Source organism: Pipistrellus kuhlii, unplaced genomic scaffold (genome assembly GCF_014108245.1).
Source record: "Pipistrellus kuhlii isolate mPipKuh1 unplaced genomic scaffold, mPipKuh1.p scaffold_m20_p_4, whole genome shotgun sequence".
Taxonomy (NCBI): domain Eukaryota; kingdom Metazoa; phylum Chordata; class Mammalia; order Chiroptera; family Vespertilionidae; genus Pipistrellus; species Pipistrellus kuhlii.
The window spans coordinates 30,497,448-31,650,880 of NW_023425540.1; the positions used below are offsets into that span (position 1 = coordinate 30,497,448).

The 1,153,433-nt window shown below is 41.2% G+C and overlaps 4 protein-coding genes, 3 long non-coding RNA genes, 2 other non-coding genes and 3 pseudogenes across 36 annotated transcripts; 6 read left to right on the top strand and 6 right to left on the bottom strand.

The window, feature by feature from the left end:
* Nucleotides 1-10,093: 10,093 nt before the first annotated feature.
* On the top strand, nucleotides 10,094-105,248 carry ERBIN (erbb2 interacting protein). Of its 19 annotated transcripts, none has more exons than XM_036410738.2 (27): nucleotides 10,094-10,572; nucleotides 41,745-41,792; nucleotides 43,868-44,065; nucleotides 47,365-47,482; nucleotides 51,971-52,049; nucleotides 53,599-53,688; nucleotides 58,708-58,764; nucleotides 62,071-62,134; nucleotides 64,844-64,918; nucleotides 65,557-65,701; nucleotides 66,857-66,929; nucleotides 67,234-67,363; nucleotides 67,685-67,800; nucleotides 69,903-69,972; nucleotides 74,722-74,821; nucleotides 77,226-77,347; nucleotides 79,133-79,303; nucleotides 80,176-80,358; nucleotides 84,291-84,405; nucleotides 86,184-86,367; nucleotides 89,510-91,058; nucleotides 94,894-95,037; nucleotides 97,622-97,738; nucleotides 100,052-100,258; nucleotides 101,206-101,298; nucleotides 102,467-102,541; nucleotides 103,223-105,248. In XM_036410738.2, exons 3-27 carry the CDS (start codon nucleotides 43,877-43,879, stop codon nucleotides 103,328-103,330), a joined length of 4,374 nt encoding a protein of 1,457 aa, XP_036266631.1. In that variant the 5' UTR covers nucleotides 10,094-10,572; nucleotides 41,745-41,792; nucleotides 43,868-43,876; the 3' UTR covers nucleotides 103,331-105,248. The 19 variants fall into 19 exon arrangements, with proteins under 19 accessions (XP_036266631.1, XP_036266632.1, XP_036266634.1 ...); XM_036410741.2 differs by having other exon boundaries at nucleotides 10,485-10,572; nucleotides 100,133-100,258; XM_036410740.2 differs by having other exon boundaries at nucleotides 10,485-10,572; nucleotides 79,133-79,291.
* On the bottom strand, nucleotides 17,460-28,566 carry LOC118703060 (annotated as a pseudogene).
* LOC118704081 lies at nucleotides 27,266-27,370 on the bottom strand. The gene has a single exon (XR_004983293.1). It is a non-coding gene; the product is annotated as a U6 spliceosomal RNA (small nuclear RNA).
* On the top strand, nucleotides 59,317-60,413 carry LOC118703635. The gene is made up of 2 exons (XR_004983113.1): nucleotides 59,317-59,741; nucleotides 59,990-60,413. It is a non-coding gene; the product is annotated as an uncharacterized LOC118703635 (long non-coding RNA).
* Nucleotides 105,249-106,737: 1,489 nt separating the features above from the next.
* LOC123651167 lies at nucleotides 106,738-108,103 on the top strand. The gene is made up of 2 exons (XR_006739691.1): nucleotides 106,738-107,015; nucleotides 107,322-108,103. It is a non-coding gene; the product is annotated as an uncharacterized LOC123651167 (long non-coding RNA).
* Nucleotides 108,104-110,144: 2,041 nt separating this feature from the next.
* Nucleotides 110,145-111,248, bottom strand: LOC118703634 (annotated as a pseudogene).
* Nucleotides 111,249-123,382: 12,134 nt separating this feature from the next.
* SREK1 (splicing regulatory glutamic acid and lysine rich protein 1) lies at nucleotides 123,383-167,894 on the top strand. 5 transcript variants are annotated; one of them, XM_036409110.2, is made up of 12 exons: nucleotides 123,384-123,672; nucleotides 135,082-135,215; nucleotides 141,323-141,438; nucleotides 146,339-146,503; nucleotides 146,616-146,794; nucleotides 148,197-148,327; nucleotides 149,203-149,317; nucleotides 153,921-154,040; nucleotides 154,652-155,044; nucleotides 160,848-160,943; nucleotides 164,874-165,015; nucleotides 165,711-167,894. In XM_036409110.2, exons 1-12 carry the CDS (start codon nucleotides 123,512-123,514, stop codon nucleotides 165,858-165,860), a joined length of 1,902 nt encoding a protein of 633 aa, XP_036265003.1. In that variant the 5' UTR covers nucleotides 123,384-123,511; the 3' UTR covers nucleotides 165,861-167,894. The 5 variants fall into 5 exon arrangements, with proteins under 5 accessions (XP_036265004.1, XP_036265003.1, XP_036265001.1 ...); XM_036409108.2 differs by having other exon boundaries at nucleotides 123,385-123,672; nucleotides 164,871-165,015; XM_036409111.2 differs by lacking the exon at nucleotides 160,848-160,943 and having other exon boundaries at nucleotides 123,383-123,672; nucleotides 164,871-165,015.
* Nucleotides 139,681-159,221, bottom strand: LOC123651168. The gene is made up of 3 exons (XR_006739692.1): nucleotides 159,200-159,221; nucleotides 141,589-141,597; nucleotides 139,681-139,927 (listed from the first exon to the last, which is right to left on the bottom strand). It is a non-coding gene; the product is annotated as an uncharacterized LOC123651168 (long non-coding RNA).
* A 77,025-nt stretch (nucleotides 167,895-244,919) lies between the features above and the next one.
* Nucleotides 244,920-245,055, top strand: LOC118704002. Its single transcript, XR_004983239.1, has one exon. It is a non-coding gene; the product is annotated as a small nucleolar RNA SNORA8 (small nucleolar RNA).
* Nucleotides 245,056-401,321: 156,266 nt separating this feature from the next.
* On the top strand, nucleotides 401,322-906,526 carry MAST4 (microtubule associated serine/threonine kinase family member 4). Of its 6 annotated transcripts, XM_036408807.2 has the most exons (32): nucleotides 401,322-401,973; nucleotides 543,384-543,537; nucleotides 568,204-568,328; nucleotides 664,247-664,278; nucleotides 677,121-677,156; nucleotides 802,139-802,227; nucleotides 807,036-807,167; nucleotides 827,802-827,871; nucleotides 833,444-833,522; nucleotides 839,700-839,857; nucleotides 841,718-841,793; nucleotides 843,842-844,051; nucleotides 849,498-849,599; nucleotides 851,997-852,129; nucleotides 857,213-857,280; nucleotides 859,533-859,618; nucleotides 866,061-866,269; nucleotides 867,973-868,111; nucleotides 869,470-869,602; nucleotides 870,459-870,624; nucleotides 872,678-872,779; nucleotides 878,785-878,907; nucleotides 879,097-879,209; nucleotides 881,271-881,398; nucleotides 881,991-882,226; nucleotides 886,782-886,982; nucleotides 889,362-889,591; nucleotides 890,429-890,551; nucleotides 896,981-897,117; nucleotides 899,133-899,314; nucleotides 899,636-902,119; nucleotides 902,624-906,526. In XM_036408807.2, exons 1-32 carry the CDS (start codon nucleotides 401,614-401,616, stop codon nucleotides 904,030-904,032), a joined length of 8,025 nt encoding a protein of 2,674 aa, XP_036264700.1. In that variant the 5' UTR covers nucleotides 401,322-401,613; the 3' UTR covers nucleotides 904,033-906,526. The 6 variants fall into 6 exon arrangements, with proteins under 6 accessions (XP_036264700.1, XP_045427439.1, XP_045427440.1 ...); XM_045571483.1 differs by lacking the exons at nucleotides 677,121-677,156; nucleotides 807,036-807,167 and having other exon boundaries at nucleotides 401,323-401,973; nucleotides 899,636-902,146; nucleotides 902,651-906,526; XM_045571484.1 differs by lacking the exons at nucleotides 677,121-677,156; nucleotides 807,036-807,167; nucleotides 886,782-886,982 and having other exon boundaries at nucleotides 401,323-401,973; nucleotides 899,636-902,146; nucleotides 902,651-906,526.
* On the bottom strand, nucleotides 780,537-780,663 carry LOC118704060 (annotated as a pseudogene).
* Nucleotides 906,527-915,298: 8,772 nt separating the features above from the next.
* On the bottom strand, nucleotides 915,299-928,808 carry CD180 (CD180 molecule). The gene is made up of 3 exons (XM_036410718.2): nucleotides 928,613-928,808; nucleotides 919,744-919,910; nucleotides 915,299-917,664 (listed from the first exon to the last, which is right to left on the bottom strand). Exons 1-3 carry the CDS (start codon nucleotides 928,700-928,702, stop codon nucleotides 915,939-915,941), a joined length of 1,983 nt encoding a protein of 660 aa, XP_036266611.1. The 5' UTR covers nucleotides 928,703-928,808; the 3' UTR covers nucleotides 915,299-915,938.
* Between the last annotated feature and the right edge of the window lie 224,625 nt (nucleotides 928,809-1,153,433).

Genomic DNA, 1,153,433 nt, shown 5'->3' on the forward strand with positions numbered 1-1,153,433 from the left:
TTTTAGGAGAAGTTAGCCTTAAAGTCTTTTCTCTATTTGCTGTTTTTGGTGTTGTTGTTTTTTTGTTTGTTTGTTTGTTTTGTGTCTTTTTTTTAACTCTCATTTTCTCTCTCCCTTCACCTGTTTGTTTTCTACAAACTTATTTTAATCTTTTAAAAATATGTTGCTGGTCAGCCAAGATGGCACACAAGTGCATCCAGCAGCTATGGAGGAAGAAGAAGTCAGATGTAATGAACTGTTTCCTCAGGTTGTACTGCCAGCTCTCTGCACTCCACAGAGGGTCTGGGGGCCTGGCTGCTGGGATGGCCCAGTGTGTGGCGGACAAATGCTTGAATGACTATCTGGCCTCCTGCTTGGTAAGGGTGAGAAGCCTGGAGGCTGATAATCGGAGACTGGAGAGCAGAATCTGGGAACACCTGAAGAAGAAGGGACCCAGGTCAGAGACTGGGGACATTACTTCAAAACATCCAGGTCCTGAGAACTCAGATCTTGACAAATTCTGTGGGCAATGCCTGCATTGCACTGCAGATTGACATCAGCCCATCTTGCTGCTTATGACTTCAGAGTCAAGGATGAGACGTAGCTGTCCATGAGCCAGTCTGCGAACAGTGACATCAATGGTCTCCAGAAGGTCACTGATGACATCAATCTCACTCATCTGCAGCTGGAGAGAGAGAGATCGAGGCTCTCAAAGAAGAGCTGCTCTTCATGAAGAAGAACCTGAGGAGGAAGTAAGTGATCTACAAATCTAGATTGCCACCTCTGAGTTGACTGTGAAGTTGGATGCCCCCAATCTCAGGACCTCAGCAAAATCATGACAGTCATTCAGTCCCAGGATGATGAGAGCACCACAGGGTCACCTTGCAGACCACTGAGATATTATAGAAGCTGCTGAGATGATACTCACAGAGCCGAGACCTTCAGTCCAGTCCTTGGAGAGGGACCTGACCTGAATGAGGAATCTGAAGTACGGCGTGGAGAAGAGCGAAGCAAGGTGGAGGTGCACCATGCACGCGGATGGAACAGCTCAAGGGGATCCTGCTGCAGCTGGAGTCAGAGCGGGCCCAGGTCCGGGCCCAGGGGCAGCACCAGGCCCCGCAGTATACAGTGTGCTGAGCTGCAAGGTCAAGCTGGAGGCTAAGAAGAAGGGGAGGACTTCCACCTTGGCGACGCCCTGGACAACAGCCACTCCATGCAATCCAACCGGCAAAGTGGTATCTGAGGTCAAGACACCAAAGTTCTGAGGTATTAAAGCAGCAGAAGCAGGGCACCCCTGAGGGTGCAAGAGGCCAATGAAAAGTTTAGAGATCATTGAACATAAATTTTTTTAACGTCATGTCCTAGTTTTAAGTCTTGTTTTAGTCTTTTTAAAGGAATTATTTTAAGCCTACTTTTTTCTCTTTCTCTTTTTCTACTTGATCCGTATTTTTTTTTTTCCTATTGTATTTATACTAATTGGCAGGAAGCAAATCTGAGGAAATGTGAAGAGTGGAGAGGCTTCACCATACAGACCGAGGCAGGAGAGGCATTCTGCTCTTTCCTCTTTCCCCTGGCTACTCCTGCACTTGCCTCCTTGGGTCCTTCCCAGGATTCTCCAGCCCCAACAGAACCTGAGTTCATGAGCCTGGGAGAATTGGAGAGTTAATTCCCTTCAGAGCCTTAAACTCATTACAGCACTTTTGATTTGTGAGAACATTTGCTATCATCTCACCCTGTTCAGCCCTTATTTGAGGGAACTAAAATCTTAAAATCCATGGTTTCCACAGTGTAATCATTGGTATTCGGTCACACTGTGGCAAATACATATCCAGAGCCTGGTGGTCTGGCAAAGGGGAATATGCCCAAAGAGGGAGTCCCAGTGTGTGCCCAGGCCTGACCTTTTGAGGTAGTGCTGTTGAGCTTCCCTGTAGACATTCCTGGACAAGTGGCATCAGAAAGACTCTGTGCCTAGTTTCTGGGACCATGTTTAAGCCAGTTTAATGCCAATTTATTTGTCATCAAATTGGTTTACTTCTCTTTCTGTCAAGGTTAGAGGAGCACCCTTTGATACTTTGGCTCCTCTCTAGAGCTCTGGAAAGGTACTCCCCCAACTGCAATAAAACAGCAAAAGCTAGCTAGAGTCTCAGTTATCCTGGCTTTTAAATAGGGTTGCTCTTCACCTGATTTTTATTGCCTTTGTATTTCTCTTTTGTGAACTGCTGTTTTGCGTCTTTTGTAAATACTTCTATTGGAAAACAAACTGATGGTTGCCAGAGGAGGAGAAAATTAGGGGGGTTGGGTGAAAAATGGTAAAGAGATTAAGATGAACAAATTGGTCGTTACAAAATAGTCATGGGGATATAAAGTACAGCATTGAGAATATAGTCAATAATATTGTAGTAACTATATATGATGCCAGGAAGTTACTTGATACTTGGTAAATTATATGTTTATCTAATCACTATGCTATACACTGGAAACTAATATAAAATAACATTGAATGTCAAAAAATACTTCTATTGGATTATTTTCTGGTTTTTAAAGAGCGCTTTATATCTGTACTAGAGCCTGGTGCATGAAAATTTGTGCACTTAGGGGTGGGGGGTGTCTCTCAGCCCAGCCTGCACCCTCTCACAATCTGGGAATCCTCGGGGAGGGTCCCTAGGGCTGGTCTGAGATCAGGGCTTTCCTACCGCTCTGGCTCCAGGCAGCTGGCCCCAACCCTGCCGCTGCCACTGCTTGCTGTCTGTGCAGCATTGTAGCCCCTCTCCTCCACCAGTGGCCTCCCTCTGTAGGTGACAGGTTGGGCTGTGATGACTTGGCTGGCCTTGGGCCTCCCTCTTTCTTTGCTGGGGGGCGAGGCCAGCCTTGTGAGGAGCAGTATATCTATCTGATCACCCCTAACCACTCTACCTGCCTATCTGATCTCCTCTAACTGCTGGTCTGCCTACCTGATCATCCTTAACCACTCTGCCTGCCTGTCTGATTGCTTGGGGGTAGGGCCAGTCCACAAGGGGCCTTGGTGGTCTGGTCTCTGGTTATTTCAGTTGTGATGCCTCTGGCCTTTTACATATAGGAATTAAGGATATTAGCTATTAATTCTTATATATATTTTCTTTCATACTGTCATACGTCTTTTAACTTTGTGGTGTCTTTTGCCAACAGAAGTTTTAAAAATTTAAGTAGTTCTGTCACACATTTCTTTGGTGGTTTCTGGTTGTTAATTGTCTGGAATATAGTGGTGGCAATGTGGTATGGTTGAACGTATACTGAAATGGGGGGGAAATGGATTCTAATTATGATTCTGCCACTAACCAGTAATGTGACTTTGGGCAAGTCTTCAAACCTGAAGTTTCTTTACCTATAAAATTAGAAACCAGATGACCTCCAAAGTCCCTTCCTATTTATTCAATTACTGAAAATTCTCAGATTCTGTGTTTTAAAAGCTTATTTCCTTTAAATAAGCCAAATACTCTCCCTAAAATTAACACTTCTAAATTGCCTGGCAATGTTCTCACAGAGTAAAATGTAGCCAGTGTCTCAATTATAAAAACTCAAGTTTTGGCATCTGAATTAATGATCTGAATTTTTATATGAAAGGTGAATGAGTTTACATCTATTTCCTCGTATAGGGTATAAGCTTTATAGGAAATAAACTTTGCATACAGTATGTATTCTAAAGTATGTATACTATAGAGCCACTATGTCAATGGACATTTAATATGGCTTATGATATTTTATTAAAGATAATGATCTTTTATTTGGTGTTTATAGTGTGCTTTCATGTACATCATCTCATTTGGTGCCCTGATAATCCTATGAGGTAGATAAAATAGGCCTTATTCCATTTTATAGATCGTAAACTACTGCACAGAGAAAATAAGTTATTTGTCCAAGGTCACTAATTAATAAATTGTAATGCCAGTGCCATAACTTTTCTGAAAGATGATAATATTGATGGCTAGGTTTCATTACTTTGGAAGACAAAATAGAAATATCAGTTATCTGTTATGGTGGTCAGAAATCAGGTAAATGAAAGAAAATATCAAGACTGAAAAAGAAAAATTATGTTAAAAATTGTAAAATAAATATTTGGAAACGATTTCTTCTCTACATATTTATTTTTACATAAAGAAGTACAAACGCTTTGGAAGGAAAGTGACATTTCCATAACTAGTTTGGTATGCTATATGGCAGGAGATATGAAAAAATACTATGTAAAGTTTTGTATAAGAAAACAAAAACCCTCAGAGGGAATTTCCAGAGGTAGAAGGAAGAGAAACTTAGTGTCAATTTTAGAGAAAAACTGAAAGAACAAGAAAATTAAAAATGAAGTAAACTAAAATACTATATGATTGATTTGATGGTTGACATTAATTTAATAGCATTAAAAACAAGGGGATTAGACTAGGGAAAACAGAAGAGAGAGAAAACATAAAAAATATGTTATTACTCAGATCAGCATTTTTGAAGGAAATTTGCCATTTATTCCCAGAAAATATATTTCCAACTGTGGAAAATATGAGTATGAATATATATCCAGAATTATTTTAGAAAATCCAACTGAGAAGTATCATTTTACAAATACTTATTAAACCAAATTTGGGTGAGATTTATCCAGTATTCTGATTATGATATGGTCATCATATGATTTACTCTTACTTTCAAATAGAAATGGCATGCTTTACTAAAAAACAGTTTTATGTAACATCTTAGAGCAGAGCATTTAGCCTCTCACTATACCTCTGAGTATGCTTGATGCCTATATATTGGCTATTTGCATGGCAGATTTGATGCTGAACAGTTTTGGTTTTTTTAAGACAAAATACTATAGAAAAAAAAGTAAAGCTATTATGTCAGCTTAACTAAGTAGGAAACGTGGTTTTGTTACTCACAGAAAGATCATATTCTTAAGTGAAAGCCTGCATTGAAGGAAAGTAGGCAGTAGTATTTAACCTTTTCTTTCATTGATTTAATACTATTATGATTTAGAAAAAGTCTACATATTGAAATAGATTATGATTCATACCAGGGAAAATTTGAGATGGGAAGTAGATCAGCAGAAGGTAATATATAGGCTATTTGCTGCAGTTGTCCTAGTTTTACATATGTTGTACCTGTGTAATTATTATTAATGTCTATTAATTAACTCTCAAAAGTGTTCTAATGTGGATGATACACTATATGATGGAAACATGGTATATACTGTCAGTGCATTTAAAAATATATATATTTTTTCATTGATTTCAGAGAAGAAGGGAAAGGGAAAGACAGAACATCAATGATGAGAGAGAATCATTGATCAGCTGCCTCCTGCAAACCCCCTACTCGGGACGAAGCTGTGTGTGCCCTGACTGGGAATCGAACCATGTTCTCCTGGTTCATAGGTTGTTGCTCAATCACTGAGCCATGCCAGCCGGGCCTGCCAGTGCATGTGAAAGTGCACTATTAACAATAGCTAACACTTTGGAGTCTGCCAAGCACTTTATGAGCATTGTCCCATGTAGTCCTCCCAATAATCGATGAAGCTATTAATATTGTAGTCCCCATTCTAGAGAAGAAGCAGCTTAAGTTTATGTTTATAAATGTCCAGGAACTTGCCCAAGTCACTCAGTAGCCAGCTTTTGAAGTGAAGCCATCTTTCTTCAGAGATCACAAAATAATCACTATACATTATTTATTTTCTCCACACTTACAAAACTACTGTATAAAACATCTGAAAAAAATTTAACTATGATAGGCTACAAAATGTCTGATAGGAAAAAAAAAAAAAAGGTTATTGAGCTTATACTAGGGGAAAAACAACTTCAAAACTTTTCATAAAACTTTTCACAAATAGATGCAGCTTCCTTGTGATTTATAAAATATTTTTGAAAATATGCCTGGCCCTAGCAGGTTTGGCTCAGTGGATAGAGTATCAGCCTGCAGACTGAAGGGTCCTGGGTTTGATTCTGATCAAGGGCACATGCCTGGGTTCGATTTTGGTCAAGCACATACAGGCTTGATCCCTAGTGGGGGGTGTGCAGGAAGCAGCCAATCAATGATTCTCTTTTATAATTGATGTTTCTATCTCTCTCCCCCTCTCCCTTTCTCTCTAAAATTAATAAAAATATATAGATATATTTAAAAAATGAAAGGCAGAAACATGCTGTGGGAGGGATGATTTCATCCCAAAAGTATTACAAAATCTTTAATTTTAATTCTTGCATGTACTGCCTTTCTTGAGCCCTGGCACCCCTTTCCCACACACTTGTCACCCTAACCTCCTGCCATTTCTATCTAGGGGCTAACATGGAAGTGAAAATAGGGAAGTCAATCCCTATGAAAAATACATGTTATAATGTGTTTTGATCTGATCCAATGCTTCTAGACCTTTTTATAAAAGAAATCTAACCCTAATCTAGCCAGAATATTAACTTTTCCCAAACACTACTGCATAGTGTTTTAGGTAACCAGTTTGGTTTTAGGTAACCAGTTCTTTTTAATATTTTATTGATTTTTTACAGAGAGGACGGGAGAGAAAGAGGGACAGAGAGCTAGAAACATTGATGAGAGAGAAACATCAACCAGCTGCCTCCTGCACACCCCCTTCCAGGGATGTGCCCACAACCAATGTACATGCCCTTGACTGGAATCGAACCTGGGACCTTTCAGTCCGCAGACGGACGCTCTATCCACTAAGCTAAACCAGTTTCGGCAGGTAACCAGTTCTTTACTAGGTGGTGAGAAAGGGAGAAAAGAATGATCATTTTAAATTTTTCCTCTGCTAACGTGGTCTCCACATTGCTTCTGTGCGGCTGCCTGGGTGGCATGGGGGAATGACAGGAGCACCTTTAGAAACAGTGGATAGGCTCTCTGCTGAGAAACGTCCTCCCCATCTCTCATGGATGCTCTGTGCATTCCCTGGAATGGCGAAGGCCTTGAGGCTTTACTTCAGTTATGTGGCTTATCTCTAGTAGACGGTAATTCCTCTCCTGAATCCAGCCATTGGGAAGGGGAATCCCAAAGAAAGAATTCCCTGTCTTTCACAGATAATTATTTAGAGAAAGTATTTAGAGAATCGTAATTTGGAAGATTAAGCTATACCATCAACCGATATTTAGTAGCTTACTCTCTAAGGTGGTCCTGGAGTTCAGTTTAGTATTACAGAATCACAGTTAAACAGCCTTGTTTAAGGTGAGGTTTTAGTTCTCCTTTTAATCATAATTGAAACTGTGAAGTCCTTCTTAGTTCAACTATGGGAAGTTTGTCAAAGAAAACTAATCTGTAAAGCAAACATTTGTTAAAAAAAAAAGAACAAATGGAAGATTTGGCTGTATCTGTATGTACTGTTCATGTGAGTTAGAACTAAGTAGTCAGTGATGAATAACAAAGATGAATCATTACTTCTGATTATTGAATAGCCTGATCATAGAGCTGTTAGGTCACCATTTTGTATGAGCACAGATGCAGGGTTCCTGCTGAAGATACTCTACCAAGGGGTTTGAAAAGAAATGTTTGTCAAATAGTTTAATTGGCAAATGCATCCTATCTGCCATCCTTGTAAGGCCAGTGTTTTGGAGCTTTCTTACAGTGTAAGTATCAAATGGGGGGCACTTCATTGTCTATACATCTGTACTCTCCATATATTGCCCCCAAAGTTAAACCACCTTTTCCTCTACTACCTACTCGGCATCCAGCATATGTCATCGTTATATCCCCTTCCATCAGAAGCTGCTTTGGGGAGACAATCAGATGAATTAGGTATAAATAACTAGTAAGGCTTAAAATATTATCTTTCCCTGGATTATGGCTTTGTGTTAGAGAAATAGGCCGAAAGGGATTAAACTCTAATGGTAAAATATCAGGGGAGCTGGAGTAGGGACTTTTGGTTATAGGACTTTTCTAGTGTAAATGATATGAGTTTAACTTTAAAAACAGGCTAGGGCCAGGGCAGGTCCTATTTATTTAGGTTGGGGGTAGGCGTGGGGCAAGTTAGGTTTGAGTCTATGATGTCACATGTAAAGAAGTATGGCATCCACCTGAGGCTGGAGTTCCAGGCTCCTAAGGGGGCTGGTAAGGGATGCTGTAGGACAGTGACCTTTCCGTCCAGAGCTCGACCCTTGAGTCTGGTCACCTCAAACCAGTTGTTGACAGCGGAGCAGGAAATCTTCCGTGTGCAGATTTAAAATACGATATGCTAACTTTAGAACTGATACAGTGCCCAAGACTCATATTCACACAAAACAACTTAGCGTGGTAGCCCTAGCACCCCTTGCTGCCCTTTCACTTCCTGGCTTCTGCTTCAGGGCTCTCACCTCCAGTTCAGCAGTGAATGAGCCTCAGCATTCTGGTCCTCCCTGGGAGAGAACCTTCAACCTCTGCTCTGGAAGAAGGAACTGCCTGTGCTCATCCCAGCAGTTCTGGAAGTGAAGTGACCACGCTCCCACCCCTAACCAGGTCTTGAATACCTTTGGGAGGTATTTCAAGTGTTTTGTCAGCAGGGCACAACTCAGTGTGGCAAATAATTCCTATGGACTTGGTGAATCGCTCCCTTTGGATGCCAGTCAGACATCCTCTGCAGGGCGAGCACAGCTCTTTATTCGAACTTGGCGATGAGGCATTATCTCTGGGACACAGGCGGAAGGACTGAAGCGGCGGCGCCTTAGGGACACGCAGAGTAATTACCGTCCCCGCACTCGGTTAAGCACCGCAGAGCCGGGGGCGGGGGATGTGCCGAAGCCAGGAACGTTCCTGCTGGGGTGAAACCAGGCCGACTGCTCCGTGAACATGAATTTCCAGCAGCGACTGCGAAAACGGCAATGTGACGGCGGAGGCGCGTTTTCTGCCATCTGTGTGTTGACAGAAAGCGTTGAGCGCCTTCTCTGCAGTAAACACGCCGGCGCTGCCGGGCGGAGCGATGGGGGCCGACAGCGCCTCCGGAGCGCGCCCGGGCTTTCCTCTAACAAAGACGCTGCCACCTCCAGGCGGGTCCGCGGCCCGTCCTCCCCGCCCCCCGGCCGCAGCTTGGTCCGCCGCCCGCCGGGGGGAGGTCGGGTAGGGGGACTCGGGGAGGAGGACCCCGGCGGCCCGGGGCGCGGGGAGCTCGGGGCCGGGGCCGGCGTGGGAAGCCGCAGGGCGCTGCGCCCAGGTCTCCGGCTCCCCGCGCCCCGGGCCATCGGAGGCCGCCGGGGAGGGCGGCGGAGGTACCTGCAGCCTCACCGCGGCCCCGACTGGGACCCGAGCTCCCGCCGCGGACCCACGGGGACTCTCCCGCAGCCGGCGGGGGGCCTGCGGGGGCTCCGATCCCGGGCTCCCCGCCTCCCGGGGCGGCCGGGGGCTTCAGCATCCCCCACCTTGGGCGGCCCTGGAGCGAGCGGGGCCAGGGGAGGAGGGAAGGGGGCGCAAGCCGCGCCCCTCAAGCCCAGCTTCCGCTGCCCCCGGCCCCCGAGCCGCCGCCGCCGCGGGCCGCCCCGCCCCCGCGCGGTGACTGGCCCGTGCGCCACGGGCCGGCAGTGGGCGGAGGGGGCGCCCCCGCGGGAGGCCGCCCCGCCCCCCGCCGCCGCGCGCAGCCGCCTCCCCGCCCCCCGCTCCCGGCCGAGCCGCCGCCGCGGAGCCTGGGAGGCAGCACTCCCTCCGCCCGGCCCCCTCCCCGGCTCCCCTCTCCTCCCCGCCCCTCGCGCGCTCTCGCTCGAGTGAGTGTGGCGCGGCGGCGCGGGACGCAGCCTCGGCCCCCGTCGCGGCCCCGCGAGCTCGTGAGGAGACGCAGCCGCCGCCCCCTCCCGCCCTCGCGCCCGCCCTCCCTCCCCTGCGCTTCCCGGGGGAGCCGCGCCGCCGGGAAGAAGGACAAGGAGGGAGCGGAGGCCCGGCGGCGGGAAACCGGGAGCGGGACTAGAGAGCGAGTGGTGGGGAAGGCGGGGCGGGCCGCACGGGAGGACGATCGGGCGGCCCGACAGACGGCCCCTCGGCCCCTCGGCCCCGCGCGGCGGCGGCGGCGCGGCGAAGGGCGCGGCAGGCGCGGTGGAGACAATAACCCCGCCGCCCGGCTGCTCCGGGGACGGCGCGGAGCAGGAGGCGGCGGCCTAGCGCGGCCGCGATCCCCCCGCCGCGGCGTCCGTGCCCCCCGCCGCCGGGCCCCGCCGCCGCCGCCGCCGCCGCCGGGAGAGCGGGGCGCGCCGGGCGCCCGGGCCGAGGCCGCCGCCGCCCCCTCCCCGCGCGGCGCGGGTTTTCCGGGTTCCCCCAGACCGAGCAGGATCCCGCCGCTCGCGCGCCGAGGCCGGAAGTGAGTTTCGCACGGTAATTCCGGGTGGTGTCACGAGTGAAAAGTTTTTTGGTTTTTTTTGGTTTTTATTTTCCGGCGGAGATCGTCGTCGGGGCTGGGAAACTCCTGCAAAAGTCGAGGACCGGACGCCAGCCCCTTTCCCAGCCCCCGCCCCGCCGCCGCCGCAGCAGCCCGCGCTCCCGACCGACCGACCGACCGCGGGAGGCCGCCCGCCCGCATCCGCTCCCCGCGCCCGAGAGGCCCGGCCGCGGCCCGGGCGGCGGCGGCGGCGGAGGAAGTCATGTCTGGCGGAGCCCGGAGAGAGCCGCCCCGCGACGCCGTCCGGCCGAGAGGTAACTGGCGGGGAAGTGTGTGCGAGCCTCACCGCTCCGGGCAGGAGAGAGCGATGGCTCTTACTTTTCCTCCCCAGGCTGTCCTCGTCTCTCCTTCGCTGTGGTCGAACTGGGTAGTGTTTTAGGTGCTAAAGAGGATAATGGGTGTCCCCCCCCCCCCATCCCACCCCCACCCAGATCCCATCCCCACCCCCGGCCACCTCCACCTCCACCTTCACCTCCTCCACCATCTGGACTCCAGGATCTCAGCAGAGGTCGCCTAAGAATGCGGTGGGACGAAAACTTGCAGGCAATGGGAAGAAAGGCTGCCTTTGTTCGGCGCTAGGTCCAGAAGTTGCACTTTTCCGGAATACATACACAGGGCACATACGTATTTTTTTTTTTTTTTTAATTTGTTAAGTTGCTGAGCCTGGCGCCTTCTGCTGCGGGAGAAAGTTAGGTAGGCGGCTGGCTGCAGCCAGGGCTTGGCTGCTGGTGAGATGGCTGCCGCGTTTGTTCATGGTGTGACCGATTATCTGGCGTTTGCGTTGTATCCTACATACTAGTTTTTTTTTCTTTGTTTTTTTTTTGTTAGTTCTAATCCTTATACATATGTCCCATTGGGTTTTTATAAGTAAACAGACAAAGCCATTCTTAGCTGTTTTTTCTAGATAGGTAACATATTTCTTCCTGATTCTGGTTCCTTTCAGGCATTCAGAACCTTGTAATAATCGTTCGGTTAATTAATGGAAAGCAGTGTCTGCTGGATTTTTCTGTGTAATTGACTTAGTGGGGGGGGAAAGGAAGGAGTAGTGTTATGGATAAAGAGAGTTATACTAAAAAAAGAAGAACTCTTGTAAAGTGGGTGGGTTTGTTAGGACTTCTCTGCAGCTGAGAACAACATACAGGAAGGGAAGTTAAGACGTTTGAAATGATTTCCCTGGGAATCCTGCTGGCCGGTCAACAGCTGTGCTTTGGTAATGGCACAGTGTTTACATTTTTGTGTTCAACCTAAAGAACTGACGGAGAGGCGCCCTACTCTGGGGGCAGGAGTCAGTGAAGCCTGGGAGACATTCCACCAGTCAGAGCTACAAACACTTCTGCACCAGTGGGCGGTCTTCACCCATCCAACTAGTTTTGGTCGCAGCAAACACCGAGTGTTTCTTCAGTGGGATCTTTTAAAGTTTATCTCCCCCCTATCACTCCCCCCCACTTTTGAGGTAAAAGGAGGTGAAAGATAATACGGTGCCTTTAATTAGTTATTCTATAAATGTGATATCCTGTGGGTACGTATATCTTAAGTATACATTGTTTGGTTTGTCCATGCTTCCCCAAGAAAAACTGTTGGCTTAAGTTCAAAGAAAAGAAAAGGTAGGTCTTAAAGTGCAGGGTCAAATTATTTCACTGCTTGTCCTTTGTTATTTAGTAAGTACATTTCAGAATGGAATTCTTTTTAACTGTTTGTTAGTGTATATTTTTATTTTTTCCCCCCTCAGAGCTTAGTTTCTGGGGGGGGAAAAATTTCTTTTTAAGTTGGTAAGATTTGGGAGCCACCCAGAAATTCCTTTAAGCCAAAGTAGCCTTATCAAGGAATTTAAGTGCATAACTGGTCTACTTTATGATTTTGGAACATATCCGTAGGCAGGGAAAGGTTATTCTTGGGCACCTGAAAGAGTGGAACAGAATAGATGGCATTGAACCCCAGTTTCCTTATATGGCCTATTGTTGGCCTCCGAGCAACAAAGCCTTAATGGAGCAAGTCTTTTATAGAGAATTATCACTTTCCGAAGATGTTTCTCTGCACTAAGTAAATTTTACATATGAAAAGTATTGCAGCACTCAAAGCAGAGACACGTTTTTTGGAAGCGAGATATTAATCGTTGTAGTTGCCATGAATGCCTCCCAGTCCCTCCCCCTGAAAGGAAAAATTTACTTTGTGGATTACTTACACTTTTGTTAGTTTAACACTGAATTAATGTAATGGATATTAGGCCTTTTATTATTGTCACAGTGTAAATATTTTCAAAGCCTTGTTTAAATGTGACAGTGGTTTGCAAAAAAATTTAAAAAGGTGATAGAATATTTCAAAATGACTTTAAATTTTGGATATTCTTAGTATTTGTGTGGGTTTTCTTAGGGTAAATAGTCAGATCTAGAGTATTTCCAGTATTTGCTTATATTGCATAAAATTACATGTAATAGAACTGTTTTTTGAAGGTGCTAGTTTTCAATAGTGATAAACTTAATCCTTCAAGTAATTAATTCAAATATGATGTCAGTCAACTGTTTGAGAAAACTGTAGCAAATTTCTCATGTATTTTTCTAGCTTACATGAAAAACAACATTTTATTGTATGTAATAACTATACACATTTTACATTTATCATCAGTAAGTCTCTAAAATTCAGCTACTTTAGAAATATTGGTGCTGAGCTCTTGATAGTAAAGAATATCATACTTCAATAAACCCATTTTAACTTTTCAGAAAATTAGATGAATATTTAGGCACTTATCTTAAGTAATTGCTTATAGATAACGTTTTTTAGAGTTTTACTGGTTTTGGATGGCAAAGCACTTTTTTATGTAATTGTTACTTATCTAGAATTTTTTAACATGTTTCTTGCTTTTGACTTTCCCATCCATTTCTGTTACATGCTTTGTTTTTTTCTGGGAACACTGGATAAAAGCCCTAAAGATTTCCTTTTCTGACAACATATTGTTCACAATAGGTTATTCCGTTTTTGAGTGCATATTATTTGCTCTTAAATAGAAAATGTGTACATGAATTGTTGCTCTGTTATATTTGCTTTTGCATTTTCTAAGGAAATAAGCCCAGCACTTCTGCTTTTCACTAATCTGATTTATTCCACATTATTTGCTTTTTTTTTTTTTTTCTTGGTGCCTATCATCACTAATTATTGAACCATACTACATTCATGTTTTGGTATACCTTTCAGCTGTCTCTATCTTATGTTTCCTTCTTGTAAAAAAAAAAAAAATCTTTTCCACTTTTTTTTTTTTTTCTAATTCCTTTAGTTTCCTATTTTTAGTTAGCTTCATTTACTTCTTCTATTTTAGCTTTATTTACTTCCCCTATTTTCTCTATGTTCAGCTGATGTTTCTTAATTATATTTTGTCCTTCCCCTCTTCTAAACTTTATTAGTCCATGTTTATTACCTAAAAAAAAATGTTTAAAACAGGAGTAGATAAAGTTTATTTTGTCAGCCCTGGGTAATTCTGAATATCCCATTTGCAGTCCAACTCAGTTTATATACCAGTATTTTAATACGGTATTTATTAATATGTTTTGCTTTTATTTGTACTTTTGCTAAGATCAGGTTGTTAAGACACCACAACTACCTATCCTTATTTTATATGTTTGGCCTCTTAAAACACACAAACTTTTTATCTCTGTACCTACCTTCTGCATTTTGTTCTTTATCTTCCAGTCTTATCTCTCAAAGTTAGATGTCTTCTGTCAGTGTTCCTAAAATTTGAAATTGCCTTTCTTTGTCTGTTTTTATGAAACAAGTACAGTGAATTTTGTTCCAAGTGCCATTGGATGAAGAAGGCCTTGCCAGGCTTTATAAATAAATGATAGCATGTAAGACAATAAAAAAGTTAATAAAAGAAGAACCTACTTACATGGAGGTTATTTCTATGACTTTAGGTAGAGGATGTAGTAGAAAAACTAGAAAATAAAAAGACATCTAAGAAATCAAAACAGGCCTAATGAAGTCTGAGGACTTCATTCACAAGGCCATCCTTATGCAGAGCCCATTTAATTTTGTACACAGTTAGTGTTTCCTGCCTTTTTGGTGTACCAGATGAGGTGAGGAGGCAGTTTGACAGCATCATAAAGTAAAAAAGACTGAAAAGCATCAAAAAGGAACAAAGCCTGAAAACTTTGAAAACAAGGTAGTCTTGGACAACTTGCTTTGGAACAGAGTGCTATATGTATTTCATTTGTCCTTAAAAGGAGACACTATTATAGCATAGTATAATTAGAAGGAAATAGCCCTAAGGTCTTGGGATCTCCTTATATTCTTTCAAATTACTGAGAAACACAAAGTTTTGGTTTATGTGGGTTATATTATATTTCCCGTATTAGAAATGTTAAAATTTGAATTTAAAATAACAATAAACTATGCATAACACTATCTTAAAAATAACTATTTTTCAAAACAAATTTTAAGCAAAAAGTGTGGCATTGTTATATATTTCTGCAAGGCCCTTATGCATGGTTGATTAGAAAACAGCTTGATTTGTCATATTCACTTGTACATTCAATCTTGCAGTATGTTTTGGTTGAAATATATGAAGAAAATCCAACATTATACATATAGTGTTTGAAAAGAAGAGGAGTGTTTTCATAGCCTTTTTAGGTGATTGAGGGTATTCTTTGATACCATTCCAAAATTTGACCAAATGGTATTTTAAAGGGTAGCTGCAATGTCAAATCTCAAACTATATCAATGAATTCTTCATTTCTTGTTAATTGAAAATTTATTGTTTTTCTTGCATTTTGAATCTTTCACCTGCTCATGGTTTAACACACCATGTATTGGTAGTTTGAGAAGTCCTGCTTCATTGAATTACACATTTCCCCCCAAATGTTGACACATCATTGCGCATTAACAAACAAACAAAATGTTAATATCACCATTAATCTCATCAGAAAGTCTTTAATTTTGGGAAGCTCACAAGCTCAAATTTTTTATAATTCTAAATTTTAACTTGGAAAATTAAGTACTAATCATTGGTAGCAAACATGTTAGTTTTGCAAGCTGTTTATTTTTGAGAAGATGTCTGTCAAAGAACAGTAGGGTAATTTTCTATTTGTTCTTTGGTCAAATGATGTTCCACGAAAAAGTTAATTTCACTCATAATTCAAAGTAATTATACAAGAGCTTTAAAGAAAAACATGTATTAAAGTGTTGAGATTTAATAAAAAAATTAATGTTCTTTTTAATTTTTACTTTATCTTAATTTTAGAGTGAGAGAAAGGGAGAGGGATAGATAATGAGCCCGAAACCCAGGCATGTGCCCTGGCTGGGAATAGAACTGGTGACCTCTTGGTTCATGGATCGCACTCAACCACTGAGCCACAGTGGCCAGACCGTTAGAGATATTCTTAGATGAAATGGCTTTTAAAAATATATCTGGGAGTATGTAGTGTGGTATTAATATGGCTTGGTACCACAGCTTATTGTGTGTGCTAAGGCGCTAGCATTTTTTTACCCACAATTTATTTTGCAGGGTACCTATGTGCCCTGACGGTAATCGAACCTATAACCCATTATTATATGGGCGACACGGAACGAAGAGGCAGAGAAACGTAGATGTAAGAGAGAAACATCAGTTGATTGCTTCTCGTATATGCCCTGAAACGTAGGTATGTGCCCTGACCGGTAATTGAACCTAGAACCCATTATTATATTGATAGCAATATAAGAATTGCTATCAATATAATAATGGGAAGGGACAAATGATTTAGTATTATTATGAAAATAGTTTGACCTTGAAGACTACTTGAAAGTGTCTCAAACTTTCAGGGCCCTTAGACAACACTTAGAGAAATAGGTGGATATTGGGATTTATGGAGCTTTCATTACTCTTTTCCCCCCCCCTCCCGCCCCCCCAATTCTGATGTCAGGGAGTATCTTGAGGCTTGATATTTTAGCTCATTAATTTGGTCTTCAGTTCTTTTAAATTATTTTCTTATTTTTCTGGGGGTGGGCAGATAAGAGTTGCTAAGAGCTCTTTGCTTTTTTATAGGAGTTAATATTTTTACATTTTCTCTATTAACAGTATAGGAAATTTGAAAATTTGATCTTATTGTACTTAGTATACCTATCACGCTTTGGTTTTTCCTCAGATGTTAGATTGTGTTGTGGTGGTGGTGCAAGTTTCATGTTATGGTCCAGACTATACCATATTGGTTATTTAAGTATATTTCCACCACCTAAGTGAATCCCTATTCTTTTGGCTTTGGTTTATTTAGCTAACGGTATTTGGGTTCCTTGTCCTCTTAACACGTTTCTTGTCCCTCAGGACATAATATTCTCCTGTTTTCACAGTTATACTCCCCAAATTTCTCTACCTACAGTATAGAGAGCTGTGGTGGAGGCCTTAAACATGGCAGCTATTCTGTGGTTTTTACTGCCTGGCTGACTACCCGGGACACACTGCTCCTAATCCTCGTTAAGAAAACTTACCTTTCTTTTGGAGATCCCACTTTATGCTTGTTTTATGTATCTGGTTCCTCAGATGTGTTGTGCTTTATTATCATCCCCCTCTCCCCAGCCCCCAATTCATTTTGTATTAGCTAACCCAGTGGTTGGCAAATTGCTGCTCGAGAGCCACATGAAGCTCTTTGGCCCCTTGAGTGTGGCTCTTCCACAAAATACCACGGCCTGGGCGAGTCTATTTTGAAGAAGTGGCGTTAGAAGTTTATGTTTAAAAAATTTGGCTTTCAAAAGAAATTTCAATCATGTACTGTTGATATTTGGCTCTGTTGGATCTAACCAATTCCTTTCTGTTCTCATCTGTGGATATACCACTCCCAGGATTTTAGTACTGCTATAATTTTTTTTTTGGTAATTCTTTTTTTCATATTTTAAAGTTTGGAGCAATAACATATAGGAAAGTTGGAAGCATAGAACAAAGAACATTTTTGTTCCTGAACTACTTGACAATAAGTTGTCCACAAGAAACATCGTTAACCCCCCAATACTTTATTTACTACAGTAAATAAGGGCGTTCTCATACAGAATTACTTCGTAACAATCAGAATTAGGAAGTTAATAAAGAATGCATAGATTTCACCAGTTGTGTCCCATTCTTTTAGAGCAAAAGGATCCAGTTTAGAACCATGCATTACATTTAGCTGTCATGTTTCTTTAATCTTTAGTCTGGAACAATTTCTGCATTTACTTCCAGGGTCTTGACACTTTTGAAGATTACAGATCAAGTTATTTTGTAGACTATCCCTAAATTTGCACTTCCCTGATATTCTTATGAGTATATCTTTGATTACGTTTCATGACTAGATTTGTAATAGATCTTTGACACGGTTATCCTGGAAGTGGTACTGCATCCTTCTCTTTGCATCTTACTAGGTTGTAAGTAGTTCCAGCTGTCCACTGCTGTATTCATTGATTATGTGTGTAAGGGTTATAACTGCTAGACATCTATCTGAAGGTAATCTCAACTCATTTGTAATTAGATATTTTAGGGTAGTTTTTTTTTAAAACTGCAAACATTTTCTTTCTCACTATATTTTTAGTTTATTCACTTGCTTACACATTTATTTACCTACTAGAGGCCTGATGCATGAAATTCATGTATGGGTAGGGTCACTAGGCATGGCTGGCGATCAGGGTGGATTGGGGCCTTCTGGCTGCTGGCCAGGGCCTTCCTTCGTTCCGTGTCGCCCCCTGGTGATCAGCACATTATCATAGCAAGCGATCAAACTCCTGGTTTCTTGGTCAAACTCCTGAGGGGACACTTTGACATTAGCCATATATATGATTGGGTTGTACTCCATTATCTTTTTTTTTAATCCTCACCCAAGAATATGTTTTTATTGATTCTTTTTGTTTGTTTGTTTTTGAGAGAGAGAGAGGCAGAGAAGGGGAAGAGTGAGGGGGAGAGGCAGAGAAGAGGTGGGGGAGAGAGAGAAAGGGGGGGGGGTTGGAAGGGGAAAAGAGGCAGAGAAACATAGATGTAAGAGAGAAACATCAATTGATTGCTTCTCGTATATGCCCTGAAACCTAGGTATGTGCCCTGACCGGTAATCGAACCTATAACCCTTTGTTTTATGGGACAACACTCCAACCAGCTGAGCCACCCCGGCCAGGGCTCCATTATCATTTATTTTGATTAATTGTTCAAGAATCAGTACTTTTGTCCACATGGATAAGTTTCTTATGAAGATAATGTTGGAGCTCCATTTTAGTGTGAGTACAGTAATTTTGATGCAGCTGTATTTTTCCATATTAAAGTTACGTAGTTTGCATAATCCCAAAGTTTGGACCATGTGTCTATCCTCCTGAGAATGATGTCCTTGGAATGTCAAACCTTAAGAGGAATTCTACTAGTATTGTAGAACCTTTGTGTATCTGGTGGTGGGATGTGGAGGGTAGGTTGTTTTTGTTTGTATTAGCTAGCAATAAACCCGTAATCTAAAAATGAATCTCCTTGACAAGGCTAACAGAAAAATATTTGACTTCCCTATCCCTGAAGATTTTGGAACTGGTTTAAGAGGCATACTGGGATATCTTTTTGTGACTAGAATAGACTTACTCTCAGTTTTCTAGGAAAAGATAAGGATCCTGGCTGCAGCAAATGGATTCTTTGGGTGCCCTATTAATCTCTGGAGACTTAAAAAGCTTTAGTTAATTGTTCTGAGGCTAACTGCAGAATAGCAGAGACTGTGGATAGTAGATACAGTTAGATTTGTTAGATACCTGATATATCAGCATAGTGTCGTATTTGCTCTTTCTTTTGAAAACTTTGGGAGTCATCTTCGTTTTCTGCCTAACCTCCTTATTAAAATTAATACTATTTCTAGCAAGTCTATCTTTTAAGTATTTATGGAGTGAGATACTTTAAGGTAGGCTAGGAAGGCTGGATATGGTACAAGCAGTGAGAAGCTTTTGGTAGGTAAAGGGCTAAAACAATTACCTTAATTTTTTTCTGATTTTAAAAATTCAAATACAGAATTTACAGAAGATGAAAAGTCTCCATAATCCCATTTCCCAGAGATACTCTTGTTAGTGTGTTTTGTATTTTTGGATATTTATGTGCATTACAGCATAACTGTGCGCATGTATATATATGTACATTTTTAAGTATCTTTAAAAATGGGAGATTTATATATAAGGGAATTTAGTGTGTGTGTGTGTGTGTGTGTGTGTGTTAGCATTAGGATTGTTTCTAGGTTATTATGACAAAGCTGCACAGAATATGGGTTTATTTTTTAAATATAATTTTTATTGATTTCAGAGAGGAAGGGAGAGGGAGAGAGAGATTGAAACAACTGGGATCAGAGAGAATCATAGATTGGCTGCCTTCTGCATGCCCCCTGCTGGGGATAAAGCCCACAAACTGGGCATATACCCTGCTCGGGAATCGAACCCTGACCTCCTGGTTCATAGGTCTATCCTCAACTACTGAGCCATGCATACTCACAACTATAAACCTACCCGTAGACATGAGAATGGCTTCTTGACTTTTGTGGTTCCTTAACTGTTTTTTTTTCTTTCTTTCTTTGAAAAAAACAACCCATACTAATTGTAAACATTTTTCTTGAACTGCTTAGTATTTAATGTGATGCACAATAATTATGTATATCATTAACAGTTTTTTTGGTCTTTTATTTGATTATAATAGTAAATTCTAGTTATATAGTTTATATAGCTAATAAATATTTCCCAAGAAATCTTTGCCACTACTTACACCCTAGGACTTGTTTTTGTTAATTTTCATGTTTCACTGACCTTGGTATTGTCCTTAATTGTAATATATTTAATAGATGATTTAGTATAAATGAAAAATATATTCTCCAGAATGCTAATATTTTCTTCATGTTTAGTTGGTTTTATCACTGAAAGTGACTTAGAAATAGTCTGTTCACATAACCTCCTTCCTTTTCTTTTTAATTATCAGAAGAGGAAACTATTGGCCCAGAAGAGGAAGTGAAATCTTAGAGGTCATCTAGTTTGTTAGTGATATAAATGAGATTAGAAAAATAAATTCAGGTTTCCTAATTATTGGTTTTCCTCTCCTATCAGCATTTTCCTAAGTATGTTATGAAGTGTACAGTTTCTTTGGAATAGCTCTGTTTTTTATGTGCCAAATGTTCACTTTTATTTTACTTTATTTTGTACCTCCTTTCAGTTCACTTCTCCTGTCCCCCAGCTTCATTGAGATATAATTGACATATAATATTGTGTAAGTTTAATGTTTATAACATATTGATTTGGTGTACTTTGCAATATGACTACCACCATTGAGTTAGGTATCCCCTCTTATTCCACTGTGTCGCATAATTGCCTTTTCTTTTTTTGTGGTGAGAATATTTAAGATCAATCTGTTAGCCACTGTCAGGTATTGTGAACTGTATTTGATCCCCAGAAATATAATTTGTTTTTTTCTTTCACAACTATACTTCTAACTGGAAGCTTAGAATAGCACTATTTTCCAAATGCTTTCAATAGATGTTGTTAAAAAAAAAAAAGTTTTGAGTACATAAATAAGGAAATCTTGTGTTAATATACTTTTTTCCCTCTTTGGCAGATGTCAGTTCTTCATAGATGATTGTTTTAAATTTTAGAAATAACTAGAATAACATCTCAATTTACAAAAAAATGTTAGCATCAATATTTGAGCCAAAAAGTTCTATGAAGCCCTGGCAGGGTAGCATTGTCCCTGATATCCCAGGTGTGGGTTCAATCCCAGTCAGGCCACAATACAAGAATTAACCAGTGAATACATAAATAAGTGGAACAAGAGATTGATGTTTCTCTCTCCCCCTTCCTCTCTCAAATCAATAAATTAAAAAAAAACAAACGCATAAGACTTATCCTAAAGCAGTATGTAATTTATAATTTTAGGTTTTAAAATATATACTTTATTTTTAATAGTTGCATCTTCATAGGAAAATTGAGAAAGTATAGAGTTCCTATAAACTTCACTGCCCCCATTTTTCCTGTTAATTTACATATTTGTTATAATTGGGGAACATTTATTGGTACATTATTAACTCACATTACAATATTAACTCACATTATATTACATTTCCTTTAGGGTTTACTATTTGTGATAAAATGTGTAATGACATGTATCCACCATTGTTGGCTAGAATAATAACTATTCAGTGGTGGTAAATGTGTGGATGAATGAAATTAAAGGAGGAGAGGGAGGAATTGGAAATACTTTGTTATAAGGTATTTGAACTATTTGAGAAAATCAAATTGCTTTTTTACTGGCACATATTCAGAAGTAATGTAAAATCGATGTTCAAGTTACCTATATCGAATCTTTGGAAACTAATTTTTAAAGAGATGATAAACTTTTGATAATTTGCATTAACAATTTCTGGAAAATTTAAATGTCTTGTTTTATATCTGAGAAACAGGCAGAAGTGTAAGCATTCTCTTCTCTGATTTTTTAGTTATTGTTCTACTCATCCATCAAGTCCAACTCAAGTACCATTGTTTCCACTGAAGCTTTTCCAGATATTTAAGAAGTTTTCCCTTCTTTGGAGTTATAACTTAAAATCGTTTCCCCCCCATTTTTTTCTTACTTATTGAATTTATTGACATTAGTTAATTAAATCATATAGGTTTCAGGTGTACAATTCTATAATACATCATATATTTAGTATTTGTGTTCACCATCCCAAGTCAAGTCTCCTTCCATCACCATCTATACCTCCCTATAACCCCTCCCCCCATCCTGTTTTTCCTCTGGTAATCACTATACTGTTGTCTGTGTTTATGAGGTGGGTTTTTGTTTTGTTGTTGTTGTTGTTGTTGTGTTTGTGTGTGTGTGTGTGTGTGTATGTGTGTGTGCATGTGTGTGTGTGTCTGCACGAGTCTGTGTTTGCTTGAACACTTAACATAAATTTTACTTTGTTAATTTTTATGTTTCCACTTGGGTGGTATTAAGTACACCTTGTGCCAGTCAACACCATTCATCTTTAGAACTCTGCATCTTGTAGAACTGCAAATTTTTACAAGTTAAACAATAGCTTCCCATTACTTTCTTCCTCTCAGCTGCTAGCACCCACTATTCTTTCTCTCCATATGATTGTGATTACTGAAGTGCCTCATATAAATGGAATCATAAAATATTTGTCTTTTTAGACCTGGCTTATTTTACTTAATGTCCTCAAAGTTCATCTGTGTCAAAATTTCCTTTTTAAGATTGAGTATTCCATTGAATATACCTTTTTTATTTTTATTTTTTGCTTAATTCATCTGCTGAGGACAGTTGGTTTGTTTCCATGTTTTAGTTCTTGCTTAGCATCACTTTGAATATTTCTTGCCACTCCCTTCTGGCCTGCAAAGTTTCTGTTGAGAAATCAGTTGTCAGTGTTATAGGAGCTCCCATATAGGTAACTAACTGCTTTTTTTCTTGCTGCTCATAACATTCTCTTTTTGTCTTTAACATTTGGTATTTTGATTATGATGTGCCTTGATGTGGGCCTTGTTTGAGACACTGTGCTTCCTGGACTTGTATGTCTATTTCTTTCACCAGGTTAGGGAAATTTTCTGTCATATTTTTCACATAGGCTTTCAAGTTCTTTCTCTCCCTTCTCCAATGTTGGTACTCTTGAAGTTGTCCCTATGATAATGAATGTTGGTACTCTTGAAGTTGTCACAGAAGCTCCTTATACTATCCTCATTTTTTGGAGTTCCTTTTCTTTCTAAGTTTTTTGTTTTTTGTTTTTTAAATTTTTAGAGCGAGAAAGGGAGAGGAAGAGAGAGAAACATAAATTTGAGATATTAATCGATTACCTACTGTATGCCTTCCACCAATCCCCCTAGGATTGAGCTCATAACCAGGGCACCTTTTAAATCAAAAGGTGTCACCTTTTGGTGCACAGGACAAGGCTCAACCAACTAAGCCATACCAGCCAGGGCTGGGTTCTTTTTTCTTTTTGCTGTTCTGATTGGATGTTTCTGCTCCTTATCTCTATCAAATATCTGATATGATCCTCTGCTTCACCTTCTTTACTGTTAATTCCCTGTAATGTATTCTTCATTTCTGACTGGTTCCTTTTTGTTTTTAGTTTTGTTTTTTAAGTTTTCTATTTCTTTGTTGAAGTCTCACTGAGTTCAACTACTGTTCCTCTGGTTTATTAAGCATCCTTGTAACCAGTGCTTTGAACTCTGTGTCTAGTAGATTGCTTGTCTCCATTTTATTTAGTTTTTTTTTTTGACTTTTATTTTTTTCTTTCATTTGAGACATGTTTCTTTGTCCCTCATTTTGGCAGCCTCCCTATATTTGATTTTAAGGAATTAGGTAGAGCTATAAAGTTTCCTGAGCTTGGTAGAGTAGCCTAAAGTAGTATGTGTTTCCTCCCCATTCACCTGAGTTGGACATTCCAGGTGTCCTTCTCCCTCATCCCCCCCATGTGCACTGTGTGTACCCCCCTGTTGTAGGTGACTGTGAAGCAAGGCCGGCTTGCCACTAGTGCTGGGCCTGAAGCTACTTATGATTGGTATGAGCATACCAAGGCAACATGCTGCTTGTTTGAGAGATTTTAGAAAAGTCTGAAGCATTCAAAGACGGCCCCTATACATGGAAAGGCCACTGGAAACTGCTTGGATGGGTCATCAAGTTGGGTTTGGCAACAGTGATAGCCAGGTTGATGGAGACTCAGTTAGGGCACCTGTCTACCAGCTCTGTGGGGAAGGGCTCAGGGAAGGAAAAAAAGAATAGCCCTCTGCCAGTACTTCTGTCTGGGAGAAATCTGCCTGTCCAACTCGCATCCTGGTGCCAGACAGTTCAGTTCTTCCCTGTATGTCTCTGGTTCCCTCTGGGAGCTGCAGCCTCCTTGCCTGGGCCCTTTAAAAGGAACATCTGGGACTCCAGCATCCCTTTGTCTCATTCACCCACAATCCCCACTGGTTTTAACAGCTAGAATTTATAGGGTCTCTTCTTCTTGGCACTGGAACTGAGGACTGGGAGGTCTGGTGTTGAGCTGGGACCCCTCACTCCTCTGGGGGCTTCTCTGCAGCCTAGATATCCCTTCAGATATTTATGTGGGTGTGGGACCAGCCCCTCCTACCAGCCCTGATGTGGCTGCCCCTTTATATCCTTAGTTGTAGAACTTCCTGAACAGAAATGGTGGTTCTACATGATGGTGGTTCTACAGTTGTAATTCTGATGTGGTGTGGGAGGATTCCAGTATTGCGTTTACTCTACACCATCATCTTGACTGGAAGCCCCCTTTCATTCTTTTAATGAGTTTTTTACAGAGCAAGATGTTTCATTTTATAAGGTCCAATTAATTGGGATTTTAAAAAAAATTTTTTTACATTTTCTATTAAATTATTATCTGTGTACATATTTTAACATTGCCCCCCCCCCCCATACATACCCTCCCTCCCCAGAGTTTTGTATCCATTGGTTGTACTTATATGCATGTATACATGGGATTTTTTTTTTTATTGTGCTGTTTTTAAATATAAGATGCTTTCCTTATCTCTGTATTCTGAAAATTTTCTCCTATAAATTTTTCTGAAAGTCTTAAAGTTTTACATTTATTTTTCTTGTCGTCAATATATTAAAGAGACACCCATAAATTTCAAGAAATGCTTAATTTCTGATACTCAGTTTTAAGTTTGGGAACATGACTTTTGGTTGATGTTAATCTTCATCTGAGGATTATTTTTCCATTACTTTTCGGGGGGTGGGAGGAGAGAGAGAGAGAGAGAGAGAGAGAGAGAGAGAGAGAGAGAGAGAGAGAGGGGGAGGGAGGGAGGGAGAGAGAGAGAAAGACATCTATGTGAGGCAACCATACGAGAGAGAGAGAGAGAGAGAGAGAGAGAGAGAGAAAGAAAGACATCTATGTGAGGCAGACATACTGAGAGAGAGAGAGAGAGAGAGAGAGAGAGAGAGAGAGAGAAAGAAAGAAAGACATCTATGTGAGGCAGACATACTGACTGGTTGCCTCTAGTATGCATCCAGACAGGGGGAAGGGAGTAAACCTGCAACCCAGTTATGTGCCCTTGACTGGGAATCAAACCCAAGACTCTTCATGCATAGGACTAGTGCTCTAACCACTTAGAAACACTGGCCAGGGCAGTACATGACTTTTAAACTACAATTAAAGCTATTTATAATTGTTATACTACCAGCATTCAATCACAATTACTTTGAAGCACAAGTTAAATAGTTTAAAGCAGTGGTTGCCAACCTTTTGGACCTCACTGACCACAAAGTGGTCTGCGGACCACCGGTTGGCAACTGTTGGTTTAAAGTAAACCTGTAACATAACCTAAAAAAAATCTTCATGTCTTGGACATGCAAATTGTCCATGTAAAGTATCATCACTCTTAACTTCTAAGTTAGCCTGTGTGGAAGTCACTACTCTGAGGCTTATCATGTTGCAAAGAGAAGGTAAAAATGTAACCAAGGACTGATACAGTTACTATATTTTTTAAAAGATGGCATGGAGAAGGGATTCATAGGTGAAATTCTACAAGTGCAAGTCCTCAAGAAGCAGCTTATTACGATAAACCCCTTCTTTTGAAAGGTATCATTTCTATCACTGATACCCCAGGGTAAATTATATGCCATGCCATCTTCAAATAACAGTTGAGGCAATAGAATAAATGCAGAAGTATCACAATAAATCCCACTTAATGCAACTACACAGACTAACACTTCTCTACAAATTAAGTTCTGTGTCTTCTGACTGCCAATTAAATTAAGGGTTATAGACCAAAGTCTATTCATATACCTAGCATTTCAGTAAGCTATTCCATGTACATAGTCACCCCTAACTGCCTTCCCTTACAGGTTTGATTGCCCCCAACTGCGCTCCCTTGCAGGCCTTCCCAACTGCCCTCCCCTGCTGGCCTGATCGTCCATAACTGCCCTCCCCTGCTGGCCATCTTGTGGTGGCTATCTTGTGTCCACATGGAGGCAGCCATCTTTGACCACATGGGGGCAACCATCTTGTGTGTTGGAGTGATGATAAATTTGCATATTACTTTTATTAGATAGGATAGAGGCCTGGTACACGGGTGGAGGCTAGCTGGTTTGCCCTGAAAGGTGTCCTGGATCAGGGTGGGGGTTTCCTTAGGCTGTGGGGCAGCCTGGGTAAGGGGCCTGTGGTGGTTTGCAGGCCGACCATGCCCCTCTTTCCCCCCCTCCCCGGCAACCCAAGCGAAGGCTCTGGGATTTAGGATTTATTTATCTTCTATAATTTAAAATTTGTAGCCTTGAGCGGAGGCCAGGGCCAGCCAGGAAGTTTGGCTTCCTCCATCACCAGAACCCAAGCCTCCTGCTCATTCCGTGGCCGTAGCCATTTCTATTGGGATTTATTTATCTTCTGTAATTGAAACTTTGTAGCCTTGGACGGAGGCCTGAACTGGCCAGGGTGTGAAGGAAGCATGACTTCTTGCATTGCCAGGGATACCCAAGCCTCCTACTTGCTCCTGATTGGCTGGTGGGCATAGCTTGTTGGTGTGGCAGAGGTATGGTCAATTTGCATATTGTTCTTTTATTAGATAGGATTATGGTTCTTTTTAAAAAATATATATTTTATTGATTTTTTACAGACAGGAAGAGAGAGGGATAGTGTTAGAAACATCGATGAGAGAGAATCATCATTCAGTTGCTTCTTGCACACCCCTACTAGGGATGTGCCAGCAACCAAGGTACATGCCCTTGACCGGAGTCGAACCTGGGACCTTTCAATCCACAGGCTGATGCTTTTTTTTTTTGAGCCAAACCGGTTTCAGCAGGATTATAGTTCTTAACTCATTCACTACTGCATATAAGATGCCAACAGTGAGTTTTATTCACTGGCCCCTTTAAGAAGTCTGATACTGAACACCACTCCTCTGATAAATTGGCATGCCTTCATTTAGTATGCACTTGATGACTCTGTTTGACAATCAGACCTGGATGAGAGGTGATGACTGTGGTTTGGTTATCAAGAGCAGCTGTGGCTTTTTCTTTCTTTCTTTTTTAATATGGAACTCTTTACGAATTTGTGTGTCATCCTTGCACAGGGCCATGCTAATCTTCTCTGTATCGTTCCAATTTTGTATATGTGCTGCTGAAGCAAGCACAGCTATTAGCTTTTGAAAGGCACACAGTGCTTCCACCAGCTATATGTCCATACACACAGAAAGGTCATCTCCTTGTCTATGAAAACAGCATGACCCTTCTGATCTAAAACAGTGATAAAATTTCCTGGCTCTAGTCTTGGCTTTTGGTGTCCTTCATCATGGAATGTTACCTTCTGGTCATCTTTCATACCTTTGTCAAATGTAAACTTCTAGAATCTTCTTCTCTCCAACTGTCTTCCATCCATTGCAGCTTTTGCTTCTGTCTTCAGTACATCTGGCCTGGCATTCCATGGCACACAGACTGAATTTGCTAAAGGTCCCATCTGAGGAATTCTCATTTGCATCCCAGTATCTCTGAGATTGGGCCAGTACTCTAGTGCTCCTTTCTTCTCACCTGGGTCTTCACATGTGTTACAAATCATACTTGTTTGCTGAGCTAGTTTTCTGGTTGCACAATTATATAAATCTAAGGTTATTGAGAGCTGATGCTTCTTTTTATTTGCATCCTTCCTCCTCCTCTGAATATATCAAAGATGTCCGTGGGAGAGCCAGAACTGCCCCCTCTCCACCTTCTTTAATTGCCTGTTCTCCTCCTCTGTCACATAATTCCCTTTTCCTTGCATTAGAGGACACTTTTTTTTTTTAATATATTTTATTGATTTTTTACAGAGAGGAAGGGAGAGAGAGAGAGAGAGAGAGAGAGAGAGAGAGAGAGAGAGAGAGAGAGCGAGCGCTAGAAACATCGATGAGAGAGAAACATCGACCAGCTGCCTCTTGCACACCCCCTACTGGGGATGTGCCCGCAACTCAGGTACATGCCCTTGACCGGAATCGAACCTGGGACCTTTCCGCAGACCAACGCTCTACCTCTGAGCCAAACCGGTTTCGGCTAGAGGACACTTCTTAACCTAAGAAATCTATTTAAACTTCTCTCCTTCATTTGGATTCTTATCAGGTGGTACTTCAAGGCCAGCTTCCTGTAAGCCTTTTCAGTTCTTCTTGGGTGGCATTGGGTTTGCCTCCCAGAAAATCATAGTAAGTGGTTTCTTTTACCATTTTTGACAGGCAGTGAGCAGTCCATGGCCAGTGTAGGGGAGTGGGAAAGAGCCCATTGCTTTGTGAGCTTGGGCAGCTGTGCTCCCATTGAGCATTCTGGAAAGCTCCATGGACATTTTACATTCAAATCTGTGATCCATTTTGAGTTAAATTCCAAATAAGGGGAAAGATTTAGGTTAAGGTTCTTTATTTTTATTTATTTATTTATTTTGGCCTCTGGATATCCAGTTGTTTTAGCACTGTTTCTAAGAAAGGCTGCATTTTTCCTCTGTGGAACTGCCTGCATCTTTGTTGAAAATCATTTGGAAATATTTGCGTGGGTAGGCATTTTTTAAAATAAGGAAATGTACAAAATAGAAAGTAAAAATCACATGCAATTCCACCCCTCTGAGATAATGATAATCTTCAATCTATAATAATAAAAGCGTAATATGCTAATTAGACCGGAAGTCCTTCCGGATAACCTTCTGGACTAAACTGGGGCTTCAAGGGAAGCCTGGGTCCTGGGTGCTAGAAGGAAGCCATGCAGCAGCCAGGGGAAGGAAGGCCTACTCTTGCATGAACTTTGTGCATCAGGCCTCTAGTCTACTAATATTTTTTAAAATATATTTTATTGATTTTTCACAGAGTTGAAGGGAGAGGGATAGAGCACTAGAAACATTGATGAGAGAGAAACATCGACTAGCTGCCTCCTGCACACCCCCTACCTCGGGGATGTGCCTGCAACCAGTGTACATTCCCTTGACCAGAATCGAACCTGGGACCTTTCAGTCCGCAGACCGATGCTCCATCCACTGAGCCAAACCGGTTTTGGCGTCCAGTCTATTAATATTTTGTTGTATTTCTTTCTAGTCTTTCCTTAAGCCTGTGTGTATGCGCATAAGATGATATATTTTTTTGTTTTGAAAAACAAACTGTTCCTAGTTTTTTGTTCTTTTATTATGAGCAATTTTGTTTTATGTAGCTCTGCTATAATTTATTATTGATGAGATTTTATAGTATTTCCATTTGTTTTTTTATAACATAATATTCAACCCATAATGAATAGATTCTCAGTTTTAACTTGTTAAATTAACTTAGACATATTCATCATTAAAAAAGACAAAACTCTGCTTTTTGTCCAGTCTTTAACCTATTTTTGCCAAGCATTACAATGGTCGGCAAACTCATTAGTCAACAGAGCCAAATATCAACAGTACATGATGGAACTTTCTTCTGAGAGCCAAATCTTTTAAACGTAAACTTCTTCTAACGCCACTTCTTCAAAATAGACTTGCCCAAGCTGTGGTATTTTGTGGAAGAGCCACACTCAAGGGGCCAAAGAGCTGCATGTGGCTCTCGAGCCGCAGTTTGCCAACCACTGTATTAGTATAGAGTACAGTATTGGGCACTTCAGAATAGAGTATTTCTTTGGATTGTATAAGGTGAAGAGATTTCAGTGTATCAATTTACAGAGCACAGTTCCTTTCTGTGCTTCAGATATCTACCTACCTTGTCTACTTCATAAGGAGGAGCAAGGATTTGAGGCAGGTTTCTGGAGATTCTATTCTAGCTTTAGAAGTTACATAGAGCAACAGCATTTACACATCTACCTTGTGCTAAGGACAGTTTTAGGCTCTGGGGAGAGAACAAATACTATATGAAGTCCTGCTTGATTATGGTGTATGCTATAAATAGCACCACTTTCATTCTAGTAAGGGAAGAAACAGAGACATTCTTTTCTTTTGTCAGGATCCATTGTGCCATACGGCCTATTTATTTATTTATTTATTTATTTTCCCAGGAGAGCTAAATTTTATTGGATGCTTAACTTTTAGTATAAGTGCTCTGGTACTACTGACAGGCCTGAAGAAGCCTATCACTGAGTCCTATCTCTCCTCACCTCTGGAGAAAGAATCTGCTTTAAGCACGTCCTCTTCCCCTTTTGGGATTCTTTTTTTTTAATTCTAATTTTATTGTTTGAAGCATTATAAATAGTTGTACATATGTCTCCTATTTTTTCCCCCCTTGACCTCCCTCAAAGCCCCCTTTACCTCCCCCCACCCCACATATGCCTTCACCAGCCTTCTCCCGCCCCTCCCTCCCAGTGTCTTGTATCCATTAGTTATGTTTATATGCATGCATGTAAGTCCTTCGGTTGATCTCTTACAGCCCCCTTCCAACTCCCCTGCCTTCCCGCGGTGTTTGACAGACTGTTCAGTGGTTCTTTACCTCGATAACTACTTTTCCCCCATTTCTTTTCTTTAAAAAATCTTGCAACTGAAGACTAGAAATAAACCTATAATAACAAAATTGTTTGAGTCCCAATTTCAATGTCCAACATTTCTGAGACCCAGTTTCAGTGTCAAATAGTTCCTTATGTGTACATGTCAGCAATGATATCTGGATGATGGACAGATGGTGGCAATGCAGGTCCATCCTCTTTGGTTTGGTCCTGGGCAGCCTGCATTGATGCACAGCTGCTGACTGCCAGCGTGGCAAGGCGTCGTCAGCGTCTTCCATCCCTGGACTGTTTCTCCTTTTGTCTTGGTGGTTGGAGCAGACCTGACAACTCCTCTCTGTTGTAGGAATCCCCATGGTCTTGGAGTAGTGTTCTGAAAATATACAAACATATTCTCCACCAAAAGTTAACAAAGGAATCTTTTCTATAAAATTGACTTGGGATCCTTTTTATTTTTGCCCAAAAGATTTTCCTTTGGCTTATTTTGACACCCATGTGTGATTTTCATAGGTGTCTTGCTGTTAGCATTACAAATGAAAATTAATTTTCTACAGTAAAAATTTTCTAGATGTAATTTACTTACAGGATATTTTTCCTTACATGATATTACCCTACTATCCCTCCTTTTATTTTAATGGATGCTTTTATAAATTTTGTAATGCAGTCTTGATAACTTTAAATTTTAAGTTTTTGTACAAAAATAAGCCAGCCACGTACTCAGTTGCCAGCCCTTTCCGTGTGTGCACATACGTGCGTGCACCCCTGTACCTCTGCCTTCTGCACCTTCTCTGAGTCTGTGTGCTTTTTCTTCTGGTTGTGGAATTTCCACTCAGCCAGTCCTTTTTAATTTTTTTTTATTGTTTAAAGTATTACATGTAGTAGTACATATATCTCCTGTTTCCCCCCATTTACCTTCCCCCAGCCTCCTCTACCCCTTGTCACATGCCCTCATGCCCCTCCTCCCCCCAGTGTCTTATATCCATTGGTTGTGCTGTGGTCCTGGATGATGTCCATTTTGTCTTTTAGTTGTAGTTTTGAAGTTTTTGTGAGGCCTCTTTATGTAGTTAGCTTGCTGTGTAACTCCCTAAGTCTGTTTGCTTGTTTGGTTGGCTTGGGAATCTTTTGAAATGATACTTCAAGGGCAAACTTTAAAAAAACAAAAAAACTGTCCTTTTATTTGTTCACCATATGATGGAATTATTTAAATAAAATCTCTGTATGTTTAATTTGACTATTTTGGCTATTGTTTTAGTATTTCTTTTTAAAAATAAGATTTTAGGTGATTTTTAATAGGATGTGAATACTATAGTTAGTAGGATTGGAAAATCATCCAAAAAAGGAGTGAGGAACTACGTAACTTTTAAGTAATTTAGCTTCATTGCTGTGATAGAACATCTGATTCAGCTAAGCTTCCTGTGAGCCAGTATTCTCATTATCCCAAATAAAGAAACATCACAAGTTCTTTAGAGGAGATGAAAGATTTTTTTAGTGTTTAAATTATAAATGATTTTCAAAATGTCAACTCCCTTAAGAAAGAGCTGCTGAGTAATGAGTGGATAGTGTTGACAATAATTCAACAGCATATATTCTATAGCTCTCAGGCTCTTTTTCATAATGATTTTTTAAATTAAAAAAGGATACAATATACAAAAACTCAGCAAAGATGGATTATATATGACAGTAGGCAACTATGTTCCAAATAATAGATTTTTAAAAAATATTCTAGCTTGATCTAAGGGTATAGTATTTTCAGTCTCCCTTAACCATTATTGTTCTAGTTTGCACTTTTTCTAGCTGAATAGAAGACAATTTCAAGGTTTTGTTTTCTAATGAAAAACTAGCATATCAAATCTATTTTGCTTAATGATGCTCTGGGAATCAGTTGAGGAAATCATATGTTTGTTTATTATTGTGTTAAGAAAATTGAAGTATTTACACCTCACTAAAAGACTTCTTTCTTCTTTAAAACGGTACTTGTTATTATAAAGCCTGTCATTTTCTAGGAGGCAAGTGTAGATCTGCTCCTAGCATCTAAATGCAAAGCTTGACTGAGACCACTAAAAGCACCAAATAATAGTACAGATGATTTTAGCTTAAGAGATTTTCAAGATTTTCATTCTTGAAATAAACATTTATATGTCTGTTAAGAATAAAGTCCTTATAGTTCCAGGAAATGTCAAATTTTAGACAGCATGGCGTCCCAGTTTGCTTGACTGAGTTAGGTTAAAAAAAATATCAAAACTCATCAGATAATTAATATAGGTGACTAAAGGTGAGCTAGTATTCAACACTAAATGTTGGAATAAGCATTACTGACACAGATCAGAGATGGTAATGTACAGCCATTCCTTTTTTTCATAATAAGTTAAACATCAGTTCTAGTTACTTTAATAGACTTGATTTTTTTCAGAGTAGTTTTATGTTCATAGCAAAATTGAGTGAAAGGTAGAGAAATTTCCCATGTATCCTTTGTCCCCAATATGCATAGCTTCTCCCATTATTCATTTAACTCTAACAAGGGGAACCACAATAACAAATACTTATCATCCCAAAGTTAGTGGTTTATTTTAGGGTTCACTCTTGATGTACATCCTATGAATTTGGAAAAATGTATAATGACATGTATTCATTATTATGGCTTCACTAACCTAAAAATTCTCTGTGCTCCGCCTGTTCATCCTCTCCCCACCCCAACTAGAAACCTCAGGTGTGTCCATAGTTTTGCCTTTTCCAGCACATTATATAATTGTAATTATATGTATGAAGCCTTTTTAGAATGGCTTTTTTTTTTTTTTTTAGTTTTTTTTTTTTTACTACGCATTTAAGATTCCTCCATGTCTTCCTGGCTTATTAGCTCATTTCTTCTTAGCACTTAATAATCCATTGTATAGACTTACATTTTATCCATTTGCCTTCTGGACATCCTGGTTGCTTACAAATTTGGGCAATTCTGAATGAAACTGCTATAAACATTCATGTATAGGTCTTTGTGGAGAGATACATTTTTAAGTACTTGATATAAATACCAAGTAGCATGATAACAATATGTTTAATTTTCTAATAAAGCACCAAACTGTCTTCTAAAGTGGCTATACCATTTTGCATTCCCACCAGCATTAAATGAGTTTCTTGTCCTCATCATCATTTGATGGTATCAGTGTTATAGATATTGGCCAAAGTAATAAGTTTACAGTGCTATCTCATTGTTTTCTGATGTGGAACATCTTTTCATATGTTTACTTGCCATCTCTATATCTTTGGTGATGTGTTAAGATCTTTTACCAATTTTTTAATTGGATTGTTTTCTTGTTGAGATTTCCTTTTTTTTGTGTGTGTGTGTGTCTTTTGCAAATACTTCTGCTGGTCTGTGGCTTGTCTTATTCTCTTGACATTGTCTTTTTCAGAGCAGAAGTTTGTCGTTTTAGTGAAGTCTAGCTCGCTCTTTCATGGATTGTGCCTTTGATGTTTGTATCTTAAAAATCATCACCATACCGAGTCATGTAGGTTTTCTTCCACATTATCTCCTAGGACTTTTATAGTTTTTTGTTTTACATTTAGGCCTGTGATCCATTTTGAGTTTATTTTTTGTGACAGCTGTAAGGTTTGTGTCGAGTCATTTTTTTTTTTCATGTGAAGGTCCAGTTCTGACACCAATTGTTGAAAAGACTATCTTTGCTCCATTGGATTGCTTTTGGAGCTGAAATATTTTAAAATTACACCGTCCCTCACCTTCCCTCTGAGTAATTACTCTTTCAGTATTCCTATTGAGAAAACAGAAACGCACGCGCGCGCGCGCGCGCGCACACACACACACACACACACACACACACACACATTTGGGAGACCTTTGCAATAAAACCCCATGGCCTGTGGATGATAACCCTTCTAAAGTTTTAATACAGATATTCACATACCAAAGTGGATGACTGGAAAAAGCAACATCAGACACCTTTCTCTGAGAAAAGGTGACCACAAATTCATAAAATACTTCTGTGTAATTTTAAAATATTTTAGCTCCAAAAGCAATACCATTTTCAACCTTTTTCATCACATGGCACACATAAACTATTAAATTCTGCAGTGCATCAAAAATATCTATTTTTGATGCACTGCAGAATTTAATTTTGATTATAATTTTGATTCATTTACATTGGACTGTTACTTTTGTGTTGGCTGTTATATTTTTATTTGATAATCTAAGGGAGAATAGGTCAGGGTCCCTAATTAAATAGTCAGGTATTGCATGTTTTAAAAATTCTTGTGGTTAAAAATTGCTGCAATATAGCAAGATAACATTCTCTACTATAGTGATTTCTTACTAAGACTTGGTACTTCTTTAAAGCCCAAACATTGTTATGCTACATAACAACAATAATGGCAGTAGTTTTCTTTCTAGTGTTCAGATATTTTACCAAAATGTTTATTTCTTGCTTTCTAGCAGATTCTTAACCATGTGCCATTTTAACTATTGTCTGACTTTTTAAAATTAATTTATATTTTGTATCCCCTATCCTATCTAATAAAGAGGGAATATGCTAATTGACTGTCCCTCCCTCAGAGATGGTGGCACCATAGCCAATAAGAAGGGGATATGCTAATTGAGTGCAATGCCCTCAAAGATAACGCCCATAGCCACAAGTTGGCAGTGTCCAGTCCCCTCAGCCCCGCCAAGGCTGCAGGCACACTGCAAGGCCAGGCTTGCCCTGCCCCACCTGCCTGCCTCTGGAGCACTTCAGGCCCTCCAGCCGCCCAGGGCCGGCCGAGGCTTGTGCTGCCAGCAGTGGCAGCAACAGAGGTGTGGTGGGGTGTCACCTTCTCCTGATTGCCGCGTCGCCTCCCGAGGGCTCCCTGAATGTGAGAGGGGGCAGACCAGGCTGAGGGACCCTCCCTCCAGTGCATGAATTATAATAATAAAAGCATAATATGCTAATTACATCCGGCATCCTTTTGGATGACCTTCCTCACAAAGCCTGGGCTGTGAGGGAAGTCTGGGCCCCGGTGCCTGCCAGCAGCCAGAGGGAAGCTGGTGCCAGCAGCCAGGGGAGGCCTACTCTTGCACTAATTTCATGTATCGGGCCTCTAGTGTTTTATAAGCCCTTCGAGTTCAGAGAGCCACATATTCTACTTTATATTCTCACAGCACCCTTAGTAGTGAGGAAGTGAATAAGTAGGTGTCTAAATTATGTAGTTAAGAGCTACAAGAAAATGCAATGCTTGATTAGTAGAAGAAAATTAAATTTTTGTTTTTCTTCTAGTCTCTACATATATGATGCTATTTTACTTAAAAAGTAAATGGGTCTTGAGCTTTAAAGGATGCTTAAGATGGCTTAATAGAATCATAGGTACTATACCTAAAGTATTCATCTGAATCCTACTAAAAATGAATCTCTTAATAGATAAGGCTTTTATCATGTGATATTTTTAAGCTTTACTTATAGGTGCTAATCTTTCTGTAATAAAATGTTAATAGTGATCTGGTTTTCTTTGAAAGGTCTGTAATGTTTATAATCATACCAAGGCTAAGGTAAACTCAAAACAAACACATTAGCATTATATTGTAGAAAAATGAGGATTTCAAACTACTCTTTTTTGTGGTAGTTTCTTTGTACTGTTCTGTTTTTCTGATTCCTACTTTTTTCTGTTCTTTAGTCGTGGTTTTTTTCTCTATTGCTTCTCTTCTCTAGTTTAGGACAAAATATACTTCTAAAAAAATTCATCTAAAGAAATAAGAGCCTTCACCAGATGAATTTGCATTTTAATAGAGGTGTTTGGAGAGGGTCCAAAATAAATAAAAGTGGTGGCATTTGAAGCAGTGTGGCACAGTGTCCAGAATCCTCAAATCAGGTCATGCTTTCCAGTAGGTTGGGCTCAGTTTCTAGGGTGGTATACACACTGCATAAAAAACATGCGAGTGGTTTTAGCTGGTGTCCTGGTATGGTTCCTTTTTTAAAAGCTATTTTTCAATTGAGCTATAATTCACATGCAGTAGAATTCACCTGTTTAAAGTGTACAGTTTGGTATTTTTAGTACGTTTGTAAGGCTCTGCAACCATTTTTACTGTCTGTAACTCCTAAAACATCTTATTATCCCTCAAAAAACCCATACCTATTATTAGCCACTCCTGTATCCCCTGCTCCTAGACTCTGGAAACCACTAATCTACTTTCTATTTTCATTAATAATTTGCCTACTCGGAACATTTCATAAAAATGGAATCATGCAATATTTGGTGTTTTATTTCTGGTTTATTTTTTAATTTTTATTGATTTTTAGGCAGAGGGATAGAGAGATAGAAACATCGATGAGAGAGGAAATACCATCTATTGGTTGCCTCCTACCTACCCCATACTGGGGGTTGATCCTGAAAAGTGGGCATGTACCCTGATCAGGAATCAAACTATGATCTCTTGGTTCCTGGGTTGTCACTCAAACCACTGAGCCACCACAGGCCAGGCTGTGTCTGGCTTTTTACCACAGCATAATGTTTCCAAAGTTCATCCATGTCATATCATGTATCGCTTTTTACAGCTGAATAATCATCCATTGTGTGCATATACATTTTATTTATCTAATCATTAGTGGATGAATATTAGATTGTTTCTACTTTTTGGCCTCCCTGGTTAATTCTGTTGTGAACGGTAGTTGCTGCAAGTTTTTCTTGAAAGCATGTATTTTCGATCCTTGTTTATATCGGAGGCGAGGAATTGATGGTCATGTAATTATGCTTAACTTTTTGGAGGAACTGCCAAACTATTTTCCAAAAGTGATTATATCAATTTACATTTTCCTCTGTAATGTATGAGGGTTCCAGTTTCTCCACACCCTCCCTGACACTTGTTATTGCATCTTTTTCATTATTGCCATTGCTAGTTGCTGTGAAGTTTTATCTCATCCTGGTTTTGCTTCATATTTCCCTAATAACTATTGATGTTGAGCCTCTTTTCATGTGCTTTTAGCTATTCCTATATTTTTGAAGAAATGCCTGTTCACATCTTTTGCCATTAGTTTTGTTTTTTTTTTATTGTTGAGTTTTAAGAGTTCTCTATATATTTTGGATACAAGTCTCTTATCAGATATATAATTTAAAAATGTTTTCTCATTCTGTGGATTCCCCCCCACCCCCCACCCCTTGTTTGCTAGATAGGGTTGATACTTTTCAGATTTCAATGGGAATGTCTCTGATAATTTCTTCTGTTTTCTTGAACATGATGCTAATGGTTGGTTGGTTTGTTTTTAACTGAGGAAATGTTTCTAGTTTACTAAGATTTTTTCAAGAATGTTAGATCTCTTTTGGCAGTTTCAAGAAGATTCCTCTACCCCCACCCTTCATCTATTTGTGATTTTTAGTAGATTTTTCTCATGTTTATTCATTTTGGCATTCCTAGAATTTATTCTCCTTAGCCGTATGTGGTATTACTACTACATTTGAGTTTCTCCTCAAATCTATACAAATGTGTATTTATGTTAATTTATGGATATTTGATAGCTGCTGGTATTTGAATTATGTTGACTGTGTATCATGAATTGGGAACATAATGAATCTTGTGATTAAATTCCATTCCTTGAAAATTTGCAAGTGACAGTACTGAGTGATTGGGACTAGCGCTAGGTGCAAACAGTGGCTCCAGTGCCAGCTATGGGTGTGAGTGGGGTTGGTGCTGGCAGTGGGTGTGAGCGGCAGCTGCCAGCCCCGATTGCCCCTCAGGAGCAGGAGGGACGGAAAAGCCCTGAGGGGGGCGATCAGGGCTGGCACCTGCTGCCAGTGCCGAGTGATTGGGGCCGGCAGTGGGTGCCATGGGCAGCTCCAGCACCAGCAGCAGGTGCAAGCAGGGCCGGTGCCGACAGCAGATGCAAGCGCTGGGCGGGACTGTGGTATGCAGAAGCAAAGAATTTTCAGTAACCACCAGAAGCTCACTCTGATAACAGCGACCTGTGCCCCACGTTGGTCTGGTGCCCCATACACATGCTCCACCATCCCCCTGTGGCCGACGCCTACCATGTTCCACACTCTGCTGCCTACTACCGACACCCACCATGTTCCTTGCATGTCCCCTGGTGCTCAGCGCACATCTTAGCAACTGGTTGTTTGGTTGTTCTGCCATTTGGTCTATTTACATATTAGCCTTTTTTTTATTTTATGCTTTGTTGATTTTTTACAGAGAGGAAGAGAGGGATAGAGAGTTAGAAACATCGATTAGAGAGAATTATCGATCAGCTGCCTCCTGCACACTCCCCACTGGGGATGTGCCCACAACCAAGTACATGTCCTTGACTGGAATCGAACCCGCAGGCTGAAACTCTATCCACTGAGCCAAACCGGTTTTGGCTACATATTAGCCTTTTATTATATAGGATAGTGGAATGAAAAATTGTTTTCTATAAAAATAGGCTCTCTTGTTCTACAAATGATGTCATTCTTTTGAAACTGACATGGAGAAGATTTCTGAAGATTTTTCTTCTACTTTGAGCAATTTTCATGTTAAAGAATCTTGAGTTTTGAGGGTGGGGGAAGAATCTTGAGTTGTATATCTAATTAGAGGTCTGGTGCACAACATTTGTGCACTGGGGATGGGGGTTCCTCAGCTTGGCTTCTGGCTGAGCAGTGCTCCCCTGGTGGTCAGTGCACATCATAGCAACCGGTCATTCTGCCATTCTGTCGATTTGCATATTACGGTTTTATTATATATCTCCTAAATCAGAATCTCTTAGAAGGTGTGGTAATATAAAATACTCTACATGAATTTTATTCAGTTAGTTCCACCATTGCACCCCAGGTTTCTGTTTTGCTTCTCATGAGCAGCTTTTTTATTGGTGAGAGATTTTGCTAGGACTGTGTGAATTGTTGCCTAAATTGCTTTATAAAAAAATTTCAATAGGCTCTTCTCTTTCGTTAACTAGATTATTTCCATCTGCCTACAGATCCATTGTTGTGACTCATTCTTCCCTCACTGCTGCTCTATTTTTCTAATGTCCTCCTTAGCCAAACAGCCTGAGTTGTCCATATCTGTTATGTCAAGTTATGCTGTTCTTACTTCTTGAATCCCTTCCAAACAGTTTGGTCTCCACCACTCTACAATAAGTGAGCTTGTCAAGATAATAACTTTTGTATTACTATACAGTGGTAATTCTCATTAATATACTAGTAGCTGATAACTTCTTAAAACTATCTTTTTTCTTTCTACATTTATGCTCTTGATGCTTTCACCTAATTTTATTGCTTTAACTATCATCTGTAAGCAGATGACTTCCAAATTTATATCCTCAGCTTGGATCTCTTTCCTCCATCTCTAAACACCCATACCCAACTGTCCACTGAGGATCCCACCAAGACATGTCAGGTGTTTTACACTAATGTTTCAAAGCACAAGCTCCTCTCATCTCCTCTCCAACATGCTCCTTCCATGGTCTTAGTCCATCTCAGTTTTATTAGCAATTCCATTCTTCCAGGCTATCACTTAAGTGGGAATATGTAGAATGACAAATTTAGTGGCCATCCTTTGCTTGCTACGTACAAAGGTATTGTTTGTGGCATGTACCATATGAAGAATTTGTGGAGAAGATTAAACAACTCAGTAATCCTAAAAACTACTTAGCATAGAGACAAATACTCTCTTACATTAGAGTTATTCTATAAAACTTCAAAACACATTTATTAATATCTCTGAATTCTTAAGAAAGATTATGATGTATATGCTTTTTAATGCCATTGTTTTGGGTTTCAGGTTATCACATTTTGGAATATGTTGGTTACATGTATAGAAAATTTAGCAATGGTTTAAGCAAATAGAAATGTTGGTTTTTGATTTTTTTGTTTTGTTTTGTTTTGTTTTTTTACAAACAAGAAATCCAGAATTATATAGTAGTTAGCATTGCTTCAGCTAATTTTAACAGCAGTGCTATTAGAAACTCCACAGCTGGTTTTGTGCTTCTACACTGTCAGACTTATTGATTTGGTGTAAATCCTCTTGCTTTTGCTGACTTTTATGGTTTTAGGATGATGGTTGCATGATACATTCGCATCTAGTCCTGGATATAGAAAGCACATTTAAAAAAAATTTTTTTTAAGAACCAACCTTCCTCATTCCACCTCCAAAGCAAACTTCTGAGTGTATGTCATTGGTCTTAATTGTTTTTTTGTTTTTTTTAAATATATTTTATTGATTTTGTGTACAGAGAGGAAGGGAGAGAGATAGAAAGCTAGAAACATCCATGAGAGAGAGAGTCATCGATCAGCTGCCTCTTGCACACCCCCTACTGGGGATATGCCCGCAACCAAGGTACATGCCCTTGACCGGAATCGAACCCGGGTCCCTTCAGTCCCCAAGCCGACGGTCTATCCATTGAGCCAAACCGGTCTCGGCAGTCATTGGTCTTAATTGTTATCCATTCATTGCCTTTCCAACCTTGGAAAGCTTAAAAGTGGGTATTTAGTGGTCTCCATTACCAGCCCGAGAGAAGAAAAAATCTGGAAAGGAGAAATAGAATCTGATAAGCAATTGATACCTTCTGCCAAATAAAACCATCAAAAACTACTAAATTTCTATGTAATTATTAGCATTTATTTGCTTGGAAAAACTTGATCATTTCTCAGTAAGTTCATATAAATGGGATTGTAATGGTAGGTTTAGAGATATTTGTTATTTGCTATAGAGCAGGACTCTAGATAGCTTACAAATGAATTAAGAATAATCCAATGACTGATTGAAAAGTTAGTCATTTAGCCCTAACTGGTTGGGCTCAGTGGATAGAGCATTGGCCTGCAGACTGAAGGGTCCCAGGTTCGATTCCAGTCAAGGACATGTACTGTTGTTGTAGGCACATCCCCAGCAGGAGGTGTGCAGGAGGCAGCTAGTCGATGTTTCGAACTCTCTATTCCTCTCCCTTCCTCTCTGTAAAAAATCAATAAAATATATTTAAAAAAAGAAAAGTTAGCCATTTATTTGGAAGTTAGCAAGTTTGCATGTGTCAGTTTACACTGGTGAATTTTTGAGAATTTTATTTTAAATTTTGAGGTAAATAAGAAATTTAAAAATATGTTCCTTAGAGTCATAAAATCTAATTTTTGTGTTAATTTTTGTTTGTTTGTTTGTTTTCATAGAATGTTGGCTCAATTAAGAAACAGCAGGGAGATAAATTCAGCCAAGTGGTAAGTGGCTTTAATTTTTTGTTTTTGTTAAAAAGTGTTTTGGGGGAAGAAAAAGAAAGTGTTTTGGCTTATTATTATGCCTTTTTTTCTTGGATCATTCCTCTTCATTTGATTAGAAAATTTTTTCATCTACCATGTTGTCTGATTTATGAAGTGACTCTTGCTTATCACAACACTAAAGTTCTAATTACAATAGTAGTCCCCATGTTGATCACTTCCTGTTCAGACCAGGCAAGGTTTTCTCCCTTTGGTTTGCTTTCTTACTATATTGTGTAATGGTGGATCTCTTTGTGTATTGTCACTCACTTATTTCCTCCTCTCCCCTCAATAATTAAAGTTCCCTTATTTTCAATCAGCAGTATTTAGTCTGCTGAATTGGGTTCATTTTTGAATTGGCTTAAGGCCCACTGTATTCAATCTGAAGTATAAACTGTTCTCTTCATAGCCTCTGTTCACAGAAAGTTTTCATTTGAGATATAAACTCTTTTTGTAGATTCCTAGAGCTATGCATCTAATTCCTTTTCTGAGTTAATTGTCTCTACTGACTTCTGCAGTTTCTGAACATATGTCTGGGATATGATCTATTCATGATTTGCAATAGCATTCAGTAAACTTTACTGAATATTTATTTGTTGACAAGATTTTTATTACTCTATTTAGTATAATTGACATGTTAATTTGAGGTGTAGAATGTAATGATTTGATATTTTGTATATTGCAAAATGATTACACAATAAAGTTAACATCCATCACCACACATAGTTACAAATACTTTTTCCTGTGGTGAGAACTTTTAAGATCTATTCTCTTAGCAACTTTAAAAATGCAGTACAGTATTATTAATTATAGTCATGATCCCCATGAGACAAAGATTTTATAGAACATTTGATGTTTTGCCGAAACCGGTTTGGCTCAATGGATAGAGCGTCGGCTTGGGGACTGAAAGGTCCCGGGTTCAATTCCGGTCAAGGGCATGTACCTTGGTTGCGGGCATATCCCCAGTGGGTGGTGTGCAGGAGGCAGCTGATCGATGACTCTCTCTCATTGATGTTTCTAACTCTCTATCTCTCTTCCTTCCTCTCTGTACAAAATCAATAAAATATATTAAAAAAAAAAAAGAACATTTGATGTTTGATATCATAGTGTAAGGCACATGTGTCAAACACAAGGCCCGCGGGCCAAATCCGTCCCGCCAGGCCTTGCAATGTGGCCCGCACCGCGCTGTCATCACTGCACTCTGCTGCGTTTCCATCACAATGACAGTTTATGACTGTTCAGTAAACCATTCGGCCCGCGATTTAGGCTGGATTTTAGATTTTGGCCCCTTCTCTGATTGAGTTCGACACCCCTAGTAAGGGAAGAAAAAATTTTCCTTTACTATCTCTGGGTCCCTGGCTGCATCTGAAAATTAAACTAACAAAGACAGATTTACAGGAGAAAAGCATACACATTTATGTAATACTAGAGGCCCAATGCCCAAAATTGTTACAAGGGCCTTGGTCCTCATAGCCCCGGCTTCATCCTGAAGGTAGTCCAGATGGTCGTTTTGCTGTTCGGCCATCCAGTCTAATTAGCTTATATTCCGCTTTTATTATTTATAGATAAGTTATAAATGACATGTGAGCCTTCATATAAAAACAAAGACCCAAAGGAACTGTTAAAACTGAATTTTAGTGTGTATTTCTTTAAGAGAGAAAAATGGGGAGTGGAGAGACAGACAGACAGGCAAACAGGCATGGGTTTGTTGTTCTACTTATTCTGCATTCATTGGTTGCCTCTTGTATGTGCCCTGACTGGACATCGAACCCAAAAATATTGAGATGACACTCTAACCAACTGAGCTACATGGCCAGGGCCAGAAGTGCTTGAATTTAATTTGAATGTAATATATATAAATTGTATAGTACAGCAATGTTAAATGCATTTCATTGAATGTAGGTGAGGAGGTATTTATCTGTAATACATAAATTGTGATAAATGCATAATTTGTTTTGAAAAATTGTTTTAATATGTATGTTTTTCTTTTTGTTAATATGTATGTTTTAACTAAATTTATTGTTATTTGAATATTGCAGTGTCTAAAAATGACTACAAAACGAAGTTTGTTTGTGCGGTTGGTACCCTGCCGATGCCTACGAGGGGAAGAGGAGACTGTCACTACTCTTGATTATTCTCATTGCAGTTTGGAACAGGTTCCCAAAGAGATTTTTACTTTTGAAAAAACTTTGGAGGAGCTCTATTTAGATGCTAATCAAATTGAAGAGCTTCCAAAGGTATGTTCATATTGTTTTTAAAGGATTGCCTTGTTATTTTTATACCTAGAAATACGATATTCCCAATGTTGCTATAATGCTGCAGTTGTATAAGGTATCCCCTAAAAATATATGCAGACAATAATTATAAAGGCAGTGTTTATTAAAGTACATTTCATTTTCAAAATTGAGCTCAGCTATTGAAATGTGTATACTTTTTTTGGGACACCCTGTATTTGTGTGCACTGTTTTCATTTTTTGTTTAATTTTATCTTAGGGTATGCTGCACTATATATATATATACACACACATATATATATATACACATATATATATATATATATGTATGTATTCCTCAGTCAAGGACATACTTAGAGGAAGGGAGAGGTGATAGGTGGGTGGATGAATGGACGGACAGACAGACAGACAGACAGATAGATAGATAGATAGATACATGTATGTATATATGTGAAAGAGAAACATTGATCACTTGCCTTCCATATGCTCCCAAACTAGTGATCAAACCTGAAATCTAGATAGGGGCCCTGACCAGGAATCGAACCAGCAACCTTTTGATGCACCGGATGCCACTCAACCAATTGAGCCACTCCAGCCAGGCCCAACCATTTCAAAAATAGAATTTTTAACCTCTGTCTCTTTATGTTAACTGCTTAAGTAGTTGTGTAAATAACTGAAGGTGTGGTAATATACACCTTTTTATATTTTGTATTTAACATTTTGTATTTAATTTCAGTTTTGTTATAGCCACTAAGATAATAAGACTACACAATTTCTGTAGCCAATAAATTTAACTAGACTAAGAATTGAAATTAATTTTCTTTTTCTGGTTTTATAAAACATCGATCCTACATTGTTATCATTGGGGATAAATTGGCATTTTTTGTTTGTTACATTTTATTTTATTTATTTATTTATTTATAAAATATATTTTATAGATTTTGTACAGAGAGGAAGGGAGAGAGACAGAGTTAGAAACATCGATGAGAGAGAGTCATCGATCAGCTGCCTCTTGCACACCCCCGACTGGGGATATGCCCGAAACCAAGGTACATGCCCTTGATCGGAATCGAACCCAGGACCCTTCAGTCCCCAAGCCAGTGCTCTATCCATTGAGCCAAACCAGTCTCGGCTGTTTGTTACATTTTAATTTAGTTGTTAAACAGCTTCTTAGAGATAGCATTTTGTTTACCTCATTTCAGTTTGTTTGGAAAGGTTTTGGAGGACTTAATATTTCTGAAATATAGAAACAACTAGAAGGAGAAGTTGGATTGTTGCCATGAAATGTCTCATCTTATCTACTTGATTAAAACTTTTTGTGACTACTTTTTCCCTTAAATCTTAATCCTCTTTATTCTCTACTCAATTCTTCTTCTCTTTTAAATGGAAAAGCTGCAATAGCTTTAATTTAATTGTTAGAACCATTTGCCACCCAAACAACAGTACTTTTCTAACTGTGGGTAGACACATGAATGGCTTAAAAGTCAATTTAATATGTGTGCATTTCTAAATAATAAGCTATGATTTTTACTGGCAAATTTAGAAAATAAAAACATAGCACACCCAGTTAAACAACTTACTGATAAATAATAAATAATTTTTTATTATAAGTGTGTCTTATGCAATATATAGGACATACTTTTACTAAAAAGTTATTGTTTACCTGAGACCTAATTTAATCAGGCAATTTATATTTTATCAGCAATGCTAACTTTAATGGAATAGAAAATAGAGTATGTATCCATTGTTACATGCAAAATTTTAGATTTGTGTCTGTGTGTATACCTACTGGGTGCCAGTTTTGAAAAAGGAAGGCTTATATTTCATTGGCTATTAGTAAAACAGAACATTTTAAAATCCATTGCCATTCTAGGTTGTCTTATAAAGAAATCATATATAGCTATGGATAAAATATTAAAGGTTGTGAGTTGCCCGGCTGGTGTGACTCAGTGGTTGAGTGTCAACCCATAAATCAGTTGGTTTGGTTCCGAACAGGGAACATGGCAGGGTTGTTGTCTCGATCCCCAGTGTGCATGAGTTAGCTGTTTCATTGTTAGCTATTTCTGAAACAGTTAGCTGTTTCTCTCCCTCTCCTTTCCTCTCTGAAATTAATAAAACATTTTCCAAAACATGTTGTGGGTTGCATGTTCATAAATTATTTCCCTATGTTGTGATCAAGTGCTGTGTAACGTACTTTTTCCATGTTGTTCTTCAGCAAATAATTTATCTTTCTTAGCCAATTCTCCTAGAGGATGTGGAAGACTAAGATTAGTTTCTTTCTCTAATCACCACCAGTGGGGTATAAATCTAGGGATTGTTGTAAGAGAGAGGCTTGTTATGATAGTGCAAATAACTGAATCACTTATACTCACCATTTTTCATTTTTGGAAGAATGCCCTTCTTAAATAGGGCTTATTCATAATGCCATTCTGTTTTTCTAAACGACTTTACTTTGTTATAACAGTTTTTAATCACAACAATATTAACAGGAAGGTATACAGATTTCCCATATATCTACTCTGTCCTCACACATGCCTCCACCATTATCAACAACTCCTACCAAAATGGTACATTTGTTTAATTGAGGAGTCTGCGTTGAAAAATCACCACCTAAAGTACATAGTTTACATTAGTTTTCACTCTTAATGTTACCTATTTTGTGGGTTTGGACATAGGTATAATGAATGACATATTGGAGTATATCCGTTATTATGGTGTCATACAGAGTATTTGCAATGCCCTAAAAATATGTGCACAATACAAGTTTTTGCTGTTGTTTTGTGTGGAACTTAGAAGTGGCCCACTTACCTATTTCTTTCGGTAAATATATTTTTTAGGTCACATTTAGTTGTGACTTTAGCATAACAATATATTTGCCCCCATACTTAATTTGTCCTCCCATACCAGAATTCTATATTTTGAATAAATTTTAAGTTGATTGCACTTGCTTAAATTTAATTTATGTAACCTTTCATTTTGGAATAAGGGTGTTAAAATGCAAGTTCCAAAATTTACAATATTTTATAGCCACTTATTTTTTTACTGCCTCAATAGACAATACAACCATATTCTCACTTAGTGCATTTTGCTCAAGGTAGAAGTGTTAGGATGTAAATCACTTTGAGTAGGTTGATTTGTGTTCAGATTTATAAGAGCATAAAATAATAAGATCTTTCTTGGTATTTGTATAGGTATAACTGATTCACTTTTAATAATACTGTTTATTTGTATAAAGGTTAATAAATGAAAAATTAAGGAAACTTAAGAAATGATCAAAGTCCTTTCTTCCCTTGTTTTAATAGCAACTTTTTAACTGTCAATCTCTACACAAACTGAGTTTGCCAGACAATGATTTAACAACATTACCAGCATCTATTGCAAATCTCATTAATCTCAGGGAACTGGATGTCAGCAAGAATGGTAAGATTCCCTACCCCACCCTAAGTTTTTGTACTTGGGAGCATGTTATATATTATTAAGATTTATATTGTGTTTTAACAAATAAAAATACAAAATTGAAAAGTCATTATAATAATGTATTATTATTTTAGTTTTCGTATATATAAAATTTATATAAGTGACCTATGAGAGCTTAAAGCAAAGTAGAGAATAAGTATAAAAAAAATGAGCCTGGCCCAAACCGGTTTTACTCAGTGGACAGAGCATCAGCCTGGGGACTGAAAGGTCCCAGGTTCCATTCCAGTCAGGGGTATGTACATTGGTTGCGGGCACATCCCCAGTAGGGGGTATGCAAGAGGCAGCTGGTCGATGTTTCTCTCTCATCAATGTTTCTAGCTCTCTATCCCTCTCCCTCACTGTAAAAAATCAATAAAATATATATTAAAAAAAAAAAAATGAGCCTGGCCAGCATGGACCTATGAACCATGAAGCACATGCCCGGGTTGTGGGCTTGATCCCCAGTGGCAGATGTGCAGGAGGCAGCTGATCAGTGATTCTTTTCATCATTGATGTTTCTATCTCTCTCTCTCCCTTCCTCTCTGAAAAAAAAAAAAAAATACATTTTTTTAAAGTATAAGAAAATTAAAATGTCCTTTTAATTTAAATGCTGGGATATATGTATGTACATATTCATATATCCTTAAATTTATATATTTATTTATATTCATTGCCTTGTTGTTTGTAATGATGAGAAACTAGTAACAACTATGTTGTTGATTACACAGTTACATATATCCATAAGAATGGATGTAATGTAGCTCCATCATTACTGACAAGAAAGATTTAGTATAAAGGAAAAAAATTGTGCAGCATTATATATGAATTGAACTTGAACAAATTATTTAATTTATTGAGAGACCACTCTGTACCAAATACTTTATTAAAAGCTGGAAATACAATTAATAATGAGATGTAAAAAAGACATGGTCATTATTCTCCTGTATAATCTTCTTTAGTTTAGTATACATTGAAGAGAGTGAAAGATCTATTCCAAAATGTTAAGTGCTTACCTTGGAGTGAGAGAAAAGTAGACATTTGAAAATTTTAGAATGAGCATGTATTTATTTTATAATTTATGAAAAAAGGAAATGTAATAAGGATAAATTCTAAATGCTCTACCCAAAGATACAAGACTTCAGTGAACATTTAATACTCAGTCAATAAAAGGCTAATATGCAAATAGACCAAACGGTAGAACGACCAGTTGCTATGATGAGCACTGACCACCAGGGGGAAAATGCTCAGTGCAGGAGCTGCCCCTGGTAGTCAGTGCGCTCCCACAGGAGAAGCACTCTCAGCCAAAAGCCAGGCTCATGGCTGGCTAGCACAGCGACCGTATCAGGAGCCTCTCCTGCCTCTGTAGGTGGGAATTTAAAAAAAAAAAAAAAAAAAAGTGCTCAGAGGAGCCTGACTAAAATTTGGTCAAGTAGAGAGTTTTTATTGCCTGTTTTCTGGCACTATCGATGATTTAGGAGATATAAGAAGGAAAAATATAAACTTAGTTATTTGTATTTAAATTGCCATTATTCCCTGTAGAACAGAATTAGGAGGCAGGGACCTAGGACAGTTCTAAAAGCCAAAGGGAGCTTTGTAATATACAATGGAAGGAAGCTATTATGGATTCATTTTTCTTTTCATCCAGACAACATTTACTGAATAATTCTGTCTCTACTCCATGTATTTAAATGAATGATTATCAATTAGCATTCATGTACATATATTGATAGAAAGTCCCTACCCGGTTTGAAAGAAAACGAGTCTAATTGTGGAGACCTGTAATAATCACTAGCTCTATAGCATGGTAACTAGATAAGTAAAACTGGGAATTAGAATAATACATATCACTTGAAGTGGTGAACACACAATACAATGTGTAGATGATATATTATAGAATTGTACCCCTGAAACTTACATCATTTTATTAACCAATGTCACTCCAATTAATTCAATTAAAGTATTTTAAAAATTAAAAATGAATAAAATAATTAAAGAGAAGAGATTTAAACTAAAAATAAAAGAATATACAGCAGGAAGTAGTAGCACAAAAACATTCTAGAACTAACAATGTTAAGAAAGGTCTAGAAGCATAGGAGGAATTATTAGAATGTCATTCTGGTACTTTCTTTTCCTGACTTCTAGAATACTGGCACATAGTAGATGGTCAAGAAATAATTGCTAATGAAAAATGGTAAACACAGGGAGGGCTCTATGCAGAATTAGTGAGGGATAGAATAGTATAGTCCAATATAAATAATAAACCACCACATAACAAATGCTGCTGTATTCCACGTATTATCATAGTAAAAAAAAAAAAAAAAAGAGAGAGAGAGAGAGAGAGAGAGAGAGAGAGAGAAAAGTTAATAATTTTAATAATTGAAAGATTATTCATCAGATTTTTAAATAATTTAAAATTTTAGGATTCAATGACCACTGATTTAGAGATGCATGCAAGTTTCACATTCTAAGTGAGAAGTTTGAATTACCCCTAAATTTTTCTGTATTGTAACATTTAATCATGTTAAATCTTGAATAAGATGTTGTAATCTTACATCTAAGCTCTTGTGTTTTCTCATTTTAGGTGTTCATATCAGTTCAGTCTAATAATATTCTAGCATATCTCTATGCTGGATACTGTTTTCATATTCATTAGCTGTATGCCCTGCTTGGAAAAGGCAGGAAACATTGTGGCATACTCGATCTGTGTTTCCAAAAGCTGTATTTATTTAAAAGCTATTGTTTTAAGATCTTTGCTTTTATATTTTCTTAGTTTCTAGTCTTTTGCATAGTACAGTATTTTTCAATTGGCCAGGTAGTGTGTTTCAGTGATTAAAACACTTTTCTAAGAACAAGACTTGGACTCTAATCATTACTTCTGTTTATTGTTTCCATTATATTGGGGAAGTAATCTAATTCTCAATTAGTCTATATATTATACTAGAGGCCCGATACATGAAATTTGTGCACAGGGGTGGGGTGTCCCTCAACCCACCCTGCACCCTCTCTATTCTGGGACTGCTAGCTCATAACCACTCACTTGCTTGCCTGCCTCATTGCCCCTACCCTAACCATTCTGCCTGCCTGATCACCTCCTAACCACTTCCTGCCAGCCTGGTCTCCCCGAACTGCCCTCCCCGGCCATCCTGGTCACCCCCAACTACCCTCCCCTGCAGGCCTGGTCCCTTCAGCTGCCTGCCCCTGCAGGCCCAATTGCCCACAACTGCCCTTCCCTGGTGGCCCTCTTGTGGTGGCCATCTTATGATGATGTGGAGGTGGCTATCTTGTTACAACATGGAGGCAGCCATCTTGTGATGGCATCATGCAAGGGCCATCTGGGCTTTTATTAGTATAGGTCAGTGGGTGGCAAACTCATTAGTCAACAGAGCCAAATATCAACAGTACAAAAATGGAAATTGCTTTTGAGAGCCAAATTTTTTAAACTTAAACTTCTTCTAACGCCACTTCTTCAAAATAGACTCGCCCAGGCCATGGTATTTTGTGGAAGAGCCACACTCAAGGGGTCAAAGAGCCGCATGTGGCTCGCAAGCAGTAGTTTGCCGACCACGAGTATATATTATCAATATTGCCATTTTCCTGCCTATCTCATGAAAATGCTAACCACATTTTGGACCAGTCTATGTATAGGAAGTATATAAATTTAAGGTATTATTATTATTCGTCATTATTTCTTAAGGAAATCATTTTTATTATCTTTTGTATTCTGTGATAAAACTGGAGTGTTAATTTATGAGTCTTTCTAGTAATTTGCTTTTTCCTTTTGTCTCTGTGAAGTTTTGGTTTGTTGTTATCTTTTTAAAGCAATGAAAAGTTGGCCAAGCTGCTATCCTAAGCTTTTGCAAATAGCAACTGGTATTAAAACAATTATCCGTTGCATCCAAATGGCCTATCTTCTTGAGAAGACTAATGAGAATAATGATTAAAACATATCAAAGTGGTGGATGGAGAAAGCTTGTTGGGAGGGGGAGATAAAAGAACTGAACACTGTATAGTTATTAATTCTTCCTGTATGTGCACACTGAATAAAAAGCCAAGAATTATAGGGCAGAGAAACTAGAAAGAATAGCTTAGATAAGCTATTTTAAAATGTTGTGCCACAAGAATTTTTAAAACAAGCAATACCTGACTAATCAAGGCCACTGATCTCTTTTTCCCTTGGATGTCAAATAAAAAATGACAACAGCCAACACAACAATAGCCGTCTGGTGTGAGTGAATCAAAATTATATCTATTTTTTAACACATCAGCAAAAAAACATTTTTGTGTGTGCTGAGAAATTTAAGTAATTAGTTCATGTGTGCTATCAGTTGATAAAGGTTGAAAATTATGCTTAAATCTTTCTGATATGGGAATTTACTTGGAACTTAAAAATTGTTTAGACTGGTTTCATGTAATAGATTCTTTTAATTTGATAATTATTTGTTCATTTTTTAGGAATACAAGAGTTCCCAGAGAATATAAAAAATTGTAAAGTTTTAACAATTGTGGAGGCCAGTGTAAACCCTATTTCCAAGTAAGTTCTTCTCTGTTGAATTATAAGTTACTTTTGTAAATTACTATCAAAACATGAATAGTAGTTTAATATACAACTATGAAATAGTAATAGAATGTTACTTTCTATATTGAAATAAACTTTTAGTATTAGTTTAAATCTATATAAAATTTGTTTTAGATTAAAATGGAATATTTTAAATCTTTCTAGCCCCATATTTTACAAAGGTAAATTTGACATTCAGACAGATAATGCAAGTGTTTTGCTCCAGATTTTACAGATGGTTAATGTCTAAAATGTGATTAGAATTCAGGTTTCCTCACTCATTGTTGCTGGCACAAGATAAGAATGTCTTCACCTGCAAATCAAATGTGTGGCACACTCAGACTTTTGAAAGTAGTAAGCTGAAAGGTCAAAGAGGGAAATACAACAAAAAGTAGGAAAACTATATACCAGAGGTCATATACATTCTTTTATGATGGTGATGGCTAACCACAGAACACTTTCCTGGTGCCAATGCTGTTAATTTTGTAAAAATGGAGTGGTGAAGCAAAAGACAAGCAGAGTGAAATGAAACAGACTAGGATTGCTTATTGAAAGTTGAAACCAGCTTTCACATAGTATAGTAATGTACTTAATGAGTTTTTAAAAAATATACCATTTCTTTACTTGCTGTGGAAGACAGAGGAATGTGACCTAGGAGAGAAGGAAGATGAGTCAAAGACTGATGAATCTACTTCAAGAAAGTTTTGTACTTGATAAAATCCAGGACAAACATATAAAGATTGTTTTATCCTCATATGAAAATATTGCTCTTGCATCAAGTTCTAGATCTGTGATTTCTTTTGTAAGTCATAGGGAATACAAATTAAAGCTAATACTTAAGAAATTTTCATAGGGCTTTAAAATGCCATTGAGCTTTTATATCATTTTTTGTGTTAATTATAAAATTATAGAATATTTGATTACTTGGGGGTTAATGTTGAAACTGAAAATGATCTAAACCTGTAGTTATCAAATGGGGATGATTTTGCCCTAAAGGTTTATTTGGTAAATTCTGGAGACATTTTGGGTTTTCATAGCCTGTGGTGCCACTCTCCTGGCTTCTAGTGTGTAGAGCTAAAGATCCAACAGTACAGAATATCCAATAGTGCAGATGACAGCTTCTCACAACAAAGAATTATCGAGCTCCAACCGTCAATACTGTCAAGGTTTAGAATTCCTTATCTAGTCCTTTGAATTGATGTTAGCCAAGGAGAATTTTAAGAGTGCCTACAGATGTCATAATTATGTCTTAAATTCTGTGTATTGTGGCTCATTCATAGCTGACAATTTTGTGCAGATTTTATCTTAAAGACAAATATTGCCTTACTACCTTTTAACAGATACAGATACAAGCTTTGAAACAGGTAAGTTATTACAAAAGGCAAATTTCAATTTGAGGATCACTTGTAAAGAGGGGACTATTATCTGTTAAGAATGTGTGTTGGTTAGACAGATTCTTAGATTTTAATAAGAGATTGAAATTATATATGTGAACTTAACTTAAATTCTGGTATATTTTGTATAGGCTTCCCGATGGATTTTCTCAGCTGTTAAACCTAACTCAGTTGTATCTGAATGATGCTTTTCTTGAGTTCTTGCCAGCTAATTTTGGCAGGTAAATTACAGTTTTTTCTAAAACCTTTTCTTGTGAGCTTATGTAAAGTTTTTAAGACTACAAATTGCTTTAGTAATACTGTTAATTATAGTTTCATAGGCTCTTTTGTAATTATTTTTAAGCATTGTGGTTTTTAGTTTCTTCAGAACTTATTTTGACTTTGAATTTATTTTTTCCAAGTTAGCAATAAACAGTGAAATATTTAAAATGAAAAGTAATGTGAAACTTGAATTGTTTTTTAAAATATGCAAAAATATCCTGGCCAATGTGGTCAGTAGTTGAGCATTGACCTATGAACCTACAGTTTGATTCCTAATCAGAGCATATGCCTGGGTTGCAGGCTCAATCCCCAGTGTGGGGCGTGTAGGAGGCAACCAATCAATGATTCTCATCATTGATTTTTTTTCTCTCTCTCCCTTCCCTTAGTTTCTAAAATCCATAAAAATATATTTAAAAAATATAAAGTATGCAAAAATAGTTTAAATGGGGGTAATTTCTGCATATTTGAAATAAGTGCTTCATTCTTAGCATTTATCATACTTTAAAATCATCTGATTATTGGTTTATGTCTTCTCACTAGAATTAAAATTCTAAAGAAAAAAATGTGTTTCTGTGTATTTTACCACATTGTTTCCTCCTCCCCTCAATATCTAGATGTTTTATAGTCCCTCGGTAATTTTTTTAAAAGAGAAGATGAATCACTACTATAAATCAAATTATAATTTTTAAATTAATTGCTAGAGAAACTGCTACCCATGTTAATTTTAGAGTCTTCTTTTTTTGTCTAAAATTAAAGAAAAATATCATATGATTTCACTTATTTGTGGAAACTTTAAAAAAAATCCCAAACCTCCAAGCTTATAGATAACAGATTGGTGGTTCCTGTAGGTATGTGTGGGTGAAGGTGATAAATAGGTAAAGACTTTCAGTTAATATTCAATTGTGCACATTGTAACTAACATAGATAAGTCATGGTGTATAATATACAGTGTGATGACTATATTTAGTAATTACTGTATTCTATATTTGAAAATTGTGAATAGAGTAGATTTTTTTCTTTTTTCTTTCTTTTATTTTATTTTATTTTTTTATTGATTTTTAACAGAGAGAAAGGGAGAGAGAGAGAGAGCTAGAAATGTCGATGAGAGATAAACATCGACCAGCTGCCTCTTGCACACCCCCTACCGGGGATGTGCCCGCAACCAACATACATGCCCTTGACCGGAATCGAACCTGGGATCTTTCAGTCCGCAGACCGATGCTCTACCACTGAGCCAAACCGGCTTCAGCTTTTTTTTTTGTTTTTTTTTGTTTTGTTTTGTTAATCCTCACCTGAGGATATTTTTCCCTTTGATGTTTTTTTTTTTTTTAAAGAGAGAATGGAAGAGCCGAAATCAGTTTAGCTCAATGGATAGACGTTGGCCTGTGGACTGAAAGGTCCCAGGTCCGATTCCAGTCAAGGGCATGTACCTTGGTTGTGGGCACATCCTTTGTAGGGGGTGTGCAAGTGGCAGCTGATAAATGATTCTCTCTCCTTGATGTTTCTAGCTCTCTATCCCTCTCTCTTCTTCTCTGTAAAAAATCAATAAAATAGAGAGAGAGAGAGAGAGAGAGAGAGAGAGAGAGAAAGAGAAAGAGAAAGAGAAAGAGAAAGAGAAAGAGAAAGAATGAGAATGAGAATGAGAATGAGAATGAGAATGAGAATGAGAATGAGAATGAGAATGAGAATGAGAATGAGAATGAGAATGAGAATGAGAATGAGAATGGAAGGGAGGGAGGGAGGGAAGAGAAGGGGATAGAGAGAAATATTGATCAATGAATCAGTGCCTCCTGCACGCACCCTAACCAGACCAGGGAGTAAGTCACAAACCAGGTATGCGCCTTTAATCATTGCCTTTAACCATGAATCCAACTGGAAACCCTTTGGTCTTCAGGCTGATGCTCTAACTATTGAACATATCAGCAGGGCATGAGAGTAGATCTTAAAAGTTCTCATCACAAGAAAAGAATTTGTGACTATGGTGATAAATTTTAACTAAACTTATTTTGGTGACCATTTTGCATTATATACAAAGATAAAATCATTACATTGTATACCTGAAACTACGATAATGTCACTTATCCTCTACACTAATAAAAAGAGAAACATGAAAATTGACCATACCTCTGCTACAACCACCAGCCAATCAGGAGCGAGTATGCAAATTAACAAATATGATGGCAGTCATGGAGCTGGAGTAAGCAGGTTTCTTCCTGGTGATGGAGGAAGCAAAGTTTCCCACCTGCCCTGGCCGGCCCTGGCCTCTGCTCAAGGCTACAGAATTTCAATTATAGCCGAAACCAGTTTGGCTCAGTGGATAGAGCGTCGACTTGGGGACTGTAGGGTCCCGGGTTCGATTCTGGTCAAGGGCATGTACATTGGTTGCAGGGCACATCCCCAGTAGGGGGTGTGCAAGAGTCAGCTGGTCGATGTTTCTCTCTCATCGACGTTTCTAGCTCTCTATCCTTCTTCCTTCCTCTCTGTGGAAAATCAATAAAATATATATATTTTTAAAATTTTTTAAATTACAATTATAGAAGATCAATAAATCCCAGATATCTCCTTCCAGCTGGCCCTGGCCTCCACTCAAGGAAGTGCTGGGGGAAAAAAGCAAAACAAAACAGGAGGAGCTGGGGGCTTGGGTCACCAAGGTGTGTGGCCAGCCTGCAAACAGCCATCAGTCCCTCACCTAGGCTGACCACACCCCCGTGGGGTGAGGGTCCCCTCTGGGAAGCTTGGCCAGCCTACAAACAGCCCTTCGCCCAGGCTGGCCTCACTTAGGCCGGCCAGGCACCCCAGCGGGAATCCCTGCCCGAAAGGGTGTGTGGCTAGCTTGAAAGCAGTCCTCAGCCCATCAGCCAGGCTGGCCACCATCCCCCAACAGGGATCCTCACCCCACGGGGGCATGGAAGGCCTGTAAACCACCACAGGCCCCTTGCCCAGGCTGCCCCACCCTCCAAGGGAACGCCACCCTGATCTGGGACACCCTTCAAGGAAAACCAGTTGGCCCCCACCCGTGCACCAGGCCTCTTTCTATGCCAGTGCTCAGCAAACTGCCGCTCACGAGCCACATGCCGCTCTTGGTCCCCTTGAGTGTGATGCTTCCACAAAATACCACGTGGTGGGCACACAGGTACAGTGCAAGTGTAACTTCGTGGCCCATGCGCAGAAGTTGGTTTTCGGCTCTCAAAAGAAATTTCAATTCTTGTACTGTTGATATTTGGCTCTGTTGACTAATGAATTTGCCGACCACTGTTCTAATAAAAAGGTAATATGCTAATTAGACTGGGAGATCTTCCAGGATACCTTCTGGATATTTTTCTGGACAAAGCATGGTGGTGGGGCCGAGGTAGAGGCAGTTAGAGAGCAAGAGGGGAGGGCAGTTGTGGGTTATCAGGCTGGTGGGGGGCAGAGTCATTGGGGGTAAGCAGATCAGCAGGGGGGCCAAGCAGGATGTCAATAGCGGTCAGTTGGAGAGGATCAGGATTGGGGGGGGGGGTTCAGCTTGGAGTGACCAGGCAGCAGGGGGCAGTTGGGGGCGAACCCACTGGCACAGGGGGCAGTTGGGGTTAAGCAGGCTGGCAGGGGTGGGTGCATTTGGGGGCAAGCACACTGGCAAGGGGGGGTAGTTGGTGAGCAGGCTGGCAGGGGGTCATTTGGGGACAAGCAGGCTGGCAGTGAGGGGGAGTTTGGGGCAAGCAGGCTAGCAGGCAGAGTAGTTAGGGGCTATTAGGCAATCAGGCAGGCAGGTGAGTGGTTAGGAGCCAGTAGTCCCTGATCCCTGTGAACCAGCAGTAGGACATCCTTCAAGGGGTCCCACATTGGAAAGGGTGCAAGCCAGGCTCAGGGGTGCCCCCCCACCTCACCTCGTGCACGAATTTCGTGTACCGGGCCGCTAGTGTATAATAAAAAGTTAATATGCAAATCGACCAAATGGCGGAATGACCAGTCACTATGACACACACTGACAACCAGGGGCAGACGCTCAACACAGGAGCTGTTGTTCCCTGGTAGTCAGTGCATCCTACCAGGGGAGCGCCGCTCAACCAGAAGCTGGGCTCACAACTAGTGAGCAGTGGAGGTGATAGGAGCCTGGACTGCAAGAGGGTGCAGGCGGGGCTGAAAGACCCCTTCTCACACAAACACCTGTGCACGCACACACACACACACACACACACACACACGCACACACACACACCAGTGCACAAATGTCATGCACCGGGCTTCTGGTATTTCAGTAAAGAAAAAAATAATTCTGGTTAGTGTTGCAGCCCAATGAGTACATTGTCATGCTCCATATATTTATATACATAAACATATTTGCATGTGTTTCTGCACATACAGATAAAGGTTATATGCTTGTTGGATTCCTCTTGTGTATCTGACATTTGGACCATTTTTATTTTTATTGAAATATATTTGACACATAACGTTGTGGAAGTTGTAAGGTATACAACATGTTCATTTGATATATTTATATACTATGTAATATTGCTTTGTAGCATTAATTAGTAACTCTGTACCACCTAATCTAATTATTTTCCCTCTAAATTTATTGGGAAATGCATCTTAGTAGTGTTGGAAGATATCTCCTTTTTCATGTCTCCTTGTGTTCCCTTATGGTTTTCTCTCTGAGCCAAGCTCTGGAGTTGAATTATTATTCAGAGATACTTAATAATTTTGGCAGGTATTTTCACAGGCATAAAGTGCTCTAGGTTTGATATTTAGGGACAGTCACTTTGTGCTGTGAGGATGTCTGGAAGTATTTATTCCCCTCCCCCTCCAATAATTCTGAAGAGCAGAAATAGCCTTTTCTTCCTTTGTATTACTTTGTATTCCTGTGTAATTTTTAATACAGTATTCTGCATATTGTAATTACACAATAAATATTGATTGCTTTAAAACTTCAAAGTATGATATTAACTTGTTAATTCTTTGTCTTTGTCATAGATACTTGATTTGTTTTCTTTGTTTTGCAGATTAACTAAACTCCAAATACTAGAACTTAGAGAAAACCAGTTGAAAATGTTGCCAAAGTAAGTAGAGGTGCTATACTTTGTAAAATTTAATTTAGAATTTTTAATTAGGTCCTTACAGAAATATTAACTTTTTAATATCTGAAATACAAGTGCAAATTATTTTAAAAGACTGGCATTTGTGGTCATATTTATATTAGTTGTGGTCAGTGTAAAAATCTGTGCATCTATATTTGGCATTTAATAATGATTTCATAGTCTCTGGAACACAGTCTTGTGTGACAAAAGTCAAAGAAATAAGTATGTAAAACCGGCTTGAGTCCCAAATAAAAGTCTCAATTCTTATACCAGAACTCTTATATGGTACTCACTAGAGAAATTCAAAGATCTTCATGTGAAGTCTGATAACTATAGTTCTAAAAGCCTATCTGGTTTTTCAGTCTATTATAAATGAGAAATGGGGTGAGGGCCCCCTACTGGTAAGCGAACATCAAGAAGAGATGGCAGTCCAAGAGCAAATATTATAAGTTAAACACATCTACAAATTCAAAATACACTGTGTAGTCTGCTCATTTATTGTAGAAATGTCCTAAAACATCCTGAATTCATTGCTACTTTTTAAAAATAAAGTTCATTGGAACCACTTTCATTTACATATTGCGTATGGCTGCTTTTGCTCTGAGTGGTAGTTGTGACAGAAATTATATGTAAAGATTAAAGTATTATCTGCCCCTTTATATAAAAGAAAATTTTGTTGTCTCCTGTTACTATTTGTTTGTCAAAGTTAATTGTCACCTCTTCAGAGAAGTATCTCCAGTTTCCTAGGAATTAGTTGTTCTGTTTACTCAACTTCTGGGCACCATGTTTACTTAATTGTTATATGACTTTTACCATACTAGTCCCATTTATTTTTATACATTTCACTCCCTTCTTACCTGACCAGCATATGTAAATATGTATCTTGTGCTCATGTACTTACAGCTTCTTCCTTCCCCTAACCCCCATGACTATAATCTGAGGGCAAAGAGCATAACTAGGTTTTTTTTAATATATATATATATATATTTTTTTTTTTTAATGATTTCAGAGAGGAAGAGAGGGACAGAGAGATAGAAACATCAATGATGAAAGAGAATCATTGATGGGCTGACTCCTGCACAACCGCCCCTGGGGACTGAGCCCACAACCTGGGCATGTGCCCTTGACTGGGAATTGAACCTTGACCACCTGGTTCATAGGTCGATGCTCAATCACTAAGCCACGCCAGCTGGACGAGCATATCTAGTTTTGATTCACAAAAGACATTATGTATTCAGTAATTGTTTAGTGCAAGAATGATTGGCATTTTATAGTGATAGTTCTGATTATAAATTAAGTGGGAATTAAAGTTGTGAGTATAAATTAAAGTGGGAATTAGACTAAGGTTTAAATATGTTACATATTTGGTATTGTTATTGTATCCTTAATTCAAAACTTGGACTTTTTTCTAAAAGGTTTGAATAGTCAAAATGTAATTTAATTACTGAAATATCCTACAGTTAATATGATCTATCTGATCATAAGGACTTTACTGATTTTAACTCAGTGAATTTTAACTCCTTAGCTTCAAATTTGCAAATATAATTATTTTGTTTGTTTATTTATGACTTATGATGAGAACCTTGGAAGCTTTACAAACTCACATCAAATGTCAGAGCAGTGGGAAAGCTGTTTTAGATTCATGGTCAAGGAAAACTTAATACCATCTTAATAGTGGAGGGCATATACCAGTAATACAAAGGATGTGACTTTTCCTTTGAGACAGGAGAAGAGAGATAAAAATGAGTTAAACACAAAAGAATGTTAGAGGTAAATAGGAGGAAATTTGAGGGATATTGTTTCTACTTTCTTCTTGAAGTGGGAAGTTTGATCTTAATGAAAAGACTTGTAAATGTAATAAAAATAAAATTGTGTGCTGAAACCGGTTTGGCTCAGTGGATAGAGCATCGGTCTGCGGACTGAAGGGTCCCAGGTTCGATTCCGGTCAAGGGCATGTATGTACATTGGTTGCGGGCACATCCCCGGTAGGGGTTGTGCAGGAGGCAGCTGGTCGATGTTTCTCATCGACGTTTCTAGCTCTCTATCCCTCTCTCCTCCTCTCTGTAAAAAAATCAATAAAATATATATATATATATATTTTTTTAAATAAATAAAATAAAATTGTGTGTCTTAGGTAGATTTTTGAGGAGGAGGAGTAGGACCAAAATTGCCAGTAGTAGCTAGCTACAACTTGACATTATGTATTTTAGGACTTGATATTATATTTCCTCTTTTTATTGCATATATGTACATTCACATTTTCCTAAATCAATTTTAAAACAACTTTCTAAGGATGTCATTTCTAATGCATTGCTTCTCTTTTTGTTCCTTCTTTTGTATCCTCCCCTTGTTGATATCATTAATTGGTACAAGTGAATTTTTTGTTATCTTGTCACAGCCCCTCTTTACTTTTCTGAAATGTCCACCTGATAACAGTATTATGGACCAAGGAGTTAAATATCATAGCTTCTAATCTTTCTTGAGAAAGATCCTGGAAACACCTTTTGCTTTGTTATGAAGCAAACTAGAACTGGCTTATAGATTTCCTGGGACAAAGACAGATAAGAGTAAGGGAAGTGAAATGTAGTACCTCATAATATCTGAAAACAGACTTCAGTAAATCCTAGTTGAATAAAACAGCATTGAGAAAAATTGCTTTTGTGAGATGAATTTAATTAAAATTGATACAATGGCATATTTAAAATGAAAGCATTGAGGAAAAGTAATGTTAGGTGCATAACACAGTGACATTACAATTATGATATGTGTTTTATATTTTTTCACTAAAAAGCCAGAAAAACATTTGTTAGTTTATTTACTAATTACTGTTTCTAATATGTTAAATTTCCAGACATGATAGAATTGCACATGCACATTATTTTTTATACTGTATTTTTACTGTAACTTTTCTATGTTTAGAAATACCATAGTGCTCCAGCTACCTAGAGTATTCATACAGTAACTTGCTGTATAGGCTGTAGCCTAGGATCACTAGGCTGTACTATATAGCCTGTAGGTGTAGTAGGCATAACTATCTAGATTTGTGTAGGAATACTCTGATGTTCAAACAATGACCAAATCATCTAACATTTCTTAGAACATATTCCCGTCATTGAGACATAACTGTATGACGACTTCCTGTTCTTAGAAAACTATTTTTATTTTGTCAACATATGAAAACTATACATCAGTAGAGATTACATAAGAATGTTTTACACTATTCTTTTGAAAGCTTCCATGTAATTGATATTTTGTATACTTAATTCTTTATTAATCCATTGTGCACAGAACCATGAATAGACTAACCCAGCTGGAAAGATTGGATTTGGGAAGTAATGAATTCACAGAAGTGGTAAGTTCTCACCAGTCGTACTGTCCATAGTCTTATATTTCATCAAGAATAAAATGTGAAAATTAATGTATTCTCTGAATTTTTTAAAGTATGAAATTGGGTAAAGATAAACACAATTTTGAGAGACAAGATATGAAAGTTCTTAACAGAGAAAATTAACCATATAGAAACATTTGACAGGTGTGAGGATAAAAGTTAAAATTAACGAAAAACCCAGGTACAAAAGTAACCAAAAGTTTTTAGGCATAGGGAGTAGAAAGTGTGAGAGATTGTAAGGGAAAACAAAGTTTCATCAGACTAGAATGCATGACAGAAAAGTGCTACTTCTGGACAAAACTCTCAGGGGTATTGCTTAGGAATTTATTCAGTGCTAAAACTGAATAAAATTACTAGCTAAAGGGAAAATATTGAGTGAAACAACGGTTATTGTTGAGTTGTTAGTGAGATCTCTGGGTTATGTTTCTTGCTTTGTATACTAAGTGTACTATGATACTGAATAAAAAAGGAAAGGAATATGTAAGCAGTTCTTTAGCTTTATTCATTTCTCCAAGAGAACTCAGAGTTTGCCAGATATATTTTTTGAAGAAGTTACTTAAAATGTTTACATTATGTCTGTAAGTTTATTTTTTTTTTTTAATTGTGGTAGATTTCAAATGATGTGTTGAGAACAGGAATTCTGCAGCACTGCCAACTGCATGATTGCCCTGTGGATATTGTTTTGTACATTTGCTCACTAAATACCCTCAGCTTCTCAGTGAGGCTTTGGATACCTCGTTTTATCTTAAAGACTTTCATATTCTTATATTTTAATTGAAGGTGATTTATGATTGGTTTTACTGTGTGTTTTGGAATACTTTACTGCTTGTGAAAAATATATATTCTATGCTTCCCAAATTAACTATTGTACTCTCTCGATATATGTTTTATATGTATTAAACTATCATATTCACATATTAACTTCGAAAATTCCTTTTTTTTTTTTTTTTTTTTTTTTTTTTTTTTTTTTTTTTTTTTTAATATATATTGACTTTTTTACAGAGAAGAAGGGAGAGGAATAGAGAGCTAGAAACATTGATGAGAGTTCTGGGGATGTGCCCACAACCAATGTACATGCCCTTGACCGGAATCAAACCTGGGACCCTTCAGTCTGCAGACTGACACTCTATCCACTGAGCCAAACCGGTTTCAGCTGAAAATTCTTAATTATTGTTCTTTTTATGAATCGGCAGCACTCAGAAATCATTAATTTTTATACCATTTTGGTCTTCCAACAATATATATACTTTAAGAGTCTCATGCTCTACCGACTGAGCTAGCCGGGCTGAACAATATATATACTTTATAAAAAACATACTGTTAGAATTATAACAGGTAAAGCTCAAAAGGAATTTTTAAAATATCCATGTTGTACCTAGAATTCTTACCAATATTTATATGTTAAAAGTAAATCTGAATGATAGCTTTTTATATATTACTGATGTTATGGTGATTAGATATGTTGGAACAGGATGCCTTCACAGTGTCAATGATTGGACACAGGTTTGTGGGGTAACAAATACCTTTGAAGGATGAATTCAGAAGAGCCTCCAAGGGTGAATTGAATGCCCCTGGTCAAATTTTGCCTAAATACCAAGGACCACTGCAACTTTTTGATTGATCTTTTGGGTCCTCAACCTTATATTATAAACAATCTTTCACCATGTAATTGCTGGGAGTTTAAAATAACTGGGCCACTCGGTTGGAGTGTCATCCATACACCAAAAGGTTGTGGGTTTGATTCCCCATCAGGGCACATACCTAGGTTGTGTGTTCCATCCCCAGTTGGGGCACATATGGGACACAACCGATTGATATGTGTGTTCTCTCTCTCTCTCTCTTTCTCTGTGTCTCTTCCTCTCTTTCTAAAAATAAAAAAAAATATTCTCGGGAGAGGATTAAAAAATAGTAATCTACAATATAATAATAAAAGTGTAATATGCTAATTAGATTGGATGTCTTTCTGGACGAAGCCAGGGCTGTGAGGAAAACCGGGGTCCTGGGTGCCTGCCAGTAGCCGGAGAGAAACCTGGGTCCAGGGTGTCAGAGGGAAGCCGGTGCCAGCAGCCGGGGAAAGGAAGGCCTACTCTTGCACGAATTTCGTGCATTGGGCCTCTAGAAATAAAATAAAATAAAATAATAAAATATAATAAAATATAATAAAATATAATAAAATATAATAAAATAATAAATAAAATATAATAAAATAAAATAACAGAATGCACTTAACGTGATTATGCCATGGTTTACTTACCTTTCCCTTATTGGACGTTTAAGGTGTATGTTGCCCTACTTGTTTTTTTCTTTCCGCTTCTTAATAGCCTTCATGTTTTACAGGTAATGATTGAGAGTAGTTTTTATTGTACTCTTGAAAGCAGTGGCACTTACTTTTATTTTTTTATTGTATAAATACGTACATCTATTATGTAATCAAAAGCTTACATGAATGTTATTCAGTCTGCTGTTAGGGATCGTCTATCTTTGTGTTCTTCTGTAGTTGTGATATAGAGAGAAAGGCTTGACTCTCAGCTCTGCTTTATTTCCTCCTCATTTTTTAATTTTAAACTAAAAGTTGTCATTAGACATTCCCAGGGTCTTTTTTTTTTTTCCCCCCAAATCTAAACATCCAAGTAAATAATTGTATTCCTTCCTCTTCCTTCTAAATTCAAAAAGCCTGAAGTACTTGAGCAACTAAGTGGATTGAAAGAATTTTGGATGGATGGGAATAGACTGACATTTATTCCAGGGGTATGTATATCAAATTTTAAATGGCTTTCCTTACTGCTCTGTATCTTTTGCAGTTTTATTAATTGTATACTTTGAAATCATTTTTACTTGGTGAAAATATGGATGGTTACTTAATTCTCAATATTATTAAATAGTTATATAAACAATTTTTTATTGTTAACACATAGTTAACTAAAATCAGAAATTTTTCACGATTAACTTTTGTAAAATAGTCTTTTTTTAATACCATGCAGTGTGTCCTTCTCAGTGCACGATTGACTTTGTAACCTAATTCAGTTTGCCCATGGATTTGTTCAAGTAGAGTATTTTCCATGTAGTTTCTGTCTTATCAACTGACATTTTGTTCATTCCCACACCTAAAGCATAAGAATCCCTGTATGTGTTATCTCCCTTGTCAGTGATGGACAGCTGAGTTCCAAAGAAAAGTATATGTCCATTGCTGCTCTGCTGGACTAAAATTAGTAGAACTTTTAGCTTTATTACTGAATACATAACTAATGGTATATTTTTAAATTGTGTTTCCTCTCTCATATAAAACATTTAATTATAAGGTATAACTTGGTATTAGGTCCATTACCTAAACGTTTTACAGATTATTTACTGTTGATAGTCATTCGATCTTCTTTTTTTACTTATAGTTTATTGGTAGTTTGAAACAGCTCACATATTTGGATGTTTCTAAAAATAATATTGAAATGATTGAAGAAGGAATTTCAGCATGTGAAAACCTTCAAGATCTCCTATTATCAAGCAATGCACTTCAACAACTGCCTGAAACTATTGGTTTGTATTGCTTTCTAATTCATTTAATTAATTTTTAAAAAATATATATTTTATTGATTTTTTTTTTACAGAGATGAAGAGAGAGGGATAGAGAGTTAGAAACATTGATCAGCTGCCTCCTGCACACCCCCCACTGGGGATGTGCCTGCAACCAAGATACATGACCCTGACTGGAATCGAACCTGGGACCATTCAGTCCGCAGGCCAACGCTCTATTGACTGGTTTCGGCTGTAGTTAATTTTTAATAATGTAAAATCTGAGAAATTAAGATTTTGCCATTGTTGAGATAGTTTTACTGTACTGCTGAAGTCACAAATCTTACTTAAGCTTTTCCTGATTTACTCCTTTGTTGATATTATTGTATTTTTTCCTTAAGGAACTGTCATTTTTATTACTGTAATAAATTTTTTTAAAGAGGTTAATTGATCCAATCTTGGTTTAATTTTTTATCATAGCCCTTAATCTGATCACTCTTTTCAGTCTTCATTTTAGACTCACATACACAGAGACCTGTTTAGCAAATTTTATGAGAATCTATTTATTCATCTAGTTGCTTGTCTGATGATGCATCAAAGGAATTAAATAATTTTGATTAAAGAATCAAAGTTAAATATTGGCTTCTTTGTGATGATTAAATATAAAACCAAAAAATATTTTTACATGTTTTTCCATTGAACTACATAGTTTTTTTTTAGCTCAGGTTACATTTTTTAAATTCCATAATTTATTCAGTATGTTTATTTTAAAATAAGCTTCATTTTCTTGCTTTAGTATTTGTTATTCATAGAATAGTTTGTTACACACCTATGAAAGCTAACTTCATACTACCATTTCTTTAATTTATTAATACCACATTTGTATTACATGTTTTTACTGTGCATGGCATTATTTTAAGGAGGAGGACTATATCAGTGAACAAAGCAAACAAAAAGTCCCTACTCTAATGATGCTTACATTTCAGAGAGAGTTAAATAGGTAAATATACACTAAAAATTAAAAATAAATATATGCTAAGGGAATAGAGTGAAGGGGTTTTATAGTATCGCCGGGTTAATTAAGAAAATTTTATGATTAATGTCAAATGTCATTTGTGCTCACATTAACTTGCTTATAGTTCAAGCTGGAAAATTGTGTATTATTTCTTCCCTCAATAGGTTCATTGAAGAATGTAACAACTCTTAAAATAGATGAAAATCAATTAATGTTTCTACCAGACTCTATTGGAGGGTAAGATTTTTGTGAATTAATAAAACTAGAAGATTTTACTTTAAAAAACATGCCATATATATTTTCAGATAATTGCATAAATACAGTACCTTCTAAAGGAGATTTCATAAACATTTTAAAAAGCAACTGATTGCAGGTTGGATATATTTATAATAAAGATAAATCGATTTTTTTATTGGTGAAGTTTATCTTAGTGGAGACAGTTTTGCTAGTTTCATTAAGTCCAAGTTCAAAAGTTCTTAGGTTCTTAAGTTTTGGGTTATAGATAAGAAATATTTTTTAATGCATGTTTTTTTTCTTAAAGGTTAGTATCAATAGAAGAACTGGATTGTAGTTTCAATGAAGTTGAAGCTTTACCTTCATCTATTGGGCAGCTTACTAATATAAGAACCTTTGCTGCAGATCATAACTTCTTACAACAGTTACCCCCGGAGGTACTGTATTTTAACTTCCTTTTGAATTTTCATTTTTTTTCTAATTATTTATTATAGGTATCTAGTATGGTTTTATTTTCTTTCAAAAATAATTATGTAACTAAGTTATTTTGTTAGCTACATTGGTTTACAAGAAATACCATAGTACCTTTCTTCATACATGAAAATTAATAAAGCGAAAATATAAAATTAATAAAGGGAAAATATAATTTACTATTATAAATGAGAAGAGTATTTTTCACAACTTTTGAAAATATTTTTCTTATGTCTGTTTAGCAGATAGCCATATTTCTGATCTCCAGTTTTATATTTCTCTTTCAGATTGGCAGCTGGAAAAATATAACTGTACTCTTTCTCCACTCCAATAAACTTGAGACACTTCCAGAGGAAATGGGTGATATGCAGAAATTAAAAGTCATTAATTTAAGTGACAATAGGTTTGTAATATGTATTCATTGGTGTTTTTTTTTATAGGATAAATTGATTGGATAAAATTGAAGTTTCAAATATAATTTTTATCTGAAATAATGATGTAACTTTACCTGATTTTAATTATACTGTTGTTATTTGTCACAGTTCTTTTTTTCTAATGTTTTTATTGATTTTTAAAGAGAGAGTCAGGGAGAGGGATAGAGTGATAGAAACATCAATGAGAGAGAAACATCATTGATCTGCTGCCTACTGCACACCCCCTAGGAGGGACATAGCCTGCAACCCCTGACTGGCAATCGAACCAGTGATGTCTTGGTTCCTGGGTTGATACTCAATTACTGATCCACACCAGCTGAACTTCATGATTCATTTTGTGTTGACTTTAGTTATGCAACCTTTATTCTCTCCTTTATAGAAAACTTTTTTATTCCTAAAATCAGATCTTCACCTTAAAACTGCTATTGAGCAAAGCAACTTTTAATGTAATCTGCTTTTTGTATTTTTCTGAGCAGAGGTGTGATTAGACACCCCTCATATAGCTTGGACAATGTAGCCAAGGTATAGAGCAGATAGATCACGAGGGCTGCTAAATTGTAACAAAGTTTAAGGTAAGAACAATAATTTTCCCAGAGGTAAAGGTAAAATACAGTAGTCCCTCCTTACAGTAGTCCCTCCTTATCCGTGATTTCACTTTTTGAGGTTTCAGTTACCTGTGGTCAATTGTGGATCGAAATATTTAATGAAAACATTCCAGAAATAAGCAGTTTATAAGTTTTAAATTGTGTTCTGTTCTGAGTATCATGATGAAATCTCAAGCTGTCTAACTCAGAGCATGAATCATCTGTTTGTCCAGCATATCTACACTATATATGCTACTTGCCCTGTTCATCACTTAGTAGCCCTCTTGTTATCAGATCAACTTCTCGCCATATCACAGTGCTTGTGTTCATGTAGCCCTTATTTTATTTAATAATGGCCCCAAAGCACAAGAATAGTGAGGTTGGCAACTTGGATATGCCAAAAAGAAGTCATCAAGTGCTTTCTTTAAGGGGAAAGCTATGTATGTGTTGGGGGAAGCGGAGTGGAAGTACTATCCTTGGTTTGTACAGGGTTTGGTACTATTCTTGGTTTCAGTCATTCGATGGGGGTGGAACTCCTCTGTGGAAATGGAAACTTCTGTAATGATAAAAGAGTGTTTCTACAGCATTTTTACATTTTGCTTTCATAGTTTCTTATAAATTATTCAAAACAATCCTATGAAATAGTATAACAGGTATTCCCATTTTGAGAAAATTAAGACTCGGATTTAATGAGCTTCAGTGAAAACCCACTTTTCTGACCAGATAGGATATTCTGACTTACTTTTTTTATTTTTATTTTTTTTTAAAGAAGAACCACTGCCTTAAAAAATATATATTAAATCTTTGTTTTAGCCCATACATTGTACCCTAAAACTAGGGCCCGGCCCTAGGTTCCAACAAATTGCCTTGGAAGATGGGTACAAAAGAGTAGATAAGTGTAAGACAGAAGGTTTATGTAGATATTCTATTTTAAATAGGATTCCATTCTAATTTAGCATTCTAATGAGTTTTATATTACTTTGTTTTTACTTGTTATAATGTTAAAATAGTACTCGAGTATGAAAGTGCTGGCTCACAATGAAATATAGATCAGTGCAGTTTCTGTAACAAGCTGTCACTATGAGTGCTTCCTGTAACACTTTTTTCTCTATAAATACAAATAATACATCCAAAGCAGTTTTATGAGACATTGCTTAATGTGTTCTTATCTTGTCATTAAGGTAAGGATAGTTAATATTAATTCTTATTAGATAATTTTTTGAGGTTATTGGATTATCCATTCCCCCTCAACCAAATTGATTCAATTGAAGAATTGTATCTTAAAAACTGATTCTTACAAAACCAAATAATATTTTGTTTTATGTCCCATTCAAAGATCTATATTGGGGTTTTTTTTTCTGAATTAACTAGTTTTCTCCTATTCTCGTATGCAGTACCATGACATTTTTTAGAAAACCATTCAGTTTACTCTTGTTTTAATATTTCTCATGTTAAAATATAATTTTTGTTTGTATATTTTCCAATAGGTTAAAGAATTTGCCCTTTAGCTTTACGAAGCTACAGCAGTTGACTGCAATGTGGCTCTCAGATAATCAGGTGAGCATTCTGATTTTGTAAATTACTGACGTTTTAATTGTTCTAAACAGTTATGTACTCTAATTTACATAGTATTATTTGAGAGTAGTTATACTGGTGAACACACATAAAAATGTATTATATATTTTTTTAAATCTTAGAAAATATTTACATGCAGATAATTTTAGTGAAATACGTGTAGATTTTTAAATAGTAAATTCTGTGGGACCTGTCTGATTTCAGCTAAATCTATTTGAAAAACATATTATTAGGTTAGGAGGTCAGGCACAATACTCCCTAACTTTTTAGTTTTTATAGTAATTCTCTATGGCATATATCTGTAGAAATTCAATAATTTAAATTATACTTCCAATTAAGCACTTTCTCATACTACCTTGAGGAAGTGTTTCTAAGTAAGGAATTAAGAGTTATACCTTGGGCTTTTCTTTGTTTGGTAAACATTTATTGAAAGCTTACTTCAGATCACGAACTACTCTGGAAGCAGGAGATACGTTGGTGAAGCAAATAGACTCTTCTTATATGCTATTGAGTTTACATCTCATGGGAGATTAACAAACAAATATCTATGTAATGTTTCAGAGCTAAAGAAAAATCTTGATGGGCATTAGAAGAGTACCAGGGTTGAATATACAATGTATATGCTGATTTTTCTCGTAAAATAAAGCTTAATATTTGACTTTCAGCAATGCTTTATAATAATTTATCTAAAGCTGTATTTTCCTGAGGTTTAGATACTCTGGTCTCATGAGGTATTTATAAGTTCAGTAGTGACATTTGCTTCAGGGACTGTATTATGTCTCTCCTTTGAAGTATATTAACAACCCTGTTGTGTACTACAGTAAAGAAATCCACTTGTCTGTGTATCAGGATTCTCCAGACTTCTTAACTGAGGATCCCTTTCCACTTACCTCTTACTAAAACCCTAAAAGTCTTAAGTTGATGTTGATCCACACTTATGAATCGGACTGTAGTATTTACTTGTTCAGAAAATTAGGAAAGGAGATATTAAATTGATGATATCTTTGTTTTTATTATAGCTTGAACACAAGTGTGTCCATGTATTTGGAGCTCTTAACTATCTGATCTTTCTTAATTGAATTATTTACATTTGAACCTGATTTGAAATTTTGCAGCTGGATTCACAAAACAGGGCTCTGTCATATATGAATTATTACAGTGTGAATGAGACATAACTCCCAATCTTGGGGACACTTAGGCTGTTAGTAAATAACACTGTGGTGGATAAATCATTGCTAGCAGATTATGTCAGGTGACTCAGTTTAGTGAAATTATCTAGTATCTAATTTAGTTTCTTCATATTTGCATTGTTCTATTCTTGCTTCCATTTGTTAATTACTTCAATACAAAAATTATGGTGATGCGGGTCTTGTGTTTTTCTCAATTTGACAAAATAGTAAATAGTAAAACATATCTACATAGCTATAAGGCCTCCCTAAAAGTATGTCTCAGATGTTGTACTACAAAAGAAGAAAGTGTGGTGGAGAAGGTATGTGACAATGGTTTGACTATGAATTACAAAAATAAAATAGTCCTGAATATTTCACTGACAATGTAGGGAGTATATCTATAAGCAGTATATGCAATAACACAATTTTTCACGAGTCTCTCTGATGGCTTGAACAGAACAATTGATTATTCCTCATTCGTTTTGCCATTCTCACTTCAGAACCATTTATTGAACAACTGCTTCATGCCAGGCAAACTAAGGTCACTTTAATACAATGTGGTAAAGTAGAACTAAGGCTTCAGCATCAAAGAAAGGAAGCATAACTTGGGGATGTAAAGGCAGGTTTCCCAGAGGAGGAAATGCCTGCAGTGCATAATTACTTTTAAAAGAGTTACAGGGATTTAAACAAAGGAAGGGGGGCCTAGCTGGTTTGGTTCAGTGGATAGAGCATCAGCCTGCAGACTCAGGGGTCCGAGGTTCGATTCCGGTCAAGGGCATGTACCTTTGTTGTGGACACATCCCCAGGAGGTGATGTGCAGGAGGCAGCTGATTGATGTTTCTATCTCATGGATGTTTCAAACTTTCTATCCCTCTCCCTTGCCCTCTGTAAGAAAATCAATAAAAATATATTTTTTTAAATAAAAATAAACAAAGGACAGGGAAGAGTGTTCTTATTAGAGAGAATATCATGAGCCTAAGTATTTACTGCTGAATCAGTCTAATATATTTGGTAACTCTACAAGTAGTTCATTGTGACTAGAGCATTACCTATTAGATGGAAGAATAGGAAATGAGGCCAAAGAGAAGTAAACAGTGACCAGATCATAGAGCATGTTGGATGCCATGCAAAGGAGTTTGTATTATATTTCAAGAATGGTAAATAGAGGGGACCCAAATAAACAAAATCAGAAATAAAAGAGATAAAGTAACAACTGACCCCACAGATACACAAAGGATTATAAAAAAACAAAAAAAAAACTAAACACCCAGTGCATGACTCATGCTCTGGTGGGGTTACTTGGCCTGGCCTGCAGGAAACCAGCTCTTCAACATCCCACAAGGGGTCCCAGATTGTGAGAGGGTGCAGGCCATGCCGAGGGACTTAACCGGTGCACAATCAGGACTGTGGGAGGGCTCCTGAGCATATCTGACCATCTCGCCCAGTTCCAATAGGTACCAGCCGGATTGGGGGGTAATGGAATAAGGATACATGTAATACCTTAGTTAAGAAAAATTTTAAAAATAGTCAAAAAATAAATATTTTAGAAGATACTACCTTTTTCAGACTGCAATTTTGAAAATTAAGGAAGGATTTTCAGGCAACTTTGAGAACTGTTGAAATTGGTTACCACAACTTGTAGTTAACAATAATTTGCTCATTTGTGAGATACAGAAAAAGCACATGATTGTAATGATTCTACATTGCAGCTTTGCTAAGCCAGGTGCAAGAGAAGGACATTGTAGGAAAGTGGTTGTAATGAGATAATGGTGAGGTACAAAAGGAGAAGCAAAGACAGGAAAGAATGCTGGTGACATAGTTGAACGTTCAAGGGAATGACAGTCTTGGTGGTGAGGTGCATTGGCAAGTAATGTGAGAGCTGCCTAGGGTCTGTGTTGCCATACTCGGTGGCTGTCCTTTTCACTGGCCACTCCTCAGCTTCCCTTTTAGGAATTCTCCTTAAACTTATCCCTTATGGTAGTATGTGGTGTCCCTCATGGTGCTCTAGAACAGCAGTCACCTACTGGTGGCCCACGGACCACTAGTGATCTGCAAGGTCTGAAAGTTTGGCGACCACTGCTCTAGACTATGCTTTAATTTATTTCCCTATACTTTCCTCTTGGAAATATTAATTTACTAGACTAAAAGTATGGCTATGTCCTCTATTTTATGCCTGTTGAATTACCCACGATTATGGAAAAATTGGCATGAAAGAGATAGGATAGATTCGTTCTTCTAGAAGCCACTTGGATATGAGAAAAAGGCATAAAATGATAGAGGCAGGATTTATGTTCCTCAGTAGAACAGGTGTTTATACTTATGGAGATATGGATAATGATCTCACAGCATTTGTAGACACTAACTCACCTCCTAAGCCAGGGTTTATGAGATGGAGAATAAGCAACCCATATTTGAGGAGGCTTCAGGGAAACCCTGTCTTTTGAGAAGGAGTAGATCTACCATTTCCATTGACTATAAGGGCCAAAGGGAAGTTTTCAGTGAAGAAGGTATTTGAGATGCAGGGGAGTTTGTTTACTGTAGAACAAGGAGGATCCACAGAGGAAATGTTTGAATGGGAGTAATATTATAGCTAGCTGCAGAGTTTTCACAAGAGTAAGTCGAAAAAAATAATTGATAGAGAGGCAGGAGCAGGGAGGTCTGGGTAGTTCCCTGCCTGTCTGGGATCGGCCAAGGCTTGGATTGGTAGGATGTTAAGTCAGTAGGGTGGCACAAACATTAATATTAAGAAAATTGAGCAGCCGAAACCGGTTTGGCTCAGCGGTAGAGCGTTGGTCTGCGGACTGAAAGGTCCCAGGTTCGATTCCGGTCAAGGGCATGTACGTTGGTTGCGGGCACATCCCCAGTAGGGGGTGTGCAAGAGGCAGCTAGTCAATGTTTCTCTCTCATCGACATTTCTATCTCTCTCTCTCCCTTCCTCTCTGTAAAAAAATCAATAATATATATATTTTTTTAAAAAAAGAAAATTGAAAACACCAGTTAGGGAAATAATTTTAAGAAAAAATGAGGTCCAAAATAATGGGTTTCCAGTTCCTTTGTTGAGTAACTTGTGATGTCATTAATAGAAACATTAGACACAGAGAAGAAGAGAGAAGCAAGTTACAATTTATTGTTTTAAGTACTCTCTTTCAGTTGAAATAAACCTGCCTAACTAAACTAAATCTTCAAAATCATTTCTACAAAAGTATCTTCTTAAATGAGAGTAGTAGAGGGGGAAATACATTGAATGGAAAGGTTTATTTTATAGCTTATTAAATCATATGGTAAGTAATTATTGGATTGTGGATATGAGATCTTTTAAAACTTGATAATCAGTGATAATTTCAATACAGTGTGAGTTTGCTTTATACTACAAACTAAATTTTATATAAATTTCTATGAGGTCTAAAAGCAATGCTTAAAGTTTTATTATCTATAAATTTGTTTTTGTAATCTATACATTGAAGCATTATAGAAAAAATGGTGAGTACTTATTCAAAAGAATTGCTAGATATGTGTTTGCTTTAGGATTATTAAAAATTAAATATTAATTTTCTTTCTGTAGTCCAAACCCCTGATACCTCTTCAAAATGAGACTGATTCAGAGACTCAGAAAATGGTGCTTACTAACTACATGTTCCCTCAGCAGCCAAGGACTGAAGATGGTAAGAATTTAAGAATGTCTTTTCTTTTATATATGTGTGTGTGTGTGTGTGTGTGTGTGTGTGTGTGTGTGTGTGTATAATAAAAGGGCAATATACAAATTGACACTAATGATGGAACACCCAGGAACCACAGATCACTATGATGTGCACTGACCAACAGGGGGCTGACACTCAATGCAGGAGCTGCCCCCTGGTGGTCAGTGTGCTCCCACAGAGTGAGCTCTGCTCAGCGTCAAGCAGGCTGATGGCTGTGAGTACAGTCATGGTGGCAGGAGCCTCTCCAGCCTCCTCGGCAGTGCTAAGGATGCCCAAGTGGGCCTAAGCTGCAGATTGTCATCCCCTGACGGCTCCCAGGCTGCCAGAGGAATGTCTGATTGCCAGCTTAAACCTGATTCCCCTGTGGAGCAGGCCTAAGCTCAAAGGTGGATATCCCCCAAGGGGTCCTGGCTGGACTGAGGGATCCCTCTAAGTGCACAAATTTTCGTGAACTGGGCCTCTAATATATATATATAGTGTGTGTGTGTGTGTGTGTGTGTGTGTGTGTGTGTATGTATTGAGGCCTGGTGCATGAATTTGTGCATTGGTGGGGTCCAGCCAGCCTGGCCAGGGGGAGGGGACATGGGGTGTTGGCTGACCTGGCCTGCCTGCTGGTGGAACTCCTGGTCGAGGGGACAATTTGCATATTAACCTTTTATTATGTAAGATTTACAGTTAGTGGCCAGATTATTATGATTCAGAGATCATAATAATCTGGTGCGTGTGTGTATGTATATTGTATATGTATATTGTATATATATGTATATGTATATTATGGTGAAGATCTAGGGGGAGGCTACATAGGGAATGGGCAGAGGAGAAGTAAAGGGGGTGAGGGGGTGGAAATGGGAGACATCTGTAATATTGTCAACAATAAAAAATATATTAAAATAAGGATAAAACAACAATAATACTGGTCAATCACAACAAGTTGTGAAGTGAATTGTAAGTCTCCAAGACTTAATGGTTTGAAGGGAATTTGGAAAATCCTATATAATAAAAGGCTAATGTGCAAATTGACCAAATAGTGGAACTATGATGCACACTGACCACCAGGGGGCAGATGATCAATGCAGGAGTTGCCCCCTGGTGATCAGTGCACTCCCACAGGGGGAGTGCGGCTCAGCCAGAAACTGGGCTCACAGCTGGCAAGTGCGGCTGTGGTGGCAGAAGAGGCAATCGAGCATCCCCCGAGGGCTCCAGTCTAAAAGGGGGCACAGGCCGAGCTGAGGGACACCCCCCCCCTCCTGAATTTCTTGCACCAGGCCTCTAGTTGGTTAATAAAATTCTCTGAAAAATTGGATAATAAAGCAATGTCTCAGGGTTATAGATAGTGGAAGTTAGAGGTATCTGCATATAATGTACTTCTATAAATGTCCTTACAATTAAACAGCAAACATCTATTATGGATCTTTCTATTCTAAATCACATTTAGGTAAATGTTGGGAACTCAAGTTAAGTGTTATGTGATTAGGATTATTAAACCAGGAAATATTTTGTTCACTTCTGTTGTTGGTTGTAGAATGAACACTACCCTGGATAAAGATACACTAGGTAAAGATAATCTGTAAAATTCTGAGTATTAATGTTACTTCTTCTAAGTTCTTAATTATATTTTACCAAGAAAGGGGAATATACCAGTTAGTATTCCACAAATGTTTTTCAACAATTATGGCATTAAAGCCTTCGAAATTAAGGAGCAAATTGTTTCTGTATGTGTTGTATTTGTGTGTGTGTGTGTGTGTGTGTGTGTGTGATGTTTATTATATGTGGCACTTAAAAATATAACTTTTATGTATTTTTCTGAAACCAGTGAGCAACTTTATAACCCCAAATTCATGATAAATTATCTCTTTCCCCCCCCCAATACATAGAGACACTAAAGAAAAAATCAGTTTTATTTTTAAAATAGACTATAAGCAATTTAAATAAATTCTTAAGCTTCAGTTTTCTTATCTTAAAATAATAAAACCTACTTTGCAGGGGTTTTGTAACAGATGAAAAACACTGGTTATAAAGTGCTTAGCAGTGTGACAAAATTGATTTGCCTGTTAATATTCTTACATTGTTTTGTCAGGTTTAGTACACAGCTTTGAAATACTTAAATAGATTAACACTAAAATAATTTCACTTTTGTTTCATAACTAGTGATAAATAATTAGAAAACTCATTACTTCACTATGTATGCTAATTATTTATTGCTTTTTGCAAGAAGAAATAAAAGATAAGCTTTGGTAAGTTATTTTATGGGTATATTTAATGAGATTTATTTTGATGAAACAAATGTTTAGCTTTAGAATTGAATTATCAAGTAATAGTTTCTCATTATTACTCTAAAATATAGTGGATTCTTTGTTTGTTTTTCTAGTTATGTTCATATCAGATAATGAAAGTTTTAATCCTTCATTGTGGGAGGAACAGAGGAAACAGCGGGCTCAAGTGGCATTTGAATGTGATGAAGACAAAGATGAAAGGGAGGCACCTCCTAGAGTGAGTGTTCTTTCCTCCTTAAATATATATATATATTTTTTTATTTTATTTTATTTATTTATTTTTTTACAGAGAGGAAGAGAGTGGGATAGAGAGTTAGAAACATTGATGAGAGAGAAACATTGATCAGCTGCCTCCTGCACGCCCCCTACTGGGGATGTGCCCGCAACCAAGGTACATGCCCTTGACCAGAATCGAACCAGGGACCTTTCAGTCCACAGGCAGATGCTCTATCTACTGAGCCAAACCAGTTTCAGCCCTCCTTTAAATTTGAAACAGAACTGCTGATACTTATTGGGTACTGTATACCCACTAGAGGCCCAAGGCATGAAATTCGTGCAAGAGTAGGCCTTCCTTTCCCCAGCTGCTGGCACCAACTTCCCTCTGGCATCTAGGACCCAGGCTTTCCTCACAGCCCTGGCTTCATCCAGTCTAAATAGTATATTACACTTTATAACTACTGGCCTGGTGCATGAAATTCATGCGGGGGGGGGGGGGGGGGGGTGTTGCAGGATGTTCTTCAACCTGGCCTGCTCCCTCTGAAATCAAACCCTAGGGGAATGTCCGACTGCCGGTTTAGGCCCAACACCACCCAGCAGTCAGACATCCCTCTCGCAATCCAGGACTGCTAGCTCCTAACCACTCACCAGCCTGCCTACCTGATTGTCCCTAACCACTCTGCCTGCCAGCCTGCTAGTCCCCAACTGCCCCCCTTGCCAACCTGATCACCCCCATATACCCCCCGCCAGCCTGCTCGCCCCCATCTGGCCTCCACCCCCACTGGCCTACTTGCCCCCAACTGCGCCTCGCTGGCCTGCTCACCCCCAACTGGGCCCTCCTGCTGGCCTGCTCACCCCCAACTGCCCTCCCTCCTGGCCTGATCACCCCTGACTGCCTCTGCCTCAGCCCTGCCACCATGGCTTTGCCCAGAAGGACTTCTGGGAGATCTCCTGGTCTAATTAGCATATTACCGTTTTATTAGTATAGATAGATTCTGTGCCATTTTGGGAGATACAAAGAAATATATTGTTTCATTCCTTTCTCTCAAGGCACTTGAAGTTTTACTGATTATGTAACGTGAAATAATTTGAGAACAATATAAAAATCATGTGATTAAAAGCCAGGTTTTATAGTGTATCTAACTATATGGGGGAAAAGGTTATTGGTTCTCACTTCTCTTTTATTAATGATGTTTTATGTATATTAGGAATAAAGAACGCTATTATAAACGTTTTGTTTCTTTTTGGGATTGAGAGTGTGTGTCAGTGGTAGAAGTAACAAATACCATTTTCCAAGTTACTTACAGATATAATTCTTTTCCCCTTATATAAGCTAGCTGAACTTCAGAAATGAAAGATTGACCTTTGAAATGTTTGGTTCACTGCACATAAGACAATACGTAACTGTAGGAATTTTATATGTCGCTGGATTAATACCTAGCTGGAAAATGTATTTGTTTCAAAGACAAGTGACAATGTTGGCAATATCCACACCATATATGCCTCAAGTGAAATATGTTTATGCCTGTTAAGTTTTTAAAACAGTGAAATCTATATCTAATCTTTAAATAGTGATAAAACCAAACTTTTATTGAGTCTAAAATGCTTTTAAAGGTCTATCGTCTGTTTATTTAAAAAAAAAAAAAAAAAAGTCTATCATCTGTTTTCACAGTTGCCTTTATGAGTCAGATATCCAGTGTAATTAAGATGGATCATAGATTGAATTTTGATGTATCATTAGAAATATTTATCTATATTTTAATTTTTCCTCACTTTATTTCTTTAGGAGGGAAATTTAAAGAGATATCCAACACCATACCCAGATGAGCTTAAGAATATGGTCAAAACTGTTCAAACCATTGTACATAGATTAAAAGATGAAGAGACTAATGAAGACCCTGGGAAAGATTTGAAACCACATGAACATCAACAAGCTGTAAATGATGTGGGTGTGAAGGTTAGAAAACTCAATTCAAAAGAATTAAAACCTACTGTCAAGTTATTTTAAAATATTAAATGATAATTGATATAATTATACTTTTTTATACACTAAAATGTACTCTCAAATTTAGGGTGATATTTTCAGCTACTTGAACTAAAAGGTGTGATAATCAGTGAACCTACCTATTTCCTCTGAAAATAAGACCTAGCGCATCTTTGGGAGCAAAAATTAATATAAGACATTGTCTTATTTTCAGGGAAACGGGGTAGGCATGGGAGTGTCAGCATAAGCTTACAAAAATAATTATTTCCTGAGCAAAGAATAAGATAATGGATGTCAGAAAATTCATTGTAATGAAAACACTCCCCACCACCACCACCCATAATACTGATTCATTCTTATACAAATTGTAAGTTTATTACTATGACATACCATTGGCATTTCCTTGGGATATTTCAGAAACTACGCAAATCCCTAAATTACATTCCTTAAAGGGACTTTTTTCTCACATAGTATCACAGAAACAATTTTTATTGTGTCACTAGAGTTATTACACATTTCACAATGAGTAGGAAACAATCTAGCCATTCTGAATTTGACCGTAGTGAGCTAAGTGACTCACTCATGACCATCAGTTTTGCAATTTCTAAGATGGATATATCCTCAGCTCAAGTGTGAAGTTTATTGGGGCTCATGGACCTTTGCGTACCTCGTGTCCCCCAAATCAGCATTTTATCTGAGTGCTGCAGATTTCCATATTTAAAGTTCCCTTGATTTATCCAGGATAAGAAAACATTAAATTACCTTTAAATTTTCATCTGAACTTTAACCCAAGAATGGATATAAAGCATAAGGAAAATGAGTTCTTTATCTTCTCTTTTACTTAGACTTCAGAAACTACTGCTCTGGTAAGAAGCAAAGCCGATGAAAGAGAAAAGTATATGATAGGAAACTCTATACAGAAGACGAATGAACCTGAAGCTGAGACCAGTCCTGTGAATCCACCAGTGACTACAAATATGAAAACCTCTGAGAACTTGAAGCATGCTAATCATGATGCTGTTTTTGAGGTATGGCTTTATGATTATTCTGAAATGATCATAGCAACTGATAAGAATTCAATATTTCATTGTTACTAAATGAAGATAGGAAAGACTTCATATTGATAGCAGAAAATATGCTAATGCATTTACCATTGAGAAATTTCATAATGTTTGCAATAATATAATATCACTCATTTACCAGTTTAAACTCAAATTTTTTGACCCAGTGTACTCAGATATTTACAATGTAAATTAGATTGTGGCAATTATATTTGAGTTCTGTAAAATATATAATAGTAATTGCTTTATTTCTATAACTTGAAAATGAAAAAGTTGCCATAGGTACACTCCAATTATTTGGTTTATTTAAGCATTTATCTTTGGTTATGAAGTATTTTTTTTCCTTGAATATCTGAGACATTTTTCCTTGGAGTTTCTTTTAGTAGATTAATCAATGAAAGCTGTAGCTTTTTTCTTTTTTATTCTTTTTTTTTTTTAAGCAGCTTTATTGAGGCATATAATTCACATATATAACTCACCCATTTAAAGAAAGGTACAGCCAAAATCGGTTTGGCTCAATGGATAGAGCATCGGCCTGCAGACTGAAGGGTCCCAGGTTCGATTCTGGTCAAGGGCATATACCTTGGCTGTGGACACATCTCTGGTAAGGGGTGTGCAAGAGGCAGCTAGTCGATGTTTCTCTCTCAGTGACGTTTCTAGCCCTCTATCCCTCTTCCTTCCTCTCTGTAAAAATCAATAAAATATATATATTTTTAAAAAGATACAATTCAGTGGTCTTTAGTATTCTAAAAGTTGTGCAACCTTCACCATAATCACGTTGAGAACATTTTCATTACCCCAAAAACAAAGTTCATATTTCTCAACTACCATCACACATCCTCTCCCATATCTCTAACCCCTAAGCAGTTAGTAATCTACTTTATCTGCCTTTATAGATTTGGCATTCTTGACATTTCATATAAATCTAACCATACAACTTGTAGTCTTTTGTGATTGGTCTTTCACTTACCATAATGTCTTCTCTTTCACTTAGCATAATGTCTTCAAGATTATCCATATTGTAGCATGTGTCAATACTTATATATTTATTATGTCTGAGCAGTATTCCATTGTAATGGTGAATAATGGACATTTGGGTTATTTCCACATGGGTGTGATGAATAAGTCTGCTGTACCTATTTGTATGCAAGTTTTTGTGTGGATATCCATTTTTTCTTTTGGGTAAATACTTAAGAGAAGAATTGTTGGATCATATGATAACTTATGTTTAACTGAGAAATTTCCATTTTTCCAAAAGGGGTTATATCATTTTATATTACCCTCATAAGCTGCTGGAGGTCTTAGAAAATGGTAACCGGTAACTTTTAAAAATGAGATTCTAAATGGTTTTTTATTTATAGGTACATTTCCCACTATGTGCCCACTAGCTCCAAGTGTCTATTTAAATTTAATTTAAATTAAGTAAATGCAATTAAGAATTTAACTTCTCAGTCACACTTGCCACGTTTCAAATGCTCAGTTTGACACATTTAGATAGTTAGTGGCTATCATGTTGTTTGTTTGTTTGTTTGTTTGTTTATTGTTAGAAGCATTACAAATAGTAGTACATATGTCTCCTTTTTCCCCCTCTTGACCTCCCCCATCCTCCCCTGGCCCCCAGCATATGCCTTCAGCTGCCCCCCCCCCCCCAGTGTCTTGTATCCATTGGTTATGTTTATATGCATGTGTACAGGTCCTTTGGTTGATAATCTTATATCCCCCCCTTCCCCCAACCTTCCCTGCCCTCCCACTGTAGTTTGACAGACTGTCCAATGGTTCTTTACTTCTATAACTATTTTTCCCCATTTCTTTTCTTTAAAAAATCTTGCAACTGAAGACTAGAAATAAACATATAATAACAAAAAATGTTGAGTCCCAGTTTCAATGTCCAACAGTTCTGAGACCGTTTCAATGTCAAATAGTTCCTTATGTGTACATGTCAGCAATGATATCTGGATGATGGACAGATGGTGGCAATGCAGGTCCATCCTCTCTGATTTGGTCCTGGGCAGCCTGCATTGATGCACAGCTGCTGACTGCCAGCATGGCAAGGCGGCGTCAGCGTCTTCCATCCCTGGACTGTTTCTCCTTTTGTCTTGGTGGTTGGAGCAGACCTGACAACTCCTCTCTGTTGTAGGAATCCTCATGGTCTTGGAGTAGTGTTCTGAAAATATACAAATGTATTCTCCACCAAAAGTTAACAAAGGAATCTTTTCTATAAAATTGACGAAATCCTTTTTATTTTTGCCCAAACAATTTTCCTTATTTTGACTCCCATGTGTGATTTTCATAGGTGTCTTGCTGTTAGCATTACAAATGAAAATTAATTTTCTACAGTAAAATTTTTCTACATGTAATTTACTTATGGGATATTTTTCCTTACATGATATTACCCTACTATCGTTCCTTTTTTTTTTTTTTAATTAATGGATGCTTTTGTAAATTTTGTAATGCAGTCTTGATAAGACTGCTTTAGGTTCATTTCATTTTAAGTAATTTTACCATGAGATGAACTACCAATAGAAACTTTAGTTATTACTTTAGGAACTGCTTTTTATCCAATACACTTAAATTTTCTTGGATGTTCACTTATTTCTATTAACCAATTTAAATTAACCTGAAAATTTGACTACCATGTTACTGTCAAACTTAATACTCTAACAACAATCTTAATTTACCCTGTAAATATTAGTGGAAAGGATTATTTACATTCTTGAGTAGGCCCTGAGCATTCCTGGTGCTAGGCTGGATTTAGGTATAGGGCAGCTGCTGTCGGCCAAGTCTCTGCATGTTACCTGGGTCTCAATCTGAGCTGGGCCTAGTCTCTGTCTGTTACTTGAGTCCCGATCTGAGCTGGGCGTGGGAAGCGAAGCAGCCATGGGGGCAGGAGACCTCCATCAGAAGGGCTGTGGATTCAGGTCCCTGCAAAGGGTGGGGTGGGGTGAGGGTCTGTGCCCCACCTCTGTTTATCTCCATGTTCTCTCCTGATGGCCCCTCTGCGACTGTGCCTATCTTAGGTTGTTCCTTCTCTGAGGAATCTTACCTGTCTAGTGGCTATCATGTTGAACCACATAAATTATTTCTATCATTACAGAAAGTTCCATTGGAAATCACTGACATTGGTGCATAGAAATACTGACATTGTGGAGTTATTAAGAGCCTCTGTATTCCTGAAAATTTAAATGTTTTTAAAGCACGTCATCTAATGATTATCCTATGAGCCAGTATTTACTACAAGAATCTTTTGAATGTACTAAATGGGTCACATTATTTAATAAATTATTATATATAACCTAATATAACAGTCTATGAAAAGTTTTTTGGTTTGTCCCAGTGAACTTATTACTCATTTAGTATAATTTCTATGGGTAAGGAGCTAGCTATACTGGCAGAATTTCAAAATGGGCAAAAATCATAATTAATTTATATTAGTAAATTAACATCTCAGTTCTTCTAATTCCTTGGAACCCAGTGATCCTTGGAGCAGTAAATTTGAGGATTATAGGAAGAAGAGTAAATTCTATCCCAGAATTTATTTTTATTGGAGCAAACTGTTTTTCTCTGTCAGGGATTGTGTTTTATGTATTTTTTATCTGGCACCTGGCATAGTACTAGACACATAGTAATCATTAATACATTTGAATTAAGGAAATTAATACGTCTGCCTCAGGAAATTATCCCAAAGGTGCTTTGGAATATTGCTAATAACTACCACAGTTTTATTGCTGTATCTTAAATTTTTTTAATCATATACTACTTTTAGTCACTGTTGCTATAAAAAGGTTTCATATATGTTCTAAATATTCTTTTCTCTTTATAAAGTTCTTATGACATAATATTTATTCATTTAAAAAAAATCTATTTTCATAAATGTTTTCACTCTTTTCTCTTTAAATTAGGAATCTGAAGAACTTTCTTCTGATGAAGAGATGAAAATGGCAGAGATGCGACCACCATTAATTGAAACCTCTATTATCCAGCCAAAAGTGGTAGCACTTAGTAATAGCAAAAAAGGTTAGCTGTGAAGGAAAGCACTAAGATTAGAAATGAGCAGAATAAAATGTATAATTGTTTTGTAATAAATTTCATTAAATGTCATTATCTTATTTAAAACACTTTTTAGCAACAATTTTTAAAACATACCTTTTTGAAATGTCTTTTTCTTCTCTCTGTTATTTTTAAAGGAAAATCTTGATAGACCTTTTTTCTTCCCTCATGCATATCTACTTACAAGGACATGGATTTTATAGGGAGACAAACCTAGATTATGATTTCCGTTTCTACCACTTATTTACTGTATGGTCCTTGAGCAACCTAATTTTATCCATCTGTACATATCTAATTTGACATAAAATGAGGCTAATGAAGGCATTTGTTTATATTAAATGCACTAGATTATCAAGTGTACTGAGATCTAGCCCAATACTGGATGTATAGTAGATGTTTGTTGTTATTTTATCTATCCCAGAATTTATTTTAAACCATTCTTTTTCCCAGCCATTCCTTCATTTAACATAAAAGGAGACTTGAAGGATATCTGTCTCTTCCTTGTACCCTTCCCTCACTCCTCCCCACTAGTGTCTGAACATCTCTATATTACCTCCACCAAGTATTGATCCAGCCATTGCCTTTATGGCATTAATGAAGTTTGCTTAACAAAGTGCTCCTCAAATAGCTTGGATTTCATCATAATAATGGTGGTAATATATATTGAATACTTACTAATTGCTACTTGCTATATGCTAAATATTTTTCATGTTATCTAATGATCACAATTGTTTCATGATTTGGAATTGGAATAAGAGGGCTAAATCTAGGAAAGAATTTGTTACATATAGTTTAACATTATTTTAAAAATTCATAATCTGAGACCCTAATACCTTAAAGTTGAATTTGAGAGCCCTGTGCTACTGTTTTTAACTATAAACACAATCTAGACTACTTGAACTAAAATATTTGGGACAGCAAAAATACCCTTAATTCGGATTAATGTAATCTCCTATGACTGTGTCTATATATACTGTTTCTATGATTTGGCTAGAGTTGAGTTAGTTAAAAACATTCTTTAGGGTTCTAAGATATTATGTGATCTTTTTTTATCATTACTTTTAAAAATACTATTTATACTATACTACCTACCTATACTGGAATATGAATATTGTCTATTTCTGTCTATATTATTGTTACACATAAAACCATCTCACATATGAAAAATTCAGTATTCATGTACAAGTTTTTTAAATAATTTATAAATATGAAGAGAGAGCTGACCTTGTGAAAATTTCTTGATTTGTTTGGTGGTGGTTTTTTGATTGACTGCATTGCTTATTTTTATTGTCAGAATAGATAAAAACAGTTCCTTACATGTGTAATATAATTTCTCCCCAAGAAAAGTTTACTTAAGGCTATAAACTATACTTTGTATTTTTTAATTATTATGACTTTCTAAAATTGTAAATGAGTGGGAAAGCATATTTACTAAAACTAACTGTTAGCCTTAGAACACATCACATAATATAATCCTGTCAGGAATTCAAACTAATAAAATTCTGGGTAACCCTAACTTTGGTTATATTTTTAAAAAGTAAAGGGTATCTATCATTATTTTAAAATGCTTTCATATTTATGTGTATTAAGACTGAATTTTTATAGGTGCCTCTGGTTTTGTATTTATTTATAAATTCTTTACCTCATATGTTGAAGTCATCACTGGGAAGTATTTCACACAGGATTTTTGGTGACTTTATCAGTGGCTTCAGTGTTTTGTTTTTCTGTTTGTTTGTTTGTTTCAGATGATACAAAGGATATAGATTCTTTATCAGATGAAGTTACACACAATAGCAATCAGAATAATAGCAACTGTTCTTCTCCATCCCGGATGTCTGATTCAGTTTCCCTTAATACTGATAGTAGTCAAGATACCTCACTCTGCTCTCCAGTGAAACAAACTCATATTGGTATTAATTCCAAAAGAAGGTTTGTAAATATCTTAACAAAATAATTTATTTGTACAAAAAATAGAGCTAGAAATGCTAATAAATACATATGACCAAAACGAAGGACTTCACAAATACTATATTATAGAAGTGGTTCAGGTAGCATATGGTTTCTCCTCTACTTTATTACTAATTACTTAGCTTTTATAGATTTCCATTTTAGTTTTTTAAGGGGGCGGGGGAGAAAAGTTTAAAAATATGTTCTAATTTTCTTCAGTAAAATGTTGAACAGTTCTAGATATTACACCATAAATAACCTATTTGGGGTAGTTCAATTAGAAACTGATATTTTTAGGATTAGAAATGCAAGATCATTTTGAGGCGATGCCATTAAAGGATTTATTTAAATATTTTTAATTAGTGATGTATCTTTGGCTTAGACCTAAATTTATAGGTCAACTTCTATGGAAAAGACTTTCCTACATGTTGAAATGTAGCTGAAATTTAAAACAAATATATTATTTGGGCTCCCAAAAAGTTTGGTTAGCAAAGTACCATTTTACTTTGATGATTAGAAATACAACACGGCCGAAACCGGTTTGGCTCAGTGGATAGAGCGTCGGTGTGCAGACTGAAAGGTACCAGGTTCAATTCTGGCCTGGATAGAGCGTCGGTCTGCAGACTGAAAGGTACCAGGTTCAATTCTGGCCAAGGGCACATTGGTTGTGGGCACATCTCCAGTAGGGGGTGTGCAGGAGGCAGCTGATCGATGTTTCTCTCTCATCGATGTTTCTAGCTTTCTATCTCTCTCCCTTCCTCTCTGTAAAAAAATCAATAAAATATATTTTTTTTTTAAAAGAAATACAACAGGGAGGTGCTACTATATTCCTTTCTTAGCCTTTATTTCATTACATAAAAAACATGATTTAGGTAAAAAACATTACATAAAAAACATAATCAGGAAGAGTGCTTGCTGGAAAGATTTGGCTTAATACTGAACCCAAAGCTTATTGAATGGATATTGCTAAATATTTTTTAGAGTTTAATTGTATAGTTAAGTCAAGTTTTTGTATGTATTGATTTATATTGTTGGAAAATAAAAGTGCCTTTTGTATATGAAATGAGTTTAGTTGTTATATAGTTGTAATTATGATTAATCATTTATATCTGTCCTCTCAATTTGAGGTTAAGATCTAGTATGGTAAATTATTGATTTTTATAACCTTTTAGGTGTTAAAATAATGATTAGCCAAAACCGGTTTGGCTCAGTGGTAGAGCGTCGGTCTGCGGATTGAAAGGTCCCAGGTTCGATTTCGGTCAAGGGCATTGTACGTTGGTTGTGGGCACATCCCCAGTAGGGGCTGTGCAAGAAGCAGCTGGTCGATGTTTCTCTCTCATCAACGTTTCTAAGCTCTCTATCTCTCTCCCTTCCTCTCTGTAAAAAATCAATAAAAATATATTAAAAAAATAAAATAAAATAATGTTTAATTTATTGAATAATAAAATTTTACTGATGTTGGGAAGTAGTTTAGTAATTTCTAAATCATGTTTTTTATGTAATGAAATAAAGGCAAAGAAAGGGATATAGCTGCACCTCTGTGTTGTATTTCTAATCATGAATATTATTTGTCACCTAAGGGAAGATTAATACTAAGGAATATTTGTTGAAATATTAACCTATTTTTTGAAATACAACTTGAACACACAATTATGTTTTCATATTACCAAGCAGAAATAAAGTATTTTCTGTAATTTTGGAATGTCACCTTTAAATATTTCACAAATCCAATGTATTTCCCAAAAATTTACTTTCAGGTTTTTGTATGTTTTATTTGTTTGTTGGTTTGTTTTTGGTTTTGTGTGTGTGTGTGTGTGTGTGTGTGTGTGTGTGTTTTGTTGTTGTTAACCCTCACTGAGGATTGAGGATATTTTTTTCCATTGGATTTTAGAGAAAGAGGGAGGGAGATAGGGAGGTATAGAAGGAAGGAAGGAGAGGGAGAGAAGGGGAGATGGAGAGAAAGAGAGAGAAAGGGAAGGAGAGGGAGGAGAGAGAGAGATCACTGCGAGAGAGACACATTAATTGGTTGCCTCCTACATGAGACCCCACTGGACCCGGAATCACGGTAACCAAGGTAACATGCCCTTGACTAGGAATAGAACTCGAGACACTTTGGTGCACAGGCCAACACTCGAACCATTTAGCAACACCAGCCAGGGTTAATTTCAGTTTTGATCTTCATATTTTGTAGAGCTATTGTTTAGTTCTTTATATCATTTCCTTATCTATATATTTGAATCTAATAACTTATTATGATAACTATGGCTAATAATAATAATGTTTCAGAATCTTACCTAATAATAGACAAACATGTAAATAGACTGTACCTCTGCTACACCACCAGCCAACCCGGAGTGTTATACAAATTAACCCAACAAAGATGGTGGTTAATTTGCATACTTGGGTGCCTAATGATGGGGGTGGGCAGGATGCAGGTGTTCTGCCCCGCCCCAGTTTCTCAGGGCCTCTGGGCAGTGTGGGAAGGCAGGACCTGAGCGGAAAGAGGCGGCTTCGGGGCTGGGCTGGAGTGGAAAGGCGGTGCTGGCAACCAGGGAAAGAAAGGCCCATTCTAGCATGAATATTTGTGCATCCGGTTTCTAGTTATTCATAAAAATGTTCTGTGTGTTTTACTCACCTGTTCAAATTATTGGCTCTTTATCTGTGTATCTTCCCATCTTTCAAGCATTTCATATTTTAAAATATATTTTTATTAATTTCATAGAGGAGGGGAGAAGGGAAAGAGATAGAAACATCAATGATGAGGTGAGAGAACCATTGATCGGCTGCCTCCTGCCTGCCTCCTATTGGGAATCAAGCCCGCAATCCAAGCATGTGCTCTGACTGGGAAAGAACCGTGACCTCCTGGTTTATATGTTGACACTAAACCACTGAGCCACACCGGTCGGGCAGACATTTCATATCTTAGCACGTTTGTGAAAAGCTATACCAGAAGAGGACACATAATTTTTTTCTTTATTTAGCTCAAACTATATTGTGACTAAGTGACTTATGATATTGATGAAAATTAATCTTGATTATAAATTTTCAGATAGTTTTACTTTTCTCTATTTAATATAAACAACTGGGCTTTATGATGTTTTTGATAACATTATTTTTGTTTTAGGCAAGAAGATGAAAATTTTAACAGCATTTTACAAAATGGAGATATTTTAAACCATTCAACAGAGGAGAAATTCAAGGTTCATGATAAAAAAGATTTCAACTTGCCTGAATATGATTTGAATATTGAGGAACGATTAGTTCTTATTGAGAAAGGTATTGACTCAATAGCCACATCTGATGAATCTCACAAATTAGACCGTATCAATATGAATCTTCATAAACTTATAACCAATGATACATTTCAACCAGAGAGAATAGAAAGATCAAAGGCGCAGGATATGGTGCTTGGAAAGGCCTTTTTAAGCATTAATGCTAACGGACAAGCTGAGCGCTTGGAAAATGGAAACAAGTGTCCTAATCTGGAATGTGTAAATAAGGTGAATGGACATTCTGAGGAAACTCCACAGTCTCCTCCGAAGACTGAGCCCCACGACACTGATCCTTCTATTGATATGGGTATTTCCAAGAGCACCGAAGATCTCTCCCCTCAGAGAAGTGGGCCAGTTGGGTCTGTTGTGAAATCTCATAGCATAACTAATATGGAGACTGGAGAGCTAAAAATCTATGACATTCTTAGTGATAATGGACTTCAGCAGCCAAGTGCAACAGCTAAAGTCATATCTACTATTGATGGAAAAAATATAGTCAGGAGCAAGTCTGCTACACTTTTGTATGATCAACCATTGCAAGTTTTTACTGGTTCTTCTTCATCTTCTGATTTAATATCAGGTACAAAGGCAATTTTTAAGTTTGATTCAAATCATAATCCTGAAGAGCCAAATATAAGAGGCCCCATAGCAAGTGGCCCACAATCTACACCTCAAATATATGGTCCTCCACAATATAACATCCAGTACAGTAGCAGTGCTGCAGTCAAGGACACTTTGTGGCACTCCAAACAAAATCCTCAAATGGATCATGCCACTTTTCCTTCTCAGCGCCTTCCTCGATCAGAGAGCACAGAAAACCACAGTTACGCTAATAAACATTCTGCCAATATGAATTTCTCTAACCATAACAATGTTCGAGCTAATACTGGGTACCATTTGCATCCAAGACTTGGCCCAGGAAGACATGGGGAAATGTGGGCCATCTCACCAAATGACCGACTCATTCCTGGAGCAACTCGAAATACAATTCAGCGACAAAGTAGTGTGTCATCTACAGCCTCTGTAAATGTTAGTGAGCCAGGTCCCACGAGGCGGGCCCAAATCCCTGAAGGAGATTATTTATCATACAGGGAGTTACATTCAGTGGGAAGAACTGCTCCAATGATGTCAGGATCACAGAGACCTCTTTCTGCACGAACATATAGCATTGATGGTCCAAATACATCTAGGCCTCAAAGTGCTCGACCCTCAGTTAGTGAAATACCAGAGAGAACTATGTCAGTTAGTGATTTCAATTATTCACGGACTAGTCCTTCAAAAAGGCCAAATGCAAGGGTTGGTTCTGAGCATTCTTTATTAGATCCTCCAGGAAAAAGTAAAGTTCCTCATGATTGGCGAGAACAAGTACTACGACACATTGAAGCCAAAAAGTTAGAAAAGGTAATTAAACATGAATTTTTTCATTCTCACGAATTTACTGATTTTCCTTTAAAAATTCGGCATTCGTTATTTTTTTTTAATCAAGGTGAAATAAGATACTCTGGATTATTGATTATATAGGATGTCCTCAAAAATGTATGCGTACACTTTGAATAATTATAATGGCAGTGTTTATTAAAATACATTTTCAAAATTGAGCTATCATTTGTTGAAATGTGTATACATTTTTGGGGAGATACTTTATATAGTACTTATATTCTAGGAGTTTTTCCTTGGTGCTGACAAATGGAGTTTCAAGTTCCAACTTGTCAGACTCAGAACAATTGAGATGGTAGTATAAGCTTTTCTCCCATCTCATACTCCCCCATATTTTTTGATAGGTTTACATTTATTTTATATATTTTTGTATATATCTTTTAGATTGTGCCTCTGTTTAGCATTTTCTGACCTCTTTTCATCTATTAATAATTGTTGAATATGTATGCAAAAAATAAGCAGTTTATTGTACAGTTAACAGAAAAACAGATGTGCTATAAGTGTAAATATTTCATCTAAGATTTTTCCCCCAGTTATATGACTAACACTGTCACTGACACAGATGGCTTCTGGCATGGCATTTACTCTTCGAATTGCATTTGTGACCTATTTAAACTCACTTGTCTGGCTCTACTATAGTGTGTAATGTTTGTATTTTTAAAGGAGTTACCATTTTTAAAATATCCTGTAAAACTGATATATTAATGTCACAGTTCTGTGCTCAAGTGTATAAGGCATATTCTTTCTTTAGGATTTAGCTTGGTACATCTCAGTGGATTTTACCCAAGAATTATCTTACCTCTGTTTATTAAATATAAGATACTGTTGTTTTTTAAATATACAACCTCAGTCATTATTTTTAAAAATTTCTTAAGTCATATTTTTCAGAAATACCTAAAATATGATTAGTACCTTATATCAATCCACATGGCATCTTTGCCTGTAATTGTTAGCTCTATGCAATGCTGTGCTCTCAACTTTAAATAAGCCATTTCTAAGGTTAGGTAACTTCATTCTCATCTATTTTCATTCTCATCTATTTATTGTGTTTCAGCTATAACTTTGTACATACAGTTGAGGTTCTTTGAACTTGTATGTTTTTGCTGACAAGTTAAAGGAGAGGAGTAATATAGCTGTTTTATAAATAAACTTCCGCTGTGGAACGGGGTTTGAGGAGAGGCTACTGAGTTAAGTTGACTGGGTGATGAAGCATCTAGTATTCATCCAGAATATACATGAGAGTGTATCAATGGAATTGAGGCAAAGAAATGAATTTAAGAGGCAGTTCTGAAATAGACTTGATAAGAATTTACTTTTGATTGTAATATTCCTGTAATCAGTCATTGAATCAAGAAATTAAACTTGAGATTGGTGCCTGGAATAACTGGTTTTGAGGAATGCCAGTAACTGCTACTGAACATAGAGGAGCAATAGCAGATTTGGAGGATGAGATGAGTTTATTTACTTTACTATACACTAACTACACTACACTACACTACACTAATACTAATACTATATTATACTATGTTATACTACGTTATACTATACTAATACTATACTATACTATACTATACTAATACGATATTATACTATACTATACTATACTAATACGATATTATACTATACTATACTATACTAAATATTAATATTAGTTGATATCTCTGATGGCTATTCTCCCATTACTTTCATGTCTGACACAGAGTGCCTGGACTTTAGTAAATGGAAGCAAGTAGCAGCCACTGCATTGTTCACTGTGCTTCTCTGCTTTTTACATTTAGAATTTTGCCATTTGGTTGCTTGGAGATACATGAAAGTAGCATCTCAATTTTGCTGCCCACTGGTAATTTAGAAATGAGAATTTAAGTGAAACTAGGAAATGCACAGGGAAAACTTCTTCAGGGAATTGCACAATGTCTTTCCTACCTTTAGAGATAAGTTCCCAAATCAAAAGTTGCTACTTTGCCCAGCTGGTAGTTTATTAATAATACAGAAATATATAAGTTATTGACCCTTACTTGGTTTTGAAACGTTGTGGTCGTCACACCTCTCCCACTCCAACAAACTACCTAGAATTCACACATATAAAATAGATTTCAAAAATCTCGAGATTTTTTTATAAGCAAAATTTAACAACACTGACAATGAATAAAAATTTGTATTTCAATATTGAATTATTACTAAAGGTCAGCATGTGCCCATATTATTAAATTTTTAAAAAATTAGATATGTAAACACTCAACCAGAAATGATTAAAAATTAACACAACGTGATCATTTTCATGTTCATTTACTCTTATGCAACTGTTTGCATGTAATGAAAAACAATGCTCAGGACATTTGCCCAGCACTGGTCTGTTCAGAGTTTCCATGTATTGTGATGGAGTGCAGTTTTATATAAGTGTCTGAGCACAAACCTGAATTAAAAACCAGACCTGTTCTGAGCATAAGCTTTCTTATTCAATGAAGTATTTACAGAACGTCATATATGTTCAAAGATGACACAATAAATAGGCTTTTTTAAAATCTACATCTCCTTAAACAAGGTTGGTCAATCCATTCAAGTTAAAAACATGTTAAAACAAACCATGTGTGTATGAACTATGTGTATAATTTCTTTATTTTTACATTCTGATCAGCTTTTTATGGAACTCTGACTTGCCCCTGCTAAATCTTTATCATGAAATGGTTTCGAAAAGTACAGGCCTAGCCTATTAAGTTAGCTTTTTCTTTAGTCATTACTTTAAAATCCACAAAATTAAAGTATACCTTGTAATTTTATAGATCAGTTTTATTCTGGAATGCCATGTTAATGTTTCTTAATAGTAGACATCAATTTCATAATCTAGAGAAGGTATATATTCCCTAAGAGTAGCAGAAATGCTTGTAATGTTTTCATATTTCTTCTTTACATATTTCTTCTTTTCATATTTCTTCTTTACAAGCCATGCTCAAAATGTGATTTCTCTCAGTTTTACCATCAGATTCTCAATATTCAGGGACATGACTGAAAGCATAAACATGAAAGAACAGCAGTTAATGACTCTGGAAGTAAAGAAGCAGGAATAATGAGAATCAGGCAGTGCATTTATTGAGGTACATTTTTCAGGCAGCCCTAGGATTAGTGAGTAGACATTTACATAAACTCAGTATTTGGAAAGATTCTGTCAGTGGTTCTTTGTACTTAAGCAGCAAAAGGCACTACAAACTCCTAAAATATAATGGTTTTTAGGGATGGGAGAAAGTTTTTATATGTGCACTTTCTAGTTTTTGTTTTTATTTTGGTAATTATAGAGCAGTGGGAGCCTTTTAAATGTTATATCCTAAAATTCTGTGTTTATATTAAACTTTAGCAATGGCCAAGAGCCTAGTATGTTTTGCCAAATATAATTATATATTTAAACTCTGCATTTATTTAATAAGATAACTTCTATAAAACGAAGCAGACTCTTGAAATTTATTTTGACTTAGAAATAACTGGTTGTTGGTAAAATTTATCTTTAGAGAGGAATTAATTTGTGTCCCATATATAGCTGTACAGTTATATGTAGTATGACATCAATTCCTATTTTTTTATGTCTAAACTTGAATGGTAGGATTACATATAATTTGTGTGTATATTTGTATGTTGTCATGTTTCTATATGGTAAATAGTGCCAGTTTCTCTCAATGGCACTGAAATTCCATGTTGCATGTTATTTCTGTGTGGTATTGGGCTTACTTGTAAATGCATCTATACATAATATGTCTTGTGAATTTTGCATGCTACACTAATCTGTTAAATCTATCCCCTCTTTATTCAGAGCATGCTGTCAAGGTCCTTTAGTTCCAATTTTACTGCTGTAAGCAGCTTTCACTGTGGCAGCTCTAGGGATCTGCATGGCAGCCAAGGCAGTCTTGCCTTGAGTGTTGCAGACGGAAGAGGTTCTGGTGGGCACATTTTTCGAGTGAGTACCTGTAGTAGACCAGTGCTTTTAGTGCACCGAAGAGAAATAAATCCCACATTTTAATGTTTTGACATTTCTGGAAAATAAAATTTGCTGTGGGTTTAGCTCTCTTTTTACCTCCCAGTTCCACCATGGCTTAGTGCTAAAACGTGCTGATTTAGACTTTATCCCTTAGGTTTCTATGGTCATAACTATAGAAACTCTTTTTTATGTAAAAATGGGTGAGCAATAGAATTAACTGAGAGGGGTTAAAAATTATTATTTGTAATGCTTTTTCTCTTAAAACCAGCTTACTTTCCCTAAACTCAAGATTTTAAAATTGTGCCATATGTAATCCATAGAGGAGTTGTGGGGAACAGTAATTTTCATGTCAGTGATTGAGTATTGGCCCAAAAAAAGCACTAAGAACTAAGTGGAACTAAGTTTGATCATAAGTAGCTAAATATGATTAAAATTGGGGCTGAGAAATTGTAATAAGTACAATGAAAAGACAAAATCCAAATTCTTTATTACCCACATTTCAGCCATAGTCATTCATGGTGAAAATGAAAGGTTTATTCTTTTAATAGTGAAAATTAAGGATAGGGTGTAAGAATAGCAGAGAAGGAGAAGGAGCAGAACAACTCAGGCGTGGCTGTTTTAAGATTTTCTCTTTCTAATAACTTGAGGTAGTAGCATAACCTCCAAATAAATCCCTCTGCCCCTCTCCTTCCGTCCTGAAAAGACCTTTCTCCTGTATGACCTTGTTTTATCCCCTCCTCAGTTTTGTTTCCATGTTGACTCTGCTTACTTTGGGGTGCTTTGCTTTTTCCTGAGCATCCACTCTCCCCACCCTCACCCCCACTTAATATATTTCTGGTTTCTTCTAGGATATGAGCTTGGCTCTAACTGTACCTCACCCATCTTGTTTTGCCTTCTGTCACCTGACAACACTTGGTTTCCATGTTATGTTCTAGTGGTAGTAATCATTTTGTAACGTATCAGATTGAAACAGGGAGAAAGAAGGGTGATGGCTATTAAGCCCTGCATTTCTGGCACTATTCCAGCTGAAGTCACAAAGTAAAGACGGGCCTTTATTTATTAACTCAGGGGTAATCTTATAGTCATCTGGAACAATTATTCTTTACAAATTCTTATAGTAATATTTTTTGCTTGTTATTCTTAAATTCAGAGCCTTTGAGTCTTGTTGCATTTTACTTTTTCAATTATACTTGTTCTTTTAAAGATTAAATAAACAGTTGAATTTTATGCATTCTGAAAGCATATCTGAAGAATAAAGAAGGAAAATAAAAGTTTTCATTGAATAAATACACAAAATTAGACCAAACTAAATCTAAAAATGCTAAGCCATGGTTTGAACTACCAACTAACTATACATGATAGATCTGTTGCAGATACAGTTTCTAAGATTACATTATCCTGTGGCATATCATAATGAAATAGATTCAGATTATTTTTCAACATGATATAACTTGCATATTTATATTGCTAGCCATGTACTGTTTTGAAAGTAACAATTTCTCTAGTTTTCTAAAATATAGCTAAGTGTATTCAGAATGAAATTAAAATGAAAATTTTAGGTATCTTGCATCCCAGCATATTTTTAAGAAATGTTTAAGATAATGAAATTGAGTCTACTTTTAATCTAAAGCTGTCAGTGAGATAAGCTATAATATAAGAGTATCACTTGACATATAAAAATAGGAATTCTGGTTAGTTCATTTTAAAAACATTTCCTCAAACCAGTGCTTCTGAAAATATGGAGCTGACTAATATTAGTATGATAAAATTAGGGTAAAATAAGTTTTATTTAACAGTATGTTTATTGGTACTGCTCATCATTTAAAAGAAAATCCTCTGTTATACTACGCTGTTGAAAGAACATCAGGTAATTTTTTTACCAAAAAACTTTTTATTGTTCTCAACATGAGTATATTTTAGTTGCTCTTAAAATTTGGGACTCTTAATTAGATTAAGAGTGTTGCTCAAAGTATTCAAAGCTAGCTATTAAGTTATTATTGTAAATAAAACTAAAAACATTATAAAGAAATAACATTGTGTATCTGTATATATGTTTTATATATTATAAGAACAACAGCCCTAGCTGGTTTGCCTCAGGGGATAGAGCGTTGACCTGCTGACTGAAGGGTTGCGGGTTCATTTCAGTCAAGGACATGTACCTGGGTTGTAGGCTCAATCTCCAGCCCTAGTCAGAAAAAAATATATATATATATTTTGCCATTAACTTCGGAAGACGACTAAAAGTGCTAGTTTTGCTTTTGTTTTTTCAGTTTTATTGAGGTATAATTGGCATAACATTGTATTAGTCCAAGGTATATATCTTGATAATTTTATGTATGTATTTATGTATGTATATATTGCAAAATGATTACCATGATCAGTTTAGTTAACATCAGTCATAAAGGTACTCAGATTGATGGCAGTTGCAATATTAATGTTTTATTTGGTTCTTCATCTTTCTGTAGCGCTATTATTTTCCTAATCTCTCAAGTGTCATCATCATTTTGGTTGTACATCTTAAAGATCATTACTTGTTTACTCTTTATTTTCCCCTAACTTGAAGCATCCCCAGACATCCTGTCCAGGAGATCCTTGTCAAGATGATATATTCATTTCAGGACAGCACAGCTACTCGTCAGCTACACTTAGTCACAAAGATGTTCCTCCAGACAGCTTGAAAGTAGGTGCTCAGGAACTAAAGTGGTATCTGTGAGCTTACTATGTTTGTGGTTTCTGAACTATATCATAGGTGCTTTAACACTTAAAATACTTTTTTGAGAACTTAATTTCCTCCCTTGTTTAGTTATTAGTAGGGATTTATTTTTTAAATAATTGAGAAATAGAAAATTGTATTCTACTATTTTTCAATTTATTCCATGATTTTTTTCCCCTATACTGGTGAATTATTTTGTTGTGTTTTTTTGCATTTCTATAGTATTACCTACTTGTTTTATTATTTGAATCAGAGGGATTTTGGCATTCATGAGAAACCTATTTAAAGAGTTAAACTTGAACCAACCTTAAATTCTTCATTTGAGATTGTTTTACTATTACTAGGAGCATATTAAAATACTTTAAGTGTAATTAAAAGTAATTAGAAAGGCTTCTGTATGTGGTAGAATAGATGATGGCTTATTCTTACTAATTTTATAGGTAAAGTGTCACTCAGAGTGACATTTGGTGTTTACTTTTCTGTTACCAATGCCAGATAGATAATTCTTTTTATATATATATATATATTTTTTTTTTATTTTATTTTATTTGTTATTGATTTCAGAGAGGAAGGAAGAGGGAGAGAGAGATAGAAACATCTATGATAAGAGAGAATCATGGATCAGCTGCCTCCTGCAAGTGTGCCCTTGACTGAAATCAAACCTGGGACCTTTCATTTTGCAGGCCATCGCTCTACCCACTGAGCCAAAGCAGCTAAAGCGATAATTATTTTCTTTAGTATGTTCTTTTTCTTAACTAATTCCAGATCCTAGTATATTGTTCTTGAGAGTAGAAACCCAGCCACATAACATTGAACTTCATATGTATCTATCACTTTTTGGTTTTTCTTTTAGTTGAGCTCTGTTACCAGGTTTTATTTTTTTCATTTTAAAATCCATTATATGTTTTATGTTGCTGAGTTTGTTTTATGCTTTTTATTGCTCTGAGCCACCTGTGTATTACACATAGCTTAATATATTACATGAGTACGTTTAACACTGATGTAGAAAGTCAGGCACTAACAAGTATCTAGGTGTCAAGGAGCCTTAAGGATGGGTCAGAAGTAATTATTGTCTGGAAAATTCTCCACAGGAGAAAAGTGTTGATTCTGCACATAGGAAAACAATGGTATAAATATGGAGAAAAGCAAGTGCTGTCTACCGAGTTGTATGTAAATAATAAAGTAACAGCACAGCTACTTAAGTACTCCTAAGCAGATTAATCACTTCAAATCTACAGTGACCCAGTGGTAAATACCCAGTAAAAGGTTTTTCAAGGAATTCTGACATCTTTGTACCAATGTCATCTGTCATAAAACACTCACATATGTGTCTAGTCTACAGAATTAACTAGCTTCTCAAATATAACACAGTGAAAAACAGGACTCTTAAAAAGTGAAAATCATCTTTACCAAGTAAGGTTTACAAAAAAAGCATTTCCAATTTTTCTATTTTTGGATAATTTTAGGGAAGTAGGGTTTAGATATTCCCCTCACAATTTTTCCATGGTTTCCTTGTGGATGAGGTTACCTTTTATTAATAATCAATAGTGATGTTTAAATCACTGAAGAGCTTAAACATATTTATTTCCTCTTCCAATCAGAATCTTTCACATTCAAATATTTACAATACAAATGTAACCTTATTTGCCAGAATAAACTATTAGCCAAATGCTACAAAGGTGATTTTAAATTCAGATTTAATCTCTAAAAATGAAAGACGTTAAAATGAAGATAATTCTTTTAAAACACCAAAATAATCTCACATATTTTGTTTAGCATGTTTAGAAGTAAAAATAGTATGTCAAAGCTTCATTTTTGTAGTTACTATTATATGGAATTAATATTTAGAGAGTTTTTAAATTGCTAACTGATACACACACCATACTGCATAAATGAATTGGCTTATTAATTCTGGAAAGAAAGTAATAAAGATAGAAAAGATACAGGATTAGGAAGATATTTTAGCAAAAAATTACTTTAGTTTTAAAGAAAAACCATTGGCAAATGCATGTTCTATGTGCATGTAAGAAATTAAAGATAGTATAGGAAAGGATACCGGTTTAATGGGCTTTCTATCATCAAGCACTCAAACAAGTTTAGAGTTAAAAGATAAACTTTTTTTAGTGTAAAATTAAAAAAAAAAAAATAGTATAAGTGGCATGATACTGTGATTTAGAATGTTAACCTCTAGTGCTTTTGAAATGCTCCAAGAAGAAAATCCAACTATTTGTATTAAGACATCATTATTGGTTATTTTAAGACACTTCATGTTTTTCTTAGATGCCTTTGAGTAATGGACAGATGGGCCAGCCTCTCAGGCCTCAGGCAAATTATAGTCAAATACATCACCCCCTTCCTCAGGCATCTGTGGCAAGGCATCCCTCTAGAGAACAACTAATTGATTACTTGATGCTGAAAGTGGCCCACCAGCCTCCATATACACAGCCCCATTGTTCTAGACAAGGCCATGAGGTGGCAAGGCAAGAGGTAAGAATGATCAAGAATATTTGAAATATGAGACTAAGCTTTTATTGTATTTTATAGGTTATTTAATTATTAGCAATAAATCCATATAGAATTTTAACATAGTTTTTTTTTTAACCATTTTGTATTTAAAGGTCTCGTTTCCTGTTAAGTTTATAAAGTATTAAACTTTGTGGTTTATTTTGACTGTATGACTCCAACCCCATTCTCATTAATTGACATAGGATATAGTGTTTTAGGCATGATTTGCTTCCTTTCCTAAGGTGGTTATATTCCCCAAACTGGTAATGAAAGCAAGAATTTAAGAATATAAATAAGCCATTAAACTTTTTTTCAATATATATTTTTTAATGTTGACATTATTATAGATTTCTCCCATTAAACTTGAATTGGCCTGTTGTGGTTTTCTATTGTTATTTGACACTCAGCTTGTAAATTTGACTTTAGTCTCCAAACTACTTTGAGAATTAAATCTTACAGATTACTTTTTTTAAAAAAAAGTCATATATTTTGATAGCTTATTGATAAAGTGATATTATTAGAAACTTAGAGAACAAATGCTTTATTCATTTTTGGATCTATGTAATGCCCAATAGACAGAGATGCTATGTAGTGTAGATGTTTCATAAATAGAAACTAAGAATGTACATGTTTTATGCTATATGTCTTTAAGACCCATGTCTAAAAAGTACAATAGGGTTAACATTAATTGGTTGTCTATTCTCATAAAACACCAGTAGATTAAGTTATGAACCTTGCTTTATAATCCTAGCTGTGCTGTTAACTCACTAACTCATTAACATAATATTCCATGTCATATTTTCAATTCATCTGCCCAAATATTTGTTGTAGATGAATACCTACATAGTTATGTTTGTCACAACTTAATATACCAATACTTAACTATAGGTTTTACTGTGTTGCAACTTAACCTTATTTTCATATCTCAGATTCGAGTGAGAGTTGAAAAGGATCCAGAACTTGGATTTAGCATATCAGGAGGTGTTGGTGGAAGAGGAAACCCATTCAGACCTGATGATGATGTGAGTTTTATTTATATATCCTTTGAAAACTTATAAAGTTTTATTCACTATTAATACCTCTTATCCTATATAATAAAAGCCTATATGCAAATTGACTGCATGGTGGAATGACGGGTTGCTATGACGCGCACTGACCACCAGGGTCAGATGCTCAATGCAGAAGCTGCCCACAGGCCCCAGGCCAGCCAAGGCGGGTGCCAGCAGGGCCCCCCCTCAATCATCCCACCAGTCACCCTGCAGAGGGAGGCAGTTGGCGGCAGCCACAGAGTGATGGGGGGGGGGGGGTCGCTGAGGGAGGCAACTAGCGGTGGCTGTGTTGGGGGGGGAGGCCCAGGCCAGCAAACAGGCCGCACCAGGCCATCCAAGGTGAGTGCCAGCAGGGGCCCCCAACCATCCCACCGGTCACCCTACAGATAGTCCCTGATCACCAGCCAGGCCTAGGGACCTATCCATGCATGAATTTTATGCATTGAGCCTCTAGTACATATGTAAAAATCTAACAAGTATTTCTATAAATCTAGACAAACATCACCTTGTTATTTCCTTTGGTATTGTTCAGCTTTTTGTTTTGAAATGTGATCAGTTTAATTGTTTGAGGAATACAAATTTAAACAAATATTTCAAATGATCCTCATACTGTAAAGTGATTTTTAACTTTGTAATTATTTTTCTGTACATCTCTAGAAGTAACTTCATCACTTAAACAGAAATAACTATGCTGAATTATCAGAGGCAAAAATAAAAATAATAGAGTTGGGTTGCCCTGTCAGTGTGCTCCGTTGTTAGTGCGCCGGCCTTCTCACCAGAGGGTGACGGGTTTGATCCCCATCCCTGCTCGCGTCGTGGGTGGGAGGCAACCAGTCAGTGTCTTTCTCACATGGATGGTTCTATCTGTATCTCTCTATCTCTTTTTCCTCTAACCCTCTCTTCCCCTCCTTTCCAATCTTTATAGAAAAATCAATGGAAAAAATATACTCACTCTTTGGATGAGGATATAAAATAATAATAATAATAATAATAATAGGGTTGGTTGTCACAATGTTTTCAGAGAGGACAAGGAGAAATCCTCACAATTAAATATTTGCATACTGAGGAAGATTGCTTCTTGGTACTTTGTTATTTATGCATACTGCTTCCCATTAAATAATTTTTTTGTTTGTTATTAAAGGGTATATTTGTAACAAGGGTACAACCTGAAGGACCAGCATCAAAATTATTGCAGCCAGGTGATAAAATTATTCAGGTAACTAAGATACATCTTTTTATTATTTTCTTTTCTTTTTACTTTGTAACTAATCTGCCTTCTCATCAAGAAATTATTAAATGCCTAATTTGAAAATAAGCACTTTATGAAGTTTATCTTTAAATATTTATGGATAAAAAGAATGATATTTTCTATATGCTACTCTAATACTTTAATTGTTTAAATAATTTTTACCTTGTACTGTGGAAAATCATACTGATTTTTTAATACGTGTTTGATATATTTTAGTTCAGAAATGGTAACGTCTCTAAAATAAGGTGATGAAAGAATTTTTGTTTAATTAGAATTACAGTAGTTAATTCATGGGAGCACTTAAAACTATGTAGCTGCCACACAGTAAGACCTCCATAAATATTTAGCCTAAATTATAGGAAATAGTGTTCTTGATCTGTTACCCTGCAACTTGGTGACTTCAGTCGCACGGTAGTGCATACACACAACACTGACAGCACTGTGTCCTTGACAAGTATTCCTGGCACTGGCTGTTACATAGGAATCATCTGAAAATATAGGTTCCTTGATTCCACATTCAGAGATTCTATTTTAGTGGTCAGGTGTCTCAATGTTGTTTTCAATTGTCAAAATCATTCTTATTTTCTGCAAATAAATTACTATGAAATGTGTGTGTTTGTTTTTTAATATTTTTCTTTTTTCTTCTAGGCTAATGGCTACAGTTTCATTAATATTGAACATGGACAAGCAGTGTCCTTGCTAAAAACTTTCCAGAACACAGTAGAACTCATCATTGTACGAGAGGTTTCCTCTTAAGAACTGTGGACAAAAAGGGGAAAGGAAGACAGCAAGATTTATTGGAAGATATTTGCAGGGGAAATTAATATTTTGACTATTTTTATATATAAAGAAGAACTCAAAAAAAAAAGTATTTCAAATTTGTACATTAATGAAATAATGGAACTTGTGGCTAGAGGGAAAGAACCACTGTACAGTATATAGGGAAAATTGTTGAATCCAAACCATATAAAACTTCTTGTTAGTTTTTTTAAAAACATAGCAATCAAGGCTACAAAAACAACGTGTGTTGTTTTTGTATAGATTGTAGGTTTATTTTTGGATTTCATACTGTAGCCCAGAGACAGATGGCAGAGCTAGCTGTCCCATAGCTCTTATGCCCTTATTTTTATTCAACTGATTATTAATGTTTTTCTGCTGAAATTTTTTTTTTTTTAATGTGGGCAAGAGATTTGAAGTGTTGGTTTTTGCTATGTGCATATTGAATCGCAGAGTGAGCAGGTGAAGGTGGTGCTGGTGGGTTCACTTTCCAAGGCCTGATTAAGTTAATTCCTGTAAAAACCTAAAAGCAAAGAATGAAAAAACAGCTATCTGTCCATGTGTTTTTATTAACAGAATAATGCAATAAAAATGTAATGTCTTTTTAAAGAAATAAAAAAGACGATGATTACATTTTATGAGCTCTACAGGATCTATCCTTGTCATAAACATTGACTAGATAAATTTCCTACTGGTGATTCGATTTTCCATTTTTTAGTCACAGGAAATTTTTAACTATTGTAGATGTATGTCCATGCTTTTTCTGTGATACGAAAATACTTTGGGTTTTTTTGGGGGTTTTTTTTGGCAAATTATATTTGCGATTTGTTTTATAAGTAGTATTCCTTTTAATCTTAATTTATAATTTTTATTTTAAGCAGCAAAGGAAACTAAAATGGCCAGTTTTAAGATTGTGTTGCTATGACACAAAATGTAAGATGATTTAGGAAAGCCTCTTGCTTTTGTGTGGCCTCACATTGCCTTGGTAAAGGAAAAGGACAGTACGCATGGAGCTAGGAAACCAAAGCAAGTTTGTGAAACTGGCACAGTGATGGAGCATTGCTGTGGAGGGTTGTAGAGCAAAGGGATGGGTCCTTTGGGCCTACCAGTGTGTAAAGGTGTTCAAATAAAGGGCTGTTCCTACAGGTAGCATTTAATGTGAACTTGACACTTCAGAGTCTTTAAAGGGTTTCTAAGTGTATCAGTGTAATAGTGTTTTACTACCAACTGCCTTTGTTGTCATTGGTGTAAGAAATACTGGGTAGAGGTTTATTAATTTTGTTTATCCAAACAAAATTTTTGTTTTGTTTTGTATGTAATCAAATAAAAATTGAGTAATATGCAATGGTAAGAATGAATGCATGGATACTTGGACCATAAAAATGTGCCATAGAAGACCAATAACTGTTTTTATTCAAGCTGATCTAGAGCCTTTCATTAGAGCAATATTCAGTTATTGCAATTCATTTTTAATTACTAAGAAATATAATTTTGGAATTTTTAATCTGTTATTTTTTGTTTTAATTAAGACTTTTATAGGACTAGCAAAAACAGCAATCAACATTATTTTGCAAAAGTGAGTTAGACTCCAATTCCTTTCTTGCTAGTCAGAGTCAATAGGTAGTACTTTCAAAAAGATGTGAACTCAAATATTGCACTTCTTTCAAGATGTTATCAATTTGTTATTGTACTGTGTATAGTTTTAATAATATTGATTGAAACCCTTTAACAACTCTTTGTAAATTTTAACTCATTTTTGTTGATTTTCAGTACTATTTACATAGGAATTGATTTTTATGGATATAGTAGAAGAAATGTGCTGTATTTTGATAAAATTCATTTATTGTATGTGTTATAATCCCTAAAAAAAGAATGACAAACAGCTTCTTTAAGATAAGCCTTGGTGTTTCTTTATTCATAGTTGATTTTAAAATATTTTGGCATTGTAATTTTACAATGTAATTTCAATACATGTAATTTTACATTGTATTTGACATCATCTTTAATTTCAATTTTTCAGTCAATATTCTGCTTTTACTAGGAATACATAAAGTAGATATAATTATTACATTTTTCAACTACCTTGAATTATATACATAAACTATAATTTTAGAAAAGGAAGTAAACCACAAAGAACAATTGATTTGTCAATTAAACTTGATTGTCTGCTTTTATATTGAGATACTACAAGTGCGACAGGTATTTATACACTAGTATTTTTTCTACTCTAGTTAATTTAAAACATCTTTTAATGTTCTTGTAACACAAAGTTGAATAAGGAAATTTTTGTTACCAAGAGGAGTAACATGATACATGATATAATGTTAAAAACTAATAGCAAAAAGTTTTGCACTTAGTGTAAATTAATAGCTAAAGTTCTCTTCTAAAATACTGGAATGTTGAAATGAAATAACAAGTGCTCTCAGAACTTTTGGTAATGATAAAGTTTCAAAATTTAAATAAAAAGTAATAATTCAAATCTTTTGAGAACATAGAAAGACATTTTTAGTTAATATGAAATTGAGTGACTTGCAGTCAAGGCCTACAACCATAACAGACTTTATTTTAATAAGTATCATGTAGCAAACCATCAAAACTTAATTTTAGTAACAGTGTTTAAAATTGACTACCCTAAAATTTTAAACCATTAAAAATTATGTGTTAAGGGTAATTTACTCAGTACAGAATTGTATCCATAAAGCTAAAGTTTTTTTCTTATTCATTAAAGAATCATTAGTTTACTAAAATCCATGAAATTCTAAAATTCCCTACTTATTTATTTTATAACTTTTTTCTGACCTTTTTGGACTTAAATGTTTATATACTTTTTAAAAATTTAAACACAAACGTTGCTATAAATAGAACTAAACTTTTAAACATTAATTTGCTGTTTAAAAAAAATCCCATTAGCAGCTATGTAATATTTTTATCAATCAACATTTATAAAAAATTCCAAATTTTTATATATATCTAGATTGTTTTAAGTAACCACAGTGACTAGGTAATGAACTAATGCTATTTAAAGTTGTGGGATTTTATGAAATTCAGGGTGAGAAGAATTGTTACAAAGAGAAAGATATACAATTATTTTTTTGACCACTGAGAAAATCTATTTCTGGGTATGGAGGAAGTATTGTATTTTACTTTAAAGGAAACCAGTGGAGCCGGGACCGGTTTGGCTCAGTGGATAGAGCGTCGGCCTGCGGACTGAAAGGTCCCAGGTTTGATTCCGGTCAAGGTTGTGGGCACATCCCCAGTAGGGGGTGTGCAGGAGGCGGCTGATCAATGATTCTCTCTCATAGTTGTTTCTAACTCTCTATCCTCCTCTCTTCCTCTCTGTGAAAAATCAATAAGATATATTTTAAAAAATAATAATAAAATAAAGGAAACCAGTGGAGTATGAAATACTTTTCAGTTAGGTTGAAATTGGTGAACAATCCAATCTATTTAGGATACTTTTTCCCATTCTTTTGAAATTCTTATAGCTTATCATTTTGGTTTAAGGTACATAGATTTCTTATGAAAAAAAAGACAATGAAATCAAAATTAAAATAATTTCATGTGTCATCAAAAGCATAAATACACATAGTTGATGTACAAAGGGGAAAAGATCACTTTTAAAAAGTAATAATAGATTATATAGGCAGCAAGTTCAAACCGTTAGGTATTTCCCAATAATAGAGAAATAAGCAAATTGTACCTCCCCAATGCCCATCAGCCAATCAGGAGTGGTTATGCAAATTAACCCAACAAAGGTGGGTTTAATTTGCATATGCTGGAGTGGCAGGGCAGGGTGCCTGCTATGAGGGGGAGGGGGGGGGGCAGAGCAGAGGGAGCTAATGTTCTGGCAGGGAGCAAAGATTTTCAGGCTCCTGGGCAGCCAGGCACAAAGCCAGGGAAGGAAGGCTTTTTTTTTTTTTTTTTTTCTTCACAAGTCTTCATGCAATGGGCCTCTAGTTTCTAATGAGAGGTTCAGGAAAGGTTGGCATGTTTCTTTAGCTCTTTAAATCTTAAAGCCCTGTGGATAGTAAGCATGGTTACTCAGTTTTGGAAAACTCTTAAGAGAATGATATCTTCTTTTTAGTACTATGCATTCTCTTTGTGAAGTTACAAAATAGTTTATGGTCTTCAAAAATGTACAGTCTCAATAACATCCAAGCATCTGAGAAACTCTAAACTGGGATCTTAGGGGAAACACCTCAGTAGACTCTCCTTGGGTGTTTCGTTTGTTTTAATACTTATTGTTGAAAGTATTACATATGATGTCCCCTTCTCCCCACTCCCCCCTGACTTCTAGCCCAACTTCACCCTCCCCTTCACCCCAGGCTTTCACCACCCTATTGTCTGTGTCCATATGCATACAAGTTCACTGGCTGATCTCTTTCCACCCACCTCCCCTGCCTTCTCCCTAAGTGTTGGTGAGGATGTGGAAAAAAGGGAATCCTTGGTTTTATGTTAGAGAACAATAAAGCTGTTCCTGAACCTTCCCATAGAATTGTTAGGAAAGAGGCTAGCAAAAATGATCCTGCTACTATAATTACCTTTTCAAATAAACACCTAGGGAAAGTTTTTATCTCCCAATGGATTTCATGTGGCCCATCTAAGCTGTTCATTTGGCCCTCAATTTCAGGATCAAGTCTGAGAAGCTCATGAATGACCGCAAAAGGAAGAAATCCAAGCTATAAAATTATGCTCACCTCCCCAGCCCCACTCCCCTGAATTCAATAAAGCTAATTTCATTTTGCATGAAAATTAAGTCTAGAAATATTTTTTGTGATCTGACCTTTAAATCTAATCAAAACAATTTTGTTTCTCCAAAGCAAGGCTTTAGAAGCATTTATTTTTATTTATTTATTTATTTATTTATTTATTTATTTATTTTTGAGAGGGAAAGGGAAAGAGACATCGATACAAGGGTGAAACATGGATCAGTTGCCTCCTGCACATGCCCCAACTGGGGATCGAACTTGCAACTTAGGTATGTACCCTCGCCAGGGAATTAACCCACAACCTTTCGATGCACAGGCCGGCAATGCTCCAACCTGATGAGCCACCTGGCCAGGGCTAGAAGGATCTTTTTTCAAATGAGCTTTTCCCAATTAATTTCCTTGTTCAAAAACAAACTAAAGAGAAGTCAGGCCTAGCTGGTTTGGCTCAGTGAATAAAGTATCAACCCACGGACTGAAGAGTCCCAGGGTCAATTCTGGTCAAGGGAACTGACCTCAGTTGCAGGCTTGATCCCTGGCTCTGTGTGGGCCAATCGATGCATCTCTCTCACATAGATGTCTCTGTCCCCCCCCCCCCTCCCATCCAGAAAAATATCCTTAGGTGAGGATTAACAACAAAAATAGAAACTAAATGTTATGTATTTCTAACACAATTTTGTTTTTAAAAAGTCAGGTCCAAAGGCAGAACTTTGTATTTATTACTATTGAGTTTCACTTTGTAAGCTGGGGTTTACCATTTGTTCCCATTTAGGACCTTTCTGAATTGTTCTGCTAGCTAATGAAGTTGCTATTGTTTCTAATTCCTGCACTCCACAAATATGAGGTCATAGGGAAAATGCACCAGGATTTGCTTTTCATAATCCCCCTTGCACTCCTGTGTGGCATTCATAGGTTCTCCGCTTTAACCAGAGCCTCGCCCCAGACCTGCTCTCGTCTCTGTCCTGGAGATCTGGTTTGAATGGCAGGCACCAGTGAGATTTCCTCACATTTCAGAGGACACCCCAGGTTGACGTCACCCACATATCCACCTCTAGAAAGAAGATCAACTCTCTCCAGCTGCTCCTCCTGCTGCTGCTTTTTTATTCACTCTGAGCAAGACACAGGCTACCCAACTGTCCCCTCCCCAGCTGTCTTGGATTGCAGATCTATTTAGCTAATACTGCTTGGGAAGTAAGGAAGTTATCATTTCTTAATTTGTGAAGCAGCTGTAGTATTAGTACCTAGTAAATAATTATTGGGTGACAGTTACCAACAAGTTATCAAAAAAGAAGAATTCTCTTTTCACAATGTGTTTTTATAGCTGGTATCAGAGGAAAAGATGGTAAAATGGAGGATCCAGAGGATCAAAGGGATATGGTTAGAGAGGAGACCAACACCAGGCAGACGCCAGCAGACTTGAAGCAAGAGCTGCTCTTCCGTAGACCTTGAAGAAGCTCCTTATCGAGAACTACCAATGGAGATGGGCAGCTTCTAGTAGCTGAGGGCCTTAGCTCTACAACTGCAAGGAACTGGGTTCTGCTAACAACCTGAATGAGTTTCAGAGAGGACCCCAAGCTCCAGGTGAGCGCACAGCCCAGCTGCATTGGCAGCAGCCTGACGGGCCCTGAGCAGAGTTCCCAGCTAAGCATCGATGGACTCCTGACCATGAGAAACTGTGAGGTAATGCCCTAGCTGGTTTGGCTCAGTGGATAGAACGTTGGCCTGGGGACGGAAGGGTCTTGGGTTCGATTCCAGTCAAGGGCACATACCCGGGTTGCAGGCTTGATACCCAGTAGGGAGTGTACCAATCAATGATTCTTATTATTGATGTTTCTCTCCCTCTCCCTCTCTGAAAGCAATAAAAAAAAATTTTTTTTTAAAGAAAAAGTGTGAGGTAATATGGGTTGTTTGAAACTGCTAAGTTTCTAGTCACAGCAATAGAAAACTAAAACAACTAGTCATAGTTCAGTTTCTACTGCCACTCCCCATGGGCCCTCCAACTCAGAGCTAGAGTGGACCCTGTCTGAGAGCCCAAAACCCCAGCCTTGGTTTTGTGTCTAGAGTCCCATTTTTTGTTTGTTTGTTTGTTTTAGAATAAACCCCTTTATTACATGAGCTAAGACAGGAGGAAAGAGGATTTATTTGCCTTTTCGGGCCTTGATTTTCCTCAAATAGAACTCCAGCTCCCTGTCCTTGAGCACATAGCCATCTGCTCGGCCACAATGGCCTGGCCTTGAAGCAATGCATACAAGAAGCTTGCCCTGCTGGAACTGCTCCTCAAGAAGCCTGCTGATTTTGGCATTCTTTTTCCTTTCATCATATTTCTTCTGCATTTTCTTTGATTGTTTTTTGTTCAAAATCTCTTCCTCTTCAGGAGTCAGCTTGGCTCTATTCTTGGGGCCCAGGGGCAGTGACTACCGTGTCTTCCTGAAAATAAGACATCCTCCGAAAATAAGACCTACTTACAGGTTTCCTTTTGTGTGAAATATAAGGCATCCCCGAAAATAAGGCCCCCCAGGCTCTGTCTCAGAATGAAAATTAATTTACAGTAAACTGGTCACTAGGGCCGCCCCGATAATGTTCCAGAAGGTGATGACATGATTGTCATTGAATAAATGAATAAATTCTTGATAGGATTCACAGTTTGTCTGGTTTGTGTTGACAACTACCGTACTACTGTACCATATACAGGTAATAAATTTCCTTTATTTTTTTTTAATAATAAATGTGTACCATATTCTTCTTCATGGAAAAATAATACATCCCCTGAAAATAAGACCTAGCCCGTATTTGGAAGCAAAAATTAATATAAGACACTGTCTTATTTTCAGGGAAACAGGGTAGCAGAACTCGCACCACTGTCAGTACGGTGTGCTGTCCATGAGCACAATGCAGTTCTTCAGTAAGGTCTTGGTGAGGACCAGTTCGCTGTTGGAGGCATTGCAGACAACATCAATAAGACTTGTTTTGCACGTACAACACTCTGAGCCCCAGAAGAAGTTTCCCACGTCCAGCCTGAAGGCGCGGTACTTCTTGTTGCCTCCGCGCACTCGGACTGTGTGGGTGCGGCGGGGTCCAATCTTAGTGTTGGCAGCAGGGCGTCCCAGCTCATATTTTTGCTTCTTAAGGTAGGGCTTCCTCTTGCTCCAGGTCTTGCAGCACTTGTGCCAGTTGTCCCAAGAGATACCCATAGCTCGGTGCCAGCTGGAAAGAGAAAATGCTAGAACCCTATTTTGAAAGTCCCTTCCCCGTGCCCCACTCCACTCGCTTCGTTCAGACACCCTAATACTGGCCCTAATGGGACTTGTTAGATTTGGTGATAGGGAGAGCATTCCATTCCCTTCTGTCAGACCTGAGAGCATCTAGAATACCTGGGAAAGATGTGAAACAACAAGACTATTGGTGGCATGCAAAGGATTGTATTCTGAGGGCAATAGTGAGTGATACAAGTAACTTGACTTGAACTTTATAAAGATCACTAATGTAAAATGGATGTGGTAGCAGTAGCTGGGGTAAACACACACACACACACACACACACACACACACACACACACACACACACAGTTACTGACATGTTTGGAAGGTATTGTAAAATCCAGAATAGAGAGAATATTGGCAGAAGCCACGATACTGGAAATGCCAGATTAATAAGATACAGTATGGGGAGGAGGCAGTTAGGTGGAAGAATTAAGAATGACTTCCAAGTTGTGGCTGGATTTCAAGGATAGGTGTTGATGCTGCTAGTTGACTTCAGGAATAGTAAATGTCTTACACTTGCTTAATTTGGAGCATTTAAAAATCCCACCTGGTGCTCAGGAGAAACTGGTGAGAGAAAGATCAGAGGGCCTTCAGTCTATTATTGTTTATGATGATAACTGGATGCCAGGAGCTAGTCTTCATGCCTTTTCTGAACTCTAAACTTGCCTATTCTTTGATATTTAAAATTTACACCACATAATTTAGTAACAACTATTGATTCTCATATTGTTTTGTGTATTACTTAGTCTTATTTGCAAAACCATTGAGAACTCCATGACGGAAGAACCTTTTCTATCTACTCCAGTGTTCTGGATATGAGTAGGCACTCAACACAGTGGAAAGGACCACTCGTTCCCCTGGAATTTTACATTTCATCCACATAAGGAGAGAAAACAGGCCAAGAGGTCAGACATGTATGGGAAGTTGTACAGGGTCTATTCGGCCATTGTAAAGGTGATTTTGGTTTTTACTCTACGGGAGAGAGTATAAAATGAAAGTGTGAGAAGCCCTTTGCTGACTTGCAGCATAATCAGCTTCGGAAACAAAAGTTTTGTCATGTATATATTAAAAGTACTCAACATTTGAGTCCAATAAATATTTGTGGATGATGAATAACTTCTGCATGTGCTGTTCAGATGGTGACACAGTATCATATAAAAAGTAACATTTCACATTAGCAATATTCCCTGGCATGAACATGCATTCATTGAAAAGCCACAGCCAACTGTCAAAAGTGAATCATATTGGCTGCTTTGCCCCATATGAGGCTATGATGAACCTACTCTTGACGTTCAGAAAAAATAGTTATCTTCTGACTGGCAAATCCTGGTGGCATGTCTTTACTTGATTGAGGTGTTACCAGCACCGTATGCTAGGCCATTAGCCAACTCCTGCTGCCATCAGACTTGTGTACTCTTTGCCAAAAGTCCCATCTGTTCTCCATCCTCAGTTTCTTCCCAATTCAAAAGCATGTTTGTTATCTTTAGGAACAAAAACAAAAACATCACTACTATGATCATATTCGTAGTTTAAAAATGAATCGGACTTACCTGGTTGCTTTTCAAGTATTATTTATTGATAGATTAGGCAACTGTATAGATGTCAGGGTACAGAAAATCAGCTTTTTTACCTCAATGTTTTTGAAAGCCTTCTTGCTACTATGTTAAGAAAGTGGTATATAGCTGTATATAAGCTTCCCTTTTTAATATATCTTTATTGATTTCAGAGAGGAAGAGAGAGGGGGAAAGAGAGAGACATCAATGATGAGAATCATTGTTCAGCTACCTCTTGCATTCCCCTACTGGGGCTCAAGCCCACAACCTAGGCATGTGCCCTTTACCAGAATTGAACCTGGGACCCTTCAGTCTGCAGGCAGAAGCGGTTAGGGGCAATCAGGAAGGCAGGCAGGTGAGCAGTTGGGAGCCAGCAGTCCTGGATTGTCAGAGGGATGTCCCAGATTGGAGAAGGTGCAGGCTAGGATGAGTGACATCCCCCACCCCCATACACAAATTTCATGCACCGGGCCTCTAGTCATATATACTAAAAGGGTAATATGCAAGTAGATTGAATGGCAGAATGACCAGTCGCTTTTACGCACACTGATCACCAGGGGGAAGATGCTCAGTGCAGGAACAGCTCCCCGGTGGTCAGTGCGCTCCCACAGGGGGAGTGCCACTCAGCCAGAAGCTGGGCTCATGGCTGGCAAGCACAACAAGCAGGCCTAAGCCATCAGTCGGACATCCCCCGAGGGCTTCTAGACTGTGAGAGGGCGCAGGCCAGACTGAGGAAACCTGCCCCCAGTGCATGAATTTCATGTACCAGGCCTCTAGTTGTATATAATTAAAAACCAAATACAATATTTAAGATAGTTCTTTTGAAAAGGACTGGAATATTTCCATGAATATGCCTTTGAATTTACTAGGCAAGAAAGGCAGTTATTTTCCATACTAAATGGTTTTCTCTTGATTTCTCAAATATTCTTTATATTTTCATTTATCTGTAAGTTAATATAGCCATTTTAGAATTAAATTGATCATCTTGAATGTGTACACAAACACCCTCTGTGACACATAAGGTGACCTTTGGTTTATTATGATCCAACTAAAAGCCTGAGGGCTCTCCCACATGTCATCAGGAAGTTGTTTTTTGTTAGATTTACATTAGATCCTCTCTTACCTGATTGTAGTAAAGATGCTCCTGAGGCAGTTTCTGAAGCAAAAAGGAAAAGTAATTTAGTCTGTTTTATTGTGCTTCCTTAGATTCTAAAACACAGATAAATACTAGACATTTTAAGAAATTTCAGAAGGGACACCTGTTTGTTAAGCCAGAATGTGGTCCTTTTCCATCTCTGAAATAGTGGTCAGCGTGTGTGCTGGAGAGCTGTAATCTTCACAGGTATCAAGAGTAAATGGAGTCTATTTTCAACTCAATTTAATAATCTATTAATGAGGTGACAGTGACTCCTACTTCCTGGTTTGTCTTTTGGCAAAACATTTTCTGAGTTTTTTTTACTTTTGTTCACTTTGGTAAGTGATTTTTCAAATATAATGAATTTATCCTTAGCAAAATATCTTTAAATAAATTTACTAAATTAATAAAATTAGAGTCACCTTATTCTTTTTTAAATTTATTTTGCCAACACCAAACATGGTATCTATCTTCTATGAAAGGATGAATTAGTAACTGTTAAATTGAGTTCTGTCTTCAGGAAAGAACTTTCACCCTAACTGGTTTGGCTCAGTGATTAGAGTGTCAGCTGGTGGACTAAAGAGTTTCAGGTTCAATCCTGGTCCAGGACACAAACTTGGTTTGCTGGTTACATCCCCGGATGGGCCCTTTTCAGTAGGCAATCAATTGATGTGTGTCTCTCACATTAATGTTTCACTTTCTCTGTTTCTCTCTTTCCCTTCCACTCTCTCTAAGAATCAATAGGGAAAAAATATCCTCTGGTGAGGTTTAATAAGAGGGAGAGAGAAAGAATTGTCCCCTTAAAAGCATTTTACTGTCTAAGCCAGCACTGTCCAATAGGATTTGCTGAAATGGTGCACATGTTTTATATGTGTCCTGTGCAATACTGTAGCCAATAGCTATCCTAACGTGTGGCTCTTGAACATTGAAACATGGCTAGGATGTGGAATATGAAAAGGATGTCTGTTCTCAACAATTTTTTTCAGTGTTGTACTGGAGTTTCTAGTCAGGGTAATAAAAAAAAGACAAAACCAGTTAAAGGCATACATATTAGAAGGAAAAAGTTAAATTGTTCCTATTGACAAATGACATAATTCTGTTTGTACAAAAATCCAAAGGACTCAACTAAAACTAGAAAGCTCTCAGGATACAAGATATATAAGATATAAGATATATAAGATAATTTTTATTTCTATATACTAGCAACAAACAGTCTAAAAGTGAAATGAAGAAGACAACCCCATTCCCAATAACAAAAAGAATAAAGTACTTTGTAATACATTTAACAAAGAAGTGCAAGAACACTATAAAGCACTGGTAAGACAAAGCAATGAAGATCTAAATAAATGGAAAAAAATTCCATATTCATGGGCTGGAAGTCTCAGGGTTATTAAGATGGCAGTTCTTTCCAAAGTGACCTATAATTTCAAAGCAATCTGTCACAATCCTAGAAGGTTTCTGTGTTTGTTTTTGTAGAAATGTTGCAAGCTGATCCTGAAGTTGAAAAGAAAATGAAAAGAATCTAGAATAGCTAAGACAATTTCGAAAAAGGATAATAAATTTGGATAGTTTATAGTAGCCAATTTAAAAACTTCTTATGAATATATAGTAATTAAGACAGTGTGGTATTGGTGTTAAGATAGATATATAAATTAGTTGAACAGAATTGAAAGACTAGAAATAAAATTGTTCAACTTATGGTCAATTGAATTTTGACAAAGATTCTCAGACAATTCAATGGGGAATACATAGTCTTCAACTAATGGTGCTAAAACAATTTGATGTCATGTTAAATAGGTGGAGGAGGAGAAAGAATGAAGGGGAAGAGGAAGAAGAAGAAAAAAAGAGGAAAAGGATGAAGAACAACATAAATCCTTACCTCAAACTATACATAAAATTTAAAGATATATCAGAGGCCTAAAACTAAACATTTCTAGATAAAGACACAAGAAAAAAATCTTTGTGACCTTGGGTCAGGAGAAGATTTCTTAGGTGTGGCAACATAACGACAATCCATAAAAGAAAACTGCGATAATTTGGACTTGAAAAAACAAAACAAAAAACTGTTACCCTTTTAAAGACACTATTAAAAATGAAAAAACAAAACATTGGTATATGTTCAAAAATAAAAGAAGTTACAGAGTGAGAATAAACATTTGAAAGTCACATGTGTAATAATAGGATTTTATCCAGAATCAAGACTCTGCTCTAGTCCTATATACTAAAAGGGTAATATGCAAATAAGACTGAATGGCAGAATGACCAGTCGCTATTACGCACACTGACCACCAGGGTGAAGATGTTCAATCCAGGAACTGCTCCCTGGTGGTCAGTGTGCTTCCACAGAGGGAGTAGATTCCAATATTTGAATTGGAATATCACCTGAAAAGATATATGAATGCTAATGAGCACATAAAAAGTTGCTCAACATTAGCCATTAGGAAAATTAAAATTAAAACCATAATGTGATACCACTACATACCCACTAGCATGGCAGTAATGAAAAAGGGTGACAATGCTAAGTGTTGGTAAAGATGTGGAGCAATGATAACTCTCATCCAGTGTTGGTGGAAATATACAATAGTACAGCCTCTTTGTAAAAACAGTTTGGCAGTTTCTTAAGAAGTTTAACTTACGGTATGAACCAGCAATTTTACTCTCAGGCATTTCCTCAAGAGAAATGAAAGTTATACAGGAATGTTCATAGCAACATTAGTTACAATAGCCCCACATTGCACACAATCCAGATGTCATCAACTGTTGAACAAATAAAATGTTGAATATTCATGTATTAATCTGCGATTAGCACTAAAAGGAAATAAATTACTGATAACATCCTCCTGGTGAACCTTAAAAACTGCGCTCAGTGTTAGGAGCCAGATACTAAAGATGATGTGTTGCATAACTACTTTATGTATAATTCCCCCAAAAGGCAAATGTATAAAGAAAGGAAGCAGAGCATGGTGGCCAGGAGCTGGGGAATTATTGGAGCTGATTCACAACACTATTGAGATGGTCTATGAATGTTTGCTACTGAAGTTCCCAGAACTGCTCTGTCACTTCCCTTTCTAAGATTTCTTTAGGCAATTCTTTCTGAAATTCCATTAAATACCATCGTTGTCTTCTGACATATTTTTGTTTTATTTAGATTATCCAAAGTCTGTTCTACATATACCATAGTCACACCCCTTCTCAAGATTTGGTTGTGCAATTATTTCTTCCACTCCATAAAATAAACTCTCCATCTTTGTCTACTTTCTGTTTAAGCCAGCTAGAATAACTTTTTGTAATTAAAAAAGAAAAGTTATGCCAATGATAGGCCTCCAGAGCTAGCCCATTGGGAATATGAACTAAATGAGAGTTCTGAATACAAAAAAGGTCAGGGCAGTTTGGTTTAGCACAGGGAAAGACTGAGAGAGTTTCTGCTTCATTTCTGGAAGTCCTATTTTGAAACACACTACTGCACCCATATCTACACTCAGGTGCACTCCAAATGCATAGCTCACAGTCCTCTGATTCTTTTTAGTATAACCTATTAACTCCCCTCCCATTGCTCTCTTCAGAATATATCAGCACTCCTTTAAAGAGGGAGCCACTTACAGATTCTTCCTTACATGAAATTACTTCTAAATTAGTCTATACTGTCAAAAAATTTTAAAAAATATATTTTATTGATTTTTTACAGAGAGGAAGGGAGAGGGATAGAGAACCAGAAACATTGATGAGAGAGAAACATCGATCAGCCGCTTCCTGCACACCTCCTGCTGGGGATGTGCCTGCAACCAAGGTACATGCCCTTGACCGGAATTGAATCTGGGATCCTTGAGTCCGCAGGCCCACACTCTATCCATTGAGCCAAACCGGTTTCGGCTCTATTGTTAAAATTTACTGTAAAATTTCATAGAGTGGATCCTTTGCAGATCTCACTTGTTTGAAAAGCAAAACAAAAAGTAAACGGAGAAACCAAAATCTTTTCTTGTAAATATAGTACACACTCATCTGCATACCTTCACACCACAAGCATTCCCTGTCTGTCTGTACTCCCTGGAACTGCTCTCTCCAAAGTCACCTCTTGGTTCAACACCCATAAAATTTCCCTCTCTCTCTCTCTCTCTCTCTCTCTCTCTCTCTCTCTCTCTCTCTCTCTCCCTCCTAATTTACTTACTGGAGTTGATCTTCCTTATTTTTGGTTTCTGGTTTGCTCTGTGGGCCTCCTTGTAAGAAGTCCTCTGTGTGCTGAAGCTTTCCTGTCACTGACTGTCTCATCTGAGAGGACTAGTGCTGAAGAAACATATGCAAATTGGGACTATGAGAAAGATTACAGAACATGGCATGGAGGTTGGAACTCTAAAATATCTCAGACACAGGCTTATGGCCAACATGGCAGAGTAGGTAAACGTGGTACTCACATTTTCCCAGGACCCCATCAAAATTACATCTAAGCTGCAGGACAAACATCATTCAGAATTGCCCGAAGTCTAGCTGAACAGAAATCCTATAACTAAGGATATACAGAAGAAGCCATGTCGAGCCTGGAAGCCCTATCAAAAAAGCATTCAATTATGAGAATTTGTGTCCTACCCAAAATGGTTAATTTAAGAATTCATGAAGTATTTATCCTTCCATGAGTTCATGTGGAGAAAATGATATCAAGAGGCTCTATCTTTTGGAAATCAAATGGGACTAGAGATATAATTTTGCTAACAACCAAATGCTTGTTTATTGTTTGCTTCCTGGACCAAAATAAGAGTTATGAAAGCCAGTTTTGTGTTAATTGGGAAAATTTGAAAATGGATTATGACAGTATTTTTAAGTATATATATATATATATATATATATATATATATATATATATTATTGATTTTTTACAGAGAGGAAGAGAGAGGGATAGAGAGCTAGAAACATCTATGAGAGAGAAACATCGATCAGCTGCCTCCTGCGCACCCCCTACTGGGGATGTGCCCGCAACAAAGGAACATGCCCTTGACCAGAATTGAACCCAGGACCCTTCAGTCCCCAGGCTGACGCTCTATCCATTGAGCCAAAACCGGTTTTGACATGACAGTATTTTTTTTTTTTAATATTCTTGGGTAAAATAATATCATTGTGCTTTTCTGTGGGGGCCTGATGTGGCGAGGATCTCCAGATGAACGATCCGGTTCTAAGTGGAGGTGGCCAGGGATTGAGAAATATTAGAAATAAAGAGAGAAGACACAGAGATAGATTTTAAGCTGGGAGCTGGGAGGGCCTCCGACCTCCTCTGCTGAAGAGGCAGACGACAACCTCCTGAGCCACGCAGCACATCTATTTATTCTTCAATACAACAAGGAGGTTTCACAGGAAAACAAGGAGCCTGGAGGGCCCAGGTTCCACCCACTCCTTCCTCCCTGACCAACACAAGCCAGGAACTAAGAACATCTCTGCATTCCCAGGGCAGGAATGCAACTGATATGACTCTGCCAATATCCCGGGCCAGTCAACAACAATCTAAAGAATGTCCAGGTGTCTTCCCAGGTGGCCCTCTACACTTTTCTATTTGGAGAGGAATGCGGAAATATCAAGGATGAAGTGTCAGAGTATCAAATGATTCAGTAAAAAAAGAAGTCTGAAGATAGAGCCTATGTAATAAAACTATGACAATGGGGAATCTAGGTCAAGGTTAAATAGGTGTTGTTTCTTTCCCTCTCCCCCAAGGAAACAAATTAAATTATCTCAGAGGTCCAGGGAGGAGCAGTCTGACATTTCCCGGAGTGGCAGGACTAGGACAGGCCCAGGCTTGGGAAACTGCTGGGAGATTCATAATGGATGCAACACTATGACCTTTACTTCTCTAAACTGGTTCATGTAGCTCCCCCCCCCCCCCAAAGAGTCACATTATATCTATCAATTGACACATATTATCCCTGATTTTATCATCTTTGCAGAATTTGACACTTTTCATCATTCTCTTCTGACCACTCTTCACTTCTTCCTTAAAACTTTTCCTCCCAGAGCCGAAACCGGTTTGGCTCAGTGGATAGAGCGTCGGTCTATGGACTGAAAGGTCCGGGGTTTGATTCTGGTCAAGGGCATGTACCTGGGTTGTGGGCACATCCCCAGTAGGAGGTGTGCAAGAGGCAGCTGATCGATAATTCTCTCTCATCGGTGTTTCTAACTCTCTATCCCTTTTCTTTCCTCTCTGTAAAAAATCAATTAAAAATAGATTTAAAAACAACTTTTCCTCCCAGAATAATGAACAGAAAACTCACAGGAGAGAACCCTGATACCCAAGGACCAAAAGTGGAGACTGCATAAAGACTGGTAAGAGGAGTAGAGGCACAAAAGAATTGACTGGAATCCCACAGACAATAACTGAAGTTCCAGAGAGATATCTCAGCTGTGTGTGTGTGTGTGTGTGTGTGTGTGTGTGTGTGTGTGTGTGTGTGAAGGGGGCCACTGAGAACTCTGGGATCTAATCCCAAAGTTGGGCCACCCAGCAGAGAACACCAAGCTGAGGAGGGTACCCACACAACATCTAGCTGTGAAAAGCAGTGGGGTGCTATCTGCCAGGGAGTGGCAGCTGAATGTTTGAACACCATTTTTTTTATTTAATATATATTTATTGTTCAGATTATTACAATTGTTTCTCCTTCTCCCCCCCCCCCCCCCCCCAAAAAAAGCATTTTCCCTGCTTCCCTGTGTTGGTAGGGTGGCTTTGTGTGTTAAGGTGTCCTATACGGTTCAGTGGGTCAGCCTCCCAGTTACCTGAGGTAGAACCTCTTGGTGCACCCCTTTGTGGACAGTGTGCTCAGCCATGTTGTATTTAAGTCTTGATTGTTGTTGCTGGGAGGAATTGGCTGTGAGGACCCGCTGTGTCTATAATGGAAGTGTCTCTGGTGCACTGGAGACACGCTTATGGGGCAGTACTTGCTTCAGGGAGGCTTTGGTGCTCACTGAGTCTGCCTCTTGAATGTGTCATTTATGGATGTGAGTGGTTGAAATCTGGTGTCATCTCACACTGACCACTAGATACACTAGCTTCTGGCTCTCCAATGGGGTGCAGATCAGCTACTGTCCGAGGCCACCCAACAGGAACTACAGCGTGAACTACAGTTTTCTCCCAACAGCTTATGATTAAGTGATCTATAGATATGACATACCCCACCTTTTATCCAGGCTTATTATTCCATATGCTTTTCTAGTCAGTCTCAGCCTTTGGTCTAGCAATAGTAAATCTGAATATTCTGGAACTCATTTAGGCTCTCAGACCTCTGCCTTTGTATATTCTGCATGCGTATTCTGGAAGGCCCCTCACTACTACTCCCCTCTCCTTGCCTGGCTAATTCTTATTTACTCAAGATTCAGTGCAACATCTCTCCTGGGAAGTTTTCCATTCAGACTAAGTTTAAGTGGCCCTCTTATGTATTCCCACAATCTGTGCTTATCCCTCTGGTAGTAGTTCTCAAACATCTTTATACTCTTGAAAAGTATTGAAGACCCTAAGAGATTTATGGGTTGCAGAGATCTTCCCAATGTTCACATATCTATAACAATAAAAGCATAATATGCTAATTAGATCAGACAGCCCAACGACCTTCCAGATGTCACCCCAGACGAAGCTGTGAGGCAGAGGCAGGCAAACAAATGGTCCCAGATTGTCAGAGGGTGCAGACTGGGCTGAGAGACCCCCCATCCTGTGCACAAATTTCGTGCTTCGGGCCTCTAGCTTCCATATAATGTCAAAAGTATGCTTATTAACATTAGTGGTATTTACAGCAGAAAAGTCTTTAATTACTGGAAAACTCTCAAACTCAAGATAGTGGATGTAAGTTTAACAAAATTTGGATTTTTGCGTGAAAACACAAACTTACAAATGCTTATTCTGGAGACAACCATTTTCCTTGGGCATATAGCAGAAGTACTTACCATTTCTTTACACATATTAAAATGACATGTCTGCTAGGGTGAAGACTTAATAAAATTAGTAATTTTTACTTCTTTGTAATTCATTGTCATTCTTAAGTTAGTTTATTATTTTTAAAAAATACATTTCTAATGATTTCAGAGAAGAAGGGAGAGGAAGAGAGAGACAGAAATATCAATGATGAGGGAATCATTGATTGGCTACCTCCTGCACTTGGACAGAGCCTGCAAGCCAGGCATGAGCCCTGGACCGGAATGGAATCTTGGACCCTTCTGCCCGCAGGCCACCACTCTATCCACTGAGCCAATCATGCTAGGGTGTTAATATATTTAAAAAATCTTACATTTAGTATGCTATGAGAGCAGGTGAAGAATACAAAATTCTGATGTTAGTGCAGTTTGGTGCCACTGCCTTTATTCCAGCGGGAGTGCCAGCAGTTTCATCTATTGCTTTTACACCGTCAGTTCAAATGTAAACGAAGTGAAAAAGGTAAACAAAGTCTTAATCTTATTATAAAATGGTTTGACCTTGTGGACCCACTGAAGTTGCCCCTAGGCCCCTCAGAGTTAGTTCTGGGGTGGCATTTTCACGTGCTTCTGTTGCACATACTGCCGTCACTTCCTGTCATCAGGTTGCACATTTTCTTTTCTTTTTTCTTTTTTAAAAATATTTTATTGATTTTGTACAGAGAGGAAGGGAGAGAGATAGTTAGAAACATCGATGAGAGAGGGTCATCGATCAGCTGCCTCTTGCACACCCCCTACTGGGGATATGCCTGCAACAAAGGTACATGCCCTTTGACCGGAATCGAACCCAGGACCTTTCAGTCCCCAAGCCCACGCTCTATCCATTGAGCCAAACCGGTTTCGGCAGGTTGCACGTTTTCTACGGACCTTGTAACTGTTTTCTGCGTGCCCCTCAGTGTCTGGTGTATAAAACACAAACTATTAATACCTGCGGAATGAATGCATAAACGACATTATAAACAATGACCGCCCAGTCTTGATCTTACTACCTCTGTCCTTAATTTACACGTTTTGTAAGACTTTCCAAGTTTTCTTTTTTCTTTCTCACAATTATGAGGCCGGCCAATTCTTTAATTAAATAGCTGGGGTGAGGGAGCTGCCTGTATATTAAAATGACGCGTTTATACAATAGTTTGGCCAAGTATTTGATATCAGAGTCATTTCTCTCCCGCAACAGCAGGCCGGGCTTTCCGTCCCCTAGTCCTCGCTAGCGGCCGGAAAGAGCCGAGTTCCTTACGTTTATAGGAGCACAAAAATGTGGCCCCGTTACATCCGGGTAAAAAAAGGCCATACACCCCTTAGGAGAGAAGAGGAGCAAAAACCTCTGCCTCGCCGACGGTAAGCCCCAGGCCCTAGCCTCGCGAGATCTGCCGCGTTGCCAGAGCGACGCTTCCGGCGGCGCGCGCAGCCCCGGGAGCAGGCGAGTTGGGAAGTGGGCGGCTAGACCTGCCCGCCGCCGCCGGGAACTCGCCAGCGGGAGCGCGCTCGCGGCCGCGCGTGCTCCGCTTCTTTCCCGGCTCCGTCGCTGACGCGTCGCAGACGTTGGGGGAAGCGAAGGGAGCAGCCGTGGGAGAGGGATGAACAGCGGCGGCGGCTTCGGTTTGGGCTTGGGCTTCGGCCTCACCCCGACGACGGTGATTCAGGTGACGAACCTGTCGTCGGCGGTGACCAGCGAGCAGATGCGGACGCTCTTTTCCTTCCTAGGAGAAATCGAGGAGCTGCGGCTCTACCCCCCGGAGTGAGTGCTCGAGCGCGGCGGGGGGAGGGGCGCGGGCGCCGTGGGGACCCGGGGGCCGGCGCGGACGGGGGCGCGCGGCGCGCGTCACGTGACCGCCGGGCCTTACCTGGGTGCCCACGTTTGATGAGGGCGGCGAGGGCACCGTGGCCCCACCTATTTTTTTTTTTTTTTTTTTGAGTCCGGCTTTGGAGGCTTAATCTCTGCACCGAACTCTTTCAAAGGCTGCCTTTTTTTTTTTTTTTTCCTTCGTGCCTCCAGGACTAGTGCTCGCCGCCGAATCCTGCCATTCGGGGTCTCCCCCTCCCCTTTTTTCCAGAACTTAAGATGGCCGCAGGTGGGCCCCGAACTGCGCTCCGGGCGGACGCCTGGGGCGCGATGCGAAAACCGCGGGGACTGCGCCTGGGGACGGTCCGTTCTCCGGGCCCAGGGCCAGGCCGCCGCCGCCGCCGCCGGGGAGGCCCGGAATGGCATGGGACTAGGCTGCGTTTGCCCTCGGGCGGCGTTCACATAGTTAGCATCTTCTCGGCCTGCTTAGCCGAGCCCATCCGTGCGGCTAGACATCAGGTCCAGCCAGCCTTTTGGCAGCAGATTCATTTTCCCTCCTGGAAGGTCACCCTGTCCTAACCCTTCCAGAAAACATATTAGTTGGTGCAGGATTAGCTCTGCTGCATATTCTTTAAAAAAGTCCAGCTATGCCAGGTCGCGGACACTTCCCAAGTAGTGTGTTTTGAAGCAAGATTTCCCTTTTACAATACTTGCTACTCAGAATGTGTAAGGGGTTTATGGGTGGTTCTAATTCTTACACGCATAAAGTGTTGTTTTTTAATGATACAGCTTAGACTTTTGTTTATTTTGTCGAAATCCTGTGAAAGAAGGGAGAGGAGTTGCCCAGTATATTTTTTAATTTGTATTTGACTTTTTTTTTTTTAATACATATGTGTATATTTTATTGATTTTTTTTACAGGAAGAGAGAGGGATAGAGAGTTAGAAACATCGACGAGAGAGAATCATCTATCAGCTGCCTCCTGCACACGCCCTACTGGGGATGTGCCCGCAACCAATGTATAATACATGCCCTTAACCGGAATCGAACCTGGGACCTTTCGAACCTGGGATCTTTCAGTCCGCAGGCCAACGCTCTATCCACTGAGCCAAACCGGTTTCGGCTGTATTTGACTTTTTGCTTTATTTCAGTGAGGTATTTAAATCTTTCTTTAGGTTTTCTGTCTCTTTGTATATCGCGTTGCTACTTCCTAGATACTGATGAAAGTTGGCCCAAAAAGCCCTCTGCTTTTTGTTTTGAAGTAATTTATGCATACAGGAAAGTTGAAAGAACACCCAGGTTTCCTTCCCCTGCGTTCATCGCCTGCCACAGTTGATTTCTGTCTGTCTCCCCCTTCTCATCGCCACCTCTGCTCGCTCACCTTCCCCTCTCCTCTCCCACCTTCCCATCCTTTTGAGAGTATGTACACTAGTTGTAGACACGATAGCCATTCATCCCTCAACATTTAAGTATGTAACTATTAAGAAAAGCTCAGTCTCCTACAATACCACACTATTTACATGCCCAAGGAATTTAACATTGATAAGTAATATGTTTATAGTTAAATTCTCCCAAATATTCTAATAACTTTTTTCCTTTTTAAAAAAATCTAGATTGTAATCAGACTCCACCCTTTGCATTTGGTTATCTCCTTTAATCTAGAACAGCCTCCTGTCACCTTTTTAAAAATCATAACATTGATACTATGTCTTGTTGTTTGTTTTGTAGAATGACTCATAATCTGGGTTTACATAGATTGCTTTTACATGAATACATTCAGGTAGTACTTTACCAAGCACACTTTATAAGTGTACATACACGTACATCTTTTTTGACTAGCTGTGGCATATATAGCTTTGAACATCTTAACTTTCGAAAATGCTATCCATTTTAGCACTGGAAACTTCTTAATAATTGAGAAGTGCTTGGAGGAGTGCTGTATCCTGCAAGAATTGGAAACATGCAGTAAAGATATTTTGTATATAAATCTTTGTAAACTAACCTTGCTTGTAAGGTTGTGGTAATAAGGTATCTAGTAGGTAGAACTATACACAGAATAGTCTCCATTGTCAACATGGTACCACTTACATAGTTGAAATGTGGGCTTGGGTGGCAACATGCTGCCAGTAATTATCTGATACTTGGTAATGAACTTTTTTGAAATCAAGTGTTAATTACTTGCCCTTTAAAAGTCAAAGAGAATAAAGAGCTCGTTATTTAAACACTAGAGGCTCAATGCACGAAATTTGGGCATGGGTAGGGTCCCTAGCTGCTGTCGACCACCTGCAGGGGCCTTCATTCTACGCTGCCCACTGGTGGTCAGGGCACGTCATAGCAAGTGATGGAACTCCCAGTAGGTTGAACTCCTGAGGAGACACTTTTAATATTATGTGTATATATCTATATATATATTTATATCTATATGGTACATTAATATGAAATGTGTCACAAACTGTAATATATTTAATGAAACTAACAAGTATAACACATATGGGACGGGCAAAATCCTTAACCAGTTTTTCATAAGTGCAATCCCTTATTCCTGTTTTTAAAAAACATTGACATACTTTACTAACAGCATGTGTTCTGCTCTGTAATGAAGTCATTATAATATGGTCAATACATTACAGATGTGTTTGCAGGTTTGGGCTGAAAGAGATAAAAATGCAATAATAGTGTCGAAACCGGTTTGGCTCCACAAGTGGATAGAGTGTCGGCCTTTGGACTGAACGGTCCCAGGTTCAATTCCAGTCAAGGGCATATGTACTTTGGTTGCAGGCACATCCCCAGTAGGGAATGTGTAGGAGGCAGCTGATTGATGTTTCTCTCTCATTGATGTTTCTAACTCTCTATCCCTCTCCCTTTCTCTCTGTAAAAAAATCAATAAAATATACTTAAAAAAAAATCCAATAGTAGTAGTTGTATGGAAGATATACATTTGAGTGTTAATGACAGTATGAAATTTTTGCAGCAAGCTTTTTATTGAGGTATAATGTGCAACAGAAGAGTGCATGGTTAAGTTTCTCTATCCCAAGTGAACATTTCTGTGTAACCAGCACCCAGATTAGAATTGTCACCCTAGCATTGTACTTCCCTTCAAAGGGTGATCCTGTCCCTGATTTCTAATACATTTCTAACATCAACACTGTTGATTTTTTGCTTGCTTGCTGGTTTTCTCCTCTCTGGTCTTCAAAAATACTAATAAGGCAAAGTCTGTGAACTAGTTAAGTTTATTTAGTTAAAAAAATATAACCAATATAATCACTTTATGAATGTTAAAGAGAAATACCACCCTATCAAAACCTCTCTCCATTTTCATGTGTTTTCTTCAAGTCCGTTTTATATGTGTTTATTTTAATATGATATGATCAAAGGATTTTGCAAATAAGCATTTTTCAGCGCTTTGCTTATACAATATTTTACAGATGAATCTATTCTTAGTGTTTGTGTCATTGAAATTATATAATTGGAGATGTATTGGCTCTCTGTTTTGCTTTGGGTGTGTGTGTGTGTAAGTCAGTGGATTTTAGGGAGAAGCTAGCATGTGAAATGTGTACTTTTGATTGTCAACAATAATTGGAGGGCCTTCTGGCATTTATTGGATGTCAGTCATTCATATTAGAAAGTTTTATACAGCCGGGACCGGTTTGGCTCAATGGATAGAGCGTGGGCTTGGGGACTGAAGGGTCCCGGGTTCGATTCCGGTCAAGGGCATGTACCTTGGTTGCGGGCATATCCCCAGTAGGGGGTGTGCAAGAGGCAGCTGATCGATGACTCTCATCGATGTTTCTAACTCTCTATCTCTCTCCCTTCCTCTCTGTATAAAATCAATAAAATATATTAAAAAAAAAAAAGTTTTATACAAAGAAGAATCATCCCATACAGAGGATCACTGGAGCCCTACTGAGAACTCCTGTTATACAATAATTCATGTGTCAGTATTTTCATACATAAAACTATGTACTTTGTCCTTGTTTTGGTGATAGATCCTCAAAGGGTGTGTATTAATATAATAAAATATTGGATATAGTATTACCATCTTGCCTTTTAAAAAATTGTGCAGTGTCATCATGTTTAATGAAAGATAAAATAACCAGTTAGGGCCCAGGAAATTTAAAATATGCTCAAAAAGTTGGTTTGTGATTTCTGCATAAATCCTCAGAAATTCTGACTTAAAAACAACAACAGTTGTAGAAAGTCTTTTATTTTAAAAAACAAAATTCAACAAAAGCGGTCAAAGTATAATTCACTATTTGGATACTGCTCCTTTCTTTAGAGGCATACATTTAGACCAAATGAAAAATGTAACCCCTTTCAAAAAGTAAAAATTTCATTATAAAATAACTTTATTAAATTAAAAACATCTACTTATTAAACTAAAAACATCTATACATACTAGAGAGAAAGCTTTACTTTTTATTTAATTTTATCTTTTCCATCACCATTTATTCCCTCTTCCACCTAGAGAGAAAACTTTAAACATAAGATTTGAAAACATCCTGATATATAAATAAATACATACACATTTGTTTACTGAGCTACTACTAATTATCTGTACTTATGCTTGCTACTGTATCATAGCCTATCATATTAAAAGTAAAAGTGTTACCACCTTTTCTGAAAAGCTCAAATGTTTACATTTGTATAAGTAACTATAAATTGATCGTTACTCTTTGTTTTAAGGAAGGTAATTAGAGATAAAAGTGAAGAAAATGCTTAAGGCAATGGTGTAGCCATATCTACTACCCATACTCCTGTGATAATGCTGTTCAGAATAGACCAGAATTTTTTAATTTGTTCCTGGACTTAATCTTGGTGGCATGTTTTAACATGTAGTTGCTTTACTGATCAGACTCACATTTTCTAGTGATAGGGGTTTTTAAGTGATAGGGGTTTCAAACAGGATATTTGGAAGTATCTTTTAGTTTTCAACAGTGATTATTTAGGTTTTCAGTCTTTCCCTAAAAGATCTGTCAATTTGGAAAATGTAGTTTTAATGGTGGTTTGTCAGATTCTAAATTTTAGTCCTAAAAGAGAGTATACTGGTACTCGCTGCAGTTGCTGCTAGGACTTGAGTAGCTGATTGTAATCAGATTTTTTATTGGTTGCAAAAGACAGAAACAGTGCTATGCAACCTACCTCAAGAAGAGACATTGAAAAAAATAGAGATTTCATTAAATTGAATAAAGACTAAAATACAACCAGGCCTCAGATCTGGGACTGGGAATCAATAAGGTTTCAGCATCTAAGGTATAAAACCTCTCCTCAGAGCTTTGTGATCTCAGTTTGTTTCTGTGTATTTGCTCAGTTTCTTTATGGACCTATTCTCTTCTCATCTGGCATCTGATTCAAGCCCTGACTCAAAGTGACTTTACAGGCAAAAGAAAGAGAATCTGATTGTTGCTAGTTTGGTCAAGCTACCCAAATTATAGGTTGCTAGCTAGCCAGTGAAATGTGGCTAATCAGTTGTGGCTTACAGTTCACATCTGTTGAGGGTTTCACATGCTGAAAGTACGTAGAATGTTTTGGTAGCATATATAGGATGGGTACCTAATCATTTTCATATCTTAAAATGGCTTTCCAGGAAACTTGAGCCCTGAAGAAAAGTGGAATTGCCATTCAAAAAGGGAGTTGCAGCCGAAACTGATTTGGGGGGTCCCGGGTTCGATTCCGGTCAAGGGCATGTACCTTGGTTGTGGGCACATCCCCGGTGGGAGGTGTGCAAGGGGCAGCTGGTTGATGTTTCTCTCTCATCGATGTGTCTGGCTCTCTATTCCTCTCCCTTCTTTCCTCTCTGTAAAAAAAAAAAAAAAAATCAATTAAAAACAAACAAACACAAAAAAACACAAAGGGAGTTGCAGGAGACATCATAAACAAATGGAACATTATGTACAAAGATGGCCCAGATGTTCTGGATGTTTTCTGGAAACAAGTATTTTTATGCCTGGATTTTTGGGTGCATTTAGATGATAAGAAGAGAGGGTGTCTTTGAAGAAATTTAAGCAATGGAGTGGCATGATGACATTTAGGGTTTAGAATGATCACTGGCAGCTTTTGTGGAAGACCATTAATTAGGAGTTAAGATGTAGGCAGTATGATTCCTCAGGAGTCATTGTAACACAGATTAGAAATGATGAAGCCTGAATTAATGCAACACAGGATTTAATGAACATTTGTATGAAGAAGGAAAGGTCAAGGAGGGAAACAATCCCCAAATCTCAGGAGTTTGATTTAAAAAAGATTATTTCTGCCATGGACAGTTTGGCTCAGTGGATCGAGCATCCGTCTGTGGACTGAAAGGTCCCTGGTTCGATTCCAGTCAAGGGCACATGCCTGGGTTGTGGGCTCAATCCCCAGTGGGGGGGTGTGCAGGAGATAGCCAATCGGTGATTCTCTCTCGTCATTGATGTTCCTATCTCTATCCCTCTCCCTTCCTCTTTGAAATAAATTAAAAAAAATATTATTTCTTATACTAAACTGTATGGTGGGGAACTCATTGTGGTCACTCCTGGGATGAAGCTGATGTATCAGCCACTCATCTCTTGAATGTTGCTGGTCACTGGCAGAGGCAAAGAACTGAGCAATGGCCCTTAAAACTACTGAATAGTGACATGGCAGTTCTGCTTGAATTTAATTGGCCAAAGCAATTTGCATGGCTACATTTAACTTCAAAGTACAAAGCAATGGAATGTTACCATGTAGCCAGAAGCAGATTTGGAAATATTTGGTGAATCGTACTAATTGTGTTCACATTAGTGACTTGCAGATTTCTGACTTGGGTAATGTGGTATATTTGAGAAAGTATAGGACAATGGATAGGACTGGTGGGGAAGGAGAAAGATGAGTTTTAAGATGAATAATGGTAGGCCCAGTGACTATCAAGTTGTAGTATTTTAGAAGGCTCTTGGATCTGGGAATCTAGGGCTAGGAGAGACCTAAGTTGGAGACTTGGTAACGTAAAGGAATTAATTGTGGATGTGTGTATTTAACCTCAGTGCCACATACATGAAGCGGTTGGCTTAGCTGTTGATTTGGGGGCTGGGGGAGGGCGAGTTGGAGTGGGCTGGCCTGAAACTTGAATTGGATGGCATTAGGCAGGAGTGAATTGAGTTGAGTTAGGTTGGGTGAGAAAGAAGTAGCACTATTTTTATATCTGCAACTTTAATTAGCCTAGTTATGTTAATAATATGAATAGTTTCAGGATCTAAATGCAAATATATTTTATCACATTTTATATTATTTAAAAAAATATTTGAGAAGAAGAAGAGGGAAAGAGATGGAAATATCAGTAATGAGAGAGAATTATTGATTGGCTGCTTCCTGCACGCTCCACACTGGGGATCGAGCCCGAAACCCCGGGATGTGCCCTGATAGGAAAATCGAACTGTGACTTGGTTCATAGGTCCACGTTCAACCTCTGAGCCACACCAGCTCTCACAGTTTTTGATCAACAACATAAATATGTATATTTAACCAGAATCAAGATGGATTTGTTTCTATATACTAGGAAAGATTTTTTTTAATTTAAAAAATGATGAATACTTACTATTTAAATAGTACATATTAAGTTTGTTTTAAAATTCTTGGTTAATTGAATGGTAAAGGTTGGTTGAAATTTGGAAATTAGATGATTAGACTTTTAAGTTCTATCTATGCCACTTATTTAAATTTAGGATTATGGTAAATGTCCTTGACCTGTTTTATAACTAAACTAGAGGCCCAATGCAAGAAAATTTGTGCAAGAGTAGGTCTTCCTTCCCCCAGTTGTTGACACCTGCTTCCCTCTGGCATCTGAGACCCGGACTTCCCTCCTCAGGCTGCTGGCCGGCACCTGGGACCCGGGTTGGCTTCCCTCCGGCCCCAGCTTTGTCAGGAAGGATGTTCGGAATGACGTCTGGAAGACGTCTGGTTTATTAGTATATTATCCTTTTATTATAGATTGCTGTTATTGCACAAGGCATATATGATATTTTCAAATACTCTCTTCTTTTTTAGCATGAAAAACCTTAATGTTTTAAAGCACATGTGTCAAACACAAGGTCCGCGGGCCAAATCCGTCCCGCCAGGCCTTGCAATGTGGCCCGCGCCGCGCTGTCATCACTGCACTCCGCTGTGTTTCCATCACAATGACAGTTTATGACTGTTCAGTAAACCATTCGGCCCGCAATTTTGGCTGGATTTTAGATTTTGGCCCCTTCTCTGATTGAGTTCGACACCCCTATTTTAAAGTATTGTTTAAAGTATTGTACATTTATGTTATATACTAGGTATACCAAGTGTACTGGTTAATGCGGATTTTGTAATAAAAGAAAACATAATTTCAAGAGAAACATCAAAAGTGCTTTATTCAAAGTAATGTGCATTGCTGGTTACATATTTCCCCCATCTTTCAGGTAATTTGTGGATGCTGTCCCAATAGAACTTTTCTTGTTTTGAGTCAAACCATTCAGAGACCCAATTTTCCACTTATTGGTATGTTTTTAAGTGCTACTCAGAAAGTGCATGTGCCATCGATTGGAACAAGTGGTAATCTGAAGGAGCAAGGTTTGGTGAATATGGCAGATGGGTTAATACTTCCCAGGCATGTCTTTAACTAGTTGTGAAGTGTGTGATGGCGCATTGTCATGAAGCAAAATTACTTTGCCGTGTCTTCTGGCACATTCTGGTTGTTTCACAATCAAAGCATGGTTCAATTTGTTGTCAGTAACAATCAGTATTAACGGTTTCACCTGGTCCTACCAAATGCAGAGCATTGTCTTCTTTCTGAAGCAATTTGGCCTTGATGTTGATGGTTGACTGGATCAACACATGATTTTGTGGGTTTGGGATTCTCAAATCCACTTTTCATCGCCAGTCACAATTTGATGCAAAAAAATACTTTCTTTTGTGCCCTGAAGCAACATTTTACTGATGACTTTTCGGTTTTCCATTTGTCTTTCATTCAGTTAATGTGGCACCCATTTTCCTTCCTTCAAAATCTTTCCCATTGCTTGTAAACGATGGAAATTACTTGCTGAGCAATGTGTAATTGTTCAGCAAATTGTTTTTGAGTTTGACACGCATCTTCATCCAATAATGCTTGTATTTATTGATCTTCAAGCTTTCCCGGTTGAGCTGGACGTTCTTTGTCTTTCATGTTGAAATCATCACTTTTAAAGTGTTTAAACCAGTGTTCACAAGTATCTTGAGACTAGAGGCCCGGTGCACAGTGTGTGTGTGTGTGTGTGTGTGTGTGTGTCCGTGTCCGTCTGTCCCTCCCTCAGCCCAGCCTGGACCCTCTTCAATCTGTCTGACCACCAGTCGGACATCCCTCTCACAATCCAGGACTGCTGGCTCCAAACCACTTGCCTGCCTCTAATTGATTGCCCTTAACTGCTTCTGCTTGCCAGCCTGTTCACTCCCTAACCTCTCTCCTGCCAGCCTGATTGACACCTAACTGCTCCTCTGCCAGCCCAATTGCCCCTAACTGCCCTCCCTTGTCAGCCTAGTCACCCCTAACTGCCCTCCCCTGCCAGTCTGGCTGCCCTTAACTGTCCTCCCCTGCAGGCCTGACTGCCCTCCTCTGCTGGCCTGCTCACTCCAAACTGGCCACAACTACCCTCCCCTGCAGGCCATCTTGTGGCCATCTTGTGTCCACATGGGGGAAGTCATCTTTGACCACATGGTATGGCCATCTTGTGGAGTGATGGCCAATTTGCATATTACGTTTTTATTAGTTAGGATGGAGCATGTTCACCATAAGTTTCCTGAAGTATATGATAACTTTAAGCAGCACTTTTCTTCAACATTTTTAAGCGTAAAAATACCTATAATGTTAAGACCTTCAGCAAATTTGACATATGAAGTTGTGAAGCTTGCTGTTAATACAACAAAATAGCATACGTATCAAATTGCATATATGGGCAGTTCTAGGGTTACATCGGACTCAACGTACATTGTTTCGTGATTATGTCGCCATTTATCTATACTAATAATAGAGGAATATGCATATTGTTCAGGATGCCATCATAGTAACAGTAACGAGCAAACAGCAGGCTGCGTGAGGTGACGAGGTCGGCATGGGGCTTAGTAAGGGATGACCAAATGACTGAACAGCAGGCTGCAAGGGGCGACCAGGCTGGCGGGGGGCAGTTAGGGGCGATCAGGCAGACAGGCAGGCAGGCAGGTGAGCAGTTAAGAGCCAGCGGTCCCAGATTGGAGAGGGTGCAGGCTGTGCTGAAAGGACCCCCTGCTCCCCATGCGTGAATTTTGTGCACAGGGCCTCTAATTTATAAGGAAAAAAAAGTTCTGTCATTTTGACATCTGTACATATTGCTTTATGTTTTGATTTATTTATTTACAAGTGAAGGCCAGGAATTGTTATCTTTAAAATTTTTTTTTTATGTTTCACTTCATTACTGCTGTACATGTGCTCATGTGGGTGATGTAGGTGCTTACATAGGTGGGTTGCGACTTAACGGCGCAAATCTCATTATGTGGCCCTGCCATAGGAACAGATCTCTGGCGTAACCCTAGGACCTACTGTATATCAACATATGTGTAACTTCATCTAGTGAAAAAATATCCGCATTATTAACCAGTACATCTGGTATATATTTTGTTTGGGTAATTTTTTCCTTGTTAGAGACAATAATTAAACACTAGTTAAAAATAATTATGGACAAGTTGACAAAAATCATCATCCACGAGTATAGTGTATTTTGTAGTCTAAAAAGGTAGATTCATATTATGGAGAAATTGCTTTAATCTGTGCCATTTCCTTTTTATTATAGGCTTGCCTAGATTGAGCTAAATCTTAGGACTTGTAAGAGTCTTTGCTCTTTTGCATATAATATGTAACATTTTGTTTGTGAAATCTTTTGTCTGGAAAATCACAATGCCTAGCCTGAACTAGTCAACTATATACAAAAGACCTTAATTCCATGTTATCTCATTATTTCTAAGATTGTTAATTAAGTTTTTAGAAATTTAAATATGGCAGGGAAGGCTTAGAAGTTGTAAAAAAAATTTAAGTCTTGTAGATTGGCACTTTTATAAAAGTATTTTGCTTATTTATGTGGTTCAACATTTTTGGGTTAAGCAGTTTTCACATTTTGCTCAGATTCGTAATTTAATGTAAAGTTTTTAAATTTAAAGTTTTTGCAAGTAAGGCTAAATAAAGGCCTTCTTAGTTATCACTAGTCTTTGCAGATAGATCATCATTAAAAGAGTAAATTTTGCTATTTCATTTCTTAATGATCTTTAGCAATAAACTTTGTAAGTCTTGATTCTGTAAAGATCTCAGAAAATTTTTTGGTGAAAATGACAGAACCAGCCAAATGTTTATCTAATTGTTTTTTGTGTTGTTTTTTTTTTTATCTTGCAGCAACGCACCTCTTGCTTTTTCTTCCAAAGTATGTTATGTTAAGTTTCGTGACCGATCAAGTGTTGGCGTGGCCCAGCATCTAACTAACACGGTTTTTATTGACAGAGCTCTGATAGTTGTACCTTGTGCAGAAGGTTGGTACTCTACATGTTTTTTTTTCTATTTTAATCTCTATTTTGTCTGTTAATTACCTTGACTTTCTTAGAAATTGGCAAGTAGTACTCTGGCATGTGTGTTTGTGTGTGAGAATGAAATTTGGAGAAGGAAAGCATTTTTACTAATAAAATATATTAAAATGGTTCATTTGTTACTTAATGTAAGTTTAAAAAATAAACATTAAAAAATTTTATAAATTATTTGGCTTCTCCAGTTTACATTGGCTTTCTGTAGTTAATTTGCAAGCTGTAAAGAAAGCTTTCAGAAATAAAAAAAAAATAAAAAAGGTTGTTTGGGGAAATTATTTTAAATGTGTAAATGAATAAGCACTTGCCTCTGTGTATACAATACCCTGTTTCCCCGAAAATAAGACAGTGTCTTATGTTAATTTTTGCTCCCAAAGATGCGCTAGATCTTATTTTTAGGGGATGTCTTATTTTTTCATGCACTAGGTCTTATTTTCGGTGGATGTCTTATTTTCGGGGAAACACGGTATTAGTGATATTACATAAATAAAAAAAGTGCATATTTTGCCAAATTGGGGTTAAGTGATATTTATGGTTATAAGAAAATATTTGTAATTGAAGCTTTAACGTATTCTCTTAAGGTTGCTATGCAACTGGAATTTACTTTTTTCTTCTGGCTTTTTTTTTGTGGGGGAAGGAGTAATTGAAGAAAAATCATGAAAAGTCAATTTCCTTCATCAAAGAAATAGTTGTTGAAGATGTGAGGCCTTATAGTTACTCGTTAAATTTTATGACTTAACCTGCTTTAAGAGCTAATTATTACTAATATTTATTTTTTAGTAACTTCTATTTACAGAGCCACTCATATAATAAGCTGTGCCGAATTTGACAGTTCTGGTGTGTAATTAATTTTATCCAGAGCACTGACTATGGCATATGTACATGGATTTTAGAATTGGGTTATTTAAATATCTTTAAAATGTATTTTTACTGGTGGATGGTGGTAACTGCAACATAATTTTACCTGAAACAATTTAATGTACTTTCATATGTAATATTTTAAAACCTATTTTAAAAATCAGGCCAGCATTAAAATAATTTATACTAAACAATTTGCCATACTTTTAAGGTTTTATGCTTATTTCAGAATGCTATTCTGAGATGTCAAAAACATTAATCAGATACTGTATCATTCTTTAATTTTTGAAGTCCCAGAATAGAACATTCTTTCAGATACATTTGAAAGTATTTTTCTTATACCTTGGGGTTAGATTGGAGTGGGGAAGAATAAAAATGGATTAAAATTTATTATTTGCTATCTCTGTCCTTATCTACTTACTGTAAGGAGATAGTGAACCTAGAATTGGAGAGCCAGGTGAGGAAAGAGCTGGTAATGGTTTAGTTCTACAAACCAAGTTCATACCAATTTCACAGAAGTAAATTTCATGGGGGAAAAATCAGAAGGTTTATTAAGTGGGAATATTATATCATAAAAATGAGTCACTAGCAGCACCAGGTATTACATTTTATTGGCTTATTACTGAATTAGAAGGAAGAATTTTATCAGTTGTTGCTTTGTTGGAACCTTATTGTACTCCCATAGAACCTTTTATTATAGTATTTGAGAAACCCTGGCTCTAATTTGTCATGAATGTTCAAAGTTATGGGCAGGTAGAGGTTTCTTATTTTGTTTGTTTTACTTGATAGAGATGAATAAATGCATTTTTAATATCATTTTGAGACAAAGTTTCACCTTTTTGAACATGAAAATTTAAATTTTTTCATTGCAATTTAGTTATGTGCTTTAGAACAGCAGTTGCCAACCAGTGGTCTGTGGGTCACTGGTGGTCTGCGGGGTCCGAAAGGTTGGCTACCGCTGGTTTAGAATACTTACCTATAAAATAACTGGTGTTAGAAAAACGTTCAGACACACATTTTTCATTAAATAAAATATATCTGAGATAAATTTATAGAACCTTACGAATGTCATAGTGAGCCTTTAAAGATCCGATTATGCACTGCAAGCAAAGTAATAAAAAGTATTATATATTGTACCAAAAGAAGATAGCAAAGTGAATTTGAAATAAACGAAAGGAGGAGTTCTAGTGGAGTAAGTTCTATAAGAGATATACTGTGGTACTATAAACAGTGTTCTATTTATTTCATATTGCATTCTTTCCTTGATGTTAAAGAAACAGCATTATGAAAGAAATGAGAAAACCATAGAAAAAATTTTAGTTTCAATTTGCTGGGTTTAAAAAAATAAAATAGACATTGTGAATATGTAATGTTCGATGTGTAATAGTTTCATACATATCAAGCATTAGCTATTGTCAATGAAACATGCCATTTCAAAATAAATATACTTTCATTATGCTTGACCTCTTTTTGTTGTTGTGTGCATCTCAGATTTATTTTTATAAATGTTAACACTTAGAAAAAAAAGATAAGGTCAGACATAACAAGATTGTCAGCCTAATCATCAGTCATAACTTTATGTCCACATTTTCTGGTAGATGGATTTTGACTATTAATTTGGTTTTGTATGTTTTCTCTATGTGATATTTGTGCATTATTAGATGACTAGACTGGCCAAGGCAGACCTGTTACACTTGCCTGACACTTGCCTGAGTTAGGCATTGTTTGCCATGCCACTAAACCTGCCGTCAAGTGAAACCTTCATTGGGGAAATGAGATCGGAGTCTGAACCGCAGAAGATGGACGCCCTGTCTCTGTTTTTTATTGTTTTACTTTAATTTCATTTCTTTTTCTTTATTTTGTCCCTTTTTTGTTTTTGTTTTGTTAAATCTCTTTCACTTTAACTTGTGAGCTGGTTTTCCAGTTCTTTGTAAATGGTATTCCATTAAGGATTCATAACATTGCATTGCAAAATATATGGGGAGATGATCAGCAGAGCTCAACCTTAAGATAAAATAAATGTTCACAGCAAATTAGGATACAGTGAGTATTAGGAGGCTGAGTGGGAATGTTAATTGGTGTTTATAGACTGATCAGGTACATTTATTTGTTCTTGAAACACTGATAAAATTATTAGAAACATTTTCTGACCTCAATGCAACATTTTTACAGTTTTTCTCCCAAATGTATATTTCTTATAAAAATCAATTGATTGCATCCTCCCTGCTAGAATTTTAGCCATCCAGAATCATGGAAAATAAGTTAATTTTTTATAACAATTGGGGTAGAGGACACAAAGAAACTTTCACTTTAATGATAGTTACTCATTATAGAAAATAACATTTCCTTATAAAGAACTAGTTGCCTGTGAGGGGAATGAGTATTTGAGAAGCTATTAAATACTTACATGTGTGTGTTTCTCTGTTTGCTTGAATTTTTTGTTGAGAAATATTCAGAGTTTACTAGCTTCTAAATGGATTCTGAGATTTAGGACTACTAATTTAATACAGTGAGAAACATTGTTCTCTCAGTTGTCATTGAGTATAATTTGGGAAAAATGCTAAATGCTTATTGGTTTTATACTATTATATGGTAATAGTATTTAGAGGGTAAGTTTGATAGAATTCTATCTTGGAAACTAATGGAACTTTAAGTATCTTTAATAATGATTAGGATAAGAAAAAATTAGTGTGCTTACAGTTAGACTTTATAGTAGTTTTTTACTACTAAGAAAGGCAGTAGGAGTCAATCTACTGATGCTTTTTTTTTTTTTGAAGCCCACAGTGAAAGGTTTTATCATACTAAGTATTCAACATTTGGCCTGTGTTGAATACTCTTATTGTTTGTGTAATCTTTTTACATCTTTTGTATAGGTAATTTGACTTATTTGACAGTATATTAAATTGGGATTTTAGATTGGAACATTAGGGTAGCAGAGCACAGAGTTTATATCCCGGGACTTCAGTTGATTTATCAACGTGTGTTTAGGTTTTACAAACATTTAAAAAATAATTCCTATTTATAACAAAACATGCGTAATAGCAATATAAATAGTATAGTATATTTGTGGGTATACAGAAATATGTGTTAATACTAGTAACTATTCAATATAAAATATTGTTTGATATTTTCAGTAAGGCCTACCTTTCATTTATCTCTATGCATGTTAAAAAAATTATGTTTATGCAGAATTTACACAAATAATAAAATAGCTTTGTTTTTGAAATTAGGTTAAAGTAATATAGATTTAGATGTTTCAAAGATTAGAAAAAAGTAGGCATTTATTAAAGCTAATGTATTGATAATTTGTTTTGTTCCTGTAAATAATTGTAACCATTTTTTAAAAAATATATTTTTTATTGATTTTTTTACAGAGAGGAAGGGAGAGGGATAGAGAGTGAGAAACATCGATGAGAGAGAAACATCAATCTGCTGCCTCCTGCACACCCCCCATTGGGGATATGCCCGCAACCAAGGTACATGCCCTTGACCGGAATCGAACCTTGGACCTTTCAGTCTGCAGACCAATGCTCTATCTAATGAGCCAAACCGGTTTCGACTGTAACCATTTTTAAAAGCAAGTTTTAAAAATCCATCTTGAATTCTATTTAGAGATATGTTTAGATAATATTGTTTAGAGATTTATCTCTGCATATCTGGTTGCTTTAAATAAGAGTTTTTACCACTAAAACCTAACCTGGTGCTTTTGAAAAATTTACTCCATGTGCTATTTTCAGTTTAACATGATTTATAAACTGTCTTAAATTACTTTTGAATTCATAATGGAAATGTGTAGCCCAAAATAGCTATGTGTAGTCAACTTTTTGTTGTTAATCCTCACCTGAGGATATTTTTTTCATTGATATTTAGAGAGAGTGGAAGGAAGGGGGAGATAGAGAAAAATATCTATTGGTTGCCTCCCACACCCACTGGGGATCAAGCCCACAACTTATCATGTGCCCTTGACTAGAATTGAACCTGGGATCCTTCAGACCTCAGGCAGATGCTTGTCCACTGAGTAAAACTGGCTAGGGCGCTGTAGTCAATTTTTTTAGGAGTAAATTTTATTTTATTTTTTTGGGGGGTGGGGGAGAGAACTGTAAGAGAGAGAGAGAGAGGGGACCAGGAAAAATGCATGGAAGTTGAAGTCCTTATTAAAATTAATTGATTTAGAATTCAGTAATATCACAAATTTATGGACATATGTCAGAGTAAATTTTTAGTTTTTAGTCAGGAATTTTTTTCTTAGCATCTTTGAATATTTCAGTGCTATTATTAGAAGATGTTTATAAGCAACACATTTAGGGATCAGCTATTTCTCTTCAGATAAGTATACATAAATTGGTTCTAAAAGTCAATAATTTAAAAAGTTTCCTGAGATTAGGGAACTTGTTTTGTTAGTCATTCTAAAAAGTTTTAGCAATTTCCCAAGGCATATTCTTTAGACCTGGGTTCTTTTGAGCATTTCTGACATTTTTGGGAGGTGACGTATTAATTGAATGGTACAGCTTCTTTTTAAATTGAAGCTGATTTCATGCAGTAGGTGTTTGTTTTCTTCTATCTACTTGAAATTAAATGGAATTTGTTGGAAGGGTTATCAAAATTGTTTGCACCACAAGTAGGTAGTTTAAATAATAGGATAGGGGCACTCAGTAAGGAACAAATTTCAATTCGCACATATTTGTTTTTTCTTTTTCTTTTTTTTGACTAATTTGGTTATTTGCCATTTCTGGGGATTAAACTTTAAAAAATGTTCTTCTTTTCTGTATCTGATGTTCTGTGTGCTATTAGTGATGCAGCCAACACGAACGGTTGTCATGTGTAACACAACTTTCGATCACCGCGAAAACACCGTCCTGGGAAAGCGTCCATGCTTGATATCGTTTGGTTCATGAACATTAAGTTTCCAGTACAGGTGACCCATAGCTCAAAGTGTTAAATAATTGTCTACATTATTCAATTTTTAAAATAATATTCCATTAATGAGATTGTTAGTCTTTGAAATTTTGCTCACTTTTATTTTTCCTAGTAGAGCAGGATAAAAGGAAAGACTTAAGTTGTAATTTATTTCTTTATACGGATCTGATAGATAGATTCATTTATTATTATTATTTTTTAAGTACAAGGGTAATTGTAAAATCATAGTGTAAAGTTTGTGTGGTGTTTCTGCTTTCTGTAATGTTTGAAACTTGCCTCTGCAGGTAAAATCCCAGAGGAATCAAAAGCACTCTCTTTATTGGTTCCTACTCCAACCATGACAAGTCTGATGCCTGGTGCAGGCTTGCTTCCCATACCAACCCCAAATCCCTTGACTACAGTAAGTATTACATACCTTCTTCTAAAAAGAATGAATGTTCAACAGTTTAATCAGTTGAATAAAGGGCTTAGAAAATTTTTATCTTGAACCTTTTTTATTTTAATGGAGAGAACCAAAATATGTACTTAATTTCCCCCCCTCAATTGTCACTTATGAGTACTTAAACTATCTTTTGGAATTCTGAAGTAATTGAAGAGTCATTTAAATTCAGAACTAAAATTGATTATTCATTAGCAAATCAGTTATTGAAATTCAGCATTTTAGACCACATGGTGAATTGAAGAATCTAGGTAACTATATTTTCCAATTCATGAGTACCACATTTATTTTAAAAATATGAACTGATTTGCAACCTGATAATAGGAAAAAAATATCTCAGAGAAGGATTTATCTGAGAAAATGTAACAAGGTAAAAACATGACAAAGTATTTTTTAATGAATTCTATAGAATTAATAGTAGTTTAATATCTCCTTTGTGATTTCCGAGTGGGGTTAAAAAAAGATATGGCTGTTACTGTACTTTGGTTTTTATGTAAAAGATTGGGGTCATAATTACTTTAAAAGAGGGGTCCCAGAAAATAAGAGGTGATGGGGGTAAGGGGAAGAGATCAACCAAAGGACTTGTGTGCATACATATGGGAGGGGAAGAGATCAACCAAAGGACTTGTGTGCATACATATGGGCCTAGCCAGTGGCCATGGACAACGGGGCGGGGGGAGGGGGGCATATCTAGGGAGGGTTTTGGGATGGGAATGGGGGAATAAGGACAATTATGTGAGACCATAGTCAATAAAAATAAAAAAAAAAGAGTGGTCCTGGGTTTGATTCCAGTCGGGCTCGTGCCCAGGTTGCTGGCCTGGTCTCCGGTGGGGGGCATGCAGCGGGCAGCCAATCAGTGGTTCCCTCTCATCGTTGATGTTTCTCCCCTCCCTCCCTCCCTCCCTCCCTTCCTTCCTTCCTTCCTTCCTCTGAAAGCAATAATAATTAAAAAAAAAAACATTTTAAAAAAAGGGTCATTTTTCTTTGAAAACAAACAAGACAAAATATCACCTTAAATTGAAAGTTTTATCTATTGTAGTTTTGTGGTACTGGATTTTTAGGGAGTGAACTCATGTCTATGATTAGTATAATTAATGTATCCAAGTTATAAAAGTGGGTTCTGAAACCTTGAAGTGCAAAATTTTAGGTCTTTCAATTTTACATGACATTGTTCTGATGGAGATCTGCATTGTGACTTATAGGGGGAAATGCTTTTTAAATTCAACAGTTGATCATTTCTATTGAGCTTTCTAGAAGTTTTATTTTGGATATATTTTGCTATATTTTAATTCATTGACTACCCCTGCCACCCTCAAGTATTTTCTTGCTATTTTGAAAACCCTTAGGGTTTATTTATCAACAATATAAAGGTTTTGTTGTTTAATTTGTTGCCCTTAGGGAGAATAGTTTCTTCCTAATTCATCTGCAGAGGATCTGTTGTTACAGAACTTAGTTTATGAAGAATAATTTCAGTTAGAGAATAGAAGAAAGGTGGCCCAGTGTGTTTTAGCTCCCGGTTACCTCTCTTTTTTCCTGCTCACTCTACTTCACCTTTGCCACTTCTTGGACATGTCAAGTACATTTCTGCCATAGGGTTTTTGTACTTATTTATCCTCTGCCTACAACTTTATCTTTCAGACATTTGAAAGGTTTACTTTTAAACTTTTTCTTAACAATGAAACTGTTCATCAGGTTTCTATTTAAAGGGAGGCCAAAGTTTCTGTATAAAAAGGCAAAACGTGTTACATCTGGAGACCAGATCATCTTGAACTCTTCAAAGACCAAAGGGCAACTAAATATTAGCCCAGAATTAGGGCCAGAAAGTAGATTAAAGATGGGAATTTTAGTATTACAGAGCAGCCACATCCAATAGCACTTTCTCCCATGATGGAAATGCCTGTCTGTATCTGTACTATTGAGTGTGGTAGCCACAAGCAGCTGAGCTATTTAGGCCCTTGAAATGTGGCTAGTGTGACTGAGGCACTGAATTTTAATTAAAAATGAAAACCAAACTTCGTGATTTTTGATAACTTGAAATGGTGATGGTGAGTAACAAATCTAAGATGTGGTAGTAGCAAGATACCACAGATTATAATAAATACTATGAAGGAAAAAAACCAGTGATGTGGTAGAAAGTAAATGAAGCCTCATATAATAAGGTCAGGGAAACCGTCTTAGAGCGAATAATTAAACTGATACTCGAAGAAGTCACCTGGCAGAAGCAGTGAGAAGAGCTTTCAGGGCAGGAGGAGCACTATCCCAAGGAGGGCCCCGGCTGGGTGGCTCAGCTGAGTGGCGCATCATCCTGTACATCAAAAGGTTGCAGGTGTTTGATTTCAGGTCAAGGCACATAAGTTGTGGGTTCAATCCCTGTTTGGGCCAAGTATAGGAGGAGCCAGTTGACTTTTTTAATATGGATGTTTCTCTCCCATTCTCTAAAAATCAATGAACTAACATATCCTCCGGTGAGGATTTTTTTAAAAACCCCAAGATTTGAAAACTTGTGTGTTCAAGGTAGAGAATTGCCATCAGTGTGGTTGAAGCATAGTGAGTGAAGGGAGGGATAGATAGTTTTTTTTTTGTCATGGAAAGGAATTTACCAGTAAATTTTATTCAAAGGTAATGAGATACATACCCTTGCCTGGAATTGAACTTTCGACCCTTCAGTCCTCAAGCTGATGCTCTATCCACTGAGCTAAACTAGCAAGGGCAGGTGTACCTAATTTTATTGCACTGTGCTTTATGTCCTTACATGTGTTGTGTGTGTGTGTGTGTGTGTGTGTGTGTGTGTGTGTTTTAAATAAATTGAAAGCAATACCCTGCACCAACCAAAAAGATTACAACTCGCTCTGTTGTGGTGGTCTGTAATTGAAATAGCAATATCTCCAGGGTATGCCTATAAACAAGAGTCCTTTTTGTGGTCTGTTTAGTGCCATGTTTTTCACATTTTGTACATTTTGTTAATGATTTCACCATTTAAATTAGCTCCCAAATGTAGTGCTAAAGTGCTGTCTAGTGTTTCTAAGGGCTGGAAGGCTGTGTGATGTGGCTTACAGAGAAAATATGTGTTAGGGCTCGTTCAGGAATGAGTTGATAGTGCTTCTGACTATGAGTTCAGTGTTACTGAATCAACAATAAATGTTAAATAAGGTGTGTTTAAACAGAACATAATGTAAAACAAGGTTTTGTATTGGTTGATGAAAATAAGACCAGAGGCTTGTTAGAACCTAGCCTTCTAATTTTCCCTAGTAGCAGTGATTCAGTATTCAACAGTTCAGTGTTTGTGGCAACTTGATAGGACATAACTACTACAGATAATGAGAATTGCGTGTTTTAGTGTTAAGATTAAGAGTAGATAAAATATTAGCTCTAGTAATAATTAATGTCGTTTTCTAATACTTTTTTAAATCAAATTTATTTAAACAATACAACAAAATTTAATCAACAATATAGTTGCCGTTGTTTTCTACTACTTGTGCCCAATGCTCAGGAAGCATTTTAATCCCTCTGTTGTAAAATTCTTGTAATTTTGATGCGAAAAATTCGGTCAATGCATTTTTGAGGCATTCTTCATTATTAAATTTTTTTCCAAGAAGAAAGTTTTGCAAAGAACGAAACAAATGGTAATCGGAAGGGGCAATATCAGGAGAATATGCAGGTTGAGGGAGAACTTCCCATTCCAACTGGCGCAGTTTTTCAGCAGTGATTCTTGCAGTATGCGGTCGTGCGTTATCGTGGTGAAGAATTACGCCCTTCCGATTAATCAGCGCGGGTGGTTCTTTTTCTCTTAAAGCTTGGGCTAACCTTTCCAATTGGGCACTATACACTGCACTTGTAATGGTTTGGTTAGATGGTAAAAGTTCATAATGAAGAATTCCTTTAAAATTCCACCAAACACACAACATCACTTTTTTCGCATGCAAGTCAGGTTTTGGCGTGGGCTGCATGCGGAGCCTCATTTTTGTCCAACCATTGAGGCCGCCTTTTCAAATTAACATACAGCACCCATTTTTCATCTCCGGTAACAATTTGCTCTAAAAACGGCAAACGGTTTTGACGAGAGAGGAGCGAACTGCAAATTGTGACTCTTTGATTACGGTGGTTGTCGGTCAACTCATGAGGAACCCATTTTCCAAACTTTTGGACTTTGCCAAGTGCACGCAATTGATTGGAAATTGTTTTTTGTGAACAATTTAAAGTTGTCGCAAGCTCTTGTTGGGTAATTTGAGGATTTTGCACCAAAAGAGCTTGAAGAGCTTCTTGATCAAAATTGGACACACGGCCTCGACCACTCTTGTCATCTAACGAAAAATTTCCCTCGCGAAATTTCTCAAACCAACGCTGGCATTTTCTGGCGCTAACTGTATCTTGACCAAGAGCACTATAGTTGTTTTTTGCAGCCTCACTTGCTTTTCTTCCTAATTGGAACTCGTAAAGCATGCAGTGCCGAATATGCTCTTCATCCGCCATCTTCTTAGCCCTAGTTTTGCAACAAAAACCAAACCAAACACAAACTTTTTCAAGCAAAACTTGTTAATTGCACTTCACATGTTCTGTAGATACCACGTGTTTGAAGGTTATGTCAATACAAGTCAACGCCAAGCAAGATTTTAAATGAATGTTAAAAAACGACATTAATTATTACTAGATCCAGATAGTAAGAAATACCTTGCATTTCAAATTACATTAAAAACTACTGGGACCTCCCTCTTAATAAATTCAGACATATCCCTGTCTTAAAGTTAGGAGCCCCTAGTTTCTTCCCATTCTTGTTGAGTTTATCAATTCTTTTTTAAGATTAGAGAATGGTAATTTTTGATACTAACCAAAAATGTGCTTTCCCCCCCTTTTTTCTTAATAGCTGGGTGTTTCCCTTAGCAGTTTGGGAGCAATACCAGCAGCAGCACTAGACCCCAATATTGCAACACTTGGAGAGATACCACAGCCACCACTTATGGGAAATGTGGATCCTTCTAAAATTGATGAAATCAGGAGAACAGTCTATGTTGGCAATTTGAATTCCCAGGTAATGAAGACACTGATTCCCCCTTCTTAAAAATCATATAGATTGATAAAGTAATATTTATGATTTTTTTAAAAAGAATATACTTTATTAAAATTTTACTTTGTTTCTTCAGACAACAACAGCTGACCAGCTACTTGAATTTTTTAAACAAGTTGGAGAAGTGAAGTTTGTACGGATGGCAGGTGATGAGACTCAGCCAACTCGGTTTGCTTTTGTGGAATTTGCAGACCAAAATTCTGTACCAAGGGCCCTTGCTTTTAATGGAGTTATGTTTGGAGACAGGCCATTGAAGTAAGAAACCCTAAACAAGAAATTTTAATGATTTTGAAAAACTTTAAAGTATTTTTGATGTAATTAAGGCCTTTTTTTTTTTTTTTTTCTATTTAATAGTAATTGGCAATTTGTGGAAAGGAAGACTTTGTGTTAAGTATACTAAATGAATACCTGAGATACCATTTTAGCCTTTATGGTTGTATTTGAAGACATCTTATTTTCTATTTTATAAGGTCTAGTTTAATGTTAATGTTGGTTATATACCTTATGAAATGACCATAGGTATTTTTCCAAAAGCTTTAACAAGTCAGGTGAGCTTTGCATTATGACTGGACTAAAGGACAATTTAACATATGAGTTGAATTTATTTATTTACTTACTTAAAACAGTAATAAGAATTTTGGTAAATCCAAAATCCCAGGAAGAAAATAATATTAAATACTCAAATTATCTGAATCATACATTTTGAGTTTTTTTAAAAAAAATATATTTTATTGATTTTGTACAGAGAGGAAGGGAGGGAGATAGTTAGAAACATCGATGAGAGAGAGTCATCGATCAGCTGCCTCTTGCACACCCCCTACTGGGGATATGCCCGCAACCGAGGTACATGCCCTTGACCGGAATCGAACCTGGGACCTTTCAGTCCCCAAGCCTATCCATTGAGCCAAACCGGTTTCGGCCATTTTGAGTTTTAAGGTTGGCTTCTATCTTTGTTTGCAAAATGAGAAGTTGATGTAGCCTGTTAGATACTATATTTTATGCAGATTATTGAGGTAATTACCTTAGTTATACAGTTTGATGAGGATTCTGCTTTAAAGGATAAATAACTGTTCCTAGTGAATGCTTATCTTCTATTGTGGAAGGGGTGAGACTAAAGAAATTCTTCTATGTGCATCAAAGAAACCACTGTTGCCTGGTAGATAAAAGAGTTTTATCAAATGCCTCCCACATTCAAAGCTGTGTTTGAATCCGCTGTGGTACAGGAGTGATGAAAATAGTGTACAGAATATACAGCTTCCCTTGCTCTTCCCAGGGTGCAGAAGTTATCAACAAATTCTTATAATCTAAGAATAGAAGTGATTGATTTTAATATTGGTGTCAACATTTTAATTTATTATAATTCTAAGCTGTGCAGGGGGAAGCAGTCGTACTGGTCTTTAAAGTTGTTAAAGAAGTCGGCTAATATTCAAGTTTTTTTCTCCTCTTGCTTTTGGCTTTGTTAGCAAGAGATGAAGTCAGGTAGAAATGAGATTATGGTTTTGAGGTTGGTTGTGGTTATTCTGTATTTAGCTATATTACTCTTTAATGTGCTTTCGAGGTGTGGATTCATAAATATATGTATCATGTAAAAACTTAATTGTTTCATGATTTGTAAAAGACGGTGTGTATTTGTGATATGCTAATGTTTTTAATTTAGAATAAATCACTCCAACAATGCAATAGTAAAACCCCCTGAGATGACACCTCAGGCTGCAGCTAAGGAGTTAGAAGAAGTAATGAAGCGAGTACGAGAAGCTCAGTCATTTATCTCAGCTGCTATTGAACCAGGTAAGGTCATAGTGTTGTTACATAGGTTATAGTTTAAGATCATAGAATTTTAGGACTGCAAGGAATTTTAGAAATTAATCTTGTTCAGTTCCTTCATTTTACAAACAAGAAGACTGAAACTCAAGAAAGAGTAAGTGACTTACTAATGTCAAAGGTCAAAGAAGTACTTTAGCACATTCTTTTCTCATGATATTGAATTGAGGCACATTAGCCTGAGTTAATCAGTTTTATACTTTAAGAGCAAAATTAGTGCTCAAAACTGACTTGCTTAAAGCAACATATAAATGTTATTATGAGACCAAAAACAAGAATAAATATATTTAAAATGTGATGATTAAGCAGACTCACTTTTCATCAAAGTTTTAATTGTAAATATAAACAAGAGATTCTGTGAGTTAGGGAAAATACACTGTTTTAGCAAGGTAAAAGAACACTTAACTCTTCAAACTTTTGTGTTGCTAACTAAAATCTAAAAATCCAATTTAAAACTGTCTAGATGGTTTACATTTGAGCAAGTTTTCTAAAGTAGCACTCGGAATTTAAGCCTCAATTCTAGCAAAATAAATGGAGAAGGATTTAAAATCACTGTTACAGGTATTACAGACATGTTATAATCTTACATTATGGCAGCAACAAAATATTACGAACAGCTGTTTATAATCATCTGGTTTATATGTACTGCTGCAGGGTGGCTGCACTCAACGAGTTTATGCAATGACTTTCTTGGATGTTTCTGAAGGATAATTGCAGAGGAGGAGGATGTACAGAGAGTAGGCCCCTTGCACTATATGTGGTACATTCCACTTGTGCCTGATTATTAACTGGGATCTTTAATTGTTCTGAGCTTACACTGCAAAGTGGTTTTTTCCTCCCAGAGTCTGGAAAGAGCAATGAAAGAAAAGGCGGTCGATCACGTTCCCACACTCGTTCCAAATCCAGATCTAGCTCAAAATCCCATTCTAGAAGGAAAAGATCACAATCAAAACACAGGTGAGAATTTCTGCTATCACTTTAAATTTTTTTTTTTTGGTCTTGTATTAAAAATAGTTAAGATTTCTGAGTTTTTTCCTAAATGTCAGAATTTGAAAATCTCATAGAGTTCACCAAAAAGTATGATTACCATGAAATATTGCTTTAATTATAATTAACTATAGTTTAAAATGCAATTTTTAATATGTCATTGTTATTTCAATGAATTTTTAGTTTTAGAAATTGGTTTTCTATCTTAAGATGCAATGTTTTGGATTTTTCTAAGAGTAAACTAGTGTTTATACAGACTGGCAGAAACTTTGCGTATTGAGAAAGGGAACCATGTGTATTAGGATGCTAATGGCTGATTGCTGAAGTTGCTCCTCCCTCCCCCTTCCTACTCCACTCAGGTGTTGGAAGTACTATCCCAGATCTTGCTTTCCAGTCCTTAACTCTCTTTAGTACTTCGGGACCTGAAACAGGAGTAACTTGCAGCTTTAGTTCCAACTATTGTATTGTGCTTAAGCTCTGTTTGTTTTGTTTTATTTTTGAACATAGCTCTGTTGTTTTTCTTTTTAAATCTGTTGTGTTTGACTGAACGGAGATCTCAGTTATCATCTTTAAGATGTGGAGGGACTGTTACTAAAATGTGGAAATGTATATAGTGGATTCTAACTGCAGGCTGCATGCACACATATACCTTGGCCTAAAGAGAAGAGGTAGAGAAAAGTGTGTGCATGTTTATGTGTGTGTGGTGTGAGGGTATTAGAAAAGGAGGGAGAATTAGAGAGGAGGGAACCAGTATGTTGCAGTATGTTAAACCTCACCGGCAAGCTCAGTGTAGTCTGTTTTTCTGTGTTGTTCAAAGAGATTGAAACAATGAGATAGGAAAATACTATTTCTATGACTAATAGGGTATACTTCTTGCTATTTACTGGTTTATACTTCTCTGTTATTCTTAGTTTGCAAAATCTCTTTTGGGATGTAGTTTTACTGTATTCTCCCACACACGGCCTTACAATAAGCAAGTTCAGATCCAAGTGAAGGAAGTTGTTTCATGTAAAAGGAATGACCAGTGCAGCAGAATCCAGAACTGGAGAAGGAAAGGGGTATAGAAGCAGTGGTGCTAGATTGTCAACGTTAGTATAGGTAGATAGATACGGTGAACATAAAGGAGGTTAAGGAAATACAGAATTGAATTGAAGAGTTCATTTTGTGTTGATTACAAGAGCCAGGCTCCAAATCTAATACCTTAGTGGTTTTCTAGGCTAGACTAAAACCAAACTTAATGATTGACATAATTGTTTCCTTGATAATCTCTGGGAAGATTAATCTGTTGGCAAATATGAACAATGCAGGGGTTGAAGTGCTGACCACTTTAAGGTTTTTGCTCTCATTATTTTAAGTATATTTGGATATTTTCCCTTTGTGTAAGGGTTAATAGAGAGGAAGATTGTTCCTAAACTGAAATTTGTTAATTATGTTTCTCATTCATGGAACTGCTTTCATGAAGGTCTAACTATGTAGCATAATAAATTACTTATTCTTGGCCTGCATACAATTGACCCTTGAACAACATGGGTTTGAACTGCATGGGTCCACCTGTATGTGGATTCTTTTCAGTAAATATATTTGTGGGTTTAGGGTTTATGTATTTAATCAACCACATTTTGAAGACAGTACATATTTTCCACAAAAATGAGAGGCCTATTATAGGCATTGTTCCATACCATCCTATATAATAAAGCCCTAATATGCAAATTGACCAGTGGAATGACTGGTTGCTGTGATGCACACTGACCACCAGGGAGCAGACAAACTCAATGCAGGAGCTGCCCCAGGTGGTCAGTGCACTCCCACAGGGGGAGTGCCGCTCAGCCAGAAGCTGGGCTCATGGCTGGCTATTGCAGTGATGATGGCAGGAACCTCTCCTGCCTCTGTGGCAGTGCTAAGGAGCAGCAAGCAGTAAGGACGAGGGGTCCTGGACTGTGAGAGGGTACAGGCTAGGCTAACACCCCACTCCCACCCCCTGCACAAATGTTGTACACTGGGCCTCTAGTTTTGTATAAGGGACTTGAACATTTGTAGAATTTGGTATCTGTGGTGGGAGGGGTTAGTTCTGGAATCAATCTTTTGTGGATTCTGAGTGATGACTGAAGTTTTGGTGGAGTCAGAAGATTTTCGACTGACCGATGGGTCAGCATTTCAACCCCCGCATTGTTCAAGAGTCAACTGTATATATACACACATAGACATATCTACATATACACACACACACATATATATAAATACACACATACTTTTATACATATTTTTGGTAAGCATATGCTATTTTTATACATGGTTTTTAGAAACATATATGGCTTTTACTAAGTTCTTAAATACATAAGAGGATGATTTGTGTTTAAAGGGAAAAAAAATAAAACCTACCCTTACTCAGAAAACTTAAGTATCTTGACATGGAAGTAACTTCCCCCACTCTAGTAGGGAAGAGGGATGACAGACTTTTCTTAGCTTTCCCTCCCCTACTGAATACCCTTAATGCTAGCCCTGACCTGCTAGGCTTAGCAAGAATGTGGGTTGTAGGAGCCCTCCCCCACTCTTTCTCTTTTATAAATATTTTTATTGATTTCAGAGAGGAAGGGAGAGAAAGAGAGATAGAAACACTAATGATGAGAGGTAATCATTGATTGGCTGCCTCTTGCAGGTTGGACCAAGCCTGCAACTCAGGTATGTGCCCTTGACCGGAATCGAACCTGGGACACTTAGGTCCGCAGGTTCTGCTGGACACTTCAGTCCGCTGACGCTCTTATCCACCAAGCCAAACCAGCTATGGCAGCAGTCCTTTCTCTTGAAGGCCCCCTTTCTACGTTCTCACTGTCCTCAGGTGCTTTTAAAGCCACACCCTTCTTATTCCTTCCCCTCAGGAGGAGGAAGGTTTTTGTTTTTTAATCTTGGTTAGGACTGGGATGATTTGTTTACAGTTTTTCATGTGTTCTCATCAGGAAAGTGTTAGGAAAGATGGGTAGCATCCTAATTATTCTATTTTAAAGTTAAGTAACTTTTAAAGATCAGCATTTAATAACATTTTATGGCAAACAATTTATGGCAAACAATTGACTTACAAATGATTTTTGCAACGTGATGGTAAGTTGCCCTTTATTCACTTTAATTTATAAATGCAATTTTGCACATTACTCTAAAATGAGAACTACTAACGGTAATTTAAATTTTATCTTTGGTTGGATTAGATTTACTTTTTTTAAAAGTCTTTCCTCTTATTCACTGCTTTTTTTTTTTTTTTTAAATTTTCTTAAATTAATTTTTATTGCTCAAATTATTACAATTGTTCCTCTTTTTTCCCCCATAGCTCCCCTCCACCTGGTTCCTACCCCACCCTCTATCCTTACCCTTCACCTCTCACTGTCCTCATCCATAGGTGTACAATTTTTGTCCAGTCTCTTCCAGCACCATCTACACCCTTTAGAATTGTCAGTCCACTCCCTTTTTATGCCGGTGCTTTATTGGGCTGAAAAAAGCTTAGCTAAATCAGAAAGCAGGTCTAATTAAGCAAGTTTATTCTAGCTACACTAATAAAAGAGAAAGATGCAAATTGACCATATTTTCACAATGCACACTAGCCAATCAGGAGTGAGTATGCAAATTAACCCAATAAAGATGGTGGGTTAATTTGCACACGCAGGTGCAGAGTGGTATTCTGCACCGCCCTAGCAGCTCTGGGCCTCTGGGCAGTATGGGAAGGCAGAAAGGAGGCTCTTGCTAGAGTAAAGGCAGTACAGGCAGCCAGGGGAAGGAAGGCTCATTCTTGCACGAATCTTTGTGCATTGGGCCTCTAGTATATACTGTATAAAAAGCTAAGTTGACTCACACATCTCTTGCTGGCGCCAATCACTAGTATAGTTACAAAATCAGGGCCTTACAAATCCCAACGTTTGGTTATGTCTAGCTTTAACTCATAAGTAATGATGTTTATTTTTCTGTCACACTATACTGTATGTATTATGTATTATGACAAATAGCTCACAGCCATTTGTAGAAATTATTGAACTATGAGGTCACTACTCAATATTACAACTTGTCAAGATAAGTTGTATTTCCAAGCAGTTATTACATGCAAGTCACGAGTTAAAGACAATTTATGATGTGGAAACTTGGATCATAGGAGGAGTCATCTATACTAAGCCACATAATAATTGGCAAAAGAGATTCACATGAGAAGAAGACATAATGTGCAGAAGTGGCATTATTTTGTCTCCTGTTTTCACAGAGGTATATTCTGTTTTGTGAGACATTTTGGAGGGGGAAATAAAAGGAAAATAAATTAGCAAAAGAAAGCCACACTTGAGAATACTAACTTAAATTTGACACAAAAAATACATTCTTTCTCTGTTTTTAGCTTGGTGTTTTGGATAATGACCAATCTGATCAAGTTTCCATAAATAAAGTATTTTAGATAATCTAACTCAAGTACTACATAGTGGAGAATTTTAACATATTGATACATACTGTGGCACAGTTTTTAAAATTCTCTTATTTGAAAGACATCATTAAAAATTGAAATTCTAAGAAAAATTGACATTCAAACAGTTTGTTTTTTTTTTAGGAGTAGATCCCATAATAGATCACGTTCAAGACAAAAAGAAAGACGTAGATCTAAGAGCCCACATAAAAAACGCTCTAAGTCCAGGGAAAGACGAAAGTCAAGGAGTCGTTCACATTCACGGTAAGTTTTTTCGGGGGTCGCGTAGGGGAGGGCTTCATTTGTTAAAAATCTGTTGTGAGGGAAAGTAAACCTTTTTTCTGATTGTTTTTGTGATAATATTGGTTGCCATTGATTTGGATCTGATTGCCATTATGACTCGTGAGGTTTCTGTACTTAATTCCCACTGGTATTTGTTTTTATTTTATTAATTATTTATTTTAATCCTTACTTGAGGTCATTTTTTCATCAATATCTAGAAAGAGTAAAAGGGAGATAGGCAAGGGAAGAGAAAGAGAGAGAAACATTGGTGTGAGAAAGAGACATTGGCCACCTCCCGCTCACACCACAACTGGTCCAGAGATTAAACCTGCAACCCAGGTAAGTGCCCTTGACTGGGAATGGAACCTGCAACCCTTTGGTGCATGGGATCTAACGATTTAGTAACACTGGCCAAAGTGATATTTGTTTTATTTAGTAGTTTCAGTTACAACTGAGTTATATAGAAACTTGTTATGTCTTATAGCTATTATAAATTGTTTTGTGTTGGTAATTATTGAGGAAAGAGAGGAGGTCCTTTTGGAGAGTAGAGTTATTTCAGTTGTGAATTTACTTACTTATTTTTGTTTTTAAAGGGACAAGAGAAAAGAAACCCGAGAAAAGATCAAGGAAAAAGAAAGAGTGAAAGAAAAAGATAAAGAAAAGGAAAAGGAAAAGGAAAAGGAAAAAGAAAAAGAGAGAGACAGGGAAAAGGAACGTGAAAAAGAAAAGGAACGTAGTAAAAACAAAGATAAAGAACGGGAAAAAGACCGAGATAAGGATAAAGACAAGGAAAAGGACAGAGAGAGAGAGCGGGAAAAAGACCACGAAAAGGAGCGAGACAAAGAGAAGGAAAAGGAACAGGATAAAGAAAAGGAACGAGAAAAGGACAGATCCAAAGAGATAGATGAGAAAAGAAAGAAGGATAAAAAATCCAGAACACCACCCAGAAGTTACAATGCATCAAGAAGATCTCGTAGTTCCAGCAGGTTTGATATGCTTAAAATCTTTACCAATGTGTTTACTAATGACAAATGAAAATGAGAATTTGAACTGAGGGGGACAAGATTTTCTTTACAAGTGGAATTAGTACAGTAATATCAAAACATTTTTCTTTTCAGAGTAAGCATTTCTCTAAGAGGGCTTGCCACATGATTGAATCTGAGGAGGAAGGATGGATGGTATTGGGCAAAATGATTTGAAAAGTTTTCTCTTGTGATCCATTATTTTAACGTGGTAGCACTAGCAGATGGTGCTGCTGCTGGTGTTTTTGGAGGGTAGAATGGCAGGGCAAAGTTTTTTTTTGTTTTGTTAATATAGGTTTCAAGTGTACAATTTTATTATATACTAGAAACCCGGTGCACGAATTTGTGCACTATTGGGGTCCCTCACCGGGCCTGTGGGATCAGGCTGAAACCGGCGATCTGACATCCCCCAAGGGTCCCGGATTTTGAGAGGGCACAGGGCAGGCCAAGTGATCCCACTGGTGCACAATCTAGGTTAGGGAGGGACTCGGGGAGGGCCCCAGTGCGTGTCCTGCCCCTCTTGCTCAGTCCCAATTAGCCATACCTCAACAGCAAGCTAACCTACTGGTCAGAGTGTCTGCCCCTGGTGATCAGTGCACATTATAGTGAGCAGTTGAGCGGCCTTAGCAGATCATTAGCATATCATGCTTTGGTTGATTGAATGGATGACCAGACACTTAGCATATTAGGCTTTTATGTAGGATCACCTGGATATCGCATTGTGTGTTTACCACCCAGGGTCAAATCTCCTTTCACCACCATATATTTAATACCCTCTACCAGTCCGCTTTCCTTCTGGTAACCACCATATTGTTGTGTGTCTGAGCTTTTGTTTGTTCATTTTTTGCTTTCAGTTTTACATCCCACATATAAGTGAAATCATAGGTTCTTGACTTTTTCTGTCTGACTTATTTCACTTACCATGATATTCCCAAGGTCCATCCTTGTTGTAACAAATGGCAGTATTGCATTTTATGGCTGAGTAATATTCCATTATATTTTTGTACCACATCTTCTTTGTCCAGTCATTTAGCAAAGGACCGTTGGACATCACACCTATTAGGTTGGGTATTATCAACAAGACAAGTAATAACAAGTGTTAGAGAGGTTGTGGAGAAAAGGAACCCTCATTCACTGCTGGTGGGAATGTAAACTGAAAATTTCTCAGAAAAATGAATCATAGACTCAGTAACTATTCTGGATTTCTACCACCAAAATTTGAAAACATTTATTCCCAAAGATATATGTACCCCTATGTTCATTACAGTATTATTCACAGTAGATATGGAAAAGTAGAAAGGCCTTTTAAAAATTTAAATATGGAAGAATTGACCTCTTAGACTTCCGTATTTCTTTGGAGTGGTGTGGTAAGTTTTACGTGAAATGATTTCTGAAGTTGAGCGTTAGTGCTTTTTCATCTTAGTTTTTACTGCACTATTTTGTTGAATGCTTGAACGTTTACATTTTTTATTTTGTCAGTTTTAAGGATTTGTTTTTTCCTTAGTTCTGTTCCCTTAATCTATTAATAGGTACTCTGACACCTGGTGGAGTAGGTTGCCATAGTAACAGCAGCAAAATGAGGACCTTCATTGATTCAAGATTATGTAAACCTATATTCCATTATTCCGGATGATACTATGGCTATAAATAAGTAGAAGTTCTTAACTTGTGTTAAGCTATTTATTAAAATACATATTTTTAACAAGCTTTAAAGGTATTTTAAACATAAATTTTCATAGAAAATAATTTCAGAAACAGGAATGTCTGTTTCTTTTTAAATTCTTTTAAAATATATTTTTATTGATTACAGAGAGGAGGAGAGAGAGAAACATCAATGATGAGAGAGAAGCATCGATCAACTATCTTTTTTATGCCCCCTACTAGGGATCAAGCACGCAACCCAAGCATGTGTGCTGACTGGGAATCAAACGGTGACCTGGTTTTATTCTTAATGCTAGTCTTTATTTAGATAATACAAGATAATTCAAGCATTTGAGTGCTTTTATTATGTGCCAGATTTTATGTCTCAGCAATTTTTCATGGCTAACCTTATTTAATTTTTTTTTTCTTTTTTAAATATATTTTACTGATTTTATACAGAGAGGAAGGGAGAGAGATAGTTAGAAGCATCGATGAGAGAGTGTCATCGATCAGCTACCTCTTGCACACCACCTACTGGGGATATGCCCGCAACCAAGGTACATGCCCTTGACCGGAATCGAACCCGAGACCTTTCAGTCCCCAAGCCGACGCTCTATCCATTGAGCCAAACCGGTTTCGGCACCTTATTTAATTTTCAAAATAAATCTATGAGAAGATTATTATCATGGATGTAAAACATGAGGAAATTGAAGGTTAGAAGAAATTTTCCATTTGCTTTGTACTTCAGTATCAGAAGTACAGTAGCCCTTTCTCTTTAGAAATTAAGTTTACTTGAGAATTCTCTAATTCTTGGCTACTTGCTTTAAGAAAACTTGATTTAGAAGTATTGAGTTGAAAGCAACACCCTATGTTAAAATGGGCTTAAAATAAGCTGATAATATTTTAGCACATTGAACCAAAACTGAATTAATTTAACCTTATTTACTGTGGGTATCTTTGAGCCCTGCAACTGCATGTTTATGACACAGTGATTTTAATGGTTCTGTGTCACATATTCTTTTGTGTTTATATAATTGTTTAGATACCGCTTTTCACAACACCAAATAATGTTTTTGATGCCATTTAGTTAAATTTGCTTTTTCTGATGTCTGTGAATGAAATGTTTAATTTTTTCTTGGCCCATTTTAAAGTCGCTTGATATTTAAGAAAGTTCAGATGTTCACATTCAGTGCTAAATATATTCCTAAATAAACTCTGGGTCTGGAAAATAAATGCTGTTTAGAATGTTTCATCCTTTCAGAGGAGCTTGGTGAAGAGATACAATTTCTCAATTTTTAGCATTTTTCTGCTTTTCAATTGCTCTGATTTGTTTTGTAAATGGGGGAAACTTTTCAACTGCTCAGAAAAATAGTCTACGTAATAGTTTTATTTCCAATATTCTCCTACTTTTTCTTTTTTTTTTTATTCTACTTTTTAAAATAAAATTTTGATATATAAAAACTTATTTTTATTGATAAATTTTTATTGCTTTGAGAGAGGGAAAGAGAAACATCCATTGGTTGCCTCTCCTATACCCCCTCCCCTCAACCAGGAATTGGACCTACAGCCTTTTTGGTGCAGGGACGATGCTCCAGCCAACTGAGCCATCTGGCAGGGCAATGTTTAAAAACCTTTTAATGTTTAAAAGTTACTATCAATAGACCCAAGAAAGGGAAGTAGAAAATATTTATTGAGTACCTGTTATGTGCTAAACTTTATCCTTGGTACTTTACTGGTATTCTAAATCCTCGTAGCAACACTGTAAAGCTTGAGTTATTTCCATTTTTCAGTTGTAAAAGCAGGTTCAGGTTAAAAGCAACATGGACCCCAGTAGTGCGGCTGGTAAGGTGTGGAACTAAAATTTAAATGTAATTCTAACCAACTTAGTTCTTCCTACTAGAGCTGCCCACTTCTTTTTCAACTATTTGGTATTCTAGATTGCTATCTATTCAGCCTTAGCTCTTACCATCAATTGGTAATTATTAGATATCCACCTATACATAGTACTTTCTGAACAGTCACACTGAGCTAGAGGGAGCCCATTTTGTGTATACTTAAAGTCTGGAATACACAGATGTTCCCAAGCTGTGGAAAAAGTGCTTTGGGTTCTTGTGCTCTGTTACTGAATAGCATTGATTTAATGGTATATTGTTATCTATAATTTCTTCAGTAAGAAGTAAAATTTTGGGGTAACCTGGAAATAAAGTTGGGTAATGGAGGAGAGAGCTTCAGGTAGAGTTGGAATTGATTTATTTGTGTTCTCAAAATTTTTAAGTTATTTTGGTCTTAATATCTATTATACCACATCTGAAACGTTATTTAGGTTTTATTTTATAAATGAAAACATAGAATGTTTCATTAACCTAGAATCAATTTACTGAGGTGGTAAGAACAATTTGAATTCTATAAGGTTGATTCTTTCAGCTACATGGCCAGTGGCCACTAATTATCAGAACTCCTTGTGAGTTAGTTAGATACATTAGTCATTTAATAACTATATCTCATCCTTGAATTATGGACATCTTGAAATTTATTGTTTCTAAGTAGACGTTACTAATGAAGTAATTTAGAATATTCATATTTGCTAATATGTTAAGCAAAATAATTTTTAATAACAAACACAATTTAGTAATTATTTTTACTTTGTCATATTTAAATCCATGGTTTTAAGTATTTTACTTATCTCTAAGCAACTCTGCACTTCATTTTAAGTGAATAGAACAACAGTAATGAAATGGTAGGAGATGGGAGGGCAAAGCATAAGATGAGTTAATGTAAATACATTTTTAGAGATACTTTGAATACTTAGGTCTGGAAAGTTCACATTTTGCAAGCCAACTTATTTTTCTTGAAAAGGGCATGTTAGTGACCTTATTATAAAATAATCCACAGTGGGGCAGCAAGGAGCTAGATGCATGACAAAGGATCTGAACAAAACATGTTTTAGGTGCTAAGGAAGAACATATCTAAGCAAAATATGTTTTAGGTGTTAAGGAAGAAAATATCTAATTGAGAGAATCTGAAACATCCATTAATATTTTTTTTTCAACTCAAGAAATTATTGTTCAAATAAACAAGATGAGTTGGAAGTCCTATATCCTTTCTAATATGAAATGTTAGATCTTTTTATTAATCTGTAAGATTTATGGTTCATAATTTGACCTGCACTAAAATTGGATAATAGAACATGCTCATAAAGGACATGTGCTTAAACGGGCTTCCAAAGAATACTGGTCACTTGAGAGCATTAAGGACTCTTCTGGTTTTGTTTATTTGAATTGCCCTTTATTTACTAGAGGCCTGGGGCACAAAATTCATGCACTGGTGGGGAGGGGATTTCTCAGTCTGGTCTGCACCCTCTCGCGGTCTAGGAGCCCTCAGGGGATGTCCAACTGATGGCTTAGACCGTGTCCTTAGCTCTGTCATAAAGGCAGGAGAGGCTCCCACCACCGTGGCTGCATTCGGTAGCCACAAGCTCGGCTTCTAGATGAGTGGTGCTCCCCCTGTGGGAGTGTGCTGACAACAGGGGACAGCTCCTGTGTTGAGCATCTGCCCCTTTGTGGTCACATCATAGTGACCGGTCGTTCTAAGTTAGGCCAATTTACATATTAGCCTTTTTATTATATAGGATTTAAAAAATCTTCATTGTTGAAAGTATTACATATATCCCTTTCTCTCCCTCCCCAACTCTCATTAATCCTCTCAGCTTGCCCCACTCCAGGTCTTCACCATTCTATTGTCTGTGTCCATGGGCTATGCATATATGCATACAACTGCTTTGGTTGATTATCTCCACCCACCTAGCCTTCCTGGCCTTCTCTCTGAGATTCTACACTATGTTCCATGCTTCCATGTCTCTGGATTCACTCCATTCGTCAATTTGTTTTGTTAATTAGATTCCACATATGGGGAGGTCATGTGATACTTGTCTTGCTCTGACTAGCTTATTTCACTTAGCATGATACTCTAGATTCCTCTATGCTGTATCAAAGGGTAAGAGATTCTTTACTTGCTGCATAGTATTGCATGGTATAAATGTACCAAACCTTTTTTATCTACTCGTCTACTGATACGAATTGCACTTTATTTAAGTTGCTGTTATAAATGGCATGTCTTTGACTTTCAGGGAAAGGCGAAGGAGGCGGAGCAGGAGTTCTTCTAGATCCCCAAGAACATCAAAAACCATGAAAAGGAAATCTTCTAGGTCTCCATCCCCTAGGAGGTAGGTTGAAAGTATGTGCCCATATTAAGGAGGAATCAGGGGGGACAATTTTATTTTCAGCCTATTTTTAAAACTTTATATTTTTGAATGAGTTATATGTAATACATTTGCATGGTTCAGAAATCAAAACCATATAAAAAGTTAAACAGTCATAGGTCTTAATTTTCACCCTTGTGCCCACATACTCTGTTCTCATAAGTAATGACTATTCATTTTTAGTATAACCTTTCAGTTTCATATACACATACAAGGTGAGGATACGTAGTTATTTTCATCCTTCTAATAAAAGACAGTACAAAATATACACTGTTGTGCACTTGCTTTTTTCACTTCACAAACAGATCTTTTCATATTTGTCAGAGTGCTGCTTTATTCATTTTTTCAACTGCATGGACTTCTTTTGTATGATAGTACCTTAGTTTATTTAACTAGCCTGTGGTAGAATGGGCTTTCTTACATTTTCTGTTCTAAATTATACAATATTGTAACGAATCGCTTTGGACTTAGTTCATTTTGTAATGTATAAGTATGTAGGAAAACTTTCCAGAAATGGTTATGTTGGCTCAGAGGATTGTGTTTGTAATTTTAAGAGTTTTCCATATTGCCTTTCATACAGATTGACAACACCCTGTACTTTAGCTGTGCATGAGGATGCTTGTTTCCTACAGCTATAACAGGTTCTGTACTCAAGGTTGTGGCTTTTTGCCCACTTAATTGATGAGTAATTATACCATCATAGTAATTTTAGTTGTATTTCTCTTAAAAATAATAGTGATCATCTCTATATTTGAAGGCCATTTCCTGTGAATTGTCTATATATTTTGCTAGTTTTCTTATGGAGTCTGTTTTTTAATATTTTCAGAAGCTTTTTCTGTATTGGTGAAACTATTCTTTAGTGATTTGATTTCAAGTATCTTTCCTAGTTTAAAAACTTACCCTTCTAAATTAATGTTTCTAGATTGACCACCCTTACTAATGAGGTAATTTAGAGTATATAATTTTGCTAATATGTTAAGCAGGATAGTTTTTAATAATTAATCAGTAACTGTTTTTTTACTTTGTCATATTTAAATCCCAGCTTTTAAATACAAATGTTTTTTATTTTTATTTAACTTAATTTTTTCTATTTAACTTTTAGATTTTGTCATAAATTTAGAAAGGTCTTTTCCTATTCCAAGGTTATGATAGAATTCCCCCATTGTTTCTTCCTACTTTTATGGTTTTATTTTTACATTTATATCTTTGATCCATTAGGTGTTTATCCAAATGTACCATCCGATTTTATTTTATTTTTTCCAAATGCTTCACTGTTGTCCTAATACCATTCATCAAAAACTCAAATGTTTCTAATACTAGTTTGAAAGATTGCTTTTGTTATGTACTAAATTTTTCTATTTGTGTTTATTTCTGTGCCTTCTAGGCCAGCGATTTTTATCTTTTTTCATCTCATGGCACACATAAACTAATTACTAAAATTCTGCCCCACACTAAAAAATACAATTTTTGCTGATAAGAAAAAAAAAATAGTATGGTTTTGTTTCAGTCATATAGGATGACTATTGTGTTGTGTTGGTTGTCATTTTTTAATTTGACAATCTAAGGGGAAAAGGTTGGTGCCCCTGACTTAATAGTCAGGTATTGCATGTGTTAAAAATTCTTGTGGCATACTGTTGAAAATCACTGTTCTGTGCTGTTGGATTGGTTTGACTGATTTTTATATGGTTTTAATTATTCAGATTACATAGTATTTCTTAATAGCTAATAAAGCCTGTTCTTCCCCACACTCCCCATTGCTCTTTTTTTGAGCTTTCCTGACCATGCTTGCACTTCTATTTTTCCCTTTGAACATGAGTCAGTTGTCTAGTTTTTAGAAATAAAATCTATTGATGATTTGTATTACTGTTATGTTACATTTATTAGAGAAAATTTATAACTAGCTTTATTAATACATAAGACTTTAATAAGATGAATCTTTCTATTAGGAACATAGTATATCTTTCTGCTTATTCAGGTCATCTTTAGTGTGTTTTTATTGTTTGTTTCATACAGATTTTGTGTATTTTCTAAATTCTTACACATATTTTACTTTTATTGTTTTGTTAATAAGGTCTTTTCTTTTATTACATTGTCTAATTGGAGGTTGGGTTTGATTTTTGTTTATTTTTTTCATTCCTTTATTGGTAAGTCATAGTTTTTTAGTTGGTTTTCTAGGTTTAGGAAAGATAAATTAATAAAAAGCTTTGCCAGATTGTATGGAGCATGTTCCCAGCAGGGGCATTTTGTTTATTTGCTTGTGGGCTATTGTTTTTAGGTGAGAATAAGGAAAGACATAGGATATTATAGAGGTAGCCATATTTTTATGGGGAAAAAAAAGCTTTGCTTATAAAAGTCAAGACTTTTCTCAGTTTTTAATTCAGATTAGACAAAAAGATATATTTACAAAGAAGGAGTACAATTACTTATCCCCTGCAAACCACCACAGGCCCCTCTCCCTGGCTGCCCCACACCCCAAGGAAACCCCCTTGATCCGGGACACCCTTCAGGGCAAACCAGCCGGCCCCCACCTGTGCACCAGGCCTCTTTCTATACTAATAAAAGGGTAATATACTAATTAGACTGGAAAACCTGGACGTCCTTTTGGACAATGCCATGGTGGCGGTGCCAAGGTAGAGGCCAAGAAGGGAGGGCAGTTGTGAGTGATCAGACCAGGATGGGATGGCAGTTATGAGTGATCAGGCTGGTGGGGGGCGGGGCCATTGGGGGTAAGCAGACTAGCAGGGGGGCTAGTTGGGGGTGAGCAGGCCATCAGTGGGGGACAATTGGAGGTGATCAGGACAGTAGGTGGGGGGCAGTTTGGAGTGAGCAGGCCATCAGGGGGGCAGTTGGGAGCAAGCAGGCAAGCAGGGGGTGACGTTGGGGGCCAAGCACACTGACACAGGGAGCATTTGGGGGTGATCAGACTGACGGGCATAGTTGGGGGTGAGCAGGCCGGCAGGCAAAGTGGTTAGGGGCAATTGGGCAGGCAGGTGAGCGGATAGGAGCCAGCAGTCCTGGATTGTGAGAGGATGTCCAACTGCTGGTTTAGGGCTGATCCTGGTAAACCGACAGTTGGACATTCTTTAAGGGGTCCCAGATTGGAGAGGGTGTAGGCTGGGCTGAGGGACACCCCTCCTCCATGTATGGATTTTGTGCACCAGGCCTCTAGTATGTGGGTATATATATATATATTTGGTTTCATTTTACCCTAATTATAGTAGCTAAATAAACTTTCAAATGTTTTAGAACTAATAAATTGACAATACTAAATTGTGTTTTATGTGAACACCTGGTTGGTGCTACTCAGTTGGTTGGGCATTATCGTATGCACTTGAAAGGTTGTTTCAATTCCTAGTCAGGGACATGCAGGAGTCAGCTGATCAATGTTGCGCTCTTTTATCGATGTTCCACTCTTCTTCCTTTCTCTCACTCTAAAAATCAGTAAAACCTATTCTTTTTTTCTTTTTTTTAAAAATATATTTTATTGATTTTCTTACAGAGAGGAAGGGAGAGAGAGAGAGAGAGAGCTAGAAACATCGATGAGAGAGAAACATCGACCAGCTGCCTCTTGCACACCCCCTACCGGGGATGTGCCCACAACCAATGTACATGCCCTTGGCCGGAATCAAACCTGGGACCTTGCAGTCCGCAGACGGATGCTCTACTGCTGAGCCAAACCGGTTTCGGCAAAACCTATTCTTAAAAAAATAAAAAGTTAAATTAAAAAATGTTAATTGGAGTGCGGGTTAGAGTAGGTCTCATGTTATTTGATCAAATTAGGTTACTGATATGCTTATTTACAATGCTTTAGTGTTAAGAACATTTCGTCAACAAAAGAGCTGGTCTTTCATTTCTTAGACGTTAACTGACATATTACCAATATTCTTATAGCAGAAACAAGAAAGATAAAAAGAGAGAAAAAGAAAGGGACCATATTAGTGAAAGAAGAGAGAGAGAGCGTTCAACCTCTACAAGAAAGAATTCTAATGACAAAGATGGGAAAGAAAAATTGGAGAAGAACAATACTTCACTTAAAGTAAGCAATGGACATTCCGTGTTTCGACTTTCAATAATAATTGAGATTGTTCTTAATTGCACCAAACTCTACCAAGTAACTTTTTGGGATGAATATTTTAAGAACTTAATCAATTATGCTATATTGATATAATTTGTATCATGAGTTCTGGAGCTTTTATCATACAGTTTTATTTACTCTCATACTGATAGAAGTTTATCATTGTTAATAACATGCATTTCTTGAGCACTTACTATGTGCCAAGCATTATTCCTCATGTTCTCATTTAAATCTTCTTTAAGTTGAGGGCAAAACATGGATGTTCTTGAACAGTTTTCTGTATTCCCTTACTTTTGCTTCTTTGGTTTCCAGATTACAAATCTATCCCAGTGTCTTTGGGAACTATTTTACTCTTTCAACAGTTTTGTCACACTCTTTGAAGTCAGTGAACAACACTTATTGAACACTTCTTTAGGATTTCTGTTGATCTGTTTTTTTTCGAATTTAATTTCCATGGATTGCCCATCTTTTATGAGAAGTGCAAAAGACATGGATACATGTTTGCATAACCTATTTATATGAAATGGTAATGGGAGAAAATAACCCAGTTTTATTAATTCACAATATATAAAATTACATATTTTAGCCGTAAGCAGATATAGTAACAGGCAACTCTTGAGAAAAATATTAAATGTATCTCTCAATATTCATTGTAGGAGAAGGAGCACAATAAAGAACCAGAATCAGGTGTGAGCAAAGAAGCAGATGACAAGGACGCACCAAGGACTGAGGAAAACCAAGTACAGCAAAATGGGAATTGTCAGCCAAATGAAGAAAACCTTTCTACCAAAACAGAAGCTGTATAAGACTGACCAGTGCACCTCTGAATGCGTGCCGGAATGAAATCCAAAGCTTTTAATTACTCTTAACAAGATGTTAAATAATGAAGAATCCATTTGAGCATAAAGAGATAAGCTAACAACTTTTCTAGTTGTTAGGTGGCTTTGTGGCCATCTTGTTAGTGAGTAAGAAAAGAAAGCATGGACATCATGAAGATAACTGATAATACCCAAACTCATCTTCTAAAACCTGTGCATTTCCATGGTGGCTGACACACTTGTCCTGTGGTTTGTTAGTGTTTGCCAAGAACCATTATAAATAAATGGGACATCAAAGATCCAAATTTGTACTCTTCACAAAGACTGGAGATAAACATTGGAGGCTCTTTTAAAAAGTGTTAGTTACTGAATTTTGTATTGTTTTACTTTTTTTTTTAATTTCATAAATACATATTGATGATGTGCTTGAAATCGGTGCAAATACATACCCACCCTTGTAAGTGCAGAATATGTAAGAAGTTTTAACACTTAACTCCACAGGATTTATAGTGCTTGTGTTAAATTCTCACTATTGTGTTTCTTTTTCTCACTGGATAGGACAAAAGCTTTTCTTTACAATACTTTTACAGATTCAAATTCCTTAAATAAGTGGATTAAAAAACAACTGACAATGCATGCTACTACTGTTCTCTTTCAAAAGGATGAACAACTGTGTTGAATACTAATAATTAATGTATTAGTATTCAGTGTTTAGAATCATTGGGTTTTCCCACAAAGTAAGCACTTCTTTTTTAACTTTCTTGTCACTTCCAAGCTTATTATGAATAATATTGTGTGTATTGTTAGCAGTAGATGGCAAAGGTGTCGTTATAAAAAGAAAACTTGGGTTTTTAAAATGGGCTATGGGAGCACAAGCTGAAGCTTTAGTGCCTTCTACAATGTGGTATACTGTTTTCTAGAATTTTATATGTACTAGACATTCTCAGCTCATATGGAATTTAGATGGATATTCCATTCACTCCCATAGAGAAGTGTTCAAGTGATATGTCAAAAGAGCTTCTTACTTAGTTCACCTAATATGAGAGGGAAGTCCTCTTTTTCAAGAATGACTTTAGAGCTTAAAACAACAGTGCAGTTTTGGGACCATCAGTTGTATACTGTGATCATTGAAAATGAAGCATGTTCTTAATTTACTTAAAGCAAATCCTTTAGTTGTCTACATGGGATGGCCTTAATTATTACCTCTCAATCATCTTCTCATAAATGATGTGCAGAAATTGAAGTTGAAGGAGAATACATGAGGTTGTTTTATGTTTAAGGATTTATTTACTTGATTTAAAATATAGGTCATCCATCATTCTTAGGTTCACTTTTTGTAGAAAGTATGCAAGCAGTAAAATGACAACATTGCTAATATTTCCCCACCACCCTAAAACATAACTCATAGTTTCAGAACTCTTTTCATTGTTATATTTCCAAAAAAGATATACTTTTTAATTATCATATTATTGAAAAATTAAGTATAATTATTTTAATACAATCTAATACAATCAAATTACTCAGTTGCCTTACCTCACGGGAAGAGTTACTTATATATTTCAAAGCTGGGTAGCACATCAGTTATTTGGTTTCAACTTGAGTTTTCTTTTAAGGTTAATACTATTGAAACTTAAGTATTGGGTGGGGAATGGAAAGAATTGTCCTTATTGCAAATAATGAAGCCTAGTTTGATTATGAAGCTGCTTAATTCCTCTTCATGTGTCCAGAATTACTGTGGTATTTTTTCCCCTTTTTGTCACTGTGTACATTAAATTTTTTGAAAATGCTTTACTATGTAAAGTATAGATGGTCATTTTAATCCTTCAACCACATACGGTTGGCTGGTAAACAGCTTATTCTAATATAAGAATGCTTGTATGGTGACTATGGAAAGATCGTGAAGGAGTACGTAAGTCTTGCATCAACAGCTGTCTTATTTATGATATGTAAGTAGAATAGAGCAAATGTTTGACTGTTATTTTTAGTACAATTTCTTAATAAAGCTAAGTATTTTAGAGGAAAGTATTTGTTATGCATTTCAAAACAACATCTTAGTTTTATTTTTTTAGTTTCCATAAAAATTGTTTTGACATGAAGGATGCATGTTTGGTGTGGTGTCTATAAAACAATCATTTAAAGTTTGAGTGTGTTCTTGTATTCTGGACTCTACTAAATGTTTGTAATGTTATAATTAGCATGTTTAATTTGGGTCCTGCTACTTATTTTTCTTGCCTATATTTATTCAGCTTTACAATAATGTAAGACTGATTTGTAAAAGTTAGTCATAAGTAGGAACACAAGATCTGGAGAAAGTGAAATAATTTTCTTAAATTAGAGCTTATATAAGGAAAGTGTTCTAGATCTATAGATGTGTGTGTGTGTGTGTGTGTGTGTGAGAGAGAGAGAGAGAGAGAGAGAGAGAGAGAGTGTGTGTGTGTGTGTGTGTGTGTGTGTGTGTGTGTGTGAGAGAGAGAGAGAGAGAGAGAGAGAGAGAGAGAGAGCGCGCGCGCGCCCATGCACGAACGGTGGTGGGAATTCTTGTTCACACATGACAGCTGAAATGTTTCCATTTGTTTATTATTTTTTTAAGGAATTTGTTTTTTCCTTTAAGATTATTCTTATTCATCCCAGGTAGATGTTGTCAGAAAAACTTGAGGTAAGGCCAAGATGACAGCCATTATATACTTGAAAACTCCTGTAAATATCTTTTTTGGTTTGATCATATGGAGAGTACATACACTCTGTTCTTTAAATTGTAATTGCTCTTCTTCATTCTGGACAAATTCTGTTGGCCCTTTTGTTCTTTCTGTCCAGCACTGCACACTGAAATGGTAATAATATAAGATGGCTCTTCATAAGGCAGCCAGTTTCATGTGAGAAAACAAGTATAACTCCTTCTGCAACCATCTCCTTAGTTATTTTTCATCTAATCTAACATGTAATTGCAAACACTAGCCAGCTTGTGATTTTCTGTTTAGAATTACTTTATCAAGAGGTAAAATGCATGCTATGTTGATCTTTAGCAGTGTCAGAGGCTTAAATTTTGGCATATTCAAAATTACATTTAGAATTAATATTTTGTCAAGAATATCTTATGATATTAGTCATTTTCATGACCCCATTCATTCTTATATATGTCGCTATTTTTATTTAAAACTAAAAAAACCCCAAATTTTTTTAACTGAAGATAATGTTCAAATTTAAGGGATACACACACACACACACACACACATATCATGGTTATATATGTATTCAGTACATATATATAGTAGTAGGCTTTTAAAAGTTTAAAAATTTATTGGAAATATGATTTTATTTAAATCTTTAGTAGTTGTTATAGCAATTAGAATGAGTCCTTTTGGAGGGATCCATTGAATAACAACATTTCAATTAGTCATTTTTTATATTTTCACTATAAAATAGTATCTGAATTTAACTGGGCCTTGAAATAGAGCCATTTCAACAAAGTATGTTTCTTACATGTTTAATTTTTGTTTAATCTTTGCTGCTTAATATACCTAGTACCTTCTTATGTTTATTTACTAATGCAATATTTATTTAAATTGAATTGTTTATTTTCAGATTTCAAAAGTTAATGCCCTTAAAAGGGCTAAATTGTACTTCTGGAAGCAAGAGTCCAGTGTAAATGTAATAAAATAATACTTTAAAATATAATGGACTTCCCTACTTAATCTTGGGTTTGTGGGTTAATTTGTTTCTCTTAGAACATTTTTATTGATAATTCTGCCTAAAGACTGATACATTATTTTAAAAATAAAAGCTAAAGCTATTAATGACTTTTGTTCCATATTCTGTTAAGTTGGATTTAATAAATAATAGATTTTTTCCCCATTTCACTTTCGGGTAATTTTATGGTTGTTGAAATTAACTTATTAGTTTATATCTAATATAATATTTCTTAATATATTATTTTTAAAAGCAGGTTTGTAGCCTGTTGCCTGATTGTTAAATTTACTTGTATCTAGCTAACATTTTCATTTTGAAAATTGCCACCTTTTGGGAAGCTTCACATATTTTACAGTAAATATTTTCCAGGACTGAAACGAATAGTTCCCTCCATTCTTGATTAACATTTATTTGCTAGACAGATATTTTCTTAACTACAGGGCATCCCCCCAAAATGTATACACAACCTAACAGCTGATAGCTCAATGTCTCTTTTCAGATTTTACCCATTGGAATTAATAATTATTGAAATTGTGCTGTATTTTCCGGCGTATAAGACAACCCCCTAATTTTACAGTTAAAACATAGGTTTAGGCCTATATTCGCTGTATAAGACTACCCCCCACTTCAAAGAAAAGACTTACTTTGCCGTCAAGATCTGCAGGTAATTTTTGTGCAATTTTGGTCTTTTGCCCCCGATTTTTGGTTGACCTTTTTTCGTTTCAAAAGTCTTATACGCCGGAAAATACGGTACACTTTTGGGAGGTGGAATACCCTGTATATTAAGTTCAAATTCATGAAAATCACTCTGAAAGACTTACAGTTGAGATTTAGTTCTATCAACTTAAGGTTACGGGTAGGCAGAAAAATGTTGGGGAACAATCTACAGAATTCCCTGATTTCCACAGGAGATTCACATTTTGGTCTACTGTAATTGTATAGGTAGTTCAGTTTAATGGTTAAGTAGTACTCTCATAATCTTAATTGGGTTAATACATAGTGTTCTTTATACAATACTATGAATTATCAAGGGAAGAGTTTAAAATGTAAGCAGGAAGGTGCTGTATAAGTGGTGTGTGTTTATGTGAGTAGGACTACTAAATGATACTAGAAAAGGTTTATCAAATGATGCTGCTATTGTGTTGCTATATTTTTAATAAAATGGAAATCTTAAAACCTTGCCAGTCTTGACTAATTTTACTTATTTCTGAGACATTTATTTGTATATTTACATCTTAAACTTTATAGTAAATCCATCTTTGGATCTTAAGAAAGGAGGAAGGACAAGATTTGGCAGGACTCTAGATCAGACTCTTCCCAAGTGCCAGTAACAACCTACAGTGGAGTGTCTACAAGGACTGATTCCTTGCAAGATCATAAGAATTCATTTTCTTAGAGATTCAGGGAATTCACTCAGACAGTAGCTTGGACCCAGTGGGTCTGGTCTGCTTATGGCCTGGAATCCAGGTGACTCAGGAGCAGATTGAGGTGGGCACATCCAACCTAGAAGTTGCCCATGTGCAAAGGAGAGGTCTTATTTACAGTACCATGGGAGCTGGATCTTGCCTGCCTTTATCTTTGTTGTTCTTCAGGCTCCTACTAATTGCATGGTGTGGGAGTAAGCAAATTTCAGAAACCTGAGCTGAGGCTGAACTGATATGCACCCTAATCAGAATAATAAGATTATAGAACAAATCACAAAACTAACCATTTAAGCCAAATTAAACAAACTAGCAAATTAGACTGTTGTCAGGTTTGGAGTATGGTGATATAAGACCAAGTAGAATTTTGAAATCATATAGCCAGTATGTTTGAGAGCTCCCTAGATTCTTTTTTTTTAAATTTATTTTTTTTTATTTTTATTTATTTATTTATTTATTTATTTATTTATTTATTTATTTATTTATTTTGCTCCCAAGATTCTTGTGCGTGAAAGCTCTTCACTCATTTAAAAAAAAAATTATATATATAATTTTTATATAAGAGAGGAAGGGAGAGGGAGAGTTAGAAACATCAATGAGAGAAACATCCATCAGCTGCCTCTTGCATACCCCCTATTGGGAATGTGCCCGCAACCAAGGTACATGCCCTTGATCAGAATCGAACCTGGGACCTTTCAGTCTGTAGGCCGACGCTCTATTCACTGAGCCAAACCGGTTTCGGCCTCCACTCATTTTTAAGAACAGTGATAATATATTAATAAAGTGATAACAATAATGCAGAGTATATTCTTTAACTGTGTCCTCTGAACCAAGAAAGTCTGGCAACCTCCCAAAGGAACTGTTAAACCCAGTGAGGTGGGAATAGGGCTAGCACAACCTCTGGTGCCTTTGTGGGAGTTAGGAAAAGGTGCTGCCTCTGGGTGGTGCAAGCTTGTGGGTGCGCAGCTTGACAAGAGGAGCTCAGTTTGGAGTTGAGGCTCCCTTGTCTTCCGGTCTGGGCATCTTTGTGCAACGAACAGACTGCAGCTGTCCGTGGGCCCTTCCTCCAGCCCCAGGCTGCCTGGCCTGTTTGGCAGGTAGAGGGATTGATCAGTGAGACATTTATTAGCTTAAAAAAGGATGAAAGCCCAACTCAAACTCTGTCAATAAAAATATGCAAAGGAATAAGAATAAAATGTACACAGACAATGGTAGTTTAGAGTTTGGAAAGATTTTGGAAAGGGACTACTTTTCCCCCTTCCTACTCTTTTAACAGACTCGGAACCCCAAAGCTCAAAGAGGAAGCAAGTAGTAGCCCCAGGTCTCACCAAGTGTAAGTAGCAGGGTCTGGTCAGGGCCTGAATGCTGTGGTGCTAGGCTGTGCTCCTCTCATGCATGACCTAGGACTTGACTATCAACAATTTCCTTAGAATACTTGCTAGTTTTATAAATTGAAAATTGGATGAATTTTTTACCTCTAAAAGGCCTCTTATATTACAACCCATCTCAAAGATACAGATAAAAAATAATTTCTCTGATTCAAGGATTATAGGACTTCAAACCATTATTATTATTTTAAAAAATATATATTTTATTGATTTTTTTACAGAGAGGAAGGGAGAGAGAGAGCTAGAAAGGTCGAGAGAGAAACATCGACCAGCTGCCTCTTGCACACCCCCTACCGGGGATGTGCCCGCAACCAACGTACATGCCCCTGACTGGAATCAAACCCAGGACCTTTCAGTCCGCAGACTGATGCTCTACCACTGAGCCAAACCGGTTTTGGCCATCATCGTTATTTTTAAAAATAAATCTTTATTCAGATTATTACAGTCCAGCCCCCCCCCCCCCCCCAATAGTTCCCCTCCACCTGGTTCCCACGCCATCCCTTGCCCTTACCACCCCTCCCCCCACTCACACACACACTGTCCTCATCCATAGGTGTACCGATTTTTGTCCAATCTCTTCCTGCACCCTCTACACCCTGCCCTGGGGATTGTCAGTCCACTCCCTTTCTATGCCCCTGATTCTATTATATTCACCAGTTTATTCTGTTCATCAGATTTTTTATTCACTTGATTTTTAGATTCACTTGTTGATAGATATTACTTGTTGTCACTTTGTTGTTCATAATTTTTATCTTTACCTTTTTCTTCCTCTTCTTAGGGAATACCCTTCATTTCATATAATACTGGTTTGGCGGTGGTGAACTCCTTTAGCTTTTTCTTATTTGTGAAGCTCTTTATCTGACCTTCAATTCTGAATGATAGCTTTGCTGGATAGAGTAATCTTGGTATAAGACTGACCAAGTGCAGGTTCTTATAGGTTCTTGCTATTTATCACTTTGAATATTTCTTGCCACTCCCTTCTGGCCTGCATAGTTTCTGTTGAGAAATCAGCTGACAGTGCTCCCGTGTAGGTAACTAACTGTTTGTCTCTTACTGCTTTTAATATTCTCTCTTTGTCTTTTGCTCTTGGCATTTTAATTATGATGTGTCTTGGTGTGGTCCTCTTTAGATTCCTCTTGTTTGGGGTTCTCTGCACTTCCTGGACTTGTATTTCTTTCGCCAGGTAGGGGAAGTTTTCTGTCATTATTTCTTCAAGTAGGTTTTCAATATCTTGCTCTCTCTCTTCTTCTGGCACCCCTATAATTCAGATGTTGGTACACTTGAAGTTGTCCCAGAGGCTTCTTACACTTTCTTCATATTTTTTCTTTTTTCTTTTTGTTTTTCTGGTTGGGTGTTTCTTGCGTCTTCATATTTCAAATCTTTGACTTGATTCTTGGGATTCTCTAGTCTGCTGTTGAATCTCTGCATATTATTCTTTATTTCAGTCAGTGTATGCTTAATTTTTTATTGATTCTTTTTCATATCCTTGAGTGTCTCACTAAATTTCTCAGGTTTCTAGAAGATTCTTGAGTAATCTTATAACCATGGTTTTGAACTCTATATCCAGTATTTTGCTTTCATCCATTTCTTTCATTTGTGACCTGTTTCTTTGCCTCTGCATTTGGCTGCTTCCCTGTATTTGTTTCTATGTACTGGATAGCTGCTAAGTCTCCTTGAGTTGATAGAGTGGCCTTGTGTGATTGGTGTCCTATAGGGCCCAGTGGCTCAGCCTCCCCAGTTACCTGAGTGGACACTCTTGGTGCACCCCTTTGTGGGCTTTTTTTTTCATTCTTATTGTAGTTAACCCTTGATTGTTATTGGTATCATGGGAGGAATTGACCTCTAGGCCAACTGGCTGTGATGACCAGCAGTGTGTACACTGGAAGATCTGTTGCACAGGAGATACCCTTATGGGGCAGGACTTGCTTCAGTGGGTCTTGGGTGCTCATTGAGTCTGCCCCTTGAGTGTGTCTCTTATGGATGTGAAGAGTTGTAATCTGGTATGGTCTCACTCTGACCACTGGGTACACTGGCTCTTGGATCTCCAAGGAGGTGCAAGGTCAGCCACTGGTGAGCACACTGTGCCTCAGGGCAAGTAGGGGAGGTGCAGGGACTCAGACTTGAGAGGCCTGGGTTGTTTCTCCAAAGGTTCTTGAGGAGAAGTTGGGACTTGGGCTGGGATCTTACAACTGGTAGACTTGCCTTTGTGGCCTTCCATGGCCAGATGACAGAGGCCAGCCAGAACGAAGACCTCCGATCTTCCCAGGGAGCAGGCCAATTTTTACTTTTAGGAGGTTCAGACTCATGCACTCTCATGTAAGCTATGGGTTTGAACACTAAATATTTTAGGGTTTCAAATCCTCCATTTCTAGGCTTGGAAACATAAAGGAGTGAAGACATGAAGTGTTTCCAGGACAAGTGGCTAGTGTAAACATGGGCACCAGGAGCTGCTTCTGGAATTTTCCACTTCTCTCCTGAGGGTCAGGGACCCAAAGAATCTCCAAAAAATCAATTAATTTCTCAGGCCCAGGATTGCTGGGCAGCTAGTTCCACCCACAACTTCTTCACAAGATGTTAAACCTCCGAGGTCAGAACCACAGAGATGATCACTGCAGTAGAAGGAAGCAGCTTCCTTTGCTTCTTTTCTGCTGAGGAGCTCTGAGACCCAGCCTGCCTTCTGTATGTATGGACATGCATGTGCCTGTATGTGTGAGTGTGTGTGTGTGTGTGTGTGTGTGTGTGTGTGCGCTTTGCAGAAGGGTTTTTCTGAGGTAAAGTAGAGTTCATGAGCCGAGACGGAGCTGAGCTGTCCAAATTGGTTTCAGCTGACAGCCTTTGTTAGTGGCGGCTGCACTTCTGCTATATGTCTTGTTATTTTTTTTCATTTTCTCTCTGAATCCATTTCTTAAGCTTGGGGCCTCAAAAATAACAAGCTTTTTAAATGACTGAGTATGCTCTCAGGCTCCATGGAGCCCAGCATCCTCCTTCTGCTCTGAGCAGTACTCTGGGCCCCCGTTTTCCAAGTCCGATAGAACAGTGGCGGGGAGCCTTGGGAGGAGGGGACTGAAGGCGGGAGGGCAAGAAAGGGGAGGTGAAACAGTGGGTCAGAGACACAGAAAATGCTCACCAAAGGCGGCAACCTTCTAGAGCATTCTTTAGCAATCTTAGGATCACACTTCAGTTTGGATTGCTAAGCAAATGCCTTTTGGAAACGGACGCCTCTTGGGCTCTGGCTCACTGTCTCCTGTCTCCAGGGCACCAATAGGAAGCTGTGGGCATGTCCTTAGATGTGACTCTAGGCAGAACCAGAGTCAGAGTGAAGTGCAGCCCAGGCGAAGGGAAATAGCACACACACTGGGAGAACTGCAAGTCCAAGGTCACAGTGATCGTGGGGCTTTGGGGACGTGGGGATGGGAAATATAAGGATGGCATTGGAAAACTGACATCTGGCTGGTCCTGCCAGGCTGCTGGCCTGCCCTTTGAGACCAGAACAAGAGGGGTGACCTGCAGCTCACCAGGCAGATAGTAGAGCCACCAGGGCAAGTGCTGAGGACGGTGCAGGTGCTGAGGAAAGCAGGGATGTTAAAATGTTCTCTTTGCTCGAGAGAACCAGAGATACTTCCTTAAGGATAAGGCTAGGAGGGCTGGGTGTTTCCAAGAGGCTCAGGGTGGCTGCTGTTGGCAATAGGCATGCTGCTACCGAACTGGCCTCCCTGGTACCAATGGGATGGTCACATCCCATAATGGCAGACATAGTGGATGGAGCTAACCTAACTGGTGGGGGCAAGTCAACGCTGGTTTATAATGATAAAGACCCTATATCTTAAGACTTGACCTCAAGAAGGCTCTCCTCCTCCTGTAGCCTCTCTTCCAGTCCAGAGCGCCAACCAGCAGCCCCGCCTTGCACTCCCACTAAGTCCTGCTCCGTGGGAACACTGCTCCCCCGGGAGAAACCCTCTCCACCTCCACGCTATGCCTGGCTTCAGGCACCATCCGTGCTTGTTTGGGTTATGCTAGGAGCCTCCTGATTCCCTCCCTTTCTCTAAACTTGTCACACTCAAGGCTGCTCATGCCACTTCTCTGCATATACTTTCATAGGCTTTCCACTGCCCTCAGCAAAGCCGCTCCCCCTCCCCCGCCAGAGTGTGCATGCCAGCGTGTGACTGAGCTGGCCTTGCCCGCCCTCCTCCGTCTCTGCACTCCTGCTATCCAGACCTGCCAGGCTGTTGCTGGCCCATCCATCCATCCCGATTCTCAGTCTCAATGCTTCTTCCATTTAATCTTATTGTTCTGGTCAACACTTGCTCCCCTTTCAAGTTTCAGCACTAGCAACATCTCCATGACACTTTCCTGAGGCTCCCAGAGAGAACCACTTCCCTCTTGTGTCCCCACTGTTCCCAAGTCATCTCCCTCTCATAGTAAATCTATTGTGTCCCAAGGTACCAGCTCCAGGAGCAAAACCTTACAGTTAGTTTCCTGGTTCATAGCCGTGCCTTTTCCCTGTGCCCTATTAGGTGGAAGGGGCCAGGGAGCACCGATCCCATTCACGAAGGCTTCACCCCTTGGACTTTAGCGCCTCCCAAGGCCCACCTCCGGATACCACCATCTCTCGGGGGCGGATTTTAACATGACTTTTGGGGGAATCCTTTCAGACCATAGCAAGTGTTGTAATCAAGTGGTGAGATCCTGTTCCTTTCCCTGTGCATGCAGCCCAGCCCCAAACATTCTAAGGCAGCAAGAACTTCTGGCTTCAGAGAGAGAGCTGTGGCCTTTAGGAATGGGCATGCTGTTCTCTGAGGAGGCTGCCCACACAGCCCCAGGACAAGGCAAGCATCGCACCATTTATCATAGAAATTGATTTTTATCCAGCATGTATTACTAAGACAGATCCATCTTACTTTGATCTTGGAATGTGCCGCCGCACAAAAATCACAACAAGCGTTCAGCAGCAAGGTCAGCCAAAGGTACTGATGCTCAGAGACGTGAGTGGTTTCATTCTGATCTCAGCGAGAATCACGAATGGCTCTGCCGTTTACACAAAACTCCCTCCAGCCATCTCAGCCTTGTCTTGTGTGTCTTAAGAGCCAGCTTCAAGACCTACCAGCTCACAAACCTTTTATTGGCCATTAGTCCGATCACTACACTTGTTGGAGGCCCTTAGAAAGGTGGGTTGTAGCATAGCGCTCATTCCCACTTGCAGTACTTGCACACTTTCTCATAAAGACCTGTTTTTGAACTGTGTTCATGCACAGGTCTTCCCTCTGAGCTGAGCTTCCACGGGACTGTGTCTTACGAGCATTCACTGCTTTCCTCACCCCAGCACAGTTTGCAGCTCACAGCTCATGGTCAGGGCATACTCACTGGTGAGCGAATGAAGATTCGAAAAGCAGAGTTTGTAATCTATGTACTATCGAGAATAATAATCCCATAAAAATTACAATAAGATTGGGTTTCTCAGACATCTGCATAGTGGCTTTTCCATTTCTTTCCTGTCTTCTTTTCATGTCCAGCCCTTGTATTAGAGAATCTCCATTACATAAACCTGCTCAATCTAGCTTTGGACCCAGTCATAGCCCTTGATAAACAGAGCTGTAGTTGGATAGAAGAAGAAAATATGTTTCCTTGAACTGGTATATAAAATCTATAATTTAGTATCTTTGAGGCTGTCTGGGGAGGTTGACCACGCTGACTATTTGGGACATTAGACTTCTTTGGATTATAAACAAGGGTAGAGGGACATCCTGATAACAATCCTTCCTTTGTTAGGTGGGTGTTGTGTCTGGGGGTGGGTGGGATCACCAGGTGTTATTGGAAGTTACTGTGACTTTGGCCTATAAGAAGTTGTGTGCCACCCAGCCGGCGTGGCTCAGTGGTTGAGCATCGACTTATGAACCAGGAGGTCAGGGTTCAATTCTGGTCAAGGGCACATGCCCAGGTTGTGGGCTTAATCCCCAGTAGGGGGTGTAAAGGAGGCAGCTAATCTATGATTCTCTCTCATCATTAATGTTTCTACCTCTCCTTTCCATTCTGAAATCAATAAAAATTTATTGGGGGGAAAAGTTGTCTTCCGGGTTAGAAATTAGCTGGGGCATGGCTTGGTTCACATGGAGTGGGACACAATGAGGTCAAAAGATCCTACTCACCAAGTGGCTCCTGAACTTCTTTACATTATCCTCCGACTTAGCATGGCTCTTGGGAGAAGAGGTCCTCGCGGCTGAAAGCAAATCAGTGCCCTTTCGCACAGGCTTTCTCCGTCCAGAGAAGGCACAGCGTCTGATGTTCTCCTGGAAAAGTAGTCTCTTACCGTTTAATCTTTATGCTCCTTCGATGATGGAGAGCAATATTTGCAGGCAACAGTGCTCCACCTTGCTGTATTGAATAATTCAAGTGTATTGTTAACCAGCTTGATAGAAACCACACACACTCAAACATTACGCTGGTTAAAATCATATGAATTTCAAGACCCTTAGAGGGCAGACTGGGACATTTTAAAAATTCTTGAGCAACGTGTGTGTAAACGGAATGGTAAATTCCCCCAGCTGTTATGGAAATGCAGCCATTTGTAGATTTGTATTAATAATCTGCCTGGATGCAGATTCCTGAACGAGCTCTGTGTTTTTACTTATATCCTCCCTTGTATATAGGCAGCTTGTCCCGAATACCCATCAGGCAGCCTTAAGCCTAGGGGACACGGATCTCATTTTTATCCACAAGACCCTAGATGTATTGACAAGGAGGGATTAGATGGAGAAAATTAGGGCTGAAAAGGAGAGGGAAGATGGGAGAGAGCTCTAAAGAAGACCTTTCAGCCAGGCACCTCTGGGTCCCTTCAAACTTGCTGTGGCTTCTCTTGACAGCACTCTCACGAAAACAGGCTTTCTTCCGGACTCAGCTCTTCTGTGTGCTGCTGATTTAAAGAGCCAGGAGGAGCAGGAAGGCTGAGCAGGGTACTTAGTCAGAGGAGGGGAGCCGGGTAGCAAGGGATCTGGGTAACAAAGAGGCTGTCTAATGTCAAAAGCACTGGTTTTGCTGGAAATGAAGGTCTGCTATTGGCAGTGTACTCACTGGGGCCCTGTCCTGTTGCTGCCACACCCCATGGAGGAGGCTGGGGCTCAGAACAGCCAGTTCTGCGGGCTCTCACTTAGATCACAGCCCGCACCAGCCAGTTCTCTACAGGGCTCTGAGGTGAGTTTAAATGAGGAATCTTCCTGAGAGGCATCTGCGTTTTAATTGGGAACCCTTTAAAAGAAAGAGAATTCTTACCATTGTTTTATAAACATTGTTTCGTAAGTATAACATACATGCAGAAAAGTATCCACGTTTCAAGTATACGCCTTGAATTTTGATCAGACAATGTCAAACCCAGATCAAGACTAACAGCACCTGTGCCACGTCTGGATCCCCCTGTTGTCAAAGGAGCTGGCTTTTCTGACTTCTATAACCACAGGTTAGTTTCCTGTGTGCTCAATGGCTTTGTAAGATATATACTTCTTTAAAAAAAATCTGGTTTTGTTCGCTCAACATTACATCTGTTAGAGTTATCAATGTCGTTGCTAGTAGCAGTGTTTATTCTTTTTCATTGCTGTACAGTATTCCATTTAAAACCCCTCTCAAATTACCCATTCTACTAGCAATGAACATTTGGGTGAGTATTCTTAAAACATGTTCTTTCATCTCCATACGAGCATTTCTTTTGGGGACATACCTAGGAGTGGCATTGCTGGGTCACAGATGTTGCTGGCAGCAACCTCTCTGGGCAGTTTTGACACAAACAGGGCGCCGGGCATCAGATATGGACAAGTTTCCAAAGTAGTTCCACCAATTTACATTCCCACCAGCAGTATGAGTGCCAGTAGCTCCAGACCTCACCAAAATGTGGTATTGTCACATTTTAAATATTTGTTTGTTTTGATTTAGCCATTCTGATGGGTGGGTGATGGTGTCTCCTTATGGCTTTAATTTGCATTTCCAGGTGCCTGAGCATCTTTTCTTAGATTATTGGCCATTTGGGTAATGATCTTCTGTGTAGTGCCTATTCAATGGAGAATAGATGTCTTTGGGTGTGTATTTATCCACATATCACATATGTATATTATAGGTTGGTACACATAATTTTTAAAAGCATAATTGGGATTATGTAGGGCATAATTTTGCTTTTCTTCCCAATGATGGGAATGATTGCCTCCCATTTATCAAAACAATATATGAGCCACCTGGTCATCCTTACCGTAGCCCTAAAAATGCCATACTGTAGGTACATGTCATGCATGGCTTACCTACACAGAGGCAATGTGTCCCTCCAGTGTTTTCAGAAACATGTGAATATTTCTCCCATCATTGTGTTTTCCTGGGTAGTGGAGTGTCTTTCATTTTAATGAGGTGACTCTTGATGGCAGGTCTGGGGGGTGGGGGGCGGGAGGGCAAACAGTGCTGCTATCCCCAGTTCCTCGCTGGACTGTAAGAACAAAGTGTCTATGTGAGGAGGATCGTTGGCTAATCAGATGGTGTTGAAGATCTAGCTGTAGCCAGTTTGCCCACCATAAGGCAATGCATCTGAGTTCGGCCTGTGGCCTGCACATAACCTCATCATGTGGGCTCTGGGATGAAAGTGAGCGTTGGATTCAATGCTTGTTTTGTCTCTGAAATGCCCAGAGCGCCCTCCATTGGCTGGGTGCTATTCTGCCTGGGCAGTAGCTTTGCAGATCACACTTTTCTGGGAGCGCCTGACAGAGGGGGAGGTTTGGTGGAGTGGTGTCTCCAGCCTGCTGCTGTTGGGGGCTCCATCTGGAATGGGGTCCAGCCCTCTGCCTGTCCACCGGGTCAGCAGGGTGTAAGTTGGCAGCGCTGTTGAGAAGACAGCCTGACATGGCTGCAGAAACGTGCTAAGCTGAGAGTTTCCTGCAACTTGTCACTGGGAGGCTGGGGCCGAGGTCTCTCCTGTGGTGGACGGGACCTTCTTCCTCTTGCCCCCTGTCCCCCAGGCCAGTGAGAAGACACTGTCCTGCCTCAGCGTGTGGGGCCGGGACAGTGAGGGGAGCTTAAGGGGGGGCTCTGTGCCCAGTGGAAACATCTCACGTGCTGGGCTCAGAGCTCCGGGCGTCTGGGGGAGGGCTCTGCTGCTGCCACATGCGTGCATACCCCAGGGCTCTTGTCAGCAGGGGCAGTAGGTGTGGGGAAGCCCCTTGAGTCTGAATTTCTAACTATTTCCACTGAATTTCTAACAATTCCTAATGCTGCTGGGTCTGGGACTACAGGCTGAGCAGTGAGGGGCTAGAGCAGAGGATCTCACTGTGTGGGCCACCCAGCAGCAGCAGCACCCCGGGGAGGGGAGCTTTCTCAAAATGCAAACACTTGGCTGAACCCCGGATGTATTGTCACAGGAACTGTGGAGGTGACACCCCCCCTGCCCTGGCAATCTGTGTTCTAACAAGCCCTCCAGGTGATTCTGATGTTTGAGAACCACGGGGTTAGGGCATAGGCCCACTTTTTAATCTGATGCCACCAATTGCTAGTATGTTTTCTCTGGAATAACAGAGGAGAAACTTTTAGAATATCCAAGTGTCTGTGGAACAGCCAAGGGTGAATGGGAAGTTCCTTGAGCGGATCACATCTAATCCTTCCTGACACCAGCTGCCCTCACCTGCCGCTCCCGTTTGGCTAACAGCCGTGACCAAAGAGGAGGCAGAAAGATGTTTATTGTGTTCCAAAAGAAGTTCATGCTCACTCCTTAAACCTCACACGGCACTGAGTGTTATACCCGAAGAAGTGAAGGTTCCTCTGCTCTGACTCCCCCCATTTCCTGCGGGAAGTAACCACTGCTCTCAATTTGACGTGGAACATGAGACCTCTTTTTTAAATGGTTATTTTTTAAATTGATTTCTTAGAGAGAGAGGAGAGAAAGAAGGAGATAGAAACATCAATGATGAGAATTACCTATTGACTGCCTCCTGCATGCCCCCTACGGGAGATCTAGCCCACAACCTGGGCATGTGCCCTGACCAGGAATCAAACCTGGGACCTCTTGGTTCCTGGGTGAACACTCAACCGCCGAGCCACACCAGTGGGCTGCACCGTATTTTTGTTTTTGCACAAGTAAAGGATTATATACAGATACACTATAGAGTCCATTTTTAACTACAAAAGTTATCACGCCCTGCATATTGCTCTCCAATTTGTCCATCGCATCTCACCATCTTCCACGGGGACCTCAGGGCCACAGGGAGCCAGCTCTGTGGTCACCCATGTTGGTGTGGAGGTGCCCTGCCAGGGCTCTGCCCATGGGGATCTCCCTGCTTCGGCTGGGCCACACTCTGTCTGAGACACCAGCTCCCTCTGATGTTGCCCCGGAGAGGGGTAGTTAGCATACGGTGTCTCATCGCCCACTTCTCCTGCCTCTGTCCTTCTTTGTACACCCCGCCTGTTGGGAAGGACAAACCTGTCTCCTTCCTGTTAATAGGAAAGCATCTAGGGTAGGGGTGTCGAACTCAATCAGAGAAGGGGCCAAAATCTAAAATCCAGCCTAAATCGTGGGCCAAATGGTTTACTGAACAGTCATAAACTGTCATTGTGATGGAAACGCAGCGGAGTGCAGTGATGACAGCGCGGTGCGGGCCACATTGCAAGGCCTGGCGGGACGGATTTGGCCCGCGGGCCTTGTGTTTGACACATGTGGTCTAGGGTCACCCCGAGTGCATTCTACCCTATGGAAGGAGCCCGGGGATCTGAACCGGCTCCCAGGAAAGGAAGGGCATCAGGCCCAGCTGGCAACAGCCCTCCGGACAGTTTTAACGCGAACAGGTGGAGTGCGTTAAAACTGTCCGGAGGAGGAGGAGGCTCTAGGCTGAGCCTCCAGAGTGACTCCCGGAACAACTCTGCAGAACCGGCTCACTGAGGCTGCCGGGGGCTGCTGGCGGTCGGGAAACCTGTCTCGAGCACAGGGCCCCGGCCTCAGCCCGCGCAGTGTGTGCCCTGTGTTCTGCCAGTGGAAAAGCCACTGCCCCGGGGATCTGCAAACCTCCTGTGGTGTCTGCTGGGTGGAACCCAGGTAACGGGGAGCCTGAGATCTAAGGGGATCGGGAAAATGCCATCTTGTTTGCCAGTCTCTTCTGTGTGCGCAGGGCTACCTGGGGTGAGGATGAGGGTGGGTTTGGGAGTGGGGGTGGGGGTGGGAGCGAGGGAAGGGGTGGGATGGGGGGTGGGGTAGGGAGTGGGGTGGGGAGTGGGGTTGTGGAATAGAGATGTGAGGCACGATGTACACACAGAACAACCAAGGACTAGATAGGACGAAGATAAAACTGTTCTGTTTAATATTCCCCCAGTACGGTGGTAATCTCACAGCCTTAGCATTTACATTCTCCTGAGCGCTCTGGGGGTCAGAAGTGTCCCAGGCAATATGGAAAGTGCTGCACCCTTGGTTTGTCCTCCACAAAAGGCTCAGTGCCACATCTCCAGGCCAGATCGAGGTACTAAGGGGACCTCGGGATAAAAAGGGCTGTTGCCCGGACCTTGGGGGCTGTATGGCCTAGCAGAGACTCATAGGAGCCACCTAATGAGAATAGTCATGGTTAAGCATTGACGCTGTACAGTTTTGTGGTTGCTGTACCCACATCATCTCATTCTTGCCTCAGAATAGCCTGGCAGGTGAAGGTTATTTATCCTTTTGACAGGTAAGCCACCCGAATTTCAGATGAGATTGGGCGCGTTCAGGGTGGTATGCCCATAGACAAGCCACCCGAATTTCAAAGGGGTCACAGCTCACACATGGCAAGGCTGGGATTTGAACCCAGAACTGGTTTCAGTCCAAGTTAATGCTTTTTTCACCTTATCTCACTGATTCCCGCCTAAGAGTTGGAACACGCTGATTGCATTTTTACAGATTTAAACCAGGGACTAGAAGCTGTGATCTCTGAGTCCAGTCGAGTCTGCCACCTGGTGTTCTGTAAGCAGAGGTATTGGAGCGGAGCCACGCCTGTTTATTTACTGTTGTCTACACACCAGCACGTGCCACCACAGCAGCACCTGAAAAACAGGAAATAGTTACTCTCCCAGCCTTGTACCAGGTGTGCCCTGATTTAAACAATGTCAAGCAGATTCCTTTTCATTCCTTATCTTTCAAATAAGAGCATCACTAACCAAGTGTCTGAGGATCTAATCTCTGGTGGTGCCTCTGAGGGAGCTCTCCCAGGCACACTCAGTCCTGTGAAGAGGAAAGTCAGCAGGGAAGAGCACAAGGTCTTAAGGAAACGGGTGCGCGAGTCCCGGTCCCACCACTTACTAGTTCTATGGGCTCTGAGAAATGGCTTAATCTGTTGTTTCTTATTTATCCATGCATTAGTTCAAAACCATTTATGAAGTACCTACTATGTGCCAGTCATCATTCTACATCTTGGGGACAAAGTAGTGAACTAAACACAAAAATCCCTGGTGCAGTTGGCATTCCACCAGGTGGAGGCAGACACTAAAAAAAGAATGAGAAATGTGTAACACGAAGATGACAGTCAGTGTCACGAAGGAACATGAGACAAGAAAGGGGGCAGGAGGTTTCAGGGCAGGGAGAGAGCGTGTAGACAGGCCGCAGTGTTAAGTTGCCCTCTGTGAGAAGGTTTGCTATTTGAGCAAAGACCAGAAGGAGAAGGAGGAGTAACATCTCTAAGAAAGAAGGGTCAGGCGAAGTGAGGGGAAGCGCAGGGTCTGGGGCAGAGTGTGTGGAGCAGTGGAAGGAACAGCCCAGAGGCCAGGGGGCCTGGAGAATGAACTAGGTAGGGCGTACGGGGAGAGGAGGCCGCATGATGCCGGGGACCCTTCCATCCAAGGTCCTATGAGTTACTGCAAAGACGTTGGCTTTCACTTTGAAAAGTCCTTCACAGTTCCTGAGGTTCAGTGTGCCTTCTCTCTCCTTCCCAGATGGCAGAGCCTCCTCTCAGCCAGCCGTCTGGCGCTTCAGGGCAATGCCTCCCCTGTTTTTCAGTTCTAAATTCAAATTTGTTGTGGTAGGCTGCATTCGGGTCTCTACCCTATGCCGCCATCTTGGTTTCTCCCCTTTGAATGTGATTGGAAGCCGGTGCAGAGCTTTTGAGGAGAGAAGGACATAACCTGATTTATGTCTTAAGTCAGGGGCTGGGGGACATCTGGCTGTATGAGACCTGTGACACCGTTTGGTCTGGCCCTGCCCAGGCATCAAGGGGGTGAGTGAAATGTTTGACTAAATAGAGCGGGCTAATTTTTAAGTTGGTAACCTTGTGAGGCCATCACACGATGTTATAAATAAACCAAACGGCCCTTGGCAGAGGAGAGGTTCCCCACCCCTGCTTGAAGCGGTCCACGTGGGGTCCTTGATTGGGAGGAGACTGGAGGTGAGGAGGCTCCCGCAGTGATGCAGGTCAGAGAAAACAAACCCACATATTTAAATCTTAAAAACAAGATTCCCATCCACAAAACGAAGAGCAATAATACTATGTGCCTCATTCGGTGAAGGTAGGTTAAAGGAGGTCACACAGAGGCAGACATGCAGCGTATGCCTGGTATCCAGGTGGCACTTCAGACACATTTGCGTTGTTTTTAGGCTCATGGTCATCACGCTGAGGCTCCTGCCGTGGGTGAGTCCCTCAGCCAGTGAGGAAGCTGGGAGAGGCACGGGTGCTGGACCGGCTGGGGGCGCGGGGGTCTGCCAGGCACCCACCGGGACTCCCGGCAATGGGCACTGACATCTCCGTGTGGCTCTGTTGTTCTTTACTGGGTCTGAAGGGGCGTTGCGTCTCTCTTTGTATTGTATTGGGGAGTGCTATCCTATAAAGACTTGCTTGAAATGGGGACTCACGCTCAGCGAATGCCAAGGGTCTCCGCTGGCCTTTCGGTGCCGCCTGCTGTGGCGGCCCCTCCATCTCCCCGACCTTCTCCATTGACCTCCACTAGCTTGCTTTTGTCCAGTTACCCACTCAGTTTCTATTCGGACCGATCTTGAATGTGAGCAGCCATGCATTCACTTCTGGAACAGGAATTCTAGTTCTTTCATTTAGAACGTGTTGGCTTACGTGTCTGTCTGAGCGCTCGTGGATAAACGTGGGCATGATGCGAAGGTGTGCCCTCTGTGGCATGCTTTAAGGAGATCATAATTGTGCTATTGATGAGAAAATGTGGTGCGTGCTGGAATAATCCTGGTTCGTACTGAGAAATCCTGAGGACGATGTGTACATTACCGAGTCTGTAATGTATTATGGAAGAGGCGACCATTGTAATTCAGATCACACGAAATTGCAGCGAATGCAAGGTCGCAGAGACCCCTCCCACCATCTCCTCCGCCCTGCTCGGGGCGCGGAGAGTGCTGAACTGTGGGTGGCGAAGGCTGATTTTCCTGATTTCTTGCTTTGTTGCTGTGAAACTTGCTGTAAAACAGGAGGGGCACAATTTGGGGGAAATAAACTGCCATGGAGCTGAGGAGCAAAAGCCCCCAAGGCAGTTTTGACATGACTCATAAATAACACACAGTTTTAACTTGGGAAATATATGACTTTAGAAATTCTTTGGGTAGGTTACTGATGATATTATTTGATCAGTTTCTTCCAATTTTTCCTATCAGATGTTGAAAAGAGCAGATAAGTGACTGTAGACAGATGTTTTAAAGTAGATTATTTAAAAAAAATATTGGAATTTTTATGCCTACGCTCTAGTGACAGACCAGGTTTCTGAAGCCAGGTGACATTTCCTTATTACAGTATTATGAATCACAAACGATGAGCCTCCCATTAAAACTCTTATCAGGATTCGTGTTCAATTACTATTGCTCTTGAAAGGGGCGTGGAACATACTGGTTGGCCCCCTGTAGAATATCATGGTGTTTGTCATTTTATTCACTCTTAAAGGATTTCATGGCAAGATACATACCATATTACTATAAGTGAATTTTAAAGATACATTGTGAAATATTGTGTGGTCACTATGAAACGAAGTATATTGATTCAATTCACCTGATTCTTAGAATAGGAAAATGTGAGAAGTTTATTGTAAGTTATCAACTTGAATTGCATAGAACCATCTTTTCATTGTGAAGAGCAGTCCATTAGGACTGAATTTTGTGTAGGGGAAAGATTGTATCATCACAGACCATAAAATGTAGAGTCTCCATTTAACTCGACACTGAAAAATAAAGAGCAAGTCTGCTTTCTTCCCTGATCTCTTGCCCTGTGTTGGATCCTGTTTCTCAGATGTGCTGGGTCATGGCCATTCAGACAGCTCCTAGGCCCCAGTGGGGTGACTTACTCAGCAGCTTTCTCACAAGCTGTCGAAAGAGAACAGACAGTGTTTATAAATGTACCTTTGGCGCAAGATCCAACTGGAATTGGGATACCCATTCACAGTTTTCCTATGGGCTTATCAAAGCTGGTGCCAGCGTGAAGGCTAACACTGCAGTAATCCCAGGGGTTCAGCCACCATTAGCTCCACACAGAGATCCATCTACCCACAAGAAGACAGCGTGAGTTCCAAGTCTAATTCCGAATTCCTGTCCCAAAAACACAGCTGCCATTTATGTGAGACTTGACATTCCTTCTTCAAAACCAGGCTATTATAATCCCCGTGGATTAGTTAGGATGTACACTGGGAGTTTTAAGACAATTGCTTTCATTTCCTCTGTTGGATTCTCACCTCCATGCCTTGGCACAGGCTCCTCCCTCTGCCCCAACCCCTCTCTTACTAGTCTTTCTCCTGGTTCGTTTCTGCTTGTCTTTAGGACTCAGCTTAGAGGTAGCGTCTCCAGGAGCCTCACTTAGATGCTCTTCCAGACCCCATGCTCCTGCTAGTGCAGCCTTTCCCGCTCTCCACTGGAACTTTGGCTTGTAGAACTGCTTCTACCAATTAGGTTATAAATTATATTTTCAGTCCTTTAAAAATTGTTTCTTTTTTATATTTATTTATTTTTTGTTTTTGTTTTTAAATATATTTTATTGATTTTTTTACAGACAGGAAGGGAGAGTGATAGTTAGAAACATTGATGAGATGTGCCCGCAACCAAGGTACATGCTCCTGACCAGAATCGAACCTGGACTCTTCAGTCCATAGGCCGATGCTCTATCCACTGAGCCAAATCAGCCAGGGCGTTTTTACATTTTAATCCTTAATTCATATTGATTTTGTTTTGGTGTGAGGCAGGGCTCTGACTTTATTGTCTTAACATTTACAGAAGAATCCTTCCCTAAACCTTTTCCTTAGTGATGCTGAGAAGATTAATCACTACATTTTTATTGAGGGATTACTATGTACCACCTGCAGTGGTTGATGCTGGGGAAGAGAAATGGATAAGATACTGCTCTGACCTCAAGAATCTTTCATTCTGTTGTAAAACACCTAAATCCTACCAATCATTAGATAATATGAAATAGCCTTTTTTGTAGGTCTTTAATAGTCAAATATTGACAATTTCATATGGTTTAATCCAATCCAAAATAAACACAATGTGTTGCTAACTTGTATTTCTCTAAAAATGGAGCCCAAGACAAAGCACATGCACAGAGGTACTTTATTTGGAAATGGCTCCAGGGAGCAGTAGTAAGGAGGTGTGAGGGGTAAAGCAGGGAGGGAGAGAGAAACAATATGGGAGGATGGTTTGGAGCTGGCCACTGCTCAAGTCACTGGTGCTCGGTTGCTGGAACTTCTGAGGAGCTTTATGACAAAAGGGGAAATTTTATCCATGAGCGGCCCAGAGGTGTTTCTTCCAGTTGGCCCAAGCATATGTCCACTGCGTGCCTGTGGCTGTTCCAAACTCAGATTCAGAGAAGGGCTGGGCCAGCAAGTGAGAGGCAAGTCATGTAGGCTGAGGAGAGGGGCCGCCAGATCACACCGGCATGAAGGCGGTTGACGTGAGCTGGGACTAGTTGCATCAGTGGCTGGAGTAAGACAGGAGGCTGAGGGGATATGTTGGATGCAACATCAGTGGGTTTAAGGAGGAATGGTTAATTCTGTGGAAGCTTGGCTGGGAAGGAATAGGGGTAGTGACTAGGGAAACAGAAGAAGGGAGGATTGAGTTGAGTCTTCAAGGACTCCTTGGTCCCCTCTAGGCGGAAGGCTGCTGGGAGTGGGTCTTCCAGGTAGAGAGAGCAGCCTAGGCACAAGAGGCAGGAGAGAACAGGGCACATTTGGGAAACTTGAAGTAGATTGGTATGTGGGAGGTGGGCTGTGGTTGGAGAGAGAGAGAGAGACAGAGGTGTATCTCTAGAACATTGTTATATACAAAACTAAGTTTATCGTTCAGCACTACCCTAGATGTCCACATGTAGGCGAAAGGGTTGGATTGCAAACTATGGCCATCATCATCTTCTTATGATACTGTCTCACTCACATTAGTGTCCTGCTCAGAAACCTTTAGGGACTCACCAGTGTTTTATAATAACCTTTCAATTCTTTGCTGGAATTCAAGAATCAATGCTTGCACCCATGCCCTAAATAAACCCACTGTTCAACCTATTTTGTACGGGTTTTAGAATATTTCCTAACAATAATGAGTATCAACATTGGTAGTATGATATGCACTGTACTAGGCACTTAATACTATATTCTTTCTAGTTCTCATAAGAACACAGCATGGTTGCCTATATTCTCATTCTTACATATAAGACAATTTAGGCTCAGTAACTCTCCTAACTTTGCACAGCTAGTAAATAGCAGGACTAGGATTTGAACCCATTTAGCCTACATTATTCCCCCACCACACCATACTATCCCTGTCAGTATGAGCAGTTCAGCTTCTGCTGGTTCTGCACATGCTGCTGTCCCTCCAGTGGCGTGGTGTTGAATGTTTAACAACTGGCTTTCTCTTTGTAGCTCTGACATGAATGTTGGTTGATATTTTTATTTATATTAATCAATATGTCAGAATTTCACTGTTTATTGATGACATGAGGGGACTTCTTTGCTGAATCAACAATAATTTTCAAGTGCTGGAAGAAGATGTCTTCAATTGTTTGGTGTCATTCACAATGTAATAACTACCGACATGATATAATTCAATGTTCAATCTGCATTATTAATATTTTTCCTTAAGTTTATACAACCAACTAAACAACAAATCCAGCCCTGACTCCTAGCACTTGCAGAGTTCTGTTAATCCTCACCCAAATATATATTTCCATTAATTTTAAGGGAGAGTAGAAGAGAGAGGGAAAGACAGAAACACATAAATTGGTTGCCTCCTGCACAAACCCAGACCAGGTCCATAGGCTGTGCTATATCCACTGAGCCAAACTGGCTAGGGCAGTGGTCGGCAAACTCATTAGTCAACAGAGCTAAATATCAACAGTACAACGATTGAAATTTCTTTTGAGAGCCAAAATTTTTAACTTAAACTTTTTCTAACGCCACTTCTTCAAAATAGACTTGCCCATTCCATGGTATTTTGTGGAAGAGCCACACTCAAGAGACCAAGGAGCCTCACGTGGCTTGTGAGATGCAATTTGCCAACCACTGGGCTAGGGCATTTAACAACTGGCTGTCAATATTTCTGAAAAATGTTAACTACCATCACCCAGGAGACAGTGCGAGCTGGCTCCTGCACACCTCCACTTTTCCCCTCTCCTCTGACCCAAATTCAACCCAATCTTCGAGGTCCAGCCGAAATTCAACTTGCTACAAAACCTTCCCTGTACCACCAGGCCTTCTTTTCCACAAACCCTTCAATCTTTTAAACTAATACCAGTCCTTAACACCTGTTATAATATTGTTCAGTTCCGTCTTTTGTTTTTAGTTCATCTCGTTCACCAACAATATGGTCAATTTTGTGAGGTGAGGATGTGGGGGAGGGCACTTGCTTAGCAGCCTCTGCATTTTCTGACAATACTTAGCAGCATCCTTACACTTGAGGTACTTGACCTTCTGCTGTTGATTTAGTTGCTCTTTGGATAAATTACCCACATGCGGTTGTACAAGCTCCATTTGTTCCCGTCTCATAAAGATGAGCACAAAAATACAAATCAGGTTCCAGGCTAATGGGAGTTCATTGTGTTTGCATAGCTCATACCTCACTGACTTTGGGGGCTGCAAACCCACTCAGCATGACCTGGGCATGCACTGCTCACATCCCCAGACTCAATTTCTTTGAAGAGATCGTCCTGTGGCCCTCAGAGACCGGCCAGCCCACGTCCGCGCATCATTACTGCATGGCAGTACTTGCCTCCCCTGAGTCACCTCTTCCTTTTCGTATGCGGGAGTTGTGTCTACCTGTTGAATTTTGCATGAAAACCCAATGGACAGAAGCTCTGTGCTGAATTCTATATTTTGTTCCTTGCTGAGCTTCCATGAATATAAAACACCTGCACAAAGGGGGAGAGTCAGCAGGTAGAGATCAACACTATCCATATTTAATGGAAAGGGAGTCTGAGTTCATAGATGGGAAAACCATGTTAGAAGGTCAAGTTCAATAACTTGCCCATCTTGCTGAGTGAGCTTCTAGCAAAAAAGAAATATGGCAAATCTTCTTGGGCTGTGTTTTAAAGTAGTACCATTATTTTAATTTCTAAGGGGAAAATGCAAACAAGTAAGGGATTTAATAGCAATGGATAATAAGGAAATTTCCCTTACCTACAAAAGCAGGGATAGGAACCCACATCCTTCACAAGAATCTGAGCTCTCCTTTGAATTAATGTTTTGGGTTTCTTTGGATATAATCCCAAAAGAGAAATTGCTGGGTTTTTAAGGCAGTTCCATTTTTAATTTTTTTTTGAGGTAAGTCCATATTGCTTTCCACAGTGGCTGCACCAGTCTGCATTCCCACCAGCAGTGCGTGAGGGTTTGCTTTTCTCCACATTCTCGCCAACACTTATTGTTTGTTGATTTATTGATGGAAGCCTTTCTGACAGGTGTGAGTTGATATCGCATTGTGATTTTAATTTGCATTTCTCTGATGGTTAGTGATGTTGAGCATCTTTTCACATGTCTATTGGCCATCTGTTTGTTCTCTTTGGAGAAGAGTCCATTCTTGCAGCATTACTTGCAATAGCCAAGATTTGGAAGCATCCCAAGTGCCCATCAGTAGGAGAATGGATTAAAAAAAAGCTGTGGTACCTTTGCTAAATCCTTCATCAGCTCTATCAATTCAGAGAGCAAAAAATGAACACAATGTAATACCCTCCCACTACCCCAGGTTTCATGAGATCAAAAGAAGTCCTTTGCCCATTTTGTTTGTTCATTTATTTTGTTTCTTAGATTCCACATATAAATGAAATCATATCTTTTTTTTTAAAGGTAGTTTTTTAAAAATATATATTTTATTGATTTTTTACAGAGAGGAAGAGAGAGGGATAGAGAGAGTTAGAAACATTGATGAGAGAGAATCATCGATCAGCTGCCTTTTGCACACCCCCCACTGGGGATGTGCCCGCAGCCAAGGTACATGTCCTTGACCGGAATCGAACCCGGGACCTTTCAGTCCTCAGGCCGATGCTCTATCCACTGAGCCAAACCGATTTCGGCTGAAATCATATCTTATTTGGCTTTCCCTGTCTCACTGGTTACCAAATGGAGGGGGGCTGGGGGACTGGGTGAAAAAGGTGAAGGGATGAAGAAGCACAAATTGGTAAGTACAGAATATCCACTGTGATGTCAAGTACAACATAGGGAATGTAGTCAATAATACTGCAATAACGATGTATGGTGCCAGACTTATTGGGGGATCGCTTCTTAAGTTATATGAATGTCTAACCACGATGCCATACTCCTGACACTCACCTACTACCCTGTTTCCCCGAAAATAAGACAGTGTCTTACATTAATTTTTTTCTCCCAAAGTTGCGCTAGGTCTTATTTTTCAGGGGATGTCTTATCTTTCCATGTGCTAGGTCTTATTTTCGGAGGATGTCTTATTTTCATGGAAACACAGTAGTAATGTCCAATGCCAACTATAATTGACAGAAGTCCTCAGACAGCTGTACTCAGTCGCTGGTCTTATCATGGAGAGTCAGCTTGTGGTTGGGGTACTGTTTTTGTGCCAAAAAAAAGTTCGGATGGCCTTTTATATTATATTGAGGTTGTGTTAAATTCATATATGACCTTCAAGAGAACTGATATGCCAAAACATCGTATTTCTTTATATTTCTTAAGTCTCCATTTGGGATGTAAAGGAATGCTTTCCAGTTTTTCTCATGTAGGTTTTGGACAGTTCTTATTAAGTTTGTACCTAGGTATTTTGTTTGATATTTTGACATCATAAATGAGCATTCCCTCTCATTCTAACTGGGCTTTGTTTGTATATATAACACCTAATAATTTTTGTATATATGTTTTGTAATCTGTTATTTTACTATAGCAACTCCCCATGGGTGCCTTTGGGTGTGCCAGATATAAAATAACGTTAGCTGCTGGATATTATTCTTGGTGGCTTTGGCAAGGACTGTGAAAGCCCCATGATAATGAAGTCTGGACATTAGTATTCAGCAAGAAGATCCATAAACCAAGTTATTCTCGCATGCGTTTCAGCATTTTTTATGATGTTACTTTAATTTTAGGCCAAAATCAGCCTCTGAAAGAGAATTCAGACAGTGACAGTATTAGAACCCTTTGTGTCTACAAATACACATATGTACACACTCACAAACTGAAACTGCTTGGCTGTTTTTCCTGTTTTTCATTTGAGAAAGAAGAATGTGTACGAGGCTGAATATAATAGAAAATGACATCAGACACCTCACCTACTGTTCTCCAAAGCTGAGATCACAATTCTTAAATTTTGCCAACAACAACTGTTCCCTTTTAAATGTCATTTTGTGCCTCTCCTTTGCTTCTTGGCCTCACAGTAACTCTGCATTTGGGGGAGGGGGTGGGGCAACTGGGGATCAGGATGGGGGAAGTGGAAGGCGGCCATCCCGTTCTAACTTCCCAGAAAACAGCGGTACCCAGGCCCGTCAGCTGGCTGAAAGGGCAGGGATTGCAACTGACATTTTCTAAGTCTTCATGTCTATTCTTTCCCGCACACTCAAGTATCTTTCAACCCTTTTGTTACCATGAAAGCCCGTTTCTTCCTTGCCTTCAGAGGAGCGAGAACAGCAGCTCAGCACCCCTATTATAATATCCCTTCATCTCTGTGAATCCTGCAATGTGTTCCCTTCCAGCTCCCCTCCGGCGGGTTCAATTGCCCTGATTCTGTGCCTCCGAGTTGATCCCCCACCTCTTTTGTCGGTTTTAACAAAGAGGTGGTGGCTCTTGGGTCCCGGCTCCGCAGGGCTCTGGCTCATTATTCCGCGATCTGCACGCCTCCTTCCGGGGAGAGCTCGGGAAGCCTGCGGGTTTCTGATAGGACTGTCAGCAGAAGCTCCCCGCCTCCCTGGAGGCTCGCTGATGAAAGCCTCAGCCCGCAGCGTCTCATTCAGGCAGGTGCCAGGCTCTGCTCATTCCAAAACCCTCACCTGAGAGCGGGACCCTGCGAAGGGCCAGCTTCCCGCCCCAGGTTGGCAGGAGGAGAGAGGCTGTCAGGAGAATATTTAGAAACTGGGCGCCCCTGGCCCAACACTCCAGGTGAACGGCTCATTTCGTCCTTCCGGCTTGTTATTCATGTGCACACATGATCCCGACCGAGAAGTCATTATCATACCCGAGCCAGCTTGGAAATTAGAGGCGTTAGATGCCATTAAGCAGAAGCGGTGAGATGGAGAATAAGCCCGGAGAGTTAACAGCGAGGCCTGTGCTGTGGGAAAGCATGGGCCATGCCAGGCACGCTTCGGTGGTTTTAAAGAAACGAGAGCAGGTGCCGCTTCTCGATTCGCATCCTTGCTGTCCTCCTGTCTCTTCTCTCTGCGCCCACAGACAGGGGTCAGGGTTGGGTGATGGGAGGGCGCCTCATCCACCCACCACTTGCTTTTCCTTTTCCTGGGATGATCCTCGGTGGAGATCGCTGTCCTTAGAGCACATTGTTCCAAGACTCAGAGGAAGGGGTTCCTGTCCTTGTGAGCAAAGTCCCTCTGCAGCTGAGCACCCGCCCCACTCAGGGTCCCTGGCTATTCTGTCACCAAGCCCTCTAGGGGAATGTGAGAGCCCCAGCTTCTGAAAAGCAGACTCCCTTCAAGCTTAGAGTCATTTCAGGGCAAGACGGGAAAGTGGGAGGGGTTTGAAGAAGCCCTTTTATAAGGTCTTCGTCTATTATTTGTTTGCCAAGGATTTGGATAATGAGCAGGAAGAACCTTCTAGAAGAGAGAAACGTGGTGAATAAAGGCTAAATGAATAAAGGCTAATTATGAGGCTAAGTGAGCAACAGGAGTCTATCTTCCTTAGTCCAAGGCATTCTGATCCGGGTTAAGTGGAGCCTGGTTAGAGAAGATACCGTATGGAGAAGCGGGTGAGACCTCTGTTTCTCCTTCGGAAGGGAGGGGGCATTGTAAAGGGGTGTTTCAGAGCAAGAGCCCAATGATGGTGCGTGTGGGACGTGGTCTGAGGGGCAGCACTGAGGACCATGGGAAATAAGGACACTGACATGTATCATAAGGGAATTTGCTCTGTCCTTTGACAAAAAGGAAGCTGTGGTGTAGTGGATAAAACACTCATCTGAGGATTAAAAGGCCTGAGTTTGAATGCTTATCCTGCCTTTTACTTGCTGGATAACCTCAAGAAGTATTTCTCTGAGTCTCTCAAGTCGGAGCTGCAAACCAGATCTGGCCCTTGCAGTGTTTGCATCTGCACAGATGGCCGACAACATGTTTTTGTTTTTCACAGTCCCCACCACTCCCTGTTGCCTCAGATATAACATGCTTCACGCTTTTATATTGCCAGGCTGGCCTCTTTAAGTGTAGGATATCTGATATACAGCTTGTTAAGATAAGTGTATCTACAATATGTTTGTCTCATTTGCTGTTACCCCCTTTAGATCATAAGTTCTTCGAATCAGGAAACTAACTTGTTTTCTTCTAGTAGAACATTAAAGGCAAGTTAGTCGTTAATAATTACTAGTTGACTATATGCAGGTATGCAAACGTAGACCCTTTTCCCTCTCATTGCTTTTTCCCTATTTTCTAGGAAATCCTACAGCAGTTAGAATGCATGTTTGGGGAATTACCATCAGTTTAGGGTTTTCTTAAACTTCTACTTTTTCTAATTCCAATTTGGACCTTTCACATATTTAGAGCCACAGATGCACAAGTACCTGTGTTTGGAGAGAAATTGGATCTGGCCCCTGCACTTAATTTATAACAGTGCCCTGAGAATCATGGGGAAGAGAGACTTGAAGTTAAAGTCGTGCAGGAAAGAATCCTAGAGCTACTCCGCTCAACACCTGCATTTTGCAGAGGGAGCCACTGAGCCCCAGAAGAGGAGGAGACTTGCTGAGAGTGCCCCCATCTCCAGGCCTGGAGCCCAGCAATCCACTGGGGAGTGCCTGGCTTCTGGGCGCAGTGTTCCCGGGGTGTTTGTAAGAGGCTTGGCCCTTGTCTCAAGACATTCATTAAAGTTAATCAGATCTTGTAGATTGACTGCTCATACCGAGTTGCTGAATTTGCTTTTCAAAAATGAGGGTAGCGATGTTACGTTATAGAGCTAAAGACCTGTAGACTAGGCTGATTTTCCCAAAAGATTTGAGAGTCAAGTCACAGAAACCAGATGATTAAAAAATGTAAAGTTTAATTCAATTATCATAGAATTCCAAGTGTTTAATCACATTTTGAGATAATTGTTTAGTTATGGTAAATGCTTTTTGCTTTCATTTTCCTTTATTTAGTTATTTTATTGTTCTCAAGGGAATATAACTTTAAAATGAGTAAAAATGTTATATTGCATTTTCCTTTATAACATGAAATTTAATTATATTGCATTTAATTTACTTAACCATTCATCTAAAGACTGATTTTTTTAAGTGGTTTTTTCGAGTTACTAGAAATAGAACTTCTTGTTTCCATAGTTCTCTTTTCCATTTTTTTTTTTGCACCTCTTCTTCCTTCTTTTTTCCTCCAAAAGTGAATTATTATTTTTTTGGTAATATTTTTACTTATTTCAGGGAGGAAGGGAGAGGCAGAGAGATAGAAACATCAGTGATAAGAGGTAATCATTGATTGGCTGGCTCCTATGTGCCCACTACTGGGGATTGAGCCCACAACCCAGATACCTTGACTGGAAATGAACCCAGAACCCTTCAGTCCTCAGGCCGATGCTCTATCCACTGAGCAAAACTAGCTAGGGCCTAACGTGACTCCTTCGGCATTATTTCCTGCTCCTAGTTTGGAAAGTTGTAACTTGTTGGAGCTGGCCGAGGCCGCAGAGACCCTCTTGTGTAGAAGATGTGGCATTGTAAGGGGGGCTTGAAATTGTGTGCAAAATTCTGTGTATTTCTCTGGCTTGAGGGTCTGTCGGCTTCATCAGATCCTCAGAGAGTCCCAGAGGTTAGATAAGTATCACTGATGAGAAAAATAATACCCAAGATGTCAAAATAATTCATCCAGTATCATATGACTGAGTAGTGGCAGACTCAGGAGTCGAAACTAGGCTTTTGGCTGCTTGGACAAGGCTGTTTTTTTCTGCTTCACTAAGAAAGGAGGCTTAGTTTCCATTTTAATGGAGTTGTTTATATACGGTTGTTAAGTCTTCTTAAATCTGTTTTCCATGGATGGCTAAGGAATTAGAAATGAATTACTAATAAAATATGATGAATTAAAACATGCTAACCAACCCGAACCAAAATGCCCTCTAAATTCCAAGTGCTCTAATTGCTTTCATATAAATTTCACACACTCTGAGTATGTCTGATAGATGTACCTGAAGATGAACAGAAGAGGGAGGGAGATAGGTCACATGTGTTAGGGGCGCATAGTGGGGGTAAGCTAGGGAAAGAAGAGTGATAACTTCCAGACTAGCCAGTCATTTTTCCTCCCTAAATCGGATGGATGATGGAGGCATCTCCCTTGGGACCACCCAGGATTTCTTGAAATCACCAGAGTATGAGCTCTGCCCTCACTTTCTCTCTCATTCAAGGAAGCACTTCAGAAGGGAGAATCACAACAACCCTGACATCCTTCTGTGAAGCCCCAAGGTTGCTGGACTCACTGAGAGGGGCACCATGCCACGGAGCACCTTAGAAAGCCTACAGGCACCAACTCCCCATCTGAATAAGCCAGAGACTGCTCCCCACAGTACTCACACTGCCTCCGCCTACTCCTCACTGAAGCCCTACCCTCTCAGATGCTTCAAGTAGTCCTGTGGGCTGCACAACCTAGGGAGGGTCTCTTATGCCCCCCGCCCCCCCTTTCAGGTTAGGGGTTTTGTCAGGGAGTAGAGATGTCTAGCTTTATTGTCCACATTAATGTAAATTACCATCTTTTCAGACACAAATATCAACTCCTTCCCCATATTCCGATTGCGGCCAGCTCATTGATTGTGAACCACCTTGGATGGCTTTTAAATTCCTCTCTGAGTTGAGGTGCTGACTTCAGTGTGTACACAGGGAGAGACTTACTATTTATTTTTTTCAATGGCGACAAAGATGATGGTTTAATCTTTCTCATGCTCTACTGTAATAGAGATGAATCATGCCCAGGCAGTTTAATCAGACCTATCAGAATGGAGGCTGTAATCCTCTGGATTCTGTTTTATTAGTGGCTTTTAAGGATCTGCAGCAACTCGGATAGCTCAGTTGGCCAAACAGCTTGACATCTCTTTCAAACGAACTAAATGAAATAAAGGAAGGGAGAACAAGTGAACCGAGTCAGTGACAGAGGCCGCGGGCAGCCCTGGGCAGGGCCATGGTGCTGCCTGAGGCTGGAGAGGGAAGCAGGAGAGCCACGAACCCAGAGAAGAGCTGCAGAGGAAACAGGAAACAGTGTTTCCCAGCCTGAGTCCCCCACTGACCAGACCCTCCTCCCCAGTGAGGGGCTTGCCAGACCGCAGGTAGGTTCCCAGGAGGACATTAAGGTTGGGCTGGTTCTGGGTTTTTCCTGCTCCAACACCCCCACTTCCTCTCCTGAGCACAGGTGGGCCTCAGGGTGACTAGGACCCCTATGGTGATGTCTTGGGTGGGATTTGGCTTTGTTGGGTTCCTAAGATACTTTTCCCGCAGAAGGGCAGGTGATGCTGCTTACTCCTCCACTGGATCACCATTGTTCTGGGGCTTTTTAGGAACAGACAGTGATTTTCGGCATGAATAAGACCTCAGCAGCTAGCAGGGGCATCTCTTTCAATTGCCTGGGTTTTACCAAAATTTTCTCAGCCTCCGGCTATGGTGGTAACCATATGGCATCCTATTCTGGAGCACACAGTGTTTAGAGGCAGCCTGCTATCCTCAGAGGGGGGCTGAGGAAGAGTTTTTAACACACCAAGACCATTGTCTGGCTCGTGGGGAAGGCCATGTTCCAGCATCCATTCCCTTGGTGGAGGGAGGGAGCAGGATGGTACAGGCAGGCAGGCAGGCTTAAGCAGTTGTGTTTTTTGGCCTATGGACTTAGGGTTAAAAGTTAGGCGGTAAATAATAATAATAAAGAGTCAGGTGTCACCTTGTAAACCTCCTAACATATGGATTGCCTCTGTGATATATGAAGAAGTCTAGGCACCTGATGGCAGGAACTTGTTTGATTGACTTCCAGAGGTTTTTTGGCAGTAGTGTCTTTGATGGATTTCTAGAGATTTTTTGCACCATTGACATCAAAATTAGCTGGAAGGGATTCTTAAACAGCCTGGCAGCCATGGCGTGTGTGTGTGTGTGTGTGTGTGTGTGTGTGTGTGTGTGAAGAGTTACATCTTTTGGTTTATCTCTTCCTGAAATATACACAGAGACCCAGTGCAGTACGACCATTCATACCACCACCCCAAACTAGCCAACCTATTGACAGAAGCTGGGAGGGGTTGGTGATAACTATAAGGCAAGTGAGGCAAGACTAGAAAAAACTACTCAAGCTTTAGATAGTTTCCAGAGCAGATGCCACCCTCCCCCTCCCAAAAACCCCCCAAAACCCCCCCAAAAAACAACAACAACAACAACAACAACAACAAAAAACCAAGATGAGATATTGCACCTCTCACCACCATTTGTCCTGTCGGTATGAGAACTTAGGTCCTATGTAACTTGAAAGTGATCAGTTACACTCTTTGGGTCCCCCTTTTGAAGATAGAAGAGTACCTTCCCCCCCCCCCCCCCCCCCCCGCAAGAGCCTGCCTCCCTTACCTACTTTCTATATCTTGGCAGAGACTAAAAAAATCTCAAAATCACCCACGCATGAAGTTGGCATGTGCATGTGCACAGGCACACCACGGCACCTATATTCTGGGAGATGCAATGTCTGTGATTAAAGCAGCAACAGGCAGTCCTTGCAGCCATGCACACTGGGAGTGTCATCCTCTCGTATTCCACTGGTTCAAGTCTGAGAGAACAAGGAAGAAGGGGATGAAGTAGATGCTTTTGCAGCAAATCAAACATCAATTGATAAGAACCACACAAAAGGGATAATTAACGGGGAGAGTGGCATATCACACTGTTGACCAACTGAGTCGAGACAAATGCTTCTCAAGGAACAGGAAACAGTACCATGGGGAACATGAAAATTCGTGCAGAGCAGAGGAAAGGATATAGTAACTGGGCAGCTCAGACAAAAAGCATGCCTTTAAAAATCATGTCCTACAGAATACAGACGGGGGCAGCCACTGTGGAAAGCAGTATGGGGTTACCTCGACAAATTAAAACTAGAACTGCCTCCTGACTCAGAGATTCCACTCCTGGGAATTTATCTGAAGGAATCCGAAACAGTAATTCAAAAGAATATATGCACCCCTATTTTCATTGCAGCATTGTTTACAATAGTCAAGATCCGGAAACAGTCCAAGTGCCCATCAGTCGATGAGTGGATAAAAAAGCTATAGAACATTTACACAATAGAATACTACTTGGCAATAAAAAGGAAGGAAATATTACCCTTGGTGACAGCATGGATGTACCTGGAAAGCACTGTGCTAAGTGAAATAAGCCAGTCACAGAAAGACAAGTCCTATATGATTTCACTCATCTGTGAAATCGAGAAAACAAAATGAATGAATAAGCAAAATACAGACAGACTTTAAATAGAGAGTAGGCTGGTGGGGGTAAGTAGGGGGATAGGTGCAGAGGGGATTGAGAAAAAAAAAAAAAAGGAAAAAAAAAAAAAAGAGAAAAGAGAAAAAACTCACGGTCATGGACAGCAGTGATTGCCAGGGGGAGGGTGTGGGGAGAGGTGGATGAGGGTATTGGTGGGATAAATGCTGATGGAAGACTTGACTTAGGGTGGTGAACACATGATACAGTGTATAGATGATGTGTTGTAAAATTGAGCACCTGAAGCCTGTATAATTTTGTAACAGTGTCACACCAATAAATTCAATAAAAAGGGAAAATAAAAAAATAAAAATCCATTCCCCTTAAAAGTAAAAATCATCTCCCACAGTACCCAGGAGGAAATTTCACAAACCTTACAGTAGTTGAAGAAAACTTGACCTCTGTGAATCCGAGGAGAAAGCCAGAAGCAAAATGAGCTGTAATGAAAAGACAGCCAGATAAGATAAAAAAGGAAGTTAGAGGAATCAAGAGAGGATTTGCTCACAGCTAGAATGCAATCGCAGAATTAACAATGATATTGAAGGCAACAAGAGCAGAATTGAGGTGAAAAGAAGCTGAAGGCAAATGTCACATAATCTTTAAAGCAAGTATATACTACGAAATTAATAATAATCTGGATTTTGAAGTTCAGATCATATTAATAAAAAAACTGGTAACAGATAAAAGAGATGAGGGGATGTGCTTAATTTTCTATCTTAAATAGGGGCAAGTGGAAAAGTAAAACTTCGTTATGACAGAGAAATATAGGCCAAGGAATTATAGTGTTCTTTCTCTCTCACCCCCACCCCAAAAACAGACCCAGAGAAAGAGAAAGTATCTTCTTTTTGAGTGTATTTTCTAAACTCCAAGGGCCCTTCTTTGGCCTCTATAACTCACTTCCTGAGCCTAGTTCTTCCACAGCTCACTTTTACTACCCCTGTAACTTTCTAAATACAATTTCTCTTACAATTTGGAAAAAAAAAAAAGAATTATTTCCAGAGGCATTAAATTAGTGATGTAAAAAACAAATTTCTAGAACCCTGAAAAATATAAATTAAAACCAACTAAACAAATATAAAACTAAAAAAAGGAAGAGTATAGATAGTAAAAGTCATAAAACTAAATGAACACCAAGAAAGTATAGAATACTGTGATAAAAAATAAGAACAACCAGATCAGTTATAATAATGTAAGTGGGATAAAATGTCACTAGTAAAAGAAGTAGAGTCTCATTTTGAGTCAGAAAACAGAATCCAATCTTATGCTGATGTAAAACAATATACCTAAAACTAAATTAAGCAAATGTTTCACTGTAAAAGGATGGGTGTAGGCATATCAAGATATTGGCGGGGGGTGGGGGGGGGTGTGAGGGGAGAAGGGAGGGGATGGAAGCAGGGGATAATGCAAATGTGGTAAGGCAGAATTTAGGAACAAATTAAGATTATGGGATACTTTATATTGATAAAAGAAATTGTCAAAGATATATAATTGTCATGAACTCTTATGAAACAAATAATATTGCTTCCAAAATATACAAAGCAAATAATGTTAGTAGAGAGTCTGAACAACATCAATAATAAGGGCTACTCTGCTATGTATACCTTCTTTTCCAGCATCCACGGAAATAGTTTTAAAATGACCCAAAATAGATCTTTCAAAAAGTAAAATAGGTATTGCAAAAACAAGAAATTAGTAAAACAGAAACTCCAACCAATAATAGGATTTATAAACACTTTGCTACACAGCTTTCAAGTCCAAATGGAAAGAAATACTGCAAGTAAAAGTGGAGTCAATAAACATTGTTCCAAAGCCTCCTTATATTCTTGGTCAGGATGTTCCACCTTAGAAAATTGTGGGGTGATTTTTCCCCCTGAATATCAGTAAGAAAACACTAGAACAACCACAGTCTTAGAATGGTTTAAATAAGATTTCTTCGGTGCAAAGATATTCTGAGGTTTCTAAATATACCTTCTAATTTTACTAGGATGCAGATTTGGCCTTTTTTCTAATTAAAAAAATTACTTCTCTCAATGCAAAACCAAAAGCAAAACAAATAAAAAACAAAACAAAAACAAAAACAAAAACAAAAAAAACCCAGACAAGATTCAATTTTCAAGCAACAAAGAAAACAAAAAACCCAAGTAAACAAATACCAGTCCTCGGACAAACACTGAAACACAACACAGAAGCACCTGCCCCCTCCCTATCCAACCTCCATCATACCCCTGTGACTTGGCATGGTGCAAGAACTCGTTTGCATGTACATCCTTCCAGAGTGTCTGGTTTGAGTGGTCTCACCAGTCCCCGGCAGTTTTACTTATTGGCACCACTTGCCTGGCCCTATACGTTTGGATTTGTAATCCTTACTCAGCTCTAAAAATTTAATAAGAGATTCTTATCTGCTTTTGGGCTAAAAGCATTACCCAGGCATTGGCACTCACAGAATCTGCTGGCAGTCCGCTGGGGCAGTCTGTCCCCCAGAGGGTACAGGAAGTTCAGCTGACACCTGCCCTGGACAGGCTGCCAGCTCTGGGCTCTGCCAAAACCCCAAGGGTAGTGCTTCGGTCTGGGTTGAGAGATGAGTTAACTACATCTTCCTTGAGTAAAACAGAGAAATGGAAAGATTAAGCAATGCTTGATAACAGATGTAGATTTATTAGAAGGTTTTAATAAGATTTTCTGTAGGCAGTGGTATTCTGAAGTTCCTAAATATACCTCTTAGGTATTTTTAGTTCCTAGCTGTATTTGTGTTCGTTCACCTATACTTATCTCCTTCTAGAAAGGATTTGAGGCAATTACTAACATTGTGGCATACTAATGGGTCTACCTCAGAGAAAAGCAAAAGAGAAGTTTAAGATCAATATGAAATCTGACTAAAAGCCAGTCTGCTTTAAAAAAAAAATTACCTTTATTGCTGAAAGTATTACGGATGTCCCCTTTTTCCTCTCATTGACCCCTGCACACTACATCTGCCCTTCTGCCAGCTATGTATGAGCCCTGGACAGTAGTTCTAAACAATATCAGCAACAAGATTCTCCTCCTTGCCATGATGGGCCACTCTATTGTTATTTTAAATACAAACTATATTTGAATCTATTTAAAGTAGGTGTGTGTTTTTTTTAATTTAACATTGCTTGAAAATCGTATGTAATTTTATTTGGAATAATTTTATTCCAATTTAAATTGGAATATAGTGTCAATGCTTCCTTTGTCATAAAAATTTAATTTTAGTAAAAACATGTGATATTCCTATAAAAAATGGGATTGAATTGCCACAGGACTCTGCCCGTGACTTGCTTAGATAAATTGCCTGGGCAAGCTGTCTCTCTCTGCAGATTATTGATCAGACATCACCATTAGCCTAGTCCAATTTGCTCAGGTGAACACAGAGGCACTAGAAAAAGTAAAATTCTTGGCATGTGCTCAAGCCCACATTGAAAAACATGACGGGAAGCATCACCCTAATTTATGTTTTTAGAGAAACTGTCATGTGCTTCTAGTGATGAGCAGAGCGGATGCTGTGCCACATTTAGACTCATAGCAGAATATTTGTTGGATGCATTTTTCCTAAATGATGTATGGCTGTAGGTCACCATCTGTATGCTTGTAGTCCTCTTTAAGTTAGACCTCAAAGCAAGTCCACACATCTTGTCATGAGTTCTCCATCAGAGCGGGACTTCTATCTACCTTGGAGACTAGCAGACGCCACATTCTCTTTATACTCTTTGGAGTCCTCTGATTTCCAGAAGGCAGGCTCCAGAAAGGCAGGCTATTGTAGCCACATGACATGGAAGTCCGAGTAACCTGTCTGTGTGACATTCTTAGGAAAGTGTTAGACTCTTCCCTAGTTTTTGGGAAAATTAGGATAAGCTAGACATTTAAAAATATATATATTATATTGATTTTTTTTTTTTTTTTTTTTACAGAGAGGAATGGAGAAAGATAAAGAGTTAGAAACATCGATGAGAGAGAGTCATCGATCAGCTGCTTCCTGCACACCCCCTACTGGGGATGTGCCTGCAGCCAAGGTACATGCCCTTGATTGGAACCGAACCCGGGACCTTTCAGTCTGCAGGCCGACGCTCTAGCCACTGAGCCAAACGGCTAGGGCTAAGGTAGACATTTTAACAAAATGCAGCGCATTCTGCACACCGTTCTCTTCATGTTGAGCCACCAGCCCCAGTGATATCTCAATTCTGAAGAAAGTTGAGTCTATGACTCGATTTCCAGTGTAAAATGACCGTCCCATTCTAAGTGGAGTGTCTGCCTCTTCCTGTAGGCAGTGGTGTGTACCAGATTGGATGGGACCATGAGGGGTATTTGTGCTGCAAAAAGAATGAACATTGTAGGAGTCGACTGAGACCATACCAGTTGAAGTGTGGAAGAGAGACTTATTCCTTTGCTGTCCATCCTGTGCCCTCTTGTGAGCTGGTCAGTCACCACCAGGCGATGAAAGGAACCCAGAGGAAGCAGAAAGCAGATTGGAACACTTAGGGGTCTTCTCTGTGGCATAACTCAGGCTAAGGAGAGTGGAGGGGTTTGCTTTGCGCAGACTCAGAGCGTGAGGACGAGGGTAGCCCAGGCTCAGCACTGCAGCCCCGGAGGAGACAGGGAGGGTGCGGGCATGCGCGTGCTCCTCCGTGTGCTGCGGTGGACTTATCCCACATGCCACCGGGGAGGGTTTGATATCTGAGCTCAGTTGTTAAGGCAAAACCTGCACAGAGTGTTCAGAAAGCCTTTGGAAATCTTCAATCAGAATGCTCCGAGGAGTATGGTGCATCTGGGAAAAGAGGGAGACGAGGCCAATTCTACAGGCTTTCCCGGTTCCTTCATTTTGAGGGGAAAAAAGGCATAAAAAGCAGCCATTTTATAACTTGTGGAGCTTTGACTTCGACAAGTTTTGGAAGGACCACAAAGGATTGGCACTGGGGTATAGAAATGGCTAATTCTCAGAAGGAGAAACAGGTAGAAAGGTTTTGAAACACCTCTTTAGGGGCCAATTATGCATGTGACTTGGTATATCTAGTGTATTCTTGAGGGTATATTCAAATCCACATACAGTTTCTTTGTCACCCCTCCTCTTTAGTGCTCATGTCAGAGCCCTTGGAAAATTGGTTCCCCAGTGTCATCTCACAGCCACGTGCTCAGGCAATAAGAGCTATGTTAAAACCTTTTAACAATTGGCAGCGCAGACACTCACCAGTCAAATACAGATGCCACTGGCACAGCTGTACCCGTGTGGGCTGGCTGAGGGTCAGCCGTGGGGGGAAAGAGGCATGAGCTCACCTTGGAACTTCAGAATGTCTTCATTAGCTACACCACCTCCATAGAAAACATGCATATGGGTACACGCACGCACGCGCACACACACACAGGCACATGCACATACACATTCTTCCAGGAGAGAAGTGAGATTTCTCAGAACCAGATTAAGGGTCAGGCAAGCCAAGGCAAGAATCTATAAAAGGCATTAAAACATCTCTGAAATAAAAAGGGGAATATTGTGCCAGTTGATCAGGACTCCTTGCATTGCATAATTAAGCATAAATCAATTCCTTGTTGAAATAAACAGTATGTTAGTGGAGGTATAAGGCATTGATCTGCTGCATGTCTACTGAGTACTTCGGTCTGGGGCGAGATTCATGGTACAGATGCAGACTGCACCACCAGCTCTGAGACCTGCCAGCTGATGGCTACCTGAAGACTAGGTCAGGTTCAACAGAGAAATTAGAAGTATTATAAGTCATGGTGTATTTCTCTGTACCAGACAGTGGCCACAGAAGTCAGAGATTTCCAACAAGTTGTCACCAGTGCTCTGAGCAGTCACAAACGGATACACATGGGCTGCAAGGTATCGTTCCTCTCAGGCCTGATGTGGCAGGAGCTACTCAACAGCCTCATCCGGGCTCCTTGGTGGTAGCCTGAATGGAGCAGGACCTCACGGCTGCTCTGTGGTCCCCTCGGGGGGTGGGGGTGGGAGGGTGGGCAGACATGATGAGTGTGCATGGCTCTCAGCTGATGTGCTGGGTGAGGTCAGCTGTTCGGCCTCCCAGGGGCCCGCTGCTCTCCTGCTGCCTGTGTGGACAGGGCTGCTGGAGAGTGTGTGTCTTGGGGCCCATGAGAGCGTGTGGAAGTGGGGCAGGTGCAGGGGTTGGATAGCGGTTCTCGTAGGTTTAGCTCCAGGTCCTGGCTCAGCTCTGAGCTAAGTGTCTGTATTAGTTTTCTTTTGATGTTGTAACTCGGGCCACAAGCTTAGTGGCTTGAAATAACACAGATTTTTTTTATCTTAAATTTCTAGAGGTCAGAAGTCTGCATTGGGCTTCACTGGACCAAAATCAAGTAAATCAATTGGCAGGGTGTGATCCTCCTGGAGGCTCTTGGGGAGGATTCGATCCCTGAGCGTCCCAGCATCTAGAGCCACTTGTGTTCTTTGGCTCCTGACCCTGTCCTCCGTCTTCAAACCCACACACGACACTTCAAACCTCTGGCTCTGCCCTCAGCTTCTGCTGCCACATCTTCTCCCACTCTGAGGTTGTCATTTTGATGTATATGTACATATGTGTACATGTGAATAAACACACACACATGAATAAATATTTAGAAGATTCTTACATTTCAAAGTCCCAAACTCTGGCCCCTCTCTGCCTCACCAGAGGCACAGGACCGACAGACTGGGACATAGGTAGGCCTGCCTCCTTTGAGGGCCCCCCACCAATGAATGAGTTATCTCACTCAAGTACCATTTTCTACCTCATACCTTTGTCTACATCAAAGGTTATTGTGAAGGTTACAGGAGATAAGATGCACAAAAGCATTTGTCACAACTTCAGATGCTATAGGATCACTCAATAAATGTCACTTCCTTTCTCCTTCAAACTCTTTGTTAAGAAAATGATTTATGCCTCTAAGTTAGGCCTCCTGTTTTTTTTGTGTTTTTTTTTTTAATGTGAAAAGATCCACTTTATAAGTAGGTGAACTGAAATTACTGATACTTTAATAGTTACAACAGAAAGAGGAGAGCAAGGGCTTCCCACAGAAGCTTCGCGTTTGTACGAACGACTGTGATGCCCGGCCCGCGGGGGTGAGCTGAGCGGGAGCGAGGCGGTGTGCCCCGCCTCGATCTCTTTCTTCTCTCTTAAATGTGCACAGGCAGTCGTTCCAAACACATCATTTTCCAATAGGAAGGTCAGCAAACAGCAATTGCTGAAAAGCAAAAGCTGCTGAGTGAGCTCCGCCTTCCGCTTTCTCAGGTGAAAGGCGGGGGGCTGTGTGGGGCAGGAAGCCTGGCACAAACACCAAGGGCACAGGCCTCCTGGGAGGCCCAATGGTCCCAGTTCCCCCCGCAATCCCATGGGGATTCAGACCGAAGTCATCATCCCCTGGGACAAACATTTAGTGCGCCCCCTCAGCATTTGGTTTCCAGGTGTAATAAATGAGGTGGCAGAAGGTTTCAGGTCAAAAGGCCTGAAAGCCATTTAACGCCTGGATGGACATCAGGATCAGGTGACAGATGAATCATGTGGAAGCCAAGGCCAGCAATGGTCTCTTGCTGAAGTGACTGTCAGCACAGAGGCACCAGTCTCCCAATCATCTCTTACGCTGCAGAGTCCTGGCAGTTTGGGGGACTCTGTGGGTACCCAAGGAGTAAGGGCTTGTAGATTTATTGTGTTGTGGAGTTTGGAATGACACAAACTATTCTCTACTTTGGAAATGTGCAAAACAAGTTATAAATGTTGATAGTGTAGAAGGATGTCTGAGTTTGCATATAGGGCATTAAAGACAAATTAGAGGATTAGAGGATTAAAGACAAATGTGTGTGAGCAGCCCCGTTAGGTGCGGTAGCCACTCCTCACCTGTGGACAGGGGCGTCCGTCCTGGGGCCCTGGTGGCTTTGTGTTCTCTGAATGTGTCCATGCCGAGGAGCCCAGTAGATTATAAATGAGCAGAAACAATGAGGTCTGGGCTTTGGCATAAGTTTGCCAAAGGACTGGTACCTGGTGTCAGGATTTCTAGATTCTTGCTTCCTAGGGGAGCTGGGGACGTGGGGGGGAGGGGTAGTGGGAAAGGGAGGTAAAGAATCAAGAGTGATGCACCTGTCAATAAACTCTAGTAATTAAGCCAGGGAAGAGAGCCCAGGGCAGGGAACAGAGACAGAAACTTGAACCTGAACTCAGTCTGACAAACTCTGTCCGTATAACCACCAGGAGGTGAGCCATTAGACAAGCTTCGTCAAAATGTGACTGGATCTGTCAGATGACTTTCTTGTGTAGTGAACTTGAGCCACCACTGGTTGCTCTATCAATTTTTCTTCATCTTTACTCTATTTCAAAGTCAGAAGGGAGGAATGATTATGAATATAGTTGACTGTTGAAGCATCAAGCAGGGCATGAGTGATAATGTGGTATTTTCAAGTGCACATGTATATATATATGTTATTCTGAGTATATGTTTCAGGTGAGATGATTTTTATTATGGGTAAGAACAACAGCATAAAGACCTCAAGAGGACTTAAGCATGAGAGATGTTTTTGGGGCCACATGACTGGATGCCCAGCGCTGGCTTAATCCGAGGGCTCCTGCCACATTTTTCTGAGACCTTCTTGGCTTCGCTGGCCTCTGTGAGTGGCTCTCTTCCCAGGCTTATAGCATCTGGCCGTGTCTAGAGAAAGAGAGCAAGGGCTGCTTCTGAAAGTTCAGATGCTCCTGGAAAATCTTTTCTCATGTCTGCTAGGTCTGAATAGAGCTCTTCTGGAGCCACTCACTGGGAAGGGATTGGATGACATTACTTATGGAACTTTCTGGAGCTGGGAATGAGACCAGCGTTCCAACAGGGGCTGCTTGGAGGAAGCGTGTTTCCTTGAAAGAAGTTGGGGTTCTGTTAGGGAGGAAGAAGAGTGGGGAAGAGATACTTGAATAATGAAGACTGTGGGACAGCAGAGTGTTTAGTCTTTTCCTGCTCTGACCCTGAAAAACCTTTCCATGCTGTTGACTTAACGAATGCCTTATAATTTTTATTCAGTCACCACTTACTGAACCATTAGATCTGAGTTTGGTACCATGCCAAATGCTGGAGATACCAAGAATAATAAAAACATTGTCCTGGTCCTTGAAGATTTTGCAGTCTGGTGGAGAAGGCATATTGGTGAACAAGACTATTATGAGAAATATAGGAGAATGTTGTTGACTAGAGATAAGGAGACAGGTCATGAAAACTCAGAGACACGAGCAACTTAATCTATGTAAAAGGCATTTGCGGAGGAGCGCAGAAGTCTGGGAAGATGGGGGAGGGTATCCCAATCCGAGGGGACAACATGCACAATGGCACCGAGGCATGGAAGGGGGTGGGGTGTTCCAAAAAGTATGACTACTTGTGTGGGCATAAAACTGGGTGAGCATGAGGGCGATGACAAGAGATGACACCCCAGGATCCAGGTTGTGCAGAGACTTGGACCTGATCCTGTACGTCATGGAGACTCAGGAAGTCAAGTAGGTAGGAGAGCTGTGGAATAAAACTAGAAAGACTGTCCTAGTAACGAGAGCCTGAACTAAGGCAAAGGCCAAAGCACTGGAGCAGAGGGGCAACTCAGAAGGAGATTCAGAAGGAAGGGGACTATACTATTCATTCCTTGAACAAGGTTATCATTTGGTGCCACTGTCTCCTTAACATACTGTCTGCTAATGCAGGCCTGTACTAGGGAATGTCTTGGATTAAATGCCACATTCCCGCTGCTAAAGTTACTCATTGCGTTTTACAAAAGCCGGCTTATATTAGGAACCAATCTAAATAAAAAAGATACAAGAAGCTTGATGATGGCCTATTCTTTTCTATTTCTGCTGTTAGCATATTCTGCCATTGGAAGTGGTTTCTATAGTTCTGGCCCATGGGGGATGGGCAAGTGAAGATGAGAAGTGCAACCCGCCCCCTTCTCTCCCCCCCCCCCCCCCCCCCTCCCGGCCACTCTACCCCACCAATAGGCCAGTTTGGTGACTTTATTTTTTTTTGCCATTCTACAAATGACACCCAGGAAGGCTTTCATATCTGATGCCACTAGATGTCACTAAATATCAAGCTTTTTAGAACAACCAAATTGGAGGTTTTCACCACCACTCTTCTCCTCATTCTAGTAATATTTCAAACCTGTATTTGTACTGTATACATTTTCCACATCATTATTTTTCTCTGGATCTTTTACATCTAATGTGACATTTATTCCTGGGGACACAGCTTCCTCCCGCTTAAGCCAGCTTATTCTTCCGATGCGCGATCACTCCTCTATGTGGCAAGTGAATCTCGCATTTCATTTACTATTAAAGTCAGTATGGTAAGCATTGTACTTGATTCCGTTTTGGACGTTGGTGGAATACGTGTTCTCTGACATGTTTTGGCTGATCAGGAGCGATGTGAAAAAATGGGAAACTGTGATGTGGGTTCCTCGGGAAGGATGATGCTCTCACAGAGAGTCCTGCAGCCATCTGTGGCCTTCACAGGGCCACCAGGTCAAATATCTGGGGAGAGGGGAAGCCCACTCTGGTTTAAAGACCCGCGTAAAGAAGGTCTTTGCTAAAACAAAACCCCGTGCTTTGATGCTTTATCTTTATCTTTAGTTCCTTTATCGCTATCTAGGCGTCTTTGTCATGTTTTCTGTGACAGTCTCAGGGGACCGAGGCCAGAAGAATTTCTGTGCCTGGGGACTGTCTATCCACTTCAGTGATTCAGACTGTGGGAAGGAGAACTTGTGGTGTGTCCCAGAGGGACCCTTCGATTGTGCATTGCATGTTGATGGCTTTCTTTGTATGGAGAGTGGAATGCAGGGGTGCATGGATCACACAGCCTTATGACAAAACCTGGGCATTAAAACCGACTTTACAAATTTCAGTGCGGTTGACATCTGTCATTGCACTGCATTCTTACAACAACCGGTGAAGGATAATAGGATGGTGTTTCTGTGTCTGTCTCACAGAAGAGGAAGTGGAGGCTCAGAGAGGGTGAGTGGCTTGCCCAACGTTGGCCAGATATAAGGGGCGGGGTTGTAATACTCACTTGCCTTTCTAGGAGGCAGGGCTCTGACAACCCCCTCCCCTGACACCAAGCTGCTCCCCACAGTGAATTGTCAGGGAAATAGATGGGCTTCTAGCAAGGCCACTTCCACAAAGTCAGTAAAGAACCCAAGGCTTGCTGCTGGAGAAGTCAGGGCAGGCGGGAAGGAGTCCCTGGTCTGTCTGCTGCCAGCTGCCCACCTCCCCCAGGTACCTCCCCAAGGCTCACCATCCTCTGGACGATCTCTGATTGGCACTGCTTGCTGAGACTGCTGTTTGAGAGCTGTGGACAAGATGGAGAGCACAGAGGAAACCTGTGGCAGGTTCAAGATATGGGACTAATCACTAGAATAATCTGTAAATCTGTTGAGTGGGATTCCTTTTCTGATGAATAGAGACTTTGAAAAATACTGCCTAATCAATGATGACAACTGAGCTAATTTTCAGCGGCAACTGATACTGGACTGAGAATGGAGCTGGAATTTCTTACTTATTAGCCATTGGATGTTAGACCTGAAGACCTGCCCGGTGTTATTTCAAAGAGAGGTCCTACCTTCAAAACCCACGTCTGTGAATTTCACAAACAGCTTGCTTTCAGGGTGCATTCTGAAATACCGGTCTTTCCGCCAGCTGCCTGATTATTTCTTAGCTCCGGCATGAGTGACATTTGAGAAATAGGCAATAATGTTTGCCTTCACTTTCCAGGGCTGGTTTGCAAGACTAGCCCTTTAGTTCTCATTAGAGCTGGTGGTTCTCGACCTTGGCTGCACAAAATTGCTTGGTGAACTTTTAAAAATTGCTGATATCTGGGCTTCCCCTCTAGCTGTTCAGATGTAATTGGTTTTGGGTGGAGCCTGGGCACTGGTATTTTTTTAAAATTAATTTCTTTATTGATTAAGGTATCACATATTTGTCCTCAACCCCCCTATTGTCCTTGACCACTGGTTAGGCTCATATGTGTGCACATAAGTCCTTTGGTTGATCTCTCCCTTTTATCCCCACCCTCCCTTTGAGGTCCAACAGTCTGACCCATGGATCCTTATCTCTGGGTCTGTTCTTGTTCATCAGTCTATGTTGTTCACCATTTCCCCTAGATGAGTGAGATCATGTCTTACTGGAAATATGATATTTTAACTAAGCACCCCACAGGATTCTAATGTGCTGCTAGGGTTGAGAGCAATCCTCATGTCAGAGCATCCAAACTGGAGGACTTTTATAGAATGCCCTTCTCATGGTTATGGGTCATCTGGAGTTCTAATTAGCATAGCTTTCCATTCTGCTTCCTCCCCCCCGCCCCCCCGCATGTTTTAGAGACAAAAGTTTTTTTATTTTAAAATATATTTTTATTGATTTCAGAGAGGAAGAGAGAAGGAGAGAGAGAGAGAGAGATAGGAACATCAGTGGTGACAGAGAATCATTGATTGGCTGCCTCCTGCATGCCTCCTACTGGGGATTGAGCCCCTAATCTAGGCACGTGCTCTGACCAGAATCGAACTGTGGCCTCCTGGTTCATAGGTTGACACTCAACCACTGAGCACACTAGCTGGGCCAGAGACAAAAGTTTTATTCAAATAGCTAAGAGCAGATGTCCCCTAATAATAATTATTTTATTTAAAAGCTTAGTCACATTTTAGAGCTAAATTAAAACCCCTGCTCTGCTGTTGTCACTCTCCTGGTTCTGGCTTTTCTGACAGTAAACGTATTTTGGGTGCCTTCCTCCTACACCGAGATGTAATTTGTCACACAGTTTAATCCAATGGTTCTCAAAGGTTTCTTTTTTTCTCTTTCTTTACCATTCATATGAGAATCATGTGGGGTGCTTGCTGCCATGCAGGGTTCTGGGCCCCATTCCAGACCTACCTGATGGAGCCTCTAGGGGAAACCCAGGAATCTGCATTGTGGCCATTGCTCCAGTTGTGGTGGGAGTCAGCACAATTGCTCACCTGGTTTTAATTAGGACTAACCCCCTTTGTCCTGAGGGCATTAGTAAGTCAGTACAGACAGTGTTTTTGGTTTGTTTGTTTTGCAACTGCAAGCTTCTCGTCTTTGCAGCCTCCATCACTTCTCCATCAGACCATCAACTGCTTTTTGCACAGGCTGTTTGCTAATGATTCAATCCCTCCATCATTCCTGACAAACTAAAAGGTCCCTTGTATCTTTCCTCAATTCTGTCACAAAGCAGAAAGAGAAAGAACGAAGTAGCAGCATGATGTCGCTACTCTGCTTGAAAAACCCCATGATTGTCTATTTCCAATTAGCAGTTTCCCTGCCAGCTGGCCTCTGAGTATCTCCAAGCTTGCTCTGGTATCAGGTATCCAGTGGCTTAGTGTTTGCTGATTTATTGACATCAAATAGTCCCTTAATAAGTCTCTCTCACAGGATCAAACACCTCTGCTTTTTGGCATAATTTTCTCTGAAGAGTTAGGAGTTGCAAAGCCAAGCTCTACCCATGATGCTGAAAACTGGTTAATAGGGAGCACAGTGTCATTGTAAAGTAGCTGTGGGATGGTTTCTTCATGCACATGGCATCTTTCAGATCCCTGCTCTGCTGTTGTCACTCTCCTGGTTTTGGCTTTTCTGTCAATAAACAGACTCTGGGTGGCTTCCTCCTACTTCTACTATCATACTTCTCTAAAAATCAGGATGCCTTGGATCCATCTCCCAATTACACTGAAGAATTAATGTGATGAGTTTTGAGTTAAAAGGGCCAACTGAACATTGAACACACACTAAGAGACTCTATTCCCACTACAAACATGTGGAAATGCCATAAAAATAATAAACTATTTGAAGTTGAAAGAAACCAAGCAGAAGTTTAAAAATGAGAGAGTCATTGCAATAAAAAGCCATGAGATGGGTTATAGAATAGGTTAGACACAGATAAAGAATTGGTCATTTAAAAGAGAAATGACAGCTTTCCACATATATTAGTAAAGGGAGATTAAGAGTCAGAAATATGATAGAAATTAGGAGACATGGAGGATATGATAAGAAACTTTAACTTAGATCTACTAGGAACTCCACAAGTAAAGAATAGAGATAATAAAAAAAAAACACCAAGATTCAAAGAAGCAATGGATAAATGTTTCTAAATATGAAGACATAATGTTCTAGGAACAAAAAGTCAGAATGCCAACAAGGATTGACAAGAAATGTGTCTTTCAGTGGATTCCACTGTGATAGCGTAGCAGAATATAAAATCCTGAAACCCACCAGAATTACTTCCAAGGCAGTGACCAACAGAGACTTCCCAAAAGTAGATGCGAGGTGACAACGGCTGTTACACTGGAACTCTCTGAACCTGGAATTTTGCATCCAGCTCTAAGAATGAACCTAAGCCTTTTCAACCACTGCCCTATTCTTGTGGTAAATTTTGGTGGCCTTCAGTGATTAGTGGTGAATAAGGTCCTTTCTGTACATATTACTAAGGGGTCGGATGTTACAGTGAATCCAAGTCTCAGACCAAATTCTGTTTCATGCACAAACATTTTTGGTAAGAAGGCACAAATAAGTCTTGTTCTTATCAAGTCAAGGAATTTCTAATTCTGCATCCTTTAGACATTTCTACTAATGGCTTGCATAAAATATTCCCTTAGAAGCAGGTATAACAATATTTTAGAAGCAAGATAAGCTGATCTTCTTATTGGATCATATGACAGGGTCTTCATTTAAATGGTGGAATACAGGTCAATAGGAAGCCCAGTGCTCCATAGGAAGGTAACCTGATGGGCTGGCTCAGTTCTGCACTTTATTCATGCAGGAGCAAAGGAGGTATCTGTACAGTATTTCTAATAATCCTATAGTTTGACCACCAATTATGTATAAAAAAAATTTCTAAGGAATTATGCTAACTAACATGTTCTCTATGTGGTTTCAGATGGCAGTATTTATAGGGCTTGTAGAAGTTGCCTCTGAGTCTTGAATGGGATTTTTCAAATTCTAATTAACTACTCTTGGAGTGTTTATTATTGATTAGGGTAATTCTAACTTAACCAACCACGACCACATTAAAACAAGTGCATACTCATAGATATATGTCATGCTATCTCTACTGATATTTTTAAAGTAAGTTATAGACTTCATAATACCAGTCAAATGAAATTTTAGAAGTGAGGGCAAAATAAAGACTTAAGAAAAAACATTTTGCTCTTTTTCATTTCTTTTTAAAAATGTATTTTTATTAATTTCAGAGAGGAAGGAAGAAGAAGAGAGAAATAGAAACATCAATGATGAGAGAGAATCATTGATTGGCTGCCGCCTGCACACTCCCTATTGGGGATTGAGCCTGCATGTGCCCTTGGCCATAATCGAACCTGGGACCCTTCAGTCCTCAGGTCAATGCTCTATCCACTGAGCCAAACCAGCTAGGGCTCTTTTTCATTTCTTGCCCTTCTTCTTCTCCTTCTTCTTCTTCTTCTTCTTCTTCTTCTTCTTCTTCTTCTTCTTCTTCTTCTATTTTTTTGATTTCAGAGAGGAATGGGGAGGGAGAGAGAGAGAGATAGAAATACCAATGATGAGAGAGAATCATTAGCTGCTTCCTGCATGCCCACACTGTGGATCAAGCCTATAACCTGTGTCCTGACTGGGAATCAAATTGTAACCTTCTGGCTCATAGAATGACACTCAACCGCTGAGCCATACTAGCTGGGCACAAAATAAGGACTCTTTTTTTTTTTAATCATGAAAGTGAAAAGTTTATTCATGTTTGAAACTACATATAACTACCATGAGGAAGACCTTTTCAATCCAGGGTGTAATCCAGTTAGAAAGGAACAAGAAACATTTTTAATATATTAGAATCACCGCCACAAATTATTTTCATAATACTCAGTTTCAGAATTGCATACAATACAAAAAGAGAGAAAGGAGAGGGACCCCATTACACAGGGTGAAATATACAGTACTGAATACTAAAATCTGAATGCATCACAGTTAGTCACCACTTTTTTTCTTTTCTTTTCTTTTTGACGTGAATTAGTAATAAGATGAAGAACATTCAAAATGTTTAGGACATTTTTAAACATAGAAGAACTTGGAGCTTTTACCACCCACCGATCGGAAGAACTAATAAAGGATGTTCAAAGGCAGGAATGCAAATGAACCTGGAAGGAAGGTATAGGGATGCAAGAGCAAAATAATAATTTATATATGTGTTTAAAAGCAAAATGTCGCTAAAATTCTGGTCATAAACACAACAAAGGCTTGAGACTGGGTTAATTTGGGAGGGAAGTTAAGGCAAGCTAAGACTGGGGAGGTGGAATACAAAAATCAAATGACTGCATTTAGTTTAAAAAGTATAAAGTTAAGTATGTATTTTAAAATCTAAAGGATAACCACGAGGGGAGCGTGCAGGAGGCAGCCAGTCAATGATTCTCTCTCATCATTGATGTTTCATCGCTCTCTCTCCCTTTCTGAAATCAATAAAAATATTTTAAAAAAAGAAAAGTCCACATTTGTTCTTGTCATTCTCTGTAGTTGCCTTTCTTGATGCTTCTCCTTGTATTGAAGAAATGACTGGGACTCTTCAATGGAAAGCTGTTTGCATCCTCAGAGCCACTCCTCTCGAGTGCTGACCTTTGTAGGGGATGTGGGCACATTCTTTTCCTTCACCCCCTGGGGGTAAATGTCCAGCCTTCCTGAGGGTTAAGGTGGCCTTCATTTCTTGTCGTCCCGCTGTCCCAGGGGACTGACCAGGGTTCCCAAAGTGCCTTTCTCCATGCCTCGTTGGCTGCTGGAGTGAGACTTCCCTATCACTTAGGCTCTCCCACAAAGAAACGAGTTACTGCAGAAAATGAGCGTCAGGTTGCTGGAGATGGCCATGCAGGAGGACCACCTGTGGCAGATGTAGTTAGGCTGGAAGTTCTGGAAGGTTCCTTTCCAGCTCTGAGAAGCAAAGATTCTGGGATTATTGGTGCTGGACCCTAGAATCAGGATAATTCCTAGAAGTACATTTGTGTATTAATAGGGAATCTCTCGTGAACTCATACATGCTTCATGTAAAGGAGTCTGGGGTTTGGTACTGTGCAGATTGGTGAGGTATTTTCTGATTCCTCTGAGAGGTGTGCATTATAGGCAACTGTGTATTCAGTCCGAAAGCAGCCCCGTGGCTGATGCTTCTCCTTGCATTGCAGAAATACCGGGACTCCTCTGATGGAAAGCTGCTTGCTCTGCACTTAGCAAAAGGAATGAAATTCATTCTGAACTCTTTCATTATCCAGAATTTAAACATATTCCATTGTTCATTGAAATCTAAGCTCATGTGGCATTTATTATATGCTACCTTGTTTTATGAGTGATTCTTGGGTGCAGAGATTTTATTTCTTCAATTCACGTGTGAGCTTCTATAGACAGGAAGTGTGTCTTGTGCTCTGTAGCTCCACAGGGTCTAACAGAGCATTCTGCACAGGTGCTCGGTGGTCATTCATTGGCTCATAGCAAGAGCCAATATGGAACTTGGTAGAAATGATCAAGGTTAAGCTTATTTTGTAAAGATGATAGAGTCTTCTGTTAGTGGTGTTTTTTTTTTTTTTGTTTGTTTTTTTTTTAAACCCTCACCTGAGGATATGTGTGTTTTTTAAAATTGATTTTTAGAGAGGAAGGTCTGTAGTGATGTCAGTGTTGCCTGTTCCCATGGGCCTTTGGTCAGGAAAGGTGACTGCTCTGTGATACAAAATCGAGGAATTGGACATGTGCCCCTCCTCACACAAGATGCCTCCAACAGGCATTTGTAGCCACTTTGAAATTCATCCATTACCTCTCCCATTTAACTGTCACAATGACCCTGAGAGTTAACTTTCCTGTTCATTTTAGAGATGAGAAAACTGAGGCCTAGAGAGAGGTCTTGGGGCTTGCTCTAGGTCTAGTGGAGGTGGTGTTGTCTTACCTAAAATTTGTCGTTGCTGCCCTGGCTGGTTTGGCTCAGTGGATAGAGTGGAGGCCTGTGGACCAAAGGATTCTGGGTTCGATTCTGGTCTAAGGCACATAACTTGGTTGCAGCTCCCGGCCCTGGTTGGGGGCATTTGGGAGGCAGCCAATTGATGTGGAATAAAAAAACAAAACAAAACAAAAAAAAACTCCCACACAAAACAAACAAACAAAATCCCCTTGTTGCCTTCCCTGAGATTTGCAGTTCCTGTGTGACAGGCTCCTAGTGTTGGAATTGTCTACAATTGCAGTTCTATCACTCTTATTCATTTTTCTTTATCACTGGAAGCATAGACCTCAGTCCATAAATAATGCATAAATTAGTATGTTGAGCTGATCCCCACCCTTTCCCAACAAACCTTCAGTTCTTCTCGAGATCAATAAAGCTTAAAGAAAAGAAGAAGCCAGCTCAGCTTGCATGCAGATCAGGGGGCCGGGGTGGGGGTGGGGGGCTGTACTGCCACAGACCCACTCCCTGGAGTGGACCTCGTGCTTGAGGGCCCAGCTTTCTTGTCATTAATGAGCTGGGATGTGATCAGACATCCAATAGCTAGCAAGGACTGAGTTGGTGCACTGGGATCCACACTGCTGATTCGAGGCAGATGGAAAGAAGCATCTTTTTGAGGGCTTGTGTAAGGGGAGAGGCAGAGGGAGGCAGGGGTGTGAGGTAGTGCTTCCTCTGAACTGTGGCTATGCCAGGGGCTGCTGAACCTACCACAGGGGACAACAGAGATGAAACCCCACAGATGAAAGTAAAGAATAAACAACCAGAGAAGAAAACAGCAACAATTCAACACAATCAGAAATCACTACTCATTGGCCTAACTCAACATCCGGTAAAAAAACCACCCGCTAGGGAAGCCAGGGCTGCGGCCAACCCAGCTGGTGCAAAGTGGGAAAAGGCACCCTTGCTGGGCACACGCAGCTCTAGATCTCAGGCTCCCTCACCCCTCACCAGCAAGACCCTTCCAGCTGGACACGTGGCCTGTGGATCCACAGGCCATCCTGTCCTGTTTCTGGCCTTTCCTTTTCTTAAGTTTTCCTTTTTTTGAAGGCCCAATAGCTACTTTTTTTTTTTTTTTTTTTTTTTTTTTTTAAGGACTGTGAAACTGCAGCCTCTGAGATGATACGCAGATAAAAGATACCACGGGAATAAGAGCAGAAAAAGCTTTAACGAGAAGAGCTTCGATCCTGTTCAAAGCTCCTCCGCAGCACACCAAGGGGCCGAGCTGGCGGATGCTGGGTGACATGCCGTGGGTGACACGCCGTGTCAGTGGGCACGTGCTCGGGCTAAGGCCTTGTCTGATGAGCCGGGCAATTGGAGGACTGTTTGAACAGACCAAAGGAAAGTATCAAAAGGCAAATTGGAGTCAGGGAGAGAATGAAGAGCCCATGATCTCCGAGGGAGATTGCAGAGGTAATGACAAAAGCAGTTGGGTTTTAAAAGGGAGCTGTTATTCCAAGAAAGGTAATTTTGTTCAACTTTTTTTTTTTTTTTTTTTTTTAATGGAAAAAAAGGATGAAGAGATCAGCACCAGCTAAACCATCACTGTCAGATAAAAGCTAAATCTTTCATTAGGAACCATTTCTCTGCACGCCCTTTTGACACTGAAGAATATATTTGATGTAAAGATTTGGGACTTTATAAAATAAACAAAACCACAATGTCATGTTTTATGGGAGAAGAGCAGCCATAAAACATGGGAGAACTTTCAAGATTAATAGTGTATTTTCCCTGCAGGAGCTTTGCTCTTTTTAATCATTTTTAAGATCCATACTTGTGAGTGAGTGCACATTCAGCAAACATAGGTTCGGATAATGAGAGGGATTGCCTTGACCCCCTAGCGATTCAGGTACAAATTCTCACCCAGAGTCTTCTAGTGCCCTCAAAACTTGGTTCCCTGAACAGGCTTCTGGCCCCAGATTACTACTGAGACCTAGCCTTTGCTCTCAGGGGGCCCACTGACCCCCCCTTCAACCTGTCCCTCCGCCCTTCCCATCGCCCCGCTCCACCCAGTCACCTGCAGGTTCAGCATGCTCTTCATCCTGGGACCAGTGAGAAGGGGTAAGAGAAACCCTCACCAAGAAGAGTCAATCCACTGCTGGTCCTGATAGAACGTGGTGCTTCTACCAGGTTCCTGCCCGCCTTCTGCCATCACACCTCTCCTGGATCCCTCTTCCATCAGTTAGGATTGTGACCTGCCAAATTTGCCTGTGACTGGCATTATGTCCCACGTCATGACTCCTGCCTTCTGAATTCCCTAAGACTGTTTCCACCTCCCTGGCGAGAGCTGTGCCACTTAGCTGGATCCCTGGGCCATGATTCTCTCTTCGTCAGCCTTTATCACCCTCAGCCTCTCTGTTGGCTGCTGGGTGTTCTCCCCCCCCCCCTCCCCCCTTTCTTTTAAAAATAAATCTTTATTGTTCAAATTATTACAATTGTTCCTCTTCCCCCCACCCCATAGCTCCCCTCCACCTGGTTCCCACCCCACCCTCTGCCCATACTGCCCCCTCCCCCCTGTCTGTCCTCGTCCATAGGTGTAAGATTTTTGTCCAATTTCTTCCCGTAGTCCCCATACCTCTTCTCCCTGCCCCCCCCCCCCCAGGGAATTGTCAATCCACTCCCTTTCTATGCCCCTGATTCTATTATATTCACCAGTTTATTCTGTTCATCAGATTTTTTATTCACTTGATTTTTAGATTCACTTGTTGATAGATATTACTTGTCACTTTGTTGTTCATAATTTTTATCTTTACCTTTTTTTTTCCTCTTAGAGAATACCTTTCAGCATTTCATATAATACTGGTTTGGTGGTAATAAACTCCTTTAGCTTTTTCTTATCTGTGAAGCTCTTTATCTGACCTTCAATTCTGAATGATAGCTTTGCCATTTAGAGTAATCTTGGTTGTAGGTTCTTGCTATTCATCACTTTGAATATTTCTTTCCACTCCCATCTGACCTGCATAGTTTCTGTTAAGAAATCAGCTGACAGTCATATGGGTGCTCCTTGTAGGTAACTGTTTTTCTCTTGCTGCTTTTAATATTCTCTTTGTCTTTTACTCTTGGCATTTTAATTATGATGTGTCTTGGTGTGGTCCTCTTTGGATTTCTTTTGTTTGGGGTTCTGTGTGCTCCCTGAACTTGCAAGTCTATTTCTTTCGCCAGGTGGGGAATTTTCAGTCATTATTTCTTCAAATAGGTTTTCAGTATCTTGATCTCTCTCTTCTGGCACCCCCATAATTCTGATGTTGGTACGCTTGAAGTTGTCCCAGAAGCTCCTTATGCTTTCTTCATATTTTTGGATTCTTTTTTCTTTTCTGGTTGAGTGTTTTTTGCTTCTTTGAATTTCAAATCTTTTGATTTAATTCTTGAGATTCTCTAGTCTGCTATTGGATCTCTGTATATTATTTTTTATTTCAGTAAGTGTATGCTTAATTTCTAATTGTTTCTCTCCCCCTCACCCCCATATCCTTGAGGGTCTTGCTAAATTTGTCAGCCTTTTCTAGAAAATTCTTGAAAAACCTTATAACCATGTTTTTGAACTCTAGTTTCCTTTCCTTCATTTCTTTCATTTGTGACCTGTTTCTTTGTCTCCACATTTTGGCTGTTTCCCTGAGTTGTTAGAGTGGCTTTGTGTGGTAGGTGTCCCATAGGGCCCAGTGGCTCAGACTCCCACTCTTAGTGCATCCCTTTGTAGGACTGTGTGCACAGTCTTGTAGTTAAGCCTTGATTGTTGTTGGTATCACTGGGGGGAATTGACCTCCAGGCCAACTGGCTGTGAGGATAAGCTGTGTCTATGATGGGAGAACTTCTGTGTTGGAGACATCCTTATGGGGTAAGACTTGCTGCAGTGGGGCTTTGGTGCTCACTGAGTCTGCCCCCTGAATGCGTCCCTTATGGATTTGAGAAGTTGTAAACTGGATGGCCCTATTCTGATCCCTGTGTACATTGGCTCTTGGATATCCAAGGAGGTGCTAATTTAGCTTCTGCATGAAGCCACCCAACTGGAGCTATGGAGAGATATGCAGATTCTCCTTCTTTGTTTGGGTTTTGGAGGTGCCCAGATGAGGCCCAGTTGTGAAGCAATGCAAGCTGCTGTGGGGCATTGGGCCTTCTTTTGGATGTTCTGGGTCTCACTGACTCAGCTGCAGTTTGTTAGGTAAGTTTAAAATTCAAAGGACCAGGCCATTCATATGCAAAAGCCTCTGTGCTCAGCTTGGATGGGGTAGGGTCTCAGGGCAGAGCAAACAGCAATGGCTTCCTGTCAGCCTTGCCCTAAGAGGCCCCTGGGTCTCAGTGTCCCACGGTAATTGCTGCAAGCACCTCTGAGAGAAAGCTGCCCTTGAATTTTGCCCACTGCCAGATAGCTTCTCCCCGTATGAGTCTGGGTCCCCAGAGTCTCACCCGGAACTGGAATTTAGAGTAGTCGGGAGCTTTTGTCTCTCTCCCAGTTGAAAAAGCCAGCTTTATACTCAGTGGCCAGACCTCTCTGCACATGTGCCTCTGTACCTCTGCCTTCCACAGCTCCTGTGAGTCTCAGTGTGCTTTTCTCTTTCCTTCTAGTTGTAGAATTTCCACTCAGTCACCCTTCCTATGGTTCTGGATGATGTCTGTTTTGTCTTTTAGTTGTAGTTTTGAAATTGTTGTGCAAGCAGCAGTTCAGGTGTTTACCTATGCTGCCATCTCAGTTTCTCTTCTTCTAGGTTTCCTCCTCTTGCCTGAGGCTGTGTTCATTCTAGTCTCATGGATACATATGTTCCCCAGGTTACCAAACCACTGGTTTTGCTTATAAAACCCTACTTCAATAAGAAGAGTCCATGGATCTTCATTGTAGAGCTCTGACATTAATACAACACAGACACACCCTCTGCTCTGTAGCTTAGACTCCTCATTCTCCACTCAATGTTTTATTTTTTCCTCTAAGAGTCTCTATTACTCATAGTGTATGTTCCTTATAATTCCAATGTCTACATTGAAAGTGTGGCAAACACTTTCTAAGTGTTCCCCAAGCGACTCTCATAGAAACCTTTGAAAATAATTATGATCTCTCATTGTTTGCTAAGATCATTCAACTGCATGAGTGTTGCCCTATAATGTTCTAGACCCAAAAACACATGGTTAGTAGTTTAGTTAAATAAGTCTCCCAAAATGAAATTAACTAATGGCTATTTGGCAATAGCCATGTGATAAAGTTCTAGTAAATCTTGTTAACTTTTAAGAATGGAAAGGGAGATGTTGGTTGGTTAGAGTAGTCCCACGGGAGGAGCTGTGTTGTAAAAATTTTAATTTGGCGGGGAGGGGAGAAGAGATTCTGTCACAGGGTTGTTTGTGCCCTTCACTTTGATGATCTAATTCACCATCAGTTTTTATATGACCCAAACCAAGACTGAAAGTGGTCAATAATGCAACCAAGTACAGCTAACATTTTCTAGATACAAATAATTTGGAATACAGCCTGCCTATTATTTTGAATGACTTACAAATTATTTTTAAAAAAATATATATTTTATTGATTTTGTACAGAGAGGAAGGGAGAGAGAGAGAGAGAGTTAGAAACATTGATGAGAGAGAGCCATTGATCAGCTGCCTCTTGCACACCCACTACTGGGGATATGCTCGTAATCAAGGTACATACCCTTGACTGGAATCGAACCCGGGACCTTTCAGTCCCCAAGCCAACACTCTATCCATTGAGCCAAACCGGTTTCAACTGAATGACTTACAAATTGTTTTATGCGAACAACATCATGTGAAACTTCCCAATGTCTGTCTAGGTGTCACATGGTATCAAGTCAGATGGATATAAGTGAAGGAGCTGGCACCCTGAATTGTCTACATGGCTCAGCAAGTCAAGGACTTTGTGTGCACATAATACACTATGCTGACGAAATACCTCACCTGAACAGATGAGTCATGGAAAAGACCTTACAGCATGTGGCCCCACCTCCCTTCTACCACAGAAACCTCCCATGACAGCCCAGACATGATATCACAGCCTCGGTTTCAATTCTTCCACTGAAAGGAAACTTACTCATCATGCCTTTGAACAACCATAGACTTGAACATTCCATTGTAGAAAGCCTTAATGGTCAGAAACTGCTTCCTTGCAAGAAATTAAATATGCCTCCCTTTGGCCATATTTTTTTGTTCTCTACATCTAAACTTTCAAGTGCATTCACTTCATTTACACAACTCTAATAGGAGTGAGAGGCTTTCACATTTATTGCAAGGGGACATGGATTTTTGAAAAATGCCCCAAACCCCTGGCTTAGAGCTGATTTAGATGGGGTAGGCCCTCCCCTCACTATTTCTGTTCTCCCTTCCTCCTGAGATGGGTGTAGCTATTTTTACTCCCCCTGCTCATGGCTTGTAGTTCACTGATGCTGATGGATCAGAGTCTTGGCACAACTTGCAGATCAGCTTCTGGGACCTTCTCACCCTGTGCTCTCTACCCAATATTCGGCCCCTCTGCAGACCACTTTCTTTAAGGTATCTTCCAATTCTTGCTGCTCCTGTGCCTTCAAATGACCAGGGGTCTTTGTCCACCCCAAACCATTTCCCTCAGGGAAGTAAGTCATTGCTGTCCCTATTTCCACAGAGTCAGCTCCTCTGTGATGCATTCCCTTTTTACTCTCTCCCTGGCCCATCTTCGGTCTGGTTCCTGATCTGCTATATTTGCTCGGTCTGATTCCCTTGCTCCTCCGGTAGCTGCTTACAAGTCTGAGGTTGTCCGCAGCTAATCATGCTGGTTCTGTTTATCTAGGTCTCCTGTGCCTCTGGCAGAAGTGCTTCATATACATTATCTTTAATTCTTTCAGAAACACTGGGTGGTAAGTATTTTTTTTTTTTTACCCTCATTTTATAGACACAAAGTGATTTGGCTAAGGCCACACAACTTATCGATGGTAGAGTTGAGATTAGATTGATTCAAAAACCTATGCTCTTCCCATTCACCACCTGGTCTTTGAAGGCATAGTTGTGTCTGGTTAATTTTTGCGTCATCTGCAGGGCGTTGTACACAGCAGGCCCAGAGTGTCAGCATATATCTTAACGGCAGGGTTTATGCTGGGAAAAGAGGCAGAGGTGACACTGGAGGAGATGAGGGGCTCAACTCCAGGCAGTGCTCTGCTTCCTGCACCACCCCCGTGCTGTCTGTTTCTGAGAAGCCTACAGAAGGAAGGCCACTGCAGCCAAGGCTTCCTGATTCCTGGGCTGCCTTGATGTTAGGGGTCCCCTGACTCACGCCTGATTTGCATGTCTTCCTGCCTCCCACAGACACTGAGCTCCGTCCAGCAAATGCTTTGTCCTAGATGGTCATCTGCCGAAACCTTCTCTCTTCTTCTTTGGTCAGGGATCTGGGCTGACCATGTAGAAAGTAAGCAGCTTGCTCTCCTCTCTTTCTCCAGAGACCCAGTCAGAGCATGTCTGGCTCAGCCATCTCTCTGCTCCTTTCCCTCGGGTTTCCCGTTGACCCCTCTCAGCCCTCCAGAGGGTGTCTCCCCAGCAGAAGAGAAGCCCCATTGCTGTCTCCAGGAAGAAGAGGGAACACAAGAGGATAGTTCTCCAATGATGTCAATAATTCTACTTTCCACTCTTGTAAGGCGAGAGGGGCCTGGGAGGTGATCAGGGTCCTAGGTGAGGCCTTCATGTGTGGCCGAGGCCCTGTTTTATGCGGAATCAGAGCCCTTTCCTCTGGGTGCTGCAGGAAATGGGAACGGCAACCCTGTAGAATTTATGCAAAATAAAGCCTCACTGCTCTCCTGCTTCCACACGCAGGACAAACACACATCCTTCACTGTGCTTAATACATGTGCTCCGCGTGGACAGGCATGTGGCCCAAAGCCTCTGTCTTGGAACATTGCTGTCACCTCCTGAGCCTCACAGCTTGGACACTTCATGAGACGGGCTCTTTGTGACTTGGATCTCGTGGTTGCCTGCCTAGCCACGCTCCCGGCGTCTCCGAGTCTGCCCTCTCCGTTGGGAGCCCCAGTTCGCAGTCACACTCGTGTTCCTCTGGATGGGATTAGGTTAGTGCCATTGTGCAGCCTGGGCTCTCACTTAGCCAGGCTCCTCCCCGCCGGCTCCTAATGAAGAATAAATTGAGAGGACTCCCAGGAATATTCTGCTGATTCTTGCTGTTTGGGAGGAAGGAGGTTGTGTTGGCAAATCTCATTTTGAAACCGTCACTTCTACGGCCAGAATATTCAGCAAGACAGGTTTTTACATAAGTAATGTGGACAACGGATTGGATGGGCCTGCCGGGCCGTGGGGATTACCTCTTTGGAATCACAATTTCAGCGACGAGATGCCAAGAACACTGCAGCTAACTGGAGTTCCCATTTGGAATATCCGATTCTCTCGAGTCTGTCTGCGTGAGCTGGTTCAGGTTTCATTGCTGTTTTGCTCATCTCTGTTCCCTAATTTAGTAGCAGCAGAGGAAGGAAAAAGGCTGCTTTGCTGGTGTTTATTTGACTATTGAGGCTAATTGTTCATTTGCTGAAAAGAACAAAATCAAAGACCAAGGATCTCTAAAACATTGCTGTGTGTGTGTGTGTGCACTTATTTCCATATGTGTTAAAGAATGAGATGCTATCATCAAGCTAAAAATAAAGAAAAGAACATCTTATAAAGAATATTCCCCCAATTTCTTTTCAGCTGTAATTACATCTTTTATTCGCCGCTTGTTGGGAATCAGTTACATATGTCCACGCATCGTGTGGCATCGTCATGTTTATCTTTCGATATATAATCGTGTTTGAAAGACAAAAGGGATGATCAGATTTCGGGAGCAAGTAGACAGAATCAAGCTGAAATGTGAGATCACAGCTCCGTAAGTGTCTGAGCGGGAGGAGAGAATTCTCTCTACTGGACTTGGTGCTCAGACAGTGCCTCCAAACACAGGCAGGCATCCAGGGGCCATCAGAAAAGCCATTTCCCGGGCATCTGTGTCCGTGTAGGGAGGACGAGGGAACGGTGGGAAAAGATGGCCCGAGACCGCAGTGGCGGAGACTGCTGATGAAAATTGTGCATAGCTGAAAGAGCAAATCGCTCGCGTTTTTCAGTGGTTGCACTGGATTCTGAAATTAAACCCAGCGGGGAGAGCATACCTGCCTGAGCTTCCACAGAGCCGTTGGGTTTGTGGAGCCCAGAGCATCTACTCTTCAAGCTCTGGAGCTCTGAGCCTGCCCTGCTGTCACTTTCCTGCGATTGGTATTCTTGTTCTAGCCCTACCTGAGGCAGGTGACCTGGTGGGTGGGGGAGGGAGATGGAGTGGAGCCTCAGGTGGGAAACCACAGCCCTGCTTTCGGGTTTTCTAAGTCTGGGAGGCATCACTCCTACTCTTCAGACTGCGCTCAGGGGTGATGGAAACTGTTCAAAGTGAAGAGCAGCTCTCGGAAAGCCTTAAAGATTTCTGATTTGATTAACAGGGGTTCTAAAGTCAGCGTGGAGGGTGAAAATTCCTCGTAGTTAAAATGATGCTGGATAATCCCGGAATCTGCCTGCAAAGTGTGCTGCAAGGTGCTCCAGGGGAGGCCGGAGATGCAGGGACCAGCATGCTTTGCCTTCGCTGCTGGGCTTGCTCTGGGGCCTGTGCTCCTCGGTAGACAGGTGGGAAGACTGGTGTTCTCCTCCCAGTCTCATCGAGCCAGGCAAGCAGTCGTACATTTGCTTAAGGTAAACCCAAATAGCGTGCAGTTTCATTGCACCAACGGGTGGTCAGGAGATATGCGTTTGCCCAGTGTGGAAGAGAAAGGAGACGAGGGCAGGGGAGTGGAGGTGAGAGGCAGAAAACCGCGGGGACTCTGTTTCGCTGTGACACATTTGCAGGGCCCCTAGCTCATCATAGGAGCTAACACACTGCCCTGAAAATGTGCTGGGCACTTTTTAGGTATTAATCTACTGAATACTCAGAATAACTCCATCAGGTGGAACTTTATCCTCCCATTTTTATAGATGAGGAAACAGTGTCAAGGCAACCCACACTCAGCTTGTCCCTGCAGCAGCTTAAGATGGTGATGGGTGTGGGCACAGAGTTACCGAGAGGAACTGGAACATTCAGCTTCTTTCATGGGGTGCGGAGGGGGTCCTGCAATGGGAGGATCTGCTCTGCTTGAACCGTGGGCTCAGCGATGCAGCCTGAGTGAGCGGCCTTGCTCTCTGGGCTTTGGGCTCTGGCACAGGCTGTTCCTCTGCTTGGCACTCTTTCCTCCTTTCACCTCGGGCACTTTTACTCATCCCTCTCTGGCTCCTGAAGCTGGGGGAGGGTTCCTACCCTGCACCCCCCTCCTTCCTCAGTCCCTACTCTCTCTGTCTCATCCTAGTGTGCTCAGACCATATCCAGAGGCTCTCCAGGATAAGGATGCTGGCCTCTTCCTGTGTCCCCATTGCCCTCAGCACAGGGCCTGCTCCCTGTGCTTAGTCAGTGTGTGCTTGGTGGATGCTGAGTCAGCTAAGAGCTGTGGAGCATCACTTCCTGTCCAGGCTCCAAAACACAAGCACTTCCCACTTCACCTCGGTAACCTGTTTCTATAAATCAGATGTTCTGTATGAAAACGCTAACCAGAACCTATTTCCTGTTATTTGAGATAGGGAAAATTACATCATGTTACACATCAACTCCAAATCTTGAATCAATATCTTAAAACATAACGGGAACATAGCTAAATGCCTATATGTAACCAAAAGACTCATTTCAGGATGTAAAGTGCTTAAAACATTCCTTCCTAATTCTAGAGCCGTGGCCGGCAAACTGCGGCTCGCAAGCCACATGTGGCTCTTTGGCCCCTTGAGTGTGACTGTTCCACAAAATACCACGGCCTGGGCGAGTCTATTTTGAAGAAGTGGCATTAGAAGAAGTTTAAGTTTAAAAAATTTGGTTCAAAATAAATTTGAATCGTTGTACTGTTGATATTTGGCTCTGTTGACTAATGAGTTTGCTGACCATTGTCCTAGACATTAATGTGGTCATTGATAAACAGCTGCTCTTTGTGCAGCAAAAGCTCCTCTTCCAGTGCCATGCTTTCTCTCCCTGGCTTTACTGGTACTTTCTTTTCCAAGTTTTTCTTCAAAACTTTCTCAAATGTTGGGGAACTTGACCAACACTAAACAAAAATCAGGTCAAATTGTCCAAGGCTCATGGGAGGGAATCTGCTCAAGGCAAGGACACAACAGGCAGAGAATGGCTTACACATTGTTTTGTTTAAAACGATGCATTGAGTTTGAGGATATAGATGTAATTTTTCCCCCTAAAACTCATACATTGCCTGAAAAATATTTGATCTTCTTTCCTTTCTCCTTTCCATCTCCCCTTTCTTCCTGTTTCTTTCAAAGTAATTGATTCTATGAATTGTGGGTATGACATATGATGGGGTCTAGAATATGCCACTGTAGCATAAGGATTATTTTGAGTTGAAAGCATTTGAAAGTCAACAGATGCAGGAAGAAGCTTTCTCTGTGTTCCCCTTGTCTGCCTACAAGCAGAGCCTTATAGTAGATCCAACTGTCACATAACCTCTTAAAGGGAGACTGCCCAAATGGGGGGAAGAGTGATTCCTCTCACTGGAGATGAGAATTCGTGCTGGATGCATAAACACTCCTTGTGAAACAAATCTCGTCTCCCATTAGCATCCCCAAGTATTTCTCAGTCATTCCTCCATGTTTACTGTCCCTTTAAAACCCAAGTGCTTGCTCTTGTTAAGCTGTAAATAAGCTCCCAATTCTAGCCCTTACTTTGAGCCACTTTCTTTGTGAGCTCTGCATACATTTATGGGTACATTTTGTCTTTTGTTAATTTGACTTGAGTCAGTTTAATTTGCAGGTCCCCAAATACTGAGCCTAAGAGGACAGAGGAAAACTTTTGCCTTCCTGATATAAAGGAATTGTCCATTAGGAAAATATAAATTAGAGATAATTCTGCAGTGTGTGCCTTTATTTTAATACTTTGAAAAGGTCCACATATGCCAGCATGAACAGTGAGACCACCATGGCTCACCTGTCAGTCCTCTAGGGGCCTGGGACCAGCACCAACTCTGAGGCCTTGAAGCGGAGTTGAATCCCAGTTGGAAAATGGCTCTTGGCTCCTGGCCATCCCTCCATCTCTCTGATCAACGGAGATGTCCACAATTCTTGCCTCATTAGTTTAATTAGGACAATAAAGCCTTTGTGATAAAAGCAACTATCTTACTATAGTAGAGCCACTAATACTGACTTTCTCTTTCTTTTAACTAGTAATAGAACCCCTGAATTTTAGCTGGGCAGAGAATGAAGACTACATTTCCCAGCCTCCCTTGCAGATAGGGATGGTACTATGACTAATTCTCACCAATAGAGTGTGAATGGAAATGATGAGTGCCATTTCCAGAGTGCTGCTCACTTTTGGAAGCCAGAAGGCCAACAGAGATTCCCAACTTTGTCAAATAAGCAGTTTGTCCAGGATGGGCCCTGTGCAAAGTAGCAAGAGCTCAAAGTTGCACAGTTCACTTTCAGCAAAAACAGAAACGTGCTTAGTTCAGTGCCTAGCATGAAGGAGGAGTTCAACAATTCATATGTGTTGAATGAAAGAAGGGATACATAAATGACTGGATTACATAGAAATCTAGATGCTCATGCTGAAAGGATAGACAGCTTACAGCTGAAGATGGTCTTAGTTCAGCTTTTAGTGGCCCCATGTACGGTTGGTTACAACTGTCACCAACACCTCTCCATTACCTGTACGAGATCCCTCTGGCTCGTCATGATAGCCCCTCCATATTATATGTCCATGAATGGTGCCAATCCCACCTCCCTGTAATGTTTTGAGGGCCTATAAAAAACAGGGTTGAAATTAAGCCATGCTATTTTGTGGAATTTTCCAACCTGTTCTATATCACAGCCAGTTTCTTTCTGTTAAAAATTTATTTCCTGGACTCCAGTGTAAAACTCATTCCTTGCATAGCAAGAAGTGAGTACAGTGTCTTGAGGGTAACAATCTTTTCCTGCACAAGATAAAGAAGACAGGGCTCTGTTTGAATGAAGCCTTTCGGGGCCTGGCTTGAATTTTGCTCTCAATAGGATCAAGCCTTAGGGTGAGGCAACCATCCGCACTGGGACTCCAGCCATCCGCGGAGAGAGATAAGCCTGACGCTAGTTAAAGGAGGCATTCCGAGCAGCTTGCCTATATCCTTAGATCGCTTGCCCTTGGATTTTTATCTTTTTTAGTTGGGGGGAAAAAAACATCACAAGGGCATGGGGCCTAACGGCATTGATTGTCTTGATAGTTTGTTGATTAAGTCCAGGAGATGCTGGCATCTGCAAATACATCTTATTAGGTGTGATCAGGCAAGTAAATTGTCCCTGCCCTCCGGCATGCTGCAATAATTACTAACAAGGAAAAGTTAATCACAGCACGAGCAGAGCTGGGCTCCCTTTGTCTGCAGGCAAACCTCTTTCCCACTGTGGCTTCAAGGGGTTAGCTGTGAGCTGGGGAACAGGCTCTTTGAAAAAGAGCCTTTCCTTCCAGGAAAACGGTTCCACATATTATTATTTTAATTTAATTAGGTTTTAAAAAGGTTAACCATGACATTTTAATAGCTTAAGCTCACATTAATATTCTGAGAACCCTGTTTAGCCTAGCCGTTTGCGATTCAAAATATGTTATTCCAGAAAAGGAATTGGCTGTTAGGACAATTACTGAAAAAATAGCTTTCATTGGATTAAGACGGGTATTTTGCTACTAAAGGACAGTTATTGAAATAAAGCGCATACAAGAGATTGAAAAATGTTAAAGCCTTGGCCTGACAGTGTTTATCTAGGAGGAAGGGAGAGTGGGCAGTGTGTTTATGAAGATGATCCCAAAGGCGGCTAATGTCCTTCAATGTGCTGTGTGTCCTCAACCCAATGTTTTATTTATTTGCCCGAGCGCTGCTATCTTCATTAGGGAGTTTAGAGAGCAAAGCAAGATGATATTTACTAGCTTGGCAAACTAATAAACTCTGCTCGTGCTTCTTCTTTTGCTATCATGGCTACTTTAGACATAGCCATTCTATATGCTAATGGATCCTGTGGGAGGGAGTAAAACATGCTTTCTGTGGGGGGAGGCGCCAGGAGGAACCCATTCTCACAAGCGTGTATGGCTCCACGTGCCAAGCATTGTGCCAGCTTTGTGGGTACAGAGATGCTGAAGCTATGGCCCAGCCCTCTGGACACTCACTATCAGCAGGGAGCTGGCATGGATTATACAGCTAACCTCTCATTGTAGGGTGTACTAGGAGCTATGCCTTCCCAGAAGCAGCACCGGGGACAAGTAATTCTTTTAGCTTGGTGGGTCTGGAGATGGCTGCAAAAGGCAGGGAGGAGCTGGGGCTGGAAGAACGAGCAGTAGAACGATTTTGCCAGGAGGAGAGAAATCATGTGGGCAGACTACTGTTGAGACCACTGGCTTACCAAGTGTGGTCTCCAACCGGCAGCATCAACACCACGGGAAACTTGGTGGAAATGCACATCCCCAGGCCTCACGCAGGACCAGCTGAATCAGAAAGAAAGTCTCTGGGGCAGGGTGTATATGTGTGTGTGTAAGGTGTGTGTGTGAGCAGTCATGTTTAACCAGCTTTCCAGGTGATTCTGAGGCTCCTGAAAGTTAACATGTGTACTCATGGTCCCTCTGGTCAACTGGGAGAAATCAGACTTGACCAGAGCTTTGGGTTTGTTGGGGTTGGGGTGGAAACATGGGGTAACAGGTGGTGTGTTTGGAAAGGTCAATTGGGATCAAATTTGAAGGAAGGGAGGGAGGATATTAATATTGATATTAGTTATCTTTGTGGGTGAGTGTTTATAATCATGCTGGCCCTGGTGCCTCGCAACAGGGACTGATTTGAACCAGCTTAAACAAAAGAACATTTATTGAAAAGTTACCATGATATCTCATTGCTACCCAAGGGAGAATTTAATAACCAGGTCTCAGGAAGATGTTTATTTTTCTTCCCCTATTTCATATCATTTCCCTAGGATAGATTCCCAGGTGTAAGATTATTGGTTCAAAGGGTGTGAACATTTCCATGGGTTCTGATATGTGTGGCCAAACAACTTCTAAATGGTGTACCCATATAGGAGGCCACCAGCATTGGACATAAACACTGTAACCTTATCGAGATTAATTCTGTAATTTCTAACCTGATAGGGGGGAATGGCACACCATTGTTGGTGTTGGCAATTAATTGATTGTTAATGAAGTCAAATATTTAAAATAGTTTATTTACTGATTTCATATTTTACTTGAAAAGGAGTTTTTGTCCTTAGGTTAGCAGGAGAGGCTCTCCTCTTCTCTCCAGGGATTCAAGACCAAAGTAATTCTAGAAAAAATAGAGAGGAAATCATATTAGCTTTGGCAGCTCCAGAGGCTGTATCGCGGGGCATACCCTCAGTACTGTTCTCACTAGGACTGCCCAAGCCCCAAGCCCCAGCTCTGCCACTCACTGGCTTGTGATTTGCTCCCCTGTGAGGCCCAGTGTCATCTGGAAATTGGGAACAATCAGTCCTATCTATCTACATGATAGTTTGAAGATCCAAACAAGGTTGGGTACTTGAAAATGTTTGATAAACTATAAAGCACCATGAAAATGTAAGACAGTGCTATTGTAACATCGGCTTACCTAAATAAACAATCTCCATGAGGTCACTCCAGGTCAGGACTTTCGCTGTTGACTTATAAGAACGAACATCCTGGCCTAGTGCTACTTTTTTTATTTTCTTTCTTTTTTTTTTTTTTTCTTTTTAATTTTCACACAAATGGGACTCAATTCATAGATGCAAATTCAACAAAGACCTAGTGGTGGTTCAAGAATTCTCACTCCCATCAGCTGGTAATGGGCTTCCCAGGTATGTGGAAGGCCCTATATTTCATACTTCTTGGAAGCCTAGTTCCAACGTCCCCCCTCACACACTCCCTGCCTCCCTCCCTTCCTTCCATGCACCAAGGACTAGGAGTAGATAGTGAGCAAGAGTCAACTGAGCCCTCACTTTGGTGGAGCTCACATGTTAATTCAGGAAATGTGTCCATGTGCCCCCAGGTTTGGCACGAGTCTTTAGTAGACAGAACAGAACTTTACAGCTTATAAGGTGTGTTTATAGCAATGCAAGCTTTTAATTCTGTCACCCACATCATGAGGAGGGCCGAGGGGCACAGTCCTTTGAAGTGAGAGGGCTTAGGCAAGCATGTAGCAGAGCAGGCTGTGGGCCAGGCCTTGTGCGGGGTCCCCGGAGCCTAGGTTAGTGCCTTTTCCTAGGTACCGCATTCATCTGTCCTTTTCGTTGTCACATTTACAATGGGTTAAACTTAGCTGCCCTTGGATGGGGGACTGAAAATGATGAGATTCCCCTGCAGAATCCCAAGCCACCTGAAAACTGGGTTGGCTTTTGTGTGAAATGCAATTCCACACGTAATTAAGAAAAGAAAACCCGGCAGCCAGAAATGAAACAGGGAAAAGTAAAAAAGAGATGCTGTCAGGGAAGTCCCCGCTGGCCCAGAAAGCCAGGCAGTGAGTCCACTGGGGTCAGAGGGACGGCCGAGCAGAGGGGGTGGTGGGCAGCTCTGCCTCCAACGGAAAATGTCCCCGCCAGTCACTGCAATCATGGGAGCCGGTTCTGAGAGATGAAGGGAGATAAGGGAGCCAGGTAGAAGAGCTTGCAGAAAATAGAACAAAACCAGAAGATGGGATGGGCTTAAAAAAGAAGCTGGGGCAACCTGGGGAAGAGAGGCAGCCTGGGCCCTTAGCCTCTCCTCGCTGCAGAGGGAGAGAAAGGTGAGTGGTAGCCTGCAATTCACACAGTGGCCAGGGGGGAGGGTCAGTCTGAGACTCAGGCGGGGATGGCACTTTGAGTCCCTCTCCCGAGATCCTCTAGCCATTGTGCCGTGCGGTGGACGAGTTACCCACCTGCCGATCCCCTCCCCTGGACTGCGAACCCTCAGAGGGGAGAGCTGCTGGTCAGCTTTTACCTCCAGCACACAGCAGGGTGCCCTGCCACACCCAGGTGAGCCAACAGGCACCTGGGCTTGTGCTAAGCGATGCCCGCTACATTTCTGGTTAATATGGTAAGGTCTTCAAGTCACTGACATTTTTCTCACACAAAATTAAAAATACTATTCCGTACCGAATATTCTCTCCCTCCCATTAGGGAAGGAGCTTGGAACGGGACTTGGGGAATTGTTCTGTAGCATGAATCCACAGGTGAAACAGAGATGTGGGCTATTACCCTCTAATTCAGGCCGAGGTAATTTAAAGGTAAATCCAAATCTCTGGGAAATTGCTTCACTCTTTGCCTTAATGGGAAGAAGGATTTGAAGGTTGTTCCCTGAACCCAACAAGTAGGCTGGGAAAGTGGTAGAACTGGAACTCAAAACCAGCCCACTCAACTCCAAATGCCAAGCTTTTTTCTTAGGCAGCATGGTACTGGTAATTACAACCCTTCCAGAAACATCATTCTCTGTTAAAATATCAGCACTTAAGATCCATTCTTCATTCCTACTGGTAAACAAATACAGTACAAGGCCAGATCTTACTCCCTTCCTGGTCTCTGACATCTTCAATCCATTACTTATGCCCTTTCTACCTCTGTCTCTTCTAGGTTCCTTTTATTAATGACTGTCCTTGATGCTTGGATTTACTTGGATATGCTTGCATCTTTGCACCTTGATAGAAGAAGTACAAAACTCCCTTCCATCACTCCCATGTCCCCTCTTAGCACTCGATATCTCTTGTCATAGTTCTCACTTGTTTGTGCATAGAAAGCTCTGTGGGAGCCGGGTCAACTGCCTTACTCACTGTTGTACCCGGTATCCAGCACAGTGACTCACACATAATAGGCCCTCTATAAGTAGAGGTCAAACAAATGAAGATAGGTGATATGCTTACACACTTCTAATTCACTGCTTCTACTTGCTGCCTCCCCTGGGCTCTTGAAAGACTTTCATGTTCAGGTGAGGGAATTTGGGTTTACTAAGCCAGTATTGTTGCCGGGCACATTGTGACCAAGTGTTTCAGTTCTAGTAACGGGGTTCTTGCTTCAACCTTGTTAACAAGCTTCTGCCTCTCTTCTCAGTCCTAGTAAATAGGTCCCTGCTCAGTCCTCCTCCAGGGAATGAGCCTTTCAGTGAGCCCGGGTCCTCTTGACTGAGTCAATGCCACCCTCACCACCTGCCCCTGATGCAGTTATGCCTCCAGCTTCAACCCATGGACTTCTCCAAGTAGCCCGAACCCAGACTCCCTGAAACATGATACCATTCTTTTCTTTTTTATATAATTCTTTATTTTTGAAAGTATTACATATGTTCCCTTCCCCCCCACTCCCCCTCATCCCCAACCTCCTCATCCCCTCCCAACCCCCCCCCCCCCCCAGGGCCTTCAGCACCCTATTGTCTGTGTCCATGATTATGCATACGAGGATTTTGGTTGATTACGTCCCACCCCCCACTCTTCCCTACTTTCCCTCTGAGATTCTGCACTCTGTTCCATGCTTTCGTGTGTCTGGATAAATTCCGTTCATCAGTTTATCTTGTTACTTAGATTCCACATATGAGTGCAATTGTGTGATACCTGTCTTTCTCTGACTGACTTGTTTCACTTAGCATGGTACGGTCTTGTGTCCCATGAGGGGTGAAGGGTGAGGGGTGAGACAGGAGGAAGCAGAGTAGCCGAGAGGAGAGCCCCAGGAAACTAGGTCCCATATCCTGAAGGAAGAGGAGATTCTGTCATATTGGGAGCGGGTGACCCAAGCTTAGGATGGTGTGTGTATGTGTTAGGGGAGGTATAATCTTATTTATTTCTCTTCTCATCCCCAACACCTGCCATACAGCCTGCATAAACATGGCATCAGTCAGTAGGTGTTATGGAATGGCATGAACACATTTCAGCCCAAGCTCTACCCCTAATACTCTGTGGGACATTGAACTAGTCAGTATACATCTGGGTCTCCATTCACATCTGTTAGGTGTGAATCATGACTCTCATATTGATTCAAGGACAAAATAATTTAATGCATTTGGGGATGTGATATTAATAGCCTCCAATATTTTTTTAGCATGTGCTCCTATTAGTAGGAAGTTTCATATATACATCTGATTACATGTTCTATATATATTTAAACAGTATATATATATTTTGATAATCCTTACCTGATGACATTTTACCATTGATTTTTAGGGAGAATGGAAGAGAGAGGAAAAGACAGAGAGAAACATCGATGTGAGAGAAACACATCAGTTGGTTACCTCCTGCATGAGCCCTGACCAAGGCCTGAGTGGGGGAGAAACCTGCAACCAAGATATATGCTTTTGACCGGAATTAAACCTGGACCCTTTATTCTGCAGGCTAATGCTCTATCCACTGAACCAAACCGGCTTGGGCTACACAATATATATTTCTAATGGATGAAGCAAAGATAGATATCCTGTAATCCAACAAATAATCTTGTGCACCTTTCGGGTGTGCTGATCCTGCTTGGGAGATTATGACTTTAAAGTCTGATAAACCCGAGAGAAAAGATAAGATGTTGAACTGCTTTTACTGGCAATACTTCTGACACCCAGTGCTTTGTGTCTTTTCTAACACCACGTCAGCTCTCTGACACCAGCTGGGAACCTACAATCCATTCCATTTCGACACTATTTGCTTGACATTAGTATCAGGTCCTACACGTTAAGGGCTTAGGCCCATAAGAACACCCCCACTTCAGATGCTGGTCACAAGGCTCAGAGGGTTCCCACACTCCCCCCTTTTAGGTGGGATAGTTTGCTAGAACAGTCTACAGAACTCAGGAAACTGCTTTACTGACTTTTTGGTTTATTATAAAGGCTATAACTCAGGATCAATGATGGGAAGGATTCCCAGGGCAGGGTGTGAGGGAGGAATGCAGAGCTCCCGCCCTCTCGGGCTCAGCACCTTCCCAGCACCTGGATGTAGTCACCAACCTGGAAGCTCTCCAAACCACATTGTTTGGGGTTGTAATGGAGGCTTCATTACACAGGCACGGGTCATTAAACCATAGCCCATTGGTGGCTGAACGCAATCTGCAGCTCCTTTCCCCTCCCCAGAGGTGGTGGGGGCTGAGAGTTCCAGCCCTCTGATCACATGGTTGGTCCTTCGCAAGACTAGCTAGGGGCTCATCAAGAGTATCCTCATTAGCATAAACTCAGCTAAGGTTGACAGGGGTTTGCTTATGAATAACAAAAGATGCTCCTATTACCTTGACCACTCAGGACATGCTAAAGGTTTTAGAAGCTCTGTATCAGGAATCAGAACGAAGACCAAATATATGTTTCTTATTATATCAGATGTCTGTGAATTGCTGTTTGTATGAGCATTTTAGTGGGCAAGAAATAATGCGCATCACCACTGATATTTGTCTGGTCAATAAAGTACATCATCTCAATAAAAGTACACACCACTCCCCTCCCCCATCCCATAGGGTCCAATAAAGTTCCTTTCATATTAAACGTTAAAATGCTGATCATAAACATTTGTGTTTTTTTCTGAGTTGGCTTTCAAGCAGAAAAGGTTGCTCACCACCAGTTTAATGTCACTAGTAACCACATGTGTTTCTTGGGGATGTAAATTCTTGGTCTTGTTAAAGCAAAATGCTCCCTCGTGTACTATAAACAGATGTTGTGGAGACATTACCCACATCAACTGAGAAAACTTCACTCTTCTTGCTCGTCAAAGGAGTCACAGTGGCAATAAGCTGGAGTTCACCCGTTCCTTCATTTAACAAATGCCTACTGAGTGCTAGGCTCCTGGCTAGTCCCTGGAAACAAAAGATTAAACATGAGTGATGTGTTCTTTGTCTTCTTGGAGTTTACACGCTAACTGTAAGGCAACAACAAAGGAAATAATGACAGATAGGGTGAATTTATGCAGAAAGGCTGCTGGTGCTGAGACGGAGAACTCTGTGTGTGTATGTGTATGGCGGGGTGGGGTGGGGTGTGGGAGGGAGGGAGGCTGGGAATGTCCTGAGAGGCCAGTAAGTTTTTTGGAGTGCCATGTCAGCCTCGCAGAAGGCTGAGATGTCTAGGGAGAGAGTCTAAGCAGGTCTGGTGTTTGCTTCAATCCCAACAGCTCTACCAGAAAGACAGGTGCCAGCATGCACGCACACAACCAAACCACAGGGTAACTGCAGACACAGAGAGGACCCGACTCGGGACTCCCGAGCGACGTGCCCGCCCGTGTTCTCTGACACAGCTGTGTCTCTTCTCCATGTTCAGATGGGAGAAAATTCCTTTCTCCATTCTAAGGCAGGTTGCTGGCATTCTTATTCTATTTAAGTCTGGTTATCATGTAAGAACTAACGTTTACACATCTGTTCATTTCCCCATTATAGACTCAGTGAAAATGATGGAATCTATTGCCAAAACCAGATTTTGATGTGCCCATCCTTCTCTGAACCCAGGTGCCTACGTTTGTATGGGGCCCTCGCTGTAGGGTGAGGAAGGGTGAACCATCAAAGCTAGTGTCACAGGTGAACTACAGGTGCCAAACCAGCAGGCGGGCCTAGGCTGCTCAGGGCCACTTGAACGTCTATGGTGCCTTGATGAGCCGTCCTTTAACACTGGAAATTCAAAGCCTTGCTTAGAAAGATAGACAACTGAATATGGCTTTAGGGCCAGGGTCCCTGGCAGTCTCTCCAGCACAGTCCCTTCGTATAAAGACACTAGTCATATTGGATAAAGGGCCTATCCACTCCAGTATGACCTCATTTTAATGAATTAATCTGCCATGATTCTATTGCCAAGTAAGGTGCATTCTGAGGTGCTGGGGTTAGAACGTTAGTGGAACACAGTTCCCAAATCTGAAATAAGACTTAAAGCACCCACTCTCCCCAGCTCCTCTTCTACCCCTTAGTCCAGGCTGCTGGCAGCACTCACTCGAACTGCTGCTCTAGCTCATGGAGTTGGATTCACACGTCTCATGTGCAGAAATGTAGCTTTTCAAATGTTCCGTTAGCTCCACTGGATTTCTACCTCCAGTCACCATGGTGACTGATGCAGGAAGCTCAATCTTGCCACACCCAGGTCAGCTCAGTGAAATTCAGTGATTTCTTAGTTAACTTGGGTTTAAGCTCAGTCATGTTTGAGTATTTCTGCCTCCCTTCCTGTCCCTGTCAAGGCAGGCTATTGCTGTCGGGGGCACAGCATGGGGCAGTGGCACTGAGGAGGCATCCGGATTCCTGGCCACTCTGGGATGACATCCGTATTCCCCAGCAAGATCTGATCTTGATCGTGGGCTTGTAGTGATGACACCCCCCTCCCCGCTGCTGGTATTTGCTGAAGCAACCTGGGTGCATATCTCAGGACCATGCTGCCATCTATTCTGCTTCTTAGACTCAGCAAGCTCTTTCCCTGGAATCTGGGGGGATTTGGTTACTTTTCTCGTAGCTGCTGGTATGTCCAGGACCCTGGGAGGCTGTGTCTCCTGGCTCTGGGGCCTCTCCACTTTGCAGAGCGATTGGTCCTCTGTGGTTGAACTGTAGGGATTGCCAGTGTCCCAGAGCTCCAGGTGGAAAGTCAGCACTGCCTCTTTTATCCCTGGATTTCCTGAAACATATTTGAGAGTTCAGTTGTTTTCACAGGATACACTGTTGATTGACTATCATTCCTTTGTCTGTAAGATCTTGAATATCAAGCTTCCTGTTCACTTTTGTATCCCCTGTACTTAGCACAGTGGCTGACAGGTTCTAGGTGCTCAATAAAGTGTCTATTGAATGAAGGAGATTCTCCAGCTGTCTTCTGGAGAGAGTGTGGTAACTAGTGGAGGATATGCCTTAGGAGTTCCAAAGTCATGGGTAAATAATGGACTTTGGAGTCAGAGCAGATCTTCCTTCAGATCCCAGCCCTGTCATTTGCTGGCTGTGCTGCCTTGGGCAAGTGACGTTTGCTCTATGAGCCCGGGTTTCTCAGGCATAGATGGAAAACCACTTGCTAGGTGGAGATTGGGTGTAAATTAGATAAAGCACAGGAAGCCCTTAGCATGTCTCCTGCTGCTTACATAAGTGCCCTGGAAGCAGCTGCTTTGGTTATTACTGTACTGTGCTTTCCGTAGCTTCTGTGGACCTCAGAATGTGCAGATAGAATGAGCTCTGTGAGCTCTGACGGAAGGACCAGTGCTGCAGGGCCTCAAGTCCACAGTTGGCTGATCACGGAGTTGGGTTCATCAAACTGACAGACTCTGGAAGGCAGATGTGCAAGCAGCCAGAGCTGATGCCTCCACCCCAGGATGAGTGATGGTCATCCTGGGTTTGATGCCCCTGTGCTGGCTGGAAGGGTGCATGATTCCAGCAGCTGGTCAGACGTTCAGATAGAGGGCAAAAAAGTTACCCTGGTTGAACACAAAACCACTCCTTTTCCTTAGAGGTACCAGACAATGGATCTGAACTTCATTTTAATTCCCAGATGCAGCAGAGATGGCTCTAGAGGTTTAGGCTGTGGGGGAGGGAAGAGGTGTATTTTCCTGGCAGGCGTTTGGGATTTAGGGTGTAAGCTGCTCTGTGAACATGGATCATGTGCTCTAATTACGGTATTAAAATGGCAGGATCTTGCTACCTCCTCTCCTCTGTTTTTTTCTTTTTTTTTTTCCTTGCCAGCATGGGGTGGGGAAGTGGTGACATCATTATGTTCTGTCTCTAGATCAAGTGGGTGCCAACCTGAAGACCTGCTCCTACTTTCCACAATTTTCGTTGGGGGAAATTTTCCAATGTGCCATTCTATTATGAGCACAGCGCTTTTATTTTTATGGAGGAAACCGAGAGGAGTCTAGCAAGTCTGAAATGGCAGGCAAGTTGGCAAGGAATACTGACCTCCTTGTTTCTAAAATGCACCAGGGAAAATAAAATCACACACGGGTAGGACCCACACACCAAAAATCAATCTTACTTTTCAGAGTGGAATTCAATGGAATGAGCAGTAAAACAGGAGGCTGAGGCCCAGGCAGCTCCAGAGCAGTGGTCACCTCGGTTCGCTGTTTGGAAAATGGGGCAACAACGATCCCAATGAAATCAAAGTTTATTAAGCTCCCAATAGCAGTAATTGACAGCATTGTTTTGAGCCTGTTGTACCAGGCGCTGTTCTTCACAGCAACCTTCGGAGGTAGGCTTATTATTCCCATTTCACAGATAGAGAAAACTGAGGCAAAGGGAAGTTCAAAAATTGCTCAACTCTGTGCAGCCTGGCATAGGTGGTCCGAGACCCGGACCGAGGTGGTCTGACTCACATCAGCCTGGCCCTCACTGTACTCCCATATGGCCGCCATCCTAAAGACCCTCGCAGGCTGCTGGTGAGGAGGACGAGGCTGCCCTCTGCTGGCAGTGAAATGAAGTGGTTCTGGAAAAGTGCATCTTCCTGGGAAGATTTACTCTGTAAGCGTTCAAATCTAATGTCAGCCACTTGATGAAGTCTTTCCACACATGTCTCTCTTTTTTTCTCTAATCTTAAGCAGAGAGTACAAAAAATGACATAACTGTTATGCTCCAACAAATTTAACCTAACACGCATACGCTGTGCCACAGCTGTCCAAGTGTCTTGTCTGCATGATTGTCCTCAAGTCTCCTACCAAGCAGAGAGACAGGCACTGATTTGACCCTCACTTTTTTATAATAAAACTGGGGCAAAGCAAGTTTCAGTGACTGGCCTTGGGTCCAAGAGTGGAGGCCAAGTTTGGATTTGAGCTCAGGCTCTGGTTTCAGGGCTTGTCCTGGTCCAAAGTTCTGAATTATGACCCAGGGGAACACTCAGGGTGGCATGGCAGCATGGGGAGTCTTTACTCTGTACTGAGTCTGTGCCAAGCCCTGTGCTCACTCAGTCCTTTCCACCAGCCCAGGGCTTAGGTGCTGCTGTAATTCCATTTTGTTGCTTAGGGAACAAAGACTTAAGTAACTTGCCCAACATCACTTAGCTAATAAGTGGCAAGAGTTGAGGTTCAAATTCATGTCTGTAGCACCAAAACTCATGCTTCTTCAGTTACACAGTCCTTCCTTTTAACGCGGGCCTTCAAAGGTTGCTGGTGATTGGTACGAGGCTGCCTTCCTGGGGGGCTGGGCACAAACTCCTTGGCTGTCGTTGTCCTGTTCCACAGATTCTGCCTCCCCCAGAGTCACAAGTCTAGGTCTCTCTCTCTCCACAGTTCCCTGGCTGGGTCAGATGAGCAGAGGCCCAGAGTGCTGGCTGGTATTATATCCATTTCAACACCAGGCCAAGCCTGTCATCTGGGACATGATACCACAGCAGGGAGCAGAGAGATTGGTTTGAGGTTGATACAGACACAAAGGACCAGTCCAAAGGGAGTCAGCTGGCTAATGTCCAAGGTCAAGGCAGGTGAGGGCCCATGGGCACCAATAATCATCAGAGGCAGGAGTGGGGCTCGACATTTTTATTATTCCATATCGTAGATACTCTATCTTGCTTCCTTCGTGATGGCAATGCCCCTCTTTTACAATAAAGTCTGAAAATGCCGGAGGATCACTTTTTCAGACTCCTTTGCAGCTAAAGGCAGCTCTAGAACACAGCCGTAGGTAGAGAGACATTTGGGGAAGTCCGTTTTCTTTCTTGAAGAAAAGAGGAAGAACTGACTACGTGGTATCTCCATTCAGCAGTTATTCCTGCTGGGTGTTCAAAGGACAGGGTGATATAAATTCAGTACCTGGCACCATTAGTTTTCTTGGCATTTTGTATGTTAAAACTGGTATTTTTCATTGGTACAGTATTCCTATAGTTTCTTACTGTTCAGTTAGACTAATCTTGAATAGAAACTAATGCTTCTCTCCTAAGTCTATTCTCTTAGCCACTTTCAAGTGTACAATACAATTTCGTTCACTTGAGTCCCAGAATGTACTCATCTTCTACCTGGAAGTCTGTCCCTTTGACTGCCTTCACCCATTCCCACCTCTAACCCTCCTGGCAGCCACCAATCTGCTCTATGAAGAAACACAACTTTATCCTCTCTGAAGCTGGAACTACGGAGGGGGGGAGGGGGCAGGTCCGAGCAACTGGAATCTCCCGCAACTCTCCGATATCCCTCCGAGCCTGATCCAAATGTGTTGCTCTTTAGATATCTCCCCTGTTAGGAGCCCCGTCCTCTTTCAAGGGTGACAACAGCCCAACAGCGGGGGCTTCTACTTGTAATCACCGCCCTTGTCCTCCAGCTTCCGCAAGCGCGCTCTGTGCGCGCAGGCTTTTTGTTTTCGCGCGAGCGCTCTCCACCCTTTCCCTGCGAAATCTGACCTTTTCGCTGAGCAGTGGGGCAAACCTGTGAGGGCAGGTGTTCGCGCCGCCTGGGATCCGCGTTCTGGGGGTCACAGATGCTTGGTGGTCGCTGCGGCTGTGGATATTCAGGCCTTTGACATGATCCTATCTTCCTCTCAAAATGGAGAGGTTTCACCGTCCAAGCCGGTAGGTAGCTCCCGGCAGGGACACAGCCCTCGTGGGTGCTTCCCTGTGAGGGGCACCTCTGTCAGCAGCCCCCCAGCAGTTTCTTCTGGTGTTCGCTGTCTCCCAGCTTGCCGATAAACACTCACAGCACAAGACCCTCAGTTGCTCTCTCTTTCTGCTTTTGGAGAGGGCTCAGAATCCGCCCATCTATTCTTCCGCCATCTTACCTCAAGAAACACAACTTTACATTTTATAATATAACCTGATTTTTATTTCCGACTTTCCCTCCCCACAACAACCACACCCACACATTCCTGGCGCTTTTGGAACACCCCGACTTTCCAAGGCGAGGCCTCATTCAGTCCTTGGAGAGAGACCCACCAGCTGTGGCTTGTGAACATCATGGTCTTGATTCTCATGGTGGTTGGGTGTGGTGATTCTCGATGCTTCTGTCCTTTTTTCTATTGCAGGACTAGAAGCACTGGCCTGGCCCATGACGAACTGCGGGGTGAGCCCGGGTGTGCAAATGCTGGGTGGACACTGAGAGGCAGCAATGAGAGAGCAGGGTGTGAGGAAAAGCCAGGGAGAGTTTAGAAGTCTAGAAGACTCAGGAGCTTAAAGCAAGTGGTTTTTGAAGTGTGTACTTATATGGAGGAGAAGCCAAGGAGAGCAATTCAGTTTTGATGACACGCAGTTCAGACTTCTAACACCGAGTGCCAACTTTGAGAGAGGATTTTTTACTGCGAATTGACAGTGAGTAAAAGCATGGAAGGACTCTGGGAAATCACAGTGCACAGGCTGAACCAACGCTGGCTGAAAAGAAGGGACTGGCTCATTGTTATTGGAAAGCAGGCTTTCTGTGTTTAATCATCATTCTGCACCTGAGAGCTGGATTTCCCATTGATGTAATTAGAGATACGTTTTCTAGAGAACGTTTTTCATGTCGAGCAGACAATGGCTCTAAGGAAGAGGGAGGGTGGAGCCTCCTGGGGAGAGAAAGAGTGTCATGTTGATGCAGCGAAGGTGGAAACTGGATTCAGCAAGGCACCCTTTTTGCACCAAACATTACTTCCAAAGCTTCAGCCAGCATGAGTTAGGTTTTGAAGTGTAGTTGAAACCCTGGGGTTGATACCCCTTGGGATCTCCAAATGATTTGGCTGTGGAGAAAGTTTGCCTGTTTAGTTCAAGTTCACTTAATATCTCCCTCTCTCTCTCTCTCTCTCTCTCTCTCTCTCTCTCTCTCTCTCTCTCTGTCTCTCTCTCTCTTCCCCTCTCCCCCTCCCTCCCTTACTCCCTCCATCCCTCCCTCCCTCCTTCCCTTTCTCCCTCTCTATACTAGATGAAAGACACACAGTCTCTGTCCTTACAAGGAGAGAGGAGAGTAAGGGGACAATGACAATACGGTGTGCTAAACGCTGTGAAAGAGGTAAGATAAGAACAGGAAGCTGCAGAGCACACAGGATGGGCACCTTAACCAAGCCCGGATGAAGGCCACCAAAGGCTGTCAGGCCATAATGTCTGAGAAGAGCTTCATGAGAGCAGTTATCACACCTAATTACTTGGTTGAAGTGCTCCTTGGAGCTGATGCTTCAAATCTGTTGCTCTGTTTTGCTCTCTCCTTAGGGATCTCCTAGCCCTTACCTTTTGATCACCTTTCATCCATCACAACTATTGTCAGTATCAGCAGAATCCTGGCTCCAACCCACTTCCTCATCCCCGATGGTTCCAGCTGTGACAATTGACCATAGTTAATCTGCTTTGGTCCACAGCCTGGGAATGTTTCCATTCTATTCCACGCCCCAGACCCCAACTATCCAGCACTCTGATCTCAGCTCCTGGAGTTGAGCCTGGTAGTAGGATGCTTACAGGATCTGCCCCATGCTCCCAGTCATGGTTCCACCCTCAGTCTGACATCACAGCTTACTGCCATTAGCCTTTCACTTTCTCCAACTAATATTGCTTTTGAACATAGTTGTGCCTCAGGATGGACCACAAGTGCCATATTTTCTCATGTTGGGAGTGACCAGCCCCTCATGTATGAGGCTCACTGGCCAGCTTTGCCTCCTCAGGTGCTCAGAGCGCTGACTGGCTGCTTAGTGGATTCTTTTGCTTTAGCCAACTTCATTTTATTTCTATCATTCTATTCATTACAGTTCTAGATTATGTCTTTTGCGTCATATCACATCAGTTTCCAATTTTGGGGAAACGAAGCCCCAGGTTGGGGGTCCAGTCCAGAATTAAACAAGGTAGTTCAGCTCCACAGAGGTCCCAACCCCCAACATCTCCCTGGAAAGCCTCCTGGGTCTAAAGCCACCCTCTGGGGAAGGGCCACAATTCCCCACCCAGTGGCCCTCCTCTGGTCTCTGCACAGCTGAGGAAGAAAGATTCCATCCAGAGAGCAGCGAGTTCAACCAGCAGAGCTACATAGAAGGCTAACCCCTATTTTTGTAAAAACTACTGTTTGAAATTCTCTGCTATTAGATAATCCCTTATTCTGTGAGTCAACTCTGTTATTTTTAGACGGCCCCTTACTCTGTAAATTAACTTTGCTTTCTAGCTGCTTGAATAATAGGGAAGATAAACTTGGCTGTCTGACCTTGTAGGCTAGTCATCTGACATAAGGTCTGGAAAAATCCTTATTTAGGAAATAAAAGGGGTAGAAAGATATAAATAGGAAAAGCTTCCTCCATGTTTTTTGCTTAGAATTTGATAGACATTTTTTTTTCCTCAGAGCCTGCCTATGTAATAATAATAATAAAGTGGAACTCCATCTCTCTAAGTGGTGCTTAGTTTTTCTCTGATCTTCTGTGACACTACTGGAAATTGGTGACTTTTAAAAGGCCATTTAGGGTATGTGCTAGTGTATTATTGATCAGAATGGGTCTCCGACCTCTCTGCTATAGGCCAGGTCTCCAAGCCGCATATATTATGAACTGAGAGGGATGTGGCTAGAGTTTCTCTCTCAGTCCTCCATATACTCATCTTTGTTATTAACTTTATATACCTACACTATTATTGATTTTACTTTTTTAAAAAATCCATGCAGAAAATTATGAAGACAAGGACTTTCACCTTGTCCTAATCAATAGTACTTTTGAAATTATCCTTTGGGTACTATATTGCTCACATTTTTTTTTGAGGAACATTAAACATATTCAGAATAATTATAATAAAGTAGTTGCTTGTGTACAAATGAAATCATCTTACATAGCTCCAGGGGGACACGTACCGCACTTTGTAAAACACAGACACAGAGAAGCATTAAGTAGCTATTGATAGAATCCTGTTCACATCACCAGAAGCCTTTTATATAGCAGACTCACCTCCACTCAAGATGGGGCTCCCAGAGGGTTCTCCATGATGCAGCTGTTCCTGATCTTTGTCATTGTGGAAGCAAGGTCACTTGGCCACACACTTCAGTTCTTCACAAATGACTGAGACGTCGAACCCTCTCAACCGACTTGATATTTGAGTGCCTCCCATGTGCACGGTGCCAGGTGAGGCACAGTGGCCGGGGCACTTGTGGTCCTCCCTTTCAGCAGCTCTCTTTCTCTGAAAAGCTGCAGGGGACAACAGCTGAAGAACATAGGATTCAAAGTTCTATCTGCTGCATGTGCTGTTAATGTCAGAAACCCCAGTGAGGAAGCCTGGGGCTCAGGGTGGGGTCTAAAAGGGACCTCTCTCTCCCCTGGAACCCAAACTGTTTGACCACTCACCAGCCACTTCAGAGGACAGAAAATGAAGCAGATGAGAGAGCCTGGGAGGAGAAAAGAGAGAGAACTGGGTGGCCAGACTTCCTCACGTCCATTCATACCTGCCATGCTCAGAGAGGAACATTCAAGCGCAGGAACTTTGAACCCGCTGTGACCTCCTCCCTCAGTGAGCAAGGACTAGTCAGGCCTGGAATCTTTAGTGCAGAACAACCTGCATCCCTGCCTGGGGAACAGAAAGAAGGGATACCGGAGAGGCTGATCTGTAGAAAGTGGCATCGAGGGAAATCCCTGAAGGGTGAGAATACTTCCAAATGCACGGGTAGATTTAAAGTTTCATTTTGGGACAGAAATAGTGGTTCTTTCGGCCGTCACCTCTGTGGCCAGCCTCCACTGTGTATCCCAATACAAATTAAGTCCATAAGTATCCTCCATAGAACAGTAGTATGGTATGATCCCTGCAGTAACCTCCCCTAGGGCCAGGTTCCTTCAAGAAAGTGCCTCTGTGAGATGAGACTCTTTGATCAACGATCTCCTATAGAACAAGGAAAGTCTGAGGCTTTAAATAAGCTGGTTGATGTGCATGGCCTGCAGTTTGAGTTGAAATGCCATCTCTCCAGTGGACGTAGTGCTGTGTGATTATCTCCTGGCTGCATGTATGTCCTGTAAGCCTGTAATTGGCAGTGTCACTCGGCAAGAGTCAGGACCAAGTTCATCTGGTCCCACTTGAGGAGGAGCCCAACCCCCGTCCCACAGGCCAGCCTGAGGAGTGGAACCACAGTGGGTGTCGGCCACGATTCTTCCACCCACTGGGCTGGGCTGCTCTAAATGTGGCCATGGCACCACTGCCTCTTTTACCACCAGTAAGAGCATAATTCTGCCTAAAGTGGTCAGGAATTGTAACCCTGAACTCCCCACTTCATCTAGGCACCCTTCCCTCTCCTCTCACCGGATTTGGGGCCACAGGAGGCACAGAGGAAAGCGGCCTTGGCTTCTATCCACAGGGTGAGTCTGGCTCACTGTGCAAACTCCCATTAGAGTAGAAGAAAGAGGACCCACTTTATTTCTACCACAGGGTTGACTAAATCGCTCCTTAAACAGATGAGGGCAACATGGGCTCTGCCACTAATAGCTAACGTTTCAGACCACAGCAATGACGAGTGGTGCTTCCTATACCCGTGAGAGACACACGTGGAAGTAGACTGCAGGCTAGCAATTGCTGAGGGCCGCTGGAGACATCTGTCACTTGACAGACACGGTCTGAGGGACATGTTCCACCTCACGTCACCACATCCTTGAAGCAGCAGCTGCATGTCCATTCAGGCTCCTGGGAACCAGCGGGCTGATGCTTCCAGCGCCCAGAGAAAGGTTCTACCAGGGAAGCTGGCGATAGGGTTTGGAAAGTCCTGAGAGTTGATGCAGCAAAAAGGTCATTAAAAAAAAAAAAAAAAAAAAAAAAAAATATATATATATATATATATATATATATATATATATATATATATTATTGATTTTTTTACAGAGAGGAGGAGAGAGGGATAGAGAGCTAGAAACGTCAATGAGAGAGAAACATCAACCAGCTGCCTCCTGCACACCCCCCACCGGGGATGTGCCCGCAACCAACGTACATGCCCTTGACCAGAATCGAACCTGGGACCTTCCAGTCCGCAGACCGATGCTCTACCACTGAGCCAAACTGGTTTTGGCCAAAAGGTCATTTTTGCACCTGTTTTTGTACCTTTTGCATTTCTGATTTTGAAATCGTTGCTCATTATATAAATCAAGTAACATTTCCTGAAATTCATTGTGAGGAAAAGTTTCTTTGATGAAATTAAGTTACTCATTTTCCCAACAAACTTTTATTGGCTATCTATTGTGTGTTAGGCACTGGGCTAGGTGTGGGAAAATGGGTGACCTAGTATTATTTTCTTTTATTTGACATAAGCACTATGTAAGCCAAGGTGTATTCCGTTTTGCTATATCTGGCAGGAGCACCAAACTAAATTGAGCATTCAATTTAAATCAATGAATGGCCTCTTTCCAGGAACAATTCTTTTATACCTTCCTTATTTTTACTATTGGTTAAAACTGTATTATGGCCCAGCCAGCATGGAGCAGTGGTTGAGCATCAATCTATGAACCAAGAGGTCATGGGTTTGATTCCTGGTCAGGGTGCATGCCAAGGTTGCAGGCTTGATCTCCAGTAGGGTTTGTACAGGAGGCAGCCAATCAATGACTCTCGCATCATTGATGTTTTATCACTCTCTCCCTCTCACTTTCTCTCTAAAATAAATAAAAATATATTTAAAAAACAAACAAAAAACTATATTATGAAAAGATACATTTCAATTTAAAAATTTTCATATGGTAGAGCAAAGTTTATAAGAAGTGGGCAAAAGTAGGTTTGTAGTTGTGAGTACATGAGACAGTTTATTATTTTTTTAAAAATTATTTATTGTTTAAAGTATTACATATAGTATTACATATGTCTTTTTTTTTTTCCCCATTGGCCACCCTCATTTCCCAGCACATGCTCTCACCCCTCTAGTGTCTGTGTCCATTGGTTATGCTTATATGCAAGCATACAAGTCCTTTGGTTGATAAATTTACAATAGCCAAGATTTGGAGACAGTTTTTTTTTGTATTATTTTTTAATTATTGTATTATTTTCCATATGAACAATGGTAAACCTACTTTTGCCCACCCCCGTATAGTTTTTGTTCTCAAATATCCTCCAATTTTAGTTGTAGGTGTGACCACTATTAACTATGTGTTGTGTATCATCCCAGCTAGTACATGCATGTGCACGCATGCGCGCGTGTGCACACACACATACACACACACACACACACACACACACACACTTGTCTTCCATTCTAGACACCTTCCTTACACATACACACTGACATATCAAGGATGAGGCGATTGAAGTTGTCCACTCAGGGTATAAACAATAAGAAGGCATAGTGCTAGAAAAGTTGTAGAAAATAATAATAATAAAATAATAAAATGTAAAGGTCAGTCTGGTTTTTATTAACACCATGCACCAGCAATTCTAAACAATATCAGGAATAGAATACTCCCCCAATGGGTAGATCCTTCTCACTGGCCCAATTTCCCCATTGCTGTAACACTGAAAACACACACACACAGGCATCTGCATACATATGTGTATATACATAAGGAGGCAAATGTGTAAATATGAGTGTGATTAATATATATCCTTTGCAAACTACAAATGGGATAACATTATGCATTATTCTTATACTATTTTTCTATTATTTATATTGAACTTTATTCACATCACATCTTATATATTCAGTTCTTTCTTAATGACTATCAGATATTCTATTATATGAGTATACAATAAATTTATTACTGAGGCCTCCTATGTTTTCACTATTAGCATTGTAAATAGATTAGTTTTGCAATCCAGACTGGTAGTCTGTTCCTTTTATTATGTAGATTGATCCCATTAACATTTATTTTTTTATAACATATCTATTGCACATAATTTTATCACTATTTATTTGGTCATAGTATATCTATATTTTCTGTTTATATTGTTGCCTTAAATATACCTTTTATTAATAATATTTAAAACTTTGATACAGTTTAACTTCTAATTCTTGCATTATCCATGTTTCACAGTTTTATTCCTCATCATGAAAGAGGAAATTTATATTTCATGTTTCCTTCCATCTTCTTCTCCTGTCTCACTTATTATTAATTTTTGTATTACCAAGATTTATAGCATACAGAGCTGAGCTCTGGAAATGTAATTATATACCCGTGGTCACCAACAATCCCTTCATCCATGGCTTTCCTGTTCACATGATTTCAAACTCTTTTACTTCTCTTTGGGTTGGCTTGATTTTATCTTTTTTTTTTTTTTAAAGAAGGATTTACGTGCTATGTTATAGCTTTGCATTATTAAAACAATCTGCTACCTTTAGACATAAAGCAAATATTTTTTCTCCCTTATTGATTTCAGAGAGGAAGGGAGTGGGAGAGAGAGAGAGAAACATCAATGATGAGGGAGAATCATCATTAATTGGCTGCCTCCAGCATACCCCGCACAAGGGGATCGAGTCCACAACCCAGGCATGTGCTCTGACTGGGAATTGAACCGTGACCTCTCGGTTTATAGGTCGATGCTCAACCACTGAGCCACACTGGCCAGGCAAGAAAATATTCTTGGCCCACACATATTCTCCATCAGAATTCTGAAGCTATTGTTTCACCAACTTCTTGCATTGAATGTTGCCATGGAGAAGGCTGAGGTCTGCCACTTTCTCCTTTTGGGGAACATGCTTTTAATATCTGAATGACTTTAAGATTTTCTTTTGATTCTTTTTTTAAAATTTATCTTTATTGTTGAAAGTAATACAGATGACCCATTTTCCCCTTCCATTGACCCCCTTCATCCTGAACTCCTCCCAGAACTTCACCAAACTGTTGTCTGTGTCCATGCACTATGCACATATGGATATTGTTCTTCGGTTAACCTCTTTCAATTGCCTTTTTTCCCCCTCTCCCTCCCTTCCTAGATCTGTCAGTCTGTTCCATGCAACCATGCCTCTGGACCTATTTTGTTCTTCAGTTTATTTTGTTCATTAGATTCCACATATAATTGAGATTGTGTGATATTTGTCTCTCTCTGTCTATATCCAGTAATTCTTGCTTACAACCTATGTCTGTTCAATCTTAAAGTGCAGGACTAGGAGAATTTGTGATAATTTGATAAAACAGGAAAGAAAATTCTATGAGTGAAAATGGTATCTAGATAGCTTCACTCTCTCTCTAGTTCCCTTCCTACAACAGGGAATTAAGACCCAGAAGATCCCCAAGTGTGTTCTGCTTCAGTCTGTCAGAAGGTTGGCTTATCCAGCTGGCTTCCCTCTGTACTTAACATGTTTCCATAAAAACATGACCGTTGCATCTAAGACAAAAAATAAAGTTAGAATATCCTATAGATTAAACAGTTTTAAGAAGGGTTTAGATCAGTGGTTCTCAACCTTTCTAATGCCTCAACCCTTAATACAGTTCCTCATGTTGTGGTGACCCCCAACCATAAAATTATTTTTGTTGCTACTTCATAACTGTAATTTTGCTACTGTTATGAATTATAATGTAAATATCTGTGTTTTCCGATGGACATAGGCTCTACAGCAGTGGTTCTCAACCTGTGGGTCTCAACCCAAGGTTGAGAACCACTGGATTAGATAAACATTTGAAAGTTTTAACCTCCCTGGGGGAGGTTTTAAAAACACCAATCTTGGATCTGATCTCCCAACCTTATATTTATTAGCTTCCATTCATGAAGATAAGTATAAATTTCTCCAGGGGGTTATTTGGAATGCTTTTCCTGATGAGGTAAGATTCTTTTCCATGGTGCTTTCAACTGGAGTAGACCTCGGTGTGAACAGAGTCCCCACCAAAGCATTTACATAACCTCTCCCTATTGCAGATCCGTTGGTAATGGAAGTGAGGGATGGTGGGGCACTTATTTAAAAAGATCCATGCCTGGCACTGTGCCAGACATTTTCCATGCATTATCTTGTTTAACTTCGACAAACAAAAGGATGAGGAAGTTAGAGCCAGATGCCTAGGATCGAATTCTGACTCTGCCAACTTGAATTCTAGGCGAGATTGTTGAACTCCTCCCCGCCCCTACTTTCTGGTGCAGAAGATGGGGACAACGGCAGCACCCACAGGGACAGTTGTGAGGAGTAAACGAGGCAGTACATGGGGAACTCCCAGCAGGTGGCCAGGAACCTCAGCCTTCATAACATGTCGGATTATGTTCGTGCTATTGCGCCTTATACTTCTGTTTTAAAAACAAGGAAACTGGGACCTACAGAGGGAGTGCCTTTTGCCATGTCACCCAGCCAATAAAATGGAGCCGGGACCTAGACCCTGGACTGACCAATTGCAGTGGCTAAGCTTAAGCGGGATATTCTCTAACGGTTTCACCACACCCAACATTGAAGCTCAAATTTGGGGCTCAGAGTTCTTTGGGGTTACTGTGTGCTATAACAAGACAAAATGCCTTTGAACTTCTACATTTAATAGATGCATTCCTGGGAATGGTATTCCTGGCTTTCCTTGGCTTTCATTCGGTGAATAATTTTGTGACTGCACCTTTCTTTCTTAGTGTCTTCACTCAAAGACTCATAAACACATTTGAATCCTAGTTTACTCTCTGGAATCTCTATTATTCTTTCAGACTTTTCATCCATTTACTACGGAATTAAGCCTCAGCTAGAGTTACTCATAGGAGAAGCTCAGAAACCATTTGCCAAATGTCACCGGGAATTGCACTAATATGTGTCCCTTTACTACTTATTTGGTGAGTTCTTAAAATGCTTTGCTGAGAAGAAAAGATTGTTTGATGTAAGCCCGCATAGGTATTTATGTGAAAGAGTTGGTTTTGTTTTTCTTTTTAGAAGTGTGCAATTGTATATTGTGATAAGCCTATAGCTTTTGCTCTTTAAACATTTTTAAGAATTATAATGCTCAAAACAAATGGAAGCACAATTGATTCTCATTATTTGAGGCAATTATGTTCTATAATGTTGCTGCAGACACTGAATTAGTGAATATTGAACCATATTGAAATACGGGGTTAGGTTCCTGTGAGCCTTCGATCACATTTTCATCAATCAATAAATGCATAACTTTGCTTTAGGTGTCTGTATAAAGACACCCAATTTAATAGTGTTGACTCATTAACATTGAACTCATGGCCAACAGCTCTGTAACTCATGCCTGAACCAAGCATAGCTCACATATAGTATCTTCTTTTTAAGGCACATCACTTCCTACTTGTGCCCAGGAACTCCAGTTAGCACTTCAGCACTACACGTGGGGACCATTTTACACAGCGCAATAAACAGCACAGAACTGCAAAAATCGTGGCACTAAACAAACCTCGAAAAGACGCTTGCTTGCAATATGTGAGCTGACACAGAGCATCATCCTGTTCGCTTTCAGCACAGGGGACATGTGCGTTGGGCAATTCAAAATTGTTACTGCCCTGAGCACATGCAGGAAGGACTGTGCAAGGGCCTCCACAGTGATTTTTGTGGTTACAAACGCATCTTAACAAGTAGGCAAATTTGCACATAGGGAATCTGCAAATAACGAGGGCTGACTGTATTTTGCTTGCAAAATGTCCCTTTTTGCCCAGCTTCAAGTTTTAATGGGGAACTCTGACAGCTTAGTTGCATAAATGGCCTACACACTGGTCTCTCTGTATTAGGTTCTCTGCCCTGCAGCTCTTGGCCCCCTCTTACTTTCATCCCAGGCTTGGCCATGTGACTTGGCTTGGCCAATGGGATTTTAACAAACCTGTTGAAGTGGAAGCTGGAAAAGCACATACACACTTCCTCTTTCCCTCTTGGAGCCCTGGGCCAGTCTGCAAGGGGTGTGAGACACATGGAGGAGAGCTAAGTTGTCTCAGAAAAGGGCATTTTAGCCCAGTTGGCCCTCTAGCTGACAACAGATGCCCCACTAAGCTCAGGCAAACCTGGCTCCAATCAGCTAGCCCCTCCACCCAATCCACAATCCAGGAGAAATAACCAGCAGTTTTTGTTTTAAGCCATTCAATTCGGGGTGGTCTGTTTCCCATCATTAATGAACTGATACAGGAACTGCAGCATCTCCGGTTTTAGTTTGGGGCCTTTGGCATTCTAGGTCCTCTGGAAGGGCATCAGGCAGCTACTTCGGCTGAAGGTCAATGCCGGCCTCTCCATCACGTGGGAGGCTGAAAAGGAAATCAATTATTTCAATATAGACCAGGGAAGAAGGAAGAAAAAGAATGTTTAGGAGAGAAGGGCATGAGATTGGGGTAGAACCGAGAGTACAGTTTTCCATATCTTCCTCCCCAGCTCTTAATGATAAGCTTCCCAATCTTTAATGTAACTTTGGCTTGGTTAAAACACAACCTAGTTTTTAAAACATTTCTTTCACTGGTAATGGTGGTTATTTTATGTATTTTACATAGAAAGAAAAAAAAGAAGGCAGCCAGAAAAAAGGAGGGGTAGAGGTGGAAAGAAGAGAGTGAATTATGTACAGAAAATAATTTCTCTCGTTTCAGCCTCCGAACACGGAGGGAAATTCACAAGGGGCACAAGACATCCATAACTACAGTATTTTCTTCGAGAAATGCTGCTGGCCCCAAGGCATAATAAAAGTTACACTTAAAGAATACCATAAACCTTTTAAAAGTCACATTTTGAATCAAAATAATTTTCTTATGAAATATTAATTCTCACAATGAGTTGTAAAATATGGACACAAAATAGCTTAGGCTATTTTTATTTCAGGCAATAAAGCTCACATTTCTTAGAGAAAACGACAGCCACTCCAAGGTAGCTCCCAGAATCAGTGAGTGAAAATATGCGTCTCAGCTGCCCTTGGATTCTGTTCCAGCGTCTCACCCCTGGCTCCTGGGCAGCACCGGGCTCTGTGCTGGGTTCTGCAGGGGGCCTGGCCCAGGCTGGCAGAGGGGATGCCAAAGCAGAGGGGGGCCCAGAGGGTAACTTCAAGGTAACTTCCCCGTTCTCCGGTGGCTCTGAACTTTCCTCCTGGACGCTGGCTTTTAAGAGTAAAATGGTAGATCTGAGCTAAAGACACAAATCAAAGGCAATTATTTTAAAATGTAGAAATTTTTTTTTAACTCATTTATTAAAGAGATCGCCCTAAGTAGAACTGAATATTGTATAATTAACTCTGAAAATTACCTTGTGGAAATTCATGCTAATGTAGTACTTTATACAATAGTTAATGTTAAAACGATTATACATTTTACTGTTGGGAGTCTTGGTATGACAAATATTGGTTTTAGGATAGATTCCTGTGATAACATGCGTCTCTGGAGTCAGACTCCTCAGGTTCAAATCTTAACTTTACCACTTACAAAATCTATAATTTTAGGTAAATTTCCTAATTTCTTTGTGCTTCAATTTCCTCATCTGTCAAGTGGTGGTAATAATATTACCTCCTTCTTATGTTTGCTGTGTGAATTAATGAGATGATATATCTAAGTAGTTATTATTGTCAGTTGTTATTAAGTACTAGAGGCCTGATGCACAAAATTCGTGCAAGTGTAGGCCTTTGCAGCTGCAGCCTTGATCCCAGCCTCGATCCCGCCCTCACAGCCATGGGCAGCTGCCTCAATCGCACGGCTGCAGCCCTAGCTTTGTCCTGGAAGGATATCTGAAAGGATGTCTAGCCTAATTAGAATATTATACCTTTATTATTATTGATTATAGACTGGAGGCCCAGTGCAGGTGGGATTCAGCCAGCCGGGCCCCAATTAGGAGGAGACAGTGGGAGATTGGATGGCTGGCCTGCCTTTGATCAGGGGCCTGATCAGGGCCAGGCTGGCTGGGGGGAGAGGCCAAGGGAGATTGGCTGGTGGGCCCCAGTCCTGATTGGGGTGGAGGGGCCCATTGGGGATGGGGTCAGCCGTGGGGAGACACTGTGGGCAATGGGCTGGCCAGCCCCGCCCCCACCCCTGAATTGGAGGGTCTGATTGGGGGTGAGGTCAGCAACTGGGGGAGGAGCCTTGGGAGGTTGGCCTGTTAGCCCCACCTTGATTAGTGTGTGGAGGGGTTGATGAGGGGCGGAGCTGGCTGGAGGAAGGGGCCACAGGCAGTTGGTGGGAGGGCTGATCTTGGTGTGGGGGGCAACCAGAGATGGGGTCAGCTGGGGAGAGGCTGTTTGCCAATAGGGGTGGGGCAGGCTGATCTGGGGCAGGCCACCCTATCAGGGTGGGAGAGGCTGATCAGGGGCGGGGCAGCAAGGGGCAGGGGTTGCAGGATGTTGGCTGACTGGCCCCACCCCCCAATCTGGCCAATTCACTGGCTGCAGTGGGTGTCATAGCGACCCGACCGGTTCTTACTGTAACCATGGCATTGCTATATATATAGATATAGATATAGATATAGATATAGATATAGATATAGATATAGATATAGATATAGATATAGATATAGATATATAGATAGATAAGTTAGCATCAACTAGGAAGCCAAGGCCTTCATCTGATTTTTCCCAAATCCATTCCCTGACTTGTCCCTAATGTTGGTTCCAGTTCCATCAACATTCACTCCCTCCTCTCGTTTTCTCCGAGTAGGGGAATTTCCGGTATCACCAGGAGAGTCTCTCCCCACCAGACACACCGCCCTCATGTGAAATTAGCAGGAATCCTTCCAGGTTTGGCTGGTCATGCCTCATGCAGCTTCTTTGTCTGGGACACCAGAGGCAATGGGGATGGTTCTGCCTGAAGACTTGAGAGCCCCACTCGAGGCTGTTGGGGGACCCCTCAGCAACTCTCCTCAGTTCCCTCCCCCTTCCTGCTCTTCTCTGTTCCTGAGGGGTCCTCTCTGGTCACTGGGTGTGAGGAACCCTTGCCTGGAGGGCTGGGCCCTGGCGGGGACATTTCCTGAGGCTGTTTGAAGTATTTGTTTACATTTTTGTTGGATGTCAGTGTGCTGTACTGGAAAGTATTATAACTGAACTATGTTTCTGTACACATTCGCTCATTCATATTTTCCCTACTTTACAACGACCTATTTGTGTGCAGCCCCACATCTCTGGGGGTTTCCTTCTCCACCCCAGGAAACCCCGTGCAGCTGGTGGATGCCAGGCCCAAGGCAGCTGAGGAAACGATGTTTGCCTCATTTTCCTCCGGATGCCTTTTCAAATCTATTTCAGTGCAATTACAGTGCGGGGCCTCCGGCAACTCCCTCTCAGACCCACCGAGCAACCCCCTGATTGACTGTCAATAGATCAATTCTCATCTTGCCTTACTTAACTCACATGCTCTCTTGAGCTGCCATTACAGAAGGAGCACGAAGTGTGGGGGTCACCGGGCTAGGAAATCATTTGGAGCCGCACAATGAGGTGCAGTATGGAAAGGCCTGACTTCAGCTGACCCAGCCTCCAGCCGTAATTCTACATCGCCATCCACACTGACCTTCATCAATCTTTCCTCTTCCAATTAGCCCCCTCCCCCGCTGGCTTGGTGCCACGGCTCCCAGGAACAAAGTAAATTAGGAGACAGGTTTCTGAGTCGTTCCTCAGGAAAGAAAAAAGTCCCCACTTCCAGAAACTAGGGTTCAAAACAGAGCAAAACAGAAAATGCTGTGGAGAAACATAATGCATGTTTGTCTGGGGGAGACCAAAAGAAGGAAAGAAGATTGAGGCAGACTGTGCAATGCTATTTAAATGAAATCATAACAGTAATGGCTAATGCTGACTAAGCAGGTACGACATGCCACACTTTGGAACAAGAGATTTCCATGTTTTAGCTTACTTGATTCCCCATGACAACCCTATTCTTCATTAGAAGGACTGTTTGCTGACCATGTGCTCAATAAATAAGAAGGAATGTAGGTGTGCCAGGGGTAATATGTTCAACATGTTAGGCCTGTGCATGTTATTTTTCTCCCCCATAATGCCTGCCAGCCATTTCCTCACACGTTGCCTCTGGGGAAGGAAGACAGGGTTGTGGGATGTGATTCAGGAAGGTCAAGGATAGAAAGGAAAAGGAGGAGGAAATCCTATTCCTCCCATCTCCAAGGACTGTGGAAGAGAAGGGGGTAAGAAAGGGTGAAAGACGTGGTGGCAACATGCAGATCCTGGCCTCGCTGCCTCTGGCCGGAGTCCAGGGAATACCGGTATATGAATGTGTGTTCAGGGTGGGGTGAGCGAGCACTGTGAGGTCTAGGTGACAGAGAGAGCTTGTTGAAACACCTGGTGTGGGCCTCATGAATAGTGCCTTGAAGAATAAACCATAACCCTGGGCTGCCAGGCCACAAGGAGAAACCCTGAGCGAGAACTCTGGAACCTGGAATAGGTTTGAACTGATGTAGAGGTTTCTGCTGGTCAGCAGGACTGGCTTTCTCCCTACTGTTCATTCCTTTTGTCTTTCTAAGTAACAGAATCCAAATTTAGGAGCAGAAAGACTACATTGCAACTAGATGTGGCCACAGAACGGAATTACAGATGATGAAATGTAAACAGTTTGATCCTTAAAGGAAGCTGACCCATCAGGGATACACTCCCATCCTTTTTTTTTTTTTTTTTTTTTTTTTTTCCTATTGCTTGGAGCTGGACACAGGGCAGGAGCTTCAGCTGCCATCCTGTAACACGAGATGACCTTGGGCATAGAAGAATACCCACCAAAGCACAAACACAGGCAATCTGGATCCGTGATGACTCCAGGGATCCACTTATTTTTTTAAGTGAGAGAAATGTAATCTTAAAATATATCCAGTCTGCTTAGAGTCAGATTGAGAGAGCCGGTGGGAGTAAGAAGGTGGACTCACAGTGATTGGGGGGAAGTGCAACTGTAGCTAAAGACAATGAGGCTGGTTTCTTAGTCCAGGAATTGAATGGGAGTCACAGATTTTAGGGGTTCACAGTTCCAATAAGTCCATGTCAGCAGAGGAGGTCCACCAGGCTCTGATTTAGCCAAGAGAACAGACAGAAATATAAGAGGTAGATATCACAGTTAGATGGCAGGGACCACCCTGCCACGGGACAGAAAGAGAAGACCGGAGGAGTCAGTATATAGTACAGGGAATGCCCAGATGAATCTTAATTCCACAGAAAGCTCCCAAAGGCCCACCATCTGGAGAGGAGGCATGGAAGGGAGCGGGGCACTGCAAGATTGGGTGTTTATGTGAGAGCATGAACTAAAGAAACTGCTGTAAGTGTTGAGCTGATTGCCACTGGATTGAATTATATTTTATTCCTTCCTTATATCCAGTTGGTAGTGGAGACTATAAAGAGGACCAGATCAGACACTGGAAAAAAAGATGCCAGCTACATGCGTTTTACAGATGTGAGTGCAGTATCTGCATTGGCTTTACCATGACAACAGCATTTTATCCCTGTTTCACAGAGGAGGAAACTGGAGCTGGGAGAAATATAGCTATCAACTATATTCATATTTAATATTTCTAACAAACTTGAGGTTTTCAGCTCGATCTCCTTTGTTCCAAAAGAAGGGGGACTGGTAGTGGTCATAGCCACAGTTCACTTGGTCTCCGTGTTCAGTGTTGGACGGTAGGTCAAACCAGAACCCATTTGCACAGCTTCTCCAATGCCCAAACTCCTTTCAGCTATATCATGCAGCATTTAGGAACTGAATGATCTTGATTTGACTCCAAAAAATATCAGCTTATGGATATTAACCTATTATTATTGGTACTGAGACTATCAACATATACTTGATTTTTGAAATGATAACCAAAAGCCTGTAGATCCACACATAAAGTGGCAAAACTGAATCTCATAGGCTTAAAGGCCACTGATTCACCAGGGTGCCACTGAAACAAGATCATAGTGGCCAAATCTAAACATTGACCTTGGATCCTTGAACAGTCTTCATAGTTATAATATTCATTCATTCACACATTCATTCATTCATCAAATATTTTTTGAGTGCTTATAACAAGCCAGGCACAGACTGAGTGGGAAGAAAATAACTAGGAATAGCCAGAGGCTGATCTCTCAAGGCCCTAACGTTCATTTACTAGTCTGCAGACTTTCCTACCTCAAATATTCCAGTTATTCCAGGAAATTCTATTTAATTCCCCAAATAGAGGCCATCTAAACACAAACAACTTGTGAATTTTTAGGGAAAGTAAAAAGATGTGAGGAGTGTATATGTATCTCTTTATTCATTTCTAGAGTTTACTCCTCAAGCTATCGAGAGGATTTATATTTATGATTTATACTTTATCCAGCTATATATATATATATCTATAAAAATGTTAAATGAGCATATTCTGTGACCCAACAATTCCACTGTTTCATTTCTAGGAATTTATGCTATGGATATGCTTACACATGTGCTGAAACATGCATACAAACATTTTTATGTATAATGTATATATTCACTGTACATTGTCTAAAATACCAATAGTCTGAAAATGGCCTCAATGCCCATGAATATGGAAGTGATAGAATAAATTAGAGTAGACAAAGGAATACTCTGCAGCCATTAATGGGAGTGAGGTAGAACTATAGCACTCCTTCTACAGATCTAACATGGAGCAATTCCAGCACACAGTGCTAAGTGGGAAATTCAAGGGACAGAAGTATAAATACATTGCTGCTATTTCAACAATAGACTATTGGGTGGAAAATTTTAGAGAGAAACAAAAAATGAAAGCGAATAAATATATATATTGTATATATGAGCCAGTGTCTGTAACATCCAAAATGACCAAAAACTTGACGGAACACCAGGCTGTGCGCACAGCATGCTGAGCGGGTTGAACTGCTGACCTCTTGGAGAGAGGGAGGCCAGGACTTGCAGCAGGGACTTGCACGAGGTTGCCTTATGGCACCCAAATCCATTCCTGACGGACCACTGTGACTCCAAGCCAGTGAGGACTTCTCCAGGCCCCAGCCCTAGGTCCCTTGCCCCCATCCCAGGCTTGAGAGCACCAGGCAGGGGTGCCTGGGGCCAGCATGGAAGGGGAGGGGGGGGAGGGAGACTGTGTTTACACTGCCAAGTTCCCCACTTCTACCCCTGCCCATGAATCCCTCCTCCCTCCCCTTGGCAGCCCAGCTCCTGCCTATATGCTTGCTAGGCAGGCCCCTCCCCCTGCACATCTGGGCCCCGAATAACAGTGTTGTAGAGTGCCTTCCAAGGTTGCACAGCTGGCCCCACACACAGCTGAACTTGAAGCCAGTGCAAGATTCTGCAGGGGCGGTTGTGCCCACAGTGCTTAGACACAGTGATTTGGTGCATTTAGATGTTGGTCTTTGAAGAAAAAGGGGAGGCCCTGCAGCGCTGATTCTCCCATGCGGTGGTGCTATCAGAGCTCTGCAGGGGTCAGGACCAAGGATATGAAGTTCTACACACTTTCAGGGCTTGTGCATTCCTTCACCCTCTCTCTCTAGGGTGCCCACTCCCCAGAGCCTCTGGCCACAAATGTCATATTAACACCCTCCTCACTCCTCCCCTCCCAGCAGTCCCTCTGACCCTCTCCAGCCTCTACCACACCACTTCTAAAACACCTTTCACATTCTAACTGGGTAGATTTGGGTAGATCTGTCCTTATTCCCTAACCTCATGAGCTCTCAGGATAGTGGGGAGTTGGGCTGATGCACTAGCCATGGGCCCCACTGAGTGAACTTGAGCAGACCAGGGATGGGGCATTTCCAAGGGGCACATGTTGGTGATGAGCTTTGGCTGTTCTGGGTGAGCAGAACTGTGGAACATGGAACCAGAAATTGGACAAGGTTCAAAGGTTCTGCCAAATTCCTGCCTTCTCAGCATTTTAGAATCTGAGCCTAGGGAAAGACTGCAGAGAGCAGGACCCAGTCTTCTACTCAGTGTTCCACATTCCTGACCTGCTCGCTCAGCATCTGCTTGCACACTTTTAGTGGTGGATGTCTCGCTACCTAGGAAGGAAGTCCGTTTCATTTTGGGTCCCTCTTCTACTGTCACCTAAACTTTTCTCCTTGTGACTTATAGTTAATCCAGAGTCTACTCATGGGTAACACAGAATAATTTAATTATTTCCCAGATTATAAGCCTTTAAATATTAAAAAGGAGAAACCAGATTCCTCCCTGTCTTCCACAGTCTCCTATAGGCTCAGCATCTTTAGTTTCCTAGACATTCATTTGGACACACTATTTTATCAAAAGAGTATTAAAAAGTGGACAAAGCATAGGTTTTGGAGTCTAACAATGGTTCATAGCCAGGCTCTGCTTGTACATTCACCTTGGAACATCAGCATTATCATTTGAAAATGGGGATAAAGCACTATAATGGGACAGTTATTATTGTCTAAGTTCAGGCATTCTTGACTGGTTTAGATTAATCCCCATCTGTACAGGCATAATGTGGGCTCAATGGTTCCAGCATGAACCAGAAGAAAACCAAGAATGATCTTGACCACATGTTGGGTGGCTTCCAGTGAAGTGAAGTTCTCCTTGGATCTTTCTCAAGGAGCGGCCAGCACAGTCTCTCAGGATAGTGATGGCTACTGCTTTCTTGAGTGGGGGTTTCTTCTCTGAATACTCAAATGGACCTTTTCACAATGCTCCATCCTCCCCACTATTCCTGGGTAGAGATCTCTGTTTTCTTGGACAACTCTTCTTTGATCAGCTCCCAGGCTCCTGGGCACAAGAGTTCAAATCAATGGAGAGATAGGTTACCTCCTCTCAGTAAGTGGAATGGGATGGGCTGACCCTTCAAATCTAGCTGGTGTAGTAAAGAAAGGAAAACACACACACAAGTTACATTTCTATATTAAAATAGTCTGAAGTTTCCTCACCACCACAGCATCCACCTTAGCAGGTTATTTTGCGGGTCAGCGATGTGGTGCCAGCAACGCCAGCACATGCCCTGGCCTGGCCATGGAGGATGCTCAGTGAGTGACAGCCATTGTCCTCCCTAACAGTAGTTCTTTGCCTGGGCAAAGTGAGGTGGAAATATAATTTCCCTTAATTAGAGCACCCTTCTTTCACTGAATCATGTTGATGCTGCAAAACCATTGTTGGGACCTGCATTGAGCTATGAACTGACAGTGAGCTGTCATAAACTAAACTCCTAGTGTTATATTTGTATATGAACCACATGCAGTTTAGTCAGGTCTCTCCTGTTCATACTTCCATGATTACGTTTAAAACTTGTGGTGCATAATTTTATTTTTAACCCTTATGTAATTTTGTTTCAGAACTCTCTACACCTTAGCTTTCTTATCTGAAAAATGAAAAATCTGGGCTTAATGACTCTGAAGGCCTTGTCCAGCTCATATTTCAAGTTTGTGTTTATCCTTACACTCTTTCAGAAATGTAACAGATCTCTCACATTCAACTTGTTTTTCAGGTCTGCATCCTCAGCGAAGCTGGGACTTCACCTAAATTTATCACATTCTACAACTATGCTTATCTGGCAACTTCCAGTCCTAGGATCAAGGACAGTACTTGGCCAGAGGTGATGACTAATTTTATGCGTTAACTTGACTGGGCAGTGAGGTATCCAGATATTTGGTCAAATATTATTCTGGGGTATTTCTGTGAGGGTGTTTGGGAAAGAGATTAACATTTAAACCTATAGGTTGAGAAAAGCAGATTGCCTTCTCAATGTGGGTGAGCCTCATCCAATCAGTTGAAGGCCTGTGTGTGAAGGCAAGTTTATTCTTGTTAGTATTTATTAACTACTGTATTTTTCATACAAACAACTGTAACCTACTTTTGCCCACCCCTGTATATATACACTGAGTGGCCAAATTATTATGATCTCTGAACACATAATAATTTGGCCACTCAGTCTATATACATACATATATATATTAGAGTCCTGGTGCATGAATTTGTGCATGGGTGGGGTCCAGCCAGCCTGGCCAGGGGGAGGGGACATAGTCAGTTGGCCAGCCTGCCTGCTGGTCGAACTCCTGGTCAAGGGGACAATTTGCATATTAGCCTTTTATTATATAGGATATACACTGAGTGGCCAGATTATTATGTGTTCAGAGATAATAATAATCTGGCCATTCCGTGTGTATATGTATATATATATATATATATATATATATATATATATATATATCCTTTTGGCTCTGTTACTCTGGAGAATCCTGACTAACACTCCAGGAGAGGTTGCCATCTATATTGACTGAACCTCATCAATTAGCACTCTAAAACAGGGTCAGCAAACTATGCCCCCTGCCTTGTTATTGTAAATAAATTTTACTGGAACACAGACAGCTATGCCCATATGCTTATGTACTGTCTGTGCTGCCTCCCCAGCCTTCACACTCTGATGAAGACATGAATACTATGGCAGAGACCATCCATCCTGCAAAGCCTAAAATATTTACTATCTGTTTTTTGTTATTGTTCTCAGAAAATGCTGGCTGACCTCTGCTTACAATATAGTTGTTTGTTCTATCCCACCCACTCTTGCTTCTTTTCTTCTTGATTTCCTTTTTCTCTTTATTGTCTATGTAGAGAATATGGACCTTGTCCATCTCTGAACGTGGAGCCTTTAGCTCCAAGCTGGCTCCTGAGATGCTACCTAGAAATTGCTGTATTAGAGGAGAGGGACTATTTCAAGAACCTTTCAGTGAGCCGTCTAGATTTCCTAGTTCTGCCACTTCAACTATAGCTCAAAATATAAGGAAACAGACCTAGCGTAAGCTGAGAGATTTAAGTGAGACGTCAGAAAGAACTTCTCAATGATACTGGTGCCCATTGTTCCCCTTAGAATTTTTGGAACTTTATTCCAAGAACCTTGGGATGGCCCATGGCATGTAGTTCAGGTGCGACTCTGTTCTGTGCTGGGAGGATACATGAGATCTGTGTTTTCCAAAACAGTGTGGGTTGCATTCAACAAAGAGCGTGTGACACTTTCAGACGCTATGTGGATCAACACTTTTTATTTTAATATTAATTTCTTAATTTTTAACCAATGAAATAAATATTCCAATGTCAGTCTTTATTAGAAAAAAATAATAACTAGCACACATAAGCTCTACTTTTCTGGTCATTATTGCCTCAAATAGGGCTACATAAAAGTAAATCAATAGACAGTTGCTTTAAACTATTAAATGAATAAAAATTACAGGTATGGCACAGAAATGGCAAAAATCTCAAAGGTAGAGAAGACCACGGGAGTCTGGGGAAACTCGGGACTCAATTACAGGGCTCCTGCCCTTGCCTCTTGCTCCCATGACCTCTGAATGGGATCTAACACAATTTAGGTCTCTTTCTCTCACGCACCGTCAGTGTGACAGGAGCGCCTGGCCTGGCTAATGTGATTTCAGGCATGCGGTGAGGAGGCCCCGCGGCCCCGCCTGCGGAATGAAGAGTTCATCTCCCGCAGCGGAGGCAGCTCTGGTGGCAGTGCAGCGAGAGGCGCGGCCCCTGATGAAGATGGAATGGCCAGGCCTACGGCGTTATTAATGCCCGCGCCAGGTCTGCGAGCATCTGCAAGTGAAACAAAGTGAAATGCCCTTCACTTAAGCCCACGAGGACAATGAAAGCCAGCGTGCCGCTTGGATGGGAGCCAGAATTGGGCCTGTTGTCAGAGGAAAGAAATTCATTAGAGGAGATATCGCAGACCAAGGACTGAAGAGAGAGAGGGCGGGGTTGGTCTAGCGACAGCAAATTAAAACGTTGCCTCTTGCTCCCGGGGTGCGAGGAGGTCCCTGCTTCTGGAGCAGATTTATCACACAGAGGTCTGAGATCATCTGGCCACACCACGGGCCCATTTGCTTTCTGGAGGCAGAAGAAAGGGCTGCCCTGACGTCTCAGCGCAGATGGTGGAATTATGAATGGGAGGAGGCGCTGCCAACAGAAGGTCTCTGAAGTCCAGGGACAGGGAGCGAAATGAGAGTTTGGGATCCAGATGTTACTCAGATAGTTGGTGTACATTCTGCAGATTCAAAGGGGGCAAGGCAGGTCACCTTGGAGAGGGCCAGGAGTATGTGGTAATAGAAAGTGGTGGAGCCCAGGGCACCCTTTTAAAGGGGGAAGCCATGCTTGGCCACAGCCCATTGGTTAGATGAGGAAATTAGGCTCTCGTTCTTCGATCTCCTGAGGTTTCCAGAGAAGCTATATTAAAAATATATAAAATCTCCCAGTTTAAAAACATTTAACTTAGTAAAAAAATTTTTAAATATTTAACAAAAGGAGGAAAGAAAACACCAGGCTGATGAAACAAAGCATGTCCATGGTCTGGGGCTGGTGTGTGGGTCTCTATAGTAAGCAGAAAAATGGCCTCCTAAAGATGTCTATTCCCAGGACCCCTGACCTTATGTTACACTAGAGGCCCAGTGCACAAAATTCACGCACTGGGGAGGTGTCGCTCAGTCCAGTCTGCACCCTCTCCAATCTGGGACTCGATTGCCGACAGTTGTACATCCCTCTCACAATTCAGGGCAGCTGGCTCCCAACCACTCGCAAACCTGATCAACCCTAATCACTCTCCTGCCAGCCTGATTGATGCCTAACTGCTCCCCTTCCTGCACAATTGCCCCCAACTGCCCTCCCCTGCCATCCTGATCACTCGAAACTGCCCTCCCCTGCTGGCCCAGTAACCCTAACTGCCCTCTCTTGCCAGTCCGGTCACCCCCAACTGCCCTCCCCTCTTGGCCTGGTCACCCACAACTACTCTCCCCTGCTGGCCATCTTGTGGTGGCAATCTTTGACCACATGGGGGTAGCCATCTTGTGGGCGGATGTAAGGGTCAATTTGCATGTTACCTCTTTATTATATAGGATGGCAAAGGAGGAGTAAGTTGCAATGCAATTGAGTGGCAGATCAGCTGACCTCTAGATGGGGAGATGGTCTTGTATTATCTTCTCTCGATGTAATCACAGTGTCCTTAAAAGTGGATAAGGCAGACAGAAGTGTCAGTGTCAAAGTGATAAGATGTGAGAAAGAATCAGTGCAACACTGCTTCAGGGAGGGGGCCATGAGCCAAGGAAGGTGGGCAGCTTCTGGAAGCTGGAAATGGCAAGGAAGCAGATTGTTTCTTACCTAGAGTATCCAGAAAGAAAAACAGCCATGCAGATATATATATATATATATATATATATATATATATATATATATATATATATATATATATATATTTTCCTCCAAAAAGACCTATTTTGAACTTCACTACAGAATTGTGAGATGATACATTTATGTTGTTTAAACCATTATATTTGTTACAGCAGCAAAAGGAAACTAATAGTCTCTAGTTTCAAACATGGAACAGGGGAAAGGTATGTTCATACAGTGAAAGTAGAAAACACTGGAGAACTTACCCTTTATAATAATGGGGACAGGTGGAGAGAATGAATACGAAGCTTGGCTGCTTGAATTCCTTAGAGACCATTTTGACCAGTTAAGCAGATGCATCTGATCTTTTTTTTTTTCTCCTAAATATATTTTATTAATTTTTTTTTTTTTTTAAAAAGGGAGAGGGATAGAGAGCTAGAAACATTGATCAGCTGCCTCTTGCACACCCCCTACTGGTGATGTGCCCACAACCAAGGTATATGCCCTTCACTGGAATTGAACCTGGGACCCTTCAATCCACAGGCCGATGCTCTATCCACTGAGCCAAACCGGTCAGGGTGAATGCATCTGATCTTTTAATTCTGAAATGCCCAGCCTTCTCTCAGGGTAGTTTTGGAGCAATGTCCTAGAGCCATGGTCGGCAAACTGCGGCTCGTGAGCCACATGCGGCTCTTTGGCCTTTTGAGTATGGCTTTCCACAAAATACCACGGCCTGGGCAAGTCTATTTTGAGGAAGTGGCATTAGAAGAAGTTTAAGTTTAAAAAATTTGACTCAAAAGAAATTTCAGTCGTTGTACTGTTGATATTTGGCTCTGTTGACTAATGAGTTTGTCGACATCTGTCCTAGAGGATCTCTAGGTCATTAATGCCTAGTTTATCATGATGGAGACCCAAGGTGCTTTCCAGTATCTATGGGATTGGCTGTATTTCTCAACCTCCCTTGCAAGTGGGTTGGTGCTACTTGGGCAATGGGGTGTGAGCAGATTGACATTGGTTACTTCCAGGCCTGGCCCTTTAAGAAGCCCATAGGATCTCCAGCTCTTTTCTCTTTGCCCCCCATGGTGACTCTGGAGAACTTGAGTTACTGATGATTTAGATACAAGAGGAGGAAGGCTGTCACAAGCAGGAAATACACTTTATTTTCTTGAGATTTTTAGACTTGTCTGTGGCAGCATTACTTACTCATCAGTTAGTGAGTCCAAAAATGGACAAAACAAGATGGGGAAGTGATTGTGAAAAGATAAGTGAGTTGGGAACCCAGGAAAGAAGATATCTCTGAAGTTCAGAATAGGACTGTTTGTTTTCCAAGTGTCATCTGTAAACTACTAATGGGAACAGACGGAAGAACACTTAAGAGTAACTCACCTAGCAAGTTTGATTTCTGTTGGCCTCTGGACATGGTTCTGCCACTAATTCCACCCAATTTATAAGCCACAGCTCAAATCTTGTTTCCTTCATGAAGCTTTACCTTATTGCTATCCAGATTAAAATAATCTCTCTTTAAAATTCTTAAGAGTACCTATTCCTGATATCAACCAGACATACAGTCTTGAAGTTGAGTTATTTGTATAACACATTGCTTTCCCATTTAACAAATTCCATTTTCTTGTCTGGGAAGCTCTTTATTTCTCCTTCAATTTTAAATGATAGTCTTGCTGGGTAAAGAAATCTTGGATGTAGGCTGCCTTCCCATTTAAGGTGGACAAGACAGATCATATGCTTACAATATTCCTTTAAATCTTTCATACCTCCTGAGAATTTTCAGTGACATACAATCAGGTAACTTTTCATTGAAAAACACCTGTGCCTCATGCTCTAGCGCTTTTCAAAGCATAGGACAAGAATTGCTGGATATTGCAGAATTGAGCTGTGCTATGACCTGAGGGTAATTGAATAAGCTTTTTGAAGAAACTTCTAGGCTGTAATGAAGATGTCTATTGGAAGTCTCATGAGGGTTGCCATTACCTGGTTTAATAAAATGAACATACTGGTGAAATGTTTTCAGGCAGGAAAACATTGTAGCTGCTGGAATAAATCTCAAAATTTAATAATAAAAAATTATTTCTTATTTATAATAGTCAAGGCAAGTCAGTTTTCTTCAGCATGGTTATCTGTCCATCGGATGACTCAGCTCTTTCTAAGCCATGCCTCCATCTGCATCCAGCTGGAAGAAGATAAAACAGAATGTGAAGCAGATACTCCCACTTTAAAAAATCTCTGGTCAGGAAATGACAGACATGATTCCAACTCACAGTCTATGGGTGAAAACCAGTCACATCTGGATGTCAAGGGGCCTGGTAATGTGATCCCTAAGTGCTTCCCATCACAATGTTTAATTATGAACCAAGAGCGTGGACTGTGTGTGTGGGTGGATGGTTAACCAGCTCTGGTGCACAGCTAGGGTCAGCCCAGCAGCTGTCTTCCAAATGTAGCCACCACTTAATTTGATTCATAAGGAAATATGGAAGAGTTCTGGAAGCAATTGGAGTGACAGAGGAAAACAGTGGAATAAGATAATCTGAGAAATAAGTCAAACATAAACAAAGCCCATCTGACTGCCTAAATGACTATCGTAATCTTTCAGGAGACGGAGGAAGGCCTCACACAGGTCCTGGAGCCCAGGTATGCTGAATTCTGGAATGGGGAAGCCTGGGTGGAGTGTGGCTCTTCTAATCTGTCTTCTAAGAGTCGTTTTCAAATTCCAGCCAGGGGGAGGAAAAAATTTGCCAGGCACTTTCTTCAGGACTGCTGGCCAGGTCGTGCAGCTTCTGTGAGGACCGGATACGGGAGAGAAGAAGCAAGAGCAGTGCCTTTTAGGTAGAACATTATCCTTTTTTTTTCCTTTGCATTTTAACCTGTTCTGTAATTTGAACTTTGGAATAATTTAGTATGATAGGGAATATTACTACCTAATAGACTGGAAGGGCGAGGCTTGGAAGTGACTGAAGAACTCACATGAGTGTCTGAGTTGGGAATAGACCCTAAGTCCCCTGAGTCTACATTCAAGGCCCATTCCATTACAATGCAATCTCCCCTCTGGGAAATAGTTGGCTTTAGGTAAAAATGAAAAGCTGGTCAATTCTGTCCTGAAATCTTCTAGGTTCTTTCTTCTATAACTTTTTGCCCCTCAGGTAGCAGTTCCCCTATTTCAGTCAAAACTTGCTCTTATCCCATTGGTCATGCTAACTTGTACCTCTCCTAGAGATGTTGGCATTTTCTCCTAAGCTAACTACAGGGCAGGACAAAGGGAGGTTTATAGCTGTTTGAAAATAATATAATAATCTATACTAATAATTGAGTAACATGCTAATTGACCAAATCTTTGTAACGCTCACCAGCCAATTAGGTGTGAGCATGCAAATTAACCCAACAAAGATGGAGATCTAATTTGCATATGAAGGCACTGAGTGGCTGGGGTGGGCGGGACGCTTGCATCATCACCATGGCAATGACACAGGCGTTCTGCACCACTCCAGCTGCCCTGGAACTCTGGGCAGCATGGAAAGGCAGAAAGGCAGCTCTGGCCAGAGTAAAGACGGTGCTGGCAGCCAGGGGAAGAAAGGCCCATTCTTTCATGAGAGAGAGGTCCGACTGCCACCACAGAGATGCCAGAGGAAGAGGGGGAGAAAAAAGGGAGAAATACCTGTCTTCTTTCCTCTTCCCACCCTCCAATCTTTCCCCTATTGGCCATATCTATTAAGAAGCTCCGGGTACAGAGAAGCTGAGAAATGCAGTTCCCAGAATAGAGAATAGAGCGAAAGAGGAGCAGAGTGAATATCAGAACAAACAGGTCCTTGACCTACACAGTATATCCCCTTTGCAGCCTGGTATTTATTCTCTTGACATGAGGCATGTGTCATCTAAACCCAAACTGTTCTCACCTCCTTAACAAAGGGAGACCCAAAGTCCCATCAGTTGTCATTATTCATTTTAACACATGATTTCCAGTTGATATGATCCTTCCCAAAGGTATGGATGTGGCATTTCATAATCTTGTGGTCCCTTGAGTTTATTATAAAGCCAAATACCACTGGTACTTATCATAAAAAATAAGGGGAGAGCCGAAACCGGTTTGGCTCAGTTGTAGAGCGTCAGTTTGCGGACTGAGATGTCCCAGGTTCGATTCCAGTCATGGGCATGTACATTGGTTGTGGGCACATCCCCAGTAGGGGGTGTGCAAGAGGCAGCTGGTCGATTTTCCCTCATCGACTTTTCTAGCTCTCTCTCCCTTCCTCTCTGTAGAAAATCAATAAAATATATTAAAAAAAAATAAGGGGAGAGGAAAGAAACAAGCAAGAATTGAATAATATGCACATAGTAAAATAGTGTATTCATGAGAGCACAGTGGATATTTATCACTGTTTCTTTCCACTATCCATTTCCTGTCACCTTCCCAGCCAGCTCTCCATCTGGTTGAGTTCTCGATCATGTGAGGTGACTGAAATCACAATTTCTAGAGGCTCTGAGTCTTTAGTGGCCATGTATTTATTGGATTGTTATATTATTCTACTGACTTTTATTTGAAGTAATAAGAGGCATCTGAGGTTATCTTCTAAGCTCCAGTGATGGCCTCTTAGCATCCACCATGTGGTAGTAACACAATTTCCCCTTGATTATTAAAGTTAACACATTCTCTGTCTATCTGTCCAGTGACTCAAGGAAATCCAGATAACTAGCTGGAGGTCTTCCTTTCATCTTCCCCATGGAAGCAGCCATTCCTTGGGAACAACTCCAAGATTGTAGGGACAGAAAGCAAATCCCTGAGAATGGAGCCAGTCCTTACCCTTTGTTTCCCAGATACTATGTCTACAGGATAAAAAGCACCGACCATTTTTTGCAGCTGCATGCTACAGGACATATCTCTCATCTTATAGGACAGTACCCAATCTGGCAGGGTGTTGTCTCTCATCTGGCACTGTGACTGGGTCTATAACAAGCCATTCTATCAGGCCAGCTTCTTCTGGGCAGTTGAGGTATGTGGTAAGGTCAGTGAATTCCATAGTGTAAAGCTGCTGCTGTACCTCCTGTATTATAAAATGTATCACTTGCTTTGAATGTTGTGATAGATCCATCTAGGCCCTCTAGATCTATCAGCAGTGGACAGCAGAAGTATGCAAAGCTCATTATACCCGGGAAGCTTTGGCAATTTGGTGCAACTGATTGTAGGCAGTTGAATCCAAGGGTCAGTCAGCCAATCAAAGCAACTCTTGGAATGATTTCCAACTGCATGAGTGAGAACATTGTCTGGCATCTTAAGTGTACCCTTATTGACATATGCAGCCTCACTTAATGTAATCTTCTATTCTTGGGCTGTCACTCTTAGAATCTGCTTGCCCAGCTGCTCTCCAGGCTTATGTCCATAAGAAGAGCAAGGTCTTACATTTCCTTTGGGGTAGAAGATACCTTTTCCCAGAGCATACCTTGCATTTTGCCCCCTCGAGTATAGTGGGATTGGATATTCTATTTATGGGTCCAGAGACAACAAGAACTAGTAACAGTGGGTCTTGAGGATAATAGTATTCTATTGCAAGGAGCTGCCTAGGGTAAGATTATGACGTTGCAGAGACTTAGGCTAGTTTACTGAGAGAAGGAAAGATGGATTGCTCCACGGGAAAGGGAGTCTCGAGAGTTTGTGGGTTTAAGATGCTGAGCATTGTCAAACCATCCAAATGTCCCCCTTTCAAGACTCAAGGTCCCACTCCTTAATATACAAAACATAGCTAGGTTTTGTATTCAGCTTATGATGTTATTCAGTAACGGGCACCATTAGATTTGGGGCCAAATCTCAGACATGTTTATCCATGGCCACTAGAAATAAGAGATTCTTTAAAGACACCAAAGCAACTCAATGGTACTGTACCTGTACCCGAGCTTATAGTTTGCCGTCTGTAAGCTCTCAGTAGGCATGCTTAGAAGCAGTCGGCCACATAACAGCTTATACTAGCTGAGTGCAGGAGGTATATGAGTTCCCAACGCCTTGTCTGAACTGGCACATAGTGCTGGGCAAGCTTCAGGTGATAATTTAGGTAAAGATGTGGCCACTGCATGCCACGTATGACTTCCATTTGTGAGGAGGTCGCCACGATAGTCATGCTCTAACAGGTGAGCAACCCAAACCAAATTCTGATTTAGAAGACCTCTCCGAGAGCCACATCAACCAGAAGAACAGAAATCTCTTGAGTTTTAAGGTAGAATGAATTTATAATAAGGTGAATGTACACAACACACTGAGCTGTGCACTTAGAAATGGTTAAGATTATTTTATGAGTGAATCTAGTACAGAGAATTGATTTCATTAGATGGAAGGAGAGGAAAGCAAAGAGAAGAGCTGAGGTCACCTAGTGATTAGCAAAGTGGGAAGCTGCTATCATCCTTCTGAGAGGGACAGAGAAAAACATTGACAAGGCTTCAGAATCAAGGTCTTAGCCTTGAACTGAATCTGGTGGGCCTGTCACGAGGGCCCTGAAGCTGTGGAGAAGATGCCATAGGAAGCAGAGAAAGGCTTCTTTCCTCCCAATCTTCCACCAGTGCCTTCCATTGGCGGAGCTGACCAGCAGCCCATAGCTATGGAAGTAGATATGTATAAGGAGCCTGGAAGCATACTCCTCATCAACAAACCAGGCTGCATCTCTCAGGAAGGCTCAGAGGCTTCCAGACAGCCCCTCAGCGGAGCAACTCATGCCCTTGAAGAGAGCACCAGAGGCCAGAGCAGAGGCAGCTCTGGGCGGGCAGGTGCGCCCAGCAAGAGGAAGAGGTGAGGGGCCACTGGACTCTCCAGCCCACATGGTCATGACACCCTGACTCCTGCCCCAGGAGGAGCAGAGTGGCAATGCTGGCAAGGCTGAAGGCAGATGAGGAGGGTGGCTCTGTGCGTGGGCAGACGTGGCTCCCCGGGAACAGAGGTGGGGGAGGGGGTGGGAAGTAGGGAACAGTGAATACAGACCCATCGCTGGCTGTGTGTCAAATTCCACCCCACCTGCGCCCCTTGGGAGAAGGCAGGAGAGGGAGGCAGAACAGAATGCAAGCCTCAGACTATTTTGGCCCTCCTTCTATTTGACTATGTCAGTCAGTGAGTGCCTTTCACAGCCACACAAATCAAATATTCCATCCGGTCGATGCAGAGCAGTCATTAAGCGGCCAGCCCCGGGGGAACTGGATCACCACTGCCTGGCGTCAAACAGGTGCTTTCCTGTCAAGCAGGCACAAGTCCGGCCAGGAAGGCACGGTTAGGTCACCACCCAGACTCCACCGGGAGAACAGCGGCGGGCGGAGTTGCCCTGTAAACCCCAGGCTTCATCCTGCAGCGATCAGCACTCTGTCCTCATTGGATTATGCAAATATTCATATTTTAATGTAACAATGAGGCAACGGCTTAAACAGAATACATATGTGTGTGTGTGTGTGTGTGTGTGTGTGGCTCTTTCTCCTCTATATTTAAGGTATCAGGGCAAGGCAGTCCTCAGCACTTTGCAATCCTGGGAGTGCCCGCACAGCAGGGAGGAGTCCCAGCTTAGACAGGGCTGAGGACCTCCTCTCGCTCCCCTGGGGGCTTACTTACGCCATCCTGGGTTCCTCTGCTGCAGGCCAGGAGCCAGGGACAGAAGGTGGACAGCCTGAGCATGCTCCCTCCCATACTGGCCCCAGCTCCAAGAGGAAGCAGCTGGCTCCTGGGCTTCAGGAGGACCAGGGGAGACATGGCCCAGCCCATGTTGGTGGCCACTGAGGCAGGTCACTGAGGGCTGCCATCTGCCACGCTGCCTTGGTCTTAAGGAAAACTCTCCACGTGCCGCCGCTCATTCCTCATGATCTGCGTTGGCCTGGCTGACTGGCGGGTTTATGCTGTGGCTGCCAGGCTGGTGGAGGTGGTTTTTTTCTCATAAAGCATCACACCCCTTTTAAGTGGAGTTTTCCTTTTGCCCATCATTTGTTTTTGCAAACATTTCAGGATTAATTGAACACTCTTCCCCTTTCCAACCAAAACACATGCTCACCCTCCCTGCGCAATCTGGCAATCTTGGCGTCTGGGCATCTCGGCGCTCTCATCTCTGAATCCCGCTGCTGACGAAGGGCTGGTCTCCAGTCACCTCAGGCCGCTGAGGTGGAGAAAATTGAGTTTCATTTCTGATTAGCTCTTCAGCTTCTGTCTCGGAAAAGCTCATTTTCTCTAAATCTAGGTTTGGAAATCTTCAGGCCCACCTGGAGTATGTAACTGCATATCTTTTGCTCATCTTTTTAATTACAGCCATGCTTTGGAAGCTTCATACAATGTGTCATGTTTTGAGAACGGGAACAAGGATGAAAGAGGCAGCTTTAGGAAGGCTTTAGAAAGTGCCAGCTAAAAATTGTTCTTCTCTAACATAATCTCACCGGTTAGACTCCACTGGAAAAAGAGAGGGAACCGAAATGACTATCTTCCGTATTTCTACTATGGCCCATCTCATTTTAGACAGCAAAGCAAAACAAAACAAAAACCTCTCTGTCAACTCCATCGCCATTCTTTTTCTCTTTTTGGGTAGCCTAATTCTGGCTGCTCAGAAGAATCACATGGGGCGTTTAACTCTTACCCCCGTGGGGTCATCAGAATAATGACCTCCTAGTGATGTCCATGTCCTAATCCTGTGTACTGGTTCCCTCCCCTGTGACTAAGTTAGAGGGTTTGAGGTTTGGAGATTGTCCTGGATTACCCAAGTGGAGCCTAAATGTCATCACCAGGATCTTTAAAAGTGGAAGAGGGAGGCAGAAGAAGATAGGGGGAGATGTAATCACGGGAGAAAGGAACGGACAGATTAAACATTGCTGACCTTGAAGACGGACACAGGGGCCTCTAGACATTGAGAAAGACAAGAAAACAGACTTTCCCCTGGAGTCTTTAGAGAAGAGCAGAACTCTGCTGACACCTCCCATTCACTCAGTATTGTCCTGGTTCAGGCTACTTTCATCTCTCTGTGAAGTACTGTGATGGCCAAAGCCATCACATTGGGTATTCATACTCCCGTCCCCCTCCCCCCGTTACCCCCCCAAAAGAAAGAAAGATAGAAAGAAAAGCCTTGATTTAACTCTCATACTCTATTTTTTTAAATAAGTTTTTATTGTTCATATTATTACAAATGTTCCTTTTTTCCCCCCCACCATCGCTCTCCTCCACCAGGTTCCCACCCCACCCTCTGCCCTTTCCCCTCTCCCCATTGTCCTCATCCATAGGTGCACAGTTTATGTTCAGTCTCTTCCCACGCCCCCCTCTTCTCTTTTCCCCAAGAATCGTCAGTTCACTCCCCTTCCATACCTCTGATTCTATCATATTCAACAGTTAATATTGTTCATCAAATTTTTTTAATTTCCTTGGTTTTTAGATTCACTTGTTGATAGTTACATATTTGTTGTTCATAATTTTTATCTTTGTTTACTTTCTCTTCTGAAAGAACCCCCTTCAGCAATTCATATAATTCTGGTTTGGCGGTGATGAACTCCTTTAGCTTTTTTTTATTAGTGAAGCTATTTATCTGGCCTTCGATTCTGAGTGTTAGCTTTGCTGGGTAGATTATTTTTGGCTGTAGGTTCTTGCTATTCATCACCTTGAATATTTCTTGCCATTCCCTTCTGGCCTGCATGGTTTCTGTTGAGAAGTCAGCTGACAATCGTATAGGTGCTCCTTTATAGGTTACTACCTTCTTTGCTCTTGCTTCTTTTAATATTCTCTCTTTGTCTTTTGCTCTTGGAATTTTAATAATGATGTGTCTCGGTGTGGTCCTCTTTGGATTCCTTTTGTTTGGAGTTCTGTGCACTTCCTGGACTTGTAAGTCTAATTCTTTCACCAGGTGGGGGAAGTTTTCTGTTACTATTTCTTTCAGTATGTTTTCGATATCTTGCTCTCTCTCATCTTCTGGGACCCCCATAATTCTGATGTTGGTTCGCTTGAAGTTGTTCCAGAGGTTTCTTACATTATCTTCAATTTTCTGGATTCTCTTGCCTTCTAGCTTCTGTGGAGGAGTGTCTTCTGGCTCTTTATGTTCCAAATCTTTGACTTGATTCCTGCGATCTTCCCTTCTGTTTTTAGGACTCTGTAAAATATTTTTTATTTCAGATAATGTATTCTTTATTTCTTGTTGATCCCTTATCATTTCTTGTTGACTCCTTATTAATTCTAGTTGATCTCTTTTCATATCCTCATAGGCCTTATCCATCTTTTCTAGGAAATTCTTGAAAAACCTTATAAGTGTAGATTTGAACTCTATATCCAGACGCTTTTTGTCCTCCATTTCTTTCGTTTGTGATCTATTTTGTTGTCGCATTTCGCAGTTGCAGATGGGATGGGGTTTCAGGGTGGAGCCTGCAGCTTTGGCTTCCGTCAGCCCCACCCTATGCGGGTCCTTCAGTGCTCGCTGCCAGCGCCTCTGAGAGATTTTCGCCTGCTGCCAAACAGTCTATGCTCTCCCCCAATGAGCCCGGTATTGGGGTTCAGTTCAGTTGGAAGTGGAGTTGGAGGTGGCGTTCAGAGCAGCCTGGAGCCCCAGTCTCCTTCCCGTCAGGGCAATCCCGCGGCACAGCCGACCGTCCCTTCTCTGCGCGCAGTGTGCACGCCTCCGGGACCTCCTTTCGCCTTTCCCCGGGTTCCGCCTTACAGCCCGGCTCCCTATGGCTGAGCCTGAGTTCCCGGGGTCTGGCCTAGAACTGGGGTTCAGAGCAGTCGGGGGCCCAGCACAGTCAGAGTTTTATCTCCTTTCCACTTGGGAACGCCCGCCAGGCACTCGGCCTTCCCCTCCTCTCTGGCTCCATTCTCTCCATGCACCGCGTCTCCGTACCTTGGGCTTTTCCAGCTCCTCCGCGCTCCTTCTGGTTTTCTCCTTGCTTCTCGCTGTAGAATTTCCAGTCAGTCAACCTTCCTGTAGTTCTGGGCAATGTCCGTTTTATATTTTAGTTGTATTTTATTGAAATTGTTGTGTGAGGCTGCGGCTAGGTGTTCACCTGGGCGCAGCCATCTTGGATCCTCCCTAACTCTCATACTTTAATATCAAACTTAAGTCAAAATGTATCATGGATGTAAATGTAATATGTAAAACTGTAAAACATTTAGAAAACAATATATCCCCAAAGCCAATATATAAATTAAAGCGGAATATTAAAAATATTGAAATAATCCAAAGAAAGTTGGAAAGTAAGAACAGAGCAACAAAATAAAATGAGAGGCCTAAATTCAAGCATATCAATAATTAGATAAAGTAAAAATGATCTGAACACATGAAGAAACCCACCTGAAATATGAAGACATAAACACATGAAAAGTGAAAGGATAGAAAAAGATATATTGTGCAGACAGTATCAAAAGAAAGCTGGGTGGCTATATATTCATATCAGACAAAGCAGATCTGAGAACAAGAAATATTACCAGCAGTAATGGGATATTATACCATGATAAAAGTATTAATATACCAAGAAGATATAACAATTCTAAAAGTGTGTTCAAAATTTGTTGTAGTTTGACAAAATAATAGTTGGTTATTTACTTTTTTTTTTTTTTTTTTTTTTTTTTTTAACGGCTTTGGGATTGTAGGCAGAGCCTAAAAAAATGAGATATTCATTATTATCAGAAATAAAAAGTCACATTTTTTGTATCCTGTAATAGCTTTCAAAACAAACTCCTTGTTGTATCTGCCAACAAAGCAGCCCTCGGAAATGTGTGTCCTCTGCCATCATACAGGGTAGGAATTTTGAGCAAATATGGCCAATGGCTTCTGACAGGCTGGCCTGTGATTTCTGACCAAAAAGTGTGAGTGACTGAAGCTGTAACTCAGGCCTGGAGTGAGCAATTATAGATGACCTCACATTTATTGCCCATAATCCCAGTTTGCAGCACACTTTCTGCCTTCTGACTTAATTTCAAAAAGACACCTTTGGAAACCAAACCAATAGCCTTAGAGATCCTCTCAGGTCCTGGCTTCCACACCCCTTCCTTATTGGCTGCAGGAGGCTTTGGTGGGCAGTTCTTCACCTGACCTTTCACTAGGAAGTATTTCTTCAGTGTTCTTCCTTCATGGCATGGAGGGTCATTACCTGATTCTGAATTCTTTATTTTCTTACAAGGTAAGGCGAGGATATAGGCCAGTGTGCCTACTGGCTTTTAACCCATCTGCCAACTGTTTTTCTTTTTTAAAATATCTCCCTTAAGTTTATTTTCCCTCTATTCTTTTTAAAAAAAATCATCACCCAAGGATACATTAAAAAAATTGATTTTAGAGAAGGGAGGATGGGGGGAGGGGGGAGAAGAGCAAAAGAGAGAGAGAGATGTGAGAAGACATTTCCATTGGTTGTCTCTTGCACATGTCCCAACCAGGGTCAGGGATCAAACCTGCAACTCAGGAACGTACCCTTGACTGGGAATTGAACCTGATACCCTTTGGTGTTCAGGTTGACACTCTAACCACTGAGCATACTGGCCAGAGCCCCTGTATTCTTTTTGAAAAAATTTTCAATTACAGTTTACATTCAATATTATTTTGCATTAGTTTCAGGCATATAGCATAGTGGTTTGACAATCATATACTTTATCAAGTGTTCCCCCTTATATTTCAGTACCCACCAAGCAGCATACATAGTTATTACAACTGCCAACTATTTTTCAAATTGCAGAGTAGAATATACGAAGGTAAGTGAGGAATCAAAAAGATGTTGGTAGATTGATGCAATAAGATAAAACCATAAAATTCTCAAAGAATAAACATCAAGTCCAATATTTATGTTCAAAAATCTATTTTATTAAAATCAACTTCTAGGTGGCCACCAAAAGGAACCCCAATGACATTAGTAGCAAGGTCACTTTCTGAGAGTGAAGCTAGTAAGAATCACCTTAAAATGGATGAGGATAGAGAGTGCGCATGTGCTCACAGGTACACACAAACCTACAGGCCAGTTTCACTAATGACAATCAGTGCAACAATACTAAATAAAAGATAGCATATTAAAGATTAATATTGCATGATCAACGGGGCTTATTCTATGAATGCAAGGATGTTTCAATATTTGTATATTTGGTAATATATTTCACATTAATAGATATAAATAGAAAAATAATATTATTTCTATGAGTGTTGTAAGGCTTTTGAGAAAATTCAACACGTATTCTTGATTTTTATAAAGAGTTTCAATAAAATTGGAATCAATAGATATTACTTTATTATGCAAAACCCCAGAATTATGTGTAAGTGGAAGAATCCTATTAAAATCAGAACAAGAAAAGACACACTCTCATGAGTGTTATTTATCATGGTCTGGTGGTGTTCTTCAACCAAGTAGAGGAGAAAAACGAGTGGTTTAAAGCTGAAATAGAGGACATAAAATTATAGTTATTAGCAGATTACTATTTGCCTCAAGAACCCAAGGGAGAGTAAATTGAAATACTGTTTCAATCAGGGAATTCAATGAAACAAGTAAACAAAGATCATATATTAAAATCAATAGCTTTCATATATGTGGATGGTAATTAGAACAACAGGCCCCCAGAGCAATTACAAAATACATGAAATACTTATGGATAAACAAGAAATGTGCAAGATCTGGGGAAAAAATGTTGAAATACTAGTGAGGATCACAAAAAGGAGAGTTGAACAAGTGAATTATATACTGAATTAATGTATAGGAAATTGTAATATCATAAAGACACTAATTCTCTTTAAGATATGCTAAAATTATAATATACTTTCAAATAAAATACAAACTGAAGCTTGTTAAACTAAACAAAATTTATTTGGAAAAATAAACAATCTGGGAAAGCTATAAAAGTTCTAATAATGAAAGGTAGTGAGAGGAGACTGTGCAACCTTTCAACACTGAACTTTAAATATACTATTAGAAAAAAACCCCAGAAAGTCTAGAAATAGAGCCTCATGAATAGAGAAATTTACTGTGTGATAACCACCGCTTCTCAGATCAGTGGGTGGGCTGACTGTGTTAGCAATCAGCTGCATGCTTAGCCTTCCAGGCTCCTGTGTTGGGAAGGTGCTGGCTGGAAGACAGTGCACTATGTTTTCAAGTTCCCGCACCAGCATCCTTTGCTTAGGTTCTGTGAATGGCAGGCATGGGTTGGAATTGAGGGCAATTCTTATCACCTGTAGGAAAAAGCCATTCTATGCGTCTGGTGCTTCTTCTGGCAGCAGCAATAGCATTTATGGCAGGCAATTTGGGCTCTACCAGCATTAAGGAGAGTGGTAGTGGTTTCCACAGAACCATTAAAGTTTAAGTTCCTGGGACCCTGCTCAGTGCCTGCAGAGAGATTCCACAGAAATCAATGACCAGGCTACCAGCAGGTAAGCACCAGCTGGTGGTTTCTAGTCGGGGGCACTAGCGGCTTTGTGATCACCAAGTAGTTAGTAATACCCTGTTCTTCCTTTGCTTCTTTTGCTCATAGTGCCTTTGTTACTAATTAATTGCATCAATTCCCTCTGCTTACAATAGTTAAAGTGCTTTCAGATTTCCTGAAAGAACACTGATACAAGGAGAAAATAACACTTATTCAATAAATGATACTGGTGAGTTTTGTAGTCAGCCTTTAGGGGGAAAATATTTGGTTCTCTACATCACACCTTATACCAAAACATATTTTAAATAAATCAAAGATTTGAATGAAGAAAACATCCAAATATATAAAAAGCCAAGGGCCGTCATGACCGAAACAACCGGACAGACAACCAAACAGTAGGCTGTGTGAGGTGCCCAGGCCAGCAGAGGGGTTAGTGAAGAATGACAAAACAACTAAACAGCAAGTTGTGTGGGGTGACCAGGTTGGCAGGGGGGCAGTTGAGGAGGGACTACCAAATGATTGAACAGAAGGGGGTTAGTGAGGGGTGACCAGGCCAGCAGAGGAGGGCTATTGGAGGCAACCAGGCCAGTGGGGTGAGCAGTTAGGGGTAACCAACCTAGCAGGGCGGCAGTTAGGGGTGATCAGACTGGCAGGCAGAGGTGGTTAGGGATAATGAGGCTTGCATGGGGGCAGTTAGGGGCAATCAGGCAGTCAGGCAAGTGAGCAGTTAGAAGCCAGAGATCCCAGGGATTGAGCCTAAACTGGCAGTTGGACATCCACTAAAGGGTCTCGGATTGGAGAGGGTGCAGGCTGGGCTGTGGGGACCTCCCCTCCCATACATGAATTTTGTGCACTGGGCCTCTAGAAAATAATAAAAATATAGAAGGAACCATGGCGTATTTAAAAATATCTCAAAGGGAAGGTGTTTCTGAGGTGTTCCAGATACGTAACATATGAACAATTTAATTCCATAAAAAGTATTGACATGACACACACAAAAAAGTGCCAGCACAAAGGAAATCAACAAACAGAAATATATTTACATTGCATATCCATAAATACCAAAACCCCAATAGAAAAATTAACAAAGTTTATAGAAAGGATATATGAATGATTCTTTTTAAAAAATACTTGGAATTCAGTAGTGAAGCATCTGATCCTGGGCTTTTCTTTCCTGGGAGGTTTTGATTACTGATACAATCTCCTTGCTCATTATTGGTCTGTTGAGAATTTCTATTTCTTCATGATCCAGTTTTGGTAGGTTGCATGTATCTAGGAATTTATCCATTTCTTCTAGGTTATCCAGTTTGTTGGCATTCAATGGTTCATAGTAGTTTCTTATAATTCTTTTGTCTTCTGGTATCAGTTATAATGTGTTATCTTTCATTTCTGTGTTTATAGAATTGAGTATTCTCTCTTTTTTTCTTGTTATTCTAGACAAAGGTTTGTCAATTTTATTTATCTTGGAAACTGTTGGCTATGTCTATTACCTGGATTGTGGTAATGATATCATGGGCGTTTGCCTATGTCCAAACTCATCACATTGTACACATTAGATATGTGCAATCTCTTTACATGTTAATTATACTTCAATTAAGTTGTCAAAAAATACTTAGTCTTACTCATAATAAGGAAATGCACATTAAAACCACAATAGATACCATATCTACCTATCAATGGCAAAAAAAAAAAAGTTTAATTAATACTGTGGTGGTTTGAAAGTATAGCCACAAACAAATTCTTTTGCTATTCCTCCTCTTCAAGAGAGAGAACATGATCTCCCTCATAGTGTGAGCTGGACTAGTGACTCACTTTTAATGAATGAAAATAGTAGACATGATGGTTTGTGACTTTTGAGACTGGATCATGGAGCTCATGTATGGCATCACTGTTTCCTCACTTGCTCTGGGAAGGCCAATTGCTACGTCATGAAGACACTCAAGGAGTCCTATGGAGAAGTCAACACAGTGAGAAACTGAGGCATCTGCCAGCAGTCAGCAAGGGAGTGAGGCTTTCTGCTAACAGCCATGTGAGCGAGATGCTGTAGAAGTGGGTCACCCAGCCCCAAGTAAGACTTGTGAGACGGCCAGCCAGGACCACCTACCTATACACTCTAAAATTGCTGTCTCACAGCAACTATGAGACAGCACATGTTGGTTTTAGCTATGAAGTATGGTGCTAATTTGTTACTCAGCAATAGATAACTAATGAACTTGCTCTGTGGTGAGTGTGTGGGACTAGGCACTGCATAAATTCCTGGTGGAAATATAAATTGGACCTGTGCTATGGAGATATATTAGGCAATATCTATTACAGTAAAAATGTAATTCCATATGTGGAAATACATTCAAAGATAGCCTTGCACTGGCATGAAATATTAATTAAACAATTTTGTTTATTGCAGTGTTGTTTATCATGGCAGACCAGAAACAATCTAAATGCGCTATTGGGACTAGTTAAATAAATATACATTCATTTAATGGAATTCTATGCAGCTGTTAAAAAGAATAATGTAATGCTATAAACTAGGAACAAAGCAATGTTCATAGTATACTACCATTCGTGTAACACAAAACGAGAGCGTATAGATAATCTTTTTTAAAAATATATTTTTATTGATTTCAGAGGGGAAGGGAGAGGGAGAGAGAGATAGAAACATCAGTGATGAGAGAGAATCATTGATCACCTGCCTCCTGCATGCCCCCTACTGGTGGCTGAGCCCACAACCTGGGTGTGTGCCCTGATCGGGGAATCCAACCATGACCTCCTGGTATTTATGGGTCGATGTTCAACACTGAGCCAGGCCAGCCAGGCTGTAAAGGTTATCTTTAGATGGATACATAACACACCAGTAACAGTGGAGGAGAATGGGAATCAGCAGAGGGAGAAAACTTTTTATTAGATATCCTTTTTTGATACCATTTGAAAAAAAATGTCTTTTACCGAATGTAATTAAAAAATTAAACAATTGGAAAAAAAAACTAAAATAGATGCAAAGTCATCTGTGTTGAAAGATGGTTTCTAAATGTGTAGCTGATGTATGGATAACCTCCTCGTACAATCGTGATAGCAAGGAAAATATCTTCAGGCCTGGAATATAACTTAGGAAAGTTATAAGTCGTTTTATTTTCTTCTGCATAAAGAAAGAATAGATTTCTAGGTGGTGAGTGGTCTGTTTAGAGCTGAGATTAAGTGAAATTAGCAAGGGTTTGTCAGTGTTTACCCAAACGAAGGAGAAAGGCAGCAGTTAGCAGATGTGAGCACTTTAACACTAGGGTGGAGTATTTATATGACTCAAGAACATTCAGTTTCCTTGTGTTACTAGTAGATTCTGTGCTCAATTGAGTAAGCTTTTAGTGACTAATTAAGCTTCTGTAGATTTTTTACTAGCAATCTCTTTCATATTAGAAACAGTACTGTAGTCGCTGTAATTTTAAAGGGGCATTTCAGTTTACAGATCAGCTTTTCAGAAAATAGATTTCTGTGGATGGAGTCTGAGAGCCTGATTGCCCCAGTGCCACGTAGTCTCTCTACACAAACCTGAGGAGCAGTGTCTACTTCGGTCCCACCTCCGGGAGGCCAGCAGAGCAGCCAGCCAGTCTCTCTCTTAGACAGGCGAGCCTCCTTATTTATTTATTTATTTATTTATTTATTTATTTATTTATTTAAAATATATTTTATTGATTTTTTACAGAGAGGAAGAGAGGGATACAGAGTTAGAAACCAAGGTACATGCCCTTGACTGGAATCGAACCTGGGACCTTTCAGTCTGCAGGCCGGCACTCTATTCAGTGAGCCGAACGGGTTTTGGCGAGCCTCCTGTTTTAAATGTAATAAGCATAAACAAGCAAAGGGGGAGCATGCTGAGCAGCAGTTCCTATGAAAAATTCCCATGTGATCTGATGTTGTCACCCACCTAAGAAGGCTAATGAAAGCACGGGTTCCACGGTTATCATGGGGACCAGGTGATGGGAACTCACCAGCAACTGGATTTTTTTTTGTTAGTTTCCACTTGGAAAATCTTTCACCTTCATATTTCAAGAAGAATATGACCGAAGACCCTTGCCAATTCCTAGAATTTCGGATGCCATGTTAGAATGTCATTTGTACTATAAGACACATACATAATACAAGTGGAATAGAGGTCTGGATTTTGGAGCATCAGCTAGGTTCCCCCACTAGCAAAGTGATTCAAATGACAGATGTCACACCAACCTGGTGGTAGCCATTCAAAAAAAAAAAATTTTTTTTTTTTTTTTTTTTTTTTTGCCATAACCAAATGACAAATAGACCTTCAAAGTCAGTCATTCATGAAGAGTTAAAACAGCAAATGTTAACTCGGTGATTGTGCTAAGTCAGGTGTACTGAGCCCAGGTCTGGGCACCCCACTTAAAGAGGACAGCTGGAAAGGGTGGGAAGGTTAAAATCTGTGTTCACCCAGGCATTTTCTACCTATGCACATGCTCATTTGTTTCACTGGCATTCATTGAATGTCTCCTAGGTGCCAGTAGCTATAGTGTGTTTCGGGGTGATCTGCTATGAGAAACAGCTGAGGAGATGTCTGACATACTTCTTAAGGAGAAGACTTAAAAGGAGAGGAACACTGTTTTCAAGTGCGTGAAGAGTGAGGAGGCTCATCTGTGTTTTTCCAGAGGGCACAACCAGGGAAGGTGAGTAGGTGATAAAAGGTGTCAGTGTGGGCGTAAATTACCGAAGACTCTTTTGGCTTTGGAATGAGCTGACCAACAGTGGAACCCACTGTCTTGCAAAAACAGTGACCTTTCAGCCAGTCGGGGGAGCTGCAAAGCACAGATAAGGGAGATGGGGTGCAGAAAGGTGAGATGATGGAGTGCAGAAGGGTGAGAGGAGTGCAGGGCCAGATAGTGTGGGGTCTGGCTTGGCACCCCGAATGCGAATCAGCCTAGGCTAGTCACCCCTTGTCATGGTACGATTTAGCTTTTGTGCTTTCACCCTTAAGGCATCCTGCTACGTTGTAATTTATAATTTTGATGAAACACATGCCACAAAGCTAGGATGTGGGAATGAATCCCTGAGCCAGCCAGTGAATGCCCACATCTCAAACAGATTCTGACCCATACCTGTGGAATACAGTCCTTCTTGTGATATATCACAACTGTTTTTTCTATTATGAAAGGTAATTAATGTTTAGGTTCATGAGCAAAAAAGTAAAGTATCACACTCATCAGAAATATAGTTTCAGATAAATTAGAGTGGCACGTTAAATTCAGTAGCAACGTGGATCTGTGACATGAAATTGTTTCATTGAAGGTTACACAGTTATTTATTTATTTCTATAGCTTTGTTTTAATCTTTTTTGGTGAAAGTATTACATATGTCCCCCATTTCCCCCCATTGACCCCTTCTAGTCCAGTTCACCTCCATCACTATCCCAGGCCTTCACCACCCTATTGTCTGTGTCCATGGGTTATGCATAAATGCATACAAATTCTTTGGCTGATCTCTTCCAACCTGCTCATCCATTCCCACCTTCCCTTTGAGATTCGACATTTCCTTTCACAGTTTTGACAATCTGCCACCAAGGTTAAGGGAAATGTTCAAGAAGAGCAAGCAGATTCTGTACTCAGACAACTATATTCCACCGTCTCCCTTGATCTTTTGCTTTAAACAATTTGAACAACATTGGTTCTGAGGAAGGAGAAAAGATTCCTAGGCAAACCTTCGTATTCAGGTAAGAAGTGTGGGGGAAGGAATTGAGGAGTGTCTTTTGTGGTTTCCCCGTTGGTTGGTCTATGCAGGCAATGGGAGAACCTGGCTCTACGGAACTTATGTGTTCCAGGTTGGTGTGATACCAACAACAATGCCACAAGCCCGAGATGTTTCTGCCTTTCTCTTTATTTTTATTTATTTTTTTTTAATATATTTTATTGATTTTGTACAGAGAGGAAGGGAGAGAGATAGAGAGCTAGAAACATCGGTGAGAGAGAGTCATCGATCAGCTGCCTCTTGCACACCCCCTACTGGGGATACACCCGCAGCCAAGGTACATGCCCTTGACCGGAATCGAACCCGGGTCCCTCAGTCCCCAAGCCGACGCTCTATCCATTGAGCCAAACCGGTCTCGGCCTGTCTTTCTCTTTAAGGAATGATATGCCTGTCAGCTCTAGGCCCTAGGGCCCTGATTCAGAGGCAACCACACTTTCTCCTTTCCCCGGGATACCACAGGCAGTGCAGACTTTACTGAAGACAGAGCAGGCCTTTCAGGGGACATCCCCAGCCCCCCAGGTTTCCCTGAGGTAGAAATTCCCAAGGTGCAATCTCTGGACTGGTGAGTCTACACCACTTGAGAACCTGTCAGAAATGCAAATCTTCAATCTCCCCTCCCTGGAGGCACTGAATGGAAAACTCTGGGAGGTGAAAGGGTCTGTGCAGCACTTAATGGACAAGCCCTGCCAGTGATACCGATGTCTGCTGAGTTTCAGGAAAGTAGAAGACATCAGGAGCAGGAGAGCGAGTTGGGTCTCACGGTTGGTTCCATGGCCAACCTTGACTGTCAGCCGCTTCTCCCCTGAAGAGAACAGTGGTCTCTTTCTGCGTCCTGGACCGACGGGCAGTCTGGGAGTTCCTGGAACCCAGGGGTGAGTAGGAAATGCTGTTGGATGCTTTCTGTCTGGCTCCCAGTGGCCTTGCCAAGGCGTAAGTGGCACCCAGGTTTTCACAAACGGAAAATAGAGACGTCAGCACATCCACGATAGGCCACGGACGGTGAGTCCGTTTGCAGAAATCGTGCCGAGACCCCCAACCCAGCTGCTTTTTGCATATTTCTACCTGCCAAGCTGTCCACGCAGCACATTTGCCAGCTCTGGTTTTACGTGAGGAAACTACAGCCCTACCATTTATGAGTCATGCCTTTTTCCACTAGAAACTTTGCCAGATGAAATGTTTAATAACCAAACTAACAAATTCTCTGCGTGCGCACGTGTGTGCTGTCCACCTAGTAAATATTTCAATCTCGGTCACTTCCCCCTTCTCTTCACCAGTCAGCTCTTGTTTTTCTTCCTTATGGCGGGCTGTCCATGTGACAGCTGTTTTATATTGATATAAGCAAGCACTCCACTCAGACCGAGTAAACATCAGGAAAACAGCGGGAAGCTCACTGCTACAAAAGTGCTCACTCACTAATGGCAAGCAACATCCAGAGTCCACACCTGGAGGCTGAGAGGTTGTCCTGGTCCAGGGGGAGCCCCGCTGCTGGAGGCCAGGGTTAGAAGCCCCAGCGGGCCCACTCCACCCTGCCCACTCATTGCTTATGTTATTTATCAGTGTGTTTATGGGGCAGATACACAGCGTAAATAAGCACAGACTGCAGGAGGGAGGGGAGACGCCCAGGAAAGGCGTGGGAGAAGGGGAGGCTTGAGTTCACATGAGCAGCCTGGTAGCCACCTCCCTCCCAGAGAGGGGTTTGTGATTCTGGGGGGAAGTCTCTAGCACTTGTGGATCTCACCTGCATAGAAACCCATCCATCAGCTCTGATGCATGGCATCCCAGGTGGTGCTCTGGTTAGCAGATGGCTAACCCGCTAATGAAGTTTGTTTCTCTCCTCATGAATGGCAGATGATGGCAGACCCTCACCCTGAGATCTCTGCTGGTTTACCTGTGTGGCCTGCAGGAGGAAAGAGGGACGGAAGGTGATGGTGGTGGTGGTGGTGGGGGGGAAATACCACCATTTAGATGTTATGTTGAGAAATTCCACTCATGGGGTCTTGAATGTATGTTCTCCTTGGAAAATGAAATGTGAAAGTCGGAGATGTTTTCCCTCTGGCTGGAAGGGGGAAATGGAGGCTCCTGGTGTGCTCCTCTCATTCTCCTGGCCAGAGGCCCAGGGGCCAGAGGAGGACCTGCCCTCGTTCCACTGCTGACAGTCTCGGAGAAGTAAATCTGGGACAGTGGATAGAAGTAGGAGGCCTCTTCCTATAACCCTCCCGCTAACGGTTAAAGAAAGGGCAGCTTTTTTTCTGTGAGCTGGCCAATCGGGGCTGGCCTTCGCCTGGCTGGCAGAATTCAATCCGACGGCACGTGTGTTTTTATACAAAACCTCTGTGTGCTCAAGAAAGGTCAGGGAACAGTGGGCAGCCGACGGCATCCCATTGTTCCTGGTCTCCTCACAACCCGGTCTAGCTTCCAAACCTTCCTGACAATACGGGGCTAAGAGGGGGGAGGGCCTGTCCCGCTGCTCTATTGACGGTCATTTTCCTGAACAGCATTCAGGATCCTGGTGGGAGCCGGGGTGGGTGAGATTGTGGCTAAATCCCGGGGCAGGAACGGACTCAAGTTCTCGGAGGGTCTGGTGCCCCTGCAGGTACCCCTGTGGTGGAAACCGCCCCCCTCCCATACAAAATGTCAGGGGGAGGGGAGTTGGCAGGAAGTTGGTTGGAGGAAAGTTCCATGAGTGTATCTGGATTACGAAATAGACATTCCTAAAGAAATGGGGGCCCCAGGGTGTTACTGTCCAACTCTCTCACCATGTAAAGCCACATTAGAATGAATGACAGGAGCGGCCTGAAGGTAACAGCAATGAGCACTCGCTACTCGGTAGGCACTGTTCATGATGTATTGCGTGAAGTGTCTCTCCTGCTTAATCCTCCTAATAATCCTCCGAGGCAGGCAGCCTTATTGTCCCTAACTCCTCGGATGAGTGAAGGAACGTGCCTGGGGTCCCATGGTGCTTTGTGTGGCGAACCAGGGAGTCTAATTCATGTGCGAGAAATCCAGCTCTAAACCTAACCACATAAAGGCGAGTCTCACATTTAATGTGCATGCAAGCTGCCTAGAGATCTCGTTAAGGCAGACGCTGATTCTGTGGATCTCAGGGGGAAGGCCTGGGGATCTGTATTGTCACCAGGCTCCCAGGTGCTGCTGGAGCTGGTGGGCTGCTCCCGGCCACTGCCTGCCTCTGGGCAGGAGGTAAACGATCTGCCCAGGGCCTGGTTTCCCCACTCGGATCAGAGCTGCTGTTTCTTTTTTCACCCGGGCCCCTCCCTCACTATTGCCCAGGAGTGGGGCAGAGGAAGGGGCTTCCAGGATTTCCACTGTGGGGAGCAGGCCTTCACATCCAGGACCGTGCAGTCACCAGCTTCCCATCTTCACGACCCAGGGGCCGCCGTGAGCAGGAGCAAGAACATGACGGCCACGCTGCTTAGCGTGTAGGGGCACAGCCTCCACCCCGCCCCGCCGGTTCTGTCCTCAGAGCCTCAAACCCCATCTCACAGCCACAGACACATTTGTGTACATTTTCCCACTTGTCCTAGTGCCATGGTCGGCAAACTGCGGCTCATAAGCCACATGTGGCTCTTTGGCCCCTTGAGTGTGGCTCTTCCACAAAATACCACGGCCTTCTATTTTGAAGAAGTGGCGTTAGAAGCAGTTTAAGTTTTTAAAAAATTGGCTCTCAAAAGAAATGCCAATTGTTGTACTGATGATATTTGGCTCTGGTGACTAATGAGTTTGCCGACCACTGTCCTAGTGAATTAGAACGAGCCCCGTGAATTAGAAACAGCCCCAGAGTGGAAGGCAGGAGAGTGAGTTCCATCCCCAATTTACATCTGCATTTGCTTGGTGACTGGAGGCTAGAAACTTAGACTTTCTAAGCTCTCATTTTCAAACGGAGCTAATAAAACGACCCCCCCGTTTTATAGTTTAGGGATACTCCCAAGGTGAAGGAACTCGCATTTATAAAATAATTTGAGCTCCCTTGGAAATAAGTTCTTATTATGGAAATGTATAAATAATAATATCATTATGGCCCACCTCGGCAAATGCCTCCTATGGCACTCAGCTACTCGTTAGGGTTAATGACCAAGTCTCTTTTCTGGTTTTAAAAAGCTCCCCTTATTACAGCAGTTCCCTGAAGTAGTCAGAGAAAATGGCCTGCTTGAAATTCACACTCAATTCCGCCATCAGTCAAACCCCACTTAAGTGCCAAGACAGTTGTGGGGAGAGGACGCCACATCAAAACCCAGGCTGGCGCGATGAGAGGCTGGGAGGCAGGCAAAGATGGGACAGTTCCACCAGATGCACTCCTTGCAAATGGGCTGCAGTGGAACCCAAAGCGTTTCTCTGTTTTTTTCTAAGAATAGTCAGTCTTTTGGCGACTGCCAGGCAGGTTCATTTTCGCATCACCAGTTTGGGGGGGACTGGGTCAGTTGGAACAAGAAGAGAGGATCTGGAAAGACAGCAGGCAGTGCGAAGATGTCTGACAGGCACTTTCCATCCCTAATCCAAAGCGCCACTTCTTGCTGCCTCTGCAATATGCAAGGAAATTGTTCTTGTCTTAGGGCAAGATTGCTTTATTTGGAGAGGGAGAAGTTTGCCTGGAGTATTGTCTGCCAGGGAATCGGGCAATCGCATTGTTGAAACAATGATTTATCTTGTACATGGGATGTCTTAACCATCTTTCAATCACTTCATTGCCAGGCTGTGTTTTTGCTTCCCCTGGCTCTTGACACGCGGCATGGAGTCCTTCTGCCTTTTCCCATTTGGTTTTCATTTGTCCCCCCTGCCGCCTGCAAGGGGTTCACACTGCACGTGACAAGGCTGAGGGCTCAGAAGTCATTTACAAGCAGCTGGGGCAGGGCTGCCCAAATCCAAGTGCACTCAAAAACCCAGGGAATTGGTTTCTTTGTTTCCTGGCAAAGAGATTATCATTCACTGTCTCATAAAGAGAGAAAATGGTAAATGGACTCCACAATTCTCCAAACGGGCCCCCAATCTAATTAGTCACCCCTCACACACACACCATCTCCTGAGGCTGGCTGCTAAGTCCATTTTCTCATTTGTAGTTTTAGTTACTCTGGGTCTCCTCTGCTTTCCCTTTTCCCCACTTGCCTCTTTTATTCTTCTTCCTGATCTTATTTTGTATCTGGGACAGGCTGTCACCTTAAAATTTTCATGTCACCTTAAAATTCTCGTTTCCAATTTGTTTTTCGTCCAATCTTACAAATAAATCTAGATGTAATCCACTCTGCAATCTTAGCATGATCACCTCAATTTCCCTTTTCCCTTTAGTTTCCAAAATTACCTTTGAAAGTCAGAACTGACTATTACTTTTCTTGGTAAGTCTGAATCTGTCACAGTGCCTGAAATAGGAAAAGATGGCTACAGATGCCGTGAAAACAAAACAACCCCTTATAAAGTGCACACGTCTCCTCTGCACCCGATTGTGCTCTGGTTCTGCCTGAATGGACCAGCGCTGTCTTCTAGGAGCAGGGCAATTAAGGGTCTGGGGAACTGGCTTACTCCAAAGTTAGAGATGGCCCATTTTTAAAAAAGCTTTGACGTACAATTATTTGACTTGTTACCTATTGATATTTATTAAACTAGATTAGCAAAATATACCATATTTTTTATTACAGTTGATATACAGCATTATATTACTTTCAGGTGTACAGCATAGCAATTAGACATTCATAAGACTTACAAAGTGATCACCTCAAGAAGTCTAGTACCCAACTGATACCATAGTTATTACAATATTTTATATATATATATATATATATATATATATATATATATATGCCTAAATGGCCATTCAACCATTCAACTGGTAGCTATCTATATATATATATAAAAGCCTAAGTGACTGTATGACCATTCACTATGATGCGCACTGACCACCAGGGGGCAGATGCTCAACGCATAGGCATGGAAACATGAAACAGACAGATGGATCTCAGAGGAAAGGGGAGAAGGGAGAGGACAGGAAGAGATTAACCAAAGATCTTATATGCATCTCTAGAGGCCTGGTGCATCCGTGTACTGGTGGGGTCCCTTGGCCTGGCCTGCAGGGTTCAGCCTGACATCCCCCAAGGGGTCCTGGATTTTGAGAGGGCATAGGCTAGGCCAAGGGACCCCACCAGTGCACAAATCCAGGCAATAGGCCTCTAGTTGACTATTTTCCCTATAGTACACGTTACATCCCATGACTACTTATTAACTGGAAAACTGCATTTCTTAAGCCCTTCATCTTTTTCACCCATTTCCCCCCAAGCCCCTTTTTTATCTGGTGATCATCAATTTGTTCTCTGTATCTATGAGTTGGTTTCTGTTTTGTTTGTTCATTTATTTTGTTTTTTAGATTCCACATATAAGCAAAATCATATGGTATTTGTCTTTTTTCTGTCTGACTTATTCTCTTAGCTTAATACCCTCTAGGTCCATACATGTTGTCATAAATGATAAGATTTCATTGCTTTTATGGTCTAGTAATATTCTATCACATATATGTAGCACATCTTTTTTATCTATTCATCAATTGATGGACACTTATGTTGCTTCCATATCTTGGCTATTGTAAATAATACTTCAATGAACACAGTGGTGCATGTATCTTTTTGAATTCGTGTTTTGGATTTCTTTTGCTGACTACCCAGAAGTGGGATAATAGGATCATTTGGTAGCTCTATTTTTAATGTTTTGAGCAACCTTCTTACTGTTTTCCATAGTGGCTGTACCAATTTATAATCCCACCAGTACTTGTTGCTGATTTACTGATGATAGCCATTGTGACAAGAGCGAGGTGATATCTCATTGTGGTTTTAATTTGCATTTCTCTGATGATTAGTAACCTTAAGCATCTTTTCATATGTCTATTATATATTTTGGATATTAACCCTTTATAGGATGTATCATTGACAAATATCTTCTCCCGTTCAATAGATTGTCTTCTTGTTTTGTTGATGGTTTCCTTCGCTGTGCAAAACCTTTTTTAGTTTGATGTAGTCCCATTTATTTTTCTTTTGTTTTCCTTGCTCAAGGAGACATAAAAAATATTGCTAAGAGCTATGTCAGAATTTATTACCTATGTTTTCCTCTAGGAGTTTTCTGGTTTAGGGTGGTTTATTTAAGTCTTTAATCCCTTTTGAGTTTATTCTGGTAGATGTGTATAAAAAGTGGTCTGGTTTCTTTTTTTTTTTTTTTTGCATGTATCTGTCCGGTATTCTCAGCACTATTTATTGAAGAGACTGTCTTTACCCCATTGAACATTTTTCTTCCTTTGTCATAGATTAATTGACCATATAGACGTGGGTTTATTTCTGGGCTCTATTTGTTCCATTGAACTATGCATCTGTTTTTATACCAGTGCTATGCTATTTTGATTACTTGTAATCTAGTTTGATATCAGGTAGTACGATACCTCTGACTTTGTTGTTCTTTCTTACGATTGCTGTGGCTATTTGGGATCTTTTGTGGTTCCATACAAAGTTTATGATTATTTGTTCTAGTACTGCAAAAAATGCCATCATTATTTTGATAGGCATTATATTTAATCTGTAATTGCTTTGGGTAGTGTGGACATTTTAACAATGTTAATTCTTCTTATCTGATCATAGTATAGCCTTCCATTTATTTGTATCTTTCTCAGTTTCTTTCTTCAATGTCTTATCATTTTTTGCATACAAGTTTTTTACCTCCTTGGTTAAATTTATTTCTAGGTATTTTATTCTTTTTGATGCTATTTTAAATGGGATTGTTTCATAATATCTCTTTCTGATAGTTTGTTACTGCTATATAAAAGTACAACCAATTTATGAATATTTATTTTGTATTCTGCTACTTTATTAAATTCAATCATTAGTTTTAATAGTTTTTGGTGGACTCTTTAGGGTTCTTTCTACATAGTATCATAAAATCTGCAAATAATGACATTTTACATCTTTTTTTTCTAATTTAGATGGCTTTTATTTCTTGTTCTTATCTGATTGCTATGACTAGGACTTCTAATACTATGTTGAATAGAAATGGTAAAAGGGGACATCCTTGTCTTACTACTAATCTTTAAAAAAAAAGCTTTTAGCTTTTCACAGTTGAGTTGACATGTTACTTATTTATTAAACTAGATTAGCTGTGGGTTTGTCTTATATGGCCTTTATTATGTTGAAGTATGTTCCCTCTAATCCCCTCTTGGCTGAGAGTTTTTATCATAAATGGGTGCTGAATTTTGTCAGATGCCTTTTTTTGCATCTAATGATATGACTTTTTATCCTTCCTTTTGTTTATGTGGTATGTCATCTTCATTGATTTGCAGGTTTTGTACTAACCTTACATCCCTGAAATAAATCCCACTTGATCATGGTGTATGATCTTTTTAATGTATTGCTGGATTTGCTTTGCTGATATTTTGTTGGGGATTTTTACATCAATGTTTATCAGGAATATTGGCCTATAATGTTCTTTTTTTTGGGTAATGTCTTTGTCTGGTTTTGGTATTAGGGTAACCCTGGCATGATAAAATAAGTTTGGGTGTCTCAGGATGGTCTATGCTTTATGGTAGGCCAGAATCTGCCTCTTTCTGGAGAAATCTTCTTGAGGTGTCATCATCAGCTGCCTCTGTTCTTAATGATTTTGAGCTTAATATCCCTATCTGTAACACAGGAATATTATATACCATGTGGGTTTTTGTGAGACTGAAACACATAATTTATGTAAGATAGTTAATACAAAGCCAGGCATATATTATGAAAATGATATTATATTAATGCGGTCAGTCACCAAATACCTACAAAGCATGGAAAGGAGTTCCATTTATGACATAAAAGTACTCCCACCCCACCCCAGTGTTTGATCACACTATATTGAACCCTTTGAACTAATCAATTCACAAGTCAATTCTGCCTTCTCCACCTCCAGCTTTTGTTTTTGACCCTGAGGCTCACCATTTTTAACAAGGTGGAGAGAGCTGGCAATGACTAGCACACAATCTAACCCCTAGAAGAAAACACCTCTTTTTCCTCAACAGAATTTTTTTTCTGACAATGAAGAACCATAATAATCATCATCTTTATGATAGGAACAAAAGCCCCCATAGGGCTTTTGGGGAGGGCTTTGTTTATGAGGCTGTGGAATGCTCCATTTTCACATTTATAACCACAAAGGCATCAAGCAAACAAAATAGGCCACGTTTCTTATTATTAAGAGACCTCTCTCACCTAATTCAATGCATTTGGTAAAATACATTTTAGAGATAAAGTTTTCCTATGGTGGAGGCAGCTGCTACATCATTTATATTTCTTCCTAATAATTCAGGAAACTGGCCTGGTCCTCATTTATATGTTTCTGCTGGTAATATACTTTAGAAGCACTATTTCATTTTCATTTTAAGTGCTTTGGATTTTAGGGAATTGAATTTTATCCTGTTTTGCTTTGTTTTAGGTGTGTTTTGCTGCCCTTGCTCATCTCTCCCTCGTTTCCTCCTTTCTTTCTGTCTTTTCCTAAACATGTGAATGGTATCTAGATGCTTCTCAAACAACTCAGTAAGATGCAGCACTGATTAAACTCTATAAAGTCCTATTTACTTAAAATATGGATGTAGAGAGCATGGCCTAGTGTCATGAGCCCTGTCCAAACTCTAAATTAGGTGATTCAGCGGTCAATATACTGACCGCATACAGGTCAATTGCTCCACAATCACTATGCCTTTGATTTGATTTGACTTGCCTACATCAGCCATTTTGCTTCAACAACTTAATTTGTTCTGCATTTTAACATATCTTTTGCTTTTTCTCTTATTAGTTATGTCTGTGGAAGCAACCAATTAGAGAATAAAATTGAATAAGTCTACCAGGAGGACACTGTTAAACCTCTGTCACCATCTGAACTGGTCTAAACTAAGGTTTTAAATGAAATTCCTGGGTTGATCATTCTTTGATTGATTTGACTGCTTAATTTGACCAAAATAGCTATCAAAATGATCAGGTGACCAATTTTACTGATAATGTATAAGAGACACTGAATTTAAGCAACTGTTTATTCAAAATGGTCACCACAGCAACTATAATCGTTCATTTTCTCATTCATTCATCACAAACAATTGAGCATCCTACTGTGTTCTGGGAACTGGGGATAAACAGTCCCTGCCTACGTGGAGTTACATCCTACTGGACAAATGGACAATTAGCAAGAAAGCAAATAAGCTGTTTAGTCATTTAAACAAAGAGCAATGCTCTACAGCACATGTGTCAAACACAAGGCCCGCGGGCCAAATCTGTCCCGCCAGGCCTTGCAATGTGGCCCGCACCGCACTGTCATCACTGCACTCTGCTGCGTTTCCATCACAATGACAGTTTATGACTGTTCAGTAAACCATTCGGCCTGCGATTTAGGCTGGATTTTAGATTTTGGCCCCTTCTCTGATTGAGTTCGACACCCCTACTCTACAGAGAAAGGAAGTGATTGGAAAACAATGAAGGGGATCATTAGTATGGAGTGTTAGAGTGAGCCAGCTTGCAAAGGTTATGTTTGAGCTACTCACCTTTAACTATGGTGAACCCACTGTGCTGTTCTCCCTCTTTCAGTCTGCCTTTCCTATATATCTATATGTATTTAGAGAGGGAGGGGGGGAGAAAAAGGAGAGAGGGAGGGGGAAAGAGAGAGAGAGAGAGAGAGAGAGAGAGAGAGAGAGAGAGAGAGAGAGAGAGAGAGAGAGAGAGAGAGAGAGAGAATGTAGAATATAATATATTGATGCTCCCCAGTGTTCTAGTCTCAATCCTATTTATCTTCTCAAAGAATACATTCAAATACATTCTTCTAGCTAGTTTTCAACTGACTTCACTTCATTTACCACTGACACATCAATGATCTTTATCTATTTCCCCCCCAAAATATTGACCTTTATTTCGAGCTATTTATTGCCTCAATGGCTCAAGCTCAACATGTCCATAAATAAAACCCATTATCATTCCCCCAAATCTAATATTGCTCCAGTATTCTTTCTCAATAAAGCCTGTCTTGGTTAGTGCAAACATGATCAACCCAGCATTCCAAATACCATGTCTCCCGTCTCTCTTGCTCATGTTCTATTACTTATAAAGCCCTATTGATTTTCTGTTGAAACTCTCAAATCTGAATTCTCTGTGCCCCAACATTAATGCATACTTTCTTATCTCTCTTTTGGATTTTTTAAAACATTGAGTTGAAGTATAACGAGCATACAGGAAAGCGCACACATCATTAGTGTACAACTGAACTCTCCCATGTAACCATCGGGTGGAGAAGCACAGTATTACTTGGAGTCTTGTTTTCTCCATGACTGGGTCTAAATTCCACTGCTGATGTTAGTGACGTTAAGGCTCTAATACTTATCAAAATTTAAGTATCCAGAAGGCCTATCATTTTAAGCCATAGTCAGTTATGTCTAGCTAAGTGTGTGTGAAAGATTTAAGAACAGGTGTAGTAAATGTGGGAAGAAGAGCACGGGCCACTGAGCAATTCAGAGATGGAGATTTAGCAGATGTGGTGGAGAGTTCTGAGAGACATGGTTGGGGATGTTGACCTTTGACTGCCAAAGACAAAATGCCTGCAGCACAGCTTTGTAGAGGACAGGCTGCCATGGGAACTAGATAGGGTCATAGGAACCTCTTTTCTGGAATGTTCTGCTCCCTATTTGGAATCAGTTATTTGTTATAAATAATAATAATGGGACTAAAAGTCAGGGTGAAACTCATGAGGCATTCAAAATTAGAGTAGGTGAGACCAAGGAATTAAAAACCCACTTATGTGAATTTGCCTAATTCATGTTATGTGATATTCATTCTCAGCCTCATAATAAAGTAAAAATTCTCCGAATTGAACTTCATTGGAGGAGATACTGAATAGCATACTCCTTACCCATAATTAGGTCCACTGGGAAGAAACTGTCTCAGAGCAGCTTCTGTAGTTTCTCCTTCCTCCTCCTCCTCCTCCTCCTCCTCCTCCTCCTCCTCCTCCTTAGGATTGCCATTTGCACCCTCAACTAGATCCATGCTTTTGGCAACTACTATTTAAACAGCTCTTTGTCAAAAAACAAAAACACAAACCCTGTCTAGCTTTCTTTATAGCAATTAAAAGAAGTCTAATATATGTTTGATGACTAGAAAATAGATTAATATTAGTGGTCAAAAATTGTTTAGAAGGGCCTCCCCTAGACTGGCTTTCATGCAGAGAACACTGTTACAAGTGTTACATGTCATGGAGTTATGCCATAATAATTTTTAAGCTCAGTTGAATAGTGAGAAGAAATATTCAAGTGCAATTGGGTTGCTCCCAACTCTATCAGACACTGTCCAGCTGCCTCTGAAGAGATCAACAAGCACCTCAGTTGCATCCAATTTCTTCAGGAACAATTGGATTGCTTCTGAGAACCCAGCCGGCTCTCACCTTACATGGGTAGAGCTCGGTTGTATAAAAAATGAAGGGCATGTGGTTGAAGGAATACTCAGTAGATGTGAGCTAAGAATTCATCAGATGCCTTTTGCACTGCGAAAGCTGTTGGGCTAGAGCAAGGAAAGGAAACACTAAGGATGCTACAACACTCATGTACCTCACGTTATTCTTTCCTCAAACAGTTTACACTGTGCCAGACACTGTACTGGGTGTTAGAACTGTAGAGACAAGGTAGAAAGACCCTAGTCACCTCCCCAGCTCAATTTTTTTCCTGCTTATGAGTCTCTGAGGGGAATTCACCCTCCATACTAGATTTGCACAGTCTGAGGCCTTCACCCAAGATTTAGGGGTGCAAACATGATTGTGCTTTAAGACAATTACTGTATCACATTCCCACTACATCTCAGTGGTTGCTTTAAAGAGATGTGAGTGGCTTAACCTGGTCTAATCAGCATGAACCTCAGACTTTTAAGAGAGCTTTCCAAAAAGACTCTTGCTTTTCCTGCTTTCTAAGAAGACTCTTGCTCTTTTGTCTACCTGAGTGGTTTTCGTTGCTACATGCATTTAGCTTCCACAATGAGAGAGTCCAAGCTGTCAGGGTCACCATGGAGTTTGAGCACTAAGCCCATGAAGCAGGAAGCTCAGCCAGGGGATAATGAAAAAACTGTTACAGCTAATTATTTTTATCTCTGAATCTAATTGCACATGAATCCAGCCCTCTACCCCATATATCTTATAGCCCCATATGCAACTTTTCAGTTTAACAGATCTGGGTAAAATCTCAATGTATCTATATGGAAAGAAAGGCTGAGCTGAGTGTGACTTCAATATGAATTAGCTCAGGATAAAAAAAAATTGAGGCTAGTAGAAAGAAAACAATGAAATAGGACAATATTTATGGATAAAGAGTAATTGGATTCTTTTGCTTCTGTATGTGTTCTTCACCTTCAGGGTGGTACTGACCCAACTGGATAAAAAGTAAATACAAAAAACAGTCAAGATTTTCCGATTGCATTGGCCCCCAGCTTCTGTTTTTTTTTTGTTGTTTGTTGTGTTTTCTCCAGTGAATTGATTTTCTGTGAGAGTGACGTGGTCAAACCAAGTAGAAACAGCCCTAGGATAGGCCTACAGAATGCAAAATATATAGGAGGTAACCAACAACAACATATTGAGGATTTTCATGTAAAGCTATAAAATAGAATGGAATAAAGAACCCTCATTTTTTCCAAAATGCTCTCTTGTCCTAATGAAAAATAAGAGCAAGAACTCTTAAATATAACTTGAAGCAGAACCGTAAAGGACTTGGTTCCTCAGAATAGCCGGGAGAGACTGTGAGGGGTGGATGTGATTAGAGGGCCTCAGAGAAAGCCATTCTCTGACCTTAGAGTTTATTCTAGTGGGAACCTTGTGAGTCTCCACCTTCCTGGCTAAGATTGAAGTAGCAACTCCCCTTGATGGCTGGGACTACAACGTTGTTCTCAGAGGCCCAGCACCTACACCTCTAGTCTAGCTTTTCTTGTAAATTTGAAGACATTTCCAGCCCTCTATTAAACCTGTCTTTATTGAAAATAGCTAGAGACAATTCTGTTTGCTACTACTGAAATTTGATTGATATAATGACCATGAATAAAAGCATTTAGAAAGAAAGGCTAGTTTTGAGTACTACAAGAAGAGAGAAAAAAACAAAAAACCTTTTGTCCTTCCTTTGTGAAGATTACGCAATAAAACAACAAATGTATGCAGATTTACCTAGGATGAAGAGCAAAATTGAAATATAATGTTCAGGTTAAGGAAGTAGAGAATCAGTGAGGCGGGCAGGGAGAGAATGCAGAAAGTGTGACTGAGTTTGGTGCCAGACTGAGTGGAATGAGAACTAAGTAAAACCAGGAAATCCACAGGAAAAAAAAAAGTCTGTGCAAAAGTTAAATGGACCAAAATTCTACATATCAGACTAAAACTATAAAATTCTTAGGAAAAAAAACAGGTGAAAAATTTCATAACATTAGATTGGGCAAGGATTTGTTACATAAAATACCAAAAAGACAGACAACAAAAATAAAAATAAATAAGTTGGACTTCATAAAAATTAAAAACTTTTGTATATTAATGGACAATATCAACAGAGTTCATGCAACTTACAAAATGGGAGAAAATATCTGCAAATCATATATCTGAGATGGGATTGGTACCCACAATATATATATACGCCTAAAACTTAACTACAAAAGAAATCACTTAAAAATGGTAAAGAACTTGACATTTCTCCAGAGAAGATATATAGATAGCCAATAAGTACATAAAAATGATGCTCAACATCACTAGTTGTTAGGAAAATATGAATCAAAACAACGAGACACCATTTTATACCCATTACGATGACTATTATAAAGAAGAAACAAACAGAAAGTATTAAGATAGATATGGAAAATTGGAACTTTTGGGCATTGTAAAATAATGGGAGAGATATTTTTGGGTAATTTAGGGAATGGTTTCAATATTTGAGTCACCTTATTTGAGAGTTAACTCTAAATTTTAAAAAGAGCAATATGTGTATATAATTAAATTAGTGTTTCTTTTTAAATGAGAATACATATGCACAATGTTGATGTATGTTACATTCAAGGCAGAATGTCACAGATCCCATATGTCCACGTGTAAGTCTCAGGCTTAATTCCACAGTAGGACATTTCAAATTCAACTTTAGAATATAAAGTAACAATAAGAAAAAGGGTAGGAATAGCACTTGGCATTGCGTAGTCATCCAGGTTGATTTGTAATGCTTCGCCATGTGTTTTTATTGCTCTAATTCCTCTCTCTGATATCGTGGTGAAAATTTGATTCAATTATGGAAGATAATCTGTTGGGAAGAAGTGCCAATGATGTTTTTAAAAGGACCTGTGAGTTCAGGAATACTTTGATTTCAAAGTAATTAAGTCCAAGGGGAACCTTTCTGAGATGAAATAGTGAGGTTATTTGGTCATGAGAGCTTTCACAGTCGTGAAGAAAAAAGGAGGCACAATTCTTTTATTAAATTGACATTGCATCATGAAAAAGAGCTAAAAATGATTGATTGCAAATATAATGTAAAGGATAGAAGCATCTGGTCCAGGCATAAATAACAAAGGCTCTTCAACATATGGCACTAATTTGCGTTTATGCCTCTATAATCTCACCTTTTCAAATTGCAATGCCTTCCACAAGAGGAGCCATCCTGGGTATCAGTGTGGAATGTCACCACAGGGGAGAGTAACTTCTAACTCATTTCTGTAAGGAAAAGGTGTGCAGGATGAATGTGGGGGCTGGGGCAGGTGTGTTTCTGGCTCCAATTCACCCACAGACGCAGCTGCAAACCCAGGGATGGGCCAGCCGTTAAGTCTAGAGGCCTTGATAGCAGAAGCGCTTCAAAGGTTCAGGTGAAACTTAAATTCTCCTCATTTCTAATGCAAAATCGAAAACCAGGGTTTGGCAAAGCGTGAAAAGATGAATTGTTTAGGCCTGCCTCTCCATACCCAAGGGTGTTTGACTGTATTTAGCTCTCAGGATGCAGCAGAGGACTAAGCAGCTCCTTCAAAGACGGTGGCCGGAGGTGAATTTTCCTTTCCCTGGAGACTCATAAAGAAGAGGGCAGCCAGGTTTCTTCTCCCTTCCTCTGGTCATTTGCTGGTCATTAGGTAGCCCTAGCCCCCAGGCAGCTACGCAGGCCTTGCACCTCTGCACTCCGTTCCTCACCGAATGAGAAGCCAGGAGAAATATGTCCGCAGAGAGGACTGTGTGTATCCAGTATACCTGACATAATATTTCCGTTAGGTTGAACTATTGAGAAATATGTTCTCTTCCTCTTTCAGGAAATGCCACTATGAATTCTGCCTTCTCTCAATTTTCTGAGGACAGTACTTTAACCCAGCAAGGTCTAGAGAGATGCACTCTCAGCCTGACCCTGACTCAAGGTAGCTCAGTTCCTCAGCCCATGCCTGCTGCAGCCATGACCTTGACCATGATTTCAGGTTGCATCCTTGAGAATGAGTTTGGCTCAGCCTTTTGAAAATAACAAGACCTGTTCTTGTACATAGCTGGCTATTCTGTCTTGTCCTTGAGAAACTGCTCACATTTTCATGATTCTTTCTTATAAATATAATTTTTAAATAATTTTTTTAAAAACAGAACAATAAAAAAAGAGTTGCGCTCTGTGTGGACTGGTTTCTGCTTCCCACTGGCCAGCCACCCATGACTCCCTGGAGCAGAAGTCTGACTCAGTGTCTTGGGTGTCAAGTAAACTCCTTTACATAGATTACTGCTTAGCTTTAAAATGAATATTTGGTTTTTATAGCTTTATTGCTGACACATCTGAATTTTTCTGACCAAAAAATCCTTCAAGTCTTATCTCTTTGCTGGGGCAGAAACTTCTATTTCATGTTCTGATCTAAGGAAACACGGCAACTGATTTAAATAGAATTTTCTGTCTCAGAAACAGCGTAAGTGGGTGTTTCAAGGTTGTGTAGATATAGCATATAGTCCCTTCACTTTTTTCGTACTTGAGAAACCTCTCTTTTGTGCCTAGTAAACTTTAAAATACTGCTTTCAGGTTAGCTTTTTCTAATTATGAAGCTCATCTCATATTTTAAACTTATCTCCCAAAGATTTATAATCTCCATGAATATCCATCAACTGAATAGTAAATGAAAATATGTTTTGGACCCATAATAATTCTCTACTGTGGGGAAAATAAACAAGTGACTGAAATATAAACAACTTCATTAGGCCCAATTAATTTTTTCCTGTTAGTGTGATGGTTGCCAAAACATTTTTATTCCTCTAGGACAGTGTTTCCCAAACTTTTGACATATGTGTACCCCTTCTATAATTTTCGTAACACTGAGTATCCCTCGTACTCATGAGAATGTAGAATTAGGCGCAGCTAAGCACAGTGCAGTGCATATCCCCACCAAACTCCAGTGCAATGCGTACCTCTACCAAACTCTTCCCGTACCCCTGGAGGTACGCATACCACACTTTGGGAAACATTGCTATAGGAAATGCCATTCTCAAAGAGCTGCACCCAGTCGAGTGAGAAGGATGGTGGGCAATTTAGAGGACCAAAGATGAATTAAGGAGTAGCTACGTTCACCGTAGCCAGTTTGGCTCAGTGGATAGAGCATTGGCCTGCAGACTGAAGGGTCCTGGGTTTGATTTTTGGTTGCAGGCTTAATCCCTGGTATTGGTAGGAGGAGATAGGGAGTGCAACTTTGTGTGACTGGTCTTACTCTGGAAACCGAATTATATTTACCCAAATTGTAGAAACTGGTAGTTTACACACATTTCTGGCAAAACCTTGGAAATGCTAACTTACAGCAGCAAGGAGTTGTGGGCTAAAAATACAGTCACATGTATTAGATCAACATAAAGTCACTTGTCTCGGAGGCAGCAAAGGCTCTGGAGAAATCTGCCGGGAAGAGAGGACGGAAGGCCCTGGGCACGAGTGCCTTCTGGAGTGGAGTCAGGCTCTGTGTCCAGAAAGCAGGCAGCAGCTGCAGCCGGGGCAACGGGAGCAAGTACACAAAATACACTCAGTCTGAGCTTCTTTCATTGCGATGCTTCATCTTGGTGGGTGCTAAGTCTTTGATGAAACCTAATGGAAGAAATTAAAAAACAAAACACCTCTGCCCTAGCCGGTGGGGCTCCATTGGTTGGGCATTGTGCCATGCACAGAAAGGTTACTGGTTCAGTTATTAGTCAGAGCACATGGCTGGGTTGCAGGCTCCATCCCCAGTAGGGAGCATGCAGGAGGCAGCTGATCAATGCTTCTTTCTCGCTCTCTTCCTCTCTCTGTAAAAATCAATAAAAAAATAAATAAATCTTAAAAATAAATAAATAATAACTCTCTATGTGTTTTAGCAGAAGTTGTCATAAAAGATATCTATACCAATGATGGTTACTCATTCATTTAGTATTTTGAGAGACAGTACATGTTTGCTAGGAGACAGTGAAAGCACCCATATTTCCAAAAGCATCCCACTCGGCAACTTTTCTCCCAATCTTTCTGTTTCATCTATTATTTGCTCCAACTGTTATTCATGACATTGGGTAGTAAGGGCTAAAACACTTACCTAAAATGTTTTGACAAGGAGTCCTTGTCCCCACATAGCTTTAGCACAAATGAGTGCCAGCCAGGTGAGATAAAGACAAGCCTTGTAAACAGTTCCTCCAGAGAGCCACCGGACAGATCTGCTGGGAACCATGTGTAGTAAGTGATATCTGTTCTGCTCTCTCCTCTTCCTACATCGGGAATCAGGCTACTATTTTTCAGGCTACTGGAGAGCTGGGAAATGGGGAACCAGGCTACAGTACCTTTAACAGGCCACAAAGCTCACTGTTTTTACTGATGTTTGGCCATTTTTCTTAAACAAGCCCTCCTCAGGTTGCTGCCAGCTTTGGGTTAGTTTTAAAAGTTAAAAAAAAAAAAAAGTTGATTCTTACTGTTTTTGGAGTTTCTTCTCCCACATTTTGTCTCAGCAATGAACCTTTAAGAGCACACATTATGGTTAATAATAATAATAATAATAATAATAATAATAAAGAGTGAATTTTTAACTTCTCAGTACAACCAATGGTGAATGTATAATCTGAACAAATATTTCCCCCCCCAATTTTACTATCCACCAGTGGTGAAATCTCTGACCACTTGAAAATAGGAGATAAAAATTTGCCAGAGAACTATCAACATCTGCTTGAAAAGTTGGTAGTCATTCTAAGAATACTTGCTGTGTTTAAACCCAATTTAGCATGGAAGGCTGGAAAAAAGTGTGCTTACACATCACTCTGTGAAGTGTGACTTTTCTTTGGATAAAATGACCAGTGTTCTAAATTCATTTCATCCATTTTTAATCCCAAGTTCTCTTGTGTTTGTACAAAAATGGAAGTGATAACTGTCCATGTGCCATCTCCATTATCAAAGGAAGACTTTGCAAAAGATCACTGATGCCTGTTTTATGTCTGTGACATCCCATGCTTCAGACAGATATCAGTGGAGTTCATACCAATAATGGTTCATTTAAAAAAATCAAATTCATGGAGTCAAAGTAAAGCTTTCGGAAGTTCATTGTGTTGAATTTGAAATATGGGATGTTATAGTGAATTTCACGGTACATATAGTTCAAAAGTTTAACATTAAAGATAAAATGATTTGTGTTTGTATTCATAATACAAGTACAAATTGTGGTAAGGCACAGAATCAGAGCAATAACAGTGTTCTTACTAAATTAGGGAACTGTGGAGCAGAACAGTATTTGGAATTGGTTGTGTGCATGCATAATTCACAACTGTGTGTTCCAACAAGCTGCAGTGCTCCACCAATCAAAACAGAGGTTGTACTTGCTAAGATTTACTAATATTTTCAAATACTAGTATGCACAGAGTAACTGAACTGCAACATTCTAATGCTGAATTCAGAAAGATATTCCAGCCTGCCCATCGTTAGTTGGGATTTAGAAAAACTTGAGCTTTTGAAGAACTACAAATCCACCTCACTGACCTACAGTGGTATGTGATTTTGTAAATGAACCCTTTCAATCTTTGTTGCATTTTTTTTGGAGAAAATAGCATTTAATAATAAGCTGAGGCAACATATTGACAAATTTTATCCTATAAATTTAGTTGCTAAAGAATGTTATTGTACTTTGAATAGAGGCCAAAGACAGTTCTTGTAAAAATATTGGGCTCAATATACCCATATTTCAATTTGAAAATGTAAGATGGAAAATATCTTCCATTTATTAGGATTTGCTCTGAGCTTTCCATGTACCTCAGCACCTTTCCAGAGTGTATTTTCTTGTGTAAATATTATGGTCTACAGAGAAAACTTAATTGAAGGTGTCAGCAGTTTCAAATTTAGTAACTGTAAATAGAACATTGAAAATATTATGGTAAATTTTATGAAATATTAAGAATAATTAACTCAATAATTATGCTTTTAAAGGTATGTTGTTCAGAAAAGTAAAGGTGACATGCTGTTAGAACAGGTACAACCAAAAACTGATTAAATAAATAGGTTCCAGGAGCCTGTGAAGGGACTTTACAAAACATATCCCGTTTTTGTAATGTTTAGATAATTTTTGGAATTTTTAGTGTTTAAGACATTTTTGAAATTTTTACTTTCGTCGACATGGATATGTCATTTTATTTATAAATACATTAATATAATTTTCTAGAAAGGTTTTATATCTAAAAATAGTTTGAGTAAAACCTTTTTTGTAGATCCACTAGTATCATAATACCAATTTTTTAGTTAATAGAAAAAAGTTTGTAAAATTATATACTTGTAATTATTTTAAGTGCCCCTTTTACTCTCAGCGATGTCCTCATTTGGCTGCTCAATTACATAACCCTACTTAAAGGTATTAGTCATGTATACAAATAACTGGACATCTGGGTTATCGTGGTAAATTGATACACTTCTATAAATCCTACCAAAAGGACTGTAAGGGAATAAAATGCTTTAAACTCATAAAGCTGAAGTAGAATAAGGTGACCAGATTTTAACATTGGTAAAGCGGGACACCATTGACGGGGGTGGGGTGGGGTGGGGGTGGGGTGGGGGTGGGGTGGGGTGGGGGGTGGGGTGGGGTGTTGTGGGGGGTGGGGTGGGGATAGGGGGGAAAGGCGAAGGGAGGATTCTTGATTAAAAATTTGGTCTATATGGAGCAACAAAAATTTTCATAGAATGCAAAAATAGTATTGTAATATATTTTTTAAAATTTCAACATAAGTACAATTTACAAATATAATAAAAAAAATGATGTATAGTCGTCACTTTCAAGGCCGGCGCTAGACTTTTTTGCCGCCACTATAAAATATAAATAATATGAGTACTGTCTGCTAAATTCAAGAAAATTTATATATTTATGAAATAAATAAATAAATTACTTACCTAAATTATCTGAATAGCTGATTTGTAATGACATCACTTGTTTAACTAGCTTACTAGCACGCAGTACGATGTGTATGGTCTGAGAGACAGTTACAAAATGTTTTCATCGTTGCCAATCCCAAAAAATGGCCCATGTCACAAATCCAAACCTGACTTGGCCTGCACTTCAGGGAAATGCCTCACTGTCAAGGACACCCAACGGCAATCCCCATCCTTCACCTTTACTTAGACTGCCTTCCCCCAGAAAACAGGACCTGCTGGCCTCATAAGGAAGCCCCCAGCTCTCCTAGCCAACCCTGTCTTATTTCCTGTCGCCTCTTCTCTATAAAACTCCCTCTTGCCCAAATCCCTGGGGAACAGTGTCCCCTGCTTGTGACCTACTCCCTCCCCAATCCTAGGCTGTTTTCCCCTGAATCAGGACAGCAAACTCCTTATTCAATGCTATTTGTTTTGTCATTTGACACATGCTTCTCCCCCCCCCCCCCACCTTTAATGTGTAATGTGGTGTTTTTAAAAAACAAAAACAAAAAACAAAAACCATTATTATTCTTTGGGCAAGGAACTTTATGTCTGGAGATGTGAGGTTCTTCAGTCCCGGAACTTATGAGATGCTTTAACAATGTCCTCTCCATTTTAACTGTTTTATCTTTCTAAAATTCTTCTTAGCTAGGTATAAGATCTCTTTAATTCATTCCCTTTCTTGTTTTTCTCTTTTCTTTCTTTCTTTTTTACTACTCCCTAGGAGATTTCATCAATTTTATCTTCCAAATGTTCTTCTCAAATGATTTCTGCTATTATGTTTCAAGTTCTGATGTATTTATGGCTCCTTTGTGTGAATGCAGTATTTTCTCTGTTCTCTCTGAGGCTAACAATTAAGAGTTAAATTTGCCTGTTTCCTCAGCGTTCCTTCTTCTATTTGTTTATACTGGCCTTTGTCTTTCACACACAAGGCTTGTTGTCTGTTGTGATGGATAATTTTTGTGTCAACTTACCTGAGCCAGGAGGTGCCCAGGCATTTGGTCAAACACTATTCTGGGTGTGTCTGTGAGGGTGTTTCTGGGTGAGATAAATGTCTAAATGGGTGACCTAATGAAGAAGAGCACGGGCTCTGCAGAGATGTTAGAACTGTAGAAAGGACCAGTGAAAGGTGCATCGAAAATAAAGACATGGGAAGACAAGGAGGTCAGTGAAGGAAAGTCACACACAGGACCTGGCTCAGCAGCACACAATGTTTGTACAACCACAATCGTGTAAACCTTCCTATTAATGAAGCCCCAAACTTCGATTTAATTATGTTGGGAAGATGACAGCAGTGAGGAACCGTGGACATAAAGGAATCTGTTTGGGAAAACTTTCCTGGCTTCTGTGCGGTGTCCGGCTCCAGCTGGCCAGTGATGAAGGCGTGCCTGCAAGGCATGCACAGTCTGAAGGGAGAGATGGAGAAGTAATTTGTGCTAATGGGATGCTTCCAGCAAACTCCCTGAGGCCTTGCTTATAGGTGTGCCCTGTTCCTTCTGAAAGCCTGGATCCTTTAAAAGGATGGCAATTTACACCTGAAAAAAAACCTCTTAGCTCTGGCCGGTTTGGCTCAGTGGATGGAGTGTTGGCCTTGCAACTGAAGGGTCCCAGGTTCGATTCTAGCCAAGGGCATATGCCCAGGCTGCAGGCTCATTCCCCAGTAGTGGGTGTGCAGGAGGCAGCCAATCAATGATTCTCTCTCATCATTGATGTTTCTATCTTTCCTCTCCCTTCCTCTTTGAAATCAATAAAGATATATTAAAAAAGAAAAAAAAGAAAAAGGATTCTTAAATTTGTGATCTTTTAACTCCATGATTTTTTAAAATCGTGAACTTCTGTTCTTTACCTATTTGTTTATGTTCCATTAAGTGAGGTTTATGCATAAAGTGAGGTTTTCTGATGAATTCTAAGTTTCTTCTTCTTCTTCTTCTTCTTCTTCTTCTTCTTCTTCTTCTTCTTCTTTTAAAAATATATTTTATTGATTTTGTACAGAGAGGAAGGGAGAGAGATAGAGCTAGAAACATCAATGAGAAAGAGTCATCGATCAGCTGCCTCTTGCACACCCCCCACTGGGGATATGCCCGCAACCAAGGTACATGCCCTAGACCGGAATCAAACCCGGGACCCTTCAGTCCCCGAGCCGACGCTCTATCCATTGAGCCAAACCTAAGTTTCTTCGGCCTAAGTTTCTTCTAATGAGAAGGCAGTCATGCCTTGTTTAAGGAAGGGTGATATGTTCTGAGATATTGGGCAGGTTCATCATTTCCTGCGAACACCATAGAGTGCATGCACACAAACCTAGATGGCCCAGCCTACTACATGCCTAGGCTACATGGTATAGCCTACTGCTCCTAGGCTACAAGCCTGTACACCTGACACTGGACCAAATACTGTAGGCAATTGTAACATAATGCTAGGTATTTGTGTATCTGAACATACCTAAGCATAGAAAAGGTACAGTGAAAATATGGTATAGAAGATAAAAAATGTCACACTTGTATAGGGCACTTACATGAATGAAATTTGTAGGACTGGGAGTTGCTCTGGGGGAATCGGTGAGTGAATGACGAGCGACTGTGAAGTCCTATGTGCGTCACTGCAGACTTTATAAACTGTCCTGCAAGCCCTTTCCCTGCTTCCTTCTGACAGGGTCAGAAATAGAACATTGAAGCTGTCAGTGCTACTCTGTGAACGGGGATATGGGCTGACTGATTAGAAACACGGAGGAGAAACTGGCTGGGTAAGGAGTGGATCATTGTGATAGTGACTGCAGGAGGGAGGGAGTGACCAGTAGAAATAAGAAATGATGGAGATATAAACAACATAGGGATTGTTATGGCCAAGTGGTTTTGGTGATGGCATGCTGGGGCAGAAGTTGGTTAAGGAACCATTGTGGTAGATATTTGTTTTTATTTATTTTATTTTATTTTTTAAAAAAATATATTTTATTGATTTTTTAGAGAGGAAGAGAGAGGGATAGAAAGCTAGAAATATCGATGAGAGAGAAACATCGATCAGCTGCCTCTTGCACACCCCCATTTACTAATGCATGTGCCTGCAACCAAGGTACATGCCCTTGACCGGAATCAAACCTGGGACCTTTCAGTCCGCAGGCTGACGCTCTACCCACTGAGCCAAACCGGTTCCAGCTGTTTTTAAAAGGTGTGTACCAGAGAGAGGACAGGGAACTGAGGATTCAATATTTTGACTTTGGAAATTTGTGTTTGGTTCCCTTTACCCTGTCTGGCACAAAGGGCTCTCTCTGGCATTGAATTGATGGGAGAAATAAAACTTACCTGTGTTTTCTATCATTATGACCTGAAAATATTTCCAAAGTACAGGGACAGGCTGGCTCCACACTACACAGAAAGCTTTTACTCAAGTGACAATGACACTTATACTTGTTGAGGGAGCTCCTGAGGACCTGTGTCCTTGCACAGGGTCTTAGGTTCTCAATAAAGAATTTACAGCAATGTTCTTGGAAGACCGTCAAGCTCGATCTGGGAGGCTGTAGCATCCTCTGAACATGTTCGCTGGGGGATAGGCAGACCCCTCTGTTGAAGTAGATCAGTGGCTGGCTGGGATGTAACCGGTGCCCTCAATATTGAGGAGCTGTGAGGGAGGGAATCTCTGGCCAGCCCCACAGATAGTGCTCCCATCAGAGGAAAAGAAATTCCTCCTGAGCCACATATCCTTTCATTTCTTACAGGAAATTCAGCTCCATTATATCTAAAGGGATCAGGGTCATCTACGTGGTCCATTGTTGACTGAAATGTTATGTGGTGAATAACTGGACTATATCTTTGGATCTTAAATATGCTCCCTGAATTGCTTCACTGTCCCTCCCCTGCTCTATTCGTATCTTCTGGCAGAAGACTATGCTCCATCAGGCTTGCTGATTTCCTAGGGGCTCTCTGGGTACTAGAGTTTCAATATGATTCACTCATATGGAGTGCCCATGATGGCCTCTCACTGATGCATCTCCAATCCACTTGATTCAGAAGCAGAATGACTGTCCTGCTTGAACAGGGGGAGGTCTGGTGAGGCCTGAAGGTGTGTGACCTCCTCCACAAGAGAGAGGGCCTTTGTTGAAAGGTAAAAATGATAGAATGAAAGCATTTGGCCTCTCCTTCAGAGAAGGGGATCTAGAATAATGCCCTGTCCAATAGAACATTCTGTGATGATGGAAATAGTCTGTGGCTACGGAATACTTAAGACCAAGGAATTGGCATTTTAATTTCATTGAATTTTAATTTATTTAAATTGACATTTTATGGCTACCTGTGACTAGTGGCTACCATTTTGGATGATGCAGGTTTAGAAAGAAGCTGTAAATGTTTCTTGCTCAATAATTTATGTATATAACTTTTGAGGATTTTCTGAACCCATTATTTTCTTCCATTTAGGGACTGATAACAAGAACATAGAATTATAAGAGAGAGGTTAATTATTTAGGGAGAATGAAGAGAAGAATAGAAATAGGCTTAGGGAATAAGATAATCCAGGGAGAAGCTATAATAGTAACTAGAAATAAGAAAGTAGAAGTACTAACTACCTTTGGAAGAAGAGAAAGGGCAGAAGAAGGATGGGGATTTGAAAATCTGTCAGGGATAAATGACAGAGCCTGGGGCTTCAGGCTGCCCATTGCGAGGGGAGCCCAGCTACTGAGAGATCACACTGCACATGGAAGGAAGTCAATTCTTTTATTCATTTTATTGAAGTTAATCACTCATTTATTTTAAGTAATATCTTCCCATTTAAATATTTAAATTACCATGAATAAATGCAATGTGTTTCACCTAGCTTAGTATATCTAGGCTGTAATTCTTTTAAAAACTAATAGGTTAAAGTCTAATGGATGCATTTACTAATTAATGATTCGAACACTAAAACATGTGTACAATGGCACATGTGTGCACACATACTGACAATCCTAACTGACATTTTTTGGGGTAAATTATCTAGATCTTTCTTTAATTTATTGATTGAACAAATAAGAAGATTTCAAGGAAACTCCTGTCATTTTCCTGGAATGCATGAGGTCCTTTCCTCAGCTTGGCAGTAAGGGGCCCTAACCTGCAGTGTACAACTTGAACATATTTTGCGTGCACACACACACACACACACTCACACACACGTGCTGCTCAGTTTTTCATAAACCTTGGATAACTTGAGTCTTCTGGGAGCTTACTTTCACTCAGAAGAAATATCACATTTCTTTGGTCCAGATTCAGCCAAATGACTTTTGTCTTCAGAAAAGTATCAACATGTACTATAAACTATCATAAATCTGTAATTCCAGGACCTGAAAGATACTCCCTTTGGAAAGTAAACCTTAATAAAAATGTAAACAATTCCAGTTTGACTCACAACATAATTACCAGGGCTCATTGCCTCAGAGAAACCATTATGATATCACAGGGGACTGTGGTAAGAATGTGTAACAACTCTACAGATTGATGAAATGGTGTTTGCTTATTACCACCCCCCCACAAAAACAAAACAAAAACAAAGACAAAACAAAAACACAAAACAAAATAAAAAAACAAAACAAAAAAACACACAAATAGCTACAGCCATACTCAAAGTAATATACTTTATTATATTTAGGAGTGTATATTGGGTTCTGAAAAGTAAAAACTTGCTCCACAAGTCTTTATTTAAATAGCTCAAAGATTGGCAGGTTAGCAAATTTCTGCAGATTAGGGAGGGGAAAATAAAAGAGCACCATTCAGGAAAAGAAAAACCGACCCCTGGGATAAAATGTTCTTCAGAGAGGCTAGACATGTTAGCATCTTTCCTTCCTCTGCTCTTTCAGTTCTTATACTAGAAAATTATAGGAGTCCAGACACATGTAGAGTCACAGACATTTATTTGTCAGTGACATGTATTGGGTCTGTCGTCTACGCAGAAGTCAGAACTGATGGTGGGAGAGATTAAAAAGAACAGCAAGATCAGCTCTTCCTCTCAGACTACTGATGAAGAGAAATAGACATCTTCATAGAATAGCACAGCAAGAGCACATAATAGAGCAAAATCTCCAGGTACACAATTAACGAGGGCTCATTGAGTAGAGGAATTAAGAGAATTGGGCCAAATTAATCAGGGAACTTTCCTATGAAGTGATTTTGAAGACAGACTTGAAAGGTGAGCAAGAGTTGAATGGATCTGTGTGAGCAAATACATCCCTCATTGCTCGCCCATCCTGCTGGAGGACAGGTGTGATGTGGGGCTTGGTGTCTATCCAATGTTACTTGTTGGATGCCTTCAGTTAATGGTCTGACTGAAGGGAGATGGCATTGTACTGCAGATGCTGTTGAAATATCTGCAGTCTAAGTGGAATAGGAGGATATTCTATTTCACAGGGGACAGGGAATATTCTCTGATTCTCTTCGAAAGCCAAGTTCCAAGCCAACTGCAGATCCATTATGGTGCAAATCCTTCTCAAGAAGAGGCAGCTGAGAGCAGGAAAGTTTGCTGGGCAATTGGAAACAAGAGTTGCTTAAGAGAAACCTTGGAGACACCAGGAAAGGAAGTAAGGCCCTTCAGGGGAGCACCCAGCTATGGACCCTGAAGGGGAGGGAGTGATCGAAAGCCAGGTGTTCCCTACAAGGTGGGATGGAAGGACATTGCCCATGCCTGCATCCACTCAGATAATATGGTCACTGCTAAGGAGCAGGGATGTGGTGGGAAAGCTGAGTGCTGGGGAAAGCCCTGTGTTCAGATAAATATGCCCTAAGGCAGTGGTTGGCAAACTCAGTCAACAGAGCCAAATATCAGCAGTACAACAATTGAAATTTCCTTTAAGAGCCAAATTTTTAAAACTTAAACTTCTAATGCCACTTCTTCAAAATAGACTCGCCCAGGCCGTAGTATTTTGTGGAAGAGCCACACTCAAGGGGCCAAAGAGCCTCATGTGGCTCGTGAACTGAGGTCTGACGACCACTGTGCTAGGGTGCAGCAAGAGCTGTGACAGAGAGGACTGAGAACATGATGGCATATTCTGCCCCGGAGACATATGAAGGTGTCACAGACTTGGTGAGTGACATTTGACTTTCGCATTGGGTCTTGAAGACTGAGTAGTCGTTTTGTAGGTAGAGAAAGCAGAGTGGGCATTTCAGATGGTAGGACAAGCTAGTAAGAAAATATAGAAGCCCGAAATGGGGGAGGTGCCCCAAAAGGCTGAATCTGTACCTTGGAGGGAGGGCCCCTGCCTTCCTGGCGGGGGAGAGAGAAGGAAGAAAATTTGGCTCCCAGACTGGTTAAAGCCAAGCAATAGAGTGAATCCAGCTCCTAGTTTGTGGACAATCCCATGGGTAGGAGGACATGTTGGATGCACCGTCTATGTGCCATCGGCAAAATCCAGACTGTTCAAGCTATTGATCCATCTTCCCAAGGAAAAGAAAAGGGCCGAGGGGGATTTTCAGATTTAATGAGACATAAAACACATTTTTTAAAAAGGCAAGACTAACCTATAGTTTTTATCAATTGGGTAGAAAACTATAAAGGAACATAAGAAAGACTTCCATACAAATCAGAATGATAATCACTTTGAGAGGAAGGAAAGGACTCCTGGGTTGCTGGCAAAATCATTATTGACCTGAATGATAGTTATAAGCCTGTTGGCCTTAAACATTCATTAATCTATACATTTATTTTATGAGGTTTTCTGCATTTCCATATAAAAAGTTTTTAAAATCAGGTATCGACTGATGCTTTTCTAAGAGTGAACTGACTTTCATGCAGAGATGGGTATTACATATGGAAGAGATCTTGCTGGAGCCTGAGCACCAGGTTTTTTTTTTTTTTTTTTTTTTTTAATAGAATTTATTGGGGTGACATTGATTCGCAAAACCATACAGGTTTCAACACACATCATCTGCCCACTGCTTTGTGCACCCATCACCCCAAGCAAAGTCTCTTTCCATCCCATTTCCACTCCTTCTTCCCCCACTTTGCCCACCTCCACCCACCCTCACCCCCTTTATTTCCCTCTGGCTATCACCACAGTATTGTCTTGTCTGTGGTTTGTATATATATGCATTTTGTTTAATCCCTTAATCCTTTCATCCAGCCCCCAAATCCTCTTTTCCTCTGACAGCTGTCAGTCTATTTCATCTATCCATGCCTCTGTTTCTTTTTTGTTCATCAGTTTATTTTGTTCATTAGATTCTACACATAAGTGAGGTCATATGGTATTTATCTTTCTCTGACCAGCTTATTTCACTTAGCATAATAGTCTCCAAGCCTATCCATGTTATCACAAGTTATCTCTTTTTTTTAATAGCCAAGTAATTTTCCACCGTGTAAATGTACCACAGCTTTTTTACCCACTCATCTACTGATGGCCACTTGGGCTGTCTCCAGATCATGGCTATTGTAAACAATGCTGCCAGGCCCATCTTCACTGAGCCAGAGTGACAGTGACAGGAAAGGCCAAACACATAAAGAGCAGACTGGCTCTGCCTCTTCCGGGCTGCTTGGAGCTCCAGAGCTGAGGGTATCGTGTGTCTGCCTACTGAACCATCCAGCTTCCTCACTTGCCTTTTCAAAAGCAGAAAATTGTGTTAAAAGAACACACACAAATGTATAGCAAGCAATATCTCTGACCTGAAGTTCCCCTGACCAGAAAGCCTCAGATCTTGACATCCTTCTTTGGTCAAGTAGGTTACTTTTAGGTAACTGAGATTAAAGTATATTCATTAACTCTTCAGTTTGTCTAAGATGAGGATCAAGGTTTCTAGGGCAGAAAAAAGCAGGTGCGTGAAAACGCCATGTCTTTCTCACTAACCATCATCTCGGTGTTGAGTTGCAGATCACATCTCCCAGTTCCTCAGACAGTCACGCATGTTTGTCCTGTAGTAAGAAATTAAGTATCTCAAACTGTGGATTATAGCGCTGAAGGCACATGAGTACAGTCAGATGTCAAGCAGGAATAATAACAAAGCAATAAGTAATAAGTAATATGGTTAAAGTAACATGTTTTCAATTCCCTTTATCTTCTTCAAACATCTAATGCAGGTGTCTCTGTCCTTATTAGCCAAGCACTTTGCTCCTCTCTCGCCCCTCCCCTGGCACTGATGGAAGGAGCAGCATGTCTTGAAGAGTGCTTTCCCATAAAAAGGCTGTCAGACTCTCTTAAATATAAACAGTAAAAGTAACTAAGGACTGGTTATGTACTCATATGCTTTTGATACTGGTCTCTGTAGAAATTCTGGTGCGCTCATTTTAATGAATAAGGTGTGGGCCTTGCTGTCCTTGTATGTGTATTTACTCCTCACACAAAGGCAGGAGGATATGGTGTGAATAACAAATCTAGGATCAGATGCTTCCAGTCAACAGAGCCTTTACAATGAACTCGGTTCAATGTCATAGGCAAGGTCAATTTGAAATTGCGATGACACTTGGCAAAGGAAAAAGAGACCGAGAAAGAGCCTTACCAATTTTGAAGGGGATTAGCCATCAAGAGTTAACCAGCATGTGTTAATCATTTTTATAGAAGAAGGCTCACTTTGAATAGTTCGCATGCTGAAATTGTGGGAGAATAAAATCTCAGCTTTCTAGTATCCCTTTGAAATGAACAGGTCATTCCAAATAGCCAGACATTCTGGATCGCCAGAAATTCATCTAATTCAACAGAAGATATTTTTAAACAATGTTAAGTGAAAAAGTTTCTGGAAAATGTTTTACACACTCTCCTGAATGGCCAATAGAAAGATTTCAGACATTGGAGGGCAAGAGAGAGGGTCTACTCACAGCCCTATTTGCTAGTTGAGTGCCCTTTCTTATTATCTTTATTGAGCCTCAGTTTCTTAATCTGTAAATTGAACATAATTGCAGTATATAGTAAGTCTTGGTTAATTGTAGCAAACAGTAAGTACTCCCTCATTATTGAGTTTTCTAAGGCCACCAGCCTGTTCCCATCTTCCATATGTTAGACATGGTCTGGGGAAACACCAATACCTGGAAGGACCATAGAAAGGATAGAAAGATACACTTGACTAAGTTGGAGGGTCCCTGGTTTGAGATGTTCTAGAGGGAATGGGGGGAAAGAGGAGGGCTGGCTCTGAGGGCTGAGTAAGAAGCACTATGTGATTTGATTGAGAAGGTTCTTCTGGCCCCACTCTTTCCCATCTACCTACCATAATCAGGATGCCTCCTTTGAGGTCAAACATTAAGAAATTCCCTCTTAAACAAGGTCTTGGAAGATGTGGCAGATACCCATATGGATCCCCCTTTGTGGAAGGTCTCCCTGCCCAGATTCAAGTAGTGTTGCAGACTCCAGTTCTTTCCTCGGGGCCAGCTGCAGCCTTGGAGCCAAGATCATAATCTTCCTGGGGCCAATGCCTGAGCAAGTGGATGGTAGTTGAGGGCACACTGTTTTTGAGGTGGCTCTCAGCCAGTGACTGAGGAAGATGATGGAGTTAGGGCCTAGGGATTTCTGCCCAAGGTTGTAGTTCTTAAACAACAGCATCCTGTTGGGTTGGCAGAGAGCTTGTCATGTCTGCATCATGAACTGAGAGCTCTCTTTGCCTAATCCTGTTTCTCTCTTTTCCCTTTCATAAGGGTTACTCCCTAGTAAACCTCTTGCATTCCTCTTTCTCAGACTCTGTCTCCTTCCTGGTACAGAGGAAAGTCACACATCATCTGGGGAAGGGAGGCACTAGCACAGCACAGACTAGTGAGTCAATGACCAAGTGCTATGATCTGAATGTTTGTGTCTCTCCCAAATTCATACATTGAAATCCCCACCCTCAATATATGAATTGTTGCGATGGCATTAGGAGGTGAGGTATTTATTAGGAGGTGGTATTAGGAGGTGAGGGCTGTGAGATCTTTGCCCTTATGGATGACATTAATGTCCTACAAAAGAGGCCTAAGACAGCTCTCTTGTCTCTTCACTATGTGAGGAGACCACCACAAGTTGATAGTCTGCAACCCAGAAGAGGGCCTTCAGCATCTGGAAATTGTCTGTCAGTCATGTAGTCCTGCCTTTCCCATCATGGGGGTGGGGATAGGAAGGAGGTTGCAGGACTCAGGCTGGCCAATCAGATTTTTCAGAATCCCTGGGTTTAGTGAATTCTCTGGGAAAGCATGTAACCCAAGGTGGTGTGTGTGTGTGTGTGTGTGTGTGTGTGTGTGTGTGTGTGTGTGGCATATTCAGGGATTACTATGGATGCTGGTGGAGAGGATTATCTTTTTTCTTACTGGGATTGGAAGCCAAAGGGTGATGTAAATCCAAAGAGCATCTGAGGGCATCTTTGCTACAACTTAGAGAGAGCCTGTCTGAGAATGAAGCCACTGTGATGATATAATTTGAGGACACTTTAGATCCATAGGAAAACTGAATTCTTATGCATCTGAAATGTGTAAGGGAAATGTGAGGACTAGTCTTTTTTGTTTCTTTGAGCTGTTTTGACTTGGGTCCCTGCTATTTACTATCTATGTGTAATTTAACTCATACAATACCCAAATTTATCCTGGTGCTAAAACTGATGTTGCATCTGAAAAGTGTTCAGCTGCTGATCAAAAACTAATGTGATTCTTCTGAAAAATAAAACATCTTGTTTTTAATAGGGATGGCCTAATACTGCTTACTCAACATTTCTTAATAAGAAACCAATTATAATCTTATATATGAATAAAAAATAACAACATTTCTTATTTTGTCAAGTTCTATAATATCTTATTCTGACATAGAGTTAAGATAGCCTGTCTGGGAAATATCTAAATTTTATAAAGAGTTGATCATGAAAGGAAAATGACTAAAATATGACCATTGGGTAGTGACACTAGACTGGGTTTCTCAAGGTCTGAAAAAAATGGCAAAAGAAGATGTTTTAGATCATAACCCTCTGTCTAAAATGATGTATTTCTTTCTGTCAAGGTAAAAGAATGACACCTGTTGAAATTGCTTATTAAAGGTAGGTCTGAGTAGACATTTGAAAAAGCATCTCAGGAGTTAGTTCAACTATGAAGTAATTTGTTAGTGCAATCCTGCTGACACTAGGATGTTTATGAATGTCTAGAAAGGGGATTTAGGTGACTCGCTTAAAAGAAAACCACCAACTGAAGCACAATTACTGTAGTCCACAGATACTCTATGTTCTTGGAAACAGGGAGGTGCAGGGACAAGTCTCAATGATTCAATACAGAATATTAAGAAAGGAAGATTGTTGAGTAGTAATCCAGGCCTTTTCATGGGATAAAGAAACCGTCTCAGCCTGAAATTCCAGACTCGAATAACTGGCTTACCACGCCTCTTCAGGCCTCTTTAGGTTCCACGGAGCTGCTGCTTCATTTTTCATTGGCTTGATAAGACATCTGGTAGTTAAGCAGTTCCACTCTCCTCAAGTGTGGCTTCTTCCTCCCTGGTTCTAAGTTAAGATGTCTAAAAGGGTCCTTGGAAGGGCCTTCTAGCCCTTCTTGTTGAAAGATTGTGATTTCTATTGTAAACAGCTCCTTCCTCCCCGCAACCTTGCCACCGAGGCTTGATGTGAGAGATGCAGTCAGCTCTTAAGCTCACTTGTAAAGTCCCATTACCTGATTGTTAACTTCCTTAAGCTCTCTGTTCCGCTGTCTTCCACTTTCCGTCACATCACAGCATTCAACAGCTCAGTTAACATATTAACAAGTAATTAATGTACATTTACATGTACCTGATGCTGTTTTAGATACTGAGGATATAATGGTGATAAAATAGGCAATTACCTGATTTTTTTTTTAGAGTTCATAGTCTCTGGATAACTTAAAAGCAAATATAGATGACAGGGGAGTCCTCTCAACTAATTGCCCCACCCTATTTCATAAACAAACATCTCTATATTCACATGCATCCTTTTATCTGTCCTTCTACCTGTTTAAGGCTAATCTTGCCACCATAAATATTTCCTGTTGTTTCCTGACTCATGGAATTTTCTCCCTTAATTAGTTTCTCACTCATAAGTCTTTGTCTTTTCTACTTTACTATCTAGCTTCCTTTTGCATATAAATATGATACAATTACAAGTAAAGGCCTCATACAGTTCCATCTTTGGGTGGTGGTAGACTATAAAAGCATGTAAGGCAATACAGGTGGTGATTGCAATGATAGCAAATACACCAGTACTAACCACTGTACATGATATTTGTGCTTGTGCATTATTAATCAGTTTCATAGCACCCTTCTTGAACTGAAAAAAAATAAATAAAATTCTTGACAAACAGTGGTCCCATAAGACACTATCAATTGGTAAAGTTTTTCTGAAATAATTAGCTTTTTCCAGCTATCTTAATTTAGGCTGCTATTATAATATAAAATACCAGACTGGGTGGCTTAAAGGATAAATGATTTTATTTCACAGATCTGGAGGATAGGAAGCCCAAGATTGAGATGCTACTTTTTACTGGTTTTGAAAGTTAAACATTTTGCCGGGACCGGTTTGGCTCAATGGATAGAGCGTCGGCTTGGGGACTGAAGAGTCCCAGGTTTGGTTCCGGTCAAGGGCATGTACCTTGGTTGCGGGCATATCCCCAGTAGGGGGTGTGCAAAAGGCAGCTGATCGATGACTCTCTCTCATCAATGTTTCTAACTCTCTATCTCTCTCCCTTCCTCTTTGTACAAAATCAATAATATATACATATATATATATATATATCTATATGTCTATATATATATATATATATATATTGTATATATATATATAATAAAAAAGAAAGTTAAACATTTTATTTTCATTTATTAATTTTTAAATTTTAGATATGTACATTCATCTTAACAAAATCTAAATTGTTGTTGTCTAGTATTATAGTCCCATTTTATTTTTATGACTGTCAACATCAGTTATTGTTATTAAAGCATATTTAATTTACTCATAGGAAATCGGTTTCTTTGCTCAGCAGTGCACTCAACTTCTTCTTTTGGGTTGAATTTCCTTCTTTCTGAAGTATGTCTTCTGCAAGATATGAGGTATATGAGTTGAATCTTCTTTCAGTATTTGTTTCTAAATGTCTTTATTTTGACCTCACACTTGAATGATAATTTTTCAGGGTACAGAATTATGGGATGCCTGTTATTTTCCCTCAGCCCTGTGAAAATTTGATTGTGTTATATATCTATATATATTTGCATTCTATTTGTTGCCAATGAGAGGTGTGCTATCAGCTATTCCTTTATAGATACTCTGTTCTCTCTGGTTTATAAAATTTTCCTCTTGATTCTGGCATTCTGAGGTTTCATTAAAATGTGACTCAGTGTGCTATATTTATAATTATCTTGCTTGAGATTCAGCATGCTTCTTCAACCTAAGTATTAAACATTTAAAAATTCAGAAAAATTCTCTTCTTTTTTCTCAAATATTGACTTCTATTATCTCTGGACCAGGGGTCAGTAAACGATGGCCAGTGTCTGGATTTTCAAATAAAGTATTACTGAACACCGCCATGTCCATTTGTTTATGTATCTGTCTATGGCTGCTTTTGCACTACTTATGCTTCTGCACTACAACTACAGAGCTGAGTCCTTGTGAAAGATTATATGTCCCACAAAAACTAATAGATTTACTGTTTGTTTCTTTACAGGTAAAACTTGCCATTTTCTGCCCTAGACTTTCATTGTGGAGCATCTATTAGACATGAGTGGATTTTCATTCTATCTCTTGTGTCTATTAATCTCTAGTTCTAGTTTTCTATACTTTTATTTCTCAGTGCTGCATTCTTGGTAATTTTTTTTTTAAGTTCAGCATTTTTCTGTTATGTTTTATATAGCATTTTAATACAGATTTACCAGAAGTGGTTAACTCAGTTTGTCATGTTTTCAGAACCTGAGGTCTGACCTGTCTATTCCTTTCATACATCATCCTAACCAAAACACTTATCATAGCTATTAACACGTGATCTGATGACCTGTTAGTTGGAGTTCTCCTGATAAACAGAAGCAATAAAATATCTATGTTTATTTTGAGGAATTGGCTCTCACAATAATGGAGATTGGTAAATCCAAAATCTGCAGATTGGAGTCTGGATACCCAGGAAAGAGCTAATGTTGCAGTTCAAGTCCAAAGGCAGTCTGCTACAGCATTTCCTCTTGCTCAAGGGATATCAGTATTTTGTTCTGTTCAGGCCTTTATCTGAACATAACCCATATTTATGGTGGGCAATTTGCTTTCCTCAAAGTTCACTAATTTAAATGTTAATCTTGTCCAAAAACACCCCCTTACAGAAGCATCCAGAATAATGTTTGACCAGAAATCTGGGCACTGTAGTACAACCAGTTGCCATGCAAACTTAACCATCACAAGATTACTCCCTGTCAACTTGACACCTATATTCACCTTCTTAAATCATGCTTAATTTCCACATAAAGATAAAAAGGTCACACTTGAGCTTAACATGATACAATTATTCTTTGGACAAACAAAATGCACTAATGCTTTCCACAGAAAAATATGTAGTCGATGGTGATGTTTTTTTCTTCTCGATATCCTGTAACTGAAATATTATTATGTAAATTTAACAATACTTAAAAATGATATAATATGATATAATGTCAATAGATCTTATGCTGCATTATTGGGGAATAAGAGAAAGAAGAAAACAAGACATTTGCTGTATACATGCAAACATATACATAACAAAATAAGGAAGAAATACTCATGACAATTGCATAGCTTGTTTTTATAACTGGTCACATGGTTGTAGCTAGGATTTATAACTATTGTCTTCTACTGTATATTCCATATTTCTTTATCTCTCAGCAAGCACCTCATATGGTCATGGTTGTTTCTTTGCCTTATGGGTTTACCTAAACCTTCTTTCCTAAGGATCTGGGACACTAGTAGTTCTTGAATTGGGTTATAGTAGTTTTCATTGACTTTAATCATAGGACCTACTAATACTAATGGATCTCCTAAGGGATTTCCTGTATTTCAGATATTCTTCCTTACCTTCAGTGTAGCCTAGCAGTCCAATTTCTCCTTGGTGGTCAGGATCAATTACCCCAGCCAACATGGAAACTCCTTTCTGCCTATTGATTTTGAGGCATAAGGAGCCCAGAGTGACTAGGTAGCAGTCTTCACTCCTCCTTCAATGGAATCATTGTTGTGTCTCCTGGTAGAAGTATTCCTCACTTTGGAACTAAGACCTCTAGACCACCAGAGGACAAGGTCTCAGGCACAGGAAACAAACATTTTGCTAGTCAGTCACTTAGGGTAATAGTGAGTGGTGCCAATCCCATTTCCACCCCTTGATTCCAGGACCCCTGCATCCTGGCTGGAGGAGTAAAGGGGCCATGTATTGGACACTGATTCAGAGCACATACCATCTCCTGGGACCTCTGCCCAGCCCCACTAGACATTGCCATCTAGTTGGTGCTGCAACTGAGTCTTCAAAAGACCATCCCATTGTCCTATCAAGCCGTTGTTTCGGGAAGGTGAAGAACATGGTAAGACCATTAAATTCCATGAGTATGGGCCCAAGTGCCACACTTCATTTGCTGTGAAGTGATTTCCTTGATTAGTAGCAAGTATGTGTAGACCAGCATGACCATGGATAAGACATTCTGTAAGGGCCCGGATGATAGTGTGTTTTTTTGTGTGTGTGTGTTTTTGGTTTTTTTTTTTGGGGGGGGGGGTGTAGGGAGAAGGGACTACATGCAGGGAAGGCAAATCTGTACCCAGAGTGTCTTTATTTTTTTCATTCACATAATGTACTAAATCAGTTCTCTTTTCTAAAGCGGTATATAATCATAAACATAGCTAACTAACTTGTTGCAGTTACCAGAAATAAACTGAAACTGTAGAAAGCCCATGAAAGAATTAACAGTGCTTAAAACCAGGGAAAATGTAATAAATAACACAATTTAGTCCACAAGAGTATTGAAGCATTCATATTCCAGAAATCAACCAGAGTACAGAAATGATTGAGTTAAACATCTAAAATATATACTCATTTCACCTTGTGTTGAAACACAAATGACCCATATTTTAAACTAAAACACACACTGCTTTTAGTAAAAAAGCAAAGTCATTTAAAGCAGCTAATTGAAATCCACTTGAGCGATTACAGTGGGTATCAGGATCATAGATCGTTAACAAAGTAGAAGCTTGCCTCGGAAACTTCCATATGATCTTATGGACTAGAAGTTGGCTGGTCGGGCTTCACGGACATCAGATAGCTGAATCTGCTAAACTCCATTAAGCCCTCAAATTTCAGTGTCCTAGTTTTTTCTGAGAAGAACTAGAGCAAAAAAGAAAAAGCTATGGTAAGGCAAATATACCATGACCTGTGGTAAAAATTGGCCTGGAGTTTTAGTCATAAAAGTTTAGTGTTGGTTCTATATATATATATATATATATATATATATATATATATATATATATATATATATAGACACCATCTAGGTCAAGTACTTACTGAATGCTACATGTTAGGGCTTTGCTGGCTACTCTGGGGAAGGGCAAAAGAGGGATTGTATACTGTGAGAGCCTTCAACCTAGTTGAAAAGACTTAGACATGTGACAACGAAAGCCCAGGACAGTGTGCATCACAGGGCTAAATCATGAGCACCAACTACTAAGGAATGAGTGCCTTCTGGGCGACAGAGCACTGATCAGCTGAGAGGCAGCCAATACTAAACTGTTGAGATGCTGACCAACAGGGTTTCCCACCCTTTCTTTAGTTGTTATTGACTCCAAGGATAAACTCACATCCAGAAATACTATGTATATTTGATTCTCATTTATAAAGATAAAGACATTTTATAATTTAAAGCACCAAGTTGTTTGTGTTGCCTGGAGTAAGAACTCCCAAGAAGCCCTGGCACTCCTTCCCCGCTTCAGTTATAAATTACATGCCTCAGGGGGATCTTCTTCTTTCTTTGGTTATAAGTACATGCCTTAAAGGCCCGGATCGGCAGCCCAGAACAGGTGACACAAAGTGTGAAAGGACAGCATGGCAGATAGCTCTGCCTCTGCCTGCCATGGGAGCAGAATGCATCTTGGTGCGTCCTCCTTGCCTGGGCTCTCCTCCCTAACTCTGGTCCCCAGACAACCTGTGCCTAGACCTTTTAGCTGGGCCTGATCCTTTCTGTCTTCCCTGGTCTCTGAATGCTACTTACCAGGCTGCTGAGGTTGACCTCCTGCTTCCAATTCTGTCTACTTCCCTTGATGGCCTTCATGGTTTTTCTGACCTGAGATACCAAGAGATCTTTCCTGTTGGTGGGACTCTGATCCCTAAATACCTCCAACCTCTGAATCCACTCCGCTCTAGGTCACTTCACTACAATGAACTGACATAGGAAGATAATTCTTTAAGAGATTGCCCTTCGGGGCACAGTGCTGGCATCCTGCTCTGCCCAGCCTTTAAATGAGGCTATTCCTCAGGGTTCTGTCCTCAGCCCACTTCTCTTTTCACCCCCACATGCTCTCCCTGGACGATCTTATTCACCGCTACAGCTTCCCACCTTTATCTCCTCTCTGCTGACCTCCCAAGTCTCTCTTCCAGGCTTCAGATTATGTGCTGGTTGAGGAAGTCTGGGTAAGCCTTGAGCAGCAGTGTCAATGATCAAAGAGATAATGTGTAGCTCTCAGAATTGTTGGAAAACAAGACTCAGAGAATGTGCTGGAAGAAGGGGAGGCCAAAGCTCAGCTCAGTCGTAGTCCAGAGATGTCCCCACTGCCATAAGCATTGAACTCTGCAGTTTGCACTATTGATGTTGTTCTTTGGAAAATGGGTGTTGTGGTTTGTAGCTACCTTCAGAATGGATTCTCCATTGTCCTTGCTTCTTTGAGTCACTTATTCCTAATTTCAAGTCTCAGAAGGGTGCATTTGACTGGTCAACCCTAGATCATGCGTACATATCTTGTTATAAGGGGGCTAGAAAAGTAAACATCTAGCCTTTTAAGATTTTGCACTGGGAGGTGGGCTGTCCCTTATCAGGAATCCTTCAGTATAAAATTTCCAATCTACACAAAACAGGAGACACGAACAGTGGAAATGAATCAGGGAAAAAGGGAGAGAGTCAACTGAAAGGAAAAGATGAGAGGTCAAGTCCATCAAATTTCACTTCAGCCTTCTCTTTTAGACCTTGACTGTGGCTTGGTGCTTATTCTCACTGTTGAGATAGAGGTGTGGTAATAGCTTCTTAGATGGTATCCAATGAGCAATACCTTCTAGTATACATTCATTGAACTTGGGATAGAATGGGCCTCACTTTAACTATAGAATTTGGCAGAAATGACTTTGTGCTAATCATGGGACTACATCTTGGGAGGACTTGGTAGCTTCTACTTCTGTGCTTTGGGGAATCCTGAGCTGCCATATTAGATGTGTGGCTACTCTGCTGGAGAGATCACAGGGAGAGGCCACATGGAAAGGGAGAGGCTTCTGACACTAGAGAGACAGAAAGCACCCAACTGTCCCAGTGTTCCAGTTGCACCCATCTTCTAGCTGTCTCCAAAAAGGCACCCATCACAGGCGAGAGCTAACGTGAATGTTACAGTTTAATCAGAGGACCATGGTCCAGCTGGTGTCAAGTAGAGCAGAATTGCCCAGAGGAGTCCAGTGAGGGACCCAACAAGGTTGTTGTTTAAAGTCACTGTTTGGACATGGTTTCTTACTTAGTGATAGAGAACTGAAACAGGGGTCATTGATTGTGTGTGTGGTCTTGTTCAATTATTCATTTGACTGAATTCCACTTCCAGGCATTTAGTATGTTTTCCTGTGAGTTAATATTAGCTATTGAATGCACACCCTTCTAGTTCACAACCAGTACAAGGCTTTGATTTAAAAAAAAAAAAAGATGTGTTCATTTGCTGGCCCTTATCAATATTTGAAGCACTGACAAGCACATACATAAAACCATAAGCTTCAGGCTATGCATTGAACTGGCTAGAGTCCTTCTGGTCTTTTCTCCGTCAGATTCAGAGTAGCATAATTACCTTGGACCATGAACATAGCTGTTAAAGACTCTGAAGTAGAGTGATCTGAAATTCTTTGGGCAAGAAATAAAGACAATGATAGGTAAGAGAAATGAAGTTTTAATTTGAAGAAATTTTATGAAATAAGGAAATAACAGAAATGCTCAAAATCAAACAATGTCCCTCATCTTTACAGATACTGTCAATTGACTCACTGGCAGAAGGGAATAAACCCTATGTTATGTTGACATCGTTTCCCCCTTACATAGAATCTAGTTGTTGTTGAAAAGCAGCTGCCTGGCCAGGAACTATATTTCCCAGCACCCTCTGCATCTAGTTGTGGCCACATGACTAGTTTTCATCAATGGAATGTCAGTAGAAGTGGCATCTGATGAGCCAAGGCTTTTCAGAGGTCATTCTACCTCTTCATTCTCTCCTTCTCCTTGTGCTCGCTGGATAGAAATGATTCCCAGGCCTTGGGATAGCAGAACTTCCAGATGGAAGAAACCTTGATGTCTGAGTCACAGCAAAGGGAGTCATTTGACAACTAGGAAAACTCACCGTGAAAAGCGACATGAAAGAAATAAATTTCTGTTGTGTTTGAGATTTTAAAAACTTGAGGTTTATTTGTTATAGCAGTTAGCATTCCTCTAATAAATATAGTCGTTGATTCATTTGAAATTTCAGTTATTTATTTTTTACTGATGAGGTTACTAGTTTTGAAATTGTGGAGGCATCAATTCATTTTTCTAAGCTTTTGTCACATATATAAAAATGGGGCTAACGCTATTATGTCATAAAATTGTTGTTATACTAAATGAGATATTACAGCATCTCATGTATTGAACAATTACCATGTTCCAGACCCTGTGCTAAACACTTTACATACCTTATCCCATTGAATAATCTCAACAGCCCTGTGAAGGAAGCTCTGTTAATATTTCTGTTCCACAGGCATGAAATAGAAGCTTAGTGAGGCTAAGCACCCATCTGATGATACACAGTTAGTAATGGCAAGTCAGGATTTCAACCAGGGCCGCCTAACTTTAGAGGCCATGTGCCTAAGCACTCAGCTGCTCTGATTGGGACCAGCACAAAGCCTGACACACAATAAATACACAATAAACATAAATTTTATTTTCCTTTCACTTTAAAGAAAGAAGCAATATAAAACATAAGTATAAATGTATGCTAAGTGCACAACACACACACACACACACACACACACACACACACACAGAGCCTTACTTCCTATTCAGCTTGTGTTTAAAGTAGAAGTAAACTAGACTTTACTCGCATTCACTGTTACACTGCATAACAGGTCTTCTCAGCTGGGAATGTTAGTATTTTGTGCTTACAGTCCAATAGCAGCCACATGGTCCAAAGGAACAGTAGAAACACCAAAGAAATGAATCCCAAAATGATTAAAGCATTTTGAAGTTGCTTGTGCAACATTCATGCTATCGACCTGCTGGGTGAAAATTGACAGAAAAACACACCTCAGGATGGACTTTTTACAGAAAGGTGCCATGAAATGCTGGGCCCCTAAAGTCTTTCTCATTTCATTTAATATACCACATATTTCTTGAAACAAACTAAGTTATCACATTCAGTCAGAGGCATATCTTGGAAATAGACTGACCTTTATACGCAGCATTTTATACACCTGAAGTACTTTTTGTCTTTAAAAAAACTTACAAATCATAATAGGACTGCTAGTGCTTCCTCTAAAGTCATACCAGCAATCATTAGATTGTCTACAGAACCAAGCTCAGAGTGCAAATTTTGCAAAAGGTGCAGCAATTTGCCTCATTATAATCGCTACCCCAAGAGCAATTTGTCTTCTGGGCTATAGAGCTGCTGAACCACTTTCTTCTTTCGCCTGAAGTTTCATCAAGGCAATATGCTTAATCAATGTTTGCTGATGTTTATGGTGTAATGCTTCCTGACAGCAGGTGCAAAAAAAGAGTAAATTCCCATCTGCATCAACATCTTCCTTAACCCCTCCCCAGCATGCTGTTTTGCTGTAATTTTAGTAGACAGGCAATTTTTCATGGCACCTTCATGAGTGGCGTCGCCCCATAGCTGGCTCCCTTTCCCTACCTGCTGTTCTCAGAAGCTGTGCTTTTGTTTGCACCACTTCGGGCAGCTCCTCTCAGGCTGTCTGCTTGGCTTGTGGATGAACTCTCCTCAGTGCTTCGTTTCTACACTCCGGTCCAGGAAATGGACTCTATGCCTCAGTAATGTAGAAGTTGTTGTTATCCATCAGTTAGGCTAAGCCTGACATGGGCTATGGGGTTGCACCTTTTGGATATCAGCAGAGACCCTAAAATAGCTTCATTGACCCAGAGGATCTATTTCCAACAGTCTACAATGGACCGGAATTTAACTGGGGGAAGTCAATTACCCTTAATGATAGTCACTTGGCTAATTACCCATGGAGGCCCTGAAAATGTGCATATCACTACAGCTTTATTTGTTTACTGATGCAAAAGACAGCTCACTTTCCTGCTCCCCATTAGGAAAGGGTAGTTTGTAAACTGAAGACAGCAGTCAAGGCTCCAGGCGGGCTTTGCTTTTTTTCACTGTGGCTTCTTCACTTCTGTTCATCTTAGATTCCTTCAGGCAAAAGAAGCAGTTTACCACCTTTTTCTGCTGAGGAGGGAAGAAAAGGAGGAGGCCTGGCTTCCTGGAGAAACTCCTGTTGCTCCCTGTAGGTTATCAGTGTTTCCATGTAAACTCCTGACCTATCATGGGCAGTGTTGTGCTAAAATCACGTGAGCTCCAATGCAGATCTTAAATTAAAAAAAAAAAATTATACAAAGTTAAGGCACTATTTAATTCTGTAGAACTAACATTTTGCACCATACCTCGACAGTAGGCTTCTATGAATGTCAGGCAGCCCGAATAAAGGCCGCAGAACTAAACCACCACATTCAAAGGCTTTTATTTTGCTTGCTCTTAAGATGAGGAAAATAAACAACTGCCCTCATCAGAAACCCTTGGTGAGGATATAATATACCTTTAAAAGTGTAACTGAGTGGTGAATGTTTTTACCTATGCGCTTTCCTCCTACCACCCGTTATTTCTAAAACATTCCATGAAAACCTCGCTGAATCAGCTTAAAAAATAAGAAACAAAAGAAAATGGGATGGGGGTGAGACTGAAGCCCCTGGCGGGGGGAGGGAAGTTGGGCGGGGGTTCAAAGGCCAGACATAAAACGACCAGCTAGAGAGAATGAGACAAAGCCCGTGAGAGAAATCTCAAAACAAGATGCATCAGAACCAATAGAAATTCAAGATCAATTGTGTCAGCAGATCAAAGACCAGACCTAGCCTGGTGAAGGGCATTATTAACGATCATCAGGGGAGATGCATCCTACTTCCCAGAGTGAAACAGACACTTTGCATCTTTATGGCGCGATCAGGCTGGCTTTTGAGGAAGTAACAAAACTGAGCAAAGCAGGCGCACTTACCCATAGACTGGGGTTAGGAAAGGAGGGAAAGGTATATGAGCTGTGTGAAAGGTGTTAGAGCTCAGGTACTAGAGATCTCAGAGGCTAGGGTTCGCTGTCCCATTGGAGGGACAATGTTCTACCCAACAGGATCTATCTCCATTGGCAAGTGCTGGGCAGGAAGATTTCCTCTGTGCTTCATTGAATAATCCTGGCTGCTTATCTGGCAGATAAGCAAGAAACCTGTTCCTCCATTTTAATTTAGCAGACTTAAATAAATGTACTGTTGGCGGAGAACCAAGACCGTGGAGTAATGATAACAGTCATGGTAGAAAGACTTGGCAAAAGCAACTGCACAGATTTGTCCAGACTCTATTTAGAGACCCACATGAGGTGAGGGTGATAGACTGCCAGTACTCTGCCTCACTGCCCGGAGTCTATATTCATCTCAGTATTGGAACATTAAAACAATGCTCAAAATGAACACTACTGTTCCTGCAGTATGGGTGTTAGGCATACCTGGCAAAGTCAAAAGCTTACCCAACTCTGACTATAAAAGGGAATTCAGTTCTCTCTACCTCCATAAGACAAGGGCCCACATTCCTGATAGCCCACACTCACCAGTAAAATAATCCTTGATTCCTAAGGAACAGAATGGTGTAAACAGAGCTAAAACATCATGAACAACAAGTGGGATTAAGCAGGTGATTCAAAACACAACTGAACTGTCATATAGTGGTTATCAACAAGGAGAATAGACGACAATCAGTCAGGTTATCTGTTAATTGAGTATTTTTGTAGGCTCTGTAATTATTATTATTGGAAAGTAAGTGATCACCAGGGTAAAGGAGAAAACTCAGCCACAGAGGGGTCAGATCAGTCAATCTGCTCTACAGTATGGGTAGGTGTGTCTTGGCTAATGATATGGTTTTTGACCTAATTGTAACATAGTGCTGCACTCCTGCTGAGTAAATACAGTATTAAATTTTTTTTTTTTTTTACAGAGATAGTCTCAATAAATCCACAAATAGGTTTATATGGAAAATTATCTCCATGAGACTGAGCTAGTCCATCCCAACCACTCCAAATATCTATCAGTTAATAAAGTTTAGGCAGAAAATGGGTGAGAAATCTTAAAATTTGAGACAAAACTTGGGCTCCCTTAATTTCGTTGGCTTGAACAAAAAGAGAATAGTGAATTATCACTTAGAATAATTTCTTCAATAGAGAATGTAATATCCACAGCAATCATCTAACACCCTTCTTACTTATTGAACGAGGATTCAGAAGAGAGAATAAATGAATAAATGAGCTAATTTACTTTCAAAGTATTTTAAAATCTCCCAATCTGAGTGTGGACTCATCTATTGCTCCATGAAATACTTTACATTTTTTGCTTTGTATATTTTAACACTATATTATTAAATGCAGGCAACTTTTAAATAATTTTTCTTTCTGACGAATTGAACATTATATCATTATAAAGTGAATGCCTTTATTCTTAATAATGCTTTTTGCCTTAAGTTTTACTTTATCTGATATTAAAAATTCAGTTTTTAAAAATTATGGTTAGTGTTTAGATGCTAAATGTCTTTCTATTGTTTTAGTTTCAATCTTTCTATATCTTTATATTTTTTAATGTTATCTCTCATAAGCATTGATGTGTTTTTTGTTTTATTTATTTTTTTAAAATTTGGCTGGTGATCTTTGTCACTGAGACATTTGGTTCATTTAATGTAATTGCTGGTATGTTGAGACTTAAATCTACCATCTTACTATATTCTTTCTAATTCTCATCTTTCTTACCACTTTTGGCAGTGAGTAGTTTTCATTATTCCATATCTCACCAACCTCCACCTCGGGAGCTATTCTGATTATCCATTGTTACATAACAAACCACCCCAAACATAATAACTTATAATAACAATTTTAGTTTGACTATAATTTTGTTAGTCAGGGACTCAGGAAGGACTTAGCTGGGCAGCTCATTCTAATTCACATGATACGGCTGTAGGATCAACTTGTAAGATGACTTCTTGACTCATGTATCCAATGCCATGGGGCTCCTTGGCTTCCTTCCTTTTCTCCCTCCCTCCTTCCCTCCCTCCCTCCCTCCCTCCCTCCCTCCCTCCCTCCCTCCTTCCCTCCCTCCCTCCCTCCCTCCCTCCCTTCCTTCCTTCTTTCCTTCCTTCCTTCCTTCCTTCCTTCCTTCCTTCCTTCCTTCCTTCCTTCCTTCCTTCCTTCCTTCTTTTCTTTTTTTCTTCATTCTTTAGTCTCTTCACTTTGCTTGTGCTTCTACCCCATAATTGTTCAGGATAATCTCACTTCCTACATGAAGACATTCTAGGTGCAAGCTGTCAGTCTCTAGTCCACAGCTTTCCTGGAATTGACTTTATCACTTCTGTCATATCCTACTAGTCAAAGGAGTCACAAGCCTACCCAGATTCAAGTGGAGAAGCAGAGCCTATCACATATGAGAGGAAGGGCAGGGTCCCACTGCCAAGAAATCATGTGGTAAGGCGGATATTGCTGTGGCCATCATTAGAAAATACAATCTTCTACAGAATATTCATTATACACAGGTGTACATGTTTTACTGCTTTTGTTTGTTGTAGTGCTTACTCAGAAATGAAAACATATATACTGACTTATATGGTTAAGAAATTAATGCTTTTATTTCTTCCTAGCAAATGAAAAGAACTTAGAGCACTTTAAATCCCCCCATTCTTACATATATGCTATTGTTGTCATGTATTTTAATTCTATATCTACTTTAATCACACCAGAAATTATTATCACTGTTTTATATATTCTGTGTTCATTTATATTTTGCCCCACATTTCCTTTTTGGTTATTTTTCATTCCTTCCTATATCTTCAGATTTCTAGTTGAGATAATTTTCATTGTATGTCTTTTAGTGGTTCCTATAATATGTCTCTGTCAGTAACAAATCCTTTCTCTCATATGAAAATGCCTATATTATTTTTGAAGGATATTTTTTCTTGATATAGAATTCTTTATTTTTGAAGGATATTTTTTTCTTGATATAGAATTCTATTTTGCAGGTATTTTATTTGAAGACATCAGTCCATTGTGTTTTAGCTTTTATTGTTTCTAGAGATGTGTGATGTCAATCTATTTGTTGCTTCTTTAAAGATTATATGACTCTTTGGCTGCTTTTATGATATTTATTTTTATTTTTTGTTTGCTTGATTTTAGCAATTCTATAATGATGTACCTTATTGTGATTTTCTTTTTCAAATCCTCACCTAGGATATACCCTGTTTCCCCGAAAATAAGACAGTGTCTTATATTAATTTTTTTCTTCCCACAGTTGTGCTAGGTCTTATTTTCAGGGGATGTCTTATCTTTCTATGCGCTGGGTCTTATTTTCAGAGGATGTCTTATTTTCAGGGAAACTCAGTATTTATTGATTTTAGAGAGAGGAAAAGGGAAAGAGAGAGGAAGAGAGAGAGAAAAACTTCAATTTGAGAGAGAAATATTGATCATTTGTTCATTGTACTGACCCTGGCCGGGAATCAAATCCAAAAACCTAGATATGTGTCCTGACAGGGAATCAAACCCACAACTTTTTGGTGTATGAGACAGTGTTTCAAACAATTGAGCCACCTGCCCAGGGTTTATTGTGATTTTTAAAAAAATATATATTTTATTGATTTTTCTTACAGAGAGGAAAGGAGAAAGATAGAGAGCTATGGTAGCAATGTCAATGAGAGAGAAACATAGATCATCTGCCTCTTGCACACCCCCTACCGGGGATGTGCCCGCAACCAATGTACATGCCCTTGACCGGAATCGAACCTGGGACCTTTCAGTCCACAGACTGATGCTCTACTGCTGAGCCAAACTGGTTTTGGCTATTGTGATTTTCTATTGAAGTCTTATGCTTCACATTTGTAAAGCTTCTTGAAAGGAGGATTAATGATTTTCATTATTTTATTTGGGAAGGGGGAGTGGTTTCAGCCATTATTTGCTTAAATATTTGCTGTTGTCTTTTTATCTTTATTTTATCCTCTGGTGCTTCCATTACATGTACATTAAATATTTTTCACTAAAATCCTATGTCTCTCACACTCTTTCCTAGTTTCTTCAACTGTGTGTGTGTGTGTGTGTGTGTGTGTGTGTGTGTGTATTTTATTTTGGATATTTTATTCTTCTAGTTAATGAATTATTTCCTCAACAGTATCTATCATGTAATAAGTATATTATTTCAGTCATGACTTTTTTTCAGTTTTAGAATTTACATTTTGTTCTTTTAAAATATAGTGTCCAGATTTCACATGGAATAATGGCTATTGTTTATCTTGGTTTGAAATTACATTGTCTTGTCTGTTCATGTATGTTCCTGATTATGATTTTTTATCTTTTACTTTAAAAAAATGTAGAAAAAATTTGAAACATAAGGAGATTTATAGGTAGTTTTGGTGGGCAATAAGGAACATGGCTATCACAGATCACTTTACTACTAATGTAGGTATTGGTTTTAGTTAAATAACATTAAATACCCTAGCCTCAGTCCAAGGGATGGTGCGACTACTCTAGTCTACTTTTATTCCTAAGGTGTAGCCCTTAGAGGTTTCAACCAAAAGCATGGGAGTTCATCAGGGTTTTCCCTCCTTGAAGGGTCTTAGACTCTAATTTTTATTACCTTGGAGAAGCTGACAAAAATCTATATTTAATCTCTCAGTCTCTCAGATGATTCTTTAAGTGCCAGATGCTTCTCGGGCAGTGGTCGGCAAATGCATCAGTCAATAGAGCCAAATATCAACAGTACAATGATTGAAATTTCTTTTGAGAGCCAAATTTTTTAAACTTAAACTTCTTCAAAATAGACTCGCCTAGGCCGTGGTTTGTGGAAGAGCCACACTCAAGGGCCCGAAGAGCCGCATATGGCTCGAGAGCCGCAGTTTGCCAACCACAGTCCTACAGGAAACGCGGTTTTAAATACTGAGCTGTTTTATTTTTTTCTTTTCTTGTATCTTTGTCCCACAATTTTTCATGGTCTTATTAGGTCCTCTATGCTCTCTAAATTCCTCAAAAAGAGGGTTGTTCTATATTACTCAGTCCAATACTGATTGAGTTCTATTCTCAAAATATTTCATTTAATATTTATAAAATAAACTGAATTTTATTTCATCCTCACTAGAACTGGAATTGATTCAGAAAAAAAATATTAATAATAATGAAGTATTTTCCAGCTCCAAGTTACTTTTTTAAACATGATAGAATGTGTCTTAATTTTCACAAAATTAAATGGACTGACTCATTTTAAGTTCCATACCATTGACACTCACCCATGTAAAATCTTCATTACAAAATAAGCCTACTTTTCAAAATGAACTTTTATGCTTGAAGATAGAAGCAGAAAGTCAGTTTCCCAATCCAGAAAGGATAAATTCAGCACTGCCAATGTAATGGGCAATAGTTGATAATAGTTTGTTATGTTCACAGGCCAAGTGCTAAAGAATACAATTTACTATATGTCATATATATATTTACTAATATATATATATATATATATATATATATATATATATATATATATATATATATATATTTGTATGCGCAAATTATCTCCTCAGGAATTCATTTGCTTGCTATGACATGTGGTGACCACCAGGGGGTGGTGTGCAATGAAGGGAGGCCCTGAACAGCCCTGATCACTGGCTGTGCATGAATTTCATGCACTGGGCCTCTAGTCTATAACAATTATTGAGCAACACCTGACTCTAAGATAGTATAGGTATATCCTATATTGCACTTTGCTTTATTACAACTTGTAGTGCTTGCTTTTTTTTTTTTTTTTTTTTTTTTTTTTTTACAAATTGAAGATTTGTGTCAATCCTACATTGAGCAAGTCTATTAGTGCCATTTTCCCAGCAGGTTTAGATGATGATTAGAATTTTAAGCAATAAAGTATTTTTTAATTCAGGTATCTATATCTTTTTTAGACAAAATGCTATTGCACATTGAATAGCCTACAGTATAATATAAACATACTTTTATTTGCATTGGGAAACCAAAATTTATGTGAGTTGCTTTACTGTGATATTCACTCTATTTTAAGTGTTCTGGAGCCAGGCCTATAATAGCTTCAAGGTATGCCTCTATCCTAAGTCTCACAGGAGTAATTAGCTATTACTCAAATCAGATTGCTACCTGACATAAAGTTTTATATTACTTGTTATATTTAAAGTACAATAAGACAAAAGTGTAATGACTGTCATAGCAGGCAAATGCCCCAATGAAACAAAAAGGAAGCTTAATAAAAGACTCATAAATACCTGGAAACTTGATATATAATGAGGTCACATCTAAGTAATTTTGTGACTAATTGCTTTCTGTTTGTAAAATGAAAATAGATCTTCCACATCAAGTAGAGTAAAAACCTAAGTGTAAAAGGTAAAGTTATAAAGTTAATGGAAGAAAACAGTGGAGAGTATCTTTGTCACCCTGAATAAGAATTTCTTAACTCAAAAAAGCACAAAGCATAAAAGGAAAAAATAATGAGTTTACATAAATATTAAAGACTGCCTATTAACAAAGGGAACCATGATTAAAGTTAACAGATGAATAACCTTCTGAAAAAATATACTTAAACATCTAAAGCAAAATACATAGTGGACACAGTGTATTGGCATCTCTAAGAGCATTTCCTGGACTTTCCAAAATACTACTGCCTCCTTACTATTTATTCCCTTAACTTTATCTTTCTTCATAACACTTATCAAAAACCAACATTACTTGATTATTTGTTCAATGTTCTTTTCCTGAATATATTCTAAGCTCTATGAAATCAGGACTTTTTTTTTTGTTCTGTTTTGCATACTTTGCTGTGCTAGTACCTAGAATAGTAGATGCTCAATGAAAATTTGTTAAGTGAATGAATGAATAAAAGAACTGCAAATGAACATAAAAAAACCAGCAGAATCCCATAGAAGAGCATCAAAAGGAGATGAGTAGGCAATTACCAGAAAGAGAAAACTTAATGGCTAATCCTATATAATAAAAGGCTAATATGCAAATTGTCCCCTTAGGAGTTCTATTGATCAGGAGTTCTACCACTTGCTGTGACATGCGCAGACCATCAGGGGTGGCACAGAATGAAGGAAGGCCCTGATCAGCCCTGATTGCCTGACAGGCCTAAGGACCCTTCCTGTGCACATATTTTGTGCACTGGGCCTCTAGTAAATACTTAAAGACATGGTTAATCTCACAACAGAAGGGTATAAATGAAAAAAGTGTGAAATAACATTCTGTGTCTATCAGATTGGCAAAAATTTGATAGTTAGAAAAGTGGGGAAGTGGAAACCTTTAAGCCCTGCTGGTGGATTATAAATTGGTATAGCCATTCTGGAGAGCCATCTGAAAGTAGTCAGTGAAATTAAATATGCATGTACCCTACAACTCCATGACCCTACTCCTGCATGTATACTCAAATAACTCCCACACTGATCCAAAAAAGGAAATGTCTGTAGATATCCATTGAAGCATTGTTTGTGGTTGCAAAGAGTAGGAAACATCCTTTATGTCCTTCACTAGAGAACTTGATCACTCTAGTATGTTACATGCATACAATGAAATATGCAACAGTCAGATGTAAAAACTAAACTTACATTTAGCTTCCAGAGGCTGTCTGCATTCAAATGGCTGATGGTCCCTCCATCCATCTTCAAAGCCCATAGCATAGCATCTTCAAAACCCATTTTGCATTCCAAAACCCATGTTTCTCTCTCTAGTCATGGAAAGAGTTTTTATTTTCTTTTTTCCTCATTAAAATATAGTGATAAAATATATAAAGCTCTTCATGTGTGTGGCTTGAGTGGTATCAACAATGTTTTTGTAAATACTTTACTATGTTTTCCTAGTTAGCAACTTTGTACTTTAATAAAACAATCTAAACATTGCCAAAAACCTTAAAAGTTGTTTAAAAGCAGGTAGACAAAATCAGACAAAATAAGTGATTCTCTGTTGATTACATATTTCCTCTGAGTCTGTGGCTCTTGGTAGGAAAAGATCCCCCCAGCTAAAAAAAAAAAAAAGGCTTCTCCCCTTAGCAATTTTGGGATCCTAAAAACCACCAGGTCTAATCAGCTTGCTTATATACTTATTCTATTTTGAGGAGAATCATTTTCATTTGCAGTCTCTGGTCAGTTTTAGATGCTGTTCAATATCTACTTTGGGAAATTAGTGTTGTTCCCAGGTCCTAATTTGCATCATATCTTTAATATTGGATGGCATTTACTAGGTAAGTGCTTCTCCAATGGGGAATCTTATTAAAATGCAGATTTGGATTCAGTAGGTTTGGGAAGAACCTGAGATTCTGTATTTTGACAAACTCCCAGATGTGGCCAACACTATAGATCCTCAGACCACACTTTGGGTAGCAAGGCTCACCTGGATCACCCGTGGAAGTGGTTATTCTTAGGGTATCTGAGAGCTTGTCCTGGGCCCCATACAATACTTGGATCCACACATTTAGTAAAAGATTGATGAGAAGACAGCTGCGTTTTGTAGTATTTACTGCAAGGGCTTGCTCCTCAGTGCCATCATGGAGAAAGGTGAATATGGTCCTCTAAAGAGCTCAACACTGTGGGTCCGAGGGCTGCTCACATCTGAGTCGCGTTTAATAACATTATGTTGATAGTTTGAAATCAGCCTTGGTGGTAATACCCTGTTTCCCCAAAAATAAGACAGTGTCTTATATTAATTTTTTCTCCCAAAGTTGCGCTAGGTCTTATTTTCAGGGGATGTCTTATCTTTCCATGCGCTAGGTCTTATTTTCGGAGGATGTCTTATTTTCGGGGAAACATGGTATTTACACCATGGAAATTGGCAACTGCTATAAATCAGGGCTTTTCCTCCAAGCATACCACTCTGACCCCCGTGCTCAGCAGGGAGACTTCTGCAGGTCTCTTTGAAGGACTGATCCAGGGAGGGAAATATAAGTCCCAACCATGGTTTCTGATTGGAATAAGAGTCTAATTAGAGAGAGAACACATAGGAACTGGTCCACCTAGAAGGATATGACAGAAAAAAAGACAGTGTTACATGGGGAAATAGGAACTAGGGCTTTAAAAATACAGCTAATTTCCCCTACATCCAGTTCCCCTCTCTAGTCATATACAGGCCAACATTAAAAGAACATTATGCCTGCAGTGAGGGGTCTGTAGTCGACGCTGATGAACACTTAGGAACAAATATATCATTTTAAGTATTTATAGAAATTAAAAACAGGGAGGAAAAAAAATTAAAGAAAATATATTATTTAAAACAGGAACACTTTCATTAAAGGATTAGTAAGTCTTTAGTTAGCTAGGAGCACAGCAGAATCTGTACAGTAACTAGGGAGCTGAGTTCCTATTAAGAGACCACTATATTGGCTTATTTAATGGCTCTAGAGAAGTTCTGTACATTTTTTTGGCCATAATTTCCTAACATGTAAAATATGGGAGGCTGTTTCCCAAGTTATTTCTATGATTATCTCAGGGCAGTGAGATTATGGATTACTCTAATTTATTTTATATGTTAATTTAGTTTATATGTTAATTAATACATATATTAATATCCTATATTTTAAAAATGAAGATATAAAAAGAATAACACACACATATACATATATATATATTTTTTGTTTTCTGTGTTTAAGCCTGTCACTTTCAACACTACAAGACCTCAGAGTTATAAGACAACATATATAGAAAAGAGAATTAAGGGATGAATTTGACTGTCCTTCAGTACTGCTGTAGAACTTCATATCTGAAATGTATTTGGAATGCATCTACTAAATAAGACTTCTCACAGTTCCAACAGGCGTCCCTTGATGATGCATTGAAGTTTCAGGGTGAGCCGATTCTGGAGTCTGTTGAGGGTGAAGTTTTCCTATTTCACTGTCCAGCACTTCATTCCTGGTTTATGCTGCTACTTTTAGTCCTTAAAACCCTGTAACTTGCACAGGGACAGGGCTTGCCAGCTGGATCCAGGGTTACAGCAAACTAAGTATTGACATCACCAGGCCAAACACAGAGCCAAGGAAATGAACATGCCTGATATATGTGTGTCCTGATTTACTTTGGAACCTATTCCGTGGCTCACAAGAAGTTCGTTGTACTTTTTCCACTTTGCATCCCAAAACCCACACACTGGCCAAAGGCTGGAGTCTTATAAATGGTGAGGAAGGACAGGAAAGCCTGCCACATCCTATGCACTCCGAGCCGTCTGATTAGGGAGAGATTATATATTTGGTGTTATGTTTTGAATATTTTAACTCCAGGATTTCCATTCTTGACTGTGTGACTTCACCTGGCTGTAATTTGCATTTTACTGAAAGAGTCCACAGAGCACTAACCCCTTTGGAGACATTACCTCATCAATCCTCCCTGTGGTCCTTGGGGAGACATGGGGTCAGGCGTTTTTGGGGAAGAGAAAGCAGAAAGCAGGCTTTTCAAAAAAAAAGAAAAAAAGAAACTCAACTCAGAAAAGTGGGCACCAACTCAGAAAGGAACGTGGGCTTCTGAGTCCACTGTGAAACACCAGTAGGAGGGTAACCCCTTCATTTCAGTTCACCCCCCGTTTCTGATCCACACAGAGAGTCCAAGGTACTTTCTGGTGGGGATTCTGTTCTTTGTCTTTGTCTTTCCCCACAATTTCTTTCACTCCCCAGTGTATCCCCAATGATTTTTTTGACTTTAGCTCAAACATATAAACTATCTTATTTGGTCCCCCAAATCAGAGGTCGGCCAACTGCGGCTCTTTGGCCCCATGAGTTTTTAGCAAAGGCCAGCTTAGGAGTACCCTAAGTACAATAAGTTAATAACAATGCGCCTACCTCTATAGTTTAAGTTTAAAAAACTTGGCTCTCAAAAGAAATGTAGTGTTAATATTTGGCTCTGTTGACTAATGAGTTTGCCGACCACTGCCCTAAATGTCAACCTGCGATGTTTAAGCTCTTTGTCCAAATTGTAAACTTTTAGTCACAGAGATGGTATTTCATGACTTATGCCATTATGCAGAGCATGGGCCTGGCAGAGCATAGCCCATGCCTACCTCTGCCCATTTCATCCCTCTCTATCCCTATGTCCAGCACCACTTTCCTAATCTCTGCTTATTGCTAAGCGCGTCTTCCCTATTTGAATGTGAGCTCCTTAAAAGGCAGGAACTTTTTCTGGTTTGTTCATTGCTGTCTTCCAAGTGCCTCCTATAGGGCCTGGCACATAGGAGACCTTCAGTAAGAATTCATTGGAGAAAAGAATTAAATTTCACAGGGAAAGCTCAGTGAATGCCTGGATATATCTTTTTGTTATGAGTGATGATTGGGCTGGTTCTCCAATTATTTTGCTCTGTTTCTTTTTTCTTCTTCTCAGAGTGGCCAAACAAGAGAGCACTTTGACGACTTTGGGGTTTACAGAAATGGTGAGTTCACACTAAATGGCTTAAGAAAATGTACCAACTAATAGTGGGTCCAGGGAGGGGGCCACTGAATTGCAAATAGGGACTAGAGTGTGTGACATTTCCTTCGACTTGGCACAAGCAGGATTCTAGATGGGGAACCTAGGATATGGCAAGATGAAATAATCCACTCAAAAGTGCACAGCTAGTCGAACCGGTTTGGCTCAGTGGATAGAGCGTTGGCCTGCAGACTGAAAGGTCCCAGGTTCGATTCCGGTCAAGGGCATGTACCTTGGTTGTGGGCACATCCCCAGTAGGGGTTGTGCAAGAGGCAGCTGATCAATGATTCTCTCTCATCAATGTTCCTAACTCTCTATCCCTCTCTCTTCCTCTCTGTAAAAAATCAATAAAATATATTAAAAAAAAAGTGCACAGCTAACCGATGTCTGAGCTGTCTTCTAGTGGGTGCAGAGTCATCTTTAAGAAGTATTTACTTAAAATAGATCTACTGGGACTCACATTGACTAAGCTTCCATGGCTTCTCAGAATCCTGAGTACCTGAGCTAGTTTTACAGCTGGTGATCACAGAGAATCACAGCATTTTGTACAGATTCTGGTCATAGTTGCTTAAACCAGGTTATAGCTGGGTTTAGATACGTGAAGAGAACATTTCAGGAAGACAAAGGGTCTAATATCACAAACCCACCTGTTCCAGTAGATACTAAGATTGCCAGGTCCTGTGCATCCACAAATCATCACCGTGGCCCGTGCTCTTTAGGGCCCATACTTGACAGCTCTCTTTCGAAAAGCTGAGTAAGGATAGAACCAGACACTTAACCACCAGGCAGACAGGAGTGCTGCTTCTTGACAAGGAGCAAGGCAGGAACGTTGTGCACTTCACCCAAGTATGCTCTGAATGGAGGTCAATGCTCTCCTTGTCTGAACATCATAGAGTGCACTTAATTCTCGTGGTAATGCCTGCTTGTGGACGGCTTTCTGGCCTCGTCTCCTCTGAGGCTGGGCATGGGGACAGAAAGGAACACTGGAGTGAATCCAAGAGGTTTAGAGACAAATGAAAACCTTCGTTCCAACAACTTGTATCAAGTTAATACTCTTTGTGGGTATAATATTATGGACATATTAACTTTGACATTATAAGTCCATTCAGGAATAGACTACTTAGTGATATGTCTTTCTAGTGGAAAGAAAGATAATGGCAAGGTACTGCTCATGCTACCTGTATATTAGCCTTCCTCTCTCCTCTGCATTCACTCTTTAATCCAGCGTTTTTCAACCGCTGTTCCGCGGCACACTAGTGTGCCGCGAGATGTTGCCTGGTGTGCCGTAGGTGCAGACAAGACAAGAATTTTATAATTTTTCACTATTTTGTTTACTTAATATTTCATAATAAAGTAATTATAAAATACTTTCTTTGTGTTTATTTGATTCCTATTCAAGAGAATTACTTTATATATAGTCAATATAGGCACAGAGTTAAATTTTTTAACATTTTCTAATGGTGGTGTGCCTCGTGATTTTTTTCATGAAACAAGTGTGCCTTTGCCCAAAAAAGGTTGAAAAACACTGCTTTAATCCATCCTTTTCTCTTGATCCCACCTTCTTTGCCTTCTCCTTTTTCCTCTTTCTCGCCTTCCTTCCTTCCCTTTTCCCTCTTTCTTGCCTAGGTCTTAGGTCTGCCAGGGTCTCTCATAATCATCTTACTTGTCTCACCAACAGGCAGGACTGAAATAAGTTCCTGGCCTCTCCACTAATATAGTTGTCAATATATTCTTCAATGTGGTAATTTATCTTTATTCAAAGAAAGAGAATATTCAAGGTTGTAGTTTCTTGTTGTTTCTGTAAAAAATTTCCATAAGCTCAATGTTTTAAAACAACACAAATTTATTATCTTATTTTTGGAAGTAAAGAAGCCCTAAAAATCAAGAAATCAGCAGGGTTGAGTTCCTTCTGGAGAATCCATTCTTTTGTCTTTTCTAGCTTCCAAAGGCTGTCTGATGGTCTCTCCATCCATCTTTAAAGCCCATAGCATAGCATCTTCAAATCTCTCTCTCTTTCTCTCTTACACACACAAACACACACACACACACACACACACACACACACACACACCACACACCACACACCACACACACCCTCTGCTTTAATCATAATATCTCCTTTTCCGGCCCCAATCCTCCTGCCCCATTCTTATACGGACTTTTGAGATTTCAGTGGGACTACTTGGATAATTCGGGATAATCTCCCCATGTCAAGCTCCTAAGCTTAATCACACCTGAAAAGTCTCTTTTGCCATTTGGGAGCGTTATTCTCTCTACCACAGCCGGGAAGCCAGTGATCCCAGAAGTAAGTTATTGGCTTGAACATTCTCATTCAAAGGACAAACAGCTTGAGGACCTCTTGTGGGAAGGAGCTCAGTTTCCAAAAATAAAACTAACAAAACACACAGGCAGGGTCTTGCCTAGAGATAGGATTTTAGTTGCTTCTGTGTTAGTTTCAGTCTCACAGTGGTTTGTTTTGGGGAAAGCTGTGGCAGCAGCATGGTCAAGCAGATCTTCAGAATAAACCAGACTCAGGGTTTGAGGTTCAGCTCTGGCACTTGGGATGAGACCTTGGGTATATTTGCTTACTTAGAAGCAAATGTCTGCTTAACTATAATATGGGGGTGATAATTCTTCCCTCTCAGAGTCGGAAGACTGAAAAAAATGTTGTATCTAATATGTCTTACTATTGTGCCTGGCACATAGAGGATGCTTCATAAACATTATTTCTTTCACCCTTTTCTTAGTGATTAGACTAAAGATCAAGAATGTAAATGACAGTGTGGCTAAAAGCAATTAGATTGAGAGTATCAAACAGATGTTGAGCAATGTAGTTTAAAATAAACTCAGAGGATTTACTCACAAAATCCAATGGGAACTGACAAAATCTATTTCTTCTCATCTAGCTTTAGTCTAATTACATTTTATGTCTCTAAATTGGAGGAGGATGTGTAAGGGAAGGCCTGACCTGTCTCATGCCTATGCCTGAGGAATTGTAGAAACGAAAGAGAATTTTGGTCATTTTCAAATTAGACAGAAACATAATCTTTAAGGATTCAGTGGGTCTTTAAGGTACCACCCAGAATATTCTCCCAGTAAATGGCAGCATATTTTACTTGTCTTTGCTTAAATATTCCCCACAATGAGAAGTTCACCATGTTTTGAAATAATTCATTGCATTATTGGCTTGTTCTAATTAGAAAGTTCCTCCTTATTTTAAGCCAGGAAACTGATTTCCTAAGGTTTCTATTTTTGATTTTAATTCTTCCTCTAAACTTATAAAAACCTAATATAATTTTTATAACAACTCTACAGATACACCCACCTTGAGCCTCCTTCCTTCCTTCCTTCCTCCCTTCCTCCCTTCCATCTTTTCTAAATTAGAACTAAAAAGTTTCTCCAACCATTTGTTATTTACAACTCTTTTCAGATTTTTCTAAATCTTTAAGTTGTTGTACTTTTACTGCACTCTAGTTCATCATTGTTTCCCATAAAAGGGGTCACCTGGAATGAAAATGACACTTCTATTATAGAGAAAGGCCAAATAGGAATATTAAAATATTTCCTCTAATTAATTCCCTTTTAATGTGCACAATTTCATGCACTAGGCCACTGTTTTTTGTTTTTTTGTGTGTTTTTTTCTTTTTTAATTACAGTTATGTGCCACTTAAGGACAGAAATACCTTCTGAGAAATGTGTTAGGCAATTTCATTATTGTCTGAACATCATAGAGTATACTTAAACAAACCTAGATGGTACTGCCTACTGCACATGTAGACTACCTGGCACAGCCTATAAGCCTTTACAGCATGTTACTATACAAAACAACATGAGATTGAATCAAGCCCAAGAGAAAATTTTATTCATAAACAAAAAATATACTCCAAAATAATGATAAAAAATATACTCCAAAATAATTCTTACACACACATGCTCTTAACTTCTTTCCCCTTATTTATAGTTACTCAGAAAGATCTTTTTATCATGTTATCCTCTCTTTCCCTTCCTGTGCTCTTTTTTTGAGGCACAGTACACAAATTTGTGCATGGGTGGGGTCTGGCTGGCCATCCCAATGGGGGCCCATTGGACCATGCTGATAGGGGTAAGGAGCTGCAAGCAGTTGTCCAGCCAGCCCCACCCCTGATCAGGGTGTTGGGGACCAATTAGGGGCAGGGCTGGCCAGGGGGAGGGGCTGGTCGGGGCCTGGATGAGGTTGGTTGGCTGTTGCATTGTGCATCATAGCCACTGGTCGTTCTGGTCATTTTGGTCATTCCACCATTCTGGTTGCTAGGCTTTTATATATATAGATAATTATTGTGTATCGTACATAAATGTATGTGTTGTACTGTCATACATTTATGTACCATACACAATTGGCAGCACAGTAGGTTTGTTTACACCAGCATCACCACAAACACATGGGTAATACAATCCTCTGTGATATTAGGATGGTTACAATGTCACTAGGTGACTAGGATTTTTCAGCTCTCTTATAATCTTACTAGAGACCTGGTGCACGGATTTGTGCACAGGTGGGGGCTGGTCAGCCCTGCCCCGCATTGGGGTGTTGGGGGCTGATTGGGGGCAGGGCTGGCCAGGGGGAGGGGCTGATCGGGGCTTGGATCAGGCTGGTTGGCTGCTGCAGTGTGTGCCATAGCCACCAGTCGTCCTGGTCATTCTGGTCGTTCTGCTGTTCCAGTCGTTGGGATTTTATATATATATAGATGGGACCACTGTCATATATACAGTTCTTTGTTATGTGTGCATGACTGTATGCTTTTCAATAACTGTATTAGATTTCATAGTAAGATGAAACATATTTATTCATCCAGTCCCTGTCTCAGACATTATATAGAAAATGTTTACTTTGGGGGACTTTTATATAGTCCTTGAAATCAATGACTTTTTGGGCCTAAATTAGGATTTTATATTTCTCAATTTTAGATTTCTTGTTTTTTTAATTTTATTCCTGCTCCAGACTTTTGTGAGTTCACATCTCCAATTCCCCACCTCTTTGCTCTTAACATCTCTTAATTCATAGAAATGGAAAAGTAGTCAAGACCCTGCGGCTTTAAGCTTTACTTGCCATAATAATTCCTACATTGAGTTCATAACTGCATCAGCCTGACACAATAGCCCCTCTCAGTGTCAGCCTATGAGCTCCTATTTCAGGAGCAGTGAGGAAATCCATCCCCTCCCCCAAACACTCCTTTCCTCGCTGATGTCTGCAATTAATGGAGGCCACATTCTGTAAGTTCCTTGGGGGCAGCCTCTATGTCACTTTCACTTACTGTGTTTCCACTTCCTCAGGAAGGCTCTCAGCGAATACTTATTAGTAGAAAGAATGAAAGAATATAATTAAAGATAAGACTTAACTAAAATCAGCCTGCGGGAGAGACCACTTCATTCACACTAATGAGTAAATTGCTGGTATTAGATATTTCTCTGGGCACAGCTTTTACTAAGAGGGAGAAGGGATGGGAGGCACTCAGGTCCTGTTTAGGAAAAGACAGCAATAGATGTGGGACACTTAAAATAGGTACTTCATAAGTTTGCCCAGGGGCAGCCTTGGACTTTATAAGCCCAGACTATTAGTGCTGTGACTAACCACAGAGACTTGGAACTTGTAGAGCTCATGGATTGTGCATTCAAATGCAGGGGGTGCTTTGTGGCCTCTTTATCTTGGGCTGATGTTGGGCTGAAGTTGCCCTTGATATGACTACAGAAATGTTGGAAGGGGTGGTGGTGGTGGTGGTGGTGGTGGGGGAAGTTGGGGAGAACAGAAGGAAGGGAAGAAAAGTGGGAAATAGTAAAAACTGATAGTATAGATATCGAGCTCTACTACTTCTTTACTGAAAAGCTAGTAGGGTACTGATGGTAGATCAATACCCTCTCTTGGCATACCTCACTCAAGTTAGGGCCTGGCGTAGGTGAGAAGGAAAGTTGGAGTGACCAACTATCTAAGTTGGCCTAGGATTCTTGTGGTTTAAAGACCAAAAGTTTCATATCCCAGGTGCCCTGCAGTTCTGGGAAAACAGACAGCTACTCACCCTTCTCCAAAAACTACCAGCAGTCTTCGTTGAATTGTCTGAGAATTAAATTGAGAAAAAGTAGAATAGACCCAGCCTCCTGGCCTGTGGAGAGTAAAGGGAGGTCTCCTCTCTGCCTTCTATATTGGAGCTGAATCAAAGTTCTGTATGGAATGCTCTGAGAAGCCATGTCCAGAGCCAACTTCCCCATCCAACCTTGTTTCCCCTACAGACCCATCAACCTGCCTAAGACACCTTTGGAGCCTGAATAGCTATTCCTAGAAAATCATCTTTAAATGTAAGTGCCACTGCAGGTGAACTCATTAGTACTCCCATCCCCATTTGTGTGGGTAAGTTTACCAAACCCTCACTTAGAAACATGTTATGAAGTTAGAAGACAGCAGGCAGGAGAATCTAATGGGGCCGTGGCAGTAAGTGCAACTGGGAGCAGTGCTTCACTGGACACCTCAGTGTCCAGCCAGGGCAGTAAAAAGACACCGGGTCCCCTGGGAGAGACTCACCAGTTCTTTATAATCCAACTTTGCTATATGTTGACTCTTCTTTGGGTTCCAGAATAGAGACACTCTCCAAGTTACCATCTTAGACCTTGAACATTTGGATGATTAGCTGGAATCTGATTTCCCTCTTGCTACTGCACCACTGCACTGCCCTGTGTTGGTCTCATTTATTTTTTTATTATTTTAAAAATATATATTTTATTTATTTATTTTATAGGGAGGAATGCAGAGGGCTAGATGAGCTAGAAACATCAATCAGCTGCCTCCTGCACACTGGGGATGTGCCCGCAACCAAGTACATGCCCTTGACTGGAATTGAACCTGGAACCCTTCAGTCTGTAGGCCAGCGCTCTATCCACTGAGCCAAACTGGTCAGGGCTGTTTGGTCTCATTTATTCGACTACCACCAAACATCTCCTGGAGGTGGACTTACCTTTATTGTCCTTTCTTTTCCCCTTCTGTCTTTGCTATTCACAGATCAATTTATTCCTTCTACACACACATGCTCTTTTTAACTTCTTTCCCCTTATTTATAGTTTCTCAGCAAGATCTTTTTGCCATGTTATCCTCTCTTTCCTTTTCTGTGCTCCTTTTTTGAGTACATATATTCATCTATGTGTGTGCATACATGTACACATCTGCATCAATAGCCTCACAGTCTACTTACATGCACCTGTTTCAAGCAAAAGGGAGGGGCAGAGACTTGAAGTTAAACATAAAGACTCAGAACCTTCACATTTTAAATAATTTAAAGATGCTCAGAAGATTTCCTTCATGATTTTTATAAAAATCTCCATCTGCCCCTATATTCTCCACAAATTCAACCAGCTTTTTAAAAAACACTGGTATTCAATATATAGTAAGAAAAATTTCCTACTCGTTTCCCGCATTTTGTTTTGTTTTGTGTGTGTGTGTGCGTGCACACACACACACACACACACACATGTGCGCGCGCGCGCTTTATTTATTTATTTATTTATTTATTTTTATGAGAGCTAGCATTGTAATAGTACTCTTTCCTATTTTTCACTATAAGTCTAAGGCACATGCAGCAATATTATGTGTTAAATAAGGTTTTGTGGCTGGTGTGAAAATGTAGGCACCAGTTTATTAGGAATGATTAGAAATAGAGGAAAAGCAGATGTGAGGTGCTTTGTAGGATGAGACTAGATGTTTGAGACCATAAAAGACACAAGCACATTTGGCTTTGAGCTTTGGCCATTTGTATGTTATGGGAAGAGCCTTAGGAAATCTTTGAGAGAGACCTGAAACTAGGCATGTGTTTAAAAATAGACACAAATTCTATTATATCCCAGTGGTTCCAGCCTGGGACCATCACTGAGGATTGGACTAAGAGGATATAAACCTGTTTAGCAGGAAGTGCTGAGAATTGTGGGTCTATGTGCAATCTCCGCGTGCCCCAGACCATATGGAAAGAGCATTCATTGGTCTCGCCTCTCCAACAGATCTACTTCCCAGGGGCCCCGACTGCTCTGATGCGGGAGGCAGTGGTGGGCCATTGGAGTTTCAAACAACGGATTCAAGTTGCATTTGTATGCGGAGACTTCTTGTGTTTTACAAAGATCTTTTTATTAATTCACACGGCAAACCTGTAAAACATGGCTATTACCATATTTTATAGATGCTAAGTAATTTGCCAAAGTTAATAGCATATTTGACTTCTCCCCCTCTCTCTCAGCTTCAAAGAATCAAAGCCCTGCTGAATTTTCCTTCAGCATGCTACTCACTCTCACTGTTCCCTTTTCATTCTGCTGCTACCCACTCTGTTCCACCCCTGCATCACTTCCCCCTCCAATAGCCTCCTACACACACTCCTGTCTCCAGCCTGCCTTGGCTTCAGTATATCCAAATATCCAAATATCGCTGCTAGGGTTCAATGCGATATTCATGGTCATAGCACTGCTCTTTCTCAGGTCCCCATTAAAATCCAGGGACACTCCCATCCCGCTACAGGATAAGGACCAGGCCCTTCAACCTGCCATTCAGGGTCTATGGTGGCTTTTCTCAGCCTTCCCTAGGAGTTTCCCTCACCCCACACCACAGGCAAACTCTTACATTCTTTGTATTTTAAGTAACACGTGCAGTCCATATTGACACTTCTGCTTATCATGTTTCCCACCTGACACTTCCCCCTCTGATCCCCTCTCTCCATCTAACCCTGTGCGGGTGGGACCTCTCCTTCCTGCGAAAACCCACACTTGGCGCCCACATCAGCCCTTGGCTATTAATAATGCAGACCCGGCGACACTCCTTTCATATCTGTTTAATATTGTTGCTTCGCTCTTCATGGTCATTAACTTTTCATGAGTTTCCCCATTTTTCATGTGTTCGCGGTTACGTAGGCAAGAATCATGTTTCCGCCTATTTTGATGCAGCAGGATAATATCGTGAAATATTCATCTCTGTGCTGGTGTTTCCCTCTTGTCCTTGCCGGTGACTTTCCTCCTTTCAGCAGAGGCATCTACGTTGCCTTGGGGAGGAAAACGAGAGCACGAGAAAAAGCAAGAAACCCTTAAAGGTCCAGGTTTCTACCTGTAGCTTTCCAAACAGATTTTCTGATCATCAAAAGGGGAAGTCGGAGGGCTTTCTTCCATACCCAGGGTTTATACCATGACCATAGAATTGGAAAGCGAATGTGGCATTTTGCCCATGGTCCACTCAGCAGATGGGAGCTAGTATCTGCCTCAAGATTTTCTGAGACCCACTCAAAATGACCCAATACCAGCCATTACCATGTATTGGACCCAATACCAGCCAATACCATGTATTGGACCCAATACCAGCCAATAGCATGGTCTGAGGTACTCATAACAAACACCAGCCCTGAAGGAGGGTGGAGGGCTTTGATCCCTTGGGGAGACGGAGGTGGGAAAGGGAAATCCCAGCTGGAACACTTGGGAGGACAGGCAACGGGAACCCCCCTGTATGCCCTTACATCCTGAATCGGTGCTGGCCAATACAATACACTAGCCACTGGCCACTTGTGACTAGTAAGTACCCGACATGCAGCAAGCGGCCACAGAATTGGATTTCAGTAGCTGCACCAGGCCAGTGGCTATTGTACTGAAGAGAGCAGCTCTAAAGCATCCGGCCACAGTCTGGCTGATTCCACGACTCAGTGTCTCCACCATTTCTGGCACATAGTAGGCGCTCAATAAATATGTCTAGAATGAATTCACGACACCGTTCTGAAAGCAATAAATACGTATTGACCACTGGTTCAAAATAGACCTGAAGCCTCTTAGTTTCGGTGCTCTCTGTTCTACTGATCATATAGAAGCCACGGCAGCTTATTCCATTTAAAAAAATGTTATAGGAATTGATTTTTCTCAGGTGCATAATTCCCAGGCCATCAACATCAACAGATAGCCAGTTATTGAGCCTGACAATCACAGCACTGCTTGGAATCTGAAAGTACCTAGATCAAGTTGCCAAAGCTTCAAATCACTCCCTGTGTAACCCTGAAGGGAGCTCCGGTTATGTGCGTTCCCGCTTCTCCCAGTGTGGGTTAGTGTGGTTTTATGTTATGTTTGTAACATGATTGTCCCAGGTCTGACCAACCTGTGGTTAAAGAGATACATTCATCTTTTTTCTAAAATATATTTTATTGATTTTTTACAGAGAGGAGGGAGAAGGATAGAGAGTTAGAAACAATGATGAGAGAGACATCGATCAGCTGCCTCCTGCACACCCCCCACTGGGTATATGCCTGCAACCAAGGTACATGCCCTTGACCGGAATCGAACCTGGGACCTTCCAGTCCGCAGACCGACACTCTATCCACTTAGCCAAACCGGTTTCAGCGATACAGTCATTTTGATATTCAAATCACAGCAGCCTCAGTAGAGCTTCAGTCCCTTTCTTGGTCTCTCTGGTGTTCTTACCATCATTGCTACCGCTGCTGCCTTGTAAGGCAGACACAGGAACTAGGTACAGCTGCTTCCCCTGGGAGCTGCTCTAAGCCCGGGGATGCCCAGGCTCCCTTGTGGCACAGGACTGACCTCCATGTTTCTTCCAGAGCAGCTGTTTATGTTCCAAGTCCCATCACAGGTTTCATTTTGTTTTGTTTTGTTTCAATGAACATAGATCTTTCAGATTGTCTCCCTCTGCACTCCTTTGGGGGATCAAAACCAGTTCATTAGGCAGAAGGACTAAGCTGAATGAAACGATCAACAAATATTTGTGGATTCTATTACATGTAAAGCTTCTATTTTTTTTTTAAATCAATGTATATTGAATATATGCCGAGTGGCCAGATTATTATGATCTCGGATTGCATAATGATCTGGCCACTCAGTGTACTTCTCTTGAGTACCTCATTTATTTGATATCAAAGATACTATAAATCGTGCACCTGATCAGTTCTCCCCGTTGCACTGGCTGATAGAAAGCTCAGGGCAAATAGCTGGTTGATCTCCAACAAAAGTCTAGAATCCTTTGGGTACCCATTCGAGATACAAATACACTGTGTGGCCAGATTATTATGTGTTCAGAGATCATAATAACCTGGCCACTTAGTGTATATCATAATGTCTACTATCCAGACATCTTGTTACACTCCCATCTTCGATGTCTCTTTCCTTCACCTAGAAATCCTGAAACTCCTGTGTATGGAGCAAGAGACCCATAAGGATCACCAGTTACACAGGCATCCAGACACTGAAACCAAACTTGAGTTCCACTGGGAATAATGATAAGTCATTCCTTTAATCCAGGGTTGTTAGACCTGTACCAAATTACCTGGAAGGCTTGCTGAAACACAGCTTGCTGGGCTCTACCTGCAGAGTTTCTGATTTAGTAAGTCTTGGGTTAGGACCCAAGAATTTGCATTTCCAACAGGTTCCCAGTTAATGCCAATGCTGGTCTGGAAAACACACTTGAGAACCTTTAGATCTCTGGAAAAACAATTTACAGATTCATGATAGTCCTCTTACTTCACGTCATCTTTGTTTTTACATGCCTGAAACATTAGTTGGTAAAGACCTTTCTTGCCTGAATCCAACCAGATGACGAGTTTGAAACACGAGGAGAATTCTCAACACCTTCATTCACAGTTCTGAACAGATGAGCAGTTCAAGGTTCCTACACGCTTCGGGGTGGCTTAGTGTAGAGGTGGCAGAGAGCAATGATTCACAGTGGAGTCAAGGCATCGAGTGATTTCAGTAAGCCCCACTATCATCGAGGTGAAAAACTTGACTAATTAGGTGGAGCTCTTGTCTGCTGCAGGAACCCACAGGGGATTGTTGTTCTAATTATATAATATAAATTATTCCCAAACAAGGTCAGACAGAATATGACTCCTTGGCTTTTCATTATTTAGGTGAAATTTCCCCAAAGCCACAAAACACTGACTCAGTTCAATTAATTCATTAAAAAAAAAAACTGTAGTTATCTTACAGATGTTTTATCCACAGTGAAAAGGTCAGATGGATGAATTTTAAATATCAACAGATACTTCGCTGTCAGGAAAACACAGCTTCACTCGAAACATTTTAGGAACCTAGAGTTGTCTGTGTTTAATCACCCTTCTAATCAATAAATTCTCCACTAGTGGCCAAACTTCACTATCGCAATTTAAACTCATTTCTTCTTGTTTCTATCTTGTGTAGGGAATGAACAATGCTGGTAATTATCTTTTGGTAATTACTCTTAATTTGTTTGAAGACAGCCACTCTTTATCTTTTTCTTTTTCATGCAAAATTACCTCTGACCCTATTTAAGGCTTCCCTCATAGATCCTAATTTTAATCTTCTTAATTTGTTCATAACTGTCCTATAGAACCTATTTTCCTCCTCCTCCCCCCCACCCCCTCCAGGCCCTTCTTTTAAAGCCCTCACCAAAACTCTGAATCCCTGGCTCCTACAGATGTGTCCCCAACACCTGGGCTCTGAGCTATGGCCTTGTTCTGCTAAGTCTCCAACCTGTGAAGTACCATGCCCACATCTTATCAGGTTTGGAATATGCTCATGTTCCAGAGTTTTATTTTTAATCATTATTTAAAAAATATATGAATTAAAAGAAGCCATTAGATTTATACAAACTGACTCAGTTAACAGTTAAGTAAAATATGTATTGGGTTCGATGAATGGATGCAATTCTGGTTCATGTTTATTTGAGGTTCACTTTGATTTATTTTATATTTTACATAAACAAAAGTTAAGGCAGCTCTCACGGGTATGTGATAAAAATACTTTGTGAGAAATCTCTAGCTCTAGACTACCCCTAGGGAAATGTCAGGATATAGTTAACAATTTCAGTGTCCTTTGTCTTAACTGAGGCCTGGGCTCTCTCAGCCTCTTTTCTTCCAATGGGCTCAAGCCCTTGACAGCATTACCATTTATTAATCTCATAGTGATGATGGTACTTGAAGAAGAGGTATTTCCTCACCAATTATGCTTGCATCAGCATATGTTTTAAGAAACTTACACCTGGCACTTTCATTTCTGCCTGTTTCTCTTTTATGATATTGTGTAAATTTTACTCCTTCATATGCTATCTTTTGCATTTCCAGAAAATATTGTTTTTATTTTAAACAATTACTTTTTTTTAAGAGGAAAATCATTTCTACGTTTCCACATAATTACATTTCTGGCTCTTTATTACTTTATGCATTCCATCTGGTATGACTTTCCTAGTGCCTGAAGAACTTCCTGTAACATTGCTTATCATTCACATTGGCCAGTAATGAGTTTTGTTTGAAATATCTTTAGTGTGCCTTCTAATTTGAAAGCTATTTGTTAAATAGGTAAGAATTTTAGGTTGCTGTGTTTTTTTTTCTTTTTCTTTTCATATTTTAAAGATGACTTTCCACTGTTTTCTGATTGGATAGGTTCTGATAAGAAGATTTTTATAATTTGTATCATTACTGCTCTGTATCTACAGTATTGTTTTTCTCTGACTCCCTTAAAATTCTTTTCTCTTTATCACTGGCTTTAGTTATTTAATTACAATTGTGTGTTTTTAATACTTATTTTGCTCAAATTCATTGAGTTTCTTGAATCTGTGAGTGTACAGATTTTATCAAATTTGGAAAATTTTGACCATTATTTTCTTACATATTTTTGTTCCCTTCCCTCTTTTTTTCCTGGGCCTCCAATTAGCCCACTTAATAGTGTTCCATGGGTCACAGATGCTCTCTTCATATATATATATTTTTTAGTTGCTTTTCTGTTTTATTTTGGATATTTTTATTATTATACCTTCATGATCATTGAACTTTCCTCTGGTCTTTTGTTAATCCCATACAGTGTATTTTTATTTCGCATGTTGGATTTTTCCTTAGCAGTTCATTTTGGTCTTTTTATATCTTCCATTTTTCTCCATATCATGATAGTGTTCTTCTTGACCTTAAACATATGGAGCATATTTATAATAGCTCTTCTAACTTTTTCCCCCTCTAGATTCTTGTCTGTTAGTTCCACTGCCTCTGATATTTTTGGATCTGTTTCTATCAATCAAGTTCTGTACTGGTTTTAGGTCTTATTTTTCTACTTCTTTGCATGCCTGCTAATTTGTTATTAGATGATAGATGCTGCAAAATTTCCATTACTGTTTCATAAATTTTGTGGTATTCCTTCAAATAGTGTTGGATTTTGTTCTGGCACACAATTAATTTACTTGGAATTAGTTGAAAACTTTAGAGACTTTCTTTTAAATTTGGTTAGGACAATTCCAGACTGGCGTTTAGTAGAGTTTAAAGAATAGAGGAGGATTCTACCCTATGTCTTGTAGATTATTATGACTTTCTACGCTTGCCCTGAGTGAACTCTGGAAGTCATTTTGCTTACTCCTCCTTGATGATTATTTTTCTGGATTCAGGTTGTTTCTGTTCAGGCATGCACATGCCAGTACTCAGCCAAAGGTTCAAGTGGGAAATTCCCTCCTGGCAATAAGCTTGTATAATCATTCAGTCACTTCGCTTGTTTCCCTTCTGTTAGAAGCCATAGTTCCTTGCTATTTGTTGTTCAATGTCTGAGTGTGAGATAGCTTGTAAAACAGCCCTCAATGATCTCATCTTGTATCATCCACATTTTGTGTAACTCTCTTCTCTCTCTCTCCCTCTTTTTTAATCTTCACCCAAGGATATTTTTCCATTGATTTTAGGCAGAGTGGAAGGAAGGGAGAGAAAGATAAAGATCATTATTGTGAGAGAGACACATTGACTGGCTACCTCCCACTTGAGCCCCAACTGAGACCAAGGATCGAACCTACAACCAAGGAATTGAACCTGAGACCCTTTGGTCTTTAGTCTGACATTCTAACAACTGAGCAAGCCAGCCAGGATGTAAGCCTCTTCTCTTGAGTGGGAGTTGGATCTAGTGACTAGCAAGTAGGATATTGCAAGTGTGATAAAATATCACTTCCATATTACAGAAGGCTGAAGAAGACTATGACTTCCAGACACTCTTACTGGTTTTGATCAAGCAAGCTGCCATGTTACATGGCAAGAAATTCAGATCAGCCTCTGGCTAACTTGCAGAGAATAAGAGAAGCCCTTGGTCCAAATGCCCATAAAGAGCTGAGTCTTGCAACATGAGTGAGGGCCCAGTAGAGCATTCAGATGAGACCATGGCACTGGCCAACACCTCAGCTGCAGCTTTGGGAGAAACCCTGAGCTAGAGGATCTTTCTTGATATTGGTGATCTGTGGTAATTTTATAATATTACCACAGATCACCAATATTGCCTGAACTCCTGAACCACACATACTGTAAAATAATAAAAGTGTGTTGTTTTAAGCTGCTAAAATTTGGAGTAACATGTTACTCAGTCCTAGATAACTAATACATTTTGAAAATAATCACCTCACGTATGATGTCTGTTTTGATACTGTCATTTAGGGCAGGAGGATAAATTAGATCTCTGTTACCCCATCTTCGTCAGAAAGAAGTCCCAGACCATTCAAATTCAAACCCAGATATCAATATTCTGTAAAGCTTCTAGATAAAGTCAATATACAGATAACTATGAAAGCCAATACCTCAGATCAGGGATTCTTGGCCTTTCATGTGCATTGAATCACCAAAGGATCTTATTAAAATCAAGATTCTGACTCAGTAATTCTGAAGCAAGACCTGGGATTCTTCTGCATTTGCAACAAGCTTCCACATCATGCTGATGCGGCTGGTTTGTGGACCATACTTTGAATAGCAAGAACTTAGATTATTGGGTGCCTTCTGTTTTTTTTTTTTTTTTTTTTTTTTTAATCTATTGAAAAATTTGGAACAAGTTCCTTGGTATCTGTACCAAAAGATATTTGAATAGCTCCAATCTCTGTCTTATTCACTCCCCATTAACTGATGTCTGATTCATTAATTCAGCAAATATTTATTTTATAACTCTTGTATGATAGATGAAGTAGCTAAATGAATGAGACACAGCTCCTCTATTTCTTGCAATCTGAAGCCATTCTTACTTTGGTGGAAGAAGAAGATATGTGAGGAAATACATTGTAAAGCAGGCTAATAAGAGCAAAAGCAGAAGCACAGATGAATTATAAATCCTCTTTCAGGGTGCCGTGGTCAAGAAGGCTTCCAGAAGAGACGATGCTTGAGTTGAGTTTGGAGAGGCAGGTGGCCTCCCCAGTGTGTAAATTGGAGAGAAGGGAATACTGGAACTTTACCTCTCACTACTTGAGGTGGCTCATTCTCTCATGCAAATTGATTCCTGGTGGTCTGCCCTGAGGTCTCAGAACCCTGAGATCAGTATGCAGATTAGGTTCCTTCCTTGGTAGTCCTCATTGTCTTCCCACTCTGTGTTTAAGCAAACAAACTTAAGAAATAGCTTTTTCTTTTTAGCCCCAAGTTAGTTATATTACAGAAAAGTTTCAGATGTCAAAAATTATCATTTTTCATCCTTATCTCTATCCATTTTTCTCAGGGTGGGATGGGGAAGAGAGCAGATAGACAATGGCATGTTTCACGTGTATTATATCCATAGTCCCATTCCTGACTTTACCTCCAGAAGAATTATTTGTTCTGAAATCCCTTTCAGCACTTTCCCAAAATACTTCACTTGAACAAATGAAAGTAATAGGTGAACTTTATGTAGAAGAAAAAAAAAAAGCAAGAAAAATTTTAAACTTTACTCTGTTAGGATCATAACTAAGTCACTGTTAATTTCCTTTGTAGAACAGCCAGTGCAATATAGGCTTTTGAGTCAAGAGTAACCCAGAGTTTTTTCCCTTGAGTGGAAAAATCAGCCCTTTAATATCTCTCAAAAATTTTAATAACAATTGGAGAGTAGAGCAAGACTCACTCTTCCTCATAGTTAGAAAACGAGGCTCCTTTGCTATTATTAGACATCTGAGGTTAACCCCAATTCAGTCCCCAAAAAAGATGTGGTTAGAGATCAGAGCTGATGAGTAGTCCAGCAAAATCCTTGCACCTGCTGATATATTATAAGGGCACTGAAATCCTAGAATCAAATAGCGGTTTGGCATCCATCTTTGGAAGATTAATTTTCTTCTCATCATTAAGGACTCACTGATTTACCCTCCCAAAATCTAAGGAAAGAGTCCAAGTGAATAATTGCTGTTTGATGTTCATCACCCTGATTGTGACCAGGATGAAGAGAGTAAGTAGGGCACTGTATTAGTGAGCTTTTACTATGTAACATACCACATCAAAATGTAGTGGCCTAAAGCAATGCCATGTATAATTTCTCATGGATTTTATGAGTGTTTCTTATCTAAACCAGATTATCCGAGGCTGAATGTTTTAGGTTAGTGTCCCTCAGCTGTCTGGATGATTTAGGAGTGGCTGAAATAGTCTCTATTAGGTCACTCAGCTTCCAGAAGGCCAGCCGGGCTTGGTCACACAGTGGTGGAAGAGTTCCCAGACAACATCAAGAGATGTAAACTCCAGCCCTAGCCAGTTTGGCTCAGTGGATAGAGCATTGGCCTGGGACAGAAGGGTCCAGGTTTTCTGGGTTGCAGGCTTGGTCCAATATGCAGGAGGCAGCCAATCAATGATTCCCTCTTATCACTGATATTTCTGTTTCTCTCTTTCTCTCTCTTACTCTCTGAAATCAATAAAAATATTTTTTTAAAATTAAAAAAAAGAGATGTAAACTCCAGTGTGCAAGCAGTTTGCAAGCTTCTGCAGGCATCACATTTGCTGGTGATCATTTGCCAAAGTGAGTCACATGGCCATGCTCAGATTCAAGAAATGAAGAAACAGACCCACCTCTTGGTGGGAAGAGCAGCAAAGTCACATAGGGAAGAACATGCATGTGAGGGATTGCAATCCTTAGCAGCCACAGCTTGCTTCTCCTGTTCTCAACAGCCTGGACACATCATCTCACACACCGGTTCCTCCAGGCAGCAAGGAAGTACAGACTGGTCATTAATGGTAATGTTCAGAATTACTTGTTATCAGTCTCCAATCACGTACCATTAGGTTTCCACTCTGTCTATGTCACTCTTGTCTTTTACCCCAAACACCCAACATCTCTGGCCTCTGTATGTGCAGTTTCTTCAGGCCGGAAGGCCCATCTACAATATACTCACCTAATGAACTAACTCTTAGGTGTATGCTAATCGCCAGCTGAAGTATCACTGCTGTTGAAGCCTTTTGTGACCTCCATCGTGGATTTTCCTGAGCTCCTACTGCTGGTCTCCGAGTTTATCGAAATTCTTCATCTATCATTCCCACGTGGGTATGGATCTCAAAGGTCAGGAAAGGCATTTTGTTTTATTCATCTCTGTTTTCCTGGAGCCTACCCCAAGGTCTTGCTCACAGTAGACACCCAGTAATTGTTGATTATGTGATACATAGCATAAATAATGCTGTACTCAGCTCATTTGCAGTCTGTTTGGAAAGAGAAACATTCACATATGAATCGTCTAGAGAACAATAGAAATTATTTGCTATAAGAATCAAGAGGAGGGAAGCATATCTCCTGATTCAATTTACCAACCTTAAATTCTTTGCTTTCCATTATTTCTTTTTTTTTCTCTCTCTACACACGAATCTCATCTGTCATCATTTTTCATGGCTCTGAAAACAAACACGTTGTGTTATAATTTCACTCATGTACTGACCTTGTACAAGTTATTTAACCTCTGAAAGTTGCAGCGTCTGCATCTGTTTTCTGGGGATCTATGAGGATCAAATAAGTTAAGAGACCTACAAGTACTTGGCAAGGTGCTCAATAGATGGTAGTTTTTATTGATGTTCATAATATTATTGTAATTATTAGATTTCCAAATGCACTCCTCCTGCATTTGTTCCAGCCCTTATCATTCCTTTCCTGGACTATTGCAAACACCTTCTCAGGACTTTCCCTGCTAACCCATCCTCCAACTTTTACCTGATTGTTCTGAAGGACAAACCCAACCACTTCTTTTATATGCTTCCAGGCCTCCCTTGGCTGCCCTTTGCCTGAAGATTCAAGTTTAAATTGCTCAGCATTCCTCCAGCAATTCTAGACAATCTGCAGTATCCCAAATGAGCCCTGCTATTTCAAACATCCTTGCTTTGCACAGAGGCAGTTTACAATGACGACATGAGGCTTGTGCTACAGGGTTCCTCATTTGCACACGCACCTCCAAATGCTTGACATGTTCTCCAGGACTCAGAGAAAGCAGCAGCCCAGTGGGGAGTTGGAACCAAAGAGCACTGTGGAGCCCAGGCCTGGCAGTACTGAAGGTTCAGGTGGGGCCAGCGGGCTGTCAGCACTGCCTCCCCTTCCATCCAGACCTCAGTGACACCCTGCCCCTGCCACACCATGGTGCACCCAGACCTATCTTTGATCCCCAGAGAAGATCTGAACTAGAAGTGGCTTGGGGGCCACTGTGGCTATAGTCCAACCCCTTCCCCAGGGCCACCCTCAGGGGATGGGGAACCTCTCAGGCTTCCCTCTGGCTAGGCCAGAAGCTGCAGAGGAAGTTATAGAGGAGTCCTGGCTGATAACAAAGTTGTGAATCCAAAAAAAACTTCTAAAACTCTCAGTAATGACAACCAGATTTCTCCCGAGCATACCAGAGGAGAGATGGTATCGTCTTCCCAGTCTCTCTCCAGAAAAACATATTACAAAAGCAGTCAAAGAGTAGAAGGCCGAAATGCAGTATCACAGTGGTGGTTCAGGCAGTTAATTCACTAATCATAACAACAACAATAACAACAACAACAACAACATATTGTTCTTCTAGAATTTGTAGTGCTCCTGTACTTGCAGCTTTTTAAATTTTGCCTAACTCCATATTTGTAACATTGCATTCTTTCTAAGTCACGGACCCCAAATAGTATTAGGATCAGGCTCTATACACCAAATCCACTGCTATAGCACGTGGGGCTCCTTCTTTGCAGAGCACTCACTTTCTCTGAAGACACAGACCCCCTTTCCTGGCCTATCACTGTACATCGTGCAGGCACCTTCCCTGCTGCATGGAGCACTTCCTCAGAAATCATTTACTACCGCCCTCTCTGGACTTGTTCAGGACAGGAAGTGCTTTGACCCAGCTTTGTAGTCCCTCTACCTAACTTCTGCCTGTTACATCACAGGGGCTTCACAAATGCTTCTGGAAGACATAAAGAATACGTAAATGGATGAAGTAAATAGAAGGTACAGTGAATGGGCATAATCAGAGACAGTCTCATGGAGACATGGATTCTATGTGATACCTTAAAAGATGATTGTGGTATGCCTTGGAAGAGAAGAGGTGCATGGACACGCTTGGTAATGAGATCAGCACAAACAGAAGGCAGATCAGGTGGTCAGGGTGATGGTGGAAAGAAGGGGTGACACTGAAGGGATAGCACTATACAGGGAACTTTCTGGAATGATGAAACTGTCTTGTATCTTAATTTTGGTGGTGGTTATAATTTTGAGCCTATGTATGTGTTAACATTTATAAAACTGCACATCAAAAGAAAAAAGTAAACTTTACTGTATGATAATTTTAAGCAAAACGTGCATAAAAGCCACCAGGATAAGAAAGACATTCACTTTAGGATATTAATCAGGAACAACAGTGGGCTCTCTGCCCTCGTCAAAGCCAAGGATGAGTGACGCATGAAGTCACATGCATGATGATCAAAATGTTTTCCAGACATTTTTGCAAGGGAACCCACAGAGGATTACATTTCCATTCTTTTAGCTAATCTTCTTACTCAGACCAAGATCGGAGCAAAGGGGTGGGAATCACTTGGAAATGATGAACAATGGCCTCAGGTAGAGAAAGGGGTGTGTCAGATGTGTGGTTTTTCTAAACCTAAAATATTTGCTTTCAGTGCACTTAGCAGGGTTGTAATTCTAGGGTGTTAAACCCTTGGAAGTGTCATGCCTGCTCAGCACTCCACTTGATAATCATTAAAACAACAACAGCTTTATTGAGACATAATTTACATATTCCCAAAGTGTGCTATCATAACCACTATCTAATTTCAGAAACCCAGTATCCATTAGCTGTGACTTTCCATTCCTCTCTCCTTCAGCCCCTGGCAACCACTAACCTACTTTTTGTCTCTATGGATTTACCTATTCTAGACATTTCATATGAGTGGAATCATATGATTTATGGTCTTTTGTGATTGGCTTCTTTTACTTAGCATCATGTTTTCAAGGTCCATCTGTGTTGTAGCATGTATCAATATTTCAGTATTTTTTGTGGCTGAATAGTATTCTATTGTTTATCCATTCATCAGTTGACAGATACCTGCGTTGTAACCATTTTTTGGCTATTATACATAATGCTTCAGTGAACACTCATGTACAGTCTTTTGTGTGGAAAGATGTTTTCAATTACCCTGGATACATCCCTATGATGGGTATTGTTGGGTCATATAGTAATTCTATGGTTAGCTGTTATAGAAACTGCTACACCATTTTCCAAAGTGGCTGCACCATTTTACATTATGGAAAGTTCTCTGAATAAGAACTGAAAAATATATGTAAGTGTAAGGATGCTATAGACTACAATGGGAGAATATCCTATTCCTACTAACAACCCTGAGAAGTCTGAAATCATGTGTTATTTTTGGAATTATTGTATTGAACTTTGAGCTGGTAGATCTATTTTTTAGGGCCGCAGCTGTATAGAGTGGAAGGAATAGCATGCTGTGCGTGCAATCCTGGGTTTTTGGTTCTTCTGCTGCAGTTAGCTTTAGCTTGGTGCATGGCCTTGGCTACATTAAGCTGCTTGAGGTCTCAGGGTCTGAACTGAAGAGATTGGGTTGGAGATTCCCTGCCATCTCTGATAGCCTGAGATCCTGTGAATGAGAAGGACTCTGTGCAAGCCTAATATCCTGCCTTTGTAAGAAGTATGGACATAACTTTTGGAAAGCACAGTGTACATGCAGTGTGATCACAGCTACCAGGCCAGCAGGGCCTCCTGATGGAGGATTTGCGTGGAGTTTGATTTTAAATGCCTACCTATGAGCTTGTCTGGTCTTAGAAGGGCAAGTGATCATATGACAAGGTGTTGTAGCAGGCGTCTTCAAACTATGGCCCGCGGGCCACATGCGGACTGCAGAGGAGTCTGATCCGGCCCGCCAGGTTTTTTGGGCAGTGAGCACAGCCGAGGTGTTACAGTAGGAATTAGTAGTTCATATAGTCCAGCCCTCCAGCTCTCTGAGGGACCGTGATCTGGCCCCCACTTTAAAAAGTTTGAGGACCCCTGTAGCATGTGTTTTGGATGAGGATTGGTTTTTCCAGATAATTCATCTAAGCAGAGGCAATATAAACTCATTCGCTCCTGAATATTGCTGACATACAGCTTAGGGCTCATGACTATCCTGAAGTAGGCTGGGAGAGGCCGCTGAAGTCCCGTAGCTATGGGCTGGGAGCCTCTGCTTCACAGCAGGTGACTGCACATCTTGACTTGCCCATAACAGAGTCTGTTTATACATGTTATTCCAGACTAATTACTAATGGGGCCCTTTTCCTCTCTAAACTCCCCTGGCGTAGATAGAACATTATATACAGTAAACCCTCACTTAGTTAAGCATTCTTTAGTTAGGTTCCGTGGCTTTAAATAAAACAAAGTATGATGAAACCAATTTTGCCATAGGCTGATTGATATAATCAAGAGTTAACTGCCTACAGCATTTCATCAACCTTATAATAAAACAACATTAAATGAAATGACATATTTTAGGGCTTGGTATAATCACTATAAGAGCATACTTATTCCTAGGTCATTTTAGCCAATGTTTTTTGTTTTTGGTAGTAAAATAATTTAAAATGTTATTTAATTAAGTTTCCTCACTTGCTTCATTTTCTTGCCTTAATAACATATTAGTTTTCACTTATTTCATACCCACATGCAGCATACTCTGGGTCAAGATTTTATAAATGAAATCTTATTCACAGCCCTGTGGTAGGGTGAGAACTATTAACCCCCTTTACAGATGGAGAAACTGAGGCTCTGAGAGGAAAAGTAGCAGATCCAGAATGTGAATACAGGCCTATTGGCAACAGTTATCTTTTGTCAGTGTGCCTCTGTGCGTTCAGAAACAAAACAAAGAATTTTAAACCTTCAGGAAATGAAATTTGTCTTATTTGCATTTTTAGATTCATAGTGCCAAAAACAAAATTAAGGAAGCATGGGCTCTCATTGTGTATTCTCTGGGCAACTCAGTCTTCTCATCGGAAAAATGAGGTTATTAATAGTCCCTCTCCCTTTAGGATATTGTTGGGATTAAGAACTAATACGTGTAAAGTGTTTACTTAGAACAGTGCCTGGCACATTGAAATCTCTCCATAAATATTAGTGTTACCGTTGCCATCACCGTCACTATCATCATTTATACTTGGCTTAAATGCCACCGTTGTATGCGATGCTCAGATAAAGCTGCTGTTCCAACTGCTCTCTGCCATGTTTAGCTGTTCCCAGTTGCCACACCTCCCCCTGCCTGACAGTATCCCCTTACCTTGCCATCTGTCTCTGGTTATACTAACTTTTCTTTAACATCTCTTTGTTGTTATAATTTCAGTGAGCACAAAATATGTAAGACATGTATTTCTGTACTGTAGGAGCATGTTTTTGCTTTATCTACCCACTGATTTGCCCAACTTTCTACAATAGAACGGAAGGGTTCTGCAGTAACACTTGAAAACATAACTTGGAGAAGGAAACTAAGGGATCCAAGGCAATTTCTTGATCTTGCAGTAATTCAAATTTCATTTCACCCCTCAGTTTCTCTATCTATAAAACAGATAGAACAATGGTTTTAGGATTCTTATGTGGGCATTATAGTCTAAAGATGAAGTACTGGTAATTAACTATTGACTTGATGTAGGCATCACAATGGTTGAGAAACTTGAAAAGTTATTGAGACTCGTATAGAAAACATTTTTAAAGTTAAAAATAACTTTTTTTCTATTACCCTAAAGAATAACATGTTCATTGGTATATAAATTATTTGTATGTATTTTTATGTGTATTTATAGATAGACATGTATGCCAAAACAAAAGTGAGATGAAATTAAAGTAGTTTTGCCATCTTTTTTTCCACTTTACAGAGTGTTCTAAAGTTCTATTTCAATAATATTCAACCCATTTCCAATTGTTTTTGGCAGCAGAACTAATTTTCCAGACAGAAACACCTTACATAAAACTCTTTTATTTAAAAAAAAAAAAAAAAAGTGTTTTTGTTGATTTTAGAGAGAGGGAAAAAAAAAGTAGGCTAGAGAGATAGAAACATCGATGAGAGTGTAACATCGACCCCCTGCCTCCTGTACACTTGCTACTTGCCTAAAACCCAGGCATATGCCCTGACTAGTAATTGAATCACTAACGTCTTGATTCATGGGTCAATGCAAAACCATTGAGCCATATTGGCTGGACAGCAAACACTCTTGAAGTAGGAATCCAAGAGTCAACTTGGCTTTAATGAGGTTGGCACTTCTTCTGTAGACACTGCTAGTAAGAAAAGATACAACTTGGCAATAATGTAGCTTTACTCACCATCATGACCTACATTTGGCCCACTGGGCACTGGGCCTATCAGTTTAGTGGTCTCACTTCAATGTGAGGAAGAGTCCTTGAAAAGGCCACATAGGACACCCTCCACTGAATCACGTAGTTACCGCAGAGGTCATCTGTCCTATCACCAGCCCTCTAACCTTGAAATACTATAGTGTCAATAAAGGCACACTAGGGGACAGCAGCCTTGGATGATATAGAAGGGAAACATCAGCTCCTTCAAGTTGGGTAGAATGTTTTTTCCCTTTTTTCTTCTTAAAGAAGCGATCAGCTTAATCTTCTAAGGAGGTTTTGTGTTCTTTGAATGAACTATATTGAGAAGTTTCTGAGGTCTCTACAGATTTCTCTGCAGAGAGAAACTAACTTGATGAAATTGTTGGTGTTGAGAAACTTGGGTACATAGCAATTCTTTACTTTTTATTTGCTTCTTCCTGTTGTAGTAGGTCACCAGGTTCCCTACACTAGCATTGTACATAAATTTGAAAAGGCTTTTTAATTAAACCAAGTGAAAGTCTTTCCATAGATGATTTCCTAAATATAAATCATCCTATGGTTCCTTTATAATATAGGTTGCAAGAGACTCCTATCTCCCAACCCAATGCTACACCTGGCAGGGGAATTAAACTATCTGCTCTTTTGATGACCCAAAGCACACCTCATCCAATTGACTCAACTGTCCTGAAGATTCTCAACATTAGCTGCACACTGGACTCTTTTGGAGAAAATGAGAAACAGATACCTGGGCCTTGCCCCAGGTCTTCTGACATAACTGGCCTGGGGGTGGGGAGGGAGCCTGGACATAGGGTTATTTTGAGAGCTCCCCATGTGGTTCCTATGTGGAGCCAGGATTGAGAATCCAGACTTAACCCAGTACTTCTCTGACTTCATAATTTTGTCTAAGAGTTGGGTTGAATATAAAATAGCCACTTTAAGGAGTCTAGAAAAAATAAAGAAAGTGATTGGAGGAGACATTTTTTCTGTGTTTTAAGAATGTCTGTTTCACACAACTAAAATGAAGCATAAATATTGGGACAAAATCAGGGTTCTTTGTCATTGACTTACCTGGAAGAAGGTTGAGCATTGGGCGAGGATGTGGGCAGTGTGGGAGGAGATAATATGAAATTCATGTCAGCTTAACATAAGTAACGCCTCCTTACAGCAGCATTACTAAGTGGCCAGAGTGGTGAGAGCAATCATCCAAGCTAAGTAGTTCTTGGCACTTCAGGAGAAGGCCTTACTTTTTCCTCAATCAAGCGCTTAATTGCTTAATTTGTCTGGAATCTCATTGTGGAACTCATTACTAAATCCATCAGGGCCCAGAGGGTGTCAGAATGATTTAGCAGTCTTATAAATTTCTCTATATTCTCTAGTAATTCTCATTGTCTGTTAAATGCTTGAGAATGACAGGAAGATATAACTTATCAAAATGACTAGGAATGACATTGAAAACATCTTTTTTAAAAAGGGAGTAAAGAGCTTCGAAAAGAGCCTTTTAAACACCCCAAATTAATATTTAACTAAGTTAGCACAAACCTGTTCTTTTTCAAACCCTTGATTGTTTTATTAGAAGCAATTGAAGCTTGGTTCAGGCAGTTTATTCACTTAAATGTCTCATTCATATAAACTTTATATTAAGTTATATTAATTGCACTGTAACTGTTAAGGTTTTGCAAATGAGACAGGAACCTACAGAAAGGAGAGGTATGGTCCTTTTTTTTTTTTTTTTCCATCTTCAAATATATTAGTCCTATTAAAAACATCATTCTCACTAATGTCAAATGGTCTTTTGGTACCTAATGATCTTGACAAGAACAAAAACAACCATGTGGATTTGGAACCAGGAGAGAATAGGGTCATTTATCTGTGGTGCTGTGTGAGACATTTTCTTTTTCAATTTTCTTCCTCCTTTTTCATATTACAATTACTGTTTGGGTTCATAATGACAAGTCCCATCATTATGACTTTTCCAGCTCACAAGCTGGAGAAAGATTAATGGTAGAAGAAAATACAGTCTTTGGGCATTAGCGCTACATCAAGCAGAAGTACATGAAATCCATTTATAAGATTTATGCTTGTGATGGAGAAAAAGTGGCACAGGTATAAAATGTTAAGATGTAGAATCTGAAATGTTGGCAGGTGACATGCAAATTTCATTCATTCACTCATTCAGCAAATCTCGAGCATCAATTCTGTATGCATGTCACACATGGAAATAAAAATAAACCCTGGTAAGACCTAATCTGAAAGGACACAGGGTGAGGAGCATGCACAGGGTGGTAGAGGAATGGGGGAGGTACTAACTTGGTTTTGCCTAGCCTAAAAACTAGAATTTTAATTCTAATTATCCTGGTTTACCCTATATAATAAAAGCCTAATATGCTAAGTGTCTGGCCATCCACTCATCTGTTCAACCAATCAAAGCATAACATGCTAATGACATGCTAAAGCTACTCAACTGCTCACTATGATATACACTGACCACCAGGGGGCAGACACTCCTACTGGTAGGTTAGCTTGCTGCTGGAGTCCCACCAATTGGGAGTGAGTGAGACAGGCCAGACATGCCCTGAAGCCTTCCTCTGGTCCTTCCCTGGCTGGCCAACCTCTCATGTCTTTCTCCAGTCCCAATTGTGCATCTATAGGGCCCCCTCAACCTGGCCTGTACCCTCTCACAATTCAGGACCCTTTGGGGATGTTGGAGAGCCGGTTTTGGCCCAATCCCGTAGGCCAAGCCTAGAGACCCCACTGGTTCAAGAATTTATGTCCTGGGCCTCTAGTGTGTCTATAATAACAATAGCTAAAGGTTTACCACAAATCTTTGTTGAGAATAAATGAATCTATAAATGAGAACTGTATATTTACTAGTTCATTATAATACATTAAAAAAAATAGAGGCTTCATAATGAGTCTAATATAAGCCTCTATAACACTAAAAAAAAAATTAAAAAAATAAGGAAGCCTTCTTTAACTATTACAACAAAGAACACGTTTGTGTTTTTCCCAATGTGATTGTATACCTCTGTGGTGTCCTCCTATGATGGGTTTGGAGGTGCCCTCTGATTGTAGGTCTCTTATTATCGCCCCAGAGAATTATTAGACTGTCTAGTCACTTTGGGAGGTACTGCTCTACATCTGGTTTACTAGAGCTCTCTAAATGTTCTCTGTGGGATTTTTTTTCTCAGCCCTATGGCTTTGGGTGGGGCATTAAAAAATAAACAAACAAACAAAAAAAACCCCTTTGAAGCAAAAGAGTCATTTCCTGCTTGGAGGTATAACAATTATAAAAGGCTTTGTCATTCTTCAGAAATAGGGAGTCTGTGACAATTGTGCAACATCATTTAATACTATTCCAGGTAGAAAGAGGTTAAAAGTAGCTTAGAGGTGTTGCCCTTTAATCACTTCTTGCTCAATATCATTTGGAAGACAGTCAACACTGCTAATCACTGGAGATTCAACAATTCAGAGCAGCAGTCCTGTCCCCAAAGACTCACAGTCTGATAAGGCAGTTGGTAACTGTAATAGAGAATGCAGGTGGTGGTGGTGGTGGTGGCAGGGCTGGGGGAGCAGAGGGGGGAAGAGGGAAAGATTGCTATAGGATCAGAGAGAAAGATTACATAACCCAGAAAGGCGAAAAGCATTTAAAATTTTGCTAAATAGCACCATTTTTAGAAAATTGATCACTCAAAAATAATCTGGGAACTTTCTCCAAAATTGTTTAATTCTATTAATATATTGAAATATAAACTGATAAATCTCTTGCTCTGTTTGTCATAGTGATATGCTGTTGTTATTTAATTTCATGAACCCTTAAAATGTGGAGTATATGATTAGAAGGATATTAGGAAAGATTTCCCACAAAGATCCTATCAGAGCTGGGGCATAAGGAACCAATGACAGCAAGCCAGAGAAAGCCAAGAAGCAGAGAGGGAGTGTTCTTTGCAAAGGAAATAGCACTCACAAAGGCTGGGATACCAGCGGTGGTGGGTTGGGAAAGCTGGGTGGATGCTTCCTACCAGGAAGGCATAGGAGTGAGAGGGAATGAGGCTGGAAAGGTAATCAGAGGTGTGGTCATGGAGAAACTTGCATGCTGAGTAAGGAGCTAGAGAATTTATCTGGAAGAATTGGAGGAAGAAGAAGAGATGATAAGGGCCTTTGAACAGGAATGGGATAAGATCTGGTTTGTATTTAAAATAAGAACCACCCAACTGGTGAAGCTCGGTGGTTGAGGGTCAACCTATGAACCAGGAGGTCATGGAGGACACATGTCTGGGTTGCGGGTCTCAGTCCCCAGTGCAGCCGTGCAGGCCTCAGCCGATCAATGATTCTCTCTCATCATTGATGTTTCTCTCCCCTTCTCTCTGAAATCAATAAATATATATATTTTAAAAAAAATAAAATTAAATAAGAAAACTCTACCTGCACCTTGGAGGATGACTTGGAGGGCTAATACTGGAGAAAGACCAAGAGGAGGCTGATGCAAGAAACCAAGAAAGGGAAGCTGGTGGCCTGACCATAGGCTAGGAGAAGAGTAGAAGACAACAAGAAATAATGGGCTGGATTGATAATTATTTGAGCTGGATTTGGTGACCAGCCAATGAAGGGACGAGGGAGAGGGGAAAATCTTATTCGGCCTTGTCCATTAGCCTATGAGTACTCAATCTGATGAGACCAACAGCAAGGAAGGAAATGATAACACTGGAAGGAAAGAAGTGGTAATGAACTGAGTAAACAACAGGTACAGTCCCTTCCTTTGTCATCAATATCACATTTTGAGTATTTTTATATCTTCTCTTTCAAATTTTATTATTTGTTGTGAACAAGTAATATATGTACAAGCTCTAAGCTCTAAAAGCCTGAACAAGGTATACACTGAGAAGCCTCACTCTTTGCCATCAACTTGTGTACCTTTCCAGGGTCTTGAGGCAGATGCCCATGTACACAAGTTTCTCCTTTGGCCAGCTCCAACCCAATAGAGGGAGCAGTTTGTGGTTCTGGAACCCACGGCACTCAGCTTAAGCAAGTGGACACAGCACATTCCAACCTAGGATTGTATGGTTGGATTCATCTGGCTTCCCTTCCAATGGCAAGAGCACTTTCCTATATCATTGAATATTCTTCCAAATTAATTTAGAAGAAATTTGGATGAACCATTATTTATTGAACCATCCCTCTATTATTGGTAAATTAGGATATTTTCTGTTTTCCTGTATTACAGAGAGTGCTGTAGGAACTCTATGCATGCAAACATTTGTCATGCATAGAGTTCCCTGGAAATGGATTCCTAGAAGGGTAGTGCTGAGTTAAAGGAAGTGAAATTCTTACAGATCCCAGTGGTTCCTGCGAAACTGCTTTTCAGAAATGATGTATCAGCTTTCATTCCCATTAACACTGGGTCCTGGCCAATACGGAACACTATGCTTTAAACCTTTTCAAAGAGGCACTTACTATTTCTGATGTTAGGGATCATGGTTGCTTGAGAATGGATGTGGGGTGAGCTTGCTGCAAGCCTCACCTCACCTCACCTGGCTGGCTGGGCTGGTGACACCTCCAGTCCTTTATCTCCATGGTGCCTGCACCTTCAGAAGCTGTGCTCTTGCCAAAAGAGGACTGCCTCCTCAGAGAAGGAATCCAGAATTTTCCAGTCAAAAACTTTGGGGAATATATTGCTTAAAATTAAACTGAAAGGGCAGGGCGAGGATGAGCTCCTGACTTCACTGCGGGGCAGGGCGGAGTTATCCCTAGCTCTCACCCAACCAATCAGGGTTAGCCGAGGTGTTGACATCAACACCAACCGGAGTAAAACCCCTAGACTGGGCGAAATTCACTCTCTCTTCCGCCATGCTGCCGGCGTGAGTGGGACAGAGCCCATGCTAGCATGGAAAAGGCTCTTTTGTTTATTGCATCGGACTTGGCTCCCTGGTGGTCCTTGGGGATCACGAAGTCTGGGCGTAACAAAACATGTCCTCACTAGTGAACAAGGAAAACTGAGAAACAAATATGGAAACAGAACCAAAATGAGAGCAAGGAACTTCTCCAATTATAACCAGCAATTTCCTTGCAGAATCTCAATAAGCCTTTCAATCATGACTGAAGGCTTTTCAAAGTATCTACATTATACCAAAAACTATATTCTACATCAAACCTAGCAAAGGCATGATCTTTGATTTACTACTGAAATACTAAAACACATTATGTGGCTAATTCCCATTACAAATTTTTGAGTTAATCAGGATCTTTTTTATGGCACACTATTTTAAATAATCCTTTTGATTCTCAGCTTTATTGCAGAGCTTAGTCAGTAAGAGAACTCACCTCTGTGGCATAGCCAACCAACACTTCAAATAAATGAATGAACTATTATACCTCTTGATTAGATATATTAATCATAAGCATTTGGGAATATTCTAGATTGAGATCACAAAAGTTCTCACAGAAGTCTGTAGGAATTCTACCCATTTATTCATTTTATAAAACTTTAAAAAACTGTGTGGCTCGACTCCTTTTGGGGAATTACCTTGTTGGAATAACTTTATTCATTGAGGGCAGGGGGGAAAGTGGAAAAGTTTTGCTGAATTACATAGTTTCTCTCTTTGATCTCTAACCAAATAGAACTTCTCTATTTCTAAAGGGAAACTCTTGCATAATGGCAATGAAAAGAGAATTTGGTGTAAATGATTTTTGTAGTTTATTAAGAATCTCATAGATGATAAAAAATCTAGTCATCTCTAACTCTTATCGTGACCTTATTAAATAATTAAGTTTCTCTTCATTTAATCAGGTCATATATCACCAGATGGAAGAAGGGATTTGTTTGATTGAACTTTTTCAAGGACATCTTGAATCTTATTACTACTGAGGATATGATACTTCTATTTTAATAGTTTCCCAGTTCAGCAAGAAGCAAATGATCCATGAGGCATTGTCTTTACTAAAATATAGGTCTGTCTGTACAACATAAACATGTAGCTAAAATACAAAAGACATTGATACTTTAAGTTGTGGACATGATCGATGCTTTAAGAGAGGCTTATAGCAAATACCTCTGGAATTTGCATATAAATTCAGGGATATTGTAATATGTCATCATGACATTTCTGGAAAGCTAGGATGAGATTGTGGGCAGAGCATTAAAGTCAATCCAATAGAAATAGAAATAGAATGTGAACCACATATTGTAACTTAAAATTTTTTAGTAGCCACATCATAAAAAAGTACAAAGAAACAAGTAAAATTAATTTAATAATAGTTTTTATTTATCCCACTGTATCCCAAATATTATTTCAACATGTAATCAATATAAAAATTAGTAATGAGAATTTACATTCTTCATGTATTAATTATTTGAAATACAGCATGCATTTTATACATATCTCAGTTTGACAAGCTACATTCCCAATGTTCAATAGCCTTTGATAGCACAGAGATAGACTTACTAGTAAACTAAACATATTTCTAGATGCCTCCCTAGCCTATCTTCACCCCAATCTTAAATTTCAAATGGTCAGCCTTACCCTCAGATCTCTATAAGTAACTCTTTCAAAATGCCTCGAGGTCTCATTCTTTACCCTATTATTTTTTTTCTCTCCATTTTCTCTCCTAAGGTTTTAAGGCTTTATTTAAATGCTGGTGCCTCCCAAATTTATGCCTCCAGCCCAAACCTCTCCTTTGATCTCTAGACCATCATATTCAAATAAATTCCCAACATTTCCTCTTGGATCTATAATAAACAGCAAAAGTTAATGTGACCAAAATAAGTATTGATTAGCAACTCCCAGCATAATCACCATATTTGCTCTCCCTTAAGCTACTTAATGGTACCACTGCCTAGACAGTTGTACAGCTTAATACTTCTCTTTCCCATTCACCCACATGCAGTCCATCAGCCAACTCTGTTGATTTCCTCTGTAATATATCTGTTTTCAAACTTCTTCTCTCAACTCCACTATTATAACCCAAGTCCAGGATGCCATTATACCCCTCTTGATTACTACAACCATCTCTTAACTAGTCAACTGCCCATGGCTTAGTCTCCATTTATCAGCCAGATTGAGCTTTAAAGCATAAGTCATTATATCTCTCCCTTGCTTACAACATCTCCATTGGTAACAGGACCTGAAAAGATATTCAACATCATTAGTCACTAAAAATGCAAGTGAAGTCCACAGTGAGATACCATTTTACACCCACTAGAATGGCTTTCCTAAATAACACACAACCACAAATGGTGAGTATGTTGAATAATGCGAGCCCTCATACTCTGCTGGTAGGAATGTAAAATGGTGTAGCCACTTGGGAGAACAGTTTGACAGTTTCTCAAAATGGTAAACATAAAACTACCATACCACCTGGCATTTCCACTTTTAGATATCTACCTAAGAGGAATGAAAACATAACCACATGGAGACTTGCATGCAAGTGTTTATAGCACCATCATTCATAGTAGCCAAAATCTGGAGCAACCTACCTGTTTATCAATAGGTAAATGGATAAACAAATAGTGGCACAGCCACACAATGGAACACTATTCCACAATAAAAAGGAACAGCCTACTGGCATGCTATGGAACCTCAAAAACATTATGCTGAGTGAAAGAAGCCAGAAATAGGAGACCATGTATTGGGTGATTCCATTTATATGAGACTAGAGGCCCAGTGCATGAAATTCATGCATGGGGTGCAGGTGTGCGTATGTGTGTCCCTCAGCCCAGCCTGCACCCTCTCCAATCTGGAACATCCTTCTTATAATTCAGGACTGCTGTCTTCCAACTGCTTGCCTGCCTGATTACCCCTAACTGCTTCTGCCTGCCAGCTTGATCATCCCCTAATCACTCCCCTACCAGCCTGATCAGTGCCTAACTGCTCCCCTGCTTGCCCGGTTGCCCCTAACTGCCCTCCCCTGCAGGCCTGATTGCCCCCAACTGCCCTCCCCTGCTGTCTTGATCACCCCCAACTGCCCTCCTTTGCCAGCCACTTGTGGTGGTCATCTTATCTCCACATGGGGGTGGCCTCCTGGGCTGTCTTTGAGGGCTGGTTCAGAATTTATGTGGAAGCACTTTGGACACAGAGCTCATTGCTATTATTTTTCTAAGAGGATTACCTCATGGTTCCTTGGGACCATCCTTCTGTTTACATGTGCTGGGGTCAAGAAAATAGTATAAGTTAATGACTGAGTTGTACACTCTGTATACACTGGGATAAGTGAGACAAAGCATAGAATGGTGGTTGTTCAAGGAAACCAACGCTCTAGTGCTGTGTAAGGCACACAATGTCTCTGATTCTGTAAGTGAAAGAGGACCTCAAGCAGCCTCATAGGAAAACATCTATTCTGGTGGCAATGAGCAATCTGTAGGGAAATAGATCTGTTTGTTGTCCGTTGTCCCTGGCATGGAAAGGGGGACAAGGACAGAACATTTGCTGTATTTGCTGAGAGAATAAAATTTCAGATCCCAAATATGAGAAACTGGACTTCAGAACTGGATTGTTTCTCATAATTTGCTAAATGAATATACAGAGGGTAACAACTTTTCATGGCCCCTAACTAAGCTGCCCAATAAGAAGTTATCCTCACCTCTTTTCTCCCTTCCTCTTGGTGTTCAATATTCTATGGGTTTAGACAAATGTATAATAACCTATAATATATCAATCATTGAAGGACCGTACAGAGAATTTGCATTGTTCTATAAATCCTCTGTACATTGCCTGTTTATCTCCTCTGATCTTTTTGCTGTCTTCATAGTTTTCTCTTTTTCAGAATATCATATTGATGGGATCATATATAGTATGTAACCTTTTCAGATTAGCTTCTTTTTGCATTTAACACTCCTCCTCCTCATTTTATGGCTTGATAGCTCCTTTCTTTTTTAAGCACTGAATAATATTTCATTGTGTGAATGCACCACAGTTTATTTATCTGTTCATCTATTCAAGGATACTTTTGTTGCTTCCAAGTTTTGCCAATTATATAAAAAAAAAAAAGTGCAGTAAATTTTTATGTGCAGGTTTTTATGGACATGAATTTTCAACTCCTCTGAGTGCAATAGCTGGATATGTGGTAAGACTATGTTTAGTTTTGTTTAAAACCACCAAACTGTCTTCCAAAGTGCTGAACCATTTTGCATTTCCACCAACAGTAAATGATTCTGTTACTCCACAGCCTCACCAGCATTAGATATCAGTGCTCTGAATTTTGGCCCTACTCATAGGAATGAGTTGTATCACACTGTTGTTTGCATTTGGATTTCCCCGATGACTTACGATGTGAAACATCTTTTCATATGCTTGTTTGCCTTCTGTATAGTTTCTTCGCTGAGATATAACAAAATCTGGACGTCTTTCTAGGTTCAGGTCTCTGGCTCATTTTAAAATATTGTTTGTTTTTTCTCTTGTTGAGTTTTAAGAGTTCTTTGTATATTTGCAAATGACACATCTAGTAAGTAACTAGATGTGTCTTTTGCAAATTCTTTTTCCCAGTTCACAGCTTGTCTTCTATTTCTCTTGGTATTATCTTTGGCAGAGCAGAAGTTTTTAATTTTAATGAAGTCCAGCTCATCAATTGTTTCTTTCCTGGATTGAGCCTTTGGTGTTGTATCTAAAAAGTTATCACAATACCCAGGGTCTTTTGGGTTTTTATCTATGTTCTAGAAGTTTTATAGTTTTTGCATTTTACTCTTAGGCCTATGATTTATTTTGAGTTAATTTTTGTGAAGGTATAAGGTCTGTGTTATAGATTCTTTTTTTTTTTTGCATGTAGATGTTGTAGTTGTTTTAACACCATTTGTTGAAAAGTCTATCTTTTCTTTATTCTTTCTCTTTTTAAAATGGACACCTTTAGCAACTTTGCTGGATGTTCTCTTGATAATTTTTTTCAAAAGCAATCAAAATCCTCTCCTCAAACTAAAATACAATTTCCCAACTGCCTCAACATTGAAAAACTTTAATTCCCTTAAAAATTCAATAATGTGACAAGTGTTTCTTGTACTTAAAATTGTAATTTCTTGTTCCCCTTTAACTTGGATATTATTTTTTCTAGTAAAAAATACTCAATTCAAAATGATCCTCCCTTACAACATAGGGAATATAGTCAATAATATTGTAATAACTATGTGGGGTATCAGATGGGTACTAGACTTATCAGGGTGGTCACTTTATAAGATATATAAATGTCTAATTAATATGCTGTATGCTAATATAATGTTGTATGTCAACTGCAATTGAAAAATAAAAAAAATCTTCCCCTTAAAATTTTGAAGAGGTTTCCTAGTGTCTGTTAACATCCAGTGTTTCTGATAAGAAGTCTAATGCCAAATTGATTCTCATTCTGAGTCATCTTTTTTCTCTTTCTCTCGATGGAAACTTTCTCTTTATGCTTGGTATTCTGCAATTTTGTTAAGATCTGCTTGGCATTCTGTGGGTTCTTTCAATCTGAAACATGTGTCATTCTTTGGCTTTGAGAATATTTTTGTATAATTTCTTTGATTTCTGCCTCTTCATTTTTATTATTCTCCCATTCTGGAGATCCTCTTAAACCATCCCCACTCCCTTGCATTTTTTTTCTGCTTGATTTTGGCTATGGTTTTTGCTACTAATGTGATCACATCATCTTTAATTATTACAGGGTTTCTTCAAAATTTTCTGGGTTGCTGATAACACACTAACTTTCCAAGGATGGACAATGTGTATGTGTGTGAATTTGTTTCTTGTGATTTGAAGCTGAGATTAGAACTATGTGACTAATATGCCATATTAGTTTCCAGGTGACCATTTCTTTAAAGCTGGATCCTATCTATCTCAGATGTGTAAGATTCATATTTTAGGATTTTATAATGCCTTCTTCAGATAAACTTTAGAAAGAAGTATGATTTTTGTGTACATAGAATGAAAAAAATTATTCCCTTATTGCATTGGTTGATTTAGTTTGGGTTCTAGTCTGCCATGTTGATTTTTGGGTTCTACTTTCTGTTAATAGTTGTGACTATTCTTAATATTCCATTATTTTATATGGAATATACATGTAGTCTTCATCAGGTTCAAGTTTTCATTCTGTAATTTTTTAAGATCTTGAAATGAAATGTTCCTTTTATGCAGTTCAGGGCTGGAGGTAGGGGGCTTTTTAAAACATGCTGCCTAGAGATTTAACCTTATGTCAGCAACACCTTTATAACTTCTGAACATTTTAGGGGGAGAGAGAACATTAAAGGAAGAAAGAGGTCATGCTTCTTGACTCCATAGTCCTGAGAACCAGTCAGAGGAATAATAATGTTCCAGCCAGAGTAATCAGAGCAGATATGGCTAATAGGTTTCAACTTGAGTTGAAATAAATGATTGATAGGGGCTGCCTGGAGCACAGCTGTGTTGGAAAAGATTTTGAGGCCACATCTGGGTTCACAGGACAAAGTGTGATTAATGATGTCTGCCACGGCTGTGAGAGGGGGTAGCAATGGTAGCCATGCCATGTATTTTTAATCCCTGAATAAGAATCCTCCTGGTGAAGAGAACTGTTCAACCATGAGGCCGCCAGATTTTGCTTGGAAGAGTATGGGCATATTCTGACAGCATGGAGATAAGATGCTAATGGCATTTGGGCTGATTTTATTCAACTAGTCATCAGAATGATTTCCTGACTTGCCAGAGCCAATATGTTGGAGAATAAAGTTATGTCGAATCTGTGCATCTACTGCCTGATTCCAGTGTAAGCAAAGGACCATAATGCCTCCCAATGCAGGCACAAACAAGATGTTATTCAGAGAAAAAAAAAAAAGGACTATGAGATGGTCTGAATTATCAGTCTAATAAAAATTGTCCGGTGTCCTAGAAGGCAAGGGTAGATTCTTTTTTACTTGCTTGATTTTATACTTTGTTCAGTCAATAGACAAAGGTATGAAGAAGAGAGTGGTATTGACTTACAATACCTCCCTAGAAAATATTGCTGTAGAATCTTCTAGTTTCTTTTCCACGTACACGTTCAAATTTAATGGCGTCAGATTATGCATTGTTTTTCACTTGAACTTTTCATTTATCAAAATATCGACCTCTTCCTAAGTTAAAAATAAAGATGACTGATTGTAGTATTTAATGGCTAATATTATATTACCATGTAAATACACATCATCATTTCTTTAATCAAACTTCATAGGTTGTTTCTCATACATTGGCATTATAAACACTTTTGGTGAGTACCTTTGTACATAAATAGTTGTGCACTGATTATTTTCTTATAATAATTTTCTAGAAGAGTGCTTGCTAGGTCAAATATGTAAATTTATGTTTTCATTTTAAGAGTTTGGTGTCTTCAGAAGGTACTAACAGTGTGTGTAATAAATCTTGAGGAGAGTGACATAACCCAATAACATTTTTAAGATCACCACCCTAGTGAAGAGCCTGGACTATTCCCCACCCACCACCCACAGTCTCTTTTCCTCCTTCCTGATGTTATGTATCTTGATTGTGGGAATCATTATAACTCGGAAGTACAGCTATGCACTTGGGGCCTATGGAGTGGAGCCATGTAGAATCACAGCTGTTTGACCAAACAGCTTCCCAGGGCCAGCTGTCCCCAGACCACTGGGCCCCAGGGAGGGGCTGGGCATTCTTCCTTGTACTTTCTAGGACATGCGAGGCTCATGTTGACAGGGTGTGCAGGCCCCCAGTTCTATTCCAGTCTCTGAGGTCACTGCAGGGCTCTGTTTGGAAGGCTGGGGAATAGAGGGCTGGTGAAATCTGGAGGATTCTGGGGTACAGCTTCAAAAATCTTCATTCTCCCCATTAATTTTTGTGTTGTTGCCTTTGTAACACCGGTAACCAAAGCAACTAGGATAACTACCTCTGCACATTGGAATGCACAGGGAGCTATCATGAAGGCATGATGAAAGACTGTTAGCACACATGATTTACAGGGCGAGTTTCCAAACACACCCAGTCTGAGTAGGTGAAATGAACGGACGGTCATTATCAGTGATAACTGAGTTTAGTTTCCAACCTAGAAAATCTTAGAGTGGCAAATCACACGTGCACACACACACACACACACACACACACACACACACATCTCTCAGTAGATGAGGAAAGTACAATTTTTCACATTCCACTTATTTTGTAAAAACATGTTAATAGAAAATTATTTTTACAAATTCTCAATATAAAAATTCAGGTAACAAATTTCCAGAAATAAATTTCAATATATTTCTAAATTCCCAATTGTGTATAGGGTTTTTTTGTTTGTCTCCCACACACACTCACCACCCCGGTCTGGTCCTCTATAAAGTCAGTAAGGGTTTGTAGAGTGTGGTGTGCCATAGACCCACCCACTTTGAGCGTGAGCAAGAGAGTAAAACTGCAAACGCATCCCTGAAATACTTAGGTCGTCATAAATCAGGTATCAGTAACAGACACTCCCTTTCTTGTAAGCCATCTGTACTATCTCAAACAGAAAACTGTCAGCTCCTCCCCACTCTATCTAAGAAGCTCTTTTCCTACCTTTTGTTTGTCAACAAACATGTATTAGTTTCTCAAAGGGGAGCCAGCAGGGAATTAGGCATTTGCTATTAAGTCCTTTCACTCATAAATATTACATCAAACTTATTTTTTTTCTGACCATAGGACCAATTGTTTCCTCTGTTCTGTTTTTTTTTTTCCTTACCCTTTCTCTTCTTTCATTGACTTAAAGCACCCCAATCGCTCTTTGAAGCAATCAGTTTAGCCTTCTTTTCTTCTCTTGTTTTCTTTAGTAGCTCTTGATTTTCTTATTGATTTTTCTCACCATTTATTTATTTTTCAACAATTTTATTTTCCCAACTTTGCTGCATTCCCAGGTGGCCACATAAGATTTGGTTGGTTCTTACCTTCCAATCAGTCTGTGTTTACCTCTGAGATTATCGCTTTTCTTTCCTACAAGTGGAACATTCGTCCAATTAAGGTGACATCATTCTCTATTTCTTTTAAAAAACCCTATGTTCTAACTAGAAAGGGTAACTTTTGATAAGCTTTGCTTTGTAACCATAGCCCATTTTGAAAGCAGTTTTACATGAAATCATGCCGGATTGATTGCTGAATAGGAGAGTCAGGTTTCCTCCAAAGAGAAAGACAGAGTTGAAGAGGTTGTAGAATGGACAGCTTCTAGTTTGGGGCAGAGTGCTCCAGGGCACTCATGCTGCGATTGGTGATTGCAGAACTGCTATATGTCTATATCCTCTCTCTCTCTCTCTCTCTCTCTCTCTCTCTCTCTCTCTCTCTCTCTCTCTCTCTCTCTCTCTGTCTCTCAATTTCCACTAAGATTTCTAAAAAAAGAAAAGAACAGAAAAAAAAAGAACAAGGGTGTGCTATAAACAGAAAAAAAGTTAGAACTTGTGGAAAACTGCTTTTGCAGAAGCCTGGGAAAATAAGCAATTAGAAGAATATTCCTTAATCAGAAATAGCTGAAGGTGTTTCAGTTCTGAAAAATGGTTCAGAAACTTGGGGTTTGATTCTTAGGAAGGTAAAGGGTAATTAATTTTATTTAAACTTAGGGTAAATCCAGGATTATATTAAGCAGTGATTAGCAACAAAAATTATGGGAAATCAGGACGTAATTGTATCAAAAATCTTACATTTCTTTAATTACATCCTAATTATATGTTCTTTTTAAACAGACCAATTAGTAATGTTAACAAAAATGTGGGCTTGTCTGTTTTAATAAAGAGTTTTACTTTTTTTTTTTTTTTTTGTAAAGAAGCATAAAGACAGGGGAAAACATACTAATCTTTATCATTTAATAATGCCTATGGGACACCATTTTGTGAGGAGGCAAAGTCACAACCAACAACACTCTGACAACTGACACTATTTATAGTCTAAATGTTTATAGTTTAAGTTCTAGTCATAGAATAAAGAGTCCTTTAACAATTGACCTTAGAAACCCAAATTTGGAAAATGGTAGCAAATCTTAGGCCAACTAAGTTGCCTTTTTCATAACAAAAAATCATAGCAATGGCTTAAATTATATAAGATTTGATTACAAACTATGTGCATAACCAATATAGGGTGGGTCAAAAGTAGGTTTATTCTTATATATTACTATTTATTAATCTGTATTATTTTTCATATGAACAACTGTAAACCTACTTTTGACTGACCCTGTATAATTAACTGGATAACAGTTTTGAAATATCTGATTTTTTGTTTGTTCCTGGAAGTTCTTAATTGTCCTGATTTCTCCCCATTATATCAATGGCATTTATAAATGGCAAGGGCCATCTAAAATAAAGCAATTTGCACTTTCAAAAAAAGTTATTCAAGTCCAGAGTAAAGAAAGTAGTCTGCAAGCAAAAACAGGTTTGATTTTCAAGAGCTCTTAAGGCTCTTAAGAGAGAATAGTTTTAGATTCTGAAAACTTGGCTTCGTGTATGAGAGTCTATGCCCTGCCTTGGTGTTGTGACATAATAAGAAATCTATAAGTGTTCTTCTGTGTGTGTGTGTGTGTGTGTGTGTGTGTGTGTGTGTAAATTTAGAGAATTTCTGTGAAGAAGTTCTGTGTCCACTTTGGTCAGTGGGTAGTAGAGTGGGCATGACTGAGGGAGCTGTGCAGGGCCCAGGGTTCTGTCCACCAGAGTAGAGAATAAGGTGACTGGCTGAGAGGAGGGTAAATGAGTGACTAGCAGAACAGCTGTGACCGTAGAGACAACAGTTGGGCATGAGCATGAGGCTTGTGGAGGGAGGCCTGGGAGATGGACCTGGAAAGATAGTGGAGCCTTGTGTGCTAAGCTAGCAGTTTTGGCCTTTCTCTGTGGACATGCAGGGGAGGGGCATGATCAGCATAGTATACCTGGAAGGCTAATCTGACACAAGATGAAAGATAAATGGAAAGGGTTGGACTGTCAACTGGGAACTCATTTAGAGGGCTGTTGCAGTAATCTTGGAAGTGATGAAACTTAGTTAGGGAAGCTGAATTTGACATGGCAAAGAAGGGACAAATGGGAGAGTTAGGTGAAGGAAAAGCCACAAGACTTGATGACCAACAGGGTAGGAAAGGGATCATGAGAGCTGGTGTGCTGTCTGCTTTCTACGGAGGAGAAAAAATATACAGCAAGTTTCCTGTGCCTGTGGCAATCTGAAGAGTTCTTTAACTCCCAGGGTGGGAGGTAGCATCTGATTGAGTAAGTACAATTAATCTTCACCCAAACAATATCATGTGTAAAAAAAAAAATACTTTGGAATTAGAAGTGGCTAAGTTGGAAGAAACATCATGGGAAAAGCAGTTTTCAAAAATTTCTCCTTGGTCTCTTTTCCATGCCACCTGCTTAATAAATATCACATGTTGAATTCTCTTATAGATACCACCCTAATTGTTCACTTCTTTATACTTTTCTTTATGAAAACCACTCAAGAAAAAAAAATAAACACACACACACACAGTACAACTCTAACAGTAAGAACAGCCATCAGTAATTGAACTTCACACTACCTTGAGTTTCACCCTATTTGAGAGGTGCTCTCCGCTTCCCTTGTTGATAATACATATTTCCATTGGTCTGAACAGTCGGAGCTATGGAAATTACTCAATGGCTTTATTTATGGCCTGTTCCGCAGCTTTGAAATTAAGTTTACATCCGGTGTTAGTAGATATTCATTACCTTTCTAAAATGCCATTTTAAAAACTGATTGCTTGGGGACTCGATGGCAAAGAAGGGGACATTTCACACACAGATGGTCGGCCCTGTTCATAAAATGCTACATTTAGACATTCTTCTATATTTATGGTGTGCACTGCCACTTCTCCTAGTGGGCCAGGCGAATTCCCCAGGGTTTCTTTGCATCTTCTGGTTTTAAAACAGTCGTTACCTTGTTTCTGGAGGAAGGCTTTTGTGTTCTGTGAAAATAATATGCATGTTGACAGCAAGACATAAATAATGAACCATCTAAAGCAACATTCCAGCTAGCTAACACAATTTGAGAGACGTATCTATAGTGGAATTAAAAAAAAAAATGGGAAGGGGAAAGAAGCGACCTACTAGAAATGAAAAACTGAGAAATAAACATGTTTTTCACAAAGAGCATCCTGTGTATGGAAGCCTGTGAGCTTCAGAAATCACTCAGTCCTACAAGTTGTAAACCTAGTCTTTTCTGAGGTGCTTTTCTTTTCCCCAAAGAGGTCATAACAGGTGTATATACAGATCTATGGTGCCTTTCTGTTGGAGAAATGAAAGTACTTCCAAAACAATCTTATAACATTGTGATGGAGGAAATGATGGCAGGTTTTATATTACTCCCATCACACAGGTGATGGAGGCTCGGATAAATGGTGTTGGTGACAAAGTCACAAATAGATGCTAGTCCTTCTGATATATGGCTAATACTTCAGTAGTTAAATGAAAAATATGTCCCTATTTTGCTCAGCCCTTCCTCATCGTTCAGAGAGTGACTTTTTAACTCTTGCTGATTCCTACACAGACATGTATTCCCCCCCCCCCCACCCCGAAAAGGTCTTTTGACTTATATTTAAAATTTGAATCTTATATGGCAAAATGATATCATAGTCAATAAGTGCACATATAAAAAACAAAAATAATTAACTGGAGTACACACTCCTTCCCAACCACAGCTTTCTGATGATAAACTGATCTGTAACTTTTGGTAGTGCAGTTGTCCACTAGTGCTTGGGAAACTGATAAAAGCTATAGATGACCTCCCCAGAGAGATGTACGTCCATAATTACAAGGGCTTCTGAAGCCAGAACTACCTTCAGTAATCCACGAAGGCCCTGGTTAAGAACCCAATAGAATAGAAAGAACATAACTTAGGAGAGAACTTAGATTAAATTCTGGCCCGACCTTCCTATCGACTTTAAGAAAAACGATTTCTTCTATACATATAAAAGGCTATTATGCTAAGTGTCCCTCCTACCTTCTGACCAGTTGCTATGATGTGCACTGACCACCAGGGGACATATGCTCAACACAGAAGCTGCTAAGCTAAAGTAACTTGGCAGCAGTGGTTCTCAGGTGACACACCCTGAAACCAGAGAGGAGGGAGCCTGATTCCTCAAGGGGCCCCATGATCCCACTTTTGGTCATGGGTTATGTTTCTGCTGGGGCACTGTTGGCCACAAATCTGGTTTACTACACGCTTACATTTACGTTTCACATCCTATACAACAGCAACTTTGCAGAGTGCCCTCTCACATTCCAGGACCCCTTGGAAGATGTTGGAGAGCTGATTTCGGCCAAATCCCCACAGGCCAGACAAAGGAACCCCACTTGCTGGAGGGACCCCACTCACTCTGCAGACACAGGGATGGGACCATGGGAGGTTAGCTCCTGGATGTGTCTGGCCCCTCTCACCAACTCCTGCCCTGCCAGCCACCTTTTAACTAATTTCCTTTCAATGTGCACGAGTTCGTGCACCGGGTTACTAGTTAATCTATAAAATAAGAATTGTACCCTTGAATTGGGATTGAGGAAATGAAACACTTAGTGCATGGAAAGCACTTAGCACAGTGTCTAGCATAGAGAATGTCCTCCTTACACGAGAATTCTTTTCTCTTTTGAGGTATTTAGCCGGGAATGACTGATGTTGGCACAGGCATCCTGAAGCTGGCACTCAGGCCTCCTTCTTCCTGATGGCTGAAAATATTATGCCAGGGGACAGATTGATACAACAAATCAAGAGCTGGAGCCTTTTAACGTCCGAATCATCTTGGTTGACCCTGTTAGTGAAATATTTTGATGTTCTTTCTACATTGTGATGGTTTCCCATGGTGTGAATCCCATCTTTCCAAGATAGCACACAAAGCTCCCACATTTCTCACTTTCCCCCGCCTCTCTGATGCAGCCATGTGACTCAGGTTCTGCTAATCAGATGCACAGACAGAGATTTAGATGCAGAAGTGAGTTATGTGAAGAAGCAGGTGGGATGCAGGGCATCTGTGCTGCAGGCACAGATGGTAGGAAGAGGCAGTGTGGTTCTGGAATCACCAGGAGCAGAGAATTCCTTCCCCGCCAGTTCTGCACGCAGGTTCTGGGGATTGTTCCTGGAGGCTCACTTCAGAGCCTGTTCCTTCAGTTCTTCCAAAGACTGTGAATATTCTAAATCTTTACTAAATTGCTTCCTACTCTAACCGGATAGAATAGGTTCTGTGGTTGGCAACTAAGAACCCTGATTTTAACAATGCTGAAATGTCTGTTTCATTTCATCTTCCTCCCTGCCACACAATTTCTTAGCATTAATTTTGCAGCATAACCTAATGTAATAAAGGACCCTAATATATTTCCATAAGAATGGAATTTCCATAAGAATGGGGTTTTCTATAAGTAAGGCATAGATTCTCTCACCCTGATTGGGATCCTGAGTGGTGTCTTGGGGCTGCCTGCAGGAAGGTTTTTGTAGCTCACAATAGCTTCTCAAGAGGCTGGATCAAATTGTCTCAATGGCTTCTCAAGCGTGAGGTTTTTTTTGTGTGTGTGTTTTTCCCCCTATTCTCATTGCAAGCAGACAGTTCTTACTCTTTTGGCTGTTTTAGGAAGGCAAAGAATTGGGAAGAAACTTCTGTGAGCATGACAGTAATAATGGTTTGAGCTGAAGATTTTAGGCAATTATTATTTTATTAAAATGAGGAACTCTTTAAAAATGAGGCTACCTCGTAACAAAATAGTTTTTTTTTAAATTCTTTTAATCAACCTATACATGTTTTAGACAAAACAAACTTCAGATAAATAGAGTTTTAGTAAAGCTGGTTTAATGTCATGTGGTGGTGCTTTGGCTGGTGTGGCTCAGTAGGTTGTAGTGCCATTCTATATACTAAAAGTTGGCAGGTTCAATTCCCAGTGAGGTTGTGTTTCGATCCCTGGTTGGGGCACATGTAGTACATTACTGAATGTGTACTACATGTTTCTATCTCTTTCTGGAACCAATAACATTTTTTAAAAATTTATTTTAAAGTCATGTGGTGGTGATGTCTTATGCATTCATTCAATAAGTATCATGAACTACTCTATGTCAGACATTGTGATAGTTGTTAGCAAAATAAGGTGCTAGATAAATAAGGTTAGGTATGCTTTCATCCTTATGAATCTCATAACCTAATATAAAGACAGACTGATAATTCCAACTGAGTGTGGTACTGGAATCTATTTCTGCCTTAACTGCAAATACGCTTTTTTTTTTTTTTTTTAACCAGGGTACTCTTTTACTCAAATATTTTAGAAAGAGAGAGCCCTACTTATAACTGAAACAATAATGATTTCATAAAATGTGATGGAAGCAGCACTGTTATTGAGGTCAGGAATACTGTATCTTTCTGTTTAGTATCACTGATAACTTTTGGATGCCATTCAGATGTCTTTTTCCCACCTGATCTGTGAAACCAGTAGATTCAGGGTCTCTTAGGGTTCTTTGGTGGCACGCAATAGCTGATTTTAACTAATTTGATCAATAGGAAATGTTACAGGTAGCTCAGAAAATCAAAGGGAAAGCCAGAGAATGCCACTTGGAATAGTACTGGAACCACAGTAGCTATGGATCTAGTCAATGGGAGCCAATCAATAGCTCTGTCCAGACACCCCTTCCCTGTATTACTTTTCTCAAGGTTCAGAGAAAAGGATAGCCCACTCCTGGATGAAGGTCATCAAGATTACTCAAAAGGAAATAGGTAACTTCTTAAAAATAAATTCTGCTCTTACCAAAAGAAGGCAGAATGAATATAGGGAATCCAGATGCCAAATATGTCTACCATGATGTTTATGCTCCAAGTGTATGGTCCCCATGGATGTTTTCCTGGATGTAGCATTGATGTTACTTACAGCATTGTTCCTTATCCAAAAACCTTAAGCTATTTCACTTGATGAGGCAAATATAAGAAGAATTGATTTTCCTTGAGTAAAAAGAAGGGAGGGAAGGAGTCCAGACACTGACTTCTGGAATAGTAGTCTTACCTTGGCTACCATTAGATTCACCTGGGGACTTCTCCTGTGTAACAATTCATTTTATTTTGAACTAATTTTAGATTTACAGAAAGTTTGAAAAATATTATAAAGAGTTTCTTAATATCCCTTCCTCTGTTTCCCTGATGATAACATCTTATATTACCATTAGAGGCCCAGTGCATGGGTGAGGTCCAGCCACCTTGCACTGATAGAGGCCCATCAGGACGAGCCAGTGGGGAGGAGGGACCATGGGCAGTTGGCCAGCTGGTCCTGCCCCCAATAAGGTTGTTGGGGGCCAATTGAGGGCTGGGTCAGCTGGCAGGGGGGCAATTGGGGCCTGGATCAGGCTGGTTGGCTGTTGCAGTGTGCATCATAGCCACTGGTCGTTCTGCTGTTCCAGTCACTGGGCTTTTATATATATATATACTAGAGGCCTGGTGCACAAAATTTGTGCACAGGGAAGGTCCCTCAGCCCAGCCTGCACCTCCTCCAATCTGGGACCCCTCAGGGAATGTCTGACTGCCAGTTTAGGCCTGATCCTGAGGATTCTGAGGATCCTCAGGATCGGGCCTAAAGCAGCAGTCAGACATCCCTTTCACAATCCTGGACCGCTGGCTCCTAATCACTCACCTGCCTGCCTGCATGGTCACCTCTAACTGTCCCCCACTGCCCATCCTGATCTCTCCTTACTACCTCTGCATGCTGGCCTGATCACTCCTAACTGCCCCCAGCCTGGTCACCTCTTACTGCCCCCCTCTGCCAGGCTGGTTGTCCTCAACTGCTCCCCCCTGCCAACCTGATCACACCTTACTACCCCTTTGCTGGCCTGGTCCTCTAGGCTGGAGCCTGCTGTTCAATCATTTGGTCGTCCCTTACTAACACCCTTGTGGGACTGGTCATAGGCAGCTTGTGAGGGTGTGATGGTCAATTTGCATATCACCTCTTTATTATATAGGATATAGATATTGGAATTATCAAGAACAGGCATTAATGTTGGTATACATTTATTAACTAAGCTATATATTTGATTCAAATTTCACTATTTACCCCCCACTAACATATTTTTTGTTCCAGGATTCTATTTAGGATCCCACATTGTATTTAGTTTATTTAGTTGTGACTTTTTAGTTCTGAAACAGTTTTTCCCACTTTCCTCATCTTTTATAATCTTGTTTTTGATGAAGAGTACTAATCAGTACTTTTGTATCATATAATATCCCTCAATTTGGGTCTCTGTGTTTTGTTACAGTTAGAGTGAGGTTATGCATTTTTATCAATACCACCACAAAAATGATGTTGAACAGCATAGCAAAAGATTCAGGATATTGAGATGTTTTATTACCAGTGATATTTACATTGGTGAGTTGGTGTCTGTGGGGTTTTTCTGCTGTAAAATTACTGTTTTTTACTCTATATTGGTAAGTTTTATGGGAAGAGTACTTTTTGAATCTATGTAAATCCTTTTTCTCCTCTTCTGCTTGCTAATTTGGGCATACATTTTTGAGTCTTGTCTGCGTCAGTTATTCCTTTAATGTTTGCCTAATAGTTATTCTCTATTTCCCTCTTTATTTCCACATTTACTAGTATTAATTGGAATTAATAGTGAGGAAGAGTTAATCTCTGCTCCTCTATTTATTTTTTTATTTCACTATTTATATGACTTTGGACTCAGGGACTTTATATTATTTTATGGTTGAAAAGCCAACTCTACCATGATTTATTCTGTTGCTCAGATTGTTTTAGCTTTGACCATTGGGAGTTCCTCTAGGCTGGAATCTGTTCTTCTGATGAGTTCTACCTTTCTTTGAGAATTTCCCTAACGAGTTGTTCCAGGCTCATTTTTTCCCTGACCTAAAATCAACCACTTCCCAGGTGGGGGATTTTTTAAATCCTAGTGTGGAGGCCCCAACCGAAACCAGTAAAATCAAAAGTTCTGGGGAAGGAACACCATTATATCTTAAAGTTCCACAGGTAATTCCAATGCACAGCCAAGTTTGAGAACCAAACTAGAGCAGCACTATACTAACGTTAATGTGGCCATGAGGTTCCTGGGAATTTTGTTATGGGCCTGGTAGAGTAAGTGTCCAGTGGGGACTGAGATTCTGCATTTGTAAAGAAGCTCTTAGGATGGCTTACTAGCAAACCATTCTTTCAGGGGTAAGGGACTAGAAGACATGATTTTCTTAAGAACAACAACAACGACAACGACAACAACAAAATCTTAAAAATTATCCCTAGGGCTACAAACTGGCTGATGGTTGTGGAGAGAGTTGCTACTTGTTAGGCTACTATTCAGCATCATTTTATTTTATAATTACTTGGGGTTAGTGGTGAAAGGAACTGCTAGCCATGCAGGGTGGACAGGGTCGTGGGGATTGCTCTAAGAAGTGGACATGGAAGAGGAAGCCACTCTACTCTGAAAGCAAACCACTAGAATGAATGAAAATGAGTGAAAGCGTTTGCTTGTCTTCTATTTGCCAAACAGGCAAAGAGTACTGAATAAATCTTCTTGAAAAATGAAGAGTTATAATAAAAGAACATTTCATGCTGGAAGCATAGCAACAACAACAAAAAATCCCAGATGTGAATATCCATCTTACCCATCTTGGGAAGACACATACAAAAGATTAGAGTCTTCTGTGGGAAATAGGTCACCATTTTGGATTTTGTTTAAACAGAATCCTCAAGGGAACATTATCCTCTGTTCTTTTTGTGTATTTGTTCAGTTTTTCCAGCTGTTTTCAGTGTATATTCCTGTTCAGCTGCTATATTGCCGTGGTTTTCCTTAGGTAGATGTTCTCTGGGAGATAAGAACAAAGGGGTCCAATGAGACATAACTACAGTCAGCCAAGCTCCTTTTGTCCCCTCCTTCAGGGCCATGCACATTTGCTTCATAAAATGGCTCTTTGATCTCCAAATTAGGACTATCTTCAGGAATCTCTAGGTTTAGTATAATTGACACTTATGGGGCTTAAAATATACTGATTCCCAAATCTTTGGGTGGGACCAGGAAACAGCACCCCATCGTCCTTTGCTCCCATCCTGGTGATCTGATGAGGTGTTCCACATACAGAACTTCGAGAAACCTTGATCTAAGAGATGAGATCAGCAGCATCCTCCCCTTTGCCCCATTGTAGGCTGATTTTAATTTGCTAACATAGCTTAGTTTCCCATTCTTTTTAACCTTTATGTCAAAGACTCCAACAGCTGCAAATCACATTATTATTCTCCTTCCCTATCCTTTTAAATAATCATTTAAAAATCCTTCTATTTTTCTTTTGGAGCTTTGTACTGTACCTTTCCTTTCCTAGAGCCTCAGGCAAACAAAAGCTATGAGGACTTTTCCTCCTGGCTGGCTGATCAGAGCTACCATGGTCTCTGTATTATGCTACATCCTCTTGTGCAAATCAGAAACCCCCATCTAGGTAGCCTCAAGGGCCACCTTTTCACCAATGTTCATTTTCTCTCAAAATTGTACTTCATTGGTCATGAACAGCAGGCAAATCCATTACTGATAATCATAATAAAAAACCTACCAAGGGTGAATAATTTCATCATCTTCATAAACCAAGATACTATATTTAGGTTATTTTAATGTATTACATAGGAACATATTTACTTACTAGAGGCCCATTGCTTGAAGATTTGTGCAATAGGCCTTCCTTCCCCTGGCTGCCGGCACTCGTTTTCCTCTGGCACCCGTTACACAGGCCTTCACTCGGGCAACTGCCTTCTGTATTCGCTCCAGCCAGAGCACCGCTCCTGTAGCTCCTTCCGCCCCCTGCCCTCCTCCTCATAGCAGGGGTCCCAGCCCGCCTACTCCACACCTGCATGTGTGCTGCCAGAGGCCTGGAGCAGCTAGGGGGCAGGGCTGCTGCCAGCTTTGTCAGGTTAATTTGCATACTCACTCCTGATTGGCATCACAATGTGACGGTCAATTTGCATGTTTCTCTTTTATTAGTGTAGATAATTTTGCAAAAATGTTCATTCTGAGTTTTGATGTCCTAATTTTAAGTATGTAAGAAAGAAAGATAATTTGATTTCAATTGTATTAATTCTCAAACCTAAGCCTTGGGAGAAAGGCTATAACACTGGAAATAGACTAAGGGTGTGATGACTTGTCTTTGAACACCCTCCATCTCTCAGAGAGGACCTTGCCATTCTCTCTGAGCCGCACACATGTAGTAGAGATAACAGCCATTTTCTGAGGCAATGTGTCCCATCACTTAGGAGAACTGAGGCAAGTGGTCACACAAAACATAGTGAGCACTTTGTCAGTGCCCAGGGGTGCATGTCCTTGAACCAAACAACTGGGAGTATGTCTGAAAGAAAGTCTGGACCCCATTATCTTGGAGTAAGCTGACCTTGTCCTTCCTTGTCTGTAAGCTAATCTGGTTCTGCCATGTAAAGCTACACTATTGGCTTCCCAGAAGTTATGACTAAGATCTTTTTATTTTTCTGACTCTTGTCTACAATGACACTGCAGAAAAAAAAAAAAAAAGCCATGCTATTATACCCATCTCTTGTCCCAAAGTCTCTAACATTAGGGACATTATGAGAAGTTCTAACATTAGGGACATTGATAAGATGTTCTCTTGGAGGGATGCTTACCTGGCCATGGAGAAAGATGTTTGTAATTTCACTAGAGGCCCGGTGCACGAAAATTTGTGCACTCGGGGGGTCCCTCAGCCCAGCCTGCACCCTCTCACAATGTGGGACCCTTGGGTATGGTCCCTAGGCCTGCCCTGAGATCAGGGCTTTCCTACCCCTGGCTGCAGGCAGCTGGCCCCACCCCTGCTGCTGCCACTGCTTGTCATCTGTGCAGCGCTGTCCCCTCTCCCCTCCACCAGTGGCCTCCCTCTGTAGGCGACAGGCTGGGCTGTGATGGCTTGGCTGGCCTGGGATTCTTTCTTTGCTGGGGGTGGGACCAGCCCTTCGAGGGGCCATCTGCCTACCTGATCATCCCTAACCACTCTGTCTGACTGCCTGATTGCCCCTAACTGCTTGCTTGTGGGTGGGGCCAGCCTGGTGAGGGACTGTCTGCCTACCTGATCTTTCCTAACCACTTGCCTGCCTATCTGATCACCCCTAACCACTGGCCTGCTTACCTGATCACCTCTAACCCCTCCGCCTACCTGCCTGATTGCCCCTTACTGCTTGCTTGGGGGTGGGGCCAGCACTGACTTCAGGTTGGTCAGCCTCCGGTTGTTACTGGTCATTTCAACCCAGGGTTTTTCTATATTAGGAGTACAGTAATAAGAAAGGTGAGCTGTTGGATTTAGATAAAAACTGACTTGGATCTAGTGGTTTGGGCATACCCTAGCAATTGTCTGTAGGCATAATGGGGATACTTTTGGGGAACTAATCTGACCTTCTGATCATCTTCTATTTAAGAGTCATGCTTTGAGTTTTCCCAGTTCTGGCCTAGAAACTGTCCACCTAAACCAAAGTCATACTTTCCTCCTGGGTCAGCTGTGGAGAAGATCAAGTACACTGCTTTTGCCTGTGTGCCAAAGTGGAGTGTGACATCCATTTAGCTGATCATAACTAGCAGTTTTATTTTCCATTGAACTATCACAAAAATGTTAGACTGCAATGCTTAAAGGAAGGGTAGGTATTGTTTCATGGAATTTAATTTATGTTTGTATGTATGTATATATTGCCATGAAGTGCAATGTCATATATTGCTTATTTGGAGTTAGCGTTTAAGAAGTTCAAGAAATACTGAGCCAGCACTTGACTTTGATCTGTAGAGCTTAAAAGCATACTAACTGTTTAAATTTGAATCCTGGCTCCATCTCTTGCCAGCTGTGTGACTTTGGGAAAATTACTTAACTTCTCTGTGCCATAGTTTTCACACATTTCACATATGTAATATGAAAATAAGATCTGGGTCCCCAGTTGTGGATCGTGTGAGAGGCAACCAATTGTTGTTTCTCATATTGATCTCTCTCTCTCTAAAAAAGAAATCAATAAAAACATATCTTCAGGCAAGAATTAAAAAAAAGAATATTAACATTTGTATAGTGCTTCCACTCTTGTCTGGCACATAGTAAGTGCCGTGTAAATTGCATATGTGTGTGTGTATTCCAATCTGTTGGAACAAATCTGTTCCACAAGTATCCTTTTATAGTGTTCTACATACTAAATCAAGACAACAAAGTCCCTACCTTACGAGTATTTGTAATTAATATGCATATGTACTCAAAAAAGTTTTATGCTCTGAGTGGCATTATACTGGGATATTTTAGAAAGTGTGCTTCAGAATGAGACTGCTGGGTTCTAACCATAGTCCTACCACTCACTTGCTGTGTGCCCATTGGCAAGTTATTTGACTTTGCAGACCCCCGGTTTCTTAATCTATAAAGTGGGGTTAATAGACGCTAATAAGGTTGCTGCCAGGATTAAATGAGACCACCCATTGACGATGCTTAGGGCTCAAACTCTAATAGCTATTATCATTCTTCCTGTTAGTAGTTCAGATCATGTCATTGCCTCTTATTCCCCTCCTGCTCTTTCACGTGAATGGCTCGCTTAACTCATTTCACTTAGGCTGTGGCGAATCAGCCACATAGGGGCTCAGATAAAGGCTGACACTGCTGAGTGGAAAAGCAGTTGTGCAGCCTAGGGTTGACTCACACTGCCCCACTGTGCTGTCTCTCCAGCCTCGCTCTCACAAGTAATCCAAGTCACTTAGAATCCTCCTTTTGCCTCAGCAGGTCTTCGAAGCCCCGCAGATAATTCTGAAGTGTCACAATGCAAGCCTGAGAGCCCAAGTCCATTTTGCAGTACGACTGCTATGGCCATGGGGTCACGCCATATTGCCTCCCCCTTCATCTCTGGGAGGAGACGGATCAGGACAAAGCATGCTGTCCAATATGATGAAGCATTTGGTATGATGTGTCGCTTTTAAATACCGTGATAGCATAAAAAGGGCTCATTAGCCGAAGGGAATTTCAGCCAGAGACCTTTGGTTCTTAAGGACCTTGGGGAAAACTGTTCTGACAAAGAGAAATCTAAGATTCTCCAGGACTCAGCTAGAGCAGCGTTTTTCAACCGCTGTTCCGCGGCACATGTGCCGTAGGTGCAGACAAGACAAGAATTTTATAATTTTTCACTATTTTGTTTACTTAATATTTCATAATAAAGTAATTATAAAATACTTTCTTTGTGTTTATTTGATTCCTATTCAAGAGAATTACTTTATATATAGTCAATATAGGCACAGAGTTAAATTTTTTAACATTTTCTAATGGTGGTGTGCCTCGTGATTTTTTTCATGAAACAAGTGTGCCTTTGCCCAAAAAAGGTTGAAAAACACTGAGCTAGAGGACCTGGTGACTGGTTTTGCTGTAACTCTCTCCTCTTCTCCATGGCACATTGTTCCTGTAGCACCGCTCAGCCTTTAAAAATTGAAAGTGGAGCTATATTATGCAACATCAATCTCTTGCTTGACCATAAGCTCCTCAAGGGCAGAGAACCTGCCTTATTCATCTTTGTATCCCCTGCAAGCACCTGGCACACATCTCAATCAACGTCTGTGGAATTGAATCTGTTTGAATTTATATCCTGGGTCACACTGCCAGAGCTGGGGATACAGCTGGAGCTGAAAGCCAGTCAGGAATCATTTATTTCCCACTGCGGCACCGAGGGCTGGCCTCTGAGTAATTCAAGTCACCCCATCACCCCCAAAGCTGCCTCCCCCAGCCCCAGAAAGGGCTTAACATGATTCTATTGGTGCCTTTGGTGAGCGTTCTTTCTCCTAATTCTGAGAAGGAAGGAAAATGAAGCTCCCAGTTCTTCCTCTTGCAGGGCTAGGAGAAAGAAAACGGGAAATGGGAACTTTCCCCATCCTCTGCTTAGCTGATGTGAGGGAGACAGGCCATGGGAAGCCACAGAGCCCTTTCTCATTCAGCATTGCCTAGTATTGGCACGGTGCTGGGTCCTAATTAAATATAGGAGCATCATTGGTCATTCTCTCCCCCCGCCGCCCTTCCCAAAGGTACATTCTAGGACTTAACATTTCATTCTGTAAACAGAAATAAAGAAAGAAAAATGTCTTTTTGAAAACTCTCCATGTGTCTAAGCCAGGCAGTCTGCTGAAGCTTTATATATATATATGTTTGCTCTAATTCTGCTCATAGCCACACAAGTATCACTGTCTCCATTTCCAGTTAAGGAAACAGGTCCAAGGAGCTTACATGAAGAATCCGGGACTGGAGGTCGGCTCCGATTGGACCCACTCACTATCCCACGAAGTTTCCCCCTTTCTTCCCCAAAATACGGGTGGGTGCGTGTGTGTGCGCGTGACAGTATGTGTGTGTGTTTCCCTTTCTCATCAAAGTCGCGCTCCTTCTCCTTCTGGTCAGTTTCCTCGGTTCTACTTTTTCTAAACAAAGTCCAGTCCTCCGAGGTCTCACCGCCTCCTCGGGGGCGCTCCCAAGACCGCCAGCCACGCCTCCGCTGCGTTGAGAACTCCAGCCTTGGGCTCGGATCCGGGAGGCCCGCGCGCCTCGCCCAGCGGCCGCTGCCCCAGCGAGCCAACAGGACCCGGCGCCCCGGGGAGACCCGCCGCCTCCCTCCGCCCGGCCCCGCCCCGCCCCGCTACCTGACGCCCGTGCGGCCCGGGCGCCCAGGCCCCGCCCCCCGGCGCGCCCGCCCGGCCATTGGCTGCCCCGGCTGCCCGTCTCCCCGCCCCGCTCGGCCCCGCAGGCAGGTTTGCCGGGGAAGCCGCAGTCCCGGCGGCGGGGGCGCAGCGCGCGGGCACCGTTCGGCGCCGCCGAGCGCGGACAGCAGCCGGCATGTCCCCGCGCGCGGGAACCCCCACCGGCCCGTGCGCCCGGGCGGCTGCCAACTTGGCGGCGGGCTCCGGCCACCGTGCCCGGGCCATGTAGTCGCCGGCGGGAGCGACCAGGACCAGGACCGCGAGCCAGAGCCGAGCAGCCCGGGGCTCTCCCCGGAGTGCGCGCCGCGCCCCCGCCGCCCTCCGCGGGCACTTTGGGCCGGAGCGGGCGGGCGAGCGATGGGGGAGAAAGTTTCCGAGGCGCCCGAGCCGGTGCCCCGCGGCTGCGGCGGCGGCTACGGCGCCCGGACGCCCGCCCCTGCGGCGACCGCCGCGTCCTCGCTGGGCGCTTCCTCGGCCGAGTCCTCCTCGGGCTCAGAAACTCTGTCGGAGGAAGGGGAGCCCGGCGGCTTCTCCTGCCCGCGGCCGCCGCCGCCACCGCCGCCGCCGGGCGGCGCCCTGGGTCCCCGGCCGCCCGCCGCCTGGGCTCCCACCCGCGCGGGGCTGGAGCTCGGAGTCTCCGCGCCGCCGCCGCCCGCAGGAGCCGCGCCGCCCGCGCCCCGAGGCAGCAGCGCGTCCCAGGAGGAGCACGACGAGGAGGTGGGCGCGCCTCCCCCTGCGCCCGCGGGGTCCCGGCTGCCCGCGAGCCCTGGTCTCCACGCTGCACGCGGGGGGTGGGCTGGGCTGGGCTCACGGGGGGCATGGGGAGGGGAGGGACCCCGGGCACTCCGTCCCGAGCGGGGCAGTGACCGGAGCCTCCTGACCGTGTGCTTTTAGAACGTCCAAGCGGCAAACTTCTCGCCTTCTGGGTTTGCTGTCGTGGGTCTGCGGATGGATGCGATCCAGAGACCCGGCTTGTCCCCACAACTAACATCTCGTTCTCCGAGTGGGTGTGGCTTTCCTTCCACCCCAGCGCTGGGATCCAGGGGGAGTGTGTTGGCGGGATGGGCGTGAGAGGGAGGGATGGGGCGTTGCGGGTGGAGCGCGGGTGGAGCGGTCTGCGCGGTGCGTTTCAGGGGCGCCGCCCGCCCGGGATTGCCCGCGGGTGGTGCTGGCTGGTCCCCCGCGGCGGCCCCCCCCCCTCCCCCTGCGGACTCCCAGCTCCTTCGGCAGCTTCCTTCCATTTGGACTGGGCGCCCAGATGTGTGTGCTGTGTCGCCAAACTCATACGGATCACCTTCTTCCCGGGACTGTGCCCATCCGAGCTTCCTTGGAAGGATGTTGATCCAAAACTTGCGGGTTGCATCCCAGACATTGACATGCACGTGATGGGTGTCTTCTGCCCGCTTTCCCAGGCCTCCCCGCCGGCCTCTTTCGCCCTCCCCCTCCCCCTCGCCGTTGGAGGGAGGACACTTCAGGAAGCATAAGGCTCTCCATGCCTTTAAGACTGTTTGCTTTGGACGTTTCTTGCGGGGGAAGTCATCTTGATGAGGCAGAGCCATAAATAAAACATCACACTAACACAGCCTCCTTGTGAAGTTAATTCCTCGGTGCCAGAGTGGTATTTTCCTTCCCTCCGATGGGATTAGCTGTAGTAAATGTCTCTTTTTTTCTATCAGAGATTCTGCAAGCTGAGGCCATTGCCCTGACAGTAGCCCCCTGAGACCTCAGCCTGGAGGCAAAAACTAGATCTAGCCCAACGTGAGGAGTCCAAGTCCTAGCCTGGCAGGACCGGTGGTCGGTCCAGCCCGGTCTCTGGCAGTACCAATGGCTCATCCCTGATTGCCCTGGAGGGGAGGGCAAGGATCCTGGTGTGGAGACTGCTTTCTAGAACTGTCTCTGCTCCTGAGTTGTGGCAACTTGGGTGAGTTGTTTCCTTCCCCTGAAGTTCAAGTCAATAATTTGACCAATGAACTTCAAGGTAAAAATCATTTATAGGCGTACACATCTCCATTTTCTGATCAGGAATTTAATTTGGATCCAAAGCTCAGATTGGTTCTTGGAACCCGATGGCAGGAGTTAGGCTGAGTGCCACACCCACCATAGAGCTACCTGAGCAAACCACGGACTCAACCTGGGCTCCTCAGTGGTTGCATCTCCATTTGAGGATGCCAGACACGTGTTTTCATGCTTTTTTTTTTAATTTTTTAAATTTTTTTTTAAAAATATTTGTTTGCCCTGTGACACCTGCCTCAGTTTGCGGAAACGAGCACCCTTGTCTCTGGGCAGCTGGCGGTATGCCTTAGCATAGCTTTACCGTTAGATTCTAATGTACTGTCGTCATTGGTGGAGAAGAGGGCAGAGTTAGCTGCGCTTTGTTTTCTGTGTAGCGAGGAGGGTGCTCTTTGCTACACGCCATGGTCTTGCAGATTCTAGGCAGGGGAAATTGGGAACTCCCCACTTTTGACCTGGATTCTGTAGCCGATTTATTGCCTGGCCCCAAGGTGACAGTCTTTTACATTTCGGGAAGTGAACATCAGGATAGCTTATTTCACCGGTAATGCCAGTGAGGATTGGTTGCTTGAATCTCACTGTGGAAAGTGGAATGACAAAATGACATTGTTCAATATTTGTGAGATCTCAGATTTGGGTGTAAACTGATACACTGTTGCAATTTATTGTGTAACTTATGGTAACCTGTAGCAGGGGGTGCGGGGGAAATTGTCTAGAAGTGGAAATCTTGATTTGCTTTGAGATTTTAAAGTGAAAAAACTGTGAAGTTGCGCCCCCCCCCCCCCCGCCACACACACACCTCTCTTAGGTTTAGGGAAGTGATAGTCTGGTGGAAGGGATTGAAATCCAGTGCACATTTCTTGGTTCATACACTGGTGATGGTATGGTACAGTGGTTCGTAACCTTTTGGGAGGGGGGCTTTTGGGGAATCTAATGAAAGCTCTCCTCTCTCTGCTCACACACTCTTCCAGAGGTTTCAGTTTCAGGTTTCAGTTCAGTGAAAGACCTGAGCTTGATTCTCAGCTCTTAACTAGCTATGGGATTATGGATCATTCAACTAACATAAGCCTCAGTTTTTGTTTTGTTTTTACCTCTTAAGTGGGAATAGTAGCAATAGAGTTGTTAGACATTTTATACACACCATCTAATTTAATCCTAACATAATATCTAGCATATAGCATTGAGTGTTAAGTAAATAGTAATTTTTCAAGTTCATTTGTGATAAAATTTGTGAAATGGAAGTATAAGCTTGGGCAGGCTTATTTTATTTGTGCATAATTAATCTGTATACTTTCAGAGACCCTGAGGCTGTCTATTCAATTCCATTTTATTAGGATAAGGTGGGAAACAGTTTTCTTTTTTTTTTTTTTTGTATCAGGTTGTATTATAGCAAGGCACTGGGTAAAAAGCACTAAAAGGTTTAAGTACAGTCCATAAAATGCAAAGAGGTTCATTTAGATTTTTTAAATTGTTATGTCTAACTTGGGAGAGTCATTGTTTTACCAAAGTTATTTTTACACGGACTTATTGCATGAATTTTACAAAGCCACAAAATTCAAATTTCTAGTATATTAGTACAGTGCTAGCTTTTTTGGACAACTTTGTTAAAGCTGTTTTCAATAAATCTGGTAATGTTTACAGTGTAATTTGATATATTATTTTACTGTCAATATTTGTGTAAATTTACAAAGTCTTGTAGACTTCAGTCAGCCCTTTAAACTTTTGGTGCTTATAAACAATACTAGTGCCCCAGTGCACGGATTTGAGCAGATTAAAAGGAAACTAATTAGAAGAAATATTTTAATATTGTTATTCACCCTTTCTCTATAATAGAAGTGTCAACCAAATTCACAATTGACAATGGCAGATTGAAACACTCATATGCAATTGGCGCCAGTGAGAACTTTATATGTATTATGCATGCATGAGTCAATGTAGCCTTTTATATATATATATAGAATAAACTTGCTTAATTAGACTTGCTTTCTGATTTATCTAAACCTTTTTTCAGCCCAATGAAGCACCCCAACTTCTCTTTCAGATAAGTGTCAGAAACACAGCAGTTAATATCAACACAAAGCAGATTATTATTGTAGATCACACAGGGAGAACAAAAGGTAAAATATTTAACTGCAGCAGTGTTTGACTATATTCTACGCAGTGAGAAAACCTGAAGTCCACCATTTCTTCTTTTCAGTCAGGTCAGGTTTCTAAATTTTGTAAATCTCTGTTTTCTGTCTAATGAAAATAGAATTCTACCGTGTCTTCTGTCTACCTACTCCTGGACTTCTGTGAGGACCAAATGAGATGAGGCACGTGAAAATGCTTCACAAACATTTGGTTACAGTGTAAAATGTTTGCACCTGGCTATAAAGAAAGTTGTGTGCCTGGGCTGAAGAAACTGCAAGGAGGCTAGTCGTCACTGGAAAGTGACGTCATTACCTAGCACCCACAGTGACCGTTTCCGGGCTGGGCTGTGGGCCGCATTTTGTGCCACGGGGTCTTGGCAGCATTTGCTGTGATTTTGTGGGGTGTCGCTCCAGGGTGGTGATGGGACTTGTGTCCCACTTGGGGCTTGTTGGCACCAGGTCCATGGTGCCATTTATTTTTAAATGGCCAGTGCACATCATGGCAGCTCCTATGTTGAGCATCTGCCCCCTGGTGGTCAGCGCGTGTCATAGCTATCGGTTGGATGGACACTTAGCCTTTTAAATATATAGATATATGGTAGACCTGGGAGATTTTACAAGGTTCGTTCCAGACCTCCACAATAAAGCAAGTGATAATCTTTTTGCTGGTGGAGGATCTTGTTTTCAGCTTGTAAAAAAAAAAAAATAAAAAAAAAAGCAATATCTGTGAAGTGCAATAAAGTGAAGCCAAATAAAAGCTGGTAGTTTTATATACTTAATGTCAAACACATGAGAGTTAGCAATGGCACATGATTCATCTGACTTTAGCACTTCTTCCCGAAGCCTGCGGATTTGGGGTCTGTGGGTGTTAAGGGGTGGTGGGCTGCGTTTCTGACAGATTTAAGATCTGCATTGGACTGTTATTCCTCTGACCACATCTCGGAGCTTTGTTCTAGGCATTCTTCCCTGTCCCTTCCCAAAGAACCCTGTGATGATTAATAAAATCCTCGGTGCCGTCTGCTGTGTGTCAGTAAACTCAGGGCAGTGGGTTTGTTTCTGTACCCCTGGCACAGTTCTCTAATATATTATTGGGAGCTCAGGAACTGAATGATGAGGAGAAAGTGATATCTTTGAATATAGTTATACATTTGATGGAAGGTTACTGTGTGTGTGTATTTAATTGCTTTGCCCATAGTGATTTTTTTGCTTAAGCTTCTTGATCTTTTATTAAAAAACAAAACAAAACAAAAACCACCTCAATCAGAGTGAAAATGTGTGAACAGTTTTTCTAGGTAATTTTTGAACCAAGTTAAACCCCTGAGGATCCACTCAGAATGCCTGTGAAGGGACTTGTGTACTAACTTTGCTTTTCACTCCACATTCGAACTTGGAACTTTCATGGGTTCTTAGAATGGCAGAAAAAAAGGCTTAGTAGTCAAAAGGATTTACAACTCAGTATAGAATGTCTCCTTTACTCTCTGTTACACTAAAGGGTTTGTTTTATTGGCACAGGTTTGGAAACAGTGTCCCTTATTAACAATAGGCACAATATGGGCTGCCTTTTAACTGTTCTATTAAAAGGAGTTTGAGGACTGTTTCTGATATCATTTTGGATGTGGTGGGTCCCTCACGTGATAGTAATGCAGTAGATGAATTTCTAGTGCTCACTGGTTAAGAGAATAAGTAGCAGAAAACAACCATCAATTCAGTAAAACTTTTTACTGAATTTGAGTTTTATTAATCACAGCAGCTACATTCTTTGAGAAAAAAAAAAAGTAGTGCGTAAATCTTGGCATATTTATTATTTAGTCTGCTTTTTGACTCATTACTTCCATAAGAGTCACGAGTTCAGAAAATCAGTCAGTCAGCTCTGGGCACTGAGGACACGAAGGCAGGCAAGACAGCGATGGTTTTGACCCCACAAAGCTTCCAGTGTAGTAGAAGTGATGGTCGCTAAGCACAGGTTATAAATTAACTAGAGGCCCGGTGCATGAAAATTCATGTACTGGCGGGGGAGGTTTCTCAGCCTGGCCTGCTCCCTCTCACAGTCCAGGAGCCCTCAGGAGAGGAGGTGACCTGGCAATCAGGAGAAGGTGACGCCCCATCACATCTCTGCTGCTGCCACTGCTGGCTGCACAAGCCTTGGCCAGCCTTGGTTACATGAGCCTTGGGCAGCCCTGGATGGCTGGGCAGCTGATATATGAGGCTTGCCTGTGCCTTTGGCTGGCTTTGGGTGGCTGAGGGGCTGAGGGTACTGGGTGCTGCCATCTTGTGGTTGTGGGCACCACCGTCTTTGAGGGTGGGTCAGTCAATTAGCATATTTACTCCTATTGGCTGTGGGCACCACCATCTTTGAGAAGGTGTGAGATTTAATTAGCATATTCCCTCTTTATTAGATACGATTGGTTTCAAAGGTATTAACTGGTATATGAGGAACAGGCTCTGAGGGGTGTGAGACGATCCTGTGTAATTCATGTAGTCTGGGAGAACTGCCTCCCCGAGGATATTGACGTTTGAGCTGATATCTGAAGGACAAGGAGGAGCTAGGTGGGAGAAGGGGAGAGACAGGACTGATGCAGGTAGCAGGAGCCCCAAAACAGGAGAGAGGATGGTGGGTCTGCTTGGCAAGGTGGCGAGGAGAGCATGGCATTAGGTGATGCTGCAAAGAGAAGCAGCCCCCGGGGCATACAGAGCCTTTTGGACTTTCCTCTAAGGGCACGGGGAGCCACAGAAGGATTCGAAGCAAGGCAGGGCCATGGTCGGATTTGCATGCTGGGCAGGTCAGGCAGCATGAAGGCCTCCTATTAGGAACCGCTGGTATTTAAACGTCCCAGGGTCAGAATGGATCACCTGAGAAGGTGGCATGATACTAAGTGCTTTGTGGAGGGTCCAGGGGGCTCCTTCCTGGTAGTTGAGGCACTCCAGGGGAACACATGAGGAAAAGAAGTCTGGTCTGTTCAAGAGACCATCGTCTTTTTAAAAAAAATATATATATTATTGATTTTACACAGAGAGGAAGGGAGAGGGATAGAGAGTTAGAAACGTCGATGAGAGAGATACATCAACCAGCTGCCTCTTGCACCCCCCCCCCCACACACACACACTGGGGATGTGCCCGCAACCAAGGTACATGCCCTTTGACAGGAATCGAACCCAGGTCCTTTCAGTCCACAGGCCAACGCTCTATCCACTATGCCAAACCGGTTTCGGCTCACGAGACCAACTTAGTGTGAACGCTAATTCTACTTTTCATTGTGATATTGCGTGGAACCTAGCATTTTCTTAAAGGAAAACTAGATGAACATGAATGGACTTGAGAAGAGGGCCTCGAAAGAGGGTCCATTTCCATCGGTAAACTGCAGGGGAACGTTTACTTGAGGTGAGCAGAGTGGCCATGGCTCACTTGTGTGAGAGTCTCGGGCGGCAGGAGGGGGGATGCTTTGGGCCAGCACCGATGACCAGGGTGTGCATGTTGGTTTGGATTTTCCTAGAGAAGGAAGGGTGAGCATCAAAGAACTGAGGCGTTCCCCCTTACCCGCACTGGCCTGAGCTGTTCTCGGAAGTGTCAAATACTTATATTTGGCTATGCTTTGGGGCCAGTGACAAAGCTGCCTATCCCCTCAGACTTAGCGGTGCTGGATGTGAGTGCAGCTGATTTTCAGTTTGTCCCTGTGAGTGAGGGGGTGGAATTAGGGCCATGCATAGTGCAGAGCACACGTGGTTGGAAGAATCCTGCTTTGAAATGTCTCACAATGAGAAGGGTCCTTAACCAGGTGGCCTGGCATGAGAGAAAACTGAGTGCTCTGTGTGTGTGTGTATGTATGTGTGTGTGTAAGTGGTGGGCACACATGCACATGTATATCGTAGAAGAGATGATAGTACTTTTTAGATGAAAGACACCCCCTGCCTTTGATAACCACAGTATCACATTTGGTAGTGTTGCCTGGAGAGGGCTGGTGCTCCTCCCTTCATCCCTCCAGAGGCGGCAGCCAGCGTTTCCCCGCTCTGGGACCAGGGTCTGTGGAGAGGGCCTAAGGGTACAGACTAATGACCTTGGTCCAGCCATGGGTAGGCCATGTGACTTTGGAAAGGTTATTACTACCGAGACTGTTCCCTCATTTATAAATATTTGCCAATATTTATTACGGGGCTTGTTATGAGAATTAATGGAGTTTGCTGTTGTTCCGGAGCATGGCCATGCTGGTTCTTGGGGAATATCAGTGCCAGGGGCAGGACTAGCAGGAGCCCAGGGGTCCCTTCCCCGAGGGAGCATGCGCCCAGCGTGTTTGTTGGTAGTCCCGACAGGTCCTTTCATTCATGAGTAAGTCGTGTAAGTTATCACTTTTAATTTCATGGACAGAGCATTCTTACGGTGCACGAACAGCAAAGTTTTATGGTGTATGGATCATTAACCCTTTTATTAAGACACTATCTCTCCTTTGCTCGTGGAACCTGCTCTTAGTGATCATTTGTTAAATAACGCCCTAAAAGACTCGATGACCATGTAAATTACTAGCTACACCCCGGGAATTAGTCGAAAGGCAGCATGCCAGCCATGTGGTGAGGCTGGTGAGAAGACCATGTTCCACACTTAAGCTTTGGAGGTAATGATTTAGGGGCTGAGAAGAAAGTAACAAGGAAACTCAGTGATTTTTCTGGAAGCCGATTTTGGTTCATATAAGCATTGCAGCGAGAATTGGAGGCGTGGGGGTGGTTAGGCAGGTAGTCCAGGGGCCACCCTAACCTGGCAGAGGGGAAATACGTGAGAAGTGCAGTAGATCACAAAAATGCAAGAATTCATGTATGTAAATTGCCTTCCCCCCAATTCTGTATTGTCCCTTTGGGACAGTGTAAACAATTCACGTTTTAAGGCAAATATGCAAATCACCCAGGAGCACTTTTGCTATAATTCAACTGCCGGCACCTCCTGAGACTGCAGTTCATTTCCCTTCTGCCAGCCCTGTGCTCTGCCTCCACACCTGTTCAGCTTGGTATTTACACAGCTTCGCATTGTTTAGTTCAAAGATTCTTGTTCTCTTTTATGTCTCTAGTTTCTTATCTGGCAGTGTTATTTTGGGGTAAAGCATAACACAACATATGATTAAGCAGAAATCTCCTTCTCTGGCCGCTGCTGTGTACTTGTTTCTTTTCCTCTCTTTGTCCTTCTCGTCAGCATTCGCTCACCTGGTTCAGAATTCCTGGGAGAGATTGGATGGCAGTCACCTGCGCGTCCAGGGTTGGAGAGAAAACTCTTCCCTAAAAGTGAACTGTTGGTTCAGGGCCGTGGTCAGCAATGCACCCCCGAAAGTTACATTTCAATGTATAGAACTTGTGTGAAATTCCTGCTGGCCCCTCCACCTTCTCTGATAGGAAAGCCTCACTCTTATGTGATGGTGTGAATTCATAAGCAGACACATGTCTTTGAGACAGCTTATAAATTTGTACCCTAAGCCTGTACTTGTTTGCTAGCCCATCAATTCCCCTCTTGGACACAGTCGATATAATTTTGATTATAGTACTTACTTCCAGTGAACCTGTCAGCCTAAATGCTTTGAACTGATATTGGGGAAAGGGAGAGGTGGGGAGGTGGGAAGGAGACTGGCATGTTGTCTTTGTTTTCTTAAATTTCATAGGCTTTCATGTGAACAGTGACATTTTTGTAATTTTGCGGCATTTTTGGTGAGTGGCAAGCTCACAGGTGTTTTGGTTTCTGATGTAGAACTTGATCAGCTGCTTTTCTAATAAGCTGAGAAGTTAGGTAGGTGGTTCAACCCTGGATGATGGTTTTGTGCCTTTCTATGTTTATTTGAAAAATAATACCATCATTTCTCAGACTTCTAATGTTAACATTTGTTTTTTGGGTGTTTCTTTTTTGAAATTTTATTTTATTGTTTAAAGTATTACACTTAGTAGTACATATATCTCCTTTTTTATTTTTTGGGCGTTTCTTTATGTGGAGATGCCACACCTTCAGTGAGTGATACAGCAAGGGCCCCGGTGCCTCATCAATGGGAGGGAAATAGAGTAAAAGTGGGTTAGAATTGTGGTTAACCTCTTTCACTGTACGCTGCCCTTGAAACATATTCACAGAAGTTGCAACTTTAAAATGGCTTCTTAGGGTAAACAATACTGGCTAACCTACATTAAGGTATTGAAATACAATGCAGTGTGGGGAAATCCATGTTGTGTAGACGGTTAAGTGATGGTTTTTACAAACAGGTTCTTTATGAATACATTGGTTCCATAGGAATCTGTCTGGCTCTCATACACAGAAACTCCCAAGATTTGTTTTGTCCCTGAGTTGTAGCTGCAGTGCTTAATTGAAATCACCCGAGGCTTAGTTTTAGCCATCACCCCAGGCAGGCTTCATTTTAGAGGGGTGGCTCAGAGAAAACTCACTTAGAGGCTGCCAAGACGGGGAGAACTGCTCCAGAGAAGAGGGTAGGTTGTTTGGAGAGAAAGGACCATGAATAAGCTCTACCTAAGGACGAGAACTTCAGGCTCATCTCAGGGGAGTAAGTCCCTATGGGGGAGACCTTCCTGTTCTTGTGGCTTTCATCGGAGCAGTAAGTAGAAGCACCCCACTGTGTGTCCACCTTACTTTACAGTAGGGGTGTCGAACTCAATCAGAAAAGGGGCCAAAATCTAAAATCCAGCCTAAATCGCGGGCCGAATGGTTTACTGAACAGTCATAAACTGTCATTGTGATGGAAACGCAGCGGAGTGCAGTGATGACAGCGCGGTGCGGGCCACATTGCAAGGCCTGGCGGGACGGATTTGGCACATGTGCTTTACAGACTGAGCAAGTGTGTGAGCCCAGGAGTGAAGGAGATTGAGAAGAAAGGTATTTGTCCTGTAGGGAAGACAGGCGTCTCTTTGCCCTAGGTTCCGCTACTTTAACTTATTTATCTGCTATTTGAAATCTTACCCATGTCAATTTTATTTCATGTACCACCTTATTTCCCTGAAATCTCTTGGGTCTTATGTCTCTGTGCATTAAGTTGCCCTAATAAGCGACCCCAGTTCTCTTTCATCGTGAACATGGGTGGGTCCTGGCCATGGTGCCCATTCTCTGACAATAGGAGGAAAAGGGATAAAATGGAAATGACTTTGAACTCTCTTGGTTTTCTCTACTTGAATGTCAGTATCACTTTTGTTTCCAAGAGTTCTGCTTTGAAATGAAAACATTTCTACCTGGAGAACATGGAGGGCAACAGTTCTAGGATTTTGAAATAAGACTAATAGGCTAGTAGAGTAGCAACATGACACTTCAGTAACCTGCTAACATCATACTGTTTTAAATTCCTTTAGAATTATTTCCGAGTCATCACTTTCTGTGTATTAGGTTACCTGTCACTCCTTGTTCTAATTCATCCCTCTTTCCTCCCACCTCTTTCTTCCCTTCTATAGCTGGGTCATTGGAATTTTAAAAAGAAAGGAGGAACCACTTTGGTGGGAAATGGTAATAAAATGTTTGGTACACAGAATGTTTGGGAGAAAGGCCATTTGCTTACTGAATTTTATGATTCACCAAAAATTAATTTGAGAGCTCTTTTTCTTCTCACTTTATTGCTTACCCTTTTGCCTTAGAATGTCATGGCATGGTTTTCCTGCCTTATTATTCTGTGCTGAACAAGCTAGATTTTTAATACATGATTGGACATCTTGTAGTGCTTTAGGGCTCTCCTTTTGCACATCAATCATCTCTGAAGACCATCGAAGACATAAAAGTGTGTACGCAGAGGTAGAAAGTGAGAATGAAATTGCTAGTGCTATTAACAAGAGTAGACAGTCTTGATTCTTTTTTAACTTTAAAAGTTGAAACTAGCAGGATCTTGCTGCATTATCTTTGTTCCTGGGATATGCCACATTGTGTATATATTGTCAGTATTTGTATGGTGTTTAATAGTTTGTACAGCTTTTTTTGATATTATTTCAACTGTTCACTCCTTCCCATTTTATACACATTTCTTTTTGTAGTAGAGTTAATAGTAACAGCTCTCTCTCTCTCTCTCTCTCTCTCTCTCTCTCTCTCTCTCTCTCTCTGTCTCTGTCTCTGTCTCTCTCTGTCTCTCTCCATTGTGGGTTCCTCTTGTGGGAGCAATATCATATCAACCCAAATCTCTGTAGCAGGGAGAGTGTGTGGCATATAGTAGGTAATTAATCCATTGCACCGAATGGCAGTTGAGGCATATTGTGTGTCAATATAGCATTCTGGGTGTTTTACATGCATTTGCTCATTTAATTACCATGCTGTAGCAAAGTCATCTTCTCAATGTTACACAAATGAGGAGGAGAATAGCGGGAAGAGATTGGGAGAGGACAGGTTTACAAAGACCATTGAGAACACTGTGCATTCCCTAAGGTCCTAGCCTCTTGGTCATCTTCGTATCTCAGAGCTGAGCACAGATGTGGCACTCGGTAAGTGATGGTTGAATGCATGATCATTGAGGAATGAAACACCACTTAGCAGATAGGTCCCTGTGCATTTGGTGTTTAAGAGCTTGGATTAAGTGTCTGTAGAACTTTCATTGATATCAGGGCTAAGATTTAACAGGGCTCCGATCCTGGGTTTCAGATTGTCCATTTAATGGGTTGAGTGGGTTTGTTCAAATGAAAGGTTTCTGACTATAAATCAATACTTATTTTCCTGTTAACTTTGGTAAACTGTTTTCTGTTTAGATAATTTTTGATTATTCATTATAATCATGCTTGTAGCAGTAAGCCATTTGGCTATATGTTTAAAGGAATTAATTTCTGATGATATAGTAACAATTCACCTTAAAATATTAGCAGTAACACTGGGTTTTACTCATTAGTGCTCAGGATAAAACTGCTATCAGTGGAAATGGGTTACAGGATTTCTGGCAATTTTATGGGGAGAGTTGGTATAGCAGTTGGGAGGTCTGAACTTTGCCTTGGCTTCTTACTGGGCAAATTATTAGCCCCCATGGTCTTTATAGGTGATGAAATAAGCGGTCCTTTTAGCTTCAGTGCCAGTGTGATTTCCTCTTACTATAGAAACATTCATTTAAAACCTTAAAGTTGTCATTGGTATGTAATCTGTTATAGAACTGTTCAGCCACATGTTTCTTTTGACAAACCTGATAGTCAATTGTGTTTTCTGATTTGTGAATAGAAACATGTACTTAAAGGAATTCTCTCAAGTACACTTACTCATGGATTCTTCCTTTCAGCTTATGGTGATGTGAGCATGCAGAAGAAATATGGTTTACTTATATGTTCCATTTCTATTCATCTTTTAAAATGATTTGGTATGTTCCTGTCAGTCATCAGAAAAAACGTGGAGGGTACCTGCTAGTCCCTGCAAGGGGATTTTATTCTGGGTGATGAGTCAGCTGTGCATTCTCTGGACACTGCACCTTACTGTTGTGCACACCAGACATTATTGTTATTGTTCCAGGAAACTAGAAAGCATGGTTTTTGGTGCACTAGCTCCCAGAGACTGCAGAACTACTACCCGTGTTTCCCCGAAAATAAGACATCCTCCGAAAATAAGACCTAGCACAACTTTGGGAGAAAAAATTAATATAAGACACTGTCTTATTTTCGGGGAAACAGAGTAGTAGATCTTTCTCCTCAGAACCTGCTTTCTTACTGCAGGCTTGAAACAGAAAACACTTGGGTTTGTGATCTGCTTGCTGCCTGGAATTACTCTAGTGGCCACATCACAGGTGTGTCATTCCTGTGTGTTGGACTGACAGCGTCTGATGTTTAAAAATCATTATTCTTTCATTTCAAAAATTTATATGGTCTCTGCTCCCCCAGCCTGTACGTTCAGGATCCTCTCTGCTCAGGCCTGGAAGTGGATTAAAGTTTGTTTGCAAAGTTAATCTGAATCTGTCATATAGAGAACATTGTGATGGTTGCCAGATGGTGGTGGTGGTTGGGGATGGAAGCGGGGGCTGGGTGGAAAAGGTGAAAGGGATTAAGATGCATAAATTATCAGTTATATAAACAGTCATGGGGATGTAAAGTACAGCATAGGGAACATAGTTAATAATATTCTAATAACTGTATGATGTGAGATGGGTACTTCCAATAACTATGTGTGGTGTCAGGTGGGTAATAAACTTACGAAGGTGGTCACTTTGTACGCTATATAAATTTCTAATCACTCTGCTGTACACTTGAAACTCATATATGTCAACCATAATTGAAAAACAAATAAAAAAGTAAAAAATCAGAATCCATCAAGGAAAAGTTGCTTTTTATCAGCCAACTGATTTTTTAAAATTTATTATTTATTACTATTGTTTTAACCAGAGGCTGGTGGCTCCATCCTAAGCTGTTAGCCTGAGCTTTCAGTGTTGTCTTCGGTTTGTTTGAAAGTCAGTGGTGTGGAACTTGGAGTGCAAAGTCTCATAGAGATAGTTTTAAATAGCGATTCAGCTTCCACATCAGCCTACAAAAGCCTACTTAACTTTAAGAATGGATGATAAAGTCCTGGAAATGGGATGATGGTGCTGGACACAGTGAAGAAAGTAGCATCTTAGGTCTGGAAGGGCAAGGCTGCTTTGCACGCTGCCTTAAGTTTTCCTTGGCCAGACTGGAACCAGGGCCTGGGCCTTCGGCTCTGCCAGTGCTCCTGCCCGCTGAGGGGTGCTACTGCTGGCTTTCTGTTTGCCTTAGGCTTCTGGCTGTGGGCGAGTCTTTCTTTTCTACTGTGTTGGGGGCACTGGAGGTTGCACTACCATGAGCCATGAGTACGTTGGCTGGTAATTCTCAACATTTGCACACCTGGATGAGCTGACCTGCCTCCCAGGTGTTCTGAGTTAGGGAACAGGTGAGTTGGAAGATTCAAGCCAGCTACGTGGTGGCTCTGGGCGTCTGCTTGGAGATGTGGTAGTGCCCTTTCTTTGTCTTTCCGGCTCCTTCCTATTTAAACGAATGTTATAAAATGACATTAATTGTTACTAGACCCGATATTTGGGGCAAATCCATTTAACCCAAAGCAATATCTCCTGCCACTTTCCTGTTCATTTCTACGCTGTGAGGATGTATTGTAACGCCTGGTGACTATAGTTAACTGTATCATATACTCAGAACTGGGAGCGATTTTAAAGGTTCTCATCACATGAAGATAATTTTGTAACTAGGAATGATGATGGATGTTAACTAGACTGATGGTGATGACCATTCACAGTAGATATGAATAGCAAATCATGTACACCTGAAACGAATATAAAGTTGTATGTCAGTTATACTCAATTAAAAATAATGTAGAAGGTGGTTATTTCAGAAAACCAATCAGAATGCCTTAACTTCACCAAGTACTATTAATGTAGGGACCATTTATGTCCCAAACATTTAAAAAAATATATATTTTATTGATTTTTTACAGAGAGGAAGAGAGAGGGATAAAGAGTTAGAAACATCGATGAGAGAGAATCTTCAATCAGCTGCCACTTGCACACCCCCTATTGGGGATGTGCCTGCAACCAAGGTACATGCCCTTGACTGGAATCGAACCTGGGACCTTTCAGTCCGCAGGCCGACTCTCTATCCACTGAGCCAAACCGGTTTTGGCTGCCCCAAACATTTTTTTTGTGTGTTATAAAATTGGTTCATAGAACACATGATGTTCTAATTTGCATGGTCTTGTCTCTCCCTCACCAGCAGACATTACATTCTCCCATGCTTTTTCTTCCAATTTAACTCAGATGATAGGATAGTTCCTGTAGATGAAGCTTTAAGTAATTGCCATGTGTCCTCATTCCACTGGGGGCCTGTCACTTGCATGTGTGTTTTTAGGGACCCTTTTCTCTTCTGAACCCACAGTCTGAGGATGGGTGGCCTCATCACTCTAATCAGAGGAAGTTTTTATTCATTATGCCAGGAGCTGCTTGTTTTCTTTTTCTCCTGGCTTCCGGTTTTCCCCTGCCCGCCTCTCAGTAGATGGTTAAGGCTGCGTGGGATTAGTGTAATTTGTTCTTTTAAAGAGATGGGGAAGGCCCATCAAGATTGTTTATAGCATTTCCAGCAATGGGGCTGACTCCAGCAGAGCCCCGCTCAGTGTCTCCTTAGAGATTGTCTGCGGTAATTAAAAAGAAAGCTAAACAGATTTTTAAAATGATAAATACAGGCTTACCGAGTGACTCCATCATGGTGGGTATGAGCCCCGCTGAGAAACACCAGGGATGCTCTCTTTCTGCTCCTGAAGAACCTATAATCAGATGGGTAGTGTCTCCAATTGTTCAGATACCATTACCTGCAGTTTTTAGAAATTATTTTGACACTTAAGGACATCCAAGGATGTAAATTTAATTACCACTGCTGCTTTCTCTGTGGGCTTGGATGAAAAGTGGCAGATTCTGTAATAGAATTGCCACTTAATGTAGTGTTTTTTAAAAAAATATATATTTTTATTGATTTCAGAGAGGAAGAGAGAGATAGAAACATCAGTGATGAGAGAGAATCATTGATCAGCTGCCTCCTGCACACCCCTTCCCTCGCTTTACTTCCCCTTCCCTCCCTGCCTTACTTTGGGGGATCAAGCCTGCAACCCAGGCATGTTCTCTGACTGGGAATCAAACTTTGACCTCTGGTTCATAGGTCAACGCTCAATCATTGAGCCATATCAGCTGGGCCGAAATGTTGTTTTTTATTTATTCATTTATTTTAAAATATATTTTTATTGATTTCAGAGTGGAAGGGAGAGGGAGAGATAGAAACATCGTTGATGAGAAAGAATCATTGATTGGCTGCCTCCTGCACACCCCCCACTGGGGATGGAGCTGGCAACCCAGGCTTGTGCCCTTGACCAGAATCGAACCTGGGAGCCTTTGGTCCCAGGTCAAAGCTCTATCCACTGAGCCAAACCAGCCAGGGCTGAGATATCATTTTTTTAAAAGTTAAATTTCAGGAGTGTTCCAAATTTTGTTTCTAAACTGGCAATACAGACCGATGGCTTTGAAGCATTACCTTAAGGTAGGGGTGTCGAACTCAATCAGAGAAGGGGCCAAAATCTAAAATCCAGCCTAAATCGCGGGCCGAATGGTTTACTGAACAGTCATAAACTGTCATTGTGATGGAAACGCAGCGGAGTGCAGTGATGACAGCGCGGTGCGGGCCACATTGCAAGGCCTGGCAGGACGGATTTGGCCCCCGGGCCTTGTGTTTGACACATGTGCTTAAGGTCTGGGGCATGCAGAGTAATTTGGCTTTTGAGGAAGTAACTTTCAGTTGTGTTGAATCAGTTGCTTACTTATGATACTGTACAACACCAGGGCTTTATTGCAGTGGGATTTGGGGTGTGGGGCTCATTTTAACCTGCACTTGGCGAACTGGAGCGATGTGTCTGGCATTATTGCTGTTCAGGGTAGTGAGTGAGCTGAGTGAAGAAACCTTCTTGAGTTTCTTTTTTTGAAGTGCCTATCTTTCTTCCTTTGCCTGCTGGCCTACACATTTGAAGGCAGAAAGGGAGGAAATATTATGGAGTACTGGATAGGTGGGAGTGGGATACTGGGATTCACCAGTGTTATCTTAGCATGTGTTTCAATAATAAGTGCGGGTGAAGGTGGCTTTGATGGAGGGGAGGTCCAGTCGTCCTTCTTGCTGTGGGCACAGCTGGTGTGAAAGTGCACATGGTTCTCCTTTGGCACATCAGGAGGTATGTATTGAACCTCTTTCTTGCAAAGCTCTGTAGGAGCTGGAGGCTTGGAGGGAAGGGAGATGCAAAAGACATAAAAAATCTGGTCAGTGCCTAAAGCCACAGACAGCCGGGTTAGCAGTCAGAGTGCACACAGAGCGAGTTGGCCTGAATGTGCACAGTGCCTTGTCAACACGTGAAAATGAGACTCAGACTGAAGTACAGAGTCATCCACCCGATGGGCTTTATCTAGACGTGGCTTTCCTGGCGGCTTGAAGATGTCCTAGTAAGCATTGGACAGGAGGAAAGAACATTGAACCGGATGAAATGATTGGCCCTCTCAGAGTATTCCTTCTATATGTCAGGAGTTTTAGGAAAGCCTCCTGTTTTTCTCTTTAAAAGTAATAATATTTAGAAGCAATAGTAATTGGCAGGATTGTTTTTCTACATGCGTATGGTTATCTCTTTGAGCCTGTGGAATTTAAAACGACTGATACAAAAATATATTACCAGGATGTAGTATTTTTCTAAAACCAGCTTACTAATGGCTGCATAATTTCTAATCAAGAATATTTTTTTAAAGATTCATATTTCCCTAGATCAGTGGTTGGCAAACTCATTAGTCATCAGAGCCAAATATCAACAGTACAACGATTGAAATTTCTTTTGAGAGCCACATTTTTTAAACTTGAACTATATAGGTAGGTACATTGTTATTAACTTAATTAGGGTACTCCTAAGCTGGCCTTTGCTAAAAACTCAAGGGGCCAAAGAGCCACATGTAGCTTGTGAGCCATAGTTTGCCGACCGCTGCCCTAGATAATTAAGCAATATTTACAATTAATATTTTCTTAGCCACTGTCTTCAGGAACTTTTAGGTTTTGTTTGTGGGGTAGAATTTGGGGAGAGAGTATGTTTGGTGAGAATTTACGAGGTAAGCCATTTTTGGTAGCATCTCTTGAAACCAGCCCTTTTCTTGCTTTGGGATATCTTTCAGTTCTTCGTTACTTGAAATTTGCCAAGTTTAGAGCAATGATGTTTTTGGCCCAGCAGGAACTTAAAACACTCCCTCCATCATTTTTTTTACTCCTTCTTCTTCCTCCTCAAAATGCATTTGAAACACTTCTTAGGGATGCTCTCACCGTCTGGGTCTTCTGCAGAATTGTGGCCTCTGCCAGGGATGTGCCCCCAGGGCTGAGAACTTACCCTGTGCCTGAGGCGTATCCTGACCCGAGCTCCCTGGGCCTCTGAGCCATGTGGACTGGCTGCCAGTCCTCCGCTTCCACAGCCTGGATTTTATGAGGCACATCCTGTGATTTTATAAGGCAGTTTCTTCAGGCGTCAAACCTGTCAGGGTAGCTCATTCCCAGTGTTTGCAGGCGGGGAGGGAAGTGAGTCAGCTCACTTTTTACCAAAAACCCACTCTTTACCAAATTCTCAGGGCGTTATCGGGCTCCTTCAAGTTTCTGCAAGCGTGGGGGGAAACTCCTTCACCAAAACATTAGTGATTGCCAATCATGGTCTACCAGTGTGGGGGCCCTGTGTGACATGCAGTCCTTGTGTGGCATGGGGTCCCGGCATGATGTGAGACCCTCGGCAGGGTCTCTTCGGCTGGAAGTGGTGGGGTTGCCTCCATGAGGGGTGGTTTTATCTGCATCTACAGACAGGACCTCCTTTCAGATGCCGTGTTCAGGGTGGGGGTGGGGGGGGGCTCATGTGGCAGAATAAATTTTTTTAAAGTGATTAAACCTGTGCCTTGTTCTTTGCTTTTTCCCTTCTCTGGTTTTTAAGCAGGAGCTGTGACGGTTGTAATTCCTTGCCTTGGGGATATTTGCGTTGCCGAAAACTGAAGCAGTGAGAAGCAGAGGTTCTTCTCAGACTCTTTATAAAAAGCCTACAGCCTTAGAAGAGACACCCCTGTGCTGCCTGGGGTGCAGGCTGTTTCTCTCTGAGAGCAGGGAGAGGAAGGAAGCAGGTTCCCGGATCGGGAAGGGGTTAAGGTTGGTGGGTTCTGGGCACGGGGGTTGGGATTCAGTGAACATCTCTTGTGGCAGCATGAGGTGAGGGAGGAGGCCGCTGGCCGCTTCCCGGGAAGGCTTGGTTTTAGACACCCAGGCTGCCTGCTTTGGCAAGGATTCCAGTGCCAAGTTGGGGGCCTGGGCACAGCTGTGCTGGATTTCCAGGGCCTTTGGGGTCGGTAGGCCAGAAGCCTCAGCAGTGGGCATGCTAGGCTTTCCTTTGAGTGACACCCAAGAGCAACTGCATGCCTTACGATGGGCCTTGGAATCAGAATTAATTTGATTTCAAGAAAAGAGTGGTTTTATGTGTGTGTTTTTTTTGTGTGTTTCTTTTTTTACTCCTGACTTTGTGAATTGAGGTTTCAGACCCGTTGTACTCATGAACATACCTAGATGAGGTTTGATAGCTCATAAACTTAATCTGGGTCCTGCCCTCCTGTGTCCCATTAATAGAAATTAGTGTGGTGGTCCAGACAAATCAGAAGAAGGCACCAAGGGCTCAGCTTCTCCCAGCTCTGGGGCCTCGCTTCCACCTTTTCCTCGCCTTGTTCGGCCCCCAGCAAATCACTGACTTCCTGCTTTGGGCATCGCCCTGCCTGTTGATGCACTGACCTCGTAGTGTTGGGATGTCTTTCCCCCTCGCCCAACTACAAGCTACTCACCAGCAGAGACCCTGTCTTATTTATCTTCGTAGCTGCAGCAGCTCAGCATGCAATAAATCTTTCTTGAATACATAACTGCACAGAGGAAACTTGACAATGTAGTAAGGGAGGTTGAGGCTCTGAAATGAGTGCCAGGCTGATGCAGGTGGAACAGGATGTGGGCAGAGACGGAATTTTCCCCACTCATCCTTTCCCTCCTGTCAAGGTGAGTGACTCAGAGTGGGATTCAAAAAAGAGATGACCTTTAAGTATTATGTATTCAAGTTATATGTAAGAACCAGTGTCTAGGAGTCTGCACTGCTGACTGGCCAGTTGTCACTAGTTAGGCAGAACTGCCTGGAGCAAGACCAGTTTAGGCTGGCTGGACATCAAGGGAGGTGTGCAGGGCTCCTGGTTCTCCTCCCGTAACTCCTGCGAGTGCTGGTCCAGGCCAGGGCGAAGCCCGCGGCCCCCAGGCGGCCTCCTTGGAGGTGAAGGGTGTCCTTTCTGGATTGCCAAGTTCCCCGAGGCCCTGGGGAGCCAGGGTTTGCTCTCAGGATCCCGTGAAGAGCAGCTGGCAGGGGCCTTTGTGTGACTGGATGTGGGCCTCTTTGTACCTCATCCCAGGAAGGGGCAAACACTTAAAAATGCTCGAAAAAGCAAATTCTGAAAAGACCAAGACTTCTTTGTGTAAACAGTTGGTAAGTAGCTCCCCCTTCTTTCCTGTTACTGATTAATTTCCGACAGCATTGCTGGTGGCTCTTCTTCACAATTGGTTGCTGAATTGCAGTGTTGAATTGTCTGTGTAATTGGCACTATAACAACGTATGAAGCCAGGAAAAAGTAGTTTCAACCAGGGCAGCTGAGCCTTGAAAATTGACACCTTGCACTTTCATACCTGGGCTGAAAGAAGAGCATTACATGTTTTTAATGATCTGATCAAATTTCTTCCTGAAGGTAAATGGGGACATTCAAGTTGGGCATTTTGCACTGAAATTATCTTCAACTGCAACCAGGGGCATTACCTCAAGATTTGGGTTTTCTGATGCTGTTAATTAGACGCAACTCTCTGGCTATCTAGCTTTTGGAAATGTTTGTAAAGCATTTCAGCATATGCCTTATTGAAGGCCTACTATGTGCTGGGCACATTATATCTTTAAAACTTACCCGTGATCTTGCAAGGCAGGTGGGGGATATCTCCATGTCACAGTCACGGAAAGGGAAGCTCACAGAGATAACTTGCTCATGGTTTGTTTGCTTCCAAAACCAGGGCTTTTTCCCATGGCGGGTCCAAAAGAGCAGAAAGATGTTAACTTTTTCCCTAAAGTTACCCATGAACAGCTTTACCCATTTATTGTTAGTGACTTAAAAAAAAAAAAAAGTTAAAAACTACGCAGAGCAGAATTGCAGAGGCCTGCCTGCATGCCTGGCTCTTGGAAGTGTGCGGCAAAAGGAGACGGTGTTTGTTCGGAGCCACTAAGTTTGGGATAGCATGTCCCACACGATGGATAACCAGCTCAGGTGGCCCTTGTTCTTTCTGTCCCTTATGTCTGGGGTGCTTCCCCTTTCCCCCCCTCAGTACCACCGTGAGGGGAGCATGCCAAGCCAGGGACCATTAACAAAATAAAACACCAAAGCAAACCAATAAAGGGAGACAGACAAAGGCAGGAGCACAACCAGCAGGGTAGTTGGCATGTCTTTCTGGCAGCTCGGGTTGAGAGAGAAATAGGTGCCACAGCAGTGTTTTGGTCTTGGCTTTGAACACAGTTGATTCGGATGGAACTTTGACCCATGCCTGTGCCTGCTAAAGGCTGCCAGGTGGTTCTGAGAGGGGCCTGCGGGGAAGGCGTTGGCCCTGTTCCCATTGGCTTGTGGAAGATTGTTTACTGCTCGGTGCCATTCACTGAGGCAGGAGCCGTGCTAGATGCTTTTCTGCACAAGTCACCCTTTTCATCCTCACGGCAGGTTCCTGAGGGGCCGGGGAGTAGCCCCACTCAACAGGCCGGGAAACATGTTTCAGGGAACTCAGGTATGGAGCTGGTGCCTGGTCTTCTGGTTAGTGACAGGGGTAGGATTTAGACTCCTCTGTTCGTCTTTCCAGATTTCTGTCCTTGCTAAACGTGACGTTTGGACAGACATTAACATCTCATTACAGAACCAAACGGTTTTGTCTGCATTGCCCATTTAAAAGACATCAGAGTAACTAGATGTGACTTCTGATGTTTACCCCCATCATTTTTGATGGATCTTCACATACCAAGGCGGTTATTAAAAAAGTGTCATTCCCATTAGGAGTATTGTGTCTTCCTTTAATAGTATGAAGTTTGCTGGAGCACATTTTACAGAAAGAGAAGGATTGTTTTTTTCTGACTCAGTTTTGCTGAACTGGAGCGTATTGGGGATGTGAGGACAGAGAAACGGAGAAGGAAGCCTGCCTCTCACCCTTTCTAGGGAACCCATGTCTTTCTGTGCTTTGTAAGCCAGCCACATTCACCTCTATTCCATTTATGAGTACAATATTCTCTCCATGGCCATGCTCTAAAGGCCAGCCTGCCACCCCAAGGCAGGCTCATGACCTGTGTAGAGGATGGCGTGGATAGTGCAAACAGTGGTAAGAAATCAGTGGGTGAAGAGACTAACTTTCAACCTAATATATTTTTGTCATCATTTATTAGTATTTTGATCCTCAATTAGAAGTGTGACCAATAGCGAGAATAACTGTTACAGGAGTGACTGTCGTAGATGGTTTGTGACACTTGATAGGGTTTCTGCCCCATAGCCTGGATTCCCTACACACGACAGGGCCTCCCTGGCGCTGAGTTACAGCCGTGTCACCTGTGAAGAGGAGATTCGGTGAGCGAGAGCCTGAGGGTGAATGTATTTCACTTACTTGGGGCTGTCAGGTCTTATCAGCCTTTTGTTAGAAATATTTCTTCTTCCTGAAAACTCATAAAAATTCATGTTGCAATATCAATGCCTGCAGGATCCTGTAGAATTTTGTTGAGCTGCTTATACCCTCTTCTCCCTAATAGATATATCATCCTCCTCCTATATGGGCATACAAATGTGTGCTTGTGAATTGATAGAGGCAGCTCATGTCTATGCCAAAGTGGGTTTGCTGAGGGAAATGAATAAACTAATTTCCCCCCCACTGGTTCAGTGTGACTAAGATAATTCTATGTGTATTCTCAGGAGATTCCATTCTGGCAAATATTTTAAATTTCATTAACCTTGTATACATTTCACCAGATGCCTTTTCAGCGTATCTGTGTGTTTTGTTATCATAATAATGCTTTGCTGGTGTATCAGGAACGGCACAAAAGTGATTAATGGAGTTACCATTTTTTATGATTAATATATTTAGCGAGGTCACCTTTTGTGTTATTAGGAACAACAGATTTGTCAATTCTTACCAACACTGTGCATATTCTTGTGCTCTTAAAAAGAAAGGATGGTGTTAGCCTAATGCCTTATACCAGAATTTTAGTTTTTTAAATATAGGTCTTCCACTGAGTGAAACATATAGGTTACTCTTTTCCTTTTTTTTTTTTTGTTTTAAACAAAGAAAAATTGATTTGTTGGCCTCTCCCTTCTATTTGATAGAGGGGAGAGGCAAATATTTAAAGATAACAGTGATCCACTAATGATAGTGCATCATTACCAAAACATTCTGGGAGGAGAACCGTATTCCATATGTTCAGCTATGTAAGACAGAACCTTAGTACTGTGTGGAGTGTATAGCTAGTCCTTTTCACCGCACTTTTATTGTGCAGCGATGGTCCCCTATTGTGTGGGCATATTTGTGAATGGGGAACATATATAGATTTCTACAGAGCTACTCTCTCTTTTTTTTAATCTTAAAACCATCTAGAACTATGCCTTGAAACGAATATGTTTTAAAACCTCAGCACAATTCCAAATTTTAAGTGCAGTTATGTAGGACTTACCTTTTATTAAGAACGAAGAAGCTACCTTGTCAAACAAAGCCAGTGTGTAGCAGTTCTGGTAGTGGAGAAGAATTTAGCTTAGTGGATAGTATCTCATTTACGGAATGTTAATTATAAATTGTGCTTAATTTTTTTAAATATAAATTTTATAGGAAAACATTTCTAGTACTTATTTCTTATGTCCTTGTTTCCCCTGCTTCTGTCTGTTCTTCTTTTCTCCCACCTCCTACAAGGACAGTTCTGTTTTTACAGGTCCTGATTTTTTCCTCGTCTCACCAGAAGGGATAACTCATTTTGTTAGAATGGTAGTGATCTCAAAAGTGGAGGATTATGACTCCAGTTGGGGCTTAATCAGCCTGAGCAGGTGCATTCTAAGTAAGAGAAATACTGTTTTAATGCAAATGTCCCCCCTAATTCAGAGAAAGGGAGACATGGATAGGAATTGACATAGCAGTTAAGTCAGAATTGTTTCTAATAGATTGTTTTTTCCCCCCCCTGAATTCTCTGGGCACCAGCAGCAGTATCTGTTAATAAATGAAAGAGAAATATAACAGGAGAGAAGTTGAGGGCGGCTGTCCTAATTTCTTGCTCTGAGGGATCACAAATGCTTAAGATAAAGGAAGTCGGAGGCTCACAGGAAGTCTTGGAAGCCTCAGTGATACAGTGCTCATTTTAGAGGGGAATTGGATTCTGGGGCCCAAGATAAAGAGCAGATGATCACATTAAAACACCCCAATCCCCACTGTAAGGTGACAGAACATGAGCCTTACCAGGGCTTTAGAGTGCGGCTGCAGAATTCCCCCTGCTCTTTCTTTGCTGACGCGTGCTATTGGGTGAAAAGCAAGAACATGTTTAATGGTGTCTGAGGACCACGGCATCCAGAGGGAACCAGCACTTCTTGTTCGGTGAATAGAATCTTTGTGGCAAGTAAAATTGTACTTCGAATTTTAGTTAATTTCGGATTTTAGACAAATACAGACAAATACAGTGTTTTGATTGAAAAAAGCATTAGCCATAGTCTCTCTCCTTCCTGGGTGGTTGAGTGTGTGTAAATATTTATTATACTGTACTTTTATGTTTTAGGTGTGTTTTTTTTTATATGTTTAAAAATAAAAACGGTTAAAAGAAAACCACCAGTGAGTTCCAGGCCTTCTAGCTCAACCATATGAGTGCATTATTCATTCCTCTGTCTGTTTAACAATACTTATTGAGCGCTTGCTATGCACCAGGTACTGTTACTGACTCTGGGAATATGGCAATGAGCAAGAGAAGTAAAAGTCCCCGATCTCATTGAATGGAGACAGTATGTTAAACAAGGTGTTAGAGTCAGGGAGGGAGGCCAGCAAACTTTTTCTGTAAAGGGCCGGACGTTTTTAAAAAAATATATTTTATTGATTTTTTACAGAGAGGAAGGGAGAGAGATAGAGAGCTAGAAACATCGATGAGAGAGTAACATCGACCAGCTGCCTCTTGCACACGGGGATGTGCCTGCAACCAAGGTACATGTCCTTGACCGGAATCGAACCCGGGACCTTTCAGTCCGCAGACTGACGCTCTACCACTGAGCCAAACCGGTTTCTGCTGCGTGAGTCCTTTTTGATCCATAAAGTTATCCTGATAATTCAGTGGGTCACCAAGCGATCCCTCAAACTTAGGGAGATGTGTGGACTGACATCTGGTGGCTACAAGAGCCAACGGTCTGTCTTATACAAATCATGGATTTCACACACTATTGATGGTTCTGGCTGTGTTGTTTGAAGAAGGTGCACTATTCTCCCACTCCACTGTTACTGTGCATGTAAATAACATGTAAAATTCAGTGCCAATAAGCAATTTAGGACAGTCCTGTCTGCTTCGAGCATCCTGTAAGTTGTCTGCTAAATTATGTGCAGGGTATTTCACGAGTCCATTGCTCAATTTATGGCAGTTAAAGTGCAGTACTGATTTGAAGGCAGTGAGGGGTGGTTCTTGCTTCGAATAAGACAGAGATGCTTTGGTCTTACTTTTTTTTTTATTAAATATATATTTTATTGATTTTGTACAGAGAGGAAGGGAGAGAGATAGAGAGCCAGAAACATCGATGAGAGAGAGTCATTGATCAGTTGCCTCTTGCACACCCCCCACTGGGGATATGCCCGCAACCAAGGTACATGCCCTTGACCGGAATCGAACCCGGGTCCCCTCAGTCCCCAAGCCGACGCTCTATCCATTGAGCCAAACCGGCCTCAGCTAGTCTTACTTTTATCTCATTAGGGAATTGTCTGTCAGTGCTCAGTGCTCTGCTGTATGGTATAGAAGGAATGAAATCCTTTCAAGAGGTGGTGGTTGAGATGTCGATTAGACATGGAAGTGGAGAAGTGAAGAAGGTAGTATAAATGAGGTGAGGAAAGACATTCAGGCTAGAGAGAGACATTCAGTGAGTCAATAGTTGTAGATAAAGTAGTGGGTCAATGTGATCAGCAAGGGAATTAGCGGAGGGAGAAGAGAACAGAATGCTGGGGTATATTGGAGCTTATAGTTCAGGGAGATGAGCAACTGGCCAAGGAGACTAGGACAGATGGCCATAGAGTAGATTTAAAGAGAAATCCAGGGGTGACCTAGAGGCCAGGTAAGATGTTTTGAGGAGGAGGATGGGGTCGCCATGTCCAGGGCTGCTGAGAGGTCAAGGAAGGCCAGGCTGAGAAGTGAGTCTTTACCAGGACACAAGTCTTCGATGACCTCAGAGCAGTGTGGGTCGAGTGGTGTGTTCACGAAGAATTTTTAGATCAGTGGCTGCAAATAATTAAGTTCCGCATATATAATGTGGGCATCTGTGACCTGCCATTTTTCTTCTCACCACTTAGCTGCATTTTTGCTTTGTATTAATGGATAAAGAACAGATAACTCTCTACAGTAAAACTCAGATCCTATCCATTAAGAAGGCTGAAGTGGGAAGATGTAAAGCTTCTTTTCACAAGCTTTCATTGGTCTTTCCCGTTTCAGCCGTGGGACTGTGGGGCCCTGCTGTTGACAGTACAGCTTCGGTGGGTTCACATCACGCTCTTTCAGATTTGCTAGAAATCTGTACAGATTTATTAAAAACCCTCAGGTGCCCTCGGGGCACAGTGCCAGCTGTGCATCATGTGTTTTTTTTTTTCTTCTTTTTCCCCCCAAGTAGTAAATCACAGAGCTATGAGAAAAGGAACAAGGAAGGTTCTTGTCAGTAGCTCAAAGGTGTGGGGGACATTGTAACCCACCTATTTAGCCAGAGTCACATGCTGCTTATGTGACTTCACCTAACATGGGCAGGTTGAACTTCCCCCTGTCGATTGCACAGGGAGTTTTTAGTTGTGCTTAGAGGATAAATAACTAGGTCAGAAAATTGGAGCAAAGGGAAACTTACAGGTAGAAGGGGGGAAATGTCATAGAGAGCCCTGCCCGGGTGATTCTCATTCTCAATCATATCCTTGGTGAGGATTTAAAAAAGAAAAAGTAAAGGAGAAATTAGTGCACAAGAATGTATGGGAGTGGGTCCTAGGTAGTTGCTGGAAGAGGGCCAAGACTCAGCTATGAAATTCATAGATGTAAGCAGCCTGGGCTTGAAGGAAACCCGATTGTGAAGTGACTCAGTGTGCTGAAGGCAGAAACAAAATAGTTACTCAGGCGAAACAGAGCTTTCCTTGGTAGGAGACATTTCCCTACAACATAGGGAGTGTTGAATTATGAGTATACAATCTCCTCCACAGTGTCTCTACTACAGATATTCCAGAGTTACCTAGAATTATATCTTACATTGAAGAATAATGCACAAGCATGATTATATTCAGGGTCCTAAAAATTCCATTGTGTGTGTTTGTGTTTTTTTTTTTTTTTAGAAAACCTTCATTACTGATGTCCTGTGTTGTCGTTTGTCATCTCCATGTGTTTTGACAGTTGAGTAAGTGGAGTGCAAGCCGAGGACTTCTTGGGTTATTAAGAAGCCTCATGGGGCTGTGTGCCTGCATGGATGACCACCACGATGGGGAGGGGAGGCAGGAGAGGGCTGGGCTGCTTTCTTACTGGAATTCCTCTTCATCAATAAAAATATACTTGGCATAGAAAACTATCTTCTCTTGGCCCCAGAGTCCTTTAGAAGACCCGGTGTACGTTCTGGTTTTGACACTGATGGCTTTAGTGAAACCTAGGAACGGTGAGGGTTGGAAGAAACACACTTCCAGGGAGGTCCTCCATCTGATACCTGCGAGGTTAGCTCTGTGATGAGCCTGCCAGAGCTCTGACTCCCACACCCACCCGTGGACCAGCCTTTTCCTTTGTTGGCGTTTTTCTTTTCAGTCCCAGCTGTCTTACTCTTTTTAAGTTTCAGCAAATGACATAGAGCATTTCTTATTAACATTATGGACCATTTCCACCTGGGTCCATCCACATTCCATTTATCTCTGTGCAAGGATTTCAGATAGAGCCTCAGCGTGTTTAACAGCATAGACAGCTGCCATCTGCCTGTCTCTCATTGGTTTCCTGTGGTATAACACAGTATTTAGTGGGACACTTGGAAGTACTGTCAGACCGCTAAGAATTGCCCGCTCACTTGCCTCTGGCTGCTGGGGGCTGTGCAGGAATGACTGAGAATGTGTGGACTAACATTAAAGCAATTTATTAAAAAGCTAGAACTTACTAATTTTAACTGTAAGGAATACTTTTGAGGCATTCACATTCACATTTGAATAGGAATGTATTTTGAAACTTTAAAATATTGGAGCCCTGGCCAGTGTGGCTCAGTTGGTTGCTGGTTCAATTCTCATCAGGACACATGTCCAGGTTGTTCGGTCCCCAGTTGGGGTGTGTATAGGAGGTAACACATCAATGTTGTTCTTTTTCTCTCCCATCCCCTTCCTCATTCTCTAGAAATAAATACAAACATATTTTTAAAAATATTTGAGTTAACTATTTTATTCACTTTCAAGTAACGAGGATGGAATGGCGGGCTTTTTCAGAATGAGGTGAAGGGTAGATCACCTATTTTTAACTCATTTTAGGGCAGTGGATCTCACTCCTGGTTACCATGTGAGTTTGGGAGTAAAAAAATTCCCTGACCCCACCACAGACCAATTAAGTCCCACTCTCTGGGTGGGGCCTGGGTATTGCTTCCATTCCCAGGGCTAGAAGGTACAGCAGGGCTAAGCACAGCTCTTCAAGGATGTCACAAACTCCGGCCACCAGAATGCAGATTCAAACCATAGCTGGCTGTACAGAGTAGATGGAGCTCCAGATGACCCATTTTGTTCTACAGAGTTATGCTAAATCCACATTCTGTGTTCATGGATGTACTTAGGAAAAGTATTACCACTTGACATGTGCAGTGAGTAATAATTTGGATTTTATGTTAGGAGTTGGTTTGGGTAGCATTTGGACTGAAGTTTGTCCCTGTTCTATCTTGAAGAAGACTTATAAGCAACATAAACAAGGTTGGGCAGGGAGTTGAATATACTGGTAGTTGATAAAACCAACCCATACGCACTTCATAGCATATATTGAAATTCATACTATTTGTGCATTAATTATATGTCTTTTCCTCTAAAGGTTCCTGGAGAGTCTACCTGGAAAACCTCTTCAGTGAGTTTATATCACAATGTATGTACGGTTAAACTTGGCTGCTGGTGCTGTTTCAGATGATTCTCATGTCTCAGTGTTCTCAGCTAGCTCAGAGTTTACCCTATGACAGAACATCAGAACTTAAAAAAAAGGAGGAAGAAGAGGTGGCTACTGAGAGTAATCTCTGCATCTCTGCTGCCTTATAGATTTCTAAGGATAATTTAGCTACTTCCTGCTGACTCAGACCAGCGGTGCAGACAGTGACCTGGCTGGGTCACGAAGGTCCTGCATTCAGGAGCAACGGGGAGGGTGGGGAGGACTGTTGTCCTTTTGCTATGTGCCCTCAGACTGCTGTGCTTTGTATTCCATCTTATTTCCATCATTTTTCTATCACTGTTACCGTTTTTTTCCTTTTAATTTGTTCCTTTTAATCTGCCCTGGACCTGGAAACCAAGTAATTATTAGTTAGAGTTGTGGGCCAAATAAGAATAAACAGGTTGTCAGTAAAGAAGACCTTTTAAAGAATGAAATCTATTAATTGCAGTGAATTGACTTACTTTTTTTGTTTGTTTTCTTCTGGTTCTGTAGCCAAGTGCTAGGAAGATGGGCAGTTTCCAAATTGGGGATAAAGACTTACTATATTAAAAAAAAAAAAAAAAAAAAAAAAAAAGTCAGGGCTTAAAATGAAAAATATTCTGGAATTTGGATTTACATGTGTTATATAACCATTTATCTCTAAATCTGAATCCCACATTTCAGAATGTGAACTTGCTGAGTACATGGACACAGAGGAAGGGGAGAAGCCAACATGGGACCCAGCCCCCACCGTGTGGCTCATGGTTGAGCTCTGACCTATGAGATCACGCTTGGATTCTGGGTCAGGGCACATGACTGGGTTGAAGGCTCGATCCCCAATGTGGGGCATGCAGGAGGCAGCCAATCAGTGATTCTGTCTCACCATTGATGTTTTTATCTTTCTCTCCTTCTCCCTTCTTCTCTGAAATCAATAAAAATATTTAAAAAATGAAAAACAAAATGGCACCTAGTGCCACAGTGAGCTGTGGGAGACCAGAGTTAGGAGAGTGAGTATGAAGGATTTATTTGATGCCTGTTCTGTGATAGGCAGTGTTCTAAGTACTTCACATGTGTTTTAAGCTCCTTAACAACCTGCTTCAAAATGGTAACTTTAGCTCTGCAGCTATTGGTGATTCTTGGGCATTTTGGAGCTAGTCAATGGCAAAAGCTTGCCCCATACATAACTCCACAGTAACAGTATTTGTATTTTTACATGATTTAATGTTTGGACCCTTATAATAATGCTGTGATGGGATTTTATTATATTAATTTACTGTTTTAATTCTTGAGATAGCCTGTGAGGTAGGTATTCACACCATCCCCTTTTATAGATGAGGAAACTGAAGCAAAGAGAATTTAAGTAACTCTCGCAAGCGTCTCTTAAATGGCAGTGGGGTTTGAACCAAATTTAGGCAGTCTCATGAGCCTGTGCTTTCACAAGCTATCTCTATTGCCTTGAGTAATGCGTGGGGATGTTATATTTACTAGGAACCCAACTCGGAGTTTTTATTACAAACAACAATATACTAAACCTTTCCATGAATACAATTTTATTTTTTGAATTATTTTCCTGGGGAAAAAAAGTCCCATAAACAGAATCGTAGGTGTTATAGGTTGAATTGTAACTACCAAAAATTTGTGTGTTGAAGTCTGAACTTCCATATCTCAGAATGTGACCTTATTTGAAAATAGTCATTGCTGATGTGATTAGCTAAGGAAGAGGCCATGCTGAGGTGGAGTGGATTCCTAATCCATTACTACTGGAATCCTGATAAAAAGGGGAAATTCGGCCACACGTGCCCCCGAGGAGAATGCTGAGAGGATTGGAGGTATGCTGCCACGGGCAAAGAATTACCAGAAGCGAGGAGGGAGGCCTGGATCAGAGCTTTCCCTAGTGCTTCAGGGGTAGCTCAGTTCTGCTCACGCCCTGACCTCAGACTCTAGCTTCCAGAAATTTGAACAATAAATTTGTGTTGGTTTTTATGGTGATTTGTTGCATCAATCATAGGAGACTAATATAGATTGCTGGAAAAAAATTCTCGTAGGTCAAAGAGTAATCCTAAACTCACTGCTATGCCGTGTCTCTCCGAAACTCTGATTGAGAAACTGTGGTAGAGATGCCTTTCTTTTCCTCCTGGCCCACACCCTTCCCACAGCCGGTCAGAGGTAGCTTTCTGTACCATGTGATCAGCCCTGCAGCTGATTGGACCAGGAAGGACAATCTGATAGACTTTTCAGATGTTCTGTAATGAGGATATGAAGAGTCGTTAGGGAGCTGAGAGGAAAGGTCAGGAGAATATGAGGATTAAGGCCACTATTTGGCAGGACCCTTGAAGGGGTTGCTTGTAAACAGGTGAATGCATAGAGAAGCTAAGATTTAGGCAGCAGAGGAGAGTCAAGCAGAAATGGGACATTTATAGAGACCAGTGGCTGCTGGGTATGCAATAGAATTGTAGAGCTGATGCCTTGATTCTTGATGGTGGACAATTTTGGGGCTGAATTTTTCTTGGTGCCCAGTTGTCCTTATTGCATTTGAACTTGAATAGATACCTCTGTTGGCTTTGATTAAATTCCTTGTGAGTTTCAATTCTGGTAGCCAAATGAACTCAGTCCAGACCAAAATAAGAAAGTGATGTGTGGAAGGTCGTCTGAAGGATAGGTTGTATATGTGTCCTTGTGTAATCTCTCAAACCTATCCCTGGGTTGAGCCCAAAGAGCTGAGGCCACATCATATTGGCATTCGTAGAGTTATATGGACAGACATGTCTTTGGTTGTCATGAATGCTCTCAGTATTCTTGTGGCTCTGACCAAATGATTTTTTTAGAAGGGAAGAATCAATGCATCTTACAAAGTTGAAGCATAACTATTTTGCTGCAATTTACCATCAGTGAATAATGTAATGTTTTAAAATTGTTGGTAATTTTAAGGGTAAAATGAAGTCTATTTTTCAGTATTTTTTTTTTCGTACAGGCAATTTTGTGGGTTCCCCTCCTCCCCTTTCTATTTGCTAACCGATAATTTATATTAATTTCCTTTGTAGCCTACTAACCATTTATCTGTTAATAGATTGGTGTATATCTTGCAAGTTTGTGGATTTGACTTAAAGGATCAATAGAACCCCTTCCCCCAAAGCAATTATTAGCACATCTATCCAGAGGGGACCCGTACCTTCCGGTGGTTTTATATGAGGAACTGCGTTTTGGCCAGTGGCATGTCACAAATCAGGAAGGAAAGGTAGGAAGGAGTTTACACCTACCCTGGGACTGTCCCCCAAAGTCGCCTTGGGAACAAATAGTGGCATTGGAATCTTGTGGGAGGCAAACCGTTTGGAATAAGTTGTGCCCAATTGAAGAGCATCTTCAAAAGAAACATTCCTACAGCTCTCCTCCCATACTCAGGGTCTTTAGAATCAGACTCTGGGGGTGGATGTGATTTTCTTAACAGTTATATTCATTTATGAAAGTTCATGCTTTGTCTAATTGGATATGTGTCTAACAGTTCGATTTTTAATTTTTATTCTGCATTTCTTACACAGAATTGTACGAAGATTGAGTCAAAAATGACAATGATCCAGTGACTCCCTCCACTCTGGGGTGATTTACTGCTCTGTTCTCTCCCGATGAGACTTCTCTTACTTTCCTCTAGGAGATGTGTGATAGCTGCCTTATTTTTAAATTGTAAACCTGGTTATCTTAGGCTCGTGTTAAGGAGCAGGGAGGTTTGAGGCCTAGCCCTGCTGCTGTCGATAGTTCTGTGGTTGATAGCTTTCTGAAGAAAGCTGTAGGGAAAAATGCAGAATTATTTCCTTAGTGCTTTTCATTTATTCTTCTGTAAAGTACATTTACTGGGTGTTAGAGAGCTTGGAGTATTTTAAAAATACCAACCTTAATGATGCCATGACAATTATTAGTACATATGATGGCAATATTACTGGGTGACACCATAGTGGTTGAACAGGGACTTTGGAGCAAGCTGACCTACTGTGAAGTGGGGGTGGGAATGTCTCTCTCATAGGGTGTGGAATAGATGGAAGCTATTAACTGTTTTATACTCCCCCACATCGACCCGACATAGATCTTATCCTCAGGTGCACCTGTGTGCAACCTAGTCATCTCTTTTCTGAATAGTGTATCCAAGTAGTTTGTTTAAAAGTGCTATTGCTTAACTTATACTAGTGGTTTCATAGAATCCAAACACTATTCAGGTAGTGTTTATTGGAGACTTGGTTAATTATTTTTTCTGCAACCTGGGTGCCTGCCTTTGTTTTGTAATTAACTTTTTATATACCAGGAAAATCATCTACAATAATTTCTTAGATATTTTACAAATTTGTTGCTGGAGAATTCAACTCACCAGATGGCCGATTTCCTGAAAACCTAGCTTTAGACCTGTGACAGTCCCTCTTATCCAAAAGGCCAGGATGTGATTGTAGGCCCTTGAAGTGAATTCTTCGGAATGGTGCTTGGTTGGAGGCCGCCAGCTTCCGCCAAGGCACCCTCCTGGGAAAAGTCCCCCGAAACCTTTATTTACTGGGAGGATCCTGTTGCACAGGCTCCTGCTATGAAGACACAGGGGGGAAGTCTCCCCTGAGAGCTGGGCTACCCTAGAGTAAGCAGCTTGTTTGTTCTGAGGAACATTGTGCAATGGAGCCTGTTTCTTTTCCATGCTGCCTGTGAACGTGCTAAAAAGCCTAATTTGTGGCCTACCTATCTATAGAGCACACAACCTTACATCATACGTTTTTATTTATTTATTTTTTTAAAATGTAAACTGTCTCAGGTTCATCTTTTTAAAATCTAAAAAAAATAAAAATAAAAAAAATTGTCCATTTCCCCCCTTAATGTTATCTTCTTCCTAGTAGAAAAATATACATATTTTATGAACTGCTTTAGGTGCTTTTGGGCACATAACCAGGGAAAAATAACTGTAAGAGGCCCTATCCTGAGCGTGATCAGCAATGCCTGGTGGAAGTTATTTGACCCCTGGCTGCAGCCGCCTCACCCCCTATGTGAGTGCACTGGGGCTGGACCTAAGGGATGGCCTAAGACAGTCAGAGGTCGGCAAACTCATTAGTCAACAAATATCAACAGTACAATGATTGAAATTTCTTTGGAGAGCCAAATTTTTAAAACTTCTTCTAATGCCACTTCTTCAAAATAGACTTGCCCAGGCCGTGGTATTTTGTGGAAGAGCCACACTCAATGGGCCAAAGAGCCGCATGTGGCTCACGAGCTGCAGTTGGCTGACCACTGGCCAAAGTGATGCAACCAGGCTCTACCCAGTTGCCAATCCCCCAGCCCAGCCCCCTCTTTCTAAACCAGGCGTCCTCAAACTTTTTAAAGTGGGGGCCAGATCACGGTCCCTCAGAGAGCTGGAGGGCCGGACTACATGAACTACTAATTCCTACTGTAACACCTCGGCTGCGCTCACTGCCCAAAAAACCTGGCGGGCCAGATCAGACTCCTCTGCGGGCTGCATGTGGCCCGCGGGCCGTAGTTTGAAGACGCCTGAAACCAAGGGGAGCCTCTCTGCTTCCCTGCCCTGGGATAGCCCTCAGTGCTCCCTGTCCCCAGCACCTGCTGGTCTTGCCCTACCAGCCTCCAGACCCAACCCTGTCCCCCAGTGTTTACTTTGAAAAGCGGAGGGTCTGGATTCACAAGTGGGAGAGGTGTACAGCATCTCGTTTTTGTACATCAGGTCCACCAATCCACATTAGCTAGGCTGTACTGCAAATACAAACACCACCACATTTTCCTGGCAATAACACACCCTTATCATACCTGTCCATCGCAGGTCCATAGGGGCATCGTGGTCACCTGGGGAACCAGACTCCCCGAGCACCCTCCCTGTCTAACCTTGCTGGAGCGGTGCCGGAGGGAAAGGACTCTGAGGGTTTCCATCAGCAGTTAGATGTGCTGCCCTGGAAATGGCATTGTCACTTCTGCTCACAACTTGGCTGGTCCTTGTTACGAGTCCTACAACCAGGAAGTGCAGCGCTGTTCGGTGCCTGGAGAAGGAGAGAACTAGAAACATGGTCAGTCACACTAGTAACTATCACACTAAGGACTAGGTTTTGAAATTAGCATGGTGGTTTGTTGTTTATACTCTTCTCCTTCGCTTTGTCTCCTCCCCCACAAATCAATCTTCCAGGCTAAGTGAACTTCCACAACACAATACATGAAAAGATTGGCGTAGAAATTAGTACACAGATGTAAAGTGGAACCAGGTATGCAAGTATTACCGAATGCATATCAAAACCAACCCTTATTTGTTAAAGAAGTGAATTAATACAGGAAGTTAAACTTTCTAGCAGCCCATCTGGATGGGGACTTGTGAGAAGGAAACTTGGGCCATACGATGGGGGTTCTTAACCCTGATAGTGGGGAGTTGTATCGGAAGTCCTTGAAATTGTTTGTGAAGTGGAAGGTGTGTATGTACAGAGAGGAGCTGTGGCTTTCATCAGCTTCTCCGGGGCCTGTGTGATCAGACCCCAAGATTAAAAACCACAGCCATAAGGTAAAGGTAGACCAACTAGTCAGAAGAAGCACTACAGAAATCTGATCTAAGCTCAGGCAGGAATTCATCCCAGGAGGAGTAGTTATTCCCCTCACTTAGAGGGGAATCACTAGCAGGCGTCCTCAAACTTTTTAAAGTGGGGGCTAGATCACGGTCCCTCGGAGAGCTGGAGGGCCGGACTATATGAACTACTAATTCCTACTGTAACACCTCGGCTGCACTCACTGCCCAAAAAACCTGGCGGGCCGGATCAGACTCCTCTGCGGGCCGCATGTGGCCCTCGGGCCGTAGTTTGAAGACGCCTGAGGGAAATTCACCATGAATTTTATAGGCATGTTTATTACAGCATGCCACAGTGTAGCCTGATGGATGTCCATGGAAGCGAATCCAGGAAGAACAAGCTTCTAAGGGGCAGTAGGTTTGATACCCACTGGTGGTGGTGGTGGTGGTGGAGGTGGTGGTTGGAAAATACGATATGGGGCCAGATTGCACTCTGCTGATGTGGATTATTGTAGACACAGAATCCAAAAGAAAATGTGGATTCCATAACCTTGGTTTGTTCCACCCAGCGTTTGATAAGTATTTGGTGGTGATGACAGTGAGATTATAGTTACTAATAGAACCTGGGGTATAGCTTTTCTGTGTTGCACATTTACTATTATTTGTATGGCCATATGGCCAGGACATATACCAAAGAGATGGGCATGCCACCTCTATCTGGAGAGAGCCAAAGGTGTATCCCTTATGAGGATGCTTAGTGTTCATCTTATTCTATAACCCAGAACATTTTAACACGGGAATTGCATTTTTAAAAGATAAAAACTTTTTTCATTATACAAGTAACATGTTATTTTTGTTAAAAATATCAAGAGCTCTGGCCATTGTGGCTCAATGCACTGAAGGGTCGGTCGGTCTCTCTCTCTCTCTCTCTCTCTCTCTCTCTCTCTCTCTCTCTCTCATCTTTTTCCTTCCTCTCTATCTCAAATCAGTAAAAGCATATTTAAAAATTAGAAAATGAAACTATAAAAATAAAAGTTATTTGTATGCAACCTAGAGAGTGACACTGCTGTGGAAATGTTGGTAGCCTTCTAGATATTATGCACATATACATACTTAAAAAAAAACAAAACCAAGATGTGCTCAGCTGGAGTGGCTCCATTGATTGAGCTTTGTGCTGTGCACCAAAAGGTTGACAGTTCGATTCCCAGAGGGGCACATACAGAAGGCAACCAAGTGATGTTTTTCTCTCAAATTGATGTTTCTCCCTCTCTTTAAGCATGTTCTTGGGTGAGGATTGAACAAAACAAGCAAACAAATAAAAAACAAGATGTGGCTCATAAAAGGCTCATAAAATACATACAAATTAGTAATCTTGTTTTTTCACTTAATACATCTTAAGTATTTTCCATATCAGAAAAAACGAGACTTTTGTTTTAAATGATTTTACATTGTATGGATGTACCATAATTTAATGCATTTCCTTTAGGATGTGTGGATTATTTTCATTCATTAAAAAAAATGATAGTTGTAAACAAGGTTTTGATCATACCCTTTTGTATAAATTATTGCACACTTGTGTCATCTTATTTTTAGGATAAATTTTCGGATGTTGAATTGCTGGGACAAAGAGTAGATACATTTTTAAGATGCTGGATATGTATACCACACTGTTGTTTAGAAAAGCAATAGAATGTATATTAGTATTTCTCTCACACTTTTACTTATATTAAGTGGTATTATCTTTTCTTAAAGTTATCTGGTAGATGACATTGCTTCAATTTGCAGTTCTTTGATTACTAGTAAAACTGTAAATTGTCTTGTATTTTTGGGCAGTTTATTTTTTCTCCTCTCTTACTTGCTTATCTTTGTCCTTTGACATTTTTTTTTATTGGGTCTCTTTCTTTGTAATTTGAAAGAGTTCCATGTATTTTTAGAGTACTGATCTCTTTCTGTGAATTTTAGTAAGCGATATATTAATGGTGGAATTTGGCCATTTTATTGTAGCTTGAAAGTTTTAGCTTTTATTTTATAACTTTCTTTCATGCCTATTGACATATTTTCTCTGTTTTCTTGATTAAATTTTTATTGATTTTGTTTGTATATCACTGAAAGAATCTTCCAGTGTGCCTTTCCTTGTGGAAGCTCCTGCTCAGGGATTCTTTAACCTTTCATGTGTCCTGAGCCCGTTGGCAGTCTGGGAGGCCTGGGATGGCCAAGGCAGTGGAGTTGCAAAGAAGGGGTGGTGGGAACTATTCATTCTGGGTGTAGGCAACATCGGGATGCAGGGCCTGGAGAGAATTTTAAAGTGACAAAAAGGCAGCCGCCTCTTCATTGTCACCTTGTGCTGTGAATTCTAAACAAGTAAGTGATAGAATTCTTCTCCCAATTGGGATGGATTTCTTCCACTTTTTTTCATTTTTTAAAAAATTTATTATTGATTTCACAGAGGAAGGGAGAGGGAGAGATAGATATATCAATAATGAGAATCATTGATCGGCTGCCTCCTGCACGCCCCCTACTGGGGGTTGAGCCTGCAAACCTGGCATGTGCCCTTGACTGAAATCTAACCCTGGGTCCCTCAGTCTGCAGGCTGATGCTCTGTCACTGAGCCAGACCAGCCAGGGCTCTTCCACCTTTTACCTCTTCATTATAATCTCTCATGGTATGTGGGTCCTTGCAAATTCATGACCCCCCTGGATTTTATCTTTGGATTGTTTGGGGGTCCTTGTACCAAAGGGCCTTTTAGAAATGGAACATCTCAATATTAGTCATATGTAAAGTTCAAAGTAGCAAAAGGAATTAATCTAAAACTGAAACTAAACAAAATGGAGATTTGAAGGGTTTTAGTGTCTTGCGTATTAATTTCCATCGCCATCAGACAAGGCAGCAGGCTGTATCTTTACATTTCTTTTTGGCTTCAGCTGCTTTTTTATACCAGGTTTTCCCTTTTGACATTCTTTTTTTTTTTTTTTCCCCTCTTTTTTTTCTTTTTTCTAACTAGTCAAAATGAGTTTTTCCTTTTTAATTTTTTTAAAGAACATATTCTTCTGGGTTCACTCTGACTAAAAAAAAAAAAAAAATGAAGCTGTTTTCCTTCTGTTTAAGTCATCATTAAGTATAAATGCAAATGGAAAATCCATTCACATTCCTAAATTGTTGCTGATGTTTCTAAGAGATTTATTGGGAAGGAAAGAAGAGCAGGGCTTGATTTGTATCCTAGTCAAGTGACCCAAATAGTTTTCAGAAGTAGAAAATGAATTTTGACCAAGAGTTGTAATATTTTTTACAGTTAATAATGGGCATATGGTTTAAGAAATGCCTCACTAGGCAATTTTGTCATTGTGTGAATAGCATGGTGCCCGCACACAAACCTAGCCAGCGGTCACCAACCTTTCGGACCTACAGGTCTACAGACCACAGGTGGGCGACCACTGGACAGACTACACACACCGAGGCTCTATGCTACAGACTGTTGCTCCTAGGCTACAAGCCTGGACAGCGTGTTACTGTCCTGAATTCTGTAGGAAATGGTAACCTAGTGGTAAGTATTTGTGTATCTACACATAGAAAAGGCACAGAGAAAATGCAGTATAAAAGATAAAAACCGATACACCTGCATGGAACACTAACCATGACTGGAGACTGCAGGACTAGAAGGTGCTCTGGTAAGTCCATGAGTGAGTGGCGGGTGATGCAAAGGCCTAGAGCTGTGGTCGGCAAACTGCGTCTCACGAGCCACATGTGGCTCTTTGGCCCCTTGAGTATGGCTCTTCCACAAAATACCATGGCCTGGATGAGTCTTTTCTGAAGAAGTGGCATTGGAAGAAGTTTAAGTTTAAAAAATTTGACTCTCCAGAGAAATTCCAATCATCATACTGTTGATATTTGGCTCTGTTGACTAATGAGTTTGCTGACCACTGGCCTAGAGCATTCCTGTATACAACTATAGACTTTGTAAGCACTGCACACTAAGGCTGCACTAAATTTATAAAAAAAAAAGTATTCTTTGATAATAAATCAGCCTTAGCTTACTGTAACTCTTACTCTACAAACTTGAAAATTAAAAAAAAAAACACAAAAAAACCTTTTGGCTCTTTTGTAACAATACTTAGTTTAAAACACAAACACATTGCATAGTGGTTCACAGATATTTATCCTTATTCTATAAGCTTTTATCTATTTACTGTTACCTTTTAAATATTTTTGTTGAAAACTAAGACACTCACACACATTAGCCTAGGTTAGGATCACCACGGTCACTCTTTCTCATTTCTCCGTCTTGTTCCCTGGAAGGCAACAAGACGGAGAAATGAGAAAGAGTGATAGCAGGGTCTTCTTCTGCAGCACCCTCTAAGGCCCCGTGAGGATGACTGTTACCGAGAAGTTAAAAAATAGTGTGCTGGAGAGGATGTGGAGCAAAGGGAACCCTCTTACGCTGTTGGCGGGATTGTAATTGGTACAGACATTATGGAAAACAAACAGTATGGAGTTTCCCAAAAAATTTAGAATAGAACTACCATATGATCCAGCAACTTCTCTGTTTTAATGAGATAAATACTGAGCTGGGGCTTCAGGGAGGTAGGTGGTAGTGGTGGGCAGTCTAGAGTTATAAAATTTTACTTCAGTTTTTTTTTTAATCAATTACCTATGTTCACCATTTATAACTGGTGGAAATGGTTAGAAAAGTTGTTTTAATGGTTTAACTAATTTAGGGAATGTCTGCATGTAAAGAGACTTTATTTAACACAGTTTTTTTCCCCTCCCAAATAGTTAAATGTCTTGGAAGCACTGTTATAGTATTTGCTTAGCTGCCTGTTTATTATTAAAAGAAGTAAAGGCAAATTAAGGCTGAAGTTATATTCTTTTATAATAATAAGCCATTTTGAACTGCTTGGAATTCCCTGACAGAGTTTGTAATTTTACTTTGAATTTTTACTTTTCAAACGTGGAAAACTTATTTTGTCCTTTAGATTCCAGGTCATTTCACATTTCTTTCTCTTTCCTGTTCCTTTGGTTAGGATATTCTTCCCAGATTTGAAATTTTTTCCATGTTTAGTTTTAGAACATTTCACAGAGAAATATTTTCTTTATTCACGTAAGACTTAAAATAGTTGTACCTTTTGTTCCATATCACTCATACTCTGGTTTTACTGTAACAGGCTAAAGTATTCTAGAATGGAGATTGATAGCATGGACAATTATAAGGGATTTTCTAACAATGGAAACAAAGTCCTTTTTCTGCACATCTTCCCACTCCCAATTGTTTCATATCATTCCCTCTACAGTGCGCAGTGGATAAATGCTATAAACCCTTCTTTTTGTCCTTCAGTCAGATAACTGGATGAGGAAACTTTTGGGTCATTAATCATTGATAAAGGCTATACTTAAAATATTTTGTGATAAATCATTCCAATTGTCTTCAGAGCTCTCCTTTTAATAAGGGATTCCACTGGTTACAGTAGACATCAGAAACTGAATTGTGACAGCCACATACATTTTAAATCTCCATTATAGACTCCGATTTTAATTCTTTACTTCTTGCTGAGCTTTGAGCTTCTCTGAGTGCTACAAATTCCCTTCAATTGCTAGCTTTTAAAAAGTGACATTCTGTGGCCACTTAACTTGTCATTTTTGCTCATGTAGGAATAACAAAAACATGGTGATAATGTGTAAATCTCATATAATTTTCCAGGAAAGCTAGTAGGGTTATTTTAGGGAAGAATACAGCATTCATTATCTTTGTTCATAGAGACACCATTAATTTCTTTATTAATCTGTTCTAACACCAAGTATTAGCAAGTCATCGTACCCTTTATTTTCCATTTAACTCTAATTCATGTTTCACTTGCTCCTCGGCTTTCGGTGGGGGGTGCTGCCAGCGGTGCCAGGAGCACTTTATGAAGCCATTTATCAGGACTGTGGAGCACAGCTCAATAACTCAAGAACGAGATCGCCCCGAGCAGCCACCTCAGCCGACAGAAGCGCGTGTCAGGCTCCAGGTCACCGTCATGTTTCTTTGCAATGCCCAGACTTGCAGCCCGTACCTTTTGAGAGCTTATAGTTATCAATGTGACTGAAAATTTAAATGACTCAAAATAACCTTTAAATAAGGTGTCCGACTTAGCTGTTTGTCAGTCATTGCTGTGAATTTCAAGCTTGGACCTCTGCCCCGTGCTTCCAAGGGGAGTATAACATCGACGGGCTTTCCCAGTGCATGTGGCTGCCATCATAAGACTCAAATCTGGGATTATGAATGTCAGGGCTTCACGTACAAATTTCCGAATGACCTTCGTATACAGAACTGCTGGCCAAGTAAGCTGCCTGTTCGTAACCCATGTCCCATTCTCTTCTGAAAAACTTGGGCGTTTTTCAAAAGTTGGCTCCGGCATCATTGCTGGAGACATCATTGAAATATTTTGTCCTCCCATAACAAATGATAAAATATTTAAAGAAATGGTTATTTAAAACTGCATATTCTGGCCTCTGGTTCACCCCCTCCTCCCACTCCCAAGTGGCTGCCCCGTGTCTGTCCTTGAGTCCAAGATCTAGAGAATTTAGTTTCAAAATATCGGGTAAGATGCTTTTACCAAATGGCTTACGATACTGAATAAAAAATCAGTAGGAACAAAAGCTATGTGTTTACCATATCCTGAAGGTTGAACGTTACCATACAGTGTTTGGCATAGGTTAACTAATTCTTAAAAGAAAAATTATCTGTAATATTTGCATTGTTTTAAATAAGGAAAGAAATGAGAAATCAAAATGCTTTGGATAATCCAATATTACTGGCCCAAGTGGTTTGTAGTTTGATTGAAGGTTTAGTGTCTGCAGAATCAAGCAGAATTCTTGTGGCATGGGGGGATGGGTTCCAGGCTCCCTGGATGAAGTGTAGGAAGTAAAGGCCCATTATATACTCACACACTACCGCGTATCTCGCCACAGGCAGGCAGTAATTGCTTCCTGAGAATTTACTGAGCCATTCAGAGAATTTACTGGACCATTCAGTTTTCATACTTCTACCTTTGCTGTCTCACACATAAGGGAAAAGACTGAGTTTTTGAGTTGCACTTTAGAAATATAGGAGTCAGGTAGGAGGAATTAAACCTCTATATAACCTGCAGTTTAATTATATCTGTAAATCACTTGCATATTGATATTCTACCATTGGTGGGAAATTCCTGACTTTGAGTGGTGAATGTAGCCTGTGAGTGTATGCGTGTGCGTGTGTGTGCGTGTGTGTGTGTGTGTGTGTGTGTGTGTGTGTGTAGTTGTACTCAGTACTTACATGCTATTTCAGATTTTGTGGCAATGTGGTGGACTTTGGCCGTAATATTTTTAAAAATCTGAATTCAGAAGCTGCTTTTTGTGACAGGTCCTCGTCTCTTAAGGAAGCCTCACCCAGTTAGTTATTTTATTTATTTTTTTTACACAAGTTCACTGTGCTATGATTAGAACACGAAGATTTGGGAAAATTTAACTTGGCATGGCAGAGATTCTGCTGCAGAAAGAAATATTTGGTGAATCAAGTGCACAGGGTGCTCACGAGTGAAGTGGAACCGAAGCAGGAGAATGAAATGGGGAGCCTATTTTATGTGTCTCCCACAGCTTTTATTTTAGGTTTTATGCCAGAAATGCCTTAGGTGCACACTTAACAGTAGCAGAGAAAGACAGTAATGGCATAATGATTTAACTGACTTTTTTTTTTTTAATTAAATGATTCTATCCTGTCTGGATTTCTACTGAGAGTTTTTTTCTTTTTAAGTTTTTTCTTTTTTATTTTTTTATCCAAGTCTCTGAAGAGAATGGGCCTATTAATTTTAATATTTCATTGCAAGCTAACAATCTCAGATGGACAGACTCATGCTCGATTGAACTGTGTACCCTGAAATATTTCTAAATGAAAGCCTTGTCAAATATCACATTTTCCTTCTGTGTCTTGATATTTGAATTGTCATCTAGTAGGAATGGCTTCAGTCGGCTGGATTTACAGTGTGACCAAAAATGAAGTTTGTTTTTATGTTATTTGCAGGGTAGTCATATTTACAGAATTAATTATTGAATCAAAAAATCTTAGATTAAGACTTGTTGTTCTGTGATTGTGATCATCCAGTACCAATTGGGACTGTTTAAATTAAAAGAACCAATTTTAGAATAGCTTGACACTTCATTTTTCTACTTTAAATTGCTTGTTTTAGCTGGCTGGTTCTGGACATACCTTTGTAAGTGTAAGTAATAGGCTTATACTTGGGATTTTCAAGTCTATAAAGAGAGTGGGTCCTCCACAAGCCTGTGTCCTCTCCCCTGGCTGGGAGCACAGGGCGTTCCTGCTTTTGCGATGCAATGATTCCTGGAAGCCATGGGCCAAAACACTGAATTAACTCACTTGGATGTCCTGCTGCTTATAGACATTATGTGTGCACAAATGCTCTTACAAAATGCGAACTGAATTGGAACTGCTGAGTTTTGTTTCTGGAACATGGTTAGGGTTGTGTGGCTGGTGAATGGATCAAGCAGCAAATGAGAGGTGAGAACAATGGCAGTGCTCAGTGTCTGAGCACTACACTTTGTGTCTGGGGTGGCGCATAGATGAATAGGACATCTTCCTGAACAGCCCCACCTGATGGAGGGGGAGAGAATGGGTTGTCTCCTTGCCCAGTTGGTGTTCCAAGGTCAGCTGTGATGCCTTGTGATCTAATCACCTGTCAAATCCTGCTCATTGCTCCTGAAGAATCTCCCCCTCCCCCCTTTGTGTTTAATTCAGCCTTCCTCATTACTCCAGTTGAAGTTTGGGGAGTATTCTCTGCTCAGAGATCACAAGAACTGACCAAGGGGCCCCTCCTCTGTTGCTTCTATACACCCTGCCTTTGGCTTTTCACTGGCCCCTCAGCACCCTGGATTACACTAGTATAATGGCCTCTATAGTTACATGTTTATTCTCCTAGTCCCGTGGTCGGCAAACTGCGGCTCGCGACAGCTGATTGGTGTTTCTCTCTCTCTCTCTCTCTTTGGCCCCTGGAGTGTGGCTCTTCCACAAAATACCATGGCCTGGGCGAGCTTGTTTTGAAGAAGTGGTGTTGGAAGAAGTTTATGTTTAAAAAATTTGGCTCTCAAAAGAAATGTCAGTTGTATTGTTGATATTTGGCTCTGTTGACTAATGAGCTTGCTGACCACCCTCCTAGTCTGTAAATACGTGGACTGTATCTCTTCTTTCATTTGAATCCATGGTGCCTGATACTGTGCTTTGTGCGTGGTAGGGCTAAATAAGTTCTTGCTGCATTCCCTGTACAGGCCTTCTGTAACATCCTTAGTACTGCTATTTCACTATACTTCTTAAAAATTAAATTTATTACCCTGCCTGTTTTGGCTCTGTAGATTGGAGCTTCATCTTGTATGCCAAGGGTGGCAGGTTTGATTCCTGGTCAGGGCATATGTCCATGTTATATGTTCAGCCCCCGGTTGGGGTGCATGAGGGGGGGACAGCTGATTGGTGTTTCTCTCTCTCTCTCTCTCTCTCTCGCTCTCTCTCTCTCTCTCTCTCTCTCTCTCTCTCTCCCTCCCTCCCTCCCTCCCTCCCTCCCTCCCTCCCTCCCTCCCCCTCCCCAATGAAAACTCTCTCTCTCTCTTTCTCTTTAAAGAAAAAAATTAAATCTATTGGGGTGACATTGGTTAATAAGTTTCAAGTATACAGTTCTATAATACATCATCTATATATTGCATTGTGTGCTCATCACCCAAGTATGGTTCATTATATTCTTGACATTTATATTATTCTCCCTGTAGTTGCCCATCAATTTCTCACTTTCAGGACCTATACCACTTTACCTGTTTTTGTTTTTTTTTCTTTCTTAAATTGCCTGTCCCACCTTTTCAGATAGACTAATTGACCAAACCCCAATTTACCATGTGTTTTAGCCAGCCATTGCCACAATAATGATGAATAACTCACTGTCTCCTAAATCTGCTCACTCAGTCAGGATTTGTTCTCAGGCTCCGGGCTCTCTTAGTTGCCTGTGGACTGGCTGATGGAGGCTGAGCTCAGCTAGTGGCTCTACTTCCGGTTGTGCTCTGGCTGACTTGCCTCCTCGCTGTGAGCTGGGCTCAGATCTGCTGCATTTGTGTTCTTCCCCAGGCCCCAGCTGAAAGGGTGGCCGCTCCCAGGAAGCACTTCTGCGGATAGAAGCCTAACCAGCTGTCCAGAATAAAAGATCCGCCCATTTCTGTCCTGGCTGATTTCAGGCTACTGAATGACGTCACTGGGAAGCGCTGCACAGTAGCACACCGCCGTTATGTAGTATTTTTCATCACACAGGTTCAACAGGCAACCTCAAACGCATATTTAATAGTAAAACGTCATAGAATGATTAGGAAGTTATAAATTTTGAGTACCTTTTAAAATATAATTTACCTTTAACTCTAGGTAATTTAATTTTTGTTAATGGACTTTTTAATAACGACCTACCTGTAAATCCCTGAAAATTTAATCAGTTTTCCTGAACTGGTATAAGCTGGCTCCGGTACATCCCTGGGTTAACCCACACGATGTGCAGGAAAGCTTAGGCCCAGGACATTGTCACTTCTGTTCACACTTCATTGGTCACAGCAAGTCCTATGGTGGAGCTCAAAGGAACTGGGTGGGGAAGCACCCTGCCTCCCTAGGGGCCTGCAGTCACAGGGCAAAGGGTGTGGCTTACTGGAGGGAACAATGGGGGCCAGTGATTCAGTCTACTAGACATGTTGCCTGCTGGCCATAGCTACCTGTTGAAACAATATCTGTACTATGTTAACTGAATCACTTTTAACCCTGTTTTGGCAATGCTTAAGTCATACTTCTTATGGGAACACCTTTGAATATCAATTCTGTTAACAGATTTGCTTCAGGTAATTTTTTGAAGTGTGTCTCATGCAGTGTAATTTGGAAAAATTTAGGGTTAAAAATTGTAGTCTGAATTTTTGCTTTGTATGTTTATAATTTTGCCAGGCAGCGTCTGGCAGCTATAGATACAGTATTGTCATTTTCTAGTAGGCTGCTCCTTTATCATTCAGTATATTCTTATGCTAATTTTTTCTCTCTAAAGTCTTTTGTCTGATATTAATGTTTACTCTTGTTCTCCCTTTATGTTTTTGCCTTCTGTGTCCTAAGTAACACTGATATCTTCATAAAACTTGCCAAAAACATTTTTGATGGTTGATTCAATTCTAATGATTTTGATGGTTGATTGACTTCTAATTTACTTTTTTGATGGTTGATTTACTTGTAAATACTACTAATGATAGTATTCATAATGATTGGTACCGTTGATGAGTTAATTGGATACATTTCAGATGTATTAGATAAGAATAGATAAACAGATTACTTTTATTCAAGATAAGGAAGGCCTTAAAAGGACTTAAAAAAAAAAATCCCTACTTAGGATTGTCCAAGATATAATTTTTTAAAACCTTCTATAGTATATTCTGTTTTACAAATTGCATTTATATTACTGTATTAATTATCTATTTGCTTTTTTACAATTCCCCTAAAATTAGTGACTTAAAAAACAACCAACATTTATTACCTCCTAGATCTTGGTGATCAGGAGCCTGGCTGTTGTTAGCTAGGTGCCTTGATGTTTTCATAAGCCGAGCGTCAAAGTGTCAGCCAGTCCTGCCGTCTCCTCTGAAGCCTCAGCTGGGAGAGGAGCCACTTCCTTGCTCACTCACAGACTTGTTGGCAGGATTCAGTCCTTGCTGGCCGTTGGACTGAGCACCTCACAGGCTGCTGGCCAGAGAACTCCCTCAGTTCCTTGCTGTGTGGGACTCTCCACAGGGCGAGCAAAACCAAAGCCTCTGTCTCTCCATAACCTGATCTCGGAAGTGATACCCATAACTTGCCTTGCGCTGTTCATGAGCAACAAGTCACTAGGTCCAGCCTACAGTTAAGGGGCAGGAAGAATTATTATACCTAAAGGCATGGATGTAAGGAGATGGTGATTGTTGGGGCTACGTTAGCAGTTTCCCACCACAGTGGGAAATGCTATTTTTCAGGCTAGGAGGTGAGGGACTGGAGAGGTTAAATAATTTGTTTCAAGGTCAGGATGCAGCAAGTATTTAGCTGGTTCTTCACATTGGAATCTTCTCCATCCCAGAAGACAATTTGAATCACTGCAGTCAAAGCTAGTGCTAGGATGTTAATTGTAGAAGGAGGTGTTCATTGTACCACATCACCCTCTACAGTGCCAGAAGTGTAGTCAGTATTCCAAAAATACTTGCATTGATGAATGATTAAATGACAGTGTAGTATGACTTTCTTACATGTTCTACTCCTCTAGTTTTCTTTGTGTTTAGTTCCTTAACTACAAAGATATCGTATAATATAGCAAATTCATTTAAATATCTTTTCAAGCTTTTAAAAACTGCTTGTTCTCCATTGCCCGAGTCTGAAGACTAAAGCAATATAACTATTTTTGTTGACAAAGCAGTTGCAATTAGAATTTTGTGTTTATTTCCGAATAAGGTATAAAGAACCATTTGTGAGTATCCATAAAGATCCATTTATCTTCCTAAATATCCATATTGCTTAAGAAATAGAATTCAATCTTTAATGCCACCTAAGAGATAACAATGTTGTTTTTCTGTCTTTTGACAGCTAGTTCTTTGGTCATAATTGGTCTTAAGAGTCCAGTGTTTTTCTTTTTAGTAACAAGGATGGCTTTTGGGATTTGGGCATAAACTAAGATTACCTTTAATTTTCTTTAGTGTTTTTTTTTAATTTAAGGAAAAGAAATTGTTTTATTTTAGGCAAGTACCCCCATTGCTTGCTTCACTGCTTTAAGTACCAGCCTTGAGCATTAGAATCAGTATGGTTTTGAGCTCTGGCTCGTTAGTGTGGATCCTGATGCCTCGGAGAGGCCACGGGGCTCTGTGCTTCCGCACGTCTTCAGGGAACGGTTTGTGTAGGAGCCTGTGGCTGTTCCAAGGGGCAGAGCTGTGCCAGCTCCCCAATGGGTTTTCAGTGATTCTTTCTTGCGATCAGCCTCTTGTGAATTACCTTGTGTGAAGTGCTACTGGCTGGTGGAAGGACTTGACATTTGCCATTAACAGTCATGACTATGCTGTTCTCATCTCCCAGGCATGGCGTACGTATTCATCTGAGGCGAAGAAACCACGTTTATAATTATTCCCACGGAGACCATGTAATTTCTCCCTTTGGCTTTTCTTCTTTTCCAACGTGGAAAGGGCCGTCGTGGGAACCTGCACGGTTGTCAGTATTTGTTACTTCTCTCTTCTCCCTAGTGACCGCCGCCACCTCTTTGTTGGCCTCCGGTCTAGTGTCACTTTGTTGATTGTAACTACGAGGCTAATATTAACCAGTGCCACCAGGATACTCCCCGTTGACCCTGTCTGTGGAGGTTTGCTTTTGACGGTGGCATCGAATGGAAAGGTTTCCTTCTTGTGTTCAAGGCTCTTCCTGATTTGGCCTTTCATTTCATAATCTGTTTCCGGGCTGCCCAGCCGGTTCTCTTCAGCATCGTGAGTCTTGCATGTGTCATTTCCGCATAGGCCTGGCTTATTCACATCTCCTTCCTTGGCATATGCTCTGCCAGCTTCCTCTCATTGGGGAATGCCACCTGGGCTGTTCTCTGGCCTAATTTAATTCATTCACCAAAGATCAGCATAAGTCTCACTTTGTCCATGTAACTTTCTCTGGTGGCTGCATTCATCCATCCATTCATTCATCTCTCTTAACTCTGATTCCTTTCCTGTTTGTTAGGTGCTTGTAATCGATACCATGCCTTTTTAATGTATTGTCTCTTGTTTTCCAAATAGATGGTAAGTTCCATACAATTATAAGTTTCCCCATAAAAGTTGTTGGTGTTAAATTATAATTCCATATGGAGGACCACATCTGTCGTTCCCCATGGAGCCTGACAGCATGTGGAAGCACATACACACCCCAAATTTCATTGATTAATTCAACACACATATATCGAGTACTTTGTGTTTTATGAGATACTGCACTAGATATTTGGCTTCCATTGAAGAATCTATACTAATAAAAGAGAAACATGCAAATTAACCATCACTCTGCTATGCCAAGCCATACTTACCAGCCTATCAGAAGTGAGTATGTAAATTAAATTAACTAAGATGTGGCTGGCCAGGGAGCTGGAGCAAGCAGGAGGCTTGGGTTGCCCCCAGCGATGGAGGAAGCCAAGCTTCCTGGCTGGCCCTGGCCTCTGCTCAAGGCTACAAAGTTTCAATTATAGAAGATAAATAAATCCTGGATACTTGCTTTCAGCCAGCTCTGGCCTCTGCTCAAGGAGGCACTGGAAAAAAAAAAAAAAAAAAAAAAAAAAAGAAGGGGCTGGGACCTTGAGTTGCTGGGGGTGATCAGGCCAGGATGGGACGGTAGGGTCCATTGACCAGCAGGGGGGCCAGTTGGGGTGAGCAGGCCATCAGTGGGGGTCAATTGTAGGTGATCAGGACAGCAGGGGGGCCAGTTTGGAGTGAGCAGGCCAGCAGGGGGGCATTTGGGGGCAAGCAGGCCAACAGGAGGGAAGTTAGGGGTGATCAGGCCAGTGGGCAGAGTTGTTAGGGGCAATCAGTGAGCCAGGCAGGCAAGTGAGCTGCTGGAGCCAGCAGCCCAGATTGTGAGAGGGATGTCTGATTGCCAGTTTAGGCCCGATCCCTGTAAACCAGCAGTAGGACATTCTTCAAGGGGTCCCAGATTGGAGAGGGTATAGGCCAGGCTGAGGAATATCTCCCCCACCCCCCGCCCCATGCACGAATTTCATGCACAAGGCCACTAGTGACTAAATAAAGTCCTTGTCCTCATGTGACTAGAGGACTGGTAAAGGAGGCAGACATTAAATAAGTAATGTTGTGATACTGCTATGATAAAGGAAACAGTGTGCTCTGATAAAGAAGGGACTTTAGATAGGACAGTCAGGGGTGACCTCTCTGGGAGATAATATTTAATAAAGTACTGATGGTAAACCTTTGTGTCTGAAAAAACAAACAAACAAAAATACCAGGAAATTCTCCACTAAGTATCCTGAAGGGAAAGGGGTTTCCACCAAGCATCCTATACCTATACCCTTGGTCTCTGTTGTAGGGCAACCAGAGTGGTTTGGTTCTGAAGGACTGTGGTTGCTCTGGAATAGATAAATCTCTCTAGGAGCTTCATGAAGAGACTGGGGCTCCAGATGGTGATGGGCTGTCAGAGAGGAGTTTGAGGGAAGGAAGTTGAGGATACCGACAGTGGCAGTTGCTGATTCAGAGAAGGGGTGAGGAGGTGAGGGGAAGGTTCAGATGGACAGGGTAGGTAGGAAAAAATGGAAGGTTTAACTGTTGCTGAAGTCTTTTTTGAATGCAAATTAAGTATCAAAGATAAAAATGAAGTTTAGAGAAATGGACAGTTTAATCACTGTATCATCATACAGTGATTATATAGAACAAATAAACTTTTTCACTTTATTGGTTGGTGGCTTTATTCAGAATTATACTCAGATTATTTTTCAGCAGGAAACAAGATTCAGCAGAGAGAGGAGAGAATCACACAAAATTAAATAGGGGAGTTCTGGGTTGCTGGGATGTGCTTTCTCTTGATTCTACGATGCTTAGTGGCCACGTGGACACATCATGATTTTCTTTTCTTAAAATTTAAAGTATTTATTGCTTGAAGTTTTACATATACCCCCCTCCTGCCCCCCCCCCCCCCCCACACACACACACTGACCTCTCCCTGGCAGCTCCCATCCCCCAGCACACGATCTTAGCCCCCTACTGTTTGTCCCTTGGTTATGTTTATACAAGTCCTTTGGAATTTCTAAGCAGATCCAGTTTGTCAACTTAATGACAATGAAATTGCGAGATTTGATGAGAAATCTATAAAACTAATTATATTTATTTCAATATGAATAAAAATAACTAATATTTATTGATGGCTTGACTAAATGCCAGGCATGGAGATAAATGATTTTTATATTCATTACTTGATTTAACCTTAACCACTCACAGCAACATTCTGAGGTAGACACTGCCTATGAGTGTTATGTCAGGCCAGACATGTTGCATTATAACTGGAGTTTTATCGGGTCTAATAATAATTAATGTCGTTTTTAAACATTCGTTTAAAATCTTGCTTGGCGTTGAGTTGTATTGACATAACCTTCAAACACGTGGTATCTACAGAACATGTGAAGTGCAATTAACAAGTTTTGCTTGAAAAAGTTTGTGTTTGGTTTGGTTTTTGTTGCAAAACTAGGGCTAAGAAGATGGCGGATGAAGAGCATATTCGGCACTGCATGCTTTACGAGTTCCAATTAGGAAGAAAAGCAAGTGAGGCTGCAAAAAACATTTGTAGTGCTCTTGGTCAAGATGCAGTTAGCGCCAGAAAATGCCAGCGTTGGTTTGAGAAATTTCGCGAGGGAAATTTTTCGTTAGATGACAAGAGTGGTCGAGGCCATGTGTCCAATTTTGATCAAGAAGCTCTTCAAGCTCTTTTGGTGCAAAATCCTCAAATTACCCAACAAGAGCTTGCGACAACTTTAAATTGTTCACAAAAAACAATTTCCAATCAATTGTGTGCACTTGGCAAAGTCCAAAAGTTTGGAAAATGGGTTCCTCATGAGTTGACCGACAACAACCGTAATCAAAGAGTCACAATTTGCAGTTCGCTCCTCTCTCGTCAAAACCGTTTTCCGTTTTTAGAGCAAATTGTTACCGGAGATGAAAAATGGGTGCTGTATGTTAATTTGAAAAGGCAGCCTCAATGGTTGGACAAAAATGAGGCTCCGCAGCCCACGCCAAAACCTGACTTGCATGTGAAAAAAGTGATGTTGTGTGTTTGGTGGAATTTTAAAGGAATTCTTCATTATGAACTTTTACCATCTAACCAAACCATTACAAGTGCAGTGTATAGTGCCCAATTGGAAAGGTTAGCCCAAGCTTTAAGAGAAAAAGAACCCGCGCTGATTAATCGGAAGGGCGTAATTCTTCACCATGATAACGCACGACTGCATACTGCAAGAATCACTGCTGAAAAACTGCGCCAGTTGGAATGGGAAGTTCTCCCTCAACCTGCATATTCTCCTGATATTGCCCCTTCTGATTACCATTTGTCTCGTTCTTTGCAAAACTTTCTTCTTGGAAAAAAATTTAATAATGAAGAATGCCTCAAAAATGCATTGACCGAATTTTTTGCATCAAAATCACAAGAATTTTACAACAGAGGGATTAAAATGCTTCCTGAGCGTTGGGCACAAGTAGTAGAAAACAACGGCAACTATATTGTTGATTAAATTTTGTTGTATTGTTTAAATAAATTCGATTTAAAAAAGTCTTAGAAAACGACATTAATTATTACTAGACCTAATAGAACTTTGGTGTTTGAAAGTTTCAAAACTGTTTTTAGGATATTAATGTTTTCATTAGAAGATTGCTACCTTTTAAAATAATGTTTTAAGTTTAGAATCATGGAACTCTTCCTAGAAGGATAGTCCTTAAGCACTCTGTAAGCTGAGGGAGCTGAAGGACAGAGACGTAACTTAAGTCAATCACTAGAAGGTGGCAGAACTGGCACCAGCCCAGCTCCTCAGCTCCCAGTCAGTAATAAAAGGAGGCAAAGAATCCTTTTTAGAAATGAAGTCACTAGAAAGAGTAGTTCTCTGGAGGTTAAGAGATTTTAGTGAATTTGCCAAAGACCAATAACCTTGATGTTGAGGTAATCTTTTGTCACAAGTTTCTTTTTTTAGGAATCCAGTCTAGGGATTCCAGGCTGCCTTGAAGCCAATACCCACTCTTAGGGTGCTCTGAGGAGAGAAGGCAAAGGAAACAGTAGATTCTCTCTCAAGGTGTTTACACCTCAGTTTGGGAATCAAGATGCATCACTTGGTGATTACGCTATAGTTAGCCATATGTCACAATGCAGTGTAAAGCGCCTGTGTGCTAACGTGCATGTGTTAACAGTGGCAATGTGGAAATTGGCTCATGAATAAACAGGCCCACCCAGCTGACACATGGTAATGCCTTTTCTGAGTGCAAATAACAGCGTGCTTCGGAGCTTTTACTGTGCTAATGAAAATGAAATTCATAAACCATTAGCAATAGGTCCTTTTCTTGTTTTTTTTTTTGAACTTGGAAAATATTGGTTGAAAATTTCAGCCCTTGGAAATACAAGGTTGCAAAAGTAGGTTCGCGGTTCATATGGAGAAAAGACATGCAGGTGATGATTATTCCAATAGCTTTAGTTACTTTTGTGAACTCACAACTGTCAACCTACTTTTGCCTATCCTGTAGAAAGGCTTTAAAAGATCCAGAGAGGCCTATAAAAGTTGGGAATGGCATCCTGAAATAGATGAGTCAAGAACCGTGTCGTGAAAAAAGTGGTGCATGTGACTTAGCAGAAGAGGCAAGCAAGGCAGGCTTGCTGGAGGTGGCTGCACGTGGTCCTGGGTGTAGGTGTGGTGGTGGGAACGCTGCAGGGGCTGTGTGAGGGCAGAGACCTTTCTGCTTTGTGCTTGTCTTAACAATGGGCCCTGCATGTCAGCTATTTGCTCAGGGTCTGGGGTGTGTGTGTGTGTGTGTGTTTAATAACACTGATATGTGAATGCTGTCTCCGTATTATCTTTTACAAGACTTATCTTCTCTAGCATATTTTCTTCAAAAATTGCCTGTTTACTTGCTGATGTGGTTGGGAATGTTGTTGAATCCTGTTCCATTAAGTTCCACACTTAACCTTTTTCCATTTATTCGGTAATTGAAATAGCTTCTCCAGGTATGTTAACTCTTTCAAATAGTGGAAAATAAGCTTGTGTGCATCAGCCATCTGTCACAGGGTTATCTGGTCCTTCGTAATTGGTGAAGAGGAAGGCTTGAGGAATATTGATGAGAAGACAGTGTGGGTGGGACTCTACATTCGATTATAGGAACCCTGATAACCTCACTTGATTAGGTTCATTGGTTTCTCCATGTAATGGGGAGACAATTCTAAGAGAGTTTGCATTGTTGGCTAAAAGAATGCTTTTTTTTTTTGCATTGCAAGTACATTTCCTTGCTTATGTGACTTGACTTTATGGGAAAAGAGTATCTCCCAGCTTAAAAATACCCTAAAGTGTTAGGCTTACATATATTTTGAAAATTGCTAAATGCAATGTTTTCTATATCTACTGCCTTGGGAAGGAGAAATACCTTTGTTTATACCTCTGAGACCTAATTCTTGGGCATATAGCGCATGTCAGTTCAAATATTGGGTATATTGGTTTCATTTTCCCAAGCGAAATTGTGTTTTGAGAGCCTGCATGCCCTCCTTTGCTCAGTAGCATCCAATATCTCTTCCTTTTTATATATTTATTTATTTTGCAGTTGTTGAATATTATACTTGGTATGTATTTTTCTTCAATTTTAAAATGACTTTAAAATTACAGTTGATATACAATATTATATTAATTTCAGGTGTACAGTGTAGTGATTTAAACATTTTTATATCTTATGAAGTGAACATCCTGGTAAGTCAGGTGCCCAACTGGCACCATATATGGTTATTACAATATCATTGACTGTATTCCCCACGCTCTACTTTACATCCCTGTGACTGTTTTTATAACTGGCAGTTTGTACATTTTAATCGCTTCTCCCTTTCCACCTACCCTCCCAACCCTCCTCCCATCTGGCAACTATCAAAATGCTCTCTGTATCTGTGAGTTTGTGTCTGTTTTATTTGTTTATATTGTCTTGTGTTTTAGATTTCCACGTATAAGGAAAATCATATGGTATTTGTCTCTCTATCTGACTTACTTCACTTGGCAAATTATTTACCATATTCCCGAGAAGACTTAGAAAAGGTAGGAAACATAAATAAAACTTGCAGAGGCTTTATGTTATTTCTGCGTTACAGAGCGATTGCCAATCGGCCACACAAAGCTAATCTGTCTGTGCCTTCTGTGAACAACTGAATTTATTCACCATTCATTGTTGTTGGATGTTTGGATGTCCAACCTAAATCAATAGCCTATTTGGTTTACTGGGTGACAAGCAGAGATAAAAAATTATCATTGTTTTAACAGAGGACACTGTCTTATCGCCAAGGAGAAGATCTTCAGCATCTCTAATAGGTTAGAAATCTGCCAACTGATCAGAATTGGACAATGCCCAGAGACCCCTTAACATTCTAATTGCATCCTCATCAAATAAATATAACGCTACCCCAATTTTGTTTAGAGAAGAAATTGCACCTTCTGTATTAATGTGCTGATATTCCATTTCCCCACCTTGATCCAGTAGCAATATTTTTCTTCAGCATTTTATACCAAAGTGAAATCTGTATTAGTGAAATCCATATACATTTTCAGCTAATCGAATTTTGCTTCTGTAAATGCATGGCCCTGAATGAAAGATGTGTGTGTGCGTGTGAGTATTATCAGCAAGGGAAGTTTAATTTCCATTCAGCTTGAGTTCTGCTTGTTTCTATATGCACGTTCTTCCTCCTTTTGCTGCCTGTCATTTTCCTTGTTAACCATTAAGATGACTGGAAAATGTGCCTTGGTTACTAATGGGTATGAAGGGTCTTCGGTTCTATTCCAGTGTGACAAAACATAGCAACAGTTAAAAAATGCAACCTTCCCGCCCAGGAGGAGGCAAAGGAGGAAGGTTAAAAAGTTGAAAGATGCTTTCTTAAAATCCTCTATGGAGGTCAGTGTTTGTGTTAAATGATATACAAAGGACGATTATATACAAAGTTAGTGTCTGCATAGAAACATTGATTTTATGGATACCAGTAAGCTTTGGATTATCCGTTTGCATTTCTAGCTGTGAAAAGAAGCACTCATTGGAATGTGTGTGACATAAAAGAGAGCTGAGGAATAGGAATCACCGCAGGCTGCATTATTCCGCTTTTTAACTTTGCATCATGAAAATACATAGGCTAAGTAGATGGTCTTTAGGCTTGATTGTGAACATACCACCTTGATTCCCCAGTTGAACAGTTTATGTTGCCCTGTCTGGGCTAACGAAGGATGCAATTCCTTTCTGGAAGAGACAGTGTCACAAAGACCAGCCTGTTTCCAACCGCGTCTTATATAAGTGAAACTGTTCATTGTAGAATGGATGTGGGTCCCCCACCTTCCTTTCCTTTTACTAATAATATCAACTTAAATCTAAGCAAGTGGAATTGTCAAGGCAACAACTGGCATATAGTCTTACATGAAAACACTGTACTGAGTGGAGAACCAGTAAGCGGTATTTTTAACTGAACTTGTAAAAAAAAGTTGCATTTTTGTAAGGAAGCGGTATGAGCCTGCCAGGTGTGGTGGGAAAAGGCCTGGTCTCTCAGGCCAGACACTGGATCTGCTCTGGGTCAGTCACTCAGTGACAGTTGCGTTCCCCTTGGGTGCCAGATGCTGGGCTCTAGCTCAGGGGTCAGAGCAGCAAAGAAGTTTCTTTCTCAGAGCAGCCTGAGAGGTGTGGAAAAGCTGTTGCTGTCTGGTAGCTAGGAAGTAGCCATGCTTGGACTTGAACTCGGGTCATCTGATTTATAATCTGCCATCTCTGATACACCGTATTGCCAATACAGTACCCATGTCATGTGGATGCTGTAGCTTAACCAAACAATGCATGTGCAAAACAAATGCTGAACTACGTGTGAAAGCGCTTTTCCTATGTAGGGTGGCCTTGGTATCCAGGATTGAAAGATTTCTAGGCATGTGGTGACTAAAGAAACCATTGGGTTTCCTTTAAAGATTCTGTTTAAAGCCAACCTGGCTTTGTATATATACTAGGCAGTAAATTTTGATGCATTTTCTATGATATTGGTAATAGCGAATGCCATCATATATTCATCGAATCATTCATTTGGTCATTAGCAAACATTGGTCGACATATTTTTCATGTCTCTTATAGGCTCTAGGGATGCAAAGATGAAGAAAGCTTAGGCTCTCTGGTAGGTTTATAGTCATGCACGAGAACAGCAGATACATGGAGAGAGCATGATGAGGTCGTGTACAGCATGCTGTTGTACAGATGTGGCTGGAGCACTAAGGGGCTATCCTTCTCTGAGAGGTGAACGCCTGGTCTGGGTCTTCTACAGTCACGGGGCGTTTGCTGGGTAGGACAGTGGTGGAAGGATTGCCTCGGCGTGTGGGAGAGTGCTCCGGAAGGCAGAGCTGTGGTTCATCTCGTGCAGTGCCCAGGGCTGGGGAATCTGCATAGACATGACGCCCATGAGCAGTAGCTGCTCTTCCCTCCAAAACCAGAGGGCCATGAGATTGTGCAGGTCAAGCTTCACAGCATCTCCAACCCTACTGTGAGGAGGGTTTAGTAAAACTTGATTGTTGTCTGCAGTAACACCAAATTTGAGAGAAATAACATAAGGCTGGTCTGCCTTGCTGACCGTGGTGTAGGAAACATCGTCTTCCCGTTACAAGGCAATGTTTTTTTTTGCAAGTTTTGGGAGGGGTTTAATTTCTGAAATTCAACTATTTTTTATTTTTGCAAATATTTTATAAGTATTATCTACCTAATAAAAGAGTAACATGTTAATTGACCGTGCCTTTGCAATGCCCACCAGCCAATCAGGAGTGAATATGCAAATTAATCCAACAAAGATGGTGGTTTAATTTGCATATGCAGGCGCCCCCAGCCGCTCTGGGCCTCTGGGCAGCGTGGGAAGGTGGAAAGGCGGCTCTGGCTAGAGCGAAGGCAGTGCTGGCAGCCAGGGAAAGGAAGGCCCATTCTGGCACGGATCTTTGTGCATAGGGCTTCTCGTTTATACATAAGTAACTAACTTATTAAATACCAAGTTGCAAGGAATACAATTAAATTCTATAATTCAGTCTTTTTATTAGTGATACTTGAATTTTGCAAATCTCATATGAATTTTTTAAAGCTAATTTTATTAACTAAAAGAATGTGACATCTTTAAAGAAAAACCTCTCTTTAAAAGCATCAGACAGTAATCTGTCTTGCAAAACTGTTGCCTTGCTAAAAATGTGTGAAAAAGCAGAGATGAGCATGAAGTTTGTTTTTATTTTTATAAATATGCCAGGTTAATAAGTTGAGGGAAAGCACTATCGAAATTGGTTATTTCTTGCATCTGCTAATCCTCACTAACAACTATATCAATTGAGGGTTTGATTTGGCATCAAGAAATGCAACCTAAAAACAGTGGCTTTCATCTAGTGAGAGTGTGTTTCTCTCCCTGAAGGAAGGAGTGAGGAAGGCAGTGCTTACCTGAGGTGGTGGCTCTGGGGTTGGTGTTCCCTACCTAGACCTTTCTCTTCCTATTGTCAGATGCCCTTGGGGTGTGTCTGTCTACCTCATGATGGCTGTCCTGCTTCCAGCATTGCCTCTATGTTCCAGGCAGGATGAAGGGGGTGGGTAAAACTCATGCTCCTAAGTCTGCCGACTAGAACTCCACCTAACCACTGTTTTATTCATGTCACTGGGCGGAACTGTTATGTGGCCATTCTTAGTTGTATAGGAGCCCAGAGAATGTTGGTTTTTTCCCCCTTTAGCTGGACATCTTGCTGTTCTGAAATAAATCAGGACTCTGCTAGTGAGAAAGAAGGAGAAGAGGATATTTGGTAGGCAACTATAACGTGAGTCACCATACTCCATTGAAGGATCTTCAAATGCGCCTGTTCAGATCTTTCACGCATTTGCCTCATCACCTTGGAGATGGGGTGAATATTCCCTTTGGTGAGAAGATGGGCTGACAAAGAAAATATAAATAAAGCCAAAGCAGGTGTTTTTCTTTACTCTTAATAAATTGGGAAATAAATTAGGCTACACAAATACCTTTTTAGAATTTTTTATTGTTGATACTATTAGGTGTTCCCCTCTGCTCATCCCTTTTCCCCACCTCCACCTCTCCCCCTTTCCCTTTCCTCTCTCAATATTATTAACTGAAGGGTGTATTCTGAAATACTGAGCAAGATGGCATTCCAAGAGCTATTGTCCATTTTAGGTCCACCTCAGTTTTATTTTGCAAGAAACGGCAGGATGTAATAATATTCTCCATTACAAGCTTGCTTTTTCTTCTATAAATAGTACTTTCTGGATGCTAACCAAACCCAAAGGAAGCCATGCATTATAGGTGGCATTTTTTTTTTTAATTTTTAATTAATTAATTTATTTTTTTAGTGGCGATGGTAATCAAAACAGGTAGGTGGCATTTAGCATTTAAATGTTTTTAAGAGCACTTACCATGTATCTGGGCTATTCTAGGCTTCGGGGATACAGCAGTGAGGAAAACAGACCAAAATCTCTATCCTCACAGAATGTTAAATGAGCTCTCCATTACCTAATAATTGAGGTTGTTAGAAATTCTTTGGACTGTGACTGCCCTTCAGTTTTGCTTTTGTATCTTTGAAACTTTTGCTGGCTATCTGTGAGACATAATGGTTAACAGATCAAGCTATCGTTTTTGATTTCAGAGAGGTGGCACACAGGCAATCAAAAGTTGTGAGCAGAAAGGCCCCTTCAGAGTCTGTCAGATTATTTCATTTTAAGCTCTTCATTTCACATTTCCATCATGTAAAGTGCCTTAATTACAGAGGCCTCTTCTTTTCCTAATTAAATATTATAATACAGTCACGGATTTTAGTTCTTTAGGCACTTCTGTAATGTGTTCAAGAGCACTTAATAGTCTGAACTTGGGGTCTGTAAATAGTTTATTTAAAATTAAAGGGACAGTGGTATTCCAAAAGATATATAGTCAGGAAATTAGAAGGCTGGTTATGCTGGATGTCTCTTACTGCTTTCCCCTGTTTAAAGACAATGAAAAGAAGTATTTGGAAAATATCCTTCTAGACCGTAGATTGTTAGCTAGAGAATGTAATTTTAAAAAAGAAATATTTGGGTGTTCTCTGAAAAATATTTATGGCTCAGCCAGGTGGCTCAGTTAGTTGGAGCTTCGTGCCATACACCAAAAAGAATGCAGGTTCAACTCCCATTTAATTTATAGAACGTGCCTAATTTGCATTTCAATCCCCCATTGGGTGGATATGGGAGGCAACTGATTGATGTTTTTCTCTCTCACATCAATGTTTCTCTCTCTCCCCCACACCTCTAAAATAAATAAATAAATAAATAAATAAATAAACAAACAAACAAACAAACATATCCTCAGATAAGGATTAAAAAAAAGATATTTATTTAGCTATGCTTCTTTGATAATTTTGATCTTTGATTGCTGAACCTTCAGTTTTGTATGCTGCTTTGGTGTGCATGTTTAGTATTTAACAAATTCTATATTCTAAGAAAGATACACCTTTTAGGAATGATTTTCACCTGTTCATATAAAACAGATACAAATTAACTTGGTTCCCCTCCCTCTCTCACTCCCTCCCTCCCTCCCTTTCTCCCTCCTTCCCTCCCTCCCTCCCTCTTACCTTCCTTCCATCTCTCCCTCTCTCCTCACTCTTCCTTTCTCCCTCCTTTCCTCCCTTTCCCCTTTCCTCCCTTCATTCCTTCCTTAATAGTTATTTGAATACCCTCACAGACCAGGCTCTGATTTCTCAGCACTGAGCAAAGCAGATAAAATTCTTGCTTACAAGGAACTTAAAATCTAGAAGGGGAGACAGCTAAACAAAATTAATAAAACATATACGTAGTGCCAATTGGTGGTAACTGCCATGGAGAAAACAGTGCAGGGCAGGAGGGATAAGAACTGATGGAAGGATTTGCTGTTTTTTGTTATTGGTCACTTATGGGGAGCCCCCTTGAGAAGGTGACATTTGAATAAAGACCTAAAGGAAGTGAGGAGGGAGTCCCCTGGCTGTGGAGGGGGAGCATGTTTAGAAGAGAAGGCACTAAAGATGCACAGTCCTAAGTGAGAGTGTGTCTGACTTCTTACTGTGGCCGAGTGGAGTGAGCGCCTGAAAGGAAGTGGGGGATGAGCTCAGAGAGATAACCGGAAAAACCTAGGGGTCCTTGCTTTTTATATCAGTTGAGAAAAAAGGCTGATGGAAAGTTTTGAACAAAGGAGCAAAGGATGTTTCTTTAGTCTTAAAGCCAAGATCATGCTGGCTACTGTGTGAACAGATTTTGAGAAGCTAAGGTAGAAGTAGGAAGGCCCAGCTGGGAAATTAGTGCAATGATGGGGGGAGGGGGGAGGAAGTGCTTGGATCAGCCAGGTGACAGAAGCAAAGATGGTGAGAAGTGGCTGCGTTCTGGCTATATTTTGAAGTAGATCCAAGGATTTGCTGATGGACCAGATATAGGGTGTCAAGGAAGAAAGGAGATAAGGAGAAGTTCTAAGTTTCTGATCCAAGGAGAATTGAATTGGCATGTACTAAGATGTGGAAAATTGCCAGAGGAGAAAGTGATAAAATTAAGAGTTTGGTTGCAGACATATTAACTTTGGTACCCTTCTGAGATGGTCAAGTGTAGGCAGTGGGATATAAGCATTTGAAGTTAAGGGGAGAGATCAGAGCTGGAAATATTAACTTAGAAGTCATTATCATATAGGACATATTTAAGGACATGGGACTGGATGAGGGTATGAAAGCAATGAGTGTAGTTAGGAGAGAGAAAAACAAAGACTTGTTTAAATATCAAGAAGAGGAAAGAAATAGAAGCAGATCAATAACGAATTCAGAAAACGAAACTTTAAAATGACTAAGTATCTTTAAAGATTAAAAGATGAGATTGAGAATTTTGTCTAGAGTATCAAAAATGAGAAAAACAAGAGGAAATGTTACTACCAAAGAATGAAATAAAAAATAAAGAACTTGATGGTTTTAATAGAAGATGGTCCTTATTTGAAAAGTTAGTCAACTAAGCGTATTCTTAACATATGATCCAGCAGTAGAGCTCTAATACCAATGCTTGGGTTTTACCCCTTGAAGTTCTGATTTAATTGGTCTAGATTCAGATCCCTAGACCATTAGTACTTAATTAAAAACAAACATACTGCTGAAACCGGTTTGGCTCAGTGGTAGAGCATCGGCCTGCGGACTGAAAGGTTCCAGTTCGATTCTGGTCAAGGGCATGTACCTTGGTTGCAGGCGCATCCCCAGTGGGGAGTGTGCAAGAGGCAGCTGGTCGATGTTTCTCTCTCATTGACGTTTCTACCTCTCTATCTCTCTCCCTTCCTCTCTGTAAAAAATCAATAAAATATATTTAAAGAATTAAAAAATAAATAAAAGCAAACATACTTCACCCTGCCGATGTGGCTCAGTGGTTGAGCATTGACCCATGAACCAGGAGGTTGAGGTTTGATTCCCAGTGAGAGCACATGCCCAGGTTGTGGGCTCCATTCCTGGTAGGGGGCATGCAGGAGGCAGCTGACTGATGATTCTCTCTCATCATTAATGTTTCTCTCTCTCCTTCTCTCTGAAATCAATAAAAAACATATTAAAAACAAAGAAACAACAACAACAACAAAAAAACCCCCAAAAACCAAACATACTTCAGTTATTCCAGCTTGTAGTTGAGGTTGCCCTGGCTTAAGAAGGTGAGACGAATTCAGCCACTCAGCATTTTTTCCCTCTAGAATAGGGGTGTCGAACTCAATCAGAGAAGGGGCCAAAATCTAAAATCCAGCCTAAATCGCGGGCCGAATGGTTTACTGAACAGTCATAAACTGTCATTGTGATGGAAACGCAGCGGAGTGCAGTGATGACAGCGCGGTGCGGGCCACATTGCAAGGCCTGGCGGGATGGATTTGGCCCGCGGGCCTTGTGTTTGACACATGTGCTCTAGAAGCTTCTTTCTAGGCTTCAGTTTGCTGAGACCATGTTTACAAATGTTCCTTGGGTTATGCCTTTAAGCCTTGGCTCATATTTTCATCCTAGATGACTTAGAAAAGTGTGTGATGGTAATGATGTTTATCTCTACAGACCCCTAACTGGCTGAAAAAAGTATGTATCGTTCTTGTTTCCCACGCCATATCTGGTAATCTATATTCTGCTGTGTGATTCGCTCGTATGGAACTTTGTAGTCTGGGAAAAAATTGCACAAATCACAACAAATGAATTGCGAGGCCTGCCAAAATCAAATGGAATATTCATTCCTGCACATTTGCTTTTCATGTGACATAAAATGTATAGCCTTTGGGACAGTTGCTCTCACACTGACTATGTTATGGCAAGGAAAGCTAATTTAGCAGAAAAATTGGCTGGAGAGTCTCCTCTAATAGAAATAAACACGAAACCACTTGAGTGTCTCTTCTCTTCAAGGACTGCTGTTTTTCCATAAAATTTACAAGACTACAGATCAATACAGAAGCCCCTGTAATTCATGTGGCTGTGACTTTATAATTTTAAACATTATTTCCCCATAAGCGAATAGTACTGTGAACTACGAGGCCATTTTAAAATCACAGAATGCAAGTGAAATTTAGGAATCAACTTTGGCATCATTAATCAAGGGCCAAATGAGCGAAGAGACATTTATTGCGGTGTAGCAAGTGCTAGGGCTGCATGAAGGGAACCTGTGTGCTCCATACTGTTGGTCTGGGGAATGGGGCTGCTGCTGCTAATAGCAAATCCAACAAATGATAATTGAATTTTTGTCCTCCAGCAAGTGGTGATAGGATTTGGTATTCATATTGTCAAAATGCAATTCATTCCCACCTATTCATCTGAATTTGAAAGTGATAAGGGCCAGCTCCATGATTGATCAACAGGGAGACTAGCTTTTAGAACCGTTTCATTTTGGAGTGTGCGTTAACAATTGATGACTTAATTTTTTCCTCATGCATTGAACTTTAGATTGCTTCATTCATGGAATCACTTTCTATTCATTCTGTATTAAGGAAAATCTTCCACTGGAATTCCAACGAGCAGGAAGGGGCTCTCTGGCATCAGTTGAGCAGGCCCCTGGCTTTGCATCAAAGCCTGGCCACTCAAGAGTGCAGTCACAATTGTGCTAATTTGCAACAATTTTATTTTGTATTGACGGCAATTTGATTTGCAAAGAGAGAACAAGAGTGATACTTTAATTTTTGGTTTTATATTCTGTAATTAGACCTCAGTACTCATGGTCAGGAAACTTAGTGTAGTTAACTCTAAATTTTGAGTGGGATTTATGTATAGTTTGTATCCCGAGAAAGTCTCTTTTACAGCCCCTTTGAGTATTAGCATTACCTTTGTTTAATTACTTGCTTTGACATTTTAGGTCTCTTGCTTGTGCCAAGTACTGCAGATGTTTGAAACCCAATCTCCAAGTTTTTCTCCCCCAATTTTGGAAAGGGTTTGAAAGATGGCATAGGTGGGTCATTGGTGCCCATGCAAGGAAGGGCTGGCATAGGTGGTGGGAGATGCTGAGGGGGGATTCTTAGGGAGAACTAAGCAGCTTTACCACCCACCCTAGTTTGTCTCCCAAGATGGACAGCCTCCTCTGTGAAATGGGACAGTAATAGTTCATGCCCCACAAGGGTGTTGTGAGGTCTGAATGTTAATTGGTGTAAGGGCTTAGAAGAGTGTCTGGCATGTGGGAAGTGTGGACGTGCTAACTGCTATTGGTTTGATACAAATTTGTCTACGAGAATCTTCAGGAATCTCCACTTAATATATTAAGAAAGCTGCCCACGCCTGTAAAATACGATTTGCTTAATATTCAGAGCTAGTAGGAGGAAGAAGCTGGGGGGGGGGGGGGGGGGGAATGTAGCCGTAGCCTTGGCCAGATTTAATCACCAGCTCCTGGTTGCTCAGACACTAGGAATAGGAGACGTTAGCTGAGCTGTTGTGGCCGAGAGGGGAGGAATCCCGTGGGAAAGAAATCCTAGACTCCCAGAGGGGAAAAAGGCAGGAAGTGTCTGAAAGCCCTACAAATAAGAACTCAGTGGATGTAGTGAGAATGCAGCACCCATAGACTAATTTCCTTTACTTAAATCTCATTCCAGTGCCTGTATAAAAATTGTCAGAGGACAACTGGAGAACCAGCATGAGAGAATGTTTCTCTATCCAACATCTGTTACATCTGCTGAGTTTTCAGAGAAGCTAGTCTTGAAGTTATCAAAGGTAGTTTTCTCAGATAATCTCTAGCTGGTGTGCCCTGGGGCTGAGTTGCTGCCTGCAGACAGCAACTAGAAAAGTGCTGCTGGAATGGGTGCTCCTGGTGGCAAGAGAGAGTCATGTGCTAACGTGAAAAGTACCTGTTTTCACATAGTCTTTGCTTCTTTGTGAGACTGCATCCCTAAAGCATGGCTAAAGCAGGTCTAAAGCATGGGGTGGAGCCAGAGTTGGGAATGGTGGTTGTGAGAGGGAGCTGGTGAGATTGTGTACAAAGGATTGTAGAGTGTCCTATTAGTTTGGAGATTCTCTCCTTGGACTCAGCAGTGGTGGGAGTGATGGAAAGCAAAGACCTGGGGAGCAGGAGTGAGCCAAGGCTGGCCGCTGACAGGGGAGGGGAGTGTGGACCTGAAGTCATTGTCTGGAGAGGGTGTTGGAAGTGATTGTGCTGAGCAGGAGGACAGGGACTTGTGGAGGGCTTAGGAGCTCTGCAAGCACCAAGAAGAACCATCTCTGGAATGAGTGAGCCGGTGGTACAGTGGGGAGTATGAGGGAAGAATTACACTTTTGGCCTTGGTTACTGGTGTTGGCATTTGAAAGAGGGTGACATTGGAGTTGCGCTCTGAATGAAGAATAGAAGTGTGTCAGGAGAGAAGGGGGCAAAGGCAGAGATAGAGGACAGAAGCTCATCCCCCCGAGTGTGGGTTTGCATGTCTGCCCAGCATTTAGGGAGCAAGGAGAAGTGATCAGAGATGAGCCTGGGAAGCCAGGCGACTGCTGAGACTTGTGAGGCTTTGCAATGCCTTGTTTGGGGTTTGCTCGTTTACACTGCGGAATTGGGGTGATTTCCAGGGAAGGTGTGGCAATTAACCTTCTGCACTGTGTGGGTATAATTTCTGTGAAGCTATTACAGAAGTTGACAGTCGTGTGTGTTCTGATCTTATTCAAAAGCAAGTATAAGAACAATTGCTCCAAGGTCAGATATAAATGGCTGTTGGAGCGACTGTTATTTAGAATTACTCATGGCTCCCTGGATTCTTCACCAGTGTTCTGCTTGGCCATGTGTGGGTCTCAGTTTTAAGAAACATATAATTAAAATCTTCAATTTTTAAAATATAGCCATACTAATTTAATAATTTACCGAACCCTAATCTTTACTTTTCTTTGTCTGGGGAAGAGGGGGATCACTTCTAACAGAGTTTGTTATAAATCAGGACTGTCTGGAAGCCACTACATTATGCTACCTGCTGCCCATAATGTGTCATCTTTTTACCATCTTTTGGATAAGACATGCTAACTAATGAGAAAGTTTTGGCTGGAAAAATCTCAGAAAAGCTGCTTTGAATTGAAGGTGTATAGAAAATTAAGCGAAGTATTTTTCGTTTTTCATTGAGGATTGCAACCAGCCGATCGATGTCACTACAACTATTTTGTGCTGACTTCCTTATAAGGAGAGGCATATGACCCCTTCCAAAGAAGAAGAAGGGCTACGGTTAGAGAAGGAATTATGCACTTTTGCTCTTTGGAAGTGGAAAAGGTGACATAGAGATGTTAACTTGAGATTTTTGAACTAACTCCACACACATTACTCATGTACCGTGCTTGCCTGGGGCAGTCCCCATTTACACTTGTCTCAGCATAATTATCAATAGCGCCCCTTTCACTCTGAAATGTCCCAGTTTGGAAAGATAAATTATTTGGTCACTTTACCCATACATAGGCCTACCTCCCTGGCACAACTATTTTTTACTTTGTTTGTTGCTGTTTATGCACTGACCAAATGCATTGCTCTCAGAGTGTGCATGCCATCTCATCGTCTTTGCCACCTGATATTGTCTTATAAATATTTTTCTGCATTGCTGCATAGTTCCTGTGTTTTTTTCATTGCTGTTGTATCATTTAGGAACACGGCTAGCCAAAACTCAACTCATGGTTTCTTGCTCAGAAAGGTTTTTGTTTATTTGACTCAACGACAGTGTAGATATAGATGGTCTCAGGCTGCTTAAGGACGTTAGAGACACTGTCTTCTCGTTCCTCCTTCATTAGGGTAAGGTATTTATTTATTTATTTATTTATTCATTCATTCATTCATTCATTCATTCATTCATTCATTATCTTATCTTGCCTCATTTTAGTCATTGCCTCTGTTTTCCAGTAGGAAGATGGAAGGAACAAGAGAGGCCCTGCCAGCTAAGTCTGCTCCTTCTGTGAATGTCTCATTGGCCAGTAATAGATCCCATGCTCACCCCTACCCGCAAGAATTTCTGGGGAACTTTGAAAGGCTCTGTTAAAGGATGACAAGGAAGAAGGGACTATAAATGGTCACCAGTGCACAGTCTGCCACAGTTGTAAAACATTCTTTGGTTTGATGGGGACGGGTGGTTTTTGGAATAATAATTTTCTTTCAAAAGTTAACCATGCCACCCTGCTAATAACCCTGTAACATCCATGACTGAGCAAGAATTATGAAAAGTTAAATTGAGTTTCCTCAAGTGTGGTCCAGTGGATTTTACATAATGTCCAACTTCATTCCCCCCCCTAATTTCATTCTGAAAAGAAAGCTAACTGATTCAGCAACTGTTTCAAGGGTGTGTGTTTCATTAGCTTAGATTGTGTTAAGCATGACCAACTCTACAAGGTACTTAATGTCATTAAAATTTGGAAAACATGCTGTTTAAATTTTAAAGGCATCTTATAATCTCAGATATCTTACGTTGGCAAACAGATTTTAATTTCTCCCATTTTTAGCTGAACTGGAAACCAAAGATGTGCATGAATATTTTAATTCTTTCATCTCCTTTTAAGTGCCTTAATTTTGTTTGATGTAAATACACAATGTGTTTTATAATACCTAATGCTGCTGTGAATCCAAACCATGTTCTGTTGATGTTGGCTGCAAGTCATGAAACGTAATTGAATTACATAGACCTGGTTTTAGCTTGTGTATATTTGTGCATAGCCCTCCCTAGCTCTCTTTCTCATTCCCAAGGGAAGGTTGCCCCTAACCATGAATGCCTGGGAAATAGAATATTTTTGCAAGTTGAAAGTTTTATTAGACGATATGTTCTTCCATTTTTCTTCCTCTTCCTTTTATCCCACGGTCAATTCTTATTTTCTCCTATCCCCTACAGGCTACCATTTTAATGTGCATCCTTTTAGTTCAATAAGCTATTGTAAAATAAGTATCATAAAAACAACGCATCTGGATTTTATGTTTTATTATATTTTATATTGAATCTGTTTATATTATTTGCATCTTTAAATATTCTATGTCCCCAAGGATGATGGAAGAAAGTGGGAAAGAGAAAGGATACATAATATTTTAAATTTCATGTAATATAAATCTTTTCTACTTTTTTCCACCCCATACAGTATCTCTAAGATCCGTTTCCTATTTCTCTGTGTATATGTACAATAGTATGTGCTTGGGTTGCATCTACCATAGTTTACTTACCTACTTATCACTGATGGGCACTGAGGCTGCCTCCTGACCACACCCAGCATTTCCCTCCTGCTTCTTCCGCCAGGCCTCTCTTATGTGCCCTGGCACACATTTACATTTTGTTTTTTTCTTCTCATTTGACCTTGGGAGAGGTATATTTGCCTGCATGGTTATCAGTGTCAGGGGCCAGCTTTATCAGAGCAGCCTCACCCAAGGCCAGCAGCCTCCATTAACAATGCTCCACTGGGCATTCCTGTCCTTGTTGCCTTATGGGTCTGGGAGAGAATTTTTATGGAACTTGCATATAGAAGGGGAATGATTGGGTCATGGGCTAATCCTATACATCCTTTTACTTCAGTAGTGCCTGAATGCTCTCTGTAGTGGTCACACCAGGTGTAGTGGTCACACTCAGGTACAGTTCCCCTGGCAGCTACATGAAGTTTTCCCAGTTCCCACATACCTGTCTGCACCTGATATCTTCCAGCTTTCTGATATTTGCCAATCTGATAGGTGTAAAATAGTAACTCTTTGTTCTAATGGGCTTTTCTCTGACTAATGTGTTGAGCATGGCATCAAATGCAGTATATCATGTGTGTGTCTTTCTCGTCAGTAAATTGCTGGCTCATATCCTTTGCTTTGTTTTTTTTTTCTGTTGGAGTTATCTTTCTTTTGTTAATTTGTAGAGGTTTTATATATATATATATATATATATATATATATATATATATGCCCTTTGTTATTTTTCTACATTAAGAATATTTGCTTACATTTTCTCAGCTGTGTCCATGTGTCCTTCTTTGGACAGAAATTCTCATTCTTTGACGTTATCATTGTTTTTGCTGTTGCTTTTGTTTTTGTAGATTCCTAGGCCACCAACCTGGTTCATTTCTTTTTATGGTGTTAAATTTTCTAAAAGCATTTATTATATCTTAAGTTTGAAGAAACATCATTTTTACTTGGCCTTTGGAAATCACCGTGCCTCTCTGATGCATAAATTGTTATATTTTATCTATTGGGACTATAATGGTCTAGATTTTTTAAAGATCCGCAGGCAGAATATTTTAAACATAATTGAAATAGAAGTTGAAAGTTTTAGCTTGTCTTATGGGTTCTGAGCCTCCATCTTTCATTAGCATAACAAAGTGGTCATCTACATGAAACTGTACCTTGCATTTTTATGTTCAGTTAGAATTTTAAAAACAGCATTATATAGTCGGAGGCTCTCTAGATTACATAAAGTCTGAAAAAGGTCATGAGATAGAAAAGTATTAATTTAGCCTTGTTTCCCCAGAAAAGAACTTAGGTATATAACATGAAAGCTAAAATTTGACAAGAATGTGGCTAGCAATCAAGTCATAGAATCTGATGTTCTCTTAAAAATAAGAATGGCGGTACTGCTGGGAGTTTTGAAAGGATGACTGGGGAAAACAGTGTTTTATTGACTGAGCTGGAACAAAATGTAATGATGAATTTTAGGTGGGGACGGGAGAGATGAGAGGTCTTACGAGTTTGTCTTTTTTTTTTTTTTTTTTTTTTTTTTTTTTTTTTTTTTTTTTTTTTTTTTTTACTATATTCTGAGGGCAGCTACCTGCTTAGTTTGTTGTGAGAGAGTTTTTGGACCCTTGTAGTCTAAGACCACTTAGCGTTTCAAAGAAAGAGCACGGAGGTAAAAGACTATTTCTTTGAGTGTCTACATTTTTTGTTTGCTTGTGCTTCTTTATTAAAGAGAATGATAGGGTGATTGGAAAGGGCAAAAACAAACCTGGTAAGAGGGATTAGAAACCTAAGATGAGTGAGAAACTTGGACAAAAGCACCTTTTGCTATAAAAGAGTCTAGATGCTCTGTTTTGGATGAATTACATCCCAGTGTCCTGAAAAAACCTGGAGATGGAATTTCTAAACTTAGATGCGACCTATTTTTCCTGCTGGGGAATGAGAACGGTGCCAGAAGTGGAGATAGCGGTGTCTAATTTTTTAAAAGGGATAAGAAGTGAATTTTGCCACATTGGTATGGTCTCTAGGCAGAATCCTAGACTGATTCACTGATATAGTGTGAGGCTGTTATCAGTCAAGCATTCTTGGCCATGGCCCACAGAATCTGATTCTGAATAACTTCTTAAAAAAAGTATTGGGCATCTTGATGGGAAGACTGGAAACTTGTCTCAGGAAATGGCAGACACAGAGGGAAGCCAGGTAGCTAAACACACAGCCAGCCTCTGCTGAGGGGAAGGGACTGTCAGAAAGCTGCCCCTGGGTCCTGCTACTAGACATTCACTGCAGGGCTCTGCCAGACTTCTCTGTGCTATCCACTGCAAGCAGAGTCCTGGATAGACACAGCTGCTGCTGAGCTAAATAAGTTGTCTATGCTTTAGTTGCCGGTGTGAGAACATGCATAGATTTAGCTTTCTTTTGCCTTTCTTAGAAGAAGATGGAGTTTCCCCATCTCTTCCAAGACTCTCTAACTTGGTAGAACCCTCAAACACAGGAAGCATGTTCAGAAATTGCAGAGCCCATGGGAGCTGTAAGTGGTCACTATGGCGGTCAGAGGAAAAGAAGAATGCCAGTGAGAAATGGCATAGCTAATGGGCCATTCATATCCCACGAAACATCTTTATAGATGGGATTGCTTAGTTAGAATGGTACAAAACAGTTACTCTTGATTTTTAGAAAGGCCTTTGCTAAACTTCCTGACAAAAAAATCTCATGTAAAAGTCATACTGATAGGACATTTGACCTCAAAAAGCATTGGGTAATGTGAGCAGAGCCTTGAGGCAAATCAGGTAGGGAGAGCATGAGTTCCTTTATGACCTGGCCGAGAACATCAGGGGAGAGAATATCTGGGGACGCTCATCAAGTCTGCTCTTGAAGTTAAGTGGGAAGGGATAGTGAGTGCACTGGGAACAGAGTGAATCTAACAGGATGAAATGTAATGGGGAATAGTATTACAATACATCTTGTTCTGAGGCAGTGTTCAGCAAACTCATTAGTCAACAGAGCCAAATATCAACAGCACAATGATTGAAATTTCTTCTGAGAGCCAAATTTTTAAAACTGAAACTTCTTCTAATGCCACTTCTTCAAAATAGACTCACCCAGGCCGTGGTATTTTGTGGAAGAGCCACACTCAAAGGGCCAAAGAGCCGCATGTGGAACGGGAGCCGCAGTTTGCCAACCATGGTTCTGAGGTTCTGAGCACCAGCTTCATTTTGTGATGGATGAAGAAGTCCCCTCTGCACAGCATCAAAGTGAGGCTGTCACTAACCTTTAGTTGAATGGAAGCACTATATACGTTGGTAGTTCGATGTATAAAAAAACACTCCTCAGGTGATCTACCGTGAGTTAGTAAAAATAGAGAGTCTATCCCAGGGGAGAGATTTTCCCGATTTCTGTGTGAACAGATGACATATGTGGTCATCAATTCTGTCCCTCTCAAGAATGCCTTTTTTTTTTTTTTTGTAGAGAGTGGCCATAATGCAAGCTGATATAAAAGTCTGGCATCTGAAGGGCAGAGGAAGGACTGATTGTTCCCCCGGAGACCTGAGAGACGGGGTAGGATTGCCATTTGCAGATAGAGGCAGGTGTCTGGAAGCAGTAGCAGGTGGCATAGAGGGTGAACTTAAGCCAGTGGATGTTAGTTCCAAAGCTGGAGGTTTCTCACACCAAGAGCTGGCTACAGTTTGAAGGCAGTAGTAAGTTGCATGTCACTTGTGACCACTCATTGTGACCAGCGAGGCGTTTCACGAGCATTTTTGCCCCTATTACTCCCACAGGCCTTAAGATTCCCTGACTGTTGAAGCATCCCAGAGCGCTTTCTTCACAAGGCTATTGAAATTTTTATGATCTGCACGAAGCTGGTGAAAAGACTCAGAATAGCTTTCAGACCTGGGAATATTAATTCATCATAAAGCTGGAAGGGAAGGTCTTTTTTTAAATATATTTTATTGATTTTGTACAGAGAGGAAGGGAGAGATAGAGAGTTAGAAACATTGATGAGAGAGAGAGTCATCGCTCAGCTGCCTCTTGCACACCCCCTACTGGGGATATGCCCGCAACCAAGGTACATGCCCTTGACTGGAATCGAACCTGGGACCCTTCAGTCCCCAAGCCGACGCTCTATCCATTGAGCCAAACCGGTCTCGGCTGGAAGGGAAGGTCTTAATAAAGAGTGACACGAGATGATAAATATTTGATTTGAAGAGGCAGGATCCTGAACCAATCGGCAGGGCACTTGTTGAAAAGGAAATTTTTTCTTAATTGGCACCAAGCTGCCATTACACAAGTGGCAGCGCTTCGGGAGGCGCGTAGTGTTCACATCCACGGGGTTTTTCCTTTCAACTTACTTCCGTCCTTTAAGATGTCAGCGTGTTGAAATTGCCTGGCTGATGAAGTAAATTCTGAAGATAATTGTTATGGGAGTTTAACTTGCCAGAGACCTAGACACGTCTCTTTCATACTTTAAAACACATAAACAAGTTGCAAAATAATGGTACTGTCAAGAAAATTACGTCTTGATTCATCATCCAGTATTGGGAGTTGGGCTAAAGAGTTGTGTTCATCAGACATCTCCTTTTGGAAGGTCATTTAGTGGAGGAGCAGCTTATAGGGTTTTGTGTGCTTCATACACGCATTGTTTGTGATGCTCTGACTGTACACCTACGAGCGCCTCCTGCGCCCTTTTTTGTGACTGAGGGCTTCTGGTGAAGATACCCAGAATCGAAATAAAATTTTTTATAAAGTGGTGTTTTTAAGGTTTTGGGCCATCACAATACAAACAAGTGCCTGTGTCTTCTCCAGCAGTAATATTCATTGAGAGAGATTAACATAAAAATGGTTAGCTTGCAGCACGATTTGAAAATTACAGCCTTGTCAAGGATCCCCAAGTTATAACGGCTGGAGACGTGCAGACACTGCCTTGGAGAAGTCTGCACTCATTCCCGTATTAATTTCATCCTTTGACAGTTCTTCCAGTTCTGTAATCTCTCTTTCAGGTTATTGTTCCTGGATAATGAAAGACCATCTGAAGATAAACCCTGCTGGTTCTCCATTTGGGGCCTGTTCAAAGTGTGGGCATTTGTTCATTTATTCAAAATGTGGTCAGTATTTGAGTGCCTACTGTGTGTGTGTGTTAGGGCAACAGTGGTGATTAAGAACATAATTTATATCTCCAGGCTAGTAAAGTTAGAAAAGGAATTCTGATCTCTGTTTTAGCTGCTTTGCCAAGGGAGCTTGGGATGCCCAGAGGAAGGGCGTGTGTCTGGGGAGATCTTTCACAGAAGGGCTGTGTGAGCCCAGTCTGGAAAGGTGGGGAGAAATGAGCCAGGCACACTTAAGAAAGGGTGACCCATTGGAGAGATCAGAGCAATATCTGCAGAGGTCTTATCCCTCAGATAAGACTCTCTGGAGGTGGGTCCAGGTGTATCTGATTGTGACATCTGACAGTTTGCCAGCCCCCTTTTTGTGGGAGTTGGGGCATTGAACAATGTAAAGCAGGTGAGTGCCATGGTGAGAGTAGATTTTAGGAAGATTATGCTGACAGTGGAGGTAGATAGAGAAATGATTGAGATTCCATGCAGCCTGGATACTGTGATAGCTCAGGAGAGAGAGGAGGGCAGGGGTTAAAGCAGCAGTGGCTTCAGAGAGGAGGGGCAGATCTACCAGGTATGTAGGAGCTAGAATGGGCCAGGTGCAGTGATCAGATGTGGTGGAGTGGGGGGAACGCCTGGTTTCTGGTAGAATCAGAGATGCTCCAGGAGCCCTATGGTGGGAGCCGTGCTGGGGCAGGGCAGGCTCCGAGCATCCTCCGGGTGAGGGTTGCCCTCTCTGCTTTCCTAACCGTGGAGAGAAGGCCTATGTGTAGTTAGAAGGCCTATGTGTAGACCCCACAGAAGAGGAGGCTTGGGGAGGTTTTTTATTCCCAGTTGCCTTAACCTCTTACCCCTCTTCCTTCACCACTGCTGAAGTTTGATAAACATGTCCATCTTAAAGCAAACGTGTCATAGGAAATGCACCCCTAGTTACACCGGTCCAGTGATTCGAAAGATGGGGGAGCAGTCGGCTTCTCGGCAGAGTTGCCTGCTTTTCGGTGTTGGGGAGGCCATTCACTCTGCACGCCGGAGCGTGTGCGCTCTCCCTGCAGCCCTGTGGCAGGTGCGGGGCGGCTCTGTGCGGACTGTCCTTTGGTTCTCACCTTCACTGACGCTGTTGGGCTGAAGGTGGGATTCATTGTCCTCCAAAGCCCATATTCTGACTCAGCTCAGTGTGGGCTATTTTCTTTATGGTATTTTATGTTTTATTATGTCCTCAGGATTTAATGTTTTGATATTGCTTACATATTACTTTTCTATTACACACACATTTACGGATTCCCCGAGTCCCCTTTGGTAATGACGAGTCCTATGCACCTTGGGGAAGCACCTTCCATCCTAACAGAAAGCCGGGCTTAATGGTTTGGATCAGGCCTCTGGCATCAGTTGGAAACGGTGCATTTCCATTGAAGGCTGAGCTGGGAATGCACTTTGCTGTGACCCCGGGCCCCTGTCAGTGTATGAGTCCCCTTTCATACTGGAGAGACGCACTATATTGAGGCAGAATTCTGTTGACGTTTTTGGTAGGATTCACTGGTTTGTAATTAAATGTAATTGGTTGTCTGAGAAGGAAACGAGGGGAGAGCCAGGTAGCAGATGCTAAACCTGTGTGTGGGCTGTCATTGACTGTCCTCCAGGGTGCCCCTGATCGAATTGACAGTCCCCTCCATGCCTGCGGCCCCCGCCCTCCCTCGGGAATTAAAGAGGGAATGAGAATGCGGTTCAGCATCTCGCTGAGAGCTGGTGCTAACCACAGGTCTTATTTTAGGGCAAGGCCTTTCCCCTCTGGCTTCCTTAGTCCCTATTAATTCCGACACTTTATTTACTGAACAAACAAGCTGTGATTTCCCAGAGAACACTGAACAGGTGCTGTGCTTCCGGGATTGGGGGGAAGCTCTTAGGTTTTCTTCTATTCCTTGTGGTGTCACACCCCACCACCCCTCACAAGGCTAACTTTGAAGTAGGAAAAAATCCAGACCACAGTGATGCAGTGGTCTTGATGGAAGTTCTTTTCACTGGAAAGGTCTCCCAGGAGCCTTCTCCAGAGAAGGGGTGCCCTTGACCTGGAGCAAGTCCACCTGGAAGCTCAATGCTCAGTCTGAGGAGCCTAAGGGCCTGGGCCCTGCCATCTGGGTCCTTCTGTGTGGGAGCTTGCACATCCAACCTCCCAGTCAAGGTGCCAATACTTTGGCTACGGGGATCATGGCAGAGTATGTCTTCGAATCCATGAGTTATGAACAACTTGATACTCCCCAGTCCAGTTCTCCCTTAGCTCTTCATGAAGAGGCCCACACACATGCATACCAAAGGTGCTAACTTTGAGAGTTCATGACGCTAAATGTACAGGCCTATTGGGCTTACTATCACAAGCACGCTCCACAGTCACAATGTTTCCAAGCTAGAAGGGACCCTCAGAGGTCACTTCCTGTCTCCTCATTTCAAGGAAAAGAAAGACACAGAGCGATCAAATGACTTGCCCAGGTACTGTCACTTCTCAGCAAGAGAGTCAGGAATTCAGCCCAGGTCTCCAGCTTTCCATCTAACATTGCTTCCCTAGCCGCTGGGCAGGGGTGACTCATGTCCGTGTCTGGTCCAGTGTGGCCTGAGAGGCCTGCAGCAGATCACCTGGGACCCACTGAGAATGCAGGTTTCTGGGCCCCGCTCCAGAATGACTGAGTCAGCATCTGAAGGGGTTGTGCTCAGCGACCTGCATTTGAAACAGACTCCCAAGTGACTTCTGCCACACTGATGTTTGAAAACTGCTGACAGAAGACCCCAGGATTTAACCTTGGCTGTGACCTTCTCTTGTTCAGCCACAGACGTAATCCTGAACGTGCTTCTTTGGCCCTAATTGCTTTATATTTGTGCTTCTTGTACTAAGGGACCCAGCGTGGCTGACAGGAGGGCATTGCAGGTCGGGTCTGGATGCTTCAGGAATGGACTGTGGTGGTGACAGTGCAGTCATTTGATGCTGATCTCCCTGCACCTCTGTCGTCTTCTCTCTTCTCCCAAATTGCCTCTCCATGGAGCGACAACAGCAAACTTATTTTCAGTTGTCACCACTTTCCTGTATGTCTCTTTCTCTCACTGGCCTTCTGTACCCACCCTTACTCCACACCCCCAAATAGTGTTACCATCATCATCTCCTCCACTTGGGATTGTTCCAGGGGATGGGTGATGTCGGAAGAAGTCTCAGTTAAGGCAACTGGTAATTCAGGATTATATGGGAGGCTGGGATAGCAGGACAGTCTTGTGTGAGTGTGTATGTGTGATTTAATTGCATTTATGTGTAGACAGGTGTCAAAGCTTCACTACAGATCATAAACATGCTTGTTCCATAACCTGTATGACAGCATCTTGGTTGGACAGGCCTGTGTTGTTCCCTACTAATGCAGGGACAGAAGTTTCCAGGGTGCCCAACAGATAGATCAAGGCCAAGAGTGGGTATGTGTGGACCCACAGTCCAGGAAAGGATTGGAGGGTGTTAGGACGTGCCTGGCCTGGTGAGCTTGGTGTCTACACTATGGAGTCATTGAGGTTGATTTCACCAGCATTTCATTAATCCCAGTTATAGTTTAAATGCTTTCATAGGCTATGAGTTCTCAAAGGACAACGTGAGGTATCACTTGGACAGGAAAAGTGTTCACATGTGAAAGGTGCTATGTCACTGCTGATGCTGTAACAGTGAATTACATCAAAAGAGAAAGCTAAAAATAAAGCTGAGTTCTGTCTAGTTTGTGCTCTTGAGTCAGATCTGGTGTGAATTTCAGACCACTGTTTGACTAGCATTGTAACTGGGAAAAGAGAACTAGAGTGGGCCTATCTCTTAGAATTGTTGAATTAGACAATACAGAAAAGAATTGGGCATAGTGACTGGTGCAGAGTAACAAGAGGATAGATGTTATGTGTTGTTATTGCCCAGGAGGGAGTGAGTGCCTTTGGTAATAACCTGCTTATCTAAAGAGATAAAAGGCATTGGGGGCCAATAATTGCCAAGGAAACAAAGAAAACTATCTGGTTTTATTCTCTCAAAAGGCAACCTTTCAAGAGGTTTTGTTTGTTGTATCCTAGCTTGTTCATTGGCTGTTGATAATGGATAGAGTGAAAGATGGAGAAGGGAGGGTGGGCCTTTTTGGGGGGTGAGGGGGAGGAGGAACCCTTAGAGGAGACCCAGCAGCCGAGCAAGGCTCACCTTGATTGGAAAACGAGTCCCCAAGTCTTAGAAATGGGCACTCACTTCTTCCTCATGATGAGCAGCCGCCTCACTGTCCCAGCACACAAGCTGCCCTTCTCCAGGGTCTTAGCGCCTTCATTCTGGCTGCCATGTAAGAGATGAAACTCCCCAATTTCCACCCAGCTCTAGCTATGAAATTAACCCTTTGGTATCATGTAGGCTGAAGCAAGAAGACTATCACCATGAGCACTGACATTTGAATGCCTCTGTTTTATTTCTTTGGACCATTATTCTGGTATTTTGGAGCCTTAGATACTTTCTGCTAGCTGGGAGCATTGGTATTTAAAAGATGTAGATATTCTGCCCTAGCTAGTTTGGCTCAGTGGATAGAGCATCGGCTTGTGGACTGAAGGGTCCCGGCTTCAATTCCAGTCAAGGGCACATACCTGGGTTACAGGCTCGATCCCCAGTAGGGGACGTGCAGGAGGCAGCCAATCAATGATTCTCTCTCATCATTGATGTTTCTCTCCTTCTTCCTTCCCCTCTGAAATCAATAAAAATTAAAACAAACAAACAAACAAAAAACTGAAAAAGAAGGCATAGGTATCCAGAGACATAGAGGCATGGAAGAAACCAACGCATATCAGAGAGAAGACGGGTGGTGGGGTGGTGGGGCGTGATTAACCTGGGAACTTACGTGCGTTTATGCATTGGCCATGGATACAGACAACAGAGTGGTGAAAGCCTGGGACGGGCGGTTGTGGGGATCAATGGGAAAAAACCCTGAAACAAAGAAAGGGGACATCTGTAATAGTCTCCACAGTGAAGATTAAGAAAAAGGTACAGGTAGTAGTGTTTGCCAGACTGATCTAGTGCCTGGTACCTGACCTATTGCCAAACTGCCGTTCTTTCGCGTACTGTCCTGTTCTCTCTCAGTTTACCAGCCTTCACACCTTTCAGCTGGGATCAGGGCTGATGGGTCCCTAGTCGCAATAAAAAACGACTGCTCCCAGGGAGACCTGCTTAGCATGCTTGCACGTCTTGGCAGACTTCTGTGGTCAGCTGTGCATTCCTAAAGGTCAGGTTCCAAATATGTGGTAGGCAGCCTGCCTTGGGGCCTCTAAAGGTTATGTGCCTCCCAGAGGCTCACCTGAGCCTGGGGTTTGGATTGCCCAGGAGTGAGCTGGATCCCTGGGGCGCATCCTCCAGCTCCCTGTCTGGCTCTGAGATAACTGGTGGGTCAAGGTTGAACGTCTGCGTTCCCATTGGCACGGTGAGCTGTACTGACCTGTGATGCAGAAACTGGTATCATATGGGCTGGCAACAGAGCATGCTCTTCATGATGAAAGGAAAGTCAGAGTGGAGGGAGGGAATGGAAATTGTATCCGAACACACAAGTCTTGCGAGATTTTAACCCTAATCTCTTGGATTTGGGAGAAGAGGCGTGGCTGCCTTAAGCACTGATGCGGCGGCCTGTTTGAGAAGGCAGTGGGTCAGTGGGTTCTGTGCCACACTCTGACGAAAGCCAGGCACTTGCTCTGCAGAGAGGGTTTCAACATCTTCCCATCGAAATAGGGCACAGATCAGGGTGGCCAGCTGCCTGTCGCACTTGAGTCTACCAATGAAACTGGAGGAAAGGGAGGAGTCTGTTGCACAAGCACTGTGGGGAAAACGGAGTCATTTCTTGAATATTTCAGCTATACCAGGAGCTTTTTTTTTTTTTTTTTTTTTTTAAATCTGTTCTCAAAGAGCATTGATTAATTATTCACAGGCAGTTAACAATTAAGTAAGAATTTAATTTGAAACAATGGTGGGTTCAATTTAACTGTGTTTGGAAATCAGATGTACACATTTCTCTGGGAGGAATTTAAGAATACATGTATACATACATATACACGTGAATGTGGGTGTAGGTGCATTTGTGTGTTTTATACACACACATTTGGCCAGAAGGCAGGGCTGAAGAAATTGCCTAAAGGGCTAGTTGCCAGTCTAATATATAATTAGTCACGCATATAAAATTTAAAAATGGCTTTGTCAGTTGTGAGCAGGAGTTTTCATTTTCATGCTGGTGTTCCTGGGAAGAGTGAGGGCCGGTAACGCTGAGGGTTTCTAGAAGAAAAGGGAGAGGAAGGGCTGTGCGCAGGGGCCCCTTTCTTGATGAGTTAGAAAAGCTGCGGAGTCAGTGTTTATGGGTATTGAGTCAGCACCAGCTGATTCTTGCTGGAGATAAAGGCCATGAAGCTGGCCTCTGGGACTCTACTGGTTCTCATAATGTAAGAACAAGAACAGATGGGTATGGGCATGTGCCCTTACCCAAATAATAGCTACACACATGGTTAAGCAAGTCTACACAGATAATCTGGTAAATGCTAAAGGTTCAGAGGAGATGAAACGAAAGGAGCTGGGAGCAGGGTATATGAACTAGGAAATAAAACATTTTGCACAGTCGTTTTCATGAAGACAAGCATAATTTACTATTTCGTTTTTCTTCATATATATATATATATATTTTTTTTTTTTTTTTAATTTTTTTATTTTTTATTTTTTTTTTTTTTCTTGAAAGAAATCATTTGTAGCCCTAGTTGGTTTGGGTCAGTGGATGGAGCGTTGGCCTGTGGACTGAAGGGTTCTGGGTTTGATTTTGGTCAAGGGCATGTACTTTGGTTGCAGGCTCCTCCCCGGCCCAGGTCCTGGTCGGGGCTCATGCTGGAGGCAACCAATTGATGTGTTTCTCTCACATCAATATTTCTCTCTGTCTTTCACTCTCTCTTCCACTCTCCCTAAAAATCAATGGAAAAATATCCTTGGGTGAGGCGTAACAAAAAGAAAAAAAGAAATCATTGATAAAATCAGACAGTGGATAGTAAATTCCCCTTCAGAATGGCCATGGGTGATTGTATCATAGAAACAAGGAGATTCGTCCTTTGTTTCATCTTGGAGAGCTGTGTTTGGGAGAGGGATCTGATCTCAGTGTCCGTCAATACAGAAGGAGAATGTTCTTTCTACTTAAGATTTCTGTAGATGACAGGGTCATGCTTGATTCCATCAAAGCACAAAGGTTAAAAATGTGGGCACCAGAGCCAGACCACCTGAACTAAAGTGTTGGCCCAGCAATAGTTTTGTGATCTGGGGGGTAATCTCCCTATGCCTCAGTTTCCTTACCAGTAAAATGAGGTTAATCATGTTACTTAACCTTATAGTGTGGTTATAAGATTAACTGAATTAATATGTTTAAGTGCTTAGAACAGTACCCAGCACAATAATCTGCATTTAACAAATGTTAGCCATGAGTCGTTACTACTGCTATTATTATTGTTATTGTGTTATTTTTTATTGCTGGGTGCACTTTCAAAAGTATATGCAATTTTTTAAATAATGTCTTTCTCTGAGTAAGCAACATGAAGAGTTGTAATGAATTTGGAGATTTAAAAATTAGATAAGAAATTTGTCATGAAAGTAAAGCTGTTTTAATAAGATTTCAAGGAAGGCCTCCGATTTATAGTTCTGTCATCTCCCTTAGTTTTTTCTCCATTAGCTCTGCTGATAGGCAGGGACTTAACATCAGCACATTTCACAACATCAAAATTCCAACTGTGTGCTTCAAGTTGGGCAGCTTACTCATTAGCCGGTATTCAATTCTCCCCTGTGAGTCTTTCCCCCTCCCACCTCTCTAGTTCATGTTCTCTATTTAAAAACTAGAGGCCTGGTGCATGAAATTTGTGCACTCAGGTGGGGCTCCTTCAGCCTGGCCTGAGCCCTCTTCTAGTCCAGGAGTCTGTGGGGGATGTCCGACTGATGGCTTAGGCCTGTTCCCTGCAGGAGAGGCTCCTGTCACCATTGCTGTGCTTGCCAGCTGTGAGCCCGGCTCAGGGCTTCCAGCTGAGCAGTGCTCCCCCTGTGGGAGCACACTGACCACTAGGGGTCAGTTCCTGCAGTGTGTGTCTTCTTCCTGGTGGTCAGTGCATGTCATAGCGAGTGGCTGAGTGATCTTTGCATATCATTAGCATATTACTCTTTTATTGGTTGAATGGCCAACTACATGACCAGACACTTAGCATATTAGGCTTTTATTATATAAGATTATTTTGCATATCCCAATTTCTCCCCACTCCCTGTCCTCGGCCTTATAGGAGCTTTTTGTGGTCAAGAATTACAGCATCTATATTTTTTATATTGCCAAAAAACATCATTTGGTACCTTATACATAGATAGTGTTTATAAGTTTAAAATGTATAAGCAGTATAACCTTCACCCTTCAACTAAACTTTTTCTGTTATTGCTAGAGGTTTTAAATTGGTTGCTTTTTGTTAAAGTCAAGTGTGCAAAGAATCTTCTTTTCTAAAAAAAACATTTTTTTTTTTAGCAGATTGGTGGAAATCCTAACTTCAGTTACCTACCTGAGGTTGATTTCATAACTTTCTAGCTTTTTAGCAGCTATTTTTTTTTAAAGGCAAAACTGACTTTAAAACAGACAATGATCCTAAATTCTGTTGATACTCAAATTCAAATGAAAACCCTTCTGCTTATAATATCTGTCATATTTGAAGGCCATGCAGCAGTTTTCCAGGTGCATTTGTGTGGCACCAAACTTTAGCTTGTGATTATACTACATAAGTAGCCACATGGCCCTCTATGTCCATGAGAATCGTCAGACTTTTCTAACGTGGCACCAACCTCTGGCTTGGTCTGGTTAATGCAGCATGACTCACTCCCCAGTTAAGTTCGTATTAGCTTCACATTCATTTTTTAGCACAGTTCCCAGTAGGTGCATATGTCTCTGCCCTGGAGCATGTCCATGCCAAGTAGACTAAAGGGGAGGACCTATTTACAAGAACATTATAACATCAGTGACACTGGACACATCAGTAGGGTGACTGCAGCTTTGACATGACCACTCCTATAGGTATGAAGTAACCTTAGGAATGTTCAGGCAATCCTACCTCCTGAAGCACCATTTCTGTTCATGGTTTCAGACCAAGTTTGGATGAGCTAAGCCTTACTGGCCAGGCCAATTCCCAGTTTGTAAGGCTGAATTCTGCAGAGGTTGAATCTGCAAGGATGGCTGGGATCTTTTGTTATGGTGAAAGAGTAAGAATGAAAGGGGTTGCTGGCTCTTTATACTTTATTAGAGACCCAGTGCATAAATTCGTGCACGAGTGGGGCCCCTCAGCCTGGCTGGTGATTGGGATCAATTGGGGCCAGCAGCTGTGGGGAGGGACTGCAGGAGGTTAGCTGTGGGAGTGCACTGACCACCAGGGGAAAGCTCCTTCATTGAGCACCTGCCCCCTGGTGGTAAGTGCACATCATAGTGAACAGTTGACCGGTCATTTGGTCAACCGGTCATAAAAGTTGCTTAGGCTTTTATATATATATATATATATATATATATAAATTCTATTTACTCAGATAAGAAAAGTACCAGTCTTTCCATAGATGCTCTCAGATGGTTAGTGAAAAGAGTGGTGTCTTTTCTAGAACTCTGGAATGAGACAAGAAGGAAAGTATGATTGCTCCATTGTACACCATTAACTCATGGGGAAATTATTCATGTTCAAGGTTCAGCGATTTTAGAGGCTGAGATTTGGGTGACACCCTGAGCTCTCACCTAGGCTGTGGGAGAGATGGGGAAGAACCTTTCTTGGCTCAAGACTGGCCACTAAGGACAACAGTACAACCCAGTGAGATGCTTTCCATGGCAGCCCCTCTACCATCTGCGGGCCAAGGCTGGAATTAACTGAAGAGGAACAGTTTGTAAAATTTGATATAAAATACATACTTTTAAATTCATATCCCTAACCTATCTTCATCAGGATGGAACCTCAAAAGGGCTTCTTCCAGGCTGAAGAAGTAGTTTATTTTAAGCATTTTATACTAACCTTGGAAAGACATTACAAAGAAGGATGTGAGGGTCTTTAGTAACATTGTCTTAAGAATCAGCAATGGGTCTGCTGAAACTGCTTATCATTTTGCAATTTAAGCTTTAGTGAAAATGAAATGTTGGTTCCTTTGATCTTTATAAGAATTCTTCATATTCTTGAGGACCGTTACTTGCTGTTCAGTATTCTTTCCTTTGGGCTATCCAATCTCGTGTTGCGTTATAATATTATCTTAGGTCTCCTCGGAAACATCTGTGATCTCTTGGAAGAGAGACCTGTTCCAGAGTTAGTCAGTTCTTCCTCCTGATCAGGGCTTCTTCAATCCCAAGGAGAGAGGGTGACCAGTCTCCAGGAGCACCCACAGTTCCCACACCCCAGTGACAGCTGTGCTTGTGTCCATTCTCATCACTTCTGTACACTGACTCTTCTTATTGCTCTTAGTTAAGTGTTCCCTTTCTTACTTCGTTTTCTTCCTAAACCTACCACTGCTCTACCTTTCCTGTTAAACTTCAGCCTCATACCTTATAGTTTGTTTGAACTACCTTGTTCTTGAAATCCACTGGCTTCCAAGTCCTTGGGAATGCCAAGTCTGCCTTGGTCCAGCGTATGCTGGTTACCTTCCTGTTTGTCTGTCCCTGAGGTTGATGAATAACATCTGCATAACCTTACCTCTGCATTTTGGGTTGAACAGTTGACTATTTATCTAGCAATCATTAATGGGACAGTGCCTGGTCATGTAGTATATTGTACAGTACTGTCCTCCTGGAAAGCATATGTGTTACGGGATCTTAAATTACATTCTATAGAGCCACTGAGTAACATAGATCTTTCAGGTTTTTGCTTTTTCATGTGATCTCATTACATTCTGTAGAGCTCACTGGGCAACATAGATCTTTTAGGCTTTGTTTTTGCACGTGATTTGGCTGCACCTAGAATTGGCCTTGTCAGTTGGAAAGCTTTAGTGTGTTATAGTCGTGTTCTGTGGAAACTTTTTGGAGCAGTTAGAGCCCTTGCAGTTGCATTAATCATTATAAGTAATAATTAATCTGTGTGGAGCTATGGGAAAGCTCTGATTTAGGGAAACTCTGTTCCCCCACTTGCTGGGCATGTGACCTTGGGCAAGTCATTGAGCTTTTAATGTCTCAGTTTCTTTGTAAAATAAGAACCATGATAACCCGCCTTGTCTACCTCGCAGGATCTCTTCTCTAATTTGAGGATTAAATAATGAAAAAGAAGCATTTACAGAACTTGGAATATTTTCTCAGTGTAAGGTATTTAGTACTGCTACTTAATAGTGTTTATAGAATTGAAGTCTGGGCAGGAGATGGATTTTTATGATTCTCATATTATTTTAGGAACCACATAATCTTACTGAGGAATTGTGTGAGTTTGCTGTCATTGTCCAAGGTTAGAAAGTATTTGCTGTAATTTTCCTTCAGTTACTGCTTCCCCGCCTGGAGCTAAAACTTCACATGCCTTTGGGTATCTGTTTTCAGAAGGTGTCCCAACTCCTGTTCCCTTTCTTTAAATCTTAGATTGACACTGCTTTGCTTCCACCTTTTGCCTTGATTATGAGTTGTTCATTCCAGAACTTGACCCTTTATGGGCCTTTTTCTTGTACTGGTTTGAGCTCTGAGGGAAGAAAACACCACTGCTTAAAGAACTTTTTAATCTAGCACTGTTGAAAATGTGAGGAGGTGACTTTTAAGAGAGCTCAAGCAATAGAACTTATGGAGAAGGTGTTGCCTCTACTTTACTGACCTTATTTCTGATACGGAAGTGGGACTGTGTCCATTGGTGGCTCTGCTGACGGTATTTTATGCAGGAAGGCTACTTTTTCTCCATCATCTTGAGAGCTGATGGCTACTCTTTTTTCTAGCATCTGAGGGCTTGTGGGATGTCTTGAAGAGGAATATTGATTAGTTGCTTTCATTTTAGGCTAGTAAATAGGAATTGGGCATTTTTGTTTCAATACTATTGTTGTGCATTTTGCTAAATGACTTATATAGTATTGCTTCATTGAATTTTATTTTATCCTCCCAATAACTTACTCAGAGTGATAGTAACTTATAAGAAGGTAATTTAGGTTAGCAACTTACCTACTGTCCCAAAACCAGGAATTGCGATTATTATTATTGTTGTCAAACATTAGAATTGAGTTGGTTTTCTCGTAAATTTTATGTCTTAAGGAATTTTTAATAAATAAAAATTGTTTTTGGAAAAAATAAGGAATTTCATATTCCTTTGCAGAAAATTCTTAATTAAAAAATCATTTTAAATCACTGCTTTTTCCCAAATATCTTAACTCCCTCCATGTTTTTTTTAAATGACAAAGAAATATATGATGTTGAGACTATTTTTAATATGTACAGATTAAATAAATTTTTTCCAGATAGCTGGGTTACAATAAGTAAAATAAAAAGTCTAGCCCTAGCCAGTTTGACTTAGTGGATAGAGTGTCATCCCACAGACTGAAGGGTCCCAAGGTCGATTCCAGTCAAGAGCACATACCCCTGCTGCAGGCTCGATCCCTGGCCCTGGCCCTGGTTGGAGTGTGTCAGGGAGGCAACCAACTGATGTGTCTCTCTCACATCAATGTTTCTCTGTTTCTTCCCTTCCCTTTCACTTTCTCTAAAAATCAATGGAAAAAAATATCTTGGGTGAATAAAAACCAAAACCAAAACCAAAACCAAAACAAATGGCCTTCCCCAAAGTCTACTTAGAAATTGAGTTTGGCAACAGCCATCTTTTAGTTAGTCATGATAATGATTGTGTTGTCCCAGATTGAGGTAATGTACAATTAATGGTACTCAATTTTATTTTTTACTCATATCAGGGGAGAAATTTTATGTGTGTGTATATGTGTTTATATGTGTATGCGTACATTTACATATAGCAAAATTATTATATGTAAAATTATATATAATTTTTGTTATAGGGAATCAAGGACATATACAGAATATTCCTAGTAGAAAGCCTTATTAGTGTAGTTTTTAAAAAATACTGAATGTTAAGTACATTAAAAGATAACTCATTCTCATTCTCTCTCTCCCTTCCCCTCCCTTTGAGGGGGGCGGGGATGCTGGAGAAAAAGTAGGCTTCCTGCATAAAATACCGTCAGCAGAGCCACCAATGGACACAGTCCCACTTCCGTATCAGAAATAAGGTCAGTAAAGTAGAGGCAACACCTTCTCCATAGTTCTATTGCTTGAGTTCTCTTAAAAGTCACCTCCTCACATTTTCAACAGTGCTAGATTAAAAAGTTCTTTAAGCAGTGGTGTTTTCTTCTCTCAGAACTCAAACCAGCTTCCCAAAGCGTTCTAATACTAACTTAGCTGTAACTGAACCAGAGACTCAGGCACAGTTATTCTTTTCATTGCTTTTTCACATCCTCCTTTTCTTATATAACACTTTTCTGCTTAGAGGTGTGTTTTTGTTGTTGTTTTTTTTTTGGGGGGGGGGAGTTTGCTCAACCCCACATTTCTTTTGCAGCATCTTTTGTTTGGCTTTATTTTAGGCCTGTCCTGAATCACATAGGCAAGACCTGGCTTGCAGTTTAGCTCATGTTCATCTTCCATCCCTGGTAGGTGTTCCTTTGTGTAAGGTAATGGGTGTGTTCCACCATCAGAACACCTCAACTTGCCTTTTCCTGCTTGCAGAGAGTGGAGTCATTAAACCATTTTGCTAGAGGTTCTAACATATAAAACAATTGCCTTGTTTGTAATTCAGTCATCATCTTTTGATTCCCTGCCATCCCACTAGCTCATCTCTCGCCATCTTAATTCTATACGATTTTTGTTGTTTCTCTCTCTCTCTCTCTCTCTCTCTCTCTCTCTCTCTCTCTCTCTCTCTCTCTCTCTCTCTCTCTCTCTCTCTCTCTCTCTCTCTCTCTCTCTGTATTCTAAGAGTCTTTAATCTTGGTAAAACTCTCTAAGCCTTAAACTTTGATGTGATATGCAAACACGTTTTGACTTTTGTGGTAATCTTATTAGGCTGTCCAATTCTAACAGATTTCATCAGAATTTTAGAAGGCAGAAGGTCAGACAGAAGCCAAAAAGAACTGCTTATTGGAAGGCTCTATCAATGGTAAAAGAAATATTTTTTTGACTTTATTTTTCTTTTTAAGCGTGCCAGTGCATTCTTGTGTGGTACGTTTAGCACATTTGGAAGCCTGCCTTTCTAGCCGCTTCCTCCTGGATGAAGATTCTCCTGTTTGGGAGGAAGTGTCTCTGCCCTGTGGCCTATGCCTCCCAGGATTCACCAGCTGTGAGGTGAAGCACACAGGCTGTGAGGACTTGTGTTCCCTGTTTGGAAATGAGGCTGTGTAGTCTTTTTAAAACTGTGTGTATTAGCCGGCCTGCGGACTGAAGGGTCCCGGGTTCGATTCCGGTCAAGGGCAAGTACCTTGGTTGTGGGCACATCCCCAGTAGTGGGTGTGCAAGAGGCAGCTGATCAATGATTCTCTCTCATCGATGTTTCTAACTCTCTATCCCTCTCTCTTCTTCTCTATACAAAAATCAATAAAATATATATTTTTAAAAAGTGTTTGTATTAGTGTATTAGAAATTCTGGATAACATGTTCAGACGTCCTTTCATTTTATATAATGGATTGCTTAATTTATAGCCTTTTAGGTCTTTAAATATTAACATACTGAGAAGTAGAACTTGGTTTGATTTAAGACTGAGACAAGCACATAAAATGTTTTTAATCTTTTGTGTTGCACTATAAATGCTGTTTACATTTTCTATTTTTAATACAATGAAGTACATTTATTACTGTATAACTCATTAATAAAACAATATCATTAAAAATAATTATTAAAATATAATTTATCATTAACTACCAATACTTTTGAAGTCACTACTAGTACATATTTTAACCATGATTTTAACAAGTAGTGATTAGCTGAAGTTTGAGTTTTTGTAACTGAGCAACCTTGGATATGTTTGCAATGAACCTTATAATCTTGGAGATAAATTATACAACTTGCTTCTTTGTAAAATTATCTGAAACACAATCTGAGAGATTTTGGCACTGATGCTTGCTGTCTTACAGCACCTGGCTGGCTTTTCTTTTGTGTTGTTTGCCTCTGGTCCATTTCATCATTAGTACAAGCGCTGCACCTCTTAGAACTAATTTTCTGTTTCACGTGACTTTCCTGCTGGTCTGTGTCTCATGCCAGCAAAGCCAGCGTTGTTTTTGCTTTTCTAGTTTTGTTTTTTGTTTTTGTTTTTGTGGTCCATTAGACCTTGGTTTTCTGACCTGGCTACATGAGCTTCTCACGGGCTTAAGGCCACCGCTATTTGAACTTAGACGTTTCTTTAGTTAGGGCTTCATTTCAAAGATCATTTTTCCTTTTTTAGAACTTGGTTTTCAGTCAACACAACATAAATAATGGAAAAAGAAGTGGAATAAGGTCAAGTCCTAATGCTGGAATTTCACGGCCTTGAGCAAGGCACTTAACCTTTCTTAACCTCTGTCTGCTCTTTCACCAAATGGAAACAGCGATCATACCTACCTTTTAGGGCTGTTGTTAAAAAAAGTGAAAATATCCTATGAGTATTATTGCCTTCAGAGGACTCTGATTTACCAAAACTATGGACTTTTCAAGGTAAAACTTAAAAAAAACATTTCTTTATTGATTTCTGAGAGGAAAGGAGTGGGAGAGAGCATTTATGACATGAGCAACCTTAAATTCTTTTTTTTTTTTTTTAAACTTTTTTTCTTTTCTTTTTTAAAGCCATTTAAAGCACTAGCCAGATGGCTCAGTTGGTTGGAGCATTGTCCTGTGCACCAAAAGGGGTTGATTCCTAGTCAGGGCTCATGGGTGTATCGTGGGTTTGATTCCTGGTCGAAATATGTGTGGGAGGCAACCTATTGATCTCTCTCTTTCTCTCTCTCTCTCTTTCTCTCCCCCCCCCCCCACTTCATCTCTCTTTAAAATGAATAAAAGTATATCCTCAGGTGATAATTAAAAAAGTATATAAAGTCCTTTTAAAAAGTCAGCATAATATTGGAAATATTACATGGTATCTGAAAGAAGTGTGATCATTCTCATAAAAATGGCTCTACAATTTGAGGAATATCTGGGTTTGTTAGTTAGACCTGTTTTGGGAGTCTGGTGCAGGATAAGGAATGGAAGCAGCAAGAGTAGAACTTTTCTTGTTGTTTACAGTAAACCTGCTTTCTTGGGGTGAACTCCACAGGTATGTAGTAATGGTGTGTGGTGGTTGTTTTAACAGCTTTATTGGGGTATAATTCACATGCCATAAAATACACCCATTTTTAGTGTATAATTCAATGATTTTTAGTAGATATATATACAGAGTTGTGCAACCATTACCCAATCTAATTTTAGATCATTTCTCAAAGACGCTTTGTGCCCATTTGCAATAATTTCCTGTTCCATCTATGCAGTGGAGTTGTTATGCTCTTTTAGGAATGTTCGAAGTTCAGAAATAGCCATTTAATTTGTACATAAAAGATCAAATCAGGAAAAAAATTGCGTTTGTGCTCCAATTTGAACACTTGAGGCAATCAGAAAATGTGAGCTGTCTCGAAAAACAAAAATTGTAGTATTTGGAGTCACAACTCTTATGGGAACCTGAAGCATTAATGCATGTGAACACCATTGAGACATCCATATTTCATATACAGTGCCAGAATACTGCAGATGGATGAAGTTGGTTGGTGAGGTTTTAGTGACTGCCAGAGTGGAAGAAGCCAGAGGTTCGAATGGACTAATTTTCATCAACAATATAATTTTGTTCCAGGGCTAGCATGTTCCAGAGTTTATCAATGAGACACAGACTTATTGAGTACCTGATTTTTTTCTTGTAAATATTTATATCTCATTATGCTAGGCCTGGTGCATGAATTCATGGGGTCTCTTGAATTCATGGGATCGGGCTGAAAATGGCTCTCTGACATTCCCTAGGGTCCTGTGTTGCAAGAGGGCGCAGGCCAGACTGAGGGACCCCACTGATGCACAGTTGGGGCTGGGGAGGGATGCAGGAGGTTGGCCAGCTGGGAAGGTACTGAGGGAGGGCTCCAAGGCATGTCTGGCCCATTTTGCTCAGTCTCAATTGTCTGGACCCCAGCAGCAAGCTATCCTACAGGTTGGAGCGTCTGTCCCCCTGGTGGTCAGTGCACGTCATAGCGACTGGTTGACCCATTGACTGTCTGCCCCTTGGTAGTCAGTGCATGTCATAGCAAGCGGTTGAGTGGCCTTAGCATATCATTAGCATATTGCACTTTGATTGGTAAAATGGCCGACTAGTTGACTGGATAATTAGCATATTAGGCTTTTATTATATAGGATATGTTTGGAGTGTCAAAGTCAACCTTCTAAAAGTACATTCAGTTGGGTTAACTTGTTTGTTTATCAGAAAAGAACTGTAGTGTATTGAGTACTTACTAAGTGCTAAGTGTTCAATCTTAGTTTCCTCAGTTGTGAAACGGGAATCCTCACAACTATATCATGGGTTGTTATAAAGGCTATATTAGGTAATGTATACAAAACACTTAGTTATGGCTATAAATAAATAACTGTTTAGTAATCAGTGGTATAATTATTATATTACCAGAAGCCTGGTGCACGGAATTCATGTCTCCCTCAGCCAGACTGCACACTCTCCAATCTGGGACCCCTCTATGATGTCCAACTGCTTGTTTAGGCCTGATCCTACCACAGTCATGGCTCCTCTGGGAACCTAGTTCTTGGATGGGGATCCATTCCAGAAATGCTCCGGAAGCCATCTCTGGAGAGCGGATATTGGAGGGGCAGGTTTGGTGCTTTTATATTGACTTGTGGTCATTTGGAATTCTGCTTGCACAAATTCATTTGAGATTATCTAAAGATTAAACTTTCTGTGTGCTGTCTGCATTTCCCTGTCGCTTTCTTTTTTTCTGTTTTTCATGGGTATAGTATGAGCATGTTTAGAATGATAATGCCAGAAACCTCACCATAATTAAATACATGTGCTGCTTCAGGTCTATAGTAGTCCCAGGTGTGTTTCTAATCTCTGCCTTATAGTACAGAGGGTTTTTTTTAAAAGATAAAAACAAAAGATATAAATGATAAAATAAAAAAAAATCTGAGCCAAATATGTAATTATCCAGGCCAATGCTGTCGTTGTGCTACTGGATGGAAAGTCAAATATTTCATAGGAGTAGTTTCAGGTTCCCCTGAGTTGGCTCTGACAGCTCCATTTAGGATACTGTAAAATGAAAGCCCAGTTGACTGTAGAACTGCATTTTCAGAATGCGTTCTTATAGCCATAGTAGAGGCCTGATGCACAAAATTTGTGCAAGGGACTTGGCTCTCGCAGCCCTGACTTCATCCAGAAGGTAGCCTGGATGGTTTTTCTGCTGTTTGGTCTAATTAGCATATTAGCTCTTTATTATATAGGATGCCTGCCATTTGCCATTATATATTGTTTAAAATCCAAGCACTCATACTTTATTTTCAACCAGAAGACATGTTTCTAGCGTTCCTTTAAAATATTTTAAATATATATATAGTTTATTGATTTTTTTACAGAAAGGAAGGGAAAGGGATAAAGAGTTAGAAACATCGATGAGAGAGAAACATTGATCAGCTGTCTCCTGCACAACCCCTGCTGGGATGTGCCCACAAGGTACATGCCCGTGGCTGGAATCGAACTTGGGATCCTTCAGTCCATAGGCCAATGTCCTATCCTCTGAGCCAAACCAGTCAGGGCTCTTTTAAAATATTTACTTTGCTATAATGAAGGGTTAATCAGTCACTCAACCAAACATAATCAGAAAACCTTTGTTTGTGAAACCAGGTGACACGGAAGGACAATTTGTAATTTTAATTCATTGTAAAAGGAAGCAGCCTTTGAGCTTAATAAGACATGTTATCTATATGTCCTTTTCAGGAATGTTTTTTTTTACATATTGTGATAATAGCTAGCATTTTAACAGAGTTGCGGTGGGGTTGGGCAGTGTGTTGAAAGCTTTATGTAGATTGTTCTGTGTTGTTCTCCAATACTCCTGGAGGTAGGTACTGTTGTTTCTAGAATACAGGTAGGGAATCTAGACTCTGGAAGGTGAAGTAACTTTATTACGGTCACACAGGCTACAGATGGCAGTGTCAGATTCCAAAACTCTATGGCATTCACAGAGACACATGTTACTCTGGGTCTTAAACTATAGACAATTTAAGAATCAGTTAAGGCCCTGGCTCATGGAGCTCTCTTGGGTGGTGGTTGTCGTGTGCACCCAAAGGTTGCTGGTTTGATTCCCAGTTCAGGGCATATACCCGTGTTGTGGGATGCATCAGCTGATTGATGTTCCATGCTCACATTATTGTTTCTTTCTTTCTCCTCCTCTCTCTAAAAATCAATTAAAAATCATCAAAAAAAAGTAGAAAGGAGTTTGATATTAATTAGAAGATTCCTGGGCACTACTCTAAGATTCAATTAGTAAATCTAGGTGTAGTCCAGGAATCTGAATTTTTATACACTCACCGCCCCCCCATGCTAGTTAGAGTTGATCCAGAGACTTCTCTAAGAAATACAGCTCTGCTGTCCTCAGCGTCTTTTTCATCTTCACTAGCACAAAGGACTGTAGGAGGACACAGAGACCTTCATGATCTAATCTGTGTATGTGATGATGACTGTAAATCCATGCCTGGGTCAGAGAGGACTCAATAAATATCACAAGGTGAGTTGGAGGACAGAGCCAGGCCCTAAAGCCACCCTTTGTTTGTGAAACCAGGTGACATGGAAGGACAATTTGTAATTTTAATTCATTGTAAAAGGAAGCAGCCTTTGAGCTTAATAAGACATGTTATCTATATGTCCTTTTCATGAATGTTTATTACTTGTCATAATGATTCTTATCCATAACCTTCTTTTACTGAATGACATTCCACAAAAATGTAGAATTTTCCAGGAAAATGTGTTCTGAGTAACAATGGAATAGAGAAAGAATAATTATTTTTTGTTCCTTAAAATGATCAGATAAAACCCTCAAACTAATGATTCATAAACATTCTTCATCTTTGATTAGTCCATTTCATTGTTCAAGCCAGGCATTTTGAATAATTGCCATTATGTACAATAAAAAAGGGGATTTAATTCTCTGGGGATGGTTCACAGAGTTTGACTTAGATTTATAAATAGACAAAGCTGAATTACTTATTGTCTATTTAATGTTTTGACCACAAGAAACTTTGCTCTTAGGCCTTATTTGAATGCCTAATAATAATAATAATAATAATAATAATACAATATCTTTATAAAAAGATGTAAAACAAGAAATACAATGCAGTGCTAGCCTTTCAAAGCTATTGTAATTTTTTTACTTGCAAGTATTCTGACTGTAACTCTGAAAGCTTTGAATTATACAAACCATGTGACTTTACATTCAGATTCATTCTGTACTTATTTGCCAGAGGAAGCAATGGTTGATTTAAAAACAAACAGGGAAATATTATATGTTTATTTTAAACTCTACCATGATATATGTTGGTTATCTTATATCCGTGGTAGGCAAACTGCTGCTCATGAGCCACATGTGGCTTTTTGGCCCCTTGAGTGTGGCTCTTCCACAAAATACCATGGTCTGGGCGAGTCTTATTTTGAAAAAGTGGTATTAGAAGAAGTTTAAGTTTTAAAAAATTGGCTCTCAAAAGAAATTTCAATCATTGTGCTGTTGATATTTGGCTCTGTTGACTAATGAATTTGCCAACCACTGTCCTATATAATTAAAAAAAAAAAGGGAGTCTAGCTCTTATATAATAAAAGTGTAATATGCAAATTGTCCCTTCAACTGGGACTTTGGGAGTTCGACCAGGTGGCAGGGCTGGTGGGGTGGGGGGAGGGGGGCGGGAGGGGAAGGAGGGAGTACCCAGCTGGCAGCCACTAGGTATCCTACCAGTGCATGAGTTTCATGCACTGGGCCTCTATATAAGTATTTTATAATATATACTGTGTTAAGGTTAAAGTATTTATACTTTTTATTTTTCTTTCACTTGATAAGAGAACAGTAGAAAGGGGACAGTAGTAGCATCATGACCTGGTTGGCTGGGCAGGACTTCCCTCAGTGGTAATTGTCTTTACCATCATCTTCTCCAATGGGAGTCTAGTAGGGGTGTCGAACTCAATCAGAGAAGGGGCCAAAATCTAAAATCCAGCCTAAATCGCGGGCCGAATGGTTTACTGAACAGTCATAAACTGTCATTGTGATGGAAACGCAGCGGAGTGCAGTGATGACAGCGCGGTGCGGGCCACATTGCAAGGCCTGGCGGGACGGATTTGGCCCACGGGCCTTGTGTTTGACACATGTAGTCTACAGGCTCGCCTGCAAATTCTTTAGCCCAGTGGAGTCACTAGAACACCTCTACTAAATTCTTACTCTACTTTTGTTACTATAAAATAATAGAATGGATTTTTAGAAAAAAAAGGGAGTCTAGCTCTAGAGTCCTTTTATTTGTAAACACATTTTATATTCTTTCTGTTAGAAACATTGATTTATTTTTGTTTGCCAGAGACCTAAATCTTCCTGTTTCCTTATCGACTGTTTGGGTGCCGTCAGGGCCTCCTGATCATTGTTTCTTTCCCTCGCTGTGTGAGAACACAGGCTCTGGGATTGCTCCCAGCCAGTACTTCCCTGAGAAGGGTTTATTTTATGAGTCATTTGGATCCAATGCTTAAAGAGAAAAAACAACATGTAGTTCTTTTTTTGAACAGAACTCTTGTTGATATATAATATTTGGAGAGAAAAGTATACACATTATATGGGTATAATTTGATGAATTTTCTTAGAGTACATGATAGCCCTGTAATCAGGACCCATAATAAGAAAGAGACTATTATCCAAATGTCCCCTTACCTGCCTTCACGTCAGTGACACCTCCTAGAGACACTTGCTGTTCTTCTCTCTAACCCGGTGCATTAGTTTGGCCTGTTTTTGAGCTTTTGTAAATGTCATTATTCAGTATGTCCCATTGAGTTTTTCTGTGTTTACCAAATGTTCTCTATGCCTGTAAAAATCTTGCTTATATGCTCTATTCTTTCTCATTTCTGTATAGCATCCCATTGCATTAGTTTCCTAATGCTGTTGTAAGTCATCACGAAGTTCATGGTTTAAACCAGCACAGCTTAATCCTCTTGCAGGTCAGAATTCTGAACTCACTTTCCCTGGGCTAGGGTGGAGGCATTGGCAGGCTCCTTCCTTTCGTGGGTTCTGAGGAGAGAATTTGTTCCTTTGTCCTCTCCAGCTTCTGGAGGCTGTTTATCCTCCCTGGCTTGGCATCGCTTCCTCCATCTTCAAAGCATGGCACCCCAGCATCTGCGTCCTCTTCACATTTCTTCTGCTCTCTTTCTAGAACGCTTTTGATTATATTTAGGCCAACCTAGATAATCTCTACATCTCAAGACTCTTAACTTTAACACATCCCCACAATCCTTTTGCCATGCAAGGTAGTATTTACAGGTTCTGGGATTAGGATGTGGAATTTTGGGAGGGGGGATTCTTCTAAATACCACATCTGTTATAGTACTGTCATTTGTTTATCCATTCTACCATTACTGGGCATTTGTATTGTTTTCAATTTGAAGCTATTAGGAATCATGCTGCTATGAGCATTATTTTACATAATTTATAACCGTGTGTGTGTGTGTGTGTGTGTGTGTGTGTCTGTCTGTTTGTGCGCATGCATGCTCGTGCGTGCACTCACACTCATTTCATGGTGTATATATTTAGGAGTTAGTCATATAGAAATGTGTAAGTTCAACTATAGGTGTTAGTGCCAAAGAGTTTTCCAAAGTGTTGTACCAACTTATACCCTTCTTAGCAGCATAAGAGATGCTGAATATCCCATAAAGAATTCAGCGTAGTTTGGACTGGAAGTTTGTTCCAGAATTTTCCCCATTGATATAGCCCCATTTTAGACCACTTGTTTTATAAACCAGGATTTTCTAAAGTTTGTTTTGTGAACAGGGATCTGAGAGGTACTGTCAGAGAAAATTTATCTTAATGACTTGGGGAAATATTCGATCCTGCTGGGATATTCTCTTTGCAGATGAACGTGTTGAAGGTTTTAAGCTTGTTTTGTTTTTGTTTGGCTTATGTTTTCCGAGTGGATTTAACTTTGACTCAGTTTCCCTTGATTGAGGTATCAAAAAAAAAAAAAAGAGTTCCAATAAATACTCTTTGAAAATTCTGAAATAACCTATCATTCAGGGCGATTTCTTATTATTTTTGAAAAAGAAGTTTTAGGTTCATAGAAGAATTAGGTGGAAGTTACAGAGATTTCTTAAATGCTCCCTGCCCCAACACGTGAATAATCTCCCCATCAACATCCCCCACCCGAGTGGCATATTTGTTACAATTGACGAACCTACAATGACACTTCATAGTCACCCACACTCCATTTTGTACCAGGGTTCATTCTGGAATCTGGACTAGATGCATGTTCTCTGGGTTCGGACAAATGTAGAATGGCCTGCATTCAACCACTGCAGAGTGGTTTTACTGCCCTGAAAATTCTGTGTTCCACTTATTCATCCCTTCAACTCCTGGCAACCACTGATTTATTTATTTATTTATTTATTTATTTATTTATTTATTTATTTATTTTAAATTTATTTATTTATTTATTTATTTATTTTTACTACCTTTCTACTTTTGTCTTTTCCAGAATGTAATAGAGTTAGAATCATAAAGTATACAGCCTTTTCAGATTGGCTTCTCTTACTTGGTAATATATATTTAAGGTTCCTCCAAAGTCTTTTTCATGGCTCGATAGCCCATTTCTTTTTAGAGCTGAATAATGTTGCATTGTCTGGATGTGCAAAGCTAATTTTTCCATTCATCTGGATATTGCAGGACAAATTGGTTACTCCCAATTTTGGCAATTATGAATAAAGCTATACTAAGCATCCACATCCAGGTCATTTTGCGGACCTAAGTTTTCAACTCCTTTGTATAAGTAAGCAGGAGCATGATTGCTGGATCATATGGTAAAAATATGCATAGTTTTGTAAGAAATTACCAGACAAAAACAAAAGAAAACAAAAACAAAATTATGAAATATAAAATGAGTGCTGCCTGACATTTTAAAATGTCATATTGTTTGAATTTGCATTTTCAAAATTATGAATGAGGGTGACCCTTCATTTAAATATTCATTGTCTATTTGAATTTATTTTTATGAAGTCTATTTATATTATTTTTGCCAATTTTGAAGTTAAGTTGGTATTTTTCTATTAATTTGTAAGAGCTCTTTGTGTACCAATTGCCACTTTCTTGTCATACTATATATGCTAGTATGTGTACCCATTTTGTTACTTGAGTTTAGATTTAATTTATGCAGTATAAATAAACATTTAAAAATGTTATTGTCCCATTTATAAATCTACTTGAGGTGTCTAGACATTCATGTACTGCTTAACAAAACTGTCTTCACTCAAAAATTATTTTAAAAAATATATGCATGCCCTAACTGGTTTGGCTCAGTGGATAGAGTGTCAGCCTGCAGACTGAAGAGTCCCAGGTTCGATTCCAGTCAAACCTGGGTTGTGGGCACATCCCCAGTAGGAGGTATGCAGGAGGCAGCTGATAGATGTTTCTAAATCTATCCCTCTCCCTTCCTTTCTGTAAAAAAGTCAATAAAAGCCTATTTAAAAACAATAAAAATATGTGCATGCATTCTTCAAAAAAAGAAAAAAAAAGAAATTACCAGACTTTCTACCGAAGTGACTGTACCATTTTGCACTCCTGCCAGCATGTTGTCCCAGATGCTTGCCAGAATTTGCTTTGCTAGCATTTTGGATTGTAGCCACTGTAATAGGTATGTATGGCATCTCGTTGTTGTTTTTAAATTTACATTTCCCAGGTGACATATGACATGCAAGCATTTTTTCCCGTTTGCCATCTGTATGTCTTTGATCCATTTTTTAATTGGGTTGTTTTGTCTTATTGAGTTTTAAGAGTTCTTTGTATATTTTGGATAACAATCCTTGATCAGATGTGTCTTTTGCAAATATTTTCTTCCAGTCCGTGGCCTGTCTTCTCATTCTCTTGACAGCTTCTTTCTCAGAGTAGAAGTTTTTAATTTTAGTGAAGTGTGGCTTACCAGTAGTTTGGTGGTGTATTTTCAAATCATTGCCATATCCAAGGTCATTTAGGTTTTCGCCTGTATTCTAGGAGCTTTATAGTTTTGTGTTTCACTTTCAGGTCTGTGATCCAGTTTGAGTTTATTTTTGCGAAGGGTGTAAGGTGTGTGTCTAGATTCATTTTCTTGTACGGGGATGATGTTCCAGCACCATTTGTTGAAAAAACTATCTTTGTCCCATTGTATTGCCTTAGTTCCGTTGTTAAAGATCAGTTGACTGTGTTGATGTGAGTTTATTTCTGGGCTCTATGTTCTATTCCATGGATTTATCTGTCCTTTCACCAAAAGCATAGGAGAACATATTTGCCAATGTTATCTCCAATAAGGGTTTAATTCTAATATTTATAGGGAACTCGTATAACCTAACAAAAGGTAAACAATCCAACCAAAGACTGGGCAATGGACCTACGTAGATACTTTTCAAAAGAGGATATAAAGGAGGACAAGAGACATATGACAACATCCTCAAAGTTACTAATCATCTGAGAGATGCAAATCCAAACAACAACGAGGTACCTTCTCAAGCCTGTCAGAGTGGCTGTCAACAAATCAACAAACAACAAATGCTGACAAGGATGGAGAGAAAAGGGAGCCCTTGTGCACTGCTAGTGGGGATGCAGACTGGTGCAGCCTCTGTGGAAAACAGTATGGAATTTCCTAAAAAAAATTAAAAATGGAACTCCCATTTGACTCAACTATCCCACTTCTAGGAATATATTCCAAGAAATCAGAAACAATTCAGAAAGGATATAATCACCCCTATGTTCATAGCAGTGCAATTTATAATAGCTAAGATTTGGAAACAGATTAAGTGCCCATCAACAGATGAGTGGATTAAAAAACTGTGGTACCTTTACACAATGGAATATTACACTGCTGTATAAAAGAAGGAACACTTATCATTTGTAACAGCATGGATGGAACTAGAGAGCATCACAATAAGTAAAACAAGCCAGTCAGAGAAAGATAAGTATCACATGATCTCATTTGTGGAATATAATGAACAACATAAACTGATAAAAATAGAGCCAGAGAAAAAATATTTTAGAAAATAATAGAAGTAATCCTGTTATTTGCAGATTTTTAATATTTCCTACAATTTTTGTGTTATCATACTATGTTAGTACAATTTTGGTAATATTATACTTAAAATCCTTTTTTTCTTGAAATATTAATGTTTATTGCATGTAATGTTAATCATATTTAAGATTGCTTTTCTTGAATAACTGGTGTTTATTGCATGTAACATTATTATATTTAAAATCGTTTTTCTTGAAAATAAAAAAATATAATGATTTTAAAAAAAGTATGGGTACATTTACACTCTTGAAATGAAAGCAGTTTCATTTTAAAATGTCAGTATTTATGAAGTGCTAGAAATTAGATCCATGCCACTATTTAAACCTAGGGTGAACAAGTTTATATCTCTACTTTAAGTTATGTTAGGGCATATATGGTTTTTAAAATTTCCTTGAATGCGTTTTGAAACAAAAATGTTTGTAGACCACTTCTGCAGGGAACTGAACCTGGGCAGGCTGGACTCATGACACCCCTTGTTCTGCTTTTATGGCCCATCAACTTGACCGCATTAATCAGTACAGTGGAGTCCCATTACCATAACTGATGTCTCATTTATCAGTTATATCTTTCCCTTCTGTTTTGACTCAGTCGCCAATAAGCCATCGTTTATTCAATGATCACCTGCCTCTTGTGTGCTCAGTATGGGTCTCAGAGATGGAGAGGAAAACATTCTCTTAAAGAGCTTTGTCTGTCCGGGGAGACTGGCCGTCCGACCCTAGGCTATGACCACTCAACTAGAGGGAAGCAGAGGTTCCCATGGTGCAGAGGATCCTAGAGGAGGGCTTCCTAGGGGAGTGTGAGCTTCATCTTAAGCCAAGTCCTTAAGGACTGGACCAGGACAATAAGCCAGGTCGAGGAGGATGGAGAGGAAGGCTTCACTTCTGGTGGAAATGCTGCCATTGAGGTAGAAAGATGGCCAACATTCCTGCCCCATCCTCCACCTCCTCTCCCCCTAAAAGAAATGCCCATTTTTGTGGTATTTTAAACATTTCCTCTTTAAAAATATTTCTTACCTAGGCAAAGGACAAATTATTTTTAACATTATAAAGTCATAGCTTATACTCCTATCCATAAAAAAAACACGACTCCTTTGGCACTTTCAGTTTTGACTATTTTCTAGCAAATTGTGGGTGAGGAGCATATCCAATGTATTAGTTTTGACATATGGTTACACCCAGTCAGCCTCAGCCGAGCTGTCTCTGGGGACTGCAGAGGCAGAGTTAAATTTCCCAAGTTGGAAAAGAAGCTTTCAGAAATGAATTTCTCGCTTCATTCTGAGTGACTCTGCTGCTATTTCCCGGGGGAAGTTGCTAGGCATTTAATAGATCTCCATGTTAGGAGAATTCTCCCGAGCATCCCGTCTTAGGTGTTTTTGCCCCTTTGTTGGCTGCAGCTTTGTGTGATGGAGTCTGTATCTAATTTCCTTTAAGTTCATTTTTGTACAATGTTCCTAGAAGATGATCTCTATCCATTATCGTTGGGATATTTGTTGTCTTATCATTCCCAGTTAGACACTGTCCTGCCACCTGGTCCAAGGAAAGGAGGAGGCCATGTGACAAGCTCTCGGCCTGCCTCCCTCCCTGAGCTTTTGCAGGGACCTGAGACTTCCTTTCAGCTGTGACAGTGTTTTGTTGCTCTTGGCCATTGTATAGCAGCAGCTCACATCCTGTGTGTTTTCAAAATGTCCTTTCAAAGACTTTTCAGTATCTATGGGCTTTATAGGGAGTGACCATATGTATAATATATAAATGGTCATGTTTTGTTAGCTTTTCTAGGAAAATAAAGCATAAGCAAAATGAAAGGCGCTATATTGAAAAGCTTTTTTTTTTTTTTTTTCCTTCCCCCTTAAAGCTAGACTTTAAATACAAGTTGTTTAATTGTTGCTCATAAAATCAGACACATGGCCTGTTTTACGAGCTGGTATTTTGTTAGTTCAGTAGGGGCTTCTCTCAGCCAAGGCTCTTTTGGTGGGTATTGAACTTGGCAGTCCTGTGAGGGCTGGGAAACCAGTCGGGTGGGGCGGAGGTGTGACTGGCTGAAGGTGTGGAGGTGGAGACCTCAGAGCCAGTGGCTCTGCCCAGGTCACCTGGGACCAGTTCGGCTGCTGCATCTCTCAGGAGGTTGTTTTCAGAGAAAAGAGCTATGGGCTTGGTGGACAACCTTAGAGAAAGATATATATATCCATTACAGGGTGGTTGTGTATGTTTGAAAATAATACATTGGGTTGTTTCAAGAAATATGAATGTTTGGGTTTTTCACTAATCCCTAATCTCTCCAAATGTACCTGGACTGTGTCCTGTATGTATGCAACCCGCATGTGAGGTCATGCCCCCACTTGGTTACACTCTCTGCTGCTCCATTTCTCTCCTGTGCTTGACTTCCAGTTGAGTTCCTCAGTGAAGCTTTGCATTTTGGAAGAGTGCGTTTACCTTATTCTTAGTAATACCTTTGTGTATATTCACGTGCTTAACTGTTTGGCTCTGAACTCCCTCTTCTTTTAGTGTTTTACACCAATTACAGTTCTATCCTGGCATTTTTTTAAATAAAAGAAACATCAAATTTCCTGAATTCTCTGGAGGAGAAGCAGAGGATATTTTACACACAAAATAATTGAAATGAGTTACGGAAGTGAGCCGCATGTTATTTTGGAAATTACTTTTCTTTAAGAAAGCTAAGAACCCAGCCACCCTGGACAGCATAGAGTTGCCTCGCATTAGGGTTAATTATTACCAAGGGACGCCACCTGGTTACTTCCTTGTGGTAGGTGGTTTAAAAAGCTTTCTCAAACCTCAAGAGTTGCAATCAAAGATGCAACTGAATTCTTTCTGGAGGATAATGAATTCAACTCCTAATGAGCCTTCTTCCCAATAAGCAAAGCTGGAAAGGAAAAACAAGAGTTTTGAACGTTTTTTTCCTTCTCTTTAAGCTGAAGAGTTTCCTATTTGGAAACTATCAGCTGAGCAAACAGTAAGACCAAATGTTTAATGGGTTACACATTATCCTGAATTGTTTACAAAATGAGATGAAATATTCTTGCTTTACTGTTTAGTGTTTTACAGATCGACTATTCTTAATTCATTGGAATTTAGGCCAACATCAAGATCTACTACACTATCAGAACAAAATACAATTAAAGCAGATTTTTTTTTTTCTTAGAGTGTTTGTGCTTTGTGTTACATTTCAGAAAGGTTTGTGATCCACCTGCCTGAATTTATGTTCAAGTGTTTTGAAGCATTTGCTGTAGTCATTGGACTATTACCTCCTCTGAGGACAGGAAATAATTACTTTTATAGAAATATTAAGTGCCAGTGTTAGGAGCAGACATCTCATTTTAATGTAGTACTACCAATAATATAGTAGTTAAAATTTATTCAGCACTTACTATGTGTTTCTGAAGTTAATGGCAAGCCTTCAGTAGTTCATTCTATCTAATAAAAGAGAAACATACAAATTGACCATACCTCTGCTACACCCACAAGCCATGCCCACAAGCCAATCAGGAGTGAGTATGCAAATTAACCCAACAAATATGGCAGCGGCCACTGAGCTGGAGCCAGCTGGCGGCTTGGGTTGCCTTTGGTGATGGAGGAAGCCAAACTTTCCACCCTGGCCCTCCCTGGCCTCCACTCAAGGCTATAAAGTTTCAATTATAAAAGATAAATAAATCCCAACAAAAATGGCTGTGGCCACGGAGCTAGAGAAAACAGGAAGCTTGAGTTCCCCTGGTGATGGAGGAAGCCAAGCTTCCCTCCCTGGCCAACCCTGGTCTCCGCTCAAGGCTACAAAGTTTCAAATATAGAAGATAAATAAATCTCAGATACCAGGGCCTCTGCTTGGGTTGCCAGGGGGCGTGGTCAGCCTGCAAATCACCACAGGCCCCTTGCCAAGGCCAACCCATTCCCCTAGGGAACCCCCACTCTGATCTGGGACACCCTTTAGGGCAAACCAGCCGGCCCCCACCTGTGCACCAGGCCTCTATCCTATCTAATAAAATAGTAATATGCAAATTTACCATTACTCCAACCAAAGATGGCCACCACAAGATGGCCAGCAGGGAGGACAGTTGGGAGAGACCAGGCCTTCAAGGGAGGGCAGTTGGAGTGATCAAGCTTGCAGGGGAGGGCAGTTAGGGGTGACCACACCGGCAGAGGAGGGAAGTTGGGAGTAACCGGGCCTTCAGGAAAGGGCAGTTGGGAAGGACCCAGGCCTGCAGGGGAGAGCAGTCGGACATCTCACAAGGGATCCCAGATTAGAGACCGTGCAGGCTGGGCTGAGGGACACACTCCTCCATGCACAAATTTTGTGCACCGGGCCTTTACTTGTGAAACAAGATCTCAGGTGTATATTAGTAATAAATAAAATTTTAATGTGAATTTATTAAATTTTTTAATCAGGAATAATTAAAAAAAAAGTTTTTCAAATGCAATTTTGGCATCTATTTTATCCATTCTAGCTATAGGTGATTTGATAATTTTTTAGAAGTTTTATTTATAAATAAGATGTCTTATTTTTTGAAGTTTTAGTGTTGAGGTTATACTGAGTTTAATACAATGAAGTGGGAAACTTTCTTTGATTTTTTTAAATACTATCTAACATTGTAAATTGTATATAAAAATTATTTAAAGATGATACTGATTTCCTAAAAAATCATTGTCAACATTGTCTCTTGCTGTATTGTTATGGAAGTGTTCCGTCTACATCAGGAGTCAAGTTTGATCATTTATTTTTTCTTAGGAATAATCTCATTTAGTGTTCCAAATTATCAGCATAAAATTGTACATATTCCATTATACTTGTATTAAATTTCCTTTGTCTCTTTGGCAATACATATCCTTTTTATTTATTTCCAGTGTTATGAATTGTATTTTCTCTTTCTTGATGAGTTTTGCAAGAGGTTTGTATATTTTATTGATCTTTTCAAAGAACCAGCTGTTCTACTGTTTATATTCTAATCCCTTGATGCTTTTATCTTTTAATAATTCTTCCTTTTGCTTCCCTTAGGTTTATTTGATTGTTTTTTTTAAGCTTATTGAGTTGAATGATTTAATATATATTTTTTTATTAATAATGAAAATGCCTTTTTTAAGGTGACATTTTCTGAACTTCTCTCTCCTCAAGCTTTAAACATCACTCCTCTGTTTTCACTGTTAGCTGATAAACAGGTTCCTACATTGGGAGAAAATTGAAACAATCAGAAGGGAGCTTCTGGAGACTCCCAGATCCATGTTTGCACCCCATATCTGTATCCCTGTCTTCTCTCTTTCTGGTTATTGCATAGATAACAACTCATAAAATAGTCATAGTTAACTATTCATGCTCCTAAAGTCAGTTCCTCTGCAAGTGCCTCCATCCTGTGACCTCTAGTGTGGCCAAAAGAAACTACCCTACAAGGGGTAACACTTACCATCTTGAGATGCTGTTTAAGGGTATAAAATTGTAACTAGAAGCCCAGCTGGTGTGGCTCAGAGGTTGGGTGTCAACCTAGGAACCAAGAGGTCACCAGCTAGATTCCCAGTCAAAGAATCTGCCTACGTTGTGGGCTTGATTCCCAGCAGGAGGCAGCAGATTGATGAAGTTTCTCTCATTGATGTTTCCATCTCTCTATACCTCTCTCTTCCTTTCTCTCTAAAAATCAATAAAATTATATTTTAAAAAATTGCAATAGTAGATAAATAAATCCTGGAAATTTAATGTACAGCCTAGTGATTATAGTAAACAATACTGCATTATATACCTCAAAGTTTCTAAGAGACAGGATCTTAATTGTTCTTACCGCAAAAAAGAAATAATAATTATGCAACGTGCTAGAGGTATCATCTAATGTTATGGTACTGATCTTATCAAATCAATACATTGTCAATTATTACACCTTAAATTTATACAACATGTCAATTAATCTCAAAGATAGAAACCACCCAGATGTTCTCTTACAACTCAAGTTTTCTTTTCCTAGATTATGCTTGCCTTTACCTAAGCATGCTATTATGGCTCTCCATCTCTCATAAACTGTCTTGCTCTCACTTTTCTATCAGGTACCCACAATTTTATTGCTTACTGAGCAGACTATACCTAAGAGTTATTTCTACTCCCGCTCACAAATTCATCTTTTTCTAGTCCGTCTGCAACCTACTTTACCAGGCTTTCCTCCCCTCACTCCATAGGAACTACTCTTGTTTAGGTTGTCAAGGACCTCCTTGGTCATTGAACTAGAGTGGTGACCACTTTTCAGACCTCATATAACACAGTCCTTCCTCTTTTGTCCTCTTATTCTTCACTTGGCTTCTAGGACACCTCAAACGTTTGGTTGTCCTCCAACCGTATTGGTCGCTTTTGTCACTCTCCTTTGTTGGTGCCTCCTTAGTTCTCTGACCTCTTAATGTTGGAGTGCTGGAGCATCCCAGAATATATTCTTATCCCTCCTCTTTTTTCTTGCACAATGGCTACCATCTAAGTACTCATGGTCCCTGAACTTATATCTCTAGTCCTGAACTCTCTCCCACCTTCCAGAGGAGCATGTCCAACTGCATGCTCTTTATCTCTGCTTGAATGTCTAATAGGCATCTCCAACTTAATGTGTCCCAGCTGAACATTTTATCTGTTTCCAAAGTTTTCTCTATCTTGGTACATGCTAGTGCATCTTTCTAGTTGCTCATGCTATGCTGAAACCATCCTTGATTGTTTATTTCATTTATACCATGTCCAGGCCATTCTCTTGGTTTTACCTTCATATATTAATATAGCTAAAATCTGGTCACTTCTTACCTTCTCTACTGCCTTTACTGTGGCCTGTGTCACCACCGCCTCTCACTGTTCTGCTGTGATCTCCTAAATGGTCCCCCTGCCTGCATCGCTGCCCCCTTTGGTCTGTGCTCAGCTCAAGCGACCCTTCAACAATGTTGGCCAACCCACCATTCTGCTCAAAGTTTTGTTGTTGGTCTACATCGCAGAGTGAACGCCAAAGTTGGTCAATTCACGTCCTCTTTTTTCTCAGACCTTACCCACTCCTACTTTTCCCTCCCTCACTCCACTCCAACCACGTGCCTTCTTTGATGTTCTTTGGATATGCCAGACCTACTGTTGCCTCAGGACCTCTGCTATGGTTGTCTCAAGCATAACAGATAATTTCTCTGTTAGAAATTATCCCTTAGCTATCCAGGAAGCTAGTTTCCTCAACCCCATAACTTTTCCCCAAGTGCCATCTTCTCCTTGAGGCTTATGCTGACCACCCTATTTAAAACTGCAGCCCCGTGTCCTCAACTCCCAGCACCACTTATCTTGCTCTTTTTGTTGTCTACGAAGTTGGTTAACTTACTGTTTTTATTTATTGCCCAACTTCCTCGTTAGAATGTAAATTCTAGGAGAGCTGGGATCTTTGTCTCTGTTTTTCATTAACGTGTCCCAGGCACATAGAACAGCACTCAGCACATGGAAGAAATTCAATGGTTATTTGTCAAACAAATGATGAACAAGGGCTGCGATTTTGCTGTGAGAAATATTGGCCACAGCTCGTAAATTTTGATGTTCAACATACTCATTGTCTTGAGTTTCTAAATAGTTTTTTGGTATTTATAGTCTCTTCCTAAATGAAGAGAGATGACCATTTAGGGAGGCAGTCACAGTTGCGGTGGCAAGGACAAGGTGTTCGGGGAGCAGTACCCTCCTTACTTCCCCAGAAGTGTCTGGGGTGGAGAATGGGACAATTGCTATATATTTTTGTGGAAAAGGGATGTGCTAGAGTCAGGGACATGGTAGAAAAATGATGAAGCACTGTCCCACCTTTTAAAATAAAATCTATTAAGTGAAGTGAGGGTGCGCTATAAAGCAGAAGCATGGGTGTATTTCTGTCTTGTCATTACCGTGGGTACTTTCCAAGTTCTGGCAGTGGTTTGCAACAGGCTTGGTTTTTGGAGGTGCTGGGAATAGTCACTTCTTTCTAAATCTTCAGTAACATTTTAGTGAGAAGTTGGGAGAGACAGCACCAGCAACTTAGACACACACTGTTTTTAATCAGAAACCTCATGTGGGTTCATAGATAAGCCTTTGCCCAGAATATTGGTTGACCATGTTTAGGTCCTCAAAGTGTCTTCTTCCTGTTGCTTATTCAAATAGTTGTTCTGAAACACCAGGAGGACTGTTTTAGAATTCTTGACTTTAGCTCTGCCATTAAGTCCTGAGCCAGGGCCCAGAACCATGTTTGTTTCATGACTGTAGAAAGGGCAGTGCTGCAGGCTGATTGGCTGAGAGGAGGCTTGGCTATGGCTCTGCTGACATTGCCTTTTCAGAGGACTTCTTCCTAGAATCCTCCAGAAATGATGTAGATAGAACCTTAGTGATATGGAAAATGCTAATTATTTTTCATTTTGGATATTGAAGAGAAGTGTAAAGAATATGATAAAGTAAAGGAAAGTGGTTATTCCCTTAGGAAAACATTGAGCTTTCTTTGTGGCTCTGTGACTATACAACAATGGTGATCTTCTGAGGTGATACTTGTGTGCTTTTCCCAAGAATGATCTCAAGTTGATTGTTTCTTCTTTCAAAACAGATCACATATTATTTTTCTCACTTAACCAGGTCATTAAAGAGGAAAGATCAAATTACTCACTACCAAATCACTTTTTATATTAAAACATTATTCTTCATGGAGCTGACATCTCTTAGTTTGTCTCCTATTAAAAAAATGAAAGTGCTTCAGGAAGAACATTCGGTGCTGGTGAAATTCACACCAGGCACAGTCTTCCCTAAGCAGTTGGTGGAACACCTCCGCCTTCTCCCTTTGCCAAATACATGGTCAGGATATTTCTGGGGATGGTGAGTTGGAGGGAAACAAGAGAGAGATTTTGACAGATAGACTCCGGGATATAAAGTATGAAATTGTCCCTTTTAGAGGAATTATTCTCATTTCATTTCCACTCTGACATGGTGACTCCACATTGACCCACCTTTTTAAGCAAGGTATTAATTTTCTTTCTTGTGGAGGAAAGAATTCTTATTCATTTTTTTCTTTCCTTTTACAACAGTTACATCAATATTTAATTCTCCATATTTTGGTTGTAAGTTGTTGATTCAAAAGTATGCTTATAAGGTGTGGAGCACAGAAATACAGGCAGGTTTTGTGTATTGAACTGTATTCATGGTTGATCAAGATGTCACAGTGAGAGCACGTTTTAAACTCAGATATAGTCAACTATACAGATGGGCTTTTGACTGCTAATGATGAGTTCTGGATTTGGGTGTGGGTCATTCTAACTTAGTAACTGCAGCTATATTTGTATATTATGAAATGTAAAAATCTTTCAACTATTGTTATGGTCCTGTAGGCTACAACCATCCATTTGCTTCTCTTTAAATGTTCAGGGTTTTTTTTTTTTTTAAATATATACTTTATTGATTTTTTTTAGAGAGAGGAAAGGATAGGGAGAGAGAGTTAGAAACATCAATGAGAGAGAAACATCAATCAGCTGTCCCCTGCACACCCCTCACCGAGGATGTGCCCACAACCAAGGTACATGCCCTTGACTGGAATCTTGAACCAGGGACCCTTGGGTTCACAGGCTGACGCTCTCTATCCACTGAGCCAAACTGGTCAGGGCCAGTTGTTTTTCTTTTTGAGAACAATGAAAAGTGGTTGTTTTCTTAGTTTCACCTAAATCGTCATTGTGCTTAATGAAATATTATGTCATTTTAAAGAAATATTGGTATTTTTCTGGTCCTGTGTTTCTACAGTTTTTTTTTTCCCCCCTCTAAGTTTCTGCCAGTTTTGTTTAATTTATATCTTCAGGATGAAGTGATATACTTTTCTTATTAGAACATCTGTATTAATCTTTTATTTGATCAAAAGAAATATTTTTTATATGGCTTCATATTTCATTGCGGGGTTCTAGTATTGTTTACAAATTTGCATTTTAACAGAACTTGCTGTAGTAGTATATGTGTGAGATTTAGTTTTAAGCTTCAAGAACATATGCATATTTTATTATTCTCTTTACATGCTTAATCTGATTTTTAAAATGATTATAAATATTGCATGTGTCCATGACTTGTTATCAAGTAAAAGCCTCTTCCTTCAGAAAATAAGATAATGGATGATTCATTTGCTTCAAATGCCTGCAGAGTTTTAATGGTTCTAATGTCAACAAATATGAATGCTGAAAATGTGGATATTCAAAGCTCTTTATATTGTCATAGAAAATTAGTTCTTTATATCTTCATAGAAAAATTAATAATATTCACTTCCAAAAGACAACAGATCCCTAAAAACATCTTAGATGGCCTGCCCATACCACAGATATAGTGATCTTCTAAAATTTCGGCTTTCCTTTTGCTTGGCTATCTTTGTGTCTTTATGTCTTTATGTCCTTGTGTCTACTAAAAGGAGGAGAGTATAAGGCAAAAATTAGAATGTGTTATGTGAGTTTCTAAATTCAGTTTTTAAAATGCAAACAGTTACTGTGTACCAAGTCTGCAGCAGGGACAATGACATGTGCTAGAGATTCAATGTTGAATCATTTGCGTTCTCTGATCTTGATGATATTCACTCGTTTATTCATTCAACGAGTATTTATTGAGTGCCTCTTCTGTGTCAGGCACAGGAATATAGCAGGAATAAAACAGACCAGAAATGGAACTGACATTTCTCATTGGTGGAGACAGACATTAATCAAGATTTAAGTTAAAAATATGCATACATTTACTAACATGGTACATGCATATGCATATACACTGAGTGGCCAGAGTATTATGATCTCTGAACGCATAATAATCTGGCCACTCCATGTGTGTGTGAAGATATATATATATATTAGAGGCCTAGTGCATGAATTTGTGCATGGGTGGGGTCCGGCCAGCCTGGTCAGGGGGAGGGGACATGGATGGTTGGCTGGTCTGCCTGCTGGTCAAACTCCAGGTCGAGGGGACAATTTTCATATTAGCTTTTTATTATATAGGATATACACTGAGAGGCCAGATTATTACACATTCAGAGATCATAATAATCTGACCATTCAGTGTATATATAACATGTATACATATAACTAACATATATATATATATATATATATTTATATTTATATGCATACATACATAAATATAAGCTAGGAAGTGGTAGGTGGTAAGGAGAAAAAAAAGAAGCCAGTGGACAGAGCTGGGAAAGGAGTAGGGAAGCAATGGTAGGCTGAAGATTTAGTTAGTTAAGGTGGTCAGGGAAGGTCTCATTGAGAAGGTGACATTTGAGTAAAGACCTGGAGGAAGGAGGTTAAAACTTTCCCTAGTGGAAGAGATAGGCATTCAGAAAATCTAATTTTCATGAGGTGAGAGATCATACAGGGTGTGCCAGGAGCCCAGAGAGTCACATAGCCACATGCAGGGTTTAGGGAGGACTCTATGAGTGCGGTTCTAGAGGCAGCACATGAGCACAGGTCTGAGGTGAGAGACAGCAGGTTACACAGGACATGGTAGCTGCTTGGTGCTCCTGCTGGGCAGTGATTGAGGCTGGAGTTGTAGATGAAATTGGAAGGTGCTTGGGGTTGGTTTGTGGAGTGCCTTGCACACCATGCTGAGGGAGCTTTGGTTTGATTTTATAGGCAATGAAGGTGTTTAAGCTGCGGATTGAAATGTTGAATAGATCACTCTGGCAAAGGAGTGGAGGTTGATTTAAGGAGACATGACAATGCGATGGAGATCTGTTTGGAGGCTGTTCTAATGGTGCTGGTGGTGAGAGATGTTGATCTAACCTAAGAAGTGGTGTGTAGAGGGTCAGAATTTGGGGGTATAAAGATTGAGATATATAGGAAGTAATCTTAGCAGACCTTGGTAATTTTATGTAAAGGTGAGAGGAGTCAAGTACCTTTTCTAACCTACAGTAAAGAAATACATTTTATATCACAATCTAGTACACATGCTACAAGTGTACATCTAACTGATAATAGAATATGTTGCTGAAACAAAGTTTAATAAACTGTTTTTTTGTGGTTTTTTTTTTTTTTGCCTCACTGTATATAGTATACTCTGATATTTTCTCTTCTACTTTAGTTTCTTTAAAATGCTGGCCTTGACTTGCTAAATTGATTGTACTGATGGGCCATGACCCATGATATGGAAAACGCCTACACAGACCTCTTCAGGTTATCTGCAGTAGACAGGATATTTCCCCCCGCTCTCAGTTCTTTGTGGTCTCATATCTCCAGACTCCTTCCACCCAGAGCAGGGGGAGAGGGAGGAGGCAGTAAAACGTGTTGTTTTCAAGTTCAGGGCACTGTGGAAACATTCATTTGAGGAAATCGTGTGTGAAATCAACTGATGCCATCACAGTTACAGAGGTGTGCACAGTGTGTCCCTGCCAATTGTCTAGATATTAGTAAGTTCTCTTTGCTGAGAGGGTGGTTCATTGCTCTGGAAACATTGTTTATGTGGATTTTTGGCGGGGAGAGGATAGGGGAAAAAGGGATGTCCTCTTTCTTTTTCTACTCTGTTTGCTGCTAAAATCTAGATACAGTCGAAACTGGTTTGCCTCAGTGGATAGAGCGTGGGCCTATGGACTGAAGGGTCCCAGGTTCAATTCCGGTCAAGGGCATGTACCTTGGTTGCGGGCACATCCCCAGTAGGGAGTGTGCAGGAGGCAGCTGATTGATGTTTCTCTCTCATCGATGTTTCTAACTCTCTATCCCTCTCTCTTCCTCTCTGTAAAAAATCAATAATATATATATATATATATATATATATATATATATATATATATATATATGTGTGTGTGTGTGTGTGTGTGTGTGTGTGTGTGTGTGTGTGTAGATATATATATAGATATATATATATATATATATATATATATATATATAAAATCTAGATACAGAATGGCAGAAGTTGGGGTCCTTCAATATGATGTTTGCCTGTGGTACTCTGGTTGGGTTCATGAAAACATGGTTGGCTTCCTCTGACCACATAACTCAGGTTTTTCAGCTATTCATGGGAGATAGAATGCCACTCAACTGGTTTGTTTGTTTCATGAGGGTTAAATAAGAGAACATATAGAAACTACAGTGAAGCATAAAAAGCATTTTAAATAAATGGCTATTATTGTTTTCCTCATGTAACTAACGTGTTGTTTGGCACCAAAATACTTTCACTTTAATTAGCACTAGGGACAGATGTGGAACCTTTCTGAGCTTCATAGATAAAATAAGCTAAAATTAAAGTTCTCCTGATGGTGTGTGCTAGAATTTTTATCAGAGTAATAATTTCCATGAAAAATAAAGATGCATTTGAATTCAGGAAGAAAGATATTGTATTAAAATACATCCCAGTTGAGATGTTTCTAGAGGTGGCTTTTGAAGAACCTTGGTTTTTTGGAGTAGCACATTCTGAATATGCTTAGTGTGAACAAAGCTTTTTAACAGTACTGGTTTTCTGCTCCTTAATTGGCATACATTTATATATCATCTTGAGTATCTTTGTTGTAGTCCTTTGCATAGATTTCCAGTGAATTTTGGGTGATTAAGCTTAAATTTTTGAATATGCGATTTCTTTGAATGATGGGAAAGTCATAGATGTACAAGATGGGCTTTTATTGAATAGTGGAAGACTTTAGCTCAAAGTAATTACTGGTAGAAGCTTATGGAAATAGGTAACAGAGGACATCTTCACTGGAAGAATTTTACTGAGACCAATTTTCCCTTTCTCTTTCAGTCAAATGTAGAAAAATGGATGAAGGAACCTCATTTTATTTTGGAAGGGGTTAGCAAAATGCTCCTTAATGAATGCCATAATGTCTTTCTTTACACCCGTATATGTTAAACATAACTTTTTAAAGAATAAAGTGGAGGGAATGGTGGTGTAAGCTAAGAGAGGAGGAAGGAAAGGGGATTGCTGAGTGTTCTGTAGTCCCTGGGTTTTCCTCAGTATCATTTGCTATTTGGTAGTTATTGTTCTGTCTGCTTCACGAATACAATACCATATTTTCAGTGGAGTTAAATGAAGCAAAAACATATTTAGCTCTTCAATTTGCTTTTTGGAAAAGGGAAAGACGTGGAGCAGCACTTAATTGATCCATTTGAAAAGGAAGGATAAGATAAACGTGTGTTTTATTCCAGTGAATACAATGATTATGCAATTAGGGATATTTAGTTATGGATTTTTGCGCTGCAATTCGAGTGAGAATGGTATGGTTTTTATTGATGCCGGGCTCTTACGGGGAGGGCTACCAATTAAATGGTGGAATACCTTAGGAACCCTGTGTGTGTGTGTGTGTGTGTGTGTGTGTGTGTGAGAGAGAGAGAGAGAGAGAGAGAGAGAGAGAGAGAGAGAGAGAGAGAGAAAGAGTTGGACATTTAAATTACAAATATTTGAAGAAGCTTTATTTCAGTGAAATTAAAGAAATGATGGTGTTGATTAGCTTAGTTTAGACTTCTATATATTTACACAATTTAGTACTTGTCTTGCTTCTGTTATACTGCACACCCAAGCACTTGGCCTGACTGTCGTGTTCTTTTTTCATAATGAAACGTTTATTAACAATGCAGGCCCTTCATAGAGCAGTGTTTTAATCATTCTCTATTGATTTATACGTCACTTCATGCTGGTAGGGAGGGTCTCTTATTCTATAATATGTCTGCTTTGCTTGGCTTCTCATTCTGTCTGCCTGACTTGCATAATGCTTCGGGACTCTTAAATTTTTCCTCCTCTGGGAAGCAGTCATGATTAAGAAGCCACCAAAGGTCAGCTGTGTTGTTGCTTTCTCTCAGCTTTCCGTGGTACAGAAGGCAAATAATGAGCTTAGAGAAATATTGTCATTGTCCATAAGGGATAATGGGATCAGAACTTGTTTTAAATTAATAAATGCTGAGTTCCCAGCTTTGGCGTGAGCCTGAATGATTTATTGCCAGCCCAATGTCAAGAGAATGTTTTGCATTTACCCAAGGAGTTGAGCTAACGACAGAGGACTCTCAGTGGTGCCTTGAATTTCCTGTTGGAAGAGCATTCTAGACAGGGCCCAGCAGCTTGCAAACAGAGGATGGTCTTTGAACCTAGGGTTGTTGCTACAAGCAGGCCAATACAACTGGGAATATTTTATTTTTGGTCTTTTGTCTTAATATTAATTTGAGCGAGAGGACATGTACATCTGGTTGATGTGGATGAAGGAAGTCTACATGGACTTGAATAAATAAATTGAATCCCTTGCCTTCCACCTGCAACTTTGAGAATCTCATTTGGACTGAAAGGCTAGAGCTCAATTTTGTATATGGAGAGAACGCTGCTCACATTGTTATTATTCATAGTCAAATCCCCAAATCTCCTCCCTGAAGAGATGTGTTCTTCCCAGCAAATTAAAACATCCTTGTTTTTAGAGGCCAAATGATGATGGTGTCAACTGTGGATGAAGACGAATAGGTAATTATTTTCTCAATTTATACATTCCCTGCCCCCTTCTGTTCAGAGTGGGGGAGTTTGCTCATTGAAAAGGAGCCCCAGTGTTTCATTCCTCTCCTCTCCGTAGGTTATAGCATTGTGTTAATCTCCTGGTGAGGTAATGGAGGGAAATGTTTGAAAATGTGATAGCTCATTATAAGGGCATTTGACATAAGCATATTTGCTGATGACGGATTGCCCGTCTGCTGTAATTTAAAGGGATTCTGAGCATTAGTTAAGGCAGTCATTTTCCTCACATTAATCAGTTAAGATCAGGGTGGCCTAAATTACAAGTATCGCTCAAAGTCGCTAAGTAAAATGCAGATTTTGGAAGCTGGTTATCATGTGAATATACATAGACCTTATTCTTTCTTATCCACTGTATATATATTTTTTTCTTTTCACTTAATTGAATTCTTACGGAAAAAGACATGGGTTAACAATATGCCACTTTATTTCATGTATCCAAATGTGTCCTCAAAAAGGTAAAAAAACAGTATTTTTGGACACATTTTAGGAAATGAAAACAGGATGTTGACTTAAGATTTCCAAGATATTGTCAATAGAAGCAGCTATCAAAATCCTAATCTAAATAGGTATTAGAACTTAAATCAAGGAAGTCTTTAGCAGTGAGACCTACTTACACAAATGCCTTAAAATAGGCACTAGCCTACCTGTGAAAATGATTGGAGTAGTTATGTTTTCATTTATGGAAAAATGTCATGGATGCGCCCCAGGTGAGTAATTGTTTAGAGGCATTTTGGAGCTCCCAAAGAGTTGCACGATTGCATAATAACACTTCAGTTTCCTCATGACATGCTTTATGATAAAGCAGCATTGGGTGCAGCTTAGCAATATCCAAAGATCAGAACAGCTGTTATGTGCAGAGCCACCGGGGTGCATCTGTCAGATGTTTGCATATAGAACAAGGTGTTGCAGTTAACGTGTCATGATAGTTTAATTACATCACCTTCCTTGGGAGTTTGCTTGATTCCTGGTTCCAGAGCATCCAGTGAGATGGAAACCTACCCATTTTTCTCTCTGTAGCAGCATTTGCTTCCATTATTGTTTGGCTAGGCTATAGCTGCTCACTTCTAAAACACACACACACACACACACACACACACACACACACACAAATATATGAACAGCATCCAGCTCACCTTCTCTATGGCATTTGCTTTCAAACCACTCTGTCCTTTTTTTCCCTTCTTCTTCTTCTAACTTATTAAAAGGAGCCAGCTTAGCCTGGCTGGTGTGACTCAGTGGCTGAATGTATACCTATGAACCAGGAGGTCATGATTTGATTCCTGGTCAGGACACATGCCTGGTTTGCAGGCTCGGTCCCCAGTTCGGGGTGTGCAGGAGGCAACTGACCAATGTCTCTCTCATCGTTGATGTTTCTATCTCTCGCTCTCCCTTCCTCTAAAATAAATATGAATATATATTTATATAACTGATTCAGCTTTTCCTCTGGTTATAATCTTCTAGCCTTCCCTCTCCTGACTATTTCATTGTCAGTACTCCCATTTTATTTATTTCTGTATTGCCAGCTCCCAAATGGATTGCTTCTGCCAGATTTCTCTCCTGCTCCTCACAGCTGGATTTACCACCTGCTTTCTTGACTTAGCCATGAGGGTATCCTAGAGACAACCTCATTACACCTTGTTGAAGAATGATGTTATCTTTTTCCCCCAAACCCACCATATCTGTGCTCCCAATAAGAAACCCGATGGGGGAATGACCTACGGATCTGTGACTTTCTGTTCCCTGATGCCTTCCTCCCCTTAGGCATAAAGATGTGTCACTCTACTTTAAAAACATCTACTTGTCTGCTTTTCCCCTTCCTCACACAGACTTTGCTTTCTTAACAGCCTTCCTCACTGTCCCCTCTCCTGCTTCCTCCACTCTCCAGTCACCCCTACACAGCTTCTCTGTCTTCTTCCTAAGGTGTGTGCCTAATTTGTTCTCTTTTCTGGCTCAATAGTGTTCAGATCCCCATTGTTTTCAAGATGCAGCTTGCCCTTGTCAGCCCTCTGTACTGGACCCTTCACAAGCCGGTCCTCCCTTCCTATCCAGCGGTGGCTCCCTCCCTCTCCATCTCTCTCCAGCCCTCACACTGTGGCCCCACTGTCTTCACCATTTCTCTGCTGTCACTCACACCAGGCATCCTTTGTGTGCATTGTTGCCCTGAAGGAAAAGCTTCCTGACATTGCCTTGTTCTTCCTTGCAGCTTTGCTGACCAGGGCAGAACTACACACAGGGCCATCTTCATTTTATAGCACTTTGTATATGTCTCTCTCTTAGCACTTTGTGCTGTAGTCATTTAGCTAGGAAGCTGACTTTTGACTGGTTTCTTAAAGCCAGAGCCTGTGCTTAATGAGCTTTGTACATGAAAGATAGGCAACATTTGATTCATTGAATGAAAAACACCTGCTGTTGGCTCAGCATCTGGTTGTGTTGGACATGGGAATGGAGATCTTCCCGTTTCTATTTGGTGTTGAGCCATGGTCAGTTCTAGCTCACTAGGAAAAGAAGTAGATCGGGTGGAACCAGTGTGTTTTGTGGAGTGGGTTCATAAGTTTCCTTCTGTCTCCTCCACAACTACATCTTCTCTTTAGTACTTATGTCATTCAGTTTCTAAAGGCCCTCTTCTTTGTAAAAATGTGAAACTCATTCTTATGTTCCCATTGGGAAGGCCTGCTGTCCTCCACAGTCCTGCTTTCTCCCTCTTTATTACCATCGTGTCCAGGTAATTTTATTATGTTTTTGTTTTTTATGCTTCATAGGCAGCCATGGATAGCCTTCCCAGACAGTATTTTCTCTACCACAGGTCTTCAGGTTAACTCTACAAAGTGACCAACTTTTGTTTTCACCAAATAAAGTGGTTCCTTCTTGTCTGGCAAGCCTGGAAATCACATGTAACATTTTTCAACAGACACCTCCCTCAAACTGTGTTCTTCCCCCTCTTCTTTCACTCTTTCTCTACCTCTCTCTCTTACACACACACACACACACACACACACACAGAGTTTTCTAATTCTGTGTTTTCTAGTTCTATTTTTAAAAATGTAATTCTAGCCAAAACCGGTTTGGCTCAGTGGATAGAGCACTGGTCTGTGGACTGAAAGGTCCCAGGTTCGATTCCAGTCAAGGGCATGTACATTGGTTGCAGGCACATCCCTGGTGTGGGGTGTGCAGGAGGCAGCTGGTCGATGTCTCTCTCTCATCGATGTTTCTAGCTCTCTACCTCTCTTCTCTCCCTTGCTCTCTGTAAAAAAATCAACAAAATGTATATATAATTCCATATAATTCTCTTTTTTCAAAACACCATTTATTTCCCAATTTCTATCATCTGAAGTTCTTATCCCTTATGGTAATATTTTCCTTGGAACCCATGATAGGTCATAAAGTACATGTTAATTTTTTGTTAGCTTAATTAGTTTAATGGGTTTAGTTTATTGGATTATGATTATATCTTTGTTAAAAATGAAATCATAATAGGGAATATTAAAAATGCATATTGAAACAAGGCTAAATTACTGCCTTGTGAAATGTTTCTGGTATCTGACTACTGGAAAATTATCTAAAATACTAGAGGCCTGGTGCACAGATTTGTGTACAGGTTGGGTCCTTCAGCCTGGCCTGCACCCTCTCGCAATCTGGGACCCCTTGGGGGGATATAGCAGTGCTGAAGTGGCAGGTGGCCAGGGAGGAGCCCCAGCTGGGGCTGGGCACAGCTCAGCTGCTGCTTATCCTGGCCCGGCTGTTCCTGCTACTGTCACTGCCACTGCCGGAAGCACTGCCGATGAGATGAGAGAGGCTCCTGCTGCGGCTGCACTCACCAAGCCCTGAGCCGGCTTCTGGCTGAACGCACTCCCACTGTGGGAGCTCACTGACCACCAGGGTCAGCTCCTGTGTTGAGTGTCTGTCCCCTCGTGGTCAGTGTGCATAATAGCGACTAGTTGGCCAGTCATTCCGGTCATTTTGGTTGTTCAGTTTTAATGATCGCTTAGGCTTTTATATAGAGACATCTTATCATCATTTGTGGTCAAATAATTTTGAAAGTTACTGACATATAGTAATAGAAAACAATTGGAATCTTTAATATATATTTCATAGCTTACTTTCTTCTTGTCACAAAATAATAAACTGATGCATAGCTCCACCATACAAGCATTTGCCATCATCTTCCTTTTTACCAAATTTCTTTAAAAAAATTGTGGCCCAAACTTTTCTTTTTTCTGTATATTGTTTATGAAAAATTGTTGCCCTACTTGATTATATTTAATCACATAGATTTTGTAATTTTTTTATAGTTCCTGTGTGAGTCTTAAACTTCTCCAATTACTTAAGTTACAAACTTTTTTGGATTTTTAGAGCACTCGGAGCAACAAATGCAATAATAGAACTTAAAGGACCAAAAAGAGAAATTAACTTAGAAAGTAACTTAGTAAATGTTACTTTTACACGAATGTATTTTTCAACTTTCCAGCTGAAGAATATGGAACTTCCCAGAAAGGTCATATTTTCAAGTAGACCTAATCTCCAGTCATGAGCCAAAAGGAATTAGGAAGCATATAATGAAATGAGTCTCTGGGAAAGATATTATGAAAATGAAAATGAAAATTATATCTCATCGCCGTAATGGTATGACTTTTCTGCAATACTTATGACTATGTGCAGCATGACTTCAATGTGTGGCTATGGAAAATATGTGGGCCATAAATATAAATAAATTCTCTCTTCTAGAGATAATTTTTTTTCTGTCTTACTCCACTGAATTCTTCAAGGCTAAAGCATGCCTTATTTTAGTGCTCTCTTTCTCTGAAGGGCATATACAGATATTTGGAATTCAGTATATGTTACCTTTGTATGTGATGTGGGGCCATTTATCCATTAATTTAACTGTTTTCTGTTTGCTTGCTGTCAATTTACGTTCCTTTATAAGTAGAAGAACTGAGCTGAAAATAACCTATGTGCTTTCTGTTCAGGACTAATGAGATTCTCAATGTTTCCTGAGTTCTCACTTCCTGGAGTAGAGCTATCCAGTGGGACTCTCTGAGATGACAGAAAAGTCCTATATTCTGCACTGTCCCGTATGGCAGCCATAGCCACAGATGGCCTTTATACTTTAAAAAAGAGGCTAGTACAAGTGAGGAACTGGGTTTTCAGTTCCATTAATTTAGGTTGGAGTAGCCATAGGTGGTTAGTGGCTATTCCATTGGACAGCACAGTGCTGGAAGCTTGCAAACACCACTTTATGTTTCTTTCTTTCCTGTTTTCTAGCTCTGTCCTCAATTTGCTCACTATTACAGTGTCAGTTTTTCTCTCTGTTCTCGTTATTCCTCACTTCTCCCTCCTGACATCATCTGTTGGCATCCATGCTCCACCCTAAGGCACGTCATCTGCCCTGAGAACACGTTTCCTGGAAAACACTGAAGAAATGAGATGAGAAAGAATTTTTAAAAGTCTCTGGTGCCTAATGCACTTGTCATTCATGTTTGCTTTTTGACAGCACAAATACAGTGTTTGTAGGGAAACTGAGCTTTTAAAAAAAAATTAAAAATTTACATGGACTGTTTCCTACTAAGAGAATAGCCTGAAATTATTTAAACCATTGTAACTAATGAGGAGTGCTCAGCTTACTATTTTAGAGCTACAGAAAAATTTTTATGTTCAGAATTAATTATACAAAATAATTGCATCTAGTATAAGGATGAGGTTGAAAATGTGGATCTTTCAAATTTAGCTTTCATGAAAATTTCATTTCAGTTCAGTTACTATTACCTGTAAATGGTGATGCCAGAAATCTTAGTAAATGTTACTTTTACACGAATGTATTCTTCTTCTACAGTATCTGGTGTTTGATAAAAATAAAGGTGTTTTGGTGTTTTTTTTTGTTTTGTTTTGTTTTTTGTTCCCCCTGCTTGGAAGAGAGGTTAGGTTAATATCTAATGTTATATTATGTAGTGCATTTGTTAAACAAAATTTTGCATGCTTTTTCCCTAGTAGATCCAGTAGTGCTTACCCTAAAATCTGTTGACCTTGAGGATTTACAGATAGCCTGAGATTGTTAGCAAAATTTTGTATTTACTCATATGTGTGTATATTTGGGGAGAAGAGCTATAATTTTTGTAGAAGCCTCAACCTCAAAGGTGAAGAGGCACTTGTTGCAGTGAGCTATTGGTGGTTGCGGGGCTATGTGCACTGCCACTCTGTCCTGCCATCTCAGGTCCAGGGCCTTCAGAGAGACAGTAAGCACTCTGGAGAATAGAATAGAATAGAATAGAATAGAATAGAATAGAATAGAATAGAATCGGAAACCACTTCTTTATTGCAGATACACTGCTTTTAACAGAGACAAGAGGAATGGATGATAATTTTTATTTTTCAATACTTCTGATGTTAGGTTTTCCTTGGTCTTGGTACCGTGTTAGGAACATTTAATCCTAGAGGAAATAGCTATGGGATTTGGGCGATTCTCAGGAGTTAATCTTCCCATTTCCATGGCTCGGCTTGTTTTCTGGTGAAGCTGATTTCTTTGAAAACCTCAGTACCATCTTGCTTTAACCTCACCTCACCCTCATCCCATTGTCCCTTTCTTCCCTATCCTCGTCCAGGCTGGGACTCAGTGAACCTTTTCCCAGAAATTAGACCTCAGTTTGTTCAATGACCACCTCCTGCTCTCACTTACACCCCGAGCTAGGACAGGGACGGAAGATGCAAAATGCCAGAAGGTGGAGAATACGTTGGTAACAGCCTGCTTGGTTTTCTTTGGTTTTGTTCTTTCGTGTGTATGCCCTGGCTTATATGTACTTCCTGCTGGGACACACACACAATTGGAGCTGTGTTTTCATTTAACAAGATAGTAGCTTACCTAGACATCAAATGCAAGTTCTGAGGAAAGGTAGGAAGTCAGCAACAACTATATTTAGTTGCTGAAGATGGCAAAGGTTTAGGGCCAGAGGAAGGGATTCCTGCTAGAGTTATTCTGCTACATTCTTTAAGTCTTTTTTAGAAATATAATAGGAATGAAGAAAGATGCAGGTCATCGTTGCACAGTTCTATGTTTGGGTACTGTTAGTTGTGGCCCAGACATAGTTTTTATTTAATTTTTTAATTTTCTGGTTTGCTGTTCTTCAAGAGTTTCTTGAGTCATGCATAGCAAAAGGCCTATCATAGATGGTATGATACAAAGAAATGAAACTGGTTTTCTCATGTGATACATGGAAGGCTATTTTCAACAGATCATGACAGCAATGAAGGGAAGAACTATCTTACACTTCAATATGACAAACAAGAACACTGAGGATTAGGGGACCCAGGAGTGCTGTATGTGATCGAGCATGTGTGTGGTTGCTCAGTTATCTCCAGACCATCTGGTCAGTGTGTCATCCATCTCATGTTGTACTGTGAACATGCCATTCATACAACATACACACACCTGCACACACCCAGGACAGAGAACATTTGATATATTTGTTATATTTTGCTATGTAAGGAATTATCCCCCAAATTCAGCAGCTTAAAAAAACAAGTAAAATCAAACCTATTGAATTATCATCACAAAGCTATTAAAAAATAGCTTATTGAGTTTTAGGGAGAGAAAGGAAGGGAGAGGGTGAGAAAGAGAAACATCAGTATGAGAGGGTAACATCAATCGATTGCCTCCTGCACGCTCCTTACCTGGGATCAAGCCTACAACTGGGACAGACTGGGAATTGAATGGGCAACTTTTCAGTTCACTAGATGATGCCACCCCATGCAGGGTGCAAAGCTTTTTGAGTGAGTGAATCAGAACCAACTAAGCTGGTTGGTTCTTGCTCTAGGTTAGGGGTGTCGAACTCAATCAGAGAAGGGGCCAAAATCTAAAATCCAGCCTAAATCGCGGGCCGAATGGTTTACTGAACAGTCATAAACTGTCATTGTGATGGAAACGCAGCGGAGTGTAGTGATGACAGCGCGGTGCGGGCCACATTGCAAGGCCTGGCGGGACGGATTTGGCCCGCGGGCCTTGTGTTTGACACATGTGCTCTAGGTCTTTCATCAGTTCCATATCTAGTATAGTTACTATTCTAGCTTCTGGGTGTTTACCAGAACAAAACAGGCTCTAAGCTCTCCCTTCCTAAAGTTTATATTCTGATGGAGGGGGGGGAACAATAAGCAAATAAAATGCACAATGTGTTAGATGACAGGTGTTGTGGAGGGGGATATACACTGAGTAGCCAGATTATTATGATCTCTGAACGAATATTAGTTTGGACACTCTGTGTGTGTGTGTGTGTGTGTGTATTAGAGGCCCGGTGCATGAATTCGTTCATGGGTGGGGTCCGGCCAGCCTGGCCAGGGGAAAGGGACATGGGCGGTTGGCCTGCCTTCTTGCTTGTCGAACTCTTTGTCAAGGAAACAATTTGCATATTAGCCTTTTATTATGTAGGAATATACACTGAGTGGCCAGATTATTATGATCTCTGAATGCATAATAATTTGGCCACTCAGTGTAAAGCAGAAAGGTAAAGTGTGTGAAGTGGGGAAGGTGTTTCTCTATATAGTTTTCTTTTGCTTTTATTTATTTATTTTTGTTTCTATATTTTAAAGGTATTTTGGGGAGGCCAGAGTAGGTAGTCGTGATGTTCCCTTTCAGTGTGAAGATGCTGTGGCTCAGGTCTGCCTTCTTACTTTTGATGTTGAATATTTAGCTACTGCAGGCCTTCTGCACTGTCAGCCCTGTCATACTCTTAGGCTGCATGCAGGTTCCTTTCATCTCCCTTTGTTGACCTTTTATTTCTATCTTCATTATTTACCACTGTTGATGGTTAAATTCTGGCTATGAGATATGCAATGACACAAGATTCTGAAATGTAAGACTCCAGGAGAAGTTTTAGGTAGATTGCTTCCCTTTCTCAGGGCAGCTATTGAAGTCTTGAATTATTGATACCTTCCTTGTCATTTTCCCACAGATCTTCTTTTTGTTCTTTGGTGTTAATTAGCTGCAGAGATGAAGGGTGCTTTATTATCAAGTGAAAAAAGTCACTTAATTACGTTGCTGTGATTCATATAAAGTCTTTTTTTTAATTTTCAAGAATGATTCTCAGAGTTAACTTTCCTGTTTTTTCCTATATTCTGACTCATTTGGGAAATGAAATAAGACATAAATGACCAGTTTTAGTGAAATATTATTTATGTAACAAAATGTAAAATTATTTTACGTGTCCAGATAGTCCTATGGTTATGCCTCCCTTCCTAGGTAGAGGGCACCTACCTGTCTTACCTCATCTTTCTCCAGTTGCTGGAATAGAGGCTGTTCTTGTTTATTCTCCTGACCTTTCCACCCCCAATGGCAGGTCTTCTTGGGGGAAAAAGAGGAGATGGGAAAGACTGGTTCGCCTAATCAGAAAGGAATAGCAACAGTGTGTAAAGAATGACAGGGCCCTTTACTAATCCGGCTCCAGCGAATTTTCTTACATAGCTAATCATAATCCTCTCATTTTACATGAATGGAGCGATTTTAACCTTCTTTCAGTCTTTTCATTCCCTCTCAGTGGTGCATCTCTGAACCCATTAGTGATACCTGTCACCTAATAATATTCTCAAGTATAAGTAGACATTTATTTTTGTGACATATGTACTAAATGTTGACTGTATCGGCTCCTTTGCTAAACTTTGGGAGGCACAGATAAGATATTAGAATTCACAGGGGGCAGCAAACATATTAACCAAGAATGGGATTATGTTTTCCCCTTAAACACTAAAATAGAGAAATCAGCAAAGTATTTTTGTACTTTTTCCCCAATGAGCAGAGAAGTTATTTTCCGTCACTCTTGCCATTTTTCCGTTCCAGTTTCTGTGTTCACTAGAACATGTTGTTAGAATTTTGTTGTAAATGATTCTTAGGTTCCTTAGTATTGTTATATATTGAGGTCTACAGTGGAGAAATGAATCCACTTACCTGTTTTGGGAATGCTTGAGAAATTGTGGTGGCAAACCATCCAACTGCCTGAGGACTCCTCAACTTCTGGAAGAACTAACTCAGTATACATGTCAATGGTTGCTTTAGGACTAATCCGTTGTGCTCAGGAAACCATCTTCACTTGTGAACGAAGCTGGAAAAGCTGATACAAACTCTTGAAAGAGAGAGAAGACTAATGAGGGCACCAGAACTGTGCTCTGAGGCAGGAAAGAAAGGAAGTCACTATATTCCTTGTCTCAGGATGTTGGATAAAGATTGGTCCTGAGGAACCCTGGGCAGTAGTACGTGGTTTCTCTAAACTTGATATCATGCTTGCTGGGGGGACTCCTCAAGCAGCGAAACCCACATGGGAGATGGAGTATTTTTCTACTTCAGTTTTCTCACTAAGTTTCATCTCCCAGAAATAGAGTGTGAAGAATGTTTGTATCAGAGCCTGGTGTGCAGAAGACCTTCTGTGAATATTAGTTCCCTTCCTCCTTTTCCTTTTGCAAGCTATTTCCCTCCATCAGTGAGTCTTCCATAGCTCAGTGATTTTTTTTTTGGGGGGGGGGCGCGAGGTAATCTTAGGAGGCTAAGTATGTTAGGGATGGTGGTCCAAACACAGAGTGAAACAGGAAGCAGGCCCCTTGCAGTATCTCTTACCCACCCAGGTGGCCCGCACCTGGGACCAGGTATAACAATAAAGGCATAAAGCTGTGTGTATATCTGGATGATAGTGCTAGTGCCACCTGCATGGAAGATGGAATGAGAAACATGGTCTGACAGCTAACCATGGATCACAACCTTTATTGCTCATTAGCTCTGATACCCTGGGCGAGTCACTTAAGCTTCCAAAGCTTCAGTTTTCTTATCTATCTGTAAAATGGGGATGAAAACAATATTATGTCAGAGGGTTGATTTAAATATTAAATGAGATTGACACTTAGGATGGTACCTGCACTGAGCGAGTGCTGTGCCTCTCTGGGGAGGGCCTGGTGGACTGAGACCCTGAGCAAAGGGGCCATTGCCCTGCCACCCTGCTGGCTTTTTCTGGAAGCTCTTTCCCCTGCACAGCTCTTTCTCTCCTTCTAGGTCTCTTCAAATGGCCCTGTTTCAGAGAGATGACATCTGACCACCCCTATAACAGAGTGGCCCTCATTCTCTGTCCCATATCCTGCACTGGTGTTTCACAGCACTTACTACCACTGAAAGAAAGGGATTTTGCTTTGATCACCACTCTCTTCATAGTGCTTGGCAAATAGTCGGTGCTCAGTGAATTTACTGAGGACATCAGGCACTGGCAAACTGGTTCAGTAAAGGGCCAGATAGCAAACATTTTAGGTTCTGCAGACCATGCAGAATGGCTCAGCTGTGCTGTTGTAGGCAGAGTGTGGACAGTATGTAAATGCATGAGCATGGTTGTGGTCTAGTATTTTATTTGGCATGCGGTCCCAGGAATATCAATAAATGATGAAGATCAGGGATGGACCTTTAGTGGCTGTGGTGACTTGAGTTTGTGGGAATGGGGCCTCTTAGCAGTAGAGGTGACAATAGCCATTAGAGGAATATGCCGAATTAGAGGACAAAGAAAACCCCTAGTCCTGATGGAGGGCCATCTGGCTTCCGAAGGCCAGGATGATACAGTAAGTTGGGGGGTCAGGTGCATCACCAGCCAGACCATTCAGTGGGCATGGCCGTGTCAATGAAAGTTGTGCCTTCATGTGCTGTGAACTGCTTTTTGTTAATCTTTAAATAAACACTGACATGGCAGAGGAAGGAGTTCATTGTTTAAAATCCCCCTATACAGAGAAGAAATCTAACTTATCTACCTGGAAGTGCAGGTTCTTATATATGACAGTCCGAGATTTATCGAAAGGATGACAGATGTTGTACCCACATTGTGCTCTGTTCGCCAGCAGATTTCAAGCTCACACTTGAATCTTTCACACTAATTCAGTGTGTCTCTTGATCCCAGCCTTTCGAGTCAATGTTTTCAGTGCACAGCCCTTTCACTGTGAATCTCAGGCAAGAATGGGAAAACAAAGGCTTGGGCTGGGAGCTGGGCCTGGGTCAGATGCTCACTGTCGGGTTGCTTTCTGGGTCATCTGCCTGAGTCTGTTTCAGATGGCTGGGAACATCATGGTTTGTCCTTCACTTCTGTAACCTGGAGAACATTTTCTTCCTGCCAGATGGGGAAAGGCTGTAGGGGTCAGAGCAGAGGGCTCTTGGTTGGAGCGATATCCTTTCATGAGGAATAGATAAAAACACGTGAGGAGGTTCCTGTAATGGGTGATCAGCCAATCCAACCTTTAGGTGACAGTGTAATCAGTGATCAGAGTGATTAAGTTACTCACGTGCTGTTGATCCAAGTGAACAGTAGAATGTGAAGAAACTTAAGATGGGTTCATTCTCTGCAGAATCTAACAAGCTATTAATTGCTCTCCTTTTCCCCTTTTCTTCTTTCTTCCTCATTGCCTTTACCACCCCCTTCTTCCTTCCTCTACAATGTCTATGGGTGTCATTTTCTCTTTCCATGTTTCTGTAGTTCATGTTCTCCTGGGGCCTGACAGGTTAGACTTGGCCTGACCGTTAGGGCCTGGGAACCTGGTGGTGGATGATGACTTGGATTCAGCCCTGGGACCATGTGAACTGGACAAAGGAATGCTGTGGTATTAGCATTATTACCCAAAGCTCTAAAGCAAGCCCTCAATCCATCTGTGACTCCCAGCAGAGGCAGGGCAGATGTGTGGCAGTTCCCTGGGCAGGCAGGTAGCACTGAGACTCAGCACCATGTTGGCATCTGGTCTTTAGGAGGCTCTGTCTCAGAGGCAGGAAGCAGTCAGTGCAAGACCCTGGGCACAAAGCACCCACCAGACCTTGAGTTCTGAGGGTACAGGTCAGGGAGACTAGTTATTAAGACGTAGAAGGCACAGCCCAGAGAAATAGTAGACACCAGGGTGGGAACCTGGTCAGGTAGAAATCCAGATGTCAGATGGATTTAGTGCTGAGCCAGGAGCTACTGACTTAAGATCTCAGAATTGACTTATTGCTAGGGAATGTATTTATTTATAATTATTTAATGATGTATTTATAATTTAGTGTAATTATTTATATAGTATTTGTTATTTTTGCTAAGAGAGGTTGGTCGCAGGCTCTGTGGTGGGACACAGCCTGGAATGGACGGGGGAGATGACATGGGGACAGGAGCCAGGCAGGCATTCACTTCCTTGAAGAGCTCTTGTTCATCACATTCACCTAATCCTCCCCCTCTCCTTTCTCCCTCAGCCCTTTCTTTCGCCCTCTTCTCTGGTCCCTTCATGCTCTCTGGTTATTTTTCCCCTCTTTAAGAAGTCAGGATGATAAAATGGTCCTGCATCCCCTTTCCCCCAGCTCTCCTTTTAGTTTGCTCACTATCTGCCAATTTCTCAGTGATTGTTTTTCCTGTTCTAAATTATTTCCATTTTTACCAGGTGAGGCCCTTAAGCTGCTGAGAACTCGTGACTCACGGTTCTTAGGAAAGCTTTTCTTGAGAACATTTATTTTGCCTCTTGGGTCAGAGTTCAGTTTGTTCCTGCTACCCACGGGAATCTTGCTCAACAGCCCGTTTTTCCTCTTAGTGTCAAATCATGAGATGGATATTCATTTATATGTTTGTCCAGTTGAAGAGTTTAACATTATTTTACAGAGTGTATTTTGAAGTTTTTCCCAGAATCTTGTGTAAAGTTTATTTTTAGTTCTCATAGATGTTATGGAACAGAAGTTCCAGCCCTTGACTATTTTCTTTCATGGTTCTGATCAAATGAGCTAGGCTAAGAAAGGGTAGGGAAGGGGAAGAGAATAAACATTTGAGTGCCTTTTCAGTTAATCCACAAGAATCCTGTGAGGAGAGTGTGATTATCCTTATTTTATAGATGAAAATATCATTTGTTCCCTTTATATGGCCGGTAGGTGGCTGGATTCAAGCCCAGCTGTGGGCCTGTCTCACGCCACAGTCTTCCTCCTCTGTACTGCTTCCGGTTTGCTCAGGCCACAATGTGATGCCCTGTGCTTCTCCAAGAGCCCCTGGCCCTGCTGAGAGAGTTGGTGCCAAAGAGCAGTAGGAGGTTAGGATCATGCTACCTGGTGCCGATGGTGGGAGAAACTCTGCTCTCCTTCTTACACCTTAAGACAAGGTGGGGGTCTTTGAAAAGCCTCAAACTGGAAGGCCATATTGGCAACGTTTACACACCACTCTAAGCCCTCTCTGGACTGGCTTCTGGGTACCTGAGAAGATCATAGTCTATGTGAGTATATTCAAGTCAACCCCTTCTTCATTTCAGTCATTAATCCCAGCATTGCTCAGCTAACCCAGCAAGGAAAAAAAGTGAACTAGGTGTTGGCCACAGCTCTTCTCAAAGCCACTGTAGTCCCAATACTCGGCTCTACCCCTGCATTTGCCATGTTGTTTTATGGTTGCATTGGTGTGTCTGTGTCCTACATGCCCGAGGCAATGCCCTGAGGAGGATGCTGTATCTACTCTGTTCTCTAACTGCAGGCCTTAATACAGTGTTCAATCCACAGTAGATATTTGGCTAAAATTTGTTTAAAAAACAACTCTGAGTTAAAGGTGTGTATGAATAAAAAGGCACAGAAAAAATCATACAGGTTGATTGTAATAGAGTGACGGATGTCAGTGGGCTGAAGAAGGAAGTGAGTAAGGAAGTAGGTGTGATGCAGCGGACTGTGGGTCTGGACATGTGGGTCCTGGCCTGGAGTTATGCACCACACGTCTTTGTAAATGTGGGCAGTTCATGGGCCTCCTTCTTCCCCCAAATAGCAAATTAGACTATGGGTGATTTTTAGGTCTTTTCCATTGCTAGTATTTTATGATTGTATAATTCCAATTTAAGGATTTCAGCTATGGAAGCCCTAGAAGCTGTTAGTGTAGGCTGTCAATTAGGACTGAAATGGACCATTTGGATTGGTTGACCGGAGTCCATGACCCACCCAGTCTTCTCTGGGGAGTCTTCCCATTCCGTGATGGAAGAGGAAATCAGGGTTAACTTTCTGGGGCTTTAAAGGGTAGAGCAGTTTAACAGGGGCTTTGATGTGCTTTGCCACTGGGAGGCCCTCTCTAGGAGACCGCTGGGGATAGTAGAAGGAAGGCGGGCTCTAGAGTTGGGAATCTCGGGCCTGGTTCCTTTTGCACCACCTTTGGAACTGATAGCTTTGGGGGTTAATCTTTCTGAATCTGCTTCTTCACTGGTGAAATGGGAATAGTGCCACTATCTAGCTGGGGGTCTACTCTCTGCCAGAGGGAGAGGTGGACACATTTTGCCCCCTGACTTTCAATGGAAGGACGATGGCTGGTGAGGAGGAGTCTCTTCCTGCTTTGTAAACCGTGGCCAGAATCTTTACTTATGTCCCTGATGGGGACATGGCGGTACCAGGGGAATTTAATGAGTTCAGATGAGTAAACAACTCCAGGCATAGATTAGATCCCTATGTAAAGGTCAGGGAAACATCTAGAATATTAAAGCAACAGAAAACAGGCGATGCGTGTGTGTAAAGTCAAATCTGTACACTCTCCGAGCTTTCCCCAGTGTCATTGTTCCTAAACTAAACTTTGAGAAGTGCTGCGTTTTTAAAAAAAAACAAAACTGTAATATTATGTTTTAAAACTGTAGCATAATATTAGCTCTATTTTTTCTTTTTACATCTGTAGACTATTGAACTTATTACTTAATGTAAACATCACAGTAACAATTAAATTCCTGCTGTGTGGTGCTTTGTCCTTGGGACTGTGATGATATTGCTGGGGGTGGATGTGTGTGTAGAGATGTTCATAAGCAAAGGAATTGACTTTCTTGAAGTTGGATTGACAGACAAAAGTGAGATACTGATATCAAAGTGCTAATTTACATACTTCTCAGGGAAGGGAAGAAAGAAAATCAATTCTCTTAAGGAATGAATTGTGATGCAGCTCTGTTTAGGTGAATGCAATTGTAGTTTGCTGTACTAATGTGTACAAGGATGTTTCTGAAACACTGTTTATATTGTGAATTGGATTTTATGTTTCAAAGAATTAATTACAAAACTAAAGATGGAAAATGATATTGGTATCTAGTACATCTAGTTTAAGCACATTCATTGATGTGTTAATTTTTCAAAACATGGATTCATTGAGGAAGTAAATTGCAATAAACTGTTAATAGGTTGGGTAAATTAATGTGGCTCAGGAAACTATCCGCTTAACATATCTTGTTGACATTGAACATTTTTTTTGGCCAAGATTCTATCTGTGCTCTTCCTCTGTCCCCCTTCTTGTTCTCCAAGGGTTTTAGGATTGCCTACAATAACAGATAACTCAGTAAGAACCACTTAAAAATCGGTGAAGATAGACAAAGGAAAGTAAGTATAGAGCAGTTTCTTACCATGGCTCTGCTGACATTTGGTGAGAGTTCTTTGTTTTGGAGGGCTGTCTTGGGCACTGCAAATTGCTCAGTAGCGTCTGTGGTCTCTAGCCAGTAGATACTGGCAGCATCCCCTGTCACTGCTAAGTTGTGACAACTAAGGATGGTTTCAGACATTGCCAGACATCCTCTGGGTGACAAAATGACCACACGTTGTATAGAAAGTGTCTTAGTTGAAGTTGTGTAACAGACTACCACCGACTGGTGGCTTACAAACAACAGAAATTTATTTCTCACACATCCTGGAGCCTAGAAGTCCATGATCAAGGCACTGGAAAATTCGATATCTGGTGAGGGCTCACTTCCTGAGACATCTGCTCACTGTGTCCTCACATAGCGGACCGTGGGAGGCACAAGGAGTTCTCTGGGATCTCCTTTATTAGGGCACTAATCCCACTCCTGTGGGCTCCCCCTCACACACTAATCACCTTCCAAAGCCCCTATCTCCAAATAGCATCATCTTGAGGGTTAGGGTTCAAACTATGAATTTGGGGGTGGGAACACAGCAATCAGTTTATCGCAGAGGGTGAGTGAAGCCAGAGGGAAGGTCTTGCAGGAACCAGATCCAGGAAGTCCTGATGGAGGCTGGCCACGCCACACTCACCGGGGTGGTGGACTGCACGTGATCTCCAGCGGCCGAACTGGAGAAGCCTGATGAGTTATGTGGCTTATCGGGTCCCTGAGATTAAATATACCGTAACTCAGCAGAAGCACGTCTACTTCTAATGGGGACACGAACAGCATTTTCTGCAGGTTTCTGTCTCCCTGAGAAGGAAGCTCCTGAACGGTGGGAACTTTTGTCTATTTTCTCCCCTTCTGTGCCCAGAGGAATACCTGGCACATAGTTGCTTAATAAATATTTTTAGGAAGAGATAAGTATTGACAAGGACAATACTGTTGAATAAAGGCCTTTCTTTACGTGTTTATAGAACAGACTGGCAAGACTTACAGGGCTAAGTATTATAGAATCATTAAATGGAAGCAGGCTTTCTGGGTGGTGGGATCTAAAGTGAATGTTGGCAAAGATCAATTAAATGGGCCCCAGCACAGTGTGGTCCAGGATTGTAGTAGCTCTCTCAGTGTCTGACTCAATCCATAATTAGGTTCTAGGATGCTGGGGGCCAGGAGGTTGGTTACATATTCTTCCGGCGTAGAGAGTGAGACGTAAATGTTAGTTAAAGGTAAGGGAGAGGGAGACTTGAGCTCAGCTATGGTGACAGTTATCACCAACATTATTAGTTATTGAGTGCTTATATTTGCTGAACGCTGTGTCCATCATCCCTCTGCATCCTCCCTGCCTCTGCGGTCTGTACTTCAGAGAGGCCCGAAGTGGCTTGTCCAAGGCATGGCCCCGCGATTCTGTCCTTGACAATTCAAATTTGGACTGGACTCCTCACCTCTCTGTCTCAGGCCTACTGCAAACCTCCTAGCGCTGGATGGTCAAGCCCCAGGGGTTCATGCTCTTGAACATGGTGTGAGAGGTACAGACAGAAATAATCCTAAAGCAGTTCAAACCATGTTCTCAGTAGAGCCATAGAGGGGAAAATGAAAACTCAGTACAATTATAATCAGTTTAGTTTTCTTGCAAACTATTTTTGATGAAATATACCTGCAGCAATGTTTGTGGCTGAGGGGACTTCCTCTATTGAAATGTTATAACCAGCACAGCTAACATCCATTGTGTGCTTTCTGTACTTCACACACAGTTTTAAGTGCTTTCCACGTATGAATTTCTTTCATCTTTAAAGCAATCTCAGGAGATAAGTAGCATTATTACTAACATTTTGTGGATGAGAAATAGGCATAGAAATAGTTATATGTCTTAATTAAGGTAGTTAAATGTTGGCATTGCTAACAACATGGAGTTAGTATGAAGCCAGTTAACAACTGTCTTAACTATATAACCTTGTTGCATCAAGTTTTAAATATTGTTTATAGGATTTGGTTTAAAAGTAAATATAATCCACATATACGTGAAATCATATAGTATTTGTCTTTCTCTGACTGGCTTAGCTGACTTAGCATAATACTTTCCAGGTCTATCCATGGTGTCGCAAAAGATAAGAAACAAAATTTTTTAAAAAGTAAATATAATTCAATTTTGAAATAAGTCATTTCAGATTGCCAGTTTGACTCCATTTTGGATGGTGCTGATGGAGCAGTTCATTAAAATTACAAACATTGTCTATGCAGTTTTATAATTATTTCTATATTTTCATATCTTTGGTTTCTTGGAATATTTAATATCAAGAAACAGAATAACTGAACAATGTCTTTGTAACCTTATGGTCAGGCTCTTTCTCTTTCTCATTTTTTAATCATAAAAAAAGACTTTACTGGTGAGCCCTCATTATGTATGCAGATGGCATTGTGATCCCTTTGAACTAACGAACTTTGGCCTTAGGGCACATGCATTCTGAATGGGTCTTTAAAATGTAAGTGCCACACCATGAGAGTAAGTGAGGAATTACAGAAAGGAGGACTGGGAGTAGGAAAAGGCTTGGATTGATAGACATAAATGAATATGCTAGTTAGGAGATAGTTAAAAGGTCGAATAATTAATTATTTAGGAATCACCTTCAAAGGTAGCAGTGTTCAAAAATTAGCATATTAGTTTGTATATGGAAAAGATTCTTTGAAAAAATGTCATTTGCTATAACCTAAGGGTCTTTTTTAAAATACATGACGTGTTCGATTTTGTCAGACTACTATAGATTTCGCGTTAGCCTTTTCACCTTGAGGAACATTTAGTACAATTTTATTCTGATTTTTCCAACATTAAAAACCCTTTGTGGCATGTGTTCCTTATTTATCTGTTATATTTTTTATTAAATACCAGAGATTTGCAATTTACTTTTTTCCTTAAAACATTTTTTAAAAATTCTTTATTGTTTAAAGTATTACATAAGTCTCCTTTTTCCCCCATTGACCTCTCCCTGACAGCCCCCACCCCAGAACATGCTCTCACCCCTCTACTGCCTATGTCCATTGGTGATGCTCAATATGCATGCACACAAGTCTTTTGGTTGATCACTAACCCCCTCACATCCACATCTCTCCCCCCCTTCCCCTGCCTTCCCTCATAGATTGGACAGTCTGTTCGATGCTTCGATGCCTCTATGACTCTGGTTCTATTTTTGTTCATCAGTTTATGTTGTTCGTTAGATTCCATAGATGAGTGAGATCATGTGATATTTATTATATCTTTCTCTGACTGGCTTATTTCACTTAGCATAATGCTAAGTTGCAAATAGTAAGAGTTCCTTGTTTTTTATAGTGGCGTAGTATTCTATTGTATAGATGTACCACAGTTTTCTAATTCACTCATCTGCTGATGGGCACTTAGACTATTTCCAAATCTTAGCTATTGTAAATTGTGCTGCTATGAACATAGAGGTGCACATATCCTTTCTGATTGGTGTTTTTGTTTTTTTTGGACATATTCCTAGAAGTTGGGATTTTTTTTTTTTTTCCAACAAATATTTACAGGGTGCCTTTTATGAAGAGCAGTGGACCAAATAGAGCTGGGGACAAAACTGACTAGTGCAGCGGTCACTAACCGGTGGTCCATGGACCACTGGTGGTCATGAGGTCCGAAAGGTTGGTGAACACTGGTTTAAGGAAACCTTTGGAGCAGCGGTCGCCACTGGTGGTCCATGAGGTTCGAAAGGTGGGCGACCACTGGATTAGTGTATCATTTCATGTAACCTACATGCTAGCTGAAGAAGGAAGATAATGAATATGATGTGATAGATGCTGTGAAGAAAAACAGAGAAGGGAATAAAGTGGTAGGTGTGCTGTTTCATGTGGGTGATTAGGGGAGGTCTCCTTGAAAGTGTCACCATGGAATAGAGACCCGGCGGCTAGCTAATATCTGAGTGTGCATCAGGCAGTGATCAATGGATGGGTCCTGGGTGGGAAGATGCCTGAACCACCTGAGTTCTGGCCACAGATTGAGGTGGGTTGAGTGGAGTAATAGGAGTGGGGGATCAGAGAGGGAGGGGTTAGAGGAGGTAGGACTTTCAGGGCATTGTCAAGACTTTGGAGCCCAACTAGTGTGGTTTAGTTGGTTGAATGTCATCCCATGTGCCAAGAGGCCAATTCTTGGTCAGGGCACATGCCAGGGGTCCCAGCTTAATCCCCAGGAGGGAGCATGTGGGAGGCAGCCAATTGGTATATAAAACTTTGCATTGTGTTCTGGGTAAAGGGGAAGCCATGGAGGACTCCTGCAGAGGATTTGGAACCTCTGCCTGGTGCTCTAGAAGGGCCTTGACTGCTGTGCTGAGATGAGGGTAGGAGGCTATTGCAAGAGAGATATCCTGATGGCAAGGACAGCGTGGTAGCAATAGAGATTGCGAAGTGATTGTATTCTGGATATATTTTGGAGGTTGAGTTAGAGGATTTGCTGATTGGATATGGAGTAAGAAGAGAAGTTTACAAAAACTGTAAGGTTTATGATGGGTGTAGCTGGAAAAAAAGAGCTCCCATTTATTGAAATTGGAAAAGCTTGTTAGAGGGGAGGAAAGGAAGAGGGGTTCGGGAACTGGGTGAAAAAGGTGAGGGATTGAGAAGTACAAATTGGTAGTTACAGAATAGTCACAGGGATGTAAAGTACAGCCTAGGAAATATAGTCAATAATTTTGTAACAACTACGTATGGTGTCACCTGGGTACTGGAAATATCAACGGGATCCCTTTGTAAAGTATATGATTGTCTAACCACTATGCTATACCCCTGAAACTAATTCAAAATAATACTGAATGCAAACTGAAATTTTGAAAAAAAATTAATTAAAATATGTTTATGTTTATATCAATGTTGTTAATATTTAGAAACTATAAATTAGAGAACTCATGTACTTGGGCATGACCGTGTCTGGAGATGAGGTGGGAGAAGTTGTCAGTTAAGAGGCTGCAGGGTCAATAGTCCCTAAAAATTACTACATGACTTTTAAAAAGAAAATTACTATATGCTTTTTACCAGGGAATAGCAATAGAATAAGAAACTCCTGGTCCATGTTTGGAGATGGTGGTGATGGTGATGGCAGAGACACTCAACAAAAATAACGTCTAGTTTTGTGAACCATGTACCTTTGTTTTTCATTTAACATGGCGGTGAATTCTTCTGTCTGTGTGTTTTTTCCCCCTAGCCTCATACTTTGTAAAACAGAAGGCAGTGGGTGGAGATGATAAATGTAGAAAACTATAGACATTGAATTTTGGTGATTATTGTTTTTATAGGACGGATACTTTTAGAAACCTTCCTCCAAACCTGCATTAGACTTAGAATAGCTGAGCACCTTTTGTTCTCTAAGATGCTTCTATGTTTCCTGTGATAAATGACTAGCAAGAGCAGTTGTGTCATACTCACATGTAAGTGAAATGTTAGGTTCCTATCTCTCTGACTTCTAATTTATTAATATGCCTCTTCCAGTGGTTTTGTGGCTCGTGGAACTACAGGAAACTGACATAGGAAGTTATAAGCAGATCTAGCACACCACAAAGCAATATTTGCGATTGGTGAGTGAGGTAAGGACCCATTTCTGGAGAATGCATGTCAACCCAGGATACTCTGTGGCTCTCAAAGCCAAGGAGTCTGTCTGGCTCCTTGGAGTCCACTGTCTGTTTAGTGCGGGAAATTAGAAGTGTTTGAAGCAAGAATGACCATCTCATGCTTGGATGTCCTTGAACATCAGTGAGAGTTCAAAGACAACCTCTGTCTTTAGTTTAGCTCCTTGTAGTATGAAGACTTTGGAAAAGTTGAAAAAGATTAAACTGATATCATTCAAAGGGCAGTGTGTAAAGTGATAGGTTTGATGTCTATTAAAAGCTCTAGGGTGTGATGGAACCTTTTTAAAGGGATCCTGAGTGTTTGAATCAGGACAAAAAATGAAAAATAAATTGCAGGACTGCAGTGCACCATTTTGAGAAGCTTTGACTAATTGTAGAAAGAAAAGCAGAGCTGGTGACAACACGGCAAATTTGGAAAAATGATCTATTTAGAGAGAGAGCCCTGTTGGGAGCAGGATTGGATGTGAAAAAGGAAGTGGATCCTGGAACATAGCACTATATTTATAGCTTTTTCTACTTGCATTGTGTTTGGAACATTGGCAGCCCGCACAGGTCACTGCCTCAGTTTTTCCAGATTTAAAACTCTATTCCACTCTTGGGGTTGTGATTCTAGTGAAAAACGCTGTCTTATTATTAATAGTTTGTGGCAAGATATATGTGAGCAAACACTTTCTTTTTTATTTTTTCTACTTTTTCTCCTTGATATCTTTCTCTTCTTTCTGTATGTGTTTCATATTTTTATGGCTTTTGGGGGGGGGGGAAATATGTAAGAAAGGCTCATAATTCCTATTGAGGAATTATCTCCCCCCCCCCCCCCCCCGCTCATTTTCCACCTCTGTTAATTTGTGATATAACAATCTTCCTTAGAGCCATTCATTGTAATTCTGCAAGCTGAAAATCTTAACATCAGGTGAAAAATAAGTGACAGAAGTTGATGAACCTTAAACAATAAATACGTGTATTTTATGCCGCTGCTACCAATAATTAAGAGAGAATAACCAACTAGAATGCACCTGAACGTGCTTGATTGCTCGGAGGGGTTCTTGGTGCATTTGCAGGGCCAGTCGCTATTATGGGATATTTTGCTGAATGTCTATAGCACATTGCCACCTTGTGGCTGCAAGTTTTCTTTCTAAATATAAGCACATTTTTAGTATTAAGTGTATCTGATATAATCTTATATTTCTCCTACTATTTATCCTTTTCCTCGATAAAAAATTTGAGGCACCTTTTAAGAGTTCGTACTATAGGGAGGGAGCATTTGTTCTTAGAAGAGGCACGATTAAGTATCTAGGGATGAAGATCTACAGTGTCTGCATCTAACTGTGTGCTGGGGACAGGGACAGGAAAAGAATGAGAGAGCAAAATCAATATGGGAAAACTTAACGATTCACCTTTGGTAAAGGGAATATGGGTGTTCATTGTATTACTCTTGCGACTTTTCTATTTTTGCAAACTTTCTTCTGAAGTTAAAGAAATGGTAGTTAAAAAAGGGGAGGGGTAGTAAGCATATAAATGAAGCCAATGGAACCTTTGCATTGTGTGATAACCTGCTATGTCTGGACCACTGACTGGGCTCTACTTTTTCTAGCAGCTGATATCACTGTCCAGGGTTCCCTTGTTACAATTCATTGTCCAGGGGGATTTGGGGCAAAAATGTGTAGATAGAAATTCCTCCTTGTAAGACACTTCATGCAGTGAACAGCAGCCTCAACCAGTATATTCCAAAAGTGCGATCTGGAATCCCTATGCCCTGATATGGCTTGATCCTCAAGTGGCTACACTGCTAGCTTTCTGGATACCTCTCAATAAAATGCCAAGTGACAATGACATACAGTAAAATACTGACTTGCAATGAGATTGTACTTACTGACAGTGCTTGAAATCCAGTGGTTCCAGTAGAGCTTGAGAGAGAGTTGACATATGGTAATAGCTGTTCCAATACAGCCTCTTCCATCTCAACTAGCTTCCATCTCAACCATCTCATAGGCAAGGTCAAATTTCTTTGTGTGCCATGGATTTGAATGTGCTGTGGCGCATGACAGGCAAATGATGACTTTATTCCTGAATTTATTCCTCCAATAAATATATCCATGATAATACAAATCGAAAACAAAGCACACAGTTGTAACCAGATGACTATCTCTATCATGAAAACAAAACATATCAAAATCAAGCATCCCCAAAAATGCCTGGCCTTGATTGTTCTTACACAGTTCTTTTCTGTCTTTAAATTTCTACCAAGTTTGCCCTTTTCTGTGGGGCCATAGATATCTCATTTAAACTTCCTTTAAGTTTCTTAATAACTATCTGGATATAGTATATGCACATGAATATTTCTGTCCTAAGTAACTGCCTATATATATATATATATATATATATATATATATATATATATACACACACACACACACACATATATGCTTACTTGAAGGTGATCATTTAAGGAGATATGGCCCTATTCAGCTATGGAAGGTTTTCTTATAAAAGCAGGACAGATCTTGAAGTAAGTGACACAGGGGACTCTTTTGTAGAAAGCTGTCTCTTGAAGGGACTTTGGTTTCTCTGATTCTTGTGACAGGTTTTCTTTTAAAAGCAATAAAGTGATATAGGGACGTATTGATTTCCATTATGGGCTGTGGTGCTAGAAATTTCCCTTCCCTATGTCTATGAGCATCAAAAGCTTGTGGATTTTTTTTTTTTTTGTGAACAACTAAATAAGTAATCTATTGATTCTCTGTCGAGCAATATTCTTTATTTTGGTGGGGGGGAGGGGTGGATCAAGGCCCACAGAAAGATACGTATTTTACATACTGACTCAGGACACACACATATACATGTGTAACTTAAGAAAAATATCATGAAACAAAATTTCCCTTCCTTCACTGGATTTTGATAATTTCTGTTCTATTGTGTTAAAAAATACTGATCACAACATACTAAACTTGCTTTCATGACCCACTAATGCAGTGATTTTCAACCAGTGCACACTGGTGTACTGCAAGAATTTTTAAAATATGCAATACCTGCCTATTTAGTCAGGGGCATGGACCTCTTTTCCCTTAGATTGTCAAATAAAAAGAAATCACAGCAGCCAACACAACAATAGCCGTCTGGTGTGAATGCATCAAAATTATACTTTTTTTTTTTTATCAGATAGGCAAAAAATAAAATATATTTTTGTTGTGCCACAGAAATTTAGTAATTAGTGTATGTGTCATGAGTTGGAGAAGGTTGAGAATCGCTGCACTAACACTTTCTGACCCCCTGCTTGAAAAGCCTTGCTATTAAGGTTTTGAGCCAGCCAGACTCTGTCAGATGGAAGACACACAGTGAAATCCTGAATGCTCTCCACTGGCTAAATTAAAAACAGGGCCAGGAAAGAGGGATTTAGAGAAGGAAAAGGGATTTCGAGAGGAAGGTGTGCCTGGCTAGTCTCTCATTTTGGTTGTGTTGGGAGCGTCCCCAGCGAGTGATGCCCTGTCCTTCTCTCTGCAGCTTGACCACATATTGTCCCCACCACCCATGCCATGTCGGAAGTGCAGCAACCCGGACCTGGCTTCGGGCCCTGGGAAGTCTCTGAAGTTTAAAAGCCAGCTGAGCGAGGACGGACGGCAGCTGCGGCGGGGGAGCCTGGGAGGTGCGCTGACAGGTGAGTCAGCAGTGATTTTGTTTATACCCTGGAAGGTCCAGAACGGTGGTGCCCATGGAGTTCCAGGTGCAAAGAGCAGCCTGCTTAAGAATGGGCCTGCCTCTCTGCAGACCATTTGGTAAAATCTAGTCCAAACCAGAAAGCAGTTAAATTGAGGATCATATTAATAAGCTTTACTGAAATATAATTTACATACAATAATATATACTCATTTTCACTGTATGTGTGGGTGGATTCTGGTGAATTTATATGCCAGACTACCACCAAAATCCAGACAAGAAATATTATCTGTGTCCTTTCCTAGTCATTCCCTTCCCCCAACCCCCAACCCTTGACCCCAGGCAACCATAGCTTTGCATTTTGTCTCTGTAGATTAGATTTACAATATCTTAAGAAGTTCATATTGATGGACTCACACAGTCCATCCTTTTTTGTCCCAGGCTTCGTGGGCTCAGTATAATGTTTTTAAGATTCATCCATGTTGTGAATGTCAGTGGTGTAGGTTGAACTGTATAAAGAACTGCCAAACTGCGTCCAAAACTGTGACATTTTACATCCCCACCGACAACAGGCAAATGCTCTAATTGCTTGGCACCCTTGCCAACCTGTGGGGTGGCCAGTCTTTTTGAATTTTAATGGGTAGATAGTCATATCACATTGTGGTCTTAATTTATATTCCCTTGACAACTAAATGTTGTCAAATAAACATATTCCCATATGCTTATTGGACCTTCATATATCTTCTTTTATTAAGTGTCTTTTCCAATCTTTCGCCTGTTTTTCAATCATGTTAAAATTAAATTAACTAAAATTTTCAAATCCAGAAAACCCACAAGACACTTTTACTGACTTGAAAGATAGCCATATTAATATAACTTGGGCTTTTAATAACTAACTCATCATGTAAATTTCATGTTATTAAACTTAACTTTGAATCACTAAAGGTTAGATACTAAAGATTCTTTGGTCTAACCCTTATTTTATGGGTGGGAAATTAAATCTTAAAAGTTAAAAGGCTCTATCATGCCCATGCTTATTAATTTCACTTAAGAAATTTACTTACTTTCCTTAAGCTTTTTTTGTTACCAGTAGGAGGGGCAGGAGTGGTTCTTTCCGATTTTTGCTGAAGCAGTTTATTGAAAGCTTTAAGAGAACGCGGGGGTACAGCTCTTGATGCAGATTCATGTTTCATGGCCTAAAACATGAATTTATCTTTAGCTTTGGGGGGCGGGGGAAGAGCTGGACTTGATTCTCATTTCATAACCTCAGCAGCTCTAGAAATTCCATACTTAGGTAATTTAGCCTGCTATATAATTATTTTAGGCAATTAAATCTTTGGTCAGATAAAAAAAAAATTCAATAGTATTTGGAAGAACTTAAAACATTGGACATCAGCCTGTTTTTCAAAACAGTTGTTTAGAAGTCTTATTGGAATATAAAGAAAACATTCTTAATTGGCCATCAATACATTAATGGAATAAGGTATGCAAAGCATTTAGCCCAGGGATAGGTGGATACTAGCATTCTGGGTATAAATAATTGAATTTGGCGTATTTGCAGTTGCTAGAAAACTTGGGCTTGTGAATATCAGTAAGCTTAGAAACTTACCCACTGAGTTTCTCCCTGGAGTCAGGCACGTGCTAGTGTCAGGAGAGGGAGCAGGGGAAAGGAAGCATCGTCTCTGATCCTTAAGAAACACAGTTTCCACTTGTTTTAGGCAACTATTAATAATCACATAAAACCTTAACCTAAGGACATACCCTATTGCTCACTTAAGTGAAACTGATTTTGCCATAAAAAATATGTGTCCCTGATATATATTCTGTTACTTAAAGGCCAGCCACCTTCCTATTGCCTAATTTTGTTTTAATCGAAGGATCTTCTCTTTGGCAGTTTTCTACTGGTTCCTTAGAACAAAGACTTTGTGAAGGACTAGGTTACAGTTTGAACATTTGCGACCTAGTTATCCTAAGTTATGATAAGTTTTCTTAAAAGCTTAACTCTCTGAGAGGAAGATCTACAATCTTTTCATCTACTCTCCCTAATACCATCATAGCTAACATTAAGAATTTACTGTGTAGAAGGGCTGTTTTTAGGAGGATGCATTTATTGATTTACTTAATCCTTACTACATTTCTGTGCATTCACGAGGGAGGCACTCCTACGCCTCTTTTAGAGATGAGAACACTGAGGCGCAAACCAGTTGAGTAAATTGCACAAGATCAAGAGTTGAATCCAGGCATTGTGGCTCTGGTGTCCATGCTTGTAACCATCACTCTGTTCCTGCACAGTAAACACTCCTGAGGTTTTCAGTAAATTCCAGCAGGATTAATTTTAGTGATTCCTAGGTGGGAAAATGTTTGCTCAGTTGCAATCTGGGGCTGACTCAATCTGTAGGTCTCCTAGTTCCTTATTTGCAAAATTAAATTAAAACTAGGCAATTAATACATATTAAAAACTTTAACATTTATACATCTGTTAACCCAGCAAACCTAATTCTCAGATTTCATTCCCAGGAAAATAGTCATGAATATGTGAAAAAAAAAAAGGACTCTAGTTATATTTTGAGCAGCACCATTTATAATAATAAAAAATGCATATCATCTAAATAACTAGCAAAAGAATATTGCTTAGCCATAATATGGTATATATATGAAATGGAAAATAATTGTAAACGTTTAAAGCCATGTTGTAAAATAATACGTTTTAACATGGAAAGAGCCTCACTATATATATATATATATATATATATATATATATATATATATATATATGTATGTATTTTTTTATGTGAAATCCCATTATTGAATGGTCACATAGTAGCGCTTGCTTCATAGGGCTGACTATAATTGTAGTGAAATAATTTTGTAGGTCATAAGAAGGGAAACAACCTCTGCCTACTAAAGTGTTTTCTCAAACTGGGATGATGGTTGACTGGGTTCCCGTTATAAACGGGCATGTGGAGAATGCTGTGGCCTTTTTCCAGCCCGCAATTCAGTCCATGACACACTTTTCTCCCTGATTTTTTTTTTTTTTTTTGTGTGTGTGTGTGTGTGTATGTGTGTGTGTGTGTGTGGCACTTGTTAATGCATCAGTCGGTGACATGAATGCTGTATAACCACAGCATTTCAGTGGTGGACATCAGTAAGTGTTTTTTGCTCAGGGGGCTGCAGGTAAGCTGGATATGGGGTAATTTAGCTGGGATTGATTCTAGATTGCAGTTTGGGTTCAGCTCTGCTCCATGTCTGATTTCCTTGGACATCATGTTCTCCTGCTAAAAGACAGGAGCATGAGAGTGTCCGTCCCCCTGCATAGGCATATTTCAGGCTGGCATCATAGCTGCTAATTTTCTATTGGCCAAAGCAAGTCATATGGTCAAGCCAAGGGTCAAGGAATGGAAGCATGTTCCACCCACCTTGACACCTTGGCACGGATGCAGATGTAGAATGCAACTGACTAGAGGGGAGGGAAAATTGGCACTAACAAGTCCGTCTGTCATAGTTAGCCTTCCACTCTCTTATTTAAACAGTCTTTTACAGTATAAATATTTACATTTCTCTATTTTTAATTATAAATGTGTTCAATGTGGAAAATTTCAAAAAAAGACAGCACTATAAAGAAAAAGGCCCATAATCTCACCATGCACACAAACCAGTTGAACTTTGGCATTTCCTTACTTAAGTTTTGAATCAATCTCTTAAGGGTATTAGATTAAAAGATAAAGCAACCAGTACCTTTTTTTTTTTTTTTTTTTTTTTTTTTTTTTTTTTTTTTGTAGGACTAGGCCCATCACTGCTTACATATATTTTTTGTTGTCATCTGATGGTGCTTTCTGCCTTCCTGGCCTGCAGCATGCTAAATAGGCACCAGGAAGCATCCTGTAAACATCGACTGAGCTTTGGAGCCCCCTGATGAGGAAGGCAGGATTATTCCAGTCATTATTCAGACCCTTACAGTCTTGGCATGGGCATTCAGTAATGCACCTGACAGTTCACAGCGAGGGAGCTGCAGAATGAAAGGCAGAACCTCAGGATCCAGAGTCCTGGCTTGTTGATATGCAAATATGCTTTCCATGCTGTGGTATATGGATGTGGCAGCCCTAACAGTCTGTGAAGGAAGGCTCCTCTTCCTCAGGAAGAGTTGTATTTTTCAAAACACGTTTGGGCTGTTTGGAATGTAAAACAAAGAGGGATTTATGTATGTGTGTGTAACTTGCATATAATAAGAAATCAACTTTGCTGACAGTATAAAGTAGAATTATGGTGCTCTGTCTTGGGGGGAAAATTGAGAAATTTTTCTCTTTTGGACTATGGAAATCAGTTTGGAATAAGATTTGAAAATACAAAAAAAAAAAAAAAGGGGGGGGGGGGCATTTCACAGGGAAAGGAAAAAACAACACAACCTCAGAAAACATCCCTTTCTTTAAAATTAACCTGGAGGACATAGTGTTTGCATGCTGTGGAGCACTGAACAGGTTTCTCATGCTCACAGTCTCCCTAGCTTAGTGTTCAAGTCTGGAAGAATTCAGATTAAAGCAAATTTACATAAAATGTGACTTTTATTCATGGCTTTGGTATTTAGTAAATTTTGCAGGTAAATACCTTTCATGCTGTTTAGATTTCTTTATTTTTGTAATAATACCGATGGAAAAATGGCGTGTTGTTACATTATATGCCATAACAAGCAAAACCCCCAAAATCAATCTCTTGACACAGTAGTGATTTCTTTTTTTCTTATGTAAATGTTTTGGGTTGCTGGCAGCTCTCTTTCTCCTGGTGAGTGAAGGACCCAAATTCCTTCCATCTTCTGATTGCTCTTTATGGCCTTAACATACTCTACTTCCAACTGGTGGAAGTGGAAAGAGAGAGGAGAAACCTTTTTAACTTCTTAAAAGTCCCAGCCCGGAAGAGTCATACTTTATATCCATTTACATTCTTCTGGCAAGGTCCCATCACATGGTCACAGCTGATTGCAAGGCTGATGCAGGGCCACTAGGATGGTCCCTGTTGGGCCGTTGCCACTGGGTTCACTTACACAAGAGGCAGAGGCAACATAGCACTTATTAAATTGGGAAAACTAGGAGAAATAGGTTTTAATAAAGAGATAGGAGGTGATGAACTGGTAAAGGGTACCTGAGCCTCTCAGTATTATGTCTTACAACTGCAAGTGAGTCTACATTCCTCTCAAAATAAATTCTATTTTTAATAGGGAATATAGTCAGTAATATTGTCATAGTTATGTATGCTGTCAGGTGGGTACTATACTTAATCTAGGTCCGTGGTAGGCAAACTGTGGCTCAGGAGCCACTTGCAGCTGTTTGGCCCCTTGAGTGTGGCTCTTCTACAAAATACCATGTGCGGGCATGCACGTACAGTGCGATTGAAACTTCGTGGCTCATGTGCAGAAGTTGGATTTTGGCTCTCCAAAAAAATTTCAATCATTGTACTGTTGATATTGGCTCTGTTGACTAATGAGTTTTCTGACCACTGATCTAGGTGATCACTTTGTATGTTATATAAATGTCTAATCGCTATGTTGTACACCTGAAACTAATATAGTATTGAATATCAACTGTAATTGAAAAATATTCAAAATATCCTATTTTTAAAATGTCCCTTTCTAGATCACTGATTTTAATAAAGTTGCCTTTAATAAAAGCAGGTATCTTAATAGATTGCCAGTATTCCCCAATACATTTAATTTTAAAAATATATGTGGTGACTTCACTTTTCTCAATGCATGATGAGAACCCTGGGTAATATGTGGAGGGTTAGGTAGGAGTTGAGTAGAGAAAGATGTTAAATAATCTTGGAGGACAGGGTGGATTTCTTGGAAGCATTGACAGCCATTGAAGGTCTGAGACTATGAAAGTGAAAAGTCTGTGTACATATTTGAGGAAATTTGCGTACAAGAAACAGTAGTTTCACAGACTATAACAGAGAGGCCTGGTCAGGGGTCATCCAGGCCAAGGTGGGGAGGGTGCGGCTGAGCTACATAAACATGAGAGTTGTTTGGGGTCTCTGGTGGGAGTTCTCAGGGGTAGAGCTAGAGTCCCTGGGAACGTGGAAGGAGACTGGAAGCAGGGACCTAGATGTGAGGTGGGTTTTGGGACTGAGCAGTCACTACCCTATTTTCCGAGTCACCAAGGGATCAAGGAAAAAATCCATTTGCATCTTCTTCCTGGTTTGAGTGTATGATTTTAAGTAGCCTTTAAAACCACTTGCTGTCTTCACCACTTCTCTGTCAGTTTGTGTCAGGATATTGTGTTTGCTCTCTAGGTGTTCTAATTTGAAAATGAATCTTTTGGCATATTTCTGTTTTTGCAGTTTCTCCCAGTCAGGGTAGAAACATCTTCTGAGACTTGGTCTTAATGGGGCTCTATCTCCTGGCCGGTTCCTTTGATAGATGCTGCCTCCCAGTGGCTCCCTATCAGGGAGCCTTCTGTTTAGTTCCTCTCCCATGCAGATGACCTACCAGTGAGGTAGGTTGCTCCTTCTAAAAGGGCAGTCACGCCCTAACCAGTTTAACTCAGTGGTTTGAGTGTCTGCCTGTGGACTGAATGCTCCCAGGTTTGATTCCAGTCAAGGGCATGTACCTTGGTTGTGGCCAAATCCCCAGTAGGAGGTGTGCAGGAGGCAGCTGATCGATGTTTCTCTCTCATAGATGTTTCTAACTCTCTATCCCTCTCTCTTCTTCTCTGTAAAAAAGCAATAAAATATATATGAAAAAAATAAATAAAAGGGCAGTCACATGGTGATTCCCAAGTTCTGGTTACCTGCTGCCTAAACTGCCCAGCTCACCTTACTCAGAGCTAAGTCCTAACGGAAGTTCAAATCTCTCCTTCAGAAATTTTATACCAATGCAACCTATCCAAGAAGTGATGACATCTAGCATGATGAGAGTATTAATTAATGAAAGAATCTAAATGAGGACTTGAAAATCATCGAATGCATTTCTCATACTAAAAATCAGATGAGAGACTGAGCTGTTTGCTTTGATATGTGAGTGTGAGCTCCAGAGAATGCTGGGAGCCAAGCTAGATCAGCAAATCTGGCTCTACAAAAAACTGTCTTACAGTTCAGGACCAGATCAGGTTTGAAAGACTTAAAAATTAGTACAAGTGTTAAGATGTTATTGATAAAAGTTTCTCTTAAGAATGCTGAAGTACCTTCTGCAGAACAAAAGGTAACTTGGGTCTTAAATTGTAGTTGATAGAATTTCAAAATTGCTAGCACAGAAAAAGCAGTTGCATATTGAGACACAGCAAAACCTTTAACACCTGCAAAATAAGTTCACCTTCTTGACTTTTGGCCCAATATGTTGGATGTGGCAAATCAAATACAGTAATGGAAATTCTTCAAAATACACCAAAGATGAAAGTGTTTAGTGGTCATTGAAGGTTTTGCTGGCATTATTTTAAGTGGCTTATATCTAAACATATGTATATGAGAGGCCCCTGCACAAAATTTGTGCATGGATAGGGTCCCTAGGCCTGGCCAGTGTTCAGAGCCTGCCGGGGCCTTCCTTTGTCCCACACTGCCTCCTGGTGGTCAGTGCACGTCATAGTAGGCAGTCAAACTCCTGAGGGGACAATTTGCATGTTAACCTTTTATTATCTAGGATAAGGATGCTGTCTTTACAAACTAGGCTGATGAAGAAGCTTTACAGAAACAAACCAAAGGTGTATGAATATTATTAGGATCCACAAAGCACTAGACATTCATCTTTCTTTCCCAATTTCTCCCAATCTCTTCCATTTCTTTCCCGCTTTTCTGCTCCCTTTGTATTTCTTGTGGTCTAGCGTGATACTATAAAAAATGGATTTCAGTTATTCCTGAGAGACAAATGAATTTATTGAATCCATATATCAAAAATTTAAGTTGTTCTTAAAATTCCCTTTGTAATAGAAAATTGATTTCAGGTGCTTTTTAAAAAAATATTTTTTAGCATTTTATCAAGGGGTTGAACTTTTTTGAAGGGGTATAATCATGTTTCTTTTTGTTTTCTCTCCACTGGTGTGTTTTTTTTGTACTTCCCTGAAAATATGTTTTGTTCTGATAGGATGTACTGAGGCCTAGTCATGACTGGGCACGGTTTCCCTATCTTTCATGCACTGTGTATTTTTAGGTTCTGAAAAGCATGCGGATTCTAAGCTTATCTTCTCAGTTCCTCATATGTGTAGTCCTCAAGAAATGAAATGCTTTTAGCTTGCTGTGACTCTTTAGCATATGTGAGAAAGCCACATAAATGGAAACGATTATATTACAGTCACTGTGAAATATAAATAATGAAAAATTAGTGCTGACTATAAAATTGCACACACCACACTCCTTTAATTATGATTGGGAAGAGGGAGATAAGGCTGGGGCAGGCAAGGTGGGTGGTGGGGGCTGTCATTTCACGTCACCCTGGACCCCATGTACACAGTTGGATATAGTAACTGGCTCTTCTGCTGACATTTCTTTTCTTTTCTTTTTTAATATATTTTTTATTGATTTCAGAGAGGGAGAGAGGAGGAGAGAGAGAGAGATAGATAGAAACATCAATGATGAGAGAGAATCACTGATCGGCTGCCTTCTGCATGCCCCCAACTGGGAATCAATCCCACAACCCGGGCATGTGCTCTTGACCAGAATCAAACCCAGGACCCTTCAATCCACAGGCTGACACTCTATCCACTGAGTCAAACCAGCCAGGGCTGCCGACATTTTCTTACGTACAAACTGCAGTGCAGTGCAGCGGTGTAGGGGAGGCGCTGAGGTGCTTGTGCTGGAGTTAGAAAGTTAGACCTATGCCAGTCCCTCCAGTCAACACTGGCATGGAGGTGGGGTGTGAAGTAGCAGCTGGAGTGAGGGCATGGGGGAGGGAGGAGAAGTAGATCAGAGAGAGAATGGGTGTACAGATAGGAAGCCAGTGACTTAGCTGAGTGGAAATAGCATCCTTGCATCTCCTACACCACAGTTTCAAGAGGTAATGGGAAGGACAGGAAATGGGGAGCTGAGGCCCAGAATCGGGCATCAGGTCCACCGAGGAGTAGCCGTCCCCTTGTTTCCGGGTTTTCTCATCTGTAAAATGAGTGGGTGGGGCCAGAAACTCTCAAGGCCCCTTGTAGCTGGAGTAGTAAATTTTTAGCTACCAGGAACAGAGAGGGAAAGTCTTTGCAGACTTTCGTTTCCTTCCATTTACCCGCACATTCTCTCACCGTGGGTGGGTGAACACGCTCAGGGTCTCCCTTCCAGGAGTCTGGGATGATGTCCTGTGGCTGTCCTCTGAAGCTGAGCACACCAGCACCCATCTGGGTTTGAAACTTATTTTTAGTAGCTGACCAAAGGTCAGGAATGGAGGCTTTTTAAAAATTTCCTGGATGGAGACTGATAATGAAGCTGAATTTATGTCAACTCCCCAGAAAAAAGAGGGAAAGAATTGCAAATGCCACCAACAGGGGATTTTAAAGATTTATAACAATTAGTGTTTCTGATACAGTAATGCCGCTGGTGGTGGTAGCGGCATTTGTCTTTGTCAGACTCCATTGTCATTCAAGCACTTAATCTCCATGTACTGCCAGGACTAAATTCATTTCCTTGTGTCTGCCTAGTGGATAATTTTTCTGCCCTTTGACAGTCCTGTCTCAGGTGCCTGTCTCACACCGGGGCCTGAAGGGAGAGCTGAGGGTAAGTCCCCTCCTGGCCTTTACCTCATTGCTGATGTGCTCACTGGGGGGTAAAACTTTTGAAAAGAGAGAAAACGAGCATTTAAATGTCTCTACCTTTTTTTGAATAAGAACACAGGTGGAATCAGGACCGCTATAAATGATGAACGTGGCACCAAATTAGACCTGAAGATGGTTTTTGCTTAAAGTGGCACAGCTTCCAGCATCCAAGTCCCTGTAAAGGGAAGGCATGTACTTACATTAAGTAACATACTGGGACATCCATATGTGTTTACATGTATGCATGCGTACATGGCACTGTGCCCTTGGTTTTTATTTCGTGTCCTCTAAGCAGATGCGCCTGCATGTTTGTCATAAATTACTGTAGAGTAACAATTGTGTCCTCTCCCTTTTATTAAAACTCCTGAAATGAATTTCTCTGAGCTCAGGATAAGGAAATAGGTTGCCTCAGTCTAATAAGTTTGAATTCTTTCTTTTAAGTAAAGAGAGCTGGGTATCGCACTGTGATTCTGTCTTTGCTTTGGTTGCCACAAGCCTCTGCTCAAAGGAACTCTGCTGTTTCATCTGTGCTCCATTTTATAGCTGTGGCTATACAAATCCAGAGCAGGGAGACCCCACAGTAGGAGAGTAACACAGGGACAGAATCCCTAACATACCTTATCGCATTCCCATTCCATTCCAAACGCCTTCACTTCACTTTAGCTGCCAGTTGCTTCTCAGAAATACTTTGGAATTTCCACCCCACTGCCCTCTTATATTGTTCTCTGATTACAAGATGGATCGCTTTTAACTCCCTATTATTTATGTATCTATAATATCATTCCTTTTACTGGTTTGTAAAGTCTTTGAGGACCCATTCTTTACATCTGAAAGCAATGCCCCCTGCATTGCCAGCACTGAACGCTGAGCAAATGGGGTTTCCATGCAACCTAGAGGGTAAACCTTTAGAAAAGAGAGAGCAGTATCATTTCAATGTCTGCTTCCCTCTTTCTGAATCAGACAGAGAAAGATGAATACCATATGATTTCACTTAAATGTGGAATCTAAAAAACAAAATAAGCACAACAAGCAGAAACAAACTCGTAGATACAGGGAACATTTGGATGGAAGAAGGTGTGTCGGGGGGGATGAGTAAAAGGGGGGAGAAGGGTTGAGATGTACAAATTGCCAGTTAGAAAGAGGGTCGTGGAAATACAGAGTGCAGGATATTGAATGTAGTCAATGACATTGCGATGGCTGTGCGTGGTGGCAGACGGGTACTGTACTTTCGTCGAGGTGACCATTTTGTGAGTTATAGCTGTGTCCTATCACTGTGTTGTATATCTGAAACTAACCTAGTATTGCATGTCATCTGTAATTGAAAAAATAAAAAATAAAAAAAAAATAAAAAATGGGGGGAAATGGTATTGCCATATAAAATACATGGCAGCTAATTAAATGTTAATTACAGATAAACAGCTAATATTTTTAGTATACTTATATCCAATATAACATTTGGGACATGTGTGTTAAGATTTATTTGAATTCTTATCTATCCAGGTGTCCTGTATTTTTACTTGCAAAATCTGGCCACTCCATCAGTAAGTGCTGGAGTGGTTCTGGACGTGGACATTGCCACATGTCCTCTCATAGGTATAGACAGGAATGATGTGGCCGGCAGGAGGTCAGAGTCCCTATACATGGATATTAGTACAATATCCTTTTTTTAATTCCCCCCCACCCCCCAGCTGTTTAGTCACCTTGGAGAAGGACCATCTTTGCAAGTGGCCCTGAGCAGATCTGATATATCACATGTGTCAAACACAAGGCCCGCAGGCCAAATCCTTCCCGCCAGGCCTTGCAATGTGGCCCACACCGCGCTGTCATCACTGCACTCCGCTGCGTTTCCATCACAATGACAGTTTATGACTGTTCAGTAAACCATTCGGCCCGCGATTTAGGCTGGATTTTAGATTTTGGCCCCTTCTCTGATTGAGTTCGACACCCCTATGATATATGATATACACTTTGATGTGAAAAACTGGGTGCATAAGCCCCACAGCCATGCATTCTACAGTCACAGTGCTCTCTGTGGATTCAAATAATAGGAGACTAAGTGCATTTAGTGGGATGGCTAGAAAAAATAATGACCTGGCTCTCCGTGTTGAGAGATGGCCATTTGGAGGGTGATGGGAATTATCAAATGCCATTCCCCCACCTGAGCACCATAACACACTGCTTCCCCATAAGCATGGCTACATTCTTTAAAAAGGACCTGTTAGGTAGCCTAGTAGCCTAGTGATACTGTTACTTTAAAACAGACCTCAGCCCTGGACTTTGTGGCTGTTTAATGTCATCTGAGCTTTCCGAAGAAGTCAGTGGCTAAATGATAGACCAGGAATGGAAACGTTGAATTCCAACCCTACCCTGATCATTACTTTCCAAGCAGTGCTGAGGTAATTGTCAACCTAACTTGGCTTTGATTTTTCTCTTCTTCAAAACAAGGGCAGCCCCGGCCGGTTTGGTTCAGTGAATAGAGCTTCAGCTTGCGAACTGAAAGACCCCAAGTTTGATTCTGGTCAAGGGCACATGCTCCAGTTGTGGGCTTGATCCTCAGTGGGGGACTTGCCAGAGGCAGCCGATCCATGATTCTCTCTCATCGTGGATGTTTCTATCTCTCTTTCCCTCTTCCTTCCTCTCTGAAATCAATAAAAATATATTTTAAAAAAACTAACAAAGAAGACAAGAGCAATGTTCTATTTGTTCTATTATGTTTGGGAGAGCACTTAGTGATCTGTTAGAATTTGATTCAAAGCACAGGGTTGCAGTTAGGATAACAGTGGTCCCTAGATTCTGTTGCTTTTAAACAAGGGGCAGTGGACATTAGGCTTTTAGTGAGGGAGGAAGGAGACAGGTGAAACAGCCCCTGATTACGCTCTCTCACCCCCAAAATTGGGGCCTTTAATATGCTACCATTTGGAGATGCTGGAGGCGATCGATATTTTTTTAAGAGACATTTTATAGTTGTTCTATATTATTGGCTTATTCAACCATCAGTATCAACAAGCATTTCTTAAGACAAAACATTAGATTTTATTTATTTATTTATTTATTTATTTATTTATTTATTTATTTATTTATTTTAGGGAGCATACACAGACATTGTTATTGAGGAGGAAGAATTTGAAATCTGTTTGGATTAAAACCCAGCATGGAACAAAAACTGTTCCAAATAAATATATGTGGAAATGCACTGTTAGGTGAATTAGATTTATATAGATGTTTCCTTGCAAAAATAGAGGACTTATTGGGAAATTTGGACTTGTCTAGAAATTTCTTTGTATGTGGGAAGTGTATTTTATCTCCTCTGTGGCTACCTTTGTTCTTTTTGTTTCTTTTATGAAGCTCCTGATCCCAGCTCCTCCGTGGCCTCTGTCACAACTGTTTAGATGTAGGGCAGTTGTCAGAAATGTTTAGCATCTCATGGCTGCCAGTGACATTTCAGCGCGCCAGTGAAAGCATCTTAGTGTGCAAAAGGACGTTATTGAGTAGGCCTCGCAATTTCTCCAAAAAGTGAGATGCTAAATACAAATTGTCCTCTCGTATCCCGACAGTTAGTCAGCTTACTTTGAAACCACACTGCTCTGTGGAGGTGTTGGGCTCTTTTGAAGGTGGCTTTTAGAAGAGAAAAATCCAAGGCAGAAGTGACACGATGTTCTCCTTATCGAGTTTAAGGGACACTGAGTGTTTTTCATAGTTGTTATTGTTACAAAACAAACAACCAACATTGAATACTCTTCCAGGCAGACTGGAACTAAACAATGGAAAAATGGGAGCCCCGGGAGAAATACCAATGAGAGGCAGAATGGAAAGTTAATATGCACAGACGTAAGTCTGAGATTCTGTAAAAGGCAGTTGGTGCGGTGTGCGGGCTGTGATGGCGGGGTGCAAGGGCAGACAACTTTGCTCTCAGGTGACACAGAGCTGACAGCACAGAAGAGTGCGCTGTGCACAGAAGTAAATGTCACTCTGTGCACACGCAGCTGCGTGGAAGCAGATGGCTGTGGATTTAATGCCAGCGATGCCAAGATGGGCAAAGCATCCTGGATGGGGACCTGAACCCACAAACTGTGTGTTCACAGGGATGTGAGGCACTTGGCCTGTGTCATCTCTGCCTTTGTCTCCAGGGATTTGGAGATGGAAGCTCAGAGAGGAAAATACTACTAATGTATCCCGGATCACCTAGCGAATACATGGTGAAACCAGGATGCAAACCCATGTCTTGACTGGTTTCCCACTCGGTGCTGCCGCATCCATTTACCAAATGGAATGAGAGCTAGTTTTTCTCCAAGTGCCCCGTGTGGGGAGGATCTGACCCAGCCTGACGGTGACACCAAGGAGTGCCCTGGCCGGGAGGGGCTGAGCAATGGAAAGTCGAGGGGATAAAAAGGTCTTGTTTATTGCTGGCCTTCTGTTTGCCAGATGGCAGGATAAGCTTCTTATTTACATTGTAAGTTAGTCCTTATAATGGCCCCATGAGGTTGACCAGTGCTCTCCACTTTACAGAATGTCTGTGGGAAACGGAGGCTTAGGAGGTTAAGAAGCCTCACCAAAGTCACACAGCTACTCCACGATGGCAGTTAGCCTTCGAATTTTACATCTGAACCTTGTAACGGGTTATCGAATGGACTTGAATTTAACAGTGTCATCCCATGAGTTTAAAATTTGAATGTATTTCCAGGATCCAGAGGGACCCATGAACATGTTGGGTGGCATGACATTTTGGAAAGGATCAGACTAACTGGGCTGAGAAGCCCAAGTATCACAGAGGAGGAGGGGATACGTCTACTGTTTGATTCTTACTTTGAGGAGGGCAAGAGACCAGTCCTCGGGGAGGTTTTAGAAAGGTGGAGAGGAGGCAGAGAGGGGAGTGGAAGGAGAAAGAGAAAGAGAGGACGGGAAGCTGACAAGGAGTTTAGCAGCTGCTCCCCTTATCTGGAGCTGACTCGGAGAAAAAATGGTTCTATTTATTTGCCGTTTCCTTCCATATATCTTCCCAGCAGCATTCATCAATATCTGTCATTTCCCAGGGGGGCTGGACATGTCTGGCAATTCATTCTGCTGCATTACATTTCAATACGCGGATGGAGGCAGCCCGATTGCAGTTGTTAACTCTGACCTGTGCCCAGCCTCACTTAGACGCCGCCAGCACCCCGCCCGGCATCTGGGTGCCCTCACTTAGGCATTCTGAGCAACGCTGCTTGATGCCCCATTCTTGTTACCATGTTCTCATTAGAGTAGGCTCTATTTACTATGTCCTCAAAAATCAATTTGATGTTGTCACGTTAGCCTTTGGTCTCTACAGCTAGAGCTTTAGCTTTACAGCCAAATTATTATGTTTTGTGTGGGGTTTCTTTTTGGTAAGAATATTAAGTCCAGAGACTCACCATCGGAAGAGAGGCCGCCCTGGTGGTCCAGGTCATCAGGGGAGTTGCTGGCCAAGGCTGGGTCGCACTGCAGAATGGGGCGGGGGGGAGGGAGGGGGGGGAGGAAGGTGTGCTGGGTGCTAGTCTGCGGAAAAGCAGCTGTTATAATCCCAGCAACATCGAGGCTTCCTAAATTTCAGTTCACATATGAAGTCACCAGGCCCTCATCTCCGCCCTTATTAGAATCCGACTGGGAGTGGTAATCTCATTGGATGAGAAGAGGTATTTATTTTCTAGGAACAAGTGAAGAGGAAAGAAAAGAAAGGAAAGGCCAAAGGCATTTCTCTGTAAGTATGGATTCAGATTGTGTCCCTTTAAAACTACAGTGTCTTTGGACTTGCCATGGCATCTCTGTGTTTTTGTAATAAGATGGTAAGAGTGGCAGGGTGACTCTCTGTGACTGAGGGTGACACGACCTCTGCTCCTTTGCACCGTCTTTCCACGTCACCCCCACCGAGAGGCGTTTTAATGGAAAGCTGCAGCCACAGTGGGCAGTGGCAGTGGCAGCAGGAGACGCAGCTCACTGCCTCGGGTTTGTCCCCAGGCTTCGATTGCTGTGGTGGAGACATGTGTTTGTCACGTTCCCACAGTCCCCAGCTCTCTCACAGGAGAGCACTGGGCTTCGGTAACTCTTGAAATATTTGTCAGGTGCCCCCTCAGTCTGAGGCGGCCCTAACTCATGTGCTGCTGCCTGCCCTGCTTGCAGTGAGCTTCCTTTTAAAGTGGCCTCCTCGCTCTGTCCCCAGGCCTGTGGTTGGTCCTGTTACCTCGCCATTCAATATTAAACATAGAATGCCGGCGGTGAGTGCCATTGGGCATCTCTGGGGGATTGGTAGCAAAACAGGAGGAGTTCAGAGACTGCTCCGTGGGGCAGTGAATGTGATTCAGACCGTGAGGCTCCACTGGCGTCATACCATGCCCTGACTACCCACCTCTCAAAATCCACGCATGCTCTCTCCCTTCAGCTTGTGAACGGGAGACCTCTGGCTAGTAGGCAGTGGTAGCTTCAAGGTCTCAGGGTCCAAGCTCTGCTTTGGACTTTTCTTGTGTGAGTAAACACAGGCCACTTTTTTCTTTTTTTCTTTTTAAGGATAGAATAGCAGCACAATATAGAAGTCAGTGAACTTCAGCACCCACTGGTCACAGGTCTGTCGGTTTCTCAAATTATATTTATTTACGCCATTAAGAAGAATGATTTAGCAGCATTATTGATGCTGCCTAGGTATAGTTATTCTTTTGCAACGGGGACAAGAAATTGGAAGCCAGTCATCCATGTGAGAGGAAGATGAAAGGAGCCGTGTCTAGGTGGTGGTAGCATGCGGAGGATGAATAAGGGGGGCTGTAATTGCCTGTGGGCGTGACAGCCGCGATGATGAGGGACCCAGTGTTTGGGAGTGAGCAATGGGGCGTAGAAGGGGAATATCGTGATGATGATGGAGTGCACTCCAGGGCAGTGGCTGCTGACTCATGGATTCCATCCACATTCAGCCAGTGACTTACCATGGTCTTTCACCTTCCTCCACAGAGGGTTCTTAAAACACACAGTTCCTCTGACTTGTAAATGATCCAAAGGACTTAAGTTATTAAATGTGATTTGTAAGAGCAGGGGCTGATGTAGTTTAACGTGGATAACTCCTGTGGGACCACAAAAAGGACCCCCTGATTTTTTTCCTCTGGAAGGTGCAGTGTTTCGGGCTAAGCCAAGAGAGAGTGGCTTTGTGTGTGGGAAAATATACATATCAAAATGACCATTTTCACCGTTTTTATGTGTACATTCAGTACATTCACAGGGTTGTGCAACCATCATCACTATCTACCTCCAGAACTTTTCATCACCCCAAACTGAAAGTACCATTTAAACAATGACACGCACCCCCCTCATTCTCTCCTCCCTCCAGTGCCCAGTAAACACATATTTTTTGTCTCAATGAATTTGATTATTCCAGGAACCTCATGTAAGTGGAGTGTTAACAACACTTGTTGTCTGACTTATTTCATTCAGCCCGTCCTAGGGGTTCATCCATGTTGTGGCGTCTGTCAGAATACACTTCCTTCTAAAGGCTGGAGCACATTCCATTGTATGTATATACCGCATTTTGTCTATCCATTCGTCCATCAATGGACACTTGGGTTGTGTCCACATTTTGGCTGTTATGACTAATGCTGCTATGAATATGGGTATACAAGTACCCGTTGAAGTCACTGCTTTCAACTCGTGTGTGCATCCTCGGAAGTGGAATTAAGCAAGGGAGGTCTTAGTTAGCCGTGGAGAGGATGACACAGTGGGACTGTCCCTCCTCCCACTTTAGTGGTAGAGGTGAACTTTCGTGAGAGCTTCAGTATCTACCCAGGTGGGCGGCACAGGGTGAGAGATGTGGGCATGTGGCCCCATCTTCCTGCTTGTGGTGCCAGCACTGGGCTAGCTTCCCATTGTCTTTTTGTCCCAGCCCCTTTGTCTTGGTAATGCTACCCCCATTCTCCTTCCCTTCCTATGTAGCTCCCCCACCTCACAAAACCCTCAAGAGCAACGCAGTCATCCCCTTCGCTTCCCTTCGCTCCTGGTTGGTACCTGGGAGGGACACACAGACCTTTTCGGCGTTCTGTGGGTAGCCGAGCACCAAAGCCTTAGGCTGCTCGGTGATGTGGCAGCCAGGTCTTACTTTCCCCTGAGTGTCCTGTTTGTGCTCCAAGGTGAGTAGCCGGCAATGTGAGGCTGTGGACTGACCGCTAGGTCTCTGCTGCAATTCAGGTGCTATGGGACTTTTTTTTACTGGAGGCTTTTAAGTCTAGTCAGGCACCATTATTCCTGGGTGGCAAAGTACATCTCCAGAGACCATATGTATTTCTTTATATAGCCATTGTGTTAAAATGATTGCCGACCTGATATTTTTGTACTTCGGACGGGATACTCTAAGCTCAGGGGTTCTTTGAAAGCATGGGCGTATCTCTGGTTTGAAAACATGCGTTTATGGTCTTGCTTCTTGTTTCTTGGAATTCAGGATGGAAACAAAGGAAAACACGTTTTAGAGAAGGTGCTATGAGTAGCCTGGGCACGATCTGGGTCTAGGTTCAGTAACCTACTTATTTTTTTGTATAATCTTTAAAGGCTCCAGTCCTTCTTACTCTGTTAAGTAGAGGCCCTGTGACCAAATAGTAACACTCACCAGTACAAGAAGTCCATCCAAAGAATCCTCACCTCTGTGGTTGAAACCTGACCAGTTCTTCTGTCCCTCTGGCCCACTGACTCTAATACGGACTCTATTATGGCCTCTAAAGTTCTTGTTATGCCAGGAGAACATATGTATTAAGTGTTTCAGTTAGTGTACAGGAGTTTGAGAGCTGTATTTCCGAACAGCACAGAGCTGATCAAAGTTCCAGCTGTAACAACAGGCCCCGTTCGGTATTAAAACATAGCTGCCAGATTGCCAGGCAAGCTCACCTCTCATACAACTAATTGGGAATGGTGTTATCCATTAATTTCCACCCTGTGCAGCTGAATAATGTGGTTGACAGATGCTAATTTTCTTAAATTGTAGGCAGCAAATGATGCATGAATATAACAGCAACACACTTTTTTAGAGGCTCTTGGTAGTCATCAGAAGGAGAATTTATATAAAGTTTGATGTAATCACTACTAACTATGGCACAGTGTTAGTGCCTTCTAATGACTGCCTTGGATCCATCTGTTATCCTTTCTTCCCTAATAACACTAATGGAGGTCTAGGCAGGAATAAAACATCCCATGTGCTAGGCTAGCCAACCCTCCAATTTGTAACATTCATATGATTCCTAAGGATAAGGCTCATACAAGAATAATGACATCTAAAATCTAGCCTGTGATGGCATTATAAACATTTCATTATATATGTGTATACATGCTTCCTCATTGAATTTGTTTTTTCCCCCCAGTGGCTTGACACCCTTTTATTCCTTGCTTCACCTTATAATTCATTGTGCTGGGTAGCCCTTTGTCTTTCTTATTTATTTCAAAGTTTACATTTATTGAATGTTCCTTGTGTAAAAATCCTTTCTGTTTTGATTTACAACCACTGCATAAATGTACCCCTATTTTACAGCTGAGGAGCCCGGGGCTTGGAGAAATCCATGAATATGTGATGGGATGGGAGTCTGTGTTGGGGGCAGAATTGGCACTCAGCAGTCTGACTCTAGAGTCCACCATGACTTAGAGACGTTAATGTTCCTGTTAACTGCTAAGGACCTTGATGTCCTGTTAAACTTAGTTCAAACTCAGTTCTATAACTGATCTACTATTGACCGTCTAAAGGTCTCCTTGCGGGTTAGGATCTGTTAAGTCACAAAGAATTGAAGGCTGACAAAGCCCCTCCTCGACCAAATTCTAGCCAGGCATCTCCGAGCCCTCTTTCTCCACTAGGCCGTAACCTTGACCATTAAAGATTTGAACACCCACTTACATAGTTTCAAACAGCTCAAGGCTACATCCTCTGGATGACCCTAACTCCCTTAAACTGCCTGCCTGAGAAAACTCAACATGCTGCCAAAAATTTGCTGTTGTTCTGGCCACCAAGTAGGATCTGTGTCTCCGTGTCTCTGTGGGAGGGTGGAATCCTCACTTCCATGATCGCTAGCTAGCGGGCAGAGCTGGCTCAGTCGCAGTTCCACTGACCAACCCTTTACAAATTTTCTCTTCCATGACTCGGCTCCCTGCCCTCTTCCTCCTTTCTCCTGTTAAAACATCCAGTTACTTCTGTATAAATTGAAGGTGAATTTAGTTCAAACTGGATTCTTTTTTTTCCCCTGTGGCAGTAGTTTTTACGGATTAAAATCTGTCCCTACCACTTTAAGTAGTGTCTAACTTTGCTTATCTTTGACAAGGCACACCTATGGTCTTTTTTTTACCAAGGTTAGACTCATGCAAGAGGTAGCAGCAGATGAAATGTATGTGTAGTGTTGGCCTGAGGGATTTCAGAGGAGAGGATGGCAGGTGTGTCCTGTTAGCTAGGTCTCTGCTTGCTGTAAACCGCTCTGTGAGAGCTAACAACAGGGAAGTGCTCAAAGTGTGGTTCCTGGTGCCCCGTCCCCTAGTGCTTTTTCTGGGTCTGTCCAGAGCAAGCATGACAAGCTTGTGGCTCATGGGCCGCCCACCTCCCTGATGTGGCCTCAGGAACTGCCATTACGAGGGGTGGGAGGAATATGCTCTTGGCTTGTTTGCCATGTTAGATTTTGGAGCAATTTTTTTGATAGGAATCATTAAAACCAGTTTTATATAGGGTATCCCAACACTTTTCCTTGATAGCTCAATTGATATTTCTTTCTTTTCAGATTTAACCCGTTGGAATTAATAACTATTCAAAAGTATGTATACAGTTTTGGGGGGACGCCCTTTATAATACCATATAAAGAAATCAGTAGAGAATAATTTAATACACCTGCATATACCTGCCAGCCACTTCTTTCAAAGCTTAATATTTACCACATTCTTCAGCTACATTAGAAAAACTTAATATTAAAAATTATTAAAACCACAAGTGAAAACTTAATTCTTATTCCCTGCAGATAATTTTTAAAACAATGAAATGTTATAGCAATCTTCTCCCTGGCCCCAATTCCCATTTTCCCTGCCAAAGAGAACAACAATTTTGCAAGAAATACAGTTCTTTATTGTAATATTGTTCAATAGTTTTCTCCATTTCTTTTGTGATCTGGCCAAGGAATCCATTGCGTTGGTTTATTTTGTTGCTGTTGGTGGTGAGAGTATATTGGTGGAGTTGTAAAGCTCTTATGATCATGTGAGTGGTGATAGTATGTTGGCTGCCTTCCATGTCCCAGGCTGTGTGCCTTAAGTGCATTATCTCATTTAATCTCATCTGTAGGTTACTTTCTTTTAAATATAAAATCATCCTCTCTTATACCTTGTTTTTCACCTTAGCATATGTGATGAATATTTTCCTGTGATAGGATTTGGGCTTCAAAGTAAGAATCCATGTTTTGCTCACTTATCAGCTGTGTGCTCTGGTCTAACTACATAACCTCACTGAGTTTTAAAGTGGAGATAATATGCCCTAGTACCCCATAGGTTAAGATGTGGCAGTGGCCAAAACCGGTTTGGCTCAGTGTCAGCCTACGGACTGAAAGGTCCCAGGTTTGATTCCGGTCAAGGGCATATGTACCTTGGTTGTGGGCACATCCTCAGTGGGGGGTGTGCAAGAGGCAGCTGATCAATGATTCTCTCTCATTGATCTTTCTAACTCTCTATCCCTCTCTCTTTCTCTCTGTAAAAAATCAATAAAATATATATATTTTTAAAAAGATATGGCAGTGTCTGACATATAGTAATGTCTCAGTATATTGTAACTATTATGCTAGACTACAAATTAAACTTAAGAAGATAATCTCGTAAGTTTTATTTTTCCCATTTAAGTGCATTTCAGTAAACAAATGTTTATTGAGCACAACTAAGTGCCAGGCCCTGTGCCAAGTACTAGGAATACAGAAATGAATACCTATTTCTTCCTCTTGGGGATTATAGAGAGATAGTATAATGATTATTTTCTAGTAAAAGAAAAAAAGACTGAATTACAGAATGTTTTAGTGACCTATAGTATTTACCCTTTACACTTTTTATGATGATGCTACATTCTTCAGGAGTTCTCATAGCTACCTGGCTTGGTTTTAAAATGAAACACCTGGGCCAGGACACTGATGAGGCCAGAATACACTCCCTCCATCATGTAAACTCTGACATTAGGTAGCTTCTGTACCTCCTATCAGGCCTCTCTCTGAAACGTGTACAAAGAAAATAAAAAGCATAGAATACAGGAAAAGACCCAGGAAGGACCAGTGGGTTCTAATTACTGGAGGTTGGTATATTTTTAACATGTAATGCCCTTCAAACAGTGAGAGTTAATTCTGTGTTAAAGAAACCACTTATTTATGTAATAATGGTTAGCATTCATAAATGCAGTTTATAATTTTCCTGTTCTTTATTAACACCCTACTTTTAAGTCTAAAGGGGGCAGATTTTTCAAAGCCCCTATTAGTCCAACTTTTAGTTCATGTTTCAAAATAAGGCAAGGAAAATAAATTCTAGACTTTAAATGTAACATCCTTCACAATATGTATCTGACTGTTTTTGAGATGATGACCAGAACCACAAATTGTAACTATTGCTGAATTTTTAATGATAGGGTTTATGCTTCAATTGATTTGCATTATGTTTTTTGCTTGGCAAAGGTCATAACCTATTATGTGGTGTTGATGAGAGCATGTGACAAAAATCTGTTTGTTTGTTTTTACTGGAAAATAATAGGTTGCAGTTAGAAAATCGGGAAGAAAAATCACTGAAATGTTGATGGTGGTTTTTGCTGGTGTATTTGTTTTTTTTCTTTCTTTAGATATATTTATGTTTTCTACTTGTGAGTGACAAGAAATTAAAACCAAATAAAAAGTTTTCATTCTTACTATTGTTATGGCTAAATAGCTAACATTTACTGAGTGCTTTACTTACAAAATCTTCTAAACCTCTTAATAGCTTTACATAGTCAATCCTATAATCTATCCCCATTTTAGAGATGGAAAAATGAAGGCCAGGAGAGGTTGACTAACTTCCTTCCCTAGTGTCATTCCATTATAGGTTAAGATATCAAAAGCAGATCTGGCAGAAACCGGTTTGGCTCAGTGGATAGAGTGTCAGCCTGCGGACTGAAAGGTCCCAGGTTCGATTCCCGTCAAAGGCATGTACCTTGGTTGCAGGCACATCCCCAAAAGTGGGTGTGCAAGAGGCAGTTGGTCAATGATTCTCTCTCATCGATGTTTCTAACTCTCTATCCCTCTCCCTTCCTCTCTGTAAAATATCAATAAAATATATTTAAAAAAAAAAAAAAGCAGATCTGGTTTTCTCTAGTCTGTGCTTTCACTGTATAAGAGAATGAAAGAGCAATTTTGGCAAAATAGAAACCATTTTTACCTTTGTAATGAAAATATATATTTCTAGAAGCACTTTCATTAAAACACTAGAAGCCCAGTGCAAGAATTCATGCATAGGTGGGGTTCCTCGGCCTAGCCAGTAATCAGGGCCTTTTGGGGTTGTCTTGTCCAGGCCCAATCTGGGCTGATCAGGGTCGATTGGGGCCAGCCGGCTGGGGGAAGGGACTGTGGGAGATCAGCCAGATGCAGGAGGTTGGCTGTGGGAGTGCACTGACCACCAGTGGGCAGCTCTTGCATTGGGCGTCTGCCCCCTGGTTGTCAGTGTGTGTCATAGCTACAAGTTGAATAGTCAAATGATCAAACCATCAAATGGTTGCTTAGGCTTTTATATATAGAGATAGACTAGATCTCAACATAGACAATTGTGGGAGCTGCACCTAGCTCTTATACTTTGATAGTGCTTATAGTTAGAATGGATATTAATAGCTAACTACTGGTAGCTAACATTTTGCAATATTTATTAACCAGTGGGACATGCTTGTGAAGTATATGCCACAGGTAAGAAGAGAGTGGGCCTCTTTTACATGGAACAGATCTGTTGGGGGAGAACAAACATCACCTCTGCTCCAGGACCACCAGCCACCGATGTGGCTACAGTCCCTCCTGATTCTGAGAAGTACAAAGTTCCAGCCCCCACAGACACAGCCCTTAGATGAGACACTACAGACTGCCTGCCATCTTATTGTTCCTATGTGTTTTATGGGAAAGAAGTGCCCACTTGTTCTTTTATAATTTTAGAAATATTTAATGAGCACCGATTATAGCCAGTCATTGTGTCAGTATTGGGACAAAGCAGATAAAAATAAAAAATGGCCTCTGCTTTTACTGAGCATCAATACTATGTGAGTACTCATAACTTCATCCTAATTTCCTGAAGTCAAAAAGCCTTATTTCTTGTGCATTGATAACTGGCTTAGTCCCTGTACTAAGAAATTAATACAGTGTGAATTGGTTCAACTGTTTGACTTCCAAAGGCATGCACATATATTAGAGTTCAAGGTTGATGTGAATTGCTCAGTGAGGCTCGACTGACATTGATGTCCTGATTTATGCAAATGAATACAATTATATGTCCCGTGGACATGGTTGGATGACCAACCAGTGCTTCAGAGAGAGAAGCACCAGCCCCATTTCACTTTGAAAGAATTTCTTCCTTTTGTTGGGCTTGATCTCCACTTTGCGGACTCTTTTCCAGATGAATCCTCAATCACTTTCCATATTAGACACTTTAAAAGTATAGTTATCACTTCGTATGTTTATTTCTAAGATGCTAGGAATGCTTTGTGTATTATAAAAATCCTCAGCACATTCTGGTGGAATAGGCGGCAATAACAAGATACTTCATTCTGCCTTAGCTACAAATGCTGGGGATGAAGCCGTACTCTTGGGTTTACCAGTATGTGGGAAACCAGGGTCAGAACTTGTCTTAATGAAAACCATTTGCCTCTGGTTGCTTTTGGTAAATGTAGTTACAGGCAAACATTATCTAGAAGGACAATCGCTGTTGCCATGGAGGTGTAACTGTTCTGCCTGTCACTTACATTGTCTTTTCTTTCATCCCCACAGGAAGGTACCTCCTTCCTAACCCCACCGCAGGGCAGACCTGGTCAGCATCTGCCGAGACCTCCAACCTCGTGCGCATGCGCAGCCAGGCCCTGGGCCAGTCCGCGCCCTCGCTCACGGCCAGTCTGGTGAGTGTGTCTCTGGGCTCTGTCTGTGGTGAGTTGGGTTTTACCCATCTTGCCGCCTCCCTACGGACTGTTTTAAGTTTATTGAGTTTAAATAAATTTGAACCTACATTTAACATTAAGCACAGAATTAGCAATGTGGAATTCCTTGCTTTCAGTGTGCTCATTTTCCCAAGTGCCAACCCTCCACCCCCTAACCTAATTTGGAGTATTTCTTTCAATTTTACTCTATCCCATATCGTTTATTTCAGTGTGTCACAGTATGTACCCTTTGTGAAGTGTTAATAGTTAATGGTTTTTGATTGGATTATATTTAAAATACCTCTGCTGATTACAACTAACAGTTTCAGATTTGATAATGATGCCGAGAAATGGAAATACATATCTATTAGAACTTTCTTTTTTTTGGGGGGGGGGGGCGGGGGTTGACATCCTATATAATAAAGAGCTAATATACCAATTATACCGAACGAACGTCTGGAAAACCATCTGAATGACCTTCCGTATGAAGCCAGGGCTATGAGGGCCGAAGCAGCCGGGGCTGCGAGGGCCTACCCTTGCATGAATTTTGTGCATCGGGCCTCTAGTTGTTTAATAAAATTAAATAGGTTTCAGGTATAGAATTCTATAATAGATCACCTGTATATTGTATTGTGTGTTCACCAGCCCAAGTCAATCTCCCTCCATCACCACTTATCTCTGTTTTTCCCTCTTCTACCACCTCACCCTCTTTCCCTCTGCTGATCACCCTACTGATATTTGTGTGTATGAGTTGTTGTTTTTTTAAAATATATTTTTATTGATTTTTTTACAGCGAGGAAGAGAGAGGGATAGAGAGTTAGACACATCGACCAGCTGCCTTCTACACACTCCCTACTGGGGATGTGCCCACAGCCAAGGTACATGCCCCTGACTAGAATCGAACCTGGGACCTTTGAGTCCGAAGGCCGATGCTCTATCCACTGAGCCAAGCCAGTTAGGGCTGTGTCTATGAGTTTTGTTTTTCCTTTGCTGAATCCCTTCACCTTTATCACCCTTCCCCCAACCCACTCACCTATGATAGCTATCAGTCTGTTCTCTGATATCTGTGAGTCTGTTTCTGTTTTGTTTGTTAGTTTATTTTGTTCATTAGATTTCACCTATAAGTGAAATCATATGATACTTGTCTTTCTCTGACTGGCCTTTTCTTTCTTCTTCCTCTTCCTTGTTTCTTTCTTTCTCTTCTAAACAAGCTGAGGTTTTTGGAAGTGCTCTGTACAGTAGAACATGATTCTCTTGGACCCTCCCCTGGCCACAATCCTCACCCCCAGCACCCCATCTTAGAGCTGTAAGCCAGCCTTCTCCTCCAGACTCTGCTTAGCGTGTATCATGGCACACCTTTGTTTTAAATCTTTGTGTTTATGCCTAATATTCCCCTGCTAGACTGCAAGCTTCTTTAGGGCAGAATTCCTGTCGGGTTGGCTTGCTGCCCCTCTCTGATCCTAGCACAAGGCCTTGCCTTTAGGAGGCATTCAATAAATAATGCTGATGGAACGCATAATTATTCCTAGGAAGTGACAGATTCCTGCAGTGGCTAGGCGAGAGTGCTGGTGTGATTCTCTGTGCTGTATGGGTGGCCTAATAAGATCATCCATCTAAAACCTCTTTGGTTTTGTTGTTCACGCATCTCACAATTGTGATTAGCCTTAAAGTCCACGTAATGGGCCAAATCCCATTTAGTTCTACATCAGCTGTTCAAAAACTAGGCTGGCAAAATTATGAAGAGATTACAGTGTCCACATTCAAGGAGATTTTATTAATCTGCCTGGATGCAGTCCTGTAGCACATTGGCTTAAATATTTTGTTGATTCATTGAAAAAGTGATTTGAAGCAAAGTGTGTAAAAATGGGAAAAATAGGAATCAATGTGGTTTTATGTCCACATCACGGCATTACAAGTTGATGTAACAGAATTTCATGTTCAGCACAACATACATTTCAGAAAGTAGAGACCCTCAACCTGAGAGGGGCTCCTATGTTAGTGAAATATAAATGAAGGCCCCTTGGCTGGCAGGTATTCCTATGTTAGTAAGATATAAACAAGGGCCCCATGGTTTGGTCGGTATGAATTTTAGTAAATGCATGACCTATGGTGATTTAAATGCCATAGGCAAGCTTGAAGGTAATGCTAACTACCTTCTCAAGAAGGAGATTAATTCCTAGCCCAAAGTATCTAGTTTTTCTTGGCAATGCTAAATGTAGCTGTGCTCCCTCTCCCAGACATTTTGGGCATTTCAGATAAATGACATGTTGCCAATTCATCCTAAGTAGCCTGGTTGCTGGCAGAATACATGCTCAGCCAGTGTCCGCCTGCTGGGACACCAGCCGGGAGTGCTGATGAAGTGTCAGATGTATACTTCATATACATTAATCTGGAGAGGGGAAAACTCATTTCCCCATTTGCTTCCTCCATCTTTCTGTCCCTCCACACACACATGGGTAGTTTATCAAAGAAGTCATAGTCATCAAAAGCAGGGGGGTTTGACAGATGCTGGTTTCTGGCAACACATGGACATTTCAGGAGGCAAAAGCAGGACCCGCGGTGACTTACTTTTCTTTAGGAAAATAGGGCTGGGAGCTCTGATGGTTAAAGGTTAGAAATGGTGTGTGTGGTCATCGCAAGAAGCATCCACTTCTTTCGTACTTTGGGGTAATAGATAGGTGGCAGAAACACAGTGAAAATTGGTTTTCAATTTTTTCCCTCCAATTTTCTGTGCGATTTGAATCATGAGACTTATGTTTTGTTTGTGTGAACATCCTGTCACATTCTTTCTTATTGGAATTTTTCTTGACCATCCAATTTGAAACTGTTCCCACATTGTATGTTCCTTCTCCACCACCCCCCACCTCCGTGTTACTCCTTCACTTTTCTCCATAGCTTTAGCTCTTTCCAATAATCTACATAATTTACCTTATTGTATATCTCTCTTAATACTTAATGGAGATTTATGAGGTTGAAGATATTCTTTGTTTTCCTAGCTACTCCTTCAGGTGCTCAATGCTTATTGAATGCATGGACATGTATGTTTCCTTTCTATAAATTTTTAGTATGCTAAATGGATTCCTGTTTATTTTTTGTTGTTTTAATCTGCGATTAACTTTTGGGGTTTCTATTTTTATTCCACTGAAGAAGCTATTCTTCAAGCCTAAGCGCAGTTCACTAGGCAAACTGAATTCAGTAATTAAATTATAGTTGTTTAGTTGGAAAATGAGAATGAGGGGGAAAAGCAGTGTGATTAGCAGATAAACTCTAGTTTCTACTACTTGTTAGCTGTGCGAACCTCAGTTTCTCCATCTATGTAGTGGGTCTAATGGTTGTAGTAACCTCATAAAGTTACTGTGAGGATTAAATGAATGAACTTGTATGTGCTACTTTGCACAGTGCCTGTCACTCAAATGCTGGAGTCAGTGTTCCTGGGTTGGTAGGAAAAATGTATCTTGGGGGTTATCAGCTGGGCATGGCTGAGATGATATTATCCGAAGGGAGGGAGACAAGCACTTACCTCTCAGGTCATTTAATTTCATTTTTGTCCTTATCCCTTGCATGATGGTGGATCACTTCGTTTCTTTCTTCCTCATTTCTACTCAAAATTCACCAACCCAACAAACTGGAAGTTATCTTTCTAGAAGAGTTAACTTAATTGAGGCGAGGGCATGCTTTTAATATTGTTTTTCAACTTTTTAATATTAGGTTAAGTGATATAATTTTGTTTCTCTAGTGACCCTCTTCTGACATTGTATCCATTCCTTTTCATGGAAAATTTATGTTTCATGATGTACAATAAATATTAAAACCAAACGATTTAAACTAATCTATTCAAAGAGCCTTGATGAATATTCATATTTTCTGTTTGCCAAAAATGCATTATGAAGAGCCAGGGCAAATTCACTAAATGTATGCAAAAGTGCATTTTTCTTTTTTAATTCATTCAGAATGTACTGACATAATGTCAGCATTTATTTAGGCTAGAGACTTTATTTGCAGCCATTTAATATGATATCAATACTTCATTAGCCTTATAGCTCAAAAACAAAAACCTGAGCTGAAGTCCAATTAGTGAACTCTGAGAGAGTACCCGCTAAATATTGATGTCGGGACAATTTGAATGCCCTTGGATAAATTGCTTAACAAAAGTTGCAGAATATAACTATGAATTAACATCTCTCCTTAGCCATTATGACTAAGTTGAAAGGCTGCATAATATTCTAACGTATGGGTTTCTCCCAGCCTATAAAGCTATGTCACTCTTAGGTTATTTTTAAGTTTTCCCCCTTGCAAATAATTTTTTTTGTCACCTCTAATTATTTTTTCAGGGTATATTCTTGGAGCAGGATTACTTTGATAAAGGATGTGAGGATGATGGAGCTTCCTCAGACTTTTGCTAAGTTGTTTCTTGGAATGCTCTGCACATTTATATGTCCATATATTGAAAAAGCATATCTCCCTATACTCTGGCCAGCAGTCAGTATTGCCTTTCTCAATAAAACATAACCTTGTTAGTTCATTAGGTGAAAATAATCTTTTTTACATCTATGGTTGATTTCCAGTGAAGTCAATATATTAAATGGAAACATTGAACTCATACGCCAAAGCCCTCAGATAAAGCAAATATGAAACTGGGCTTATCCACACTTACTCCTATAACGTCTTCCTTCCGTTCCCTAAACCAGCTTATGGTAGCAACTGTGAGTATCCTCCCCGGTTTTGGGAATACAGGAGCTGCTGAGTATGATTATAATGCATTTAGCTGATGGCCTTATTCCACCATTCAACATTTTTTCATCTGGAAAGTAGTAATCTCAATTGTGAAGTAGTGCCTTCAGCTGTGGACATTATACTTGGAGTCTCAGGGGTGCTGGTATTCCAGGAGCAATACATCTTTGAGTTATTACCCTCTGAGCTAGGTTCTGTTTATGGTGAAGGCATGAATTTTCATAACTCAGCACCGAAATAGCAAAAGGGAGCTCTGAGCAGATTATTACAGGTCAAGCCTAATCCATGAAGATAAATCTCATTATAGGCTCACCTGGGCCCATCCACAGAGTAGTTGGTTTAACTGAGCCTGTAAATCAGAGACAGGCTTAAAAACAAACTATAAAATGCTCACTTTAATCTAACTATGCCTCTATGAAGAGATACTCTAAATGTGCATCCTTACTCTACACATGCTTGGCTGTCATGAGAATAATTAGCAGAAAACATGTGAAGTATGCTGTGATTCAGACTATGGATGAATAAACTACTTATTTGGGAGGAGATATACAGTATATATTTGTTTAAAGTATTATAAGTAGTAGTACATATGTCTCCCTTTTCCCCCCATTGACCTTCCCCTGGCTTCCCCTACCCCCTGCACATGCCCTCAACCCTCCGCCCCCCAGTGTCTTGTGTCCATTGGTTATGCTTATATGCATGAATGCAAGTCGGGAGGAAAGATTTTTTTTTTTTTTAATGGAAATCCACCCAGAAAAAGTCATTTAAAAGTTTCCATCCCAATTTTCTTTCTCACATTTTGCAAAGATTAGAAATATTCATTAACTTATGTAGGGGTCATCCTTCCTAGGAAGGATGGGGTGCCTGCTGGAATAGCTCTGTGTGGGAGGGGTTGTGGGGGGAGAAGGAGGAGGGGTTAGACAGACTGGTCGAGTGAAGACTTCTTGTTATCAAAGGCCATAAATATTCTATGCAATTTAAAGAGAAAAGATGCATGCCCTCTTTTAACTGTTTACAATCATAGAGGGGAATGTAACAGATTTATTACTGCAGTGCCGTCTCTGTGTGTGTGTGTATGTACGCACGCTAAAGCTTAGCTTTCACTTATTACCCACTTACCCAAATGTGGTCCTATTTTGAAAGTGGCCAACCTGTTCACCAAGCATTATGAGTTGATGCTGGCACCTACTCCTCACTGTGTCTTTAGTACCAAGGACAGTGCCTGGTATGCCTTTAGTACTCACATTATGGTTGTTTGTTAACAAACTAGAGGCCCGGTGCATGAAATTTGTGCATGAGTAGGGTCCCTAGGTCTGGCTGGCAATCAGGGCCAATCTGCAGGGCGACCTGCAGAGTGATCAGGGGGTCCCTGCTGGCACCCGCCTTGGCTGTCCTGGCGATGCCTACTTGCCAGCCCTGCCCCCTGCCACCACCAGTTGTGTCCCTCTGCTGGCACCCGCCTTGGCTGGTTTGGGGCCTGTGGGCTGGGGGAAGCTCCTGTGTTGAGCGTCTGCCTCCTGGTGGACAGTGTGCATCATAGGGACTGATTGTTCCTCCATTTGGTTGATTTGTATATTAGGCTTTTATTATATAGGATGTTGAGGAGGTCTTGATTCCAAGTTCTAATAGTTTTCTGAGGTTCCTGTTGTTCTGCTTTCAAGTCCAGTCTAGTTGAATGGTTAGTATATCAAGGATTTGGTTGGGTTGTGTGTTGGGGAAGATGCTTGGGATCAGGGTGATGAAGCATTCATGGCAGCCATCATGGCAGTGTCTCTTGGTGAGTGATGATCAGGTACCACTCTGGTGGACTCCTAGTGTGACACAGCTGTCCTTTCTGGTGTCCCATGGTCTCCATGGTAAAATATCAGCACTTGCCTATTTGCTATTTTATTGTCAAAAGGATTCTACAGCTCAGGAGAAATCAAGAAACCCACAGTAATTAGATAGTGGCTTGTGGGAGGGAAGATATTAGGATGCCACATTCCCTTCTTGGGAAAAATAAAAATTTATTTTAATTCATAGACTTCTTAGGCTTTCTGATTATTATGGATCTGGAAAAGCCAACATACTTCAACATCATATTTTTCTAGATAGGTTTGGTGGTTAGTGGAATGAGCACTAGTGGTAATTATACTTATTCCTTGTATCTAGTGTTGGATTCTGAATCATTGTATTTGTTCACAATGCTCATTTTTCAGTTAATTGATTATATTACTGGAGTCCCTATTATATAAGTAGTATTCAAACCTTAATGGGGAAAATGTGAAGCATAGTGTTGCTGTATAAAGGAGCTTCTGACCTGGTTGAAATAAGACTTCTGAGAAATCAGAGAGCAAAGTAGAAGATAATATACTGGTTAGTTGGCAACTATGAAAAAGGATAGATGTGGAAAAATGGCATGGGCTGTGGTTTTTGGAACATGTTGGTTAGGTCAGCTTCAAGGCCTAGTGGACCTGTGTCCATGGAGGAATGGGGTGGGGTGGTCAGCGTGGTGTGGATAGGAATATTTCTTCTTAACATGCTGTTTCTATAATAATTAGGGAGACAATGCTCTACATGAAATTCCAAAGGCTTATGGATATCAGCGGTAGAAGACTTTTTTTTTATGTCATTCGAACCCTAGAAGACTACCTACTCAGTCTATCTCGTGAGAAGAATGTTCTAGTTAGAGGTGGATGGGGAACCTTTAAGCAATCAACCAATTTCTTTTTACATTGGAAATTTCCAGGCAGAAAGCCTGGTATCTTCAGGTGTTTCAGTCAAAAGGAAATGAAGTCTTTATTTTTGTTAGATTCAATGATGAGATGCTAATGAAGGCTCACTGGGTCATGAGGTCTTCTCTTTGTGGTCTGGCACTATGTTAGTTTGTTAGTTAGTGAAGAACAGAGCAGTGTGGTAGGTCTAATTTAGTTATTTGTGATATACTAAATTCTTTTATTGTTCAGGGCACAGTAGCCTCCATTTAAGGGGAAAAACACACACACACACACACATAAATAATGGCTGCTAAGTAGCAGAGAATATGTTTACAAATAATATGCACAGGCATAAAGCCCTGGCTTAAGTCTAACCTCACACCTGGACTGATCATCATTCCAAGTCTGCTTTCTAAGAGTCCTAACTTCTGTTTCTTCTTTCACTTGCTTATTTTCTTTGTTTCTATACCTTTCTTTCTATCCAAGATGATTCTCTACTAAAACTTGAATTGTTCTCTGGGTGGTATATATCCTAACAATTTAAGATTCTAAGTACTACATTATTGTGTATACTGTAGAATTCTGCATTCACTAAGTAATAATAAGGTTTTAATATGTCATGGGTTTATATATCCCCAAGAAAAGAGGGGTATATATTTATTGCTCTTTTCTGCAAGAATGAATGCTTCTATAAGTCTTATGGAATATCTCTTCATTGCATGAAACCAACTCATTTTTCTTTCATCTTAGATGTTCCCTGCTTGCTTATATAGGTGCTCTTAAGTAGTTGTATTTCTTTCCTTGTTTCTCTGTATAAGTGGGTTTTTGTTTGTTTGTTTTGGTTCCTAGACACAAGCATTGGTGTTTTAATCTGATAAATACTATGAACCAGTGATATAATTTTGTCCCTTTCTTTTTACATAGCTCTGATCAAAAGGCATAAATTAAACTTGAAGGAACTTCTGTGTTGTGCCCATTTGCTAGAAAACATCCATGCCCTTGACAGGTTCCCTTGATAGAGAGTCGAGGGTTTCTCATCTTAAGTGCTTCTAAAGTTTGTAAAAAATAACTTGGGCAGTAGTGAACCACCTGCCATTCCTCTAAGGGCCTCGGATTCCTCGTCTCATGCCCTTCCTTGTTCTGGAAAGAAAATGCCTTTATATGTAACTCCCTTCTGTTTCCCTGGCCAATTCCTGTGTGCAGTTTAGCATAACACTTCTTCCAGGAAGTCTTCCTTGAATCCCTTCCTACCCCCACCTGGGTTATGAATTGTGCATATTTGAGCCAAAGCATTTATCATATAGGACTGTCTCTTTACTTGCCTTCTCCCCCTTCCCTCCTCATTCCCCAAATGTCAGATTTCTGGAGAGCACAGGGAAATGATCGGAGCTGATGAAGTTGTGAGCCTAGAATATTAAATTGGATGGGCTCTTAGAAATGACACTGGATGAACTATCATGGGCTTATATGAGTTGTGCCCCTAGCACTTGTGTGCATTTTAATTGACCTTTGAGAGCCTTGCTTCTGAAAATGAGTCCTGAAATTGGAGAATTTAATGGAAGGAACAGACCTCTCCCCTTGCCTAGAGAAATTGTGTGTTGCCATAGCCTTTATCTAATTGTGAGCATTTTTTTCACAAGCACTCAATTTAGAATTTAACTATTGTATGTAGGTCGTTAGAGTGGTGTTTAAGAGCATGGGCCCCAGAGCCAGGCTGCCTGGGTTGGCATCTGGACTTTACCATGTACTCACTAGATGTGTGACCTTGACCTTCCGAGAAACACAGCCTCTGAAAAATGGGTCTAGTAACAGTACCTGCCTTACATGGTTGTTGCTGGAATCAAGTGAGATGGTACACGAAAGGCACTTGGAACCCCTCAGAAGAGCCCGATAATGTAGACTGTTGTTACCTAGTTCAGGAGCAGTAAGCTGATGTGTTTATTAAACTAGGGAACTTTAGTTTTACTAAATGAATATCTGAAGTGTATGGATTAAAGAATGGATGAAGCTGTCTTTGTAAATATGAGTTTCTCTATGATTATTTTCCGATAAATATAGTTCTACTATGTTTCCTGCAGGGTAATTTGTAAGGCATGAAGCTTGTTTGAAATGAAAAGTTATGGGGAAAAGATAATATGGTATTTTCAACATATAATAAACTTTAAGGGTTGATGTCATTAAATAGTAAAACACAAAAAGGACACGTCAACTCTTTTCTTTTTCTTCCTTTCATTGGATTACATGAAAGTCTAGAGTCTTCTTTTTGTATCGAATATATGACTTACTTTCTTTTCAGTTGACATTTTGTAAACCACTCACAGTGCCTGTATATTTGGACATTTATAATATGAACATTTATTTTACTGAAAATATTGCCTTTTCATTTGCCATTGCTAAATGTTGCTATTGTTCATGCAGGTGTAACAAAGATACCTGTTCAGCTTCTAACATTTCTGCTGGCTCACCCCATCAGTGAAACATTTTTTAGGATGCATGCCTAATATGTGACTATATTTTAAAATGATTTACATGTATTCAGTGGTGGTATTTAAAAAATATTTTAACAGATAGAGAACATTTATCATAGGGCTTTAGCAGTGGCCTGAAGGCAGCTTAGTTTGCCAGGTGTTAACCATTTAGTTGCCACATTGTGGATAGGTCCTTGGGAAGGAAATGGGAGACCTGGAGCACTCACTGTGTCAACCTGTAAGGAGGTGTTTTAGCTATCAGAACTGGTGTGTATCAGCTGGTTATCAAAGTGAATATCAACTTATGAATGTACCAAATCCATCAAAAAGAGGAGACATAGGAAATGGAAATAGAGCCCGGCCTGCGTGGCTCAGTGGTTGAGCATTGATGTATGAATAAGGATATCATGGTTTGATTCCCAGTCAGAGGGTACATGCCCGGGTTGTGGGCTTAATCCCCAGTGTGGAGCATGCAGGGGGCAGCCAATCAATGGTTCTCTCTCATCATTGATGTTTTCATATCTCTTTCCCTCTTGTTTCTTCTCTGAAATCAATAAAAATATATTTAAAAAGTAATAGAAATGAAAACTGATAATCTAATTTTTCCTAAATTCCATTTGAGAATATTGTGTACCCTTCTGGTACCCATATTCCAATATATGTATCCCTAGAATACTCTACAAGGTTTGCCTTCTAAACCTACCAGAATAGAGCTTTATTGATCAAAAAGAATTTTGAATATTCAGTGAGGCTGTCTCTCTTCTTTTGGAAAGGTTTATTTATTTTACTGGTAAGAGGAAGGAATAGCAGATCTTTGCTACACATCATTAACTGCCACTAAATTGGCACAAATGTTGACAGTTATTACAAGAACTGTTTCAAAGCTAATTATGTTAATTAGAATGTAACATGCCAGTAATTGCATGTATTCAAATATCATACCATCACTTTTTGTATTTTCTTCTCCAGATGTAAGACAATCACTCATTTGTTGTGTGAAAAGCTGCAGAATTATAGCTAAGATAACAAATAATTGCCAGCAAATCAAATTGGTTCTTTAGAAATATGCTCTAATTGGTTAGCTGTGTAAAAAACAGAAACAAATGTTAGCATGTTAAGCATATAAATTAGGAACATGGTTTATGATATCCTTAGTTTAGGCTTTTCATTTAAATATTCCTTCTTATTGCAATTAATATTATCATTTGGTTTATGACCCCTAAAAATATATTTCCTTTCAGCATTTCTTGGAGTTTTAATTTAGCTTCCTTATACATATTAATGGATTTGCAATTTAGATTTTAATTTGATTTCCATTCTTTAAAATTCCACTTTTCTTGTATTTCATTTTTATTTAAAGTATGCTTCTCTCTGTATTCCTGGAAGCTAGACATAAACAAACTACTAGAAAAATCAGGTTTTTAAGTGAGCTGAGAACATAAAACATTTTAATAGGCATTTCACATAACTAAGCTAAGTATTTGAGAGCCAGCTAGAGAATAATGGCTCTTTGGAAACAAACTTTATGGGATGTGGTGTTCCTAATTTACCTTCTGTTACAGTTCCTTAAAAAAAAAAATAGCATTTCTGTGGTTGCTTTTAAGTCCCTGCTACTTCTTATACGTGTGGTTCTAAATATGCCTCTATCTGATAATTTTGGTTGGAGTCATATCTACTCAAAGACAGAGTTTTAGTCTCTGTGTTTTTCTTAGAGTTTTGAGTATATATTTATTTTTATTGATTTTTGAGAGGGAGAGAAACATTGATGAGAGAGAAAGACATTGATCAGCTGCCTGCCACACAGCTTGACCCCCCCCCCCCCCAACCCCTCTTATTGGGGAATGGAGCCCACAATCCAGGTGTGTGCCTGTCCTGACTGGGAAGTGAACTGTCCCCCTTTGGGTGCATGGGATGATGCCCAGCCACTGAGCCACACTGACCAGGGCACTTATATATGTTTTTTTGATGTGTCTCCTCTTCTAATTTGAGTGTCTGTGGGTGTGTTTTCCATTTGTGACCCACATAAATCAGCCTAACTCTTTTAATGTCATGGCTTTAATCTCTAGAACTTGCAGCATACCTCTCGCAGTGAATTCATGGTCTGGCCCCAGCATAACATGCTCAGAAGAGAAGAGCATTTTTCTTAATGCCGCCTACAACCATCACTGTGTAATTCTGCTGGCAGATGCGGTGTTCTGCCTATTTTTCTACTAAGGTTTTTGTTCAGCATTCATGGAGCTCTTGTCATCCTTTTCATATAGGCTCTTTGTCTTGCTTTCTTTACTAATGGCTCTTCAAAACATGGCAGATAATGAAAACAGGGGCCTGTTGAAGTTGGGAAAGCTAGGACTGAATTCTAGTAGTGACATTGCTTGGCTCAGTAATTTCGGATGGTTTTGTCACTTAACCTCCTGGAGCCCTGGTTGTCTTCATTAGTAAAATGGGAATTGTTAAACCTGACAGCACTGTTGTACCAATTAAAGAACATAACACGTCAGAGGTGACTGCTAAGGATGAGGCATTCTTCGTGTGTTTCTCTATCTTTGGACTCTGTTTCCTGAAATTGGTCAGTTTGTCTATCGGTGCCCATATCACAGTTTTTTAATTATTGTTACTTCATAACAAGTCTTATTAATAACTGGTCAAGGAAGTTCCCTAATGTCATTGTTATTCTTTAAGAGTGTTGGCTATATTGGACATGTTTATTTTCTGTATAAATTCACTTGTAAAGTTCGGCAAGCTGATTGAGATTTTGATTAGAATTACATTAAATCCAGAGATCAATTTGGGAAATTGACATTTTTATGATGAAGTTTTACTATTCGAGAGCATAGTATATTGCTTCATATACTTAGGACTTCTTTAATGTTTTGTAATAAGTTTTTGTTATTTTCTGTAGAAAGAATTTGTGTATTCTTTGTTAGATTTATTCTTAAGAGTTTTAAATAACATTCCTTAAAAATAAATATGTATACTGTTTGCTAGTGTATGGAAATTCAATTAGCTTTTGTATATAAATTTTTAAATTAATGAACCTTGCTAATCCTTATTAATTCTTATCTGTAAACTACGGGAATGGGTATATTTTGTAGACAATGAAAATCTGCAAACAACAGCTTTCTTTCTTTTCCTATCTTTGTGTCATTTATTTATTTAGTATTAATTCACTAACTGGGACTTCTTCGATAATGTTGCATAGAAGGACGATACTATGCATTATTTTTAAAAAATATATATTTATATTAATTTCAGAGAAAAAGGAAGAGGGAGAGAGAGAGAGAGATAGAAACATTAATGATGAGAGAGAATCATTGATTGGTTGCCTCCTGCGTGCCCCATACCTGAGGATTGAGCCCCTAACCCGGGCATGTGTCCTGACCAGGAATTGCACCATGACCTTCTGGTTCATAGGTCGATGCTCAATCACTGAGCACCACCAAATGGGGTGATACCATGTATTTTTGTCTTAAGCATAAAGAGAATATTTTTGGATGTTTCATGTTAAGTATGATGAATCCTATGGTGCCTTTTTTTGAGGAGGGGGGTACTCTGTCATCTGAAGGATGTCTTTCTTTGTTTGCTTAAATAATTTTTAATATCAAATGTGTTCTCTGTTTTTGTTGATGGCCATTGTTAACCCTACACTTTTGAAGAATTACAATTTCATGGCAACTTAAAAAATACATGTCTGTATTCAGTTTACTGGTATTTTGTTTAGGATTTACTATCTCTGTAAGTAGTATTAGCTTATAGTTTTCTTTCAATGTGTTGCCTTTGTTAGATTATGTGAACTCAACAAAATGAATTAGGAATGTATCAGCCATTCCTATGATACTACATCAATTGCTGTGTAATACACCACGCTTTTTCCGTGGTTCTTGTCAGTGGTAGTTATTTCCTGCTATGGCTGTGTGTGGCAGGGGTGGCTGCTTTGGGCTGTGGTTCTGAGGGTTGGCCTGGCTTACTTGCAGACTGAAAGTTGGAAACCCCTAGAGGGATGAGCAGAAACACTGACTGATTTTTAAGACCTGCTTTGCTGTAAAAGCAAGCCTCATGGTTAAATCCAGCATCCAGGAGGGGGAGAGTGGGAGCAATGGAGTATTTGCTAAACAGTGATTTTTTTTCCTACCACAGGGAATGTTCCTTCTCTTTCTAATCTCTGGACCTGGTCATTGCTTTGCAGGAACACTTTTGACGGATCATAGTTTTTAAATGATTATAAGACTATTCAGATTTTTAATTTCTCCTCAATTTGCTTGGTATTTTGTAATTTTGTGTGTTTATTTAGTCTGAGTCTGAAAATTATGTTTATTGTGTGTGACATCTGCAGTATTAACTCCCTTTTTAAATATTATTTAGTTGTGTCTTTTCTCCTTTTTCCCCCCTCATGATTAATTTTGCCAGAGGTTTATTTTATTAATATTGGATGGCTTTTAGATTTCATGTCATGCTTAAAAAGATTTTGTTTTCCTTCTCATATTCTAAAAATGTTTTCTTCTCATATTTTTAGGGGCTTGCTAGTTATTCCAGCACTGTTATTGAACATCTCTTAATCCCTCATCTAAAACATCACTTTTGTTGTAAATACAAAGTACATTATGGGACTCTTTCTTGACTCTGTTCTATGCCTTTCATTTATTTCTCTGTATGTATATCCTATAACCTAATTCTTTAAAAGAAATATATATATATATATATATATATATATATATATATATATATATATTGATTTCAGAGATGAAGGTAGAGGAGGAGACAGATAGAATATCAATAATGAGAGAGAATCATTGATTGGCTGCCTCCTGCATGTCTCTAACTGGAAATTGAGCCTGCAACTGACCAGGAATCGAACTTCTAGTTCATAGGTTAATGCTCAATCACTAAGCCACATCAGCTTGGCTAATTCTTATAGTTTTGTGCTATTTTTAATATCTAGGACGCATGGAAGAGGAGCTTCATAACCCTTGTAGTAAAAATTTATGTTCAGTGACTTTTAGAAAACTGCCCCTTATTTTAATATTTTTCTATCTCTGGGAATTACTACCTTATTTTCTTTGAAAATCAATGAGAGAGAGAAAAAATCATCCCTTGTGAAAATATTAAACATTCCCAGCTTTATAAAATTCACTAGAGGCCTGGTGTATGAAATTTGTGCACTTGGTGGGGGGGGGGGTAGACCTCTTAGCCTGGATTGTGAGAGGGCATAGGCCAGGACGAGGGACCCCACTGGTGCATGATCAGGGTCAGTGAGGAACGTGGGAGGGCTCTAGGGCTGTCTGGCCAGTCTCGTTGAGACCCCAGCAGCAAGCTCACCTACAGGTTGGAACATCTGCCCTCTGGTGGTCAGTGCACATCATAGTGACTGGTTGACTAGTCGACTTTCTGTCCCCTAGTGGTCAGTGCACCTCATAGTGAGTGGTTGAGCCATCTTAGCATATCATTAGCATATTATGCTTTGATTGGTTGAACGGCTGACCAATCGACAGGACACTTAGCATATTAGGCTTTTATTATATATGATAGTTCTTTTGGATCATCCTTGGGGAGAGAGGCTGTTTCTTCTCTATCCAGGTCTCTGCGGTCACCTTTCTGGCCTGATGTGTCCCTGGAGCCCTGTGACACATCGCCTGGCCCCGCTGTCCCCTGGAGCAGGACATCCTGAAGGCTGCAGCCACCATCCTGAGACGAGCCTACTCCCAGCAGGTTTCCGAAGGACCAGGCCGTTCCCAGGGACAGACAGGAGCTGGGATCGCGAGGCCCAGGCCTCCCTCTGCACGTGCAGATGTGCCTCCGTGGCCGGCTGCCGCTGAGACTTCACGAAGGGAGAGACAAGCTTCATTATCCCTCGCATTTGTGAGATCACAAATGTCACCAACGGCGACGCGAGCTGTGGAGATGTCCTCCGTCAGAGGAAGATCTTCTTGATGGCAGCGTCATAAGAGCCAACGGAAGGAGAAGTGAAAAGTTAATGACCGCACCGCTTTGCTGGCATGAGCTGTTTTCTCAAACGGCGTTTATTCTGAGTTATTCAGAACATCCCCTGCCTCTCGCTGGCATGAAGGATGTGTGCGGAGGGGGACGGGCCCTGACGGCGCACAAGGAATAATTCCCTCATCCATCAGGCCTGACCAGCCCTTGGACTCCTCTTCCTGTCAGAGACCTGAGCGGGAGGGAACGGCCTCCACTTGTCTGGCATTTTCAACTAATCTGAATCTGATATGAAATTAACTAGATGCCGCTGAAGTCGCTGGTGGCAACAGTCCTCACCGAAGTCCTGGGCTCACAAGCTGTCTGCCGAGGCTGAAGGATGTGACAAATGAGCATCTGGATTAGCGCCCGTCCTCGGAGCCTGTCAGCGCTGAAAGCTCTTCCTTACGAGGGAAAGATTAGGGATCCGATAGCAGGGCCCGTGACCCCACCCCTTTGAGCTGGTAGAACTTTTATTTGGCTTTCTGTCTCAGAAACCTTCCATCCAGCTGGCCAAGTGGGAAATTCAGGGTTCCATCACTTCTGTGCTCTTTTTTTTTTTTTTTTTTTTTTAAAGTTAAGTTTATTCTTCTATGATAAGATGGTGCCTTCCCATAGGAAGTTTTTTAGCGGTAGGGATAAAAATCATGCACAACACAGAGCCGTTCTTAACATCTCTAAATGTAGACTTTCTTTCTCTTTTCATGCTCCCTGTAACGTGTGACAGCACAGATGCACTTTTCATTGCTCACATCTGTTTCTCCCAGGAGGCCAGCCTCAGGCTGCTTACCTGTCTGATTTCACCTCCCCGCTCCGGCTTGCTTTCTGCCCACTTTCCTGGGCTGTAGTTCATACCTTCGGGGGTTTCCTTCTCTCAGCAGGTGCTAACCTTGTCTGATGCCAAGCCTGACCTTCTGGCCATTTCTACCCGTATTTTATTCATGTCACCTCTTCCCTCTCATCCTCCTAATTCCTTGGGCCCACATTTCCCGTCACAGAGGAGTTTACAGTCTTCTGCTGAGCGAGCTCTGCCTGGACGGGCATTTCCTTCCTGTGTGCCCTCTCCTCAAACCAGTCGGGGACCTGGCTCCTGAAAGCATGTCCCTGGGGCAGCTCTTTTCCTACGGCTGCCAAGTCCTCCGCTTCCACTGCCAGTAGCCCCTTTGCCTCGGCTGCATGAACATCAAAGGCGATATCCCTAGGTCTCTGTAGATGGCAGCATCTACCTCCCTCTGCCTCCAGGCGAGGCTGGAAAAGAACAGTGGACTCTAGTCCTGAGGATAAAGTATAGCGTCGCCCTGTTCTTTACAATGCCTGCCTCCCCTCGCCTCTCCTCCCGGTTGGTTCTAAGTGTGTGTTGAACTCCGCAGTCCTGGAGTGGGAGTATCCAGGGCTTCATGTTCCTGGGTTCTTCGGCAGTCTCCAACTTCTGCAGCCACAGAGAGCCAGGCATTGGATTACTCAGTCGTGTTCAGTTCGGTGGGATTTTGTTGTGAGGAGCGTTGCTTGAAAATGTAGCTGGAGGTGTTTTGGTAGCAACTTCTTTAAGGAGTGCTCCGAGGGCTGGTGGGGATGCCGGTGGAAGGCAGGCGGCCGCAATGCCTGGTGCCGGGCCCTTTCTCCTTGTTCCCGGCAGGCCTCTGGTGTGTGAGCTCTGAGTTCACTCTGGAGCCTCTCAGTGTCACATGGATGTTACACACAGCCCCAAGTCAAATCAGGGCTGCTGTTTCCTGACTCAGAGTACTCTAAAGATAATGTGGAGTTGAAATCAAGTACAGAATAATGTTTAGCTTTTTATAATATATATAAACAGGGGAGCTTCAAGTTTAAAAAATATATGTATATTGCTGAAACCGGTTTGGCTCAGTGGTGGAGCATCGGTCTGTGGACTGAAGGGTCCCAGGTTCGATTCCGGTCAAGGGCATGTACCTGAGTTGCGGGCACATCCCCAGTAGGGGGTGTGCAGGAGGCGGCTGATCGATGTTTCTCTCTCATCGACATTTCTATCTCTCTCTATATCTCTCCCTTCCTCTCTGTAAAAAATCAATAAAATATATTTATATATATATATATATACACACACACACACACACACACACACACACACACACATATGTATATGTATATGTATATATATATAATTATGCTAGACCAAGCATGTCAAACTTGCGGCCGGAGGGTGCTAGACTGTTGGACTAGATGTGATTTTTTTACCCATCTGCTCTCTCACAAAACTCAGGACTCTCGGAAGCCCGGCAGGGCCACATCTGTGTCTTCTCTTGGCCTAGATCAGGCCCGGCATCAGAAGGTGGCCCGGGAATCATGCTTACACTCACTGCTTCCTGCTTGCCCTACATTTGGTTGTGGTGCCTGACACCATCGCGCAAGCCTTCAGCTCAGAATATTTACACACACATTCGCTCTGCCTTCACGTCTGTGTTCCGGTGGAATTGTGCTTGGTTGATTTAAACAAAATATCAGACAGCTCAGCAGGTGCCTACCTCGCATTGGATGTGGTGCCTGCGTCCCGGGTCAGCCTTTTCTCTCTCCGCCGCTGAGCGAATTAAACCCCAGCCGAAGAGGGGAGCCGGGCTCTGACTCAGAAGATGCCTGTTTGTACTTTGTTGGGAAATGTGCAGGCTAAAGGGGAACTTCTTCCTGAAGGAGTTCTTTTAGAGGAGACCTGGGATTTCTCCCAGGGTTAGGAGAGATCAGTGCTAACGGCAGACCCACCAGAGCCCTCCTGCAGGCCTGCATACACCCCTTTGCCCTGCGTTTTTCTTCCTTTCTCGGTGCCTTTCTCAGACTTTAGAACTGGAGTGCACACAAAATGCGGTGTTTAGACAAAGGGCCCTGGGCTCAGAGGGAAAGGCGTGCTAATTTATCTGGGAGAAGACGGCCATGGAGCTGGCTCTTCAGGCATCTCTTCAGCAATCGCTAATCAGGAATGCTTTTGCCACGTCACTTTTCTAATAAACATGAGAGCTCCAAGTTTCAGATAAACAAAAGAGGGAGCCTTTGGTCATTCGTGATATTAATACAAATCCGGCACTGTATCGCCCTGATTGGCAATTGATCAGCAACAACCTCACACTGTCCTCGACAGCAATATGATCCTTCCTTCAGTGCCGCCTGATTTTTATTTTAGCTGTAACTATTTTTTTTTTAATACGAGGATGTAGGAAAAGGAAAAAAATTAAATAGCCCACAGTGTTGCTATACTCCTTGTGACATTTTTAATAAAAAGTAATAAATATGCAATATTGGGAAATTCCAAGAATACAGAAAGGTATAAAATAAAAAGCAATTCATTGCTCTTCTTGGTCCTTCTCCCCAAAGATAGTCCATTGTTACTTGTTTCTTGTTAGTCGTTGCAGAAAAAAAAGTATGTGTCTAACTCCATAAATACATACAAGAAAAGGTGTATACACTGTTTGGGCCTCACTTTTTAATTTAATATGGAAATTATCATATTGGAGCATACAGCTCTACTGTGCCCTTTTCATGGTCGTATTTTATCCCTGGAGATGCCAGCGGACTGTCCCACTGGAGGGATCGCCCTGGGCCCGGACCCACTGACCTCTCCTGCGACAATGCTTGCACACAGTTATTTTTAGTTGTAGAATGATATGTGGCTGCTGGTGAGGTAAACCTCCCAGTGTCTAATCAGGATGACTCAGAGCGCATTGCGTTGTGTTAAAGAAATGCCAGCTGTCATTACAGATACACTCAGAGCCCTCCCTGGCTTAGAAGTATATTTGCTGTTGTCATTGTTTACTTCAGTATACAGGAGAAGCTCATTTTTTCCTCACCTCTAGGCCACGATGGCGGAGACGTGCTCTGCTCCATGCAATCCTTCAGGGATTCAGGCTGACGTGACTTCTGCCATCTTTATGTCCCTTCCAAGGTCCCCCTGGGTATTGACACTCAGATAGGAATAGTTTTGGGCGAGGGATTTCATGGCAAGTGCTAATGGTCCAGACCTTGTGGAGTGGCACACACCTACCCCCTAGTCTGTTGTCCTGAGCTCAAGTCTTGCAACCACACCCAACTGCCAGAGAGGCTGGGAAATGAATTGTAGCTGTGTGCCTGTGGGCCAAACGAAAAGATTTGATGAGCATATAAATTGCCAGTGAGCATGGCCAAACACATGGCTGGGAATGCCACCAGAGGCTCCGCTGTCGCCAGAAGTGGTGCATCTGGCTGCCTGTCTTCTTCGCTGTTCTCTGCATTGAGTCTAAGGCAGTCATCCTAGAAAGGGTGCTTTCCCTCCGCCCTGTAGCTCCTCTGCCCACCCTCACCCCACACAGTTCTTTAGGGACTGGGATGGGGTGCTGGCTGTATGCAGAGGTCCTCATCCAAACTGCTGGCTGACCCGGGGAGACAAGAGAGGAAGCACAGTGAGATGGGAGGGGTTTGCTGAGTCCCCCAAAGGCCTTTCCTTTGAAGGAGGCATTCGGGGAATGCTGGTCTCTGTCCACAGCCGTGTTCGTTCCCTCAGTGCTTCGGTTTGTGGGAAACACAGCCGGGGGTTTTCCAGGTGATGCATTTCTGGAAAAGAGGAGGGCTGAGCCTGGACAGGAGCCGAGCAGACGCCCAGAGACTGTTCCGGGCAGCGTGGCAAGTGCTGGCCTCTCTGTGCTGCCACCCGGCTCCCTGGCAGCTGGCCCCTGAGCGCTGGAGAGAGGTATCAGCTATGCTTCGCTGCCCTCGCCTCTGCTGCCCAGAAACCCTGCCCAGCTGTGGGGAAGAGGCATGGCTACGGCCACGCGCAGCCGATTACTTGGAGCTGGGAAAGATAATATATTGCTCTGTATCAGCACTCTGTTTTTTTTTTTTTTTTTTTTTTTCTTTTCTTTTTTGTTTTTCTTCCCTTTAATGATAGCATTTTAGGACGGTGGTGAAAAAAAAAAATGCCAGCTCTGTTCTTGGTATATGGATATGTTTTCAGAGTGAGAAACACTTAAAAGACAGACTCGCCTAAACACGTTCAAACTTTAAACTGAGAAAATGGTCCAGGAAGTGTTGGAAAAGTGTTGGAAAGTATTTTGTGCCTTGACACACCCCCTTCCTTTGCCACATTTTCCCGTGTTTATTCGAGTACGTTGGATGCATACCAAGGCTTGGGAAAGCCTCAGAGTATTTCTGATGTCTTCATAGAACACGTGTCACCTTCTGGGTAGGTTAGCACCCGCTATCTTAAGCCTTTTAGTGTTCCGTTCTGTCAGGAAAACATAATCTGCTCAACATCTTGATTCGGTCCTGCGTTGGGTCCCCGAGCAGGTGTTTGTAAAGGAGGCAAATGGACGCCTTCAGAGGCTTATAAAGACCTACCCTGCTGCACTCAAATGGTGTAGGCATTGCCCACTCCTTAAATGATGGTGCCTGCCAGGCTTCTGGACACTTTTCTAAGAAAGGAGGAAAGATATTTAAAGGATAGCTGCACATGCGACAGGGCCTGACAGGGAACCTGGTGACTTCAGGAATCAATACGGTAATTGTGTACGGGTGCTATAACTTATCAAAGTGCTTCAAGGTATTCTGCGGAGGAGTTCGGGAGCACTCTGATTTTATAAACGAAGCCATCGATGGCTGACAGGAGACTGCCTCTGAGCCACAGTCTAGGACTGTGTTAGAGTCAAGAGGCAGAGAACAGCTAACTACAACATGAAAGGCAAGAGAGGGCCAGTTGTGACCTTCTGCATTAGCTTACCGTCGGTGAGTATGATGACATCACAGCCAGTGGGTGCCGCGCTGACCACACCAGGCCAGGAAGTATGCCAGGAACCAATCGATAGGGGATGTATTACTGAAAATTAATATTCTGCTGCTGGGTTATTCTTATCGATTCATGGGTTTTGAAAGTGGCCATAGATAACTTCATGAACAATAACAGAGGAAATCCTATCTCTGACACAGTGCCTGGACCCTTGGACACATAAGACTTACACTGTGCGTCCTCAGGAGGGCCTGCCCGGAAGCAGGGGAAGCCGGGCAAAGCCCCCTGTGGTCGAGCTTCGTTTGCCGCCATCCAGCTTTGCTCTGAGAGCCTGTGTTCACTCATTACTCGGAGGAAGAGTCCATGAGCTGGCCATGTGGGTGGGAAGCAGGGCCCAACCTTCTGAGTAATGTAATGCTGGGGATGGGGAGAGGAATTCTGAGAGTCTGGGAATAGAAGATTCCCCCGCATCACCCCTGGGAGGGAGTGATGCTGAGTGGCTGCTGGTGTGTTTCAGTGGGTGTGGGGAGCCGCTGCCCTTGGCCAAGCATGGCTACTCCCCTTTCTCCCTCCATCCCTGTCTTCCCTGTCCTGTCATTTTCTTCCTGAGGTCTCCCCCTCTCTCGTAGGGAAGTGTACGGTTTAGAGCCCCTACAGGAAGAATGGCGCTAGTGGCAGGATCATGGGGTCTGGTGCTCCCATCTCTCAAGGAAGGGCCTGCAGTGAATGGTCTGGAGCGATGCCGGGGCTGGGCTGGGACTGGCCGTCCCTGCCAAAGCATTTCATGGGAAATGTCAATGAGCACAATCTTCTGCTGTTTTCAGTTTTTAAAGAGGCCTAATTCCCGATAAAAATGTTCTTGGGAAATCTTGCTCAATATATAGTTATTGACTGTTTACCACCTCAGGGAGCTTTTCATCTCCTAATTTTCTACTAAGTTGAAAAAAAAAACATGTTTGTTTGCATTGTATTTTCATAAATATTTATAGTAAAAATTATAGAGACATGTTCACAATGGGTGATGTGAGATGAAACATCTATTTGTTTTTGTATTCCTTTAACTTTCCTGTAGGTTTGAAACATCTCAAAATAAAATATTGGAGGGTTAACAGGCAGGTGTATTTTCTCCCTAGTGGGAACTAAGACAAATGGAGTGATTTATTAAATGACTTTCCTGAGGGCCATCAGGAGTTCGTGGAAGCACCTAGAATAGATCCCAGTTGCTCAGAAGCCGTTCTTGTGCTTTTTAGGCTCTATCTCCTCCCGAAAGGAGGGGCAGGTATAGGAAGGCTTTCCCTCCAGCTTCAGCTTCTGAGCAAAGTGTCTCTGAGCCTGGTAACATTGCTGTGTGTGTCCACAGACAAATCAACCAAGTGGGCAGCGCAGGAGGCAGGTACCCGTCAGCTATATAAACTGCTGTTTGAATGGCATTCGGTGGATATTTCATCCATTGAGAAGAGACGGGTGGTTCTAGTTCTGAGCAGAGGGAATTTCCGTTTTGGACCTTCTTAAATAGAAAATGGAGTTCACGGTAAGCAATATTTAGTAGAGGAGCAAGGCATGTTCCATACCAATCTGATAGTCTGAAGGGAAGACAGAATCAGAATCACACAAGCGAACCCCTCCGTGTTTTTGGAATGGAGGGTTTCCGTGGAAGGGCATCGGGAACAGTAGAGCTGAGAAGGTCTTTAATCATCCCCCTTGTCTAGCACCCCTGGGGCGGTAGAACAGGGACGTTGAACGTGTTGTGCGCTCCGCCTGATCCAAAGTCTGTGTAGGTTTCCAGGGATAAGTTTTACATGAACTGGCAGTCCTACTTGCCTGGTGCACCGTGCACTCCCCCTCCCTCCCCCCCTCCCCCTCCCCCCCCCCCACACCTCAGATCTCTTCTCAGAGCCTCAGAGAACGAGGGCCTCCAGACATTTTTCAGGGTTTGGTGTTACCTGGCCTAGTAAGCAAACTGAAATGAAAATACCTGATTACAGCTGGTGTGCACGTCACTGACATTACGGCATTGGTAAAAAGCCCAGATTCCGTTACTCTGTGTAGCCAGTGCTAGGTGAGCCTCTGGGTGGATCCTCAGCTTGGGAGGGAAGCAGTCACTTTTGTCTGAGTTTCAGGCAAGCAGCGTCCTCTTGTGAGTCTTTCATGACCTTCGGTTGCCTCCTTTAGCCTCATCAAGCAATAGAGGACCACCCCCTGCTCGGTATCATTCATAGCACCACTCCTACCACGCCCTTGATGGGACAGACTCTGCTGCTTGTTAGATTATCCTCCTTTGAAAAACATTTTTGCTGATCTTAATCTCCATTAACTCAGAAAATCAAGTTTTTTTTCCTCTTTACTTTGTCCCCCATCACCTTTACCCCTCCTCCCACTTGCAAACGCCACACTGTTATCTGTGTCAATGAGTTATCTTTTTGGTTCAATCCCTCCATCCCCACCACCACTCCCAGACCAGAGCTGTCTGCCTGCTTTCTATCTATGAGTCTGTCTCTATTAGACAATCAAGTTTTAAAAGCTAGAAGAAACAAGGTAAAGTGCACTGATGCAAGTTGCATTTTGTCCAGTAGGTGGCGCATCAGCAAATCTCATTTGCCATGAGCACGAATAGAAGTTAGTTTGTTGAGGATTCTGAAAAAGATGTATCCATAATACATATGAGAGAAGGGTACACCCTGTGTGCTAGGTGGTTCACTAAGTCAATGGGAAAAACAGTTGGGCTATTTAAAACTAATTTCTTGTGAGAAAACTCTCAGGAACAACCTTTTTAAAGCTAGTGTCCAGATGAAACTAAAATGTATTATCATGTCCTGTGGCGATATTTTTCCAGGACATTTGGGCTGCAGATCACAGCTGGAAGCAAAAGAATGATGTTAATCTTCATAGCATTTTGAGTTTTAGAGAAAAATCTATGGTAGACGTGTTGGCATCCCAGATCTCTGTATTTGAATTATGTTCACAAAGTGCTCCATATTTGAGCTGAAGAAATTCCTTCCAGTGACTTAAAAAAAAAATTGGTGGAACATGTTAGGTGTAACTTCCTGAAGGAACGGGCTTCATGTCTCTGGAATGCGTTATTAGTAACTCTTACTGCACCCGAGCTAAGTCAGAACTCCATCCTGAGAGTGCACGAGTTATGTTCTTATGCTCCAAGATGGTTACAGATGCTTCTTTGGAAAGGAAGCAGCATGTTCACTCCTTAATACAAATGTCCCCTCTAAAAACAGAGTAGTGAATTTAGTCATTTGTGAAACAGAGGCAAATAAGGATTAAAAAACACACACAACCTGCCTTCCAGTAAAGTATTAGAATTTCATTATATCTCCCCCCCCCCCCCCCCCGCAAAGATATGTATATTTTTCCTGATGGGATTTAGGGTCAGAAATCTATGTGTGTTGCTTCACAAAAATAGATTCAGATGTAATCTATTAATTTAGTCTATAGCTAAAACAATCAGGATACAAACGTCCTATTGTGTCGGCTTTTCTTTGGAGGACAGTGAAAGGACACAATTAGCGGGCTCCTCACACATGTCCTTTTCTGCAGTCTCCGAGGAAAGTGGTGACAGGCTTTTGGGGTTGTCAGGTGAGGTATGAAGTCATCGCCAGAGTTCCAGTGGCATTGGAGAAACCGCGAGAAGGGAAAGATGAAGGATCCTGTCTGCTTTGAATAATTGAGTTGTGTAATGTGTTTAGAAAGACCACGGCAGCTGGTCCTCGTCCAGTTCACTGAGCTTCAGTTTTAGAAGAAGGGTGTACAAAAAGCACCCGTATTTCCATGACAGTGCTCGTCTGTGGTGAAGGGGAGACTAACAAATCCTTCCTGTGCCTTGCTATTTCCCATGACCTCTCTGCCTGGGCCCTCTTCTCACGTAGTACACGCATCCCCCATAGGGCAGATTCCAGGACCTCCGTGGTGAGAAGTTCTCTACAACCAGCTCTTTTAGACCAGTGGTTCGCACACTTGTCTGCAGGGTGGAGTCCTCACCTGGGGAGCTTCAGAAGTTCCTGGTGCCTGGGCCCACCCTGGAGATTGTGACTTAATCGGTCTGGGTGTGATTGCAGCTTTGGGAATTTCTGAAAGATCTTCCAATGGTTCTAACATGCAGACACATTCTAGAGGCCACGTTTACCTCCTCTCCCAAAGCCTTCTTTTATCCTTGGCCCATCTCCTCACTTCATCCTTCCTGGGAGTACCTGAACCTTGAGTGTGTGTAAGTGTGCACGTCCCAGTGTCTCCACCGAGCTCTGTGTATTTTGTTTATTTATTCATGTGTCTTGGCATCCCGGTGAGACTGAGCCGTTTTTTCTCTTTCTATTCTCAGCATCCATCTTAATGCCTGGCTCACAGTGGATGTTCAGCAATTGGTTTTTGAATCAAGGGTATATAGTTCCTGTGAAACACATTGTGCATTAAGGGTACATAGTAATATAATGATATAATATAGTAATATATATATATAGTAATATATATATAGTAATATATATATATATATATATATATATATATATATATAGTAATTTAATGATTTAAACAAATTGATTCATGCACTTCTGACTCAGGGTATTTTTATTATTCAGGCAGGTATTTCTCCTTCCCTTGCAGAGTATAGATTTTTCTAATCTCCTATCTTTTCCTAAAGCAGTGATAAGTTTCTAAAATTAAAGAGGAATATGTTCTGTTGTGTAGCAGTAGCTTGAGTCACAAAAGCCAGCGTTAGATAAGGGACAAAGGTCGGCTAAGACTGTGTTCAATAAAGCTCAAGGAATTGGCTGTAAAGTTTGTCAATTTCTAGCAGAATAATTTCCTATTGTATTGCCTTACTTAAAGAATATTAATTTATCTAATTGGTAATAATGTGGTCAATTTATTGTAGCTTTAAAAATGCAACTCAACTACCATACTAGAATATTCACTAACATGCCGGAGACTTTAAAATTTTTATTTTATTTTATTAGGTGATAATGGGAGGAATAATTGTTGATGTTTGATTCTGGTAAAATACAATTAGTTTCTGCGAAACACATTATGCATTAATGATATTGTTAAAATTAATGAATATAAATGAGTAAGCTGGGGATTTCAAACAGGAAATAGTGACTTTATATCAGCCTGTGAAACTGGAGATAGATTCCCTTGATTTTTAAGGATAATGTGCTGAGCCCTGATATGTTTGTGTATAGACGAGAGAGAAATTAAATCAGCTACAAGAAGGATCAAAGATTTTAAACATTCACTGTCGCTTTTGGTAAGACTGTGGTGTATTGATTTCAGTTAAAGAAAGCCACCCACTAGTTTTACATTAACAATTATGTTAAAGAGAGCCTTTAATAGAAATTTCCAGGTCCTGTATGCATAAAAGTGCATGCACACTTTGGTGTTTTTAGAAAAACAAGGGTAATAAATCATTGTTCATTAAAATTAGATACTGATTTTAATGACATTATTGTAGATTCCAGGTGTCCTCTAATAAACATCTACTACATTTATAACTTTAAAATATCATTACAAAAGCTAGACAAGTATTTATTTTCCTTGCTCTAAGAAGGTGGCACAGGAGGAACAGAGAGAGGTCTTAGGGAAGAGTTGTGAACTAAATGTATAACATGAGAGCAAGAACCATATGGTGTTTTAGGTATTAAAGCATGACATCAGTTCTTGTAGTATAGAGAGAAACTTTGTCACTGAAATCCAAAACAAAAAGGAACAAGACAGATGTAGCTACAGCCTGTGCACTTGTAAGTTAAGCTCTGTGTTTCCAACATCCTCCTGCTGACCTGGACAGATGAAAATCCCGTGTCTTCAGGGAGTGCTGAACGTGACTGCCTCCTAAGTAAGTATCCTTGGTCTGACCTTCATATGCTCCTTATGCTCCCTTTATAGGCATATGGATGTGTGGCACACACACATTTAGGTTTTATTATTTGTGCCTCTCTGCAAGTTTTCCAGGACATCCATGTGTTCGTGGTGCTCAGAGTCTGGGTGCAATGGGGAGGACAGAGAAAAGGGGGTATTTGGGTGCATGGCTGCTGTCTGTGTTCTGGGGCCCAGCTTGAGAAGCCTGAGTTCTCTTGCTAGCTCTGCCTTTCTGCTGTTTTCATGACCTTGGGCTCCTCTTCTAACCTTGGTGCCTCACTTTCCTTGTCAGTAAATTGGACCAGTCTCTTCCCTTTCCACTTCACAAGACACTGATGAGGATTAATGAGGTGGAATCGGAGCACGTTTTGTGTTTCTCCGAAGAGCACATTTAAGGGAAGGCAGGAGAGAGGGTTAATATCATAGGAAGTGGAGGGCACACGCTACTTGCCGTGTTATATGATGGAGCCTCAAGGAGTCCTTGCTCTCCATCAGCTGAGAATGAGCGGCAGGCAGCAGCCCCGTTTCTGTTCACTTCTGAGTTGAAGGGCGTATTAGCTCAGGATGATGGAGAGAAAGCCCAACCAAATGTGAGAGCAGTGGAATGACAAGCAGGACCCAGGGAACATCTGACGACTGCATGCTTGCCCGAAAGAAACCTGGCTGTTTTTTAAAATGATTTTTACTAGTATGCATTATAACTACACCTGTCAGACCTATTTGGCTTTCCAGTATTTATAGAGAGTCACCAGAAGTGCTTGACTATGTGCGCACAGTGCAAACAAGGTCAGCATGAGGTTCCCAGCCCAAACCTCTGCACTCATGGCCTCGGGGCAGAATGAGGCTGCAGGTATGGCCGCAGGGTGTAAATGGTTGGCTTGCATGAGGCTCTGCAGACCCATGTTGTGACGTCTATCAATGCAAGCATGTGGACGTGGGAGGAATGATTGATGACTTCACGTATGGAATCCCTTCCGAATTTCATTTAGCCTGCTGTCTTTGGCCAATCAGGTTTTTAATTTCAAGGTGACTTGCTTGTTTTTCTCCATAGAGGATTTTCCAGATCCCTCCTCCCCCCACCTTGTGCTTACTTTCTTTGAGAATTTTAGCTAAGTAACGGTGCCTTTAACCTAGAACTTAGCTGCTTGCCTCAGTAGGATTAAAAATAAGAGTTTAATGTGTGTGTAGGGGGAAAGTGCTTTTATAATCTCTGACTCAGTTTCTAGACTTGGAATATACATGATGGAGTTCAAACTTTAAAAAAATAATCCTTCTTCATCTTTATCTCTAGGTATATCTCGTCACTTTAAAAATACTTTTAGGAATATCATTCTGTTTAAAAAGCTCAGCAATGCTTAATTAATCCCAGGAGTTTATCACCCATGTACACATATTGACATTTCTGCTTCTAAAGCCCATGTCCTTGATAGGCCTCTTATAGTGGCAATACTGTCAACATCACTTCACTCTGTCCCATCTTCATCTATATATTAATAAATATGAATATAAGGGTTTGCTAAATATTAGCTCATCGTACCAGTGTTAGCTGTGTATCTTTTAGCGATAAAGGGCCATAATTGAAAAAAAAAAAACTATATTGGAGCTATTTCCAGTAGTCAGATCTTCATAAATGCTCTTGTATGAGAAAAATGAAGTTGTATTACCCAGTTTTATTAGAAATGCTATATTTTGTTGGATCCATGTGTTCGCAAAGTAGAGAATATTTTCCTGCTGTGATTGATGTTAGGGCATTTATGAGGATAGTCTGCTATATTTCATATGTATATGAGAGTGTCATTGTTAAAATGTTCAAAGGAAAATTATGTATGTGGTTTATATTTTATTATTTCCTCCTAGGATGTAATTTTTCCAATCCCATGATTCTTGTCACATTGTCAGTAGTGATTTGATGGCTAATATGCCAGAAATAATTAGATTAAAAAAAGGTGATGCAAGCGTCAAGGCAGTATAGCTTCCTTGTGAAAAGCCTTAGCAAAACCATGCATGTTCCGTTGTGGAAATCACCATTTGCATACATTTAAAAAGTCTTCAGGATTACAGGCGGGATGGAAAATGGAACTAGAAGCAGGAAGCGTGGGCTGCGGCGTATTTTGTGGGTACAGTCTTGCTACTGACCCCACCTGCAATTTTTGCTAAATGAAATGTGCTTTAGAAAAATCCCTATCTTTGGATGAATTCAGACTTTGGTGTATTGTCAGTGGGAAGGTTTTAGATCTTCTCTTTCCTTTTTGAGTGGGAAAAATTCCACTTTCCCCTGGTAGGCAGCCTGCCTTTGTTTTAGCCTCCTTCCTGACAGGCTTAGATTTTGTCTTCTTTGGGGAGAAAAAGACATATGATCTGATCTGCTATTTCTTTAACCTTGTCGACCTTCCAGATTGGACTTTTATTTTAAATTTTTCAAATGGCTATTTAAAAAAATATAGGTAATTCGTGGTTTTAATGTTTGTTCCTGAATGTAGAACCTCCTGGGACTTTAATAAAATGGAACCTACTTCAAGTAGGTTTTTTACTTTTGAGTATCGATGACACTGGTGATAAGTATCTGGTTCATTTGTGTGTGACTTTGATAAATAATAGTATTTCCAAAGATTAGACATAATGACCTTGGACAGTAATATTGTAATATTACAGCATTGCTATTAGGAAGGAAGAAGAGTGTCATCCGTAGCCGAGTGTTTAACCTGCTGTCAGAATCGACATGAGGAGGGCTGTAGATGTTTCGCCCCAGCTCAGCGCATCCTCGTGTCGGAGGGCTGCTTTTGGACATGGCAGAGTGACCGTGAGAAGAGAATGCTGGGAGCTCAGCCCAGCCCCCGGCCTCTCAGTGTTCCTGGGCTGGCAAAGGAGCCTCAATCCAGGAAGGTCGCTGGGATGGTAATGGCCTGGAAGGGAGTGGAGTTTGGAGACATGCCAGTGGGGTCAGAAGGAGGGACCAGGTGTCCAGAGTGAGTGGTGTGGGCTGCTCTTACCTGGAGGCATTGGGACTGAATTCCCGGCACGTGGCTTCTTCCTCTTGCCCAGCTTCCTGATCCTCAGCCCGTAGTAGTACCTTCACTTTACATGGGAGAAGCTAAAGCTCAGGAAGGGAAGGGACTTGCCCCAAACTTCCATAATTTCTTCTCAGCAGAGCCTGACCAGGGATGTGTTGTCAGGATAGTTTCTTTCTAAGGAGCCTGAAGGGTCATGACTTACAGAAAACGAAGGGGAAATGTCAGGCTTGGGAATTCCCTGGCCTTTCTTCTTCTCAGCACCGCTCAGGACAGGGTGAGCAGCCTGGCCTGAGTCATTTCACCTGAAAGGAACGTATGTAAGGAGTGCCCTCAATGGTAGTTTCCAGAAAAGATGAAGCGTCTCAGGCTAGCAAATGAAGAGCTGCTCGGAGCCCCACAGGTTTATGGGATATGTATCATGCCTGGCACAATAGATGAAAGGGTGCCCTTGGTTTCATGGAATTCCCACAATTGTAAATAAATATCTCTCTATATATTGTAAAAGCCTAAGTGACCATCGCAACCGAATGGATGACCGAACAGGCTGTGTGGGGTGACCAGGCCTGCAGTGGCAGGGATCAGTGAGGGGCAACCAAATGTCTGAGCAGTAGGCTGTGTGGGGCAACCAGGTTGGCAGGGGGTGGCAGTGAGGGATGACCAGTCCTGTGGTGGGGGGCAGTTAGGGGTGACCAGGCTGGTTGGGGGGCAGTTGGGGGCAATTAGGCTGATGGGGGGGGGAAGTTGGGGGTGACTAGGACAGTAGAGGGGCAGTTAGAGGCAATCAGGCAGGTAGACAGGTGAGCAGTTAGGAGCCAGTGGTCCCAGATTTTGAGAGGATTGTCCGACTGCAGGTTTAGGCCTGAGGGGTCCCAGATTGGAGAGGGTGCAGGCTGGGCTGAGGGGGCTCCCCTCCCCATATTTTGTGCACTGGGCCTCTAGTATGTTATATTTAGAACTGTGTGGTTTTGGAGCAAAGGGGGTGAAGGGTTGTTCACAGTCAGAGACATTTAAGAAGGAAGTAGAGAACTTGTCCCTGGCCACCCTCTTCCACCTGCTCCTGCCCTGTGGTGGGGATAGGGGTGGGGTGGGGGTGGGGGGGCTCTCTGATTTCTGCCCTAAAGCAGCTGAGACTTGGTTCCTTATCTCTTTTAGAGGTACATGTCCCATGGAAGCTGAGATTCCAAATGCTCTTTCTGGTATGTTCCGATCATTGACAGCTTAGAGGATGATAATTTACCCGTAGAAGCTAAAGACTGTGACACCTTTCATGTGATCCTTCACCTTGAAAGCCTGTTTCCCTTCTTTGTTTAAACACTCAGAGGCAATAGAGTGGTTCCCAACCTTCTTTTGGCCATGCCCCACACAAGCATCTCTACAGTCCTAATGCCTCCCCTTCGCCCCCGTGACATCTCATTCTTATTATTCAAAAAGTGAACTCCTCTTCACGTGGAGGAAGACCGAAAGGCCACTAACTTGGTCTAAACAAGCTTCCAAAGAACATGGCATCCATGAAAGAGAAAAACAAAAGAATGAGAGGATAGTTGAAGTACTGAGGAAGAAATCACTAAGAAATTGTTAAAAGATAAAAATATGAAGTGATATGAAAAAATAGCAATTAAAGTTTCAAAACATTTAGAGAACTGAAAAGCATCAATATGTCACAATATATATTTACACACTCCATATGTGAAGTCCCTAGAACCACAAGAAATGCCAAAAATTCACTGTTAATAACTCATTCTTGAATCACCCCCCTTAAAAATCAAATTGCCTCCTGTGAGTTGTGTGCCCCATGTTGGAACCTCTGGCTTAGATTCGGCCTGTCAGGATTTGTATTCAGTTCTGCCTTTCCTTGGCTATTTGATCTGAGGATGTTACTTAATCTCTCTGAGTGTCAGTTTCCTTACCTGTAAAATGGGTATAACAATATGCCTAGTGAGGATCAAATGAGATTACTTGTATAAACTACTTAAAGTAGTTATTGTCACATGGCATGTGATCAATAAATGTTGGTTATTATTATTAATATTTAGAAATGAAACATGGAGAAAACAAAGTACCCCAATTAAGAAGGAATTTAAGTAAACCTTGAAATGTGTTTGAATAGATATCGGACATTGGTCGGTCACTGACATTCAGGGTTCTCTTTACTTCTTAAGTTGACATAGGAGTCAGGTTACGTTGACATTCTTAGGAATAGCCTGTTTCTCCTCTGTAACTTTTAATAGCCTTTATATTACCTTTTTAAAACAGAGCACACTCATTGGCCACTGGCGTCTGTCTTATGAGTGGAAAGAGTAATCAATACATGAATCGAGGGATTTATCCACTTGGCCACACTGGCTTTCCTCTTAAATGAACATGCATAGAGACATATGAACCCTTTGGATCTATTGTCTAAAAGCAAGAGACGGGATGTGGTAGTTAATGCATTTTGTGGCTGTCTACCCTGCAAAGAAGCAGTGATTGCTGCCACACATACCCGGGAAAACATTAGGGGAAATCCCAGTACAGACTGAGGCGCTGACTTTAGAAATCACATTCCTAGCACGCTGAGGGCCGGTGTGTGGGAGGAGGGCTGGGTAACAGCAGTGCCCTCTGACTCACCTTCCTCTGGCTAATACGGAGGGAAAAACCTCCTCCCCAGCAGGAAAGGTCCTGTCCCTGCTCTCACCTTCACCTTGGCTTCTGCATGGGCTGTCCAGGGGCAGGAGGCCGAGCACTGCCTGCAGGGAGTGGATTCTGCTGTGTTGGCAGACATCCCCCATTCTGTGTCCTCACAGCAGCGCCCGGTGAGCTGGAGAGTGGGTAACATTGGAAGGCACCTTTGCTTTAGAGTAGCCAACGTGGAACTAGTGGGGAGAATCAACTTGCTTCTACATTTGTGAGAAATATCTGGCCATGTAAATCAGGCGACAGCTTGGATCCTTGAACCATTACTATGGGTGATGATCACAAAACCTCATTCTAGCCCTTTGCGAAAATATGTGCAAACAAATGCTTCCTACACCTTCCCTGATTTTTCTGTTGGGGTTTGGTGTTATTTTTGTTTCCATGAGTCATTGATTGTAATAATTAATAAAATTACATTTGACCTATATCAATATTATAGTGTCCCTAGATTTTGAGTATTTTGTGAAGTAAATCATGCCTACCATAGAGTGAGCATATAGTGTATCCATACAATAATTTAAATCAAGTACCAGATTTTATTTGAATACACATGTAAAAGGTTGGCACTTTATGAATTGACTCGAAATAGTGTGAGCATATTCCATGAAGGTATAAAATTGCAGGGAAAAAATGAGTTTATTAATGGAAATTAGGCTGGATCCTAATTATTACCTGTGAATAGTGTCATTTGAAGTTTTTATTGCATTTTAACACATGGCTTATCTTGATGAGCGCATATATATATAGCGAAGGATAAATGTAGCAATTTTCCTTTTACTATTCCCTCCGCTACGCCATTATTACTTGATGTTATTTTTCAGCAGCCTTTCATTTTTGTCCCAAATGTTTTTGCCTCTGGCTGGTTTTATTTCTTCAAAATGTATGTGTATCACTTCTCAAAGTGATACATTTTGACAGGTAATCGATATTTTTTCATGCCAGATTTGCTGGCACAGTGGCTATAATCCTCGTCTTAGACTTAGTTAGTGGTTGAATACGAACCAGATTTTTATCTCAAAATATTCCTGTTAAGGAACACACTTTTTGGCCTTAACCAAATTCCTTTCTTGCACCCCTACCCAGCAGCCACTTCTCTGGGCCAACCGCCTGACAGATCGCCTGACTTTCTGACAGTGTGTCCTCGACAGTGTGTCCTCGAAATGTCTTCCGGCGGCTCTTCCAATGCCCCTTCCAACGCTTACTCGATTGGTCACAGAAAAGATACTTTTTCTTTTCCTCCTGGCAACCTAGGACCTTTATTTCAAGGGGGAAGGCCTATTCCCTTCCTTCTTTGTGGTGAGAACCTGATGTCCTCCGTTAGACCCTACTTTTTCTTGAAGGACCAGCTCCGTGAGGACCACAGTCCTCATAGCACATGCGTAGATAAACCCTGCTTGGTTTCTGCCTTTAAAGGTTCAGCCTCTTTGGCCGAGGCATTTTGTTTTCTGGCATCAGGACGTCCTCCTGCCCCCGGCTGCAGGGGACAGTGCCATCCTAAGTGGGTAGATGTGTTCTGCCCTCTGCCAAGGCCATTGGTCTAAGATGGCCTTTCACACTCAGGGGACTGTCTCTGGTCCTCTCTCAGGTGGGTGACCTGAGGGAGCAAGGGCAACGCCTGACATTTCTTTGTTTTCGTTGAGGAGAAAGGTCTTCTCTCTTCAGGAAAAGACTCAAGTGTGCATAGGTTTGCCAAGGACGAGACCATGAGCTTACAGGTTGCCCACAGGTAGCTGCCCATCGAGCTGCTTTTTTCCTTTTCTTTTCTTTTCTTTTCTTTTCTATTCTTTTGTCTTTCACTTTAAAGGAAAACATATGGTTCTGAAAAATCTGTTTTAAACAACCGTTTCTGCTAGTTTGTTGGTTTCCTATTGGCTTGAGCGAGGCGCTGCCTCTTTGCTTTAGAGGTGCCTTGCCTCCTCACCTGTGAGTGAGAACGGAAGGCTCTCTGTGCTGTTCTTCCCTACGTGGCATCAAACGAGGCGCCTAGGAGGAGGAACACGCCGACACCCTTCTCTGCTGATGCCTCTGCCAGTCGGTGGTGGCATTTTTTTTTTTTTTGACAGGGTTTTATGTCTGGAGACATATGCAAAGATCGTTAGGGAACGTAAAACGCAATCAATTTCCTTGGTGGTTAGATTCATAAATCCCTGAGCTATTTTTAATGACATAATCTAATCAATTGATAGCAAGCCTAATAGTGTGTTGACAGCCAGAAAGAGACAAAAAGCTGGTATAATAGCAGGTGGATGGGTAAGGAACCATTAGACACGTCCCTCTCCACCCCCACACTTAGAAATCTCTAGATAGCTGCATTAGGTAAAATCTAGGAATTACTGATTTTTAAAAAATTTATGCCTGCCTTTCCGACAGTCTTTCAAGAAAAAGACTTTTGTCTAATGGGATGTGGTTCCCAGCAAAACTGCAGATAGTCCTCGTGCCTGCCTCTCCGAACCAAACTATTCTCTCCATTTAAATATCTTTAGGATGGAAATCAGGGGGGAATAATTTATTATAAATTGGTGGCATTATATATTATCCCTCCTGTGCCAGGCCAGTAATGAAAACTTAATATTCATCTCTTGGTCGCTTTGAATTGAAATAAGATGAGGATGCGCGGGGTAAACAAGCTGAAACAGACTGTGAAATTGCACATGATGGGAATCTTTTTTTTTTTTAATCTGCGTATAGACTATAAATAGATTACTATTCCAACTAATCACGGCTCTTAGCATTTCTCCTCCCTTTTTACATTTTGGTCAGGTGGTAAAAAAAAGAACGAAGTTGCTATCGCGAGGGAAATTGAAATCTAAAATGGCCCTATTTTGGGGGTGAGAAATGAACTGACCAGGTACTGATGTGAATGAATGGGTTTTCACCGGGGGAGGTATCAAGTGTTCTGCGGCTGTGGGGCTGCCGCCCTGAGCTCTCCGTTTTCAGGATTTTAGGCAGCCTGTGCCTGTGTGTGTGTGTGTGTGTGTGTGTGTGTGTGTGTGTGTGCGAGCGCGCGTGTGCGTTCTGCTACATTTTTTCATTGATGCCATCGGAAGGGATGGGCGCCAGGCAGGGTGATGCTGCTTGGCTGACTAGCTGCGCCCTGGTCCCCGGTCTGCGGCTGCCTTTCCCAGAGGTGTCTGTCACCGCTGATTGACGTCGCCCCTTTGACCTGAGAGTTGCTTCCGAAGGGGCTTGACCCAAAGCCATTGCCGAAAGCCCTTGTTCATGGGTCGCCGGGAATGCCCGAGGAGCTTGCATTTGCAGAAGAAGAACGCACAGGTTCCCCGCGGGATCCTGTCTACAGGAGAGCCTCCTCCTCCGCCCCGGTGGGTGGATGGATGCACTAGGTGCCCAGCCCACTTGCTGCGCGCTCCCACCCCGCTGCCAGCCTGGGCGGTCTGTCGGCGAAGTTGCCGGAGTGAATAACTAAGGGGACCAGCTGACTGCCGGCGCCAATCAGCTCGGGCGTGATGTAAGTGCTCGGCCGCCGCGGCTCCGAGTTCGCGCGCGGAGAGTAGAGGTAGCGCAGCATGGCTAGGCGGTGGTGAGAGGCTCAGAGGCAGCGGAGGGGGCGATGGATGAGTCCAGCATTCTAAGACGAAGAGGGCTCCAGGTAGGAGATCCTTCCCTTCTTGAAATGTAGCGTCGCCGCCACCGGCCAGCCACGGAGGGTTTCAAAGTTCCCTTTGCATTCCTCGCCCGGGCACAGATAATGTGCACGGGTCTTGGTATCCAATTGGCAACGAGATACGCGGAGTCTCTAGTTACCGGGTTCAGGGACACATCACAGAGTCCAAAAAGGAAGGCTCTTGGGCCAGAGACAATAGATGCAACTTTTAGTTTGCTACTTTGTTGGTTGGGTTGTTTTTTTCCTGCTGGTTGTTCAAGAATAGTTTAAAATCGGGGCTGGCAGTGACAGCTGATGAGCCGATGTGGCATTCTCTCCCACTGCGGGTGGAAGTCTGTGGAGGGTGGCCACTCCGTCCCGTTCTGGAAACACAGGGATCGAACCCAGTGCCAGGCAGGATCTGTCCGGTCGCCTTGCAGATGTGAGCAGCTGCTGAGATCTCTCCTGTCAGTGAGATGAAAGTTTCTGCTGGCAGCTCCATCCACGTTCCCTGTCATTTGTTTATGTTGAGACGAGGAAAAGATATGTTGTATCTTATTTCCTTGTGTTGGGTGCCCAAGTTTCTCCAGTTAAATTACTCTGACTTTAGTGTTCAGATGGATTCCAAGTTGAAACTTGGCAAATTGGAAAACTTGGGGGGGAAAAAAAAAACATCTGTTGGCAGTTTGTAAGTTTAAGGAAGCCAAGATATAAGTATGTTCAAAATTAGTATGTTTAACTCCTTGGTAACTCCTTTTTTTTTTTTTCTTTCTGTGATATTTTCCTCTATGAAAGAATCTAATCATTGGCCATTGTTAAACTCTCATGTATTATTTTTGAAAAATTAAAAAAAATGTCATGCTTGAGAGTACAGAATATACAGCGCATTTAGAAGTGTTTTCAAATGTTCCTTAATGGTCATTGACAGCTGGTCTAGCTATCTGCTTTTTGTTCTGAATATAAATTACTAATATTATTCATATTATTCTAATTTTATGTTATAGGTAAACTAAGTATTATTTTGCAGGTAAACAAAAGAGGGATTAGAGAAGTTTGGGTTAAATATCATCTATTGTTCCAAACCTAAGTAAACAGCCTGCCTCTTTAATGATTTCAGTGTGGTCATTGTTTTGAATGCACAGTGCGGTTAGTCACTGCCCTGGGTTTCCTTTTCTTTGTTTTCATCACATCTATAAAGTTCTCTCAATGCACAGCTGTGTGTGCGGGGCCACATCCTCTTTGGGTCACTGGTTGCATATGAAAAGGCTCTTTGTTATGAAGATGATAAACTCTATTAAACTTCTAATGGTTCTGATGATGAGCAAATTGATGGCAATTCTGAGAGTTTTCTCCTTCCTTTCATTTACTTGTGTTTTTAAATGTATTTTCAATAGGCACTCTTCTTTTATGTGTGGTTTGTTTCTGTAATACATATTATCACAGCTTCAGAGGACATAGTTGAAATGTGGTGCTCATGACGAGTATTGATTTCATAGACCTTTAATTTTAGAAAAAGCCATTATTGTTGCTATTTAAAGTAATAGCTATTTTCTATCTAAGGGCTTTGCAACAAAACAAAGGAAGCATCACTTGTTAACGTAGTGCTGCGTACAGTGTTAGGTCTTTGTTGTACTTAACTTACTTTTACTACACTTGCTATCATCTATGTAATGAATGTCTACTTTCTGTTATGAGTGTAATAAATATCTTCACATTGTGAGAGATAACAATATAAAAGTGCTTAAAAGTTCTGCCATCTCATTGTGACTTTACTTTTGCTTAAACAAAGCCTGTTTTGTTTTCCACTTCCATTATATCTAATTTTTTTTTTACGACATCATATATGCAGAGTAGCTTTTGCAGAAATTTCAATGTAAGAAAACTATTTACAAAATACAAGGGTTTAGTATTTATTTGTATTACAAAAGCTGCCACTGTATAGTTCCCCGGAGTAACGCCACCTAGTGAGTTTAAGAATTAAGTTAATTTACAAATGCATGCTCTGTGAAACATTTCTGCATGCAAATGAAGTGCACCTGTAATGAAGGTAGGCCAATACCTACACTTTTGTATTCCTGACTCTAGGCCATCTTGAGCCAGTCACACACACTCTCAGTGTCTGTTTGTTCTTCTGTAAAATGCACACCATAGCACAGGACTTTTGAATGGACTACATAGGAGGTGGGTATAATTGAGTTTTTTTTTAAAAAAAGTTAAAGCCCATATGATAAATACACTAACATAGAATAGGTAATCAATAAATACTATGTTCTTGAAAAGTGAGGGATGATTTATATTCTTTATAACATTCCATATCATTACTAGTGAGATGAAATTGTTTGTTATTTGAATTTGTCTTTAAGTTAGAAGAATCACTAGTGAAGACAGCATTCTTTATTTACAGGGGTTATTATGACAGGCTGTATAGACTTTATATAATAATAAGAGTCTGCTGATCTGTCACACTGAGTAATGCTTAGTATTAAATGCTTAAAGCTGGAACTGACCAGTTCTTTAAATAACTTAAAGTCTAGTGAAAAATCTGGAGTACACAAATATTCCAGTTCTCTGAAATCTAACTTAATAATACAGCATGTTCAAGCATAAAACAATGCACTATATGTTTAGAACCCATTTTTAGAATTCTGGTACCTCTAGCTCCATGGTCGGCAAACTGCGGCTCGCGAGCCACATGCAGCTCTTTGGCCTCTTGATTGTGGCTCTTCCACAAAATACCACAGCCTGAGTGAGTCTATTTTGAAGAAGTGGCATTAGAAGAAGTTTCAATTTTAAAAAATTTGGCTCTCAAAGGAAATTCAATTGTTGTACTGTTGATATTTGGCTCTGTTGACTAATGAGTTTGCCGACCACTGCTTTAGCTCTTAAAATAAGGCATGCTAGTGGTCTTTTAAAAATTTGGACTTTAAAATATTGTTTTTAGTAAGAACATAGAATTCCTTAAGGCACGACTACCTCATAGAACAGCAGCACAACTGAGTTGTTCATTGGAGGTGACTGCGCTTTTCCATCTTTTCTGCGGTCTGTGTTAACAGCTCCAGTACCACTGATAGCGTTTCAGTCACTGCCTTCGAAATGAGAACAAGAGAGAGAGAGAGAGAGAGAGAGAGAGAGAGAGAGAGAGAGAGAGAGAGAGAGAGAGAGAGGCCCCATTGGCTGCCTCTGTTAGAATCTGGGAAACTTTTCATATTGCATCTCCAAACATGGGACGTTCTGAGGGCTTGGGCAGACCTTGGACTTGGGGCAATTTGAATTTCTAGACAGGTCTAATTCGTCAAAGGATAACTGGCTCCTTCTGGGCCTAATGTCCCTCAGACATGGAACATATTTTGTTAACTGTCAGGGAAAATTGTTTTAGTGATTTCTGTTATATGTTTCCCTTTTATTTGTTGTAATGAAAGTGTCCCTATCCCTAATGTGATGGATCCCAAGGCGAGAAAAGCATGAATAACAGGCATCCGTAAAGTGGGAAGGAGTCACTGCAGGGGAGGTACCCAGAGAGGCCTCCTGTGAGCTCCCTCCTACGTCCTTTTGTGATTTGTTTCCCTGGTGTCACCTGCTCTGATCGCCCCACTCCCCAAGTTAATATCACCATCGCAGTCCACTTCTAGACAGTCACTTGCGGCTAGAATATTAAACAAATATTTCCTATATAGTGCAGTCAGTTAACAACTGAGTGTTTATAATTTAAACTTCTGGGTTTGTGTTCAGGTTTTCTTGGCTTCCTTTTTGCTTCTTTTCCTGTCATACATGACCTCATACTCCTTTCTTATTTGAAGTAAGCAGCATCCTTAGCTTGGCCTGGGCTCTGATTTTCCACTGGCCTCGCTCTGGCATTCAGTGTGGAAAGCAGAGAAGCAGGTACATGCTCACACTCTGGGTGTCACACTACCTGAGCCATGTGCCTGAGTGTAGGTCATGTAACTCCCAGTGTCTCGGTGTTCCTCTGGTTCCGGATGTGTTTACACTCTCTACCTGAGCTTTAATAGTGGGGCCATTACACGGGAGCCTCCCTCTGTCCTTATTCATCTGAAGACTGGGTGGTTGTGAGGAAGAAGTCTAGCTGGAGTGTGACCACAGGAATCAGATTTAGGGATCAGGTGCTTCTTCTGTTCTCCGGAGGCCCCCAGAAAGGTACAGACACTTGTTTGGGCAGAAAGAACCAGATGCTAAGTGATCTTTGGTGGTTGTAGGAACATGATTCCTCAGGCCAGTGGTGGCCACATCTCTGTGGTGTTTCTTATCCGTCGTAGGTCAGTTTCTGTCTCTGAGGTGGAAATAAAAGACTCCAGTTTTAGTTTCCTGATCCAAAGGGGATAAGGATGGAGTGCCCTCAAAATCTTATGTTCCCTCCCATTTTTATTTTGCACTCTTAAGACTACTAAGAATTAGTTTTCTTAACATACACCCCCCCCCCCCCAAGTGTAAAATAAACAAATCTGAAAGGAAAAGAATTGGAGAGGAGACTAGAAATGTAGACAGGCTGAATTAGGGACAATCTGCATTTTTACTCTTCCTGAGGGAGCTAATGGATAGCCACGTGGGCATGTTAAACCCGGGACTGAGGTGGGGATCGAGGCTAACAGGCAGGTGGTTGAAGAAGGGACTATTGTAGGGTGGTATGTCTTACTCTGAAACTATAGAGTCAGGGATGTGTCCAGTGACAATGAATGGCTCTGGCACAGTAGACCAGTTCCTTAGCCCTCCAATCTCTGGGTCCGCCTCTGCAGGAGATTTAAAACTGAAGTGTTTAGAGATGGAAGAGTAAGCATCTTTTAGTGCAGTATCTGGCACATAGTACTTACTCAGTTAACCTTAGTTCATTTCCTTCTGTATTACAGATGTCTTCCCAATTAGGCTCTTAGTGTGGTTTTAAATAATTAGATATGGGTATCAGGCAGTGTTCAGGCAATTAAAAAGGGGACATGCATGGATTGGGTAATCTGAGGAGAGTTTAATAAAAGAACTGTTTAAAATGTGTAGGGTGAGTTTAAGGAATGGCACAATAGCAAGGGCTGGAAGCAGCAGGAAGCCAGTGACCTCACTAGGCCTGAAGGAAGGAGGGACAAAGCATTTCCAGAACCCAGGGATGGAAAAGGCAGGCAGCAGGTACCTTAGGTGAAGGGACACAAGCCGCGTATGGTGACTCCTCAGGGAGACATCTTAGCCTTCATTTCCTTCATCCTCCTAACTTTTTTTTAAAAAAAAATATATATATTTTATTGATTTTTCACAGAGAGGAAGAGAGAGGGATAGAGAGTTAGAAACATCGATGAGAGAGAATCAGCTGCCTCTTGCACACCCCCTCCTGGGGATGTGCCTGCAACCAAGGTACATGCCCTTGACTGGAATCGAACCCTGGACTCTTCAGTCTGCAGGCCGACGCTCTATCCACTGAGCCGAACTGGTTTTGGCCATCCTCCTAACTCTTGCTGGTGCTCCCCGTTAGCAAATCCACACGGGAGCCTCCAGGTGCCCTCAGGTAGGCGAACTCCACGCCCCGCACAGGATGGCGAGCAGGCCTAGATGGCAGGGGAAGTGCATGCAGCTTGGTTTGTGATGAACTTTCCCTGAACTGCCCTCTGGCTCTTAGCATTTTACCAGCCAGAGTCTGTGCAGACCTCGTAGTGTAGACCTCTGGGGCCTGAGTTGAGTTCAAGTGATTGCACAGATTCAAAGCTGCTTTTGTTTTGTTTGTGGGGTTTTTTTGTTTTGTTTTGTTTTTGTTTTTTTTGTGTGAAAATTCATGGCCCCCAGTGGGTTCCCATTTTGTGTAATGATGTCTTCCCAATTAGGCTCTTTCTCCTCCTGGGAAATATTAGTGTAACCCCTTTCCCCTTTAGTGTCTGCAGCACATGGGTCTCCTTTGCTTCAGTGAGGCTGGGTACCTGCACTCCAGGTCCTGCAAGCGGGTACACGTCTGAATTGCTCTGCTCTACGGATCCTGAGTGACGTGTGGGAGGGATAGCCCAGAAGACCACCCTACCATTCATTTCCCAGATTCCCTGAAGTCTGCCCTGTAGCAGGTCCTATTGCACTTAGACCGTCCATCTCCACTCCCCTCGAAATCCCTTCACAGAATTACAAGTTCACATTAGGCCCTGGGCTTTTATTGAAGGTTTCTAAAAGCAATGGCTGTGAGAGAACACTTTTTGCACTTTGTGTAAATCTCCCCCTGGAAGCTCTGTCCATTATTTGTGTGTTGTCTCTTAGAGGAGGCCCACCTGAGAAATTAGCTTAGAGTTCAGTGCTCAAAACTTTCTTTCCTCCTAGGTGAACCGGCTTGCTTCTTAGAATCAGATAGAGAGCCGGCTGTGTGTTTCCACTGGTCGTCGCTGATTAGAACGGGATTTCATAGTCCGTTGTAATAGCTTTCTAGATAAAACGAGCCACCGCTTCTTCACTGTTGAGCTCTTAGCTTCTTCTATTAAGAATTACATGGTTTTATTTATTATTTATTTTTAAAGTTTTAAGTGGCCTGAAAAGATTTCTCAGCCCATGATCCAAAAATTTAATACTGTTGTGTTTAAAGCAGTGAAATTTAAATGAATAATTTGTGAAGAAGACAAAAGGAGACTAAAAGACCAGCTAATCAACAAACTAGATAAACTATAAAAATTGAGAATTACATGAATTTACAAAGATCAATATGCACGCAGCAACCAGTCAAATTATTGTTGGCACTGGAGACTAATGCAATCAATTAAAAGTGTTTGAGTTTAGCTGAAACGCATTTCAGATAAATTATGAGTAACGATAAAGCTTCTCATAGTGTCTTAGAAGTCATATTACTTGTCTCAAAAGCAACCAAAAGCATGCAGACTGGCAAATAGCTTGTGAGACACTCATGTTAGAAGACAATGTTGCCATTAAAAGCATGCTTTGGACAGATGCTTAATAAGGGGGAAAGCTGGCAATAATAACGTCAAGAAAAAAAGAAAAAGAACAGGTTACTCTATTGCGTACATTTATGTACCATAAAAAATGGGTAGCATGCATATACATACATATACATATATATGTGTGTGAGGCAAAGGTAGGGGGTGGGGAGAGAGAGAGAAAACATAGCCTCAGGGGACAGAAGGAAAGAACATGCATGAGCTTTGGAGCGTTCAAGGCCATCCTTGCTGGTTGATGTTGGCCAGATTAGTTAATTCCTAACCAATAAAATACCCTTAGTTGTAGAGGTGCTGAGGATGAATTAAAAAGAGGCTAAAAATATTCATCACATCTAACAATTTTTAAGAACCTATTTTCTTTTTATTTGTTATTATTAAAATAACCGGAAGAAAATACACTAGCATATTAATTCCTTATATCATTATATCTTGATGGTGGGATCCTAAGATTTATTTTTCTTTGAACTATTCTATTATAAGCATTTATTACTTTTATAACCAGTTTAAGAAGTAGACCTGGGACCCTATTTTTAAATGTTTTTGTTTCATTGTCTAAGAAAAACTTTATATTCCTCACCACCATCAATGAAATGCTCTTACAAATAGTTTTTTATTTGGGGCTTTTTTTTTTAGAATTGAGAAAGGTAAATCAATTCAGGCTATGCATAGCTCTAACCCTTAGGACAGTGATTCAACTGAGACTGCACTTTTGCATCACCCCAGAGCTTTCTGAAGCCGAAGGCCTAGCAATCTCTGTCATTTCAATCTGTGTTTCTCAGTGGTGTGCCGTCAGGGTTGAGACCTGCTAATCCTGGGGGATTTCAGGCCCAAGGAACTCCCAGGTTAGGGAACGTATCACTTCTCTTTCTCCAAACATAAGGTTTGGCCTCCTTTCTTCCAATGAGAGCTGGATTTATTTATTTAAAAATAAATTTTTATTTTTTATTTATTTATTTTTTTTAGAAAGAGAAGAAGGGAGAGGGGGAGAGAGAAAACCATAGATGTGAAAGGGAAACATTGATTGGCTGCCTCCTTACTGGGGATTGATCCCGCAAACCATGGGTTTATTTTTGTAGAGCGGTGGGTGAAGGGTGGATATACTCATTCTTGACTTCCCACATAATGGCAGAGGTAGTGATGCGAGAGCTCAGTCATTAACCAGCACACCTTCGGGGGGCAATTACAGCGGTGTGGCTGGAGGCAGCCCTAGACCATTACCCTGAGAAGGACCCAGGGCACTGCGGGCTGTCCAGGTGCAATTTTTCCTGTTTTACATTGCTAGCACATGCTCAGTGGCTCATGTCAGGAAACCACCTCGAAGGCATGGTGAGGCAGTAGCTTTTCTCCTTGAAGCATATCTCCTGATGCTAGAGACAACAAACGCCTGTGATTTGGAACCCATATCCTAGATGTTCTTCAGTAATGTGCATGCTTGAGTTCTCCAAACATTTGTTCTTCTATAATACCTAGATTGTGAGTGTGGATGCTACTGATTCAAGCTCCCGGGACAGACTCCCGCCTTTCCCTTTCTTTCAATGAATGTTTAATAATAAGAATAGCAACAGCAATGTATATTGAACAGGGCTATGTCTTATAAATATACACCATTGCACTTTTATTCCAGACTCTGGCAATACAAATTTGAGTGGAATAAGGTAGCAACCTATGAGGGGTTTATAGCATGGTGGGGAGACCGACAGCAGTTTCTGAAAATCTAGTGCTAAAACTCATGCCAGCCACAGCGCCTGGGGATGTGCCCAGCTCTGCTGTGGGAGGCTGGGAAGGCTTCGTGAAGGTGGGGCTATTTCTGCAGGTTGGAGAAGGATGAGCAGGTGCTGGTTAGGCAGGAAGGGTAGTCCAGGTGTGGGAAACAGCGAAGGGAGGGGGTGTGAAGGTGTGGCGGCTACACAGGGTGCACCCTTTTCAAGTTGCTGCAAACAGTACATGTGAGAGGCAGGCAGTCACAAGCAGAGTCCTGAGAATGATGTCATATTGAAGGGTTTGGACTGTCATCTAACAATAGGAAGCCACTGAGAGATTTTAAGCAGGGCGCAGAAATATTTTACCAACCGTCAGCGGTTCTATCGACCATTCATGACAAATGCCCAAGAAAGGGCTGAGTACAGCGAGGAGGTTAGAGATGAGGAGGTGAAGAGGTGATGCTGCTGGACTGAGATGCTGACAAGGAAGTGGGGAGAAGGCAACGGAGGGAAGAATCAGTGGGTCGTGGTGACGTGTTATGGTTGGCCAGAGGGATGGAGGAAGCTGTAGGCGACACCCAGGTTTCAGGTGTTAGAATTAGAGACAAATAAGAGCAAGACAGAAAACTGATTTGGATGGTGAGAATAGGCTTGTTGGCTGCGTATGTTGACTTTGAAGCACCCATGTTGCCTGCAAGGTAGAGATTTCACGAAACAGTTGGATATACGGACTTAAACTTCCCAAGAGAGGTCAAGCCTGAATATAGATTCTGAAGTCATCTGCTTCAAGTAATTAATTGAAATAAACTGAGTAAAGAGAGAGTTTCTCCCAGATGGATAGATTTGTGTTAGAATAGTTTTCAAAAAATTACTCTAGAGTGTATTTTAACACTTATTTTGTAGGACTGGTTAAAATTACATAGAGAGCAAAGTAGTTTTATGCTTTAGTATCAGGCCTTGAAAATAATGTATCCAATTTTGAAGATACAATTTTTCTTTCTTTCTTTTTTTTTTTTTTTTTTTCCCAAATTGCTTCCAACTTTGACAACTTGCCTACAAGTTTCATTACAATACAATTTTGAAAAGGAACAATGAAACATCTCAGACTAGAGTCTGTAATGGAAAAAGCAATTCATTCTTAAATGAGGATGATGAGGTTGGTACTGTATTGCTTGAAACAGTGAGTGAATTTAAAACCTGAGTGAGATTACATCAAACTCAGCCAAGATTTTTGTTCCATTTAAATGGAGTATCTGTAATTGAAGATAGGGGGTGCAACCAAAAAAGGCACATGATATAAGTAAATTTATCAATTTTCTGACATACTGTTTGTAATTGATTTATGTCTATTCAAAGACATTTAATCAGGTTGATAAAACCAACTGAACTTTTATTTCTCCTCCCTCCCTCCCTCCCTCCCTCCCTCCCTCCCTCCCTCCCTTCCTTCCTTCCTTCCTTCCTTCCTTCCTTCCTTCTCATTGTAACAAATGAGGATCAAAACTTAACTTCATTAGCTGGAACTCTTTCTGATTCCTGGCTGGTAATTGAGTATGCTGAGGAAATGCAAATCCTTAGGAAAGTGATGGGAGTTGGAAATAGAGTGTATTGTAATGGTCTTGAAATGATTATAGAAAAAATTAAGTATTTTTAATAGATTTTTTAAGTTTAGCACTCAAAGTTAGTGAGATATCAGCTAAGTCTAGAAATACTTTATATCATTTTCATCTTAATGATATTTTTTATGATGAGATATTGCTAGTCTTATATTTTCTGATTGCCTACTTTCTTAATTTTAGCATTGTGATGGTGAAGATGGAATAATACTATTGACTTGACTGTTTACACTTTTCTATTAAAACTGTATTTCAAATGTACATTGTTAAGTTCACAGATTCATTTCCCACTGACTGATTAGCAATCCAACTAAAAGACACTATGGTAAATACATATCAAGTTTGAATAGCTTGGTAGATTCAATCATTTTCTTAAATTTTCAGACTTCTGTAATAGAACCATACATTTGCTCTCACGCCAGCCAGAGACCCTTTTCCCCATTTGACTCTGGCTCAGCTGTGTGATTGGTTTTGGCCAATGAGCTGTTAGTGAGTGTGTCACAAGCAGAGGTTTGACATATGCTTGTGCAGTTGAACTTCCCATCTTGCACTTTGGTAATCTACCATGAGAAGGACATGCCCTGGGAGCCACTGACCATTTAGTCTGGTCCCAGAACAACCCCCCGTGGCGCTGATCTGTATTACCTGCGGCCAGAAGCCAAGCCCAGCAGTCCTATCATCTACCTGCAAACGTGAGAATAAACCTACTGTCGTAAAGTTTAGAAAAAAGCAGCATGCCCAGCATTATGAGTTCAGGATGAGGGATACCGAGGCCAGCTTGTGTTGTAATGAACAGCAGTGGCATTGACATCTGCAAGGCTAATGTGTGAATGTGGGTCCGCCACTACTGGCGTCATTATTCTGGGCATGTTTCTTTTTTCTAAACTTTAGTTTTGCCCTCAGTAAGATGGGAATCTACTTACCCCTCAGAAATGTTTTAAAAAGAAATAGAATGCATGCATGTAAGTCATTTTGAACAGTGTCAAGCAGATAGGAAGAACACCGAACGTAGTCATGGCTGTTGTTGCTATTTCTAGACAACAGAGCCTTCCTCTCCCTCTGTTCTTCTTGTACCATGTAGCTTTGCCACATCCTAGCGTTGTGGCTCTGGAGCAAATCACAATTTTCCTGAAGCTTTTTGTGTGTGTTTTTTCCTCTTATGATATGATGGCTGGTGTGGCTCATTTGGTTGGAGCTTCATCCTGTGCACTGAAAGGTCACTGGTTTGATTCCCAGTAAGGACACATCCTCAGGTTGCAGGTTTGATCCCTGGTTGGCATTTATGGGAGGCAAGCAATTGATGTTTCTTTCACACATGGATCTTTCTCTCCCTTCTTCTCTCTCTAAAAAGTATAATAAAAAATCAATAAATATATATCCTCCAGTGAGAATTTTTTTAAAAAAAGTAATGAGTACGTAAATAAATAAGTAAATAATAAATAAATACATACACACACACATAAATAGATAGATAAATAAATAAATAGATAAATAAATAAATAAATAAATAAAGACACTGACACCTGCCTGGCAGGATTGTTATGAGGACTACAGCAAAGGTAGGTGGATTTCTAACTGTCCTAGTCAGTTCAAGCTGCTATAACAAAATAACCCAGTTGGGGTGGCTTAAAAATAATCATGTATTTCTCCTAGTTTTGCTGCCTAGGAAGTTCAAGGTCAAGGTCAAGGTACCACTAATTTCAAATCTGGTGAGATCCCACTACCTGGTTGGTGGATGCCACTTTCTGGCTGTATCTTCATATGGTGCAGACTGAGATCTCGTGGCTCTTCCTCTTTTTATAAGCACATTAATTCCATCATGAGAACACCACACTCGTGACCTTATGACTTCTTCATACCCTGATTACCTCCCCAAAGCCCCATCTCCATTATCCTCTGTATAATCACGATTAGGGCTTCCGTATATGAATTGGGGTGGGGAGGGCACAAGCATTCAGCCCATAGCACTGACCCTGGTGATGTGAGGTGAGTGGGTCCTTCGTAAAAGCAGCTTTGTTATTATGTTCCCTATCCATGTATTTCTTCATTCCTTTATTTCTTTTAGCTGAAGCCTCCATTCCTAGTTTTTGAGTGCCTACTTTGAGCCAAGCATAATACCTTCTATTTTTTACTTTCCCAGTGGTGTCTATAGATTCCCTGCTTTTACTAAAAGGAAAGGTAAAAGACTGTCGAAGGGAGAAAATGAAAGAATACCTGGTAAAAGTCCCACAGTGAGAAAGGCATGCTATGTAATACTTGTGAATTAAGTATATTTATGCTCCCATGGACATGAAAAAGTAATTTTTTTTGGAATAAGGGCATTTATAAAGGGCACAGATTGGCTAATCTGGAGCCAGCAAAGGCTTTCAACCAGAGGACTGAAAATGCTACTGCAGGGAGACTTAGCGTCAAAGTGCATGGAAGGGGCTGAGGTGTGGGGTGACAGGGGACTCGTATTCATAGCATGTCTATATTAGGGTGGTGGAGCTGGCATATACAATTTTGCCTCTGCTTAAAAGTACAAAAAACTGCTAAACTTACCTTTTTGCTTGCTGTTACAGTGTTTAGATGTGATCTGGCTTTTGCCTATTTTTCCCTGTTGTGCAGGTCTTGTTGTATTCTGTCTTGTCTGTTTCATTTCCCTGTGTGTGCTCACTTCCCACATCACCTCTTAGCTCCTGGTGTTGCACACTTCCTATCCAGTTTGTTTCCTAGAAAACCTGTGTCAACATACTTGCTTTGAAATTATTTCGATCTTTGTCCGCTGGAATAGGTTCTGAGATGTGGCTATTAACTTGTATTTGCCACTTTCTCTGGAAGCTAATTGACTGATTTGGGGTGGAGGAGAGATGAGAGTCTATACATTTGACCAATTTCACAGAGCTCACCTTGCAAGCGATTGAAGTGCAAATACAGGCAACACTTAGAAGCTCCAATAAGAATTCACACGTTCAGTTCTTTGTTTTCTTCCAGAAAAAAAAAAAAGCATTCAAAATTCATGCACATTCTATTATTCATGTGCTTTATATTTAGGTTCCGCTTGTATGTCTGGATAAATCTTATCACCATTATTTAAAATTTCATGAACAAAACTTTGCATCCCTAATGCCACCCTAGCCTAGACAACTTGAGGCCATTGAAATTATTTGGGATGTAGCACTTAAATGAGATCCTGTGTGTTTCTGTGGAGATGCATTTACATATATACACCTACGCCAGGCGTTATCCACAACTGTTTATATTTAAATCTACTCTGTGCAAAAAAATGGGTAAGAATTCCAGAACTCCTCCTGTTGTTTTATCCCAGAAAAACACGAATTGTTAGTACGTGGAAGTGGCAAGGCTTCTGTGAGACGGAGCATTGATGTGGACACAGGTTTTCTTTGTTTCATAGCTGTCATGTTAGTGGCCCTGAAACGGGTCTTTTCACCTGTGCTGCCATCCACCCCCTCCCGTTCATCAAGTACTTTAAAAGAATGCTGTGTGTCAGCAAGGAGGTTCCTTGGTTATTTGATCTTCTCTCCAGTCTGGCCTCCTGGAGCAGTTAATGATTTCAAGAACTCCCTTTTCCTGAGCTGTGGTCACCTCACCAGAGCAGAGAGGAGAATGTTTCCTCACTGCATCCAGAGCTTCTCCCCAGCCAGCTTCCTGCCGGCTTCCTGCCGGCTGCCACTTGGTGATGGCATTCACTTTTTCTGATAAAGCTTTCAGTCGTGAGAGACCCACTATCCAGCATTATATTTGGCAGAAGGGACATAGACTTAGATGAAATCCTTTGTTAAGCCTCGTCCTCCTGGATGCTTTTTTTTTTTTTTTAAATATATTTTATTGATTTTTTAACAGAGAGGAAAAGAGAGAGATAGAGAGTTAGAAACATCGATAGGAGAGAGTCATCGATCAGCTGCCTCTTGCACACCTTCTACTGGGGATATGCCCGCAACCAAGGTACATGCCCTTGACCGGAATTGAACCTGGGACCCTTCAGTCCCCAAGCCGACGCTCTATCCATTGAGCCAAACCGGTTTCGGCCTCCTGGATGCTTTGAATTAAGCTTTCTGTCACTTTCTGGGAGCCATGTAACAGTGGACTCAAGGGTTCTGTGACTTCCACACAGGGTCAGGTCTGGGACTCTAACACATGTTCATGTTCAGAACTGGGCCATGCTTGGGCCCGGGTACCTCCTTGCCATGCTTGGAGCAGAAAGGAGTTGCCCGGTTTTGTGATTGGGCACTCTCTCCTGCTTTCAGCAGCTCTCTCAGCTCTCAGCCGCTTTGTCAGGCCCTCAGATGTGCTCCCGTGGATGTGATGGGTGGGGGTGGCGGTGAGGATATGCTGGGTTGGGGAGGGGTGGTGGTGAACAGTGGCTGCATCATTTCCTGCCTGCTCACATGCGGAGGGTGTCTTTGATTACAGGAGTCCTTCCCGTCATTGTCAGATGCTTTCCTTAAGTTGTTCTCAACTAAAAAACTGGTGTGAAGTCCGGCATTCATCTTTAACAACTGGACCCAGCCAGCTGTGTGTGTGTGTGTGTGTGTGTGTGTGTCTTGGGGCTGTTGATTTCTGCTTTCCACAGTTTGCCCCCTAGGTTCCCTCAGTTATAGACTATATGACCTTTTAAACCTTCAGGCACATACTTCATCTTCTTCCTGTCTTTAATAAAAACAGCATTGCTTTGGACATAGCCTAAGAATATCGCTTTGATTTGAGAAAGCATCTTTGGATTTTATCACCCAACAGGTATTTGTCATGAGGTTTTAATTTGTGTGCAAGGTTTGGGCATACGAGGGCAAATGGGATCCAAAACCTTTCATCGTTGGGAGCTCATGGCCCAAAAGTGGAGAAGGCAGCCTAGTAGCCAGACAGTTACATGCAGAGTGGTAAGTGTTCTGATGGTTAGCCTGTCACATGGTACCTACTTAATAAGCGGATGGATATAGGAATAGGGTGAGTACATTGGATGCCGGGGCACATAAGAGGACACTTAACCAGTTATTAGAAGCATAACACCAATGATGGAGAGTGGCAATTGATTTCTGTTCTGTTAAGTTTCAGGAAGTTCAGGAGAGATAGCTAGTAGACCAGAAGGCTGTGTATGAGCATGGAGAGATAAGGACAGAAATGTCCTGGAGATAGAGATCTAGGGGACATTATCATCTGGGTGCGTACTGAGGCCTTGGGTATGCCTGAAATCACCCAGCGAGAGTCTGAGAAGAAAGGAGAACTTAGAGCCCTAGTGGGTGTGGGCAGTGGTTAGAGCGGCACCCTGTGCACCCCAGGGTCATGGGTTCCATTCCTGGTCATGGGCACGTACCTGGATTGCAGGGTTTGATTCCCAGTAGAGGCATGTGCAGAAGGCAACCAGTTGATGTGTCTCTCTCACATCAGTGTTATTCTCTCTCTTCTCTCTCTCTCCCCCTTCTACTCCCTCTGAAAATCAATGAAGAAAATATCCTCAGGTGAGCATTAGAGGGGGAAAACAAGGACCTAGAAAATAACCCCATTAATTAGGGTCAATAGTATTTAGGAACACTTGTTAAGGACCAAATTAATAAATTAAAAATAGAGAGATGGATTCACTGAGTGTATATTGGCTCCTACTTTGTGCTGGGACCTAAGGGTGCTCTTCCGATAGCTACGGTAACCCTCAGAAACACCAGCACTCCTTGAGCTACTATGCGCCAGCTACCACCCTTCGTGCTTTACATATGACAGCTCATTTCACTTCTGCAACCAACCCCTTGAGAAAGGTACTGATACCCTCCACCTTCTGAGGTGAAAATTGAGGAATTAACTTTCTGGGTCTCAAAGTTCATAGCGTTATTAAATGGCAGAGCCTGGCTTCAAAAACTGGATGCCACGATTCAAATCCTGGCAGCTTGAACACATTCTTAATGGCCTTATGGTTTTCTTGCCTGTCCAAGGTGGGAAAGGCAGGCAGCCCAACAGATAATTATCATCTGGGACAAGTTCCCTAGAGGTTGTGTCTAGGATAAGATGGATAATTTGGGTGTGGCAGGGTGCTCCTGAGAAGGGAGGAGCTGGATAGAAGCAGTAATGAGTTCCCTTCATCCACACTCTCCCAGTCACCTTGAGGTGTGAAAATGATGTGTTTTTGCAACTCCAAGCTTAGATATGAGCTCTGGATATTTTATCCACAGGAGGCAGGATGAAATACCCCTGCCCTAAGAGGCAGGCTGTATTGTGTCGGTCTATGCGAGGTCCTCTCGTTTGTTGCTAGAAATTAACAACTTGGGTTCTAGAGAAAATATAGTTAATCTGTGATTGTAAATTATGTAGTTGTGTCAGAAGAGATATATTGTAGTTTTAAATCTCTGAGACATCCTCTTGAAGCCTGGAGGGACTTCATAAACTACTTAGTGTATGGAGAGCCATGCTATTAAACAGGAAGAAGTGAATAACTCAGAGAAAAAGGTGGAAGATTTTAAGTTGTAGTTGCTATTTAAGGTACTCCTCCTGCTTTAAAGATAGTGTGAAAGACCTCCAAAGAGATCTGGAAATAAAATGGTGTCTAGGAACAGTTCTTGCTTTTATTATGGAAAATAATTTTGAGTTGGAGCCTATAGCTTTGTATGACTTAACCAGATTGAGACCTGACCGAGTTAGGAGCCACGGTCCTCCGAAGAGGAATACTTGTGTGGCATCCATTCCCTTCTTCCTTCTCAGTGGCTCCTGATTTACATCCGGTTGTGGGAGAGCTAACTCTTGTCCAGGTCTAGGGGAGCATGTGATATAAACTGGGCCAACTGCACATTCTGTCTCATGGACCACAGTGATTGCAGGGATGGCACGGGACTTAAATGGAGTCTTGTGTCACTTTATTGGGAATGTTGAGGCAAAGATGCTTTTTCTTTTCTTCCTTCCTTCCTTCCTTCCTTCCTTTATTTTTTAAAAAAATATATATTTGATTGATTTTTTACAGAGAGGAGGTCTTTTCTTTTTTTAAAAAGAATAGTTTATTGATTTTTTTAGAGAGAGAGAAAGGGAGAGAAACAGCTATGTGAGAGCCCTCATCCATCAGCTGCTCCTACATGCCCCCTACTGGGGGTGGGGGGAATTTAGCCGCCAACCTGTGCAGGCATGCACCCTGGACTGGGAATTGAACCAGCAATCTCCTGGTGCACAGCAATCTCCTGATGCCCAGCCAACTGAGCCACACTGACCAGGGCACAGATGATTTTTATTCTTGGGAATTAATTTAGAGAGGCATACCCTAAGAGTAGTTCAAAGCTATTTTGGGTGTATGAAGAAGATGGCAGTGCCATGGAAAGCAAGGCCAAGAGATACAAGGAAACCTGGTCCTCCATAATGTAAAACTGCTGAATCAACTTTTTGATTAAAGCAGTGGGTAACTCTTATATTGTGTAAGCTGCTCTGTTTTGGGTAGTTACTTGGAACAAAAAGAATCCTATTTTGTGGTTTTTATTTAGTTACTAATAGCTTAAGGTGGTGAGTTTCCCTTTTGACTATTTAGAAATTTTTAGTTCAGTGCCAAAGTAAATTTAGTATGTTTCCCCTTAATTAAAATATGTTGAAGAGTATGTGTGTGCTTTTGCTCTGCTAACCTCATAAAAGCAGGCAGCTGTTTTGTTTGTTTAGCAAGTGAAGAATTATTAGGCATGACTTCCCTAGCGATCAGTTAGCCTCAGTTGTTATAATTTTTATCCTAAATGGTTTGACAGTGATAAGTAGCTGAAGTGGCAAGTCCGCATAAAACTTTATATTGTTATTGTCTCTTATCATTGCTCCTCTAAACAGATTGTTCACATCTGTTGGCTCTTAGCTGCAGTGTGTGAGGGTTAGGAAGTGTGGAAGTAGGGTGTTCTGGCTAGCGATTTTTTTCTTAGTCCTCCATTTCTTTTTCATCTTTTCTTCCCTGTTTTTCTCTTCTTTCTGGTACATTGACTTTATGAAACATTCTCAAGTTTGTGGTCTGTAGTGCTCACAATGGAAAATCCAGTTCCTAAACTGCTCGTGCCAAGCAACACGTATGTCCGTAGCTGCAGCATTTGTACATGGGGCACAGGCTAGGCCCTGGCTGGTGTGCTCCGAGCAGGGAGCTGTGTCACTCACGTGCAGGCGGCTGGCTCTTGTGCTACCCACTCCACCTTCACGTTCCTTTCACATCCTCAGTTGATGAGGTGGAATTTTGGTGAAGGTCCAAGTCTCTGCAAAATAGGAAACCTACTTGACTCAGTGAAAGTAACTGGGATAATTGGGGGTGTCTTGATGTGGGTTCGCTTGATTCTTTTGGACATCTTTGAATTGGGATGTAGCCAAACCGGTGTTCTATGCCTCAGAGGTTGACCAGGAAGCATTTTCTGCCGAGTTGATCGAGATTTTGAAGGTTCTGGCTAACTTTGCCCTATTTACTCCACTCTGCTTCCTACCCCAGTGGGAGCTTGAGGAAGCAGCAGAGCCCGAATCTGTTATCGGATCTTCACCAAGGAAACACCCTGCCCTCTGCTTGGAGCTGTCTGCCTCTCCGGACCCCAGCCCTTTGCTGCCTCCATCTCTCTCCTGCATCCTACTTTCCTATCCATCTCGGTCCTCCTCCTGGTCTTCCCCTCCTTCTTCTCCCCCCTGCCCCGCCTTCCTTTTCTCTTCCCCTATATATATATTTTTTTATTTCTCTGCCTTCTGCTTTTTCTAAATTTATTTAGACTATTTTCCCCCCTAGAGAAGCAATTTTTTACTTAAACACCCAAGCCAGTGTCCCGTCTGCAGGTCCCTAGCACCTGCTCAGGTCCTATCACAATCACCCATTCTCTTGTCTCTCTCCACACCCAGAGTCTGTAAACTTCTTGAGATTAACAGTGTCCTGTCCCCTGTTACATCCCAAATACATGGTCAGACATGTGGTAAATGATTGATAAAGTGTATTTTCAAGGGTTAGGTTTCGGGTGATTTTGATTCTCTTTGTGTCTTTGAGACGTTCTATTGTGAACCTGTCACATATTATTTTTTTTATAATCAGAACAGAAAGTTTAGAAAGAAATATAATTTGATAAAAGCTGTGTGTGAAATAAAGGAGACTCTGTCAAGGTCCATTCAGATGTTAATGGGGTCCATAATGTTAATTGGCAAAAAGCATATTACCTCACAGGCACAAGGCAATTACTTACAGGGGTTGCATCAGCCAGAATGAAGATGATGAGCCCTGGATCCCTGCCCCTGTCTGCACACCCTCTGACTCACTGCAGCATCCCGGGTAAAGACTCCCTCTGATTTGCTTTGGACTCACTCCTCCAGGGTCGCAGTGTGGAGATTTTCTGTAAAAAAAAAAAAAAAAAAAAAAAAAAAGTGTTAGTTTTTCTTCACCAGCTCAGGCCTAGGGTGCTTAGAAATAGAGAGTCATAGAATTTTAAGTCCCAGAGAGAAACCTTAGATGTAATCTAGCTTAATTTCTCCGTCTTTTGGCTAAGAACCCGCATTTCAGAGAAATAAAGTGACTGACCTGAAGTTATTGAAATAGCAACTATCAGGATCAAGGTGCTTTCATTTCTGGTCCGTGCACTCTGCCACCCTATGCATAGCAAATGCTGTAGTTCTTCTTCGTGGCTGTGCTTGAACTTTAAAAATATTTATTTATTTATTTATTTATTTATTTATTTATTACAGAGAGGAAGATAGAGGGATAGAAAGTTAGAAACATCAATGAGAGAGAAACATCGACCAGCTGCCTCCTCCACACTCCTTGCTGGGGATGTGCCTACAACCAAGGTACATGCCCTTGACCAGAATCGAACCCGGGACCTTTCAGTCCACAGGCCAACGCTCTATCCACTGAACGAAACCACTTTCGGCTGTGTTTGAACTTTTAAATACAATCATACCCTGGAGATAGTGTGGGTGCTGTTTCAGATCACCACAGTGAAGCGCGCCCTAATCTTTTTGCTGGTAGATGCTCTTGCCATCAAGTTATAAAAAGCACAGCCTCTGTGAAGTGCAATAAAATGAGGTGTGTTTGCTGTAATTTTTAAATGAGAAAGTGCTTCATGCCTAATAAGCATGACCCTCCACCCATCTCAAGAAGTGCACTAATGTCCTGGAGCGAGTCTTCGGGTTTAACCTGATTGCAGAAGCCTGTCCTAAGGTGGCCCACCCCCTCATTCTCTAGCCTTTGAATAGGTAGATATTCTTTTAGCTATTTAAATACACAGTTTGGGAAGATGAAACAAACTAAAACATCCTCAGGGGCCAGAAACATAAGAGACACGTATAAAGCCCACGGGGGGCCAATAAGGAGTGGTGGGGCCTGGGGTCACACCGGAGAGCTCGTGTCCTTCCCAGAGTCATAAAACTGCATTTTTATTTGGAAATCTGAATAGGACTTGTCTGTAGTCTTTGATACTTGTGTCTGTATTTCCTTTTGAATCTAGACCCTCAAATATATATGGAGGGAGTGAAGGAGAGAGGAAGGAGGAAAGGAGGGGGGGGGGGGAGAGAGAACAAACCCTTTTTAAGTCTTTTTTTTTTTTTTTTTTTTTTTAAACATTGCTTCCAAGTGGGAAGAATCTTATCCTGGAATGGGGAGAGGGTTGCTCTTGCCAGTAGAGGTTGCTTAGGCAGAATTTATATACTCAGTGCAGGCTGAGCATTTCCCCATAGATGGTAATCTCAGTCTTCTGCCATTTAGAATGGTTCAAGTCATTCTAAAAACAAAGGAGACTTTAGCCCGGTAGTCCATCTTGGCCCTGCTCTGTGTGTGTGTGTGTGTGTGTGTGTGTGCGCACGTGTGTGTGTGTGCAAGAACCACAATCCTACCTATTTATTTATCTCGCTATCTATATACATGTATCAATGGAAAGACTTAGCAGATGGGCTCTGAGAAGAGAGAAGCCGGTAGGGCATCCCCTTAACTAGAGTTTAATGGGAGAGTGCGCAGGGGCAGCCAACCTAACTGATTAGGCTGCCGGGCAATTTGAACCAGCCGTTAGTTACAAATTTTTGTTACGCAGAATTTAACACCCGTGACAAGAGCCAGGCGGATGCCACGAGTGGCCCCCGGTGCGTGCTCTCTGTGCTGGCCGCTGCTCTCACAGGACAGTTTAATTTGGGTGAGATACTGCTTCGGCTTGATGACTCTCTCATTCCTTGGGACATGACTCATTAGAGTCACCATTTTCTCGCTGTTTAAAACCTGTGCTACCTAGTTAGACAGCACCCTCTGTGTGTTTATTGGCACAGCGTGACCCGGGCCGTTACGGAGTGTGCGCCCCCCTCTGTGGGGTCTCTTCCTGTCATGTTATCTTGCTGCCGATTTCCTCCTGCACGTGGGCATGAATTAATGGCAAAAAAATTCTTTTCAAGAGCAGTTTCCATATATACCCTCCCTTTGGACTGTGTTAGATGTGCTAACTGGAACCCAATTTCATTGTATTGTTTATTTTTAGGGCTGGAGAGGTCCTGGAGAATTACCTGCTTTGAACGGCCTTGTTATGTAGCGCAAAGAGGCTGTCCAACACTAGCTAAACTGTTATTTTTAGTGAATGATGATTTCCATGAACAGTTTTAGTATTGGGTTCAATACAGTGAAATACTTTGAAAATACATAATAATAACCTTCCGTAGAGTAATGGATGCCACATAACTATTAGATCCTCTGCTAGACTCTTTATGTATATTAGCTCCAATCCTCAAAATGGCCTGGCTCAGTATTATTAACCCCATTTTATAGAAGAGGAAACTGAGGCTCAGAGACATTCAATAAATTGCCAGGCAGGACATCATACGGCTTGTCTGTGTGGATACAGACCTGTAGTTCTTTTGGCTTCCCAATTTATACTTATCCCCTATACCCGTGGTCGGCAAACTCATTAGTTAACAGAGCCAAAAATCAACAGTACAATGATTGAAATTTCTTTTGAGAGACAGATTTTTTAAAACTTAAACTATTATATATAGGTAGGTACATTGTTATTAACTTAATTAGGGTACTCCTAAGCTGGCCTTTGCTAAAAACTCAATGAGCCAAAGAGCCACAGTTTGCCCACCATTGAGTAGTCTAGCCTTTTCTTATTCCAAAGTGGTTGGGCTGAAAAACATTTTGCATAGCTAAAATCCATTAATTTATGCTATTCTCCCCCACCCCCCAAATTAGAAACATGGCTAAATTTGAGTATAGAAGCTATCATTCCAGTACAAATTCCAAATTCATTTGTGCGCTGTGAGTTTACAAAAGTTGCTGAGATATGTGTTAGCATTCTCCAAAGAACACCCTAATAAGGTATAAAAATGATCTTCTTCCCACCCTAACTAGAATTCCCATTATATTCCTTTGGAGTGAGGAGAGTGAAGGAACATGTGGGAAAGGTGCTGAGATGCAGAGGAAGAGCACAGTGCCACTGCATCTGAAACTGGAAAACAAATTGGATGACATCCTCTTCTTCACAGTGTCTAGTGGGTGGCATCCCCGGGTTGAAGGCAAAAGCGAGTCTAAGAAAGGGTGGCTAACATATCTCAAGTTCTTTTGTGAACCCCCCACCTCTGTTCCGAATCTTCTATTCCATGGCCTTACACCAGGACTGGTGGATGTCAAGCATTACTACTAATGAAAATTGACATTTGCTCAAGCCATGACTGGTTAAAGACGATCGTAAGAATGGGAAGAGAATAGAGGTCTGCTCGAAAAGGCTTCATAACCACTGTGATAATTTAGTTAACATTCTCCTTGGAATGTTTAATTATTCTCTTCACATGGGTTTGTTGGTACAAGTGTTCCTATGTGTGATCCCATTCATAACTGAAGAATCATTCCCTCTTATCTTTCTTTTTGTATATATTCCAGTGGTTGTATTTCTCTTCTATTTTCCTTGAACTGTGTGAGATACTGTGGGAAAGTTGATGTTATTGTTTTTACATAAACAAATAGCACTAAAGCAATATTTTGTGAATAAGCAAGAGAATGCCCCTGCTTTTATCCATTTGCTCTTCCCAGCTAGTGTCACATGAAAAGGAAAAGATATGTCACAAAAGATGGAAGTCCCATGTAAGTAATATTGTTCGGTGATGTTTAAGTGCTTATCCTGGATTTGCACAATGGCCACTGAGTCTCATCAGAGAGTAAGAGGAGAATGTAGACTTCCAAGTAGTTAAGTTGGAAAATATTACATAATGTTTGGACATAAAGTTTTCCAAATCACTGCTTCATGGGTTTTCTGCCTGTGGGAATAGATTTTTGAATGAATGGAAGGAAAAGGCCCAATTCCTGTAAGAATTTTTGTGGTGAAGAAAGTCAGAACTCGTTTCTAAATATACAAGTTATGTTTTGAGTAGGTGGAACAAATATTTAGATATCTTGCATTGAACACAAAATGTATTAATATAGCAAAGACATTTAGTTATATATTTAATAAAACTACATATAGAGTCAGCAGACATTAGACATTTGTAATAAGTCATAGCTTAAAATAAGTTAGTGAGGTTGCATAAACAGGGTTGACAAAAAATTTTGCAAGCTTGGCTTTCCCAAGAAGGCAGGGGCAGTGTCTCCTTGAGGTTAGCTTTTGTGTCTACACCACCTAGCACATAGTACATGCTTATTGATTGAGTTTGTGAAAGAACTAGGATTACACATCGATACGCTGTTTGACACTTACCTATTAAAAAAAATAGTAGAATCCGTGAATTAGAAAAAAATTCACTCTGAGTTGGATTAGGTGGCATTTGTCTCTTACTTTGCCTTCTCCTGAAAGCAGAGCTGGAGACAAAGACTTGGAGGCAAGTAGGAGGCATATGGAAGGGAAGCGGTGAAAGATTGCTGCAATGATGTCACTTCACGGGGACCTCCTGAGACCCATCAAAAGGAACCCTCCCAGAATTGTCCACCTGAAGGACTTCTCACAGGAAGGTTGAGCTTCCCCACCGCCATCGTGTCCCCCAGTAGTTGAAGGTTGTTCTTTGGTATTAACTCCTCTTCACTCTAGGTCCAGCAGGTTCCCATGGTCTCAGAGAATGCCTATGGCTGAAGTATAAAAACGCATGTGGGTGTGATTGAGATGGGACACTTAGTACCAGCTTGGTGCAGCTGAGGCTGATGTGTGTGTGTGTGAGAAGGGTTGGGGAATGAGATTTATTTATTTTTTCCTCTTGAAGGAAAGGCAAGTGAGATATTGATCTCAGTTTTGAAGAGTTACTAATTGCCCTCACATGTGCCAGTCAATGTCAGTGCTGTCTGAAGGACAAGATTAGAAATTCCTGTGTGTTGTCTTCATCAGGAAGACACATACTGGCTGATTGCCATCCTGATTTTAAATCTCATTTTCTTTGTATCTGATTTTGAATCAAACGCGGTGCATTTGCACAAAGATGGCTCTTATGCCATATTATTGTAGGACCATCTTTGGGTTGTGCTTTAAGTATTGATCTAGACAAGAATCATGGTAACACGTTACATGACCATCTGTTAAATGTAGTCTTTTAAAAATGTGAAACTTTCATAACAATACTGGAAAGTATAGGGGATGATATAACAAACACCTGTATTCCTGACTTCTAGAGATAGGAAATGTTTTGTCACTTTTCTTCAGACATTATTTTTTAATGATAGCAATTGAATGTAGTAACGGGTGTGTGTGTGTGTGTGTGTGTTTTAACATAATAAATATAGCATGACTGAAAACTCATCCATTGATGTTTCCTCATCCATGTTCCCTCCCATGTTTTTGGCTCTCCGAGAATTAGACAGTTGTGCAGTAAGGTTTTGCATGTGTTTTATAAAATATCCTGGTTCGACCTGGCCAGTGTGGCTCAGTTGGTTAAGCATTGTTTCGTGCACCAAAAAGGTCACTGGGTTCAATTCCCAGTCAAAGCATGTGCCCTGGTTATGGGCTCAATCCCGGAGGCGGGTGTGCAGGAGGCAGCTGATTGATGTGTTTTTCTCGCACTGGTGTTTCCCTATGTACACACCCCTTCTCCCTTCTTCTCTCCTTAAAATTGACTAGAACATATTTTTTTTAAAAAAGAAATAAAATATCTCAGCACATTGAGGTCACTGAACTTAAAAAGCCAAGTTGATCAGCTATCTTGATCAACATATATTATTATTGCTCCATTAAGACCAGTGAGAGGCTCTTTGGGCTGTGGTTGAAAGCACAGATTCTGTGGCCAATCTTGCCTGGATTTGAATCTCAGCTCCACTTCTTATCAGTTCTGTGACTTAAGTCACATTTTTAAAATGTCTTTATACCTTTATTTTCTCTCGTCTATAAAATGGAGCTAATAATAGCGCTCATTTCATAAAGCTGCCATGACAATTAACATAGTTAATGCACATAATGTGCACTAGAGCCTAGCACACAGTAAGGCTATATACAGCCGTTTCTTATTTAAAAACTCATTCACAAGAACATTTACTCTCCTCTAAGGATCTTGCAATTTGATCGAGACAATAACATCTGCTATCCTGGTTTGTTGCTCTTCTACAAGGAAAGAGGTTCATCTGCCTTAGGACCTGCAGTTCTACTTCTGATTTTATATCTGAAAAAACCCAAATCACTAATTCAAAAGAATGTATGCACCTCTATGTTCATTGCAGCATCATTTACAATAGTCAAGCTCTAGAAGCAACCCAAGTTCCCATCAGTAGACAAGTGGGTAAAAAGTGGTGGTACAGATGTACCATGGAATATTACTCAACTGCAAAAAAGAATGAAGTCTTTCAATTTGTGACAGCATGGGTGAACCTAGAGGGTAGTATGCTAGTGAAATAAGTCTGTCAGAGAAACAAGTACATAAGAGTTCACGTATATGTGAATCTAAAAAGTAATATAAATGAACAACAACAACAAAAACCCTGAAACAAACTCAGATACAGAGAACAGATTGATGGTCGCCAGAGGGGAAGGGAGTTGGTGGCCTGGGTGAAAAAGGTGACAGGATTGAGAAACAAGATTGGCAATTACAGAATAGTCATGGGGATGTAAAGAACAGCATAGGTAATATAGTCAATAATATTGCAATAACTATATATGGTGCAGGTGGGTACTGGAAATATTCTGGGAACACTTTATAAAGTATATGATTGTCTGGCCACTGTGCTATACACCTGAAACTAATACAAAATAATCTCTCTCTATAAAAGCCCAGCGACCGAATGACGGAATAACCAGTCACTGTGATGTACACTGCAGTGGCCAGCCAGCTCAATTGAAGCCCTGATTGCCTCCCTCCCCACCACCCCAATTGGGGATGGGGCCAGCTAGCCAACTGCCTGTGGCCCTTTCCCTCCCTCCCCCCAGCTAGCCTGGCCCCAATCAGCCCCCATAGGGGCGGGCCAGCCACAGACCCCACCTGTGCATGAATTTGTGCACTGGGCCTCTAGTATTAAATAAAAACAGAAAATGCATATGCTGCAGGATAAAAAGAAATAAATGGGATAAAAAAATAAAACAAAAAAGGAAAAAGAGGTTCGCATTTATAGAAGTGTGGCTCATAGCGGGAAGTCACAGAGAACCCCTCACTCCCCTGGGAGTGTTTAGGCTGAAGTTTAAGATTACATAGGAAGGAGTTAAAGACAAAAGTCTTACAAGGTTTCTTTAAATATCCGTTTCAGCTGCATAAGATTAGCACATTTTTTCTTGGCACGGAGCACCTTTTCCTTCTCTGCTGGAGTAGCTTTTCGTCAGCAGCCTTTCTTGTTTTCCTTCCCCACACTTCCTCTGCTCCTCTCTGTCATCTGTCCTCCTTCCATGCCCCACGCTTCCGCACTTCCCTCCCACCACTTCCCCATCCTCTGACCAAACACATAAAAATAAAAAACCCCTAGTCCGCCGATTGTGGAGCCCGCTTCCTTCCTATTCTGCAGTCCCCTCCCCCCGGGCAGACGTCTGGGACAATTGCATGGAAGGCACGGCAGCCTGGGAAAGTCAGTGTATCACTGGGAGGCCAGGCTCCGTTGTTCTGCGGTCGGATGCAGGGCCCGCTCGCCGAGGCAGTGCTGGGCTTGCTGCTCCGAGGTGGCCGTGCGGCCATCTGTCTCCAGTCTGTTGTCACTGCTCAGTTCTTTTTAGAGAAGTTAGTTAGCCCAGGATTTGCTTTCCAAGTAGAGGTACCTCTTGGATGCTTATGTTACATGGAATTTTTTTTTTTTAAGTGATAGAGGATCTGAGCCATGGGTCATGGGTCCCACACAGCCCGGGACTCCCGGGTTGGATCTAGGCTCCACTGCTGTGTTCATTCACAAATGGAGAAAGTGCTCTAAGTCCTCACGTCTTCAGCTGTGTGGAGTCTGTAACTAGCAGTGTGAAGTGGGTCAGTGTCAGAGCTGCTATGTATAAACCAGCAGTTATTGTGCGCCACCTCCTTAACTGCGGGCATGTGCTGAATATGGTATAGGTGTCATTTTATCTTACAACCCTACAGAGGTAGCTGTTCTTCTACCCATTTTACAGATGCAAGCATCTGTGGGTCTTTGGACCTTTTCCATGATGACAGCATGCCTTCATGCTGGGTGGACTCCACAGGGCAGAGCCCAGCAGTGGAACTACTGTGGGGAGGCCAGAGGGCAATGTTTCAAAGTCTCCGGATTCAGATCTGTGTTGGTGAGATGGGAAGATGAAATGGTAGAATTGCAGCCTAAATGTGAGGATGGCTCTGTTTGGACCTGCCTAACAGGGTCTTGTCTTATAAGCATCGAGAGCCTTATTGAGAAGGAGTCACAAGACAGCCTTTCATCTGTATACCCCACCCGAGAATGTGCAGTGATTATACTGGTGGAGAGGACAGCGTTGTCATTATCCTGTGGGCTAGCAGTGTTGTGTCAAGTGTTGGTTGTGGTCCTTATGATTGGGGTGTGTTTGTCGGACTTTATCTGTTTCACAACTGCAACGTGGACAGAGAGGCCGTTTGACAACATCCTGCCCATATCAGCGGAGCCAGGCCTCCCCCCATTTCTGGGGCCCTGGCCATTTCCCCGGATGCCTGCTGGAATAGGTGAAACAAATCAGAACAGCATGGAGGGCGACAGTGCAGCCCTTGCTGCATTTGAACCTCAAACAAAAAGTTTAATTATTAGAGCCATATTACTTGCTGGCAAAAATTTGCTTTGGGTACATCTTGGAGTTATGTTGAAAATTTTATTTTGCCTTCAGAAAATTGGTAAAACTTTAAATTCCACCCTTCCCCAGAATTTCCTGTGGGAGAATTGGTTTTCTTAATTTAGCTATCTTGTAATTTTTTTCTCATTAAAAAATGTGTGGCCTGTGATATCATTAGATTTCCCCCACCCCCTAAATTGGAGTGACTTAAGTGGGCTGACATATGTGCTGCAGTATAATTGTGCTGTGTTTTTGGAGCTCCAGTCAGTAATTACATCCATAAACTTATTGTCTATGGTAAAGTATGTTAACTGGTCTCTGACATAAAATTCATTAATTTGAATCGATATATAATGTTCTGAAATGCTCTAACAAAGGATCAATGACTGATGGGTGTGATCTAGTCCAAGATCCAAACTTACTTTATGAACAGCAGTAAACATAAACATTGTGTAAATAGGAAGTCAATACTATGATTCCCAAAACACACATACTGTGGAGCCTACAAGAAATGTGAACTATGACATGAGCTCAATAATTGAATTCACTCCTTTTTAAAACCGGGTATCCTGAATATGTCTGATCTTTGCAATTCTGGGCTACCTTTTAGAAAGGGTCTTGGAACTGTAACCCCTCCAATGCATCATGCTAGATGCGGATGCTGAGGTCCGGGAGGCTGGGGTGAGAAGGAGCCGGGCCCTCAGCGAGGTCTCCTTTGCTCCCTGAACCTCAGGTGGTCCCAGAGCTACCTTCTCCATGGAATCTGGTAGGCTCCATGCAAACTGGCTTTCTACCTTCCTCATGTGACAAAACACCTTTAAAAGGCAAATTGAAATGTACCTGTGTTGAGAAGTAAATTTGAATTCAAAGTAAGAATTCCACCAGGAATCCCATCCCAGGATTTTATTTTGACTTGAGATTGCAAAGCTACCCAAATTACATTAAAGCGAAATCCTGAAGAAAGGAAACCCCATCATCAGCGAAGTGGTGCTTCACAGAGGCTACCTAGCTCACCCCTCAGCATTTATGGGAAGCAGGAGCTGGAGAAGAAAAGTACTTTGTGGTTTCTTTGCTGGAATTGTTTGCCTCTCCTCTCATCATACTAATGCGTGGATCCGATGTGGTACGGCAAGGGCAGGTTTGGGGTGGAACAGAAGTGGGACTGAGCAGAGAAGGGAAAAGGGAAGCCGTTCTTTTGGTTGCTGCTGCTAACTCTCGCTCAGGGCTCTGTGGGTACCTAATAGCTCCTGTGACCTCCAATCACTTTGCACCTTTCCCCATAACCGCCTCTCTCTGTCCCTCTTTTCCCTCTTCCTCCCCTTCCTGGCCTGCCTCTCTCCCTCCCCTCCTCCCCCCTCTCCATTCATCAATTCTCTTCCCTCCACTATCTTCCCCTCCCTGGGTGAAAGGTGGTGCCCTCTCCTGGAGAACACTGAGGAAGGCAGATTTAGGGGGCAAAGGTCAAGAATTGGCTCATGGACACGTGACGTTTGCAATCTCTGTTTGACATCTCAGAGTAGACAGTTGGAATTGAAGGGGAGATGTTTATGGCAGAACCATAAATGCCAGGTTATGGTGACCTCTCCCCCTGTCCCCCACCCCCTAAAGAAAAAAACAACCAAAGAAGCAAAACAAAACTGCAGAGCCTGGGCTGCTCACTCCCACTGTCTGCCACTGGCCTGGCATAGACCAAAGCCATGGTTTCAAGATGTCATCGTTAAAATGGAAGTGTTTAGTTTGTGTGCTTTTTGGTGTGTTTTTGTTTTGTTTTGTTTTTTTTTTTAATGGAGAAACCTTTTAAAATAAATTAAGAAAAGAATCGTATACATAGTCTACGGCCATACCACCCTGAACGCGCCCGATCTCGGAAGCTAAGCAGGATCGGGCCTGGTTAGTACTTGGATGGGAGAATCGTATACATAGCAGATGTAATAGTTCACGTACTCTATGGATACAGGGGAAATGCATAAGGCAATGACTGAAGTTTGGGACACAACCTAAAGCATGTGTAAGGGGTTTCCAGGTGGCTCCTGTGTCATCACAGTGTAAGAGCCATTCCCACGGTGCGGCTTTATAGCTGCACGTCACATCACCCATTTGGCGGGGGAGACCAGCATTTGTTTCAGGAGGAGCTGGACGGGATTAGCATGTAAAGGGCATCCCTGGCAGTATCGGCGACAACGCTTTCACCACGTAGAGTATGCTTCTCACTGAGCATCTGCCTGGGGAATGCTGGGAAGCCACTGTCTCAGGGTTTGCATTCCGAGGTGGGTGTTACTTCCAGACCCAATTGTGGTGACTCTCCTCTGAGGCACCTTGGAAGACCCGGGTGTGAAAGGAGACAAGAAAAAATTACGTACTTGCATCTTTACGGTGTTATTAATTATGAAGGCTTCCTAGATTATTGTATGATTAGTTCCATGGGTTTTAGAAGCCTATGATGTGATCCCTGAAGATGTGCTGTACCTTCTAAATGGCACATTTCTTCCTTATTCTTTTGGGTTTCTGATGCCCGTTTTGATATGCTTGGTAACTGTTAAATCTCCTCAGCTTGTGGATACTTTCAAACAATTTATCTTGGCTTTGCATGGTCCGAGATTGCTTTACTGATACACAAGGCGGGGCGAGGGGGGGGGGGAAACACTTGAAATATATATGATAGACAAAAGTATGTCTAAGAGTTGGGTGAAAAGCTGTATTTTTATCTGAGAATGCATGTGATTCTTTTCAGAATTGAAACCCTCCCTTCCTTCCTTCCTTCCTTCCTTCCTTCCTTCCTTCCTTCCTTCCTTCCTTCCTTCCTTCCTTCTTTCCTTCTTTCCTTCTTTCCTTCTTTCCTTCTCCTTTTTCTTGTATTAAAATCTCTAGACTGGAAAAGTCTAATGGCAGGTTTAAAAATAATAATGGGCCAATGCCAAAATTATGGGTAAACTTAAATTTTCCGTGTGACTCTGATTTTGAGATAAAGTAATGTATACCTGATTTAAAGAATTAGGCTTTTAAATAATCTGATGTCAGCCACTAAAGTCATTGGGCACCCATTATTTCATGCCTGATGTATTGTTTTCCACAAAGCATTCTTGTAAATATGCTTATGTGATGCAAATTAAGCTAAAGTACTATGCTTTGGAATCTGTATTGTTTAGGGAGCAATAATTTCTTTAAAAAGTATGGTCCGCAGTGTTAAGGGATGTCTATAGTTTCTAAAGTGACTGACTTAATAGGAGAGGGCTTGATGAAAGCATTTACATGGAGATGAAATATGTCTCATTAAATTCCCAGATCTGCATATGCCAAACTTCTTTTGTCATCTTTTAATAGTTTATTTACACAACCGAAGGCTGCTGCTTTTATTAGCGGTGGTTATCACAGCAAAATGACTTTGGTTAGGTTGATCTAAACAGTATACAATAGGTCCTCTGGTTACATCAGAGATCCGTTACATGATTTATGATTTTTGCCATTAAGTAGGAACCCACCTACATAAGCACCTACGTCACTCTCATGGAGCACATACACAGCAGTAACAGTGAAACAGTAAAAAAGAAAGAGCCGAAACCGGTTTGGCTCAGTGGTGGAGCGTCGGTCTGCGGACTGAAGGGTCCCAGGTTCGATTCCGGTCAAGGGCATGTACATTGGTTGCAGGCACATCCCCGGTAGGGGGTGTGCAGGAGGCAGCTGGTCGATGTTTCTCTCTCATCGATGTTTCTGGCTCTCTATCTCTCTCCCTTCCTCTCTGTAAAAAATCAATAAAATATATATTTAAAAAAAAAAAAAAAAAGGAAGGAAGGAAGGAAGGAAGGAAGGAAGGAAGGAAGGAAGGAAGAAGATAACAGTTCCTGATCTTTACTTGTGGTAAAGGTAATAATAAAAAACATAAAGCACACATGTACATACACCAAAATGATGGAACTTTTTATTTTATTTTATAAATAAGTGGGAGATAGCGACTTAACCATGAATTGAGGTATGTCGAGTCCCACATAACCAGAGGACTGTCTGCAAGGTGCTTCCTTTTCCACAAAAGTAATGGGGAGAAAGCCAGCCCTCCTTGTCCCACCCCCACCTCTAGTAGTAAAGGAGCCCAATTTGCATATCTAAATAAGCATTCAGTGGGGCCCACTCAGGTCTTTAATCTGTTTTTTTGCTGATATTGATGGCATTAGCCTGGAGGTAACTGGTACAGGGAGACTGAGGTCTCAGTCTGGAGTGAGGGATATCAGAATCTGAAGGCTAGCTGTCATTTAGGAGGAGAAATGGATTCTTGTCACTAAGAATTTGGGAAAAGAAATCAAAGGCACATTTTTTGTCTTTAGTGTTGGCCTGAGTGATAGAATTTAACGTTTTTCTTGAACATGGAAAAGTATACGTACATATTTGTTTTATAGGGACATTGGTTTCCTGCAATACCATGTATGAGAGCTCTGTTTGCTTTTCTAAAACTGTAAAGGTTTTTATAATTGAGCTGATAGAGCTGACTATGTATGCTCAAAGATGCATTGTTTGTCTCTCTTCTTCCCCCACACACCCCCCTCTCAGGTCCATGATGTGTCAGGGAATCTGGCTGCTAACAAGACAGGAGAGGGAAAGGAAAAGCTTTTAATAAATTAAGGTCTCTAAAGTGAAGAAGCAGGCATGTCCAACTTCTAATGAATTAAATTCTTCTCCAGGTTTCTATCCGGAACCTCGCTGTGTACGCCTTTGCACAAAGCCTCATCAGCATCAAACTAAGTAGCATACCTGAGCCACGGGCCACCACCACCTTTTTCCCCCCCTATAATAAATGACAATGTGACTATTTTATTTACAATTAAGATTATTTTAAGAAACAAGTCACATGAAGAAAAGCTTGCTGTGAGCTATTCCCAATTCCTTTATTTTCACTCCATAGGCAATTCATTAAAATGGCATTAACCTTCCAGGCTGTTCTTTGGTTGTTATTAAGATGTATTACTGGAATCTGTGTAAATATATTGATTATTTCAGAGACCCATTTGCTCATCAAAAGCTGACTATTACAGATTTATTGTACTTGATCAGACATGAGTAAAAATGGAGACCAGCTTTCAAAAAACCCCTCTCCTCCCTTGAAGGGTGTGCTGCTCTCATTACACCAGCCTTCCGCATGCTGGGGATTGAAGATTCAGATTCTGGGTTTAATATCAACATCTGTCTCCTGCTGGGTTCACGGTGCAATTAGCTAATTAAAATAAAATAACATTTTCACCTTGGAGTCTGAAAAAGAGCAATAAACCACAGGCCCAGGATTTAGTTAATCTGCACATTGACTGTAATTGTCTATTTAACGGCAAAATTAATTTGTTTTCCTGAAGAACGGGAGTCTGGCATTGGGATTGGAACTCTTACATGGGTTGCAGTCATTCCAGAGAGACTTAATAAGGGTGGATAGTTCTTCAGATACGTTTAATGAGAATAATTATTTATTTACATCTCACTTTTTTTTTTTTTAATAAAAAGCACTAAAACCGCTTTCTGATAGACCATTAAATTTAAAGGAGAATTTTCAGATCAAGCCGAATAATCTGTGATTTATTATTATTATTATTTTTTTTTTTGAGAAGCTATTTCTTATGTGAAAACAATTGATTGTATGGAATGGGAGGTCCTCCTGACTTTTTTGTTTGGTTTTGTTTGGCCAGGCACTCCGTGAATTAATGAATGCCATTTCTGCCATTAAAGCTCTGATATGTTTTCTAGGTCAGATGAATGTTAAGACTCTTTTCTGGCTTTTTTTTCTTTTTTCAGAAGAGGGTAGGGAAAGAATGCGTATTGGCAAGGCAGTTACTAGGAAAATATATAATACTGACTTGCAATCTGCTACTTATGACATTTCCTTTTTGAAAGGTAAGCATTATACTTTGGACAGCGAAGCAGTGATTGTTGGCAATTCAAGTAGGTGTGATTGATCCATGTCTTAAAAGTAATGGAGCTGTTATTCTAGCAGAGGAAAATAATTCTGAGTATTCTAATGTAGACATTGCATTTTTACCTGAGTAGCAGGTCTTCTCACTGTCTGTCAGCAGGCAGCCAAGCAGATGCTAAGCTCCTCTGAGGGCCTTTCGGCTCCCTGTGGTGTCTCTCACTTGGTCCACAGGCTTAAGCCCCCAGGGGGTATCTGAACCATCTCTGTTGCTTTCATCTCCCCATTCCTGGAGTCAGTGCCCCCAGTGGACAGTGCCTGCTTCTTAAATCCTTGCTTACAATTGTCCAACTTTGAAAGATGGAGAAATGAAACACTCTGTATCATTTATGGAGACCCCAAATTTCCCCTTTAAGATATATTTCCTTGTGTGAGTGGGGTTTTTGTTTTTGTTTTTCTTTTTTCTGTGGATGTATGTGTGTGTATCTTTGACATGGAGTAGTGGGGAGGTGTTAACTCTTTCTTTATGATCCATTTGCCATACACACATAAATTAGTAGGATTGGACTAACCTTCTATAGTTTCAGTTATAAACTTAATCCTACATCTCTGTTTGAACCAGTAAAATTTAATTGCATTTAGGGGCAGAGGTTTTGGCAGCTGCCAGCAGCAGGAATTCTGCCAGGATGCTGGAGAAGGAACTTCCAAGACAGGAGATTTCTTTTCAAGGCTTTAGGGAAAACTGTGATTTGTTGTTTTGATGCCCAAATACATGACAAGTCTAACTCTACGAATGCCCCCTTATGCCTTCTATGATTCTTGTAAGATGGACTTCATGTTCAGGCAAATCATGTTCCAGTTTTCCCTTATCCCTATCAGATGACAAAAAAATAAAAAAAGAAGAAGAATATTTGGAGGGAACTGCCTTATTACTGGGCTGTGTCCATGGCTTTATCACACACCTGCATATACAAGGCTGTTTTTAACAAAATGACTACACATGGCATGTGCTTTGGCGGGGTTGGTGTGGTGGTGGCATGTACTTTGTGAGGGGCGCTAGCATGTGTTTTTATGATTAGATTTTAGCTAAACAAAGTACAGTGCTGTTAAACGCTGTCCCTCTCCCTTTTTTGGCCATTTCCCATCACCTCCCACCCACTGCTCCCTCCCACCTGTCACTCATCCCCATCGTCACTCACTGTCAGGAAGGGCAGCCTCCGAAGAACCATTTCAACTCAGCCCGGCATCGCCAGAGACTAGTGGACCCCGCGGCTTCAAAAGTGAGTGTGTCCCGCGCCCGGCGGCGGGGGTGCATGGCCACGCGGTCCCTCTGTGGAAAACGGGGTGCGGCCTTATGGATGCTGGTGTATGCGAACGCCTTACACGAGGCTGGGTCTTCTCTGTTAACTCAAGACCAGCTGGTAAATATGTGTCAACCAGCTCTGAGAGCAAAGGAAACTCGGCCAGTGGCACCTTTGCCAGTTTCTGTGATGCAGGGACTCCTAGCAGGGCCAAGGAGCAGTGGGAGGACACTGAACGGGAGCTGGGAAGGGATGCTCAGCAGAGCGCTAGTCACACTTCCCCATGCAGACACAGCTGATGTAAACACCAGTGAACTGTGGCAAAACAACTAAGGGAACACGTTTTTTACCCTTATCTTTGATTGAAACATAATGTATTTAATTGTAAGTGTAGGTATTTTTAATCAAGAATAATGACTGCATCTAACAACTGGCTTGTAAAAATACCCCCAAGGTTTACTGAGCCAGGGCGGGTCGGCCCAGTGCAGCTGTGGTATGTGTGACGAATCCGTTACGTATTTGTTGAGAATAGTCTTAAGCCAGTTGGGTTATGTCCTCGCTTTCATTCTGCTTGACAAGTCTCAATAGCCACAGAAAGGTTTGGGGCAAGGTTTTGCTGACCCCACATGGCACTAGTAAGTTGTAGCCCAGTGCTGCTCCATGCAGACTTTTATGAAGCAAACAGGCACAAAACATTCTTGCAGCCTGTCCTCTGCACTCCCTCACGCCCCTGCCCTCTGGCCTTGGAAGCGCTCTAGTCCAGCAGTCGCCAACCGGGGGCCCGTGAGGTCCGAAAGGTTGGCCACCGCTGCAGTCTAGTCTGATCTTTTGGGAAAGTTCCCCTCGAGGTGGATCACCTGGCAACTCTTCAGAGGGGGGGCTCTCGCCGTTACAGTGAGTGCATCACGCGGCAGCTCTCCTCTGACCCCAGGACCTTGACAGGCCACATTACAGGCTCCCTAGAACCTTAGGCCCTTCTCCATCCAAGGGTGAAGACTGTCTCAAAAGTGACTTTGCCAGTTCTCTTCCCTTAAATGGCACTCGTTTCAACAGTGACAGCCTGTTTTTGATATCCATCATGCTGACTATGAAGCCGCAGACTTTAATTTCAGCAAAGGAAGTTCATTTCAGGGTGCCAGTTAGACTCTCAGGCGTTGACCGAGAGAGAGAGCTTCCTCTGAGGTAAGGCTGGTGGACGCCCCTAGGGGAGGAAATTCAGACTGAGCCCCCTGACTGTGTGTAGAATATCACCTTAACTAATACATAGTGCAGTTGACCCTTGAACAATGCGAGGGTTAGGGGCACTGACCACATTCCCCCAGACGAAAACCCATATATTATATAACTTCTGACTCTGCAAAACTTAACTACTAATAGCCTACTGTTGACTGGAATCCTAATGCACAACATAAACGGTTTATTAACACATATTTTGCTTGTTATATGTACTAAATACTATATATTGCAATAAAGTAATATAGAGAAAAGAAAACGTTAATTAAAAAAATCATAAGGAAGAGGAAATCTATGTATGGTATTTATTGAAAAAAATATACATATAAGTGGAGTCACGCAGTTCAAAACCCTGTTGTACAAGGGCCAAAGGCATCCCATTTCCTGTGCTGAGACCTTGAAAATGGACTCCAGACGTCATAGCCCTTTGTTACACTTCTTGAGTGCTGAGGCCTCTCTCCCCCGTTCCCCAAGCTCCCTCACAGGGGCTCAGGATCCTCGTGACGAAGTCATGGATGTTTTGTTGTAGGTGAGGGGCAAAAATGAACGAACCAGCTTTGAATAGGTCTGATGGCATCGTCATGTAAGATGTGAACTCGGCTGGGGGAGAGCATGGCTCTGAGGGCAGCAGGTCCCTCTGGGGCCCCGCCTAGGAGTTCAGCCAGGGCAGCAGTAACACGGGATGTGACTTAGCTCATGCACGGTCCTCCCCAGCAGGCACCCCTTGGTCAGTGCTGCTGTAAAGGCTTCCCTCGGCATATGTCTTTGCGCCTCCTTTCTCTTTTTTCCATATTCATTCTGTTCTGCCTTGGCGTTTTCAGAGCTGCGCCTCACCGTGCAGAGTGCCATAGATGACACTGTAAGTCAGCTCGCTCCCTCCTGTTGCTGGTGAGAGTCCTTTTGTTGTCCCGGTGTGTTGTGACTGAGAATCATGGCTTCTTTTCTTAGACAGAAGCTCTGCGAGGAACCCATTAAACTGCTATAAAGATGTCTGGTGCCTTAATGCGCTTCGTAAATAGGTTCAGCCATGTGACCAAATAAAATTCAAAGGTCAGAGTCTTTGCTCCCCAAAATACTGCAGTCGTAGAAATTTGAGAAGAGCCCAACAATCTCTTCTCCCATTAAGTTGTGACAGGGAAGCCATGGTTTGCCAGGCGGCAGAGTTACCTGGACAGTAAATAGTGAATGGAAATGTGCATGTGGCACCAGTGACCTTTCCCTCTAAGCACATTGGCTTGGAATTTGCACTACATTGTTTTCAACTTAATAACCTGAATGGTAGCAAAGAACCTTGCAAATCATAGGCACCTATGCTCGGGGGAGGGGGTGGGTCTGTGACACGTTATGGCAAACCAGCTGCCAAATCTTTTGAGACCATTGATTTCACTGTGAGTCCGCATTGCATAATCTCGAAAGAAATGTGAGCAAGTAGAAACATTCAGTCTCCCAGCAGCCACAGGGAGTGGTGGAAGAAATACAGTCGATTGGGCTGGACATTGGGCTCTGACCTCAACCAGCTCTGGCCTTGCGGAGCCACATAACACTGAGCCCCCATTGCTCTAGGTTTTCTCACTCATATAATGAGGAGAGTACATGAAATGTTCTTTAATTAAATTAGGGAATTATTTTTCTTTTCCATCAAAGTTACTTATAGCTAGCTACTTTATCATTTAACCTGGGATTTTTGAATGGTATTTCTCAATTTTAAAATCCTTCTACAAATGATTGCTTACAAAGCATGATTATTAAGCAATCTTCTATCAGCATCTTCAGTGGAAGTTAATTGTTTAAAAATATGTTTTTATTGATTTTTTTTTTTTAAGAGAGAGGAAGGTAGAGAGAGAGAGAAAAACATCTGTGAGACAGACATCAATTTGGCTGTCTCCTGCACGCCCCCTATTGGGGATTGAGCCCACAACCTGGGACTTCTTGGTGCATGGGAAGATACTCAATTGCAGAGCTACACCAGCGAAGCAGAAGTTAATTTTGAAAACAGAATTACTTTAAAGCTATGGTGAAAATATATAGACCAGAAATAAGCTCAAGGAGTAGCTTTTTTTTTCCACCCCGAATTTTTTCCTTTAGTCACAGAAAGCCTTTTGTGCTTTCTGAATATAGGAAAGCAAGCTTTTAAAACTGGTTTATTTGAATAAGAGTAAAGGGTTAGGGGGAAATCAAAGGTGCCTAATGTACCTCTAATTGCCTATGCTTGTCCACTGGGAATTTTTAAAGTGTCTTTCACTTTCAAACTATGCTTACCTGTCTATCCTCCAGTATGAACGCTGTAACATAGCAAATGAACAAAGAATGAAGCAAAACAGGCAATAGAAACAACAGTTCAAAGACCACAGAGAAGTTATTTGTGAAGCTGTTAAAGGCCTCTGTTAAATGAAAATCAATTTGATATGGGCGCACCAGGGACACGATCTGGGGAGACAGGAGGTGGGCAGAAAAGGACCTGAGTGTACAAAGGATTCGTTTTCAAATCTCCTGGCATTTCAGCACAAAAGGATGATGAAGATTTCTTCTTAGATGAGCTGTCATTTTCTATTGGAAGCTTTGATGATCCAGAAAAAAAAAATAGGTTCGTAAAGATTGCATTGAAATTTTGAACACGTGAGAGTAAATAGCGGTAGGCAGAGAGCATCTAATAAATTTCAAAACCAGAAAGTGTTGTAACATTTTATTCTTGCTTAAAAAGGCAAACCAAACTACCCACATGCACAGAAAATCCAACTACCAAAAACCTGTGTGTAATTCTAAAATACACTGTTTCAATCTGCTGGAGGGCTTGAAAAATCCTTCCTACGAATTCTCCGCGATTTCTTTATCTTTTACTAATGAGAACAAGGTTTGTAAAACCCAGCCTCCCCTGCTGGGAATAGAAGCCCAGAGCTATCTCAGAACAGATGGTTTTCTTTTCTCACTGCCATAAACCTTTTAGGATTGATCCTTTTTCATTTTTACCTATCTGAGGAGTAAATGTCTTTGAGACCTCAGAAACCCAGTGTTCAGAGGGGACCAGAAGCTGCATTGACCTGAGTTCATAGCTGCAAAGATGATGTAGAATAAAGGCAATGAAATCCTGGAATTGTGTTTCTGTCCGTAAAAGCCAAAGAAAATAGGTTGATTTTTAAGCACGAAGGGGATAGGCTTTAAAATAACTACATTTTTGAGCCTTGTTATGCAGTGAGTTTCTGGATGGTAATTAACACATTCCTAGTCCCAGGAATTTCAAGTGTTAAAGAATAATTTCTTCCATTTTGGAGGATGTACTACTCGTTACTATATTTAAAGATGGGGAGGGGTTTGTTGGGAAGACTGGTTGCCATAATTATTCTGGGAGTATTTAAGTCACTTAGATGTTGTACTATGTAAACTTTTTTTTCTGTGGGCCTGGAGGTCACGCAAACGTGCTTCCTAACTCCGCATCCTAGCTCTGTGCCCGGGGAAAGTCTCCTGTGTCCTCATTAAGAAGTTTTTTACAAAGACTTCTATGGAGCGATTCATTTCTATTAGAAAATTTTGAAGCTGTTTACTGTTTTTGTTTGTTTTTACATCAGCCATCTATCTACCAATTACCTTTAGTCCCAGTGAAAATCGGCATGAATCTCCTATCTGAAACTTATTAGCTGTGACTTTGGGCCAATTACTTACTCACCCTGAGAAAGCCTCCGTTTCCTCATCTGAAAAATGGGGAAGAAGAAAATATCTATCTCATCAGACTGTTTTGAGGAACACATGAGATGAAGCATGAATAGTTTTTACTGCTCAGCCGGGCAGTTAACGAGTACCAAATTGTGGCTATCCTTCTAAGTTGTGATTGTTTTCCACATAGTTATTAGGTTGTCATTCTTCATATGTCCCAGGGTATTTTTTGTTCTTCCATGTTGTAAGTGAAGAGTTCAGGACCAGATGATCTTTGAGAGAGAATGTCTGCATTGTTATATGTCTGTACAGTTCAACTTGTTTTTGATTGTCTAACGCACTTTCAGCCGTGGGTTAGGCATGGAGGAATATAACTGGCAGGATTTGGTTCTACCTTCAGGAATGTGATGTAATCTGCAGAGGAAGAAAGCAGCGATGGTAGTGAATTGTATGGTAACAGTAGTGTATGGTTACGGGATGATTTGGACTGATACTGAGGGAGATCTGCGAGTGGCTGTTGGAAGAGACTTCCTGGAGCTGCCAGGTTTCCATCTGGGCCTTGAAAACAGGGCCAGGCGCCTGGTTCTAAGCAGCGTGAGTGGGGGCAGGAACATCCTAGAATGTGTGTGGCAAAGGTATCTGCAAAATCAGAATGGAGGGAACGTGACTTGAAGTGGATGTGGAAGGTAAGCTCGTGTCAAGCACTGATCCCCAATAGTGGAGCCTCTGTGGGCCTGGAGATCACGCAAACGTGCTTCCTAACTCCGCATCCTAGCTCTGTGCCCGGGGAAAGTCTCCTGTGTCCTCATCAGTACAGTGGGCGGATGACACTATCTACCTCATTAAGAATGTTGTTGTAATTAAATGGCCTGGTGCAGCCATCCCACAGAGTAATAGCTTTTGGGGGGCAAAAAAATGGCAGGACTTAAATTAAATCAGACGTAGTCTGCTCTACGACCCAGCAGTCCCCACCCGAAAGGTGGCCTCTGTCCAAGGAGACAGCTTGTTCTTGCCGCATTGTCGTGTCAGAAAGTTTGACGATGCTGTGGGCGTAGACAGTTGAGAGAGTGATGGGGAAAATAGGGTGGTTGCTGTCACATAACACCCAGCAATTAGAAGCAACAACCTGAAGGACACACAGTAATATGGATGAAGCCTGAAACACCATTGCTGTGTGAAAACAGGTTAAAAAAAAAAAAAAAAGAGAAAAGAATTATCTGGTACCATACTTTTAATGTCAATGAAAAATACATGCAGAGCATGCAATTTACCTTTTCTAGGAGCTCATCCAAAGAGCTGACTAACCATCAGGCACATTTAGAAAGGTTGCTGGGAAGCAGGGAAAGGCCATGGGAGTGGAAAAGTATGTTAGTAAGTAAACTTTGGGTGATAATAATGTACAGAGGGCGACAGACTGCTCATGAAGGGAAGCAGAAAAGATTTCAATGAGTTTAAAGCAACTTCCTGTTGTCATAGATAAAGCAGATTGATCTTGAGGCCTGTGGTAGACAAAAGTAAATGAGTAGATAAACACCTACATGGTTGGATTGTAAGGAACACCTTGCCATGGGCAGATGGATCACATTTTCATTTCTCCTCTAGTCCTTCTTTAACTCTTTTGGACAGCACCTCTAGAGGCCAGGGGTGCCTGTGAGCAGGAGAAAGTTGTGACAGTGCACACCACAAGGATAAAGTTTTCCCACATTTCAAATGATCAGTTCCCTTCTTCATGTCCATATGGGATGATTGACAGAAAAGAGTTCGCTGAAACCGGTTTGGCTCAGTGGATAGAGTGTCGGCCTGTGGACTGAAAGGTCCCAGGTTTGATTCTGGTCAAGGGCATGTACCTTGGTTGTGGGCACAACCCCAGTAGGGGGTGTGCAGGAGGCAGCTGATCGATGTTTCTCTCTCATCAATGTTTCTAGCTCTCTATCCCTCTACCTTCTCTGTAAAAAAAATCAATAAAAATAAAAGTTATATAGCTATATTTCTTTTGCCCTTACCCATAATGCATGTAGGAAAAAAACACCTGGGGGTGGAGGAGTGGGGTCCTAACTGAGGAGGTCAAAACTTCTATGCAAATGTTATTATAATTAGCCCAGGACCCTAGTAAGATCACATTGAGGTCATGTTCTTTTCCTCTGAGATTGTGCCAGGAAACAGTTGGCTCAGAACCTGCCCACTGGTGGGCTTCTGGCTGCTGGGCTGCCCATTTAGAGGCTATCTGAAGGTAATGGGCTGACCCCTGTCAGGGCCCCTGGGCAGGCCCCACCCCAGCCACTCCTGCCTAACTTCCTACCTAACCTACCAGGGATCAGCCTCTTTCCCAGGGACGCCCTATACAGTGCAGGATGTCCCAAGGTTCAAAAGGAAGGCGACCAATATACCCAAGGGGAAGTTCTTTTAGCCTCAAATGCCAGAGACATCCTGGGACCCAGGTATGACTCTCATGCCACTGACTCCACATCACTGGGGACCTACGTCATGTTGCAAAGCTGTCGGGAAAGTGTCTGATCTCCTTGATGTTTCTACACGTGTCTTTCCCAATTTACAGGACTTCTTGTCTCTTGGCTTTAACAAAATTCCAGATCCCAAGCAGTTCGATGGAAAAATGAACAGAGAACAACACCTCAATTTTTTTCAGCCTGTTATCGCTCAGACACACACAAGTAATTTTCGGGAAAGTGGACTCTAATTTATTTTCCCTGATGCTATCTGTAAAGTCTGATATAAACACAGTACTAAAACATTCAGAATTACAAGACTGAGACATGTCCTTTTGGAATTCAGTTCAATAGCAGGTGGAGTCCTAGAGCAAACGAAGCCTGGAACATTGCTGGAGGCAAAAATGACAAAACCAAAGCTGCCCTACTTTTTTTTTTTTTTTTTTTTTTTTAATACTTTTAATTGATTTTTTTACAAAGAGGAAGATAGAGAGATAGAGAGTTAGAAACATCGATGAGAGAAACATCGATTCAGCTGCCTCCTGCACACCCCCTACTGGGGTTGTGCCCACAACCAAGGTACATGCCCTTGACAGGAATCGAACCTGAGACCCTTCAGTCTGCAGGCTGACACTCTATCCAGTGAGCCAAACCAGCTAGGGCAAAGCTGTCCTAATTTGGACACATCAGGAGAAGATAGGATTCCTAGGAAAAGACAGTAATGCAGGGAAAACATAAAGCATCAAGGAGAGAGGAGATCCTGGGGGATGGCTGACTCCATAAAAGAGCAATAGGCCTACGTCTACAGGAGCCTGAAGACAGGATGTTGTAGACGTCACTTGTCTATAGGGTCCCCAGGAGTCTGACTGACTCAATGGAATGTCACAATGAGCACAGACCTCCGTACACACATCCATTTGGTGGCCAGGCACTGTGGGGGTTAGTATTTAGAGGTAAAGTTGAGGGTAACAGTCTCCCTCATCTCTTTATACTAGTGAACATCTTTTTATTGACTGATAACATATATACAGATACTGTCCTGCAGACCAAACTGTTTCTGTAAGAATAACACATATTTAGAAAGTGCAGATACACATGGACTATACCCATGTAACTCATCAATAAAAAATAACGTAAGGACAGCATTAGCAGCACCCGAAGACCCCTTCATGATCCTTGTAGCAATATTTAGAATGTTTTAAATTTCTCTCATTTGTCTTCAAAGTTTTATGTTTTCCTGTTATGGCTTTCCAACATCCTGATTTATTATTTAGTAAAATGATATGTGGGTTTTTTTCCTCCTTTGTTTTTAAGAAAAGGGTATAATTTGGTTTCAAAATACTGGTGAGATAAAGAACAAGTATAAAGATCACAATCATATGGCTTTTAATATTTTGGTTGCTGGAGTTTTTTCTTTAAATTCATCTGAATGTTGTGACCTAAACCATTAAGGAGAAAAAAAACTAATTTGGCCTGTTTCTCTTTTCTAACAGATTTTTGCAGTAGTTTTCTTCCAGGCACCCCCTTTTCCCAGCTAGTCAAGATTAATTCGCATAGGTGACTTGGTACAGCACTACCTCTGTCGTCCTTATGTGGATTACTTTTTCCCAAGGGCTTTGGAAAGCTGGGGAGTTACATTTGTTGACTTTTCTCAGAGTCATCAGAGTTGTGCTTGCCAAAGACTTGAGTAACAAGCAATTGGCCAAGATGAGATTAGCAATTTATTTGGAGGAAGGGTATAGGAAATCTTTTAAATTTAGAGGTGAAAAGGTCACAGACTGGATTAAGTACAGGTTACTCAATTTGGCTCTAGATTTATGAAGAATTACGGAAATTATTCCTTTGCCTTCAAGGACTTCTGGGTCCTGTTTGCCCGTATATCTCTCTCCTCCTCAGGCAAAAATAAAAAAATAAAAAAATAAATAAAACATAACCAGCAACTCTAGAAAAGTAATTGAGACATTTAGCCAGGCAGGTGTTATCTTGCCTGGGGATTCTGTGGCTTTTAATAGGGATTTGGAAGGATTTTGTTTCCAACAGCACGTGAGGAGTGTGACCTGATTAGCTCAGACACATTGGTTGGCCATGCTCAGAGACCATGGTGCTTTCTGTAACTGGCTTGAGTATCTTGCTATCTCCATAGCTTGTTTTAACATAGTTTGTACATTAACTTTAAAAAATATATATACGAGGAAGGGAGAGAGATAGGTGGAAACATTGTTGAGAGGGAAACATCGATTGGCTGCCTCCTGCACACACTCTACTGGGGAATGAACCCGCATTAGGCATGTTCCCTGGCTAGGAATCCAACTGGTGACCCCTTGGTTCATGGGTTGGTGCTCACTGAGCCACACCAGCAGGGCTCTTGTTAATTTTTTATAGGTTCCTTCCTCCCATTACTTCATACACATTTACCTACTTCCTGCCTGAAAAGAGATTTGACTATGATGTACCCAAGCATGGCTTCTTGCTGTTTATTCTGCTCATGATACAATGACCCTCGTGCATATGTGAGTTGATACCCTTCTTTACTTTTTGGGAAATCCTTGACTGTTATCTATTCAGCTATATTTTCTACCTCATTTTCTCTCCCCTCCTTCTGGGGCTACATTTATACCTACAGTAGGCAGTTTGATGTTATCCTACATGTCTTAGACATTCTTTTTGTTTATTTAAAATATATTATGTTGATTTTTTTACAGAGAGGAAGGGAGAGGGATAGAGAGCTAGAAACATCGATGAGAGAAAAACATTGATCAGCTGCCTCCTGCACACCCCTCACCGGGGATGTGCCCGCAACCAATGTACATGCCCTTGACCGGAATTGAACCTGGGACCCTTCAGTCTGCAGACCGATACTCTATCCACTGAACCAAACCGGTTTTGGCCAGACATTCTTTTTGTTTTGTTTTTGTTGTTAGCTTTATTCTTTTGGTGATTTGTTTTGATAATTTCTATCATTTTAAGTTAAACTTTGCTCAGTCAGCTGCTAAGTCCATTTCATTCTGGTATCTTTCAGTCCAGTGTTCCACTTTTGTTCCTTACTATTATTAAAGTTTCTACCTCTCCACTGAAGTTTCCCATGTCTTCATTCATGCCATCATATGTGTTTGCCACCATATCATTTAGCATAATTATTTTTATTCTTATTATTTTTTAAAAAATATATTTTATTGATATTTTACAGAGGAGAAAGGGAGAGAGATAGAGAGCTAGAAACGTCGATGAGAGAGAAACATCGACCAGCTGCCTCTTACACAACCCCTACTGGGGATGTGCCCGCAACCAAGGTACATGCCCTTGACCGGAATCGAACCTGGGACCTTTCAGTCTGCAGACCGATGCTCTACCACTGAGCCAAACCGGTTTCGCTAGCATAATTATTTTTTAGTCTTTGATGATGATAATGGTAACTCTGCAACTGCGTGTAATGCCTGTTTCTTTTCTTGATCATAAGTCGTAAAGAATATTTAGACCCAGCTCAAGTAGAGAGCAGCATGACTCAGCACCTCATTCAGGTAGCGAGCAGCATGACTCAGTACCCTATTCAAGTGCTGTTATATAGGAGAGACACCCCTTCCTCTGGAGCTATTATTTACCTCAGTTTCTGTTGGGCTTCTATCCAAAATGTTTGGCTTGTACTCAAAATTATGGGCACATGAAAAGGCAAAGCCTCCTGTTTCTGGACTTCCCCTTTCACTTAGGATGTAGACCCAAGACCATTATCATAACAATAAAAACAAGCTGGGTGAGCTATATAATCATAGTTTAAAACATCATTTCAAAAGCTAAGGTCATCAGTACACCTGGAAAAGGAAAATTACAGTAAGTGATACACTTTTGAAAGGAAGAAAGGCCCACAGCCAGTTTTCCACCTGGTGGAGAGGCAGGAGGAAAGGGAACCAGCATGGAGGGTTGGGAGGAGCCAGACAAACCGGTAACATTTCTTGTTTTCCTTCATATCTCCATTCATGTTGTTCAGAGAAGTGGTCTTTTGTGCTTGTCTGCATCCTTAGTGGAAGCAGAGGTCTCAGACATAGGAAATTTGTCCAGGGAGATCAGGAAGTTTGCCAGTAGGGAAAAGTGAACAAAGATAAGCCTTGGCCATTGATAAATAGGGGCCCAGCTCTGTTATTCTGCCAGTTATAAGCACAGGGGCATGCTAACAGCCCTTACTTCCTGGGGTTATCTTTCTCATGAATGGCAGGCCTGAGTGGCATGCTAGTCATGTGCGTGTGTGCTCTGTGCTCGTTTCTCTGTGGATTGGATCACTGGAACACACAGGAATTAGCTGGTAGTCCTCAATTTCAGTGTTCTCTTGGATTTGTTGTGCAGTGCAAGGTATGCTGGGGCTACTTGATTGAATTACAGTGTAGGGTGCCTACCTCTTTCATCAGAGTGCAATACCGGACTGTGAAATTCAAAGTTACTGAGGGCAGTCACTGGTGAAGTGCATGGAAATAGTTTGCTGTTTGCTTTTTTTTTGAGGTCATCCTATCATTGTACTAAAATAAAGGCTTAGTTAAACCCACATCTCTCTCTCATCGCTTATTTTGTGCATGTGCCTGAGGGATGTTCCATGGTCTCACCCATTGGGGAAATACTGCATATCGTGCCTGTTGCTCCTGTTAAACAAAATGCTGATAATGCCCCACTGACATGGCTCAGTGGTTGAGTGTCAACCTATGAACCAGGAGGTCACAGTTAGATTCACAGTCAGGGCGCATGCCCAAATTGTGGTTTCAATCCCCATTAGGGGGCATGCCGGAGGCAGCTGGTCAATGATTCTTTCTCATCTCTTTCTCCCTTCCTCTCTGAAATCAATAAAAAAAATATATATATTTTAAAAAATGCTAATAACTGTAAAAATCTCAGAGAAATCTTACACTAAGTAAGTTTTCTGAGCTCTGTTTAACTAGGTGTTCCTGAAACGTCGAATACAAAACATTTTCCCGGGAACTTTAAGTTTTTCCTGTCAGATAATAACCAGTGACAAAGTTCTTTAGGAAATGTGGAGTTAAGTGGACCCTGTTGCTCTTTATTTCAGGGAAGATGCATAGTTCATCCTGACATTCGGAAGCCTAGGAAACACCTTCCCCACTGCTTTCCCATAAGGAAGCTTGAGTTTTTGGAGGAAGAAGGAGCCCTAACCCATCAGGTTACAGTATTCTGGCCTAGGGTTTCCTGCTCAGAACCGCGTGATGTTAGAGTGCGATGCCATTGCAGGTGTACGCCAGTCTTGGCTGCCTAACTCATCCAACGGCTATCCTGGTTTACTGGCCCCGGAAAATAAGCTAGGTCAGCTGTCATTTCCCTGCAAATGAAAAAAGACAGCTCGCTGCCTGGACTGCGGTTGGGAGGAAAGGTCAATCAATACATTACCTTTCCCCCCTGTGTTCCTTGCCTGCCGGCTGAGTTGTGCCTCCTCACTAGTGGTGGTAATCTCTTCTGCTAAATTTTGTTTTACCTTGCAAATAGGTTAAAGGAAGGACAAGGTTAGTAACTAATGTCTTCTCTCACATACCTCTGAGCATATATTGGGGCAGAACCTGGCTGGGCCCTCCCTCTTTCACTGCCCCCTACCCCCCCCCCCCCCACCGCCTCCCTGCCCCCAGCCCTGCACACTCCTGCTTGGATGGGGAGTTATGCAAGTTATCGTGGGAATTGCTCCTGGAGTTCTGTCATGCTCTCACACAGACAGAATGCAAACATTTTTTTTTATTTCATTTTTTTTTATTTTTTTTTGGCAGAGGCTGGGATCTGTGTGGAATAGCGTTTTTTAAAAAACATTTCTCAGTCAATATGTTTACTGGACTTTGCCAGCCATGCAGTGTGATATGGTGCATCACCAATACTTGAATAGTCTGCAACAGGAGGTCAGAATGGGGCATGGATTTTCTAACACAGCATGTTAGATGAAATGATTTTGTGTACTTTGAAGTGGAAAATTCAATCAGAATTTTCCACACTTTTTAGTTAAAGCAGCACTGTTATTTATTGATGAAAGGTGGACTGAGAAAAATACAGAATGCAAACACAGTAGATAACACATCTAGCGTTATTCCTGGTCATAGAAAGAAATACTTTCTCTCCTGTAGATACAATGAAAACTACACGAGATAAGAAGGGCCTGCTTATAGTACATACTACAGCGTGCTGGGAACATATGCCCGCTTGGTTCGCATGTGTGTAGATAAAAATGGAATCTGGCTTTTTAAGAAGTTTGTTTTTCATTGAGATGGACACCGTGCTTGATGAAAGGCAATTACAACTGCCCAGGTCAGCTATTTTGGCTTAGTTTTTGAAGTAGCAGAGCTCATTTAAAAAGCACCTGAGTGTACAAATAAGAAACTCCAGGGTAGATTCCCTAAGCTTTCACTCAAGTAGGCTTAGAGAATATTTAAACATATTATCAGTTTTCATCTGTCTTTTGGTGCACAGGAGGTACATCAGCATAACTGCCTATTATGTAGATGAACACTTTATACTTTCAAATTGTAAGACTCCAGGGTTGCGATGTCAGATTTGTGCATGAATATTTAAGATAGGATAATAACCTGATATTAGGGTGCTCAATGTGTGCCAGTCACTTTTCTAGACACTTTGTGTGTATTATTTAATCCACATCAAAACTGTGAGCTCTTCCTATCTGTAATTTCCAGTGAGGGCAGAAAGCCCCAGAAGGGTAAGTAATTTGCTCGGGGCCATACTCCTAAGCCGGTGTCCTTCTAGGCCCCTGTGCTTGGTGGCCTCCTTGTGGCTCTGCCCCCTCAATGCATTCAGTTCATTGTTGGGCCAAAGTTAGCAACTTAATTCAGTTAGCTAGCGCAGTGGTTGGCAAACTGAGACTCGAAAGCCACGTGAGGCTTTTTGGCCCCTTGAGTGTGGCTCTTCCACAAAACACCATGTGCAGGCGCGCTCGTACAGTGCGATTGAAGGAGTACCCTAATTAAGTTAATAACAATGTACCTACCTATATAGTTTAAGTTTAAAAAGTTTGGCTCTCAAGAGAAATTTCAATCGTTATACTGTTAGTATTTGGCTCTATTGACTAAAGAGTTCGTATAGTACATTGGATTTTTATATTTAGATAAAAGAGACATATATCACTGGTATGTGGGATCTAAAATAATTGAACTTGAAAAAAACAACACAGAGGAATGATGGTCTCCAGGAGTGAGTTGGCAGACTGGGAGAGGGTTGTTGAAGGGAACATACCTGTGAATAGAAGATAAATAAGTCCTGGAAACCGAATTCACAGCACAGTGATTATAGATCCCAAACCTGTATTATAAACATTAAGCTTGCTAAGAGACTAGATCTTAATTGTCCCCACTCCTGGAAGAAAAGGTAATTACGTGACACAATAGAGGTGTTACTTATGCTACAGTGGCAATCATATGGCAATATAAATGAGTCATATCATTACAGTGTACACCTGAAACTTGTAAAATGTTATATGTCGATTATATCTAAATAAAGAAGACATAATTCTTTAGAAGTCTGTTTTACTTACTGTTTTTATTCTGATTGATATATAATTTAATTCAGCGTAATTCCATTTATCTTTTCAAACTAGCATTTAAAGCAACAGAACCATTTGAAAGCGTTAGCAAAAACTCATCAGCTTGTCTGGAGTGTGGCTTTGAAAAACGGTTTAGGCTGCCTAAGACTGTATTCTTCAATGTTCCGAAGTTGATTTTCCCTCTTTGTTATACTATTTTATAGTAGTGTCAGGTCTTTTTTTTTTTCTTTTTTCTTTTTTTTTTAACTTATATTCTATAGGCAGTGATTCCAGACTCAACTATCAATTTCAGGTTTCCAAGGTAATCCAATGAAATTCAGTGTGAGGACACAAAACTTCTGTGAAACACAGTAATCTTGTCAGTACCATAAGGCCCGGTGTGCCTTTTATTTTTCAAAGAAAGAACCGAAAACCAAAGTGATAACCTAAGTTCATCCCTGAATTACAGGTGGGAGCATTCCCATATTTTAAGGGGGGAACCTTCCTGCTTGTTAACTTATTTTTTTAGCTAACAAAGATAAGAGGCCCTCTTATCAAAAAGTTCGTAGGTCTCAAATTTAAATGTCCACCCTGTTGTAGTCCTTGCGATCAAAAAGTATCACCAGGGGTCGTGTTGACTGGGAGAATTCTGTATTTGCAGTGAGAACAGAATGTAGTCTTTGGGAAAAAGCAATTAAAAAAAAAAATCTAAAACTTCACCGAGTTATAATATCTTCTGCTAATTAATGACCACAAATGTGATGCCATTAAGTTTGAAGTCTCGTTGTTTAACTTCGAAGTTATTACCACGCACTGTGCAGCTCTCCCAAATCTATTTTGGAAAAAGGAACCACACTGGCAGATCTATAATCAATGCATCCAAGGCTTTTGTTCCTCCACGAACCCAATCCTAATTTAAGGAGCATTTGGCCATTTTCTTTGGGCCACCAGCCCTGCCAGCGCTGAGAGGTGATGGCACCAGGGCTGTCTCGCTGCCCTGGGGTGTGCGCCTTGGGAGACGCTGCCCCAAAGCTGACTTGCTTCGCTCAGCACAATGTTTGGAGAGTATCAGAAATGTCTTCCGCTGCAAATAACAAAACTTTCAGCAGCTTAAACTAATAGAGCTTAAATAACTAAGGATTTATTATTTGCCACTTAAAAATTTCTGTTGGTTGAGTGTCCAGGTTGGTCTGGTATGGAATACTGTCATCAAGGCTACTTCGGTCTTTGTGGTGCTGAAGGTGAGGCCCCTGACCTTGAGCAAATCACAGCCAATTTGTCCAAGATTCGGTTTCTGCAGCAGCAAAAAAAAAATAATGGTGCTAAGCCTTCCTGTAACTGCAGGGTCGGGGAAGGCTGAAATAAGTCCTGTAGGAGAAAATGTGTAGCACGGTGCCCGGGGCTTCCTAGAGCAAGGCTGATTTTTGATGCTGTGGCCGTGGCCAGGGCAGCTCCTGTCTGCACAGGTGATGGAGGGAAGGTGTGGAGTAGGGGGCAGGGGAGCCTCCCAAACCTGGGTTCTTCAGTCTTGGTGTTGCCAGTGCCAGCCAGCACACGTTCGGCTGACGATGCTATTTCAAAGAGAACTGTGGAAGAAATACTTTATACAAAGTCAGATAGCCTACCCTTTCACAAATAGAACCTATTATTACTAAATAAAATAGATCCTGTACAAGCCAATTGTTTATTTTATTCTGTGACCTCTTCACAGTAAATTTCACTACCATTAAAGGCTTAGGTTACATTATTGATTATTTGAATATGGGTGCCATTAATCTTCCATCGCCCTCATACATTTTATTATATACATTTTAAGTGTCGTCTTTTGCATTTAGATGGAGAAGAATGGTCGGGCAAAAGCGGACTTGTGGGTATTAGCTGCATACAGCATTTCAAGAGCTCCCTAGAGCTGATTTGCCTGTAAATTTCTGTACTAAAATGGGCTTTCAGAAAAGTGACTGCTAAACTATGAGGTGTCTTTAGTAAATAAAAATGATTAATCTCAGCTGAATAAATGCACTTTCTCTGGTCAAATAGTCTCATCCAATTCTCTTGCCTGGCTCTATTATATAAAAAGCCTCTTTCTTTTTTTTGTATTAAGATTGTCTGTTATTTTAATGGAACCTTTGAATTATCTGATTTTTAAAAATTGGTTCATAAAAGGATATTGATTTTTTAAATTGGGGTGATTGAAATATTGTTTATGGGCAAACTGGTTTTCATTGAAACCACTGACAAGAAAACTCATGTAAACCTGCATTAAGGCATACACTTAAAAGTGATTACAACTTTTTTTTTTTTTTTTTACAACTCTTAAATGCTGGACTCTGGATTGGACAGTGATGTTGGTGTGGAAATACCATGAACTGAATGTTAAAAGTGAAAATTGGTTGAGTAGGGTTCTTTCTAGTTGCTTAATTTTTATTTCCAGTCATTGATGTTTACTTCTTTCCAAGGGCATTTTCCTGGGTAATGAGACAATTCTAAACTCAAATAAGGCTTTCGGACATTGAAGAAGTTTGCCGCTGTGCTGTTGCAGAATCTTATAGATTTATAGTGATCCTAAGAGGTGTCTCATATCCCCTATATTAACTAGCTTTTTAGAAGCTTATGAACATTGTAGCTTTTATTGATCCTTAGGAATTGTACCCACGATAAGCAATAAAAGTCAATGGCAACTTTCTTCCCATATAGGGGTGTGCAGATCAATATTTTGAATTTACTGTAATTTGCTGGTAATGGATGGAAGGACTGGAGAAATTGCGGAGCCTTGTGGGGCACAGCTGTGTAGTGTTGCCTTGTTATCTGAGCTCACTGTAGGTCACAGGCTTTCCCGAACAATGAGAAACACAGCTAAGTGGTAGGGCTGATACGCGTATTTATCAAGAGCCTTCTTCACGTCTCTCTTCTAAGGGAAGGAAGAAAATCACACAACTTGTCCCTGGTGACCTTAATTTTATAGTCCTAAAGGACCTTTAAATGGGCACTGCCTTAAAGATGATTAAAATTCTAAGTAGCTAGCATTGGTGTTTGATCTCCTTCTACTCGTGGAATTTTCCTGCTGATGAGGAATGGTGCGTGGTTTCACTGGAGCCTCGTTTGTTTTGAATCTTCCAGTTGTTTCTGCTCTGAGAGAGTAGGGTGGGACCTGGGCACTTGCTCTGTGATGCCACCCAACTGCTCTCTATCAGAGCGCTCCCTTGTGCTCTCAGGTGTCTCTCCTACTGTGAGAGATATCTGGGGTGCTGCTCCCCTGTTTAAATGTAGGCCCTGGGTTTTCATGAATCTTCTCAACACCTCTTGACATAACTTGTAATAGCCTCATCTTGTGATGTAGGAAGCCGAGAAGTTAAGGGAAGTATTCGGGGGCACTTTCAGCGTTAGCTAAGATTGGACTATAGATAGGTCTGAATCTAGGTTTTGTGCATTGGGGCACTGTGAAGTATACAATTGGCTTAAATAGAAATTTATTTTATTATTTATTTATTTTCTTTAGTGTCATGTTTGGTTGGTCTTGTTTAGCTTCATTTGTTGTGAAGCACTGTGGCTTCCTAATTTGATTAAAACTAGTTTCCTTAATTTCAAAAATGACATATGTGTGCCTGAAAGAAATAGTTCTTCTGTTCTTTGAGCACAAAATTAGCACAGAAAATACAATGTGACTGTGAGGTGGAAGCTAACAACTTGGAGGCAATACATGTATTTCCCTTAGTATGTAATAGGCACTAAGTAAACTGGGGATGTTATTAATATACTAGAGGCCCGATGCACGAAATTCGTGCAAGAGTAGGCCTTCACAGCCCTCGCTGCCTCAGCCCTTGAAGCCCTGGCTTCATCCAGAAGGTTGTTCAGCTGTTCAACCATTTGGTTGATTTGCATATTATGCTTTTATTATTATAGATGTTCTAGTTGTTATTTGGCAAACCGTGCAGGGAAACATGGCAACTTTTGACTTATGAGGCAGATATCCCTTATAGAATACTGAGTTGGAAGGCAGTAGGTATATAAATATCTCATTCCCAAGCTTAATTTCTTGACGTCCAGGGTATGACATGTTAGGAAGCATCAAAAACCACAGTAATTGATTGGAAAGGAAGCTTGTTTCGTTTGCTCATTTACTTTGGGGTTAGCTGATTATTTCACTTGTTACGCTTTTCTCCTTTAAAAGGCCTGTGTTAAAAGTAATGTATTTGCAAGGCTTTGCTTCAAGTAAAATCAGAGTCTATAAAAATAATTTAGGTGTGAAATTTGCTTAGGAAGAGCTGCAAAGATCTTTTGTATCCCTCCTTCTTGAGAGTGCTTGCCAGCCAGCATGTTATCAACTATGAATGCAGCTCGGTGCCCTTCGTGCAGGGAGTCCACGGGACAGACACACCAGGTCTTACTTGGTGATGAAAAGTAATTAAACTGCCCAGCACTAAGGCTGATGTGGATTCAAGGACAAGCTAAGCCGTTTACCCAGCTCCGTGACCTTGTGTAAGCTGCTTAACCTGCTTTCGCCTCAGTTCCTAAAGTGGAGATAATAGTGAAGATGAAATAAGATAATGTATGTCACTCCGCAGGAAATGTTAGGTACTGCTGTTCAGCACACAAAGGCCAATGAATTTAGTAAAGAAAAACAACTTCCACCATTTGTGTCAAGATTTAGAGTGGGAAAGGGGTTTGGCGTTTAACTTCCACGCAAGGAAGACCTGGGATGGCAACCTTTGCTCTTACCTTAATTTTGCATCTTGATCTCGTGTTCCTGTCCATCACTGAGCTAACTTCAGTGGTTTTTGCCATCCCCTCATTTACATTCCGATTTCCATTGTTTCACTTCTGGAAGGCCTCAATGCTTTAGGATGCCCCCTCTTCCCTAATCTCTGCCTTGCCTTTAGCTGCAGAAGTTAAGCATTCCTGCTCTTCTCCTGTAGATTCTGTGCACACATTTGTCTTTTGAATTTGCCCCTCCCCACCCTCCCCACTGCCTTTCTTTGGTCTTGGCACTCGGTCCTGAACCCTGGACAGTGGATTAAGCCCCCAATTCCTTTCCCATTTGTTGCCAGTGAGCCCTTGGACACCCTGATGCCAGACTGATGTCCTTGAACATGCTTTATGTGGCCATGTTTTCTCCGGTTTCAAGTGTCCCAGGAGTTCCCCATTGTCCATAGGATAAAGATAGACCCTTCCAAAAACCTTCTATGGCCCTGTCCCTGCATCCATACTCATGTCCTGGTGGAGTTTACTTTCTCCCCCGTCCCAGCCATTCCTATTTCCCCAAGAGCTGTGTACGGTTTCACTCCACCTGACATTGCCACGTTTGTGCCCATGTCTGAATGCCCCTCTCCTCACCCACACCTGAGGCTGCGGAGCCAACTCCCAGGTGACGCTTAATAAAGCTGAGGCTCAAGTATTGTGTCACTTAGGGACATTTGAATCCCAAGGAAACACAAGCTAAACGGCTGTAAACAATAAGGGGACTTGATTGGCTGGTGTAACTGAGATATCCAGGTACTAGGCAAGGCTGGAACCATTGTCCCAAAGATATCAGCCAACCCCCAGTTTCTGTCTTTCTTTTGTCAGGTCGTGGCCATTCGATTCCTAGGGTGAATGATGCCCCCTCTTTCCTGCTAGTTCTCTTGGGAAAGGAAAGGGAGTTCTTTCCCAGGAATCACAAGCGAACGTTGTTTTGCATCTTGGTTTCCCAGATTGAATCCCCTGCCGTCTTTGAACCAATTCCTTTGTCCAAGCCATGAGCGTTGCCATTAGCTTACTCTTGAGGTTGAGCATAATGCCAGTTCTGCCAGATTCTGTCATAATGAATAATGGGGACCATCACTGACCCTCCGTCCTTCATAGTGCTGTGTATTTTTATTTTTTTTTATTTTTTTAATTTTCTATATTGATTGAGGTATCACATATTTTCCCTCAACCCCCCCATGCCTTCCCCTCCACTCATTCCCTCATCCCCCTATTGTCCTTAACCACTGGTTAGGCACATAGTAAGTCCTTTGGTTTATCTCTCCCTTTTATCCCCACCCTCCCTTTGAGGTCCAACAGTCTGACCCATGGCTCCTTATCTCTGGGTCTGTTCTTGTTCATCAGTCTATGTTGATCTTACTCATCTAAGGAAAATGGTGAACAATATAGACTGCTGCATATTTTTAAAAGTCCTCTGCTCCAGGCCTTTCCACACGACGCTAGTATTTTATAGCCAGTACAGTCCTTTATCCCTAGTGCCTCTAATGTTTACCTGATGCTAAATTTTTATTTCAAATATATACGCACAAACTCTGGTTTATGACTGTGACCAATACCACGTGTTGATCTAACTAGGTATTTGTGAGTGGCCTTATCATGATATAAACAAGGACACACACACCGAGTACCACAGGGACCTGGGCAGTAAATGCCTTGATGCTGCTCACTTAGATTGAGTGGTACAGACCTTATCAGCATGGGGTCCCCACATATCAGGGCCGCGCACTCCTCGCTCTGCCTTCAATTGCCTCGCCCGCCTGGTATTTGCAGCTCCTGCTCACAAGGTCTTGGACACAGTGCAGTCATTTCTCTCACTTTATTACCATCACATCTGATTCCAATTTGCTACCAAATTGAGTTTCCAGTCCCAAGCCTGACATTCAAGCCGTCAGGTGGATTAGCTCCTCCAGCTCGGTTAGCTTGGAAGCTCCAGGTCAGCTGACAGCGGCCTATTGAATGTCCTTGCGCCTCATCGCTGAACCCCGCCGCCGTCCCGCGGAGCCGAGGTGCTGGGCTGCACACCGTGACCTTACTTCTTGTTTAGAACTCATAATTCTGGACCTGCTCGAAAGACTGATTAAAAACAGAGCCGGTGTTTATCCCTTATCTTGCTGTTTCAGCGTTTTTTACCCTCCCACAGCACAACAACCAGCCGATGGTGGTCATTTGGTGAAATATGATTGATCCCCCTCTTTGGGAATCACTCATTTGGCCCTTTCCCTTTTATAGTGATCTGTGTGCAAATAAAGTTGAAGGGGCGTCTGACATTTCTTTCTGTTATTAATGCTAACATCTCAGGTACGCTTCCTCTTCTGTTAATGCTGTTGAATCCAGTAAGACTTAGTCCACTTACTGGACAGGGTGCGTTTCCTTATTGGACCTCTTGGCATCTTGCTGGGCAGTGGGTCTCTAATCCTTTTCCACAAGGAACAGTCCGGTGAACAAGTGCCTCTAGGAAGTCCTGTCATTTCTTTTTTTAAATCTGAATACAAAACTAATCTCTGAGGCCTTGTAATAGCCAAAGATGCACATGTGCAAAGTTCCTCACTGGTTTTCCATTCCCATTGCTCTTCCGGAGGAAAACTGTCATCGTCAGGGGCTTTAGTCAGTGAAGGTATATTTACGTTTCAGAATCAGGGACCCGAGTTCAGCAAACACTATAATTTCATGGGGCTAATCAAGGCTTAAGCAATAAAGCCAAACAAAACAGAAAAAAAAGAAAAAGGGAAAAAAAAAAAGCATTTCACCGCTGACCCCTACAGGCCTTGGAAAAGGCAAGTTTGCTATTGGAAGAAGGAAAAAGATACTCTGTTCCTAAAATTGTTGATTGTTTCTTCTTGCAGTTAAACAGTGGTACCATCATTATAACCCTGTTTCAAAACACATTTGCCACTTGATAAGTCTGGCATCATATCTAAAGCAGTATCTTCTCCTGCAGCCTGCTACCCTCAAGCTGCACTGTCCAGAAGTGCGATCTCAGGCTACTGTCCTGCAGGCATTGAAGGAGCCCATAGAGATAGGGGGCAGGAAAGGTGAGTTTGAAGCTGAGGGGGAAACACTTTTCAAAAGATAATGCTTTGAGCTCCTGGAAGACAAAAAAATAAATAAATTATAGTTATGGGAATGGAAAACCAAATTAGCCGAGTCTTTAGAATTTTTAGTGTGCCTGTTTTGAATTTAAATAGTCCAATGACTCCTTGCTTCCTATTCTTTAATTACTGTCATCAGGTGATCATTCTTGCGTACCCGAATTTGAAAGCTTCACTAATGGGTGGAGCTACTTCTGTGTCCTTTAGTGTGTGTTTGTTTGCTTGGCTTGTTTGCTTGTTGTTCTCCCACAGCCCCTCTGTAGTTAGGTTCATAATGGTCTTAATTAGAGATAAGTGTGAGAGCACCCTTTTAAAGCTAGGAAGTGCTCTGTTAATTGGTGTTGCTGTCTAGTTAGGTTTTTAGAGGTTCATTAACCTACTTTCGAATATCCTAAGCCATAATTTACATTTGTTTAAAAAATAACACAAGAAAGAAGTCTTTTGATTTATTCTTAAAAATAAAGTGTAATCTTGCATATGCACAATATTTTGGCGTGAGTCTGTTTCTGTTGGGGACAAATCATCTGACTTAACTGTTCTTTTCATCTCACAAGAGTGGGCTTTTGCAGCTCCGGCTGCCTCGCTGGCCCTCACAGCCCAGGCTTCATCCGAATGTCATCCAGAAGGTCCTTCCACTGTTGAACTTTTCTGTCGATTTGCATATTACGCTTTTATTATTATAGATAATCTCGCAGGACTTTTTCTCCTTATGTCTGTTTTTTGAGGCCTTTGGTTCCTCAGATTTTCCTTATGCTCAATTATAGGACCAGGTAATTCAACTCATTATTTTACTGTCATTGCTTTGTGAAGAGTGGTGTCTCCTCCTCTGGAATTTAGGTAAACAGTGTTTGTATCTTGACCACAAAGATAAAAAGAACAATATAAAGAGGGATCTAGAATAAAATTATGACATTAAAATTTCGTATGAGTAGCAAATGCCAAAATACGCATAAGGAAGGACAATGCATTTCTTGTTATCCATTTCCTGTCGTAGTGATTTGAGGGAATGTAACTTCTCATATATATCTTTGTGTTTTTTTCTGTTGCAGAAGGAGCTAAGTCTTCCCAGGAGAGGAAGTTTGTAAGTAGCACAATTCTGTTCCTTTTTTGGGGGGGCTGGAGGGTGGTGGAAGGGGGAGGCATGTAGAAGTGTGGGAGGGAGGTACAGTTTGTAAAATGATTATTCTCTGACTTGTTAGATTTTCAGTGGCAAATGGAAAATGAATGATAATCAACCAAATTAGGAAAAACCAGAAAGTGTGTTTCTTTATAAATGTTCAATATTAGTGATTTCAAGTTAACTTGGAAGTTTTCAGCTCTTTTTTTTTTCCTTACTGGCATTGTAAACCAAAATGCATATTTATTCTTAGGAGAATCTTAATTTAAATTTTAAAATTCTATGTAAACAAGCAAAAACATTATTTGCTCTGCAGATAGTATAAATTGATCTAAATCAAGAATTATGATCTGGCCCTAGCAGCCTGCGGACTGAATGGCCCCATTTTTGATTTAGGCCAAGGGCACATGCCTGGGTTGCAGGCTCCATCCCCAGTGGGGGGTGTGCAGGAGGTAGCTGACCAATGATTCTCATCATTGATGTTTCTCTCTTCTTCCTTCCTCTCTGAAATCAATAAAGAAATATGGAGTGTTGTTGTTGTTTTTTTTAAAAGAATTATGATCTGGAAATCTGATTGTTCTTTATACTATGGCTTTCATGCAGAGTAAATAATGGCATTTACATTTGAATTAAGGAAGACTTTGAATGAACTGAGCTCCCTACTGTTAGATCTAGGTCTTAATGAACTGATTCATGTAAGGCTTTTGTATTTAAGTAGCAGATTTATAACCCTTGACCTGATTTCTTCATAGTGATTTTCATCCTTTTCTTTGCATACGTCTTCCTTTTAGCCTTTAATAAATAGCTCACACTTTTTTTTTTCCTGTTTCTGAATTAGTATGTTTCTATAAACTAATAAGGTAATGTGAAATAGCAAATTACATTCCCCATATCTGTTTAAGGGCCAAATCTCTTTTAATATTTGTGCAAATCTCAATTCTGTTAATGTTAAGTAATAGCCATTAGTTGATGGGGGTGGAATATAAAGAAAATATTTAAATTTCTCTACTTGAGAATATGAATCTTAATAAAAATTAAAAAATGATGGCCTAGGTTTGTTTGGAGTCTATGCTTTGACTACTTAATAAAAGAAAGTTAGAATTACATTTAAGCTATTTAAAATCCCCTTCCTAATAAAAATCAGTTGATCTATCAGTCAGAATATGGGAATAAAGCACAGTACATATCTCAACAGAAATCTACACTTTTTATTATTAGAGAAACTAATACTTCTAAGTGAAGCAAACCATAAATAAGCATGTTATTTTGAATTTTCAATTAAATCCAAATATCCCCTGAAGAATTAATGATGTATGATGTAGATGTTCTGGGACTTACCGTCACTCAGGTTTTCCGTGACCACCAGACAGATGCCAGTAATTACTCTTCTCATGCAAGATTCTTTTATGACTTTGAGAAAAGAAAATGCTTTTAAAAATAAATGCTACAATGGTTTAAATACAAAGCAAATATAGAAGGGCACAAGTGTGACTTTATTAGGTATTGATGCTTGCCAACATAATGGTACCTGATTATTAAACCTGCGATGGCTTTCTCAATTTATTTGCCGCACAAATGCTTTCAGATCTCTCAGCACCTTCTCCCGGAAAGAATAGGCGTTTGATCCCCATGTGCTGAGGAGTCTTCTTCCTGTGGGACCAGTGAGCAGTGGCACAGTGTGCTGGCTTCCTCGTTGCCTCTGATTACACAGGGATGGGACTGAACCTGTCGTGGTGTGCACCTTCAGGCAGGCTGAGCTCTTCCGAGGGGCTTTTGTTGTATCTGCCGCTTCTGATTTGTATGTTTTGAAAGATAATGTTTTAAAAATGCATTTACATCAATGAGACACATGCATTCATCAGAATAAAAACATTATTTTAAGTAAGTTTAAAGATGATTTTATGTCTAAAATCATAGAGACATAATATTTAGGTATATTTTAAATTTTTACAAATAAAAGACAGAAAATAGGCTTTTAAAATTATAATCCTATCCTAAATAATAAAAGTCTAATTGCAAATAGACCAAACAGTGGAATGACTGGTCACTATGATGCACACTGCCCACCAGGGGGCAGGCACTCTCAACGCAGGAGCTGCCCCCTGGTGGTCAGTGTGCTCCCACAGGGGGAGTGCTGCTCAGCCAGAAGCCGGCCTCACAGCTGACCAGCACGCAGTGGCAGTGGGTGGTGGGAGCCTTTCCTGACTCCTCTCCTGACTCGGCTGCAGGCAGGTGGCAAGGAGCGAGGGGTCCCAGACTGCAAGAGCCCCAGACTGTGAGAGCCCTGGACAGGGAGTCTGATGTTTTACTGCCGGCAGGCGGACATCCCCCAACAGATCCAAGACAGTGAGAGAGTTCAGGCCAGCCTGAGGGACACCTGCCCCACCTTCCCCCCTCAGTGCATGAATCTCGGACCTTTAGTTAAAAACAAACAAACAAAAAAATCAACAAACAAACCATATTCTGTTTAAGAAAAAAAGTAATTCAGATCCTCACTAGTTTATAATTTATTATAATTTTCTCAAGAACTATCTGAAGTCTGTCCTGCTTCTTATATGACTTAAAAGACAATGACTCTGAACTTTTTTTTATTATGGTGCAGAGGGCAACAGTTCAGAGAAGTCAAGGGAATTAACTTTCTGGATAAGATATTACTAAATAATCAAGTGACCCCAGATCAGTTTTCCAGAGGCTTTTCCAGCTCATTGCCAACTTCAAGGCCACAAATTCCATCTCTGTCCTGGCCCCTGGGGAAGCTGGATTCCAGCTCATCATCTTCTTCCTTTCACAGAGGAATTTAGCCATTGGCCAAGGCTCTTAATCCCAGATTCTTCCAGCACCTTTCCTCTCTTTTTCAGTGGAGCTGAACTCGCCATACTCTTTGCTAGCCTTCCTCTCAGCTGCCTCTCAGAATCTATGCATCCTTTAAATCACATGTGTCAAACACAAGGCCCGCGGGCCAAATCCGTCCCGCCAGGCCTTGCAATGTGGCCCGCACCGCGCTGTCATCACTGCACTCCGCTGCGTTTCCATCACAATGACAGTTTATGACTGTTCAGTAAACCAGTCGGCCCACAATTTAGGCTGGATTTTAGATTTTGGCCCCTTCTCTGATTGAGTTCGACACCCCTACTTTAAATAGATCAAGATATAGTTATACAATGAAATACTATACAGCAGGCAGAATGAATGATGTAGAGTATATGTATAATGAATGTAAGTATCAAAAATAGAATGATGAGCAGAGTTAAAAGCACATTCGAGGTATAAGATAGTATTTTCATTGTAAAATTCAAACATATGCAAAGCAAGATTGACTATTATTTCTGGGTATAAACATTTACAGTCAAAGTCTAAAAACATTCATGGGAAGCAGTTTTATAATAAGCAGCTTAGCAGCCCAGGGAGTGAAAGAAATGGAATTTGAGAAAGCCCTAGAGAAAATTCATTGTGTATCATTAATGTGGTAGTGTGTTCATGGGTGTTTGTAATCTTCCTTCTACGTTTTGATATTCTTGGAATATGTTATTTAAAAATTTTCAGTAATTATATGCAAGTGGAATTCTAACTGCTTTACCCAAATACTTATGGAGACTTTTAAAGATACTTGGGAGAAAATATTTTACAATGATTGGAATAGCTGCTGTGGCTGTACCTTTTGGTTAATGCCAAAGTCCTAGGGAGAGTTATGGCGATAAATTTTCGTGCTTGAAGTACTTGACGCTAGACTGACTAACCTGGAGGTGGAAGGGAGAAGGCAAATGAGATGATAGCGTATATAATGGTACAGTGTGACATTTCACTGCAGACCTAGATTGGTTGTTTTGAATTTTTAGTCTTTTAAGAGAAATGACTCTTAACAATTCTTTGTTTCCCACAAGCTGGCCTGCAGGGTAAGGTACACAGTGTAGATGTTTGCAGATCCTTTGCTAGTCTGTCTCCCCTTGCTAGACTGTGAGCTTCCCAGCCCAGCGAGTCACCTGCTTTATCACTCTAGTTCCTCACAGTGTCCGCTACCTGAGGGCCCGGAGCTGCAAGCTCAGTCCTTCCCGGTTTAAATTCAGTGTGCAACACTAGGCCCTCCTGATGTTCTTTGATTTTTCTCATAACGGCACATCTAAACTGCCCGTGCTTATGAAGGTGCCAGTAGAGCTGTGGGCCTGTCTCCTGTTTAGAACATGGGTCCTAAAAGTGGAAAAACTCTCCGGGAGGAGTTTTCAGGCAGGGAAAGTGGGAAAAGGCTAAAAGCCTAAGGTGTGAGCTAATGGATGGTTAGGGGCAAAAGCATTGTGTCCCTGGCAGCTACCCTTCACCTACAAATGACCCCTTTGTGTTTGTTAATTGCCCAAGTCAACAGCTCTCTGAGCTGGGGAGAGCTCCTCTTTTCTTGGCATTCCCTGGAGAGAGGAGCAGGAATGGCTGGGCCAGCTCCATGCCTCCTCCAATCTCCCTTTGTAATGGACTTTCAGATTTCCCTACACGGAGAGGGAAGCTTACTCTGTCTGTTCTCAGCAAGTAAATCCTCTCTCCTACATAAAATAGCCTTTCTTCTCCACCTTTCCATCATGAGCACTGTTTCATGGAGCCCTGCAAGGCTGGATCCATGCAGCTCTCCGCGGTTGGCTATTTTAGTAGAAACAGTGACTGACACTTGGCCAGTTTCTTGACTTGGTGGCTTTTGGCTATACACAGGGGCGTCCAATGGCAGAGACCGAGAGAGAGGCAGCTCCTAGGTGCTCAGAAGCCCTGGGAAAGTGTGTTCTGCCTGCTGAGGGATTGCTGGGAGTATTGCAATTAATAGAATGCAACTTAGCGATCCTTTTGGCCTGATTTAAATTATTGCTGCAGCCACAGTATCCAGCAACTCTTTCTCTCTGTGGAGTTGTGTTCCTTCTCCTCCACCCTTCCCTTCCATCATTGTTCTGGAAGTGGCTGAGCTGGCCATGGAATCAGCAGTGCGGATGTGTACTGTCATACACTATGTCCAGGTCTGCAAGAAAGCTCACCTCCCCCTCCACAACGAAGTCAGGCATCTGAAACACTTCCGCAGTGCTGGAGGTCCCAGTGCTAGAAACCCATTCGCTTGCATCTCAGTGGTGTTTTCTCTTCAGTGTCTCACCGGAGTGCAGTACTTCGGGGCAGGGCGTCTCTGAGCGGCATTTAGCATAGCGGAAGGCCATGCATTAAACGATGACTGCAGAGGGACAGGGTGACCCGGGAGGGAGCAGCTGTCGGGAACCTTTTTGCCAGGTGTATAAGTGAAGAAATGTATGGAAGTGGGAGGGAATCCCTTCATTTCTTTCTGATTTTGTCTTTCTTGGACAGGGCAGGACAGGCTATGCAGGTATGGGGTAGAAGATAAGAGTGAGCAGAGGGAGAGGGTTTCGTCACAGCGTGGATAGGACCGCTGAGGCAAAGGACCTGATCGTTCCTAGAAACTACTGGGTGAGCTTGGCCTGCTGGACGTAGGAGATAGTTTATCTCATATTGATGTATTGAATGGAGTAATGGGCATGTATAGGTTTGTGTACTTTTTGAAAAGAAGACATTCAGGGCGATTGTGTTTCAGCCAGAATATACTGCCTTGACGGACCCTTCGGGAAAGTAGTTTGAATAAAATGAGGCTATTCCAGAACACAAGGTAAGGGAATCACCTTGGCATTACAACTGAGCTGAGTTAGATTTATGAGGTTTTTCAGCAAGATGAAGGCAACATTTCCTGAAAGAGAGGGAAAGAGCTTAATTCAAATAAAATAAAGAACATGTAAACCATATTTGGATGAGCTTTAAAATAAATTTAGTTTTCCTCAGAGCACTTCCTTTTCTCCCATCCCCACAAATATTGAAGCAAGAATTTCAAAATATCTAATGCCGAAGCCAAATGGAAGTCCAATGTCGTTCTGAATGTTAGAAACCCAGAAGCAAAACAAAACAAAAAAAAAACATGGAGTGTTACACCCGAATTAGCATTTAAAGTGGCATGTTTATATAAAGAGAGCACGGTGTAATATATCCTGGGAGGAAAGAGAGGATTTCAGACTGTGAAGGAATGTCAATCGCATTTATATATTCATCGAATAGGCAGTTGGGCTTTTGTATGTTTCTGCAGCATCCCCCATCACGCCTGCGTTCATCTTCTCTGAAGTGGATAGGAGAGCAGACCTGGGAGATAGAAACAGTGTAGGATTGATCATCTTACCTTTGACAGCTGTAGGAAGGCCTTAGCTTTGCTTCGGGGAGCTTTATCGGAATATGTGTGCATGTGCAAACACACTTGGGAATGTCCAGCAGAATCTGTGGGTTGTGTGTGTTTGGGTGGAGGCAGGGGAAGCCCGAGGCTTGTGGGCTTTCAGCTGATTCTCAAGGTGAATCCAAAATGTCACCCCAATTAAGAACTATTGTTCTTTTTTAATTTTTTTATTATTTCTTTATTGATTGAGAGCTTTAGGGTGTAGCAAAGTAGGCTTCTCGGGGCCCAAAGGCACGAGGGGAAGTTTCCTATTTCATATCTACTAGAATAACTTTTTAGCAATCTTGAGTCAAATGAGAATTAGGGGAAATTTTTAGGGAGCAAGGCTTGTCCAGGTGCCACCGAAGCAGTCTTTTAAGAGAAATGACTAGTGATGCCACCTCCCAAGTCTGCTACTCAATGGGCATTTCAGAGCATGGAGGCAGTAGCCACACTTACCCGGGTTCCAATCCTATATCTGTCATGGAGCCAGCCATGTGACCTTCAGAAAGTTACTTCACCTCTACGTGTTTTTAGTTCCCACCTGTAAAATGGGAATACTATTCTCACCTGGAGTGTTTTAAGGGTTGTTATCAGTTTACATTTGTGAAGTGTTTATAACGGTGTTTGGCACACAGTATTAAATTAATAATTAAAACGTGTTTTATTAAATAAATAAAGTACATTGGGAATGAAGCTTTCTCCCCATCACTTATTTTTGCCCTGTAAAGTTAGACCACAATATAGGCTGAGGAAATTCCCTTAAAGCCAGATCATTTGAGCTGCATTTTCTAGGGACTGTTTACAAATTTCCTGTCAGTGGAGAGGTGTTAAAAGAGGTCACATTTGTGGAATCCACATGTACCCATGAAGGTCCACCCTGGTTACGAGTTTCCCATAGGTGCCCTGTGGGGATGGGCCCACAGGTGTTCCATTCTGCATCATCAGGCTGTGAAGGAACAGGCTGTGCTAGCGGCCCCTCCTCCAGAGCAATTCATCCCTTCCGGCCTGCCCATCCTCAGCACAAAGGCAGGTCACTTCTTGACACTGTGCTTTGGGACAGACAGGCTTTGAGGAAAATGGAGTAGGATATTATAGATGTCCATATGGAGACTTTTAATCATAAGATGGCAAAGCTGAAAGAAACCTTCACAGAACTCTGATGAGAAATACTTCTGTTTGTTAAGTGAGGAACCAGTTTCGAGGATTCGGGATTTGCTTCTGCTCTGAGAGTTCCTTGGCTGTGAGCTGGGACTGGGATTTGGGGTTCCTACCAGGAACTGGACAGCAACCTTTGCTTCTTAAGGGCAAGTCTATTTTGTTAGGAATCAGAAAACATCTGCAAGGGCGTGGCTGCATTTTGTACTGTAAAGATACGGATTTTAGCACAGACATCCTTAGCGTGGACACAATAAAGGGGGGCACTTCACAGGCATGCTTGACTTCACCACACTTGTCACGGTTTCTTTGAGCATTTTGCAAAGTGTGGCCTCAACCTTTCCTTAAGCGTTTACTCTTAAAACTACAATCAAAGGGAAGACCTAGAGTCTGACACCAGCACCACCAGGATGCTGTTTGCTCCGACAAATAAAGAGACTTGTGACAGTCACACTGGTGGGATGTGGTGTTTGTTCCCAGCTGCAGTCACTGGCAGTCCCTAAATGGGTGCATACCTAATGAGATATTGTGCTGGGCAGCTGTATTCTGTATTGTCCTCTGTACCCCATTGTGCTGCCTGGCCCTCAGCTAACTGTGGGGAGGTGGGTGGTACCTGGAAGAGCACATTGTGTCTTGGAACTCCTCCTTACCCTCCTTGCCCTTCTGACTCCTGAGAGTTCAGCTCCCTGCTCTTTGCTCTTGCTGGCAGCCTGCTGTCAGACCTTACCAGCTGGACAGAGTTATTTCAGGGTTTCCTTCTCTGCTTTCTGCACAGGGGCTTCCCTCTGAGAATTCTGGAGGGTCATTTCTTCCATCTGCGTTCACATGCACTGTCTTTTGTCATATTGTTCTATAACGCCACCACTTCGAGAACGAGGTTGAGGACTTTTCCATGCTTAGGTGTGGGAACCTAAGACATGCACATAGCACATGCTGGAAATGTGCACTTCTCTTCCCAGGGGCATCACCCAGGTAAATTGTGGCCACAGGAATTGCAGCCAGATAACTCTGGAAGCACGATTGCAGGAGAGAAAAGTGTTTTATCAAACATATTCTCTGAATATTATTTGCAAGTGGACATGAGTGGCATCCATTTGACCAAGCACAGAAGGATACATTTCACTGATTTAAGAATGAAAATCCTAATAAGAAAATCAAATACATATATCCTATTTTATTCAGGGAAAGATTTTTAAATGCTTTTATTCTAGGAATGTAAATTCTTCTTTCAAGAACTATTTGCATATTTAGTAGATGCTTATGTGAAGGTGTTCTTACCCTGTTAGAAAATATTCACTGGGCATATGCTCTGTGCTCTTTATTGTTTAGGAAAAATGATTTCTGACTTCCGTGGTGCCAAAGAGACCAACAGGATTAACCTTAATGGCATTAGCACTGAATGCCGGACTCTCGCTAAACCCTGATTTTCCAATGCTGTCTTTATTGTCATCGGTGATGGTGGGACATGCTTTTGCTTAGGAGGTTAGCTGAAGACAGAGGTTATCTTTTGGATTTCTTTTTATTTTTCGAAAGCTGAGGACAGTATTTGCTTTGAGGAGTTGGCACCTCGCGACATCCTCCTGTAGCTGCTGTGGAACAAATGATGTTTACTGCGGGGGCAGCGGGGACCTTGGAGCAGACAGAGAAGGGAGGGAGCGTGCTGCTCCTCTCCTGCGCTCTCCTTGGCCTCTCTGTGGAGGCACTGAACAGCATTTGCTCTGCGTGGGGCAGTGAGAGTTCACCAGGGGTTTTGTATTGCAGGTTATAAAGCATCGTGCTTAGAAGCTTAACAAATCAAGAATCAATTATCAGGGAGAATGAGCAGGGTTTTTTATGTTTAAGGCAAATTAGTTTAAACGCTAACACCAGTCCTTGTGGATTAAAGAAGCCCTCGGAAGCAATGGAAGTATATTTTACAGATGCACTTGACATTACACACTGAAATGAAATGAATAGATCCGTGTATGGGTTCCACGTCTTAGGGGAACAATGGTGGCTTTCTTAGGCAGAATTCTAAGGTATTACCAATTTGTATGTAAATGCACTTGATTCGGATAGAATCACAAGAAAAAGTATTGTCATCAAACATCTGGTTAAAGCATGCTGTACTTAATTATTATCTTTGAGGGTTCAGGCCACTTGGCTCTATTCTAATTTTCAAGCCCCACTCCTGACAGTTGTTGGTCAGACAATATCTTTAAGATCACAGTAGGATGGTGATGGCGGTGCTTGTCCTGGGAAACAGTTAAAGGGGAAATTGAAGCAAAGATCATTTAAGTTGGTACTTACCTGCCCAACATGCACCTTTTCTCTACTATGTAACATCTCCTAGGCTAAGAACCCAAGAATTGTGAATTCTATGTGTCACAAACCCCAACAGATTTTATTTATTTTTATTTATTTATTTATTTAAAAAAAAAAAATATATATATATATATATATTATTGATTTTGTACAGAGAGGAAGGGAGAGAGATAGTTAGAAACATCGATGAGAGAGAGTCATCGATCAGCTGCCTCTTGCACACCCCCTACTGGGGATATGCCCGCAACCAAGGTACATGCCCTTGACCGGAATTGAACCCGGGACCCTTCAGACGCTCTATCCATTGAGCCAAACCAGTCTCGGCCCTAACAGATTTTAAAACAACAAAACAAACAAAAAAGGCCATCATGGAATTCCATGTGGCATGAGCCAATTTCCGCTGTCCCAGGAGCGGCAGAACCCTGCATCCTCTCAGAGTTAATGTTCCCCAGCAGCTAACAATTCTCTCCCCGCCACCCCCCAATTTAAAAACAAACAAACAAAAACACTTTTGTTGAAGCATAATTGACTACAATAAACTGCACTTAAAGTACAAGTTTATAAATAGATGTATGTATATATCTGAAACTACCATCACAATCAAGGTAGTGGAGTTCCCACCCTCCCCAGAAGTTTCCTCTTACCAATTTATATTTGTTCCTTCCACCCTCACATGCCCAGTAAGTTACTAATACTTTCCTTACCTAAAGATCAGTTAGCATTTTCTAAAATTTAAATACATGAAAGAGTACTGTTTGTACTTTTTAATGGTCTGGTTTATTTTATTCAGCATAATTATTTTGAAATTATGTTTGTATTTATAAGTAATATCCTATGAAGTGGGTACAGCATAGTTGGATTATCCATTCACTTGCTGATGGACATTCGAGTTGCTTATAGCTTATAGGTTTTGGCCATTATAAATAAAGCTACTGTTCACCATTGGTGGCTTTCCTCTCAGCTTATGGCCTGTATTTTTAGTCTCTTTACAGCATCTATTGAAGAGCAAAGTTTTAATGAAGTCTAATTTATCTCCTGAGTTTCCCCCCCCCAGAAGATTTATGGTTTTCAAGTTTATATTTAGGTCTATGATTCATTCTGAGTTAATGTTGTATACAGGGTGAAGTATGGATTGAAGTTCATGTTCTCATGTATAGTACATATTTATTCCAACATCATCTGGGGGGACTGTCCTTTCTCCACTGAATCACTTTGTACCTTGTTGAAAATAGTTGTCCATATTATTTGTGTGTCTAGATACAGACCTTCTTTTCTGTTCCATTGGCCTGTTTGTCTTCACATTAATACCACACTGTTTTATTTTATAGCCTTATAAGAACTTTAGATAGCGGATAGTGTTAGTTTTTCAACTTTGTTTATTTATTTTTCCAAAGTTGTTTTGCTGAGTTTAGGTTTGGAATCATTTTCTACAAAAATGGCCTGTTGAGATTTTTATTGGAATTGCATGGCATGTATAGGTCAATTGAGGAAACTGTGAAGAGTTTTCTGGTGGTATAATGGCAGTCTAGTCTTTGAGATAAATTAGGGAGAATCATGTGTGAGTTGATACAGTATGGAGGCACTGAGGTAAAAATGTCCCCCAGCATGTGTTGTTGGAAGAGATGGAGGAGACTGAGTTGAGAAATGAGCAAATACTTGGTCAGAAAAACTCCCTCAGGGAAGCCCAGGTGAAACAGTTGGATGGGTAGTTCTGGGAGCAGCTCAGGTAATGATTTCAAGCTGAAGTCAGAAGGAAGCAGCCGCTTTTCTTCGGGAAAGAACTGCAGTGGACAGCTCAGGCTCAGCATGGCCAGGGAATCGAGGAGGAAGGATGTGACCAGATGAGCTTCAGGTGTGTAAGCTCAGGTGTTCACGTCTAGTGGGTGAGAGGGCTACCCAGTCTGGCTCAGGGAATAGTTAGGGAGGGTTGGCCTTAGGCTTAACAGTCCCTGCAGTGACTGAGTCTTATAAAACAAGGAAGGTCGACTGTACATTTCAACTGATCATTGGTCTAAAACAGTAGTTCTCAACCAGAGGTGATTTTCTCCCTTCAGGGAACATTTGACAATGTCTAGAGACATTTTTAGTGGTCACAACTACTGGAGAGTGTGGCTTCTCCCATCATCTAGAAAGCAGAAGCCAGGGATGTTGTTAAACAACCTACAGAGCACAGGGAAACAGCACACTCTCTGCAATAAAGACTTATCCACCCAAAATGTCAATGGTGCCAAAGTAGGGAACCCGATCCAGAGCGGGTGGACCGGTAAAGATGGCGGCACGAAAGTGGAAGTCATTGATTGCTCTGAAGCCTCAGGTGTGTCGTCTGGAGGAGAAACACTCTCTGTGTGGTGACCGTGGACAGGTACCCTGCATGACCAGGAGGTACCTTTGTGGAAATATTCTTGGGGTGTATTTCCAGAAGATGTCTAAAATATTATCATCAAATAAAACTAGTTTACAAAAGCATGCCTTGACTACCAATGATTGAAGTCAATGTTCACCAACCATCTGTGTTAATTCACTTTAGGAGAATGTGAATTAACTGTTTACTATTTACTATTTTACTAAAAGATGAATGTCTGGAAACATTTCTGCTCTACCAATAAGAAACGCTATTGATTGTTCTTAAATAGATTTTTAAAAAAATTAAAGTGGTGTTATAGTAGCTAGTGAAACAGCACTAAGATACACTAAGTGAAATAAATAATCCACATCTCTTCCAGTCCCTGTATCCAATCACAGCCCCAGGTGGCCACTGCTTGCCTTCAGTGTTTCTCTGTATCCTTCCGTCCCTTATGCAGGTGCCTAAGTGCATTCTTACCCATCATTTCTTGCCCTTGTTGCTGCTTGCTTCAGAATGAGATTGTAGCACTCACTCCTCCATTTGCTTTTCTGACAATGTCAGTCTTCCAAGTCAGATTTATCTCATTCTTCTTTATAATTATATACCATAATATATTACAGATATATCACATTACATTTAACCATTTTCCCATGGATGGTCATTTGTGTTATTACCAGCCCTTTCCTTCCTCTGCCCCACCACAGACAATGCTGCAATAAACATCTTTGTACCTATGTCCTTACGTACTGGTCCTTTTTTTCCCCCCTATAGGATAGATTCCCAGAAGTGGAATTGCTTGGTCAAACGGTATGTGTATTTTTAATTTTAATAGATATTGTTAGATTACATTCTCCAAAGGACTAGCAAATCACATTTACACATCAGAGCACCCATTTCCTACATTCTCACCAGCATTGGATGCTACCATTCCTTTTAATTCGTGCCAGTCTTATTTTCTCCTACCATTACCTTCATTTGCATTTTCTGCAGCCCCATTGATGTAGAGTATATTTTCATATGTTTATTGTCCATTTGAATTTCTCTTTGTTTCACTTCATGTTCATTTCCACTGCCCATTTATTTATTCTGTAGTGTTTTTGTTTCACAGTTCTGGAAAGCTATTTATTGTGTTTTAGAAATGTTGATACTCTGTATTTTTACAAATATGTCTTTACAGTTTTTGTCTCTGTGTATATGCCTTTTGCCAAATGAAAATTGTTTATTATTATCCAGTCAAATATGTTTGTCTTTTTTTTTTAATTGTTTCTTATTTATCTGTTTTGTGCAAGGTGGTGTCGTCCATCATAAGGTCATACAAATATTCTCTTAAATTTTCTTTCCAAATTTTTAAACATGAAGTCTTAAAGTTTATAATGATATGAGGTAGGAGTCTTTATTTTTTTTCCAGTTACTTAAATCCTAGTTATAACAAGAAATTTAATTTTTCATGGGACTGAAATGTTATCCTGGTCACGTATATATTTGGATCATTTCTGGACTATCTTGTCTGATCTCTGTATGTCTGTTTCTGTGCCAAAACCATTCTGTTTTGAATTCAATGGCTTTTTATTGAATTGTAATGTCTGGTAAGTTCTCCTTAACTGGTCTTTTAAAAATACTTTCATGGTTATTTTTTAAACCATTTATTTTTCTGGCTAAGTTAAATTTAAAAATTTGGGACTTTTTTCTTAAGTGTTTTCAATATAAAAGATATTATAACAATGAATATGACGAATATAACAAAAATTACTATTATTTTTTAGTTTGGGGAATCTTAAAGACAATACTTAATTTAAATTCTTGTAAATGTGAATAGCAATTTATTTGGGTTCATTGATATTCTTAATTGCTTTTAGAAACTTTAGTTGTTGTAATATTAAGGTAATAAATACCTTTCTGTTTTTCTAATGGCATTTGAAATATTGGAGATAAACACTAAAACTATCTGTGATAAAAAAATAACAGTAATATTGTCTTACAAATGAACACATATGCAATTACATAGGAGGTTTTATTTTGCTTATGAAAGCAAAGAGATATCCCTTGTAGGTTCTACCCATGTTCACTTGTTTATAGAGAAAAGACACAAAACCTTTGATTTGTTCAATAGCCAAAAGTATAATGATGAAATAATTAATGTATTGTGATTATTATTGAATGGTATACTTAGAAAAATTATAATTATGTTTTAAAAAATGAGATTCCTAGTACTTTCAATATTATAATTTAAATGAATGGATTGCTATTGGCAATTTTTGCATGAATGTAAATATTAAAGATGATAATTTAGAAAAGAGGAGTATATTAATGAATATTATTCACATAAGAAAAAAGAGGACTTAGTAAATTTAGAGTTACATTTAAACCTTTTATATGAACTTATAATCTTTAAAAAATTATCTATTTATTTACTTATATATTTTTAGGTATATTTTTATTGATTTCAGAGAGGAAGGGAGAGGTTTAGAGAGATAGAAACATCAATGATGAGAGAGAATCATTGATTGGCTGCCTCCTGCATGCCCCACACTGAGGATCTAGCCTGCAACCCAGACATGTGCCCTGACCGGGAATCGAACTGTTACCTCCTGGTTCATAGGTCTCATGTGGCTCACTCAACCACTGAGCCACGCTGGTCAGGCTATTTATTTAGTTTATAACCCTCACCCAAGGATATGCTCATTGATTTTAGAGAGAGAGGGAGAGAGAAAGGGAGAGAGAGAGCTGGTAGGTGAGGTGAGAGAGAGAGAGAGAGAGGGAGACAAACATCAATGTGAAAGAGAAATATCATCGATTGGCTGCCTCCTGTATGGGCTCTCACCTGGGATCAAACCCAAAACCTAGGTATCTGCCTTGACTGTGAATGAACCACACCCCTTCTGGTGCACAGGATGATGCTTCAACCACTGAGCCACCTGGCCTATGCTGCACTTATAACATTTATTGAATGAAAATGAAATATAATTTTTCTGCTCTGTTCTAAAGAAGGTAATGAACAGTTACCTTCCAGCTTCTAGTCCATACTCATATGAAACATCATACTAGGCACTCCCTCCCTGCACCCCAATTTTGATTTCTAATATTACTTTCCACTAAAGTGCATCAAGACTCTTTCTGGAACTTAAGGGAAAATGATCGGTTTGGAATAGGTGTTTTTGTTTGTTTGGTTGGGTATTTTGTTTTTGCTAAAGAACAAGCATGCTTTCCATGGTGTGTGGAGATTGAGCTATAAAGGACAGATGAGCCAAATTGAAGGCACTTCTGCTGGCCAACAGTGGACATCTAAGTGACAGAGGAAATGGTAATGATAAGGCCTTGAACAAGTCGAGCCTTCCAGAAGCCAACAGTCCATCATGTTATATCAAAGGTGACAAATGGCATAAGTTGTGCTAATTAAAAGGCATATCATGTGTGGAAATAAGCTGTATTTTGGTCAATTCAAATGGTGTTTGCTGCACTCAGGTTTTAATCATCATCAAAATTGACAGATGTGATACACACATATAAAAAGATAAACTAGAGTATATTTTAAATGTAATTATGCATGTGTGTTAAATATCTGTAGGCTATCACTGGAACTTAAAAATCACAGTAAAAATAATAAGGGCATCATAAAATTAACAATAAAGGAATGTTTCTTTTACAATACTGTCAAATATTTAAACCTTTAATTTGCTCCAGGGCTGCCCAGTTCTAAAGACTCTGGAAGGATAGAGTTGTTTAAATTAGGATAGAGAACCTCTCTGCTTTCATAAAACAAGGAAACATAAGCAACCATCCACGACTGGGGTTGGAGTGACTACAGACATCCACAGGCAATGAACAGCGTAGTTTTTATTCCTGGAGCCAGAAAATCTCTGCAGTGTTGCTGTAGTGTTTCAATGTATTAAAAAAGTCACCATCATTAGAGGATGTGAAGTGATAGTTTAGGGAGATACAAGCACTAGAATAATTGAAACAATGCTCACAGGACTTGAGGAGTGAGGAAGGTGATGCCCAGTGCAGCAACGTTGAGTAAAAATAACCACGTGTTGATTTAAATGCATGAGCTGTCCTGAAGAGCTCCTGTGCCTCACATAAAGATACTGGACAAGTGATGATGTAACTGAGCTGACCATGAAACAGTGATGTACCTCCAAAAACATGTCAGGTATTATGTTCTGACAGCCAGGGCTATCTTTTCTGGACCTAATAAGGTAAACTGGAACCCATCTTCATTCACGGGTGTCCTTAATCTACATCAAATGGAAGTAAAACAACTTTATGTGATGATACTTTTCAAAGATGAAAAAAGAAAAATCTTACAACTATAAAGCAACAACACACCAAATAAACAAAACTGAGCCAAAGTGCATGTTTTCTACACATTAATTATCAGCTGAAGACTTGTGAAAGTTGTCTACAAATGGCCCTGGGAAAATGGGAACTTTCCTTGACTTTCTAACTTCATACTATCCTCTTGTTCTTGTGAAAATGTTAACCCTCCTGAAGTGTTACCTTTGTGTGTTTGGTGCTTTCTTAAAATCACCTCCACATAAAATCTCACCAGTTTCCCATCTTTATTTTGTCTTGATCCACCACTGGAATATAATATGTTAAGCCTCCTACACATAGGCGGTAGACCACAGCATTGAGGCAACAGGAGTCCCTTGCAAGTGTGGGGCTCCCAGATTGCTTCCATTTCACACAGGCCTGCTGTGGGAGAGTGCTATCACCAGAGAAGATATAGTTCTTTGGGAGTGAGGACTCTCTCTCCCTGGGCTCATCCTAGCGATTATAAACCACCTGTCAGTGTGACCTCAGCACTTGGTTGTTCTGTTGCTGCGGCCTCTGGCCATTAAGAAAGGTATAGAGACTGTCCATATGTTCAGATGAAGCCACCGGTCAGTAGTCATTGACTCTTATTCACAGTGCCTCAAAGAAGATGGCTGCCTCTTTAGGGAAACCTACTGTAAGCTGGGACATGTGCTGCAGCTGCATTTCACCTCCAGGTGGTTATGTCAGAGGATGACCTTTACCAAAGAACTTATATACTTATATGCATAGCCCTGGACATGGACAATAGGGTAGAGAAGAACTGGGGAGGTTGGGGAGGGGCAGAGAGGAGGGGGCTAAAGGAAGGGAAGTGGGTGGGTGGGGGGCATGACTTTTTAAAATGACAATTACATTTGGCCCCTAGGTATGAATCCCTACAATAGTTTTATACATCTAAATATTTAAATGTGAATCTCCTTGAGTTTTCTATTGTCATTTCTTCTAACATTCATTCTAATGACTGAAATAACTATTTGCAAAGAAATGTTAAAAGAAATACATTGGTCTCTTCTAGTATTGGCCTTGTTGGGGGTTAGCTTACTGTTTTTTTAGAAAGAGATCGGACTATTGAAATGTATTGAATAGAAACTTCACAAGTGAAGAGGGCCTGTCAAAGAGATGGAAAGTACAGATATTTTAAATATAATTGCAGTTATATTCAGTAGTGGGAGGGGGGAAGTCAAAGCATTTCTTTTGAATGCCATCCAGGCGTGCGGGATATTTTGTAAGAATGAGTAGAATAGCCGTAGGCTGGAGGGCACCTCAGCGTTCTCCAATTTAGGACAGCACATATCCCAGCCCCTGATTCATCTGGCCAGGTCTCCTCCAGCTCTGTGAAGGCCCCTCCGTTTTCATCTTCTTAGACCCCCAGCCATGGAGCATAAGAGCACATGTGTAGGGGCACGGCGACGGAACAAATATTTTCTCTTCCGTGGTGCTTTCAGAAGAAGCCTTTTATCTCCTCCACGGCCAGGCTCCTTGGATGTCTGAACAATGAGGAATGTGAGTGAGCTCTGTCTACAGCTGAACCCTGGGAGCCGCACAGGCTTTGAAATGGATGGCTGCGCATCGCAGGGCCACAGAAAGGGAGGTGGGGGGGGGGGGGTCCTCCCAGTTCCTGCATTGATGTCTGCCAGTTGGATGTCTTTGTAAAAGGAGCCTGAATCATTGTAACTGATTAAAAGAAATGCCCGATAGTCGAAGGCTTTCCTACCCAACATGAGCCTGGCAGTAAGGATTGTTCTCTTGGGGTACGTTAATATTGGGGGAATCTCATTCTCTGGTCTTTAGGGATCAGCCAGTGACCACTGAGGCAGGTGTTGGCAGTGGGAACCTTCAGAATGGAGGCCGAAAAGCTCTCTGGCATCCATTGGCAGAATAGCCCCAAGCAGAAAGGAAGCTGGCTCCTGGGAGAAGGGATTTGGCCTTGTAGGTACTCTCTGTCTGAGGTTGTGGCTCACATATGCCACGTTACCCTCTCACTGTTGGCCTCTTTCTGCTGTGGTCCCAGATCTGCGTGTCCTGAAACCTCAGAGGTCCCCTTGCCTCACACCTCAGGGCAACTCCCAGCCCTCCACTCCGTAGCCTGTAAATGACTCTATTGAGGACTCCGTAGCTCTTGCTTTTTTGTTGTTGTTATTGCCTGAGTACAAGTCCCTCTGCCTGTTTGTAACCCTGTGCACTGACCTTAGCCTAAGAAGGCAGGCCCATATTTCAAGTTGTTGGTGGTGAGGGGGGTGAGGGGGACAGATGAAACTTGGCCTTGTAGTTAGAGGGATTTGGAGTTGTAACAAATTGTTGTCTGGCTCCATAAACTACCATCCAATTATTGGGAAATGGGGTTTGGAGCAGAACGAAGAAAAATCTCATCTTCAGATGAGCTTTAAAAACCTGTCATAAAAGAGGTAGCTGGCCCTGAGTTCAATTGTTTTTCCATCATCGGGAAACACTCAAATCCTTCCGTGTGTTGGTGTGATAGAGGTTTAAAAACCGAGCCCCCACACCCCTGTTCTCTCCCTATTGCCATCTCCTCTGATGGACTCGTGAGATTTGGTGGTGCTGTGCTGTCAGAGCAGCGGTGGCCATGGACCAGGATCTGCGTCCCATTGAAATAGCTAATTTCAGAAGAGCTTGTGCATTTTGACCTCTCTGAACTTCTATGGGTCCTCTCAAAGAGGGAAGTAATTCAAACCTGGAGGCGTTTCCAAGAATTGTTTTTGGAAAATAAACTGATATGTGTATCCCTATTATTACGGTCTTTAAAATTTTTTTTTACTAACAATGTAGCATTCATAGAATCTTAATAAGTTAGGAAATAATTGGTCTTTGTAGAAAATAATAATTTGAATATATTTCTGTCAACCACACAGGTGATCACCAGAAACCACAGACAGGAAAAAAACAAAACAAACAAACAAACAAACAAAACATTGCAAATGATCACTTAAAGAAAAGGTTAAAAAGTAGGGAATTGGGATTTCACTTCTATCTCCCGATGTACCAAATAACATTTTCCTTTCGGCATTTTCAGCTTTACAGCCTCTTAACATTAAAGAAATGGGGTAGCATTTTATTTTACCGTTAAAAGTTCTTGTAACATAAAGCATTAATCATTTTTCCCGACGATTTCCATTGTAGAAATTCATAGACGTATGAAGGATAAGAGTCTGTATCCATGATCTCATCTTACAAGCCTTTTATTATGTTTTTGCAGGCTGTGTTCTAAATCCTGTGACTTGATGATTATTGATTCTCAGTGTGCGCTCTCTTTCCGGCTGGGAAATGCTTTCTGGAGCTGACAGGCGTGTATGAGTGCTGTGCTCTTCTCACCCACAGGACTGGCTGTATCTTTAAGCAGAACCAGCCCCGAGAGCGAAGTGCTGGACTGTTTCGAATGGCCATGACCATGTATAGTTGTTTTTAGGGCGCCGAGGCAGTTCCCTACTTTCAGTAATTCATTTTTTAAAATTCCAAAAGGCCTCATTTTCCCCACAGCTGTTGGTGATATTTGTTTAGGATCAGGGAAGTTTGCCCTTTTTATGCCGGAAATCACTCTGAACAACACATTTTAACAGGTTCCAGCAGTCAACAAAGAGATGCTATATTCACTTAGGGAACAGAACGGATTTTCTTTGTTTTGCTGTAACACGTGGGGCTTTCTGAGATTTCCCCAGAAACTAGCACTGCAGCCATTCGTGGCCACGCTGTGATCTGGGTGATCTGAAGAGTGATTTATCGATCGGGGAGGGTTTTCCCAGTGCCTCAGGGTGTGTGGTTAGTGGAACTGTGTGCGCACTGCCCTGCTGGAGTGGAGGCGCCTGGGGCCGGGAGCGTGGTTCCAGCCCCATCCTCCATGCCTGGCATCACCCCTGGCAGGCAACAGTTCCGTAAATACTCATAGAATATTGCTTTGTGTGTTTTAAAACCACCTATCTTCCTTGCTGCTTAACACTCTTGGGGGCTGGCCCATTAGTTGATTGAACAGTTACTGAATTCCTAGGTGAAGTTGTTGAAACTTTGTTAAGGATGGGCTGTGCTCCAAATAGGATAGTGGACATTGGTTTTTCCAGTAACATCTTTGAGTTTAGTGTAATTTCATTTTGTTTTTTGGGTTTTTTTTTTTGCATTTATGTCTTTTATGAAACCAGATAAGAGTGAAGGATTCATTATTGATTAATGTTTTAATGTTTTCCAGTCCTTTGTATCAAGGAATGCAATTTAAATGGAATGTTAGCCTAAGTTCTAATTCATCTATCTGGGGATTTTGCCAAAAAGCATTTTAAGTATGAGGGATGGTGGCTTCCATTCACCAGCCTGACTTGAGCGCCAGAAATAGCTAGCCATTCAGGGTGTGCTTCTTGTTGACCTGGCTTGGATTCCTTACATTGCAGCATTGCTGGGAGAAAGGAGGCAACTAACACAGATGAATAAAATAGATCTTAGTTGATAGGAATAAAATTAAGCTCTTTGCAGTTACTCCCTTGGTATGACTTAATCTCACGGTATGGATACATTTACAACTATTCTTTTGCTAGATGAGGGCAATAAAAAAAAGAGATCAGGGGTTTTTAAAAAGTAACCGGGGGGACCAGCACTGAGGAGCACTGTTATTTTAAGTGGTTGTTTTTATAGTAGAAGTGTACAGGCATGCACGAGAATACTACTAGTAAACACCGCATTCATATTGTAGGACACCTCTGGAGGAGAGGGGAACTAAGGTCAGGGAGCAGATGCTGGGGGCCTCAACAGAGCTTTGATGTATGAAGTGGAGCAGTTGATCTTTAGGCAAATGCTCATTGTGTTATTCCCTCCCTAGATTTGTTTTTTTTTTAAATCAAAAAGTGAAAGTAGAAAATGGAGAGTGAGTGTGCATGAAGTGAGATTTCCTCCAGCTTACTGTTGGCATTAAAAGGTTCAGCTTTCTGTACCAGCTTTCTCAGCCTCTGTACTGTGTCACAGAAGCACAAACACATGCCGAAGAGACACTGACAAATAGAATACACTTAGGTACTGGGACTTGTTGAGACATCAGCGGTGTGATTACAATGCCTCCCAATCCGTACTCATTTACACTTATTCCTCTTTCACTCGGTTCTGCTTCTACAGAAGCTTTCGGCAGCTCCATGTCTGTGCAGTTCTATCACTTGCACAGACTTTGAAACATAGGTACCCAAGTTAGTAGCGCCTGGCTTCTCGTGGTCTTGGTCATAGTGATAGAGGATCCTTTTCAGGGTGGAAGGTCCTGTGGCTTCCCACCCCCTCAGTGAACGTTCCTGGAGCCACTCGGGAACCTGCATGTAAATGACGGGGCTGAAAGTGATGGGCACTGAGAGTCACTGGAGGCACACACAGGTGTGGACGCTGGAGAGAAAGGGAGGTTGTGCTGGGCCCTGGGAGGTGGGTGAAGATGTCCCAGCCGCCCCCTGTGTTAGTTTGCCAGGGCTGCTGTAACAAAGTGCCACAAACGGGCTCAAACAACAGGAGTTTATTGTCTCACAGGTTCCGAGGCTGAAGTCCAAGATCATGGTGTCGGCAGGGTTGGGTACCCAAGAGGACTGCAAGGGAGAATCCGTTCCAGGTCTTTCTCCCAGCTTCTGGTAGTTTGCTGGCACTCTTTGGTGTTTCTGGGGTTGGATAGGCCTCACCTCGATCTCTGTCTTCACTGAACCACATGGCATTTTCCTTGTGTGCATCTGTGTCCTAATCTCCCCCTTTTGTAAGGACACAGTCTGACTGGACTAGGGCCCACCCTTATGACCTCATCCTAACTTTGTCATTTACAAAGACCCTCTTTCTAACTAAGGTCACATTCACAGGGACTGGGGGTTAGGACTTCAACATCTGGTGGGGGTAGACACAGTTAAATCCATAACCCTGCCCCTCCATTCTCACACTCCTCACATCTGGAAGGCAGATTCCACCTCCCTGCAGGCGTTGTGTACCTCTCACTTGTGATCTGTGGAATTTCTCCTCCTTTTCTCACCAAATTCCACTGAGTGGGCGCCACAGCCCTGCTGACAGTGAAAGGACTGCGGAAAACACAGCCATTAGACAAGTTACTTGTCAGGGAGATAATAATTGAAGGTGCATTTGCCAGAGACCATAGCCAGGAAGCAATATGAGTTGGTCCTTGCTACTGACTCTTTACCCTTCTACCCAGACTCTTCCGCACATCTCATTAGAGCAAAGACTAATCTATTGAAATCCAATCAATTCCACTTTCGATGATGGCGGATGAATACTATTTCTACTACATTCCCTGTGAAATAGGGCTTTGTGGATAAACCTGGAAGCCTCTCCCCACCCCCTTCTTATAACATTGTTTCTTCAAGAATGTGGTCTGGTGTCTTACCCTTAAGGCTGCACCTTCACAGCACACCCCAGTGTGTCCTGAGAGGAGCTGGGGAAGGGGGGTTGGGTAGGACTGGAGTGCATGGCTTTCTCCCTCCTGCGTCAGGGGGAGGTGCAGAGGGACACTGAGCAGGAGGCTGTCACCTCATTGGACAGTGATGTCATTTTGGTGAACAAGGTTGGACCTTCAGGTGCCTTAAGGATCCTTCTGAAATAGGTTTATGTCCAGAATTAAAACTGGCTGAGGCACTAGCAGGGACATCTAGCTGTATACCTGGCATCCATGATCCCTGCTGCTCTACTGATCAAACTCTGGTTAAAAACCTGTAACTACCAGCCTCCTTCCCTCACAGCTGGATATAGTCATGATAGTTGATTTGGCCAATGAGACATAAACAGAAGTTGCTTAAGGGTGAGGACCCCTTTTCTATTCTTCCCTGCCTCCTTCTGATGTGGAATGCATTTGTGTTGGCGAGATCTCCAGCAGCCATATTGGCCTAGGAGGTGGACATTAAGGTAGGCTACCTACTAAGAATGATAGAACCGAAAGGTAGAAGTGGTTTGAGTGTGGCGATTGGTAGCCAGCACTGCAGGCCTGGATTCCTGCTTCTGGACCTGTTTTACACAGAGAAGCAATAAAGTTCTTTTGGTTAAGCCACACATTTGGCTTACCAGTTATATGCAGCTTCTGTTACATCTAATCCTAATTTGATCCAGAGACCCTTCCCACAGGAACCCAAACCGCTGCGCTTTAGAGAATACCGTGCATCAGAAAGGGAAAGCCGGTCCGAGGAGAATGGAGAAAAGAGGACTTCTCTCTGCGATGTGAGGAGGAGTCTGCTGGGTGCCGTGGCATCCTTTTCCTGGACATTGTTCATCTGAGGTGGAAGAGAAGACTCCAGCGCTGTGTTCCCTTTAGCTGATTCCTTATTTGTTCAACACTCTGCTTGCTAGTAGCACACAAGGCGCTCGTCATTTCCATTTTCTGCCAACTAACGTTCAGTGTCAGTAGCATCACCGTCTTCGCAGTGCAACGCTGTTGGGAGTGCCTCGTTGCTTTTTACCATTGTTTCAGAGAGTTGACTAGAAAACAGAGAAGAAGGTGCTAACATCAGTGACTAGGAGTGTAGCCCTCCTAAACTTAATAGCTGACACCAGAGGGAAATATTTTGACTTTGAAAAAAGGATGACTTGCTTCCATTGGACATTCATTGTAGGAGGGCCAGTGTTGAGTGTAGTTGACTCTGAATGAAAATAATAAAATTAAAGGGTGTGGACAGATTGGAAGTGTGGGTGTATGAGGGATAATTAAGGAATTTGAATTTTTTAATCTCTCAAGGAATAAAAAGTTCCCTGATTACATATATTTGCCTCTGACATGTTTTCAGGAATGTGTGAAGCAGAAAAGTAGAGACTTGCCTTCACGGTGGGACTCACCGTTTGTAGACCCTGATTCTCTGATGTGCTGCAGTGAATTGGGAGGAAACAGTGGGCGTGAGCCGCTGGGACTGCACTGGAGGACGATTATGACATTGTTGCCGCAGAGCTCAGGTTGTGTGCTTGGTGCCCTGGTGGGGCCCCTCCACACAGCTGTGTTGGCTGAATAAAGGTTATCCCAACGCTTTCTTGATCCATCCTGAATTATTCATGTTTCTCTGCCTCTCTGGATTCACGGCTAGTCCCCAGACAAACATTTTCAAGGAGGTCCATATATAAAGGCAACATATTCTTTAGAACGAATTTTATCTGTAACGAGGTGAAGTCATTTTCTACGTGTCTCAGTTAAAGTCACAATGATGTGAGGTCCTACAAAGTATCTGTTGCTTGAGGAATTTAGGAGACAATTAATACTGTCCATTGAAAGTATATACAATATATTTTCTTACTGAGTTTGTCTTTATTTTATGTGTAAGGGGTTTCAAATATTCACTAGGCCTTCTAATCTCAGTTCCTATTACACTATTTCCCCGCAAGCTACCCGTTTTATCAACTGTATGTTCACCTTCCTCAGTGCTTATCAGGATCCCAATTGTTTGTGGTGGGAGAGGAATTTCTGCACTGGTTTGGATAAATGTCTTCTTTCCGTTCCTTTTTTTTTTTTTTTTTTTTTTTTTTTTTTTTTTTTGGAGGGGACTGGGGAGTGATGATGTGGGTCAAAACAAGCCCAGCTCCCTCTATTCCAAACAGTTTTTTTTAACACATCCCTGATGAAGTTATCATTCGTTATCACTTGTAGATAAGATTGGGCAGGAGAGGACATTGGATTTCAGTGATTGATTTCTAGTTGTTCATCTGCAGCAGCCATCTAGAAAGTTTGGAAATTGTTTTGTTTGTCCATAGTCTCGCTGGCCTCCATCACCAAAAACAGTCAGATTGCGTTGAAGACAGTGCTGCTGGCCAGAAGGCGTATGTATATTAAGATACTGTGAAAAGCGATGGCATCTAGTTTCTCAAATGTAGGTCTCGGGTAGATGCCCACTGAGATTCCGGCATCTGTGGGAGTGCAGACGCCTGGCCTTCCTGTTGGATGGCCTCACCAGTCTTCCACGTGGCTGGACGGAGCCCTGAAGCCATGTCATCTTCCAGAAATTGAGGGGACACTGTCAAAAGAGGTCAGTATCCAGCTTTATTCTTTCAGAGATGGTGACGGAAGCTACCTTTAAACAGCAACGAAGCTGGTAAGAAATAACGTACTGCCCATGCACTACGCCTCCGGAATTGCTGTGTATAAAATCTTAATCAGCTGAAACTGGTTTGGCTCAGTGGATAGAGCGTCAGTCTGCGGACTGAAAGGTCCCAGGTTCGATTCTGGTCAAGGGCATGTACACTGGTTGTGGGCACATCCCCAGTACAGGGTGTGCAAGAGGCAGCTGATCGATGATTCTCTCTCATGGATGTTTCTAACTCTCTATCCCTCTCTGTAAAAAATCAATAAAATATATATTTTTAAAAACCTTAATCAGTAAGGGCTTTTCATAGGAAAGTCTGTTTTTCAAACTTTACTTTGGATTATTTGAGAGGCTTCCAGAACTGAGTAGATAAGAAGTCTTCACCAGGAAAAGCTCTGTTACCTTTCCTGGGAGAGATGCCAAAACCTCCTCAGTTTTGTAAGAGATCGGCCTTTTCATTGGGAATTCTTGGGCTTGGAGAGAGGGCCCAGCCTGAGAAGAGAATGTCTTGTTTTAACCTCTACTCTGCTTATTCCACTAGTAATGTGAAATGTCATTTCCATGGAAGACTTCGGATTCATTCTTTTTGTTAGACGTGAACGGTGTGATTTCAGGAGTGGGGTGACTGAGAACTCCAGGCCACCCACAGCTTGTGCCTTTCAAGAAATAACATGGCTGGTTTTGTTATGAAAATGAAAAGGAAAAAGTAGAGGAAAGAGGAGATGAAATAAATTTGTGTTAACATTATGCTTGCAGTATGAATTTAATTCCCTGCATGGCTGGTTCTTACTTAAGACCAGAAATGATGAAACCTTCGTCTGAGAGCGGCCGTCTAAACGGAACAGGCGATATTGGGGTTGGCGATTAGCTATGCATGGGTCATGGGTTGGCAATTAGTTCTGTTTCTTAGAGCATGTCTGCAATCTTTGATATCTGCTTAAGTTATGTAAATAATTTGCAGTTTTTATTATGATTTTTCTATTAATCTTTGGCAGAGTGAAATTTCATATTTTCTCTATGACAAACCATGACATTTAGCAATTAAATCCTTTTATTTATTCAAAGTCTACATTTTGAATAAATAAACTTCAACAAAATATTGTGTGGGGGCTTTTACAATTTTATGTAGTGATTATTTTGCAATCAATTAATGTAAAGGACTCTTCATAATTATTTCAAATCTGATAGTTATAGGCTTTAATTCTCACCTACCAAGGAATTATATTTGAAACTCATGGACTCTGAAGCCAGAGTCTTTGTGGCCTTCCAAAGGCTAATATGACTAAACTTTTGCATAAATGAAGTTTATTATCATTTTATTTCCACATTTAACCATCCATAGATTCTGTCCATATCTCTCATTGGAGTTAATTAAGTACTCATATTTCTGATAAATCCCTACGTCTACATTGCACTTATATGCTCCTCTTATGTAGAAAATTTTTTGATAAATAAAAATATTTTGGTGGTGATGATCTACCTTTGTAATTTGACTCTTTACAAGTGAAATCATAAGGTTTGGAATTGTGTATACTTGTATTTGGGCACAATTTCCCCACCAAGCCTATAAATAGTTGTTCCTAACCCTTTTATGGACCCAGCAAGGTATTTTCAAAGTTTTTTAGTCCCTATTTATTTCTTAACTGGTTGTATGTCATTGTCTCATTCCCACTTACTAATTAAATAGAATAAGTCACCTTCTATGAACTATTCTTATTTTTTAATTATTTAGGTGTTCTCATCCCGGGATCTTTGGCCAGCTCTCTGGTATCTATGAACCACCTGAAAATGAATATCAGTGGTGTTTGTGTGTGTGTGTGTGTGTGTGTGTTTGTGTGTGTGTGTGTGTCTGTTGTATAGCTTTCATCTAATTCTCAAAAGCCTGCATGACTGCCCAAAGTTAAGGACTATTTTGTTTTCTTCAGATAGGCCTTTTTTGTCTACCTAGATGTTAAGCTTCGGAAATCATTTATATGCTTCCATTGAATAGTTTTACCACTACAACTAAAACAATACAACAAAACTGTAAAGAGTAATGTTTAAAATAGCAATATCAATCTAATATTACATATGAATGATGATGCTTTGCTGAAATGAAATATCCTTAGATATAGGAATGTGCTGTTGCCTGCTACATTTGTTTGTTTTTGGAGATGATGTTTACTTTATGCAATGGGAAACTCTGTTCTTCTCTGACTTTTCTGATAAGAACCTTGGGCAGTGGTTCCCTAATGCCCCATGATAGCATGTGGCCCTCACTTTGAGTTTTTAGTGTTTAGGCCTATGATCTTCTCCATTCACTCAGGGAAATTGAAACAGTAATACTTGTCTAACTTGATCATTAACACAGTGGAAATATGGCACTGAAATAATGGGGCAATCTGAAATTAAGGGTAGTCATTACACAGTTCATATTCTTTAAGACTATCAATGAAATGCCAACAAGTTTTTTTAAAAATGTATTAAATATTCATATTTCCCTAAGCATCATTTTTAGACTCCAGCTTGAGGAGCACTGACATAGAGTGCATGATGGGTCAGAATTGCTGTAATTGCTTTTAGTGCATTAATGGATATGACTTGATTTATAAGTAGACTGATTTAATATTTATACTTAAAATAGGCGAGCCTACGTTTAATTAATCCTTGTCTCCACACTCTTTACTGAAATAGTTGTTTGTACCTAAGCTTTGTATTTTTTTTTTAAGTTGGCCTTGATTGTCTCTTATTCAAAACCCAGCCTTGCTTTTAGCTGTCTCACCTGCTGTAGGTACACTAACCTGGCAGCAAAAGGGTGTCCCAAGGGCAGATGGGGAAGAACGTTGGCGAACCTGAGTGTTAGTGGGTTCAAAGGTGGTGGACCTCTGCCATGAGCGGCGAAATGCTGCTCTTTACTTGGTGATTCCATATTTCTTAAGGACATTTTCCCAAAACATCTGTATTGGGATGCAGTAACTACTATAGTTAAGATCATATGCTTATTTCTGGGAGTAAGTCTGTCTTCTAGTTCATTTCTCCCACGTTGTAGCTCTGTGACTTTGCCTTCCTTAACATGGCCATGATGGAAGTAGCACCAGTCTGAGGATTCAGTGACATAGTGCAGCTCTGCACAGTGCTTGGCATTAAATGTCTGCTGACTCCTACTAGTACTACTGGTACTATAAGAAAAATATTCAAAGTATTTGCTTTTTATTCATTTTACAGACAGCATGGGCCAGTAAAGGTCTGGGAAGCGGCTTCCGCATTTCTCAATGAGATTTTTATATTGTGCAGTGCGATGATTTTAGCGCAGCAGCGGTTGATGTACTCATCTTATTATGAGCTCCTTTAGAAGAGGAATTGCTTATCTCCCAAGGCCAGTTATATTGTGACCTTGCAGCTTCCTTGCTATCCAGGGAATCTGCCCTTTTGCCCTTTCCCAACCTGGTTATCCTTCTATAAATCTCCTTTAAATTCTCTGAGCTATTTGTCCAGCTCTGTTCTTTCTTCCCTCTCTATCCTGAGGGACCCCATGGTGAGCTTTGCCAGGTCACACTACTCAGTGTGATGCTCAGTCCTATTGCAGCTGTAGCTACATTTGCTGCCGCTGCTGCCAGGTGCTTCCCTCATAGACATTTTCCTCTGGGTCCTTAATTGTAGGTGAGGTCGTATTATCTCTGTATTATATCCTTTAACTGATGTGAAAACCAAGGCCCAGAGATGGTAAGTCACTTGCCTAGGTCTTCATCACTCCTTTGACACCCCCTTTATCTCTTGTCATTCCTCTATTCCCATTTTAAAAGAAAGTGTTAACTTGGGGGTTATGCCGTTGTGGTGAATTGCATTGATGGGAACTTACTTGTCATAACCTGAATTTAAATCCTGGCGTCACCATTTTAATAGCTACATGACCTTCGTCAATTGTTTCATTATACAGTAGACATAATCATAATGGCACCTAAATCTTGAATTATTATAAGGATTAAATGAAATAGTACTTGTGAAAGTTCTTGAACAATTCCTGGTATGTATTATGCACTGTGTAGGTTTGTTCAATAAATAAAATGACTTCATAATGTAAGTTGATGACATAGTCTTTTACATTTTCTTGGACTTTATATATTTACTAGAGGCCTGGTGCTCGAATTCTTGCATGGGTGGGGTTCCTCTGCCTGGCTGGCAATCAGGGCCAATTAGGGCATCTTGCCCAGTCCCCATGGTAGATTGGTTGGTCAGGGAGGGACAGTGGGAGGACTCCAGGGTGTGTCCGGCCTGTCTTGCTCAGTCCTGGTCAGCTGGACCCCAGCAGCAATCTAATCTACCAGTCAGAGTGTCTGCCCCCTGGTGATTAGTGCATGTCATAGTGACTGATTGAGCAGTCAACTGCCCCCTGGTGGTCAGTGCACATCATAGTGAGCAGTTGAGCAGCCTTAGTATATTATGCTTTGATTGGTTGAATGGACAATTGGAAGACTGGGCATTTAGCATATTAGGTTTTTACTATATAGGATATGTGAACTGTTCAGGCTACTTAACTCTTTGTTAACTCCAATAATTTTTCAATTGATTCTGTTTGGCTTTCTAAATATCTATATACATAAAAGCCATAGTGACTAGTAGTTATGGCGTGCAAATGACCACTAGGGAGTAGACACTCAATGCAGGAGCTGCCCCCTGGTGGTCAATGTGCTCCCACAGCCAACCTCCCGTAGCCCCAATCGACCCACATGGCCAGCCAGGCCAAGGGACCCCACCCGTGCACAGATTTGTGCACTGGGCCTCTAGTAAAATTATATTGTGTACAAATAATAGTATGTATTCTTTTTTCCAATATTTTTACCTGATTTTTAACTGACATATTGCATTGAACCCTATTACCTAATAAGCACTACACAACATGATTCTAAATTACATTCACAAGGATATAGCCATTACTTCTTGTATTCCAGGCTGTCATATATATGTTCGTATGTGAATATAGCTTGTATTTAGCTTGTTTAACAAAAGCTCTTGGAGATAGCTTTGTGTCCTCAGTTAAGTTTGTTCTTGGACTTGGTTTAATTATGTCAGGGTGCTTGATGCCCAGAAATGAATTAATAAATCCATTGTCTGATTTGCAAGGTAAACATTTATTTAGGTATAATTAAGTAGCCAGTGGCTTTTATGCAGTTTGAGGTCAAATACTCTGTTGATTCTAATATGAGAGTGTATCTGGTGTGAGAGTGAGAGAGAGCAAGTGTGGTGTTTCCTTAAAGATCTAAAATTGTCCGATTATCGGCATACATGTGCGCAAAATATTTTCACTGATTTCTCCCCATTGGGTAGAGTAGCCCTGATAGATAGCATGCCTGTTTTGTTAAGGCTAATTTTGTCATGGAAGGTAGTTCACCTAAGGATTAGTTACTTATTTTGGCTTTGGAGACTGACCATCCTAGTTCTACCACTTACCACCCCACTTAACCCTAAGACAAGTTAAGTAAGCTTTGTAAGTCTTCATTTCATTAGCAATGAAATAAGGTTGATGATAGTATCTCCTTCCTAGAATTAAACTCAAAAATGCATGTCGAGGGCAGGCATGGATGAATGAAAGCTGTGCTTAGCATTCTAGTAAAACATGCCTGTTCACATTGTGGCGAAAGTGCAGGGTGGTGAGCAAATAGCAACCAAACATGAATGTGCAGAGGCCACACCCTGAGATTAAGGAACATTGAGAGTCTTCCCTGTTTTCTAAAGTTGTTACCGCTTTTAAAACGTAAGCGGTGACTGCAGGGAAATTTCAGGTGCCTCTATAGCTCTTGTTGTCATTATCTTGTGGAATCTGTAGCACAACATTTGAAAGATTTATAAAAAATTAAGATAGTAGCAAATTCCAACAGGCTCATTTGTTTAACAAATTGCAAGGTGAAACTACTTTCTCAAGTTTTGTCTTTAGGCAACAATTTTTTATGAATAGTATTTAAACCTTAAAAAAATATTTTTATTGATTTCAGAGAGGAAGGGAGAAGGAAATATAGAAACATCAATGATGAGAGAGAATTACTGATTGGCTGCCTCCTGCACACTCTGTATAGGGGATCCAGCCTAGGCTGTATTGAAAACTTTCTAGTATTTATTTGAATATTTCCATTCTACAATATCTCCTGGAACAGGGGGCTATCAGTTAGAGTACTGAAAAATATATGCTTATGGATAAACTTTGCTGTCTTTCCCCTATGGTAGCATTCTGAAATGTTTTGAGGCTATGCTTGATGCATATGCTTTCCTTTTTTAATAATCAAACTTAGAACATGATAAAATGATAGAAATTTCAAAATAATTCTGAAGTAGCAAAAGTATGCTTTACATTTACTGGTCTTCTCTATGTCAATTTCAGGTTTCCATTAACCCCAAGGTTTGTTGTAAAGTTAATCTTACATAGATGTCAAGACTTTTCAAAATATAGGTGACCCTCTCCCTACTTTTTGCTTTATGGCTTTGTTAGAGTTGATGTGTAGAATTCCTATTTCTAAAGCACGGTGGGGATATTTTCAGATTTTCTGTTTAAAAAAAAAGGTCAAAATTTATATTTTATTCTCAATGTCTTTGGTGTAGCTAATTGCTTTTGCCTCACCGCCACACAGGTTATATTGCAGATTTGGTTACCAAAATATGCTTGTTTCCCACCAATAGAGAAAATTGGTTCTGAATAGCCTATATGAAAAGCAGGAACTTTCATTGAATACCAGTACAGGTGTTTCAAAGGTCACTGAATGTATTAAAAGTAAAAATCTTTAAATGCCACTTTTAGATTATACTCTTTTACTAATTAAAAGATTCCATCATGATAGTGAAGTTAAAACTTTTATTAAGTTGGTATAATTTGGTTTTAAATTGAAACTGTGCGTTAGAATAATAAAAGGCACTAGAACTTCCTAAATAAAATTGTTTCTTTACAAGAGGTACCATTTGTAAAGCATCTATCAGAATGCACAGTGCATCTCAGATCTCTCTCCTCTTTTCCTTTCTCCTTCCCATATGTGCATACTGTGTTACTTCTGATGCCTCTATCCCCGAGAAGTCTATGTTTCTATATTTTTTTCTATTGCTGTATAATAAATTACTGTAAACTTAATGGCTTGAAACAACAGTCATTTATTATATTGCAGTGCTGAAGGCTGAACAGTATTCAGCTGGATTCTTTTTCCCAGCTCACAAGGATGTCAGAATTCAGCTTGTCACCATTGCAGAGCCAGAGTGTCTTCCATCTTCTCAGGGGCAGGCAGGAGAAGCCATTCTGACATTTCACCTTCTTTTAAAGGACTTACCTCTTTAGGTCAGGCCTACCTGAGGGTAATCTCATTTTTATTGACTCAGCTGCTTAATAACCAAATCATGGGAGTGGTCTTCCATCATTTCACAGGTCTGCCCACTGTGGGCAGGGAAGGGGCATCTATGTAAGATTAACTTTACAACAAACCTTGGGGTTAATGGAAACCTGAAATTGTGTACAAGAGAGTGACTTATTGGGGGCCTTAGAATTCTGCCTCCCATATCCTGGAATTTTCCTAATTTTCTGTGGGAAGGCAAATACATGCGCATCTGTTGACAACCTCCTGGTTGCTAGGCACCGTGTTATGACCTCCATTATACAAATGAGTAAAACTTAGACTCAGGGAGACTAAATCAGTGGCACAAGGTCTCACTGACTTCAAGAGCCAAACGAAAAACCTGGGAGCCAAAATCTCCCATTTTTAGTTGCTTTTTCATATAAACAGTCTCAGGTTTTAAATGAGCTTTTGATTTTAATAGTTCACAATCTTTTGATTGTTTAAAACCTATGAACCTGCTGAAACCGGTTTGGCTCAGTGGATAGAGCATCGGCCTGCTGACTGAAAGATGTGGGCACATCCCCAGTAGGGGGTGTGCAAGAGGCAACTGATCCATGCTTCGATGTTTATAGCTTTCTATCTCTTCGATGTTTCTATCTTTCTATCTCTTCCTCTCTGTAAAAACTTAATAAAATATATTTTAAAAAAACAAAAAACTCACACAAAAAAACCCTATAAACCCATTTCTCCAGGGTTGCCATGCTATAAATGGCGAGTTCCCATCTATAGAATCCAACTTAACCCACACTCTAAGAAAAGTTGTCTTTGGAGAATCCAGAACTTGAGTCTTGATCCCCGAACCCTAGGGAGGCAAGCACAGCTCCTGGCCCCGTGGAGAGGTGGCAGTCCACAAGGCCCACGCCACCCAAGGAGCACAGGAGCAGGTGCTGCCCTCAGCAACAGGAGGATCTCCCAGCCTTGTGACATGGGGACCCTATTTATTTTGTCATTTAGGTAATTACGTTATTCTCTATTACAGAATCATATTAGAGCTGAATTCTCTTTTACATAGAATCAGTTGTCTAACTATATCAGGTGTTGAAATGGTCATTCAACTTCCATAGGAGGTTGTGTTTGAAACATTTTGACAAGGATTTTAATTGATTTTTATTTTATTTTATTTATTTATTTATTTATTTATTTTTTTTAGAGGAAGGGAGGGGTAGAGGAGCGAGAGAAAGAAACATCAATGATGGTAGAGAATCATTGTTCTGCTGCCTCCTGCATAGCCCCTACTGGGGATCAAGCTCACAACCGGGGCATGCATCCTGACCAGGAATTGAATCAGTGACCTTTTAGTTTATGGGGTCGTCACTCAACCACAGCGCCACACTGGCCGGGCTGACCACCATTTTTATTCTTCAGTTACTTTTCTTCAGCCATGTTGTTTTAAATCTGTATCAAAAGGTGACCTACAGGGCTTACATCCAACTAATATCTACATGTTAGGTAGAATAGTTTCAAAATAACGTAGCTGCAGCCTCTCTTCTTCTGTCCTTCCCACCTTGAGTCCCATTTCCTTCCTGTCTTTAATACGTGTGGAGAAAAGGGGGCGTGAACGACTGGCAGGGCATCCCCGCAGCAAAAAGGAAGCACTCTCAGGCTGAGGTGATTGAGGAGGCTCGTGACCGGAACCCAGGAGGACCTGAGTCTGGGGAAAGTCAGATGGAGAACGGGGGGGGGGGGGGGGGGGGGGGGGGCGCGGGGGGGGGCGGGGGGGCGGGGGGGGGGGGCGCGGGGGGGGGGCGGGGGGGCGGGGGGGGGGGGGGGGGCGCGGGGGGGGGGGGGGGGGAAGGGAACATGAGCGAAGGAATGTCTGCAGTTACTTCTCTCTAACCCTTTTTGTTGCTTTGGCTTTTCTTTTGTGCCTCAGTGTCATGCTTGGTGGCTTCGATGCAATTATTGAACCGTGTGGATCTAAAGCACCAAGTATGGACTTTGGCCTAAATTTAAACTTTTTTTAAAAAAAAACACAAAACTAAATTTTACTTTCTTTTCATTTACTGCCTCGGGTAAAATAAATGAATGAATGAGTTCTATTCCCTTTTGATCTTCATTTCAGGCTATTCAAAATGCATGGCTGACAGCCTTCAAAGGAAGGACGCAGCGCGATGTTTTATTCAGCGCGTCACTGCTCTGCCCTTTGCTGTAGTGCTTCCAATAGCTGGGCAGGTGCCTGAGCGGCTATTAGGGATTAGCCATGGTGGTGACAGGTGGTACCATGAGGTACCCGTTCTAGGTGGAAGGGAAATAACTGCGACAGCCTCTGGCTCATGGAGGTGTGTGTGTCCCCCGCATCATGCTAAACGTTCCGTCTAAATTCTTCAGTCAGATTCCCATTTTACCTCGCGTGTGGAGTCCAAATGACCTAGAACACAATCAACAGTGAGAAACGCATAAAAAAAATACAGAGTAGCTTCTAAAACAAATTGTTTTAAATAATTCTGTGCCTTTGGGACCAATGGCGCCTCCTTTATGCCCTCCTCCTTGAGGGTGTCCACCTCTTCTGTCATTGGTTGCGGGGAACTCATTCCCAGATCTTTCCCTTAGTGCCCCCTAATGACATGTAAATAACATGAATGATTACGGCTTGATTATGGGTCCGGTATTTATGAAGCTCCTGGTAACTTGCTGCATAAATTTAAGTCTGTGAGTAAATTCTCTTAGGGACAGTCAACGTGAGAGGATTTTATTTTTCCTCCCTGTTTTTTTTATGACGTACTAATTCTTCTCACCTCTGAATTCTTTATTGTTGTTTCTGCCCTGGAAGAAGTAGGGCCCTGGAAAATGGATCTATTTTTTTCTGAATGACTTTTATGGTCCCTGTAGGGTTCGGAGCTGATGTGAGTTTCTGCCTGATCCTGACCTGTCAAAGGAACGTTGAAATTAAGGAACAGAGTATCCATTTCTGCGTGAACTAAAATGTGGGAACATTTCCCTCTCCTGCCTCTGCTCCTAAAGCACGTCCAATTTCCAGCCTGTGCTTTTATGGAAATCATAGGGGAACAGGTTTACACTATCATCTGATTGCTGAGGGATTTCAGTGTGTTAAGCTTTCTGCTTGGGCATCTAAATACTGAGAGCTAGCCTCCCACTCGTGGCACTACACCCTGCAGACTTTTCTTTCTAGAAGAATTATTATAGCAAAACTTCCATAGGACAGTCTCCTCTCTGCTGTAGTCCTTATCCATCCCGAAAAGCATGTTCTATTGCAAGAGACAGACCAACCCGTAAAGCTTACACATTGTTACCAAAGCCTAGTTGGCCCACAGGAAAACAAGGGAAATTGTAATTTGGGTTTGAGACTGTGGGTGCATTTCACATTTTAATGTTGACTTGCACCCTTAGAGGCAATAGCCTGTGATATGAGGAGGCAGCTTGGGACTGACATTGGTAACGACACATTAGCATTTATTTAATTACTAGAGGCCTGGTGCACGAAAATTTGTGCACACAGTTGGGGGAGGGGGACCTGGTGCCCACAAAACAACACTCGGCTTCTCCCAAGTTGGACACAGGCCCCTCCACCACCTTGGAGCAACAGTCTACCAAATCACAGAAGATGTGATTTGTGCTGCTGAGACACCATGGCACAAAATGTGGCCAACAGCCTAGCCCAGCCCAGAAACGTTGACTGTGGGCACTGGGTAATGATGTCACATAGCAACAACCAGCTTCCTCTTCCTAACAACTAGCCTCCTTGGAGTTTCTTCAGCCCAGAAACATGACTTGGTTTATAACCAGGTGAAAACATTTTACACTTTAGCCAAATGTCTGTGAAGTGTTTTTCCGTGTCTCATTTCATTTGATCCTCACAGAAGTCCTAGAGTAGGTATATAGGAGACTCAGTGGAATCCTATATATTTTCTTTTCATTATCCAGAAAACAGAGATTTAGAAAGCTTAGAAAATTGACCAGACTGAAAAAAAAAAAGAAAAAAAAAGAAATGGTGGGCCTTGAAAATGACTTCAGGTTTTCTCACTGTACAGAATATAGTCAAACACTGCTGCAGTTAAATATTTTACCCTTTGTTATCCCTGCTTGATCTAAAATAATAATCTGCTTCATGTTGATATTTATTGTTGTATTGCTAACAATTATCTGAAAGAGAAGTTGGGGTGCTTCACTGGGCCGGAAAAAGCTTAGCAAAATCAGAAAGTAGGTCTAATTAAGCAGGTTTATCTATATGTATAAAGCTCTCACTGGTGTCAATCACGTGTGTGTTTTGATCTGTCATTGTTGATCATGAATTTGGTTGACACTTCTATCATAGAGAAAGGGCAAAGAGTGATATTAAAATTTCTTCTAATTAATTTTCTTTCAATGCACATGAGTTCGTGCACCGATCCTCTAGTTATCAATATTTGTGGTTCTTCTTTCCCACATCCTGAAACTCAAAGCTGTTTTGTTGCCTCTACCTTGATCCAGGGTAGGGCAAAGCACTTGAGCCTCTCTCAGTTAAGGTCACTCTTGACTTTCCTTCAAAGCAGTGACATGACTATTATTGCTATTCACAGATGATACCATCTGCATCAGGAGCTCGGACAGAGTTAAGTAAAACATGGCACTTTGGGCTTCTCAAGATAGCCCAGAGAAATTCTGGTTTCTCTCATCCAAAATGGTAACCAAGCATTCTAGAACTAATCTCCCAGTTGAATGTAATGCCTTTACCCACTGTGACTATACTTTCAGTAATCTTGGTTAACTATTAATGAACTCTTTGCTTTGTTAAGCATTTATGGAGTGCCTCCCATGTGTGAGCATTGTGCTAATTAAGCATTTAGTATAAAATGGTAAATAGAAAAGGCATGGGAGAAAAGGCCCTTTTATGGGGTTTATATTAATATTTATTATTATTATTTTTTAAAGATATATATTTTATTGATATTTCACAGAGAGGAGGAAGGGAGAGAGATAGAGAGCTAGAAACGTCGATGAGAGAGAAGCATCGACCAGCTGCCTCTTGCACACCCCCCACCGGGGATGTGCCCGCAACCAATGTTCATGCCCTTGACCGGAATCGAACCTGGGACCTTTCAGTCCGCAGACTGACGCTCTACCACTGAGCCAAACCGGCTTCGGCAATATTTATTATTTTAAATGTGCTTTGATTGTGATAGATGCTCTGAAGAAAAAGAGTAGAATGTTCTAGGTGAGGATCATTGTGAATCTAATTTAAAATGGAAGATCAGGACCATTGCTTTGAGCAAATGATACTTAAGCTGAGGTCAGTATTTTAATTTAAAATAGAAAAAGGAAAAATTTTTGTGAAATTTGGGTAGTTCTGTTTTATCACAAGGTTCTTTCAGCAGTTAAAATTATAGAACCTTTAGTTATATTTAAATTTCACATTTACTCAAAAAATAAACTTTAGCCCTAACCAGTTTGGTCAGTGGATAGAGTGTGGATCTACAGACTGAAGGGTCCGAGGTTTGATTCCGGTCAAGGGCATGTACCTTGGTTGCGGGCATATCCCCAGTAGGGAGTGTGCAGGAGGCAGCTGATCGATGTTTTTCTCTCATCAATGTTTCTAATTCTGTATTCCTTTCCCTTCCTCTCTGTAAAAATATCAATAAGATATATTAAAAAAATAAATAAAATTTAGTTGTTACCAAAAAGAAAACAAAAACAAAAAAGCCCCAAACCAAGTAGAGTAATTCAAATTGTATAAAATTTCTATAAATAATAATCTACATTAAGGGAAAGAACATTGAAAATTGTGGTAAGATGATTGAATATGGAAATAATGGGGGTTAGAAACAAATGTACTACTAGAGAATGAAGAAAATTATTATTATTATTATTATTATTATTATTATTTTTGAAATAGGCAAGGTTTGAGTTCAGACCAATAAGAGTAAATAAGAACTCTGAGACAGAGAATCCTTGGAGATGAATAAGATGGCAACGCTTTGCAAGTACCTTTTAAAAAAATATATATTTTATTGATTTTTTACAGAGAGGAAGGAAGAGGGATAGAGAGCTAGAAACGTCGATGAGAGAGAAACATCGGCCAGCTGCCTCTTGTACACCCCCTACCGGGGATGTGCCCGCAGCCAAGTATATACCCTTGACCGGAATTGAACCCAGGACCCTTCAGTCCGCAGCCGACGCTCTATCCACTGAGCTAAACCGGTTTCAGCTGCAAGTACCTTTTAGTTCACAAACAAATGCTGTACTTCTATATTTCTTGAAACCCAAAGCATTCAGTATATTGTGCAAGGGGTACTTGCTGTTTCAGAGGGAGCAGGTGTTTTAACACAGTATTATCAGTATTAGGTCAAGTAAATACAAATAAAGTTAATTAGGACTTGAATGCATCTATATTGAATGTTATGTGCTAGAAATGAAGACTGTATCTTCCCACTTCACCTTCTAATACTTAAGGAACATTCGCGCAATCGATCCTTCATTGGGCTGTAGAAAGCAATCTCAATAAATTATCTAAGCATGCTATTAAAGCTTCTCTTCCTTTCCCAGCTGGGTGACCTTGGACAAGTTAATTATTGCCTTTCTATGTCCCTTTCCTGACTTGTAAAATGGGGATAAGAATGCCAATAGGTGGAAGTATATGAAATTGCCACGTAAGTGTTAAATGTTATAACACAGTACTAGAAATTAATAATGTTAACATTTTCAAGTTTTGGAAATACATTCTCCTGGATAAAATTGGACTAAAAAAAACCATAAAAATTCCAGCTAGAAAGTCTATAGAAGATAATGATAATGGTTAAGCCAAATGTTACACATTTAATAATTTATTCATGTTCTGTTCAAGAGAAAATAAAAAATTTGAAATACGTGTTTAGCATACTCCTGCAGCATGCATTTTGTGTGTTCAGGTTACCCATCTCCGTGTATAGCTCAGTGTACACTTGATATTCTTGCTGATTTCTTTGATCTTTAGGTTTTGAGTTGCATGTGTCAGCAATTCTTAGTGTTCCTGGGAAGGTGATATATTTGAATTGAAAGATTATAATTTTATTATACTATTTTTGGAAGAGATAGACTTAGAGAAGTATTTTCAGGAAAATATGATATTTGTATTTTGGATTGCATTCTCTTTTGATTTTCTTCTTTATACTTGGGAACAGCTTATACAAGCTGCAAACAGTAGTTGACTGTGAGGGAGATGAAGCAGGACATTCTCTTTAAAGACTTTTAAAAAATGCACAGTGACAGCCGGGACCGGTTTGGCTCAGTGGATAGAGCATTGGCCTGCGGATTGAAAGGTCCCAGGTTCAATTCTGGTCAAGGGCATCTACCTTGGTTGTGGGCACATCCCCAGTAGGGGGTGTGTAAGAGGCAGCTGATTGATGATTCTCTCTCATTGATGTTTCTAACTCTCTGTCCCTCTCAATTCCTCTCTGTGTAAAATCAATAAAATATATATTTTTAAATGCACAGTGACAAATATGTGAAAATACCACATTAACAGCATGCACTTCTCTTTGCATTGCTTGCCTAATGGGAATAGAAGGAATAAGACTTCTTTTTTGCTCACATAAAAATGCCTGATGTCCAAGCATATATGATGACCACAAAGCCAACATTAGTCTTTCCATTGTAATTTCATCTCTTATTGGTTAGTAGAACTTGGAATATGAGGATAAAAATCGATAGAAAGATTGTCATTAAGGCAGTGTTGAGTAAACTTGTTCATCCCTTTCTTTCATCCTCCCCTCCCTTTCTTTTCCCAGAATATAGCCAATAAAATCATTTTCATAAAATTCTATTTTAAGCCAGGAAAACATTTTATAATAAAATAAGGAAAGATTAATATTTTTTTTGTCTCCAGTATTTAAAAATACAGTCTAAAGAAATCACATGTATTTCCCATTGCTCTGCTAGTCTCCAAAGCATTGCATCCAGTCATCTAAATCTGCTGTGTTGCTGCCATTACTTCCAAGGGGTCATTTATTATGGATTGTTAAGCCATCATAGTATTTCATAACTAAAGGGTATGCTTCACTTGGAATTATATAAGATGCGGGGGTGGAGAAGGGCGGGGGGGGGGGGGTGTGATTTCCAGAAACATAAGCATTTTTTAAAGAAAAATGTAGACCTGCGGTTATGATGCAAACATTAGTGCCGCTTCCTCATTCATTGTCTTTCTCAGGTTTCAAAACATGCTACCAAAAATGTTGATAGCATTTCCGTAAAAGAGCTAATCCATTGCATGTGGCCTTTTATGTTTAAAATTCACTGAGAAGTATCCGAATTCTTCTTTCTCTCACCTGCTCTAGATTTACCATTCCACCTTTCTATATAAAAGGTCATATTTTTCTTTTGTTTGTGAACCTGCCCTTTTAGTTTTCTAGAATTCTGACTCACCTGACCACTCTTGGTCTTAGACTAAAGAAATTCTCTTCTGTGACTTGCTCTTAAGATTCTGTGCTCTGGATCAATAAAGAAAGTGTTTCCTTCCCTAATGTCAGAAATGTCGTCTGCTTTTTCTCCTTTTTCTCTTTAAAGGAGAGAAGGGACAGCTCTCAGCCTTAACTCACCCCACAGATGTCTCTCACACTAAGGATTCAGGATGTGCATGCTGTGAGGGACACAGGCATGTTTAGTGCATGGAGATACCACTCTGCATTCAGTGGGCAGCCAGAATCCTGGAAGTGGAGAGATTTTTAAAAAATCTTTATTGTTCAGATTATTACAATTATACCTCATCCCCCCCCATAGCTCCCCTCTACCCGGTTCCCACCTCACCCTCTACCCTTATTCCCCCCCCCCCATTGTCCTCATCCATAGGTGTACGATTTTTGTCCAGTCTCTTCTCACACCCCCCTCATCCCTTTCCCCCCAAGAATTGTCAGTCCATTCCCTATGTATACCCCTGATTATATTATATTCACCAGTTTATTCTGTTCATCAGGTTTTTTATTCACTTGATTTTTAGATTCACTTGTTGATAGGTTTGTATTTGTTGTTTATAATTTTTATCTTTACCTTTCTTCTTCTTTCTCTTCTTAAAGAATATCTTTCAGCATTTCATATAATACTGGTTTGGTGGTGATGAACTCCTTTAGTTTTTTTCTTATCTGTAAAGCTCTTTATCTGACCTTCAATTCTGAATGTTAGCTTTGCTGGGTAGAGTAATCTTGGTTATAGGTTTTTGCTTTTCATCACTTTGAATATTTCTTTCCACTCCCATCTGGCCTGCATAGTTTCTGTTGAGAAATCAGTTGACAATCATATAGGTGCTCCCTTGTAGGTAACTAATGGTTTCTCTCTTCCTGCTTTTAAGATTCTCTTTGTCTTTTGCTCTTAGTATTTTAATTTTATGATGTGTCTTGGTGTGGTCAGCTTTAGATTCCTCTTTTTTGGGGTTCAGTGTGCTTCCTGTACTTGTAAGTCTATTTCTTTCACCAGGTGGGGGAAGTTTTCTGTCATTATTTCTTCAAATAGGTTTTCAGTATCTTGCTCTCTCTCTTCTTCTGGCACCCTCATAATTCTGTTATTGGTATTCTTGAAGTTGTCCCAGAGGTTCCTTACACTATCTTCATATTTTTGGAATCTTTTTTTTTTTTTTTTTTTTTTTTGCTTTTCCAGTTGGGTGTTTTCTGCTTCTTTGTATTTCAAATCTTTGACTTGATTCTTGCGTTCCTCTAGTTTGCTGTTGGATCTCTGTATATATGTATTTTTTATTTCAGTCAGTGTATGCTTAATTTCTAATTGGTCCTTTTTTATATCCTCAAGGGTCTCTCTAAATTTATCAGCCTTTTCTAGAAAAGTCTTGAAAAACCTTATAACTGTGGTTTTGAACTCTATATTCAGTCATTTGTTTTCCTCCATTTCATTTGGGACCTGTTTCTTTGTCTCCGCATTTTGGCTGCTTCCCTGAGTTGATAGAGTGGCTTTTTGTGCTAGGTACCCTATATGGCCCATTGGCTCAGCCTCCCCAATTACCTGAGGTGGACACTCTTGGTGCACCGCTATGTGGGCTGTGTGCAGTCTTGTTGTAGTTGTTTTCACTGGGAGGAATTAACTTCCAGGCCAATTGGCTGTGAGGATCAGCTGTATCTACATTGGGAGAAGTTCTGTGCTGGAGACACCCTTATGAGACAAGACTTACAAAAGCCCACTTGGATGGGGCAGAATCTCAGGGTGAAGCAGACAACAGTGGCTTCCCATCAGCCCCGCCCTAAGAGGCCTCTGGGTCTCAGTGTCCTGAGGTAATCTCTGCAAGCACCTCTGAGAGAAAGCCGCCCTCGAGTTCCACTCCCTGCCAGACAGACCAGTTTCTCCCTGAATGAGTCTGGGTCCCCAGAGTCTGGTCTAGAACTGGAGTTCAGAGTACTTAGGAACTTTTGTCTCCCTTCTGATTGAGAAAGCCAGCCGTGTACTCAGTTGCCAGCCCTCTCCAGTGCCTCCATACCTCTGCCTTCTGCAGTTCCTCTGAGTCTCTGTGTGCTTTTCTCTTTCCTGACAGTTCAGTTTCTCCCAAATGAGTCTGGGTCTCCAGAGTCTCGCCTGAAACTGGAGTTCAGAATAGTCGGGAGCTTTTGTCTCCCTTCTGATTGAGGAAGCCAGCTGCATACTGAGTTGCCAACTCTCTCTGTGCATGTGCCTCTATACCTCTGCCTTCCGTAGCTCCTGTGAGTTTCAATGTGCTTTCTTTTTCCTTCTAGTTGTAGAATTTCTACTCAGCCAGCCTTCCTGTGGTTCTGGATGATGTCCATTTTGTCTTTTAGTTATAGTTTTGAAGTTGTGTGAGGCAGCAGTTTAGGTGTTTACCTATGCTGCTATCTTGGTTTCTCTGATTTTGCATCTATTTATCAAAATCTCATGGAGTTTCAATTGTGAAAAAGTCTTAGCTGTATAATTAACAACTTGAAAAATTTTAAAAATACTAAAAATCAGACAGACATTCTTAGTGTAGCCTATTAAAGATGGGCCTTTCTCTAATAAGGAACTCTGCTAATGTGGGCAGAGCTCTTGAACAAAGAAGGTGCAGCTGATAATCAGGCCACAGGTAATTAAGCAGGTGACAAAATGGGCCATAATAAGGGTAGTGTGTTGGAATAGGAGATAACCCTGGTGTTGTTGAGTGTGGAAATAGAAGAATTCGTTAGCAGTTATCACCTCTCAAGAGTGCTTTGTAGTTTGTGAATGAGGTCCTGTGTAATTTAATATTTTTGTTGGCCATTTTTGGCATCTAGAATTTTTCAACAAGTACCTCATTTAGTATGTGTTCCACAATGCCACTGAAAAATCTTTTTTTGGTGAATGAATTGTGTTGAATATATTACCTAGAAAATGCTCCTAGAAAATATATATATATATATATATATATATATATTTTTTTTTTTTTTTTTTTTCAAATAACTCCATGTCTATACTTTCTGATCTGGAAAAATATAATGTACTATAATAAAAAGAACAAAATAATTGGGTTCAGAAAATATGATTCAAATCCAGGCTTAATCCTTTACTAACTGGGCAAATTACTAACTTGGGCAAGTAATAATTACTTTGATCCCAGGTAACACCATACACTTTACCCATTTACTTTAGGATTCTGTTTCTTCTATATGTTTGTGTTCCTGTTTTCCCAATGGATTTGTCACTTTATTCCATTTTCTATTTTCTCTGGTTCTGATTCAGTTTACTTTTACTCTGCTTAATTTGTTACTTAAATTATTATTGAGTATTGCATGTTCATATTTTTATGTGTTGCCTCAAATTCTGCCTGGAGTGATACAGTATATAAACAACTTTTTTAAAAGAGGGAGTTTATTTGAGAAGTGTTTGAAGAAGCTGTCAAACCTTTAAAATAGATTCTTTACTTTCCTGAGAGATGTAACGAGACTATGAGGAATCCCTAAATTTATAAGCTGGAGTGATTCTCACAAATTGGGCACCTCCATGTAACCAGCACAAAGATCAATAACTGGAACATTATTTCTGCCTCAAAAATCCTTCCTGCCACTACCATCCGGATACTCCCCACCCCATAACTGCTGTCCTGACTTCTCATAGTATAGTGTGGTTTCTCTTGATTTTGAATTCCATGTAAGTAGAGTCATAGGATAGTTGCACTTCCTTGCACATCCTTTTTTTTTTAAATTATGGTAAAATACACATAACAAAATTTACCATTTTAACCTTTTTAAATGTACAGTTCTGTGGCATTAAGTACCTTCACATTGTTGCAACCATCCACACTGGGCACCCACACAATATTTTCATCCTTCCAAACTCTAACTCCCCACATCCTCTCCCCCAGCTCTTGTCAACCACCACTCTACTTTTTCTCTATGGATAGGATACTTAGGTACCTAATTTAAGTGCAGTTATACAATATTTGTTCTTTCATGGCTGTCTTATTTTACTTAGCATAGTATCTTCAGAATTCATCTATGTTATTAGCGTATGTCAGAATTTTCCTCCCTTTGAAGCTCAGTGACATTCTGTTTTTGTATATGTCCTATTTTATTTATTCATCCATCCATGGACACTTCATTTGCTTCCACCTTTTAGCTATTGTGAATAATACTAGGAAGATGATTGTACAAATATCTGTTCAAGTCTTTGCTTTTATAAGTTGTGTGTATACCCAGAAGTGGATTGCTAGACCGTATAGTAATTCTTAATTTTTGGAGGAATCCTATATCATTTTTCCACACTGGTGGCCTCGTTTTATGTTCCCACAGTTAAGAGTTCCACTTAACTTTCCTCCACATTATGAATGTAAGATTTGTCGACATTGGTGTGTCATTGTAGATCATTTTTCTCATTGCTGTGCAGTATTTCGTATGTAAATGAGCCACAGTATTTCTAACCATTTTACACTGATGGGCATTTAGGTGATTTCATACTGCTATTGCAGGGCATGTGACAATGTGGTCTTCAAGTCCTGTTGTTTAGTTGTTTTACTTTCTTGCATAATGGAAAAGAAAGTGGTTATAAATAAATTATTTGTACAGCTGTCAAAACTTTCTGATCATGGCTCTTGGTATCACAAGTGGCAATATGCAGCCCAGATTGGCCTGGGAGAAGGAACTTGCTGGGTCACTTACGCAGAAAGTTTAGGTGTCCAGCTTCAAGTATGGCTTGGTCCATGGCCCCAACAATTCCATTTATACTCAGCTCTGCTTTTGTCTGTGTTGCTTCCACAGTAGACAACCAGTGCATGGAAATTGGACAACGTTTCCATAAGTGTGAGTAAAGCAAAATCCAAACATACAGCGAGGGATTACTGGTATCTGCCAGCTTGTCTTTTCTTGCTTTTTCATATTAATTTTCTTCTTGTCAACATAATGTATATACATAATTTTGAAAGTTGCTACCAGGCTTATGAAAAGCTAGAGAGGTCTGCCTCACCCTTGCACCCTGTAGTCCTGCTTACCTGAGTGGACTGCTTCAAATCTCAGGGCTTTTTAATGGTATTCTCCGCAGTTCAAAGTAACGCATTGATGCTGCCCTTTTTCATTTATCAGTTGCTTACATTACATGCTGACTTCCTATTATGAACCATGAGACTTGAACTCTTATTCTGTCTCCTCTACCTCATTTTGTGCATCTTCCACCTGCCCAAAATAATTATGTCGCTATTGTCTTATGAGTTTTCACTGTTCACAGTATTCACTGTTCATATTCGTTTACCTACATATTACTTTCCTATTGCTCCTGTGACAGATTACCACAAAATTAGTATTTTAAAGCAACACACACTTATTATTGTACATTTAGGGGGGTCAGATGTCCCAAATGGATCCTATGGGGCTAAAATCAAAGGCTGCATTCTTCCCAGAGGCTCGAGGCGAGAATCGGGACTTTCCCTTTTGCAGCCTCTGGGGGCTTCATCCTTCCGACCTCTGCTCCCATCACTGACATCAGTTTCTCTGACTTGACTTTGACTTCTCCTGCCCCACCCCCATTTTCCTTATAAGGACCTTGTGATCACATTTGATCCACACAGATAAATCCAAACCACTCTCCTTAAGACCATTGATTTAATGAGATCAGGAAACCCCCTTTGCCATGTAATCTACCCTCAGATTCTGGGGGTTATGACATATTTAGAGGGGTCCTTATTCTGCCTACCACAATTTATCCTACTATATTCTTCTGCTTCTCCACCTCCTACTCAACTGTGAGCGCCTTTTAAGAACATATAAATAATTGAACATTAAAGGAGAGTAATGCTCACTATCACTCTTGCCTTAGGGTTTTATATATTCCTTGTGGAAGCCTTGAATATAGAGAGGAGAGAAAATATGAGCTTGTAGAGATCCATTCTTGAGATTTTAAAGAAGCCCAAACCCTTATTTTTAAATTCTATCTGCCCTTGTGCCTCAGATCCAGGTACATGGCTGGTTTTGTGAGCCTGTCCCTTCCACCGTGGCCCTGAGCAGCTGTAGAGCTCATTTTGCATGTAGTTTGGGTCATCTTGGTGGGTTCCCATATCTAGGTTACTGCTCGGGTCTGGCATGGAGAGCCTGGTAATTAGGTTTCCGTGACTTAGAGACACTTTGGGCTCTGGCTATAAAAAGCCATTTCCCCTGAAAACAAAGAAGCATATAGATTCACTAAGGTTAGTAGCATTGCCAAGAGAGGAAATATGGAATAAGAAATAAAACAATAGGACTGCTTTTTATTTTTCCTGAGCTGAGTGCAAAGAAATCAGAACCAAAAATGCTTAGAATTGGTTAGTGGTACAGAAATTGGCCCTTATCTTTAAAGCAGGGTTTTTAAGATTAACCCTCTTGATTTGGGGTTGGACAGTCCTTCCGTTGAGGGTTTCCTGTGCATTCTATTAATAGGATATTGAGTGATATCCCTAGCCTCTACCCACCAGATGCTGTTAGTAGCAACCCCTGCTCCCAGTTGCAACAGCCAGACATGTCTCCGGATGTGGCCAACCCAGGTTGAGAACTCCTACTCTAGAAAGTACCTCGAAGGACCCAGCAGTTAGCTGTGCCACTGGGTTTTTTTCAAACTCTCTATTGCCACCTTTAACTGGTGTTCCCTTCCTGTAAGAATAGAAGGTTGTTTACCTTCAGCTTTGTTGTGAGTATGTCTTCTTAGTCATACCAGAGTACTCTAAACCAATGCTCTCCTCACCCACCCACTAGCACATGGCACGCTACTCTAGTTTAACCCTGTTGCATGCCTTCCAGCAAGCAGGACCTTCCTGGGTTTTTCCTGTGGTAGCCGAACATGCCCCAACTCTCTAGTTCTTAGGGTCAGTGGTTGAGGTCATTGTTGTGACAGTCTTTAGTTACATAACACTCTGGAGAGCTATAATTATGAGGAAAAGGAGGGTGGGTCTCTTAAGTTGGTGGTTTCGATCATATAGGGTGGGTCATTCATTCATTTTTCAGCAAATTCATTGAATACCATGTGGGCTGTTCTTGGAACTGGAGATATACTACACAGTGCACTCACCTTCTTGGAGCCTCCTCTTACTGAGGCAGAGACGCTGTAGGGTCAGGGCTGGTATGTGTTTGATTTACAGTTTGTATGACACCAGGACCTCAGAACTTTGTATGTTATAGTTGGTTGATAGGACTGGTATCTGTTATTTGCCTACTTTGATAATTTTTTTTTTTATTGAGAAACAGGTTGCTGTTGGAAGGGCAATGTTTCACAGTCTAGTTATTGCTGGTCATCTCGTGATATTGTTTCCCATGTTCCTTTGTCCCTACATTTCCTATAAGTTGATATTTTGATGGAGAGGCTTGGCTGTGACCCTGGGGATGTGGCTTTTCTGGTAAGACCACTCCATAGGTGTTTCATAGGCACATAATGAACCGTCCTCTTTCTCTTCCTGGGTCAGCAGTCACTGATGGTCATAGCCTGGATCCATTGACTTGGGGTTTGAAATATATGACTTTCTAATTCTGTCTTTCCTCCTTTACTTCCCAGTTGGAGTACATCTAAAAGAGAACCATTTTTCTAACTAGGAGTTACAATTCATAGGGAAGTCAGGATAAGTGCTTGATTTCTGCACACACACACACACACACACACACACACACACCCCGCCCTTACCAGTTTTCAGAATTAATGAAGTAGTTTCCTAGTATCTCCCAAAGGTGACCCTGGCTGGCTTGCCTGCTTTCCTCTATCCTTTCTTCCTTTTCGTAAACATTTGATATGTTTCTGTTATCATTCCTACTTTCCTACTGATGCTTGATTATCCTTTCTTTTTTTCTTTTTCTTTTTTTTTTTTTTTTTGCCAAGTTTGCTAGGTTTTTGTCTTTTACGAAGAGTAAGAGCAAAGCTATTGGAGGGTTTTCAACATAGGAGTGGTATGTTCTGGAAGAGATCATTCTGGAGTTTGTGTGCCCAACAAAAGTGTAGAGGGTATCAGGAGGAAGTACGTAGTGAGACTAGTTACCAAGAAGTTACAGTAATCCAGCCATGACATGGTATCAGGGTGTTTAGGTAGAAAGAATGGTGAGATTCTGGATATTTTACATTTCAAAGAAGCTTGTTTGGGGAGGAGAGGAGGGTGTGGAGCAAAATTGATCCCTCCTCCATCATCTTCATTATTCCTTATGCCTTTATATGAATTCAATTATTTATTTACATTACTATCTACCTCCCTATTATCACTAACCAGTGACTGTTCCCAGTGTGGATTCCTTACCTCTAAAGTTCTGTGAGCCCACCTAGAAGAAGTGGCTCCTAGTTGAAATACTCAGAGCAAGTTGGCAGGTGAGGGTTTAGAGAGGAGTTCTGGGAATCTCCTGGGAACTTCCTCTCGCCCACACGCACCTCTGTAGAGTTACATTCAGGGAGCCCTCTAAGTAGGGGATTTTGTGAAAATGAGGGAAAAGTGGGGTCGAAGCTGCCCAGAGCCATGATGCAGGCTTAGGTCTCAGCACTCACTTCCCCCTTTGCCCAGCACTCTGTCCAGGGCTCCACCTGAACATGCCCCCTGGTACAAAGGCCGCAGCGGGATAAAAGTGAACACACCAGGATCTCATCCCAGCCCTGCCACCAGCTGTGTGCCCCCAGTTCTGTCCTCTGTGAAACCATGGAAGTTTGCAAGTACTTAACAGTTCTGTCACCCCAGCTTGGCCCAGTGTGTGTGTGGACTTGAGGTGCTGGATAAGGAGAATTCTTGCTAAAATAATATTCTGATTTGTTCTAGTATTTCTTCTCAACAAGTCCGCGGTTGCCAGATTTTAAAATGCATCAGAGGAAGTGAGTCAGATAACGTTCTTCATACGTAATAATGAAAGTACACTCAGTCCCAAGTCCTGGATGCCGTGAAAAATCGTGTTCTTTAAATAAACAAACTCAGGATGAAGCTCTCAGGCTTCAGAATATACATTCTCCCTTTCCTGCCTCATTCATGTTTGGTAGCCCTGTGATGTTCTTCCAAACCAGCTTGGAGGTAGAAAACTGTGGGCTCCTACTGCTTGCACCTCCAGTTGGTATTTCCCCATGGCCGGGCTCTGTCGGTCACAAAAGTCTGTGCCTCTGAGTTCAGCTTCCCCCCAATTAATGCAGTTAGTTTATTCCTCTTTCTGAGGATTGCCATATATAGGAAAAAAATCTAATTATGTCCACTGGGCAGTCATCCCCATGTCTCTCCTGTGGAACATGAGTGATTTTGTTACTCCCACCACGAGTAAGCGCCACTTCCTCAGGGTGTCTGGCTTCTATTCCAGAGCATCCCTGGAAGGTAGGGGGTAGTTGAGATTCGCTGAGATAAACTCTTTTACAAAAGTCTGACACTGTGGCTTTATAATTATTTCCCCCCTCCCCCCCCCCCCCCCCCCAGCCTGCATGGTGCAAAGGACTTTTCATTTCACTGAGGTGAAAACTGGGTCTGTGCGTGGAGTGACTTTCTTAAAAAAAAAAAAAATCAGAAACCAATTACTTGATATGCAGAGCTGAAAGCCTCATTCCCTTAACAAAATCAGTGCAGTGTGCACTGCCGGTAACCTGAGCAGAGCGGCTGGCGTCTCCTGATTACAGCCAGAGGTGGAAGGACCCAAACTTGCTGGCTCACCCTCCCCCTCGAGAGACTGTTAGTCCAGTCCTTCACAGAGGTTCGCCCTGGCTCTCTGTCATCGCCGGGACGCTGGCGGGGGACGAGTGTCATGGTTACAATAGAGTGTGCTCACATATCACAACCATGAAAGCCCAGCGGGAAAGGCTGCAGATTCCGGGGCTGACCTTGGAGTAAGTATTGTCTGTCTTTAATATTTTAATGCTTTCTGCATGGCAGCCGCTTTTCCTGCCACCAATAGCTCTCTAGCATTTGTTGGTACTGACAGCCTCAGAGCACTGCAGTGTGAGGTGGAGGAACATGTCTCACATGCATGGCATTCGGTTTCAGCTGATGTGGAAACCCAGACCCTGCGTTGTTTTTGCATTGCAGTGTCTGAGGGAAAGCACTGCTGCATTATTGAAAGTTACTAAACCTCAGCCGCTGGAAACATCTTAACAGCTCATTTGGAAAGAATGTGTCAGCAGGCCATGGTGTATCTGTCTTTCTCTCTTTCTCTCTACTGTTTATCCCCGTGCTGTTTGTTTTTTCCTAAAGAAAGGCCGCTGTCTGCACTGACACAGAAGACATGGCAATGGATTAGAGTGAAGGGAAGGGTTATTTGTGACATTCATTAGATGCCATCCATGTTTTATCTATGCAACAGAATATTAATGAACTGTAGTACGTTTTGAATGCTTTCTGCGGATTCTCCAGCCACTGCGTACCGTGTGTTTACCTAGTTGAGCTCTGGATTTGCTTAGCTGTTTTTTTTTTGTTTTTGTTTGTTTGTTTTTTAACCCATTAACTCATCTGACCACCTTCTGATTTGATGTCACCTCCTGAAAATGTCCACATCTGATCTGTGGCGCAGAAGTTAAACATCTGTATTGCAGGAAGTGTCAGCAAATTTTTATTTTAAATCTGTTAGTCAAAGATGCAGAAGCCTGAGTTAGTCTGCGCTGGCACCCTTAAAATAATAGCCAGTAAAATGTAAATCGGTAGAAAAGCATAGATATCCTTTTTTTCCTAACTTACAGTAGAGATGTAGAATTACATTTTGGTTGAAATTATCTCAGACTGGGCTGCTTCTAAAGAGGAGGATGCCCAGTTCCTAATATTAATGATTTCTCTTGAATTCTGTAGATGCGTCGTGCAAGAGAAATTATTTCCTTCATTAGTAAATGAATAACAACAGGATTTCTGAAGTGATTGGAATACTTTCCTCATCAGTTCTTGTTCTAAAATTGTATACCAATTTAATACTAACGAGACTTACTTATCAAAAGTTAGAGGGCTCTTCCAGCCTTCTTGCTAGATGTGGTATTTTTCATAATAGAGATATAAATAGTATTTACCTGTCACCCTAGTATTTTGCCCCCATCTGCATCCCAACATTCAGCCCTCACCATGGATGGGGAGTATTTTAATGGCATATATTGATGACCCTCCTCTCTCCAACATTCTGGAAATCCTCAGCTGAAATGCCCATAGCTCTATTTAAGACCCAGATTTTGCTTTTACTGGCTTCTGGTTGTGCTACTTCCTTGTTTTCTTTGGACTTAATATATATCATTTCATATTATGCCTTCCTTCCCTTTCTCCCTCCCCCAACTTTCCCCCTTCTTTCTTTCTTCCTTCTTTCCTTTCTTTCTTTTTTAGCATCTCATCCACATCAAGAGGCACTTCAAAGTAACTTTTAAAAATACAAACTCAGTTTATCAGACGTTCTGTTTATAATTTGGAAGGCCAAGGTGTGCCACCTCAGCTTTGATGACTTTGCCAAGCATGAACAGGACATATGGGTCAGTCACACAGGAGATTCCCTGAGTTGGGTTTTGCTTTCAGGCCACACGCCCTCAGTTGAGCCTCTACCCTCGTAAATACTGATGTGCATTTGAAGTAGATGGCTCTTCCCCTTCAGCTTGAGGTAATAGAACATAGGATCACCCTCAAATGTCATTGCAGTGTGAGCCTGAAGTTTAATTTGAACATTTTGTGTAACTTGAGATGTGAAGTTACTCTTAGGCAGACATAGCTAATTTCACACTCATTCATGGAGGAAGTGAGTTCCTCAGTGTTGGGTAAAGTCAGTTTCCAGACACTGCAGAGAAAGGTTATCATGGGAAGCCTTATTGCAGATTTTACTGGGAGAAGACTTCATGTGTAGTATATAATTTTAATTATGTGGGGCCCTTCTAGCAGACCATATGTGTGGAAGAGTTTTTGGGTGTTTTCTCATGAGACACTATTCTTGTTCTTTCAGGAAAGCAGCCAGGAACTACTCTACTAGCAGATTGTATACCCTGTAGATTCAATTCAGAATCTCCCATGTCACTTATCAGTAGCATGGGGCACTTTTTGATTCGAGTTCCAGAAACTGAGATCCTGGCTGTGAGACACCAAATATGTAAATATTTCAGAAATGAATGGATCATTTATTCAGAGGTTTATGACTTGTAACTAGCCTAAGCATGGCTTTCAAGTTTCTGGGAAAGAAAGGGGGTTGTTTTTCTCCTTTCTCTTTTTTAATGAAGTGTGGAATTACATTCATGGACACTGTTAGCACACCATAGAGGCCTCAGCTTGGAGACCTGGGGTGGTATCAGTGCCTGACCATGTTTATTTTAGGCCTGGAAGGTGGCAGATAAGACTGGCCTAGATACATGGATGGCTTTAGCAGCGGGCATTCCTGAGAGCTTTCCAGTGAGCTGCTAAGTTCGAGTACAGTATGTTTAAGGGCAGTTGCTTTTCTAATGTGCTCTGAATATATGGGGCAGCAGTGTCTTAGTTTACCAAGAGCTGACAGCAAACCAGAGAATGGTTTTAGAAGAAAAAAACATTTTACTTAATAAATTGGAGCATTTTGAACACTAAATTTATGTTTCAGTAAGACAAATAACAGCCAGTTCTCAACTATCCATGTAATGGGAAACAGCAACAGCAGAAAGAATTGGGTAAGCCCGAATCTGACTTCTTAGTAGCTGTAGCCACTGTTCCATTCAGTGAAGAGGCACAACTCACTGAATTAGCCAGGAGACAGCTCTGCCCCACGACCCCTTTCTTGGAGGTAGGAACACGGTGTGGCATAGTACAGTCCGTGGAGAGGCAGAATGTTCTAGAAGAGATCATTGTTTGTAGCGGGAGGACCTTGTGCTCGCTGCAGCTTTAATACCACATTAATTCTTATTTTGATTTTGCCATGTAAAAATAATTGGGAGTTGGCTAGTATCAACTTCATACTTTGATAGATCTGTTGTCAAAATGCTTATAAGTAAGATATCTGACAAACGTAAGTTTTCTTTCTTCTCTAAAAGAGACAGGAGTCCAAAAGAGGGGAAAAGATAAAGGGACTAGCAACTTATCACCCCAGGATGGATATTTGAGAGTTGGCTGGTGGTGTGGGTGGGATGTGCATTTGGTGGTCTGGATGAGATGGAGGGGGGTGGGGATTATTGTAGTCCATGGATAGATGGATTTGAAAAAAAATCTCTGAAACGAAAATAGTTTATAGCTCTATGTAAGAAATTTTGAAGATATTTATTATGACTATAAGTATATTTGATCATTGCCCCTGAGGACCAGAGAAATGTTGTTGTGTGCTTTTTCTATGGAGTCCTTAAAGATATCTCTTCCTGTATGGAAGGGTTTGTTGCTTGGCTATTTAAAATCTACAGTATTTAACCTGAATTTTCTACTATGTGAAAACCACTTCCTTTTGGTTCTTTAAAATTTTACCATTGATTCTAAATTGGAAATAAAATGTGCTCCCTATAAAGCAGCACTGCATTTTCTTTGCAAAAATCACACGTCAAAAGTGTCTGCCAGGTTGCTTTGTGACAAAGGACATGCACAAATGAAAATGGCAGCAGTAGTGTTGAGCATGTAGATTTCAGCAGGAAGCCTTGTACTTGTTCTGCGTTTAACAGCTGAAAAAGGACAAGTGATGAGATGATTGCCTAGTGGTATTGATAGGCATGCTGGAGCGATTCTGGCCTAACAGGAGCACCGTCCCTTAAATGAGCTATGCTATTTTTACTGCCACCATTTCTCCCACTTGGAATGACATTATTTTAACTTTCAGTCTCACTCCACGGAGCCTGAGTCCAACCCCATCCAGCCCAGCCAGTCCCTGTAGTCCTCTCTTCGCTTTTCACTTCTGGAGGTAAGCACGCTCCAGTGCCTGCTGAGGCTGCTGTGTCTCCCCCTTCCCTTCCCCCTATGGTCTTGGAGCACTTTGGACTCTGCAATGCACAATAAAACAGTTTCTTCTTAATTGTTGTCCTAGCTGTTACGTGGAGAGTGCGGAGACCGGTTGAGTTGTTTGCTGGATGACTTACAGGCGCACTGAGAGTGGGCACTGTGCTTGTTCCCTGTAGCATCTCGTGCAGTTATTGCACTCAGTGTCTGGTGACTAGTTGTTTGTTTGTCTCCTGTGTGAATATTACAGTGATACCTTTTGCTTTCTTAGCAAATGATCTGCACTAAATTCCACTTTTTCATGGATCTTGCATAATGATATAATTTATTATGATTTCTAGAAAACATTTTCTAATTCATGTTAGAGTATCATATCTATGGCCACGAATGATTTTGTATTCCGTTATTTACAGGACAAAGTATTTAACTTGCGTATATGGATTGGTATTTTTAAATGCATTTATTTATTTTTTTAGGACACCCAGTTATATACATGCCCTCCCCCTCACTCATCGGCTGATATGTAAATTCTTTAGGAACTCTACTTGCATTTTAGCCCAGTTTGTTACAGAATACATGATAGAAAATACTGATGGTATTGTATGTATGGCACATGTGTTCTAATAGAATTTTCATTAATTCAATATCTATGGATATGGTGGGTCTTCTGGTATCCAATGAGACACATAAAGTACCCAGCATTCCTTATTCCTTCCTGTTTTTTAATTTTATTTTTTATTATAAGGGATAAAGTAGAGTCAAACTCAGTTGATGGAAAGAATAATTTAAACTCTTTATTAATATATACATTTTATTTCATGTATGTAAATAAATGAAGAATTTTCCACTCAAGGCCAGTTCAACTTAGACGCTTTTTGCTTGGATGATATCACTACCATAATTTAACATTTATTCCTCTCATTTTTTTTCAAAATAAGATTTAAATAAAATCTGTGAAGAAGAATTGACTAGGGAAAATGAAGTAATGGCTTTGAACTTTGGTTCTACTCTTTTGCTGATAGAATTACATTTAATATTATAAAAAATGACTTTCAACCTGAAAGTTCCATGTAATTGCTTTTATGAAGCTCTGAATAGAATAGATCCTAAAACATAGGCAAGTCTTTGGCAATCCAGAGAATCATATTGCGCTGGTAATTTGTCTATTTTTGGTGATCCAACCACAGGTAATTGGACTGTCTTCTGAATTTTTTCTTCGGCATCGCATGTCTTCATTAAATGCTCACATTTGCTTTGCTTTTTCCTTCTTAAAGACAATGGGCTATTCAAAATGAAGCTGCTCTCACTAGTGGAGGAGGAAAGGGTCAGAGTGAAGGCCGGGGCAGTACAGAGGAGGATGAAGCTCTGAAGAATATTTTTGGAGAAAGGGTTTTTGGAACTGATAATATTTGAGCTGGACCTTGACAAATCTTGGGGTTTCAGTGGGGAGAGATGGTGGTGAAGGACAAAAACAGACAAAGAATAAAACAGGGGCAAGGAGCTGAGAAAGTGTGACACATTGTAGAAAAGGTGTGTGCAGCTAGAACACAGGGTGGATAGAACAGAGAAAAGTGTGGGGTTGTACAGAGTTTGATGTGGACTTAAAAATGAATTTGGAAATATGCTATGTAGGGTCTTGAATACTTGAGCTAAAAAATTTGACTGTCATTATGCCAAGATTCGAGTGTATTGGAAATTTTTTTTTTAAAATAAGAAAATAATCAATCTGAGAAATTTTATCTTTACTAGTATAAAGAATCGGTTGAACTTTATGTAGAAACTGCAGTGAGGATGCTGGCACTATATTTCATGAGTCAATTGCAATGAATTAAATTGACATTTACAAAATACAGTTGACCAAATGTTTCTAGCTACATTATCTCATTCAGTTTAATCCACCTGACACCACTATGAGGCAGGAAAGCATATTGCTTCTGTTTATGGATGAAGATGCTAGCACACTTAGAAATTAAGTCACTTAATTAGCCTGGGATTCAAAACAAAGTCTCAGATCTTCCCACTGTGGCTACCTTAAGACATACCTATTGCTATGAGATCATGAATATGGAGTTTTAATTATCTGATTTAGATAGACCTTGTGACCTCCTTGAGTCATTTCTGTTTTCCCCAGTGCCTCTCTCAATGCCTGGCATATAGTAAGTGTTTGAGAAATGTTTATTCAAGAATGAATAAGTGAATGAATTGAAAAATAGAAGCTATGTGAACAGTGCTCTTCAGAAATCAACCACCAGGTCAATATACAGCAATCCAATTGTAATTCTCACTCACAGACCGAGAGTGTGGGAGATTCTGCTCCACACAGTCATGGGGGGATTCAGGGAATCTTCCAACAACTGGTCTTCAGGGTTGCCTTGGGCATGAACATCCAGCTGGTGATGTGAGGGAAAAGAGAATGGGAGGTGGTGCAATGCCAGACGTGAAGGTGGCCTGCATCACTCCCAGTCATACTTCACTGCCCAGAGCTTAGTATTCTGACTACACCAAAGGACAAGGAAGGCCAGAACGTGTAGCTCGCCTAGCAATCTTTGCACAGAAGTTGATGAGAAAAAAAGGTGTCCATAGTAGATTTTCAGGCAATATTTTCAAATGCATGATCGACACTGAGATTGCTAGCCTTCACTGAATGGAACCCAAGAAAGCAGAGGTGGAGAGGGAGGCAAATTTACCGAGGATGAGTAATGAAGACATCTCTAGATAAGAGATATGTGGTTGGCAGCATGGAATGGGGTTTATCTGATAGTGGGCCCTAAAACGATTGCTTAATATGAATTGGAGAGATTCCAAATATGTTCACGATGCCATCACAGAAGAGCATGCATTGCATCCCTGAAGAGAATTTTATTTTTCTTCCATCAATTGTGATGGGTCAGATTTCTTTTTTGTTTCTCCTCTGTGAGTGGGGTTTGGAGATCTGGGGAAGACTGGTGGTGGCGAGCATCACTGTGCCTGTGCCTTTTGGAGGTGCTGACACAGTTTCTAAATATGGCCATGAAGACTGTTCCTTTCAGAGAAAAGCCTGGGGCAGGCTGTGCTGAGGGGTGAGAGGCTCTCCTCCTCCCGACGCCTCCGGCTCAGGCCTCCAGAAGGCACAGAGAGAAGTGATCTGCACCTTCCCTGGCAGCTCAGTGTTGCTAAGTGCAAGTTAAGTTTCGTTTGTTTTGCCCTGGGAATGCAGCTTCACACTGCTGCTGAGAGGTTACAGTAAGGCAAAGCTTGTCTCAGTGTCAGGGGTAGAATTTCCTAAGAAAGCTTTCTGCATGTAGAATGGGCTGCCTCATCAGACCGTCCATTTCATGCTACTGGAAGTTTTCACTGGAAGGCCAACTTCCCACCCACCTGGGAAGAGGCAGAGGTCATTCCTATTATACATTGAGCAGAATATTAGACCACATTTTCCCCAAAAGTCCTTCCATCCTGAAATTCTGATGTTCTCATAGTCTTCCTGCAGGACTGGAGCGAGAGAGGCAAAATATGCCATTTGTCCACAAGTTAAAAAATAAAATAAAAAAATGGACCAAATATCAGTTTATTGTACCAACGTGACAGAGAGCATTTTTAGAATTTTAAGAGGAATCTTGGCATTTCTTCCCTTTCCTCCTTCTGAAGCATACACAGCTACTCAGGATTTCCATGGTCCACACTACTTACTTACATGGACCACCCTTTGGTGGGGTGCAGATTAGGATGATGCCAGTGCTGATGAGGGATATGGGTGTAACCTGTGCTGCTGGTCCCTGGGACTGTGATTAGAGAGCAGGATTGCAAAGGAGCTCCCTCACGTTCCGCTCTAAGTATCTTCCCTGGCGCTGAGCATGCCTTCTGCTTCATAGGGACCCAGGAAGCAGCTGAGGGCCTGCCACCATGGCTCAGGGACATTCTGTCACAACACAGGGATGTACTTTCGTTTTTCCACTTCACAGCCCACCTCTGAGTGGATGGCAACCCTCAGAGCGTCTGCTGTGCTTTCCGTACCCCTATTTCACTTCGTCTGTCCTTTTATTGGCCTTCCTGTTTGGTTCCTGGAGTCTCAGGCTAGTAGACAGTCAGCTCTGAGTCTCAGAGTGGCAGTGGAGCGGGTATCCCATTCCTTCTCCCCAGCGCCCCCTCCCTATTTCACGGAGAACACACATGCCACTTGGCTAGTAGGTCACAGTATGAGTTTCTGAGAATATGGTCAAAGTGCTATAAACTTCACGGCGACAGTCATTTTGGTCTGTTGTGGGGTTTTGTTTTTTTTTTTTCAAATGTGTAACCACACATCGAGAATAGTGCCTGACACTCCAGTATGTATGAATGGAATGAATGACTGCTATTCGCTGGGATTCAAGCCTAGTCTCATGTTTTCACATATGTGGTACATAAGCCCTGAGAACGGCGCCAGCACCTTGGGAAGTAGGGAATGCGTTTTGATTCTTCCATAAATATTAAATGATGGCTGTCAAATGTGAAGACCGTGTATCTGTTATAGATGAAGGTTCAGGGGAAAAGGAGAAATGCTTTATTAAAGAAAGGTAAACCTCAGGGTGTGTTGGAAAATGTGTCTGGCTATGATGCGGGGAAGATAAAATGATCTGGAAGTCACGGCAGAGGATTAGTCACTGGAAGGACAGGTGGTTAGAATGTAAGGTCCGAGGGGTGGAATGGAATACCTGCTCCACTGCCACTCTGAGACTCAGAGCTGACTGTACCACAGCACTAGGTGTACAGTAGAGAGCTGCCAAAACTAAACAGTTGTGGTCATTCAATGTGCTTTGAACCAACTAGAGAGTATGAATTGGGAATGTTAGGGGGCTACTTTGAAGAAAATGAAGTCCTTCAGGTCTTCAGTGACGTTTATATCCCTCCCGGGGTGAGTGGGGCCTAGTCTAGAGCTGGGTCCCTGCCACCCTTTTTGATGGGGACCCTGTTCTCCAGGGCACCCCAGACCCCATCCGGCCGGCTCCCTTCACCCCCATTACCTGCGGGCCCTGGAGGAACTGAGTGTGGGAGCACAACAGACCAGGAGTTCGTGCCTGGGTCCTGGTCACTGCCCCCACCACATCCAAGCCTCGTGACCTTGCCCAAGTGATGAACTTCATGGACCTTCATTGTCTTCATCTGCAAATCCCCAACCTCACTGACAATGGAAGAGTAAGAATCATAGCTTGGAGGCATTTTGCCTGGTGAGTCTGTGTTAGCGAGAATGGGACCTCTGGGGGTCCTTAGAGTAGTGGGTGGATCATGCAGGCAGTACCTTCACAGAGAGGCATCCGGGACTAATGTCTGTTTTTCCAGGAGCTTGTCCCTGTGTCTGATGCTGCTGGAATGGCTACCGAGTACCCACGGCTGCCTGAATTCCCCTCACTTCACTTGTTGCCATGGTGAGGGGCAGTCATAATAAGCATTTACCAAATACCTGGCAATATGTTACGATTCTGTGTCTGCTTTTCACAGGGAACCTGTAGGTGTGGGAACGTCACCTGGCCGCCAAGCCGTTTCGGTTTCCGTTACTTTGTGGGATGAGCAGGACCATTTGTCTTCTTTATTCCCTCCCCCTTTTCCTTCTTTTGCTTCATAAAGGACGTTGTAAAAATATGAAGAAACTGGTATCAGATGGCAATTTTTTTCCTGTGCTTGTGTGAATTGTCTTCTGCGTCTCTGGGTTTTGTTTCCGAGTTGTGATGGAGGCCCGGGTCTGCTTAGTGCAGACACTCAGAGCGACAGAGATGAGCTGGATTGTGAGCCCTCAGCGTGTCCGAAGGGCGAGGGCTGGGCTGACGTCACCACAGGGCCTCGGAAGCGGTGTGGCCGACGGGCAGCATCCTCTGGGCCTCCCCGGGTTTCTGCCTCGACCTGGGGGCTTCTGTTGCTTGTAAGAATCCAAAGTAGGGAGAAGGGGATGCTGTGTCTCTGAGACTAAGGGGAAGGGAGTAGGAGGATAACAGACTCACGTGTTAGCATTCATGAGGACAAGTGAGTGTCAGCATTCACGGTGGAAAAATGCTGAGGGGGCTTCCTTCCGTCTTTCTGGAGCACATTACTTTTTGAGCTGATACTGTGTTACCTGTTATAAAGTTACTGAGCCAGAGGATGACCTCTTGCGAGCTCAGAGGGAAACAGAGCTTCCCAGTCCACTGGGTCCCGGGAGCACGGAGTCCGTCAGAGCCTCGCTCGGGTGGAGGAGGAGGCTGTGCGGGGCTTCGGGTTTTCGTCACGATGCTCCTCAAGTTTTTATTGTGCCTCCACTTATTCATGTTGACATCCCTCTTTGGTCTACTGGCTTGAGTGACGAGCTCAGGTATTTGCATGTGCTGTGGCTTAGTGCTCCACGAATACTGGCGCATGCCGATCTCACACCATGCCTGTGGGGACCAGAGATTATACCCACGTACCCACGTCTAGAAAGCGGCTGGCCTGGTTCTCACTCGAGCACCTGTAGAGAGAGCCCGCACTCTTATTCTGCGGCGTAAAACTGCACCATCTACAGTTCCCTTTCGCGTTTCAGTCTGCAGTCACCTAAATCCGCATTCGGAATAGAATATCCATTTCCAGAGGAGGGGATTTTTTTTTTAATTAAAAAATATATTTTATTGATTTTTTTACAGAGAGGAAGGGAGAGGGATAGAGAGCAATAAACATTGATGAGAGAGAAATACCAATCAACTGCCTCCTGCACTCCCCCACTGGGGATGTGCCCACAACCAAGGTACGTGCCCTTGACCAGAATCAAACCCAGACCTTTCAGTCTGCAGGCCAACCCTCTGTCCACTGAGCCAAACCGATTTCAGCATTGGGGGCAGGGGATTTTGTTTGTTCGCTCTGCTTGGTTCATTTCACTGTACGCATACATTTTCAGCCCTCTGTTGAGAGTGTAGTTTTGGGGTTGGGGGACATGTTTTACATTGTGGTGCCCTATATTCCTTTTTTTTTTTTAATTTTAAAATCTAATAATTTTATTTATTTATTTATTTATTTTTATTTTATTTTATTTATTTTTTATTTTTTATTTTTTTAAATATATTTTATTGATTTTTTTTGCCCCCCTTCCTCCCTCCCACACATCCCCTCCCTCCCCAGAGTTTTGTGTCCATTGGTTGTACTTATATGTATGTAAAAAAGTCCTTCGGTTGATCTATTATCTCCCCCAGATCTTCCTCCCCTCCCCACTGTAATTTGACAGTCTACTTGTTGATATACTGTCTCTATATCTATCTTTTGGTTCATCAGTTTATAATGCTCTTTATTATCCACAAATGAGTGAGGTCATGTGGTGTTTCTCTTTCATTGATTGGCTTATTTCACTCAGCATGATGTTCTCCAATTCCATCCAGGTTGCTGCAAATGATGAGAATTCCTTCTTTTTTATGGCAGCATAGTATTCCATTGTGTAGATGTACCAAAGTTTTTGGATCCAATCATCTGCTGACGGACACTTAGGCTGTTTCCAAATTCTGGCTATTGTAGATTGTGCTGCTATGAACATAGGGGTGCATATATCCTTTCTGATTGGTGTTTCTAGTTTCTTGGGATATATTCCTAGAAGTGGGATTACTGGGTCAAATGGGAGTTCCATTTTCAGTTTTTTGAGGAAACTCCACACTGTTCTCCACAGTGGTTACACCAGTCTGCATTCCCACCAGCAGTGCACGAGGGTTCCTTTTTCTCCGCAACCTCGCCAACACTTGTCGTTTGTTGATTTGTTGATGTTGGCCATTCTGACAGGTCCTATATTCCTATTTTTATTAAACTTATTTTAGATGAGGCCCAGAATGATGCAAGGAGGTTTAAATTGGTCTCGTTTGGAAATCAGGCCACAGGCCCCAGCGGCTCTGATGTCTCCCGCTGCTCTGACCTGAGCAGCGTGTGCCGGGCCCCCTCAGCCGGGGACCTGCTGCCGGAGGTGATGGTGTCTGGTCCTGCGGTGATGGTCCCAGGCCCTGTGCACCCTGCTGGAAGACAAGCCTCTTCAGGCCGGGAAAGGAACCTCACCCCATGGGCAAGGGCCAGGACACTCCCCTTCTAGCACCTGCCAACGAACCCTCCTTGGGGGTCTAATCACTCTAGCATGTTCGTGATTACACAGGCTTTCTCCACCAGATAGTGTGATTACTTTATTTAACCAACTTCGGGAATTTTGGTTTCAGACTGCATTAGAATGACTGTATGGACTCTCCGTAGTTATCTCTTTTTTTTTTTTTTACCAGCAGTCATTATGCTGCTTATAAGCTAACGGTTTTTAAACACGTTTCAAAAATCCCCACACTTTCTGCACTTGGTGTTTGCCTTGGGGTAAATGGAAAAGTTACTTTGGTGTGTGTGGGTCGGGGGGAGGTTCTGCCCTATATTTCATTTTGTTACTGCATTACTTTGGAACCAGGAAAAAAGGCATTTTGCATCATTTTGAAAAACCGATTTCCTACATTTAAAGTGTGGCTACAGCCATTAACACCGGCCCTGTGGATAGGAGAATCAGTTGTGATATTCTTTGAAAGCACGAGGTGGTGATGACACTGTGAAGCGCGGAGGTGCCTCGGTACGAGGAATAATGCAAATGCAGAATTAAAAAAAGAAATTCTCAAGCTTCTCCAGCAGAGACACGGGGGCAATAATATCACTTGGAGGTGTTACAAGAATTAATTAGGTGACGCTTGTGAAACGTTCTAAGATGTGTTCTGTTTTATTATCGTTAGCTTACGTTTGTTCTTAGAAACTCAGGCATTCAAAATGAACTGTAACAGCTGACTTTTGTACCAAAGATGTTGCATGTTCTAATTGAACATGAGAGTGGATGATGAGATATTATGAAACTGGGATAAACATACGAATGGTCCCGGGGGGGAAAAGGGGACGAGATGAATTTCGTGGGTTTTTAGGCGTTTCTGTAACGTTTCCCATGACAATATGCTCAGCTGAATTATTACTGAGCCCCCAAATTGGCAAGGCTATGCCTATTTTCTTCACCACCGGGTCCCTGGTGTCCCGTATGGAGTACATTCTCAACAAATACTTGTTGGAAACGTGAATGAAGAGTTTCCCCCCATCTGGAGGCTACCTCGAGCTCCTTCAGATAAGCCGCTGCTTTCCTGTTTCTCGCGCTGAGATGAATCCGGCTGCAGGGGTTCATGCTCCTTGGTCAGGAATTCACTGCAAGTTGCTTCTAGCCCTCTCCCTGCCTTTGGCTTCTGGTCAGAGTCGCAACTGTAACTAACAGTGCGTCGCACGTGACCATCCCGGCAAGGCGCTTGGCAATGGCAGTGGAAGCATGTGTGGTGCAGTCTCTCCTCCAGCTTCCCGAACAGAAGGGCTGGCTATTTTAGAATTCAGAAACGAAGCACTTGACACTATGTTAGCATTTTTCCATTGGATAGGATGCTGGGAATTAGAATTGAGTAAGAGTAAAGGTTTTATTTTTCTGAATGAGCAAATAAGTAAATAGTACCTTAAAAAGCCTTGGTGGGACTAGGAGAATGAGAGTTGTCCTTATCCTCAAAGAGTTTTTAGTCTAGGTGAGGTGATGAGAATGAAGAAAAGAATGCAGGGCAGGATTTGGGTGTTCACACCCAATGCAGTTGTTGTGTGTGGTGGACAAGCTATCAGATCTCAATCCCTGGAACTTGTAGGCGTTATCTTATCTGGAAAAACAGTCTGTGCATATGTGTGATGAGGGGTTTTGAATAAGGAGAATATGCTGTATTATCCTGGGTTCCTAAATCCAAACAAGTCTTCTTGTAGGAGGAACTGAGGGAGATTTGACCACAGAGAAGATGGAAGAAGCAAGGAGCAGGTTCTCCCCTGGCATCTCCGGAGGAAACATGGCCTCAATTTTGACCCACTGATGCCGATCTTGGACTTATGGCCATGAGAGCTGAGAGAGAATGCATTTTTATTTATTTATTTTTATTTTATTTTTTAAAATATATTTTATTGATTTTGTACAGAGAGTAAGGGAGAGAGATAGAGAGTTAGAAACATCAATGAGAGAGAGAGTCATCGATCAGCTGCCTCTTGCACACCCCCTACTGGGGATATGCCCGCAACCGAGGTACATGCCCTTGACCGGAATCGAACCCAGGACCCTTCAGTCCCCAAGCCAACGCTCTATCCATTGAACCAAACCGGTTTCGGTGAGAATGTATTTTAAAAAATATTCTAAAACATTATTTATTGATTTTAGAGAAGGGAGAGAGAGAGAGATAGACATCAATGAGGAGAGAGACTTATTGTTGGGCCGCCTCCTGCACAGTCCCTACTGGGGATCAAGCCCACAACCCAGACATGCACCCTGACTGGGAATTGAACTGTGACCTCCTGGTTCATGGGTCGATGCTCAACCACTGAGTCATGCCAGTTGGGTGAGAATGTATTTTTGTTGTTTTAAGCCACCAAGTGTGTGGTAATGTATTACAGCAGTATGATAGTGAATTGTGCATTCATTTTTACTATGACTGTCTCATGCCCCTATGAGAGCCGTGTGATGGGCACTTTTACCTCCACTTCATAGAAAAAACCACAAGGACCAAGGGTCATATGACTCGAACCAGCTTTTCTGATTCTCGGTCCAGTTCTCCTTTTCCTTTACTTAGAACCATGCCTCCTCCCAAAAGCTAAAGACAGTGAACAGCACAGACTGCTCATATAGTTGTTCCTAAAAGAGACCAACCACTGGGGCCAGGAGGATTGGGGCAGACATGAGAGAGATGGAGCCCCTGGGGTATGCAACAGGATAAAGACATTTAAAGCTGGAAGGTGCTGGTTCCCAGGGCCCAGGGAGCCCGCTCCCGCTTCCAGTGCCGCTTCGCCTTGCAGATTTTGGATGATGTCTTTGAGCATGTGTGTGTGTGTCCATGTGCCTGTGTGTTCTTGGAAGAGAGAGTCCCTTGTTATGTAGATGGCGGTAGACTCTGCTCCCATCTTATGAAATGATCATATCTTCCACCTGAAGGCGGCCTCCTGACAGGCCCCAAGCTTCGGGGGCCCTGGCTGGGGAAGCCTGCACATGACCCCCGATAAAAGCTGAGGATGTAGCTGCCGTTCCAGCCTGTGGGGCCTTCACCCTTGTAGGAAAGCGCGTGGTGTGGCTCACTCCTCTCCGGCAGCCACTGAGGTCCTCCTGCCGCAGACCCTCCTGTGGACCCACGCTCTCTGCCTCATGGCTCCCGCTCCCTATGCCAGGGAGGGGGCTCCCTGGTCTCTAATTCATTCAACCACGGTCCTGCTTTTGTGAGCCAGGGGTGCTGCTGGGGAGATGGAGATAAAATCTCTCCCTCGGGGAGCTTTTAAAGGTGTATGGGAAACACACAAGGAAACAGCGTGACTGAAGTGTGACCCCAACAACAGAGGGAGCCAGCTTCCCGGGAGCTTCAGTAACATTAGGCAGTAGGTAGAGAGGGAGTTTTCCTGGAAAAGAAAGGTGGGGAGCAAACTGTCGAGAATCTCACAAGCCTGTCTACAAGTCTTGGGTTTTATTTTTCAGTGTGGGACATGTCTGAGGTTTTAAACCAGGAAAATGGTAGTTTTAGCAAGAATTGGAGAAACGTAGTGCACAGAGAGTGGAGAGAAGCAAAGTGCAGAAGAGCAATAATAAAGAACAGAACTGGGAAGAGGCAGAGAAGGAGAAGGAAGATTGTGAAGGATGCTGGAAAGAGGAGCCCACAGGACCTGCTGAAGGATAGGAGGTGTTACATAGATCAGAGGAGCTGCCTTATCTCAGAGACAAATAGGGAAGTTGGAGAAAAATCAGTTTGGGAGATAATGATTTCACGTTGAATTATGTCTGAAAACGTCCAATCTGAACTTGATGGCATAATGACCGCGTGGCAGCATCCAGCACGCAGCTGGCGGTGCATTCCCAGAACAGAGAAGTTTCCAGGACATTGGTATAATGTGGATGGAGGTGTGGGAGGCAGCAGCAGAGACACTAAGGCCTCTTTCAGATAGAGAGTGGAAGGCAGATGCTCTGCAAAATCCACCTTGCTCATTATTCTTGTGGTTTGTGTCTAGATGAAGGATAAACAGTGAACAGTTTCCAGTCCAGCGAACAGGGGCGAGCCTTGAGGAGGCGTGTTCAGCTGCAACCTGGAGCTGAGCTTTCTTGAGTCCATTTAACTGGGGAGTAAGCCTCGTGCTCTGATTGGAGAAACACCTCCAGGCCCCCTAGTGATGCCCCAGAAACCAGACAGAAGAACCTCTTCCACGTAGGATGCCAGCAAGGAGCCTGAGGAATTCCAACCGCAGCAAAAGTCTTCATCTTGTGGAGGAGGACTGCAGAGGTAGCTGTTAGCCAGGCCACTGTTCTCTCAAGAAAGAATGAGGACCATGCTAAAGGGGAAAAAATAGCACTGGACCCAGGTCCCAAAGCTCTGTGCATTTGGACTGTGGGAGAGGTCATTTGGGCACAAAAACTTTAAAGCAGAATTTTGTAATCTGCTGTCATTCCCACGCTACCTTATGATAAAATAGAATGTGTGACTTTGCGTAGCATTGTTTGCTTTTAAGGCTTCCACTGTCAGGTACTTGCAAAATATTAGCTAGAGTATATTGATTTGATGAAAGGAATTATTTAATATCGATGCTTTTATTTATTAGAAATCACCTGTCTAATGTAGAAACCTTCGTTTTGGAAAGCCATTTGACTACACATCAATTACTCTTTTCTCTATTCTCAGGATGGCTAATAACAGATACTTCTTTCCAACCTGAAGTCTGTGTTGAGAGGGATTTTGAGGAAGCTTAGTGTCAAATAACAAAAACAAAACCTGTATGCATGGTCAGCAGTACTTACTGTGGTCATGGTAGGGTAAGGATGGGGATAGATTTGCCAATGGAAATTGTGTTCTGAAATCGGCATAGTTGCATTGAATTTGTTTTGCAGAATTTGGCCAGAAGCTTCAGGTGTTTTTGAGAAAGCAAAGTCCTAGTTTGTTATCTCTGGGGACCATGCATTTCATCGCCCATATGTTGATTTGGGTAGTTGAGAGATAAGGAAGGCTGGGGTCGGCCTTATTTGTGCTCCACTTAATTTCGTGACTTCATTTTTCGAGAGAATCTCTGACCCACTTTGATTCTGAGCATGGTGCCGTGGTATTGCTTCTGAAGAAGCTTTCAAAACACAGGCTGTCTGCCAAGACCAGTCTGGCTCCGGAATTGTAAGTGCTCCCCAGTTTAGGGACATGTCTCACAGACTCGAACTGGTTCTTCATGAAAGCCCAGTGAGGTCATTCTTCCTGTTTACTTATTGGAACTCCATCCCGTCATTTGTTTCCGTATAACACGTGAGGGCGTGAGGCCTCCGCTTTGTGGGAGTAGGTAGAAGATGTAGTTACTCAGCATGTGATTCTCATTTTATGAGTGAGGAAATCAGGACTTACAGAGATGGAGTCACTTATCCAGAGTGTCACAAACTAGAAAGTGGCAAAGCCAGGACCCTGCTTCTCTAGAATGATGGCCTTGCTCATCGGGTGATGGCCTTGCTCATCGGGCTTTCTGTGGGTGATAACTTCCTTTTCCTTTAACATCCTCAGCCTTATTCCATTCAGAACCATGGTTTCAGTTTGAGTGTGCGTGTGCGTGTGTGCGTGTGTGTGTGTGTGTGTGTGTGTGTGTGTTTGTGTGTCTGTACTCGCTCATCTTTAACTTCTCCGTTTTTCTTTCCTTTAAGGAAACTGGAGTTGATTCTAATACAGTAATCCCCACTTACCCGCAGTCTCACTTTCTAATGTTTCATTTACCTGCAGTCAACTGCCGCCCAAGAATATGAAATGGAAAATTCCAAAAACAAACAAGTCACAGACTTTCAATCACATGTTGTTCTAAGTAGCATGATGCAATCTCACGCCATCCACTCCATCCTGTCTGGGACATGAATCATCCTTTTGTCCAATGTGTCCATGCTGTGTGTGCGGTACAATGAAATATTGTGAGAGAGAGGCCGCATTCAACTAACTTTATTATTATGTTGTTATAATTGGTCTATTTTATTATTGTTGTTATTAATCTCTTACTGTGCCTAGTTTAAAAATTTAACTTTTTCATGGATATGTATAAACAGGAGAAAACATAGTTTATATAGGTTTGGCGCTATCCACGATTTCAGGTGTCCCCTGGGGATCTTGGAGTGCTTTCCCCAAAGATGGGGGTGGGGGAGGCGGCACTATAATTACTTGGTAAGTGGTCTCAGGTGGTGTGGAGGGTCAGAAATGCAATTGAGTGATAGGAACGTGTCTGGACACAGTTACCTGCATAGGAAGAAAAATCATGTCATAAACGAGCATTCAAGGATGACAGGACATTTTCGTTATTTATCAAAGTATATATGAAGACTATCTGTTGGAATCTCCTGTTGATAGTCAGGGAAGGCTAGCAAGTCCTAAAAAATGACATCGATAAAAATCACCTAAAGAGCTGACATTAGAAACAAAACTCATGTTTCCCTTGGGAACGCCAGGCTGCAGCTTAAGCCCAACCTGGGCCCTGTTGGCTTTGGAAGCGGCATCTTGCTCCGACAGCCTTTTGTTCTCCTCGCTGATATGTTGGCGTCTGATGTCAACATGTCAGTGACTGTCCTTTCCCTCCTCTAGGAAATGGTGGGACTGCTGTTACGTTCGCTCATATTTTCTCCCTCGTTAAAGCACCTGCCTCTCTGCAGTTTCCCCCAAGGAGGTGGCTGGTGTTGGAGTGCGGTGCCCTTTGGCTGGTGATTAATTTGTTCAGCTCCTCAGGACTCATTGTCTAGTTAAATTTGGTTTCAATACCAATCCAAAGTACACTAAACCGAGTATCAGGGAGTGCTGCCCCATTGGTCAGAGAGTTATCGTTTTGATTCAGCACTCACGTAGCGTTTTTAATTAAGGAGCTCAGGGGTGAGCATGGCTCTGACTGGGTAGTGGGCTTCATTTCTCAGGAGTGGCTGGACCGTCTAAAGTCCCAGCCCTTGGCTGTCAGGGAGCATTTCTAATGCTCTCAACAAGGGTGTGTAGCTCCTTCATGAGGAGGATCTGAACTGTCACCAGCGCCATTACAAACGGCAGCACCTGCGGCTGAGACCTCGTGTAGAACTGTGAGAGAGTGTAGTCCTGGAGCTTTAGTTGATGCCAGCTAACTTTGTGGGGCTTCTTCTCCATGGTCCCAGGTTGCTGCTAGTTAGCCCCATTCTGGAAATCCGAATGTGCGACTCTGGTTTAGGATTTTGCCAGAAGCTGGGATTTGGGATGCTAATTAAAAGGTGAAAGACAGTTATTCAGTTGAATATATCTAGGCACGCATGGCTTTGCCACTTGCTTTAAGGTACTTGGGGCTAGTTTCATAGTATCTCTGAGCCTCACTTTTCCTTATCTACATCATGGGGTTGCTAATCATGTCTTTCAGTACTGAGGATGGCCGAGTACCAGGCCCAGTTTCTGTCAAACTGTGATGAGAAAGGGGCTTGGGGTTATTTGCTTACATAATGTGGCATTGTCAGAGGGTCGATTTCAGTGGCATACCTTCTATGCAGTCTAATTAAAGATAGTCTAATTCTGGAAAAGTACAATGATGTTTCCTACCACATCAGACTATGGAGCATGGAGTCTGGAATATCATTGCATGTAAACAGAGAGAGGACGGAGAGATCCTGGACCATGCATCTCAAAGTCTTTTGGCCAAAAGTGTTGATGCATATGCAGGGAGACACAAATGCTGGGCCTGACCTTTGTTCATACATCCATCATTCAATCTGAGTATCAACTGCTGACAAGGCTGTGTCTAGACCCTGAAGATACAGCAAGGACAGGATGGAGAATGTCTCTGCTCTCATGTAGCTTATGTCCTGGTGGGGGATGGAAGGAGGGGAAAGCAGACCTACCATAAACAGAAAAGCCGAAACCGGTTTGGCTCAATGGATAGAACGTCGGCTTGGGAACTGAAAGGTCCCGGGTTCGATTCCGGTCAAGGGCATGTACCTTGGTTGCAGGCATATCCCCAGTAGGGGGATGTACAAGAGGCAGCTGATCAATGACTCTCTCTCATTGATGTTTCTAACTCTCTATCTCTCTCCCTTTCTCTCTGCACAAAATCAATAAAATATATTTTTAAAAAATAACAGGAAAACACCAGAGAGTAGCAAGTGATATGAGGGAAATTAAACACATTGGTCCGGTGGCTTCTTTCCCTTAGAGGGAGTGGCATGGCATGTGAGTTGGACCTGAATGAACAGAGGAAGACAGCCAAGAGAATACCTGAGCCAAGGCATCTGGGGAGGGAGAGCATCCTAAAGAAGATAGGCATGAGCCAGGGGAAGGTGTGAGGATGAGATGGGAGCTGCGCAGGGAGAGCCAGGTCTGAAGTTTGATTCTGGAATGGGCTTTTCCCTAAGCACCAGAGGTATTGAAATGGGGCAATGACATGATAGGGTTTGCATTTTTAAAGTTTCCTCTCACCGCTTTAGTAGTGGATGCATTAAATTTCATTTAGCGGTTTAGGAAGTAGTCTAGGTGAGAGGTAACGGTGGCTGGACCATGGGGTACACGGTGAAAGGAGGATGCCCAGCAGGGCTCCCCAGGGCACGAGTTTCAGGAGCGGGTTCCATGAAAACCCCTTCAACGTCAACACCTAGACCTTGGGCTGGAGAAACAGAGTAGGCGGTGGGTCTGTTTCCCAAGGTGGGGAAGACCTGGGGAAGAGTAGCTTGTGGAGAGTATAAAGGGTGTGGTTTTGTTCATGTTACATTTGTGATGTCTGCACAATACCTGTGTGGCGTCTGGAATTCCAAAGAAAGGTTAGTCTGGAGAAGCAAATGTAAGATTTGTAGGCAAGTAGGTGGTACATACAGCCAGGAGTCTGTATGAAATGAGCTAGTGAGAAGTGGCTCCCGGAAAGACCCTGAGATACCACCAGTACAGATGTCAGGCTGAGGGCTGGAGGAGGTGTGGCCAGGGAGTAGAAGGAAGACCAGGTAAGGGGTTTCACAGAAGTGAAAGCAAGTTTCAAGTAGGAGAGTGGTCCCCTGTGCAGAACAATGCTGATCTGTGCAATGGCCATGGAATTAGGCTGGGGGTGGGAGTGGGGAAAAGCAGGTGGGGCTAGAATAATACAGGTGCTAGAATAAACACTTGATGAAGGACAAAGGTCCTTATGATACTTTATTTTCTTTTTAAAAAATATATTTTTATTGATTTCAGAGAGGGAGAAGGAAAGAGAGCGATAGAAACATCAATGATGAGAATCAGTGATTGATTGCCTCCTACACATCCCCTACTGGGGATCTAGCCCACAACCTGGGCATGTGCCCTTATTGGAATTGAACCTGGGACCCTGCAGGCTGATGCTCTATCCATTGAGCAAAACCATCTAGGGCCATGGTCGTCAAACTGCAGCTTGAGAGCCACATGCAGCTCTTTGGCCCCTTGAGTGTGGCTCTTCCACAAAATACCACAGCCTGGGCGAGTCTATTTTGAAGAAGTGGCATTAGAAAAAGTTTAAGTTTAAAAAATTTGGCTCTCAAAAGAAATTTCAGTCGTTGTACTGTCGATATTTGGTTCTGTTGACTAATGAGTTTGCCGACTACTGAGCTAGGGCATGATACTTTATTTTCATTTATGTTGACCATCCTCTTAATTACTTCCAGCTTGAGGGGCTCCAGATTCTCCTCCTAGAAAATTGGAAGAGACCTCACAACTGTCCTTTCCAAGGTGTTTGTCTTCTCTGTGGCCAACCTTATATGAGCAATAGGCCTGGAGTGATTTTAAACTTCATCTAGTTCTCTTCCTCCCACTGGTAGCATGTTTGTAGGTAAAAGGCCTTTAGGGAGGAACCATAAAAGCCAGGCTGGGAGGAAGGGTAAGATTTCAGTAAGTGGGATGAGGGTGTGGAGGTGGGAAGGGGAGCAGAAACAATTTAGTTGGCGGAGGGTAGGGGAGATCAGGAATGTATTTAACACAATAGTGAAAATCCCAATAAGCAGCACATTGACTGTGGAAACCTGGGCTTCACTATTCCTTGCACACCACCTACCTCTAAAAGATCTGACATTGCGGAACCTCTCATTCATCTTACAAACATGTATTGATTGCCAATGATGACCCCACAATAAAGACCGGGCTACCCAGACAGTGACCCATGACCTTCCCTCAGGGAAGATGGACACGAAAACAGTTACCTATAATATAATAACAGAAAAGGAGAGAGGGGATTAATTCTGTCTGATTTAGTTCCAACAGGGGAGATGCTAGTTGCCTATAGGATGAAAAGATGTCAACCAGGAAGCAGCCCCTCCTGGGCAGAGAGCACAGCAGGTGACGGTGCGGCCAGTCTGAGGGCACATGATATGGTTGCAGCAAAGAGAGTGAAGCCTGTAAGCTCTGCTCAGTAAGCACAGGGGTTGGGACTTAACCGAAGGGACACACGTGAAATGCTGAGGCTGGACGGGGAGACTAGGACCAAGCGGGGCCTTATTTCTCTAGGCAGGAGCGATCATAGGTGTGTGTGTGTGTGTGTGTTAAAGGATGTTTTATCAGTAATTATAGATTTCCTTTGGCTTAAAAATATAATTCCTTTTTTATTTTTTAAAGAACATACAACCTTTTAAAATTAACTTAAATTTTAGAGCAGTGTTAGGTTTACAGCAAAATTAAGAGATAGAGATTTGCCACATATACCATACACCACTGTCCCATACATGTGGCATAGCCTCCCCCATTGCCAGCATTTCCCACCGTAGTGGGAACAGTGGATAACGTTTGGTTACTAGGGATAAATCTTCATTCATACATTATTCTCACTCAAAGTCCATAGTCTACATTAGGCTTTCCTCTTGGTGTTGTACATTCTGTGGGTTTTAACAAATGTGTAATGATGTGTATTCATCCTATGCTATCATACAGGATATTTTCACTGCCCTAAAAACCCTCTGCACCCTGTCTATCCATCCTTCCCTCCACCTCGAACCCCTGGGAGCCACCAGTCTTTTTACTGTCTCCGTGGTTTTGCCTTTTCCAGAATGTCATTTGGTTGGAATGATACTGTACATAGCTTCATCACATTGGCTTCTTCCACTTAATAATAGGCATTGAAGATTCCTCCTTGGCTTTTCATAACCTAATAGTTCACTTCTTTTTAGCACTAAATAATATTTTTTTGTCTGGGTGTACCCCAGCTTATCCATTCACGAATGAAAGACATCTTGGTTGCTTCCACGTTTCGGCAATTATGAATGTAGTTGCTCTAAGCATCTGCATGCAGGTTTTTGTGTGGACATAAGTTCCAAGTCCCTTGTGTAAATTTCAGGGAGCTCAGTTGCTGGGTCGTATGGTAATAAAATGTTCAGTCTTGTGGAGCACATATGTTTTTAGAGAAATAATTCAATTTTATCATAGAAAATTTGTAAATGTAGATATCATTCTGTCTTTTCCTCTGCTTATTTCTAGCCCTGTGTGTCTAAAGGCTGAGAGAACTTCATCTCCTTCGATGAATTGCCACCACATCAAATAAACTGTCTAAAACTGATGTTCTTCCCTATCTATTTTGTTTTTATTATGCATGTGTGAACTCTTATATACCTCTAATATCCTAAGTATGAAATTATGTAGATTTACTAGATTCTTCATATGCTAGGAAAATATTTCTTTTCTTTTTTGTTTTCTTTCTTTTTTTAAAAAATATACTTTTTATTGTTGATAATATTACAGGTACCTCTCCTTTCTCTTCCCCTCTGGATCCCTTTCCCCTTCCCAGGAGAAAATATTTACTGACTTCTGTATATTTAATAGCATGAAAGAATAGTATACACTCTTTAGTGGGTGTATTTTATAAGAGGTTTTTTAAGTTACATGTGTATGTGTGCATATAAAGTTTATGTGAAAAAAGATAGCTTAGGAAGATCTTCTGTCTTGCAGGTGACGTTGTTTTAGCCTTAAGTGAATTTACAAATGAACAATAAGTCACATGTTTGCAGTGTATTTTACAGCACATAGTTATGCTGATAAATCGTGTGCAGTGTATTATTTTTAAAATCAGAACCTTTCAAAAGAGCTGGATGCCCGAGTGGATGAAATGGAGGAGGACATAAATTGCTAAGAAAATAATTTCAATACTCTTAGGAAGATATAGTTTCTTTGTTATATATCCCATATGTAACCAAGTGTAGTAAGAGAGGTGGTATTTTTTTCTTCTTCCGTTTCTGTCTCCCATACCCCTGAGAAGTTAAATGTTTAAAGGAAAACACTCCAATGGATCATGTCAAATATTTGGTTTGGTTGGATTAATATTTTACGGCAGAGCGACAGTGGGAGTACTGTCCTAGTTTTAGAGACGATTATGTAAACTAATGAGCCCCATCCATTAAAAAACTTAGGGGAAGAAAGGCTATTTATCTTGTGGGTTGCACTGACTGTACTGAGGGGACATGGAAGTAGGCATTAAATACTTACAGTGGGGTTACATTTAATTAACATTGCTCTTTTTGTGATGTTAAGGTTAATAATTATCACAGTGAGTACATGTTTAATATTGCTTTATTTTAAAAACAAAAACCTCAATGGTTTGTTATTCTGTGCCAACTGGCTTAAAATTGACTTTTCACTTAAGTTGACTGTTCTCTGAATTATTTCCAGTACTAGAGACCTAAAGAATTACAGTTGCCTGGGGGAGTTGTAACTGCATATCTCAGCCACTAGAGGGAAGTGACAGTAGTATTTATTCTGGGGAGAGGTGTTGAATCTCTCCAATCCTTTGCATCCTCATTGACCCTTAACCTGGAAGGGGGTTATCTTTAGCATTGGGATTACCCCTGCTCTTGTACTACAGGAGAATCTCTAGGAAGGAAGAGGCAGAATTAAGGACTTTGGTGTAGGACTTGGTGTATGGATATGTCTGCCCAAAATGTAGGGTCCATTCAATTCCTTCAAGACGGTTTTCCTGGGGAAAGTGGTTATTCTTCCACTTTCCATCCAGAATCATTTCCTCCATTGGGTTTGAAAGAACGGCACAAGTAATACTTTCTAGGTTATCAGGCACTATTCTCAACATTTAAGAAATATTAACATTCCTGACAACTGTCCTATGAGGAAAAACCTCTTATTTTCAATTTTACGGAACAGGAAACTACGGCACTTAGACATTAATAACTCACTCAAGACCACAGAACTAGTGTTGATGCTGTAATTACAAACTCAGGCAGTAGCTCTAATCTGTCTTTTCAACCACTGTGTGATATTGTCTATTCATACATACCTAGTTTCCAATAATTAAGAGACAAGTCATAGAATTATGACAGATTTGAGTCTGCAAAGTGGAAAGATATTTTGTCTAAAAAAAACCAAAAAACTAAAACTAAAACTAAAACAAAACAAAACAACAACAACAACAAAAGAAAACTGCAGAATGAAAATCTATGCTATATTTTAAACAAAATATATATACATATATTTACATTTGAACATGTATGAAATCAGGCTGTGGGTTACAGTTTTGTTTGAGAAAATAAGATATTTGTCTGTAAACATAACAACTTCATTAATCATTACATCTATCCATAACAGAAATGTAATATTTGAAAACAACTTCTATTTTAGATCCTGGCACTTCATGAGAATTTCCAAGAGTGTGTGATGACTGCATACATAGGAAGCAAAAATATAAATTACACATTTAATAGGAAAAAAGGTTTGATGTGGGATGTGCCCATGTTTGACCGTCTGTCAGATGGGGCTTCCAAAACCAAGGGTTCCAGGAACCTTGGCATTTTATATGGCCCTGAATTCTACCTCTTCTCCGATCCTCAGAGGCACCCTGTATCCATGACTGTCTCTCCTTACCTCTCCTTAGACAGAGTCTGATTCAGAGTGCTTATTTTTCCTTTAGGAAGCCTGCTATTCTCTCAAGACTTCAAAAAGAATAACATTATAGAACATTTGGGGAGAGCTGTTTGTCTTCAGAGTGATTTCGCCCTGCCATTGATCAGTGGACGTTCTCACTGTCTCACTGAAGTATGTGACAGCCCAGAATTAGTCAGACAAATGGGGCAGGCTCTGCCCAACACCTACTCCTTACACCTTTTTCCAAAACTCTCGGTCCGCTTTAAAATGTAAACCCCGCTGGGTGGTCACTTCTCCAGCGTTACCAACTAAAACTTTAATTCTTAGTTAACCCTTTACATGGGATTGGTTGGCTACAGAATAAGAGCAAGAGCAAGAAGTAGGAATGGGCAGAGAGGTATTAGGTGGGGAGATGGGCAGAGGAGGCTGATTGTCTTCCTAATGCCCTAATGCCATGGAAGCTGGCATATCTGAGCCCTGAGCCTGGGGCTGGGAGGAGGTAACCTGCTGATCACAAACCTGGAGCACTCCTGCTGTGGCCCTCTCTATTCTCATGTGTCCCCTGCAGTGTGGGGCTTGTCTGTCGTGTCCCCAGTAGGACTGCGTTTCCAACCTTGGAAAAAGAACACCCTGCCCTAGTTCCTGTTTTCAGTCCTTTTTACAGAGGAAACAGGGTAACACTTTACTTCAGCCATACTGGTTGTGACGGAAAGTAAAAAAGCAAGTAGTGTTTTAGGTTCATTTCTTAATGAACCATTAAAATCCGCCTAAAAACCACAGGCTTGCATTTTTATTATCCTTTTTCTTCATCGTCATGAAGATCATCAATAATGACAGTGCTTTAAAAGAAAGTGCATCCAACCAGTTGACAAAAGCAGCGTGGTTTCAGAAGCATCCCTCCCTGGGGTTTGTATGTAAAAGCTGGAAAAATACAAAAATAACCGTGTTTGTTTGTTTGTTTTTAACTAACCCTAGAAAATAATGGATGTGCATCCATACATTCTGCTGAGTTTCTGCTGTGTGTTTTGAGGCATACACAGGTGAATAGAAATTGTCCTTGCACTCCGAGAGCTCAAAGCCTAGTGGAGAATTGGACCCATAAGCACCCCATGGGGCTCCTGGAGAATGACTGCTAGATAAGAGGCGCGGGCATGCCTGAATCTCATTGGAGATCCAAGAGAGAAAACACTACTGCTTGCAAGAGAAAGTCAAGCAGACTTTGCTGGAGAGGTGAAAGAGGAACAGAAGTTTTGCAGACAGAGGAGGTGGGAATTCTAGAAACAGGGATCAGAGTGAGCAAAGGCAATGAGATGTGGCCCAGATACTGTGCCCCGGGATCTTAACGTCATTCAATATTTTTGGCAAGTACGTGATTTGTTACTGTTGGAGCATAAACCACAAGGAGATGTGTCAAAGGATGAGGAAGGAGAGATAACAAGGGATTCCATCATAAAATGTTCTCTTTGAAGAGGTTTTGATTTTCCTGTGAAAAACCTCTCGTGCTTTAGTGTGCATAAGGGTACCCTGGGTTTTTTGATAGAATGCAGATTCTTGGGCTTTACTCCCAGGAAAGCTGGGTCAGCTGTGTGGAGAAGCCTGGCCTAGTCTGTATTTCTAACAAGCACTCCAGATAGTATAGTGATGGTAAGGAAGTCACCATGCTGGAAGAAATACTGCTGGCACAGTGAGTGCCATGAGCTGGGTTTCCTGGGAGAGTGAAGAGATTGCACAGCCCGCACACAGTTTGGGTGGGAGCCATAAGGGTGTGGTACCAATCTAGACAAGAGGTCATGGAGGCATGACTGGGGTGTGCCAGTTGTTCTTGTATCATCTTCTATACAGCAAAACCTCCCCCAGTTCACTTTTTTTCTATTATTTAATTTTCCAAACTGATGTACAACAAAACCTTGGTATAATAATCTAATTTGGGCAAAGGGAGTGTCCGTTAAAGTAGGAAATCTGTTACATAATAAAGTAGGTTTTCCAAATGAGTATGTTAAAAAAAATTGACAAATTAGTTAGCTTGTGTAATTACAATCAAGTATGTATGCAAAGTGTAATTTCATGGGAAAGTTTTCTGTATGTGTTACCATAATTTTACATTTCTACTGAGTAGGTCTAGTAAATGCAGTGCATTCACAAGTCGCCACAAGTAAACATGTGCACATGCTGGGCGTGGCTTAGCGCCTGTGAAACATTGACCACGTGTTAAACCTGCTGGACAGAGTCCCACCTTGAGACAGCAGAACCAATTACGGCAGGAGATGTGGTGTGATCACTTGCTAATCATTCCCCAAACATTGTTTACTTGTGGTGACTCTTGGATGTAAATATGTAGGCTATAGTTGTAGATATGTGATATTTATTTATGTCAACGAAATTGCTACAGTGTTTATTTCAACATGTGGTCTATTTGCTAAAATTTGTTAAAAGTAGTGAATTAATAACAACAATAACAACAAACGCTGTTAATTTAGTACTATAAGCAAATCTTGGGTAAAAGTATTTAAAAATTAACAGGGTTATTAATTTTCACATATGACATAGGGATCCAAAATTTTGTCTGTTAAATCCGAAGTCTGTTAAGGTGTGCAAAATCGAGAGTGTACTGTATTTTTCCTGCCACTTCTAAGTAAGAATTGCTCTGCCCTCTTTAGTTTTCTATGCCTGCTGTGTAAATGTCACTTGGCCTTATTTTTCCTTATCCCTGGTGTTTTGGCATTCTTTGTAACTCTGTATGTAGTTCATTTCCTAAGAGCCACCTATAGAGACAGTTCTTCACAATAGATACTAATCCATCACCCATCTGCCACTATATTGGATGGCATGATTGGCTAGTATTCTAACTCTTAATGACAGGAATAACTTTTTTCTTTAAGTTTCTAGTAACTATGAACTTTCATATGACTGTCATCTGTGATGTGTATGACAATACGTTGGTTCAAGAAATATTTCTCTGGTTGGTGCCAGAAATTTGGTCTTTACTTTTCAATCCTAACAGTATAGCTAAACAAAGACAGTAACGTCTGAATTATCTAGCCTCATGGAAAATAACAAGTTTGTGTATATTGCAGAGAGGGGAGAGGTAATCCCAAATTATAGCTAATACAATGTTTAGAAATTAAGCACATCATTTTTTACTTTATACATATTTGGCTGATGTTAAAAGTGAAGTTTTCAAAAGTACATGATTTTTCTGAGCAATGAAAGAAGAAAGCTTTTATGTACAGTACAATGGAGTGAAGCAGGTCTGAAATTCAAAACTCCTTGGGTAAAATATACAGCCAGACCAATCTATAAATAATAACATATATATTCAACCTAAAACAAGCCACTATACAGATTTATAACCCTGTAAGCTTTAAAAACACCTATTTCCCTAGTTGCCATAAACAGGTAAAGATTTATGTGTAGAAAACAGATATTTTTTCATTTTTATATTTTAAAATTCCCGGGAGTTGGAAAGATTACTTTGAAAGCATTTTTTAGTATTTATTTCTAAGGTTTGGATAGCTTGCATATATGCATTTTATTTTATTTGTCAAAAACTATCCATCAGATTTTATGAAAATACCTGAGTAAAACTGTGTATTCATAAGTTTATAAACTCTTGAAAAATATTCAAAAATCATCAGGAACTTGAACTTTCAGGTCATGAGACAAAGACTCTGTCAGATGTGTGGCTTCTGAGAATTAAGGTTTTCAATCTTAATTAAAATAATATAGAGTCATAAAAAGTATAAAGAGAAATAAAATCAACCATAATCCCACACTTATAGATGTTCACTAAAAATACTTTTAGTTCCAACTTTTGAACTCATCCTACCTAATAAAAGAGTAATATGCAAATTGACCGTACCTCAAGCCATGCCCACCAGCCACTCCCACCAGCCAATCAGAGTGGGTATGCAAATTAACCCCAACCAAGATGGCTGTGGCCACAGAGAGCAGGAGAGAGGCTTGGGTTTCCCAGGCAATGGAAGAAGCCAAGCTTTCCACCTGCCCTAGCCAGCCTAAGCCTCCACTCAAGGCTACAAAGTTTCAGTTATAGAAGGTAAACAATACAAACAGAAATGGGCAGCCACGGAGTGAGCAGAAGGCTTGACTCTGCTCCAGGCTACAAAGTTTCAATTGTAGACAGTAAATAAATTCCAGACACCAGGGCCTCTGCTTGGGTTGCCAGGGGGTGTGGCTGGCCTGCAAACCACCAAAGGCCTCTTGCTCAGGCCAACCCACACCCCAAGGGAACCCCTACCCTGATCCGAGACACCCTTCAGGGCAAACCAGCCAGCCCCCACCCATGCACCAGGCCTCTATCCTTTCTAATAAAAGAGTAATATGCAGACTGACCATCACTACAACATACAAGACCACTGCCTCACGTGGTCAAAGATCCTGCCCCTATGTGGACACAAGATGGCCACCACAAGATGGCCAGCAGGGGAGGGCAGTTGAGGATGATCAACCCTGAAGGGGAGGGCAGTTAGGGGTGACCAGGCTGGCAGAGGAGGGAAGTTGGGGGCAAACAGGCTGGCAGGGGAGCAGTTAGACATCAATCAGGCTGGCCTGGGAGTGGTTAGGGGGTGATCAGGCTGGCAGGCAGAAGTGGTTAGGGGCAATCAGGAAGACAGGCAAGTGAGCAGTTGGGAGCCAGCATTCCTGGATTATGAGAGGGATGTCCGACTGCCCGTTTAGGCCTGATTCCCTGGGATCAGGCCTAAACGGGCAGTCGGACATCCCTCAAGGGGTCCCAGATTGGAGAGGGTGCAAGGCTGGGCTGAGGGACACCACCTCCCCCTCCTTTTTATCCCCTCCCCCCAGTGCACGAATTTCGTGCACCGGGCCTCTAGTATATATTATAAACAATTTATTATCATGGAAGTGCTCCACTTTTTTCTGTTTTTTAAACATATTTCAGAAACATTTATCATTTATTAGGTAATGTTTAAAAACATTGTTTTTATTTCCAATGGCCACTATAACAAATTACTATTGTAATAAGTTATCACAACCAAGTTGTTTAAAATAACATATATTTTGTTCTCTGAGAGTTCTAGAGATCAGATTTGAGCAATCAGTTGTCCTGGGGCTAAGGTCAAAGTCTCAGCAGGCTTAAGCTCCTTAGCAACCCTAGAAGGGAGGTTTTCTTGCATTTCTCAGCTTCCAGCGCTGTGTGCTGTATTCCTTGGCCCAGGGCCCCTTCCTCCATCTTCAAAGCCAGTAGCACGGACAGCATGTTGCTTCAGCGTCACATTGCCTTCTTCCCTTGCCTGGTGTTCTGATTCCTCGTATTAAGATGCATGATTACATCTAGAGCCCACCCAGGTTTTCTAGGATATTCTTCTGGTCTCCAGATCCTTACTTTAATCATGTCTGCAAAATTCCTTTTTATATATAAGGTACCGTATTTGTAAATTCCAGGGTATAGAAGCTCTTTTAGAAGTTCCAGGATTTAGAATATATTATTCTATCTACCATAATGGTTTTTGTTGGCTTTATCATTTCATTTGTTGGCTATTTATTAACAGTTGTCCTTGTTTTATACCTTTGGATTCCTGCCTCTCCCTCTCCCCCGCCCCCAATATTTTGCTATTATAAGGAATTGTGAGTTTAATTTCCATATGTATAAATTTGGACCCTTGAGGGGTCCCAGATTGGAGAGGGTGTAGGCTGGGCTGAGGAACACCTCTCCCACCCCAATACACAAATTTTGTGCACCGTGCCTCTAGTATGTATATATGCACATAACACATTTATAGGTATATGTCTTTGTGTGTTCTCATTCTCTAGGTTGCTTTCCAGAAAATTGGTAGAGATAGTTTATCTCCTTGCACTCTTGCTAGCACTGATTGTCTTTTTTTAAATCTTTGCCAGTTAAATGGGTAATAATATCTGATTGATGCTTTAATTGCATTTCTATGATAGATAGACTAAAAATTTTTCATGCTTACCATATTTAAAATTCTCCTATGAATTAATATTTTTCTTAAGTTTTTTTGTTGGTATGAAAATGGCATAACTTAATAGATAGAGATACTAAAGCTTGCTTGAGAACTCCTTGGCTAAAGATATTGTGTCTTCACTGACATATTGTCCTCAATTTGTGTAATAATTTTAGTAAACTTTAAACATGGAATAAAATTCTGATTACTATGGAAGCACATGCTTTCTATTATACCTCTGTCTGCATATGTTCCATGTATGGTACATTCATGGAAATTCTCACCTCTTATTTTAATGGGATAATTTCCCATAACTTAAGATGTGTGACCTGGAAAAATATCCTAAAAAAAGAAAAACTGATGAATTAACCTTAGTCCTATATTACAGAAAGGTCTTAGTGTTCTTACTACAGGGCTTAATATAACTTACAGTGACCCACTTGAACCAAATTGGCACTTCTTATAATTGTCTTGTTAATTCATGCTCAGGAGCTGGATAACAAATGATTTATCTTAGACTTAAGCTTCTAGAACAAGGAATACCATGTCCTCAAAGTTCACTCCAAACTGAGATCTTAGGCAGTTATTAATATTGGAGGGTCACAGTTACAGCCAAAAAAAAAACCACACGTGATATTTATTACAAACCAGTTTATACATATTCCTGTATACAGCTATATATACATGATCTTTATTTTCTGAGATTTTGAAATTCGAGATAATAGACCTACCTAACGGGTACAGCATAGATAGATAATGGAACAGACTCATGAAACTCAAAGAGGAATAGACAGAAAAATCTTGTGAAGACATATTCAACATGTGTCTTCAAAATATCAGGATTCTAGTCCTAACTTTGCTAACAGGTATCTTTCTAACTCTGTACAAAGCCTTTCTCTCTTGTCCTAACATTCCTTCTAATGCTTGTATTGAAGGTTTAAAGATGGAGCTACAACCCCTGCCCTCAAGGCCTCTCATTCCAAGGAGGTCTAATCTGCAAACAAGCAGAGCCCAGTGGAGGAATACCTAACCCAGAGGGGATCAGAAGGCCCCCAGGAAGGCTGCCTAGAATAAGTGGCAACAAGTTTGGTCTTAAAGCAAGAGAGCAGTTAGCCTTCCATTTGTCAGATGAGGGTGCTGATCTCCAAGCCTTGCTCTCGGCTCCGTGATTGGATAGCTTAACTCTATTGGAAGCTAGGGCTCAGTGTGGTCAATGGATGGGCCTTTCCAAAGGCAGGTTTAGATGGAAAGAGATATTCCTCTCTGGCTGTCTGTCAGTGACACCTTCCTACATGATGACCCCTCCAGCCCTATAAGGATGACATACCTTTTCTGTCCATTTCCTCTTTCAGGGAGTGGAATTTTGTCAAACTAAGCTCTGGGGCTTTTTCCAAGGCCTTCCCCTATTTGAAAGTCAGAGGATAGCGTGCTGGGGTGATATGCTTAGAAGCAATGATTATGAAAACCTCTCTGGTTCTACATGCTGGGCCATCTTCACACATGCTCTGTGCTATTCTCTATCACACAAGTCAAGGAGTCAGTAATTTGGGAGAAAAGTACTCATTTCCCATATCTGTCTGCTCTCCTCTTAGATTTTGTAAAGTTATTGGTTATTTGCTATATTTTCTGAGCTTCTGATTCTCCTGGGATCCAGGGAATTCATGGGGAAAATGTTACATTCTCTTCCCATTTTGGCCAGTCTTTGACTTGTCCTTTCCTGTCTTGAACCTTATCCTTCAACCTTCTCTTGAAGATTATGTAGTTCTCTGTTCAACCCATCTCTGTTTAACTGATTTAAAAATACAAATCAATTTAAAAAATATATATATTTGTATTGATTTCAAAGAGGAAGGAATGGGGAGAGAGGGAGAGAGAGAAACAATGATTGGCTGCCTCTTACATATCCCCTGCTGGGGATCAAGCTGCAACCCAGGTGTGTGCCCTGACTAGAAATCAAACTGTGACTTCCTTCCTGATTCATGGGTTGATGCTCAAACATTAAGCCTCATTAGCTGGACAATATAAATCTATTTTACTTTGTTTCATTTTTTTTAATCTATTCACTCTAGAAATCTTAATCTCTCTACCTTGTGATATTACTTAGAAAGTAGTTTTAATATTCCAAGGATAATACAACCTTAATTATTCATCTCTTGTTTTTTAATATTCAGATCTATCCCAGAAGTTAATTTTATTTAACTTTTTATCTTTCTTTATATTTTAGTAATGTGAGAGAATAATAAAATGTTTAATAACACTAGAAGAGCTTTCTTTCAATCTGCCTCCATTGGTACAACTTTCTTCACATTTCTAGCCCAGTCTTGAAACCTTATTTCTCAAGATGTACAGTGATTACAAGGATTGCTCCTTCAAGATGGGCAAGCCCTCCTATCCTTAACCTCTCCAGGGAGCATTGGGAGGTGACCAAAGTAGACCTGTAGGTGTGGACAGCTTTGGGGAGGTACTTTGGAGGAGGTACTTCACAGAACTTATAGGTACTCTGAGGATGGTGGAATATGGAAATCAACATTAATTTTTAGCAGAATCCCTGAATGAGGCCAAGATTGGGCAGTACATGTTTGGAAACTCGATATAAACCTTACTTTCCTTAATGTCTTCTCATTGGACATGGCCTTGGGGCCAGAGGGGAGCTGACAGCTTCTCAGGCCTCACACCTATAGCAGTAAACTTACTCTCCCACGGTGTCTAAGTACAAGGTGAGGCTCCAGGGATAGTTAACACTGTTCTGTGTAGGATGCGGGGGGGGGGGGGGGGGGACCCCCGGAGTGAGGTAGAGGGTGATAAATAGAGAAAATTGAAGTTTGTGGAAAGGATCTGAATTTTTTTGTATGTAGGACATGGATACATAATGAAGAACTTGCTCATTTCTGAAATACTCACTGGGTCCTAAGCTAGTATTTCAATAGCATGCAAGCTTGTTTTTCAATCTTATTTACCTTTCTCATAAAAACAATGTTAGATAATAACATCCTGATGAAATGAATGAGCGTCCAGGATCACAAAGCTTTCCCATTGCTGTGTAGGCTTAGTTGTTGTGCAATAAGTAGAAAATCTTGCTAAATATCTGTATATTGACCTAGACCAACTATTGTCTCAAGAATTTCCAATAATCTCAATTCCCTCTTAGTTCCATAGCCAGAGTTTTACCACATTGGAACTAAATTATATTGTACTTTAGTGTCTGCCAATATAATTATTTTATCTGTAGGAAAATGTCAGTAGTTCTGACAGTCTTAATTCTTATGTTTACTGACTGCATTACCTTCTGAATCATAGGTTCCCCAAGCAAGTCAAACAGGTTGAAAGACAAGTCACACCTACTCTTAATCTTAAATGAGTGTGGGAATATATCAGCCACTTTCACTGTATTTACTAGTTCATTTCTGGATCCTCATTACTTCGCTTATTTTTATTTTTTTCATTTTGGATACAACCCAGTTTATCCCGTGTAAAAATCATATAAAGTTACATAACTAAAAATACTCATGTCCTTTCTTACCCATTTTTCAAGAATCTGCATGATGGCTTCCCCAAAATATACAGAGTGGAGAATGTATCACTCAATCAAGAGAAGAAATAAGTATTTTCTGCCATTGGTTTATCCATTTTAGGTGCTGCCCAGATGCATGGGCTTTTCTAGAAGGACCATAGAGAGTACAAGAGTTCAGAGGTACAGAATTATCAGGTCTTGAAACCATCCAGAGTCCCACCCACCTCATCTCCTTCAAGTTACCTCTGCTCAGACACCTTATAGGAAGTCCTCCCTTGTTTCAGCCGTTTTCACCTTGGGTTCCAAAGGTTCTTCCACATAATAGTTACTTCACTATTAGGGACCTCTCTCACTTGTTCTCCATATTTTCTCTTCAACCCATAATACACATACACGTTCCCTTTCTCCTCCTTGATTGTTGTTTTCTGGGAAGCTTCTGATACGTAATTATTCCTCTTAAACTCAGATACCTAAAAGTGAGCACAAAAATGATTCCCTGGGCTTACCTTTGGGGATAGGGATGGGGGGAATTCACAGAATTTCCCTTGGATTGGATTTAGTTGTGACATTTCTTAGAGCCATGTGACATTTCTGAGGAATGTTAGCACATCTGTTTTCAGTTACAGAATGTAGATAAAAGTGAGTCAATAAGAGAAAGTCTTTAGAATTTAAAAATATCCTTATGGGGTTCTTAAGAATTTAGGATTGTTTGAGAAAATCAACTGACCTGCTAATTTCAGGACATCCTGAGAGAAAAGAATAGATACCTGAGCATCGGAAGCATCTCCATTTAAAATGCATTCATTAAATGCTTCTATAGCTCAGGAACTGTCAGATTTTGGAAATACAAAGATCAATAAAACACGATTTTACCCTTCAGGAACTGACAGACGAATAGGGAAGACAGCAGTACACAGTCAATCTAATTCAGTGTGACCAGCACATACAAGTAGAGGGTGTTGGGGGGCAGGGAGGGGCTCTCTATTCCAGCCTCACATCTCTCAGCATAGTATTCTCTTAGCTCCTGCATACTAGTATTGCCAACGTTTACATGAAATGTGTTTCAGACACTGCTGGAAGGGGCTTCTGTATGTCATCTCATTTATGTAGGTCAGTCTCATAGAGGTTGATCCTATCATGGACCCCATAAGAATGGGGAAAACGGGCAGAGATTGTCAGCCTTTAAAAAATAACTTTTTAAATACTTACATTTTCCTAGGAATAAATGGCTTAGTATGGGGCAAGCATACTGGACCAAGCTCATAAGTGTCTGGTGAAGTGTATTTGTCACTTGTGAAATTGAGTAAATATTGCCTTATTTGTTTACCTTTGTGGGTTTCAAGGATCTGAGGAGGCTCTGCAAGCATTTGAGGAGATAATGCATAAGAAAGACCTGTATAAAAATTGTCATCAGAAGTCCTTAGAGTCCTTGGGGTGGAAATACTGCTGTGGGTTACAGGAATTGGATCCAGAGGATCACCAAATGGGCTCCTGTCCTTTGTTTAACCCTGTCTTCCTGGTCAGCTGCCCCACCCCTTCTTGTAACCCTCCTATTTCTGTTAGCAACTTCGTTCCCAGTATTTACTGGATAAGCTAAACCATCTTTACAAGCTATTTCTGCTTAATTAAAAAGAGTAGCATCTCTTGCCGCATTACACCAGATTTAAGACAGCTAATTTAAATTATTATTTTTTCTTTATAGACTTTTATACAAAGGTTTGTCAGTTTGGGGAGTTGTTTGAATACCACGTCCTTCTACAAAATGAGTAACAGTGACATCTCTGCAACCTCCCCATTCTTCCCTTCCCTTCAAGCTCTAATGCACTTGGAAGGGAAATAATCCTAGCGTTTGTTAAATAAATGCAGACAGTGTCTTTCATCCTGGTGGCTGGCCATTTTTCTAGATAAGTCCTTGCAGTCTGAAGCCAAACAGGTGTGCCCTGTGGTAATTCAACTGAGTGCAACTCATAAATGTCGTTTACTGCGGTGAGGGTGGAAGCCCGTTGGCGTGCTTTTCCTACCCAGCAAACAGCGTCCCAGCAGGTCGTGACTGACTTCCCCGGAGTATTTTCACGGTGACCCAGTCTGCAGTGAGTCACAGATTGGCCTTCAGGTGTGTGAGCCCACACTCCACCGCTCCCGCAGCAGCTGGGTTTATTTATTTATTTTTTGGGGGGATGATCCATTTGGGGCTGGGGTTGGGGGGAGAGATGCTTGGGTGTCCTGGCTCCCTGATCGGGGCTTTCCACCCGGGTCTCTGCTGCTCCCTTTCCCATGAGGCCCCGCTCTGCTCCCCTTGGGGGTGTCCGCGGATGGGGAGGGGACCCCGCAGCCCACCCCCTCTCAGCACAGCGCCGGGCTGGGAGGCCACACAAAGGTGTCCCGCTCAAGCGGGCCCCGGAGGCCAAATCTGTAAAAGTGCTTTGGTAAGTTTCCTTGGGGGGGGCAAAAGAGGAGCCTTTTTTTTTTTTTTTCTCCATGGGAATTCTTTTCCTTGTAAATAGACAACAGAAGGAAACTCAGCACTGGGCATGTTCGGATGTTGAATGGTTTCCTGATCAGCAACAGCCTCCCGGAACCTAAGACTTAAAAATAGTCATCTTCTTCCCTGACCCCCCCGCGGGCTCCGCGAATGGTACGTGCCGAAGGGATGACAAAGTGCCTTGGACCGGAGCGCACAGACCGCGTTCGGAGCAGAACGCAGGGCCCAACTCTGGCACCGACTGTGTGTTGCCAACCGCGCTGCCCAGGAGGGGGCAGACCCGGGAGGAGTTAAGTTTCCTGAGCCTCGGAGGAAGGGCTGTGTGTCCATGAAAGACCGGAGGGCACTTAGCAGGCGGCTCCGAGTGGCTCCCTCCTGAGATCCCAGGTCGCAGCACGCTCCTCTGCAGGGAGCGAGTAGATAGATTGATCCCAGGGAGCTTCCCCTTCCCCTCCTCCCCGCTTAGGTCCTATTACAGCCTGGAGCCCTCTGGGAACTTCAAGAAAGGCATGGATATGTCGGACCCCAATTTTTGGACTGTGCTCTCCAACTTTACTTTGCCTCATTTGAGGAGTGGGAACAGGCTGCGGCGAACACAAAGGTAATACAACAACAACGCGGGGATCCGTGGCCAGGAGAGGGAAGGCGGTGTGTATGGGGTGACAGTTTGAAAAGTTAGTCCCCTACCCAGGGGGGCATTGTTTCAGGTATTCTCTCCTCGTGGGGTGGGGGGGTGGGGGAGAGGAGGGATCCTGATGAATGCCGGGTTCTTTGGAAATGTGGATGGCATGAGATTGGATTATGAGGGGTGGGGAGAGAAAAAGGGGAAGGGGGAGAAGAGACTTTGAGTCTCTCTCTTTGATCTGATCATGTTTGTTTATGGATTTCATCCACCCAGATATCAGGGCTTCTGCTTCTCTTTGGAGAGCCTTTCAGATGTCCCTTCTGTTAAATATTTGACCTTTATAAGATGCACATGTACTACACAAAGATAGTTCAGGTTAGCTTGTTTTGAATTGTCTGCTTAAAGAGACAGGTCTGTATAACTTTGCCATTTGGGTTTGTGTGTTTTTGTTTTGTTTTGTTTGTTTGTTTACTGCTTTGCTGGCATATGGGTCTGGCCTTTTCATTTGGTATCATATAGTTGATAGAATAGATGGGAGGGGAAAAGACTTAATAAAAAGCAAGATGAATCTCATGCCATAAGTGAAAGGCAGGTTAGAGCTGGTTGCTGACACTTGGATTAAGAGAACGTGATTTAAAGGAGCTGTTTCTCCTCTCTCCCTCTGGTGTCCAGCACAGGAAGGGGCATGATTGTGGTTTGGGGGCGCACACCCTCTGAGTTGTGTGTAAATACAGGCTCATTGTTTTTCTTCAAAACTTGCCTTGCACATACACGTGGACATGCATGCGAGCAATGGTGCAGTCTGGTCAACAGGATGCCGGCTATCAGATTTGGGGCTCTATAATCTTTGTTCTGCAGCGTTGAAAGAACACACCAAAAAATAGTTCATTCTGTTTGGTTATACCTGTTTGGATTTTTGTAGCATAAATGCAGACAGTTAATACTTTGGAGAACTTAATTATTTGCTTTATTTTTAAATTTCCCCCATGGTATTGCCTACATTTCAGAAGCATCTGGAATACTCACATGTATTATTTGTACATACACATATTTACTGATCAAGCCAAACACAAGCGTGTGTGCGTCTGTGTGTGGCTCGATCAATCTATATGTACAAATACACATATGAGAGAGAGAGATTCTTAGGTCAAACTTATTTTCTCATGCAGCTTGAACAGTGTTGGTACCGCCAAACCATGTTAGATTCTAAAGTTGTGCCTTTTAAATTAGGGTGACTATATTTTTCTCATTATATTTATGTCCAGAGACACTCTTGGTGTTGGTCATTTTTGTTCAAGCTGTGTCATCCATGCACCGACCCCCCCAAAACAACGACCTGTTGAAGAGAATCACGCTGTACACGCACAAGGCCACTGCTCCTCAAGACAGTAACCCTTGTAGCTTCTCACCCTCTCCCTTTGCCAGGAGCCCTCACTCTGTGTAAGTGGTGTCATCCTGGCTGCGAGGCAGGCTGTCCTCCCTCCGCAGCCAGTTCCCCTCTCAGAGATAAGTCTGCACTGGCATCCCGCCTGCGTTTGTAAACCTGAAAAGCAGTTGGAGCCTTTCTTCCTTCTACCTACCTGTTGATCGTCTTATTGACGGTCAAATGCAGGAGGGATTCTCAGGCTGGCCTTATCTCAGCTTTAGGGAAATATCTCCACAGCCCAGAACACTCTAATTCAGACAGCTCATGCTGGCAGGGAGCCTAGGTTTTAAAGTCACCTGGGTTCTTTCCAGCAAAACGGGAGAGTAGGTAGGGGTGGGAGAGTAGGGGCTGGGAGAGGGTAAGGGGGGCGGGCTGTCTCCACTCCCCTTTCTTCATTTGAGGGGACAGGGGATTGTCTTCTCTACCTTCCCACAGCCCGTTTGTTACCGGGGTTTTCTAAGACTCACTGTCTGGGAATATGGATCCTGAAGAGCATCTGTACGCATCTCTACTTACTGTTGGTCTCCTATGGCCAGTGTTGCTTTATATTTATTATGTAAATTCAGAAAGATGCAGGCAGCTGTCCTCTCCCCCAGGGCAGTGCGTTTAGCTGTTGCGTTCCCTTATGATACAGTGATCCATTCCGGCTCGCTGACCTTCCTTAAGGACATGGAGCATATGCTTACAGTATGACTCTCCCCTTCTGTGACCTCCCTTAACTGCTCTACGTCCTGTCTCGTCTCCCAGGCCCACAGGAACCCTGCTCCTTAGGTGGCTGATCAGATTCCCTAAAGCTGCCCTTTCCGAAGGACCTTTCCACGCACAAGGTGTCCTCTCCTTCTCCGGCTTCCCCGAGGGCATGCCAGTGGCCCAGGGAGGGATGCCCTTGCATTATTCCTTGGACTATCTCTCCTGCCCAAGCCTGGCTTTTTTTTTTGCACATGCGCTGACTTTCATTCATTTTGCATGTTTTATCCCAGGGACTTATTCTGATTAACATTTTGACTTAGAGGACTCCATCTTAACCTTTTCTTTAATATCAGGGTCTTGTGTCTATCGAAGAGTATAATCTGGCTTTGAGCATCTTAGAGCTTCTAGGGACAGGATGAATGTGTACCACTTGCCTTAGAAAAGAGAGAGAGATTGATGGGTTCAGACTCTTAAATCTGTGTTTGGAAGGAATTGCCATCATGGGAAGACGTTTGGTTTGCACCATCGCTTCCGCCTGGCCAGTTCAGCATGACACTGGTTTGTTGGCTTGTCCTCTCACAGAGAAACTTAAAGGTCTCTCTTCCACCTCGGTGTCCCACCTGGGCCTATAACTCTCTGGATTCTCCAGAAAGGATGCGTACAGACTTACCCCCAGGCTTAGACTCTTGAACGCAAAGCCCGGGTTCCTGTGCTGTGTCCAAAGGTGATACATTGTTCCCATCATTATTTTCTGGCTTGACCTTGGTGTACATTGGTGACTTTGCTGTTTTTGTTGCAAAGCTCACATGCCCCATTGGAAAGTTTTTTGGTTTTTTTTTACCACTGGTTTTGTACTTCTCTCCCCCTCTCTTCTTTCCTCAAGGCAGTCGCCATGCAACCATTTATTTACCTGCTGCTTTTAGGGACAGAAATCTAGGCTGAATGGATAGATTATTTTAACCAAAATGTATCATTTTAAAAAGAAGTAATAATCGCTTGCTTTAGAAACTGTACATTTCATAGGTCTCTGATAGTCCATTCACGTGAAGAGCCCATCACATCTTAGAATGGAAATGAGTTTGCCTGCTTTATTTATGTTACTACTTATGCTTATAACATCTTTTCCTGTTGGATTCAAAATGTTGTGGGGGGAGGGATCAAGCTTCTTTTTCTTGTTATCTCTGTGTCACACCATAAAGAATTTTAAATGTTGCTGCTCCGATGAGGTTCACCTTTACTTTTGCTAAACTACAGTCTGGTGAACCTAGGAGATGCTTGATTTTTAATTTTAATTGTCAAAAATCTGCATGTTCACACTGTGCACTGTGCGTAAGGAATAATCTTCAAATCTCAGTGACCTAAGTCAGTAAAACCCTTACCCATGCCCATGGGCAGTGTGACTCAGTAAATAACTTTGAGCAAGTTTCCAAATATATGTTTCTGAGAACCCATGGGATAAAAGTTTTTTTTTTCTTTTTTGCTGAATTCACATTACTCAGCAGTTGCTATGAACAGCAGGTATATTCAGGGATCTTCAACTAACTGCTGTAGTTGTCAGAATCTATTGCATTTTTATGTACACTGCATCTTCTCTTCAGTAACATCTGTAGTGTTTGTTTTGTAAGGTTTTCTTTTTGTTTTGCTCATGAATATATGTCTTCAAAAAGTATGGCAAGTACACTTCTCTCCTGACCTGACATCTCAAGTATTAGTGAACTTGTACTCACCTTGTTTATGAAAAGGCCCAGTTAAACCCATATTTCTTGAGCATCTATTATGTGCCTGGGCTCTGTGACCCAAAGCTGAAAGCCCTAGGCTTGGCTCAGTGAAAATATGCAAATGAATCATTGCAAACTCGACTACAGAGACGCATTTACAAGGTACACATAAACCAGAGGAGTGGTCAGTAGGTGAGACAGACTTTGGTCTCAAGGAGACACACCACATAGAAAAGCCAACACTTCAGGGTCACAGGACAGGTTGGTATTTATCAGACAAGGACTGGGCTTTTCAAAGGTGCAAGAGAAATAGTGTTTACAGAGGCATGGTGGCCTTGGCAACATGAAGTTCAAGGGACTATACAGTGTTGCTGGAGCATAAAGAAGCAGAGGCATAATTCAGTGTTACCGAAGTGTGACGTTTGAGGCGGTAATATAACATAGCACAGGGGTTGAGAGGGTGGATCTAAAGCCAGTTCACCTGGGTTTGAATGATATGGGTAAGCTATTGCCTTTGGACTTCAGTTGCTCCATCTATAAAATAGGGACAAGTAAATTACTTTTCCCATTAGACGGTTGTAAAGGTTAAAATGTGTTCATGGGGTATCAAGTGCCTAATGCAATGGCTGGCATATAAACACTCTCAGTAAATTCTAACTATTAATATTGTTACTCTCGGTGCAACAAGGAGATGCGTGGTGGGCAAGGAGTCTGGGGAGAGTTGAAATACTTGGTATTGTGGGAGTTTGTCCTTTATCCTTGGGAGAGAGACATGGCTAGCTGCACTGAGAGCTTAAGTCTGGGAGTGGAGGGGGAGACCTAGAAACCAGTTAATAAGTTATTGCTCAAAAGGGTTCGGGAGGCCTGAGCAGAGGATCTGGAGAGGTTATGCCTCTGAAAGATACTAAAGATATAAAATGGACAGAAGTTGAAGAGCCATTGGCTCTGAGGAATGAAGAAAGATTTCAAAATGGCCCTGGGGTTTTTGACTCGAGGAACCAGGGTGATGAAGGAACCAATTATCTACGTAAATGTCGGGCAGGGGAGGACATAAGAACTTGTACTGGTCCTTTCCATCCTCAGAAGCTCGGTTGATCTATACTATTGAGCACCTGTTGTGTGCTGATTACCATGGAGTGTTGATTCCTTCATTCAGCTAACATCTGCAGCACCAATGCCCGGTGCTGGGCAAAGGATATGGCAATGAGCAAGACAAGAGTGCTGGGGTCGCACAAGTGAACAAACATCTAAGTCAGTCGGTTTCCCAGTGGTAGTCAGTATGGAAGGCAAGAAGAGCTTGAGACCTAGCAGTGTGGGAGGCTCCTTGAGATAATGTGGTGAGGGAACGCCTCTGAGGAGGCAATATTTAAGGGGAGACGGGAAGGCTGAGAAAGAGCTGTCTGTGGGAAGAATTTGGGGAAGGCATCTGAGCACACTCAAGGCTCCGAGGCAGGAAAGAAAGAGCCCCAGGCAGGCCATTGGATGTGTAGGTCCAGGGCACTCGGGAGGCTGGACCAGAAATAATAGACTTGGGAGTCATCGTTAGGACTGTCTGAGACATCCATCCCATTCATCTGTGGGACAACTGGGGATGCCCACTTAAGGGATGGGTGGAGATGCAGGTCTGCACAGAAAGGTGACGGGGAGGAGAGTCCTGGAGAAAGGAAGGAAGCCAGCAGAGAGTTCAAAGGGAGAATGGTGAGCACTCCCTCCACAGGGAGATGAATGCATGCACTGTATCTGACAATTGGGAAGTCGTGATGACTTCAGCAGCTGCTGATGCGGTGGGCGTGGGGAGGTAACGAGCCAGAGACAGGAGTGAAGTGCTGAATGGAGACAGTGGCTGGTAACCATTCTCTGTGGGTAGTTAAATGCAGCACTGACTCGTCATTGTGTCCCACGGCCTCTGCATCGTCACAGCTGGCCTGGCAGCCCTCTTCCCTGAATCATATCCCCTTACTCACTGCTGCTCACTTGCTTCACCGCCCAAATAGGCTATGACAGGCTCCTGCTCACCTCCTGTCTGGAAGCTCCAATGGTTTCCACAGCCTGATGAGTATCTGCTTTCTCATGTGTTTACGGCTGAAGTTTCTCTTTCTCTAAAACCCTGCCTCTGAGCTTCTCTAGCCTCCACCCACCGCCACTCTGTCTCCTCCCCAGCCTGGGCAGTGCACCCTGCTTGGCCCTCCAGCCTCTCCCACAGGCAGCTGAAGCCCTTGGCCTTCGCTGCCCCTCCTCTCAGCCCCAACACGTCTGACCTGCACGCCCCGCCCCTCCCAGAGGCTCCGTGTCCATGTGCTCCCACTCCTTGCTTTGCCCAGACCTGTCTCTTGCAGTTCCTTTCATCCTTTTCCTTTGCCCTGCCCCGGACTGTACTTTCCACGGGCTCGCCCTCTAATCCTGTGTCACGTCCCGGCCCACTCCGGAGCAGGATGCCTTCGCAGACTCTGTGCACCGCAAAGGATTAAAGCGCAGACAGACACAAAGGACCCGGGCAGGCTCACGCACATTTTGAAAATATTGCTTTTAGCCTCCAGTGTGAAGCTTACAAGAGTTTACAGGTTGTTTGTTTTGCCCCTTGACTCTGTAGGTCTTTAGTGGGGACAAGGGAGGCAGAAAGGGAGGGAGGAGGAACGAGAGATCATGATAGATAGAGAGAAGGAGAGAGAAACACAGAGAGAGGTGAGAGTGGGAAAAGTAGATTTCAAGAGTTTGTTAAATACATCTCATATGCCCCATGGCAGGCCTGGGCTATTCGTTGCTCTAATTGGTCAATACTGGGGAGTATTGTCAGTGAGTTCACAGTGAGGGGGTCGACCATTATGTGCTTTGATGGCTTTGCTTGCTTCTCACTACACATCTATCCTGGTATCAGAAGCCCAAGTAATGCCTTTGAAACAGGGGAACCATCTGCCTCTGGTCTGAAGCTGACAGGTGTTGGCAGTGAGAAGTCATTTGAGCCCCCGTGTGAAGGCGGAGGGGAAGCTTGGCATAGGACTCGTTCTGAATAATTTTGGAGACTCGTCCTGGTGCTGGTTGAAGAGGAAATAGGCTGGTGTCTCAGGGACATTAAGACTGGAGGCCCCGAACCCCCACTTCCCCCAAACACACCCACCTCCAGTGTGGGTGAGCACCCACCCAGCTATGTAATCTGAGCTGTCGTTACTGCCTTCAGCCTAGTCATTTGGGAGTGACTTCATGGTAACTGAGTAATCCCCTTTGAAAGTTAAGTAGTCGAGACAAGATATTAAAATGGTCCCGGGCTACCTGGATGAAAGCAGTAGGCACAGGGCGTGAGTAATGTCGTTTATTAAAAGCGAAGTCACTCTGGAGTTAGAAGTCCTGGCTGCAGAGCAGCAAATTTGGTTTTTGTGATAAGGGGCACATTGTGTAACCAGAGATCTCTAAGTAAGAGTTCACATGGTTGTTACTACTTGCAGTCCTGGCGCTTTGTTCTCCTCTTCTCTATCTTGGTAATTAGGAAAGCTCCCTGGTGAACTTGGCTGTAAATTCTGAAAATGTTGACCTTAAACCTGGCTAACAGAATGAGAGGACCTGTGGGAGTTTTAGCTACACTAATGGCTATTGGGCATGCTTATTAGAGGAGGTAATTATGCCAATATCAAACTAAGCATCATGTTGTATTGTTTTAAAGCGAAAAGGCCTAGGGAGAGAATTTAGGCTTTGATCTGCTTTTGAAGGTAAAATAGGTTGGTTAGAATAGACCATCATTAAGGTTTATCTCTTATCTTAAGGTCCCCCGTTGCTTGCTCTATTGTAGAACCCTAGGACTTTCTCCATTCCCCTGATTTTGTGGTTTTACATTTGTTAAAGTTGGGGGTCTCTTAGGAAACTGTAGTTGCAGGCAAAAGTAAGGTCAATGTCCAGAGCTTGACATACGGAAGGCCACCTCCACGTGCCTTCTGAAGTTCTCAAATAAGCTTTTAGCTCTTAGCAGGTGAGAACAAGCTCCATGTCCCTGGAAACTTTCAAACCGGACAGGAAGTTCCAATTGCAGGTGTCTTTGGGAGGGCAATGTACTAGGTTCTGAGTGAATCACCTGGGTGAAGAGCTAGGTAGACCTACCGGGGTCTCCTAGGGTCATAGAGTCAGAGAGGGAAGAAATCTGATGCCGGCCTCCAGGCTCCTTTTGCCTGATGAATGAGGAGCTGCTGAAGCTGCCTTTGCTGTGCGTTATTCTAATTTTAAACATGGCAGTGCATGTTGTCTCTGGACCCTGAGTTTTGACCTTACCGCATTTCTCTCTCAGGAGTCTCTCTTAGAATATTCTCTAGCCACTGCCAGAGAATGCATACCAGGAACTAGGTACTCAATCTAAAGTCTGTAGCTTGCATAAAAATCTGAGTCTGTAGCTTGCATAAAAATCACCTATCTCCCTTTCACAGTCATATCTTTTAAAATGTTATACGATGGGTATCTTTAAATTAGAATTTATAATTATACATGTCTTCCTTTTTCAGATGTATGGAGGGGTTAAGGGAAAAAAAGTATGTTTGTCATGGGAAAAACCACCGCTGAATAAAGCACTCTAGGAAATATGGTAAATAAAACCTTTGTGACCGTAAAACAATAGCTATTATGTGGCTATTATGTAATGTTATTTCTTACGTCTGATTTGGAATGGCTTGTTGATCTTGGAACTCAAGATATAATTCTTGTAAAAATACTACTTTCACTTGGCTTATCTCAAGATTTTTGATACAGAATCAAAGACTTCCAAGTATATTACCTAGGTTAGACACCTAGCACTGGGAATGCTGAAACCCTGTCAGATTTTCTTTTTTGCATGCGAGGATTAGTTTTATCCATTTGTCATCCCCCATTCTGGTACGCATTCAATTAACACAAATTATTTGCTAATCCAAAAATTAGTCCATTGTAAAATTGACCTGTGCCTGCTCAACCACTTTGAAGGGTAGGCAGGTGGCAAAATACTAGTAGCTGATGGGTACACTCAACAGACTCGGCAGGATGAGAGAATGAATATGAATTTACATCTTTCACAAATGATAGATCCTTTAGCAAAGGAATTTTAAAAATCTTTGATCTCCAATGGCCATGGTGACCAGTGGTGGGGGCAGGTCGAGTATAGGATAGTTCAGGGCACTTTAGGTCCTAGTTCCTGGTATGCATTCTACAAAATGAGCTTTATGCTTATGAATTATAATTCCCTGCATGTTTTAGGACTTGATGTCTGGGGTTAGATGTTTGTACCACAAAGTTGGTAAGGAGTAAGAGTTACCATATTTTTATTATGTGAACTTTGTACATAGCAGTCTTTCTCAATACATATCTTCCTTCTGTCAATTTCAGGTAAGTCAGCCTTGGAAATCTAGGACTTGTAAGGTGAAAAGTTAGTAGTGGTTTTTTTGTTTGTTTTGTTTTAAATATATTGATTTTTTACAGAGAGGGAGGGAGGGAGGGAGGGAGGGAGGGAGAGAGAGAGAGAGAAACATCAATGAGAGAGAAATATTAATCAGCTGCCTCTTTGAATACCATCTACTGGGGATGTGTCCACAACCAAGGCACATACCCTTGACCAGAATCAAACCTGGGGCCCTTGAGTCTACAGGCTGGCGCTCTATCCGCTGAACCAAACCAGCCAGGGCAGTAGTGGTTTTGAAAAGCTTTCTTACCATAGGAATCAGGCACAAGGTCCGAGCTCTGCTCTCCTCAGTCCAGTTCTTGGATCTTAGTATCTTTTATATCATTTGACCAGCACAACCATTGATTGTCAAGATGCCCTTGTGAGAGGTAGACTTCAGTTTTCTTTGCAGTTGTGATTGATTAGTTATCATTTGATGGCTTCTTAAAGGAAACTCTTTAGACAAGAGAAATTGTGGTTTGTTTTACCTTTTGAGTATTAACCTTACAATCTGTCTACCACCTCACTGCAAGATCTTTTGGAGGTCAGAAAGTACAGATAATTGAGCTGGTTAGATATTCATATGAAACAGCTTTTTTATGCCATTCCTAGGAAATGCAAACATTCCATGGAGTGGGTGCCAGGTTCAAAATCCATGAAGAAAAGGGTCTGACTCTTGGCACTGAGAGACATATTCAAAAATGTTGTGTTCAAGCCAGAGTAAATATATGTGCCCTTTACTCTTTCTTTCAGTTAGCAGAAGTCACTTCTAAACACTTACTTTGGCATGAAGGAAGCTCGTCATGACCCATTGTTCCAGAAAGATTATAGTTCTCATTTTAAGCCAGTTTTCTAGTTCCCATGTGAGCGGCCTGCCCAGCCTGGAGCAGAGGAAACAAGCTTCTCTTTTCAGACCTTCCATTCTTTTAGGTGTGTCCGGCAGGCAGTGGCTTGTAGCTGTTTCTTCAGCCACTTAACAGGTTTGATTTCATATCTCTTTCCTAAGAAACTAACATGTTTGGAGGGGATTCATGGCCCAGCATTTATGGAGTTTGTTGGGAAGTTCCAGGTGTGTATATCTTAAACTCTCTGTTAAGGCCTGTGCGACTGCAATGGTTTTGGTTGTGTTTGTCTTTGGTTTGGTTTTGCCTTCACTTGGTAGCATTTCTGAAGATGCCTTAGGGATTGGATTGGGAGGTGGTAGCCCCCAGTCCTGAAGGCCAGGTAGCTCCTCTTCCAGGTCCTTTTCTTTTTGGCTGCCTTACAGGCACTGAAGGGGAGTCAGATGATTACAGACTGGGCCAAAAGATAGAGAAACCATCAGCCGAGATCTGTGTGTTTAATCTCAGAAATGGGGGAAGTTGATTCAAGATCCTTGAAGTTGCTTATATATGAGTGACATCTCTGTGTGTCCCTTTTCCTGCTTTGTGGCTTCTGGTGGAACCTGGTAGCCTAATGACCTCGTTTGACTATGTTTGACTTGAGTGGACAAGGTCTGGGAATGTATTGAATCATCTCCTTTATTCATTTACATACCAAATATTTATCAAGTACCTTTTATGTGACTAGAGCTATGATTATCACCTGGGCAAGAAAGATATGTATGGCATGATCCTTTTCTTCAAGTAGCTCAGTCTAATAGTTTAGAAAGCATCGTAAACAGAATTACAATAATGTGTAATAACCGGTAATTCTACCAATATCAGCAGAAGAGGAGGTGGAAGGACAATACTTATTGAGGCAGTTTGGTGTATGCTGCCTCATTTACTCCTGTCTATAGTCTCTGTGATACAGATGGGAAAAACCAAGGCATGGAGAAATTGTCTCCAGATCTCACTGGTAGTAAGTGGTAAACCTGGGTAAAAACTTTAGTATCCCGTCTCCAGAGGAAATAGAGCTCCAACAATATTCTCTTTAGTAAAAGTCATATTTGTAAAGTACGATTTTTAGTCTTTTAATTTTTATAGTACAGTAGCCTCCTAGCAATTCAAAGATGGATTTTACCTTTGCTATAGAAAAGCCCCCACCGTCTGAGGGAAGAGGGCGACAAATAGAATTGGATTTGCTTTGTTTTAAAGTTGCCACCTGCTGATTCTCTTTCCCATTAATGGAAATTGCATATGTTTTCTCCTATGATTTTCTCGTCTTAAAGCATCACAATTTATAATAGCATTTGAGTGGGCTTGTGCTTTTAAAATTGCGGTTTTTACTTACAATGGAGCTCTGAACAGCTGCTATCTTACAGGCCTTCTGAATGAATAGCACCCCACAGCACACACACACACACACACACACTTTCCTGAGACTTCCCTGTGTTTATTATAAAATCCTGTGCATTCACAGGAGGGTATATATTATGCACACATCTCAAAACCCTGGTCCTCTAAGAGTGCATGCAGTCATTTCATAGAAGGGCTAAAAGTCCTTGCATCTTAGATGGCATTGTAGTGAGGTTGCCAGAAAAGGTCTGTTGGGAGATTTTAGAGATGAATTACTTACAGGCTCCTTCTTTACCTTTTAAAAATATAGTAATTCCTGTTGAGTTATGTTAATGTTAACTAAGTTTTTAAAGGGATGAGTTGGTGGCACTTACTTAAATATGTCTTTTCCTTTGGGAAAATCATTGTTGAGAACTAAGAAATAATTGCTTTGTTATGCACAAAACAATTGCATGGGAAGCAAGTATACACAATATACAATATGCAAAATGGCACTAGCATTGTGTTCAGAGTTCCCTGCTCCACAGAGACCTCTTAGCTCCCGGTGGTGCCATATGTGAGCTTGCTAAAGGGAAAGAAGCCTTCCTTCCAGGTGCTTTTTAAATGCTAAAGAGATGTTTTCATGGCCACTAATCCGGGCCCCAGACTTCTTCACATTCCTGCTAATGAGGGTTTACCACTTCTGTTTACTCACGGTATTAAAAGGAAGTCCAGGCAGCTAGGCTGTTTTATTTTCTAAATATAGTTAATGAGATGCAATTTACATACACAGTAAAACCTTCCTTTTTAGGTGTGCAGTCTTGTGAATTTTGGCAAATACAGTCATATGACTATCGTTACAATTAAGGTACATAATATTTGTATCACCTCAAAAAGTTCCAGGTGTTTTTAATTGTTTATAATGCTAATATAAGATTAGAATAATAAGTTTTATTTTGCTCACTTCTGCTCCCCCGTTTTTTTTAAAAAAAATAGTTCCATATTCATTAAGATTTGATTTTTTTTGTCTAGTGTCCTTTTTCAGTCCCAGGATCCCAGCTAGGATACCTTGTTATGCTGTGTTCATCCTTCTAAAAAAAGGTTTGATTAGGATGATGATTAACACATAGTTTGATTACTTGGTTGATAATGTCAAATGGGTAACAGGGAAATGCATCCAACTAAGATATTTGAAAGAAAAGCAGAAACTACATAAATTGTGTGGCCCATTGTTAATATATAATTGCCCCTTTGATGCTACATAGGCGAAGAAGTTATAAGACAACAGATCAACAAGTTTGACTAGCAGAAAAGTGTTAAAAAATAATTTGGAATTGGTCATTGGTGAAGGAAAAGGGTCTATGAAATGGACGATTTGGAAGACAGAGTTGAAAACATAGGTTATGGTTGTTGGAAAATGAATATAGAGCTCTGGGAGGAATTTTGGAGTTTTTAAATGCAAGTGAAGACAGAACAAAAAAGTGTTTTACAAAAGATAAATGCATGATACCTTATTTTTTTTTATAAAAATAATTTGTTGTTGTTGTTAATCCTCACCCAAGGATTATTTTTCCCATTCATTTCCAGAGAGAGTGGGAGGAAAAAAAGGAGGGAGGAAGGTAGAGAGGAAAGAAAGGAGGGAGGGAGGGAGAAACAGTGATGTGAGAGAGACACATGGTTTGGTTGCCTCCCCACATGCCCCAACAGGAGCTGGGGATCAAAGCTGCAACCCAGGTACAGGCCCTTGGCGGAATCAAACCTGAAACCCTTCCAGTGTATGGGTCAGCACTCTAATCACTGAGCAACACTGGCCAGGGCACTTCATAAAAATAATTTATCATGACTTTCCACTATTTTTATTATATTTTAATTTCAGCAAAATGTAGATCACTTGTAAAATAAAATTAACCTTAACACATGCTCGAGAATGGAGAAAATATAACAACCATAAAGAAAAAAAACAAACACCCCCAAGTCTAGTACTCAAGCATAACCACTATTAAAAATGTGGAGTTATCCTACCAAGGTTTTTTTCTGGGCACCTGTATGCACAAAACTCATTCTTTATTGTACCTCCTGTTTATGAGCTGCTTTTTCTCCTTAAAGGGATTCTTCAAATACCCAGCTTTACAGTAGTACAATTTCCAGAAAATCTGAAAGCTATCTGTAATGAACAAGAAGGTATAGAACGTTTACTTGTAAAGCTGTGGTGACGCATTCACACCTGTGCTCTGAGAGCCACAGAGCCAATGCATGACCTCAACTTCCACGGGAGTGGCCTCAGCCAGCTCACTGGGTAGCATTGGATGGTCTCACCCTCTAGGCCTTGTTTTTCTCTTGAAAGGTTCCCTTTAAAAATACTATTGCTAACTCAGATTCCAATTACCATCTCCCCACAGGTTTAAATGTTAAACCTCAAGATCTAAACTTTGTCCCTTATGTGTGTGAGCAGGTTTGCCAGATGGCGGGCCAATTAATATATTTTTGCAAGGTGTAGGAATGTTTTTTTTCTCCATTGGGGAGCAGTGAATCCATCTGCTCCACATCTTCCCTTCCCCAGTGTCCTTTGGGAAAAATCATTTAATTTTAATAAATAATGTGCAGCTCTCTTAATAGTCAAAACGTCTTCTTACTCTTAAGGATTTAAAAAACACTATGTTGTGTATTAAGATATGTGGCATCTACATTTCATTCAGAATATTATTTTTGAATATTGGTCATACAGAATCATGGGTTAAAAACTGATTCATAGAAGGCTTAATTTGGAAGAGACTTTCAGAAACATCTAGTTGAACTTCCTTATTGAAAGATGAGGAAATTAATGTTTAGGAACCAAAGTTTCAAGCTGGTAAACAACATGGAACCTGAATGAACTTGGAACTTGGTTTTCAGGTTCCAAATGAGGACAACACTGGTGAAAATAAACCTTTGATCTCTCAGGGGAATAAAAGCAATGAGAACCTTGAATAAGATTCACACACATATTTATTGCTTATTCTCCCTTGAGTTTCAGGCACTAAACTCTATCCATTACCCCTGTAGTTTCTTTTCAGAGTCAAGTGGCATTTCAGATCAGAGGTTAATTAGTTGTCTATATGTTGCCTCTAATTCTGCTAAAGTTCCTGAATGGTAAGTGCCACATCCTTTATTTTTATTTTTAAATGTTTTCATTATTGATTTTAAAGAGAGAGGAAGGATTCATTATTGATTTTAAAGAGAGAGAGAGAAACATCTATGTGAGAGGGTCACATTGAACGGTTGCCTCCTGTAGGCCCCCCACTGGCCATCTAGCCCACAACCAAGGTATGTGCCCTGACTGGGAATTGAACTGGTGACCTCTCAGTGCATGGGACAATGCTCAATCAACAGAGCCACACTGTATAGGGTGCCACATCCTTTATTAAGCTTTTATATAGTGTGCTCCTTGCAAAAATACATTAATTGGCCCACCATCTGGCAAACCTGCTCACACACATAAGGGACAAAGTTTAGATCTTGAAAGAATGAATTGCTGAATATATGAATGTCAATGAGTTGTTTTGCCAAATCCTCTGAGGGAATATTGGAATTCTAGGAGAGTGATCACATGATAGTTTTGCCAGAATCTGAAACTTTGCAATACAGAATTTGGGTCCATTTCCCTTATGGTATGGATGAGTTCAGTACTGAATATTCCAGAAGCCTTTGAGATGGGTGGTTTACCTGTAACCCTGTTTACCAGCATTTTTGCTGTCTTCCCTATTTTGTTGTAGATAGGTATAGATTGGTTAATATTAAGTAAGAGGAAGGATTAAGACTTCTCTTTTTCTTCTGCTCAAGTTGACTGCTCTTTGTCATCTGTAGTCAACAATCTGTATTCAGTTCATTTAGTAGAAAGAGTTCAGATTTTGGATTTAGGCGGACTTTGAATGGAATCCTGGCTCAGAAGCAGATGAGACAGGTGACCATGGCGGGTCCCCTTATTTCTGATACTGGTTTTTCCATCTTTAAGTAGGAAAATAACCAGCGTATCTTTTTTTGTGCCTTAAGCACGATACCTTGTGAAGCACTTAGGTCAGGGGTAGACAAACTGCAGCTAACAGGCTAAATCTAAATCATGCTACCTGTTTTTGTACATAAAGCTTCAATATAATATAGCCACACCAGTGCATTTAGGAGTTGCCTATGGCTGCTTGTTCTACAGTAGCAGAATCCAGGAGTTGTAACATGAGATTTTGGCCTTGCAAGCCCCAATATGTACTATATGGCCCTTTTCAGAAAGACTTTGCCAGCCCAGGACCTAGGACAATGCCTAGCAAATACAGGGACTCCGTAAATGTTCATTTTACCTTCTTCCCATTGATTAGTTCGGTTCAGTTTTACTCTTTAGGCACTCTTTAATGAAAAATAGTTCAGGTGTGGCCTTTTCTCATAGTTCTTCTAAAGCCCCTGCCCACTTCTGGAGTATGGCCAAAGCCTTGAGCCATGACACAAGACAGAACACACTGAAAGAGGCATCTCCATGGGCCAACACCCTGATATACAGCATGTCTTGGCTTGTTTTGGGTGCTGTGTATGTTGTAGGAATAGTACTTCCTCTAATCCATATGTAAATACAGGCATGCTATGTCGTTTGCAATGTGCCTCAATTTAGTTTAAATTATATCTCACTATATAGTATGAGGTTTGTCTAATCTATACTTCTTTAAAAACTTCTCAGTATAATCCCTAAAACTGGGCTATTTTTCCATTTCTAAATACACTAGAAAATTATGATTGCGCGATCTGTACTGTGTTCTGAAATCTCAAAGCAGGATTTTTCTGAAGTAGCTTCGGGCTATTTGAAAGAGAAAGTTCTCAGAGGAGTGATACCTTTTTGTTTGTTTTGTGTTTTAAGCAAATCATACTCAGAGTTCCTCAACAGTTTTGATTAGGGACACCCCAATGTCTAGTAGAAAACAAAGACCCCAGTCGGCTGGTGGATATGCCCAATGAGGACTCTGATTGCTGGCTCTGCTCCCCCTTCCACAGGGAGTAGAGAGAAAGGCGAGGATTTCTGTGAGCTGTTAAAGGACAATTATGTTTGATTGTTAATTAATTATTTTATAAGCTAGAGGCCTGGTGCACGAATTCATGCACCAGTGGGGTCCTTCGGCCTGGCCTGTGGGATTGGGCCAAAACTTGCTCTCCCCGACATCCCCCAAGGAGTCCTGGATTGTGAGAGGGTCCAGGTCAGGCCTACGGTCCCCACCAGTACATGATCAAGGCCAGGGAGGGACACAGAAATTGGCCAGTTGGGGAGGGACCACTGGAGGGCTCCAGGGCATGTCTGGTCCATCTCACTCAGTCCCCATCAGCTGGACCCCAGCAGCAAGCTAACTTATCACTCCAAGGGTCTTCTGCCCCCTGGTGGTCAGTGCACGTCATAGTGAGCGGTTGAGTGGGCTTAGTATATCATTACCATATTACACTTTGATTAATTGAATGGACGACTGGACACTTAGCATATTAGGCTTTTATTTTATAGGATTGTATTGAGAAATTTTTCTCAGAATAATAAAGGAATTTAAAACAATATTTTAACATGACCTTGTGTCTTTAAAAAGAATGTCGAGAAGAAGGTTTTTCTTCCAGCACTTTTCAGCGTCTCTAGTGCTTTCTCTACAGGCCTGTTAGCATTTATCCCAACATGTTGAAATTCTGTGTGCACTTGTCTGAATTCCCAGCTGATTGTGAATGTCTTGAGGCAGAGACTCTGTGCCAGCATAGTGCCTGGCACATAATAGACACTTAATAAAGGTTTATTGAATGAAAGCACTCCCCAGTGAGCATATTCATGCATATAGCTTTTTCTGTCTTTTGGAACTATTTCCTTAGGATTAATTCCCAGAATAGAGATTTCTAGGGCAAAGTGACGTGAACATGTTTATGAATCTTGATACATAAATGCCAAGTCGCTCTTATGTCTACTTGAGGTTCCTTCCAAGTGTGTGACTCTCATATTGTGTGGTATATTATTGCTAGATTGGCAGTCTGGTGTTCCATATTTTCTCAAGCAAAAAAAGAAGAAGAAGAAGAAAATGACAAGAGGGTAGATTATTGCCAGATTCAAGTCTGGAATGAACTTTGCATGTGCTTTAGGATGAAAATCTTCTAAGAGAATAAAAATCCTTCCTATGGAACTTGGGAAATGGAGGGCAATAGGAAGCTGGGACCAGGTATAGGATAAAAGCTCTTGTAATTGGGGCAAATAACTCCAATTTTATGACTGCTCTGAAGTTTTACTGTACTATTACCAATATTTCAAGAAAACAATTGAATGGCTTTTACTTGCTTTTTCCTCTCAACACATTTAATGTTCACATATGAAACATTGCTAAATGCAAATTGCTGTTCATGCACATTCCAAGGTCTGCTTTTTATCACGGTTTGCAACTGTTTGTCTTATGTATTATGCATTTCCATTTTCAATTGACTTGATTTGTGTGTGTGTGAAATAAGATTGAACCTCCTTTTTGTGACCTTGGGTGACACTAGCTTTTTTTGAGTTTGATATTATTCCCCTCCCTTGTTTAATATTTGGCAGCTTATAAGTTACCAATGATAAACAGCCATATCTACCTATTGGTGCAAGTATGCAAATGATGAATACACTGAGTCATCTGAATGCCACCTTATAGATGGCCCAGAAAGTTTGTGGAGACTGAGGATTCTACTGAATAGCTTTCTTTGAGTAAGGATCAGTAGGTATTCTAAAAAATGTATCAGTCTTTTGTGTTCTGTGTCCCATTGCGCGTGAATTCTTTTCTACATGTACCAATTATAATGAGTGAGTGAGTGTAAGAGGAAAAGGGATGATGGATTTAAGAGCCCAGCTCCTTAAACAGTGCCTGGAACATGCTTACATTACATGCTCTTTGCGGGATCCTCTACTTTTTTTTTTTTTTTTTTTTGCTAGGGTCAGTAAAGCCATAAAATATAATGAAAGGAGCCCTGTAATGTGACCAGGGGGTCTGGTTTCTGGTCACACTTCTGTGACTAGCTAGTTGTGTGACATTGGCAAGACTTCCTGGACCCTCCACTGCTTGCCTGTTTGCTTTAAAATCCTGGATTCCATTGGGAGGGTGGTGAAGCCTGTGGACCACTTTTGAGAATAATGTTTTAAAATGCATAAAATAAAATAAGTAGTAGGATGATAAAGGAAATCAGTTATATTGTAATAGCCACATAGACTATCTTTTTAATTTTGATATATGTGATGCATTATTAGCACATCAGATCAAGATCTATATGCAGGTGCACTACCTACCAAAATTTTGAAATGATAATGAGTATAAATGATTTATTATTATTATTATTATTATTATTATTATTTAAATTCTTTATTGTTTAAAGTATTACATACATTTCCTTTTTCCCCCATTGACCTCTCTCCAGCTGTTCCCCCCCCCCCCCCCCAGCACATGCCCTCACCCTGCTACTGTCAGTGTTCATACGTTATGCTTATATGCATGCGTACAAGTCCTTTGGTGGCTCATAAATGATTTTTTATTATACTTGCAGCAACTATAACGTGATACAAGAATATACATGATTTCCATTGGTGACAAAATTAAAAGGACTGCTAATACTGAGAATGTACATGAAGGAAATGATACATTTTGATATATTTCTGTTTGTGATTAGTAGAAAACCACAAAACAATCCAAGTTTATAGACACAGTACATTCTCTTCATATTCCCCTTAGAAGTCCGTGGACTCTAGGTTAGGAATGGCTGGATCAGCAGCTGCGGTCCTGGCAGCTTAGACACTGTATCACAGAGAAAGGCTGACCCAGATGGCCTCTTCAGTTTATCAGAACACCAACTTTAGGCCTGGCAGAGTTAAGCAGATCTTATGCCAGGAAAATAACCTTTGATTCACCTGGGAGTTAAGCTGGGAATTAAGCGGTGAGAAATGTACTGGGTTTTCATCAGTTGCTTTCCTAGTATGTAGCTGGCAAGCCCAGGAGTGTATTAAACACCGGCAGCATGAGTGTGTTGATTGTCACACTGACCATTTATTTGCCTTTGGAGGGACCTAAAGATCAGGACCTGTGGGAGTGTGGCCCTGTCCCTGCTCTGTGTGTATTAAGTTGTGTCCTCTGCTTACATCAGAGGAGCCTGTGTCTCAGCATCACCAGAGCATCACCATCTCTTTGTCATTACCACATATTCCTCTAGTTAAATAGGGCCATGAAGTTACAAAATCCTGTGCTCTACCTACCTGCTACTAGCTTGGTTTGGATTGTGTAGCTGGAAAGGAAGATCTTTGAAATAAAAAGATGTTAAGGAGCCAAAGCTGGTTTGGCTCAAGTGGATAGAGCATCAGCCTGTGGACTCAAGGGTCCCAGGTTTGATTCCTGTCAAGGGCATGTACCTTAGTTGCAGGCACCTCACCAGTATGGGGTGTGAAAAAAAATCAATAACATATATATATATATATATATATATATATATATATATATATATATACACACACACACACACATATATATATATATATATTAAGATGTTAAGGAATAATGGTGATATAGCTCTTCTCATGTACTAGTGTTGAAGTCATTTTTGAGAGTTTATAAGCACACCAATAATGAAGTTCTGAATGAGAAGGAATGACAAGCAAAGTGACTCTCAGACTTTCAGAAAATGGAAGCCTTTCCTTTTCATTAGCTGCCTACCACCTTAAACTTTGCATTTCAAGATAATATTTTTTCAGAGAGAGAGAGAGAATGCTTTTCAAAGTCATACCACTTGCCCATTATGGCATCACCTCACAATATTAGTTTCTAATACAAAGGAGGATTCATTTTTGGCTTTAAAGTTGCATTGAAAAATCCCTCCATGTTAATCTGGGTGCAGACTTTTAGCCCAATAGACCTGGAAGCGGAGCAAAGTGTTGAGGTTTGATGTGTCCATATGTTTGGGAAAGGTAATTCATGCAACCATAAGCTTACTTTGTAAACATGGAATTATTTTCAGGTTAAAAGATCTTCTACCAAATTAGATAGGAAGCTCGAAGCAATTTTTCCTCCTTTAGTTGCTGCTATGGATCAATGTCTTTTATTGACTTTTTAAGGGTTTGCATGCAATTTTCTATCATGGTCGTTTATGCTAATCAGTATGAAACAGAATAATTGTAAATCATAGCCCCTTAGGCACATATTTCCCTCCTGTTATACTTGAGACCATGGAATTCTGTTCAAAAGAGATGAAAAAACAATCCATCATTTTTGAGTGACTCATGGAGCTGACACAGGTGTTGATGGCAAGGACTTCTTTATCTTTGGGCTTCACCTTATATTTTAATTTTAAATGCAAATGAAACTGAAACTCCCTATGAAAAGAAATCAGGTTTAAATTAGCCAGTTCCTTTTATTTGTGAAAATCCAAATATATCATGTTAAATAAACTATAATATATCCTATTTTAATCTTTTTACATAAGAGTATTAAGAATTATCTCCATCAGGTAAGCATTTTTATGTAATTATTTTAAATTATCAGCATTGTAACTCAAAGATGTACTGTATAAGGATATTTAGATATTTTTACTGAATTTATTTGGATGACATTGGTTAATAAAATTATATAGGTGTATATTTCTATAATACATCATCTGTATATTGCATTATGCGTTTACTACCCCAAGTCAAGTGTCCATCCATTACCATTTATCCCCTTTACCTCTACTATCTCCCTCCACTCCTTACCCTCCGGTAATCATCACAGAGTTGTTGACGAATATGATTTGTTTTTCTTTTCTTTTTCTTTTTTTTTTGTTGCTTAATTCCTTCACCTTTTTCACTCAGCCCCACAACAGTTGTCAGTATGTATATTTATTATTTACATATTTAAGAATACAATTAAAATAGTGTAGAAGACAGCCATTTTTTACTTTAATGTTGTACTCAGACAGTTTGACTATTGCCCACATTTGAGGTGCATAACTCATTGAAGTGTACAGTTATTACAGAAGCAAAGTAAAATATATCTGTCTTAACCAGTAGCTCAGACATATGTGCTTTATTCTCATCCGAGTCCCAAATATGCTGTGGAAGTGAAGTCGACTCCAGCTGTACTCCATGAATGCCAGTGTGATGTGCATGGAAGGGTCTGAAGGGGCTAATGGGACCTCATGGGACACCCCAGAAGAAACCCCATTTAGTGATGGTCTTAGACATGGTCCCTGGATGTCAGTAGGCATAAAACTGCATGAAGATCGGAAAGCTTCTTTCTAGTTTTCTTTAGATCATCCCCAATAAAAATTTGACTATCAGCATGAAAAGTGAGATCTCCATTCCCTAAGGGGTATAAGCCTTTTCCCAGGAGAGTTTTCAGTCTAGAAAAGGTTTGTGATTGTCAGTGAATAGAGAGTTGGATAAGGAAGGGATGATTTGGCTCTTAGTCTGTTTTTAAGCAGTTTATGTATGAAACATCCTTACTTCCTGGAAGCCAGCCCTTAGGGTAGGATCTGTTGCTATGGCCACCTCTGAGTTTAAGAGAATAGTCCTAAAGCAGGGGAAATTCCACTTGGGAGCTGGGAGGTGGGCGCAGCCTGCTCCCATCCTCTGCATCTGTTAGTTCATGAATTCAGTAAATACTAGTTGAGTCCCTTTCTTACATTAGGCATTGTGCTGAGGAGTCAGTGGCAAAGAAGACAGTTCCTGCCCACTTGAAAGCTTGCAGTTTCATGGGGCATGTGGTGTGGGTGGGTATCGGGGGAGGAAGACACAAAGGATTAACAAGAATTTATAACATTGCCTGTGTATATGTCTGTGCTTGCCTCCTCTTAGCCATGTCGTAGATGCTCGAATAAATAGGGTTTTGAGAGCATCCCAGAGACATGTAACAAAAAAATGGGCTCTCCGGGAAATAAACCAGGTTGGTGGGAAAGAGAGGAGTCCGTGAAAGGTGGAAGAGAATAGCCCAGGCAGAGAGACAAACGCCTATCCAACGAGCCTTTGGAGTAAGACTTGAGGAGAAACTGATTACAGTGATAAGCAGAGGCCTGGAATTCACTTTGTGGGCAGCAGGAACCACTGGCGGGTTTTACAACGGGGCAACGATGCTATCACGATCACAACCTTCCCATTGAAAAAATTGTTGGTAGTTGGAGGATGCTTTGGAATTGGGCAAGCTTCATTCATAGGCTTTCTGGCCAGAGATGCTGATGATACCACCACCAGGCTGGTGGCTGTGAGGGCAAGGGGACATGTTCAGGAAATGGAATCCATGGGACTGGATAGATCAGTTAGATGATTAGAGTGAGGAAGGGGAAATGAGTTTGTTCCTGTTTTCTGCTTTAGGCGGTTGGCTAATGGCGCCCATCACTGAAACTAAAGGACAGGTTGGGTATAGATGATAATTTCAGTTTGGGATTCACTGGCTGAGCCTCTGTAGACACATGGGTGGAGATGTGCAGCTGACGGCTGAATACAGGGTTTGGAATGTAGAAGAGATCCAGGTTGGGGATTAAGAATCATCTACATTAAGATTAATGAAGGGTCCCAGAGTTAATGTTGATTATTACCCTTCCAGAGGTCTCAAGGTTTCAGGGCTGCGTGGACTCAGGGACTGAATCTAATCTTTCAGGCCCTCTGTGTTTCCAAGTGAAATGAAGGTGGGTGTGGAGAGATGATGTGCACATGGTTTAAATAGTATTTCTGAGACAGGGCAAGCCACAGAACCTTATACTTACCTTTCTGTAGGCATGTGTGCTTTCTTTTACTTTGGATTAGCGTTTGGGATTTAAGCATCTTTTATTATAGGTTAATTTGATTGCTACTCTAGGTTCATGGTACTATTGGCCTTTTCGTTGTAGTTAAAAGTAAATTGGAACCACACTATCCTGTTCATTCTATCTGTATGGAAAAAGAATTAAGAATTGAGAGAGATGATAGGAGCTGAGTAGGAAATTACAATTGGAAAGTTCTGTGACATAGTGTTTTCTGATTGTTAAATTTAGTTTATTTTGGTTTTTCACTTTGACAAGAACAAAAAGCATTTTCTATTTAAAGGTCTTCCATTAACAGTATTGCTTTTGGGTCCACATAGAAGAGAAGGGAATAGTGGGAGTTTTAAAAGGAAAGCATATGGAGTAAGGGGTAGGAGGAAAACACAAGTTCGTTTTGGTTGAGTTTATAATTTGATGCTAACCACATCATTGAAATAGCTGTCTGCGACCTTGAAAAGTTTGTGCCATGTGCAGGTCTATACAAAGTTGATCTGAAAATAAGTCTTATACCTTTTAGATTCCTGAATTACATACTACAGAATTTCATTTAATGAAATTTTAAATTTAAATTAAAAATGTAGACATGTTTAAATTTGAAATTTACTTTGATTTCATGATTCAATGTGAAATGTATATTTAGGAACATCTAGAGATTTACAAATCCACATTTCTAATTAAGTATATATTTTTCTTATCTAAAGACTTTATATACATGTGGCTAGATATTTTTCATTCACATCCTTCACATCCTTAAGTGTGTTCATTTAACAAAGAATTTCCCAGAGTAATACAATATAAAAGCTTTGTAATTTAGTAATCCCATTAAATAATACTTCTATTTTATATTCTTTTGCTTCATAGTCTCAGGGGCAATATTTAATGGTTTAGGGTTGTTTCCCTTTTAAACTTTGGCTTAAACCAGGTTAGAACTGAGTGTAAGATCTGAGGTGACCAACTGATGGCCTATTGGGTAGCTGTTGTTAATCACGTTTCCAAAACTTTGGTTCTTAAAGAGGTAAACATAGCCCCAGTGGCCAAAATATATCATCGGAGTGACATTTTTACTCAGGGAAAACAGCAACAACAAAAATCTTTTTATTTCTGTAAATTGTCATTCCAGAGCAATCTTAAGGCAAATTGTCAGAGGCCTGGGACTGAGTTTTGGAATAAGACCTGTTTTATATATAGTAAAGAGTCTGTGGTTTTAAACCCTTTCATTCTATGTTGCCGTTTCCAGCGGCTTTCGTTTAAAACATTGAAACCATATGAGCTTTATATATTTGGAGCACCTACAGTCTTGTAAATGTTCTTTGCCTCAGCACTTTCCTATCCTGAGTGTTGTGTCACTCATAGCATCTCATTGTAGAGAAGCTTGGGTTTATTTTTATTTGGTATCTTGATTCAGCAGTGCATTGAGCTAAAGAGGCCAAGGTCACGAAGGTTGTCCTCATGCCCATCAACTTTTACAGTGAAAAGTATGTTTCCTATAACTTCAGAACTGGCTGATAACATTCGACTAATTTTGTTTCAAGCATGGATGAGGCTACCTAACCCATGAACTGTACTGGAAGAAAATAAAACTGATGTCCATTGGGTGGAATCTTTCCAAATGGGGACAGTATTTTTTTCCTATGTGAAGGAAAGCATTTACCTTCTTCTCTGCATGGTCCCCCACTGGAGTAAAGTGCATGCATTATTTCAACAGACTTAATTTTAATGCAAGTTCCTGGTGGATAGAGACTGTGGGTCTCCAAAGCACCACCCCACCTGGAGTCCTGCATTGACCTCACTGGCTCCTCCAGGAGAAAGCAGGAGGCATTTCCCAGAGTAGATAGCAGAGGAGGGTCATCTCTTGTCACCTCTTTAACCTGATTTATTGCCTTTGAATTTTTAAATAAGGACATATTTTAAGTTCTGTCTCGGGACTGAGAGCTCTGATCATTCATGCAGTGAACTTTGAATAAGTTGGTAAGATTGGCTGGACCCTATTATCATAATGGATGGTGACTCTCTGACATTTGCAAAGGTATGCCCCATTTGTACTAAAATAAATGAATTAGTACTTAAAAATAATTTACCAGATTTTTTCCCCCCTATTGGCACTAAACCAGAGGTTATTTGCATGCAAAGTTAACAACTGAAAAACTGCATGCAGACTTGGTGAAGATTTGTTGAATCTATGTTAATTGGTGCAACCCCATTAAACCTGATTGCATCGATCCGTTAGCGGGAGAGAGGACAGGAATCACTTTACTCTTATGGACCTGCAGTCTGAGTGGCTAGATTTCCTAAATACACAAGGATTTTTATGAAGTGAGTATTATTTGCCAGGCCCGTTGACCTGCCTGCTGGCTGATCAGTTTATAGGCCAGGATGGTGGTTCTCGCTCTGAGTCAGTTTTAATTCTAGCTCCTTTCCTTAGAGAACTAATTTGTCTCGCTCTCCTAGATGGAGAGCTAGATCACTGGTATCCTTTGCTGCCATGACACACGTGGGAATGAGTCAGTGGAAAATTCACTTACTCACCGTGACCTACTTCTGTCACTTGCATTGAGGTGTGCTTATTTGTCAGAAGCCATCTGTCCCCCTTCCAGAAACTCTTGCTCCATTGCTATTTTCACCCCTGAGCCTATAGGTTCTTTGAGAATATTTAGTTACCTGGATCTGCCCATCAATTATTCTGTTGTATATGTAATCCTTTTAGATTGAGCCCTGGAGGCTAGGGGTGGAGTCTGACTTTGTGTAACTCTCAGTACATCCTGACCCATGATCACTGCTTTCTGATGAAGATTCTAGGCTTTTGAGTAGAAACTTTAATTAGGAATTCTCACTGATTTAAGAAAGGGAGGTTAGGCCAGATTCTTCCCTCCCCCTTTTTAAGCAAAATTTCCTGTCCTCATTTAAAAAAAAAAAATATATATATATCTTATTGATTTTTTACAGAGAGGAAGGGAGAGGGATAGAGAGCTAGAAACATCAATAAGAGAGAAACATCAATCAGCTGCCTCTTGCACAACCCATACTGGGGATGTGCCCACAACCAAAGTATATGCCCTTGACTGGAATCGAACCTGGGACCCTTCAGTCCGCAGGCCAACACTCTATCCACTGAGCCAAACTAGTTATGGCTTTTCTGTCTCATTTTTATTAGCTTATTTGGTCATTCATTCATTCAACAAGGTTTAAGCACCTTTGCCTTTGGTATTGCGACTGAGGTCACAAACAGAATAAGATGATATTTGCTGGCACAGAGTTTATAAGAGTAAGACCAGTTGGAAACAGCATTTTAAATGTGGGGAAGTGCAGACTATTCCACACCAAGGTAAAAATGAGGACTATTTCTTGCCTGATTTTGTTCCTCTACACCAGCCCTGTCTCTCTCGGCTGAGGGTTTGCCTGCTCCACAGGCCATGCGTATCAGACTGTGAAACGGTTTAACAGAGAACTTTATGCAAATGCTGAGAAGGTTTATTGAAAATACCAGAGTTCTCTATTCCAGAAAAAGCAATTATATATTTTATTATGTACAAAAACACAGACACATATGTATAGCAACTACAAACAACATGTAGTAACTCAGACTTATTGCTGCTTATTTTATGTCCAATATTATATATTCCTCAAAGTATTAGACATTGTGTACCATTTTTACATATTAAACAAGATAAATTTCAGTTGGACATTGTTTTAAGATACCTAGTTTATGACTTACAATAATCTAGAAATGCTTATTGCCCTGGTTTAACCATATTTACAGACTCGGCCTAGGAATGGATAGCCTTACTTACAATAAATGTGTAGAGAAAGTAAGCTGGAAACCCACATTTGATAAATGAGTAGAATAGTATTCTTTTTGAAACCCACGCGTACACACACACAAAGAAAGAAGAAAGAAAAAATACTTGCTGACTTTTTAGCACTTTTACACTTGATCTTAGCCAAAAGGCCGAGAAGCGATTTTTTAGCACTTTTAAAAAAGTGTCAACTATTAACATTAAATTAACAGAGTGGAATGTTGTTCTCTGCTGACTGATGGAGTTGTGAACATTACTTTATTTGGGTCTTAATTTCTTTGTGCTCCTTACAGATTGTAAGATCCCTCTCCTTGTTTGGGAAGAATGGGTAGAGAAGAAATTCGGATCAGGCTGAGTTTGCTTGTCACGATACGGAGCATACGGAGCAGTGTAGGCATAGCTTTATAGTTTAGAAAATGTTCTGTGCTTTCTGACCAAGACCCAGAAGCTTCTGGTCAGAGTACCAGTGAAGCTGCCAGTGCCAAAGTCACTGAGAGCTAGTCGAGCCGAGTGAGTGCCCTGTGAATGTGTCGCATTAACATGATCTAGATTTTGCAATATGATCGCTGATTAACTTTGACACCGCTGTGGGAAGACAGCCTGCCGGTGTCCATTTTCTCATTACAGTTTCACCTTTATCCTTGCTTTTGCAACCACTTTCGGTGATAAGCAAAGTTCAGGTTTCAAAGGAAAGTATCAGGTTATTGTCCAGTAATATGGCTTTTGTGAATTCGCATCTACATACGCCATCCATCTGGAGATGCACACAAACAATGGAGTCCAAGAACAGGTTTTTACACGATATTACATTTCATTACAGGTACCACCTTGTTTCTCCGCTTGGTTCTCCATGAAAGGGGCTCTTCATGGCAGCTTACTTTTCACACCAGACCACATTGCAAACAGGAGATTAGAGCATAAGCCAGTTGGCCAATGTCTTAGGTATAAAATGCCTTATCTGGCTTTGTGCAATCTCTTCATTCAAAACAGCTTACCTAAAAGGCTTTTATCTTTTGTTGTAGTGTCATCACAAGCCACACCTAGCTATTTAGAATTATTCTTTAGAGCTTATTCAGATGTTTTCTGCTAAGCTGCTTTGTGTAAGGTGTTGAAAAGCAATATGTTCTTTCTGGGACATGAACTCCTAAGGTGATTGGATGTGCTCTCTGTCACCACAAAAATGTGACATTTCTGCAACCTTTGGGAAAGGCTCAGGCAGGAAATGGATGCGGTTCCTGCCAGGCTGTACTTGTGGGCATTTGGATGCGGTGTGTGTGTGTGTGTGTGTGTGTGTGTGTGTGTGGAGGGTGCATCACAGTGATTCCAAACCCACACGTGGCCTCCATCCTCCCTGCGGTGCCAGATGCCTACCTTACATCTCTCCACTGATTGGATAGCCAGGAGTTCTACAGTGAGGACCAGGGGACCTTCCCCAGTCTCGGGCTTCATTCTAACCCCTGTCCTGGGAGCTTTATGCTTTCTTCACACGAGACTGTGATCCCACTTAGGTTTGGCATTGCCGCTTCAACTGTATAAGTTCCCAGAAATTGAATGTGAGACACTTTATATTCCAATGCAATATGGTAATCACCACCCGAATATAAATCTAGTAATTAAGGCTCTAAAAGGGGTGAGTATAGTTAACAACAGATGCTGGGGAAAGATGCATGTAGAGTTCTTGATTAGCTTAGAGTAGCTGCTGATGTCTAGCGCAGACAGTGTGCTCTGTGTGGATGTTCTCTGCGTGGTAGTCTTCGTTTATGAGTGCCCTCACGTGACTTGGGGGTTAATTTATAAACAGGATTCTAAAGGCTGCTCCTCCTGAGTGCACCATTGAGGTTGCCCATCTTTGCTTTCAGATCTCTGCAGCTCCAGGAGTGCATACCAGGTTGTTATTGGCATTTTCAGTCAAGGAGACCGTTTTCCTTTGGCTTTTCTATTTGTCGAGTTGACCAAGCTGCCGAAGTCTGCTGTGTCTGCCCCACAACATTAATAACTATTAGAACTGGGCCCGGCCGGTTTTGACTAGCACTACGGTGCCTCACCATCAGCGGCAAAGCCAAACCTCAGTGAAATCACTGTCACGTGTGAAGGAAGCATAATCAAAGGACTCAGGGAAGTCCTCCCATTAGCAACATGTATGGTCAACGTTCTGTGCTTTGTTTTCATTTTAAATCGGGTTCTGAGGAGGGATAGGCTTTTGCTAGAATAACTGACATAAGCAGTTTGCCAATATTCTCTGAGTGAGTTGAAGCTGGCTGGTACTTCTCCAGTAAGAGAGAGAACTTTATTGGGGTGTGGTTGACATATAAAAAGATGTACATATTAATGCATACAAGTTGATTAGGTGGAGATGAGTGTACAGGCATGCAACTATCATCACAGTCTAGTGTCGCTGCTGGTGGTAACCTCCTTGATGTGGTCAGGTGACATAGATGCCAGCACTTGCTCTCTGCTTACCTGAGTTGCTTATAGTCAAGCCCACTGGGAGCAGGGAGGCCTGTCCTATGCTGGTACCTGGTACTTCCAGATGCCTACAGTGAGCACGCGCATCTGTAACTGTCTCTGGCAAAGCAAGCATGGTGCCTGCTCTTATTCTTTCCTACTCATCTTTATCCCCAGCCACATCATGTCCAGCATGAGGCCCGCGTCCTGTGCCTCTTGGAGCCCTATGCTGGAAAGGAATGGGCACAGGTCCTGGTCCTTCACACCATCAGCTCCACAGCCATACACCTCTGCCTTCTCTCCACCTCCCACCCCAGCAGGACAGCTCACCATGCCTGCTCTTCCCTTCCATCCCCTGTAGGGGTGTCACTCAGGCAGCTCCCCTCCGCTACCTCCTCCCTCCTGCTTTCCCTCCTGAGGCAGAGCCACTGAACACCCTTGCAGGCCCAGGATCCCAGGCTCTGAACACACAGACCTCTTGGAATGAGAGAAGGAATACATACCGTTCATTCTCTTCCAGGAGAAAGAGCACCACAAACTAGCTATCTCAAATTATCTTGTCACAGGATACATTTGTCATCACTCCCTCTTGGGACTGGTGGCTAGCAGTATTAAACTGACATCTGCTCTTCTTTGTAAAACAAACACATATTTTCCCAGAGTAAGAGGTTATAGGATTCGTGATTAAAATATTTTGAAAACTAGAGCACAAGTGCACTGACATTTAGACTCCCATCTTCCCACCACGGGGAAGTAGGCGCCATTACGACTTGTGTGCCTTTCCTCCCAATGCATTTCTGTTGCATTCTGTGTATTTTAAATACGTTCGCTATCAGGCATTGGACCCTTCGTTTTTCACCGATGTCTTTGTAAGCATTTTTGGAATCCTATCCCATCTTGGTTTCCCATTTTCATTCAGGGTTTTTTAGAGGGAGTACAAGCTAGATCATTCAGAATTATCCTTTGTTCTCTATCACCTCAGAAAGAGTTCCAAGATGTGGATAGGAGGAGGGTGATAAATTGGCTTGATTAACCACAAACAAAAACGTCCAGAGAGAGGGACCAGGCAGTCCTAGGGGTCTCTAGAGAGGAGAAAAGTGCGTGGGCAAGCAGAGAGGTTTGGTTGGAGACTCGAGCTTTTCGGTTCTCAGAGGGAAAGTCAGTCCTCGGTCAGCCTCAGTCCTTGACACCGTCTGGATGACCCTTTGCTCCATCTGTCTGTCCTGGGCTTTCTCATCATTGGACTTCAGGCGAGTGTGGCTCAGGCAGAGCCAGGTCTTTATTGTGGGGTATGTGTGTAGGCACATGCACTCCATTCTGTAGATAAAAAGCATTTGGAGGACAGAATGACCAAAAAATGAGTCATCCTATTTAAAGTTTCCAGCCCTATTTCTATTCCTGAATCTTATCAATTTTTTAAAAAGCATTTTAAAAAAGGGTAGGGAAGTAGTTACAAATTAACTCTTTCTCTTATTAAATTAGAGGTTAATCTTTTGGAGGTCAAGTCATTTCTTGCAAGGAGGTAGAAAACTAATCCAAGTTCTCTAAGAGGAAGTTTTAACAATTCAGAAATGACTGAGCTCAGAAGGAAGGCAGTGATTGTGAGGGCTGGGGGGAGCAGGTGGCGCTTGGGGCATAGAGTTATCATTTATAATTAATATACCATTGATACTCTGGTGCCAGACTCATTGCCAGTATTTTATTTTTTTTAACTAGTGCACAAAAATTAATTTGGTTCTATTGGTGTTTGCTATAATACAATAATTGGAAAATTATTTATAAATGGAATTGTATGTTTTTGTTGAATAAATTACAATACTATGGACACATCCAATAATCTTCCTGGGATCTCCCATACCCTTCATTCTCCATTTCCTGTTTCTTAGTGATACCGTGTTTCTTGTGCTAAGTGTCTTTATTCTGTAGCAGTTACTTGAGAAAATGCCTTCCCCTGCCTAAGATGGGAACAATTTGCCTACCCAGATATGAAACCTTTCGTTAGCAGGTGCATTTCTAATTTAGATGATTACATGTTGGTTTATTTCATTTCGTTTTGGTCTTTAGTGTGTGGTATATGTTTTTTAACGTGCCTGCCTAGTTTCTGTCAAACCTTGGGGAGACAGATTTTTTTTTTTTTTTTGTCTTCTCAAATACACAATGTCCCCTAACCGAACAATGGAACTATTTAAAAATGCAGGGAAATGTCTCCCTGCCCAGATTTCCTGATTGCAGGCTTATAAGCACATCTCGTGGGTCCTGTACCCTTGTTCCCTCTCCCTGGGACCTTTAAGAAATGTTGGGGATTTTTGGTGGTGAGCCTCAGACACACAAGTTGAGTTAAAACAGAAACCAGGTTGATGGAGATAGCTCTGTCTGATGACACTTTTTATCACCAGGTGCTAGTCTCCAATTTGCTCAAAGTTGACATGACCTATTGTTTTTTTTTTTAATTATTTTAAAATATTGAGTCCTTCAGATGCAAAAAAAGGGTGTGATTCCCCCCCTCCCCCCTAACTAGAATGAGAAATAATTTTTGTCATCTGAACATAGCACCACATTTTTGGTGTACTGTGTGTGAGGCAGATTAGCTAACAGCACAAATGATTTTGCTCTTACTGTGTAGTTATGTGAGTTCAGAAACTTTGGTGCCTACTTGAATAAACAGTCATAGTGGGTGAAAGCTGAACTCCGAGGCAGAGAGCACTCTGTTATATGTCAGCCCTCCAGTTTTGTTATTAACTGAGGATGAAAATATCATGTGGCCACAAAGCCCCAGGAATGGCCCACTTGTCAGCTACGGGCAGATTGTATTTTTACGATCCATTGTTGTCTTCATATGTATCTTGATCTTTCAATAGGATTTAGGGTCTAACTATCTATTTCTCTCTCTATATATATATAAAGCCAGTGACTAGAACACCATAATGACCAGAATGACAGGTCACTATGACGCCCACTGTGGCCAGCAAACCCCCCATCGTCTTTCCCCCCAGCCAGTCCTGTCCCAGATGGGCCTCTACCACCTTGATTGGCCTGCAGACCCTCCCTCTAGCTAGCCCTGCCCCTGATTGCCCCCCTAATCCTAATGGGGGGGGACAGCCAGCCAACCTACAGCTCCTCTCCCTGGCCTGCCCTGCCCCTGGTGGGCCCCCACGTTTCCAATCAGCCCACAGCCCCTCTCCCCATCCAGCTCCGACCCCCATTGGCCCTCCACATACATCAATTGGGTTTGGGTGTGGGGCTGACTGGCCAACTTCCCATGGCCCCTCCACCAGCCTCTGACCCCTGATCAGCCCCACCACCCAATTTGGGGGTGGGGCCCACCTGCCAATTACCCATGGCCCCTCCCCCCAGCCAGCTCTGCCCTATTTGCCCAATTGGGGTGGGCCAGCCAGCCAAACACCCGCCATGTACTTCTCCCTACAGGCCTGACTCTGATCTGCCAATTGGAGCCTGGCCAGCTGGACCCCACACATGCACAAATTTGTGCACTGAGCCTCTAGTTTTAAAAAATAATAAGCAGCTGAAACCGGTTTGGCTCAATGGATAGACTGAAAGGTCCCAGGTTCTATTCCGGTCAAGGGCATGTAACTTGGTTGCGGGCACATCCCCAGTAGGGGGTGTGCAAGAGGCAGCTGATCGATGATTCTCTCTCATCGATGTTTCTAACTCTCTATTCCCTCTCTCTTCCTCTCTGTAAAAATCAATAAAATGCATATTAAAAAAATAATAAAAATAAAAAATAATAAGCAAAAGTAGCCTGTGGGAGATTCCCCATTCGTTTTTTTCTTAGTATCAATGATTTGTTTTTATTAAAGTAAAATATCCTAATTCTAGTCTTGATATGCAATATGATTTCCTGTGAGTTACTCAGAATCCTCTTCTTTTTTTTTAAATTTGTATTGTTAAAAGTGTTACATAGGTCCTCCTTTTCCCCCCAAATATGGAAATTTTATGCAGCAGGGTGCCTCTCTCTATACCATTGAACTTGTGCTTAGAATTGTTTCCTGAGAAGGCCAGGGATTCCATAACTTTAATAAACAGGAATCCAGGAACACAATGAGCAGGAACTCTCTGAGTCATTGCAGGGAATGTCCAATGCATGTCAGTTGGATGCCTGGTGAACTGGGTGAGGAGGAGGAATTGGTGTGTTAGTCTGGAGCTCAAGGTACTTACTTATAAGGGCCAAACCCCAGACAAGGGACAAGTGACCTCAGCTCTTTAAACACAAGGCTGGGCCTGTGAGAAATAGATGGCCACAGCCCTAAAAGGCAGGCCAGTGATTTGAAGGGAGTGAAGCAGGAAACTTTTCCTTAGTAACTGATGCTTCTCTGACTTGGTTCTGGGACTTGTCTGAACTCCTGCCATAGATTTATGTAACTGACACAACTTGGAGACACCTTTTCTTACACACAGACACGTTTCTATATGAGTTCTCTTAGAGTCTGGGAAGTCTCTGCAGACCAAGAAAGGGGAAAGATGCCAGACTAAAGGAATGTTATCTTGAAAGACTAAAGTACAACAGAAGTATCCAAGATTTGGGGTCACAAGATTATAGTAGTTGCAGATTTTGTGTTGGGTTTGTTTTATGTTGAGATGTATCATTTCTAAATACTTCAACTTAAAGAAAAACAGCTTGTCTCAATAATAGTCAATGTATTTATTATATGTTTTAGATCTTCTGCTGGAGAGATTCGATTCCTAATACATTTAATTCTTTTCTCCAAAGCCCTTACATGAAAAGGTATTTCACATCACAAATTTGATTCCCATGTTCTCTAGTAAAGAGCCAGATCTAGAAATAAAGAAGCAAAAAATAGCCATGTTATCGGGGGCATGATCCGGAAATTTGGATTTAATTTTGAAATCTATTCAGAAACAGGGGAATAAAAAAAAATCTGATTCACACATGGTTGTGTGTGAGTAAGGCCAGCTGGCCCAGATGGGGATAAGGAAGAGCAGCCTGCTTGCCTGATAATCCATGTGTTGGGTCATCTGCCTTTGTTTCCTTGAGAATACTCTGTGAAGGAGGGACTGTCCAAATCATGACATCTCACCTGTCTGTTTACCATGAGCCTGAAAACTCTCTACACGTATGTTCCAGGATAAAAAGCATGCCTCTTGGTGACACTGAGGTGTCTGTCTATCGGGGCCAGGATTGCTGCCTCCAGTAAAAGCTCTCATTCTGATGTGAAGCTTTACAGCTTGACCCACCTCCTCTATCAGACCATCAGGCTGCACACTCAGAACTCTGGTTTGATTCATACCCAAGAGCAGCTCCATTTCTTAGGCGTGGATCCATAGTCATCACGCTCACCAATGCTGAGGTTAATTTACAAGGATCTATACAGTTAATATTGGACTTAGGCCCCTTAATCTTCTCATTAACCCCCTATAGACATTGAACAGAATGGTTAAAAGCACAGGCTCTGACTGAAGGCAGTTTGCCTGGGTTTGGATTCCAATTTTTCCCCTTACATGTGTGTGATTTTAAACAGTTTCTAAACTTCTCAGTTCTACAGTTTTCATACCTGTAAGGTATGGATGAAAATAATTCCTACCTCCTAGAGTCGTTATGGACAGCAAGCCTCTGCTTGGCATGTGTTAAATAAACACTTGGTCAAAGTGAGCAGTTGTTATCGTTGCTCCTGTGACTCACAATGGGACAGAAGTCTCCAGGAAGCTGGTCAGAAGCTTGTTTGGACAGGAAGGTAGCAGAGCGAGGCACGTTCGATGGCTTAAATGCTTAATGGCATTGGGCACAGGCCGGCAGATGCACTCGGTTTGGGCAGTTGATCTGAAACGCTGGAGTGTGGTGGGTGCAGTCCTTGTTTGTACCTCTGCCTTAACTTTGCCAGTTGAAGCCCTTGGCCAGTGCTTCTTTGGACTCTTGAACCTGTGGTTCTACAGCTTTTGTCTTTCTGTTTCTAAAACCAATCATTTTATTTTTCACTGTTAAATTCTTTCTATAACTGCGATAACATTTACATTTACATTTACTATCAAGCCTAGTTGCCTTAGAACCAGTCTCTGGCTTTTACATAATTCAATGTATTAATTTTAGAAGTTAATTCTGTGAGCACTCTCATGCTACTTGTTCCAAGATCCTTGAGGGAAAGCTTTGGTGTAGCATTCTAAGAATGAAGACATATATGCATGAAAAGATGTGTGCAAAAGAGAAAGAACAAAATGCTTTTTTTTGACACCTAATATTTTGAAGCACTTGCTATGTGCCAAGCACTAGGATAGTATCTTTTACATTATCTCATTTAATTTCTCTGTAGCCCTCTGAGGTAGCTTATATTCTTAAACCCATTCTACAGAGCAGTAAATTGAAGCTAAAGGGAGTTAGATTTTGAAGTCAGATCTACCAATGGCGTTTCATAACTATACTCGCCTAAGAAATAGCCAAGTGGCCCTAGCTGGTTTGGCTCAGTGGATAGAGCATCTGCCTGTGGACTGAAGGGTCCCAAATTCAATTCCAGTCAAGGGCACATGCCTGGGTTGCTCAATCCCCAGTAGGGGGCGTGCAGGAGACAACTAATCAGAGATATCTCTCTCTCCCTCTCACTTCCTTTCTGAAATTGATAAAAATATATTTTTAAAAAAGAAAAAAGAAATAGCCAAGTGAAATCTAAAGGAACTCTCTCTTCCTTTGTGGAATTGAACTCTTATACATTTCTATGAGAAGGAGTTGATTTGTCTTCACATCTAATGCAGATCTCTCACTTGGAATGTACCCTGGGTGTGGGAGCCACACAGCTTCCCTTCCTTGGCCCTAGCTGGCGTGCTCTACCTGGTGGTGCTGCCTTGGCAATCAACGCATGGTCTTCCGGAGCTAAAACTCTGTTCCTCCGCTCACAAATGGCAAGAGCGAGGAATGTTCATGACCCAGGCTGAATACTGAGCAACTTCAAGGCCAGCATCTTCTGGTATCTCCCCAGCCCAACTGTCTTCAGCCACAGAATTGATTTCTTGTGGCCCATTTCATCTTTGCAAAAATGAGGCCAACTAAGAAAACATCAGTGGATGCAAATGAGGAAAGAAAAGACATCTGTCAAGTTAATTAAGAGGAGACTTTCCTTTGACCTCTTGTTTTTTTGTTTCTTTTTTTCCTGTATGTTCTGCCAAGGTGGGGTGGTCTCCCTCCTCGGAGGTCTGCATCCTTTCATGTTGTAAACAAACAGTGTGTGGGAGGGGGTGGGAGAGGGACTGCGTGCTTTAGTGTGGGATGAGCATACAACTAATTTTAATATCCATTTGGCAGTTTTCCTGTTGTTTCCCTGGTTAGGAAACATTTTCTTCTACTTCTGCCCATTATCACAGCTTTGACATTCATGTCGTTAACAGAATGTCATTTTGCAAGATACCAAATTAGGCGCAGCTAGCAACAAAACATACTGAACAGGAAGATAATGGCTTTTTGCCCATATCTTTTTCTCCCCGAAAAGAACAAAGTGGAGCTCAGATGTCGGCCTCCCGTGTTTGTGTGTGTGTGTGTGTGTGTGTGTGTGTGTGTGTGATGTTTTAGAGCTGAAAGGGTGTAAATAGGCATGCTATTCACTCTGGCCTTGACATACATTTCTGGTGAGTGTCAGAAAAGGAGACCTGGTAGTTTCTGGAAGTAAAGTCCCCTCCCTTTTGTGGGTGAGAGAGGAGCGGCCCCAGATTCCTCTGGACCTGAGAGAAGAAACAGAGTTTTGCTTTTTATGGGTAGTGCTTAGCAATGTAGCTAAATTCCTCTCTTAAACTAAAATATAGTCACAGAATCCAATGTTTGTAACTATTGCAAGTAAAACTGAGGCTTGATTTCTGTATGGGGAAGCCTGTATGTAAAACATTATATCAGTTCAGCAGATCTCTATCTCTCTGTCTCTCTCTGTCTCTCTCTGTCTCTCTCGGTCTCCCCCTCTCTCTCTCTCTCTCTCTCTCTCTCTCTCACACACACACACACACACACACACACACACACACAAGATTTGGATAGAAGACAATCTTCCAATCCATCTTCACAAAATTGTGGCCCATCTCTTAAAAGCAATAAACGTAGGAGAGAGTAAGTACAGGGGAAAGGAGTTCATAGTAAAATTTTATTATGGTATTTCCAAAGAGGCAGGTCAGAACATCAGATTAAGTTGTTGCATTTACCCTGATTTGGTACTGCCACCACTTTTCATGGTTTTTTACAGGCATATTTCCTTACCACTGGCTAACAGAGAATAATCCAGTACTATTAAATTAAATTGATTCAAAGTAATTTTTATAGTTGAACTTAGGTTGTGTGTTTTTTCTACTTAAAAAATAAACACACACACACACACACACACACACACACACAGTGGATGTTTAGAAAAACCCAAGTTTGTATTTTCTTTAGCTTTCCAACAGCCTATAGGCTTATCTTTGGTCCCTGACCACAAATGCCCTGAGAACAACCAAAGTCTTGTGTGTTTGACCCTGACCCCTTTACCCAGGTTTAAAATTGGGGCCCTGCCTCCACCCCTCCCTGCAATCCTCATTGCCACTTGGGTGCCCAACCGGAGGCGGCTGATCGGTGGGTAACAGCTCTTTATCCCTCCGGGCCAGCTCAGACATGGTGAAGGACTCTGCACAACGTTTGGGCCAGCTCAGCCTTTGAAGCAGTTTCCCCAGATAGAGCACATGCCTTTCAGCCATTAGATCAGAATGAGTTACATTGGCTTCTCAGCACTCTTCACACCCTTCTCCCAGGTAGGAACAGTCTGTGCTAGGCCTGTTTCAGGTGGGGTTTGACCTCTTATACTCTCAAGGAATCGTAAGTCCAGAAGTCATCTCCTCATTGACTCTCTCCCCTCTTAAATGTCCTCATCAAACAGCTAACCTGCCCTGATGTTTTAGGGTTCCTCAGCAGGAACCCTATGATTTGGGTTACAGATTAATAGCACTTAAAAAAAATTCACAGGTGTTTAGACTCCTTGTCACTCGAATTATTTTTTACTTCAAACATTTTTATCAGCTGAATTTAGCCTGTTATCATAAATCTCACATCGTTTACAACTCCTACTTAACTTTGGTCATTGTATTATGTCCCTCTTTTAATGCCAATGATTACCCTACTATAATTTTATTCAGGGTGACGTTTTTATAGGTGTTCCCAGTAAGATGTTTTATACTGTATACCCAGCACCACAAACCTGTCAGCTCGGCGTGTTTGCTTAGTCTAAGCTAACAGCATTAGACTATATTATAATACCATCTTGGGTCACTGTAGTCTTATAAATTAGGCTAAGTTTGACCTCCATGTTAAATTATAGACTTTCTAGAGGCAGGAAACATATTTAATTAGTCATTGAAAAACATTTATTGACTTTACATTCAAATCAGTTTTATTTTCTGTATTTTCCTGGGTATCCAGAGATTTGCTGTTTTTATAGAGTATAATCTTTGTCCTGAAGGTATTTAGCCCCCCCTTCTAGATTGTAATCTCCTTGTGGAATTTTTAGTTATGCTTGTTCACTGAATGGTTGATGACAGCGTGATCCCGCCTGCCAGTATCACGGTGGTGCAACATGGTGAATGTCAGCTACCCATCAGTCACATGCTAACATGACACCACAGCTCACTGCGCCAGCCACATGGAAATTGCTCCACTGGTATGTCTCACTTTGAAATAGCAACAAAATGGAATAACTAAGAAGAAATTGGATTAAAAAATATTTATTGTGACAGGTGGATCACTGAAATGAAGGGCTTACTTAAAGGAAGGCCAAGGAAGTGAAAGGACAGTTTGCCATAGTATCTGTCCATATATATAATATGCAAATAAGCCAAACTGCCGAACAACCGAACAACCGGTTACTATGACATGCGCAGACCACCAGGGCGCACGTGCAGAACATGGCGGGCATCAGCAGAGTGCGGGTCATGGTGGATGTTGGCCACAGTGTGATGGTAGAGCAATTGAGCCGGAGTGCCAGACCAAGGCAGGGCATCAGTTGCTGTCATTGAGGGGAGCCTCTGGTGTTTACTGGAAATTCTTTGATCTTGTATTCTGGGGTCCTGCCCGGTGCTCCCACCTGCTGCCAGTGCCGGCCCTGCTCCCACCCCCAACCTGCGTCGGAGCTGCTGCTCGCACCCGCTGCCAGTGCCCGGAGTCCCAATCGCTTGGCACTGTAAGCAGGTACGAGCAGCGGCTGCTGGCCTCCATCGCCCCTGAGGGCTTCTCCACTCACCCTGCACCTGAGGGGTGACTGGGGTAGCAGCCGCCTCTCGCACCTGCTGATGGCGCCTGCTCCAGTTGCTCTGTGCTGTTGTTATGGGTGTGAGTGGAGCTGGTTCCCTCAGTGCATGGGAGCGGGCTGCTGGCAGACAGAGGACCATGGGCTGTGGCAGGAGGGGCCAGGCAGGGGCATGGAGGATGGGCCACCCCTGTGCCCACCACAGCCTCGCAGCCCACAGTGTCTTTCAAGGTGCACGAGACTAGTGTACTATAAAGTTCTGGTGCTTATTATTTATGAAAACAGGTTTCTAAGATGGATGGGTTTTATCTCTTTAGATGGCAACAGATTTGTGTATGTACTTCTCTTCCAGATTCTGCCTTATCTGAATCAGTCTTCTCTCTTGTTTTATATCTAAAACCCTCTGAGAATGTCTTCTTCAAAGGAGTAGATGTACCGGAAAATTTGTTACCTTAAATACTTTCTTGCTATTGTCTGTATGTTCAGCCACCTCCGTCTTTGTCTATAAATACAGCATATTGAGCCAGACCTCACTACAGGCTTATCTTAATAGATTAGATATAATTCTAAGAAATATTGTATATAGTAATATATATATAGTTTTGTTGTTGTTGTTGTTATTGTTTTTCCCCCTCTCAGAACTTTTGAAAGCCTGAAGACCTATCCCTTTCTCCAGGTACATAATTAGCCTAAAGATTTGCTCTTAGGTGAAAATAGTATGAGCAACCATTCATTTCCATTATAATCAAAGCCTTCAAAAGGACTTTTCTGCTAATGGAAAAGTTAAGTTCAAGTATCCAGCCGATAATATCAATAGTAAGTATTCATAATTGCAAACCCAAGGATAAGAACCTAGGTCATTACATTGATGCATGTGTGCAAAAGCCTGAAGCGCTTGGGCTTGGTAGTCAGGTATCGGCACTGCTATTTCCCCAGTTTTGTGGGGAAGAGCATGGACTGGGCCAGCCAGTGTGGTTCAGTGGTTAAGCATTGATCCATACATAGAAAGGTTGCCAGTTCGAATCCTGCTCAGGCACATGTTCGGGTTGCAGCCTCAGTCCCCAGTAGGGCGTGCAGGAGGCAACCTATTGATGTTTCTTTCTCCCTCTCTCTCTAAAAATTAATAAAAACAAATTTCTTTTAACAAAAGGGTTATAGACTGGTGTAATACTTGCCTTGAATTTGGGGGCTTTTTGGAGAGGGTATGAATTAATTTTAAAATAAAATACTTTCTTTTAAAGTAGGATTACAAGAGATGTCTATGAATAGGGCTGCACATCAACTTAATGTCCTCACTGATCTCCCTATATCTTTCTTTGGCTACTTCAATTTAGCAGCCAGAATGGTTCTCCTAAAAGTTAGATTATGTTCAGAACCTTCCAGAGGCTTCCCTTTTTACGGAGACTAAAAACCAGTGCTCATACTGTGGCCTGAAACTGCCAGAGATCTGTGCCCTGTCGTCTCCGCTGCTGCCCACTTGGCTGCTTGTCTCTGCCCCACTTCTCTCCTGCCACAAGGCCTGCTTGCTGCTCCTGAGCACTCCTGCCGAAGGGCCTTTGCTTCTATGGATGCTCACTCCACCTCACCCACTGGTCTTATTCCCACATCACCTCCCCAGCGAGACCTTTCCTGACTACCTATGTAACACTGTGACTTTCCACATCTGCACTCTTTGTCTTACTTTCTGCACTAGGTTTCTCTATCACCATCTCCCATACCCTATGTTAAACTAATTTATTGTGTCTATTATCTGCTTCCTCCTGCAGAATGGGGTCACCTTGAGGGCAGCAGGGATTCTGTTTTGTTTAGAATAGTACCCAGCATATATGAGGGACTCAAAAAGTGACTTGTTGATGGATTAATGAAAGCCAGAATGGAGCCTTGATTTCATGGGCCATAGGGAAGACTCCGGCATTGCCTTAACTTCACATGAGTAGCAAAGAATGTCTCAGAGACAGAAACATTAATGCTTTGTTCTGTGCGGCTTCATAAAGAGAACTGAGCAAGATTTTGTGGGGAAAGTATTCAAATAAGATTTTAAGGAAGATTTGCTTTATGTTGTGTAATATATTTTTCCTTTCAAATACATCCTCAGAGATATTTTTTTTTCAAGGCTTTTGCGATCACATTTGTAAATGCATAAAGGCCTAGATGTTTCATGTTGCAAAAAGGAAAAAGAAATGTATAATGTATGTTTATATGCTTTTAGTACATTTAAAACCCTAAAATTTGTTTCAAATGAATAATCTAAAAAAGGAATGAATTAGACCCATTTTTATATCGCCATGGTTAAGTCTCAAAAATAAAATGTTAAGTGGAAAAAAATATGTAGTTACAGAATCTCTATAATGTATAGAGTGTGAAAGTATAGTTTATACAAAAACCAAAAGCATGACTGTCCTTGAAGTACAAAGTGAACATGTGCCAACGATTTTATTTAAATTATTAATGAGAGTAGCAGTAACATATTAAAACGGGTTCAAAGAAGATTTTGAAGACCAGACATATGTATATTTTTCAATTAGGGGTGATGAAATGGATTTGCTACTAGATGCAAAACTGATTCATATCTTGTAGTACATGATATTAAATGTTCGGGTTTATCTTTCCATGGAGTGAATATTGATTATATCTGTACCATACAAAGTTAATTTATGATACCATGGACAAGAATCATTTGTATTTCTACTAGTTTTCCACGCCTTAACTTCTGTCCCTTCAGAGTTTTTAAATTAGCTAGTCAATAGAAAGATAATGAAAGATACTCTTACAGACTCGCTACCCGGGGGTTCGCTATAGAGCATAAGCCACTGAAAGGAAAGCCACTCATCTCTTTGCACAGTTCCAGCCCTTTGCCAGTTGTTCTCGATATGTGATTACTACTAGTGGAAATGTGAACACACACACAGATGTTGTTCATAGGTGTCCATGTATCTATGCTAAAGGACCAGCAATGGATGGGAAACCTATAAGCCACAGTTCCTTTAGTATTTTAGTAGTTGGCTAGTTGGGGACTGGAAAGTTGATTTGGATGTCAGAGGCACATTTCTCCCTAATATATATCTTATATATATATATACATACATACACACACACACACACACACACACACATATATATATATATATAATAAACACACACACACACACACACACACATATATATATATATATATATATATACACACATTATACTGTATATATGTGTATGAAAAGATGAAATAGTTATTTATTCCAGGTAGTGGGATAATTACTATTATAGATTATGTTTATATATTTTCTAAATTTTTAAAATTTCATTGACCACAAAGTGTAAATATGTTTACAACCGTTTCTCTAATCTGGTCCAGCCCTGTCATTGCAAAGACAAGGAACCAGAAGCCACTGGGCTTATAACCTGGACGCAGCAGCCCGGCCTTGGCGGACAAATCCTGGCTCCTGCCCAGGTGTTCTCCACGTCAGCCTTCATTGTTTAAGGAATATTCAAATGTTCGTGTTCTGTTAAGGTGTTAGGAAATAGTTAGCAGATGTTCACATCCAGCAAAGCTTTGGTGTGTAATTGGTCTCTCGTGCAAATTTATCAAATTTCTCATCAAGATGAATTAATAAATCACAGCCTCGCCTCTGAGAATTCCTGGGGCTGTTCGTATGCAGTTCACAGTGTGATCACTGCCCCTCAGTTGCGGTCAGTCAGATTCCATAATGAGCGGTGACCTTCCAAGGCAGCCAGGAATGTTAGAAAGTACTGCCTGTTGGGGCTTCCTCTCCTTGGCTTGTCTTGCCATGATCAGACATGATCGGTATTCATGTCTCCAAATGAATGTAATTTAAAATTAAGCTGGGGTTCGGCAGCTGAACAGTTGCTAGAGGCTGCAGCCTGGTGGGCCTCATGGCTTTTGCAGCCCTGGTTGGAGATCAATAGCAGGTGTTTCTGCCAGGAGAGATGTGACAAAGCCAGATGTGAAACATTTACAGGCCCCAGCAAGCCCTTCCCATGGAACCCTGAGCATGAGAACAGCCTAGGCGGAAGCGGAGTGTGGGTGCTTTGGACCAATAATGTGGTCATTGCATTCCCCCCGCCCCTCCCTTCCTCCGCCTAGCAGCCCCCACCCCTCTTTGTCCTTCACACCGAGTCAGTCTTGACTTAGAGAATGAAATACATGCTCTGACTCTGAAAGGGAAGGCTCTGTTGGCAGTAATTAGGAGATCGTGAAACCGCTTTGGTGAATGGGAACAGGGAACTCAAGGAGCAGGAGGGGTGCCCTGTCCAGTCCTTGCTTCACCTGCCTGAGCCAAAAAACATGCAAATAAAACACTTCCTTCTGGTGGCCACAAATCGCTAAGGTGCCATTTCCACCTGAGTGCCTGTCCTGCTGAGAGGTTCTCAATGAGTGTTCTGTCTCTGCTTGCCTTGCCTCCCAGCCCGCAGGGGCCAACCAGCCCTGCTCACTCAAAAGTACTGCCTTTGCCCTGGTAGGTGTGGCTCAGATGGTTGGGTGTTGTCCTGTGCACCAAAAGGTCACTAGTTCGATTCCAGGTCAGGGCACATGTACAGGTTGCCAGGTTGATCCCCCATGGGAGCTGGCAGGAGGCAGCTGATCAGTGTTTGGCTCTCATCTCTGTCTCTCTCTCTCTGTCTCTCTCTCTCTCTCTCTCTCTCTCTCTCTCTCTCTCTCTCTCTCTCTCTCTCTCTCTCTCTCTCTCTCTCTCTCGATCTCTCTCTCTCTCTCTCTCTCTCTCTCTCTCTCTCTCTCTCTCTCGATCTCTTTCTCTATCTCAAAAAAAAAAAAAAATCAATTAAAAAAAGTACTGGCGCCGAAACCGGTTTGGCTCAGTGGTAGGTCCCGGGTTTGATTCCGGTCAAGGGCATGTACCTTGGTTGTGGGCACATCCCCGGTAGGGGGTGTGCAAGAGGCAGCTGGTCGATGTTTCTCTCTCATCAACGTTTCTAGCTCTCTATCTCTCTCCCTTCCTCTCTGTAAAAAATCAATAAAATATAGAAAAAAAGAAAAAAAAAAGTACTGCCATGTCTTTCCATCTTCCCATTCTTCTCAGATCCCTGGTCCACACTATTTATTGTATTGTGTATGGTATATATGCCTTACCTGTGGGTGGATCTTTCCAGGGAGGAACCAATAGAATGAGATAAACAGAAATGCTTTCTGGCACTTTAAGGTAAAACAGGAACATCAGCTGCTCTTAACTTTTTAAAAATGTATCCTCGCCTAGACATTTGAGCTTGCACAGATTTATCTCCAGTTTTTAGCCTTAGGAACAAAGGTATATAATTCCCAAGTGAAACTGAAGGACAGATGGACTCAAGTTTCTGCTCAAGTTCATTCCCAAAAGCCTTCTTTCTCCTCCGCTCTTTAAGAAGAAATGGAAGCCCCTCACCCTGCTTGTATTCTGATCTGAAAGCCAAAGGCAGGGCATCCACTTCCCACAAAGCACCTGCTCCTCCTCCTCGGTTCTGCAGTTGAAGCAACACACGGATACACCTCCTCTGCCTGTGGTCACAGGCTCCGTTTGTTCTCTCAGTTGGGAAGATTGCACAGCGATGGCACAGTTCTTTACTTGCAAAATCTAATTTAGCCAGAGCAGACAACCATCTAAACTTTGGACACAGGCAAAGTGATCTTTGCATCAAGCATTTCTTTTGTTTTTCAGGGAAGCAGGTGGTGGTGGTGGGCGGGGGGTGGGGGTTAGGGGGCGCGTGACAATGTCTGAGAAAAAGTAAGGCTGAATCACCTTAGTCATGCTGGTGAAAGGGAAGGGACCTTGATTTTGCCCAAGAGGCGATGTTTCCACTATTTTATCATTTTATGGATCAAATGAGTAGAGTGTAGTCACCAGCACCTGAAGGCTGCCTCACACTGCCATAGGCTTCTCCTTTCATCAGCAGAAAAGAGTTGCGACGCCTGGATGAATAAGTAATGGCAGCAGAGGTCAGCTCAGCATCTTGCACCTGTGTCATTATTAATGTGGGCAGTGTCATGTGCTGAGACAGTCCAGTAGTAAATACTCGTAGGTCCTGTCTACCCAGAGCTTTCTTACTGTGGAATTAGATGTAGATTTCAATTCATTTATTGGGAGACAGATACCTAGAGCATTAAGATTAGGTGACTCTCAGAGACATCAGACACAGGCAGTATTGAGATCGAATGGCCACCCTTCTCCTCCACCCATGCAGTTATCTACAGAATTTCTTAGTAGGGTCCTAGAATTTTAAAAGTAATTATATGTCAAGATCTAGGTATTTTGAGGTTAAATATAGTATAAAATGTCCCATTACCTTTAAGAATGTTAGCAACAACTAAATTAATTGCTGAGGCCAAGACCCTACTTTATGAGCGTAGAGATTTATTTTGTGCACTTATGGAAATGTATCTTGACCTGTATTTTATCAAGTCTTGATTTGCCACACTGAGGAATATTTCATGTCTAACATGTTCCTGTTTGATTGTTGAGAGATTCAAGAAAGTTTCAAGTATGTTATCTTGCTCAAGATCCATATGAGGTTAGAGAAGACACTTCTAAGCTCTGATTGTTATAGCATTTGTCAATAACATATGCCAGTTATTTAAGGTTTAGTGTAACAGACTACTAGTACCTTAAATGTGGTAAACTGTTAAAATTCTGAAGCAGTTGGTTTTTAACCTCTTTTTACTTGTTCTTGTATTCATAGATGAAGAATCCATTTTTTTTTTAATTTTAAATTGCATTTATAGTCATCTGTTTGTAAAGATTACAAACCTTGATAGAGAGAGAGGAGGCAAACACAGGGTGAATATAATATGAAGTTTTATCATATTTTATATTTTCATATTGACCAAGAAAGTATATTACATTTTCTGGTTTTGCTTAGACATTTCTTTTTTAGATTTTTTTTTTTTAAATCACATTTTAGAAATCAATACTTTTCTACCCTTTTATGATAGACTTTTAAATAACTGATTAAAATGTTAGATTTTTTTGTTTGTGTTTTCTTTGTTATAAATCTACATTTTTAGTTATTTATTTTGCTTGTTGTGGTAGTGTACTAGTCATTCTATATCTCTTAATGAAATTCCAATTTTTTAAAGTTTTCTTTAAGAAATATTTTCTAAATATTAGGTTTATGTAAGCATATTTCACTAATATCTCTATTTAAGATATTCATCAGATTACTATTTCTATTTATTTACATTTTAATTTGATTTAAATATTTAAACAATAATTGAATGTCAAGAGAAAATCTTTATAAATGATGTAGAACAAATAATAAGTATAAAAAAATAATACCAGTAGTCATTTTTTGGATAACTAACCCTTGTTTCAATTAATTTGCTTAAATTAACAAATAACTTTGCTGAAATTTGCAGGGTATAAATCTGTCTTTTTTAATTTATTTTATTAACACCAGCAAGTTGCTATACTTAAAATATCTGTATTAAAATGAAAGGAGACATTAATTTGAGTTAACACTAAGTATAGTATACAATTTATTTGTGAAACAATCACACTATCTGATTTAATAATTATGAATGTAATAGGTTGAATGCAGTTCTTGATAGATGAGTTGGTAATAACACAATCCACCTTCATAATTAAGTATCAAGGGTCTATTCTTATTCAACAGCTTCTTTAAGGCTGAGTAAACATGATCTTAATTATACTCACAGATTATGTTACAGGATGTTGATTGCTCCAGTAAGGAAAATAAAATGATGCAGCCTCACCTTAAGAAATTATAAATATGGGCACGTTAACAAATGATGATAAGCAGCAAACATCTAGGAGAGAGGGTTGGTTTGCAAGCCAATATTGCTAAAAGAAATTGCATTTGGTTTAGAAAATGTATTATTTGCATATTTAGAAATGTTCCTTTCAGATATCTTATACAAACTCTAAAATATATCTAACTTCGAAGTCAGGTGAAAATTCCTGTTTCAAGAACCTGCTCTCGCAGGTATATTCTTCATTAGAAAGACATTACAGTAAACCTTTAAAGGTAGCTGAAGGCAGCCCACAGGTAGGAGAAGGAACCAGAATGCCCTGAAACTTATTATGGGCGAATTTATCATCTTTCCAATGTTCGATTATAAAGAATGAAGTGCCAAACTGCACCAAAGGAAAGCAAATGGAAACAATACCCACTTCACTGTCACCCAGCTTTGCATTTATTTGTCTTATTCTTTGAGGCTTGTGGAAGTTACATTGGAATAAGATTGGCTATATTATAATTTTCTACTTGCAAAAACAGGAAAAACATAGTTGCCCTATGTTCATATATAGCAACTTATTTCTATTCATAGACTACCAGGATAAAAACGGGAGGGAGTGTGCCCATGAAAGTAGACCTTCACTGTTATTTTCGTGCAAACAGGAATCTGTTTTTATGATTCCAAAATATTTACCTTAATTAGGAATTTGAATGCTGTCTACAAGATGAAAAATGAATGAGTAGTGAAATACATTTATCTTAGGCATCAGCTGTTCTATTGACAAAAGGCACAAATGTGAAATTTGTCTAAATAATTAGATTTTTAATTAGTGCATCATTGTAAGATTAATGTCATTGCGCTTCATTGCATGTAATTTTGTATTAGAAATTTCATGTCAACAAAGATGCTACCTGTGGTTTACTGATTTGAATCCCTAATTTATCACTTGTATGTGTGGCATGTCACATATTTGCAGTCAAGACCTGAAAGAAGGCTTTTGATTATAGCTTCCCTGGTGGTAAGGAATATTGATGATGTTATACTACATGAATACTTTATATTTTCTAATATTCAAGAGGCAGCCACCCCTCAAATGTTACTGAGTGCATATCGACTTGCAATAATGTTATTAATAGTATGAGCTGATAGGTAGTTTAAACTCTAGTCTGTGCCTATATTAAATATGCCTGAATTATTATTGTTACTATTATTTTATCATTTTTCAACTAATGCTATATTATCTTTAAAACTTTGTTTTTCCTTTCCTTTTGACAGTTGCCGAACAAGCAACCGAAAAAGCTTAATAGGAAATGGGCAGTCAACAGCATTGCCCCGACCACACTCACCTCTCTCGGCTCATGCAGGTAATTAGTTCTCCTTCCTGGAGTTTTGTTTTGTTTTATTTTATTTTATTTTATTTTATTTTATTTTATTTTATTTTATTTTATTTTATTTTATTTTATTTTATGTTTTGCTAGTTGTTTCGTGTGTGTGTGTGTGTTTCAAAATAATCTAGGCATTTTGAAACTCAGGTGTGTCTTCATATCTTGTTAGCCTGGTTTTCTTGGTGGTTTCTCACTAAGCTGTTCTTTCTGATGTTAGCCCAAACCTTGTTCTCTTTCACAGTGTTTGAACTCTGAAATTGAGAATTTCTTTTTATGTGGGGTCCTTTTTCAATTATTTATTTCTCAATTTCTAAATGTGTGGATGATGCAATTCATGTTTGCTCGTTAGGATTATCTTTGAGAAGCACAGGCATGTGGGTTCACATGAAGAGGATTGGTGTTAAGAACTTTAGGGGAAGAAAAATAGCCTCTATCTGTCCTTCTAAGTTCTCCACTGGGAACCCCGTAACCAGAAACGGACTGACAAGAGGGAAGCATACCAACTCATGTGATGTAACATGGGAGCCTTCACAAGGAAGTGAAGACCCAAAGGAACAGTTAAACTGAGTGTTTTTATAGGAGGTTTAATGAGGAGTGGAAAGTTGTACAAAAATGTGATAGGGCAAAGGGGATGAGCTAATTGTGATAAACTGAAATTAGCAAGGCTCATTCTTTACATTCCTCTATGTCCCTTATCTTTAGTGATGATAAGATTTCTTTACTCCAGGCTTAGACCTGAGGTACTTTCCAGGAGGGTTTTATGACCTATTTTAGGGCAGGTGTTCTTAAATACACCCTTCCTCACATTCTTTCAGCTTGAAATAGTCTATACACCTTGATGATGTATTTTGGGATTGTGCATAGCCTATACTCTGTCAGACTAGCCAGCATTTTTTTCCTGCTGAAGTTGACTAATATATATACAAGGACACACATGTGCTATTATAAATAATGCTGCTACGAGCAGTCTAGAACGTGCCTCCTCTTGAATGTGTGCATTGTGTTCTCTAAAGTCATACCTGTTGGTGGCATATGTAATTATCTCTTTCATCCAAACCATTGCAGAGACAATAAAGATTAAGAGATGAGGCCCTCGGGCTCAGGTACTAATTATAAGGAAGATAGAGCCATATTACAAAAACTGTAATGAAAACTGCTGTATGTTTAAAGTTCTGTCCAAGATGGTGTTAAGAAGAGAAGGGTTAATTCCAATCAGGAAAGTCCAGGAGAGTTTGAAGGAACTGCTTGCTTAAGATGTTGGAAGATGAGTAAGACTTTGACAGGTAAAAATGGGGTGAGTGAACGGGAATTCCCATGAGTGGTTAGAGCTTAGGAAGTGTGTGCTTGATTGTAAGAGAAGGAAAAAGGAAAGGCGGAGAGTAGAAGGAATTTTGAGACGTTGAATGCCTTTCAAGGATTTCAAGGAAGATCCGTGTCTTAGGAAGATGTCTTCAGAATTGTGAAGATTGATGGGTTGACAGTATGAGCACTTCCTCTATTGTACTATTTTGAAAGCTCTGACTTCACACTGAAGGGTTTTCAGATGATGATCTCATATTTGAAAGCAGGGCTGTGACTCTTCCTCAGAAGTCCTTTTGCTTGGGTGGAGCAGCACTCGCCTTGAGAGTGGGCGTTATCCGTGACACATTTGGGGAGAAGGGAGAGACAGAGGTAGCTGCCTTCGTTGAGTAGAATTTTGTTTTATTCATAGTAATAAAAGTCGGTAAAGTAAAAAAGGTAAAATTGTGATACAGTAGCAAGACCACTAAAGTTCAGAAATGTCACTCCCGGGTAAAACTAGAGAGAAACATGTTCTAGGCTGCTCATGGCAGCATTCTGTGAAATAGCTGAACTTTTGAAGCAACCTAATCATTTACCAGTTGGAAATTGGAGAAATGAATTGTGGCGTAGTCATTCTCAGAACACTGTGCATGTAGCAGAAGATGAACTAGCCCTGCACATATCCACGTGGGTGAAACTCAAAGGTAGTATTGGGCAACAAAAGCAAGGAACAAAAGGTTATTATTTAAACCATTCATATGAGGCTAACACGATGCTACAAAGAATATTTTGTTTAGGGAAATACACATACACGTAACTATATATGTATGTATATGTGCATATATGTGTATAGTAAGAGTATAGAGGGAAACTAATTTTAAAGACCAATTTCATGACAGCAGTTACCCCTGAGAGGTGTGAGGCGGATATAATCGAGAATGATAGCAGTTGGTAATGTTGTACTTCCAAAGCTGTGTGATGAATACACAGCTCTAATGTTACCATTTATACTTCAGAGATTTATGTTCCATCATTGTCATAAAATCAAAAGCTGACAGAGGGGCAAGCAAGGCCACATACCTAGTGGAGGCTGAAATTATTTTTTTCATCCTTATGTTCCTCCATCACAGGGCCTGGATGGTGAATACTAGGTGCTGAGTAATCGATGAAGTCTATTTGTTACATATAATGCGATTAAAAAAATTAACCCTACTCGTCTTTATAGTGTTCTGTAGTAATTGTAACTTTATGTGCCTTTTGATGACTCTTTATTACTGTGATGGTCTTTAGTTCTCATATTGAGATTGTGGTTAAGACTTTAATGATCCTTTTAATTCTTCCCTCTATGTAAACTTGGGTTGGATTCCTTCTCCTTCAAACATCATTTTGGAATTTAATCAAAGCAGTGGGCAGAGAGGAGCCTTCCTGTCAGGTTCTGAGAGTACTTTTCCTTACGTTACGGAGCCAACAGGTTGTTATTCACCCAGAAGCTGTAGAAGTCTGTCAGACTTTTTGGGAGAAATGGCTTTCATCACAGTCTGGTAGATTCCTAATAAAAAGAAGAAAATGTAAATTAAGGAAAGAACCAGTTCTCATGCCTTGATATGTGAAATGCCTCCCCACTCACCATGCCCCTTAGCTCTGACTTCCCATTGCTACCTTCTCTGTCCTGGATGTGATCCACAGAATGCCAGGTGCGGGCTCCTAGAAGTCTCCAGGAAATCAAGAGGGAGAAAAACTGCCTTCTCTCAGTGCTTCCGCACCCAAAATATAGAGTTATGCTTTCTGTTTTTTTTAGTTAGGGATGATCTGAGTCAGGCCACTTATCTATCACACATGACTTCACCCCCATCACGTGACTCAGTGGAGATGAGAATTTTATTTGTGGCCTGAGGGAAAGGAATACTGGCACAGTGTTCTGCAGCTTATCTCCACACACAAAGCAGTGCTTGTTGAAAGCCAGGGATTCCTCAAAGAACAGTGAACAGGAGAGTCCCATTTTTTTAAAAAAGGAAGGTTGAATATCCCAGGCTTCTATTTCCAGGAAGATTCTAAGCATGTAATTTAACCCAGAAGCCCCAAAGGAAAGACTAGTGTGTCTCTCCTACAATGAACATTTCTGCAAATTAAACAAAACCAAAAGAAAAATGGTGAAAATGTCTCATGCTTATAACCAACAAACATTGGGTTGCCTTAATATAGAAAGAGCTTGTGTAAATTAATGTGGAAATTGATGAGTGCACCAAGAGGAAAAAAAATGGGCAAAGATGTACATGGCATGCCACAAGAAAAAAAAACTAAAAAACTAAAACGAACAACAAAAACATGTGAATGTTGACTAATTGTAATCCCAAGAGAAATGTGAACCAGGATAATGACATACTATGGTTCATCTAACATATTGTCAAAAAAAAGTTTAAAAATTGGTAGAATCCACCAAGAGCAAAGTTGTGGTGAAGCAGTTCCTCTCCTATACTATCATATTTATCACTGAGGTACTACTGTTGAGGGATTTTGCAGAGATAATTAAAGCCCCAAGTCAGATAATCTTTTATACAGAGATTGTTTGAGTGGACCTGACCCAACCAAATGAGCCCTTTAAAAGAGAGCGTTTTTTCTGGTTAGGGAGAGCAGTTAAAGGTCAACGTGAGTCTGAGATTGATTGGACGTGGCAGTTGCATCGTTGGAGTTAGGAGAGGGCAGCATCCAGGAGCTGGAAGCAGCCTCAGGCTGACAGCCAGGATGAAATGGAGACCTTAGTCCTATAACCTCGGTGACCTGAATCTCCACAGCCTGCATGAACTGGGAAGCGGATTCTTCCCCAGTCTCCAGATAAGAGCCAGCCCTGCTGACACTGTGACTGTGGCCACATGATACCCTGAGAAGGAAAACTACGTGAGGGCTCCTAGGGAGCTGGGAGCTGGTGGTTTTCTGTCTTTCTTTGATTTTGGCTTTGAGAGCCCCCTGAGCTCAAACAAGTCAAGACTACCTAAGATTCATAAATAGATGATCACTTTTTAAGCCATTAAATGTTTGATAATGCATTCCTTAGCAATAGAAAACGAATGCAGATATTATTTTGTGTATTTATTGGTTTTATTTTTAGAGCCCTATTTTATTGTAAAATCACTATATGCTAATTTCCTTACCTTCCTGTTCCCCAAAGATAAGCATTATTACTAAGTTGCTCTTTTCTCCTTCCAGAAATTCTTACGAATATGTGTAAATATATTTTCTTGAATAACCAAGGTACATGGATCTTTAGGAGACCATTTAGAATTCTGCCTACCCCAATATTATTTCCATATTGTACTGGATTCCAATGGTAAAAGTATGAGCTCTAAAATTAATTATGCTTGTAGAGAGTGACTCACAGGCTAGATGTAGATAAATAACCGAGACCTACTGATTCGAGGCTTTTAAAGTCCTAAGAGCAAATATTGCACCATTGACCAAAATACCTAAAATTTTGTGTCTTCAAAAATTGTCTTACTGTGAATTTGCAGGTGATTACGTAGATTCGTTTATAAGAGGATTTTTGGAAGAAAAGATGGAAAGAAGTATCAATTTCCTATTGGACACCTCTGGAAATTATTCAAGACAGGAAATACCTTTAAAAAGTTCACATAACCTATTAGGTTAGTATCTAGTATATATATCATTAGTCACCACTGTATTTGCTGCTTCTTAGTTCACCAAGCCCCTCTTCCAAGATGTAACTGACTTAAGATTGACATTCCTACCACCAGTGCAGCACAAGGGTTTCCTTTTCTCCAATCCTCAACAGTACTTATTATTTCTTGTGTCCTTGATAATAGCCATTGTAACAGGTGTGAGGTAAATTCTTAGTATGTTTAATGTGCTTGCTTATTAATCTTTTGTAATGTCACTGATATTCTTTTGTAATATGCTGTTTGACTTTAAAATTAATTTAATTTTTAAATTACTTTCATTTCTCAATTACAGTTGACATACACTGTTATATTAGTTTTAGGTGTACACCCCTGTGGTTAGATGTTGCATAACTTACTAGGTGATCATCCCAATAAATGTCCTATAAATCTGACATCACACAGTTACCAGAATATTATTGACTCTATTCCCTATACTGTACTTTACATCCCCATGACTGTTCTATAAGTACCAATCTGTACTTCTTAATCTTTCACCTTTTCACCCATCCCCCAACCCCACTCCCATCTGACAAAATGTTCTCTCCATCTGAGTGTGTTTCTGCTCTGTTTATTTGCTTGTTTTCTAGATTCAGTTGTTGATAGATATGTATTTACTGACATTTTGTTGTTTAAATGTTTTATCTTTTTTTATTCTTCTTAAAGAAAAGCCTCAATCTTTTCATTTAATACAGGTTTGGTGATGATGAACTCCTTTAGCTTTTTCTTGTTATTTTACTTTTTGATTAATGTAATTTTTTCTTTCATTCTTTTATGGCACAGTTTGTCAGTCTTTTTCTTTCTGATTTCTTCCATTTTTGCCATCATTGTGTCTAGTTGTAGAGTTTCATTTTATGGACAAGGCTAGGCTTGCTCTGAGCATTACCTGCTCTGACCTCGCTGCTTCCCTGCCCTCTTAGCTTGACAAGTTTGTATCAGTGAAGCATTTCCTTACTCATACTCCTTAGTATGTCATGTGGGGTGGTGTTTTTTCCAAGCAGTGACCAAAGTTTTCACTACAAGATTTTTTTCCTGAATCTTGCCTTCAAAGGTGAGACAATAGCAATGAAAAAGGCATCAAAACAGTTTCTCTCTATGCCTTAGACAACTGGGGAGGTTATGGAGTTTGCAGCACCACCAGGTTTGCATGCCAAACTCAGAGGGAAAGCTGTTACTCATGAATTTTCATTTGCTGGTGGGATCAGCTTAGTCAATAGAGATGAATGATCTTCAGGTATCAGTGGAAGATTTCTCCTTGAACGAGGTGAAACTGGGAACAGAGCCTTGAATGTAATAGTGCCTTTGTTTTATCTGTTTTGTGACTTTCATTCAAAAGCTATTAGCAGGTTTTACATGCTTGAAATATTATTTGCCAAACTGTCTAAATCTGCTTTGGAGATCTTTAACAAAAGTGGTCATTCAGCAAGGCAGCGGCCTCCTTTGGCCAAGTAGACATGATGGTCCAAGACAAAAGTATTCCTAGATTTGTTTTATTTGGGAAATAGAACTGGGCTAATTGTGTGCCCATGAAGTCATGGCAAATTGATTGTTAGCCATAGTAGAAATTAAGTGTCCAGATGCCCCATACAACTACTCTTTCTTTAAAAAGATAGAAACGTCTTTTTCTACTCAAGAGGAATCTCTGACATGGTCACTGTTTGGCATTTTTTTCTAATTATAAGCCAATCACAATAAAATCAACTTAACCTTATGAAACTTGTGTTCAGTTCAGAGCACCTTGAAGTATTCCTCAGAGGGTTTCATTTTATGTTGGTTAAAATCAGCAAATCATTTAGTCAGCCCTGGGTAGAACATCACCTGGGACTCATCTGGTTTTATTAAAAACTTCAGAAGGACCGAGACCCAGAGTTTCTTAATCTAGTGTGTGTGCCCAAGTTTTATGATTTTACAGTGCAGCTGTTCTGTGATTTCAGTTATTTCATAAATCATTTTCTCTGAATTATGGAGAATGCCACCTTTCTTATTCCATGCTGCACACACAATTTTATATTGTAATCCGGAGCCTTTGTGTAGCTGCCAATTGTTGGCCTGAGCAATGACACATCTTGCCCTTCCTGCTTAAGAAAAAGGATGATAAAATCAGACGGACTGACGTCAGCATGTTTTCCCAGTTGGGGTATTGCTTTGTGTGGAATCACTAATGACGGGTATATACCAGCATCATGAATATGTGTTAACTTTTTCATGAAGATCCCTCTGCCCTGTGACTTCCATTTATCACTTTGGTCTTTTGAGAAGACTGCAATGTTTATGTGCAATTTATCCCTAATAATAATTTAATGACTGACAGCTTTCATATCCCCCTGCTCTCTAAATGTAGAATTTAACCCAATGGCCTTTGAGTTAGCTTTTTAGCTTTTCCATTATAAATTGAAGCTTTGGAAGCTGATGTCTAAATTTAATTTTAAAGCTCCTCTGTGCTCACAAAAGTGGTATTAGTTTGCAGGGTTTTGTTTTGTTTTAGTACATGGGTTTTTATCCACTAGGAAAGACTATTCTTTTTTTAAATCAAAATTTTGCAATTTTCTTGTGTTTATGCATCAACTATGGATTTGTTTTGGTTTGGTTTGATTGCTAAAGTAATAGTTAGATCTTAATTGCATGTTTTCCAAGTTAGAGTTGACAGTGTTTAGTGATAGATTGGATGTGGGGTGAGGGAGAGGTGATCAAAGGTGGCTTCCAGCTGTCTTGCTGGGAATATGGATAGATGGCAGGGGCATTTCCCAGGGTGGAGGAAAGGAGAACCGATAGGAAATTAATGCTTAAGAGTTCATGTTGCTGCCTAATGGATTTAAGATACCAGTGAGCTGCCAAAGTGACAAACAGTGTTGTCCTATGAGTGTGGAACTGAAGGGATTGAATCTGTGAGTGTGCTAGAGATACCAGTTTGTTCATAGACAGTGTTTAAAACCTTGGGAAGGGATAAAATCATTGAGAGAAAACGTTTTGGAGTGAGAAGTTTTTTCCTGGGGTTGTCTACAGTGCAAACACTTAGAGTTTCTGGAAGGACAACTACCTAGCAAGAAACTGAGAAAAAACAATGTGAGAGGAGGGGGGGGAGGGGGGGGAGAGGAGAATATAGTGTCTCAGAATCCAAGGGAAGACAGGGCTCCCAGGAAGGGCCAACGGTTAATGTTACTACTATCAAGTTGATAGAGTACGATTTACATTTCATTATTTTAAAAGATATAAATGACATGTATTGTGTCTTCTAAATCCCTGAAAGTTTATATTATTAACATTGCCCATCTCCAAAAACAAAACAAACAAACAAACAAAAAAACCCACAAAAAACAACTTTCTTTCTTATCTACTATTTGAAAAATTGGAGATTCCTTCATGTTGAGGGCTGCTTTTATTCTAAGATCTATGATGAATGATCACCTTGAAAATGGAAGGTGCATTTAAAATCCTTACTAAATGGATCCTCTCCTTACCCTCGACGTTTTCAGAACCTGTTACTCTGAGACTGGACAGGTTGGGGACTGTCACATGACTGGTTTCTCTGGTACTGTGGTGCTTCTGCCACCCTCTTGACCAGCGTAGCCCAGGTCAGCTCTGAACTTGAGTTAGTAATCCTCAGCTGAGTAAACAAAGACTACCTCCAGCCCAGTAGCTGGCAAGAGTATGGATTTGGGTCACAGAAAAATGCACTGTTCCACAGAGCTAAAGAACTCGAGGTAGGGGTTCCATTAGCATGGAGATCAGCCCTCTGTCTTCATTAAGTGCCCAGTACCCTTGATGGAAGGCTAAGCATACACAAGGTGGCCTTTACCTACTGGGAAACGTGCCAGAAAGGTTTAGCAATCTACATTTCCAACTTAACTGCATATGCTAAAGAGCATTTCCTTAAATACCATGTATAGCAGTGCCATCCCTATCTTCGAACTTACTCTGGCATCATTAATGATGCTTTACTGCAAATTCTTGTATCTACTGCAGCAATGTGTGAGTACTTCTTCACAAAAGCCATGCAGATTGCAGGCTTCTCAAGTTCTAAGCTGTTATGTTAGGGGTACTAGTGAGTGAATTACAGAGTGTGTGTACTGTGGTAACCCTCACCAGTTCAGAGGGCTCAGCTACAGGGAAGAGCTGCCATATACACCTCTGCTTCACAGTTGCACGCCCACTTGGTTTCCTGGACTAGGGAAGAGAGAGGGGGAGAAAAATGTAGAAGAGTGTACATATAAGAAAAGTCATAGAGTTTAGGAAGAAAAGATGAAATTTGCTTTAAAAAAATCTAAAATACTTTAGGTTTCTAAAAATTGTATTTTAAACCATTTTTTTCTATTTATAAAAGCTGTGCATATTTATTATAGATAATTTGGAAAATGAAAGAAAATATAAAAATTATCTATATTTTTTTCCATTAGAATTCACTACTTAACATTTGGATTTTTGTCTAAATGTGTATTTTTCATATATCGACATTTTTATAATATCTATTACATTTACGCATACATAAATTTGTGCCTGCAAACATAAATTAATATGTAAACATACACCTGTGTTTAAGTATGGGATCATAGATATAATTTTCTCTAGATCATTTTCTTTCTATATTAATTTTGAGATTTTTACATATCATTAAATGTCCTTTTCCCTCAAAATGCTTGCTTTTAATGAGTACAAAACATTCCAGTTCATGATTGTGTGATAGTTACCTTCCCCTAATGAATACTTTGGCTGTTTACAGTTTTTTATTCTTATAAGTAATGTTGTGGTGAATAATATTATACAAAATTCTTTGTGACCAACACTGATTAGTTTCGGAGCTTAATCTGGGAAGTTATTCTTTAAAGGGCTGGCCTTCTATTGTCTTGAATTTGTATTGTTGGCCTTCCATTGTTGTCTGACTTCCATTTTTGCGGCCCTAAGAGTCAGAGATTGGGTCCACAGGAAATGCTCCTTAATATTTGCTGCAATTGATATTTAATAAGCATCAAGAATGTGTTGAGAAGGCACCACAATAACTTGATGTCTATCTCAGTGCATCTCAAGTGTGTTCTCTCCAGGCGGAACAATAGTTAGTCCCATTAAACTTCCAGGAACCCTGTGCCCAGTGATGTCATGGTGGCGTGGTGAGTCGGTCAGGTAGACAAGGGAGGAACTGTTAGGGGATGCTGCAGCGCTGCTCACTTCACACAGTGTGCCTGCTTTCCCAGGCTTGGAGCGCTCGACCCTCATGTATCATAGAAAGCTCCAGCTACTGTGTAACTCCAGCATCCTGCCACCGAGCCCTGTTAATGCGCAGTCTCTCACAGCTGGTCCAGTACTAACTGGTGTATGTAATAAACTTTGGGCCTCAGGGCCAGGGTCTGGGTTTTGCTCACCTCTGCCAGGTTATCAGCGGTGCTCCTCTGAGCAAATTATTTCCTAGGTCTCCACCTCCTTTTCTCTAAAATGGAAACAGAAGAACTTGCCCTTGCAGTCTCAAATGAAGGATTGCATGTGACAGTATTTGCAATATTATCAAGTGCCAAGCGGTGTGAGGTTTTACAAAACTTACTAAAGTATTATTGTAACCAACTTGAATTCATGATGTGGTTCCAATGATAGGACACCATAGTCAGTGTGTAAGTTCAAAGCAAATTCAAACATGGGCTTGTTAGAGTCTCCAGGTGGATTGGACAGTGGGATGTGGCATCCTTGTGACCGTCTGCTGGGACACACTTGGGGGAGCCTGTGATATTTCCTTTTGGCACACCGGCCTTTCAGGTCCCTCAGCTGGTGCACGTCCTCTGGCTTAGAGCTGATGTGGGAAATGAACAGCATTTCATAACAAGTCAAGCCCAGTGGGTCAGACCACAACAGTTCCAGGGGTGCTGCCTCGGGGACAAGGAATAGGAGAGGTGATTTGGGAGTGGGGTTCACAGCCCCTTCCCCCCAAGTCCACCTTTGCTTCAGCCAGAGAACATCAACCTTTGTCACAGTTTGGGCTGGAGAGTAATTTTTTGCTTGAGTTGGATATAAAGATCAGGACCAGGTCTGGAACCCTGCTCACCGCTCACTGCTTTTTGCCTCCTTTAGAGTGAGGTCCTGGGGTCTGGCCCTGAAGGTGCTCTCTGGAGGGGACAGGAATGGTCTGGGTTATCCCCAGAGTGACCTATGATTCACTCTTCACTCTGGGACCTGAACACAGTGTCTGGAATAATGCTTTTCATGTATGTTTCTTCTGTCCTACTCTGTCAAAGAATGTGGGCCCCCATTTGAAGAGGGGGTGAGGGAGAGGCTACTTTTCCAAAAAGAGAAACATGGATTTACAGGTATTTAGTTGTTATAGTTACCATTTATGATGTGTTTTAACAACAAAGAATATTAAGATTTCAAAATTCTAGAATTAAAAAACACATACACAAAATTAAGACACTAACAAATAACTGAGAAAATATCTGCAATAAATATAATGGGAAGATGTGTACTATTATCTATATACTAGAGGCCTGGTGCATGGTGGGGTCCCTCATTCTGACCTGTGGGGATCGGCCCAAAACCGGCTCTCCGTCACTCCCTGAGGGGTCCTGGATTGCAAGAGGGTGCAGGCTAGACCAAGGAACCCCACTGGTGTACAGTCAGGGCCGGGGACAGATCACAGGAGGGCTCAAGGGCGTGTCTGGCCCATCTTGCCCAGTCTGGATCAGGACCATTGGTGTTTGATCAGGGCCTGCCATCCGGGGCAGGACCATAAGAAAGTTGGCTGGCCTGGGAGGAACTGCAGGAGGGCTTCAGGGCATGTCTGGCCCATCTCGCCCAGTCTCAATTGACTGGACCCCAGCAGAAAGCTAACCTACAGGTCAGAGTGTCTGCCCCCCCACTGCTGGTCAGTGCATGTCATAGCAACTGGTCAAATGGTCAGACACTAAGCATATTAGGCTTTTATTATATAGGACTAGAGGCCCAGTACGCGAAATTTGTGCACAGAGGGGGCGTGTGTGGCCCTCAGTCCAGCCTGCACCCCTCTCACAATCCAGGACTGCTGGCTCCCAACCACTCACCTGCCTGCCTGCCTGATTGCCCCTAACCACTCCCCTGCCAGCCTGATTGACACCTGACTGCTTCCCTGCTGGCCTGATTGCCCCTAACTACTCTCCCCTGCCGGCCCAGTCACCCCTAACTGCCCTCCCTTTCAGACCTGATCCCTCCCAACTGCCCTCCCCTGCTGGCCTGATTGCCCACAACTGCCCTCCCCTGCTGGCCATCTTGTGGTGACAATCTTGTGTCCACATGGAGGTGGCCATCTTTGACCCCATGGGGGTGGCCATCTTGTTTGTTAGAGTGGTGGTCAATTTGCATATTATCTCTTTATTAGATAGGATTGTCAGTGTGGGTCATACGTACTGGATGGATGGACAGTGTCCCCTTGGGAGTTCAGGAAACCAGGAGCTTGATCGCTCCCTATGATGTGCACTGACCACCAGTGGGTGGCGCGGAACAAAGGAAGGCCTTGATCTGCCCTGATTGCTGGCCAGGCTTAGGGACTCTACCCGTGCACAAATTTCGTGCCCCAGCCTCTAGTGAAATTATAAAAGCTCTTTTAAATGGATGTAAGAAAAAATTCTAATGCCTCATTGAATAACCAGGCAAAGGACAAGAACTGGCAGCTCACCACAGAAGTAGAAATGACCAGTAAACAAGTGAAAAGTTTAATCTCTCACTGAGCAAATAAATGCAAATTACAGCAATGAAATACCATTTTCACCTGACTTGCAAATATTAAAAAGCACACCTGGAAATAAATTATTTCGGTGATGGTATAGTGAAATGGGTATTCTCAGTACATTATTTTAAGTTGACAATCTTTTTAGTAGGCACAGTGATAGTTTATGTCAAGAAACCTAAAAATAGTTCATATCACTTGAACTATTACTTGAACTTTATGGAATATAATTAAAGGAAATGATAACAAAAGTACTCAGAAGTATATTTCAGGTTGTTAAATGCGGCATTATTTGTAATAGTACAAAATTGGAAATAGCCTAAACCTTAAACAGAAAGAAGGGTGACTCTTGAATTGTGATCCATCTGTATAATGAGTAATTTGTAGCCGTTAAAATCTCATCACAGCAAAAAATATTTAATGGCTTAGGAAAATTATAATTACAATGTAACTATCAAGAGCAGGATACAAAAATGAATATGGTGTATGATCCTATTTAAAAGCATGCTTTGTATATGCACATACACACTATCAAAAACAGACAGAAGGAGAAACCACAATATTACGTTAGTAGGATTACCTATTTTCCTGTTATAACTTAGTGTATTTTCCAAGTCCTTCATGTGTTACCTTTAGAATTAGGTTTTGAAGTTATTTCCAAAGTGAGCAGTTCCTTTTCTTTGGATTGTAAACATGACACCCACAAAATCCCAGGCACACATTGCTCCCCCCTCTCCATCTACCTCCATTTAAAGCAGTTAAACAGCTTCATGTTTAGGATTTTCCAAGATCGGCCACAGTACTAAAGTTAGCCCTCAGTCTAATTCATCCTTGGCCAGCTCCTGGTGGCAGTGGGCATATGCCACCACCTTCTACCTGCCACCACCTAGGAAGGCCTGAGTCTGCCAGGGGGAGCGTGGGGTCTGGGTGAGACTGGAGTTTTTTTTATTATTGTTGTTGTTCTGAAAAATTGTGGTTGGGAAACATTATTCAAATTACTGAACTATTTAGTAGAATGTTTTTTGTTTTTTGTTTGTTGTTTTTTTTTGTTTGTTTTTTTGGTAAAAATGTTACCAGACATTTTTTAGTTAAAAATGTCCTAAGTAAAATTGTTCTGTGCTGAGACTTCAAATTGTACTTCTATCCTGTAGGGGAAACATCAAATATTTGTTTTGCTGTGGTTTTATATCATAAACTGTAAAAACTAAGCTCTCACCGAGCCATTATCTTGTTCATTTTCCACCCGATAGCACATTTTTAATGTTAGGTTTTTAAATCATTCTATGAAGTGATGAACTGCTATAACACTTTAAAATTATAATTTGATTAAATGGATGACCAAGTGTAGGTGTGGTTATTCATTATCTTTATGTTGTATCTCGGTCAAGTAGTCAGCTACTCCTGCTCTAGCAACTGGGGAAACCAGCGCAGGTCCATCCTGGGCCCAGACTCCCCGAGGAGGACTGAGGTGAGGCTGCTCCTGCCCGGCTCCACTGACACCCAGTCCAATGACTTCTTTGTGTTCAACCTGAGCACTCACAGCATTTGGTGCCGGGAAACATTTCCTACTTCCTGAGAATTGCTCTTCCCTGGCTCCCTGAGACACTTTCTTCTGTGTGTCCATCCTCCTCATTGGCTCCTCTTTGTTTCCTTGCCCACTTTAACTATTGGGGTCTCTCGGTGTACACCCTTTACTCTCTGCCCAAGGTCTGCCTCGCACACGTGCGGAGTTGTCCACAGCTTTCCCTTGGACCTGGACATCCTGCTGAGCACACACACTGGTGCTATTTACTGGAGCTCTTTCCATCGGAGGAGCCCCAGCAGCACCTGCTGCCAATACCGAGTTTATCATCACCAGTCCGTTAGAACACGAACATAGCAACTCAAGAAAGTTGCCCAGCTGCTCCCCTAGCTGGCATCCTCGGCCTCATGTTCTGATTCGCCCTCCCTGTTAAGTCTGACTTTGCCTCTGATGTGTTTCTACACCTGGCTCCTCTCCCCAGCCCTGGCTCAGGGCTCCTGCAGTAGAATGAGGCGGGGCCCCTTCTCTGTGCCTGCACTCCCTGCCTGTCCCACTTCCATCATGCACTCCCTGCCTGTCCCACCTCAATCCTGATGGAGGTGGCACAGGCAAGAAGTGCAGGCACAGAGAGGGCCTCCATTTCATTCTACTGCAGGATTTGATTTTTTTTTTTTTAAAGACATGCACTTAATTACGTCTTTTAATTAAAGAAACACATGCCATGGTTTGCCTAGATCTACATGAGTGTGGTGGTTCCCAGAGTGTGATCGCCAGACCACCTGTAGCAGCAGTATGAATGAGACTGGTTGGAAATACAAACTCTCAGGCTCCATCCTACACCTACTGATTAAGTATCTCTTGGGGGTCCAGGAATCCATGGCCTAGCAAAATCCTCAAAGCGATTCTGATGCCCTCAACTGTTTAAGAACTAATGCAGGTTCTAAAGCCCGGCTGTGCATTAGAGTCGCCAGTGGAACACAAAAAGCTCAGGCCTTAGACCAATTAAATCAGAAATGTTAAGTGTCTGGCCTGGCATCAGTGTATAGCTTTTTAAAAGCTCCTCGGGGGATTCTGATACTAGGAAAGTTAGAGAACAACTTAATCGGTAAAATTCACTTTCTTTAAGTCTTTCTCAGACTTGAATGCACATGGGAATCACCTGGGAAGCTTCACAAGTGACTGATGCCTGCCCCCCACCCCCGTCCATTCTGATTTAATTGGACTGGAGTGTGACTTGGCCATTAGGTTTTATTTTATGTTCCCCAGACTATTATGTTATAACTAGAGGGCCTGGTGCATGAACTTCATCCACGAGGAGAGGAAGTCCCCTCAGCCCAGCCTGCACCCTCTCCAATCCAGGACCCCTTGGGAGATGTCCAACTGCTGGTTTAGGCCTAAACCAGCAGTCAGTCGGGCATCCCTTCCACAATCCTGAACCATTGGTTTCTAATCACTCACCCACCTGCCTGCCTGGTTGCCCCTAACTGCCCCCACTGATGGCCAGATCACTCCCAACAGTCCCCCGCCCCCCCCACCAGCCTGGTTGCCCTCAACTGCCCCCCTCTTCCAGCCTGGTCGCCCTTAACTGCCCTCTCCCTGCCAATCTGGTCACCACCCCACACAGCCTGCTTGTTCAGTTGTTTGGTCATTTTCACTAACCCCCCTGCTGGCTTGGTCACTCCACGCAGCCTGGTTGTCAGTCATTTGGTCATCCCTCATTAACCTCCCTGCTGGCCTGGTCATAGGCAGCCATCTTGTGAGGGTGTGAGGGTTAATTTGCATATTACTTCTATTATATAGGAGGATGTGAAGTCAAGGTTAAGATCACCATTCTAAAATTCAAATTCTGAAACTATAGTGTGCCTAAGAATCACCTGGAGTATTTGATAAAAATAGAGACCTTAGGGCTCCACCCAGGTGATGACTCACCTGGAATACTGTCCTAAAGGTTATTTCCAAGAGGTCCTCAGACTTTTCTAGTTTGATATTTTTTTTTTTTTTTTTAAAGAAAGAGTGGGAAGGATGGCAGTAGAGAAAGAGGGGGGTGGGAAAGATTGGTTGGTTGCACATGCCCCTATCAGGGCCAGGAATTGAACCTGCAACCCTGGTATGTGCCCTTGACCAGGAACCCAGTCTATGACCCTTTGGTGTGTGGGCCAGTGCTCCAACTACTGAGCGACACTGGCCAGTGTACTAGTTTTTCTCTATCTTCTAAGTTCCCCACAAATCACTGCCCTGCCCTAATTGCGTCAAATTATTTCCTTAAATCATTGGAGAAAATGTGGATTATTCAAGCCAATAAATGGCCTTAAATAAATTGATTAGCAATTTAGAAAAAAAGTAGACTGCTATTTTACTGCTTACACCCAAAAAGTTTCACATAGTTAAAAAAAAAATTAAGAAAAGAATTCATAAAAGTACTATAAAAATACGAATACATTTAAAAATAATTTGGAAGTAAAGAAACACAATAAAGGAAGACCACCAAGAGGCTCAGAAATGTTATGACTTCTTACAAAACTATCAAAATTCTGGGCAATATAAATGTCCATATACACAAAAATGCTAAAAAAAAAAAAAAAAAATGGAAAGAGCAAAATTCAGACAATTTCCTAACTGTTGGCCAGAGTTTCTACATCAGAGTACCTTTATCTTCCATATTCTTTATGTTCTAATGCTCCAATTATACCTAATTTTGTATTCAGAGAGCCTTAAAGACCTTGTCTTGCTTTTTGAGAGAGTAATTACAACTTTTTTACCCTGCCTGAATACAGCCCGCCATATCTAAAGAGTTCAGCACATTGTAATTAGTAACTGTGGCTCCTTAAGGTAGTAATTCTCTAAAGGTTGATATTTGCACACACCGGATGGATGGGGTAGAGGAAGCTTGTTTCAACCCTGAGAACAAGCTTGTTTCTCAGGGTTGAAACAAGCTTCCTCCACCCCATCCACCAATTACTTAGGATCCTCTGCTAAACATGTCATGGACATATGGACAGAACTAAATAGATAGAGTAAGTCCCCAAATGGACAGGTCCCTGTCATGAGTAAGGGCAAGTCATATTTTCTGCAAGGAGGAATGACTAGAATGGTTAGAGTGATCTTATGTTTGCTTCTGATAATCACTTGTTAAATTGAAACCCCGTGCTCTGGTTTTAACTGTCATAATACTTTTAAATGTTTTACTATTACATGGACCAGGTAATAGGCATTCTAACCAATGAAAGCATTAGATGTGCAGTTGTGAATCAAATGTCTCACTTGTTTATTTTCAAGTATTGAACAAAAGGAACATGGGATGTTCCAATGAACAATCAAATGACTAAAGTTGGTAAAAAACTGTGAAGAAGATTATGATTTATGAATGCTTTATTTCCCATGTTTTTCTTTTGTAGAGACACTTAACCAAGGAACATGGGAATGATATACAGTTCAGGTTAGGGATGTTCCTGTTTTAGAGGAAAGGAGAAATTGTGGAAGTGATTGGGTTTAGAGGAGAGGTGCTATATGGGTTGGGTAGGGTTCCTGTAACAACTTACTTGGTTAAGCTAAGAGCACACCCCTGGGCAGGTGGCCACATTTTCAATGTTGACATAGTAGGAGATATTTGTTTGGGTTGGTAGGGAAGGGATCTCAGGGCTTAGTCCTGTTTTGAGAAAACTTGGAAATCAGGGAGCAGTGAATGTATAAAAGGGGAGTCGAACTTGTGAGTATACCTGAGACAAGGAAGAGGGAAGTTGGCTTATAGAAGGAAATAGGAAAGTGGGGGGGAGCGGGATGAGAAATCCAAGACTTCCTAGTTAAGAGCTCTAAATTGGAAGTTTTGGAATAGATCTATGGTGGATAAGGAAATCCTAAGGCCACGGCTGTCCACCCTGGCAGCATTTTATTGATAGAATCACTTCATTGAAAAGGGGGTGCAGTAGGGCCTGGCCATCAGCATTTCTAAAGCTTCCCAAGTGATTCTCCTATGCTCCCCAGATTGAGAGATGTTTCTTTAGCTAAGGAAATGGAAAGGGAAAGTAAGGGGGAAACATTAGAGGAGAAAGACCATGGATTTTCAAGGCCTGTATGGCTTATGGAAGCTGAGAGTCAAGATTTGGACTTGTTAGATAACTGGCACATTACATATTATTTATTATGAAGCTGTAGAGTTGAGTGTCTTTTATTTTGATAAATCTGAACATACTAGTATTTCTGAAGTTAGAAACTTAACTGAAAAAATTATTAACAATTTAAAAGAAAAAATACACATTTTTGCTTCTTTCAGATAGAATTCCTTCTTTCAGATAGCAGAGGCCAGTGGAACATTTAGCATGTGTTAAATGAGACCGCTTTACATTTAGTATTCACTTTTTAACTAAGAGCAGCTGGAAGGAAGAGGCTTATAATAGAGAATGCATTCAGATTACCTTCTGTGCAGGTTATATGGACATGCATTTCACTTACATACTTCCCCTTTGAATAGAAATTACTCAGCAATTGAAGCAAATACCAGGAGAACCGATTTCCTGGTAGTATCCATCCCTCTTCTAGGTGAAAAGGGAAATTCTTTGTATTTAATTATGGTAAAGAATCGAAATCCCTTCATGCAAGACAGAAAAATATAACATTCATACCCCAGGTTATATTCTTCACCTCAATCTTTTCCCCAGTTTGGAGACTAATTAGCTATCTCAGGCTAATAGACTGCATCGAGTTTCATACAATTGCATGAAACGACTGTTACAGTGGCTCTGGTCTCACCTCACCTTCCTTGACCTTTCAGTTGCTACTCGGTAACTTTAAGCAAAGGCTAAAATTAATCTCCTCCCTATTGCTGGGAAGATGAATTACTGTAGATGGGAAGAAAACATACAAGTAAAAATCAACTTTCCTCATCACTCTTGACATTCACCAGTCTTTACCCGGGATCACCTTGAGATGTGACACCAATTCAGAGTAATAAGGAAAGGTCAACGAAAAGCTCAAACCTTCTCAAGAACCCATTATAACACATCTCCAAGGGATTCGTGTCACTGCCATAGCATTTCAAATACAGGACACAAATTCCAGGGGAACGGCTTTGCGAAATGAAGACAACAGGCATCTGTGAGAGCTGTATGACATAGAGACTGACCTGTTTGGGGAACTCGCTCTCACTCCCTGCATCTTCTTTCTGCTGCAACTTCATCAGCACTCCTCAGAAAGCGGCACAGGCACAACTGCTAAGAGTCTGTTACAACACAGTGCACAGGCACAACTGCTAAGAGTCTGTTACAACACAGTACGCTGAGAGTATTTTAGTAATTTGGATACATTTAGGGGCTTCTGCTTAAGAAAGTTTCGTTTTCACATGAATTAGGATACAGAATTGGTTTCATAAAATGAGTCTAGAGTGGACGATGTACAGATCTGCATCTTATCAGTAGATTTTTAGGGGGGTTTTTTGTTTGTTTGTTTGTTTTGTCCTGTTTGCCTATTTAATCTGCTCTACAAGGTAGTTCAAACCTGTGTGTATAAACAGGACTTAATATGTAATTATTAGAAAAAATCGTATGTTTCTCGTTTACTACATAACAGGGCTAGGTTAGGCACCAAGAAATCAAAATATACTTTTTGTCTGTCTACCTATAGAATTTCTCCCTCACCAGTATTTAGAATTACAAATTAGTAAGAGGAAGAGAAAAATAGAATATAATTCATGTCTTTACATTTCACTTATGTTGACCTTTGATGACGGAGACAGAGTGATTGAAATTATCAGTACCCAAGCTGCAGTATTTAGCCTACAGAATTTTCCTTTTCTACAAACCTCTTCCTAGCACTGCTGGCTGGTTTGAGCGTCTGAAACCAGTTAAGACTATTAATAGGCGCTAAATAATGTGAGTTGGTGAACTGTTCTCTGCTCTCAAGTACAATTAAAATATATATACTGTATATAACAATTTGAAAGTATTTAATTAAGTAATATAAATGTTACATGTGAGAACTGGAACCGAATGTGACATTTTTATATATAATTGCATACAGTGTGGACTATGAGTACAATTTAGCATATTCAAAATTACTTGTGTCGGTGCCTCGATAAGTAAGAGACTAAAGCCTACCCCGGTATTAAGTTTTGCTCTTAATCCTCTCTCACACTCCCAAACCCCTAATTCTTCCCAATCTCAATTAATTCACTATCTACCCCTTTGCTTAGTCCTCAAATCTAGGAGGGTTTTTTTTTTGTTTCCTCTCTTTCCCACCATTCCGCTAAGTCCAGTTTTTCAGTAGCCAGAGCCCATCTGAGGTCTACAGTCACCCTTTTCTTCCCCCATATATTTTATTGATATATATATATTTTATTTTATTTATTTATTTATTTATTTTTACAGAGAGGAAGAAAGTGAGAGAGGGACAGAGAGTTAGAAACGTTGATGAAAGAGAAACATCCATCAGCTGCCTCCTGCACACCACCTACTGGGGATGTGCCTGCAACCAAGGTACCTGCCCTTGTGCAGAATCGAACCTGAGACCCTTCACTCTGCAGGCCGATGCTCCATTCACTGAGCCAAACTGGTTAGGGCTACAGTCACCCTTTTCAAAGCCCTGTCCTCTCTTACCCATCTGTGGTATGGTCTCCTAACTGATCCCCCTTCCATTCTTGTCTGCTTTCGGCCCAGCAAAAGGGATCTTTCTGCAATATAATCCAAATCACACCATTACCTTCTATGCACCACAGGGACGACTGGTGAGTATTTGTCAAATGAACCAGTCAGAGGGCAGTGAGTAGTGGTGCTGGCTATGGGAGGATCAATAAGCAGCGAGGGGTTGGGGAAAACCAAAGAGGATCTGAGAGCCCAGAGTCTAAGAAACTTTTGGTTCATTGTATGTGGTCCGCTCTACTTGAAAACCCAGGCAGAAGCGCCTGCTTCTCTTCCTTGGCCTGCTGTGGACACTTCACAGCGTCCCAGGGACAGTTCCACTGAAGACCAGTCAAGGTTTTCCTGTGTCCACTTCGACTCTGAGCAGCTGTCCAGGTTAATTAATATTCTGCAGTCACCCCTGGAGAGGACCCAGTTTCTGAGACGGCTGTCTGAGTGAGAGGCAGATTTCTAGCTCTTGCATCAGCCGGGTCTGGGAGACACACTTCTCAGGTGACTTGAACTGTTTTTGAAAGTTCCTTCAGCCCGAGGTTCCCCATCGCTGGCATTCCTCCTGTAAGAAGATCCTCGGTTTGACTGCGTCAAGTTAGGTCTTCAGGTTTTTACGCAGCACCAGGCCATTGCTGAGAGCCTCCAACCCTCATTGTGAAGGTTGAAAACATCGCGAGGCATTTGGGCAGATCAGTCAATAATAACACAAGGACTCAAGGGGGGGCTTCCTCTTTGATCTGCTTGGAGTTTCACATGGCAGTTACCATTAATTCTTGGATTCCCTCAGTCCTGATAGAAAAATCAAGGCAATCAGAAACGATCATTTTGCGAACAGACAGCTATTAAAAGCCCATTAATAATCTATAGTGGGGATAGCATATGCCTTTGAAAAAGATTTGCAGCCTGTTTTCTCTGTGGTGAAGACGCAGGACTTCTCCAGCCTAATTACAAAGCAATCAAACAATTTAATTAATCTGGAAATCACTTTCTTAACAATAACTGCCTCGGAAATGAGGCACCCTGTGCAGCGCCATTAGGTAAAGTACCATTTTGATATACTGCTTGTTTATTAGCCTTGCTCGTTTCCCCGGGGGATCCCGAAGTTAATTACCGACCCAGCGGCTTGACCACCTCGAAGGTTTCCTTACCAGGTCAGGAACATCTGCAGCAGCACCGCCGTCTGTAAAGTGTCCTAGCTCTCAAACATCCGAGAGGCAGCGAATCCCCGGGAGCAGCAGGATTTGAGTTATAAGCAAGTGCAGCACATATGGGCAGAGAATTAACTGGCACCAGTTTTCATTTGAAGGTCTCCCAGGTATTGCTCTGCAGATGGGGGGATGAATTCAGAAAGCCGTGCTGTGAGGAGTGAAGGTCATGGATAGGACGTTGGTTTCGATCCATCTTGCCTTCTCATCTGGGGAAGCTCTGTGCCTGTCCACAGCAGCTGGGCCCTCACCTCTGAGATAGGAATATAGAAGGTGTGCTTTATAATTGGATGTGCTCTACATTAGCGGTTATTTTGATCACTATATGACTACTAAAAAGTGTCCCTGAGTCTTCAAAGACTGAGTCGATAACAGAAATCAATGTTTATTTTAAATAAGAACAAAGGACTTCCACGATTGACTTCTGCCTATCTAATCCGCTAACCTGGTAATTTCTCCCAAAGGAAAACTTTTTGGAGGAATGTTTTTGGTAATATGGTAACAAATGACAAAAATCTACACAATACTCATCTGCCATTCTCTTCTGTGACCTGCCCACCCCACTTCTCTCAAAATTCTCTGTCAGTAGACACGTAATTCCAATCTACCCATATTGGAAACAAGGGTCGTTTGTGGTCTGTGACCTTTTTCATTACTTATTTCTAGTTTATCATCAGTTATACTTGGTTTGCTCACCTAACAATTTTCCTGTTGTCTCTCCATGTCTTTCTTAACCTAGCTCCTCCTCAGCCATTCCCTTGTCCACCCTCCCAGGGCAGTCATGCCAAGTTACAATCTCTAGCATCTCTCTCTTGCCGCCACACATCTCCTTAGGCTTCCCACTAGCTGGTACCAGTATATGTAGGTGATAGTGCCCTGCTTCCAGGGGGCCTGTCTCTCCTGCATCTGGGTTCTTTCTGTCCCCTTTCTGAGTCCTTCTATTTTATCTCTTACCTCCAGCCTGCTGAGCTGCCCTCAAATTAAGCTAGTCTCTTGTCCTTAAGGAATTGCCAGGTATTCTCTTCACAACACCCTCGTTTTCTCTTAATAGCTCACTACACTTAAGAGTCTTTGAAATAATGTGGTGTGTGTGTATGTGTATGTGTGTGAATTTCAATTTAGTTGTTCAATCTGACATGAAACAAGAAGAAAGCTGTATGAGTAGTAAGACAGTACAGATGGCTGTATTGTCTTGGAATTGAAGGTATGGGAATTTGGATTTTACAGCTCTGGAGGAGTTCATGAGAAGAGAGTGAGGAACATGCTCAATGAATGGGTCTATAAAGGCAGCACAAGATGGAAAGGTCTCAGAACCGGAAGGTCTCTCTTTCCTCCCTCCCTCCCTCCCTCCCTCCCTCCCTCCCTCCCTCCCTCCCTCCCTTCTTCCTTCCTTCCTTCCTTCCTTCCTTCCTTCCTTCCTTCCTTCCTTCCTTCCTTCCTTCCTTCCTTCCTTCCTTCCTTCTTTCTTTCTTTCTTTCTTTCTTTCTTTCTTTCTTTCTTTCTTTCTTTCTTTCTTTCTTTCTTTCTTAACTTGCCTTTGCATTTCTATCTCTGCCCATTCATTCTTAAAGTGATGGGTCACTGCCTATTATAAAATGTTACAAGGCTTCTTGGGAACCACCCATTAAACTTTCTAAAAGTGAAAAGGGTTTTAAGCTAATTCTCTGTTTTTCCCTCCTTCCGACTCTTAAATATATTCACTAAACACTCAGTAGCTAGTGTAGTTGATCTCAGATAATCTCCAGATACAGTGCTTGCTTTGCAAAGAGCACAGGGCTAAGAACCGGTGACAAGTTCCACTGGCCTTATTATTTGTTCGGAGTGAATAGGCTAGCAGGGATTGTTCTGAAAGCACTTGGCTTCAAACAATCGTTTTGTTTCTCCTAATAATTTACTGGCAGTGTGCTCTATATGTGGTGTGAGCAAAGTGAACATTTTTTCCCGAGTGAAAAACAAAATTTCCATGAAGATTTCTGGCAGTAGACATGTTTCTCTTAAATTTTTTTTTTTTTTTTTTTTTTTTTTAGCTACCCTGAAATTATTGAGACCTTTTAAGGAATATGAAGAGTGATATACCACCTAAGAGGGGAACAAAGGCTGCTGAGAGGAGTTGAAAGCACTTAAGTTAGCCGTGTAGATAAATGGACAGAAATAGTCCTGATTGCTGGGTGGCAGAAACAGGATCCATTCTCCAGGGGCCCAAGGAACAGCAGATGCAAAGGCAGATAAATCTGATTGCAGCACGGGAAAATGCTTCTCGGTTCTCTATCCACAAAAAAAAACGGGCTTTTCTGTGCTTCCCCGTTAATGGCTCTGATTGTGCTGTCTGTCATAAAGTTAATGGCATCTGTTGAAGGCATCACTGTGAAATTTGCAACCTTGAGTTAATTGAGAAATTTCAGTTGAGGTGTAGCCAATCCAAAACTCCTCAAGGTAACAGTAAACTTACCTTCTTTAATGTGTTGGTCTATTCTTTCGGCACGGAGGTAATAAATTGTTTATCTCTACAGAATAAGTACTGACTTTAATGTGCAATTCTGTATTCCCTACACCTAATTACAATTGTCACTTCTATTGCAAAACCAGTAATGTGGCAACTGGCTTGCCGTTAAGGATTGAAAATGTCTTCCTGGTTATTTTCCCTGTTTCCAGAACGTACGGGATTAGATTTCCTCACTTCCTCATTGAAACCAGCCACAGCCCCATCGGGTCCTCAGATAATTGTGCCAATCTAATTAAACATGCGGAGGGAGGCAGGGTGGTCTGGAGTGTCCTCAGCTTCCCCACGCCAGCTGCCTGCCAAGCTTTCTCAGCGTCAGCAGCCGGCCGCGTGTTCTCAGGGCCCCCACGGAGCTGCCCTCCTTACAGTGAGCAGTCTGCCTGCGCTCTGTCCGCCCAGAAGGTCTTGGGGAGGCCCCCTGTCAGCCGCTGTGTGGCTGTGGCTTTTCACAGCCCCGCTGCGTAGGGGAAAGTATTGGTAAGGGCAAATCCTACTGGGCCACGTTGGCCATGCTGAGATTGACCTAGGCTACTTGAGATAACATAGGCCTGGACTGCCGTGTTCGTGACTAGTTGTAACGTATCTATCCACCTTTAAAATAGGTACTAGGGAATATGAGGATTTGTTTTCCAGAACTCAGACTCTTTCTTCTGTTTACTACGAAGAAAGCCACTAAGGCTCCCTCTCTAAAATAGAAAGCCCAGCTCACCCTGTCCCCTTAAAGCAGATGCTTCCGCATCCATCCTGCTGTTTGAAATGCCAGCACATGTGGGAGGGTGGAAGCCCATACATTCGTGTGTCTGATATTCTGTAGGACTGGAGTATTTAAGTTATTAAACATGTGCAGGGCTGCTGGCTGGTGATATAGGGGCATGAGGTGATTCATATACCTTGTACACTTGGAACGCTGTGCTGGAACTCTGTCTCCTCCACCCAGATCCCTGGCTGCAGGTAAAACTGAAGCATTTTGCAAAAGGGGACAGAAACTTACTACTAAAGAGAAGAAGGTTCTGGGCGTGGATAATGGTACAAAAACAAGGTCATGTTGTAAACTTTGTCCTTCTTTCTCTCTGCAGGCAATAGCCCTCAAGATAGCCCAAGAAATTTCTCCCCCAGTGCCTCAGCCCATTTTTCATTTGCACGGAGGTAAGGACTTCTTGTGAGCTGAATAGGAAAATGTTTATGGAGAGAACCACACTCCCACTCCTCTCAACTTTCCCCTGAACCCCCTTCACCCTTGCCTTCTGCCTTGTGAGGTCCTGCTTGTTCCGTAGGACCTTCTCTGAACTCCCCCGGCCAAAGGTAGCATTGACTCTCGCAGAACTTTGTTGAAACTCTTGCTTTCACCAGTTTTAGTGATGATTTCTGCCTTGTGTTAGAGTTATCTCTACATCTCGGTCCTTCACTCGATGGAGGGCTCCCAGGGATAGCAGGAAATGACCATTTCCCTCTTTTCCCCCAGGCCTAGTGCATCCCTTATACATGCTTAATGCTCACCAGAGTTTTAGTGAATTTTCTGAGCTTACAGTATAAGGACTTGATTCCTCTATGTGTCCTTGGTGTAATATTTTATTGTTGTTGTTGTTTTTGAAATGCATTTTAAAAAAATAAAAATGACTTTTTTGGGGGTCACAAGGTATCAACTCTAAGATGCCTCTTTATTTGAGATCATCCAGCCATCATTTGATGGATCCCCCTGAGGTAAAGCGATGCAGGAGCCATAGGAAGGTTTATGTTTTCTATTGTAGTTAGAATTGGGCACCAATAGCAAGGTATCTACCTCCTATCTGGGTCCTTGAGTCAAGAGAAGTGTTGCCCTCCATGGACAGCAGGGCATATAATCTCATTTACTAGAAACTTTTCAGGGTCAGATCTTCTGTGATTTCACCAAGTGAGAGAGGCATACCCAGCCATCCTTTCTATGTTCTGTTTATGGAATTAATGTACGTTACCCTGTCAGATTCAAACCTCCACCTTCCTGGCCCCATCGTCCCTCACATACATACCCTGTCTTTTCCTGCCCAGAAATAACACACAGAAAACAAAATGCCCCTTCACTGAAGTCTCTCAATATTCAGGATAAATTCAGTTGATGGTCTGAATGTCCTAGATATTTGCCCAATTTTCCTCAGAGACCTAGTTATACCTTCAAGTGGATTAAAGTAGCACTGAAAGACACATAGGTAAGTTAAAAAAAAAAAAGATTTGTTTTAACACTTGTTACCAATCAGCAAAACTACAGTGTCCTCACTGCCATTTGTCAGCATGTAATGCGTTTTATATTCCTGAATCCAGAAGAGAGGATCTGTTTGCAGTATTTTCAGACTTCTCTGTAAGTAAGATTCCCTTGTAAACATTACACACACACACACACACACACTGTATGTTTAAATGCCCATGTGTGAGGTCTCGGCCCTCCACCATGAGGACACAGAGGAATGAAGACATGATCTCCAAGAACTTCCTGAGATCCATACCATGATTTCCTCTAGTTCCAACTTTTTAGCTCCTTGTTTTAAGCACTGTAAAGAAAATGGGGAAATAAACTGGTCCCACAAGGCCTGCGTTTGCCCAGTGAATATTAATTCGTGGAGGTGCTACTCTTATAAATGGAAACAAAAACCAAAATTAAAAATTGACAAATAGGAACCCACCATAGTCTTTAAAACACACCTCTCTCTCTCTCTCTCTCTCTCTCTCTCTCTCTCTCTCTCTCTCTTTCTTTTTAAAGAGGATGCATTTAATTATTTTAAGTAATAAGAAAAATGCAATCTCATTACAGCATGCATTTAAACATGACAGAAATCATAGCCTCTTAATCCTGCCAGATTTATGAAAATAAAGAGAATCTAATAATTAAGTGGGTGACTGGAAGACAGATGAATCTGGTTTCTTAGCTATTAAAAAAATACACAAACCCCTAGGCATGTTAATTTTTTACAAATAAACCATAAACCGTGACAGAAGATTATCATGGGAGACCTCTAATTCATTTTGCATGAATTTCCAGATGGAACTCTCTCCACACTCTTCAGAAAGTATTAATTTAGATATGATATGAGTGATCATCTTTTTAAACTTTCATTCAAATAAACAGAACCTGTGTTTGCTGTGAAAACTCCATTTGGCATATTTTTATTTACCTAGGGTCTGTCCCCTGCATTTTAAAGCTCAGTTTCATTTAGAAAACATGGAAATTCCTCTCCGGGTCCTCCATTGGCTTTCATTTGGTATACATCTCTGAGCCTAAAAAGTAATGCTATTCAGACACTTCCATGTTTTATTGTTTTGTGTATTTGGTTCAATAGAGGAGAGCTTGTCCTGTTTTCAAACTACTCTTCGGTGTAGGGATGAAGATCAGATTATTGATCGTTTGTGACCTTATGCCATGTGATAAGTAGTACTATCCCTGTAGACACCCTCTGTAATGTCATAGTTTAATTTCAGATTCAAAAACACGATGGGCACACTTGCTTTCCAAATTATCTAGTACATATTTGTGAGCAAATTCATGTAGTTAATTTTTTTTAATATCAAGTTAAAACAAAAGGATGAAAAAAAGCATTGTAATACAGTTAATTTTATCCAAAGCAAGGAAACACATTTTTACTTTGCTAACTACAATACTGGTTTATAGTCCCTCTGATCGTGGAGTTACTTTTTTTTTTTTTTTTTTTAATGGGAAGAATAACATTGTTCTGCCTTTCCCAGAAGTTTTGGAGATTTATTCTTTTATAAATTGCTTTCACTCTCATATGACATATAAGCCCTGAATAAAGCCATGTGTGTCTTCTCGTTGCTTTGTTGTTATTTACCAGGTTAAATATCAGAAAGTATTTCCACAGGCAAATGACTAGAACAGACTTGCCTGCTGAGCTCAGGTCAAAAGGCACTTGTTGCGTGCCAGTGGGCAGAGCAACCTACTAGTTAAGTTCAGAATTCTCTCTGGAGTGAACTTTAGTTGGTTACATTATATTAGCTTAGTCTAACTTCCACTAGAATATAAAATGCATCACCCAGGTGACTATCCAACTAAACAAAGAAATCTGCTTCCTTTTCATACAGTTATAACAGCCAGGTTGATGTGGGAACTTTTCGTTCTTTCTTTGTTGTTCACCATATTAATCTAACTTTTTGTGAGTGGTAGTGAGATGTTTTTTTGCCCATCTCTTTGTATCTTGTGTTCCCATCAGATGTTTTCCCTTCTTACTTTTTCATTTAGCAGAACACTGATATTTCCACCCACAAAGAAAAAGCTTCTCTCCCCCCCGCCCCCCCAAAAAAAGCCTTGTTTTGGCAAGAATATTGTCTTCAGATAACATTTTACTGGTAGCTGCTGCAAAAGAAAGACAACATTGTTAGTGGGATCCAAATTGCACTTTTGAGATAGCTTTCATGAAGAAAAGGGCATTCTCTCTGAAGTACTATATATAGCATCCATATTAACTTCTAATGTGCGGTTGTCATGGTAATAAAAATGCAATGGTCCTGTGTGCTCCATTTGAGTAAATAGACACGGACAACTTCGGGAACTTCATGAGACATAAATTATTTCTGGTCCGTGGCTGCACAAGGTCCCGAGCACATTTTTGTTTAAACATCTTTCTGGTTGTGTGTTTTCTGGAATAAGCAAATGTGATTTATGCTTCAGAACTAATAAGAACATGACTCCTCTTGGAATTGTTCATTCGTCTGAAAAAAGTTCATCAATACCTGAGGGAAAGGAGAGTTAATGAATCACAAAACAAAATCATGGTGGGGGAAATTCTGTCCCTTACTCTTTCCAGAGATTAGTTTCTGATAATTGCTATTAAATGGACTAAGTCCGTGGTCCCCAAACTGCAGCTCACGAGCCACATGAGGCTCTTTGGCCCTTTGAGTGTGGCTATTCCACAAAATACCACGGCCTGGGCGAGTCTATTTTGAAGAAGTGGCCTTAGAAAACGTTTAATTTTAAAAAATTGGCTCTCAAAAGAAATTTCATTCGTTGTACTGTTGATGTTTGGCTCAATTGACTAATGAGTTTGCCAACCACTGGAGTAAGCAATCGTTATAAAATCATAGCCTTTTCTTGCTTTTAAAAATTGGAGGTGTTTAAACTCTAAAGTACAGGCATTGGTTTTTAAGTCTATCATAAGTAGCCAAAGAAAATAGGACCCCTGTGTTCTTTTATTTGATAGCTTGATATCTTTAGAAGCATTTTACTGTAATTGTTTTCTTCTTAAAACTTGAACATTTTCAGTGGCTTAAAAAATATTTTTAAAGAACATATGATTTAATTTTCCCCATTTCTTCTCTCTGGTATATTTACAAACATCTTATTTTGCTTCTTTCTCTTAAAACATTCTTGATTCAATTGTACTCCAATCATGGTCACAGAAATGACAGGTAAATGTTACTGAAATCCTCACCTTGTAGTCTTGCTGTGATTTGTCCACTTGGAACTCTCCATTTCATCTTTGTGGACCATTGCATTTCTCGGAGGCAGCATCCATGGTAGCCTAGGATCACATTTTCCCTTGAACGTAATTTAGGCTGAACTGTCAGGTTTTTTTTTTTGTTGTTTTTTTTTTTTTTTTTTTTTACATGGACATCTATTTGTGACATTTCTCAAATTCAGGTCTAATGCTGTTAAATTCCCTGACTTCAACTTACCGTGAATATGTCTGACCAACGTGATCCACTCTCATCTCTCATGTAGTAAATTAATATAATCATCCACTATAAAAAGTCTGTATTTGACACTCCAGTGTAGCTCTTTATAGAGCATGTTTTTCCTGTTTCCTCCTCACTAATAAAGCAATGGCTCTGGAAGGTCAGAGAGTTTAGAAAATTTGCTTTCTGGTGTCTCACAACAGTATTGTCTCTATTGCTTCATTAATTCATCTGAGACCCATGTAATGACCCTAATTCATTCAACCCAGAGAGCTACCCGCCAGTTGGAGGTAAAACTACTCTCTTTTAAGACTCCTGACAGCTTTGGCTCTAAGATTGGGACGAAAACTCCACTCTTTGCATTCAGTTTCATTCCTAGCACAACATCTTTATTCTGCCCCCTCTGTCAGTCAGAGCATCCACTCTGCAAGAGGCTTTAGCTGAAACACTTTCTAAAGCCAGGTCATGTCAGAACGGAATCACTCTTAAGAGATTCTGAGCATAAGGTCAGACACTTGCTTAGTGCCGAAGTCATTTGCCACTTAAGGCTTGAGCCAGCCGTGAGCTTGCTGATCCTTTCTTCCCCAGGCAGCATGAGTGGGACTAGTCCCTTGGAAATAATAAGCGGAACTGTCTTTGGGATCAAAGGAAAGTCCCCACCGGCTTGCAGCACGGGGCATCCAGGCCCTTCCAGATCATGGCCCCCGTTTCCAGTTTCCAGATTAGAGTGTTTTCCTCCTTTCTTTCTGTGTTTATTCCTTTGAATCTGCTGAGTCTGACCATTGTAATTATCCGAGGTATTCATTTTGTCAAAGTGTATTAGTGAGAGATCAATACTATGGATCAACCCATTCACTTTCTCCTTGTTTGGGCATATTGATTCAGTTGAGATAAAAGTCAACCTGCTGTATAATTTTTGTTTATCCTGGCCCCTGCTGAACATTTCCACATCCTCACGGACCATGTTTGTGTCATTTGTTTGACTAAAAGTACTTGGTTTCCCTGGGATTCCCGGGTCACGGCTCTCCACCGTTGGCCTAAACTAATTTCTTCTTCTCAACAGAACTGATGGACGTCGCTGGTCCTTGGCTTCTCTCCCCTCCTCTGGCTATGGGACAAACACGCCCAGCTCCACCGTCTCTGTAAGTGCCTGGCTTTCCTCTCTCCCTCACCACCCACAGCTCTTACACAGGCCTTGTTTTCTCTGGGTGTTTCCAGGTTGTGAGGAGAGGATAAATGCTTTATGTCTGTCATTCTTATAGGTTATGCATCAAATAATGAGCTAACAAACATAAAAAAGACATCCTTTTGGCAACAAGCTTTTTTTTTTTTTTTTTTACACTATGGTGCACCAATTGAGTAAGTCCCAGGATCCCAAGTTTGAAGATCAGGCACTTTTCTTTTCATACCATTTGTAGTTCGGGGTGGAAAATGCAATCCAGTTGTATTGCTTTGGTTCCACGCCAGTGATATTAATATTGACAATGACATTGGATGGCCTGGGTCTTGTTTTCTTGTGGGGTTCAGATGCAGAGTATTGTTTGTTTGGGGTGTTTTTGTTTTGTTTTGTTTGTTTTTCTTCTTCAAAGAAAAAAAATGGCCAGCCTTAAATTTGTGCCTTCTGGATAAGAACTTCCTTTTAAGGAGAGATTAAAAGAACTTCTTAGTAACTTAAGATAAAGAAAGAGACAAGATGAGACCATGAAAAAGGATAGAGGAAGGAGGATATTCTCTTGCTCTGAGCCATAGCATTTCAACCAGAACCTAATAATGCCTGGAAACTACCCAGCAGGTTAGATAGATGCTTTCTCAGTTTAAATTAGTGATGCTGTGGGATCTGTTTTAGCAGAGCCTTAGAAGCTGCTCATTTATAAACACCTGGTATGTTGTATGCATTCAGTGAATACCTATGGGTGGTCTGATTGCTCTTGTCCCAGCCAGGAGGGTCACCTGGTGATTTTAGAACCCCTTTTGGTTCATTTCCATTTTGTCAAAATCTGGGGTTTACTAAGGAGGGCTTTCCATCTATTTTTTTTTTTTTTCCCACAGACCCAAGTTCCATGCTAAGCATTGTAAAGTCAGCCACTTAATAACACTTAAATTGAAAAGAAACTACAATTACATTTATAAAATCTAACTGGTATCATTACTATCTTATATGTTTCCGAATTCCAGATGCAAAATATGTGGGTTTGGGGGGACCCCTTTAAAAGTGACTTATTAAAATCTGTTCGATTATTTTTACCATTTCCTTATAGCACTTTATTGAGGGGAGGTGATTTATTTCCCCATCCATTATTCCATTTTGTTGTGGCATATGAGTTTATTTTCCATTTAAGTTGTTTTTGTGAAACATCTTGACAACCTTGAGTAGTTCCAATGGCACATCCGTCTCACAGCAGGAAAGGATGCTTGAAACTCCTCAAGGGCTTCAGTGGATAAGGTCACTAAGTGACAGTACAGTCACCCTCAGTTAATGTGTCAGTAACTGTCTCATATTTTAGATGTTGAAAACATGGACAACCACAGTGTGAAAATAAATGCCAAAATTTATTGACCAAAAAGAACAAAAGTGGAATTTTCTAAATTGTAAGTGCTGTTCTTCCCTAGACCCTCGGGCATCTCCAATTAGGAACCAGCCATCAATAAACAGAACGCTTGGTTCTTTGTTCGGTGGCTTTCCCATACATATTCTCATTTAGTCCTCCCCATACCCATTTAACATGTATATCATGTCTTTTAACTCCATGTCATTTTTTATTTCAACTGTATCGCCTTGTTTTGCCCTTTAGTCAAATTTTATTGTAATTGAAACATTGAAATTTCTCTTTTGCCAGAAAAACAGGAAAGAGTACAGGATCTTTCTTTTTCTATCTTCAACTAGTAAATCATACACCACTTTTGGAAGTGTACCTATTTTTTTTTTTTTTTTTTTTTTTTTTTTAAGGATAAGCTTCATAGAATCAGGCTATGTTTGGTAGAAATAATTTTTAAAAACATTTTAAATAAATACTTATTATGTGCTCGGTACTCGTCTAATTATTTGTAATGCATTTGCTCATTTAATCCTAGCAACATACCCTGTGATGTAGTTGCTGTTTTTCTCTTCATTTTATATATAAAAAATGTGAGGTGCCGAGATTGAACTGAGGGGCTGTGTGTACCAACCCCCTTGTTTTAACACTAGGAACACAGTAAATGAGCTAGACTCAGGCTCCTGGCTCTTTTTAAGGAATTTACATGGTTTTTCTTCAAACAAACCTTGTAATTTATAAACTTGACCTAGCCATCTGTCAGAATGGAGTCCCTGCTGTCCCTGACTTCCATATGTGCCTAAGGAAAAGCCCTCTGGGACAGTGGTTAGTCACACACATACTCGGTGTTTCTAACAGCTTCTGGCCAGAGGTAAGACAGCTTTTCTCTTGTGTGTATTTTATTGAAGTGGTGGCATATCACCGTTGACCTCCTATTCCTGTTTTGTCCTTCAAAATGAAATTTTAGCTTTCAGAATTACTCTCTGCAGAAGGGCACAAGGCACTGTTTGATTTGTGGAGTGTCGGTGCTGTCACACAGAGGTTCAGCTGCCTTTTCTCCCTATCGGTTACTGCTGAAAATTAGGACTGAAAAGTTGAAGAGTACTTCTCATTCTCCTCAGTTTCTTTGTGTTCTTGTATCTTAAATATTAGGCCAAAAACTTAGCAAAATTGCTTACTCTAGTCTCTTTTTCTTCTCTTCTAAGTTTAATCTGAATCACTTTTAGATTCTCAATTTCTGGGTTCACTTAAGTTATTTAGTCAATCAGAAATGCATTTTAGTTATTTTTTTAAATGAAAATACAGAATATATACAAATAAAACTACAAACACTTTGAAAATATAGTGTAAGTTTTATAAAAAAAATTATGTTGTTAGGTGAATTCAAGAACTTCTTATGCTGGAATGTAAATATCATGTCTTTGTTCTTGGATATTATGGAAACTGCAAAACTAGCTAGTGTTAAAAATGCTATGTTCCTAAATTGGAAAGATTTGATCATATGAAGTTTAATCGGTCCTTCCAGAGAATATTTAGTGTTGCAACTTATTTTAACTTCAAGTTCTGAAGTTAAAATTAATTTGTGAAACTTTTGAAGAATATTCAGATAACATTCATAATTTTTAATTTAAAAATAAGTCATATGGAATTGCAGCAATGGGGGGATCCTTCCTTATATTTCTTACCAGATAATTTATTTTCTGCTTGGGGAAAAAGGAAGTCAGAAATGCCTTAAATATTATTTGTGACTAAAATGTTATTACTTGAAATAGATAACAAGTAAAAAATTATGCATGCATATGAACACTGTCCTCTGCAAAATGGTTATCTTGAGAGACTAAATGCTTATTTGAATGACTAGAGGCCTGGTGCACTGGTGAGGCCAGGCCACTGTGGGGAGGGGCCACAGGTTGGCCAGCTGGCCCCTCACCTGATTGTGGTGGGGGAGCTGATCAGGGGTGGGGCCATCCACAAGTGAAGCTTCCAGCAGTTGGCAGGCTGCCCCCGCCCCCAATCTGGTGCAGGGCCAGCCAGGAGGAGGGGCCATACATCCCCTGGTTGAACTCCTGGTCAAATTCCCAGTCAAGGGGACAATTTGCAAATTAGCCTTTTATTATGGAGGATATCATTACTAAGAACATTTTGGGGATGACTTCTTATTGCCTTGAGAGCTAGCAGCACAGTTTTTGTGTCAGTCTTCACTCTTTGAAAGTGGATTTGACTTATGATACAGTCAAAGGTCATATGCAAAGTAGTTGGATGAGACCCACTGGCACCACACTTAGAGAACATGCTAAAAATGTAAAGTAATCAGCTCAGTTAATTAAGAAACTAATTCTTGAAACTCTTATAAAAGTGGTGTTCCAAGGATGTTTCACCAGTGGAGGTATCTTCTCAATGGGATATGAGGTCTTGTGGGGGCAGTACCTGCACCCTCTGTTGTCCCCTCCACTGGCTTTGCATCCCTGCGGCCACTGAAACTGAGCCTTGCATTGCTGTTGTCCCATATCCACTCACTGCTTGGTGCCTTTGACTCCCCAGGGCATTTTGGGGGCCTGCAGTTGTTTCCAGTTGGACTCATCCTGTTGTCACCTGTTCCCATTCGCACCTCGCTTGTTCTCACCGAGATGAGGCTCTCTCCCCAGAGCAGCTCCGAGCTTCCATGCTTCTTTAATACGGTGGAGATTACACAATTCCACCCCTGCACCATTGTTTTACGTATTCCCCATTACACATTCCTTATGGAGTTCAGTTATATGGCTGTATATGGCATAACCACATTATTTTCCTCTTAGCATTAACTGCTCTTAACGCTTTTGTTATCTTTGCTGCAACCAGTTTTAAAGATACATTTTTATTTTGTTAAATAAATAGTTAACTCTACCATGAAACCCCCTCCCACCCAATCCCTTCCTTTCTTCTCCCACCCTCCACAGAGGGAACCCCCGCCCCAGCCCTCGTTGGAGTCTCTTGGGATCATTCTTATGCAGGAGCATAATAACTTATGTGAACTTCTGGAGCCTGCTACAAATTAACTTGGAATTAATTTTCACATTTTAGAAAGGTAACATGATCCCTGTACTGTACACAACAGCCCAGCAGCAACTGGCCCAGCAGCTCATAACCAAATATATTAAATTTCTACAGCAACCTGAGTCAACATTCACACTAAGTGGATTAAATACACATTTTTAAGTAGCTTGCCATCCATTCAGTTGATGATTTGCCATCAAAAGGAATTACTATACACTTAAGAATTAACTTCTGGGTTTCCAGGTTTTGAAATCTTAGATGCAGAATTATGGACCTGGATTTACCTTTGAGATATATGTACCGATTCTTAATTCTCTTTTTCTGTTTGTTAATTTCCTTATTTTTGCTTTTATCATAGCTGCTTCTCTCCTGCTTGTTTTTTTATTCTTTTGCCATTTTCTTTGAGTTGACTTCAGTTATGCGTGTGTTGTTTTTTTACAGTGAAGGGTTTAAAGGCTGTGCCTGTAGTTTCTGAATGGAGTTTTGGTTTATCTCACAAACCTGTCTAGTAGTGTTTTCATTTTAATGGTTTATAAAACAATCTCATTACATTAGAAAAATCTCTTTATCTCTCTATGTACTTGGTACAGTGGTCTATAATTTCCAGGTATCAGGATATTTTTAAGCTCTAGTCACTCATTTCTAGTGTCACTGCATTGTGATTTCAGGGTTTATGAATGTGCTCTTAACCTGATGACTTTTTTTAAATGAAAAAAATCCCATTATAACTGAATTTTTAAATGAGTAGTCTTTTTCCAAATATGTTTAATCTAACCATGTTTCTGTTATTCAAAAATTTACCAGTATCTTGTTAGAATTGCTTACAGAGTTCATCACCCAGTAAAAATATCAGTCTCTGCTTTATAGTTTTATTCTTCCAATTGATTAAAAGCACTGTGATTTAACCATTCACCTTTCTACCTTACCTTGCTCCAAGTATTGAATGAACATTTTCAAAGAGTAAATCTAAACTCAAGGGATTAAAAACTCACCACCACTAAAGCTATTTAAAAATGATAGTCTTAGTCAAAGAAAAAAGGGGGACATTTTCCAGTTTTTTAAACAATGGCATTATTGAGAAAAGAATCTTTCTTTGTTCCTTTTGTCACCAGGACACATGTCAGTGGTAGTTGCATCAAAGGGCAGCATGCTCTGTAAAGAGATCTCAGCTCCTCGTTTATGATCATGCATCATACAAGTCACAGTCACAGTGCGTGATTATAAGCCACAGTAGAAATAAGTGTACTGTACTCCATTGAGAGCTAATCTGTCAATGTACCCAAATTCTCACTCCTGTTGTTACTTTGCTGCCTTGGCTTTGAATGGGTCCTATCCATTTTCAGAGCCTGGGTTTTCTCCAGAGGGGAAACTCTTTAGGGAAATCAACTTATAGACCAATGAGACAAAATAAAAAAGCCCTTTTGGCCTCCCAGAGAAAAGTATTAAGGCGTTACCAATGTAGGCACTAGTTACTTAGTATAACATGAAAAGGAAACAATGTAAAATGGTGGGATATCAAGCTGTAATGCTTTTATATATGCATTGGAAAACATTATTTTTAAAATTGAATTTATTTGGGCTTATATTTGTTAATAACATTATATAAGTGTAAGGGTATAATTCTGTAGCACATTATCTGTATATTGTATTGTGTGTGTTCCTCATCCCAAGTCATGTCTCCTTCCATCACCATTTACCCCCCTCCCCCAATGTTATAAGGTGGTCACATAACTTCACTCTGGTTTGTTTCAGTCATCCTGTTCCTCCCAGGAGAAGTTGCACCAGTTACCATACCAACCAACGCCAGATGAGTTACACTTCTTATCGAAACATTTTTGTACCACCGAAAGCATCGCCGCGGAGAACAGGTGCAGGAACACCCCTATGCGCCCCCGTTCCCGAAGTCTGAGGTGTGTAGACCCAATTGGAAACTGTTGCTTAATCGGATTGCCTCTTTTCAGTCCTTTCAAGGGAAAACTTTTGGTCCTGACATTCACGTATGCATTCATTGATTTGTGAACTGCTATAACTACAGTGTGATTTTCCCATCTGCACAGGATGTTATTAATTACCATTGAAAGAGGTCATATTATTTTTCTTTTAAATTCTTACAGCTCTTACGAATTGCTGTAGTAGCAGTGATTACAGTGGCTAAAGGATCTATAAGACCTCCTAGCCTTTGGAAATTTCAGGAGGGTCGAATTATGGTGCGAACGGAGTTAATAATTTAAGAGGGAGAAGTTGGGCTGAAAGAGAAGGCAGTGCATTGAATTCACATGTGGAATTTAGATTCTACATTACAGAAGCCCTCCGAGAGCTTTCGTACTTTTCTCCAGGGTTTTGGACAAGCTGTTAGCAGTCTGTGTCCCTTGAATTTTGTGGATGCCCAATGTAGTTCACATTTTTTGACAAAAAACAGAGCCAGTTTTATTTTGATCTCATTTCAGAAGTCACAGTCTGGTGGTTGAGTAAGCAGACTCTAAAACAGAGATGGGGAAGTTTAGGAGGAGCGCTTAGGATCCACCCCTGCGGAAGGAGGGGAAGCAGCATGGGGCACAGGGAGATGTGTAGCTGCCACACAGGCTCACAGTGACATGACCCATTGGAATTGTACCTCCAGGCCCAATGGCCCTTCCTTTACATCTCTGCCTCAGTCTCTGGATGTAACACCCACCCCCAGGATGGGCGTGGCCTGGGGTGAGGTGACTCTGCAGCTGAGGCCATCTCTGAAGCGACCAACCCCCCTGCCCCAGTACCTGCAGGGGGATCGGGCAGCCATCTCTGGGTCCACCGAGTACCAGACCTGATGGGATAGCATTGGTGCCCTTTGACATATTAAGGTTTTATTGTAAAAAATATTTTGTCAGGAGTACAATTGAATATTAAAGTTTACTCAGAAGGGATTTCCCCCCCTCTGTATTCTTTAATATTTAGTATCATACACTGATAACAAATATCACCACATTTGGTAATGTAGTATGTGTTAGAGTATTTTGAGAGATGGAGTATAAAAACAATTGTATGGCTGCATTTAATGACATGTTACTACACAGCTACCCTTTCGTTTTATGAAAGGAGTTTCTAGGACCTCTAGTGCAAACTGTTCTCCTGGGAATGTAGATACTCACAGGGAAGTTGCAGAACTACCTCCCACTAAGAAGGAACACAGACCTGCTACTGAAATAAAGAAAAATGCACCACATTGTATGCCTGTTTCATCTTGTACACAACGCCCGCCTCAGCATCCCAAATAAATGTGTGCTAGGCTAGAAAATGGATTTCACTGCTGACACCTGTGCGTGGAAGGCTCCTAACGCTCTGCAGTGGGCCATGGCGGAGCGCAGGTGTATGATAAAAGTGTGAAATTAGACACTTCCCCAGGTTGTTTTTGTGGCCACCTTATCTGCTTTTATAATGATTACAGTTCACTAACTGGTTCCCAGAACTCATGCACAAGTGCATGCTCCATACGGAATGTAAGCTCAGTTGAAGACAGTTTCCTGGGTTATTCATGCAGCTGTAATTAATATGTGGCATTCCACTTCTTGAACTTGCTTTTTGAATGCTCATGAGGTGTCTCTATGTTTGTGGGAAGGTATGTGTGCACTGATGAATGATTTTGTAGTTTAGTACCTAATACATTTGTTTGTTTGTTTGTTTTTTACAAAGGTTGTATAGTACTTTTGATGCAACCAATTGTTTATAAATAAAAGGCTTATTTTCATTTCACGCTGTGGCAAGTTTAAAAGGGTAATTTGCTTTGCTTGCAGCCCTGGACGTTCTCCCGCCTGCTGTGACCATGAAATAATTATGATGAACCATGTCTACAAAGAAAGGTTCCCGAAGGTAATGAGCTGAATTGAAGGTGCCTGGCATTGGAACAAACAGGCACTGTAGGTTTAGAATCCGGAAGGTGGTTGTAAGGGATGGAATGGTTCAATCTAGAAATGACCCGCATACAACAGTACAGCCTCTTTAGAAAGAATCACTAAACATGTTTACAAACTGCCGAGAGCTAGCCACACAGCCTGGTGCTGAACTGGCCCCGAGTGAGTCCTGCTGTTTGTAGCACCACTGGGGCCTCGACCCTGGTGCTCTGCATGTCCATGCTCTGGGCCCGCAGTCTTATTAAGCAGAGACCGTATCCTTCCTTAGAAGCCTGGTATGGCATAGAAATACATACACACACACACACACACACACACACACACAGTATCTTTAGCTTAATGTCTTGTTTTTTTATGACTTCATATCTCTTTACCAATTGTACATTTAACCTTTTTAGTGCCATGTTCCCCATTAGAGTGGCAAAAGGAATTTTTAAATTACAATATGTTTGTTTTTCATTTTAGAGAGAGAGGAAGGGAGAGGGACAGAGAAACATTGATGTGAGAGTAAAACATTGATCTGCTGCCCCCTGCACACCCCCTACTGGGGGTCGAGCATGCAACCCGGGCATGTGCCCTGACCAGAATCAAACCCAAAGCCTCTCGATGTATGGGACAGAGCTCAGCCAACTGCGGCACACCAGCCAGGGCTTACAAAAGGGATTTGAACTGAGCCTGAGAGGCTGGGTGAATGGCTGTTGCCAGACACCCTGGCTGCACGGAGCTGCTGTCCGACAGTTTCCGACACCTCATTGCCACGGCTTTCCCACCAAAGTGTCCTGCACATGTGGGAGAAGGCAATTTCTCCATTTCGTCCCTTCCCCCCTCTTCCCCCGCTTACAGAGAACAAAAGGAAATCTGGCTTCATAGATCAGAAGTAGAGTGCTTATTTTTTGTAATGAACCTAACATTAATGCCATCGATTAAAGCCGTTTCAGCTATTTATCACATGTCACTGGTTCCCCGGGGAAGCGGGTCCTGACTGTAGTTAATACGGGTTAGGACTTCAGAGGGGGCCGGGGGCAGAGGGAACCTCCCTGATTAGGCAGCCAACAGTGAGGAGTATTGACCAGGCAGTGGGCATCACAGGCTGGGACATGGACGTGGGAAAGGACATTTTAGATTTATGCTACCGAGGGAACCCCCTGGGCCTTTTGCACATGTCTGGCAGCTTTCTGAGGAAAGGATCAAGGAGGTGTAAGATGCTGGTTCCTGGTACACACTTGGCCTGCCCTGTGGGGCCCCAATGACAGCCCCAATGGTGGAATAGGGAGAAACAGAGCCATTCGATACTTTTGACAGTGTCTTTAACAGAACTGAAGATCTGAAATGAAAACATAACATTTCACGGAGAGTAAGTTACCTGAGGAGAAGTTTGCATGGACCATTTTACATTTGATAGGGCATAGGAAAAAAGTAATTATTGCCCTGGTTGTTCCGTTTTCCTTCCGTACCTCAAATCTTTCATCCACAGGGTGTGACTTCTTTTTTCCCCTCCAAATAAACTGTTTGTTTTTTTTTTAAAGAGCAATTTTCAGTTCACTGCAAAATTGAGCAGAAAGTACAGAGTTCCCAAATACTCCCTGACCCACACATGATGATATTCTCATCAATATCCCCCACCAAAGTAGCCCCTCGGTGACAGTGGATGAGCCTGCAAGGATACATCAACCCACACATGATGATATTCTCATCAATATCCCCCACCAAAGTAGCCCCTCTGTGACAGTGGATGAGCCTGCAAGGATACATCACCATCACCCAAAGCCCTTTCTTTACATCAGGGTTCACCTCCGTGCTGTACATTCCACGAGCTTTGAGGAATATATAGTGACGTGTGCACCAGTGTAGTATCATTCAGAAACGAGGCTTCTTTCAAATTTAATTTCCAGAATCATATTTAAAAGCGTAAGGAAGTCTCTGAAAATGCAAGAAAAGCGCGATGATCGAATTGTCCAGATGTGCGTGTCCTTGTTACATCTGTATGTGCACATCTCCTCTAAACAGGCCACTGCGCAGATGGAAGACCGTCTGAAGGAAATCATCACCAGCTACTCCCCGGACCACGTGCTCCCCCTGGCAGATGGGGTGCTCAGTTTCACTCACCACCAGATTATTGAGCTGGCGCGAGATTGCTTGGATAAATCCCACCAGGGCCTCATCACGTCCCGATACTTCCTTGAATTGCAGCATAAATTAGATAAATTGCTACAGGAGGTAAGGACCGCATGGTGTATAGATTTGCTGACTTATTTTGCCTTTCCCCTGGGAGGGGGGAAACATTTTTATAAGAGCATTTGCTTAACAAGTTTTAACCGTGCGATGGAGTTCATATTCAAGGAAGCAAAAATGAAGCAGGGGGAACAAAATACCACCTGATTGCTACTTGCCATAAATGGGTTCCGGTCCTCATTTATAGTAATAGAAAGTTAATGTAATAACCTTTACAGGAACCTTGGGACCCAACAGCTCATGGCTCCAGGATAAGTGGATTGTGAAGGATTTTGAAGCAACGATTCCCCCCATCCCTTAGCTATAGCATTATAAATTGCCTGAGTGCATGTGTGTTATTTGATGATGCTATCTAGCTCTAATATCTGGAAAAGCTAAATGGAAAATTGTTGCCTTCTTCCAGGCTGTTGTGTCCTATTAATTAACCTGCATGTGGTATTGGGCGGTAAATGGCGACTTAGATTTTCATTAGTGTCAGTTCTTCTTCTAACGAAATATCCAATTTCCGAAATGATAGGTAAACACGGGGCTTGTCTAGGTCTAACTCCTGCAGGCCCCACTCCTGATAATCCCCAGGACCGGAAGGGAGTGTGCAGGGTGGAATGGAATTACTGCTTAATGTTGCTATTCTGATTGAAATTGATAAGCCACAGCCTACAAGGAAAACCTATTTAGCCTGTAGAGTAGTGTATATTGTATTTCTGTATCTCATAGGGAATAAATTATGCCTATGTAAACAAAATCGAAGATGGTTTCCTGTAAGTATGAATATGCGAATAATTGCATGAAGCCGAAGGAAAATATTAGCATCTTAGCTATCTAGAAATTCATCTGTCCTTGCCCCCACAGAATTTAGTTGTGGCAAGATGAGAAGATCCCTCTTTGGGTAGCAGCAATTATTTTATTCCTTTTCCCATCCTAATCTCCCAACTGAGTTTTCTCATCTCTGTTCCCATTTCTCACATTCCAACTTATTGCAACCACTAAGGCAGTGTTTCTCAGACTGACTTTGGGGATGAATACATTGTTTTATTTTCTTTTTTATTTTTGGTGTTGATTTCCAATTTGATATGGACCAATTCTCCTGTAAATTAAAATGAAAGTTAATTTACAGACAGATGATCATGCATTTGGGTCCCAGCGTGTAGAATTGCTGTAAGGGTTGCTTATTCTCAGTCATTGCGCTTCTCTCATCATAGACTGATAAGGGCTCATGGACTGGTCCCAGTCTTCAGGCCACCATTTGAGTAGCACTGCACTAGGACATCATGTCTGTGTAGGCAGAGATGCTGTCTGTTCTATTCACCTAGGACAGTGGTCGGCAAACTCATTAGTCAACAGAGCCAAATATCAACAGTACAACCATTGAAATTTCTTTTGAGAGACAAATTTTTTTAAAATATATTTTATTGATTTTATACAGAGAGGAAGAGAGAGAGAGATAGAGAGTTAGAAACATCGATGAGAGAGAATCATCGATCAGCTGCCTCTTGCATACCCCCTACTGGGGATGTGCCCGCAACCAAGGTACATGCCCTTGACCGGAATCGAACCTGGGACCTTTCAGTCCCTAAGCCGACGCTCTATCCATTGAGCCAAACCGGTTTCGGCAAGAGAGACAAATTTTTAAAACTTAAACTTCTTCTAATGCCACTTCTTCAAAATAGACTCACCCAGGCTGTGGTATTTTGTGGAGGAGCCACACTCAAAGGGCCAAAGAGCCACATGTGGCTTATGAGCCGCAGTTTGCCGACTATGGACCTAGGATAAGGTGTGAAGCAGGGGAGGGCTCAGTCCACATGTGCAGAATAACTGGTTTCTGACGCACTCTCACTAAAGTCACTGATATAAGTTCAAATCCTCCCTCCTCTTCTATTACCAGGCTCAGGCCCTCATCCTCACTGGTCTGCCCCCTTCTATCCCTAACCCTTCAAATTCATGCTTCTGTGCAACTGCAAGAACATATATCTAACATCCTTTAGTGGCTCTATTCTGCCTACAAGTAAAAACCATAACTGGCCTGTGTCACACTCCTCATCTCAATACATTTAACCACGATACTCTGGATTGATCTGTTTTGTCCCAGCATGCCATGGGCTCTTTGAGGGCCAAGATCACCCTCAAATCATCTTGAACTTCCTGGCACCTGGCCCCGTGCCTGATGTTTACTTGGCTCCTCAGTAACTGGGAGGGAGGCAGGTGGGAATAGGAGGGTGCGTTTGTATGCATGCCAAAATATCCCATCCGTTCTGATCTGTTGTCAGGTAACCTAATTCTGCTCTTCCTTTTAATTAAGTCAACTTCTGGAAAATACCTTAAAAATTATATTTGTTTAACAGAGCCTTTCTAAACTGAAGAGGCCTCTGCAAGATACTCTTTCTGAATTCTATAATTACTAGCTTAGTCCTGCTTTTCCTTCCATCATGGACATTCCCCAAAAAAGGGTACAATCAATACAAAAAAACTACTTACACTGAAATCTTGCACTTAATTTTGTTTCTGTATGAGAGACCTGACAGATTGTTCATGGCAATTAAAAAGTCCTAGGGTTTTAGAAATCATTGGAATGGACCAATAATAAATAAACAAATGGTGATTTTTAGAGAAATTTCTTTTTGGGGGCAGAGAAGCATGTGTACTTGTGGCATAAAGGGCATTGTTGGGTCTGAATAAGAATGTCTTCTTATTTATCTTTGCAGATAAACATTTCCTTCAGTCCTTTTGTGAAAATCAGAGCTATCTTCACAATCGCATTCACAATGTCCTTTCAGAGTTTGGCGCTAAAAGGTCACAGGGGAACGTACCCTTTTTGGATAAAGCAGAATTGTGGGGACTTGCTCTGCCTTCCCCACAATGCACTGCTGTCAGTTCCCAGCTGTGACATTGTGTGCCCGCTTGGCTTGTCTCCCAGCCACTTTTCCCATTGTCATTCTCTTGCATACCCAAACCAGGTCTCCCTAGGTTTGGGTAGCTTGATTTAACTGATGCCTTTTAAAGTACTGACATCTAGGTCAGTTCCTGATAAATGCTTTTATGTCTCCATTCTGTCCCCCCCCCCCCCCCCCACTTAGGTGTACTTAGCCAAAAAAAATGAAATACATAGGAAGCTATAACCTGCCCTCAAATAAGGCTCTCAGTATTTTTTACAGTGGCCAACACTTAAAATATAAACACAGGTATCGGTGAGCATTGGAGCTTGTCGTTGGCAGCCAAGAATATATTCTTCTTCTCATGCTGTGTGTATGGTTCTGATTGGAACTATTTTAACGAAGCTTCCCCATTCCTCCTCAATAATGTTGGGAGATAAAATATTATCTGAGTTAATATAACCCATTGTATATTTTGGTCTTATTATGGCTAATAATTCTGAGAAGTAAGAATAAAATAAATGGATAATTATTATAGTTTTTAAAATGGAATTTGTGTAATCTAAACTGAATATTTTAAAAAATTCTTAAGATATAGAATTCTTATTTCTCTTTGAAGAGACTAACAAAACATGCAGACTTTTTAGATTTTTTTTTTTGCATTTCTAGTTTTATAAATTAGTAATTATTACAATATCTAGCCCAAATTATCAGAAAAAAAGTTAGGTGGAGGCCCCAGCTGGTTTGCCTCAGTGGATATAGAACGTCGACCTGCAGACTGTGAAGGATCCTTGATTCCAGTAAAGGGCACATGCCTGGGTTGCGAGCTCAATCCCCAGGAGAGGGCAGGCAGGAGGCAGACGATCAATTGATGTTTCTAACTCTCTCTCCCTCCCCCTTCCTCTCTGAAGTCAATAAAAATATATAATTTTTAAAAAGTTAGATGGGGCCCGGCCGGTGTGGCTCAAGTGGTTGAGTCTACCTGTCAACCAGGAAGTCACGGTCCCATTCCCAATCAGGGCATATGTCCAGGTTGTGAGCTCAATCCCCAGTATGGGCATGCAGGAAGCAACCAATCTGTGGTTATCTCTCATCAATGATGGTTTTCTCTCTCCCCTTTTCTTCCTCTCTGAAATCAATAAAAATATATTTTTAAAAAAGTTAGGTGAGGATATTTTATTTTATCTTAAGGGTAAACTATAAAGAAGACATATAACCACATTTTTTGGTACTCCTCTATATCTTTTTATTATAAAACAAAAATTGGAAAGAACACTTAAAGATAGATTAAATATTATGTATATCTCCTTATGTATGTTGCAGCAGTCTTGCTGGTTACCAGGACCTATAGTTATAGTTACTAGTTGGTTTGCTTTGAACACATTCTATTCTAACATTATTCACCAATGGTCATTTTTTTTAAAAATGTTAGCTGTTTTGTTTTGCTGGTATATGATTTTTGTATCTACATTTTATTTGTATCTACATTTTAGAAACTTGCCTTTGAATTGGTGGTTTAAATTCAGTAATCATATTACTGCTAAATAGACCCATTTTCAAATATAACCAATTCTTTCTATGGGAAGGCTGATTCTTGTCAGAATAAAGCACCTTTAGTAATGATTTTTAAATACTTATTACCATGTGCAATTATATTCTGTTGTACCAGCATCACCTTGATTTTTAATCCTTAGAGAAAAGTAAATCATAAAAATTTTAAATTAAAAAAAGCATAAAAGTAAACATGCATAGAAGTTTACATTTAAACTTCTTAAACTTTCATTTGAGGTCTCCTTGGATACAGATTTACCTCATTTCTTCAAGAAAATGGCACTGAAAATTAAAATGCTTCTAAATAAACGGAGTTTTGTCCTCAGGCTATTTGTTGTGCATAGACTGCACATGTAGGCAACATGCATAATAAAATTTTAAAAGACTTTAAGTCAGTTAAATTTTATTGAGTTCCATGCCTAGCTACTATTTATTCAGTAAGTGAAATCGAAATCATATGTATGTATCCAAGTTTAAACATTATCCACCTAACACTGGAAAAAAGAAATGCACACTTTGTACATGTTATGAAATAACTAATGTATATTGTATATATGTAAAATGTCTTTTGTGAATGTGTTAAATACCCATTGTCTGGGTTGGAAAAATGGTCCTTCATTCACTCTGTTAGCTGTTTCCTACACATAAGATGTTACATCTGGAAAATCAGATTCCTTGGCAGCTGCCCACTCTACTTATACCACAGACTTAATGTGTCGTAAACTTTTAATGTCTCCTTCATTCATGGTTCACATCAGGGGCCCTAACATTTGATTTTTAACAGAGAGAATTAATCAAAGGTTTGCAATTAAAATTTAGCTAATAGAGCCATTTTGGAAATATAGAAGTTTAATAGTGTCCATTTATGTAGAGCTAATGTCCGCTTATCAATCTTTTAAAAGTATTTTCTAAATCGCTTAATGTTTGAATATTTGCAATTATCTAATTAGCATACTTTGCTGAATTTCTTTTCTGTGTAATGGAGCAACTCTGTATCATCATTCTTGCCATAGGCTCACGAACGGTCAGAAAGCAGTGAGTTGGCTTTCATTAAACAACTAGTCCGGAAGATCCTGATTGTGATCGCCCGCCCCGCTCGGTTACTGGAGTGCCTGGTAAGTTGCCCCTAGAGGTGACTCCATTATTGATTGTTAACTGTGGAAAAGCCATGACCCTCAGCTCCAATTCCCTTTGGCTCCAAAGACCAGGGCTCAATAGAGTCCGTGGGAACTATAATTGTGAACGTTTCCGATGCCATCCATGTGTGGTTTGTTTTCTGGCTCTCAGTAAGAATTCTAGGACTTGTGCTATATGAAGTGATAGTCACATCACATTCTGACCAAACTTAAGAGCTGAACATGAAACATATGCCCCACCTTATCTCCTTGTAACTACTCTGTTGCTGCTGATTTAAACTCTTGCTGTGCCTCACTTTTTGGGCGTTGCCCAGATGCAGAGAGACAGAAATCAGAGGCATGATGTACGGTAAGCTGTGGTTGTAATTATTATTTGTTTGTTAAAATTCAGCATGTTAGAAATGTGTTCTGGTCAGCAGCCCATATGGGAGAACACAATAGGGCCTCATCCAGATCTGAAGACATGACTTGGAGATGAGTTCATTTTATCAGGCTGTTTTTTGGGGTTTTTTGGTCAGTAATTATTTTTCTGTTTTAAAACTTCTGTTTTATTTTATGTAATTCTCATTGAGATTTTTATGAAACACTGAACAAATATAAAGCTTTGGACATAAGAATGGTTTTCAAAAGAGCTTAGAATACTATGAACAAGAACTGTTAATTGAATTAGCCATTAAAACATTTTATAACTGTATACAATACAACTTTTCAGAATTATACATACCCTCACCACCACCACACAGACACCAACATTCATACCTTTTTATAATAGTGACATGTTCACAGCCCCATTAATATATACAAATGCAGAGTGAGATGTGACAGAGGAGAAACCTTGAGAAAGGTTGGGGAATTGTAGAGGAGGCCTCTCCATCGGTTGCCAGGAGCCTTGGAGCCACAGAAGCAAAAGGACCACTTGGCACTGAGTGGTCTTGGGAAAGATAAAGGCGCCAAGAGACTGATGCCTCAGGAGAGGAGGAGATTGTGTGACTGGCAGATGTGGGTAGAAGCAAGACTTGTTATTCATTCTCCTGGTGAACCTTGTGTACCACGTGTGTATACCTCCTGCAGTGATTTAATTTGGGGGGAGATACTATTGAGCATTAAAACTCATTTCTCTGGACAGCTACAGATAGGCTCAGAGAAGATCTGGCCTTAAAAAGGAAGTGAATCTTTTGCAGGAATCACTCCTAATCAAAAGAGAGAGAGAGTAAAGGCATAGCCTTAAGTGAATAAAGTGAATGCATAAGTAGATTTTAAAATGTTGCTTTCAGGACTGTTTAAAGTCCAGCCGAGACTGGAGTTTCTAAATTTTAGGGATGTGTCTCTCACCAGTGGTCTTCTCTGTCAGTGGCTCTCACCAGTGGTCTTATCTGTCAATGTCTTAGGTCTCTCTAAGGCATCCAGTGTCTACGTTGGTTTGGCTTTATTCCATTTGCAGAAAGCTTTTTTAATATGGCCTTTATTTATTATTTTTCTTATTAACTTTCTCGTTTTAGTTTCTTTCTTTGATCACCATTTATCTTAGAAACTCTAAGTAATTGTCAGGTGAAATCCTGAGATTCCAAAGTTGCATGCTTTTGGGACATTAATCAAATTAGGAAAAATTCTGGAGGGAAAAAAATCTAGGAAGTATAACTGAAAATAGCAACTGTGCTTTAAATCTGGGAGCATATTGTTTATAGCACATAAATCCTTCTAGAGGGATGTGATTCTAAAGCTTTTGACTATGTGCTAGACACCACAGACACCAAGGGAAGTAAAAATACATAGGAAAAATGTGCTACCGGTTTTTAAAAATAGGCAGAGGTAATACTAACTGCATTTTTCTTTCACAGTATATGAATGTTAATGACTTAATTTTAGAGTTTACTGATAAAAAGTGATAATTTTGAACTTTTTCCTCCTAATATCTTTGGACACCCCTGTACTAAGGGAGTTTCTGGCAAAACTTTTGACAAAGTATGTTCTAACATTACTCGTTTGGTGTGTGGCTCTTTGTGGAGAGAGAGAAACTGGATCTTTTGGAAGAGATTCCCAGATTTTAAAACTTTGCTAAAGAGGCACAATTAAAAATTTCAGTAAGATAGATATCTTAAAAGTGGAGATAGTACCTTCAAAGTTGCAATACAAGGACATTGGGAATGGTTATTTTATCTGGATTACCAAGTATACAAATGTATTGTCTCAGAAAAAATGAATAGTCTTTGAATATGAAGGGAGAATTATAGACTTTTTAAAGCCATTTGCCTCCTTTCTGCATAAATAATCCACACCCATGTACACCTAGCAATTACTTGTGGATGGGACTTTTGTGATAAAATCTTAAACAGTTTTGACTCAAAGAAGTGTCCATCTGTGTTTGTCTTCTGCTAGGAATTTGACCCTGAAGAGTTTTACTACCTGCTGGAAGCAGCAGAAGGCCATGCAAAAGAAGGGCAGGGCATTAAAACGGACATTCCCAGGTACATCATTAGCCAGCTGGGACTCAACAAGGACCCCCTGGAAGGTGAGTACCCTGGTGGGGCTGACCTTCCACTTGCTTATGCACTATGACCTCAAGGAAGAACTTAATGACAAATCTTTCCCTTTTTTTTCCCACCCCCCCCCCCCCTCAAGTTTTGGCTCTATCTATTGAAAAGTCCAAATTTGGGGACTAATTGAAGGAAACAGGTACAAGTTGAGCCTTGAGGAGCAAGTGAGCATGCCCCATTCCTTTGTGTTTACCTAGGGCAGTGGTTGGCAAACTATGGCTCGCGAGCCACATGCGGCTCCTTGAGTTTTTAGCAAAGGCCAGCTTAGGAGTACCCTAATTAAGTTAATAACAATGTACCTACCTATATAGTTTAAGTTTAAAAATTTAGCTCTCAAAAGCAATTTCAATCTTTGTACTGTTGATATTTGGCTCTGTTGATTAATGAGTTTGCTGACCAATGACCTAGGGTACGGGGCCCGCCCTGAAATCCTCGTGGCCTGTTGGCTTGACAGTGCCCAAGTCCCAGGAGGTTAGATTTCAGTCTTTCCAAGTATTTTTCTCTCTTGCAAAGCTCAGTTGGGTTCTTCTCAAGGGTGCTTTTAATCTTGAAAATGTTGCTAAATAAATTAATTATAACTAATATAAAAGTGACATTTAAATTTAGAGTAATTTGGGATTAAGCTAACTGATGATAGATTGCTTCAAGTCAGGAACAGTGTTGGTAGATACAGTTTGCTTACTTGTCCCCAAAAGACCTGAATTAATAGTAATATAAAAGAGAGCCAGGGGGTGTTTTTTAAAGCTTACATAAGGATTTATGATTGATTCAAATAAAAAATACAGGCCTAATGCTATTAAATACAAAGAAGAGGAAGCATCCTCTTTGCAATTTTTTGAAACTCAGATAGGGGGCAATAATTCCCTACCTTTTCCTGATCTTTATTGTTTGGGATTGTCGTTTGAAACATTTAGGTTATACACTGTCTAAAATGACTCACAATCACAGACTCCTTCATTCAACATCGTCTTCCAGGTTCATTACCTGGACTTTGCAAACAGGGTTTGTCATGCTAAATTGTTTGTGATGAAGGTAACTGAGCACAGACATCTGTCCATCAGCAACCAGGGACCTTGCTGCTCTCCGTCCTGCTCCTCTTGTGGCCCTGCTTTGTTTGCACTTACGGCCGTCGGGGTCTTTGCTTCCAGGGAAATGATGCACACATTCCTGGGAGATAACACCAGGAAAATGAATACTGTACTGACAGCAGTGCCATGACAGACTCAGCACTTATCAGAGACGGGTGGCTGCCGCTCTGAAGCATTCCCCGAGGAGAGATTTCCCCTGTGGCTTTTAAATTACCATCTTTACCTTTTTGAATCATGAGTCTTCAGAAATGGTTTAAATCAATGAAATAAAAAGGGCAGATGTTTAATGGTATTTAGATGAGTTTTAAAAATCTCTTCAGGCATTACAAAATGATGCCTCAGGTTCCTGCTTCAAAAGCTGACTCTTGGTTCCATCCCATTACTACCCACTGCTTACAAATAATATGTGTTTCCCAGATAATAGTTATTTAGCAGAAATTCTATTTAAAACAGAACCATTTTTTAATTTGTTTTTTTATGACAATAATTGGAGTGGGGGAGGCTGTCAAAGTTGATTATAGTGACTCTTCACGCTGGAGAAGTTGTCTGTGTCAGCCCTGGAATTGTAGGCTCAGAGCTCTTCAGTTTTCTCAGCTGAAGAGCAGTAAATAGCATTGTGGGCTCCTCGTTGCTGGGTATATAATCTCAGGCCCATTTGTATACCTTCACAAAGCCTAAAAAATTAATAGTGATCATTGACCAGTTTTGAGTTCAGTAATACAAATTGATCCATAAGAATTGTTGTGTGTGTGTTTTGTTTTTTTTAACTCTTGACACAATTTTCTTGATGCATATCTGAGGATAGTTTTTATTTTTTTTTTAATCACTCAGAATGTGATTAAAATGAACTAATCCACATTTGCTTCCCCTTCTTGTCTATACTAATATACCTGAAGTCTGACCTTTGATGTGCGGAGTGAGGGTCTGGAGTGGGCCTGCCCAGAACTGGCCCTGGCAGCCAGCATTGCAGGCTGTGTGACCTTGAACATGCTAATGAGCCTGTTTGTGCCTTGGTGTTCTTTTCATAAAAATGGGGTCAGAGTGGTGCCTATTCAGAGAATTGTTTTCAGGGTTACATGAGTTTATCTCTGGACCCAAGAGATAGTAATGCTGAATAAATGTGAGCTGCTGCTACCATTTTATTTAAACCATATTACTATCACCTCTTTCCTGGAAAGCCCCTCCAACTGAATACATTTTAGTTCACCTCCTTGTTCATAAATCTGAAATGCTAGTCACATAGGATGTTGACGGCATTTGAATGACACCAGGAAAGCATACACTTTGTACTGAGAACTCATTTTTATTCTTAAACTTTCCCTACAGGGAAACTGAGAAAGTGAGTGTCAGTCTCCAGTTATTGTCAAATCTGGAGTTTATTTTTATCCAGAGGCAACATTTCACTGTTGTTTTGCTTCATATCTTTATGTGTAATCTTTCCACCAAAAAAGGTAATTATATTTATAAGAACATAAATTTATGAAATAAGAGCCTAAGAAATAATTTTAGATGCATAGAAAAATATATAACTAAAAACTGAAACTTTTTATTATACATGTTCAAGTTTGAAAAATAATATTAGAAAATGCAAATTACCTGTGATCCTACCACACAGAGATAACCGCTACCAAAGTTTGGGAGAAAATTCTTTCATCTTCTTTTTTTTAATAAAACATGCTTTTTAAGTATAAAAATCTAAATGAATAGTAAACTGAATTAGATTTGAGTCTTCATGGTTGTATCCCAGTGTAGGTTGAATAACTAGACAACTTTGTCTCTTTTAATTAGTCCACCATGGTAACACCTTTGTCTCTCTTTTTTTTTTTTAAATATATTTTTATTGACTTTTTACAGAGAGGAAGGGAGAGAGACAGAGAGCTAGTAACATCGATGAAAGAGAAACATCGACCAGCTGCCTCTTGCACACCCCCCACCGGGGATGCGCCTGCAACCAATGTACATGCCCATGACCAGAATTGAACCTGGGACTCTTCAGTCCACAGACTGACGCTCCACCACTGAGCCAAACCGGCTTCTGCACCTTTGTCTCTTTTAACTAGACTACTATGGTAATAAGCTGGTGTCAAAAATGTGGTATCCAGCCCAGGATAAATTATATAATATACTCAGTAATATTAAATGACCATCAACAGTCAGTGAGCACTTAATTTTTGTTAGTCAACATTCTAAGAGCTTCACATGTATTATCATAAAAGTAATACTCATAAAAAGCTCATCTACTGATGGACACTTGGGGTGCTATTAAAAACAATGCTGTCATGAACGTAGGGGTCTATATATAGTACTGTTGCCATCTTACAGAGAAAGTCCCTGAGGTTAGAAGGTCATTAATAAGGTTGATAGTGGTGGTAACCGACATCTTTGCATCCCCAAGTCCCTCTTAACCACTTAGTATTTTCTCTCTGACAAACTGCAAATTCTTAGTGTACTAGGAGCTCTCTCTCTCTTAGTGGACATGAAGGAATGGAAGAAGGGATGCTAACTACAACTTGAGAATCACCTCTGAGCTTAGTCAGTGCTTCTTTGATGCCTGTCAGAGCCTGGGAAGACTTGCCTCTTTTGGATGTCTGATTATAAATAATCTCAGTCGTTGGCCCCCAAACCGGTCCTAAGCCATGGTGGTTGTGTTAGGCAGTGAATCCTGCTAGCTAAAGCAAAGGCCCAGCTCTAAGGTACCTGAGTCTAGGTGTTCATAAGAAGTGAGGCTCCATGGAACTACATCAAACTAAAAAGTTTTTGCCAAGCAAAGGAAATCATCAAAAAAATGAAAAGAGAACCCACTGAGTGGGAAAATATATTTGCCAGTGATACATATGATAAAGATTAATATTCCAAACTTATAAAGAACTTATAAAACTCAACACTAAACACACACACACACACACCCCAATCCAATTAATGCGTGAAAGACCTGAAAAGACACTTCTCCAAAGAGGACATACAGACGGCCAATAGACATGGGAAAATTCTCAACATCACTAATCATCCGGAAATGCAAGTCAAAACAACAATGAGATATCTCCTCACACCTGTCAGAATGGCTCGCATCAATAAATCAACAAACAACATGTGTTGGCAAGGATGTGGAGAAAAGGAAACCCTAGTACACTGCTGATGGGAATGCAGGCTGGTGCAACTAATGTGGAAAGCAGTATGGAATTTATTCAAAAAATTAAAAATGATACTGTTTTATGACCCAGTGATCCTACTTTTAGGAATACACCTGAAGAAACCTGAAATACTGATTTGAAAAACTATACGAACCCCTTTGTTCATAGCAGCAGCATTTTTAATAGCACCCCAAGTGCCCATCAGTAGATGAGTGTATAAAATAGCTGTGGTACATTTACACAATGGAATACTAGTTGGCCAGGAAAAAAGAAGGAAAACTTACCCTTTGTGACAGCGTGGGTGAACCTGGAGAATATTATGCTAAGTGAAATAAGGCAGTCAGAGAAAGACAAGAACCTATGATTTCACTCATATGTGGAATCTAATGAACAAAATAAACTAACCAACAAAATTGAAACAGACTCAGATACAGAGAACAGACTGGCAGTTGTCAGGGGAGGGGTTGGGAAGCGGATTGAAAAAGGTGAAGGGATTCAGAAAAAATAAAAGTAAACAACACTTAATGACACAGACAATAGTGTGGTGATTGAAGACTTGACTTGGGATGGTGAACACACAATGCAATATACAGATGATTAAAAAAAAAAATAAGAGAGAAATGAGCTTCCAGGGAAAGACTTGTCATGAACAATTTTCAAATGTCAGTTGATGGCTCTTGCCATTTTGAAGATTTTTCTATGGATTCATTAAGACATAGAGTACATTTTTCTTTCTTTTTCACATTGGAAAAATTATTTTTCCCATTGTTTCAGCATGTATTCTTGCCTAAATGCAATTGCCCTATTTTTCTTAAACTTTACTGTTTGTTTTCACTTAGAAATGGCTCAGTTGGGAAACTATAGTAGTGGGACAGCAGAAACACCGGAAACAGATGAATCAGTGAGTGTAAGTATCTTTCTTGATGAAATATGATGTTAGTTTTTCTGGTTATGACATCTGGAGACTTGGGATGTGTTAATTACTTTATTTGTTCAACAAATATTTATTGTGCATTCCATGTGTAAGGCACTAGGCATGAAATTTTAGCCCCTCCTTTCAAAAAGAAGGGTTTTTGCTTCCAGTGAAGTGATGCATTCATTACTGGGAGATAATAAAATACAAAGAAATATGCAAAAACAGTTAAAATGATAAACTTGAAGGAAATCTATGAAGAAAAAGGGCCATGTGCTACTAGAACATAACGTGAAGAGATTTACCTTAGTCTTGACAGTCCCAAAAGACACTTGCGCTTGAGATGTGAGATGTTACTAGGATGGGAAAGGGCAGAGGGAACATAGCGGGACGAGGGAACACCACAGGCAAAGACTGACGCAAGGGAGCAAAGTGAAGCTGAGGACTAAGAGCAAGGGACACGGCAGAGACTGGGGAGGTTGGTTCAAAATGGACTCGGAAGTCCTTGTTCATCTTTGTCAATTTTTTCTTTTAAAACAATGGGAAGTGATTGCATTTTGGAGGAAATATATGGGTATGTGGGATAGAGGGGGGTCACAGGGAGATGACCCAATCTGAGTTCCATCTTGAAAGAAATCACATTGATTACAAGGAGCAGGCAGGGGTAACATTGGGAAGCCAGGGAAGAGACTGATGCAGCACACAGGTGAGAGGTCCCGGATGCTCTGCTGCTCTCCCTAAGTTTGAGCATCAGAAGAGGAATCAGGTGGAGCAGGCTGAGGTGATCAGGAAAGAGGGGCAGCCATGTAACCTAAGAATCAAGGTTCTGGAGTCATACTACATGATTTGAAACCTGGCTCCACCTCTTACTAACTGTGGGTTCCCTCTGTGCCTCAGGGTTTTGTGTGTGTGTGTGTGTGTGTGTGTGTGTGTGTGTGTGTGTGTTTGTTTTTCTTCAGAATAGATAGAAAAGTTTAAAGGAGGTAGTTTATGTAAAATGGTTAGGACAGCAGCACTTAGTCAATGTTAAATGAATGTTAGCCCTTTTTGTTTATTTCATTATAACTGTCATGATTTTGAATGTGTTGAAATTGAAGTCCCTTTGAGACATCCAAGAGCTATCAAACTAGCAGCTATGTACAGGGTGTAGTATCTTTTGGCACTTGGAGGGGGCGTTTTAGGGAGTCGTCCGGATGACGTGGGAGTCATCCATTGTCATCATGAGGCCACTTTCAAGTAGGGAAGAGTTAAGGAGACAGGTTGGCCCAGTCTTGAATTATACTTTCTGATGTGAAGCATTGGCAGGTGATGGCTAGATCCAGGTCCTGTGGCCAGAGGCCATGGGAAGATAGAGGAGAGAGTTGGTCGTTTGAGTTGAGGAGGTCAAGTAGCCCAGAGGCCAGGATGTTATGTGAGTTATCTGTGTAGACATTGAAGGCATCTAGATGGTGAGAGAATGTGGGCAGAAAGATAGGTGAGAAGATGAGTATCCAAGTCTTGCAAAAATGAGTGGATGACAGGGTCAGCGATGACAGCTTTCAATGGGGGAGGCTGGTGTTTCTTAGATTATAGGAAAGGAATTCTGGGTTCCACAGTAGGAGCAAAGGGGCTGGTAACACCCTCTCTATGCTAAGAATACATGGAGTATGAGAAAACAATTTTTAACAGCACTTTTTTTGTTCTTATCCTTTGAACTTAAAGTGTGAAGAGCTCTCTTTCTGAACACTGAGGTTAAACTATGGCCAGATTTATGGTATGGAGTTAAAGAGAGGCAGACATTCTATGTTTGGGTGTCCCATTGGTTGCCGACTACCTTTTCCAAGCAAGAAAGGCTGCCACAGAAATGAAATAGCTGTGCTCTGGTCGGGGACAGAGAAGACACAGCATCTGCGGCCCAAGGACAGCCACTCTAGCCTAGTTCTTTCCTGGCCAACTGAAGCCAGAAGGAACTTAAATCTCAAACTTTAAAAGACTATGACAAGGCTAACCTGAATAGTTAATAGAGGTGAAATAAAATTGGGAATTTTCAAAAACTTAATGCCTTCAGCTCCTGGAAATGTGGTGCACTTAAGTGAAACTTAGATACTACTCTAGAAAATTGATCTTTGAAGCTGTCCTTCAGGTTCCTGTGCTAGAATACGGCTCTTCAAAATATTTAACAACAGAGCATGTAATTAATATATTACTGATTTGGCTATTTTCTTGAATTCTCAACTATTTTTTAACTTCTATATTTTGTTTCCAAGAGCTCAAATGCTTCCTTGAAACTTCGAAGGAAACCTCGGGAAAGTGATTTTGAAACGATCAAGTTGATTAGTAATGGAGCCTATGGGTGAGTAATTAAAGAAAACTCTGTTGTATTTTAACACACTAAAGTACATATTCTTCACCTTTAGCTTATGACAAATAGATGTTTATAGGGACTTTAGTTTTTACATCACTGCTTATTCATTGATAGGTATAATATGTAGCAAAAATCATTTTTTACTGGACACTTCATCAGAAAACATATCAGGCAGCCTGAGAGTTATTTTAGAGGATCAAAAAGGATGAATTCAAAAGTGACATGATCCTTCTGAGTTTCTAATAAATAGTTTAAAAGAGTAATTAATACACAAACTATGCCCTGATCCATTTTAGATGGCCCAAGAACTCTAGTTTAATTAGTATTAATCCCAGTTCCATCTGTATATGGAAAGCAATAAACAATCTCCTAGATATTTATTGCCATTTATCACATACATGAGCAGACGAGATAAAAGTGATTTTTGTTGTGCCACAAGGGATGTTTCTCCTTACATTTTTTTTTTTTTTACCTCTAATATTTTCCACACCATTAACTTAGTGAAAAAAAATATTTGTGGTCTTTCCTATGCTTCACTGATTTGCTTTCAGGATATGTCAAGTGGCATATTTCCTGATGTGGCTTATAAATGCTCTCTTGTGAGGTTTGTTTGTTTTTGGATACTTTCTGTCCTTCAAGAATCTCATTGAAACTTAAGAAGATTATTTTAGCATGCAGTTATTTGTGGGTTTTGTTTATTATTTTAGTTTTGGGGACCCTATTAGGATTTTGTACTTCATTGGGGAGAAGGCTGGACTTTGATTTAATGGGTTGATGGTTTGAGCACTGCTACGTTTAATTGGCAGTGGAATTCTGGAATAATATGATCTGTGAAGCACCGTTTTTATGTAACGTGGGCATAGATCTTAGCAGTATTTGGAGTTCTAATTGGTTGAGTAAACTCATTTGTAGTGCAGTTAAATCCCTGTATAGTAGATGAGGTATATCACACTTTGGGGAATGGTGGGAATATACAAGAAGTTAAACAAGCTATAAATCAGTAAACACCCAGGATGCAGGCCAAGTCATTAATGTGCTCACAAGCTGCCTGTAGGAGCCTCTCTCAATCAACTAAAACTTTCTTTCCGTCAAAACCAGTTTGGTGGATAGAGCATTGGCCTGCGGACTGAAGGTTCCCGGGTTCGATTCCGGTCAAGGGCATGTACCATGATTGCGGGCACATCCCCAATGGGGGATATGCAGGAGGCTGCTGATCAATGATTCTCTCTCGTCGATGTTTCTAACTCTCTATCCCTCTCTCTAATAAGTCAATAAAATATAAAAACAAACACAACAGCAACAACAAAAAACTTTCTTTTCTCTTTGGCTCTTCTCAGATTTAATCTCTCATTACATTTTGACAGATTTTCTTTAAGTAATAGTTATTTATCATTTGAATTTGAATAGAGCTATGCCCATTGGTCCACCCAGTCAAAGTGCTGATTGCAGGCTTCTCTGGCTGCTTAACAAGTGGATCCTCAGAGGGAGGTTTTGGTAGACACCACTTTGACAGTGTTGCGTTCACGTCAGTGACTCACAGTGACACTGATTTTGAGAACCGGTTGTATTGAGAACTAATCCTCTCATTAGGAGGAGCTTCTTACTACATGTTGTGCTAAAACACGTTGTGGTTTTTTCAGCATCCTGCTTAGTGACAATTCATATCATAAAACCAACTTGCTAATTTGATAAGCATCTGATTTCCTTCTCTGTTTAACAGCTTGACTGCCTGACTGGAAATTAAACATCCCTTCTTGTCAGTGTGGTTACTTAGTAGAAAGCCAATGCTCAGTGTGTGCCGCGTCATCCTGTTTCCTGATCTATGTTGTCTCCCACAGGAGCCTGTGGGCAGTTGATGTTACTTCCTCTTGGCCGGGGCAGGAGGGACTGGGGCAAGGTCATGGGCACTGACCCCACGCAGAGCTGTTTCCGGACATGAAGTGTTTTTGTGCAGGCTAGAGAGAAGGGATTCAGGTGGTTCTGGTCATCTTAATTGTGGTGTCGAAGTCTTCAGTTGAGCACTTGCACTTGGGTTTGTAAATTATAACTTTGAATGTTTATAAAGTGAAAGCATAAAATTGACTGAAAATTCTAAAGAGTAAAAAACACTAAACTTGAAAAGCACGTTTCTCCCCCACTTTGCTTTCCTTCTAGCTTTGACACAGTTCTCTTTTAACCTCCAAGGACAGGAGATGTGCCCTGTGACAAGTGCCTCATTGCCTTACACTCTCCCCCGCAGCCTTTCCTCTCAGCTTTCCTCCAGCACCTCCACTCCCATTCCCACGTGCAGCATTGCGTGTACAGACTTACGCCCTAGGCTCTCGGATTCAGGAATAATTTTATACGCATCAGACATTCACACTCCTGATAGGATGGATTCATTCTGCTCCAGATCCTGTCAGCATCTGATTCCACCCCCCCACACACACCTCAGTTCTGCACGGGTGGCGCGGAGCTTGGCCCAGAGAGAACCCAGGCCCCAGGCATCCCTGCTTTCTACATCACTTCCCACCCTTAAATTTTCCTATTTCACAGGGAGGTCAGTGTAGTAAAAGAGAGATGCAGCCTTTTCAAAGAAAACTACCTTGGCCAGAAAGCAAAGGGGTGTGGGGCTGAATCACTTCACTCCAGTGTTATCATCTAGGGAGATTTACAGCTCTGCTTAACACTATTAGATTATCTGTCTATTGATTACTATCTGACTCTCTTTGTTCTCTTTTTCAATCAATCTCTCTCTCTCTCTCTCTCTCTCTCTCTCTCTCTCTCTCTCTCTCTCTCTCTCTCTCTCCTCTCTTTCTTCTTACTTAAAGTAGAGTTGGAGCCTTGATTAACCAGAAAGGTGTATGTGAAAGACATCGATTATTATTAAATAAACAAATGTCAGCACTAAGAAATAATCATCCTAAAGCAGTACAGACACGTAAAAATGAAGAACATAAGACAAAAGAAATTCTAATTAAGAAGTCTAGTTGACTTTTGCAACTTGATCAAGATACGTGTGTCCTGAGGCAGAGTTAGCTCAAGCTGCCTAAAGGATTAATTTCACTTGGTTTAGGTCCATTTCCTAAGGATTAGCTGATCATTTTAAGCACATCCTAGCAAGGGAAAGCAGAAAGTCAAACCAAATGTTATGAACTCAAAATCTGAGAAGAAAGGTTGCAGCCATTTTTCACACAGTTCCACCAAAAACCTTGTCTGGATGGCCGTTAAGTGGAGCCTGAGGCAGCACTCTCTTCTGCTCTTTCATAAAATTGTGTACACCTCCATTCTTCTTCCTCTGCTCCCTGTTGCTCTCAGACACACTGCTGAACAGTTACTCATGGAAGAAATGGTGATGCTTGACAGGAAATCAAAATAGCAGCCTTCTGAGAGGCCAGCAGTGGAGTTAGTGATGTCACATGTTTGGGTCCTCAGCACCAAAGCCTGCTCAGAATTAAATATTGAAAGGAGAGGTGGAAAGTAAGCTCTATTCCAATTACTCTCCTGGATAGGCAAGTGATAATATAAGGATGCTATCTTTCTTTTAACATTTTGATTTCCAAATTTCATTAACTATTTCAAAAACAACTCTTCGTGGCAGCGTTTGTTTACTGGTGCTTGTCTTACATCGAAGGGAAGGCCAAGTTATTTCCTAGGCAGCCATGCATCTGTCTGTCCTGCTCCCAGCATCTGTGTAGGCGAAGATCAGGTTTTCTTTGGATTTTTATTTTATTCAATCAGTAGTCAAAAAAGAAGAGCCTTTAATCTGATTTAGAAAGAATGAGTAGTGGGTTGGTTAACTAAAAAGTTTATCAAAGTAGGAAATCATTAATAAATGACATGTATTTTAAACATTTTAACTTAACCTAAATATGTGTGAATTTACTAGTCTTTTGATATTAAGGTTTTTTTTATGACAGTCACTATAAACACACTTATACGTTACTTCTTTTTTCCAACTTAAACTTCTTTAAAGATGAAGAACTTGAAGCAAACTGAATGTAAGAACCTAGATTTTTATTATTTTCTTAATTTCGGAAATCTTTTCACCCATACTAAAGCAATAGGAATTATATTTAGTAACTCTCTTTCCAAAACATTCTATTTAACCCATATAATAAAAGCCTTAAGCAATCATTAGGCAGAATAATTGGTCGCTGTGATGTGCACTGACCACCAGGGGGAAGACGCTCAATGCAGGAGCTGCCCGCTGGTGGTCAGTGCACTCCCACAGGAGGAGTGCAGCTTGGCCAGAAGCCAGGCTCACAGCTGGCAAATGCAGCTGCCATGGAGGGAGCCTCTCCTGACTCCAAGGCATCATTACCTAGCAGTGGCAGCAGGCACAGCAGGCCAAGATGAGCATGAGCAAAGCAATGCCTGGCCTCAGTTTGGGCTCCTCCCTGGCCACCTGCCAGACTGCGAGAGGGATGTCCGACTGCCGGCTTAGGCCCGATCCCAGTGCCATTCTCTGTAGAAGGCAATCAGTCTGAAAAACTCAGTGACTCAGGGAAGCACAGGGAACTCAGGGTGAACCTGCCTCCATGCTTGACTCACCCACTCAATGGTATTCACAGGATGGACCGGGGTGGCCCAGCCTGTGCACATGCAGCAGCTGCTGAAGCTCATGCAGCAGGCCGTGCAGCAGCAGAAGGCCATCCAGCCACAAGCTGGCAGGCAGACATCCCCCAGACTGTGAGGGGGCCCAGGCCGGGCTGAGGGACAACCCCCCTCAGTGCACGAATTTTGTGCACCATGCCTCTATAGTTTTCTTATAAACAGTGATGCTTTTCCTTCTCATCCTCCTGTTTCATCCATCCAAATATTTTTTTACATTAGTTAATCATGATATCAAGCCTAGCCAGAAAAACTGGTGTGAAAGTCAGCCCAGCTATTGGGAGCCTGGGTTTGGGAGCACCCTGATGTGGTCCTAGCCCACGGGGGAAGCATGAGCACCTAGTGAGCCAGCTTCTGTGTAAAGAAAAAAAAAGTAATGTTTAAACAGAGACCAAAATAAAGTGTGATTTTGTGAATGAAAGGAAAAGATGGATACAAAGAGAAGACAAAAATAGAGATACACATACTTGAAAGAAAAATGATTTCCTGGTTGAACAATTAAGGGGGAAATGTGAATTTTGATTAAACTGAAATGGAATATACTTAAGATTCATGTCAGTGGACCACCCTGTTGTATGGCCTAAGCAAGAACATAGGGTGTCTTAGTTCCCCTATATTCATTTCACTGACAGTGAAAATAAGTAGTGGAAAATGCACCTCAGATCAGATGACCCCTTGTTTCAGGAGGCAGACCATTGGATATACCGTGCTGTGATTGATTGCTTTTAGATAAATTACGACTTATTTGATCATTGCATTTGTTGCAGGGTAGCCTCATGAAACCTATTACACAATTCTAACAAGTGATGGCTCTTTTGGTAAATTATTACCTATCTGAGCATTACCTAACCTGGGAGTTCAAGTCTGTGCTCCCACAATGACACGTGAGGAGAAGCTAATGAGAAAAGGATTTGGCTCAAAGCCTCTTCCTCATTGCTCGTCATTTCCAGGTGGGGTTTTACTAGTAAGACTCCTCCTAATTATTTCTTTTTCCTACAACGTTCAAACCTCAGGGAGTCCAGTGCAAGGTCGTGGAATATGTGGAAAGTCCATCAGTCCCTCCTATAGAGTATTTTAGTGAGGCTGTTGGCACCGATTCAATGCAGCCTACCAATTTTACCATAAAGTTGCCTGACACCTCGGCTAGAGGTTGGATGGGGCAGAAGTCAGTGTATTATTGGCTCCTTTTTGCGTTGGGAAATGCGTTTCCTGTTGAACCAGGCACAGGTGTTTCTCATGCCAAGGTTTGCAGTGAGTAAATATACAATTCTTTGCTGCCAAACATCATTAGTTGACCTGTTATACACTCTTCATTTATCTGGGAGGTAAAGATCTCTCTAGTGGGAAGCCTATTACTCTAAAAAGTTATGGTCCTGTTGTAGATTCCAAGGGTATCACATAAGAGATATTTTCTGTAGTCGGGAGGAAAAATGCCTAACAGGTTTCTAATGTCAGGAAGGATCTTGCTCTCGTGATCTGTATGTGCTTTTGTTAATTCTTTCATGTTCTGACTTCTGTATTGGATTTTGTTTTGTTTGTGGAACTGACAACATCAGGTAGCTATTGGAAAATAGCCCACTCTGGAGACTTTTCCTTCCTTCAGCAGTGAAGATGGATTTGATGACCTGTGATCTTTATTGAAGGAATAAAATAAAATAAAAAATCAATTCAGCCAAAGGCACTTGGCTTGGAGCGGATGTTGGTAGCAGCCAGGGTAGCTTGTGGGAGTTGAACTCCGCCTGGCGTGTGGACTGAAATAGAGTACCTGACCACATGGTTACTGTGCTCAGAAGCACCCCATCTTCCTGTGAACCCCAACTCTCACGCTCCTTTTCAGGGCAGTCTACTTCGTCCGGCATAAGGAGTCCCGGCAGCGCTTCGCTATGAAGAAGATCAATAAGCAGAACCTCCTCCTCCGGAACCAGGTCCAGCAGGCCTTCGTGGAGCGAGACATCCTGACGTTCGCGGAGAACCCCTTTGTGGTCAGCATGTACTGCTCCTTCGAAACCAGGCGCCACCTGTGCATGGTCATGGAGTACGTGGAAGGTAAGGCAGCCTGACACGGAGAACATGACCCCTGGGCCGAGACGCCTTGCTCGTTGGTGTGGCTGAAGCTCTCTATGTTTGGGTGATATCATAGCTATGTCCACCCAGGAACCGGAGCCGGGCAAGGAGATGTCTGTGTCTCGGTCATTATCTTGTGATAATTGCTTGTAAAGAGCCTGCTCTACCATAACAAAGGGGAATTTAGTGCTATTTGGGAAAAGGTGGTTGTTCTTTTTTTTAATAGCTTTTAATTCTTATTATCTCCTCTCAGTCATTAAATTTAGAATATATTGATGGATTGTTTCTTCTTTTTATCACATATCATGACAGCATTCATTACAATTGATCTCTTAAAGAATTAATTAAAAGTACATCCTTTCTGCATTCTCCCTCCTGGGAGCACGCCCCCACCTTTCCCTACAGATCTGCCCCCACAGGCCTGCATCTCCTGAACACTGAGGGGCCCCAGGAGACTTGTAAGCAGGGAGATTGGACAGTGGCAGCTCATCCCAGATAACCCCCTGGATCCTGTCTCCAAGGCCGCCTTTTCTCACTTCCCAGTGAGCTGACAGAAGCCCAGCCTTGGATCACTTCTGTCACTGTGACCTTGTAAAAAAAATGTTTTTTATTGATTTTAGAGAGAGTGATAAATTGAGAAGGAGAGAGAGAAACATTGACGTGAGGGAAACATGGATGTGAGAGAGAAACTTGGAACAGTTACCACATACGTACCCCACCTGGGATTGAACTCACAATCTGGGGATGCACCCTTCCTGGGAATCGAACCAGCAATCCTTTGGTGCATGGGAGGATGCTCAACGAACTGAGCCACACCAGCCAGTGCTGTCACTGTGACTCATTTCTCAGTCACTTGTTGACATACACAGTTAATAAAACTAATTTTATTAAGCAAGGGCCAAAACAATGTTTAAAGCATTAATTTAAGCTCTTGTAATTGTTTGAACAGAATCCCGAAACTATAAAACTGAAAGAAACCTTAAATATCTTTTAGTTCAACTATTTCCTTTTGCCGATGAATGAACTGAAACCCAAGAAGGGAAGAGATTTACTAGATATTCGGTGTAGATATAAAACAAAACATAGCTTGTCTGAATACTACCCATTGGTGTTTTCCCATACCAGTACTTTGCTTTATTAACCTTTGTTGTGGTTATTTTAACAACTACCATTTATCATGTGTTCAATGTGTGTTGGCAATATCTTCAATCTTTACATAGATTGTCTCACTTAATCTTCACAATAATCCTGGGAGGAGTGACACTGTTACTACCCTGATATTACTGATAAAAGAACCAAGAGGAGTTTCTCTAAGATCTGCCCACTCAGAGACTAGGATTGAACTCAGGCAGCCAGATTCCAGAATCTGTGGTCTTCACGGGCATATTTTAAATTGTCACCATGTTCCTAAAATTACGCTAGCGGTTTTTCAATTTTCAGCTTCACATCGGAGCCAAACCTGCTCTCTTCAGAGTACTGCTTCTTGAATAAAAATCTGTATTTTCTCCACACCACATCTTAATGAGAAGCATGGTTACTTAACACACAGTCTCCACCTGTGAATGTGATATGCTATGTCTGTGGGTAAAGGCCATTCTTCTTTGAAAATCCGAAGACTAAACGGCTGGTCTTCTTCAATCCTGGCCAAGGCTATACCTGATCAGTCTCTTCCTTGTGTTTCCTAGGGGGTGACTGTGCCACCTTAATGAAGAACATGGGTCCTCTCCCCGTGGATATGGCCCGGATGTACTTTGCTGAGACGGTCCTGGCCTTGGAATATCTGCACAATTATGGAATAGTCCACAGGGATTTGAAACCAGACAAGTATGTGCATTGAGGAAATATATCTTTTTTTTTTACCACAATGTAAAAATTTCCTTGGTTCTATAAAACTATTTTCTTTTAATACTCTTTTACACATTTTAAAATCCTCTCATAATGTGTCCAAATGAGTTATTTTAAAGTATATATGGTATAATCCTTTAAAGCTGTGATGTTTATAATAGTAGCTTATAAGAAACAAAAGAAAAAGATGACTTTAATCAGGGTTAGTTAATTTTTTGAAAGGCTTTAGTCTATAAACTAGTGAATAGCTACAGACGCTGCTACTAGTTTTCTGGATAGTTTCTGCATTTGGTATCATGCTTACATAATCCTTTTGTACTAAAAGGTGATTTGCTTGATATTCTATTCTGTTTTATTCATAATTGGATGTAAAATTTTAAAATCTATGTAGAGTTCATTATGGTATCTGACTTGAGACATAGATAGACCATTTTTCTCCAAATGACTAGTTATTCATCTCGATGCCAGTTATTAAATGTTTCATGCTTTCTTCACATTTGAAAAGCCTCTAAATGCATTACATGTTAATATGTATAGCTTTTATGTGCGCAGAAAGTCGAATGATAAATTTAACTTAGGTTTATTTATTCCAGAAAACTTGGAAAGTGGAAAAAAAAAAATTTCTTTATATATTTTTAGTAATGCACAGCATTACTGAGCAAAGACAACTATTAGAATTTTATCATATTTGCTTTTAATAGCTTTTTTACGCCAACTCCTCTGTTCCTATAAAATGTTAATTAACACTTTAGTTTTTCTCTAAAATGAAAAACTTTAAAAATATAAATTCATAAAGCTGTCAAATGTGAATGTGATGCATGTATAAGAAATGTAGGTTTTGTGCTAATGCATAGAAATGTAAATTTAACTCAGAAGTTGAAATCTGAAACAATGCTACATTTTCCAGTCCCAGCTCCTTATCTTAGGTCTCATTTGAGTCACAGATGGGTTGCTTATCTTAGTTCCTGATGTGTGACATGGTATATTATTGTAGCCCTTTCTCTTCTGTTTTCTTACTCTGAAAAAAGTAGATGTCAGAGTTCCACATTGGAATTTTCTGAGAGTTTCAGGTTGTAGATGATAGTGTACGTGGCTGCTCCAGCAAAGATCAGCTGGGCCTGGTCTCTGGCCTTCCCTTGTGAATTCCACTCAGCTGCCAGATGCACATATCTGACATCTTCCTGTGACTTTGTCTCTTCCCAGGCTGGGGTTTCTCATAAGGTTGACACATATATACCAAATAGTCTTACAGTTGACAAGAGAAGGGAGAGAGTTAAAAAAAAAAAAAGAACGAGCTGCAAAGTGAGTGTTGTGATGTATGTCTCTCTGCTTCGTAGTTTGTTGGTCACCTCCATGGGGCACATCAAGCTGACAGATTTTGGATTATCCAAGGTGGGACTGATGAGCATGACTACCAATCTTTATGAGGGTCATATTGAGAAGGATGCTCGCGAGTTCCTAGACAAACAGGTAAGCTTGCATGCTGTTCGGGTCTACAGAGAAACACAGAGTGCGATATTGCCAGTGAATTTCGGAATCAGCATCAGTGCTGAGGGTTTAGATGTCTGTATAGGCCTTACATTTAATAAAGTGCAAATTGCCTCCATTTTTCTCCGTGGGCCTCTTTGAACTGTCCATTCCTCCGCATCCCTCCCCCAACATTATGGTCTATTAGCAAGATGAACGGCCTAATTGCACACAAGTAGGAGTGTGAGAGAGACAAATGGAGAGCTGTTTTTGTGAGGAATTCAGGAGTCTCAGTAGAGTACTCGTGAAGCTCATGATGCATCGTGCAATCACGGGTGCTAAAATCCGAGCCATGGCCCATTTCCCTTTAAGCATGCCTCATTACCATGTGCCCACAATCTGTTCATTGTAAAGTTACTTACGGTAAACACATCTCAACTGTCACGCTTTTATAAAGTAACCAGGATGTGAATATATTTGGGCCACGCAAATGCTAAAACTATCTCTGAGATTGACAGATACAAAAAGACAAAATTTTACACTTAAGGATTATAGATGTGTTTAATATTGTAAAATAGGTAAAGCCACCAAACAGGGTCAAGCGATTCGTTTGAAATGGCACGTTACAGATAGTTTGACATTAGAATAGAATTGTAAACCATCCCTTTATTTACAGGAATTACTGCCCTTGGTATTAGGGATGCCAACTTATCAGTGCTGTTTTTACGTTCTTTGTCCATGTGGTTCCATGTGGTTGAGCAGGTGCACTCGGGGCAAAATAATTGATGTTTGGCCCTGCTGCTCATTTTAATTTACATCCAATATTCCCAATTATTCTAATATTGCAATCATCTTTTAGGTCTGCGGCACACCTGAATACATTGCCCCAGAAGTGATTCTGAGGCAGGGCTATGGGAAGCCTGTGGACTGGTGGGCCATGGGCATTATCCTCTATGAATTTCTGGTTGGATGCGTGCCATTCTTTGGGGACACTCCAGAAGAGCTATTTGGACAAGTCATCAGTGGTAAATATCATCAGGAGTTATCTTGAAGCCCCTGTTGGGAAGCAGCTATTGAATGTAATTTTATGAAGTATCACTGAATTGACTACTAAAATGTTAACCTTTGTCAAACAATTTAGCCAACAGATTAAGAGAACTCACTCATCATCGCACATAACTGGCTTTCACAATATCGAGAGAGCAATTTGGGTTGAAAATGGATCTGAGGAAGTTTTGTTAACATGGAATTTGGAAATGTACTGGCAATGTAACTGATGTTTATGGTGCTTTTTCTGCAAAAGAAATTGGTGTGGGACTTGCAAATGAGCTCATTGCTGTCCGGTCTTCCTTTCCATTGTAGCAAAGTTGCACCCGGGAAGAGAAGGTTAATGTGGGTAACACTTACATAAATGGGAAAAAATGGCTAAAGGCACAACAAAGAAATTAACAAAAATGTAATAAATCCTAAAACAAATGTCTACCAAATAACAAATAATGAGAATGGGAAGGAGGCAAATTTAATCCGCAGATTGTTAATGATTTCATTGGTAGTTATTATGGCGTAATGTTATTTCTGCAACAGCTGTTCATCTTTCATTTAAAATTCAATAACCTTTAGATCTTAACCTGCAAGCTGACCCTAACTATTATTATGTGGCTCCTGGCAAAACTAAATGATAATTAAATAGGCTCTATTACTACCCTACCTGCTGTGTTTATAAATTTTCTCTAACCATAGACCAAAAAGGCCTCTTTTCTGAAAGTTTGTCAGTCATTACTGGTATCCCCATCACTTACCTCTGGTCCATTCTGGATTGCATTTATGGGATCTAGCCATGGGAACGGGAGGAAATTAATTTTGGAGCCCTTTAACCACAGCATTATTTTCTGTCATTGACTTTGCAAGTCAGGCATATTTGTAAACTTTAACAAAGTAGATTTGTGAGTCGCCTGCAGTGAATAACCCTTTTATGCAATATCTGAGCTGTTTATGGATTTATAACTAGGCTGTTTTCTGACATTCCAAGGCCTGAATGGCAAGAGGAATCAACTGTTTAATTAACACAAGCAGCAAATGCTGGCTTTGTTCTCCATGCCTTACGGCTCAGATGCATATTCATGGTTTTTTTTTTTTTTTTTTCCAAATCAGATTTAAACTGCGGCAGAGGAAGCTAGAGGCAGGGACACACAGAAATAACTCATGTTTTTATTGCATTTCCATACACACATGCATACATACCTATCTCTAGGCAAACGCCTTTAGAAATGTAGAACATAGTCTAATATTTATGACAGATTTTAAATACTTCCACTACTATGATTACTTTGAACTTGTTTTTCTCCTATTGACATTAGGATTTGGACCTTTCCTTTGTCTCTGGAAATAGTTGTATTTATGAAATTACTTTTTGTTTCTTGGAGTTGCAGAACTCTATGGCTGAGGATAGTAGGAGAGAAAACCTTACTTAGATCATCCCTAAATGGGTGCAAGTGTTTAGAGTTGCCACTCTATGACATCCTTGTCATAACTAGAAAGAGAAATTTATTGTGAACCAATTTCACCAAAGAAATATGAATCAAAAGGTGAAGGAAAGATACCACTTATTTTTTTAATGTTTTTATTAATTTTAGAGAGAGGAAGGGAGTGGGGGAGAGAGAATGCCTTATGGCTCAGATGCATATTCATGTTTTTTTTTTTGGCAAATCAATTGGTTGCCTCCCGTATGTACCCCTACCAGGGATTGAACCCACAACCTGGGCATGTGCCCTGATTGGGAATCGAACCATTGACCTTTCCGTGCATGGGACATTGCTCAGCCAAGATACCGCTTATTGAGTAGCATCTCCCTGCCTTGCTGAAAGCTGTGCTCTTCATGTCTTGTGAAACATGCTTCTAAAACTTGCCTGAGCCTAGGAATCAACCAGAGAGCCTGTTAACATGCTCTCTCTGATTCCATGGGTCTGGGGTGGGGCCTGAAAGCCTGCCTTTCTAACAGTCTCCCAGTGGACATCCATGTGCTGGGACATGGACCACCATTTGAGCAATCAAGTTGTAAACGACTTCTCTTCCTCCTAGATGAGATCAACTGGCCTGAGAAGGATGAGGCGCCGCCGCCAGATGCCCAAGATCTGATCACCTTGCTGCTCAGGCAGAACCCCCTGGAGAGACTGGGAACAGGTTAGAGCACATGTGCTTTAATTTGACTAATACGCAAGAGATAATGTCTGTGTGCAACACTCAGAGGTTTGTGCTTGTCCCTCTTTTTTTTTTTTTTTGCATAGGAAACATCTGTTAGTTGATGTAGAACATGACCACAACACATTATAACAATAGTATTCTGGATTTTTTCCCTGACTCAGAGCAGTACATACACTAGGAGCATGGGGTGATGGTGCTTCTTTGTCTTTGTTGTTGTTGCAAAGCAGAAGTTATTCTTACTTTGTTTCAATTAATAAAATTTCTTTGGAAGAAAAACCTCAAAGTCCATGTCACCCTTCAGCCTGAAAAGCATGGATCTTAAATAATTCAAAACAGAGGATTAGAGATGGTCCATCTTTTTTGTTTGGAGTTAAAAAAAAAAATTGTATTCCCAGAAGGATTCGACCCAGCGTGTTATCATCTACAGGCTTTGAACTGATCACTGGAAACGAGTGCATGGGGTTGGACCACACAGTGGCATCGTGGTGATGAGTGCCAAGGACAAAGAAAGGGGATAGAAAACTGTGGACTTTCAGGGTTAAGGCGATAATAGATTTGTTAGTTGCTGATTATTTTTCCTGACAGTTGTGCTACCAGTTTTTTATTTCTGCTTCCTCTTTTCCTTTTCTTTCTTATATTCTGAATAGACAGACTTAGAGATCCCAAGATAGAGTCCCAGCCCACCTCACTATGCAGATTTTTATAGATGAGACTAAATATTGAATATAAACACATACAACACATACACACACACAGTAGACAGTAGCCACGATTTCCAGCAGTAAAAATTGGCTTGATGGGTTGTTTACTGAGCTGTTTCATTCTACTGCATTTTAATAGGAATATAAGAAAACATGGAAGAAATGAGTCTCTCCCTCCTTTTTTTCAGGACAAAAATAATTTTGCAACAGCTCCAAATATTTATCTCACATTGTTCCCCACATTTGCCCATAGCTTTTCTAGTTGGAGAGTTCTGTTCTTGCTGAAGTAATTAAAGCTATACCGCCAGAGTTTATGATGATTCATTAAAACTCATGAGCCAAATCTTTATTTGTAAATAAAGATTTATTGAAACACAGCGATGCCATTCATTCACATTGTTTGTGGCTGCCTTCATGCTGTCGTGGCAAAGTTGAGTAGTCATGACAGACTAGATGGCCCATAAAGCCTAAAATATTTCCTATTTGGCTCTTTACAGAAAAATCTTACAGACTCTGAGTTAGAGAATCAGAATTTAAAATCAGGGCTCAATTGGGAAAACCATTTTGAGTTGAGTCTCTCACTGTAATCCCATGTGCTCCTTTGCTTTTTTTCTTAAAAATAAATAAATAAATAAATAAAATAAATAAATATATATATATTAATATATATATATTGATTCTTAGAGAGAGAGGAAGAGAGAGGGATAGAAAGATAGAATCATCAGTCGGCTGCCTGCTGCACGCCCCCTTCTGAGGATCGAGCCTACAACTCTAGCATAAGCCCTGATTGGGAATTGAACATGACCTCCTGGTTCATGAGCCGATGCTCACCCACTGAGCCATATCGGCTGGGCCCCTTTGCCTTTTTCTTTTTAATTTAATTTTGTTTAAAGTATTACAAATAGTAATACATATGTCTCTGTTTTTTCCCCCATTGATCTTCTCTCAGCTTCCTCCCCCCCCCCCCCCCCCCCCCCCCGTGTCTTGTGTCCATTGGTTGTGCTTATATGCATGCATACAAGTCCTTCGGTTGGACTCTTACCACCACTTCCCAATACTCCCCAGCCTTCCTGCTGTAATTTGACAGTCTTTTCGATGCTTCTCTGTCTCTGTATCTATCTTTTTTTCCAATGGGTTATAATGTTCATTATCCATAAATGAGTGAGACATGTGGTATTTTTCTTTCACTGCCTGGCTTATTTCACTTTGCCTTTTTCAGTGGATGAGTGAACCTTAAACTAGGAAGGGTAGCATCAATGAAGGTAAGGGCACAAAGGCTGGAGACAGATTGAGTTTAAATCTCAGCTATGGTCCTGGTCAGGTAGTCAGTTGGTTAGAGCATCAATCCTGACACGCCAAGCTTTTGGGTTCAGTTCTCAGTCAGGGTGCATACAAGAATCAACCAATAAGTGCATAAACAAGGCGAACAACAAATCAATGTTTCTCTCTTTCTTTAAAAAAACAAAAACAAAAGAAGCACACACCAATCCATCAATAAATAATTCTAAACCTCAGCTGTGTGACCGTGGCCATTTGGTCCCCTTTCTGTGCCTCATATTCTCACCTATAAAATGAAGCATATAGTAACACCTCCCCAGATTATTGTGAGAACCATAATAGAACCTCGAGGACATTGCCACTGCTGGCATGTTGTTTCCATTTTCTGTGTGTGTCATCTCATGCTTTCCCCTTAGGACACATGGGATAAAGAAATGATGGCCCCTCTCCCCAAACTTTGAGCTGATTGAACTCTGTGAACAACGTCTTTTACCTTCTCTCTGTCTGGTTTTCCTCTTCTCTGAAGTGACTAGAAAACTTATTTCCATGTGCGACCTGTAGACAGATGTGCTTTCTGGTTCAAAAGATAAGAGTAGCTGTCAAAGAACTGGTGTCAGGGCTTCGTGTGGGACAGGGTATTGAGGAGTGATTTTTACTCATTGGAGAAGCAACAATGCATACACCTATTTCTACTCTCAAGCAAGTGTCCCAGAGAACTGTTGTCCTACGTAACTAAAATTATATTAGAATCAGCCCACCCTCTCTGAAGAGTCCCTTTCAGTGTTCACGTCAGTTGGAGTTTTCCCCAGTAATAGTTTGCCCATTTCCCTCTAAGCATACTTGGGTTCTTGGTTGCCCTTGATTTAGCGAGACAGGGCTATGGTGATGGTCAGCACATCCATGTTTGTATATCACATGCTGCAAGTTCTCTCTCTGCACATTTTCTTCTTGACTGCTACTTTCTGTCTATTCGTTTTGACAGTTTGGAAAACAAATCTCCTAGCACAAGCTCAAAGGAGACATTTGAAAGCCCCTGACCAAGTTCTCAGCATGGTCAAGAAGTGCTTCCAGCAGGGCTCGGAGGGAGAGGCTAAGAGTCCCTCGGGCCTGCCATGCTGCTTCCAGTGACAGCATTTTGGATTTAATGCATATTTAGCGGGAAAAATAATGCACCGTGAAAATGTGTAAATGCACATTTGCCCAGGAGACTAGAGAGGCTGAGAAAAGCAGTGCGAAGAACATAATGGATGTTTAAGAAACTTGCATGAAAGAAGAGAAACACTCAAGGGAGAACATTAGTGCCAAGGCATAACGTGCAATTCGGGAACTTGAACTGAACTGGACTTTTGAACTTATAGAGTGTTGAGTGTTGAGAGACAGCCTGGCTCATTGGATTTTAGAGCTGCTCAGATGTGACTGACTTCTACCCATGAACCATGGCCCCCCCACCATGTACTAGAGGTCTGGGGTAGTTTCTTCATTGCCCGAAATCTCAGTTTTCTAATCTATAAAAGGGGCACGTTATACACCTCACGGGGTTTTGTGAGGACTAAATGCAAACGTGTTGGCGAAGGTATCTAGTACATTAACCTAGTACATAATAGGAGCTCAAGAAATGATCGGTTTCACTTCTCTACCCGGTGAATTCTTAGGAGAGCGTCATTTGCATGAGTCCCGTGTCTGATGATTTGCATTTGGCTCATAATGCCATCACCCTTATTGTGCCAACAGTTTAGCTGAGAGATAATCCTCCTTTCCCCTGAGTGTGTTCTTTTCATTGTTTTGTTCCCCATCTCTCCAAACGTTCATGAGAAACAAGACCCACGGATAGCAACCTTCTCTTGGGGCACAAAGGCCAGAGGGTGAGAAGTGTGAGCTGAGTCAGCAATTGGCTGACTCATCGGGGAAGACCCGTTTGTCTTATACTCTCACCAGCTTGTGCTCCAAAGGGTGGCAGGCAGGGGAGTGAAAAGCAGACACTCTGGACGTGGTTCAGAAGTGCCCTTTGAGCCCTTGGCTCAGGGAGCTGTGCTGTTTGGGTAAATCGGAGCTGCCACTTGGTGTGGCCATATGAGAGCAGCTGAATGATGGTCATTGTAGTGGGAGGTGTGGTGACCACAAAGTAGGGCTTGATTCTGTGGACCAACAACGAGGAGGTTGTCCTTGACACAGTGAGGAAGTTGGATAGATAGATATATAGATATTTAAACCCTTTAACTTCTCCAAGATGAGAGCACTGAAAGAAAATGACGCTGACAGCTGCGTTCCGGACAGTGATCAGAGCCGGGTGCATGGAGGACTGGAGTGGGACTGTGACAGCAGCCCCAGGAAGAGGCTCTTCGGCTTCGTTCTCCAGGATTGGCAGTTGTGAATCCATCTGCAAAGCAAGACAAGAAAGAGAGCATGGCAGGATCTGAACTAAAACACACCTCCCCCTTGTATGACCTATGGCATATGGCACAGAAGGTGGACGTGGGTGTTTTTAGTCAGACCTCATCCAGCCCTCTAACGCTTACTCTCAGGGGATCGTGGTCTAGGATGCCTTTCACTTATTCTTAGTTTCCCTACCCACAAACGGAGTGGATGGTGCCTCCTGTGGGCGTTACTTTCAGTGACGGTTTAAAGGAGGTGCAGTGCCTCTGGTCTCCGGTGCAGTGCTTGTCAGCCCTCCGGCGATGCTGTTTTCATCAGCATCCGACTTCAGTGTTGTGCTGTGAGCATGGGGAAGGCCCACCTGCGGCCTGGATGAAAATTCTAATCAAATACTTTGTAAAGAAGAACCCATTTCCCCTTCTGGGGGTGATTCCCCCTCCTCTGCTTTTTTCTCTCTATTCCATGGTTCGCAAAAGACTAGCTTCCCTGGCTGGGTTTAGAGGTCTGACCTGCACTGCGGCCTGGAGGGGCCTGCTGGGGACAGAGCCCCACTGGAACCATGCAGACAGCTCCCCCATTCCCAGACCCACACCCATTGTTCATCCACCTTGCGTTCCTCATTCTGCTCCTCCTGTGGCCCCTTGAGGACAGAAGGAGAAGCATGGGCGACACATACATCAGCGAAGCATTTACCCAGAGGGGCATCTCCTGGCAGGGCGGCTGGCCAGACCCTGGTTTCAGTCTTGGGAGAATCTCTGTCTTCCAGGTGGTTTTTCAGGGTCCATGCTGCCTTCTGTCCCTTACCACCAAACAGTGTATGTGTTTGTGGCAGCCAGCGGCCTTGTTCTTGTACTCTGACTTTATAGCATGTGCACCTTCTCTTCCTTCACATGGGCATAGCGTGATATTTTGATGGGACCTGCCCTTCAAAATCACCCTTTGAAATTATGAACTGAATCAAAAACATTATTTCACTGAATAGTATTATCATGCTGAGTTGGCAAAAAAGAAGCCTAAAACTTAGGAATAGTGATAGATTTTCATTCACTGCACTATAAACCTACGTATCTTCCTGTTTCTTAGTTAAGAACCCATAATCCACAGAATCTAATTCCTACCTATGTTAATGAGCAATCCAATAAAATTGAATGGTAACCATTATATACTATTTAGGGGGAAATTCATCTTTATTAACCCAGCCTCCAGGGGAAATATTGCTGTGAACACATTCCGTGCCTTGTTAGAATTTCTGTGGCTTTGTAATGAGCAAGTGTGCTTGGGGCCAACGTGCGTCCATTTCCCCGGGTTCAGCTTAATGTGATTTTAAGTGGCCACATCATTAACCTTTGAAAAATGGAAGAAGCCCTGGAAAAAGTTAACAATGAAGAACCATGCCAGGGCAGCTGCTTTTAGCAACACCAAATCTGCTGATAAAGTGTGGGGGGAATTTGGAGGTGTTTTGGTTGAACAATGAGAAAGTAAGATTTCCATGACATTGTTCATTCTCTGTTGGTTTTGAGGCATAGTGGGTGGGGTGGGGAAAGGAGGGAGTGTTAAAACACATGTTTCCCTTTACTTGGATGAGAGTTTAACCCTTTTGCTTCTGTGCTTGCCCCCGTCTCCCCACCCCAGGTGGTGCGTATGAGGTCAAACAGCATCGCTTCTTCCGATCCTTAGACTGGAACAGTTTGCTGAGACAGAAGGCGGAATTTATTCCCCAGCTGGAATCCGAAGATGACACGAGTTATTTTGACAGTACGTAAAACATTTACCTGACATAAAACATTGCAGGAAATTATCTCTACTTGTCATAGGACCTTCCAGTCTAGAACCCATGAGTTCTTACACATAAGGTTGCTCTGGTACAGAAGCGAATCATTAAAATACCGACATTGAAAGCTGAAATCATGAATAACGGGAACTGTTCCCAAACGTTTCTTGCAGCTCGGTCAGAGAAGTATCACCACATGGAGACGGAGGAAGAAGACGACACCAATGATGAAGACTTCAACGTGGAAATAAGGCAGTTTTCCTCCTGCTCGCATAGGTTCTCAAAGGTAAGTGAACTCTGGCACAAATACCCAAGCTCTCTCTGAGGGACGCTGCCACTGGCCAGATGAGTGGTGCCCCTAAACAGCTGGGCACAGTTGTCAAAACCACCCACAGTATTTTGGAGATTGGGGTCTCCTGTACTTAAAATTCCTTTTTGTTTAGCAAAAGTGACCCCACCATCTTGATAATCCAGAGTCCCTGCCCCTCAGGAGGATATTTCTTAGCTTCATTCTCCACAAAATTATACCTTTTTTCTTGGAGGCACAGACTTGCCACTCATAGTCATCAGTGGAGTGCAGTGGAGCTATGTGTATGCTGACTTCGCCTTGCGTGCCCCAGTGTGGCTCGGTGCCAGGCTGTGGAGGCACCCACCCATTTATTGCATGTTGTAATGAAGAATGTTGGGCTCAGTGTATGCAGAGCCTTCTGCTTTGAGTTGTATGGATTAAAATTCAAAGGAGAAGGCTTAGTCCTTGACATAAGCTAAGACCCTTGGGGGTGGTTGATTGTGGAATAAGAAAGTCTGGTAACCAGTAATAGAAAATGTAAGTTATATTAAAGTGACAGTTAAAAGTTAAGCTAGCCGAAACCAGTTTGACTCAGTGGATAGAGCGTTGGCCTACAGACTGAAAGGTGCCAGGTTCGATTCCAATCAAGGGCATGTACCTTGGTTGCGGGCGCATCCCCAGTAGGGGGTGTGCAAGAGGCAGCTGATCGATGATTCTCTCTCATTGATGTTTCTAACTCTCTATCCCTCTCTCTTTCTCTCTGTAAAAAATCAATAAAATATATATATTTTTAAAAAGTTAAGCTAGAATTTTGGAAATGATCAAAGATGATAAAATTGGTGTTTGAGAAAGACGCTGCCTTTTTTTTTTTTCCTGATAGTGGTAAGATTAAAACAAGCAATCAAAACAAAGAAACCTGGTATTTCCGAGACAGGGCAGCAGGGCCCTGGGAAGATGGACAAGGACCTAGAAGGCACCTGCCGCCCTTTGCTGTTTCCGAGAGCTGTGCCTTTGCCATGGCATTGGCATTTTGCATGAATGCTGTTTAGCTCTTCTGTAGCATTTAGTGATTTTAGTGTTCCGTACCTTTTCCTAAGTGACTACCAAGACTGCACCGTCAAAGGGGCCAGCACAGCCCTCCTATTTATAGAAAGCAGGCGGGGATCTCCCTGGAGGGCATGGTGGCAGGTGTGCCCAGAGCCAGGACCCGAGCGTTGACATCACTGAGTGCTGACTTTTCCCAGCACCTGTCCTCTGCCCATCAAAGCCAGCACCTCCACTCTGCTTCCTTCCCGTTGTCCCCTTCCTGTTCTTAGCCACTCTCCTCCTGACCCCAGTAAACGAAGATGATGTAAGAGCCCTTCCCAGGAGAGTGGCAAAAGGCTGAGCTGGGCTGTAGGCAGTGCCTCCTGGGCTGGGCTCCCAGCTTCCATGGTTGTCTTCCATCTTCCCCGTGGGTCAGCAGAGGTCTCCAGTTTGCCTCAGCTCTGATCTCCTTCAGAAATCCCAGCACCAACATAGGAAGCTGCCTGACTGTGCATGTCATTTATAAGCCAAACAAATATCCCTGACTCGCAACCAAATATGGACTGAATCCCCCCACCCCACACGCATCTGAAACAAGTCATTTATCCTTCTCTTCGCACTCAATTCTAATTCATTTTTCTTCTTCCCAGCCCTAACTGGTGGCCATTAAATCTTTTTCTCTGGTTCTCTTTTTTTCCAATTGACTTCATGGTTAAAAAGTAATCTAAGGTGTGCATCGATTGCCAGGCCTAGAAACCCCAATGCATCTATGGACTCTGTTTGCAGCTACAAAGTTCATTCCGGGTATGGTGAGAGATTGATGCATTCATAGCTCTCCACTCCAAAAGAGAAAAAAAAAGTTACACGTTGACCATTCATCTCAGGACCCAGTAAGCAGCACTGGAAAGTACCTCCTGGACACAGTCCCAGTTCATGCTTTAGTCATGTTCTCAGGGTTTGCTCCTGAGATTTGGGTATTTTTTCTGACAAACTCAAGAAGATATTAATAAGCACTGACTCTTTACCCTCCAGGTTTTCAGCAGCATAGACCGAATAACTCAGAATGCAGGCGAAGAGAAGGAAGACCCCGGGGACAAAACCAAAAGCAACACGTTGCCATCCACGGAAACGTTAAGCTGGAGTTCGGAATATTCGGAAATGTATGTGAAATGCCTGTTAAGAAATACAAGCAGCAGCTACTAGAGCTGTGGTTCTTAAATCTGAGTGTGCATCTGAGTCACCGGGAGGCCTGTGAGAACACAGGATGCTGGGCCCGTCCTCAGTGTCTGATCTCCTAGACCAGTGGTCGGCAAACTCATTAGTCAACAGAGCCAAATATCAACAGTACAACCATTGAAATTTCGTTTGAAAGCCACATTTTTTAAACTTAAACTTCTTATAAAGCCACTTCTTCAAAATAGACTCGCTGAGGCCATGGTATTTTGTGGAAGAGCCATACTCAAGGGGCCAAAGAGCTGCATGTAGCTCTCGAGCCGCAGTTTGCCGACCATGGCCCTAGACCCTGGTGGGGAGGGAAAAGGATGGGGGACCTGAGAGGGTGAGTCTCTGGCCCATTCCTAGGTGATGTCCATGCTGCAGGCCTGGATGCCACCGTTTGAGAACCACTGCACTGGACATGTCTTCATTAGACTTCTCTAACTTCCATACGTACTACCTGTTTTCTTACACACTCACCTTGAACAGTGTCTGGGTATGTACGTACTCATGACTCTGTTTTTGTTTTCAATTAAGGCAACAGTTATCCACATCCAACTCCTCAGACACAGAAAGCAACAGACACAAGCTCAGTTCTGGCCTGCTTCCCAAACTGGCTGTTTCAGCCGAGGCAGAGCCCGATGCGGCTGCTCCCTGCCCCGGCGACCTCCACGAGGAGCCGGAGAAGCCAGCCCTTCCTCCTGCCGAGTGCGCTCAGGAGGAGCCTGAGGTCACCACCCCAGCCAGCACCATCAGCAGCTCCACCCTGTCAGGTAAGCCCTGGGGTGGGGCCTGCCACCCAAACATCACCCCCTCATCCTGGGGCTGGCCTAGCCAGGTGGGGGTGATGCTGTTTCATGCTATTAGACTCTAATTTCTTGGGTTTGGGGGATTAACTCTAAGAACTAAGATGTGTCAGATCTTTCTGAGTGCATGGCCGTGCAGCAAACCATTCTTGTTTCAGCTTCACCTCAGAGCCCGTTTCAGCTTCCACAGCTCGGTCCATGGGATCCTGTGGTGATGGTCAGGACCTACCAGGAGAGCATGTTTTCTGGTGTTGGTGCAAAGGCATGTCTTGGGGAATTGCATCTAACTCACGGTTAGGAGTAAGGGACAATATCAGATAGTCAAATGGTCAGAGCTACCATAAAAGATGCCCTAAATCACCTGTAAGGCAGTAGAGCAGAAGCCAGTTTTCCCCCTTGAGTTGAAATAGGTAGATGAGATGGCAGTGGTTTTTATGAAGCGGCCAGACCCAGTGCTTAGCTCTCTGCACTAGTCTCTGAGCCAGCACAGCAGGGCGCCTACAGCTGGGAGATACAGGATGACTTTCCTGCGCCTGGGCCCCAGGGAGCAGGGGAGTCAGGAATACTGACCAGATTGGTGCTTTATGCGCAGAGGAAGCAGCCCCAGTGCAGGCAGAAGTTGCCTTCCCAACCGGGTGACTGGAATAAGGAACTCCGGAGGCAACTTGGGCTGTTCGGGAGGCAGCCCAGAGGCGTGGCCTTGTCCTTGGAAGCACTTGATCACGTTGCCTTTGTGTGAAGTGAGCTCCCTGGCCATAGGAATGGCGTCCTCCTATGTGTTTTTGATGTTCACTGTAGCATAGATACTTGCTGGCCCTCAAAAACGGAGGCGTCCTCATTAGATAATCAAACGTTCACCTCTCTGAGAGCAAGCCCTGAAGGTGAATTTAAATATTATTTGGTTTATAAAAATTTTATGCATGGTATATCCTTCTACAGAGCAATGTGCATTTATTCTTTAAAAAAAAACCAAAAAACAAAAAACATGGATGTGGCTTAGGGTTGCTGTCATAAATGTTTTCATTCAGCTATATTCAAAATGTTATGTTGCTAATCATAAATGATTCCAAGATTTTTCATGAACATTTTTTTTAAACCAACTAAATATTCAGTGTAAATTTTAGAAAATTGTTTTTAAGAAAACAAACTTTTTTGGGTGGGTTTATTTGAGCCTCATTAAAAAGTTTGGTTCTAGGAAGGAGACTTGACTTGGGGTGGAAAACACAATACAATGTACAGATGATGTATTATAGAATTGTACACCTGATACCTGTATTATTTTATTAATCAATGTTACTCCAATAAATTCAATAAGTAAGTAAGAAAAAAAAAAGTTTGGTTCTATAGAGGAGCTTCATATCTACTTATAGTTTATCATGGGGGAAACTAAGGTGGGGTTTTTCTTTCCCCTAGACACCTTAGTTCTCTTTCCATTAGGACAGTGGTCGGCAAACTCATTAGTCAACAGAACCAAATATCAACAATACAACCATTGAAATTTCTTTTGAGAGCCAATTTTTTAAAAATTAAACTTCTTCTGCCAAAACCGGTTTGGCTCAGTGGTAGAGCTTTGGTCTGCGGACTGAAAGGTCCCAGGTTCGATTCCGGTCAGGGGCATGTACGTTGGTTGCGGGCACATCCCCGGTAGGGGGTGTGCAAGAGGCAGCTGGTTGATGTTTCTCTCTCATCAACGTTTCTAGCTCTCTATCTCTCTCCCTTCCTCTCTGTAAAAAATCAATAAAATATATTTAAAAAAAAATTAAACTTCTTCTAACACCACTTCTTCAAAATAGACTTGTCTAGGCTGTGGTATTTTGTGGAAGAGCCACACTCAAGGGGCCAAAGAGCCGCATGTGGCTCTCGAGCCACAGCTTGTCGACCACGGCATTAGGATAATTCCACTTGTCCAAATCCTATAAAGCCAAGAGATTAGCAGTATATTTGTAGTGTAGAAACAACATAGTAATCTAGGATCCCTGACCATTTTTAGTTCATCTTGGTAATCAACTCAGTATTTTATATTTTCAGTTACTAAGGTCTGCATTTATTTCTAAGTTTATTTTCTTCCTCGGAATAGAGTATATTTACCGCCATTTAAAATGTATTCTTAATATGGTGAATTGCTGATGATCTCTTAGTCTCTTCAGCCTCCTCACTATCAGAAAGGTAGGAGGTAAAGGGAGGGGAATGGTGTCTAAGCATTTGATAGATGACTTTCATAATTAAAAAAAAAAAAATCTGCCTAGGTCCTGCCATGCCTTTTGATTAATAGATTCAAACCACCTTTCTCTCTGGCTCCCCCAGACACTCACTAAAAATAATCAAAGACCTTGGGGGCTGCACAGAATAGAGAGATGAGCTGATTTGCTCGTAGCCAAGGGTAATTAGGGAACCTGAAAGCCGTGACTGCAGGAAAATTAAATTTGTTGATTTTCATATTGCTCCACCATCAAGAAGAAAGAACCCTTGACATTTCTAGAACATTAAGGTGACATTATCCGCTGTTGGCAGAGTGGAAGCACGTGAGTGGTGCCGTGCTGGGAAATACGACAGCAAGGCGAGGGGAGAGAGGGTCGAGGGAACACTGTTCACACTCTGGCCTTTAGGGAAGGACAGCTCACACCGGTTCCTCTTTTTTCACGGCTACATTGTACCTGAAACAGAAAGAAAGTAAAAGTCCTGGAGTAGTGCTCCATAGCATCCAACAGAGTATTCATCGCACAGGGATTCAGCTTTTCGTTTCATACTCGTCAGTGACCTTATCCAAACCAAATTAGAAAGGAGAAGGGAGAGTATGTACCTTACCCCGAAGTAAGCTTGAGGTTGTAGAGATGAGATTTTTGATTTGTGAAGCAGTTTTTATCAAGTCCTTCAGCAATAGATTTCTTTAGAATGATTGGAACTGATACACTGTTAAGCAAGATTGAGTTTGGCATAAAGAAAGACTGTTGGTATTTATTGGAGCCACATCCGGCTCTTTGGCCCCTTGAGTGTGGCTCTTCCACAAAACAAATAAGACTGTCTTGTTTTGTCGGTCAGGTGGGTGTTGCATGGAGGTCCATGCATCTTTTCCTGTTCCCACGCACAGTAGGTGGCCATGGACAGTGCTGGGCCTTAGCCCACTCTCCCAAACCCCAGGCTTGCCTTAGCTTGCACCCCTTCTGGAGTCTGTGCCACCTGCCATAACCTCGGTCCGGACTTCAGCTGTGCATTCGAGTGGCGTGTAGGTAGCATTGTGTCAGAAATGTTAAGTCTCATTAAGCGCAGCACTTTTCAAGGCGGAGGATGTCCTATGGTCAGCACTTTAAAATGTGCTGGCTGGTCTTTCAAAAGATCATTTGTAATGGTATTACATTCTCTGTATGGATTAGATATCTTAAGGTGATGATAGTTTGAATGATTTATTAAAGCACAGGCTCACAATTTAGCATTTAGAAGTAAAAATGCAATAAGCATTTATTTTTCTGGGAAAACAAGATATAGCATCAATGGTTTAAAAAGAAAAAAACACAAAAAACACAAAATAGCAAAAAACACTGGTAGCCTGTGAAAGAAAGAGGAGTAGAGACCAGGGTGGCCACTGAACTTCCCCCTGGGGGCCTCAGCACCTCACTCTGAGCAAGAACATTTTTACTTCCGGTCCGCACAGTCACCTGGCCGACATCAGTGATCATCCATCTCTGCACCCTCCCATGAGGTTACAATCTCTGATCATCCGCTGCTGAAGACAGTCCTCATTTTTTTTTTTTAAATTAAAAATAAGGCATGGCTGGCTTAGAGGGGAAGGGGGCCTCTTCCCACGGGTCTAATAACTTGAGGGCAGATCAGCACGCAGCACAGACTGGAGTGAAAGCCAGGAAGTTGTAGTGAGCCACTGAGTAACGTAGCCAGGAATACCCTTTGTCCTATGAAATGTGCAAGGAGCTTAGAGGGAAAGGGGTGAGGAGGCAAAGGAGACACTTTAGGTACTTTTTTTTTTGTAAGTTGCACACCTATGCCTAGGAAGATGGTGGGAGATGACACAGGCTTGCGTCTGCATGACGTGATTAAATGATATCCAGATATCAAAAACCGTCACGACCAGCATTCCTAGTGAGGATCATCACTATCAGAGGACAGTATACAGAAGGCCGTCATAGTGTGCATACAGGTGATGCTTGCTTCGTAGCATGGTGGAGGGGGGCAGGGTTGTGAGATACAAATTCTAGAATGTAATGATTCTACTCAAACAGAGCCATTGATGTGAGCAGGCATATTCAAGTAGAATGAAGCCCCTTTCCTCTTTCCTCTCCACACCACCTTTCTTGAACCAGTTGTGTTTTTGATGTTTGCCGACATCGTCTGGATCAAGAGCCACCTGGGAGTATGTTTCCCAGCATTCGTCCTTCCTTCTCTCTCTCTCTCTCTCTCTCTCACTCTCACTCTCACTATCACTATCACTCTCTCACTCTCTCTTCCCCTTTCCCCATCTCTCCTCCCCCAAACTTTTCTTGAACATGTTTATCCCTTCTTCTTTGTGCAGTTGGCAGTTTTTCAGAGCACTTGGATCAGATAAATGGACGAAGCGAGTGTGTGGACAATACAGATAATCCCTCCAAGCCACCCAGTGAACCCGCTTCCCACATGGCTCGGCAGCGCTTAGAAAGCACAGAGAAAAAGAAAATCGCGGGGAAAGTCACCAAGTCCCTTTCCGCCAGTGCTCTGTCCCTCATGATCCCAGGAGGTAGCATAGCGTTTGCTTGCATGAACTTGTGTGGTCTGTGCATGCACCCCCTTCCCCCCACCTCCGCCAGTGTGGAATGCTGACTGAGGCACCGGACTGCTTGGAGAAATAAACCCAGCCCAGCTCGCTAGAGCTCCCCCTGCAGGCCCCCAAGCTCCGAGAGTATGGGGCCTCAGGTCTTCCCCTTCTTCCTGCATCAGCAGAGGAGGCAGCCTTCCTTCCCAGCAAAGCCTTATATATTTTTTTATTTGTTTCCTTTTCTTTTCTCCCCCTTCCAGGTGAAGGGATAAATTCCCCTCCTGAATAAATTTTCTTCCCTACACTGTGCATCATTTATATACTTTACAGAGCTGTTTACAGCATCTGTGTTGGAAAGCTACGTCTAGTTTTTCTCATCTAATTAATGAGGAAATAGAGAAAACATGCCTTTTTATGTCTGGGATGCAAAGAGTCACAAACAGCACTGAAATTATAACTTTTCCCAGCCTTGTCTGTTGAGCGATGCTTCCTCCTACTGGTAGTCGAATCATTTTCTGCCCTGTATTAGAAAACCGGGGTTAATTGTGGTCTCCTTGAATCGCAGTATTTTTCCACAACTTGGTTTTGCCTCTAGTAGTCACTAAGTCGGTAGTAATTCCACTGGCAGAGATGAGATATGCGCCCTCGTGGTGGTTGTGGCTTATCATTCAAGTGACAGCCCGGTAGAGTGGAAGAGGCAGTTGGACTCTATGGCAGATGGCTTGCATGTGGAAGAATCCAGACTATGTAAGAAAGAGATGGTTTACATTTTCAAAATTGGTGCAGAAAGAAACCGGATATAAATAAATGCTCCTTTGGGGGTAGCGCTCACCTTACCATATTCTGTTTGCTGGGAGGCATCCATTTAGCACCGTGAAGCACACCCCTTCCCCTTTAGCTTATGTGACAGTGGCCCCCATGCAGCTGCCGCTGGGAAGGTAAGTGTGGTGTGGCCCAGTCACTTCTGGAAGCTGGTGAGAAAGCTTGCATCTGGGTAAAGTAGGGCAAACTATTCAACTTGGGGGGATAAGGGAAGCCCTCATGAGGTAAAGGATCCAAGGCAAGCATGTCAAACTCGTGGCCGGCGGGCCTTTTAAAAGAGGCTTGTGGCCCGCCTGCCGCAGTTGGACATACTTGTTCCAAGGCCTGGCTTCCCATCCATTTGGATCTGCATATCCACCCTGTCCTCTTCTCGCTTGCATGTTTTGAAGTCCTGCCTCCCCCACCACCAATGTGTGTCTATTGAGTAGACAGAAGGGAGCCAGCAAAAGCACACCAAGCGGCCACAGGAGGTCAGAGAGTGAAGGGGCGTGGACAGTGGCATATGCAGCTCATTGCTCTGCTTTGGACAGACATCAGAAGGGGAAGGAGTGAGGGTATGGATGCTCTGAGCTTCCCGTGGCCACATGGCGACCGGCCACCCTGCTGTGTCTTCCGCAGCGTGGTGTTCTGTAGCCTCGCTCCCACTGTGCTCACAGTGAAACCCAGCATCTCTTGCAGATTATTCTTCTTCTCAAACACACGCACAGCTTTGCATGACCCGTGGAAATCTGTTTAGATTCACACGGCTAGAACAATTATATGAACTGTACATTAAAAGGTGTTTGCTTATAAAACAAGGAAAATAGAGCAGAGCTGGTGTTTTGGAATGTGAACCGAGTTCCTTTCAAATTTCTCTGTTTCGCCTGCATTGTTCCCTCAGAAGCCTTATTAGAAATGCAGGTGATACAGGAAGAGAATCACTTGTGCCCATAGTAATAAGGAGTGATTCTTGTATTTTTAAAAATTACCATTTTAGTGCTTTCTTGATTCAATGTTTTAGTCAGTACCAGTTCAATAATATGGTGTAAAAAAAAACACAAAAAACTGGGAAATTACAACTTCCGTTCCTGGCTGTGGGTGTTTGAAAAGGACCATGTGAAAGTTGTTTCCGGCAAGAGTTGGAGCCTGAGAATCTTTTACTCTAGTCCACACAGTCTGCTCTGTGTGCATCTATGAGTTGTTTCTTTAAGTAAAATAAAATGCATTGAATAGCATCACAGCTAGATAGTAGCTAAGTTGTGTGTGTGTTAATTAGCATAGATAACTAAGAAAAATTACACCTTTAGTTTATTAAATGAAAGCTAGTTAAAATACAGATACTTTTGAGGTTTCCTTGGCAGACCTCTGTTTTGAAATCCATGCTGCTTACCAGTAGAAGTATTTTTACATTATTTCTCCTTTATGTTTCTGTTGGAATGAATGCATTTGTTTTGCAAGCACGCTCCCAATCCCAGCAGGGCTGACGAGGTGAGGGCTGGCTGGCTGCATGCATGCGTGTGTGACCAGCATCGGTGTTCATGACTGGCTCTTTTGTTGCAGATATGTTTGCTGTTTCTCCACTGGGGAGCCCAATGTCTCCCCACTCCCTGTCCTCAGACCCTTCTTCTTCACGGGACTCCTCTCCCAGCCGGGATTCGTCGGCAGCCTCTGCCAGTCCGCACCAGCCCGTGGTCATCCACAGTTCAGGGAAGAACTATGGGTTCACCATCCGCGCCATCCGGGTGTACGTGGGAGACAGTGACGTCTATACAGTGCACCACATCGTTTGGGTAAGGCCAGCAGTCTCTCCTCCTTGTTGCCTTTTTTCCCCCAGACAAATGGGAATGGGTGAGTTTGGCTGAGACAGACATAACAGCAAATATACACTGAGCGGCCAGATTATTATGATCTTTGAATGCATAATAATCTGGCCGCTCAGTGTATATCCTATATAATAAAAGGCTAATATGCAAATTGTTCCCTCAACCAGGGGACAATTTGCCAACCACCCATGTCTTAGCCCCCTGGCCAGGCTGGCTGGACCCCACCCATTCATGAATTCATGCACCGGGTCTCATACACTGAGTGGCCAGATTATTATTTGTTCAGAGGTCATAATAATCTGGCCAATCAGTGTATGTTTTGTTATGCTGATATTTGGGACCTGTTCTGTTTTCCTTTAGTGCTCTTTCCCTTTATCTATATGACACAATTGAATTTAGCCAGAACAGTCCTTTCTCATAGTTCTGTCCAGTTTTTATATTTGATTATCTCCTCTTTGTACCAAGATAGTAGAAAGGGTCAAAGACAATCTATTTTCATCCTCCTTTATTCTTTTGCTCTTGTTTTTTCTGTGTGTGTGTTTGTTTTTTCTTTACCACCTTTAAAAAACACACACACAAAAGACAAAAACTATTTTCATAATATCCTGAATTTTTTTAAGAAAAGGTAGAAATTACCCTATTTTAGGATGATAAAAGTAGAAGCAGTATCCATGCCTTTTTTATTTCCTCTTAGGAGCTTAGGATCATTTGGCACTTAACGCGGAATAGTCTGGCACTAGAAGCAGTAGGCTTAGGGTTGTCGTTTGTTTGCTTACAAATATCCCCTCTCCTCTTGGACTTCAGAATGTAGAAGAAGGAAGCCCAGCCTGCCAGGCGGGCCTGAAGGCCGGGGACCTGATCACACACGTCAATGGAGAGCCGGTGCATGGACTCGTCCACACAGAAGTGATAGAGCTCTTGCTGAAGGTACTGTCTTTATGTCACAACCACACAGACGAGGCAGAGCCAGGAGGAACTGGTACCAAGAATTACATACCTGAGTTCTAGGGTCCTTCTTCAGCACTCCCTGCACATGCAGGCTCATTACCGAGGACTTATTCAATAGTCTCAGGTTTATTGTTAAAGACAGAGATAAGCATTCTTTGGCTTTATATCATGAATATCTACATAATCATCCCCTAATTTAATTTTGCTTCTTATCCTGTTTTATAAAGAATAATTCGTTTTATGTACTTCCCATAGAAAAATCTGGTTGGAAGTCATCTAAAGATGATTTTGCTCAGGAACATTCAGGAGGTTTTATTCTATGGAGGAAGACAGAGTGGTGTAAACCTACGGGGTCTGATCTGAAAGGTTAGCCTGAGAGTTGGGTTTCCTCGGAAAGACAGAATTGTGAATGGAAACATACCAATTACATACATGGGTGCAATGGAAGAATAGGTTCTGGCAACCAGCAGGCCTTTCCTCCATGCAAATGACTTTGCATAGAGATTGTTTTCTGTTCAAAACTGAGTAAAGCTCAGGGAGGAGGAAGGTCACGGGAATCACGAAAGGAGAGGAGAGTGAATATTACACGGATCCTCTTCCCTTTTCCAAATCCTTTGTTTTGCCACCTGTTGACACAAGGATATTAAGTTTTAGCTCCAAACATGGATTTGATTAAAACAAATAAAGGTGAAGTTGAAATTGAGGTGACATTTTGTTCAGAAACAAAGGCTAATTTTCCTGCAATGAGACTGCAGTGTCTCTAGCTGTAGGATTGCTTTACAGATTAATGGATTTTCAGGTGACCTTTTAGCTCCCTGAGCACCGTAAGGGGCTGCGGGCCACCGGGTGTGAGACCGCACTGCAGCTCACCCAGGGCCTATGGAGAGAAGGCTTGTGCACGTACCTGCCATTTCGGTAACATGCACTCGGGCCATTCCTAGAGCACCACCCTGAGCAGGTACCATAGAGAAAGTAGCAACACAGGAATTAAGGTCTGATTCTTGCCCTCAAGGAGTATGGAAGATCTGTAAGTGGATAAAATTCAACTAACTTAACTATTCAGGGCGTTAGCAGAGGAAGGAATCGTATGCTCTTAGAGAAAACATTCTGTGAGTGGAATAGGCATCACAGGGAAATGATATTTAACTGGAACTTGGAAAAAAATGAGGAACTTGGGAGGTATTACGGGGAAGTGGGTGTGGAAAGCCTTTCAGAAATAAGTTCACTTCAGTGACCTTTTTCCTCCTTCTTTGTCATTCCCTGAGTCTGGCCCAGGTCCCGAGAGTAGAATAGCATGTATGTTCAAGGGTCCAGTGTGACGTAGCAGGTTGTAGAGAAGTTATTGTCACTGACTGATTCACAGCATTAATGAGATATTCGTCTTGAGCTCAGATGTCCCTTGGACTGGGGGCTAGATTCACTGTCATGCATGCTCACATGGCGTCCTCTAAGTCTAGCCAGCTTTCTCACCAACACATGCTACACCAGAGGAACAGGGCTGACTATGAGGAGAGCGTTGCAAATGTTAGAAGTCAGCTGTAGGTATGCTGAACATACAGCAGCCCGTAGGAGAGATGCTGAGACATAATTGATTCTTTTCATCATTTATTTGATAAAGTAATCTAACAGGATTCTGAGTCTTAAAACCTCTCTTTCTGCTTTGGTGAAGCTTGGATGTCCATTTCTCTGGCAAGGTTTCTTAGCAGAATCAGACAGTTCTGTCTATATCACCTGGTTACAGGGTGCTTCCATCCCTGCACCTGGTCAGTGTGTTCTCTGAGGCCGCCTGCTGCCTGCGCAGACGTGCTGCAGTGGAGAGCCATTGGCACCCTTTGGAGCCATGCACACTGTCACAGATCCCAGCAGAAGATCCTGCCTCTTGTTCACAAAGGAAGCACTCAAGAGGAGTAGCCAGTGTAACAAAACAAAGAGGATACCAGGGATTTAATTATCTTCCCAGTGAACTGTGTAATCATGCAGCTCTCTTCCAAATTCACCCAGCAGTCTTCAACAACGCGCACAGTGTCTGGTGTCAACAGGGGGCTTCTCCGTGCCATCGCTGGCAGGGCGTCAGTGTGGGAGCTGAGCTTTGCTGTTCTTGGCTGCTGTTTACGCGGTGTTTTATACTCACAGACTACTTCACAAAAGCTCATGCACCCTTAGAAAAAAGCAGGGAGAGCCATCACACAGGGCTGCATGTGTATATTTAGAAACACACTACTTACGTATCGTTCAGACTGTGAGCATGGTTAGTGTGTTCCATGTTTGTTTCATGGCCTCTGTAGTGGCCAGTGGAGGCTGTATTGATCCAGTCTTATTGGCTGCTCACATGATAACCTGCCTGGCCTAACCTCTCGTGATTCAGGAAACTCTCTTCTCAACCAGGCTGCCTTCTTAGGATAACACTAGTTTAAATGCCCAATGCATAAGAGAAGCCCTATAAAACTTCATTAGCCCCTACTTCAGACTTTTCATTTGCATGAACTCTGGGGAACCTCTGGATACTAAGGTGGGGACCACCAAATAGCCTCATTATTACCACCCTCACATAACTGCTGAGCCCTGAAATGTGCAGAGCCTTGTGCTAAGTACTGCAAGGGTCCCCCAGCAAGCGTAACAGGGAGTAGTGCTGTAGGTGACTAGGCTCAGGGAATCCCCACTCCCTGGGAGGTAGGTACTTTGAATGTAAATGCCCCCTGCTATAGGTGAAGAGATACAGCAGAGAGGTGTTAGCCAAGCAGCCCAAGCTTGCTTGCCAGGAGGGAGCAGAAGAGGATTTGCACCCGGCACTGCGGGCCTGGAGCCTGCTTTCGAGCACCGCACCAGAGAGCTCCTCCATTACCTTCTCCGGTGGCCTGGAACTTGCTGTCTGATGTTCTCAGGGGAGGTAGTGGCAATTCCAGGTGACAAAGTGTTAAACATAAGCAACAGACTGTACCTGTGGCCCGAGTTCTGAGGGAGTGATGGCCTTCCTCCAGGTGCACAGGTGTGAGGAGTTAGGGTCCTTGTGACGGGCTGTGAAGGCTGGTGTTTAGTGTGTGGGAAGGGGATGCAATACGAAAAGAGGGCATTAAATCACAAGGGGATTACACACAGGAGAGCTCAGGTGCTAGAGGTGCAGGAGCACACCAGTGTGGCTGGAGCCTGGGCCTGGGCTCAGGAAAGGGGTGCAGTGGGCAGCTGGCTGGGCCAGGTTGTAGAGGGTGAGGATCAGGGCAAGGACACAGCTGTGCAGGAAGATGCTGTTCCCCGTGTGCACTTTTCAAAGAAATAAGTGGGAGAACAGGCTAGCTCAAGGTACCCAGGGCCAACAGATAACTAGTGTGGAGCCAGATGGAGAGAAGAGATTGGGTAGATGACTTCTGCTCTGTGCTCAGTTCCATCAGCTGAAATAATTTCCCTCCCACTGTGCACTAATCACACAAGTGGTTTGAAGTAAAAGAGAACTAACTGAACATTTAACAGTCTGCTGGCCCTGTTATTGTTATTTTTGAACAAGTACCGCAGCATTTCTCTGGTGAGAGGTTGCTCATTCTCCAACAGAACCTGTCCAGGATTGAGGATGAACTGACCCCTTAGCTCCATTGTGCCAAGTTTAGGCAGCACTCGCTGTAGCCGATGCATCCACCAGGTGGCAGGCTTCCTACTTCTCACCTGTTCTCTGTAAAGTTATCTTCCAGTCATTTGTCAATCTCATAATTGTTAACGTTTCTAAGTAGCTAATGGTATTCTGCATCTTTGTATCTGGGGACATTATCTCTTATTGTATTTCCATAAGTCGGGTAAACTGTCCTCTGGAATAGCCATTTATAGAAACAAGGAGACAAAGGAGACATTTTCGTAGGCAAAGGAGACATTTCTATAGTCTAGTGATGTATTCTGGTTAAGCATTTCTGGTTATAACTGTATTTATTTTCTAAATTGTTTATGATATGTTTATAGCTCCTTAATTTCTTCTCGACAGTCTGATTCTATGATTGTTCTTCCTGTCAGTCAGGGCCTGTTCCTTCAGCACCACTTTTCCTCAGGTACAAGCCGTGCTCTCTGCGGGGACAGAGTGGGCAGTGGAGGTGAGGGTCAGACAGCCAGCTCTGGGCTCTTGCACTGGGCGCTGTGACCCTGGGAAGAACGAATGTCTGTGAATCCGCCTTCCTTTTCTACAATGCAAGGAAGGATAACAATCCCTTCGCACCCCATAGGGTTGTAAAAAAATAACCCTCTTGACCTGGTAAAAGAATATATGTGAAAAATACTTCAGTATTCATAATGCACTTTTAAGATACCAGGTGGCATTGTTATCTTTTTCAAGATAAAGACATAAAAGTCGACGTTGATTATGATAGGAAAGGACAGACTGGATTTGGTAGCCCATACAACAGAACACCCTAGTGATCAAATGGCCCCATGTGTCCGCTCTGTGTGTGAGTGTGGAGAAATATTGGAAGCACTGCCATGAAAGATAAGCTCCAAACTCTACATGTTTGCCCTTTTCCTTCACCTGAGGCATAGGAAAACACAAATTCTTAGTATGCTTTTACTGGGTTTGTAAAGAGAAGGAATACCCCACCCCAAACAACCTTCATTGGCAGACCTTTCATACATACAAGAATTTTCCATTTAAATATAAATAGAATGCCAGTCTCTACTATCAGTTAAAGGTTTATTTTTAAAGTTTTGTCATTTGCATATAAAATATATAATTTATTCTTTGATAATGAAAAATAATGTTTTCTCATTCAATTTCAAATCTATTTCCATAAAACAGTTTTATAATTATGGCATTAGGTATGAGATTTATATATTCTTAACTACATAAAGAACTCTGGGAGTTGGTAAGATATGTATACATATAATACCTTAATAAAAAAGAAAAGAACTCTAAAATCAATAACAAAATACTAAGACTCTCAAATACTAAATTAGATGTAAGTCATGAACAAAACATTTCCTAAAGAGACACAGATGACCAAGATCTATGACACAACATTCAGCCTGTTAATTGTCAAGGAATGAAGATTAAAACTTGACATAACTTTTTCCTATAAAATTGGTAAATTGCGTTAATATTCAGTTCTGACAGGCCTGTGGTCAGATAGGTACCCGAGTGTTGCTGGCAAGAGTGTGAACTGGCATACACTCTCTGGGAAATAGTGTACCCGTCTGCATGGCGGTCTTTAAGAAGTTTGGATAGGCCGCATGATTCAGTGCCTGGAGTCTAATTGCCCAGTAAAAGGAAAATGTCAGAGGTTAGGACAGTGATATACAGACGAGGACATTTATTTCAACTCTTACATAAATTGAAAAGTAGAAGGCAGTAGCAGTGGTAAGATAGTTTAATTTTGATCCACCCATCTCACAGAATATTTCATCACAGAATATTATGATATAGCCAATTATAATACATTCTTAAATATTCAGTGATGAAAGCAAAGTTTTATAATGTGAAATGAAAAAAAACACACATAAAACTAGATGTTAGAATAATTTAAGATTTAAATATTTTTTTAAATATATTTTATTGATATTTTACAGAGTGGAAGAGGCGGGATAGAGTTAGAAACATCGATGAGAGAGAAACATCATTCAGCTGCCTCCTGCACACTCTATACTGGGGATGTGCCCACAACCAAGGTACATGCCCTTGACGGGATTTGAACCTGGTACCCTTGAGTCCACAGGCCAATGCTCTATCCACTGAGCCAAACAGGTCAGGGCAAGTTTTAAATATTTTATGAAGCCCCTGCCCAGAACTGGGTGAAAGGGCACGAGGCCCATGGGATGACCTCAGCACACGTGCCTGGGCGGAGAGAGGCACAAACTTTCCAGCTCTGCAAGCTGACAGGTTTTATGGTGATAGAAAAGGAACCTTTTAAAATAATGGAAAAATAAGTCTCTTTCAATTTTGTTAGTCTTTGATTTCTAGGTCAAAGGAAAAACACAAACATGAGAAAAAAGAAAAGTAAATCAACCGAGGAGACAGCCTCTGGGCACATTATTTATGCTTCATCCATATGGATGGCGCTGCTTATTTATAGAGCCTTTCCGGGTGTCACAGTGGGGCTGAAGGCTCTACCCACTCTGTCCTTCATGGGGTCCTCAGAGGAGCCCTGGGAGAAGGTGTGACTCAGGAAGTGGAGGCGAGGGAGGAGGAGCAGCCCACTCAGGTCCCAGAGCTCATATTTGAACTCAGATCAGAGCCCGCCCTCTTAAGGAAACCTTCCACTGTGCCTCCACCCAGTTTGCATTCTCCAGGACTTCGCTGCTTAAAGGGTTATTTAGAAACGGAGGTCCTTTTGTGTGTATGTCCTTATGTATCTTTGTGTTTGAACCTCCTTTCTCTGTTCTCATCTTGTTTTATTATAGCATTTCCCTATAACGCCACCTTTTCCTTTTCTTTTTTTTTAATAGAGTGGGAATAAGGTGTCAATCACTACGACCCCGTTTGAGAACACATCAATCAAGACGGGACCAGCCAGGAGAAACAGCTATAAGAGCCGGATGGTGAGGCGGAGCAAGAAATCGAAGAAGAAAGAGAGTCTGGAACGGTTAGTTCAAGCAGTGTGTTCTTCTCTGGGAGTTCCGTGGATACCCACGTGGGAGGAGAGTTACTCCCTACTTAATTTAAATGCTATAGATGAGCGGTTTTTATGCTGTGGTTCACATACAGTTAGACATGAAAGTTCATATTAATAATAGCATTATTTTTCATGGTGGAAAAGTTTACATAGCTATGTTGTAAACATAACCGTTGGGATTCAGGTTGCTTTAGCTCATGTGTGAGAGCTCTGAGAAGCCCTTGGGTATTTCCTGAGCCTCTGGGCTTCGTTCCATGTGAGCTGGATTTGAGGAATGGGACCCTCAGGCACTTCTTAACATTACATCTACATCTAATAACGTCTGTTGCACTATCTAAAAAGGGCTGGTATTTTTTCAATGCCAGGTATTCTGAAATAACTATATCTTAAGGGCATCCAAATAAGCCTAGAAGTAAAAGGGCTCTGTCTGTCTTACTGACTGAAAACCTGGCCCGGCGACCAGGGGCTGACTGGGAGGCATCGTGGGTGCCGCTCTGTGCCATATGCACGATGCGGCAGCCGTTCCTGGGGGGACGGTCCCTGCCAGGCAGCTGTCGGGGTGCTCCCTGCAGGACGCCGCAGCAGCTCTCCGCTCCCCTCCTGGATCTGCTGTGTCTGATCATAGTCTGAGGGCTTTTGTGATAGAAATGTAGGCGGAAAAGGCCAGTGTGAAAGGGATGCTCACCAACCCCTGGAAAGACAAAGCTGTCCGGGAAAGGAAATGGAATTCAGCTTTCCAGCTCCCTGCTGTGAACAATGCTTACAACATAAAGAAGACACCAGCCTTTTTTTTTTTTTAACCAAAAATTTTTATGTATCTATTGAGAGGAATAAAAAAGGGGAAGTGTAATGGGCCAGAAGGTGGAAGGGGGTTATAGAAGAGGTTAGTTCTCATCTTTTGTGGTAGGACAGCAACAGGTACTTTCTGAGCCTGAAAAACGAAAAAGTACCGTAAGCACGCTGCTTAGCAACATGCAGACTGATGAGATGGGGGAAGACACAGTCCTGGTCTCTGGAGAGGGGGCAAACAAAGGCAGAGAAAGGGGTTGTTATTTTTTCATTATACATTTACTAGTATAAAAAGGTTTGGCTTTTTAACCCACGTGCCCTCGTTACTTTTATTAAAATTACACACACACACACACACACACACACACACAGCACAACACATACATTCTGAGATCCTCCCTTTCTTATGTGTGCCTTTTATTTTGTTTGTGCTGTATACCATACAGAGTTCATTGTTTCCGGGGGTAGCAGTGTTTGCCCTTCTTGCTTACACTCCCCGGGGTGGGTCGGGCTTGCCAGAGGGTGGGGAGCCCTGCACAGCCGCCTGCACCTCTGGGCCGTGGGGGGCTGCCCCTTCTGCTCCAGGCTGTGCTGGCTGAGCACTGAGTACACATTTACTTCTGCTGCAGGGTGGCGTCTGCTGCATAGCTGATACGATAAGCTTCCGTTCACCTTTCCCGGCTTTTCTATGGAAATGCACAGCCCGCACTGTCATTAAGAATAGTCAGGAGCCCACAATGGGATAAGCCCAGCAAACAGCCCCTCACAGATAAGCCTCTGCCCAGGGTGTCACCATTAAAGAATTCTGTATCCGAGATGATTTTTTCCTCCAGAGACTTACTGGGTATTATCTCTTAATGAAATGGTGTCAGCATCGGGGGGCACATACTCAGAAGCCTTCGGGCAAAGAACACCCTCCTCATAAACCTGACAAGTAAATAGATGGATATATACTTAATGTATTTCCCCAGCTCATCTTAAAGTGTCTGGAATTCAGAGAGCTTCTATTATGTACTATCTTCCTTTCTAAGTCCTCAAAATATTTTTGATTGCACAGTGGGGTCCTACTCTTTAATAGGATCTGCCATCATATCCCGTCTCTGGCACAGAGGTGTGCCTGGAATGCAGGAATTGTGGGGAGGCAGGAGCGGCTCTGGGCATAGAATCTGACCCATTTTCTCTCGTTTTCACTCTAGGAGGAGGTCCCTTTTCAAAAAACTAGCGAAGCAGCCTTCTCCTCTGCTACACACCAGCCGAAGTTTCTCCTGCTTGAACCGATCGCTGTCGTCGGGGGAGAGCCTTCCGGGGTCCCCCACGCACAGTCTGTCTCCCCGATCCCCCACACCCAGCTACCGCTCCACCCCCGACTTCCCATCCGGTGCGTGGGTCTCCTGGCCTTGACCGCAAGGGAGGGTTGAGAAGAGGTCAAAGTCACCATCTTAAATCCCAAAACCCCTGAGGATTATTCCAGGCGGGAGGTCATAAGATAGGACTCTTCGGACCATTAAGATCAGACAGGAAGTGTCGGGTTAGAACTTAGTGTAGGGAGGTTTATCCGAAAAGCATCGGTTCATTAGCGTTGGATGCTGAGACAGCTTTCTGACCTTGACCTGACCTCACCTGAAGCAGTTTGGGCTGAAGGGCGGGAAAGAGAGGGAAGGTGGCCAGTTGCTCACAGCGTCCTGTTTTCTACCCCCAGGAACTAACTCCTCGCAGAGCAGCTCCCCAAGTTCCAGTGCCCCCAACTCCCCGGCGGGCTCGGGACACATCCGGCCCAGCACGCTCCACGGTCTGGCCCCCAAGCTCAGCGGCCAGCGCTACCGGTCCGGAAGGCGTAAGTCCGCCGGCAACATCCCGCTGTCGCCGCTGGCCCGGACCCCCTCTCCGACGCCACAGCCCACCTCCCCGCAGCGCTCTCCGTCCCCTCTGCTGGGGCCCCCGCTGGGCAACGCCAAGATCGCCCAAGCCTTTCCCGGCAAGATGCACTCCCCTCCCACCATCGTCCGGCACATCGTGAGGCCCAAGAGCGCCGAGCCGCCGCGGTCCCCGCTGCTCAAGCGCGTGCAGTCGGAGGAGAAGCTGTCCCCGGCCTACGGCGGCGACAAGAAGCTCCTGTGCTCCCGCAAGCACAGCCTGGAGGTGACCCAGGAGGAGGCGCCGCCGCGGGAGCCGTCCCCGCGGGAGGCCGCCCTGCAGAGCCTGGAGGAGGCCGCAGCCGCCCCCTGCGACACGCCGGCCCTGAGCCGGGCCAGGCCCGTGGAGCAAGGCTGCCTGAAGCGGCCCGCCCCCCGCAAGCTGGGCCGCCAGGAGTCCGTGGACGATCTGGACCGCGACAAGCTGAAGGCCAAGGTGGTGGCGAAGAAGCCCGACGGCCTCCTCCCCGAGAAACCGGAGCCCCACCCCAAGGCCCACGCCACTCTCAGCACCGATTCGGAAAACCGCGCCGCGGGGAGGCTGGAGGAGAGGGAGAAGAAGATGTACCCGAAGGCTCCGGAGAGGTCCTGTCCTTTGGAGAACAGAGCAGCCGTGCAGGAGGCCCCGGGCCCGGGCGGCCTGCTGAAGGGCGCCCTCCACAAGCCGGTGGGCACCTCGGGCGGGGCAGCCGCTGGCCGTGGCCAGGCCCCCGTGGACCTCAGCCAGGGCGCCGGTGACTGCAAACCAGCCTCTGCGCCCAGCGCCCTTCCCGACGGCCCCTGTCCCTCCAGCGACAGGCCCACCTCCGGGAGGGGGGACGCCGCGGACAAGGCTCCCCCGGCCAAGGAGGGTCTCCGGTGCGAAAAGTTGGACGGCAAGCTGGCCGGCGTGGACTACCTCCGGAAGAAAGTGTCCCTGGACGACAAAGATGACAGCCTCTGTCTGGTGCTCAAGCCCAAGATGCCAGCCGGCGCCCATGAGTGCGCGCCCGGGAGCGCGGTCCGGCCCGCGGGCGGGCAGCAGGAGGCGCTGGCCCCCGAGGGCCGGCCGTTCGGCAGCGGCGCCCACGCGGCTCCGATGGGCGGCGTGGTGTTCGTCCCGCTCAAGGCCCTGGCCGGCCGGGGGGACGGTGGGGCAGAGAAGCCGGGCTCGGCGGCTCCCGAGCCCCCCGTCCGGAAAAGCCCCTCCGAGTACAAGCTGGAAGGGAGGTCCGTGTCCTGCCTGAAGCCCATCGAGGGCACGTTGGACATCGCTCTCCTGTCCGGACCTCAGGCCTCCAAGGCGGAGCTGCCTTCTCCCGGACCCACGCCGAGCGCCGGCCCCGGAGGTGCCCTGGGACCCACCGTGCCGCCCGCCCTTCCCAGCGATGGCAAGAAGGGTGACGCTGCTGGCCAGCGGGAGTCCCCCCCTGCTGGCTTCAAGGTGAGCAAATCCTACCTGCTGGAGCCTCGGTTCCAGCCCCCCAGCCGTGGCCTCCAGAGTTCACCGTCGGCTCCCCCGCCTGACCCGGCGCTGAAGCCGGGCAGGGACATCTCCCAGGCCACCAGGAGCCCGGCCACAGACGCGGAGAACGACCCCCAGCGGAGAGAGGGCGGGCCCAGCGCACGCCAAGACCCCGGCTCCAGCTCCAACACCAAAGGCCTGCCCTCCCTGGGGCAGGCCCTGCGTGGCGCCCACTCATCCAGGGCCCCTGGCCCGCCCCCGCCCGAAGGTGTCCCCTCCCGAGAGAAGCCAGGTGGGAGGGAGCCGTCGGAGAGGGGCCCTTCCACAGCCAGAACAGAGCCGCAGGCCGCAAGGGCCACCGTCCGCAGAGACCCTGCCCCGGAGCCGAGTCCTCCACAAGCTGCTAAAACCAGTGACCACAGAAATCTGCCGTCCGTGGGAGGAGCCCGCTCAGACGCCCACACACAGGCCCTGGCCACGGAGAAGGCCCAGGGCCCTTGCGGGAAACCGAGCCACTGGGATGGCCGGGAGGAGGTGAAGCCGCTGGCCAAGGACCCCTTTCTGCCCCCTGTGGGCACGGGGACGCCTTGTGAGCGGGAGCCGAGCAAGGGAAGGAGCATCCTGCAACCCACATCGGAAGCCCCTCCTGCCAGGCAGTCTCTGCAGCCCCCCGAGGGCGGGAAGAGTGACAAGCTCCGCAGTTTCCCTTCTTTGCAGAGAGATGAGCCCCGGGAACCAGAGAAGAAAGAACAGCTGCAGCCACAGCTCAGCAGCGGCTCTCAGCCCCCACCCATCACCAAGGACCCGCCCAGCCCGGCTCGGCAGCCCTGCAGCATGCCCTGCCCTTCCTCAGGCAGAGAGCTGGGCACCAAGGACCCACCCGGCCAGGCCCGGCAGCCCTGCAGCATGCCCTGCCCCTCCCCAGGCAGAGAACTGGGCACCAAGGACCCGCCCGGCCAGGCCCAGCAGCCCTGTGGCACACCCGGCCTCTCCTCAGGCAGAGAGCTGGGCACCAAGGACCCGCCCGGCCAGGCCCGGCAGCCCTGTGGCACACCCGGCCCCTACCCAGGCAGAGAGCTGGGCACCAAGGACCCACCCAGCCAGGCCCGGCAGCCCTGTGGCACACCCGGCCCCTCCCCAGGCAGAGAACTGGGCACCAAGGACCCGCCCGGCCAGGCCCGGCAGCCCTGTGGCACACCCGGCCCTTCCTCAGGCAGAGAGCTGGGCACCAAGGACCCGCCCGGCCCGGCCCGGCAGCCCTGTGGCACACCCGGCTCCTACCCAGGCAGAGAGCTGGGCACCAAGGACCCGCCCGGCCAGGCCCGGCAGCCCTGTGGCACACCCGGCCTCTACCCAGGCAGAGAGCTGGGCACCAAGCCCTGGGCCGCAGAGCCCAGCCTGGGCATCCCCGACCCGCCCAGGTCCGCGGCTGTGCCTGGTGAGAGCAGCCACAAGCCCGGGCCTGCCCCTGACCCGAGCCCTGCAAAGACCAAGCATGCAGACCGTCCCCTCGCCTCTCAGAGGCTGGGCATTGGGGCTGCGGTAGCCAGAGAGCCTGGCACACAGCCCGCCAGCGGCCCCAGCCAAGACGGGAAGGGCAGCGGTAAGGGTGTGTCGAATGTGTACCCTGCCCTCCTGGGTTCCCAGAACACAGCCAGCCCTGTGACCGGCCAGGCAGGAAGTGGGCCCTCAGGCTCCCTGCCCCCCAAAGGAGGTCCCCTGGACACCAAACTGCAGCCCACGGACAGCGAGTGTGCCCTGGAGGCGCCGGAGAAGCCTGTGCATCCGCCCCGGCAAGCAAACTCCGGGGCCGGTGCGTCTGCGGACCAGAAACTCCCCACTGTCAGTGAGAAGCTAAGCCTGTCTCCAAAGCACCCCAAACCGCCCACTGTGAGAGACAGCCCCCCGCCGTGCAGACAGATGGACAAGAGCCCCAGTCCCCTGGCCACCACCGCCACAGACAGGAAGCCCGAAGGGAAGAAATGCATGGAAGCACTTTATGGTCCGACGACGGACGGCAGGAAGCTGGAGGCCAGCTTGCCCCCAACACAGAGCGAGGCCAGGCCAAGGGGCACAGAGAGGCCGGCGGGGGCCGGGGCGAAAGGCCCGCCAGACTCCAAGGGGAAAGGCCTCAGTGCCCAGAAGCCACCACCTGAGCTAGGCAAGCCTGGAGGCATGAAGAGGTCGCCCTCGGCCATCGGGCAGAGCTCCTTCCGGCCCGCCGCCCTCCCGGAGAAGTGTCTGAGCACCTCCTCCAGCTTTCCTGAGGCCAGGCCCGGAGCTCGGGAGGCCCCCGCGGCCAGCAGCGACCCCGCCTCTGCCAAGGCCAGCGGGGCCAGGGCTGAGCCCACAGCCCCCAGCTGCAGGGACCAGAGGAAACCCCCATCTGGGGGGGATGCTGGGAGCCACATGACAAAGAGCGACTCCCTGCCCTCCTTCAGGAGCTCCTCCATCACGGTGGAGTTACAGCACCCCAACCCAACCACGGCGTGGGGCGCCAGGCCCCGGGACAGGGCCCTCTCAGTAACTGCCCCCCCAGGAGAAACCAAAGAGAGAGAGCCGGCCCCGGCCCAGCCTCAGACCAGGAAGCAGAATGCGGGCAGAGAAGTGACCAAGCCGTCCCCCGCGCCGGGCACAGACCGCCCCGTCGCCGCCCTCCCTTCCGAGAAGGACTCTGGGGTCCGGCAGAGGCGGGGGAAAGAGAGCTTGCGGAGCAGCCCTCACAAAAAGGCCTCCTAAGGGGGCAGACCCCGGAACGTGTCACTGAGTCCTGACTACCTTTGGAAACCAGCACTGTGGGAGCATCGCAGGCCGAGCCTGGAGTCTCCGCAGGAGGAGGGGAGAGGGAGAGAAGTGGACAGAAAGAGACCTCTTCCAAATGCCTGCCCCGTGGTCACCGGGAGCGCTGTTACCAGATAGTGTGTGAACAAGAAGAAATAAACACCTTCGCAGCCAAGGGTTGTGGAGGAAAAGGATTTTCCCTGTAAATATCTGGCCATGTGTTGGGTTTGGGATGTAGAGTCTATAACCTTGCTGCTGATTGTGTCATTTATGACAGCTTTGCTTTAAAAAAAAAAAATTAAGATTTTTTGCTCTACCACTTATCATGATGTGTAGTAATGAAGCAAATGGTTAAAACCTATGTATGTGAAAGTAGAGATCCACCCATGTCCGTGTCTATGCGCATCCACCACATGTGTTTGTCTGTGGCTTGAGAGACTCTTTCGAGGCTACACGTTCCTAAGTTAAACCATCCTAAGTAGAGGTAACAATGCAAGAAAGCCCTACCTACCGTAGCTTGTGAGTTCTTATGTGCATTTGTAGCCAGAGATGTTGATAGGACTGTGTCTGGCCGCCTGTGTTTCCAGATCCAAAGCAAGAAGTTCTCTAACTGCTGCACTTAGAACCCTCCTCCATCAGGAAGGGGCCAGACCGCGGAGCTAGCCAGATTCATGTCACGGTCATCCCAGTGGGCATTTCGCCTCCTGGGTCTGCCTGTCTGAAGGCCAGCCTTCCTTGTCTGTGGCTGTGTGTCGGGTCTTCGCCCCGGGTAGAGTGGGGTCTATAAACACACGTGATCTTGATGTCTGTGCTCCTGCATTTTCTCCTGCTCCTGCTCTTCAACTCAGGCCTTTCTGCTGTGAGTCCTAAGAAGCACACATTTGTTGTCCTGCACCAGCTCTGCTCTCAGACAAAAAGGAATATTAACTTGGCTGCACACAGCCAGGGCTTTAGGTTGAGTTTTACTTGGTTGAGCATCAGGCATTGGGAGAGGTTTTAAATTTGCTTTTTGGCGGGAAGGAGGGGGGGGGGCAGATTTTGGCATCACAGCGTATATATTAAGAAGTAATCAGGACATCGAGATACCTTTTAATACATAGCTGGGGCCTTACGTTGTAGATGAAGCTTGCTGTTTTTAGCAAGTTCCTGGGTTTCACATTCATTTCAGATGCATTGAGTAGCTCCATACATTTCATAACATGATCTCTTTATTTGTATGCAAAAAAAAAAAAAAAAAAAAGACTGTATTAATAAAGAGCAGCATTTTTGTAACAAAAAGACTTGTTGGAGCTATTTGGTGTTTGAATGTGACTGTCCTTTTTACTTTTGCTAAGCCTTATTTAAATTTTGTATACCATGGAATATGTAGAAGTTGTCCAATCATTTTAGTACCGAAGGGGTTTTTCTGTTTGTTTTCTGTTGTCGTTTTCCTGGTGGTTTGTATCGTATTGTAAGATGGCACTTGCTGACATAAGTACTAAGGCACTAAGTACTAAGAGGAAAATACACACAGATAAGTATTTATAAGATGCTTGGGACCCATAGCAGGAATGTTTGTTTTGTTTTTGAAAGAGGAAAAAAAAGAAAAATACCAATGAATACTAACTCAGCACCCAAAGGCCCTCGGGGATGTCTTAGTATCTTTAGGCTATAAAATTCTTCATCTAAGCACAGCATCAGCCTATGGCCCTGTGGATTGTAAATCCTTTATCAGGGCTGTAAACTCGGCTCCAAAAACAAAGGCATAATTTAACTAACTTGGTTGTCCTTCGCTATAAAAGGAGTTGGCAATGACAAAAGAAAAAAGAGAGAGTAGGAAAAGTCTGCTTGCCCCATCTTTTCCCACATAATTCTATCCATTCCCCATCATGCCTTTGTGAAGTTATAGAAGAAACAAATATTTCAAAAGTGGTCTCAACATTTATAATTCACATCTGTGTTTGTTGGTTGTCATAACCCACGGCTTCTGCACTCAGACATCAAGACAGGGCTGTCGGGGAGGCAGTTCATGGTTTACAGCCGTTGCTTCTTAACTGTCCAGTTTCCTTTAAAGCACAACTAGGTGCTTGTTTACAGACAACATATCTGTGTATATTTTGTATAGTGTATTATCATTTTTGCCAAATAATGCTTTTGCGTTTTGGATGCGTAAGGAGTACTATGGTTGCATTAATGTGGTATCTGTCTGTTGTTGGTAACCTCTCCGGTCAGCTGGTAGAAACCTTCCTGTGTTCCCTCTGGTCCGTCTCCTGTGATTGTAAGATGTGCCCCCGGTAGTGCTCCCAGCGATAGATTTACCAGCTTAACGTTTGTTAGGATCTGTGCAATAAAGTGTTTGCAGTCTTATTTTCTCTAAGAAACTCCCTATGGATGTCCTAATTGTTGTATATTGAAATATTTATACTTATGCAGTCGCATAACATTGAAATAAAAATTTAGCATGAAAAGATAATGGCTAATAAGGTGTGATTTTTTTTACATGTACACACATATACACTATCTCTAAAATGGTACTGACTATAACTATATTATGGAAATTATGGGTTTTTGCAGATTGCTTTTTGTTGAGTGGAAAGGTTTGCCATTTTTTTTTTTTTTTTAACTTACAAAAACATATTCCATTCTTCAAGATTAAGTCTCTTTTACTCGGTCCTGTTTTCAACCTTCTTCCTTGCCTGCAAAACTCCTCAGCTGCCACTCTCACCATCTCCCTACAGTCTCAGGAAAAGATGTCCTTTCTCAGTGACACCACCTCCCTTGAGTCTCCCAGAACCTTGCTCCACTGATCACCATTTGTCCTCTCATCTTTCTTTTTCTTGCCTCCTGTCTCCTCATAATGAAAAACCATCGAAGCCATCAGGAAGGAAAGAAGCAAGCCAACACTTACTGTCTACCTATAATAGATAGATGATAGAATTATATATATATATTAGATTATACACACACACACACAAAGACATAGATAATATATGTGTGCTTAGTACTGGGCCAAATAGATGACTTTCATCAACCATCTCATTTGAACCCCAATACAATCCTCCGGCCAGATGGTGGTGGCCCCCCATTTTTACAGGTGAGGAAACACACCCAGACGAGCTATGTGATTTCTTAACGTACAGCCTATAAAGAGGTTGGATTAGAATCTAGTTTGTTTCTGGTCTGAAAGCTCTTGACCTTTCTAAGCATTGCCAGATGTCACATAATTTAATTCAAATCCAGGGACCTCTGGGAATGAGGTACGCCACTTCATCTTTCTTTACATGCTGAAAAAAAATTCAGCAACTGAATTTTTGGTGCAAAATTATGAATGTGATGATTGGTGGGAAGTCATGAGCCAAGGAAGCTATTCGTTCTAAATTAATCAGTAGGCAATTTCCCATCTAGGATTTTTAGTTCACAAAGGCAACATAAAAAAAGTGTTGCTGTATTAACTATAGAAATATGCTTCCTTCAGTATAGGCCTAGCATTAGGGAACTCGGTGGTAGGGCAGTTCTCAAATTTAACTTCCCTCCTATCATGTTTTTTTTTTTTAAATATTAATAGTTAACACTATTATAGATGTCTTACACTTCCTCGCCCCATCTTAATTCATTCCTCCACGCAGGAATTTGGTGCCCTCCCTCTTTTACTAATATTCTATCTCGAACCCTGGTTCAGACTGAACACACCTTCTATAGTATGACCACAGCTTTGTTGAATCTCGGTTTCATGGCTGTTTGAATGTTAGTCAGTGTGGCCCAGGTTCAACTTCAACTCTAGCCTGGAGTCGTCAGCACAACCCTCAGAGGAAGACATCTCACAGATCCCAGCACCGCGCGCTCCGAAAGCCAAGAGCGCTGTTTCCTAACTTCACGGGCTGGCGGCAGGCTGTCAGTTCCGATACTTGGATGCAGGCAAGCACTTCAAAAAGGAGCTTTGCTCCCAAGACTGCAGTTCCCCCAACGCTCCGTTACATGCCAGTCAAGCCTGCTCAGATGTGGGAAGGGAAAGATCTGTTGCATTTGGTTACTCTGTGTTGCCCCAAACAGCTTTACAAAAAGTTGATGAATGGTAAGCGGAAAGCCTCGAACAGGTGTCCTTAAGCGCTGCCTGGGGATGGCTGTCAGCAGTCGGGAGGCAAAGGAGGAAGAGTCTGCGTGGCCCGAAGCCAGCAGCTGCGGCTTCCAACTCTTCCTGTCAGGCTGGCTTCATCGAGGCCGCCAGCCCTGACCTGTCTAAACCTTTGCCTGGAAGCTTTCCCTTTGGAACACACACACTGTAAACTGCTGGGCAGAAGTAGCTTTCCTGGGCTGGAGACAGATGTACTCCTGTTGGGATCAAGAACAGTTCTTGTGGACACGCATCCTCATCCCTAAGCGCAGAGCCATCCGTAATGCCGGTCCCAGCTCTCTGGCCCGTTCAAGTGGGCAGCCTTAGAATAAGTGGGGCTCCCTCTGACCTCCAGGAAAAGGAAAGAACGGCTCCTAAAGCTGGGGCCTGACTGTACACATTGGAAACCAAAACCTTACAGAGAAGTCACCTTTTGGTACCAGTAACTCTCACAGCCAGTGACCTCTTTATTATTCTGTACTTGTATAAAAGCATAAATAGTCTTTAAAAGAAAACCTTTTATTTCTTCTCTATTGCATGGTGCATAGCTATTGAAGGCAAATTAGCAATACAGAAAAGGAAGAAGAAAAACCTTTGAATCACTGGAATCCCATCAGCCCTGTCATTCTCCCACTCACAGATTTTTTTATTTTTCTAAAAAAAAAGTGAAATAAGAGACGACGTGTTTGGTAACCTGCTCTTTTGCTTAGTATTAAATCACAACTATGTTTTGATGTCTATAAATGCAGGCCTGAAATATTACATGCAATGGCTATATGGCATTTTCTTTTATTGGTGCTTTTCATGTGCACACATGCAGTAGAGAAGCTCAGGGGCAAATGATTGAGGTTATCCTACTCCTCAGTTCTTGGCACATCGACCTTGGCTTATTCCAAGGTTCATTTCATTGATCTCTACACTCCCTCCCATCTCCTCCTCCCACTCCATAGGCAACCATGTCAAATGGATGATATTTTTGTGTTCTTAAAAAACATAGGTATTTTTGTTTTGTGTGCATGTTGGTTTTAATTTATAGAAATATTCATGTTAACATGTCACTTTGGGTTTGTTTTTCCATCAAGCCCTGTATGTTGGTTTGCAAACTGGCCCCCATACTCAGAGGGCAAGGAGAGACCAAAGGACAAGGCAGACCACTCCAGACTGGTACGTAGCAGTTTCAATAAGCAAGAGACCATTCAAACAAGACTTGTCTTGGGTGGCCACACGAGAGTAGATCTTCTCAACTTCCTGCCAGAATGTTAAAAGTTTATATAGAGACCTTAATTGGGTTCAGTCATACATACTGCCCAGATGGTCTCAACCACACCTTTCTTTCTTGGCCTGTGTCCTTGAACATGGCTTCCACTGTGGGACCGCTGGGCACAGTATACATTCTAAGAAAAGGGAAGAGGGTGAGGCTCCTCTATTGCCAGGGTACAGCTTGTGGGTCAACCGGCGGTCACTTCCCCTTAATGACTTCCCCTAACACTGTGTTTAAGATTCAGTTACGCTGCTATAGCCGTTCTGAATTCATTGCTACTAACAACTTTGTTATACCCCATGGTGGGTGTCTTCCACATTCTACCTGTCCATTTTCCTAGTGATGAACACTCAAATTGGAACTCCCTTCTCCATAAATAATGCTGCACTGAATATCCTTTTGGAAATGTGACACTTTCTTGGGATATATACCCTCAACAGGATTTGTGGATCATGAATTTAATTTGGCTAATTATTGCTGTGAGGTCTCAGTGGCCGCTCCAGTCTTTACCCATAAGCAGTTCATGCAGTTCTTATGCTCCTCACCCACCCCTGCACTATTACTCAGCTTTCTCTTTTTGCAGGATAATTGAAACAAAACTTAATCTCATTTTAACTTGTGTTTCTCTATTTTCTAGTAGGATCAACATGTTTTTAATGTAATCCCACCTAAGGACATAGAATGTCTCCCCATTTGTTCAGAGTATCCCCTATTTATTTAACCATTGATCTATTGTTGGATATCAGGTTATTCCCAAGGACAAGAGTAAGAGGAAAAGGAAGGTGCAAGCTGCTTGGAAAGCCCATGCACTAACTTGAAGGGAGAAGAAAAAGACGGATGATCCAGCAGCCCCTGCCCTCCGCTCACCTTTGTAGGATCTCGTATGTCTTGAACAGTCAAATGCTTAAAGAATATTACCTAAAGATAGGGGAAATCACAGGAGGATAGTCAATGAAGTGCACTATTGAATCTTAAATGGGAAATGATGGCTTTTGAAAATGATCTGTAGATGAGTTCTCCCCTTTTTCAAGACCCACAGTATTTAATATATCATTTACAATTGGGACCAGCTGGGCCGAAGTGGGAGTGGCTGGAAGAGCAGCCAGTTCAGGATCAGAGCCTGTGGCCTGGCAGTGAGGCCCAGGAGACAAGCAAGCCACCTGCCCAGTATGTCTCACCATTGGGTTCCAAGGCTTCTCAGTCCTCTTTCCCTTTTGTTGGGACATTTCCTCTTAGTGAATGCAGCTCTTCTTCTGCTCTTGTGACTCAGGGAAGCCTAACACATGCTTCTGCTATTTCTTTTTTTATCAAATTAAGATTAGGGAAAGATATTACATGAACTCATTAGGCTGAGAGTCCCTGGCCCACCCAATTTAAAGGAATCCTAAAATCTAGGGTGGGGATGGGAATCTGTCTTATAAAGACCCACCAGGTGATTCCAGTGATAAATCGTTATCTGGGAGCCCCTCTGCTGGCCCATTCCTCTGCAGCCTACTGTTAGACAATCTAACTCTGAAGGCATTGGCACTTGATTCCAGTTGACATCCAGCAGCCCCAGCCATGTCTTGCTTACAACTAATCACATCTTCTCTTGATATAATTCAAGTTAATTTTCTCTTCAGCATTCAGAGTAGATGGAAAACAGCATCAGCTCCCCTCCCACATTGTGTACCAACATATAAAACATTAAAAAGTCATTTATTGCATACTTTTGAAAATTTGAAAATTGGAAACAGCACTTATGGGAAAATTGGATCAGAAGGAATGAAGCAACATTTTCTGTGCTGAAATGTCACAGGTAATGCCTGTGTTGGGTTGGTGCTGTGTCCAGGTAGCAGCGATGGCTGCCGGCTTGGCTGGGGGAAATTTGTGCCCAGATTGTGGGAGTCAAAGCCCACTCAGGGTCCTCAGCGATGGAGACTAGTCAGTTTTTATAGACTTCAATGCTATTTGCTTCAGTGCACTTTGAAATGCAGGGTCAGCTCACTGAGCTACAACATGCAATAATAACACATTTTTATAGGATTGCCTTGTCAGAGCAGCAACAACACGTGATACATAAAACCAATAAACACGCCGTGTCTACAGATTCTATTCAGTAACCAGGATAAAGCAATAAAACTGACAGCAGCCATCAAGAAGCTCCCTTCCTGACTTTGTCAGGTGAATTTACTGTTACTTAAAGCAGAGTGCACGGAGCCTCGGAGCAGTGCAGTGACGGAGCAGCAAGTTCCACCGCATGGAGGGCCAGTGCCTGGTAAACGCAAGCAGGATGGGCAGGGGCGTTTGCTAGGGCTTGGGGCCCTTTAGTCCTTAGACTTAGAGTGATGCAGTTCCCCTTAGAGATAGTCTATAGGATGCTTTGGTTTTCCCAAGTTACACATCACATATCGTGTGTGACAGTGGGCTATGGTGCAGTAGGTCAGCCATTAGTATGTCCTGGCTGCTGCTTACAGCCTTGAAGAGGGAAGAGCTTACATTTGCTGGAGAACACAGGGAGCTCTATCTTAGACTGGATTCCTAACGTGTGGACTTCTGTAGTCTACGATGGAAAGAAGGAAACAATAAAGGAGGGAAGCACAGCGGGAGAGAAGGAAAATAGGAAGGAAGGAGGGGAAGAGAAACAATGAAAAGAGAGAGAGGGAGCTACCAGTGACCATCATAAATATTTCCCAAAGTTTCCAGAGCTCCTCATCTTACAGGCAAATGAACATGATCAATACAACAAAACAGCTCTGAGTTGTACCACATGCCTGCCTAGATTCTCCAGGGTGAATGGCTCCTGCACAAGAGTGGCAGCTGGACCCCTAACTAGTTTGGCTCAGTGGATAGAGCGCTGGTCTGTGGACTGAAGGGTCCCGGGTTCGATTCCGGTCAAGGGCATGCACCTTGGTTGTGGGCACATCCCCAGTAGGAGGTGTGCAAGAGGTGGCTGATCAATGTTTCTCTCTCATTGATCTTTCTAGCTCTCTATGCCTCTCCCTTCCTCTCTGTAAAATGTCAATAAAATATATTTAAAAAGGGGGGGGGGAAGAGTGGCAGCTGGAGTGGGCATGGCTCTCAGGGGGCTCTCTCCCACTTTGGAGAGGGAGAGGCCTGACCTTTCTAGACCAGTGCCATCTCAGCGCCCAGGAGAAGAGACCTTCCCTGTGGCAGCTGCTGGGCTCTGCACACCTAGAGCCTGGCCCAGGCAGCCACCCTCATGTCCATCATCTCCCTTCTGAGCCCGAAACTCAATGACAAACTGCTTCAGTGGCTGCCGGACTCAAGAACCATACCAACCCAGAAGTGGCTCCGATCGGCCTTCTCAGAAGGATGCCCCACCGTCATAGGCCCCTGAAGAAATAAAAGCGGCTCAGGGGTATGTCCTCATATCTCCAGGCACGTTTTCCTCTGACGCGGGTCCTTGAGTAACTGCCTCTCAAACGCCTCCTCGGGAAGCTGAGGAAGCCTCCCCTCTCAGACACCTGTTCTCCCAAATGCTGGCATTCAAGGTCATTAAAGCGGTTAATTGTGTGATGACTCGCTTCATTAGCAGAGGATGCTGTGCTTGCCCACCCTCCAGGCCCTGGCACCTGGGGCTCAGAGGGTGTGGCACCATGTGTCTCTGCACCTGACCTGGTTCTGAAGGAACAATGCTTTGAACTCAGGAGTCAGTGGAAGTTAGCTAAGGATGGAGGGACGTGATGGGAGATCTTGGACACTTCTCTCTGCTTGCAGGATGTAAAGGGGTCGGAGATGCACACGCTTTGGGGTAACACGGAGAGAGGGTGCCAGCTGTTAGGGCCTCTGGAAACTGTAGCCTGGTTCTCAGGGAATCCCACGTCTCACCGATCCTCAGGGCAGGAGCGGGGAGGTGAGTGAGGCACCCACCTTAGGCACAAAGTTTAAGGGGGCACCGAAAACTCAGTAATGAAGATAAATGATGTTTTAATGCAACATTAACAAAATAAAAACTAAGGCAAAGCATCCACAGTGAACAAAAAGGCAAGACTGATATTACTAATTTTTCCCTTTTCTCTTCATGGTTCATCCTGGCACTGTTATGAATTCTGTCTTTGTTTAAACTTTTCTTTTTTGACTTTTTTTTTTTTTTTTTTTTTTTTTTTTTTTTTTTTTTTTTTTAGAGAGAGGCAGGGAGAGAGAAGCATTGGTTTGTTATTCCACTTATTTATGCATTCATTGGTGGATTCTTGTATGTGCCCTGACTGGGGACTGAACCTGCAACTTTGTGTATCAGGACAAAGCTCTAAACAACTGAGTTATCAGGCCAGGGCTTTTTTTAAAATTTTAGTGTTTTGCTATCAATTTTTTCTTTTTGCATTAACTTAAAGTTTTTAAAATATTGTACTAATATTTTTGTCTTGCTCATTGAGGTTTTTGGTTCTCCCTTAATTTTTTTTTTTCCTTTATTAGATGTCCCCATTTCTGGCCCCTTTGCCTGTTCCATTCTGCCCCCAGCCCCCTTCCCTCTGGCTCTCACTACACTGTTGTCTGAGTCTGTGGGTTATGCATATATGTTGTTTGGCTAATCCCTTCACCTTCCTTCATCTAGTCCCCCTCTCCCTGTCCCCTCTGACAGCATCAGGCTGTTCCATGTATCCATGTCTCTGTTTCTATTTTGTTCATCAGTTTATTTTATTCATTAGGCTGCACAAATAAGTGAGATCATATGGTACTTGTCTTTCTCTGACTAGCTTGTTTCAATTAGCATAATAATACATAGGTTTGTCCAAGGCTGTTGCAAAAGAGAGCCTTCTTTTTTTTTTTTTTTTTACAGCCACCCAGTATTCCATAGTATAAATGTACCACAGCATTTTATCAACTCATCTACTGATGGGCAGTTGGGCTGTTTCCAGATCGTGGCTATTCATAGTAAATAATATGGTTCTCCCTTAAAATTTGCCTCCCAGGCAGAGGCCTCACTCATCTTACCTGGGACAGCAATGGAGATAACACCTGCCTTGTGTTCCTAACCAAGAGCCAGTGGGAAAATTGGTCTCCTATCTAGTATAAACTATCCCCCTAAGACTACTGAGCCTTTTCAGTGAAGATCTGTGACTTTGCCTCACTACTCCCTTGTATGTCCTGCTTTTTCTGGGCATATACAAGTGAAAAGGAGTTTGTTCCCAAGTTCCCACTCTGTTATTCTGTCTCACCATTATGCCCTCAGCCTAAGGGCCAAACAATTCGGATTAGATATTACTCAAATTTTCCCTTGATACCCACTCAGAATTCATAACTATAAGCTACCATTGCAAACCTACAGCTGGTTATAGAACTGAATCAAGGCCCAGTAAATACAGCACCGGAGTACAAGAGCTTCCCTGTCCATCAGTGCCGAGATCAGAGAGCAAGCCCTGCAGGAGGGTGACTCTTTGGGCTTTGTGGAGGCCCAAGTCAGCACACTGGAGCATCCCTGTCCTCTTTCCCTGTCATATTCAGTGGTCCTGTCCCCTCTGTGTCGCTGGCACTATCTTTACTGACACTCCAGCCGCAACAGAAACTACTCACGGAGCCAGCTTATTGTGCTCTGGAGAGACAGCTGGTGTACGGAGCTGCTTTCTCCCACTGGTGTTCATTGTAAATGTGCTATCTCCATTGCTGTCCCAGGAGAATCGGCGTTGGAGAGCTGGCCTGGGAGCCAAACCCCCATTTATCTCAGGGTTCCTGTGGGAAAGAGGCTTTGAAGGACCGGCCTCCAAATGAGAAGGCACTTGTACCACAACCCACCTGGGATCTGGGCTCTGGAACCAAACAGTGAGAACACCGGGCTGGCTGCAGGGGCTCGCCGGGTCCTCAGGTGAGCTGGCCACTACAGCGAAAATCCTACGCCCTGGGGAAGGGAGGAACTGGGGGGAGGCTGTCATTTGTTTTCTTTTGTAGCTATGTGCATTCTAGTGGCATTAGTAGACACTGCAGACACCTAAGGGTTAGGGAGATGAATGGAGTCCATTTGACGGTAAGATTAAGTTCTCAGCCTCTTCTTCCAAATTCATTGTTTTCCCTTTTTTTTTCATTTAAAACGAACATTAAGACTTTATCCACAACAAATTCCCCAAACAGCTACATTACTGGGAACTCAGACCCAAACGCAGGGCCTCATTTGTGCAAGAGAGAGTCGGGAGTTGAGGTCCTCAGAGCTGCCAGGCTGTGGGCCTTGGTGGTCTCCCTTTAGGGTCAAGGTGGGATGTGCTTTGAAGGGTGTCCAGGAGTGGAAGGGAGATGGCCTCCTCGTGGGTGAACTGGTTGGGCCTTGCCCTGCCCCAGGTCCTCCCTCTACTTCCACCCACTTCCACATGAGGAGATGGCTGGGTGTTTCTCACAGCTGCATTTGTCCCTCCTTTATTTTCTAGGGAGTGTCCTTAGTCCCGGGGCTCAGAAAAGCACAGAAAATCCCTGCCCAGCACCAGGGACCAATCTGTCAAGTCTGGTCCCTAATAGACAACAGTCCCCCTATTTGGGGCAATTTGGCTAAACACATTTATTTGCCATCCCTAGAAAGCTCCAGCACTAAATGTGCTGGTATTTCCACCTAAGAAGGAATTTAACTGCAAAAATTAGCAGGATGGTGAATAAGAATAAAAATACCACGAGAAAAAAAATGCCCAGGGCCGTCAACCCACAGGACAGGTCGACATCAGACAGCTTGACTCCCCTTAAGGATGGGGGGTTCGCACACACCGTCTCCTCCGCGTCCTCAAGTCTGTGCAGGTTTTCTCTGAACCAGGTTAGGAAGCCGGCATTGGAGCAAGTGCAGTCCAGAGGATTGTGACTTAAGTTAATGGTGCTCTGCTGGGCCAGGATGGGGAGGAGTCGGGGCGGGATGATGCGAAGGCTGTTGGCGGCCAGATTGAGGTAGAGCCCCTTCAGGTGGCCCAGAGCATCGACGCTGCTTTCTGTCAGGCTGTTGTGGCTTAAGTCTATGTGAGTCACATTCCCAAGGCCGAGGAAGGCCTGTGGGTCTATAGAGAGAAGCTCACAGGAGGATAAAATCAGAACCTCCAAGCCGGCTACCGTCTGAAGAAGGTTGGTCTTGGAGAGGCTCCCATCTTGAAAGTGGTTTCCCTGTAAATTCAGTTGCCGGAGACCCCTCAGGCCTTCCAGAAGGTGCTGATTGCTGGCATCGAGGAGGCAGTGGGAGAGATTCAGAGCCTGCAGGAGAGGGAGGTTTTGGAAAGGACTTTGCGGAACTCTAACCGTCAGGTGGATAAACGCCAAATCCAGGACTTCCAGTTTAGGACTCTCCTGGAAGGCCTGACTCCGAAGACCGATGGACTCAGCGTAGCTCAGGTTGAGGTGCTGCAAGCGGTGCAGGCCTTTGAGCTGCAGATTGCAGCAGTCAGAAGCCTTTATGCCACTGCGGCTTAAGTCGAGTCTCCGGAGATTTTCTAGTTTTTCCAAACACCCGGCACCAAGGTCAAGTTCCTCCAGGTTGCCTTTGATAGAGAGGTCTGTGAGGGCTGGGAAACTGGCGGCATTGATTTGACACAACTGCTCAAAATGATTTACATTGAGAACTAATTTCTGGAGAGAATTCATACCCTGAATCCCAGAGGGTAACTCTTTCAAGTGAGCTGCCGTCAGGTCCAATTCCCGGAGGCCTGTGAAGCACCGGAAGGTGGTAGCCGACAAGTCAGAGAAATGGTACCTCCGCAGGCTGATGCTCTCCACAGACATTTCACAGAGTCCCTCGAGCATGGCTGGAGTAAGGTCCTGGCTTTCAGTGTCCCAGTATGTCCCCAGCCAGAGAGACTGAGTAGTAGAGTTCTGCAGACCTTTCAATATGACAGGCACGTCGAGAATCCCTCCAAACCGCAAACTTCGGAAGGCTTTTGCATGGAAAGCCCCAGGCTCCATGCCTTTAAGGTCATTGCTATCGAGGTTGAGGCTGAGGTTGGTGGCCCCCAGAGCATTCAGGTCTTCGCGAGAGAGGAAGTGGAGAGCATTATTCTGAAAATCCAGAACCTTCAGATTCTGTGTTGGGAAGTTTTCTGGGAACTTAATGGAGGAAATATAGTTGCTTCCAAGATACAGACTTTCCAAATTTTCCAGATTGTGCACCGGGATAAACTCAAGATTGGATATTCCCGTTTGGATTAAGAAAAGGTGCTTCAGTGCCCTGGGCCCGAGGAGGGATGTTTCGGCCATGAATATCAGAGGATTTCCGGTCAGCACAAGGGTGTCCAGTTGGTGATGACTTTGAAAAGTGTCTTCATGGATCCAATTGATCTGGCACCTTGAAAAGGTAATAGTATTTAACAATAACTAATTAGAAAAAAGGAGAATAAATTCTGTCACCGTGAACTACCTTTAAAAAGTTATGGTTTGGGTATAGTAAGAACAGTGTATGTTAGTATTCAAAGTAAAATATAAAAAACATTCTTCAGTAACTACAGATGGCCTCTTGAATTAATGACTAGCCTCAATTCTAAACATACTAATTTGATTCCCCCCCCAGATATCTTGTCCCTTTAGGTTAAACTATAAGAAGCTTGTGTTTGGAATCTAGAGAACAATTCAGTGGTTTGCTTGCTGAAAAAAAAAAATCAAACTATTATTTAATATTTTAGTAGAAAATGTTATATATAAAGCATAATATATATGATATGTGTGTGTGTGCATGTTATATGTATAATACATAATAATGATATTTACATAGGAATCGGTGTCATCCTGGTCATGTTACTACTTTTTTCAGCCTCTGTTTTTATCTATACAGCATAGAGATAATGATTACTTTATAGAAAGGTTGTGAATGCACTTCTACTCCACAGAAATATGCAACGCTAGAGCTGACAAGACACCCCTACTAGTACTGAACCTAATGATAATGGAAAGTACACACACATATACCACACACCTTCCCTGAAGGTCAAGGGGAATTCCTTAGAAATGAATTGTGGGAAGGAAGCTTGAATCCATAGGAATAAGTGAGCCCTAGAGCTAGCTTTGTCACATCTGCCAATATCTGTAAGCCCCTAGTAGCCTAGAACCTGGCTTTTAATGAGCCACATGTGTCAGTGGCAGAAAACAAAGCTTGGGGATAGGTAGGAGGGCATCTCAAAAACCTGCTCACTTTTTGAGGTCATCTCAAAAACCATGACCCTCAAAAGGTATCCTTTTAGTGGGTGACCTTAAAAAAGAAAGCTCACAGAGGGAAACCTCAGGATATGTGTTTGTCTTGGCCTTGGCTCTGAATGGAACAAGGACAACAATAACAAGGAAAGACTCCTCTGAGATTCCCTAACCATAAGCTTCTACTCAGGAGGATTGTGGCATGAATTTATTCCACCTCCGTAGGCCTCCCCAAAGAAACCCAAGAGGAAAATTGAGTTTGAAGTTGTTCTAGGATGGCAGTATCTTCAGGTAACTGGCAGAAGGAAATAGAAAACTTTTCCAGATCAGTGTACTTAAATTTTAATAAAGAAAACTTTCAAATTTGCATAAAAGCAAAGAGAATAATAAAATAAACCTTCATATAGCTATCACACAGATGCAATAATTCTCAAGATTTTGCTCTCTGCTTCATCTAGTCCCAACTCTATCTCCTGAATTGTTTTAAAGCAAATCTTCGCTATCCCATACATATTTGAATAGGAATCTGCAAAAAAAATTGAGGCTTATTTTCTATAGCCATAATGCTATTGTCATATATAACAATATTAATAATTCATTGGTATTATCTAATTCCTGAAAAGCATTTTAAACAAAGATTTACACATATTTCCAAAAGATAAATATGCTCAAAATAAAAATTCAATAAACACATAAGGGACACACAGTAGCCAAAGTCAGCAAAATAATAATAATAATAATAATAATAATAATAATAATTTAAAAATCTACAGAATTAGGTTTAAAAAGCTAATATAAGAATTATCATGAATTTGATAACATATATGATATATAAAGAATATAGAAAATGCATTATATATTATCAGAAAATGTAATACATTATTTATATCAAATATGTTTTACATATTTAAAGAAAATAGTAAAAATCAGCAGTCCAATGAAGGAAAAAAATATTAAAACTGATCTGCTATATTTATAAAATTTGTTTTCAGTTTTATTATTATTATTTTTTAGAACTGAAGCAGCATGACCTAGCCAGTCTAGTTTAACAATTCCACTTCTACTCCATTGATTTTTTAAAAAATTATATTTCACCTGCAAAACTATTTCATGGAAGAGGGTACACACACAGGATAAGCTGATGGTCCTGTGGCCCCCAAAGGTCCTGGATGCACTTGGACTAAAAGTTGTGCTTTTCCTTAAGTAAAACATCAGTGCACACAGGGGTGCAGATACATACCTGGTTAAATCCAAAAAGATCAGATTTGTGAGTCTGCAGAAAGTTGTGTTTTGAATTGCAGGCAAGAAGTTAAAACTGAATTCCAAAAATTCTGTTGTGTTTGGTAGAGTGTCAGGAATCTCTCTCAGACCTAAATTTTCACAGTTATATGTTTTGTTGGCTTCTTTCTGATGAGATAAATAATGTAAATTAGTATCAGATTTCATCATTTGAATGACTAGCAAATTTACATATGTGGTATTTTTTTGAGCATCAATCCCACTTCTGGGAGTCTTTACCAAGTATATACTACTTGCAAAATCACAAAATGACTTATGCATAAGATGATTCATTTAAGCATTTTTATAATAGAATATTAACAATACCCAGTTTACCCATCACATTAGGATAATTGAACAAAATATAGTATAGTCACAAAAGGGAACCTTCAGCAGCTGAAAATGAAATGACTGAGATTTCCACACACTGATAGGGTGTGATATCCAGCTATATTGTGTGGTGAAAAAAGCAAGGTGTCAAATGTACACATGTAGTATATATGGTAAATGGGATGTAATATGTAGTGTATTGTATACCACCTTTTCTGTAAGATAAGTATGTGTGTATTTTCTTCTATTTGCCAAAAGAAACAATGGGGGGAGGGGGGAAACTCAAAATTGGTTATCTTGAAGGGGAGAGATGAATCAGAAGAGCAAGAATGGAGGAAAGACATCTTTGAATATACTTTGTTTTATAGGTTTCATTTTGAATGCCTGAAAATGTTTTTAATCACTGTAGATTAGCATCAGCAAAATTAGACAATCAGACATCCACACTTTCTGATGTGACATAAGGACACAGTACCACCTATGAGGTATTCTCACTCACCTCTCCCCCAATTAAAGCTTGAATCCAACCGTGACTTTAGGCTTAACTTCCAGTCTATAAGGGATATGGGGGATTTACTAGGTATACCGCTTAATAATGCGGACTTTGTAATGAAAGAAAATACGATAATTTTAAGAGAAACATCAAAAGTGCTTTATTCAAAGTAATGTCCATCGCTAGCTACACATTTCCCCCATCTTTCAGGTAATTTGTGGATACCGTCCCAATAGAACTTTTCTTGTTTTGAAGCAAACCATTCAGAGACCCAATTTTTCACTTCTTCGTATGTTTTGAAGTGCTACTCAGAAAGTGAATGTGCCATTGATCAAACAAGTGGTAATCTGAAGGAGCAAGGTCTGGTGAATACAGCAGTAGGCTAATACTTCCCAGGCAAGATCTTTTAACATATCTTTAACTGGTTTTGAAGTGTGTGATGGTACATTATCATGAAGCAAAATTACTTTGCCGTGTCTTCTGGCCCATTCTGGTCATTTCACAATCAAAGCGTGGTTAAAATGGATTATTGGTTGTCAGTAGTGATCAGTATTAATGATTTAGAAGCTAATAATACCACACCTTCCTGATCCCACCAAATGCAGAGCATTGTCTTCTTTCCCAAGTAATTTGGCCTTGCAGTTGATGTTGATGGTTGACCTGGATCAACCCATGATTTTGTGCATTTGGGATTCTCAAAATAAATCCACTTTTCATTGCCAGTCACAATTTGATGCAAAAAAAAAAACCTCTTTTGTGTTGTTGAAGCAATATTTTACTGATGACTTTTCGGTTTTCCATTTGTCTTGATCATGTGGCCCAAATGAGTCAAGTATTCAAAAATCTGCCAGTAACTACTTGTTAGATCCCCCAACTCAAGTTATAAATCTTAGACTAACTGGGTAAAAATGGGAAGGTGTTGGTTAGACATCTGTATAATTACAGGGTCATGGTTTATTTGGATGATGCCTGAGAATAAAGCATAGTGGGCAGGTATAAAGATCTGATGGTGTCTATTATGAAATAATCTCCAAGCGAAATGCACTTGGGGGCCATCTTTCAGATCCTCTCCATCACCATGCGGTTTCACCCACCCTTTCAGACCCTGCCTTTCCACAGACCATGCGGTGGTCTCACTAGAAGCTCCTCCATCAAACTGGAGACTAGCAGCTTTCCTCACACTGAGATGCACACAGCCCTTCGTAGCTGGAAGCAGAAGAGTCCCCACATTCTCTTTGCTCTGAAGCATGATGTTTTAGAGATGTCATCACTTTGCTTTTTGCTTTCTTGCTCCAGCCTCTGCTTGTGCACGTTTTGTAGTTACAGTGAGCATGCTCACCTTCTAGAAACCACTATGTCTTCTATATTCTGACAATATTAGGAGGGTCACAAATGAACATGCTGTATTCGTATTTCTTTGTAATTCATTAATTCATTATAGGCCCAAAGTCCTCCAGGCACTGCCACAGATCCCCCTAATGTCCTTGAAATGCATACTTTGCATTGAAATCTTAGATTTAGGTGATAAAAGGGGCAAAACACGTGTTGATAGACCCCTCTTTGGTGCCCATGAACTTGGATGGCCCAGAGAGGAGGTGGATATGCAGCTTTTGCCCCAATAACTCCTAAGATTTGGATTAGCTTTTTGGGGACATTTTTCTTTCCTGGTCTCCATTGGCCTAGCTCAGTGGTTGGCAAACACATTAGTCAACAGAGTCAAATACCAATAGTACAACGGTTGAAATTTCTTGAGAGCCACATTTTTTAAACTTAAACTTCTTTGAATGCCACTTCTCCAAAATAGACTCACCCAGGCCGTGGTGTTTTGTGAAAGAGCCACACTCAAGGGGCCAAAGAGCCGCATGTGGCTCACGAGCCGCAGTTTGCCGACCACGGGCTTAGCTGATGCCACATGCACTCGGAGAAAGGGGCTTTTCCTCAATTCATCCTGCTCTATTCTTGCCCCACAGCCAAAGGCTCTGCTCTGGCAATTCCCTCCTCCTGATTATGTACGTGCCTGCGACACCTAAACGGCTCCTCTTTGGCGCTTTACTGAGCACTTTATTGCATTAAAGAGATTGGAGAAGTTGAGGATGGAGTCGGAGCTCTTTGAGCTGGTGGCCTGAGGAGCTGCTAGCAAAAGGAGAGCCCCGTGGAGAAAGGAGCTCAGTTTGAACCCAGTGAGCGTCCAGGGACCAGTGAATCTCACACTGTGGAGGAGTATTGAGAAGCCACCAGGAGCCCATGCCATAACATTCCTCTCTAGATAGGGAGACGCTGCCTTTGATTGCTGGGACAAAGAGGCAAATGGCAAGAACTGTAGCTTATAAGAGAATTTAAAAAGCAAGCACATTTCAAGAATGCACTGACCTCTCTCTTTGGCTTTCATGTTCACTCCCCTGTACAGTCAGAATTACTATATCAGATATTATAGTGGTGATGCCCAAACTCCTCCTGCTCTGGAATCATTTAAGGAGCATTAAATTGCTTTCAGCTTATTGTATTTTTAAGGCATGAAGTATACACATGCACACACACACTCATTCTTCTTTCTTTTTTTAATCCTCACCAGAAGATATGCTTTTATTGATTTGAGAGAGGAAGAGTGAGAAACTTCAATATGGGAGAGAATTGTTGATCAGTTGCCTCCTGTACATGCCCTGACCAGGGATGGAACTTGCAACCTAGGTCTGAGCCCTAACTGGGAATTGAGCCTGAAACCTTTTGGTGCATGGATGATGCTCCAGCCACCTGAGCCACTTGGCCAGGGCTCATTCCTTTTGTTTTTGAGAGTAAATTGCAGATGCCATGACTGCTCCCCTAAATCTTTTAAGGAGAAGGATATTCTTATATAACCCATTGCCATTACCAAAAATTCAGAATATTTAACATTGATGTGATACTATTATCCAATACAATCTATATTCAAATTTTGCCAAGTCCTAATATTATCTATTATAGTAATTTTTGTTTTTCCACTCCAGAATCACACATTGCATTTTTTCTTGTCTCTTTAGTCTCCTTTAACCTGAGACTATCCCTCAGTCTTTCATTATCTCTCATGAAATTGATTTTTTTTAAATGGATACACACTCATAGTTTACAGGATGTCCCTCATTTAGTTTTTTTATTTATGTTTTTTTGTTTGTTTGTTTGTTTGTTTGTTTTTTCTCCCCTGTCCCCATGATTTGAATCAGGTTATAGGTTATACATTTTGGATAGAAACACTTCATCAGGGAAGTTATGTATTTCAGGATTCATACCAAAACTTTTTTTTTTTTTAATCCTCACCTGAGGATATTTTTTTCCATTGATTTTCAGAGAGAATGGAAGAGAGGGACAGAGAGGGAAAGCAAGAGGGAGAGAGGGAGAGAGGGAATGTGGGAGAAAGTGGGGGGGGGGGAGAGAGAGAGAGAGAGAGAGAGAGAGAGAGAGAGAGAGAGAGAGAGAGAGAGAGAGAGACATGAAACATCAATGTGAGAGAGACACATTGGTTGCCTTCCACACAGGCCTAGACTGAGGGTGGGGAAGCAAATCCACAACCCTCCGATTTGCAGGCCTATGCTCTAACCATTGAACACCACCAGCCAGAGCTCATATTAAAACTTTTTGAGAGCACATTCTGAAAGCATGGCAGAGGATTTTAGGACAGCAGGATAATAATGCAACAGAGAAGAAAAGGACAGACTGCGGAGAAGAAATACAGTGTGGCCATGCTATTTTGCTCAGGGCTGGGCCTGCTACCAGGGCAATGGGTTCAGTTGCTTTCCCAGACAGACACTAACCACCACTCCGAAGACATGACCACTTCCTCCAAACGCAGCCTAATTCTCTAGATCTACATATATGGGGTCAGTTTCCAAAGCCACTTTCTCACCCTTGCTTTGGTTGGTTCCACCTCAGATAGTACCTTTCTGGATGTGAATGCAGTTAGCAGGCCCATGCAAGGCTAGATGGTATTGAGGACAGCTGCCTCTGGCACCCCCAATTCCACATCACGGGCATTTACTCAGGACCACTGTGCACCGGGACCTGCACCAACCACTTTGTCTCCAGCTTCTTGTCAGAGCCGTGCCTTTTACACAGAGCAGGGCTCCCACATGTTGTATCTGTGCTTGCAATCCCTTTTTCCTGCAGGCATTCATTTGCATTTTTTCAATCAGGATCTTATTTTGCTTCTTTCTGCTGTATCTCTAACTCCCTGCTGGTCCCATTGTATTTTCTCTTCTCACAAGTGTTGAAATCATTTTCTAATTTAGATCCTTTGCATTTCACTCTAGTACCAATTCCCACCTTTATGGGTGGCTCATCTGTGCTTGGCACATACAGCAACCCCTGCCCTCCATGCAAAAGAAGTCTGGGAGGCTGAACCCCAGCCTGCCCCCATTAACCACTCCTTTATCCAGAGATAGCAATTTGGCTGAGCCAAATCCTAGAGTAACAATTACTCTCTGCAAATAAAAATTCCCAAGAGGGCACCATCCTAAAACGTTATCATTCTGAGTCCTCTGAGCAAAGGGCATTGCCATTGTGTGCAGTTTATATTCTGTTTGTCTGCAGTCAGACCGCCTGGGTACAAGTCCCAAACTGTGTTCTCTGAGCCTCATTTCCCTCCAACTGTAAATGGAGGACAATAACCCTCTTTGCAGGCCAACTCTGAGGATTAATTGAATAATATATGTCTAGCACTCCCAAGAGGAGTTAGTATTTCACTGGATCATCACAGCATCATGTCATTGTTTGGAGCTATTAGGAAGGCTTTGTATCCATGAACTTGGAGTTGTCTTAAAAAGAAGCTCTACTAAGCACACTCCCTCCTCCTCATACCTAAGATTGAAGGACTGTCTTCTACCATGGTTTTGAATGCACAAAACAGTTGAGATGAGCCCATTTGAAATGAGGAGGCATGCCTACACTCCCAAGTCATTAGTCAAGAGCACATCTAAAATGTCACCAGAATCCAAATCACAGAACACTGAATTCCAGCTAGCTTCACATATTTGTCAGCCTCCAAAGACTTGATCATGGGTCTAATTTTGTTACTCATGTCTCTCTCTCTCTCTCTCTCTCTCTCTCTCTCTCTCTCTCTCTCTCTCTCTTTCTCTCTCTCTCTTTCTAACACACACACACACACAGAGAAAGAACATATGGTATTTAGCAATGGAAGATTCTATATGGAGTATTGATAGGTGTTCACTATATTATTTCTAGAACTTATCTAAATTTAAAATATTTTCAAACAGAAAATGTTATTAAAAAATTCTCTTTGACTCTTTCCTCACTTCATAGTCAAAAAGTAATTTCAGATGGATCTTAGATCTAAATATGAAACGTAGAAATAGGTGTAAATACAAAATAAAACTCCTAGAAAAAAAACACAGGATAATATATCTTCATGGCCTTGAGTAGACAAAATTTTCTTAAACAGGACAGAAAGGCACTGAAAGAACAGCACCAATAATAAATCCAGCTACGTTAAAATTAAGGATTTCTGCTCACCACTAGGAACCTGAAACGTATATAATTTTATTAACCAATGTCACTAAACCCAAAACAAAACCTTGTTTTTTAAAGAGAGCTTGATGAGCTAATGGTGTCACATGAACATATATACATGGCATGGTTAGTTATGCTTAGGCTAGAGGGGAAGAACTGAAGAGGAAAGGAAAGCAAGATGGGGCAGGAGTGGGGGTGGGGAAACTAATAGGGGCCATTCGTGCTTGAAGAGGGGCCAATCTCTAAGTCAAAGCTTCATCTCCCACCATTCCCACTTTTATCCTATATGCCTGTAGCCTAGAAGTGCCTGCCTTCTCCAGGCCTGACTCTAAGGCAAGCTCTCCTTTTGCTGCTGCAATGACTCACCCTTCTTTGTGCCTCCCATTAACCTCCCCAGTACTCACACAGCATGAGGGCTCGATACACAGTCTTTGAACCCTGCAGCCAAGAACTCATACAGGAAAGGAGGTCCAGGAAAATGTAGATCCAATGTTAATAGAATAGGTCCCAGGGCATCTAAACCCAGGTTATTACAGAGGGAGGGCTGTACGGAGGTTGTTGTATTGAAAGGCGTCAATAGAAACTTAGCCAAAAGGGAAAGCTCGCTGCAGCATAGGCCAGGCCTGAAGATCCTGGGACCCTCAGCATCACTCTTGCCACCTGAATATCTCAGAAGGCCCCAGAGCCAGCAGCAAATGGACCAGGGTGCTTGCCTTGCCTCTTTCCCTTCTCTCTGCCAGCAAGGGTCATTTGCAGAAAGGAACTGCCAGCTCTTGGCCTGATGTCCTCACTAGGAAGCTAGACTGGTCTAGTGTTTCCAAGAGCTTCCCAATCTCCCAGGACTCCCTTGTGAGCTTCAGAAGGGCTGGTGAGGTTTTGCAGGAACGTGGGAATTTACTAGTTGAATGGACAGGCTTAAGAGTAATGATTAAACAAATCTGCTCCCCCGGGAGCTGGAATGTATTGGTGATACCATCCTATGTGAGGATGTTGTCAGAGGTGGATGGCATACCTCCCTGATCACTGAGGAGGTGGTGTCCCCACCTCTATCCTCTTATCATGCTACCTACATGTCTGTGTGAACCTGACCTTCCAACCAGAATGAGGAGGAGACAGGGGCAAGAGCTTCTGGGGCTAATAAAAACTTACTTCCTTCTGCTAGGGGATGAATTGTGCACCCTCCTCCCCTGTGAAAATTTGTATGTTGAATTCCTAACAAGGTCGCTCAGAATATGACTTTATTTGGATATAGACTCTTTAAATAGGTAATTAAATTAAGATGAGGTCATTTGTGTGGGTGCTAACCCAATGTGACTGCTATTTTTAGAAGAATACATGTGGAGACAGGCGTGTGCAGAGGGAAGACTAGGTGAAGACACAGGTAAAAGACAGCCATCAACAAGCCAAGGAGAGAGATCTTGGAAGAAACCAATCCTGCTGACACCTTGATCTTGGATTATTAACTCTCAGAACTGTGAGAAAAATGATTCTTTTGTTTTAGCCTCCCAGTTTATTTTACCCACATGCTATGACAGCCAGAACAAAGTCAGCCACTTTCCCAGCCTTCATTTCCCCTAGTGTCTCCTCTCAGTCTTAGTGCATCCTGATTCCATCCTGATATCAGACTCACAGGTTGTTCCTTTCTGTCCCAGTCCTTCCTCTTGCCTGGCAGGTCTGTTCCCTGTTCACCCTTATCATTCTCCTGCCCGGGGCTCCCAACCACCTTTCTACTTCTCCTACCTCCACTTCCGCTTCTAGCCCCAGCCCTTGTCCGCCCGGCCACGTGGTGCTGTACCCTTGCTGGGATCAGAGGCAGTGGGAGGCAGCTTGAACGCTTTAGAAGATGGCAGGAGACTGAGGCCCTTCTTGCTCTCTCTTACCACCTCCTCCAAGAATGTCCCACAGGTTGATAAATATTGTGATGGTCCAAAACAGAAGGTGCGATTTGGCTCTGTTCTCCGATGCCACTCTGGTGGGTGAGGAGAGCAGATGGAGGGCGGTCCAACCCGGGGAGAATGCCAGACTCATCCGGAGTGATCTTCATATGCTCTGAAACCTGGCATGGGTTATCCCTACTAATCCCTACCCGAGGGCCAGGAAACCGAAGGCCTGTTTGCAGTAGTGGCCATGTGCGGGGATGTTGGGCAAATAGCTCCTCCGTGCTGGGAGCAGGTGTGTAGGTCTGCTCTTTGCACTGGGTCCCTGTCAACATTTTATGTCCCAATTAGGGTGATTTGGGGGGCATTGTTTGCAGAGGAGGAAGACTCTCAGTTCTTCCTGCTAAGGATCTGCGAGATCATCCCCTGGCTGAGCTCTTGACTCCTTCTTCACAATATAATAATAATAATAATAATAATAATAATAATAATAATAAATAAATAAAATTCTACACCCCTCATTGCCCTTAGAAAACAGTGGATATTGGGCTGCCAAGGCTCAGATGGGACTGCAGACTGAAGCTCAGAATTTCCAGGCCATTTAATCTGGATAAAGACAGAAAGTTGGGACTCACCTCCGTGCACGTCTGATCTGAGAAGGTGGTGGCTTTACAGCTGGCAGAAAACAGCATGGCCACCAGGAGGCAGCTGACAGGGAGCGCCATCCCGGGACTGGTGCCACCCCAATGTGGTGAGCCTGTCTAGCACTGGAGCTGAGAAATCAGTCAGGCTGTGACGGCCTTGGTAAACGGCCACCAGAGAAAGGTGATCTCCGAACAACGACTGCTCAGTGTCCAGTGGCTCTGTGCTGCAGAAAAGGGAAGTCCCTTTACATACCACCCACCCTTGCCAAAAATAGCTGAGACCCAGCCCTGGTGTGGCCCAGTGCACTTCCTGGCAATGCACTCGTGCAGCCCTCTCGAGCTGGTCACGCTGACTCTCAGTGGGACGGTTTCTATGGACTTAGGCTGTCTTCAAGGGTTTGGCTAACTCCAACGTCTTGCGTCCCTGGCCCCCAGAGAGGCTGTGGACACAGACAGTGTCCTCACGAAAGAGGCCACTGGGTTGGTAGTCCTAGGTGAGTGGCCGGGATAGGTGCTGGCCGGGCAGGCACCCTGCGGGCCCGATGGAAGGACTGAGCCCAGAGGTGGTGCTGCTGGAGCTGGGATCTGGAGCAAGAGGGCCAGGTCATCCTAGAAAGCGAGTGTAGCGCTGCGTAGCCACCTCATCAATACCCACCTCTGGTGGACAGAGGAGGACAGACCCATCCCTGACCTGGTGGCTCAGGCCTGTTGTCTCAGTGGAATCCCCTCGTGTTCCCTGCCAACCTGACTCTGCAGAGGACTCTGCTTCCCCCGCAGGCTGGCTAAGAGAGAGCGGAGTTGAGGATGCCATGAGAAATCGCATTGAAGCAGGATTGGAAAACCACCCATTATGGTGCAAGATGTGGTAGTGGTTAAAGAAAGTGAAAGTTCAAGCATTTTTCACTGGGCTGGATTTAGCTGCCTCAAACCTTGTCTTTTCTCCAACCCTCTGGCCTAGAGGAGATATTTAGCATCAGTGTTCTCCCATTATTTTTCTGAGAGCCCAATTGTTAGCATCAGAGTCATAGCGACTTGAGATGCTACTACCAGTATTCCCAGTTCTGTGTTACTACCTCTAGGACAATAATGATGGTATGTGCCATTTATTGAGCACTCACTATGTGTCAGTCACTGGGCGGGGGTATTGTTTTGTCCCTTTGTGTGTCTCCTTGTCACATATTCTATCAAAGAGGTGTTTTTATGTGGCCCATTTTATAGATGGAGAAATGGGTGCTTAGAGAAATGAAATGACCTCTCCAAGCCCAGCTAGAACGTGGTGGATTAAGGCTTAGATCCAGTCTCACTGCAGAGAATGTGCTTTTACTCTCCAGAGCTTAAGGAAGCAAAAGGTGTTTTTGGCAGAACGTGGCCTAAGCAAACCCAGACTGATGACAGACAGCCTTGCTTTAGGGAAGGCATGCATTGTGGTGTAATGGGCGGAGTCTGGACTAGAAGAGGTCCAGAGCCATCGTTTATCAACCTGGAGAACTTGGGCAAGTCACTTACTGTTCAATTTTCCACCTGAAAAATAGAACAGGAAGTCCAACTCCTGTTCTGCTGACATCAAAGGGTAATTATGAGACTCAAGAGAGACAGCTTACATGACAGTGCTTTCTTACCCTTAAAGCCCTACATAAATATGAAGCATGTGAGGAAAAGACTCCTCTGAGTAACCACTTCCAATGTCATTTAAATATCACTCAGGAAATTGTCTCCTGTCCCAGAGACATTGAAGAGGCGTATTACTTTCCTTCTCAGAGAAAGGTTTGATAGCTCAGTTAAGGTTTTGTCATTTTCTGAGGCCACTGCATTTGCATATTATTTGCATGCATTTGCATAATGAATTCAAAAGACTCACTGCAAGTGTATAAGAGTAAAAGAAAATAAATGAATATGAGTAACCTTCTGCCACAGCATCCAAATCAAATATTCAGGGCATAATACCCTGAAATAGGAAATAGATTAAAATTTAAACTATTGCAAACAGATGGGAAGATAGGTTTTAGAGTTCAGAGTCAGGAATAAAACCTTATTTGGTCCCAGGTTGTAAAGAATCACATACTCTTAAAGGTCACCCCATCCTAATGATTTTCATGCCTGAATTCTCTCTTCCATACTCCTCACTCCATGCCTCTCAGTGGACAAAAACATTACCTTCCAGTCTTTTCTGAAGTGCCGCAGATGACAGAAAGCTTATTCTTTCCCCAAAAAATTCTTCTGGCAAGTCTTGACTGTTTAAATAGTTTTATCTTATTCTGAACTGCTAGTCTTTCTCACTAGTCTTTCTTACTTCTTCAGGAGCTTTCCTGTTTCCTTGACCAACAGAACAAGGTCAAGCCCTTTTCTACTTGCCAGTCCTCCATGTATTTGAAACTAGTTACTATGTCTCTGAGTCATCCCCTTTCTAGATTAAAAAGCTTTAGTTTCTTCACATGTGTTGTGAGTTCATGTATTATGGTCCCTAGTAGTCTGCTTGTCTGAATATTTTCTAAATCTCCCATGAAAAGCTGACTTGAATTCTGGTCCCGGCTTTGCCATTAACCAGTCATGTGTGCTTGGGAAGGTTTCTCTGGTCTTCCTTTGCTTATCTTTAAAATTAGAGGCCCAGTTCATGAAATTTGTGCACTTTGGGGGTCCCTCAGCCCTGCTTGTGCCCTCTTGCAGCTTGGGAGCCCTCAGGGGATGTCCGATTGAAGGCTTAGGCCTGGGAAGCAGTCTCCCTGTGGGAGTGCACTGACCACCAGAGGGCAGCTCCTGTGCTGAGTATCTGCCCTCTGGTGATCAAGTGCATCATAGCGACCAGTTGTTCCACCATTTGGTTGATTTGCATATTATTCTTTTATTATGTAGGATGATGGCATTGGTCTAGCTTATCTAAAAGGCACCTCTTCATTGAAAAACTCATTACTCTAGTTCAGAACAATAATTTCCATTTTACTGATGTGTCATTGGCTTGAGCCAATAACATGGAGTTGCATTACCTTTTTGCTGACAATTGCTCTTTCTTTCCTCCTCTGGATGGTCTTACCTCTTCTTGGTAAGCAAAAATAGAGAAGTTTGGCTGGAGCAAAGGGCATCATGATCGTTAACAATCCTGATTTAGTCACTGTGCCTTTAAGGGATGGCACTGCCCACACCTATTCTAAGAACAGTTCTTGCAGAGATAAGTAGATGGAATGAGAAGGTAAGGTGAGGCACCAGAAAGTGACTTATTTCTACTGACCAGTAATCACGTCAGAGGAGGAAAAAAGATTTGTGGACCCAAGACATTTTCATAAAGTTTAAGACACATATATTACCCTAGAGGACCAATGCTTGAATTTGTGCATGGGTGGGGTCCCTCAAGGTGGCCTGTGGGAATCAGGCCCTGGTTCGTGCCCCCAGCCTTGCAGCCCTGCAGCCTTGCCTGGCACCCCACGTTGGCCTGGGTGCCATCCCCTCACCTGTTCCACCATTCCACTGTGGTCCCACCACTCGTCAGAGCACACCAGGGTTGGCAGCTCCTCCACTGCTGTCCCCTGCCAGAGCCACATCGCCAAAGCTCATCATGTTCTGCACTGCCCCCTAGTGGTCAGTACATGTCATAGTGAGTGGTCTAACTCCTGATCTCCTGGTCAAACTCCTGGTCGAACAACAGCCCAAGGGGACAATTTGCATATTAGGCTTTTGTTATAAAGGATATTTATACACATCTTACACCATTCTTTTTTGTTGCTGTTCTGCCTTTTAACCCACCAGGTTTCCATGCAGCTCATCCCTTGGGGCAGCTGCCTCCCATGAGTCAGTACCTAGAACTGTCCCCCTTTCAGGTCTGGGAGGCCTGTGCTCTCACTTCCCTGTGTTTCTGGGTCATTGTGATCTGGGAGGGAGGTGGGGTCCTGGGAGAGCTTGTTCGTTCTCCAAGCCCTTTCTTCACAATAACCCAAGGCTATGTCCTTTATTTCAAGGGTGAGCAAAGCAAAATATGCTATTAGGATCCAACGTTATCAAAGAACTAGATCACATGTGTCAAACACAAGGCCCGCGGGCCAAATCCGTCCCGCCAGGCCTTGCAATGTGGCCCGCACCGCGCTGTCATCACTGCACTCCGCTGCGTTTCCATCACAATGACAGTTTATGACTGTTCAGTAAACCATTCGGCCCGCGATTTAGGCTGGATTTTAGATTTTGGCCCCTTCTCTGATTGAGTTCGACACCCCTAAACTAGATGTTTAACGTTCATTACGGGCTGATGAGCACCTGTTGGAGTTAAGCTGCTCTATCTTTAACCCCTCTGTACGTGAGGTTTTTGTTCTGCTTTTCAGTCATGCCTGCTTTCCCTCCACCCCAGACGGGTTACATCTACGTGCATCTAAGTCTACTTCAGCTTGAATGTTCTAATGCACCTTGTGGCTAATTTCACGCTTGATCATTACTTCTCCATATTTGTTTGTTGATTTTGCCCAATTACTGTGACACAAGGTTCAGAGCCATAAGGCTGGAAGCAAAGCTCTCTCAAGGTGGTCCTGCCCCCTCCCTGAGGGGCTCCCCACTGTTCTGCCTCCCGGGCACCTGGGGACAGAGCCCTGAGGCCTCTGCATGCTGCTACACTGCTGCTTCTGGGGTTGGTGGTTCTCGGTGACATCACTAGGCTGGATGAGCAAGTGATGTGTGCCCCAACCCACTGGGGAGGGACCTGGCTTTTCTCACATCCTGTGTTAGTCCACACTGGATGACTTCACATTGTCACTCTTGATTCTGCCTCTCCAGCACTGTCTACTTCTCTGCCCCGTTGTCGATGGCACCACCACCAACAAAGTAGGGGCAGTGTCTTTATATGACATAGCCAGCTCCCCTCCACCACAAGTCACTCTGGTCTTGTCGCCTCTCAGAGCCCAAGCCTTCTGGGCTTCCGTCTGCATTTCCTTCCCCAGGACTCATCTCTTCCCCCGATGACTGATAGTGGATATATCTATTCCCTTGGACCTCATTGTAACAATTTAGAAACTGTTCGAACAGTTTTCCCAAATCTAGGTTTCACTATTATCTGTGATCATCTGGTTGCATACATACACACACCCACCCACACACACACACACACTAGAGGCCCGGTGCATGAAATTAGAGCCCAGTAGAATACCTAGGCCTGGCTTGAGATCAGGGCTTCAGGGCTGATCAGGGCCTTCTGGCTGCCAGCTGGGACCTTCCTTCATTTCGTGCTGCCCCCTGGTGGTCAGTACACATCATAGCAAGAGATCAAACTCCTGGTCTCCCGGTCGAACTCACAAGGGGACACTTTGCATATTAGCCTTTTGTATATACATAGATATGGTCCTGGAAATAAATGTAAGTTGTTAGAATATTTGTGAAGCTTTAATTTCTACTTAACCATTAGATCAGTGCCATTTACTAACTTCTCTTTCAAATGGTGTATTTCATAAAGACAGAAATGTTAAAGGCATCCCTGGGTTTTTTTCTCCCAAGCTTTAAATGAATGTGATGTGAACAGGCAGTGGGATGTGGGAACTAGAGAACAGGGCTGGGGATTGAGATTCCCAAATAAACTCTCCTCTCAGAAATAAAGTCATCCTAACCCCAATACATTAACTTCAGCTTTAAAGCTAAAAATAAGATTCAAAATAATCTAATCCAACTCTGTCATTTATTTTCCCCCTTAAAGAATGTAAAAAAACAACCGTCTGACATTCCTAGAGTTGAGATCGCTCACATTATTATCAAGCCGTTTACTTTAGGCCCTCTGGGGCCTTTTTCACATCCTGTTTCCTGCCCTGCTTTCTTCAGTGAGCACTTCCTAGAGTAAATCTTGCAGCTCTTTGCGGCGAAGCGGGAGGGAATGATTTTCTGAACTAGCCAAGCATATTCAGCACCTTCTGTAAATGGCAACGTGGCGCCCTGTCCTCACCCAGGTGAACCACAGGTGCCCCGTGGGGAGGACAGGACGCCTCTGCAGGGCGGGTGGTGGTGATGTGAGAGGAGCCTGTCCATTCCTGTGCTCCATGCAGGGCGCTGACTTCCTGTGTGAGTGGATTAGCAGCAGACAGGCGAGCAACAGTCTCTACTGGTGTCAGACTTCAGGCACAGCTTCTACCGATTTTAGACAAGTCATCGGCCTTGCAGAATCTTAACTTCCATAAATGACATGTACTGTCTGCCCTGGGTCCTTGTGGAACCAGGGTAACCCACGAAGGACTATGGAGAAAGATTTATTATTTCTGATTTAAGGCATGTGCCAGTGGCCAGGCTGGTCCTTTGTCCTCTGTCAGGTTTGTATTTTTTTTTAAATATTTTTTTTATTTACTTCAGAGAAGAAGGGAGAGTGGGGAGAGTGATAGAAATATCAACAACGAGAGAGAATCATTAATCAGCTGCCTCCTGCATGCCCCATAGAGGGGATTGAACCCAAAACCCGGGCATGCCCTGGCTGGGAATCAAACCATGACTTCCCGGTTCATGAGTCAATGCTCAACCACTGATCCACACTGGCCAGGCAGGTTTGTATCTTTAAGGAGCAACTCCTCAGGAAAAAAAAAATAAATAAATAAACTCCTAAGTAAATGTGGCAGGGAACCCTCACCAGGTGCCATGCACTCGTGTGAGCACTGACATGCATTATCTACTATAGCCCTCAGAACACCTGGTTGAGGTAAATCCTATTCTTATCCCAAATCTAGAGGTGAATAAACTGAGCTCAGAGTGGTTCAGGGACATGCACAAGGTCACAGTTCAAAAAGTGGAAGGTGTAGGACCCCTCACTGGATTTGTCTGATTCCAGAGTCTTGCTCTTCACCACACTGCCTCTCCAGAAACTCCCTTGCTTGGAGTGGGAAGAATCCCAGCACACTCACTGTGGGGCAAGACTTGCATGGCGAGAATGTCCCAGGCACGCAGGTTTCCAGTTTGCTGTGCTCTGCAGGGATCCTTCCTGGCACTTATTTGACAACCACATTTTCATAGGATGAAGAGATGTCAACCTTCGAAATGTAATCAGCTGGACCGAAAGCAATCAAGATGCCATCTGGACAAACTCTGACTTCCTGCCCAGAAGATAAAGACATCTGGACTTAGGAAATGCCAAGGATGTGCTGTCTCGGCCCCCGGGCCTGTGGGCTGCTCCTCGCTTCACTCAGACACATTTTCTTAATTGTGCAGAATCGACAGCTCTGAGCGACTGCTGGGGCCACTGGGCGCCTGACTCGGCTGGCCACCAAGCGCTCCCCTGCTCATGACCAGTGACCACTGGGAGCCGTGGAGACACTCCGGTGCTAAGGAGATGGACTGACTGCAAAGGCCACTGGAAATGGTCCTCTTTAATGATGGAGCAGGAGGTGGCTGCCCCAGGCCCAATTTATTGCTGTAATTAGGACACATCATGACTGCTGATCGTTAAGTAGGGATGAGAGGAAATATTTGTCCATACAAAGGAGCTAATTAAGGTGGCTCACCAGGTTTGCATAGCCAACCGGTGTTTACTGCTGCTCCTTCCTCCTGTGCGGGAGGCTGTCTCCAGCCACGTGAACTCTTGAGCACTCAGCCTGTGCGTGGGTGCCCTGGCCAGAGAACCAAGGAGCTTGGAGGAGAGCTGCGGGACTAGGAGCTTAGGGTTCAGACCCTGCACAGAGGGCTTTTACAGTGGCCACATCTGAACGTGTTTTTTGCACCCAATCCTAGAGAAGGCTTGACTATCACACACAAACTTCTATTTTAAAGCAGAGCTGGGGTTCCTCCAATAAATGGCCAAAGTGGCTGAATTTGGCAGGGTTGCAACCAAATTCTTCTCCCCGGGACTCCCCCCAGAAAGAGGCACTATCTGCCCCAATCCCCATAAAGGGCACTAATGAAACCTGATCTAAACGCTCCTATCAGCTCCTGCATAGTTGCAATAGATGGAAGGTGTTTGGTTTGGGGAAAGATTTGCTAGTCTAGTGCAATTTAGATTTGAGAATCTTTTTATTCCAAAATAATGAAAAATATTGCACCTACAGCTGTTTCCCAAGCTACCATTATTTCTGATTTAAAAACAAAATAAAACCAATCTCAATAGTGGGATTTTATCCGTTTAGGCAGAGATGGATGGAGAGTGGCCAGACCTTGCCATCCCTCTGGCTCTGTGTGCAGAAAAAGGCCTCTTGATTCTTCTCCTTTGCCACACTTATTTTCTTGCCTGGATCCTGTTTCACTACTGTTGCACTTCCTTTTCTGAAAATCTTTTTCCTGTAAGGCCTGTGGGGTTAGCATATGGTTCTTGCTTCAGTTGTGTCTCTAATTTCCTTCCCTCGGATTTTTATAACCCTTTTTTATTTTTGAACCTCACCTTTAGACATCATCTCATCTTCCATTTGTCCTTTACTCATTCGAACATTTTCTCTGGGATCAACATGTTTCTTGGACTCTGGGAGGCCAACACAACAGGCAATTCACCTCCATGATGGTAAACATCTAGTTCTTGGCATTTTTTGTTTGTAAATGAGAAGCAAGTATGTGGAATATGTAGGGAAGAAAATAGTAGGTCAATAACCAGTATGTCTCGGAATCCTCAACAAAGAGAGAAAATTCAGATTGTATTTCTGAATAAACATATATTGTGATAAAACCAGCCATAGGTAGATGTTAAGACCAAAAATCTTAACACAGATTCAGTAGCAGTGGTCATGTATGGGAAAACTGTAAGATTGTAGCATCAGCTCTAGCATAGTCTTCCTCTTTGGGACATAATTTGTTCCTGTTGTAGACTGTTACTAATAAACAAACAAAAAAAGAAGAAAGAGGAAATTCTAAGACTTCATTTTCTAAATATAGTTTAATTTGCTTTAAACAAATCTACATAGAAATTAAAATTTGTAGAACTGATGAAATACAATGCTCTATTTTATTAAAGGACTCTTTATATATGACTACATAGCGTTGTAGGATTCCCTGAAACTATAACCAAATCTACTGCTGTTTTTGATGATGGGATTTTTCAAAATTTAACTACACGTGTAATCTGCTGCGCAAAGGGAGGCTGACTTATAGCTTTGGAGCGTGCACATTCATACTCAAGAGCCGATAAGAAACCAAACAGATGACAAAAAGTGTTTGCTTCAGAATAGTGTCAGAAGCAGACTTGGAGCTAGCTGTCCCGGTGTCCTAGGCTGTGGCTTTCTGCAGAAAACTACCCCCCTCCCTCTGCAACCACCTGGATGGGGCAGTGCAGCTTTACAGTGTCTAGAGAGATGGCCTGTGACATCAAAATGGAGTGCTACTCTGGGAATGACTGAACTACCACCACTATTGAGGCCTGCTGCAGGTTATGGCACACGCTAACCCTGGGCTTCAGGCTGTTTTTCTGCAGGAAATAGAGTGGGTACCTGGATACCAGGGCTAGAGGTGGCCCATCCCCTATCCAGGAAAGCAGCCCGACCAAGGCTCACAGTTCCAGAGCAGATGCACCTGTTTTTTGTTGTTGTTGAGGTGTTACTTATTTTCTTTATGCTTTCATTGCAAAATTGGGATTGGAAGTCTTTTTTTTTTTTTTTAATGACTTAGAATGCCAACCACTTACCATTTTCATAAGAAAGTTGAGAAAAAAATAGTTACCATTTTTTTTTTCTCTTGAGAAAATAATCATATTACCTAGCACACAGTGCTTACTATGCCCAGGTACTGTCCTATATAATTTTTACAAATACTAACTCATTTAATCTTTATGAATAGTCACTTCTGGGTGAAGGAACAGAAAGAAGCTAAACAGGTTGCTCCAGGTCCTTCAGCTGTGTGTCCTGGAGTCCAGGTCCAGAGATAAAACAGAGGTGACCGGGAAGAAGGGAAAAGGCAGCACAATGACTAGTTTGGCCAATGCTTTGAACAAACCTTTGAACCCTGTTCTCCATCCCCACCCCTCTCTGAAACTGACTGCAGGACAGGGTCTGAACAGGGGCCACCTCCTCTGATAGAGAGAGAGAGAGAGAGAGAGAGAGAGAGAGAGAGAGAGAGAGAGAGATATGCCTTGAGAAGCAAGGCATGGGTTGCATATGGAGAAGGCTCTGGGTGAAATGCCAGAGACCTGCCAAGCCACACTGTCTTCCTAGGACTTGGATCCAACTTCTCTTTGGGCTAGAATTGAAAAATGCTCCTTTGGTCAAGAACAGAACAATATTTGGAGAATGCCAGCCCACTGCTCTGTGCCTCCAGGCTAGCCTCATTCCCTCATTTATTATTATTATTATTATTATTATTATTATTATTATTGGTTTCACACTTACTCAGTCTTTTGTTGTCTCATTAAAAGTCCCATTGCCTAGGCTGTGCTGGTCAGGATGACATAGGAAATGGCAGGGAAGCCAGGAGGTTTGTGTGTTGGACACAGAAATGGTGCCAGTTTAGTTCCTGTCAATAGCCAGCTACTACGTATCAGTTATTTTGCAAATGTTAGCCCTGCCACCTAGTGACCACTTTCTGAATGTCACATGCAGGTGACTTTGTGGGAAATTCTGGGTTGATTCAGGGTTGCCTGTTGCTGAGACTTCCCTCTGCTCAGCTGCTGCCATGCCGCTGCCCTTTCAGCATTAGCCAGGCCCATGGAATTACAGCTGAGCCGTATTTCCCCTTCTTCCCCCACAACAGTGAGGTGCTCCGAGTCCAATGAACATGTCTCAGGAACATCCTATGTGCCAAGTGCTATGAAGGGAGGAGAGTTTTGTCCCTTCAAGGGGAAGAGTCCTGCTACCTCTTTGCACTTGATTCTCGTACAGCTCCTGAATCTTCTGTGTACTGTGTGACTCCCTGCTCCACTGAACTGTGAGATCTGTGAGGACAAGTCTTGCTTATGTTTTATCGCCACAGCCTCGTTATTGTCTGTCTGACAAATGTCGGTTGAAAGGATGGATGGGATAGCTATAGATTCACAGCCCTTGCCAGAACTCTTGCCACATTTCTCCAGGTGGGGCGTCTTCCCTTCTCTATTCTTGGCGTGCACTGGCATCTCCTCTTCCTTTTCTTTAGCTTTCAGTCTCCCCTGTATTCCATTATATGCTCAGAACATGCTTTGTACGTGACCTTGTCTTGAATTTTGGAAATACAAAGGCAAAGCTGGGAACTCCCTAACTTACTTACATCCACCAAACTTCCAAACCTACTGCCCTTTGCCTGCACCTGATCTCCCTTGGACCTGATGCCATGCCTTCCAGATGTGCTCTGCATCCCCTAGACCACTGGTCAGCAAACTGTGGCTCAGCTCATGAGCCACATGCGGCTCTTTGCCCCTTGAGTGTTCTAACGCCACTTCTTCAAAATAGACTCGCCCAGGCCGAAAACCGACTTCTGTGCATGGGCCACGAAGCTTCAGTTGCATTGTACGTGCGTGCCCGCACGTGGTATTTTGTGGAAGAGCCACACTCAAGGGGCCAAAGAGCCGCATGTAGCTCAAGAGCCGTGGTTTACCAACCACTGCCCTAGACCACTCATTGGAACCCCCTAGGAAGCTTTAACAATGATAGATGTCTGGGTCCCACTCAGAAAAGCTGATGTCATTGGTCTTGAGTGCAGGCTGGGCACGGAGATTTCACAATTATCCCTGCAGGATCTGAAACTACAGCCCGGATTGAGACCTGCTCTTCTCGGCTCTCTTTTCAGCCTCTCAGGCTTCAGCAGGCAGTCCCATCCTCAGCTGCATTTCCAATTGTTTTCACTTTACTGGGTCATTTCCAAGTCCTGCACAATGCCCTCACCTCTCCTGTCTGAAAATAGGAGCTGAAAAGCCTCCCTCAGTCCAGTATCCCCCACAACTCTCGGCTCTTTATATGTATTTTCTAAGCCAAACAAACTCCAAGAATAAGTTGCCTGCACAGGCTTTCTCTGCTTCCTCATTAACCCTTTCCTCTGAAATCTATCCCAGGCTGGGTCCTGGCTGCCCTGTCACCCCAAAACACTCACCTCTCCTGGCCTCCAGGAACCTGTGCTCCCCTGCTCTTTCTCAGGCGACCTTTCTGCCTGACCTCTCCATGTGAGAGTTCCTCGGGACACATGCTTGGCCATCTTTCCTCCTCACTATATTTCTCATGCTTTCCAGTCTCCGGGACCCGAGGACTCACAGCCTGCGGAGACCATTTCGCCAGTCCCACATCTGCACATCTGGACCCCTGTTTCCCCTGCCTCACTATGAGGTGTGTGACAGACATCTCTGATTTCATGTCCAAACTGAATCTTGTTGCTCCCCTTAATCCCCCCCCCCCCACAACCTCCCACTTTAGCTGCTCCTCTTACAGTGATTCCCAATGTCCGAGTTTCCTGTGGCTTCTGAATCAAATGACAGCAACAGATGGGCTTAAAACAGCACACGTTTGTGCTTTCACAGTCCTGGAGGCCAGAAATCGAAAACCAGTTCCACTGGACTGAAATCAAGGTGAGTCAGCAGCACCACACTTCCTCCAGAGTCTTCCTGGTGAATTGGCCCTTGATGCTCAGTGTTTAGTGGCTGTCAGCATTTCTTGGGGTAGCAGTGAGGGTTTTGCCAGAGACACAAAACCAAGGGTGTATGTATGTGTAGTTCTATTATAAGGAACTGGCTTATGCAACTGTGGAGGGTAAGAAGTCACAAGATCTGCAGTTGGCAAGCTAGAGACTCAGAGGGCCGATGGCATAAATGCCAGTCTGAGGTCAGGAGAAGATGGTCTGGTTCCAGCAGCCAAGCAGGAGGGCTTTCCTCTGCTTAGTCTTTCTATTCAGATTCTCCATTGATTGGATGGGGCTCAACCACCTCAGGAAGGACAATCTGCTTTACTCAGTCTACCAATTCAGATGTAAATCTCATCCCCAGCCCCCTCCCAGACACACCCAGCATGGTGTCTGGCCAAATGTTTGGGCACCCCATAGCCAGTCCACTTGACACATAAAATCAACCATCACACTTGGCCTGTGCTGAATTACTCCAATCTTCAAATCTCTCTCTGTTCCATTTCACACTGACTTGTTGTGTGTGTGTGTGTGTGTGTGTGTGTGTGTGTAACTTTTAACCTCTCTCTGTTTCTCTCTTATAATACATGTGATCGTATTTAGGGCCTACCCAGATGACTACTAGATCTTTATATTAATCTCACCTGCAAATACCTGTTTTCCAGATAAGGTAGCATTTACAGATACCTCCTATTAGGACATAAGATATCTTTTTGGGGGACCATTATTCATCCTACTAATTCATACAAAGGGCACTGTAGTCTACCCAGTTGTTTAAGCCAAAAATTGGGACTCACCTCTGTCATAAAATTCTCCCCAACCCTATCTAATCCATTAATGATTTCTGTATGTTTTATATGCTCAGCTCTTTCCATCTCCTCTGTCATCAACCCCAGCCAAAACACAATGACTTTCCTAGATTATTTACTAGTATACTTATGTCAGCGGTAATTACCTCCTTATTTGTGCGGTTATTTGTGAAGTATCTGTCTCCAGTCACTAAACGGTAAGTTCCACGAAGGCAGAGTTACTTACAGTTTGTTCACCATTATATTTTAGATCCCAGCATAGTGCTTGGCATTGTGTAGATGCTCAATAAACACTGACCATATATGTGTGAGTGAATGGATGGCACATTTCCTGCCATTGGCTCATTTAAATTATTTGTATTGATAACTGCCTATAGGCCAGACATTCTAGTAGCCTCAAAGAATCCACCAATTAACAAATTACATACAACTTCTTGTTCTCATGAAACTTTGCATTTTAGTGTGGGGAAAGATTGGTACCATAATATATAATAAGTGCATTCATATATAAATACTAACATGTAACAATAGAAAGTGATATATGACATGAGCACTCCCAAGGGAATTTGCATGCACTAGTGGTTTTGGATGGGGGAGAGCTATCTAAAATGTGGGCATTTGAGAGAAGGCTCAAAGGAGCTGTCGGGGTGAACCATGACTGTATCCAGGGAAAGAGCTTCCAGGCGGAGGACCCTGCATTTGAGGGCAGGAGAGGTCCGGGCAGTTCATGGGGGAGGAGGAGGCCGGTGTGGGTGGAGTGAGTGAGGGCCGAGAGGATCCCGTGTAAGAGCCTGTGAGGCAAGGGACGACCTTGGCTTTTCTTCTGAGTGAGTTGAGGGGTGGGGGGAGAGGAAGGCATTTCCAGCAGAGAACAGACACTGTCTGACTTACACTTTATGAGTGTCCCTTGGCTGCTCCTTGGATTACAGTGGGGCAAGGAGGGAACAAGAACCTCTGGGAAGTTATTTCAGTAATCAAGGCAGGAGGGGGCGGTGGCTTGGACCAGGTGGTGAGAAATAGGCAGAGTTTGGATACATTTTGAAGATAGGGTCCTGATAGATTGGATGTTGGCGGGGAGAGAGAGGGAAGGAGAGCCATCAAGAGTGATGCCAAGGTTTTTGGCTTGAGCAACTGGAAGCCAGACTAAACTCAGAGTTTTGTCTGGAACGTCTACCCCAAACATCTTAATTCCCTAAAGTCACTGGAACGGCTCAGCAGCCCTGAACTTTGCAGACAGCTGCACATAGCTGTCATCCATCCTTCCCTGGAGAGTGTCTGACCCTTTCCTCAGCTTATGCCCCACTCCCCGCTCACATCTGTGCACAGGCACTGGGTCAGGTCGCCTTCAAGCACAATGCTCGGCCCACGGCCCACATTCCACCCGTGACTCCCAGCCACAGTGTCCCCCTCCCTGGCCTCCGTCTGGAGGTCTGAGCCAGGACACCTGTGCAGGGTGCCCTTACCGCCGGCAGCCTGGCGCTCACACCCAGGGCTCTGGGAGGTCTGGGCCAGAACAAGTGTGTCCTCCGTGTGCTGGCCCAGCGTGGTTGAAGTCACTCAGTAGCCCCCCAGCCTCCGCCGGCCCAGGTGCCTGGCCCGGTGCCACTGGAGGTAATGTGCCGTGGACTCGCTCCCCCCGGAGTTTTAATATCCCCGCTGACAGGGCCTCGGGGCGGGCCTGTGCGTCAGGCTGGATGGACGGCCCTTCGGGTAAGAAGCTGCAGCTGTTAGGAAAGAGGCTCGTTTTCCCTCCAAGCGCATTACGCGGGGCGGTGTCGGGTGCTGCATTTGGGAGATGTTTGGATCGCCAGGGGCAGGAATAGTTGTCTGGGAACGGCCCTGTTTTGACCCAGGCCCTCGCCCACCTAAGCCTCCCTGCGAGTTATACGTGGGGTCAGACAGCTCAAGTTCCTTTCCCCAACGAGGCCCGGGCTCCGCTGTTCCTCCGGGTGCTCAGGGGCCAGCTGGGCCCTGCGTGTGAGCACATATGTTCCTGAGCCCAGACTCCATGTGCATGCGCAGAGAAAAGCCTCTAGGGGGAATGACTTAAATAGACTCTACTATTTGTTCAGGAGCCCTCGGTGTTTATTTATTTATTTTTTTAATTGAAATATGTTTTTATTGATTTTTAGAGAGAAAGGACGTGAGAGGGATAGAGAGATAGAAACATGAATGAGAGAGAAATATCATCCATCAGCTGTCTCCTGCACGCCCCCTACTGGGTCGGAATCAAGCCCACAACCCAGGTGTGTGCCCTGTCAGGAATCAAACCAGTGACCTCCTGGTTCATGGGTATATGCTCACCCACTGAGCCACACCTACTGGGCGGTCAGTGTTTTTTTGAGGTCACCAGCTTCCTTCCTAAATGCAAGGGCAGGCTCTCCCAAATTCCACAGGCCTCCCTGCCCTGCTCCACAAAACTAACTCTAATCAAGAAGCTCTGAGCCTGCCCTGAGTCTCTCCTTCCCCACTACCCCTTCCTGGTTGGTATCTGGCCTGGTGCATTCTGGATACTTGCTGTCTGGCCTAGTGCATTCTGGGTACTTGCTGCGTAGCCTGGTGCATTCTGGGTGGATGGCTGTCAGCCTGGACAGTGGAAGGCTCTGCAGGCAAGCAAACAGACCACAGTAAGCACTGCAGCCTCACGGTTGAGGAACTGAGAATGGTGAAAGCAGGGCATGTGTTCCTCAGAGCATTCACACGAAATATCTGAACTGGAAGGTGAGGGGGAACCGAGACTCCAGTGTCGCCCCACAAAGTCCCCGGACACCCAGCCTTGCTCTTGCCCCATTCAGCTTCCTAATTCTCTCCCCCTGTGAGCTCAGAGGTCCGGGTCAGGAGCAAGAGGCGAGGACTTCACCTTTCCTCCCAGAAACACCCTGTGAGGAGCGCAGAGCCGAGCCAGCCTCTGCAAGGCGGGCTGTGTGCTGGCTCAACACGGCGCCTTGCACCCGGGGGAATCTGGCTTCCAGGACCATGTAACCCAATTAAAGTGCGAGGTGGCATTCTTAGTTTTCTGGAAGTGGTTGCAGCCAGACCTTTTATGAAACCTTTACCCGCTCACGTAGTATTCAGACCTGGTGGGATCGGGGAAAGGGAGGTGGGACTTAATTCATTTAGGGACTCTGGTGGCAGTGCTTCCTCCGAATGTCACACAAGAGGTGGGAGGAGGGACAGCCATATCTGCAGGCTATCTCAGGCTGTTTCTGGGCATATGGGTGGGAAGAGGCATCTTTGAGCTCTGGTCCCACAGAATCAGCATTTTTCCTGAGTGTTCCTGGGTCCTCTGGGTGTACACGCTTGAATGCTGGGAGGTCCTCTGACATATGTATGTAAAGAGTTGATTTAGCATTTACCATGGGCCAGGCACCACCTTCCATGTCTTAACAGATTTACAAGTTACTGAATGGCATTAAGAACAAAAACCAAGTAGCACAAGAGTGTGCATTGTGTTCTTTTGTTCTGGTAAAAATAATCATATTATAGATATATTTGCAAGGGAGGAGAAACTTCTGAAAAGTGATTGTATTTCAAGGGACCGAGAGAACCTGATGTGGGAGGGAGGCTTTTCATTCAATACACTTTTATCTGTTTAAATTATTTTTAACCATGTGGGATGTGCTCCAGTCTCAATTAAAAACAAAACAAAACAAAACAAAACAAAAAAACACATAGACACACAAACCCACTGCATTTATTTTATTATTATTATTTTTTAATTTTTAAATACATTTTATTGATTTTACACAGAGAGGAATTGAGAGGGACAGAGAGTTAGAAATGTTGATGAGAGAGAAACATCGACCAGCTGCCTCTTGCACACCCCGCAACCAACGTACATGCCCTTGATCGGAATCGAACTCGGGACCTTTCAGTTCTCAGGCCGACGCTCTATCCACTGAGCCAAACCGGTCCCGGCCACTGTATTTATTTTTAAGGAGAACGAAAATAGTCCAAGGCAACTAACTGTGTGGAACCAAAGCTGTGGGCCGAATCCTGAAGGAGGCCAAGTCTAAGGAAATAAAGAGGCTAGAATACCAGGGGACAGGATGGAGGTGGTGGTGGTGGTGGTGGTGGTGGTGGGGAAGTGTGGAGGTCTTTGAGGAGAACAAAGAAGTTTACCATTCTGATGACTCGGCAGTATTTGCATCTCAAATTGGAAGAAATGAAAATAGCAGTTCAAGTTCACATAACATGAACAAGAGTCAAGCAAAAATGAGAACTGTGAGCTTGCACATCTAACTTGTCCACTATTATATCAATATATTATTCTTTTTTTTTCTTTAAAAAATATATGTATGCATATTTATTGATTTCAAGAGGAAGGGAGAGGGAGAGAGGGATAGAAACATCAAGGATGAGAGAGAATCATTGATTGGCTGCCTCCTGTATGCCCCTTATTGGGAACTGAGCCCACAACCTGTGCATGTGCCCTGACCTAGAATTGAACTGTCACCTCCTGGTTCTTAGTTTGAGGCTCAACCACTGAGCCATTCCAGCCAGGCCATATATACTGAGTGGCCAGATTATTATGATCTCTGAGTGCATAATAATCTAGCCACTCAGTGTGTGTGTGTGTGTGTGTGTGTGTGTGTGTGTGTGTATTAGAGGCCCAGTGCATGAATTCATGCATTGGTGGGGTCCAGCTAGCCTGGCCAGGAGGACGGGACCTGGCTGGTTGCCTGGCCTGCCTGCTGGTTGAACTCCTGGTCGAGGGGACAATTTACATGTTATCCTTTTATTATATAGGATATACATGGAGTGGCCATATTTTTATGCGTTCAGAGATCATAATAATCTGGCCACTCAGTGTATATTGTTCTAATCCCAAAATTGCCTTGGCCTGAGAGACAAGCAGGCCTCACTTTCTCTTGCTACCAGACACAGCCCCAGCTGGAGAACACCCATGATGCGATTATTATTACTATTGCTGGCCCTGCCATTGGGTCTTCAGATATGCAGATGAAAGTCACTGTGCAGGGTGATGAGAGGCCCCAGACAAATGCCTGCCACTTACAGAAACCCATTGTCTTACAGAAATAACACATGTACCACGAACTCTAAAGAGGCCCCTCTGTGATAAATCCTGCCAGAGCAGGAGTTAGAAAAGAGTTACATTAGTCAGGGAGAAGTCAGGACATTTGCAAAAGGATTTGCTTGCCATTTAGAATATTAATAGAGGGAAGGGAGAATATTTCATGCAGGAGGCTGGCTTAAGCAAAGAGAAAGAGGTGTGTGCTCAGGAAACAGGAAAGTTTGGTTGAAATGCAGGGGGTTGAGAAGGCAGTGGAAAGCGACCAGGCTGAAAGGTAGGAGGAGTTAGCCCACGGAGAGTCTTGAGAGCCAATATGAAGCCATTTAGCCGATCTGAGGACAGGATGATGCTTCTGGTAGTGGAATGGAGATGAAGAAATGAAGGCCCTAGAGGGAGCGGGATCTGTAGGCTCTGTGAGTCATCTTCCAGCTGAGAGCTAGTCAGAGTCAAGGAGGAAGAAAAAAAGAGGCGGAGCCATTCCTGACAGACTTCAAAGGGCACAGAAGAGAAGTGATGATGATGGATTGGGTGATGGGAGAGAGGGAACAATTGGTGATGTTTTGAGGCCGGTTAGTTAAGATAAAAGAGAAATAGAATAAGTGAGTTTGGTGGCAACATGCTAAGGAATGAAATGAGTCAGCACAGGGTTGTTTTTTATTTGTTTGTTTTTTTTGCGGGGGTAGGGGGGAGTTCTACAGAAGTTTGAGACTGATGTTGAGAAGCTGAGAGTTTGCGGGGGGAGTGAGCTCTGAAGTTGAAGCCCAGAGATTAGATGATTTCTGTAACTAGAGAGTTTTGAAAGAGAAAGAAGAAAATGATCAAGTAAGATAAGCCTAAGAAAGAGGAGACAAGACAGAACAGCGAAGAGAGGGTGGTGCCCCAGAATTTGTTAGGACAGTTCAATGCTAGAGCTTGAGATAAAATATGCTCCCCGCCCTCATGCTTGAGGAAAGTGAGTTGAGAAAGGCCATTGCTTGTGATAGCAAAGAGGGCACCGAAGGCTTGAACGAGAACTGTCTTTGGAGATTGCTGGGTAAAGGAAGCCACAGGTTTGAAGCATAGTTTGCAAATTTCAGGGCCATAGCCAAATTCAATCAGAAGAGGTATTTAATCTCCAATATTTTTAAAAAAATCAAATTAAGTGATACTATTTAAAAATAGTCAAATTTCACACGAAACGCTCATATTCTAAATCAAAGTGATCTGGCTCCCTAGGGTTCTCATTCATTTGGGGCCAGATGTTGGCTGGAGCCCCTGTCAGGGCTGTCATGGAGGGAGAGGGGGAGTGGGAGGGTGGGTTTACCTCCCTCCAGATTTCCTCTACATCACCAAGCCTTCTTCTTGCATTTCTACCACCTGTCTGTTTGGACTTTGGGCTAAGGCATGTGGGCCCAGTGAAGAAATATAGGTCATTTACTCTTACAAGTAGATTCACTTGTTCAAAAGTTTGGAGATAATGTGCAGAAGAGAAAGAAGATGGTCCATCAGGGTGCTAGTGAAGAGGAGATGGGTGTGTCAGAGTAAATGAGACTTAGGCTCCATTCAACGCTGCCCAAGAGGAAGAATGTGAATACAGAATAGGGAGTACAGAGGTGAGGGAGGAACCGATCAATGAAACCAAACTTACATGTGGAAGCTAAGGAAGAAACACATTTGGAGAGAAAGAGAACCGCGTTGCTTGTGAAACAGGAGAGAGAAGCAACAGACAGAAGGAGTAAGTGGGTGGACCAACTTTGGGATGGAGAGGAGGGACTGTGCCCGGAAAACTGGGATGGGTCTTGTGTGGGGCCATGCTAATAAAATGGGGCTAAGGTCATGGCCTTGCCTGGACATTTGGGTGGGATTCTGGGGCAAGGCAATAGTTGGCAGACTTCAAGTTGCTATTCTTTAAGGGTTTATTCAATGGTCATTTTGTGATGGCAAGGAGAAGCCGATTTTCTCTTTAAAGAATTGCACACCTATATTTCCACTTAAAAATTACACTTTATTACATGCACTGATTATAGCATAGCATCCAGCCTTCATTAAAATTGGCTTCCACCTCACATGTTTCCTGTAGTGATAAGTAACTTCTGTTTGCAAAGTGAAGGAAACACTACATGAACAGTAGTAAAGTTTTGTTCAAAAGGCATTTAAACATTTTTATTTCTGACTTTTAGGATAGCAAAACGTTCCCCCCCGCCCCTTTTTTTTTCTTTTTAGTTCTCTCTCTTTAAATTTGTTTTCCCCTCTGAACTACAGTAGTCAAATTCCTAGAAATCTTAGCTGAGGGCTTCTAATTGAGATAATGTGGATTGCTTGTTACCAGTAAATAATATTACCTTCTGCAGTATTATGCATTTTGTTGGCCCTCGGGCCTGGCCTTGGCTGTTCTGTCAGCTGATGTTCCGATCTGTGACAGCCTTAGGGCCATGCAGTCTGCTGGATGCACCGCAGGGAGAAGGCAGTGCCACGCGGGATGCTCTTAAAGACACACGTTGGGAGCCAGGAGTGGATTACCCTTGCACAGTTGTGTAAAGTTTCACATGCAAAGCTGATTCCCTGGCAACATATTGCACGTGTCTCCTCCTGTTGGCTCACTGTATCTTCCTGAAAATTGGTACCTGTGGCAGGTGCTTGAGTGGCCCATACCTTTGTGTGGACTGGTGAAGTTTCAGGCTCTCATGTGGGGGATTATAGAGAATGTGAAAATAGATCTGCTCAAGGCAAACAAAAGGAGCACTAAGTCTCAGAGAGGGACATGCCGGCTTGTGGCAGATGGACAAAGGGAGACCAGGATGATTTTCTCAGGAGGCCGGCAGGGTGAGCAGGGGAATGACAGGTCCTGAGAGCTCATGGTGGGCAAGCAGGGTCAGACTCCGTGTGGACTGGTGGGAGCCAGACTCTGTGTGGACTGGTAGGGGTTTGGAGGGTGAGGGGAAGAAGAGGAATTATCCGATTTAAGACGTCTAGTCAGTTTAGTGAAATATTAATTTCAGTGAAATATTTTTAAAGTTGCTTTTTAAATTTTAGAGAGGTGAAGAAAGAGAGAGAGAGAGAGAGAGAGAGAGAGAGAGAGAGAGAGAGAGAGAGAGAAATATCGATTTGTTGTTCCACTAATTTATTCATTCATTGGTTGATTCTTATATGTGCCCTAACGTGGTGGGGGGGTGAGGGGGAGAGGATTGAATCCACAACCTTGGTGAATTGGGCAGATGCTCTGAAAACAACTGAGTTACCCAGCCATGGATAATGTTGCCCCCCCCCTTTTTATTATTATTATTTCTACCCAAGGATATGTTTTTTAATTGCTATTTTAGAGAGAGAGCAAGAGGAGGGGGAAAGGAGAAAGAGAAATACTGATCAGTTGCCTCTCAAACCCATCTTGCTCGGTGATTGAACTCAAAACCTGGGTATGTGCCCTGACTGGGAGGGATTTGAACCCCTACCCTTTGGCGCATGGGATGATGTTCCAAACAACTGAGCCACACCAGCCAGGGCTAAAGTTACTTTTTAAAAAACAGCTCTGTATTAAAAAATCCTTCTCTGTGATGTGTGAATTGCTGGAAGGGCTGTCACTATGAGCTTCATGCAATTAAAAACACTTCCTGTTTCCAAGTTGTCTTTGTCTGATATGAATATCCAAATTATAATGCATTTGTGGCAATCTTTAAAAAAAAAAAATTTCTCACATGACTGAACATGACACAGCACTTTAACTTTCACTGCCAGGTTCCTGTCACTCAGTATGAGTAATAGAGTGACTGAGTAGCATCTGTCACTCAGATGTGCTGGGAGGTGGCAACTTACATGAATATAGTTAAATTTTGTTAAAATTTTTTTGTTCACATTCATGGAGGGATAGGCGTTTCTCAACCTCCCTGAGTCTTAGTTCCTTTATTTTAATCAGTGATGGGTGATGGGGGGTAGGGGGGAGGGAGGAGAGGGGAAAGGGGAATGGCCTAGAAGGTCTCTAAAACATTTTCCTCCTTAAATGCCAGAGAACATGACAATAAGTTAGGATGGTATTTAGGACTGAGTTTGAATGTGCTATATGATAAACTGAGGCATATTAAAATGCTTAAGAATTTATTTGCACAAACATGGATTTTAGTCAGGCAGAGACAAGCCAGAGGTAGTTAGAGAAAAGAGTTTTATAGAGAAGATTCAAAGCAAGTGAGAAAATTATGTGATTGGCTATAGTGTACCCTATTTTCCATGCATAAGACGCTATCTTTTTCTAAAATTGTTAGATTGAAAATCGAGGGGCATCTTATACACGGAAGTCTGATGAGGAGGGAGCTACGGGTGCGTAGCTGCCCATACCTTGTCAAACAGGCTTTCTCCATCACCAGCTGTAATTGGAGGTGGAGGTGGAGAGTGAACAGGTGCAACAGGGATCGGAGCATCCTAAAGCCCAAAGTAAAAAAATAAAAAGATAAATACCAGTAAGCAATTGTCTTACTCTGCAAAATTCAAACTGAATGTAATCAGCTATGCAAAAGAGCATGAAAATAGAACTACAGAGAGACAATTTGGACCTCGTCTCACTGAGTGTATGATCAAACAGTGGAAAAAACAGGAAGAACAACTCCTAAAGATGCCAAAAAAGAAAGTCTTAAGAGGAAAACCAGCAAAATGTTTAAAATATTGACTTCTTAATTTTGGGTTGGAAAAGTGGGGGGCGTCTTATACATGGGGGGGGTCTTATACACAGAAAAATACGGTAAGCAGTTGCCTTGTTAGGAGATCCTAACTGGCTGCTTGTGATTGGTTGTCCTTAGATTTTAATTTCTTGACCTTGAGGCATTTACAGGATTAGGTTTGGTTTGGTTCTGTGGGCTGCCAAGACATTACAGCGAATCCTGTTGAATGACCTCCATGTTTAATTAATTTAACAAATGTGACTGGAATAGGAGGCAGCAGCACAAACTTCTTGGGTTGGAGTTTGTATTTGTTTGGTTTATGTAAGGATAGCTAGGCCATATATAGCATCACTTCAAAAACTCTTCTGAATTCCAAGAAAGCAATTTTTGTCAATTACATGGGGGAAAACTCCTTATAGCTGGAATATACATCATTAGTCTTACATGCAGTAGGACTGTTTAGAGAACACAGAGAGGCCCAGTGTAATCAGTGTGCACGACATGTTTACTCTTGTTTTGCAGGATTAAGCATGGTAGTACCACTTTAAATGATGTTAAGCTTATGGGTTTTTCTTCCGTATTTCCTTTGTGTTGTGGCCGCTGCTGCTGACCAGGGCCTGGCATCCAGAACCTACAGGCAGGCTGTCTTTCCTCACGTGCTCCAGGCCCTGCAGGACATGAAACTCGGAGGGAAATACTTAAGGCATGTCATAGGTCCTAGTTGTGGTTTTGCCTGTTTTCTCTGATTATTATTATTATTGTTTTGTTTTTGTGTAGTATTTTTAGGTGTCTTTTTTTAAAAAAATTTTTATTGGATCAGTCAGCCTCTAAGCAATTTCCTTCCAGAACTGACCACTGTTGTACATGGGAAAACTCTGGAAGAAAGAAAACCTCACAGATTATGTGGATACCACCTTCCAATGGCCACAGTCCTACTTCCCAAATCAGCATATTCATCTTCTTCACAGAAAGGGTATTGTCTGGTGCTGTTCCATCAGGCGCACATGAATCTATTGATTGTATGTCTGCAATGCCAGTTTGGTAGCCCGGCTGTTTTTCTGTCCTGTTCCACCTGTGCCATTCCAGACTGGAGCTTCCTGCAAGTCATAAGGTATAGCAGCTGAGCTCTGGTTTCCTGATGTTTAGTTACCAGGAAACTAAAACATCCTATCTGTGGGCACATCAAACATTATCCATAATATTCCAATATTATTCTTTATGTTTTTTTGTTGGTCAATCTTATGAGGGTTCCTAAAAAGATTGTTTTGCTTGTGTATTGTCTGTTGTTTTGTAGCTCACCAGTCTCTGCCCCCATTTTGGCTGGCTAGTTGGATAGTTCTAGCAGTTCCATTTTGTTTTGCTAAGGACCTGCTTCGCACAGGTGTTGGGGATTATAGTAGCTATTGAATAGATGTCCCTGTGGAAAGGTTATTTTGTCATGCACTTTACATAGATCATTTCTAATCTTCCATGTGAAAAGTGTATTATTTTACCAGTGATGAGGTGGAGGTGTGGAAAGGTCATGTGCCTTGCTCAGGGTCACACAGCTTCTACTGCTGACCATAAATTTGGAGGCAGCTGATTGCCAAACCTGTGAGACCTCACTCTCCCATGTTGTCTCCCCACAGGGCCTGCAAGATTTCTATTTGCATTGATGGATCGATTTCTCTTGTCCCCAGCCTTTTCTTGTCCTTTCAGCCTCATTCATTGTTGCTCATCAGAATGTCCTCTTTGTCCCCTCTGCCAGAATATGTCCCTCCTCACACCTCTGTTAAACACAGTTTCTCTTCAAAGCCCATGCTAAGTAAACCCCAGCCTATGTCTGTGATTAAACTTCCTATTGTAGGTGTTATCTGATTATCACCAGTCTCAAGATAAGGCCTGAGAGCATGATTTCATTCTTAAAGATAGTACAATTAACAAACAAAGATTAACTTTAAAAGCGACATTGCCATGGTTTTTAATGATTTAAACCCAATTCCCAAAAAGAATACTAGGTGGCTCAAAACAGCATGTAAAACTGGGCTATCCACTTTGTGTACATTAATCCTCTTCCCCATTAAACGACCCATGAGATAAAGGTTGTTATTCTGTTCCAGGTTCACATAATGAGAGAGTAGCAGGTTTAAATTTATGCCTCCTTTCTCCAATGCCCAAGCTCTTTCTATGCCACCTACCTGCCTCTTTACTAAGTTATTATATTAATTACCAGATACCGCTGTTATATTAGTGTTTGGAGGTTAGCATTAGCATAGAAATTTGGTCTGAGTTTCCTGGTAGAAAAGAAACACACACACACACACACACACACACACACAGAAAGATGTTTATAAAGTATACATAATCTTACACATTTAAAGATAAGTTTAAAATGCTACATTTGATGAGATATTTCTCACTATATTAAAAAGTCAGGTAGTAATGAGAAATATTGGAAGTCACTGCAATCCAATTAAAAAATGTCTGAAATGTTTTAAAGGTAGACAATTTAAAGCACGGACTCAAATCCCACCTGCCTCTGCCTCTTCTTTGGACAAGTCTTAATGCCCATCTGAAGATCATCCCACCCATTTGCAGAAAAACCTGTTGACCAAACATGTGTGTACAATTCAGTGATCCCATATCTCCTAGATCCATAGTTGGCAAACTGCGGCTCGTGAGCCACATGCAGTTCTTTGGCCCCTTGAGTGTGGCTCTTCTACAAAATACCATGGCCTGGGTGAGTCTATTTTGAAGAAGTGGAGTTACAAGAAGTTTAAAAAATGTGGCTCTCAAAAGAAATTTCAATCGTTGTACTTTGATATTTGGCTCTGTCGACGAATGAGTTTGCTAACCACTGTCCTAGACTGTTTTGCATGCTATTATATTTTTGTCTTCACCTCTGGATTATAAATTCCTCATGAGTGGGGATCCTTCTCTAGTCCTCTCCCCTCTTTCCTGAGAACTGATCAGGGTTAGGCCTATATGCTCATTAATTAGTGGGGGACCGTTGGTAGTGCTCAAAGGCCTGAGAGCAGGGTCCATGAGTGGATGGAAAAGAATGAGGAGGTTAGATGCCTCTCAGGAGAGAGTTATTGTGTAAGAGAGAAACGGGCACTGTGGTCTCAGCACCTGCTCGCAGGACTTCCGTGTAGGCTTTTTCCTGACTTCAGATGTGGCCGTCATAGCATTGCATGCCCTTACCCCTCGTCTCTACCTGGGTGGGGACACTTGCGGGTCACAAGACATCCGTGATCTGCCCTGACTCCAGGTTGGGGTGAACATTCAGGCAGATATTTGTTTTTTGAACCATCAGACAGTCTTTCTCCTGAGATCTGACCCAAACTGGAATCTGGAGGAGATTCAGCTGGCTTCACACCAGACAAACTGAAACAATGCTCACAACCAGGGGAGGGAGCCTCAAAACCCCACAAGAAATGCCATCACCCCCAAGTCTACACACTCTTAGCTGGGACTCCTGTTCTCCCCCTTTTCCCTCCCCCACACAGAACCATGAATGCAGGTCTGTTATGGCAACCACAATGGCTGAAGATTTACAAATAAGGTCATTCAGTAACATGGCAGCCATGTGAACATGTCATAGGTAGAAATGACAGAAGCACATTCACAACAGAGACAATATTTTGATTGTAGAAAATTAGTATAAACTCCTTATGGAAATTCTTACACTGCTGATTATTGGGTGTTGGCCATGACAAGAATGCTAGGTACATCTAATTGCCTGAATTTAGGTGGGAGGTGTGTGTGTGTGTGTGTGTAAAAGAGCAAAATAAAATGAAGCAGAGATTTAGCCAGGATGTTGTTCATCTTTGTTAATACTTTGGAAACAGGTGGTCTGCTAAGGCTAACTTCCACACACCATGGCTCTTTGGACCTGATGCCTCATCCCTTGTGTGTTATATAGTCTTCATTTTGTGTTCAGGCATGCGCGTTAGCATGAAGCAGAGCACCTAGGCCAGTGGTCAGCAAACTCATTAGTCAACAGAGCTAAGTATCAACAGTACAACGATTGAAATTTCTTTTGAGAGCCACATTTTTTAAACTTAAACTTCTTCTAATGCCACTTCTTCAAAATAGACTCACCCAGGCTGTGGTATTTTGTGGAAGAGCCACACTCAAGGAGCCAAAGAGGCGCATGTGGCTGGAGAGCCATGGTTTGCCAACTACTGTGCTAGGCTAATTTCTCTATCTTTCTCTGCCTCTATCTCTCTGTTTCTCACTCTCTCACACACACATGCATGCACACACACTCACATTTCTATGAGGGAGGGCAAGAGAGAACATAGAATGTGGCTTAACTTCCAGAGCTTTAAATGAGAGTCTCTTAGTGAAAAGCAAACTAAACCAACTGGCCACAAGGTCACCATTCTCTGGAATGCAGAATTGTTTGTCGCCAGTCAAACTGCTGGCTGATGCCGGGTTTACATAATGTTTCAGCAAATGTAAACAATGAGGACATTTACCATTAACTCCGGGCCTGAGCCATAAAATCAGAATGAGGAAGATCAGGGTCGCTAACTCTGGTCTTAGGCCCTCAACAGACAGCCCTGCCCAGGGCAGAACTGTGACTTAGACAAAGTTGTCAACATGGGGTTAGTGGTCGGCAAAGTCATTAGTCAACAGAGCCAAATATCAACAGTACAACCACTGAAATTTCTTTTGAGAGCCCAATTTTTAAAACTTAAATGATATAGGTAGGTACATTGTTATTAACTTAATTAGGGTACTCCTAAGCTGGCCTTTGCTAAAAACTCAAGGGGCCAAAGAGCCGCATGTGGCTCGAGAGCCTCAGTTTGCCGACCACTGAGTTAGACAACTAGTATGTCGCCAGAGACTTGGTGGAGAGAAAGATGCAAGGACACAAGCTCGACACAGAGCGTGCCTCCCAGGACCACACTGAGGTCCAGCTGTCAGACAGGAGACAAATTGTTGCTCAAGTGTTCATTTCAGACAAAGTGCCCTGTGTGAGTGTAGCAGATAGAGGTGCCCAGGTCCCAGAGGAGGTACCATTTGAATTGAAATGTGAAGGAGGGGTCAAAAGTTCCCAGGGCCACAAGCTGGAGGTGATGGGTGGATACAAGGAAAAGTAAGAGCAGGGCTTAAGGAGCATTGCTGTGCCAGGAATTATTAAACATAATGTGTGTGGGTGGAAGGTGGAGGGGGTGGGAAGGGAGAGGGGGAGGGGGATTGAGGTTGAGTAGCTGCTCTGACTGGGACCCACAGACAAGGTGGCAGGCCCAGGTGAATTGTCAGAGATCCACATAGGTATCTGCGGGATTCAGGAGCGGCTGGTGGGACAGAGGGGTGTGGTGTGTGATCAGCTGAGCTCCAAGCTAGCATCAGGGCCTCAGCGGGCTGCTGAGAGTCATGTCCAGTGCCAGGCAGCCAGGCTATCAGCTCCCAGGGGTGCACTGTGGCCCGCTGCTCTGCCAGTGTCTGCAGCACCACAGGGGCTCTTACTATATGCTGAATGGAGCTGGGCACGGATACAGGCGCTGGTGTCGCAGTGAGCACATCACACAGCACCCTGTCCTAAGGAGCAATCAGCCGAAGAAATGAAAAGCGTGGAAAGCTCCACGTCGAAACACATTGTCAGGAAAAATAAATTGGAGTAGGGAGGGGAGGCTTGCAATTTTAAAGGAGATGTTTAGCCGAAACCAGTTTGGCTCAGTGGATAGAATGTCAGCCTGCAGACTGAAAGGACCCAGGTACGATTCTGGTCAAGGGCATGTACCTTGGTTGCGGGCACATCCCCAGTAGGGGGTGTGCAAGAGGCAGCTGATGAATGATTCTTATCTATGAGATAGTTACTATTATTATCTTCATTTCTAGGGAACTGTGGGGCAGGGAAATTAAGTGACTTGTATGGGGTCACATGACCAGTCGTTAACAGAGAGGGTCTTGAGGTAAGATAAATAAAACTTGATTCTGTTTTCCTAGAGTCATAGGTAGTTTTATTTTTCTCCTCTCCCGCTGGTAAGGCTGTCCTGGTCCCTCTGCAGGATTATAGTATGGTGAAAATGTTGGTCTCATACCTTCCTAGCAAACCAGGTCTCCAAGTAGCCTCTTTGGAGGAGTGGTCCCCAATCTGTGACTCTGGACCTTACACCCCAATAAAAAAATCAATAAAATATATTTTAAAAAAATAAATAAAGGAGATGTTTAAGGAAGGTTCACAGAGCAATGACCTGCAGGCGTGGAGGGCATCCTTTTGGACACCTGGGAGAAAAGCATTCTGGGAAGAGGGAAGAGTCAGGGCTGAAAGTCATGCTGGGTGTATTGTCAGCACGAGGAGGAGAGCAGCAGGAGGCCAGCGTGCTGTAGTGAGGTGTGTAAGGTGGAGAAATGGGGCGAGGGCAGGGGTACAGGGTGGGGGCCTTCATCTTCACTCTGAGAGGGAAGGTCCTATTTACTGCCCCTGCTACCCTGTGCCGAGCACGTTTTCCTCTCCTGCCCCTTCCAATCACAACTTGCTGGGCTCAATGTGAGCTCTTCGGTAGGCAGCTGGCCCAGAAGCACGCAAAGGCCAATGCCATGGAATAAGAGGTAGAGGACCACTCTATATGAAAAGGCTCGAAAGGGCTGTTGGCAAGCAAACACAATACTTTCATTCTTAGCCTAGGAGGGAGATTGGAGTGTGGACTAATATCAGATGACCTTACGGAGTTATTCTCCAGCTGTTTAGGTGTGATCGTTCTATTAAAGTGACAGAGGAGACTGTCCTCATTCTGAGGACATGCTGAAAGAGTGATGGGTGCAGTGCATGATGTCAGCAACTTTCAAATGATTCTGTGAACACCCCCCACCCCCACCCCCCACAACCGAATACATACACACATAATGTACATAATGATAAAATATGAGCAATTGTTGCTTCTAGATGCTGGATAAATAGACACTGGTTATACTAATCTAGCAACTTGCATTTTGGAAAAATTTCACATTTAAAAGACTGGCCAGCCCTCTCCGCTCTGGTGTGTTTCTTTTGGCTCTGCTCTTGGCTGCTGTTATTTATTCTCTGAGATTCTGCCCAGCCCCCGAGGCAGTTTATTTTCTCTGGATTGGGTGATGTTTTCTTCTGGAGACTTAAAGGAGACAGAGACCGTAGGGGTCTGGGTGGGAGGTTGGGTGAGGGGCATTCCAAACCCTCTTTGGGGGGAGACAATAAGAGGGCACCACTGTGACTGGAAGGATGGTGGATACCTCAGAGTTTTAACAGACGCTCCTAGGGCAAGGGAGGCAGAGAAGAAACACAGTGAAGAAATGCAGCCTTGGGGAGACTAATTCCTCTCTGGAGTGCATGTTGTTCCCAGATGTAGAGATTCTAAATTATTCCACTGCTCACCTGCTGCATAGCTTGACAAAAGGGTAATGTGATTTAGAAACTCAGCAGTCCCCCAGAAAGTCTATTTCCAGTCCGGCGGCTACCAGGCAGTGTGAGGGGATTGGGCTCTGGCGTGTTAAATCCCAGATTTAATCCAGGAGTCAATGTGTCTGTGGATATTAGAAAAGCTCCGCTGCCCTTCGCATGGGTCACACCGATTCCTTACGGTGTTTTCCACCTGGAAGCAAGAAATCGTGCATCTAGAAAGCCGGGCTTCGCACCTTTGTGTCTCCTGATGAAATTTCATCTATGGTTAGGGTGGGAGCATTTCTATACCCCCCCACTGCCAGCCACAAAATTCAGAAAGCTGAAAAATCACCCTGGAAAAGTAACTCAGATCTAAGAGGAAAGAAGAGTGTAGGTGGTAACAGATAAAGGACTTCCTGAAGAGAAAGTTGTTCCCAGACTCTTATTTGGTTTCAAAAAGTCTTTTGTTTTGTTGCAGGAATAACAATAAAAGATACCAATCATTTAAAATTATTGGAAGAGATAGAAAAATCATCACTGTAGATTTTTGTCTATTCTCAATAGTAATAATAATGATAATCATCATCATCATCATCATAGCCAATACAGCAAGAGCTAGCATTTATCGAGCACTTACAATGTGTCAGGCATAGTAAGCACTTTTTGCATTGAACTAATTTAATTCTCTATGAGATAGTTACTATTATTATCTTCATTTCTAGGGAACTGTGGGGCAGGGAAATTAAGTGACTTGTATGGGGTCACATGACCAGTCGTTAACAGAGAGGGTCTTGAGGTAAGATAAATAAAACTTGATTCTGTTTTCCTAGAGTCATAGGTAGTTTTATTTTTCTCCTCTCCCGCTGGTAAGGCTGTCCTGGTCCCTCTGCAGGATTATAGTATGGTGAAAATGTTGGTCTCATACCTTCCTAGCAAATCAGGTCTCCAAGTAGCCTCTTTGGAGGAGTGGTCCCCAATCTGTGACTCTGGACCTTACACCCCAATGATTTGCTGTAATTATTAACAACAGCTTGCCTCTCCTATATACTTCAAGTGTTTTATTTCATGAAAAAAAAGTTTTTCATGACTCACAATTTGAAAAGTAGTGCTGTAAGGCAGGACTAAGTTGAACATATATATTTGGAATAGAAGTTTCTCCAAACAGCATTTACTTGTATTATATATGGTACACTTTGCTGTTTTCAATTTTATTCTATTTCATTTAAAGAATGTGACATGTTAATGGATTTTATGTCCTGATAAATGGTTTATGACCTATTATTTTTAGAAAAATACTTCTCTAGCTCATTTCAGTTTTTACAGTAATCTAATGAACTCGATATGACTTTAGTACCCATTTTACAGATTAGAAAAATGAGCTCATTTGTTCAAGATCTCACAAAATCTGTGGCTTATATTTGGAATTCTTTTTTTTTTTTTTAACAGACATCAGTTATGTTAGAAACAACTTTTCAAATTCTTATGTGCTGAGTGCATTGTTTATCATCTGAATAAATACAACTTCTTGTATGAGTGGCTATATGGGCACTGATCTAGGTAGGCCTAGTACATGTAGATTGGGTTTTGATTTATAAAATTTAAAAGTTTCTAAGTAAGTCTAAATTCATGGTAGCTTTTAGTTATTCTGTGTGTTTCCAATCAATTGATTTATAATGTCTATTATATGGAGATCTGAGGAATTCCTTGAGTTGGAGTTGCTTTTTCCCCCCAGGAAGTGGATTGAAACATGTAGGCCATACCTTCAGAAATGTGACCTGAAGGCATAAGTGGGTATTTGTGAATTACATCATTAGTTTCACAGGCCCCTAATTGAGCTAAATTTTGAAATCTGTGAATTTTTAGCAGAGAATAAACCGTAGCAATATCCCCAGCACAAATGAGTTTGCCAGCTAGAAATGACTGATATTTTCATGTCACCTCACAGTGTTGCAGATGTTTCAGAATATCGTTCATGCTCACCATGCCTTCGAAATTGTGCCAGTTACCAGAGTCCCCGTTAGATCTTGATATTGTTCACCAATAAAGAAGTACATGCATTAGTATATCACAGAATTTGTTCTGCAGTAGTTTGGTGATTATCTATCTATCTATATAATAGAGAAATATGCTAATTAACTGGCACATTGTAATGAGTCACATGCAGCATAGGGGGCGGGGCGGCAGGGGCCTCATGTGCTGGGCTTCAATATAATTTTATTTTATGATCTTGACTACATTATTATTTAGAAAATAGAAATAGGAAAGGGGTCTCCAGGTCTGAGCAAACTTTCCCAATGGCCCATGGTTTGAAAATAGATGGTGACCTTATCTTCATGAGGTGGAGACTTCAACATAAGCGGAGGGACTCTGGATTGTCTTTCTAGAAATGGGTCAGATTTCTAGCCATCCAACATCAGCATCAATTATGAACAGTCTAGCACAGGGAGACATGGGGCACTTGCTCATTCTTGGCAATGTGGAAACTGAGGGAAGGAAGTTCTTTGCTCCTTTAAATCTTTCTCTCGTGTTGGTATCTGTCCCTTAACGATCAATTTCACATCTTTGCCTTCTTCTTCCTCCACGGATATGACCATGCCTCTTATATTTGCTAAGAATATTCACCTGAAAAGCCTTAGAGTGAATCTGTTTTGCCAAATTTAAGCTGAGAAAGTCAACTTGCTCTTGGATGCCCATTGTTCATGGTCGTAATAAAAAGCCCAAGTGACTTGATTTTTCTTCTCAATAGGGTAGGAAAAACCTACTTTTCTGGGCTGAGTCCTGGCATTAATCTTTCTGAATTACCATTCTTATTCTCAGAAGTAAAGGGCCAGGGAAGTGACCCATGGCTTAAATTGTTTCTAGGCCGGAGTTGTAAACTGCTGTGAACACTAAATAATAAATAACAGACACACACTCTCACAAAACTCTCTGCTTTGATGAAGCCTCGAGATGGTTTTCATTTAATCTTGTGTTAAATTTAGCCACACTGTTCTTTAACATTTACAGAAAAAGCGATTCCTGTGTATCCTATGAATTGAAATGTTTGACAGAACTGAATTATTTTAATCTCAGGATCATCAAGATACAAGGGCTTAATTTAACTCTGGAATGCCTTTTAGATGGTGTAAACTCCCTTCTGCTATTATTGGCGTTATCTTCCTTAGGAGCAAATTGAATAACTCCCTTTCTTTTTAACAATCTTTCCATGTTCCCCTAGTTTCAGTAAAATGGAGTTCAAGGTGGGGCCCAGAGTTCCCTGGTGTGAGCTGGGTTACCTCTTCCTGGTTGACCATTCCCACAAGTTATCTACATTTAGCCTCTTAAAAGTCCTGGTATTCCCCTGCGTGCATTTTGACTTCCCCACCTTCCATGACAGCCTAGGTGATCTGTTTTACTTCTTGAAAAATTGCTGTGGGTCCTTTGAAACCTCTCAGGCACCACCCTCTTTCTGAAGATTTCCCTTTTATTGACCTCTGATCATGGCTACCCATCAAACAGAGGCAGGAGAGCCTGTCTGTGTTCACATATGACCCGATAGTGCTGAGCTGAGTGGATTAAAGCAGTTTATGTACAGAGTGGTGTCCTCCTTCAAATTAGAACTCTCTCTGAGTCCAAGGAAAGTGTCTTCGTTCCTTTGTTCCTGATCTCTTCTGGGAGGCAGCCGTTCTGATGTGGGATGAAGGAATTTTGTAATCCTGTGAACATAACCAGTGGTGTGTTGGGAGGATGGTAGTAAAATTTAAGCATCACACATGGGAGGGGCCACTTCTTGTGCCCTTTCTTACATCCTTTTAGTCTGCCCTTTGCCTCCCTCCATTGCTGTGACAGCTACGGGCACCTCTGACCCGCTCGCTCTTGCTATCTAAGCCGGGGCTCCTCTGAGGCTGCTGCTTGCGGAGGCCTGCCACATGGATGCCCTGGAAGTGGGAGTGAACAAAGACCCACAGGGGCAATGATGGGAGCTGGTGGATAAATACTCTGCCTCCTGGGAGACATGGGGGCCCATTCTACAAGGCCACTCACAGCATCCCAGGGCCGTGGAGATGCAGTTGCCCACACCAGTAACTGAGGGCGCTTGCATCAGCTTCTCCTCCTTCCCTGTTTCAATCTGCCTAATTCTCCACTCCTGTTGCTTAAAATCACTTCCCAAAATAAGTGATCTTATTTCAGGCTGTGGGTTTGTAGAGAACCTGGACTAAGAAACCTTGATTGAAAACCAGCCCCATTGTGTTGTAATTTTTTATTTGAGGAAGCCTTGGAAACTATTTGCAAGTTTCATCAAGAAGCCATTAAATAACAATGGTATGGGATACAAGTAAACAGGATAGCATCCGCTATGTGGTATATAAATGTGCTCTAAAGTACAACATGTTTTGGGAATTAGCCTCCCTTTTCAGTCAGGAGACAGATTCAGACAGTTGCTCACTTTAAGAAACACTTCTCCATAATTCGACAGCTGTGTCCTAGGTGGTAACTGAATAGTGGTGTTTTGATCACAGCTTTACAGATGGCGAGGCCCTGGTCACAGCAGATTTCTCTGAGCAAGTGGTGAGGCCCCAGAACGCACATCTTTCTCACGGAAGGTCAGTGCAGGAGCTTGCCTGTGAAACTCTATGCTTATACCAGAGGGCTGGACAGCTTGCTCTGGTGTATGCATGTATGGGTGTCTGTGTGTGCTGCTTATTTTTTAAGAATAGATATAGATACCAATCTAATGATTTAAAGTATTACAATCTTTGGATTACAAATAGCAAAATGAATTTTTTTTTTTTGAGACTGCCAAGTATATGGCAGTAAAATTGGCATCAGAAACCCTGTGCCTTACCAAATACTGAAATCACGGAAGTTTTGTGTCTTTTGCAGCTAGAAGAGACAGTGAGGTCGCTCAGAGCTTTCTCGAGACCAGGTGCTTTCTCTCAGAGCCAGGGCTAGAACCCTGGCCTTTGGAGGCCCCTTCCCATGGTCCTTCTGGTATACCATACTGCCTTCTCCGGATGGCCCTCCTTCTTCTTCTTCTCCTTCTTCTCCTTCTTCTCCTTCTTCTTCTTCATTGTCGTCGTCGTCTTCCTCTTCTTCTTCTTCTTCTTCTTCTTCTTCTTCTTCTTCTTCTTTTTTAAATATATTTTATTGACTTTTTATAGAGAGGAAGAGAGAGGGATAGAGAGTTAGAAACATCCATGAGAGAGAATCATTGATCAGCTGCCTCTTGCACACCCCCTACTGGGGATGTGCCCACAACCAAGGTACATGCCCTTAACCAGAATTGAACCTGGGACCTTTCAGCCTGCAGGCCAACGCTCTATCCACTGAGCCAAACCCTTTTAGGCTGGATAGCCCTTCTTTAAACCAGAGGTTGGCAGTCTTTCTCTGTAAAAGGCCAGATAGTAAATAATCCAGGCTCTGTAGGCCCCTGGTTGCTGTTGTCGCTACTCAGCTCTGCCATTGTGTCAAAGCAGCTGTAGAGGATACTGACATGAATGAGGCTGGCTGGGTTCCAGGAAAACTTTATTTATAGACACAGGTGGTAAGATTCAGCCTGGGGGCTCTAGCTTGCTGACCCAAGTTTTAAACCATTGGAGTCATGGTGATTTCTGCTTTGTGGTCACCAAGAGGCTACTGGGTTCGAGAGAGTTAAAGCCACCACCCCGCCTGGTGGGCAGTGCGGCCATTGCACCATGGCCCACACATGATTGGGCTTCCTTCCAGGTCTGTATATGGTCATACTCTGAGCCGGCAGCCAAGAGCGCGAGTCTGACACCCACAACGCTCCCGTTTCCAGAAGGAATCACAAATTCCTTCCTGGGAAGATAAAGGAACAATTGTGCCCCGGGAGGGCTTACTGGAATGTAATGCAGGGTCACCAGGAAGGTAAGGCATTCACTGCCCGGTCACAGTCTCGACCTGTGGAGTCACTCAGACCTGGGAAGGTCAGCTGTCTGATCGGGCAGGTCTCCAGGGCCTTGCACTCACGGACAATGCATTGGGTTCGGGTGATTTCTGTGGCTTACTAGGAGCTTCCTGTGGCTGCTCCAGTCATCCCTTCCTCCTCAGAGTCAGGTATATAGTTTCCACCACTATCTCACCCTCATTTGTCATCTACTCATGCTAAGCTTTTGTTCCTGATAACCAAAATCTCCAAAAGACAAAGGCTACTTCTCTCACTTTCATCTTGCACGGAAGTTGACAACTTGATTTTTGATTCCCCCATCCCATTCTGCCATGTTTGGGACTTGGACCCAGGTCTGAGGCCTTGGATATAAGGACTTTGGGTTAAACCCTATGCCTATGCCAATGAAATGGATGATTGGCCCAGTGTATATGTATTCATGCATGTGCATATGTGTGCATATGTGTGCATATGTGTGTGTATCTGAACTTGACCTTTAAATCAGGAGGTCACCACCCCTTTGGGCCTCACCATTAGAGAAGGTCTTTTAGCTGCCTGGGTACCCTTGGTTTGACTCATGAGGGGATAGTATATGGCCATTTAAAGATATATATTTATTGATTTCAGAGAGGAAGGGAGAGGGAGAGAGAGATAGAAACATCAATGATAAAAGAGAATCATTGATTATCTGCCTCCTGCACACCCCCTACCTGGGAATTGAGCCCACAACCTGGGCATCTGCTCTTGCCTGGAATTGAACCTGGGACCCTTCAGTCCACAGGCCAAGGCTCTATCCACTGAACTAAACCAGCTAGGGCTCTGAGGCCATTATTCTTGAGTCTTCTCTCTAGTCCTCTATTCTCATTGTTCATTATGTGAATCCACATCATCACATATGTGTCAAAGCTGAAAAGGTCAAGGACTTTCAGAGGCTAGATAAAGTTTTCAATGGATTTAATGATCTTCTCCTCAAAAAAAGCCTATACATTGTCTGCTTCTAGTGAATGTCTAAGCCATTGCAGGTGTAGTGATTTAGGGGAAAAAATCATGTTATTATTTTCCCCAAGTAGCTCTCTGGCCCCTGGAGAAAGGGATGCTGCAGTTATTTGAGAAGGAACAGAAATGAGGAAGAAGGAAGGAATATTTGATTATTTGTTTAAAAACAAGCAATTTCTTTAGCACCTGGCTATGATCCCTGCTGCTATGAGAATATCAATGGCTTTAATATTCCATTGTTTGTGCTGAGAAGCATTTTCTGGCTGGTCTGAGCTGCCTGGCTCTCAGACTGGCAGCACAGCAGGAAATGTGGCGCTATAAAGGGGAAACTCGCACCAAAATGCTGTAAAGCAGGTTAGCTTTCTTTTAAGACCGACCTCCCATTTTGCTTCTCCTTAATAAGTCTGATTCATTTTAAGCTACATTTCTTTCCCCTAAAGACAGAGATATTCATAAGTGTACAGGTTCTACTTGGGCTCACATTATTGCTTGTCCGTTAGGTTTTTTTTAAATGGCTTTTTTGCGTTTTGATGAAATCCTTATCTTCAGTAACACTAATATTGAGGAATGATTCATGAATTCAATGGAAAAAAAAAAAAAACATTAAAAAAAAAAAAAAGCAAGAAAGGAGAAGCTTCTAGGTGATGGTGGATGGGTGAATTTGAAATGGCTTACTACCACAAGGTGGCACTGCGGAAACACCTCATTTTAAAGTCCTAAAAAAAGATTGCAAAATTAAAGAGCCTTTCACAGAGAAAATACTTTGTATCAAGAAAGTGGAGTGTGTGTGTGTGATGCCTATGTGTGTGCGCCTGTGTCTTTGTATATGTGATTATTTTTGGAAAAGTAAATGTTATGGGGAGCAGTGATAGAATTGCATTGTCCATTTTGAGAGAAGCATTTCAAATTGATACTCTTGTCATCCAAATATTAAATAATCTCATCGAATAGTAAATATATTTAACCCCAAGAAAATCTTTCCTGAAATCTTCTGAATGTGCCATTGCAGTTATGAGCTGCTAAGTTAAATTAACCCTTCCCTAACCCACTTTCATTTCCCATAGAGAGCTTGCATATCAGGGGCATTTATTTGAAAACAATTAGTGTCCCATTAGGGGAAACATGAAACCTGCAAGGTCTCTGATTTTCTTGGCCACATTGGGAACTTGGCGTGTGGAAAGCTGGTAAATTAATGCTTGGAAAAATAATTCCTGACTTTAAAACATGTTGTCTATTAAGCGACTTCCTTGATGCCGGTGCCACTGTTATTAAAAGCGAACGTTTTCATGTTTGTGTATTGTGTGTGTGCACAGGGTACCCATTCACTGAAGGGCACAGAGATGAAGAGCTGATGTTTTGCAAGTTTGTACATGAAACTGGGGTGTTAATACAGCAGTTCCGATAAGCGTACGCTTGAAGAAAGGCCAGGCATGGAAAGTGATCTAATGCAAGTGAGGAGAGGCGCTCAGAACTTCACATGGAGGCTTCCTTATTTCATCCCCATAGCAACCCCAAGTCAGATGATGTTAATATCTCTGTTCTTCAGGAGAGAGTCTGAGAAGTTAAGTAACCTGTCAACTGTCACAATGCTGCTGTGTGGCAGAATCGGGAGTCGAGCCCGGAAATTATTCAAGGGAGAAAATACAAGGAAGTGAAAGGGAAACGTCTAAACTGTCTTGCAATTTGTATTTAGATAAAAACCTGGTGAAATAATGTGGATCTCTTTGAAAGAAAAAGAGAGCTGCTCTCTTCCAATGCCTGCTTCCCCACAGCCAGATGAGGGCTACACATGTAATAACACCCACCCACGGATAGACACACACACACACACACACACACACACACACACACGTTTTTGTCTATTTCTCTTGTATAATTTTTTTTATTAATTTCTATCTTAGCATAATATTGTTTTTTTTTGTTTTTGTTTTTGTTTTTTACCATCCACAAAGTAGGAGGCCTGGGAACATGGCTGGATTTTTGCCAGAATTAAGGAAAGAAGTACTAGTTACTCATGAAAACTGTAGCTATGTTACCTCTCAGGTAATTCATGCTGCAAGGACATTGATCTGACTGAAAATACAATTCATGGTATAGAAATCAAGTGGTTCCTGCTTCAGGAAAAATTATGTTGATGAAAATATAGAACTCTAAGTATGGTGATACATATTAGATAGTCAACTGTTGGCAGAATCTGAGCCTACAGCAAATGTTTTCATAAAGTGTTTTTTGTTTGTTTGTTTGTTTGTTTGTTTTGAAGTGTTTAAGGACTATACACATAGCATTAGATTTTCTAATAGAATTCTATTTAGGGTAATAGGTTTTAGCCTATAATTAGTAGAGATGCTCTATGTCATCTGGAAAGTCGTGTGGAGAGAATGGTTGTGTGTGGGCAGGTGACTGTGTATGGAAAGGAGTGTAGCATCAAGAATGTTGATAGTGTGCCCCCTCCTCCCCACTCCCACCCCCTCTACTTTACCCCCGCTTACTCTAGAACAGCAGGCCGGCTACCTCCCATTCATACAGAACTTTTGTGTATGTGAGCTAGTCAATTCTGATGTGAAGTCCCATAGTGCACTGGGGATCTAAATGATTTATTTAGGGCATTTCATCACACAGCCATACTTAAAATATTCAGATAGTTTGATGATTAAAAAAGAAGTTAGAATAGATTCCTTGAGTCCTATGGCAATCGGAATGAAATGTGGCACAATATCTGAGCAGAAAAGAAACATCCTTATAGATCTTAGAGAGATGCATCACAAAAGAATTGAACTCCTGCCAAAACCGGTTTGGCTCAATGGATAGAGCGTCAGCTTGGGGACTGAAAGGTCCCGGGTTCGATTCCTGTCTAGGGCATGTACCTTGGTTGCAGACATATACCCAGTAGGGGGTGTGCAAGAGGCAGCTGATCGATGACTCTCTCTCATCGATGTTTCTAACTCTCTATCTCTCTCCCTTTCTCTCTCTGTACAAAATCAATAAAATATATTTAAAAAAAAGAAAAAGAATTGAACTCCTAATTTGTAAAAAAATGGCATCTCATTCTATGATGACAAACCTTGAGCCAGCTGGAGTCTGATTAATATAAAAGTAAGAGCAATTGAGAACCATTCTGACAGCATTGGAAGACCTGAGGCTTATGTTGACATTTCTGATTGCATCCTCTAGTGGTTCTGAACCATTGGTAGGAGTGACATGCATTCCCCTGCTCCTTTGCTCATATCTTCACTCATGTTTATCATGAAGGGGTCTCCAAGGGCCGCTGTAGAGAAGTGGATTGGAAGATCTGAGTCACTGTCAGTTGCAAGACCCCTTTGCTTATGGGAAAAGTGTTGTTTACATGGTAGCCTATTAGTTATAATTTTCAGGACATCTTTGGTGTAAAAAAAAAATGCCCCCTGCTTGTTGTTAAAATTGCACTATTGTCATTTGTCCCTTTTGCCCATGATTTACTACAGTTGAAACTTGGTGCCTTGGTCTAGTTCCCAGTGCTTGAAGACCACAGGAAGCAGACAGGTACCTGCTTGATTCTTGATGCTACCAACATTCCTCGACACGTGGCATGGCACATACACACTGCGCTTCCTGGGTGATGCTCCATCCAGCTGTCAGGCCCTCACCCAGAGGACTCAGGGAGAATTTTATTGATTTGGGCTCAAGGTCAAGCAATCTGTTCTAGACCTTAGGAAACTTAGTTTAAGGAATCCTTCAAGGGCTCATAAAAGAGGTTTGGAGACTTGGCCCAGAGTTGGTTTGTTAATGAGACTTGAGTCATACCTTATCTTGGTATTTAATCAGTTAATAAATTATTTCAATATGATATTTTCTTTCTTTCTTTCTTTTTTTTTCTTAAAGAGATGTTTCTTCCTGACTGCAAAGTGTTGCCAAGAATATAGCAGAGTCTTTGGTAATTTCCTGTGGAATATGCCTTTTGCATTTATTTTTATGACATCCCTCCCCTCCCGAGTATGAAGAAGCAACAGAAAGGAAAGGAACATTTAGTGAAAATAACCAAATGCAGGGTCAGGAATCAAACTGAGATTTTGGGGTCCCAAGTTCAGTACACTGTTTTGGCAATATTCATAGCCAACCAAGTATTTAATAGCTGGTCAAGAAAAGCTGTAGACAGTGGCTCCATTTTTGAAATTCACATACACCAAAAAACAACTATTTGGGAGCAACGCCCAATGTGTGTAATAAATAATATATTTATTACTAATTTATTTACACAAAACCTCATCCCATAAAGGGAAGGAAGTGGTCTGCAACAATACACATACAATAAAGAAATGGTAAACTCTAAAATGAAGGACTGAGAGACAGGTCAGGACAAAAGGCTGACACAGGCCAGACCTAATGACATGCTACACTAGGGCTCATGAGCTGTGATGATACAGCTCTCACCTGGTAGTGAGCCCAACTGAATCCACGTGTAAAAATTCCACAGACAGAAAGTAAGGAATTCAGAAGCCTTTCCTGACAAAGATATCCTCTCTGAGTGTGTAGAATTCTCACCACTAATTTTACTACACATTAGATACCAAAAAAAGGTTGATAGGGTTCATTGATCCATATATTACATCACTGTTTATTGTTAGAGAATGAGGAGAAAACAGGTATGTCTTGTTGCCGAAGGGGATCAGTCAGGTCAGGAGATTAGCAGCTGAGAAGCAGGTGGTCAATCCCAGGGCCTTGTCACAGGCAAGGGGCTCTGGTGACAAGTGTGACCTATACCATATACTTGTGTTTTCTCACACTAGTATAACAAATAGATTACAACATAAAAGGAAGCAAAGGATTTATAGTTGTTTGTAGAGAAATAGGTATGCTTCTTTTTATGAAAATAGAGAAACCTGGCAAGGGATGCCTTCTTCTTCTAAGAAGACACAAATGCTTTATTTAACACTATGACCCAGTGCACAAAATTCATGCACATTAAAAGGGAATTAATTAGAGGAAATATTTTAATATTGCTATTTGTCCTTTCTCTATAATAGAAGTGTCCGGGATGAAAGAAAATAGTAAAATGTATAAGAAAATCTTCCTCCTGTCAGAATCTGGGTCACACCATGGGAACCAAAGTCAAGTCCCTGCCCACCCACATATGCCTTGAAATCTGGCAAAACCCAGACCTGGTCAGCCCCACTGCCATTGGGCTAGATCCAGACCTGGCTGGCCCCACCCCCCTAAAGCCCCCTGGGTAGGGGCATGGCCTCAGGTCACCTGGCCCAGTGCCAGGGTAGGTGGAGTGTGGCCTGAGGTCCCCTGTCAAGCTGGAATAGGGGGTACAGCCTCAGGTTCCCTGCTCTGGCCCAGTGCCAAGCAGCCTCTGGTCCCTGCTGACTGCTGTTAAGGCTCATTTTGGGAACTTAGCCTCCACTGTGGGTGTAGCCATTTTTTTGTTATGGTGTGACCGTCAATTTGAATATTCTCTCTTTATTAGATAGGATTAGCTATAACGGATCATTCCAAAGAGGCCAACTAAGACACAGGGAAGCAAAAAATTTAGGTTATCATGATTTTATTTCAGTGTTGTGTAAACTTTTATGGGTCATAATGTGCTGCAAAGAACAGGTGTCTGCAAGTGACCTCAAGTCCCTAAGCTCAGCTTTTCATGCATAGGATGGCCTTTCTCCCTAGCAGGGAGGGAGGCCTGCAATCCGGCAAGCCTCATGGCTGGCTTCCCAGGACAAGGTCAGTGAGCAGCTGGCCTCTAAACCCAGCCCACCTATAGCAGGAGTCTGTCTGCAAGTTCTATAACAAACCCATTTTCTCCTTCATGGCCGTTGCAGATGTATAGAGATGAGGAGCTTGGCTTCCTTCAGTAGTAGGTGAGCCACATGGTGTATCCAGCAGTTGCTCTGGCTTCTGCTCTATGGGGACAGTAGGTGACCAAGCCCCTCTGCTCTTGCTGAGCCTCACTGTGCAGGCCTCCACTTTCTTCAATAAAGTCCTTTCCTTCAACTGTATCCTGGGACATTGGACTTCCCTCTAAGGTGCACGCATGGCAGGGTACAAACCATGAGGCCCACCTTTAGAATAATTGTAAAGGCAACATGAGTGCTGACAGTCTTACATAGCCCAGGTTTCAATGGTGAGATTTAATAATACAGAGCAAAATGGCATTTTCTTCATTCATGTTAAAAAATCCTCCTGTTGCAGAGTTAGCTCTCAACCCAGGGCTGATTGGCTCTACTTAGGCACCATTATAGACTTGCAGGGTAAAATGCTCCCTCTAACTTAAAGTCTAATCTCTTCACTGTTCGTTGGGCTGTTCTCTGTAGGTAAGGACAAGCGGGCCATAAAATGAAGTGTGTAAGGTCAGATTTGGTGCTGACTCCTGAGGGAACGAGCAGAACACCGGATGGTCCAGTCAGCGCCATCACAGTCACTAGGATCACAGCGCTCTGCTCCTCCGGCAGCCTGGTAACAAATGCGGGCTCTAATATCATGAACAATTCGTTAAGCCTTACGCAAGGGTAAAGTCATCACTCAGTTGGTCCTCTTTTTATGGTTGTTATTATTGTTGGGACATTGGCTAATTCAGTCCTGTCCTCAGAATTGCACTTTAACCATGATTAGTGTTTGTGACAACCAGGGACATTGCTCATGAATGAGGGAACATAGCACTGAACTGGTTTTCACAAGTCTTCCTTTCAGACCACGTGCCTGAATATAGTGGGAGCCTGTTGTTCTTGTTTTCTTTCTTTCTTTAAACATAGTTTATTGTGCAGATTTGGATAGGTCCCCGGTCCATAATGGCCCTAAAACACAACGTCTCTTTGTAATCAAAGCCTTGTATATATCACATGTTCAGCTCACTGAGGAATATTGAGAGCTATCTATTGACCACTTTCCATATTAACGAGGGTTTTGTTAAACCTTAGACAAAATTAAATCAGTATCTGAAATCGAACACTGAGTACTATTTAGGTTGAAGTGCTTTGCAAAGGTAGATAAATAGAATAATAGGTTGAGAATTAGATATTGTGAGATTTGCTTTCCTTAGTTTACTTTTAACCCTTAGCTACACAGAATTTTTCTGATTGTTGATTACAATCTTTGGTTCAATATTTTTAGTAGAATAATGAACACTTATGAGCCCACAGCACAACCTCAAAACAGGGACATCATAAAAAATAATGTCTACTAGTAATATTGGTCTTTATGGTAAATTAACCTGTAATGCCCCTTACTGGTTGTTTTGTTATCATTATCAACATCAATATTGTTTCCTTATTATTTTACCCCCAAAGGCTATGTAAACTGCATGCCATAGAAGATGAAGCGAATACAGCCAATTCTGGAAACCACCATAAGAAAGTCCTTTGCTCCTTTGGGAGTTCTCTATTGATGACTGCAGCTTCAACTGTATATTTAATGAGAGAGTATTACTCCTAGCAGGTATCAACATCACATGTCCCTGAGTCACCCTGGCTGTTTAGTTGCAATCCTTGTTTGGTTAATTTGCTCATCTATTCATTTACTCACAGAACATTTCTTGAGATCTGGGCAGTGAGCTGGAGCTAGGATTTTAAAGGCCAAACAGGGAGGGAGGTTTGAGACTACATCTTGAAGTCTGCTACTTCCTTCTCTGAAAGCCTGATGACTCATCTGAGCTGCTTACACCTGCCACTAGCCGGAGACTGAGAAAGTGCAAAACTATGATGAGAACCCGAGCCTCAACTGGGGTTGATTCTGTGCAAATACCATTGGAGCAAAATTTTGTGAACAAACAGAAAGATGTACTTATCCAGTCTCAGAATGTGCAACGGGTAGATAAAATGAGGAGAGAAGCACGCAATTGTGAGAAACCACTGTGGGTCTAACATCTTGACTAATTCCAAAGAGAAAAAGTGTATTGTAATGTCATAATTTTGCAATGCTTTCCCAGAAGTGATTGTCCTTCTGTCTTTGGTACAGGCACTCATTCCTGGGTCTTTTCTACAATGGAAATGCAAAAGGTACTTGGGAAACCCAAAAATCTAATAGAATGTCATGTCCCCTGAGATTTCCCTTTGTCTGTGTGCTAGAGATAATGGGAGAGAAGGACCTGTAAACAAAGATTGGAAAAGCAGCGTCTGGGCATACAGTCTATGTAATGAGGCTGCAGCAGCGATTCTTCGTTTCTTATAGTAATTGAGTCACATGTTTCTAATATGATTCTGCAGCCAGAGCAGACAGCAGAGTCTCTCAATTAGATTTCTGGGGCTGAGCCACAGGAAGCTATCAGAGGTTAAAGACTTAATTTTTCTCAATGGTTTGTCCTAAGAAAAATGATCAGTATGCAGTTTTCCTAACTGCCTCTCCGTCTTTTAACATTTTATTTTCTCCGCTTTCTTCTGCCATCGCCATTAGGCTATATTCATTATGGCAATTGTGAAGAATGGGTCGACACTGTCTTTGTTCTCACTTTTTAGAATCATCTTCTAGAATTATCCTCTCATTGAAAGAGTCTGCCCTGGGGGCTGAGAAACCCACAGCTCATCTGGACTAGCCTGAAATCCGTGAACAGCCCTCTTAGGTAGACACCCAGATTAGGTTCACAGAATTCCTCTTCCTTCTCACAAACCTTAGTTTTAAAAAATTGCCCCATGTAATGGTAGTTTCATTTAAATTTCCTTTCAGTAGATGGGCTGCTCTCAGGGGCTGTGCTGAAAGTTATTTTCCGATTTCCGAGAGATCACTCAGTACTCAGGGACAAAAGTAAGACAGCAAGGCAGCGATGGTGAGGACTGGGGCACGGTCAAATTGACACTGAAGAGTTTGAAGCATTCTTTCCCATATGGGGGCTTTACATTCTTGGGAGTGTTAGAGTGATGCTGTTTTATTTACTACTTTTGGCACCATGGGGCCTTTGCACATGGAGATTTTGATATCTGCCCTTTGCCAAGTAAGTTTTCAAGATCTGTGCTCTGAGTACAGGTTGCTGTTTGTAATGATGCCTGAAGAAAGTGGCAGGCAGGACTGGAGACAGAAGGACCAGGGTCCAATTTTTGAATCCTCCTTTGAATATTAAGGTGAGTTGGATTGGATTTTTATTATTTCACTTGTGTCAGTGTCTTCAAAACTTATATTTACCTCTTCCACCTGTGGGACAAGGTGGGGACAAGAAGGGGCCGGTGAAGAGCATCTCTGTCCATCATCCCATTAAAGGCAGGGATGCCTTTATCCTTCCTTTCCCACTAAAGAAACAAGGTCATGGAGCAAAAACATTAAAAATCTCCCTGTGTTAGATCTGAATTACATGAAAGCTTTAATCAGCTTTATTTAGTTCCCTACAGCTTTATTTAGACCCAACTCCCCATTGGGTCCTCATTCCAACCCTACAATGTATTATAGGTACTGCTATTGTCATTCCTTTATACAGATGAGAAGACTGAGGCACAAAAGGGGGAAGTAACTTTGCTGAGGTCACTCAGCTAAAGATGTGAAACAGGAATTCAAACCTGGCAGCCCCCTGGGGTGGATGCTCTCAGTACCTGTGCTGGCTGCATCCTCTCTAGCACCTCTTGGAAAAAAAATCAAAAAACCCACATGTTGTGTGTTAAAATTAAAAACAAACAAACAAGCTCATGTATTACCTTTTCATAATAAAACCTGTACTGTTGCTATTAGGTGACCTGAATTGTCGTGCCCACTATTTTCCTGGTAATATTTCAACTAAAGTGAGCCCTGACCCTAGGTAGGGCTGCTTACGATTTGGAGGGTGCCACAGACTAATATAGTTAGCCTTTTCGGTGACCTGCCTACCCTTCCTAAGATTTAAGAAACTTGTACCCATGTGCTCACCTCTCAAAAATATAAATAAAAGGGAAACAAATTGAACTGGTTTCTCAATTATAAATTCCAAAGGAAGCGAAGAAAAATCAATGGTGGTTGTTTTGATAGTCAAGGTCAAAGAATTCATTTCCTTTTTGAGAATGAACCACTTCTACTGTGTCAGACTTTATAGCCTTTTGTAATTTATGTACTCCCCTGATGTTGGAGTCTCATGGAAACTCAGCAAAATTGCTTCAGGAAACCACCATCATCCATGTATTTGAAGTTTTAATAGTCCTCTGGGGATTATAGTTAATGCCACCTTTCATAATTCTAGTGTACTATGTGACATCTGAGCAATGAGTATTTTCCCCTAGTGTGGTATTAAGATTAAGACCCAAATTGTGTTGATCTATAGCAAAATGAAGTTTTTTTGCTCTTGACTTGTTCAACTGTCCTTGACTTTGATTCCATGTTCCAATTTAAGGTAGAAAATAATTTGCTGACATGCCTATTCAAAATTTCAGAAAAAAAAATTGCAAGAAGGAGCCATCCCAAATGGTAGCACTTCCTACTTTGTACTAATTTGAAAGTCTTACATAATCTAATACTGAGGCTCTTTGAGCATTAAATTCTAGAGCTCCCTAGTTGAAACTTAGGTAAAGATGCTAGTTGGTGAGTGAAATAGCTCAGGAATGAGCAAAAACTAACAGATCTTGGTTGGTACCTATTCTATACCAGGAATTATGCTGGTGCTTTATACATGTTTTCTCATGTAATTTTCAAGCCAATCCTATGAGACAGTTACTAATCACCTCATTTTATGACTAAAGGAAGCAATATTCCAAGGCTTTCAGTATTTTTCCTGAGGACTCAAATGAGGACTAAGACTGAGATGCAAATACAGGTCCTCCACGCTGTAGAATATGACTTGCTTGCACTGACCAAGGTATACCGGAACTCAGAAGACCTGACTTTATTCATTGAATTATTCATTTCAAAGATTTTTATTGAGCATCTGCTCTGTGTCAGGTACTTACCTAGTCCCTAGGGACTTAGCAGTATTCAATACAGATTAAGACTGTTCAGAGACCCTGTCTTCATGATCTAGATCACATGTGTCAAACACAAGGCCTGAGGGCCAAATCCATCCTGCCAGGCCTTGCAATGTGGCCCGAACCGCGCTGTCATCACTACACTCCACTGCGTTTCCATCACAATGACAGTTTATGACTGTTCAGTAAACCATTCGGCCCGCGATTTAGGCTGGATTTTAGATTTTGGCCCCTTCTCTGATTGAGTTCGACACCCCTAATCTAGATGGAAGAGAGCCAGGTTGAGGGGAAATGATACACAATACATGGATAAATTAAAATTTTGTGCTAAATATTTTTATAAAAATAAAACAGGAGGATATGATAAAAGAGTAACAGGTTCTACTTTATCTTGGATGGGTAGGAAGGACCTTGAGTAGGTGTCACTTTAGATGAGCTTTGAAGGATCAGAAGGAGCAGTGACCGGGACCAGTAGGAGCCCCCAGGCAGAGGAAGAGCTTGCAGAAAGACCCCAAGGAAATAGTCATGTGTGGAACACGCTGAGATGGGAGGGCAGGTAGGAGATATGGTTGGAAAGGAACCTAGGGCCCAGATCATGTAGAGTCCTATAAGCTAGAATAAGACATTTGGATTTAAGAAGCCCATGGAAATTTTTAAGCGTGGAAGTGATATACTGTGTTCATTTTTAAAATTCAAAGAATGGATTAAAGGAAGGAGTGTGGAACCAGAGGACCAGTTAGGGGGATCAGGAAAAGTCATAATAATAGCCCAGGCATTGACCAAGGTGCTGGTGGTAGAGAGGGGGAAGTGGATTTTGGAGGCAGAGTTGTCAGGACTAGCTGCCTCTGCTTACTAAGTTGCATGGCTGATGAAATGGGAGACTTTTAAATGACAATTAGTATCTTTGGGCATCAAGTTTACCATTGTGAGAATGAGGCCAGCTTGATTTTAGTTGTGTAAATCTAAGTTTCACAATAGCCAGTTGTAAAAATGTAACAGAGAGAAGATGATTTTAAGTAATACTACACATTATAATATATATGAAGACAGTTAATACATTAATGAGAAAAAAGAAAACTTGAAAAGGTATGCCTTGGTTGTTCCTAGAAGGAACAATTTACTCAGATTGTAAGATTATCAATTCTTTCCAAATTATTCTAGTTATGTAATCTAATTCTAACCATAATATCAGAATAATTCTTAAATGCATTTAAATGAATAAACTGTTGATAATACTGAAGGGAGCATTGCCTTCTGAGGCATTAATAAGGCTTATATTAACTAAGACAGAGAATAGGGTTGGAGGAGTAGGAGAACAATTTATGGAATAGAGCAATAATTCTAAAAATGAGCATAAGTATATATACAAAGTTTTTGTATAAAATAAATATGTAATTACAAATGAATTATAAATTCATAGATTATTTAGCAAATGGTGTTTGGACATTTGGCTTAATATAGTATAAGCAATAAAGTCCATCTTACACTAATAAATTAATTAGTAGATAAATTAAACATTTATTTCTAGATAAATTCAACATTTCAATATAAAAATATTTTAAAGTACAAACAAAACAAAACAAAATAAAACAAAACACACACACACCAACAACTAGGTATTTTTATAGCCTTGAAGTTTTTTATAAGGATGATGCCAATGGCAGAAATCAGAAAAAAGAAAAAAATATATAAAGTTCTCTGCAATTAGAAGAACTCAGAATTATTTATGTAAATATTTTGTCCTCAAGGAGAGGGAGCATAAGTGCTTACTCCTAAATGTGGGTTGTGCATAGCCCCTCCTTCAGCCCCTCGGCCAAAAACACAGAATGGAAAGGAGGGGAAATAAGAGTAAATGGAGAAACTTGACAAACACTGCTTTGGCTGTTGATCAAGAGTCATGTTAGTATACAGAATAAGTCATATTAGTATATACTTGATACAATATGATGAAAATGGCACTTTATCTATGATCATCTATGCCAACCCCAAAATCTTTATCATGAGAAAAACATCAGATAAACCTCAATAGGGAATATTCTGCAAATTATCCACAAAACTGTCAAGATCAATAAAAGCAAGAAAAGTCTAAAGCATGGCCACAGCCAAGAGGAATTAATAATGGTTCATTAACTATACTGAACATACCACAGTAAGTAAGGTAAGAAGTAAATAATAGGGGAAACTTGGTACAGAGTATATGGAACCTCTCTGTGCTGTCTTTGTAATTTTTATATACATCTTAAACTGTTCTAAGAAATAAAATTTTAGTTTTAAAAACTTAAAAAGACAAAGTTGTTTGCAATTAGAAAAAGAAAACAAATGAAAAATTAGAGAAATATATTTGACACGATGTTTTGGCAAATGATTACTATATGAGGAACTTTTTAAGAAAAAGTAGAGAGTTCACAAAGAACTGATACAAATATCAATAACCATATGAAAAATGTTCTATCCCAGTACTAATTAAGGAAGAGCACATTAAACACCAAGGAGATCTTATTATTTCCCCTTTCAAATGGGCAAAGGTGATAAAATGCTAGCATCCAATGTTGGTAATGGTGTGGGGAAGAGGACACTGTTTACTATGCTGCTGACAGGAATGAAAATTCACACTTCCCGCCAAAACCAGTTTGGCTCAGTGGTAGAGCATCGATCTGCGGACTGAAAGGTCCCAGGTTCGATTCTGTTCAAGGGCATGTACCTTGGTTGCAGGCACAGCCCCAGTAGGGGATGTGCAAGAGGCTGCTGATCGATGATTCTCTCTCATCAATGTTTCTAACTCTCTGTTCCTCTCTCTTCCTCTCTGTAAAAAAATCAATAAAATATATTAAAAAAGAAAAAAAAAGAAAAAGAAAAGAAAATTCACACTTCCCAAGGCAATTTGGTAATCTGTGAAAAATGTACGCCTTGTTTCTGGGAATTTATCTAACAGATATAAAGATGTGTGTAAGAAGTTAGCCACTGGAATATTTATCACAGCACTCTCTAAAATGTCCAACAAGAGGATGGATTATATACATTGCGGTGTAGGGATAAGAATGGAAAAGAGCATTAAATACGATGGGGTAAGAGGTATTTATTGCTGTAAAAGACCTTCACAGGGCATTGCAAATGAAAACACAAAGCTTGTACAAAAGCATGATAAGCATGTGAAACCGTGAGTGTATATATAATGTGTCTTTGAGGAGGTTTGATCACGTCTCTGAGTGAGTGTGGTTATAATTGGTCTTGTTCTCCTTTATACATAACTAATTAAAACTTTGTATTTTATTTTTCTCATGAGCATAACTTATAGTATTGTAGCTAGGAGCATGGGCCCTGGGCTTAGATGGACCGATTGTATCTAGCAAGTAAATGTTCTTGGACACTGGTTAGCTGACGAAATCTCATGTTTCCACCTACAAAACGTTCATCATGACAACATCTATCTGACAGATGATTGTGTTAAAAATAATGCATAGAAAGTGCATAGCATATATTTGTCACAGGTATTTGTTAATTATTTTATTTTATTACTCTTGATATCTTATCAGTCATAAAAAATACTCTTCTAAAACAGAATGGATTGACTCTATAATTTGATAAAAATTGGATAAGCACCAGCTTCTCTTCTTGGAGGGCCAAAACCAATAGCTTTTATTTCTTATTTCTCACATGTTCCAGATGTTATCTCTGCGTTGCACAATGCAAGTTGCCACCAGGCAGGGCAAGGCTGACACCACTCCTCGCTGGGATTATAAAACGACCTCAACATTATTTCTGAGTGCAATTCTCAAGGTTCCCACGGGCTGTGCAGTTCTAATTGGTCAGCTGTGAAAATACTTGGTTTGGGAGGAGAAAATAGGCTAAGTACAGCACTACCTGAAAAACTCAAAGGTCATCTGTTTCCCTGAATGATGGATAAGCAAGATGGCGCATATTAAAGCAACAGTGAGGGCCTTTAAAAGTTTGGCTTGGAGCAAAGGTTTTGTGGTTCCTTCTGAAACATGCTCAGAAAGGGGTAAAGGGTCCAGTCTGTGGTTTATTTATCACCAAAGATGTCTTTGTTTAGATCTGTGGTCATGCCATACACGTTTCAAGAAACAACATTTCCAAAGCAGTGCCTCTTAGGCTTTTGTTCAGTTACACTTAGGGTTACCTGGGGTTTAAGAGGAGGAGGGAGGATTAGTTATACCTTAGACGAGTGTCTAGTTATTGTTGTTGGGCTCTTGACTCCCCACAATCCTTTTCTCCTCTTGCTCAATTACTTCTTCCTCCTTATCTGTGAAACACATCAACTGTTATAATTTCTTCATTCAGGAATGGGTAGATTAAACAGTTGTAAGAAGTTCTTTATCCATACTTGTTTCATATTTTTTGATATACCGTGTTTCCCTGAAAATAAGGCATCCTCCAAAAATAAGACCTAGCACATGGAAAGAGAAGACATCCCCTGAAAATAAGACCTAGCGCAACTTTGGGAGAAAAAAATTAATATAAGACACTGTCTTATTTTCGGGGAAACAGGGTATTTAAACACACTGGCCCATCTGAAGACTGCAGGGAGTATGTTGGTAATGAGTTACAGCACCTCTTTGTCTGGTGAAGGAATATCAACAGGCTTCTCTTCTAGTCCTTCATGCTGTAAGTTAAAATAGTGGATAAATCCCTGGAACTGGACGGTGGAATTGTTTTCTGCCAGGCATTCATTTGAGTCACGAAAGAAGAGCTGGATCCAATAAAATATATGCAGGCTGACAAGTGGCTTATTTAACTTAATATGGAAAAATATAAAATACTGGGAAGTAGGTCAAAAATGGCAAAAAGGATTAGGGCTTAAATAGAGACAGGCTTCCAGACAATGAAGGGAAGAGAATCTGGCAGTAATAGTGTCTACAAAGCCCGACCCATCAGCTTCAGGTCTGGCAGTAATTAGGAGGCCAAAGGAATACTGCTATGAATCAACTCGAGGACAAGAATGGAAAAGAGAAAGGGTTGATGAGCTCTGTGTGAGCTGGATGGCCTCACAGAGGAAGGAAGGGGAAGGCTCGCAGGAGGCGGGCGTTAGCAGGAGATTGCAGGGAGCCTCCTCTCTGGCCCCTTTGTGGGTGGCCGGGTGATTGACACCAGGAGAGGAGTGGAGACAGAGGAGTAGATGGAGCGCATGGTGTGAATGGCAGGAGGTTTCCTATCATGGTGACCTGTTGGGTATTCCGGAGCCACCACCCTGACTTCCTGAGGTTCTCCGGTTTGCCCCAGTGGGTTTGTGGGCCACCTGTCACTGCTAATTTCCATCCATCTCCTTGAAACTGGACTCCAATAGGAGTCAGTTCTTTGGAGTCCTTGTTAGGTAGAACCCCTCCATCTTTCTTAACATGCTGCCACTGAGTCTTTTTGCCTCCAGGGGAGGCCAAGCACTCTCAGACATGTCAGCCTTTTGGACCAGGTTTCTCAAGACTTGCCAGTCTATTCCCTTATTCAACCAGGACAGGGACCAGCTGGGTTTCAGAGTGCAGCTGGATGCCTTTCGAGGTTCATCGGCGCTTCAGCTGCAGTGTATTTTTTTTTTTTTTTTTCATTAGGGATGCCAGTTCATGCTGGGAAGCTAGTAGGGGCAGGGATCCTTTCTCCTCCATTTGCTCTCCAGAACACCATGTTCAAGGCAGTGTCTAGTCAACACTCTGCAGAAACAGGGGGATGAACTGTGCAGACAGAGCCGTCAGGTCAAATGCACATGCTGAGCTCTGGAAGTTGCATTCATATGTGGCTCTTCATTGGCATTTAAAACTCTGCCAGGAGGACTGGAAACGCAGAGTCCACTTGGTGCCTTTGTTGAGTCAATGCTCAGCAGGGATAAGCTGCGACACCCTGGCCTTTGGGTATGATAGGAAGTATCAAACAACCTAGCTTAGCAAGGCCCGTACTGAGGGAGGAAATTGAACTCTCATATCCTCTTCTGACTGCAGCTTCCAACCTGGCTGCTCCTCCAGAGTCTTGAATCTTTGAGGATTCCTTAGACCTCCCTTCCCACTCCCCAAGTGTTTAGAAATCTGCCCTTTCTTCCTGTCTTTTATTCCAATTGCCTCTAGGCCAGTGGTCGGCAAACTCATTAGGTCAACACAGCCAAAACAGAATCAACAGTACAACGATTGTAATTTCTTTGGAGAGCCAAATTTTTTAAACTTAAACTTCTTCCAACACCACTTCTTCAAAATAGACTTGCCCAGGCTGTGGTATTTTGTGGAAGAGCCACACTCAAGGGACCAAAGAGCCACATGTGGCTCGCGAGCCGCAGTTTGCTCTAGGCCAATTCAGGACTCCTGAACTCTGAACAAATGTGTGGATAATTGTGATGGTCTCCTTTCTGATGATCTCAAGTTTTATTTCAATATTTTTCACTTTTTCAGCCTCTCAACTTCTGTGGTCACAAACCTATGCTCTAACCCAGTGGTCGGCAAACCGCGGCTCATAAGCCACATGAGGCTCTTTGGCCCCTTGAGTGTGGCTCTTCCACAAAATACCACATGTGGGCACACACGTACAGTGCGATTGAAACTTTGTGACCCATGCACAGAAGTCGGCTTTTGGCCTGGGCAAGTCTATTTTGAAGGAGTGGTTCTAGAGCCACACTCAAGGGGTCCAAGAGCCTCATGTGGCTCGCGAGCCATGGTTTGCTGACCACTGCTCTAACTAGACCAACTGAAAGTTCCTTGAAAGTTTTCATTCGCTGCTGTGTATTTATTCCACCCCCCAACACCCAACCAGTCTCCAGAGCAAGACCCAGCCTCTGTTCTCTTTGTCCTCTCTATATCTGACTCATTCATCAAGTTCTTGCTCAAATGCAGACTCATCAAATATAGGGTTGCCAGATCAAATACCAAAAGCCCTATTAAACATAAATTTCAGATAATCGAATGCTTTTTACTGTATATCTCGAATATTGCATGGAACATTTATACTAAAAATATTTATTGTTTATCTAAAATTCATATTTAACTGGCATTAACTCTAATTTGCTAATTCTGGAAACCATACTCCAAGAAGCCTTCACTGGCTACTTTGACTTCTGTACTTCCCAGAGCTAGATGTCTGTGGAAGGCCTATACTATAGCATTTATTTACAACTTTGATTTTTTTTACAAGAGGGTACACATAACTTTTTAGAAGAGGGTAGTAAATTAAAACCCAGCACTATTTGTACTCTTTAATATAGTGATTACTGAACATTTTTTTTAAAAAAAGTATTTTATTGATTTTTCACAGAGAGGAAGAGAGAGGGATAGAGAGTTAGAAACATCGATGAGAGAGAATCATCGATCAGCTGCTTCCTGAACACCCCCTACTGGGGATGTGCCCACAATTAAGGTACATGCCCTTGACCGGAATCGATCAGTCCACAAGCTGATGCTCTATCCACTGAGCCAAACCGGTTTTGGTGTGATTACTGAACATTTAAGGATGCTTGGGTACAGAGATAAAAAGAGTACTTGTTCACTTGTCTATTTTGTTCTTTAGAGTCCACATATAAGTGGAATCATATGATATTTTTTTCTCTGACTGACTTATTTCACTTAGCATAATACCTTCTAGGTCCATCCATGTCATTGCAAATGGTAAGATCTCATCCTTTTTTTTTTTTTTTTTTTTTTTTTTTTTATGGCCAAGTAACATTCCATTGTGTATATGTACCACAGGTTTTTTATCCACTTATTTACTGATGGGCACTTAGAATAGCTATGTATGGTGCTAGGTAGGTACTGTACTTACCAGGGGATCACTTTGTAAATTATATAAATGTCTAACCTCTATGCTGTATACCTGAAGCTGATATAAATAATGGTAAATACCAAGTGTAATTGAAAAAAAAAATAGTACTTGTTCTTCATGGTGCCTGGTGAGAGCAACAGGCCCCACTAGCGCACAATGACAGTGCAGCATTCTGGTGGCCACGACAGACAGTTCACTGTGTTTGTTACAGGGTAACTTTTTGGAGGATCTATGTCTTAAAGGAGGCCTAGGGATGAGGGAGGTGGAAAGAGTCTCTTTTCTGGGCAGAGAAAGATAGAGGCCCAGGTGAGAGAGAGGTGAGGGCGTGGCCAGGAAGTTGGAAAAAAGGTCAGTGATGTTTGAAAAGGAATTGTGGTATAAGATAGCACATGGTGCATCTGGAGGCCAGGTTGTCCAACATTTACCAGCACAATGTGGAAGAGGAGGTTCAGAGAGAAGACGGAAACCAGGTTGTGTAAACTTCGTACGTCATGCTCAGGAGGTTGAGCTTCATGCTAAATGATGTAGGGGGCCAATGGACTGTTTAGATAAGTGAAATGCTCAGCATTATATTTCATAAAGATAACTCAGAGGATGGATTCATGCAACAAGTCCAATTCAGGGTAGCTACAGTGATTCAGGCAAGAGATGCTGAGGTGGGTGGGATGGGGAGTTGGACACATTCAAGAGATGCTAAAGGCATAAAATCACCAGGACCTGAGGCCAAATGGGATATGTGGGGTGACAGAGGGGGAGAAATAAACATTTCCGGTTTGGGCAATGTCAGGGATGGCAGAGACATGCTTCGAGGTAGAGGGGACAGGAAGGTAAGCAGGTTTTGGGGATAGGGATTAGGAGCACATCTGTCTGAATGCGTTTTATTTCACATGTGGCATCTATTATAACATCTAGTTGTATTTTGTTACTCATCTCTTCATGTGCTCTGTCCTCTCCCCAGGTGGACTCTGATCTTTCTGGCGTCCTGGACCACATCAACCCACCTGGGTGTGCCCCGGCACCTTTATCTCATTTCCGCTCCTTGCACTCTCCCTTTGCCACACACAAGTATGCGAAGCCCACGCTCAGCTCAGCCTGTTGGCAGCTGCAGCCAATCTGGGCTGCACAGCTGAGCATGGCAGGGGCTTTGAGCCAGGATACAACTTCACCCCCAAAATGTGTTTCTTCTCTGAGGGAAGCTGAACACCCGAGGCGACCTTGCCCCCTCTGGGAGGGGGGACCCGGCGGCAGCAGGAGGCTGCCGGTCAGGGCGGGTGATGACCAGCGCTCAGAGACGCTGCCCTCTCTCTGCAGCAGCCCATAAATCCATCCATCGGGAGCGGTTCCCTCTGGACCGAGAGCCCTCTGCATTCCTGAAATCAGCGAAGGCAGAATGTACAAGGATTTCTGAGAAAAGGGAATGTGGTGTGAGCGTGATCCCTGGGTGTTACTCTGCACAGAGAAAGCCTTTTCTTCCCTCCCCTGAATGCTGTTCTCTGCTCTCAAGTTAACTCATGCACTGGACGGGGTCCAAGTACATTTTGTCTCTTGATTTCCAGCCAGGCTTCTCTCAGTTGTGGCACATTTCCCTTTTTGCACCCCTCCTCCCCTGTCTTTTTTTTTTTTTTTTTTTTTTAATAATTATTTCGACTTTTCCATGTGACTGAACCAATACAGAGGAAAACCCAAGGGCTTAGGTAGGGCTTTCCCCGGGAGGGAGGCCCCAGGGGCAGAATGGCCGGCCCCTTCCTCCCTCGCAGCCTTCAGGGCTAGGTATGCCTGAAAGCAGCTGAAGCAGAAAGCTTTTGAACTCTGCCCCCTGCAAATGACTTCCAGATGTGTCAACTCCAGCCTCCCAGTTGCCTGACTGTAGCCCTGCCAGCATACATCTGCAGATTCCTAGTGCACAGGAAACATGAAAGGGTATCTTTTACCGCATCTGCTCTCTTTCCCCGGCTCTCCCTGTCTCCTCCTCGGACGGACGTGGCCCTCCATTCCATCTCCCCTCCAACAAGTTCATTAAAGAGTCACTGCACACCTCTCCTTGGCCCACAGATGCCAGCTCTTCTGTCTCCTTCCAGAGCCTGCTCTTGGCTTTCTGGACAGCTGACCAAAGCCCCACAAGAATCACCAAAGATGTGCATTGGACTTTCTGGGGGAGGAAGGAAGGAGTGCTCTCTGCTGGGCTGGTGCTGGCTGGCACGCTGCAAAGGGAGATTCCGGCCACTAGGAGGGCGGGGAGGAGCCCTGGAGGTGAAAACGCAGGTCTATGGGAAGAGGTGCCTGCTGCTTAGCCTTGGGGGAGGGGCGGTCTTCCAGGGCACACCTCTCTCCATGGAGGTTCTGTTTGCGGGGAGGAATACACAAGGCAGTTTCCTTTGAAACTGGGGCTATGTAGGTGCAGTATGAGTTCCATCCCCACACCTGTTCTTCGTGTAACTCAGAGGGGGAGGAAAGAGTCCGAGATCCTTTTAGCAAAATAGAGCCAGACGATTTTTACTGAGGCGTCAGTCTCTGGAGGAAAATGATTTCATTACTGTGGGCATAAATGCTTGACTTTCATTCTGCCCTTGATCCATATGGACCCTCAACTCTCTTTAGCTTTAAACCACAGTACATGGATGGAGCCCAGGGATGGACCTGGGAGAGAGGGAGAGAGAGCACCATGGAAGGGCTGAGCTGAAAGGGCCTAAGGGCTCAGGGTAAGGTGACCAGACGTCCCACTTTTGGTGGGACAGTCCTGATTTTTAACAATTTGTCCAGCGTCCCGCTTTAAAAAAGTCCCGATTTTTGGAAAGAATGCACGACAAGCTAGGGAACGGCAGGGGAACGGGAAGGGAATGTACGGTTTTCGGCGGCCATGTGGCTATTTGGCCAGGATATGAGTTTTTTATTAATTTTGTTAATTTTATTATGTTAAACTTTAATAATAACAAATAATTGTTGAGAACTGATTATCGAGAACTGCTTATCAAAGTTCGCATTGTTGATCAGTTGTTAGAATTCGATCACCATTGTTTGGACTTAATGAACAATGGCACTTTTTGGGTTTGGCAACGACGAAAACATTTTGAAACTATCTCTCAGACGATACACATCGTACTGCATGCTAGAAGCTAGTTAAACAAGTGATGTCATTACAAATCAGCTATTCAGATAATTTAGGTAAGTAATTTATTTATTTATTTCATAAATATATAAATTTACCTTGATTGACAGGGTCTAGTTGAGGCTACGTAGAACCTCTATAGAGGATATATAATTGATCTCCTGTTAATGTATTACTAGTGGATGGAGGACATATTCAGGAGTCCAGAAACCTACCCAGTGTGCATCAAAATCACACTCTCTGGGCACACGCTGGCTTTAGAACTTTTAGTCTCACCTCAAATGATGCCCAGGAAGAAAATGGTTGGGTATCTGATTTTGCTTTGCATGTACCTATCACCCAAAGCTGTTAGAGCTAAAAAAATCACAATGGCCTTCCACTTAGGCCTTCTTACCATAAAGGCTCCAACTTCAGCATTCAGGGAACAAGTGTAAGGGATTAGCATCTTCTAAGATTATGTATCCCAGTTATAAACCCAGTTAGTGAAGAAATAACTATTAGTCCCACCATTAGGTAGACTTGGGCCAGAATTTCATTTACCCATCCTCCACACTTTTCTAATCAGAGAAGCATAGTATGTGACATTTTAAATATCTTGATAGTGTTTAAGGTTTAGAACCCACCATTTCTCGAGACATCTCTCTGTTCTCCTATTCCTAATATATAGCTATTCTGGTAAGTGGCCTTGGTTATTTGGGGAAGGACTGTCGGAATGTTTGTTGGATATACTTGTAATGGACTTGCAGAGGTCTTTAAGGAGACTCAGTCTTCCCTTCAATCACTGGGTTCTGGGTCTAGGAACTCAATTGAGATCTCAGGCGAAGGCCGTGATTTTTCCATTGTAGCATCTGACTTCGGTGTTTTGCCCTCTGGCTCTGTTTTTTTGTTTTGTTTGTTTTCATTTAAAAAATAAAAGTCAAGAAACACTCCATCTATGTTACTCCTCAGAATACTATCATCTATATTAGCCACCATCACAGGCTTGAAGCAAAACCCTGTCAGTTGCACCTGTGTAAAGCTGATCACGACCTCAGATTTGAAATAGAACACAGGTGTGTCTGATGCAGGGGTCAGGTTCTGTGTTGGACCCAGGTGTTTCTCCTTCCTGGCATTGTGTAAACTCCACCTTCTAACCAATAGAGTGTGGCAATATTACTGACCAATAGAATAAGGCATTGTTGAAGGATGTCACATCTATGGTTAGGTTACCAAAATTGTGAGTTCTATCTTCCTAGGAAATTCTCTCTTTTTTTTTAATGTTGGCTTTGATTAAGCAAGCTGACATGTTAGGGAGGGCCGTATGCAAGGAACGAAGTACAGCCTTGGCTGATCACAGCCAGCAGAGCTTTCATTCCAGTCACTGGAGGACCACAATTCTGCCAATAACCAGGTACCGTATTTTTCGGACCATAAGACGCACGTCTTTTCCCCCAGAAGTGGGGGGAAAAAGTCCCTGCGTCTTATGGTCCAAATATAGCCTACACATATACTTTAAAAAAAAAAAGTTTTTTTACTTGCCTGGCTCTGTGTGGTCTCTGTGTGCTTGCCCGGCTCTAAAATGGTTCTAAATGCTGCTGTTTACTTTACAGGGTTGATTACATGTGTTTATGACTGTGATGTTAGGTTTTAATGCACATAAAATATTTTAGGACACTATTTGTTTCAGAATCTTTTTTTCTTCATTTCCCTTCTCTAAAAACTGGTGCATCTTATGGTCCAGAGCGTCTTATGGTCCGAAAAATACGGTAAGTGATTTTGGAAGCACTCGCCTCTTAAGCCTCAGATGGGACTCCGAATCTGTCTGACACTTTGGCTGCAGTCTTGAGGGACACTGAAGCGAGTCCAGCTAAACCATTTCTGGGGTCCTGACTCACAGAAACTGTGAATTTTTTTTTAAAGTATATTGTTTTAAGTTGCTAAATTTTAGGGCAATTTGTTACTAGGATGACTGACAATTCCTGTTTTCCTAGAAATGAGTGTCAGTAAACCACCCAGGCCTAGATGTGCGATGCAGCAATAAGTAACTAATACAATTATGCATATGTTATTTCTCACTTATGCACGTGTAACTTTAAGATGTGTTCCTAGAAGTGGGTTTTGGGGCCTCTAAATGGTAACTTCATCTAGAATTTTTAGATATTCCCAAATCCCCCCTTGTAGGGGTTTACCAGTTTGTACTCATATCGAGTCAGCAAAATGAGAGTGCTTGTTTCTCCTTGCTCTCTTAACAGTTTATTCCCATTATCTATTTATTTGATAATTAATCTAATTTAATATTTGATTGTAAGTGTAAGCTGACTCAAAATATCTTAGAATAAAGAGATGCATTTAAGCAGTAATTAACAGTAATAGGATTAAAGTGTATGATTTATACTTCATTTATTCCTATGAACTATTTTCATTGAATTCACAAAGCAAAACAAATGAACCTAATTGGCTATAGTCAATCTATCATGGGTTGGTTTGGGGCATGTGTCTCTTTGACCTCCCTCCTCCATCACTTGGTTTCATGTAACTGGTTGACTGGACTTTGAGTTTCTCATTCAATCTCTTGCTACATCATGAGCAGAGTTAGCCCAATGGCATGTTTATTTTGAGTATTGGACTGGGGTACCAAAGGAACATGTGATTTGGGAAAAAGAGATGGTTTGAGTGGACCCCTGTGTGACTGCTAGCAGATTTGGCAGGTTTAAATGTCTGTTATCAGGGAACAAGCACGGCTGTGTCAGGAAGCTGATGAGCAGGGTAACCTAGGACCTGTCTAAATAAGCAACACTAGCAGTCACGTGACCAAAGGCACAGGGTTAGCATTGCAGTTTTCCAAGACAAACAGAAACTGCAGTTTTAGCAAAATCAGAAATGAAAGAGGTGAAATAACAACAGACCCCAACGAAATACAACGGATTGTTACAAAATACTACGAACAACTCTATTCCAACAAACTGAACAACCTGGAGGAAATGGACATATTCCTAGAAAAATACAAACTTCCAAAACTCGATCAGGAAGAATCTAAAAATCTCAATAGACCAGTGACTTGGGAAGAAATTGAAACAGTCATCAGAAAGCTTCCAGCAAACAAAAGCCCAGGGCCAGATGGCTTCACAGGAGAGTTTTACCAAACATTCAAGGAAGAACTAAAACCTATCCTCCTCAGACTTTTCCAAAAAATTCAAGAGGAAGGAACACTTCCAAACTCCTTCTATGAAGCCAGCATCACCCTAATACCAAAACCAGATAAAGACAACTCAATGAAAGAGAATTACAGGCCAATATCCCTCATGAACATAGATGCCAAAATCCTCAACAAAATCCTAGCAAATCGGCTCCAGCAGAGCATCACAAAGATCATACACCATGACCAAGTAGGATTTATTCCAGGAATGCAAGGATGGTACAATATCCGCAAATCAATAAACGTGATACATCACATAAACAAATTGAAAGATAAAAATCATATAGTCATATCAATTGATGCAGAAAAAGCATTCGATAAAATCCAACACCCTTTCCTGATAAAAACTCTTAACAAAGTGGGAGTACAAGGATCATACCTCAACATAATAAAAGCTATATATGATAAACCCACAGCCAACATTATACTCAATGGGCAAAAACTAAAACCATTCCCTCTAAGAACAGGAACAAGACAGGGATGCCCACTTTCGCCACTCCTGTTTGACATAGTACTGGAAGTACTAGCCATTGCAATTAGACAAGAGGACGAAATAAAAGGCATCCAAATTGGAAAAGAAGAAGTAAAGTTATCCTTATTTGCAGATGACATGATATTGTACATAAAGAACCCAAAAGACTCCATTAAGAAACTAATTGACTTAATAAATGAATTTGGCAATGTAGCAGGATACAAAATTAACGCCAAGAAATCCATGGCATTTCTATACACCAACAGTGAAACTACAGAAACAGAGACTAAAAAAGCAATTCCATTTACCATCGCACCAAAAAAATTAAGATACCTAGGAATAAATTTAACTAAGGAAGTAAAGGATCTATATGCAGAAAATTACACGACACTGAAAAAAGAGATAGAGGATGATGTAAGGAGATGGAAGAACATACCATGTTCATGGATTGGTAGAATCAACATCATCAAAATGTCCATACTTCCTAAAGCAATCTATAGGTTCAATGCACTCCCCATTAAAATACCAAGGGCATATTTCACTGACCTAGAAAAAACTCTCCAACAGTTCATTTGGAACAATAAAAGACCCCGAATAGCCACAGCAATCCTGAGAAAGAAGGGTAAAGTAGGAGGGATCTCAATACCGGACTTCAAACTGTATTACAAAGCCACTGTTCTCAAAACAGCCTGGTACTGGCACAAGAACAGACATATAGATCAATGGAATAGAATCGAGAACCCAGATATCAACCCAAATCAATATGCTCAATTAATATTTGACAAAGGAGGAAAGAATATACAATGGAGTCAAGACAGTTTCTTCAATAAATGGTGTTGGGAAAATTGGGTAGACACATGCAAAAGAATGAAACTAGATCACCAACTTACACCATACACAAAAATAAACTCAAAATGGATACAGGACTTAAACATCAGACGGGAAACCATAAAAATACTAGAAGCATCTTCAGGCAGCAAAATCTCAGACGTATGCCAAAAGAACTTCTTCACTGATACTGCCCCTAGGGCAATGGAAGCTAAAGAGAAAATAAACAAATGGGACTACATCAAAATAAAAAGCTTTTTTACAGCAAAAGAAACCATCAACAAAACAACAAGAAAGCCCACGGTGTGGGAGAACATATTTGCAAATAACACCACTGATAAAGGTTTAATCTCTAACATCTACAGACAGCTGATACAACTAAATAAAAGGAAGATGAATGATCCAATTAAGAAATGGGCAAGGGACCTAAATAGAATATTTTCAAAAGAAGACAGAAGGAAGGCCAAAAGGCACATGAAAACATGCTCAAAGTCACTAATTATACGAGAGATGCAAATCAAAACAACAATGCGGTACCATCTCACACCTGTCAGAATGGCCAACATCAACAAATCGACAAACGACAAGTGTTGGCGAGGTTGCGGAGAAAAAGGAACCCTCGTGCACTGCTGGTGGGAATGCAGACTGGTGCAACCACTGTGGAGAACAGTGTGGAGTTTCCTCAAAAAACTGAAAATGGAACTCCCATTTGACCCAGTAATCCCACTCCTAGGAATATATCCCAAGAAACTAGAAACACCAATCAGAAAGGATATATGCACCCCTATGTTCATAGCAGCACAATCTACAATAGCCAGAATTTGGAAACAGCCTAGGTGCCCGTCAGCAGATGATTGGATCAAAAAACTATGGTACATCTACACAATGGAATACTATGCTGCCATAAAGAAGAAGGAATTCTCATCATTTGCAGCAACCTGGATGGAATTGGAGAACATCATGCTGAGTGAAATAAGCCAATCAATGAAAGAGAAACACCACATGACCTCACTCATTTATGGATAATAAAGAGCATTATAAACTGATGAACCAAAAGATAGATATAGAGACAGTAAAGCAACAAGCAGATTGTCAAATTACAGCGGGGAGGGGAGGAGGATCTGGGGGAGATAATAGATCAACCGAAGGACTTGTATACATGCATATAAGTACAACCAATGGACATAAAACTATGGGGAGGGAGGGGCTATGGGGGAGGGAGGGAGGGGGGCAAAAAAAATCATTAAAATATGTAAAAAAAAATAATTAAATAAATTAAAAAAAAAAAAATAAAGTACATATCAAATATCGTGAAAAAAAAAAAAATAAAGTACATATCAAATATCGTGGAAAAAAAAAAAAAAAAAAAAAAAAAAAAAAAAAAAAAAAAAAAAGAAACTGCAGTTTTAGGACAATATTTAGTTGTGGCTACTTAAAATACAGAACACACAATATTGTAGCAAAGCTGTGTCTGTGGGCCGGCTTTGGCCTGCAGGCTGTCAGTGTGGGGCTGTGGGAATGTGTAGAAGTGAAAAATGAGTCAGAATTTACTGAGCTCCTATGGCCATTGTTTTCCACCTGACCCTGGGGTAAATGTATTGTCAACCCAGTTTACTGATAAGGAAACTGAAGCGCAAGGAGCCTGAAGAACTAGAAAAGGATTGTGGCAGAAGCACGCTCAACTCCTTGGCTGCCTAAACCTGTTTTTCACCCTCCTGTGTGTGCCCCGTGGTGTGAGTGAGCTTTCAGCTTTGCTCAGAGAATGTTCCTGGGCTGAAATGAAAGTGCGGTTGAAGTGACCCTCTGTTCCTCTCCACTTGGTGACCAGTGGCATGAACGGGACAGACGCGTTGTGTTTACACTTGTGTGGAAGCATCCTGGGGCAGTTCGCTGGGCAGTGCTCCATGGAGCCCCCTCCTTTGTGTATGGACAGTGGCCTCCTTTCAACTGGGAGCTCACACAGCAAAAACTCAGCGTCTGGGGTTTCCCTTGGGCTGGTTTTACCCCCTTTTTAAGAAATATTGTTGGGGTTGAAGGAAACTCCAATGAGGGTAAATTAGATTAGGAGCCAAGTGTAGACGAACTGTCCTACCCTCCCTCCTGTACCTGGCAGAGCTTGCGATCTTGTCTAACATGCCCTGTGTGTATAGTCCTGGCATCCCCTGATGATCCCCCAGGACAGTCAGAGGGGGGTGAATGGAGGTTGTGAGGGGCTGTGAATGGGCTCTTGTCAACAGAAATAAGGCTGAGCTTCAGGCCCCCAGCAACCAGGTTACTTGTGTGTATGTATTACTTCTTTTGCTTTTGATGAGTCTGAAACACCAGTGTGTGTGTGTGTGTGTGTGTGTAAATATATATATTTGCATAGATATTTTTAATTGGTAAAAATGCTCTCCCTCCTTTTGGGAATAATATTCACATGATCAGTTTCATCTTTCATCCTTTGATATAAAGATGATTTTGACTCAGTTAAATACAAAGGAGTGCCTTGTCTCAAATCTTTTCTTTCTCTCTTTTTCACTTTCCAAAAACTTGATCCAGCCACATGAAAATCTTCAATCTTAGTCAAAAGATTGTTCCCAAATTGATATTATCCTATAGGCTAATCCCCAAAGAAATAGTTTTTTGCTAACGTTTAAGGTTCTGTTTTAAATAGAAGTTTCGTAAGGGAAACATGAAAAATATTGTTTCTGCAGTATTTCTGAGCTGGGGAGCAAGTTTCACCCCACACAAGCAGGGGCGATGGAAGAGATGCACACGTCGTGCTCAGTGCTTGCTACCTCACCTGCCTGCCATCCTGTGCTTTCTCTGATGCAGCACCCTGGGGCTGACTCGATAGATTCTGTGCTCTTTGTCTTCTCATACACAAGATTTTATTATTATTTTTAAAAATATATTTTTACTGATTTTAGAGAAGAAGGGAGAGGGAGAGAAACATCAATGATAAGAGAGAATTTCTGATTGGCTGCCTCCTGCATGCCCCCTACTGGGGACCGAGCCCACAACCCGGGCATGTGCCATGATCAGGAATTGAACTGTGACCTCCTGCTTCATGGGTCAAAGCTATGGAACACTGGCTGGAACTCATACATAAGATTTTAAATTAGCGAGTCATTAAAAATATACTATTTGTATGTCAGCTTTTTCCTGGTCATTTCTGAAGTCAACAATAAACAGAAACCTCCAAAGTTGTGTTTCCAAGGATCTGTTGATCTGATGGCACTGAGGGGACCCCACCTGGATTCGGACGCCTCCTTGGATGGGGATTCTGGATATTGGTGGGGAGGCTGAAAGAAATTGGTTCCTCTCCATCCCTGCCCACCTCTCTCCCTTATTTCATCTCACTCCTCTTCAGCCACTGAAGGGCCCTGCATCCTTCCCTAGGGAAACCGAGGACCCCAGGATGGGCTGGTGTTGAAAGCCAGACACCCATCCCCACAAGCAATCTGTCCCTTCCTTCGACTCTGCCCAAAGCCAGGTGGGACCCAGGTTAAATAAATACAGAGAAAAAGTTTTCAACAGATGATTTACTGAATATATAACTCAAATAGTACGCAAACTATAACAAACGACGTCCTGGTTATGCCTGGTCACTTCTACGTAGGTGTTGGAAATGGGGTAACAGAGAAAAGCTTATGTAAAATCAAGGTCTGGTTGTCTGAACACTGCATCATTGCTAGGCCTGACATTCTCCTACCTGGACACTCTTTTGGGTGAACAGGATATCAAGGAAAGAAATGAGACCAGTGTGCCCCTTCTCTGCCAGAGACCCTTGGTTAGAGGGATGCTCAGGTGAGCTGTGGGAAGAGGAAGAGGAAAGCAGAAACTCCGGGAGGCTTTGGGAACTACAACTATTAGAGTTTTGGCTCCAGTTGCCCACCAACCCCCTTATTGAAATCATGGCGAGTGAGCTATGGTTTGGATAATGGAGTGGGGGTGGAGAAAAGTTAAGAACAACTTTGCTGGTGGACTTTACAATACCATAATCTTGTGCTGGTTCGCATGGCTGGAGTAGCTTGTCCTCTGTATGAATCAGGTTCCACCAGAGAGACAGAACTGGTAGAGCCAGACGGACATGACAAGGGATTGACGTAAATGACGTGAAAGGTGAAATTCATGGGCAGGCTGGGAGGGAAGATAGGGATCAAGTTGAAACAGCACAGACACAGGCTGAAGCTGTCCCCAGTCCAATCTGCACCTTGGAAATGCTTGGGTCTGTAGGGTGCCTGACGTTGGACAAATTTATACTGTAAGCTAGAACTATATCCTATGTGTCTTCTACTTCCAGTGCACCATTGGTCTTGTCCATCCCTCTCAGGAGGCCTCTCCACGTCACACTCAAGGCACTGGCTGCTCCATGTGCTACCCCCACCCTCAAATCATTCCAGCCTGGGCTGTCCAGTCAGGAGCATGGTAGGCAACGATTTATGTAACTGGATAACCAACCACCAAGCACATTCAAAAGAATGGCTTGAATATGGAATCTGGCCAGCTCTGTGCACATGGAGCAGCCACAGCAAAGGGGGCTGCAAACAATGGTGATTGTGCGCACTTCTCAGCACAGGCAGATGCAGCAGCTTTGCAGACCCATCTTAACAAAGGATGCCCGGAACTTGTTGTTGGCAAACAGTCCCCCATTGTCTTCTGCCAGTCCCCCAAATGCGACAGCATTCTCCCCGCTCTGTGAAGCTCTGAATTCTTGAGTATTAAGCCCCATGGAAGAGTCGGTACACACATGCCAACTGCCCCAAAATCTAGACTTGGTGGACGCTCGATCTGGACATTATAAAAATAGGACAGTCCTAAAACCGTCAATCCAATTTAATTTTCATCTCGGGGGAGGTCCTTTTTATCAGGAGGCAAGTCCAGAGGTCTTCCCTGGGGTGTGTGTGTGTGTGAAATGCATGACCGATTACTCAGTCCAGGGCGACAAACAGTTACCTCTTTTCCCTCCTCGGTGTTTATCTGATGTCCTGTGCATCCTCACATATTTGTGCAATTATGGTCCATTACTTACCATGAGATAATGGGGGCCCCGAGCAGCTTGAGAACAGGAGCGGAAAAGGCACAGCTCATTTACTTTAATGGCTCTACAAGCTTGGAAAGGATCAGGATGCCCTGGCAGAGTAGTTTATCTCAGGCCTCAGCCTTGGAGAGAGTTCCCTGCCTCAGTGCAGAAAACAAGCCTCTCTCCTCTGGGTCTCTGGAAGAGACATGCAGAATGGTGCTTGTTCCTCACTCTTTTCCTGAGTGATCTTGGAAAGAGATGGGCGACTTTTCTGTCAAGTGCCAGATACGAATATCTTAGGATTTGTAGGCCTACAGTCTCCGTGGCAATTATTTAACTGTCCTTGGAACATAAATCTCAGCCACAGAGAACATGCAAATGAACAAGTGGGGCTGTGTAGCAATAAAACTTTATTTATAAAAATGGATGAGCCATGCTGAGCTTGTAGGTGACTCTAAAACAGGCCGCAGGGTGGTGAGTCTTGTCTTACAGCATCTTTGAGGCCACTTGGGACTTGGAAGAGGAGGTACTTCTGGGACTCCTTCCAGCCACAGGGGCTTGGCTTTTGGTTAGAAGCCCGCCACCTGGCCAGCAGTACTTCAGCCTCAGCTTTCTCACCTACTCTCGGGAGCCAGCCTCAGCTCCACAGCAGCCCAATGTAGGAATACATTAACGATGGAAAAGTTCTCAAAAGCCCATGAATTTGATTTCAAGTCCTTTTATTTCAACCTCCATTTTTTTTCTCCTCATCTTCATTGTGGTTTTAAAACATTTTCTTCTTCCTTAGCCAAGTGTAATGAGAGTCATACTGATTTGAGGAAATGCAGTGGTTTCAAGGAGAGAAGCTTGTCACTTAGATTTTGAAGTGAGAAGCCACTGAAGGGCAGCATGCTGATGGAGCGGCTTGGGTTCTGCTGGGGCTGTGTCAGCCGGCGGAGCGCTCCGTGAGCTCACTTCCAAGCTCTGTCCCGGCCATTCCTCTGTCCTGGTCTCTGCATTGAAGAGAATGTTTTCTCAGACGTCTTTTCACTTCTACTGTGATCTATTACTTGTGTGGAGCTTTGAATGGAAGAAATATTTTTGAACATCTATTTGTCAGAAATGATTCTATACTTGGAAATATAATCAGCTCTTTGGACAACCTTCCTTGTGAGAATTGAACCACAACTTGTAATGTTTGTGTTCTTTTGGTCTGAACAACGTTTAACAGGCTTTTAATTTTGCTGCCTATTCTTGGAGGATTTCAGGCCCATGACCTCAAATAAAAGACCAATATGGAGAAGCAGGAAAAAATGGGACAGGTCACAAAGGAACCCCCTTTGCCTTTGTCTGCACTGAGCCGTCCTTACAAAGGAGCTGACAGATAAGCTGACAACACGCTCTTGTCCTCTGGCAGAGAATAGGACTACATCAACCCGGGCCCCACCCTGATTTTCTTTGGCAAAGGAAGGCAGCAGGCAATGGCTTTGCACTTTTAATGCATTGAGGTTTGAAAAGGATTTTGGAATACCGCTTATAGTAAATTAGGTTGCAAATCACAGTGTCATTTTTCACTCAAAGGAAACGTGGCCTCTGAAAATTATCAAAGGTTGTATCAGCCACATGCAAACCTTCAGCAAGGAAAGTCCTGTTCCTCAGCCTGCCCTGCTCAGACACTCGGCAGGGTCCAGGACCACGCTGAGCTCCTGCAGGTCAGGGGCAGTCAGTGGGCTCAGAGAGGGTCAGCACTCAGCTCGTCTGTCTGGTAATGGTTGTTACCTATTCAGGGTCAGTCTCAACAAGGGAGCAGCCTTGGGCTGGGAAACATTGTGTTTGAGTACAGCATAAATTTTCCCAGCCCAGAGGGAGGGAATATCAATGGGGTTCGGGATTTCATAACAGTGACTAACAATTTGCTCTTCTTCAGTTTCATTATCATCTGCAAATGTGGCATAAGGCCTCCTGCCAACATTGCCTGCTATGGAGGGACTCGGTGGCACAGGAATTGCAGCCTTAGGCCCACACTCCTGTTCTTTCTCACCACCTGCTGTCTCTACCTGCACGAGTTAGTCATTATGTTTTTGCCTCTGCTACACCTCTCTCCAACTCATGTACACACACACATGCACACACACACACACACACACAGTGCATGCACACACACAAATTTGTGATTTCCCATACAAGACCAAGGGCAAGGCATGGTGCGCATCCACAAATGACACAAAGATCTTGACCACAACTAGATGTTCAGGTGACAGGAAAAACAATCTAGATATTAAGAAGATTGAGTATACCCTCAGAACCTCCAGCCCCAGGTAACTGTTCCTCTCATTTGCTGGTCAAACAAATACAAAAAAAAAGGTAATTTGCATTTCTTTTCCTATCCCACCTCCCATCAAGACAGAATGATTGGTATCCATGTAAGATACAAAAAGAACTCTCTTATTATTTTATATATGGACTGAGTGATTATTACATGATGGGCACAGAGCTAGAGATAAAGAATAGAGTGGTGAGGGGGAAAATGATATTCCACTAGCTAGGTGTGTCATTAATTAGCTGTGTGACCTAAGGCAAGTCACCAAACATCTCTGGGCGAGGGTGAATCTCTGGTATTGGTTTTTTCTCTGATAGTTTAGGAAATCAACAGAAATGGGAGAGGAAGAGGGAAAAGGAGAGGGCAGCTTTGGTGTCACTGACAGAAATGACTCCTGAAAGGATGCTCTGTTCAGTGGCAATACCTTCCAGAGGACAGAGTAAAGAAACAGTAAATAATGCAACATCTACCTTCACATAAGAAGGAGCAGCCCATTGGACCTGGAAGGCCCCTTCAAAGAAGGGGGCAGAGGAAGGAGTTCTCATCTTTGATTGGTTGCTACCTTGGTCTTCTGCCCCTTCGTAGAATAGACCACGAGATCTAAGTCCTTTTCTGCAAGTCCATGTTCCCTGAAATTTGAGGATTTAGAATGTAAGGAGTGAGGAGGAAAAGCAAAGGTCTTAAAGCCACTGAGCTTAGCTGTGTGTCACACACTTAAATGTCCCAGTGTGTCTCTTTCCTTATTCTTAGAATTCTTCATGTTTGGGTAGTGTTTTATACTTATCCATGCCTATTTCATGCTACCAGGGAGGTAGGTGGCAGGGAGGCAGGAGCTAATTAGCACCAGTCCTTGATAGTAGGCTATCCTATGACCAGCCCATCATTTTGTACCAGGACCCTAGTCTATCTAGCACATGACTTTTGAATTGATGTTTTAGGAGCTCTTAAACTTTGAGGGCCATCATATTAATCACAGTTACAAAGGCAGTCATTACAAGTGCCGTTGATCATACTCAATGCAAGGTTCCAGCCCCGCATATAAGATGAGCTGGACTTATCTCCAGGAATGTATCACTCTGTTTCTCACTACTAGCACAGCAAGCTCTTGGGAGCATTAGATTCCCAAGGCAGGCATGGGGGTGGGTGCTAGATGCCTAGAGCTAGGACTTCCCAGGCAGTGACTGTGTAGCTAGAGCACCGAGTGCAGAAGTCCTTGATTCTCCCATCTAATTGCCTGTAACCTTTTAGGACAGACTTAAGAATGAAACAGCAATTTCTTCTTTCTCCCTCCCAACAAAATTTTGAAGGACCCTTGCTGTATTGTGCACTGAAAGCCCCATTAGCAATGCAAGCACTTCAGAAGGCAGTGAACAATTCTGACAAAGTCCAGAAATAGTATTGAGGAAAATTGCTTCTATGTCATTTTTGCTTAGAATGTCATGCTGTGAATAGTTATCATCTCAGCAGAAACATGGGGGAAAGATGGCATCTTTCTGGGCCTCAGGGACACTCTGCCTCCCACAGCCACCCCATGTCTGCCAGGCCTCCAGGAGCCACCAGCAACTGTAGGGCAGCTATTGGGGCACAACAGGGGAGTGAGAAAGTGACAGGAAACCTGGGAAGGACTTCCAGCTTCAGTTTCAATAGTATTGCAGTCAGCACACGTGCCCCAAGGAGGTGACACTGTTTTATTTCTTCTTCCAAATAGACTCTTAAAACATTTTAAAAATTGTGATAAAATATTCACTGAGTGGCCAGATTATTATGACCACCTGGCGTTTGTCGGCAAATTAGTTGTACACTGCATCGTATGGGATAAGGAAGGCGAAGGCCTGTTTGAACACATTTGTCTTTTGCAGTTACCAAGATAAAACAACTCCAATTCACGCAGGAACACAAGGATTGGACAGTCAAGCATTGGAAAAAATGCCATGTTGTCCAAATGCATCACATTTCCAGTTGCATCATGCAGATGGCAAAGTGAGAATTTCGCAGAAACAGCATGAAAGCATGCACCCCACATGCATGAGTACAATCCTTCAAGCCAGTGGGGTGGGGGGAGGGGCAGAGTTATGGTTTGGGGCATGTTTTCCTGGAATGATTTGGGCCCTTTAATTCATGTGGAACAAAGTCTCAATAGCACAACATACTTAAGTATTGTTGCTGATCAAGTTCATCCTATCATGTTGATGGAGTATCCCAATGGAGATGGCTTCTTCCAACAAGACAGTGTGCATGCCATGGTGCTTGTATTGCGCAGGAGTGGTTTCAAGAACATGAGGGAGGCTTGACTTTGCTTAGGTGGTAAATCCATTAAGCATTTGTGGGATGAAATTAAAAGAGCCATCAGGCAGCCGGTTCCACAACCATCAAATCTCAGGCATGGTGTCAGATTCCTTGCATCACCTTTCAACATCTCGTGGAGTCAATGCCAAGAAGAATCGCCACAATGTTGAAGGCAAAAGGTGGCCCAACAAAGTACTGATGAGGTGGTCATAATAATCTGGCCACTCAGTATATATATTTGGCATATGTCAGAATTTCCTTCCTTTTGATGACTGGCTAATATTCCATCGTGTGCGTATACTACATTTTACTTACCCATTCATCTGTTGATGGGCACTTGGGTTGCTTCTTCTTTTTGACTATTCCGAATAAGGCTGATATGAATGTGGGTGTATAAATATCTGTTCCAGTTTCTGCTTTCAGTTCTTTTGGGTATGTATCCAGAAGTGGAATTGCCGAAAACAGACTTTACAAATGAAAAGGGGAGTTCCTCAGGGGAGTCAGTTATACAATGTATACTGTATCAGCAGATTAGACGAGCAGAGGCATTGGTAAATAATTCAGGATGCTGCACCCAGAGGGACTGATGGGGGCAGGTGAGAGGAACAAGCTTCATCTTGATGGAGGTCAAGCTGGGAGAGCCGAGGAGTGGACCCAGAAGTTCTCCTTGGAGAGGCTGTAGCTAGCTTTGAGGGAGCTCTAGAAAGCCAAGCCTGGGCCTCCAGTACTTCAGGAGCCATTCAAATGCCCACCGCCAGGCGTCTCCCCTTTGCTGCTGGTGAGGCCCTACCACTGTCAGCCTGCCCCTTGCCCAGGATGCCTGCCAGTTCTCCCGTGTAGAAATGAGGATGACCCTGGAGTGTGCCGGGCTTAAAGCTGCTCTGGGGCTGAAAGGTGGTGGGCACATTCCTGTAGCTTCCTTGATTCATTTGGGAGCTAAATTAGACTCTGGAGTTTAACACAGAACTCATAGGGGGTCCCCCAAAGCTGGTTCATCTGGGTGTACCCTCCCAACTGTAAGCCTTTGGGTAAGAGGGCAGATGGAGTGGGCACAAGCTTGGGAGTCATAGCAAAGTCTTAGAATGGTCACCCTCCTTGGCCTGAAATGATCTCATTCTGATACCAGTACTTCCCCTCCTTGGGCCAGGCCCAGCCAGTGCCCCAGGGACCTGCATTCTTGTTCCTGCTGCCTCCCAAAAGGCAATGACTAAAGCACCCAAGATAATGACCAATCTTGGAAAGATTTGCATTCTACATACTTGGTTAAAAATTTTTTTATGCAACTAGTGTTCTACTTTTTCCTAGAATCTGTGCCTCTCTAAGGACTTATTCTTGGTCTTGCAAAGTGAAGGAAGCAAGGGATCCAAAAACATATTGGTCCACAGCAACTTTCAATTAGCCCCCCTGGCCAAATGATACAGATATATTGCCTGTTCTAGGAGAGCCCACCCAAATCCTTAATCGCTCTGTTGCCCAAAGGGGCCCCTAAAGGGGCTGTCCACTCCATAATAGCTTGCACATCAGGCCTGGATTTCAAGAGGACTCAGTCAGTGGCTGTGGGGAGGGGAGGGCTGGCCCCATGACAACTTGGATGGTTTACTGTTGACTTGGAAAGAACGGCAGCCAGGTTCTGAATAGAGAGAGGGAAACGGGGACAGAGTTCTCAGTGAATGCTAAAGAGAATAAGATGAAATTGCTTCAAGAAGATGTCCAGCCAGCAGTAGACAAGCACACTTGCGCATGTGGCGGATGGTTCAGGCGCGGTCACATCCAGGAGCGGACAAACGGGGATAAATGGGAGCTCCCTTTATGAGTAGCCAGGCAGCTCTCATCAGGACGTTCTTTTCCCAGAATTAAAAAAAAAATAAAAAAATCGACCTGTATCTAAAACAAGGATGTTCTTGTTTAATATTCCAGATCCCTTACATTTTGCCCTGTGGCCCCTTTAGAATGAGTGGCTTTAGGACATACCGATTTTTATGTCAGTTATCTTTGGGGTGAGATCTAAACAAAACAAAACAAACAAAACCCCAAAAGAATAAGAAAGTTCTTTTAATGATTCATAAAGCACTGGAAAGAATCCTGCTTTAGGAATTGGGGTAACTGGAACTCACTTTGGCTCTGCCGCTATGCTGGCTACTCAAAACTTCAGATAATATTTAGCCATTGGGCCCTTAGCTTTCTCAATTTATAATAGGGTACGAATGGGTGGGAGGTGGCTGGGTAGATGTCTTTTGCTCAGGACCCACAGAGCTTCAGGGATCTTGTGAACCCTTCAAAACAGTTTGCAATGTGTTGTAGCTTTGTGCATATGAGCATTTTTATTTTATTTTTCTAGAGAGAAGGCTCATTGCTTTTGCCATCTTCCCTAAAGTGGACCATTGCTCCCCATATGTTAATGGTGTTTTCCCTAAATCTGTTATGCTTTTATTATGAGAACAGATGTAGGTACAGGCTACGGTCCACTCTTGTTTCTCAGCCTTGGCAGGGCCCTTTGGGGGAAAAGCATTAAGAAGCAGCAAATAGGAGTTGTCAGCCCCTTTAATCCCAGTCTCTGGCTGTGCTTGTTCATCCTACCCCTGCAGGGGCTCAGACAGCCCATGGGAAACCTGCGCAGGTCGATGCTGCACACACTTTGCTGCTGGGGCCCTTTGATCTTTGCTCGAACCCTTCACCCAAATATGCCTATTGGATATCCCCTACCTCAAATAATTGACTTTAATGGGAAAATGTGGAGTGAACTTTTATTATCCCCAGAATGCCCCCTGCCTCTAGTAAAGGAGCACCTATTGCTAAATGATTAACCTCTGGACATTCAGAAAGAGTTGGGGTGGGGGCTGTGTTGTTTCTGAAGGGAGAGTTCCAGAGGCTGATTTGGGGCCAACTTACTGGGAACACCCACAGAAGGGACACTTCAGACCATTCTGCCCCGAGTGTTTTCAAAAAAACAAAAGCAAGTCAAGTGATCTTCTGTTCAACATGCACAAGATCCACTGTTTCAAAACACTTTCACCGTGCAACGGGGACATCTGCGATCGTGTCAGCAATAAAAATAAAGGAAAATATAAACTTTCAACGAGATTTTTGTTCCCTTAGCTTTCTTGTTCCAAGGATTTTGCAGGGGGATTACTGAATGTTCTGCCTGTGTCTTCTGTCCCGAGCATGACCCTCTCAGTGCAGCGCCGTGACCAAGGCAGGCTGGTCGCAGGAGGAGCCTGGGCCTCCTTACAGGAGTGGGTGTGGGGAGGTGGGGAGATGATTTTGCCTATATTTCCAACGGCTGTTCATCAGGCATCATTCACAGCTTTGCTTCCCTGGGATTGTGGGAAACTTTCCCGGAAGGGGCACCTGGCATTGTCTAGCTCTGAGGCACCAGGCGAGGCAGTGGCTGGGCACTGCTGTGAAAGGCTCGCTGGTGTCTGCTTTGGGCTAGTGGCTCGTGCACCAGCTGGGGTGCAGTAACGGGATCTTCCTGGGTCTCTGGAGCCCTCTGATTTTGTTTGCAGAGAGAAAAAAAATTAATTTAAACCATGGAATTCTGGAAACCATGGAATTTCTTTTCTTTTTCTTTTTTAACAAAATCTCTTTTTCATCTAAAACATATCAAGTACATTCCTTTTTTAAGGAATTATTTTCTTGGGTACAAATTCATGGATTTTATTTTATACTTCTTACCCTTAATGTTTCAGGTGCAAAGCCACAGGAATGAATGCCTCTCACACCCTACACTTCAGTGTCCTATTTTTGTGCAAAATTCACTTTCAGTGATTTTTGAAAGCTCAGACAGTTCATTTCCCTTCCACCATTGATTAATCCTCTTCTCCTTCTCCTTCTCCTTCTCCTTCTCCTTCTCCTTCTCCTTCTCCTTCTCCTTCTCCTTCTCCTTCTCCTTCTCCTTCTCCTTCTCCTTCTCCCTCTCTTCCTCCTCCTCTTCCTCCTCCTCCTTCCCCTCCTCCTTCTCCACCTCCTCCTCCTCCTCCTCCTCCTCCTCCTCCTCCTTTTTCTCCTTCTTCTCCTTCTTCTTCTTTAGCAGCTTTAGTATTTTCTCGAGAACATTTTAAGAAAGAATATGTATAGAAACATTTTATTCACATCACATGTTCTCCAAGCCCTCTTATGGGATGAGGTTAAACCCCTGAACAGGGGCCCTTTGATAGCTAAAAATTTGGTGTTCAGCAATTATTGCTTTCTGAGAACTCCAAGTACAACAGCATTGCAGTTTTTGAAACAATCGCCTTTTCTCTGGTTTCTCATCTCACTTGGCTCCCACGGAGACACGAGACAGGCCCTCTGTTTCTGTTTAAGCAGAACATCTGACAGTTACGGCCCAGCTGGAAGCAGAGAGGTGGGCTGCCTCAAACAGGAGCCGCATTCTCTCTCTCTCTCTCTCTCTCTCTCTCTCTCTCTCTCTCTCTCTCTCTCTCTCTCTCTCTCTCTCTCTCTTCAGTTTACAATGTGATATGGGCTTGTTATATGTTTGTTTAATCTGAATTCAGGCTCCTGTATAAAAATCCTGATGGGAGAAACAAAGCAAAACTTCAAGATATGTGTTGAACTTGGAATAAGAAACTTTAATCCTTGGGAAAAAACGGTATTATGTAAATTGCAGATGGCAGTGAATCACAGTCTATTCAGACAGTGGCAGGAACATTGTATTTCCCACTCTAATATTCAGTTCACACAATCATACATTAAAGTGACCTTTGAATGCATATTTTCCCTACATTTTCTTTAGGCCTATATTTATTTGATTTGACTGAAACCCTAGTGGCCTGTATAAAGGGAACCAGATGTTTCCCGTTTACAGGAGGTGCACCTGATGGTCAGAGCCTGCGCAGGTTTGCTGGTGGCCAGCTGTGGCTCATATTCTCAGCATCAGTATATATTTTAAGTGCAGAGAACAAATAAAAGGCTCCATTTATTGGGCACTTTTGTGCTGGGCCCAGTGCTGGGTGCTTTTGGTTCATTGGCTGATTTATTACATAATCTCATGAAATTGGTCTTCTTACTACTGTGTTTCCCCGAAAATAAGACATCCTCCTAAAATAAGACCTAGCACATGGAAAGATAAGACATTCCCTGAAAATAAGACCTAGCGCAATTTTGGGAGAAAAAATTAATATTAAGACACTGTCTTGTTTTCTGGGAAACAGGGTAGCCCATTACTTTACTGAAGAGAAACCAAGGATCAGCGAAGAGGACTTTTCCAAGGTCACAGAATTAGAAATCAGGAAGCAAACCTGTGGTGTCTGCCAGCAAATCATGACTGTCTCAGATCACTGTGACCCAAATATCAGTTGTGCCCTCCTACCACTTGGTATGAACATGTAAGATTGCCATGAAAGTCACTCCCATCCTTAAAGGGGAGAAAGTCCAATAGCACCTTGTGAGTTTCTGGGGACTGCAACTTCTGTGTAGGAGATGTGGTTCATCTTAGTGATTAGGAGCATGGGCCCCAGGGGAGTGTGAGGGACCTGTCTGTGCCTTGCTGCCCTCATCTACAACCTGGAGATCAGGATGGTTTCTACTTCACAGGGCTGCTGTGAGGTAGAAACTAATTCATCCATGCTCAGCCCTAATGATTGCTAGGGACGTTGCTTCTGGACCTGGGTCCTGCTTCTGCTAAATGAATTCCCTTTATGAGGGTCTCTAGTTCTTGAATACCTGGGTCCCACTCCCAGCATAAAATTCAGTCCTTTTGATTTCCATAAACTACTCCTATTTCTCCAGATCCCTATGTATGTCCTTAGTAGGTTTTACAAAGTGTTTGAGAGAATCAGAGGGGAATTACCTCTTCATTTCTCAGGAAAGCACATAGTCTCAGTTGAAAATCAGATGCTCTTTTCCCTAAAGTCCATGTTATTCATGTCAGAGATTAATTGCCTTGTCTTCTGCTAACCCCTGTGCTCACAGCTTCACACCCTACTTTATTAAGATGTTTTCATAAAGAAACAGTTTCCTAAAGAAAATTCAGGAGCTGGCTCTCAAAATAATTTCCTTTTAACTCTTGGTACTGATTTAAAAACAAAACAAAAAACCAACAAACCTATTTTTGTTGTTGGTCCTTCTTTCCTTTCTTTTTTTCCTTCCTTTCCTTTCCTTTCCTTTCCTTTCCTTTCCTTTCCTTTCCTTTCCTTTCCTTTTCTTTCCTTTCCTTCCCTTCCCTTCCCTTCCCTTCCCTTCCCTTCCCTTTCCTTTCCTTTCCTTCCTTCCTTCCTTCCTTCCTTCCTTCCTTCCTTCCTTCCTTCCTTCCTTCCATGTTTCAAAACATGAGAAAAATATTAAATTCACCTGCTGGGTATTTTCTAATATTAAGAAATATATGTGCCTTGAAATGTTATTTTGTCCCATTCCAGAGAATCTTTTCTTTTCCTCCTGCCTCTTGGAGGAGTCTATGGGTGGCATTCACCTCCTAGTTCTTGTGCAGACTGAGCATGTAGCCCCTGGGAGCCATAACCTGAGAGCAAGCTCTTCCCCTAAGCAGGACAAGCTTAGAGTGCCCCTCACCTGGGGTGCCTCTCCCATCCTGGCTCTGTAGCCATGGGAGCAGGACAACTGGTTAGGTGAAGATGTCCTCTAGACTGCATCCCTCCCTTCACCCTTCACGGCAGGAGCTCACTCCCTTGGGGAAGAGAAGTTGATACAAGCAAAAAGGTGGCAGGTGGCTACAGGGAGGAGAGCCTGGGTGAAAGAGGAGATGACTAAAGCTGGCTGACCTAGCAGGAGTATGCTTAGTATACTGTGTGTGTGTGTGTGTGTGTGTGTGTGTGTGTATGTATGTGTGTGTGTTTACATACTAATTTGTCTAATTATATAATTAATGCATATAAATAATTTTGATTAGGAAATTTGTAAACTATGGAAAAACTCAAAGGAGATACGTAATCATAAATAATCACAATTTCACCATCTAGAGAAATCCCTGCTTAATATTGCTACATTTATTTCCAGTTGTCTTTTTGTGAGTGCACAAATGCATATATAACACATATATTTTAGATAAAAAAAATTGACCTTATGCCTGCTCATCATTGATAACTCTATTTAGGCCAAAATAAAATAAATATGGCTTTTGCCTGACATAGAGAACTTACTCATTGGCCTTTTCTGATTTTTCTAATATACTTAATTTAATCTGCTCATCTCAATCATGTGCTTCTCAACATTTGCATTCCTGCTCACCACATTTCAGAATGCTTTCTGGACTCTAAAGTTAAGTCTGAATAGCCTCAGTTCTCTGTCCCCAGCTGGCCCCATCCCGAGCTTCACAAACAGGAGCACCTCCTCCACAGTTGCCTGTGAAATAGATCATTTCAACATTTAAAAGCAAATTGGTACAATATTAGATTTGGAGATATAAGTCCACATTTAGTCCATTTCTTTAGTCACATGTTTTTTAAAAAATATATTCTTATTTATTTCAGAGAGGAAAGGAGAGGGAAAGAGAAATGGAAATATTAATGATAAGAGAGAATCATTGGCCAGCTAGCTCCTGCACGCCCCTCACTGGGGATTGAGCCTGCAACCCAGGAATGTGCCCTTGACTGGACTTGAACTCAGAACCCTTCAGTCTGCAGGCTGATGCTCTATCCACTGAGCCAAACCAGCTACGGTGACACAGTTTTATCACCTACAAAATGGGATATTAAGAGTGAGCTGTGGACCCAGGATTATTGTAAGGATTCAATGAGATAACTTGGGCAATATGCTCAGCACAATGGATATAATATAGAGCACATTCAGTTTATAAAAAATCATGGTTCACCAACTGTGTGGCAGTAGAATAAGTAATACGCAGCATTCAAGTGATATTTGCCCAAGGTGAGCCATACAAGATGCAGCTCTTGTATGGATGTGATGGAACAGTATACTTCCTACCTGCTGGAACATTTCCTACCTTCCAAGCACTTCACAGGGGTTCAATTAATTTTCACTGCAATCCTATGAAGTGAACATCACCACTCTGTCAGAATATTTTAAATCACCAGGGCAAACCGGCTTAAGCGATGAGAAAATTCATTCTCTCTCACAATAGGAAGTCCAGACTTAGAGCAGTCTGCAGAGTTGGATTATTAGCAATCCACAACGTCAAGTGCAGCTCTGTTTCTTTCCCTCTCAGCTGTCATCCCTCCACTGGCTTTTCTCTCAAACTAGAAGCACAATGGTGGCAGTAGTTCCGGACATCAACGCCAGACATAGCAAAGTCCAGAGTGTGGTCATTTCTCCGTGGGGCGCTCTCTTAGAAGTGAGAAACATCCCCTCAAATGTCTGCAGCAGACTTTCCTTTACACCTCAGTGTTCATAATGTGGCCTATTTCTGAACCAGTCATTAGAAAAGCGAACATCTTTACCCTTAGATCAATGAGGTCCACTGGCCTGAGGCTCATGACGCCATGAGAGGAAGTGGGTATCTGGCAAAATTGGGGTCTTGTTAAGAAAGAATAGGTGCTGGATTGGCACCCATTATCACCCGACTAAAAGATCAACCCTATTTTTCTGGATGATGGAACTGTCTATCAAAGAGCTTAATCAGTAAAGTGATGTCCTGTGGCTGGTGAGAGGCAGAGACAAAGTTGTAATCCATGTTTCATCTAACTCTAATGATAACACATCTCTGAAACAGATAACTGTAGAGCTATCCTGTGTCTTTTGCAAATCTCAGAGCACGAGAGTACATTTGCAGCAAGATTCCTTTAGGAGATTGTGAAAGCTATGGACTGACTAAAGCCGAAGACTTGGCAACGTGGAAGAAAGAGAATGCCGCATAGAGCCAAACATGACCTGGCAAGGGGCCAGAAGTGAGCTGGTGCCTCTGAGGACACAGTTGGGGGAAAGAGGCTAATCCTTCCAGAGGGACAGGTCATAGTGAGAACATGTGTAGTCCTAGGCCAGTGTCTAAGCTGCTGAATAGATAGCGAGACCAAGTGGTATCCCCGTCATACGTCAATGCTATTTTCAGTGCCAGCTTCTAGGTTCTGCGTTCTTTACAGATGTTGACTTAGCTGTTCATTGTGAGATCAGCTAAAGGTAAGCTCGCTTCTCACCAATGTACATGGTATAAAGGAGAATTTGAGGAGTCTAAGTTTAACCTGAGGCCCCAAAGTTAGGACCCGAGTTTTTCCATTACCAGGTGCCTCAGCCACATTCCTCTCTCACCAGCAGCTCTGTCACTTGCCCCACTGTCTGCCCTTGGATTGCATCTTTGACTTTTCTCTCATGTTACATGTTCCGTTCAACACTGTCTTCAAAGAAAGCCTGACGGCCCATGATGCTTAGGTCTAGGTTTCAAACCTCTGTCTTTTGCTTCCATGCCAGGACTTGGTCCCAAGTACCTATGGACACCTTCACCTAATCACCTGAGAGGCTCCTCCCACTCTGTATGTGCAAAACCCCTACTGAAACCAACATGAGAGAGCATTTGTTTCTATCCCATAGTCTTTCCTTCCAATAGGGTACCACCATCCAGCTGACAATGCAAGATGGAGTCCTCCCATCATTTTGACTCCGAACTCCTAACTGATGTTTAAGTATTGGCGATGTTCTTCTAGTTCTAGTTCTTCTATCTAGCCACCCTCATATCTTCATTCCTGTAGACTCTGTCCTAGTTTGGGCTTGCATTATTTCATTCTTGGGCTATTTCAGTAGTCCTTGCCTATTTTCCCTCACTGTATCTCTCCCCGACTCAAGCCATTCCCCAAACTGACACTAAAGGTGTTTCTGAAGCATACTCCTCACAAAGTGTTCACCAAGTAAACTCTTAACAGGTGTCTCCTGGTGTCCACAGGATACACGCCCTTACCAGTCTCATTCCAATTTGTCTCTAGAGGACATTCTTATCTCTTAGAACAGCGATTTGCAACATTTTCCATCTCATGGCATGTATAAACTACTCCTAAAATTCTGTGGCACACACACACACACACACACACACACACACACAAAAGGAATAATTCAAACTCATTCATACCAAACAGCTATTGTTGTGCTGTTGTCATTTTTTAATTTGACAATCTAAGGGAAAAGAAATCAGGACCCCTGACTAAATAGAGAGGTGCTGCGTGCTTTAAACATTCTTGTCACACACTGGTTGAAAACCACTACCTTAGATCACTAATACATACCTTTTAAGACCCAGCGCACATATGCCTCCTGGATTCCCCAGATGGAGCCAATAATTTCTCCTTCTTTGCTCTTATGGCATTTGTGCATCCCCTGAGACATGCGTGCAGCATCGCATTGCAATGCACATTTTTCTGGTAGGTGTGCCCTCTAAACTGTGTGGATCATAGCCTCTTTATACGGTATTTGCAGCTCTCATTTATTAGTTAGTAAGGCCTGGAATATAAGGGTTGTTACATATGAAATAACTTCTTGCAGTTGTGTATCTTTGTATGGTGAACATGTGTGGTTAAACACTAAACTAATCAATGCCTATGGTTCAGATGTTAACTTAAAAAAAAAGATTTCGGAGAGCAAGATCGAGAGGGAGTGATAGAAACACTAATGATGAGAGAAAATCATTGATTGGCTGCCTCCTGCATATTCCACACCAGGGATTGAGCTGAGGTCATAGTCGACACTCAACTACTGAGCCACACTGGCTGGCCAGTTGTTTTAACTTCTTTTTTTTAAAAAGTCATACTGCTCACATAGGCAACACATAACCCTCGTAAGAATTCTTATTTTGAGTTGTGGGCCTTTCCTTAAACAAATGGTGTGGCCCATTTGTCCTCCCTGTTCCTGGGAAATCACTGTCCTATCCTATTATAGATGTTGGACATCATGAGAGTATCTATTTCTAGTCTATATTTAATGCCAGACCTTGTTCCTCATGGCTGTACTTGTATTAAGTCATTTTTTTGAATTATTTCAACAACTCAGGGATCTTGGTATTGCTGTTCCTTTAATTCACAAACGAGGAAACTGAAGCTCAGCAAGGTTAAGTAACTTGCCCAAGATCACACCCCTCAGTAAGTGATGGGACAGGGAGAGGGCCCAGGCTGTCCTGTTCCAGAGCCAATGATCTTGAATTCAAATGGAACCACTAAGGATGGCCTCATGTTCATCTTTGAGTCATGGTTAATCATCAGTTTTTACAAAAGAATTTGCACCTCAATAAAAACATGAGTGGTCAGGAGCAAATATGAATGTTTTTGAATGTCCTGCTTCTGGCATCTGCTGGCTGGGGCTCAGTTCTAATCAACGCATTCTTCCACTGATGCTTGGAATCAAATATTCGATCTCCCATTCACCTGCATTAACAAACTATTACTCCTCATGAAGAGATATAAGAGATCTGAGTCCTTAATTTGTTAAAATATTTTCCCATTGTGCACAGTAGATCATCACCTCATTTACCCTCTTAAGAACTCACGCATCTTTGTTCTATCTACCCTGGCAAATGGCACGAAATCTTGCTGCAGACTGGAAATTCATCCACTTGGAACTTTTGGAAGAAAGTAAACAGAATATACCCCCAACCAGCAGGCGTGAAAGGAGGAAGACTTTAATTATTCTGCTAGAATTTGAACCTAGGGTGCCAGGGAGTCAGAGCATTTCAAACCCTCGGGCTAAAAATCAAATCACTACACTTTTTGCTGTGTGTGTATATGGAGGTGAGGGGTGGAGGCAGATAATATAGAAGGAAAGGAATCAAATCAAATCTGCTTTCAACATCAAGGTTAACCATCCCTCTGCTCACACTTTGGAGAGAAGCAAAAAGGATTCTGAACTCCAAATATAATGTAAGTTGCCCTAGAGGTCACATCTATTCTACTTTCTCCCTCTCCCTTCCCTCTTTTTATATGGAGTTAGCCCATTGTTCATTCCTTGTCAGGCCTATTGAACAGCTCGCTGTTTCTTCGCATTTGTTCTGGGTTCCTTTTGTGCTTTTGTGTGATCTCTCCTCATCTAGAAGGCCCACACCTGGCCTTGGCATCTGCATATTTCCTCTGCACACTATCCGCTTAGGACATAGGGTGTGGGACTTGGGGGCAGGCTCCCTCTGTGGTTGGGGAAGTCCTGTTTCCCCAGGTCAGCCCTTCATAGTTTCCCATCTGTACAGGGTGACCCTGATCTTGCCTATTTGTGGGTTTGCCCTTTATCCTCTAGTCAACGTCCCTGCTTGAACCAGTGACACTAAGTGAGGGCTGCTCCTGAGAAGCAGGAGACCCTGGATGGAAGGAGTCATGAATTGGCATGATCTATTCAGGTCACATAATCTGATTTGGTGAGCCCCATGGAGCACCTAGAAGAGAGTTTGGCATATTTAGGCACTAACCGGTTTTAGTCATCCTCCCCCTGCTAAACACTTAAAATCTTCTCGGCTTCTCAGTGGAGGGATGGAGCAGGGAGGGAGCTAGATGTGTCCTCTCAAACTCGTTAGAATCCACTTGGTGATATAATATTGTTTGCTAGATTCTATTATACACTGGCAAGTCCTCATTTTACTATGCATAATGACTGCTATTGGGATATGTAAGTCTCATTGTCTCTCTCTATGTAAGGCAGAGAGGGACAGGAATGCAACACACACACACACACACACACACACACACACACACACACACAAAAAAAAGCCCCCTGATGATTTTCTGTCTGTGGAATGTGAAGGGGATAAAGTACCATGTTTTGAATTCCAAGCCCAGTGGACCTGTGTTCTCCGTGCTGAGTGGCACCAACCTGCCCTTCCGGTCCAGGCCTTTTGTCCGATTCTGAGTGATAAGAGGCCTTCCCGCTGCTCTGCAGAAGAGAGAAGCCCTGCTGCAGGCTAACTCCAGGCCAGGCCTGGAACTTCCCTGGGCAGCTCAAAGGGAATGATTCATTTCCTGTCATTAGCAGGGCAAAAAAGATGTCATTCACCGAGTTCTCTAAGCTGAAAAAACACATTATGCTTTAGCTCCATTATATTTATACTTCATTTCCTGATGGATGGCATTAGCCCTCCTAATTTCCTTTCAGCGGTGGCGTTCTTTGGGCCGTCTCCAGATCAGGAGGGAGGCTGCTGGGGCACATGCCGAGCTACCCAGGTGCCCAGTGTGCCATTTGAGGGGAGAGAGGAGATCGCACAAACTCAGCCCCGGATTACAGCAGTGGCACCTGCTTTCTCCTCAATGGTGATGTGCTCATGGTTAATCCTCAAGTTGCTATAGAACCTTTCTAAATATTTAGATATTGGATCTCAGGTTAAAACTTTCATGTTCAGGCTCACATGGGTATATATCAGTTAAAACAAAAGACAAAACAAATAAAATCCCAGAACCCAACCTCCCACTTAAAATTGCAGTGGGTATTTTTTTTGTAGATTATTCATTCTTGGGAAATAAATCTTTCTCCTAGAAAAACAAGTTTGCAGACAAATAGTCTTTTTTTGGCTTACCTTTTGATATTACAGAATTATGTAACCATAGATTTGAAATTACGGAATGCTCCTTTTTAAGGAGCTCCAAGAACTTAATTTTTTTTTAATTTGTTTCCAGAATGTGCTCAGGAGAAACATTAAGGTACTAAAATGTCCTTCTTACAGATGGTAAAGGGCCTAGAGTCTCAGAGACATTAGGTGACTTGACTAGGGTCACACAGCTAGATTTGGGATCTGATGTAAAACGCGTATGCTCACTGGGCACTGCCTGCTGTCAGCCCTTGACATGGACACTGTATCTAGAGTGACTAATAATCTCTGTCTCTGGGATTCCTGGTAAGTGCACCCCAAGCTGAAGACCAGAGTTCAGCCCTGTCTGTGCCCAGCGCAGCCACACGACTCACCCCATTTTACCACCACAAGCACTTTATGAGGTTGGCTTTGATGCCACAAATGGGGAAATTGGGACTCAGGGTCACAGAACTGGTAGAGACAAGGTTAGGGTTTGTACTTACATCTGGCCCCACTCTATTTACTGCCAGTGGATCATAGAAAAGCAAAGGTCTCTGGACATGGAACAGGTATGGCAGGCAGGGGATTCATGACATCTGGGAGCCAGGATGTTAAGAGCAACTGAAAAGTAAACATTTCAGATAAAATTTGACTTGCTAGTTTTTGATTACATTAAAATTAGTGTATGTTTCCTTTTGGTACCCTCTATCCTACCCCTTCCCTTTAAGGAAGTGAAAGTTATTACCACGGCTTTGTTATAAGTGGGAAAGGGAAGGAGCAGGAAGGAAGGAGACTGGTTGAAGAAGACTGCCCCACAGTGTGGCCTCGGTGGCTGTTTGGCATTGGAGGCATTTGATTTTGGGCAAGGACACTGGGCAGAGAGAGAGAAGGGTGTGAAAGGCAGCCATTAACAACTTGTAATTAGCCTTGAAGAGCCCAGAAACTTCCTCACTTCAGTCAGAGAGATAGCAAATACCACCTAGTGCCAACATTTTAGAGAAGGAACATAAACGAGAGAGAGAGAGAGAGAGAGAGAGAGAGAGAGAGAGAGAGAGAGGCAATTGTTTAATAGCCATGTGACCATGTGCCATATTAGGCTGTAAGTAGACTGTGTCAGAGGTGTGGTTACCAATCTTGTTTACTATTATGTGCACATAGGAAGACTACATTTCCCAACCTCCCTTGCAGTTAGATTGGCCACATGACTGGGCCCTGGCCAATGTAATAGCATGGAAGTGAGGTAATCTTTGTTAAATACTGGGTCCTGACAGGTGTACTGCCAGCCCATACAGGACCTTGAGGCATCATGTTTTGTTGTATTAAACAACTAAGATTTTGGGGTTATTTCTCACAGCAACTATTATTAATTTCTCTGGTTGATACAAAAGGTAGTAAGTAAAAAGAGGACAAAGACCAGTTTAGTTTTGCCCACAATTATATCCAGGGGTGATAGTCAAAATGTTAACAGATTGACTATCTGTTACTGGGACCAGTTGATCAGCACAACTGCAGTATTGAGGAGGGTCCTGGAGGTCCTCTGCATAACCAGGTTTTAACCCTTTAGCTCATGGATTTTGGGGAATTCCAGGGATCCCAGAAGGGGGGACATTGGCAGTATGGAAGAACTTTAATACTTTAACAGCCCACACTGCAATACCTGTGCATGCCAATTTTATCCCTAATGCTTAGGACAGTCCTAGCACAAATAGGTGTCCAGTACCTAATGTTTTGAATTGAAGCCAGATAATTTGAATATATGTAAATAGTATCCTGATTGAGGATTGAGGGTACAAGTTGCAGACATATGGTGGGAGTCCTTCCTGGTGATTGTGCATGGAATCTACAATAGAAACATCCACGTGGGCTCTATTTACCTACAGTTGACCCTGGAAGAACATGAGTTTGAATTGCAGGATCCACTTATATGTGGACTTCAAAAAATAATATATACAGTCAGCCCTTCACATCCATAGTTTCAACAACCACAGATAAACACACACACACACACACACACACACACACACACACAGTATTTCCCAATTCTTCATCATGATTTTCCAATGGTGTACCAAGAATACTTTTTTAAATTTATTATTGATTATGGTATCACATAATTGTCCTCATATCCCAAATCCCATCCCAAACCCTTCCCTACAAGGGTGCAGATATTAGGTGTAGGGGTTCATGTGTTCTTTGAACTCCACCTCCTGGAATGAAAAGTAACACAAAGACGAAAGCAATTCCTGGAAGTGGCTCAGGGTGGGCCAGGACTATTTGCCTTTGAGCAAACAATATGTGTGCCTCGTAAAAACAGATGTTGGGAGGTTTCTATGACACCTAGAACTTCACTTCCACATATTTTATTTTTCTACATTTCCATCTTCTTGCCTGTTGCGAATAGCAGCATAATCTCAAAAAAAGGGGAGGGGTTGCAGCTTTATATACAATAGTAGTGAGTATTAGCATTTATGTCATAATTTTAAAATTGAGTTAGACTTACACACCAGGACAGTACAAAAACCTGCTTGTTATGACCATGTACTTCCTTCTGTGTCTCAGCTGCTTCTTAGAGAAACAGGAGGCTCTTCGTGCTGCCAGAGCCTGTTTATTTTAACACCCACACTTGGGGGGCCCGCCTTCCTGTTCCCCACTGGATCTGCAAACTTGGATGGTGAATCCTCCAGATCTAAAGAGAGGAATTTCTGGCGGGTGGAAGGTTGAGTGATTCACTTCCTGACGTGCGTGCAGTGAGAAGAATCTCATTCATAAATGTTCTCTCACTTGTAGCAACTTTAGCTTTAGTGGGTTTTTATTACCAGATCATTCCAGACCCTGACAAGTCTTTGGCATTCTGCAGGGATGTGAAGACACTTGTCATTCCACAGTGGCCTGACCATAGAGTGAGGCAGGGCCACTCCAGGAACTAAAGATAGTCATCCTGAAACAGAGGTCAAGGTGATGATGGACAAAATGAAGTGGTAGTTTGTGTTTTTTTTTTTCAGGGTACTGGGAGCTGAAAAATAACTACCACTATGGTTAAAAAATGTGACTGTCTAGCCCTTTTGCTGTCAAATGAACCCCCATTTTCTCAAAGCAAAGAATTGCATGTTTTTGGGGGCAAATGGTTTAGATATCCTTTGCAATTAGCAGTGACCTTGAAGTTCTGGAAGATGGGTGGACTTGCTCAAGGTCATGGCTGGCAGCGCTTCTGGGTGGCCAGAGAAGGGTTTTTGTGGAGAGAAGTAGTGAGAATAAGCTCAGGGTTGGTCAAAGGAAAGGGTGGGGTGGGATTGAAATGCCTCAGTGAGAACTTGTGCTTAATTTTGTGATCCATAAGATTCTATTCACAATCTCTTGTGTAAGAGAGTTGAGGGACTGAGTGTTGAGGAGAGGACAGATGAGGTACATTTGGTGGGTGTAACAAATGTACCTGTAACAAATCACCTATTTCATTATTTCTCCTCCAATGAATTTGCTGCTCAAACACATGGCAGCCCTCACCCTTGTGCCTGATGGAGCCACCAACACAGGTGGTGGCCCGAGCCCCCCTCCCCACCCCCCTAAGCAGGATTGGATCAGATAAGGAGGACCTGGTGGGGAACAGAGAGGTGAATTGGAGGTCAGGAGTGAAGTGATAAAAAAAACAATGCCTGGAACCAGAGAGAATGTCAAAGGCCATGGAATAAGGATACATCTGGAGCTGAGCAGCCTGTGGGATTTGGGGATCTCTGCAGTGTAACTCCCTAAAGTCAGTCCATCTGCAGAGAAAGAACTAAATGTATTGGACCTGCATGATAGGTGCTGGGCCTCAGGCCACCTGACTCCATGCAGGGCTACGGCAGCCCCATCTCCATGTAACAAGTTGAGTCTCAGGGAGCTTTGGGTATTGACTCATCTCCTGTGTCTTGACTCTCAATGCAGGAATGAAGTCAGTCCTGATCTACTCAGTGGCCTCCAGACTAGCGCTGGCCAGGGAGAGGCCTGGTTTTCATCCTGTTATAGAGGAACTAGTGTCTGGTCTTTACCTCAGGTGACAAGTCTACCTCCATGCTAAATGGAGACCCCAATGTGTGCCAGAGGAGCTCATGGCTGTGCAGGCTGAGGGTGTGTCTGCCTTCCTTTCTCTCACATGGAGGATGGAAATCTGATAACCAGACTAGGTGTGGAACTGAGGCCCATGCTGGGCTTGAGGCTGGGCCCTCTGCTTCCTTGCTGAGATTCTTGCCATTCTACAAGGTGAGGTTTCCTCTGATCCTCAGGAGAACAGAGGAGAGAGCAGAAGTAGGAACAGTTCCTGAGAGCATACTATTCTGGGGAAACACCTTTTATGTTTGTCTATAGATCGTGTGGGAAGAATGCTAAGAGAATAAGCAGAGTCAGAATGTCTGAGATCTTGGCTCGGTCACTAACTGACCTTAGGGCAGGTTATTTACTTTTCTTTGAACTGTCTCCTCCTCTCTAAAATGTGGATATGAAGCTTTCCCTCATGCATTTGTGTTTAGTATTGAATGAGAAGATACAGAAGGGGAATATGTTGGTGTCTGACATTGAGTAAGCCCTCAGAAATGGTAGCTGCAACCACAACAGTGACAATGACCTTGTTGCCAATGCTGGTAACCCACCGCTGCCTCCTTTCACATTAGCAAAGAGCCATTTCTCATATTAACCTGGGAGTTGACACTGAACAGGGATATTTTGGTTAAGTTAATAAAGAGAGGGAATTTTGGTGGGTTGCCTGGAGGAGTGAGGGTGTACCGCTCCTGAAAAAAATGACTTCTTAGCTGGTGAAACCCATGTTCTTGGATGACTCAGTGGAGGAAGTGAGCTAAACACTAGATGATGAGGGAGAATTTCCTCCCCAGCTGTGACTGGCAAAACCATAGATCCAATGCCAGTGGCAAAGGTGGTAAGGGGTGAGGTGGAGGGAGAAAAGGGGGTGGGTAGGAGAGATCACTATTGGCCAGAAGCCAAACCAGAAACTCCACTCAAACTGAAGACAGCTCAGATCATGAATCAGCCTTAAAAGTCCCTTGTAAATACCTTGTGTGCGGCCCCATGAAAAAGTTTATCCTTCAGATGTGACATTTTAATACGATTAAAACTAGCCTTGACAAAGTCGAGCCAGATGGAGGAGGCGGGGTGGCGGTCTGTGAACTCTTTGTTGCCAATGCAGACTCTTTGTGAGGTGCAGAGAATGTATAAGAATCCTCTCAACGGTCTCAGCAGACCAGTAATTGCAGATTTTGTGTAGTTGTAATGAGAAAACATTTTAGTTTGGCAAACACATCAGCGCTGTGTGTTCCCAAAGCCCCACGGTACTTGCCTGCTTGGCTTTTGACCTCTGCGAAGTGGCACAGCAATCTGCAGTAATCACAGGAGATTCCAAATTGCCATCGGCTTAGTACCAGAAACATCTTAGCACAGGTCTTAAGAAAACCTCACACACCAATTATGTGCTGAAAAAGGTCATTGGGTGGAATTTCCTTCAGGAGGATTCCAGGGTCTTAGAGAGGCCAGCAGACCGAGGCCATTTTGACATCCTGCAGAGAACCCAGATTTTTCCCGCACCATTTCCATGGAAAAATGGGAAGGAATTCTGTAGCCAGGAAGTCTATGTGATTTTGGATTGCTTTCCCTCCTGACAGAGGGGCTTTGGTCAAGGGGATTCTAAGAGAGTGATGTATATGGAAAAAGTGGGTAGATTTTGAAGATTTAAAAATAACCATCACATTCTTGGGGTTCATGTGACTGGAACTCTACTGTGTGGTTTTTTTGAAGTGCTGGATCCTTGGCCTGGATTTTTCAATCCTTCTCACTGTGGCCTTTGGGAAAAGAGCATCAACTTTTGCCCTGGACATTTATGCTGAAGCAAAAGAGAACAGAAGAGAATTCCATTCCTCAGTATTCACACTGTATCTGCATTAGACAGAGGGAGCTCTCCCGTGAGAGGGGGTGTGCATGTCTTTGAGTTTGTGGCATTATCCTGGGTACAGCCATAGTACCATGCTCACAAGGATGCACAAGGTCACTCAGGGCAGGAAAGGCAGAAAATGAGGATTCTAGGGAGGGCTGCAGGTGCCTGAGGCAGGTAGCAGATCTGCATGTGCCTATTTCTAAGGCAAGGTCGAGGTTGTATGACATGTGGCTGGGTCTTACTGGCAGGGAAATAGCCCTAGAAGGTTTGAGATGAACCTTCTGTCAGAGTCAACACTCGCCATTGAAGCTATCTCCTAAAATAACATTAGGACTTCCTGTTCACTGGGCAGTAAAGTACATTTTAGGGTATCAATTCCTAACAGGATAGAACTTCTTAGATCCAGGTTCAAGGCCCTGAGAACCAGGGAACTGATATCCGGATGATAGCTTAGCATTCTCCCTCCTGAGCTCCCCCTCTGCACATTGACAGTAACAGTGAGTGATCAGCTACTAGGGATTTCTCTCATCATCTTTCTGGTTACTTTATTCCTGATAATGTCTCCACTTTTCTAGGATTGAAAATGAAGGCCAGTTATTTGGTCCTGTGGAGGGTTTTACATTTGCTGGTGCAATCTGTGGAGTATAGAACTTACTGTTGATCCTAAGTGTAATTTGCCAAATACTTCTAGTTCTTCCCTCTTTGTGCATGTGTAAGCTGCATATTCTAGCCCCCTTGTATTTGTGAGGGTCCACTTAAGTAGCCCTAGCCAAGGAGTTGTGAGCAAAGTAGCACGCCTGCCTTCTGAGCTGGAATATCTCTTTGCCAATGTGAGGCCCTCCAGAGCTCTCCCTTTCCTCTGGGGAATGCTCGCGATAGTGATTTGACCATGATAAACAGACCCTTTATGCTGACCCAGGATAAACAAGCTACATTGCTTTCAAGCAACTAAGTTTTGGAGTCTTTTGTTTTGGCAGAATTACCCGGCTTATCCTGACTAATTTAGGCAGTTACCTTTTATGAGAATTGGGTCTGCTTTCCCTGTGGTGGAGTAAACTACTATGATTGTAGAGGTTTCAGAAAGGCTATGCTTCCTTAAAATATCCCACCTCCTCATAACCCCCACCCCACCCTTGAACTTGCCACACTCACCTAAAACCATGTGACTTAGGGAAAACCACTTTTGTCTTCTGAGCCTTTGCTTTCTGACTTTAAAATAAGGAACTGGATGAGATGACCTCCAGGGCCACCACTGGCTCTCTGCCATGTTTCCATGGTACACTTGTCTCCTGGACACCTCTCTGCTAAGGCTAACAGCCTACGATGGCAGAGTTCATGGATCTTTCTTGAAGGCCTCAAATGCTTTGCCCTTTGCTTATCTCCAAGGTCTCTGCAAGTTTTATTTCATGTAACTTCATTATTCAGACATAAGGAGTCCAGTTGTCATCTCCCCAGTTGGGACTCCTTTGAAACCCCAAAGGAACACAAGTCGCTCCCTCTCATGTCATCTAATTTCATTTTTACTAAGGTCCGACCAATGCTTGCAATGGTCACGTCTAACTATTATTTTATTGTTTATTGTCTGTTTCCCTTTCTAGAAAATAAACTGCCCTGGGGCATGAACCTTGCCTTTCTGATCAGTGCTATAAGCCCCACACTTAAACCCGAGCCTGGCACACGTAGCCTCTAAGTTAATCCTCGTTGAGTCATTGCCTCCTTTGCTGGGGTTCTGGACACAAAATGGAACAGCAGCCCCAGCCATTTGTGAGCAGCCCCTGGCGTCACAGTAAGCGAGCTGCCGCCATGGCCTGCCCTTCTGGCCAGAGTATGCGTACAAGAGCCAAGAGCTGGTTTGTGGGGAACCCAAAGAAAACAGGCACTTCCCCTGGCGGTTCCTACAGCTGGAGAATGAAACCCATAGATGCATTCCTGTCAAGGTATAGTCTGGGGACTTGCCAGCAGCAAATGCAGTCCGCCTGCTTGTGAGGAGCAGGGCAGCAAATGGGGGCAGGAGAGTGGCCAGGGACCCTGACAGCACTGGAGGCGTTTGTAGCTCTCTGTCTCTGGCTGCAGACAAGGTCTGGAGTCAATGCTGCTTTATTTATTTGCTCAGAATGATCATCACACTTTGAAGGACGGGCTTTTAAAGCTGTGTCTTCATTCCCCAGGACTCCCACTGTGTACATTTTTGACAGTGAATTTCCAAGGGGCTGCATAAACATTGCTTTCATAAAATCTTGGTCTTCTTTTTGTGATCCCCTACCTGTAAAATAGCCATAAAGAGAAATAAAACCCTGACAACAGAAGCACATTTGGTTCTGTATGAGAGAACAAACTAGCCCTTTAAGTAGGATCAAATTTTCGTGCAATGAGTTAGAAAGGGTCAATTTGGAAGCAGACATATCTGCCTTCTTCTCTCACTTCCAGGTGATATGAAATAGAAAAGCCAGAATATTGAAGAACTTGTTTTTACAGTGCCTGGCTTTATTTATTTTTAAATATATTTCTATTGATTTCAGAGAGGAAGAGAGAGGGAGAGAGAGAAAGAGATACAAACCTCAATGAGAGAGAATCATTGATCTGCTGCCTCCTGCATTTCCTTTATTGGGGAGTGAGCCTGCAACCTGGGCATGTGCCCTTGACAAGAATCCAGCCTGGGACCCTTCAGTCTGCAGGCTGACATTGTTCACTGAGCCAAACCAGCTAGGGTAGTGCCTGACTTTTTTAGGAAAATTCATTGCCAAGGATCTGGTCAGTTGAGTATTGATAACGTGGTCCTATAATCTACATGGATGCTGGGCCAAAGCTGCCTGGACAATTTGGAAGGCAATTAAATTGATCTTGTGTTTTTGATAGTCTTTAAATCTACAGAGAGACAGTACAGTCAAATTTCTAATTAAGAAACTAAGATTGGCCGGGACCAGTTTGGCTCAGTGGATAGAGCATTGGCCTGTGGACTGAAGGGTCCCGAGTTTGATTCCGGGCAAGGGAATGTGCCTTGGTTGCGGGCACATCCCCGGTTGGGGGTGTGCAGGAGGCAGCTGGTCGGTGATTCTCTCTCATCGATGTTTCTGACTCTCTATCCCTCTCTCTTCCTCTCTGTGAAAAATCAATAAAATATATTTAAAATAAAAGAAAACATTAAAAAAAAGAGAAAGAAACTAGGATTGATTTACTTGAACAATTAGCTTTAGGCATTGTGCATTTTTTATTTTCTTCTTCAAGAACATTGAGGGAATGGCAAGTCACTGGCACTCACTTTTATACCCAACCCACCTCAAGCTGCAGGAGAGGACTTCCAACTGCCCAGGGCACTTGGCTTGCCTATGATATGACTGGCGAGCAAGCTGGGGCTGCTCTCAGAATTGGCATCCAAGAACTCTCAGCATAGGGCCAGTCTATTCAGGGCCCACTGTTGGCAGAGTGGCAAACTGCTCTTTTGTGGGAAGTGTGGGGAGTCACAATTGGTGGTCTTTTCCTTGATGGATACAATGAAGAGGCAAGATGGTCCCTGTTCACCAGCCCAGGGCACGGATTTAGGCTTCGCTTCTTGCCTCTAGGTCTTCTCATAACGGGCCCTGGCCTCCAAGCCAGCCAGCCAACCCTCGGTGACTCAGCTCCTTCCTTTGTCATCGGGGTGCTCAGATGAATTCAGGGGCTGTGAGGCATGTCTAAAAAGGCCTTTGAAGATGCTGGCTCATGCAGAATGACTGGCTGTAGCCTGTGTTTTGGGAACTGGCACAAAGGTTGGGGAATTTCCCCTTCTTGGGTGGCGGTCTGTGGCTTTCTGTGCAGAATGTAGGGCTGGCGCAGCAAAGAGTTCCCTGATTTTGCCCCCTTTCTTTTGGGACCTGGTCCCCATGGTTAGGATCCCTCACCCCCCAGCAACCATAGTCCATAAGCCCTATCATGTCCCAAGTCTTTTCTTACCTCCTTCTATTTCTCACATAAAGTCACTTTTGCATGTGTCAAAAGATTTGAACAGATGGTTTACATCAAAGGAAATGCAGCAAGTAAAACATGTAGAATAAATACGTGGTTTTGAAATAATTGAGGAAATGAGAATGAAAACAACTTGATTCAGCAGAATTAGCCTACCTGATCAAACCTAGTGGGCTAAGGGGATTCTTACACTTGAATTACTCTGTAAGTGGCTTTCCATTGTTCTAGTCCTTCTGGGCAGTGATCTGGTTTGGTACAACAACAGTCACACACTCACTGTGAGGAATAGACCCCCAAAGAAAGAGGATGATTTATTAGAAATGTCCATGGCAGTGAAGTGTCCCCATTACTCTACACCAAGAAGAACAATCAACCCAAGTGATGACCACTAAGCAGCACTTACGTAAACTCTGATTCTGCATTACTATGGAATGCTATGGATTGGTGAGTCTCAGAATAGGGGGCAGAAGTGAGAGGGGTACTTGCCCACCACAACTCTCCAAGATATTGTCACTGGTAAAGGGTGTCACTTTTGTTAGGTATCTTTGAAAATAAAGAAGGATAAAAATTACTGTTATATATAATTTTCTAAATGTTAACATTTAAGTTCATGCAAGGACATGATATACGTGACTTGATGTTTATTTTAAAATACTTTGTAAGCAATGATTATAATTGTGTGAAAAGGCATTTATTGGTCCATATGACTCTCCAAAATGCACTTGGAGTGATGGACAATAATATGGATGTGTTTCCATATTTGTTTATTATGAAGCATGAGGTTTTATAAGAAAATGATAATAACAAGGCAAACAAAACAAGTCCCAACCATTTTGCAGTGTGTCTCTTTGGGGCAGAGAGACAAAATTTGGTTCGTTTTTCCTAGCGCCTGGCACACAGTCCGTGCTCAGTGTCCGTTGGCTGAAAGATGCAAGTGATATGCAATTGCATTAGAACCAGGCTTGCTGTCCATGGATCTGGGCAAGTATATTGACTGGCTAATATATAACCATTCCCTGTCCTGTCTTCCCAATTAATTCCTTAAAAAATTGGCAATTAAAAAAAGGAATTAATTGCCAGAAATTAAAATAACCTGTCAGTAAGGGAAGAAGGGGCTGGATGATTTGGGGGAGAAAGACCTTTATTTGCCATTCAAATGAGAGAGTAAAGAGAGCTAAATAAACATCCCAGTAGGCCTGACCCTGGCTAAACAGTAACGGGGGAGAATGCTACCTGCCTGCCGTGATCCACCTTGTGATGTCCTAGCGTGACCCACAGAGGCAGAGTGAGCCATAAAGGAGTCTGACTGAAGGGACTTCTGGATGGTCATGCTTTTATCATTGCCTCAGATAATAAACTGAGACTTTTATTGAAACAAAATTAAGCTCTTGTAAGGCAGGAAATACTCTTCAGACTAGAAGAGGGAGATGCTTTCTCTTCTGCTTTCAAAGGCAACACTAACGTTATGGGGTTGGAGGCGAGTGAGTTTCTGAACACAGTACAGTTAAGGATAGAGGCTCCTTCTGTCCTAGCTTCTCTGGTACTAGGGTGGATGTGGGATATTTTCATGGAGGGGTGTGTGTGTGTGTGTGTGTGTGTGTGTGTGTGTGTGTTTGTGTATACTGCAAGTACACTGTAACTTACTATAGTAGCATTGGGACCCAGCTACAATGATATAAATAGAGCTGCATGTAACATGTATGGAGGGAGATTTCCTCCATTTACTGGGAACCTGAGATGTCAGTTTAATCAGCAAAGATGGAGTCTTCGCTCAGACTTGCTAGGAAATAGCCTGAGGGAGAAGCTTAGGTGCTTCCCTGCGTTTTATAGGGGGGTATCATTCCATGGAAGCAAGAGGCAGCAGAAAGAAGCATGTGAAGCAGGGAGGGAGGGAGACAAAGTACAAGGGGATGTGTTACAGAGCAGACCACAGCTTTATGCATAGCTGACCACTCAGTTATTTGGGGGATGTCTTTACAGAGGCCTTATGAAGAGATGTCTCAGAACTGCCCCCAAACCTCTTCACTCTGGGGTATGTAATAACTGGCCATTCTGGGAAATGGTTGGGGAGCCAGGGCCTCTGTGAGTCCAGCCAGCCAGTGCACAAGTCTCCTTGTCATCTGTGGCATGAGGTCTGGTTGTCGTGGTGATGGCAATAGCACCAACAGCAGGTGTTTGAACTATGGGGACATCTTGAGCTATTGCAAGTGCTTCCATGCTTAGGAAGCAAGGAATGCAGCACCCGCTTAAAGCTTATAGGCCCAAGCAGTACAAACTTGGCCCAGTGCATGTGGGCCTCAAGGCCTTCATTCTGCATCAAGCTGAGGTGCTCCCCAGGACTGTTTCTTGCTGAGTCAGCATTATTGGAGTCAAATAAGGGAAGACAAATAGTCACTCCTTCTTGATAAAGGAGCTTGAGGTCATTTAATTAGAATATTTAAAATAAGTGACCTACTTTTTTATATCCCATCTTAGTGAAAATGGAGCTATCCAAGTGCTGTAAGTGTTCGTAAAACTTGATCGAGCTTCTAGTTATGAATGAATTCCTTTTAAGAGTAAAAAGAGGGAACACAGAAGGTGAAAGAATAAAAAAAAAGGACTTATTATTTGTTTCTTGGTAGTGATTTTGTTTAAGTCAGTGTCCATGTGATGGAACAAATAATGGTACAAGTCGGGAGGGCTCAGCATATGTATAGAGACATATGCATTCCAAGTTTCCAGCTTTGCACAGCATTGGAGTTAAGAGCAGTGGGATCCATACCCTTCCCATCTGTAATGTCTTACCTCATATGTGCCATGCTGCTTCGGGGAGTAAGTAATAATTGGTTGTGGAAAACCTTAATGCCAAAATTTATTATGTGTGAATGCTATTTGTATTCTCTCATTCAATAACCAATGAATATTTACTAAGTATTATACTAAACTGAGTTTTAAGTCGTCTTTGGTTGAGGCTCCAATCATGGCTTTTATCTTGGTGTTATGTATTTTTAAACTTTGAGGTTAAATTCAATCAATGAACTTTCCATTTAGAATGTCTGGCATTTCTCCCACGAGCACCATCAGTTAAATATAAGATAGCAAGATTAAATTCTCATATGTCAAATACTTCCCATCTTGAAGATTTGGTTTGCCTTCTGGGTTTATGATGAACATTTCATTTGTAATCTGTTTAACTGGCCCCATTGTCTCAGTGAATGTATAGTCATGGCTATCTGAGAAGGTAATAGCATTAGGCCACAAAATGAATAATTAGTTTGATATGTGAATTGATTAGGACATAATCAATGAAGACTAAGAAAATTTATGTTTTTGTCTGGGTAAAAGGAGCTTCATATTATTTGGAGAGGGAATAGTAGGTCTCGGGGTTTTGTTTATTTTCCTAGCGGTTTTATTTATTTTTATTTTTGTGGCTGGACAAGATTGGTATTTATTTTCTGCAGTGTTCTGTGGCATTAACCCATTGTACACCATAAGCATCTGTAGATGCAAGTGGCAGACCTTTCCCACGCACCACATGTATCTATTAAAAAAAAAAAATGTTTTCCCTAAGTGACAGCCCTGGCCAACTTTGAAATATTTTTTTGTGTGAGAATTTTCAGCTCAAAATATTCAAGAACACTTGAATTGTGAGTAATATATTTATATTAATAATAGAGGAATATGCAAATTGTCCAGGACAGCATCATGTAATGTCTGTTCAGCAGGCTGCGTTCCCGCCCCTGCTCAGGCAGCTGCCAGGCCTGGGGTAAGTAGGATAGGATATGAGAGGAGGGATTAAGAAAGGAGAGGGAGCTGGTTTGGCTCAGCGGTAGAGCGTCGGTCTGCGGACTGAAAGGTCCCAGGTTCGATTCCGGTCAAGGGCATGTACATTGTTTGCGGGCACATCCCCAGTAGGGGGTGTGCAAGAGGCAGCTGGTCAATGTTTCTCTCTCATCGACGTTTCTAGCTCTCTAGCTCTCTCCCATCTTCTCTGTAAAAACAGGCCAAGAGGAGAAGCAGAAATACAGAAAGGGAACAAGAAAAAGATGCAGGAATGGAAAAGAGAAGGAAATTTGAGCTACACATGGGAGGGGGTGGCTACTGTTGGTAGGGCTGAGCATAGCTGTGCCTGGTGAGGGGCGGGGTGCAGGAGGCTCAGAGCAGGGAGCCCCGCCCAGACTTGGGAGGAGGGCAGTGGTCCTGGGTACAGGCTGTTGGGACTAAGAGGTGGACAGTTTGAGACCCAATGGTCCTCTGCCACCCTCACCAGGTTGGGTGCCCCTTGCTGGGAGGGGAGGGGAGGCGCAGCTTAGCTGGGTGGAGTCGGACACTAAAGAGAGTACCCCTGTTGTCCCTGAGGGCTGGACCCAAAAGACACTGGCCAGGCTTTAGGTTCCTGGCACATTAAGTGTACTTTCTTGAGTAGATGTCCTGGACAGGGAATGGGAGGATGATGGCAGGAGGGAGGCTGGGAAAGGGGGGGGGGGGGCAGCAAAGGCCTGGTGGGGCTAGCGTTAAAGCCCCCGAAGGGAAGTTTTAATATCAAAGTGCGCTCAGGTGGGGCTGGAAACAGGTCCCAGAGAGGAAAGGAAAAGGTTTAAAAGAGAAACCAGTGAACATGGGAGTGGAGGAGGCATGGAGTGGGTAATAATAGGGAAGGAGGGAGGGAGGCAGGGTTCTGGCTCACAGGGAAAGGCCGCCAATGAGGGGAGGGTGGGAGGAGTAAGAAGGAGACAGACATGGGGAATGAAGGGAGAGAAGGGAGGAGGAGGGAGAGGGGCTGCAGGAGGTTCAAAGGGAAGGAGAGAAAGAAAGCAGGAAAGAGAAGGATGCTAAAATGGGGTGAGGGCAGGAAAATAGTTAAATAAAAAGAAAAATAGAATGTGAGAGTGAGAGCAGTTTAAAAACAGGAGTTAGTAAGAAAATTAAGTACAGGATGATTTTTAAAAAATGTACGCTTGGCTAAGGCCCACACCCCCATCCTCCTCTCCTCCATGCACAAATTTCGTGCACCCTGGGCCTCTAGTTTATTTTTATCATATTCATTGCAAATTTATTTTTCAATTAAACTCAAAATATCATAGTGTGTGGGGATGGCTTCCGTTTTGGACTTGTGGTAGTTAACTGGCTAATCACATTCTGCTTCATTTTAGGGCTGTTCATTTCACATTACTTACTTTTTTTTTTTTTTTACCTAGGTTTTAAGGTCCTGCAAGACCAGTGATTGTATCCTAATTTCTGTTGTGTCCCTCATAGGGTTTTTAATTTCATAATTCATGCATCTTGATTGTATAAGAACTGAACATTCTAGTGAATAATCCAGAATTAACTAAGGATGTATTTCAACCACTTCAGAATTCTACAACTTTCCAGAAGTATCCTGACACCATGCCTTGATTCACACCTTAATAAAGATTCTTATAAATCATGTGTGAGGGACCATCTGAAAGTAGCAGACACTTCTGACTTTGCAGCGACACTGAAGAGGCATTCCCAGGGTGCCTGATGACAGAGCCCATCAATTATGTCTGCTGATGTCCTTGACCCTCGAGGAAACCGTAACCATCTGCATACCTGCTTCCTCTGAGCAGACTCCTTAAATTGCTTGGCAAACACTGATTCATGGGGTACCTGAAAACCAGGCTGATCCCAGGACACTGACAGATAGTATTCAAAGGGACTTTTGCAAAGAAAATCAGGGTGTCTAAATTCCCATGGAGCCAAGCTTCCCAGGGAGAAGGATGACTATTCATTTGGTTCTACATAGCCACACATGAGTTTCTGTGGGAGGATCATAGTAGTTGTGAACACCTGTGACCTTCCAAAGTCATGTCAAGAGACAAGGCTCAGCAGACTGCGCTCCAGAACTCACATTGAAGGCATTTTGAGCAGTTTGTACATATTCTGATCAGTCATCTTTGTTTAGGACTATTTTTCCTGGTTGCTTTGAGCTACAAGGTCCCACATATTCACCTGAGCTTTGAAGGTTAGACTGGACACGGATAACTACCTCTCAAGCCCAATGGGTCTTGAATGTAGAAGGGCCAGGGGGCTGTATTCCCCCAACATACCCAGCCTTTAGGGTAGGGGTGTCGAACTCAATCAGAGAAGGGGCCAAAATCTAAAATCCAGCCTAAATCGCGGGCCGAATGGTTTACTGAACAGTCATAAACTGTCATTGTGATGGAAACGCAGCGGAGTGCAGTGATGACAGCGCGGTGCGGGCCACATTGCAAAGCCTGGCGGGACGGATTTGGCCCGAGGGCCTTGTGTTTGACACATGTGTTTTAGGGCATGGTGGTGTAGGAATATATGTGGCTGTGGGGTACTGCTTTTCTTCTTTGAATTTTGCATCCCCCAAACCTTTCTGAAAGGTATCCCAATGTGTCTGTGCTGCCGAATACGACTTCCCTGGACCTTCTCCAGGGTTTTGAGAAAAGTGTCCCTGGAGAAACTGTGTACTCCTAACATCTGAATGGAGGAGAGAAAAATGCACCCTTCAGCCATGTCATGGGGTATCATGAGCACTCAGAGCAGCAGCCTTTTCAGGGGGCTTACTGAGCACCCTCCTTTAGAAGGACCTGCCCATGCAGGTAGGCTCCTAGAGTGTGCTGAGTTTCCCTCCTCCCCTCCCTGACATGAATATGCATGCATTTGGCTATAATTAGGTCACAGAACAGATGCTATTAATCATGTCAGTACCAGGGGAGGTGGTATATGGCACCGCATAAGCACAGGTACGAGGTTTTATCCACATGTGGGCCTTCTTGCTTTTTACAAACCACAAGTTTGTAAAGGAATGTCTAGTTCAAAGCTGAAATACCTGCTATCTGTTTAAAACAGGGGCTCTCTCAAGAGCAGATGCTTTCTGGCCTGGGAGGACTTGACTTCTTGGGCCCATCATGATTAAATAACAGCAACTCAAAAATAGCCTTGGCACTCAGTGCCCCTTGCCATTCTTCATTATTGCCTGAATGTCTCTGATTGCCCAAGGGTGCACTTTTCCTCGCTGTTATTGGTTTAGTTATGGCAATGCCATCCTATGGGAGAGAACTAATTAACCTGCTGTCAGGAAATCAGCTCTGCCATATTGCCTGTGACATTAATGGCTCTGTGTGTTGTGGGCAAGTTTTTAAAGGCACTTTTCTGTTTTGTTATCATTGTGAACACCTTGAGGGAAAACCAGATTCCAGCAAATGCAGAGGTGTGCAGCTCTCTGAGGTTGATATGGGTATTGGACTGCTATTAACAATTATTATAAGTAAAGTGATGATAAACAAGAGGGCAGTTTAGTAAGTACAAAGACATTCTCACAGGAGGAGTGTTTACTTTCTGAAGTAAGTGGAAAGGAGATATTAAAGTCAGGAGGGAGGAGGAGGGCAGGGAAGGGGCAGGAAGCTAATGCTCATTGGATGTCTACCACGTACAAGGCCATTCATACCTTCACAAGCCTGCAAAATGGGATTGATTCTTCTTCCTGTATAAATGACAAAATTTGAGGTTCTGAGAGGTTGTAAAAATAGAATACAGAGCCAGTATGTTCTGCTCAGTGGTTACAACTGAGATTGGCATGATTTTTACAAACAAGTAACAATTATATAGTGCTTGATTTCTGGATTTTTTTGTTAATTGATCTAAAATTTTTTCATCATGTGATTTATCTTCATTGCAACTGAAGTCATTGTAAAATTGAAGGGATGATGTTCAAAACAGGAAAGTTTGAATGAGGGAAGAAAAGGAGGGCAAAGCAAATGTTCAAAGCATGGCCGGATACATGGACACTTAATTTGCTTCAAAATTAAATCTACAGCCCATCTCCCTCTCTCTCTCCCTCTCCCTCTCCCCTCCCCCTCCTTTTCCCCTCTCCCTCCCCTTCTCTCTCCCTCCCTCTCCTCCCCCCCTCCCCCTCCCTCTCTCTCCTCTTTCTCCCTCTTATTTTCTCTTTCCTTTTCCCTATCACTTTCTCTTTCTCTGTCTCTCTCTTTCTATCTCTGTCTTCCACAGTATTTCTGGGGTTAGTATGGGATTTTAGCAATATCGTTCACTTTGAGTTCAAATCCCTTTTGGTTATCTGACAAAGGAAGGTTTAACAATTAAGTCCTGATGGATGTTGAAACATCTATTCAAAAGTAGTTAATCCTATGTAAATGGTACTTCTAAATTGCTGCTAAATGTTATAAGACCTAGAGTTTCATATAATTAATCACTTTCAAAACAGCTTCTCAACAGCAAGAATCTCCACGAGAGGGCAAAATGTGGCTTTTTAAAGAGGTGCTAGTGAATTTCCTGATATTCTCTTCTCTATTGGAACAGCTGTGGTGCAGTTACCTGATTTTGCTCCCCTGAAACATAGTGGGACTCATTTGAAGATACCTAAATTAATTAGAAAAGCCATTATTTTTGCCTGGAGCAAATGTAAAACTACAGAAAATACTTGCAGTCATGTGTATTATTTATTCATCATCAAATCCTATATGCTTAAGTGTATGAGACTCACTGAGATTTCTCCTGGTTGTCTGAGTGAATGGGAGCTGGTGCATGGCCAGACTGAGGTCTTGTGCTACTTTCCCATGATAACACAAATGCTATCTTAAAAATAGTTGACCTATCAAGTTTAATGCAGACTCCCACTGTCCCCTTTCTAACAATAGATGCAGGTGATGGCTTCTGTTTACAAATTATTTCATTCTGAGTCAGTTTTCTGGAGTGCCTACTGTGTGATCACTAAAAGGAGATTTTAGAGTGGATTGTTGTTCCAGAGTGATATGGTCTATGTGGTCTGTTTAATGATTCCTCCTCAAGTTTATTACCAGAGATTTATATATGTCATTTGTTTCCTATTTTATGCTGTTCCAAATTGTAAACATGCCACAAGTAATTTCTCCTTCTCTTCTTCTTCTAAACCTTACTTATTTTCTTTGGAATGCTTACAGACACATTTTGATGTTCTGAGGCTCTGTCACTTTTGTGTGTGCGCCCCCCTTCCCCTGCTTTCCGGTATAGATCAGACTGAGCTTGTCTGTGAAAATTGGCATCTCTGAGATCTCATGCAAAAGGTCTCCAAACCAGCATGGCCCTACTGGGAAATGCCCTCCCATTGTTCCATCGATTGAATGTGAGCCACAGTGAGAGTGATGAATAGACTATGATTCTTTGATGCTGTGGATGAACGTTTTTTAAAAAATAACTTTTTACTTTGGAATAATGTTAGATTTATAGAAAAGTGGCTAAGAGAATACAGAGAGTTTCCATATACTGTTCACCCAGTTGTCTCCATTGCTAATATCTTACAATACCATAGTACATTTTTCAAAACTAACAAGCCAACATTGCTGCAGTATTATTAAGTAGGCTCCACTTTTTATTTGTATTTTGCAAGTTTCCACATTAATGTCTCTTTTCTGTGCTGGGATGTAGCCCAGGGTTCCACACTGCATTTTGTTTTTATGTCTCTGTAGTCTCTGCTTTCTGATAGTATCTCAGTTTTTCTTGTTTTGTTTTTGTCTTTTGTTTTTAGGATTTTGACAGTCTTAAGGAGTCTGGCCAGGTATTTTGTAGATGTATATATGTACATGCTAGAGGCCCTGTGCATGAATTCATGCACCAGTGGGGTCCCTCAACCTGGCCAATGGGATTGGATCGAAACTGGCTCTCTGACATCCCCCAAATGGTCCTGGACTATGAGAGAGCACAAACCAGGCTGAGGGACCCCACTAGTACATGATCAGGGCTGGGGAGGGGCACAGGAGGTTGGCCAACTGAGAAGAGACTATACAAGGGCTCCAGGGCATGTCTGGCCCATCTCGTTCAGTCGAAATTGGCTAGACCCCAGCAGAAAGTTAACCTACTGGTCGGAGTGTCCTCCCCCTGGTGGTCAGTGCATGTCACAATGAGCAATTGAGCGACCTTAGCATATTATTAGCATATTATGCTTTGATTGGCTGAATGGCCGACTGGTCAACCTCACTTAGCATATTAAGTGTTTATTATATATAATATATTAATAAAATAATATCTATAATAATAAAAGCATAATATGCTAATTAGACCAGACAGCTGAACGACCTTCTGGATGATCTTCCTGACAAAGCCAGGGCTGCAAGGGCTGAGCCTCTTGCATGAATTTTGTGCACCGAGCCTCTACTGTGTGTGTGTGTGTGTGTGTGTGTGTGTATCTGATAGAAATGCTTATGAGTACATACAAGATAGATGGCTAGTCATTGATCATTATTAACTCTTTTAGATTTATCAGAGTTATTTCTCAAATTCATCTGTAGTCACTTATCTGAATCAAAGGCTCTTTTGGGGGAATATGAGGAACTCTAGGATTTCAAGTAACTCTAGGATGTGCCAAAATCCTGTAGTTTTATCCTAATCAAAGAGACTTATTGGCTTATAATGGCCATTTTCCCTTTCCAGCCATGCACAGGGCCTCAGTCCTCCTCTCTCATGACCTCTCCTCATTTTTGGGGCTGAGCCAAAATCCACAGGAAGCAAATTAACCAAAGAATGTTCAGGTTGGAAGGATTCTTTCCCCTTTCTTTTCCCAGCTAACACTATCTTTTTTTCAGTAAATTATGAAAGGTATATTGTTATTCTTAGGTTTTTTTTTTTTTAATAGGTTAGCCCTGAAGAATTAATGTTACCCATCTTTAAAGCTGCTACACATATATAAAAGTCAGAATTTGTAACATCATTCATTTTCACCTACTAATAGTTTTCTGATTCAAACTGTTTCTTCAGCACCAACTGTCAAATTGAATAAACCCCGCATGGATTACATTTAACGTCGTTGGCTGTTGATTAGTATTGTAGGAGTATGGCTTCCCACCCTGGGGCTCCAGTCTGCAGCAGAAGGAATGGAAGAGATTGTTTGGGGATAATGCACTAGAGGTTCCAATAAATGACTTTGAAATGGACTCTTGGGAAGCAACTTCTAAGCTGGTGACAGCATCTGCTTTTTATGATTGACTTACAGCATAGAGTCGGCGCACAGAGGCAGGCAGTGAGCTCTATTGAGCTGACGGTGTACCAATGTGGCTTTAAAACAGTTTTATTTCTAGCTCGTGAGATGGAGAATTGAGATGAACAGTGCTGAGAATGGTTCCTGGCATCATGCAGCAGCATCCATTATATTTTTTCAGAAGAGACAAGTTGCTGAGAAAATAAATGCTATTTTGCTAGATATTTTGAGAAGGAGTTAAAAAAGGCAGTCGTGGTCCTTAGGTAATGTTCTGTCTATAGAGGCAGGCAAGAAATATAGAAAATGCAAACATGTATAACTGCCTCTACATTTCCATCACCCCGAGAGCTAAACAATGGCTGCTGGTGGGAACTGAATGAATAACGAGGCTGAGTGGGGTCAGTCAATAACCACCCGGAATAAATTGCTAATCAGAAACGGAGTGAGCACAGGCTGATAAATAACAAGGTTAGTTAATCTGAAGAAGGAACCTGCTTCCCCTCATGTTGGTAATTATATCAATACAGAGAAAGACAACTTGGCTTTCACTTCCTTACAGCCAGATGATGTTGTAAATCAATTACAGTTCGCAGCACCCTCTCCCGCAGCCGCCTGCCTGGCGGGGTATATGCGGCAGCTGATCCCAGCTTGCATTGCTCGAGCAGTTTAATTATCGTCTTGGTATCTAGCATGTATCGGCGCAGGAGAGCTGGGCTCAAGTCTCCATACAGCTATGCGTTCAGACTTCACTGTGTACACTAATTACCTGGGGATCTTGTTAAAATGTGGATACCTATTCAATAGGTTGGGGGAGAGGCTTTACAATTGTTTTTAATAAGCTCCCAGGCGACACGGACATTGCTGGCCCATGGAACACACTTTGAATAGCAAAACACTGGGAAACGTAGCATCCGTTAATGGGACCGGGGAATGTGGGATAAAAGGAAGAAATGTGTATATGTGTTCCTTCTCTGTGGTCCCTCTTGTTTCGGGTTTTTCTCTTCCCTCCCCTTCAGGGCTGTCTACCTCCTCCCTTCCATCCCAAACCTGTGCACACAGTAGGCCCAGATATTCGGGTTCAGCCGCTGTGAACTGGGACTTGGCATTGGTGGTTTAAACTGATATGAGATGATTGTCACAAGCAGGCCCATTGGAAAGACACTGACTTATCACCTTTTAAAAATATTTATTTTTGAACCTGTCGTAAGGCAGCACGTAGAATTGCTATATGCAATTATCAATGTTACCGACACCTAATATGTGACAGAGTTCATCATTGCCCCAGTGGGGATATTCGCAGAGAAGCAGAGAGGTATTGCTTGTTACCCGGACACCTAAGTGCTCTTCACGGTCTCCTGCGTGGACTCGCATTCCTGTTGGTCCTCACGCTGCAGCTGGTTCTCTGGCTTCTTCTGTCCTCTCACCAGGAGCCGCTTCCAGGTGCCCAATTCTAGGCCCCACCTTGGAATCTGCCTTTTAATAAGACCCCACTTTTACACGTGATTGTGTCCCTCTCTGAGTACCACCTTCGCCTGCTCCTGTCTATGCCGGGAGGGCCCCTCAGCTCAGGGCTCCTAAGTCTGCTGAGAGGGCAGAGCCTGCTTCCATTCACCACTTCCTCCCTGTGCCCACATGGCGCTTGTCAGTCCATCAGAGGCTGGTGCGGCTTCTTCCATCTTGTGAAACCAGGACTTTGTTGAGTGGAAACATTTTTCTTACGAAGTCAAGTCTGGTTAATGGCATTTGCTTTTGGGTCTGTGCTGCTTCCAGAATTCCAGGGTAGGTGCGTGTGTGGGGCGGGGCAGCACTGACATTCACACTCGGCGGTTGGTTGGTTGGTTCTCTGTCTGGTAGAGCATCTTGCATTCTATTTGCAGGGCTTCTGCTCAAATAGCATAATGACAATGCTCTGGGACTCCTCTGCCTTTTTCTAGAATATCATCTTGACAGCCCAGGTTTCATAAATGTCCCCATTGATGAATGGAGGTATCTTTACTCAAAAATGAGCCTGCCAAAGGCAGTCAGCCTATTTTCCCCTGCAGCTTCCTGTCATTTGTGGTGTTCTCTCCATAAACCACAGGGTTCGGCACTGACTGGCGGCTGTTTACAGGGCTCCGGAGATAATTAAGTCGAATTGGATCTGCTCTCTTAGAATGGTGAGGAAATACACTGACATCCATTATGTACAAGCTGGAAGGGTGGGGGTGTGCGATTCTTGTCAGTTTTGATACATGCTCATGCCTGGGAGCCTGTGAAGGGGAAAATATCTGTGGGTGAACACAGGATGCTAGGTCAGAAGCGGAACCACCACTGGAAGAGAAGAGAGGAAGGGCCATATCTCCATGGATGGGCAGAGCAGAAGGGAGCACTGTCTGGAGAGTCCTGGCTAGGTGGGGGAGTCACTGGGGAGTACCAACACTTCGGGTGTGACCATGGCAGGAATATCCCCTCTATAAGGCCATGTTGCTGCACCTTCCATACCCATCAGCTCTACCCATGACTCTTTTGCTTCTTCATAAAATCAATCACATTCTTAAGTAATCCTATTTATTTGGTTACTTGCTGATTATTTGTTTTCTCCACTTGACTTTCAGGTCAGTGAGAACAGGACTTTACCTGTCTGCTCATTTCTACACATTTAGCGCTTGGTGCTGTGACTAGAAAATATTAGGGGTTGCATCTGTATCCTGTGGCTGCCATAACAAATCATCCCGAGCTGAGTGGCTTCAAACAACAGAAATTTACTCTCTCACCATGAGGAGTGCCGAAGTCAGAAATCTAGATGTTGGCAGCGGTGTTTCTTCTGGAAGCTCCAAGGCACACTCTGTTCCATGCCTCTCTTTTAGCCACTGGTGGTTCCTGGCAGTCCTTGGAGCAAGTTCTTTGACTTGTATCTGCATCACTCCACTTTTTGTCTTCATCGTCACCTGGCCTTCTTCCCATGTTTATCTTCGTGTGTCCTTTCCACTCCTTCTCCTCCTCCTCCTCCTCCTCCTCCTCCTCCTCCTCCTCCTCCTCCTCCTCCTTCTCCTCCTCCTCCTCCTCCTCCTTCTCCTCCTCCTCTTCTTCTCCTCCTTCTTCTCCTTCTTTTAATTTTTATTTGTATTTAGAGAGAAAGAAAGGGAGAGGAAAAGAGACAGGGAGAAAGAGAAACCTTGAGGGTGTGAATGCTCAGGAAGACATAGTTCAAGGAAAAAGACAACAACAGCCCAAGCAACTAGTTGTGAGCCTTCAAGTAATGACCCAGAGAAGAGACAAGTTGTTGAGAAAAAAGATGTCTGCTTGAGCTGGTGGGTGACAGTCAGGAGAGACTTCTGTGATGTGTAAGTATCTCCATCAAGGTTCAGCAATAGTTAAGGGAGGAAAATTCCCCCAGGACTGGGCTTCTTAAAGTTCTGCAGAATGGGTTTTCAGACCACTGGCATTAAAGGCAAGAATGATTCAAGACAATTAGGGAGCTGGGACCCTGGATTGCACTCTTATTCACATTCTTCCAGAGTTGCTGGCTTTTAACTTTTGATATATTCTGATTCAAATTGTGTCAGTGGGCTGCTGTGGCACTTTTTATCACATCGTTATTCACTGACCACGGCTAATTTGCTTCTCCCATTGATCTGCGTGTTGCTTCTAAAAGCGCCACATCAACACTCCCTGCCCCAGCGAAGTGCGGTTGCGTGGCCGAGGCTGAGGCCTGGCAGCCAGCTTGAGCGGCACTGTGTGTGGGACCGTGTGGGACTGGGGCTTTGCCAGCTCCTGAAAGGCAGTCAATCATGTTCACTCAAAAGGGCCGGCTGTGGTTAGGCATTGCATGGAAGAATAATTAGCATGTGATTTTAAAGTGTTCCTTAATTCAAAGTAGCTGTGTTTGTTTTTATGTAAGTAACTGACAATGTCCTGGTGAGCGGACTCTGGAAATGAATGTCTAAAAACATGTGTCCCCTTAGAAAATGACTGGATATTTGCACACGTTTGCAGTGTGCGATCATCACACTTGTGAGTAGACTGATCTGAAGCCTCCCCTTACCGCAAGGAGGTTTGCTCTGCTCCAGAGTGAGGGAGGCCCAGGGTTGATTGAGGTGCCTGCACGTGCAAAGGCGCCTGTGGTCACCTAGTTCATCCCAAGGACCCCTTCTGCGCCAGAGTCAATGGCATCTTCTCCCCAGCAGAAGGCTGGGTTTGAACTTTTATGGGCTCTGATAACAGCTGGCCATTCATTTCCCCTTCTGCTTCCCTGCCACCCTCAGCCTCCCCAGAGGCAGGATGAAAGAGAATGCCGTTGCTCTTCCTTTCTTCTCTGGCTTTGATTTCCTCCTCTTTCTCTGAGTTCCTGAAACATTAAAATAAGCAAATAAATAAAAACACACTTCACCCTCCTTCTAAGCCTTGCTCTCCTTTCTAGGATCCTCCCAACCCCCCAATCCCAATTGTGCTCCACGATTTCCCTGCTCACCTTCTTCTCAGTCCCTCCTTCTTTCTCTCTCTGTATTATTTAGGATTTGGTTTGACTATTTCTGAGCAGAACAAATAACAGTGACTCAAATTAGATAACTGTTTAACCCTCAGAAGACAATGTGTGCATGTGTGTGATCAGAGGGACTGGGCAAATCAGCTGTTTGGGCGTCTAGGGACCCAGGCTTCTTGTCCTGCCATTCAAGGGTGTCATCCTCATGCTTCTGGTCACAGTTGATACTCCATGGCCCCAGCATCTGAGTTCTCTCCCAAAGGAAAGGAGGAGGAAGATGTGGAAGGAAAGGACAACCTGGTCATTTGTGGAAACTGTCCTCAGCATGCCCACTGACATGCTTTTGGTCACATCTAGTTGCAAGACAGGCTGGAAGAGGATGTCTCTAGCTGAGAGCCACAGGAAACTAATGCAACTCCTAATATTTCCTAGTCACAGTACCAAGCACTTAGTTCAGTTACAACTAAGGGGCTTTATGACTAGAGAAAAAAAGTGGAGACTGATGTGAGGGAACAAATACCTGTCTGCCATATACTCATGCCTTAAACTTTGTATTGAAAATGACTGAAGATTGGAGTAAAGCAGACTAGACAGAAGTTGCTAATGACAAGAAGAAGGAAAAAGTGATAAACTGGGGCAGTAAGTCCAAATACCTTAGTCACCCAACCATATTCTATAAATATACAGACTCCAGAACTGCTACTCAGCGGGTTTTATGGGGATCACGAGGAATTCAACTTCATGGGCATTGATGCCAAGCTGTCATGGGTTCCAACCCAGCTCTTCCTCTCACTTGCTTTGTTAGGCTTTGGCACATGACCTAACTTCCCCAAACTTAGACTTCCACATCTGTGAAGTTAATAATGATACCTACTTTATTGTGATGGTTATAAATAGTACAAGAGAATTGATTCTTATGATGCTGGGTAGAAGGTTGGGCTTCCAAGGAATCTGGGCTGGTATTGTTTCCCATAAGGTAGACATTGTTTGGAAGCTGTATACACTATCCCTAAATTAGAAATCCATAATGGAAACAGCACTCACAATAATGCCCATGGTGAAGCGGGGTTGGGGGGATGCAGCTCTGTGATGAGGAGCTGAGGGCTTCCTTGTGGAGCCTAAAGGAAGGGCCTTTTTTGGTGTGTTTGGTGGATGTTTCTAGAAGGAGATCCTAAAGACAAGGATTTGGGAGGTGGTCCCAGGAAATACTAGTGGTAAAGAGGGAAGAGAGAGAGGGAAGGGAAGGAAGATGACAGTGGCACTATCAAGCACAGCCAGGGCTCCATCCTGCTGGGAGTTCTAAGGGACTGTGTAGAAATGTCTCAGGTTATCCCACCCAGCTAGCAACTCACTAACCTCCTTTAGTTATATGTGGAGGTCTGCTCAGGGGATATTACCTGCCTAGCATTTCTGCCCTCTCCACCATCTAGCTAAGAGAGCCAAAGAAAGCCCTCAGGCAAAGAGACATAGGTGCATGCAGGTGGAAGCCACTGTCTGGGTTGCTGCTAAGGGGGCATAGGTCAGGAACCCATAGGTTGGCCTCTGCTACACTGGATGGCCTCACCCAAGGCATAGACCTTCCACCTGTGGCCTGGGGGTGCTGTCTGTTAAGGTGGTAAAGAATGCCCGTGTGCTTTCACTTTCCAGCTATGCTGTGACTCTGTGTGTTTGAGAATAATTTGGTCATTTGCAGTGTTTAATAACAACCCAATTTTTATTTATTTATTTATTTATTTATTTATTTATTTATTTATTTGGTAAGTGCTATGAATCAATGCCCAGGACCTTTTATTTTTTATTTTTTTGAAATTCAGGTGGAGTGGTGAGTGGCCTTGTACCTCATGGATCAAGATAATGTGGCAGTTTATCTTGCAGACTTAAGGTAACATTCCTACTCTGCTTAATTATAATGATGATCATGGTTAATTGAGTGCTCTTGTGGTACCAGGAACTGTGCTAATCACATTACTATGTGATCTCATTTAGTGCCCTGTCATGACATATATGCATTATTTCCATTTTACAGAGGAAGAAATTGAGGTTTAAGGGTTAGGACAGTGTGTCAAATGATTGTTTCTTTGCTTTTATGAGGTGAAGAGTGATTATGCTTTGAATATACTCAGGAGTCTAGGTGAGTTTGTGTAAGCCTTAAACTTCCAGAAGAAAGATATCAAATCTACCCACATTGAGACCCTATCTTGTTCTGCTTACCCTCTAATTTTGTGTCATCGCCTCTTTTCTACCCTCCCCCCCCCCCCTGCCCCTCTCTCTCTCTGTCTCTCCTAAAATCTATGAAGCCTGACAAAAGAAAGAAAATCACTGGAGGTTCTCTTGTCAAATTCTTACCTCAAATTCTTACTTGTGCTGAGAAAAGGAGAGCAGAAAGGAACAGGCCATTTCAAAAGGATGCTTCAATGAACCCGTGCCCATCTTAGTGTGTGGCAGTCGTAAGACAAGCTCTGTAATTTACACACAGGATGCTCTGGGTAGAAGACCAGCCTTTCAATTTACTTTAAAAAAAAATCGAGTACTTCCGAAAGGTCTTCTTCCTGTTGAGTAAAATCAGGGCGCACACATTCACGATGGCTTTCTGGTGGGTCTGCCTTACTGCTGTCAGAGCTGGCCCACCTGGGAAGCCGCTAAGCAGATGTCAAGTGTTTTCCATTCCTGGCCCTTTCTCCAAGGTTGCCATTAAAAGTGCCAGTGGGAAGTGCAGGTCGTGTTATGTGGACATATTTCCAATCTATTAACTCAACATTCAACTTTTTTTTAATGCAGACTAATAAATAGCCCTCAGATTGCAATGCATTCTAATTGTCCCCAAAGAGGAGAAAAAAAATCATGGAGCCAGTTATGTAGGTGCACAGAGCTCCCCTCTTTGCAACCCCTTGGGACAATCTGGTCTTTCAGAAGAGTGTGCCATCCCATGCATACTTTTTCAATGACAGGTCTGATTGAATTTGCACTGGGCAGCTCCCATGGTGAAGATTGGTAAAAACTCTTGAATGTCTTAGGAGATGCTTGTTAGCCACTAGGTACTCTGTGAGGTTTCTGTCCCATAAATGTGCACAGCAGGCTGGCATGAGGAGTGTAACCTTCTTTTGAGGTGTGGAAATGCACAAACTTGTGCTATTATTTTGAAGTCATGACTAACACTGGAGTGAGCAATATGGAATAAATAGGCCAGTCAGCACTGTGAACAGTTTTATAACCTCTTCTCTCCTCCCTGCTGTTGAAAGCACTCTTGCAATGGCTTCTTTTTAGGCTCTAAAGAATAAGTTTATATAGCAATTTATATATCAACACTTATACATTTAAAAATAAAGCACCAACTTTCTTTTTATATTATGCCCATTTGTTCATTAACCGTTACTTGAGCAGTGATTGTGCTGGGCCCAGTGCTTGATTCCAAGGACATAAAGACAAAGATGACATAAACCTTGACCTCAAGAAACTCACAGCATTACTCATAAAGTAAATTAATGTTATCGTATTGCAGGACTTCTGGGATGTAAATAAAGAGTGAAGAGACACCTTATAATTCATGCAACTTATCCAGATCTAAATGATAACCCCTTCAAAAGCTGTAATTGCACATAAGGCCTTTTACTAGCACATGGGTTTGCTTTGTGCAGTAATGATATTAAAAAGAGACTATGTTTTCATCATGAATGTCAGTTTTCAACTCTAAATCACTCTGTTACAGGCTTGCAGCATAGAATTTGATTATACTTTTTTTTATAGTATTGAGGCAAATTTCAAAAGCCTAAAGTACTGGTGTGTGTTATTGATAGCAACCCTACAGATGGACCTGGATTGCCTTAACTCTTTCCTTTTTCACATTCTTTTGCCATGAGAGAGGTGCTTCTTTTGTCCCATGTTAATTCCTATATCTTTTCTCCACGTTCAATCCCTTGCTACCCCTCTGAGATGTCTATTTCAAGTCCCTGTCCCCCTTCCTGCTTGGAGTACAGCCCTCCCCGACCTGAGAGTCAGCACCCACGGGGCGGGTGATGCCCCATGAAACCCTGAGCCTCTGCTGGCTTCCCGTTTTTCATCTGCACACGAAGAGCTGGGCAATACTTTCAAACTAGGTGATGCTTGTATGATACTGTCACTGAAATATCTCCTGCTCCTTAAAATCTGATAAAAATATCAAGCCTCTTTTTCTTTTTTAACCCAAACTCAAATCATCCTTTGTCACCATATATTAGGCCTCCTTTACCCCACACCCACCTCCCACTGGTAATCACCATCCTGTTGTCTGTGTCTACGAGTTTCAGTTTTCTATTCCACCTATGAGTGAAACCATATGGTTGCTTAGCTTTTTCTGATTAATTTTGTCAAGCCATTTCATTATCTCTGTACTTGGCAATTTATCTTGAATAAATCTTTGAAAACTCCTTGAACTGAAATGTTATTTCTCCTTCCCCTATTCTAATATACTACACTTAATATTAGCTTATTATTCCTCTTTGTTCCCATTCCCTAAATCTACTTCTTCTCTCGAGTTTTCTATCATAGTAAACGCTATTCCCAGTAGACAAATCCATAATGTCAAATACTTGGGGTTATTCTATATTATTTTAAATCAAAAGGGTTATTTATTTATTTTTTAAATTTATCTTTATTATTGAAAGCAATACAGATGTATCCCTTTTTCCCCTCCCATTGACCCCTTCTTGCCCACACCATGATAATTTTAAAAAAAGTCATTTTACATTGTATTCACAGCTGTTTTAATAAGGTTATGTCCTAATATTCTCTATAAATAAACAACCAAGTCATAATGTCCTATTTTGGTAAAAATGATCCCAAGTACATGTTGTATTGCTTTCTACTGGCAATTGGAGGAGGACTGTGAAGTAGGGATGAGATAGGTCAGACAGTAGCAGCAGTTCTTTCAAATGTGGAATAATCATTTCGGCAGCTTGTGGCCATGTTTCAGGGCAGTAGCAGGAGCTGAGTATCAGGCATTGTTTTGGGGCTTCCTAGGCACATATTATTGTGTAGAGATATTATTATCCTCATTTTGCCTGGGAAAGAATGAGTGATCAGGGAAAATAACTTGTTCAAGGCTATATTGTGTAGGCTGAATACATTCACAACTTGTAAAGCCCCCAAATGCAGGAAGATTTCTTAAGAAAAAGATGAGGCATACACTTGATTTGGGGAACACAAAGCCTTTATCATAGTGGTTTTATTTTCCAGTGCCAACAATCACAATATTTTTCCAGCAAGATATTAATGTTTTGTCTTTTTTCTCCACTTGCTCAAATGAGTCAGAGACTTTTAAAAGCTTAAAGAGGTAATGGGATAAACTGTCCTTGTAAAAGCACACAGGGCTTAAGGAGGTTTGACTGTTCCAGCTCATGGTAAAGAGGAGAATTCTATTTTTAAGATAATTACATGTTACTTTTGATAAAGCAAAAACATTCACAAACACAGGCGTAGATTGAGATTGGTCTGCTGAGCCGGCTGCTGCCCGAGATTAACTTGTGGTAATGACTCTTGGGAGCAGTGAGTCCCGTAGGAAGTTAATGAGTAAAGAAAGAGCAGACCAGCTCAGTGGATTCCTCTTGAATGTAACTCAACACTGCCTTAACCTAGAAGGCCTGCTGTGAGCGATGACTATGTCACTCATTGATGGTTAAGAAAGGTCATATAGGAGGCCCTGGGAAACATCAACTAAAGCTGTATAGCTACTTGCAATGTATTACTTCACTCTCTGAATGCTTCCATAATTAGTATTGAATGAAAATTCATTGATCGCTCCTCTTCAGTGTTCTTTGCTGGTTTCTTCACATCTATCTTCCAGACCTCTGCAATTCTCAGGGCCAGGACCCATCTGCATTCTCTCCATCTGCAGTCACTGTGTTATCCCAGCTCATTATGTACCATCTGGAAGGTGATGACTTCCAACATGAAACCCTCAGTTCAACCTCCAAATACATTTCTAATGATCTCCTTGACATTTCCTCTTGATGTCTAATAGACTTTTTAAACTCATGTCCAAAGTGGACTAATCTGATTACCATTCTCCCACCTTCCAGTAGCCTATCCTTTCCAGATCTTAAAAAGAAAAATATTTCCAGTTGCTCAGGCTAGAGAATGTTTAAGTCATCTCTGATTCCTCTTTCTCTCATTCTCTACATCTAAACTACCAGCATCAAATCCCATTGGCTCTGTCTCCAAAATATATCTTGAAGCCAACCATTTCTTGTCATATATATATTTCTATCATCGTGGCCCAAGCCACTATCTCATCTTATCACCCTTGTACCCATTCTCAACATAGCAGTCACAGTGATTCTTTTCCATAAGACTTAAAATACTTTATGTTCTTCTGCTCAAAACCCTTTAGTGGTTTTTGAACATAAGTTGAAATCCTTACAGTGGTCTTCATCTCTCTGTGACCTGCACCCCTCTGTCACCCCATCTCCTCTTACCTCCTCTATGACTCTCTTTACTCCAGTCACACTGATCTCTCTGCTAATCATTAGACATACCAGGTACAGCTCTCACCAAAAGGGTTTGTTAAAATATGGATTTCTGGATCCCCTCTCCAAAGTTTGTGATTCATCAGGGCTCATGACCAGAAATATGACTGGTAATTTGCATTACTAAAAGGTTTCAAGCACCGTTAATGCTGGGATTTCAGGGACTATATCTTGAGAACCACTGGTAGTTTGATGATCAAGGAGATCTCTGGGTGGGTGGGTGCAGGCCATGATTTACAGTGTCTGCTAATTTCTATGATATAAATACTCCCACTATGGCCAATTTCCAGCCCCCAGCATGACATCAACTGGCTCACAAAATTTCTAAAACTTTAACAATTGGCTCTCACTAGCACATACTGGAATGGAACCACTGATCTCGAACAGCTCTCTAGGGCCTACTTGGAGGAGAAGGTTGAGGAGAAAGTGATTGCTTATTCTATACTTACTACATCCTAGTCACTGTTTTTGGTCCTTGACATAAAATATTACATTTGGTCATCATGACAAATCTTTGAGATTACTTCTTGTTATTTCCTTTTTTTTTTTTTTTTTTTTTTTTTTTTTTTTTTTTTTTTTTTTTTTTTTTTTTTTTTTTTTTTTTTTTTTTTTTTTTAGAGAAGGAAATTGAAAAGTCAAATTACTCCTTTCGAATAAAAAAAAATATAGTACCTGAATTTTTGGGGTGGTACCATAGCATTGGGGCCATCATTGCAAGGCAAAAAGATGAAAGATGTGTGAAGCTAAAAATAACCTATAAAGGATAGCGGTGTAGTTTGGCCTGAGATAACTAAATTCTCTTCAACTGGAATTTTGGAAGGCAGCCGCAGTGAGAAAACCTGTACAGAGAGTAGGTTAACTATGTGGGGGCTGCAGCTCTCAGAGCTGATCACAGCCCATGGGCCAAGTGCAGCTAGAGAATATGTTACTGCCTGATAATTCAGGAACTAGTAAATGCAGATCAAAGGAGACTGCAAAGCTCATATATTGAGAATTCTGGTGCCAGGTGCTGAAATAACCTTCCTTTGCGGGCAAGTGAATTCACTCAATTGATGGAACAGAAGTTGCTCCAGGCAAAGGCCCCACTTTTTCCCCTGCTTAATTGCCTCGCTATCCTCATTCTGGATTGAGCTTCAATCACTTTACTTTCTAAGCTTGGAACCCCTGGGACAGGTTTCCACTGGCATGCTTTGTAAGCAACAGGGGCGATTATCCAGGCATCAAAATTGCTTTTCTCAGGTCTTTTCTAGCCAAGCCCAGTCTCTGTTCCTTCAAATTGCCTGGAACACGGCACTCTACCTCACCACCCTGTGCCAGTGGAGACCTAAAAGTTCCAGTCCTTATGCTGACCCCCAAGTTCAAGGCAATGCAAACCAAAGTCCAGTGAGATGAAAATCAACTTGTATATTCTAAGCTGTCTTGATCTTTTACTTTATTTAAAAAATTTTATTTTTCAATTACAGTTGACATACAATATTATATTCATTTTAGATATATGACCCTGACATTTTATCTTAAGTGATCATTCCAATAAAGCTAGTCCCTTCTGATACTATACATAGTTGTTACAATAGATTTTTATACCTTTTTATTGGGCTATTATAATAGATGAAGAGTTTCTGGGCTCCTGCTGTTCCTGAGGCTTTTCAGTGGGGCTTAGAGTGGCAGAGAAGTAACCCTGAAGAAGGTCAGGAAGGGATCCATCTCTCCCACAGGTGGGAAAGCAAAGGATACTTCATTTTTAAGAAACATCATTCATTCATTCAAATGCCATCAGAGCAAGTACAGGGCAATTAGAGGAGGGAGATATCACTCAGGGAACACTTCTTGGAAAGCTTTAGGAAGGATTTTTGGAGATGTAGTTTTGAGGTCATGGTATTATATGGAAGAAAGAGGGGGACCCAAGGTCTTCATGTAACCAAAACACCCGGATGTCAGAATGTGGTTATTTTTTTACCTACCCTATAGGACATAATCAACTTAAAGCCATCAAAAAGCAGAGTTTTCCTAACTTGTTTTGCCTCATCTCAGGGCTTACTTAAACCCTGAAGGTAGATTAAGAAGTGTGCCACTATTTCTCTTTCTCCCACTCTACCTCAAGACCAAAGAACAGAATGCAACAAAATCACTACTTCTTATCTGCAGGGTCACTTGAGTGGACCTTAAATATCAGATAAAGAACTAAATGCCACATTTCCTATGATAAAACCTTAGCTTGAATGGTGGTTGTACGACTCTAGGTAAGATGGCCTAGTGATGCTGAACCCAGCCTTGCCCACCCAAGCCCTGGCAAAGAGAAACAGTGGTGATGTGGTCCACAGAGTGAAAGAAACAAGATGCTGGGAGAAGCAGGCTCCATTTATTTTTCTCATTACCCCCTCTCTTCCCTGGATATAGTGAGAGGAGGAAAGGAGATAGACAAGGATTGTTACCCCTGGAGAGCCCCCTCTACCTGGGACATTAGGAGTGAGGAAGAGGCAGTTAGCTCTACTGTCCTGCACTAGTCAGAAAGGGAAAAGGCAGCCAGGGGGTGTGCCTGTGGAATGTTCTCAGTAGAGACAAGGTAAGTCTCCCACAAAACAGAACCATTAGGAAACATTTCCAGCGGGCATTTCTTCTTCCTCCTCGTATGAGGTGTTGAGATGGGAAAAACTTACCTCACAGAAACTTTGGTCCCTGGCAGGCCACCCTCTGAGGGTTTCATTGACAGTCTTTTCTGGCAGCCATGAATAAGAAGAGGTAAAAGAGAAAGCTCTTGGCTCAGAGAGACAGGGCTCTGGGGCCTCTGAGGCTTTGGGAATAAAGCAGATTTTTAACTTGCCTCCATCTCTCCAGGACGTTATTAAAAGAAGAAAGGATAATGGGGATTTTATAGGGCAGGAGTAGAATAAGGCTGAGTTTGTGCTCTCTTATGCATTCAAAAGAGAGAGAAGGAAAGGAGGACCAAATATGGAATTGGACTTCATTTCCAAGCGTGAACCTTCATCACTTTCATCAGTAGCCATCTGGCATGCCGTGTTCTGTGGCATTTCTGTAAAATGACTGGCAACCTCCAACAGTTTCCTTGGCACTCCACTGAGAAGCCTTCGTTCTCAGCAAATGCTAGAAATAGTCAAAGCTCAACCCGGGCAGGTAATGATACTTATATAATCAGCACCTTATTCAATCCCAATACAATGAAGCCCTCATTCCTATGTGATGCTTCCAGATGCATATTTAGAACTTCTTTGTTTTGACTCTGTCTCATGAGACTTCTTGAAAGAGATGCCAGTAATGGGGGGAAATAACAGCGCGCACACACACACACACACACACACACACACACACACACACACACCTCCTCCCTTCCTTTGGATTCTATATCACTGTATTCACATACCCTTAGAGAACTTATTGTATGGTGCTATAACTATCTGTTTATATATCTTCCCATTGATTTTAGCACTTAGAGGAGAGACAACACACCCTTTTCATCTGTGTACCCTCATCATTGAGCACAGAAGATTTGGATGGACAAATGTTTCAGCTTTATGCTCTGTATCCTTAGTACAGCTCACAACAACTTATCCAGTCACTCTTTTTAAGAATATAAGTAATCCCCCCCCAACCCAAGATCATTCTGAAGATGAATCCCTCCCCCCCTTCCCCCCAGAAGTATGGGTCTTTCTCAAGGTGCTATGTGGGGAAATAAATCAACATCCAAAATGGGTCTGGCCAATAGCCCCAAGACACTTTCCACAAGCACAAATGTGTTATTCTGGTGCTGTAGCCAGTATTTAGAACTGGCAATTTGATTGGACTGACTTAATCCAAGAATTTATTGAGAATTTCAAGAGACCAAAATGAATCTCTTAGCATTTTGGAAGAGGAAAAAAAATGTACATTTGAACAAATTGCGTACACACACACACAAAATTTGAAAAGCCCATAAAAGTTTATGATAATGTATAAGAAGTTTACTCTATGCTAGAGAGAAGAGGAAACACAGGACCAAGATTTGGATAGAACTAAGTTCTCTGAGGAAAGGAGCCTGTAGAGTGGCATGCCCCTGCGACATTCTATTAAAAATATATCTGATTGAGGAGATAGTTTCCATTAATTTCATTTATATGTTCAAAGAGAGCTCTATATACTTATTACACGATATACCTGGTTTCTAAACCCTCCATGTATATACCTGTTGGTACACATGCATACCATCTACTCACCAATAGCCAATGATGTTGAATGCCATGCCAAACAAAATGAAAGCATGTGTAGACCCCAGGTAATGGCTAAATTATAAATAACAATGTTTGATATAGCAAACTTCCTGGGCAAGTGAAGAACTTGAACTCTATTCTGGAGAATGTTATCATGGTTTGACTTGTAATGGTTTTTGCTTTTTGTTTTTTGTTTTGTAAGAGTGTCCAGAGTATCAAAGCTCTGATATAGAGTAGCTTCCCTAGTAGGCAGTGCTTCCTGACACTGTGTTGATTTTGAAAATATTTGTTTGTGTTGGCATTTGGGTATCCTCTGTCAGGATCTACTTTGGAGAAATTTCACTATTCAAATGCACATGTAAATACCAACAAAAATCTGGAATATCTGTACAGTTCATGCATTTCAAACATTATTGCCCCCAACAAGGATATTTGGTTTGTTAAACTAGCTAGATATCACCTTTTCAAAGCAGTGATTTTTTTTCCCAAGCTTTAAAAACCACATAGGCTCCTTTTAAAAGCCAGAGCAAATTCTTCAAGATTTCCTTGGAGGCACTTGGCACCCTACTTGATTGACTTTGACTTAAAAAAAATTGGGATTTTTAACTCATAAAAATATCTTTAATAAGGAAATATCAAAGGCCCACGCTTCTTCTGAAAGAAGGATATATAGCAATAATTTGGTAGATTTTTACAATCATGGTTATGAAGGAAGTTGAGAACAAAGAGTAAACCCATAAATGATTTCCGATGAACTCTACCCTCCAAAAATCTGGATATTTTGAATCTCAAGTAAATGATAAAAAGAATTAACAGTTTCTCACTTTAAAGATCTAAAGATCAAAGAGAAGTAAGCTTTTGCACTGTTTACAGACAGTTACTTTAAACCTCACTTTAAAAACTATAGCTCTTTCCTGAGTCTCAGGCCTGCCTGACTCCCCCATAAGATTTTGGACTCACCCAGTTCCCACAACCCAGGAGCCAATTCTTTTACATATGGGATCTACTTGTTGTCATTGGATGGGAGTATGTGGCAGGTTCAAACTTAAAACATCACAAAATAACCCAAAGTAGAGTTAATTTATTTAAGAAAAAAATATTAAGGACATGTATAAAAATGCAAAAAAGAGTGGAAGGCAACCCTGAGGTTCACGGGGAAGAAACAGGTGTTTGAGAAGAATAGCAGGCAAAATGCGCCAGCAGGAATCGATGAGCCACACAGTATCCAGCTTTTGGCTGTAGCCAATCCTTAATTCTCTCCAGGAAGGAAGGTGGAGGGAAGGAGAAGGATGGACCATGCCTCTATTTTGTAATGCATAACATATGAGATATGTTTTTCATCAATACTATGCCAAAAAGATTTTCACCTGGTTGTTAAGCTGAGTGGGTTTGTGAAACAATTAGCAGATGAAATAGATTATGAAGAAGGTCATCTTAGCATCTGGCTTATGAAATTCCATGTTTCCTATGACTCTAGGACATAAGAGCAATTCTCATAACAGATTAAAGCCAATAACATTTGAAGAATGACTAATTTCCACCCAGGCTCACCCTTGCATTTATTAACATGGTATTGATTTCCTGTTTGCTTTTTTTCTGAGCCAAAGTGAAAAATGATTTTTACTAGTAACCCCTAATTTTTTCATGAGGACTGAAAAGACAGACAAGTGAATATTGATGAAATAACCTAATTCTTTATATTCTTTTCAACTTCTCTGTGTGCTATTTATACGGGTTGATGGATTTTTTAGAGACAGAATCACTGGTTAAGTTCGAAGTGCTGACAAGTAGTAAAGTTTAGCTCAGAAGCTCCATTTTCTTCTCCTTTTATATACAGAAATTTTTGGAAAAAGGACACCATGCAAAATCCTTGGAAGTTTAGACTACATAATATATTTTTAAATCAAAGGAATTAGACTGATGTATTTTACTGTTCATAAGAATATAATCAAATTACTTAGCTTTTTTAGGCTGAGGGGTCTGCTAATTTAGAGATCTATATTTTATAAATTTATTTTTAAAAACATTTGGAAGAGAATTATGAAAAAGCAATAAAATTATAATTGCTATTGAACAAACAAATAACACCACCTTCCCAAACAAAATAAATAAGCTATAGCTGAACCTTGAACAGTGCAAGTGTTAGGGACACCAAGCCCCCACAGTCAAAAATTTCTGTATAACTTATGGCTCCCCTGAAACGGTGCTCTTTGGTATCCACGGGGAACTGGTTTCATGAAATCAAAATCTGCTGATGCTCAAGTCCCTTATATAAAATAATGTAGATCAATGCATACAGTTGGCTTTCTATATCCACAGACTTCCAATCAACTGATGGAAACAGTATAACTATTTAAAAGAAATTAGCATGAACCCAAGCAGTTCAAACTTGTTTTGTTCAAGGGTAAACTACTAGTATAGTTCTAAAGCATGAAGACATTTTAAATTTTATCTGGTTCATGAGACAAGTGAAAAGTAAAATGCAATTAATACATCAGCAAAGATATTTTAGTCCAGGGCTTGATAAAATATAGCCTGCAGGCCAAATCCAGTCCAGCATGGAGCTAAGATTTTTATATTCTTAAAAGGTTGTAAGATATGTAATAAAGAATATGCAACAGAAGCCCTACGTGGCCTGAAAAGCATAAAATACTTACAATCATTCTCTTTTCAGAAAAAATGTGCTTCTTTCAATTAAATAAGAAAGGGTTCCGTCATCTTTGTGATCTCTAGCAAACTGCATGTCTGCTCTGAGCCGGCTCCCTTATCTGTGACTTTGTGATCATTAAACCTGAAATCTCACAAATGACAAAAAATGGGAAGTTTGAAAACCATCACCAACAAGTAGGCATTGTTAGGAGGTATCACCCAAAACTTGTAGCCCTTTTTCATTGAAAAATATGCATTTTGATGGGACTGCTTTTAACTTGGGGGAGGGAGAAATAGTGAACTATTTTGTACTGACTTTGTTTTGGGGGAACATTTTTAAATTGTTAGCTTTGAGCACATACTGGACATTGCCATTAAATCATATTCTAGTCCTTTGAATCAAGTCTGAGCTCTGGCTTACCTTTGTTGGGCACACGAAATCTACCTTCACAGGTTGTGGCAATCAGCATGAACAGAAAAGGACTGTGTTTCTGAGTGTAGGAAGGGGAAATTATTTAAAATATCAGAAATCAAACTTCTCTTTTAGACCCTCACTCTGGCAGTGTGAAGATAAAACAGGGTCCTTTCAGTTAGGCAATTATAAGGCTGAGACACATGGGAAATGCCAGTGTCTGGACCATGGGATCAGTAGAAATTAAGGTCCCCTTCCTCCTGAGCACTAAGAGAGATGAGAGGAGACCCAGAGTCTATGCAAATATGCTGAGAGCATCTGTTGGCACGAGGAAGCAGAGTGAGGCAAATAAATGGCCAACGAATCAAAATAATTAAAATGACCATGTATTCAACACTTAGCACACTTCAGATCTGGGCTAGCCACGTATGTGCATGATCTCACTTAATCTCCAGGACCATGTTATGAGAAGGATATAATTCTATAGGTGAAGAAATGAGCAAGCTTACAGAGAAGTTAAGTGACTTGTATAAGGTCAAGCCAGATGAGAGGAACCAGGAGAGTCTCAGGAAGAGATGAAACAGGGACAGAGCAGGCAGGTAAACAGATAACTGGCCGAAGTTCTGAAACCACAATCTTGATAATAAAACATCTGGATTTTATCATGTGGATTGCATCTGTCACCCTGGTGATACCCTAACCAAAGTGATTTAAACCAAGAGCCCCACTGGTGGTTTAGTAGTGGATTAGTAGGCAGGAGGAGGATACAGAAGTTTAAAGTGCTTTTTAAAAAAATAAACAAGAATATGGGTTTTTGTTGTTGTTATTTTTAATTGATTCTGAGAGAGAGAGGAAGGGAAAGGGAGAGAGAGAAACATTGATTGGTTGCCTCCTGTATGCACCCCAACAGGGGATGTATACTGGGTATGTGCCATGACCCCCTGACTAGGAATCAAACCCTCAGCCTTTCAATGTATGGAAAGATGCTTCAATCAGCTAAGCCACACCAGCCAGGGTGAGAGTGGTGTGTGTGTGTATGTGTTGTAAATAATTGTCTCATGTGAAATAATTAAAAAGTTTTCTTTATTTGATTAAAGCAGGTTGTGTTTTTACAATCTACTTTGTTGTGAATTCTGCCAATATAATTATCCACAGAAAATACTGATTTAAGTGAATCAAGAATGGGCCCGCTGTGCATAGACTCAGAAGCTAGAAGGGCACTTCCCCTCTATTCAGGAAGATCTCAGACCTCCATTTCATAGTATTTCATAGTGTAGGGCATGGAAGAAATTTTAGGGAATACTTATTTCAGCTTCCCTTATTATTTATAAAAGCAGAGAGGCCCAGTGATTTTCTCTAGGTCAGACAGTGCATTTGGCAGTGCCAATGGATGGTGGCTCTGAGCTGTGCACCCTCAGATTTAGTCCCTGCTGCCTCTCAATGTGTTGTCTGCCAGAGAGCCAAATCTGAGTCCATATACATATTCCATGAGGAGTCCAACTGGCAACTTGGTGGTAAAGTGGCTACATTGGGCCTGTCTTCGAAGGTCCAATGGCTCATCCTTTCAGGCATAGATATCTACTCTGTGTACCTGTTTGCCTTTCCCATCTCCAAACATCAGCTAGAAACTCACAAGATGCCTGACCCATAGACTTGGGACCAATTATGTCTCTGATTTTATAGCAAAGGAGGAGTGAGGTCATGGCCATAGGACCAACTGATCTTATCATACACTGCATCACCACCACCCAGAAGGAGCTGACATAATAAAATAAAATAAAAAGCCATCTGAAGGCATGGCTGAGCACTAGGTTGGAGACAACTCTATGAAAGAGTAGAGTGCTATTGTCTGAGATGCAATATATAGACATTAAGTCAACACCTTTCAATGACACTGTGTCTTCAATAGAAAAAAAAATGAATCTGGGAAATGAGGGGTGGATGCAGGAGTGGCTCCACTTACCCCCATTCCCAGTGACCCACTGGAGTTGCTGTCCCTAGGCTTGCAGGTTTGAAGCAAATAACTTCCTGCCAGAGGATACAGTCAGGTCCCATTGAAGTCCATGTTACCCCTATTGCCAAAGCACTTTGAACAACTTGTGTTCCGGGGCCAGTAGGCATGAAGAACAGTCATATTCTGGCAGGAAATGCTAACCAGCAGGGATAGTAGGGCTGCATTCACACAATGTGGGGAGGCAGGAATGTGTGGACAACCTTTCTGATCTGCTTTGGCATCTGCTGGCACTCCTTTACCCTATTAGAGCTATGAACAGATACGTGCAGGGGTCAGAAGGGTGTGATTTCTCAGAAACAGTGGAAGTTTGAGTCACACTACCAGATAAGCCACTCAAATCTGCGGAGGTGGCAGCAGGGGGTGAGGGAATTTCTAATGGATTGAATGAGAACATGTTACAGTCTTCTGACTTCCTTCAGTACGAGATACCCACACCTCCCCTCTCCCAGCAACTATGGAGGAGCTACCCTAAGCCTGTATGCAGCACAAGTGTGACGTGGTGGCCATGAACATGAGCTCTCAGATCTCCTGCTGCAGGAGCACAATGGACTGATGGCCCAGCTCTGTACTTCAGCGTCCACCACCAGGTTCCCACTGCAGCCACACTTCCCACTGGCTTCTCTCAGTCAATGACTGAGCATAGCGAGGGGCTAATTCAGGCCCTTCCCTGTAAGATGTGGGACCCCTCTGATGGTCAACTTTGGCTGGAGGACTTTCCATTGGTCTAGCCAAGACTTTCTTGGAACAGCACTGCAGTCTGGGACTCTTCCTGTCCCAAATCTTTCCATCCCTGTCTCCTCCACAGGACTCAGACCCACATCACAGTCTCAAGGTTCTCCCCTATCTTCTCTGGCTCCTATCCCTGTACCCTTCACAGATATTTCCTCCACAAAACCTCCTATCTATCCAATCCTATTTGATTTCTGCTTCTCAGAGGCCCTGAATTAACACAGTGGTGCTCATTTACCTTTGTAACAGAGTCTCTGATTGCTGATACTGGATGTGAGCTACCTTCTGTGTTGCATCTTCTTCCTCCCCCTCCCAAAAGCAATTCTTGATTCTCCTAACCCCAAACTTCTTCCCCATGGAGTGGATACCTCCCAAAGGTCCTTTGGTTCATCATTCTGTTAAGTTTTTAATGTCTAAAACCTGGAGTTAAAGTTCATAAACCCTTTTCAGTAGACTATATGCTACCCTCAGCCTCTTTTCTTAAAGTGCCTTGCTCTAGAACTCTGCCTCATAGTGAATCCCATCATGGAGGGACATTCCCAAAGGGTAGTGGCCAGGCCTGACCTGCAGTCATGTGCAGACCCAGACTTGTCATGCTCTGGAACTGTCCCTCCTAAGTTTAGCACTCTTGCCGAGTATTCAATTAATCCTTACTACAGTCTCTGATGTATGGACTCTTAGTCTCCTCTTTTATAGATGAGAAAATAAGGGGCAGATAATTTAAATATCTTGCTCATGAACCTAAGAGCTAGTAAATTCTATGGAAGAGGGAATTGAACTAAGAAATTGTGAGAGAGAAAGGAGTTGAAAATTAAAGGAAGAGCCGAAACCAGTTTGGCTCAGTGGTAGAGTGTCGGCCTGCGGACTGAAAGGTCCCAGGTTCGATTCCTGTGAAGGGCATGTACCTTGGTTGTGGGCACATCCCCAGTTGGGGGTGTGCAAGAGGCAGCTGGTCGATGTTTCTCTCTCATCGACATTTCTAGCTCTCTATCTCTCTCCCTTCCTCTCTGTAAAAAATCAATAAATTATATATATATATATATATATATATATATATATATATATGAAAATTAGAGGAAGAGATTGAGTCAAAAGAAGGCCTGTTTTCTTTGTTTGTTTGTTTTTTGTTTTTTGTTTTAATAAAAGAGACTTGAGTTCCTCTGACTCCCCCCCCCGCCCCCCCAATTCTGGACTTATTTTTTTTTTTAATCAGTAAAACACTCATGTTAGACAAAATGATTTCCTGTTTATTTGTGTGTGTGTGTGTGTGTGTGTGTGTGTGTGCGCGCGCACACTAGCTTGTTTGTTTGCATGATAATAGCAAAATACCCCCCTGAGCTGTAGAATTCTCTGTGACTCAGTCTTTCCTGTCTTATCTACTTTCAGCTCTTTTTGGGTTGACACTTAGAGTGCCATGAACATTCTTAGTTTGGATATATACCAGTCTCAAACTATAACATCTGATGTTTCAAAATATCTGATTGCTTTCTCTCTCTTGTTCTTTGTATTTAAACAAACAAACAAACAAACAAACAAACAAACAAACGAATATATAGACTCTTGTAAAATCCTACATAATTTGAAGCTGGAATAGATGGATAATTTTTTATCTGAGTTTTAGGACACCATGTGTGAGCCCTCTGGCAATGTGTGCAGCGTAGGTATAGCGAGGGAGCTTTCTCTGTAAACTCCCTTCATGCCACCAGCCTGGGGCCCTCCTGACACTCAGCACCTTGCAGCAGAGTTAGAGGGAGCCTTAAGGATTTTGTGCAGGTGGGACAGAACAAAAGGACAGAAACAACTGATCGGCTTTTAATGTCTAGGTGGCTAAGTCTGGATTAACCTTTTTCTGGCTTTCGTGCTGATAAGATTTAGAGCCCTGCACGTCTCCCAGCTTAGAAGCAGACTTTTTGCTAAATAAGATTTGTACTGTTTCATAAATATTAGTCTAGCTACACATCACTAGTTAAAGAGTAATAATGCCCTTGGCTTGAAATCTATAGGTTAACTTTAAATTCTGTTTGAATTAATTGGATTGCCATTAGGAGGATCCAAATCTTTGTCCATTTGTTTGAAGTCATATATTAATGGAAAAGGTAAAATGTTGAAGACATTTTCTCCAACCCCCTTTTCCAATGTATGTATAAATGATGCCATATTTCTTCCCACACAATACTTAAGTACTTGATAGCACTTGTCTGTCCATTATTTAGCCTGCAGTAAGAGCTCAATGTATATGTCAAGGATAAATCTCTGCAACCCTTCTAAATGGCTAATGATCTTCATCTTGGGGTGGGGGAAGAGCAGGAAGAAGATTTGTAAAGTTATACTACACTGCAGGCACTTTATTTTCTATGTAAACCTATTTATTCATAAAATAGCCTGTGTTAAAATGAGGACTGCCATTCAAAGATGGCAAATAACTTGCCTATGGCAGGTGGCAGAGCCAGCTTTAGCCTCATATTGTGACCCGGAATCCAATGCTTTATTCCCCTCAGATGTTAATGCACTTCAGCAGGCGACTTCAAACTACGGCCCGCGGGCCACATGCGGCCCGCAGAGGAGTCTGATCCGGCCCACCAGGTTTTTTGGGCAGTGAGCGCAGCCGAGGTGTTACAGTAGGAATTAGTAGTTCATATAGTCCGGCCCTCCAGCTCTCTGAGGGACGTGATCTGGCCCCCACTTTAAAAAGTTTGAGGACGCCTGCGTAAAGCCTTTACAGAAGAGCGTGAAGGACCCTGGACTCTTGAGGCAGAAATATCTCCCATCAAAAGATGCCTCTGTGGCTCCTGTAGTTGCATGACCCTTGGAAGCCATTGACTCTTCACCTCTATTTCCTTATCTGTAACATTGTGATAATGTTTAACACACAGTTGTTTTAGAGATGACATGAGATAGTGTAGGTAAAATATTTAGCATGTTGTCTGGTGCGTAGTTAGCTCTCATTCGGTGATACTGATTCCTAGGTCTCTTTTTGTTTGTGTTTTAAGTCAGGCCAATAGGATGTTCTTGGCAAAGTAGTACATGGGGAATGCATTTAAAAAAATATTTTTTGAAGTATGTTTCAAACCTGCCTGATGTTATGTTTTTCCCACATATCCTCTTGTAACAGAGTTCTATTATACACAAGCAAATTTTCACAAAAATAGAAATAAAGTTTCTGGGCTAGTTGGATGCTGATCAATATCCACTAATTGGAGGGCACTGGCACTTGGTTAATGGCCTTGTATTGTATCACTAGCTGGGTTCACCTAGTCATTGCTCATTTATTTAAGGATTCTTTTAGTTCCAGTTTTTCTGAAGACCAGACCAGGAGGCGTGCGTCAAAGTTGGAAACCCTGTAGTGTTATAATTTGGACATTTGGAGAGTTAAGATGTGGGATGAGATCTCAAAGATAAGTTAAAAGAAATCACTCCACCTCTGAGGACACACTATGTGCTATCAGAAAAAACTGCCATTAGATAGGGCTTTAGGCCCTTCACTGACCCGCACTCTAGATGGCACCCTCCATGAACCAATCAAATTCCTAACTGTAGGGAAAAAAAGATTAGAGTTAGAGTTGTCCCACACCAAGGAAGCCATCTACAAGAAGAGTTGATGAGTTCATAATTTGATGCATACCCTACCTTTGATTATTGTTAACATCATTTTTATTTTCTTCAGTGTTATCTTATTTTAATGGTTCCAGATACCTATTGACCCTGAATAAACTATAATTTTTATTTCCTGCAAAACAGTTATTTCTTTTTACTTAACATAATTTACTCTAGATGCATAGTAATATACATTGATTATGTAGAGAAAACTTGTGAATGTATAACAACCATTTCCTGGCTTTGTAACATTGACATTAGACTTTAAAGGAAAAGTACACTTTAATGTCCTTTGAACTCTGAATCAAGCCATATAATTTTCATCACTATCAATACTGCTTAGTTGTAGGTGGAGAAAGAAAAGACCACAATGTACTGATTTTATTGCATAAACTAGAGGCCCAGTGCACAAAATTTGTGCACGAAATTCGTCCGACTGCCCATTTAGGAAAGATCAGGCCTAAATGGGCAGTCGGACATCCCTCTCACAATCCAGGACTGCTGGCTCCCAACTGCTCGCTTGTCTGCCTCCCTTATTGTCCCAAACCACTTCTGCCTGCCAGCCTGATCACCCCCTAACCACTCCCCTGCCAGCCTGATTGATGCCTAACTGCTCCCCTGCCAGCCTGATTGTCCCTAACTGCCCTCCCCTGCAGGCCTGGTCCCCCGCTTCCCCAATTGCTCTCCTTTGCCAGCCTGGTCCCCACTAACTGCCCTCCCCTGCAGGCTTGATCACCCCCAACTGCCCTCCCTTGCAGGCCTGGTCTCTCCCAACTGCCCTTTTCTACTGGCCATCTTGTGTCCACATGGGGGCAGGATCTTTGGCCATATGGGGGCATCTATCTTGTGTGTTGAAGTGATGGTTAATTTGCATATTACTTTTTTATTAGATAGGATAGAGGCCTGGTACGTGGCTGGGGACCGGCTGATTTGCCTTGAAGGGTGTCCCGGATCAGGGTGGGGGTTTTCTTGGGGCATGGAGTGGCCTGGCCAAAGGGCCTGTAGTGGTTTACAGGCTGCCCACATCCCCGGTGACCTAAGTGGAGGCCCTGGTATCTGGGATTTATTTATCTTCTATAATTGAAACTGTAGCCTTGAGTAGAGGCCTGGGCCTCCCCGGGTGTAGGGAAAGCTTGGCTTCTCCATTTCTAGGGAAACCCAAGCCTCCTGCTCACTCCATGTCTGCAGCCATCTTAATTAAGTTAATTTGCATACTCTGATTGGCTGGTGGGCGTGGCTTGTGGGGAAGATTCCTGCAATAGGGCTTCTTGGTGTGATCTCTGACACTCTGCCTGCTTCCCTCCCTTCTCCTCCACCCCACCTGCTTCCCTTCCTTTTCCCCCACCCCTCTTGCTTCTCTCCCTTCTCTGCCACCCCGCTTGCTTGCTTCTCTGTAGCTTGGCTTCCTTCTGCAGAACTTGGCTTCGTTCTACACTGTCTTTAGTCTTCGCTCTGTGCCTTGATATGCAAATCAACCACCATCTTTTTTGGGTTATTTTGCATACTCATTCCTGATTGGCTGATGGTTGTGGCTGGTGGGCATGGTAGAGGTATGATAATTGCATGTTTCTCTTTTATTAGATAGGATGTTTGTTTCTATTCACATTGTGTGCAGACTGTCATGTGAAATATATACAGAGGCTTAGGCCTTTATAGCCTGAGCATAATTCCATGCATCCATTTGATTCATCTTTGTTTTATTTCTATGAGGCTAGCATTTGTGCACAGATTGCTGTGAAACTGCCCATTAGCAGGGAGTCTGAGAAAGACGTAGTCAGATGATGCTGATTTGGGTTAACAGCCTCTTTGTATCAATGTACACATTCTGGAGCTGAGAGAAAATAGGATTGCTTCACCACTCATAACTTACCAGTTAAGTGCATATATATTTTTGTGTAAGTATATATGAACCTAGAGAAAGATATAGACAGATATACTGTCAACTTTCAACATTGATTATCACAGGTGGTTAGGATGAAGTATTAACTTTTTACATATACTATTTTATGTGGTCTGAGTTGTTACTTCAGACACGTAGTACTTAAATGGTCCAATCAAACGCAACAAAAGGCAAATATATAAAGAAAAAGAGTTGTGAACTAAATCACTGCTTAAAACTTAATGCCGAATAATGCACCTGTGGGTCTTGTTAAGCTACACGTTCTGATCCGCTATGTCTGGGGTGGAGCCTCTGTTGCTATTGTGCTAACAGATCCAAGGTGATGCTAATGCCAAGGACCACACCATGGACCACAAGGACTTGAGACTAGAAATAGTTAGCAGGTCTTGTTCTTCATTGGGAAAATCAAGAAGGCAATATTGATTTTTATTTCAGCGTCAGTTCCTCCTACAAAACCGGAGAAGACTCTAGTAATTTCTCAACTTTAGATAAAATTTAAAATAGTTCTTCATCCCAGGCCAGGGGGATAGCTTAACAGGCGGTTGATTCCTGAAGCACAGTTCTAGTATAGAGTAAGCATCCCATGTAGACAGTTATATTTAAAACAACCCAGCATGCATTTGGTTTAAAAGCATTTGCTTTAGAAGAATTAGATGCAGCATGTATCCTCAAAGAATTTATTCTATTGTAGAAATAAGACCTAAAAATCATTTGTGCCCAGCAGAAAATAGGCGTGGTTCATAGGAAAGTGGGAAAGTTGAAGACAAGTATAAGGTAAGTACAAGGCCATGCAAAGAGGGCTGGGTGACCAGACCTGGACTAAACCTACAGACTCAGAAGGGTTGGATGGTGTGAAGAGCATAGGTTACCTCTTAGATGAAGTCATTATTCCAGAGGGTAACTCTTGGTGCCTAAAAGAAGCTTAGAATTTTTCTAAGCTTCCCAAAGTGGTATTAGCTACTGATTAGCTAGGACTTGCTGACTAGGATCAGCTCTGTTCAGCAAAATCTCATTCTCCTCATCCCATCCTTATATTCAATTACTTTGACTAAAATAAATATTTGGGTTGTGAGTGCCAGATGGTCAGCCTTCATTTCTCTTGAAGAGCTGTTCATTAAAGTGGATTAGGGGAAAAAATACTTGATAGGAAATGTATAAATAAGTGAATTACTTATTATACCTTTGTGCTATGATTTGAAGATTCCATAAGGGAAATAGAAAAATACATAAATACTGCTTAACTCAAATTCCCGCTGCTCTCAAAGCAGATTAGGCAGACGGTGGGCCAGACTGGCTGCCTCTTCAGATGCAGCACTGTAAGCAGGTATTGACTTGTTTTGACTATGGACTTGTTAGTAATGTTTTGTTTCTTGTTATAATTCAAACTGGTAGCTTTCAATAAATATTATCAATATCATGTGATTTGACAACATGCATTTTGTTTGCACATGACTATTTCATTTAGAAATCCAACCATTTTCTAATAAAAGACAAAATGAAATTTGAATGAATCCTAGTGAGAAGAAAAAACTTCTATGATGGAAATTGATCATTTTCTGTGATTATTCACTGACTAAAATGATCTCTGAGATTTTTCTGAACTTTAAAGTTTCTCAACTCTAAATTTCCATGAAGATGATAATACAAGCAGGTTCTACATGTATAGCACACGGGGAAAAACTGTGTAATTTAGGCTGCTAACACGTTTTTATTTGAAAAATGTTTATTTAAACTGATAGAATCTTTTTGCTTACTTTTTCTTAGTTACTTAACAATTTTAATTTACAGTTGTACATTTAACTGTAAAGAGAAAAAATGGGCTCATAAAATACCTATTTTAAGCAAATATGTTAACTCAAGTAGAAATTATTCAGACTGCCAAATGGTTTTTTAATGAAACCAGAGAAGGAATGCCTGCAATTAACTAATAGTGGTTCTTAGTCAGAATGCAAACCATCTAATCTGAGGGGGGGAAAAAATCATAATTTATTTGGCCTTTCTCTTTTCAATGTGAAGAATTTTGGAAAATACCACAGGTAACTTTTAAAATGTTTGCCTAGAAATATGACACCTGTGCTTTGAATAATAATTTATAAAGTACATTTTTGTTATGCCACCGTTATAAATAAACTTGATTTTAAAACACTATTTCATTTAATTGCAAATAGGTAGTGACAACAGTAACAAAACAGCAAGAAATTATCATTACTACCCAAAAATCAACCAACGAAAAATCCTATACCTTTCTTACACTGATTTAGTTCTAATGTTTTCTAGAACATTTCCACTGGGAGAAGGAAGTCAATGCAGTCTTATTTTTTAGCCAATTTCATTTCTTTCCTCCATCCAGCTCTTATATGCACATAGAGAGCACTCAATGAGAAAGGAACCTTCGGAAGACTACTGGACATATGTCTTCAAAATGATTCATTATGCTTGCACTATGTGGAAATTTTAACTACTTCTTTTCTGGAGGATGTGTGAATCTCATGAGATTACAAATGATGAATTCCTATGTCTATATAGTGGATATCGACATGGCCTTTTGTGTCATGTAATTGATCAAAACCGTAGGAAATCCAGGCTATCTTAGTGCTGAATTTACATTAAAAAATCACATTGTAAGAATAATTTTCTGTCCTACAAACTGGCACCTGGGTTGTACCTCAATCTCTCCCCTGAAACAATTTTTACTAAAGTTACCAATAACTTCCCAAATTGCTAAATCTAATATACATTTTACTCATTTTATGTGACCTCTCGGTCGTTAACTCTTCCCTCTCTTTGAAAAATTGTATTGGTTTTCATGGTACCTCTTTTTTTAAATCCTTTCTTCTCTGATGGCTTTTCTTAGGCCCCTTTGAAGTTGTCTCCTTCCCTTATAAGTCAATAATGTTGGAACTACAGTGCTCAGTTTTGGGTCCTTTTCTTTCTTTCTTTCTTTCTTTCTTTCTTTCTTTCTTTCTTTCTTTCTTTCTTTTTAAAACTTTTTTTTTCATTTTTTTAATTAAGGTATTATATGTGTACATATCTTACCAATCCCGCCCCCCCCCCATACATACTCTCCCTCCCCAGAGTTTTGTGCCCATTGGTTATGCTTATATGAATGCAATCTTACTCTACATCCTTCCTCTGAGCATTTTCATCTACATAACAGTTTTGGTCAGTAAAGATCTGAGAGATCAACCAAAGGACTTGTATGCATGCATATAAGCATATCCAATGGACACAGATGAGGACAGGTGAGGGCATGTACTTGGGGGTGAGGGTGGCTGGGGAGAGGTCAGTTGGGGGAAAGAGGAGACATGTAATACTTTAAATGATAAAAAATTTAAATTAAAACAAAACAAAACCCTGGTGAGGCATCCCAAAGCATGCCTTGGGAAACAAATGATATGCTGTCCTTTTTTAGCCATCTTTGACTAATTATGATAATTATAAAACAAGCTGCAGGGATCAAAATTGATTACTTGAATTTTACTCTAAGAATTAGTTTTGGTTTGCTAAACAGAAATTCAGTATGGAGTATTAAACCATTTCTGTATCTCTAATGGGTATCTATGCAAATAGAAGAGGGAAATTGGTTTGATGCTTATGGAACTTGGTCCCAAGAGTGATTCCTTCTATCAAAAGATTTTAGAAATAAGGCATAAAACCAGTATAAACATTAGTTATACTTAAAATATATGTATTTAAATGTATCTTTGCTGTTGAAAGTATCACAGATATCCTCCATTTACCCCCAATTGCCTGCCTACTACACTGCCCCAGACCTCCTACACTATTGAAAGTGGTGTGCCAATACTTGAAAAAACATTGTCTTCATTAATTGATAAATGACACAATGCATCTCATTTTGCTCCATTCTCCCACATCCCACCCCTGTACTATTTTCCACTTTCTCCAGTGCAACTGTCATGTAAAATTTTTCTTGGCAAGCAGTAAAAAAAAGAAAATATTAATTTATTTGAACTGGTTAGATAAAAACTGTGGCTGGTGTGAATCTTCAGCATGTTCTGACCCATAAAAAAACACCAAAAAAACAAACAAACACACAAACAAACAAAAACAGATAAAGAATTTTTTGAGTGCTAGTGATCATGAAAAGGTGGCATTTGGGGCTAGGATTGATCTTCTTGTTTATAATGCTTTTTAAAAAAATATATTTTTATTGATTTCAGAGAGGAAAGAAGAGGGATAGAGATAGAAACTTCAATGATGAGAAAGAATCATTGATCAGCTGCCTCCCACATGCCCCACACTGGGGATTGAGCCCATAACCCAGGTATATGCCTTGACTGGGAATTGAACCATGACCTCCTGATCCAGAGGTTGATGCTCAAACATTGAGCCATGCCAGCTGGGCTGGTTGTAATGCTTTTAATTGTGGAGGTGCTTCTTGCCCTGATAACTACTAAATGCTTTTACTTTTTAAGGGAAATTTGTTCTATAATATTCTTTAAATTTTTTTTATTGAACTTATTAGGTTCAATAATAATAAATAATAAAAGTGTTCTGAACGGCTGAACAGCAGAGTGACTATACGGACTACCATGCTACCATGCTATGACACCCGCTGGTGCCAGGCCAGCAAAAGCGGGTGCAATTGATGGTGGAACCCAGTGATCAATGGCCCCACAGAGGGAGGCTGGGGCTACCTGGCCTGCAGTGCTGCAGTGGGTGGGTGGGGCCTCCCTCAGGGTGATTGATCATGGGGCTCCGGGACTGTGAGAGAGCACAGGCCTGGCTGAGGGACACTCCCACCCCCCAGAGTGCACAAATTTTATGCACCAAGTCTCTAGTTGGTTAATAAAGTTATATAAGTTTCAAGTGTACAATTCTATAACACACCATCTGTGTGTTGTATTGTGTATTCACCACCCTAATTCAAATCTCCATCCACCGCCATTTATCCCCCTTTATTCTCTTCTGCCTCTCCCTACTCCTCTTTTCCATGTGGTAATCACCATGTTGTTGTGTCTATGAGTTTGTTTTTGTTACTTTTGCTTAATCCCTTCACCTTTTCATCCAGCTCCAACTCCCTCACCTCTGATAGCTTTCAGTCTGTTCTCTGTATCTATAAGTCTATTACTATTTTGTTAGTTTATTTTGTTCATTAGATTCCATATATGAATGAAATTATATTGTCTTGTCTTTCTCTGACTGGCTTATTTCACTTAGCATAATGCTCTAAATCAGAAGCTTCTAAAGTGATCATTATGGCCTTCTTAGTGTGGTTTTTTCACTGCTTCTTATTATAAACTATATTAGCTGCATTGTTTACTACAGAATCTTTTGTGGACTATTCTAGAGATCTAACTACTATCTTTAACAAATATTTTAAGGGGAAAATCGATCCAACTTACAAGTTCAAGTTTACAGATAAAATTTGGAACATAAAACATTTAAAAACTGTAGATTGCAAAAAAGGTAGAGTTGTTTAATTTATGCTGAGCACCTAATATTAGCAACATTTATTCAGAGGAAACAAAATTCTTACCCTGGTAGGAATATATAATCTGTCAGGGAACTTGTAATTTTGTGAAACCATTAATAAGATTTAACCATGTCTTATTATGTCTGAGTACTAAATAGGTGGTATCAAATGTCATTGAAGGTCAGAATCTATAAAATGACTCAACTGAAAGAATGTATTGCATTCTGTCCAGACTTGCCTGTACTTAAACTACTTGCATTGTTTAATAATTACAGGACTTCTTAATTGCTAGAGAATTACAGGAAGATAGAGGTAGAACCCAGCCAGTGTGGCTCAGTAATTGAGTGTCGACCTATGAAACAGGAGGTCAAGGTTCGATTCATGGATTGTGGGCTCCATCCCCAGTAGGTGTTGTGCAGGAAGTATAATAGTTGATGGATGATTCTCTCTCATCATTGATGTTCCTATCTCTCTCTCCCTCTCCGTTTCTCTCTTCAATATCAATAAAAGCATATTTTTATGTTAAAAAAGATATAGAGCAAGTGTAAGCAACTTTTTTATGTTAAAAGCCAGTTAATAATTATTTTAGGCTTTGAGACCATATGATCTGTGGCACAACCACTCATGTCTCTTTTTGCAGTACAGAAGCAGCCACAAACATGCATAAAGGAATGGCCAAGGCTTTGTTTCAATAAAACTTTATTTACAAAAAAAAAAAAAATTAGTAGGCCAGATTTTGCCTGTGGGTTGTAGTTCCAAATCTTGAACTAGAACCCAGGTTGGTATGTATTATGATCTGTTTCTACACACAGCACTTCTGACATCAAACAAGTGTGTTTTTGTTTTTTGTTGTTTTTTTTTTTTTTTTCCTCACAGCAACCAAATTCTCCAGCTCTTCAAACACTAATGAGGTGTCCTAATTCAAGTCTGACACTACCTACCAGAAGTTAGCACAGACCACAGGTTAGAGACTCAGTCCCATAAAACTGCTTCTCTTTTCCATGTCAGTTGCAAGTCCCAGACCACCAGTACTTCTGCCTGACTGGTTATAATTTAGGGGGTTCCCATAACCCCATCCCCAGGTTCAGTAATTTTCTAAAATGGCTAACAAGATTCAGGAAAATGCTTTACTTACTATTACAGATTTTCCATAAAGGGTACAATTCAGGAACAGACAAATGGAAGAGATGCATAGGCCAAGGTATGAAGGGGCAGGATTCACAGAACTTCCTTCCTTTTCCAGGCATGCCATCCTCCCAGATCCTTGATGTATTCACCAACCCAGAAGCCCATCAAATCTCACTGTTCAAAAGTTTTTAAAGCACTTCATCTGCAGCCCTCATCCTGCTCAGGAGGTTGGTAGGTGGGGCTAGAACTTCCAACTGTCTTTCTAGTCACTTGTCTTTCTGGTGACAGATCCCTCATGAGGCGATGGAGGGGCCCTCCTCTAAGTCACCTCATTAGCATAAACTCAGGTGTGATAGAAAGGGGCTCTTTATGAAAATAATATAAGATACACTTGTCAGGAAATTTGAGAGGCTTTTGGAACTCTGTGCCAGAAACCAGGGGCAAATACCAAATAGATTTCTTATTATATCACAATATACGTCTACAGCTCCCCTATATTTGTAGTTCGTTGTATGTGAGATGATAATTTTTCTGAAAGTATTGTCAGAGTCATTATCTTGGGCATTAGGATAAGGCCCATCCCCTCTGCTCCTAAGAAGAAACTACATTGTAAAAGAAGCCTTCTGAAAACAATAGCATTGCCTCTGTTTTTTAATGCACTCTTCTTTCTAATGACTCAAATCTTGAACAGAGGGAAGCAGAACTCTATGTTGGTAGGAGGTTAGTTCTTTGAGAGCAGAGGAGGCCTACTGGAGAATCCTAAACACCATTGTGTTGAAAGCTGCCCACTTGTCCATGGACCAGACAGAATGTGTTTTGCTGAATATACACTCTAGTTACTGGTGTGATGACCGCTGATCATTCTGGGTTTTATTTTGTTTTTTCCCCCTCATAGTTATTTTTATTTGGCGAAGTTTCTTATGAAATTTCCAGCACATCAAAGAGGCCTAATTAGTTTAAAGACTTCTCTTTTATAAGGAGATAGAACATATCCTTAAGGTATTCAAGTGGCCCATTAGAATAACTCCAAGTCATTTCTCAGTTTAAAGTTTCTTAAAATTTAAACCTTGGAAAGCTTGTCAAATCACTTAACCAAAAGACCATGACATAAACTTTTTGTAAATCCAGGTAAAACAAACATATATTCTATGATATTAAACTCTAAAAGATGTCAGTCAAACTTAAACAGGTTTTAACATAGAATATTTTGTCCAGGCCACAGGATCCTGGTTAATCTATTTAATGTCTTTGGGCCAATAAAATATTACACTCCAGAAAATTTACCACATATCATACAGATTTACACATCCTATATAATAAAGAGGTAATATGCAAATTGACATTCACACCTTTGCACAAGATGGCCACTCCATGTGCTCAAAGATGGCTGCCACAAGATGGCCAGCAGGGGAGGGCAATTGGGGTGATCAGGCCAGCAGGGGAGGGCAGTTGGAAGTGATTGGGCTGGCAGGGGAGGGCAGTTGGGGGCAATCAGGCTGGCAGGGGAGCAGTTAGGCATTGATTAGGTGGCCAAGGAATGGTTAGGGGGTGGTCAGGTTGGCAGACAGAAGTGGTTAGGGGTAATCAGGCAGGCAGGCAGGCGAGCAGTGTGGAGCCAGCAGTCCTGGATTTCAGAGGGTGCAGGCTGGGCTGAGGGAAACATCCCCCCCCCCCCCCGCCCCAAGTGCACAAATGTCATGCACCAGGCTTCTAGTATTATTGATACATAAAAACCATACACATAGTCTGAATTACAATTTTTGTAGAGAAGGCACAGGATTTTTTATTTGCTCTTGGTAACTTGAACAAGGCTAGATAATAGGGGTGGAATCAGGCAGGGACAACTTCAGCTGCTTAAAGTTTAAAATGACTTTTTTTTCCCTTTAGTTAAATCATCCTGGTTTACTTTCTGAATTATCCCACTAGAAGGCCTGTTGAGGCCCTCAATGAAAGCTTCTAGGGCTGTAAATGATCAGCAGCATTAAAGGAAGCCTCAGTTACAATAGAAGGAGTGAAGCATCAAGAGAGAGCCTAGGTGGAGCTGCTTTAGCTCACTGAGAAGTCAAAAATCCGGTGGCATAATATGTGACATGACAGAGTAGGGTTGTCAAAAATCAGTATCATGAATGCTTCAATAAAGGACTGGGGGTTATAATATGAGTTGCCTGTAAACGTGTTTACCCCATGTCCTGAGGGTGGCCTTACCCATTGTTAGGGCATTAAATGCCTGAGGATGGACTTACCTTGCTCAGACAGGGGCTCAACCCCAAGCCAGCAGAGAGAAGTACAAAGACAAAATGTGTTCTTCCCATGGATGTGTTTACCTCATGCCCTGAGGGTGACCGCAACAAAACCAGGGCAGTAGCCAGTTGTCCTGGGTTGGGCTTTACCTTACACAGGGAACTCGACTCCATGAAGTCCAAAGGAGGGTGAAGGAAGGGGTTCCTTCAGATGTCAGGGGTGATCAGGTCCTGATACACCAAACCCCACCACCCAGGTGTCACCTGGAGACGGTCGTGTGGGTGGGTGACTCCATGTCCAGAGGGCAGGCTTACCTTCCATCTGAGTGTTGATGGGCTGCATTTTGAAGCATTTACTCTGTAGCTGACAGGTAGGTTTCCCCCTCACTGATGATGACAAGAGAGAATGTAATGGAAACAATTCCAGGTCCCACGGTTATCAGAAAGGTCTGTCTAGGGATGGCTGGTAGTGTGTGGGTTCTTGACCTCCTTAAAACAGGGGGGTCCAGAATTCCAAGGGAACTCTCCCAAATTCACTGGAAGCAAACCAAGGAGCTGGTGGGGCACAGAGCTAGCAGAGCTCCAAGTCTGTGAGGTGGTCCTGAGTGGGCTTCTCTGAAATCCCACCACTCTGTGCCACAATAAGACAATCCAGTTCACAGCAAGTGAGCCAGCTGGGCTGCGTGGGCTCTGGAAGGTCATGTTTTGGGTGCCAGAAGATGTTACCAGGCAGGGGACCTCTCCCTGAGTGGGTCTGTCCAGGGCCAGTGGGTACCATGTAGGTTCTGGACTTCATGCAGGAAAGATTTCACAACTCGAGTCTGCTGACCCTTCTTGATGTAGATGCTCCTATTAACTCCTGCCACGGAAGATCTGAATATGACAACTTTACCATTCCCATCAGGGTCACTCGTGAGCTTTCCAGTGTTTGAAAAAAAAGTTAATGTGAATGCTCCTCAGAAACGGTGAAGAAGGTTTCTGTGAGAGAAGACGCAGTGGTTGCCTGAGGGAGAAGCAATTAAGATGCTCTGTGATTAAGTCTTTTCCCATCTTGGTCACTTCTTGCTCCTAGCCTGGGTGTAAATCTTCATAATGTAACCATGAGGTTTGTAATTAAATTATCCTGGCCACTTTGGAGTATACCAGGAATGTTTTAATTACTTTTTATGGGTTATTGTCATGTATTTCCTCAGGGGGGCTGTCTCCTTTGAGCAATTCCATTCTTTTGAATTATATGTTGCTATTCTTAAAATAGACTTATATTTCTCTCCCTCCCATATTATGTTTCAACTAAACTGAGCCCAGAATCTCTTTGAGGATCATCGTGTAGGAGGTCCAAGTACTGTTAATTCTTTTGAAAAGGATGAAAGCTGGAAGTAAGGAAAGAGGATACACAAGAAAGACAACTTTATGCGAGAGGCAATAAAAGGAAGCTATTAAAGCTTTCAAAACTCAAAAAGCCTGCTTGAATGAAAGGTCCAATGAACATACTAAGACCTTAACCAACAAATCTTAAGGGACTGAAGGTTAGCTTACTCAGCCCTTCTGTACTTGGGATTGGATCCTGCCCTCCAATTGCCCTGGTCTGCTTGTTTGATCTACCTTTGTCCCCCAGGTACTCAGCTGAATTGTCTTTCTTGAAGACAGTGTTTCTCAGATAATTAAAAACAAAGTAAATGATGTTAGTATCTGTTTATGTAGCCCGTCTCTATGATGATAATGCCATTTGCCATGCTGTCTCTTCTGTGGCCTCGAAATTGCAGTCAGCAGTTAGTTACTTCACAGCAATCACAAGAGGAATTCTCTGAGAACCACTAGTTTATCTTTTCATGAAAGGATGTCCTTGTGGGAGTCCTAAATATAGCCTTAGCAGTGAAATTTAGAATTTTTTTCTGGACCATGTATCTGAAGTTTATTGTCTTCTCTGCTTGTACCCACCCTAAAAACATGTAGATTTCTGAGCTGACCAGGTAGAAGGGATAGTTTGTAGTCCAGGGTGTGAGTCACCAATACAGAAACAAAAGCAAATCTTCAAGTGTTATCCAAAACTTGACTCCATCTTTCTTTTTTAATCTTCACCAGAGAATACTTTTTTCCATTGATTTTTTTTTAAAGAGAAAATGGAAAGGAAGTTGGGCAGAGAAAGAAGAGAGAGAGAGAAACATCAATGTGAGACATAGTGACTTGTTGCCTCCCACAAGGGGTTCAAGCCTGCCACCAAAGTACATACTCTTGACTGAACCCGAGACCCTTTGGTCTGAACCCAAGAGCTTGACACCATCTTCATATTTGCAGGGTAGTCTATTTGATAAGTTAGAGCTTAGTGAGTTTGAATTTGGTCTGCAAATGGAAGGTGGGAAAACATAAAGGGTCAAGTTAAATGTCAGAGAGCAAGAAGCAGGCTTGTCTGACTGCAGACTGTTTCCCTCCCAAAGAGAAAGCATTGTTGAGATGCTGCCTGGCTTGTAGGAATATCGAAGAAAGGATCCTTTTGCTGTTGCTCTTTATTTTATGCTCTACTGGTTCCTGATGCTTCCAGGCCTAAGAGGTTTGAATTCATTGTACTGAGCAAAGAAGAAAGAGGTTTTGGCTCTCTGGATTTTTTTCTTAGAAGCCAAAACATAAATTTTTGTCATTAGAAGCAGTGGTTATGTGAACAGTTTTGCTTTCTCTAAGCCCATGCAGCAGAGAGACTGGGGAGAGACAGGAAGGAAGTGGTGGCAGCCCAGCAGGTGTCCTTTACCAGAAGGGGCATAATCTCTCTCAGCTTGATCCACAAAGGAGAGCTCTCAATTATTTTTACCTAACGCCCTTTTTATTAGTAAGCACAGAAGAATTTGGAGTGGAAAGTTATTTTTTTATTATCTCAAGGAGAAGTATAATACTTTCCCCCTATTAATTAAAATCTTATTTTAGTGCCCTTTGATGAGAGCTAGAAAAATATTTGCCAGGATAAGGAGGCTTGTCTTCTAAAATTCCTTCCATTCCTTCATCTCCTAATTTTCTGTTATGTCTCTCACCAAACATCACAAAATGGAGGTACGTTGTGTACATGACAAGAGTTAGGTATGTATATTGTATGGCGCTTGATAATCTGATGAAATAGTTCTTGTTTTGATCCAAGGCTGAGTTGAAATTGTAAGCACAAATCTGTCCATTCCTGGGAGAAGTAGATCTCTTGTTGAAGATTTTCTCATCGGCCCTGATTGGAAAATTCAGATTAGAGTGTAGGATGATAAAAAGAGGAGTGAGCCCCCTCAGAGAACTGACCCTATTGCTCCTCCTTTAATATTGGTATTTTTCAAGGCTCCATTTCATCACTTCTTTTTTAATCTAAGGAGACTTCCTGGGCATTCTCACCCAATCCCACAGCCTAGATTTTCTACTATATATACTTAGAATTCCAAAATCTATACCTTCAACCACGCTCTCCCTCCTGAAATCAAGTGCTGTATACACAGTATTTTTTTAAATTTATAATTAGAGGCCCCATAGGACATGCTCAGAACTCAAATCATTACCTATCTCCTTCAATCAGTTGTTCCTCCTATGCTCCAAAACACTGTTAATAGCAACACCATACTCTGGCTGCCCAATTGCCTGCTCTGTCTCAGAAGAACAGCTCCCATCCATTTATTCTTTTCGTTCCTAAAGTCACTTCTCTGGCTCTGGTCTTCATCATTTCTTCCTTCATCTATTATCAGTAGGTTGATCCCTGCCTCTCTACATCTCAATCCTGAACATCATTTTGTTTCCCAGGTTGATTGAGATACAATTGATGTACAACATATTGCACACACTTAAAGTATGCAACTTGAATGAATTTCAAAACCATCATCATAATAGAGATAATGGACATAACCTGTGCTCCTGTGTAATCTGTCCCTGAGTCTCCTCCCCATAAACCTTCTTCCATTCCCACGCAGTCATGGATCTTTATATGATTACAGATCAGTTTGCATTTCGTATAGTGTGCTCTAAGTGGGATGTTCCCTCTCTTTCTGACTTCTTTCACTCAGCACAGTTATGTTTTCCTGCCCCTGCCCCAGCCTCTTTTATGATTTTCTGCCTCCCATTGGTTTCAAGCCAATTGGATTATAAAACTTAAGGTTGTTACATGCATGCCTCTTGTGCTTGGTGTTCATTTAACTCCTTGAATCTGTGGATTTGTAGTATATATTCAGTTTGGAAAACTTTGCTTTCAAAAATTATTTTTTCAAATATTTTTCTGTCCAGAATCATTATATCTTTTTCTCAAAGGCTGAATGCATACCTATCAGGCAGCTTGAAGTTATCCCACAGCTCACTAATACTTATTTCCATTCTTGTTGAGTTAAGGGGGCTTTTTTTCTGTGTGTGAAATTTTGGATAGTTCTTATTACTATGTTTTCAGATACATTGATGCTACTTTTCAGTAGTGTCTATTTTTTGTTAATCCTATCCAGTTTATTTTTTCATTGTAGAAATTGCAGTATTATTTTTGTCTTGACGTTCAATTTAGGTGTTTTAAGAAATATCCTTTATATCCCTCCTTAACATGCTCAAACATGACTATGGCTTTTGCATGTTTGGAATCTATAAAAGCATAATATGCAAATCGACTGGTCAGTGGAAAGACCAGTTGCTATGATGCCCACTGACCACCAGGGGGGCAGATGCTCAATGCAGGACCTGCCCCCAGCCTGCAAGGCCCTGATGCCTGATCAGGGCCTGCTGGCATCTCTTGGTCCCTCCCCCTGATGACAAATGGGGAACCAGGAATGGGTGGTGGTAGAGTTGGATGGCACCAGACCAAGGCAAGTGTGAGCAAGTAGGGCCTCTATCACCCCATCAGTTGCCCCACAGACAAGAGGGTGACAAGTGTTGGTGGTGGAGGGTGGGGCAGGGCTGGCTGCCAGCAGCTGGGGAAGATCAGCCCTGATCACAGACCAGGCCTAGGGACCATACCCGTGCTCAAATTCCATGCACTGGGCCTCTAGCATAGTTATAACTTTTAATGTACTTGCCTACAAGTTCTGAAATCTTTGTCATTTCTTAAAGTCTGCTTCTATTGATTGATTTTTCTCCTTATTATGGGCTAAATTTAATCCAGTCTGTGCTAAAGCCTAGAACCTTTCTCCACACATGAATCTGGGCAATTTATTCCCCCTTCTCTCTGGAGTCATGGACACTACCTGTTGTTAATGTCTGAAAACCTTGTTTCATATATTGTGTCTAGGGTGTTGTTGTTGTTGTTGTTCTATTTGTTTCAGGCAGAAAAAGGTTAATCTGATTCCTATTACGTATTTCATCTTGGCACCAACCAAAGTTTTTCAATAATTTAATTTTTTGTACTGTTGTCTGAATTATGGTTCTAAATCTCTAGTCTAATATTGTCACACTACTACTTAAAAATCTTTGGGGATAACTTTTCATCTGGAAATCAAAGTCCTAACCTTCATTAGAGTTTCTAAGGCTCTTTACATTATGGCTCTTTCTACACTCATCTTTGACTATTAACTCTCCTCTTTCTCATTCCACATTCTACACAAATAGGTACCCTAGAATCAAGCCACACTTGATGGAACTACAATTCCTGGATTAAACCATCCTTGTGTTTTGGTCATTTTTTTTTTTCTTTGTGCATCTTCCTATCCCTTCTCAAACTGATGTGATTTTACCTGCTCTGCAAGTCTATATGTCCTAGTTCAAATACTGGTATAATGTCTTCTGTAAATCCTTCTGTGGTTTTCTCCCTACTGTTCTTGGCAAGATTAAGAAATAGCCTGGGATTCCCTCACTAGAATATTCCTGCTCCACATGACACTCTCATCATAGTGCTCACTGGTTTCCCCTGCTAGACTGAAAGCTTCTTGGAGCAGGACTTAGCAAATTCATTCTGTGGAGGGACCACTAGTAAATACTTTAGAGTTGAAGGGCTCTACAGGTCTTTGTTGTGTATTATTCTTCATGTTTTTTTTTTTTTTTTTTTTTTTTTTTTTATAACCCTTTGAAATATACAATTGATTCTCAGCTTTGGGGCCAAGTAAAAACATGCTGCTGCAGGCTGCAGTCTGCTGACCTTGGCCTTAGAAAAGAAAGGCTATATTTCATTCTTTCATTCAGTAGATTGTCTGACTGTAAGAAGAAGCTCAATAAAAATTGTGCAGTTCTTTAATAATGAACATCAAGTAGCCTATAACATTTGAATATGTCATTTGTGACAGTAATTCTTCCAAGAACATCGTGGAGGTTATGTCATTTGGTTTGCACAAAATCAGGTCATATTGTCAGCACAATTTTATAGATGGAGCCATCTCGGCATCTAGAAGTTGAGGGCCTTGCCAGAGACCATGCAGCTGCATGTTTTTAAGAAGTCAGAAAAGTAGTAGGGCTGGGATGAGGCAATTGTTTATGTTCTTCCTCTGCTGGGTTAGGCTCTCAAAGAGGACAGGATGTTCCTGCAATTGATGTATTCAGGATCCTTCTCTCTGAGGGAAAGCAAAGGTAGATCAGCATGGATCCATAGAGCCATTAAACTAAGGATGGCCTGAGGTTCAGGGATAGATAACATCTCTTCACTTTTAGGTATACTGAATAGTTTGAGTAAAATGACAAAATTGGGTTTGTAAGATAGATATTAATTTTTAAAACATGAAAAATATTGTATGTATCATACTCATCATATGTTTTTAAACCTAGAGAATTCCTGCTCCTCTTTAAATATGATATTATCCTTCAAACAAAATACTTTGCCCAAATTAGTTGTCTTCAAAGCATAACTGGTTCAGTTAGAAGCCGAAGAAACATATTATCTGAAGCCACACACAAATGTTTTGTTTATTTTTTAAAATTTGTTGACCAAAAAGGAAAGGATAATTGCTTTTGAGTCTTATAAAGCAACATTACCTCATGACCGACAGTTGTCAACAGAGTGAATTAATTTGAGCTGATATTAAGGATTTCTATTATGCCTTTTGGAAATCCTAACAGACTAGACTCTAGCACAGAGGAATCAGACCTGCAATAATCAATCAAACCGTCATCAGGAACAGAAATACCCTTCAAACAGCTGCCAGGTACAATGAAGTGGTAATGATCTTTACAGGAAAAATTACAGTGGCATAAACACCTGCTGTCAAAATCAACTTTTCAAAAAGCAGAAGCTGTTTCACTGCCATAGTTTTAAGTAATAATAATTATTAGGACAATTGAAAGAAAATTAGTAGATGGTTTGTAATTAAACATACAATATATTTATACCAAGAGAAGTATTGCGAAGACAATTAATGTTCCCCACTGGGAATTAATGTGCTTTATCAAATGGCAACTGTGTTCTTCCCTGTGCTGAATTCTGCTAGTTGGAAGACAGACACCAGAGGGCCACCGGGGACCAGAGGCACTGGCCCCGAGGCTGCACCAAAGCAAGGGCCTCGTCTTTGTAATTATGTAACTGGCATTTATTTTAGTTTCTAAATATGAATCTCTGGCTTTTCATCATTGACGTATCGCCTTCCTTCCAGCATTTTATGTCACTGATGTCATTGTATTCCTACATGTTGTTATTGACAGCTAAACAACTAAAAAGCAATAAAGAAAACCAAAAAAAAAATGATATTGTAGCAGTATAAGATGGACTTATAGATTGATAAAAGATTCTCACTGCTTTTTCTAGTAAATGTAAGATTTACCTCCGAGAAGCAGGACGAATTGGAGTTGTAAATGTGCTTCTACATTCCTTTATAATTGACTCCTGTCTTCTGTCCTTCTATGAGAACACATGATTCCTAATCACTGGTTCAATTTAAGTTGGGTCTTGTGGCCGAAAGCTGAGAGGATCAGGGCTGAGTCAGCTAGACTGGCCAGGGGAGAGTTGGGCAGGGACAACTATTGAGTCCACATCCTATAAAGCCATACACCTCCCATGGCAAAGTGAGCTGTCACACAATGAGGACAGGGACGGGAGTCCGTTTCCCTAACAGAATTTAATAATAAGCTTCTTCTATTTCATCTGGGGAGCAACAGTGTAAGAAATAGCAGGTGGGACCGAGAGGTCACAGCATGCTTCTCTGGTAAGTGAGGTCATAGGATACTTATTTGGTCAGTAGAGTTGATTATTTAGCAATGCATTTCTAAAGAACTAAGCACATGGTATAGGTAAGTTGGGAAGGCTTATTTTACTTATTACATATTTTGTTTACCTGCTTACTATTTTGCTTGCTACATATATAAGCAGAGGTCCCCTGGAAGAATCAGAATCTATTAGGTCTAGTAATAATTAATGTCGTTTTCTAATACTTTTTTTAAATCGAATTTATTTAAACAATACAACAAAATTTAATCAACAATATAGTTGACGTTGTTTTCTACTACTTGTGCCCAACACTCAGGAAGCATTTTAATCCCTCTGTTGTAAAATTCTTGTGATTTTGATGCAAAAAATTCGGTCAATGCATTTTTGAGGCATTCTTCATTATTAAATTTTTTTCCAAGAAGAAAGTTTTGCAAAGAACGAAACAAATGGTAATCGGAAGGGGCAATATCAGGAGAATATGCAGGTTGAGGGAGAACTTCCCATTCCAACTGGCGCAGTTTTTCAGCAGTGATTCTTGCAGTTTGCGGTCATGCGTTATCCTGGTGAAGAATTACGCCCTTCCGATTAATCAGCGCGGGTTCTTTTTCTCTTAAAGCTTGGGCTAACCTTTCCAATTGGGCACTATACACTGCACTTGTAATGGTTTGGTTAGATGGTAAAAGTTCATAATGAAGAATTCCTTTAAAATTCCACCAAACACACAACATCACTTTTTTCGCATGCAAGTCAGGTTTTGGCGTGGGCTGCGGAGTCTCATTTTTGTCCAACCATTGAGGCCGCCTTTTCAAATTAACATACAGCACCCATTCTTCATCTCCGGTAACAATTTGCTCTAAAAACGGCAAACGGTTTTGACGAGAGAGGAGCGAACTGCAAATTGTGACTCTTTGATTATGGTTGTTGTCGGTCAACTCATGAGGAACCCATTTTCCAAACTTTTGGACTTTGCCAAGTGCACGCAATTGATTGGAAATTGTTTTTTGTGAACAATTTAAAGTTGTTGCAAGCTCTTGTTGGGTAATTTGAGGATTTTGCACCAAAAGAGCTTGAAGAGCTTCTTGATCAAAATTGTACACACGGCCTCGACCACTCTTGTCATCTAACGAAAAATTTCCCTCGCAAAATTTCTCAAACCAACGCTGGCATTTTCTGGCGCTAACTGCATCTTGACCAAGAGCACTACAGATGTTTTTTGCAGCCTCACTTGCTTTTCTTCTTAATTGGAACTCGTAAAGCATGCAGTGCCGAATATGCTCTTCATCCGCCATCTTCTTAGCCCTAGTTTTGCAACAAAAACCAAACCACTGACATCTTCTTCATTTTTTCCTCTTGGAGCCAGTTCTTAGTTACTACAGCATGTACTCCCCAATCTCATTCCCTTTCTCCATAGACAGCCTTTGTTTTGTTTTTTCTTTTTCTTTTTTTAACCCTTTCAAGTTCTTCTTCTTTTCCATTTCATTGTTCCACCAAACCTGACCTCACTCTCCTCTCACCCACTCTGCCTGGGAAATGCCATGACACCAACTTTCACCAACTTTCACCCTAACAAGTCTTGTCACTACCCCAAAATGCTCCCTCAGATACCTTTGCTCATGGGTTCCGTTTCAAAGTAACAGGCCTTAAACTCATGATCTTTCTTCCAAACCTACCCCACAATCTCGTTCCTCCATCCTTTGACAGCTGCCTCTGCATCTTCCTGGCAACCAGGCTTGGAGTCTCAGAATCCCCTTTGATTCATCCTTCATCCTTGCTTCTCATCATCAGTCAATGGTTGTGTCACACCAATCTTATTTCTGAATGGATAAGAAATAGGGTTCTGGAACCAGAGGTTATGTCCCTTACTGGGAAACTTCAGGCAAGTTTTAACCATTTTGGGCATCTATATAAAACTGGAAACTAGAACTTCCCTCCTAGCACTATTGTGAAGATTAAATGAGTTATTTACTTATTCTCTGAATAGTGCAGGGAGTACACTGAATACTCAATAGATGTATTATTATAATTATTATTAATTTTTACATGTGCTCCCCTTTCTCCATGTCTACTTTAATGATGCTAATCTAGGTACTTATTAGTTGGATTTTAAGGTAGTTACTAATTGACCTCCTTATCCCCAGGATCTTTCAGTTCAATGCACTCTTATATGTTGCTGCCAGATTTATTGAACAGATGGAAAAGATTTTTATTCTCCTGATCAAAACGATTTAAATCAGAACACAAAGTCTTTTTTTAAAAAATATATATAATATATATATTATTGATTTTGTACAGAGAAGGAGAGAGATAGTTAGAAACATCGATGAGAGAGTCATCTATAAGCTGCCTCTTGCACACCCCCTACTGGGGATATGCCCGCAACCAAGGTACATGCCCTTGACCAGAATCGAACCCGGGTCCCTTCAGTCCCCAAGCCGACACTCTATCCATTGAGCCAAACCGGTTTCAGCAGAACACAAAGTCTTTAACTCCATTGTTTGACACTGAAGATTCTGTACTATTGTATTTCCCATTCTCATTTACTTCTAGTCCTCTCCAAGGACCTTTTACTTCAGCCAGGATGAGTGGTTTACTTTTCTCCATATACTGTGTATGTTCTGCACCTGCCCACCTCCTTGGCTTGGCTCACAGTGGACCATCTACCAGGATCCCTTCCTTTTCACAGTCTTCTCTATATGACCAGGGCTTCTTTATGCTTGAGGGCCTGCTTTGGAGACAGCTTTTACCAGTTCCATGGCTCCATATGAAGTATTAGACCCTTTCTCTGACCTCTCTAGCTACTTATTTGTATAATACTTATTATTCTTTTTACTTTCTGCTATATGTTTTAGTTACCAAAGTGTCTTTATTATTCATAAGTTTATAGCGAATTTGTACTTCATACAACTTTAGATTCTTCTCAAACCTACACACTGTCTTACTTGTAGCCAGTGGCCAGTAAACAGAGATGGAGTGAATGAATGATTTTCCTTGGTCTCTGAGCCCTGCAAAGAGCTTACAGCTTGTAGATGCCCAGTATGTCTTAAAATATCCCAAGTGATTTGAAAAAAGAAACAAAGAAAAATTCACTCTTTATCCCCAGCCACCATTATTTACTATTCATGGTAAATCTTCTCTGACTCTTTCTAGTAAGAGTTGCACTTGAACTATTAGAAACCATAATATTTGGGAGTCAACAAAGATCTTAGAGGAACTGCCAACCCCCTGTCAGGAAAACTGAGGCCCAGAGGGAAGGAGTGACTAATCAAGATGCAGATCAAGCCTGGCTCAGTGGTTGAGCATCGACTCATGAACGAGGAGGTCAGAGTTCAATTCTCCATTGGGCCACAATCCTGGGTTTTGGGCTCCATCACCAATAGAGGACATGCAGGAGGCAGCCTATGAATGGTTCTCTGTCATCATTGATGTTTCTCTCTCTCTCTCTCTCTCTCTCTCTCTCTCTCTCTCTCTCTCTCTCTCTCTCTGAAACCACTGTAAATGTATTTTTTAAGGAAAATGCAGATCTGGATATTTCTCAGTAGCTGAGACTGCTGATGAGTTCTGTACTCTTGGACTAGTATGTTTTCCTTTTGATCTAAAATAATCTTTTCATGCTCTAATAGCAGTAATCATAGAGTTTGAATAAAGTTTCTTTCAAACTCTAAATTTTCCAAAGAGAACAGTTATTCACCATTTATAAAGAAGATATAATTAGCATAATGGTACATCTTAAAGAATGAGACAATTTAGACTGATGAATATTTGTGATATTCAACTATAAGAAACATTAGGAACACTGGAAGTGATGGGAAAGGAAGACATTAGCAAACATAGGTTCTTCTTGGATGACAACAGCTGTCACACACTTTTCATATTAGGACTGATAATTTGCACGTTGCCTTCCATTCTCTCTATCGCAAAGTCACTGTTTCTATCCTCTTTCTCCCAGAGAATGATTGTCCTCATCCGTAAAATGTCGATTGTAATATTAACCTTATTGGATCCATGAGAAGTTAATAGAACAGATATGAAGCACCTGATACAAAGTAAGTACATAGTGACGATTAATCCCCATTTCCACTTTGTCTTATAGCTAAAAGATGGCAAATGCATAACATGTATGTTACCATTCCTTAATTTATTCCCAAATTAGACATGTCAAAATCTTTCTAATACTTTCTGGCTGAGCACAAGGAGAGCCTTCAAATCCCTTCAGAACAATACTCCAGGCAGCTGCTATCAATCAGATGTTCACACATGAGATGAAACTTGTCATCTTGTCCTGGATAAATGAGAGAGAATGTTTTCCCATTTCTAGATATAGTTCAGCTACATTTGTCCCCTTAGTCCTCCCCTCCCCGCATCGGTCTAGCTCTTGCCTTCACTTTGTTTTAGCTCAGGTCTTAGCCATGTTCTTGCATGATCATTTCTTTCTCATATTCTAAAATTGTTCCAAGAAATGAAGGCTATGATTTTCTAGGGTTTGGATATATAAAGTTATATTGTGCTGAACTGATTGTATTGTAGTAACTTTACTACTTTGGTTATTCCTCTATTTTTTTTTTCTTAAGAAAAAGAATTTCCCTTTTAGCAAAAAAACAAACAAACAAAACCCTCCCACTATATATATATATATATATATATATATATATATATATATATATATATCTCAAAATGTGCTTTGAACTTGAATTTTTCATATATATATATATATATATATATATATATATATGAAAAATTCAAGTTCAAAGCACATTTTGAAAACTTGAAGACAAAACTGAAAAACTGAAAAATTAGAATCTGACATTACATAGACACTTTCCTATAAATCATAAAAACCTTTGACAATTTTGAGGGTTTTGGAATTCCTTGATTGATTTCTAGTTCTTAACTGTATAATTTATAATACCGGTATAAACACTTCTGCTTGTTATGAGGACTTACAGGAAATATTTCCTGAAGCATGTTTATTGAACCCAGAGTTTGTCTCTGAGTTAGGATTTAAACAATCACAGAAATTATTAATTTATTCAAGTATACTTTCAATGTAAAAAATGAAAAAAATAATTCTATAAAATTTTTATTAGGAAAACAGCATTTCATTTTCTTTTTCTAAAAGAATTTATGACCTTTGATAAAAATATAAAACTTAAGAAAATGTTGCTTAATGAGCTCATTTACCAGACTTAGTGAGAGATATAATAAAAGGGTTTCTATATTTGAATCCTTTTTCTTTCTCTTTTTAAATAATTACCTTAAAATAGTCTACAGAAAGCTAAGACAATTTTTCTTTGAAAAATAATTAACCCTAGTAAATGGTATAATGAAACTGATTGTAAACGTTTTGGCTCAGTTAGCATTAGAAGTATACTTTAAATTTAAATTTATCTCAGTGGAAAGATGTATACTAAACTAAAACTGATGTATGGTTGATGGTGTTGAGGATAGAATTAGAGGTGAAGGTACAGGTTTTTCTTAATTACATATTTTTGTGTTACTTAAAATATAGCAACAAGTATGTACTATTATTTTTGATAGTGAATTCTTAAAAGGCCATTAAAATTTTAATACCAGTCTCTTAGTTTTGGCCTTTGGTAAAATTGTGATGCAGCTGAAGTTTGTGGTCTGCCTCTTCATTCTGAAAGATTTGATTCCATTTCTCTCTCCCATTATTGCAATGTTCATGTTATTTTTCTATCAAAATTTACTGCCAAATTTTACTTATAATCTCTTAAATTATAGGCTTACAGTTGTGAGTACACAAAACTCTTAAAATAAATCTCTTAAGTCATAATCTCTTAAATATAATTTCTAAAGCATACATTTTTACCTTTCTAAAATATGTTTATTATTCAACAAGGATCGAAGTAATAAGATCAGACATTAAGATCCCCTTGCTTGAATTTCTATTATCTATCAGTAAGAGGAGGGGTTTTAAGTGAGAGGCTTCATAAATTCATTTCATTTAGATGTTACAAGTGGTCTGTTCTGTTTTGTGCATAAACCTGGACCTGGGTACTGGACCATATGATAGGACAATTGATTGATTGACTCTGTCGGTTCCACACCAGTATACAGGTGGGACAAAAGTAGGCTTACAGTTGTGAGTACACAAAACACTTTAGTCTTGTCTTATTATTTATTAGCGATTGTATTATTTTTCATACAAACAACTGTAAACCTACTTTTGCCCAACCCTGAATGTAAATTATATATACCTTTATGAGGACTTTAACCTTCCCTCCTCCCCCCAGTAAAATGAAAAGCCATTGCAGTACTTCAAGAAGATCAGTGACAGCATCTGCCTTAGTTTTCAAATGGTTACTCTAGGTGTCAGAAGTAAGGATTGAAAACAGAAAGATCAGTTGGAGACTATTGCCATACTCTACTTGAGAGGTGATGGAAGCTTGAGTGGAGTAGGAGCACTGATGAGAGTAAGAATTGGTCAGATTCTGGGTATATTTGAATGCAGAGCCAACAGGATTTCCTGGAGGATTGGCTGTAAGATGCAAGAGGCAGTGCAATTAGAAGGATAGAAGGATGTTTTTGGCCCAGGCAATTAGAAAGAAAAACTTGTCATCATTTGTGATGCTAATTAGTATTTCATATCCATTTTCCTTAACAAGGTTCGGGTGAAAATTTCATCTGGAAGGGGCTAAGGGAAAGATTGGTCCTAGTCTTAATTGTCTCCTTGTTCACCTACTACATTTGAAACAGCAGGCTTCCTATTTCTTCCGATTTGTATCTGATTTAGGTCAGAGGAATATTTTTATATCAGAAGTAATAGACATTGAAGAGAGGGTTTTTTTTTTTTTTAAATCATTCTCAATTGCTCTAAATTCAAATATAAGTTCAGAATCTTCATAAACTGTCTAAATAAAGCTATTATGATTTATGTTCTGATTAATATTCACATGCCCATAAAGTTTTAGAATTAAGGAGATGCAGCTCTCTCATAACTGCACTATATATACATGCCTGCTGTAGAATTCTGGAGATTTTAGGAGTGCCTGTTTTTACCTCTGCAATGTGTCAGCACTGCTGTATTAAATGTTACCCTGGCCCAAATGGCATCAGTGTTTTATTTTCATGTAAATATCTCCTATCTCCTATCCATTTATGTATGGATGACATCAGACAACTCAAGCCACTCTGAGAACGCTGCTAGTCACACATCATTTACTTACATTTCCCATACCAAGAATATTACCTGTTTCTTAGACATCTAATTAAGAAGGAGACTAGAGAAGACATTTGTTCATTGCTTTAAAAATGTTTTCTATCTGGCCATGACTGTAGGACAAATAAGGTTTCTGTTTTGTAAGAACATTATTATGTACTTTTTCTTTGATATCCCAATGGCCTGAGAACATTTTGTAATCATATTTTCTGAGAACAGTTAAAGAAATCAATGGAAACCAGGCTGAATGGCTGTAAATGTTCTGGAACAACTGTTAAAGACAACCAAGGGATGAAAGAGAAGAGCACTGGGGATGCTTTATGCTGCAGGCCTTTTTACAAAAGGATATTGATAGAATATTTTCAAGGACTAGGATAAATCTGTTCCCTTTAACAAAACTATTTTAGTCCTTGCATGATCATTCCTTCTTTTCTTCTTTGCTGATTAGTATTCCCACTAATCACAATGAGGAACACAATCTTTAATAAAAAGGAAGATTCTTACTTTCATGGATCATACAATGTCCTTAATGAAGATAATACAATAAACAATGCATAGGACCTAAGCATCATTTCTCCAACTTTCAGCAGAAAAAAAAGATGAAAACAACCTAATGTGCCTATCGAGAAGAATGGCAAAATGTATTTTCTCTTTATATTTTCTCTCTCCCTCTCATTATCCCCTCACACACATGACGGCATATACACAATGGCAGTTCCTGCAGTTAGAGTGAAGTCAGTCGTCTTTCAAAACATGACAGGAAATGTACTGAAGGAAAGGAAAGTGAGAACTGGCCACTTGAGACTAGTAGATCTATAAACTTCCTCAGACCTCTGTTTCCTTAGAGAGAAAAAGTAAGGAACAGATTTTGCCATTTCATGCTGAGTGTAGGAGTTACAAGTAGTGTTAGGACCACCTTCCTTTCTTATCTCCAGCTCTGGGCAGGAGATCATTCTGACTACCTCCTCATGAACACAATAAGAGCAATGTGACCATGTGTCCCAGTCATGGTGTATGACTCATCCTCGCATATTTATTAAAACTGTCAAAATTCCAGTTTGAACAATAAATGATCATTCTAGCCACAAGAGAATCTGATCTCCAAAGAAGTTGCACTTTGACTCAATGAGTGGCCTAAATGTCACTTGAATGATTATCAGGTTTGTAGAGCTGATAATCATGCTCAAGAACAAATTTTGACTGGCCAGCAACTCGTGTGGTCAACTTCTGAGGTCCCATGCCCTATGAAGCCACTTTTCCAAGGTCTGGTTTGGTTTTATGCTTCTCCTAGTTTTCTTAAGACAAACAGAAATGTTGCCACCAGTAAATGCCTATTTTGGGGGTGGGGGTATAATTTAATCAGGATTAGAAGTGTGTAGGTTCCAAATTTCAGATATTGGAAAGTTTTAGATATTTAAGAGTTTCTCTTGGTGTGTGTGTGTATGTGTGTGTGCTTTCCTTCTACTTTGGAAAAGGAACCTCTAGTAATGGTCTTAGAGTTCCATACATGACAGAAATTATTATCAAATTTATTTTTCCTCCATTAACAAATATAACACTGGATGCAATATTTGAAGCACCTTTTTTTAGGCATTGGCAAACAGACAGCTCGAGCCTGTGATCCTTGCGAGAAGAGAAATAAACAAGGTGAGCTCCACATTTACCCTGGCTTTCTGAGCCGGGGTCCTTGCCAAGTGACAACACACGGAGAAAGAGCCCACACAGAAAACAACTGTCTTGCTGGAAAAAAGAAAATATATTTCAGAGTTTGTGGGGTATTGAACCTTGCAAGGTAGGGCATTGGAATATAGGATAATGTACAGAGAAAGAATTTCAGAAGTCTGAATATAGGTTTCTCCCAGGCTATAGCTGATTATGCACATGAGATTGTCAGTTCTGGCAAACATAGTTACTCTTAGATGAATGAGGATTCTGAAAGAAGCATAGGATTTGGAGATGTTGGAATTCCCAACACTCAGAAGGGAGAGACCTCAATGGACATATTAAATGTTTGGTTGAGATGCCAGAGGCCATGCCTTAGTTCTGGACTACTTTAGCCCTGCAATGAGGGTTAGCCCTGTCCTAGAAAATCCTTTAGTTCTTTCATTCCTCTCATTGTATACCCAGGAGAAATGAAAACAACTGCCCCTAGGAATACTTCTTAAGGTATATTTTAGGCAGCTTTATTATTAAAAGCCTCTAACTGAAAACAACCCAAACATCCATCAGCAGGAAAATAGGACAAACAATTGTGGTATATTCATACAGTGTGATACTACTCAGCAGTAAAAAGAAGTGAAGTGCCAATACCCCTACTAATATGGATGGCTCTCAAAAACATGCTGAGTGAAACCAGACACACAAAAGAGTTTATATTGAAAGCTTCCATTTTAATGAAATTCTATTACAGGCAAAACTGTTTTATGGGGACAGAAATCGGTAGTTATTGTTGCCTCTGTTGACAGGAATTGACTGGCCAGAGGCAATAGGAAAAGTTCTCAGGTGATAAAAAAAAGTATATCTTGACAGGGGTAGGAGTTAGGCAGAATTATACATTTGTCAAAATTCATCAAATCATACAATTAAGAATAAAACATAAATTAAAATGAACTAACAATAGGAAAAATAATGGCCACAAAAGAAGCATCTACTCTCCCCCCAGGGAGAATAGCAGAAGGAAGGGCACTTCCTGCAACTTGAGGACTGGGAAGGGAGGGCTGGGGGAGTTTTCTGCTTCTCTACCTTGGAAATCACTGCTTCATCATGAAAGACACAAGATCTATGAGATGCCCTGGCCCTCAGTCACTCTAATTTGGAGAGTGTAATGGCACTGAATGGAGGTGTTTTGGATCAGTTACAAGGTGACTCAGAGTTCATTTCCTTTCTGAATTATAGCTCATTTTCAAAAGTGTTGTCCAGAACTGGTTTGGAAATAGAATGGTGGATTGGGCACTGGGCCTCAAATCTAACTCTGTTTTCCCAAGTAAATGTATTTGTGTCAGATTCTTAAACACTGTGCGCTTCAGCTATGGAATAATAAAAATTCTATCAAATGATACTTGTCAAGGATATTGAGAGATAGGCATAAAACATGCTGAGGAAAATATTGGTCACTATTTTATAACTATAAAATGCTCCTTCTCTCTCTCTCTCCCAATGAAATTGGGCTAAAGTTTGCTAAAAGTGACTATGTAACTGTGGAAGCATTCACTATACTCTGACCCTCCTTCCACATTTGTTCGTAGGCTTTAGAGATTTTTCTTCCTTTTTGGAGAAGAAGTACTTCTAATAGCAATGCATTTGTAAGCCTGTAGTTCAGATTGAAGGATGGTTTTACTTAGAGAGAAACACTTAAAGTCCATAGTCAATGTATTTTCAGACTCTTCCAAGACTCAGGATAAAAAGTCTTATTAAATTAATGTCATAAAACTTGTAATTCAACCAGCCTTTAAACATGCAAATTCTTTCATTATGCTCCCATAAGCCTCTGGGCTTTTTCCTTCAGCTGTTATCTGCCTGGCAGGCTCAGTAATGGCTGTTGTCTTCCTCTAAGACCCACCTCCATGGGGCTGTAGTTAAGCTTTGGGTGCTGATGATTTCCTCTTCTGTGCTTTGATAGCTAGGTTGTAGACACCTTGAAGGCAGGGACTGTACTTTATTTGCCTTTAACTCCAAGTGTAGTGTATAGCATGCCAGGCCTACTGTGTGCTAAATATACAAACAAATGAGATAATAAACTACTAATGAGTTTGTTTTTATATCTGGAATAAGTGAATGACCAAGAGTGGATATGAATTATTTTGTTTATGTGACATAAAAGGAGTCACTTTCTTCTATCACTTGCCATCATGAGACTGTGTCCTAGCTGAGTTTCTCAGCTACCCAATAAAAGGCTATTTTCACCATCAAGCTTTTGGGCTTGATATAAAACATAATATGATTATCTAGCTTTTGTGAAGAGGATTATCATGTCTAATTGAGAAACATTGCCTAGTAATTAATCTTAGGCTGCATTCTCATTAGTTGAAGAACCAACATGTGTTTGACTGCCTTAATTTTAATTCTCACTAGAGACTGGGTCCTTTGGAGATAAAAACAAACAAACAAACAAACACCACTAATATTGTCTGTGATCCAAAAATGGATCTTTTGTATCATAGGTAGAAATTTTCAACCCCACAGCCACTTTCCTGGCTTCCTGGCTGGGAAAGAGGAAGCAAAGGATATCTTGTGGAGGATGGGGAGGAGAAGGCAAGACCAATAGATCCAGCACATCGTTATGGTGATTCTCAGTGTCCTTGCAATTACTTATGTAATAGGTGCTTTCCTGATGAGATTCTAAGCTACATAGGGACTGGATTACTATGTGTTTTGTCACTTTGTATTCCCTCGTCCATTCAATTTGTGAGCAAGTAATAAGTAACAGTGAAATGAAGGAATGAATTGGGATATGCAATACAAATAAAATGCTACTCTTTGATCTTGATAAGGCTAAGCACATAGTGTTTTATCTGCACAGCTATTATATCACTTACTTTCCACTTATACTGTATTTATTTAAGTACCTATTACTAAATTGTCAAATTTTGGTCCAGAGGAAATCCTTCCAATTTACCTTTACATTTTCTATATTGTCTATGCATGTTCAGCAATAAATTAGATCACTTTCTGAATGAGTGAATGAATCCTAATAAGCCCTGTGATGTGTACTGGTACCTTCCAGTTAATATTGAGAAAGCAAGGAATTTTATCTCTATCTGTATCAAATTAATCAAACATTTAGTCAATGACCACTGCTTTTTTTTCCTGGAGGCTCTGGAAGGGATCTTGTTTAAGTAGGATACACTGTGAGCAAGCACATCCCTCAGTGAGTTCCTAATTCCATTATTCACAACTTCTAAAATTACATTGCCCTTCTATTAGAAAAGTGTGCTGATTCTCATGGAGCACTGACAGGCCAAGGATGCTCTTAAATACATATCAATTTACAATAGTTTGTGACTGATCACCCACAGGATTCTCATTATTAGTGAATCACATTAAATGTGTGGCCCTTGGGCTATGATCCTTGAGTCCTTGGCATTTGGTCTATAATGATGGGAGTAAAAAGGTTCACTATTTGCTCCCACCTTGGGGAAGACTTCGGCAGAGAGGTCTTTGAGCTTTCACTGACTCCTTTGACAACTTCATTTATCCTGAAATTATATATGTTTCAATCCAAAGTCAACCCACCATGTCCTTGCCTTCTTGCAGAGTCCTTCCTGAGCTAAACTCTAAAACACCATATATTTTCAAGGAACAAATGACCTATTTCTCAGATTCACTGGGGAGCGGGGGACAGTAATACATAGGTCTTGAATCCTTTTTGTTTATTGGAGTGGGAAAATTAGCAAACCAGAATGAGGCACAGAGTTTAGCAGAACATTCTCTAATGAGAACCAGAGGGGGAAAAAAGTATTAGGTGGAGAAACAGGGAAGAGCCAGAACTTGGTATGCCTGAGAGGCCAAGGGCATGGAAAAGTTTTAAGAAGGGAAAATTAATAGGGTAAATGGCCATGTAGAGAATGGAGACAACAGGGACTGAGTAAAGAAGTAATTGGCTTGCCAGGAAGGGGCTATTGGTGACTCTGAAGTGTGCCATATCAGGAGAGTGGTAAGAAGGAAAGCTGATTAAAAAGAGGAGGTGAAAAAACAAGTGCTGAAAAAAATTAAAGCAATGACAATAACCTGCTTATTCTAGAAATGTGGCCATGTTCTCTGGAAATCATTTTTCATGTCAGTTACCTTTACTTTTCCATCCTGTTGGCCCAGTTTGAATTATAAAATCCTTTCATTGGAGTTAGGGATGGAAAAGAATTTCCTGTAGCTGGGGAATTGGGCAAGGCTGGCAAGATCATGTCTTTGGCCATCTTCACACTCAACTTTTTTCTCTCTTTTAATAACATTGGATGATGATGAGTGGTTCTGTTTTGACATTAGATCTATCATGATTTCCACATGCAATAAAAAATGAGATGTGAGTTCCTAAAAGGGCAAATTTGTTGAAGCACCAAAGGGACAGAGAGGAGAAGAGAAAGAGGGGAAGCTTGTGGAAGTTTGCAGAGAAGGCTAAGATTTGGGGGATGTGATGGTGGAGACCAAGGGTAATGCATTTATTTTAGAGGCAGAGTTTAGGGGCCAAGTGGTTGTCTTGGCCTTGAGTTAGATGGATGGGCTTGTTTGTTGATACTCTCATAATGAAAGTCAAGAGAGAAGATTATTATGTTAGTGGTTTTGCTCCTCTGAGTTCTTGTGTCTGTGTGTAGATCTGATCTAGCCTGGAATGGGCCCAGGGGAGTTTTTGTAGAAACTAGTGTTATGTGAAGGAACGCCTGTTTACCATTTGCCTCTTATATTGATTCAAGGGATGGAACAAGGGGAAGGCCACTGGATGACCTAGAAGGTCAGGAAACCTGGGTTTTGGTAACCATTCTGTCTATTATTTCTATTATTTGCTTATGATCCTCAGCAAACAACCCGACATCTGTAAATTTTAGTTTTCTAGTCTGTAAAATGGCTTTAATAATAGCTGCCTGTATTTTAGGGTGTTGTAAGCTCAGATGAAATACGTTAAAAATACTTTTAAACCAAACAGTGCATTATACATAAAATGTAATATTATCAATCAAGAAAAGAAGTGGAAGACAATGAAGAACCAAGGCAGGGACAAACACCTTACCCCTTTCCCATTGCCCTCATCCCTATAAGAGCTGTTGTGAACATGTTTCCTTTGTGGGCCCCATAACTCACCTGAACTTACTTTACCCAGAGCCAGGAAGTATAGGGGTGAGCCCCGAAGTAAGAAATTAAAATTCTGGGATCAGGTAGAAGCTTTAGTTTGTTCAAAATGCCTTTCATTAGACCTAGCATACATACTAGCACACAGAAAATGTTTATATCATTCAATTTTTTATCTTCTCTCCTTCTAGCTGTACTCTGGCCTTATTAATGCTACTTAACAATGGTTATAGGTTTGTGGGGCCAAAAGCATATACAACATTGGCCCATCTCTTTAAGCAGAAAATTACAATATCTTCTTTCTCGACCCTTATCAGAGCATGGTCAATTGAGAAGATCTCTAGCAACAACTGAAGGCTTTGGAGGGGTTCTACATGAGTGAAGTTTCTTGAAGCTTAAATATTAGTCACGTCATACAGAACCTGGCTCAGATGGTGGTAAAATGCTCACTGCTATGTTTAGCAACTCCTGTTCATTTTGTGTGTGTGTGTGTGTGTGTGTGTGTGTGTGTGTGTGCGCGCGCGTGTGAATTCACACATATGCAACCTCTTAAAGAACTGCATGATGTGTATATTTTTGACATTAAAAAAATTAAAGTAACTTAAATATAATTTTGATTTGAGAATTTTATGGCATCTATTGAAATCATTTGGGAACCTTGAACTTCTAAACTAATGTGAGTGAGAATCTCTGCCCAGGACACTTTGTACTTAAAATTGCCTGGAAATTCCAACTTATAAAACGTGTCACTTAGATTACAAAGTATTTTGCTACTTATTGTGATAAAGCAGAAAATAAGTCCTTTCGTGCAGCCCACCACCTTCAGCAGAGCACATAGAAGTCATCGCTGACAGGCAAGGACTGGCCCAGAGAGGAGCATTCCCCACCTTTGAAAGCTACTCCATTAGGAATTTTCACTTCTGACTAACCCACAATCCCCAGGATGCAACCACGTTACATGAGCTGCCATTCGGCATGTACTGATTTATTAAAGCCAAGAAGATGTCTACTGTTTGCTAACATTGCTGACTGATTAGGAAAACTCCTTTAAATTTCTCTAATCTGTTTCTCCATTTTGTTTGTTTGTTTTGCTTTTAGTAAAATTGACAGATCCCTTTAGCCTGTGTGAGACCATTGCCAGTTTTTAGTTAGTGAAATCATTGTCTGTCATCTACCATGCACCAACTTTATGAGAAAGAGCCATAAAAAAGGTTGTTTTTCTGGGAATTAATGGCAATGTTCTGTATAATTGAAGAGAAAACTCAGTTTTTAGTTTAACTTTTTTTTTTAAAATAATATATTTTTATTGATTTCAGAAAGGAAGGGAGAGAGAGAGAGAGAGAGAGAAACATCAATGATGAGAGAGAATTACCGATTGGCTGCCTCTGCACACCCCACACAGGGAATTGAGCCTGCAACCTGGGCATGTGCTTTGACCAGGAAGCCAACTGATACCTCCTGGTTCATAGATGGATGCTCAGCCACTGAGCCACACTGCTGGGCAGTTTTTGGTTTGGCTTTAAAGTTGTTTTTTGTTTTGTTTTGTTTTTTGTTTTTTGTTTTGCTGTTGTTATACAATATACAGAAAAATTAGAAAGAAAATGAATGTAGAAAGAAAACAAAAATCATCAATAGTTTATAAACCAGATATAATTTAATATTTTTATATTTCTTCTATTTTTCTGTTTAAAGATATACAATAATATTTGCAGCCGAAACCGGTTTGGCTCAGCGGTAGAGCGTCGATCTGCGGACTGAAAGGTTCCAGGTTCGATTCCGGTCAAGGGCATGTACCTTGGTTGCGGGCACATCCCCAGTAGGGAGTGTGCAAGAGGCAGCTGGTTGATGTTTCTCTCTCATCCACGTTTCTAGCTCTCTATCTCTCTCCCTTCCTCTCTGTAAAAAATCAATAAAATATATATAAAAAAATAATAATAATATTTGCAGCAGAGAGAATTTTTTACCCCCCTTTTTCTCTACTTAGTAATATAGGTGAACATTTTTTCATGTCAGTAAAATTCATTCAAAAACAGGAATTTTCAATAGACATATGGTGCTTCATCTTAAGAATGTTCTTTTTTTCATTGCTATTTTTATTCTACCTAGTTCATATTTGTATAGGGGTTGTAGAATATTAATAATAGTTTTTATGTATTTTTTAAATTAATCAAGTAATATATCAATATATTTTCATTTTAAAAGTCTCAAATAATTAAATTAAGTCCTTATCCTATCACCAGAGGTAACTGTTGTTATCAATTGTGCATGGACCTTTCCAGACGTTTTTCTATGCATTTGCTATCATATGTATACATTTAGAAAATAGTTTTTCATGGTTTATGCTTCCTTATAATTTATTTAACAAGCCCTTTACCACTCATTATTTCTAATTTTTATTATCATAAATAATAACAAATATCAATAGCTTTACATATGTTGAACGTATCTCTGTTTATTTCTTTGAAATAAATTTATAGGATTAATGGGCCAAAGTGCATAGTTTTATGGATATTATTTTAAGAAGATATTGTATACTGACATATGTCTTTCATTATTGCCAACCTGGAAGGTTTTTGTAATGAATCAGTGTACTCATCTGTCTAGTAAACAAAAAGAAAAAAGAAAAAACAAGCAATTAAAAATGTAGAGAAAAGGTTATAAAACAAAACCAGGGCTCTTCTAAAACAGTGTTGTTCTGAGTTACTGATTGTGTGTAAGACATTGGTTGATGAAATCACCAAGCTGAATCTTCACTGGGCAAGTAATTCAGGAGGAAGGATACAGACTGATGATCTGAATACATAAGTAATTTCTCAGTATTGAGAATTGCTATAATCACTGCAAATATAATCATTTGGCATCTCCTATCACTTTTTCATTTTATATACTGTTTTGCTTTTAGTTAGCAGTCCATTATTACTTTTTTTTTTTTTTTTAAATCTCATCCTCTCAGTAAGCTTGTTCTGTGTATGTAAAATACAGAATGGAATATTTGTGGTTAATTTATGAGTTTAATTAGAGCCCTACTTTTTATCACTGAGTTGACTAAATTTTAGTACTTGAAAATTGAAATAGATGCTTGTTAATGGAAGCATATTAAAATACACATAGAGACACATAATAAACCCAGTTCATAATATTTTACCTCATCTTTTTAATTTGGAAAATCCTCTTGAGAAATTATATTGCTTACTACAAAGAAATGCTTCCCAGATAGTCAGCAACTCCTGCAATGTAAAGACAGTTATATTGTTTTGCTACTTTTAAGGAAAACAGAATTAAATACTTTTATTTTAAAATCACATATAATGTAATTTATTTCTTAAATTATTTTATCTGTCTGATATGCATTTAAAAAAAAACTATAGTATGAAATGTTTGCTGTATATTAAGGGCTATTTCTGGATAACAGATTTTTTTTTAAATCCTCACCTGAGAATATTTTTTTCATTGAATTTTAGAGAGTAGAAAGTAAGGAGAGAGAGAGAGACAGAGAAACATTAATGCATTAATAAGAGAGACACCCAGGTATGTGGCCTTGACTTCAAATCTCTATGACCTTTCAGTTAGCAGTCTGACTCTCCAATTACTGAGTGAAATAGGCAGGGCAGGGATGATAGAATTTTAGATGACTTTTTGCATTCTTCTACTATTCTTTTTTTCTTTCAAATTTTAAATACCTAGCCTGCATTATTTTTACAAAGCTATTAAGTGGCTTTAAATGAAATATTACATCAATTTATATCCCTAATATCATTGCATGGGAGCATAGATCTTAATATACTTACCCATATGCTTTTTATTTTTATTAAATCTTTTTTTTTTTTTAAGGAAGAGAAAGAGAGAGAGAGAGAGAGAGAGAGAGAGAGAGAGAGAGAGAGAGAGAGAGAGAGAGACTGAAAAAGAAACATTGATGTGAGAGAGAAACATTGATCAATTGCCTCCCATACTCTCCTGACAGGGAATCAAACCCACAACCTGGGTATGTGTCCTAACCAAGAATTGAACCTGCCACCTTTTGGTGTATGGGATGATACTTCAATTAATTGAGCCATGCCAGCCAGGCCTAATATTAACTCTTGATGGGGAAAAATGATGTTCAACTTCATTGCTTGTATTTCTATAATTATTAGCTAAAACAGTTTTTCATTGTTTTTTATTAACTATACCCCACTAGTAAAAATGTTTTGTCGGCTTTTTTAGATTTGTCAGTATCAGTAGTATAAAGATCGTCTTAAAGTCTTTTTATTAGTCACTTTTCTAAAATTGAATTTTTATTAAGGTAAGTTTAGATTCATATGCAGTTGTAAGAAAAAATACAGATCAATCCCTTGTACATTTTGCCAAGTTTTCCCCAGTGATAATATTTTGTAAACTACAGTAGCATATTGCAACCAGGATATTGGCATTGATGGAATTCAGAAATCTTAATTCAGATTTTCCCAGTTTTACTAGTATCCCTGGTGTGTGTATTAAGTCCAATAAATTTTATCACCTGTATAAGTTGGCATATTCACCACCACAATCAAAATACTCAACAGTGCCAACCAACAACACAAGGATTCCTTTTGTTGCCCTTTTATAATCACAGCCACCTTCTTCCTGCACTTCCCCACAAGCCTCTTCAACCACTAATCTGCCCTTCGCTTCTCAAATGTATCCTTTCGAAAATGTTATAAAAATAGAGTTTTATAGTATGTAACCTGAACATTTTGTAAAGTTGAAAAAGACTTGAATGTCACTGTCGGAATGGTTTTTCTTTCTTTTTTTTTTTCTCCTCTCATAACTGACAGCAATTACCCAGACTTCCTTGGCTTCACTTTTCTCTTCTAAAAGTTTTGGCTTCTAGAACCCCACTGCTTTTCAAAGACTCTTGTTCTCATTTCAAGTGATTTCTGGCCGTTAGAAATCGGTTTTGAAGAGGAGTAAGAGCATGAAATGGCTGTGGCCAATGTTGAAAAGGAAATGAAATGAAACCTTGTCTCGGGTTATGAGAGAGAGAAAATCCCCCAGAGCAGTGAGGGCTAAATGAGTGTGTCAAGACTGTCCTGATTCCTCTCCATCGTGAGTGCCCACAGGGGACCTGTAGCCGAAGTCCAGAATTCTACCTGAGGCTCATTTTCAACAGGTCATGGCAGCGTTGTCAGAGACATGAAGTCAAGAAAAAAACTTCTTTTTCTCTGCTGTCTTTCATCAAAGAAAGCCACACCAGGGACATGTAGGTTTCCTTCCTTTGCCTACTTTGCCACTGTGTCCAGATGTTAGGTATCCCTTGGGCTTCCAAGTTCTGCTCTGGACTGTTCCTGGGAAAAGGGTCCCCTGCCTTTATTGCCCGCCCTTCTCAAGGCTGTAGATGGTTTATTTCAGTATGACTGTCAGATGTTGATAAATTAAGCTGTTTTACCCTGCTGGAGTTGGAGCTTTTGAAATATAAGCAAAATTAAATAAATTCACAAGACATATTTGCAAATGCGTTTCAAATACATGTTTATAGGAGAAAAATAGATAGATGGATGTTAAACTACTAGAGTAGATATTAACATTGGAGTATTATTATTATTATTATTATTGTGAGTAGCATCTCATATTTCAACATTGTTCAGTGGGTGAAATATAGCTTATTTTTTTCAAGGGATATCATTTATCATTGCAGCCCTTATGTATCTGGAAAATAAAAATATATACTCAACAATTCAGGTCCTTTGATGCCCCCATTTTCCCTTAGCTGAATCCAAGTACCAGGTTTTATCTTGTGCCATGGGTGTGTCAGTGCAGGTGTTTAGGGGAGATGGGAGAAGTTAAGCATTGACAAGGGTTGATTAAGACCTTAGGACCTGATTGTGGAATATTAGTGGGAAGGCAAGGGTGGTTGGGTGTATAGGAAGAGATCAGCCAAAGAACTTGCATGCATATACGTATGCATAACCCATGGACACAGACAATAATGTGGTAAAGGCCTGGTGCAGAGGGGTGAAGTGAGCTAGAAGGGGTCAATGGGGAAAAAGGGGTCATCTGTAATACTTTCAACAATAAAGATTAAACATAAAAAAGACCTTAAGACATGATCAAGATTTCAGAAAGGTTTTCCCCTCCTCTTGTAGGGTTATCAAGACTGACCTTCAGTCAGACTAAGATCAGCAAAGCATCTTTTGGAAACTGTGTAGTATACTTCCAGCAGGACTCCCTTCTGCAGGGGTCAGGGGTGAGGTGTGGGAGGGGACCCCCCCCCCCCAACCCCCAGCAGCTTTTAAAGACCATGTGGCTTGAAGAGGCACCCACCCTAATACCCAAGCCCATGCTCTGTCTCTCCTTATCAATCTTTATTTCTTCCATCCTTCCAAATTCCTCCTTTCCCTAATGCTTAAACTCAAATATCCATTAGGAAGAGAGAAATGAAAGAAACTAACATGTAGAGAGTATCTACTCTATGGCAACATTAAATTCTGTTCTTCCTCATTTATTTCCTCCAGCACACCAGCCAATCCAGTCCCCTCAATCCAACCTTTGCTCCCTATCTCCCTGCTATCACCCTGGGCTAATCCACCACCATCTTCCTCCTGGGCTATTTTTTTGGTCTCCTAAGTGGACTCCCTGCTTCTGCTCTTGCCTTTTCGGTTTAATCACAGGACAGGAGCCAGAGTGATCATTTCACAATGTAAGCCAAACCATGACCTGCCTCTGCTTAGAATTTCCAGAAGCTCCTTTCTCATACAGAATACAACTCAAAGCTCTTATACTGGCCTACAAGGCCCTACGTGCTGTTTTCCCAGTGGATGTAAGTGGAAATACATCAGTAGAGCTTGGTGGCTATAGAATTTGGCTTTTCGTCTACTGTTTCAAAAGCCCCCATGTGGCAGTTGGGGGCAACCATGCTGGCAGGGGGGGGGGGCAGTTGGGGGCAACCATGCTAGCAGGGGTGGGAGGCAGTGAGGGGCCACCAGGCTGGCAGTGGGGGGCAGTGAAGGACAACCAGGCCTGTGAGGGGGGGTGGGACAGTTGGGGTCAACCATGCTGGTGGGGAGCAGTTGGGGGTGACCAGGCCAGCGGGGTCAGGGGGGGCAGTTAGGAGAGATCAAACAGGCAGGCAGGTGAGCACTTAGGAACCAGTGGTCCCGGATTTTGAGAGGGATGTCTGACTTCAGGTTTAGGGGATTGGGCCTAAACCTGCAGTCGGACATCCACCAAGGGGTCCCAGATTGGAAAGGGTACAGGCTGGGCTAAGGAGACAATGCCCCCACCCCCTTGCACAAATTTCATGCATGGGGCCTCTAGTCCTATATAATAAAAGGGTAATATGCAAATTGACCATAACAGTGGGATGGCCCATCACTATGACACACACTGACCACAGGGGGCAGATGCTCAATGCCAGAGCTGCCCCTTGGGGGTCAATGCACTCCCACAGGGGGAACTCCATTCAGCCACAAGCTGGGCTGATGGCTGTGAGTGCAGCAGTACTGGCAGAAGCCTCTCCCACCTTCTCGGCAGCGCTAAGGCTGTCCAACTATGGTTTATGCTTGCTCCCTGTGAAGAGTAGGCCTAAGCCATCAGCCAGACATCCCCCAAGGGCTCCTAGCTGCCAGAGGGATGCCTGACTACCAGATTAGACCCAGGGGAATTGGGCCTCAGCCAGCAGGTGGATATCTCCCGAGGCATCTCAGACTGTGAGAGGGCACAGGCTAGGCTGAGGGGACCATCCCCTTACCCCCCCGAGTGCATAAATTTTCATGCACTAGGCCTCTAGTTATTTTATAAAACTGACCTATTATGAAAATTCTCATAAATTCACTCTAGAAAACAACCAAGGAACATATAGTTTGTTATTTTGATAACTCTAAATTACTAACCCCTCCCTTCTCGGAGGGGATTTAAATGCCTAAAGATTTTAAATATATCGATAGAATTCTAAATTCAGTAGGTATGTCTACAAACATCCATCAGAAAGTGAAACAGATAGTGTATTCCATTATAGAAAAGATGACAAGGACAATAGTTCAAATTTCAATGGAATATATTCTACCACAGCCAATCAGTTGAAAAATGATGGTTACTCTTTCTTGCAGTCAAAACCTTTTCCAGCAGTAAAAACATTATTGTAAAAACTGAGAGATATGAAACCTCAGAACCTTCTCTCCATATAGTTATAAATCATTTCAAACCATTGGCTCTCTCAAGGTTTTGTTCCAGCTGGCAGGAGAAGAGCGTAAGGGAAGCGAAGTTAGCACAGTACTCCACCATGTGAGGAGGTGTGGGCAGAGTCAAGTCCCACATTAAAATGAAAATAACACGGAGGAGCCTGAGTGTCAGTTGGAGGGAGAAAATATGTCCCCAAAAGTACCATCATGCTTTGGGCAGTAACTTATCAGTTTAGGTCACAGAAGAACAGGTAGAAATTGCTCTGTATTAATCTCATCTTTTTTCCTGCTGTTTCTTAATTTTCCTCTGTTATTCTCTATTTCATTCTCCTACCTTGGATTTCACCCACTATCCCCTGACTTTCTTGGGAGGCTTTCTTTTTGAGATTTACAGACATTTGTGGTCAGGGCCTCATCTTTAACTGTTTCCCCTGCTGTGAATCATTCTGTTCCCTCTTTATCCTTTTGGAATCTCCTTCACCAGCTGAACGCCATCCTAAATGAAGAGATTTTAAATGTGGCATGAACTTGAGCAGGAGGTAAGGGATAGGTCGTGGGGTTGGCTGCTCCTGCTTATTGCTCTTCTCGCCTCTGTTCACTTGCTGTATCCTGAGGCTCCAAACTCAAGCCCTGGGATTTATAGAGGAGAGTAGGTGCCAACATGGGGAATAGGAAACCACATTAAAGAATGACAGGAAAGGTCATATAACTAAATGGCGTGGTATTAGGGAATATTTAATTATTAAAAAATTTTAAACTAATATTAATTTTAATTATTGAGTTAAAATAAATTATTTTTCTTTTCTCTCAGAGCATGCATTTTAAATATGGAAAAAATTGCTTATGTTATACTGCTGAGTGAAAATGAAATTTCAGCATTATGTATATAATGTAGTTATAAATATGTAAAATTATGACAGAAAAATAACAATAGAAGGATATACACCTGCCTATTAAGAGTGACTGTCTTAGATGGTGGGTCTAAGGCTTATTTTAATTATTGTTTTTAGTCTTATGTGGTTCAATTTTATTAAAATGCACATTTTATTTTTAGAATAGAAAATATAATGCATACTTAACTAAAATGGTATCCCTTCTTTTTTCTTCTTATTCATAACCCGACTTGCAAAAAAGTTAATATAAATTACATAGAGAGTTTATAAGTAGCATTCCTTGATTCTTAGCTACTTTCATTTGAAAACCATATATACATTTAATTAAAATACTATATATTTAAAATATAATTTCAGCTCTCTCTTACTACAAAGCATTATGGAGTACTGTAAAAACAGTGTTAGACCAGAGCTGGGCAATGGAAACCTCAGTTGCACGTGTGCCCCAGTCTTCTAGGTGACCCTGCTTCATGTGCCCACCTGTGATACAGAAAAGATGGGGCCAGCTGATGCCTCTGGTCCTTTCTTTTTCTTTTCTTTTTTTTTTTTTTTTTAAATCAATCTTTATTGTTCATACTATTACAAAGGTTCCTCATTTCTTCCCCTTTCCACCAGGCTCCCACCCTACCCTCCGCCCCCTCCCCACCCCCTATTGTCCTCATCCATAGGTGCACAGTTTATGTTCAGTCTCTTCCTCCCTCCCTTTCCTCCAGAACAGTCAGTCCACTCCCCTCCCATATCGCCGACTCTACTACAGTGAACCACTATTATTGTTCATCAGGTTTTTCAATCTCCTTTTTTTGTTGTGTTTTTTTTTAATTAATAAACTTTTACACTTCTAAGAATAAATTTTAAAATCTAATAATTTTAAACCTTGTTTATTTTTTCTGCCCTGGGAATTGAAAACAAACTTGTTTACATGTAAACTTGCCCTTAGGCTATCAAAAGGTTTAGCCATTCAAGTGTAAATGGACACATTGTTTAAACGTAGCTGCTGGTTGGAATTAGATTACCTGTTCTGGGTGGAAAGGGCTTGTCATTCCCTTTCTCCATTAAAATTAAGGTGTTAGCTTTAAAACCTCTTTTTGGCAAGAGACCTTAAACTTTCAGAACTTTACATTTTTCAGATAGTAAATCAGTTACTTAGCATTTTCTCAAGCCTCTGGTCCTTTCTGCTTCTACAATAATATACTCTCAGTGTCCTCTCTGCTTCTTAGGCTTTCTCTCTTCTCTAGTTTCTCTCTACCTCTCTCCTCTCTAATGATGTAGACATCGGTCCAAGATATTGTAGCCTCAGGATTTTAGCAGGCATGTGAGAAAAAAATTTTAACATAAGCAACACTACATATGAGAGTTTTTGTGACATTTATGAGTCTGTGCTGTGCCTCTATCTTTGCTGATGCATAAATACCATTTTAGTTCTGTTTTTTTTTTTTTTTTTTCAACTCTAAGAGCCAAAGATTTTAAAGAACAGAAATATATGTATGTGTTTTTGTGTGTGTGTGTGTTTTAATTTTTAGGCTACCTCTAAAGTGATTGGCCATGATCAGAAATGGTAGCATTTCCACATTTACTGCTGCTTCCTGGGAGACATGTGATGGGATTTTATAGAAAGAGCTGTGGTGTTGGGGATGTGCTTTTAGCTAATAATCCAAATAGTGAATTTTCTATCAGGGGTCCTCAAACTTTTTAAAGTGGGGGCCAGATCACGGTCCCTCAGAGAGCTGGAGGGCCGGACTATATGAACTACTAATTCCTACTGTAACACCTAGGCTGCGCTCACTGCCCAAAAAACCTGGCGGGCCGGATCAGACTCCTCTGCGGGCCCCATGTGGCCCGCGGGCCGTAGTTTGAAGACCCCTGATACTTGTTGAAAGAATATCCTGATACATCCTTGATGAGGTCCTTTTGTATTTTTGAGGCTTAGTCTCTTGGTTTTGTTTGTTCAGCCAGTTTGATCACTGCTGATATACATGGAGTTCTGTTTGGCAATTATTTTGAAGTTAAAGCATCTTAAACATCAGCATATTTATTAATAGGGACAATGCCATAAAGAGTAGTTAATTTTCCAGGCAAATCCATACTCTGTTTAAGCCATGAGATAACTGGTAAATACACTCACTGGCAATAAAATAAGGGAAAAAGAGTAATGCTGTTACAATATTGGTAAAAAGAGAGGATGGGATGTTATTACCACTTACTCTTAGATGATTTTGCTTAAGGGAAAGGTGGATGAGGAAGTAGATAGAAACTTTGGAGATTTTAAGTTTGTGAGTACTTTTAAGGGATGTACAGATAAATGTTTTATTATATCTAATTTTTAATATATATATATTATTAATTTCAGAGAGGAAGGGAGAGGAAGAGAGAGATAATAACCTCAATGATTGGAGGGAATCATTGATTGGCTGTCTCCGGTATATTGGACTGAGCTTGCAACCCAGGCATGTGCCCTTGACCGGAATTGAACCTAGGACACTTCGGTCCACAGGCCAATGCTCTAACCCACATGTGTCAAACACAAGGCCCGAGGGCCAAATCTGTCCTGCCAGGCCTTGCAATGTGGCCCGCACCGCGCTGTCACCACTACACTCCGCTGCGTTTCCATCACAATGACAGTTTATGACTGTTCAGTAAACCATTCAGCCCGCAATTTAGGCTGGATTTTAGATTTTGGCCCCTTCTCTGATTGAGTTCGACACCCCTACATCTAACCAATGAGCCAAACTGGCTAGGGCTGTATCTAATTTTATTTAAAAGGTAAATGCTTCCCTTTTGTTTGATATGGCTGTGTTCCATATGAACTCCAGAACAACATGAACATTTTTGTTGTTTGTATATATAACCAAAAGAAATGAGAGATTTTGCTGAAGAAATTGGGCAAGAGTAAGAGCAAAAACAAGAAGAAGAAAAAAAGAAGAGGAAAATAAGCTATAGAAAATATAAATGTTTATTTTGTAAATAGAGATCTCTTGAACAATAGTTTTAAAAATGGGGATAATAGCATGTGAGAAAACTTTTTTTTTTTTTTTAACATAAGCAACAGCCTTTCAAGTGGACAAAACGATTGTGAGGAAAAGATTTTGAATGCGAGACTTTCTTCTGACAGTCAACAGTGGCACCATCAACTCAAACCGACATGGTGCATGGAAGAAGGGAGAGACCATTGACTAGCTACAAGCTGATGTGCCCAAAGGGCACTGGGAATTTGACACATGCTTTGTATTCCTCTGATGTAAAGTCTATTTTTTTTTTTTCCAGGTGAAAAATCGATTAGGCATGCTTCTAAGAAAATGACGTTAGATGCTTTTATAGAATACAAAAGTGAAAGCACCGTGTAATTATTATTATTTTGTTCTCTATTAGTGTTTCTCCTTTTCTGTAGTTTGGACGGCATTGCCAATGTAACTCTGCAGGGCCTCTTCTTTTATGTCTAGTTATTCCTGAAATCTCATTATGAGGGATGTAAGGCATATTGCAAGAGTGGTTTTAAATAATCTGCTGCTTATTGTGGCTCAGACAAGCTTGCCCATTTATTTAGGCTCTGCCCTATTGCTGTTCCACCTTTCCTGTATTTTGCTTCTTTGTTTCATGACATAGCTAGTCACTGGGGTGACATACATTTGTTAGCCACCATAACAGAGAGTTTGTTTCCTATTATCCATGGAGCTGGAATTTAAGTTCAACCTTGGCTGAAGTGAGGAGGAAGTCCTGGATTTGACACTGTTGAGGGACTTAGAAACACGGGTGTTTTGAAAATATGTCACCAGGTCATTAATTAAACACTAAAGCACTTCCACTTTGACTCATATAAAATACACATGATTTAAATCTTCTTGAAAACTTCTAAGGACTCTAATCTCAATAGTTAGAATAACAGAAAAATAATATGTGTATTTTTCCAGTCTGTGAAAGGAGGAATAATAGACCTGAAAAAAACTTTTATTGCCCAGCTAGTGATACTGACATAATTAGTTTAACATACCCACTGATTTGAAGTGTTGGCCATAAAAAGCTTTGTAAGTCCTGCCTATGGAATTCCCTTTGAATCACATCAGATTTGTTCTTAGTAGATGTTGGAAGGAGATCCAAAATAGACATTTGTTCCCCGTTGGGGATAAAATCTGACTTGTCTAAAGATCTTAGAGAAGTGAGAAATACCATGGCATCCTACTTATTTTGTACCTTCTACTTGGAACTGCAGCTCTGAAATACTTCAATGAAGTTGTTCCATTGCATCACCCAACTCAAATTGGTGTATGCAAAGCTTTTTCTCCTTATTTCTGAATTTATGACTCCCAATTGAACTGAAACTGGTGATTTCTTTCTGCCAGTAGCAGTTTGGAGAGGGCACTTGTGAAATTTTGTCCAAGTAAATTTTCAGAGATGCTCCTTTGGTCTTTTTCCTGGGATATAGCAAGCAGGGTGGGAAAACACGCATCATAATCCCTTTGTTGGATACACATTAAACTACCCTAATTCCACATTGATGTTTCTGAATGCTTTTATATAAGAATCTTGAAAGGTACAATATATGCATGCATTTCCTACCCCTTTTTAGCCTTGACACAGGATTGAACATGACCATGTCTTTAAAGCTCACTAGTAAAGTATATTTTAATAAATTAATAAAGGCAATTTTTCTATTTTCTTTGTAACTTACCACTACCCTCCCTAGTGGCTATCGATGTAAAACAGCCATTTGAAGTCATGCAAAATAAAGCTTGTTTTTAAAATTATCTTTAATAACAATTATTTAATTATACTGTTCTAATTTCTACTAACTATTCCATTAGTACTTAGTAGAGAGGCCACTTAAAGAGTAAACTGTACTTTGCAGGGACTTTCATCATAACGTAAAAGTAGTTCTGATGGCTAATGTGTGTTTTGTTTGTATAGGGTCTATACTGTTGCAGGTAATATATATAATAAAGAGTCAGGGTCGTAATGACCATTATGACAGAAGGCCTGACCAGACTGGAAGTCAGTGCTGGGTTTCCATGACAACCCAGAGCTGACTGGGGCCACTGTCAGTTCCCTGACCAGCACTGACTGCCTAGGGGGTTGCAGATCAGCTCCAGAGAGAGGGCTGCAGAGAGAGAGGCAGGGTCTGATCCGTAGCTTCGGTAGCAGCCATTGATCAGAACTTGCCTTTCTTTCTCTCCTGGCCTGGCCAACTGCCACACCTCCATTTCTCTCTAGACCTCCACCGGGGATGGAGGGAAAGAGACCCCCGACTTTCTGATCAGGCCCTGTTAGGCCCAGAGATGCTGACTGACAGAGAAACTGATCAATCATAACCAAATCTGGGTTAATGTAAGGAGACAATGGCTGTCTAGGAGGTGGAGCTTTTGGCACTGACTGGCATAGAAACTGACCAATCAGAACCAAATCTGGGTCAACTGTAAGGAGTCAATGGCTGCCTAGGAGGCAGAGCTTTTGACACTGACTGACTGGCATAGAAACTGACCAATCAGAACCAAATTGCCCAACAGAGGAGGGCAGTTAGGGGTGATCAGGCAGGCAGAGACAGTTGAGGGCGATCAAGCCAGTAGGGGAGAGCAATTAGGGGCCTTTAGGCAGGCAGGCAGAGAGATTAGGGGTGATCAAACAGGCAGGCAGAGTCAGTTAGGGGCTATCAGGCAGATAGGCAGAGAGGTTAGGGGCAATCATTTAGGTAGGCAGGTGAGTGGATAGGAGCCAGCAGTCCCGGATTGTGAGAGGGGTGTCCCACTGCCGGTTTAGGCCCAATCCCATGGGGATTGGGTCTAAACCAGTGGTTAGACATCCCCCAAGGGGTCCCCAATTGGAGTTGGTGCAGGCTGGGCTGAGGGAACCCCCACTTCATGCACAAATTTCATTCATTGGGCCTCTAATATGGATATATTTGGCTCAGTAGGGGACACATCTGGTTAGGAGAACCACATTAATTTTTTAAGGAAAAAATTAGAAACAACATAATTCAAGTATAAATTGGCAGAGATAGAAGTGTGCAGAGAAAAAAACTATAACTATACACTTGGATTCAGAATGGTTCTCTGGTTCTCTAAGCATATGGTATAGAAATGCTTGAATTATCCAACATCTCTGAACCTGTTGTTTCAACTATAAAATGCAGATTATAACCATTTGCTATAAAAATTGAATGAGGTATACTCTATAAAATATTAAACAGAATATAAGATTCTGTACAATTACAATATGCCTAGCAACTATGTGACTTCTTAAACTTTGGTCAAATTGATAGTATTTATTTAAGAGACTTTATTTGATAAAAATTTGACTTCTACCCTGGTTGGTGTGACTCAGTGATTAAACATCAACCTATGAGCCAGGAAATCATAGTTTGATTCCTGATCAGGGCACATACGTGGGTTGTAGGCTCGGTCCATAGTGTGGGATGTGCAGGAGACAACTGACCAATGATTCTCTCTCATCATTGATGTTTCTATCTCCCTTCCTCTATGAAACAAACAAAAAAAATTTTTTTAAACATTGACTTTTAAATAAATAATTATAAGTTTGTAGAATTGAAGCCTAAAATGTGAGTCTATATTTGTAAGGATAACCAACACATAGCAGTCATGTTGACTTATACTCTACCACTCTCTAGATGGAGCTATTGAAGACAGACCCACAGAGATTAGGCCAAAGCTTGATTGTGCCATTTATTATCTGTGTGATGTGAGGTTAATTCCTGGACTTCTCTGAGGTACTTTTTTCCTCCCTGAATGGTCAACCACAATTGACTATTGGTAACTAAAACAGCAGAAATTGAAATTCGGCTAAGGGGGAACTACTGTACATGGTTTTGGCAAACTTGCAAATGCAATCTACATGCAAGGATTTTGGTCTCAAGAGAGTTCCAGATTTCATGTGATTGCTCATTAAAGTGCCTAGAGAGATGGGATGTGAAATCAACATTTCATAATCCTTGACCTTGGCCAGTCATCTGAGATATCACCCCATGGGGAGTACGCAGGACTTTGACCACATTGCTTAAACTGAGTGCCATGGGAGGCGTTGGCTCATCAAGCCAAATATTTCTATGAATCTGATAAGAGCTGGCCTAGTTGAGTTCCATGGTCCCAATCCCGAGAATTTAGAATTCCAAAATTAAAATAAGAAAAGCTCTTCTGCAAATTAAATGAGCTTGAAAATAAAGTCTTCAAGATTATTTAGTATTAGCATTTTATAGTAGAGTATTTGCAAAGAAAGTCTAACACAATCACCACCAGTGTTTAGAACAGGCTCCAATTTCCCACAGGAAATGGAGAACTCTTTTTCATTTTAACCCTAGGAATTGGAATTGTTTATTTCCTCATCCATATGATTTGTGTCTGGAAATATCCCAGGATCCTCAAGCCCAGCAGGTCATTCTTACCGCACCCTGTTATCCCCTTGAAGTTTACTCTCCTCTTCCTCTTCTTTTTACCATTTCAGCAGGCTCCCAACCATTCTCTTCCTCTCGGTGTTCTTTCTCACATTCTCACTGTCCCCATCTCCCAATATTCCCCCCTCTTTCTCATTTGCTGAATATTAATTATCACATCCAAAGTATTGAGAAATAAGGTCAGTAACCCCAATTCTTCCATATTATTTTCTAGCAGCAAACAAGTTTTAGCTGGGAACTGTGGGGAAAGGGGCAGGGAGGGCATGATTCTGATGATAGCAGAGATCAACCATTTTGGATTGACTAAACAACTTTCTCTTTCAAACAGACTGCCTGCTCTTCATCTCTTTGGAAGAGCCTATCATGCTTTGGATTCCCTTCCCCAAGCCCTCCAGCTGTCCATCAGCTGCCTTACCTCCCTTCTGTTGGAGGCATCAGTGTTGGCTGCATATCTCTCCTCATGTCTTCCCAAATTCTTCACACTTTTCTTACCAGTTTTAGGATGATTCGTGATATTTATATCCAAAAAATTAGTTCTAGAAAAAGATCTCCCTGACTTCTTGTCTCATTTGTTTGAGGTGTTCACTATCCTAAATCATAGGATGGGTCAGGAGAAAAGTTAAGATTCTTGCTGGCCCTTCCCTTGCTTTAGACTCATGCTTTGCCACATTTGCTGAGGTTTCCAAACCTGATGTGAAAGTCTTGGTCTAAAACATAAATGCTCCCTCTGGGTTACTCTGTTCATTTCACATTCGAAATAAAGCAAATGTGTGCTCTTGTTTATTTTACAGTGCTCCAGCTTTCAGTTAAAAATTGCATTGATGATATTTGAGGAATTAAAATTCTTCATTTGGCCTCATCAAGTTATTTTGTGCCTTTGTTTTCCTTCATTCTCCTTTGGATAATATCATAGTAGCTCTTGGTGTAGTTAGGAAAGTTGTTTTCTGTTCCCAGATTAAAGTCTGCCTTTCTTTCCCTTTGCTAATGTCATTCTTAATTATGTCCCCTTCCCCCTTACCGAGACCACCCAGAATAATTCTCCCTCTTGAGTGTTTACAGCCTTCAAAATCTTGCACAACACAAATGAAAAACTGCTGACTATTTGAACTTTGCAAGTACAATCATTAAAGAACAGTCCGTACAGTGTGTGGCTGTGAGGAATAAAACTGAGTTTTTGACATGACTCTTCTGATAAATGCAAGTGGTTCCCGAGTCATTAGTGCTGCAGCTGGAACTGTCAGAAATCCCCGTGAATGTTTTGATACTGGTTCAGGTTGGATTCTCTCACATCCTCTGTAGGACTTCACTAATATCCGTGATGGTAACAATGCCTGGAATCTTTTATTCAAATTCATGATTTTTTCCCTCTGCTTGCTTTTTAACAAATGGACAAGGTACTTCTATTGATGACATGGTAGGGTAGGATTTGCAAGTTCTTATTTAAGCAAAAACCTTGACAAACATATTTCACAGAACATCACAGTTTGTTCAGAGGGATGTAGGATGTATAATTTTATTTCAATGAAGAAAATTAGTAAAGACAAGTTGGTGGAACTAGTGAATTATGTGACAGGGCGAGAATAATAAAATCCCATGTTAACATAAAATGTAAATACATTTGTGTACTTTGGTATATATTACCATTAGTTCTGTCAATAAACATTCCATGTTTACTAGATTTTTATAAACATTTCTTAGTTTATAAAAGCCTTAGTTTTACTAGGCTTCATATGGAAAATAATAACAAAGTAATATCGCTTTTCAAATGTTTCCTGCCTATCTGACACTGTATTAAACACCTACACATGTTATTTTATTCCCAGGACAACTCAGTGCAGTAGATATTATTATTGTCATTCTCATTTCATGTAGTTGGGGCTCTGGATAGAGAGACTGATAACTTGCTTACATTACACAGTGGATGAAGGCAGAGTTACAGACCCTGTGCTCAGGCATATTGCTAACCTGAAGGAAAACTCGCCCTTGAAGAAGCTGGGAGACTCCCACAGTGGGCGCCTTGCTCACCTATGGGAGGTGGATTTCTCTTCCTGTCAAAGCTATGGACCTGGCTCCTTTGAGGGATGGATGAAATGTCTTTTATATCTATCTTGAATATCTCTTTTTCTTGAACAAACTGGAATTTATCCCCCTCCCATTTTTTTTTTCATGGTCTTAAATCGTTTGATTGTTCTTACTTTCTATCCCAGTGAGACCCAATCAAATATGCTCCCTGGCTGAGAGTGAGAGTAAAAGGTGGGCAGAGGGTCCCGTTTGGATTCGCAGCCAGTGTGAGAGGAACAGAAGTGATGATGTAAATGTGGAGTGGTGAAGCTCCAGTGCCGTGTCAACGTTCTGTTTATTTCAACATTTGAGACGTAAAGAGAGCCAAATTTTGGTGGACCATTCTGCTTATGCTGCTCGTGGAGCAGCTCTATGTGTAATGAAATGATTATAAAAGCCAGGCTTCTGTTCGATAAAACTTTGGAGATTATGTTTGATTCTCACACAGAGTTTTACAGGACTCCCTGTGTACACTTTGGTGTCACTGGAGGAGAGCAGTGGGATCCTGAGGTAGGAGAAAATTATTGAGGCCTGATCAACCAACGATTTCAGATTGATTGGGTTCAGGGCAGCCGTGATCCGAGTGATTGATTATAGCAACAAGACACACATTAGGAGTGTTTTTTTCTGGTTACCTGCCTAATGTTATTTTATTTTATCCTCTCAGTAAACACAGTCTGGGATTGCTTACACTGACAAAGAAAAGAGTTTTCACTTGCAAAAATTTTGGTAATTTACATATGTTCTGAACAGGACTAGTAGTCATTTACTATGATTTGCAAAACCATGGGAAAGTAAAATGGAATTTTGTTACATTGTGTACTATATGCAAAAAATCATTGTATTACTTTGCCATCTATTAATATACCATCTGATGCTTTCTAACGTAGAAACAGTTGAAACTCACTTTGTTTCTTTGAAAATACTCTCCCAAAGAAGGGCATTAATGTAGCCACAAACTATAAGCTCAAAGTGTTGAAGAAAATTTCTTCCTAGTAAATGTCCCGCCCTCCGCCGCCTGCAACAGGTAACATTTTCTTTGATCATCAGCAGCAGCATTAATAAATTCTGTTTGAGATTCATTTCTGTTATATAAATGTTGACCTAAGATGTGTTATACTTTCAGATGTGTACAGAGGATTCGTCCACTCTTGGTGGTGTTTTATTTTGAATCTCAAGGTGATGTAGGGAGGCACTCCCAAACTGATGCCATCTGAACCTGTTGGGGCCTGGGGCATGTGGTCTGGGGCCTGGGGCATGTAGGTCTCATCCAAGAAGGTCTCAGGCATGGGCTGCATGCAGGGTGAACTGATGTCCGAAGATTTAAAGGGTCAGGAGTAGAGAAAAGGCACCTATGAGCAGGGCCAGCCTCTCAGGCATTGCTCCAGGCCTGGTCCATGTGCTTTGCTTCCCCATGGTGCTTCCCAGTGCCCCTCTCTGCTTCAGCTCCAAACTTTAGCTGGCGTTTCATTTCGTCTGTGGAGGCCTAACACCTGACTCACTCTCAGAACCAACCTGGGGACAAATACCCTTCAGTTTTACAAACTTGCCGCTGGGTGAGGAGGTCTTCTGCCCCGGCACCACTGCATCCCCTCTTATCAGGCAGGAAAGGTCAGAGTTATGGTTGGAAGCAGCCCAAACATTCAGAGCCTCTGGAACCATCTCCTCCCAAGGGTGCACTGCCTAATTATGAGCTGGAACACAGGGTCTATCAGAGGAAGGAGCTGAAGCTAACCCAGCCCCCACACGCTATTTTTAGATGCCTAATGTGGATGCTCTGATTCAGGGTGGGCCCTTCTTTCAGAGTTGGGAAAACCTGCTGTGTGGGTGGTCTTGGGGGTTCCGCTTGAGGATGGAAAACTTGTCCGTTTATGTTTCCATCAGAAATGTCCTTTGTTTCTCACTCTTACTTGGTTAGAGCTGCGACCTGCATTTTTCTCTGGTATTTCAGGGGTAGCCAGTTCTGAGACTCCAGAGCCATCTGACATGTGCACATGTGTTTACTACCATCTAGGGTGTGCATAGAAAAGGACAAAGGTCTCTTTAGTAACTTTTTTTTTTTTTTAAACGTGCCTACCAAAAAGGCCACGAACATCATGTCTGACAGCTCACGTGGAGCCATAATCCAACACAAATGATTTCAGTTCCTATTGGGTGCACAGGGGACATGTGGTATTTTGCACTGTGCGTTTCAAATGTATGGGATTTATTTTCATGTTGCATAGGTACAATCAAGTGAAATACATTTCAGTGGCATAGGGCTGGTGACCCAACAGCTGTCTACATTCATTCTCTCGCCTCCGTTTCCATCCTGCTGGGTGGTTTCACCATGAGTGTAATGAGCTAACCAGTTGCTTGATTGACTGGCAAGAGAGTTCCTAGTTATCAGAACTAGTAGCTTTATAACCATTTCTTGGAAGTCATCAGAGCCCTGTAGACATCCCAATAACTCTGAAATTGAACCAACTCTCACACAAAGCTGTGTTCCCGTAGAAAATTGAAAGAGTAATATAACAGAGCTGATGCTTTTCTTTAAAAAATGAGGGTAATTAGGAATGTATGTGCATATTTAAAAATTGATCTAGTTGGGGTGTTCATGTGTCTCAGCCTATACTATTGTCCTGACATAATCATTTAAGGTTCTTCTTATGACTCTCAAAAGTGCCTGGGTTGGACAATTAATTTTATGGTCACTATAATAATATGGTCACATTGGAACTTGGAGCTGGAGCACTGCCTATGTAATCATAATATGAATATTAGAGTCTACATGCAATACACATGACTTGCAGAATCATTAGCATTCTCATAAGTTCTGTACCAATAAAAGTCCTCCCTCAGGTGTCTAGCATTGTACAATCTTGAATTAATCACAGCTTAACGTTTATTATGTTTGCCTATTTTCATTTTAAACAGAGTAGAAGTGTCTTCTAATAGCAAGCCTAAAAAGAAAAACAAAAAAACAAAACTGAGAAAAAGTAGTGAAAGAAACAAATAAGGTTAATAAAAGTAAGATGAAACCTGGGGCATAGTTATCCCTCCAAATGTATGCTTTTAAGTCTTGTACCCACAAACCAAATTTTTGTTTTTGAGCTTCCTGGCAGCCAGTGAAAAGAAACATGATCGGTTGCATGATTCATAGAATCCACAGGGAAGAAAAAAAGAGTAGTATAGGTATGAGAGAGATTTAAGCTGTTTAATACTGATACTGAGTACAATGGACACGTAAAGATGCTTAGAAAACTCAGCCCAGTCCCCTTGTTGTTCCCCTTCCTTTGGCAGCCCTACCATGGCAATTCCCCTCAATTGGTTCACTAACCTACTCCCACGATATTTCCTTGCACCATTTCCCCCCTGACCAACTATACCAGAGTGCAATGGAAAACTTCCTTATGTAAGCCTCAGCAGTCACTGACCTAACTTATCAACCAGAGGTCCATTTGCTTCTAAATTAATCTGACTCAGTATATGTCATCCTTGGCCACTTCCCAAAACACCAGCTTCTCCAGGAATCCATCCTATTACTAATGGCTTTTATTGCCTTGTATATTCTGCTCCTTATCCTTATTTCCTACTGCCCTTTACCCCAATTCCGCCTACCAGTCTTTCCTTCACCAGCCTCTCCAATATCCTCTTTTCTGAATTTTCCTCCAGTGTATTGCCATAATAGAAACCTGGTCTCTGAAACATCACTTTGTTTTATACTGTGATGCTCTCTGTTCCACATGGCACATACTATCAGAACAGGTTTGGATCAGATACCCCCTTAATATTTATTTCTACTTCCAGGTCAATATATACCTATTCCTGTATTTAAAAATGCTTATTCTTTGTGGTCTATACCATTAGAATAATCCTTTTTTTACCCAACTCCTGCATACAAGTCACATTCTTGCTCATCACTCCAATGTCTATGTGGCCCATACTCCTAGTGCCTTAGCCTCCACATTTCTTAATCTCCTAATGTCCTTTGCCTCCACTTTAGCAGTTTACTTCCCTGGCCACATTCCAGAAGAATTTATCTTCTGAAATCCTAGCTTTTATCTCATACTTTGGTGGTGGTGTCCGGGTTGGAGGGGGACTCTATTCATCTATCAATCTTACCTCTTTGCCTCCTTCAACCTTCCCTTCCAGCTCACAGAGACTTCAGTGTTTTGAATCCTCTGTTATGTACAGGTCTATTACCACTTTAGAGTCTGTGTTTCCTCCTCCTGGCCTCACAATACCTTACTTTCTAATTATCTCACCTCCTGGTCTTTCTACTACATCCTACTCAAAATATCCAACTCAGGATCCATTTAAGCATTTACTTCTATACTTAGACTTCTGGTCACAGCTAAAGAAAAGCTCACTCCATTCAGATGTTCATATTGATATTAGAGAAGCTTGGCCTGGTTGAGGTGATCCTTCGGTCTGCAACCAGTCAGCTTTTGCCCAGATCCTTCTAATGGCCTTTCTAGGATTTTCTCCTGCTGTGCATCTGAGCACCTTGGATTCAATTTCTGGCCTTGGCTGGTACAATATAGTAAGTATTGAGTAAATGTGGAATGAATGAAACATTCATACTAATCTTATTTTTCTTATCTCACCTCCTCCTCATTTACTGCCAACTGATAACTATGCCTCCTTTTTCATGGAGAAGATAGAAGCCCATCCTAAGATCTCACTCAACTTTCTGCACTTCTCCTTTTCTTTATTTCTATTAATAACTCAGTGAAAAAGCCAACCACTCACTTATCCAGGGATAATCTCTTCAACTGTGTTCTGAACCCCTTTGTTGACTACACTCCCCAACTCCTCTGAACACACAACTTATTCTGTGAATTCTATAAGTTGTTTCTCCTCATTTCTAGATCTTCAGTTATTCCATTTTTAATGATCTTTCCTCTCAGCACATACCCTCTCTTTGTTCTCTTTGGAAATTACTCTTGCCAATATCCCCAAATTGTCAAATGTAGTGGATAATCTTCCATGTTATTCTCTCAATCTTCTCTCTTGCTTTTTCCTCTTTTTTGACACTATCCTGTTCAGTATATGACCCTTTGCTGCTGTGTCTTATTGCCTCTTCTCAGATGCTGTTATCAATAGATCTCTCCCCATTATCTCATACTTCTAATGGACATATTTTCCAGAATTCAGTTCTCTTTCCTCTACTACAACCTCTCCTTCAGTGACTTCAGCTATATTTTTAGTTTTGATCACAGACACTAATGATCCCAAGACCACATTTCCAATAAGGATCTCCCTCTTGAAGTCTGCTACCATGCATAAATATACTCAGTGTAGCCAAGAGAGTGAAAGGACTACACCATGTAGCTTTTTGCTACCAATGCACTATTAGAATACCTGTATCCATTTGCAGCGACAGATTAAAAACAACTTTGGACATACTAAAAGTGCATACATTTAAAATTTCAATTATGCATTGCATGCAGAAAGGTAAAATATAACATTATGAATAGACAGAAACAGTGTCATACTTTACTACAAATTTTCATTATTTTAGAAAATGTTCTCTACAGAAGCTTTGCTTTGGTTAATTTTTCACACCATTACTGTACAACTTCTAGCAGTTTCATAATCTACCCTATCATTAAATTCTGTTCAATTTCTCACTTCCAAAATGCATTTTGGCTTGTGTGAGATGACATTTCCAGTTCCTGAGTAAATCAGATTTACTGGGCCTACCTATCACGAGAGGATGTGGCCCAGGCAGATTGAAATCTTATTTCTGGGTCTGCAACAGGGCACCCCAGCGCTGTTTAACTTTGGACTTAGGACCTTCCCATCTGGGACTCCACGACACCTGATTTGCATAAACTATATCAATGTCTTTGGAAGTCAAGACTCACATAATCTTGGGGGAAGGAAATTTAGCAATATGCTATTTTTTCATTGAGAATTGTACCTATAGTGCCTAGTGTGCTCTAGCTTTCTCTTTCCTTTTTTTCCTTTATTTGAAAAATGTTTCCTGTTTGTATGAACTAGGATGATCCAGGGGTCTCAACACACAATAAATCCTGCAGAGCAAAGGCAGACAAACATAGGAAAACATTTTTTCCTCTCATGCAAGGAACCAGGCTGTTCTGGAGCCTGCAATATGGTGGTTTATATATATATATATATATATATATATATATATATTGATTTTAGAGAGGAAGACAGAGGGAGAGGTAGATAAAAATATCAATGATGAGAGAGAATCATTGATCAGCTGCCACCTGCACATCCCCCACTGGGGATAGAGCCCACAACCCGGCACATGCCCTTGGCTGGAATTGAACCTGGGACCCTTCAGTTGTTAGGCCAATGCTCTATCCACTGAGCCAAACCAGCTATGGCTGCAATATGGTTTTTATGTTTGTGTTTTTTGGTTGTTGTTGTTTTTTTTTGTGTTTTTTTTTTTCCAATTCCCTAGAGTGGATTGTATACAAGGAAGGGCCAAAAATTGCAACCCATTTTTCTCCAATTCTCAAAAAAAGCTCTAGGAAGTAGATCAAAGATTGTAGATAGGAATAGAATCAGACATGACTTATTGACAGCTTTAACTATGAACAGAATCAAAGAGAAAGTTATTTCTGCATTCACTCCTGGATTCATATACTTGAATTTTCCAAGATAAAATATAAGAAATTGTTTATGTTTGATCTATAAGATGAACTGCATTTGGAGAAGTGACTTTTCTCTGCATTTTGGATTATTTGCTTAATTTATTCAAATGGCCCAAATAATAAAATATTATTGTAATAGGCTTTTTAGTCAAAACTTGTGTTTTATAGATGAAGAAACTGAGGCCGAGAGAAATAATAGATCTTCTTTTTTTAATATACTGTGGCTTTTTTCTTTCCCCACTGACTTCTAATTCTTTTACATTCATATCCTTTGCCTGCCACCCCACTCCACCATTTCCCCAAATAAGCTTCCACATAGCCCACCCTTGTTTTAGCAATAGCAGACTGAGTGTAATACTGAGGTTCCTGAAGTGCCCTCCAACAGTGATTGTGCAATGACAAGTCATATCTCCTTCTCTGCAATCATAAACCTCACTTGAGGCTCATGCTCCTCAAGCTCTTCCTAGCATAGAAGGAGAATTTTATAAGAAAGCACATCTCAAATATGTGAGAACCATCCATGATGCTCAATGAAGGGTATACAAGACCAAATTTCGGGAGAAAAATCCAGGAATTTCCAAGAAGAGTTTGTTTTAAAGCACGTAAGGGGCAAGAGGAGATACGAAGATGGAGACAAGAAAAAGCAAGTGTCCATAGAGAAGGGTTAAAAGATAGGCAACTCCCTGAGGCGACCAGATGGCCCAGATCTGGGCAATAAATCTCTTGACAGTTTTTCAATGTCTAAGAAACCTGTGTTTATAAGTCACCAAAAACACCTGCTCAAGTTTCACTTTTGGGTTACTTAGGTTCTGTAGAATTTAGCTTGAGTTTTAAAGGGTGATGAGTGACTAGTGAAGTTGACCCCAATCCCTACTGGAATTGTATTTTGCACAGATAATGTGTGTGGGTAAAGCATCTGGCATCAGCTTATTTGAGAAGGAATAAACAATGAGATGAACTCTTAATCTGTCCATTAGCTTTTTATTTTGAATTAGTTATAGACTCACAACGAGTTCCAAAAAAAATAATACATGAAGGTTCCATGTGCTCTTCACTCAGCTACCTTTCACCTCCCATTATGGTAACATTCTACAGAGCTAGAGTTCGTTATTAAAACCAGGAAATTGACAGTGGCATAATGCAATTACCTAGACTACAGAACTTACTCAAATTTCACCAGCTTTTACAAATACTCACTTTGTGCGTAATACTAAGAAATTTTATCCCATGTATAGATTCATGTATGGATCCTCCTCTACAACAAGATACAGACCGTTCCATTCCATCCCTATGAAAGGACCCCATCACGCTGCTCCTCGGTAACTTTAACTTTTTAAAGGACTGGATGAACCATGGAGTCTTTCTTTATTGTTCTTCATGAGCCACTGAACTATTTTTTTTCCTCCTAGGGAAAAAGATAAAAATTATTTTTTCTTTAAATAACATTGTAAAAAATTGAGATGAACCTTCCCATAAAATTATATGAAGTAGGTGATATAAACCATACGGCATATGGCAAAGTTCAAACTCCTGATGTTATTCTTGAAATGTCAAAGAAACACTTTGACAGGTATGAAGACCCACTTTTCGCAGGCACGAGTGATAGCTTTGTAGAGTAAAAAGGTGCTGTGTCAAATGTAGTGAAAGTTGCTCTGTCTGCTTCTCTTGAATGAGGATTTTGACCAAACCACACAACCTTTTAATTATGTTTATAGAGGTAAAATTGATATCCCAAATTCTACGCTTTCTAATACATAGCTTAGATAGACTGAAGATTGTCTTAAAGGTGCACACTTCCTTCAATACAGAAGGAAAAGACATTTTTTTGGAAGTTCTTAACTTAAAGGTTAAAAAGTTAAAAATCAGATGGTCTTTGGCTTAAGTAGGTTAATATAATTTTTGTATTGAGTTGGCATCAGAAATGTTTCTATAAACTCCCAAGAAGCAATAGAACAAGTCACTCTATGCTGATAATTAACTATCGATAGATTATCTTCTAGATGATGGGGCTTGTACTTATCAGAGACCACACATATTCTTATGTTTTCTGGGAAAAGCAGTTACAGGGATGGACTATAAACACAGGCAGGCCTTACTATCCTCAAGATTAGGGTTTGGTAGATGTGACTCTGTTTATCACAGGGGACACCTCTCCACACTGTGCCACACTGTACTGCAGAGGAAGGCTCCCCATTGCTCTGCCCAACATTCTGAGAGAAAATATTGTATGAGGCAGAGTTTCTCACACTAAGAACTTCTTCCTTAGAGAGGTTAGTTAAGAACAGCAAAGCTTGAATCACAGAAGTCCCTAAAATCAGAAGATCATCAATTATTCTAGGAGCAGTGGTTCTCAAGCTTTATCATAGATAATTATGGCTGGGATGCCTATTAAAAATGTCTCAAGGTAAATATTTCTGCTGAGGGAGGCCTTACAGATGGACTTGATCATAGGCCACATTCAGGGAAATGTGCCCCATGACTGAGTAGTCTGCCATTCTCATTTTGATTGTAATGGAAACTAAAACAGAGAAGTGATTAGATGCCATCTAAAAGTCACAGTGCTTTGGAACTTGTCTCCTGCCTTCCAAATTAACTGGTATTGAAAAGACAACCAAAAACATCTCTTTTTTAAAGAGAAAAAAAAAAATGCATGATTATGGGCATAGGAAAAATTTTTCTTAAACGGAAAAAAGACAAGTTTGTCTGGAAATTGTGAAATCTTGGAGCAGTATGTTGGACATTAAACAGAAAAAGCTGCCTAAGTGGAAAGAATGCAGAGGCAACATGGCACTGGGAGCCACACGATTCCGAGGACAAGGCCTCAGAATTCAAATGATAAACTGTGTTTACACAGTTTCCCAGGAGTTCAAAGCATTTGGTAGGCTATATTTTTTATTGTGAATAATTCCTACACTGAACTCATTATTATTGATTCTATCTTGCTGTCATGGAGACTAAAACACAAAGAGACATGTCTGGTTTGTGGCAATGAAGGATACAGTGCACACAGCGAAGTGGCTGGGTAACTTACACCAACCTTTCCTGGTTGGATACCAACCCATAGCTAGACAATCCCAATGCTTCTTCATGGATCCACTGGGCATTGGAGAATAACTCTCCATGTAATCTGAGCATACACTTCACCAATATAAGCTTAAGATTCAGACTTTTAAAAAAATGTTTACAACTTGTTCCATTTATGGCAGCATGGTGGTCATTGGTACATTTGATGACTCTCATAGCATAGAAAATAGTAGTGACTCCAATGGTGGGTTTACAAGGTGGACTGAAAAAGAATTGAGAAATTGGTGACAATATGCATAGATCACTCTTCTGAGAATTTTGGCAGTGTAGGAAATGGGTAATCAGAAATAACCAGAGAGGTGAACAGAGGGAAACATAGTCTCAGAGAGAGTAGTTTTCATTGTGATTGATCTTCTGGTCATGATTGCATTTATGGCAAAGAGCCAGATTATTTTTAAATGCTGATAAGAATAACTCATCATTGGACTAAAAGTTTCAAGATACAAGAGAGACAAGGAATGATCACAAGTATGTGATTGTTTTAAGATATTGTTAAAATATTTTTAAAACACATACTGTTTTAAGGATAGCTGTGAAACTGTCTGAAAACTCATGCAGATTGGCTATATCATAACAGTGTCCAGGGCTGGAGTAATGAAAGTAGAGTGGAGAAAAGGAAGTGAGTTAATTCACTTTTTAACTTTACCTAATGCTAGTGTGTAAACTACAGTGCTGCTTGTGTATAAGGTAACTACCAGTAGAACCATAGGAAAATGGTCTTGGATCCTTTATTTTCAGTAAACAGATTCTTTCCTCTTTTTGTGAATTCATTCTCAGGTTTAAATTGAGGCCTAAAGCATGAGCCTTACTTTTCTTTTAGTTTTTGGTAGTTGGGGCAATAATAAAATCCCCCCAAAAACTATGTAGTACTATTTAAGGCTAAAGCAACGAATATGTTACAGTACCTGAAAATAAGATGCATGCTTTGCCAATGTGAGTTATAAATTTATTGGATTTGTTCACTAGTCTACAATCTTATAAGAAATTCCTACTACTATCCAATTATTTATTCAACCATTATTATCTGAACACCTATTATATGCTATCACTGTGCCAAGGCTCTAAGGAAACAATGGTGATATTGTTCAAAATGAATAACCTGTTCCCCTGTTTTTAACAAAAAGTTTCATATGTTTACCCTTTCTATTTATATAAAATTAAGTATTACTGTACCTTATAACTATTAAGCAAATAGTGTCATTTAGAATAATTGACTTACCCAGCCAAATAGGAATTGTTTGGTGAATTAAACAATTGTCCAAATATTTTCTTAGTCTAAGAAATGAATCTTTTTTATATTTTGACATAAATATATTTCTTTAGTCATGTGTTTTTATAATCTTGATCTTTAATATTAGACTTGATTATCTCTCTAACTGCAGCTTCTCTGTGTAATTTTGTCATATAATCCATGCAATTTTTACTTCACTGGAAAGAAGAATAAAATTGAAAATGATAACTTTTTTTATCATTAAAATTAAAATAATTAATGCCATATTTGCTTCTATCTTCAGCCTTAATTTTTAAATATAGTGTCCATGGGGGGAAATTTGTGCAGCAATATATCCATATTACATTATAAAATTATTTTTTAAATGTGCATAGAATATTTGTTTCATCAGAACAACTTTTTCTTCTTCTTTCATTCCACCAAGTTATTTGGTAGTTTAGATAATTCAATTTAGAAATGGAGAAGCTCAGGTATAGAAAGATATGAAATGATATTCTCAAGTGAATACATTTAATTTGTGACTCAGATATTACCAGAATAGGTGGTGGTTTCTTGTTTATCATGGAGTCACTTAGCATTTGAATTATGAAATACAGCATATTTACATGCTGAAATATTCTCTGTATTTTATAATAATGCATGAGATGTGTGAGGACTTTGCAAGTCATACCATATGGAGATGTTTCTTCTTGCAGACCGCAAATATTTGTATGCATCTGATATTAGTAATAAGATATTATTTGTGGTGCTATATTTAAATCTATACTGAATATCTATTTGCATATTTACTGACTGAAAAATATTTACTTGTTCATTGCAATACCTATTAAATCTGTCCATGCCTTATTAAAATAGCACATCTAAGTACAAAGTGGTATCATTAAGTCACACCCTTGGGTTGGTGAGGCAAGTTTAATTGGGTAAAGTTTATGTTAGAAACATGAGACACTATCTTTTTAGGTTGAATTCTCATTTCAATATCAGGGTTGTTTTGATAATAGCTATTGAGTATTTGGGTTGAATGCTACCTGAACTTCACCCCACATATGTGGATTAATATTGATATTAACTATTTGCATAGGACATTATTATTTTCAAAGGACTTTAACAGATGTCTCATAAACTGAGTGAACATATAATACTTGTTAGGGAGGCAATAAACACCAGGCATCCATATAGTTTAACTACCCAACTTAAGCAAATTTGAGCAGTTTTTTTTTTTATTTTTTTTATTTTTTATTTTTTATTTTTTTTTTTTACACCTAAGCCTTGATATTGTCCCTATTGGAGGCAGCTGGAAGACCTGGAGATTTCTTTCATAAGCCTGTCCTCACTTTTTTCAGTTTATCTCAGTCCTATCACTTTTTCAGATTTCAACTCAAACCGGTCTTGTAAAAATAAACATTCCTGATTTTTCCAGTCCAATATCTCTCTTATTTCTGGTTTCCCAAATCATTTATAGTCAGTATCCCATTATTTTTTAAATTTACCTTTATTGTTGAAAAGAATACAGATGTCCTCTTTGTTTATTTGTTTGTTTGTTTGTTTTCCTATTGACCCCTCCACCCCTCACATGCCCCTCCCAGGCCTTTACCACTCTATTGTTGTGCATGGGTTATGCATAAATGCATATAAATTCTCCAGTTAATCACTCCCCACTTCCACCTTCCCTCTGAAATTTACTAGTCTGTTTCATGCTTCTATGTCTCTGGATCTATTTTATTGATCAGCTTATATGGCCCATTAGGTTCCAAATATAAGTGAGATCATGTGATACTTTTCTTTCTCTGACTGGCTTATTTATCTTAGCATAATACTCACCAGGTCCCTTCATGCTGTCTGAAAGGGTAAGAGATCCTTTTTTAATGCTTCATAGTATTCCATACTATTCCACAGCTATTTTATCCACTCATCTACTGATGGGCACTTGGGCTGTTTCCAGATCTTAGCTATTGTAAATTGTACTCGTACTGCTATGAACATAGGGGTACATAAATTCTTTCTGATTAGTATTTAGTGTTTCTTAGATGTGGGATCACTAGGTCAAATGGCAGTTCCATATTTAATTTTTCTTTGAGGAGACTCCATACTGTGTTCCATAATGGCTGCACCAGTCTTCATTGCTATCAGCAGTGTACTAACTGAAATATTGTCTTTTTCTACACATTCTTACCAGCACTTGTCATTTGTTGCATTTTCCTATTCTTATTTGTGGAATAATTTATCTCATTTGCATTGTTTTAAATGCCTATAATCATTTATTAAAATCTTATACATATTAGGGCCCTCATATCACAATTGCTTCATTGTCTCTTTGTCAATGACCATCACACTATACATCCATATGCAGAAATATTCATCTAGGACAAGCATGTTAAACTTGTGGCCTACAGGTCGCATGTGGCCCACAATTAATATTTTTGCAGCCCAGCCAGTATGATGGTATATAAGAAACATTTTAATAAAAATTTCATAACAATTTTTATAATATCCTGTTATACATAAATGTGAATAACAAACAAAATGTTCACTAATGACTGATTACTATAATCATGTTGCATTCATTTCCCTTACACGCCTTACAAGCAGGTGCACCATTTCTCTCCACTAATACTAGCAGCGAGTATTTTAGCAGCTGATATTTGCATTACACTTATTCATTTGTGCAGTTATTCAGTGTCTGGTAAGTTAATGTTCAAGGAAAAATATTAAATTTTATTAAAATGTTCTATTATTTTATGTTAACAATTACTCTTTTATTTCAGCCCTTTGTATTCAGCATGTCTCTATTGAAATAAACCTAAGTTTCTATGAAAATTTAAGCTTTTGTTTTTTTGCAGCCCACATAAACTTATATCTTGTTTATTTGACCTGTATTAGCCTTTGAGTTTGACATGCTTGATCTAGGATAATTGTGCTTCTGGTCATGGCAGTAATGAACCTCCTTTCTCCTATAAACAAATAAAAATCTGGAAAAAATACAAAGGCACTCTGGTTTCAGACCATTGGTAAATAGGATTGTGTCCCAGGAGAGAAGGGAACAAAACAAGGTAAACTCTAACTCATCCTCTAACTGTAGCTGTTCAATGTACCCTGGTCCAGAGAGAGGCTACAGTAGAGCATTGGCGGTTTCACTGAAATGAAGTGACAGAGGCCAGAGTACATATAAAAGGAGGCAACTGATAGTGGTGGGGCAGAGTATCAGAAGAGAGGAAGATTCTCAGAGACAGAGCCCTAGATCTCCGCAAGGGGGCAGAGGGACTTCTTGAGTATTCTGATGAAAACTAAACTGTGTAGGTATAGAGTGATACTCCAAGAGGACAAAGAGTGACCAAGAAGCTATAAGCCAAACAATTTCAAGAGATTATATTGAGACATTCTAGAATGGAGGGACTCAGGACACACAGGCACTGGGTAGAGATTCCCAAAAGGTCAAACTTCAGAATCCTGGCTAAATTAGACCTGCCCTCATAACACCTAGAAACAAAGCTTAAAAAGAAAAAGCTGATCCTTTCCATTCAACTGCCCAAAATCAAGAGTACATTCTTTAAAGGAAGATAGTACAGTTTAGACAACAACATAATATTCAGAGGGCAGCATCCAATCTAAAAATACTAGGAATCAAAACATGTGAACAACAATATTAATATAAGCACCTAACAAGTGTAAAAGATGACAATTTGAAAAGAGCTCTTTTAAATATTATATAATTTAAAATAAAATATAAACATATTGAGGTGAGGAATGGAATATATAAATCATGTGTAGCTTCCAGAGCTAAAAAAAATAAATATATGAGTTAAAAATTTCACAAGATAGGTTTAATATCTTAGACAATGAAGAAAAAATAGACCAATGAACTTGAAGGAACAATAATGGCTACTATCCAGAATGAAGTACTTGTATCTAAAATATATTGATAGAAATGAGTTTTATAATTCAATGACAATAAGTTAAGCAAACCAATTGAAAATGGGCAACATTTGAACAGACATTTCACAAAAGAAGATCCATAAATGGCCAATTAGACATGAAAAGATACTATCATTAGTCATCAGAAAAATGGAAATTAAAACAACAGTGAAATACCACTGTATATCATAAAAAAGGCTATAACAAACTGACAGTGTATCTGAGAATGTGCAGAACTGAGATTCTCTGTCATCGCTGGTGATAGTATAAAATGGAACAGCCACTTTGGAAAATAATCTGCCAGTTTCTGAAAAAGTTAAAATACACTTACTCGATGGATGACTGAGATAAATGACTTTTAAAGCTTTGTTAAAAAGCTATTGAACTCTAAGAAAAACAAGACTCTTTCAGTCTTCACTGCTGTGCATCTCCTGCTTTATTGAACTCCCATTCTTCCATTTCTTCCCGATTCCCCATCACAGAACTCTGTTCAATAAAAAAAAAACCCTAAGGAATACTTAAACATTTTAAAGGGTTTGAGTTAAAGTTTATTTGAATCAGGCAGCATTGAACCAAAAGTGATTAGAAGCACTGTGCAGACAGGAGCTGGAGGAGAGATTTGTATGGGGCAAACACAGAAGCTAAGTAAGGAAATTAGTCATTGGCTAGAGCTCAAAGCCTAGCTGGCTGACGGGGTTTGGTTCTCCTTGGTTTGATTTTGAGACCTTGAAGCTTTTAGGTTTGGGTTTGCTCAGCAGGCCATTACCATAGATGAGATACCCCACTCTAATGGCCTCCTGGGTTAATTTATTTAACAAGTCCAAGCACTTAAGTGATAAAGCAGGAGCTGATTGAATTTGAGGAGGAGGCAAATCACAGGGTAGAACAAGCTGGAATCACCTTTAGCTATGAGAGAGAAGCAGAATGCTGGAATCACCTTTAGCTATGAGAGAGAAGCAGGGCAACTCACATATCATCATTACCATTGTGCATAGTTGTAATGTTCTCATTGATTACTCGGGTTTTAAATTAGGCACAGTTGATCTTTCAAGGATTATTCAGTGTTGTTGGGAAGGAAACATCGTATGGAAAATGGCATTGTAACAGAAGTACAGTGTGTTATATGAGTTCATGTGTATTTCTGACAGAAGTGTTGACACTTTGATGTGCTCAGTCTTATTTCCCTAAGTTTTAAATCAGAGGGCCAGGACAACCCCTTCAGCATCTACTGTATTAATGTAAGCACCAAACTAGTGTTAAGGTCATAGATAGTGCTCCATCAGCTGAGATGATTGCTTGTTCAGTTTGTCAGTTAGGATTAGTCTTGGCAGAATTCCCTGAACAGAAAACTCAAAGAACTGTGGCATTAAATAGACACCGATTTCCCTTTTCTCTCCTGTAAGAGGTAGAAAATTCAGAGCTGGCAAATCAGGGTCAAACCTCAGTTCTTGAGGTTCTATGTATTGATATTTTTCTTGGCACATATGAGAAAGAGCTTTCCTAAAGTATAAAGAAACAGAGAAGCCTCCTTAATAAAACCTCCTTAATAAAGATCTTATGGGTGATGCAAATGTATAATACATGACTACAAACTAGCCTCCAGGATCCTTATGCTGAATGATCAGTGCTGATGGAGAGCTGGGAGTGCTTTCAAGTGCTCGGAAGAAGTGCCTGTAAGTCAGAGAAGCTAGACCATTCCTCTTCCCAAAAGTTAGAATGGGTCAAATCACCTACAAAACAAAAATAGACAAATATTCTTTATTTAATTTAGAAGTGCTAGTTATACTAATGCCCAAATGACTAGAGATAATAATTAACATTAGCTGCCAAGCTCCCAGCAAAACTGAGGAAATTGAATTATTACTTTCTTCCGCTCTCAAATAAAATAATTGGCTATTTTTCTAGATTATTTTGATCTGTAGCAGGAGAAATGTTGTTCCATTTGTAAGCACTGTGATTATCAACAATAATGGAAAGGACAGTAAATGGCACCCAGGCATCAGCTCTGTGGCAGGTGCTATGCTGAATGAAGTTTAAGTATGGTTTCTGCCCTGTGGCCTAGATCAATTTTGCAGTCATTATTCTGTTTCATGTAGTTTCAGGACTAAATGGGCAGTTGTATAGTTAGGTTCTTGCCAGTGCATTTGTCTACAGCAGCAGCATCCACTTTTGTGATGATTCATAAGTACAAAATTGAATGGAAAGAGGAAAAATAAATGAATCACAAAGCCTGTTAGAGGCCCTTGAAAGTCTGGCCCAAGTGCTAGTGAATGCTAAAGGGGAACATATGTACTGTAGTAGAGATAGATTAAATAGACTAAATTGGTAGATAATTGGGAAAGGCATGTGGGAAAATTGAATGAGTGTAATGGGTAAATAGCATAGTACAAATGGACAAGTTTCTGATGTCTAAATTGGGTACAGCTAAGGCCAGTGCTTACATCACCCAGATGAAGACACTGCAGTTTGCTAGGGCCAGAATGTTTCTGCATGCCAGGCACATGTGGTTTGAAGCAACTTTAAAGCCTTTCAGAGAAATGCTTTAATTAGGCACTGAGATGGGGGTGTATTGCCAGATAATGGGTCCATGAGATGCTTAGAGACTACAGACTCATCTGCTCATCCCAGAGGGAAGGTACATGCCCTTAAACTGTGGCATGCTGGCTCTAATTAGCATTTTGTTTTACTACTTTTGTTCACAGTAAGTCCTTGTTGCAGTCATTTCTTCATTAATTGATTTACTTAACAATTATTCTTTAGTGGCTTTCTACAAAGTAATAGAAAAATCAGATTTTTTAAAAAGTCAGTGTCACTATCTGAAGGGTCAAGGCATTTATATTATATTTAGGAAGAGAAAATATAAGGCACATTTATTATACAGGTCTTTTAAAAAAGTTGGGGTGATAAATGACAGGTCACTGGAAGTATTAGTTATATGAGTCATTTTTTCTAGGAGGTTTTTAACATTTTCTTTGAGGACTATAACAAGGTATAGAATATTAAGATTAAGGATTGTGCCCAGCTGGCATGGCTCAGTAGTTGAGTATTGACCTATGAACCCGAAGGTCACAGTTCAATTCCCAGTCAGGGTACATGCCTGGGTTGTAGCTCCATCTCCAGTGTGGAGCATGCAGGAGGCAGCCAGATGATCAATGATTCTCTCTCATCATTGCTGTTTCTATAACTCTCTCTCTCTCCCTTCCTCTCTGAAACCAATAAAAATGTAAAAAGACAACAACAAAGAATTGCAACCAATCATCAGCCTACCTTCTTTATGGTTCATAGATACCAATTAATTTTTTTCTAATTATGTGGCTGACAAAGTAATGTTAACTTCATTGTATATTCTTTATGCTTTAGCACTAGTGGATTTGCCTCATTTTGCAAAAGGTTGTTTATCTCTAATGGACTGACTTTCAGTTAAATGAATATTCTGATTAACTGAGCATTTTCATATGTGGGTTTGAATATAATATATTGTAGTTCAGCTAGCAATAACACTATCCCAGAAATGATTTAATCTTATTTAAATACTAGAGGCTTGGTGAACAAATTTGTGTACCAGTGGGGTCCCTCGGCCTTGCTTGTGGGATTGGGCCAAAATGGGCTCTCTGACATCCCCTGAGGGGTCCCAGATTGCAAGAGGGCACAGGCCAGGCCGAGGGACCCCACTGGTGCATGATCAGGGCCTGGGAGGGATGCGGGAGGTTGGCCAGCTGAGGAGGGATCCCAGGAAGGTTCCAGGGCAGGCGTCTTCAAACTACGGCCCGCGGGCCACATGCGGCCCACAGAGGAGTCTGATCTGGCCCGCCAGGTTTTTTTGGGCAGTGAGCGCAGCTGAGGTGTTACAGTAGGAATTAGTAGTTCATATAGTCCGGCCCTCCAGCTCTCTGAGGGACCGTGATCTGGCCCCCACTTTAAAGAGTTTGAGGACGCCTGTTCCAGGGCATATCTGGCCCTTCTCACTCAGTCCTGATTGGCAGGACCACAGCAGCAAGCTAACCTACCAGTGGGAGCATCTGCCCCCTGGTGGTCAGTGCATGTCATAGCAACTGGTCAACTTGTTGACTGTCTGCCCCCTGTCATAGTGAGCAGTTGAGCCACCTTAGCATAGCTTTACCATATTATGCTTTAGCATAGCATTAGCATATTCTGCTTTGATTGGTTGAATGGCCAACTGGACACTTAGCATATTAGGCTCTTATTATATAGGATGTAGGTACCTCAAGAATTTTTAAACTACATAAAGCACAAAAACAAAAAACACTAGAATCAACCCAGAAATTATTATGCAGGACTACACATATGGGAAGAGGAGTTATGCCTATACTAAACCTAGGGTATCCAGTCTTACATAATTCCAATGTTTGCATGTAGAGATTACTGTTTCCAAAACTAAATGCCATTTAACAGAAAGGAGGGAAGATATAGAAATAAGGGAGAAAAATTCCTACTTAGTGAGCCCTGTCCCTTTTGTAATTTCCAATTTTTTGTTTATAAATAATATTCAGTGAAATTTCTCCACTAAAGACTTGGGCTGCTCTGGGGACATCTCTCTAGGTTGATGCATGGAAACACCTTTAAAACTCTCTAATGTACTCTAATAAGTGAGTATGGCAAGATTGTAGGCTATGAACCCAACACACAAAAATAAATGGTATGTCTATTTACAAGCAGTAAAAATTTGGAAACCAAAATTTAAATGCATTACCTTTTACAATAGAATTAAAATATGAAATATTTAAACAGAAATCTTATACAATATGTATAAGGTTTCTATATTTAAAACTACAAAATATTGAGAAAAGAAATTTTCATAAAGACCTAAGTAATGGAAAGGCATACCATGTTTATGGACTAGAAATCTTAACACAGTAGAGATGTCAACTATTTCCAAAATTATCTACAGACAACAAAAATTTACCCAGTAGGATTTTTATGTACATATATACAAGTTGATTCTAGAACTTAAAGAGCAAAAAAATCTATAATAACTAAAACAATTTAGATAAAAAATTTGAAGAATAAGAAGCTAATAACTTGCCCTTAGTCATTGAACAGAGCAAAAATTCAAGCTCATATCATCTGACTTCTGTGTTTATGATCTGACTGCTTAAGCATCAACCTTTTTACCAACAAACCTTTCATGTTCTGTAAAAAAAAAGCACAGAAATGCTTATTCAAACAGCACAAAGTGGATATAAGAATGTCAGACATTGTGTAGGAGTTCAAAAGTTGTCATTATTAGTCTTCTAGAATCATTAGATTTTTGTAATTCTTTCTTCATTAAATTTTACCTCATGACAGTCTGGTCCTTAGAAAGAAGCTAGTAATTTCTACATGCCATTCAGCTGCACTTTTGAGAAGAATGTTTATTGTCATTCTTTTCCCCTTTAATTTCCTCTTTGGCCAAAGTGTTATTCAGGAGAGCATTTTCTGTTTTCAAATATATTTATAAATTAACCTTTAATTATTTATTTTCATCTAAATTGCATTGTCTAGTATAGTCTTTATTATACAGATAATGTGATACTTTGGAGACTTACTTTGTGACCTGGTTTATAGTCAACTTTTATAAAGTTTCCACATGTCTTAAAAAAAATTATCTTTGTTGCATAATTATATATATATATATACATATATATATATATATATATATATATATATATATATATATGATTTTTTATTTAAATCTCATATAGTTCAGGTATTTTCTTTGCCTGATAGAAGAGTGTTAAAAAATCCTACTCTGGTATTCTGAATTGGTTAATTCCTCATTATTATTTAATCTGTTTTTATTCCATTTATACTGAGACTCTCTCTGTTACTTATAGCAAAAACTTCATCCTTGGTAAAATTCCTTGGTGGGGTAATTCTTTTATTATAAGAAATTATTGATCCTTTGATTCATATCTCTAGTAACAGTGAACAATTTTACCTTAAATTCTACATTGTCTGCATTATTTTTGCCATAGCAGCTATTTGCCCAGTAGAACTTTCCATGCTTTTTCTTTCAGCATTTCTGAATGTGTTTTTTTAAGAGAGAATTTAGTTGCATTTTAATATGCCTGTGGCTAACTTTCTTCACCATCTTGGCTAGAAGTCCTCCACTGGGCTTTGGCTGGGAGTTGGAAGTAAAGGTCAGAGTGCTGGTATTCCATGTTACTGATCCCTATGAACCCTGGCAACCCTGTGGTCTCATGGTGGTTGAACAGAGGAAGATCGCCCTAACTCTTCTTGGCTCTGGGTTAATAGAGGGCTCTGAGGGTAAAGCCAGGACTCTCCTGAAAATTCAGGGGACTTCTTTTGTAAAGTGTGATTGAAAAAAATGTAGCCAGTAAATTTTCTTCTTAATAAATATAAGGAAAACCAGTGACCTATAGTGAAAGAAAAACCCTAGCTGACTATGTCATAAAGAGTAATTGTTTAATAATCAAAAATAATACAAACTGCAACAGGAGAGAGAGCAAACAAATTATAGCCAGGAGTAACGTACCTCAGGAGGCAATCTGAGATCATTTTAGGGACCTGTGCATTTTGTACTTTCCCTGGGAAGTACTGAAAGTAAATGTTAGTGGTTTCTCTAAGAGTTCTGCTTAATGGCTTGGCATCTTGGTAACTTACCCAATGCCTGCTTGATAGATGTTGTCCACACAGGTAATCATTTCTCCTCGCCCTGGTTTGCCATGATTACATTTTTAATACTTAAGAACATCTTCCTTCTAATTATACCCTTCTGGCTTAACTGATGCAAGAGTTGCAGCAGTAAATTAAGTCAGCATGATAACTCAATCCCAGTGCATGCGCAACTGAAACTAGCTTGTGAAGAACACAGAGTTCTGTCTCTTGTGCAAAGGGTATGTGAAATGGGGCAACCACTAAGGAGCTGAAAATTTTTAAATTAAATATGAGTCTCATTTTAAATATGGAAACTCATCTGGGGGTTTATGTGTCCAATATTAATATATTTTCTACATATTTGTATGAGAGTATTTTCTGGGTCAAATTAGTACATTCAGAGTAAGATAGACACCGTTTATGCTCTCAAGACTAGGGTAAATACCATAAATAAAACAGCAGTGAAGAAAAGGCATAGTTCTATATTGATTCTCAATTGTCCAGACTGTTGGTGTTTATTTCTCTTTCTAATACCTTTTTCATCAAAATCTTCAGAGAAACATAAAATCTACCCACACTGAACCTTCCTATCTCTGTGCTATTTTTTTTTTTTTTTCTCTAGCAGGATTTTTCTTCATCCACACAGCTGCTGGGCAGGAGATATTACTTACATTTTAATTCTTCTACCTCAGGGGAAAAGTATTTTTAACTCTTTACTGTTGTCCTAAGAATGACAAGATAAGCAGGAGAGATTTTTTTTTTTCTTGGGAGCAGGAGGAGGGTAGAGGAAGGAAGATGGTAGTTTTTAACACCCTATAATTGTTTCCCTACAGATGATAATAAAACATTGATTAGACAATTATCATTTAAAAGCACACTAGGGTATCACAAGCATAAATTTAAGGAACAGGCTCTATAACATGGATGACCTCAAAGCACGTTTATACATTAAATTGTCTGAGCCTAGCCTATGATTGCTTTATGCTTTTAATACTCACAGAAGTTTCGCTAGGTACTGTATGAACTTCTAGGAGGCTCATTGCAGAAGCTCCAAACCGTTGGGAAATAGTCACTGCTTAAACTCAAGAACTAGAAATGTTTAGAGACAGGCAATTGATATCTGGATGATAAGAAATATCAATATGGTCATTTAATATGGTCACACTTGCTCTCTGCCTGCCTACGCCAGAGCTAGTTATTTTTTATGGCTTTCACTGTTCTACAGTTAGAAATTAATGAATCCAATGAAAACTCTTTCTTTAAAGATTCTTATATTTCATCTCAAAATCATCTGAACTTGAACTTTCTGAGCAAGATTTTTTTTCAGGGTTACACTAAGAAGAACCTTCACACTATGAACTTGCTCATGCTCACCTCCATTGCCTAGTTGTCACCCTATCCTGAGCTGAGAGTAGCTGCAATGCCAGTCGAATAGTTCTAGTACCCCAGACACCCTGTAGTTAAATCCATGGGCTTCCCTGCAAGGAGAGTTTCGGTTTAAACCCACCCAGAACAGAACACAAGGGAACACAAGGCCAAAAATAGGCAGAGCAACTTCCCCAACGGCTATGCCCCAAACCCCAAAACATTTTACTCAGTTAATTTTTACAAACTTTCACTTTGTTACTGTGACTAATAGGATGTTCCAAATTGACATCTCTTCATTAATGCTAGGTAACGAGGCAGAAACCAGTTATGGTAAGTCTTTTGGACTTGAGCAAGGAGACTATAAAGCCTGGAGAGCAACCCACTAATGCCTAAAGTCAGCTCCTTCTGTTGGAAGTTCACTTAATATGATGTATCTAGTATGGTTAATTTGAAGAGTCTGACCCGCATGAATGTTGCATCTTTTGTTTAAAAAGCCATGTTTTTTGTTTGTTTGTTTTTTAAAGGGGAGAAAGGGCTACTTCATAAAAGCAAATGATGTTTTTGTGGCATAAAATATTGAGAGATGGAGGTATCTATACCTACTCACATATATATGTAAGTCTACTCGATAGATTGGTAAGCAAGTCAGAGAATACATCTTATGAGCTTGGACATTTAGTGCTTTCAAGTTTATGGAGACTGATGAAAATAAAAGTAATCCCTAACTGAGAGACTTTTCATAATTGATGGTTTTTAGACTTCAGAGACAAGAATTAACTCTCTGATCTTTTGGGTGTTCAGGGAGAACAGGAAAATCAGGCTCTGCTTTTATCTGTCATGTGATACATTCTTTATTTATAGCTTAGCCCAGAGCATTGGGGACCCCTTGTCTTCCCATATGTGCAAAGTATGTGCTCCTTGGAGGTTAAAATCAAAGATCTTGGCTTTATTTTAAGAACAGCATGTGCTAGGCTACTTGTTTTAATGTTTCAAATTTTCCATATTGTAGTAATCATAACCTGAGAGAGAGAGAGTGGGGGGGAGGAGAGATAAACATCAATGTGAGAGTAAAACATCAATCAGTTGCCTCCTGCATCAGATCAAATCCACAACCTGAGTGTACCCTGACCAGGAATCGAATCTGCAACCCTTCCTGCATAGGACAATGTTCCAACCAACTGAGCCATACCAGCCAGGGCAGTGGCTTTGCTTTTAATGAATAGTATGAAAGCTTAAAGTATGATGACTCAATTATCAAAGCCAATGTTCCTGTTAGAAAACTTATAAAAACGTTTATTAAGAAAAGATTAAAAAAAAACTAGTAAAAAAAGATTAAATTTGGGGTATTTTTTGTAAGATGACTGGGCTAGATAGAAGACAAAGTTCCTTAATAAATAGAAACTTGGGCAAAGACTTTCTTCCCATGGCTTCCTTGCATACTGTGATAAAGGAACTAGCAAGCAAATTAATTTTACAGAACACTTAGAAGCTGACTTTAAAGTATCAGTAGAAACCATTGGAAAACTATGTTGAGTGCTTTTAGTGAAAATTCTACTTACTGCCCAGCTGTAACTAACAGATGTAGTGTTACAACTGGCAAGGAGTCAGATTGTTAAGAGGAGGACAGCTAACAGAGTGTAACATGATGAATCCAGGGCAAACACGATTCTCATGTCTTGATTCCAGATTGGGACTATCTGTTTGGATGTAAAGTACATTATCCAGATCCCCTCTCTTAAAAATTATTCCAAAAATTTGTCCAGAGATCATAATACATCCCACAAACCCTTAAGTTATTTTCTGAACACTTTAATTATGAGTATAATGACCACATAAGTTATTGTAGAAAATTTTGTTTGGGAAGAATGTGAAATCAAATGGAATGATGGGACTCTACCGGGTGCAATGAGAAGTATGCCCACTGTACTTGTGAAGATTTAACTTGCCCATTGGGCTAGGTGTCTGAGATAGAGAGAGTGACTTGTGGTTCCTCCACCACCTCTCAGCACGAACAGAAAAAAGTTGCTTATTGATAATATTTCCATTTCTCATTCCTCTATACATTCCTGTCCAGCCAGAAGCAAGCTACTGCAGACTAATCTTCTTGAAAGACAGAAATAACTAAATTCAAGTTTTTGCATTTATTTGTTAATTTTGCAGACACTTGTTAAACTCTTTTAAAGCATCATTTACCTCTTCAAGTATCTAGGTCAGTGGCTTTTCATCTATATCTCATTGTAACGGTTGTGTGGTGTGTTAGAAGCAATAGGTGGGGTACCAAAATTAGTAAAATATTATTTTGTCTAAATTCAAGTGAATTCAGGGTTATTACTATGATATAACTCCCACTTTACTTTTATTTCAAAATGCTTTTCTGGACTAAGAGAAGGAGTTAGAAAACCAGCCTATCTTATTTTAAACATCTGGTTGTGTTGAATAGTGTCTCTTATGCTATTGTGTCTCTTACCTGTGTTTAGACAGTGAAAAAAGTAGAGGGTCTGTATTCTACTTATTGATTGCTATATAATGAATCAGTCCAAACATAATGGCTTACAATAAAAATGTTTATTTTGCTCATGAATATGCAAGTTATGCAGGGCTCAGTGGGGTTAGCTTTCTTTTGCTATACTCAGAAAAGCTGGGTTGGCTCTAAGGTTAAAGGCTGGAAGCATCTGAGGTCTTACTCACTCTTATCTCTAGGAAAGAAATGTGAATTATTGTGTCCAGAGGACTGTGGCACACTGTATTTTGCAAAAATGGCCATAGCTATATTTCTGGTCCTACATTCTCTTCTATAATAGAAATTTCACACTCATTCATCAATAAGTGGGAGTCTGTATTTTTTCCCCCCTTTGATTCTGGGAAAGATGGTAAGTGCTCTGACTAATAAGAGTGTGGCAGACATCTTGTCAGCTTTGACTGTAGAGGCTGGGCTATAAAAGGTATATAGCTTTCCACCTGTTTCTCTCAGAATGCTCATCCTTAGAAGCCCGGCCAAACAGAAAGAAGACATGGATAAGTTTTTGGCCAGCAATCCCAGCTAAATCCTCAAACAACAACCAGGTTCAACCATGAGAAATCTGAGTCAATGAGCCTTCACTCACTCTAGTTCCCAGGTTTCAAGCCATCCCAGCTGATGCTTTGTGGAGTAGAGACAAACTATCCCCCCATAGAGTCTTATCCAAATTGCAGACATAAAATTGTGAAATAAATAGGTAACGGCAACAGATAGATAAAATATTAAAGATGAAAGAAAGAAAGAAAGAAAGAAAGAAAGAAAGAAAGAAAGAGTTAAACATTTTCTGAAGATCCCAGAGATTACTCTGAGACAAAAGTGGTTTTATTCAGCATCCCTGATGATATATTTTTCTTGTATGATTAGAAATGGACATGAGTTCCTTGTCAAATCAAACCCTTCCCCCAAAATGTGTATATTCTGATTCTCTTCTCTTTTCTATTATAGAAAGTATTCTTGCTGTAGAATATAGACTCAACACAGCTAAATTGATAATTAGAAGATTTTGATTATTTTGGACAATGTGTGCCACAAATTCTTTACCTCTATCCTCTAACAAATTTCTGAGTTGCTAAAAGAGATAATCTAAATTTAGGATCTATAGTAATGGTAGGATAATATTCTTATCAATATTTTATCAATGTTGGTGGGTTCTAAAATTTCAGGGCTTTGTTTTAGTCTAATGAACACAAAGATATTATATGACAACATGAAACCGAGGTCCTTTCAGTAGGATTTGCTGACTTCATCATATTACATGTTAAATAGGAACACATTGACATATGAATTTGCTTCTAATATGTCACTATGTTGTTTATTCAACATAAGAATTCTGATATCAGATTTTCACCTTTCAGAAATAATAAATGATAGATAATGCTGTACAAATTCAAAAAGATTCATCATGAAATAAAATTGTTTCTATAGATGAAGCCATAATGCTTTTATCTTCTCTAAGTAGATTTATAAAGGACATGCACAAAAGACCATCTAGCAATCATTCTCAAATTGTGTATGAATCACTGGATTCATTAGGTGGCTTGTTCATAATTGATTATTGTGCCACAACACCTGAGTTTTTGATTCAGTAGTGTAGTGGAAACCAAGAATTTGCATTTCTAACAGTGCTGCTACTCCAGGGACTGTGCAGTGAATACTTGAAAACTACTCATCTAGAGAAACAAGATAAAGGCCTATTGTGTGCAGAACTTTTTCTAACCACTGCTTTGTGAAATATACTCCAAATTTAAAACAGCTTTCAAGTCACCACCTGACAAATAGTTTTCATACATTCACAGGTTAAATAAGCCATTGCTCTTAACCAGATTTCTTCTCATATTGAGGTAGAGTTAGAAAAGAAACAAATTGATTCTTTCAGTCTGGATGCCATTGAGTTCTAAAAAGGTCCTAAAATTGAGGATGTGTCATGAGAAATGTAGGCATTTTTCACTAATGTACAACCAGAAAATTTGGTTAGTTTTGCCTATTTGGTTATAAAATAGCCAAAATTATATATATATATATATATATATTAGGATCTGTAACATCCAAAACAACTGAAGGGATGACCGAACATGCAGCAGGCACAGGTGGGTGGGGACTGGTGAGTGGACTGAACTGCTGACCTCTTGGAGAGAGGTGTGGCTAATCAGCAGCCACCACATGCTGTTGGCGAAACCTGAAGAAAGAGAGAGAGAGAGAAGGAGAAAGGCAAGGGGTGAGAAGCAGCCCCTCTCTCTCTCTCTCTTTCCGGGCCTCACCAGCAACTGAGCCTCTCTCTCTCTCTGAGAGGTCAGCAGTTCAGCTCACTTTCCAGCAGCCTGGGGTGGCTGCTGATCAGCCCAGTCTCTCTATCAAGCCCAGAGATAGGCTCAAGACACTGACTGGCATAGAAACTGACCAATCAGTACCTAAGGTGGTAGCTGAGGAGGGATTTTAAGGGCAACAGCTGTTTGGTGTAAAGTGTAAGAAAGTGGTTCAATTTCTTAATGGCAGTATAGTGCATATGACTGGCCATCAGTCCAGATATAGGGATTATGTATTTTTGTCTGCCAAGAGCATTTCCTCCTGCTGAAAAAGCCCCCTGTCCCATTAAAGCAATCCTATCCTATATAATCTATTTATCATATTCTAATAAAAGGGTAATGTTAATTAGACCAGGTCAACCAGCCATCTTCCAGATGTCCGACTTCCTTCTGGACAAAGCCATGGTGGTGGGGGATGAGGTAGAGGCAGCTAGGGGAGATTTTTATATTGCTAACAAAATCATTTATATTGTAAACAAAGTCATTTGTTAGGAATATAAATTGCAACGATATCAACCACTATTTTTTTTCATCTAAGTTGAGGTTAAGAATCTCAAGATGGTAATATAAAGGGTCATGAAAGTTTGTAACCTACTGATTTTCAGCAACAACACACTAGATAGAAGCAAAAAGAATTCAGTGATTGTTTTCTTTATGACAAGGATTTTTCATAATAAATTGGTAAAATATCTGAAGCTCAATATTGAAGGTCAGTATAAATATTAATGTCTAGTTTTAGTGGATACATTTTAGGTCTCTGTTGCCTTTAATCATTTTTTTACCTTGTTTTTCTCTCATACTTTTATTAAAGAATGCAGGCCTTTCCTTCCCAAAGTTGTGGTCTTCTTAGTAGCAGCCAATATCTTACTATGGGGCAAACTTTGGGATTTTGGGACATCTGGGACATGATAATAAAATATGATATATATTCTGGTAAATGTTGACATATAGCTCTATGTTTAAAAAAATCTTTCTTTTTCTGGTTTTGGAAAGTTATTTCTAAATTGGGATTTCTATATAGACTGAGAAGGAGTTGGATGCAACAAGCCCTATACTGGGAGATCTTATCTGCAAAGCATAAACAGTCAAGTCTGGAAGATGTATCTGTGGTTTTGGGTCTGCATCTGACCTGGTCCTTTTTAAGACAAAGCTGGGGAATGGAGCCCCAGACCAACATGAAGAGTCTGGGTCAGACCTGCTCTGATATCTTATTTATTTTCCTTCTCTCATAAGGCAATACCTTCTGACTGTGAAACTGGCCTTTACCATCCATCATTCAGGTGCAAAAATTAGCAGGAGGCTGCGAAGCAAGTTGAAAATACCTGACTATTAAGAACGTTGTACAAAGCAGGGAAATGTTCCATTAAGGAAAAATAAACTCAGAAGGAAGAAGTTTAGAAGAGGATATAATTCCGTATCTAAACAAGTCTTGTCAAGTTTAAAAAGTACAATTTAGGAAATTAATGGTTAGGAATTTAGTGGGGCATGTTCATCAGCAAAATGCTGTAACGTTTGAAACAATATCCACTGCTGAGCCAGGCAGGGGCCTATCATTACCGGTCTGGAAGAGGGTATTTTCTTCGCTGTGTTAATTCTCATAAAACAAAATTCATTTTCCACTTTTGTTTTTATTTTCCTCATTGAAACTGAAAAGACAGAAAATGGGAAATGAGTGGATTAAATTAACTTTATCTAGGAGAAAAGTCATTAGATATTATATAGCTAATAGTCATAATAAATAGCATATGTGACATGAGGAATCTTATATAATTATTGATCTCACAGTCTTCCAAGAGATCACTGGCTCTTAAAATACAAAATATGTACAGTTAATAAACCAATGGGGGGATTCTGCGGGAAGGATTTGCAGAATTGACGGGAGTGACACTTATGGATCAGATTCATATGGTAGCCTTGCCAACTGAACCACAGTTGACCACACCAAGGATATTTGCACGAGCCTGTTCCCTCTGTGCCAGCTCAATCAGTCCCCAGGGAGGCCCCATTGTATTGTAGATGGCAGCAGCTCCTTCGGCACACAGACCCCAGGCTCACCATCTGCTTACAGGATTCCAGAGCCAGTGCAGCGTGGTTCTCCGCAGACGCACCAGTGACACTGAGCATACCGACACCGACAGCTGTGTCTGGTCAGTGACCCTGGAGAGGCAGGAGGAGGAAGGGCCATCCTGGGACGTGGGTTCTACACTACAGGAGCAATTGTCTCCACCTGCACATGTCCACACCATCCCCTCTTGCTCAAACAGGTGCCAATGCACTATTTATTTCTACAGTCACCCAACCCCAGTGAGGAGGGAGCATTTACTAAATTCTCTCACTTTCTACAGAGAATCTGAGACTTTCTCTATAACAGGAGGAGGAGAAATAAGGTTTTTGTTAGTTCTGGGCCCACCTTTGCCTCCATTGACATCCACCACATGGATCTAGAAATCCCATCTCCCTCCCAAGTTCTTCCCAGTTGGCTTTGTTTTTTTTTGTCCCACTGCCCAAGGTTGCATGCCAGCTCTGAGTTCATTGCATTTGGGTCAGACACCTTGGCCTTGAACCTGTCCAGCTGACAAGGTGACCTAGGAGTGAGATTCAGTGTCCTGACCCACAGGGTCTGCTTGTGATTTGTGAGCGGAAGGGAGATGCTGAGCAAGTATGTAGGCAGTGTGATGAGTCATCCTTCTGTATAGTGCTGGTTGGGCCCTGTCTTGCCCAGCACCACTTAGAGCTTCTGTTGGTGGACCACATTGCCTTCAATCGAACCTCACGATGTACCTAAGGATCACTTATCCCAGCAACACGGCCTCTCTTCACTGAGGCAACCACGCCTCCTGCATTTCTGTAACTTTCCCACCACTGAAAACCAAGCCCTTCTGCAGGTCCAGGGTCCTTAGAGCAGCGAGCCTCACTGCTCTGTGGGCTCCGTGGCTCTGTGAGACGATGGAGGGGATGAAAAGGATTGGGGTGGTATTGTTTCTGGCTTTGGCACCGGCCCTGGCTGTAATGTGATAATCCCAGCAGGCCAGCCTTGGAGAGGAGGCTGCCAGCATGCTGTGCTAAGGGATAAACTCCTGACCTCCTGCTTTTCTCCCTCCTTCCCCAAAACAGCTTTGTTTAAATGCTAGTTGTTCTGTCATAAATTATTCTTTAGTTAAGAGGTTTGGCTCCTGTGTGAGTTAATGTGGTTTGAAAAGAAATAGGGGGGGAAATCAGAACATATTGGTTTAGCCAAGACCCAAAGCCTAACCAAGGAGAAGTGGAAACAGGCTAGAGAAGGCAAAGGACAGGGTTCGGCAGAAGAGTTTTACTTACACACTGTTTTTAGATGCGCAGTGCATTACTTGTTGATAATGTGTTTTAGAAGTGTCTTTTTTTTTTTTTTTTTACCTGAATTTCTTCAGGGAGTGCGCTAGGAAGAATATGCATTTTGACAGTAGTTAGCACTGTGTTCTTTGGGTCTTCAAACCCATTTGGGAGACTCTTGGGAGCCCTGAAGATGCTTCTCTGACATCCCCCAGGCAATCCCGAATGTGTCTGCATGGCACAAGGCAATGCTGAATGTGCCTGCACAGCACAGTAGCCACTGATTTTTAGTGTCTGATCTTAAGGTTAAGCTTTTTATGTATCTATATTTCTGTCGTCAGAGTCCTCCTGTGCTCTGGGATGCCTTTGGTAGTGTTCCATGAAAGTTTAAAATGAATGTTAAAAATAAATGACCTGCCAATTTGTACACTTTGAAGGGGTGAATTATGTATAAATAGCAATGTCATTTTTAAAAAGAAAGAAAAAGACAAGCAATCATTCCCATGCAGTATATATTTCTCACTAAAAAACGCTCATATCACATAAGCTTCTCAGAATCTTGTTTTCCTTGCTGAACCATACACTAGAGTAGGGGTGTCGAACTCAATCAGAGAAGGGGCCAAAATCTAAAATCCAGCCTAAATCGCGGGCCGAATGGTTTACTGAACAGTCATAAACTGTCATTGTGATGGAAATGCAGCGGAGTGCAGTGATGACAGCGGTGTGGGCCACATTGCAAGGCCTGGCGGGACGGATTTGGCCCGCGGGCCTTGTGTTTGACACATGTGCTCTAGATGGATACCCAGTTCTAGCTCCATTTACAAAATAAACCATCTCTTCCCACTGACTTAAACATCACCTTCATTGTGTATTAAATTCCAGTTTATATTAGTTTTTATTTCTTTTATTCCACTTACTAATAGTTGTGAATTTCTATGCCAAGACCATAGTCTTTTGTTAGCAGTAGCTTTCTAGAAAGATTTAACTTCTGATAATGCAAGATCTCCCTTTAACATTTCAATGGCCAAGAAGAAACATAGGAAAAATACTCACCAGCTTATTTACATTAGCTCATGGGAGGTAATTGAAGAGGTTGTAAAGGGTAAAGATGGTGAGGGCAGAGAGAAGACAAGATTAAAAAAAAAAAAAAGCTACAAGTTAAAAGCTATCATGGTAAAATAATATGTAAGATAAAATCTCACCCACCTCATGTTTTTCCCCCTTCTACTTCTTAGAGGATGATGGTATGACTATTAGCAGTGAGTACATTACCATCCTCATGCTCATGTCCAAATGAGCATCACTGCTGTGTTTTGTAAGCCCCATGAGAAAATGGCTAAAGTCTCTGGCCTACTAGCTGGAAGCTAGTTTAAGCTCTGAATTCAGAGATGAATGCGGGTGAAAAAAATTGTCCTTCTGAACGGAGAATCTTCTTTTCTCCAAAATAATTAATCATACTAAATTATTAATAGCAGACTTGGACATTGTTTTGAAAGGTTGAATATGTTGGTAGACCCAACTTATTATTGCACATTTGTATTACACTCTTTATTAAAATAGTTAAATGCACAATAAGAACACTGTTTGATGAAAAAGCTTGGATTTTCTCCTTGTGTAAAAGGATCTTTTTTTGTCTCACAAGCTTTTATTTACATCAGCTCTCCCAAAGGTCCTTCCATATGCTTGTTCTTTCTCATGGTCTCAATAAGAAGTCTATGTTAAGAGTACAAATTTACATAATTGCCCATTCCAAATTAGAATGGGTGTATTTTAACTCACTTTGGGAAGCATATAGTAAAACAACAACAACAAAACAAAAAACCCACACTGGAGATTTTCAGAAGCCTTATTATTAATTTGTTCTTTCACATACTCTCTTTTTTTATTTCTGAAGCTTTAGTATTTATGATTAGTTTTATTGTTTAGTTAATCTGATTATATTCTCTAGGAACACATTATGGATGTACCCTTTATGCTACAGTCAATGAGAATATACAATGAGATCCTTCATTTGATGTGTAGGTTATGTGTTTAAAAAAAAATGGATGGAAAATTTTAATGAAGTCTGTGGAGCAATTAGCAATTGTATTGTGTGTGAATCTTAATATGGGAAATTGGGAGTGGTTTGTGGAAATAAAAGATGTAGAAAAATCCAATCCAAATGCCTACTATCTTTTTCTTTATGCTTAATCTATTAATATATTTACATTCCTTCTACTAGGGTGGCATATATATATATTTCTTCCTGAACAAAAGTATATATCATAGACTGCAATTATTTATAATGATTTCTTTAATGTTTAAGTTGGAATCATTGTGAAGATTTGCATGAACTGGAGCTCTGGATTGTTAATGTGAAAAAAATGTTGAGTGATAAATGAGATGAAGGTTTCAAATTATATATGCTCAGTTTTAAGTAGTGCTGCCATTGCCCTCTGAAAATACATCAAAAGAAATATTTCAAACCCCCTTGTTCAGCTCCTCGGAGGAGTTTTTACACAACAGACTCTTAATTGGCTGTCAGTGAGCAACACCTATAGTTCTTTTCCATCCATTAGATGTGGGAGAAAAAAGAGAGGCATAAAATAAACAATATAATACTGTTGGAAATTGTCTTATAAACATAAGCTTTGATTCCACATCTGTAGACTTGATACTAAGGAGAAGACTCTCCTCCCCTTCCTCTCACCAGTTTTCTAAAGCTGGTTTCAATTCAAGATGAAAAGAAAGTTCTAAAATTTAAGATTATTTTAATATCAAAGGGAAACAATGAAAAATGAATTTTCACCAAAAGTGTAGGGTTGGGTTTTCTTTTAAGATTAAGCTTAAAAGCCCAACCCCCAAATTTTAGCACAGAAACTCAGAAAGGATAGGGGCAATATTTTTTAATCCAGGAAATTGTGTTGTGTTAACCTGACACTATTAATATTCTATTAATATGCAATATTAACATGCAAAAAGAATGTTATTATAAATTAAAAAGGAGGAAAATGTGTTTCTGAAAATCTTAAGAACAAAAAATCAAAATAAAAAGCAACCTTTTGAATTTAGTTCAAAATGTTTGAAGATGAGTAAGACATAATGAGGAAGGGAAAAGACTATATTGTAAAAGGAACATACTTCTAAAATTATTATTCAATATTTTTCTCCAAATATTTTACATTTTCTCTCCTGTCATTCAATTTGGTAGCCACAGCTTATTGTCCCCTAGATGCTTTTTGGATTGAAAGTGTTAAAGATCTAAGATTTAAGAGAAACAGGTGGCATGGATTTGAGGAGAGTGGAGCTCTCTTTGGAAAAATATTGATAGAAAGATTTCTTTGGGCCAAGAAAGAGAGAGGCTTTGCCTCCTGGACAGAGGGGCCCTGGATTCTACTTCCCAGGCAGTCAGTCCCATGAGGGTAATGAAACATGAGATGGACTTGGGAGACACTAGAAAATAGCTTGGTATCCATATGGCAACATTTCAACAAGATTCTAGGCTGCTACTTCTGCACAGATGCACCAGGATGGTCCTTGAGTCCTAAAGTAGAGATTTTTTAGAAGTAATCGAGGTGACTCAGTCCCAAAAGAGCCATGCAGAGAGCCGAGGGCTGTCTAAAGTATTCCAGGGATCAAACTGATCATCAAACATGGTAATGCATAGATTAGTACGTACTTGTGTGGACAGAAGAATGTCGCTAACTCTGCCATGCCTTCAGACTTGGTCAGGCCCCTAGAACTTAGACTTGAAGATGAGAGTAAGCGAAATCACAGTATAGTAATGGAAATGAGCTTTTGTCATGTGACATGATGGGGTTCAAAATAGAAATTCAGTTGAGTTATAGACTATTAAGTTATACTTATTTTATTTACCTAAGGGTGTGGATTGAGAAAATCACTATATTTGAAAAAAAAGAGAATGAGTATTATAATGTGAATTGACTTTTACTTTTTTTACCTTTAGCTGAAGCTGTGAAGGAGGGTTTTCTTTTCTTCAAAGGAGCATAATGTTATTTGATAGCTGTTTTAAAGCATACTCCATATCAGTACAATGGTAAGAATTAGAACGAGCTCCTAAAGGCTGTCTCCATGTTCTGCAGTGAGATACTCTGCAGAGAAAGCGTTCCTTTAGTGAGGCGTCCACATTTTTTTTCTTTCTTCTCCTTTTTATTTTATTTTTTTAATCCTCACCTGATAATATTTTTTCCATTGATTTTTAGAGAGAGTGGACAATGTTTTTGGATAAATGAGTAATCTATGTGAGTTATCCATCATATTTTATACTAAACTTAATATATTACAGAAAACACTTCTGTTATATTGTAACAAATCTTACATAGGATTTTTCTTACCTTTTTTCCCCAAACATATGACAAAATCATATTGCTAGAAAAAATTTACCACATATAAATAATATTTAAAATATTGTAGCCTAACAATGCTGTTTATAAGCCACTAGGAAAAAATAACTAACTCTATTGATTAAATAAGTAAATAAAATAAAAATTAATTGATATTCCTTAATAAGTATAAAATATATTTATAACAAAGACCACTTTATGATCCAGGAATTCCACTCTAACCAAACTCTTGCACATTGGCAGCATTGCTTATAACAATAAGGAGCTGGAAATAAGCTAAATAATCTTCAACAGGTACTGCTATGTATTCATTCAATAGGCTAGCATACAATGGTTGATATGAATTAACTAGAGCTAAACAGATTGGCCGTGTACCTCACTGTTAATTTCTATCTGGGTGAATTTGGCAAATCATTTAATGTCCCTGGGCTACTGGTGTTCCTGTCTGTAAAGTGGAGTAATAATAACTGCCTTGTAGTGTTGTAGTCAGAATTAGAGCTAATACAGGTGTAGAGTTCTTTGCACGGTGTGAAACATGGCAAGCACTCAAATGATGATTATCTCAGAAGTGCACTAACGCTGCCAAGTTTACTTAACTAGGTTATAGCATGTGAAAGAAGTAGAGCTTTAGTAATAAGACAAGAGATACCAGATCCTTTTCATTATATTGCCCTAGCTGAAGTCCACATCTCTTCTTGTTTGTATTACAGCAACAATGTCATATCTGATATCCCTGATTCCAGTCTATTTCTTCTTATCCAGGGATTTTCAAACTATAGGTCACACCCCAATGTAAAATAAATTTTTAAAATGACACAGAATATAGAGTATCAGTGTATCACATTTAGTACAACGTTATGTTGTTTTGTGAAGCTATTCTTTAGTTCTGCTTCTGTGTTTAAGTGCACTAGGTTGCTATGTCAGAGCATGTATAATGGGTGACAAAGTTTGATGTATCCCAGCATATGGTTTATTCTCTACACTTCAGCCAGAGTCACCTGCTGTGATGCCAATTTGGTTATGTCACTTTCCCATTTATTCTTTAACTAGAGGCCCAGTGCACAGTGCACACAATTTGTAAATGGGTTGGGGAGATGTCCCTCAGTCCGGCCTGCACCCTCTCCTATCTGGGATCCCTTGGAAACCTCAATTTATGTTTTAAAATTCAACTTATGCCACTTTTTTAAAGAAGCTTCCATAAGTTTTTGTCTCCTTTGGGCTCTGTCTCCACAAGTGCCAGATTATTAACTTTATAATAATAATTGTTGCCACATACGACAATTTTAATTTATTAGATTGTATAATGTATGAGAACATAAGTCTTTTGAAAGCAGGGACTATATTTTAATGAGCTAAAAATCCTCAACTAACAGCAGAGAACCTGGTATCTCCAGGGACCTCAACATGAGTTTATTGATCTATTGATTGATTGATTGTGTGCCTCCTTGGATGGCAAATGAGAGATCCTGAGTACATATGACATTTAACTGATATCCAATTTATTGTTTTTATTATAATATCAAAAGAGGACCATTTGGAGTCAATAGAAAGCAGAAATAAATGTTACCCTTTAATATGTTATTCTTTTATTTATTAATTTTAACTGGAATACTATAATTATGAAACTATATATGTGTTTGGTATATATGTGTGATATATATATGTGACATAAAATTTGATATACATGTCAGTTTGCTAATGTCTGAAAGTAGCTAATTAAATAAAGTTCATCAGCAGAGTGGCTTTTGCAGAAGCTATCCTCAGTCATCACAGTTCTTGCAACACAGAGTGGTAAGCCTTTTGAGTCAAAAGATATGGCAAACAATTAGTTATCTAAGAAGTGACCTGTGGACAGTGCAGATTCCTTCAGATAGATTACCTATGGATTTGATATAAATAAAATATATTGTTACTCTTCAAAGATGGACTTTATGGGTTTTATTTCACATTTTGCCTGTCATTTCCTGCCTTTTGGTCATCTTTTTTTTATGGCTAATGGCTTTGTCAATGGCTTTGTATAGTGAGAATAGGAAGACATCAAAAACAGATATTAAGTTCCTAATATTCATTAAAAAATGATAGTGGAATTCTATTAACTCCTCACTATCTGCCCAGCACTATAAAAAGTATTGTTACATGCACTGTGCATCACTCCATTAAATCCTTATACCAACCTTATGAGCCTTGATTGGGGAAATTGAACTTTGGTAAGGTAAAGCAAGCTGCCAGTTACATAATGGGCAGTAGTTTCTTATACTTTATATTAAAAAATGGCAGAAATATGGTTGGATAGAAGGTAGTAATGTGGAACTAAAATAAGAATTGGAATTTATCTTTGTAGTTGATTTCTCTAAAGAAATAATCTCTGTCCATGTCCATGGATTATAGAGAGCATTTTGGACAATGAATGTCTTACTGTACTTCATAGAGTTTTTGCTTGTTTGGTGCATTTTGGATAATATATGAGTTAATAAAAATCAAGAAACTAATTTCATTCATTCATTTATTTATATTTTAGTGTCTGAAGACATAAACAAAAATAGGAAAATAAAAACCAGTTAATTAATGAGATAGATATGTAAATAAAAGTTATAGCTTTGTAATCAGAGATATAATTTATATGAATATGCAACAATAAAAAAAATAAAATGACTACTTACACATTTTACTCTTCCTGAAGATATTTGGAAAGACATTCTGAAGAGGTGGCACTTGAATGAACTGAGTATTGAAGGATATGTAAGAGATTGCTGGTTTCTTTTTTATAAATATATTTTTATTGATTTCACAGAGAAAGAGAGAGAGAGAGAGAAACAGCAATGATGAGAGAAAATCATTCATCAGTTGCCTCCTACATGCCCCATACTGAGGATTTAGCCCACAACCTGAGCATGTGCCCTGACTAGAATTTGAACCCATGACTTCCTGGTTTATAGGTACACACTCAATCACGGAGCCACACCAGCCAGGCACCAGTATATTTCTTAAAAGCATGTTAAATAAATATGGAGCCTATGGCAGCAGTGGCTTAAGAAACTGCTGAAAAGAACAGATACCCAAAAAGTTGGTAGAAGCAATAGCCAAGTGATCAGAATTAGAACATTACAACTTCGCACACATAACACATTTCCTAGGCTTTAAAATCTGCTGAAATTACAAGTAACTTGTTTTATGAATTTTGACGCGAGTTGATGGTGGGGAATGATAGAAGTATTGAGAGTGAAGAAGTTTGACAACAACTATTCTGAAGTAGTAGGTGCCTCATGATTTTCATTTTTTTCCAGATTTTCTTTCATTTTATGTTGAGTGAGGCACAGCCACAGCAGTGCTGTTACCTTGATAAGGATTATCATTCTTCTGTCCCTCACCCCCTCCTCAACTGCTTCAGAATTCTCCACAATAGCATTAACCAGAAGACCCAAAGAATATCAGAAATAAACTGGGAACTTCTAATTTGAGGGAAAGCCCAATGGATCTCTTAGCTTTTGTTTTTGCACATGTGAAATAATAGGAAAGAATAAAATCAAGAATAGAATGTATTTTGATTTCCAGATCCACGTGATACAAGTGCAGAAGAGTCTGCAGATGGAGGCTCACAGATGGAAGCCCACTGATCATACAGCTGTTTCTTTGTTGGTATGAAAACCCAATTGTGGGTGGGAGCAATGGGGGAAGAGACAACGTTAGCATGCACTAGCGTTCTAATTATACCTACCATAATTCTAATGTTCTGTGCTGTGGTGAATTGTTTGGGGAGTTGTCTGAAATTAGGATCCAATTTTGCAAACTTGAATCAATTAAAGTAGTACTGTTTAGAAATATACAGAGTAGCATGTTTGCAAAAGATTTCCCAGTAATCTTGCTTTGTGATGCTTAGAGTTCCTCTTGTGACTCTTGGGTTGGAGAAGAGAAGGAGGGGAGAAGACCAAGATTGAAAGTGCCCCATTTCTGTTCCCTAGGATCGTCCACTACAGAACATCCTTAACTCCTTGAACTATTGAAACTATCTCTAAATACTTTTACCAGAAACCAGCTTGCCAGGCACGAATCCAAGTCACCTGAAAGAGGTAATGTAACTCTAAACTCATGCTACCATTTCTGCTCTCCGGGAATGGAAATTTGACAGCCAAATAAGCATGCTACATACCAGCGCTCATACTGAATTTCATTTCACAAGTTATTATAAGCTTGTTGTGTTCCAGGCACAGAGGTGAGTGAGTGAGAGAGAGACACTGTTTTTGCCCTCCTAGAGCTTATGGTCTAGTAAAGGAAACATAGATTAAATGAATATGGTAAATGTAAATACAGAATGGTAAGTGTAATAAATGCAGAATAAAGAGTGATATAAGCATATAGGAGTGTAGCCAGTTATAGATTAGGGTATCAATAAGCGTTCTTCTGGGCAACCTAAGTTTTGCCTGCTGAAGGAGGGGAAAAGAGCTCCAATAGGGGGAACAGCATGTGTGAGATTCTGTGGCTGAAAGAGGAGTGACTTGTTTGAGGAACTGAGAGAAAGTCAGTTTGATGGAGCACAGAGACTGAGGCCAGGAGACCTGGAAATGAGCAAGAAATGGAATGAAAAGAGCCTTCTAAGCAATACTAATAATATTTCCCTTTATTCTAAGAGAAATGGGAAACTAGAGATTTTAAAAAGGGGAGTGGCGTGCTCCAATGTGAGCATATTTAAAAATCCATGTGGTGACTGTGTTGGTTGCTTTGGAAGGTGGCAAGTCTGGAAGCAGATTTAGTCAGAGGTGCTGGTGCCAGTGGTGATAGAGAGACTCTTACAGAACCTATAGAGATTTAAGAATCTCATCAGCAAGGTTTGGAGACCAATTAGATATTAATTATTAAAGTGGAAGTGGATTGGATATATTTGCCATAGGCATACATGTACAAAATGTGGTTATCTGTATAAAGTCAAGAGATCTAGCCACTGTTACTAACTCAACTTAGTATAACTAACTTTATAAAGAAAATGAAGTTGTGAAAGACATTAAGTGGGATGTTTGACTGGATTCTTTTTCTTAGTAACTTAGAGTTGTGAGAAGTGAAAATTTTGGTTCTTCCATGTATATATCATACCAATCCTTGAAGAATTAAGTATACATGCTATTTTTTGCTCTGTAAAATAAAGGTACTTTTCCATTATATTAATAAAAAAAGAGGAAGTGGTATTAAGGATAAACCCAAGTTTTCTCAATGAACAAATGGATATTGGGTTGTGTTTTTTGTTGACATTAAAACCCAAAAGAAGGGCCAGGCATGGTGAGTGGGTACAAGGAAGAAAAACTGTGAGCTTAGGTTTGAACAGTTGAGTTTGAGGTTTTCTCTGAGAGACAGCCAGGTGAAGTGACAGAATGAAAATGGAAGAGTGGGAGGGCTGAAGCGAGGTGAACCTGAATTTGTAAAACCTATTCTGCCACTTAAGATCCATGAGATCTTGGATAAGTTCTTAAATCTGGTTATGCATCAATTTCCTCATCAGTAAAATGGAGAGGACATTAACAGTACCTGCAATAAATTGTTGTGAAGATTAAGTGAGAACACACATCAAACTAACAGTAGACATTTGGTGATGGGCAGAAATGAGGTCATTTAGGAAGGGGGACAGTAGATAGCCTGAGATGACTCTTCATCTTTTATCATTTAATTTGAAAAAGAATGTGTATGTATGTATGTATATATATATATATATATATATATATATATATATATATATATATATTTATTCAATATATATGGAAAAATAAAAGAATTAAATATGAAAACATATGAAATACTACATTGAAAATATACATGCACACTCTTGTTTCTGACTAGTCAATAAGTATTAGCAGCCTGTAGACATCGGGATGGGACCTGGAGCTCAGAGAGAGTTCTAGTGGAGATGTGCCTTTAGCAGCCATTGCATTGCGATATTAACAAAGCTATAGGAGTGGAAGAAGTCATTTGGAGAGAGATTGTTGGGTAAAGGAGGGCCAAGAGTTGCAATTTGAGGAATTCCAACTGTTAGTGGAAGGAAAGGAGTCAGCAAAGGAGCTTTGGAAGGGTCAGTCAGCAAAGCAGGAGAGAAATATCCCATCTGAGCAAGGTGAGCGTGCATTTGAAGTAAGAGGTAAACACTATGGCATGTTGTTACAAGCTGTCAGGAATGGAAAACTACAAAGTATACCTTGGATAAACTGAACTGGAGACTGGAGAAGGTCTTTGAATAATCAGGCAATAAACTCTTTTTAGAAACTATCTGGTCCTTTAATCCAAATCAAATCTTGGCTTCTGTCCTGGAAACTGGGTCAGTCTGGATGTTGGATCCATATTTCTTATGAGATTCTCTGTCTATACAGAGGTGCTACTTAAAACTGAGTAAGTTTATGTAAAATGAAAAAATTATCGCTGATGTCAGAGAGAAAATAAAAAGGTACAAAGAAAGGAAATTTCATTCTGCTTACTCATAGTTTTGGCTAATGAATAACCTTTAAATTTTTAACAAAAATGTATTTTATTTTCTTGAAACACAATTCCATAGACAAATATATGCCATCCTCTTTTTTTTTTTTTTTTTTGTATCAGCTGGCAATCTCCCCCACCCCGTATTTGGAAATAATGATGATTGTCCTACCTCATAAAAAAGAGATACATCTTCCTTATAAAATATATACGTATATATACTAGAGGTTTAGTGCATGAGCTTCTTGCCATGGGGGGGTCCCCCTC

Excerpts from the sequence above, each read along its gene's own strand:
- ERBIN (XM_036410738.2), top strand. The coding sequence starts at position 43,877 with ATGACTACAAAACGAAGTTTGTTTGTGCGGTTGGTACCCTGCCGATGC. Across the intron at positions 66,930-67,233 it reads CTACCAGACTCTATTGGAGG|GTTAGTATCAATAGAAGAAC; the intron begins GTAAGATTTTTG and ends TTTTTCTTAAAG. Across the intron at positions 101,299-102,466 it reads CATTCAGACCTGATGATGAT|GGTATATTTGTAACAAGGGT; the intron begins GTGAGTTTTATT and ends TTGTTATTAAAG.
- SREK1 (XM_036409108.2), top strand. The coding sequence starts at position 123,512 with ATGAACAGCGGCGGCGGCTTCGGTTTGGGCTTGGGCTTCGGCCTCACC. Across the intron at positions 149,318-153,920 it reads AGATCACAATCAAAACACAG|GAGTAGATCCCATAATAGAT; the intron begins GTGAGAATTTCT and ends TTTTTTTTTTAG. Across the intron at positions 160,944-164,870 it reads AGGTCTCCATCCCCTAGGAG|CAGAAACAAGAAAGATAAAA; the intron begins GTAGGTTGAAAG and ends ATATTCTTATAG.
- MAST4 (XM_036408807.2), top strand. The coding sequence starts at position 401,614 with ATGGGGGAGAAAGTTTCCGAGGCGCCCGAGCCGGTGCCCCGCGGCTGC. Across the intron at positions 849,600-851,996 it reads CTCGGTTACTGGAGTGCCTG|GAATTTGACCCTGAAGAGTT; the intron begins GTAAGTTGCCCC and ends GTCTTCTGCTAG. Across the intron at positions 899,315-899,635 it reads CACCCCCGACTTCCCATCCG|GAACTAACTCCTCGCAGAGC; the intron begins GTGCGTGGGTCT and ends TTCTACCCCCAG.
- CD180 (XM_036410718.2), bottom strand. The coding sequence starts at position 928,702 with ATGGCGCTCCCTGTCAGCTGCCTCCTGGTGGCCATGCTGTTTTCTGCC. Across the intron at positions 919,911-928,612 it reads CAGATCAGACGTGCACGGAG|AAAGAAGCCAACAAAACATA; the intron begins GTGAGTCCCAAC and ends TTATCTCATCAG. Across the intron at positions 917,665-919,743 it reads ATCTTTTTGGATTTAACCAG|GTGCCAGATCAATTGGATCC; the intron begins GTATGTATCTGC and ends TACCTTTTCAAG.